This window comes from Chiroxiphia lanceolata, chromosome 19 (genome assembly GCF_009829145.1).
Source record: "Chiroxiphia lanceolata isolate bChiLan1 chromosome 19, bChiLan1.pri, whole genome shotgun sequence".
Taxonomy (NCBI): domain Eukaryota; kingdom Metazoa; phylum Chordata; class Aves; order Passeriformes; family Pipridae; genus Chiroxiphia; species Chiroxiphia lanceolata.
In genome coordinates, this window is record NC_045655.1 from 8,263,996 (window position 1) to 9,183,201 (window position 919,206).

Genomic DNA, 919,206 nt, shown 5'->3' on the forward strand with positions numbered 1-919,206 from the left:
GGATTACCTATGGCTGTTTTTGGGGGTGGGTGTTTTACTCTGCTGGGAAAGATGTATTAGAAAATGACCCTCCTTACCAATTTGTCTAATAAAACAAAGGACTCATTAACTGGAGTCACAGAGCTAATGTATGCTCTGAATTTTGCTAATTTAGCCAGCAAAAATCTCCCAGCGAGACACTGAAACCGCTTTGAAAGTGGTCCTGCAGGTCTGTTTGCTGTAGTCTGTGTGGCTGTGTCCTCTGGAGTAGTGGGGATCTGGCTGAGATCTTGCTGCTGCTGCAATGCTCAGTGCTTTCTTAATCAAAGGAGTTGATGCTGTTGGACTGGGCTGCAGAGCCCGAATTTCATGCACTAGCAGAGAGTTTTCACAAAGTACCATTTACCACATCACGGGAGGGAGACAGAGACTGAGAGGACACAAAATTCATTCCTTAGTTTTGAACAGAAACTTATTCTTGCTCTGAACTAGCATATATATGTGCTCACTCTGCAATTTCAGGTGAACATATAACATCTGAAAAAAAAAAATCTCAAAATTCTTGATTTTATAAAGCATCTTTCTGCTGATTTGTGACTTCTTTACATTTGCTGCAGTGCATTCATATAGCAATAGATCATCACTGTGCAATAAAAAAAGACCCAGAAAGCAAAGCCAGGATCTAGACATCAGTTTTAGTACAAAATTCTGGCAGGACTAAGATTTTGGTTGCTTCATTTCAAGCAAATGGACCAAGGTCAGATTCTTTGTCAGTACAACTGGAATAACTTTTTTTATAACTGTCTGCATCAGTTTACACGAACGTGGAATTTGACACCTTGCCATCAAATGGAAGGTGGCTTTTTATCCTCTAAATTCACACAGACATATTAATCCAACGCTGAGGTTTGGCATAATCTCTAATTTTATATAGCACATTTCTTCTCCAAGTGCCTCACAAATATCACTCAAACGCAGCCATGTCTGGTAGGGAACTTAGAAACATTCCTCAGTGCTCACCAAAGAAGGCAACTTAACGCCTCCTTTTATTAAAAATAACATTAATTCAGGGAACCACAGTTTCAATTGTGTTGGAAACATTCAGTCACTCAGACTGAACGGCACGAAGCTCAGTTAATGAGGTGTTTAGCTGCTCCTTCCAGAGCAGCTCCTTTATACCTCTGCTTCAGGCAGTCTCTGTGTCTTTTGGAGGATTCTAGGTCTTTACGTTGAATTAATAATTTGCACGTAACAGGTCATCTTCAGATGGCTCCCTGTTGTAATGACCAGTTTCCATAAGGGCAAACAGGTTATACCTCCTGCAAATAAGGCTGTTTCCACTGAAGTTAAATGGTAGGAAAGAGTTGGCAGTAATGCTTGAGAGCAGGCAATATTTTGTTATGGAAGAAACATTTCTGATATTTGACATATCTGGTGATGTCAGATTTCTTGTTCCACAAGGTTGTATCTTCACCTTCACCAGGAAAACTAATATGCAAGTTATTGTGTCTGCTTGTATGTCTCAGTCAGCAGCTCCTCTGAATAAAGTCTGTGTGCAAATAACTCCGATGAAAATTCAGGCTGTCCTCCTGAGAGAGAGGAAAAAACACAAAATCCCACTTTCTGGACAATAGGAGAAGCCTAGGATGACACAGGTATCTTATAAATTAGTCTCTGGATTAATTCAGTAAGATAAGAGGATTTAAGACAGACTAGGACAACTGGAGTCAGGATGTTTGTTGTCTGTGCAGGCAAGGGAGAAATGCAGGATGAACAACCCTCGAGCTCCCATAAGCTTCTTCCTCACACGTGAGGCTGTGGATGCTGATTTAGGACAGAGTTTACCTCTGCAGAGGCAGTGGCAGCAGTGGATATTAGGAAGTGGAAAGCAAGTTCCACACATGCAGATCCTTGCTGGACCTGCCAGCTGTCACACACTGCTGAAGTTTAAAAGGACTTTCCTACTTGAGCAAGAACTTTATTTCCCACCTTGGCTTCCTGAAGGGCTTTCTTAGCAACCTTTCCCTGAGAAATGCACAGAACCAGCCTATCTCCCAGCCAGCTCAGCCCTAAACTCTGCTTGTTTGGCCCACCCAACTTTAGGAGCTCACCTAAAGCCACATCTAAGCACTGGAGCATCCCTGGAAGAACAGATGTGGCTTGGGTGTGAAGTGGACCCCAAAAGAGAACACTTCGCACTTTCACTCCTCACAGTGTGGAAAGTCCTTGAGTAGCAACGAGCTTCAGGCCAAGCAGTTGCTTAATTTTTTTCTCCCCTTATTGATTGTTTGCTTTACAAGATTCCCAAATCCGGTCATGGCGAAAGCACTGGATGGATCCAGCTGTAGTGAGGGCAGGATTTGTGTGAGTGCCTCCACAGAGCTCTGCCAATGCACTTTTGTCCTGGCCAATTCCTTCTCTTCCAAACCTTGGCCTCTCCAAGGCAGACACTACCAAGTCAGGAGGAACTGAGACATATTATTAGGTGGTTTTGAGCTGTGGATCTTTGCCTATGAAAATGCTGTGCTTGCTTTCTCCCCAGCACAGCACTTGCATTGGGCTTCCAGAGGCAGAAAGTGGAGCAAGGCTAAGTGTGACTAATAGGGAAAGGAAATGGGGAAGAAGGGCCATGTTCACACCACTCTCAAAATACACCCTGTGGCGAGGGCCCTGCCTGGGTGTTCCAGAGGATGTTCTGCTTTCTAGAGCATTAGGCAATGATGTGGCTCCAGTCTGTCTTGGGGATTGGATTCCCCTCGCTGGCTGAATGTGGAGACCTCTGTCTTTATTTCAGTTGCTGTGCTGTGCCTATCTCCACGGTGTCCAAACCCATCCCAAAGAACAAGGAGGACCATTGTGGCCTCCCCCAGCATAGGGCTGGGAGGTCGAGGAGATCCTGGCTGTTCTTCCCCTGAGGATTCCCATCCACATGTGCTGGAGTTTGCTCTATCCAGGTGCCAGGCAGGGGTTGAGAGACAGCATGTCCAGTGACATGGAAATACAGAGAACTGATTTTCTGTGTGACTTTTGGGAAAACTCCTTGGCATCTCTGTTTCTCTTCACCTTTTTTGCCTTTTACACAATCCTTAGGGTAGGGCACTGGCACAGAATGGCTTGTATTAGAGAGGGGGCTGCTGTGTTAGGAATGATGAGGCATTAAAGGTCATGTTCTTCATGCTGGAAAATCTCACACTGAAATGAGTAGATGCAGAAACTGGGAGGGTCTGATGTTTCACCCAATAGATAACTTTTAACTGATTAAAATTAAAAGATTAGAGAAAACTTTACCTTCCTAAAAAGCAACCAAAGTAAAGAAAGATAAGTAATTAGAGGAAAAAAAATGCAGAGCTCACAGAAAACAGTTTCCCTTATGGCTAAAGGCACAGGCTATAAAATAGAATTTTTTTTTCCCCTTCACAAATCATTTAAACATAAGTAAGAAATCAGTAGCTCCCTCTTCAGAAGCACCCTAAGGAATAAAAATGCAGTGAATCATGGGTATTTTATTACTAGTTTGTGTGTCTATCTGATGGCAAGCATCAATGGCTTCCCTTACACAGGGTGCCCAGGGGGATAGAAGAATGCAGGGAATAGCTTACTAGTTTCTGTGTCTGTCTGGTGGCAGAAATCCATGTTTTCTTATAGAAGACACTGTGGTACTGCAGGGGCAGTGTTTCAGAGCGTGTGCCTGGCTTTCTGGTGGCAAAGCACAAAGTGGGATTGAAATGTTGCCGCTCAGCCACGCCTGCCGTGCCAGCAGGGCACAATCCCCGGGCTCAGCCCCTCGCAGGGGAGGCAGGAATGTTTGCCAGGCAGGCCTGTGAGGGGAGCCAAGGACAAGCATTAGGAACTGAGAGTGCTGGGGGGGATTCCAGGGTTTAATAATAGAAACAGATACTGATGGAGGAGTTTGTTCTGACACGTGGGGTGGGACTACAGGTAGAAAGAATCTTCTCGTGGTGGTTGCTGCTCTGGTTCGGATGGAAGGGCAATAAGGCATCAAATGCTGGTGTTGCTGCATCTCACTGGTTTCCAAGCTGCTTCTGGGGGAATGTTGACAACAGTGCAAACCAGGCAGGTCCCAATACTCAACTCCCCATGTAGCCCGAGCTTCACAAACAAAAACAGGGAGTCAGAGGGGGCCAGAGCCAGACAATCCCAGAGGAAGAAATTCTTTATCCATAATGCTGGGTGATCTGTTAAAGGGATTATCTCTGAAAGTGGTTTTATTTTATCTGCATAGGCTTCAGAGAGGGACTGTCTAGCAGGCCATGAGCATCATCCAGTGATCTCTCCATGGAGTCCATAAATTCTGTCTGAGCTTTAGCACTTTGCATAACAGTTAACCACATTATATCTCTACCACAGGGTAAAGATACATAGGGTAATTTTAAATAAGCTGGTGGGGACAGAGAGCAGTCTAGCTGAACTCAGAATGGAATCATTTGCCCTTCCAGCACTACTCTGCATCTCTCCTGCTGGATTCCTGTTGCTCCATGAGCATGGTGGTTTCCAAACAGGGCTCCTGTCTCTGCTTTACATCCCAGTGTGACACACAGACATATCCCAAGTCTTGATTTAAAGACTGTAAGTAACAGGAATCTTGTTCGTCCCTAGATAAGATACCAGAGTGATTAAGTGCCCTCATTGTTAAATTTGTACACGTTATTTATTGGTATAGACACAGTCTCTAATGTTGACATTCTGATCTTAAAGGGAAAGGGTTTCTAAAGACTGTGGCTGATGCTCTTAAACCTCTTGGCTGCTTCTGAAGATTGCTGATTTTTTTCTGATAATAACAGTGCTCCAAGGTCTAGGCAAGAATAGCTTTTTTCTCCTTAGTTTGGTTCTTGCTTCTATTCATCATTTCCTTATGGCAAAACATAATTTAAAAAACAAGCCATATAAAATTTTGTTCCTGTAGTGATTTATTTTATTTTCACGGTGTCTGGAGACATGATGTACTCCCATCCTCTCAGAGTGGTTATTAGCATTTGGCCTGGCTGTTTCTTGTGGAAAATCATAAAAATATTTGGTGAGCAGAAGAGATGCTAAGTGCTTTGGTGGTCTGATCAGGGAGGGTATTTAGGAAGACTGCATGTTTTGTTTTGAATGAAATGATTAGCTGTATCCTTTTCTGATGGCAGAGACACAAGACTTGCAGCAGAGTTCTGCAGTTTTCTTTTAAATCATTATTTTCATTTAGAATGTTTGAATGTTTTGCATGAAACTCCCAACTGGAATGTTTTCGGGTTTTAAACTACTTCTGGTGTTTTGGTGAAGGGTAAATAAGCATCCTGACAAGGCAACCATTGGAGCAGGCCAGGAGCCAAGGCCAGCTGAAATTTCATGAGACAGAGGGGGAATAATTTCCAGTGTCAGAGAAGATCAGGAGACATGGATAGTGGGTCTGAGTCAAAGGGCTGGAAATCAACCTCAGCAGGCTCTGGACCAGGCAAGGAAGAGAAGAACTGGCCAGCTGAGAGAGGGCAGCTTCCCAGAGGATGTTGGGGATGTTTCAGATGTAATTGCTTGGGTGAAAACCAGCTGTAATCAAACCCTATGAGCACCAGAAATGTCCCTTTTCCCAATGTCATAATAACCATTGAGCTTACAGGGAATTAGAGGTACCACTTCAGTGAAAACATGCTTCCTTAATTCAGTTTTAATAAGGAAACCAAATTTTTTCTAGTTTTTTCAGTGCTTTTGCTTTATGCTATTTTTGAAAGAAAAACAGTTCAGAGCATTCATAAATGTATTGAAATCAATAAATGTGAAAGAACAAACTCAAGAAGAGTTATTACTGAAATTATACTAGTAGGACAACAAATTAACGCCTACAAAATTAAAACCAGAAATTACAGCAGATTATTGGAAAAGCTAAATCATTTCATTAAACTTGCAGATAAACTATACCAATCCTAATAAAATATTTAAGAAAATGGTAAAAAGTAATGTTCACTATAAACATTCTGGGACAGGGCCACTTTCATAGTGGCACATGGGGGGTAATTTTATAAATATCCCTGAGTCACTTGAGGACCAGACATGGAATTACCATCACCAGCACTGGAATTACTGTCATTATTGCAGTGACCTAAAATAACATTATGCTGCTCCTTGGCCACCTGTAGGAGACCTTGGATCTCAACATACCCTGATTTATTCTGCTTTGATGATTTCTGCTAAGATATTTTCTGCATTGTGAGAGCAGAAGATCGGGAGAGCTCGACTCTTCCCTTGGGCCTTTCATTGCAGGCTCTCAGCTGCTTCAGGGCAGCACTGGCCCACAATTTCATGGCTCTTTCCATAGTGGGAATTGCTAAAGGAAGCCGAAATTCCAAGTTGGAAGCTCAGACCTTTAGTTCCAACCCAGAAAGAAGATACCTTAGGGAAAGTAGAAAACTTGCAACACACAGTCAATATTTTGTCCATATTCTGTATCAGTCCATATTCCATATCAACCCCTTTGCACTGCAGTCCCTGTTTTCTATCTGTAACTAATGTATATGCATACACATGCATGTTTTGATTTGCCACTTCATTTAAACTCCTCTGTGCTAAGAGAAATACTAATATTTATTTCAGAACACTGTAAAGCTTTTCTGCTGCAGTGTCTGCTTTCTGATTCCAGGAGAACACTGTCATGTGAAAGAACCTATTCAAAATCCATTGCATTCCCGTCCTTTTAATTTATGCAGCCAGATTTATACTCTAACTTCACATATCAGTTCTTGTCTGCTCTTGAGTTCATTTGCTTTCATAGCAGACAGAGCTGCTAAAGTAGCTGCACACATACCAGCCTTCTTACACTGGAATGATATTGTCCCTAGGTGGGTTTCCCTATAATTGCCACAGATCCTCCCAGAAATTCTGGCAGAGCACAGAGCACATCACAAGTTCAGCAAATGTGAGACGATGGGATGATAAAAGCCTGTTTGTGCTGCTCTTAACTCAGTAGGAGTAATAGCTGATTCTTCACATGCCCAAAATGAAATTAAGGGGGCTCCTCAAAGAGGTTGTGGTTACACGGTCACTTTAATCTGGCATAAATCTGGCTGCTGCTGAAAGGGGTTGTTCCACTCCTCTCCCCCCTCTTCCTCTGCACCCAGTCACTTCTTTCACCCACTCTTGTCTGGCACCAGGGTCTCTGGCTGTGCAACACATTGGACCACAGAATGATCCAGTTGAATATCAAATCAATTAGATGTATGCTTTTTTTTTTTATTTAAATCAGTTTCTTAGGGTAGCACAGTCACATGAATGCTTGTGCTGGCATAAGAAATGGGTGCCTGGGGGAAGAGGGAATGGAAGAACCACTTCTTCATTGAATGATGGCCTGATTAGACTGGCAGCATCCAACCCACACAACTGAAACTATCCAGGCCAGGCTGTGAACTTCTCACATTCCTTGGCAACTCCTCTTCTTCTTTCTCATAAACCCCTTCCCATTTCTCAGTAGCCACTGGGCACTGAGGTTTGCAGGCACTCTCTGTCCTGGCAATCTATCTCTTTAGCAGTAAACACAGTTATCTGTGTTGCCTTCTTTTTCTGTTTGTAATTTCTACAATCCCCCAGCAGCCCTACTCCCAGCGTGTCAAATTAATTCAAATTTCTTGTTTGTTCTCTTTTTTTTTTTCCCTTTTTACCACAATGTGCATGCCATCCTAAACTTTTCCAGAGGCCGGTCAACCAAAGGAAAACAAGGTATTTTTTCCAAATTATCCAAACAATGAACATTTCAGTTCTGAGACACAGCCCAAAGATCATTCCCCAGTTCAGTGAAATATTGTCCTAGTTCTGTTGGGCTTAGGGGCAAACACACAGTATACAGTTGAGTTATCCCAAGAGCAAAGCAGTGCTTCAGTTGTGGCTCCTGGGTTTCCTCCCTTCCAAAAGAAGCAATCCGTGTTACATTGTGCTTGGCTCCGGCTGCGTTCCCGCCTGGCTGCCTCGGCGAGCCGGTGGTGCCAAACCAAAATTCCTCAGCTCCCCTTCCCAGCCCACCCCTTCCCCACCCGTCTGTGTGGGAATGAGGAGGCCACTGCTGGGACCTGCCACACCAGCAGCCAAGGTAAGAGAAGAAAGGGAAAACTCCCAACTCCCAAACTCTTCCACAAGAGGGAAATTCCGTGCCCACTGCTCAGGCTGGGCAGGTTCAAACCCATGGCAAAGGGAACTTCTGGGGCATCTCTGACTTTTTCTTCAGTGTGGTGTGAAAATCCCATGTGTGCAGCACACTTGCACAAGACACCAGAATGCACTAGCAAAGGGAAGCATCAGAACAAGAAAAAAATGGAGGATCACCCTGGAAAGACACAAAATCTCCCAGGTCAGTGTTCTGCATTCGTCCATCCTCGTTTCAGTTTTATCCCAGAACTGATGATGCTGGTTGGTTGCACCTTAATCCAGTTGTCTGGTGCAAAACAGCTTAAACTCCACAAGCCTCATCCTTTACCACTGTTTAAATCATAATTGGTGAGGGCCTGTGATATTTTATCCCCAGAATCAGCCCATTCCAAAGGGTAGAAGGATCTGGCTGTAAACATAGATGTGTTATAGTTTTTCCCCTGCCACAGTGGAGGCTCATACATGGAATATCCATGGAGTCACTGACTGCCCAGGCTTGTAACAAATGAGAGTCTGACCATTCAACTTAAAATCCCTTCTTGGAGAAAAACATTATCCTGAAACGAGGATTTATTTTTAGGTGGAATCTCCAAAATCAGCTTGGTAGGACTTGCCATCTTTTGCCATTCTAGTAAAATCTGGTCTGATGAGAAATACTTGCACTGTTAGAGTAAAACTGAAGATGACAATAAGACTTACAGCTTTATGTAACTGTGGTCTCAGATAAATCATACATCATTTAACAAGGGACTCTACAAAACAAAATGAAGTTTTTTGCAGAGAATTGTCTTCATGGTTTTAGTCAAAACACAAGGGAAAGATTCTTAGCTTCCTTTTTATTTTACAAATTTTCAGGAAAAAAAGTGCTCTTCCTCACATTTTTTTTTAGTTTTTTTTTTTTTGTTGGTAGCTTGAAATGATTTCTGATTCTCTGAATTGCTCTAGTCTGTTTTATTTCCTCTCTGCTCTTGGAGCTAATTTCTGTTTCTTTGTCTCACAAACTGATTGTATTTGTATCATCTCCAGACAGGTCACGGGAGGTACATTGAGTGCACACTGGATACTTTGCACATCTGGTTTATATCCTCCTGCACTGAGCCACTTCCCACCCCACAATGCAATATTTCTGTATCGTTGCCATATATCAAAGCAAAAGAAGGATGCACAGACAGTGGAGCTAAGTGGACACAGTACATGAGACACAGTTAAAAATTCAATTAGTTTAAAATAGCCACTTTTAAGCACAGTTCCCAGTTCCTGCAGTAGAATCATACTGAAGAACACAGCATACACTTCTCCACTAGGCAAAAAAGGCCAACAGACTGAGTGTTCTGGGTTTTCTTTGCAGCAGCCTTCTGGCATTTGTGTATAATCCTGAGAGACTCAATTTAGGGACAGGAAAAAGCAATTTCTGTTTAAACAGAATCTGTGTTGGGGTCTCATTTTTCATGATGTGGACTAAAGCAGTGATTGCTATGCTATCCATTTTTGTAGGTCTTTTCTTGGGGACTCTTGGACCACAGTTCAGGGGCTTCAGCAGAGGGGTAACATCCTCTGGTGACCAAAGGCAGTGGGAAGGCACACCTTTGGTGTCTTCAGTCTCCCTCTTAGGAGATGGGAAGAGTCTGTCTCAGCCAGCACAGGACAATAGCTCTGGATCAGTGTGAGAGGACTGAGCCAACTGTAATCCCTGAGGCACCACCACTGCAGGCCAGGGGATCCTCAGAGCATGGCAGAAAGAAGCACTTTGTGCTGCCCTGGGCTGCTCTGGGTCTGGCACAGTCTCTCTGTGGAAGCATTTGTCCCATGGGCAGGTTTGGGTTGGCCTGTTATCAGCAGCAGGAACTTGCCTTGGGTTCATCTGTAGGTTTGAGCAGACCTTTGCTCAGACCTGCTCAGTGTTTCAGCTTCTGCAGTGACATGAGCTTGGCAGGGCTACAGCCATCCCATGATGTGATGGCTTCACACTGTTCTGAGGCAAGCAAGCAATGCTTCTGGACTGACAGACTGACTGACAGCCCGACTGACAGCCTGGGGGATGTGCTGCCTGACTGCCAGTGCTGGGCAGCCCCAGAACAAGCAGGTCCATGGGTGACTGCATGTGCAGCCCCTGGTAACCAGCTCGTGAGTCTGCAACCTCACAGGGGAATCAGGCATCACAAAGATCAGCTCTTGTAACTGAAACCTCTGCTTCCATAAGCACTTGGGTTTGATAAAAGTCCCTCTGATTGTCGGACCTGGGCCCTGGGAAGGTGTGCCAGGAGTGGGAGCTGGCTCAGGGATGTTACGTGCTGGGAAGAGGGACAGCACCAATTGCCCATTGTCCCCTTCCCTCCATCCCCCAATAGACGTGCACACCTGCACTTCCACACACCCAGTTTCACTCTGATTTGCCCCTGGATTGAATTAGCTGAAGGATCAAAGAGCAAAGCTGGGACAGTTTCCACACAGAGCATGGATGGGGCTCTCTGCTCTCAGAAACCAGCCCAGTGTTTGTCCCTGCTGGCCTCACCTGATTCAATCAAAACACAGCCCAAGGTCTGCTGTTCCAGCCCCAGCTCCCTCCCATCACACCCCCCTCAGCTTTCTTCCCACTTGGACTCCTTCCAGCTTTGCCCCATGTGCTAAAAAATACCAGAAAGTGCAATTCCTTTTTTTAATTTTCCCTGGAGTTGGCATTAGAGCTGGAAGCAAAGACATTTCTGTCTGGTCAGAGAGGGAATATCTGTTCCAAATGCTTTTGAAATAGGCACATCAAACTTTATGATACTCCTTTTAGAATAGTGGATTCTATTTTCCTCATATAAAATTTGGAGAAATTTTCCATGCCCACATCCATGCAGACTGCCTTATTGCTGGGTTTGAGGAGGCTGAGTCTCCATTAGCTGAGCAGTGCACAGTTTCTTAAGGTGAGCTTGCATTTCTGGAAGCATTAAATCTTCAATTTTAGCATAAGCTTCTATTGAAAGTGTGGCTCTTAATAAAGAATAATATATAGTTATACAGCTTTTTAGCTAAATGCAAACTCTAGAAAGAATTAAGCTACTTTATTTACTGGTTTCCTCAGGGAGTGCAGCTCGTTATTCCACCCTAATAATTTTAGGACAGTCAAGGTGATGTCTTTACAGTTCCTAAGTACCCCAGCCTAATACCAATCAGTGTGGGCAGTGGCATGCATTGTCTGTGTGATAGCAGCTGAGAGCAGGAGGGGAGCTTTGGAGGTAGTAAACTTTGCTCAGGAGGCAAATGAAGTGAACAATGTCTGAATGATAATGTTGTGGTAAATGCTGATCTCCCTGATTTTCAGTAACCACTACAACTGCTTGCAACATCTCATCAACTCTGTCCCCAACAGCCTTTGCAGCCCAGAGTTAGTGAGTTTGGCTACATAAAACACAGCAGCATTATGTGGGGAGATGTTTGCACACTGTGTGCTGTAACAGGAGTTGAGTTTTAACAGGGGACATTAGGCACTTTTGTAACTGAATTCCAAAAATACAAGGAAGCTACCAAAAAGTGCAGAGGGTAATAAAAGCCTACCATCTTTTGTAGTCCTTTTCCACTGATAATGTCCTGCATCCATCTCTTGCAGGATAGAGATAGCAGAAGAGCATGGTTGAAAATAAATGAGGCACATGTGTGGGCTTAAACTGGAGCAACAGTTAAGAACCTTGCTGTCATTTCATATATTTTCCTATCTTGTTTAAGGACTCATGTTCTAAAAAAAGCACGTTTTGGTATTTCTGATGTCCCTGTGCTTCCCTCTCTGTGCTGGTGATTTGCTGTGTGTAGCCCAGAGCTGGAATCCATTTCTCCCTCTGCTCAGTTGGGTTGTTCTGGGCACATGTGTGTCCTGCTGTTGACTTCAGACCTGCTCAGGACAGAGCGTGGCTTGTAGCTTCAGCAGCAAAGAGGTCAATGCACATGGAGCAGAATTAAAAGCTTGGGAATAAACTCACTAAGTGGCTTGAACATTTGTCATCCCTGCTAAATAGGAAATAGATGGGCAAGTGAACTGATGGAAGTAGCATCCTCCTACCCCTGGGCAGCCATGAATTTCAGGTGGGATGACTCCTTTCCAAAGCAGAACTGAAGATGCATCAGCAATCTGAGGGTGTAAATGATGCTGCAGCCCTTAGCCAAGTCAGAACATGATCCATGCCAGAACCAATCTCCTCAGGACAGATCCCAGCCAAAGTTAAAGCACTGCCCTCTGTTCAGGGCTCTCTTTGAAATCCACCATCAGACTGCTTTGTTTGAGGGAATTCCTCTTTGTTTGCTGGGTGGGATGAAACTCTATGAGTCCCTTTGGGGTGAGTCAGCTCCAGGGCAGCTGGAATGATGAGGACACGAGCTGGTCCATGGCAGAGCTACATGGGACAACCACAATATCGACCCTCGGACACATTGGTAATGCTGGGTAAGAAAGCTTGGACCTCCCTGGGCAGTTGAAGCACAGCTCTGGGGGAGGCTGTGCAGCTGATGGAAGCCCCCTAAGCTGCACAGAGCTCCCCTCAGCTCACTGAAGCTGGTGTGGAGGAGACCTGAGACAGTCCAGGTCACACTGAGATTTGGGGTGAGAAAAGGAGGATTTGCCTGACTCCAGAGGTTGTGATCTATGGCATCCATGAGCAATTCTTTCCTGAGGCTGAACGGGAAACTGCCACAATCACACATAAGGAGTTCTGTAGGCCTGCACCAATAAATAAATAAATTGCCTTTCTATCAGCTGGAGGGATTTTGGTCTTTGACTCTATTTTTGTGATTGTTCACTTGGCTGAAACTCATTGCATTGAAGTGTCTCTTAAGAAATGCTTTTAGCCCCAAAGCCATATTAATATTTGAACAGTTTTTCTTGAGCAGCGCAACAGCTGTGCAGTGTGAAATAAAGGCATTTTTCTCTCTTTCCCTGAGCACCTCTAAAGGATCAATTGGGAAATGGAGAAGAAGGGGAATTTTTTTTCTGCTGACCCTTATGTAAAATACCAAATATTAACAATCCACCACCCAAGCCTCCTCTGGTGCTATAAATTTGATCTTAGCAAAATTTTGTGTATCGCTGAAATGCACTCAAATATTGAGTACCTAAAAATAAATTACTCTGGGCAATCTCCTGTATTGAAGGTTGGCTTACTCAGTTCAATAAATGTATGTGCATGATGCTTGTGTTACATAGAGAGATACCCAAATGGATCCTTAGACCCAAATGCCCACAAACTGGAAAAGAAATGCACTTCAGCTGATGATCTCTTAAAAAAAAAAACAGACAGGAAGTACCAAGATGAGCTTGAGATTTGGAATAATCATAGGGCTCCAAACTTTTGGTTTCATGTTGAGCTTACACTGGGCTGGCCATGCTGCTTTGATAGAATAAGGATAGTTTTATTAGCTCAGAGTTCATTGAACCTTTTCTGCTTTTTACTGTTTTTCATTTTGGTACACAGCTTTGCCCCCAGACCTGAAAAAGGATTAAAATGCCAGATAGGAGACAGATCACTCAGCATTTCTAATCACATACCAGAAATCTCAAGACACATAGTTCTCACAGGGTTTTCTACTCTTTGTAGGCCATAAAAGGCTCAGATAACCTTCTAAAGTCCACTCTGATCTCTTTAGTCATTAAAAAATAAGTTTTTACTGAGAAACTAAACTAAGTTCCTGCTGCAGTGATCACGTTCAATCCATCCAGTTTCACTTCACTGCTTCAGAAGTTACTTATGCATTCATTCACTGACAATAACAGAAGTCTTCATTCAAAACAACATTCTGACAGCTGAAACAAGGCTGGAACTATTGGGAAAAAAAAAAAAAGCCCTGGAGTACTGCAGGGAAACATTTCCATATATATTATTCCATCATTTCATTTCAGATGGTTATAGGCATTTGCTTTCTAATTATATTTCACGTTCATGTTTCAGAAATGCCCCAACTGTTGTGGGTGGAAGAATAGGCTCACCTGCTCAGCCTCCCTGAGAAGCAGGCAAATACTGAATCACCTAAACTGCAAACTGGTAAGTTTAGTCTTGCATTTTCCATTACCTTCACCACTACGAAAGTGAATTTCAAATGGAGCAAGTGATTGGCCTTCTTTCAGTGAGCTTCCTGGAAATTCCAGGCTTAGTAAATTAGTACTTCTGGTGCATGTTCTCCTGCAAGGTAAGGCAGTCTGGTAGAAACAGCCAATTATTTGAGCTGCCAAAGTGCTTAGTGGCATTAGTGTAACTATTCGTGTCCTATTTATCTGTTTGTGATAAAACCTTTCGGTCTTGGCCTTGCTGAAGAAGTTGATGCTTTCAAAAATTCCAGCCTTTGTGTTTTTTTCATTGAATTGTTGTGTGTTTATAGAGTTGATATTATTTATTTGCTCTTTATAGAGAGGCACTGCATTTCAGGCTCTGGGCACAGTCTGCTTTTTTAGTACAGGTTTGTACAGCACCTAAAACACAGTCCTCCACACTGGTAAAGATAATAAATGTAGGAAGATAACACCATGCCTTGAAGAGTGATGCTTCTCCTGATGTGTTAGTCTGCAGCTTACACTTGGGGTAGCTGAAAATAGATCAGATGGAACCTGCTCTGAGAGGGAAGAGCTTCTGCAAACACACAAAATCCTTTCTTAGGATCTGTATTTGAATGGCAAACAGCAAAAAGTCACAAGCCACTACAGTGTGCTGTGCAGGAGCTCTCAACCATTTCTTTCTATGGCATAATTAAACACAAGCAGGTAGCCAGGCAGACACCACACTCACACACACATTCACAGCCTGTGATCCAAAAGGGAAAAAAAATCAGCCATTTGCTGAGGGTCTTTTTTTTTTATGGTTTAGAGGTGACTTTGCATTTCAATCGTCTGCTCTGAACATTTTAAGAAAAGGAGTAAAATAGCGATTGGGAGAAGGAGGGATGAGGTGTTTTGAGTCACTGGGGGCTGTGATGCCGAATATGTGCAGAAACAGTGGCATCTAGTGGGCAGGTCCTCAGCTAAGGCAGCAGGCCCTGGATATGGAGCAAGGCAGCAATTGCAGCTAATGGTTATCTTTCTCACTTCCATGGATAAAAGGTTTTCCCAAGCCTTTTGTAATCCTTTTCTTTAAAAGCATCTGGAAATCAACTGTTTTTCCAGCTTTCCCGCCTTCAGTATACAACTTTCAGGACATTTGTTCTTCCTATTTCATTTATATTAAGCCCTCTCGTGGCTTCCACAGGCAAATTCTAATTACTTAATATGATATAGATTATCATAAATCTTCACCCAGTAGGAAAACTAATGGTTTGCATGCATGTATAAAAGTCCAGCATTTTCCCCCAAGATTTTAGGCATGGACAAAAATAAACCTCCAGCTAATCCTTGAACACACTCAATCTAGTTCAACTTCGGATGATTTCCAGCACAGATTTGAAGGAAAGATCTGAGAGAATAAAAGGACTCTGAAACAAAGCTTCATTATACCACTTCTGTAGCTATAACTAAGTATAATATTTATGCAATGTTTACTTTTTATGCTAATCATGTATAAGTTTCTTCACTGCTGAGCCATAATAAATGAGCTAATTTATTTATACCTGATCCTATGATCCTGTTCTCTTATTAGTCCACTGAATTATGTGTAAAACACTGTGTGTGTGTTATGGACATGCAGAAATGTATAATAAGCAGGATGAGGGGTTGCCACATCCATGGCAACAGCCTAAAGCAGACACACTCACACCTTCACTCTCTCTTTAGCCTTCAGAGTTTGCCAGTGCTGAGCAAACTTAGGAAAGCCCTGCTGGGCTGGGCTGGGTTGGACTGACCTCCTCCTCTTCTTTAGCTGCCTCTCAGGGAGGCTGAAGGATATTTCTGTGTTTACTTGCAGGGCCCAAATTAATTTGTATGAATGGAAGACTTGGCTTCTTAAATCTGTCAGAAAAGCTAGATGTCTTAAAAAGCAATATCTTGGCTATTTTCTTCGTGATCACAGGATTCCAGAGAATCCAGTCTAGGGATTTTTTTATTTTTAGTTTCAAAATTTTCTGTTCTCTTTCTTTTTCTTTACACTTTTTCCCCCCCCTGTGTTTCAGACTTTCCTATATGGTGTCTGCTGATTTTCTTGCCTTGATGGACCAAGAGGTTCTTCAATGGTCAGTTCTAAAGTAGAAGGGAAGTGTAGATACTTTCAAGAGAAGCTCTGCTTTTGTAAAGAAGCTTAAATGCTGGGATTCTAGAAACACTGGTAATGGTTTTGATTTGAACCTGAGTGCAAATATGAGTTGGCTCTTTTGCCCATTGACTAGATGAGTGGGCTAAAGACTGTTAACACTATACCATAATTTCTCCTCTTATGAAGTGGGAGAGAACATGGATCACTGACCTGGAAGTACTTCACCTTTCTATGTTTTTAGTTTTCTCCTTGTTAATTAGATTTAATAATACTTAACTTTTCTTTTGAGTTACCTATATGAGATCCTTCAGCCCTAATGTGGAAAAGCAAATTTTAAAACAATAAACAGTCCCTATTCCACATGTTTGTTTTAGGATTAGCTCAGTGTTACTGAGGTTGGCCTGGAAGCTCCTATTTAACCTTACCAGTTATCTAACAAATGACTGACTATAACTAGATGAGAGTTCTTTTATTTCAAAGAAGTACTTGAAAATCGACTTTCACAGGGTGGAAGTTGGCATAATTGGCATCAGCATGAATTTTTCATTGTGCAAGTAAAAACAGAGCCAGGATTTCACCTAATGACTTTAACTCAAAGAGATATGCAAATTTAGATCTGTGTATTGAGAGTATTATGAATGAAGCCCACAATAGCAGCCTGATTATGCTTTTTTACACTCCCAGATTTAATCTAAGATTTATCTTGGCAGTAGGGGAAAGCAAGTCTTTGATGCTTTGAGATTTAAATTATTTCCTTGGAGTCATCCAGGGGAGTTCTCTTACTGGAAGAAAGTATAGTGAAAGGACTGTTGATCCACTCCAGCCTATCAAAAATCTCTGTAGCAGTAATTACCTTATATATCTTCATAAAATTGTGTTTTATTTTGCTACCAGTCCTCAGGCTCTTTGAGTGACTGCAATGAGGAGCTCTGAAAGTTACTTTGGTCCATTCATAACTAATTCTCTTGCCGTCACAGATCATAACAGTCATGTAAGAGCCATCAAGAAACTTTTCATGTTGTTTTGCCAAATCATGTGTTTGCCATCTGACTGTACAAGACATTCTGTTCCAAGGCACAGGCTATAAAGGCACACAGGCAGGAAAGGGTTGGCTGGATACATGTAACCCCTCCTGGCAGAATTCTAGAGGAAAGGGATCGTTGTGCAGAGAAGCTACAAAATTGTTAGACTGCACTGTAGTGCTTCCCAGCTGCTGATCCTAAAAAGTCCTCTGATGTTTCATTAGTACTTCCCAATACCGGGCCTCACTTCCAGTGATTTTTATCAGCAAATAGTATGGAAGACTAAGGTAACAAAATCATCTGAAAATGGAATTGAGCCAAGCTTTTATTATGAAACAATACATGAAATACTCATCAGGCGATTAAACACAGTGTTGTGTAAATGTTATGTCTTCATGCAATATTGTTATTTAACCTAGAAAACTGCAATTAAAGATTCCTCTGAAGTCCAGAAATCTGGCTGCCTCTTCATGTTGATATTCTCCCATTTTCTATGGACCTCTCCCTCTAAGTTCCTCTTGCTTCAGGCAGCCTAAAGCTGTGCCCTTTAAAGGACTAATCAGGGATTTATTCTTGCCCATACCTCAGAAACTGGGGGAAACCCTTGGTTCATTTATTTATGTATGCAATCATTACTGGTAGAAAATATATTGTGGTCTATAACATATGTAACCACTTGTAGCTGGAAGTTTTGCTGTGTCACTAGGATTGCCCTGTATTGCAAAGAGGTTCAGCTCCACAATGAGCACATAGCCAATGCAGGAATAATCTTGTCCTCCTTAACACAATCATAGTATAAATCCATGTGCCCATGGAGATCTGCAGAAAAAAACAAAATATAATTAAAAGCCATTCTGACATTGGCCATACTAATAATATCTAAAGGGCTTCAAATCATTTAAGCACTTTTCTAACATGAATTCTTCACAGTGGCCTGTGAGAAGCTGCTGTGCAGAATTCCTGTAGCTAAGTGAGCCAGCTCTCAACTGGGCCTCAGCTGGAAGATTTTTTGAAAACTGCCAACTTACCTCCTAAGGCTGAGGTTTGAGAATTTTATGGTTTTGTTTTTAAATAAGTTTCAGACCTTTGGCTTGTTGTGGATTAGCATAACTCCATTGAAGTCTACCACAACACCAAGATTTTTAAAGGTATTTAGATATGTACAAATAGCAGAATTTTAAGCAGACGACCTTTCTGTCTCTTGACACAGATCAGCCCTGGCAGACACCATCTCTGTATTCTCCTGCTTAAAAGCTTTTGAAAACATGGAGCTAAATCTGCAATTTTTATGTTAAAAAGTTAACTGGGAGTGATATAGAATCACTATTGTGGCAGTGATTCAAATTTATGCCAGTTGACAAATTTTAAAGAATGTAGGAAGGCTTCTCCTGTCATAAAAATGTCCAAATATATGTAGAAGAAATATATATACCAATTGCAGGGTAGGCAAAAGCATTAGATTGGATGCACTAGATCCCTGTTGCAGTGTGGGAGACAATGTGGATTCAGCCAGTGTTCAAGGAATTGTTCTTCTGCTCTCTGCTCCAAGCGCTGGAGATAAAGCATATACTCCTATTTAAAGAAAAGAAGAAGTAATTTCGTTATGTGATCACTCCATTCTAATGTCAGGCCAATGAACCAGCAGAATTTTACAGCTTATGTAAGAGCAATTCATTTACCTCTTAAAATAATCAAATATAGTGAAATAGTCTTGCCAGTCAGCTTGCCCCAACCTAGCAATATTTAATGAATGACATCATCATCCAGATCAGTAAAGGTGGCAAGCAAGAATTTTACAACAATATTCATAAATGGAAGTCTGCATACACATTTCTCATTTGCATATCAACACAGAAGCCTCTGTTAGTCCTGAAGGCACAGAGGATTCTCCCAGATAGGTCTGTTGTAGTCTCTTTTGAAAATTGATTCTTGCTGATTCAAGAACATTAACCCCTTGTAGGATCATGTGGCAGAACTGTGAAGGGTTCTAAGAGGGTAGCACACATCAGTGCTGACTGGTCTTTCTGTGATAAATAAAATAATGTGAATTTCCCATACCAATTTATAAGGAGAGGGTTTGGTCTAAGCAACAAATTACCAAAGTAAAGTGGGCTGTGTATCAAAAACTTGACCTCCTTCAGGAACAAAATTTACTTTTAAAAAGCCCCAGTCCCAGTGCATGTGGGCTCATAAGCTTTGTGAACAGTAGATACATTTATTCCAAATACACCCCATTGCTTTGCACAGCAGGCACTGTTGGAATGGAAGCTGTAGCCTAAAACCTTTGCACTGGCCAAGTATTCCCGCTGTCATCCAGCTCCCTGCTCTTTGTGCTGAGCAGAGGGTGGGTACCCTGGGTGCCAGCAGGCAGCATTAGATTCCTGCCTTTTACTGGGCTTTCTCTCCTCACAGCACAGGGAGACTTGGCTCAAGTCCCTGGTGAGAGACTGCATTAGGAACTGGCAGAGAACAGAACTATATGACTGAGAAGAGGCCACGTTATAAAAAGCAGGATCTCAGTCAAAGTAAGATTAAAACATGCTGACAACATAAATTACATTTTTGTTATAAACAAAGGGGGCAGATCTTGCTGTCTGTAGCTGAACAGGTTTTTGACTCCAGCAGCACTGTGGAAGTCAAAGAGTGTCACAAAGAATTGCAAATTACATTCCCCAGCTCAGCATGATCTGGCCTAGTACAAACAGCTTTTGCTTAAAATAGATGAACAGAGGTGGGTTCATCCCAGAAATCATTTCATTCTGCTACAAAGCATCCATACGAAATCAGTTTTTCTCCTTGAGCCAGTGGTAGAACTGTGCACAGGGATGCAGCAGCCTTGCACCTTCACTCACAAGGGACAATCTCCATTTTCCACATGGCAGCAAGGGTTGGCTTTTTACCAGAAGATGTTTCCTTTGCTACTGAAAACCTTGACAATTAGTGAGCAAAACAAACACTCTTATGTTTGGGTTTTCTTACAGAAGGTCAACTTTGCTGTCTAGAAAAAAAAAGAAAAAGAAGGTTGGAATTCCTCACAAGTGTTTGCTCCTAACTGAGTAGGATGGAGAGTGGCAAGGACAGAGCAGCAATCAGTGATACAACACTTCTCTAGCCCTGGCTCCCTACTCTCCCCATACAATGTCATAGACTCATAGAGTGTCTGGAGTGGGAAGGAACCCATAGGGATCATCAAGTCCAACTCCCTGCTCCTCACAGGACTCCCTAAAACTAAACCATAGACTAAATGTTGCATGTCTGCTTGTAACTTCTTGCAATACAGGATTTGCCTCAACCCAACTGTTCTACTGCTTTATTTACTTTGTATTCAATATGGGCTATATTTACTATATAACATTAATCCTGGTGGTATATTAAGCATGAGCACAGATGGGAGCTGTATTCCTGCTAATTTGCAAAAACTGCAAGGCTCATTTAACACCAGCTTAGAAACCAACCCTGTCCTGAGTGTTGTGGGCAGCAGTGAAGCCTTGTGGGTTTTGGCTCTGTTGTGCAATCCTCAGTGTACAAGGCTGTTAACAAGTGTGGAGCAACATCCTTGTGACAGCTTTGATTTGTCGTGGTGTCACACCTGACAAACAGCGTGTCCATCCAGAGTGGAGCATGGCCAGGTGGATTCTTTTTGGCTGGTGTACAATACCCACTGGAAAGGGAAAAACCAGGAGCTGTCTCCACAGTCCTGACACAGTCTGAGCTCAGTCCTCAAGGTCTCTAGTGCTCCTCATATCTTACAGAGTTCAGGGGTGTTCAGTACCTCGCCAAACTGAGCCCCTTGCACTCGTCACACACTCACAGTCCGTTGGTGCTTCTGGCTTCTGTGGGGTTTGCCTCTTCAGAACCGTGTAATTTTAGCTCAGTTTATTTACTTTGGAAAGGAGGAGGCAGTAATTTTAAAATACCTTAAGTACCCTTGAGAAGTGCAGAATTATATGTTACATCTTGTCAAAGCAAGTAAAACAGAAGGCCTTTTAATTCTTTTACTTTTTCTTTTGTTGTAACGGGGTTAAGAAATAAATATGTGTAGATATCACCCACAAACCCAAATGATACTAAAAACTCCTACAGTATCATAAAAAAAATCCTATCTGTAGCACTCATAAATAACTGAATGAAAGTAAGTGATTTTAAAAGCTAGTTGAGAACTACCTCAATCTCCACACTGACCACTGACACCTGCATCTCCTCTCTGCCCACGGTGCAGAATGTACTGCAAGCAGAAGACATTTTCCTGTTATTTAGTTTTTCAGGGACAACCTGATGAAATCCCCATTTCCATAAATGAAAAGCCACTTTCTCCTCGATAATTTGATCGGCATTTTTGAACCGTGATAAAATAATCTGCACGTTCTGCAAGTGAACATTTCCTGAGCAACGCTCAGCACTTGCCGAGAGAATGCAAAGGGGGTTTTTTAACATTTCATGGAAGAACTCAGCAGCTGAAAAGGGTGACACTCATAACATATTGCTTGGAATTAAATCTGTAGAAACTTAATGCTAAGCCCAAATGTTTTGGGGGTTTTGGCGTTGGGTTTTTTTAGTTAATGTAGTTTAATAGTAAATGTCAAATCACCCTCATTGGCTCGTCAGGGAAACCAGCTTTTCTCGGGCTGCTTTCACGACGAGTTCTCAGAAGCTGTTTGGCCTCTTTTTCAGACAAAATTGGTGAAGTGTCTAAAGACAGAAAAGCAGAAATTAGTTCTGAAATTATTAAAAAGTTAATATTTTACCTGTCAGCTGCAAAATGAAGTGTCTCCAAACCTGATTTTTGTCTATATACAAAGTGTTCTTTCTTTACAGCCCCTTCCTAGGGGATATTGCATTCCAGGAGATAGGAGTGGAATTTTAAACTATTTTTGTGCTTGTGTTTTCTCTGCTTCTACTAGTAGGAAGCAAAGCCTACATATTCATGTTACTATAAAATGAGGAACTATAACAGCACCATCTAACCACTGGCATTAGTGACTCTTCCAACTCTTTTTTCTTTTCTGTGTTGCTTTATAGGATTCTTTTTCAAAGTAATGAGTTAGATGTTGAAAAGGAGAGATTGCAATGAACATTCCACTTGCAGGACCTTGGTAAAATAAGATTAAAATAGTAAGCTACTAAAATTAAACTTTTTGGGTTTACAACAAATTACTACAGTGTGGTGATGCAGAGAGATAAACACCAAATACAACAGCATGACTGTTAAAAATCAAATAGTGGAAACCCTGCAGTATAAAAAGTTAAGTACTAAAAGTGAAAGATATGAAAATATATGAATAATGAAAACTAAAATAGAAAGTTGAACTAATACTACTTATATGCTCTTCAGCTCCACACACATACACAGGTTTGTTGATAAAGACTCCTACCTGTAACAGTGGTCATCAGGACCAAAAAGGAGACAAACACAAGAAACTTCTTCATTTTGATTCTGCTTTCTCTCGGTCTGTTCCAAAATGAGTAACATTGACCAAGGTATCCTCCTATTTGAAGCAGCTACGTCGGTCACAAATGTTTGTTTATGCTTTAATTTGGGCGATAGTATGATTTTGAAAACAGCTGGTCTGAAGGTTTGAATTAGTCTATTATCTGCACACACATTCTCAGCATAACTCTGTTCCTGGGGGAAGGAAAATAGAAGACCTTTTTTCCGCTTCAGGCTTCGGAGTTACACTGGGTATTTTAGATTTGTGAAAATAAAGCACATCACCTTACATTTGGCACAGCAAGCCAAATGGCTTTTTAGGGTGCCTAAAGTATATCAGGGTTTTTTAAAGAAACAATTGCCTATTACAGAATGTTAATCTCAAAGGCAGCTGCAAATCTTTTTCAAAGATTGTCTCTAACTTTACTCCAGCAGAGAAGTACATACTAAAGGGGTTTAACTCTAGCAAAGCCAAATTATCACTGCTGAGAAACACAGCAGAGTTTTTTACCAAATTAATAGAATCATACAAGTGAAAACTCACATAATTCCTCTCTTTGCAGGACAAGCTAGTAGAAAATAGGATTATAAATGTCCTTACTAGTAAACACAGTGTGAAGTAAGGATGAAGGTTAACAAATGTCACTGCAAACAGGTAGTTTCAGCCTTGAGAAATGTGACTGTCTGGAGCTCTCCTGGGCAGTGCCATGTTGGACATAAAAATCTAAAAGCTAAAAATGTGAGTGCTGTGGGCACGAGGGCTTGACCAGAGTGACGCATGAGGTGGGGATGGGGCAGTTCAGGGGTCAGGCTGTTCTGATGTGCTTTTCTGACAGGACTTTTCTTGGAAACCTGGGTATTGCCCACCTGTGGAGCATTTGCATTTTTCAGCCTGTGGTTTAAGATACCAAGACCCTAAAATCCCAAGAAATTTTTTATATATTGTATGGATTTATGTCATTGCTGTTTTGAGATACTGTTTTGAAAGCGCAAGAACCTGTAGATTCTAATAGCAGTCACTGTTCTTAGAAATGCTGCAGGGGAAACAGCCGAACACATGAGGCAGAATGAAATTATGGGGGAAAACATTTATGTTGGGCAATAAAGGCACAACTCAGGGGGGACCTCATTGCTCCCCATAACCACCTCAAAGCAGGGTGTAGTGAGGTGGGGGCCGGTCTCTTCTGCCGTGCTGCAGTGAGAGGACCAGAAATGGCCTTAAGCTGAGACAGGGGAGATTCAGATTAGATATTAGAAAAATTTTTCACTGTTTGTGTGAAACAGTGAAACAGGCACTGGAACAGGTTGCCCGGGGGAGGTGGTGGAGTCACCATCCCTGGAGATGTTTACGAGGAGCTGGGTGATGTGCTTTGGTGGTTTAGGGGTTACAGTGGCAGTGCTGGTGGACGGTGTGACTGGATGATCTTAAAGGTCTCTTCCAGCCTTGATGATTCCGTGATTCTGCGACAGAACGAAATTATGGGGAAGAGCCTTTATGGTTGGGCAAGGCAGGCACAAACAGGGCGGTGATTCGGCCTTCGCCTCGGGCCCGGGTCCGGCGGAGCCGGAGCCGAACCGCTCCGTCAGCACTGTCGCGGGTGCCGGAGGCCCCCCTGGCGACATCCGCGATGTCGTGACAGGCCGGGGGCGGGCGGCGCCCGTCTCCTGGCAACCGCCCTCGGCCGCTTCTTCCGCTTCCGCCGCCCGCGCGTCCCGCGGCGCCGCTCGGTCCGCGCCGTGTCCTGCGGGCCCAGCACTGCCCCGCTCTGCCCCGCCGGCGGGGACCTCCGCGGGCCGAGGGAGCGGCGCGGGGGGCGAGGGGCCGCGGGTGGAGCCGCGCCGTGCCCCCCGCGGAGGGAAGGGCGAGGGGCGGCCGGAGCCGAGCGGCGGAGCAGCCCCGGGGGCGGCCCGGCCCCGCGCACGGCCCGGGCGGGCGGCGCAGGAGCCCCCGCGGGAAGCGTCTCGCCCGCCCGATGTGGCGCAGGTCGGTGCCGAGCCGCGGGCAGGGATTAGAGGATGGTTCATGAAGCTGCGCGCCGGCTCGCTGAGCGAAGGGGCCGTGCCGGGGCTCGCCCCGCCGCCCGCCCGAGCGGAGCGAGGGGTTAGTGCGGGGAGCCGCGGGGATGGAGGGCCCGGGCGGGGCCGACTGGCGCCTGGCGCTCTGGACGCTGTTCTCCGTGCTGCTGCCCGTGCTCATCACCGCCTGGTGCAGCTTCCAGCGGTCGCGGCGGCAGCTGCTGATACGGGACATCTTCCGCAAGAGCAAGCACGACTGGCACTACACGGACCTGTTCGGGCAGCCCTCGTACTGCTGCGTGTGCGCCCAGCACATGCTGCGCGGAGCCTTCTGCGGCTGCTGCGGGCTGCGCGCCAGCGAGCGCTGCCTCAAGAAGGCGGACCAGCGCTTCCTCTGCAAGGAGATCATGACAAGAGGCGCCGGGGCAGCCCAAAGCTCCATCCCACACCACTGGGTCAGGGGCAACGTCCCCCTCTGCAGCTGCTGCGTGGTGTGCAAGCAGCAGTGCGGCACCCAGCCCAAGCTCTGCGACTACAGGTACTGCTGGGGGCTTAGACTCTATAACACAGCGGGTGCCCTGTCGGTGTTGTATTTTCTGCAGGGTTAATGGTAGACATCACCCCCAAGGAGGTCCTGCGGTAGTCAGATAAGAAATCGTTAAAAAACAACTTCAAAGAGCCTAAAATTAAAATGGATGCTTGTGGGTAATTTGAGTCATAGATTAAGATTAGTGTGGCATTGCATCTCATGTCCTCTCGTTCTCTTAATTGCATTACTCCAGCACGATGGGCAAGCTGCTGTGTAATTACATAGAAGAGACTCTCTGTGTCCAAGAGAGTTTGTGTTTTAGAGGGTGACATTAAGAAGGTTCTGTACAGTGGGTAGCCTCAGCAATGGGGGGCACAGCTCACAGTTCAGAACACCAGAGTGTGTTTGCACATCTCAAAATTAGTATCTGCTCAGTGTAAATAGAACAAACAACTGTCCTAAAGAGATTTCAGGTTTATTTTTAAGGATGCACAAAAAAAGCTAATGAGAAGTTCTATAACCTACTGTAATACAATCTGTTGTTAAAAGTTTCTGCTAAGAGTGTTTAAAGACTGAAGGAACCATTAAATGGGCTTTCACTGTCATTAAGGCTGCTTGCGAAGCTGTCTGTGGCATGTTGTGCCAAAATACAGTGATAGTGCCCCAGGTCCTGGGTACAGTGTGTTGGTTCAGCCTTCCCAAAGGATGTCCTCTTTTAAGCATATATTCTGCCAGCTTTTGCTTTGCTTCTGTGTGATACTGGCAAACTGCTTGGTAAGTAAGCAGAATTACAGTATAAGAGTATTACTTTCAGAAACAGAACTTTGATAGTGTGTGTAGGAGAGGAGGAAAGAGGAGGAATTTGGGGGCAAAGGGGAAAGGAAGGAAGAAGAGGAAAAGAAAGTCACGGTATAGGGCAAGTATCATTGCTACTCATGTCTTGGATTAGTCAGGGGAACTCCAAAAATAGCTTTCCCAGCTGCTTAAATCAAGGCTTTGGATGTACCAAATGAGGATTAACATTCTGCAGAGGCTGGTAGTGGATATTGCAGTATTTCCTCTTGTTCCACTCCGTTTTCCAGGGCAGCTTTTAGAAGAGGTCAAAAAACACAGCAGTTTTGCATAACAAAATCCCATCAGCATTGTACTGCACTGTGTAACCTTTTAGGTTTCAGATTTAAAGGGGTATTAGCAATATTAAGAAATGCATCAATTCATATTACTAGTAGTACTTTATCAAATTGAACTCCAATGTTTTATCTGTGCTTTTTAAGAATGGAGAGGAGTTCAGGTTCTCATACAGGCTTTCAGTGTAACTGTTAATATCAGAAACAATGCAGGAGGATATTTATAACATCTATATTTTACTGAGAACAAAATTGGTTTACAACTGTCGGGGTTTTTTTCCCCACAGAATTCAAATGCTTTCCTTGAAAGACTTGAAAGCACATGAGCAATTTATGTAATTTTCTGTACCCAATACATAGTTTTCCAGGGAATGCAGAGTTTTCCCTATAATGTGCTTTAAATATTACTTATAATGGTGTGTGCCAACATAAGTACTTTGCTGAAAGTTAGTCTGTCTAAAATAATTGAGCAGAATCAACATGCCTGTTGTTTGAGGGTTGTTTTCATGTTCTTTGGTCTTTTTTTCCAGATGTGCATGGTGTCAGTACACTGTGCATGATGAATGCATGGTGGATTGTTTAAAGACTGAGGAGTGTACATTTGGAGAATTCAAAGACTTAATTATCCCACCCTACTATTTGTCTACAATCAACCAGATGCGAAAAGAAAAAAAAACCAGTTATGAAAAGGTAATGGCCTCCTGCTTCTTGGACCAAATAAACCCACAAACACACAATGAAACTTGAACTCAGTGTGTTGTCAGGTTAATAACTATCAGGTAAATGTTCCAAGGTGTATTAAGTACTTGCTGTGCTAATTCAGAGGTGTTTGTCATTTTACTAACATGGTTGTTGAAGCACAAGCCTACAGGTGAACTTTTTTATTCCAAAATACTGAGCTTTGGGTGTGTTACTTTCTTGAATGTTTTGTGATTATATATTTTTTTTTTTTACTGCTGTGTTCATAACATTGCAGTGTGTTTATTTTCCTGGGGACTGCAGAATCTTCAGCCTTGGTGTGTCAGAAATATTTGTTTCTGTTTTGACTGCTTCAGGCTAACTGGTGACTTCTCCTTTCAGCACTTATGTGGGGGTGGGTTTTGGAGCAAGGCTGAAAACACTTTCAAACGTGCAGTATTTGTGTGACTGACTGACTTTCACCGTTTGCAGGTGGTACCTTACTGCAGAAAACACTGGATGCCAGTGATCATACTGGCAAATACTCGCAGTGGGAACAACATGGGTGAAACTTTACTTGGAGAATTTAAAATGCTGCTGAACCCCGTTCAGGTATTTGCTGTGAAAAGCCACTGTCCTAAAATGAAGGTTTAAATTAGAATAAACATCTCTTCGCTTACACAATGGCAGCAGGGTCTTGTGGAAGATCAGTAGGAAACAAATTCATGCAGTTTGCTCCTTTAGAAAGAACAGCTTCATAAAGAGAAACCAAAAGTGTAGAGGCTCCTCCCACCCCCAAGTTTGTTGTGATTCTAATACCAGTCCAGATTTTTTTATTTACAGTAATAATGCAGTCATTAAGTTAATGAGAAGTATCTGACTCTTGAAACAGGGTACACTTTTTGGAAAATGAAGTATTTAGATCTTCTTGATTTGAAACCTGTATTTTAAATCCTCACTTGTGGAAATGTCAGCATTTACAGTTTCTGCTTTGTGTAGTTGCTTTCCCCTTAAAATCCCTGTGGGATGGCACAGGATGTTGACGTAAGGCAGGCAGTTGTTCCCTGGATTTCCTGGCTGCACCTTAATACTCTTCCTTTGAAGTTCAAAACCCAGCCATGGAATACAGCCTAAGAGAAATCACTGTGCATTTGTTTTAAATGCATCCCAATAAGGCTTTAAAGAATAAACCTCTTTGTGTGCTGGGTGTTTTAAAATTACTTTTATCCAAAGTCTTTCATCTTTACAGAATTCATCATCATGCTTCTACATACAGACTTTTCTGAGGACTCTCTCAGCTCAGTTTAATAAAGTCCATTTAATCCTAGTGAGACAGCTGAAGCTCTGTTGTGAATTTGGGAAACCAAATCCTGCTCATAAAAGTCAGGAGAGCTCATTTGCTGATGTGATATTGTAAATGGAGGATCTTTGTTTTGCACTGGAATGAGCTTCTCAAAGTTGTTTATCCATGAGGCAAATCCTGAGTCATGTCATGTGAACTGATGGAATTCCTTATTTCCCTTTCTTCCAGGTTTTTGATCTGAGCAAAATTGCACCTGCTAAAGCCCTCCAGCTCTGTACCTTGCTGCCTTGCAACGCTGTCAGGGTTCTCGTCTGTGGTGGGGATGGCACAGTGGGCTGGGTCCTGGATGCCATCGATGAAATGAAGATAAAGGTATTGTAGTTTTAATTTTAAAAATGTCTTAACGATGAAATGAGTTTTGTTGCCGTTATTGCTACCCCTAATCTCTTACTTGCATTTATTCTCTTCATCTTCCTGAATAGGCCTGCAGAGAAATGTTTGCAGAACTGCTTATTCATATTGGGGGGGGCTGGAGGAAGTGCATCTTGTAGTTCAGGAAAAATGTGACAGCTTTTTAAAGTTGTTCTCTTCTGTAAAACAAGACAAGAACAAGCTGCAGGATATTTTATGCATTGTTATTTCCTCTTTGTCTAAACAGATTTATTTTGTCATAAACAGCATGGCTGACACTGGCTAATGTGCTCTGACTGCTTGCTTCTCCCAGCACTCTCAATCTTTTATAATAAGCTCATAATTTTGCCAGCTGTACTGGTTATATTGCCAGTGCATGAATGAGAGCAGTAATTTGCTTCTGCTCCTTATGATATATTCTGAAGAGTCTGTCTGTCTGCACCCTCACCTATTAACAGCAAGTAGAGAAGGAAAAAATAAGCTGAGTGTTTACTGCTGATTTGAAATGGAAGATAATTCCAGTTTATGGGGTGCTACTAAGAACTCCTGAGAAGATTAAGAATGGAGAATAATTACAAGGGCTTTAGTGCTTTACCTAATAAACTTTCTTCTAGTGCTAAAAGGAAGTTGCTCTTCTTATATCAATGTCTTTTTTTTTTATTACTGCAGCTTTCTTGTTAATCCATGAAATATTGTAGTTGAAGGCCATTATTACAACTTCATGCATAATCAAACTCATCTTGAGAATTATTGTGTGCTGATAAAGTAGAAATAAAGTAACTGTAAAGGTTAATGAATATGAGGGTATTGTTACATGGTCTTGGACACTTGATATATTGTCCCTCAGAGCCAATAGAGTTGATGAAATCTGGGTTTTTCTTTGCTCAAATCGAGTCACTGGTGTTAGGTAAATACTGTTGAGGTTATCAGCAGGAGGTTATTTGCTCCCTTCATTTATCATGACTCTCAAATACAGGTTACCTGGCTGATAACTCTGCTTGAAAAAATAGTAACCACAGTGCCAATTCACTGCAAGTGCTATTCACAGCTGAATTTCCAAGGCCATAGTACATCTGAAATAACTGCTCACCCTGCTGTGGTGAGGAGAGCCCAGCCCTTTGCTAAGGCAGCTGTTCTGAGTGTCTGCTTCTGTCACTGTGCTCTGCAGAGATGTTTGTCACCTGCTCCACCTGTGGGTGACAGTCTGAAAGCGAGACACTGCCTCTCCTCCCGTACGTGTGTGTGTTTCTCTGTGTGGTTGAACAGTGGCATTATGTGCATGTGTTGTTTAGACCCAACCTCACCTCAGCCTGTAAGAGCATTTTGGTGTCTTGTTGTTCACAGTCTGCTGTGTTACATCTCTCAGTTCATATCACTTCCCAGATCCAAAGCATCATTCCTTTGAAGGAGCACTGTTCAGTGTTCCTAACGCACTGTTTCCATATTGTGTTTGTATTCTCTTTCCTTCTCAGTGGTTTAACATTTCCTTCCTTTACATTATCCCTGTGGTAAGTAGTTCAATGTGCCATCTGCTGTGCTGACAGTGCCAGCCCAGTGCCCTGCTCTGTGTCACGGGCTGCTGTCAGGATTTGTGGTATTTACCTAATCTGAGCATTTGGGGATGAAATGGAGACAATGAGTGCTGGAGCAGGAGCTGACACGCAGTGGTTTTGTGTCCTAGGGGCAAGAACGATATATCCCACAAGTTGCAATTTTACCTCTGGGAACAGGGAATGACCTGTCCAACACACTGGGCTGGGGGGCAGGTTATGCTGGAGAAGTCCCTGTGGAACAGATCTTACGGAATGTCATGGAGGCAGATGGAATCAAACTAGACAGGTAAGAAACAGTGAAAAGGTAAAATGTGTAGGACCCAGTACTGCTGTAGCTCTGCTGATGGGCCACTGCAGCACTTTATGTAAAGAAACACAAATGTTGCTGGAAGGAACTACAAAAACTGAGATCCAAATTTGGTCTTCATGTAGTTGTTCTGCAGGGCTTAACTCTTTCATAATTTAACTAAATTTAGTCTTTTGACTTGATCCCAATATAGATATAGGATTCCTAACTGCAGCCTTATACTGAGAACTGTCACAAGTCTAAGTAACAACTGTTGTTTTTCAGATGGAAGGTTCAAGTAACAAACAAAGGATACTACAACTTAAGGAAACCAAAGGTATGGCTTGCAAGTATAAACATGAATTCTGTGGAATACCTCTAAGTATTTTTCTGTTTACCAACTCCCCACTAAACACTCTGAATTTTAAACCCTAATAATAATATTTAATAAGGCCATAACTGGAAGTTCTGTCTTACAGGTATTCACAATGAACAACTACTTTTCTATAGGACCTGATGCTCTCATGGCTTTAAATTTCCATGCTCATCGTGAGAAGACCCCCTCTCTGTTTTCCAGCAGAATTATCAATAAGGTGGGTTTGGTAAAGTGGGATTTCCTCCTTGTAGTTGTGGATTTGACATAAGGCTATTTTCTGCTTTACGTTGCTTCACTCCCCTACTTCCTTTTGTTCAATTTTAAGAGTTTGAATCCATTTTTCTTGGGGAGGGGATTTCATGGGTAAAAAACATTTCCAGCCCACTCCCAAGTGTTACTGCCTTGGCTCTGCTTACAGAATTTGCTGTTTGTTCAGTTTTTACTCAGAATTTCTCATTTGCTTTGAAACTTAGTGGGTTAAAGACATTGCCTATTTCCTTTTCAAGTGGAAAGTAAGTTTCTGATTCAAGTTGTAGCCCATCTCATTTGGAAACTTTAGTTTGATGTGGAAATATATTACGTATGAGGTTTAGATGAGGTTTGCAGAGCCATAACTGTACATGAATATTTAAAATAGTCTCCATATGTGTTATCTTTTTCTAACAGTGTTTTCTCCCTGTTTTGTTTTGGGGTTTTTTTTGTAGGCTGTTTATTTTTTTTATGGAACCAAAGACTGCTTAGTACAAGAATGTAAAGACCTTAATAAAAAGGTTGAGGTAAGTTTTTTTTAGCTTGCTTATTCTCTGGATAGTCAGTGGAGTGTAAAAACTTATGGGGGAAAAAAAAAGGGAAGAAGCTTTGCACTTTACATCTATGTGATATTTGTGTAAGGGTGGGTCTGGCCTTGGAGTATTTTTGATGTTCCTTTTGCTGTCTGCAGCTTCCTTCATGGAATTTGTGTCTTTGAGCTTACTGAAAATTCCTAATTTTTTGTCAGTTCTGTGAGTTCAAGCACTGATATTCAGATAAAATTTGCCTTAGCACCAGAGGCATACATAAGTGAGAGTTCTTTTTCTTTTCTTTACTAACAGAAATTTACTACAACTCAGGATATCTTGTGAAATCAGAAGTAATTTTTTTTTAAAGTATTGAAAGAAAACACATTCTGTTTGTACAGGGCCAATTTTCCTTCAAGTGGAAGCTTATTAAAAGAGCATAAGGAGAATAACTAGCTTATACTGAAGTACTGAATCTGATCCACAGTAATTAACTTCTGTTTGTCTTTTAAAGCTAGAGTTGGATGGTGAGAGGATCGAGCTGCCCAATTTGGAAGGCATCATTGTGCTGAATATTGGATACTGGGGAGGTGGCTGCAGGCTCTGGGAAGGAATGGGAGATGAACCTTACCCCTTGGCAAGGTACCCAGTGCATTTCTGGCTTTGCTTTTTTCCTTTACCAGTCCTTGTAGTGTAAGGAATTCCCTCCAGCAGACTGTGCTTATGTAGCCAGGCTTACCTGCAGATCAGAAGGATGCCTAGGCTGTCTCACATTTATTTTCCTCGTATTAGAGACTTGGACTAAATGCATTCCACACATCCAGGGTTTTTTTAAAGACTTTTTCAAAATCTCTGGCATGACAGACAGCAGTAGCATTGAAGAGGCTGTTACAAATTAAGGTAACCTTCAAAAAGTATGGATGTATTTCAGAATCTTAAAGAACACATCTCAATGGAGGTTAAAATAGAAAGTAAAAACAAAACATGTCCAAATTTTAACTCCTATGCTTGAGTAAACTGGAGCAATACTAAAGAGAAAAATGTATGGGAATATTATGTATTCCCTCCTGTGACTTCCTTCTTCAGAAGCCATATATATAAATATACTTTGTAGTTCTGTTACAAGGCTTATGATCCTGAAAGATTTCTGAAAGGTTCCTGAAAGGTTCCTGAAAGGTTTCTGAAAGGTTTCTGAAAGATTCCTGAAGAAAAATACTTGGGCAAGGTCCTTTACCCAAATCTGAAAAAAATTAAGCCATTAAAAGATTTTCCTGTAGGTTAATATCTGAGTGAAAAGAAAGAAAATTTTACAAGTTCATTGAAGAGAAGTCCACTGTGAGCTTTAAGTAAACACAATGAGCCTTGGGAAGTCACGTATCCGTAATTTCCAGAAGCCAGCTGGTGTGTTGCTCTGTAATTGCAGGGTTTGGTGGTTTTATTTGCTGTTCAGTGTGCTTTGTTGTCCAGCACAAATAGATAAATCTGTTTGTGGAACATTTGTTCTCTCCGTGTGGAAGCCATAAAAGGACTGTGCAATATTTGGACAGGTGTGCTATGAGCTCCTGAGCATCACTAAGAAGAGTGTCCTGTTTTTGTTTCACAGACATGATGATGGACTTCTGGAAGTTGTTGGTGTTCATGGTTCTTTCCACTGTGCCCAGATCCAGGTTAAACTGGCCAACCCTGTTCGCCTGGGGCAGGCACACACAGTGAGGGTAAGTGCCCCGTTGGGAACCTGCTTCCCCAGATTTTTATTTTTTTTAATACACAGTACAGAATCTCAGTCACTCAGCTGTCAGATCTGAAGTTGCAGTTTGCAGTTGAGGTAGATGTTTCTCTTGCTTAGTAAAAATTAATTATGTCCTAATTCACGGCCTTGCTGTGACCGGTGGCCTGTGAGTGCAACTCATTCTGTACTGATTTCTCCCTGTCCAGGCTGGAAACATGCCTGGCATCAGTACATTGGACCTGGAAAAGGTGTTTTCAGGGCTCCTTTGAGCTGCTGTGATTGTGTGTTGTTCTGTTTGATCCCAGCTGATCCTGAAGAGCTCGAAGATGCCGATGCAGGTGGATGGAGAGCCCTGGGCCCAGGGGCCCTGCACGGTCACCATCACCCACAAGACTCACGCGCTGATGTTGTACCACTCGGGGGAGCAGACGGATGACGACGCTTCCAGCCTGTCTGAGTAGGACCCTGGGACAGAGCAGGTGGATGAGGACACGTAGATTTTATGGAATTCAACGTGAGACAGCGAGGAACTTCAGCTCGTTAAAACACACCTAATCTAGAGTGAGGTTTATGTGGGAAAGTTCATACTTGTGAATGAACTAGAGCTGAGGAAAAAGCCATGCTTTGACACTTCTGAAAACTTTCACAGCTGAATTACCACAACTGATTTGCCTTTTACACTGGTGGTGATGCCCTCCAGCCTTTCTAGCAGGAGTGAGTTACTCTAACCACTCAAAAAGGACAGATGCTGCAGCCCTTCCTTGCTGTGGAATCAGACCTTCTGCACATACACAGCACAGTATGTGGATGTTTCTTACCCTTGGAAAGGGGAACAGCTGGGAGTCTGACCTGCTGCCACCTGCCCTCTTTCTGAGAACAGAAAACCAGACCAAGTAGGATGTGGGCTGATTTCCTGACAGCAGCCTGCTCCTGGCTGCCACTTCTGCTTGGGAGCAAGAGAAATAACTGTTTGTACAGTGCATTTCTAATCTGTTCTCTCAGAGAGTGGAGCATCTGGGAGCTCTTGGGAAGGTGGTCAGCAAGAAAAAGACGCTTTTGGACCAAAGGTTTCTGGAAATGTTCTGTCAGTGAATGACCTTTTTCAGTGGCTTTGTAAGCCATAAAGTACCCCTGGCATCCTGAGTATCCAAGATACAACTCAAACTAATTGTACCATGACTTGCACTGAATGATCCTGTAACTTGACTCTGCTTCAGTTCAGTGAGAGACTAATGCTAGTTTTTGTAAATAACAGCATCACAGTTCTTGGGGAGGCTTTTTGGAGACAAACTTGGACAAAGAGCAGCCTTTTTTGGCTGTTAAGAGGGAAAGGTTTTAAAGAAATAATGATGATTGACAAATGTGGGGTATTTTTTAGACTTGTTAAAGTTCTTGGCTCGTAATTACCTGAGAATGCTCAGTAGTAAATCAGTCTGTTAGCTGTGTCCATTTTAAGTGTGGAGGTTGAGAGCTGAGTTTGCAGAGGTTGGCAGGTTCTTGCATTCCTGTGTATTAATTGGATTGTGAAAAAAGCATGAAAGGATTTGTTTTCTGACTGGCTCTTAGGGAGTCAAAGACACCTTGTTGGTACCTACATGTCCCTTATGAATATAAGGTGAGAAAAAGGTGAATGGTTGAAGGTTCAGAACCCATAAACAGTACACAGGGACTGTCAGTTTGACCTATCTGAAGCTTCTCAGGTTAAAGCTTCTCAGGTGAAAACATCTTCATGGTTAACAAAAGCAAAAACCTGCTTCCTTTTCCCTCTTTTGTTGTAGGCATTTTAAGCCTGCAGTGGGTGAGAGATGAATTGGGGTTTAAAATGTCAGTTTAGTCCAGTTCAGTTACTGAAGGTGCTCTTCCAAGTAAGAAGAGAATTTATGCTGCATAAGCCAAGATTGTAAGAGAGGTTGAGAACTCTGGTCTGAACTTTAAATGTTGCTGCTTTTGTCATTAGTCCCCCATGTTTGTTTGTTTTTTCTTTGTGCTTACAGGAAGTGAAACCACTGGGTAAAGTAGGCTATGTTTCTAGGTTTTTTTAAAATGAAACCATTTTTCAGCAATCTGTAAAATGATGTTTTCATTAACAGTGAACGAACTATTTATATTTTAAAATAATTTATTGAAAACTTGGCAAAGTCAGTATTTTTAAAACCTTCAATTGTAATCCTCTTTGGAGAGTGTTTTTAACTTGATGGTATTCCTTGTAGAATGTGTATGTACTAGAACTTCAATACTACTGATTCTCGGTGAATTTATAGCTGTCTGAAAATGTGATTAGAGTGTAATGAGCTGTAAACAGAAGCCATTTGTAAATTCCATATTCATTAGCCTTATACACCTCATTTTAATTATTTTATTGTATGTAAATATAGATAAAAAAATAGTTAAATCTATGTAAAAAGTGTTTAAAATACCCTAAGTATGAAATGTTAGATGAATCCACTACCTTTTTTTTTTTTCAGTTACGAGGTTCAGTTTGTATTAGCAAAAATCTTACCAGTTAAGTTATTTTATTATTTTTTTTTTATATAACTTGTTACCATCAGCATCCTAAAAATATTTAAGTTCTATGCTCTGGTTCTTATGTAACTGTTGTTTACAAACAAATGACAAGTCTCTGGAAAAGCAGGGTGTGTGCTCTGAAAGGCAGTTTTTGCTCAAGAGAAATGACACCACTGGCTACTTTAAACTATTCATGATGCAGTTTAAAGAGTCCTGAAGTTGATCAGGTGATTATTCAAATTGGTTTATAGCCTAAGAACTTTTAACTGTTCAAAAACTTCAGTCTTTGGGCTCCTGACATCTAAAAGAGAAATAAGTGATGCCCAGGCTTTGAAGGCTCCTTGTGAGCAGTGAGTTGGTTTCTCTGCCCCAGTGGGTGTTTGTGCATCCTCCCACTTACTGCAGCTCCCTGGGAGTCCAGAAACCCTCTGGGAAATGTAAATCCATCATTCCTGTTGGAGAAACGAAGTGAAAGTAGCATCTCATTGGGTGCTTGTTTGGCAAAACCCCCTGGTAAGTGGCCACATTTGTGGAGGTGAAGTTTATGTCTCAGATGGTGATGGCAGCAAATGTGGCCATGGTGAGCACGAGGAAGCCTCTTGTGAAATGGTATTGATGGTTCTTTAAGGTTGAAATGTCCAGTTCCCAGTGGGCCATGGGCTCACCCATCCATTGTAACTGTGTAGCTGTTGTACTGTGACACAAAATGTTCTTGTGAGACACACATTGTTAGCACTGGCATCTGTTGGGAAGTCTTGCTGCTTCCAACTGTCCTTTGGTTTCAGTGTATCCTCCTTCCCTCTGTGTTGCCAATTGGGTTAATGCCTGTTTTCAGTTCCCTTGGTGGAACTGTTTTAAGTTTTAGTCCAACTGCAGATGGTTGGTGTCAGCAGTGGGCTCCCAGAGTCTAAGGCAGCACGAATGCTCTTGGCTGATCTGTTACAGAGCTGTAGCTGCCTGATACCCTGTGCACTGTGACTGTAAACTGTTCCATGCTTTTTTAATGTTGTAGTGCATAAAGCACCAGTTCAAACAGCTACAAGGAGGGGATACTCCTCCTGTAGCTTGGAATCCTGAAAAACCACACAGAGAGAGCCCCTTTCTGTCTGGGAGAGGGGACTCTGCAGCTGGAGCTCCTGTCCTGCGTGGAAGAATTTTCCCTTATCCTGTTAATCATTAACATTGGAAAAATAGTGAAAGCAATGTTTCAAAAAGACAAGTAATGAATTGTTTTTTCTGTCAATCTTCACACCTTTGTATAAAATGTACAGAGCAAACAATAACATCAGTGGCCAAGCACTTAAAAGTGAATTCACAATGTTTAAGTCTTATTGCTGCATTTATCAGCTTAACTGAAGTTTGGTCTGATAACTTACTTTACTGTGGTTTCTCAGTCCTGTGACATGAAATACAAAAAGTTTGCATGGGAAGCCTTTCTGTGGGTCAGCTCCCTGCCTGGCTCACACCGGGCTTGTTTACAGGTGTTGAGAGGATGTGGTGGCTGTTTCCATGTGCACAGAACCTCCTGTCATAGGCTTTGTTTGACTTTGTGTTTTCACTTCAGCAATTCGTAGCAGGGTTAAACTGTTTCAAATGCCAGCTGGATCTTTCTTCACGTCTGGACTTCATAAAAAGTCCAAACTTGCATTTTCAGTCTTCAAAAACAGCTGAGGTAAATGGCATTCATTTATGCCTTGGGGTTTTTTTGATATGTCTGGTTTTTGGTATGTCTGTTGTTCCTGGTATTTAAAGCAGGTCAGGGCAGTATTTAAACACAGTCTTGCGTTTTCTTTCCCTGCAATAGTAATATATTATTTTCAAATTAATTTGGGATTCTGTTCAAATTTGAACATTTTTCTCAGCACTGTTACGAATTGCATTTCATGTCTATAATGTAAAAACTGTAGCATAATTTATGTATTTGATACTTTTTTATATGTTCACTTCCAGTGTTTCTCCATATGGTTCTTTTCCCCCCAGGGCTTGCTTTTCTTGGTCACTGAGGAACTTGAAACACCACTGTCTTTAGTTAGAAGTGTTAAGTACTTGCTGTCAGAAAACAGACTGGAGTTTCTCCTGGTTGCAAAAAACACGTTACCATGTTTGAACACACTTAGAGACAATAATCTTGAGGCAGTGCTTACAGCAAGAGTGAGATAAAGGTTTATTCTGTGCAACCTCAGCTGATTCAGATTGAGAATTTATTCCCCCTCTTGCTGGTGTTTACAACTACTCTGTAAGCACTTCTGTCCCTCAGTCATTTAATTACTCATTTTGTGCTGGCTCAATTTCAGCTAAAAACATCATTTGGGACAGTACCAGAAGCTCTGCTGAAGGCAGGACAGGGAGCTGCTGTCCAATTAATCCTCATGCCAGCCAGCCTGTAGCAAAGGAAGTTGGAATGGCTCCACACAGCTGTTGTTAGCCCAGTGACCCACCTGCTTGGCTTTTCCAGTCACCATCACCCCCAGGACGTGTCAGGACTCCAGAGGATCCCAGACCCCCTGGCCTGTTCTGAAAGGACACTTTTTGCTCGTTGCTGCTGAGGAGGGACCTCCTCGTTCTCCACCTTCTGAGCACTGAGTGTTAAAGGGTTTGGTTTCAGTTTGGCCCCTTCCTTCTGGTTCTGTCTTATGTTGCACTGAAGCTCAGAGCTTTTATAGTGTGTTATTGTATCTCACTGGCTAAATAAAAGCCTAGAGCACTGCACCTTTAGCTGTGAGCAGCACAATGGTACCAGTGTAATAGTAGTTACTCTTTTTTTACTTGGCAACAAATGCTTTTGGTAGAGCAGCACTGGAACCCAGTTAGTGTAAGGGTAGGTCATTTAGGAATCTTTGCATGTGTTCTAATAGAAAACCCTTTCAGACTACTAGCAGTTTTCTTCCTTTTGGAAAAGAAAAAATTGAATATTCAGTTAGGAGTAGATTAGGTTGTCTTCAGTTTTGAAAATACCAGTACATAACTGATTCTGTTGAATGCGAACTACTTAATTAAAAAATTCCTTTTTTTTCTGAGAAATCAGAGCTGCTGCTTGAACACAGGGACGAGACAGCAGAGACCACTTGTTCATTGGTAATTAAACATACTGAGAGAATTTACATGTTCTCTCTTGTTGAGGCCACAGTTCTAAAAGCACGACATGATCACAATTTTCTTGCTAAGAGTGCTGAATATTCAATTCAGGTTTTGAGCATCTCAGGGAGATAATTCCAGCTGGATAAAGCCACATGCCTTGACTAAACCTAGTGATGTTGTGCAGACTTTTCTTAGCTGAGGATCTGGCCCTTCACAGTATGAATGTATTCAAAATTGTACTTTATTAATGCTGCCCTGTTTCCTGTGTACCCCTACTGCTGTATGTAATTAATTTTTTGCATCATTTAATTTGCAGCTTGTTCGTAGATTTCAGCATAAAAATAATTTTCTTTTTAAGATTAAGTGGGAACTTATATTGTGAGTTTATTGCATTCTGTAACTTAAAGGTTTACATCCCTCAAAAGCCATTTTGTCTGCTACCAACTGCTGTAATCCTTCGAGTACCTCCAGCCATCTTCTCTTTCTAGGATTTTTATAGTTAAACAGAATGGATTTTTATTTTTGTAGGTTGTAACTTCAAATATGTATAACAGTTGTTTAGTAATCAGTGATCAGAATACTGTAAAAATGTTACCTTTAAGAGCTGTAACTTTAAATTAGTAATAACTACTTACAAGAAAATACCAGCATGTTAGCAGTTAAAAAAAAAAAGTTATTCCTTAGCTTCACATACTGTGATGCTGCAACTTGGGATTTGCATTGAATGTGTTTATCCATATATTCTGACATTGCCCTGAACAGGAAAAATATGAGCTTAGATTGCAATAGGTCAAAAAATAGAATTTATAACATCTTAGATTTTTTCATCTGATAAAAGTAACATTTGGGATTCAGTATTTTTTTGTTTCCCACTGAGCAGTGAGGGAGGAGTGGACTCTTGACAGATCAGTTGTATCCTTATGGTGCATTTTGAGATCTGTATTTAGTGCTCAAACATAAACAGACACTGTCTGCATCATTCCTGCCTCTCTCCTCAGAGAACAGAAACTCGGAGCAAACCCCACTGCTGACAGCTGTACAGTATGTGAGACCTTACTTGCAAGGAAAGAACCAGCCACCGTAATCTTGAACCTCCAAAATAAATGTTTGAATCAAAATTTTCCAATTTTTCCTTGATATCAACTGACATTTTCAAATCCCACACTGGTTTTCCTTTGGTTTTTAAAAGGAGGCAGGCTGAAATGGGAGGATGAGGAAGTATTGCTGTAAAAAGTCTTTGTCATAAAAGCTGGGAGGGCTGTTCTTTATTTGCTGCAGAGGCACAGGGACTGTGATTGTGTCTCATAAACATTTGTGACGTGTGCTCCAGTCATGACATGGGCTGATGTGAGGTTTGAGAGCTTGGGGCAGGTTCTGTCTCTGAGAAGCTGCAGCTTCAGCAGAGCCACAGAACTGCCCCATTCTGTGGTGTTACTCCACATTAACACAAGGGAGACTGAAAACCTCACTGAGTTGTACCATGGCCTGTCTCTGTGACTTACACTCCCAGAAGGCTCTTTTGAGAAACATCTGCTCCATATTCGTCATAGAAGTTTGTAAATACAGGTTTTTCACAGCACTGACTCTGTTACTGAATTTCCTGTTGCATCTTTTTGTTGTCTTGTTGTTTGTACTGTATTTCTCTGTAGATTTAAGTGTGTGGATTAAAATATTTAAGCTCGGATTCTTTTATTCCTCACTATGCATAAAAGCAAATATGATTTTTCAACTCTGTGCCAACCCCTGTGACTGCCGGGCTTTGCAGCAGGATGAGACCAGGGATTTTAAAAACAAAGTTGCATTTTGTTGAACTCCATGGCTGTGTTCCTGCTGGAAAGTCGAGGTGTTTCAAACCCCAATGCATGGGAAAAACTCTAGACAGCGTGGTAATGTCATTGGGAAGTAAATCTAACACTGGTAACATGCAGAGATTTGTCTCAGCAGCTGCTGGTTCATCCTTCACCCCTGGGGAGAAGGTGAGTTTGTGTGGCTTTAGAATAGATGTGATTAAAGTGGTGTAGCCCCCCAGGCTTCAACGGGGAGGTGGAATGTCCAGGTTGTTCCTTCTCACCTCTGTTGTCAGTGATTTGGGATCTTAAAAACAGCTTGTGACCCTGCCCACTCTTTATTTAGTCTAAGGGGGGAAAGTCCTACAGATGTCCTACCTGTAATGAGCAATTTCAAGAGTTGTAACAGATGTTTTGGTGTCATGTGGTGGTAATAGAAACTGGAGGTGGGGTGGGAAGGCTGCCGAGAGTAAGGCAGGAAAACCCACCGGGCTTTCCCCAGAAAGGGGAAATGCTGCTGCTGGAAGAAGTTCAGGGATCAAGTGGCTCAATGCTTTCTCCTGATGGCAGCAGATGGGTTAGTTTGGGCTTTTGGAAGTGAATAAATCCTCCTGTGGGGCCACTTTATCATAGTGTCAGTTCTCTCCCCAAGTCCACTCTGTTCCCCGGTCTCATTTGCACAAAAGAGAGAAAGGCTCTGGCCTCTCAGCTCCTGTATTATGCCAGGATCAAACCTTTTAAAGAGTATTTGTGTGTTGTTTTCCATTCCAGATGGGGTCAGAGCGTAGAGATTCAGCAGGTTTGTTTTTTTTTCTTAGATGGGTAAGACAATCCTTTCACAGACCTTTCAGGATCGCTGGCACTAATGTATTTAAGCATCGAGGTTTAACACATTTTAAATGTTTTTAGAACTGCTGAAGTGAGCCGTGCACAGCACCAGCTTGAGCCACACTTTAGCCCAAGGTTGTGTGAGGAGTCACAACACAGGTACGTGTGGGGAAGAACACGGGTCCTTAGCAAAGAGCGAGTCAAGGCTGAAATTCCTTTTTGATAATAAGAGTAAAAATGTAGAGTATTTGGTGAATGAACAGAAAAGTGGTGGTGTGTGGGTTCAAGTACGATTCAAGGAGTCTGGTGTTAGACAGCTGAGGGTCTAACAGGGTATCTCTGACAAATCTCTTTTCCTCTTCAGGAAAATCCCTCACTGCAGAAAGGCAGCGGGCAAACTCTGCCTCTTCCCCTGTGCATCTGTGGGCAATGTGAGAACACGCTGGTAACCGCAAGGTAACAGATGGCCGGAGGGTCCCGGTGACCGCGGGCGCTGCGGCGCTGAGCGGGAACAAAGCCCCGCGGATCTGGGGATGTGCCACCCAGCCGTGCCGAGGGCCATTGTCCCCGCCCGGCCGCGAAATCCCGATTCCACGCTTAGGAGCTGCTTAAAAGAGCCTCGCTCTCCCAGACCTGCAAAAGAGCAGCTCCCCATGTCGTTCATTGAAAATATGGAAAGGGCAATGCATATAGAAATCTAATTATTGGCAGGCACAGCCCGGCTTTTAGCATGATAATCGTGGGCCCCGGAGCTTTCTTGTGCACGGACCCCGAAAGATAATCATGAAAGCAAAAGTTAAAACTATTGAATTTCCATCACTCACTCAAAAGTTCGCTTTGATTATGTTGACACGATTTTTGTTTGTCCCTACGCGGCGACGAGAAACTGTTATTAATCACTTCTAAATATTTCAAAGACAAAGGGGGGCTGCCCGGCCCGGGGGATGGAGAGGGGATGATGATGGGATGAAGGGGGATGGCGGGGTGTCCCCCGCCTGTGCTGGGGGGTTCTCCCCGAGCTGGCGGGGCGGGGGGAAGGGGGTCGGTGACGGGCTCGGCCGACACCCCCAGCCCACCCCCTTCCCTCCCGCCGCCCTTATAGCCCGACCCGCGCCCGGGCGCTGCCGGCAGCCCATGGCCACGGTGCGGGGCTCGCCCGGGCTCCCGGCCCTGCTGCGGCTGCTGCTGCTGCTCGGGGCGGGCGGGTCGCGGCCGGGCACCGCCGATCGCTGCAGCTGGAGGGGCAGGTACGGGGGTACCGGGGCACGAGAGGGGCTGCGGGCACCGGGCGGAGCCGCCCCGCGATCCGGGGGCTCCCGGGGAGGGAACGGACCGTTCCAGCAACCGCGGGCGCGGAGCTGGCGCGTTGGCTTTGCTTCGGTCGCTGACAGGGAAATCGGCGACAAATATTCTCGGTATTCTCATATGTTACATCCTTTCCCTCGACGTTTTGTTGGCTGTTTTACTTTTCCTTTCATGAATTCCGCTATTGCGGATTTGATCCTCGTAAGCTGACTTCAGCAAAAGTAACTGTTCTGAAAGCGAGAGCTCGGGTGCAGGGCCAGCACGACGCTTTTCCATCGAAAGCATTTCCTCTGATTAATTTTTATGGGAAATATTAGAAATTATTTTGGAAATCTAGGTCTTTAAACCAAATTTTTTCAGGCGTAACGTCAGTGCTCGTTGTGCAGCTCCCGCTGCGGTCGGCGGCTCTCACCCCCATCCGCTCACCGGTGGGATTTTTCGGACACCCGAGCACTGGCCAGTCCTGCCACACGGAAAGGTTTGGAGCTGTTTAGCAGAGAGAAGTTGCCCTCTGGCATTTCCCTGGATGCTACAGGCATCCAAGCATGGATTTGCAGGCAGGCAAAAGGGGCTGAGCTCCTTCCCGTGCCCTCAGGTGCAGCCCCAGGTGTGAGCAATCCGTGTCTCCCCATCCCTCCCGCACGTTGCTGCAGCTGTGACCCGAGGGAAGGGAGGAAGGAATGCAGTCCAGCTGGAGGAAGCCAATTTGAGAGTCATTAGGAGCGAGTCGGTTGGCAGGAGGGTTTGTCTCTCTGGGCAGAGCGTGGCAGTGTTTTCCGGGATGTTTTGGCTGTGCTGTGGGCACCGTTAGTGATGGAGCCATGGTGTTGCCCTGGCAGCGGTTTGAGCCGGGAGCCCCGTTCCCGCGCCGTGGAGCAGGTCCATCTGCGCTGCACCGAGGGCTCCCTGGAGTGGATGTACCCGGCACGAGCCCTGCGAGTGGTCCTGGAGCCCAACCTGTCCAGTGCCCGGCACACCACCGTCTGCATCAAGCCCGCCAGCGACTTCCAGGGTGCCAACATCTACGTGGAGCGCGCTGGGCAGCTGCACCTGGTGCTGAGCGAGGCCGAAGGGGCTCGGCCCCACCACGTGTCCTGCTTCAGCGCCCACAGGCCGCAGCGAGTGGCCCTGTTCCTGCAGGCCAGCCCGCAGAGGGACATCAGCCGCCGCACCGCCAGCTTCCAGTACGAGCTGCTGAGCAACCAGAGCACGGCCGGCCCCGACTTCAAAAAGATGGCCCTGGTGGAAGGTAAGAGCAGGGGCAGCCCCGGGGCTCCACTGCCAGGGCAGATCCAGGATAACATCTGGTATTCACTGGTGCATCCCTTGTGACAGAAGCTGTTTGGGGTTGAGGGGTTTGTCGCTGCAAGGGGGGTCCTGGTGGTGCCATCCCTGAGAACATCCCCTGTGCTTATTTCTTTGCTGCGGTTGTATTTGCATACCAAGAGATTTGGGTTGCATCTGATCATAATTCTCTCTAGCCTGGTAGTTCTGCCTCATTTCCTTTCCTAATTCACCAGTCCTATATTATCTAATGTACGTATTATTGTATAATAATGTATATATATTATTGTGTTATAAATAGCTAACTGGTCTGGCTTTTTTTCTAGCTATGTGCCGTCCTTGTGACAACGTGGAACTTCTTATGGCCATTTGCAGCAGTGATTTCGGTAAGCTGACTAAAGGAGAGTCATTCTGCCTTTCATTTATATCGATTATTTAGATTTGTTTGCTACTTTTCTTCAAATAATGTCATGACTGTGCTCCCTGATCTGGGAAAGAAAATAGCCGTGTGAAAAGGAATCTGAACAGGGTGGTGGGGGGGGAAGTGAAACCTGGAAGGGAGAAACTGGCTTGTTTTCTGCAAGCAGAAAGTTAAGATCTAAAACTGAACTGTGAGTAATTCTCACAGGTGTGAGCTGCTGGCTCTTAGGTGTAGATACTCATACACACAGGTTGTACATGCTTGGTGTGGTCATTTTTATTCCCTTTGTCTATGTTTCTTTTTATCCCAACTATGAATATGCTCTCTCTCTTCCCTCACAATTCACACACTTCTAGTTCTTTTTCTGCAGAGGCAGTGAGTTGTTTGTAGCTTAGTTAAAGACTTCAGGTGGTTTAAACTTCCTTCAGTGACGTCCTGGTTAGGTTTCATGCCTTATGAGAAAACAGAGCAGTTATAGTCCATAAGAAAAGAAATAATAAGAAATACTAATTTGATGACACCTTAAAAGTTTTTTTCCTTTTTCTCTACTTGATAGTGCAATAGGATTTTTTTTCTTCTGAGTGGTTTGTCCATTTTATTCCCCTGTTCTTCCACACTCACGTTTGTACCTGTTCAATTGGGTCAAACAGCTAAAGCTGTAGAGCTGCCTCTCCGCATGGCCACAATTCCATTGCTGTAAATGCACCTACATGAAAATAAAACTACAAATTCCGTTCAGCGTTTATAAAACCCCACCAAACCACTGCTTCCCTGTCCCGGGGTTGCCACACTACAAAGCTGATAAAACCAGATGCCAACATCACTGTGCAAATACAAACCCAGTGCAGAGCAGGCTTCCCTTGGGGTGCTCCTTAGCTGGTAATTTTTATTCTTCCTCTAAATTAATTGGTGCAATCCAGCCCGTTGTTTTTCCTTGAGGAAGTCCCTGGTTCCCATGCGGGTGCTCTCCCTCGGAACAACCGGAGACTGACAGATGTGGAGGCCCAGGCACACAATGGGGGCACTTTCACTCACAGCAGCAGCAGACCAGAAGAAATGGCCCTTTGAACTGACTCTATTTATGGCCTGACTTCCTTGCCCCGAGCCCACAAATCGCTATCATCAACTTTTTTGATTAGAGAAAATAGCTGCTAATGAAAGTGTAAATGGCACTGGGAGTGAATGGGGGCTTTATAGTCCCCCTTGGGATGGGGGTCTTCAGTCACTGGGCCCTGAGTGGTGCAGGAGCAACTTGGAGCACCAGGAACAAGTGCATTATAGCTTGTCAATAGACTTGACTGCATCTGATTAAAAATGATCACACAAAGAGGGAGAGAGAGCAGAGACATCTGTTACACAAAATTCTGCGTTCCCTTGGAAAATCTAATTAAATGAGTAAGTTCTTGGAGGCTTCGGAAATAAGTTTATTCTGCATCTTGGGTTGTTGAGTTTTCTGTACCCTGAGTGAGTTCTGTGGCAGGAGGGTGGTGATGTACCCATTGCTTTGCAAACCTCTCATTTGCTGAAGAGCTCGTGGCTCAAATGGTGGCCTGTTTCTGAGCCTTCTATGGATGTGGGATTGAAACTAACTTAATTAGTAGAAGCATAATTGATTGCTGTGAAAAATGGGGGCAGTGACATTGAGAAAGATGGATTCAGGACAGCAAACACCTGTCAGATGGAATGTTTTATTCTCCATGTGGTTGATGCAAAGGATGCTTTCAGGCAGAGACTGTGGCTTCTTATGCTTCCCTTCCATCTAGGATCCTTCTGGGAGAAGAAGGTACATGTATGCCACGGGATTTTTGAAATAAGGCTTCAAATAAAGTCACTTTGGGAGTTCTGAATGTTTTTCATCATCTCCCAAAGTGCCTTTTGGAGGATGGATGACATTTTCTTTTGAGTGGAAAAAAACCCAAACCTTTAAATGAAAAACAAAAAATTAAAAAGCTCTCATTTCCTTCAACCAAATCATATTCTGATTCTTCTTGGATTAACCTCTGTTAGTGCTGTGAAAGGAAAAGCTCCAGAGTCCCCTGGAGTCAGTAAGGAAGGCAGCCTGTGATAGTCATTGTCTTGGAACACAGACCTGAAAAAGCGAATCCCTGAACCAACCTCTTTTCATGTGCTTTTTAATCCTTCACTACTTTGCATTATCAAACAAGATAGATGCTTTGTCCTCAATGTAGCTGGTTTGAGTAGTCATAAAGCACAATTCCAAGGACATAGCACTGTCTGTGTAGGGATCCCCTGGGCAAAGGATGCAACACGAGCTCAGAAATGTGTCCACGTGTAGGTGGGAGGTGTAAAAACTGCACCACTCCTGCTCTCCAGTTATTTCCTTCAGTGAGCTCCTGGTACCTGAGCTGCTTCCCTGCTGCTCCATAACCAACTCCTGTCTTCCTCACATCCAGTGGTGAAGGGATCCATCCGAAATATCTCCCACGACTCGGAGAACCACATGTCCCAGGTGGATGTCAGCGTCCAGAGAGTCTACAGGCAGAAGAACAGGATTTTCCAGCAGGATGAAGGGAGTGGGGAGTGGAGAGGCCCCATCCGAACCCTGCTGCAGTGCAAGGTGAAGAAGGGAGGTGGAGATTTCCTCTTCACTGGGAATGAACACTTTGGGGAAGCCTGGCTGGGCTGTGCCCCTCGCTTTAAGGATTTCATGTTTGTTTATCGAGCTGCCAGAGAAAGAGGAGCCAACCCCTGCGAGTTTGAGCTCAACTGACAAAGAGAGACAATGTTGTTGAGAGCTCAGTTTTCAGATACTGAACCTGGAGCAGAGTTAAAACCCAGGACTAAAGCTGACAATTCCACCCAAACTGGGAGCTGGAGAATTCTCTGAGGATAATGGCTCTGTGAGCCCTGTGAACTCTTATAACTCTCATTAGTTTCTCCTTCTTCACATCGTCATTGTCTCACAAAATAACTCTGGATTTTGAAAAGATTGTCTTTTTGGGGGGTTAGAAAGTAGCTTGTGCCCAGGATTACAAAATGCTAACATGTTTCACTCTGTCTACATGCAATGTGCTTTTTCTCCAGATATTTTTCTCCTCCCCAATATTTCCTTGATTTCTTTTCCTTTATAGATGAATGTGGAAACTCTCTCTAAGCTGGGGGGGGGGAGGAAACTACCCTTGAGGGGAAAAAAACCAAACCAAAAAATCCCCAAGAACTACTTCCTTTTTAAAATGGAACATAGGTGCTGTAAAAGGTATGTTTTCTTTGCTGAAAGACACTAAGGAGCTTAATATAAGCACAGACAAAATACAACTAACTTGACTCCTGAAAGTTCTGTTGAACTGATTTAGGATCAAGAATTGCTCATGATGGTGTTTTCACCTAAATTATCTGCCTCTTTTCAATTAGCTTTCATTATTTGAGCCGTAGCTCCTCCCACCCTCCCTCAGTGCTTTGGCCAGACTCCCATAATTGCCTGTATTTTATGTAAATGGAATTGCTACACCGTAAAATAATATACAAATGTGTCTACCACATAGAGCCCAATAAATGGTGTGAATAAACCCATTATTTCCCATGTAACAGCATCTGATTGCAGCCTGGGAAACACGGGGCTGACAGATGTGAGCCCGTGACAAGGCCTGCAAAAATCTGAATGAGGAGCCCTCTGACAGGCCACAATTAATTGACTTTTGAAATGACTCAGGTTTTTTTTTTTTCCACAGTTCTACTTGGCTGAGCAAGATTCACAAATTGCTGTCTTGAACTTTTTAATGGGACAAAATAGCTGCCAATGAAAGTCTAAATGACATGAACTTTGAATGGGAGTCGTACAATGGCCACGCTGTGACATGTTTTTAACTGACATATTGATTATTTGAGAAGTAGCAGCCACTTAATTGGGAGGGAATGGGGAAGGAGGGAACAAATGGGAGGGAGTCAGAGGACTGGGTGTAGAAATACAGGGTGTTAAACATTAGCCAAATACAGTTTTATTAAAATAGGGAGCATCCTGATAAACACTTTCACATGTTTTCCCAGAGAGTACAATTTGGAGTCCAAGTCAGTTTTTCTTTTTGCTGTGAAAAAGTGTTCACAAAGCTAAATCCAGAGGAAATGTCATTAGCAAGGAAGAAAATAGACCTTGTATGAGCAATGAGCCTGCTGACTTCCTGAAGATCTCAGTACTTGCTCAAGACCCAGGCTATAGTCACAGTCAAGTTTATATGGGCTTAAAATATCTATTTCTCTGGCTTTGGAAACTGAAACCAAGCTCTGACAGACCTGTTTGACCTCCTAATCCCAGGGCCATCATGGTTAGTGAAGATGAGGATTTTTCCTCCCCTGGTTTTTGCTGGTTTGTTGTTTTGTTTTATGCTGATCAAGAAATACTGTTTGAGTCTCTGGGAACTCTTCAGAGAGTTTCTTCTCCAAAACTTTCATCAGCCCAACTGACTTGGAGAACTTTAAGTGGAAAAGGAAATGCTGAACTTGTTTCATGGATGCCTTTTTTGGGCTGATTTTTAAACATATTGAGCCACCAGAACAGTTCCCTCCTGAGCTGTTTTCCACTGGCCATGTGGGGAGGCAGCACCTTGCAAACCACACTCCCTTTAGTTTGATTTCACTGGGTAATATTAGGAATCATCACCCATTGCTGCTTCTGGGTGTACCTTAAGCTGGCAGATGCTGGACATCACCTGAGGGTTTTTTAAGCAATCCCACGCTGAGTCCTTAGTTGTTCCTCTTCCTCCAGCTGATGACCACGTTTTTGTTTACTTGAAAAGGTTCCAGTTCTGTTTACTGGTCAGGATGTTCCCCTTGTACTCAGCTGGTAATGGGTGTGTAGCTCAGGGGAAGGAGATCTAGGACAGCCCAGAGGACACCACAGCCTCTGCAGCTCTCCTTTCCTCTCTTACCCACTTCTTGTATAACTCAGGGAATTCTGCAGTAAAGGACCTGTTATTTGTACTCTGCTCTGTCTTCCCTTCTGCCTCCCTCACTGCTTTGCTTCAACTCTGAGCACAGAACAAAACATTGAGAGTTCGGGTTTACTGTCAGTGTTTATTGAATTCAAACTATCACAATTCACCAGTCAGCTCCTGCAGCAGTTACAGGCCAGGGACCAGATGGCATAAAATCCATGTTGGTGGCCCTGGTGGGGACACCCAGGTGACACAACTACATGGAATAACACACCATACACATACTGAAGTACCTGGCTGATACATCACTGCAACCAAAAGATAACTACGTAAGCATTTCTTTTTCTAAATACAATGTTTTACTGATGTGTTTCATTGAAGAAAAGATTAAATTTAAACGGAGTAGTTTATTTTTCACTGAGCAACTGTTTCTTGATTTACTCTCACTTGTACATTAAAATGCCAATCAATTCACATCCTTATGGTGTTATTGACACCAGAATTAGTTCTATATCTAGACTGGGTAAGTTGGGTTCTTCATAATATTAACAAGAGAAGTACAATTAAAATATATGCTTCTACATATGTTTTGTTTAAAACCAGTATAGCTTTGATAGTTACTGCCTAAGTGCAACCACTTTAGTTGTGTTGAAAAGGTTTTTGAATCATCACTTATTATGCTGTAACTAATATTTTTCTTAATATTATATCACCCTAATGTTTCAATATATCCAAGATATCTGAAGCTAACGAAAACAAGAGTTTTCAGAAATCCAGCAATTCCATTACGTATTTCTGATTTCATTCCAAATTAACAGAATTTCCTTCTATGATTTCTAGTCATTCATAGCATTAAGAAAGCAAAAAATAGGACCAGGAGTACAGTGGCAGGCTTGTTTCACTGCCTCGTAATCCAGGACACCTTCTGTCTTCCATACTGTTGGTCATTCACCAACGTCACATTTCAAGAATTCCCACCTTGTCCAGAATAAAAGCTGCTCTTGACTTTGGGTGTCACTCCAGACTGTGGCTACAGAAGCCCAAAGACTTAGAGGTCAGTACTGACACCCCTTTTAAGTCAAGAAGCAACAGAGAATGGGGACCTTCTCCAATGCACAAACCTTTGTCCCAAAGGAACAGAGTATCCTTCAGCACCTACAAGTGGATCTGCAGCCCCGTGGCACTGCCAAGCAGATAAAGGATTTCTCAGAGGAAACTGCTCTTGTCCCTCAATGCTGACAAACTGGAAGGGCAGAAAACCCAGTCTGTCACTCATTGTTGGCTCCCAGCAGGACATATCCTCCCTCCCCACCTTTTAAAGAGTTCTGCTTAGGTTGGTAGTTTCAGTGCTGACTGTGCTTGGAGAGTGGAGACCCTTGAAATAGTACAACTGCTCCAGAGACAGCTGTGGCACTTTTAGATCCACCATCAATTCCATATCCTATCTTGGCCAAAGAAATGGAAGAAATCAAACTTAGGCTATCCTTGACAAGGTACCAAGAGTTTACAAGCCCAGTGAAAACAGAGACACCAAGCCCTGAAAGTCTCTCTCCAAAGCACTTTGGCTAATGTGGAATGTATCATAGAGGATCTTTTAAGCCTTCTAACAATTCCCTGCCAAACTGCCAGCAGTGGCTTTGTGTTCTATTTCACCAAGTCCCACAAGGGGAGCTTTACAAATCGAAGTCCAGGAAGTGCCTCATGTGAGCTTCCCTGTTCTTCATGGGCTACAAGAAATAGGAGCTACCACAGTAAGTCCAGAGGCATCAACAAGATACAGACCCAATAATTATGAGATCCAAATACCTTGATACAAACGATACAAATCGTTTTAAAGTTGTAAGTAGGAAGTACAGATTCCTCTGTACACAGAACTTCTGAAGACATATCACAACCCAAAGCAAAGAATGCCAGGAGAATTAAAAATCCATCCCAGTAGGAATGGATGTATGTTCTCCTTTGTGCTAATTCCCTGCATGTTTCAAAGGACTCACCTGTCTGCCCACAGGCTTCATGCAGAGAAGAAACAGCATTTTCTAGGTCCTGTGCACATGTCTTGAGACTCCTCAAATCAGAGTCCCAAAAACATTACAAGAAATCCAGCTTCTACCACCTGAACAACAAAAGATACACCAGCAGAGAATATCCCACCTCACAAAGGGGAAAAGCTTTATGACAGAAGACCCTGCTTTAAGCAAACAGCAGATTTATGCTCCATATGCAAGCCAAAAATGCACCCCCTGAACTCCTCAGCACACACAAAAAAACCCCCAACACTAAAGAGCCTTCAGTGTGAAGATGTGAAGCATGTTCTGGGTCAGTAGATGAGACAGAATACTTCATCCCACAAACTGTGTTATCACAGCACACACATCACTGCTCTGCAGGATGTCTTCCTGAAGACTCTCTGGTGTATTCCCTGAGTCAATGTCATTTATTCCTTGGTGATTTTAACACCATTTCTTTCCCATCAACTCTAAAAGTCTCTGCATTTCCATTCTGATGAGATCTGTCATATTGGCTTTTACAACTTCGTGCCATAAGACCTGGACTTACTGATTTCAGTAACTCTTTCTGTAGCATCTCATGGAGTCATACACTGAGAACCTGTGTATGAAGAACAGTCTGTGTATAGACAAAAAGGCAACACTGAGAGCTCCCTCAAAGCCTGGAACCTGAATTTGTCAAGGAATTCTTCCTGTTTCTTTCTCAAAGGGGTTATGGTTACCTGTGAAACACATTAATTCTGGGGCTCCTTTACAGTCAACCACAGAAGCCACAGCAGCTACTGAAGAGATTTAACAATGGTTCGTACCATGACTTTGATTTTAGGGCAATCAAAGTCTTTGCAAAACCTTTCATTATAGTTTTTGCTATCATCAGCATTTTGCTAAATCACTATCTAAAGGCTTCAGACCAAAGAATCAGCAGATTTCCCAAACCACTTGAAAGAGCTAATAATTTTTACCTCAAATCTTTGAGACTTTGGGTTTGATTACGTGCATATAAGTATCTAGGTGAACCAAACTAAGATAGGAGACCTTACTGTTTCACTTAAAGGAGAGAGAGCACAGTGCCACTGGAGAACAGCCAGAAGGCAGGGTACAAGGCCTCGGTGAACTGGGCTTTGAATTTATAGATCAAGTTGTTCTTCTCCCCCACCGCCATGAAGATCACAAAGCCCCCCTCACAGTGGAGCAGCACACCAATCCTGGTGGCCTTTGTGCTGGGTAAGCACTTTTCAACGTCGTCGTGCCAGGATGATATTCTGTTGTTGAGCCACTCGATGCACCAGGAGCTGCTGTTCCTGCCCAGGCGGCTCTCGGGGCCGTGCCGGGCCATGCTGCCGTAGCACACCCCGATGCCACAGAAGCTGTTCTGCTGCAGCTCCACCTCCCAGTAGTGGATCCCCCTCTTGAAGCACTGGAACCCCAGGACCTGGCGGAAGTCGGTGAAGCGCTGAGGGTGGGGGTTGTGACCCCTGAAGGTGTCTGAGACGGACATCCTGGTGTAGTTCTCCGACAGCATCACGTTGTTATGAGCTGTGTTGTAATCCAGGGTGATTTGAGCAGTATCTGCAATGACACGAATCGTGTGAAGGTACTGAAGAGCGAAGCACTTTTATTTATTTATCCTGTCCTGCCCAAGCACTGGTTCCCATGCATGTTCATCTCCCAGCTCTGCTCTCCTCCTCAGTGCAGGCAGTTCTGAGGGCCTCAGTAAAACCTTCTAGGTTTAACTGCAGCTCCATGTTACACAGCAGGCAAATGGAGGGCAAGTTTCCTTCCTTCCTGCATCCCCACAACCCAAATAAATGCTGGAAAAAGAAGGGGATCTTTGATCTGGCAGCAAAAGGTATACCCATGTTATATAGCATCTTATCAAGCCATCCTGGGCTCACATAAAAGCCTGCATTTCATTAAAAAAAAAAAAATTCAGTGCATTACACCATATTTCTAGGCTACCCTAATGCCATCATTTTGGAGGAAACCAAAGCCATTACTTGGAAAACTTCATTTATCTTCATAAAGATACACAAATACTGGAGACAAATTTGATTCATCTGGAAAAAGAACTATTTAAAAAACTCCTGCCCCTTTTTCCTCCAAAAATTTCCTTCATTTGTAACAACCAGCTGATGGCCTATTAAGCTAACAAAACCTCCTCAGAAGTATTTCTGTTAGGTAGCTACAGAGGACACATAACACCAGCACAATAAATGCAGAAAGTTCATCTTTAAGTAGTGTAATATTGAGTGTCTTACACTGCAGAAGCTCCTCTCTGGATTTCTTCAGAAAGCTGTCAATAAGCTCTTTAGTTGCAGCAGCAGCAGTTGCAGTTTTTGGTGCTGTGGTTGGTGCTGTGTGGACAGAAGAAAAGAGAGTTTGGCCAGTTGGGAAAGAAACCCTGCATGTTTAACACACCACCACAGACACACTCAGATTGGAGATTATCTGGTTTAGCCTCCTGCTCCACACCAGGTTAACTTCAATATTAGCTCAGGTTATTCCCCATCTTGTCAGGTTTTGAAAATCCCACTGTCTCTGTACAACCTCTATCAGTGTTTGATCACTCTGGTGATCATTACACCAACACTATTGACCAACACTCAATTTGCCAACACTAATGACCATCTGCTTATCATTTTAAGAGCCGTCAATGAAAATGAGAATAAGCATGCTGAAAGTTTGGACTTACCAACTTTAGCAGGTTTCTTTTTCTCCTCTGGAGGGGGAAAAAGAAAAAGCAGACTGTGAGTTCTACTGAGAATGAAAAGCCACTGATAAGACTGTGCCAGCTGTAACACCATTGTCATGGCTCCTCTGAAGCTGCACCAGTGGATGGAGCTGACAGTCCAGCATGTTGAAGCCAGGTGCAAATACACCCACACCGAAAAGCTGCACAGAAAACACAACCTGCTATTTGCCTCCTATTTCCAGAGTCATAGGAAATATGACCCTGGAATATTTCTCTCCTCCAGGATGCTGCATGTTCAGGCAAGTGGTAACACACCTGTTCCCATGAGGCACAGACTATTCCTTTTCTTTTTACAACAGAACTTCAGTGCAGCAACAGGAGCTACAAGTCTATTAAACTCCATCTTCCCCAACAGACCCCACTGAGTGCTCCACACCCAGGACTTGTGAATGGAAAGGACCTTTTGTCAAGAGCTCTGTGGGAGTAACAGAAGTGGTTTCTTAACACTTGGATTTATTTCCAAAGGAAAATATGAAAGATCTTCCAAACAGACTACAGTGCCCATTAATGCTGGTATCTGGAATAAAACAGCACTGAAAGGCCCCAGTATAACCTGCCACAAGGACTTTTCTCCATCACCCCAGCCCTACACTGTAGGCAAGATGTGGCCAGCAAAATGTTTGAGTAAGGCTCCTTTAATCACCACTTACTGGTATTTGCCTTCTCCTGCGGAGTGGCTGGAGTGTGGGAAAGGATTCTCTCTTTGTGGGAACGATCTTGTGAGGGAGCACCTAAAACAACAGAACATGAACAGCCCATAAGCAGAATTCAATACGTACAAATCCATCAAACAAGCCAAGAAGTGTTTGGTACAAATTAAAAAACCCTGAAAGAACCAGAGGGTGGGGAAGCTCTGCTTTGCTTTACAGCCCACACTGACACCACTACAGGCTGATGCACCACTGTACCTGTGCAGTTCACTGCTTTCCAGCTCACAAGGCATCCATCACTAAACATCCCAAAGCACCCTCCCTTTCCCGTGCCAAGGTGCTCATACAGATAATCTCTGCATCACCACTACAGCAAACAGCTCTGGGGTAACTGCTTGAACTCTTATTTATTTGTAAAACCATAGTTAGGAGAGGATGATTTCTTTAGTACTTACGTAGCTGATGAGGCCTTCTTCCAACAGGGGTTTTGTCTCTAGGAGCCACTGGAGGGCCCATAGTTTTCCCAGGTGTGGCTGCAATGGCAATATTTTACATTATGGTTGGTATTGCCAGTACACAGAAATGCACAGTAACTACAAAGAAAGGCATTAGTGAGGACATTTTTCAGTCTTATTTATCCATTATGTGAATAGAACTGAAGGGACACTCAGCAGAGATGGAAAGTGCATCCCCATGGCCCAGTTTTGCTTAACCCAGTAAGTAGGACTTACACAATCAGCACCTTGACAGTTGGGTAACCCAAGTCCTGTCACTCTAAAGAGTTTCACGTCTCCCCTCAAATCCATGTCCTAACCACATCCAAGCCTGCTACATAATGACACCATAAATTACTCTAAGGAAGAAAGGCTGAGCTGTGCCAGAAGGGTGTAGGATCATGATACTCATCAACTTATCCAATTACAGATAACAGTGAAGAGACACTGGCATGTTTTGTCTCCTAATTTAGCCCATATTGTAATGGTTTTGTGTGGAAATGCAGGGAGGACTGCAGAGGTTGGAAGACATAATTTACATTAACCAACTGTACTTGTTGCACTTTTTTTTTAAATTATATTTGGAGAGGGAAGATCCCTCATTTGAGCTCACAGCCAAAGCAGAAAATGCCAGTTTTCTCAGTGATACAGTACCTTCTGCTTTTCTCTCCTTATACTGAACCACTACTGCAAGTTTCAGTGTTTCTTTGAGGTTAACGGCAAACTTATAAGTGGAATTCATCACATTTTGGTCCATTTCAACCACAGGAACGAAAGCTTCTTTTGGTGATGTTCGTTGCAGTGCTACTGCTCTCTGAAATGACAGATGGAAGATTTGGGCAGACCACCTTGCATAGCACAGACGTTAAAATATAACCAGGTTATTTTAAATGGCACAAAGGCTACAGTTGGACACAACCCAGGGCATAATTTCAGCAGCAGCCCACATGCCTTAATTCCCAACTGATATCTGAAACAATGAGAAGGATCTGGACAGAACTGCAGCATCTCATGGAGATGAGTTCTCTCGCCCGCTGGCCCCTCTGTTTGTGGCAGAGGTAATGGCTGAACTGACCGTTCAGACACCATTTCAGTGTTCTTTGGCTGATATTTGTGTACTCATTGGTACATCCTTTCAGAGCAGGTTCTTGCACACAACTGCAATACCGTTTGACTGAAAGTGTCTGGAGAGCGGGATGACCACAGCAGGTTTTTGTGATTCTGCTATTCTAGAAACATGAAGAATTGGATTCACATTTAAAGGACATAATACCTTCATGAACAGAACGTCATCGCTTTCAGTCAGTGCCATCTCAATCTGATCTCTGAGAGACTGAATTTCATTCTTCTTATTTCCCAGAACACCGTAAATATAATCAAACTTGTTCCAAACTCTCTTTTCTTCATCTGCAATTGCTTTCATGACCTCATTTTCTCTTTCTTCAATTATAGCTTTAATTTCTGAAAACTCACTTCTAATCAAATCCTTCTTTCTGGAAGCTGTCTCCTGGAGCAGACAAGAGCAGACAGACACTGGTTTCAAAACAGTTTGTGAACAAAGTACTCTTACTGCTACTGCACAAAAACCTTTGAGGAACATTTAGGGTTCTCTTACTTGAAACAGGAAATAGAAGAGCTGAGTATTTCTACGTAGTTTGTAAAGAAAACTGCTTCACTCGCAAGGAACGGGGGCATTAAACACATAGTGCCTGGTTTACTCCCATATCCCACAGAGCTGCCTGGCCCTGCCAAAATGCCTCTTTTCTGTTCTTTCCTAATAACATCTTCTCCTGCCAATTCAACCTCAGTACTACAGCCGTTGTCACGAGGGCACAATCACCAACACCACACAGTGGCCAGCGTGCGCCAAGCAACCCGACAGCACTTTGAACAGTTACCCACTTACAGCAGATTGGCTTTGGTTGGTTTTCACAGTGCTCATTGCCTGAGCAGCTCTTTCACTCTGATTACTCAGCATCATGAGTTTCTTCTTCAGCATCACCTGCAATAGGAGAGATCAGAAATTATGTCAGAGAAGCAGTTGCATTGGGTCACACTCACTGAATAAGAATCATGTTCACAGGAAGTTTTAAATAACCTTGTAAGCATTTAGTACCAGCAGTTTAAAACCTATCTCTCCTGAAACCTTCCAGGATGTAGAAGTACTGTCCTGCATACGTGTGCCTTGTGGCACCCACACCCTCCCTGCAGCTCCACCTCTCCCAGAAGCAAGATGCACACTGTTGACTCACTCTCTTGATAAGCACTGAGTGCTTTCAGCAGTTCACATGCTAAGAATAAATGTTAGCTCTCAGGCTGGGCTTTGGGCACAGAGTTAATGGTACTGTTCACCCCTCTCATTTTGAGAATTTTATCACTCGGATGCGAGTTACCTGTTCCTTTAGCTCAAGATGCTGCTAAGCTCAGTCAGGGATGAGTTCTGCAGGAAAGCTGTACACACACTCACCAAACAGATGGGAGTTTGGCCACCTGAACTTTTCAAGCATGCTTTACTCAACTACCCTCCAATTTTCAGCTGCACTGTAAGATATGAAGGCCAGGCTTCCACTCTGTGAATCTCCTTCTCGCTGGAGAAGAGCACGTCCTATGTGCTGGAGATCTCCCTAGGCTACTTTTATAATTCTTTGAGTCTTAAAAACATACACAGGGCAATGTCTGTCCACAGCCCCTCGGGTCAGCCTGTGAGAAGGCCACGCAGTGAGCCCTGGCAGCAGAGGAGGCTTGGAGTTCTGGATGACACCAGGAGTGTAGAAGACCTCACTGGTCAGCCCAGCCCAGCCCAGGAGCTGGCAATCAGCCCCATGACAGCACCTTCCCAGAACCCTGGCCCTTGAGCAACATCTTGGAGAGAGGAGGAAAATGCAAGGAATGACTCTCTCCTTGCAGAGAGGAGGAAAACACAAGGAATCAATCTGAAGATGTGCCTGGGAGGGAGATAACAGTCTGCCAAGGCCAGATGCAAGATTTACAGTCCAAGTCTTGGTCCAGCCTCCCCCTCACCCTCCCTGAAGGAGCGAAGGGAGGCTCCAGGGTGTCCCTGGGAGGATGTTCCAGCCCCGGAGGGCACCAACCCCCCCGCAGCTGCTCACCTGGGCATTGGCTTTAGCCTGCTCCAAGGGGATGGTGTGGCACACCTTGTGCCCGAGCAGGCAGAGGGAGCAGATGCAGCTGCCGTGATTGCTGCAGAAGAACTCGAAGAGCCGGTTGTGCGAGGGGCACTTGCGGTACTGGAGGTCTCTCAGGGGCGGGCAGAGCTGGTGGTCGCGGAAGGCGGGGCTGTCGCGGTGCGGCCGCAGGTGCTCGGCGCAGAAGGACGCGGTGCAGGTCAGGCAGGTCTGCACGGCCGGCGCCTCCCGGCAGCTGTCGCAGTACACGGGGGGCTCCTCCGCCTCGCACTTCGCCGCCCCTCCATCCTCCTCCTCCTCCTCCTGCTCCTCACCCCCGGCCCCAGCGCGGCCCTGGAGCTGCTCCACCACCCGGCACAGCACCGTGTTCTTCTGCAGCTTCGGGCGGACCGCGAAGGTGGTGCGGCACTGGGGGCAGCTGAACCCCTCCGACAGCCCGGCCCAGCTGAGCTCCAGGCAGGCGGCGCAGAAGTTGTGGCCGCAGGGCACCGTCACGGGGCTGCTGAAGAGGCAGAGGCAGATGCAGCAGGTCAGTTCCTCCTCCAGCCCCGCCAGGCTCAGCTCCGGCTCCAGCGTCGCCATCGCCGCGTCCGCCGCTGCTCCGAACAGCCAGAAATGAAACTGGGGATGGAGAAACGAAACCGGGTCTGGAAAAAACGAAACTGGGGCCGGGGCTTTCCGGAAAATTGCGTGTCCCGTCCCCGCCCGATGGGAGGGGCAGCACCCGCCCGTCCCCCGGACCGGGCAGCCCGGGGTACTGCGGACTCGCCCCGGGATGGGAACGGGGGAGCACCGGGACCGGCGCCCGCGACCCCCGGGCTGAACTCACAGCCCTCCACGCACCGGGGCCGCGGGTGGACCGGGTCGAGGGGCTCCCGGGCGGAGGGTCGGGGCAGCGTCACTCACCGAGCCCAGAGACCTCGAGTTTGGTTTCTAAACCGCAGCGGGTGATGTCGGGTGCGGTGCCCACCCGGGCTGCCGGCCCCGCAGCCCCTGCAGCCCCCCATAGCTCCCCTGCAGCCCCCCATAGCTCCCCTGCAGCCCCCCGCAGCCCCCCCATAGCCCCCCGCAGCCCCCCATAGCTCCCCGCAGCCCCCCATAGCCCCCCATAGTCCCCTGCAGCCCCCCATAGCCCCCCATAGCCCCCCATAGTCCCCTGCAGCCCCCCATAGCCCCCTGCAGCCCCCCATAGCCCCCTGCAGCCCCCCATAGCCCCCCGCAGCCCCGCTCCCGTCCCAGAACCCGCACAAAGGGAACTCGGGACACCCCAGCGCAGTCCGGCAGCTGCCGCGGTCACAACCCGCGAGCTCCTGCTTGGGGCTCGGGGAAGGGATGACCCCCAAATCCAGGCTGCTCTGCGCTATGGGTAACCTGGCTGTTGAAGATCAAATAGACTCGTAGAGCTGTTTGGGTTGGAAAGGACCTTAAACATCGCCTGGTTCCAACAGCTGATGTCAACCCAGCGTTTTTAAAGCACAGGTTACTGCGCTGTGAATGTGGAAGCCATCACAACAGAAGGTATTTCCTTGAATTTTTTTTTCTTTTCCTCAGTCTAACTGTTAATAATCGCTGTTTCTAACAGGAACATTGATGCTGAATACCAACAGGTGCAACTACTCCCGTTTTAACTAACCTGATTCCAAATTCTTACTCCTTCTTCTGCCCTGTCTGTTGGTGACCCAGGGTCTTGCTCAGGGCTCTCTGTACTTCTCCACCCACACTGGCAGCATGGATGAAACAGAGCAGCCTGCCACAAATTCTGTGGCCCCCCAGAATTTAAACAGAGCCTGGTGGTCTGCAGCAGAAGGAGCTGTCTGCTCTCTCCTCTTGTCCAGTGGGCAAAGGACACCTTGTATGGAGAACTGCTGAGGTTCCTTTTAATGTCATTAAAAAGTATTAGCACACAATCGTGTAGTCATTAGTCCTTAGGGGCTTCTAAAAATGATCAGGAATTGTATAAAGCACTCAAAAGAGGCAATGGTGAGTCATCTGTTACAGTTGAAATGAATTCCTAGTCATTTCTTTTGTAAGACTGAATTAAATCTGGATGGTCGTTGCAAACCTACATTGTAGAGATTAACGTGGACCCCTACCCACATCAGTTATCACTCCAGTCTTGCAGTACTCCTTCAGGATAAGCTGCCCAGGGCTCTGAGTCACTGCTTAGTGACAGATACAGGTGCAGAAAGGACAAGAGGAGGCATTTGGAGCTGCAAGGCTGTGACAGGAGCAAACCTTCAGGGACAGAGTCTCTCATATGCCCGAGGGTGGAGGAGTTTCAGTTTCGAGGAGATGGGCACAGTGCCATGCACTTACAGCACGGTTGGGATGGGCTGATCAGGACTTTGTAACTGCTGTCAGAGGAAATGCAAACACCCCGGGGAGCCTGAGAGGTGGTGGCTGACAGGGACTGCAAAGGAACATTTTTGGAGAGCTGTGTTGTGCGTGTGTTACTGGTGACTGGACCAAGGAGCAGCTCTTAATGTTTACATTTTTTATTTTCCTATAGTGAATGAACTCCTTGGGCTTATCTGGACCAAGCCATTGTCATCTTTCAAAGGCTAGATACCTTCTGCAGCACTCATTTGGTATCTACTGATACAAAGGTATGTAAATAAAAAGGGTAAATATACACCCTCGCAACTGTAGCTTTTGATTCTGGAGCAGAGCACAGGATGTTTAGAGCTCAGATGAGCAATTTAAGTTCCCCTTTGTCAAAGAGGGCTTGAAATTCTGGTTTTGAGGAAGCCAAATCACTCCTTTTGTCTAAAAGACAATAACGTTTTAACATTAAAAACTAATTACCATTTACATAGCTAATGAAGTTACTGCTCTCCTTCCTTCCTTCAAATTACTTGAGAACTTCCTGTGGTCCTGAACTACATGGCCAAAATACAGTGTAGGCAGTGGAACAAGAGGCTCTAACAGTGCTGTGAAATACTTGCACTTAGCTTTTACAATTTCTTAAGAATTAAAAATGAACATTTTCCATTAGAAAAACAATCTTTCCATTAATCCCCACTGTCTCGGCATCACTGTGCTAGTGTCTGGCATCTTCTTCTTGTTCAGTTTGCAAGAACAGCCACATGTGAATCTAACAGTCCATTTCTCTAAAAAACCCAAATTCTAGCATGAAATAATGGCAACTAAAGAGAACCACAATATACAAATCAGTTTTACTTGTATAAAAATGATTCCTTCACAAACAAGACATTTTAATAGGGCTAATGGAAAGATGTGCAGTATTTTAATGTAATCATGCACTGGTCAGAGCACATATTAGCAAACCACCATGTAGTTTCTCAGGTGTTTGTTTGTATCTAGAGTTTTTGGGTTTTTTTCCATGTCTCCTCTATAAGAGTCAACTACCCAGGACAGGGATTATCTGGAAGTGTAAGACTTGCCAGGTGTACAGAGGTACAAGTTGACCCCCTCAATGTTAATAATTATCAGAGCTGTCAGTGCAGCACATTGCCAGCACCCAGCGACCCACTGTGCTGCTGGGAAGGAAAGAAGAAAGGCAGCACAGCTCTTACAGAGCAAAAGGGTTTGATCTAAAACAAACAAAAGGGTTTTCAGAGCCTACACAGATTAACACAATGGGGCACAATTTTGCTGGGGATTTGTGTTATTTTCCACTGGTTCTAAGCAAGGTTGAGTTACCACTACTATTTATATGCCTCAAAATTACAGAAGCTTGAAATTCAGGTGGATTTCTGGGACATGTTCAGATGAACTCTGTAAGTAACTGCAAAGTCATTGCATTTGTATGATGTTCAGCAGCAGTAGAGGAGGAGGTGTGCATATCAACAGTATTTAATTTTTAAATAAAAATGACCTCTGTAGGACAGTTATATGGCTTTAGCCAAACCCAGACGTTTCAGTAAGTTACTGACAGTACAAGGTTGTATTTTATCTTTTGATCAAACCATTCCAGTTCTGCAGCTCACAGCAATAGGATATAAATATTAAGAAAAAAAACCCAACAGACCTGTATTAGACTAAACAAAGTCTTCCTGTATTACATAAAAACACACCCTAAGGAAAAAAAAGTGTTTTTCTTTTGGCATACTTCTTTTTAAAACAATTTATGAACAATATCCACCAGTGCACCTGCCACCCTCAGAACCAGAAGGCAGCATCTCACAAAACAAGTCCATACAATTATGTACATTTTTTCACACTTTAGATGGTTCCATTTTCAACGTTGGATCCATTGACTGGAGGCTCAACAATCAGTCTTGGCTCTATCAGGGCATCCCAGCTTTCAGTTATCTGAAAACAAAGCACAGACAACACTTAGCAGGTACCAGCTACACCAACAGATGCAGTTTCTCTGTCATTGTTCTTTGTCTAGGCCTGAACAAAGGCTCATTCCTGTGATTCACTGATCCTCTTGATGAACCTCAACCTGCCTGACATCCTGGGCAAGGGAAGATGCAGGTAAGAACAACAGTGCATGAAATCAATAAGCTTGAAAGAATGGATACTCTGTGAGACATGATGTTGTTTATTTTATTAGCCAAAACAAAAAGTTAATTAGATGACTGGCTTTGACCCCAGTTAATTGAGAAATACGCAAGAAGGGATTCTTACCTCGTGATCATGCACGTTCTTGCTAGGAAGGAACATTTATTTTTGCTTCCATTTATTTTAATCAGATTACTCCCACTGTTGTAAAGGGAATCTCCCTGAGATGCACAGAGCCATAATGCAGGGCAGGTATCAGCTATGCAAAACTGGTAACAGGATTCAAAGCAGGACCCACGTACCTTGGTGTCCTGAGGGACAGCATACTCGATCAGCTCTGCTCCATCTGCAGACTGGTAAACCAGATCGAATTTCCCCGGCTCCTTAGCAACTTAAAAACAAACAAACAACTCAATTAACTATAAACGACAACAAAAAAAGTTTAAATGTTTACCTCAAACCCTAGTTTTGTTCTGTTTGGTTTACAGTTGTGTGTCTGGGCTTGTAATTCCAACAAAAAAAAAATCTGAGGTAGAGCTGAATACTACACACCAAAATTAAGGTGACTCATATACTACATGTACAAAAAAGGTAACAATATGTTGCTTAAGTTTGAGAAAAATATCCATATGACAGTTCTTTAATTCTGGCTTCAATGGGAACTGCAGGACACCCACTCAGTTCCAGAAACATTCCTTGTTTCAGGTCTCAGGAACTGCACCTTGTCACTGCAGGGACTCACTTCCACATCCACTGAAGGCAGTGGCTTCACTGATGTTGCAAAGAATGGCATTATGGTCTCACATCTTCTCTGTAATTCCACATATTGATTTCAGCTTTCTTCAGAAAATGAAGCCACACTAGAGGTGAGTTACTGAGCACTCATACTGACTGAAGAAATTCACTTTTGTAAATGCCCACGAGCATCTTCAGTTCAACTAGCAAGGGTTAGAACTCCTCCATTTAAAGAGACCTTTTGGGGAGGGAATGAGGAGGGAAGGGATGTGTTGAGAATGAACCCAAGGAAACTGGGAATACTCCTGGAACATGAGCTGTTTTCCAAGTGATGCACATGACAACAAGGTACGTACTTTGTTCTGCTGGTGCTGAAAGGATCTCGAGCTCAATCTGTTTTTTATCAGCATTCCAACTGATTATTTTTGCCTCCTTCATAAAGCAACAAGAAAAGAATCAGGTAAGAAAAGAATCAGGTAAGATACACTTCAGCACTGGATAACTATTCCATATCTACAACCCCTGTGCTACTTGATCAATTCTAGAGGAAATTTCCTATCTCTGTGTATAAAATCTGCAGAGAATTAAAGCTAAGCAATCTGTAGCTACTGGCAACCAAAGTTTACTTACTGTCACTGACTTTTTAGTTTAACTCAGTACTTCTCCAGAAGCCAAGTTATCTCAAGTAGCTACGAAATTTTACTTGCACCAGTTTCAAGAACTTGCCCTGACTTCAAACCACAGCAGACTCAAATACATCTACATTTTTCTACTTGAAGGTCTGCATTTTTTGTCATCTCCAAAATGTCAATGATCATTAATAATACTTGCAGTTGGGTTTGGCTTTTTTTTTTTAATAATCTTTTTTTATTTTTATTCACCTTTCAAATTTTCAATTAGTTTTCATTTTTACTGCTGCACGAGGAATGGCCTCTGGAGCCAAGTGGATGCAAAGAAAAACAGTGCACAACCTCAAAATATTTAAAGTCACACCTCACCTATAATAGTTCTGTGAGTGAATTATGGGAGGAAAGAAAATCAGTACCTTATAGTCCGAAACTTCAGGACTGTAATTTTCAGTTAGTTCCAAGCGCTGTTGAAAGAAATACAAATAACAAATTGTAAGTTTTTGCAGTGAAGTGTAATTATTTGTATGGTAAGATTGGCAATAATATTGTAGAAAAGGTATCTAGAGAAATAACAATATGTGCATGGAAATTCACACTGAAATGACAGCAGACACAACATTTCTTTGTGTTACACAAATACAGAAAGTCTAAAGAAATGCATTTAACTTATGCACAGGCTCCAAACCTTTGTAAAAATCCAAGTCAGACTTTACAACAAGAGAATTTTTTAGAGAAACTATTAGGTCAGAAGCTTAGAGTGGCCCAAATGAAGCAATTTTAGCCCACTAACATTTGGTATTTCCAGAGTTCTTTACCTTAAAGGCAATCTTTTCTCCCACTTGGGGTGGAGCAGCTAGAAGAGGTAACACACTATAGTCTCTCTTGGGAACCTCCACGGGATTCTGTGAAAAAAAAAACCAGTATCCCATTGACTTAATTACTGTATTACTAAAACTAGAAGATAATGTTTATGCTGTATGGATTGTGAGAAGCTCTGAGAAGGGTAAGGTACCCATCTGAGTGCTTTGTTTTGAGATGTGTAGTACAATCACTTAAATACAAATGCTTCCTCAGGCTGACAAATGGAGATATGATAAATAACAGATTTACTAAGTTAAGATCAGCCTTCATCCCATTAAGCTATTTCTGCTTTCATGAATTACTCTCATCCTACAGACTTTTTGTATAGTTAAAGCTGCAAGAGAAAGGTGACCCCTGACTGTGCAAGTCACTCACCTGGACAACAACAGAAGTGTTTGTTGCAGATTCATTTAACTGCCTCTGTTTCTGGCCTTCACTGCTGTAGTTATAGAAGAAGCCAGGGTTTGCTCCTCTCCCATGGCCTTGGCCCCTCATCATCCCACGAAACCCACGGCCCCTGGGTCCTCTCCAGAAACAATCCTCTCCCGATCCACGCCCCCTTCCACGGCCTGGGCTGGCAAATGGTCCCTGAATATCGGTTGGCAACTGTTTAATACAGTTTCCTCCTATAGAATTACTCAGTCCAGCATCTGCTGCGGGTTTTTTAGTAACAGGCGTGTCTGAATCTGAACTGTCAGACTCTGAAGAGGAGCTCTTTGCTTTGGGAGCCTTGGTACTGGCATTTACAGCCACCGTGTTGGTGGGCAGAGACTTTTCCTTTGCAGTGCTGTCTTGTGCTGGTGTCGCCTTCTCATCCTCTGTACTCGAGTCAGAATCTGAGCTAGAGGACTGGGGTTTTTTAGCATTTTTACTAATTGCAGTCTTAGTCTTTTCAGTGTTAGACTTTACAGTCACTTTATTCATTTTTGCATCAGAATTTGCAGCAGCTTGGGATTTGTCTTTGGGAAGTGTCGCCGCTACAGGTTTATGGGAAGATTTGTTTTGCTTTATGTTTAATTCACTGCTGTCACTGTCAGCTGATGTGCTGGAGGAATCTGAAGTTTCCACCCTCTTTTTTCTGGACTGTGTTGTGATCTTTTTGGTGCTATTTTTACCAGAATTTAGACAAAAGTTCTCATTTTCCCGTTCTAAAGCCATCTTTGCTGCAGCAGCCTTTGTCTGCTTTTCATCCTTCTTTTTTGTTGCCAACTGTTTCTCCTTCTCTGTTTTTTTAAGCTTTTTAGAATGGGCAGTAGAGCTCTCTTCCTTACCTTCTGCAAGTCTATTTCTTCCACTAACTTCTTCCTTCCTTTTTCTTTTCGTGTACCTTTTTTGAGAGTCCCAAATATCTACAGAGCTCTCTTCCCTGCAAGAGGAATACTCGAGATTATGCTTGTCCTTTTTCTTTTTCCTTTTATGCCTGTCTTCATTCCTAGAGAATTCTTCCTCGTCCTGCTTGTGTCTGTGCCTTTTTTTGTCTTCTTTTGTTGTGTAAGTAAAGCCATCATCTGTCTCTTCATAATCATCTGCAACTATGTCGTCCAATTTTACTCTGTCAAAAAAAACCCAAACAAAAGTCACTGTTGAGCAAAACGAACACTTTTTCCTACATGTCAGCAGCTCAGGTAAGTTATTCTGAAGCAGGGATGCTCCACCTGTGCACGGGACAGTCAGGAGCCTCCCCCATGAGCACAGGCTGTGACAGGCAGGTGCTGGGGCAGGGCAGCATCTGGACCAGGCAGAGCCTGGTCCATCCTCTGACACCCCCTTTGGATACTGATGGGCATGGATGGGCTTTAGATGTGAGACTGACTCCCCGCTCCCATTCCCGCTGTCCCGGTCCCATGGTCCTGGTCCCTATCCCTGTCCTGATCTCATCCTGCTGTCCCTATCCTATTCCTGCTGTCCCATTCCCGCTATCCTATTCCCCCTATCCCATTCCCACTGTCCCTATCCCATTCCCGCTGTCCCTATCCCATTCCCCCATCCCATTCCCCCATCCCATTCCCCCATCCCATTCCCCCATCCCATTCCCTATCCCATTCCCCTATCCCATTCCCTATCCCATTCCCTATCCCATTCCTCTATCCCTATCCCATTCCCTATCCCATCCCCTATCCCATCCCCTATCCCATTCCCCTATCCCATCCCCTATCCCATCCCCTATCCCATCCCCTATCCCATCCCCTATCCCATCCCCTATCCCATTCCCTATCCCATCCCCTATCCCATCCCCTATCCCATCCCCTATCCCATTCCCTATCCCATTCCCGCCCGTACCGCAGCGAGTCGTTGTCGCGCACCAGGCGCGCGCTCTCGGCGGGCGGCAGCAGCGCCCCCTGCAGGAAGAGGCTGAGGCGGGCGCGGCGGCTGAAGCCGAAGCGGTGCCGGATGAGGCTGAGCAGGTCGGTGACGAGGCGCGCCTGGCCCGGCTCCAGCAGGAGCCAGCACAGCGCGCAGCCCGGGCTGGCCGGCGGAGGGTGGTCGAACTGCAGCCGCAGCCGCACGGGGCCGCCGCCGGCAGCCGCCATCATGGCCGGGGAGGGGCGGGAGGAGGAGGCGGGGCGGGCGCGGGGGGCGGGGCCGCTGGCGGGGCGGGGCCGCGCGCGCGTGACCCGCGGGAGCTGAGGGAGCGATGGGGCCGCGCCGGGCCGGGAGCGCGCTGGGAGCGCTGCTGCTGCTGGCGGCGGGGACGGCAGGTACGGGGCGGGATGGGATGGCACGGCACGGGATAGGAACGACAGCCTCCGGGCACAGCGTGTCCAGCGGCCGCTGTCGCGCAGGCCCCGGGCTGAGCCCCGGGCGGTGCCGCTGCCCTGCCGGGGGTGGCGGCCGGGAGGGACGGGGAGAAGGAGGCAGCGGGAGCAGCAAAGCCCGGGCACTGCGGCGTGGGAGAGCCGTGTTACTGCTTCTCCAGTGCGCTGCTGCCTTCTGCCCTGACCCAGGAGGTGAGGGGTGGAGTTTCAAAGGACTGTGCTGGGAGAGTGCCTGTCCTGATCGTGGACAATAGAGTGATTGCTTAAGGTGACCAGACTATGCTGATTTCATTAACTCTAGGATTAGATCTTGGAGTCATTTAAAAGCGGCCCTCTGTTTGTCCTGCACTGGCTGTCCTTGGGGACTGTAGAGTGACTTGTTCTCTCCCGACACTCAGATCAGAGGGTTGGAGATGGCTCAGCTGGTCAGAACACGGTGCTGATAACGCCAGGGTCTCACGGGCCACTCACTTCAGAGTCGGACTCGATGGTCCCTGTGGGTCCCTCCCAGCTCCGAATATTCTGTGAGCCCTGGGGACCCTGAAGCTGGTGTGAGTTATTCCATCGTGTCCAGTGGGGCTGTGCATTCAGGCCTTGGAAGGACTTTAAGTGTTTCCTGATAGTACAAATTATCCCAGTGATTGGGCTGTTGTTCCAGCGGCAGCTCTAAGGACTCTGATAAGGAAGCACTTAATTACACACTTAGCTTCATTCATTGATGATAACTCAGCTGTGGGTGGGGGTGTAAGTATAAGTAGGTTTCTTATAGTAATCTTTTTTTTTAATGGAAGCGCTTCTACTTACCACACCCAAGACTGAAATGTAATGATTTGGAACAAGTGTAATGGAAACCCCAAAGCTGAGCCTTTTTACCTGGCTGATTTTCATTTTTATTTCCCCCCAAGGTGTAGTTCTGAGGCAGTCCCAAGAGCCCAAAGAGCTGTGGGGATATGTGCAGGTTCGGAGTAAGGCCCACATGTTCTGGTGGCTCTACTATGCAAATAACCCAACCAAAGACTTCACAGAACTACCTCTCGTCTTGTGGCTTCAGGTAAGGTTTGCTGAAAGACACCTCAGTGACGATTCTTTCCATCTGTGGTTCAGTTTGATTGGTATCTTGCAGCCCTACAGAAATAGGGTTGAAAATTCTAAATGACTCACCTTGTGAATGAGGTGTTCAGGTTGGGAAGAAACAATGATGATGACATTCTGCAGTTGTGGAGTGTCCCCAGCTGCTCACCTTCTGTCAAGTTCAATTCCAGAAACAGAGATTTTTCTTGTCTTTCACACAACAGTAGTGATTTTTGTGCATTGTAGTGTCACAGCTCTTTTCCTGGAGAGCTTGCAGCCTCCAGTCTAAATAGATAAAATAATCAGAGATTTAAAATGGAAACAAGAGAGACTGTTTATAGATTGGTCCCATACTATCCCAGTTTGATAAAGGCAGTGGCATGTTCTCCACAGTCACCTCCAGCAGTACGTTTCAGAAGTTAATGTTGAATATAATCGCTTTGAGGATTTGGCCTTTTTCTTTCTGGGTTATTTCATCAGGGTGAAATGCACAGGCTGGACATGCTGGTTAAACTAATGACTTGCAAACCCCTGCAGATCACTGACTTCTGCATTCGTTATTCAGGGAACAAGGTTCTGAAACTGCCCACTTAGCATGCAGCTCGTCAGATGATCTCCCAAGTGACTGCTTCTCTGTTTAATTCTTGCTTTCAGAAATGGGATGTGTGCACATAATGAAAGATGAGGAACAGAGCCTGCTCTGCAAATTAACGTGTAGTGCAAAAGCCATTTTTCAAAATTTACAATCTGTCGTTCTACTTACTGGCTCACTTTTACTTTTCTCCTATCTGTCGTGTGCCACGCTGCCTTTTAACTGCTTTGTCTTTTGGTTTTTCCCCACAGGGAGGTCCAGGATCTTCAGGTTGTGGATTTGGGAACTTTGAAGAGATAGGTCCATTAGACAAAGAAATGAAACCAAGAAATACAACCTGGGTACAGTAGAGAGTTAAGCTTCTAATTATTGATTGCAAATGTTTGTTTGCTTGTGTAACCAAGCTATGCAAAGCCACACAGAACAGTTTTCATGTAAAGTTCAGTAGAACTATAATATTTCATCATAAAATAGTGTGGTTAATAAATTGGCTCATAGGAGTAACCTTGTTTAGAGCTGAAGACTGCACCTGTTAATTTGATTTGCTGGAATATGTCTGGGCTTCCATGAATTTGTGAAGTGCAGTTATCTGGGAAGCAGAGAGCAGGGAAATTGTAGAAGGTGTTATTTCAGATCACAGCTTCATTGTGGGCAGTCATAGAGCTCCTTCTGGATGGATGGCAGTGTAAAATGTATGGCTTGTAATTACAGGTCCAGTGTGGCCTTCAAGGGAAAACAAATTACAGCTGCCTATGAAGGTGGAAGTTCAATTAATGAAATGTATTTGTGCTCTGAGCTACAAATAGTCTGTAGTAGTTTGGAGTTCCCCAGATCATGTGGGTGATCTGCCCCTGGTTCGCTGGGGTTTTTTGGGTGCATTTCTTGCTGCAGATTGGGCAAATTAAAAGACCTTATTTTGTACTTCTGTATTGGTGAGCTTTGCTGCTTTGAGCCATGAGAGCTCTCTGTGCTGATCTGATTTTATCTTTACAGTTGTAACTATACAATGATATTATTTACTACAACAGTCTCACAAAATCCCAGCAACCCAAAAGAGAAGACTTTTCTGTAGAAGGAAACCTTTTTCTTTGTTTTACATTCTGACAGACAAGTGTCACCTGCACCATTTCTCTCTTTTGGTCTTTCACCTAATTTTTCTGCAAGTTCTTTCAGCCTCAGTTAATCATTTGTGCTATCAAAACTTAAGTTTTTTTCCTGGGGCTGAGCTGTGGTTTCATACAAACCTTCTTTCTGCTTGTACAGTTGCAGGCAGCCAGTATCTTGTTTGTGGACAATCCTGTGGGCACTGGATTCAGTTATGTGGATGACTGTAGCTTGTTTGCCAGAAACCTTTCCATGGTAGTTTCTGATATGATGGTTTTCCTTGAGGAATTCTTCTCATGTAGGACAGAATTCCAGGTAAGTGAATTGAATTCTCATTTAGCATTTGCTTTTTCTTTGCCTTTAAATAGAACTCAAAAAGAATTAATGAACATATTTCCAAATGGGCAGTGTTTGCTGCTGGGTAGGGGTTGGTGGGACTCAGTGCAAGTATAATCACTGCCTCTTATTCCCCACAATTCAGAAGTTGTATCTTGAATTTGGGGTTAGTTAGATAAGCACTGGGGTAGATTGTTGTCTGTTGAGTGACCTGAGAAGCACAAGAAAAATACTGAGTGTTTGGTAGTGAGAGGTGAACAGCCAGTGCCTGGCTTCTGTGGGCTGTGGTTGCAGGTGTCTTCTGCCCTCTGCCCAACAAGTTCCTTGTGTGGCTTTTCTCTCCCCAGACCATCCCATTCTACATATTTTCTGAATCTTATGGAGGTAAAATGGCTGCTGGCATTGCTTTAGAGCTGCACAGGGTAAGTAGTTGGAGGATGTAGTTTGTTTCTCACTTTAAAATGTAGTCTTCTGCAAGTTCTTATATTTTCTGGAATACACTGTCCCTGTTGCCCAATTCACAATGGTACTTATCTTTTTCATTCAAAGAAAACTGATTCTGGAGTCATGAATATATAACTAAAAGCTGTGGGTTTGTTTGTTTTTGTTTTTCCTGTTATTTACCCAGGCTGTTCAAAAAGGGACCATAAAGTGCAATTTTATGGGGACTGCTCTTGGAGACTCGTGGATTTCTCCCTTGGGTATGTTTAAAATCCTCAGACTGTGGGTGATTTGTTGTTGTTTTGTTTTGTTGGTTCCTTTAATCATTCCACGAGTACCTAAAGTCAAAAATGCCATCCCTGCCTTAAGTGAATACATTTCACTGATTTGCTTTAGGGGGTTAATGATGTTGCAGGATTTGTAAAGAACCTGCTCTGTGGTAATAACCTTAGGGCTAAACTGAGCTGACAGTACTTTTTTACTGATTAATTTATCTCCATAGCTTTTTGTCACGGTCAGTGTTGCCACAATAAAAGGAAAGTAAGTCAAATTGTACGTCAGAAAGTTCCATGTTTGAAATCTGTTCTGTTTCTTTAGACTCTGTGCTGTCTTGGGGGCCCTACCTGTACAGCACTGTAAGTACCTTCTTAAACTCTTGGTCCTCACCTGATCACTTGTGCTGCCATACAGTGTAAATGAATGCTGAATTTGAAGGTTACCTCTTACCCAGAAGAGAACCTGGAAAGTGTGGAGGCTGTTGGCAACAAATGAATGTGAAATCACAATTAAAGCTGTCCTCCTTTGTGTTTGCTTTCCAGTCTCTCCTTGATGATAATGGCCTAGCAGAGGTGACTGCTGTTGCCAAAGAAATAATGGATGCAATAAATAAAAATCAGTATGGGCTGGCCACTGAGCTCTGGGGCAAGGCTGAAGGTGTCATTGAAGAGGTGAGATCTTTGACCAGCATGAGTAACTAACTGGTGCCTGGGGAGGCACATGATTTCAGGTTATGCTTTCTACGAGCACTGGGTTGGCAGGAATTCTGCCCAGTCATTTTTGCCAGTATTTATTTTATCTCAGTGCTGATGTAAAGGAGCTGTTTGTTTGCTGTGCACCACTGTGTGATTAAGAGAGGCAGTGGGTAGGGCAGCTCTCATGGGTTTGTGTTGCATCAAGGTTTCAACCTGGCAGTCACTTGAATAGATGCTTAATATTTAGCATGCAAGTGGTCCTGTTGAATTCCAGAGGATCCAGTTTCAAATTAAATGAGCTATATCTCCTTGAAAACTTTGAATATTGAAAGCTGCATCGAACAAGACACAAATTTCAAGTTAAGCACAGATCTCTAATTGAAGAACTGCAATAGGTGCACAGGATGCAAAGGAACTTCAAGTTATGTCCTGTTACTGTGAGTCACATCTTGTTACTTAGCAAGTTCCAACTTAAAAGGTTGGTAAAGTTTTGCTCTTGTCTCTCCTGTTGAAAGGTTGCTCTAAAATCTCATTCTTTTTAACATCTCATTCTTTAGTACAGGTAGCACTCTGGCTGCCTCAAACAGAAAGGCTGATCTGGAGCCAATTCCTTTTCTTGCTCTTTTTTGGGGTTGGTTTTTTTTGTGGTTGTTTCATAACTGACAGTGCCTTGCACATAGCTGGTTTCACTTCTTGCTGTTTGGAAGGAACTTGTGGTTCCTGTTTTACCTTTCTCTTCAAGTCTGCTTGTGTCCCCTCCTCCCAGTTGGGATGGTGCTGGCAGGTGAAGGCACTGCAGTTCTCCTGGGGTTGCTGTTGTGAGCTGATTTCTGACCTTATGCAGCAGAACTATAAAAATAAAAAAAAATTGAGTAAAGCAGGGCTTTAAGAATCTCGAGTAACTTCTGTAATGGCAGCACTGATCACACCTGTCCCCTGGATACAGCAGCCATTCTCCAATCCTTGGACACATCCAGATGCCAGCAGCTCCAAAAGGGGGGTGGCTCATACCTACCACCACGTTCTTGAGGAAGCATTTTAGATTTTGGAGGGTGGTAGGTTGGAAGGATGTTGAGGCAGCACCAGGCCAGACTAGATGTGGCAGCAGAGCCCATCTAAAGCATCAGCTGGCACTGCAGCTTTCTGGAATGAGTAATGAGAATCCACAGTCATTTGTGGGGTGTAAGGCTTCCTGTAGCTTCCCATCTGTTTTGGAGGAGTAAATAGTATCTCTGGCACAACCCATGAGCGAGCAATACAGGCCTGAGGAATCTCTTCCTCACTTCTCAAAGCAAATGTAGGACCTGAGTTTTTCCATAAGTTTTTCCTGAAGTGCTGGTAAAGTGGCGGGTCACAGGGTCCTTTATTTAGGATTCACGTATCTCTTTTTTTCAGAAGAGTCTGTTCCTCATATCTGAGAAGTGGTTTTGTTAGTGTTACTGAAATTATCTTGTGTTTTCAGAACACAGACAATGTGAACTTCTATAACATCATGACTAAGGATGTTCCAGAAATGAAATCAGATGAACAAGAAAATCTCTATCTCAGTAAGTTGTATTTAAGTACTTGAGCTTCTGAGGCCCTATGTTTGCATTCATACCTTCAGCTCTGATAGTGGAAAGAGCCTCAATTTAGCACATCCTTAAAATGGATATTGATATTCTCCCGAGCAGAACTTGTTTGCTCTTGCATAAATAGAGACAGATAGGAATGTGGAACAACCCTATGGATTACTCCTCCACCTGTACATCCTGCACAAATTACAGCAAGGAAGCACTCAGTATAATTGCAACACATTTTATGACCTTTAAGTTACTTCCTCTTGTTGTCTTTCATTTCTGTCTTCAAGCTAGGACACAGAAATGTCTCATCAGTATAAACAGTCTGATTAGACTCTTTTGCTCCATGATGTTTGAGCATCAGTGTGAAAAACACACGTGTAGAGTAGTTTCTTTCAGGCTCTTTATCTCTTTCTCGTGGCTTCATCAGGGAAGGTGAAGTTAACTCCCAAAAGTAAAACATTGCAGCTCAAAAATAACTGGTTATTTGAGAAGCTCTGTCTGTACCAAGTGGCTAAAGCAGAAGCCGAGCTCCTGAAAAAATGCTGTGTTAGCCAAAAGTAGACATGGATGGTTGGGTTCCTCCCACATCATCCCCTGACCTAAATAAGGGTAGAGTTCAGTGGTTTCTAGTAAAAGGAAGCAAATCTCTCTCTGTGGTGTTGCATTTTCATTAGAGCAGGGTTTGTTGGCCGTGACTGTGGCACTGAAAATTATCTGTACAGGGTGATTGTCTCAGATGTGCCACTGATCAAAGGGTTCTCTCTTTTTCCAGCACGACTTTACCAGCGCCATGTCAGAAACATGCACCAGGGCAGCCTGGATGAACTGATGAATGGCCCTGTCAGAAAGAAGCTGAAGATTATTCCTGACTGTGTGAAATGGGGAGGTACATTCCTGTGCACCTAATGAGTCCACCACTGCTGTTCAGAGCATTGCAGCTTGTAGGAAGATGCTCTAGCAATTGGTCACATTCCATTGTCATTGTCCTTGGGGGCTAAGAAGGGGACTTATTTTCAGAAATGAAGATGTCATAGGGCAGATACGGTTCTGGTTCCAATTCTGCTGCTTGTATCTGTCTTTAGGCAAGTAACTAAAAGTACAAGGGGAGGGAGGCAGAAGATCCTCTCTATCTCAGCAGTTGGTTTCTGTCTTTCATGCAATCTTGCTGAAATTGCCATCAGTTTTTCTCTGCCAGAAGTCTGGTATCACATAATGATGCATTGTGTGGAGGAGAGGGTGTAAAACAGAAAGGAAGGCTGAAAGGACTGATGGATGCCAGCACCCTGTGTGTGTAAATAGGAGCCAGAAGCTACAGGGCTGTCTGTGAGCTCCAGTGGGAGCCTGGCTGCTTTCTGGTCCCCTTTGGTTCCTCAGACTGATAAATCACTGGCTGCCACTTTGGGCTAGGACTGGTTTTTATGCTGCTGTGAACTGCATTTCAGAACCTTTAGCCCATGCTTCTCTACCAGCTTGGGGATGACATCCTTTGAGGATCAGTTAAAATTTGTCTTTCCCATTCCAACCAGGTCAGTCCAGACAGGTCTTTGAGAACATGGCTGAGGACTTCATGAAACCTGTCATTGATGTTGTTGATCAGCTTTTGGCAGCCAACGTTAATGTCACAGTCTATAATGGGCAGCTGGATCTCATTGTTGACACCATGGGTAAGGAACTTCTTGGCTGGGGTTGGGAACAGAAGTATGAGTGATGAGTAGAATGTGAAGTTGCCAGGATATTGGTACCTGGATTTCTCCAGTCTCCTATGCAAATCTTCTAACTGGCAACACTTAAATACTACAGTCATAAATGAGCAGCTTTTAGTATGTTTTGCTTATATCCCTCTGAGAGAGGCAAATCCTTTACCTCCATTATACTGTTGAGAAGTGCATCTGAAACTTTAGTAATTGCTTGTTTCAGTGAAGCCAATAATTCACTTCACTCTTCTGATAGATGCATATATCTGTGTGTTTGTGTGTGTGCTTGTTCATAAATGAAGAATGTTGTAATTAATGAGGGAGGTGCAGTTGAAGAGTGATCACACCTGCCCTCAGTAACATGTAGGCTCCTGCACATCTTGGGCTTTGTTTGTCCCTCACTGCTTGAAAGATGCAGATTTGGTCCAGTGGCAGTTTGGGAGGGAGGCCAAGTGCTCCTGAAGTGCTTCCTGCTACAAGACTGCCCTGCTCCCTTCCACTCACCTTTTCTTTTGAGTTAAATAATCTGCAATCACAGACCACCCAACACCTTCCTGTGTTGTGAAAGGCTTTACTCTTTGTCTGTCTCTGCCCACTTAGGTATTCAGATGCCCTTCATGAACAATACAGCAATCAATAAATCCAGGAAACAGTATTTAGGCCATCAAAACAGATTAGCAGTTAGTGGTGCTCCAGTTTATCGTATTTTGAGCTAAAATGGAGCTGCAGTTAAGATGTAAATTCCAGTAGTTCAGAGGTGAGCTAAAGGTTTGGCACCCTTGGTGTCCTGGAATTCGTCTTTTTTCTGTCTTGTCACCTTCTCTAGCAGCACCTGAAAACAACCTTTCCAGGCTCTTCTCAGTGAGTGTCTAACAAACAGAGACACAGTGTCTCTTGATTTCTGAGATGGGAGCTTGGTGTGGCTGATCCTTCTCCACAGCAGGACATTCAAGTGTTTGAGGAGTAAAACAAAATAACACTGGAATTTCTGGGGCAGCAGAGCCTCCAAGAGGCAGATGTTTAACTAGTGCAATCATAAGTCCATTTCAGATACACCTTCAGTGTTTGCTTTCCCCTTCTCCCTCCACTGATTTGTTTCAGCCTGTCCTGAACCAACCTGGATTATTTTCCTAGGCATAGCAAAATTGTTTTTAGAACCTGAGCACACAGAGACTTTGTGCTCACTCTGCTGTGTTGGTACCTCGTACAGTGGGCATCCAGCTGAACTGGACTCCCAAGTTGTTGTGTCAGTATCTGTAATCAAACATCTCTCTCATCTCCTGCAGGCCAGGAAGCATGGATCCGGAAACTGAAATGGCCCTGTTTGGACCAGTTCAGCCAGAAAAGGTGGAAGGCACTGTATGTGTCTCCAGATTCCACCCAGACAGCTGCTTTCCACAAGGCCTATGAGAACTTTGCTTTCTTCTGGATTCTCAAGGCTGGGCACATGGTAAATAATGACCTTCTTGGGGAGGGGGGCACCATTATCAGCAAGGACACTGCAGAAGGTTTGTGCCTGCTCTCTGCTTCCTTAGAGCAGCTGCTTATTGTGTGCTTATCTCTGTGCCAGGTACCTTCTGACCAAGGGGAGATGGCACTGAAAATGCTCAGGATGGTGACCCAGCAGCAGCTGTAGGGAAGGGGAGCCCAGCTGGCCTGGCTTCCTGCCCAGCCCCAGGGCTCCTGAGGAGTGAGTCCAGAATCCGGAGCCGAAGAAGGAGCAATGGCTGTTTGGACACACAACCTCTCTGATCTCATGATAAAGTGCACAAGCACTCATGGAAAGGCATTTTTTTCCTTGAATGAGTTGTCGCTTTTGAATTTTTAAGCTGTGATTTGCTGCCTTAATACTGTTCAAAACTGACACTCTCAGAGGGAAATCCACTGTCCTAAAGAACTAACTCTGATCCTTTGACTCAGAAGGATTTTGTGCTCTTGCCCTTCCCTGAATGCTCCCTTCTCTGTTCACACACCAAGACTAAAACTGATTTGACCCCTGATAGATTTGCTTTGTGTTCCTCTCTGAGGGCTGATCTGCTCCAGGAGGCCATGGAATTCCTTCCTTTGTCCTGAGGCCTCTGCTTGAGTCACCTGGCTGTATTACAAGCTGAACACATGGAGACAACAGGATAGAGGACCTGCCCCAGAGGAATCACAGTCCATCTCATCTTGCTGGGGGGCCTGAATTAGGATCCAGGATTCTTCAGGTTTCCTGTGTTATGGAGATAGAAAAACACCCCCCAGAGGAGGATTTGACCTTTTTCATGTGGCCATTTGTTTCTTGTTTTCATTCTCTTTAATAACTGTTACTCAAACTTTGCCTTTAGCCTTAACACCTAAAGCACATCCAGCAGGAATTCCTGCTTTCCTGGAAGCAGGAGCCCTGTTAATACCCTCTTCTTGTCCTAATGGACAGAAGCCACTTAAACCTTCTGGCTCTAGCCTGGAGAGTGGAAAGGAGCATTATATGAACAATTAATAGCATAGTTCTGAGAGATAATAGCAGTGTTTAAAAGAAGGGTATACAAAATCTTGATCTATATTTTTTAAAGATTTTTTTAAGTCTTGCAGAGACCTATTATTTTGAAACAACATTTTTTTTTTTATATACTAGTTAAGAAGAGACTTGGTCAGACATCATTTGACTCCTGCTACGGAGCTCAAAGTGGCTGCTGTTTATTGGTGTCTGATAGGAGGCACAACAGCTCATTCCAGCTGTCAGAATCCTAAATAAGTAGCAGCCCTACAATTACTTCAGCAACTGAAGCTGTCATGAAATGCCTGATAGCATTGGCTCAGCAAGGACTGAGGCATAATGCTGTGTAAACACATATGCAGTCACCCAGCAGCTGCAGTATTGGCACTAATAAGTGCTTTCTTTTTTTGTGTTCTCTCCTTGAACTGTATTCTAGAGAACTTTAGCAATGCAAATCCAGATTTATTTTTTTAAACATTTGTTGGAATAAATAGGTCTAATTGATCTTTCTTCAGCATCACATTGATATCACTGCTTGAGAATCACATCTTTTCTGTTTTGGCTTTTAGATGAACAAGAGGAGGGTGCTGGAAGTGTGTAAGTGTGAATATCTGCATTCTTGGAATATTTTTAAGTAACTTGCCAAGCAAATCAGCATGTTTGAGCCTGGGCAGTGTGCTGGTTTGGGCTGGGTTAGAGTTCATTTTCCTCATAGTAGATATTCTGGGCTGTGTTTGGATTTGTGCTGGGGACAGTGTTGATAACACAGGGGTGTTTTAGCTGTCACTGAGCAGTGTGTTACAGCATCAAGGCCTCTTCTGCTCCTCACCCAGCATGAAGGCTGAGGGGCACAAAATGCTGGGAGGGGGCACAGCCAGGACAGCTGACCCCAGCTGACCCAGGGGATATCCCAGACCATGTGGTGCCAGGCTCAGCAGGGAAAGCTGGGGGAAGCAGAAGGAAGGGGGGACATTTGGAATGATGATGTTTCTTCCCAAGTAACTGCTACATGTGATGGAGCCCTGCTTTCCTGGGATGGATGAACACCTGCCTGCCCATGGGAAGTGCTGAATGAATTCCTTGTTTTGATTGGCTTGTGTGTGCAGCATTTGCTTTCCTATTAAACTGCCTTTATCTCAACACATGTGTTTTCTCACTTTTACCCTTCAGATTCTCTCAGGAACAGCTTTGTGGTGCTTGTTTGCTGGCTGGGGTTAAACCATGGCAGCAGTTTGGATTGGCTTGTAGTCCTCAATCCTGTTATATACAATATTCTGCATTATGCCTAAAGAAGTAATACTATAGGACTTGCTAGAGGAAAAGAATTGAGATGATCTCTCCAGAAAGCACAACTGAGTGTGGTTCTTACACTTCTTTATCAAGTGGGACATTGATTCACATTGCCTAGAGCTTGTGCTCAGTCATAGGCCTGAGACATCTGTTTCTTGTCCTGCTTTGTTTCAGCTTCTGCAGGTTTTTCAGTTGGCAGAGAGATGGGTTATGAGGAGAAAGGATGGTTTCTACAAGGCTGGTGTTAGCGATTTGTTGACTTTAGGGGCTATGCCAGATCTAAACTTGTTAGAATAAAAAAACTTGCCCATGGAGACAAGGCCTTTAAATAGTGTCCATTCAAATGCAAACAGCAAAAAAGCAGATATCCTTTAATATCGAGGAGGATTCCTTTTATCTCACCAGAGGCTTTGTCACTGGTGTGTCACAGCTCTAGATCATCACTAAGGTAGGTCACCTGTCCAGCAGACGCTGTAAGAAATGAGTTGCTTTGAAAGGAGTTCAAGTCCCGCTGTGTGTATCTGATTAGCAGTGACATACTTTGTCCATTTGGATTTCATGCAGTGTGTCATTTCCAGATAAGGGAAATGTCACTTGGCAAATCCATTAGAGTGAGTCGTTCTAAATATTAATAAGATTTTTTACAGATGCTGGGTCAGTCAAGAGAAAACAGCCCAACACTTGTATTTCATCCTCTGCAGCTGCAGGCTTTGACTGCATAGGTAGCCTGACAGCCACTGACTTATTTTGCTCACCATCTGTTGAAGATAATCTTCATAGAAACAAATCTGCATTAAAAATCAATAATTCACCACTGCTGCTTCAGCAAGAGCAGTTTTTGGCTTTCTATAACAATCTGCCTTTTCTAAGCCAGAGAAAGAAATCTAGAAGTTTCTTTCAAAGCCACAACAGAAGGAGAATGTCTGTGTACAGAGGCAAGATGGAAATCTCAGAGCACTTCTTCACTATCATGTTGTGTCTCTTATCCTGTAAATATTCTGATGTATGGCAGCACAATCTGTGTGTGTCAGTTCTGAAGTCTTGGATATATTAATGGTTTTTCCAGGAGAGATTCAGGAAAGGAGTAATTTATCTGGCCCAGATGAAGGAACAGTAAGAATTTGAATAGAGCAGAGTTCACCCTCAAAAGCTTTCTCTGAACCTGTTTTTGGCATTTGCTGTATAATAGATTTGGTAGTTAAAGAGCAGTTTTAGCTCTTATGGAGGAACAAATGTCATTTGGTCACTGCTTGGGGGGGATTTTTTTTCTTTGTGATTGGTGATTGAGGTAGGAGGGAACTATGCTGGATATACCTGCAGGACTAGAGGTGTGTTAGTATGAATGGCCTAATGCAGTGAGTTTATAGGTAGATACTGTTCTGACTAGGGCTGTGGCAGTTTGAAAATGCTGTGAATCATCCAAGCCTAAGACACAGCTGGAATAATTCCATCTTCAAGCTGCAGTCAGTAGATTTGATAATGCCTACCACAGTCATTTTCGAAGGCAATTATAAAGGCTGCTAGAACCAGCCTGGTTAAGGTGCTTTTCTAATTGCTTCTCTGTTCCTAAAGTGTCCTTTTCAGGGCTGTTTCTCTACAAGCTGGTTGCAGTGTGTCTTTGAAACAGCCTGTTCAGCACCATTAGCCCCACAGCCAACTTGGTCCATGGTCACAGTGACAATGATGCTGCACTTACATTCTCCTGTATAAATATTTTTGTTCTGTCCTTTATCTTCCACTACTCAGCCAATTGGGACTCATCTCACACAGTCTGTTTGGAGGCACAACAAGTGATCACTCTTGGGCATTAGCATCAGTATGGTATATCATGTTCTAATTTGATTATTCTGTCCCACTTCTTGCTAAATACAGCAGTATCTGGGAATTACATTCCTGTAGTCAGCTGTAGTAAAACTGCAGATGGAATGTGTTTATTCAGATGTTGTGTAGTCCATCTTGGATAGGACAAAATAAACGAAACTTGTAGAAACTTTATTTGAAGCAGTAAGAGAAAACTTTGAACAGTTCATATGCTGTGTTATGGGTGAGTTAGGCTAAAGAAAATACACTGGCTGGTGCATCCTCAATCTGTTACAGTTGCTAGGTGATTTTCTAGATGAATCGTTTATTTTTTTAATAAATTGAGGGAGGGAAAGGAGGCAAAAATGGTCTCCAAGAATTTGTGGCTTAGGTCTGTTAATGTGGTTTGCTTAGATCCAGAGAGGAATATCTGTGTGTCACTCAACAGTTCTTTTGGGGGTAGAAGTTGAAAATAGCTTGGCTGTAGCTACTACACTAGCTTTTGGAGTTTTAAACATTTCAAGAGGTAGCCAGATGCCCTTGCATGTTGTAATCTGAGGGCAATGTAATTCTGCCCAACTGCTCAGAGCTCGTCAAGAGAAAAGTGGACAGGTGCTGTCCCTTCCCTAAGGCAGCAGGGAGGCTTCTGGGATGTGCCAAAGAGAAGTTCGGCCCCAGGGCATTTGGAGGACTGTGGGACTCGTTGGAAGAGGGAGAAAGCAGGCTTTATCCCATACTATTCCTTCATCTCTGGTTTGTGTATTGCTTTTCTTGCTTCACCTCGCCAGCCGTGGATTCCCTGGGCAGGGACAGGCGTGCAGTGGGATGACCGGCCACTCGGTGGAGTAAGGAGACCTGCAAATGCCATGGGAACACACTGGCCTTGGCATCCGAGCTCCTGGTGCCGTCCCTGGAAACACCAGGACAGCACTTGGAAACACACGTTTGATCCTGTGAATTCACAGTGAATCGGTTCTGTGTGAACCAATGCAGGGGTTTATTTAACTTTAGCAATAACTTTGGGAGAACAGATAGTTTGGTCTTTGTGAGCACAATCCCGACTACATCAAGGCTTTATAGTTGCAAATAACAGCTGGATTTGGCTGCTTTCACCTGCACACACCATTTGAGGTTGTGATTTGTACTTCAGGATACTCTTATTCAAGTGGAGCATTCCCTGCCTGTCCTTAAAACTTCCTGACCAATGTCTCTGAGGGTAGTACATGTGTTGTAAATGAAACAAATAAGGCATTAATGTGTTTGAGGTAAGTGCAGTTTGGTTCATCTGGCAGAGTTATGGCCATGCCTAATTCATAATCTGGTAGGAGTTCTGTTGAAATAGAGCAAGAGCATTCAGACTGTGTAAAATTAAACCACTAAAACTTTTATGAGGTGAGGTCCTTTAGCACCTAGAAAATTTCAAAGGAAGATCCTTGCTTATAGAAATGTTTCCACAAAATTTCTAAGTTTTGTTTTGTTGTTTAACTTTTTATCATAGAAAAAAAAAGATTAGTGAAAAGGCACTAAAAAAAAAATCAAGTATCTTCTGTGCCATACCTAATTAAGCTAGTCTGAGAAAACTCCATTGCCTCTTAAGTAATATTTTTAAGTTATCAGGGGCAAGAGTGTTAATAAGCTAATTCTTGCTGCCTGTTACCTGTTGTTTGTGACACTTAAAGAGAATACCTAAGTGATAAAGCACATCTGTTATGTTGTTAATCAATCAATGGGAAACAAGATTTGATTCAAAATACAGTAAGACTGTTAGAAGCCAAATATTCAACAAGGGCTGTATTGTGTATACTATAAAGAGAAATTGTTCTGAGAGGCTGGGTCTCAAAATGTTGCTGTGATATTCTGGCACACAACCAGAATTGTAGATAAGGTCATCAGCCCTGGGAAATGCATTCTTTAGGCGTTGTTTCTGACACCAGATTACAATTTTCTATGTAAATGGAAGTGACATTGATGGAAAAGCAGCTGATTGTAAAGAAATCCTGCAAATGCCAGCCATGGCCTGTGGTATTCAATGAAATATTTCTTCTTGAACTATTTATTCTTAACAGGCAAATATGGAATCACCTCCGCTAGTCATATTTCAAATTCAGGAAACTAGATTGGCAGGATGTAAAATATTTATTTCACATAGTGCATGAGTCAAATGGAGAAGCTGCCAAACATTTCTGATTAAACATTTTGATACACCAATACGGAAAAACAGCCCACTGGTACCAGCAGCCAGGTCCTACCTAGGCCTGGAGAAGCAGAGATCAGCAAGGAGTGAGTAATGCCAGCTCCATCCACTGGCAATAAAAACTGACCTCCTTGATCCAGCCTTACAGAAACCCTACCTTGGCAGTGCAGTTGCCCAGCAAGTGGGTGGCACATGTTTGTCTCCCTGTCCTGACTTCAGCACCCATGGGGCACCCCCAGCTTTCAGATCCCAGACCTTTACTGACAACACCTCGCATCCCAATTCTCCTGTGTTCAGTGCTGTCAAATCATCTCCCAGCTGTCAGATATTTGCTCAAAATATTCAGCTGCCTACAATGACAGCTTCTACAGCCTCTTCAGCTCTCTTATCAGCTTGATTCCAGTGCTTGCTGGCACTCAGCCTGTCTGTGGCAGTTCTCAGACTTCAGTGCTAACTCCCCAAACTGTAGTGTCTCAACCTGGAGCTTTTGTTCTTCCACCTCCCCACCAAATTAATGCAAGAATGACACAGATTTTAATACTGACAGTTTGGGTCTAAATCTGTGTTGCTCCTTACTTGCATATCTAGACTAAGTTCCTTCTCCAGGAAGAGAGAGAATCAGTGGAAATTAACTGGATTTCATGAAACTGAGTGCAACCCCTCCAAGGGGTGGGAATTCCTCCCGTGGTCAAGGCAAACAGGGATAAGTATTCCTTTTTTTTCCACCACAGTACTTAGTGTAACTCCACTTCCCTGTCTGGAACTGCACAGCTGCCCACCTGCACACAGAGAAGTGAGTCAGATGGTGCACTCTGAGACATCTCAGCAAACAAAGTGGGACAGTGACACAGATGTGCTCTGAGGCTTTGAAGAGGCTGAACTCCACTTCAGAGCAATCAGACTGACAGTAACGGATTCCACAACTCCAAGGGGCACCAGCTCACAGATTTTTGAATAGGTGCCCCCAAGGGGTGTGCTGAGCTCAGTCCCCACGTAACCTGAAGATGAGTTCAAGGGTTCCTTTTTTCCGAGATAAAAGTTAAACATCCCCACATCTTAAGAATCCTGCTCTAACTAGACAACTTCAGAGAAGTCTGCTGATCAAATATTTTGCTTCCCTTTTCTCTTTCAGATCTCTTCACATCTCTCCATAAATTCTCATATCTGATCTCTGCACTTTGATTTTTTTTTTTCCCAGTCTGAGAAGACCCTTTAGTACATCAGTGAGGGAAAGGAGAACTCTTCAGTATTTTTTGTAAAACTAAAGCAAGGTAAAGGTGGCAGAGGCTCTGGAACCAGCTCTATATGTCTATGCCAGAGGGTGAATACGTGGGGAGCTGTATTGCTACTGCAGTGTGTGCTGTCACTGTGTTGTGATTGACAGCTGACTTACAGCCAAGCCAGCCTCTCCCCTAACCCTGAATTTGTACATAAAAGGAATGAGAGACTCATGTTCAAAGAAATACAACTTCCTGAGAACACTCCTATTGGTTCTTAGAAAAGAGATTAATTTGACCAGCTTGCTCTAATCATGGGATTTTCAGGGTTGCTAAGGGCCATATGGACCTCTCTTACTGAAGGGAGCAAATGAATGGATACTGTCTGGATTCAAAACCTGCTGCACTTACATGGTCATTTTAGTTGGACAGCTTCATCAATCACCTCCAGAATGTCACTCAGTGATGGATGGTCACCTGTGCTCAGCAACCACAGTGGGAAAGAGATGCTGGCAGAAGCAATAAGTACCTGAGTCTCACTGAGCCAGTGCTCCTTCCTACCCATCATTCCTTGTCTGAGGCACAATGCAGAAACCAGAACTGTTCCTGGTCTCCCCTCTGGCAGCTCACAGCTGTGGGCTTAAAAAGCAGTCCAAAAATCTGCATGAGAGAAAAGGGACAGAGCAGAAAGATCAAATTAAAACCCAGTCATGGAGCACAGCAGTTGCAGGAGGCTTTAATGAGGACTCCTGTAAAGGCAGGGCCATCCCTTTGTTAGCAGCTCTGTCTCGTTAAAGTGTGGGTGGACAGTGGCTGTTCCCAGCCATGCCCTGCCACGAGGAGTTCCTTTGCCTGGCTCTGCCTTCTCGCTTGAGCGCAGCAGAATGTGGGAACCTCTGCCTGTCCTGCTTTTCCTTAATTGCCCCTTAATTCTCTACACTCAGCTTTTCTGCCCCGGGCCTGGGCCTGTTCAGAACAGGATCAATGGCTTTTCCTCAGAAAAAGTAGTGTGACCGGTGTTTTATTTGGGATGTCAGACTGACGTTTGGAGCAGTGAAGGGGCTGTGAACAGGTCTGCCATAGAATCATAGCATGTAAACAGGTTGGAATGGACTTTAAGTATCATCTACTCCCAACACCTGCTGCCATGGGCACCTCCCACTAGCCCAGGTTGCTCAAGGCCTTATCCTGCCTGGCTTCCAACGCTGCTAGGGTTGGAGCATCCACAACCTCCCTATGCAACCTGTGCCAGTGTCTCACCACCCTCACAGTAAAGAATTTCATCCGTATAGCCAACCTAAATTTCCCTTCTTTCAACTTGTACTCATTCCCCCTTGTCCTGTCACTATAGTTCCTGGTGCACAGTCTGCAGGCTTCCTTTGATACTGGCAGGGCTGCGTGGTCTCCACGGAACCTTCGCTTCTCCAGGCTGAACAGCCCCGACCTTCTCAGCCTGGGGAAGAGAAAGAGGCACGAAGCCTGGTGGGGAGCCGGGGGGTGCCGGGCTTGTCGGCGGTCTGTGCTCACCCTGCTGCCGGTCCGTGCCCTGCTGCCGGTCCGTGCCCACCCTGCCGGCGGTCTGTGCCCTGCTGACGGTCCGTGCCCACCCTGCCCCCTCTGTCCCTGCCCATTCCCAGGATTTCCCTTCCCCGCTCCCGCCGGCTCCTCTCCGCCCCCTGGCGGCGCTTGCCGAGCGCGGGCCCCCCTCCCTCCCTCGCTCTCCATCCTCCGGCTCTGCCCCATTGTTCTCCCGTCCCTCGCTCCCTCCCTCCCTCCGCCGGCTCTCGCGTCCTCCCTCCGCTCTCCTCCATCCCTCCCTCCCTCTCTCCATCCCTTCCTCCTCCTCCTCCTCCTGCTTCTCGCCGTCCCTCCCGCCCCGCTCCCCGCCGCTGATGTCACGCACCCGCTGAAGGCGCGGGCGATCATGGCTGCTGCGGCCGCGGCCGCGCCGCCCGCCTCCCGCTGATGCCCGCGATGGAGCCGGCCAGCCTGCTGCGGTTCCTGCGGAAGCTCAAGGAGGTTTTCGACGTGTGCGACGAGGATGCGGACGGGTTCATCCGCGTGGAGCACTTCGTCGCCCTGGGGCTGCAGTTCGGCCAAGGGGATGAGGTGAGCGGGGCGACCCCCCCCGAACCCCCCGCAACTTTCACCTGCTGTGCGCGGCCGGACCCCGCCCGGACCGCCCCGTCACCCACCTGCCCGCACCGCCCCTCCCAGGGCAGCCCAGACCCGCTCCTTTCGGGGACCCGGCCCTCGGGGGGTCCCACAGCCCTCCCCACGGCAGCCTGGACCCCCTTTCTCCCCGGCCGCCCCCCGCCTTTCCCGCGGAGCCCTCCCTGAAGACATCGCGGCTCCCTCCATCCCTCGGGGGGTCCCGGAGCATCCCCGGTCCCTCGGGGCGGCTCAGACCCCCGGGCTGACTCGGTCGCGGTCCCCTGGGGTGGAGGGACCTGTCCGGGTGCTGGGAGGTCGCGGTGCCTTTCGGGGGGTGCGTTTATTGTGGTTTTTCTCCGTTCTGGCTGAGCTGAGCCCGCACCGGGGTGCCCGGCTCCGTTGGGGTACTGGGAGCAGAGCCAGGTCTGGACAGGCAGGGAAGCACTGTCCGGGCACCCCAAAAGCTGCGAGTGATGGATTGGAAGCGAAGGCTCCATCCAGCCCTCCCTCCAGCCCTCCAGTGACACAGCGTAAATCTGGAGCCGCGCCACTGGTCTCGGAGCGGTTGCGTCAGTGGGACCACTGTACATCGTGACATCACTGTAAAATGGGAGTGGGATTCGGGCCAGAGTCAATGAGGGCAACGACGTGCGCTTGGTTTGAAACGGTTCCCGTCAGTGGTTCCATCTAGGGCTGCAGCTGCAGCGAAATTAAACAGCAAGAAATGCTTTCCCGTGGAGAGCTCTCGGGATACTGCACTTAACTCTTCAATACACCCCAGCAATTTTGGGTGCCAGGAAGGAGGAGTGGAGTTGGGACTGGGATAGGGTTCAGAAAACCAGTATCAAACAACCTTTTAAACTGCAATAAAACAAATTAGTGTGAGGAGCCCATGAAACGGTGGTTTATAAAGGGATGCCAAAGAGGCAGCAAAACCAGAGTGAATTCACAGTAATTGTTGGAGCAAATTACTTATTTCTGGCTTACCACTCTTAATGAAACACAGCTTGTGAATTAAATCAGGAAACCAGGAGACAGAAGGCTTATTGCTTACAGATAGTCACAGGTCTGTTAAACATTTTCTTAATGAGAAGATGGAGTTTCTTGTTTTAACCAGCAAAATAAGGAGAAATGAGCAACAGTAACAAGTTCTTTGATTTCTGGTTTTATTTGTCTCTTGGTAAGTTGTATAATTTTATATAAACTAATAGAAATATTTTTAAATCCTTACTACTGCCAGATACATTGCATCCAAATTGCTTTTTGCACTGCTGTGTTTATCTAGAGGCAGACCAGTGGCTTTCTCATGCAGCACTGAGGAAGATTGATGAAATTCCACTGGCTGTTTTGCAGCAGGTTGACACTGATGATCATAACAATCCTTTTTGGTCTTAGAAATCTTTAAGGTTGTGACAGGGGAGCAGGTTCTGTGAGATGCAAGGGAGGATTCAGGTGGTGATCTTGTAAGCTTTGAGTGATTTGGAGTATATTAGCTGGAAAATGTTTAAATGGAGAGAAAGAGGAAACTGGAAATGTCAGTACAGGCAGCACTAGAGAAGTAGCAGTTGTCAGTGGTTGTGTGTAGGTTTCAGGACAGGCTGACTTGCTGGGCAGGCATGGGAGAGATTACCAGGGATGAGAAATGCATCCCTTGTATTTTGGTGAGTTGTAACTGGCAGTATTTGATAAGATATTTGCAAATCTGGGACAGAGAAGTCTTATCTCTACATCTTATCTATTTATCTGTCAAGGTTATAGTATAACTTGTTCTGGTTTACTTCCCTGTGTCTGGTGTAGTCAGGGATGGGAGCACATGTCAGTTGAGTAAATGGGATTTGTAAATCACCAAAAGAGGTTTGCTAAAGGAGTACAGAATCAATTTTGCAAGTGCAGATTTACTGTAGAACAGCCACTGCAGATGAACTAGTCTGGTTTTAAGGCTTATTAAAAATGGGCTTTCTGTGTGATGAATCACAGTTGATGTTTGGAGATGGCAAGAATCTACTCTTTCAACCTTGCATCTGCAGGAGCCTAATAAGTTGTGTGGGAATACATCTCATGCAATTAAACTGAGGAGACACTGTTAGGGAGCAGTTCCCTTTAACACATTAGAACATATTTACTGTCAATGAAAATTAATTATATTTTTGAATATGCTACAATTCTTGGGCTTGATCCGCCTCAGCTCCCTTTACATTCAAAAGAGATCTTTCCATTCTCATCAGTGAAAGATGGATTTGCCCTCATGTGTCAGTTATTTGCTCCTTCTGTTGACATAGTTCATGTGGTGACAGGAAGGATCCTGTTTGGTAGCACTGTGCACTGAGTAATTATGACTCTTACCAACAGTAGCCCTGGGTTATGTTTATGAACTGAGAGAGTATTTGTCCCTTCAGTTGTGCCAGCTGGGCACAAGCAGCTTTCCAGCTCCTCTCTACTTCTCCAAGCCACTGCCATCCAAAGTTTGGAGTCTATAAATTCTTAATATTGACTTCAGTAGGGATTGTGGCTTGGACTGTGTAGGGCATTTAACCTTTTCTGGCTGTTTATTTTTCTTTCTCCTTCCTTTTTCTTTCCTCTTTGCTTGTTTTTGTGTGGCATGCAGTAAACATGCCGAATGTTACCATTCCTGAAAGATAACAACTCTCTGAAAACTGCCCCAAGGCAAGATGTTGCAGCAAGGCAGCAGCTTTCTGTTGAAGCAAAGCAATCCTTACCTGCACAGTGAAAATAATAAACTTTAACCTTTCCAGTTAACTTTTTTACTGTTTTATTTTTAGTGGGATTTTGAGGCCTCTATTTCTAATAGGTTGATGATTTTCTTTTCCTAAGACTGCACCATCACTACTGTACCTCATTCCATTCTGCCTTGCACATGCACACCAAAATCCTCTTCTTGCCATGCAGTTTGATGCCCACTTGCAGCAATGCCAGTGGCCTCAGAGTGGCTGTTTAGGTGAGGTATTTTGGCTGTGGAAACACTTCTAGCAAGTTTGCTTACAAGCTTTTGCTTTGCCCTAGAAAACATGTGGTTTAAGTAAAGGAAGAAATGATTTGGCCATGTAAATTTGACACAGCCAGGAGCAGAGTCATGTCTCTAAATTCCTGAATTTAGAGGAGATTAGCTGTCAAGCACTGCTTGCCCTTACAAATGGTTGTGGAACTTGTGCTTTTAGGCAGTTTGGCTTTCTGGCCTCTGTTCCTCCCATTGGCTGTGGGTATTTAATTGAGTTGTTTAAATTAATCTTTCTCCATGGACACTGGTGAGCAATTGAACACTCAGAGGCTGTAACAGGAACAGAGGACGAAATAAATCCTTCAGAGGTGCTTCTTTATCTCCAGGACAACAGAAACTCCGAGCTGAGACTTGTGGTTCAGTGCTAAAAGCTGGCAGGGTTGGGCCTGGCCTTTCCTCTTGAATGGGGTGTTTGCTGTTTGTGTGGAAATCTGAAGAAAGACATGAAGGGCTGTTTCCAAAGCGACTTGACGGGATGGCATGTGCTCACCAGCTACAGAAACACTTCACATTACACTGAGAAATGCCAGGAGTCGCTCGCCATCTGGTTCCCTTTCACTGGAGAGGGAGTTTCACTACCAGCCAAGTGTCTGGGAGCACTGTGAGTGACATGTTCAGCAAGCCCCAGTTCTGGCAGGGGATTGTGTGAATGTGTGTTTCAGGATAGTGCCAGTTGATGTTTTATTATGCCAGATTCTACTTCAATTCCACGTTCAGTTTTCAGCAACAAGTGAAATAGGCTGAGCACGTCTACGACTTCTTTCTGAGACAGGTAATCACCTTCTGGAGGTGTGCAGACCATGCAGGTGCTTACACAGTGATCTGGCATGGTGAGATCAACTGCTGCTCATCAGCTTGAAGCAGTGTCACACCTGAAAGGGAACTGGTAAAATATAGGGGCCAGTATCAGTTATTCATGGGAGTGGCCAGTAATTAATTTGAAGTCAGTGGTTTTTTGCTGGTGTAGAACAGAAGTAGCTGAAAACAAGTTCACATATTTCACATGAACAAATGAAAGTTCCTGGCCAAAAGAAACTATTACAATAGTTTGTTGCTAATTTTACTCACCTCCATTTATCCCCATTCTGGGCTGAAGTTAAAGGCATCAACCTCAAGCGCTGCCCAGGCAGTAGATGCTCCATTTTGACTTGCTCTCAGATGTGTCCCAGGAGCTGATGTTGTCATGCTCTCAACCGCTCCAGAAGCAGCTTCTCCTGTAAAGAGCAGGTCTGTATTTTCACCACCTGACAACCCAGAGTCTTCCTGAGGGGTCTGGGTGAAGTTCAGGTTCCTGGCTGTGGTGTTGCAGTTCAGTTGCACCCAGAAATTAATGAAATCACTGCAAATTTACATCAGTGTGCATGATGACAGAGCTCACACCTTGATAATGTATGTGCACTATGCTCTGGACTTACCTGCAACCATGACAAAAAGAAACTTTGGCACTGAGATGTTGAAAGGAAAGTATCAGGGTGTTACCAAGTGATACAGCCATTCTCATAATGGAGGGAGAAAAGGGTTACGACTTCCTTCTTCTCTGCTTTTCCTGGAAATAATTAAAGAGAAAATATTTACCTGGATGTAACAAGGATACAAAGAGCACTCCCATGTGACAGTGTTTTCTAGGTAGCAGCAATGCTGCCACACATTCAGGTTCCTTAAAACTACATTTGCTAATGACCCAGATATTTCGTATAATTTACAGTGGCTGGGAAAAAATACAGCTCTGAAATGGCACAGTAGGGTACTTATTTTATGGATTAGTTGAGGCAGTAGCCTTCCTGATTCGATGTTTAAAATAGCCTTTTGGAATATCCTGAAAGTAAGCATGTATTTTCAAACAGCTGACATAAAGCGAGTTTAGTACTCACTGTTAATCAAACATTTTCCAAGGCACTGTGGTGAGGAGGGGAGCTGTAGGTTTGCTGTGCACTCATGAGTTTAATTCCTTATGTAACGTTTGCATTTCAAAGGTAAGAGCTCTGGGGGGGTTACAATACACAGTTAAGAATTGATTGTTTTGATTGTCGCTGTGTTTTGCAATACAAGTCAGTGATCTGAAACAGTAAATTCTTAGTCCCTGAAGGAAAGGCCATCAACTTTGGTAACAATTCTTGGTATTTAAATGACTGTTTTTTATGGCTGTCTCAGTGTTTGCATTTATTGCAGGTACAGTGATATTGTATTCTCTTATCACTAAATGCAAAAGTTAAAAAAAAGCACATAGATGAAGCATAGAAGACCATACAGTATTGAAGGTGACATATGTAGCTGGTGAAGTAAAAACATTCAGCTACCAGGCAAGACCAGCTATTTTCTATGTAAATTTTTCTCCCTCCATGCCTGATTCAGTCCATGCTGTTAAGCTGTAAAACTGGTGTTCTTTGTCTGTGACATGCCTGCATGTTGTGCAGAAATTTGCTCTTGCAAATCCTTGGGAGGATTTCAAATTTCTCTCACGTATTGATTTTATTCCTCTAACATGATTATGCTTTGAAAAGTGACTTAAACAAAATTGCTGCAAGGAGGGGTAAGTCTTGGAGGGAGAACAAGCCACTGCCATCTAGTATTTGAGGGTGTGATCCCCAATACAGATTTTTCTTGGATTCTAAATTGCATTGTTACCTACAATTTAGCACAATTGACTCATACTCAGCAGCAGTACTTTTCCAGCAACAAAGTGGGAAAAATCAATTGCCTTCTAATGTTTGATGTTTTTATTCTCTGTGTAGTGGACAACATAGTTTCCTATTAATTCTATCTGATTTTAATGCTGATATTCACAAACATTTTAAAATCCCTGATCTGATTTTTGCATCAACTGTCTGCTTAGGAGTTCTAACAGTTCTTAAAATATGCAGTATTTGGGGACACACGTGATCTCAGACCTAGATACTCACATAGGCTGCTGAGTAAACCCCCATCCTGTGCAGTTAACTCAGTGCAGGGTGTGATTAAGCACATGAATGATAAAAGAGAGCGTCAGACACAGTCACTAGTAGTTTAACATATGGTTTTACAACAGCAGTGTGAGTGTAAACAAAGTTTACACTTTGTTCTCAGTTCCTTTTTACTCGAGATATAATTGAAGGGCCTCTCTTGGAGAGAATGGGAGTGTTTCTGTAGAGCTGTGAACGCTGTTTTCACATTTTGTGTGCAGTTAAAACCCCAAATAGCAGGACTCCTTCCTAAACCTGGCATCCAGTTCAGTCCTGTGGGATGTTCAGCCCCAGACTGAGTGACAGGAGTGAACTTTGGGGTCAAAATAGTGCAAGGGAGACAAGACCAGTGCACAGGGATCTGGGAAAATTGCAGTGTACTCCCCAGATTTTAAAGCTGCTCTGACAGTTTAGTTTGGGTGTAGTGTTATGGTTTTAGGGGGTCGAGTGAAAAGCTTAGAAACAGTAGAGTCTTCTGTCTGTTAACATTCCTGAAATCAGAAGGAAAGGCACTGGAATGGTCTGTTCTGGAGTGGAAGGGCTGTTGGCCGGGCTCAATGAGAGGTGTCAGCCAAACCAATTTCTTCCTCCAGAGTGGTGTCAGTTTTAAAATTGCCTACATTTCGATGCTCACAGGTGGGTTTTCTCAAGTGTTCTGACATCCCACATACACCTGCATTGTCAAACTGCAGGGTTTTTTCCGCTTTTGGGGACATTCTGGTGGTGTTCCATCACCTCCAGATGAACTGACCCTCCCCAGTGGGATCCAGATGGCTTTTGGAACATAGGATATTATTTTCCAGTGACACTTCTGTTGCTGTGATAAAAAACCCAAACAAATGTGCAGATGCAAACAGCTTTGTCCATATGCTTTGCAAGGTATAAATAGATTTGAGAAACTGTCCTAAAATATTGGTAGTTTCACTGTTTTTGTAGCAAGTGACTATGGGATCAGTTTTAAACCTAACATAGATCTTAGGGTAGAGTAGGTAATAGCAACTCAGAAAGTGAAATGCCATAGTCGTGTCAACGGGGAGAACATATGTCATTGTTGGCCCTTACCCTTTTGTCCTGTGCAGTAGCATATTCTGTCACCCTAAAATAGGACAAAATCCTCTGGTAATAGCACTTTCTCAGTGTTGTTAACTACTGGGAACAGGAGAAAGCTGTAGGATTCTCATTAGGAGAATTTTGTTGCAGGATTCTCTTGTGTGCTGGACTGGTGTGGTATTGTGTCAAAATACAATAGTCTGCTCAGGAGGGGTTTAAAGGCAGCCATGGAACTCATAGGGATAGGGGTGCTAATGAAAGGGAAAGGAATGTAGTAAAGAGAGAGGTTCTGCTGTTCTTTCTCACTGGGATTACAGGCAGCATCCATGGAGCGGATTTGGCATTCTGACCCCAGGAATCCTGGTGCTGTCGCATTCAGTGGTGTGACCCTTGTGTGTTGTAAGGGAATAAGGACTGCGAATAGGATTTGCAGCCTTGTAGTGAAGACTGGCTCTGGTTTTGGTTCTTTATTTAGTTTTGATGCTCATCATGCAGCAGCTCAAGCAGCAGCTTGTGGCCAGTGGGACAGACCCCTTTGCATCCAGCCTGGAGAGGGTGGGAGCCTAGAGTCACCTTGTCTCGGTGTTGTGGCTGCTTTAATTCAGGTTTGAAGACCATTTTGCTCTTGACTGCCCTGGTTGACTTACTGGCAGTTGTTGTGTTCAGTGATGTCAGGCTGGGGTGGACCCACATTGGCTGCTGGGCCCCCCTGGTAGAACTGTGGGGGTCATGAGGGCTGCTGTGTTGGGAGGGCAGCAAAACCATCTCGTGCCACAGAAACATATTTCATGGGAGTGTAGTTTTTACAGCACTATTTCAGGCTTTATGCAGCCTCCATAACAATTGTTATATGAGTTTGGCATGTTATTTTTGCCTAAAAGAGGTAGGAGTGTAATTAACCTCACCTTTTGGGGTTTTTTTGTAAGTATGATATCTTGACTGATTTCATTTGAAGCTAGCTTTTTATTGACATAACTTAAATTGAAATATTTGGCAAACAACAAGTGAAGATGCTCCAAAACATAAGATTTTGCTCAACACAGAGCATTTTTCCTGTTTCCTTCTGAGAAACATGAAAAAGAAAACATGACTTTGATTTTCTCTACTTGGCGAGAAAGCTGAAAAATCAAGTTTTTGCAGGAAGCAGGAACAGCTTTAAAGAGTGGTACAAGAGAAGGTAGGATTTTGGCTCATGAATATTTGTATTTTTGGCTATTAGTTTTCACAGCTTGTGACCACAGTTACCTTACCAGGCCCTGATCTTGAGCAAATGAAGCCTGACTTCATTTACTGCAGCCACACGTTGGTGAAACTTGGGAATTTCAGCCTCCAGTGTGAAGAGTGAATTGTGTGTTCCATTCCTCAGTTCTCTTTGGTCTTGCTTGAAAATAAAGAATTGAGGAGAGTGCTTTGGGACACATCTTCAAAGGAGCTTTGATAATGTCAGTTTTGCTTTTCTTGCCGAGCAATTACAAGCCATGGAAGTTTCCACTGAGGAAAAAGCTGCATCTTGCCTTCTCACCTGGGAATTCTGTGCCCTTTGCCAAATGCAAACTCCCCTGCACGGTCTGATGCGTTTACTGGAAAGTGCAGTGATATTTTGCTTCCAGTCAGACAGTCCAAGGTGTCTTGTTTAGAGAATGAAATTGGTCTGAACAGTCTGCTGTTGGCGACTGTCACTTGGGAAGGTCTGAATTTGAAGGTCAGTCCATCTCTAAGCACCGGTGTGACTTTGGGGGTGGCAGGTCCTTACCAATAACCTGCCACCTCACCAGTGTCCTAGTAGTGACCTTGCCTGATGACTCTGCTGGTGCTCCAGAGGATTTCTGGATATCTGTCAGCCAGATTGGAAGCTTTGGCTCTAACCAAGCTCATGATGTCTTTCCAGTGGGTGAAAAGATAATTTGCTATGTGCAGTGAATTTGGCACAGGTCAAGGTACTGTCCTGGTGCCAGTGCTGGCAGATGCAGGTCATTTGTTTCTTGATTTAGATAGTCACCCAGGTAACCTCAGGAAAAGGTAAAATATTCACAAGTTGCTTGGATTTTGCCAGAGGTCCATGGCACAGATTGCTTTTTCTGTGTGCATAGCCCCGTGTGATTTCTCTTACTGTATTTTTCTTGTAAACCTGGTCTGACTGTTGTGAACTGCATTTCTTTTCCCAGCAAATATTTTCTTTCCCCTGTGGCATTCTAAATAACATTTTTAGAAACCTGACAACCCTGGTGCGTGGAAGCATCATCTTGGCTCAGTGTGAATGAACCCTGCTGCTCCCTGAGGTGGTGGAGCGGCTGGTGGAGGCTGGTGATCCTCTGCATCAGCCATTTCTTCGGGGTGGGCACTGAATATTCTGCTGATTCAGGGCCAAATTGCTTCTCTCAGTCTGCTGCCTGGGGCCACAGGATGGTATGAGGAGGAGGAGGGAACAGTGCAGGGATATTTAATGTGTGAGGATTGATGATGCCTCAAGGGTCTCATCCTGAACAGACTGTAATTCCTACTGTCATTCCACAGCTCTGCCTGGGTGCTGTTTTTTGCTGGAGACTATTTGAAGTAATGCACGATGTTCTGGCCTCACTATGTTGTTCTCCCAGTTTATTCCTTCCTTCTTCAGGGGCAGCTTCAGTTTTGGACTCACCATTGCTGGTGTTTTTTGCTGGGTGGCTCCTGTGGTCAGTCAGCTCTAGTTATGTTACAGCAGATTAGCACCTGTTGGGAAGGGAATGGAGCTTTGGAGGAGTTGGGCTAAGTGGTTATAAACACAAATGATTTACACAACATTTCAGGTGAAAAGCTTGCTTGATTGAGTTGGTGGAATAATGTGGCTATAAATTACCTTTGGGTTTATTGCAGTTGGCTGCCTCAGCAGCTCTTTAGCAATATGTTCTGTTCAGTGGCACTTCTCCTAATTCAGTGCCTGACATTGCTTGCATTTTGTAGATGTTGCACTACTCTGCAGAGCTGATTCCCTGGATTTATGGTACAGGGTGAAGAGAGTAGGAGGGTAGACTCCTCTCATAGCAAGAAATTGCTGCTGTCTCCATTTTGGGGAAGAAGTGTGAAGAGGCACATTTCAAATACCTTTTTTACAGGAGGAAGTGTTGTCATGGATAACAGTTGTGAAACATTAGGTCTGATTTAACACACCCACACCCACACACCCCACCCCTTTTTACTTTGTTCTGTGAATGAGGTCAGGTTCATCTTTCCAGACTTCTGGATAGCACGGGGTGGCTGAGGGGACACTGATATTTACTGTTGTTGGCTTCCAGAGATGGTTCCTGAGCCCACAAGGACACCAGGCTGAGCACCCTCTGCAGGGCAAGGATGCAGAACTGGCCTTTTGTTTTGGGGATTTTATATGGAGAAAGGTGTTCTTGGAGTCCTTTGAAGGTGCCTGTGTGATGAGACCTCATTGAGCTGGTACACTGGTACCTTCCTTTCCCTTTTCACACTGTATAACCACTTTACAGCTCACACTGTCTTTATTCACGGAATAACAGGTGTGCCAGTCACAGAGGGTATTTCTCTGATTAACCAAAAACTATTTCAACTTCTCTTTTTGTCCCCCTGTGTTTTCTCTCCCCCTCTTGCTGCTGATAGAACCTTACCCATTTTACAACCAGTCTGTTAGTCATTATGCCAGCTGAACTTAGGTGAGCTGCTGCCAGTAACACTGTGTGTCATCTGCAGCACCAGCCTGTGTTCCTTCTAAATGAGTTGGACAGAAGGATCCCAATGGGGAGGAGGAAGAAGGATATTCCCTTCAAATGGGTTGTAAACAGATGGACAGCATTGAAGGAACACAAAGGAAATAGCGGTGAAGTGCTCGAGTGTGTGGAACAGTATCAGTGTTGAGTATCTCTTGAGTATCTTAATACCCACGTGCAATAGCTGATTTCTAGGAGTAAACTGCCAGCCTGTAATGGGAATTGATTTTAAGACTCATAGTATGTGCTGAGAGCACACTGTAGTTAGATTGTGATTGCAATTTCAGCACAGGACTGAACTTCAACCTTTTAAAAACTTAATCTTTCTTCAGGAGCTCACGGGGCTATTTATGATATCAGCAATGAACTTGGGGAATGTCACAGGCTATCAGATGGGGAGGAAAGGAGAAGCTATCAAAAGATTAAATTTTGATGGCATTTTAAATGTAAGCTTCCACATTGTATTTAATGATTCTCTAGTTCTGCTGAAAGTCAGTGGCTCTGAAATGCTCCAGTCATTATTGAAAATGTGATTTTATTTCCCCAAGTACTGCAGAGACTTAGTAAAATTTTACCTTGGCCCTAGGAAAAGACTCAGGAGGTGTTAGACCCGATATTGCATTGCTCTCCACAGAGCAATTTTCCCCACTGTCAGAACTGGCTGTTGTACTTTCTGTTATTAATGAGGGAGTTATAGTTCTCTTTAGGTGAGGTTTCTGTGAGATCTGCTGCTTGGCACTTCAGAGACTCTTGTTAAAGGGCTGATGTGATTCCCATGAAGATTCTGTGAAGCCTCTGTTAAATGGGTCAGCCCATGCCAGAGAACATGAGCAATGTCTGCAGCACTCCTTGGGACCAGCGAGGAAGGCAGGCTCAGAACAGTGCTGAGCTGTGTGTCAGCACTGCTGGAAAGAAACAAACACCCCACAGAATTTTAAAATATTCAATATTATCAAATAATATTACCAAAATAATAAAATAAACTGTGGTGGTTTTTTTTTTTTGGTGCCGGATTAATAGATTTAGGTCACAGACTGTAAATGAGTGTGACTCAGCTGTGTGAATAAATCAGTTCACTTGATTGTGGGATGAATTTACACTTTCAAAGCTTTTAATAGGTAATGAATATTCAGGGTCTACCACATGGTGGGAGATCTAAAATGAGAGCTTATATTCCTACAGCCTTGGCTCTCAGTCAGCAAGTGTTGTTACAAAGGAGTGTCCTGGAGTGGTAGATAGCAGTGCTGCTCTCATCCCTCTTGTTCTCCCTCTTTGCTGTTCCTAGCAGGAATGCAACAATGCAATACACTAACTGGTGGCTTTAGAAGACAGGTTTTACCATGTTCAGAGCTTGTTGTCCTCTTAGCACTGTTTGCAGACATCAAGTGGGGTTGAATGGGTGTCAGAGAAGGGGATTTGAAATCCCTCAGTGGCTTGCAGAACAATCTGGGAGCAACACCCATCCTGAAACTCAGTTCTCTTAAATTTCTTGTTCAGCATATCCAGAATTGGAAAGGACTCCTGAGAAATTCAGGATTTTGTCTCCTCTTGGGTATAATCTTTCTGTGTATGAATTGGGTTATTGGGTTCTTAAGGGTGAGGGGAGTTTGTTCTGCCTTTGTACATCCTGGAGTGGACTGTCCTCTAGAACCTCTTGCTATAAACACAGGCAAATAATAAACAATAAGTCCACTTGGTTTCTGGGGAAACTGTCTCCCACACACGTTTTTGTGCTGTCTTGCAAAAAGACATGATCTTTGATTCTGATCATTTGCAAGGTGGTTCCCCAGTGCCAAAATCTGTGCAGTAACAAGAAGTATTCAGTGGAACAGGTATCAGCTAAGTTCATGCTGAAGAAAACAGCTCCCCTGGGTTTTTATGGTGGGATACAAGCTTTGAGGTGGTAAAAAAACTGCTTCAGTGAGAGTCAGGACATCGATTTGAACAGTAGAACCCATGCTCTTGCAGGAAGCAGACAAGATATGCATCAGACTTCCCTGGGCCCTGTGGAGTGACTCAGCATCCTGTAGGAATTCCTAATTTGTTACTTTTTGAAATACTATTCACAAGAGTATTAGGGAAGGGAAATAAAGATGCTGGTGCAAAGTTTTGCAAGTTAAGAATAGCTTATAACATGACTCTGAAGTGTTTTAAGTTTGATATTTTTGCTTGCAATAGAGATTTCTTGCCAAAGCTCTCTGTGGAATTAGTTTGAAAATCTTGAGTTCAAGGCAGCTGAATAAGAAAAAAGGATTTGGCAGTTCTGTGAAAATCTTTAATCAAAAAGGGTCTGTAGAGCACTTTAGCTGAGTTCTGGGTACAGCCTTTCACTGCTTTGCATGTGCCAAGAGTGAATCACAGCTGATGATGAAGTGGAGGAGGTGACAGGGCCCATCTGGAATGTGTCAGGTTTAGGTGTAGCTCGTACTAACCTGCCATGGCAACACTGTGTAGTCCCAGCAGCCCTGGGAATGCTGCTGATGGTCAGCACTTCCTCAGGTAGGGAAAAATGAGAGACACATTTGTTGAGAAAGCTGAGCTGATGATCCATGTGCAACGAGGAGCTTCAGGAGTTTCACTGATATTCCAGTGTGCACTTGCAGAGTTTGTGATGCCGACAGGATTGATGAGCTCCATTACTTCTGCTGAAAATCCGTCCATTCCAACAAACAGAAATAAAACAAAATAGAAGGTGGTAGGTTTCTGAAAGGCAGGGAGAGATCTCAACAGCAGCACTGTTCATGGAAGTTTGGTCCAGCCTGCACAACTGCTCCTCCTCTGCCTGAGGACAGCCAGGCACTGATGGATGGTCTGATACGTGGGGCAGAATTTATACCATTTTAAAGGCCATGGATGAGGGACCTCAACTGTGCCAAGCACTAAGGCAGGGATGTTAGTAGGGTCTGGGTGTATGAAGATAAAAGCATTGGTGGTTTCTGTTGAACAGGAGTGGAATTGAATAAAAGTTTCAAGTTGAATGCATAAAGCAGTGATTTGTTGAACTTCAGCCTTATTTTTTTTCCCCTCGGGAAGTCCTATATGATTTGGGGCATCCTTTTTAACAGGATTCTTTGGAAATTAATCTGAAAGCATGAGGGATGTAAAAACTGACAGCTTTCTAAGGTTTTAATGGTGCTGTAGAATTCTGCAGCAAAAGTACATTTCATTCCTAAATCCTACAAGCAGAGTAGAAATCTGTTATTTCCATTCACTGCTACAGTTTTTTTCAGTAAGGGGGTTAATTTATTGTTTGATTCTATTATCTGTAAGGGGAGCTAAGTGCTGAATTGGGGCTAAACTGCTCAGCATTCCTGCAAGGTGAGAGTCTGAATAGCAGAGCAGGGCTGGGGAGGAAATGAGTTTGCTGATCAAGATGTTCCAAAGTGTATCTTCAAGGCAGGTCTGAGTCAACACTTTGAGATAATGCTGTCAGGCTAAATGATAACACAAAATATTCTGACAACCTACTTGGTCTGGAAACAAACACTGTCTGTTCCTTGGCAGGGATTTTGGATTAAACTGAGGGTTCTAGTTGCCAACAGCCCAGAGTTAGCCACTGTGACTCAAGCCATTGACTCCTCTGTTTGGCGTAAAACATTCAAATATTAAAATTTATTCAAGTGAAAGACAGAAATCATCTTTTTATTTGGAAAATTAAAGTGCTTTGTAGCTTTGTTAAGGATCTCTGAGCTCCACCTGAATCACAGACAGCAGTAAGGAAGCTCACATACACATGCCACAAAATCAGATATGCAAGACAAGATTTTTGATGCAGGTACCCTCCATTTACACTTTGCAATTAGATCTGACCTTTTAAAATAACCCAGATGCAGAAAACGTGCTTGAACACATCACACCTACGATGAGCTTCATATATACTTCAGGTTTCCTGAGAGCCCTGCTCTTGGCAGTGAAGAGCAATCAGGTGAGTCAAAATAACTGAGAAAAAGGAAATTATATGCAGGAAAATCTCTGCTGGCTCACCCAACTGTACAGATTTTGTGTCCTACCTGGGTAGTAAAGTCTTGCTGACTTTAGGGCAGAGTCCTGAGACACTGAGCAATCTTCCTGGTGTGTGTGCAGCTGTTCATACACAGACTAAAAAACTATGCTAAGCATGTTGCTGATACTTTCCTTCATTTTTTGTTTCCTCTCCTGTCTGTTTTCTATTTCTGTGTCAGTCTCTTCTTTTTCTTTTGCTGCCTATAGCCCTGCTTTGAGGCCCATGGCAGGATTTGTGCTCTTTCCTGCAGGAACAGCAGCCTTTCCAGTGACTGTTGTCATACACCTTACTGCCCTTAAATCTTTCCTAGCTAGTGTAGCTTCAGAACACTTCATGGAATTTCTGTGGAATTTCAAATGGAGCTCACATGCTGGGGCTCCAAAGTATGAACAGCTTTGTTTCTCTGGACCTGAGAAAACACCTCCACCACCTAGACAGCATCCTTCAACTGGGGCCTGTCTGGATGTTGGGTAATCTGTGCATTGGGAACAATGAGCTGGGCTCAGCCAAACCTGGACCAAAATGCCTGTGAGCTCTGAATTAAAACTTTTAAATGCAAACAGAGCGCTCATTTAAATCTTCTCCATCTCTGTCCTTGTGGTAAGATTGCAATGATCTTTTCAAACAAAAGCAAAGATGTTTCATCTTAGAGCGACTATCTTTGGTCTTTACTGCTGAAAATCCCAGAAGCCTTATATTCTGCTTTTCATTGGCATGAAAGAGATAACAAGAGGGAGAACCTGTCTGTCCTCTATCACTCTAAAGAACACTGAAACATGAACAAAAGAAAACAGAGGCTTTAGTGACCTCGTGGAAAACCACCTGGAAAAAAATTAGAATTTCTCTTTGCATGTTAATATAGATGAGTGAGTTCTGTTTAGGATTTTTTATTCCCTTAGATTGAAGGACATTTCAAGGGTCTAACTCTGTGTTCCATTACTCTTGCATTGGTGTAACTGAGCGTTAATGAATTGCTGATTGATGGAATCAGAGCTGTAATGGTTCTGTTAGAGTAAAAGCAGCTGTACCAGTTTATGCTTAAAACTCAGGAGCCCTATTCCCAAAGCAGTTATGTAACATTTATACAGAAGAAACAAGGAAGTGATTAATAAATGCTCTTTTAAACACTTACATGTCTCTTTATCTTTCTTCTTAGATATGCAGGTACGAACAACTGTTGTGGAAAAACTGCCCCATCTCTCTGCCTGGCCAGGAACTTCCCTCTTTTTGTACACAGGAGACAGAGAAAGGGGTGGATGGCAGCCTAGCTGAGAGCTGCTTAAGCATCTTTCTGCATCTTTCTGCAGCCCCCCAGTGGGTCTTGAGCTTTGCTTTGTTCACACTCCTGCTTTCCTGGCCATGTATGAAAATAGCAGCTCCAGGAACGTTTTCCCAGGTGTGCTCAGAGTGCTTCCTCCCATTCTTTGTGATCTCTACTAAACATGGAATTTGGGCTCCAGTGCCAGGGGTAGAAGGAGGATGAACTGCCGTTCTAGCATCACTTCTGGGAGAGGTTTTCCATGCATATTGCAGCTCCCTGACTCTTCACAGGCATCTAGACCCAATAATCATAACGTGTTTCTCGGCACTGCAGTGGGGAGTGGGAGCACTGGTGGGATCAGCTCTGCTGGTGGATGAGCAGAGCAGAGGGACAGGGACAGAGGTGTGCTCTGCCCTTGCTCCCCCAGTATTCAGATTGCATCAGCTGTCCTGTGCTTTAGAAATATACACCACTTTTAAAGGTCTATTTGTAATTTTTTTCCACTTCTGAGAGTAAATATTTTACATTAGTTGCAGGATTTTGGTGTCACTGATCCCTGTTTGTGCTCACCTTCAGCAGCTCATGCTTAAAGTCTTTTCCCTCATTCCAGGTCTTTATTGGTGAGTTATTTGCACAGGATCTGCTACTGTCTCTTTTCTGCTCTTGGAATTTGAGCTTGCTGGCTGTATACTCTCTGCTGGGTGGTGATTTCTTTGGCATATTTCCTTTCTCCTTTTGGCAGGTCCTGAATTTATTCCATTCTCTTTATGAAGTGAAGTGAGAAATGCTAAGCAAAATTTTCTGTGGCTTTCACTTTTATTTAATTAGTGCTTTATCTTGATACTGTCTAGTGTGTAAATCTTGTGCTCTTGAAGACCAGGAGCAGGTGATGTATGGTAGTTCTGGCACTGGCTGTAGATACCTCTCTGCTCAGCACTTGGTATGTGACACAAGTTTATTTCTGAGGTGGGGAAGTGGAACCAGCATTACCAGTACCTGGTGAATTCTTCTGTTCAATAGTCATGCAGAATGTGATGTTTTATTGCTGCCACCTGACCCTCTGGATATTCCATTCTCCTTGGTTTCTTACACTTCACCCTTCATTACATGCTTTAAACAGTCCATGAGTTTGCAATATGCTGTGCCTCTGCTTCCCTGTCTCAATTCCAAAAGCTGTATAGGGCAGACTCCACATCAGTGCTGAGCCCATATGCAGGGCTTGCACTGGGCAGTCCAGGTGCTGGATGTGGATGTTGGTCTAATGTCTTGGACAAGTATGGGGCATTAATCTGCTATGCAGTGGGATACTCTGGAGAGCCACTGTGGAGCACTCAGTGGCCTCTAAGCCCACAGGGACTTTTCAGGAGCCTGTGAAATGGCAGCACTGACAGATCAGCTGCAGGAGCAGTTTGGGGTTTGCTACATCATATAAGCCAAATTATGTTCACTGTGTGCCGTGGTGAGGTGGGATTAAACTAAATTATGTAATGCCAGCGTTTCTGACTGCATGATTTGAAGTTTCTGTGTGTGCTTGAACGTGCTTTCTTGTGAGTGGAGGACTGCAGAGACCTGTGAGTCCCAGTGGGGCATCCACTCACTGGATGTGGGGAGAAGCACAGCTCAGTTTACCCTGCACAGTCTGCCTGAGGCTGGGGCTGAGGTGTGTGTAAATACCATCCACAGAGCAGGACACAGAGCTGCAGCACTAACCAGAGCCTAAGGCTGTAGGATAACAACTGATTTTCCTTCCAAATCAGTGACAGTAACACTGAAGGACTGAGATTAGGTAAAAACAGTTGGAGCTGTTCCCAGGTTTGAACTGAGAGCACAGTTTTGTCATGTGTTTGTTGGGAGAAAGAAAAGCCTCCAAACCCTCTCACTCATTCAGTGCCCTTGCTAGAGAAGAACAAGTTAATTGTACATCTGACACAGCAGGAGCCTTTCTGGATGTCTTTCAGATGAGTTGACAACTGATAATTAGATGAGAGCTACAGGCTGGCTGTCCTCTATTACTCCAGCATAGCTCTGAATGCTTTCACTAGGGGAAAAACAACACAAGGAGTATGAGAAAATCTTTAATTACAGGGAAGGAAGTAAAATTTGTTGTTCTTCTTGTTGCTTGCTGTCATCCTGTCTGGTCAATGTTAAGTCTTACATCTGGTATAATTGCACGGTGTTGGGAGTGTTGCTGTTGTGTTTCAGGGTGGCTGGAGAAGATCTGCACATCAAGCCAGACTTCTCTCTGTGGTTTTAGCTCCATCAGGACTCACTCAGTTTGCAAGGGCAGAATTTGGGATGCAGCACATCTTGTGCCAGCTTTGGAGGTATCTTGTGCCTGATCTCCTGCTCTCTCTGTATCTGCCCATCTCTCAGCAGTGACTTGAAGTCAATGTTAATGGTAGAACACAAGGCACTGGAAAGTGTCAGATGAAATCTGGGTGCTGTGTCTGCTTGCAGGTGTTGTGATTTAGCTCTGTGATGCCATATGGACTGTGCTGTGTGTGGTGGGAACATTAATCTCCACAGACCAATTACATTGCTTTCATCATTGTCCCTAGGACTTTACAGGAAGCCTTTTTTGCTTGTGCAGCACCGGTTGTGCAAGAATTGGAATATGCTGTAGTCAAAGTGAGAATGGGATTGGGAAGTGGGAAAGAGCAGTATTTTTCCCAGCATGCCATGAAACTTGTGACCCAGACTCAAGTTGGAGCCCTGGAATAGCAGTCCAGGAGGAGAGTAAAGCTTGCACACAACAACATATTTGGTTGGGTTTTTTTAAATCCAGTTTTACAGCTCATGTAAGAGACCTCTAGCTAAACAGGCTGGGGACTAGATTGCTGTGACTGAATTAGCAGCTATGTATATTTGACTTAGCATCAGGGTGATGTCCTACATAGTTCTCTGACAGCTTGATTTTGTCTTGTGTCAGAGCTCTCTTTTGTGACAGTTTCTGGCCTGTCCTCAGACTGAAAAAATCCCTTCTTGCATGTCTTATATATGTATTTAGGCCATGTTAAGTTTCCATAAATGGTCTGCCACCAAGACATTAGGGAGTGCAGGGTTTCTAACAGAGCAGGACTGGAACCAAGTGTTCCTTGGGTGCTGTGAGCTGCTGCCTGATCCACGGCCAGACCAGAGAACCATTTTCTTCCTCATGCTTCTCTCCCTTTCCCTGCAGTGGTTATTTTTAGAATCTCTCCACCTCTGCATGTCAGCTGTGTTGCAGAAGATGAGAGTAAAGGCCAAATAGGTTCAAACCAGCCAAACTCAGTGTTTCTAATGGTTTTTATATAACCCTTCATGAAGCATTTGTTCCTTTTCACATGCCCGTGGTATATGTCAGCTACCCACTGTGGTATTGTTGCAGTGCCTGAAGTGGAATAACATTTTATTTTTCAGTAATGAGATTCCTTCACACAGGACTTATTTTAAGAATAGATCTAGGGATAGAGAAGCATTTGCTTGACCTCTGAGAGTTCTTGGAGTGCTGTAATTGCCCCAAGTACTTACTGTAATATATACACAGTTATGTATGCTCACAGATTTGGGTTCACTGCTGTGGTGTCTGAGTGTCTCAGTTGGTGTGTGCTTATTATCGCTGTTCTGGGGGTTTGGGGAGTGGACATGCAATGAAACTAATGACCTGTCCATGATGAGAACACCAAGTCTGTGGCAAAGTCGTCATTTAACACTGGTCTGCTTAAAGCTGAGCTGCTCTTTCAAGAACTGAGACACATTTTGTATGGAAGGAGATGCTGGGGTGAGTGTGTTTGTGTGTGTGTCATCCAGACCATTTCAGCACAGAATTAGCCTTACTAATTACTTGCCCTCCTTCCTTAATTGAGTATTTACTTAACATTTGACCTCCTTGAATATATTCAAACAGTCTGAGTTGGCTTTCCTGAGGAGTTCAATCTTCAGCTCTTTATTCAGACAGAATTCCCTTTATACCAGTTATGCTCCCTCTGGAGCAGGGCCAGCAGCTCCTGCCCAGGCTAAACCATGGCCTTTCAGGCAAGGCACAGACTTTTTCCATCCTTGCCATTAGAGGTTTTATAAGCACTTGGAGAGTTTTGCCTCGGTGAGGACAACAGCAGCATCCTGGAAAAAAAGAAAAAAAATCTGTTTCTGTTAAAGGCAGAGGTTTGTTTTAAGTTCAGCAAGGACTAGAGAAAAACACATAAGGAGTTGTGTAGAAAAACTCTTATTCTCTGCAGGTATTTTTCTAGTGTCACAGGGTGCTTGGAGCACCCTGCTGAATGGGTGCAGAGTGAGCACAGATGAGATCTGACTGCATTTTATGTCACTGTGTCTTTTAGAAAGAGAAGTCCCTCTCCTCTTCCCACTTTTATTTCCCATTCCTTCAGAGTCTCACCCTCCCTCCAGGGGCAGCTTCGTGGCATTATGGACTTGAGTGATGTTTCTTGTCTCTTCTGTAAGAAGTTGTTGGTGTCAGAGTGGTTTTGAATGATAAAGGCAGACCCTGGGGCAGTAAATGCCTCAACTGTGTTTGCAAACTTCCACAGATGAGCAGTCAGTGGATGCAGCTTAAACTACCCTGAAAGGACAACAGGGAGGGAGAGTGATTTTTTGAGAATAGAATTGTATTATATTCTTCTCTGAGCAGATAATTTATTCAAGGAGTGACAGATTGTCTTGTCTGTCTGAGGCACTACCCTGCAACTTGGATTTAGCTGTGGTTGCCACAGATTCCCTTTGCTGTCAATATGTAGGGTATCCAAGCATAAAATGAACCATCAGACCACATCTCAGAGGTGCTGTCTTAGGTTTGAATGGCCAGGATGAGAAACTTTGAAAAGCTGTTGCCTGCACCTGATTCACAGGTGCTCTTAAGGCTTTGGTCTGCAAGGCTTTAATTCAGCACTCTGTATTAGCACTGAATTTATGTCTAGATTGTATGTCCAGTAAGATATTAGTAGCTCACAAAGCAAGTGTCTTTTGGAGCAAGTGTAGCCTTTCCTGTTGGAATTGGCCAAGTAATTGATCCTGGAATATGGGCACAGGAAAATGCTTGGAAACCAGATGAGAAAGGCTAGAGTTTAATCTGAAAGGTCAAGTATACAAGAATGCAAAATTTACTAAGAGATCTAGTGCAGGAAGGAAATGTCCAAGAAACAGAGTATCCCTTGTGATAGGGAAAGTGCCAAGAGAAGCAACAGAAAATAATGAACAGAGAAGCAATTTTTCAGGAGTCTGACACTTGCAGTTTGCAGCTTCTTCCTGATACACTTCAGGCAGAGCTCCATAGAGCTGCTGATCTCTGTCAGACCCCTTGGTAAGTCTCACTTCTGCTGAATGCTGCTGCTTGAGAGGAGTTTGACCAAGGGTGGAAAGGACCTGCTGTTAATTGACTTATCCTGATTCCCAGTTCTTCACCCTGAGCAGGAGGTGTTTGTGTCCATGGGAAGGATCCTGTTCACTTCTCTGTGCAGGGTGGCACCTGTGTCACTGTGCAGCTGTCCTGGCTGTTTCCTCCCAGGCTGTCCCTGCAGTGTGCCCTGTCTGTGATTCCCTCAGCAGGGCACTCAAGGCTTGGTGGGGATCTCTTGACCCAAAGGAGTTTTGCCCACCTTCTCCTGGTGCTGACAGTGAAGGCACTGGTGACCTGGGCAGCACTTGCTTTGTTCCCAACCCATGTTGACCTCCCCAATGAGCTTTGGGGTTTGTGCAGCTTCAGACTGAGGTTGTTGGTGGAAGCCTGTCAGAGTAAAACTCTGCAGTTTCCCTGAGCTCAGCACTTGCCATTCATCTTCCCCAGTCCTTTGTTCACCTACATTCCATAAGATTGACAGTAACAAGGACACAAACATTACCTCCTAATATTTCTTCCCTTTTTATGAATGTTGCCTGCTGTTTCTTTGGCACAGAGACTGAGCTCTGGCTGGTGTTGGTGCTGCCATTCCAAGGTGCACCATTCAGTGGGCACTATGCTCTTCGATTCTTCTTTTGTTTAATTATTATTATTATTTCTTTATTTTTATCCCAGACAAAGCCTGTGCCAGGGCAGCAGCCTTTATAAGGCCTTGCCATCATTATCTGCAAGTGCAGCAGTAATTCAGTTATTGCAGCTTTCCCTAATTCTCACCAGTGCAGCAGTGTAAATAAACAGGGAGCAGTGAGACACATGATGGGAGCCAGAAGCAATTTAGCCACAAGAGTTTATCATCAAGATCCAAAGCACCCTGGAGCAGGGAAATTGCCTCCTTTGCCAGCTCATGGCTCTGACTGTTGGCCAGATAGATGGTGCCCTTTTTTTAAACTGAGAAAATATTCCTTTTTGTCGAGCCTTGGTGCTTCCCCTGACCTCATTGCTGGCTGCAAACTACATGAAAGAGCTGTGCTGATGCTGTTCAAAGAGATGTGGAGCCTCCCTGTATGCAAGGAGGGTTCAGCAGGAGACCAGGGATATCTGCAGAGTTGTATTGGACAGGCTCTGGTTTGGTTGCTCTGTTTTGAGAGTCATTTTCAAGGCTTTCCTGTGGTCCCTTTCCAGAGATAATTCCTATTATAGTGAAGAGAAAAAACATTTGTAAACTCTGGGAAAGAAGTAGTGTGTCCTGTTCTGTGGCTTCTCATCCCATCTAAGTCTGCAAAGCAGTGGAGGTGATGAATTCCTGTTTCCTGAGATGTGTGGAAAGATACCCTTCACATGCAGGTTTGGAACAACAGTCTGGACCAGCATTTCTGAACTCTGGGATGACAGACAGTCCAAACCCAAGAGTGCCCTGGGCAGAAACACACAGCTGCTGAGACCAGCAGGTTCAAATCAGGTTCCTATTTGTAATTCTCAACACTTCATGTCTGTACTCGCCCTGCCTAATGAGGCTTTGACAGACCTGGCTATAAAGAGGTTTGTTCTGGACCAGTGAAGGTGTGATATGTCCTGTGGTGTAGGGAGTCCTGACTGCTGGATCATACCTGGAGGATGGTGGGCCACTGGAAAGTGGCATCCATCTGGAAAAGGTCAAAGTCCTGGTATGAGACAAGTCTGATTTAAGTCCCACATCTTAATGATGCCTTCCAGCATCTCTCAAATAAGGGGACAAGTGTTTGCCAGGGTTTAGAAATTTATTGCAAAAGCACTTTTTACAGTCAAAAAGCTCCCTGTGGTTTTGGTGATTTATAGATTTTATGGCCATTAAGTTCTCCTAGCATGACTTTCATTGTGTAATACAGTACAAGTGGTTCCTGCATCACATTCTTGCTTCTGGCTTTGTTCAAGGTCAGGTTCAGGATGATGCTCAGGGAGTTGTTTCCCCCTCCTGTCTACTTCCCTCCCCTTGTTAACCCTGTCCTGTGAGCATTTAGTGATGTGATGGTTCTATGACTGCCTCACCACCTCTGTGTCCTCCTTGCTGTTTCCCTGCCTGGGCAGCACTTGGTCATTTAATATAAATGCATCCATCTTTATTTATGAGAAACGTGAGCTCACACCTAGAAAAAGCTGCAAGGCTGAGCTGTTGTCAGGTGCAGTGGTTCTCTGTGACTCAGTTTAGATGTTTGTACTTGAGTGGCAGTTGCTTTGCTCTAGATCACCTTCATCCAGACTGCTCCCAGAGCACCACAAACTATCTCCAGGACCACTTCCACCTTTCCCACGTTTGGCAGGCCATGCAGCTCCAGCCCACCACAGACCTGCAGAGAGCTGTCCAGCTGAGGGGAGACACAGTGCAATCTGTCCAGCACGTTGTGTTTGTCTCTGGTGCCTCCAAGAGCCAGCACTGACAGGGTGCCCATCTCTGTGAGAGCTGTACAAGAGGTTGTTATTCCTAATCTTACGGGAAGCGCATGGATCCCATCCAAACCAGCACCATTAAGAGATATGGGAGCTCCTGGCTCTTCAGGGTGAAGTTTGTGGTGGGGTAGAAGTGCCTCCCTGCTCTTACTGAGGCACCAACACTGTGTTTTGGCACCAGCTCATTCTTCCTTCAGCATTTCCCCTCATACACTGACCAAGCTGCAGCCCTGAGGTTGATCACCTCCTGCAGTCAGACTCTTCAGAGAGGGATTTTAAGAAAATATGTACAAAAAGGCATCTAGTCTTAGCCCATCAGCCCTCTCTGTGGGGAGCCCTCCATGCTCACACAGTGCATTGTGAAAATGTCTGCGTTTAACTTAGGTTGGTTACAAACCACAAAACTGCTTCACTCCATGGTGAGGAAACCTCCCCATGCCCAATGCAGATTTGAACTGGTCCAGTGAAAGGTGTTCCAGAAGGTTCCTTTGGTTCTTTCAGGCTCTCAGCACCCCACCTCATGTTTCATACATAGTCTTTGCTTTGCTGAGCCTTATCACTGAAGGGTGAATTGCAGCCTTGTTGCTGCACCAGGTATCTCCTGAGCACCCGCAGATAAAGCACATCAGAGACTGGCAGTGCACAACCTGTGCTTTCCTGGCCCTGGTACACGTCCAGGAATTAGTGAATTGGCTTCTCACACCCAGCACTGCAGTGAAATGCAGCTGGGTGAGGGCCTTGCAGTATAAATCTATTGTGATTTCTGCATTCTCTCACCTCTTGGTTGTAACTCCTACAAGGCATCTTTATGTTGGAGGAAAATAGATGCAAGCACGGTTTTGGCAGGTTGAGAGAAGGCAGCAGCAGCAGAAGCTCTGAGTATTTGAGAGAAACTGCACTGTGGAAGGTCTGGCAAATACACAATAATCGGGTTTTAGCCATTAAGGATTTCACAGGGGATCAATAAATTTGTCAAGAGTGTTTAAAGTGGTAACTGTGAAGCAAAGAAGAGCCTGTGAATTGAAAGGCCAAGATGGGGGTGTGAGTTCCTTCTCTAATTTTTAAAGGGGCTCAGCTACTTTAGAAATAATGTTTCACTGTATGTGTTATGCCTGGAATTGGGGTGAGGTACAGGGAAAAGGATAAACTAGTCCACTCACCTCTTGTATAGAAGCTCCAAAGCAGAACTGCACATAGACTGACTGGCAGTAGGTAGGGGATGTTCTACACCAGAGATGATATTTTGAGATCCAGTGACCAATTCTTACCTTATTTCTGGGGTTTCTTTTAGGAGAACCTCTCCTGATTCCCTTGAACAGGACCTGTTCTGTTTTGACAGTGAAAGGGTTGGTTGGTTTTGCTTTCCAGGCAATTCATTTTCACTGTCTGTGGCCCTGTGGTGACATGTTGTCATAATAACTACAGGGGACTTCTATTAGCTGGAAAAATCAAAATGACTACGTTTTTGGTCAGGCTGTTTGGTTTGATTTTAATGTGGGGAAAAGTGAATTCACATAGTGATACACAAAGCATCAACAGATATCAAAAATAAATCAGCATATACCACAGAGAGATGATAAATATATACAAGTTGACAGAAAAGGCGAGCTACATTCCTACTAAAAGGCACTGAAAAAGGCAGCAGTAGAAATGAGCTAGATCAAAACAGTAACTTCTTAAAAAAGCTTTAGGAGGAAACAATTTCACACAACAAGAGCAGCCTTGTGGACTTCTGTGCCACACATACAGGCATGAACAGTCACACTCCCACATACAGCTGGACAGAAATGCCTCTCTGGTGACTATTATCTTGATTAACAGCTGGACTGGGAACAGTGACCTGCTTACCTGAGCCTGTGAGATGTGATTTTTCAGCTGATGGAAGTCATCACATCATTACTCAAATCTCTTTTCCAAAATCTGCCTTTCCTACTTAGTCCCTGGGCCCAGCACACCTTGCAGTCCATCTGTTTCTGGATAAAAAGAGAAGGTAAAATCACATGTCAGTAGAGAAAATTACCTTTATGGCAGATGTTATCTGTGCAATAGTGTGTACAGTGAGCTGAGAATACTGGCTCCAGTCCCTCACTGAGATTCTTACAACACCAACACTAATTGATAACAGATGAATTGGGCACACTTTTTAAACACAGAAGTACAATCCCATTGTAGCTGTGCACCTTTATTTTGTTTCTTTTTGTACTGGGCTTTGGATCTGTCTTCCATTCAGCCTTGTAACCATTAAGAAGTACTAATGTTGACCAGGCTAATAAGGATGCAGGCACAGTGTAGGCAGCCCCATAACATGGAGCACCCTTGTACAGCTTCTGAGGCTGTGAAGAGCATTCATTCTCTGTGCACACAGGCTTTGTATTTCATCTGTCCCTTCCTACACAAAAATGCCAGCTAATTATCATTCCCTCTAAAGTCTTTCCCAGTGGAGATCAAAGAGCAATGTGGATTTCTACGTGTGGTTTTATACAGTGAAAATCTCCGCTGCGGTTTTTGAATGACACATTTCTCCAGGGGGGGAATCGCTCACGACACAGGGAACGGGAGGTGTGAGGGGGCTTCTGGGCTGCTGCATTGCCTGGAGCTGCCAGCTGAAGCAAGGCACAGGGGAATTACAAAAGATGAACACTGTGTTCGTGCTCTGGTCAGGAACAGCAAGGACTCCCTCCTTCCCTCAGCCCCTGGTAGCTCTTGGTCGGGGCTTCCTTGCTGCCCCCTCTCAGCATTAGCAGTCCCAACTCATCCACTGCTGTCACATCCTTCTTATCTGAGCTTCCCTTGGCTTGACGTCAGAGGAGTCAGCTGCTGTTCAAACCTGTCAGCCTCATTCCAGACTTGGTAATTATCCCACCACAGTGAGTGGTACTTACTGCTCATTTCCTCCTCTGTTCTTTGGGGAAGGACGTTATCTCCCAGCCACGCTTTTCTAAAGGTTAAGATCTTTCTCTTGAGCTAAAAGCAAGATTGTTCTTTTAATCATACCTTTCTGCCTGATGTTTGTCATCTTAACTAATGTGTGTCTCCCTGAGCTGGATTCATCCCATACTCATTCCTCCCAGGATTTGTGTCAAGGCATTAATTTGCCGTGAAATTTCTTTCATTCAGTTTAATTTCAGGACTGCTGCTCAGGCTTTTTCATTTGAGATCAGATCTCAAGACCTACATTTAACGCTGTGAGAATGCCAAAAGCCACATTCCCTTTTAACAGCTGGGTTCAAAACTGCTTTCAGGAGACCAGGCTGAGAGAGCTGAGGATGCCCAAATCATGCTGCCCTGGGCAGGTCTCTGGCTGGCTCTCAGGCCACTAAATTGTTTTTGGATGTAGATGTTGTGTGCGAGACACAGCGCTGTGTGCTGGTTGCATATTGTTGGATTGGTTTTATGCATTAAGGAGAGAATGTAACAATAAAGCACATAGTCAGGAGAAGTGACTGTCTGAAGTGTAACACTTGCCTTGTATCTTTGAGGCTGGAAATCCGACCTGTTTGGATTTGCTGGCAAAGTTGGGTGATACGGTATCTCATGAGTCTGCTGCTGCACTTAGAGGTGGTTTTGACCCGTGAATCAGAAATGAACAAGTGAAGTGCTGGCAGAAAATGCCTTGTTGTGGTTTTGTGTCAGCCCTGCAGTCTGCAGGCACTGCCTGGATTTCAGCACAAGCCTGGACCACGCTTGTAGCAGTGGCACTGGCTTTAGGCTCTGGTTTGGTGAATTTTCTGCAGGTTCCATTTGGCTCTGGGCACTGTGTTTTCCCTGGTATATCCCTGGACATCTCCTGATGTCTGAGCTGCACGCTGTGACCTGCCTACCACTCATGGTTCACAGTTACTCTGTTCTCCCCACCCTCTTCATCTCCTTCCTGCTGGTCTTTGGAATTTTGCTTGTTCTTTGCATATGATAACACCTCAATTAAAATGTGACTGCAGATGTGTCAGCAGGGAAGGTGACAAGAAAGTGTTTTCTGGCACCGTGTGCCCCACCTCTCTCCCCAGTTTTACTTCAAAAAATGATAATTATTCCAAGAGTAGATCCCATCTGGCTGATGTCTCACAACTGAAAGCCATGAAAAACATCATTCTGTGTCCCTTTATGCTTTGATGAGAATGATCACACACACCACAAACTGCAGAGAGGAAGAATATTTTCACTGGAAAGGAATCCTTGCTGCAGCACTTGTAGATAAGCCTGATGTTATCCAAACATTTTCCTCCTTGTTTAAAGGCAAATGGGCTGCACCCACATGACCACTTACCTCATGTGCCTCTTGAGACCTGGCTATTTTGTGTTACATTTGACTTATGCTAATGGCGACGATGATGGGCTGTGCCTCATTTTGCTTGTCACAGTTTTTCCTAACAGCCTTGTTTTCCAGGAAGCCTTGGTTGCAGTTCTGGGAGCTGTGGAGGAGAAGGTGTTAATGCAGCCCTGCTTATTTTAGCAAGTGGGTAAATCAGTGGTTTTAGGAAAACAGTTCAACGTGTTAACCCTTTGTTTCCAGAGCGATGCAAAAAAAAAAATCACTGTAGAGTGAACAGATGGCCTGGCATATTTTTAGCCTTGCTCTCTGTTCCCATGGTATTCCAGACTGTGTGGGATTCCCCATAGACTGTTGTAAGATTGGTGGGCCCAGCCAAATGTCTTGTTTTGCAACACAGCATCAGAGGGAAGGAGGGAAACGGAATCCTGTTCAAATCAGCTCTGTTCAAGTAGCTAAATGAAAGGCTCTCACATAATCATAGATGATGGGGGAGACTGTAGAGAGATCCTGGTCTTGTGATTGTTGCTTGCTCATTGTCAGCTGCTATATTAAGTCAGGAGGGACAAAATAAATGTGAAATGCTGTTCTAATGGTATTGCCTGTATAAACAGTTGATGCATCCAAAGGTTTAGATGGTAGAGGAAAAACTCACCAGGATTTTGGTGGTCTCTGGCTTGCAGATAGGATGGGGAAAAGTAGTTTCTGAGGCTGTGAACTGTGTACTCTGAGGAAGTTCTGAATACATAATTCCAGGCAATGATCCTTTCTCGAGTGAGGTCAGATTCAGAGCTGTTCACAGGCACTCTGTATAAGTTTATCGGTGATTCTCTGTGGTCATAAACCATTTTGTTCTGTAAGCAGAGGGGTATAACCAGTGAGGTATATGGCGTGAGAGAAGGGGTTCCTCAGGTATGATGACTTTTGGATCTCAGCTGTGGTTAGAAATTCTAACTGTAAGGTATGAAATGTGGCAAGAATTGTATTTGTTGTTATCCCAAATTAGGTTTATGTCATCGTGTCTATTAAACACTGCAAGTGATTTCTCAACAGGGAACAGAAATCATAGCATCAATTTTCCTAGCAATGCCTGGATTTCTGTTTTGCACAAACATTCATTGAAGTTCATGGAGTATTATGTTCTCCTAATAGCTCATTAAGCATATTAGAATGTTTTAAACAAATTCATCCCTCATGTGTTCTCTCTGTGCAGTACCATGAGGCTCACTCTTTTTCCAGAAGATAATAAAATGATGATGAAAAGGGTCTGCCCAGTGGGGCAAGTTTCACTGCAGCACAGCACAGGTTACTAATACACCATTCCTGATCCAGCAGTTCAGCTGCACTCACCATCTGTTGCCCACCTGAGCCCAGGTGATGCTTACACAGAGCATTAATAACACATGAACAGCAGAAGCTTTCCTTTTTCCTCTGAATGCCCTCAGCCACCTGCAAAGCCTCTGGAACCACCTCTTTCCTTCTGTGCCTTTGTAATTCACTGATACACTTCACACACTCCTCAAAATGCCACACTGTGGATGTTTTCTCCATCTGGGTAACTAGTGGATATTTTTCTCCTGCTGGATCAAGGCCCCAAGGACACAGTTCATATTTGGAAGATGATGCAATTCCATGTGTTGATGCTAAACCCAGGAGAGACAGTGAATGGGCTCCCTTGAATTTGATGAGGTTTTTGGTATTGCAGCCATTAGTAGGTGATGGATTTGACAGATTTGGGAATTTGCTCAAAGTCAAGGCCAAGATTATTCAACAAATTTGCTGATGTCATTTAGGATACAGCCCCAAAATCTGCCCTCTGGCTGGTGAATTGGGTGTGCACAGTTAAAGCAGAAAGCAAAGCAGTCATTTCTGTTTATGGAAAGCTTACAGAGAAGCCAACTTTCAGGCTTGAAGGGTGCAGATAAAGGGGCAATGACTGATTCTTCAAATCAAAATTCAAAGCCATTGTTTCCAGCAATGATGTATGTCCCTGCATGCTTTGAGATCAGACAGAGGCTGATGGAAATTCATGACGCTGTTTGCCGGGGTGTGAATTATTCACACAGTCTGCCAGATCCCAGTGGCAAGGGCAGGCAGTTTGTTGGACTCCTGATCCCTAAATGCTGCTCTTCCACTCCTTACACATGTAACTGGGAACATGGTCCTTTGTGTACTTGAGGGTCAGGTTCAGGGAGAACATCAGGTTATTTAGTGTGATGTCCTGAAATGGTGACAGCACAGCTTTTAACCCACTTACTCTGGGCTGGGTAAGTCTTCCAGGTGTATCTTACTGTCTTCTCAAAAAGCCTCAGATGAGGAACTCCATTTCCTTTTTATAGTCCCAGACCCCTCCTGTTTTATAGTTCTGATGGGTAAACAATCATGGTGATATAAAAATTGTGCTTTGCTTTTAATTGTAATTTGTTCAGTTTCATTTTGCAGATAATGGTTCTTTATGGCTTTCCTCTGCTAGACTAGAGAGTCTTTCAGAACAAATCACCACTTGGTTTCCCTTTTGCCAAATTAAACAGAAAAAACTCTCTTTGGTTGCTTAAGGTGTTTCCACAGCATGTGAATTGTATGTCAGTTCTCTGCGACCTGTCTGGGTTTTCAGCATCTCTTATGACAGTGGGTACCACAACTGTGGGAGTGTTAGTTTCTCCACTGCAACGTAAAATAATTTCCCTCATCTTGCACTGCTTCCCTGAAATGCCAGAATATCACAAAGAAGTCTTGTTCTTTTCCCCTCTCTCTGTAAATCCCAGCTCATCAAAAGACAGCTCTTGTGTCTGAAGAGCTCCAGCATCCAGGACCACATTGATGCTTAGGACACCCAGGGGTGTTTAAAGAACCAGGGGTGGCTCTTGGCACACGTGGCTGCTGCACTGCCTGGCCCTGCTCAGCACTGCCTGGCCCTGCTCAGCACTGCCTGGCCCTGCTCAGCACTGCCTGGCCCTGCTCAGCTGGAACAGGTCCTGCCTCTGCACTTTTGTTCCGTGAAGGTGTAAAATGACACCCCTTCCCCAGAAGATTTCTGTTAAAATCAGAGCAAGTGCAATTCTGCTGCTCCCTGTATAAATCATGTGGGAAGCTCTCTTAATTCCACCCTGCAGCATTTACATGTTTAATCTCCTTTTGCTGTTTTTTGAGGTTTCTCACCAATGCTCCTGCCTCAGGAGATCCTGCCCAAATGTCGCTGCTGCAGCACAGCCTGACCTTTCCTGCGAGTGCTTGTCTTGCCATTGTCACAGCTCCCAGGTGCTCCCTGCTTGCACTTCAGGATGAGACGTGCTCACAGGCTCCTGCAGCATGAAGGCAGACTGCTGAGACGAGGTGTTTATTTCAAATGGCATCTTCTGGCTGTGACTTGGATCCTGCTGCAGGATTTCAGTGGACAGAGTCAGCGTGGGGTCCCTCTGAACTCAGTTACATCTACATCTTACAGATTTCTGTGTGTTAACAAAATCTCTTCTGTGCTGGTCAGTTTTGGAAGCAAATTAAGTGAGGTCAGTAGAGGTCTGAGTTTCTTCTTGCCTGGAAATGGAAGCAGGATTTAGTTCCAGTCAGAAAATCTTTGCTGGAAGAAGTGCCTGGCTGCTTTGGCAGCATCAGTACAAGAGCTGGCCAGGAGTCCTGAGAGGGTTCCTTGGCTATTCAATACCTGTATTGAACTCCCTTGCAGGAAAAGATCAGTTCCAGTAAATCTCTTCTGAGGTCTGTCACTGACTTCTCCTCCTCTCTCCCCTTCCTCCACTCCCTCTGCTATGAACATCCCTTCTGTTCTTCTCTTTAAAGTGTTCCCAGCTTCCTTTGATGTGTCAGAAGGCAGCACAGGGCAAACACCCCTTCCCAGGGCTGTCAGGATAGCTGGGAAACCCAGCAGAGATGAGGAAAATGCTTTGGCTGAAGTGAGCTGTTATTACAATGGAGAAACATGTTTGCATTGAAAGGATAATCACCATTCATCCAGGCAAGTTAAACAATACAGACAGAGGTTTGGTTTTCTCCAATTGTTTCCCAAAGCAAAAATGATTTATGTCTTCTCTCTGAGACTATTGGATGTCTGCTGAGGGGTTCATTAGAGAGACCTTCGCAGCTGCCAAAAGAACCAGCTGGATTATTGAGCCTGCAGCTCATTTTTTCTGTCCTTGTCTGCTTCCTACAATGCAGAACTAGTTTGCAATCCAGACCTTGTTTGTGGTATGTGAACCTCATGGTGGGGGACTGCTCTGTGCAGTGTCTGTCCCCAGCCTAAACCACTACCTCTAGCTCATCCTGATGGCTTATGATGTTAAGCTCTGGGGCACATGGTATGTTCCCTGTGCTGCCTGTAGGTATCACAAGAATCACACAGTCATTTCAGCTCTGGATTTTGGCAGCAGTTGGTTTTGCAGTCCTGTGTCCCCTGCAATGACATTAGCAGTTTATTTGGCCACAGACTGAAACTTGAGATTAATTTTAAGTAATGCCTTCAGTCTGGAATTAACTAGGAAGAGCTTCTTGCCTTGTCCCAGAAAAGTGCTGGTAAAATGCATGATCAAGTGCACTGCAGGCTCAAAACTCAAATATGCAGGGATTTATACATGTGTGTATATTAATGCACAAACTCTTTGCAAGTATCCACCCAAATGTAGGCCCAGTTGATCAAAATCTTATAGCCCCTGACCTGTGCTGGGAGTTGTGGTGATCAGGCCTGGCTGAAGATCTGAGCACTGCTGGCACTAATTCCATCAGCCTGTTCTGTAAATTCTTCGTCATCTCTGGCACTGATGTCAGTTATTTGCATTGTAAAATCTAATTGAAAACCTGCAAATTAGATTTAAGGGAAACTGGAGACTGAAGCACTTTGCTCAGGTGATAATTTCATTTACTGTTAAGACATTGCTTAGACCTGAATGTGAATGTATTCTCTGTTCCTCCATAATACACACCCCCAGGCATATAACATCTTATTTAATTTGATTTTAAAAGTGTAATTGTATATATCTGAGCAACAAGGTAGACTAAAATCATTGGATCAACTTTGAGAATTAAACTTAATGTGCCAGATTCACTGGGAACACCCAGTGACACTACTGTGTTATAGCACAATATGAAATAGTGTAGAGGCTTCCCAGCTGGCTGCAGGAATCTGTACCTTAAAACCTACAACACAATTTGTTGCCTCTTAGCAAAAGACCTACAGGAAATAAAAATCTCTAAAGCAACCCTGCAAGCATCTGAAATGGTATTTATTGACATAACAGTGAGGGGAGCTTGCCATGTGTCAGAGAGTTAGAGGCTGACCCTGTAACCCAGAAGGCTGGTGTCTGATTAGATGCTGTTGCTGGATCCATGAGGAGACAGATGTTCAGCTGGTGGCCACACCAGGGTCTTCATCAAAGCCTGAGTTACACCAGGTGACACATCTGCCACGTATTTAAGCTGCTACAGCGATCAGGAAGATTTTCAGCTGTAAAATCATGCTGCTCCCATCCTCAGCAGCCTGCTTGATCCTGCTGCTTTGAATGCACCACCAAATTGCCTGAAGAAGGACATTTCTGCCACTGCTTCATCCTTCTACAGCACTGATGCTGCTGGTGAAGGTGAGCAGGGATAACACTGACCCAGCTTTTCCATGTCAAATGTGTCTCTACTTCATTGGTTTCAGTCAGGATTTCCAGCCAGTCTGGGGTGCATTAACCACACATTGCAGTTTCTGGTGAAGTGGCTGTATTTTGGGAAAAGAGACATGTCTTCTCCTGCTATAAATTAATGGGGCTTCAGTGATCTCTTGTGATACCAGGGGTAGGAATTTGGTTGTGAGTCACACGAGAACATCTGGGCTCTGCTGCCTGGCTGGCAGGGCTGCAGTTCTTGAAGTCTTCTGCAATATGGAAGTTTTAAGAAAATTTATAACTTGTCCTAGGCTCTGAGCTCATCATGTATCTCCTTATTTGCCCTGCCTACATGAGCTGATTTTTTTATTTTCCCTAAGAAAAAGAGAGGGGAAAGGATTCAGTGTAAAGGATCAGATCGTGCCTTTCTCATTCAACAGAGAATTTTGCATATGAGTAAAAACTTTGTCATTTTCTCATCCAGATTTGCTTGTTCTAAATGAGCCCTTTGGCTTATTGTGGCATTTACTGGCACAGAGGGAATTTATAAGCACTGAGAGAATCTGAGGGAAGAAGTGTCATGCGCACACATTAGTGCATTATCTGCAGGGCTTTGAGAAACTGCTGGGTTTTAGAGCATGTGGGGAAAAAAAATAAAACACCACACCAGAAAATTGAGAAACTGGGTCATCTGGATTCATTTGCTGCATCTTTCCAGCTAGGCTTTTGTTGCTGCTCAGGCTGACATGTCTGAGCTCTCACATGGATTGTGCTGCACCAGGATTGTACAGGGTCCTGCGTGCCTGCTCTCCTTGCACTCATCCTGTTCCTTCTCCTGGGGGTCTGCAGGGCCCAGAACAAGGTCAGGGTTGTGCTGCAGCTGGTTGTGAGCTCTTAGAGCAGCCAGAGGGTCCCTGCTGGGTACTACAGGCAAAGCCACAGGCACACGAGGGGACTGGGTTATCACAGAGAAAGCCAGCTGGGGGGTCAGCACTGCCCCACCTCCCTGGACTGTTTTGCCTCTCACTTCTTCTTTTTCAGCTACTTGTTTGCCCATTCCTTTTTTTCCAGACAGCACAGCACACAACAGCCTCTCCAGTCTAGGCTGCTTTTCTCCCTCTATCCCAAAACCCTCTTGAAAAATCTTCCAGACAGACCTTTTCTGGGGCAAATGCCACTTTTGTGGCTGCGTTTAAGTTCAGTATAATCTCATTTTATGGTGAGTAGTGATCAGAAAGGATAAACTGTGACACTGAGATTGTAAGCAATAAGTACATTGCTTGTTTGCATAGTGTACTGAACACAACCCTTCTCTGTCTCATCACATGAGTATATTTTTGGACTGCTAATTTTCCTATACAAAAATCGTATTCTCTGCTGCATCAAGGAAGTTTTGTTTTATCCCAAATGCCCAATGAGTTTTCTCTCCTGTAATCTGGATTTTTCAGGGAATGAGACTGCTGTGCGTTGTGCACGTTTTTGTCTGTCCTTTCTCCTTTCCAAAGAACTTCTGATAAGAGGGATGGGGGTCACTGAGGTTTTAAGTTCTTAGGAGCGCCATGCACAGCAAGAGCTTGCAGGGAAGGAGATTCTGTTGGCACCCTGCTCTGAGATGAGAGGGTAGGACACAGATCCACCACTTACTAAGCTCTTGAGATCCACATAGGAGAGTATTGAGTCCCAGCTGAAGAAGGTTTGGTCAGAGCACACCTTACCCAAACAAAGACATTATTTCTCCCTGCAGAATGATTTATTGGCTTATTCAAGTGAAAACTACTGCTATACTTCCACTTGTGGTCTTCTGTAGAAGACACAGACTCTGTCTGAGCAACAGATGATATACCAAGCTCAACACATATTTTCTGATCTTTTCTTCTAGGTGGAAAAACTGGCAAAGTACTTGGACCCAAATGATTTGGGAAGAATCAATTTTAAGGACTTCTGTCACGGAGTTTTTGCTATCAAAGGTATGTGCATATTTCTTAAAAATAATCCCCTTCAGTTCCACTAATGTTTCTGTGGTTGCAGAAAATGTAATGATCAAAGACATCCTCTCTTTTGACTGTGGTTATTTGTAGTGACAGTAGAGCAGCTCTGGGAACAGAGCCAGGATATTTTTCCTTTTTGTGCATCTCATGTATTAATGGTGAGCAGTGCTGGAGTTCCTGCATCCACTGGTGCTTGTGCATTGGTTTACTGTTAATTTTTGTCAAAATACATGTGATGTGGTTTAAAGACAAATACAGCAGAAGAAAGAGTAGCTTTGTGGTTAGCAGGCAGTGCCCAGGTCTGATACTTCCAGGTTCTGCTGTTGATTTACCTCAGGAAGTTCGAGACCCCTCGGGCTTTAGTTTCTCTTCCAGGAAATGTAAGACTATTATACTCTTCTTGAGGGATCTAAGTTAATTAATGTTTTCAGAGTACTTGTGGTCATATATTGTGGAATGAAACGGGTTAATTACAGGTTGGCTGTGCAAGCCCTGAGGATAGAGACCAGGTGGATCAAATCACCTCCTTTTCAAGGAAACACAGTCCTGGACAGAAGACACAGACATTGCTGTGCTTTATAGCTCAGCCAAAGGGCAGCAAAGAAACCAGTGAAGAGGCACTTTGGCTGCTCATTAGTTTCCTAACTTCCCATAGTGCAATAATCCACCCTGTCCTCTTCCAGGCACATGGGATGTCCTTTGTAAAGTGCTGGAGTGCTGTCACAGCCCAGAGGCTTCACTTCAGGGACAGGGTGAATGTCACAGTGATCGTGGTGTGATTCTGGGAGAGGCCTCTGGAGAGTCTGCTATGATGAGATTATTATGAAGCCATAACGATGCAAGACCATAACACCACAGCAATTTTAATTAAAGTTTATGGCAGCCAAAGACAGTGTGTAATTAGGTAAAATTACAGTGAGAAGCTGCTCTCGTCCATGTTCTTGGAGACACCATCCAAGGTGACACTGATGTGTTTGAAGAGAAGGCAAGAGAAAGCCCAGAAGGAAAGTTAATACCTTAGTGCATAGACACTAAAATCGTGCTGGAGGTTTTCCTTGAGCAGGAAATGCTGTGGCAAACTGAGTTCTAGGTTAAGGAAGACACAGGCTCTGTAAATCACCTGGTAGTCGTCTGTAATTCACAGACTAAAGATGTGCACAAATGCACAAAATATGATCAGGAAGGGATAGAAGTGACCCAGAACATCTCTTCTGTAATAACTGTGCCCTTGTCCATGGTAGGCAGTTCCCTCAGTGATGGAGTGGGCAGCTGTGTTTCCTTTACTGGCAGGGACAGTGTGTCATATTGGCAGGTACCAGAGAGTGATGGTGCCCTGGGAGTTTTCATCCTTGCTCATCTTGTGGGAACTGATTCCTGTATTCATATCCCAAGGTCTAGTCCTGCAAAGATGTGACTGTACCAAACTCTCTGGAATACCTTGTACTCCAAGTTTATGAATAGCCTAAAGCTCTTACACTGAGCAAATTATCAGTAGGGTCCAGATCATTTGTGTGATGGTTATTGGGGTGGGGGGTGGTGTGAACAGATGCAGAGAAACCACCCAATCCTGCAGCACCACGCAGAGCTCCCTTTGCACATCATTAGCATTTCAACACTCACCCAGTGTCAGTGATAAGTGTGTATCATCACAGCAGCAGCTCTATCTCTTTCTGATAAGACACTGTGCTCCGTGTTTTCACAGCGTCTCTTCAGAACAGCTGGTTCTATTGCTCACCTCACAGCATGGAAATTTTATTGGTCTTTGGCTACCAGCCATGTTTTCCTTAAAAATGAAATTGCTCATGTTAAAGTTCAGGAAGGGTACGTCAGCCTTTCAGAATGGAAAGCCTCCACCGTGTTGTTACCTCTCATTTTGCAGTGCAGCCACATCTCAGGGGTAGCATCAGGCTTGTTATCAAACAAAAGCAATTTGTCTTGGCAGCAACAGATTATAAATATGATTCTTTGACATCTCAGCCTATTACAATGGTTTGGGGCAATCAGATTAATAGAGCAAAATGAGATGCTACTGTAAATCCAGTGGGTTTTTCAGTAATGAAGCTGTGCTATTCTTAGCACTGGAAGCCAAATATTGAAATTCAAGTTCTGCTATCCTAATGCCTTGCTGTATTTCTTATTTATGAGACTTCAAATTAATTTGTCTCATAGATGCTTTCCTTTATAGTGTGCTGAAGAAATTGTTTGCTGGCCAGAGGTGATACAGTGTCAAGGTTTTTGTGGTAGTTCAGTGCCTTGAATTTATTTAAATCGTGAGGGTTTAGGCATCTAGAACAACAGAGTCAGATCAGAGTTGACCTCTGATGATGTTGGTTTGAGCATTTCATATCCAGGGATGGATCTGAGCAAAAAGCTAAATGTTGGAACCTGAAAAAAATCCCAAACATCAGAGTGTTTAATGCCTGCTCTGTAACTGGTTGGTAGCAGCTCCTGCTGCAAGGAGAAACTCCTATCCCTGAATTTAAAATCTGCAGCTTGGCCTCTCTCCTCCACAAACCAGGGCATTGTTCACTCTTGCATGGGCAAACAAAAAGTGTTGTGTTCCTCTGCAAGTGGACATCAAGCCTTGCCCCCTCCTTAGTACTTCAGGGCTGGGTAAACCTCATGGCATAGGAGTCATGCACCTTCACAGCAGCTGATGGGACCATCAGGTGTAAAAGAGAGTTAATTTTCTTCAGCTGCTGAGTAGCAGGAACTGTGGGGAAGGATGGGCTGAGGAGTCTCACTCGTGGTAGGGACCCTTGGAAGTGATGGAGGGGACTTTTTCAAGTGGAGGTAAATATGCTGGAGAGGAGAAGTGTGTTGGAGGAGCTCATTCCCACTGTGTCTCTGGGGGTGGAATACTGGACAGGCATGGTGCTTGCTATTTATGGAAAGCTTTGCTTCTTTTTGCTGGTCTTCTGTGGATTAAAGGACTTTGCCTCAGCATCTGTGCTGAGCCCCTGCTGTCTAGGCTGCTTTCCCCAAGCAATTAGGCTGTGCCAGAGCCAGGGGCAGAGTTGCCATCAAATTTAAAGCTTTGCAGCAATTTCATTGGAATGCCAGAATATGAAGGTTTTACTCCTGCTGAAGCTGCCCTCTTTATCTGCTCACTGCAGGGCTTTATTTCTAATAACTGTGTCTGTCTGGAGAGCAATTGCCATGAAATAACACCTGTAACCTCTTACCAAGCTGCTGTGTCAAATCCAGGACAGCCTAAGGAATGGGTCTGCTCACAGACACCAAGAGCAGCCAGAACATCACTCAAAGGTTGAGTTCCCATTAATTCCAGCAGGGTCAGCATGGGATCCATTCCTGTTTGCTCAGCAGAGCCAATGGCTGGTTTTGCTGTGCTGAATTTATTGTACTGATCCAGTAAATATTTTCTGCCACTTGTAATACTTAAAGGCTTGAGTGGAGCTGTTAATTCTAAAGTGCTGTGTGGGCTGTTGGGTTCTACACTCAAACGTTTGGAGGACCAGGCTCTTACTATGATTTCTGTTGTCTTTCCAATAGTCTCTTTGCTTTGGTATTCCACTTAAAAACACCCAGACCTTGACAAATAAAGGGGGAGCTCCCCCTGCTGCCCTTGGCGTTGCAGCTCACAGAGATGAGAGGGTATGGAACAAGCACAAACTAAACCAGAATTAAAATTTAAACGTAGATGTATTGTGACTCTGTAGTTTATTTTAACCATGAAAACAGCACTGACTGTGTAGCAATTGGGGGTTTTTGTAATGGGAGAGACTGAGCCATGGTAGCACAGAGCACTTCTGCAATAATGAATTGTGCTTTAGCACAATCTCTGGTTTTTCAGATGAAACCATACAGTCTGTTTTTCTCCTGGAACAAGAGAATCTTTCCTTCATCTTGTAGAAGTTTTAAGGGCATTTAAGTTTTGCTCTGTCACGGTATTTGAAAATGGAGAGTTGTAGGAGCTCCTTCATGTTCATGAACAGGGTGGAAGAAGCACAGCTGTGAATTTATACACTTCCCCACCTGCAGCAATAGCAACCCTTGAATCTTCAAAATAGTAACAGAGACCATTATGTGCCTGCAAAAATCCATCTCTGTGCCTCCCTAGATCCTTAGGCAGCTAATTACTGCAGCTGGCTGGAAAGCTTCTAGAAGCAGGCTTTGTGTGAGCAGATAAAAAGTAGATATTTCTCTGTGAGTTCCTAGCAATTTTGATGAAAATTCCAAGGATACAGATTTGCTCTAAGTTTTAAAGAACTGTTCCAGAAGGGATGTTGGCTGTTCTGGCAGCTCAGACTGTCACAGGTTATTTGGACTGTAAAAGAAAATAGTAAATATGAAATTTGATGGGTTTTTTTCAAAACAAAGTTTTCCAAAGCAGAGTATTTCTGCCCTTCTGTTTCATTGGAGATTTTTTTTTAATATACTTTTGTGCTTTCCTTCAGATGCTCCAAACAAACGTATTTCTCACAAAACCACTGCCAACTCCTGACCATCTCTTTCAACTGAAATGAAAATGTAATTTGCAGTCCCGTAGCTGAGAAAAGTATTGTACCAGCTTTGCCCTGAAGATCCAGCATGGAGTAAGGGATGTGTTGCAGTTATATAAAAGGGAGTTTATTTGCCAGACACCAGTATTTGTATTATGGACCAATACCTAAGACCAGGGCAGCTGCACTGGGAATTTCAGTAAAGCAGTGCAGAAACCCCCAAAGTCCTGATGAACCCGTTTAGGCTCGTGCTGTAGATCTCAAACTTCACAGTAGGCCATCACTGGAGATGATCTGATGGTTCTATCCATTTTATTAAGAATAACTTACTGACAGGAGAGGTGCTTGGGGTGGCTCCAGGGAGGACGACTGTCAGCAGATGTGAAGAGCTGAGCTCTCCTGCTGTAAATTAAGCCATAGCTGTTCAATGAACTGAAGTTGGTTACTCCTAAAAGTACTTGAGAGTTTTAAACTAAATTTTACTAAGTACAGCCTGAAACCATAAATGAGTCTAATACACCGTTAAAGATCCAAGGGTAGATAAGGTAAAAAGCCATTGCTGTTAGGAAAAATGCCAGAAACCAACTACATTCAATTAGGTAACCAATTTGATTTCCTATAGTATTAAAATTGCCTAATTGCCTGTGAAAATTGCTTGATGTAGTATGGGTTAAATCTCCTTCTTGGAGCATTTGCAGGAAACAGCTTTGCTAAAATCGAATTTATTTGTGGCCAGAATGTCTGTTTGCAAATTGGCTGTTTGTTAGGATGTGAAAATCATTTTTTTTTTATGAAGCTGAATGTAAATTTGAAAAATTATCTCAAGATAATCATGTCTAGCAACCTGAGTGAACTGACAAAGTTAAAGGTTCATGCCTTCCCCTTCAGTGACTTGTAAAATGCTTTCATCATCATTGCTTAGGGCTAAAGATGACCCTGTTCTGGCCAAATGAATTGTGTTTGTTTATGCATTTGTGGTATTAGGATAAATAGGGTTTAGCTCAGATAATTTTGACAGACCAAATGCTGCCCAAAAATGTATATGGGGGAATTTTCCCAACCATAGCAAAGGAGAGAACATCAAGCACGTGAATATCTGTAGACACCCAAATGAACTGTCTCTAATCAGCCATGTAAGTGGCTTTCAGTTCTGCCTTTTCCTGGGAAATGAAGTTATAGAAATAATGGGGCATCTCAGTGCAGGATTCCTTTCCTCCTTTGCAGTGGGTTATTTTTGGACAGATTCTAGCCTTGGGTGCCCAGTGCTGCACAGCTTGACATACCCACCGTGGCAGCTCTGCAGCCTCAGCACCACATCTCTGCTCAGGAGTGGTTCTGGTAGCAGAGAGCACTCCGTGTTCCAGACCAGGCTGCTCCCTCTACAAATCTCTGTCCAGTTTTTGTCTGTATTTCCACATTGGGATTTGCCAGAGTAAACCTTGATTCATTGTTGTTTTCTGTCTGGACTGTGACACACTAATTTAGTTCCCTGGCATTTCCCAGTAAGCCAAAATGTATTCTGGTGGTAAGAATATGCACAGTATTTGAGGCACTCCAGTGTTCCCTCTTTGTGTGATGCCCCTTGTGTAAACCTCTCAGAGTACCTGGAAAATTCAAATTGTATTTAGGTTAGGGAAGCAAAAGGTGAAGTATATTGGCATTGTTGCAGAAAAACACTGAATAAGAAAGCTGATGTATTGTCCAACTGTGCCCAAACCCACCTCCCTGGTGATAAGGAGTGGCCCAAGGGAAACATCAGCACCAGAGTCCTGCAGAGGGAAGAGATTCCTATTTGTGTCTTCACAGGGAAGAGCAACAGAGAAATTATTCTTTAAAGTCAGTTCTTAACAGGAGTAAAACCAGTGCACAGCCCTAAGATTCTTGAAGCCAGTGGCCATTTTTCCATTGATCTGATGGATGTTGGGACAGGTTCAGATGTCTGCAGGGTAGCAATGCTGTGGTTTAGTAATCTCAGGGGAAAATGGCCTCTCAGTTCTTCCTTCTCTTCTTCCCTTTTTTGTGGAGTATAATGACATGCAGACCTTCCCTGGAGGATGAGGGATCTGTCATGCCAGATTCTGTGCCAAGCAGTGCCCAGGGGACACTGCCTGCTGCACACTCAGACATCTCCCCACCAAAAAGTCACCTTTGCAGGAGGAGATAGTCTCAGATGAACTTACATCCCGAGTCTGTCAGCGCCAAGAGAAACTTGGCCTGAGCAAGATTTGGCTTCTTTTGCCATTTTCAGCTGTGCAGCAAGGTAAACAAATTGGATTAAATGCCTGTTGATGTTCTGGAAATGGGTCAAAGGCTTGATCATTATTGTGGTTCTGGATCAGGCTGTAAAAGCCTGTGCCAGGAGGCTCTTGTGAAGAAGTGGTGAGGGCTTCCTCTGAGCTGGTTGGGTACAAAGGAGGCAGTGCTTTTCTCCCCAGTGTGTTTACTGAATAAATGACAGGCTTGAATTTAAATGGCCAAGGGCTGTCATGAAGTGGTCCACCCTGATGGACAAGGAAGATGAAAGAATGTGATCAGGAGTAATGTTAGGTAAGAAGTGAACAGCAAAGAGGGGACACACAAGACCTTGCAGCTAAACTCTAGATTTGGGACCCTGGAGGTCTGGAATCTGTTTGTGACTCTAACAGACCAGTCTGGCTGGCCTTTTGAAAGAAGGCAAAGGAGAAACATGTCACACCCCTTGTTTTGGGTAGTTAAATCCTTCTTTGAAGACCCACAGCCTTCATGACTTTTCTCCACCAAAACCAAAAAGGTTGGGAAGGTGCTGACCTAACAGGCTCAAATGAAGATTGACTGCTTAGAGCTCTTTAACTAGAAGCACTGTTGTGAGCACAACTGCATGAGGAAAATAAAGCTTGGAATTATGGCTGAAGATACTGTTGTTGAGAAATTTTAGAACGGTGTAAACATATTTCCTTCATTACACTAATCTACATCCATTACTGTGCAGCACTTGGCATTTATTTTCTTTTTTTTGCTGGGGATAGCTCACTTTAACGAGTAGCTGCTCCATATCATGCAGAGACCTTTTAGCAAAGCAGTTCATACATGTAATGACTCTCACAGTGGGTGCTGGCACAAGGCATTTTGATGAGTAATAAGCTTTGGTTATTAATGTCAAAAGGTACGAACAGTAAATTGAATTCTCCTCTGTGAGAGGATTAGAGAATAACCTCAGCCAGGCACAGGCTGAACACTTAATGCTAAAGCCAAAGGAAAGAAAATGGTCGTGGCTGGTTGGGAAATGTGAGAGTTGCAGGCAGGGCAGGTTATGTAGAAAGATGCCCTCTCTAGGCAAACCAGGTTAACATCTGGTGTCTGTCAGCCAGGGGATTGTTAGTCCCAGATGAACTCCTCTGTGGGAAGTGACCCTGACACACCATTTTTGTCCATGATCTCCAGCAAAGTGTGCATTTAACAGCTTTATTTTTTTCTCTGTTCAGTACCTTGGCAGAATCTCACTTTGCTGCAGAAGCTGGAAAAGGGAAAAAGTCCTTCTGCCTGTTGTCCAAGTGTCACTCCTGAGATCTCAGTGGTGGCTTCATTCCCCAGGTGCTGCCTCCAACATATGCCTGTGTGTGGGAGACAGGGACAACATAGTGGTCCCCCATTTTAGACTTCCTGCATCTCTGCTCACCTTTTCTGGATTTTAAAGTGCTTCTTTCCTTTGTAAAGGACTCTTCTCCTTAACCACAACATATCTTCATCCCTACAGATGTTACTGCTGTATTTAAAACCAAGAGAGAAGATCAGCTAACAGTATAAACCTGTGCAGTTCACAGTCCCTTACCCTACCCTGTTTCCTCTGGCTCACCTGCCTCCTGAGAGGGTGTTGGTGTGTAATGTCACAGCCAAATGTACTGCATTGGTGATGGGATGGAAGGGAGGGATAACTGCTGGATAATTGCAGCTTCCAAGTAGAATAGTGTACAACACATGCTGAGAAGGTTTCACACAGTCTAAAATAACCTGGCCTGACATTCCTGCCTTGTGCAGCTCACTGTGCCAAGTGCAGCCACTGGTAATTAATGGGGAACGAGGCATTTGGTGATTTCAGTGTTTCTATATTTGTCTCTGGATGCCAGACGAGGGAAGGACTGAGGGAAACACAGACATTGATTTTTCCAGCTCTTAATGTGGTTGTTAACAAAAGCAAACACGGAAGCTGGAAATCTCCAGTTGCAGGGCATAGATACTTGCTTGCCAAACACTGAACTCTTGGTGACAGAGCTTTTTGTGAAGGGGAATTTGTGACACTTGGGTATTGCCCCATTATCATTTTGACCAGAGAAAATTAGAAGCAGCTGCACTGACACTAATGTGCAGTAGTCACTAGCTCATGCCAAGCCTGCAAATCCAGGGTTTGATTTCAGAGTTTGGGTTGGTCAGGGCTGGGTTTCTGTTCTGCAGGATGGTTCACCAAGCCAAGCAATGTCCGGCTCCCATTTTCATTGCTGTGTAGTGTATCTGTGCTGAGAGTTGGCATTAGTGGAATTGCACTTACTCTAAGTGCTACACACTGAGTATGAGCTGGACAGAACCCTAAAGGCAGAGCTTTGTTACAGCTATTTAAATATTTTCCAGAGCTGGCTTCCAAGTGCATACAAACTGGCTCCAAACCTGTGTTTCTTCCTCCATTGTCCGTGCTGTGTCTGGGAAGATGAACTCTCAGCCTTGACCATTTGCTCTCATTTCTCTTTGCCAGGCTGTGAAGACTTACTGAAAGATGTCCTGTCTCCTGAAAACTCTGAGCCTCAACACTATGAGCCACAGTATGTTGATTACTATTACCAGGTAAGAGAAGCACTAATTCTGTCTCATGTTAGTGGGCTGAGGAAGCCTCTGGAGTGATGGGTAGTTGTGTCCTTGTAAATGCTGTTGTTTTACTTGGCCTATTAACTCTTCCTTCCCAGATTCACAACTTTTAGCAAACCATCCATTCTGGTTTATCTGCATTTCACACGGGGTAGCTGTCAGCTGGTGTGAGAGTATTTAGCATTTGGATTGTGATACTCCTGCAGGCCTCTTGGCTGTGAAGGGAGATACCGGTACCAGCTCACTGGCACCTCACAAGTGCAAAACACTGATCTGTGTCTAATTAGATCAGTCAAACTTTGTAGGTGAACAAGGCCTCAGGGACCTTCTGCAGATAATAAACAGGGACTCAACAGCTGTTGGGAGGCACAAACAATACACCTTTGGAAATTTTGGTAGTATTTTGGCAGGTGGGTGTAGCATATTCTCAAACCATTAAATGTCTTCATCGCTATCCTTAGTTTGACAGTATCTGTGCAGTCTAACAAGCAGAGCAGTCTGAAATTTTCCTTTAAGCATCTCTTTGTCTCTCCTTCACTTTACTTTGGTTTTAATCACCTCCACTCATGTAAATCCTGAAGATTTAAAGTGCATTGTACACTCAGACAAGGGTTGTGTGTCAGTGGTGTTATGAGACTACAAGTGATCCTGAAGTCAGTAGGGAAAGCATTTTACCTTCACAGGTGATGAAGTGTGAGAGCAATACTCATGTGTTGTGGAAGGACATGTGATGAGCATGCTGGTGTTTCACCACTCCATGGTGTTATACAGAATGGTTTCCAGTGTTCATACAAAAAGCACAGAGACATTTCCTTCCCCTCAGTGTTCATCACCACTCTGCTTGTTTGTAAACCCCTGGTTTTTTGTAACTGATGACATACATACCCACCATGCTGTTGCTTAGTTACCTTAATAGATACCATAAACCAAAGTCCCTGTTCTGCAGTAGCTGATAGAGGCTATAAAATTAAACTGGGCTCTCTGCACACTCCTGATGTTCCCCTGTTGCTGTGCAGACATTGCAGGCTGAGTCTGACACTCTTTGAAGGCTGCTGACATGGGCATTGGGTCTTTATTCCTCAGGGATTTCACATCTGCTGTCACCCAAAGATGTGCTGGGGAGAGACAGTTCTTGAAGACAAACTTGAGATTGGCTGCAAACTGCACCTCTCCTGCCAGCTGTCCTCCAGGAGAGCCTGAGGGTGGGAAGTGAGGTTGCTAATCCTGATAGCAGCTGATGAGTTTGATGAGTGCTGGATATTTGATTCTAGGAGAGGCAGAGGGTGACCCTCCCTGGTCAGAAAGAGCTGCTGTGGCAGTGCTGTGGTGGAAGCCTTGCTGATCCCTCCTCCTGATGTCCACCAGCCCCCTGTATGGTCCCTGCAGTGAGGGGCACCACTGCAGTGGAGTCAATGCGGTGTTTGCCCACTTTAATTGGGGAAAAGCAGGATTTGTGCAGCCTGGGAGCAGAACCAGGTCCTTCCCCACCTTCCCACAGAGTGATCTGTCACGGTGGGGAGAGGACAGGGAACAGTGCACGTTGTTGTACAGCCCGTGCTTATCCCGCAGCTCTGCACCGCCGCCCGCCAGAGGGGCTCGGTCCGGCTCCCATCTCCGGGTCCTCCAGGTGCAGTTTGGAAAATGTTCGCTAGATGTCAGCTGAAGACTGGGAAAAGGCTGTGAACAGGCTCGGTGCGTGCCTTTGAGGATCCTCTGCTGTGGCAGGAAGTTGGAGTGTTCAGTCTGATGAAAGAGGAGAATCGAGGGGCAGGTGGATTTGAGATTATCACCATTCCTGACAGTTGTTCCCCCTTCTGAAGGAAACACGGACTGAAAACATACGAGCTGCCCTTGCACCTCCCACCCCTTATTGAGTGTGAATTCCCGGTGCTGTAGTCAAGTTTATGGACAGCTCCCAGTGGCACAAATGGTAGTTGCCTGTCTAATCTGATTTTCATCCCATTATACCCTTTGCATGTCTGTCTGATTCTCAGGTGAGGTCAAATTCTCAGGCAGCAGAAGGATACAACTGCTGCGATGGCACAAATAGATACTTTAAAAGGGAATGCATCCCTTTTTTATTCCTCCCAGGGGGTTGTGCTTACACAAAGGCAGGTACTGAGCTGGTTCATTGTTATGCTGTCTCTGTATTCACACGGTGATTTGTGAGGAAGAAGGGGAGATTTATCCTTGTCCTGTATTACTCCCTCTGTGCCCTGCTTTCATTTTTCCTTCCCCTCCCAAATGCCCACTCCCTCTGTTGAAGCTTTCTGAAGCCCACAAGAAGCAAACTGAAGAGGTGACGGTAATCCCAAGAAGTGGGATGAGGTGGCAGGAGCCACAGTAAGGGGCTGCACTAATCCAGCTGTTTATATATGTTGAGTCAAATGGGGAAGAAGAAACTGCCAAGTCTCCAGCCTTTAATTGCAACCAACTGGGTGCAATTTATTTAAATTGATATATGAAATCCCCAGATACCAGGAACTTGGGGCATTTCATTTGACGTTTTCTAAATTATCTGCTTTAACTTTTTGGGTTTTTTTCAGTGTAAACGAGAGCAAAAGCTGCCAAACTTTTAATGTCTGAAAACTTGGTCTAAAAAGGAGAAAAAAAAATACTATTGTATCTGCACTTCAAAATGCAAAGACCATTCCATGGAAGGTTCCTAATGGTCTATATCGAGAGGCTGTGTGAGTGACATCTCAGGTAAATGGAGAGCTCTTCCTTTGAGCTTAGGTCTTTTAGGGTGTGATATGCAAATGAAAAGAGCAGCACTTAGTTACTACGTGACTGTACATTCAGTGAGACCTCTCCCACTGATTTCCATCAGCATTGATTCAGCCTACAAAGAGTGTGTTTTCCCTTTGGACCAGAGAAAGCTGGTCCACAGGAATTTAGGAGGCTGGGGTTGCAGTTAGGAGCCAGCAGTTGTAGAGCCCCTCAGCTACAGGACCTACGAATAAACGTGCCCTGTCTGTCTGTGAATTCAGAGTCTGTTGATTTGGTTAAGATCTGGACTGTGCTCCATTTGAGGCACTGCTTCAGTTAAGTGTTGTTTATTAGTATAATTTCTGTCTCTCACAGCCTTTAGAGAGATAGTAGAAACGCTCTGAATTTGCCAGAAGTCAATTTATCACTCCTGAATTCCTTTCACAGTGTTTGCTGCTACAGCCCCAACTCTTGTTTTGGCTTCAGTTTGAAGGGAGACAAAAGTCTCCCTAGTCCAGTTTGCTTTGTGGCTTTGTGGTAGCACTTCAGAGCCCTTGGATAGCCTTTTGGAGATAGTAACCCACACAAAGTCCAGAGCTGAAGTATGTGTGTGAAAGCCCAGACCCAGATTCAGCCAGCTCAAACAAAGCAGGGTGCCTGTGTCTAGGATTTCCAAATGGCTGGCTCTGGGCCTTCCCGGGCACCTGGCCAGCTGGGAGCACTAGCCACAGGATTCAGGGAATCAGGCTGGCTGCAGCTGCAGCTCCCTGGCCAAGATTTGCATAGCAGAGAAGCAGAGACCTGGGTCTAGGTGCTCATCTGTCTGAGCATCCCTTAGGGAAAAGGGAATCAGCAACAGGAGCTCCTTGTTGAGCTCTTCACCTGATGTATTTTGTCTGTTCAGACTTAAAGGGAGCCTGACTCTAGAGCACCTCAGTAGATGACAAAAGAAAGGGTTAAGTGACAGGTCCTGGATCCTCTCACCACCAGCTAGCAGGGTCCCTACCTCAGCAGCTGCTTGTGAAGGGACAGACCATATATTTTTAGGTGTGAGTAGTTGCCTTTTCATCTGAAATCAATGCCCAAAAGCCACACATGCAAACCCAGTGGAAGAGCTTGCTGTGAGGTACAATAACGGCAGGGTCCTTGTTTTAAACAAAGCTGTTTGTTCCTTATTCATTGTTGCTGTATTGAGTTGCCACTTACCTTTTTTTTTCCTGCTCTCACCTGTAAATAAGAGAGTGAATCTGCCTCTTAACAAAATACAGGACGATTGCTGCATGTCAAAGAACGAGCTGCCTTTTCAGTCCTGTGTGTGTGTTCTCCTGCCCGCCAAGTGATTAATTACACTGTATGAGCAGCAGAAAAATTGTTGAAACATGACAAATGAGTTGTGTTTGCCTCTGGGATGGAGCTGGGGCTGCTAGCTGATCTGCTGCTTTGGAAATATTTCCAGTAGCAATTAGGAGGCCCCCACCAGCTTCTGAAAAAAGTTTTTCTTCCTTGCTGGCTGCACGAGGATCTCTGCTAGCACCTGTGTCAGAGCAGAGCTGGGGGAGCCCTTCTGCACTGGGAAAAGACTGATCCAAATAGGTTTTTCATTAGGCTGTGGAAGGGGGTGGCAGTCTGAGACACAGCTGCACTGAGGAGAGGTTTGCACAGGTCTTCCTTGGCAGTCTAGGATTGCAGTTATTATCTCTGGTTGTGCCATCTCTTGCTATTTATTGAAAAGCAAAGTACAGGAAAGCATTGACTGTTTTGTTGAACTCAGACCTGTTGTTCTCTTCTTGTTTCTCTCTTAAATGAAGCTGTCCTTTTTCTTCCCCACTGAGGACATCCCTTTCACCAGGCACACCAGCAGCTGCAGCAGTGCCAGTTTGCTGGTGAACAAACCCCTCTGGGTCACTTCAGTAGAAAGGAGCCAACAAAGACATCAAATTTTACCTGAGCCCAAGAAAACCTGACTTATGAATTCTGGTTTCCCAGCAGCCTGTTCTGCCCAGTTTGGGGTGTTGTCCACCACCAAAGCAATGACAGTCAAGCCATAGTACTGACCTGACACCACAAGCTAATGCAGCTCTTCAGTACAGGTAGCACCACTCATCCTTCAGAGCTGCTGATGTATTTTTATCTTTGGTGCAGGCTTGGCAGTGCTGAGCCCTTGACAAAGTGTCTTCCCACACAGTTTGCTCTGGGTCTGTGCACTCTTGCTGTACTGAGCCCACTCGTTCTTCTGGAAGCTGAGGCAAAGTTTGAGTGAAGAGTATCAGATCTAGTGGGGAAACCAGAATATTTTTAATTTTTACCTCATACATGCTGTGTTTTGAAGCAAAGACTCCACCTCAACCACTGAGTTGACAGTGTTCTCGGGCAGAATAATTGACCTCATTTGTCAGGAGGGTTTTCTTGATACTGTTTTTCTAACAATAATCCCAGGTGTTGCCGATCTGTTAATGTGAAATACATCTTTCCTCCTGCCCTCTGTGGCAGCATTTGCTGAGACGCTCCTGCCTTAGCAGAGTAACTAAGAAGTGGTTAAAGTGGAAATACCTTTTCAACCTATAGCCAAGAGAAAAAACAGCCTGTGCAGTTAGAAGAAGCAATATTAAACACAGCACGTTGAAGTGGTTTTTTTTTTTTTTCTTCTCATCAACCTCCAGTTTTCTTCACCACCCACATGCTCTCAGTCATTCTTGGCTCCCATTGTGTTTTCAGCCCTGCAGATGCTCCCTGTCTGTTGTGTGTGAAGACTCCCCTCCCTGTGCTTGACACTCTTGGGGTGTTGATGCCACTGGGTGATCACACGGTGCATGTTTGCAAATTGCAATGTTCTGTCTCTCTTGGACAGGCCAAGGGAAGCAGGAGGTTTTCCCTGGGTTTCCTGGTCTAATCTAGAAGTCTGTTTTATATTGGTGCTCATAAATCTGCCAGGTTCTCCTTCCCTTCAGCTTCTGCTGCATCCCCTGGGAAATAACTATGTTCAGTGTAAACCTTTTGGGAGGTCCAGCCTAAGGACTGATCCCAGCTCCTGCTGAAATCAGTAGAAAGACTTCTTAGACCCTGGCAGATGTTAGATCAACACTTTGGGTTGTTTCTGAGGTGATTGTTGCCTGAATCCCTCACTGGAGGGGGAAGGTGGGAGAAAATCTTGATGAAGCACAGTCATACAGTTATAGAGAAAAAAGTCCCTGTTCCTGGGTAGGACTAGGCAGATTTTACACAGGCAAGGCACTGTCCACAATGGTGAGAAGTTTATTGTAACCTCTACAGGCAACACTCTCAGTAATTCACTTTTTCCTATCTTATTCTTATATATTTTTTCCTATTTTTGTTCCTATATACGCTTGGAGGCATCAAAAAGCAGCATTAACTACAACTGCTGAGAAACCCCCAGTGAGCAATTACCAAGAGCAATGAAGAGCACAGTGTGCCCCCATTTGGGACTCATTTACATGGAAATTGCCTGATTTCACCTGGCAATATTCTGAATTGTATTTTTTATGTTTGTGCATACATGCAAAAATAAGTGTCCTTGGTACAAAACACCTGCATAAAAATAAACTGCCTCTCTGGCTGCTCAAGCTGATTCCAAAATGCTGCCCTGAGAATGAGCAGTTCTGCACTCAGGGCCAGGTAGGCATCTTCCAACAAAATAAATGCCAACTCCTCCAAAAACAACCATAAGAGAGATTGAGGATTATATTCTTTTTTAAAACCAGGTTGAGTTTTTGATTTGATGGAATATCACACACTGGCATTTTTAAAGGGGAAATTACTTTTCCCTGACTTGTTTTCGCTCAGTTGTGGTATAAAACACACGTTAAAATAACACAGAAGAATCAAAATTTACCATTTCTTAGGGCTGTATTTGGCTGGGTGGTTTGAAACGGGGAGGTTTGACTGCCTGGTTCAGTCATTCTTGCTATGACTCAGCAACAGAGATGAAGTTCCAAGAGGATTGTCCTTCCAGACATCCATAGGAAAGTAATTTTGTGCACTTATTGTTATCTGTGGCTCTTTTTTTTGAGTATTTCTTTCTCTTCTGTGGCCCAGGTGGGTTTCTGTGAAGCATTCAGAAGCTTTATTTTAAGGCCTGTCACCCATCTCTTTGGCAGAACTGCTGTTTAATAGACATTTTCTGTCTCCTCCCAAGTTTTTATTTCTGAGGCGTTATCTTCAAGCTTCTAATCTGCTGATTTTCTTACAGAGCACAGTTTTGGGGGTGTTTTTTCCTGAAATTGTCAGTTGCCATGGCAAAATATTCCTCTCCCTGGATAAACCAATTTAGGCTGTGGCTCAGTGTTTAGGTAGAAATTGTGAAAGGACTGAAAGCAGAAGTTGGGCTCTTTTATCAAGGAAGTCACATCCCTATTGATTTAATTCTTCAGGTAAGTATGGCTTTGTAGTTTAGTGCTTTTTGGCTTTTATTTGACATACTGAAAATCTGTCCATGCTTATTTGTGGTGTTTCGAATGCAGCATTCTTAACAACATAAGCAAAAGGAATATTATGAAAGCACTCGCCTTGCACTGTGTTCCTGTGAAAGAAATGCAACTACTCAGTCAGAAGGTGGTAAAGGAATCCTGACTCTGATATTCAGCCTTTGGGGAATACCAAAATATCTGTAATACATGTAGCTGCATAAGGGCAGGGCACACACAGCGTTCAGTGGGTTTCTTGACACTTGTGTGTCAAGAAACACAAGTGTCTTGTGTGACTGGGCAATCTGTGCCCTCCAGTTCATAAACTGACACTGGCTCTTTCCTTCTTGATTTTTATTTTTTTTTTAAATTCTTATTCTGTTTCATATCTTTTCTCCTTGCTGCTTGGGGAAATTTGTGCTGCATTTATGGTAGACTGTGGGACACAGAGTATTGTTGGATTATTTTCAGGGGGAAGGCTGTGAAACTGAAATATAAGGAATTCTTTCTTTTTCAGTAATAGCATTGGTTTAAATAGGTTGTTTTCTTTTTTATTTGTTTGTGGGTTTGCTTAGTTTTTTCAGAAGAAGAAAGTTCTGTGTAAATGTTTGAAAGCTGGTTTATAAAGCCAAGATTCCAGGTTGTTATGAAACTGTAAAGAGAGAATCAACCACAAAGGGATGTTCTAGCTAATAAAACCGATGAAATCCCTCATTGCACAAGCAAACAAAAAGGATTTGACTGCTTCTTTTCTACCTTCTACTCTCTGACCAAACTGAGAGCAGTGTAGGTTTTTGGGGGCAGCTTCTCTCGTTTTTTTCAAAACAAAAGAGCTGCACATAACGCTAAAAATTTTCCCGTTACGTAAAACCATTCCTCCATAGGTGAAATCTTACAGGAGTCATTTCTGCCACACAACTGCTGCTGTACTGGCACAGTATTTTAGTGTTAAATGCATTATTTCAGTAGCCTCCAGAACTGCCACCAAAGTGACCCGTGCAGCTCATGGCATTGCCCAACGCTCCTCCCAGTTATGAAAGCTCTGGGACACCTCTCCCCTGTCCTTCATCTCTCAGGTCACACCCAGCTCTTACCATGCCCAAAGTCCCACAAAACCACGTGGTCTTTGTCCTGCCTGCTCAGGTGTCTCCCCTCTGGTTCTCCTGGCCGGGATTCAGCCCCAGTCAGGTGTCACAGGGGGACCGTGGCACTGCCCTCTGTCAGAGGCAACAGAACTGTTTAAAATTAAACCATCCTACTCAGCTGGGCTCACAGAGCTAAAAATGAGATCTCGATTATCTTATCTATTTTTAGAAACTGGAGAAAAATCAAAATGTGACTTTTATTTTTTTTTTTTTTTTTTACATGCTGCAGTGGAGAATTTATTTGTCTGGGAGGAGGCAGCTTTGCCAGCACTGCCACACATCTGGGCTATGAGAAGCAATTTGTAACTGAACAGAAAGAAAAAGTAGGCCAGCCTACAAGAGAGTATCTAGGAATTACTCCTGGGGGATTTGTGCTACACTGCCTCCAGCAGCTGAAATAACAGCATGAAATTGCGATTAAAAATTAAGAAGAGATATGGGCTATTTGACCTTCTTTCAGTCAGGGACACAGAGGCCCTGCCTGGAATGGGGATGCAGAGAAATGCAGCTTCTGTTGAGCAATTACGTGCCAGCAAGAGGCTGCTGAAGTTCATCCTGAGCTCAGTGGAACAGAGGAATCATCTCTTTGCATTTGACATGGTCCAAACTGGTTTTGGTGCTGGTGGCACAGTGACACCAGGTACAGGGACAGGTTATAGTAGAGTCAAACAGTCCATGCTCCAACAGCTGCAGTCTAAACAGATGAGAAACAGGAAATAAACTGTCAGTTGTCACCTTTCCTAAGTTTACAGAAATCCAGGAAAGATTAATTAGTCCCCTGAGAGGCCTTGTTAATTAGGAGTTAATTTGCTAGATTTGCTCTTTGGCTCACCTTTTTTCCCAGGCTGTTGCTGTAATCACCCAGCTGACTCCAGCATCACTTGGGAAGGGGCCATGAGACAGAGCAGCCTGTTTGAGTGGATGTGAACGCTGGACCCCGGGCTTGTTTTGGTACTCAGTGTTATGATAAGCTCCTAGGAAGGTTCAGTTGGAACAATAATATAACCATGGCAGTGTTGATACAGGGCTGACGCAAATGCTGATGAGGGTTTTGGGCTGACAGGGTGAACCTGGCAGCTCAGGCTCCATCCACCACGCCTGGGAAGGCTTTGGAGAGGGAATGCATAAAGCAGAAAAAGGCATATCCAAAAGGGTGATTCCTTGGAGCTCGTGCCAGCCCGTGTAAATAGGGCTGTGATAACAAACTATTTGACTTTGCAAGAGGCTTTGATTTGTCCTGAGCTGTGGAGCCCGAGAGTCTGCAGGAGACAGCCCCAGTGGGAATCCTGCTGGTTTGTTACCTTTGTACATAAGTCTCTGGTCATTCAGGATATTGTTTGGGGAAAAGGCTTTCTCAGTGTGTGTTTGTGCAGCACCACTTAGAGCCAAGCAGGATGATGACTGGAGGAGAGAAAATTTGCAGGTTCTTCACCCTTTTATAGGTACATCAAATACATAAATATGGTGTAAATACAGTAGAGCTTTGGCCATCCGTTTTTATAGAAAAGTGCAATACTCAGTTAAACTTTCTTGCCCTTGGTAGGAATTTATTCATAGCACTGTATACAAAACCTGACCTAGTTTAAAATGGGAGGCATGTCTTAACTTACACATACTGAATCTGCTGCCACCTGCTTCCAGCAGCAGAAAGGATGTTTGGCTTGTTTTGGTAACAGACAGAACCTCAAGTATTTTTATATATTCTCCACAAGAAGTTTCCTATATCTGTAACAGTTCTGCCTTTATTACTGGCATGTGTATGTTGAAAAAATTATGGGTGTTTGTGGCTTCAGTGAGTTTTTAATTTCTGTGTCCTTGAAGGTTAATGTCACTGAGGAATATTTGTGGGGGGAACTGGGCCATGTGTCTTTCATCAAGAGATGGACCATATGGTTACAATGCCCTAAGGCACACTCATGGAAAAGTCTAGAGCATGGAAGATGGGAGCCTGTCCAGAATGGGGAGGGGTGTTGAGCTAAGAACTGGACATGATGAAAATCAACTTAAGAACATGAGAAAAGCAAACCTATGTTCCTCCTGGGTTGGTTGTTTTTTTTTTTCCCACCTTGTAAGCTTTTGAGACTGTTACAGTAGGAGCTTTTCCCATCTTTATCCCTCCTTCCAACTCTTACAGCTTCACCTTTGCCAAGGTTCTCTTTTGTGTTTCAGAGTTTCAGAATTTTAAATAGCTTGTCATAGTTAGAACTCTAAAAGGTCTCTGCCATAAAACTGTACATTTTGGACTAATGTATTTCTTGGGATCTTTGCTCCACTGGATTCTTGTTACGCTCCTCAGAATATTTCATAGTCTAGTTATTGTGAAAAAGGGAGGAGGGGGACCTGAATAATGAATGAAGTCAGTATTTCACTGCACCTCTGAGATCTGATTTTTATGGAAATCAGTAATGCACGGTATTTTGTGAGACAAATGGATAAATATTGCCTTTCATACCTCTGAACTCTTCGGCACAAGGATCAACAACCATCCCATTATGAATCACACTTTGCAGGGTTGTGTAGCTGCAGGAGCTGACACAGGTTTCTCACCTGGGAACCTGTCAGTTAAGTGAAAGAGTAAATCACCAGCTTTCTCTTTCTGCTGTGTTTTGAAGCTGCACTTAAAATCTTTGTTTGTCTCATTGCCAAGCCAATGGTGAGATATTACAGGGGAATTATAAAAGGGAGTTTTGTACAGTAAATTCAGATTTCAACTGTTGTCAGGTACAATTCCTTGCCTGTTAAGAAACTCTTGAGTAAGACTTCTCAGATTACTGCACCATGACAAAACATTGCAATCAGGAGACATCCCGTGTCGTGTCGTGGTTCTCGAATCAAAGGGAAAGAGTTTGTACTCGGATATCACTGAAGATGCCCTGCCAAGAGTCACTGATCTCCTGCTGGCCTACAAAGAAGAGTTTTAGCAGTGAAATGTGCTGGATAACACTGACCCATGGGCTTCACGAAGGAGAGTCCTGGGGCTGGGGAAGGTCCTGGAGCACTTTCTCTCCAGTTATTGGAGGTTACTAATTTTTCCCCGTAAACAAATTGTCAGATGTTTCCTGACTTAGGGCCAGGGCATTACTTGCTGTGCTGCTGAGGGACATGCTTTTCCTCTTTTCCTCTAGCTTGTGTGTAGTCTTACTAGATCAAAAACCTTTACAGGAAGAGAGAGTCTCTCTCAACTGTATTCTTATAGTGCCTGTCATGTAGGGCCCTTTCTTTGCCTCTCCCCTATGAGGACAGGACCACTTCATTTTAGAAGGAAGAGATTGGAAAGTGAAGAAACCAGCACTAGTAGGAGTATATCAATATTTACTGAACAAAATGGTAATATTTTGTTTGACTTAGATACTTGCATTCTGTATGGACTCACCTTCATCTGCAGTGTCTTCTCTCTTATGAAGGAACTGATACTCAACGGAGGAAGGACTCTCCTGAATAAGCTCCCAGGAGCTCAGACTGTGTTAGGATATCCCCTGTGACCTGCTCTGGGCTCACCTCTGTTAGCACAGCTCCCTGGGACTGGCATGTGCCACCTGGGGAGGCACAACATCCTTTCCCCAGCTCCCACTTTCCGGGAGGCCAGGGCTGCCTTCGCGCTCCTGCCGCTTCCACAAGAGCCAGTGGGTAACAAGAACCACATGGACCACACGGGTTTCTGCTTCCTGAGGTAATTCTCCATCTGTAACTGCTTCTGAGATGACGTGGGGTCTCAAAGCTTCCCCCCTGCTGACAACTCTGTGCCTCACAGGACCTCTTTTCTCATGGCGTCTGAACATTTCCATATTGAACGTGATTAATTAGAATGGAGAGGGGAGTGTCAAGGGCAGGAATCAGTGTTTGAGAGTAGTTCAGTGTTTTAATCTGAACAGATTATGGAAATAGAATGTGAAAGGTAACTGGAGGTAGTTTGCTTCCTGCTGAAAGCCAGGTCGTGTTTATCACGGGGAGAGCCCCTTCCATGACCTGTTCTTTACAGGACATGGGGCATTGCAGGCCCCTGGGCTGTTTTGGTTTTCAGTGGATGTTTCCAGCCTGAGCTACTGCTCTTGGTGCAGCTGCTGGGTGGGAATCTTCTTCATTGGCTTCATTTCCCTCTAATATTGTATATTCAGAAGTATCTGTGCAGCACCAGAGTAATTGACAATGCTTCTGATTACTTCACATCACTATTTAATTAGGATGAAAGACCGAGAATGAGCAAGTGGAGATGTTACCCTTGGGAAAGGAATTGATTTGTGGAACAATCAGTCTCCCAGCTCCAGACTCTTGCTTTCTTTACAAAGCAAGAAAAGTATTCTTGTTGCTTTTGGGTTGGTCTAAATCAAGGATTTCGTGCAAAATTATTCTTCTGAGTCTGTGATTGCAGAGGTGTAACAGTGGGGCAGAAATGGGTCCTCTGTTACATTCTGTGCTGTACCTCGGGAGTGAGGAGGAGCTCCAGCCTCTACAACCTGCAGTTTGCAATGCCTTAGGAGGATTCCAGTGAGAGGCCTTGCCTGGGCTGTACCATTTCAGTCACAGTGCTCTGCCTTTGCCATAGCAAGGAATTTCTTTCCTTTTGCCAGAGCAGGATTGCTTGGGAATTAAAACTGACCTTACTTTAAAGGCAACTGTGGGATGAATGTACATGCTGCCCTCCCCCATGACTTATATAAATGTGAACATCACCCCAAAGCGGTAGGAAATCAGTGTGATGGTGTTGGTGTCTCAGAAAGGTCTGGATGGGGCTAATAGTCACAGCTTTGCCCACACTGGTGAGTTTTGTTGGCCAGCTCTGTTTCTCCTGAAGACGGGAGTTCTCCCTGCGGCATTCTGACAGAATGCCGGATGAGTTGAAGGTGTCTTGCCTCCTACAGCAGATCTGCACCTGCTGTTCCCTGCTCCGTGTCTAGGGCCCAGTATCACCCAGTCTGTCGTCATCACACCCGGCTTTTGCCAGGCTGCCAACAGCCCATATGCAAGGGCTGGTCCCTGCTGTCTGACACGAAGTGTCTTTCAGATCCTCCTCACAAGTGAAGCTGAACCAGAGGTTATGTTTTTCCTGGTATGTTTGCATTTGTTATATTTATAGTCTTAGCCATGAAGGGACTGTGATAGAAACAAAAGGCTTTTTTTATGTGATTCTCTGAGGCTGCTGCAATACTTGTTGCCCCGGAGTTCCTCTATAGCTGTAGGTGAGTTGCCTTCTCTTCCAGTTTCTGTAGCTAGGAAGGGACACATTTCTGTGACCAAGATGGAGAGGCTGATGAACATTTGTCAGCTAAGAAAAATTAATTCCAGCTTCCCTGTTAATGAAAGGTGTACATGGAGGGACTGTAATGCTAAACACAGGACGAGGAGAGAAAACAGCTGAATTCATTTTCTTAGTGCTACAAACCTCCATTGATTTTTGGGAAGGGCAGCTGAACCATGACCTCCATCGTACCGTGTTGTCCTCCCTATCGGTAAAATAAGGATAAAACTATTAGTTCTGGCTGTCTGGATGGTAAACTGACTGGCAGGGCACATTCCCCTGACTGTATGTGCCAGCTGTACTGAGCAGAGCATCCCTCTCCTCTTATCTCTTGGTCAGCTCCAGAGAATTGTCATGGAATTAACATGTCCTGCCCCACAGTCTTGAGAACAGCAGCCACATCCCTCAGCAAACAACTCCAAAAGGCCTTGACAGTTCAATAATTGCCTCTGCTGTCTGGCTTTTAAGAAATGAAGTGAAACTTAAATGGGAGTTCTGCAAAGTTTGATAGCCCTTCCACTCTGCTGGAATCATTCATGGTGGGCGTTCAAGCTTCCAGCCTAATGGGGATTTGTGAGAAGGCATCAACTCAGAAAAAAGTGTCAACAGCACCACAGGTCAGACAAGGACATATTATTATGCACCTTTGAAAACACAGCCAGACTTCACATCTCAGCCCAGCATGCAGCAATCATTAGTCATCCTGCATAATCCTCTTGACCTGGTTTTTTTTTCCTTTCACAGTGGTCACATTTGAAAATATTGTCTAGAGCTGGTTGGGCCCACACAAAGTTGTTAATTGGGAGCTGTCTAGTTAAGGGGTAACAGAGAGGTAAAGTTCAACACAGTGCTCAGTGCCCCAGGCTGCAATGCTGAGCATTCCCAGGGAGGTGGTGGCCGGGAGACCCAGGAGGCACCGGTAGGCACAGAAACTTTACTCCTGTTGCTTCCAGAGGGTCTGGTCACCTGGGTACTTTGGCTTATCTGGAATTAAGGGTTTGACAGGATCTGGCCCAGCGGGAGGGTTGGAATGTGAGAAGCACTAATGACATTCACATACAGGAGTGGGAAGACACCAGTTGGAACAATGGGCCAGCCAAGGAAAGCCTGCCCATACACCTCCATCCCAGAGAGCTGGGTGGGCATGGCCTTTGTCACTAGGGGATTTTTAAAGGGTTGCCACCCCCGTGGTTACCCCCTGAGGCTGATCCCAAAGATGTGTGAAACAGCACAGCTCCCACGCTCTGTGCACTGGGGCTCTCACTCAGATCATCTCACAGCAGGCTGCTCTCCCCTGTCCTGGAGGGACAAGTGTAGGGTGGCCCCCTGCACAGGTGGGGAGATGTGGAAATGATCTGCAAACTTGGTACCTCAGAGGCTTGTAACTTCCGAGATTTATTCCATATATCTGTTAAATTCCTGGAGGCTGTGGCCACAGTTATGTAGATGAAGGAATTAGCATAAAAACTATTTACAATGCTTATTCCATTATTATACTACCAAAGCGCTTCACAGGCTCTAATGAATTCCTGTTGCAGCTTCTCTGGGAGCTAGAAAATTGTTATTCATCCAAGTCTGAAGAAGATAAATTGAGCTGTTCAGTGATAAGGCCCAGGTTGGTGGCAGAGTCAGACTGGTTTCCAGAGGAGCCAGGTGACTGCATACCACTGAGGTCACAGATGTCCATCATCGAGTGGGAACAGGTACCTGTGTCTCAGCTGGTGCCCTGTCTGCTGGCCAAGCTTTTATATCTGAGCATCTGTAACATTCAGCAGTCCTTTTTTGCTTGTAGGTGGAATTTGATACTAAATTTCACAGGCTGATAATTTTCCAGAGTGCTTCTCCTTGTTCCTCTGTCTGCAGAATCCACCCAAATGAAAGGCAGAGCAGAGCAGGGCTCCCTTGCCTCAGCCAGGGAAAGGATCAAAGCTCTGGTTGTGATGGTGCTGAAGGCATGTGCCTCTCTTGCTTACCTGCACTGGGTTATGAAGCTGCTGGACTGGCAAGGTTGGTAGGTGTCAAATCTACTTTATAAAAACAGGGTGGCATGTTTGGTTGCTGCACCCTTGTACAAAAGGCACGTTCTAACTGATTATGTCAGGCTGTGTTCTGCCAGAAGGAGCTGGTGGTGGAAGTCTTGCCTCTCCCTATCACAGCAGCCCTTCTGGCTTTTCCTGGTGTCTCAGGGGCCAGAGGTGCAGGTGCTGTTACCCTCCAATCCCTGCAGGCATCTGTAAAATTGCAAGGCTTGATTTGGAGCTGATGGTCCCAAAGTGCAGTGCTTGCACTGAGGGGTCAGAGAGTGCTTCTCTCCCACTGTAGGGCTGCTTGTCATCAGGAGTGGTGCACTGAGTGTATTTGAAGGATTTGCAGGTAGGGTCTAACGTGTTTCTTGCTCTTCTCTATTCTTGACCTGCTGTGACAGGACAGGGCTGTCAGTCTGTCCTGCATATTTCTACTGTCATTAAATCCCTGGGTACTGAGAGTGCTACTGTCTGTGCTCTTTTGCTGTTCTTTTAGGGACTTATTGCAGAAGTGCTTTATGCTGCCGTCATCATCTTGTAAGGGGCAAAGAACAAATGCAGTGTATTCCCTAGATCCAGGATAATCATATCTTGACAGGATACTAATTAATCATCTCTTAATCAGGTAATTCTTTCCCATGTAGCTGCTTAATTACTATTTAGTAGCTCAGACTTCAGTATGCAAATAATTAATATTTTCAAGCAATGGTTTTAAGGAGTGGAACACAGTGGGTTGTGACTCCTGGTGTAACTCCTCTGTCTTCCTTGAATTACTCCTGGGATTAATTTGGTCCCCCAGTTCCTTTAGTCTACAGAGCCACACAGCAGCCCTAATTATTGCCATATTGGCAAGGAGAAGTGTGCCTAACTCCACTGCTCAGTGCCACGGGCTGAGCTGCTGCACTGCAGCTGATAATGTGCTCAGAAGTACATCCATATGTTGGCTCCCCATGAGCTCTTCCTAACCCAGCAGATTATAAAATAATGAGCTTGAGCCATTATTATTTGGGGACCAATATACAAGATGCTCTTGAAAGATGGGGTTATGTATTAGAGTGTGCCAAATGTCTCCGTGGTAGAGATTTACTTGTAAACCAGGGAAGACAGCAAAGATAAAACATTACAGTTGCTTAATATTCATACCTTGAGATTGTTTTCACCTCTGCCTCCAGCTGACTCCCTTCTGGATTAGTTAGGTTTCCCAATGTTTGTGGGGTGTCCTGACTCTGTGTGTGTGCATGCATGTGGGAGTCCCAATTCTATCCAGCCAAAAATTTACACTCTTTCAAAAAATTTAAATACATTTGGAAGAGCAGCAGGAACATCTCCATATTAGTCTCTGCTGTTTCATAAAAATAGGCTTTTGTATGGGAATAGTTAAAGCAAGACAGACCTTCATTTGTGTGGCTTTACCAGTGTAAAAATGATTTAGTACTTCGACACTATTCTCATATGTGAAAGAAATGAGTGAAAGCTGATGTAAGGCACTTTCCCACTTGCAGAGCTGCCTCTTGGGCTGGGAACATTGTTTAGGTGCATGTGTTTTGGGTTGTTGTTAGCTGTATCCCATAATATCTGTGTCAAAGCTATAAAACTAATCCTCAAGACATCAGCGTGCAACTCAGACAGCACATGTACACCTACCACGATGCTGGCTGTGGACACATTGGTAATTTAATATCTCCCATTTTTTTAAAGCTGTGTGACCCTAACAAAGAGGTGACTTCATGTCTTGGTGTCAGGTTTACCCCCAACAAATTGCAGCAGTTCTCTCATGGCTTTTGCTGCTCACTTGTACCCAGCTGCCTCTGGATGTGTTTGCTGCATGATTACACCTTCAGTGTCCAGATCACCAGACCTTTGCCCAAACCAGCCTGAGAGTGGCCTTACAAACGCTGTGAGGAACTGGAGTGTGTTTGATTTTCCTTGGCTTGTTTGCTTTCCATTATCTGTCTTCATGGTGATAAAAAATGCTGCTGTTGACCTCAGAAATTCCCTGGCTTTGCTGTGTGGAAGACACAAAAGGAGGAATGATGCTCCCAGTAGATGCCTCATGAAGCTTCTCCCCTGAGAAGCCAAGAGGAGGGAAGTGTGGACCCCATAAATAGCAGGGACTCTCCAAGAACATGTGCTGAAATAAAAGCAGCTAAAAATAGTCTCTGAGGCTAAATGTGAATCATCTGGAGAGCAACTAGCAAAAGTTTCTGCAAGAAAATCCTGAAAGGAGGAGGCCGAGCTCTCAGAAGCAATCATGGAAGCTGGAAGGAAATAGTCTTCCTATGAAAAACTGCCACTTACAGCAGGTGCTGCTGGGGACTCCACACCCTTCGCTGGCTCTGCCTTCTCCGGTTATGCTGAGGCTCAGTCTCATTCTTACTGGTGCAGTTTTTGGCTAAGTCTCCCTCAGGATGGGATTTTTCTCCCAGATTTTGACCATGTTTCAAGAACTGGGACTCCAGCAAGTGGAATCAGGCTTTGTTAGAACAGCCAGTCCACAGAATTTCTCCCTTTCTCCATGGTCAGGCAGTTCCCAGAAACACGGCAAGACGGTAAAACTTTTTTAAAAATGGTGATTTGCCTTTGCACCCCTTCTTCCAGTGCAGATGCTTATCCCCTCCCATCTTCCCTCAGCCATTCATTCTTCCCTCTTTGCCAGCTATAATCTGCTCCCGGGGGTTACCAGAGCTCTTTCCAATGCAACATGTTTAATCCCAAATTGAAAAGTCTTTGTGAGCCGAGGCCTCAGTGTCATGTGGTGAATGTCTGAGATGCAGGGAGGGATCAAGGTGGCTTCTTAGTTACCAGTAGTTAACACAACCTATTGTGGTTGATTTAATTGCCATTTATACGTGTCTTTGTGCCTCCTACTCGGAAGAAGCCGAGCTGGAAATGAGACGGCGCATAAAGAGCTGCGGTTTTTGCCGTGGCACCAGGCGAGGCTTCAGCTATAGTGCAGCCATAGTGAGCTCTGACAGGCATTGAGGAGCAGCCGAAGCCTTTCTGCTGGACAATGCTGGGCCACAAAAGCCCCATTAGGGCCAGCAGCCCCGGCTAGGCGGGAGTAGCTGATCCCAGATGTATCCCGAGGCTCTCCAGAGCTGCACACACCAGTTGGGAATAGGACATGCCGTCCCCAGGAGCAGGGACTGACCTGTCACAGGGCTGTGGAGCAACCCTGGAGCTCACCTCTGCTCTCCACCTGCTTTCCCTCAGGGTGTCTTTCAGCTTCTCGTTTTGTGGTGGCATTTCTAGCTGAGACGCTCTTACAACAGAGTGCCAAATTCAGCGGTGAAGCTGTTTTCTGTCAAACTGGAAATGTCCATAAAAATGCTGATTTTGACAACTTGGCTCAGGGAAAAGGAAATTATGTGTAAATTTCAGAGCATCTCACTTTGGTGCCTTTCAAGAGTAGAAAGCTTCAGTTTCGTTTTGACTGGGTTTTTAACAGGTATATTTAATCACAACATAAACATTTAAGAAACACTTAAAGAAACTGATCGACCTCAGCTTTTAAAAAAATTCTTTTAGTGCTAACTTTCACATTTTCCTTTAATTATTTTCAAGAGTATCAAAATTTCTCTTTCAGAATTCCCGTTTGCAGCCTGAGGCTGTTGAAAGACAGGGCAGGGCAGCTACCCAACAAAGCAGTCTAGGAATATATGGGAACTATATTTCATCAGAAATTGTTCTTTTCCATTCAGAAGAGGGATGACTAATGTGTGGTGCTTTTCCACTGGCTGTTAACAATGCATTTAGTTTTTCCTGACGTGTTTAGAAGAATGCCACAGGAGCCCCGAAGCATCTTCTAACAAAGGAAGGTATCACTTGGTGTTTTCACAGCGAACTGAGGCTTTTCTGGGTTACACACGTCAAAAAGAACTAGTGGGTGTAACTTCCATTACCCACCAGAAAGGAAACAGAAGGAAACAGTCTGATAAAACCGTGGTGTTTTATTAAGCACGTGTTCCCATGTAAGGCCAAGAGATTGCTGCCTGCTGAATTTATTCCAGACTTCTGGCCTGCTTTTTAAAAAACTTCAAGTGTGAGCAGATAAGGAGTTAATTTACCTTCTCAGATTTAGGCCTTCTGAAAGATTCATGGAAGTTGTGAATGGGAGAGATACATTTTTAGTCGTGCTCAGCTTATTTAATCGTAATCTCTGCCAGTCTTTGCTGTGGAGTGTGGAGCCCTTCCCTCTGGGTTCACACACCAGGCACATCCCATCCTAACTCTGGAGGAGAACTGGCTTCACTCCCTGCCCTGGCCTGGGGGACACTCCATGCCAGCCTTCCTGTGGAGCTGAGCAGACCCATCCTCTGTCTCAGCCTGCTGAGGAATCAGAAATAACATTTCTTGGAGTTTGGATCTCTCCAGGCAGGCTCCAAATGCAGAGCTGCTGAATTAAGAAGCTCTACATGCTGCTGTATTCCTAAATTTTATGGAGAGACAGATGATCATCTTTTTGGCAGAACTCTTTGTGCTTAATCTCTTGTGGGCTGAGTGATGAAGCTGGTTGAAGGCTGCACACCCCAGGGCTCAATGCAAATGCACTGCCAGGGGCAGGCAGAGGAGCAGTTTATTCTCCTTTCAAACTATGTTTCTGGGAGTACAAAGAAGTGTGAAAACTCAGATGCAAAACCAGAGTTGTCTTCCCTCACTGATTCTGTGACCTCATTGTCTCCTTTTGCTTCCCAGTCTCCCTTACAACACTACTATTTGAAGTCAGGAACTGAGGCCCTACTGGGAAGTTGTATTTAATTGGTTTACTCCAGCCACACTACATGTGGTCTTGGAGGAGGAGTTCATTTTAAGTTACTTCCACACCCATAATGGTAAGTGCAGGAGGAAAGAAGAGGATTAAAAGTATATCCTCCCTGAAAACTCTAATCTTTTAAATGTTTCGCCCTTCCCACTTTGAGCAACCCTCATCAGCAAAACTAAGGGTTCATAAATTTCCATTGTTGCAGAAATCTGAATGTTAGGAGTTCGTCTAGTTTATGATTAACTAATAGAAAAGGGCAGGAAGTGTTGTTATTATACCATTAAAAATTGAAAGATACTGAAAAAAATGTTGCCTACCCCAACTCAAGAAGTAATTTTCAGAACCGCTTGTGAGCTACAGGGAAAAAAAGAAAAAAAAAATCTGCCAGATGAGTCATACTGAGAATTTTAAAATGCTTTGATCTGACTTCCGTAATGTAAACATTTTTATTGAAAGCAACTTACCTGTAGAAGCAAAGATTAATGTTGAACAAGGAAGTTGGAGTGCATTTAGCTGTAACAGAGGAGCAATGGAAAATAGGATTCTTAAATGCCTGTTCATCTCTTCTGGTTTTGCACAGGCTTGTGTGAGCTCTGTGAACCTTTTCCATCTTAACACCTCTAAGGTATGGAATAGCCTTGAGCACAATTAACACCTTATGAAAGGGACAACAAATTCAAAAGGGTGAAAGCCCAAAATGACACCGGTTGTACTGGTTTGAGAGGTAACACAGAGGTGGTATGTTTTCAGACAGACACTTTGGCTTCTGCTGCACTCGAGACTTCTGTTTTCCTCCTATTTCTTGCTCTCTGCGACTGCAAACATCTTGTATTTTGGACTGTGAGACTTCTGGGATAGGCCTTGGCATCACAAGACCTGGCTGTCCAGGACCTGTTACCATAATGCAAAAGTTTAGTCACATGTGATGCTGCAGCAGCTGATTGTTTGAATTCACTGTGTTTCCATCAACTACAGATGATAAAATTTTGGCATAGCAGATTGTAACAGTCGCTCAGAAATAACTGATTCCACTGCAGGCTTCAATCCTGCCACTGTTTCTGTGATCTCTGAGCAGCTCAAAGCAGGGGGGTGAGACAGAAAACTCATTTATTTCAAAAAAATTAACATAGAGAGCTGGTTACAATTCCAGATAGAAAATGTTTTGTTAATAAGCAGTATTCCAGATTGATGGGAGCACTTCATGGAGGTTTACCTTTACCTGAACCAAAGAAACTGGTGCTGTTCGCAGCTCTGTGTGATGCCCGTGGCCGTGCTGAAAGGAGCATTTGATTAGGAATGCCTTGGCCAGGGCGAGATCTGGAGGCTTTGGAGTCTGCCCCGGGTGTCTTGGCAACGATACACAGTTGAGAGCCCTCATCAGCACAGACACAGCGTGTCCCAGGTCTGGCTTCACATCCCACCCGTGCGCGGCAAGAGGGAAAACTTTGCTGCTACCGAGACGGGTTTGGAGACACTGCAGCTCCCTCAGAGAACTCCACAGCCGTTCTCAGTAAGTACAGTTTTACATCAAGGGACGGTAAGTTTTCTTCCCTCAGAAGTCATCCTTTGTTTAAGCGTGGCTGCAGGTCAGGGATGTAAATCAGGCTGAAAGTTAAAATATTCAGAAGTCTGCTTTCAGTTAGTGCGAAACTGCTCTAACCAGCCATTAGTTAAGTGATGTGGGATTGAAGGAGATGAGTTTTAGAAAACGTTATAGGCTGGGAAAGCAGAGGCTGAGCCTTCCCCCTTTGTCAGCATTGTGTGTGCAGTGCTACCTACAGCAGAGCGGGGCCAGCGCTGCGGGCTCGGCAGCAATCCCTGCACGGCTGATGCAACAGGGAGCCCTTCCCACTGCTTGTGCTCCGAAGGCAGAGCCTGTGATAAAGCGGGTTTGAAGAGGAGAACTTGAGCTGTTCTGGTTTTTTCTAAGATGTCTGTTTTCTTATGCAGAAGTGGGGTATGCTGTGAGGTCTTGTTCCCTCTGAGGTTTTCCGCTTTCTGAAGTGTTTGTGTTTTGCTTTTAGTGGAGTAAAACGTGACTGTGGGATACCTGGAGAGGTATTGCAAGCCAGAGGAGAGGGTGCATTGTGGTTGTGTGGCTGGTTTAGGAAAGGGGTGTCTGGGTCCACCTCCAGCCTCTGTCACAGCCTCTCAGCGTGGCCTCAGGGAAGGAGCTGATGTGGCTGTGCACTGTTAGAGGAGCCCACACGGAGCCTTCTCTCCCTGGCATGTGACGTCCCTGCGTGGGCTGGCCTGGCGTGGGTGGGCATGACTGGCTGGTCTGGTGCTCATGGCAACCTCTCCCCGTGCCTGTGATGCAAACAGCAGCCACTGCAGGTATTGCTGCACTCCTGGGGGAGGCGTTTCAGGGCACACACAGGGGCACAGCCTGCAAAGAAGTAAATTCCTGTGAAGGACATGTTACCACCCAGAACGTGTTTCCAGGCATATTCAAACACCTGGAACATACCTGAAACACACCTGGAATGCCTTGAACATGCCTGGAACACCACTGGAACGTAACAGGAACACATCTACAACACACCTAGAACACACCTAAAACCTGCCTGGAATGCAGCTGGAACATAGGAACACAGGTACCTGGAACACAGCTGAAATGCACCTGGAACCTACCCAGGCTGGAACATGTTTCCAGGTATGTTCAAGCACATGTGGACATGGAACATGTGTGGAACTCACCTGGAACACACCTGGAACCTACCTAGACCAGAACACATTTCACTGCCCAATTCACTGTGATACTTGTTTCCTACAAGGCTGCTTTGGGATTCCTAACCCAGTTTTTCACCTAAGAGAAAAATGGGATATTTTAGTAACAGAAAGCAGCATGGATATTACTTGTTCATTCCAGGTCCCCACAAAATGTGGTGTTTGCTGTCTGATTCTCCCATTTATGTCAGCAAATGTGCTCCATGAGGAGGGTGTCGACAAGAAGGGAGCAAGTCCCCTTTGCTCCTCCCTCATAGAATATGCTTGTGTGTGTTAAATAAAGCCTCAGTGTTGGGCAGCTCCACCTTGGACTCATCTGCTGAGTATTTGGGCCTCCCTGTCTCTCTCTCCTTTGTCTTCCCCTCTTTTCTTCCTGATCCTTCCTCTATTCTCCAGTAACAGTGGCACCTAATTAGGTCATGGATTGTTTCCTACTCAGAACCTTTCAGGAGGTTTTGCAGTAGCTGTGGGGTTTGTTACTCAAGGCACTTGTTCTGCTTGCCCAGCTTTCCTGCTTTGTGCCTCTATTAACTGCTCCAATACTGAAATATTTCTTACAGGGCTGTGGCAGTAAAAACCATGTTAGTTCCATAACAAGCTGCTACTGACTGCTCGGGGAGCTCCCAAAGAAACATTTTACTCTGAGATGAATCTGCTTTTCTGCATTCCCTACTGTTTTATTAATAAGACTATTTTCAAGAGAAGAAGATTCTCACATGAAACCGCCTGCAGCTTCAGCTGCTGCTCCTCCCTGGGGCCCAAGCACGGCCTCCTACTTGTACAAGCTGTTGGGATCCACATCTGGGCAACAACACGGTGCTGCTTTCAGGGCAGGACTGGCAGAATTGGATTTTTTTGTATCTCTAACCAAAATCTGGGAAACACCAGACACACCCAATTCAATCTGCAGCCAGGAGTGTGTGACAGGGTGGGCTGGGACTAGATGCAGACCTTGCAGTGGGTATTTGTAGGAGATTCCTACCTCCTTCCCTCAAAAATACCAATTGTCTCCTGTTCTCTAATCGTACCTTTGAAACAAGCAGTTTATTATATGGTCCTAAATTACAGTTGTGAATATTCTTAATAGCTGTATAAATACCCAGACACTGGAAAAAAAAACACAGATGAAAGAAAGGCTGATAATTCAGAATGATTAAAAAGATTTCAACTTTTCTTCAGAGTTAACTGAGAGCAAAGGCTGTTGCCCCCTTACTGCACAAATTTCAATTAGGCTCACGGCAGAGCTGGTCACAGTGGCTGAATCTTTCCTGTAACAATTTGTTAAGGGAAATCTTTCCTGTTTCAATCATTGAACCTTGTTAAATTAATTTCATACAATGTTTTATAGTCATTGCCTTTCATTCATGCCCAACTAAAGCTTTTTCGTAGCAATCAGTGGCAGCAGAATTTGCACTCTGGAAATGACGGGACTGGCTTTGCCTAGGTATGTGCTGCATAAGGGACTGTCCAGAAATCTTCATTCTGTGCTCTGCTGTGTAAAAGAGGGGCAGGTGGTACTTCCAGCTTCTTCACCAAGCAAAGTATCAGTGCATGGTGGTGCCTGAGTTCTTAGCCTGAGTAAATGTTTTGTAACACTTTTCAAAGTGAAGGTCGCACATGGCTGTGGAGGGGCCCCCCTCTGCTGGCTTTTTTGCTGTGACATTTTTTTGCCATTGCTTGCTAAGTGTGGCTTAGCAAGAGTGGAGGGATGCTGGAAGATGGGAAATGGATGAGGGAGACCAGAAAGCTGCATAGAAAGTAAAAGGAGATAAATCCAAATTGAGGGGCAGTTTCTCAGGGCACTTAGGATGTCCCAGGTCTGAGCACCACTGCTGTCTCCAGAAATCTCACAAAGTAGGTTATTCAGTAAACATCATGGACTAGTAGATAACATCTCTTTTGTGGTGCATTTTTGCTCACATTTATATCCAAGGTTCGTTGAGTCACCTCTGATTTTTTTTGAGATTCACTTCTCCTTCCTTAATCAGCTCAAGCACTTAAAGCCAGTGGGTATTTGGAGTAAGTCAAGAGTTTTGAGCTCAGCCTCTCCTGCTGTCTGAAGTTGAAATGGTCCAGCCTCAGGAACTCCTTGAGATACCCTTTTTGAGCAGGACATCCTGTCAGGTTTACATGGAAATAACAACTGTCTTGATAATTTTAATTTGTTTTTGCCTTGTATCCCTGTCCAATCTGCCAACAGCACACGAGAAATCAGGGATGCAGGCTGACCTCCTGGAGGAAAAGGCATGCTGCTAGGGAAGTAGATCTCAGGTCTTTATAGAAGGAAGTGTCACGTTACCAGCTGATTAAACAGGTCTGAGAGAGCCTAAAGCATTGAGCCCGAAGCAGTAATCCAATAACTGTCCTGAGAGGAGCTGCATGGCCTTTGGGGTGTTCCCAGGTGAGTTCCTGCAGTGTCTGCAGCCTCAAAGGAGAGTCCCCTGGGTCTTGTGCATTCCTCTGGGTTTGGGGTGGAGAAACACTGTTGTTGCCTTTTCCAGAAGGGACCGAGGGGAGAACTGGCCACAGCTCAGAGCCTGCTCAGGTCACTAAAAGGCTCTCACTGGGGTACCTTTGGCTCCAGCAGCTCAGGCAGCCTGAGGAGCCCAGCAAACTGCAGCTGGGTGGTGAGCTGGTGTTCACAGCTCACACGGGGCAGTGGAGCCAAGTGCCAGGAGGGCCCTTGTGCTGCAGCCCCCATGAAGGATGTGTCTCTCCTCACCTGCAGCCCCTGTCTCCTGGGTGCCCGTTCCTATGTGGTGCTGCTGTGTGGAAAGGGTCTCCTGGAGGGGCTGTGCCACATCCCTGTGATTGCCTTGAGTATGTTGGGTTTTTAGAGTGGCATTAAATGTCTGTGTTCAGGCAGCTGAAGCCATTCAGTCCTGCTGGACACCAGGTGGGAGTGACTGATGACTGATCCATCCTTGGGCTGTCAGTGCTGCCTCTGCCTGCCTGGGGCTGTGCCACCAGGAAGGAAACAGGGAGCAGACACCCCACATCAGGGATAATTGACAGCAGGGACCCTATACGGACGCTGCAATTATTTCCTTCATTTTCCTTTTGTCTAATTGTAAGATGTGTGATTGCCGTGGAGGGGACCACCTACTGTTTTACTGTGATTTGAGAAAGCCTTTGAACTCGTTTCTTTTGTGCTCTGGTCACCCAAATGTAAAACAGAAGCAATTAAAACATGGGAGAATTGAAAAGGTCTGGAAGATGGACATGAAAGGCTGGTCTGAGCATCCTTGGGGCCAGCTCTGCAAGGGGGGTGGAGGAGAGGGAGGACAGGTTTATCTTTGGAGTGAAGGACACTTTTCCCCTGAGACTTACATGAGGTCTTACACCAGACTTGCAGCTTCCATGCTGTTTCCAGGCAGAGCAGTTGTGTCTGCAGGACAGGTACAAATGCCAACTCTTCCAGCAGAGCTGACACTCAGCCACGGATTGGAAGCGTTTGCTCTGTGTCTGTGGCTACTCATCAGTGCATGAAAATGCCCAAATGAAAAAAGGGCATTTGTTCTCTATGAGCCTGGAGGACAGAAGTTATTCCTGGCAAGGAGGAGCTGCTGGCATTCAGAAAGTTGTAGGAGCAAAGTGGTCTGGTAGGACACACTTTCTGTTCCCCTTTAAGCTTGGTGGCCGAAGGGCACCAGAAGTTTCCAGCGTCATCTCCCAGCCTTGGAGGGACATTCAGCCTCCCTGGAGGAGCTCACATGGTCAGCACTATCCCCAGGCAGGGCACAGGGTGATTAAACCAACAGAGATGCTCAAGAAATGTAGTTGGGACTCAGCATGAGTGAATGAGGGGTTTGAGGGCTAAGGTAAAAACTGTCTTTAAGGAAAGGAAGGTTTGCTACTGATGTCAGTAGCTTTTAGACCAGGCTTGGGCAGGAGTACTGGTGCTCACTGGGTCACTGTGGGTGTGTCTGGTGGCCAGCTTGTTTTAGCATATTTGAATATCAAAAAAGTCATCACTTTTCTCAGGAACAGCAGCTGAAATACTGGTTTCAGCTGGGGAGCTCTGTGATGTACTTTGTTCAGGCCTTGGGGAGACTTCCAGCTTTGATGTTGACTGTGATTTAATGATAAAATGGCAATATCCCTTTGGAAGGAAAGACAATTGGTGCAGTCAGCCACCCTCACAAATAACTTCTGTGCTGGGATTCAGAGTGCTGCTCTCACTCCAGGTCACTGCCCAGGGCTTGGTCGTTTGTCTGAGCACCAGTGAACAAAAGCACAGGTGTAGGAGGGAACACATCCTCTCTGCCACAGCAGAAAATGAATCATGTGAAATCCTCTCACCCCAGAGCTGCCCATTGCTCAGGGAGGAGGGAAAGAGTGAAGCCCTGCAGCACCAGACAGCACCTCCCAAAGGCCAGTTACTGAGCAAAGATTCTCCTGGGTGATTTTGGGAGATCACTCCCAGTCTCTTTATCCACAGAACAGCAGCACTGCAGGTGAGCAGCACAGAGCCACCTGTGCAGGCTCCCTCTGCAATAACCCCAGGTGTCCCCATGTCCTTTCTGGTGCTCTCTGTATAAAAATGGGCTCCTATTGGAATAAACTCATGGTATGTAGAAACTGTTGCATTGATCCCAGAAGAAACCACAAACCCCAGACATGACACTCTGACTGCTTCCAGCTAAACACACACACAGTAGGTCCGTTTTACGTCAGCTGGCATTTATCAAACCTGTCACAGTTTATGTTTGCCACAGTGTTCTTTTGGGAACCATTAAGATTGGATGTGTAACCTGGGGAAAAGGCCACGGGACTCAGATTCAAAATATTTGCATTGCTTGCAGCCAAGTTTCACAGCATGGCAAGGGCGTTTCACTGCGTTGGGCTGTTGGAGGTGTTGGTGTAGGGAATTAGGTGTGGGAATTAAAGACATGGCAAAGACAGAAGGTCACTGGGACCCCCTGCACATGTTGATCTGTGCTCCTGAGTCTTAGATTGCTTACAGCCACCCCTTCCCTCCTCACTGTTGCCTGGTTTTTATTATGAAAAATAACAATGAAAGATTTGACTTTATATTAAAGACATTTGCATTTGTGATGTTTACAGTACAGAGCCAGGTCCTCCTACTTAACTGTATCATGACTTAATGCAGTCATTTCAGTAGCAAAGCCTGATTCTGAGTTGATTTACACTGGAGTAATTCCAGGTTAACTAAGATATAACCATGGAGCAATCACAGTTATAAAAATATTGTTGAGTGCTGGGAGAGAAATAAGGGAAAGTGGAAGGACAGGCCCCCCTGGCAGGTAGTCAGACCAGTGTGAGTGTTTAGAGACCTTACTCTGAAACAGGAATATGGGGCTGAAAGAACTGGTGATTGTGTATCTGCACACTCAGCCTCTCAACTGGAGTATTGTGGGTTTGTGTCAAAGCGGGAAGTTTGACAGAAAGTGCTGATTAAGACCAGGCTACTATCCCAGAGCAGACTAAAAATATGTTGCATTTGTCATTGTGAACATTTGCACTTATTAATAGACAATACTAAAAAAACCCTCCGATTCCATCTGTTGCAGTTTCTGATTCAGGCACTGTATGTTCAGGGGACTTGGCAGGTTTTTAAAAATCTCTGCCTTGGGAAAGATTTTTTTGCTGATTTTTAAAATGATGACAGCGTTTTCCTGAAAGTTGTTAAAAACACTTCACTTGTTCAGGTCAGTAAATCAGGACCAAATGCTCACTGTAACACCCCTGTATTGAGCAGTGGCTGAGGAGTACTGAGATCAGAACTGGACGTGAGTGATGAATCCAGCCTCACATCGGCACGGTCAGGAATTTAGCCTCCCCTTATCAGTACATCAAGGACTTGAATAAAACAGAGAGATCGTGCATGAGGTGAATGATTAATAAAGGTAATTTTGGATAAGACAGGGAATACAAGATTTATGTGCTGGGGAAATCTATAAGAAAAAAGGCCCTTAAATTTTTCAGCCTGATCACAGGACATCGCTGTTGTGAGACGTGAATCTAAAAGGCAGTGTGTGCCTCTGGTTCTTAAATAATTATCTTCACAGGAGTGCTAGCTCGGTGTGGAATGGAGGGGGCTGTAAACTGCAGCCCTGCAGTGTGTCACAGAGCCAGAGGGAATCTCTGCATGTGACCCTTCCAGCCCCTTGCAGGGGAGGGACAGGACACTGCCACTGTGGCTCTGAGGAGCCTGTGGTGGTATTAAAGCTGTGTTGTTCCAGGCAGGGAATGTGTTGGAGGGTGAGCATCTCCTGTCAGTAGTTCCCATGCTGGTGACTGGTTTGTGCTGGTGACTGACAGCTGTGATAATGAGGTTATTGTGAGGAGGCAATCAGTGCACAGAAATGTTTTTATGTCTTATGGTCTGGGATCTTGGGCTTTTTTGTGTCCCGAGAGGCTCTGTCTCTAGTTGGCTGGGCCAGAGCAAAGGGCAGAACATCAAATGACTGTACAAGAAAAATCCCTGTTGCTTTCTCATCTGCATTAGGTGGTTGGTTTGTCATAGCCCTTGTGGAGTTGTTTCCTGTAGTGTCAAGACAAGAGTTTTCTAAACGTTTTTATGTTCCTTTGAAGTGAAAACACCTGGGGAGCAAAGTGAGTCCATTAGTTCCTATGGACAACTGGGGGTTTGTAGATGCTCCATTTTTAGGTGAATCCCCTTTGCTGCCCACTCTCTCGATGTTCCCTGAACTCTGTAGACTGAACTCCAGGTTTTCATGCTGGTTAATCTCAGTTCAGTGCTTTGCCCCTGGGAGCCTTGAATCTGGATCTTGGCTTATATCAGAACAGAATCCTGGGAGAGGGATCTGACAACTGGGCAAGGGTGGCATGGGGGAAGCAGGCATAATTCTGGTTGCAAGGTTTGATAAAAAAGCTTTCTGCATGTATCTTTTTCTCTCTGTTTTTGTCTCACTGGAGATTTGGAAGGTGGTTTTCCAGAGCACCACTTTCATCATGCAAAAATCTTGTTTTCTTTCTCTCTTCCCACTGACCTTCTCCTTATTATTCATCTGTGAGTTGCAAAAAAAAAAAAAAAAAAACCAAACCAGAAATGGCTGTCAGCTCCTGTCTCTCAGGGACAAGATTAAAATCCACCAAAATGAAATGTCATGGAAAGCACTGAGTTGTCATTCTCTGATGCCACAGAAAATTGACTTGCTGTCTCTCCCTGCTGCAGTGCAGAGCTGATGGAAGTACCTGACTTGCTAGATTTCAGTATGAATGGGGATGGGTGATGAATAGGAACCACAAATCACAAAGCTAAAAGAATGTGCTAGGGATGGTCCAGGTTGGAAATTGGATCGTTTTGATGTCTGTACGGAGTCGTTAAGGATAGAATTCATGTTTCAGATGATAAGACTGCCCATGTGTGACTTTTAAATGACAATCTGTATGTTTCTTAGTGAGATTGGACTTCCCTCTGTAATATCCAACCATGGCTCTGAAATGCTTTGTAGGCATTACTTGTAGAAAGTAGTGAGGATTTTCCATCCATATGTTAATATTTTAGTGGTTGCTATTTTTTTTTTTTAGCCATATCCCAGAATGAGAATCGTGTTTCTGGATAGAACTGATGATTGAGCCCATTCCTGACATTCTGCATGATCCAAGATCCTAAACTCAAAAGTAATCCTGAACCAGGCATATACAAATGTGCAGCAGCTGCAACTCAGACTGAAATGATTTTATTAATATTAGTTACTGAAAGGTGCTTAGCCTGACAAGGCAGCTCCTCTGCTCACAAATGGAGTAGTGACTCTTGGTCAGAAGGAAGTGGAAACATCTGGTTCCTCATTTGGTGGAGCAAAGAGCCAGGAGTCTGCCAAAAAGTGAAAGATCAGGGACGCAGCAGCTGAGTGAACTGCAGAGTCACAGGAACCAGACCAGTTCACGTCTCTCTTGTATCCATGGAGACCCAGGGACTGCAGGGGCTGGGATGCTGGGGTCTGTCACACTGTGCTGTCACCAGGTGACAGGGGAGGATGGAGCTCAGCTGGCAGGGAGGACCCTGCAGTGCTCAGTGCTGGCACTGCCAGATCCCTGTGAGAAAGCAGAGCCCAGGCAGAGCTGCACCTTAACCTGGTGGAAATGGTCACACACTGCAAACAGTTCACTTTGCAACCTGCTCATCCTTCTGTCAACCAGCTCCCCACTCAGCCTGCATGGAGAGACCACAGCTGGCAGTGCCAGGGGCTGAGTCAAGGCCACCTTGTTCCCTGGGGGTGTTTTCCCTGGTGACAGCCAGTTCCTGGTGTTGGTGGCACTGGGCTGGAGGACCAGCGCTGCTTAAGGAGTCCCATTACTAGGTATGTGCTACAGGAAGATGGCACTGGATTGATAAGACAGAAAAGGTGAATGACCTTAGCTGCAATTTTCCAAGCAAATAAAACTTTGATCTGCAATGTAATTTAAATGATATAAATCATACACAGTCTGGGGCCTGAGATGTATCCGGGTTCTCAACTAAAAAGCATTTCCCATGGCATGGTTTGGTGTCTTTCAGGAATAGCAAATGAAAAAGGTTTTCTTTAAACTTCTATATCACTCCTCTCCCCAGGTTTTGTTGTCTTTCCTTACTGTACACACCTGCCTCATCTATCTCTAGAAACTGGGGCTGGAGACAGGAGTTTGTGTTGGGCAGACCTGTGCGCTGTGCATTTTGACAGAGGAGTTTTCTTTTGAGGTAGGAAAGTGTCCATTTTAGGATAGAAGAGGGAGGATCAAACATATCCTGGAAGCTGATCCATCATCATATATCACATGGTCATGTTATCAGTCTAAACACTGTCCTGGATTTGCACATCTCCCTAAGCACAAATGTGCTTTGGGTACAGTGGGCTCATTGTCCAAATAAAAATTGAAGGGAGGTCTGGAGTGATTTCTTGTCATATAGATGTGGCTGCTAAAAGCAAATTTTCCCAGCAAGAAAGTGCAGATTGTTTCTGTTATTGATTGCCACGGTCTCTGCTTCATTGGGACCACATGGCCCACGTTGTTTTTGTAGCTGTCCTTTATTAAAACTGACAAAGAAGTATCAGCGTTTGAAAAGATGAGTCTTGAGAGTCCCCTGGGCGGCGTTTTCATGCTGTAAAGTGATACTGGCACATTTGATCCACAGATGCTTTTAACGCAGTGATAAAACAAAAGCTTCCCTTCCCAGGGTGGTCTTCTACACTACAAAGCTTTCTGGGTTTTTTTCTGTGCTTAATGGGCCAGACCCCAAGAAGTGGAGAGAACCTGCAGTTCTCCCCACCTTAAACTGTGCTCTCAGGATTTGGTCCTGTGTTGTAAAGGCAGAGAAGGTTCCTATGTGTATAGTTTTTTAAGGTATACTTTGCTGCTTCATCAAAGGCTCTAATAATGTGTTTTACATTCACATGGGTTATCTGTGTTGGTTTTCAGTATTCCAGAGACTGGTGGTTGGAAAGCTTTCATCCTTTCTGGTGACCAGCATTCACAGTCCCTAATCCTCCCCTGTGCTTATGCCTGACTTTGTAAGAAGCCAGTCAGAGCTCTGTTTGAACACACAAACCAGAAGATTTTTGTTTTGGCATTATATTTGAAGATACCTAAAAAAATTTAGATCTGAGACATTTTAGACTAGGACCTATCATGAGTGGAAATGTGTGACCTCAATCTGTCTGTGCAACAGCTCCTGATCTGTAAAATGGGAATACCATCTTCCCTCATTTTGAAGAGACTATGAAGATAAATTAATCGTTGCAGAGCACTCAGATGTCAGAGTGATGAACACCACAGAAAAGCTTGGGGGGAAATAAATAGTTCTGTCTGCAGAGCAGGCTGTTAGTAGTAGCCATAAATAAGACATGAAGCTGCACTTTGATCAAGAGACTAAAGCAGATATTGAATAGTGGCTGATAAACTGAGCACCATCCAGCCTGTGTCCTGGACACATCCAGACCAGTGGGAAGTAGCATGTGATTGTGTGATTAAAGAGATGTGTTAATGCAAACAAGCCATAGGGCCAAAATGTTGCACCCGTGAGCTCAGTACAGCCTTTCCCTTGCTTTAGGATGTTCTGTTCTGCAGCCTTGCTCTTAGCATGTGTCATGAGAGAAATATTAACCACTGGTCAGCATGAATTATTCTTGTCCTGGACAGCTGATTCTTTTTCTTTTCCTTTCCTCTGCTAACAGGGTGTGGTATATGGGTAGAGGCTAAAAGCTTAAAAACGTCATGAAAGTATTCTCAGAGCTGAAACTACCAAAAGGTGTGTTCTCCAGGCAGCAGCCTGTCTTCTACACACCATACAAAGCAGAATCTAGTAGAATCCAACACATGTGTCAGAGGGGCTGTCAGAACCCCCAGCTCCATCCACAGCTCCAGGCTCACCTGAGTCCTGGCCAGTTGCTTGCTCAGGTAGGGCAGTAATTCCTGGAGCCATGGAGGAGCAGAGTCAATTTGCCAGAGAAGAGACAGCTGAGTAAATGTGATTCCATCTTTCTGCTTGGCTCCCCCTTGGTTTAAGCTCTGGGGTGGCTCAGGGATGCTCACACTTTCCTTGCCATCTTCTGTGCTCTTACCTGCACAGTGAACGTGTCCGTGCCCTCAGTCTGCAGAGCCCTCCCAGCCCATTTCTAAGGGACAGGCTGCGTATTTTTCGCTTGAAATTGCTCACACAGCCTATTGTTTTATTTTATTCCTTATTATTGGGCATTTTAACAAAGGCTAAACAGAGCAGATTTTGTGTCTGGCATATTTTTGTAATGCTTTTGGCAAAGGTGCTTTAATCGTGGATTCACAGCTACCATTATGAAGCACCTTCAGGGCTTGATACAAAAAATGCCAATGGTACAGTTGCGGTGATGAACAAAAAATAAACTGCTTTTCAGAGGGGAAGGCATATCCTGTTCCATTATCTGGCCTTTGGACTCACAGTTCTTGACTACTTGTCCCTTGTGAGGGGTTTTGGAGAGGAACACAGAAAATCTCTCCAAACGCAGCCTCATTAAGCAACTAAAGTGTAACCTACGGATGGCAAAAAGGTTACAAGTAGCTCCTCTCTAGAGAGAGCAGTGGGTAAGGCCCCCAAAATGTCTTTGTGCTGTAATTGGGTGTCACAGTGTCAGGTCCAGCTTCATTAGAGGCCCAAGGAATTGATGCTAATGGGCCCTCAGCCAGCCCCATCCTGCCTTTGGTGCTCTCGTCTTGCACAGAGACCTTCTCCTGTGAGCCCTGTTTGACCCGAGCTGTTTGATGTGCCTGGCTGCCTGCCCTGCTCCTGAGGGGAGGACACAAGCAGGAGCTCTGCTGTCACTGATGTTAAAGGTTGTGGGGAGAGCAGACCCCCCTGGTCTACCCCATGGTGTGGAGTCTGAAGAGCTGCTTCCTTACTTACTAAAATAAGACTCTCTGCAGACACTTGGGGTCTTGTTTTTTTGGGAGTGGGAGCAGGGGTTGAGCTGAGCCTGCTTCACTCAAAGCAACGTTCCTGTGCAGCTGTAGTTTGGAGCTGACCTCCTCACCCCATCCAGGGGTGAAGGGATGGGGAGGGCAGGGAGGAAACTGCAGAAAGTTCTGGATAGGCTCTGTTGGCTCTAAGTGCAGCCTGCCTCTTCCCCTTCTACAGTCTTCATCTCACCAGCTTCACACTTCTCCTGTGTTCATCCTAACTCAGCCTTCTCCCAGCCTCCCCTTCAAGCAAGTCATGGGAACAAATTGTAGTCTGGAGTGAGCTCATTCTGCATTCCCTCTGTCCCCTTTTCCCTACCTCAAAGTCTGTCTTTGCCTATCCTAATTGTAAGGTCTTTGGGGCAGGGACTGTACACTCCCTGTGTTTCTGCAGAAACTTCTTAGCTTAATTAGGGATCATTCTTGGTTTGTTCTGTCATAATAAAAGGGATTCATAATAATACTGCAGTAATTCACACCAGTCTTGCTGCATTTCCTTCAAAGGAAGCACTCCAAAATAAGATGAGAGTAGATGAGATGAAGATCAGGCCAGCTGTAATTACAAGTCTGCAATATCTCATTTTGAAGCAGAGCAGTTACATGCAGTAGTAACTTGGCTGGCTCTTATTGTAGGGGAAATACCCTATACAAAAGGTATTTTTACATATGTCTCTGCAAAATAGCCACCAATATTCATCAGAGAGAGCACGATTAAAGGCTCTTGAAGCATGATTGGAGTTGCCAGTTTCCATGAGATAATTAAGATGCAGGTTTGGTATATACATTCCAGTGATCTCATTATCTTCATTATTAATTAGTCTCTGTTCTTCACATTTCAGCTCCAGTTTCTTGTCATTAGGATGACTCGCCTGTGAGTGATGAGTTAGTGAGATTCAGAGGAAGCATTCTGCCCCTGGAACAGTAGAGGAGGTGCCAGCCTTTGTTCAGAATTGCTCCAGAGAAATTGTGGTGCTTTGCACCAGATCAGCAGGTTGTCCTGCCATAAACCCTTTCAGCAACACACCCTGCCCAGGGTTTCCTGGCCAGGAGCCTCTGGTTTCAGCAGGGACTCTGGGTGCTACTGGAAATCATCAGATCGTGGGATCATAGGATGGTTTGGGTTGGAAGGGACCTTAAACATCATCTCATTCCAACCCCCTGCCATGCCTCTCCCCCTTCATAGGGAAGGAGTCAGCAGTGATTGTGACTTAGGCAGTTGTGTATTCAGCAGTCTTCCTCTTAAGCACCCAAATACGAATATTTTTCCCAAATTTCCTCTGGCATGCTTCTGCATAGCATTATCTGTGGGATCTGGCAGTACCAAGGGTCCTTCTGCCAGTGTAACCATCTCTTTTCTTTCCTGAGGTAATGAGGATAAAAGTTTACTCTCTGTTAACAGGTAATTGTCAGCAAACCCCACCTCAAATCCTGGACAGGAATCAAGAGTGCACAGAGTATTTCAAACACCTCTTGGTAGAAGTAGGCATATGGCAGGTGGGATTTAGGGAAAAACAAGATGAATTAAGGTGGAAACCGGGTGTGAAGGAACGCCCTGCCGTTTTCAGGGGCCAGCTATTAAGGCACTGGATGAGCACATCTGCCACCGTAGGGCTTTCCTTTGAAAAGCAGCAATTCTGCTGCTGATGGAGTCACAGAATACCCAAATAACCACGCTCAAGAGGGTCTCCATGTGCAGATCCTATTCATGCAAACTACGCATGAAGCCTGGAGCGAATTTCAGTGTCTGTGGTCATCTGAGCAATTGCTAACCTGCACAAATCCCTCAGCTGCCTGAAATCATGACAAGAGAGTAGGCTCCAGCCTCAGTTGGGAAAAATGTTATCACGCAACATCTCCTCCTGTGGCGCTGACTCAGGGGAGTTGCAGCTGCCAGTGGTACCAGGCTGCTGCCCTGGGCAGACCTGCACCCCCTCTGCTCCTGGGCACGAAGCACTTGAAGGCCTGTGTCACTCCCAAAATTAGTCCTCGTCCCTCCAAGAGAAGCCAGTGATGGCCACCTGCCCTCCCTCAGGCGTGACAGCGTGCTCAGTATTTCCCTTTGTAGGAAACGAATCGTAAGTCATATCAAACAGAAAATTGTCACTTCACCATGAAATATGTAAAAATAAGGTGTGTGTCTCAATGGAGATCAAAGACAGTTTATAACAATCTCCACTTAATCAGGCTTAGCTTTAATGAGGTGAGAAATGGACCTGTATTATAGCTGGGGTTATTACTAAATAAAGATTTTATACAGTCATTGTTTAATAAGCAGTGATTGTCTAAACCATGTAGGTTTTCTAGGACCTTTATGAGAAACACTTTTCTCAGTGAGAGATTTGTACCTTCTCAGTTATTACTGTGTAATAAATGGCAAAGCCCTGGGTAGCAAAGTGAGCAGTACATTCAGCTGGTGTACCACACAGTTGTGCTTATGTTCTTAACATCTCTATTATAATATTCATTTTAACTGTTGCTGCTTTATCTGTTTAATGCTTATTTTACGTTTTGCTCATCACAAGCTATTGGAAGTCGAGCTGTGTTGGTTAATGGTTCTGTAAGTGTCAGGAACCATTTCACAATATCTGTAATACTGCCTTAATCCCTGTAACAATACAAACACTTCTGACTTGCATCTTCCAGGAAACCATTACAAAATGTACTGTGCAGGTAATTATTTCATTTAAGGTTGTTGTTTATTCTGCAGTGAACCCCTGACATACAACTGTCTCTTTCAAATTGAACACTGAAAGGAAAAGCAGATTTTAGAAGTGCCCTATTTAATAAGCAGTGCGGTTTTCTGTCCCTAGATCTGTCTTGCAGAAAAGTGCTTTCCCGTTCATTTAGATTAATGAACAGAAGGATGTCTGGGAGGTGGTTTTGATCACTGTTACATCGTTCATTATCAGCTTATCAGCTTCCCAGGAGAGCTCCCAAACAGGAAGGGTCTGGAGCCCCACAGCCACCGCAGGGAGCCTGGGGTCTGGTGGGTCCTGTGTGTGCAGGGACCCACCCTGAGCTGAGCCCTGCTGGGTCCCAGTGACCTCCCTGGACACGTGGGGACAGAGCCTGTGCTGGCTGAAGCTGCACTTCGCTTTCATCTGTTGCTGTTACACCAAACCTAAGGCATCCCCCACCCTTCCAACGCTTCCCTGCTCAGCAGAGAGGGAATTCTTTTCTTTTTCCTTCAGTGAACTGCGTAAAGGGTCAAGTTCAGTGATTGCTTTAAGCGTTGCATGTGAGAATCGAGGCTAATGAATTTCTTTCTCTTCTTTCACTTTTTGAACTGCAATATTTCACACTTAAGAGTCACTGGCTGTGAGGAAAACAAGGGAAGGCTCAGGCAGTACCTGGGACATGAGATGTTAAGCTGGTAGATGGGTTTGTCTGGTGGACTTGTGTCTGCCTGCTTTGGTCTGTTTGTGAGAATTTCCTTATCCTCTGCTTCAAGTAACTCTTGGACCTCTCTGGAAAATGCCCTGTCTTTGAGCACAGCGAAGTCCAAAAGATTTGAGGACACAAGTATAAAGTACTTCAGTGATCTTTCAATGATTTACATTTACAGCATCTCTGTAACTCTACACATGAGCACTGTTAACTAAAGTACAACCTGAAGAGCTTTGCCTCTTTTGAAACACCTGTAGGTAACTTTAAAAATAGATTTTGGAATATGGCCGGGTAGCGACTGGGAATTCTTCCCTTTTCCAAGTCTTTCAGTACCTTAAGGTTGGGAGGGAGGTGCTTGTCTGCACGTGTGATACAGCAGTGAAAACTGTCACAGTCAGTGAGGGCAGGGTTAGGCCCCTGGACAGGAGTTCTGTGGAAATAATACCCCCTTCTGCCTCAGTCCTCTGCTGCAAAGCCACAGAAACAGATTTTCTTTATTTATTTTTTTCTTCATTGGCACAGACAGCACAGCAAACACAGTTCTTTCGAGGTGTTGCGAAAAAGGAAGTTACACAACTTCTAAGTGAAGTGAGTATAAAATAGTGAAGTCAGTGTGACTGTTCTCAGCCTTTCTGTTTTGCTTCTCTTTATCTTGTAACTAAAGGGATTAAAATCAAGGACAAAACAGACATCACTTCCTAACAGGATCTGTTTTGCTTTGCAGCACACTGAGGGTGCTTTAGCCTGGCACCACCACAACGGGAAGGCCATAGATATGTTTTATCATCACTCTGTTGTAGGATTGAGGGAACACCAGGCAGGTGAAGTGATCCCCAGTGAACTCTGATGTCCCCAGAGACTGTCCCTGCCTGGGGACCTGACAGCCATGTCTGCCAGGGCAGGCCCCTCTCTTACTGGGCATCAGAAAACCAAAACTGGTTCTTAAAAATTCCTCTGTTGGTGTTTCAGACGTGTTCCTGCAGACTCACCACCTGCAGGAAAGTTGTCCATGACCCCGGGGTGGGGAGGCTGGTGGGTGCAGTGCCTGGAGTGAGGCAATGCTTTACCTGCCCTCCCTAACCCAGATCTGCTCTGTGATTTTCTCACTGCAACCTCCTCCCCACAGAGAACAGGTCTCTGCCCACCATAGGCTTGAGCACTGATATAGGTATATAAAGATATAGACATATACATATATATACACACATAGAATCATAGAATGGTTTGGGTTGGACAGGACCTTAAAGATCATCTCCTTACAATCCCCGTGCCATGGGCAGGGACACCTTCCACTGAACCAGGTTGCTTAGAGCCCTGTCCAGCCTGGCCTTGAACACTTCCAGGGATGGGGCAGCCACAGCTTTTCTGGGCGACTTGTGTCATGTACACACACATAATTATATAAAACCATAGAAATTACATATAAATATATAATTAATATATATTTTATAAACACAGTTGCATATAAACATTATATGTAATATATATATGTGTGTATATATAAAAATGTAAATTATATAATTTATACAGAATTACTAAGGTTTTAAGCCGCACTTCATTTCTCAGGAATCCCAAGCAGCTTTCCCCTCTCACTAGTAGTCACGGCTGATTTTAATTACGAATAATTCTAAGCGACATCGAATTATTTTTGAGCAAAACCGGAGTGCAGCTAAACCCACCAGCGAGGTCGGGCACGCACCGCTCCCACCCACCCGAGCACAACACCCAACCGCGGGCGACCCGCGGGGGACGGGGACCGACGGACGGACCCCGCGCTGCGATGTCTGTCGCGGGTCCGCGGGTACCAAACGCCTCTGCCCGGACCCTCCGCGTCGCTTGGCAACGGCGGGGCGGGGATGCTCCAACTGGTGCCCGCCCCGCCGCCCCCCGCACTCCGCCCGCCCCTTCTGCGGGGCGGGGACGGGGCGTGGGCACCGCACCGACCTCCCGGCGCCGCGCCAGGTACGGGCAGCACAGAGCAGGCGAGGAGGAGGAGGAAGGAGAAGCGGCGGTCGGTGTCTCCGTGCGGGGTGAGGAGGAAGTTCTCGGCGGTGTTTTTGGGGTGGGGGGTTTCCACGCCGCAGCCTCTGCCCGTCCGGAGCTGCGGCGTCAGGACGGGAGGATTCCTGATGGAAGGGAGGGGATCCGTGAGGCCGCGCGGTGGGGATCGAGGAGCCGGGGGGGAAAAGCGTCTCTGGGCGTTTTGCTGCGGTGTCCGCGTTTTCGTGAAATGCGGGGAATGCAGGTAGAGCGAAGCGGAGCCCCGCTGGGGGTTTTTCTTCTTGTTTGCCGAAGGAGGGGTTTTTCGCTCCGGAGTTGTGTGTGCTGGAAGGTTGGGCTCGCTGTGGAAGCGAGCGGGTCCTGGGGTACTATTTTATGGGAAAACGCCAAACCATACGTGGCTGTCAGCAGCCATGTGGGGTGAAATGGGGGTGTTGGGGAGGAAGGGGTGTCTTCCCGCGGAGCTGAGCCTCATACAGCACTCAGCTCTATCACCTGGAGATGCCCAGATATCTGGGATTTAACCCTTTACAAGGGGAAGAGGAGGAAAAAACTACTTTTTTAGGATGAACACAAGCAAGGGGCTCGTTCTGTAATTATTTTCAGTGGCACTGGCAACGCGTTTGGATTGCCATTACTTACTGTTGAATGTTTTTAATACCCACTTGTGGTTCTGAATGCATTTGCTGGCTCTGGGATGCCGGTGACATAGGCAGGAAAAAATGATTTGCGGTTGGTGTGTGGCTGTCACGACAGTCTGTGCTGGAACCACGGACGCTGCCTGTAGCCCTCGTGTGGGACCCGTGTTGCCCTGATGGGCCTGTGTTAGATGTGCCTGGCACCCCAGGAAAGCAGCTCACAGCAGAGATGTTCCTCTGAAGCTTTCAGTGGTGGGAGTGTAGACTTTGTGAACAGTTCCTGGCCTGCAGTTGTTTGTCGTGTCTCTGAAATGGAGAAGAGCAATTGTGCTTTCCTGTTATGCAGAAGTGATCTGGGGCAGTCCTTGCTCTGTGTATTGTGCTACTGCTGATTTTGGAGTGGCAGTTCAATGTTGTTGCTTTGGTTGGTAGCAATACCTTCATCGCTTGTGGCAGATCTGTGAGGTTATTTGTGGCTTTGGGGACACAGGTAACAATTTATCCTCACGTTATTTGGCTGATTTATCAACTTACGTTGAGGAAGAGGCACAGAGGAGAGAAAACTTCTGAAATGGATTCAGAATAGGCTCCCTGAAGGTGGACTCTGTGGTACCTGTATCCAGGCCTTTATACCAGTATAATTTGTGATCATTTTGCTCCCTTTTGACATGCTGTCACAACTGCTTCTGTTGAAAACAGTCTTACTGAACTAGATGACACACTGAATGTGGGATTGCTCCAGTGTTGGGATTAGATTGCCCTGTCCTAACTGTGATTTTTGTGCCTGTGGACCTTCTGATTTTTGGGGAGGTGTGGAATAACATGGAGTCACCAACAGATATCTGCAGTACTGGGGAATATTATTCATGCAACTGGGTACAGAAGGACAGACTGGAATTTCCACTGGCTGTTTGGCAGCATCTGCCCAAACTGAGAGGAGCTTGAGCTGTACCCAACACTAGATGTGGCAGCCTTCAAGCAGTTTTAAATACTCTTTTAATGGGCTTCTTTTAAGTTTGTTATTTGAAGAATTACTGGAAACAGCAGCAGGTCTCCCAGAAGCCACCTGACGTGCAGATGTTTCTCAACTGTGGTTGCCTTGTCAGGGGGCTCTTACCACCAGCGTGGTTGGGGAATCTCTGCCATGTGCAAAGCCTGCAAAACAAAAGACTTCCCATGCCAAAATAGCACGGGGAATGGAATCACTTTGCTCCAGTTATTGATTAACCAGTGCTGTTGCATGTGTTGAGCATGGCTTGATCTTAACTCTCAGTCTTTTGAATAGTGTCCTAGTGAAATGTTTTAAATGGTTATAAAACTAATGGTGAGTTTCTGCTGAATTAACCATTATCCAAACATTAATATTCTCAAATGCTCGCCATGTCTGGGTAGCTGACCCCTTAAATTCTGAATTGCAGCATAATGGTGTCATTCCTTTTATTCTTCCTTTAGTTATGTAGGTTGATTGCTACACTGAACATAAGACAGGCTCTTTGAGTCCTTCCTGACGACATAAAACAGTGCTTTGGGCACTGTGTTGCAGCAAATACTGCTGGTTAGTAGTAGGGGGTCTCTGCGTATGGTTCTGCTTTGAGTCGTGTTTTCAGTGTGCAAATTAATGTTCTTATAAATGATTTCTACTTGGTCCCCATCTGCTTTTTCTGTGCAGGTCCAAGGGTAGAAATATCTCCTGCCTTATGTGTATTTTACTGTATAAGTGAAAAAACACAGCTTGTTGACTGAGCCAGGGTTTATGATCAGTGGGTTCTTAATTCATGTTTGTCACGTGTGGAGCTCAGTGATGTGCTTGGCAACCCTTCTGCAATTAATGCATTCACTTCACTGTAAGAAAGTAGAAGAGCAGGTATGTGAGAGATTGTCTTCAAAAAGAAATAAAATGTCTTTTATAAATAGACGGGGAGACAAAATTTTTTTTAAAAATCAGTGCTTGCGATCTTTGCTGGATAAAGGCTGCAGTTCCAGTTATTCCTGCAGCAGAGACACTTTTACCTGTGGTTTGCCCAGCCACCAGCTGAAGAGCAGCCAAGGTCCTGCAGCTCCTTCCTCCTCCTCCTGAGGAACTCTTCAGAGCTACTTCAGTATTTCTTAAACGTGAAGTTTAAGAAATTACCTTTTAGGCTTGTCTGCCTTCAGAGTGACCAATGAGCTCTGGGAAGTGTTTCTGTATAAACTAGAGCAAAGCCACATCCTTAATGCTTTCCGTCTGCTTGCCAACATAAACCACTCATTATCAGGCATGGCTGGATTTCTTACTGTGCTGAAGAAACTCGAGATGTTTCTCTACCTCTTGGGGTCTGAAATTGCTCCCATTCCCCAAGCATCCCTCCCCTCTGGAGATTGCAGTGTAATCTAATCTGGGTGGGTGGCAAGGCAGAAATATGATTTGTGAGGCAAACATCTCTTTTTCTTTGTTTTTCTTTAAATGGCTTTATTTCCCTGTGTTTGCTGGAGGCCAGACTTGCAGTGGTATAGAAAAGAAATGTGAATATTATAATTGCCAAGTTCTTTTGGGGGGATGGGAATTTGACCAGCGTTCCTGTAAATAATTAGCTCAGACACAGGCAGAACTGTTCCTGCCTGGGACGGCTTCTTCCTGTTCTTCGTGCTGTTTGTGCCTAATGGTGCTCTGGAGGTGCCAGGAATACCCTCCTTCTCCTTACCCAGCCACTGGGCTGGGCAGCACTAAGTCAGCTCAAGGAACTCTTCACCCATTGCCTGCAGCACCCCCGGGCAAAGATGATGCAAGGTTTTTTTGTTATTTACTGAGCACCCAACTGGGTGACCTTGAGGCCTGTCAAGGAAAACATGTTGGTGTGTGAGCTGAGTTGTCTCCTGAGCAGCAAACAGCAGTTACAAAGAGCATCTTGTAACTACAAAGTTGCTTAATTAGGGAAGTGAGCTGAGAGGCGAGTGCTGGACTCTGCTTTAGGCTTAGAATAGACATTTCTTTGCAAGTAGCCTCCAGCTCTCCCTGTCATGGTATAGGTGTTCACTGGTAGCATTGCTTCAAAATAACATAATCTGGCCATAGCTCTGACCCTTGGTCTTAAGACTGGTCTGTACTGGGGGTCTTGGGGTGCCTTTAACCATCAGCTGCAGCTCTGTGTTTACTGGGTGAGTGATGTTGTGACACCTGGCACCCAGGGCACAGTGGCCTCCCTAATTTTGCTGCCGAGTGTCCATGCCAAAGGAGTGGTAAATGCTGCTGCCCACAGTGTGCCAGAGCTGCCTTCACTGGCCCTGAAGGGGCAGGTTCAGCAGGGACAGGTTCAACAAGGTCAAGTCTGAGCATCAGTCCCAGGCAGCCAAGCCTGGTGAGAGTTTGACGTTTTCCATCCCCCCTCCCTATTACTGCTGTTCTGACTTTTTAAAAATAGAATGAGATTGTCTCATCTGAAGGCAAAGGCTTCTCAAGAGGGTTAATTATGTCACATTTATTATCTGCTGCGCAGATCTTTTTAAGCAAATATGAATAATTTTTTTAGTTGCATACCAGCTTTTATAAGCCAAGGTCTGCAGCACCCCCACACACGCTGCAGAGGCGATGCTGAGTTGCTCACAGCTCATTTCAACACAAGAGCTGCCAGACCAGGGGGTCCTGTCCCAGGGCAGGGGGGGTACCTGCTGTGGGCTGTCCCAGCAGTTCACTGTGTGGGAAGGATCCTGGGATCAGTCTGCAGAGGGCTGGCAGATTGCACAGTCACAAGCATTTCACTCTAGAAACGGTACCAGAGACTTTTTAGGTAATTAGGTCTCGTTTCTGCTCCTGCTGGAGTGGACACCTTAGGAGTTTCCTGAGTGGTGTTTGTGACGTGCTCATGGTGTACCAGCATGGTGACACTTTGCACCACTTGGGATGTGAAAGAGAAGGGAAACTGTCTTGCAGCTCAGAGCTAAATGTGCCCCAAACAACGCTGGAACGAGGTGCCAAACGATGTGGTGGGTTTCGTTCTGAACTCTGTGGTTGATGTGCTGGCCCTGTTCATGCTGAAGATAATGTACTCTTTTTCCTAACGTTGCAGATTAGGATGTTTTTTTCATCTGCAAAGGGATGCTCCTTGCTTTGATGAGCCTCCAGTGATGGCTGATGAGTGTATGATAGTCCAGCAGTGGGAAGCAGCCTGGGGAGTGATGGGACACAACTTCAAAGTAAAGGGAAGAGCTTTTTTTTTTTTTTTTAAACTTTCTTTAGAGGATCAAATTAGCAGTCTGCTAAAGTCTTTAATGTTAAAACTTTCAGAGCATAAACAATGACCTGTGAAAAGGAGTGCTTGGATCTGGACCCTGTGCATGATGAGGTCTGGCATCTCTATTACGGCCAATTAAAGTGACAGGTAGCAGAGTGTAACCACTCCTGGCTCCTGCCGTTCCCTGGCTGGCTCCGGGCTGCACACGCCCTTTCTCCCTTGCCTTGGAAAAGGCACGTCAGTTTGAACTCCCCAGCCAGAGCACAAAGCAGCCTTTCAGAACCCCTGTGCCCTCTGCTCGTGTGCTTCAGCAGGAACAGCCCAGAAGCTGAAGCTCGGTCTTTCAGTCAGAACCTGCTGTCCTTGAATTGCACAATTGTGTGAGATACAGATGTTATCCTGCAGAGGCTGGCAGTGCACTGCAGCACAGGCAGAGCTTACCCTGTGTCTGGGGACTCTGCACTGGCTTTCCAGGATTCTGTCCAGCACTCGATCCTGGATTTGGATTTTAGGAATAAACTTGCCCCTTCCAATACCCACAGCAGGAGTGTGTGAAGGTTTGCTTTAAACTGAACTTCAAATATTAGATTTGAGTAACAAAACAGTCAGAGAAAGCTATTGCATTGAGCAAACTAACCCATGGCCCTAAAATAGCTTCTTATTTGAACAGCTTGGTAAAATAACCATGCTCTGCACACCGATGCTGAACTCGAGAGATTTTATCCTCCCAGCTGTGTGGGGAGACTTAGTGTTCTTCCGTGCTGGAGGAGGAGATGGAAGCAGTTTCTGTGGCTTCCTGCCTCCCCCAGCAGCCTACCTGCGAACAGCCCCTGCTGTGCCCTGTGCACGGCCACAGCTGCGTGGGGGCGAGAGAGCCAGATGTGGGGGCGAGAGAGCCAGAGGTGGGGGCGAGAGAGCACCAGTCGTGGGCGAGGGCCGGCGGGCGCTCGCTCACATCACGGCTGCAGATGCCCACGTGTGGTCTCGCTCAGCGCTGCTACATTTTCCTCTTCCGCAGTTTCTCCTGTTCCCATGAGATCAAAGGGTAGATCAGCACCTCCCCACCTCTGCCTGACGACTGAAAAGGGAAGGGAAATGTGCCGGGGAGAACCTGGGCGTTTAAAAAAAGTTCACGGCCCACTTGGTGTAAATATGCAGATGTTTGTAGAGGAGTGGCTGTTTCTAAAACACATTAGGGAGAAACGCTTCACACCCTTCTTTGTCACCCAGTAATTAAGAGACTATTTACCTTCCAATGCAGTGGCTGCTTAAATAAAGATGAGAGAGCCTGGATTTTCTCTTATGATGGATGTGCAACAGTAAGTAACGATCATCTGAGACCACCAAGCCTGGCACACCTCCACGTGGCACCTCTTCCCTTCCAGTTGTGGTGAAGTGACTTTTCCTGCGTTTTTGCTGGGAAGAAAGTGAATGGGAGGGTGCAGGGACTCAGACTGGCATCTGCCTCATACCCAGCAGATTCAGGTTGTCAGAGTGCAGGTTGGGGGCACGATCCTGGCTAAGGAAGTGCCACGGCTGATGTACATGTGGCATCGCTTGTTTATGGTCGTGTGTGGTGGGTCCAGCTCTTACCAATCAAATTGCACAGTGGTGGGCTACTTGGATGCTCTTTTCTTCCCTGTCTCCTCTGTCATACTGTGAAGCTGTCTAAATGTCAGGGGTGCTGGTGATTTGGCTGTGATGGGAATGAATTTTAACGAGGTTTGCTCTTCAGCGTGAATGTACTGATGTAGGCATGTCATGTAGCCTGTCTGTCAGCCAAGTTACTAGCTTTCAGCTGTATTATATGCATATTTTAGGGACTGCTTCCAACCTGGGAAAGCCCAGTCAGGTCACTGCAGGGCAAGGCAGAGCTGTATTCCCATACCCACCTAATGCTGATGCCGCTTTCCTGACCCGCAAGGACCAGAAGGAATCCATGGGAATCGCTGTCTTCTGGCTCCTGCTTCTGTTTGGGGTTGCTATTGCAAAGGCAGGCTGGGCTTACTCATCTGCCTTCAATGCAGCCACACAATCGCCTCTTTCGAGGAAGGGAATTCATTAGTTTCTGTGAAGTGGCCTTGGATCTCTGGGCAGCAGGTGCTTCTATAGAGCAAACTGTTGCTGAATATTCAACAGTTGCTATACAAGCAGTCGGGCCGGCTGCCTGTGAAGCACTTGGAGTTATCTTGAGCATCCCATTAGATAAAGTGCAAAGCACTTGCAGGTTTAAAGCTACCCGCAGCTATGTTGTGTTGGTGGTATTTTAATGTTTGGGGCTGGGTTTTTTGGTGTGTTGTGTTTGTTTTTTTTTTTTTAAATGTGAATCTTCCAAGATCATAAGCAGCCACTTATCTCTTTTGACTCAGCCAACAAAGGGAACTGCCTAGCAGAATGACAACCACAGTGATTCATATTCAAGGCATCATTCTCATACTGGTTTGGGCTAATGACATGTGCACTGCAAACAAATGACTCAGGCTGGAAGTGTCTCTTCATAGTTAAACTTTTTAAACTCTCCTTAAACTCGAGTTAGCTCTTTCAAGGCTACCCGAATAACACTTGTTCTTGCCAGCTTCTAATTTGGTACCTGCAGTACTGTAGATATCTAAGCTATGAAGGAATAATTTGAGGGGTTAAGGTGTGCAATCAGCCTTTTTTTTTTTTTTTTTTTTTTGCAACTTAGGTGTGGTCTGTGAGCAGCTTGTGCTACATGGCATCATTGAAAGTAGGGTTCTGTGAGAAACCATGGTCAGTGAACAATTGCAGCTTCAAATAACTTACAGCTTTAGTCAGGAAGGTGTGGATGCCTGTATATTGTTTACTAGTGACATGCCCTGATCCTCTTGCCTTGTAGTGGCTTACTGAACCTGTATCAGTTGTTTTAAAGGTGCTTTGTCTGTGTTCTCCTACTGGTTATTTAGGCCACAGAAGGAAAACCTGTAATTAAATGTGTAATTGTGACAATTGCACTGAAGGCTGTTTCACCGAGGAGCTGAAGAGACCCTTCAGTGTTTTTATCCTTGTTCCGTGCTTTACAGGTATCCTTGTGCCTGGAACACTGCATTATTGGGGGTGTAGTGATTCCACACCCCTAAGCTCTTAAAACTTAATAGCGAAGCACGTAGTTCCTACTCACAGAGAACGGGTTTCAGCACAGGGGCTGGTCCTGGTTGCTGTACATCTTGCTGAAATGGTGTTGGCACCGATTGGAGGTGGACCTCGAGCACTTAAAAGCGTGGAAAAGCAGCTGATGCAGCTGCTGGAGTTGAGCCTTCCTGGCAGGGTTGTTTGTTGGTGCTGCTTGCTTTGAAAGGGCCGGGGGTCCCTCAGGGTGTGATTTGGCTGCGGGGTGCTCAGAAGGCAGCTGAGCACTCTGTTTGTACCGGGTGTGGGGTCGGTGCCAGGTTTGAGGAGGGCTGGCAGCCTGGGATGTGGGATCTGCTTCCCCTCCTGTGAGGAAGCAGCTGAGGGGGAGCTCCTCCAAGGAGCTTGGCTGGCCCATGTTCTTCATTTATCCAGTCCTCATCAGTCCCTGAGCTCCCCTCAGCTCAAGGGTGGATCAGCAGAAGAGAGGACCTGCTTCCAGAAGGGATTCCAAGTCTTACAATGGGTCATCACCTCCAAAAGCTCATTTCTTTTCTCCTTTTTTTTTTTTTTTTTCCCACGGGACTTACAAGTGTAGGAACAGAACAACTGCACTTGGGAAGGAATCCCTGGTACTGAGCAGGCTGGGGACAGTGCAGCCTGTGCTGGAGCTGTGGATGAGCACTCTCAGACAAGTAAATGTGTAAAGGTTAAGTTGCCACAAAGTGACAGGGAAGAGAAATGAGCCCTCAGCCTGTACAGATGACACTGCACATTTAATTGCTAATGGACTCTTTTTAAAGAGCAGCTCTGCAGCTATTATTAGAAAAAGCAAATGTGTGGTGTTACCTACAGAGAGCAAAAAGGGAGTCTTTCCTGATCTTCTTGACCTTTACTTTCTTGTGTTAATTTGTTTAATACCAGTGAGATTTTCCTGCTATAAAAACTTGCTTAAGCAGAGACTTCTCCAAAACCTCTGAACAAGACGTGCTAATTGGGAGCTTCAGGGATCCATTGTGTGCTCCGTGCTACTCTCTTTCCCTCCTGGATCAGACTTTTACCAGCTGGTGCAATTCCATAACAGCAGTCAAGGGCTTTATTGCATTAAATTTGTTAGGAGAAATGGGACCTCTGTGCCTGTGGGGCTCAGCGTGCGGGAGGAAACTTCGGGGAAATGTTAGATAAACAAACACTCCCGGGTACTTCTGAAACATTTTAATTGCTCTTAACAATATTTGCTTTTTCAGCACCTACTAAAAAGGTCTTATTGCTTGTGCTGTTTGTAGATCCCAAGGTACTTTGCAAAGAGCAACAGTGGCATTGTCCCTGCTTGCTTGTGATGGTGCAAGGTGCAGGTGAGATGTGCTGGAGAACCCGGGGCTAAAGCAGGGCCAGGACAGGTTCTAGGGCTGGGGTCTGACCTGCCAAACCACCCTGTGGATGAGGGGCTGTGGCTCAGAGCTATAAATCCGATTGTATGAGTCAGCATGGCTTCAGTAGATACTACATGGCAGAAACCAAAGCTGAATATCCTTTTGGACATCTCTGAGTGATACCTGAGGAAAGTACACAAAGCAGTGGGAAAAGGCATCTACACGTGTGGTTATTATTGTATAAGTGTCTCACTGACATTCCTTGTTCATCTGGAAGACCTGTTGAAAGCTCAGCTAGAAAAGCACCCAGTGTCTGCTCTCAGTGTACCTGGAGGTTCAAACACAGCAGGCAGAGCATTTGCAGGACTCGCTCTGGACCTTTGAGTTTTGTGTCATGCTGGATGGGAATTGTCAAAGCAGCCCTGTGTTGCTGCTTATCAAAGGACAGAGTGAAATCTTCGCCTTTGTTTTTTCAATTAAGAATTTTTATTTGTCCCTCAGGGCCAAGCAAATAGAACCCAGCTTGTCTTGGCTGTTGTGAGTGTTCAGGGGGCAAGAAGGGGAGGGAGAGGACGAACAGCAAGAGCAAAGAGTTGCATTAATGAGAATGATGTCTTATTTTAGTTGATACTTGATCAAGACATGTGGTTCCAGGAAGCAGGAACAGATGATTTCAGTCTTTTTTTTTTTCCTGCTCCCTTAAATCTTTATCACCATGTCTTACCATAAACATTTTAACGCCTGCCAACTCTTTTTTCACCTTATATATTTTTGTGCATCCTCAAAGACAGAGTAAACTGTTAGGCTTATCTGGTTTGCTTTTGTTTAATCTATAATATTAATCACAGGACTAACTCTTAGTGACTCATGTATTATCTTCTTTCAAAGGATGCCTCATTTTGTTATAAAACTTTGAGGATATTTATTACTTCAAGTGCATTTTTGTAGTAAATTAGGGCAAAATTGATTGCATTTCATACCTAAGTGTTGTGTCCTCTCACCCTTACTCCTATGTAAGAGTCAGAGACAGTATTTGAGCCCCTCTGGAAGGTACAAGCTACCTCAGGGGCCTGCAGGAACTGGCTTTGTAAAAGCGGGTCAGCTTGTTGTTTTATGGCTTTTATTCAGTATCACTGTTGCTTACCAGGGCAGCCAGAGAGTGGTTATTGCTTCTCCTGTATCTGCTTGACTGCCCTAAGGGGCGATCTGAACTGACTCCCAACTCTTCTCTTTCCAGGGGGGTGAACTCCAGGACTGTGCCTACTTGGACAGCGAGGGCGCCTACAGCGAGTCGGAGCTGTTCCCTGATGAGGACGGGATGACTCTGGCCCAGCAGGAGGTTCACCATGAGTCTGACATGGACAGTGCCATCGAGAGTGCCCAGAGCTCAGAGGCCTCTGATGTCTGCCAGGACAAGGACAGTGTCCTGGGGGGCCTCTTCCTGCCCGGGGACAAGTGAGTGCTGGTTTTGCCCCGTGGCAGCTCTGTTCTGTTCCATGGCGTGTGCCAGGGAGGAAGGAGCCTTTGTGTGACTAATCCCTGCTGTGGGAGGCTGAGGATGTCTGGTGGATTGAGAGACTAAACATCCATTTGCAGTGTGAGGGAGATGGATGTCCAGGTCTGCTTAGGTAGTCTCAGTCCTGGCTCCTTCTGGCATGTTCTGTGAGCACTCAGAGGACTTGTGTGTTGAAGTGAAAGTGTTGTTGAGTCTCTCCAGGATGGATCACTGTGTTAACATCCCTCAAAACTTAGGATCTTCTGTGTTCCCTTAAGCTTTACATGCTGGAATTAAATACTTCCTGCAAAGCAGTTCAGTATGAGGAATGCTGCTTTAGTCTTTTGTGCATCTAATTACCTGGCAGTGTGGGCTCTGCAGATTTGCTTTGCAACTTCATGTACCAAGTTAATTCTTTATGTTTCTAATTTCCATAACCTTTAGTGTTCAGCAGTAAATGGTGTTTAACACAGGGTGTCCTGGCATGTGTGTGTGTAACCATAGTTTGCTGTTAACACCAGTGTCTCTGTAATCCTAACTTGACTCTTCCCAGGTGTGTCCCTGGGGATGTTGGTTAAAGACGACTGGGGTGGGAAAAGGACCCAACTTGATTTAATCCTGCTTTGAACTGAGTTAATGCAGTACCACAGGACAGAGCTCAGCTGGGCTTGCTTTGTAAGCCTCTGCCTTGATTTCCCTATTTTTGGCTTGCCATCTTGACTTGTGTCTCCTGAGCTTTGTTCATTGCTAAGGCAGTCTTCCTTCACTCTCCTGGACCTCCTCAGGTGCTCCCTGTGCAGCCTCATTCCTGCCCTCCTCCTGAATTTCTCAGCTACCTGTTCTGACCTTTTCCCACTTACCCAAGCAATCTCAGAGATTTATCAAGATAATTACAGTTTTCATCAGCTCTTTATCAAACTTGTCTCCTTTGCTTGCCATTCCCAGTTCTCCAAAGCCCCATCCTTGCAGTGACTTTCACCTGTACTGGGTTTGAAATGAGCGTCTTTCCTGCCAGCTGTCCAGTCAGGCTCTTGTGAAGGGGGTGGGAAAGGCATTGTGCATCCTGTACCCTCCTTCTAGGGCAGGCAGGAACTACTAAAAGCTACTGTGCTACTACTGATAGACCTTGGTTTATCCTCTGAGGCTTCCTCAGCCTTGGTAAATCTGTGGGAAAACACTTGTGAAGCTTCATGCAGAACAGGAGATAGCTTTAAAAGACAAACAAAAAACACCAAACACATGAAAGTTTCCTTCAGGAAGTGTTAGAATGAGGGAAATCATCTGCTTTTAGCAACTCTTTTCAAATGGCTTTGCAATTCCTAGACCTCCAGTCCTGGTGGAGGTGTTAGGAGGAGCTTCTTCCCAAGCTGACTCGGTGTAACTATGTTGAGATACAAACAGCAGTTGCAGTTACACAGATCATGAGATCTCCCAAACACTAATCAATACATGGCACAGCAGTTCTTCATGAATAGATGTTGAGCTTCTCACTAATGCCCCAACCAAGGAGCCTTGTTAGATAAGTTTGATCTATTTCTAGTGTGAGTACTCCTATCTTCATCCTTTAATAGTGTGCCAGGCTTGACTTGCCCTAATTTCTGTTAATGTGAGTTAGATAAATGAGTTGCAGGTTATAAATGGATCTCATAAAACGGGAGAAACAAAAGAGCATACATCTGAAATGTTGGCAGGCTTCCTCTTCTGCTAATTGCTTTTGGAGGGAATGGATATGCAGATAGTGCTTGCCAAAGGAACACTGGTGCATCTCTTGTTTACAGCTCGCCAGTGTAGTATTACGGGAAAAAGAATCTCCCTGTGGAGAGGTTGGGAGGTTCAAGGCAGACTCAAAAAAAACCTAGGAGGAAATATTGCTGAGCTGCTGTAGAGCTGGGAGTTACTGTCCCGTGGCTCCGCTGGTGGGGTTGAAGGTGCAGGCACTGTGCACTGAGGCAGAGGGGAGTGGAAAACTTGAACCAATCTGCACAAAGTGCCAGCAGATTCCATCAGTGCCTGTCTGTATTCCAGAGGCCCTGGATTCTGCTCTGTAGTGGGAAGAGCAATGTGTTGGGCAAGGCCAGGGTTCCACAAGTGAATCATCTTACTTCAGGCCTTCCAGGTGGGTTTCCTGTAGGGAGAATTTTGTTTGTAACAACTTGTATGTGAATTTAGTGGCTTCTCTCTGAATGCTTGACTGAGGTGGGAGCTGAGCAAACCTGTGTGGAATCCCAACCTCAGCAGGTGCACTCTGGGGCTGCAGGGCAGTCTGGACTCTGGGCAGGAGAACACTGTGCCCTCACTGCAGCCAACTTGCTCTGTTTTATTAGATGTGATGTGCTCAAAAGTGCTCTGCCACCTGCTTTCCTGTGGTGCCTGGCTCTGCTGATCTATTTACCTCTGTGCCCTCTCTCTGAGGTCACAGGGTCCTGCCATTCCTGCCTGTTGGACATTATTTGAAGTGCTTCTCTGGTAGTTAGGCAGCCTCTCCTTGTGGTCCTTATCTACTCTGAAAGACACAATTTGTCATGATGGAAGGAAGGTCACATCAGTAGCTTTAGTGACTCTCAGGTATTGTGGTGAGCTCAAGTTTGTTTCTGACCACACAGAAGAGAGTGGCTGGAACTCATGGGGTGTGGGAGAGGGTTTATTGGGATTACTGGAAAACTCTCTGATTGTGGAATACAGCGACCACCTCTGTCTCGCACATGTTCCTCTCACTACCCCATGCATTTTGGAGTTGTCTGCACTCAGAGCAGAAGTCCCCATGAGGAAATGGTGACTGAGGATCATCAGGGTGTGCTCTTTAAAGTGAAATGGTTTGTGTTGATCCAAACCTGTCTCACAAGTAGCTTGTTTGTAGATTCCCGTGCTCGTGCCTTTCAAGGCACCGTGTCCATTGCACATCAGATGCATTTAGCACTTCAGGGCTTTGGCACAAAGTAAGTGGGGTACAACTTCCAGTGAGGGGACAGGCTGTGAAGGTGGCAGATTCCATGTGAGGTGAGGTGCTATCAAAGTCGGCCTTCGAGATGTTTTGACCTCTTGTTTCAGGTCAAGTCCTCACAACCCTTCTGCAGCATCTGACCTCTCCACTTACTCTACCGCCTCTCTGATCAGTAATGAAGAACAGTTTGAAGATTATGGGGAAGGAGATGATGTGGATTTTACTCCCAGTAGCCCATGCCCTGATGATGAGACCAGAACCAACGCCTACTCTGACCTTGGCTCATCTGTATCTTCCAGGTTGCTCCTTATTCGTTAACAAACAATTTTTAATTTTTATTCTTCTCTGACCATACCAGAGTTTACACTGGTTACACAGACTCACTTTAAAATGTTATCACTTCATTTTCTGCCCTCCAGTTGACAGACTGCATTTAATAAGAGCTGAGCAAATATATTGTTTCTGATAACCTCTGTTGGGTTCTGTTGAAATAACTGGGCTGTTTTGCTTCTAGAGATTGCGTTGTATTGCAGACAATATATTTCACAGTTCAGGGCTAGTACTGGAAGGGATCTGCTGCAATGGGAACCAGCTTAGCACTGTGCACCAGCCCTGATGCAGTGGAGAGAAGATTTACAGGAAAGCTGTTTCTCTTTGGTGTTCTGATACTGCAAATCCTCAGCGCTGAGCTGGGAGGGGAAGTGCTGCCCACGGACAGGGGGTTATCATAAGCAAGTAGCTGCTCTCTGCTGGGAGCTAGAAATGCCACAGCAGTGCACTGGTTTCCTGCATGTGACCTCAGTCTCTGCAGCTCTTACGTCCTGTGACCAAGTCAGTTCCAGATTTTACAGTCCTTCCCCAGGCAGGGGAGTGGGGGGGAGCAGGGTTGGGAAGAGCTGAGCATGGAGATTCTCTAGGATTTGCCTGCTTGGATCAGCAGCACACGAAGGTCTTGTGCTTCATGGCTAACACAGGACAAGCTCACTGCATCCTTCTGTTCTGCATGCAGCCCCCACGTGCTCCCCTCTGTTTCCAGCACTTCTGCAGTCCAGCCTTGCCACCTCTGTCCTGCATGCAGAGCCAGCACCCTTCTCCTCTGCCCTTTCACAAGGATGGCTTGTATCCTTCATCCTCTCCTTCCTTGGGTTTGTGCAGCCCTTTCCATTCTCATTCCTGGGGCTCAGTGCACTTCATGCCATGATTACTCTTTTTTATTTGAATTTATTTTCTCTTTATCATGCCAAGAGCTATTGTTATCTCCTCTGTGTCCACTTCTCCCTTCCTCCTCATTCCAGGGTTCCTTTCATCCTACCATCTGAGGGGCTTTGTGTGACTTCTTACCCAGCCACTCTGTTTTTCATTTTCCTGTCTTTCTCTTGGAGAAGAGACTCTTTGGTTTGCATGCCAGGCTCTAATGGGAGGATGGGCAGGATGAGAGGAGGTGGAACATACTGATCTAGCTGCCTTTGCTACATGCATCCCAGTGGACTCTGTATGCCTTTTACTATTCTTCTGGTCACCCAGACTGGTTCTTTGCACTGACACCCAGACCACGTCCTCTGGAAAGGCTCAGCTCAGACAGGTAGACTTGCCCTAAGGCCAGAACGCTCCATCATCAGCTCTGAACTAGATGGCTGTGGTTAGAAGTGATTCTTCAAGTCCCTCATCCGTGATTCTGACACACAGACACACAGTCAAGAGGAAAGCCAGTTGTGAGTTGGTCACTACAGCCAATAACATCTCTCCTTTCCTGCAAACAGCGCTGGCCAAACCCCCCGAAAAATGAGGCATGTTTATAACAGCGAGTTACTGGATGTTTACTGCTCACAGTGCTGCAAAAAGATAAATCTCCTCAACGATTTGGAAGCCAGGCTGAAAAACTTGAAAGCAAACAGGTAAGCAGCCTATTGCACTGCTTTTGGCAATGCCCCCTGGAAATGGCACCAGTTAGAAGCAGGAGGAGAGGGAGAGAGAACCCTCTCCTTTCCTGTATCCCATTCTGTCTTACACGTGTGTTGTCCCTAGAAAACAGTAAGAAATTTAGTTTGACATCTAGCCTGAACCAAAATGCTGTTCCTCATTAGCTAGTAATTATTTTTCTGACTTAAGGTGCAGACAGCATTAGTAAACTCAAATATTTTAACCAATGAGCTCTTTGATTGCAGAGTGAGAGTGATATTTCCAGGAATTTTTCCCAGGAAGTGAGATCTGTTGTGCTGCTTAGTGCAGATCTACAGTTAACTACTGCTTTCTCCAGGTGGGAAGGAGGGATCTGCAGATCCTTAGCTAATGCATATAACCTTACATACACCTCTCCTAAAGCTACTAGTCAGCAGAGGTACTTTGTTCCTATGGGATTTTTTTTTTTTTTTAATCCTCAAGGGAACTTGGAAAAATGATCAATTCCTATGGCAGAAGTTACTTTTGGGGTTCTTTGCAATTTCAGCTCTTTCCTTACATTTCTGTAAGGAAATTTCCTTACATCTCTGCCACTCCATCCCCTTTTGAGCTGTGCTGAGCACCTGGAAAGTGCTTGCAACAGTCGCCCAGGGTTTTTGAAGGGAATTGTTTGGTGGGATTCTGGCTCCCCCTAGAAACTGAACGTGAGTCCTGCCTGTTGGCACAATCCTTGGGACAGAGCACACTGTGCTCTCGGTGGCACAGCAGTGGAGCACTTGACATGAACAGTGTTCCTGCCCTAGCAAGGCTCTGCCAACACCCAGAGCATGACCCACCAGGGCTCTGGGAATTTTGTGAGGGAGGCTGTGAATGCCTGGCTGGAAGAGAGCAATGCCCTGGCAGAGAGCTGTGCCTGTGCACACTGAGATGTGACATCCTCTCATGGAGAGGTGCAGCAGGATGTTTTGATCTGGTTCTGGTGCTGTTGTCTGCAGTGTGGCCCTTTGTTTGGATAATTCCAGTCCCTGGCTTGCAGAAGGGAGCTGTGAAAATGGGAAGCACCTCAGTTCCTGTGCTGAACTGGGAAGCATTATGGGGAAGGATAAACTAACTGTTTATAAAATCATCTAAAAACTGGGAATCCAGAATATATGTTCATCACTAACTTAGTGTCCCTTTGTGGTGTTTCTAATGTTAGTTTTGCTCTGATTTACACTGACAAATCTCTGCTAAACGTAACAGTATTTGCAAATTGACTTATTAATGATCACAGTAATTTGTGGCTTCACTCATCTTTGCATTTGTTAGTAACTGCAGCTTTTGGTTAAGTTGTTAAAGAATATTATTCACAGAATCATGTTTTGACTTTGGTAAAATAGTCAATATTCTATTTCATTATGCAATTAAAATTTAATCAAATCAGTGTTTAATTCCTATATCATTCCTTCTGTATCCATATAGCCCTAACAGGAAAATATCAAGCACAGCTTTTGGAAGGTAAGAGCCTTCAGCTTTTCCATGAATACTTGTGGAATCAGTCATAACAGTTCCATAAGTGGGAGTGGGAAAAGAGATTAAGAATAAGTTTGGAAAACAAAAATTTGCCAAGATAAGTTTTCAGGGAAAGGGACCTGTGTTTGGGTAGGGATGTTGAAGAATATAGAAGCCAATACTTGGCTTGGAGCAGGCTCCTGAACTGGAAAGAGCTCTTAAAAACATAGATAGTTGCTTCGTTGTCTGCCAACTTTCTTCCTTTATACTGCTATTCCATCAGTCCAGGTATTGCTTCTTTAACCCTCATAATGTGGGCCTTGTTGTTGTTGCCAAAATGCAAAGGAAAACAAGAGCACCCCTTTAAAGAGGACATACAGCACTGTCATCTTCCTTTGACTGAATGAACCAGCCCTGGGCTGGGGAGGCCTGTAAGGGTTGAGAACATTTTGCATAATCTCCAGTGTTGTGTATTTCTGACACTATTCAGCAGTGGGAACTGCTTGGGATTTCTTTGTTTATATTTTTTAAAATTCTTACTCTATGAAATTTTCTAGGTTAACTGCACCAACCAGTGTGCAGTGGTGACCTTTTTAAAATTTCTAATAAGGCAAATACAATTCAGTACATAATGTGAATAAGACTTAAGTATTTTTTAAACTATGTTAATGCTGGTGGCAGATCCTATCAAAAGCAACAAAGAACTCACTCCCTAGAACTAATGTCATTGACTGTGCTCAGTATGACTTCATTTAGCTACCAGTCTCTTGTAAGACTTGTGTTTAAACAGTTGTAGTTGTCACTGAAATGATTGCACAGATTTTAACATCGGATGTTCAAAGTCTCAACCAGACTCTTTGTCCTCTCTCCTCATCAAGCAAAGTAATTATCCTTCTGATCTTTCAGACAACTGTTCCACAACAGTAACTTCAGCAGCAGCAATGGCAGCACGGAAGACTTGTTCAGAGACAGTATAGACTCCTGTGACAATGATATCACTGAAAAGGTGAGAAGCTGTGTGCCTTGGGATTGATGTACCCAACCAAATCCTGCTGCAGACCTGCACCAATGGACAGAGCTCCTTGCTCACAGTGTCCCCTGATCTGAAGTACCTCATTCAGAATTTCCTTGATGTTCCATTGATATTATGACTTTGTTTCACAGTAAAGCAAGAGCTGTGCAAGCACAGATCCAGGCATTGTGTTAGTACTTCTTTGTGGTGTATTTGCATTAATCACCTTCAAGGAAGATGCTGGGTCTGGGGAACCCAGAATTTCAGAGCTTAATTTCACTGCTGGCTTTGCAGAGAAATATGCCACCTTTAAAAAAGAGTAGAATAGCTAAATGCCAGTTAGGAACAGTGAAGGGGTGTTTGAAGAGAGATTCAAACTCTTCAGTTTTTTCCACTTCCCCTTCCAGGTAACGTACCTAGAGAAGAAGGTGACAGAACTGGAGAATGACAGCCTGACAAATGGTGACCTGAAGAGCAAACTGAAACAAGAGAACACACAGCTAGTTCACAGGTAACAGAGCACAGAGCCAGGTCTCCTTACCGTGTCAGAGCAAAGCCAGAACACAGTTGTGGGGAAGGAACATCTCTACCTGCAGAGTATGTCCAAGTCTCCTTCCTCAATGCTGACAGATGAAATAAGGCTTCATCTGAGAAGTCAAGTGCAATAGGGATGAATTTTGAGCAAGCAGAGGCCTTCCAAACTGGTGTCTTTAACAGAGATGTTACTGACTTGCACAGAGCAAGCTCTTCTGCTGTGAGAAAGGTTACTGTGGTGGCTGGATTTGTTTTTTTTTTTCTTGCATGTAGCAAGAGCATAAGGCTGGGTTGTAGTCCTAGTTTCTTGAGATTGAAAGAATAATAGATGAACCAGTACTACTTAATTCTGTGCTTATTGGGTAGATTAAATACCAGGAGAGATACTGGGAGAGATTAAATGCCAAGAGAGAGGGTGAAGTAGAGTGAAATAAAGGAATGGGCCAGAAAGATGGAGGCAGTGAAGTTGCACACTTATTTTTTAAGTACTTGTGAAGCTCTTACTGAAGTGAGATCTGGTTTCCTTAGAGTTCATGAACTAGAGGAACTACTGAAAGACCAAGAAACATCAGCAGAACAGACCTTGGAAGACGAGATAAAGAGGCATAGAGAAGCTTACAGCAAGTATGAAAAAGAGAAAGGCACTGAAATCGAACTGCTGAATACAAGGTAACAGACACCTTGGTGCCACCCAGAACAGAGCACAAGGTTCTCTTGTCTTCATTTTTACTTTGCATGTAAATGTAGCTTGTTTACCACCAGACAGTGCACAGATGGTGGCAGGTTGGCAGGTCAATAGAGTAGCTGTGCAGTTGTGTGTCTTAAAGCCCAAAAGCTGGGAGGATGCCTTACATTAATGCTTTAATCCACGTGGCCCATGTAGACAGCTTAGCTGGATATTTGGCATGGATTCAAGGAGGGAATTGTGACCAGCTGTAGCAAACATTTGTTTCTTCTGACTTGATTTATTTTTTTAGGTACCTGTTTTTAGGAGCACAAGAATCTGAGGGTCAGTGTGGCGTTTTGAGCCCTAAAAACAAACTATCAAAAAGCTCACGTTAAAAAGTGCTAAGATTAGAAAGATTTTCGTGTTTGGTCTTTCTGTCAAGTGCAAGTGAAATGGCTTTTTAGAGCATGCTATTTTGCATGTCTGCAGTCTTGAAGAGATATCTGCTGTAAGGTTTTTGTTATTAACACAGGGTTCAGCAACTGGAAGAAGAAAATGGTGATTTGAAAAGCACTGTCACACGGCTGAAATCCCAAACGGAGAGATTAGATGAGGTAACAAAACCCCCCTGAGAGCTTGAGCAATTTAACAGCAATTTCATTTGTGTAAGAGCAAAACTCATACGGTGCTTGGCCTGGCTTCTTAAATTTTTCTTCCTTAAACTATTAATGGAATTGGAACATTTAGAGGCAGGAATGCCCCAGGACACAAGCCAGTTTATGACCCGCTGTGTCTGCAGGTTCATGTTGTAAAACTCAGGGTTTCTCCTGCGCTTGCAAGCTGGTTATGAAGTTCCCTGTTTATTGTAGGAAAGGCAACGCATGTCAGACAGGTTGGAGGACACGAGTCTGCGACTGAAGGATGAGATGGATTTGTACAAGAGAATGATGGACAAGCTGCGGCAGAACAGGCTGGAGTTCAACAAGGAGAGGGAAGCCACACAGGAGGTAGGTGTGAAGAAGGATGTAAGGCCAGGCAGTCTCTTCTCACCTGCATGGAAACCCATCTGAAAAAGAATGGGCAGACAGGATGAGCACTGAGAATAGCACAGCCAGGGAATGTCCTGCTGGATTGTGTTTCTGTGGGAGGGGTGCCCACAGGGTGATGAACTCTGCAAGAATATAAATGGCGATCCCTGACCCAAAGGGTTTACAACTCTTTGAGAACTTGCAGCTTCAAATGTTCCCTAACACTTCCTATACTAGGGCAGTTATGCTTAGGGACATGTAGGGACATGAAGGTTAGCAGTCAGAGCCCCTTCCATCTCTGCAGTGGTGTAAGTGAGCTGTGCTTCCACAGAAGAGCAGGTGGCTGTGCTGTAGGACTCTGGCCTCAGCCAGGCTCACAGGGTGCTTGTCTGAGCACAGAGGTGGCTGTTTGCAGGGGGGATGGTTGTGCAGGGTTGTGCTGGAGATACACGACCTCCTGGCGTGCCCACAGCTCATCGAAGACCTGCGGAAGGAACTGGAGCACCTGCAGCTGTACAAGCTGGAATGTGAACGCCCTGGGCGTGGGAGAAGCTCCTCATCCAGCGTGAGCGAGTTCAACGCCAAAACCAGGGAGGTGGAGATGGAGCATGAAATAAAGCGGCTGAAGCAGGTGAGCAGAAAAGGCCTCTTGATCCATGTGAAATGTGTGGGGCTGCCTTGGAAAATGCCTACAGCTGCAACCCCGGCACACTGCCTTTAGATTTTGTCCCCCCCTTTATCACAAACATGAGACGCACGTTGCATCTGTGTAGGACTTCTTTGCATCAGTAATGTGAATTGTGCCTTGTGATCCAGGCAGGGAGGACTTGTCACTGGAGGTAAGAGAGTTGCTGTTAACTTGCAGCCTCACCACGTGTCACCCAAATTACCTGTGATGTTAAAATATTACTTATTTTTAATGAAACCTTGTAGGAAGAACTTAAAAGCGATTTGTCTTTTCATCCTCCTCAAACAGGAGAATCAGAAACTTCGTGACCAAAACGATGACCTTAATGGACAGATCCTAAGCCTCAGTCTTTATGAAGCTAAAAATCTCTTTGCAACGCAAACAAAAGCCCAGTCACTGGCTGCTGAAATTGATTCTGCATCAAGAGATGAGGTAATGTGCTTTTTTTAATCAGGTACTACATCCAAGAATAAGCGTTTTACAGTGTAATTAACTGTCAAGGTTGAACTATCTGAAGTTGACAAATGAACAACAGAAATTCTGCTTTGATAGGAGTTCAGGAGTGTTGGAAGATTGCCTTAAGTCTGACAGTGTTTTGGGATGCTCCTTGTAATATAACTCTCCCATGTCTCTCTCAAAAAAAAAAGGAATTATGAGACTCTCAGTGAACTGTTTTACAGTTTTAGGGTATTGTGATAGTATGACATAAGTTTCATACAGAAATGACCATAGGTAGTTATTATCTAAATTTGAGCTATATATTGCCTGTATTCCCTGTAGCAGAGCTGAATTCTTGAAGAAAGTAAGTAGTTTGCAATTAATAATCTGATAATGGTTTGGAAGATATTATGGGAGGCTCATTTGTCTGTGGGCTGAGTCCAGCTCATGTAGCTTCCTCTGAGCTCCAGGACAGATTGTGAGATTGGACCCATGGATACATAAGAGCTCCCGGGGAAGAAGACAGGTTAGTGGTGAAGGAGATTAAAAGGAATTGTTTGCCCTTTATGCTCTGTTTCTTCCAGACAGAATTCCCCATTTCTTCATCAAGAGGAGTCCTGAGACAGGCCTTTTACCCAGTGTGTACTGGAATGACCTTGCCAGCCTTTTAGCTCCTGGGCAGGCCCTTGAAGTGAAGTGCATACTTGAGTTTCTTACTGAACCAGAGCTCTGTGAAGGAAGGTGTTTAATTGGTGATCTCTAATTAGGTAAAAGCAAATTGGGCTTTTGCTATTGTCAAGAAAAATCTGACTTTCTCCCTCTGTATCTCATGACTCTGGCTCATGCAAGGGATGCCCAGCACTCCCCCTTCAAAGGAGGGAAGTGCCTGAGGGCTGTGACCCAGGCTCAGTAAAACCTCACAGATCTGCATAAACTGTTCCCATTTGTGCCGTTTTTCCTATCTAATAAAACAAAGGCAAGAAACTGCAGATTCAGGGTAGTACTTATGTGATGGCAAATGAAAATGGACACCCAAATAACATGAGCTTTAGGAGGATCTGGGACTCTGTCACTCCTTGGCAGCTCTGCCAGTTTGGCATTGAACGTGCGACGTAAAAAGCAAAGCAGTCTTCATCTTTGCAGAGGTTGAGGGGCCTTTCACAGCTCAAAAATCTAACTATTGGTAAACTGGTGAGAATATTTCAAGAGTAACTTAGAAATGTTGTGTTTCAGCTCATGGAAGCCCTCAAAGAGCAGGAAGAGATAAACTACAGATTGCGACAGTATATGGACAAGATCATTCTGGCAATCCTGGACCACAACCCGTCCATCTTGGAAATAAAGAATTGAAGAGAAGAGGAGAAGGAAAAGCAGCAACTGCCTGATATTTCTGCACATGCCACTGGATCTAAACAACACTCTGATACTGTAAATTAATCTATAAATATATATATACACTACGTGTGAGTGTGGGTGCGCGGGTGTGTTTATATGATGTTTGGTACACTGTTATTTGTCATTGAATTGGCTTGGTTAGACTTTTTCCATGCACTTTCAATACCTGTGATAAGATGGATACTGTATATTAATGTAATAACAATATAACTGGATCATGCTGTTTTAGATACTGGACAAAATGACTCTACCTCTAGTTGTAAAGGTAAAAAAGACAATGGAAACATATGGATGTGGCCCTAACTTTAGGAGCAAGAATTTTCTCTTCGTTCTTCCAGGAATTTGGGTACCACAAACCAATTGACATACCCAGGTTCAGTTCCTGACTGGTGCTGACTGTGTAATTTACTATTTGATTAAGTTTTAGTACTTCAACCACGCACGGGGTTAAAAAAAACCAAATACACAACAAAAAAAACAAACTTTGGGAAAAGACAAGACACAAAGTAAACGGGAAGAAGAGGAAGATACTGCAAAATTGTTTGCTATTTGTGAAAAAAAAATCACCATCCACTTGTTTGCCACTGTCAGCACAAAGTGCTTTTGATGTAAGATCACTTTGGAGCCTGCTTTGGGGGGCTCTGAGCCAGCTGCTCCTCGGCGTGTGCGCATGTGTGTTTGTTGTGCCGGGGGGGGGGTCCCTGTAGCATTGAGGCAAAGAGCTCTTCCAATCTGTTCCCCTATTTTCAGGGGTATATCACGGGCCATTAAGATGAATTCTGGGATCCTGCCCCTTCCCCTCACCCTGAGTTCAAAGATTTCACTGAAGGAACACATTCCAGTTCTTACCAAAAAAAAAAATTTGCATGACATATCTTCACTTCAGGGGAGGAGGAGGAGCAGCCCTTGACATCACGTGCTGAGTTGCTTTTCCAGCCCATATAGCTGCACTCCTTTGACATTTTTTTGGGCAGGCTGTGGAGAGGATCCACTGGTTGCTGATACAGCTATGGAGAGCAGTCTGATGTGGAGTGGATTTTACCTATAGGGCAGGAAAAAGAAGGAGCTTGGTCTTGCAGGAGTTACCAGTCCAGACTGAGCACACACGTGCATATCTAAAGCTCTAAACAGGGAACACATCCTCGCTTAGATGAGCAGTTGTGCAGGTGCTTAACTTTTAAGTGTGTACTGAGACTGCTCAGAGAAGTCATTGCGACAGAACATAAGCTTTAAAGTTGAGTTTGTGCTTAAATGCTGCCTTAAATAGGGATGATTTCAACATGTGCCTGTGTTCTCCGGAGCTGGATCTGTGTACTGTAGGGCTAGGACCTTTTTAATTAACAATGTAGCTTATATAAGGAGCTTATGGAATTGTTTGGGTAGTTGAATGCTAAAAACAAATTTTATTCCATGCACTTTTTTTAAAGTAAAAGTTTCACACTTTTGATTCACACCAACTGGCACAGAAAAATAGGCCTGAGTATCTGGCTTTCCCCAGTGCATAGAGATGTTTCCTCTCTTGAATACACTCCCCAGAAGAACATTACAGTAGCAATGACTGTGCTTTTCTGTGTATTTCTTGCTGTTGGCAGTCTTGCCCTTAGTATTCTCTTGATGTATCTTGGTGTGTATATGTGATGCATTTTTCCTGAATTTGAATACATAAAACTGTATTCAGTTATGGATGTAAATATATATATATTTTTCTGCAATCTCTGTGCTCTTGCCTTCAGTGATGTGTTACTGGAGTGATGGGAAGCAGGGGATGTGCTGGAATCAGGCTTTCTTGAAGGCAAGAAAATAAAAACAGTTTGTTTCTGTGTATCTGCATTAGGCAGGTGTAAAGTAACTGGAAAGAGAGAAGGGACCAGAGGAATGACTGTGGGACACAACACCCCACACAAAGGTGTCTGCAGGAGAAATGGTACAGTGTGGTTTAAACAGTGATGTCTCAGGGCTTGGTTCCTGAGGCTCTAGGGTAGTCTGGAGGAAGGGATTTTAAAACCACTCCTTTGCCACCTGGGAATGGTGTAAAATGTTCTGTGCTACATTACAGCAGCTTCTGTTTGTGGAGAAGCGGGTGGAGCACCATGGAAACCCCACACAGCCACCCTTTTGCTGCTGCTTCTGGATGTGCCACCCAGAAGGTAGGAGAGGAACATTTAAGCCACTTGGTGCTACCTGCCTGCAGGACTCCTCACCTGCACTTTAGTGATGCCATTTCCCTCTGCCTGGTGCTGTCTGTGGCTTGTGCCAGGGACTTTACTCTCTGTATAGGCCACAGAGGACTCTTCCACATGGTCAGGTGGCTGTTGCTCACCTGCTGTGACAAGCAGGGCTGGGTGACCAGCAGCCCTGCTTCTGGAGCTGACTGTGAAGTTACACTGCTGTCCTGCTCTCGTGTGGTGGATTTAAATGTGAGTGAAGCTGTTGCAGCTTAGACTGGTGACTGAATGTTTTTCCCTAATTACTAAGTAAACTAGACTTGGCTTCAAAATTTTAATAATCTAAAACCCGTTCCCACTAGGGTGGAACATCAGCAAATGTTGAGGACTGTTTCACTGAAAGCAGAGCCTGGCTTACTTCACTGAGACCACAGAGCCCATGGACGCCAACAGAAGACATGACTGTAGTGGTAGCCAAGTTCCTGTGAAGGTAATTATATGTAAGAGGTGAATAGTCACTGCTAGTGACAAATAGGCACTGAATCTGGCCAAAATCGTGAAAGGGATATTCCCAGCAGTGGATTTTCTAAAATCTTGGAGGACTTCTTCCTCAGCTGCGTACCCAAGTGTGTCAGCATTTAGAAGCTCTTCTTGCTCCACTGTTTGCATTTGAAGAATTGTCTTGCCACCATGTTGGTGGTGTTTGTAGCTTTGTTTTATTGTGTAAAGGAGTTACCCTTCTGCTCCTGTGGGGCCCTTGGTGTGGTACTGCTGTCTGGTACTGTTGAAATACGTATCCAGAGACTTGCTATGTTTGACAGATTATGTGAGTTGGAGGTGGGAGAGGCATTTCACTGGCAGATTTTCCTCTATGGTATCCACTTCTAAAAATAATAATTAGCAATTGCATTCTTAGACTGAGTAACTGCAGACATTAGACCAATCTGTCTTGCAGTTCAAGCCCTGGAAAGCCCTTCTATCCCAGAAAAGAAGTCATCACATTTTATGACAAGCAGGTAACTTGGTAATAAGGGATCACTTGATGGGTGACTGGGGCAGGGAGGAATCTGATGCTGAAGGTGCAGAGAGTGCACACTTTCATCAGGTGTCAGACACTTTGGCAGAACAGACGGGAGACGTGGTGATAGGGAGGCACCAGTTTGGGTGTCTGTTCTCTGATAAGTTTTACTTCTTTGCTGTGCTGCCTTTGTGCTCTCAGGAGAGCTGGGGAAGTACAGCCTGCCTCTGTCAGTGTTACTCTTGCTGGAACAAGGGCCTCACTTCCCTGGGTAAATAAGTTCAAACACAGAAATGTAGTATCACCCTGTTCTAGCAATGCACAAATGCAGCAAACATTCCTGTGTCAGACCCCTGCTTCTCACTTAACCCTTGGGGACACAAACACAATCCCAGGTTCTGTATCTTGATCTGTTCCTTAGTTCATTCAACCTTAGACTCTCAAAAGCAAAGTGATATTCTGGTCAAACCAGTTGCAAACCACTGCAGGTGTTTCTGTACCAGTGGCTTTTGGCTGAAAGCTGCCCTTGGTCAGGGCAGTCCTACACACAGAAAAATTACCTCTTTCAAAACTTGCACTTGAGAGTACCTGAAATTAGTCTCTCAAGATTTTTCTGGTATTGGTTGCTCCCCTCCAGACTTCAGTCTTCAGCTGTTGCCTAGTATTGATTTCAGAGTGATGCTGATTCAAAACTGCTTTGACATCAAAAGAAGATTTTTCAGCTTTCTTAATAACTTCTGTTAAAGACTCAAACTCTTTAAGAATTTGTCTTATTTTGAAGTGCAACAGTGACAAACTGTAACTATCTCATCTATTTTTAAGGAATTTTTAATATGCAAATTTGTAGCAAGTCTCAAAAAAAACCCCAAACCATCCCATGCACTTTTGCTGCCAACTTTCCTTTCATGGTCTTTGGGAGAAGTTCAGATGTTTCTCAGCCAGCTCTGTAGGGAGTTGAACACAGCATTATTAATTCTCAAAGATATGTGTATCAACAAATATTTTGCTGTCTGAGTGCAGCAATGCTACATTTACTTTGGTAGAACTGCCTTGCTCTCCAGAGAGGATCTAGAGCTACAGTGTTTAGGCTCCCTAATCTGATTTGTAAATGAGGGCTTGGAAGCTGATACATAAACACACACTTTGGGCTGTTACACCAGGCTCAGCGGTCTCTGCATCATAGTGCTGGTGACATGTGATGAGTCTAAGAACTAGAATTTACAAATAAAAGAACAGGTTTTTTCCTTCTTTGATGGCAGTGAATATACAGTGGTTTTCTCTTAAAACAAATACTGTATGGTGTGGTCTGAGGGATTTTTTCCAAGGAAGGAAGGAAGGAAGTAGCAGCTGATCAGACACTTGCCAAATCAGTGGCTTGGCTTATATTGATTTAAGTGAAAACTTGACTCAAACTTTAACTGAGCAGTTCCTGGTGTAAGTAGCAATGCTCATATTCTCGTCAAGTCATTTGTTTCTCGAGAAACATTGTCAAGAAGTCATGACAGGTGATGTAACACAGCTGCTTCGTTTTAAAGGATATAGTTCCACAGTTGCTGACGTTTTTTTCCTTTGCATCATCCCCGGGGTTTTTTCCTCAGTATTTTTGAATTCAAAGTATTGATTCTAGGAGCAGTTTGCTGTTGAAGCATGTGTGGGTTTCTGTTTAATGAAACTCTGCATGCACCTTTAGATACTGAGAAGGATTGCAGTAGGTGTTGGGTCTGAATCCTGTCATCCTGCATAATGCACTGGGAGTTGCTCCCATCGATGTGCAAGAGAGTTGTTTCTTTCTGGGATTCTTCTCTAGTATTTGTTCTGTTGACATTTACACCCTCGGTCTTGTCCCCAGCCACTGTGCCCACTGTCAGAGTGGCTGTGTGCCTTGGGGCAGCACTAGGAGCAGATGGAAGGGACAAATTCAACATTCTTGGCTTCAGTAAGGCTTTAGCTACCGAGACAAGAATTTCAGCCTTGTCTTTATACCAGGCCAGTCCTGTCCTTTTTTTTGTGTTGTCATGAAAGCTGGTTGTGTTCCGTGTACAAAACGCTGAAGCTGATTCTCGCAGTATGCAAGCAGGTAGGGTAAGTTTGAAGGTGATCCAGGTGTGGGATCACTGGGATGTGCCACAAGTTTTGCCTGGATTCTGTACAGGTGTCCCATTGCACTCTGTACTCACAGCCTGTGAGAGGCACAGCCCTGCAGCTCAGCCTGGCAGGCACACCTCGTAGGGGAACAGGGAACGGCAGCAGCCCATGAAGACACAAACATCTGCAGCCAGGGCCACGGTACCAGGGTTTGCCACAGTGTGGAGCCAGCTGACAGTGCTACGTGATGTTCTGGATACGATGGGGTTTAGCTCACTGGCTTAAGTCTGGAGGTTTTGTTTCAACTCAAGAGTAGTACCTGTTCAAACAGACAGAGAGGGATTACTTTTGACTGAAACTTTAAACCTCGTGAAAACATAACAGTAACAAACATGGGCTTCTGTGGTGTAATTTGGACACCTACCCCTCGAATCCGTATTGCTGGTTGGTGTGGGTGTTGTTAGTGGTGCAGCTGTGACATGTGAGCTGTAGCTTTCACACCCCTCTTGTCAGCAGTGACACTGGCCCTGGCAAACCCCTCAGAGCTGCTGTGCCCCATCGAGGGGCAGGGACTCTCCTGGGAGAGTGTGCAGAGGGTAAGGGGGGCAGGAGGGCTGCAGTTACTCCTCCACACAGGGATCTTACACTACCCAACACCAGCCCTATTTTATATAATACCTTATCTGTACCTAAATTATTCTGGCTTTGGAGAAAAGACGCCAGAAGGGGAACTGAGAATTTCGTGTCTTGTGAACCTGCTACAGGGCAGTAAATGTTGCACTGATGTTACATTTAAATACTGAAACATTTTGAGAATTACTGTAAAATCGGTTGTGAGAGCCATTTGTTTTTCTTTGTTGCACAGACTACCCACGTTTTTTGCATGGTTACGTATTTTAGTACTTGTGCCTTTTACTTCTCTGTTGTGAGGATACATTTTATTTTTGCATTTTATCATCTGTTTCGGGCACTTTTTATATACGCTTCTTTCATTTGATCATCTGGTTTCTTGTACATGTGTATATATAAACTAGATCAGATTTGTATTCATGTGCCTCTGAGATGTAAAAAATACTCATTTTGTACAGGTTTTTTTAGAAGCACTAGATCATGGTCTAAATTACGTAGCAAATGAAAATTAACATAATTAGGAGTTCTTTGTCTTCTTTTAGAAATGTTGTGTCAGATGGCTGGTCTCTTTTGTAAGGCAATGTTTCACACACACACTCGCAGATTTATTGTTCTAGTGTCGTTATGAGACCAATTCTATCCACTTGTTGGCTTCAGTTAATTCAAAATAATAAAACACTTAACTAAATGTTATTGTCCTGACTTGGCAATTATAGTTTTTATTTCCATTAAAGCCAATTTGCTTCTTTTTATACTTGAAATGGACACCAGACCAAAACCTCATTTGAACACATTGCCCATTTCAGGTTAACTGCAGTTCTAGGATTATTTTTGTGGGATTGGGCAAGTGATTTACTTTGCCCATTGAAATGGAAAGAGAAATAGCATTACCAATTCATAGACTCACCATCTTAGAGTGCCTCAGATGCTTTAAATTATTCCTTCTCTTTCCTCCCTGGCTTCTGTGGCAGCGTTTCCCAAGGACAGACCCTGGATCTGCATGACTGGAGATCTTCCTCTTGCAGATGTGAGAAACTGGGTGTCTTGCTTTTCACATTTTGGCAAATGCTGAATAAACTCCTTCCCATGGGGTTTGTAGCACAGCACTCTCCTGCAGCATTTGGGAAGCTGAATAGATGTGTTGTGAGACTGGACATCTGTAACTGGCAACCAGGGATCTGGTCCCAGAAGTGTCCTTCCCTCCCTCCAGCCTCTTCTCGAGCTGGTGGTTTCATTTCTGGAGTGTTGACCCCCTCATCTGGTGAGATCCTCAAATTGTTCCCTCCACTCACACCTTGTGGTTTATCAGTACCCCACTCACCAGCCCCCAGACACAGTGAGATAATAAACTCTGCTAAGTCACAAGGAAGAAATCATCACTATCCCCTAAATCTTACAAAACAATATCTCCTAAATCTTACAAAAAGAAAAGATTTATCCCCTAAATCTTACAAAAATCTATAAAATAGTATGTTCTGCTCTCATGGAGCAGAAGTTTTTTGACTGAATTCGGCACCCATTTGACAGAATATAAAGCTGCCTTAGAAGCAATGAGGTGGTTTTATTTTTTTTTATTTTAAAGGCTGCTTATAATGAAAATGAGAAAAGTCCACTTGCTCCATTGTTACTGAAAAAAAAAAGCAGCCAGCAAAAGTAGCATATGACTATTTTTAATCTCGTTCTGTAATTTACACCATCTGTGAAGTGATGTCAGTACTGTTGCAATGTGCCATTTACACTATTTTCTTTGTATTTTCTTGAAATACTTTCTAGGGACAATAAAGCTGTCCTTGCTGATGTGGATCCTTCAGGTAGCTGTAATGTACAATCAGACATGTAAATAAATTGTTTGCTTTTCCTGCATGACTGAAACATTGTCTGTGGTGGATGACTGATTTGATGTCCCTCCTTACCTTCCTTCCTGGTCCACCTCTATTTCTGTGCTTCATTTAAAGGAGGACTGCCCAGCTCTGCTCTCCCCTGCCCAAACACCAGCTTCCTTATCTTTGGCTGAGTTATGAGGGAACTCCAGGATGGCACTAGGGAAGGAGTTTGCTCAGCACATGCCTTACCTGACAGCCACAACCATGTAAAACATCCAAGAGCTGTGTGGGATATGTGAGGCCAAAGCTTTGTATGGGACTGACCCATTAATCTCTCAGCTTCTGTGTTGATGGGCACTCCAGCCGTGAGCTGTTTGTGGGATTTGGAGCCAGCTTTTTAATCTGGTCTGTATTTACTGACCCGTGGGGCTGATGAGCAGTGCTGTGACTCCTGCTCTGAGGGGCAGTGAGCTGCTGCAGGGAGGGCACAGCCCAGAGCTGTGTCCGGGTGGAATCTGGTCTGGCCTCACATGGCCAGCAGTGACCACCCCAGGGCGATGTTCACTGTTAAACTGGAGGTGCCTGTGCCAGGAGAAGCCTGAGGAAAGACTCTGTTCCTGGGAGAGGCTGAGGCTCCCGGGAGTGTCTGGAGGGGCTGTCCTGGGAGCAGGACAGCAAGGATTGTCCATGAGGGGCCAGGGTGGTGCTAGGACAGCTTGGGCTATGCCTGGGAGCTGGGACCTGTCACTGGTGCCATGTGTGGAGGAGCCCCTCAGCCTGGTGAGGGCTCAGGCCAGGACTCACCACGTTCCCATTCCCGGTGGAACAGGCTCTGCATGAGGCGGGATGCTGGAGGACACACCGGGGCCCGCTTGACCAACACTCTGAGGTAATTTTTTTTTTTCATCTTCTATTTGAGCTGCCAGACCCACTGGCCTCTTCTCTGCACTGTATTTTAAGTGCTAGACTTAAAAAAATAAGTGAGGAACAGTTTGGGTTTGAGGCTGGGTTTTTTTGTGGAGTGAGGAGAGGGCACGGTCACCTCAGGGGCAGCCAGGGTGTCTGTGGGCACTGTTGCCCAAAAGAGTGGGGCCCATGGCTTTGTGAAAATGCTGCTGACAGAGGGGCAGACACAGCCAGCCTAGGAAGGTGCTGGGTGCTTCTTACTTGGTAAAAATGAGGGGGGGATTGTTGTGTGTTGGGACAATCCAGGGGCGAAGCATCTCCTCAAGCAGCCCTGTGCAGCTCCCTGCCTTCTCCTGCCTGCCAGGCATTGTGTTGGAGGAAACCATCAAGGCTGGCCTGGGAGCACCAGCAAAGCCCACAGTGACATAGCCACAGGGTGCATGCAGGTGGCTCAGGGATGTGTTTAAACAGCAGTTTTACTGGGTTTGAAGTTTGGCTCCTGAAAATCTGCTGCTTCGTCAGGTGTCATTTGTGCCCTTGATGTAAAAAAATGTGACTGTTTTTCACCTGTGTGGAAGATGGTGAAGGGTGTAGAGCCAGGGAACTGAGCCTGTGGTGTATTATTTAAAATATAAAGTGGAATCTAAGGTGGTAAGATCTCTGCCTCCAGCTGGGCTTGGAGCAAAGGAGAGGGGGAAAGGGAATTTTGAAAAGGCTTCACTAATCAGTTCAAGCCTTGCAGGGCAAAGTTTTTCCTTATAAAACATTTTGATGATCTTCAAGTGATCATAGCATATCAAACAACTTTCATCCGGCTCTCAGAAGTCTCTAAACCTGGTATGTGTCTTTTACAGTATCACCCCGTGTGGCTGTGGGGCAGCTTTTCTCACTGTGGGTACAGATATTTGGGGAATCAGAGCAAAGATAGTGTATAAATAATACATGGAGCAACGTACCTGAGCGTTATCTTCTCAGGCTTTTCCTTTCCCAGATTCCTCCCAGCAATGAGATGTTGGATGTTCAGATTTATAACTGCAGGCTCAAAGAAAACTCCCTCCTGTGTATGCTAAATTACTTCACCAGAGAGACAGGGAGAAGTTTTGTTCCCAAATCTCAGCACCTCAGGCTAATGTGATGTACTACTGACCTACTTCCAGATCAGTTACACACTGGTACACAAGAAAGACACAGTGGGAAAGCAAATCACCTGTTACTCTGGGGATAGGAATCATCAACACTATGTACCACAAAGTCCATAATAGTTTCTAAAAAATTATGCTGTTTTTACATGTTTTTACTTGGCTGGGGAGAGCCACAACCCTTGGGTCATTTTACAACCAGGAACTTTACAAGCTCAGAACTCCTGGGAGGTGATTCTTATCTTGTTCCTGTCTTTTGAGAGAAGGGAGGAGGTAAGGAGGGTTTGAGGGCAGACAGGTTAAATGAGGCAGTAGCAGAGTAGGAAATAGATTGCAGGAGTTCAAACTGCTGAGAACTTGAACAGTGACAAGGAGAGCTGTTACAAAGAGGAAACACATCTCATGTGAGCACTGAGTGAGTACATTGTCCAACTCATGTAGTCTGGCAGCAGGCTCTGATCTCCTCATGTTGTCTTGGCTGACACATGTTGTTCAGCAGAGCAGTCTCAAAGCCATGACTTTAGTGCTTTCCCTTGCTCTGTTCACTACTCTTGGATGGCCTATGTTTCAATGCTTTCCTGAATCTCTGAGGTCAGACTGGGATGTGTGACTCCACTCTAAATGTCTTTTGACCCATGCAATGCAGCAAGGACTCTCCTAGCTTGCATAACTCGGGTGAAATTTGTCCTCAGAGCCAACTGCTTTTTGGATGCAAAAAAGAGGTTAGAGCATATGACTAGTAAATTGAAGACTGTCCCAGATATATAATCATAACTGTTTGGGTTAATGGTGATTTTAAAGCAACTTTGCAATGATAATATGTCAGCATGTCCTCTGGCACAGTGCTTATTTCCCTCACACCGAGATCTTTGTGCCTGAGCTCACTGACTGACGAGGCAGTTTGCATTTTGAGGCAATAGTGTGTAACGTGGGGTTTATGACTCAGAGTACAGACTGTTTCTGAAAAGACAGAGGAGCTGGGCTGTGGCACCAACTGAGGTAGATGGAACTCAGCTGCTGAAAGGCTGCACTTGCTCTCTCCTTGTTGTACTGGAGCAAATTGCTGGCTCTGTTTTATAAAACACTGTCTCTGTGGCTTTTCCTAATGTGCTCAGGCTTTTATTTAAAACCTGAACAGTCACCAGGCAGGGCTGCTCTCAGGCCCTCAGGAATCCTCTGGTCTGCCTGAGCACTTGTGCCATGTGACACAGAAACAACACCTGACCAAGGCTGTACTTCAGCCTCCTGGATCAAAGTGTGGACTGAGGAGCCGAGCTCTGGCTGTACAGAGCGGTGAATTGGGGGGCAGCAGCAAAGGAGTTTGTTTTCATTCATGGAAATACTGTGTGAGTGTGGATTAAGGGTGAAGCCCTGAAGCCCCCCCCTCAGTGGCCCCATGCTGGGGAGCAGCAGGACAGGGCAGTGGGTGCAGCAGAAAACAGCCGGGCTCTTCCCATCACTCTGCCAGAGCTGGGGAGGGAGCAGGAGCACTGCCAGGACTGTCCTGTGCCCAGGGATGTGGTCAAACACCCACCACCTGAAATGCAAAGTCCAGGGCCATGGAGGGGGCAGGATGTGGCTGAAAAACAGCTGCGAGTTCTGCAACCCCAGCACCTCCTGCCATACTGCTTTTCTGGGGCTCTGGGTATCGCTGGGATGCTGAGTTCCCAAGCAACTGCAGCCTCAAAAAAGTAAACCTTAAGCAGCAGAGACAGGCTGGGATAGATTCGCTGCAATATTTGTATGAACACCTTAAAATGGGACCCTGAGGAAAGCAACTTTTCCTCTTTGGAACGAGCTGCTCAGACCTCACGTGGTTGGTTTATTTGAGCAAGGAGAACACTGCAAACACAGGATGCATTCCTGTAATAAAGGTTGTGTAACTCAGATCTGATTTGACAGACAGTGGGGCCTGGTTACAAATTCATAGTATAAAGTAAAGATAGGGATTCTATTATGTGAGATTGGCAATAGGTTCTAATAACTGTGCCTTTTTTTTCCTCTTTGGTTGCTTGGTTCGGTTTGTGTTTTTCAGGACGAATATGTAAGCTAAAAAATAGCAGATTACTTTCTGCTGCCCAGCATTGGTTGAAAACAAGAAGCCAGGATGAAAAATTTCAACGCAAAGCTAAATAATGGTTCAAAACCACAACCTTCAAATTCTTCCCTCAGCTAGTGGTGATAAAAATGAGAGCTGATTCATTTCTTGGGTTTTAACCAAGCGTTAGCCATAAGACTAAATATTTGGTAGCTGGAAACCCAAAGGAGGAAATATTAATAATGCAGTATTGTATTTAAGATTTATGCTATTATGATTTGACTGTGTAAACAGAAGATAATGGGATTGAAGTAAAACGTGAAAATTCAGTTTGAATATCAGGAAACACTTCCTGACACAAGCCATATTAGATTGCCTGATGCTGTCCCAAGGGAAGGGTGGGGAAACGCTGCTGCTTGGCTCACAGGGAAGAGACGGGAGGCTCCGGGACAGTCCCCGCCAGCCTCCCGACTGCCGGGACAGTCCCCACCATCCCACGGTGTCCCGGGCCCTGCGAGGGGCTGTGTCCGATCCCACTCGGCTCCTGCCCTCGGGGGATCCTTTCCGGCCCCCCAAACCGGCAGCTGGCCAGCGACAGGGCCGGAGAGTGAGCTTGGCAGTGCTTTTCTAACACCGAACAGCCGCTGTTTGTTTCCCGAGGCAGCTCCGTGTTCCTGCAGGGACGCCCCGCGTTACTCCGGCGCGAGAAACACCGGGAGAAGGAAAGGAAAGCGAACCCTCCCCGGTAATTCCGCGGTGTGGGAGCAGCAGCGCTCGGGGACACCGCGGGAAGGGGTTTCGCAGGGGTCCCGCCGCGGGGGACGGGGCAGGGGGGAGCCGAGCCCCGCGGGCGGGACACGGTGCGGGCACGACACGGTGCGGGCACGACACGGTGCGGGCACGACACGGTGCGGGCACGACACGGTGCGGGCACGACACGGTGCGGGCACACGGCGAGAGCCCCGCCCGCTCCCGGCGCCCCGCCCCGCACGTGCCCGCGGCAGCCCCCGCGGGGCGGCCCCGCCGCCTCCCCCCGCACGGCGTGGCCGCTCCGCCCCGTCCCGCCCCGTCCATCCCGCCCCGTCCCCGCCCCGTCCCGCCGCCGGCAGCGCCCCGGGACGCGCCGTCCGGTCCCGGCGGCGGCCGCGCCGCCCGCTGCCTTCCACTGGCGGCGCGCGGGTGCAGCCAGCCCGTCGGGCGCGGTGGCCAAGTGGTAAGGCGTCGGTCTCGTAAACCGAAGATCGCGGGTTCGAACCCCGTCCGTGCCTGCCGAGGCAGCGCGGTGCGCTGGCAGCCCCGCCGCGGGGAGGCCGCGGACGCCGCCTCGTTTGCGGCTCATTTTTGCTCTCGGTGCCGGAGATCCGCGGCCCCGCTGCCCTTCCCGGGGTGTTGGACATCCGGCCCCGGGGAAGCTGCGGATCGCGGGGCTGCCGGTGGCCGCAGTGTTCCGCGGGTCCCCACCGTGGAGCTGGTGGGGTGGCCGCGGTCCCCACGTGGGGTGGCATCAGCAGGGCGTGGGGGTGAACAGGCTTCGGGCAACACTGGTGGTGCACCCCTGGGAGCCCCGATCCCTGTGTCCCCCTGCACCACGGGACTCAGGAACCACGTCCTTGCAGGGGACAGTTCTCTGTGTTTTGCCCCAGGACAGGTGTCCCGAATGTAGCGAGGCACAGTTAAAGTAAAGCTGTGCTGTGCGAGGGGAGTATTGGGTTCACTGGGATGTGAAGAATCCCTCTCACTGTTACTTTCTCAGTAGTTGCTGGGTTTGATGTACTGCTCACATATAGAGCCTTAAAGAGTAGAGAGGTCGAATCCTGGAATAAAAGCTTAGTGCAATTAGAATCAAATCGTCGAGTCTGAGATCGTCGAGTCCAGCTGTTAACCCAGCACTGCTTGTTCAACACTAAACAATGTCCTCAAGTGCCACATCCACAGGTTTTTAACCCTTTCAGTTTTAACCCCATCCCAGGGCAGCCTGTTCCAGTGCCTTACCATCCTTTCAGTGAAGTTGTACCATTTACCCAGAACTGACCTTCATTGTTTGGTTCTTAACGCACCAGTCTGAGCAAAGCTTTAGACATGTGCAAGGGCATTTCTGCTGGCTCTCTAGAACATCACTTTAGTTACTGCTTCTTCCAGACAGTTTAAAATATGTAAAAAATAATCATTGCACTGCAAAATCACAACAGCCAGATATCTGGGAAGAGTGGAGGAGCCTCTTTCAAAGAACTGCCTCTTTCAAAGCTGCTTCCTTTGATGCTCAGGAAAAAGCTGGTTTTGCTGTTTCAGGTGCCACACTCAGCCTGGGCCTGACTGGGCAGGAGGTTGTTTGCTTTTCTTAATAGGGACTGCACTGTAAGGTATTTGGGGAGGTCTGTACAAAATGGTTGTACAGTATGTTATTAACGAGCCACAAAACAAGCTCTAGTACGTTTTGATATAAAAACAGGAAATGCAGTTTAAAACTTGTTTAGAAAAATGTAGACACTATTTTACTTGGAAAATGCAGTGCTGTCAAAATCCTGTCACCTTTGTTAGGTGAAAGTTCCAGCTTTGAAACACCTTATTTTGACTTTTTTTTTGTATTCTGCGATCTCTCACATCAGATTGTCAAACCAAAATGCTTCTAATTATTCAAAAGCCATCTTGCAGCTTCTGCAGAGCATTTCAGAATTCTGTGGGTTTGTTTCTGGTTGAAAGCAGTTGTGAAAGCGAGGTCCTCCCTGAAGGAGGCTTCCCATCCCGTAAACCCGAGCAGTTGAGTCTTGCCCAAACGTGTGCCATGAACCCAGGACTAAGAACCAGGTATTTCAATAAAGCTCTGGCTCTGCTCTTCTCTGTGACCAGAACACATCCAGGCAGCTTCCCAGTTGCCTAACTTCACTCTCTGCAGAACTGGAATATTCACTTTTAGCGCCCACACGTCTGTGAGGAAGGTCCTTCCCAGGCTCCTTGCTCAGCTCCTGGGGAGGGGCAGGGGACAGCCCCGTCCCAGCACTGCTGTTGGAAGGTTGTTGTGCATTTTCCCTCCTGGAATAAGCTCACCTTGCCGGGTCCTTTCTGTCCAGGAACACATAGTTCTGTCAGTGTGTTCCTGCTCATGTTGTTGTCTTCAAGGCAGGGTTGTGTTGAGGCAGATCACGTGTTCACTCACTTCCCAAATTCCTGCCCCCCTCTTATTACTCGGGCAATAAAATTGATTTTTGCCTTTAATTTAATAGCTTGTCCTGAAATGCCACTGAACTTTAATCAAGGTGCTTATGATCTGATCATAGCTGTGCTGGAGATGGGTTTGGGTTGGGGTTTTTTGGCGGGTGAGGGACAGCTGTTGGTTTTGGACACAAGTCCTGACTTAAAACATAAAAATTTTTACATGGCCCTTTTGAGTTGCTTTAAGGTCTTTGACTTTATTCCAGAAAATACTGAGCAGCCTCCCTCTGAATATAACACCTCTGTGAAATGAGGATTAAAATGAGGCCCATTTTAATTACCCAGTAAAAACACATTACAATTAACGTACTTAAAAGATGTGTTACTGCTGAAAATCTTGGCCATATTTAGATACAGAACTGTCTAATCTTTCTGACTTGACAAACCAGTTATTCAGAATCCAGACTTCTTCATGACTGCTTTAAAATAAGTGTAAAAATGAATTGATTATAACAGCAGTATTTCTGGGTTTGATGTATTTTTGAGAGGCTGACACAAAATGTGTGCTTTTGAAAGGTAAGATGTGAATGGGGACTAAAAGTATAATGTTATTTGTTTGGACCATTATAACATTTTCAGTGCTTTGCAACTCTCCTGAGTCGCATCTTCCCTGGGGTCAAACTTCAGCAACCACAAACCAGCGTGTTGGGAGCACAGGAGGAGCTGTGTCTGGTCAGAAATAGCAGTGAGATCACTCCCCAGCCTTGCTCGGACCTTGCTGTGTGGAGCCAGGCAGGGGGATTGTCCCACAGGCTGGGCAGACCCGCCTCTCCCATTAATAATGTTTTGCATTGTTTCCCCACCTCTCTTGTCACCCTTCCATGGGATGGCTGACACCTTTAAAAAAAAAAAAAAAAGAGGGAGAAAAAAGCTCAGCCATCCAAGCCCTGAAACCTTGACCTTGGAAAGAAAAGGGCTGTGCTGAGTTGTGCAAACGGAGTGTGGTGTGCCAGGGGTGACCAGGCTGAGCCAGCTGGGCCATGAGCTGGGCAGAGCCCCCGCTCTCAGCCTGGGGGGCTGTCCCGGGGGCCAGGACCCCCTTTGTACACAGTGAACAACTGGGCCAGGCTGGGAGGATGTGCAGTGTCTGCAGTACAAAAGTGAAATAATATTTTCTGCAGGTTGGACAACTAAAAGTAGAAATTTTTTTACAAAGCTGCAACCACTGGTGAGGAGTGGTGGAGGAGGCAGTGAGCTCAGATGAGGCAGGAGAACACTATTTGCAGTATTGTCCGAGTCCCAAATACATGGCAGGGTAAATTAACCCATGAGTAAATAAACCCCAAACTGTGGAAATCTTCACATGGCTACAGCAATGTGATTCCCATTTCCATTACGCCTGGAATTTAATGGACTGCTGAAGTTTGACCAAAAGGCATTTCTTGTGTCAAAATGAAAAATTACAGATCAAAAGGGTGACTTTGCAGACAAACATATCGATCTAAAGCCTGGGTGACACAGACTTCCTGGAAGAGAGCCCAGAAGCATGTCTGTGTTTAAAGTCAAATGGCTGTAGCCTTTTACCACTGATGAATAAAAAATGTTTTTGTCTGCATGCCCAGGGCTCAAGCAGAAACAGAAATTACTTGATTTGTTCTGCCGGAGGAGCAGGTACGTGTCTGTGAATATTTATCCATTGGATGCTGCAGAATCCAGTAATTTAAAAAATGACAGGGAGATAGGAAATAAGAATTATTTTTTCCCCTTGAAAACTCTGTTTATGGCACTGTAGGAAAGGCAAAGTGAGACTCCTCATTCTGTGTTCAAGGGGCAGAGTTACTGCTGTCCTCCTCTCCAGAAACATGAGGAGGGGAGCAGTTGTGAAGTTCCTCTGTGACAATCCCAGTTGTATTTTTGCTTTGGTACAGGAACAGCAACTCTTCAGAGGCCCCTGGGGTTGCTGCTGTCCTGTGTAATTAGGTATTAATGGAAAGGTCTAGGTGTGCCTCCCTGACCAGGATGGATGGAGGGCCCAGCACAGGAACGCTGCTGCTGCTCCTCTGAGAACGAGGTGTAAGGCAGGAGTGGCAGCAGTGGCATTTTGTGAATGAGCTCTGTGGGCACCAGGATTGGAAGCTGGAGTCCTTCCTGCCGTGCTGGTGGAGTGGAGCAGCTCTCGGTTTCCCAAGGGAACCCGTGAGACAGATTTTAAATGAAAAAAGTGGTGCTGAATGGCAGCGACTGCTTCTGGGAAGCCCAGAAAATGCCAGCTGACACTCCAGGCAGTGTGTCTGAAAGGAACTGCAATTATGCAGGGAAGGAGGAGCAAGGGGGATGGATGGGAGATTTCTAATCTCTTCTTGTCTGCAGCCTGTTCAGCCTCAGCAGCACTGGTCCTCCTGGGCACAGAAGCCCTGCTCCTTGCTCCTTTCCCTGGCTCTCTCTCAGGTATTTATTCATGTTCCTGGCTGTAAAGTGCATGAAAAAAAAAAAAAAAGAGGCTCAGAGCCAGGCCTGGAAGGTTTGTGCACGTGGTTCTCCTTATCTGTGTGAGTAAGCTCTTGCATTTACCACAGAGTGAAGTTTGCTGCAGTGAGCAAGCTGTTGCAGGATGAAGAGCAGTAACATGAGTATAGCTTTTGTTATTATGATCTTGCTGTAAATTGGAAAAAATTTCTATTGGAAAAAATTCTCTTGATGAAATTATATGTTTGTAAATGCAGTGCCATGGGAGCAGAGTCAGGTGTTGGATTAATATAGAAATAGGACAAGAGGAAATGGCCTCAAGTTCCACCAGGGAGGGTTTAGATTGGGTATTTGGAAAAATTTCTTCACCAAAAGGATGCCAAGCCTTGGAATGGGCTGCACAGGGAAGTGGTTGAGTCACCCTCCCTGGAGGGATTTAAAGGATGTGCTGCATAGGGACATGGCTTAGTGGTGGACTTAGCAGTGCTGGGTTAATGGTTGGACTTAAAGGTCTTTTCCCACCTGAACAACTCTGTGGATTTTATATTATGGAGAGGAGTGGCCTTGGCATTCTGCACAACACAGCTCCATGGGCCTGGTGATTACAATGACAGCCAGGCTTCAGAGTCCAGCCTGAGATATCACCTCAGTGCAAAAAGCATCAGCAACAAACAGGACAAGAGGCAAAGGGCACATCCTGAAGCACAGGAGGTTCCATCTGAACATCAGAAAACAGTTTTCTGAGTGAGGGTGACTAGAGACTGCAACAGGTTGTGGAGTCTCCATCCCTGGAGATACTAAAAAGCCATCCAGACACAGTCCTGGGCAGCCTTCTTTAGGTGACCCTGCTTGAGAAGGGTCCAGATGACTTCCAGAGGTCCAGCCTCAGCCATTCCATGAAACTCCTTTGCCTCTGAAGTTTTTACTGAAAGGCCTGGGGCCAAACCTGCCCCTGTACCACCAGCAGTGGCTGCCTCAGGGGGTGCTCCCTGGGACTGTGCCTTGACACCTCATTTGTGGCAGCGGTGATTCAAACTAGTGCTGAGTTGGTACAATCACCCAAGTTAAAGAATTTAAACTGTATATGAATTCGAGGCAAGGACAGCCTAATATAGAATGTAGTGTTTACTGTCTTCAAAGAAGCTGTAATAAACTTGGACAGGGAGCTTAAGCAAGAGATGGAGCAATCAGTCAGCCTTGCAATTGTGTCAGAGGGTCCTTGGGAGCCCCAGCCTGAGATTTCTGTATGTTATAGCTGGGCACTGTGGCCATCAATTGAACTCAGAGGGTCATAAGAATTTGATGGCATTGTACAGCTTGCACTGTCACAACCTTGTTGGAATTGTGAGGATTGTGCATCTGGATCGATGGAATCCTTGTCACTAATTTCACAGGGATTGTAGCCAAGTTCAAACATGTATTTCATCATAGGAAAAGGAAAGCAGGAGTCATGTGAGGCTCTGCTGGTGTAGCTGGGTTTAATGCCTCATTTCATACTCCTGGTGTGTATAGGGGAGGACTAACACTGGGGCAGCATCTTTAATTTTAAGAAAGCATCTTGTACGGTCCTGTGATCACTGTCCCCTCTCAGCAGTCACTGCAATGCCTTGGTGCCCGTGCACGGTGAGAAATGAGCTCCAAGCCCGAGCCTGCTCCCTGTGAGACTTGGCTTGAGCTGAATTCCTGACTCCTGTCCTTTCATCACTCCGGGCCCAACTGAAAGAGTACTTGTGAGCTACCAAATATAGAATGTGCACAGCCTATTTCACAACTGGAACTTGCAAATGCCGGAGTGGATTTCATGGACTGAAGCCCCCCAGGGAGGGAGCATTACAGTGAATAATGTTAGTGCATTTGTTTAATCCCTGGGGATTGGGGAACATAGGATTAAAGTGGGCTAAGGGGATTTCCCCACTGACAGCTGCTCCGCAGTGCACAAACACACACACACACACACACACACAATTTTTTTATGTGCAACTTGTTCAGGCCCAAAGAATTTAAACTGCATATGGCACTGTGCATAACATGACCATTGTTTCCACATCTGGTTACACATATCTGTCTCCCCCAGTAATTGTCTTTAATAGACACAATTGGGGATGAGGTAGTTGTACTAAGAAGAGACATAGCTCTGTGTTTGAACAGGAAACCATTATTTCTGAGCTTTAATCACAGCTCGTTAGTGCTGTGATTTTCTCCTCTCCCCCATATACACACAAGCACACATGCTTTAAGTATGAAGGCCCAGTTTTTGGTAGGGCATTCCTCTTGTACTGACAGTTTGCCAGAGTTTCTTTGGACAGGCAGAGCCTTGGCCAAGGAGCAGAGAACCAGAGCATGTCTGAGCAGTGACAGGAGGCAGGAGCTCACTGGTGTTACGTGGGTGCTCTGAGGTGAACAACCATGTTCTAGTAAATGTCTCAGAGTGGGGACTGCAGTTCTATAAATCCTTAATGAACCTGGCTGTTCAGTGTTCCCACAGAGATACATGGGGTCAGGCCAGCTCTTTGCAGTACATCCTATTTGCACATTTCAGACCTTTTAATCACAAACTTGATATTCTTATTGTTCTGATTCAGATCTCGCTCCGGGTCTCTGGCATGGATTCATATTTTCAGGTGAAGACGAGGGAATTTCATCCTGTGCCATCAGTGGATTTCAACTGTTTCTATCACTACATTGTGTTCCAGTTTAACTTCTCTGACAATCCAGTCGCTTTGTCAACAAGGTCTGATGCCGAAATACCAAGCTGTTGGCTACAAGCCACCCTTGCTTACATACTGCTCGGTGCCACACGCTGGAAGGTCAATAAATCAGTGGATCTACTTGCGGAGAAAGGTATTGCATGAGCATAGGCAGGATTGAGAGAGAGAAGCTCAGAGTAATGCATGCCTTCAACTAGACTAAACAGCGTCCACAGGCTCTGTGTCCCACTCAGCAGCAGGCCAGCCTCCCACCCACAGGAGGTCCCTCCTAACTTTGGAGGTTTCACACCAGGCTTCCCCTTTGTGAAACCTTTGTGGAGACCTATGAAGAAGCTGGTTCATGGCTCTTGTAAAAATGTTTTCTTTTTTCCAAAGAGGGCTATTTTCAGAAGTGATAGAATCTGTTGTTCCATAGTTATTGTTCCGGGCTATTGTTGGTCAAATGTTATTAATATATTAGCCTTTGGGCTGCCAAACAGCTTGAAACAAACTGGTTATGTTTATTTTTAGAATTGTGTAAGTTGTGATGCTTTACAACTTGATATGCTTGTGATTACATCTGAACTGTATGCAGAGCTAATCCTCTTCCCAGCTCCCATCCAGACAGGGGCTGTAGTCATGCATTCCCAGCACATGGATTCTGCACACCATGGAGAGCAGCCAGCAGGTATTTGTGAGAGGAGATGAAGTCCTAAGACCTGACCTTCCCAGGTATGGAAGTGCCTCCTGCCAAGGGAAGACTTGCCTGGAATATGCCTTATCCAGTTACCACGAAAGGGCTGCCAGTGGAAGTGGGAGCGGGCTGCCAGCAGCTGAGCACATCCCATGGGATCAGGCTCCCTGCACAGGAGCTCCCGCTGGGCGAAAATGTTGTGTGAAAGTCTTGCTCTGCTCCCATGGAAATTACAGGGCGCTTCACATCACTGCCAGTGGGGGCAAGGTGAAGACAAGAGGCAACATGTTTGAGGCCGCTGAAAATAGTGAATTAAACAGTTGGTCGGGACATCAGCGAAGCCCTGTGCCATGAGCTTCATTAGGATGAAAATTCTCCACTCCCTGGCTCGTTCTCTTCCTTCCATGCACGTAGGTACATTATTTGCTGTGAGGTTGTTCTGCTCAGAATTGGTCTGTGGTGTTACAAGCAGCTGTTTGATAGAGCCAAAGAGCAAGAACAGGTTTTTTTTTTAAAAAAGGAAAAAGAGAGTAAGAGGTTGGCAGATGTAACTTGCAGTGTCTGTAAGAGTAACAGTGTCTTAATTTCTAAAATTTTAGGCCTTTTCTTGTTCAACTCAAATGATTTCAACAGCATCCATTTCCTTCACCAGAGAAAAAGTTAGTCTTTTACACCTTTCTGGGAAGTCTTAATTTCTACCAGTACTCACTGGGCATCATCACTGCAGAACTGTTCCAGATGGTTCAAGGAATTCTTCATTTCTGTACCTTCTGCCAGTATGTCTTTATTTTCAAAAGGCTTATACAGCTTTGTCCCTCTTTCAAACCTTTTTGCCCATGGTGTATGATTCACTTTGCATTCTACTACCAGTTTTAAACAACATGTTCCTTGGCTCTAAATACTCATCAGGCTTCCAGCCAAGGAACACGTTCTTCTGTGTAGAGGATGGCTTCACAGTGTTGATCGAGAGCAGTTACATGACAGATCAGTTCAAGTTCCCTGTCTGGCATTCCATCCACCCAAGGCAGGTAGAGTCACTGTAACATCTGTAACGATGCTGAGCACACAGTGGACCCCCATACACGGGGCTGCCTTGTGTGGCTTGGGCAAAAAATTTGGTGTAGATGGCAGAGATGTGCATTTGTGTCCTGCTGAACCCAAAGGTTTAAAAGATAAGGCCTCTGGCTGCTAGCTTTGATTTTTTTAACACATGAGCACACAATTACATCATGCATGAGCTCACAATTTCGTAATGCATGAACACACAGTTATACCGTGCATGGGTGCACAGCTACCTCATGCATGAGTGTGCTGTTATATCATGCATGAGCACACAATTACCTCATGCATCAGTGAAGTCTTCCCAAAACAAGCGAAAAACTTTTTAGGGCCTCATGGCATCTTCCTAAAACATGTTTATAACTGAGTGTGCTTTAAAAAACTATACCATCTATGTATGCATGGTATAGCTGTGCATTGTGTCCAGGTGTTGGTGGTCGTACAGGTGTGCTCACACAGCCTTACTGGAGATGTAGATGAAGAGATGCAGGACACAGGAGGTAGAACAGGAGGTCCTGTGACACCCCTGTGGTATGGACAAGGTGTCTTTGTGGCTGCTTCGAGGTGTGCAGTGGAAGGGTGGATGGATGGAGAGCAGTGCAGGGAGATGTGTGGGGAGCAGTGCAGAGAGACATGCGGGGAGATGTGCAAAGAGCAGCGCAGGAGCAGTGGAGAGAGAGATGCAGGTGCAGTGCAGGGATCAGTGAAGGGATGAGTGCAGGGAGCAGCGCAGGGAGCTGCCGGCGGTGAGCACTCTCGGTGCATGCAGGGAGGGGTGCGTATCGGGGGTGTCCCCCCGGCTGACCCCGCGCTGGTCCCCCGGGTTGGTTCCCCCGGTGCCGTCCCGGTGCCGCTCCGCGGCCGGCAGGGGGCGCGCCCTGCCCTCGGTGGGAGCCGGGGCTGCCCCGGCGGGAGGAGGCGGCGCAGGGAAGGGCGGGCGCGGCCGGGGCGGCGGGGCCGCGGCTCCGCTCGGGACACAGCGCCGGGCCGGGCCGGCGGGCAGGGCGGCGGGCGGGCAGGGCAGCCCCGCTCAGCCGCCGGAGCCGCCGGGCCGGGCTGCGGCGGGAGCTGCCCGGCGCAGGGGTGGGGACTGGCCGCTTCCTTAAACGGCGCGGGAGCGGCGGGGCGAGCCCGCACCGCCCCGGTGCGCGGGGCCGCGCCGACCCTCCCGGGACGCGGCCGCAACACGTGGAGCGAACTTTTGAGGGACGCGTGTCCGCGCCGGACGGGAGCCCCGCCGCCCGGGACCGCAACGCTGCGCGGAGCAGCTCGTCTCTCTCCGGTTTGATGGCTTTGGGTGTTGGATTTTGGCTTTTTTTTTAATTATTATTTTTTTCCTTCTGCTTTTGGGTGGTTTTGATTTTTTTCCCCCCTCTTTCCCCTACTTCTCCTGTGCTGCTCTTGTATCGGGACACTTCAATCTCGCCGGGGCAAACGCAGCGTTTGAAAAGCCGAGAGAAATGTTGCAACGTCCCTTGTGGCAACGCATTTTATTTATTTTATTTTTTTTTTTAAATTTTGCCTTTTGCGAGGGCAAAGAGGAAGGGTAGAAAAAATCCCACCGTGATCCATATCGGTTTAAATACCCATCTGCGAGCCGCTGGGCTGCGGGAGGCAGGCGAGGGGAGCGCGGCCGCCCGCCCGCTGCCGCTCCCCGCTCGGCTGTGGCTCAGCCCGAGCCCTTCCCGTGCGGAATCCCGAGGACCTGCGGCTCTGGGCGGGGAAGCGGCCGCGGGGCCCCCTGAGCCCCGTTCCCGTGTCCCCCCCTCACTCAGAGCAGGTAACGGAGAGGGCTCGGGGTTTTCTGTCCGTTTGGTGTAGTCGCTCCGCTCTCCCCGCGCACGAAGTTCCCGCAGCAGCGGGGTCGGGATCGGCGGTGCCGAGTCACGATGGGCGTCGGGGCCCGGCCCGAGGTGCGGGGCTGGGGCCGGGCCGGCTCGCAAGTTCGGGGAGGGGGCGGCGCGGGTCGTGCCTGCCCCGGCCGGAGGGGACGGCCCCGCTCCGGCGGGGTCCCCGGTGGCCCCGGGGCGGGGGCTCTGCGCCGGCGGCGGGCACCGGCCAGAGAAAGGGGCTCAGTTAAAGATAGCGATGTGCAGTGGCCGCCTGCGCCTGATGGGCGAGCTGAGGGCTGGGTCTTTGCGGGCGAGATGAGAGGTTCGTGTCTTCAACTGGCCTACAAAGTCCCAGTTCTCGGCTCCCGGGACCTGCCGGGCGCGCAGAGGGCGAAGACGGAGCGCGGCGGCGGCGCTGCCGCTGCGCGGGGCCGCCCCTGGGGGAGCGGGTCCGGCCCCGGGAGCTCGGCAGGAGCGGGTCCGGCCCGGCCAGGGGGCTCGGCGGGCGCTGCTCGGGGCGCTGCTCCGGCGGCTTTTGGGGACCGCGGCTCCCCCGGTGCTGGGGCCGGCGGGTGCCCCTGCTCGCCGCGGGCAGAGGACGGAGCTGGTTCTCCGCGAACCGTAAGTGCATTTTGTTTCCTTCCACCTCCGAAAGGGCCTGGAACGTGCGCGTCCCGCCGGTGCTGGCGGCCCGTCCCCACGGCGGCCCGGCCCCGGCTCGCAGGACGCCGTGCCCGGCCCTGCCTCGGCGGGGAGCGAGCGCCGGGTTTCGCTCCCGCAAGACCATGTGCATCCTTCCCTCCGCTTTCACTTTCAGAAAACACATCTGTTTTCTTTTTCCTTTCCTTTTTTTTTTTTTTAATAAATCTAGTCATATCCATTCGGAGTGGCCGGGCTCCCGGGAATTCTCCTCTTACTCACCTAAGCGTTTTCACCCCCCACCCTTCCGATGTTCCCTTTTTTTTGTCGGATTTGGATTCGGCACACCACGCGTCTGCAGACACCGGTTTGTGCTCCTTCTTTGGGCACGGTGTATATACAACTCCGGGTGTGTATATTACTCTTGGCTTGTATAGCGTCGTATTTATAACTTCTGTGCCCTTCTGTGTTATGTTACATTGCATTTTAACTTCTTAGAATTATTTTGAGAGTCCTCATAATTTTTTTGATTTACGTAACGATGTTTTTACTCCTCTCTTGTAAAGTCAATGATATTGACCTCCAGTAAGGAAAAAGGCCAAGTGGCAACGCTATTCTCATGGCTAAGGTCTATAAAAGCAAATGGAAAATTAAAATCTTCCTGTGTGGTTTTTTTTTGAGCCACTTAGAATTTCACTTTCCCTCTGATGTTTGAGTCTACATTCTGTAGGTGTATATGCAGACTGCATATCATAGAATCACAACTTTTAGACTCTGTTCCCATTAAATTTTTGCAAACAAACCACCTTCTCAGTGCAATTTTCTGTTGCAATTGCCCATAAAAATAACAATATTTACTGTTTTACAATTAGGAAAAAACCACAAATACTATTATAGACCTCTACCTACTTTTTTCTTCTCCAGCCCCCTGTATCCCAACATTTGTGTGCAGCATGCTAACGTGTATTAATACCTGTTGCTCTGACACACATCAGGACATACAGACCTTGACAGATCAGAATTATTTCCCGTGTTCAGTCGCTCAGGTGTCTGTTTGATTTGAAGGACAGTGGGCACAGTCAGGGCTTACTTGGGCCCGTTCTCTTCATAAACCTGTTCATAAAATACTGGTTGGGAGCTTTCTTTGAAATCAAAATATCAAGGAAAACTTCTTGCACATTTCTTTTCCCCATATGCCCGTTTTCCCAAAGAACTCAGTCTAGTGGCCAGAAAAAGGAAAAGTATGTGAAAGTTAAGGAGTAAAGGCAAAGATACTGTTACTCTTTTAGGAGAGAACCCGTTAAAACCCGCTCTGCTGGCCTCTTTGCAGCCCTCTTCTCCCTGCAGATCTGTAGCTCTCAACGAAATTAATCTGCAGTGAAATCACAGAAATCTGATTCTAATCATCCGCCCTGGAACGAGTCGGAGCTACAAGAAGACGAGCATAGTGTAAAAATACCTCAGGCACGCGGGGCCGTATCATTAACATTAAAACCCGATGGTGTGAACGGGGGGGCCGGGGTGCAGATTCCTCTGCCTCCTTGGCGTGCTCCTTCCAGCTTCTTGTGCAACTTCTTAGGTATCACCGGCAAGCAGCGATTTGTGGAGGTTGGTTGTGTTGCTGGTCAGGCTCCTGGATTAGCTGGTGGGCTAAACCCAAGTTTTCCCTTTCATAGGAGAGTTTCTTAACTGTGCTGTGCTTCAGCTTTTGTCAGGTTTAACATAATCTGGATTTTTTTTTTTTCCCCCAGAAACAATTTCATTTCTTCCTGCCTTTAAGTAACTCTGGCAAGTTTTGTTCCCCTGAAACCTATTCTGGAGCACTGTGTAGCATAGCTTGAGTTACTGTCTGTTCATTTGAGTACATCAGTCAAGAGTCAGTGGAAGCCTGGCTTCTGGAGGGAGGGAGTGCTCAGCATTTTATGGTCAGCAGGACTTGTTAAATGTGTACTTTTGAGCTTCCAACTCCCTAGTCACTTTTAGATTTTTTTTTTTTAAGATGGCATTTGCCAAGGTGAAAGGACACATTTTTTAAGCAACATTCATCTGTTTGCACTAGTGTGGATGTAGTTGTCTATAGCTGCTAGAACTCTGTTGACAGACTGGCTGATATGAGGAATGTGGGTTTTTTTCTCCATTCAGCTACATTATTAGGATTATTTAGATCGTAGCTGCACACACTGCATTGACAGGCACTTTCCAACTTCTGTCTATGCCCCAAAGAACATACAGTACAATGCAGATGCATTTCTCAGCATCTGTTTTACACTGTGGAGTTTAAACATTCTCTCTGAATTAAAGTTCAGGCTGGAAGGGAACATTCCCTCATGCCCCAAATGGCTTTTTGTGGGTCAAATTACAAAGTAAAAATATTTTATTTTTAAATAATATTGCTCTGAAGGCTGGGCTGGGGGTAGCCCATGGTTTAGCACTTTCCAAATGCTAAAGAAGATGGTTCAAGCTTCTGCTGCAAGTTGTGGACAAGCTCTTAAATTATTGTTTTAGCTCTGAGGCTTTCACAATGTCCTGTGCTCTCTGGGATGCAGATTCAATTATTCCCCCCCTCCCCGGTTAATAATGGGGCTTTGTTTTATTTTCACTTCTAAACTTTATGCCTCTCTTGCTAATCTTTCTGTGTGTACAAATATGCTTTCTTTGTCAGTCAGACTTGGCAATACTTGGGCCACACTAAACTAGTTCTGGGCAGTACAGCAAGGCTTTCTATTTATCAGGGCCTTTCCGGGGAAGTTTATTACACTGTAGGAGTGACATTTTCAGCCTTCTGAAAGAGTTGGTAAATATTTGGCAGGTTCTATTCCTTCAACAACAAAAAAAAGGGCCATATTTTATCTGTGATAAGGCCTGAAAGAAAACTATCTAGGCAGAAGGGTGGGGTTTGTGCAGTTTATTCTTTGAATTGCCCTGAGTGAAGTCAAATGTTTGCCTGCAATTTAAGAACCGCTGTTCCTCTATGTTTGCAAATAGAGACCTTCGAGCCAGGGCTGTATTTTAAGTTGCAGGAGGGCACAGAGCAGAGCAAGTCTGCGGTGTCTGGGTTACAAATACACGTAAACAGGGGCAGGTTAGAGTCAGACCAGGCCTGGTATTGGCTCTGTTGTCCAGTACAGACCTTTCACAGCAGCCTGGGCACACTTGTGTTAGAGCCTTGCACCCTTAGTAAGGACAAACTCTCAGAGGAGCGAGGCAGTGAGTGAACACCCAGCTGCAGACACTTTCCCCTCTGCTCTTGGCTCCATCTGCAGATGGCAAACCCCAAGCCCGGGCTGTGCTCTGTGCCAGCTCTCCAGCACACAGAAGCAAACCAGACGTGGAAGGGAATGTGCTTCTCCCTTCCTACTGCTGGCCCACTTGAGAAAATCTTTTCAGCTTGTGCTGGTTTCATCACTTCCCTTCCTGAGGACCCAAAAGGGACAGGTCCCAGAGGGGAGAGGAGGAGGGTAGGAGAGCCTAGAAGAGGCTGCAGGGTGGCTGGTGCTGGTCCACAGGCAGGGACCCACCTCTGAGGCTTTGGCTCCTTCCCACAGTCTGAGTGCCATCCCTGTCAAATGAAGATTGGTGGATCTGTGTGGCTTCCCCAAGGCACAGCACTGTCCCCTTTGCTGGTGTGATCTTTGCTTGGGAGAGAGGTTTCTGCTTGGGTTTGGCTGCTCTGGAGTGAGCAGGGAGAGGGTGCACATGGTGATCCTACCAGGAGGATCTCGACTGCTCCGATCCCAAAGAGGGGAGTGTCCAACACTGGCGCTGGGAAACCCTTCCTTTCTGAGGGCAGAATGGGCCTTTCAGATCCCACCACCAGCCTGTGCATTCCCATGGGCCTTGGTGTGAGCCAGCAGTGGTGTGGAAAAGAAATCATGTGGCTGCAGACTGAAGGAAATGAGCCAGGGTGATGCTGGTCCAGGGACAGCTTCCTCTTCCCTGCATAACTGCTGGGCTATGGATTCATGGCATATTTCTTTAGCACTGAATAATCAAAATATTTCCAAGACATTGCTTGGTAGATTTGATTTGGGATAGACTTCTTGAATTTTATTTGGATCTTGGTTTAGCCTGTCAGTTTAGGGGGCTTAGGCTGTTGGTTTTTCCCTTCTGTGGCAGCAGGCAACAGGCCCTTGTTCTTCCTGTCCTTTGGCAGAAAGTGCTTCCCGGTGTCCTGGACACCCACGTGGGTGGATGACGTGCCCACACTCCATGGCAGCATGCAGGATTTCAGGATTTTCCCAATACAGGTTTGTTAGTGACACCATTTTTAGGTCCAGGACTGTGGTCTTGACTCCTAGATCGTGCCTGCTAATGTTGTCATTCGTTATTATTATTTTAATTACAAAATGTCCCATCTGACCAAGGCTTTGGAGCCTTACTCAGGCAGTTACTGGACAGTCGTGGTGTGGATGACAGACCATGGAGGAATGAGGAATGCACACTGGTTTTGAGGAGCAAATGTTACCCTGAACTGTCCAGTCTGGTGAAGGGATCAGTCCTGGATGGCTGGAGGCAGGACAGGGGCTCTTCCAATCCCTTTCCTGGTGAAATCTGATGAAATGAAATAGTGATATTCCAGTTCTTACAGCTGTTTTGAATCTCTATAAATGCACTTTACTTTTTCTCCATTTTTTTTTCTCTGTTCCAAGTATGGAATTTCCTCAAACTATAAACTTTGAAAGCAGATTTCATTCAGCAAAATCTCTTTTAAAATATGGCGAGGAACACAATTTAAACCACTTTAATTCAATCAGCAGCCTGTAGGAACTGATCTACAGTGGCCCAAAGGCCTGCTAAAATTAGTCATGGTTTTATGTTTTTGGAAAAACCCTCTTTAGGAGTGGCTCTGTCGTTACGAAGAACGGGGCTTTTGGTTGCATGACTGTCAGTAGGGTTAAATTTAAAAATGCAAGTGCAGTAGTTTAAGGAATAAATTCCAGAAGCTGTTCAAGGCTCAGCTGCATTACAGAGCCATGATCAGGTTGGGTTAGACTGAACTGCCATATACCAAAACATCTGGAATAATATCACGTTTCCCCAAAGTGGAATTTTCTTTAGGAGCAGCAGCAATTGCTGATATTTGAGAGGGTGGAGCCAGCAGGAACCTGCGAATGCTGGAAAACGAATTAGGAATTTACAGGGTGAAGTACTGAGACTTTGTCAGGAATCATGATTTTGATTATGATCTCTTGTTTAAAGCATCAGCTTATTCTGAGAACTGGGACTTTCCAGGCTGTGGGGATTGGTCGGACAGTTTGCGCCGTGGCCGGGAACTCGGCTCCTTGGCACTTGGATTTTTAGTCTTTTGATGAATTCCAGGGAAACAAGTTGTGGCAAACTGATTTTGAGCTTTGGAGCCAGAATATGCATGAAAAATCCTGTATGAAAAGCGAGATTGTTTCATAAAGAAGAATTTAAATGTAGATCAGTTAAAATATGCTTGATTTAAAACTGTAAATGCAGTTTTGATTTTTTTATGAAAGATAAAAGTTTCCTCAATTCTGGCATTACGGGTGTATTTTACACCTGAAGGATACCATAAAAGCAGACTTGAAGTCTTAGTTGCATTTAAAGCTATTTTTTATTACAAAATCTGCTTTGACTACAGAGATATTTTGTATAATTGTGACTTTATCTGCTAATTTTGAAGGAAATATTTCTAGAGGAGGAAAACATTCCCATGCAAATATAGCAGTTGTACAGAACCAGGAACAGAAAGGTGCTCAATCACAAACGAGCTTGCCCATTTTAATTTTCCTTGGACCATAAAACCAAACAAATAATGTAATTTGTGAAAAAACATAATCAGATATTTACAGTACCCATGTTGTGGATTATTCAGCAGTACATTTAACAGTGTTTTACATAAAGCTTTCAATATACTAAGAATGTCTGCTGTTTTACAGATCCCAGAACCAGTTTGAATCCACATTTTAAAAACTACTTAAAGGAAGGGTTTTTTTTTTCTAAACTATTTCACTGAACAATGAAATTTAACTGAGTAACATAAGCTGAATTTCTTAAATCTGAGTCGGCAGAGAGCTCCCAAAATGTCATCCACAATAGATTGTAACAGAGGAGCAGCACTTCACTGAATCATTGCACAGTGTTTGTAGCTGCACCTCCGAGTGCTACTCTGAGATCAGAATTACTCCAAGTCCCAGCCTAAATTTAGCTCCAGGATTCACATACTGCACTCTCTTCATTGGAAGAGTCTGGTTCTAGCATATTTGAGCTAGTTTTGCATCTCTTTGGGGACTAAATTACAGCCTGAATGAGAACATTCACACGTATTTATGGCATTAATGCTATAGGCAGTTGGAGGGGCGAGCACTCAGCCTTTAAAACTAATATTATCTCTAGCCCCCTTCCAGGACTTAATTTAATTGCTCTATCAATGGTCATCAAGGGCAGTGAGACACAATGAAACAACATTTTTTCTGACAGTGTTTCTTTGCAAACATAGCAATAAGTTTCTCTCCTTCGAGTTCCCACCAGAATGAACTCTTCCCCCCCAGCCCAGCCCCATGTGAATAAATGCACTTGTACAGCAAGTTGTTTCACATGCCCCAAATAAAAATGTAATAAATCCAGAGTAAGGAAAATGCTTATGAGCCAGTCTAAGGCGTTATGTAATACTAGTTACATAAAGTTTTGGATGTCTTTATACTTTTAAGGTACTATTGCCTTCAAAAAGAACACAAACTGTAGTTTAATTTCGAAACATTTGATAGGAGTTTAATCTTAAAATACATAATTTGGGCTTGTAGATTGCCTACATCACAGAATGAATTTACAGCTCTCCAAAGAAACAGCAGGTGTGCCCAGTGCTAAATAAAACATCTCCTTTAAGCCAGTGGAGATCTCTTGGTCTGCACCAGCCCAGGATTTGTCCTGTGCTCTAATTTTGGTGACTAGTAATGTTTTCAGACAAACAACCATAAGCACTTCGTCATTTCATAGCAGTATGTTCATAACTGTTTGGAAATTGTTGCTTTCAAACCTTTTATAACTTTGTTTTCCAAGAGGAAACATTTTTTTAATTAACCAGCTATCAGTGTTACAGTAATGCCAAATTATGGTTGGTTGTTTGCAGGGAGCTAGCAGGGTTTAGGTGCTTAAAAATACATATAAAGCAGGATTTCTGTAGAGACCCAGCTCCATGGCCAGGATCTCATCCTCCCTGTGCCTCTCTTGCCTGTGGCCTGTGAGTGCACAGGAGATGATGGGATCGATGTGGTGACTGAGCTCTTCCTCTCGTCTCTCCTTTCCCCTTTGAGTCAATCCACACCCTGAAGGGAACAATTCAGTGCAGGTGAAAGAAATGCAGTACACCCCAATACAGCCTCCAGACATAATCTCCCACCAGAATGATTTCCACAGCAACTAAAGATTTTCTTTTAATGAAATTTGCTACAACTTGACTATTCCAGGCATGGCTTTGAATGTAAGCAGCACTGCTGAGCTACTACCTGACAGCCAGAAACCTCTTGTTTGTTAATAGTATTTTCAGAGGGATAGAATTTCCCCTTTTCCCAAGCATTTCTTGTGCACCCCTTGCAGTATTGAACAACAATCATAAATCTGGGCACTGGTAGAGCATTAACTGACAACATCTCATTCTCACTGAAGTGTCTCATTAGAAGTATCTGGCAAAATGATTCCTAATTCACCTAAGATGGAGTTTGGTTAACTTCATCAGTCTAAAAAGTGGGTCCTTGGTCTGGACTTTCTTTCAAGGCAGAAGGAAAGGGGAGGTGGCTCCAGGGTGTCTCACTGGGTGAGTTTACACCTGAGGATGGGAGACAGCACCCTCCATGTACAGCTCTTATGCCACTAACCAGGGAGCTTGTACAATCAGCTTTGAGTCACAGATGCTTAATTTTTCACTTAACCCTTTCAGTTAACTGTCAAGATTTCACTTAACTCTTAGATTTGCTTGATGGCTTTGGTGTGAGAGGTGTAAAACTTGCAGGTGAGAAGCTGCTCCTGTAACAGGTCACTGGTGGTCGGGCCCTGAGCACCCGCAGGCACCAGCACCAGGGTGTTCCTGCAGCATTCAGCATTTCTGAACGTTGCTGTGCCTTTCTTTCAATCTCTATGGCAAGTCAATTGGGTTTACTGGGTTTCTCTAATCTGTTCTTATGGCTCTAAACTCTCAGCAATTTTAAGGGCATTAGTTCAGCGTCACGTTGCCAAATCCTGCCTAGTTCAATTAATTACATTCAGCAAATGAGCTGTAAATAGCTTCTGGATATATAGAGTTGGACCCAAACCCAGTGGGCATTTCCAGTGGTTATTGAACCTGTACCTGGCAATCTGGTCCCTTTAGAAAAACATTTCAGAGTTACCAGTGAGAAGTAATGCTGAAAGGAGAGAAAAAGTCATGTAAATTCTCCCACACCTGCAGCACTAAGGCTGGGTTCCCTAGTAATGTAAACTTCATTTTCTGTGGAGGATTTTACTGCATTTTCCATCAAAAAAAGCTGTAAACTTCCAACAAAAGACCAACATCTTAAGCAGAGAGCAATATAGTTTAAAAGCTTGAGGTCACCACACTAGTGCTGCGAGAAGAGTGAGTGTTCTGTCTCTTCTCTGTTGTGCCCCAGTATCCAAAATAGGCACTTTTCATGAATGTACTGGCAAGGAAGAGCATGTGACGGGATTATTTAGGAGGAGCAGCCAAAATGTTTATCAATTATTGTATCTGTTTTCTTCCTCCAGGAAGGCTCCTCCAGAGGCACGTGCCTCCTTGCTTGTAACCAAACCCTCTGTGCTCTCCCTTGGTTGCTGAAAATCGATTTGCTCACGCTTTGCTCCGGTTTGAAGCCTCTTGGCTCGTTCATGTTACATGTCAGTGTTACTGGGGCACTCGGGGTGGGTGCTGCTGCCGTGGGGGTGCTGGCACTGCACGGGGGTCACACGCCTGCCTCGAGAAGCCGCCCTGTCCGCTCCATCCCAGCTCCCTGAGCGGGGATTTCCTGAGGCATAAAAGGGGCAGTTGTTCATAAAAAAAAAAAAAAAAAAAAAAAAAAAAAATTAAAAAAAAATGAAGCTTTCAGGTCCCAGTCTCCTCTGCTTGCTCCTCCCAGGGGAATGGATGCAATTTGACCTTCCTAAATTTTTATGAACTGGGAGTAAGCCTTTGCTGGAAAGGTGGAAAAGCGCAGTGACAAAAATCCCCAGGATCGTGTACGCTGGGGGTAATGAAATGTGAATTTACGTGACCACCCATAGCTGATGCACATTTCATGCTTGAGTTCTTCCACGCGATGAGTCTGCTGCTAGCAGGGGCAATAGTTTTAATTATATGCTTCATAATTGTTTTAGGACTTTGTACACTGCTCAGACATAAGGGGATGAATCCACAAAGTGTGCAAATGAAATTAATCTGAGTTCTTACCTGAAGTAAAACCTAAACCTGATGCTTTTTAAAAGCTTGTAAATGACAATAATTAGCTCCTGGTTTAATGCCAATACATTCTGAGCATATACTTACTATTGTAATGCCCATAATCAATATTGGTGTAAATGTGGGCAGAATAAGTCCAAAGTTTCTGACTTTAAAAAGTCAAAAACTGGACTTGGGGTGAATTCTTTAGAGCGTGTGACCATAAGAATATTCTTATATTCTTTCCACTTATTGGGCCTCAAAGAACTGGAAAATGGAGAGCACTAGAACACCTGACAGATCCACTTAAAGCTCCAGGTCAGTAGCATGCTTAAGCACATGCTTAACTTAAAGCAAACGATTAATCACATCCCTGGTCCACGGAGTAATTAAACTTGTGCTTGTGTACTTTGTACGGCACAGTACCAGCCTGCAGGCAGTCTCTGAGTACTGGTGTGCCTGAGAAAGTGGTGAATCAGAAAGTGATTTTTGGCTGGAGTTCGAAAATGAGCTTAAAAGAGTGAGTTAGGCACCCAGAACTCATTAGATTTGAATAACTACGGAAAAGCTGGTCTTGTCAGCAGAGCTGTGTAAGTAGCAAGGTGTGGCCCTTTACCTCATGGTAATGCCTTAGTTTTGTTTGAAGAGAAATGATTTAAAAAACCCTTTCGCTCAGTAATTTCCTGCTGCTCTCCTATAACTTTTTGCTTCCCTTAATGCTGTCCAGACCAGACTCTGTTCCAGCAGAGCCCAAGCCAGGCAGCCCCTTTGCTCTGGCACTTCTCTCTTACCTTGCTGGTCAGAGCCTAGGCAGGCTCAGAACTAACGGCAGTGCTGGCAGGTCGGGGCAGCAGCGTGGCTGTTTTCCTGTCAGTGATCAGTCCAGGCACAGCTCTGTGGTAACACACTCCTCTGGGAGCCAGCAGGGATCTGTGCACTGCTGCTTGCCATCCCTCCACCTTCCAGCCTGCGTGGGCTTCTCCAGCACTGCTGTGCCCTGTGCCAGAGCCTTGGCTCACAGCTGCACCAGCCAGCCCAGCACTGAGGGCCGTGTGCTGAGCGTGGTCCTGGGTACAACCATGGCCTGGGACTCCTCCAGCCAGTCCTGGACATGGTCTGACAGCCAGCATGAACCAGGGACCTGTATCAACAGGCTGTTTGGATGTGCCCTCCCCCTTCTTTGGTGGCTGAGACTTTAATAGGACAGCAGTGGCCAGGCTGGGCTGGTTGGCCGTGCCCTGGTTAATTTTCTAGGAGCCACGAAGCCTCTTCCAGCCACAGCTCCTCCCCTGGCATGTTCTCCCCTTCCTGTCCCCATCCTGGTGCCAGCCAGTTTAGTATGTTAGTCATCACACCAGCAAGATCCCTTCTGAGTTGCTCTGGGTGTGTTTTGCCCTCATGCAGGCAATCTGACCAGGCAGCACTGCCACCCTCTTCTTTGCCAGCCTGAGCCAGGTTATGGTCTCTTGCCACTCAGGACCAGTGTAATGTGGCAGCCTCTAGAAGACTTGTTGATGACTAAGTGTTTTATTTTATATACTTTAAGTCAGCTGCTTTAATTTGCTTGTTCTTCAAGGCTCTGTGTATAAATGCTGGTGAGGTCACCACAGTGAGCCAAACCAGGGCAGCATCAAACAGCTCCTCTTGGAACTATTGACTCCTGAGTATCTGAACAGTGGGAGGCTGGTTTGCAGAGCAGCTCCATGGAAAGTCTGTGTAATGTGTTTGATTATCCAACCTTGCCATTTTCAAAGGGACCCAGTCAAGATTAACAGGGCCTAAATGTACCATCTCCTAAAAATAACTCTGGCTTCCCAGCTCCTCTGCTGATGTCGGGAGTGGGAGAAAAAAGTGACACTCCAAACTGAGGATTGCAAAGAAAGAGGAAATGTCAAACCCATGTGGCCAAACCCACCCCTTGACAGCCCTGGAGAATGGGTGCTCTTCCATCAGTGCTCAGGTTCCTTCACTTTGGGGTCCCAGGCAGGGCACCCCCTGTGCACTGGCTCTCCCAGGGGACTGTGCTGGACCCATGTGGATGGGAATCTCAGCTGGGCAACTCTTGCTGCTGGAGACAGCAGCAATGGGGATATTGGCTGTTCCTTGGCAAAGGGAGACACTTCCCGAATTTTCCTAATGTGTGTATTTTTGTTTTCTTCTGGGTGAGGGAGATGAATGAACCCAGCTCTCATCAGCACCTCTGGAACCGCCTGGGCCTGCACAGGGACAGCCCAGCGAGGGTCACCGTTCGTGCTGGCACAACCCAAAGCCAGGAGCTGCTGCTCTCAGTAACTGGCTCATGGCTGACAGCATTCCCCAAGCACAGGGCGCAGTTGGGCTGTGCCACAGTCTCTCCTGGGAGCAGGACTGGCTGGGAAGGATCCCAGTTCACCGTGCATTTGTTCTGTGCTGCACAGTTAATATTTTCTTGGGGACTGTCCATGTAATTTTCAAGATGGTGATCAGCCTTGGTTTTGAGAGAAAAACCTGAGCTGTGCCTCGTTTCAGAAAGCAAACCCCACCGGTCATGGTCTCTGGAAGGCTGCTCTGCCAGCATTTCTCCAGAGCAGCTATGGTTGTTTTCTCGCTGTTGTGTCCACTGGCTCATGCACCTGGAGTCAGCTCCAGGTTTGGGAAGTGTACAGTCCCGGAGTCCTCGGAGGCCTGCTGTGTTTTCAGCTGCTCTGAAGGCAGCCCTTCATCTTTTCCAAGCTACATGGAGTCAGCACTGCTGCCATGTAACCCAGGGGCTGAAGCTCTTGTCCGGGCAGAGCAGGATCGGCAGCTGCTGTTAAAAGGCCCAGAATCTCTCCTGTGAGTGGGTGTTATTCACTTGGTTATACCAGTCCATTCCAGCTGAGGATCTGTCCCTTTGTTTTGTGCATGGGACAATTTGTTTTCAATTTTTGTTTCTGAAAGGAAACTGTCAAGACAAAATTCACACTTAAAAAAATTAAGGGAAACAGCCCTTTGTCCGTTTCTAACAATCCCCTTCGATGACTAAAGCTGGAAGAATTCTAGAAACTGCAGTAATTTTCTACCTTTGCTTTGGTTTTGTGTTGCTCTCGCTTTTTCTGAGGTTCAGATCCAACACCCCAAAAATACTAGAGGCCCAAATCACCATGTTAGGACGAGTGTAACCCAGAGATGTGTGCTCTAAAGGTCAGAATGTGGTTGTGCTTTATCTAGAAGTGGAACTGGGGCAGCAGGGAGCCGAGAGCAGCTTGGGCAGGATTCCCTCTCCTTGTAGCACAGAGCCTCGTGCTGCCTTTGCAATCCAAGAGGGAACATGTAAAGCCTCCACGAAGGCTGTTCCCTAGAGCAGCACACACCCATCCTCGCCGGGTTCTGCCAGTGACCCAATGCAAGTAAAATAAAATCGTGGATGAGACAGCCTGCCCAGGCACCAATCTGCAACAACCCCAGCTTTTCCGTGCCCTGGCTGTGCTCAGCCTGCTCCTGGTGGGGTCCTGGCTGCCAGGGAGGTTGTGGTCTCCCTAGGGCAGGGGCTCCTCAGATTCTCTTCCATGATGGTACAGCAGCCAGTGCTGCAGGGACCTGGTCCTTGCCTGGGGCTCCTTCCAACTACAAAGACTTGTTTATTGTCAATCCAAGAAAAAAAAAAAAAAGAACTTTTGAAAATAATAACAGCATGCATCTCATTTTCATTTTAGTCCTAAAAACTACTTGATGCTCATTACAAAGGAATTGATTCCTTAAATGAATGAAGCAGCCGTGAGTGCTGCTTTCAGTGTGGGACTGCTGACGCTCTGACTCATGCTCTGCTTCTCACAGGCTCTGGCTTTTATGCTTCATTTAGGACACCAATGTCATTAGCATTCAGAGGGCTGCTGCTTTTTTTTAAAATTATTATTATACTGCTGTTGTAACTTTTTCAAAGGTGCAAATAATATTTGGATCCGAATCACGGCTCATGTTTTATTACCAAATCAGGGCACAGGGTTTGTTTTCCCTTGACTTGCAAGCCCTAGAAGAAATTCTAGATGAAAATAAGGTGTGGCTTTGTACAGTTCTGAGAGGGTTTCCGGGGTTTTTGGATGCCAGGTTGACTGCTACCGTGGAAAACCATCCCCTGTGGGATGGGTGAGGATACAGGTATTGTGTTGTACTGTATTGTGTGACTCCCCAAGCCTCAGAGTGGCCACACCAGCTGTGTGTGTCCCTGGAGATGGCACATGTGAACAGCTCCAAACATGATGCTTTGCTCCAGAGATCCCTGTGCTGCCACTCACATCTCAGCATTTCAGAGACACTCAACCACTTTGTTCTTTACAGCCTGTAACCAGGAACTGGGGAAAGGATCCCTTGCTGAGGGATGTGATGTTTTTACTGCAAGGGGGGGGGGAAGAAGAAAAGCCCTGAGAGCTTTTCTGAACTCCTGAACACTCTGAAACTCCTGAAAGCCCTCGGGCTTGTCACAAAGCCCCTCTCAAGGGCAGCAGCTTGCAGGGATCCTTGCAAGCCCACCAAGGGATGGGGCCCACACCAGCTCTCTACAGAGAGAATTTATGGGGAAACAACAGAGCAGAATTGTGGGAATCTGCCTGTACTTTCTGTTGGGTCCCCTGCCATGAAATTCAAAGATCCAATAAAAGGGAAATGTTACTCCTTGCTGGAAGGACATGCTGGGCTGGGCTGGGATTTCCAGGAGGACTTGTGAATGAGGGTTGAAAATTCCCAGCCAAATACCTGGCACCTTTTGAGTTGTAAATGTATAGATTTTTTTCAGATATTACTTAAGCTGAAAGTTGTTGAGAAATGAGTAGTAATTCCCTCATTAAAATCCCAGCTTTATTAATTAATTAAAAGCAACTGCTTCTACAGATGGATGTGAGCTCTTCCATGGGGACTTGGGTGCTGTGGCTGAGCAGTTCTGAGTGCCCTGGGGAGCTCTGAGTGCCCCAAGGATCGTGGGTTATGACACAGGAGTGTGGGACGTGCAGAGTCCATCAGCCCTGGGGGCTCCACTTCTCCTGGACAAAGCAGCAGTGCTCACCTGAGAGCCAGTACCATGAGTATCTGCAGGACAAGGCATTCCTGCCTTTTACCCTGGTGGCTGGGTATTCCAGGGCTGCCTGCAGATAGCTGTGCCAGGCTCTGTTTGGTGGCATTCCTCTGTTTGGTGGCATTCCCAGTGAGTGACAGACGAGCCATCTGGCATGACGCTGAAACTCAGCACAGCCTTCGCTGAGGAGGAGCCCGCAGGGATGACAAAGCACTTCCACACCTTCTGCTGCTGTGTGGGCTGGGCACTGGGACTGGGGTGTTCCTGGGCACTGGGACTGGGGTGTTCCTGGGTATTCCTGGGCACATCAGCGTGAGACAGCACAGCCGTGCTGGAGAGAAAGGACCCTGCCAGACCCTGCCCTCGTGGGGATGGACTGAACGGCAGCAAGAAAAATGAGGGACTTTCAGGGGCAGCTGTGTTTTACTAACCCAGTCATAATGCCCCTAAAAATCCTTATTGTTCTTGCAATGGTCAACTGTGACCTCCGGCACGGGGAGGCCTGGAAGGGAAACACGAGCACTTGGGGCTGGGCTAGCACGGAAGGGCAGGCGGCCGTCGGGAAGGATGGCTGGGAAGTGGGAGCAGGGTTTCAGGCTGGGGAAAGTGTTTCTGTTGGAGGGGAACTAAAAGGACGTGGTGTTGTGACCTGTGGTGTGGAGTGTGTGCTCTGTATGGCGTTCAGGGCACGAGAGCTGGAACACAAAGATGGGGAAACGAAACAATCCGAGTGCTTTCCTCCCCACGTCCCCACCAGAGCAAAATGCAGAGAGATGCACAACCCAACCCCAGAGGAACAGCCCTTACCCAAACCATTCCCCACTCCAAATTCCCTGTTTTACTCCTTCAGCAAACTGTCCTTGCAGGTCTCTGCTCATGCTCCTTTCTCTGAGCTTTATTCCTGTTCTCCTTTCTCAGACCAGCCCAGGATGCAGTAATTGCATGCAAAGAAGCAGTTTGTTAAACAGAACCATAATATTTAATTATTTGCCATCTTTATGCATTCTAACACTTCATTTGCATTTCTGAGAGCTTCTATATTTTGAGTAAAAGTTTTTATTTTCATTGAACTCTGCAACAATGTTCAAAGCTTTTATCCTTTAATAACTCTACCCTAGGGTATGGATAGTCAAATTAGTCTGGCCCCGCAGCAGCAATGGGCCTTTCACACTGTCTGCTTGGATTACTCATTCAATACCTTTTGAAAAGGCTTTGTTTATGGCTTTTATGATTTTTATCAATTAATTATATGTTTATCAATTAATTCTGCTTTATATGCCTATGCCAGTAGATTAGATTAGAAGTGCATGCCTTTTTTTTTTTTTTTAAATTGGGTTTTATGGTTTTGGAGCAGGATTTACTCATGTGTTATTTGTCATTCTCAGGAGCATTTCAAGTGCTTTTCCTAAAGCTGAATTCTCTATAAAGGAGAAGTGACTAGAAACCCTGAACTGAGTCCCAGGTCTCGCTTAACTTTGTAAGGCACAGTGACACACTGAGGCTGCTCCACTTAAGGTATGGTATGAACCAGGAGCTGTGGAATGAGTGTTCACATGGATCATCCTGCCTGTGGAATGAGTGTTCACATGGATCATCCTGCTGCAGCTATTCCCGAGCCAGCAGCTGCTGTGTAAGCAGAGCCTAAAAGACAATCCTTGCCCCAGTGACTGTGTGGCAGATAAGACAGACAATGGGCACAAGGAAGGCCCCTGGCTATCAGGGAAGGATGGATACTGTTCAACCAGCTGGGAACAAAGAAACCTGGGCTGCTCCAGGCCCTGCAGGACTGAACCAGAGTGTCCTTCCCTGCCTGCTGGTTCCAGGAACGTGACACTTTGGGAACTGTTTGTGTCAGGACTCCCTGCTTTGACACCTTTGATTTCTGAGACTGCCTCATTTCAGGAAACCCCAGGGCTCCTCTCCACAAGGATTTCCCCATCCAGCAGCTCTCATGTCTTCACTGGATACTGAAATGAGATGGAAGGGTTTGAATGTCCTTGGCAAGATGGGTGGATGGAATTCGTTTAATCTGTTCTGATTCTGGTTCTACCAAGTCAACTGGACCCAATCACCTCCTCTGCTAACAGGCTGCAGAGCAACAATCTACTGGAATATTCTTTGTGCTGAGAACAGGAAGATCTGGAATGAGGGTTTGTAACTTTTTTGGATGAGTTTCTATGTTACAATTTTTACCTTTGATATCACCACTTTAAATAAGAATATTTATTTGTTGAAATAAACACATTTTTTGCCCTGAAATACTGGAACATGCCTCCACAGCTTCTTCCTGCCTCAGCTCTGCTGCTGTGAAGAGAACCCACTTGTGGATTTCAAAGTCAGAAGGACGAGCTGGAACCTCTAACAGAGGATGTGCACAGAGCAATTCCTGCAGTTCCTCCTGCAGCCAGGGCCCTGATGAGTGGATCTTTTCCTTACCTGCTCTAGGAACTCCTGTATAAATGTCTGACAAGCTCTTCCAGGGCTTTATAACTTTGTGTCTCGTTCCTTAAGGCAAGCTGCAAGTTGCCTGCTTATCCTTTTCCATCTTGTATGGCCTCTGTGGATGGAACCCTTCCTGTGTGTGACTGCACGTGGTGGAGAGGAGAGCACGGGGGTTTGGGGCTATTTTTATCTGATGTGTTCCCAAAGCAGCTCTCCCAGTTGCCACACTGCCTGTCAGAGTGGAGGGCTGGTGCAGCAGAGGTCTGTAGGGACACTTGGTACGTGGCCAGGGGATCACATGCAGGATCCCTTGTGCACATCCTGCAGTGGGATCCAGCCCTGCTAGTCCCTCTTTAACACTTCAGGGCATTCTCAGTAGACCCATGAATCCATTTCTCAGTGCCCAGGTTAGGCCACCAAGACTTCAAGAGCAAATCTGACTGGTTTTAGTTTTCTTTCTTTTTAAGGTTCAGCATCACTGAGCACCTCCAATTTAGCTTGAAAAATAAAATACCTAAAATAAAGGTATTTGAAAAGCACATGCAGGTAATCATGGGGGTTTTTCAAACTCAGCCTCAGGTGATGCCATCAGCTTCTACTGCAGTTAAGCACTGCCCCAGACTTCCTTGAAGTTGGCATCCCCAGTCTGTGCAAACCATTATGAACATTAAAATAGGCCCTGCTGAAATAAAACACCCTGGTACTTGCATGAACACAGTTTCCTGAAAAACAGGTAACAGCAGAAGAACTACACCTGAGCCACCATTTGAGCTGCTTTTCACATCTTTGGAAGGTGCAGAGCATCCAGATCAGTACTGGTGTTACCACAGCCCACAGAGAACAGACCCGAGGCAGCAGAGAGCAAAGAGTGCAGGGTGAGATCCCAACAGGGAAAAGAAAAAAGTTAAATTTCTCTTCAGGTACAAGCACTTCTGTTAATGCCTTGCAGGCTGCAAGGAGGCTCCCACTGCAGGGGACACTTGCTGAACTGCCCTGCACCATTACCAGCTGCTGTCAGGGCACAGCTCCTGTCCAGAGCAGTTTAATGTGGTACATTCAGTCAAACAGAAATTGTATGCCAGCCACATAAAACAAGTGCAGGAAATACATTTTTCAGGCAAATTTGTTGATTTCTTTTTTTTGAAGCCCTGTGGTACTTTGCTGTAGTTTCAGATAAATAGCTGCTTCAGTGAGGAAATATAGTTATTTAGGCAAACTTTTATCATAATTTATACCTTTGATTTTCAGCAAGACTGAAGAAATCCAAGCTCTCAAGGAAGCTGTAGCTTTAACAGGTCCTTATTGAGCTTTGTCTTTTTAATTGGCTACGTTTAACTAAGAGAACATTTGCAGGCACTGGTGGAAAAGAAACTGCACCTTCTCCGGTGGGATGGGTGGGCCAGCCTTCACACGAGCTGGACCCTGTTCTGGTGCCCAGTTTGTGTTGCCTGGGCTTCAAAGGTTGATATTTGGTACCTTTTAAAGAGGAAAAAAAACCAAAACAACCCCCCAGCAAAGTGAGCAGACTTCCCCTGAGCCACAAACTCATCAGCTGATCTAGGGCAGTGTGACTGTGCCTTTCTCTGCAACATCAAGCTCAAAAACTTTATGTCATTGGAGCAGGATTTGTCTCTTAACCTGGAAGGCTGGCAGTCAGAAAGTCCTCTCTTTACTGAGGCTGATGCTGCTTTAGATGCACCTTAAGGGAAAAAAAGAGAAAAAAAAAATAAGAACGCCCCCCCACCCAAGCTGTTTCCTGACTATTAAAGAGAGAAGGAAAAAAATTCATGGTATTCTATGTAAATAACACAGTTGGGTGTAATGAGTCAAATCCCACATTATCACTGTCAGTTGTCCTCTTGGCTTTTTGTCATGGTGCCCATGACCTGACTCAGTTTGACAAAACCTGAAGGGGTCTCTGATGACTCATGTACCTGCAAAACCTCCCCTGTACTTTTAAGTTCATATTCCTGTAAACTTCACTTATTCTCCCTGTAAACTCAGATTGGTTCTTTAAGCTCAATAGCAGAATGTTCACAGACAAAGCATGCAGAGAAATTCAGAGATGCAGCATCCAGTTTGTAAATCAGGGTACCAGCAGGCCCATGGAGCTGGGCATGATGCCTTTATTTATTAGTCTGCAATTAAGGGAAGGTGATGAAGTTTCTTCTGAACACCCCCAGGCCCCTCAGGCTGCTCACCTGCCTCATGAGAGAAGCTGAGTGCTACAAGGATTCACTGTGCTCCTGAATCTGTGGAGGAGCAATTTGTTTTCTCCTTAAACTTCCTGTGACTTTTGCCCAGCATTCTTAAAGGAAAAATTAAAGACTTAGTGGTTCCTACAGCCTACCTGCAAATATACTCCTACTTCCACTTCTGCTGATTCATTCACTTCTCCCACAGCAGACTGACATCCTAATTAGTGCCAGCATATCCAAGAGGCATTTTCAGTCATCACACAATGAAGTGGAACAGAAAAGGACCAGTGACCCAGTGGGGCCCAGTGCCATTACACAGGACAGGTTTTGCCCACCAGTCTGTTGGCACTACAGAGGTTCCACGGTCCCTACATCCCAGTTACAGAATATTCTGATATTTATGCCTTGTGCTGTGTGTAGCACCAAGGCTTTTGCTCCATGACGGATGAGAAGCAAATCTGTGGATCCCAGCGTGTGGACTTCAAAGTACTTACAGCTCGCGCTTAATTGGGGAAAGGAAGCCAAAGGAAATCATGTGCATTGGAGTCAAATACCATTTTTAGGAGTGGGAACTGCCTGTGTATTTCACCAGTGATTAAAATAGCCAGGGATGAAGGCACACTCTTGATTAATGGTCTCTCTGTGAGCTGAGGACACGTCCTCCAGAGTCTGGCCCTCCTGAGAGACACCCCTGACGTGCCGCTGGGCCGAGCTCGGTTTAAAGGCACGAGCAGGAACTGGTTGGTTGGCTTTTATCATCCTTGCTGTGGATCAGTTATGTCTGGTGGCTTGAATGATTATCTCCTACGTCTGAAGCGTGTGCTGTGTGTGAGTAGCTCTAACCCAACCTGGAGCAGGGAGCAGTGCTGCATCCCTGCAGCCGTGTTCCCCTGGAAGGAGGTTCCCCGAGCTCTCCCTGGCATGCTGGGCTGGTGCTGCAGTTGGAACAAGACCAACCAAATGATTATTTTAAAGCCACTCATTTTTTCTCTATTCTTGTTCACATTTTGTGACTCTGCTGCTTCTTAAACCCCTGCACGTCCCTCTGGGCAGTGGCAGCTAAACCACTGAGTAGTGGCTTTCTCCTGATGGAGAATCCTGTGGGACACATGGAGGTGGGGGGGAGACTCTGACTCTATCCTGTCCTCATTACAGGACACAGGCTGGGCAGCTCAAGACCAGCTCAGCCCCTTTAGCAATCCCTCCCAGCCAGTCTCAGTGGGGTATGGCTGCAGGGCTGGCACTGTCCAGCTCCCTGATTATTTGATGCCAGAGGGGATGCTCCCCAGAGCTCCAGGAGCAGCTGTGAGCGGGCTCTGAGGGTTGTGGGGAGGGCTGAACCCCACACAGAAGGTGAGCTGGGGGCTGCTCCACACTCCACCCTCTCTCCCTGTGTGGCAAAAAGCACAGGCTTAACCTCTGCGTGCCTCCCACCCCAGCTGAACCAGAGATAGGAAACTCTGTCTGTCTCAGTGGGTTTCTGCAGCACTTAATTGATTTGTGCTGCTAAACACCCCGCAGTAAATGAGTCCAAGGTGTTAAAGGAGGATGGGTTAGTGGGAAAGATCCAGCTGAAGCACAGCTTAGATAGGAACCATGTGTGTGCTGGGACAGAGTGCACCCTCGCCCTGTTCCCAGCCCTGGTCCTGCACAGGGGGATTAATGCTTCACGGAAATGCTGGCTTGTTTGCAGGCCTCTGGCTTGTCCTGGAGCATCCCCGTGGCCCGAGTGTCCGGAGGGATTTGCTGCTGCAGGAAGGAGCCCTGAGTGGCTCCAAGGAATTCCCCATTCCAGCCCTGTGCTGACACCACTGGTTTGCACATTAAGGGTCTCTTTTCCTGCACAGAGACAACAATACAAGGCATTGCTGTAAGAACAACTTGAAAAAGACACAAACGAGCTTCTGGGAATTCCTCAGGTTTTTCCAGCTGCATAGGAGGGTGAAAACTGTCAGCTACAAAAATATTATAGTTTATGCTGTTAAACAAATCATCATTTGTCAACAGGTAGCTGAATTATGTCCAATTCTGCTGGCAGAGGCAGAACTGATTTTGTTCCCAATGCTATTGTATAGTTAACAGCTGGCAGCAAACTGGCAGTGAAGGCTGTGCTGGGCTGATAAATAACCCAACAAGCCTCACAGCAGAAGTATCTCATGGAGCGACTGCAGCTCACGCTGGAATGTGTTGAACAAACGCTTGTTAACAATCTATGCACAGGCGGGGAACTGCTTGATGAAAAGGTACTAGAAAAATGTTATTTAAGACACAGATTTCCTAGGGGTAGCAAAAGAACAAACCAGGTTTTAGGCCTAAGAACACCAAACACAGCAGCAAAGCAGCAAATGTTAGCATTTCTCGCTCGCTGAAACCGAGAGTCTGGTAATAATGAGTGAAACGTCCCAACCAGTTTGAAGATATCAAAGGCAAGCCAGGAAACCAACAGAGAGAAATATTTCTGTATTTGTTTCACAGCCCCCAAATTCTGCTGGACAATTTTCCACTCTTCCAGATGTTTTCTGAGAGAGACATGCTCTGATTTCAAATGCTGTGTTGCTTCTGAGCTGATGAGGGCACACTGTGCCACCTGGGACAAGGCAAGGAGACAAGTGGAAATGCCCCATCATGAGATGCTGATCAGGCTGGAGCCCCTCTTTCTGTTCTTAACACTGCTCTGGTTTTGTCTCTGCTCTGGTTTTGTCTCTGCTTTGCAGACATTTTATTTTTACCATGGGTAAGAGCAGGAATGTGTATGTCTCTGTGAGAGAACGAGCATGGGGCTGCAAGCTTCATCTCAGTGCAAATAATATTTTGGCAGGAAACCTGCAGGAGATTAAATTAGGGGCCTAACGACTGAATATTAAACATTTCAAACTTCGAGTTCCTTTAAATAAGCAGCTACAAAACAAGGAAGAGTCTGACAAAATTAGCAGGTCCAAAGCACTAAAGGAATCCACTAAGGATCACTTGTTTACTAATGCAAATTTAAAAGGACCTTTTTCATTATTTTTATTAGTAGCTGTGTATGTCAACATGCTATTTCCTCAATGCATTTTGAGTCCAGATTAGCTAAAGTTTTAGGTGTTGGCAGACTTGCTACAATGGAAGGGAAATGCCAATGGAATAACTTTAAACATGATCCAATCCCTGATGATTCACTGGATGTGTTAAAATTTCCTTTGAGACCATGTAAGTAATGCAGGGACTGGAGTGCAGAGTGCCTGTGACTCAGCTCTCTGTGAGGCAGCGGGAGGATGTCAGAATTACTCACTGGGACAGGAGGAATCTCATTTATCTATTTATAGGCAAGGCTGAGATGAGCTTGTACCATTAAAGAGCTGAGTTTGCCAGTTCCCATAGGGGAGAAGGAAGGAAAGACCTCGCTTTAGCTGTTGAAATAAAAGCCTCCTTTTTTTCCCCCCATTTCCAGAGCTGATGACTGGCCAGTTACATTTTCCCTGCTTGCACAGGCAGTGCAGGGCTCCTCCTCCTTGTTAGAGGCCAGTGCCCACTTTGCCAAAATCCTGTCTGCTGCACGTTTCTAGGAACACAAGGCTCTGGATTACTGATGCAGTCTCCTACTATCACAACCAATTACATCACATCATGCTTTTTGGCAGGCTATTCCAACACTTCATTTTAAATTTTCAGCCTTAATATCATTTGTTCTTGTGCCAGCATCGTAATTTGGTTTAAACAATTCTCTTCTTCCTCTGATCTTCACCTATCAGATGTATTTACTGAAAACAATCCTATCTGCTCTAGTCTTTGTTTTGAGAAGCTAAACAAATGAAGCTCTTCTAGTCTCCTCTTGTTCTAAACCCTCTGATCATCCTCAGTGCCCTTCTCTGTACCTGCTAATCTTCCTTGAACATGAGTGAACCTGTATCTTCTAGGACTGTGTTTGCCTTTCCATATCAGATCGGTGGCTCACACTTATCCCTCAGAGCAAGTAATTCTCTGTATGTTTTTTTTTCCACCACCCTGCTTTTGTCATTCTCAAGTGAGTAACATGATATTCTAGTTATTAATTTTTAACTGCAGGTCTTTATGCTTTGTCTAATCTATCTCAAATTCTGTCATTCAGTTGATGTTCTGATCCCTCTCTGTATCAGCAAAGCCTGTGTCGTCAGCAAATTTCTTTTTGACATTCCTACAGCTGTGCCAGAGTCATTAACAGAACAAGTAAGACCTGCTCAAGACTGACCCTTGAAGAATTCCACTTTCTAACTGCCTCTGTCCTGCATTTCTCCTTCCCACAGAGCTCCCTGTCCTTTACCCCAGCAGTTCTGCATTTGCCATCCACACTAATCCCCATCTTCTCAACTTCAACTAGTAATTTCCCATGTGGTGTAATATCAGATTCTTGACTCAAGTCTGGATAGAGTAAAATCACCTGTATTTCATTTGTCTAGGAAAAAAAAATCAGTCATCAAAGAGAAATATGAGGTTAAGCTGAGCTCCTTTAATGTGCCAGTTCTTTCCAAATCCTGGGGTGGAAATCTGCCAGTGCACCTTGATCTGAGCACATGGAATTCTTTAAGCTTTTCCTTCCGTCTTACATGTGATAATTTTCATTCCCTTAAGTATGTGCCTACTAGAAATGCTGTCTTTGCCCCGCTGTTCAATATGATCATCTCTACTGAAAATGCAGGCAAAGTGGTTTTAGTTCATTTTGGACCATGTGTAGCCTGGTCTAATCTCAACCCCCTTCTCACTACATAATGACCACATTTCTCCTCTTTTCCTCTTCTGTATTTATCGAGCTGAAACCTTCTGCCATCTGTTTCATTTCCTCTTCAAAGTCTGATTCACAACTTCATTACTGACATTTCTCATTCTACCCCTACATTTTCTGACCTCAGCAAATTAAAACGGGATGACTGAGGCAAACAGTGCCTCCAGTCTCACCCCACCGCTCTGCTCCAGTGCCACCCTCGTGGCAAAGATGACAGAGCAGCTCCTAAAGCAGGTGGGGAACTGCAGGGCTGAGCACTTCACCGGCACAGCAGCGGCTCTTCAGGACCTGCTGCAGGAGCAGTTCTGTCAGTTCAGTCAGCCCTGTGGGAGGGTGATGGGCAGGGGCAGGGGGTCCTCCCCTGCAGTGCTCCCCTCCAGATGTCTGGTCTCGTCCCTGGTGCACGTGAACTGAACAGCCCATTGCTGCCCACACCTTCTGCCCAGGCCTTGCCTGCGCTCAGCTGACTCCGCGTGTGTTTGGGGCTGCTTATTTATCCCACTGGTTTCGGAGTGTTTCCCTTCAGGGTTCGTCCTCCTGCATGTTCCAACGAGTTTTGGAATCCAGTTTCCATCACATTCAACTCCTCAGCTCCTCAGTGCTGTTGGTTCCACTCATTAGTTCCCTTAATTTCTCAACATTTGTCCTTTTTGAGATGAATGTTTGGTGTGTGACTACAGACAGTGCTGGAGATTCAGCCCTAATGAGGTACCTTTAAAAGCTCCTCTTTCTCAACCAGGGTCTTCAGAGGCTCTGGATGACTCAGAGCTCAGCACTTTAGAGACTGAAAGAACTTCACTTGCCTTTCTTGTGTGTGTGAGGCACTGTAACCCTTCTCAGGATTAACTAGATTTTCATTGAAGGACAACTGAGACATAAAGAGCCTAAAGATAACACTTCAGAAGATACTCCACTGTATGAGCTAAGTGCACAGAGGTGAAATACAAAGCTTCCTAACCCCTCTGAGATCACTACAGCAGTCAAACCTTGCTCACCTGAATGCCAGGTGCCTGTGCCAAGCTATTTGCTTTGAATTTTGTCTAGTTTCTTGAAGAAAGCAAAGCACAATCCAGGCTGTGGATTGACCTGTCGCAGACACGCTTAGGACGGGCTTAGCTGAGACTGGCCACACAGGTCAGTGTTAGAAAAGAGGAGCCAAGCCCCCAGAACACTTCACAAAAACGTACTTGTCACCTGAGCACCTTTAAAAATCACTGTCAGGTAGGTTACCTGTACTCAGAGTGGGATTTGAAGCTCAGCAGTCAGTCACCCACCCACTGACTTTCCCTGCTCCCTTGAGACTCGCTCTGGGATCCTGCCCATGGACACATTCTTGTTTCACCTGCTTCCTGAGCTGCAGGACAGCAGCAGCACAGTGTGAGTGACACCACCACAGCACTGAGGCCATGCTGCCATCCTGCAGAGATGGAAGCTCTTCCACTGGCAAACTGGTGCATGTTCAAGCCCCACAGAAAGAGATGAAATGACAGAGAAAAGCAAATTTTTCTCCTTTCCATGAATATACTTGAAAATACTCTGCAGTTGAAGAAAAATATGCCCCTCTCCCAGAGCATGTCTGCTTTGACTGCCCATTGCTCTGCTGGGCACCTACTGACCTTGGCAGGGTCACAGGACTCGTGTTTGTCTAAAAAAGTAACCTCCTTGTGAACAGGCTCTTTGCTTTGGGAAACACAAAGCAGTCTTGTCTTCCAAGTGTCCAAGCCTTCTTTTCACGTCTGTTTAGTCCTTCAGCAGCATTTATTTTTGGCCTTGAGAGAAAAACACAACTCCACATTAAAGGGGTGGTGTCCAGTTAAACCCACAGGCTGCACCAACCCTTTGCTCCCCCTTTGCAGGAGAAGGCAGTGGAGGAGCCCAACAAAGAACAGGAGAAAACTCTATTGCCTGTTGGGCACAAAGCTGCTTTTGCTTTCGAGTGAAAAGGGGCAGAGCATCCTCAGAAGCACAGAAAAACTGGCCAAACAGGCCAGAGCCTGGATGCCTGAGGCTTTTTAGTAATAGTAATAACAAGTCCAGGGGCCACATTTCCATTTGTCCTGGAAAGCCTTTCCAGCTAGGATCGCTCAGGGCAGGGAGACACCGATGTTCCACAGTGTTGTTCTCAGTTTGTGGTGGGTCTGACTCTGGCAATCCCAGACTTTAGCATATCACCTATCGGGGACACCAAATCAGAAACACAGCCGTCTGTGCCTGTCCCACAGTGAGCACAGCCCTGCCAGCACTGCAGGACAAGGCTGTTGGTGCTGTGTGTGGGAGCTGAGGAGGGGCTGCAGGTCACCTCTGCCTCCTGAGACCAGGCCAGCTGCACACACACGTCCTGCTCAAGGCCAGTGCTGAGCCACAGTGCTCAGTGGGTTGTGCTCACCTGTCTGCAGAGCAGGGGTGTTCACACGCCCGTGCCAGCTCTGTGCCCCTCAGCTCCAGCAGAGACCTGTGACTGTGTGTGGCCTGAGGTGGCTGCACAGGGGTCGTCTAAGGGCTCACAAAGCTGAAGCCTGAGGCACGAAGTTCAAGGCAGAGGTCCTGTATGGGCAGTGTGTGTGGTCAAGACCTGCATTCCTTTGGGGAGAGGCAGAGGAGGAGCAGGACTGCATCAGGAGCTTTTTGGGCTGGATCTGCAAGAGGAAATAAGCTCAGTTTGGCCACAACTATGTTTCGGGCTAGCTGTCAGCATCCAGCATCCCAGGTCAGGGAGCTGTGCTCCCTCCTATAGGACTGACTGAGCTGGGCCCCTGAGAACAGTCATGAGAGCACCCTGCTCTCCAGACCTACGGGCCAGAGACCACAGCCCTGCCCACTGAAACCGGGGGGACTCTGCCACAGGCCTGACTCACCCCCCTCCTGCAGCAATCCCTGATCTTGTAGGTCCACTGAATTCAGTGAAATTAGAGCCATCAGGCCCTGGATGTCCATGAAGGCATGGCTGGGCCCAAGGAAATGGAGGCAGCAACTCCTGGACACGATGGAAGCTGAAATCCCAGGAAAGCCTGTGTCTGCCTGACGCTGAGCGAGTTAGCGGAATATTAACAACGCCTCACTCAGAGTAAGTGCTTCTGGATGCCTGGCTGACTTTGGCAAGGGGCACTTTGAGAAGGATAAAACTGCATTTTCATTGCTGAGAATCCTCCTCCAGTAATAAGATGTGCCCCGTGGGATGCTGGTAACATATTGGTATTGTCTGCAGAGTAGCTGGGGGCGAAGGGCTGACAGTGCTCAACCCTACACACGGAACACCCCTCAGTGTCACCATCCAGACCCAGGATTTACAAGCACACAGGCAGCCACAGGTAGGCTGTCCAGCTGTCCTCCAATTACTCTGGGAATTTAGAAAAAAAAAACCAACCCAAAGCCCTAAGTAATTTTGTATTCTTTCCTTTGCATATAAAGCGTCATTAGAATAATTAGAAAAACAGATGCATTGTATCAATAACTGACAAATTAAGAATTCAGTCATGGTTGTTCAGGAACCCACTGCCTCCTTGCAATACCAATAATGATTATTTATAGACTGCTCTGCAAGGAAAGTAGTCCAGAAAAATAGAACTATTATAATGTTAAGCAGTCATCCCCAGAGAGGATTCTAGTGCAAGACGTAGCCGAGATCTCACACCATTTTCTTGTCTCGAATTATAAACTTTATTGTAAGCACTGTTTGTGTATTTTGTACAGAACGTCCCGGTTCCTCTATAACAAGTATCCATTTTATTCCTGCTGAATTTCATTGAACTTGCCCCTGATTTATAAGAGGCAGATCCATATTAGTGCTTTATAGAGTGATCTCTTAGCTGCCTATTCACAAGGCTGTGCAGCCTGGCAGAAGAATGAGCGGAGGGAATGAGCTGGGTGGCAGACGAGCTATTAGTCTGATGATATCACCATAGCATCTGGAGCAGTTACACGCAGCACTAACACAGGGGATGAGAAATTCTCTGCTCTTGAAAAGAGCTAACAAAGAAAACACACAGAGGGTGGGAGCTGTGGAAGAGCCACAGAACACAGAAGGAGCTGTACAATGTCACATCGCAGGAACTGAGAGAGGCAGGAGCAGAATCCTCGTCTCAGCTCTCTCCAGCTTCATGCTGCCTTTGCTCCTTTCTGGTTCTGCATGTGGATGTACAGATCTTTAACTGGATGTTCAATCCAGAAAAAGGAAATAAATTTTTTTCTCATTTGTCAAGAGAACCAGCTTTCTGCTAATTTTGCAAACAAATCCTTTCCCGTGATTAACACCTGTCTCCTCTGCTCAAGACATCAGTCTCTGCTAATAAAGCAAAGTTCTCTTCTCAGAACACGGTTCCCATTTTTTCTGCTAACATTCCTCCTCACAATTGCCCTTGTTTAGCCCTATGATAATTTTATGATGCACTCCCAACATAACTCACAGTGCTTCCTATTATTGTGTGCCACAAGTGTTTACAGAGCCATTTTTGTGGCAGATACCAGCCCTTAGACATTCCACATTTCCTGTTTCACTGGAGCCAATCACTCACTGTTCAGTGCTGGGATGCAAGTCCCTAATTAATTTATACACAACGAAGCACTTCAGTCACTGCAATGAAAATGTGGTGAAGAGCAGCCCATTAGCAAAAATTGGCTATCAAGCATGGACAAATTATTTCCTTTTCATGTTTCCATCAATATTAAGATTGATTAATCATCTTTCAAAAAACCCTTCCCCCAGTGCCAAACTGCCTTTACACTTTTCCACTAGTGCTGCATGGGACACCTGGGCCAGTCTGGCTTCCTCTCACAGCAAGGAAACCTCTCTGATGTGCTGAGAAGAACTGGGTTTTCACCACCACAGGGGACTTCACAACTGGTCCAACCCCACTCATATTCTCTTTATAGACTCAGAATATAATAGCCTGGTTTTAACAAAAAGAAATCAAGATTAAACTCAATATATTCTGAAGGAGTGAAAATTCCTAGCAACAGCTGAAAGGGAAGTGGAATCTATAAATGCCTCTTTCATCTTTATCAAATTACTATTCAGTGCAGTTACATTTATTAATAACAACATTCCTTGAACCACATTGTAAAAATCCATTAGCAAGAAATGCTTTAAAATGTTCAACAGGCTGTAACAGATGATTTATCAAAAGCTGTATCAAAAGCTGATCCGCTTTGTGAGCAGAGTGGGCATTTTCATGGGCCACAGAGCTTGGCAGAGGGACATTATGGTATGTTCAGAGATGGACAGTTTGCATGGCATAACTTAACTTTTTAATTCCATCACCTCCATTAGAAAGGGGTAATGCCAGCTCACAGTGATCTCAGAGGTTTTTCTTCATCTCACCTGTGTGTGTTCCCACCCCTGAAAATGCTGGTGGGCATCTCAAAGTCATCACCTGTGGTGTCTGTGACACGCTGAGGTACCAGACTGCTCTGAATCAGGGTTGGAGAGAGGGAACCTGTGAGAGTAGATCTCTGCTCCCAGAGGAAACACCCTCTGACTGTCCCAAACCCTGACAAGGGGAGCCCTCTAAGGAGTAGTTTAACTGTCCCCAGGAGGGTCTGACTGGGGGGCAATCACTGCATTGTTTTCCCTTTCAGCACACCCTGCATTGGCCCTGCAAGTTCACATATTCCCTTCATTTCTTTACTTGTTTTTTTAAACACAGTTGGGATGTCCATCACTGCTGAGTAATCACTGTGGAAGGGCTGGATATTGACCCTGGATCCAGGTGATTCTGTCGGCATCGTCACGCATCAAACTGCCAGGCCCGACTATTGTGCACACCCCACAACACTGAAGGTTTGCCCAGGTCCTGGGGGGATCATTCCAGAAGGACTGTGAGTTCTCTCAGTTGCTTCCAGCTTGCAGCAGAGAACAATAATGGCACAGACAGTCGCCACTGCTCCGCTCATTCCCCAGCCGTGACTGTGGCTATCGCAGCCTCCCGCTGCAGCAGTGTAAGGAGGGTTTTGATGACATTTTCTTTGTTGCTGCAGAAGGCAAAGCCTGAGTCAGGGATTACAGGGAGAGGGGGAAGGGGCAGGAGATGCAGTCACAGCCGGGGAGGGAGTGAAAAGGCAGCTCTGGGGTCTCAGTCCTTCTGGCCGCATGCAGGTGGCCGTGGGTGCATTCGGTTTTCGCTCACCTGCTGACAGATCAGGTTCCCTCTCCAGATTCGATAATTCCCTACATCCATAAAGAGATGCCTGAGGCAGGTCAGATGGTTTCTGAGGCAGATAACACAGTGCAGCCCAACTCCCTCTAGAGTGAGAAGCTCTCTGCACTGGAAGCTGTGTTTAATTCCCCCAGGCCAGCAGACAGACCTGTGCCACAGAACAGCCTCCCCCTCTCATGTTCGTCCATTCCCCCAGGGCCTTCCAGTTAGGAGCACAAAACAGTGGCAGAACAAATTCGTGGCAGAATGTATCTTCTGTAATCACACACGAGCCAACTTGTTAGATCATTTTCTGTCCCAGCTGAGATTGCAGCTCCGTGATCACTTGTGACTGAGCAGAACTAGAGAACACGCAATTACATGGGCCAGAGCACAGACAGCGGTGGCTACAGATGCTGGTGCTTAGCTGGGAAAGTGCAGCACATGGTGGGAGGGAGGGAGGGAGAGGAAGTTGGAAATGAAGTGTACATTCCACCTCATCCCCACTGCAGAGCTTTGGGCTTTCAAGCTGGAATTTCTCAGGTGTAATGACAGATTGTGTGGCCTGAAACACCATAAGCTGTGTCAGTGCTCGAGCCTGGTGGGTTCAGCTTGCCCAGCCAGATGAAAGCAGCCTGGACTAACCCTGGTGAGACAATACTTGGCATCTCGCAGGCAAAATCATTCTTGGCTGTAACATCCCCCTCCTGGTTCATTTTCTGTTTTCTGTTGTTGACCTCCAGTGATGGAGGAAAGGGGCTGGACAGGGAAAGGAAAAAGAGAAGGCAGTGGATGGTGCTGTGAGCAGGAGAGGAGCCTGAAGGAATGGGAGAGAGAGGGAACAGCTGTGGGGCTGGGAGGGAAACAGAGACAGGGGAATGAAAGAGATATGCTTCCCCCTGGGGAGGATGGGTTGAGCCAGTGTGAACAAAAAAGGGCTAAAATGAAAGGGAGGAAACCAGAGAAGAGAAGAAAGATGGAACAAGGGAGATCACAGAGAACAACAGGAAGCAGTGCTAAGAGGACAGAGATGAAGGCTGGGGCTTGTTGGGGAAGAGCAAACAGAGAAAAAAACCTTCAGGAATATTGTGCAAAAGACAGAGGGAATTAGAAAAAAAGTCCAATGAAAATGCCAGCTACCCAGCTGGTGTAAGTGAAACTCCACTTACGTCAACACCACATCACTGATCAGCACCAGGGGAGGAGGTCTGGGGTTGTCTTTTAATTGCATGGAAAGGCTTTCAGCAATGCAGAACATGAACTTCAGCTCCCACTGAAGTCAGAGGGGTTTAGAGGTGCTTACAGCCACAGGAAAACAAGACCCAGCTTGATAAAGCCCGTGAGACCAAGATGCCACGTTACGACCTTGAGAACAACCAGCCTTTACCTTGTCCGACTTCCACCCCGAGACCCAGGCTGATAACAGCAGCACGTGTGGGAAGGGAGCCCAGGGCAGCCTCAGACACTCAGAGCTCCAGGGACACTGCCCAGCTCTGCCCAGCTCTGCCCAGCTCTGCCCAGCTCTGCCCTGCACCACAGCAGCTTCTGCTTTGTTCTCCCCGATGAGCAGTGAGGTCCTTCATCCACATGTCTAAGCTTGAGTAGGGGTAAGAGGCGTCCTCTTTGCTGGTTGGAGTGAAATGTTTGGCTATTGGCATGGCTTGTTTAATTTGGCTCTTAGTGCTCAGTCAGTGTTATTAGAGAAAGCAATAAAAACGCATTAAATACAAGGAACTACATTAAAACAACATGGAGTTTGCAATGCAAACCAAAAAAGCCAGGGGGCTGAGTATGGAGACTGCCATTCCCTCCTTCAATCATCCTCTTCTCCGTGAATATGGAGAGTGTTTGAAGGGGTGGAGGGCCCAGTGGTGACCACAAGTCAGGGAAGTGTCAGATCTGTGTCCGAGGTTGGCTCCTTCCCCAGTGCCAGGGTGGCTGCTGAGGGCAGAAGTGGGGGCAGATATCTCATTCTGGTGCAAAGTGACAATTCAGAAGTACTGAGCTCCCAAAACTGAAGCTCCTGTCAGAGTTTTCCTCCAGTGAAATCTCCCCAGAGGCAACAAATGTTCATCTTCAGCTTCATATCCCTCTCCCATCTATATAAACCATCATTAAAGAGAACTCTGCATCCCACTGTGTTTTCCCTGTCCAGGTTTGCAGATCATGTGCCATCTGTCCCCAGCCCCCCGGATCGCAGCAGGCGCAGAGAGAGATGCACAGGGAGCAAACACTGGCAATGGAGATGTCACCACTCCAGTGGCAGCAGCTGGGACTTGAGTCAGCCTCTCAGGCTGCCAATACTGACTGGATTGTCACAGATGCTGACATTAATTGGTCATCTTCCAATCCTAACTCACCTCACAGCACACCTTCCTATGCTGCTGTGGCTCATTCAACGCGTTTCAGCTCTTCCACTGCTTGTTCATGGCTGCTTCTCCTCCACCTCTGCAGTCCTTTGCAAACCTCAAGGCCTGTTTCACACCAGCACCTCTCCTCAGGGTTTAGTCTCAGGTTAGTCTCAGCCTAACCCCTGGTGTGCCACAGCAGCCCAGCTGGCACTGCACAGCCCCTGGGCTCTGCAGTGGCTCTGCCTCACTGCCAGTTCTGCTGGGGAGCAAGATTAGGGATGCCATCCCTAGGGATCACTCCCCATGTCAGTCAGACAACAGTTAAAGCACAGTTCTGACTGTCTTTGCCCACCACACGCAGCCTGGCTGTGCTTTTAGTGGCATTGACCAAGAGTTGCTGCCTGCAGCAACATGGAAGATGTTGTCTCCTCTTTCCCTCCAAGCGGCTCTAGAAAGACTTTGAAATGCTGCAAACAGCCCCTACACATCCCTGCTGAGCCCCTTCCAGACTGAGTTCTTACACTTGTCATGTTTTTCCATCATTTTCTTTTGACCATATAATAAAGGTCAGATCCCACCAACACCACAGGGAGGGACTGAGAGACGTCAGAAATGACACGTCTGTCACCTCCCCAGGCTGGTGCTCGCTGCTCCAGCCCAGCTTTTGCAGCTCAGTCAGATTTCTTGGTTTCTGTTTGGCCTTGATACAGGACTCCTGAGGCCCTGGGATCTTTAATCTGCCCATTTTATTAACTGATCTGAGGCACAGCTGCATCCTCACATTTCTTGTGCACCATGAAAACCACAACTGCACGTTCTGTTTGGGTAAAGGGTGAAGTGACTGTTCTAAAGCCTGGAATTCCTAAGGAAACAAAGTTTTACATGTGATCACTCTCTGTGTGTTTGTGTGTGTGTGAGTAGTTCTTGAATGTGTCAGACAATTTCAACATGTCAGAAGAGAGGATCTCTCAGAGCTCTGAAGCTCCCAGAGGTGCTCTGGAGGTGACAGATGAGGGTACAGACACCATTAGTATTCCCTGAGGAAAAGGCTCCCTGCACATCAGACAGAGGAGACGCCACACGGGTGAACGCTGCTCATTAGACCTGCTGCTCATGAAAATGTTCCTTAACAACCTCAGTGTGCCTGAACGTCTCCTGCCAACCCTGCTGGAGCTGGGCCCTGCACAGTTGTCACATTCACAGCTTTCCTCACTCGCCTGCCCGTCACCCCAAACTCCAGGTGAGGAGGGTGCCTGAGTGCCACTGCAAAATGGGCACTGGAGGGAACAGCAGGAGGATCCAGGCACAAGAGGAGGTGCAGCAGGGCGAGCGCTGTCCCTCAGCACATCCATTGTTCCCGGGTGGAGCAGCTTGGAGAAAGGGGTGTAAATGACAGGAACTGGATCACTGGCTTGGGCAATGTCAGCACGTCCCTTCGAGGGCATTCACTCCCCCTACACCATGAAATGAGCAGTTATTATTTAACAGCAGACCTCACAGGGAGGAATGTTTGTCTGTATTCATGACCTCTAACAAGTGTGGCAATTGTTTACTATACTCTGAGCTACCCAGCAGTAGCTATAATGTAATAATTATAGAGAAACCTTCTTAAAATATATTTCTGACGCATCAGCAAAACTCCAGCTGGCACTGAACATATGAGTTCAGCCCAATCTGAGAATGAGATCGTGCACTACATTTTGTGCAGCTGTGTAAAGCCTCCAGTGAGGAGCTCTCCAGTGATGGAGGGAAGGACAAGAAGCAGCACAGAAAAGCCACAGGTTCCTTTCTCCATGGTCAGTGACAACAGAAAACACCAGGTCCATCTTCAAGCTAAATAAACTGAGATTTTGAAAATCAGAACATCAGCATTTTCTAATCTGGGTACTGACTTATTGGTGTCTGGTTTTAGAGGTTCAGCCTGAGTTCAGGCTTTGCCGGTATTTTTCATGGAGATGATTCATTATTATTATTTTATTTCATCCACACACACTAGAATAGCATCCTGAGCATCCTGCAAGGATCAGCTCTTCCTTGTGCTCAGTGTTAGTGAACTCCAGCTCCTGTTCTTTGAAAAAGGATCTACAAGGGCTTCAGATGCTGCTGTCTTATAACAGAACCCCCAAAATGTCACTCTCTTGCCTCTGGCACTCGAATCCCAAGGCTGACCTAACCCCATCAGTGCTGTTTCAGCTGAGCAGAGTGTGAAGGGGAATGCCAGGGCACAGGTGTTTGTTTTCTTCTTCCAGCCCTGTTGCAGTGCAGCACATGCCTGGAGACAAGCTGGATTCTTCAGAGATACTGTGGGACCCTGGTAGCCCCTAAATGCTTCTGTGTCTCAATTTCCTCACCCGCAAAAAAGGCCAAGATGAAAAACCCTCAACTGAGAGCTTTGTTCAGGTTTGGAAAACAATTTTAGCACCTTGAAAGAAGGTTTCTCTGGAAGCCCAAACTGCAATTTATTGCTTCAATTAAAAAAGCGTGTGTTTTACAATCCACAATCTGTTTACACTTCTTATAGCTATCTCTCCAAAAAGAACTCAGCTCTGGTAGCTCTCGGATTTGGCACAGCTTGTTGGATAAGCAGGCTCACCAACCCTTCCAGGACACACAGTGCTTCTGTGTAACTTTGCAGGCTGTGTTTGACTTGTCTGAACTTGAACAGTCACCACTGATTGATTGGCTTCTAAAAATACCCTCCCGCCATGGTTCGAAGTCTGGAGAGCTCTTGTTGATTTAGATGGAGACCTTCTCGCTGGTCAGAGGCTCAGACAGACATCTGACACCGGGCTGTGCTCCCTGCTCCTGCCCTGGGAGACCCGGGAGCACCTCCCCATTCCAATCTTGTGTGGGGCATGGCAGTTCAGAATCATTCTGTCAGCCAAAGATTTCCTTTTATTTCTACAACATCCTTCCTTCTGCAGCATCGACAGAAAGCAGCGCCCTCGCTCCAGCTCCCCTGCGCCGAACGACCCACACTCCTCTGGTCACTCCTTGTAAGCATCATTGTCCCCATCCCCTTCTGAGTTCCACTTTGGATTTATCCTCCCCAAGGATGGATGATGAGAACTGACCATGACTTCTGAGGTGAAAGTTCAGCTGTTCCCCGTGCAGTGGCAGGAGAGCTTCCTCATCTTTCTTGGAAACAGCTTGCCCGATAAACCCGATGATCTCATTTGGCTTTTGTGTTCAGTTTTATAAGGGGTATAAAGCAGGCTCTCCAGTATTTCACTTCATTTTATTTTAGTGTTTGTTATCTGGAAAGAAGAGGGTAGTTAAACTGCCTTTTTAATTAAATTCCTTTAAATCTTTGAAAACAATAAAGAAAGAAAGATAGCAAACAAAGTCAGACAGAAGAATTACCATGTGTATTACCAGAGATGTTTTTTCCCGTAACACATTTATATATAAATCTCTTTTCCAAAAACTTGCAACATTTCTCAGTTGCTCAGTCTGTCTCCTGGGTAACTTGACACCTCACAAGAGGAGCCTTGTGTCTCTGCTCTTTAGTGGGACATGAGTCTTAGGAACTCTATTGAAATTCTCTAAAGAGAGAGTATTCCTGGTTTCTTGAAGGTGAGAAGAGCTTGTGGTACTGGATCCTTCTCCCTTTGCTTCTCTCCATCTTCACACAGCTTATGAAAATCAAAGGCTCTGAGCAGCAATCGCTTCATTAACCAGTGGTCCCTTTGGGCACACAGACTCTTTCTATAGGTCTGGGAAAAGCTTCTAAGGATTTACACGAGCAAAGAGAGAGTCAATGGGCTTGGGTTTGCTGTAAAAAGGTTCAAACCTGCAGTGCCAAATGTTTAGAGCTCCATAAATTAAAAATAAGGTTGGGAAACAGTGGCTTAGCTAAAATAACCCGACAAGGGTCCTGTGCTGTCAGCACAGCATCTACAGGATGGGATCCCACTGCATGTGGGAGAAAGAGGGTCTGTCAGGCTCAGACCCACCATCCAATCAACTCCATGGTGCAATAGTTCTGACCATGATGAAGACACCTGAGCACAGAGCTCCATCCTGCCACATCCCATGTCTCAGTGTGGCGGGAGCATTATCCCAAAGGATCAGGGCAGCTGGAAGCACCAGTTTGACCAAGCTTGTTGTCTGCCACTGCTCCAGCTGGTGACAAGTAGCACAGAGTGGATGTAAAACACAGTAGATTATTGGCACTTGAACTCTAAAATCTTTAACTCTTAAAGTCTAAAAATTCATGACATTAGGACTGGAATGTGTTTGCTGTTTTCTCTGGAACTGGAGAATTGGGAAGATGTTGGTGTGCAGGCTGCTCTGAGGGAACCTGTGCAGCCCCAGGCACTGCAGTGCTCAGTCAGTACTGCAACACCTCACAGCTCTCTCCAAAAACAGACCTTTGTGGTAGCTGGTGCTACTTTAATGCCCATTCGGCCTTTTTAAAGTACAGGTATCAGAAATGTGACTACTGGGTATTGAGGGCCACTCCACTGGCTACCAAATGGCTCTAAAGCATTGCCTGCTGCTTGCCCTTTAGTAATATCTACTTTATTTTCTCTACAACTTGCTTGATTTCTTTTTTTTTCTTAAATAAGGAGACAATGCTTTCTGTGTCTCCTTCCTCAGACACCACTGCTCTCCCAGGGACCTCTCAAACACCAAGGCCAGAAACCAAGTCCAGGAATTGTAGGTTGCAGTTAATCTAAAATTGGTGACTTGTCAATTTTAATAGTTTTAATTTCCCAACTGTCTGCTTGGGTTACACACATGAAACTTTTAAATAATATGCCTTCTCTGTCTCCCCACATAGAAAACCACTGTGTTTCCCTGTTCTCCATAGACTATGTGACCTTTAGCTGCTCTCCCTTGCTTATCAAGTCAAGGAATTCATTCAGCTCCTCAGCAACCCCAACCACTGACTCTCCATTCACATCCCTCTAAAGGCCCCACCAGCTCCTCCATCGGTTCAGAAAGATTTATACTTGTGTGCCCCTTCATATCCTTCCTCCTCAGGCTTTGATTTACCCTCGTGGCTTCCTTATCACTCGATAGCACTTCCTACACGCTTGTCTTTATAGCTTCTTGTTTTCCCTCTCTGAAATCACCAATGAGTTGTGTTTCCTTAATGGCAGCGGGAAGAATTCTCCCGGCAGAGAGGCCTTTGCAAGGAGCTGTGCAAACCTGAGCTCCCGTGGAACACAAATGGCATTTTGCTCCTGACGTTGGCCCTGAGCACAGGAAGGACTTTCAGGCCCTACCAAACCTCCTTACGCAGTTCTCAGCCCCTTGCCTGCTTTTACATTTCCTGTGCATTCACTGAGGGAAAGCTCTGTGCCCTCCATGAGGCAAGAGGAAATATGACCTTTTTCTTCTATTTTCTCAGTGTCCCCTCCACAAAGAGCCACCCCAGCCCAGCACCCCTTTCCCTAGCACAGACAGTGCAGCCACAGCTGCAAAATTCTGCTCTTCAGTTTTTCCCCTCCTGGGTTTTGTTTGATTTGTTACAGAGTTTGTGTTACCCTGTTAAAGAAAGGGGACTAATGGGAAAACACAAGGTCATGCTGGGGAGGACAGTGGCTGGGGCGACCACCACCCTAAGGATCCCCACTAGGGATTCCTGGAATCACAGGTGCACCAACCTGGAGCAGAATGATGGACCAAAGAGAGCCACAGCCCCCTCAGTGCTCAGCTGCTCGTTGGCCAGACCCGAGGTTTGTGTTCCTCACCTTTGAACTCAGCCTTTGAAGTCACTTCCACATTCGTTCTCCTACTCCTAAACATTCCCCTCTGCAGGGATTAAAGCTGGTAGTAAAACATCTCACAAATGTTTATGATCCCAATTACACCTGTTCCTACAAGGATTTCACAGTCGACTGAGTCGCATTATTCTTCTCATATTTGCCTTTCCTGCCCTGGTATCCAGATTTCCCAAGCACACAAACCCAGCGAGAGTCCTGGCAGGTTATGAGTTCAGAGTATTCCTTAAATTGTTTTAAACTCAAATCCTCACCAAGTGCAGATATGCCAGTCAGGCAGATAATGAGGTATCTTCAGTCAGCTGCAAAAAAAGCGGGAATGTTTCCTGCAAGCATTGGCTCTGGGAAGGACTGGGATGTGTATGGCCAGGAACTCCACCAACTGTTGTAATTTTTAGATCAATTTTACCCAAATAAAGGCATTCCTGCTTTACAGCACACAGCTTTGATCCTTTAAGGGGAATCTCAGCTACCAGCGTGAGTTCATACTGATCTGGACACCAATACTCAAACATGCAAGAGGCTGGGCAGAAAAGCAGGGGGAAATTTTAAGCTTTCTTTGGCATTTACTCAGCCTGAATTTCCCAATAGGAAAACAAAAGCTCAGCACTTATGGGTGAAATTCCCCCCTGACACAGTAAGGTCTTTTAAAGGGGAGCTAAGGCAGGCACAGGCCATTTGCAGTTAGACCCTACAAAGTCTAATAGGAAAGGAATAGGAAATAGAGCCTTTGAGAGCCCCCTACTCCCATCAAAATCACCTGGAAATGCCAGGTGCTGTAAGGAGAGGAGAGTCTCGATTTGTCAGATATTCCTGGCCAGAGCTCAATTTTAGGTACAATCACTCACTGCCAATCAACTTTCAGCCCCTTTTCTCCTGTAACCTACTTCAGCTGTTAGCACCAGGCAGCAATAAAACCATATCCAAGCTCACTCAGAAATCATATTGAAATGCCTTCGTGCAAACAGCTCCACATCCTGCACATCAGACTGCACGTGGGAACATCTTTCAGATTTCCAGTGTAAAAACGTTTTTCCAGTAGGAAAAATCAAGTGCTACAGTAAAGGCTAATCTAATAATTATGTTCACAAGGATCACTCCCCACCTTTGAATGTCCACGAAATTGCCACAGAGGTACCACAGTTACATCCTCCTCTAGTTCTAAGGAAAATACAGCTTATCTCTTCCACTGGGATTCCCGATGTTCAGTAGTTATAGCTCTGTCCTAAAAGTCTAATTACACAACGCAGTAAAAATAGATGCAACTCGAGCACTTACAAAAATGTACTGCAATGTCAAACAGCACTGCCAAAAAAACACAATGGCAGGCCTTGGTCCTGCAAAGCCCCACATGCAGTCACGCTGCTTTTTCACACATTTGGAATAGCTTTTCTAAAATCCATGAGCTATCCATAACAGGCAAGGCCTTTTGCAGGACCAGAGGACTCCTTTCCTTGTTCTACCGGTGGAAAATTAGACCTGCTCACTCCTACATAACCTCTTTCAAATAATATTGAATTACCTGCAAGTTGCTAAAATTAGACTAACAAATATATTACTCTGTAGCCAAGCCGATAAAATGTGACTGTTTACATATGACTTAATCCTAGAACTAAGATTAAAGACTACTTCAAACAGAGCCTTTACCCACTACACTATGTCACATAAAATTCTGCTCGGTTTCAGCAGAGCTGAGAATGACTTTAACAACCTTGTTAATCACAGATTAAGAATGGAAAAGATCCTTCTTGGCACCAGGTGTGCCATTAATAACGAGTGGGGGTGCAGGGGAGCCACAGAGCGACCTCGTCGAGCGCCAAGGAGAAGCTCGGAGGGCTGGAGCTGAGCCAGGGCCCGAGCACAGGCACGGCCGGGCCCCGCAGCTCCCGTGCCTTCCCCGGCAGAGCAGCCCCGGGGACAGGGGACAGGGGACAGGGGACAGGAGCTCCCGGGCCCTGCCCCGCCCTCCCTCCTCTCCTCGTGTCTGTCTGAATTTCCGCAAGCCTTCCCTGGAGCCGTTTGAAAGCTCTGCAGCTGTCCCCGGGAATCTGAAATTTCCTAAATCAGTGTTTTCTAGCCCTAATGAAGTCCCCTCCCCTTTTGGTGGTTTGTGCCCATGGCACGAGACTGGTGTTCCTCAGAACACCTTTCCCTCAGCAAGGGCACTGCAGGCAAGTCTTTAAACACCCGTTCAAATCCTTGTCCAGCCCAGCACTGCAGAGGTGCTGGGGGAGGCTGAGCACAGGGAGCTGCCCGTGCTGGCACAGCCCGTGGAGCTCCTGCCACCCTCCTCTCCTGATCCCACAGGTAACTGCCCCGTGCTCCCCAAGGCTGGGCTCAGGGCCAGGCACCTGGGCCCTTCCCATGGCAGCACCTCCACCAGCACCTCCCCTGGCCATTCCCTCCAGGATCTCCTCTGCAGAGCTCCACGGGGCTGGAACAGCCACCCTGTGCCCCCCAGCTCTCCTCCTGAAAGCACTTTTCTGCTGGGATGGGAAATGAGCCCCTCTGTTTGGGCAGTGTCTGGTCCACGAGCAGGCCCTGTCACCAAACCAGATGTGAGGGACAGGTGGCTGGAGCAGGGAGAAGGTCCAGACCTGCAGGACCCCGAGCCCTGAGCGAAGCCCTGCGAGGTCCTTTCCGCTCCCCCCAGGCAGAGTGCCAGCACCACAGGCTCTCCCGACCCCACCAAACCACACAGGGAGAAGGGAAAATCTGTTCCCCATTAAACATATCTAATGATAATTTTTAAGTACAACCACAAAGGCTTTGTCTGAGCAGCTTTTCTCATCTGTACCTCCCATGCAGTCCCAAGGTCCCCCAAAATGGATCAGAGAGACACTGCACTCCAGAACACTCTGGTTGCAAGAGCTGCCCTGTGCATAAGCACTGGGCAATGACAAGTTTTTCCACCAGCAATCCACTGCAGAAAATTTGCAAGCCTATTTTTTGGGTTTTAGCTCTTGCTCTGCAAAATCCAGGTCTATATGGGCAGCACAGAGCACACTGGGGTGGTGCCCAGGGATCTGGGTGGCATTGCCAGCCACAGCACAGCCAGCCTGACCGACCATCTACAGGTGAATTATCTTCCAGATGTTGCAGGCAAGACAGAAAATTCAGGGAGGATGGACATTTCTTTCCCTGGGATCTTCTCAGAAGATGTTTGCCATAAATCTCTTGAAGGTAAGAAGCAGAAGAAAAGATCTGGAATCCTCCCTTGTGCTGTGCAGAGAAGATAAGCTGTGATTCAGCATGAAAGCCCTTCTGAGTTTTTCCCAGTTCCCATTACCACAGTGCCCAAATATCCCATTGTGAAACAAAGTCTCCCCCAGCGAGGTGCAGTGCCAGCACACAAGAAACATCAGGGGGTTTACAAAAGAGAAGAGCAATCCTGGCGCCTGATCCTCTGAAAACGCTGTGCAGCCGACCTTTGAAAGGCAATTCCAAAATCCCTCTCATCAAAACAGAGGCTCCTAAAATCACTTCTCACATTTTATAATGTTGGTCAGATCACTGCCCTGACAGTTTTGCAGCGAAATTCAAGTTTATGATCCGTATTCCACAGCCTTTACTCGGCAATTTACTCCATCTTAGGGCCCAGGCAATTGCAGAGAGCATGCACACAATTCTTTTCCCACTTAAATTGCATGTGGTTTGCATTGTTTAGCTTTTTATTGTATATTCTGTGCTATTAATGCCTTGTGTTTTTATAGCATCTCCCAGGTGAAGGACTCAACACACTTAGAAAGGTAAATGCAGCTGAAGAATCCCACCAAGTCTGGCAGAACCCCCCACTCTGTAGCTGCTTTGACAACTTTGTCTTATAGCTGCTGAGTGGTGCCTTTCTGCTCCTGCAGGAAGCTTGTGCTCCTCTGCAAACGGCTGCCAAGCTGGTGCAGGACCAGACTAGTTTGTCCCTGCAGTTCCCCTGGCAGGCACTGGGTAAGTGACTGAGCTCTCCACCCTTTCCACAGAGCCAGTGCCTGCATGTACTGACTTCCTTGGGAAGCTCTGGGAAAGGGCAGAGCTGAAAAATCCACTGCTGTGCAGCCAGCCCTGATCCAGCTCTTCCTCCCCTGCAAGTCCTGAGGGCTTCACCAGAATGCTACTGTCAGTACCAGGAAAAAAGGGAATTCTGCTGAAGGTGCCAGGACTAAGTGTGCTGACAATGGTATTTCATTTGCCCAGAGCTGCCATGTGTTCAGGTTTTCCTGGATACTTCTTTTTTTTTCTCATACAAATGGTGCACAGCAGAAGTAGAGGACTTCATACATCTGCTGAAAAGTTGGAATTTTCAAAGGGAAGCAGAAATAAGCAACTGCTTGTCTAGGGTTCCTGGATATCCAGCAGCCAAGTTGGGAGGAGCAATTGCTGGGCTTTTGTCACACACACAAGGATCAACTCTACAACACACATGTGACCCTGGAGATCTGAGCCTGCTCTGTGCTTCTACAACAACCCCAGTGCCTGAGATTCCCTGATCAGCTGAACACGCACACACGGATACTTCCTGCAAATGCTGCGCTCACTGTACCAACAGACAGATTTCTGCAGGGAAATATTTACCTCAACTTGGCTTTTAGCAAGTCTTCTTGTACCTCAGCACATCAGTGGGATGCTGTCACCAATCTACAACGTTCTGCAAACGCCCAGGACAGATATCATTTCAGTTGAATTAAAAAGGTCGCCCAAGAGCAGCACAACAACACAACCAACTCAATCACACGAGGTATTTGTCAGATCTTGTTCCTGTGTGTCGTTCTCAAATATGACTCTCTTTAGATTCTGACTGAGCCATCACACTTCTGACTGTGCCCCTGGTACTCAGACATATGTTCAGCTTTGGTTAAATTTGACTTCTTGTTGTGTTATGCAACTGAGCTTTACTCAGTGTTATCTTCTGATTGACTCCTCCACTACTCCCCTCCCAGCGGATTTATCTGAGGCCAATGACAGCCAGCAAATACTCACTAGAACTCTTGTCTTTGGCAGCACACGCTGGCAGTAAGTGTTTTCAGAGGCAGTTTGAGAAGTGGGTGTCACTTGCATTAGCTCACTCCAAAATCTTGACTCACCCTTCACGCACATAATCCCTCCTGCAAATTCTAGGCCACGGATTTTAATAGAGTCTCCAAAGGAGGTGTGAGGGCCGCTGGCTGTGCTAATTTAGTTCCTATTGATTTATCTTGTCTCCTTTCATGGCAGCAAATTGTAAATGCTTCCTTCGCTTCCCTCGGTGTTTGCTCCCTGCGTGACAAGTCTCTAGCACTGATGGAATGTGTTGGTGAAAAGCGCCTTGACGGCTGTTTGCAGAGTCACAGAGACAGAGCCATCACCCAGTGACAGCCCCACTTCGGGGGAGCTGCCTCGCTCAACCTCTACCTGTTTACTCAGAGAGGAAAGCTCGCCCTGGGATGGGAGGGCTCCATAACACACAGACAAAACTCTGTAAGACATTAAATAAACTCCTCTTTAGGACTGGGAGTCAGACTCACTCGCTGTCAGTACCGGGGCAAAGAAGTGGAAGCCCATGGAACAGCAAAGCAATGGAGGGACTGATGCTTCGTTAGTGTGAGCAAAAGCACCTCAATCTTGCCCTTCTTAGGTGTGTTTAATTAGGGCTTGATCCAGTCCTGATCCAGTCCTTGAGAAAGGGCTGTGTTCCAGTTGCTTTTAGTTCTCACTCATGATTTGGGCACTAATCACATATTTTTTGCAAATATAGCATGAAGAGTTCCCTCTAGGGAAGGGGACGGAGCCTACAAAGACCATACATTTTCTCTTTGGTTATAATTATGTATTACATTAGTGTTGTTTGGTTTTTTTTTAATGAACAAGTGACTTAATCTTTATAATTACACATTTGGAAAAAAAAAAAGAAAAAAGAAAGAAAAGGTTCCAGCTGCCTTTTGCAGCGTGCTTCCCCTGCCCCCTCCACTGGGAATCCCAGCCTGTGCCTCTGAAACAGATACTGGGACTGGCATTTGCCAGACTCAAATCCACAAACTTCTGGTTGTGCCAGTTTGGGAATTACAGAGCTGCTGTCTGCAAATGACTGGTTTTCAAAGCGCAGGCAGCCATCATTTCAAAGGCTGAGAAAGAAATATATCATAAATCAGCATATGTGGATTTTATTTATAAAGATCTAATTAAATTTTGTTCTGTAATTTCAATATGCAGTTTACACACACAGGGTATATTTTTTTCCTTCCTCTTTCTGGCCATGAACACAAACAATATACCTTATAATTCTCTCCCTCCGTAATGTGCCTGTTTTGTGTGCTGGTAAAGTAACATCTCAGCCTATTGTAGCTTGTTACAGTGCACTATAGAATTTTTATTGTATGTTACAGTCTGGTTTGGAGATCATCCAACCAAGCAATCTGCTTCCTTTTAAAAAATAACATAAAATACTGTATTTTTCATAACGTGTATAAATCCATGCAGAAATCCAAGCCTGGAAAATAAACACAGCATTGCCAACACCAAGCACTTAACAGTCCTGTCCTAGGCCACAAAATCATGAGTTTGCCTTACAAATCTGGAGATCTCAAAGGAACATAATTTTGCGTTTCCTCTCTTCGCCCTTCTTCCTTTTAATACTTTTTGGTTGTTTTTAAGCTATTCTGCACAATCACAAAAGTTGTCAATTTGCCTTCAGCTTTAAAGAATTCTGAAACTCTCACATAATTACAGGATATGAGGAATCAGAGCTTTGAAAAACAACTGTAACAAAATTTATGGTAAAATCACAAAAGTGGGTGCCCTTGCAGGCTCAAATCCACTACCTGGCATAGGGCTGACACCTCCTGATCCCTGTTAACCCTCCCCACTGAGATGCTCGGAGAACTAAGCAGGAACTAAGACTGCCCTGAACACGTGCAGCAGTTGCTTGTCTCTACTTCCCTTTGAAAATTCCCAAATTTCCAGCTTACTATTTGACAGGCTTTCTGCAACCAAACCAAACAGGATCCCAGGCTGGAAAGACTATTTCAAAATAATATTAAATGTTTGGTTCAACCGAAAATATAATTCCCTTTAGCAGAGTTTTGGATACTTTTTTTACCCAGGAAAAAAAGGCAGCAGTCCTGTGTCAGTGAGTGCTCTACTGAAGCCATCAAGGGACTGGAGCTGCACAAGGGGTTTGTGCTGTCCTGATTTCATACACAAAGTTACCACATCTCTACAGGAGACTTCTGAGTTACTGTGTTTGTTACAGGGTAGAAAGAGGCAACATCCCCTGAGCAGCAGCACAGCAGTGGCTCCCGCAGGGACCACAGCTGGGGAAGGGCTGGGCTGCCTTCCCGTCCTCTACCTGCACCCAGATCCCTGAAGTTCACAGGATGGGCCTGCTCAGGCTTCCCTGGTAAGACAAAAGAATTTCGCTGTAGTCAGCAGGGCCAGACAAACAAGTGTTAAATGACAGATCATCTGCCTTCTCCAGCCCAGCCTCAGGCAGGACTCAAGGCCTGGCACGAACACCCCCGGGGCCAAGGACCCCTCCTGGGCTCTGCCCCGTGTGGGCACTGAAACCAAACCCTGTGCAGAGCAGGCTCACTGCTCCCTGCTCCGGCCCAGGCTGCTCCCAGTGCTCTGAGACACTGGGTAAGCCCTGCTCAGAGTGGCCTTGGTGAGCCAACACAGACTGGGCATCTGGAAAACAATTCTAACAAATGCTGAAGGGCCACGCAAGTGCCCGAGGAGCCCTTCCTCACATGAGCAGCCCTACAGCTCATGCAGGAGTGCCTGGCTCCAAGCATGGATCCATTTTCAGATAATTTGTTAGGAAGTACATTAATTAAAGATCATCTTTCACTGCAGCATTAGTTGTCAGCAGAAGGATTGCATGCAGCAGATACGCTCTCAGTGTTGACATGTAAGGGGAGCATCACTTCAGCAGTGATAGGAAGGTGCTGAAGGGATAAAGCCCACCCTTCCAGGAACTCCATCTCTGCACTCACAGCAGGCCATGAGCCAGCCAGGAGCTGGTTTTCTCTGTTCCACATCCCCAGTATCAACACTGAGCCAGTCGCACAGACCCCCGTGGGATTGCAAAGACCTCACTCTGTGCTGGATGTGTTCATAAGGTAAAAGGCAAAGCTCATGTGCAAGTTAACCAGCAAAAGGCAGTTGGGAAAAGAGATGCAGACTCAGATCCATTTTAGATGCTCAATTCCTACTGACAAATCACCTGGAGTTTGGAGGATACATGTTCAGCTACAAACTCAGGGCCTCGCTGCTGCTGTGGAGTGGTTTGCACTGATCTCCCTGAGAACACACCGTGGGGTGCAGCAAAGGGAAAATCAGGCCTGCTCTGTCACCCTCTGCCTCAAACTACACAGGGGTGAGCTGGACACGTTCCCCTGGGTGAGACAGAGGGAGGGGTGGGGGGTAGCAGCAGCCTCACAGCTCCCATGTCCACGGCCATCACCAGGGACCCTTCGGTCCCACAGGGCACTGTGCCCTGTTCCCATCAGCTGACAAAGGCCTTTTACTCCAGCAGAAAAAAAAAAAAAAAAAGAGAAATAAAAACATAGCATGGCTCTCTGTGAAATTCAGTTGTTCCTTAAATATCCCCTCACGTCTGCCTCAGGTCACACTGTGAGTCAGTTTGACACATAAAAGGGCTGTTTCGCAAGGCAGTTTCAGATGTGATCAATCACACAGAGCAAACAACCAGCTCCAAAACCACCCAGCTCCAGCAAGGATAAATGTCACTCTTGTGCCAGCAGTGAGCCCATGAGCCCTCACACCCACGCAGGGCAGAGTCTTCAGAGGAGATCACAGGATCCTGTGAGAAAAGGGCCTTGTGAACGTGATCCTAATGCCACACCCCTCAACAGCGAGGGTCCTACGCAAGAATGATTTCTGTCCTGAAAAATTAATCAAATTCTGCCTAACTTTTAGGTCGAAGCAGCTCCCACGTCCACGGTGAGTTGCAAGCATCCAGGAGCTGTCCTAATATCTACCTGTGCTCAGAGGGCACTCACAAAGTCATGACATTAATTCATATGAGGAGGCTGTGGGTCTGCTGGCACAGCCTGAGCTCTCATGCTGGAGCATGGAGAGAGGATAAGGGAACAGGCTGGGGTCAGGACAAAAGGAAGAACTGTTCAGGAATGTCTTGCTGAAATAGCCCCTGAACTCTATGAAGACTTTGTAAGCACTGTAAACAGTTTTCTAGTAGGCTTTGGCCCTCAGCTTGTAAGGGCAAACCCACAATTAGAACAGGCTGCAAAACCAGGGAAAATAGCAACACAGAGTGCCACAAAACCCCCAAGAGGAGAAATTCTTCACCCAGTGTCCAGGCAAACACTCCCTGCAGATGTAATGGCAGAGGTTTCTGTAGCCTCTGCTGCAAGGTTTCCCCCTGCAGCAGGAGGGCAGGAGACCCTTCGTGAGACCCTGTCCTGAGCAGCCAGGGCTGGAGATGGGCACAGGGCAGGCTGGGGACAGCATCCAGATCTGCCCTGGGGACAGGCAGGGAGGCCCTGGGGACAGGCAGGGAGGCCCCTTCCAGATCAACGCTTGTTTCCACAAACTCCTCCTGTGCTGTCCAGGACAGTGTCCAGGTCCCTGCCGAGGGCAGGTGATTCAGGCCAGGGCTCAGATCTGATCAAGGTGGGTGAGACACAAACCTCCAGAGGCATTTCCAGCTTTACACGAGCCAGAACTCACCCTTCCCTCCCAACATGAGAGAAGTTCGACTTGTACCCTCGTAACCTCTGCTCTGAACAAAGCGGCAAAACCATTAAGTAAGACAAAAGCAACTGAAAAAATCCAGATGGTGAAAGAGCCCATGTGTGTGGAAAACATGGTATTGACCCAATAGGGCAGGGAGCAAAAATTGCAGCTAAAATCGTAGCTTAGGACAGCATGGATTGGCCTGAACCATGGCAACACATTTATACTCCTGTGACACAAAATGTCCTTTTCTCAAGGCACCACCCAGCAATCCGGGTAGTAGGATGTCCAGCAGGACCTGTGTGAGGATGGCAGGAGTAAATCCTCCCTGTGGAGGAGCCAAATGCTCCAGAAGCACTTAGGCATGGCAGAAAGCGAGCTACAGCTCCCTCCACACAGAGCTCTCTTGCTAATTGAGCAAGCGAAGGCTTTTCTGGAAGAAAAACAAAATACATTTGCAGACAGGCTAAAACAATAAAGGAAAATTTAACAGGCTGAACAAAGGCACTGGAAAGGCAGTGACAGAAGTTAAAGTCTCAGTAGCAGCTGCCTGCAAGGGCAGTGCACCAGCAAGGACTCGCTACCTCCATCCTCACCTGGGGAAGAGGGGGTGTCCTCACCTGAGGAAGAGGAGGTGTAGCACAAGGCTGCAGAAATCAAAAGGACATCTCAAACAGCAATTAATTATCAAAGTCTGAATCCACATCTAGGATTCGAGAAAAGAGAAGTGCTGGAGCCAGGCACTCTCCTTGGGGAGGAGCCAAACGCCAGGGAAAGCCGGAGCTGTCGGGGCTGGAGCCAAGAGCAGAAGCACGAGGGGGACCTGGGACAGGAGGAGGCTGCAAAGGAGCTCAAGCCCCTGCCTGTCCCTGCCTTTGGGAGCAGGAAAGGTGACATGGCTTCATCACAGACCTTTTCCAAAGAGAGGGACTTCATTGCTCCTGCGGTTCAACTTTAAGGCTGCAAAGGCACAGGGTGGGGATGTAAAATCCTGAACGCCCTGAGATGTTGTTGTGTCACCGTGAGGCGATGGCTGGCGATGGGAACACTGCAGGGAAAATCCCTTTGTGCATGATACCCAAACCTGTGGAATGCAGCCAGGAACACAGCACAGCAAGTCCCATTTCTCCAGAAGAGACCTGTCTACAAGTGGCCATCTTCTCCAATACACACCACAAGCCTTTGGCAGATTTTTAAGGATGATCCCCAGCTTCAAGGAGAACGAAGATGTGCCTAAAGCCATTTATACTGCCTATGTTTTACCACGATGCCTGACTGTAAGGGTGTGATTATATTCCTGCATTCCCTTTGATGCCACGAGACAGGGGCTCCTCACAGCACCCACAACCCTCAAAGCACCACGAGTGGAGCTGCTTTCCCTGGCCCGAGAGGAGCTGGGGGGAGGTGGAACAGAGCAGAGCAAGCAGCCCCAGCATTGCTCATCTCTGGAAGCAATTACTTAATGCAGGAACCCGCCTAGATCCCGGTCTAACTGCTGAATTAGATGTTAATTACTGCGTTGATATCCTGCTCTCCCTGACGTCGCAGCTGGAATCGCTGCCTTTTCCTTTGGGAAGCGCTGCCGAAGATGCTCCTGCCGAGGGAGGGGGTCGGTGTGATTAACCTGAGCTGTCTCTTTTCACACACTGTGGGCCAGATTTGTGAGGTAAAATCCAGAATCACTCCTCTGAAATTACATGTTTCATAGGTATGACTGAAAACTACTGGCTTATTTCAACAGGGTTATTCTGGATTTACAGCAAGGAAACTAAAAGGAGAGTTAGAATTTGCCTGTCCTTGACAATTATTTGGGAGGAGTACTGGGTGTGAATTTAAAGCACAGTAGTTATTACCGAATTGTTCCTCAGAATGCAAGTGAATTAGAACAAAGATACTCTTCATTCTGGAATAAAGCAGTAGGGTTTAGGAATAGGTGCTCCAGAGTAGTATTGTGTTATTTTGCAACTCTGGAATAACAAGTCTGGCAGCGAAGATTTAGCAAGATGCCCATTTTATGCTTCACCTTCTGGGCATCAGAGAAACTCCCTTCCACCCTATTTTTTTCAAATGCAGTTGACTCTCCTGAAAAGAGTTTCTGTTCATAAATACAGTGGGAAATTCTACAGGGCTCACCTGCACCACTTCCTTTCAGCATTAGCTTTTTATTGCTAAACTCCTGATTTATTTAAAGTGGAAAAAAAAAAAATCACACGGCAAAGGAAACCAAGCATTTGTAGGAGTATGGCAACGTTTTCCATACATGCTTTCCCTGTGAGTCAGGGTCCATCCTGTGCACTGACACATCCTGCAGACTTGCTCCAACTCGTGGGGCAAAGCTGTGGGTGCACAAAGCCCAGTCACGGGGAGACACCCGGAGAAACCGGAGGGAAAACTCCGCGTCCCAGGAGCCGCCAGGGAGGACACGCTCATTTTTTACTGGAAAAAAAAGTATCCAGTCCTTTTTCCCAGGATATCAGCATGCTGCTCGCTTTGCTCCACACTATGAGGGCTGTGGATGTGCCAGGAAGCAGCTCCTTGGTGTCAGGCTCAGGACATTCTGGAGGAGCTCTGAGGGCCCTGCAGTTACAACAACCCTGTGCATCCCACAGCTTCTGCTGGGACTGGGAAACTCAGGCTTGTCTGAGCCTGAGGAGTGACTCCAGCTAAGGCTGTGCATTCAAAACACATGGTTGTTCCCACAAAACACCACACCTGGACACATTTATCCTGGAATAAAATGTGACTCGATACCATCCACTTCATCCCTTCGGAGAGTTCGGTTGCACTGGCTTTAAAAGCCGATTAGGCTCACACAGAACAACGCTCTGTTTATTCTACAATGAGTTGTGCAGGAATATAGATGATGGAATGAGTCCATCCCTAAAATTAAACCCAGGAAAGCACACACTGAATTGCGTGCATTAATAACCAGTATATATCATCTCAGTGCTCAGAGGACCAAACGGCCTCCTGAGCAGGACAACTCGGGTGTCTATCTGTCAGCAAGATTTCCACCCCCAAAATATCGGTATCTAATCTGAAAGCTAGGCAGATATTTCAGTGGCTTGGACTGTGATTTATAGCGTGGTGTATCAGTCCAAACCTCCTGAATGATCTTAATTAAACTCTGAGGGTGAAAAATTAATCACCACAGTTATTTTATTATGCATGACCAGTAAAAAAATTACTTCAGATTTACATAATGTCTAACTGAAAATTATTTCATAGTCACATTGAGACTCAGATTATTATTAATTATTTAACTTGTCCTTTTATCATTGGGGAGGAACAGGCAGCATTTTGGCACCAACTTTCCGGACAATGAAAGGGAAGGGGCTGCTGTGGTATTTCTGCCTTCTCCCACAGGTGCCCAGACTCCACACCTACTCTAGTCTACTGCAATAATGCCAAATGCCTGCTCCTCTCCCCAGAAATTGGTCTTTATCAGCACTCTGTCTCCAAAAATATTTTTACCAGCAACCCAGAACACACACTGTACACCACGAATTCATCTCCAAGCCAGCCCTGTGTGGAACGGCCTGTTCTCGGGGCTGGGCAGGATTATAAGCAGGTTTCTCAAACAGGCAAGAGAACCCGACGGGACAGGAGCTCCCCTGCAGGTTCCCACCCTGCAGGTGCCCCCAGACCAGCCCCTCTTTGCGGCACCACCACGTGCCCAGGAGCCAGAATTACCATCGCCATCCGCTCCCTTCGGGATGCCTCTGACACCTGCCTTGCCCTGGCAGGGGACACGGGCCCTGCTGGGTGAAGCTCTTCTCACCCCTTGTGTCCCTTCAAGGTACCTGAGTGACAAACTGAGCCTCGAAGCAGGAGGTTGGTGCCAGCCAAGCCCCTACCCTGCTGCTGGGGTGAAGCAACCCCTCACCATTTTCTGTATGTTGTCTTAACTTCTCCCAGAGGAAAACTAATCTGGAACATCCTGACAGATCTCTGTGACCTCCTCAACCCATTGCAGCACCTGAGTTACTGAAGAAACAGGCTGTCCCTCCGAGGAGCTGAATGAACTCCTCCCTGAGGTCCTGTCGGCGCCTAAGGGGAGTCAGGGAGGGGCACAGCCACGGAGGGTCTCCTCAGAAGCCTCCCCCAGTCCTTCCCCCACGCCTCATCCGCAGGTTTTTCCCAAGGCACTCCCTGGACACCTCTGCCAGGTGCAGGCAGCGTGCTGGGCTGGCAGCCTGCACACGGTGGGGCCATAAATCACGGTGTGGGACGTGCCGTGGCACTGGCTGAGAACAGGGGAGCATATTGACAGGGCTGCCCACAGCATCAATGCACCAAACCAGCAGAGAGCCCCCAAGGTAAAGACAACAACCTGCTTTATCAACTTATCACCCTAATGAGCCAAGACTGCAAATAATAGACAATCGTGTGGGCTAATGGCTTGGGACGAAACCAGGTAAAACAGAATATGGTCTGGCATGAACTCTGCAAAACACAGTGGACTATTTATACCGGTTTTCCTCAAGAATACCAATAAGTAATGTTGAAATTGAGAAAGTATCCCAAAAACCAGCCTCACAAGGAAGCCAAGAAGCGCCTGGTAAACTATCACATGCTGCATTGCATTCGCAAGCTCATATGGAAAATTATTACACCATGAGATTCCTTACTACTGGTTTCATCATCTGCAAGAAATAGTTGGCCCATGATAATATCAGACAGAGATCAGCCTGGATGCTCCTTTCCAGCCCTACTGAAATGGCTCCCAGCCCTACATCATGTGGTGTAACGTGGCTCTTCTGACACCACACCAAGAGGGCTTGGAGCTGCTGTGCTTTTCCAAGGACAAGGAAAAGTGGGAATGTAACATCACAGAGTAACGTAGATACAATGAAATCTCCCTGTTTGGTAGCCCCAAAAGACAAGCCCCACCTCACATCATGGTATGTGCCTATGCCAAAGGGCCACTGGACCAAGGCTCCAACAGCTAAATGAAGACCTGGAGGCTCAGGCTGCACTGGAGCTGTCCCAGAGGGGGGATGTTGTTAGTCACTCCTGTATATATTTATACATCAGCCTTCAGAGACCAGCAATGCTCAGTTGTCCTCAGATGTTTGTATGCCTGGGGAGAGGTTTCCAGTTACACAAATTTATTGCAGGGTGACACTTACAGATCTGATTTCTTGAGAGAGATAATGAAGTCCAGGAGTTTCTGGCAAGGAGCAGAAATGTCAGTATGACAAGCTGATCCCTTACTATACCATAACTTAATACATCCTGTGCGTGTTTGGGAGGATGTTTTTGATGAACTAGCAACCCAAATTAGCAAGGAATTTTTAGCATGTGCCTGGTCTTCTCATCCGTCAGGTATCAAGATTCACCTTGAATGGGAAGATCATTCCCTAAGCATGACTCCATTGGCTCTAGCATTGCAATTTATGACTCCAAGGTGCTCGGAGGGATGAGTGGAGAGGTGGGAATGTCCACAATTATTCAGGGAAAGCAGATGCTATCAGACAAGCCTGCACCATGGGTTTCCAGCTCACACAGCTCTCCTGTGAGCAGGGCAGCAGTGACAGCTCCCAGCACTGCCTCTTGGTGACCAGGACACAAATGGACAGTAATGTCCTATTCTCCAAACTACAGAGGACTCTGCTCCCAGACAGTTAACTAAGTCCTTCTTTTGTAAATCCCTGCACAAGGAGGAAGCCAGGTTGGTGATTTTTTGCTTCCAGGAGAGCAAAGGACTCTGCAGGGGCAGTGAAACATTGCAATGATGGAATCAAATACTGCAATTGTGGACTTAAATATTGCAGTGGTGGATCACGGGGATGAGGCAGAGCAGCTGACAGGAGTGTGGGCACTATATAACTCCAACTGCAGAGGAGGAGGACAGGTTTGGGCCTACAGCTTTGTTATCTCACTGTATCAGATCCTGTTTACTAGACTGACAAACACAACAGCTCGAGAAGTGAAACAGTTTACTTGTAGCAAACTGCTGATGCTCACAGCTTTTGCTCCATGTGCCTCTCGTGTTGCTTTCCCATCCTTCCAAATATAGTCTTCTGTGACAGGCAGGATGTGGAAGGCTTTTAAGCAGGAGTCTCTTCCCAAAGGGCACCACGCAGTGCAGTTTGGCCTTTGCATATCACTGGCACTCAGGATATAGAAGGAAATTATCATTCTGGAGATTAGGCAGGAATCCATACAAACTCAGAAACAGGGAGATTAATTGCTAGGAGTAATATTACCAAACCTGTGTACGGTGTGCCTGTGCAGGGTGTTTGTGTGTGTCTTTACAAAGTAGGCTGAGTGGGTGGATGTACACACAGCCTGCCCAGAATTTCACAATTCAAGTTAACTGGGGGGGGGGAAGGCAAAGGAGGCTGTGGGGAGGGAGCAGAAGGATGCATCCATTTCTTCTATGAACTGGATGAATTGTTAGTGTAGGGGATTCTCACTGGCATCTCTGCCCAACCTGAGTGCTGCCCTACTCACCCAACCCAGGAATTCAGCTCCTGATCCTCTGGGTGGCCAAGGGAAATCCATAAACACCCTTTCCACTTTCTCCTCCCTGCGTTACATGGATTCAGATCTAGAGGTACTATGGAAAAGGAAGCAAAATAATTTCTAACATCCAGACTGGAAGAGCAGGGACCTGAAGACAGAAAAGGATGGATGTGACAGGAAAAACCAACCTGCAATTTCCCAGCACAGAAAAGGTCCCTCGGGTACTGCCAGGGCCCACGAGGCTGCCCAGGGACTGAACATGCTCTGAGAAAAGCAGCTGAAGGAGCAGACATCGAGGCCACAATAAAATATGTGCTCCTCCCATGCAGTGCTAAGTGAAATGCTGGTCCTCTGGAGTCCATGGGAATTTTGTCATTGATTTTACTGGGGCCATAGTTCCACCCAGGTCCTTTATTTCTTCAGCTGACAACACTGTAAACAACCTCACCAAGTTATAAAGTGGAAATATGCCCAAGTTATAAAGTGGAAATATGCCCAAGGCACTGCTGGTGATGAGCTACACTGCTGTAGGTGGTACCTAAACTGTAAATAAAGCTGTAACTCTTTAGACTTTGCCCACAACAATGTTTTTTCCTGACTAGAAATTCAAGCTTGATACAGAGCAGCGAGAACACGCTGAACTCTAAAACCTCCCAGGGCAGACTGACATGGAAGACCAAGCTGATGCCAGGAACACAAGTAACTGAATTCTCCATCTTAGAAAAGGTTATTTGTGCTCTGCAAAGCTCCAGTGTATAAAATGTATATATGCAAGTTTGGAAAAAAACTCCCAACAATAAAAAAAAACAAACCACACCAACAAAACCCCAAATAAGGCCTCTGATATCAGCTGAAAAAAAGAATATGCCAGAGAAGAGCCCTCTGGATTTTCAGTGCTCTCCACAGAAATCTTGCAGGAGATGAGTTGACTTGGTTTAGGAGTTGGCTCCTGAGCCCCCACCTCCCAAATTGCTGGATTCTCCAGGAACCTTCCAAACACCCAAAACTTGTACAGAGAAGGCACCAAACCTCTTACTTTGCAATGGAGAGGTGAAGATAATCAGAGGGATATAAAGTTGGATCTGCCTTCCTGCTCTCAGTGACAATCTGGGCTCTTCTGTGACAAATCTTTGTCTTGTTTTCTTTCCCAAAGCAGCACTGCCAGAGCAGCCCCTCAGCTGGTGAAGCCAAGCCTGAGTGCTCAGCTGGGGAAGGGACAGTGCAAGTCACAGCTGCACTCCAAAGTCAGGTACCAGAAAGAGGAGAGGAACAGGTCCTGAGCACCTGCTGAGGAAAGAATTTGGTTTGGAGTTTCAAACAATAGCAACGTTAGCAAGAACATCATTTTGACACTTCTAAAAGCCAGCAGAAACCCCTGCAGAATGATGAGGTTTGAAATGGTGGTTCCTTCTCTGGTCCATACTGCAAATCCATGCTTTTCTGGCCTGTGTCACCCAGCAGAGCAGGATGACAGTTCCATGGGACAAGGTTACAGATGTCCTGCTGACCACGAGCACTCCTTGAGCTATATGAGCAGAGCCCTCAGCACAACACCAGCAGCACACAAACCTTTCCCTGAGAGACACACAGCTGTTAAATCTCCTAATCTGAGCTCCAAATCTCACTCAGAGCCATCTTTGGTTCCCAGTACATCTTTTGATCTAATCCTTGTCCTGACTTGTGTTGGTGATATTGCCACTGGCAACAGGCAAAGTCAGGAATGTGAGAACAAAGGAACATAGAACAGAGAGAGACCATCCAGGCCAGAAAGCCCAATGTCATGAAAAGCTCATGAGCCTGGAAACTTGGATGATTCTTCTATCCATTTCCTCTGCCTTGTCAAATAAAAGCTTTTACATCACCCTGTAAACAAACTGGTACATTTTCAATTTGTTCAATGAAGCTCCATTTGGGATTTTTTTTCAGGGAAAAAAAAAATAATTCATGTCAATGAGACCAAAATTATTTTGATTATTTTCATCTTTCAGATTAACAGAAAACTAGGCAGAAGACTTAAACAACTGAAGAATTAAAGAACTAGTTGGCTACGTTGATGTTGATTTAAGGTGCTGAGTACCAGAGTAGCTGGCATCTCAAACCCAAACTTGGGATGATCTATTCTGCATGTAAGAGCTCCACTGATTGCTCAGCCCTGATCCTGTGGATCAGTCACACTCTGGACATTACAAGTGGAGAGACAGCACTTCACTACCCTGCACGTGTCTGCTCACCAGGGCAGCAAACCACAGAAATACTGACACTGCCTGTCCAAAGGCAGATGAAATAAGAAAAGACACACTCTTTCAACACTACAAGACTCAAGATGTTGTAGAGACAGATGCCAGTAAAGCAGACAGAAAAAGCAACATCTATTACTGTTTACTGGGAACCCTGTTTTTTCAGTAGCATCACACATAAAATGCCTGCTCCCATTCCCATCAAAGTTAAGAGCAGAATTCCCACTGTCTAGCCTAAGGATCAGGCCCACTATATATTTTAAAAAGTTAGATCAGCAGCTTTCAAAGCCTCTAAAGGGTTTTTATGATGCTGCCTAATTAATTCAGAAGCAAATAGATTATTTCTCAGGAGGTGAAAAGCAGGAATTATTTAAAAGTTGCCTTTAGGCAAACTACCAGGGAATAACAAAAATGTAACTACTGGTTATGTCAGATTTCATTTTCCAGATCAAAATTCATTGTGTCAGCTCCTTTTCTTTGTTGTGATTCTTAAAAGATGTAACGAGAGCCCTGTGTGTGTGGGGAAAGAAGATGCTTTGCAGAGCATTTTCTCATACTTTTCCCCACCTAATAAATATCTTCCAAATGGGAGTCTGTGGGGGAGGGCAAGGCAGTCAAGGAAACAAAAGATGGAGGTGCCTTCCCCTTCTCCAGGTTTCCTCTGCACGGGACAGGAGAGCTTTTCACATGTGGAATTGTGCAATGCAAGTCATATTATGGGTCAATTATTTAAGCACCACGTGACTGCAACCCCTTATATTAATTTCTGCATAAAAAAGTAATAAATATCCAGAGGTCTTGTCTTTTGAGTATGTAAATGTAGGGTTGAGGGGATAGCAGAGCTGCAGATAAAGGCCCACACAGGTCAGTGACAGGGCTGGAAGTAGCCAAGGTTTTCCCAGCTTTCCCCTGCCAGCACAGGCTGCCCCCAGGTTTGCAGTCACTGTAGCTCGGCACAGATCTGCTGAGGCAACTGAGACTGCAAGAGCTGCCCACACCAGCCCTGCCTTTGGCCTGGGAAGGTGGCAAATGTCTTCAGAAATTATGGCTGGAACATCAGAAGACCAGAAAGGCACCAAACACCCAAGTCAATAAACTCAGTTTCCATTCCACCCCCTGAACCAACCCAGCTGAGATGGAGAGTGATAGCAGAGCTCTCCCCTTAATGCATCACACACTGGTAACTTAGAAAAGCTTACTTAGTGTAAGCTCTGTGTGTAAGAGGTTTGTGCTGCCTAATCCCAATCTAAGCCTTCTAAGACACTGCTTTTAATTCAAGGTTTTACAGGGGAGAGTGTTAAGCCCTGTCCTGCACAAAGAAGCAAACGGTGCAGGGACCCTGTGAAAAGCACAGCGAGTCCAGCATGTGGCCAAGCTCAGCTTTGTGGCAATCCCAGGGTCATGGATGGGCAGGAGGGAGGATTGACAGGCACAGCACAGCCTGGACAGATCCTTCTGGAGTCACTGGAGATGCTGCACTGACGGGAAGGCGGTGGTGCCCAGGGTACCCCAGAAAGTGCAGCATGTTAACTCCAACAGCTGCCAGAACTAAACACAATTCCAGCCAAGAAGTAGCCAGAGGACCAACCAGAACAAAAAGCATCTGACCAAAAGCTTTGGTGCTGTGCAACACTTCTCCTAATTTGCTGCAGTTCTGCTGCAGAGGCTCTTCCCGACTGATGCACTCAGTGTTGCCTGGAGGACGTGGGAATTGTTCCTGTGCAACAGGATGAGCAAGGCCTCTGCATTATTCACTCCCACGGCACCGTCAGCCCCGCTGGTTCTCTCCACGCACAGTATGAATTTCACCCACAGCAATAAAAGCCCAACTCCTGGAAACCACCAGGCTGGAATAATGTGGGTCTTCCCAGCAGCTCCCGGCTCCCAGCACGCCAAGGTCTGGCTTTACAGGGAGTGGTGCTGCTGAGCTGGTTTTCCTTTTGGGATGGGGGGGGCGTTACATGGCAATTTCGAAGACCCTTAAATATTCAAACTTGGGTTTAGCCAGTCAGATTCAGAGAACACCAGAGTTTGAGAGGGCTGGCTCACCCTCCTGTTTTTCTGGGATGCCCTCCAGGTACCTGAGGACTATAAAGCAGAGAAAAGAGGAGAGTCAATAATTCACGCTTTACAGGACAAAATTCAGATAAGCCTGAGCAAAGCAAGCCAGCCATGCACTCTGCTGGGGCTTAGCTGCTCCAGTCCTGAAATATTTTGGCTGATGGCTCCTTGAATTCTAAAGGAAAATTAAGGAGCTTGCTGTTTTAAGAGGTTTTGCAAATCTCCTGCCTTTAATTCTCCCCATGTGCTCTGTCTGGGTGTGTTCTCATTACAACTAGGAAAGACCTGAAGATCTGTTTCCAGGCTCTTCAGTGTGGGGCAGATTTGAATTCAAGTCATAAGAATGTGAACACAAAGGTGCAAATGTTGAAGGATTTCCTTACTCACCAGGCCTTCCCTAGCCTTGACTTAGATCTTGGTGACTCTACTAGTAATTTCTGTATTTTTTCACAACTACAGAGCCCAACTGTATTTGATGTGAATGTGCTGAAGACAAGGTATTTATAACCTTTCTTCAAAGAGTTGTCTATATTTGAATACAGTTGCTGCTTGGGCTTTAGCTTCCAGTTCTCCTCTTTTCAAACAAGGACAGAGAAAAAAAAAGAACAAAAAAGGGGGGAGGGAAAGGAAAAACCCTGCCTGCTGAGAGGAGACCCTCATTTACTCATTATTGTGGAAGCCTTGGAGGAGTCTAAAGGAGATTCACACAAGGACATCTACTTACAATTATTTTATAGCCTTTGTAACGTTCACAGCAAACTAATGCAAGCAAGGACTCATTCTATTACAGTCAGAAAGTGTTTATGTTGGCAGAAAATGTATCTTTAAACCTATCAATGCAGTATTACAAAAGGCAACAGTAAGCTACTCAACCTGAGAGCAAACCTGTTTAGTTTGATGAAAGAAATAGTTAGGGGCACCAAAGGGTGCAGCAACAGCTGACAGGTCAACACACTGAGTCCAAAAATCTAAATAACACAAATGATGGGAATATGCACAGCGGCTCTGTTATTTCTAGCTGTAGTTAGGAATAAAACCAATCAGGGCATTTGTCAAGGTGCAGCCATGCAAAACACAGTGGCTTTATCTTAAATGACACATAAATAAGTAACATTTCCATTGAAGTTTTTGGTTGCTTAGCCACATACTGCAGTCACACTTGCTAAGCAGAAAATGGTTGGTTTTAATAGTTCTCCTGGGAGTGCTGGGCAGCGGGGACACTTCAAGACAGTTTATTACTATTTTCCTCACTCTTCAGTCTCCCTTGGTGACTTCTGGATTATCCATGCCAGGACAGAGACACTTGGGCTGCCTCCAGGCAGGCCAGCTCGCTTCAGCAAGCCTCTTGGTTTGTGTGAATGTGATCGTGCTGCTCTCAGCAGGCAGCCAGAGCGTCTCTGTCCCACATTCCTGACGCTGGACACCACTCTCCCATGCCGGGATGTGCCCGGCCCATACATCCATGCACGTTGCAGGGAGCCAGCTTGAATAGGAATCGCCGGCGCTGAGCCAGAGCTACTAAAGCTGGTGAGACCTGAGCTGACTCCTGCAGTCAGGAGTTGCAGGGAGCCAGGTCAGGACCAGCGCTGTACCCTCGCCTGGAGCCAGGAGTGCTGGGAACAGGGCACCGAGAGCAGCTCAGATCCAGCCCAGTTTAGTTGCACCAGCTACACTTGGCCTGCCTGGGTGTTTCTAGATTACTCTTCCCAGTACTCACATCATCCAGCTTCTCTCCTTACCTGAACTGTCCTGGCCTCTCACAGGCAATGCTGAGCTGACCGTGTTCGAAATTAATTTATAGCAAAATTAAACACTCCAGTGAGCTACAGCTGATCTGCAGTGCAACAGCCTTCAGCCAGATAGTGAGGCTACCACAGCCATCTAGTCCGAGCTCCTGACTAACGTGGGGCACAGAAGTTCCTGCAGGTTGGCAGGATTAGCTCTGAGCACTATCAGTCCACACGTGGTTCTCCATCACCCACGTGGGGGCTTGGGCAGGGCAGTCAAGCAGGATGGGTGTTTTTACCAGCAGACAGAATCACTGTCTGCAAGACTCAGTTTGGTGCAGAGGGCTTGGGTGCACTGGCAGGTGCTGGGAGCTGTGGAAGGGCATCAGCTCCAGGGGCTGGCACCAGGCTCTTGCAGCCAGCTCCCATTGGCAGGGGTCAAAATCCCAGAGTCCTGCCCCCAGCTGTAATGAAATCAAGTGGAGTTTTGCTTAAGTAAGGGCTGAGTCAGTCATGAGTCAGGATTCATGGACTTGGCCCAAAACACACTTACATTTAAAAATAATTGCCTTGAGTGCTTGGATAAGTTTTCAGCAACACTGAGGAGATGCGAATAATTTTGGTCCAGTAGGAAGATCAAAGAATGCTGCAAACATCCCTGTTACCCAGCCTCATGGGCACTGTCCAGCCCAACCACAAGAGCTGTTTGCTTCCCAGGGTGAGAACCTCAACCCATGGGTGTCAGAGAGTGAAATCATAGCTACTCTTTGATGTATTTATATGGGTGGAGATTCCAGGTCATGCAATGAAATGGAATTACTCACGCCCTTTTGTTCCCAAGGATTAAAGCCTTTATCTTCATATTCTCAGCAGGAATACCATAATGTTTCGGGAAAGAAACCCTAAGATCTATACCAGTTGGGTGCTACTGTTCTTTTAAATATATATGATGTGCTGTTAGCCTTCAGGACAGAACACAGCAGTGTAGAGAGCAGCAAATGAACTAACAGTGAAAGCGGTGCCTGACTGTGAACAACCGAGCTCGGCCTATCGGTACGGGCCTGATCTTCCCTTCCCTCACTCCCACGGAGCACTCATCACTTGTAATCATATGGGAAAACTGCACCAGCAAAATAATGTATTGTTAATATTCCTGTGTTGATTCTTTTCTGCCTGTGATATCTTGCCCTAGCTTGAACAGCCCCAGGCACATCTGTTACACTCACCCAACGGAGACAGTTCCTTCTGGTTGGAAGGTAACAAGGAGATCCATGGAAGCGTTTGCCTGCCTGGTATGGAGTTCATACCCTAAATGATGAGCATTACCACAACACATGAAGTGACTTCAGAGACAGGGATAATAATGCAAGTTAACAGGTATCAGCTACTCTGTAATAACTGCCTTTGTGCTTTCTCTACCCCCTTGGCAAATGCAAAGCAAGACAAAGTAGTTTCCCCTTCCACAGAAAAGGGGAATAGCTGCTCTGCTGTTACTGGGGCAGGAGCACGAGCAGGGCAATTGTGGGGAAGAACCTGACATGCAGGAGCCTGTTACACTGCAGAACTCACCTGTACATCAGAGCCCCGAGCACGAGCAGGACTCAGAACCAGTGCAGGTCATAAACTGGGAACAGATAATACAAAGCTACAGAACTTCAGCACTTCTGACCTGGGTTTGTCCAGGCAAACCCTCGTGCTGTGTGCTGAAATTGTGCTAGGCCATTTGGCACTGAGGAGATTATTTGCTTTGGTGACATCTCCTTGTGATTTGCTTTGGCTGGCTAGAAGAGGTGTGAAACAGAACAGCTATTAGAACTAATTATCATTTTTTGCCTTCAGCAGGTGCTGAGAATTTCACAGCAGAGTGCAGGGTGCTGTACAGAACACAGCAAGGAACAGGCACGACACAAAGAATACGCAACTGATGTGAGCAGAGTGTCAACTCAGTTTTAAACATGTCTTATGGTACCTACGTGCCTCTCAGTCATTTAGCAAATAGATCTTAATCACAGTTTCTGTATAATTTACTACACAGAAGTAATAAAGTACATAATTCCTTTTCATTCCCAAGTCAAGCCATTAGGTGAGCATCCAGTATCCACTGAAAAAGAACGTGATGCACAGAGCTCGTGGTTTCAAGGCAAAGTGTAAATATCTCAAGCACACCCTGAAGCAGAGACAGCAAATCCCAATTAAAGACTAAAATTTAAAAAACCTGTCTCATAACTTTATGATGCTATATTTGGTTTGGGGGATTTTTTGTTTGTTGGTTTTCTTTTTCTTTTCTTAACATTTGAGCAAGATGGACACTTGGTAAGACCCAAGTTTCTCTTGGTAGAGAAACAGCCAAGGAGAGACTGATGAGTAACTGAGTGATGAGAACAGCACAACACGCAGCAGTCGTGCCACGGGCACTTCACTTGTACTCAGCATTTTACAGGCATTTCTAAGAGGACTTCAATGGGGGATTTCATGCTCTATTCCTTCCCTGGACAACAAAATTGCACTCATCTGCCATCAGAGCAGACACAGACCATGGGCTCAGAAAAACACTGTCACAGAGATCCCAACAAGAGCCTTTTCCTCATCCTGCCGTTACTCAGGTAATCAGTGTGACCCAGTGTGGCTGTGAGAAGGCCAAGGACTTGCAAAAGACTAAAGCACATGCTTAAGACTGAACACAAGAACAGTCCTAGCAAAGTTAAGCACATTTATAAGTGATTTCACAGAGTTGGGCTGAACTCTGTGAGTGCTCAGCATTCTGGCTGATTGCATCTGCATCAAGAAAGGGTGGTTTCAAGAACAAGTATCAGCTGTGAGTTACATAGAAGGGAAAGGTGAAGAGAAGAGAAATCAAGGAGGAAAGTTGGTTGCTAAGGAAAAATCAAGGTCTGAAGAAAGACCTTCTGGCTTCCAGCAATTACAAAACCTTCCCAGCTCCCAGAAGGGAGAGCTCAAGTGAGCTGCCTGTCATAGTTGTGACTCCAGTGTTCACAAAGGTCAGCCTGGCCACAGGAAAACACAGGCACAGCCAAATGCCAGGCATTAGTTTGGCTCTAACAGTCACTTGCTGCTTTAAAACAGCAAATGAAATGCAGCACGAAGTCGGAGCTCACCAGGACTTGAGCTTTTTCCAGCAGCACGGAGCGTGTGGGGAGGCTGCCTGGTGCCAGCAGTGCCTGTGGCTGGCAGAGGTGAGGCCAGGCTGGCTCTGGGCTCCTCACCTCCTCCAAGCCACTGCCCAGCCTGCACCCTGCAGCAGCCTTGGGAGCATCAGGGAAGACTCAGGGACTCGACAGCGGCTCATCAGTGGTGGAGGACAGAAGGCAGGACAAGTTACTGACCTGAGATGTGTCACTGGACAGGATAAGCAGGGCAGGACTCACAGGACCTCGTTTTTATTCCTGGCCTGCTGGATGATCGTGGATAAAAAACCAACTCCTCTATTTCCCACTCCGTAAAACAGGGTTGACGGTACTGGCCTTTGTAAAGCTCTATCAGACACAGATATTCTCATATTTGGAAAAGATGTAGTGGTGCTATGCCCAGCATTATTTACAGCCCTCCCTCTCTGACCACCTCCACAGACACTGGTGGGGGGATAAGCCACCCCTGCTTGGGAACAGAGCAGGCTCAGGCCACGGGATTGCCACAAGAGGGAGCAAAGTTGCCGGCTGGGCACGGCGGGGAGCGCTCAGCCCCGGCTGGGGACCCCCGGCTGGGGACCCCCACCAGCCCCCAGCCTCACATCACACCTCGAGAAGGTCAACACACGGCACTTCCATCACAGAGCACAATTCCTCCCCCCAAAAATAAAACAAGTACAAGAATGAGCCATGAAAACCAAGCAAGCAGTGAAAGCCGATCAGCATCTCCAGATTTCACAACTAGGATGTGTGTGTGTGTATGTATAAACATACATCTATAAAAACACATACACGTCGATCTAAAATCTTCCATTATCCCTGAAGGCATTTGATTGTTTTTGTTAATTCCCAGGATGTAATCTGTTTTGCATTAAGTGGGATGTTAAGCATCTAATTGTCAGGTGCTGATAAGCCATGGGAAATTTTACTACAAGATAGGCATCAGCTGAATGAGATAAAACACATCAGATGTTGAGGTGTGATTTCCAGGTGAGATCCGTGTATGTGATTCCAGAACCCAGGGCATGCCAGGGAATGGGCTGCAGGGCTGCTACAGGTGGAAATGGGCAAATGGAGGAGTTACAGATCAAAACCTGCTATTCCCAACTGCTCCCTGTTCCCAGCTGGGCACTGACAGTTCTCATTCGGGCTGATGTCGTCATTGGAAAAGGCCCCAAATTTCATGCATTTCACGTAAAACCTGTCATTTACACCTGCAAGTACCAAAGCATCTAAAATACTCTCAATTACCTGTAAGTACCAGAGCAGGGACTATAAACCACGTTTTTTCTGCCCCCTCTTATCTACTTCACATGAGACCAAACATGCCTCGGCCCCGCCCCTTGCTGGCCAGCCCTGCCACGTGCCAGTTCATGCCCTGGTGAGTGAGGATCAGGACACATCTTGCCAATTCAAACTGAGATTATCTGTCAGCCCAAGTAATTGCTTGATGTGTGATTGGCAGGACACCCCTCCTCCTGCCTGGTGCAACCCACACATCTCGACAGTGAGATCCTCCGAGCAGGGCTCCCCTCCCCCAGGGTGACTCCAGCCCGTGCTGCCATCCATCCATCTGGTCATCAACATCCAATATTAGGATGTCACAGGCTACCTGGTCCATAGCTTTACTATTAGAACCCTTTAACTGTCAGTAGGCTGTCGAGTAACTGTGTCTGGAGCAGCACAAACACCAGGGAAGGGAAGCCCGTCCCTCCGCTGGGCAAGAGCTCCTCCAGCAGACACGGCGTTGCGTCAGCGGGTCCTGCTTATCTCTGTGACCTCCAGTGTTTGCTAGCTCTCTGTCATGACTTTGGAACAGCAGAAGCAGATGCAGAGATGGGGTTTGTGATACTGGCACTCTTTGAGCTTTTTAACCTCAAGCACTATTTGTTTTGCTTGGCACTCCCCTCTCGCCCGACCCGCAGAGGCCGGTCCTGCAGTTCCGAGCTTCCCATGGACACTGCAGGGGACTGTGAGCCTGTCCCTAATCCACCTCTCTGCAGGTACCATCACTGTGATGCACCTGCATCAGCTTCTCCAGAGGCACCAACTGCTGTGATGGACACACAAACAGGCCCTTCCACGAGCCATCCAAACAAGCGCTGAGCGCATCACCGTTGTCTGAACCGCGACCAGCACAGAGGAGACATCCACAAAAAGATAAACAATTTCAGGGTTCTGAATTTCCTCATTATACCACTGTTAAAAGGCAACTTGCAGTAAGTTCAGTCCTAGTTCTTTTAAGAAGCTGCTTCTTTCCCTTTCCCTTTCCTTGTTGTCAGAGAAGGTGGGAGAGGAAGCCAAGGCGGAAACATTGTAAAATTCCTACATATTTTAGGGACAAAAAGCAGCTGTCATTTCAGAAAGAATTTTCAAGAAACATTCACTTCCCCAGCTGTCAGGCAGTTCTGTCCTGCGCAGCGCTGCTGCAGGCAAGGTAATGACACCAGTGGGTATTGTACTGTACATCAAACCAAGGCTGTATTCCCAGCTGAATCAGAGCTGCTTCTCACAGGGCTCTGACAGTCCTGCCTGGCGCTCAGGGCTGGTGACTCAGCAGCTGCTGGTGACTCAGCACTCACGGAAATCGATGGAAGCGCCTCCAGAACATTTTCTAAGAGCTGACTCAGGCTGCAATTTAGCCTGGTAAGTGAAACACGCTTCTGACAACTTCACTTTGCAGCTTCAAGTCATTCTCTCTATCTGCTCTGAACCAGCTTCAACCATCTTTTCACAAAGACAGCATTTCCCCACTGGTTTCTTGACCTGAAATGGGCTGAATTTTAACACTTGGAGCAATTTGTGCTCAAATCTTCTATGTGTTTCTTGCAGTGACTGCAGGGATCCAAGAGACTTTTGACATGAAACCCTTTGGCTTCAAATCAGCATTTACAAACACAACTCTTTTTTTTCTCTTCCTCTTTATCTCTTTCCCCCTCAAGGTGGAATGTACATTCTTTGGGTTAGAAAGCACTATCTACTCCCATTAGGACTCATAGTACATTGTTATTAAACAATGTGGTGGAGATGCACCTCTGCCTCTCAGACACTTGCCAATTTTCTTTAGGATGAAATTCTTAGTGGTAAAAGAAGCTTGTTTAAAAATGTGAGGGGGAGGGAGGGAAAATATTCAGTTGCTTTGTAAATAATTTTGCCCTGCTCCTGATATTTTTGGCTGCCTGGCTGCATCCCAGCTCTGTATCACTTCCCCATGTACCACCCACAGGAAGCCCACGAGCTCAACACTGAGTTACCACAAGCCAGTTCTGGAGACCCCACAGTCAGAGGGCAAAGCCCTACCACAGCCACGGGCTCCTGAAAGCCACGTAGGATACCTGAAGAAACATCCTCCTGAGTTACTGACCCCCTTTGGGTCTGAATGGGCATCACTGAGGACCTGGCAATGGCTTTTGCGGTGCCAGGGAGGGGTGGCAGCAGCTCGAGGTGGGAATGTCCCTCTTCTGGCATTTAAATCAGCCAGGCCAGCCTGCGTGTGCTGGGCAGCCCCTCAGGCAGATGCCAGCCCTGCACTCTGTGCCAACGCTGGGTACTTGGTGTGGATGTGGGAAAACCACAGCACACCCACGCTCAGAGTCACAGGCTCCCGGCCCAGTTGAGTCAACTCAGCCCCTTATTTTTGCAGAGAAGATCCACAGAATCTGCTGGAGCTTATCACCTGTGTTTGGGGCAGGGAGTGGCTCCTTGGCTTCAAAGAGCAGATAAGGCCATCAAAGCGATTGCCATCTTCAAACACTGCCTCTCACTCACTAGATCTAAGCACCACCTGAGTTCAGATTCGAGCCTCTCCCTTGAGGAGCCACGAGGATGTGTTTGCTGCATTCCCTGCCTTTACTGCTTCCCACCGCTGTCAGCTCGCAGAGTCAGCACAGGATGGGGAGAAGAGTCATTCCTGCTCTCTGCTTGTGCATCAGCAACACCTGAGTCAGAAATTCTGCCCTGAGATGCAACTGTTGTACCTACACCTTGTAGCACATGGAGCTGGGGAGCAGGAGCCTGGGGAGGACTGAGAGCAGGGACTGCTTCCCCAGCCTTCTGTTCCCTGAGGACATCACACCAACACGTTTGGGAAGTGAAGGAGTTGTGTCAGGACACGCTGCGGGTCAAGGTGGCAAAGACAGACACCTGGGATGGAGATGGGCACACTCCAACAGCACAAATGGAAGAAAAAACAGGCAGGCAGGATGATAAGTTCCCCACCCTGGTGAGAACAGCAGAGGGGAGACACCACCCTCAGGGGCAGAGGGGATGCCAGAGGGGAGGCAGAAGTAGATGAAAACAAAGCAAACCTTTTTGGTTGGCTCAGGGGCAGGAGTAGGGACAAGACAATCTTCTGGCAAGGGCTGTTTCACCCAACACCACCTCAGGAGGACTCAGATGGAAAGAATTTCACTTGCGGGCAGGAGGGCAAGTCAGATACAGTATCTAAGCACACTACCCCACCCTTCCCTAGGCTCGTCCTCCGTTTTGATATGCAGTGTGCAAATCTGGAATGCATTCATAAATAAATGTCAAATTCTCAGATGTATTGTCAGCCTTAAAGAAAATGAGCAGACCTAATTAAAAATCCCACTGTTCCCTTGACTCATGACCCAAGTCACATCCCCAGCCTTGCTGCTGCTTCTCTCTTTAACACACATGAACTGAAATACAATCAACACTTATCAGCTTCAAGAAGTCAGCAAGATGATACTTCGGTGCCTGAGAAAGTCACCCGTAAGCAGTAGCAACAAGATTCCTCAGGCTTTCTGAGGGATCCCTGTGCCACAGGCTCATGTGATAAAGAGAGGCACATTGCCTTTTACTGAAACCACAAGGTGCCACGAATCCACTCCCATGCTCCCTATCCAATGATGATACATTTTGCTGCATTTCCAATATTTTGCTCCATCGGGTGACAGCACAGACCCATTGGGCTCCAGATGTCCATTGCTACAACTGTCCTCACAAGGGGGTGAAACATTCAGCCCTTTAAGAAAACCCGTTTGTTCCAGATTTGTTCCTCTACCCCTGACCTGCGGGAATGCAACGCTCCCACCTGGCACTTGGCTTTAAAAGGAAGCCAGTGCTGACCAACACAGCCATTCCCATGGCTGGTGATGTCCCATTCCTGCCTGGCTTCAAAGGGGTGGCTGCGGGCAGGACTCGGTGGGACAGGGCAGGTTGGGCTGCGCTCGCCGGCGCCGCCGGCTGTGCCTCCTCCTGGGCAGCTGGGCAGGCCCTGTCCCGGCGTGAGGCCCCAGCAAGCAGCTCCTCTGCCTCCCAGCACTGCCTGTGCTGTTTGTGCATTTCCAACCAGGATAAAAGACGCTCCTGAATCCCACAACTGACAGCAAAACCCACAGGAGGCACCCAGCCCTCGCACACCGAGGACGTACCTGCCAGTGCTATCCTGTGAGAAGGCTTCACCCAAACCACAACAAAGTCCACAATTTCCACGGGCTTTGGCTGAGGTCTGCTTAAAAACCCTTCCTTTTCCAGGACAAACCCAGTCCAGACCCATTTGGCTTGTCACAGAGCCAGGGGCAAACATCCAGTGATTTCAGTAGTAGGTGTGTTTTAGTGAAACTTAGCACAAACAGGGATAACTGGAAGACTCCAGACATCCCTACCTGTCCAGAACAAAACCAACCTGCCGGCTGGTGAATTCAGCTGCTGGTCAGGCACACTGTGAGGGGTTCAGCAGCAGAGCAGCACTCTGCCCAGCACACCAGGCAGACACACAGCCTGGATGACCCACCAGGCTCTTTCTCAGCCATATTTTCTATTATTAGACACTTCCACCATTTTACTGGTTCTTACTGCTACTAACAAGGTTTTTGATCAAGACCTGCCACTAGAGAACAGTGGCACACTTACACCTGATGACACACACACAGAAACCAAAGAGAACGGGCCAGCTGTGCTGATACTGCTCATTTTCCAACAGTGGCAGAGGACTGTAAGAGCAGGCAGGATCCACCTGAGCAATTTTGCAAACCAGGCTGTCAAGCTCCAGTGCCAGGAAATGTACCTGTTGCAAAATGCAGCCTGAACACCACGCCGTGGTAACATGCTCTGCCTCCTCCTGACCAGCTTTAATACAAACTTGGCTCAAACGCAAACAGCTTTTGGTAGCAAAGTGAAAAACCTCCATTCAAGCACTATGGCCAGACTGTGACACCAGTGTCCCCATTCCCAGAGAGGTTTTTGCCTTCTCACCTGTTCCCAGACACAGGCCCACCCAATAATGCTGCCTCGTTTAAGGGTCACTGAAGGAAAGTAGGAATTTCTGATCACCTCCAGGGACATCACTCACTGCACTTGTTTGCTTTTTTGCATTGCATGATTTTACTAAACCAAGCCTAAGCTCAGACAACCATCTCTGCTTAGTACAGCATGAGCTTTAGTCCCAGGATTTAGGAACGGACTTGACTGATGCCAGAACTGAGCATCCATTTTGTTCATTATCCACGGCCCTGAGGTGCTGGAGTTGCCTTTGGAGCCACAACCCAGCTTCTGACATGCAGAATCGCCAGCCCTTGTTGGCAACCACAGCATTCCCCCTCCACTATGGGAATGCATTATTAATTGTGGAATTTGGATACTAGTGGATGTCCTTACAGTTTCCAGACTCTCACAGTTGGGAAAGCAGGGCCCATAAAAGGACTCAGTGGGGCTATTTGCTGCTTAGAAAACAGAGAAAAAAAAACTCAGCAATTTAGTCCGCTTCAGACCTAACAAAGACTGAAGACCAGGCTCTAAGCTCAGCTCGCCGGAACACGCGAAAAGTTAAGGAATTCCTTCAGCCGTTCCCCAGCACGGCTGAGATCAGACGCTGGCCGTGCGTGCTGAGCAGCAAGAGCGGGACGCAGTGCTGGAGCTGGAGATATTCTGAGAGAGCAGCTGGAGATATTCTGAGCCAGACTCCTCACCTGAGCCTTGGGAACATTTTCATAATGGAACACGATGTTTGCAAGAACTAGTCCAAAGGTGGCTCCTCTGTCTGTAAATATGTCAAGAGCGGGTTGGCAAGGCGACTTCCCTGTCCCTGGAATGCGCAGGAAATAGCTGTGACTATACTTACCCCTAAACCAAACAGCTCCGTTCCCACCCCCAGCACGGCCCCCGCCGTGTCGCGCCCGCGCCGATGAGGGGCCGTGACACCCCGAGTGCCCCGGGAACGGCTCTGGAGCTCGGCCCCAGCGTCTCCCTGCGAGCTCATTAAGGGATGGCTGTTCCCTCGGACCGGCTGTGGTCACCCAGCAGAACTGGAAGCACTTCCCAGCCCTGCACCCACGTGTAACGTCGCAGTCAACGCAACCCTTCGCTTGGGTTGCCAGCGTTGCCGCACAAATCAGCACGCCGGGCTTGGCAGGGCTTCAGCCAGAGCTGGCACGGGCTCCGAGCCAGTTCGTCCCACAGCCGTTAAGAAAAACAAATCTGCGTCGTGGACGTGCTTCGGAGCACTCGCGTTCGCGTTTCGGTTGGGGGAAAAAAAATAAAATAAAATCAAAATTTGACTTCGGTGCAAACCCTGAAGGGCTTTGACTCCTCCAGGTTCGTGCTGTTCTATTTGATCACAACTTGCCTCTCAATCTGACGTAAGAGATGACTGAAGGAGGTGAGATAAGGGTTTTTTGCCATGTAATTAGCACAAAAATCTCACTCGTGCAAATTAAAAGCGTTTCTAGCAGGGTTACTGATTTTGCTAAATTCTGTGTCCGAATTTTAACCATCTTGTTTAAAAATAGTTCATCAACTGCTGGCAACACTCCGCTCTCCATTAAGAAAAAATAAGCAAGAAAGAACATAATTTGGTTTTAACTCTGACATAATTTACTACTTTACATCCACTGAGGACAAATGTTATTTTTTGACTTGTGGTTTGGTTTTTTTCCAAAAATATAACTATCTATCTGTGAAAAGCTATAACTGTCTTAAATTTGGGTTATTTTATTGTAAGGAAAGAGGCACTGGAAATTTATTCGTTACGTTTTGCAATGCCAGATAAAAGAAAATAACTTAAATATCTGACAGTACTGTTTTGTAAGGGATTTTAAGGGAAATCAAAACTGTATCAAAGCTATGTTCAGTAATACAGCATATTTACAGTGAGCAATTTATCATTATCCCATTAAAGTGGGCTAATTATGACAGTCAAAAAGTAGGTTTAATTTCATTTAGAGTCTGATTAATTCCAGTACTGAGGACTGCATGCTCTTCAAATCACACATATTTTATTTAACATAATATTTCACTTTGTACACAGCCAGCCAGTAAAACCCCTACACAGAGCAGGGAACTCAGAGCAGAGAACAGTTACAGCCTCCTGATTTCTCCTTAAAATACCAAACAATGTGGTTCCTAACCTTTGGGAAATAGAAATTTCTATACTTTAGATGCTTAAAAATAAACTGGCTCTAAACTGTGCCCACCTCAGATGAGCATCCTCCTTTGCAGGGATGGGGTTGAGGGTTTGCTGATCCCCTGTGCTCTGGAGCTCTGCAGAGCCCACTGTGAATCCTAATCCAGCTTCATGGTAGCACAAAACACAGTGAAACACGGCAGAGAAGCAGAGACTGTGAGGAAGAAGATGACAATCTGGGAAAGCAGGGAGGATGCCAGCCCACATCAAAGCCAGGGTCACAAAATCTGAGAAGCACCAAACATCAAAGTTCAGCCATCAGAAGTTCGTGTCACTGCGGCTTTCAGGAATTCGTGAGAGCACGTGCTGGGGAGGGAGGGAGAGCTCAGCTAAAACACAAGGGGTTTCAGAAAAAGTTATTTTAAGCATGTGTTCTGTGAAAAAAAAGGAGCATGACTGGAAATCATGTCGTCAGTACAAAACAAGAAAGCCATGTTAGATGGAATACAGACAGCGGTGCTTGTGTGAACCCTGTCAGGAGCGTTTGTCACAAAATATCCCCCAATACCCAATAATTTGGACATATATCATCTCCTTGAAACGACGCTAGGCCAGAAGTTAAAATAGCAGTTGCCTAAAATAGGGGTTTGTGCACAGCAGTTACAAGAAAAGAAGAATGTGACGGGCCTGTGCCCTGCTGGTGTGGAAGGGACCAGAGATGTCTCCTCTGCTGTCACACCCCACCATATTACACAGTCTCCTTTTTAGCTCAGTCAAGCTCTACCTTAATAATTATTAAGACATTTCTGCCACCTCCCCTTTTGCTGAAGGTGGCTCCAGAACCCCTCTGTTCTGTACTTGGAGACTGTCCTCTAGTTTCCAACTTAAATTCATCCCTGGTCAGCTTATAAATACTTGTCCTCTGGCCAGAACTGGGGTTCAAGCTGATTCAAACCCATTGAAATTAATGAGGTTTTTTCCCCATTGACTTCAACAAGCCTTGAATTAAGGCCCTGTGTGTGGACAAAAAGGTTTAGGGCAGTTTTTGTAAAAGGAGAGTTTTATCCTGTTGATCTTGGCCCCTCTCCTCAGCCTGCTGTGAACTGTCTGCCTTATTTTAATGCCGTATTCTCATCCCGCTCTGGTGCAAGACTCCTATTGAAATCCAGGACAGTCTTGCCAAGTCGTTATTAATTACTGTGGTTCTCGAGGCTCAGTCCTGCAAACTGATCTGCATGAGCTCAGAGCTTTCTCTTCAAGGATCTGCTTTCAGGGTCTGGGCTGCAGGGCTGCAAAGCCGAGCACCAAAGGGACGGATCCGCTGTCGCCGAGCTCCGCCTGCCACGCCGGTGCCACCGCGGCCCCAGGAGCTCGCAAACCCGGCACTGCTGTTTGCCTTGGAAGGCAGGGAGGGGGCCAGCAGGGAAACAGCCCTGTGCAGGCAGCCTTGCCTTGAATCAGAGCTTTCTAGGCCAAAATAACCAGCCTGTTTGCTTGTTGGAGTTTAAGCACAGCTCAGCTGTGCTGGAGGAGGGCACAGCTGAGCTCCGCTTCGGCCCAAGGGAAGAAAGCTGGGGTTTGAGGAAGCAAAAACTGCTGTGGAATCTGACTTCTGTGGCTGGAGCACAGAATACTCCTTATCCTAAGAAATGACAAGATGTCACACAGGATGCATGTGAGGTCAGGAGTGTATTGATATGTGGACAATTTGTTGTATTTCCAGCAGTGGGAAATCCTTCTTTTATTACAAAATAGGTTATGGACTAGCTTGCCCTGCCCTCATTACTGAACCTAGTACTTAACGGTGCCAGGACTGCACTAAAAGCAAGTTTTGGGTATATTTGTGTTTTTCATTTTAGCTGAATGGTGAAAAAACCTGGGGAAAACTGCTTTGCAGTGGACACAGAAAAATCTCAACTAGTTATTTAAAAAAGTTATGAGCTCTTCAATTAGACCACAGGCATTTATAAGGCAAGCAGGTCAGGATGTACTTTACTCCCTGAACCTGAAATGTTCAAATAGTTATGTGAGGTATTTGCATTGAGTTATGTAGGATGAGTTTAGATCTCCCTACTCTGGTCAGTCATAGGCCTGTAAAAATAAATAAGAACCTAAAAAAGAGTGACATCAGCCATAACTGCTTATTCTGCTCCGGATTTGGCAGGTAAAAATCAGCAAGAAACCAAGTGCATTATGCTGCCTGGGCTCAGTGCCCATTTCCCATCATGTAGGGAGCCAGGCCAAATCCTTGACACAATAGCAATTTTTGCTCCATGCCAACTATTCCCAGCCTGGCAGTGCGAACGCGGAGCCGTCTCCTGAGGTCATGGAACTGTAATGGCATCCAAACTGCAAGAACATCCATCCCTGCCTCAGGAGGAGAAATGGCTGGTGCATGTGAGACTGTTTCCACTGGATTCAAACACAAGCTGTGGGAAGATGAGTCACAGTGACAACAGACCCTCATGGAGTCACCCCTCACGCCAGGTCAGGTGTAACACATGGAGCAGGGGCCTCCAGAAAGCCTGGAAAACAAGCGGGTCAGAAGAAGTGCTGAACACTCCAGAAGCAGGTATCTGTGTGAGCTGTGACACAGCAGCTGTCAGTCATGGTAAGTGCAAGGGACATCTACTCAGATGTGCTCCACCCAGTCAGTGCCATGATAACAAAAGCACTCCACCTTCCCTGGGGACAGGGACATCTGACAGCAGCACAGTGAAGAGTTCAGCTGCCACACTGCTGCTCACTGCAAGCACAGAGGGCTTCTCCTCACCCTTATGGTTGATCATGTCCTCTAAACAGAACAGTGGGTGGAATGACACTGGCTTAGTGAGACAAACCTACTGAGATGGACAAGCTAGAAGAACAAAATTATGTATCTGCCACTAACCAGCAGGACCGGCACGTGGAGAGGGAGACCCTTGTCTTGGTGCTGGAGAGTCACAGCAAGAGACAACAGCCTGCTCAGCAGGGAAGATGCCAAGCTCTTTCTAAGTAATTCAAAGTGTCCATAAAGGTCATTGGGGCAGGAGTTAAGAGTGTCCTCAGAGGTGAATGGATGTGCTGGAGCACTCAGAAAGGCAAAAGGCAACACTGCTGAGCACCTGTGTCCACAACACATGTGGGCACATGTTGGTAGTAGTAACTATGGGTATTGTCACCTCAAACCATGGGACATCCCTCCCCACCTGCCTCCAGCCTCCCCACAGCTCATCACTGACTGACACCAACAGTGGTTTTACCCAAAAAGTGGTTAAGAGGCTCCATTCCACCACAAGGCAGAGAGTCCCCAGCTGGACAGTGCAGCTGTGACTTTTGGGAGTGTTGATCCTACTTTATTGTTGGTTCTCACTTCTCATACACATTATAAACACCATTTTAAACAACAATTAAATATGGTAACTAACAACAGGCCATGGAGCCAGCAGCACAGAGCACTCTGATCCACATCCCTATGGATGGCAGTATCTGTGCAGACTGGACAGAGGAGAAAACAGGTTCTTCTCCATGTATCCTGGCCCTGGCAGCAGCACTCTGGATGATTTCTGAAATCCCACTGCCTAGCATCAAACTAGCAAGAGAAGAAATATCCCCATCACTCTCCCTTCCTAAGGGATGGAATGTATATTTGTCTGCAATCAGGAGAGAGATGAAAGAAGAGTTCTTGGAGCTTTATGGAAAGTAGATTGAAAATCATCCAACTATTTAAAAATTACTTTTAGGAAAATTTCCAGTGATGAGCCTGTGCATGGGCAGAGAGCTCTTGCTGCCCAGGGATGTGTGTGTGCTGCCCAGCACAGCACAGGGAGCCCCTGGTGCTCAGCCCCCCCTCACACATGGGCAGTGTGATGCTCCTCAGCTCCATGGGCAGCTTCACCAGCACCAAAACAAATGCCAAAAGCATGGGGTAACCAAGCTAAGTGACCATTCAGTGCTTGTGACGTGATTCAGGGCAGCCCAGCCCACAGACACAGAGGGGTAAGAGTCTTCACACAGGGAAACGAGGTGGTACCTGCAGCAAGAGCTGGTTCACGTGTCTATAATCTGCATCCATGCACGACTCACAGAGGTTCTTCCCAAAGATCAGGCAACAGTATTACACTCCATGGCAAAACCATCTCCCACTGACCAAGTGGAGCACTCCAGAGGGCAAACTCATCAGTGCAGAGCAGACGGTGGGCCCGGCAGGCGTGAGCGAGGTCAGCCCACAATGAGAGACCATACCCTGCCCACACAGCACAAAGGAGCAGCCAGGCTGCTCACATCTCCTGCTTCCAGGGCACAGCACCCACAAGGTGCTCCTCTGCCCCTGGTGAGGAATCTCCCGCCCTCCACTCTTCCTGCTCAGCTGAGTTAGATGGGAAAGGATTCCCAACACCAAGTAAGCCTTAGGCAGACAGCCAGGCTTCCAAGCCCCTTGCCGAAGGGGAGACCGTGCTTCTGCTTTTCTAAGTTCTCTGTGATCTTTCATTTGCAAAGCTTCTAGAGGCCTTTTACTCCCACTGCACATTAGCAATTCATTGAGTGGTTCCTACAGGTCTGAAAGGGAACAGACAAACTTTTAACATATGGAGACACGGAGTGGGAAGAATTTCAGAAGCTTCCCCAAGAGACCATCACTAAGCCCAGAGCGACAGGGTCAATAGCCTGCTGCACCCTCCCAAAAACAGCACAGCCAGAGGGAGCCAAGATGGTCACAGGGGAAAAAAGCCCGGCATCTCCCAAGGAAGAAGAGCTGTGCATCTTCCAAAGCTCCCCAGACATCTTCTGCAACCTCAGGTAAGTCACTTCTCTTTCCCAGTTTCCCTCTCTGTAGAGTGGTGATAAAACTTCACAGGAGGCTCAATTCATTAATTCTGAAAGCATTCAAATACAACAGCAAAGACTCTCTGTAAATAAGCAAAACCACAAACAAACCAGTACTTGTAGGGGAGGAGAAATCACGGGTGGGGCTGAGAACATCCAGAATTTGCAGCCTCCCTCCTGCAGTTTCCTGGAAAAAGGCTGTTCTGATACATGCACTGTTCTTGTAATACAAATTTTGCTCAGTGGTCTAATATTATTATTTCTAAATTTACTGATACTGGATACAAAACCATCTGTATTCCTGAAAACCTGCAAGTTTACAAGCTCTCACACATACAAACAGAAGCCATTTCAAACACCGTGCTGTATTTAAAAGGCTGCTTTGAAAATCCGGCTCTTAGAATCACCTTTGGTTGCTAAATAAACTCCTCTGGAGTAACCACAGCCCACACAAAAATAGTTACAAAACAGTTTCATGGCTTCCAGTGGAAATGGGTGTTGGTAAGGAGCACGCTCAATTTTTCCTCATTTAAGTTGAAATGTAAAAAAAATACAATATGAGCTCTGTAAGCAGATTCTTCATGGTAAACAAATATGCTAGAAAATGCTAAGTGATCGTTTTTAGAACATTTATTTTTGGCAGGATAAACACTTTCAGACCCTAAGCAACTTCTCTGTGTGTACAGAATCTCCAACTGTGAAAAGAAAACAAATAGCAGAGTTTCATTTGTTATAATCAAGATTTTTTTTCATGACTGTTTAGAAAAAAGCTGGATCACATTTGGAGTGGCTTGGAAATTCATTGTTTAGGCACTAGTCTCCAGTGGTAAACATCCTACAATATGTGTATAATACAGCAACTATTTTTGTACTTCAAAGTCTTCCCTCGTAATTTGGGAAGGTGCAGGATAAAAACAACCTCTTCTTTTCCCTTCCAGAGAACGATGGTTTCACTGCTCGACTTTACCCAGCTGAGATCCCTCACTGTCCTACACCAGACTCCATCTCCTCACGTAAAAATCAGCCCCAAACACCAGACAGCAAATTGCACTTGAGAAATCCCACTCTCTGCAGGAACAGGAGTATAATGAGGGGGACTGTACAGCCCAGGAGCTTTGTTGTCCCCCCACTCCTCTGGGCACAGGGTTTTTTTAAATACAGGAACTCACTGTTGACTCTTCAGGATTGAATATCCTGCAGACGAGGAAATGTGGAACAACAAGGACAGACACTCAGCTGGTACAAAAATCACCTCTGCATGGCCAGCCCCAGCTGCAGCCCCAGCCACCATCACTCCCTGCTCAGAGGAGGCGACTTCTGTCACCTCAGAGGGACAGAAAGTTCAGCAGCAAGAGTTGAAAAACTGATCTCATTTTGAGCAACCTGGTGGAAGCAGCCTGGCTGCTCAACACTTCCAAAGGCACCCGGCTGAGCTGTCCCACACTGAGTGTCCAAGGAATGAACAGCCAATATTAGTCAACGCTCTGGGAAACGCCGGCTTGCCAAGGTCACGTAAGTCTGTGGCAGGAGAAGTAACAGGATCCTCTGGCTCCTCTCCTGTTTCTCAGCCACAAAACTTTCTTCCTCCCCTAACAATTACATATGTGGGTTTCCTTAACAGTTTCTTTTTACATTCCTGTTTAAACACCACAGGGAAAAGGAAGAGGAGACTTGATGTGGAAAATTAGTTTTGGAAATGTTGAGCAGTGTGGATTTGCCAACTTCTGTTCCTCCAGTCAGTTGGTCGCAGACGCTCTGAGCTCTCACCGAAATGCTATTTTTAGGCTGTACGTCAGATTTCACTGCTGAGACCGACAGGATTTTTAGAAAAATCTCAGGCTTTTTCCCTGAGAATTAAACAAGAAAAACAACATGGAAATTCTGCTTCCCCCTTTGTGCTGCCAAGGCTCCACTGCTGCTACTCCGGGGCAAAGCTCCAAAGGGACCCGGCCACACAGGAGCAGTTTTTCCAGCAAGCATCAGGAGATTCCCAGCACGAGGGAGATGTGTGGGAGATTCCCAGCACAAGGGAGATGTGTGGGAGCTTCCCACGAGGGAGATGTGCAGGTTTTTCCGTCTAATGAGACACGTGGAGTCTGAGAATGTTCTGAGATGCTCTGCAGCAAAACCAAGCCCAGACACAGAGTGGGGCTTCCAAAAAAGCAGCTTTCTAACAAAGCCTTCAGCTGGTGTGGAGCTACTGGGCGGCTCCTGGGGCAGAGGCAGCCCACTGCTGCCCCCAGCCCAGCTTGGGCACCTCAGCCCCCTGGCTCTCCACCACCACTTCTTCCCACTGCTGGGTGGTACCCAAGAGCTGCAGCCTTGGCATGAGAAGCCAGGAATGCAGGGTGGCACCTTTAGCTTCAGAGGAAGACCAGCAGAGCCTGGAGCAGCAAGAGCCGTCTCCGTTGCATTATCTGCTGAGCATTTGTCATGCTGTTGGACACTCACATTAAGAAATTATAGTTTCTACACGGTTATTTCCTGGACCTGACAGGTGTCTAAAGGCAGTTTCCAGCTCTGCTTGACATCCAAATGGAAGGAACTTAAAGTAGGTTCATATTTTGGGGTTTTCCTTAAAGAGGGACTGTACCTAAGATCTTTGCTCTGGTCACACACACACTGACAGCCCGTGCTGACAGAGTGGGGCTGCAGGGAGAATGTCCCATCCACACACAAACCAAGGGAATACTGCTGCAGAAGACTTGCTATTGCAATGCTGCAGAGCATTTTTATTCAATACCCACATGGATATTCGAGACTGCTTGATGATGAGGCAGATTGTTTTGAATATTCCAGGGTCATTTGCTCCTAAGAGGCTTTGGACAAGTAATTCAGCCAGATTTCACTCTGCAGATCAGTGTGTCTCGATATTTGACCACACAATCCTATGGAGAAAACGTGGTGTCATTGTGCTTGCTGAGGGTGGTGAGTTCACACAGGTGGAACTGAGTGCAGGATTGACCTCCCAAGGGTTTTTTGCTGCTTCCTGAACCTGACAAGATTAATTTAGTGATTTGGAAATCTGTTGCCAAGCCCAAGCCCCCAGAAGACTGCATAGCAATGGGAAGATTAAAAGCAGATGGTTCAGCAACCAAGGTTTTCTAGTTAAACTTTTAACAGACTTAAAATTCTTGGGCTTCATATCATCATCTTCATTCTTTCCTTCAGTTCAGTGTTAGTATCTTTGGAGCATTTCCTTAGGACAAGGAGCCAAACACATCATGCTAATAAAATGACCTCAAAAAATATACCTTTATGATAGGCTTAATAAGAGGTTAAGGAAATGTTGACTCTCGCTCAACCAGAGCTCTGTGCAATCAGACCATCTCCACGTGGTTGTTAATTCCCACAAAAGGATGCTGGAATGTAAAACTTGAAGAGAGAACATTTCCAGGAGGGGCCTTTGCAGCAGAGCCTGTTAAACACAATTTAAACACTGCTGCAGTTGACAAAGAGCCTCCTCCATGAAGGTGAGGCATTTGCAAAGGGTTAAGGGTGGCTCCTGGGAGCAGATGGCCCCAATGCTCCTGAGTTCCTGTTCCCACTGGAACCACTGGACCCCTCTGCCTCCAGTGCTAATCCTGAGCACTCACAGTGAGACAGAAAAACAGACACATCCAAGAAGAATGTGCTTCCCTGAATCATAGTGACTTACTCCAAACTCTCAATTAACATCAGAAATGAAGGGAGGACAAGTGTCTCCCATTTGCCTACTAGAAAATCTTCCCTCTCTGCAGAAGTGGCAGCTAAAACAATCCCCCAGATTTTCCACCTGAGGTCCAACAAACACCACATACAAATCAAATACACAGAAACTCTCCAGTGGGCATTTTTTCCTCTGCAGCATCTGAGAAAACATCTCTATAACACAAGGCTGGGATCAGAACTGACTTTATAACCCCTTCATGCAGACTCTGAATGCTGATGCTGAGCTACCAAGGACATGATGGCCCTTTCTTCACATCACCTGCACTGAACAGCCCCAGGGTTTGCTTTCCAGAGGTCGTTTTGGTTAACCCTCACAAAGGCACTCAGGGTGGGGACACCAAGCAGCAACTGTTTCTCTCCATGAGTGACAAAAAAGAGCCTTGGATCAACAGCCTTTCTTGCCCACGTGCCCCCTGACTCCAGGGCAGCCTTTCACAGTCCCAGCCTTGGGGTCCCCAAGGCCTTGCAGAGATGGGTTCACATTGCCCAGGTTGGACCCATGTCAGCACACTGCCCGCTTCAGAATGAAGCAGAAGTATCTGCAGCCCCTGATACTGTAGCCTTCATCCAGGGAGCACAGCTGGCCTGATTCTACCCATTCCTGAAAACAGACTTGCAGGAGTGTTTCAGACTCCCCCACATTTCTGGGTGCCCCTTCTGTCATGCTGTTCCACACACTGCAGCCAGTCCCACTTTACCCTCTCCAAATATCCCTTTGAAGGCAGAGGTAGCTGCAAGGACAAAAAAAAAAAAAAAGGTGCACCTGCAAAAGCTGAGAAGGTCTGCTTTGAAAAACCAAACCCCAAAAATACATTCGGACACATGAATAGAGCGGCCAAACCTCAAGTTAAATCTTCCATATGAAGTGTAAGGAATCAAATAACCATCCAGAAAATATGTCTGCAGAATAACTTGGCTCGTAACATTTTCATTTGGGTTAAATTAAAATAATTGTAAATCTTCAGTGCACAGCATGAGAGCCCCACTCTGTGTAACACTGTACATATCCCATGAAGCTTTAAACTCAGCTCAGTCCTGCAGAAATCCTCTGAAAACCAGACTGAGTCACCTTTCCTTGGGCAACCAGTCACACAACAGCAAGAAAGCAGAACAGGCTCTGTGAGTGAACTTTCTCCACTGTGTTTAACCAGAGCTAAAAGAGGTAGGGGAACAGGAGGGGCAGAACAAACATTCCTTGGAAGGAAGTGGAAAAGCATCACTGCACCCTGATCTCTGGGAGCTGCGTTAAGCCTCAGCTGTGCATCAATCAGAAACCAGTGCCAAGCTGACTGTCTCACACACAAACACGGTTTATCTAATGATCCATTAGTAATGATTTCCAAGTTGTGACTTCCTGGGCATCCTGGAGGTTTAAGGGAAGAAGGTATTTGGCCTCCGAGGCTCCTCATGCACAGAGCTGAGCCCTGTTGGCTGCAACTCAGTTCTGTGGGCAGCAAGAAACTTTGGACATCTTTTACCAGGCTTTTTGCTAGACAGAGAGGATCAAGAAAAGCAAAGGAGGTGAAAAAAAATCACCTCCATTCAGAACCCTGTTAAATCATTGCTCAGCACTACAGGTGAGATTTTCATAACATCAGAAAGTTCAGTCCCAACGGAGTGGGAATTTGCAGCACAACATTGTGCAGCAGTCTCTGAGAACCATGCTAGTTCCTGATGCTCCTCCCTTCATTTTGGATTATTTTGCCTCCACCATCCTGTCTTGACAATCCTGAGGGAATTCACAGAACTGGTGTGAGCACAGCACGGGAAGAAGGGTGTTTGCAGTCCTTTTGAAATACAGGGATATTCCCTAATTCACTCCTGAGCATCAGCCTGAGCTCTCCTGAAACCCCTCAACTCCTCCTTTCCACAGCACTGCATTTTTTGGAACTCAGCCACAGCCAGGCCAGTCCAGCAGAGTCACCACTCACACCTGGGTCTTCCTGAAGCTCTCACTGACTTTGCAAGGCTTGGAATTAGTCCCTACATGTCTCTAGTCCAGCTGTAAACAGAATATTAAAATTCCCACCCCACAGCTGTACTGGCACCAAGTGCCAACCCTAAAGAGGGTTTAAGAATCTTTGCTAAAGGTGGCACAGAAGGGCAAAAGTTAATGATTAATTGGCACCGTTCTGCTCATTAGTTCTTGTAGAGGAAGAGTTCAGAGTAAGTTAAACCCCAACACACGAATTTATTTCCAGAGCTCTTTCTGAAATTGCTCCTTCATATTAGTGCCAATAAATCTTACATTCCAGCTATGCTTCTCTAATACATACAGGCATAAATTCTTATTTCTAGTTGGCCAGATTAATGACAAGGAAAAAGGGAAGAATAAAGCAAAAGCTGCAGCTTGCATTTATCTCTCTCTGTCCTGCAGCCTTCCTTCTCACTGCTCCTGCAAGTCTCACAGTTAGAGCCTCCACATGCAGTTTTACTGGAACACCTATTCCCCAGCACCCAACTGCAGAGTTCAGCTGGGAGCACAGCTGCAAATAAAACCCATTGTACTCCTCCTGAACAAGCACAGCAATGACAGTCCAGACAATACCTTGTACTGCTGAAACAAGAGCCATCCAAAGATTCCAAAGAGCTTTACAGACATTCATAATTTAAGACAATCCACATCCTCCTAAAGGTGACACTGGATGCTCACTTTGCAGATGAAGAATAGAGGCATTAAAAGATTAAAGGATCGAGGGGCACAGAAGAGTCAGGCAGTGCTGGACAAGGTCCTGCTCACATCCATCACAGCAACCAGACCTTGTGATGGTTTCTGCAGGCACTGTAACCATTGCCATATGCTTCTGAAGTTTGCTTCACCTATTTCTCTGGTTTCTTTCCTAAATGCCACTCTTGGATACTGTTACCCTATCAACCTCATCATCTTCTCTGCTCTGAACCCTCTTGTTTCACACCAATTCCACAGTTGGTAGCACCCTGTTCAGCAGTGAGTGGTGACACTGGAAACCAAGAGCATCTGCTCCTTCCACACCCTTCAGGCAGATCTGATCTGGTGAAACAGCTACAACGGGTCAGTTATTTTCTATATCTTATATACTAGATATTACTAATAACTTAGAGAGTGTACCCTGTTTCTACTGCCTTTCCTGCCCAGGCTGTAAACCTTCTGACAGCGTACAGGCCATGGTTTACTGAGGTGAGTGTCCTTTCCAGGAGAATTTGGGGTACCAGCCTCATTAAGTAGGGCCTGTTCTAGCCCAGGGCTTTCATTCAGCACAGGTTCTGTTTCCTGAGTAACACTCCAAGTTTCAGCCCCCAGTTTAAAAGTTTTAATTGATGCACACAGGAAAGTTGGACGAGGCACTCTCTCTCCTGATAGATCCCTCCCTGCAGACTGTGAGACTGGGGAGTTTAAAAGCAAAGATTTTGCTCTTTGCTGCCATAAAACTTATTTTCTCACTCCGTAATTAATCCCAGTGAAATGAAAGAAAGCAGCCTAACGGATTCACCTGTTGTGGTGCAAAGTGCAAAAAGGCTGATTGAACACACCCCTTCAGAGGTGCAGTTTGGCTGTTCTAATGTACCCCTTTAATGAGCATCTTCTACTTGAACATCACACAGTACAGGACAGGCCAGAGAGACAACAACAAAAGGCTTCTACAACACCAGAGAGAGGTGAAGCAGGGCCCTGGTATGATGAATTATAAATGAGAAAAGCAAATATAAAGGCAGTCTGCCTCATGAAAAGCCCAAACCAAACCTAAGGCTTACTCCAGCCAAAGGAAAAGCTGAAAGCAGAGAATCCAGTTTGCTTCTGAGCTGACCTGAAACAAAAGGCTAAACCCACATTCCAAGGAAGAACACTGGAAGAGAAACCAAACCTAGAAAACACCTCAGGAATATGATGGCATCCTTGTCAGTGCAATGGTTTTCCTCCCTCTAAGTCACAGTGTCCCCAGGTGTAGCTGGGCCAGGAGGGGACACGGTCCCTGCTGCAGGGCTCTCACCTGATGTGTGCATGGTTCCACCTCTGGGGAGAACTGCTGGGGACAGTGAAAACCTCCTTGGTGGTCCCTTCTCTTCTGTGATGCACAGGCTGTCACACTGGTAACTTTTAAAACTGGATGTTTAGAAAGGTGACTGGAGGACTATCAAAGGTGCAGTCAGAACAGCTTCATGAAAGAACAACCATTACAGCCTCTACTCCTTCCCAAAATGTGCCCCCTCGGACTGCAATTTCTTCAGCAGAGCTCAGTACCTGAGGCCAAATAGAAATTAGTTAGAACTTCATGGAGTTTGAGAGCAGTGAAATCCTAAAAGGCAGCCTTTCCCCACCAGAAATCAAGAAAACCTTCTTTGCCAAGGTTATACCAGCACTGTGCTGAGGACATGGTCACTAGGAAAGCCCTGGGCTGACAGCTCAAATCCAACTGCAAGACTTCAGACTCAGTTCTTAGTAAATATACAACAAAAATGATGCTACAGATGCTGGTTAAATAATTGTGCAGTAGGAATGACCAGAGACAAAAGACAATGCTATGGAGATGAAATAACCATATTTTACACTTCAAAAGAGTAAGATACAAAGCTAAGATTTTACCAGCAGATTTTAGTTAAGGAATTAGTCATCATTAGACAACAGCAATTTGAATATCCCAGCATGGTATGTCACAAGGAGAATCATTCAAGGCTTGGCTACATTTTAGCTGTATCAGTAAAGTTGTACAACACAGTCTGACACCAGATAGCAAAACTTATTCCAAGCAAGTGTTTATATAGTGCTGATAAATGACAAGGATTTGGCTTAATTGGTGAGTAAATGGAGCTGGAGGTGGCTAAAGTGGTCTCCAGCAACCAAGAAGATCACTGGAGCAGAACAAATTGTTTTGTGTGTCTGTGTTTTAAGCCTTCCAGATGCAACAGTAACTGCAATAATAACGTTGTATAATGAAGAGGGGTTCAAATAATGAGTTTGGGGTGAGAGGGTGAAGCAGTGACCTGTGTAGCAGTATTTCACCAGGGAAGCGGAAAGAAGCTCACAGAGTTTCTGCCTGGAAAGGGATGAAGGAAAGTGGATCACTGCGATAAACTAATGGAAACTCTCCAGAAACAAAGCCATCAGTTTAGATATGTAGCAGCTTTACCCAGACTCAGTGAACTGCTGCAGCACCAAGAGAGCTCAGTGGTCCCGCAGGCGAGAATCAAAGCTGCAGGAGATGGTGAGAAAGGTTTATAAAGCACAGCCAGACAAACCCAGATTTCTCATAAACTTCCATGCAGGACTTACTTGAATAGACAAGGCACTGCAGCACCATCCTTTCCAACTGAGACAAGATCAAGAGACTGCTGTGGCAACACGAGCACATCCTCACAGGGATGTGAACGCTTCCCTCAGCATCTCTGTTAGCAAAGCTTTACTCCTCCATGCCTCCCTAGGAAGCTACAAACACCATGTGAACAGATCCATGGGCCAGGATAATTTACACCAGCTGGGAATCTGATCCACCTATTTAATGCAAGGGAAGAGGCATGACTTCTTTCCTGCTGCATGGACTGAGATCTCCCCAGCCATAGCCTGAGAACACTCCAGGCATTGGGATATCAACCACAAAAAACTGAGTGGAAATCCCCAGGCAGGAAAAAACATATGTTTAATAAATGGTTCTACGTAAAAGAAAAAAAAAGAAAACAAAAAACAGAGGGGGAGGAGGAAGAAAAGAAAAGGTTTGTAGCTGTGAGATCATAAGAGTCCAACCATATAAATGATGACTAAGTGTAATCTCGTATTTCAACAAGATGAAGAAAAATATGTTTTTGAAACTGTTGAGTCTGGTCTTCCCAGTCAACAGATATTCTTTTATTGGCCTGCGAGTGACCCTTTCAACTTGAGCTCTCCTCCAGCCCATGGGTCCATGGCAGTGATTAGAGAGTAGAAAATCCCTGCTACTGGCCAGCTGTGCTCCAAATTACCTTACTCAGCTGTGCCTATGAATGTAATTATGTGTTTCCATGGAATTGCATCAGAATGACCTGCTCACCCCTCACATAGTTCATGTATCTGTGATCTCTGCCTCTGTAGATAAAAACCTCTTTCTTCTGCAGGCTCTGTGGGGACAGAGTCAAATCTCCATTAACCAGGGAAACAGAGGGAGCAGATAACCCAGATACAGCCAGCCTAGGAGTGCAAAGCACAGGTAAATCGTGTCCTAAGATGGACAATGAGAACATGAAATAGTGAAGAGTTTAGTGCTGCTGCTGAGGACAGACCACAGATCATCCCAAACTGGCAGAGCCACACCAGGCAGCACAGCACACGAGGATGTGCCACACTGAGCCCGGCTCAGCGTCTCCAGTGGTTGATTCCCAGGGGGACAGTCCGTCTTGGGATAACTACAGTTCACACTGGTGATGCTGGTGATGCCCAACAGTGTGAACAAACACTGAAAAAGCCAAGTCTCAGTTCAAGTGAGAGCAGAAATGCCTCCTGCTAACTTGGAGGAAGTGCCTTTCAAACTGAGTAACCAAGCACTCTCACCTGTCTCAGCTCAGCCTCCCTTCCCAAATTCCATTAGCATTCACTCCTTTTCTTGGCCCTTTTCTCCTTCCTGGCTCTTCCAGCACCGGCTGAAGGAAGCAGTACTTGTAATTTCTCTGTTAATGAGTGCTGTTCCAGCCCAGAGCAGCTTTCCTGCAGTCTCAAGCAAAGGGGGAAAGTCCAATACAAGCAGAGGCACAGGAGGAGGACATTTTGGTGGCTCTGAGGACAGAAGAGTGCCCTGGTTAAACTGCAGTTTCCCAGCATGGCAGGGCAAGGAGAAGAGAACAAAGGCTTGGATGGCTAGAGGACAGTGTTGGCAGGAGCCTGGGAGATCTAGCTGGAAAAATTTGGATCTAAGACAAGGAAACCTATGATTCAGATTCAAGATGTGTCAGGTCAGCCATGAAGACAGATACACACAGAGAGGAGGAGAGGTGAGAAATCACCTCCTTTGCTTTCCCAAAGAAAGCCAGAGAAGAAGAAAATCAACTGAATGGAACAGCCAGTGAAATAAGTAAAACATCTGGGAGGCTTCCTGGTCACAAGCTAATGTAAATAGACCTCTGTATTAGGACAGAACCGTGACTTCCACAAAGATGTAGGGAACTGCCCTCAATCCAAGGCTGCCACGGATGGGCCTTTCCCTGGCACTCCCTCCCTGCCCCACCGGACCCAGCAGTGTTTCCTGCCAGGCCCCTCACACGGCAGGGCAGCCCCGCTCCTGACAATGACTGAGGCTCAGGACTATTGTAACCAACAAACAAAACATGTTCCCATTAAAAAAAACGGGGATGATAGCAATTAATTCCACATTTTTGTGAATAAATATCGTGTGTTTTGTGCCAGAACAATTTGGCTCGTTCGCAGAAGCCAACAGTGACACATAAATCTATTTTCCCTGTTGCTCAACAGACCATCCCGCTCTGCCGACCGGTTTTCGCAGAGAAAGAGGTTTTTTCTTTCCATCTCTCAAGTCAGCACCTCCAATGGTCCCTGCCACCCATCTCCATGTTGACCTGTGGGTTACAAAAAGCACTCAAAGCTCCTGGTGCCAAGGTAGTGCTGTGACTGCTCGGGGTTGTTCTCCAGCCACCAACAGAGACGATTTCATTCCAAAGGGCTGCCCCACCAACTCCCGGGAGCGATGGCATCCACCTGGAGTCGGTGACCAGGATTCCTCCCCTCTCCTGCAGCCAACCCCAGCAGAACAGATGTGCTGTGAGCATCCCTGGCACCACGGCCATGCTGAACCACCCATCCTGCTCTCCCTGCTGCACAGCATGGAAAGACCCTGTGGGGTTTGGGTTAAAGTGCAGCAAGGAAGGACCAACATCTGAGCAGAGCATCCAGAAGAGAAGCTGATACACCCCTGCCTTCTCCCAGCTGTGTTTACTTTGCTGCACTCCTCTGATTCCAGCGTGCTGCACTGCAGAAGCGTAAAACCAAAGGAAAGCTCTAAGGATTCTGGCTGCTTTGAAGCTTTACAGATGTTTGCTGGCCTTATGTGGGAGAAGCATCACTGTTTCATTGACCAAACCCTTTTTTTGTTTTAATATGGAAAATCTCAGTGGCACTTCGCTCCATTTGTCTTTTTTTTTCCCCCCTCTTCTTTAGTCATATGATAATGTACACTTATAACCAGTGAATCATCCCCCTGAAAAGTCATAAAGAGAAAAATAGCTCGTACGTATGTCTCAGCGGTCAATGAATCACTGACGACAGGTATAATGGGAATAATTACATACTGCTGAGAAACTTCACCCAAAGCCCAGCTCAGAGGATGGTTTCAAAACTTCTGAGCCGTGCAGTTGGATCCAAGGCTGTGAGTGCCAGGTTAGGAAGCAGCCAGGAGAATTTCAGATTTGTATTACTGCAAGGAAATGTCTTCTCCAAGTGTCTGTTATGTGTTGACAAATTGTTTATACTTAACCAAGCAATAATAATGAACAGACTAAATAGACATTGATTTTTATGTTTTTAATTCACTTTTAGTGGGAAAATATCCTGGCAACAGAAATATGGATGTCAAGCTTTGGATGCCAGCCATTGCTTTAGAACTATGCTATTTTAAGCAGCAGTATGTATTATCTGGTAAAACAACATATATATTTAGGGCCTAATCCTGGAAGTTCCTACTCCAGTGAGCTCCAGTCTTCAAAGTTTCTGGAATTACACATGTGAATGTAAATTTGCAGCAGACAGTGTCCAGACAAAAAAAAAAAATGCTTCAGTCTCAATGCAGTTTGCCTGCTGCCTTCCCAAAACCAGCTGAAATACAAATGTGAGGCAATTGCTCCAGAACACAAATGTAAAGTCCTTCCCTAAGCCAGTGCAGAGAATTGTAGCAACTAAAGAAGACAAGTCCAGCTACAGAAGAAGGCTTTGCCACCCAGTGCAGGGGCATTACCTGTTTTGAAGAGCATCTATCACACAGAGGTGCCTCACACTCCACTTTCCATCTGGATTTGTATCCTGGGCTGAGCTCAGCCCCAGTGCCAGCTCTGGCAGCCCCTGAGCTCCTGCACCTCAGTGGAGTCGGGTCCCATAATCACAGGAGTCCCTCACAGGGATTCCCCTGTGGCCACTCCCACCAGTGCACAACAGGAATTCTCCTCAAGAACAGAATTCCTCACACAAGGAAAACTGAACTACGATGAACAAGCAAAATGAGCTATGGATGAATCAGACCTGTGGTGTGCAGCACGAGCCCTGCCATCTGCCAAGGGCACACACAAGTCCCCAGGCACCTGATACACTTTTCCTCCCAAATATCCCAGTGGTGCAAGAGGGTGGGGATCAGCACCATCCTGCTCCCATCACAGCAGCCCAGAGCTGGACACAGCACCAGCAGCTAAGTCAGGAAGCTGTGATTGCCCACACCTGGGAGGAGAAGGTGGTCCCAGGAACTCCTTCAGTGGAGAGAAACAGGCACCTTCTGAGAGTAAATCTTCTGATCCACCTTAGACATCTGCCTTAGGAGAAGCTGAACCACCCTGTGGAGGTTCCCATTTCTCCTTGTCAACTGCAAAGGGAGCACAGCTCCAGCCATGACCAGCTCAAACATAAGTGTCTGACTCCTGGATGTCTTGAGTTAGAGCAGAAATATCTCACCTTTAGCTGAGAATGCAGCTGAAGAGAGATGAGTGGCTGCTGTTGCATTTCTGGGAAATGCAAGATATCATATGACCTGTTAATTTATTCCAGAGTTTCCCTTTATGCTCTAACAATACTGTTCAGTATTCAATTCAAGGCATAACATTTAATGACTTGTGGTCAGCTCAGCTTATCCTGCATTCTGTGCTGGCTTAAAAATAAACAGAGCTGTGTCCACCGAATGGCACAATCAGAGGGATTTATGCTGCTCTTACCCCAAAACACCAGAACACACCAACACCATTTCAGTTCAATTCAGACAATATGGGGAAGTCCTTTACATCCTGCTGTAGGGAGATGGAGAGAGTTGAACAGTTTGTTCAGTTGTGAACATCACTCTTTAGGGGACCTGAAGTCTAGAGACAGCTTCGAATTAACACTACTTTGATTTAAAAAATGGCTTGTGGCCTCAGATCTCTTCCTCCCTTAAGGGGTCTGCACACACTCAACTACTTCCATAACAACTCATAAAGGTAGATTTGTAATTTCTTGGCCTCAAAACCATTCTCTAGACATACCAAGTCTATGACTCTGCTGCACAGACCCTCTCCACGTTCTCAGCTTTCTGGTTTAAAAGCCATCAGCCAACCTACACATCTCCATTTCTTCAAAATCCTTTTAAATGTAATTTTGGCAAATAGGACTGTAACTATTTAGAGCTGTTTTGTGGGCTATGTCCTTTGAAGAAGAAACCATTACAAGATACTTCAGAAATTTCCATTTATCCTCTATTGTTTCTCTGCCTTTATGCACCTTTCCCACCAGCTGCTGGACTGTCTGCCATCCCACCTCCTCCTGCTCCTGCATTCCACAGTCAATGGGCTCCTCTGCACTCAAAAGCTTTCTCCTGCCTCGTGGTGCCTTATGAAAGACAAATAATTTGTTTGCTACATACAAAAGGGAATTGTTTGGCCCTGTCTTTAAAAATGTACGACATAGTTACAGAGTCTATCTTTTTTGCCCTTTGCTTGGAAGTCTGTACAATTAGGATCTTTGGAAGAAAGTGCATTTTGAGTGGGTCATGCAACGAGACAGCCCATTTTATCACAAGTGTCTATATGGAACTTTGAGTGGCTTCTTAAATCTATCATCATAAAAGCACAGAACCAAACTATGAGGCCATCTCCAAAAATTCCAGCTCTTTCCCCAACTACACCAAACTGTTTCTGCTGGACAGAATGCAGCTGATGTGAGGGAAGGAGGGTGAGGAAAAGAGGGAATATCTTAAAATACATTTTCTATATACCCTTCCCTATCCTAAGCTATATAATTCAGATTTCACTCCAATGGAGACACTTCCCATTGCTCTCCATCCTCTTTCCCTCCTGCCCCAGGAAGGGCAGCAGTTAAGTACCAAGCTCTTTGTTTCCTCCATTAAAAGCCTTCAGCATCTATAGTTCCTGCAGTTACATCCTTGCAATCTATAGATTCATATCTAAGAATAGCAAAGTTCTGCAGCACCTCCTGAAGCAGGATTCCCAAGCTGTGCAGGGAATATATATGAACTGGCAGATCAAAGCTGCCCCTGTCATTACACCAATGACTGACCTGGTCAATGTTATACAACATGGAGTCAGCACAACCTTCACATCCAGCCCTAGGAAAATCATTTTTTTAATATCTTCATAGCAAAGAGAGGGCTCTGAGGCTCCTCAGTGACTCCTGATCATCCACCAGCATCCCTGCTGACTTGAGGACACGCTGCAGTTCTGCCTCATGACGAGGACACCCCGAGGGAAAAATAAAGAAAGAAAAAAGGAAAAAAACCAAAATAGTCTGTGGAAGGACCCTTGCTGAAGTTTTGGAAGAGCAATCTCTTCTCTTCTGGAGGACAAGGCAGTGCTCAGAGCATGTGGTGAGGGCATCTGGCAGCAGGGTGTGACAGGACAACACAAACCAGGGCCCGTTGGAACAGCACCCACATGGCCTCACACCAGCAGCAAACCCCATCACCAGCCTTCCCCTACACCTTCCCAGAGACCCTCAGTACAGGACACCTTCTGCACAGGGAGGGCAAAATCCCAACCAGCCTATTTCCTGAGGGCTGCTAAAATCCCGTGCTAATCCTGGGAAAGCTCCGTGCACCCACTGCCAGGGGAGCACCCACAAACCACCACCCACACGGGCAGGAAGGGGCTGTTTCAGCACAGCTCTGCTTCCAGGTTCCCCTGCTGGGCCATGTCACACACCCAGGCACAACACACTGAAACACAGGATCACACCAGAGCAGTTACGGGACAAATTCTCCTTCAAGCACCCAACAAGTGCCTTATCCCCATCCCAACCCAAAGTCCAGGGACACACACAGGCACAACACAAGCTCCAGGGGAGGATGGTACTCCAGAAACTGGGAAGGAGGGAGAGTTGAAAAATATATCCTCTTGTTTATCCAGATTTCATGTGTGTCTCTGGTTGGTTGTGGGGAATTCCCTGTTTCCTTCCTAAAAACGAACCCAGGACCAAACACCTGCCAAGGAGGGCAGCTCTGCTGTGCTGCAGGGAGAAGGAGAGGAACACCACAAGTGTCTCACCCCACAGCTGCTCCTGGATTAGAGGCTTTAACAAATCTGCTTTGCTCTAAAATGGAAGAAAGGGAAAGGGTGAGGGAGGTGGGAGGACACCACTGAATTCCACTGACAGGGACACAGGCAGCAAAATGAAAACATTTCATTGCCGTGAGTCAAAGGGTTTCCTCTGAAATCCTGCTCCCATGCACGAGGTCACTGGAATTCCTCACATTGCCAGTGACTGCTGGGTGGATACAGGGTAGGCAAACCTCTGTGCCTCAGTTTCCAAACCTGCAAAGGTGGGAATGGGAGCACTTCCCCTGCTTCAGCAGGGCTTGCTGAGGCTTGGAGGTTTGCAGTGTGCTGCGGGATCAAAGGATCAGAGTGGTGTTACATATCCACTGCAGGTCCATGCACTGTTGGAAGGTCTGGAGGTGAGGCAGGGTGCTTGGCTTGCAGAAGAAAGCAGGAAAACAGAGGTTTCATAAGCCCTTATGAAACCTCATAAGCCCAAACAATTCCTTGGGATTGAACTGGTCCCCTGAGAGATGGGTATGCCAGGCTGGCACCTCCCAAAAAGCCCTCACCTCAGAGGTACCCAAGTTTCAGGACTTGCCCTAACAGTGCCCTGGAAGGGAAGACACTGAGATGAGTCTTCTCCTTGTGAAAACACAGTTTGTCTGAAGTTTGTGAGTTGCTCTCAACCATTTGCCCCTTGCAAAGTTCTCCCTTTATATGGCACTTCAGTTTGTTGGGAAATACAATATAAATCCTGGCATTCACAACCCTGTCACAGTTTGTGTCACCCTGACAGGTCTCATATTTCTGGAGCAGCAATGACTCTCTGGCTTGTCACCGTAAGCCAAGGTCTTTCTTACAAACAGAAACAAGCACAGAAGAAAATAAATGTATTCCAGGAAAGCACAGAGATGAATTCACAATTACAAACGGGAATCAGTGCTTTTCTAAACACGTACAGAAAAAAATATATGACATGGATCTCTTTTTTCCAGCTACTATGAAAGGTCATTTCATTTAGACAACCTGACTGGAGACCTCTGGTAGCACATGGGCTCTGTTATTCTCCCTCTTCTGCCTTCACAAACTCATGCTGCTGCCAGTACATGAGAAAACAAAAAGAAAGCAAGAAAAGTCTTGCTTGCAAAGCCTTAGAAAAGTAGGCAAATGAAAGCCCACATGAATGTTGGCATTACCTGAGATCCTCATTACAGAAACAATGCTTGGAGGAAGACAACAGCAATCCTGGGCTTTACTCAACAGCAAGGACAGCCAAGATTTTATAAAAAAGGGTTCTCAGCTGATGCAGACAGCAAATAAACTTTTTGAGACTGATCCCAAATGCAAGAGGAAGGATGATGAAACCAGATCTGAAAGAACCAGGAAAGAAGTTTACATGGATACTGCCTGCAAGTTTGACAACAGCACTGAAAAGCAACACCCCCCAGTCCCCACCCACAAAACCCCCACAACCTGAGCTGGTCACCTCCTGCCTGGAATGATGCTGGAAGGCTTCACCATCCAGGGGCCCCAAATGGAACAATCCTCATGGTGTCTTGATCTGCTACCACAGTCAAGTAGAAAGAGGCACTAAAAATCTCAGTGACTGCAAACTGAATCAAAAATTATGGAGACCTGAAATAACACAGAAGTTCTTCACACTAATTAACAACTCTATGTGCAAGCTGTGGGACTCAGGTGCTGGGTCCCCACCTGAAGTCTTTCAAGCTGCAGTACTCCAAGAGTCCTGTGTGGATCTGGAATATTAGAAATTAATTTCTTTCTAACTCTATGAGGTCCTTTTTGACAAAAGAAGGTTAAATTGGGACTTGGTGTTGTTCTCAGAGGTTCAGCCACATCCCAGTGGTTGCCCTGCAGCAAACCCTGGATGAACTGGCACAGGCTGGAACGTGCAGGTGGTCAGGCAGGAGAATCTCCACAGTGTCTCTCTGTGGGCCCTGAAATCAGTGACCTGTGCAGAGAGCAACCAAACACTCTCACAATTGGAGATGACTTTGGTTTCCTCTGCTGAAAGCCTCAGTGTGCAGCTGGTCACCTCTTCCTTGGGAGTTTTGGTCAACAACTTCTTAGCATGAAGACAGGACAGAAATGTATGTGTGCATATATATATATAAAATATATATATATATATGTATATATACACACACACATATGGCTCCTTTGTGTACGTCCCTTTCCAATTTGGAAAAACAACTTTATTCCCAAAACCACTCAGAAAACTGCTTAAAATTATACTGTGCCTACATGTCACCCTGAATAATGAAGGTCTTAAGCATATAATTAAGAGTTTTCCTGTGATGGGTATTTGGAAATATACTGGAGAGCCAAGGAGAAAAGGAAGCTTGTCCTCCTGCCAGGTCTTTTAAGGAACACCAAAAACACCCCAGACACCATTAAATGATGATATCATGCTGTGAATATAAACTAAAAAAATGCACTGATAGAAGACCATGGAGATTTACAGAAGTATTTACTGAAATGAGGGACAAAAAGGATGATGGACTGATGAGCACAAAGGAAGGTAACACTGCATCTGCACAGCATCTCTCACCTGAACATTCAGGGAGAAACTGGTCTGGTCATCTCCCCGAGACAGAAACTGAGGCACGGAACAGTTGCATGACTTGCAAAATGCTGCATCAGACCCAGGAAGGTGCCCTGAGGGGCTGACTGGGGATCTCTGCACCCACTCCCCAGCCAGGGGAATTGTTTCTGAGCCAACACCCAGGTCACTGAAGCTGATAAGGAGCCAGGGAGCCACTGCTGGATCATCACAATCACATGTCCAAGCCTTGCAGATACCTGGGTTAGTACAGAGCGTGACTCCTTCTGATACAAAGTTTAGAGTACAGCACAGCAAGCCCACACATCTTAAAGATCCCAAAGTCTCATCTGGAACAAATCAGTACCAATTCAGACTTTATTTAAACATATTGTTTAAATACAGTTTATCCCTCTTGATGCTGGGTTGAGAAGTTCATTCTTTCAAGTGTACTCCTTCTCACACCAAAATTTTCCTCTATTTAGGAACAACTTGAAAACACATGAATGCAGGGTTCCAGTGGTCAGATACCTTAACCCTACTATCAGTAATCTGGAGATTGGACTGACGTGTCTGTGGGACTGTACACATCCCACAGCAGTACACTGGTGTTTGGGAATAGCTCCAGCAGGGACTAGATGAGCTTAGAGCACACTGTGCATCATGCACAATATACACAGCTTCAATATCTGGAAAGAAAAAAAGCTCCCAAACTCCCTGAACCAGAAGAATTAAGACCAAAATGTATCAGCTGTACCTTTTCATTTTTAGAATATTCTGTTTCTCTGTGACAAACAGCATCTTCCTAGAAAATCACAGTTCAGCTTCATATAAGTTTGTGCTCTGAACAGTGTTCTTTGCTGTTTCTCCTCAAATCATCTCCCATTGTTCCCTACATTAATTCCTTCGTGGTGAAATACCCAGTATGGTCAAATGAACGATGAACGGCAAACTTGCTAAATTTGAGCGTAAACTTGTCCAGGAGTAAACCTTTTAAGGACACTATAAAGAGATAGAAGCTTACATCCCATTTTTTAACAGCAATCTAGGGCCCGACTGTAAGGCTGCATTGGCATCTGAAGCTTTAGAGCAGTTCCTATTTTTATCCTAAATGGCTGTATATCCTGCAAAACCCCAGCTGCTGCAAAACAAAGGCTGTGTTTACACTGACTGAGAGGAGGGCACAGAGATCTCAGGAACAGCCACACAGCCCAAGCCATTCACAGGTTGCAGGAGAAAAGCCACACAGGACTAGGGGCTCGGGCCATGCAAGTGCCACAGCCCAGGACAACTGCTCAGGGCCACCACTCTGCCTTCCAGAGCTGGGCTTCTGGAGCTGGGCTGCACTGGCCCCCAGTCCCTCTGAAATGGGCTGCCAAAATCTCACCCCACACCTGCCAGCTGCCTTCTCTCCCTAGCACTGCTTTATCTTTAATAGATATCTTTCATAGAAGATATCTAAGGAACAGCTAATAGAGGGTTTATCCACATTTATCAGCTGTTATGGGCACTTAGAGGTGGGAGTTGTGTGTGGCAGACTCTCACCATCAGTAGATGCTCTCCAGCCCAAATGTCCCAGCTATCCTGGGACAGTCAGTCACTCTCCAGCCACTTATTGGTCAGTAAAATTTACTAAACTAAACTGATTTGGGCTGTTTGCAAACTACATTTATTTTTAAAAGGAGTGACCCAGCAGATTGTGAACACTACCAGTCTCAGTGGTACAATTTCCTAGAGGGAAATTCTGTGTCTGGGGCTCTGTACAGGGGTTACAGGTGATCTTGTCCTTTGCAGAAACCAGGACCAGAGGACTCAGATGCTGCTGTGACATCAGCACTCACTTCTCCTGCAGCTCCCTTGAGTGACAGCTCAGAAGTGCTGGTTATGCTGATGGCACAAGATGCTCTGCCTGAGACAGAAAACCTCTCCATCAAACACACTTGGGCCTCATCCAGAGAAGACACCACGAACAAAGGACCTGCTGGCCCAGCTCTGGTCAGCAGATCCTGCAGTGCAGTTTGTCCCCTCTCAGCAAAGCAAACACAGATCCTGAATGGCAGCAAGACACCCACACCTCAAGTGAACCATGTGCTGAAGTGTTTTCCTGGCTGCACCTGGACTGCAGCCTGAGGACCAAGAGAGCACCTTCTGCCACCTCCCTGCACGCGGGAGAGTACCTGGCTCAGCAGAGCAAGAGCCTCTCCTGATTCCCACAGCACTTTTCCCCTTGGGTAAGCACTGGCAAAATCCAGCTCAAGAGTACCACCTAGCCTTGCTCCAACACTTTACAGACACTAACCAGCGAGCTCAACATCACCAAATTAGGTAGTTACCAACTCCTGCACCTGTCCTACAACAGATTTAAAACACAGAGCGGTGACCAGGGGAGGTCGAGCTCCACCGGAGCACGAAGGGCTGCAAGAAATACAGACCTTTCTGCTGTGTCCCATCCAGCCTTTACTCACACGGCAAACCCCCTCCTCGCCCTCCTCCTGCTCTCTGACAGTCCCTCCCTCTGCACAGCCGTGCTGGAGCTGAGCCGAAGGACTGCCTGACTCAGCAGGGGATGCTCAAGCCTTTGCTCCGTGTGGGAGACACCCGTGTCAGTCCCGTGGCGCTGCTGTGGCTCGGGAAGGGGACAGTTTGCTGCAGCCCTTTCCCCCCTAATGACAGACTGGAGAATGTTTGAGTGCTCAGGAACAATCACAGGAGGCTGTAACAGCCCACACTCAGTATTTTACAACCCCCTTGACTCACGCTCACAGTGACACCCAGCCCCTCCAAGGGCTCACTGTGCCCACCCGCGGTGCAGCCATTCTGAGCTGCAGCAGAACAACACACAACGTCAAACAGCAGCATCTTCTCAGAGTTCAGCCTGGGAAATGGAGCTGGGAGCCCCCCCCCCCCGGGACATACAGGGCTTGTCTTACACTGGGGGCACCAACAGCCCAAAGCACAGTTCTCCCACACAGCCTGAGTGGGAAGGACAATAGGAAAGCACCTCCCGGTGTGATCCTTGCTGAGCTGCTGCCCTGTGCTGGCCAGAGGTGAGCCCAGCTGAGCCTGCGAGCAGCTCTGCTGCCCGTTCAACGGTGTGGTCACAATGCAAGGGCAGAGAGACTCCTGGGCATGAGCTGGGAGACCAGCAATGCTGGTTTGTGCCCTCTGGACTCAGTGGCTGTAATCTCTGATTGCTCAGGAAACCCTACTCCAGTGACAGTGTAAACACCCAGAGTTATCCAATCTGGAATCGTGCCAGACCTCTGGCATGAAATCCCTTTTACTTGGAAAAAAAAAAATCAAGATGATCTGAGTGAACAAGAAGAGACATGTTGCAAAAGCAATGCAGGAGATTTGGGGTTTGTTCTTAGCTCCACCCAGCCCTGGTGATGATAATCCTTTGTTTGCTTTTTTTCTCTATTTAGATTGTAAGTTCTTCAAGACAGAGACAGTCTCCTGGTATTTGTTTATACAGACTTTATATATCAGTCCCAGGGATTACTGCAGTGGGAATAATCTTTAATGACCACAAATCACTGAGACCCCTGTTGTAGGAATCCTCTAATTCATGTCAAATAGGTGTTTAAAAGAGGCTCCAAACTAATTACAAGGTCCAAGATACACACCACAGCAGCTCACCATGCCAGCTGCTGTCCAGTATATCCAGCTAGGAATCAAATCCCTGTATTCTTGGCTGTCACATACTTTCTAGAGGAGACTGGCTAATGAGCCTTAGTGTGACTGGGAGCTCTGTGCCTTTCCTTCCTCAGGCTCACACTCGACAGAGAATTACGAGAACTCACTTCTCTTTTTACCATATCAAAACCAAACCAACAGCAAACAAACAAAAAAACCCCAACCAAAACCAAACCAAAAAAACCCCCACAACTAGAGAGAGAGAGAAATTCAACAACACTTCACAGGAACTAAGACAGACAGAACCCTCTTGTAACTGGGAGCTTTAAAATACAAGTAGGAAGTCCAAGGCAGGGCTGTTGACTTTGAACATGTACCTGGGGCACAGGCAGGAGCACGGGCAGGAGGGAAAGGACAGAGGTGCCAGGAGTGGGAGGGACTCACTGCTTGGCATCTGTTAAACACAGAGCTGCATCTTGAATCTGCTTTTTATTTCTGAGCAGGAGCATCAAGAGGAAGTGCTGAGGGATGGGGGGGAGAAGAAATGAGCAGTGAACCACCTCTGAGCCCAGGCAAACCCAGACCCCAGAATGAGCCTTACTGCCAGATTTGTTTCTCTGGGACTGCCTGTCTTTCTCCAATGCCTGACCACAGCTCCTCCAGCTTCACTCATCTGCTACAGATGACTTCAGCATAATCCTAGAGCTAAAATGTCTTAACAATAGAATTCCACAGTTTCAAGGTTTTTTCAACCAACAAAACCATGGCTTAGAGAATTCTGCATCCTGTATGTTCTCTAGAAGTGGCATCGTGAACCCTGCAAGCCCTGTTTTTAAGGGAACTTTGGTTCCCTGCAGTCACTGCCTGTCCCCTCTCCAGCACCATCCCCTGGTTAGGGGTGCCAAGTCCTTCAGCATATCCAGCCCAGCACTGTTCATCCAAAGGCCAGTGTAGTCACAAGCAAGGCTTTCACTCCCTGTCTGCAGGCTTTGGCTCAGGCCAGAGAGAAGCATGGACTTCTCAACCACTTGTGACACCTCTTCCAGCTGCTGTTTGTACCCCTGTGGCACTGCCCTTCCTCTCACCCAGCCCAGTCTTGCTGCTGCACCAGCTCCTGGGGAGGCAGAACCCAATCCCAACAGTGCTGTGGGGAGATCAGTGCAGATGAGAGACAGGTTTGCTGTGTGCAGGCTGCAGCTCCAGGGTTTGTTTAGAAAAATGACTCTGGTTTACTTCACAAGTCCCTCCCCATTGCTCCCCTTCCAGTTGGGATAATTAACGTGCTTGAGGAAATATTGATTGGTCCCTAATATTCCTTCAGCCCTGTAGGATGAAGCTCATTTTGGTCCTGAAGTCAGTCCCGTTCAAGTGAAGTGCTTGTTTGCATTTAAGATCTTATGGGATGTTAAGATGAATCAAGGTGCTTGGGGCTGTCAAGCTGAAAGCTTAATATCTTCAAATTGCTGCCCAGGTTACTCTGAAATATTTATGTAATGTACCTTTCTTTTCTAGCAAATTACCATTAATGGGAAAGGAGCTTAGAATTACCCACTAGAAGCACCAAAGTCCCTTTAATGGAAAAAATTATTCACTGTAACTTTTTTTTATATATATGTTATTTTTCCTGTAGTATCTTTAAAATACCTGCAATTCCAGCAGCAAATGTTTTAATCGAAACTCTGATTCCATCTTATTCATTTTTCTCAAAGCTGCTGCCTTGAGGAACCAGGCAAAGCAACAGAGAGACACTGATTTCACTCTTCTGATTACACATCAGATGTGAAAAATCCTCTTGCTAACGTCTGTTTTTAAAAACGCTGAGACCACTTCAGTTGGAGAGCAGACTATTGTGGTATCAATCCAAGAACTACTGAAGCCAAAAGGAAAAATGCAAGAAACTGCTCTTCAAAAGGGTTAATAAGTCAACAGCAGATATTTTCACACGGAGTTATTAAAGTCTAAACAGTCAGAAAGGTCAACAGGCTTTCTCTTAGCTACCTAAAATCCTCAATAACGTGTTAACTCAAAGTTCAGGGTTTTTAAAAAAAACATTCATTTGAAGAAAACAGTGAGTTTTCAGTAAAATAATGAAGAACAAGATATTTCCATGCTGAAATGCCTACACAGTGGTTCATCCCCTTCTCGAGGGCCAAAGTCTCCTACTGGAACTCAGTTTAAGAGAACTGCAAGAAACTAGGGAATAGAAATGTAAACGAAGAGGAAGGGTGGTTTGGGAGGGCACCAGGGGTGGAAGCTGAAGGGGACAAGTCTCTCTTTGCTCCCATGTGTTGAACTCTTTACTGTTCTCTCAATACTCTGTCTGAGCATTATTTGGGGGCTTTTTTGATTCAGTCCAAAACAAGAGGGAAAAGCTGCCTGTAAGGTTCCTGCCCTTGCTGAGCTGGAGGATATTTCAGAGAAGACAGAGACCCAGAAGGATAAACTCTTGGAACTGAAGGGTTGCGTGAGAGAAACACAGGAAATTCAGGTGCACATTAACAAGTTCCAGGGACAAAACAAACTCTTGCACAGCTAGATATGGAAGTTAGTATTAATGCCCTCTAGGACCAGAAGAAATGTGAAGATAGAAGAAAACAGAGTAAAGTTTTGGGGGAAAACACTAAGCACTGCACCATTCCAGGCACGCTGTAAATAATGAGGCACTCAGCCAGCTCAATACCTCTCTGCTTTCTTCCTCAAGCCTACTGCCATGAATAGCAGGATGCTAAGATGGTATTTTCATATGAGAACAAAACAAAATAAAACCAACAAAAAATTACAGCCCTCCCAGGAAGCGCTGCCTGTTTATGAAAAACCAAACCATTAAGGCTCTTGGGGAAATGGAATACTCTGGTGCTGTCAGCAGTGAGCAGGTAAGTAGGAGGGAGATCTAAAAGCTATGTAGGACGTGCAACAGAGCTGCAGTTCTTTGGGAGTGGAGTGCAGGTACTTACCTTCCCAGTTATTGGCTTCAAATCAATCTCATATGCCCTGTATTTACCCATCTGTACTCGTGCTCTGGCCTCTCTCAGACTGCAGGATAGAGAGACTTGGGTTTTTTTATGAAGAGATGTCTAGACAGCTGCCTTCACATCAGACAAAAAGTGATCACACAGGAAATTCAAAGGAAAATTGATGTGGGCTGCTACAAAAGAGAGACATTCAGGATGAGGATGGCAGCTCTGTTCCCTGGCAGAGGGAGGTGGGTGGGCCACCTGCAACCAGCTCCCACCATCCCAGCTTTGCTCCCAGCATGAACAAACTCAAAGGAATTGTTCAATTCCCATCTGAGCTCTGGTGAAATCACTGAGAGATGTCCTGGATAAACCACCCCTGAGTGTGACACTGAACAGTAAAATCCCCACACGGGTCTCCAGTCAGTACTGAAAGAGCAAATCCAACAGGAGGAAGTGTGAATCCCATCAGCTGGTCGTGAATGGGTGGAAAACAGACACCAAGCTGAGTTTCTGCTCCTTCCCTGCTTTAACCACAGAGCATTCTAACAAAACAGATCCTTGAATCACCTTCTGATTCATCCCAGCACAACCCAGTGTGCTGAGTGACCTCTCTGGTTACACGGGCTGGGGGCACAGGAGGGGAGCAAAGTCCCAAGACCAAGGAAGAATTTGGCTGTGCCAGTAAAGCGTGAGCTCAATTAATTTATTTTTCATAGTGGCCATGCCTCTATATGAACTAATTTAAAGGAAGAATTCTGAAGTATTTTACAGCTTTTTTTTTTTTGAAGCTACATTAACAAAACAGGAAGAGCTCTGATGCAGATTTTATGTTCTGATTTTTCCCTTTCTGCCTTAGGCTGTATCACAGTCAGGATGGGCAAAAACCTAAGTTTATTTCATCAAAAATTGTCAAAATTGTGCAGTGTATGAAATGGATCAATTTTTTAGTTTTTCTTTGTTCCTTTTTTAATTTATTATTTATTATGTAAAAATGTTTGTGATATTTCCCAATAAAGGCAAATATCTATTGACTTCAACAACACTTTCAGCGAAAAATTAAACTACAGCAAAACATCCAGTTTTGAAGAAAAACGCATTTTAGTGATTTTTTTTTCATTTTAGATAAAAGACCATTTCTCAATTAAAATCTTTCCCAAAGAGAAAGTCAGTTTTGTGTTATGCTTCCAAATTCTGAAACCTCCCTAGGAAACAAGAGGGGAAGGAATGAAGCAGAGAGAGGTTCAGACAAGAAATGGATCCCCTCCCCTTTAAAAACTTTATCAATTTATGTCCCCTCCCCTTTAAAAACTTTATCAATTTATGTCAAGTTCTCAAGCCAATCTAACTTATAGTGCTGGTCTTAAAGACATAAAATTTATCTTTAAACATAACCTTAGCTAACCATGGAGAACTTGCAATTAATTAAGTGCTAAAATCCCACAAGAAAGTTTTATTGTTTAATTTGGTTTAATATGACCATTTTAAGGCAAAAATGATTACTGCATAGCTGCTGTCACCCCAATGACAATATTTCAGGAGACTCTAGGAATAAGCCTTCCAGAAGGAATTGCTTCATCTTCTATAAAAAGTCATGCAAGGCATGTCAGTGTTCATATTGGAGCAGCTGAAACTCCCAAGGCAAACATGAAAAGAGGATTCCTCATGAACCTTTTAACAGCCCCATAACGTTTTCTTCTTGCCTTTTTTGGTTTTCAAATAATATACATGATTTTTTTTACTGCCAGTAAAGTTTACCGGTATTTTCATGCCCAACGGTCACTCCTGGTGGAAATCAGAGCAGGGATTAAGGAGGAGGATATTTTTTGACAGTTCTTCTGGCAGGAATTGTTTTTCCTCCCCCCTGAAAGTGAGCTGTGGCTGGTGTGCTCTCCTGCAACAGGTAAAGCCTGGCTACAGGGGACAAAACCAGGAAGCTTGGAGAGAGGGCTTAGGTTTGAGGGTTGTTTTTTATTCACCATGGTGTGACACACAGGGTGAAACCCATCCTTTAAACAAGAAACAAGCAAAAAAATTAGGTCCATATCACGAATGCCTTGTCTGGAGAGCTGAAAGGTGAAATGAGGGGCAGGTTAGCTTCCATTTCACCTGACTTGAGTCAAATCCAATTAATAGAAGAATTGCAAAATCAGAGTGGGAGGCAGAAAATCCTCATTTCCTTGCAATAACTCCAAGGAGGGCAGGAGGGGCAGCATCCCACTGGTGCTGCCACCAGTCACATGGGTGCTCATTAGTGATTCATTCAAAAAGTAAAGTTACAAGGATTTCTGTTGGAGGTGGTCATGCTTGGAATCCTCTAACATCTAATGATGTGATCATACCTGTGCTCCCTGTAGCTTTGGCATTTTCCTTTGTCATTTATTTGCTAAAATTCCTCGGTCTTGTGCAGCTGTGGCTGTTCCAATTCCCCTGCCAGCCCAAAGCAGAGCCCTGCCCAGGGGCAGCAGCAGCAACAACAAACAAACAGACAAAACCCATCCAGTTATCTCAGAAGGATTAAATGACCTGGTGTTTAACAACTCTGAAATACAGAACTATAACACATATGGCCCTAACAGTGCATAAGCCAAGGAATCCTGATCGAGCACGAAGGCAAGAACCTGGGAGCCGTGTCTGAGTCCCATGGGACAGAGCCCAGGCCGGTTCCCCAGCACGGTGCCAGGCCAAGCCCTCAGTTCCCTTGGCAGGAGTGAATGCTCACTGTGCCCACGTGGGCAGCCTTGGTCAACACTGGGAGGCAGAGAGAGGAGCTGGGGTCGGAAATAGGTGGAATTCCTGAGCCTGTCGGAAAGGCTGGCGGCAGCGATCCCACAGACTGCGTGGAAACAGGCGTGTTGCTTTGTTTACCTCAAGCTTTATTTTTTAAAGCCCCATGACAGCTCTGAGACTTTCTCTGTCTCAAACTAATCTATTTTCCCCTCAACACCTCACAGCAAACCGGCTGCCAGCTTCCCGTCCAGCCCGGGGGTCAGAACCTCCCGCGGGGACCCGGCTGCCGAGCGCTGGATGAGCCAACCAGGAGCAGCAGGATCAGCACAGTCTGACCCTCTGATATCACCTCTCCACGCTCAGGAGCTCCCCAGACCTCAGCTCAGCGCTTCCCAGATTCCAGAACTCAATGCAAGCTCCTCCAAGAAGTCCCACCTCCCCTACGTGCAAGGCCTGGAGGAGCCAGAGCACCTGAAGTGAAATCCTGCTCTGTCGACTTCAGTCCTGTGCAGGCTGGGATTGGGAGACTCCCATTCCTGCCTGACCCTGAGCAGAATAAACTCTGAGGCACAACGATGGTAATCCCATTATGCAACAAGGATCTGTGAGCCTTGTGTTGGGCTGGAGTTCTCTCACCAGCGTTTCACCAGCATTTCTAACCCTAGACATGCAAAAAGCCATCAATCAGATCTCTCACGGATCAGAAATCGGGACCTTTTTCAACGTCTCAGTGGTGTTTTAAAGCTCCTTTGGAAATCACAAAGACAAGAAACTTGCTGGGGTTTTTTATATGAAAGCTGGGTCTTGTGCAACACCTTAACTCTAAGTGCTGGGACTTTCCAAATCACACTAATTAACGCAGCACTCATGATTAGATCCTGACAGGTGATCCTGTAATTTCTGTAGGATAAACACTGATAAAATTAATCATTACTGTAATTATAACTAGATGTGGGGCTTTGAAAACCTCACACACACACACAAAAAAAGAATCACTCATAAATGGGAATCCTCAACTTCTCCCAGTTTGTTTCATGTTTAGACTGTAAACTTGCTGGGGCTGGATCTTTCCCTCTTGTTTATAAAGCATCTGGCACGTGGGGATAGTGAACTTGTTGTGAATTTCTGGGCATTGACATAAACCAAAAAATATCAGCATGCAGAGAATTTTTAGGTCACAAAATACAGATGGATGTTCCCTGATGGGAACTATCACAGAGTTCTTGTGCACATTCATCCCTCTGTATTAGACAAACTTTCTTTTTCTGGAGGTTTTGGACTTATCCAAGCACAACCAAGACAAGGTTCTTTCACTGCAAACAAACAGATCAAACAAAACCAACCTCTGCCATTTGGCATTTTGCAGACAACAAGCTAGAAAAATGTGCTTGTAGCAAAGGTGTTTATGGCTCTTCTTGCACAGCTGCCCTCCATTTCCGGAAAAAACATCAACAAAACAGGATCTATGGAAGTATTAGCACAACACAGAGTTAACAGCTCACATTAACAGTTTAACTTGAAAAACCCTAACATTTCCCAGTGATGGGTACAAGGCAGACAGCAGGGTTTGCTAACTGGGTCATTCTTTACTAGACATCTCTTAGTGGTGGTTTGGGTTCTCTTAAAACTGCTGCTTAATGAAGTAATTCAGGGTTAGTGTCCTCTTGTCACTTCAAAAATAATTACTTCACATACAGTATTAACAAAACCGAAATTTATACCCAATAATTTCCTTCAATAGCCAGGCAGTCTCAAAGCAGTGATGCTCCCAGATCAGCTCCCTGCTCAAATCCAAAGTTAAACGCCTGTAAAAAAGGCAGGAAAATAGAGCTGGCAGCTCATGCCATCAGCTGCCACAGCCCAAGAGGGACGAGAGTGGGGAGGAAAAGAAATTGGTAACATTTAGGTGCAGAAAAGCCTGTGAATGAAGCGAGGAGCATGCCAGGTCCTCCTCCTAACTTTCCCAAGTCCTTAAACAAGAGGAGCACAGCCCATGTGCTGCCACCAGCGATGGCATCCAGGGAGGGTCCCTCCTCCGGCTCCTCTCAACGCCTGGACTTCAGCTGGGAGAATTCAGAGCATTTCCACCCCTCCCCAGTATACATCTGTGTTTGTTATTTTTTTGCCTGCAAGACTGACAATGTACAACCCTGTTCACATATTTTCTAAAAGAGAGCACAGTTTGTTTATGTGGCAGCTGTAGGTGCCAGTGCTTAATATGTCTGGGGTGACAAGAAAATAAATGGACTTTCTGTGCCATATTTAGATCCCCTTCCCATCCCTCACCAGCCCCCCACTGTGTTTGTCTCCTCTTTGCTCTCACAGGGGACTTGCAGCACACACAACACTCTGCCCTCGCCTCTATTCACTCTGATGCTCAGAGGGCATTTTTTCAAGTATAGGATATTTTTTCCAAGGACTGGACCATTTATCATCCCAATGGAAGGAGTTCTCAGTGATTTCATGAGGATTGGCCCTTCATCAACGACTGAAACAGCTTTTACAGGGCTGACCAGATTCTGCAACTTCAACCACTTCCTCACACAGAAGCAACGGAAGAATTTCATCACATTTAGGGCCTGCAGCGATTTTTCTTCCCGGCATAGGACCCAGCCTGAAGGGAGCTAAAGGTCCCTGAGACATATTTATGAAACAGCTCAGACTTTTTTCTGAGCACTCAGTTCTTAGACCTGCAGCCTAAAGCCTGACAGGAGCACGTTTTTCCTCAACTGAATTTTTACACGTAAAATACGAAGAACCCTGACAATGAAAATTCCAAGTCAGAAACCATCATGTCAAGAAACTGGCCTTGGTTTGCACCATGTGCTGCCCCACACACTGGGGCTCCTCTGCCTTGGTGTTGGATAGGGACTCGCTGGAGTGGAGGAGCACATGACCTGCCTGATATTCAGCTCAAGGAGAATTAAATGTGCCAGACATTAAATTATCTCATCCTTAAGGAACTGTTCTAAAGGCCTGTCGGGCACATCCCTCTAAATTAAACTAGGCTAAGCATTTAGATGTCCACTCTTCCTTCATACTAAGACAAGCAGTAAGTCCAGTGTCAACCTCCAGGCCAACACCAACGTGAACATGGTGAAGGAAAAATGCTCTGAATTGGTTTTTTGAAAGTTACTTCCAAGAGCCAGAGTCCAGGGGAAGGAAATTCAGCAAGCACAGCTAATAAAAACATTCCCAGACTGTCATCTTAATTAGCTTCAGCACAATATTTAATGTGGTTGAACAGCATGGGATGGTTTAGGAAACTCAGCATCAACTGCAGCAGGCAGTGCCCCAGTGAGAAAGGGAGGAAATCTCTTTCTGGGACACAGAAAACTTGCTGGGAAATCATTTGTTTGCTGGGAAACAATATCTGGCTGCAGGATGAATCTGCTGCCCAGTTTTGGCTGGCAGAGGGGACTGAGGACAGCATTCATTCCTGGCCATGCCATGGGATGCAGAGTTCTTCCTCTTCATGTCCCTGAAATGACACAAAGTGGAGCCCCCGGGAAGGGCTCCCAGTCTGGTAGGAGGAGATGAGGACATCTCTTAAAGAGAAGGGGATCGACCCTGGGGCTCCCAGATTGGATCCCAGCCCCTAATGCAGTCACACTGTACAGAGCAAGTGCCACCATTCCCTCCTCCTTGGGCAGCTTTGCAAACCTTCATTCTCCTGCCCCAAATGCAACAGTGACACACCTTCTGTAGGCTGGAGTGCCAAAGGGAACGTCCTGTCGGACACAAAAGGAATTCAGGGTAATTTTTCCTTTCACTTTTTGGTTGTTGAGCCAAGAAGTCCTGCATGTGTACAGGGCATTACTGAAATATGCACATTATTAAAAACACCTTGAGCATTCAGACCAATGAACTGACACTGTTATCTCCCCTCTTGCAAATGGCATCAAATTATCTTTAACTGGTGAAAACCCTGTTTTTGCAAATGTAAATGTCAACCAAGAGTCCAATCCAAAACTGCCCCCAGATTCCTAGGATGACTTTGGATCAGCTTTGAAGATCACTGCAGGACCAAAACCTTTATCTTATAAACTGGCCCCATTTCCTGAACATATCCAGGAGCAGCACTAAACTCAAGCTATTTGTCATCTCCACAGCCATTTGAAAAAAATATGTAAAGAGAACCTTTATATTAAAATCAAGATTAGAATGGCTGAAAACTTCTGCTGGAAGCATCTTCTGGTGGAGAGAGAAATTACTGAACAGAAACACTAAATCCCTAGCTACATTTATGCTTTTGTACCATCTGAGGATCCTGGCCCCATGGCTGTTTCAAAGGAGGTCAAGGAACAAGTCTGAGAAGCTCTGTACCAGTTTCCTAATAAGACTGCCTTGTCTCACATTTCTGCTGATTTCTTTCATACCTTCAAAGTTGTTACAGCAGCTCATAAAGAGAAAATAAAGATTAGACACCAGCCTTTGCCCTCGAGACCATCCCTGACCTCTGGTCTGCCATTTACATTTATTACAAAAGAGCCTGAAATGTTTTTGAGTCACGGAAAAGCATCTGATGGTTACAGAGGGTTTTGCACCAATAACACTCTGCTCGCCGGGTCTCCTCAGACAGAACTTTGCAAGGATATTGAAACTCCCTCAGTCGCAGGCAATAAACACAACTATGCCAAAGTTGGGAGGAGGAGAAGGAGGGGGATGGTGCCTTGCACACACCACTGTTTTCTTATCCATCTGGAATTAGGAAAGCACGCCTGGAAAGAAAGAGCCAAGAGCTTTGGATAAGTCAGCCCAATTCCTCGGCTATGACATACTCATCGTATGCACACACATGAGAGAACACAACTCGCTCATTTGTCTGTGTTCAGACATTATTTAAAATAGAACAAATTAAAAGATCCACCACGGCAGCAGTAAAAGACTTTTTAAAGGATTTTTGAACCAGCCTGATCTGGGCTGAGCCCCCTCCTGCAAGAAGCGAAGCAGTCCCGCGTTCAAAAATGGATTTAGGAGGACGTGGCGCGTTCACATCTGGTAAAATTTGACCCCGCGCTTCCCTGCAGGCTTGTGCCATTGGAATCAATGGGAATTACTCTGGAGACATAAGTGTGGTTAGCTGGGAGTCACAGCAACGACAGGGCAAGAGTGAGCTGCCGTGACTGGTGGGCTCCTGGAAAGGAGCATCCTCCCCTGCTTCCCTCCTTCCCAGCGTGAGCTTTCTTCATGGAACCAGCTGTAATTTGTCCTTGCAGAGCAGCTATAGCTTCCTTTTAATCTGCCACTCACAAACTGCCCATTGCTACCACATGCTGCACTACAGCCTAGAGGAGAACGACAAACTGTTCCTCATGAGCGTTCATATATTCGTTTCAATTCAATTTAAATGTGAGCTTCATTATGACCTTGTTAGCACCCTCTCTCCTGTTTACTTTCCATTAGCATTCAGCCTGTCAAACTTTATTAGCACAAATGACCATAGAAATTGTGAGCTGCTCGGATTCCCGCAGTTTGGAGCACATTTAGTGGGTGAAATTCAATCTGTCCAGCAGGCCAAGGGAGCTCTGCCGTGCCCCGGCCTGCTGCTGACTTGCAGATTTTAGAAGGGTTCACGAGCAAAATGTGATGACAAGAATAAGTCTCTCTGAGTCGGGGGAAAACAGAAAGGAGGCACATGACTGCCAGGCAGCAGCCCCAGGTATGTTCCTGCTGGACTGTCACCGGAGGGAGGAAATGTCACAGGGAAGGAACTGATTCCCCTCCACCACCACCCCGCAGACAATTACAGAAAAAACCCACCCCAAACACGATGATGTTTCAAAAAGAGATAAAAATTTGGGGGGGGGGGGGGAGTAAAACTAATGACATGGCTCGTGGAGCTCTGCAAACCACCCAAGAGTTTTGCAAGCAGCCCACACCATCCCCTCTGCCCCAGGAGGAGACCCTTCCCTCGGTGAACTCATCCCTCCCCTCGGCCCCAGCCAGATTTCTCATCCCCACAACAGCATCGTAACACATGGTTCACTTTTTCACATAATACCTAGTTCACAGCCCCACACAAGAACCTCCACAGTGTGTGTCATTTTGACACGGATTTAAACGTGATAAACAGTGTAATACAATCCCCAGCTGTTTGAACAATTCTGGCCATAAACTGCCTCTCTACACTATCATCGGGCTCGTTTCTGCAGCGAGCCTTTGTTCTCTTTTCCTCCCTGCATTGTTTCCCTTCCACCCCAAGACATTTTGAAAGAAAAATGCATAAATGCAACGTTCAAACCAACATTCCCTTGGGTCTTTTATCTCTATGCAGAAAAGAACCTCAGTTTTAATTTTTATTAAAATCAGAGACGGACCAAAAAAAATAATGTGGCTTCTTTTCTGAAATCTGGTCAGGCCACTCTGAAATATTGGGCACAACTTTTCAACAAATGCTTGTGTAGAGGATTTCAAGAGTGGGAGGAAGTATAGGAAAGCAAAATCCAGAAAAGTTAAATGATTCAAATATTTCAGTTCAAAATATCCAGGTCATTATTTAGTTCACTTTTATCAAAGAAAATTTTAAATAAAAAGCTTTTTAAATAAAACATCTATTTATTAATAACTCACAGAAAAAAAACACTTCGTTTTCAATCAATGGCAGCCTTTTCAGTTTAGTGTAGCCTAGAAAATCAGAAAAAAACTTTCCTTTTTCTGTGCATTTCTAGTCAAACGAATTTGACATCTCCCAGTGAAGCAGCTGTCGATTAGAGGAGGGTAACAGCCACTGGCACATTGTTTTTCCTAAGCCCCATTTTTGGAGGTTCCCTGTGCTGGCTGGTTATGAAACCCCACCTGCTCCAGTGACACACAGTCCTGGCAGGAAGCTCCTCCGCTCCGAATGCTCTCAGGATATTTGAAAATTCTGGAGAATACATGTTTTCCTACTGTTCTGTGATGGCCCAGAATACACTGAAACACTGAAAGATGAGACCAATAAAGACAAGCCCTGAGTCTACAACGGGCTGCAGTTGCAGGGGGTTTATTACAAGCCTTTCCCATCAAATGAAGCACTTCAGTGCTCCAGCAAGGCTGCAGAATGAATTTAAATTCCTCCCTGCCAACCCAGGTGTGGAAGAATATATTTTAATATCATAAGAAACACAGAGAAAAGGGAAAGGAGTATTTCACTTCATTAGAGTGCTTTAAAAAGGGAAGATCTAAGATAAGGATGAAGGGAAATTTAGGGTAGGCTGAGGAGTGAGTTCCCAAGGGAAACCATAGAAGTCCCATCAATGGAGATGTTTAAAATTAAACTCAATAAAGCATGAGAAAGCACATGGCACAAACCAGCCCTGCATCAGCAGAGGGATCAGCTGCATTAGGTGTCTCTTTTCACTCCTGGTTTCTGTTGCCCCCTCTCGCTCATGTCCAGCTATCCTGGGAGCGCCCACCCAGCACCACCATCCCCCTGGAGCAGCCAGGGGCAGCTCCACTTATTTAACTGGTTTGGCTTCATGTTAAATTCCTGTCTATAGAGGCAGATGGACACACTATTACAGGCTTATTTGTGCTGAGCAATAACTTACTCTGGGCTAACCTGTAACTTCACACTTTGCTCTGAGTAAGGACCATCAGTGTCCCACTGCTCAGCAGAGAAGAACTGGAGCCTCCTGCTCGTCTGTGCCCTTTGATTTCCCTCTGGCTGTGAGGGAACAGCCAGCAGGTCCCTAGGACAAGGCTTTCAGAGCTCCCACTGCTCTAGGTCAGCAGAGACTTGGTGGCAGCCCCTGATGGCAGGGCCAGCAGTGAAGGGACCACGGGCAGGTACCTGTGTGGGTAACTCGTTCTTTTCACTGTACAACCTGGGGCAAAACTGGGGTAATTCTGGTTTGCAAATATGATGAGGCTATTCCTCGTGTAAGAGAAAGAATTACCTAAATCAATTATGTTAAAAACCATGTTGTCTCATGCCAGGAAAGCCCTTAATATAACTAAATACTGTTGACAGGGAAAAAGATAAAAATCACATGTCAAAGCTGGGGAGAAGAGGATTTGATTAAAGATGGCTTAACTGATTCAGCAGCAATTACAGCTGCTCTTCAACTGGTGCAGCTCACTCCAGCCAGGAAGGAGGCAGTGGGTCTGACTCTCTCCTCCCTTGCACCAGCCTTACACTGTCAAAGCCATCACCTCTGCTCAGGCAGCTGCTCCCTCAGCTCAGCACAGAGAAGAGCAGAATCGGGCCCCAAAAGGCCCGTGGCGATTGTACAGGATCAGATAAGGCACCTCAGGAATGCAGCCCTGAGTGCAGCACTCGGTAATGCTTTAATTTCCATCCTTGGCTTGCTGGGTCCCAGCTTTCATTTAGGATACGCAGGGGTTGGAGAGAAAGTTTTTACATTAATTAGTTTAAAGGGCAGGAATTATATTCGTATTTTAATGATGTGGAAATGAATAATCAGAACAGGGAGCAACAAACTGTGGGAAGGGCTGCTCCATGTTTTCTGTTTACCAGATGGAAATAACACCGGATTTTCTTACTAACCACCTCTCTGGTTAGCTGGTAGACACCAAGGCTCCAGCCCTGCAGAGCAATGTGGGGGATCACTTTAACATTTGTACTGGGGTGGTAACTGGGGGCTCCAGCTGAGCTCAGACCTATCTGAGCTGGATTTTGCCCCACCAAACAATGCCATAAATGACTGCAGGGTCTGCTCCAATGCAGCTGCAGGAGGAGCAGGTATCACCTTCTCACACAGGAGACAAAGCAAAGCCATTTCTCCCACCTGCACGTTGTATCTCCATCAACAGCCCCTTCCCCAGTGCAGAATCCAGGCTGGATTTGGGAAATGCATCAGAGGACCAGCATGAGTCACATCACTTCCTGGGATAACCTATCTCATACTGATGAGTCCATGAGTGCTTTACAACTACTTATTAATTCCAAAGGCACCTGCTAGGGAGTTAATATTTGTATTTCCCATTTATCAATATATTAACTGAGGTCCAATGCCTCAGGATGTTGCAGTGATCAATGGCAGAGCCAGGAACAGAAGCCAGGGTTCTGCTCCAGTGGGAGTTTGTTCATCAGATAAATAGATGTTTGCATGTTTGTTTTATACCTGCATAAACTAAGGGAGATAACATGTTTGCCTCAAGTTTCACAATGAATCCCTGCAAAAGGCTGGAAAGGACCCTAAAAATTCCGTATTAAAAAAAAAGCAGGCTTTGCCCTAACATATCTTTACTCCAGGGTCAGTGTCAGGCTCTTCCAGTTGCTGCACAGAGTTACACTTGGAGCTGCCATCTTCTCATCTGCTTGCCAAATGCAGCAGTGAGCCTGTTTGAAACATCCAACCCTTGTGTTTCTGCACTGGAAAGTCCTGAGTGGAGATGGTCTCCTACTCCTTTATGTTTTTGTAAAAGCTCTACAGGTCTGGATTGCTGACACTGCAGCCCACAAGCTCAGGACAAGAGGCTGTAGACAGCTGTTGTATCTCATTTGTGCCTTATTTCCAATTAGGCTCATGCCTGAAACCTCAAAACCACAATATCAGCCACTTGGAGATACGCAATAGCGACCAACAGGGTAGTGCTGCTTGTTTAAGACCAATAAAACACAAAGTTGGACGTATGCCACCCACAGAGCTGATTCCTTCAACATTTGCTACCTACTGACTTCAGCAGGAGTTGTATGTAAGTATGGTTCCAAATTCTGAACTGCAGCTCCTGAAAGTCAGAAATAAAACCTTGTGTGCAGCACCAGAAATGCAGTTTTGTGGTGGTGCAGGGAGCCAACCTGACCTGTACAAGTCAGTGGACAAACCAGCTGCCCCTCACATCCACTGATCCACAATTAGTTTTTCCTTAGGCAAGAAAGTGCTGCCATCACATCTGGGGGAGGGGGGTTGGTTTTTTTTAGTGTAACTTGATTTTGGTCATACTACAACTCTCAGTTTCTGAGGAGAAATAACCACAAAGAGCCTCCAAAAAACTGTAGCACGACTTCCCGTTCCCTGGGGAGCTCTATCACAGGATCTGAATCCACTTGGAGAAATGAAGGGAACAGCAACTCTGCTGCTGCTCACTGACTCTCCCAGGAAGGCATCCCACCCTACAGCAACACCAAAGGATGGAGGAGTGGGTGTGTAAGCAACAGGGCCATCTGGTGATGGCAGCCTGAGCCACGGGCATGTGTTTCACATGTGTGTACTTACATGACATATCTGGTACGTATTTACCACAACAGTTTGTACTGCAAGCAGTATTTGAGTTTCTTCTGTGTTGTGCTGGCCACCTTAGGGTAGGTCACAAGGTCACCTCATTCTACCACCAATTTTTTGTTGTTGACAGATGCTTCATGCTAAAAAAGACATGCTGCTGACTTGTCTCAGGGGTGCTGATTCCCTTCATAATATAATCATTATTATTCCTTCAGGGGATGAGGCCTCTCAGGCTGAACATCGGTCTCACAATTAAAAGAAGCAATTTTCAGCCAGCACACCCACTACCTGAGAAAGACCCAAGGACCCAGAGGAAGGAAGCAGGTACAGCTTTGCTTACTTACTAAAGCTTTTCTCTGTAAAGGAAGCAATGAATGCTAAAACTACAAGCTAGGAAGGAAACAAAGAGGCCTGGGGAGAAGAGCAGAGTGATTTGGAACAAAGGGAATTTGGTGTTTACAAAGAGCGAGGACAGGAACAGCAGCTCCATGTTCTAGGATGGCACCGAATATGTGACTGATGGTCATTAATCTCTGCAAGGGAAGGAGCTCTTCTTTTGTGCCATCTGTTTCTAATTACTGCCCCGCTCAGCTCTAGGCCTAAATTGCACAATTCAAACTCGATTCCAAACCACCCAAAGTGCTAAAGGTTTTGGAAGGCACAGGAATGGGAGTATCGGGCACAAATTGCAGGGTTTAGGGTATTTACACAAGAGCACCCAATTAGTTTGTGCCCTGGTGCCAGAACACTACACGTGAGCACCCATCAGGTCACACACAGGTGCCAAACTGCTTCACCCGTGCACAGCCAGCCAGTTCCTGCAGGAATGCTCCAGCAGCTCATGCATGAGCACCCAATTAATGCATGAGTGTCCAATTAGCACACACACGAGTGCCTAATCACTCTGTGCATGAGCAGCCAATTAATTTATTCTTAAGTGCACAATTAATTAATGCATGAGCACGTGATTAGTTTATGCATGGCTGCCCAGCTGGTACATGCATGAGCACCCAATTAGTTCCTACACCAGTGCCTAATCAGTGTGTGCTTGAATGTGCTATGAGGTCACGCCTGAGCACTCAAATGCTTCATGCAGGAGCACCCAAATCATTTATGCTTGAGGGATGTGTTCCATGCAGGAGCACCCAACCAGCTCATGCATGAATGCCCAAGCAATTTATCTGGAGAACTCAAATATTTCGTGCCCAGTCACTTTGTGCATCAGCACCCAATTAACTCACCCTGCTGCTTGGGCAGGTTTCGGTAAATGGGGCTCCAGTGGTGCCTCTGCCAGGTCCTGGTCACCGTGTGAAACTGGTGAAAAAACCCCAAATACCCCAAAACACCAGCCCATCAGAAGAACCCTCAGGACCCCATCTCAGACAAACTGGAGAAAAGAGCAGCAGCTGTAACCAGTTGAGAAATGTGGAGGGAGAAACAGCTGAGATGTGGGGCTGGAGGTGCTCTTGAAAGGAGACAAGGAGTGCATCCTGAGGGACTGGCTTCAGGACAATTCATAGGTATTTTGGATTCCTTTACTTCTGCACTTCTTTTGCAGAAGTGTTGGAAGGGTCACATCTGGAACTGGGAGCAGAAGTTGTCTGGAAGCTCTGATAGAGCCCAGCTGCTTGTGATTCTGCAGCATGGCCACGAGAACTCAAATCCAGAGAGAAATGACTCACAGTCTCTGGAGAAAAATCTCACTCTAACAAAATGTATTGGCTTAAGAAGAATAAAGGATGAAGCTCTACAGCCTGTGCTACACAGGAGCTCAGATAAGATGATATAATGACACAGACTGGTCATAAAATCTATGATCTTATCAACCCAACTCGCTGAGGTCTCTTAATCACTGGTGAGTCCAGCTTGCACAACTTTCCTTGTTCAGGCACAGAGAAAAACAAGGTGGTATGTATTAAGCCTTGCTCATGCCAATAAAAATGTACTACAGGAATGAATGTATTTATTAACTCTCAGCAGTGATGCCAATGGTTTTGGCTCAACTGTGGTTTCCTGGCCTTGGACACAGGGTCACAAATCTCTAAGACTGTTGAATCCTGCCCTGCTGTAAGTCTGAGCTGGAGTTGGCTGCCACAGGGGACAGAAAGCAAAGCCCAGGCGCCCTGAAAACAGTATTATAATATTTTCAGCATTCAAACTGAACAATTTAAACACTGCAGAGGAAAGGCTGGCTTCAAGATGTTTTGGATCAGCTCTTTGCACTTACATGCAGTTGGATGCAGAGCACCCTGCCTAGGAGACCTGCCACAGTCAGGAAGGGGAGGCTATTCCCAAAATCACCATGCAGAGCACTGGTGATCCAAGCCCTTCCAGGAACATGGCAAGAGCAGGATTGCCTGTAAGGCAAGAGGAAGCCCATTTCTACCTCATAACCAAACTCACAAAAGCGAGATGATTTATTATCTACCAGAACCAACAACTGGAAAAAGCTACAAATCCAGTCCTTTTAGCGTTTTATTAGAGATCCAGAAAATTACCAGGAAGAGATGGCAACAAGTCCTTGCCTACCTAGAAAACAGCGAATGTGGGCATAAACAGGTATCACTATTTTGTATCAGTCCACAATTGTCTGGTAACTGTAAGAGCTTTTTCACTAACCTCAAACACCCCCCTCTTCCTCTGGATACCTGAGCTCTCCTGTCCTTTGCCCAGGACAGCACAAAAACACTCTCAGCATTTGCCCATGGCCAATGAACCAGGGTCGTGGTCAACCCGAGTGCTTTGAGTGCATTCGAACTCATCACAGCTCGGAGGGTGACTCACCTTGCAGCCCCATTTCTAAAGGTGACCCAAGTTCCTAGAAGCACACATCTCACTGAAAGCCCATCATTACGTGCCTGAGGTGCAAACACTCTAAATTTTACTTTTAAAGAGTCAATGCCTGGTGATTCATATCCATAAGGTGTCTCACTGGGTCACATCCAACCAACAGCAAAGAACAGGCACAGGGAGAATGTCCTGGCAGATCTGGCCAGAAAAATCTCCTCTGAAAATGGGTCTTGGCCTCTTAAATCCCTAAGCTGTTACTGAGAAAGAATGCAAATGTATTATTAGATTCAGAGGTAAAAAGACTATATGGTTGAAGAAGGAAACTAGTCAGAGGGTCTGTGCAGAGGCATTTGGAGAGACACAGCACATGCTCTAAGCAGAATTTACCAAACAAGATTTACTGAGGCTCCTGCTCTGCTTTCAAACTGATCCTCTTTCCTACTGAAACCCAGACCTGAAGAGACGTTTCTTCTTGGGAAGTCAGTCACCTCATCCCATCCAGCCCTACAGGACAGGATTAGCCAATGGATTTTATCAGAAATCAGGTTTCATTTACACCTACCCATCAGCTCAAAATCAGGGCCCTTTCCCCAGTCTGAACACACTCTGGCCACAGAAGCAACACGTTTTACATTTCTACAAGAAGCATAAAAGCATTTTCATTTCTAAAGCAAAATCCACAGACACTGAACATTTCTCCGTGTGTTGAAATCGCTGCTGTCAGTGCAGAAATTCAACCTATCAGAGGCTGCACTGAAGGAGACCATCAACAGCCTGTGGTTAAACCCTCCAGGGAGCTGAGGGCCTGAACACCTGTGAAAGCCTGGATTTATTGGGGCTTTCAGCAGAATCTCTTTCTGCCCAGAGCACTTTAACATAAACATGAGCTGCATGGAAAGGCCCTGAACAGCCACCCTGCACCCTTCTCATAACACAGCTTTCTCCTTCTGTCCTCCCTACCTACATGGGAGGTTTTCGGGGGAATATGGCCAATAAAACTATGATCTAGTAACAACATATTCTGGGCAAAGAGCAACGTTAGCTAAGGAAAAAAAAATTCAAAATTAAAAAAAGGACATATAATTAGGTGAGGATGTGATGTCATCAGTGATATGAAGCATCATTAAATATACTTGACCCAGCTAATGAATTGCAGGCTAGTCTTACAGACATGGGTAACCTTTACATAACTAAAGGGTTCACAAATCACTGGCATTAATTCTTGGAGCATCAGTGAGTTTCCAGATGAAACAGAGAAGAACAGGATGTTGCAAGAAAATCAGCAGGATGATTTAGGAGCCCACTGTCTCGATTGTTTTCAAAGCAGAGTTTTGCAATTAGGCGAGGGGATGCCCTGTTACGTGCAGACCTGCTGTGCAGACTCACTGGTTGAGAAATAACACGTCCTAAAAAGAGAGGTTCAACTCTCTGCAGGCAGATGGGAAGAGCCCACACTGCTGCTCCCTGCAAGACAAACAGCAACACTCAGATCACACACACGGGGAGCTCCTCGTGTGCCTGAGGTCTCAAACACTCCCCTGCCCCCCACAGCACCTGATCCCTGCTCTGCCTTGCAGTGCACTCCCGAGGCACTGATCCCCACAGTATGGCTGTACTTCCACAGCCATGTTACACATGTTAAAGGGAGGCATCAAGAGATTAACTGACTCGCCAAAAGTCACAGAAGGAACCTGTGGAACAGCAGGGAACTGAACAGAGGTTTTTCACACTTCAGATCACTGTCAAGAGTTTGTACTTCTCTTCAGAGCTAATTCTTGAAAGATGTCTTGGCTGCAGCTGCTAAATTCCCTCCTTACCATAACAACTGATTTGTTTGTAGAGAGCTGGTGCACGTGTGTAAGGTGTGCCCCTAAACCATGATGAAGTTACTTCATTTTCAATCAGAAACTCCAAACATTCCAGAGTTAAAAATAAAAGTAGCGTTTAGCTCTATAGGGCACGCTTTTCTGTTCCAGACAAGGTTAGCTCTGCTCTTGTTTTAAGAAAGTAGGAATTTACTTTTTTATCCTTCCTACACCAGGTGTTTTCTATGGGTGTGTTTGGCCTCAGAACAGCTCTGGATCAGGCAGCAGCACAAACACATCCTGGCTGGCAAATGAATCCCTGCACATTTGGGAGCTACAGGCTGAATGAAACATAGATCTCCTTCAGTGAGAGTGTCTGGACTCTTCTCCAGGTCTGTTACAGAGCAGATAACGAGTGGGGTCACTGAACGGTACAGAATAAAATTTGTGTGGGGCTGGGATATGTCAAGCTTTACATTGAGACATGAGCATTAAGATCTGTACTTCCAGTGCACTTGGACTCTCCTCAAAGCAGCAACCAAGAGGCAAAGACAGCAGGGAAAAGGCTCAGCCTCTGCCTCCATGCAGGTAAAGCCAGAAGGCTGGGTGGGCAGAGGGACACACAATATTCCATGTGACAGTCACACACACCAACAGCTCCCAGGGCTCTCAGCACTTGGACACAACCAGTCCCAGCCACTCTGCCCTGTCCTGCTCATTATGCCTTCTGCTCTTCTCAGGGAAGGATCCACACAAGCTTGAAACAATGCAAATAAAGCTCAGAAAAGAAATGCTGGAGCGAAACTCTGATGATTCCCAATTCTACCATCACACTGTTTCAGATCCTGAACAAGGATCCCAAGAAGAAAATAGAGCCATCTCTAACAGAGGCAGTATTTAAAAACCTCACTGCAATCCATGCAAATTGCCACAGAAAGGTAAATCTGCTTTACAGTGACACACCTTTTCAACAAAGTTGGTTGAAGCAAACGGGACGTGTTTCCTCGTCTACCTTATCTAACCACCGTACCAGCACTATTTATTGCTTTTCAAGGCACATAGTTGGTATTATATCAAATGCCTCCATAAGGCATTGTGAAGAGCTCTTTTCTTTCCACATCTGAAATTCCCTGTACAGAGCAGGCCTTTGGAAAAGAAAACATCAGTGAGAAGCAAAATACTTGTCAGAGGGAAGAGAATCACACACTCAGACTTTACTAAACCTGCTTTTATCGGAGCAAACTACAAAGAAATATTCACAGCTCTGGGAAAGGAAACACACTTATCAGATCAGTGCTGTTTGCAAAGGAAATGAAAAATGGTGAATGTTTTTAACTTAAAGTGTTTTTAATGAACTTAACTGCTGTATTTTAGTCTGGGAGGAAGAGCAAAAGTACTTAGGAAAACAAGCAGTACAACCGCGATTATGAGATGCAGTCGCTCCCCTGGCACCGCTCCGCACAGATTCCTCCACCAGCTTTGCCAGGCCTGTTTCATGGCATGTGGGATAATTGCAGTCTGGCATGGAAGGAACATGCCTTTTCCCAAAGGTGAGAGTGAGCTACCAGTACCTGTGTCACCTCCCTGTGGGATTCAGTAAAACTCGTGACTGAATCACCAACCACTTGCCACCACCCCGTTTAACATCCCAGTTTCACTCTGTTTAACTTCTTGCATGACAATCTCTGCAGACAGCAAAGCATGTTCCCACTTTTCTGCTTCTGTGGCTAAAACCAAGGGCTGTGCTGGAGGTAACAGTGCAGATGGATCCAAGTTTAAAACCACTTAAAGGCAGCAAGTCAGAACAGGAATCTGGGAGTGTAACAATTTCATTAATCATCTTCATTATCTTGGCACGCATCAGGAACTTATTAGCAAAACTTAGGAGCTAAGCAAAGGGGGTATGAATACTCAAAAAACTGCAATTAAAGGAGGACAACACACACCCAAGGGAAGATCAAATGAACACTAATCTGTTAAAAAAGAAAAGAAGAATACAGAGTATTGGAGAATAGGTCCTTATCACCAGTGTGTACCTGTTCTGCCTCCACAGCACCCAAACAGGTTTCGCTGCTCCCTCAAAGCCAGGACTGGAGCTGGAGCACTTTGGGAATCAGGTCCCAAACAGGCAGAGACTGATCATAAGGTGGTGTGACCCAAGGAAAGAGTAAAAGACAGAGGTGGCAGCTGGGTCACCCTGTAGTGGGCTTGCTCTCAAGTCCAGGACCTCAGCATGTTTCCAGGTTGCCAATATGTCCCCAAACACTTCCTGGCCTCTGCAATAACTGCACTTACAGACTGCAGGGAAAGCCCAGTCCCTGCCACTGTTCAGTGAGAGTGACAGCTGGAAATGGATTTCAGAAACCTCCAACAGGATTTTCTGGAGAAGGGGGTTCCTAGACACACATTAAACAGAGCTCTCACATGGACTAGGCAGAAAGAAAACTGCTTGGGGATTGTCATTGGGGTTTTTTAGGATGTGGTTTAAAACACTGTTCTTGCTGAATTTCACAAATGGAGCAAAAGTCACGGGATAGACCTGGTTTAGCACAGTGAAAGCAAGGCCTGTCTGGGTTTACATGGAAAAGCTAAGACTTGATGGAACACTGAGCCCGTGGGAGTCCCAAGGTATTCCAATGGCAGACACTGAACCCTGGGCAGGCCATTCTGTTGTGGAAACACCAGGCAACAATTCTGGCTGGGCTATGCTGGCACATGCTACAGTCTGGCATTCCTAAACATTGCAAAAATTCCTTTGAATGCCAAGTGATTGGTGTTGCAAGGACTTATGAAAACCAACAGAGAAAGGACCCCTATTACCTTCCACATAACAGTACAACTGGAGAAGGGAGAGGTGCCTCCCCTCAACATGCTGAAAGAAAGGTGGAAAGGGGATGTTCCCAGCAGCTCAAGCTGAGACACAAGGCGGTCTCATGTGCTGGGATTTCAAGCATAGGACATGATCCATCTTTCAGGAAATAACAGGCAGGGTTCCCACTAACTTCAAAATAGGGAGAGCAGCCACCTTCAGAATGTTCCTGAGCCACAACTACTGAAAACTGCACTTTCTACAAAAAGCTTGAGAGAGCCAGTTGGGCTGTTTCTGATTAAGACGAAGTCAGACCTCCAGAGAGAAAATAAAATAGCAGAGGACATCTAAATCAGCTTGTACATAAAGGCAATTAAAAAGAAAGACAACTCCCATTCTGCCTCCACCTCCAAGTACCCAACAAGTGAAATGCTTAAACAGTTCAGATCTAACCTCATATTTAAACTCATACCAGTTTACACCACCTTGGGGGTATATAAAATGGCCTAAATACGAGTATAAATAATTATGTGTAATCAAGAATTCAGGCTCCCTTTGCCTGAGGTGGAAAAAAATCTATGTTCGTTCCAAATCCAAATTCATTTTGGAAATGAATTTTCATGACTGATCAGCGTATCTGCTAATCAACATATCTCCAGTCTACCCTCATAGCAGGAATGCCAAGAACAGACGGTACTGATGACAAAAGACGATACAATTTGCATGTTCATTGAATTTATCAGAGTATGACGGATACCCTGTGCCCTGGGCAGATAATTAAATGTGATTGACTGGGGTTGGAAAGGACCAAGCTGAAACCCATTTCAGAAATCTGTTTTTTCTCCAAAGGAACAGCCGAGGGCAGTGACCAAGTCCCTGACACACAATCTTTTCATTCACTGCAGAATTTAAGGTTGTTCTACTCAGTCAGAGAGACACGAGAGCACCTGCTCTGCCTGGAGAGCAGCAGGTCAGGACTGTGGACATGGACTGTGAAGGTGCAGCTGCAGAGCACCCTGCAGGGATGACCACAATGCCTGTGACCTCGGACAGATGTTGCCACGACAAAGCCACCTCAGATACTCGTGGCTCGGCTCCTGGAATCTCTTTGCCCTACATGCTGGAATAAAACTGTGCTGGGTGTGTTCAATCCCCAATCTCAACTCCAAGCCAGTAAGGTTCAGTTATTGCATTTTAAACTCCTAGCAGACATCCCTCAGAGCCTTTTAGCCTAAACTCTTGGCAGAGGAGTGTTTGCAATGAGATGATGGCTGTAAAGCAGGGCCTGGACGTGCCTTAGTTTCAGTTTCCCCAACAGCATCGGGCCAGTGACACCCTGCAATGGGTCAGAACCACAGTCCCTCCATCCACGAACTCACTGGAACTGCCAGCCCATGGAATCACACAAGTGTTCTGAACAGCTAGAAAGACTAAGTAAGGAAGCAGACAGGCACACATTCACAGCATAGCTAAATACAGTCAGAGCTTACCCCGAGGAACCATAAAGGCAGATACCTCAGATATCTCTAACATAAACCTTAGCAGTTTTGCATAAGCTACAGAAGCACTAGTAGTTGAAACCTAGAAACTATAACTACACACTGCAAGTCAAAAGCATCTGACTCGTTTTCATGTAGCCACTATCAATGATTAATCAGGATTTAGGATCTGGCCTTTCTTGCTGCCTTCCAGTTCAATTACCTGCCCATTAAAATGGACTCGTTCACAACTGGAAGCTTCTTATTAGCTCGTCCTTGACAAATCCCACTTTGGGGTCTATTATTTTCTAGACACTCCTAAGGCTGAGGAAGAGCTGGAGAGAGAACATACAGCTGAACTTTTGGGCTGCTGCCTCGTTTTCTGCCCTTTCTTTCTGCAGCCTCACTGAAGGAAAAAAGGCAAAAGCCCAAACACATGATGACATTTCGAGAGTGACCCAGTTAGTTACTGCAGGTTTGGATCTTTAGCATTCTTGGCACCCAGCATTTGCAACTGCATCCATGAGAGCCACCTCACAGAAACAGGGATTAGTTTTCCCATGGCACTTCAGAATAAGATAAAGGTTGAGCAGAGCCTGGAAATTCACACTGGATGAGCCATTCTGTCTGCAGTCTTCAGGCTGTAAACAGCAGTGGTGCCGGCAAACAGGGAAATTATTAGTTAAGGGAAGGAAGAGCCCAAGTGTGGTGATCTGCTGGACGTGCCTGTGTTTGCATTCAGGACAAGAAGATTGCAGAAGTAAATGAACACCTCCTGACTATTTAAATCTAGAAATGGAAAGGCAGCATCTACCAGCCCAATTCATATGTCTGTGTACTCCTTGGAAATATTATACTGTGAACTTCAACACCAGCAACTCCCGCAGCAAACTGAATGCTGGGGGTACATGATCTGTAACAGGGGCTCAAACTTGGCTCTTGCTACTTGGCTTGTTATGGCAAGTGCTGAGACGTGACAAACCTTCTCTTCTGGCTCTTCATTCCCATGCACTGACCTCAGCTCGTCACATACTTGCTCTGTAAAGTCACCCCTCAGTCAGGAGCAAGGATTAGTGGCTGCAGAGAAAACCTGCGGGCCCTGATGTCAGACCTGAGGGCAGAGGCCCTGAACTGGGAAACTAAAAATTTCTAAATCGATGTACAACAGAGATCATTTAAACAACCCCTCTGGATCTGAAAATCCCAGGTGGGCAGGTGGAGTGGGCTCAGCACACCCCCTTCCCTCCCAACTGCTGGCCAGCACCACATCTCCACCAGCACATCCAGGCAGCTGCACGGGCACCCTTTAGACTGGTAATTCTGAGAAAGAAAAGCTCTCTCAGACAACCCTGGCTCTGCACAGAGTCTGCTGTTGGCTCCTCCAGCTGAGCACGCTGCTGCACATCCACTTGGCACAGCCAAAGGAAAGTGCACTTTATCCCGCATCCGTCAGCATCAGCGACAAGCAGACTCCACATAAGGGCATGAAACAGTACATATCAGGGACAAGGTACTCCCAGGAAATGTGAGAGATTTAAACAAGAATTTCCATCCTTGCACTTCTGCCCTCGGAGAATGGACTTGAGATGCTGCTCAGGAAGAGGAATAATTTTTCCAGAACTGCCAAAGGAACTTCTACAGAGTTGGCAGCACATTTTCCTCTCTTTGCAGTTTCTAACACACTTGGAATGGCTGTGACCAGTGCTGAGCCTTCTGCAGCTCATCTGAGCTCTCGTTCACATCAGAAATCCCTGCAAAGACGTGCAAGCTCCCCTTTTCCCAAAGGAAGAAGCTCAAATAAACCAGCAGCACCTCCAGCTGCAGGGGAAGTTTCTGGAGGCCAAGGTCATGCACAGGCAGAGCAGACTGGACAGCAAGGCCTGGGCTCAGGTTGTGCTCCTGAGCTCTGCTGCCAAAATGCAGTGCCTGGGAAACAGGTCTCCCAGCACTGCTCTGAGAATCAAATCCACGTTGCTGTAAAGCCCTTAATGCTGTCACACAGAAACCTATTCTCTTTGAAACAGCAGATAATTACTAAAATAGTACAAAAGCCAACACGACTTTTCCGTGGCTCACTTCACCCTTTATACATGATAGGCAAAAAAAAATGTAAAATACCTCACTGATTAAACTGACATTTGCAAGGGCAGGTGTGTTCGTAAATGCACAGATATATGGACGTTACTGCCGACTTTTCCTTTCAATTCCCAGGCAATTCCACAAGTTCCTAAATGCCCTTTGGCTAATCAGTTCAGACTATATATGGGCAGCCCATTTCTGGAGTAACAGATGCTCCTAATTTATCCTCCAGCATCACGCCTAGAAACTGTCCCAATTGGATGCCAGAGTCCCTAATTTGGAGCCTTGCCTGTCAGAACAGGGATGGTCACGGAGCTTCAGAGCCACATTCGGAGCAGTGTGAACTATTAACAAGGGAAAATAAAAAAATCAAGGCAGAATCAGTGCTCAGGAACTCACACTGCAGGGACAGGGCAAAGCTGTACCGACTCAGCAAGAGCTGAAGTTCAGGCAGAGGAGAAGAAGACTCATAAATAGTTTATTAGTGAATCAGAGATGTAGAAGGAGAGACAGTGAGAGATGGAGCAGCATGAGGAGGAGGAGCTCCACTGGAAAATAAATGCACACATTATCATGGACAGAAAATAGAAGAAGTGAAACTGAAATAGAGCTACTCCAAAACAAATATTTCTGTGAATAGAAACATTTTAAAATAATTTTCTTCCTACTGAGTCCACATGGTTCTTTTTTGTACTTGCACTATGTGACAGTTCCAGCAAGTAAGGTGTAAGCAGGAATGTTGTAAACAGGAGCATTTTAATCATATGTTGGTATATAGGCAGAGGATTACCATACAAAAGCACTTTCACTGAAATCCTGGAGTTACACTCATCCCATCCAAGAGGAGAAACAAAGTCACACATGTGAAGTGAAACAGCACATTATTTGAATTTAAAATACAGCACTGCCAACTCCAGCCATTCCCATGGCATCAGTGAAAACCTCTGCTCTCCATTTTCCTCATGGAAGCTGATAGTAATGAACTGACAGAACACACTCATCGAACAGTGAGGCACAGACAAACAGGGCCAAAAACTTGTGTGTCTTATTCCAGCAATTATACCAGTTGGTCTAATAAAAGGTTTTACCTCTCCTAACAAAACCCTGTAACCACAGCAAGGCAGGCTAAGAATGAATTTGCCTAAAACGATGTGCTGGAGAGATCAGCATTTACAAAAGGCAGATAAGTTTGGCAACAGCTGCAGCCCATTACTGGAAAGTAAAGGAAGATTTTGGATGAGATATTCCTTGAGACAGTCTGAGTCACTCTCCTAGAACCTGATCCCAGTGGTCTTCAGAGTATGGGGAACTGAAGTCACATTGTCTTTAAATAAGTCAGTGGCACTCAGGCAGTAAAAATTAGAGACACGTTTGCAGCCACATATCACCTAATGAATGTAAAGACAACTTTATCTGAAGTCATTTTCAGGTTATTTTACGTGGGAATTGAAATGAAAACACTGATTTGCTTTATGAGGAATCACTGAATTATGCACCAGTCTCCAGACATCAAGGTGCAGTAATTAAAGATTTTACACCTGCAGCAATTCCACCTTGGAAAGGTTCACTGTAACCGAGAGCAGGTGCATTTCTCAGCTTATTCTAAATCAAAGAGCTGATACAAAGGCATGGAAAACACGGGCCCTTTACTGGGACAAAGTCTGTTTAACAAAGACATGAAAAACAGCCAAGTTCAGCCTAAACCTTTGGCCAGATCTGGCTCTTTTTGGAGTGCTCTGTCACTCGGGTCCAGCCCCAGCTGAGGCTCTCAGGGGAGCTGCTCTCACCTCTTTGGGGCACATAAATCAGGAGGAGCTGAATACAACTGAACTCCTGTGCACATTGCCAGTGAAATCCCTGGAAAAGGAGCAATTTTAATTTGTTCATTAATTTTTTAATTAAGTTTGGTTTCCTCAGATGATTTGCTTCCACATTGAACAGAAGCAGCAGAGACCTGAAAATATGAAGTGAGTCATATACTGCAGGTTTTATTTGCTTCTGCATTTTTATATATAAATAGTAAAAAAAGCAATTTTTAGTATTTATTTCTCAATACAGATAAGGGGGTTACCATGGCTACCAGTCTCCAGTACCATGGTTTAAAAGGACAAAAAAAAGAGAACCAGACTGAAGCTTGAAATAATCAGGTTGCTCTGCCCAATGCTCACACCATGCCTGTTATGATAGGAACAGGGCACTGAAATCAGTCACACTGGAAAAATACAACACTAAAAACAAGGAAAAGGAGTCCAAAAGGTTTGTGAGCCATGCACACAACTGCAGACTCGATATGTTTTCAAGTACACAGAACACCTCAGCCGGACGTCAGCAGCCCTGGCTTTAAAGAAACCACAGCAAAGTCCCTGAAACAAATTCAAAGACAGCTGCTTCCTAAGGAGATTAATGCAGCTCCAGGGCAGCCCAGTGCTGGGATGAAAGGCTGGATGTCCAATGTAAGGTTGGGGTAGGAAGATTAAACACTGCCCAGTTCCTGAGACCTGGTGTGAGTGACACGGAAAGTTTCTCATCGTGGCCGTGCCCAGCTTGCCCTGCAGGTTAAAACTCGGACAAACCCCACTTCCAGGGCTGCAAACACACACTGGAAGTTCTTGCCTTTGCTGTGCTCAGATGCCCTGGCAATGAACACAACAAGCACCATTTGTTTCTACCAGAGTTTTTTCACCCTTCTGTTTTTATTACAGAAAAGAGTTTTAATGGTCTTCAAAAATGGAAATCTGATGCTTCGCACACTTGATTTTCTGATACACTGAGGGCTTTCAGACAGATGTTTGAACTGTTTTATTTATATGGTACAAAGGACTCTTTGCATACCAGACTTTCCACTAAGACCAGGCAAAGATATAGTCTTATATTTCAAAAGCTGAGCAAAGGAGGTGTTAAATAAAGGCCTGAGAAGAATGTGTGAGTGTGATTCATTTGATATTGATACACACACTGTTCACAAAACTGTAGTCTCATCTAAACAGTGTAATATATTTGGAAGAGGAAAAAATTACTTGGCTGCACAGGATGATGCACTTTCCAAATCATTGTCATATGAGCAAGCTGAGAGTAGTGATAATTTATTGAGAAACAGGAATAATTTATGCATATACGGCTGGGACTTTAATATTCAAATCATAAATGTAACTGTGGGCCTCAGATTTTTCAAAATTATCTTTTTTCCTCTCCCCCTCTCAGCTCCCCTGATATCACCCTTTTATTCCCTTACTGCTGCTGTCAAGTATTTCGGATGCATTGGCCCCTTTGTGCACAGTCTGAACACTGCAGCACTGGGGAAGGCTCGGTCCTTTCACAGGATCTGCCTCCTAATTTGTTTCATTCTGAATTTTCTCATTACTTTAAATTACATGAGCAAAGAACAACAAGATGCCCCCTTGGCAATGCCAGCAGCATCAGCAAATTTTAACAATAGTTTGTTTGTGTGCTTTTCAACCTCACGATGGCCTCTGGGTGTTTGACTCAAGAGCCTGATATTTGTTGGGAATTCTGCACCGCCAGAAGCATATTCTTTGTGGAAGAGTTAGAAGTGTGAACTGCTTCCAAAAGCACCACAAAAATCTCTCTCTGAAGATGAGGGAACAGGTTTTTTAATCTATTTAAATTTTAAACGGCCCTAATTATGCGAGCAAAAAGTATCTTTGCGTCCCTCACTAATTTATCCCCACACGCCCCTCAGGCAGACCCGGGGGAGCTGCGGCAGCGCTGCAGCCCCTGCAGGGGAAGCGAGTTTTCCTCCTGCTGCTGAAGCAGCGATGTGACAGCTCGGAGGGCGCGGGTCATTCTAATGAAATATCCTGGTGGCTCCTTCCAGAAGATGGCAATGGAATTGTGGAGTCGCTCCTGCTCCCGTGTTATGTATACAAATGAAGGCTCGCTCTGCTCCAGGAGGTACAGCAGAGTTCAGCTGAGACGCGAGTCTGCTGCATCAATTGTGCTGTGCTAACAACCCCCTCTGACAGCCAGCCCGGGATGGGCTCTGATTACCACGGCTAGACCCGGCTGATGGGGCGCTGGGGAATTATGATTAGACCGTAGACATTTTTCTTAGAAGGCAGAAAAACAGGATAGGGTGAGTAAGTTCTGGCTCACTGCAAGTTTTTTCTTTTTTTTTTTTTCCTCAGGATGGAGATGCTCAAGTTCCTAATGAATAATACTTTGTGAATGGCTGAGCACGGAGGGAAGGAGGGGGGAGGGACAAAAACCAGCAAACAAGAAAAGCAGGTAATGCAGCCTGGCAGACTGCATTCTGCAAAGCTTTCTGGAAAACATCATGGGATTGGCTTTAGCAGAATGAGAGGCACAGACTGAACAACCCACAACTGAACCAGAAAGGATGCAGAGATGTGCAAACACTGCACATAAAAGTTTTGAGAATACAAGTCCTGGTAGTTGGCAACCTTGTCCTTCCAGTTCCCTGTGCTGCTCTGGAGAGCTTCCCCAGGAATGGCACTTGCAGGAACAAGAACCTGGATTGCCAGGGCTGCAAGATTCAGCTGACAGGGAAGCACCCTCCTGCACTGCTGTGCCTCTGCAGATTCACAGCCAGGCCAAGGAGAGAGGCACAGTGAGGACACTCTGCTCCTCCACACCACGGCAGCGAGTCCCTGGGTGCTTTGGGTCTCACTCCTGATCAGCCACCTGAGCTTAGGAATAAAAGCCAAAGGGAGAAAGGGCAGATCAAGCCCTTTACTTCTTGAGTCTGCATATAAAGGGGCAAACAATCTCTGCTGCAGCCCTGTGAGGCACTTCTCTACCTAGAGAGATCTTTGAGACTTCCCTCAGCTAAAGAAACTGCAGAGTTCAATTATCATCTTGTAAGCATCACAAGGGGCTGGACAGGACAAACACATGCCTTGGTTTATTCCTTGCTAAACTACCAACTTCATGTGTGACCTTAGCAACTCATCAGCCTCTCCTGGGCCTCACTGCCCAGCTCACATTTTTTTAAAAAGTCTGTGGTATCTACACAGACAGGTAAGATCAAATGATCCAGAACTTCCCCATTATAAAGTTCCCCAACTCTGTTTTACATCAGCTAGGAATTTGGCTCAGCATTTCTGATGGAATAAATAGTTTGCTGCTGTTGCAAACAAAATAGTGGAAAACAGAGAGAGAAGCTGAGAGAGTTAAGAAGACCCTTAATTTAAACACAAGATGTTTAAATGCTAAAAGCCTGGCATAAGGGACACAGTGAAACCCTTTGCCCAAGGAGGTGCTTGGGAAAAGCCTCCAGAACAAAAAGAAAATGGCTCGACAGGGAAAAATATCAGCAGAAGTGGCTGAGGCCACTTTTATTTGTGCCTTTTAGAAGCCCCCTCATCATCTCCATCCTGAACAGAACAAAGGAAAAGCTTGAAGGGATAAGTTCAGAGTTATTCACCAGATTTGCCAAAAGAGACATAACTGAAGATAAATCACCACTGTCCTCCTCACACAGACCAAGAAAAGCATTTGCCAGCCTGCAGCAGGTTCAGCCTGGAGTCCCTGGAAGCACCCTGCCCTGCCAAGGAGGATCAGGAACGTCCCCAGGCTCCCTGTCAAGATGCAGCATGGCAGTGCCAGCAGCAGAGGAGGAGCCATGGGTGAGGTGATCTGTGCCAGCCTGGCACTGCCCCGTGGCTGCCCGAGGGAGCAGAGCAGGGACAAACCCAGCTGTCACCTCACACCACTGCTCTGCTGGGAGTGGGGGTTTGGCAGAGGTGCAGGGCCCTTCCACAGGGTCCATTCTAAGTCACCTCTGTGTCCTGTCAGGCCTCTGGGCTCTGAGGGTCCTGTGAGCACCAGCCAGGTGAGGAGCAATCCTTCCTGTTCATTCCTTAGGAATAGACACCTCCAGCCCTCGCCCAGGGACTGATCTGGGGCTCAGTGTGCTCACTCAGAATGTTCATTTTGTAGTAACCATCCCACTGATGCTGTAGGACTTTCCAGACCGATGTAATGCAGCAGTACCATTTAAAAACAAAAAATTAAACACTAGCATTTCATACCCATCCAGTTTCTCTGGAAATCAACCCAATGATTCAATTAAACTAATGATAAAGAGTAAAGGAGAGCTTGATATACCACACTGCTCTGCAGACTGCACTTGCTGCAAACAGAACAGAAACCAACTCAGACAATAATGCAGAGAGAGTGGAGGAAGAGGAAGAGCACAGGGGGAGATGGAAGGACTGAATTTTCAGGGTTTTGGTTTTTGTAACCTGACATTTTCTGGTCAGGCCACACGGGGATGGAGAGTATATCAATCACCCATTTCGGGTGCAATCCAGTCATCTGGGGAACACTCCCTTTCTGGCTTTACTTGGACTGAAGTTTCCTGATGAGTATCCTCACTACACCCTCCACCTTCCCACCAAGTCTGTCCCCTTCTCTTCCACAGCCTAGATCAGAAAGTAGAGAAATCCCAAACTTTTGAACAATACTTGGTGAAAAAGTAGGGTTTCAAAAAAAAAAAAAAAAAAAAAAAAAAGGGTTTCAACTCAAAAGTTTTCAACGCTTTGCTTAGAAATTACATGCTTTAAAATGCAGCAAATTATTTTTCTGGGCACGAATTTGGGGGGAAAAAAAAAAAAAAAAGGACTTTGCTAAAATGAAACACTTTACAGATTTGTTTCTTTCAGTAGGAAAAATAGGGAAGGGAGTTGAATCCCAGCAGATTTTTTTGCTTGCTTGTTTGAGCACTGATACATATCAACCTCCACCTGCACATTACTGCACTGGTTGAATAAAAGTGGCCTTCAGAGGAGTCTCAGAAAAGCTTCTGCTCAACCACTCTGCCAAAATACTTCGAATTACTCCTCACTGCACCTGTGGCTCTCCACTTACTTCTATAATAGGATTTTTCTAAATTAATTATAACAATATGGATACCCGATTCAAAACAGAAAAAAAAAAGCCACTAAAAATTTCTTATTATTAGGATTTACGGCTCCCTCGATTTTTATCCTAATTATTGCGAAATCTCTTGTGTTCGTTTTTATTACAAAACATTATCAAATTCAAAAATTTACTCCCTGTCCAAATCTGTACTTTGATACAGTCCCACAAAAAGCCACCAGCATAATGAGAAGGGACACTGCAAACATTAACAATCTTCTCTTCCTCCTCCAAGTCATTCATTTCCAGCGTTACCAAGGAGGAATTCCTGAGAGCATCCTTCTGGGTTAAGGTATACAGCTCACTGATTTATGTATAAACTCATTTAAAGGAAATTGAATCTACCTACATAAATAAAGGTTATAAAACACCAATTCCAAAAGACTTTTTATTCTGCTAATCCAATAATGCATTTTCCTTTTAGTTTTTTTGCCTTGCTTGATGTTCCTTCCCCCCATATTTTAAGGCAGTTTCATGACAAGTAGATCCAGGCAATAAATATTTTTGTTGAGTCCGACCTGTGAATTATCAAATCCGATGACACACTGACACAGCTCGTTCTTCCTGCCACAGAAAATTTATCACATGGCAACTCGAGCCCCTCTGAGCAGGAAAAGCCCACAGTTCCTGATTTATGTGGCTTGAAAGGAAACGGGCACGTTGGAAAGCTGCAGAGCTGCAGCTCCATTTTGCCTTCTGCTGGGCGTGTCTGATCAGATCAGAGCTTGCAACCCAGGCTCTCCATCCAGAGGGGAGAGAGCTGTTTTTGTGGGAATGATGTAGCCCAGGAAAAATGCCGAGGTTAGCACACCCCTGTGGAAAACACATCGCAGGCACTGCTTGGCACTGCTGCCGGCAGGTCAAGCTCCTGCTCATGTCAGCACTCGTGGCTCTCCTGGAGGAAGCTTGGCAGGATAATGGAAAAAACACACATCCCCTCTTCTCCTCACCCTTGGGACATGGGCAGCAGCACCAGGGTGGTTGGATGGTTCTGCTCACCTGGGCTCTGACATCAACCTAACACTACTTTTAATCATTTTTTCCTCACAGGGAAGTAAAGGATTTATTCAAAGTTTCCTTGACGTCTCCCAAAAAGTCGTAAGGAGTGGGAGAGGAGAAGTGAAGAAATAACAATACAAAGGGACGACTCATCACAGGAAAAGGAAGGGCAGATGGAGACTGGGTAACATGACTTGCTTAAGTGGCTGATTAGAGTTGAAAATAAATCCTATTAATAAGCTGTGAGCACACACAAGTGTGCTCTGATACACTGCCACACATCACTGGGAGTGCAGCACACCTAAACAGTGACACACATCCACTGGCTGCAGCAGCACCTCTTCCAAAGGGTGAGTCAGAATCCCAGTGAATGTGGCACCAGCTCTGACAAACTGCTTCACAGAGGGAAAGGCTGCCTGGGTGGGAGCAGGCACCGTGTCCCTGCCTCAGGGGAGATGGGGAAGGACAAAAGAAACAAAGAAAGAAAATGAAAATAGGAGCAGGATTCAAGAAAGGAACCAGCTCTAGCAAACCACAAGGTTGTCCTGATGCTTCATGCTCCAATGAAGAAGTGGTTAACACCAGAAAAAAGCAGGATTCAGATTCTCCTACCCCATAAACCAGACTCTTGACTGAGAACAAGTTCCCAGCACGAGCTGAGTTCTCCTCCTCCCCACGGGAGGGCAGGGCTGCTCACACACGGGCCGCACGACACAAGAGCATTTTCACACAGCCCTAAGGTCTGTAACTTCAGTACCAAACACCCCTCACACACTTCCAAACAGCTTTGGTCAGAAGCAGCAAAACCCTGCTCTTTTTACACAGATGTCAGAGGAACAAACACCGTGTGGTTCTTAGGAGAGAACTGCAAAAGAGAATTAAACTGAGCTCCATAAACTGCAGCTGCAGTCCCACAGCCAGGACTAGAAAATTCCAAAACCAGAGGTGGCAATGAGATGGCAGGAAGAGCATTTACTCAAGACAAAAGAAACAACTGTTTACACGACGGTGTTAGGGTTCTCCTTCAGCACAAGCACAAGGGCTTTAGCAAACAGAAAGGACAAGCACAGAACTTCCCCAGTTAAATGATACAACTAGGATTGCAGAAAATGCAATTTATCTCTGCTGTGTTAGGAATGAAGTGATTGATATTTGTTTGCATAAAGATGAAACTATCAGTCCTTGCATAGACAAGTCTTCAAAATAATGATTTAACGTAGCTAAAGTATTTCTCCTTTAATTCTTCACTAGGTGTGCACATTGCAACTTTAAAGGACTCAGAGGCCAACTGCAGGTCTCAGTAACCACAGTGATTTCAGCTCACATTACTCCTGTCACTGATGCAACTGAGAAGACTGACCACAAACCATCTGTACACTTCTGTTTCTCATACAAACAACACCTCATATATATCTCTTTTGACCTACAAGGTTTTTACCCTTTTTACTCCATATGGAATAAAAATGTTAACCTGTTTATTCACATTATCAGGTCCATCAATTCCAAGGCAGACAAGAAAATAAAATCAAAGCCACCACGCAGACCAGTCACAAATCCAGAGCAGGAATCCTCCTCCAGCCAAAAGAGAAGAATATCCTTTTTATGGGGCTGTTACATTTGTTTACATTATTTTCATAAAACAGATCCAAGTTCTGCATTTGGCACACATTGTTCAGCAGCCAACAGAAGGATTAAATAAATCAATATAGCTGGCAGAGGGGAGGCCCAAACAGCTGCCCAGAGGAGCCATGTGTGCAAACATGCAGCTGTGGGCTCTGCTAACCCTGCACACATGCAAATGTGCAAACAGCAGGAAGGTTTAAATTAAGTCATGTCAGTTTAAAATACCTCAAGTATCAGAACTGAACCAAATCCTCCACTGTGGAGCATTTCAAGGAAGCAAAATGTTTATTTGGCAGCTCCAGTTTTTCTTCTCTGGGACTTCCCACCTGCCAGGCCGTTAACGGTCCTTGTGCATTTTGTCTGAGCACAGATTCCTCTTCTACTCCAAAGTCAAAGGCAGCTGCCCAGGAATCAGCACCTCCTGGAGCCAGGGCTGGCACACAAGCAATAAAACACAGAAAGTAGAAGTAAAACACAGCACAGGAAAGAAGCTCCAGGCTTCCTGAAGGTCCCTCTCCTATGCCATACAAGGCCAGGTGGGGGAAGAGCCCTCCTTGGCTCACACATTCCCGTGAAGGGCCAATCCCCACTGTGCTCCCAAAGGCTCTTTGCCTTCCTTCAGCACGTTCCCTTCATGGTCATTCACTGGTCCCTTCATGACTGAGACCATCTCAAAGTTCACCTTCCAAGATGATGTGGACCTTTACTTTAGGGGAGCAGTTATTTGGGAAGGTGGTGTGCTGAAAGCCTGGATTTGTGACCCTGCATGCCCTGGGGAGGACATGGCTGCACAGAGTGGCTGTCCAGGCTGAGCATGTGCTTGCTCAGTAGCTTCAAGAATGGAGCACTGAGGAGAGGGCACGAAATTGAAGTGACCACAGCTGGTCCTTCCCCTGCCACCTCCTGAAATACAGAAACTCCACAGTAGGAAAGCACCTGGAGCTCTGAATGCCACAGAGAAACCACCTACATGCTCACTGGCAAAGAAGGGACAGCTGCTCACATCACACCTCTGCCACTGTTTTGGAAAAGAAGATTAGAGCTACAATCTACTATGCTGGGAATTAGAGAGAAATAGGAAAGGGGGGAGGGAATTAAGAGCCAGTTCATGCTGACCCCAAGGTACAGGGCTCTGGGACCTGCTGATAATCCCAGCCAGGTTCTCCTCAGCTCCCTGATGTTGCTGAGATGGTCCCTTTCAACTTCAGGCCAACAGGGATAGATGACACCTTGTTTTCCCATGTATGAGCTGTCAGATACAACTCTCTGCCTTGTCAGCAGGATGGTTCAGGACATCACAAAAAAGAAGTAATATTGTTTAAGCAAAACCCGCTCCCCTCCAAGCCATGTCCCAGTCAATGGACAAGGCACCATCCAGAGACAGATGGAGTTACTGACAGGCCATGCTAGAGCACTCCTGAAGAAACCTGAGCTTGAGCCAACATCCACTCAAGTCACTGGGAAATGTTCCTCTTCAGTAGGTGCTGGATGGGAGCTACACTGTTCATTACTCATTACTGCATTAAATGGACAGGGACACAAATTCCAAAACTGGGAGCCTTGGGGACACAATGCTTTACATGCAGACAGGAGGTTTGACATTATAGTTCTGATTTAATAGTACTTTCACAGACAGGTGTTAGCCAGGAGCAAACCTACTGAAGTCAGTGGACAGGCAGGGGTTTTGAGAACAGCCTGTGGAAAAATGTTCACACATACTTTGCACACATCATTGCTATGATGAATTTCTTGTGCATGCATGAAGTGCTCAAAATGTGGGCTTGAACTTGCTAACTGCAGCAGTCTGAGGACAGACTCACAGAGCAGATCCTCAGCTGGACTAAATCAACACAACCCTACGAAACCAAAGGAGCTCCACTGATTTACAGCACTGAAAGATCTGGTCTGGACACATTCAAAACCTGCGTGAGGAAAATAAACCCACCAAAAAAATAAAACCAAGAGGAAAAACACCGCAGGGAATGTGCTTTTCTATCCTACAAGGCAACTCTGGTTTTCTTTCCCTAAAGATGTACTTACTCATCCCAGCCCTCTGGGAGTTGCCCACAAGGCTTTCTTACACTGCTGCCCATTTAGTGTCAGGTTTCACTCCCACCAGCCAGTCAGTTCAGGGGCTCCCTTGCTGATTAAGCGACCCAGAGTAATTCAGTAATAGTCCAGATGCCAGACACTGCCTCTCTAGGTACCTATTTGAGGCCTGGTAATTTGAAACCTTTTATTTAAATCCTCATCATCTACCAAAACACAACTTTTGAGATCTAACTCGCTGTGCTCTCAAATGACCGAACGCAGCAGGTGGGCTCTGAGGAAGCCATTTGTTATAAACATGATGCTGCTCCACACTGTGCCTGTTTAATCCCTGTGCTGGGGAACAGCCAGTGTGCTGCAGAGGAGCACAGGGCAGTTCAGGAGTTCCAAATCTGCTTTTTGCAACAGAATTCTGGCATCCAAGGACAGCAATGTGATATATGGAGCACACGACGCTGATTACGCCTCAGCGCTTCTTGTAGAGCCTGAAGCAGAGATCTGAGGCTGTTCATAACCCAAACCCCTGACACCATCCCTCCTAAACAACTCTGAGAACTGATTCCTGTTCATGTATTTGAACCTTCAGCATCTCTCCTGCAAACAGCCTCTCTGTGTGCTGCTGGGCAGTGAAATGTGCTCCTCTCCTCTTTGAGAAAAGATTTTCAGACTTCACCAGTGATTCTGAGAGTCCCTCTGAACGCTCTCATCCTAACAAACATTCCAGGGACCGACCAGCACTCCCTAAAATGATGAATTGGGACATATCTGAGAAGTTTCAGGCCACAAGAAACATTTCCAACTGCCTTCTTACATTACTGTAATCATGATGATAAATGCAAAGTGCAGTGTGGAGAAAAAAAAAAAAAATCACACACACTTTCACCCCTAACACTTTGGAAAGGTATGAAAATAGATTATATCTTTGAGCCTCTGTGCTGCAACTCAAGATGGAAATGTAACAAAACAAACAGCAAGCCCAGTAGAAAAGCAGCATTACCAGGTGACCCGGGGGGGGTTTGCTCTGGTTTGGGGGGTTTCAGCACCATCTGAGCAGTGAGCCTGTGCTGCACTGATCGTGCACCACTGAGGAGCAGCAGTGCCCACAGGGCAGCAGAGGCTCTGTTCAGGAATCCTGGATCCAGGACTGACCCAGGACTTCCTACCGTGCACAGCAAAAAACCCAGATGTGCAGAAGAGGAAACAACCCCACAAAGAGAACAAGGGAAAGCCTGGAAGTGATGTCCCTCCTAAATGAACTGGAAAGAAAATGCACTTACCTCTCTGACAGCAAATCACAAGGTAATTGTTTCTTCCCACAGACATTATTGTAACATAGACAAAAATTGGTCACCATTAAACAAAGTTTACTCAGTGGCATTTTTACTGTTCTGCTGATGGGCCAGTTAAGAAAACACTGAATAAATTATGAAACAATAGAAGGAAGATGGCTCTTTATATGCTGCGTTCGATATAACAATTTTAAAAGGCTATAACACAAGTTTATTGAATTTGGCAGAGCTTATAAATCCTAACTCCCATTACTGGGCTGCAACTTAAAAGAAGTATTCTTCAATTTGTCATTGGAAATTTCAAGTTTAAGTGGTCCCAGTGCAAAATGATAACTTACATGCCTGAGTGTTTCCATGCACAGATCACAGGTCAACCATGTGGTTCAGTGCAACATTCAGGACTGCAGCCTGTCCTGGGCAGGAGGGAGACACTGCTCTGTGCATGCCCAGCTGGCCAAATGTTCATCTGAGATCTCACTCACAGCATTGTTTTGGTGAGGTTTTTTTAAGGCTTTGGGGTGGATTTTTCCCCCTTTCCCTACATCACAAGGAAGGCTAATAGGAAGCTCCTCTAAACAGACAGTGATTCCAGAATATCGTGTTACAGGTAGGTCCAAATCATTAAGAGCAGAACAAGACTGGATCATTTGACACTGATTTTGAAAATAACAAAAATTTTAAAAATGTAAGAGGCTTAGCCAGTGGAAGCTGCTGGAAATGCAGCTGCTCCAAGCCTGAAATGCCAAACTGTGACTAGAAGCAAATTATTCCAAAATTTGCCAAAAAAGCCTGAAGCTTTCTACTTTGCTTTCATGCTATGGAGGACATACAGCTGTGCACACACTTCAGAGGAAAAGATACAAATACTTTGTAGTAAGAAATTCACATCGTCCTGCAGATCTTTCTATTAATTTCTGCTTTGAATTTGCAGCTGAGAAGCTGAAATAAAAATCCATGTTGCAATGAATGTGAATAAGATCTTCCTATATTACCTTGAAAAACATTTAACCAGGGAAGGGCATGAACCAAAGACCAACAGGAGCTGATGAAAAAAAAAACCCTGCACGTCTTTAACAGTTTCTGAATCAAGTCAATGAAAGCTTTTATTGCTCCAGTTATAGATATCTATATATACATGTATCTGCACAAGGATAAACAGTGTTTTCACTGTGACAGAATGACTGATAAGTAGGGACTTTTACAGGGACTAGGCTGAGACATCTATTTTTAAACCTAAAAAATGCTTTCCAGAGCTCTGTACTCCAGACCTACCTGGAAGGAAATGCAGCACCATTTAAAAAAAGGGATTAGAATATCCACAAACCAGACAAATCTGTTCCTCCAGAGACGCAAACAGTTAAATTAGAAGCCTGAAGTTCAGTGCCTGTGTGAAAGCCCACTAAGTGAACTGCCATTCCAGGTTTCCAGCAGGAGATCAGTGATGTGATGACTCCTGGGCTGTCCTGGCTTCTGAACACCAGCCTTCAGTTAAGAGCTTTCTTTCAATACAAGCAATAATATTTGGACAGCTCCAATAGAGCAGGATTTACTGCCCTGCTCCTCCAGCCCCCCTCCCTCTCCAGGATGAGTGCTTTGGAAATACTAATGATTTTATAAGCCTCCCTTTCTTGGTGAGGCACAGAGAGAGCCACAGCTTTGCTCAAAGTCAAGTGAAGTGAGAGAAAGTGATATTGCTCCAGGTCACACTGAAAAACTGAGACAGCCTGAGAGCTGCATCCAGATCCTGAACCTCAGCTCTGATCCAGGAGCTGCTGAAGCTGATGCAAGTCTTTCTGCTGACTTTAATGGGCAGCAGACCAGGGCCCCTTGGCTTTAACCCACGGGTTAATCCTTGGCACAAGCCTGGAGATAAGTAATTGCAGAGCAACTCCACTTCTTACAAAGCAGCACATCACCACAACAGCCAAATTTGCCTCACGTGGACTGCGAACGTGCTGTGCACTGAAAAGCACAATTCTCATTGTTATCACATCGTTGAAACCCTCAGAAATTTGAAATTGCAGCCTGTGATCTGAAAAACAACCTCTCCCTGCACATGCCATGTCACAGCCCTTTGTTGTCACAGGGCCACGTACTGCCCAGGATCCATCAACTCTCTGCTGCTCCCATTTGCCAGACAAGACCAAGCAAAGGACACCAAGTCTCTGCCGCTCTCTCACATAAAAAGCACTGAGACTTTTTGAAATTCAGGCAGGCTGACAAGGACTGCAAGTTTTTATATGAAACCAGATGAAATGGTGGTAAAAACCGTGAAGAGGGAGATTATGCTCTAAGATTTCATCTTGATTATTTCAAAACAAATCTTGCCTGTGAAGAGCTCTGAACTCTCACACATCTGAGGGTCCAGCTGTATTTTGGTGTAAGGTAATCAGGTTAGACCGGACGCTGGATGCTAACAAAGCCTTTTTTTGAAATGTGCTCTAAATGACACATTTTGAGATGTTGTCAGACTAAATGCAAACAGAACATGAGCCCTGACTCGCTCCACACATTAAAAAAAAAAAAAAAAAAAAGGATTCCTAGAAGTTGCACTTTATGGGACATCTCCCACCCCGCTGACGTCCTTGGCCGCTTTGCCAGAGCCAAGATTAACAGCCTGCTCCAAAGGCTGAAAATGTTCAAGAACTGAGAGGCTCGTGCTGATGGCTGAGCTCCCTCATGTTCCACTGAGATCAATGAATCTGAAAGCTTTTGGCATCTCACATGATGGGTGAGCTCTGCTCGGGCTACCAAACCTTGATTAGTCCAGAGGAGAAGAACTTTGAACACAGCCTTGGAAGAACATCGAGGAAAATGTGAGCTGGCGTGGAGGAGAAGTAAATCTCCTCCCTGTCAGCCACGGTAAATCCTTCTCTCTCTCTCTCTCTCTCTCATCAGCTTCCCCTTCCTCCCATGACCCCAAGGGGGAAAAAATAGTAAAAATAAAATAAAAAAAAAAAATCAATTTTACCAGCCGAGACTGGACCACCTGATAGAGGATTTCTGACCAGCTATGTACAACCTCGCGGGAATTTCAACAAACATCATAAACAAAACCAGGTGAGAAACTGGTTTCATTTATTTTCATTTTACAAAGAAGTTCAGACTGAAATTGAGTTGTTTACAAAACTACAGGACCTTGAGGGGCCAGAAGAAAAACGTATGTCAATCTGAGAGCCACAGTCCACATCTCACTAAAAGCAAGAGTATATTTATGTAATGTGCCCAGAATTAGCAATAAATAAAGAAACTCTGTTAAGATGCAGAGGCAAAAATCCGAGTTTACACAGCTGCACCAAGCCAAAGCATTTTATAAAACTGTGCAGTACCTGAAAAGGTTGAACTGCAGCCTCCTACAAGGGGAGCTTCACAGCAGGATGTGAGGGTCAACAACAGAGAGTTAGAACTGCAATGTTATTTTTAAAATAGGTGGAAGTAAGAAGATGGAATTTAGCCTGAATAACTTGGAACAGGAGTTCTTTAAAGCTGACAAATGGTTTGAAATTAATGTTTCACTGCATCATGTGAAGAAGGGCTCATGTGAAAAGAGGAACATCAGGCACCAGCAGCTGGGTCAGAAGCACACCCAGGCACAAGCCAAGATTCCAGGAGCATCTGAAGCTCCACAACCTCCTCGAGTTTCTTGCTTATGAAGGGGTGAATCTTAACTGAGAGCATGACAGGGCACAGACATCAGGGGGTTTCCATCCTTCTTCCCGTGTCACAGAGAAAATGGCAACACTTCCTTAATCAAAGCAAGGAGCAAAGTTTTCACCAGCTGAAAACACAGATTAAGACTTAACTCTGATGAAGCTCCTGTCAGAGCAGCATGATTGAAAAGAGATTCACATCCTTGCAGAAGTAGACTAGAGAATGTCATTTAGGAGAAAAAAATAGTTTGCCAGCACAAGCTGATCGCTCTGTGGCTCCTCTGCCATTTTTCATGCAGATTCAGAAAATGCAATTTCATGAGAAAAGGAAAAATTACAACTTCGTAAGAGCTGAAAATTCAAAACAGCCCCTTTGCATCATTTAGCTGAGCAAAGGAGCTTAAAAATGCATTAAATTTAAATTTACTTTAATATCCTGGCAGATTGCTGGGGTGGTACAGACCATCTTCCAAAGCAATTCAGAATCAAATCACACTGCAAGTTGCTGAGAGTCTTGAATACCCTATTTTATTAGCACATAGAAAAGCAACACCCAACAGCTTTTCCCCTGAGCTCTTCAGACAGCAGGTGCCACCTATGCAGCTGCACTTATTCACCAATGTCTTTGTGTTGCTCCATTTTCAGAAGGGAGGAGAAAATGGACAGACTGGGAAAAAAATGGAGTTAAAAAGGGACCACTGGGCCCAAGAGTGGAGCTGTTGAGGGATCAGGGTAATGTTGGACTCTGTGATGCTCCATATCAGGCACCACAGGATGACAGGGGTGACTTTTGCCTGAACAGCCCCGCTGTCCCCTCCCTGCACAACTCTGTGTTCTTTCCCCTCTCTTCATGGCAAGGAATTAATCCCCAAATTTCAGTCCCAGGAAAGGGTCTCCCTAGAGACTGTATGAGTGCAGCAATTCCAATGTTCGCAGGTCACATAAAAGAGACAAAAACAGAAAAGAAAGGAAGATTGGAGTAAGAGCCAAGAAGAAAGTGCAGCAAATGGATCCACGTGTCACCAGCGTGTCCCAGTGCCCGAGGCCTTCCCCAGCCCTGAGTTCTGGCTGGTTCCTTCAGGGCCAACCTGCTGCTCCTGCAGCCACCACAGGAGCAGGAATTTGCCTTTACAGACTGCATTAAAAGTGACCTTGGCCACCTGGCACAGCCCCAGCTCTGCCAGGAGCCGCCTTCCTCAATCAGGTAGCACCTCCCAGCCACACCACCTACAGACAGCTGGGATTGCTCTCTTCCATGGCGCTGGAAACACAGGTAAGACACAGGAAGCTGACAGAAAATAACAATACAGAAACCCAACCAATTTACACCAGTATCCAGGAGGAACACATGGAGCTGAAAGCACCAGGTAAAGTCTTGCAGGTAAAGACAAGGAGAGGGCCAAGAGCAGTGGAGCCTTTCTTCTGTGTTGGAAGAAAGGCTGTTCTGTCCTAATATGCTAAAAGCATGATGGATTTCAATCCCACAGCAGGATCCATCCAGGGGCTCCACAATCCTTGTAGAAACTGTACTTAGCAGCTCCTCTCAGAGAGATTTTTTTAATAGATATGCAAGGGGTTCATGCAAGTCCCAGGAAGTGCTGTGATAGTTTTCAGAAATGAAGATTAGCCAATTATTTCTTGTGAAGTATTCAGGGTACATGCTTTGATTATAACTTGAAAAGGAACAGATTTTTCAGCACAATGAGATAACACACAATAACATTTTATGCCAGCTGAAGTTCTAATCCCAGACAGGGCCTTTTTTTTACTTGTTTGTTTTCGTATTAGGTTTATGTATGTACTGCTACTTTGGAAACCTTACTTAACAAAAACAAACAAACAGAAAATTTCTCCAGAAAAACAAATAAGTGAAGAAAAATTACTTTCCTGCCAGCTGAAACCAAAGCCAGAGGGGTAAGTTTCCTAAAGACACTGCAAGGCTGACCTGACAATCCCAGACTCACAGGCTGTGTGTTTAAGACCTCAGTCTGTGAGCCCTCAATAAATCTGTCCTCAAAGTTCTGGCAGCAAGTCACCTCACACCAGAGGTGTTATGAGGGAAGGAGCACAGCCTCAAAAAAATAAATCATTGATGACCTGGGGTGTATTGTTATGCAACTCCAGAGCACTTTGTGTACCTGGCACCCAGGGACACCTTGGAATGAGATGAAAGACATGTTTGCCAGTGCACCAAACAACCACCACTCATTCAAGAGAGCTTCCTTCTGCCACTTTTTTCTATTTCTGGCTTTTTTTTTTCTTTTTTAATATGCTTTGAATGGCCATTTCCATGCAGATACTGTAGATACTGTATGCCAGGGTTTATTTCCATGGCAGACACAGAGAATAAGAAGTTGACTCACAAGCAGTTTCAAAGCTACAGACAAACATCTTTGATATGTTGCTTACCTTTGTCTGCAGCTTTGACAGTGATGTGAAGACAGCGTTGGACAACCCCAGTAACAGGAATAATCAGTGATTTAAAATCCAAGGATCTCAAGCTACTTTACAGAAAATAATAAAATGGATAATATCCATCAGAGATAAGTGTCATAGCGTATTTTACAGTGGGGTAAAAATTACCACAGGCTAACTGAATTACCAAGGAATCACCAGAGCAAGGCAGAAATATAATGGGAATTTGATCCTCAGTTCCCAGCACTGTTTGGTCTGTGCTGCTTCCCCTGCTGTGCAATCACTGCACAATCCTGCTCTTCTTCCCTGCTGCAGGAACTGAGGGAGCTGCTCAGGAGCAGAGCTCATCAGAGATAAATAAGAAGGCATTTCTGGTGAAAATTCAAAATGCCAACAAACAAAAAAATCCCCTTTGGCAGAAGAGATATTTTCATTTGGAAACACTGCCAGTGGATTTGATGGGAGCTGAAGCCTGGGCCCATGCACTCTGATCATCCCCTGCTGAATGGCTGCATTCTTACCTTGCCACAGCTTTCCTTGCTCAGGCAGGGAGGACCAGAGTCTGCAGAAATGGGAGACAAGACCAAAACAGGCCTTCTGGGGAGCCCAGACCCAGAGAATACAAAGTGCAACGCTTTGGAAGCAATTTGACATTTCCTAAAGGAAGCACATGCCATTTCTGGAAGTATTTCAGATCACAGAAAGAAGGATTTTCTTCTTAAAAAACAGAAAACTTGTGGCAGAAAGCACATTTTTCAACACTCCCCCCCCCCCCCCCAAAAAAAGAGGCGATGATTGCAAGAAAATATAACTATTTCCTTGAGAGTTTTGTTTTGACCAAAATGACTTCTGATGCTTGGGAACACAAATGGAAGCTCTACACCTTAAAAAAGCCATCATTTTTATGTAACCTATGAGGATAACAGAGTCCACAATTTTTCTCATGAACTCTGTTCCTTTTTTCTCCCCCAGCCCTTGCAGTACCTGAGTCCCTCTGCCTGTTGTGTCCTGCACTGTTTCATATCTCAACTAAAGCCCGGGCACAGTGACAGCACAATGAAGCCTTGATCAAGCACTCTGAGCTCTACTGTAAATACAGGAGATGGGAAGATCTCATCCTATCTGCCCTCTATAAGCTCTGGATCAAGTCCAGCACAAAGAGAGGTTTATTAATGCACACACATTCCTATTGGCCTTTGAGCTCTTGGGCAAAAACTGTTTTAAACAGGCCCCTGTAGAGCCCGAGCGAGCAGCTCTCAAATATTTACATGGAACAAGAGAGTTAATTACACTTCAAGACATTGGTAAGATTCACTTTGCTGCAACCTCAGCAACAAACTGCAGCAAACCAGCAACATAAACCATTTTCCACGATCCAGGCGGGCAGCTTTCCATCTGGGCTTCAGCTAAGGCAGGAATGTTTCTGTCGACAATAGAACCTCACTAATCAGCACTTCACTAATCCACACATTTTATTAACTTCGCCAAAAACCTCCCAGCCTCTCCCTGCCCCTCAGCAAAGATTTAATAGCAGAGACCTCGAGCGAGGGCTTTCGTTCCCAGAACGCATTTTTCAGGGGAACGTTACGTGCGTTCGAGTCAGACATTACAGAGCAGTTTGATAAATAATTTGAGCAGAACTAGTTATCACAGACTGAGCCAAATCTTGTGCATATCTGGAGAAGAAAACCCAAGGCAATTCGAAGTTGAATCTACCAAAGAACATTTTATCACCAGCACTTAATCCTCAGTATCTCCCAGGATTTGGCCCTCTGTGCACAGAATAACATGCACAATGAAACTCGCTTCCTTCTGACTTAACACTACATTTGCCCCTTACTTACTGGCTCCCAAATTCAATAACTCTCAAAAGAAGTCTCCCTTCAGCCACTTTTGACACTTCATTCTTCCCTTCCCAGAGCAGCCCTGCATCCTTTAAACATGAGCCAACAGGAAGAGCAAAGCCAACACAAACACTGAACTGCACTCTGGAATTCAGCTGTCCATCCCCATGTCCCACCTCTGTTTACAACCTCTCTGCCCCAACCATTAGCACTGAAAGTCTGCACCTATGGCAGCTTCATTTTTCAAGCCCACCAGATATTATCCACATGCCACCCTTATGGATCAAACCAACTGACAGCACACCATTCATTATCCTTCCACCTCCAAGGGCATTTTTAAAAAAGTGAACAGATAAAAAAAATATACTAACTTGCTGGGGTTCTCCTTCCTCATCAGTTATCCTTGCTATTGATATAGAATATGAATAATACCATGCATAAATTATTATATTATTATGTACATGCATTTATAGAGGAACATAAGGCAAATTCATATACAGAAACGCAGTTAGCTGGATAGCATTTATACTGATCCATTTCTACAATTTCACAGGAAATATTTAACAATGCGTAGAAAATAATGCAATTTAAATTCTACAACTCTTATTTCATTGTATCTACTGCTTTTTTAATTTTTATTTGTGATTTCTGTTAAGAGAGAAGGGAAGCCTCAGCAAATGATGGAGGAGTCAGAGGAAGGGATAAAGCTGTGGTCTCACACATGTTCAGTCCAAAACCTACAGACATCCCTGCTCCGTAGAACACCCTCTGTGCTGCCACAGCCCAGAGGAGCACAGACCTTGTGCCCAGGCTCACATCTTTGATCAGCATCTGGTGGTCAAAGAGAAGGAGCAGGTAGACACAGCCAGAGGAGGAGTTGTCAGTTTGACATCCCCATTTGGCTCTGGGCTCCTCAAAATCTTATTTCCTGAATCTAGCAAAGTTCACGTGGATACATCCAAAGCACGGCTCCTCCAGAGCTCCCAGCCCTGGCAGCATTCCTAGCTGAAGAGGCACTGTGCTGGATTTACAGGGAATAGTGCTACAAGCCTCAGGAATATAATGGGGTATGTCTGTTAATGATAATAATGTAATAATGTAATAAACTCAGTTTATTACACAGATCTTGACATTTTAAATTAAATTGCACTCTTAGAGCAAAGGAGTATAGAAGAAACCCTGATGAACCACAACACTAAGTGAGAGCAATACAAGGAATTCTTGCACCAAGCAGTAACTCTGCTGTCTGACCTCATGTTCACTCACTATCCTCATGTGTTCTCCAGGTCAGGATTTCTGTTCAGTCCTTGTGATTAGCTGAGTAGGTCAAAATGGGAAAACACCACGTTGCACTTGAAGAGCTGGATGCTGCTTCTGTCCTTGAGAGCTGAAGTGATGTTAAGACGTTCAGACCTTCTGCCTCTGCTTGAGTGACACTGGAAAGACAAGCTCTGTGCATCAACAGAGGCAAGATCCATCCACCCACTGCTATGTCATTCTCAGCTTCCCACTGAGGTTTACAGGAGGATATTTTGATTTACTCAGATAGATGCCCTGCAAAACACCCACCTCCCCAGAACAGACACGATAGTGCAGGAGGCACTGACTCTGTACATCTTTATCAGTTACCCCCAAGGCCTGGTTTGTCTTAATTTTGATAAACTACTCTGCTCATTGCCTCTTGATTTGAACTGTATTTATTAATAACATCCATTTTGACTTTCTATAGTTGACACTGCCAGCAAGTAAAAAATCAGGACATACACAGTACAGGATACACACAACTCCTGTACAGGCGAGATCCTGTCAGGATCCCAGTGAAATGAAAAGGGATGTCCCGTACACACAAAGCTATGTGACATCAGGAGGAACTGGACAGAGAACAACTCATTTTCCTGCTTTAAACCTAATCCCAAGCATCCCCTTTCAGAAGGCACATGTTCTCCCCTCACACATCCCCTCATCAATCAGCTCTCCACGGACAGGAACAGAGGCCCTTGATAGCAACCCTTCCCAAACTTTCTGAGGCAGCAAGAAATCCCTTCCTAAAGGTTTGCTGAAATGGCTCCTGAGCTCAGGTATCTGACCTCACCCTGACATGTGGGCTCCTCTCCACCTCCTCCCCACTGAGCAAAATTCCACTTTGCATTCTGGAATCTGTGCTGTCACAAACACACCTCACTGGGTAAACTCTCTGGTTTTTAAGAAGCACAGAAACTTTCATCAGAGCAGTCTGAGATCAGTGAAGGAGGGAATTCCACCATAATCTGCTGAAATCCAATTGTAATCTCAGTTGAGCATGAGGAACAGATGTGACAAAGCCTTCTCTCCTGAGGCAACGTGCCTACCATCCAATACAATGGGGAAAACACACCCTGCCCTGTCACACACCTGGAAATCCATCTCTGGAATGACTCTCTCAGTCACCTTCCATACCCAGTGTGATGCACATGGCAGAGACTCCCCCTACCAAAGAGCATCAATGGCCCAGTGGAGATTTAATGAGAGGGTGAAAATAAAAATGTATCTACAGATTATTTCTGCCAGTGGATCTGAGAAATGTGCAACCTGCACCTTCCTTCTGAAAAGCTAACAAACCATCTCTCCCACTTTATGGATTACACTCCATTTGTCCTCACTACTCCAAACTACACTGGAAGTTTTCAGCTGGGTTCAGGCAGGGGCAGGGTGCCAACACCATATTCTGTGTGAGGCCAAACACGCTGCAAGCACATAAACACCCACCTGTAAACACACACTGGATTTATACAAACATACAGACACATATAAACTCACTTTATAAACAGAGGCAGACCACACCTCAACCTTCCAGTCTGCACAGAGACCCAACTCCTACATCACTGGCAATTTCAAGGTACTTGAAGTCAGTCCTCGGTGTGCTCTGACTTCTGAATTTTTTGGCCTAAGACAGATCTGAACTTGCACAGAAAGGTTTCACAGATCAATCTCCAAATCAGCCCTAATGTTTAAAAGAACCAATTTATCGATAGCAGCCAGCAAAATAATTACAGCACTTAAAGTGAACATAAATTAACAACCTTTAGGACAAAATTGATAGTTATTTTTATGAAGGGATTTAATAACACCAAAAATCAGGAGCTGATTAAGTCAGTCTGAGGAGACGTGATAAAATTCACGAGGTCTTTGTCTCCACCTACTGTATGGAAGAATAATAATTGTAACTCCCTGAAGGATACAAAGATAATTGATACCTTTCTCCATAAAAACCCCCAGCATCTCCTCCACCCAGATCCCAGGACTTCAACCTTTACCAGTTGTTACAAGAGCTGCTGTTACAAACCTAACCCAGAAAACAATCCCTATGACTTCCTTTACTTAGAACTGAAGAGATCACCAGCCCATAATAACTGCAAAGAGGCAACTGTTATGGGTTTATGGTACACTCTTCCTTCACAATAAGAGGTTTTGAAATGTAAGAAACTGTTTAAAGTAACTTATGTAAGAGGTGATCTGGGAACTTCCTGAAACAGGAATGAAAATTAAAAGCCTTCATAACATTTACTTCAATTTCTTTTAATGACCAACAATTATATTTCAAAAAAAACCCTGCAGAATTGCAGTCTAAACCTGCACAGGCCTGTGAACACTCTCAGGTGTAAAGGCAAAAGGAATTAAACAAAACACTCTTAATTAAAACTGTCAATCTGTCAAAATCTGGACAAGATCACAGAGAAGTCTGATCTATGGTTGCTCTATACTTTGCACTTCCTAATTGGACAAAAAAAAAAAAAAAGCAGGTTATGAATCTGCTCTAAGGACAGCTCTTTCCTGCCATTCTGGCACTCACCTGACCAGTTTATTTCTTTCCTACTGTCACTAAATTTCTGTACAATCAAAAGCTAAAATAAAGCTTTTCATTGCTATGGTCTTGGGGAGACTGGTGCCAGACTCTGCTTGAAGAGAAACTGGGGGAGCCCCAGGAGTCCATTAAAATCTTGATTGAAATTGTGAGGCTGATGGCAGGGAAACAGCCGGGCTGCACAGCGAGGGGCTCACACACACCCCAGGCAATTGGTGGGTTTATTTATACAAACCACATGATGCTTCCAGTCCCCAGAATGTGTTCAGGGAGCAGATTCAAAAGTGCCAGAAAATTGAACTTTCAAACACACTGGTACTGGTGAACAAGCTCAGCTTGTATTTCAGAAATACGCCCTGGATGCACCCAAGTATGGACATGTAAAGGTGCATGGACTGCATGTTGCAGAGCTGTGAGGATTTAAATAAGCAGTTCCCTGTTTATTTAACATGAAAAAGATGATGTGGCTGCTGTGGCCATTTCAAAATTTAATCCCTTTTCTCTCTGTGTTGTAAATTATGTAGGTTTTTCTCACCCCAACTCAAAATGATTACAGACTCTTACAGAGCAGATGGACCTACAGACAGCAAAGGCTTAAAAGAAATATCTTCCAGTCAACTCACAAACCTCAGGAAGATTGGTACAGTAGATATTTCATCTGAAATAAACAAGTAGTATCATATAAGGGCTGGGAGATTTTATATATATAGTTGGTAACATTTCATCCCTTGGTTTTCACCTTCATTTCAGGCACTCCTGGAGCCTGTACAAGTGAGTGATGCTACACTCCATACCCACACTCCTCCCCTGTGGACGCAGCAGGATGAAAGGCATCCCTGCAGCTCCAGCTGGATCAGCCCAGCAAGGAAGGGAATGGGGAATTGTGTCTCCAGGAATGCCGTGGCCTGGCCAGATGTGCACACTCACAACCAACAACTGAAGGCCTCTGTGTATCCTGACAGATTGTTTTCCTGAGGGACAAAGCTTTGCAGCTCTAAAGCAAACAGACTTCATTCAGCACTTTCCCCTCCATCAGTTATTTACACGGACACAAACGTACACATTAAAAGTAGTTTTCAGCCATAAGCAGAAGCTCCACATTGGATAAAAAAAAGGTCTGATAATATGCAGGAAATGTATGGCCACAACAAGAGAGTCAACTTTGCATAATAACCACAGAGGGCACGATGGGAAACGTCCCAACAGCGGCTCAGCTGTGCTCCACACACGGGAACAGTCCCTGACAGCAGCAGGCAGTGCCAGCAGCACCTGAGCTCTGGCCTCTGCTGGGCAGATGTGCTGGTGGTGTGGGGCACATGCCAGGACCACAGAGCAAAAGCCTTTGGCCTTATTTCCTCTCCTTCACTCTGCACTGTTTCTACAACCTTGCTGATACTATCATGGACTGAGTTCCATGAGGAAAGGAGCAGGAATTGTCTGACAGGATCTCACCATGGGGTTTGTGTCCATCCCCTCACATCACAAGCAGCAGGTTGTACTTTCCAGCAGACCCACGAATTGGCCACAATGGCAGCACCTGCAGCTTCAGAGGAAATGAGCCCCAGTGGAACAATACTGGCAGATCCTGACCATAAAAACCATTCCTCCTTCACCTCTGCAATTTGTCTACTCGGGGGTACTTCACAGCAGAAATGTTCACAAGTGCAAGACCAGTTTCAAGAACTGGTCATGAGCCCCTCCAAACATAAATGTTTCTTTTAACACACCCAGTGGGGTCTGTCAGAGCTTCCCCCATGCTCAGTGTGTTGTGTCCCACTGTCCTCCCATCCCAGGGACAGTCACTGCTGCCCCGCAGTTCAGCACCACAGAACATGACTTCATGAGATTTAATTCAAAGATGCTGTGAAAGAGCAGCACATGTTTTGGGAACAGCTCTATTTCTGGCTTTTGGATTCTTCGTAGCAACAAGTTCCATCAACTAATACATGCAAATTAAAAGCACTTCTGAAAGTTCTATTTGATTATACTGTAAAAATGGGGGAAAACGGGGTTTTTCTTTGAAGTGAAATGCACTGCAGTCCTGGCACTGAGGAAGCTTTGGTAACCATAGCAACGTTGTAATTTTTCAATACAAATTTTAATAGATATTTAATTTGTCAAATCATAGGCTGGCATTCAAGCCTTTTTTTTTCCAGCAGCCCCCTGCTTTTCAATACATGGAGCTGTTCATGTTCACTAGCAGTGGCCTCTGAGGTGCTTTACAACAGAGTTCTCTTCCAAATGTAATTTTCGTATCAACCTTGACAAAAAAAAAAATTGTTAAGTGGTTTCCACTTCTGCTGTTACTGTCCTTGGCAACTTCATTTTTTATAAACCAAATGAAGTGTTTGCAAATGTTCATTTTTTTGGAAGACAGAACAGGCAATGTTCTGTGGTGACCAACTCAAAAGTTGTTAAGAGTAGCTGAAGTACTTTGTCTCCCAAATCCTGTTCAATATCCAAGCTATTTTAAAAGCATGCAGCTGTATGGATGGAAAGTTAATGAATAAAGTTGGCACTGAGCTGGAATGTTATCTCAGAATGCAATCCACCAGCAAAAGGCTTTCTGAAATTCACTGAAGATAGGACTGCTAAGCAAGAAAAACATGCTGCTTATTACTAGTGAATTTGATGAAGCACTTCAGGAGTAGAGTAAGTCTCCAGGCCTAAGAATAAACTGCATTCTTCTCTTGTACTCTGCAGACTGCAAAAAGCTGGAAAGCAAGCAACTATTTCCCAAATCCAGATTTTTCTCAGGATAATTATGACAACTCTTAAACATGACAGACTCACCACTGAAGACACATCTCTGTCAGATTTAAAGTGTGCCATGATTTAAAAACCAGCAGTGAAAACGAAGTCAGGAGGCATTTGGGATGTCACACTAACACAGTTCTGGTGTCTCAAGGTGTGCCAACACTGCCATGATTCACAGGATTTTGCCCTAGTTTTCCAGGAGAGCACTGGTTCACACTGCCCTGCTTTGGGTGGGACCATGGAGGGGAGAGGACACCACTGCCACTGCTGCAGATTCCACATTTTGTCAGGCAACATCATTCAGAGAGAGAGGCCTTCTGTAAAATCAGACAATCACTACCATCACAAAATGGATGCTGTAAACTGGCAACAAAAAGGATGAGGGAAAACATACAGAAAAAAAAAAAAATCACAAAATAAGAATCTGTAAACAGTAGCATTAAAAACCAGTTAATAGAAGTGTTAATGAAAACAGAAATTAGTCTAATTAAATCACCCCATAACATCTGATGGCAAAGCACATTGGTGTACTCATCACTTCACCAAAGCAACAAGACAACAGTTAAAACTACTGAGCTGTTTAAAATATTATGACATGAAAAATGTCATCCTGGATGTAACAACAGAATCCAGATAAAATGGATGTTAAATCCTCTATCACACTTACTGGTTTAAAGCAGAATCTATCCAGCCAGTCACAAGTACCTATTCCTAGATTGCAGTCTCCATGAAGAGATGCAATGAGATCCCTTGGGTGAAAATTTGGAATAGCCAAGAATAAAGAAACTTCTTTGTTATTATTAGAGCATGGAGGATATTTGATAAGACATGGAGAAAACAGCTGTTGCCTGTATCAGTAAAATGAACACTCAAACAGAACCTGTGTGGATTAACCACGGGAAGAAGTGCTATAAATATATATAAACTCTCACACCAGTGTCATCTCTGAGGTAAAACAGCAAATACAGGAAAAAAGGGTACCTGGTACCCTGAACTAGAGAAGGGAAAGCTCTCAGCTCAATTAGGTGAGGCTTCAATTAAAGAGGAAGTAATCAAGTGAAGCCCACTCCCACTGTACAAATCAGCAGTTACTGCACCCTCTGTGTTCTCCCACATCTACCTCATTTCAGCCTCCTCCCACACTTCTGTTGATACAGTCCTTGAGCTGTTATACAAGGTGGATTCTGCCATAATAAAGAACATATTTAGCTGGCACCAATTGCTGGGTCTTAGTACTGCAGGTAGAAACTAAGGTAAATTTAACCCCAGACAGAAGCAGACACTAGGTACAAAAATCACAAAAAAAAAAAGCATGCTTCCAAAATAGAAAATTCAAGAAGAAAATGAAGCACAAAACAGAGTGATAACTTCTGAAGTCAGAGAAATCCTACTGCCAAGGCTTGACTGGGTTGTGGTGGAAGGCAGCATTAAAGCCTTAGCAATATCCAATACCAAGGTAAGCTGAACAGGAATAACTAAGCCGAACTTGAAAGGATATGCAGCAAAAGAGGTTGTGTCCCAAGTCCCTGGAGTCTCAATTACAGAGCAGTTAAGTCCATTAGCAGGACACTGAACCTTGCCCTTTTGTTTGGAGGCGGGTCAGGATCACAAAGGCTGGGTGTTACCGACTTCCCCGGTCCCCTCACACGGAGCAGCCACTCTGCTGCACAAACGTCCACAGCTCCCCCCTGCCAGGGGGTACAGGACATCACAGGATGTGACCTGTGACAAAGATGTGGCTCATTCAAGGAGTCAATTCGCCCTTTAGTCAGAGTTGCACACTCTGAGGAGGGATGAAGGTGCCCTGGCAGCCAAGGTACCTGAGAAGGGCTTCCCCTCACTGCAGGTATGAGGCGCCAGTTTTGGGCAGTCTGCACAACAGAAACCCTGCTGCCCTTAATGGGACAGATGATGAACTTCCCCGTTCTTTCATCTGAGAATTTTTACCTCTGTACATAATTAGAAGCACGATCATTAAAGTCAGCATTCCAAATTGCAGGCAGGAACCAGACACAAAGTATTCCTACAGGGCTACAAGGCACTTCACAGACCACATAAGAAAGCCTGTCCTTAAACCAAATCCCAGACCTGTCTGAGGGATAGTTTGCCCACTTCTCTCCAAAGGACCAAATTAAACCTAATCCACCCACCAACACAAGTACAGATAACAGAACTAAATGTAGTTCTTATCTAGCAGACAGGCAGTCTCAGCCTGGCTTTATAATGTCTGACCAATCCCACTGGAAAGAGCAGACTTCTGTCAAACTACAAACTGCAGAGCTGGAGGTCCAATCAAATAGATCAAGTATGAATGATGCAGATAAGCTAGAACTAAATAAAACAGAAGGTAAAAGGTGTTTCAGACCAGGAAAATAATGGCCTGTTTGAAGAACATGGAACTGAAAGTACTGATAAACTGAGAACAAGGGGGGTCTGGTATTCCAGCAGACCCAGTGGTGACAGCAGACAAGAAAATGATGATGGTTCAATCAGCATGTGGCTGTTTGCAGCTCCACCTTTGGGCTTCCATTTCAGATTACCTGTCCCAATTCAGCTTCTGGTATAAGGAGTTACCCACAGTTGAAACAGAACTTTCAAAATCCCCTTACATGTTCTTGTCCTGCAGTAAGGTGAATGCAGCAACTCAGATTCCTGCACCAAATTATTTTGATTTGTTGCCCATGATTCTGGTGGAACTATCAGTTGTTCCTCTGACCTTGCTATTCCCATTCTACCACCCTACTGTCACCAGTACTGTGAAGACCTGCTCAGCTAGAAAAGTTTTCCTTGCTCCCTGAATCTCCAGTTACCTAGAAGGAGGCTGTGCTCTCTGCTGTGGGATACAGGTCCTGTTTAATCTCACTGTCACACCTATTTACTTCCCCAGAAACAGTTGAGCATGTAACATGGGAGATGGAGTTACACAATTCCCAACCAACTGTAGCCAGACAGAACTATATTACAATGTGGCATATTTACTCTGGTGTCTGCATGAAGATTACAGATGAAATGATAGTCCTTTATCTGAGGTCAAATAATTTTAGTATTTTCTACTACCTGCTAAGTGACCAAAGGATCTCCTCAGTGAAAATGTGAATGTTCTGGAGTAGTTCCTGAGGTAGGGGCAGAAATACTAAACAACTTGTTTGTTGTTGGAACATAAGCCCACAATAGCTACAGTGATTAAAACTACAAAGCAGCACAATGAGAGCCTCTGGTACTCCAGATCTCACAGAAAACATGTTACTCAATGTAAGTTATACTAAGGACCAACAGCTCAAAAAGGACTGAGCAGTATTTCCCTTTGAGGGCAATAAAACAATAAATTGAGACCTCAGGCTCATAAACAAATAGATACAACTTACATATAAAACTCAAGTCTTCAAATCCTGCATCATACAATGAAAGGAGTTTCTAGGTCTAAGTACAGAAGTTGCAGGCAGATCAGAAAAGGTTTGATTAAAATAACTGAGGCCAGACATTTGAGACTTGCTGAATCATAGGAAGTTACCTTTCCTGGGCTCATTTCTGCTACATGTCCTGAAACTACCATCAAAGTGGGAAAAATCCCCCCCAATACAACCTGCTACGATATAAATGTAGACATTGAGCCATGTTCATGGGTTTTGCTCTGTCAAGGTCAACAGAGCCACAAGGAATGGAAGGAAAGCCCATTATATTAAGGACTAAAACCCACAGCAACAGTGAAACCCTGAACATGAGCTTTAGCTCAGAGATGACACAGGCACTGCTCGGGGGATGTACAGGGACAGAGGTTCTGCCTGGGTAATGAGCTGCCAAAGTTTGTACCAGCTGAGGATTTGTGTGCCAAGTGCTTAAAGGAAGCTGTTTCCATCACTAAACCCAATTACTGGGTTTGTGTGCTTTGCAGCTTTTTTTAGTGGGTTCCAGTTTCTCCTGCCAAGCTGGGAAACCATGCTATGAGTAGCTGGTACTCCCAGGACTAACAACTCCACCACGAATTTATCCTCTAATACTCGAGCTTCCGATGTCTCTGTTTGCAATACAGACCACAGAGGGTATCCCATGTTCCTTCCCTGTGCCTACACTCACCCAGCTCCACAAAATGACCTTTGTTACAAAGGGATTTACACTGGTGTCCTTGCAAGCAACAGATGGTCAGGATGAGCTGCTGCCATCAGCATTTTTCCTTTAGTCTGTGGAATTACTCACATAGTCCCCCCTCAGCAGTGGAGGCATTTTCTCAGTTTAAGAGTGAAAGCACACCAGTTGTAAGATGGGACAAACAACAAGTGAAGCAGCAGTGTCTTTAAAAGACACTAAAATGGGCTGGATTTTGTGGTTATATAAGACCAAGAAACCCTATCTCAATCTGATGTATGAATTAAGTGCTGTACCTTATCAACAGGAAATATGAACACATTTCCTTCAATTATTTCCTCTTGCAAATCATTGCCTGTAGGTCTCAAAGGAAACAACAGATGCACCCAAAACAAGTTTTCATTTCTTTGCTGGCTTGTTCAAAGAAAATGCAAAAAACTGTTTGGTTTTTCAAAACCTGACTATTCAGACAAAATTTCTTGCTCAGTGAATTTGAAGCACTTTACTGGCTGGTATCTTTAGCTTTACCTACAAAGTGGGGAAATGAGAAGAAAAGCAAGGACAGCATCAAAGTTGTACCCTGCTCTACTAAGCCACCATATCATGCTCCACTCCTAAGCCTTCCCCACAGCATAAACCCAGCAAACATATTAACCTGCAGCAGGGTCTCTGTCCTTTGAATGACATTTATAATGTGGGTGTAGAAGGAAAATGGTCTTAGGGATGTATGTGCATTTCACTGAGAAATCTGTGACACTTCTGAAAACTTTTCAGCTGATTTATGTGCTGCCAGTGTGTTTCTTGTATGCATACAAGATTTATGATCTTGGTCCTGTGATGGGACTCTCTTCCCTCCAATAATTTGAGCAGGCTGAAGGGCTGACTCTCGGTGTGAATTGTTGGCTCACATGCTGCCTTCTGTTGGTTTTAAATGCAATGTATTCCTGCCTAGAATGACACACTTGTGTCAACACAAAACAGGCTCAGTGCAAGATTCACAATGGAATTTGAAACACTCTGTAGAGCAGAAACATTGGAATCCACAAGCTCAGTTTCAAATCCTCCCAGGCAGATGCTTTCTGAGGAGGCTGCATCTGGTTTTCTAATCCCCCTGAAGTTTGAGAGTATTCAGATCAAGCTTTACATTAAGCCCCTGCCCTAACAAGCAGGGCCAAGATGAACAAAGTTATATTTGCCAACATATCCCTGGAGAGAGCAGGAGGCATCTCTGCTGCAAAACCCTCGTGCTATTTTTCCCAGACCTGGGGGGGGTGGTGGCAGTTTTAACCTCAAATGGAAACTGAAAACAAATCTTTAAAGTTGACAGTCATTTAAAATGCAAACAGCTTAGCAAAGCAGCCATTCAACACAATTTCTCCTCAAAGAATAAGACCTTGGAGACAGACCGGAATGACTGTAATTAAAGGTACAGGGTGAAAAAACACCTTGATTTATAGACCGTATGGAAAATGGCTTTAAGATTCAGTACTGATGGAATTTTGGAACTGTAAGGGAAAAAAAAAATATCACTCTAATCAGTGTAAAAAGGATAACCAAAAAGTCTTTATAAAACAATTCTACAAAAGATGGGTTTGCTTCCACAGAATTCTATTAGTTTCCTCTTTATTGCATACGGTGGGATATCTCCCCCAAGCACAGTAAAAAACAATATATTAAGCCTGAAGTCAAGTGATGTTCTTCTCTCAGCCATGGGAGAGATTTTTCAGTCCAACTTGGGAGTGAACTAAAAAAAAAAAAAAAAAAAAAAAAAAAAAAAGAAACTAATCGGGGCCGTGAATCAGCCTCGCCGGGGAACAACAGGGCCAAGCAGAACACAGATCTGAATTGCTCCCAGCGTCAGAAATCCAGCCCGGGGAGCTCACACCGCCTGACGAACACACGCCGAGCAGCGCAGACAATTTTCTGCTGCCCTCTGCAGGGAAACGTTGGGCGTTGACAACAGCCGGGTCCGGGCAAGGGATAAATAAACAGGCTCACAAAACGAGCCGGGATTTTTCACAGGAATGTTTACAGTTTACAAGTGTGTCTGCACTCATTTTATTAATATCGCATTTCTAAATGCAAATCAACCCTTTTACTCTGGCTGATGAGTCAGTTATTGGCATAACTGAGTTCTGAGGGAAATATTAATCCCCAGGTCACTCCACCATATAGGAATTAAAGAACAGACCCCCTTTCTTGCAACCTCAGCACCAGGTTTCCACTCTATACTTCAACTGCTAAGTGCTAACACATAACCAGGAATTGAAAGGTACCCAAAGGAAAGCTCTTGTCCTGTGTTCTCTAGGAATAAATTAAGGAAATATCACTGTGTCATCCACTTTCTCCTCCCAAAACAGTGTGTGAATTATTTTGGTCTCATACATCGGATGAGAAAACAAAACCCCAATGTTGCACTGTGCTCCAGTTCAGTGTCAAAACATGGGAAAAAAAAAAAAAGCCATGAAAAGTTTTTGAGAGAGAAGTGATTAATGAAACATGAGCATTAGGTGAAGGTTATTGTCATGCTGGTGACCAGCCACTCAATCCACTTACACACTTCATCTGAGAACATTTCCTTTCATTCCAGAGCAAAGCAAGGAGGAGATGGTTCTAATTCCAGCTATTCTCTGAGGGAGGTATTTTGTGTTCTCATCTCATTTGCCACAACAAACAGTATCAGGAACCTTAATCCACTGCTGTCTGCAGGACACACAGATTTATACACATATTGTAGTACATAATGTCTTTGTCATTACACATCTGATGCTGCATGAGAGTGTAATAAAGACAACACTGGGACTGCAGGGTAATATGCCCATATAACAAGAAGGTCTGATGTGGAAAATGCTTTGCTGGGAGGCAGCCTGAGGCACCCAGCATTCCTACTGGATGGAGCAGGCCCTACTGTGTATCATCATGTGTGTTTGCAAAACATGTATCATGTATTGGTAATTCCTTTATAAATACATACAAATAAACACAAAACAACTCACTCTGTATTTGCCACAGCTAATTTTGTTGAAAAGCAGTATCAGAATCACAAATGGGAATTGAAACCACAAGGAAATACAACAGAGAAGCTTGAAGGAGGGAGAGTTTTTAAAGCTCTCCAAACCCATCTGACAGCATCAGGTGAAAAGGAGAGGGAACTAAGAGTTACACAGACACACAGAGACCAGCATGTCAAAACTCACAAAGCCCTGCAAATAAACAGTCTGAGTTTAGAAACTGAACACTTCTTCTCAAGCAATTAATTAGTAACAAGGTAGATCTACAGAATACAAACAAAGCCTCCAGAAATGCACTGTCACAGCCAGCACCTGCACTCTTGTCTCCAGAGCCCAGTGGGGGCAGTTTAGAACAGCTCAGCAGCACCTGAGCAAAACTTGGGAGGTGGTGTCGCATTTCTGGCCTTGGGCAGAACTCTGCAAGCAAACTAAAGGACTTGACACAGCTCAGACAGTGAAGAACACATTCCAACTCAGAAGCCAAACTTACTTCTGCCCAGGGTCAGCCTCACTCATCTGCATCATCAAACTGGCCACTCTCAACTCTTGTACTGACTCGTGATGGAGAAACAAAGCAAGCTGTGTGGTGACAGCCTGGGTAGTAAAACCAGTCCTCATTCCACACATATGAGGCCAAAACATTATTTTCCTGAAAGCTTCCACAGGACAGATCATCAGCATCTACAGAAGATAAAAGAGAAGGTTTAAACCATGGGAGATACTCAGGAAAGTAGTGGTATAGTCTAGCAGGTTCTTATGCAGGCCTACAGCATCCTTCGGTTCTCTATTTCAACTTTATCTGCCAGCATTGATTAATTAGACCTAAATAAAAAAGCAAACAGAGGCTGAATTTGGCAATGTCTTCATTTGAAGGAAGGTTCCTGCCACACAGACAAAACAGTTTTCCAAAAAGCTCAATGATACACCTGGATTCAGCCCATGTGACACCAGCTCGTACAACACAGGCAGTTCTTTCACATTTTCCCTGGGAATAAAAGGCTCATGAAATTATTACTTTTATTTGCCCTCCCCCTCCCTGCTGTCCCCACATCCCCATCCCAATGAAGAGCCCTCCAAAGCCTTTAAGAACTGGGTCACTGGACAGAAAGGGAGGGTGGGGTCCTGTGAAAGCTCTCCCTGAACAACATTTCCACTAGGCCAGAATTAAACCTAGTAGGCCTGTTTTTAACCAAGCTGGCACAAAAATTGGGCAAAAAGTGTTTTAACAGAAGGGAAAGACTTCCAGGCAGCAGACACTGAAAGGACTGAGCAAAGGAGAAGCCCAGAGTATGGGGAGCAGAGGACCCAACACAGCTGACCCATGTCAGCCTTCCAGCAGCACTGCTAAACAAGCCACCACAGCAAGTGCTTAAAGAGACATTTTAAAAAGCCATAAAATGACCAACCAAGCACCTTCTTTTATTTGGTAGCAGTTAACAACTGAGACACTTGTACTCACTACCTGAATCCCACAATCACAGCTGGCTCAGTTTGTGAGGATTTAAAAAGCACAAGCTACAGGTGGAATGAGTGAGTTAAATAAGTTAAAAAAAAGAACTTGTGACAGTTCCAGTAAAAAATTCAAAACATACCATAAATTTGAGCAGATGGGGGATTAAAGGAAAGCCCAGAATGGAAGAGAGGGAAAACATCCAAAAAGGAAACAGTCTTTTTCCTCGAATTACCCACTGTGAAAAACCAATATTGTGCTTCCATTTTAAAATCAGAACAGTTTTATGGAAAGGCTGCAAAAATTTTCCCACTTTCTTCCGTAATCAAACTTGGTACTTGAATACAACAGCCATTTATGGAATCAAAATAAACAGATAATTCACATTTCCTAAGCACAGAAAAGTGTATTAATTACAAAAAGATACACATTAATGAGAAGAAAATGCAAATATACTATTTTCATCAAAGACACAGCAGGCTAAACTCCATCCAGCTGTTCTACACTAACAGCCAGCCTGGCCAATGCAAGGTTTGGACTTTTGGTTCAACAAGTCACAAACTGGAGGATTTATTCAACTCTAAAGATGTGGATAAACCCACTTCTGTGCACTGCCACCTTCGCCCATGAGACTGATCACATGCACAACCACTTCAGAGGATCAAGCTTCAAAAAAACAAACAAGAAAGTCAAACAAACAAACAAACAAGAACTTCCACCAAAAAAACAACAATCAAAAAAGCAAACAAAACCAAGCCAACCCTACAGCCAAAGCAACAAACCCTACTCAGAGACTGAGCACTTCCAAAGAACTCTGTGCTCTAGAGGGACATTATAGAGTACAATTTTGAATTTTCTTGGAGGAAAGGAAGAACTTTTACACCAAAAAAGCTACATTCCTGCACGCCATTTACCCTTATCTTCTGCTTCAGAATAACAAAGATACACCACTAAGAACTTGCTTCTCCCCAGAAAGTCAATACACACATAGAATTCCCCTCCTTCCCAGGCCACTCCCTAAGAATTCGACTGCTCAAGTAAGAGTTTCATATGAACTTCACAACACCACCTTTAAATCCTGTGTTTGACAACAAAATTGTGCAGAATTGTTACATATCCATGAGGCCAACAAAACAAGAAATTGCTTCCCAAAAGAGAACATGAAGTTACTTAAACACATTCTCCTGCAAAGCACCTACCTCCAACCACCTACTATCCAAAATTCAAATGAAGCACAAGTAAACGTGTACTCACCATAAGGACCATATGCAGACTCCTCCAATTCTTTATCCCAGTCCTCCACCTCGTACTCAGGAGCACTTTGCAGCTTTGGAGAGTCAGGTATACTGGAGACTTCATCATCCTCCTCATCCAGGTAAAAATGCACGTTGTACCAGTCATCAGGAGAGACACTGTCATCACCTTCACTGTGAGAGGCATCAGAGGCTTCATTGTCCTCAGACTTGCTGTCAGGAACATTTGGAATGTTGTCCAGCAAACATTCTAAAACCAACAGAAAGCGTCAACAGATACACTCAGAAATTAAACAGGAATATTAAATGCGTAGCACACAATAATTCAGATAGGTACACAAACACACTTTGTGACTACTAATCTAATTATAATATATGCAGTTTCCTACATATGTAGTATCACTGCAGAGCTGCTTCACATCACAGATGCTTGGGAACAGTGAACATAGCCTTGCATCACAGCACTAGCCCAACTCAGGAGTTTCCACACACTCTTGTTGGAAAATATCTCTTTAATTAGGGCAAAGGACCCAGCAGTTCTTGTTTCACCACATTCACCAGTAGGTATTTTTTTAAAAAATAGGTATGCTGAAAAACCATGGTTCTGGTTTAAAAACAGTCATATTGATTAATTAGTCTTGCACCTAGGCATACACAAATATCTACCTGGAAGTAATTCAGTGCAGTAACTGAAGAGGTATTTCCCACCCTTCACCTAAAAATTTTAAGTAAATTTCTCAAGCAGAGTTTAAGTTTCATTACTCACCACCTCCTTTGTTTTGTCCTACCTTTTCTGGGCTTCCAGATCATAGTTTCTCTCTTATTAGGAAGCTGTTTCTCCTCACAGTTTGTGGCATCAACAGCACCGGCCATCACCTACAAAAGAGTTTTAAAGAATTCCATAGCAGCTTTCATTGATTGCTCCAACACGGCTCAGTGAGTGTTTCTGTGCCCTAGAGCCCATCCATTTGTTCCCTTGATGAATCAGAGGTTTAAAACCAAACAGGTTTTCACTTGAGAAGGCAAATCTGCCGAGGGATGGCTCATCCTGCTGCTGCCATCAGTCCCCCCTGGCATCAGCAACACAGCACAGCCCATCTCCTCCCTCACCCCCGCAATCCTGCTGCTATCTCTCGGTGAAGGGGCCCCAAAATTGACGCCCGTTTGAGAACGGTGGTAATGAAGATACGAGGAGTGCAACAAATATAAACACCAAAGAGTGAATCCACCACAGGCCGAGGGGCAGGAGCAGATCAGACGCTCCAGCGGAGCTGAGGGGCGGGAGAGCAGCGGGAAACCCTCGGGCGCGCTGATGGTGCCCACAGAGCGGGGAACGGCGAGTTCTGCTCGCACTCCCACCCAACAGGGAGGCGGAGTTGGTGGGTGCAGGCAGCCGGGCGCTCAGGGGCAGAGCGCGGGCTCCAGCCGAGCCCTCACGGCGGCCCCGCTGCCCGCCCAGCTCCCCGGGACCCCCCGCACCGGCCGAGCCGCCCGTGCCTAAGGGCACCTTGGGCCGCCTGAGGGCACCTCCGACCACCCGGCCCCGCCCGGCCCCTCAGGGTACCTCCGCCCACCCGGCACTGCCCGGCCCTCAGGGCACCTCCGCCCGCCCGGCCCCGTCCGGCCCCTCAGGGCACCGCCGGCCCGGCGGGCCCCGCGGCTGTGCCCGCGGAACCACGTGCGGCTCCGGGCGTGAGGCTGGAACTGAGGGGGGCGCTGCTCGCGCTCCAGCCCCTGAGGGCATCCAGTCCAATCCATGACCCACCACCACCACAGAGTGGAGTCTGCGTCCAGAAATAACAGACCTAAGAGCTGGGAGAAAATACCTGTCTGCTCACGAAGCTGGAAATAAAGTCTCGATACCTCCCCAAGCTCCGTGACAAACCAACTCCCTCTGGCACTGGCAGCATGCTCAGATAAAGCACCAAGAGATGGGAAGCACCTGGGCTGAACAGCTGTGGCAGGTGTCAGGCAAATGAGCTTTCAGGGAATGTGTATCCCTGGGAGGTGCTGCAGGAACTGCCATGAGTGGCAAAATTCTGTGAGGAACCAGAATAGGCGAAGAAAAAGGGCCCACTTTCTGAAATGGTGGAGTTACCAGCTTTGCTGGACTTATCCAAGGTTAGAATTTATGCTGATTTATTGGGTTTGACATGGCTCTCTAAACAGCCAAGAACACCGTTTCAAAAAGCCAGTACCCGTTTTTCAGGCACTGTGGACAGAAAGTTGAAGTGTAGATCAGAACCTTCTGCTCTCACCTCAGGGACAGTGCTAACAGATCTCAGCTCCCCTCTACCTTTCAGTCACTCTCAGGATGCAAACACCAATGCAAGGAGACTGCAGAAGCTGTCTCTGTTTTTGCTCTAAAGATTACAGATGATTTTGAAGCTAGGAAACAATAAATACTGTATTTGTACTGATTTCTGATTACCTAATGAAAAGTGTTCCACTTTTAATTATTCAAGTTGGTAAAAATACAGAGATCACCCACAGGTATAGTACTTTCTGTGGGGGTTTGGTTTGGGATTTTTTGCATTTAGATGCTGTAATATTCGCTTTCCAGAGTGTAAAAGCTGATGCATTATAACTATCTGAATGTTTAAGGCAGGATGAAGAATTTGCTCTCAGAAGTCTCAGTGAGAACACCCTCAGAGATGCTTTTGCTTTCTCTAACTGGCAAAAGCAACACTAGAAACAACTGCAATGGAACAGATGATTCTTTTTTTGTCACACAGAATGTAAAGAAGGTAAACTTTAATAAGATCCAGGAACATATTTAGCTCTGTACAAAGAAGTTAAAAAAATGCACTGTCACATTACAACAGTAATGTCTAATACTATAGTTTTTCATAAATGTCCAGTTTGCAATAAAGTGTATTTGGAAACAAAATCTTCCACCAGGTCTCCCTGCAGCATCTTCATAGCTCGCCAGTGAATGCTCCCACAGTTTTCTGGTTTGCCTTGGGGATGACTGAGCTCCTCCTTGACATAATCCAGCCAGAGATCTTTGAAAGAAAAATAGAAGTTCTGGTTATATTTTAACTGGATATTACTTAACAAACAAACCTAACTAGAAACTCCTTTTAAGTGTCTTTGATGTTAATGCAATAAGGCTTATTTCATGAAATTACAGTGCCCTGCACCTTGAGGAGCAAAACCCTGGGTTCTATTCCCAGCTGGAACACTGATGTCTTAAGAAATAATGCAACAATGCCAGTGTCAAAACCTGATTTGCTCCCAGTGGTGCTGAAGCCATCCCAGTGCCCATGACCCTGGGCTGACAGCAGAGGGTCACTGCAGTGTCCTACACTTCATAGCACAGAAGAAATAAGCTCTGCCCTGCATGACAGCAAGCACAAGGGCAAAACAAGCAGCTACCTTTTGAAATGGATGGAAATAAGAGGCAGCACTGAATGAATGAATGAATGAATGAACGAATAAATAATAGAATCCCCTTACCAGTATCTGTTGAACCAAACTCCCTCAAGGCACGTTCATAGTATTCTCTCAGATGAAGCATTTTGCAGGATTCCTAACAAAGGAAGGTATTAAAAGGCCATTTATTTTGTACAGAAGTGAATCTGCAGCTTGATTAGATTCTTACAAAGGAAGAGAGTCATGGCAATTACATGCACACACACACACTGCCCCAGATTAGTTACCATGGAACTGGGTTTGTATCACATCCTGGGAATCAACTCGTGAAGACAAACATGAACTGATCACAGACTGACAACACCATTCTGTTTCCTATTTAGATCCAAAGTTAGAAGTGTATTTTACAAATACAAGGCACTAATTGGATATTCAACAACTTACTTGCTCCTTTTCTATTTGGATCATCTTCCTGAAGAAGTCAAGTGAGAAGGGACGATTTTCGCACAGGCTGAAATAAAACAAGTAACTTTTGACTTCAAGTCTTTTAACATACACCCTAGAACAATCTGGTTTGACGGTTTTACTTGTTACCTGGTAAAGACTTTTTTAACTTTCTTATAACCACCACTTCTGTAAGTCCAGTCCAGATACATTTCTTTCATAGTCACAGATTCAGCAGGACTTGTGGCACGTAAGGATCTCTGCAAGCACAAAACAAAAAATAAAACCATCACATACCTACAATTAAAAGGCAAGAAAGGAGACAAAACTAAACACTACCTTCTCCCTCATCAGGCATCTGAAATAAAGCAGATCTCCTAAGTCTAAAATACATTTCTCCTCCAATAATCCACACAGCTGGCAACTGGCATTTCCTTAACACCCTTCATGCAGAGGGTTTCACAATGCTCTACAAACAGCTGAATTCAAACTTCCATCTGAAATATGTGTTTTATATTGTAAAAGGGGGGAAAACCCCACTACCCAACATGCCAGGCAAAGAGGAAATGTTTTGCCCCAAGATACTGAGGAAATTTATAGTGAGATTAAAGTCCCAGTTCTGATCTTGAGTTTTCTATAACAAGACTTATGTTTGCACACAGATTGTAAAATTCTCTCTTCCGTGTTCAGACAGGTGTCTGAAACAGAGGAAAAATTCTAGACCACAAAGTAAGAGTACATCACGGGTTGTGCTTACAAATATCTCTGTTTCAGAAGAATGGGAATGACATTTGTGCCTATAAGCCTGTGTCCAACTGATTTTTGATAACACACACAGTTTTGCTTGAAATTCTTTGATATCAACACATCCATGACAGAACTGCTGTATAAAGCATTTGTTACATGTTCCATTCACAGACATTGTTCCCATTTATTTACACAGGCATAAAAGTAGATTTTGATTAGCCCAGTACCTGGTAGAGAGCTTCTGTGTCCTCCTTGCTGTTTGCTCCTTCGCTCCATTCCACCCAGAGGGTCCACAGTGCCAAAGTGCCCTACAGAGTGAGCAGATACATCAAATGCCTAAAATACAGTGACTAATTTACAGACAGCAACACATCCTCCAGGTTCTGTATTAGCTGCTGTAAAAATGTCCTTTAGGCACAGCTCTTGGAAAGGCAACTTTGGCCTGCACCCTGAAATCTCTTCTCATTTCCTTCCCAATACTTCTTTAGCTGGACCAGCTGCGTTGCCAGGGATGAGACAAGTTGTTGTGCACCACTGAGCACTGCAGTACAAAGGTAACTTCCAAGAACAAGAAGTAAAGAAATAGTCACCTTCCTGTTTCATCTCCTCACTCCTTGTGCTCAGGGTTTGAAATGGAGCAGTAGGAGAACACACATCTAACTCAAGGTTTGAAATACCACACACACAGTGTGTCAGGACAGCGAATAAAAGGAAGCACATTTTTCAAGTAAGACACAAAGAATACCAGCTCACTGCTAGGAGAGTGTGCAAAATGTCACCTGTGAGCACTCAGACTTTAAAACTGTGACTTTGAAGTGAATTTACAGTTCCCTAATACTTGGCAATGCGATGTGCATGTGAAGTTTTGAGTTCATATATCGGACATTAAAAATTGTTAGGGACTTTGAATGCCTTGAAAAGGTAAAAAAACCCAAGCAACCAAGCATCAGAGGTTTCTGGCCCGTGTCATGTAAGTCCATAAAGCAGCACAGACCTGGGATTTCACGTGTTTAAGGGCTTCTTCAAAACACTGCGTCACATCCTCCCTCTTCAGCTGGATCAGCACCTGCAGCCTCATCTGCCACGTGCCCACGGACAGGCTGAAGCGCCTGGTTGCAGCTTCTGCCACCTCCACAGCCTTCTCAGAGAGGTTGGACTCCAGCAACAGCTGAAGCTGAAACCCAGCAGATACAGCTCATCACCACGAGAGACTTGGAACACCTTGTTAAAAAGCAAGGCTTTGAACCAAATTGCCCAGCAGTGTCTACTCAGAATGCAAAGACAGGCACACAACCAAGGCAGGAAAGCCCCCCAGTCTATTCTGTGTGTCAGCTCTTACCCACTGCTTATAGAGAGCTTCTGGTAGCAAATTAGACTCATGGGCTTTGTTGAACACACTCAGTGTCCTCTCCAGCCTCTAGAACCAACAGAGAGAAAAAACCCAAGCATTATTCCTGTATATACCAGATTCCATCATTTCTAGAAGCCCAGTGGATTGTCTACCAACACGTCACTGAATATCTAATTATACATTACATATCTAATGCTTTAGGTACCTGCAGACATTCCAAGATAAAGGGGAAATTTGAGCATTTGAATTACTTCTCTTCCTTTAGGAGCAAAGAACAACACTGCAGTGTTCTTGTGCTCTACTACAAGGCTAATTAGTTAATTCAGAGTCATACCCAAGCACAGATGCACAACTGAACTGCCCACATGCCAGCACCAAACTTTGCTCAGACTTATTTGGAAGAGTAATTTTAATTCATCCTTTTTTTTGAATAAGCACTGTCAAAAAGGACTGTCAGTGAACATTTAAGGTCCCCTCCAACCCAAACCATTCTATGATTAACAAGTTTGCAGTCTTAGCTCTCATCCAAAGAGGTCACTGTACTGACAAGGCTGGTTTATGCCCAGGCTATTCATGTTCAGGCAGGCCATCTGAGAGCCTGACAGTAAAAGTGATCCCCCCAGATGGAGACTAAATGATTCTTAGTGATGGCCACAGGTAGATATTTCTGATAAAATGTCATAATATATTTGCTTCTTGTCTTGCTTCTGGATTACAGAAGTCAATAACAACAGGGATGATTTGTTTGTATGATTTCCTAGTAAGCTTTTACCTTTTGCTTTAATTCTTCACTGTTGGTTTTCCTGTTGTATCTCTCTAAGCAAAAAGTGATGTAGCACTTCCACATGTCCTCTGTAGAAGCCAAGGCATAATATCACACTTTACAGAATCACAAGAGTAAGCACAAGTATTTAAGAAATACAAAGAATCCAAGCAAAGTGTTAATGCCAACTTTGTTTTAAAATGTTGTATTATAAAAGAGGCCCTAGATTTATAACATTAACATTTTAAAATGGCTTCCCACCACGAGCTGTAGACAGCAAATCTTTGTAAAGAGCGTCCAGCTCTTGGTTCAGCTGAGGCTTCACAAGGAATGTTCAAAGTAAGGACAGTGCCAGATGTTGGGAGTTGGATATCCACTCTGGCTACTCAAAACCATTGCTGACTCACAGCTAAGCAGCAATATACTCACATTTCCAGTTAAGCAGCTCCTTCGAGAGCATAAATGCTTTGGAAAATAACCCAAATAACACATAAAATAGATCCCCAAAAGGCAGCTTGTAAAAACTGCTCTCCTTCTCTCAGGTATGGCAGAGCCTGCCATCACCTTCCAGATTTTCAAGTACCAGGAACAGCTGTTAAATGCAGGCAGGGCAGTTCACCTGTTGGCAGAGCTCCCACAGCCTCATCAAAGACTGCACAGCACCGTTCCTCCCTCCGGGCCATTTCTGCCACTTTGCTCTGCTTTGGGGGGTGTCCTGGGGCCTCCAGGGACCCCAAATCCAGCTCACGACGGGCCATGTAGTCCCAGGTCAGGGGATCATCAGCATAACTGGCCTGCAAACTGAACACAGCATGTCTGTAACAGCCCTCAACCACCATCCTGCAGCCCCAGGTATGTTTAGAAGGGTTGTTATATAAGCTGTGGTATTTGTTTGGTTGTTATATTATGTAAGTATAAATATACACTTACTTGCTAAGTAACCGAATGCCAGAGAAAAAAACATTTTACTTTCCACAAGAGAAAAACAAAATATTAGCTTTTTTTTTTTTTTCAATATTTAATATGGATATTCTCCAGAAATAACATGAACTAGGCAGGAAGCTGTCAAGAGAAATCTTTCTTTCGAGAGGAACAGCTAAAGAAATAAAAGATGCAAAAATGCCACAAAAGTACACGAGGAAAACCCACAGTTCCTGCAGTGAATTTACAGAAACTAAGTGCAGTAATTATTCAGTGACAACTATTTTATATCTGAATTTTTCTGAGCAGCATTTTAAAGCCCTTTCTGAAGTTAGATACAAGCATCCTTTTCTAAAGAACACACTTGCCTCATCTGAACACTAATTTCTTAATTTTAATTCCCTACAGGAAACAGCCTTTAGAGCTTTAAGTCCTGTCAACCCACTATAAATTAGAGAAGTTATGAGAACATGGTTCTTGAAACCTAAACTAGAACAAAATAAAAACACAACACAAAGCCACAACTCACTTTTCAAGGATTTCTTTTTGCAAATCTTGGGTGAAGTCAAAGAGCTTTGCAATGGAGAGCACAGCCAGCTGGAACTCAACACCTACATTTCAAGAGACAAAAACCCTATCAAATGGAGTATTTGTTAAAGAATTCCTCAATATATCACATCAGTTGCACACTTTGCATTTTTGGTTTTTGGGGTTTTTTTTTAAACAATCAAGTTTTGAGACTGGAAGCCCAGCATTGTCACTTCAGCCCAAAAGCTGCTGTGCTGGAAGAGGTGTCAGCCTGCAGGAAAGACATGAAATCAGAACTATGAGCACTATTAGTTTTTTCTCTGGCATTATGAAGGTTCTACTGAAGAAATGGTGTATTTGAAAATGTGTCTTAGTTGTGTGCATTGGAGCTAAGTCTATCAGAATTACCTACTGCAGAGCTGGGTTAAAGGTGACAATTTTCTTATTGAATAAGTACAAGAAATATTAAATCACCTTTAATTTTCTGAGTTGCATCCCTGTAGACTATTCGAGCCATTTCCCCACTGAGAATCTCTTCAGAGTAATTGAATTCCCCCTGCAATATCAAACATATCGTTGAAAATATTATTTTCCTTTCCCAGCTATCATTTTTGCAAGCAGGGAAAAAAAAAATCAGAAAATATCAACGTTTTCCTTCATCTAAGTCTATTTTTATGTAACTTGCACAAGTCAACTATAAAAAAATGAAAGACAGTAAGTTTAACTACTCCTTTCCAGAAATTACTATTAATTTTCAGACTGGGGAATGTAATAAAAAGATTTTACAATTGCAAACAAAAATCAGTGTATGAAGTATTTGAGCTGAATATCAGCAAACACTTGAAAAGCTCCACACAGGCATAGCACATGAACAAAAGCTTTCTCTAAGCAGTTGTCAAACAAACCATTAATCCAGATCCCTTGAAACTGTGCACTCAGTGTGATACACAAGCAGACAATCTCTCTTAAGTAAGTTCAGCTGACCTACCAAGTCCATCTTTGCTTTTTCAAATTCTTTCTTCTCCTTCCTCTGTTTCTCAGCGTGCATCAGCTCCATCCTGAAATACTGCAAGAGTGACAACACAATGAAATGGCTGTGGGGGTTAAGTCATCAAAATCTAAGCCCACAAATGAGGTAAAACAAGCTCTGAGGAGCTACAAATCAGGGCTTTCACACATCCCCCCCACGTCCGAGAGCCTTGGTTTTTAAAAACTTGTGCACATAAGTGTATGCCCTAGTATTTATCCAGACATTTCCCACATGTAGATCATTTCTTAGTTATTCTTTAAACCTTAACTTGCCCTCAAAGAAAACCAACTTCTCAAACAAAGGCTGGGGATGCCAGACTAACTCTGAGAAATATGTCCAAGCAGAGCTTAACAGCATCCTAGAAGGGAATTTTGGGCTGTGTTTTTTTTAATATTTTTGACATTTTCCTGCTGAGAGGGGGAAGCAAGTTTTTTTCCTGAGACATATGCTGAACTGATTTGCTCTGATGGATCAAATAACTGGTTGTAGAAGAAAACCAGGATCTCACCTCTTGATAAAGTTTTGGGCACTCTGGATGGAAGCGCAAAGCACGAAGGAACAAGTGCCTGGCACTTTCTGATGAGAGTCGTGTCTCCATTTCCCACTTTGCTGCCATAATCCACAGTGCTGCAAAAGGTGATACAAATTCATTAATTTAATCTCCCAGAATGAGCTCAGCATTGGAACAAAACTGATTATCTCCCATGTAAAACCAAGCTGAAGGACGGATCTAAGCAGCTAGGCAGATCCAAGGAGTTTAATCTGGTTTTAGCTACAGAGCTAATGATGTCTTCCAAAGCTAGAAAGGAGGTCTTGAGCATTCAACATCTCCCACCTCTGATATATCTACTTAGTTCCCAGTCTGCCCACACCTTATTCAGCACAGCCCTATGAGAGCCCATCTCTCTGAAGCAGCAGCAAGGCAAAGAAAAGAGAGTGGGGACCTTCATCCCAAGAGCTTGAACTGAGATCTGCAAGAACTTTAACCAACACCACACAATCTACACTGAGGCATTTATGCAGCACTCACCACTGTTTTACTTACCTGGTTTATTGGAATGAATGGCCAACATGGTAGAAAACACCTTACTGAGTTGATGTTTTGCATTCTGTAAAAGAAGCGGTTTTGTTTTACCCACTCTGGTACTGAATGGAACACACACATCAGTGAAAGCCCCAGGCAGATCCAACAGTATTATCAAAATTATTTCAGTATTACAGCATGTGGCACTAAAGTTTGTACCCCTATCTTGAATTCAAGTTCCAGATGCCTGAATAAACACCAATCCACTATCTCAGCTCAGGTAAGATCAAGCATTTGAAAACTCACCCACTGCTTGCAAAATGCAACATGTGAAAGCCAGAGCTGGACATCATCCTGTTGGAAATGAAAAGAGGAAGAGAATCAACCCCACAAGGTGCAAAAATCACTTGTACATCGACAAGCAGACAACATACCCTTGGTACAGCAACCTGGTATGCAGAAAAAAACCCCAAAAACTCAAATAAACTTACTTTCCATTTTCCTGTAGCTCTATTGAACAGGCTGTGCACTCGGTGCAGAATAGAGTGCTCGATTTCCTCCTTCTTAAACGAGTATCCAATGCGCTGGGAGGGAAAAAATATCAATTTTATTGCAGTAGAAAATGTATTTTGCATAAAGTATTTTGCACTCTTAATAACTGACAGACTTACTGCTCGTCTTTTCTTGATCAGTTCCAGCAGATTAATTTCATACTAGAATGGAAAGAAAAATAACATTTAAAACCAAATGAAGAGACATCCAACAGCAAGGCAAAAAAATCCAGATAAAGTTTGTTAGAGCTAATGGACAGGTGGACAATAAACATTACAAACAGGAAAACCTAAGCAATAATTTTTTGACTGGGTCACTACATTTCTAAGACTGGATGAAATTAATATTAAAGATTTCTACTGCATGTGACATTTCAGACTTGAGCTGTTGGCAACCCATATTCCTAGAATTGTGATGCACAAGCCAAACTTGTAATTAGAAGTTTGTTTAGCCACAAAAAAATTAGCACCATGAAATATCCGGAGTTGGAAGAGACCCACAAGAATCATTGAAGTCCAACTGCTGGCCCTGTCCAGGACACCCCAACAATCCCACCCTGTCCCTGAGAGCATGGTCCAAACCCTCCTGGAGCTCTGGCAGCCTTGGGGCCATCACCACTGCCCTGGGCAGCCTGTTCAGTGCCCAACCACCCTTTTAGGAGCTTTTTCCTAATCTCCAACTTATTAATTCCACTTAACTACAATGTGCACAGCGTATCAGGGAACTGGGGGCTCCACATCCCTGGAGAGACAAGAAACCACAGGAGAAGCTCACAACAAGAGACGCCTCATCCCAACCTCAGGCACCAACTCCTGGCTATGCTTCCTGCTCTGCTGCCGACAAGCCGCCCTCAGGTGAGCACCAGGGACCAGGCGAGGTGAGAGCACTTAGGGCACGACAACACTCCTCAGCTCTGAGCTGGATCTGCAGCGAGGGACGGCCCGCTCTGCTGCTCGGTAAAGCCTACCTGGATGTAATTAATGAAATCCTCCTTCCGCAGCGCTCTCCGCTGTACCTTGTACTCCAGAGCCGAGGCTTTCCTCAGGACGGCCCTGCGGGGATCGGGACGTGAGCGATGGGAGCGATGGGAGCGCTCCCGGCCGCGCCACGTGCGCCCGCCCGGCCCCGGCCCCGCTCACCGGATCTCCGCGCGAGTGAACAGCCCGACCCGCTCCAGCTGCTCCAGCTCCGGCACTCGGTCCTCCAGCCGCTGCTCGATGCGCTCCGCCATGGCCGCGGCGCTCCGGAGGGTCCCCACACAGACCCGGCACAGACCCGACACAGACCCGGCCCGAGGCGCCGCCGCTTCCGCCCGCCCGCCCCGCCCCGCGGCCGCTCTGCCGCCCCCTGCCCGGCTGGAGGGGCCGCGCAGCACCCGCAGTCACAGAGCCGGAGAATCCTTCGGGTTGGGAGCGACTTCTGCACATCAGCCAGTCCCACCCCCCTGCCAGGGCAGAGTCGCCCGGAGCAGGTGAGTTTGGAATGTCTCCAGAGAGGGAGACTCCACGCCCGCCCTAGGCAGCTGTTCCAGGGCTCTGCCACCCTCCGTGGAAAGAAGTTTGTCTTCACGCTGAGGTGAAACTTCTTTATGGTCACTGTTCCTCGTCCTGTTGCTGGGCACCACGGAAAAGAGTCTGGCACCATCCTCGGACACCTGACTTGGAGATATTTATATGCATTGATGAGATCCCCTCTCAGTCTTCTCTTCTGCAGACTAAACAAGCCCAGCTCCCACAGGAGGAGAAATGGCAAAGCCAAGCCTGGGACGTGCAGAGACAAAGCACAAGCACCCCAGTGAGGGCTCAAGCTGGAATCCAGTGAGGGAGGAGTGTGGCCAGCAGGTTGAGGGACGTGATGCTCTGCTTGGCCCTGATGAGGCCACATCTGGAGTGCTGGGTCCAGTTCTGGGCTCCTCGGTACAAGAAACATGAGGAGCTACTGGAGAGGGTCCATCAGAGGCCACAAAGATGATGAGGGGTCTGGAGCTTCTCTCCTGTGAGAAGAGACTGTGGTGGGATTCCTCCAGGACAAATGGCTCTTCCCCTCCCACATGGCACCTTCCTTCTTTCCACCTTCCAAATTTTTAGGAAAAACTTCTTGATTGTGAGGGTGGTGAGGCCCTGGCACAGGTTGCCCAGAGAAGCTGTGGCTGCCCCATCCCTGGAAGTGTTCCAGGCCAGGTTGGATGGGGCTTGGAGCAACCTGGGCTAGTGGAAGGTGCCCCTGCCCATGGCAGGGGGTTGGAATGAGATGAGCTTTAAGGTCCCTTCCAACCCAAACCATTCTATGAGTCTGTGATTCTGAGAAAAGTAACAATAAAACCAGGCAACAGGAAATTTCAGTTTCTTAAATGAGGAACACCCTAGGAAATGAAAAAAAAGTGAGATGGGAGACAATTTATTGAGAGTTGCTTTAAATGCATATTATCCACAGTACCTGCTGCTTGTGCATTGAGTTGTCACTGCTGGCACTGAGCTGGTCAGAGATGGAACCAGCCCCACCTCCAAACCTCTGCCCTGTCTCAGCCATTGCTCCCTCCTGGGGGAAAGGCAGGAGCTTGTCACTGAAAAACCACCTACAAGGACTAAGGGCAAGGGGGCTTCTGGCACAGCATTTTTCATATATAATAGCCAAAAAAACCTGGGGGGAATTTTTCCCTTTTATTACAGTTAAAATGTTTAACAGATGTTGCCAAGTACAGAGCAAGAACCTGAGCAAGTGACTTTGTTAAAAACACACATAAGACAAAGCACTTTGCAAGAACTGTCAAGAACAGTGGTAGTTTTTTTTCACCTGCTGTGACTTGGACTTGTGGTGGTTTTTCTCAATATTGGGCACCAATTAAAAAAACCCCAAATGAATCCACAGTGGGAGAGGTTCAGCAACTTTTCTTTCTGACAGGAAATAGTGACATGATTTTCCAAGAAGTGACCAGACAGAAAAGCTACTAGGAAATGGAGAAGCACTATCCAGTCACAAGACCAAGAACTACAGTCTGGTGCTGCATTCAGGGCTTGGTGACTGAGGCAGCTCTGCACTGCAGCTGTCTCGTGCCAAGGGACCCCTTACCCCACAAGAACAAGTTCCTGATGGAGACTGTCCCCCCTGGAGACTCCCTTGTCCTACTCAGCTGCCAAAGGCTCTGGGTCAGAGCAGGGTCAGCACAGCTGTCCCAGCACAGCCACCCCCACCAGTGAGCCAAAGCCTTCAGGCTCTTGGGACCTACATTTCAGTGAGTTCACCTCCCATGGAGCTCAGCTTTCAGTAAATCAGCACAACAATCCTGCTCAAAGTGTTGGTGAAAGAGTGTTATTCATAATCAACAGTAAGTTATTAATTATATTGGGGCTGACATTTTGAGATGCACCAGCTCACACTGATTCTTGTACAGATCCAAAGACTTTAATGAAACAGCCCTTAAGGAGGACAACACTGGGGAGGAAAAGCAGCATTAGCACACTGAATCACTGAGCAAGAATGTGATTGGAATTACTACACTGGATTAACCTCATTTGTGTATCTCTGCATCTGATGGCATGATTTTATACTATAAAAACATTCTGTATTTAGAGCTAATCTGTCATGGTGCACTTAGATCACAACATGTAAATGAGAACACCACATGCAGTGTAGGAGTTCAGAACTTAAAAGGTAAATGTCAGTGATTACCTGTAAACCTCTGGAAACCTCTATTTCTATCTTCTTACTCTCCTCACTCTTCAGCCACTCAGCTCTACTTGGGCTGCAAATCAGCAGTAACTGTGGAAGAGAGACACCAACATAAACAACAGCCTTCTGAAACTTTATGGTTGCTCATTTTGCCAGTCTGAAAATCTTGTTCTGTAATCAACCTGCAGTCAGTCAGGAACTCTGAAACTCAAAACCCACCACCAAACAATCCCTGACTGTTTTAGGTGGTAGAGAAGTGTGTGCACCCTCAGGGGCCACAGCAACCTCCACCTTGAATTGTGCCTCCCGAATTCAGTCCATGCACAGATCCCCCAACAGGTCTGACACATGGGAGTTCCCCACATACCAATAACAATGGGTGTCCCACAAGCCCTCAGAGGGTATTAAATTTCTTGCTAGCACTTGTCAAAGCACCACAATATCATCCCACAGCAGCACATAGGCACAGCACAAACCACTCTGCAGGACCCATCACTGTGGGACTCAAAGGATCAAAGAGTGGTGTGCACCAAAACAATAGACTCCCCAAGTTTCTAGTTTAGGGGCATAGTACTTCCCACTCAAAAACACACAGAGCGAGTAACAATAAGATTTAAAATACCAAACTTTGTTGATGACCTCGCAGGATTATTTACCAAAAAAAATAGATCAAAACCCGCTTGAAAACATTTTCCGTTCCTTCAGATGTCCCTCCTTTCCTGTAGATGGAAGGAGAACAAAACTAAAAATGCCTTTCCCTTTCTTCCCCCAGGAAAACAATCCTTAGAACAATTAACATAACGGACTGTCAGAAGTGCTCATAGCAAAGTGACAAACGCCGTGAGTGGCAGGCGAGCCCAGCCCGACCCACCAGAACACTGCGGGCTGGGTTTGTCATGCAAATCAAAATGGAACCTGACATGCTCTTTGTTCATTTCCCTTTCATAAAATCTACTTTAAATGCCTCCCATGTGCCTTGTTTTGGAAGCTGACATTCCAAATGCATCAGTGCAAATTAAGGGAGGGATCCATTACCGATAAAGACGTCGTGATACAGAGAGTTTCAACAAATCTTATTGGGAGAGCTGGGGAAACAACTGCTGCAGCTGGCACCTGTAGGGTCACGCAGTTTGCTGCTTTTATGAAGGCTCTTTAGAAAAACTCCATCAGCAGGTCCTTGCAGGAGAAGTTCTGGCAAGCTGTCACAGCTTAATATTTATAGATTATGTCTGCAAGCAGTGGGTACGTTGTGAATTAGGAATTAATCACAGCGGTTTTGATTTAAGTCTTGTCTGTGTTTAAATGCACGATGGTTAACGTGCATCAGGCAAATATTTAAATTACAAATTGATTGAGATGTATCTTGTTTATTTCTGCCATTTTACTACCTGAGTGCATAAACAATTACAGCTTTTCAGAAGACTCCTCCAGATGTACAGTATTTTACAATTAACTTGTATATAATTGTCATAATGCACTTTATGAAGATGCCTTTTAAACAATGAAAGTGATGTTCTGACCTCATGAAAATAATTGGGAACCTTCCACTGACTTCAGCTGAGCCAGTGGTTCATCCCTTCGGGACATATTTTTAACAAAGCCCTCAAAGCATTTACTGAGCACGTGGGACTTTGGTTTGAAAATATATAAGCACATCTGTTAATAAAGCAGTTTGGAATTTACTCCCAAAAATATACTAACCCAAACCTTGGACTACATTAACCTCCCTAGTTTGGTAATTATAACAATTTCTGTGATGATTTGGTTTCACCTCTGCCAAAACCAGCAGTCAATCTGCATAAATAGTGGTTTCATCACTGCAATTCCACTTGAGCCTCCAAAAATTCAGATTTGAGACCATGCAGTCGGTCAGTTGGACTGTTCCGTACCATCATCAACCCTGGTCCATGTCCTGGACATGTTATTTTTTTCCATTCTGATAGAAAATGCTTGTCTTTGTCAATGCATTGCTTTACTCTTGCAGCTTGCAGGCACTTACCCTGCAGCATTAGATCTGAATCCCTCCTGGAATTTCATTCACTCACCTCTTTTTCAACTATTAGTGGTTAAAAAAACCCACAACAAACATAAACATTTCCATTTAATGCCTTATCAGAACTATTATCATTTAATCTTACATATCATCTCTTTACAAAGGCAAGACCTTTACTTCTGCATTGGCTCTGAGTTTGATTTTTTCTGAATCAGACTCTTCCTCCTACTCATTTTGAGCATCCTGTTTCTTCTCTGTTGCCCCAAGATCTGAACATCTCTACATGGGGAATTTGCAGCGAAGGGGAACGATGCCTCTGGAATTGTTTCCTTGCCAATTCACATCTGGTCCTCAGCACAAGATCCATCTGTTTATTCAGGGTCTCCAGGGGCTTGTACAGTAGTGGCTATGAGCCTTTTAATTTGATTTTGTCATTTGGCTGGTTGGTGAGCACTTGACAGGCTGTGTAAGTGCAGCAGGGCAGTTACAACCAGTCACTCATCGTATCCTAGCGGCCAATTCATAACCCAGAGGAATGCCAGTCACATTTCAACAATTTAAAACTATATCAGTCATCTGCCCTACATACTCCCAAATTGTCAGCACCATGAAATGTATTGCTTAATTATCTTTAATTTAATGTTATTTCTTGCCTGTACACTTGTGCTGAGGATTGTTGCCAGAGGTCTGGAGAGCAGAGTCACAGTGATCTTAATTTACCTCACTAAGCTGTCTGGGTTTGAAGGGGAGGTGAAATGGTGGCATGGCCTTGGGTGACCCAACTATGTCATAAGGAACAAGGCAGGTAAAGACAGAACTTCCTCAGAGCAAAGCCTTGTATTTTTTAAACACAGAGATGTTGGCACCAGCATCAATTACACTGCCACGACAAAGAGCATAAAGTAAGCCACATATGGATTTATTTCTCCTTCCAAAGACCGGGATTAGGATTGGTCACAGTTTGCCTCCTGCTGTTTCTCACCTCCTTCTGTGGAGATGTGTTTAGTGTGGGAAAAGCGACCTCAGTCATGGCAACAACCAGTAAAACTACTTCTGGAGTATGGATAATTCAGGTCATAGTGTGCAGAATCACATCCTCCCAAGCAGCATTCCAAACACAAGATAAACTCTTGTAAAAGCCTTCTGAAGCAACCTCTGGCATATGAAAGCCCAGATAACGTTAACTTTCATATGAAACACTTAGATAAGCTCTGCTGTGTGAATTTTATATGTTTGTGCTAACTGGGAAACACTGGAAAAACAGTTTCTGCCCTGATCTTATCCTTTAAGTAACTGCTGATGATAAAATTCCCAATTCTCACTTTATTAATCTATACTTAGTTAAGCCACAAAAAGGAAGAACTGGTCCCTGTTAAAACTTATCCCTTACTTAAAGCTGAAATTAATTAGTTAACTAATTCACTTGAGGTTTTGTTTTACTATCTATTGACATGCTCTTTGATCCTCCCATATTTCTCGTTTTGAGTGATTGAAGATTTCATTCTTGCACTGTCAACAGACCTTTACATCTGTAACTGACTGAATTCTCACATCTCCCCAGCAGTTCCTCTTTGATCTCTGCCTTTCTGAGTTTAATCATTAAGTTTGCATCAGAAGTTTTTCAGTTGCCGTATCTTCCACAGTTTCCGGGATTCACTGGCGAGAGCACAAACTCCCGAAGTTCACTTAGAATGATTTTTTGAATTTTTGATAGTTTTCTGATAGTTTTGCAGGAAGTACCACACATGCTGCATCTCTGAAATTGCAGCATGAACGAGCATGATTCCTCTTCTGTTTCAATGTATTAAATATTTAAACTTCAAGATTTGACCTGGGTTTTTTTTCTGTGTATTTAGTCCATTTCTAGCCTTACAGTTTAATCATCTTAAGAGATGTCCTACCTTTCTAGAGCAAATTAATCTACTGGGCTCAGGCTCTTCACAATGCTTTTGAAACCATTCTGGTATTTTTAGTCCACTACCTAGACTCTAAAGACAAAGACTACTGCTAAAAAGCCACTAAACAGAAAGAAATCATTAAATGAAAGGCAGGAAATAAATTTCACCGTAGAAGAATCATGAAGAGTATGTTTAAACATCACCAAGAGAACTCCAAGAGACAAGTCCTGAGCATACATTTCTACTCAGCAATACTGACTAATAACTTTAATCACTGATTGTTCCCCGTGGGAATGCAGGAGACAGGTGATTCCGTGGTATAAAATGTCCTGTGCATTCCCTCTCCGCTCTCTGCAATAACTCAAGACACATAAGGAACCTGTAGCTGAAAGCTGTGCATTGTGGGGGCATTAAGATTCCCTGAGGGCCACGTTCCTGGAGTGCTGTGCTCCTGGAATACATTTGAACAGCTCTGTACAAAAGCAGTCCCTGGCAAACACATGAATGAGAATCACAAGTGGCTGCTCTGTCAATCTCCCCCCCCCCCCCAGCATTCATGGGAATACTTGGGAACACTTGGATTGCTGTGGAGGATCTGTGCTCTTCCCTTCCCCGGGCTCCAGCACAGGGCTTCCCTTACAGCAAAGTTTATTTTCTCTTTTCTCAGTTCCCTGCTTATGAAAACAGGGCAGCTCTGTACGTTAACATGCAGAAAACCAGACTGAAACTGAGAGCTTCCACCCCAACAGCAACATGATCCTGCCATCCCAAATACACCCAGCATTCCCCCTGCCTCCTGCTGTGCTGTTATCCACAAATCCGGAAATTTTCATATCCACAGATCTGGAGCTGCTCCCTTTCTCCAGCTGCAATATTGTGTAGCCTCTCTTTACAAGAGGCTGGGAAAACACTAAGTCAGAGTTGACTTTTGTTTTCCAAATAGGTAGGGAAGAGTAGCTTATCTAATAATTTCCATGGCCAATTATTGTTGATTAACATCAAATCAGACTGAAAATATAGAATATGAACTGAAGAATGAATTAGTATCTATTGCAGATGAGGTTAACTCAGCGTGTAGTGAAGTTTATTTGTGTGAGGGGGCCACTGAAATGGATCTGGGGTTGGAGCACAGTGACACAGCTGTGGGACCTTCCCATCCACGCAGGAAGTGTTTCTGTTTGTCTCAGTTCTGGAGCATTTTTGCTTCCTCACTTCTCTCATGGAAAACCTGGTTTTGGGGACTGGACAGATTGTGAGGAGGAGAACCTGGAAGCATGAAAACAGCAAGAAGCAAAGTGTGGATGTAACCACAGAAGTGGAATGTGCTCATGAGCTCAAGGTCAAGAAATGCAGGGACCCAGGACACTCACTGAGGTTTGTTACTCTCAGCAGCCCCTGAACACCCAACTCCAGTGCCTGACCAGGGGGTACAACAATGCTCCCTAATAAATCCTGACTCTGGCTTTCATGATGGCCCCAATCTGTAACCAATCTTTAAAAAGACTGACAAAAAGTTTACATTCAGCTAATGAGAACTACTCTTTCCTTCCAAAGTTACATGTAAAATTAAGTTCTCAGAAGATAACCTGGTCTGTAGGAGTGTTTAGTTAGTTACTAACAATCTCTTAGACTATAGACAGACACATGTTTAGAGATGGGAGGAAAACAGTATAATTATATTGACAAAACCTTCATTTAGGCTGAGCTCTGAGTTTACAGGTATTTATTTCCCCTTTAAATAAGGATTTACTTTGTAAATATTCCTATGCCAAGACACAGTAATTTGGAGGACTCAAGCTGGAAAATTCAGTGTGGCTATAGGGGCACTACAGGCAACCAACAAAATCAGCTAACTATGAAATGAAAAAAAAAAACCAAATCCACAAAGCTCTAAAATATGCATGTACTTTTACATATATGTGTGAAGAGGCAAAAATTGCTGCAGTTCAGCTGTTCAGGGTGACAGGAATGCTGGGCACGCACAGGCTGCGAAAAGCCGCAGGAAAAGGAGATTTACAAGTGGCATGTGCTTCCAATCTGCAGGAAACAAATCTGACCTTCTGGATATCAAATGCAAATCCCACTAACAGGATGTGAAAACAAGAATGGATTGGCCATCTCAAGACATAAAATCTGACATATTATAGAAGCACCTCTACCACCTACTTCTGCTTTCGTTTCAGGGGTTTATTCCAACAGCGCTCCTGGTTTGGAATTGATTGTTTCTTCCATTTATCATCTTAAACTTATTAAACTGCCCTTTTTCTTTTTTTTTTTTTTTTTGCATTATGTTAGGGTATTATTTATCTTTATAGCAAAAAGATACACTACCATAATCTTGAACTTTTTTAGGGTTTTTTAGATTCTTTTTAGTTTTACCGATTTCAGTAAGGTACACTATGTTTCACTGCTTCTTTTTTAAACCACTTTATTTGAAAACACATTTTCGCTGGCTTTGTAGGTACCTTGTCATTTGCTAAATATGACCAATTTTCTGTTACCTGATAGATATATATATGTATACAAGACAAATGTTTAAATTATTTATTTTTTAATAAATGCATCTGTAAAATCTGTAGGGGTCTGTATTACCAGGAAGGTCAAGGACACAACGGTCTCGTGCTACAGCTCATTTTTCTTCTGAAGAAACCATAATGGTTTCCATCTTTCTTAAAAGGAGTCTTTATTTTCTTGCTTGTAACTGTGCAAAATAAATAGAAGTTACTTGCTATTTCTACCAATCCATTCTATGAAGCCCCAAATACAGAATGAATTATGGAATCACAGAATGGTTTGGGTCGGAAGGGACAGGAAAGGACAATTAAGGGGAACAGGCTCAAGCTACCAGAGCTCTACTATTTGTCAGCCCTTGCAGGGGGCTCAGATCCTGCCACTGTCCTGTCCCACTCCGGGCAGGAGTCGCAGCTGTGGTTCCTCTGTTCCCAAGCAGATCCAACTCCAATGCCAGACATTAATTACTTAATTATCTTTCCTACTCCTGCTTGGAAGGCTGCCCTCTGGCTCCTCCTCCCAGTTTTGAAATTTAGAAGGATGAGCCACCAGCATCAGCAGAGACTTGGAAACAGTTTTGAGGAAATAGGAATAAATTAGGTAGCAAACAACTTCCAAGGACAAAATTTCAACTGTACAGCATTCAGGAGCCTTTCTCACACATAATGTAATATTGATACCTTTTGTCACTTGTAACAGGGTATCACTGACCTCAAGCTTAACCTCTGATGACCTAAAGATGCCCATAATTTGGGGTACAGCTGCTCTCTGGCCCCTGAATCCAACAGCCTGGCAACCACCCAATATCAGAAGAGTCACCAGGAATCCCCAGGTATTATAAGCAAAGAAATTACATGTAAGGTCCTCAGAAACAGCCAGTGCATCAAACATTGCTGCTTCCAGTAATGAAAGACATATTCAGCAACAGCTGACTGTAGAGAAATTGAATAAGAAATAGAACATAAAGAGACTGGAATACTAAACAGAGACAATCATGACAAGCAGGATAAAATGTGTAACAATATTTTAGAAATATCACTTTTTGTTTAGAGGGAAGAAAAATACAATGTAGGTAAAGTTGTGACAGCAATGAATTTCTAACATGTAACAAAATTAAGGTTGAAACAAAATACTGAAAAGCCTGCAGGTAAAACATCAATGGGGAAGGAAGGAAGAAAAAAGATAAGGGAAGAAAATACCATTCCAGAACAAACATGAAAGATAAATGGTGCAGCAGAAAAAGCAAAAAGAGGGGAATAATGAATAAAGACTCGTTTATCTGAATGTTTGTGGGGTAAATGTACATACATACATTTTCTTTAAACGTAATAAGGTTAATACCAGACAATTGAGGCATCACAGTGGAATCCCTGTGTCGATAATGTAAGGCACATTTACAGCACGGCTGACTGATATATGGTTTTCCTCTGAATATTTGTCATTGAGTTCATTTTTCTTATCACTAGAAATTAGAAGATCAGTGGGGATGGTGGAGTGCCAGCACCACAGCTGTGTCTGGTATCGGAATTCAAGGCTATATTTCACACATGGACCATTCTTACCCCGCCTTGTAAAACTGCTGTGGAGAAGTTTCACAAATAGAAGGGAACGGCCGCCGAAGCCTTTTATGTGCGAGTTGCCAGGTCTCTGTTAAGGACTTGATTACACAGAGCCGATGTTGAGTTTCCCCGTGGCACAGTTGGACTCCCTGGTGTTTTCTCACACACCAGATCCTGCTCCGAGGGCCGACCCTGGATTGAGCCTGGGTTTCCCTGAGGATTTAGTGCATCCTCAGCAAGCAGAGAAAGATGGGAATAAACCCAGAAATGCTTTACCTCAGACTTCAAGTCTCGCAGTACCTGTGGGCAGCTCCTTGTGTCCTCCCCTGAGGGAACCTCACGGTTAGATAAGGTTAAAGCTGTAGGATAGCAGCAGGACCTCATGGCCCAGCCAGTATAACCATTTCTACCATGGTGCCGATACCGATTTATACCTGAACTTCTCTTTCGAAAAATTTAGCTCTTTTTTGACAAATGTAGCTCTGGAGCTCCTGAGGGCAGCAGAGCGGCCCCTGAGGCGAGGGGGGCACGGGCACCAGCACCCCTATGGCCGCGGGGCCACCGGGCGGTGACAAGGGGGCCAGAGAGTCCAGGGAGTCTGGGGCACGGAGAGCTGAGGGGGGGGCAGGAAAGCACGAGGGGCACGGAAAGCCCGAGGGACGGAGAGCCGGGCACATGGAGAGCCCGTAGTCGGAACAGCTCGGGAGCAGGGGCACGGAGAGCCCAGAGGTGGTCGCGGACGGCCCGGGGGCATCAGGGCGGAGCGGCGGTGAGGGGGACTATGAGGGCTGTGTGAGGGGGCTGTGACGGGTGTGAGGGCGGGGGGCGGACAAGCTCCCCCTCAGCCCTCCGGCGCCCCCCCCCGTTCCCATCATGCCCCGCGCGCCGGAGCGCGAGCGCCTCTTTCCCGCGAATTCAGTTCAAAGGCGGGGGGTGGACGCGGAGGGGGGGGGGGTCCGGGGAGGGGGCGCGCGCCGAGCGCGCGGACCAACCAAACGCTTCCAGAACCATCCGCGCGTCACCCGGGGGGCGGGGCCGCCGGTGGCCAATGGCGGCGCGCGGCGCCATCCCCGCGGCCAATGGGCGCGCGCGGGGGGCGGGCGCGCGGCGCGGTGCGGGCTCGGCGGCCGCGGCGCTGAGGGAGCGGGGCGGAGGAGACTTGGCGGAGTTGGAGCGCGGCGCGGCCCCCCCTCGCCCCCCGCCTCACGCACCCGCCCCGGCCGGCCCTGCCCGCCCCGCGCGCTCCCCGTCCCGCCGGGGCCCGCCCGGGGCCACCCCCATGGCTCCCCAGAAGCACGGTGGAGGTGCGGGGCCCAGCTCGGGCTCCGCTGGCGGCGCCGCCGGAGGAGGAGGAGGAGGAGGCGGCAGCGGCGGCGGCGGGTTCGGGGGCTCCGCCGCGGCGGCGGCTCCCGGCGGCAAATCCGGCGGTGCCGCGGGCGGCGGCGGCGGCGGCGGGGGCGGTGGGTACTCGGGCGGCTCCTCGGCCTCCTCGGCGGCAGCGGCGGCGGCGGCGGCGCTGCCCCCCGTGAAGAAGCCGAAGATGGAGCAGATCCAGGCCGACCACGACCTCTTTCTTCAGGCCTTCGAGAGTGAGCACCGGGGGCCGGCCGGGGGAGCGGCGGCCGAGCCGGCGGGACCGGCCCGGGCCGCCGCGGAAAGGGCGGGAGGAGGAGGAGGAGGAGGAGGAGGAGGGGAGGGCTGCGGGCAGCGGGGGCTTCCGGGGGTAAACACGGCCCGCGGGAGGGAGCGGGGCCCGCGGAGCGGGGCCGGGGGAGGCGGGGGCCGGGCGGAAGCGCGGGGAGCGGGGCCGGGGTGCGGGAGGGCCCGCGGGGCGGAGGGCGGGGGTGGGGGGTGTGTGCCCGCGCCCAGCGATGAACTTGGTGCTCGGCAGCACTTCCCATCAGGCGCTCGGGTTCCCTTCCCTCCGCCGGCAGCCCCCGGGCACTGAGGGGCGAGGGGGCTCGTTCCTCTCTGGCCTCTGCCGTTCGAGCCCCTTTGAGGGGCAGGATGCGGTTCAGACTTCGCTGTACTTGGGTTTTTCTTTGTCTGGCAATAATTGTCCCTTAGTTGAGGTTTCGTAGTGGAAATTGGCCTTTGCCACCCAGGCATCCCCCTGTGGCAGCTCCGGAGAGGAGGAAAACCCCCCTGAATGCACCAGAAAGTTGTCGATGGAAATCTGGTTCAAAAGCGCGGTGGAACAGTGAACTTACCTTGTACTGAGAGATTTTCAGGATTTGAAGGGAGTTTTTAATGCCCTACTTAAGAAACTTGGTCCTGGTTTGGGATCGGTGCTGTCACTGCTCTCTCTCGCTGGAGACGGTGACAGTGTTGAAGAAAGCTGGAGTTTTTGGTGTTGTCTCGAATAATGTGGGGTCGTCTGAGCCTCAGTCGTGTTACCAGCGCTCTGTGTTCAGTTAATACTGTGCTGCAAACGGGTCAAGTGGCAAACGAGTTGCAAGAGGTTTGCTCGGTGTCAGTGCCTGTGGTGGAAGCAAATCCTCCTGCCCGTGGCTCGGTGTGTAAGACAAGGGAAGCTCAGAGCGGGGCAGGTGGGACCAGGAGAAAAGTGGGGATGTACCACAAAATGTTAACCCTGCAGTGTGACTCTCATGGGAAAACTGCAATAAGTAAACACCGGATTAAAAAACTCCCAACACGTGGAGTATTGAATCGCATTCCTCCTGGCTGATTTTGTCCCTTTTCAAGGTCATATGCTAGAAAAAGATAAAGGTTTATTTTAAGCTTTTGCTGGGTAACGTGGACTTGTGAAACACATGTCTCTCTGCAGGTTGAAAAGTGTGTTTCAGAATTGTTCTCCTCGGGAAAACTAAAGTTGAAGCAGCAGTGCATTGCCTTTCAATTAAATTGCATCCTTGTCAATATAATTTATTGTTTTCATACCTTTCTAAATTATAGTTATGTCATGGGCTTTTTGAGACTAAAACCCTGGGATGTTTCTTTAGAAGTTGTGACTACTCTGTGTTTTCACTTGGTAGCAAAGTGCATGTTTCTTAATTTCTTTCCTTTCTGTCTTTTATCTTGATTTGAAAAGCATGGATTTATTATGATAACTTGAATTAAGCAGAATTTTACTGGTTTTCCTCAGGCTTCTAAAAGGACATGTGATCGTTTTAAGATTTTCTTGTCTAGCAATAGTACATCTCTCTAATAATGGATTCTGTGGGGTCTTATATTCATAACTGGAGAAATCAGGCAGAATCATATCTTTAGAAAGGGGTAAAGGATATAAAAAGCTGTCCCTTTCCACTTCTAATTGCAGAATTCCGTGCAGTAGAGTTTCCAGCTATTAGAAATAAACGGTTTTTTTTGCAGTCATATGAAAATAAAATTATATATTTCTTAAAAAAGAAATAGTTTGTTTTCTTTCTGTGGAAAATGGAGGCAGTGTTAGCAGTCTCAGCATGGGCATCAAGACATTCTTCATTCTCTCTTCTCTCTCCACCTGATGTGTTTTGTTAAGTCATTTCTAAGTTTCTTGCTGAGGTTCCTTAACGAGGCTGGCTTTTATTTCAGCAGAAATAGAATGTATTTCAGTTTAGTTTGGATTCTTGTTAGATACAACCTGATCCAGACAAAACCTTTTTTGTCTTGATTTAACTGAATTGGTGGCAACTAATCTGAGGGTCCTCTTGCCTGTAGGCAAGTCTTGATCCTTTGAGCTTTGGTTCTTACACCTCTTTGAGGTGCTGCTGTGCTTTCATGTCGATGTTGGGTACAGCTCTATTATCCTCCCTCTGTTTGCACTTCGAAGCAGGAGTTGCTTTACCAGAATCAGCATGAATTTCCCAGCTTAGAATGATCCCTACTGGATCACAGTCGACTGTCAGTCCCTGTTCTTGTCTCAGTACCTGCTGCAAGTGACCTTGGGACTTCCCAGAAGGATAAAACAGATCCCACATTGTCCGACCGTGTCAGTTTATTGTGCTGTTTTGGTGTCGGCTCAGATGTGTTCATTAGCCTCGTGAAGAAAACTTACCTATTTGACAATAGGCTGTGACGTGTGGAGGTGTTTTTTCTGCCCTCTCGTGCTGTAAAGCCTGTAAGGAACACGTTTTGTGGGAGCAGGAACAGCCAGGGTTGAGTTGTGACCCTGATCTGTGGCAGCTTAAGGGAGAAGTCGCTTGGTGTTGTAGAGCAGGTGAAGTAACCTTTGACGTGTTACCTTGTAGTTATTTGGACACTGGGATGACCTTTTTGTGGTAATTGTTTCCAAATAATCACCATGCTAAGTTAGATACTTTTTATCATTACAAGGATATCTTTATGTTGGATAACACCTGTTCCTCTTTCTTAGAACCAACACAGATATACAGATTTCTCCGTACCCGGAATCTCATAGCAGTGAGTAATCGGTTTTATCACTCCTTTACTTTGGGCTTGTAGGAAATTTCAATTAAAGCCTAACCTTTTTCTTTTTCTTTTTTTTTCCCCCCCTGCAGCCAATATTTTTGCACAGAACTCTCACTTACATGTCCCACAGAAACTCCCGAACAAATATCAAAAGGTAAAACTGTTTTTGAAAAGTAATCCTAAAATGTTCACCGAGTAGTACAGGTCCAAAAAATAGTAGTGTGTGACCTGCTCTTTTCACATGGTGTGTCAAACTTTTCCCTTTGAAGAACTTAAGAAATGCTACATCAGTGTACAGTTGATTTCTGAGGCCTAAGAGGTTTTCTACCAGGTGAAGGGTGTGTGTATCTTTATGCTTCTGACTTGTGTTGAGACTGGGAGTACTCAAATGTGGAGAACTATCTGCAGAATCCTGACTAATTCTCCCATATTTGTTTTCTGGTTTGGGGGAGAACTTCTTTAGAAACCAAACAAAGCTGTGTAACATCTGAGCTCTTGTAATCAGTGGTGCTTAGTCATAATCGTGTGAAACATTTTCTTTTAAACTGTACCCTGACCACTTCTTTTAAAAGAACAAATCCCAAATAGGAAACTATTTGCTTTCTTAATTAGACCTGAAAGAATGCAGTACTTATTTCTGTAGTTATTTTAAAAGCTGACAAAATAAAGAGGTCTCTTTATAGTATTTTACAAAAACTCCAGCCAACACTCTAAGAAGGTTTGAGCTTTGAGCTGGATACACCTGAGAGATGGGCTTTGGTTTTGATATTGCAGAAGAGTCACTCCTGTCACGTGAGGGGTTACAGCTGCCTGCCAGTGGACTTGGAAACATGGAAACACTGCAGAGGGACAAGTGCAGTGGACATTATTTATTAGCAGAATCTCAGGGCCCTTTCTGTTCCTTCCCCTTCACTGGAAATCCTTTGTTACACTTGGGAGTTTTTGGGTAACCTGAACACTTACTTTGAAATATTTTAGCACTAAAGTTCTTATCGCTTGGAAACAGTTGCTGTGGGACTGAAATACAACAAATATGCAACAGAATGTGATTATTATGCAGACAATTCTAATTTAAACTTGGTATTTCTATCCAAGGAAGGTAATACTTGCATGATCTCTTGATCAATAGAATTTGCATATTTTTATTAAATAAAAAATCTATATATGGCATTCTTGGATTTCTTGGATATTGTTTCATGTTCTTTGCCATGAGTTTTAATGCTACAATATAACTTTTTCTTAAAACTGAATCCACAACCTACAACTTCAGGTGCTTAGAACAGGTAATGATCAGATTTATTTATTTTTTTTAAACTCGAAGTTACTGTTTACTTTGTCTCACAAAAGTTACCAAAATGAGTTTTTTGCTTATTTTAAAGTAAGTCAGAGTCAAATTTTAAGAAATTACTTTCAGGTTGTTTTGGGGTTTTGTTGTTTGGTTTTTTAACTAGAATTGTGCAACAGGAGGTTCTTGCTTATAACTTAAATTAACTTATAGTTGACTGAAATGTGTATGTTTTTACCTGAAACTGTTCTATTGGATGTTTTTACTTGCTGTGAAACAAGAAATAGTGCTTTGCTTCTATTGTGTTATCCACTGCTCCAAATTCTAGTTCAGATTGAGCTGCACAAGTAATGCTTAGTTTCTCTTTGAAAAACACTGATTTTTACTAGACCCTGTAACACTTTGGTTTAGAACTGATTTTGGTTGGGTGGTGTTCTGGTAACAAACACATCAATAGCTGTTCCACTCAATAGTTCTGCTGATTTACTGAAATCATCCTGCCTATTAGGTCTAGGAAGATGAAGTAAAACATTTCAGTGTGTTTTCTTTATAAAACCACAGTAATGCAGCAGAAGTGAACTAGCAGAGCTCAAGGGGGGAAACCAGAAAATAATTGGGAAGTGTGTTCTTCTCCCTTGGGTTCCCCCTCTGACCTTTCCATGCTCAGTCCCTGCTCCTTCTCCTTCAGCCCAGTTAAAACCACAGCAGTTGCAGCTGAGAGGTGCTTTGGACTGTTCTGCTGTGGTGGCACAAGAGGCTCAACTGAACCTCCCCAGGGGGGATTAGCAGGGTCCTTGTTTGCTGAGCTGTGCTGGTAAACACTTCCTGCAAGGCCTTAATCACTGTTCTTCAGTCAGCAGAAGTAGTTAAGGTACATGATCTTGTTGATTTGGTGAAAAAGGGGGCTTTAAAAGAGGAAAAATATCTGAGCTAAAGTAGAAGAAAGATCATCCTGAGGCTTCTATTGAGAAAAATCTGTGGTCCTGGCTTCAGTACAGTAGGAGTGTTAGTGGAGTTCTGTTTGTGAAGAAGTCTCTTGGAACTGCATCATTGTTACCTGCTCATGTGGACTATACATGTATGTTTATTTATTTATTCCCCTAGAATTTTATTCCTCCTGCATTTTCCAGTTTTTAAGTTACTGTTAATTGTTTTGGTTGCCATTTCAATAAACAATATCATAAGTAAAATACAAAGAACTAATGTCCAAACTTTATAAAACAATAGTAATTATAGCTCCATATTTTTTATCTCCAGCTGTGTGGTAGTCTGAGAAAAATGCCAGGCAAATATAACACTTAGGGAAGTAAAACTGCATTTTTACCATGAAATTATCTCTTGGTATTGGTCCATATGTTTAATACTGAGAAAGTTTTTATAAAGACTAGAATGCTTAGAGTATAGAAAAATGGTGATAGGGAATAGTTAATGTGTCAACTTGGGATAAAAAGGTATTGAAGTTGCTGGCTATTATCAGAGAGGTGATGGGCTTTGGTCAGGGGGCACTTGATGGAAACTGAAAATGGGCTTTTTGCCTGAGTCTGTCTTTAGGTGTTATTGTATTATCAGACCAAATGATGGTGTTGGGGAGAAGTTACTAAATAAAATTGTTTCCCATACAGTATTTGGATAAAGGAATAATTCTTTTATTTATTATCAGAGTAATGGCATGCTCTGATGTGACTTCTAATACTTTGCTAATTATTACTTCTCTTGACTGGAATAGGAGTGGGTGGAGAAAGGAATGCACAAGATGCATGTACTTGTAGCACCAGGAAACGCTGTCCTGAAAATCCCAGGTGTTAGGGATGGGTATTACAAACACTTAATTTTGTCTGTTTTGCATGGGAATGTGGTAACAAAAATAGTAATCCAGTTTAGAGGAATTTCTACTCTTACAAGTTAACTTCAAAGGCAACAATTTTGATTTAATGAGTTTCTTGTTTGCTATTTTTAGTTTCTCTGAAAGATTTTTTTTTTTTTTGGAGGACTGTGTTGTTTTGACTAATCTAAGCCTGGATTTAGCAAAGGTTGGGGTTTTTTTGGATCAGTAATGCTCACATATTAAATGCCAGTTGTGTCAGATATTAGTATATTTTATGAAAGATTATGAACTTTCCCCCATCCCTGAATCATGTTTGTCTCTTAGCTGGTTTCTGGCTCCTATTCCAATCATGACATAACTTTGCTCTGAAGCAGTTCTTCAGCCTGAAGGAAGCCCTCTGAAGATCAGTGCCCTGCTTCTGTTCTGGCTGATTTTCATGAGCTGGAGCAAAGTGCACACAGAGGCTTTTTGACCTTAGAATCTGAAATTTTTAACAAACTGCTCAGTTCTGAACATCCCTTGCTTTAAAGCTGAGCACTGCAACGTTCATTGCAATAATCCCACGTTTTAGTGTAGGTGAGTCAGCTCTTGAGTCTGTCATATGTGTGAGTCTTGTGCTGAGCAGAGCTTTGAATCAGTGATTGTTTACTGCACAACAATAATTTCTGTGCAGCCCTGTGCTTGTGCAGGGTTTGTTGGCCAGTGTCACTGTTGAGTCACCCTGTGATTTGTAGCTCAGTCACTCACGAGTGTCTCACGCTGACTGGGGGCACTGGGTGACCTCAGGGTTCATCCAGGCAGGATATTTCTGGGGACAAATGCTTCCCACTCCCCAGAGCTCCTCCTTGTTGTTCCCTCCACAAGAAATCCAGTGTTTGGCCACAGCTGATGTTCTTATTCCATTTTTCTAAGGTATGAGGTGCCCTCACACTCTTGAGTTGTCACTTCACTCTAGGCCAGTTTTGTGGACATCTCTGTCCAAGCTTTAACTTCCCTTTAAAGAAAAATGGAAAGACTGTTCTGTAGAGTGTTGAATAACTTCTGTTCATGAGTGAGCTTCATTTAAGCAATGACCATTAAATGATATGTATGGCAGGACAGGCTGAACATATGAGCATGAACAGCCTGATGTCAGAATTCCAGAGAGGAATGATTTGAAGGGATTATTATCTATGACACTGTTGTCGTTGTCCCACATTTCCTGTGAGTGCTCTAAAAGTAGCCTCAGAATTCATTGCTCTTTTCCATTTAATAGAAATGTGTGGAGAAATAAGGGTTTGGTTTTTTCATTAGGTTTTTAACTCTTATGTCCTATAAGCTTTTACGTGTTTTTCATTATTGTGATCATGACTAAAATATAAACGGTTGAAGAGTTGACACATCCATTCCTAGTAGGTACAAGTGTTACTAAAGCAGGAACTTTCTTTGGCAAAGCTGAAATGAAAATGAAATGTGAAATGAACCCTGCATGTTCATTGCAAGGTTTCAATATGGTGCTGTTAAATGAAACTTCTTATGAGCAGTGGGATTATTGCTGAAAGGTCTGGTTTTAATTCTTTGCATTCTTTTGCTGCTGCTTGAGAAGCAGTTGTGTCCCTACAACATGGGTGTGATATAAGATATAAAGGGTGCTTTCTGAAGAGAAGGCTGAAATTATGTATATAGACAGTTTTTTAGATGAAAAACAAGTCAAAGTTCAGGCTGAATAAATTTTGTTGTTATATGTTAGGGGTATAGTGGCTGTGTAAAACCATTCTTTCTGCTCTTTCTTCACAGGAAAACATTCAAAGTAGATGACATGTTATCAAAAGTAGAGAAAATGAAGGGAGAACAAGAATCTCACAGGTACAGTCCTGACTTATATTTGGTGGGGGGTACAAATGAGCACATGTGTGTGCTAAATCAAAAGTATCTTTGATTAATAAGGTGAAAGTGAGAGTCATTGTTAGAAGCAAAGTACTTACTGCTTGAAATGTTGCTTCCAGGATCCTAAAATGTGTGTGTGTATCCTGGTCACTTAACTTGGAGAAAAGCAGTATTGGGATAAACTTTCTGTATTTGTTGTGGCATCTCTTAAAATGTTTATAGAAACTTCAAATAGGTATTTACCTTAACTTTACTTCCAACACTGCCAGTTGTGTCAGTAACTAATCTCTGTGTGTTGGAATTAAAGATAAAAAAAGAGGCAGATTTGGGGAAATACCATGAAGTTTTACTCTTTGGGGTTTATGTTGTTGTATACTTGATGGTTTTAAACTGTTCTTTTCCCTTAGTGTTTGCAGATCATTGGACTGTTTCATGCTGGTTACAGTGTAGTCTGAAACAAATGTATAAATTGTGTGTTCTCAGAGGTTTTACAGATTTACTGTGTATTACTTTTCTTCATTTTGTTTTGCTCCATGTACTGTGGCCCTGTTGAAACCACACGGTCAGAATACTGATTTGTGTGTTGGTTCTGTGCTTTCAAAACTATCAAAAATGTGCTTTAGTCTAGAATTGGGCTGGAAAAGTAACATGGATAAGTGATGGAAGTTGGTGTAGATGCAGCCTCAAGCTGTTGGGCAGAGCTTTTGGGAATGTCTGTGTTTAAAAACAGGGGCTGAGTGTCAGGGTGGATTTGCCTGAGAGGCTGGTGAAGGTGCTCAGAATTGTGTCTGGTACTGTAGTATAACAGATGGTATTTTGTTAGATACTTTGTATTTCAGGAATACTGAGTGGTTTTGAGACCCTTTTTAATACTGGTTTATGAATATTTGTTTTAAACTGAAATGTGTCCTGAACTGAACAATTTGAAATCCAATGGGTCTGTGGTCCATGGAGCAGTCCAGGCTGTGAGCTGCAGTGCTCTGAAACAGGACAGATGCAATTATTATTTTAATCACATATATTATGGATGATAAGGACTGGATGTGACTGGCAGTGTTTCCTTCTGAGGCTACATGTTCCTCTTGTAAAGATTCTCACTACCAAACTTAAAATACTCGGTTTAAAAAAAAAATCTACACCAAGTCCATGGTTCAGGGTGAAGTTCTGGAAAACTTCCACCAAAACTGATCTCTGTTGCTGATGAATGTCTGGCAAATGGGTTTGCCTGCCTGAGAAGGCAAGATCTCCTATCTCCAGGCAATGTCCTTCTGCTGTGGTGTTTAAACTTTTCTTTTTCATGTATCAAGTCATGGGGTGCACAGAGAGAATCAGTCTGAAAAGAGAGACTGGTACCACTCTGCACCAGCTGCAGCTGCTGTGCCCAGGCAGTTCCAAGTTAGAAGGATGGACTGACTCCTCCTGTCCTGACCATCAGAGCATGGAGTGAAGTGGCTGCTGGGAGAAGAAAACATTTGTTCTTCTAACATTTCCTTTCTTTTTTTTTTCTTTTTCTGTTTAGCTTATCTGCTCATTTGCAACTTACATTTACCGGGTTCTTCCATAAAAATGGTATGTTTGCCAATTCTTTCATTACACTGTTAATTTGTATAACACCTCTGAAGTCAGCAGAGATCTGTGAGGGGAATATTTGAGTGTTTTTAATCTCTGCTGTTTGGATGCAGATTTTAACTTATTTAAGCTCAGCCTGTCCCATTAGTTACAAATCAGTAGTGCTGTAAAAATGTTGTGGTGTAATTGTGATGTTAAGCAGACTGGGGGTTTAGTCAAAACAGTGATTTTGAGAAGTACTTCAAGTCATCATCCATTCAAACCAAAATAGACCTCGAGGAGTTCCTGAAGAAAGTGATTTTCTGGGAGTGTGTCTTTGGTGTTTGAAGTAGCTTTAAAAAAACCCACAGCCTTCAAATAATTTGAAGATTCAGTGGTTTCTAATTTCAAACAGAAGCGTAAGAATAAATTTTATCACGTTGAGTCTAGAAATGAGGCAAAGGCTGTGTCAGCCATTAGACAACCCATGGAAATCATATTTTAGTGACTTCAGTCTTTCCATGGTGTCTTTTGAGCACATAAGGATTTACCTCTCGAAATCAGAGTACTGGTCTACACAGACCAGCACCCAGAGTTGTGTTCCTCTGAGGAAAGCACAAGTGACATGCTCTGGGCTGGATAAATGCACTACCTTTTTACTCCTCTAAAAAAAAAAATGAGCTGTTTGTCCATTAAAATAAAATGTTATTTTTAACTTTTGGTTTGGCATTGCTGATCACACTGCTGGCAGCAGCTGCCTTGGAGATTCCAGGCTCTAGGAGATTTATCTGAAGCCAAGTCTTATTTTCCAAGACTTTTCTCAGGTTCTTTCCAGAGTCCTTTAGCAGCTATTGTGCATATATTTAAACTTGCATAATGTTTAAGGTTGTCTTTTTTCAATTTTGTTTTGTTTTCTTATCTGATAGCCTCTGGGTCTTAAGTTTTGATGCAAACCAAATTCTAGGTGTGCAAGGTGTAAAGAAAAAAAAATGGAGAAAATAACTTGACTCGTGTAATTAGTGTGTTCTGACTGTCCTTAAATCTACCCATAACCTTTTCCTCTGTCATAACAAGGTATTTAACTTGCTCTTTTAAACATTAGAGATCAATTATGGTTTTTGATCTCTAGGATGAGAATAGGTAGATGTTGTCAGGTGGGAATTTGCAGTAAGTTTGGGGAGAATTGAAACTTAGAATTTGGCTGGAGGTCTTTGAGTCTGGAGGTGCTTGTGGTTAAAAAGTAATCACAGATGGATTTATGCCACTGAATGGACCTTCAGTTGTTCAGAACTTAAAATGTTTTTCTGTTCAGATAAGCCATCACAAAACTCAGAGAATGAACAAAATTCTGTGACCCTGGAAGTTCTGCTGGTGAAAGTTTGCCACAAGAAACGAAAGGTAAAAATCATTTGACAAGCTATTAATATGTGTTAAAGCAAAATGTTTACCTGCTTCTGGACTATCTGATTAACATCACCATACAGTGATGCCTCTGTTGAAATTAGTCTTTAAATTCAGTAACTGATCTATTCAAGTTGTTTTCTGTTGGATTTTTGCCTTTTCTGTACCCGTGCTTTTTACTCTGATCACTTTGATTATTGCAGATTTTATCTACCGTGAATCATAAACAATTTTCTATTTTATTTTTAAAGCATCTTTGAATTTGCTTGCAGTTTTATCTGTGTTTGTTTCACACCAGTTGGCAAATCATCTTCACAGCTCTGGGAATATGGGAGGCTCAGTAATGAATGCTGTGATTTTTAACCAGAAAGGAAAGATTTGCAGTCAGAACTATGTGTATTTTCCCCAAGACTCTTAAGCTGTTTTGACATATTTTTAAGAGTTAATATTGTTTCTAGCCAATTTTGTTAATTGCTACAGTGTGGATAAATATGGTGAAATCAGGAGGTGCTGATGGTTTTCCCAAATGTTTTGCTGCAAGTTTCATATTTAGGCCATCTTGCCTTGTTTTCCCAATAGTACACAATGTTCAGTGATCTGTTTGAGAGGTACTGAATATAATAAATCCTAGGTAAGTGGTTCTTTATCTCACAGATAGCACAAAGTGCACTTTAATATTGCAAGGAGTAGACAGGAAGCCCTTGAAATGTACATATATAACCAAAACATTTAATTTCTTTAGGTAAACAGAATTAAATTAGTATTAATGGCTGTTCTACAATCTTTCTAAGTGCCTCATGTTAGTGTTAATTTAATCACTTAAAGAAAGATGGCTGCTGCCAGAAGGGCTTGGAGAATGCCAGTTTTATTTACACTTAACCAATATCTGGTTTTGCATTTACAACCTGGGATCGTGCCAGATTTTTTTGATTTGTATCTGCTACGAGGCTTCTTTTCAAAAAGTTGGCAGAACAAGTACAATTCACAAATGATACAAATTTTAACACTTGATGTCTTTATAGTCTAAAGACCCAATTGCTCTGTTTCTTGTTTTGCTGCAGGATGTCAGTTGTCCCATAAGACAGGTTCCTACAGGTAAAAAGCAGGTGCCTTTAAACCCAGACCTCAGCCAAATCAAACCAGGCAACTTCCCCTCACTGGCAGTTTCCAGCAATGAGTTTGAGCCCAGCAACAGCCACATGGTGAAGTCCTACTCGCTGTTGTTCCGAGTCACTCGCCCGGGCAGGAGGGAGTTCAATGGACTCATCAACGGGGAGACGAACGAGAACATCGGTAACTTCGGCCTTGAAATCTGCCTCTGCAGGGTTTGTCTGCAGCACGTGCACAGCTGTCTCCATGTGCAGATCACACTCTGACAAGGGCCAGCAGTAGCTCAGTGACTGATTGGGCTTTCCTTTGTTTGCAGTCTCTTTTGGGATGGGGTTGGAATTCAGCTGGGAGCTAGAAATTGTGCTTCTGTTTTTGCGTAGATTTAACACCACTTGTTATTAATGTGATGGTGAAGGTGAATATTGCAAGAGGGCCCTGTGGTCACTGGGAGGGTCATTAATCCTCCACCAGCCCTGGTCACTGCTGACCCAGCTGTAGGTTCTATCAGTGTCTCTCAGCAAAAAAAAACCACCAGTAGATAAAATACTTAAGTATCAAATTTTTAAAAGCTGTTTTCTTAATCTTATTAAGACATGTTACATCACAAATGTTACAGCCTTGGAGAGAGTGCATGTAGAATGAAAAACTTTATTTCTCACTATTTTATAGCCACAAGAGGAGGAAGATGAAATCCCAAATTCTTTATGCTGACAGAATAATGTGATGAAACTATAAATACATGAGAACATACCTAAAATATGATTACTTTTAAGCTAAGTGCCCTTTCCATTGCATTGTCCTTTTCTGTTGTATGACACACCTGACCCAATGAACAGCCAGTTATAGTTTGCAATTGCATAGAGACTGTTTGGTCTTTTAAATCTGTGCTTATACAATGGTTGAATCCCATATTTCTTGTGTGCAGATGTCAATGAGGAGCTCCCAGCTAGAAGAAAAAGGAACTCTTCAAACCGTGAAGATGGGGAAAAGACATTTGTAGCACAAATGACTGTGTTTGATAAAAACAGGTAATGTTATTCAAAATAAATATTGTTTCTGTTAATCATTGGAAATTTGTTTAAAAATAAACTTAATATTTTTTTTATTACAGTGTAGGATTATTTGGCTGCATTTTAGTTGGTATTTACAATAAGTGCTTAGGCTTGTTGTGTTTTTAAAAAAAAAATTACAGGTTTCATAATGCACATTTTACACTGAGACCTGTTCAGTGACTGTGTACAGTACATGAAAATAAGAGTGCTATCCATGGCAAATGCAGGTCCCAGGTAGAGATAGGTACATGGTTTCTTTATCAATAAAAATAGAGCTTCAAGAAAAAGCTGCTTAAAACATCTCCAAGTGATTTGGAAAAAAATGAACTGGTTTACACATATTTTGTCCTGACAGACGTTTGCAACTTCTGGATGGGGAATATGAAGTGGCCATGCAGGAAATGGAAGAGTGTCCCATTAGCAAGAAAAGAGCAACGTGGGAAACAATACTTGATGGGAAGGTATGGATTGTTTGTGTGGCTGAGAGAACTGTCTTCATTTCAAATGATCTGCATTAAGGTGGAGCTCAGTTGGAAGTGCAGTCAGTGGCTGTTCCTCTGAAAATGGATTGAATTGAACAGGAAATAATTCTCTTTCAATGACTTGTGAATTTCTGTCTTATTAAAGCAAACAATTTAAATGTTTGTTATGGTAACAAGGAGGACAAATCAAAACAGAACAAACTGCAGAAGCAGAATATTTTAGGGAAAAAAAGAGGAGAGCAGAGCTTTCATAGGTGTGATCTTACATACCTGAGGAGAATGCTGATAAAATTTAGTGATGCAAAGGAGGTGTATCAGTGTAGGAGACAGTGTTGAGCAGAGAAAATAGTTGGCTGAGGTGAATCAAAACTCACTGATACAGTGAATGCAGGTGACTGTACACATGTGAAATGCTCCCGTGTCCTGGGAGAGTATCAGTTGTGACTGAAGAGAACAACATGAAGATTCTAGGTTGCAAAGTATTTGTGTTTCAACATGATTATTATAATTATGAAAAAAGCAGAGATGAACCAAATGATATAGTAAAAATATAGTTATAAGCTCTATTATCCTGTTAGCCTTTATGTGGATTTAAAAAAATAGATCTGCCTCCATTCTGTGAATATCTTCTCCTGATTGATTTTGTATGTGGAAAAGACACTAATTCTACTGTTTTGTTTTGATTTCCACCCCCAGAGGTTGCCTCCATTTGAAACATTTTCTCAGGGACCTACACTTCAGTTTACTCTTCGTTGGACAGGAGACACAAATGACAAGTCTACAGCTCCTATAGCCAAGCCTCTTGCAACACGAAACTCTGAGAGCCTCCCTCAAGAAAACAAGCCCAACTCTGTTAAACCTACTCAGACTATAGGTAAGCAAACTTTGGGTTTGCTGCTGAATAATCATCTGCTTGGCCCCTGTGTGCTGAGGGGTTCCTGCCTCACTGGTGCAACTGCTTCAGGGAATTCTCAACAGGGAAAAGCAAAAATAAGCAGGCTTTGTTGTATCCCATATTTTTTAAGGTAAATTTAAAAGCTAAACATGGTGGGGTGGTTGAAATCATGGCAGTCTTGAAGAGATTATATACAATGCTTGTAAATCCTGCTGTGAAATACGTTGGGGGAAATCTGTCAGGGGGACTTCTAGGATTGTCTGCTTTGCTCTACTCCAGTTACTCTTCTCCAAGTTTTTTGATTTGTATGTGCCCTGGTTTCAGCTGGAATACAATAAATATTCTTCTTAGTAGCTGGTACAGTGCTGTGTTTTGGATTTAGGATGAGAATAATGTTGATAACAGTGATGTTTTAGCTGTGGGCTTTTCAGCTTCTCACACCACCCCACCAGCAACAAGGTTGGGGGACACAAGGAACTGGGAGGAGACAACTGGGACAGCTGACCCAAACTGGCCAAAGGGATATTCCAGGCTATATGGCCTCATGTTCAGTCCATAAACTAGAGGGAAAGCTGTCCTTAGGTGTACTGTCTTTGTCTTGTCTTACTCCCAGTTGTTTGTGACTTTGGATTGGGATGTTGAGTTGGCAGGTCATGTGGAAAAGTTAAGTTGTAGAGAAGACAACAGGCTGCTCCTGTTGTTTCAGCACCTCTGAACAGGCCTAGACTCTGGGCTGGCACCTGATTTACTACAGAGTAATCTGTATTTCCAATCTTGTAACTGGACTGGGACTGTGGGATTAAGGAATCTTCCAGGTCCCTATTATAGAAGTGACTCTGGAGTGCAGTGGTTCTGTCCCCAGGTTTAGTCTCCAGGATGCAGTGAGGCACTGCTTGGGAAGAGTTGATAGTGCTTTGGGGAACTTGTGCAAATGGCATTTCAGTCTGATTTTGTGTTGGATATATAACTGAGAGGTTCTGGAGCTGGAGCAGTGATAGCCAGGGAATTACTGCTGTGGAAAAAGCACCTGCTTTCTGTGCAGTTGTGTTGCAGTACCTGTTGAGTACCCTCAAGTAGCACATTTCCTTCAGCAGCAGTGCCCTTCTCAGAGCTTCCATACTTGGGGAAGAAACAATGTCTGGCTGTTCCTCTGCACCAGAGAAATCTGTATCTACATGTGCTTTTTTCTCAGCTGTGAAAGAATCCTTGCCCACAGACCTTCAGACAAGAAAAGAGAGAGATGTTTTAAATGAACCTCGACAGAAGTTGCGAATATTTTACCAGGTATTGAAAATAATTAGAGGGAAAAACTAGAATCTTAAGTATTGTGTGGAATTAAAATGTTCCTTTTCAAGCTGGGTGGTAGTTCCTATTTGCCTCTTTAGTGGATGCCTTAAGGGTCTCAAATTCATAGACTAAAAGCCATTCCACATACTACTTTTTACAGGAAGCATTTTAGCAAACTAAGCTTCCTGGGGGCACATCTGATGTTCTGAAAGACAAAGGGCATCTCTTGTTAGACATCTGGAGGGGACAGGTGGTCTTCCTGTGGGAAAAACATTCCTCAAATACCACTGTTTGAGTACACTGAGCGGGTGGAACCTTCCTCTTGCTGTAGAGGTCTCCTGAAACGATTTCCCACTTGGTTTGGGAAGGGAATGGATGAAACTAATCCTGCCCTGCCTGTTCCTTTGTTCCATCAGTTCCTGTATAACAACAACACGAGGCAGCAGACTGAGGCCAGAGACGACTTGCACTGCCCCTGGTGCACCTTGAACTGTCGGAAGCTCTATAGTTTACTCAAACATCTGAAACTTTGCCACAGCAGATTTATCTTTAATTATGTTGTAAGTAATTTTGTGGTAGCTCAGCACTGGGAAGCACTGTACAGACTGTCACAGATCCCATGGGCAGGGATTGTGCTGCTAACCTGTGAAATTGTAGTGCTGTACCTGCAGGTTAGAAGCCACTTCCTTTGAGTGTTACATGAATGAATGTGTGTTACAGAGGGAAAAAAGTGGGGTTGATTTTATTTTTCTTTTTTTTAATTTATATATATAAAATAATTCTAATCACTAGAGGAAGAACTCTGACTGCAGCTGCTGCTTTTGCATCAGTGTGCTCTTTTCCGTGATGCAGAAAACAACATAGTCTACATTTGGTTGGAAGCCCCTTGAAGCTTTGGAAATTTAGAAATGTTCTAATTTCTAGGGTTCTTGCTAGCTGATATTTTCCTTCATTTTATAATTAGTTCTGAGTGGTTTTATATAAAACAGTTAAATAGTACAGAGCAAGGGAGCTTTAGTATAATTTGTTTCTGGAGGTTAAAAATCATTCGGGTGCTGTAAAAGGAAACTGGAGCTCTGTCTGGTTATTGATAGGTAGTATTTAATGTATTCAGAATTTAAAAGGTTACTTGATGTGCTGTCATTGCTGTCTGCTGAGAATATTTGCACTTCTGTCCCAGTATCATCCCAAAGGTGCTCGGATAGACGTGTCCATCAACGAGTGCTACGACGGCTCCTACGCGGGGAACCCCCAGGACATCCATCGCCAGCCCGGCTTCGCCTTCAGCCGCAACGGGCCGGTCAAGAGGACCCCCATCACACACATCCTGGTTTGCAGGTAGGGCTGGGAAGCAAGGCCTGTTGGTGCATTGTGGCCTAGAGAGCAGATTTGTGACACCTGGAGAGCTGTAAATGTGCAGGTGCAAATAAACAGTGCGATTTGTCACTATTGTGACTGAAGGACGTGGTAACTTCACCTGTGATTTTCCTACATCTTTTCAGTTGAGATGTCTAATCATAATGATGTAACTCTTCTTAACTGCCTTATCCTAAACCTTTTCTTCCCCAAAAGGAGTTGGGTTTTTAACGAGGTTTATTTCATTGCTGGAGATTCCTCCCTCCCAACATTCATTTGTATGAACCAACTGCTCAGTGTTTGCATCTCTTCCTTCCCTCCTGCCAGGCCAAAGCGTACGAAAGCAAGTATGTCAGAATTCCTGGAGTCTGAGGATGGGGAGGTGGAGCAGCAGAGGACCTACAGCAGCGGGCACAACCGGCTGTACTTCCACAGTGACACGTGTTTGCCCCTCCGCCCCCAGGAGATGGAAGTGGACAGTGAGGATGAAAAGGACCCGGAGTGGCTACGGGAGAAAACCATCACTGTAATTATCCCATTTACACAGAATTGGTCCAAGTGGATTGTGGTTTTTGAAAGATGAGGTGCAGTTGTTTCAGGGGGCAGTCAGGCATATGTTTTGAAAATGATGCATATTAAGAGCAGAATATTTTGCTGAGCAACTGTAGAGGGAAGTTCATGGAATCAAAGGTTGTTGTTTTTTTTTTCAAGCATGCCTTCAGTTGCAAAGCCAGTTCAGTCACCATGTGTTAAAGCAGTTTTCATTGGGGCTGGTTTTCTCGTTCAGAGAGGAGATGCTGGAATCAGGAGTACCCCATGCAGGGTGTATGTGATAAGGATATAATTTATCATCCCAAGTCTCTACATGAGATTACATTTTTCTAACTTTTTTGACTGCAGAGCCTGAATTTTCTCTATATATTTCTGTGCATAAGTTGAATTTTGGGAATGCTCTCACTGCCTGGCAGCAGACACACAGTTCTGATGGGTGTGTTTGTTTCTTTTCCTGTCCTTCCTCCCAATCCTTTCTCCCTCCAGCAAATCGAAGAATTTTCTGACGTTAACGAAGGAGAGAAAGAAGTGATGAAATTATGGAATCTTCATGTTATGAAGCACGGGTATGTCACTGTGCTTAGTTTTGATGCAAATAAATTACAGATGTGGTTGATCATTTTGCATTGCAATTCACTAAATACTTAAAATTCAGTTGGCCCAGGTGTTTAGGAAAGGATAATTTAATGAGAGTTTAAGCTTTTAAAGTTCTTGTACCTAGTAGCCCTTGGGCTTTGAAGAGAAAAAAACTTTGGAGATGTTGTGTAATAAACCACATAGAATATCTTTTTGTCTTTGAAAATGTCCTACCTGCATAGTGACAGCTTTTTCATTTGACAGGTTTATTGCTGACAATCAAATGAATCATGCCTGTATGCTGTTTGTGGAAAACTATGGACAGAAAATCATCAAGAAGAACTTGTGTCGAAACTTTATGCTCCACCTGGTCAGCATGCATGACTTTAACCTCATCAGCATCATGTCCATAGACAAAGCTGTGGCCAGGCTCCGAGAGATGCAGCAGAAGCTGGAGAAGGGAGAATCGGCCTCCCCGACGGATGAGGAATCTTCTGAGGAACAGAGTGGGACAACAAATGGGTACAGTGAAAATACCGCGCGCGAGAGGATTTCAGAAGTGGAAAGCATCTCAGGTGTCACCAAACAGAGCAAGAAACAGAAGCTCTGAAGTCAAAAAAATCTGTCATTCAACGGACAAAGCATTGAAGTGACATTCTAAGGGTGCATGAGCTCCATACAGAATTACACACAGAAGTACAGAGATTCCAAACAGGCACTGCTGGATGGAAATAAATGATTTCAACAAGGATATTGTTTAAACAGGGTTTTTATTCAGTTACTTATGCAAGTCCTACATGTATATTGGTTTTGGTGATGTAATGACAATATTCTAAGAGTTTGAGCATGAAGAGCAATATGAAAATCTTTTTGTAATTTTAGTAATTAGTGTCTTAAGAACTTTATGGAATTTACATAATTTAAGTATATGTAAAACCGTTTTTATATTAAGATTTTTGCATCTGTATCTGGCTGTTTTTCCTACCATGAAGTTGTGAAACATTAGGGAAAGGGGATTGGGATACAGTTTCTGCTTTTCTGATTTAGAAATTCTCCAGTTAGCTTTTTGTGAAAATAACGTCTTACTATTTACAGTTTAACCTTGATCCTTGTATTTGAAATCATTTATCGATCGACCATAAATTACCAATTAATTTTTTTTTATTATTTTTTTTTTTTACACTAAAAATTCTCCGAGTCGGCGAACTTAGCACTTCCTTTGTCTTGTGCCTGTTTGGAAAGATCTTGGCTTTTCACGTTGCAGACACAGTGAAGTCCCCACCTTGGCTTTTTTGAGGTTGCCAGCAGTTTGGGTTTCGTGGATAATTCCGATGTATCGATCGCCCAGTGTACCGTTTTTAAACTTGAACATTAGCTCCTTTCTATTTTTTAATTACACATTTTACACAGCTACAGCACGGATCTGATGGAACCCCTCTTGCCTGGGGGTTGCACATCCTGGTGTGCCATGCTAAGGCCGGAGGCTCCTGTCCCTCTGCAGGCATTCCGTCGCCAACTTCCCGGGAAGTTCTTGCCTGAGGACAGACTGCAAGGCCGGGCCGTGGGTTTAGCTTTGGCTTTCGAGATGCCACTCTTGAGGGAAAAATGCACTGTAAAATTGGACCAGAAAATGTGTTGCACTTCTTATGTAAGTATTCTGTGATGTATTGTATTCAATACAGATACTAAGATGCTGACTAGACTATATTTGAGCAGTTTTGCACTGCTGTTAACACATTTTATGCATACGTTTACAGATTTTTTCCAATGGAAAGTGGTTTCACTACTGGTACAGTATCAGCACCGAAGGGTTTATTCCAGCAAGCACTGTGGTTGAGTGACATCACCTCAATTTTTTATTATCCTTAAAATATTTCATTTTTCATATTCTTTATTTATAAAGGAAACAATGCTGCTGTAAATACAGGTTTGTTTGGGTTTTTTTTTTCGTTTTTTTTTATTTCATTCCATCACCATGAGATGCAGTTCCCTATTTGTTGAAGGGGTATATAAGCTTTCTAATGGTGTCTTCAGAAATTTATAAAATGTAAATACTGATTTTGATGGTCCTTAAGATGTGTTTAACTGTGAGACTATTTAACTAATGGTGTGGATGTGATTTGTCATCCAGTATTAAGTTCTTAGTCACTGATTTTGTGTACAAAATAGGAAAGAGGGAAACTGCAGCTTTCATTACAAACTTCTTGAATTTGCCAGCTCTCTGAGTTTTAGCAAACTCTAATTATGCCTCTGGATAGTACATCATGCATTTCTCTCTGGCTTTAATTTGCTAAAGCTGTGCACATATGTAAAAAAATAGATTATTTTAGGGGAGATGTAGTTCTAGAATTATTGCTTATGTCATTTCTTAAGCAGTTATGCTCTTAATGCTTAAAAGAAGGCTAGCATTGTTTGCACAAAAAGTTGGTGATCCCCCCAAAAATAGTAATGAAATTACTTCTGTTCAGTAAACTTTGTATGTCATGTCAATTTATAATAAAAGCTGAAAAAATCCCCTTGTTTTCTATTTATAAAGATGCCTTTTCTATATGTACCTTTGCAGATGCCATGTAAGCTGGTTAAAAAGAACTTGAACGGTGCAGTAGATGTAAAAACAAAACCAAACCCCAAACAAACAAACAAAAAAACCAACCAAAACAAGTTCAGTTGTTTAAATGAACCGTTGTTTTTCATTAAATGTTTTATTTGAAATCAGCTTTTGTACATAAAGTTCAGTAATACGAAACCTGCCACGATGGGTGTCCAGTCATTCTGTGCAGAGGCCTCGAGCAGCACCTGCACAAACTTCTGTTCTGTATGACTTCTAAGATTTGGATACATGTTCTTCTTTGCCAGATTGTTCCAGCTATATTTAAGGTACCTCCATAAATTTCCAGGTTTTTAGCCAGATTATAGCAACTTTCATTCTCCTTTCTTGGGGTAGAGCTGAATACCCGAGAGGGATCTTTAAGTTGTGCTTTACTGTTTAGAACTGTGATTTATAGAACTGCAAGTGAAACACATCCCTTGGGATGGCAGTTACAGAACTAAGACTTGTGTAATTTTTACATGCAAGTGGTTAATGTTTCAAACATTTTATAAAATAGTTTATATGGAGCAAAGTTTGAATTGGCATTGGCTTAAAATATCCCCTCTGTGGGATGGCAGAGAACAGATTCTCCAGGTACTGTGGGACAAAACAAGGTAGGAATTGCATTGCTTGGCCAAGTAGTGACTGTGGAATGGCAGACCTGGAAACCTTCTCCTATATTAGGAATAATTCAGTGCAGGATGAGGCTGCTGTAGGCTGGTACGTTCCCATCTCTCACGGTGTCGAGGTTCTCATCTGGCCTTTGGTGTGTCCATGGCAGCTTTTACTGATGTTTTGTATTTGCTGATCACAAAGGGTCTGTGACCCCCGAGCTGGAAGCTAACCTGATTGGAATGTTTAATTCAATGCATTAAAAATTGTATTCAGAGGTGTTAGATGGATTGGAGTTGTTCACCTTCAGTGTACAGTGCTTGGAGTGTGTCTTGAATGTAGTCCTTGAGTTTTGGGAGAGTTGGGTAAGGATTCCCTGCCTGGAATTAAGCAGTTGCCAACAATTTGAACTGTTCTGATTATTCACCTAATCCAGAAAACCAAACCCCCAAACCAGCAGTCTGATTTTACCTTTGGCAATACAGCAGCCGTTCTGTGAGGGCAGTTTTGACAATGCTGTTCCAAGTTAAGTATTTCTTAATTCACAGAAGTTCGGTGCCATCATGGAGCAGTGCTTGGGTGGAGGTGTTCCCGTGGGACCAGACCCTGTTACAGATCTGACACTCTGCTTTCACATGGGGGAAAACAAAGGCTTTGGAGTAGTAGGTAAGTCCTTCCCTGACTCTTTCCTGCTTTAGGCTGCTTGATCTGAGAGTGAAGCTGCAACTCCTGAGGAGGAACACCCGGCCCCTCGTCATGACGAACATTCATGTGAGTGATGTTTGTGAGGGAGAGCTGCCAAGTCAGCAACTTTCCTTATTGCTTTCACAAGTTACTTTTCCTTTAAAAGAGACCAAATAACTGGAACAGGCCCCAGGTAAAGCAGAACTAAGGGAATGAAGTAAATCTGTGTGTTAGTCCAACATGGACTTTATTTGAAGGTGATTAAATACCTCTGCTGCTCCCTCAGTAACACTGGCCAAAAACTGCTGCTGGGTAAGAGCTGCACCAGTGAGTGCACCAGGAAGAGATGGGAACAGTAAAATGGAGAAGAGGCAGGTCAGCCTTGATGGAATATTGAGGGAAGGACTTTACAGATGCTGTAACAAATTTTATAAAAAGAAGGGGGAAATTATTTTTGTGAGAAATGTCAGTCAGAATCTGAACTTTGGCTGGAAATAAAGGGTGAGAAATGTGGAAAGAAAGTGTTCAGGACTTCTGAGAGATAGAAGATGAAACAAATGGAAAAAAAATTAATGGAGAGAAGCTCTTAAAGATGGGTGCGGTGCTCTAGAAAACATGTTCTTATATTGTTAGAACTGTGGTGCTCAGCTTTATGCCCCAATAAATAACTTCCTAGACCAGACATGGTTAAGGGATAAAACTTTATTTAAAAAAAAATTCAAATTTCACTTGACACATAAGTCTTAGTTGAGGTAAGTGACTGTACTAGCTTAGGAAAACAACGTTCAGGGTCGGGTTTCTAAGCTGTTAACACTCTGTTGCTTGCAGGGCTCCAAGAGCCAGAGGTGCAAACTGTACAGCAAGTGTCAAGTTTTCCATCCAGCTGAACTCTGCTGTGGAAGAAGGGGATTTGCACCCTTTAGTTCAAACCTCTTCCACTTCTTGAGTACTTTGTTCCTTCAGTGCTGGGTCTCTTGCCCTGAGACTCTTGGCTCCTGCCCCGTTCACAAGGTGCGGCTGCAAGAGGTGGCTCCAAGTACCTCATTTGCAATTTGGACAGCGAGGCTTGTGCTGAGTTAAAATAAAAAACAAAAACACCACAAGAACAACAACAGAAGAACCCACCACTGGCGAACTGCCCTTGTTCAACATCCAGCTTAAAGCCTGAAGGCAGAAAACTCTTCTGAGCCGCCCTCAGCTCTCCAGGGCAGCAGCTGGGGCCTCTCACGGCCCTTCACAGTCATTTCAGCTGCTTTTATGTGTGTTCTGAACAAACTGACACGGCCTTGCCACCTCTGGAAGTACCTGAATTCAAGGATTAAGCTTTATTTTCTAATATGTAAGTAAATATCCTGCAGAATCTACAGCCCCTCCATAAGCAGATGCAAAGGTACCTGACCCGGTGGTACCTCACAAATGTGGATATTCACAATTTTAGTTTCCACGTGGTAAAAGTACTAAGTTCCAACTAGTACCTGATACCTGAAGTGTGTAAGTAAAACTGCCAGCACTACTACATGGAGCAAGATCTAAGTCTGCTGCTACCTGGAGTGCCAGCCCAACCCTCTCTGAGCAGGGCTGGCACTGTTTCATCTACTAAACCTTATTATAGTAATAAAGTATGGAAAATACTCTTCACAGGAGAATTAAAGGAACACTGAAAGCACAGGATAAGCCAGTATCCTCTCAATCCCTAACACTGAAATAGCTGAGCTTGAAAAACTAAGAGTACTGCAGGCTTTTTGTTGCTAACACTGGATAATCTGACCTGAAGGGAGTTCAGTCTTCCTCACTTCATGTCTTAAAGCAAATTCCAACCTAACTCTGCCATGTTCTTTGCACCCATCTGAATCTACACACATTTTCTTGTAAATGGTATAAACACCAACAGCCATTTTTGTCTGAAATTCTTGTACCCTGCTACAGATGCTTGGGGAAAAATGCAGGCAGGGTGGCTGATCTTTTTGTACTGACAGTGTGAGGATGGGGGATGTTAATTCAATGTAAAATAAGCTTTTTATGCTTTAAGCTTATTATGGTGTAACATAGAGGGTGTAACATAGTGCCACTGAAGGAAAAAGGGCAGTATGATTGTCTAGGCTTTATAAAAATATGGCTATTCTAACATAAAATATATTTAATTTTAATTGAATTTGAGGTAAGAAGCCCCTCAGTGAGTGTTACTTTAATATAATCTTTAAATCCAGTAACATTCAGTCTTTTGACCAGAAATAGGCTCTCTTTGATAAGCTCATTCTCAATCATAATTGCTCCTTGGAGGAAACAGATGTAACTTTACATAACTTCTGAACTCAAAAGTCATTTATATCATACTAATTCCTTATCCCATCCTACTCCATGGAGGGGACAGTTGAATTACCACCCTCTGTTCAGTTCTCTCCGCAGGTGGGGTCTGCCTGAAGCCCATGCCCCTTATCTCCAGGTGGATCTCCAGCAGCAGTCCCAGCTTGGACCACACACCTGCACTCCTGCCCGTGGCTGCAGGGCATTCCCAGGCAGCAATTTGGGATTGCCAGGAATCCCACCCATCAGAATGGGCACTGCCATCGCTGTAGCTGGACAGTAGAGAGAAGGTTGTGCTGAGTGTCAGGAGGGCTCTGAGGAATCACAGCTGCCAATCCACACATCAAGCCCAGGTACCAAACCCCTGACACTTGCTGGGGCAGAGGCTGCACAGGAATTGTAATTAGGGAAGACTTTCAGAGCAGATCAGGATCACATCCTGCTCTGGGACTGGGTCTGGCTGAGGCAATGTGAGCATCACCATGCAGCTACTCTAGAAAACATATTCCAAGTGACAACACAGACAACAGTTCAAGAAATACCAGAATAAGGCACTTGAGTGATTCAGTAACAGGCTGGCTCCATGTCTGGGCAGGCTGGCTCAGTGTCCCTGCTCCCGAGGGACGAGCGGTACCGTGCGGGGAAAGAGCTGCAGGCAGAGCCCACTGTCCATTCCCTCCTAAGGCAGCAGCGTGTAACAGGAAGCATAACAGGACTCTGCTCTAAATACTGTGCTCTCTCTGGGTGGTATAAATACAACTTTGGTCCACTACCACCCCCAAATGCTCATCTCGCAAAGTTAACTCTACACAACACACGTACCCTGAGACAAGAGTACAATGAAATACTGACACAAATCAAGTCTGGAGGAAGAAAGGGAAAGGTCTGATGGACTGCTTAAATTAATTTGCCTAAGCAAATGCCTGCTTCTAGCTTTTTCCAGAGTAACAAATCCAATGTTTCACAATTATTGTTTAAATGAATCCAGTAGGAAGTACAATATAGTGGAGTTCAAGTACTATAAAGACAGGTTTTTGTTACCAGATTGTTGTCAAACAGCTGGAAACCCAGGTTTTAACGTTACACTTTACAGCAAGAACAAAAATCCCCTTTAGTCGCTGCTAAAACACCAAAACCTTCCAGCCTGGGTATGAAAATGAACACCCAAAATACAAAGAGCCACAGCACTGATCAAGTACCCAGTCAAAGACCACTTCTCTGTTGTTGGAGCTGATGGTCACTCGGAGCTTGAAGTTTCCTCCCTCGTTGCTGCAGGGCCCCAACTGCACAACTTCCATGTCGAACGTGACGGTGGAGCCCGAGGTGACAGCAGGCAGCTGGTTTGTCATCTCCTTCCCGTTCACAAACACTGCCCCTGAAACAGTCAGCACGTCTAACAGCATTCCTCACTTTCTCCCTGTTTTTTGCAGGCAAACGGGGAAGTAACCCCGCTGCCTTTGGTGCTGCACATGGAGCAGGCTGCAAGAACTGCGAGCAGGAGATCCGTGATCTCACCCAAGATTTTTACCTGCACCAGCAGCATCTACTTAGGAGTTGCTCGTGCGTTCCCCAGGGATGTAAAGAACCCGGGGCTGTGTGTTTTGGGCAGGAATCTCACCCTCCAGACTCACCATTGGTGCTGATGCACACGGCTTTGTCCCGCTGCAGGGAGTCGAAGCCGTTCTGCTGCTCCACGCACACCCCCAGGCTGTCCCGCCGGTCTGGCTGACCCACGGTTTCAATCCTGCCAAGCAAAAGGTTAAGTCAGACCCTGAAGCTTTAAATCAAAACATACCCCGACATCCAGACTGTCACACCAAACCCCTGTTCTGTGTGCTCAACAAATCCATCCAAGCTTTTAGGGAGATTGGCCAAAATGACCAAAATTCCTACCAGTTTTCCCAGCAGCTCCACTGAGCAACAATATTAATCTGTACAAAGCATAAATGTGCTTCCTGCAGACTTTCAGTGCTATTTAATAATTTTTTCCACTGTCACAGCTTAGAAATTATCTTCAGAAATGATTTCCAGTTGTCTGAAGGAACCAATACACACAAATCTGCAATCAGCTACACCAGGTTACTGGGCAGCATCACACATTATGGCCAGACAGCTGTAAGTTCATCAAGGATTTACTAAGCACAACTTAAACAGGTTTTTTGAGCCCTGCCATGTTCTGCTATAATGGGGTGAGGGTGTTGGGTTGGGCTTTTTTAATAAATCAGCTCGATGCAGATGTGTGCTAAAAGCAATGCCTAGAAGAGCATTTACAAGTCTGGCTTCTGCTCAGCTGCATTTAGGATTGCATGCTGGGCAAGATTCTCTGAAGAAAATGCAAACAATTTGTGCAAATGAGCAGGGACTCAGTTCCCTCTGGGCCCCAGGGGCTGCACAGTTTGCACACCCAAGGGCTCTTCTGCATTTGAATCCTTTGTCTTGTACTGCCACCTCTCAAAGGTGCTAAATCCTACTTTGGAGAGAGCCTGAGTGACTCAGGAAACTCAGGTGGTCTTTTCTAGAAAGCAAACCAGTGGTTATTTTCACTGCAGTTTGAAAGACCAGCACTGATACGTGGTTGTAGCCAAACAACAGGAAAACTTCAGCAAAGCTTTCAAGAACCAGCAGTTACAGTGGGCAGTGACTGGCACACAAGGGGTTAACTCCTTCGAGACAAACAGGGACGATAAAATTGGAACCATGTTTTACTTTTGCACTCCATTAGGTTTTTCAGTCCCCTGGGAATGTCACTAAGAGAGAAAAAAAAAAAAAAGGCAGAGAAAAGAAAAAGAAATCTCAAAGAAGCTTTTGCTTTGGAAGGGATCCACAGTGTTTTCACAAAGCAATTTTAAATGAGATTTCAAATTCATTTTGTTGCTCTGCTTTAGCTTTTAAACTTGAGTTACTGGTGAAGCTTCATAAACAGCCATTTATCTGTAAAGTTTGTGCATAAGGTAACACTGATTCATTCCATCCCTTAGTTAAAGGAGCATTTCCTGAGTTTTGGGTTGGACATAAGTGTTTGCACAGTCACAAGAATCACCAAAAATGCATAACCATAAAGCCAGTATGACTGTGATCCCTGGGAGTTAAAATTTTTAAGAGTCCCCAGAATATGTTGTGGGAATGCTGCTCAGTGGGATAAGGTTCAATCCCTTCTCCCACCCCAAACGCTGCACAAGACCTGGCTCTGTCACTGCAGCACAGGCACTGACCCAGTCACCCACCCCCAGCTGGCCTTTGCCTCAGAGCACAGAGAAGTCAGCCTTGGGGGGATCCAGGGGCTCCCTCTGTGTCAGCTCTCAGCAGGGTTGTGGGGAGCTCCTGACAAAGTCAGTGGGATCATCACGGGGCATCTGCTGGGAGATCCCAAACCACCAGCCTGGACAGAGGGACTGTGGCTGCCACTGCAAACAAAGCCTTAGAGAGATGCAGAGCACATCACTGTGGAGAAACATTCCCCTTCCCAAGGGCAGCTCCCTGAAGGCTGCAAAGGAACAGGATGAGACTCGACCTCAAGCAGTGATGTTTTCCCACAGCTCCTCCAAATGATCACCTCGGGACAACTGTCACAGTCTGGCTTTAAAAAGCAGATCCAAAGCACTGTGTTTGTCACAGCTTCTCTTTCCACTGACTTTCCACCCTGTGCCTGGGTCCTGAACACAGAGAACATGCAGCTGCTCCACAAACATCTGAGCAGAACCTCGCTCTCCTGGTCTGCTCTGCAAGCCCCTCATCCCTGCAGAGTGACTCCCTTGTGTCCCAGCAGATGGAGAAGGCCAAGCACTGAGTGCTGCATCTCCCTGCAAAATCTCTCACACTTCCACACAAGGAGCTCCTCTTGGACCTTGGAAGAGGAACACAACCCATTTCCAGTCTTAAGATTCCTGTCACAGCAGTTCTTGTGGACAGTTGCTTGTTCGTGCTCTGCCATCCTGAAACAATCTCCCCTTGGAGGGAAGGCCACGTTACCAAAATGTGAAGCAAAACATTTTCATGTGCTACCAATAAAAAAAGATGAAAGGCACTGGTCTGAGAGGGAACCAAGGGAAACCTCAGGGTTCTGCCTTTAATTTCACAGGCATTTCTGAGCCAAGAGAAGTTAAATCTAGCAACAGATTTCAAATGAAAGCTTTAGATCTTTTTATCCCATCTCAGACAGGGCAACCGAACACATCCTCACACTACAACCACCTGAAGTTGAGATAATCCATTATCAGGAAGGGCAAAATGAAACACCATGAACAGCCCCTTCTAATTGCCTTTGGGGGTTGCCTGCTGTACAGCAAGTAGTTTTATTTAACCAGGGAAAGATGAAATAAAGCTTCAGAGCCTCTGAGGTCTCTAATTACAACTGACATATCCACAAGGACATTCCTCATACCCCGTTAAACAGCATCATCTCAGGGGCAGGAGGACAGGCAGCAAAGCTGCCAAGGGTTTTAATCATGTTCTGTGTCAAATGGAAAACCTTAATTTCACAAGATCCCTTCCCCACTCTGGATTTTCTAATGCCAGTTTCAAGCAGTGCCCTGACCAGCACTAATTATCTCAGACGTTAAAGACATCGGTGCCAGACTGTCATCCCAACAGCACATCCAAGGTTTTCATGTCCAAAGCCTTCAAAGCCTGTGGACAGTCTGGGAAGGAGAGCACTGCCTGGCCCAAGGTTAAACAGCAGAGCTCCACTGCCTTCAGCCAGGAACAGCTGCTACGAACTCCAAGAAGTTCAACATTCCAGACATTCGCTCAGCACGGGCTGTATTTTACCATCCCTCAGGAGTTCACTCATCTCTGTTTTACACAAGTGCAAGTCCTACACAAACATCAGGTGTTTTCCTACAAAGCCAGGCAGGAGAAGGAATTGAGCCTTCACACAGACACTCCACCGTGACGGGGCTGGGCTGATGCACAACTCAAACGCCCCAGGGCTACACACAGGTAATGACAGCTACCCTCAGGTGTGACAGCTCAGGGGGTGCACCAGACAACAGCCACCCAAGAAGTACTTGCCTGAAGGTCAAGGTTTGCCCACAGAAATAGGTGGGAGCTTTGGAGTAGAGGACCCCACACGACTGGGAATCATTCCGAAGCGCGATGTTCCTCCGACTGCTCAGGCTGTAACCCTCCAAACCAGCTGTCCACTCTTCAAAGAAAACAAATAAAAACCATGAAAAGTGTGAATCCCAACTCAGCTCTCTCCTGTCTGTGCAAACTCAAGTCAGTCACAACGTCCACTCAGCCCACCTCGGATGCAGCTTGAGCTACACTAAAAGCAGGGGCTGGGTTTGCCTTTTCCTGATGGAGAGATTTGTTTTTCAAATAAACTGCAGCTACAAAAAGTATTTCCCAGCTCAGAGTTCGCCAGAAGTTCAATTTGCTCCAATCCCTGCCAAGTGATACTGCAAGCAAAGGAAAACCTTCATCACCCACTGCCCTTAAAAATTTGCGAGTGAAGAGAATATTTAGGTTTTTCTCTCTCCAAGATAAGAGCTTGTTGGGAGCTGTAGGTCATCAAAAACGCTTAGGTTGGGGTGGGGGAAAAGGAAAAATAATGCTTTACTTCTGGCTCACTGATGCTTTCAAAGGCTAAGCAGTGAATGAAAGGCTCGCTGAGTGTGGGAAGCAGAGAATGAACTGCAGGACGGAGGGACAGTCCATCGTGTTACACACACCCCCCACAGCCAAGGACACCCCTCAGCACACCAAAAGCAGCTCCATCCAGCTGAGGACCTGCAGGAGTTGGCTCTACAGGGGTGTGGGATGAGCAGCACCCAGGGCAGTACCGTGTGGCACCAGCGTGGTGCGGCCGAGCTGGGGGACGCTCCAGGGGCTCCACTCCTGGCGCCCGTCCCCGCGGGCGCACACCCGGAACTGGTAATCCACGTGGGGGTCCAGGTGCAGCACCATGAACTCCGTCTCCGAGCCCACGTACACGTCCTCGAAGGGGCTGGCGGTGCCCTTGCGGAACTGCAGCCGGTAATCCTGGGGGGTGAAGTCCTCGTCCACCTGCACAACAGCCACTGCCCTCAGAAAGGGCCCCTCGGCTCTGCCCTTTGCCCCTGGAGGGGCACATTTGAGGGTGGAGCTGCAGGGGACCAACCCACGAGGTATTTCAGTGCCTTATGGGAAACAACATCAGTGTCCCAACCAACTGATACCAAAAGAAGTACCACAGTTACTCAATTACAGTTTAAAAGTATCTACAGGAGAAGAAACTTTTAAAAGAAGACTTTGCAATCTAGCAAGATATATTATTATATATCTGGCTAGATTATGCAGATACCATCAAAATATAGATACATCTGGCTAGATTATGCAGATACCATCAAAATATAGATACATCTGGCTAGATTATGCAGATACCATCAAAATATAGATACATCTGGCTAGATTATGCAGATACCATCAAAATATAGATACATCTGGCTAGATTATGCAGATACCATCAAAATATAGATACATCTGGCTAGATTATGCAGATACCATCAAAATATAGATACCTCTGGCTAGATTATACGTCTATAACAAAATCCTTCAGCCAAAAGCTGAAAACAGCTTTGCAGAAGAAATTCAGTGCCAGTTTTTAACCACAAGGGAAACTCACTGTTGTCCTTCACAAACTGTTCCAGGGAATGATTTCCAGTTCTTTGATATCTCTAAGTCAAAAGACATTTATACACACACACACACACACACACACACACACACTCAGAAAAAAAAGCTCCACTACCCCCCAAGCACGACCAAACTCAAGGAACTCCTCTGCAGCACAGAAAATCACCCCCCACGTGACAGCAGTGCCCATTGCCTCTGGGTTTATAACCTGAGCCCACATCCTTCACACATGAAGGGTGGCCAACCAAGGGCTGGCTGTTGCTAGAACAACAAAAGTTTGTTTGATGCTGCCAAGGAGCACAGAGCTGTCCAACAACAACCAAACCACAGCAGACCCAGCAGTGGTTTACTCAAAAATGGTCTGTCTGTTGAAAAGAAAGGCTACTGGACTAACTAACCACAATATTATTTCTCTTTCTACCCACTGCACCTCCCACAGAACACAAACATTTAGGTGTAAAAGCACAACAGAACAGGTTCAGCCTCATCCTGGGTGTGCTAAAGCATCTTCAGAGGGAACAAAAGCCTCACTTCAGCAGTGGAGTTCAGCCCCACTGTGCTTGGCTGTTCCTGCCACACAAATCAACCACTCCCACAGCACAACAGGAATGTGGAAATCACCTGTCAGAAACACTCCCCAGCAGTTCTGGCTCTTGTTTGTACAACAGCATCACACAGATTACGCTCCAATGTTTATTTGTTTAGCGGGACGAGCATAGGAAGGAGTTGTTTCCTGCTTGTCCAGCACCCGGCCCTTGCTCAAGCACATGAAGCAGAGGTAGCAGGATTTCAGCTGCCCCTCCCAACCTTCCCACTCACAGGGAGGACACTCTGAGGCAGAGGAGCACATTGGCCCTTTCTGCCTGCAGGTGGGAACAGGAGGAGTCCAAGAGCAAGAGTCCAACCCACAAGTGTCACTGCCAGGCAGACACAAACCCCAGCACCAACCACACCAGCACTACATCACCTTGCCTTTAAATGACACCATTGCCATAAAAAACTCTTCTGAAGTTTGTAACTACACATGGAGTGGACCAGTCCTTGGAAGTCAGTAGAGAATTCAGAAAGAAAGTGGACCGTTCAGTTCGTTCAATAAGAGTCAATCTAAAGGATTGTCACACAGGATATTTTACCTACCTTACACCAGCGGACTAAAATACCCCCAGGCTTTTCCACAAACTCCTCCAGCTGCACAGGTGGGCGAGATGCCACAGTTCCGTGTCTGAATATCTGATTTTTCAGTATGGTAAGGAGGCAGTCATCCAGCTGGGCAGACAGACAAGGCACATCAACCAAGGAGGGCACTTCTGGTAAGCTGAGAAAGGAAAGTTTGCTGTAATGAGAGGGGCCGGCTCCTGCAAATCCATATTTCATCCATGCACTCGAATCTGGGCAGATTTGCAAAGAGAGAACAGCTGCAGAAATTGGCTCGTGCAGTCCAAACTTAAAAGACTCAGCAAACACTGTGTTTGAGCCCCAACCAGACTGTCTGTTTCTCAGTAAATACTCTGCAACACAGGCTGTTCCACAAGGAGTGGCTTCACTGCTCCCAAATAAACAGCCTCTATTTCTACAGAGCATATGGAGGGTGAAAACCACTCCATTCTGTGAGTGCCAGCCCCACTGAAAGTCTGTGAAACAAACAGGACAGCAACACTTCCAGTGAATCTTTGAAGGCAGTGGAGCAGAAAGCTTTTGTTTCAGAGGAGAAAAGATGCCCTGCACAAGAAGGGCCCACGTGCTGCTGCCTCAGATCACCTCAGGGTGTCGTGTCTTACCTATCTAGCTGGATGTGTAAAGCTTTTTTTGTGAAGTTGCAAAGTTTCTCATTCTCTTGTCCCACATCTCCATCGACTGCACTCTCCCCTGCAACCAAACAGCAAAAATATTCCCCATGAGACAACGGCCACAAAAGGCATTCCTTGCTTCAAAGAATAACCAGTTCTGACATGAGCAGCCAATTAAACATGAAGCATTCTCAGCACTTTTGCTAGTCTTAGCTAGAAAATACAATTATAGTTAACAAAGAAAGCCTATCTAGCAACTTTTGAAGCTCTCAAAGCTCCCCGTAGACACACCCCATAACAGATGTAATAATTTGCCTCAGGTCTCAGACAGTAGCAGAACTGGGGTCAGATGCCAAAAATCAGGGTTATTAATCCCTTCCTCCATCTGCTTTAAAGGAAGAAAAAAGCAAAGCACCTTCACTGATCAGAAAATAAAAAAGAGGTGCTTAAAAAGCAAGGAATAGTTTCAACCATTGTTTGCTAGAATTAAAATGGTAACTATTGTCAGGGTGAAGGGAGTAATCCATGCATTAAAGTGTGGGGATAAACAGAAATATTTTCCTGAGCTTTCCATATAAAGTAGCATCCCACACTCAGCTTACAGAGGCACGTGCTCCAGTCTCCAGTCTGATGAGTTTACAGTAATTCACAACATCAGCAAGCTCAGTCCTTCTCCTGATGGAGGATTACACACGTTACAAAGCTCTGAAGGAAAGCACACTGTCACAGTTGGCAGCAGGAGGTTTAATAACCACGGAGGTTTAACTCCTTTCTGACTCAGCTGCAGGGTGTGCTCCTCCTGCCCACATGGTCAGGGATGTGCTGTGCAGGGGACCAGGGCATGGAAGTGCAGAGTCAGTCAGGTTCTCATGAGACCTCACAGAACTCACATAAAACACCAGCAATCTTTGCCACCACCCTGACTCAGTAACCTGAGACTTAAAATAAAACCGAGGTGACTCCCAGCTATCCCAGAGCTGTGGTGATGGACAAAACCCCAACAAATTAATCCATAAATGCTGTCCCTACTCCTGTGAGCGGGCACAGAGCTCCCAAGGCAGCACACACAAAGTTGGAGGCTGAGGGGAGCTGAGAGAGCTTTCCCACCCCTGGGACACAGCTCAACGTGCCTCAGCTCCAGGACTGAGCTCATGTTGAAAGAAAGTTAAAGTTGAGACACGAGAACAATGCAAGGAAACTGCCAACACACTCATGGCTCAGACACGCTCCCAGTAAGTTCTGCAGTGTGGGGAAAACAGGCAACAGTGACATTCCTTTCTGCAGAGGTATTCAGCACCAGCAGGGCACAGGCTGGCCCTGACAGCAATACTCCACATGTCCATTTGTGTCTGCCTCATCCACAGACTTTTTGGAAGAATTTTCCCCATACAGTGGCCGTTTCATTCCTGATGTTCCCCATCCACAGTGAATGCAGTCACACCCAGCAGGATAATCTGCTTGTTTCAGTAAGACAGAAACAACTTATCCACCAACAGAGACACTTTGCTGTAATGGTACCCAAGATGTATTTTATTTCAAAGTAGCCTGACAGAATCCTCTGTCTGTCCTGGAGAGGCACTGAACATCCCTGCAGTGAGACATTTCCCCAGAACTTCCTGCCCTTTAGGAGAGGCTACACTGACACGTGTACACCCCAGGACTGGAGTGAAACGTTAAAATACAGGTTTGTAGGAGACAACGTTGATCAGCTCTTCACCACATCTACCCAGCTTGAACCTTTCCCCAACGTTTGGTTTGAGAGAAATCCAAAATGAGCCAAACACACTGATAACAGCAGGAACATTCCAGCCTTTGACAGACACACGCTGGGAGGCAGAGCTCAGGCCCAGCCCCAGGTGCTGCCTTACCTTCCCGGAGCAGATCATCGGCCGTGCTCACCCCGTGCTCGATCAGCTTCTGGCACTCATCCAAGGGCTTGATGCTCTCCTGCTCTATGACATCCACCTCCTGCAGCAGGGACAGCAGCCTCTCATCCAGCAGCTTCTTCAGCGTCCCTTTCAAATCGTTAAAATGTTGCTCAAGCACGTCCCTGGTCAGTGTTGCGCTCTCTTTGATCTGAATTCAGATAACGGGAGAGAAGGGTTCAGGATAAAAGGCAAAGGCCACACACATCTTTTCCTGAACTACCTCATCTACACCTGCTGGAGAAAAGCTGTTGAGTGAAGTCAGCTCAAAAAAACGACCACTAGCAGTTAACAAATTAGTGCAGTCATTTTTAGTACACACACAGCAGGGAGGGAGGTAAAGAAACCAGCCTGGAGGAGGGGAAGAGCATATTAACTAAGCAAAATACAAACTGGGTCACAGGAACTTCAACAAAGGAGTTTTTCTTGTCAAAAAAATTCAGATGCCCTGTAGGTCTTCTCCCTGCTGCCCCTCAAAAAAACCCACTGCTGTAATCCTGCACTCTGCCATCACATACTCTGTGGAAAGAAAACGGTATCAGGCTTTTAGAAGACTATCCAGGAGCACTTTTCCAGGCCCTATAATTTTTAAAATCCTCCTAAAACTGCTTCTTTTCAATTTTGTTCAAATATCTGCCTTTGGGTGAACACCGAGCCTGGTTTGACTCCGGAAGCACCAGACCACAGAAGGTTCTACAAGTGCTTATTAGAATGGTTGCAAACTTGCTGAATCTGACTTTTAGGGAAGAAAACACACTTGGAACGTCCCTGAGCCAAAGATGCAAAAGTCAGGGGTAAACACCCCCCTACAAACAATTTTTCTAAGTCCTACACACAAGGAAATTCTGCAACATGCTCAGATCTCACTATACATAATTCAGAAACACAGACAACCAACACAGGAAGCTCTCTGGTTAGGTAAAATAAATTTCCTCTTCAAGTAATATGCATGAAGCTCTGCAGCTGCCACACAGCTCGGTTTCCCTTCTCGTGTTATTTCAATGCTTGGGGGTAAAAAAGGAAGTATTTAGCTTTGTGAAGGGGTGGGGTGAAGGAAGGCAGAGCAGCCACTTCTCTAAGCCCATTACGGGCAGCTCAGCCCCAAAATTAGATGCTCCTCGCCCTGCAAAAGAGGAAATGCAAGTCCCTGGACACACAGAGCTGTGGAAAAATCACGTCCCATTGGTCCAGAGGAAAAGGATGCAACGGAAGCGACCCATTCACATCGGCCCACCCGCCCCCAGATGATAAAGCTCCCACTGTCTGAACCCCAGGGAACTCCTGGATGTGTGATCCTTTGTGGACAAAACAGCCCGTGGTCCTGAAGGTGGAAAGAGAGAAAACAGCAAAGGAATTCCTTGCACACAGCAAAGGAATTCCCCCTGAGAGGAAAGGGAAAGGTGAGGTAACTGCACACTCACGGCCACTGCACAAAGGGCTCCCTCTCAGCTCCCTCTGAGCCACCAGGCAGCACTCTGAGAGGACAAGGTTTGGATTAAAGACAGCCATGCAATTCATTTTCCTAAGCAGCCTGTGGTTTCAACAGTGACTAATTTAATGCACAGTGAGCACCCACAGGCACCCGGGGCAGGGCACTCCCCCAGCAGACTCACAGCAGCTTCCTACACTAACGGAATCTGCTCCAGAAAAACTACCAGGGCGCCACAGAAACATTCTCTGACCTTGGTTTTGTTTGGGTTTTTTTTTAATTTACTCCTTACTCAAAGATAGTAAGGCTCTGCTCCTAGTCTACAACCCCCAGAGTGCTCAGGGGTGCCTCGGCAGAGGAGCCAGTCCTGCCGTGTGACTCTCCCTGCCCACACCTGCCTATCTCATCCTGCATCTCCCGCTGGTACCGTCCCAAGGAAAACCCTGTCCCGGCTCCAGCGCAGAGCCGCAGACGAACCAGCCAACCTGGAATGTTGGCAGCGCTCGTGCCTGACCCACGGAGTACGTGACCCACGGAGCGCGGGGCATGGGGACAGCAGAGCTCGGAGGGCATCCCGGCCAGAGGGCAGCTTGCCCGGCAGGGACCTGACGTGACGGGATGGCGATGGGTGTGACACTGCTATTAAATCAGACTCAGCATCCCAGCTACTTCACAAAACGTACTCCTTTATACATCGTTATCCCTGCCTGGGAAGCCTCCCTATAATCCCAGACAACGAGGCTCAGCGCAGTAACAGATACCAGCTCACCCCCCTTTCCTCCCGGCACTTCCCACATCTCCCGTTCCCGCATCTCCCAGCTCCAGCATCCACACGTGGGTCCCGCGGGGCTCCCCCAGCCCCGGCTCGCACCGGTGGCTGCGGGGTCATGAAAAACACACGGCTCGGGATAGGAGCGGCCCGGGGTCCCCGGTGCCCCGGGGGAGTCCCCGGTGCTGCCACCTCCCCCGGGACACCGTGCGGGCACAGCCGCGGGCAGGGGAGCCCCGCACAGCCCGTCCCGCTCCCCACCTGCTGCCGCGCCTGGTGCAGCCCCCGCAGGCGCTGCTGCAGCTCCCGGCGGTAGCTCCGCGCCGCCTCGATGCTCTCCCTGGCCTCCTGCAGCAGCAGCAGCCGCGCCTCGGCCTCGCCGGCGGCCTCCATGGGCACGGCGGCACCGGCAGGCGGGACGGGCGGGGCTCGGCCCCGGAAGGGCGGGGCGGGAAACGGGAGCGGGGCGCGGCCCGGCGGGGTGACGTCAGCGGGGCGTGACATCAGCAAAGGGTGTGACGTCGACGGGGAGCGTGAAGTCAACTGGGTGTGTGACGTCGGAGGGTGTGACGTCGGCGGCGTGCAGTACCGCGTGACGTCACGGCCGCGGCGGGAAAACCCGACTGACAGCGGGAAGGGAGAAGGGGCGTGGCTTCGGCGAAAATGGGCGTGTTCTCTGGAAGAAGGGGCGCGGCCTCTGCGGAGAAGGGGTGTAGCTAGCGCGCGCCAACTCTTCCGCGCGTCACGTGATCCCGGCGGGGGCGGGGCTCGCGGCCGTTGGGCCGCGCGCGTTGGGCGGGCTGGTCACGTGGTGCCGGGCGCGCGGGCAGGCCCCGCCCCCGCCGTTTCCGCGCGGACGCTCCGAACGCGGTCCCGCGCGCGCGCTTTTTTCCCTCCCTGCCCGGCGCGCGCGCCCGCGAGGCGGCGCCATCCCCGGGGCAGGGGGGTCCATGGCGGCCGCGCGCGCCCCCCGGCCCTGAGGGGGACATGGTGGGCAGGGTCGCCGTGGCCGCCGCGGCCGCGTCCCCGCCGCTGCTCCTCGCCGGCGACGACGGCGGCGCTCAGGTGGGGACGGGGGAGCGGGCCCGGGGGGGCGCGCTGTGAGGGCGGGCTGGCGGGGGCGCCCCTTTGGGCGTTCGCCCCTTGGCCGCTGGCCCCTGACAGGGCGCGCCCGCTGTGCCCGCGGCGTGTGAGGGGCCGCCCGTGCCCGGCCCGAGCCCCCGGGTCAGGGTGAGAACCCCCCGGGCCGGGCTGTCATGAATCGCCTCCCGGGGGCTCCGGGAAGGGGCGTTTTCCCCCTCACAGGGTGGGATTTCGAGAGTTCGGTTTGTAATAAACGAAGGGTTGTAAAAGGCTTTGTGAGCCAAAGTCTCTCTTGGAGCTCTTTGATCAGAACTCTCTCTTGCTCTTTGATCAGAGATCAAAATACAGGGAATTCTGCCCAAAGAGATCATGAGGGTTTGAATTGTGATGCGAGATAAGAATTCTCTTTCATTCATTTTCTTTAAGTACTTGAAAGGTCGTCTTAAAATGAGTCAGATGTTCAGGGTAGGATCAGACATTCTTAAGAGACATTGGAATTCCCTTCTAAACCCCACAAAGCTCTGGGGAGCATCCCGAGGTTACCAATGGGTCGAGCAGCTGAAGTGACCGAGACTTTCAGAGCTCCAGTACTGTGGAATCTCTGCAGAGCTGTTCTCAAGACCTTGGGGTCCCTCTCAGTTTTGACCATCTCAAGGTTTCAGGATGGGATTTTTATTTATTTGAAATGGCAGAATCTCTATTTCAAGCTTAGATGGCTTTTGAAAACATGGAGATAAAGTTGATGCATGCACAGTCTTAGCACACTAACAAGTTTTTGTCTTCTGAAAAAGTACCAGTGTCATTCATCTGTATCACTGTAGAGCTTTATATTGCCATACTAAGTCACCTTAAGTTTTTTAAAACCGAGATTCATGTTGTGCTTTTTACAGCCGTGCAAGAAACGACGAGAGGAAGATGCTTCTGTCAAAACCATCACAAGGTATTTTTCACCATTAGCAAAACCAGTGGATAAAGCTTTGCCATCACCAAAAACCAACAATATCCTGGATTATTTTAAGAAGACACCTGTAACTGAGAAAGCCACATTGCCAGTTGGGGATGGAGAAGATAAACCACTGCTGGATGCTGATGACAAAGACTGTAAGTCAGCTTTTAAACCATCTTTGAAGCGAAAGAGAAAAGGGAAGAAAATTCATTTAAATCATAAACTCAAAGAACCCGAGAATGACCATGAAATAGGAATTAGTAGTGATGACAGCAGAGTGGCAACAAGACTGCAACAAGACAGCAGTGACTTTATTGCTGCTTGTGCTCTAGTTGACCAAAAATGTGCAAGACAATTAGCAGAAGATGATGTGGAAAGGGAGAACTTCTCAAATGCTATTCTCTCCAGGAAAAATGCTAAAAACGCTGGTTCTGAAACAAATGGGTCAAAAAACAGGATAAGAAAATCAAGGAAAAGGAAGCACAAAGCAAATATGGATTTGTCTGGAAGTTTTTCATCTGAAAACCAGCTGAATGAAACTTGTAAAAAGGAAGCTGAGGAGGAGAAAAATACAGTAACAGAGAGTGATGCTGCTCCTGGTGATTCCAGTTTTGAGGTTCCTACAGATGATAGGACATCACAGGTAAATAATTGTATAATAACAGTGTCATTTGAGGACTTCTTGAAGAGTCAGGGAGAAAACAATGCTGAAGAAGACACAAAGCCAACAGTGGGCACTGGTGCTACAGCAAAGGAAGTGGACAAAAGGGAGCCAGAGAAGTGTGAGGAGTCTCAGCAGCCGCCGCTCAGAACAGTCACTGTCCTGGCACAAGTTCACTCCATTCCCCCCAAGTTACCTCCCTTACACAAAGAGCAGAAAGGCTCCAGGAAAATAGCTTCCATTTTTTTGAAGCAGAAAGAACGTGGAGGGGAGAAAGAAAGCAGCCCACCCCCCTTGGACTGTGAGCAAACTGAACAGGTGACTCAGAAAAGGAAATCTAACGTGGTTATTGAGGAAGAGGAGCTGGAGCTGGCCGTCCTGGAGACTGCAGGGATGGATTCTTTGAAGCCAAAATGCACCCTGGAAGAAAAGCATCAGTTCATGAAGGCCTTTAGACAACCAGCATCAGATGTAACGAAAAGTGGAGTTAAAAAGGCACCTGGAAAACAAAAGCAAGCCTCTGCAAAGCCTTCCAAAGAAAAAGAAGGACCTGAAGATGCCATTCCTTCGAATAAACGATTAGAGGGTGGAATACCAGAAGATCATGTGGACAGATACACACATTCTAGCCCTAAAAGCAATAGAACTAAACCCAAAAGATCTAGAAAGGTTCAGAAAAAAGGAAGCAGGAGAAGAAAGGCCTCAGAAACTAAGGAAACTCCTGTCTCCAGCACCAGCAACTGTATGGGAGAAGAGGATTCGGGTGCTGACTTTCTTACTGTGGAAAACACCCCAGATGTAATAATTTTATCAAGTCCAAAAGCGAATAAGTTAAGGAGGAGTTTAAGGCAGCAGAAAATCCAAACATCAACAAATATTACACCTAAAAAAGCCAGGATTAGAACTGCCCTTTCTGCAGATGAATTGAGTCCACTACAGGCTTCCACTCCAAAAGCAAGCAGGCAATCCTCCAAGAAAAGCAGCATGTACAGAGCTGAGGTGATCACTGTGCCCTCTGATGGAAACAGCCCAATAAGGTAAAGTCTGTAGAGTATATTCCACCTTTTTGCCCTTTAATTTTATGCAACTATTTTGAAAGTAAGAGGTAATTATAAAGTTATATAAACTTGCATGGTTGATCATGGTGGCAAATAATAGAGAAGAGCCCAAACTGATTATGAATGTGTTTGCACTAAAGACATTAAAAAAACCCAAACAACCAAACAACAACAACAAAAAACCAATTGGGGGGTTGCTTCTGTTTACAGCACTGTATTTTTAAAGGGTTTTGAACATGAGATGGCCAGTAACATTTCCCTTTGTTAAATAGTAAAAATGTCATAATACTTTTTCCTTAATTAGGATGAGGTTCACACGCATCAGTGCAGCTACAAAATCAAACAAAGCTGGAGCAACGAAAAACGAAGAGTTTCACTCCAAAAATACAAAGGTGATTTATGTAACAGTTTGTGTTTCAGTATTTTATCATTTCCTCTGTGTGTATAACTATGTTCTTCTCATGTTGTGTAACAGTTTAATGTAGTGCAACACGACAGTTCTCAGCTGCCCTGGGGAAAGGGAGCATTACTCTGATTTATGATAGAATTCCAGATAGCTTCTTGTCCCTTAGATTTTAAAACATGTTATCTTAGTACAAATCTGCTTTTCGTAAGAGAAAAACCCAATAAATGGCATGTTGCTGTGCTGCAGGATCTCAGGGTGGGACACAGAAATGACTGGCTGTGGCTCTCAGTGCTGTGGTTTGGTTGCCAGGGTGGTTGGAGGTCGGTCAGTGCTTGGACTTTGATGATCCTGGAGGTCCTGTGACAGTGTTTGGGCACAGCAGAAAGAACGTCACTGCCCATATTTCATGTGTTCTGTGGACGAAGGGCCCTTCTAGGGCTCTCACTCCCTTCTGAAAACTTGATACCATCTTGGTTTGCTTCTCCTTTCAATTATTTCCTCTTCTTTTTGATGCCAATGACGTTTCGTTAAAATTACACTTTAGTGAACGTGAACAATTATATTCATTTGCTAAATACTTAGCGAAGATATTGTTATTAATTGCTCTTTTGGTTTCCCTGTTCTTTGTTAACAGATAAACTCTGCTTCTAAAAACAGATCCAAAGCCAAGCAGCTGGTTGAGAAAGCCAAGGCTATACAGCAGAATAGATCAAAGGGGCACGAAGACTCCCCAGCTCCTGTGAGACGCTCGTCTCGCCAGCGAGCTCTTGCTGAGAGGAGAAAATCCCAGGACAGTGATGTAAGGCTTTATATTTCCTAGGGCAAGAATTATTCTGATGTGTTTGTGACTCATTTAAGCAACAAAAATGATTCTTGGCTTGCAAGCGTTTCTTGTGAAGAGTCAAGTAAGGTAGATGTCTGTGCTATGTGTTGCTAACTGAGGAGGAAAAGTTGTGTTTCCTTTCTTATTTTGTTTGTTTTCCCTCTAGGAATCTGTAATAATTTTAGATTCCAGTGTGAGTAGTGTCACTACTACAGAGCAGAGTGTGAAGCCAAAGAACCTTCGGAGCTTAAATGATGTTTTGGGGAAGAAGTCTAAAAACTTGAAGGCTGTGAAGAACTCAAAAGGTATTTGGGTTTTACTGAATGTGTTTGGTTTTGTTACAGTTACTGACTATTGTAACTTTGTTTTATAAAGCTGCCTTTGCAGTGCATTCATATTTTATTCTGATTTTTTTGGTACAGTATTGCAATATACACATTTCTTTTTTGTATAACTTATTTACATGTATTGCTTTGATTTTTCTTCTTTGAGGGAAAACTATGTTTGGAAAACTGTCAATAGTTTACTGTGTTCTGTTGTCTTCTAATTTATGATTTTTTTCCCTAATGTTACAGAAAATAAAATCTATACTGATAAAATAATTAGTAATAAAACTATAATTTTGTTAAAATACTCAGCTTTCCCTTAAGGAAAGGACATTTCCCAATGCTGTTGAATGGAACATGCAGGTAGTGAACAGAGAAGCAAGGTTAGAATCCTCTATCAGTGTTAATCTAATTATGTCTTCTCCTTTTGACAGGAAAACTGGGATATCCACCTTCTTGCCTGGGCAGGAATGCTCAGAACTCTGCAGGTGGACCAATTGTGATCTTTGATGAAAGCAGGTCAGTTCACAAGATTCCAGTTGCTTAAGAACCAAAACATGTTTCAAGGTTACTTTAACATTCTCTCATTTTGCAAATTTAAATAGACTTATTGAAATGTGATGTAAATGTTCATGGGTTTTATACTGATCTATATGTTAACCTGCTTCCAAAATTTTAGGAGGTTTTTGGAGAGTTCCTCAGCTGCTGTTGTTCCATTTTTAGATGGCTGAAAATGTAGTTGATGAGTGATTAAAAAGAAATCCCAAATTGCATATAAAAATACAAAACCAAACAGATTTTTTTTTAATTGAAATCTCTAACACAATATTTAAAAAGAAATATAAACTTACTCCATGGAAATTAATTTTAGCAGTTCTCCCAGACTGTTTCTAACTCGTGTAGAAGAGAATGTGACTAAATTCAGCCTTGCAGAGCTGGTAGTTCTAATGGTTCTGTTTTCTTTTCATTTCTGTTTTCATTAAAGCCGAGATGCATCTGAAAACTCTCAGGATGATGATCAGTTCAGAGCCAAACGTGAATTCCTGATGAGTGGCTTGCCAGAGTCCCTGAAAAGGCAGATTGCAAAGAAAGCAGCAGCAATGGAAGCTTATTCTCTTGCAAGTTCCTGCTTTAAGACTGTTGTCCATGTGCAGCAGAAGGATGACTGTAAGCTTTTGTTAAGCTTTTTGGTTTAAATTTCTGGTAAATTTGTGCAGAAAAGATGAAAGTTGAACAGCTCATGACTGGAATAGCTGGGAGTTTCCTCTTGTTTTGTGTCCCAGTAAGAAAGCAAAACTTAGAAGCTTCCAGTGAGATGGTTTTGAATTCAAAATGTACAGACTAAATTGATGATAAAGTAGTCTAAACATATATGGGTGAGGATGCAAAATCCTGAATATTTAATCATAAAGGTTGGTCTGTCAAGTTCCAGTTGGGAGAATAAAGATTGTGTTGGACTGATTGGGGCAGAAACCATTTCCTCCTGACAAAGGCAGAATAATTCCCAGAAGAGAGAAGAACAGCCCATTTCTTTCCCCTAAAATAGAAGTTAACTGTTGTTTTGGTTTTGGTGGGGGTTCTTTTGTAGGTTGTCCAATGTGGAAATTGCAGCCACCATCCTGTCCTCTGTTAACTAAGCTGAGGGAGCTGAATGCTGAAGTCACCAACGTCACAAAAATCACTCTCTCACTTGGTGAATTTTCCACTGTGAATTCAAAACAACCTGGAAATTGTTCTGCACCTGTGGTTAGTACTTTAAATTGTTTTGGTAGTTGTTTGGACTTCTGTTTGTTAAAAAAATCCTGTAGTTCGAATCTGTTCCAGTCCTGGAATATTTTAATTTCTCTTTTACTTCCCTGTATGTGAGTTATTAATTTTGCATCTTAACATTAGGCAGTTCCCAACAGTTCTTAACTTCAGTTTTTGTTAATCTCTGACTTTAACAAGACAGCTGCCAGTTTAAATTATGCAAAGCAGCCATTCTGTGTAATGTTTTTGGGTAATTTTATGTGTGTATATGTGTGTTACAGCTTTCAGGCCACCGACCAGTTTTCCCTGATCCATTCAAGAAGGATTTACTGGATGAGATCCTGTCTTTTAATTCTCAGTTCCCTGTGAAAAAATACTTCCGCAAGTTCCTGAAAAAGCAAACGGAGCACTTGGGTTTGGAAAAGAGTCTGCAAGGTTGGTGATCTGTGCAGGGGGGGGAAAAACACTCTCACTCTGTCTGGCATAAAAAAAACCAGCTTGGGATTGCCAGAAATACCTCACTGAAGGAAAACACTGTTGTGGGAAGTCAATTGGTCCTCACATTTTAGGCCATTTTGACCAAATTCTACAAATGCAGTTTAAAGAACTGTACAGTGGTAATGGGCAGAGCCTGAAATTTTATAAGGATGTCACTTTTTTTTCCTTAGAAAGCAGAGATGGGACTGCAAATTCTGAGGTAGATCAGAAGCATCCTGACAGCAGCAAGGAAACTAAGAGGAAAAGGAAAGAAACGGAGGAGCGCAAATCGAAAAGAAGAAAACAAATTGAAGGTACAGAGAGTGAAATAAAATCGAGAGTTTCCAGGAATCTTATTTCTCCTGTATCTCGAGAAAAACAGGCAGAGACAGGACAAACCACACATCTGGGGAGAAGCAAGGCCCAGAAAGCAGAAGACACTGGATGTTTATCAGAGCCAAGTGCACTGTCAGGTAACTGCATTTCCTCCCTCATTTTAATTCTCTGTGCATTGAGGGAGTGTGGTGTGTGTATGATTATGTCAGCTTTCCACTGTGATGCAAAAATCCTGTCTAGTCTTAATATTCTGGGCTTGATCAACTCTTTTGCATACAGAAAAATAGATAATGTTTTTTCTGTAGGTGTTGAAAAGGAAGACACTCTCTGGACAGAAAAATACCAGCCTCAAGATTCCAGTGAACTCGTGGGGAACAAGAAAGAAATTGAAAGGCTCCACAGGTCAGAAGTGGGAACGTGGATCCAATCTGAAAAGAACTCAGAAGTTGCTGTTACTTGATTGTGCTCAAAGATGCAGAGTCAGTTATTTAACACTAGGCTTGAATGACCCACACAAGGGGTGTGTTTGTGGCCTTGGGTTTGGTTTGCCTCCAAAAAGTTCTGCAGATTTCAAAGATCCATCTGACTAAGTAATTCACCAGGTGACTTGTTTTTACACCAACCAGCCTACAGACTGGAGAATGAAGGAGGAATCCTTTTGTACAAAATCCTGAACAATGTTTTTTTAAATCTGAAAGGACTTGATAAGTTTGTGAGGGATGACAAGTGGCTGATGTTTTATGTTCTATTCCATCTTAATTTCGTTCATTTTATTCAGCAGTTATTCTTATTTTTTGTTCTGTTCCTTCCTTTTATAGTTGGTTAAAAGAATGGAAAAAAAGAGCTGATTTGGAAGAAAAAAGAAACCAGAAAGGGGAAAAAGAGGACAAAGAGCATGAAGGTACTGATAGAATTAAAAATTATACAGCTCCTCTTTTGTTAAAAGTTGGCAAAAAAATAACATAATCCTTTCTTCTCTTTTAAATAATTCTACAGATTCCCTGAGCAGCCTTGACTTCAAAGATAATAAATCTGATATTGAGGAAGAGACAAGCCTTTGCAACACAGTGCTGATAACTGGCCCTCCAGGAGTGGGGAAAACTGCTGCAGTGTATGCCTGTGCTCAGGAGCTTGGCTTTAAGGTGGGTGGAGACCTTTCCTCAGGGCTTCTTTCTTGTTAATAACTAGTGATGCAAAAGCATTTGTGATACAGGATGCCTACCAGGGTTTTTTTATGTCTTCCATCCAATCCCACTGCAGATCTTTGAGGTGAATGCCTCCTGCCAGCGCAGTGGCAGGCAGATCCTGTCCCAGCTGAGAGAAGCTACTCAGTCTCATCAAGTGGACAAAAAAGGTGTCAATGCACACAAGCCTTGCTTTTTCAACAGCTGCAGCACTGCCAAGTCACCAAGTAAGTTTTTAAGGGGTTGTATCTGGGGGTTTTTTTGTTTGGTTGGAGTTTTGGAACGGAGGTTTTTGTAGGGGGAGGAGGGTGTCAGGAGCTGAATGCCCCAAACAAATTTTAGACATCAGGTGTTTTAAAAAAGATAACAAATTTCAGCTCATCTGGCCATAATGGTAAGAAATGCTCTGTTGGCTAACACAGCTGCACACCAAATTAAATAATGACTTTATCAAAATACTGACTCTTGATTATCTTATTTCTGTAGTGGTGGAGTCAGGGCTGTGGCACTTTAACAGAAAGTTGAACAGAAAGCATTCCCTATAACAAGAGAAAAGGAAAATAAGCAGAAATCAGCACAGTAAACCTGTCCTGTACTAGATAAAAAAATGAGGCTTGTTTTAAATTTGCCTGAGAAATGTCAGTTTGACGTTATATTTCCAACTGAAGTTTAATATAAAACATATCTTGCAGAAAAGATGTATTCTCCAAAGAAAGTTATTTCACCAAGAAAACCGCCCCTGTCACCAAAAGGAGCTGGTTTAAAACGAAACTTGGCCCCTAAAACTCTTGCAAACTACTTCAAAATCTCTTCCAAACATAAAGGAAATGATGGAGAAGTAACAGCTGAGGAAAAAACTAGAGGTGGGTATCCCCGTTTAATAATTAGTTACCTTTGGAGATGGAAATGCTACACTGTGTGTGTGGGGGGCTGTGTGGAGAAAAGAGTAGATTTTCTTAGGCAGTTTATACTTGGGGGGGTTTTGAGCCTGGAATGCATTTTAAATGGTTTCAGTCCTCCTTCCTGCTCAATTCTTCATCCATCTGCAGGAAATACTCAGAATTCACTTGAAGAAAAGAAAGATGCTCAAACTAAGTCAATAAGCAAGGAAGAGGGAGGAGAACACAACAGGAAAAGTGCCACGTCCCTCATTCTGTTTGAAGAGGTAAAATTCACATGGAATACACTCTGACTGCCTTCACAGCTTGTAGCTGTTAAAACTGTTGATATTTTGCACTTGTTTTCTGTAGGTGGATATAATATTTGATGAAGATGCAGGATTTCTAAGTGCAATAAAGACATTCATGGCAACTGCAAAGAGACCTGTAATTCTGACCACCAATGGTGAGTAGTGTTTGTGGCAGTTATTGGCCTTTACAGGCAGAAGAGCCTCTTTTAATAAGTTGGTTTAAGTGGTGGTGGTTGAATACAGCTCCTAAATGCAAAATTAAAGGATTTTAGTGGTTGAATAAAGATGTGTCTGCTGTAATGGATAAAGCAATTGACTAGTTTGGAACATAATGTCCTGACAGTTCACTGGTATCTCTTTATGCAGATCCAACTTTCAGCTTAATGTTTGATGGCTCTTTTGAAGAGATCAACTTTAGAACCCCTTCCCTGGTAAGTGTGTTTGGAAATGCAGGTACAGCCTAAGCAAGTAATTGTCAGCTGATTTCAGTTTGAAATTTAAATATTGGTGTAGGTTTATGTATTTCTCATGTACCTGTTTCATCAGGAGACTGTTCATGGGGTTTATGCAAGGATGTGTGGGATGTATTTATCTCTACATGTAGGAGCTATTTTATTAGCATGGAATATGTATTTTCTAAACAATTTAGTAGTTCTGAGAATTATGATAAGTGCATCACTTAATCAGTTTTAATTTAGTTTTTAGGATGTAGATATATAAGTTCACAGATAATATATCTAATAGCTTTGATCTGAAGGTTGACTATGCCAATATAGGTTCATTGGTTAAAATTATAGGAGCTATTTTAGAAATATTATGGATTATCCCTGGAATGTAAACACCAGTGTTCTGTATAGGGAGTAGTTTTATTTTTAGCTATGTATTATTTGAAAACCATAAATAAATGAGAATCAGACTGACTTTTCAGAAGGGGAAATCACTTACTAAAAACCTGTTGGATTTCCAGACAGTTCAGAGTTAAAAGAAAGAATGAAAAAAAACCTTTTAAAATGAATATAGTTCAGTAACAGCTGCTCAGTGGTGATAAGAAACAAGATGTGTGTGGTTTCAGGACTATGAGCAGAATATGTTTGTGTGTTTGTTTTTAATGAGCTGAACTTCTAAATTGAACTTAATTCTCTGGCCTGGACTGCACAGATTTGGTATTCTGCTTTTCTGTAGAAAGTTTTAATGTAACTTCAATCTAATTTAATAAACTAATCCTCTGTATTAAAAGGCAGAGTTTATTGCAAACACAAGTAGAATGATTTGCTGCTGTGTGGCTCACTGCAGTGTGACTGGCAGTTGTTTCAGTGCTCTGTGTGTGACCCCTGTGCAGGTAAATGCCACCAGTTACCTCCAGACCCTGTGCCTGGCTGAGAACCTCCGGACAGATGGGAAAGACTTGGCTGCTCTGCTGACCACAAATAACTGTGACATCCGAAAATGTGTCCTCTACTTACAGTTTTGGGTTAGAAGTGGAGGGGGATGCTTGAAGGAGAAACGCCTGGCACATCATGGTAGGTTAATTTGATTTCATCTTTAAAAAACTCTCCATCTAAACATGAATTTGATTAAATCAAACCATCCTCAGACACATACAAATAAATGGTAACTTCTTGAAGGACTCCAAAGTATTTGGGTAGGGCTGGTTGGGTGTTTTACGGGTAAGAACTTGATCCCAAAGGATTCAGGAAGAGAATCCTCAACAGGTTTGGGGGGTGAGTGACCAACAGGGTGAGACCCATGAGGCACAACCCCCTTCAAAGGTCACTTGCAAAGCAGGGAGGTCAGACAGGTTGGTGTCACTGCCAGCAAGGAATTGGGGTGGCAGTGACTCATTTCAGTCCGTGCATTCATTCAGAACCACAGCAAGAGCCGACAGTTACAGTTTCCTTTACAAAAGGAATTGAGGCAAAGAGGTGAAAAATCGATTTCATGGTGCAGTTGTTTCTGTTCCAGTCAAACCTGTTGTCTTTGTGCAGGAGGAGAGGAGACAAGAGAAGCAGGTGATGTAATTCATTCTGAACGTGATGATTCCAAGGTGGACTCTTCTCCAGGTGATGATGCACATCTGCAGGAGCTTCCAAAATGTGACACAGGCTGTGTAGAGACGTTGCTTGGCCTTCGGAACATCCTGTTGCCTTCAGAAGACTTGTTTACATTTCTTAAGGTATTTTTGGAGTTACCTAATTAATACTTTGGATGATGCCAGATAATTGAGTGTAACCAGCACTAGGAACAGCGACCTCTTAGAAGCAAATCTCTGCAAAGGTTTGTTGTAGAAATTAGGGGGTTCTGTGGTTATTAAGCAAAATCTGGATGGGGGCAGTCTCCTGCCAACAGAACAGTCCCTCACCTCATAAATACAAAGCCAGAAGTGAGAGATTTTCTGTAATAATATTTTTATTAATTTTATTAATAAACCTTTCATTATTCTTGTTTTACAGCACAAAATCACAACCATGGAGGAATGGAATAAATTAATGCAGCTTCTCACAGAATTCCAGATGAAGCAAGTGGATTTTATATATAGTAATCTTGAACTTATCCTTCCCTTACCAGTGCAAGTTCTTTCAAACCAGTCTGAAGCCTCTAAGTCTACATTTGAAAGGACTACCACAGTGTCTTCAAAAAACAGGTCTACCAACAGTAATTGCTCTGGGAAGAGTAGCCCTGGAAAAAGGTCTAAGAAGACAAAGACTCAGAAAAGGCTTGATATATTGGATGACAGTGACTTATTTGATACTGAACTGAACTATTCATCTGAATTCGTAACTTTGCCATTGGATAGTCCTGTGTCATGTGCTGAAATGAATAAAAAGGAATCAAAATTTTTGGTGAATAGAGAAGAAAAAGGAGTTAAAACTAAAACGTCAGCAAACGAGGAAAGGTCTGCTCTTGTTTTTCAGTGTCTGAATTCACTGACTGAGTTTGTGGAAAACATGTCTTTCCTGGATTGCTGCGTAAGCACCAACACCAAGGAACCACTGGAGTTTTCCAGAGAGGAAGAATTTCACTGGACAAATGCCAAAATCAGAAATGGTCTTTGTGATGAATTCAGTATAGAAAATACTGATTGGTGCAGTTCCCAGAGCTCCAGTGAAGCAAAGGCAGCTATTGAAGCACTCAGTTTTCACAAGTGTTCTGTTAATATTTCACAAAACTTGGAATCCTTTTTGAGTACCAGGAAAACACTTCCAAGTGATCAGCTGGAGGGACTGACTTTGCATATCTCAAACACAAGGAATGGTGTGTCCTTCAGTGAGTCAGCTGACTCAAGGTAAGGCTTTGCTAATATTCCTGGAATATAATGCAGTTCTTTGTCAAGAAAAGCATTTCACAGGGAGTAGGACTGTCTCAGATTTAATGTGTACACATTTGTACCACTATGGCTGTTGTCAGTATGTCTCAAAACACTGGAATATGTTTTATAAGCTTCAATTAACTGCTTAATCTGCAAAAAGTGACTTTTCTTGTTTGAATATCCTGACTATAATGTTGCTCAGAAATGGTAGCCTCAGTCTATTTACTTTATAAATGGACAAACACCACCCCCACCCTAAAAGAATAACAAACCCCCAAAGGAATGGCTTTTGCAAGAGAGACAGAGGGACTAAAATGGATTCTGCAAGTGCTGGACATGCAGATCTGTCATCCAGCACCTGCTCATGTTGAACCTGTGTTAAATGTCCTGGTAGGTGTTGGTTGGTGCAGACCAAACAGAATTCCAGGCAGCACCTGGCCAGGAGTTGCAGACATCTCATCCTTTGGGATGCAGTTTTGGACATCGATGTGTTTAACGGAGTTTTAAACCAGTACATTTGATCCTAAAGAAACAAAATCAGGACATTCTTGAACAAGACCCAATAAAGCTTCGTTCTCTGTTTCAGCATTCACAGAAAGGCACAGAAGAGGCTGGCTGTCATCAGAACTGTGTTTTCCAGAAGCCCTTTAAACCTGGGGAACAAGCAGGCCAGCATCCTGGAATACCTCCCCACGCTCCGCGGGATCTGTAGGTCTGAGAAGCTTAAAGAGCAAGGGAAGACTAAAAGAAGGTAAGTTTTGGTTTTCCTAAATCTTCCTACATTTCAATATTCAAGGTAGTTACGGATTTTAATAAAATACTTTGTCAGAATAATTCCAGACAAGAAAGGTGGGCATTTGTCTCTCAAAATAACAGAAGTGTTGCCTAATTCAGCAATTAACTTTGTTCCCTTACAATCACTTTTGCTTTTCTTCTTTTTTTTATAGGTTCTTGCATTATCTTGAAGGGATTCATCTCGAAATACCCAGACAAATGATAAATGGTCTGTCTTTGGACTTCCCTTAGAATTGCTAACACCAGAAATACTTTGTGCCTAATGGTGGTATTCTCACCATAGTTTATTTTTTTTTTAAATCTTTTTTACCACATTATTGTATATTCAGAGCCATTTGTATATTAAATTTTATAAGTATTTAAAATAATGTATATATCTATTGTCGTGCTATTGCTCTCCACGGCTGAAATGTGGGTTTGTTTGGTGCTGGTCCAATAAGTGCATTTCTAATATTAAATGCACAGACTATTCCATGGGGAATCCTTCAATTTGGGTGTCAGACAGCAAGAAGTCCTTTTGTAGCAACCAAGTGTCACAACTTCCACAGCAAAGGAGACCATTTTGTTCAAAGCAGTTTGTTTCTGAATGGGAGTGAAGTGCTCAATAACTCGGGGTGGGAGGGGGCAGCAGAGGATGCAACAAATCTTCTGAAGTGTGAATGACTCAACCCAACCTCTCACAACAACCACAGGGAACAGAGTCTTTGCAAAGCACTCAGTGCCTCGATGTACATACATCTGTATATTCCTTTCATCATTTACAGCTGTCAGATCTGCATGTTAATCTAAAAAGGTAGAGAAGTTATTGCTGTAGCTCAAGATGGTCTCAGAGATTTAGGCAAGATTTTGTAAATAACAATTATTCCAGTGTTACTGTGGGTTCAGGAATATTTAACTACTTCTAGTCTTATATATTGTGTTCTATTTTTATTCTTCTTTTTGTATTGGACAAGACTTCAGCCTGATTATTTGGATTGATTCTGGTTTTGTACGACAATAAATTTGTGAGACTTTGCTACAACTTTGGATGTTTCTGTTGTATGAAAAGTAAGATTTATAAAACGTTTTCAGGCCATAGAGATGATCTTTAGAGGGTTTTAAAACTGGAATTAGTTCAGCCATGTACTTTTCTGCCTTTATATTGCAGTTGGACTGTTCCTGTTCCTCAAACTGAGTCAGATCCTGCCATGCAGTGCTGCTCCACTCACCTCAGTGTCTCTGTAATAATAAGGAAGGCATTTCCTAGAACATTCTCTTCCCATATTTTTCATGCCTTAAAGATATTCAGGAATAAGAAATATTTATGAAAAGGGTAAATTATTTTAAGCTTTCACATTGTAGATAATCTTGAGAGTTTACTCTTTCCACAGTTTAGAATGATCCAAAAATCAAAGTGGGTGCTGTTAAAATCTTAGTGGGTTGATGATTTGTTGCATCGATGGTCAATGCTCCTCCTGTACATTTTTGTAAAAATAAATAAATACACCTTTTTTTTTTAATAATGAAGCAAATCTGTTCACTGCTTTCTAAATTAGAAAGCAGTGGGAGACAATTTACCTCCTTTTGAAGTCAACTCTCAGGTTTTAATAACTGCCTTAAGAAGTTGTTTACAGAATCTCCTGTGGTCTCCAAAAGGTGAGGTGGAATTCAAGTATTTCACTTCTTGATCAGATCCTCACCACATCAAATCACCTCGAGCTACTCTGAATGAAGATAATCTGCATGTAATGATTTATTTGAGTTCTGGTAAATTATCAGCTTTGGATTTTTATGCATCAGGTATGAGCATCTTTTGTATGCTGGAGTAAAACAAGTTTCCAGGAGGGATGGGCTCGAGGAAAAGGGCCCTGGGGCTGGTTTTGATTAACTCTGCTCGGAAGCTCCATCCTTGTACTGTGGAATTCACCTGCCTTTGATTCAAAATAGTTTCCTGCAACAGTTTGGGCCCTGCTTAGTCCTTTATCTACTGCCCCTCGAACTCCCTTGTGTGTCTTGGGTGGAATTCAGTGAAACCAGAAGTAAAACAACCCTGGAGTTTCACAATGACTCCCCCCTTTAAGCAGCAGTTATTAGTAGGTGTTCAGCAATTGAAAAAACCAGAAAACCAGCAACCCCGTTGTTCTTGTTGAAATCTCAGTCGAGTTCCAAGCTTTTCTTTCCCTTTACTGTCATTCCAATATTGCTTTCCAGAATGTAAATGAGGGTGACATTATTCTACCTTCCTATGAGTAACAGAGAAAAAAAGCAGACTACCTCAGTCTTTGTAAAAGATGATATAAATGACCACTTTACAAATCATACAGATTCTTTCTTTTCTTCCATAGGAATTGTAAGGACACCACAAAAATTGGTGCGTGGCTTGCAAGAATGTGGGGAAAATGAAATCCGTGTTTATATTCCAGTACCCACCAGTTCCTATAGGGTAAGTGCTGAAAAGAGATTCTGTGCAAGTGGTTGAACAACTCAACTTTTCCAGATGTTCTGCTGCTGTTTGTTTCTCAGCTTCACAATAGTTACAAACTAATAAAAGGTGCAAAGCTACTTAGCACCTAAAAGATGGAAAAAACATGTCAGAACTTTCAACTGGTAACACCTGTAGTATTTAGGGTATAATGTGTCAGCACTTTCAACTGCTAACACTTGCAGTATTTAGTCATCTACAAAATTACAGCGTTTTTACAAGGTTGTACATAAACTTTACTGAAGAGGCATCACGTGTTGCAGTGTACTCTAGCAATGCAAATGAGCAACGCAAATTAAGTTTAGCCTGAAACCAGTAAAATGAAAAATATTTGAATACCCCTTCATCTATGTCTGAAACTAATTAACCTTGAAAATCTTTCCCTCAGGTTTTTCTCTTGGTTAAAGCGAGTACTAAGTCACGGCCTTTTTGGCGTTGGCTGTAACGTGGAAGAGGAGCTCGTAGGAATCCAGTAGGAATTTCAGTAGGAAATGGGATTTTCAGTAGTCCTGGGATGCTCCGTTGTCCCGGTGTTGAGCCGCGTGAGAACTCCTGAGCCGTTTGGGGCCGGGGCTGGGGCCGGTCCGGAGGCGTCGCCCCCCGGGTCCCCCTGCAGGGGGCGGCCCCGCCGGGCCCGGGGCTGTGGGGCAGGACGGGCCGGAGCCGCGCCGGTTCCTCATTTCCCTCAGCGCTCCGCGCCGGCCCCGGGCGGCGATGGACCACGAGCGCAGCAAGGCGCTGCTGCGGGAGCTGCAGAGGGCGAACGGCACCGGCAACGACCGCTGCGCCGACTGCGGGCGGCCAGGTACGGGGCCGCGCCCGGCGCTGAGGGCAGGGCGGTGCTCGGGAGGGTCCCGCCGCCCCCTCAGCGCGGCCCGGCCCGGCCCGCGGCTCCGTCCACTCGCCCGCGCTCCGCGTCCCGCGGGGAGGGAGCGGGAGGGTCGCGCGGGGCTGTTTGCGGGGACACTGCCCCGGGACGCGGAGCGAGGGGAGGGCAGCGGGGTCAGGAAATGGCCTCGGCACCGGCCGCCTGCCCGGGTCACTCGCGGACGGGGCACGGGAGGAGGAGGAGGGTGCGCAGGGTGGGTTTCCAGCCCGGGGGTGTCACTGCTCGGGGGTTGGGGCAGAGAAGGGCACCGAGGAGCCCCGGAGAGCCCGGGCGGGCGGGTCACTGGGAGCCAACTGTAGCTGGAAGAAGGCGACAAGTAGCTTCTGTTGGGTGTGATAAGGGAGAAGTGGAGGGTGGTGCAGACCGAGGAAATGGTCTTGCCAGAGCATCGATGCCTGTTGGGCTGCACCTGTCGAGGCCACTCCGGGGATGCAGCAGCAGGCAAGAGCAGGAGCCCTCGTGGGCACTGGACACGAGCCCTCGCTGGGGGTGGTTGTGCTGGGTTGTACTCAGTAGTACTGACTGCCCACAACATCCTTCCATTGTTACTTCAGCAACAGCAGCTTTTCGTGCAGGACTGATAATTCTCTGAGCTTTTCCATCACCGCTCACTCACCTGCAGAGTCACGTTAATTTTTAAAGCAAGCAGTCAGTAAAAGAACCTATGAATGCACATTGTTCACTGTGGAAAGCAGGTGCTGTTCCCCTGAACACAGTGAAGTGACAGCCATAAACAGTGGGGTGGGATTTGATGTATTTATTACATGTGAAGCCAGGGCTGTGCATCAGATGTGCTTTTTCACCCTTGCCAGTGGCTGTGCCTTTGTCCATGTATTAATTAATTCTTTGTGTTTGTATCTAGGTCCAGAGTGGGCTTCTTACAAACTTGGAATACTCGTTTGTGTGAATTGCTCTGGAATCCATCGCAATCTTCCTGGCATCACCAGGGTCAAATCCCTTGTGCTGGACTTCTGGGAGAACGATCTTATAGAGGTACAGAGGAAAAAGCAGTAATTCACTTACTTTTCTCCACATTTCATCATAACATCCTCTACCTCCTAATGCCTGTGCCATACACCATGGACAAAGGAACAAAGCCACACAGAACCAAGTTAACTCCATGGGTAACTTTAGGGGTTTTTTTATGACCTGCTCAATCAATTGCACTGATAGATAACTGTTTCTAACAGTCTGGTGTGTATTTTTATATGCACAGTTACTTCTCACTGCGGTTCAGAAGCCCACAGATATTTCCAGGTAGTGTTTTCTATTCAGAAAGCAACAGATCCTTCTTAAATATTGGTTCAGCCTCTCGTCGTTCTGTTGAATTGTGTTAATAATATAATCACAATTAGTGTCTGGGACAAGATGAAGGAACAGGGAGATCAGAAATAAATTTTCTCCTAATTTTCTTTTGTTCTTTTAATTGACAACCACAGTCTTGTATTCCTTCCCATTTGGTCCAGAACTGTAAATACTGAAAGAGGCTCAGCCACCTAAAATTTGCAAACTCCAGTGCTAAAGGGAATTTATAAATGTGTGTAGAGACACACTGAGAGTTACTCAGAAAAAAGCACAGTGCTCTCTTTGATACAAGTTCCTGACACGGTGTTGATTTGTAGCTGCACACCTGACTGTAACTTCTTTTGTATTTCAGTTTATGAAGAATCATGGGAACCTCTGTGCCAAAGCTAAATACGAGGCCAAAGTCCCTCCCTACTATTACATCCCCCACTCTGATGACTGTGTGTAAGTTGATGGTTATTCACTGCTCAGACCTTCACAGCTGCTGAACTACTGCTTCCCTCTGCAGGTCTCTCTGGCTGGCTGGTGAAAATAGGGTAGAGGCAGATCAGCTTTATCCATGTTTTCCTCTTTCAGGGTTTTAAGAGAGCAGTGGATTAGAGCTAAATATGAGCGTGAGGAATTTGTTGCCACCCGAGTCTGCCAAGATCCTTGTTCTGCAGGTAAAAGGATTGTCAGGGAGAAGGTGTCAGCCCTACAGCACAGTGTTCTGTTCACAACTTTGAGTGTCTCCAAGGTTGGCTTGTCACATTTGAACTGCTGGATGTGCAGTCATTGCTCTAGGTCTAACTTTGAGAAGAGGCTGCTAAGAAAAGGCACTTAGACGAGTGCAAGGTATACTCAGATCTTACAGTTCTCTAGTTCTCCACTGATTTTTTCATATGAGGTCAAAATTCTCAGGTGGAGAAGAGACTTGAAACTGGTCCACGTCACCTTTAGCTAAACAGTCCTGCTCTTGTGCCACTCCTCTCTGACACTTTTCTTGGTCTGCTCTGCAGAGAACCGTGAAGGATTCCTCTGGAAGCTTGGGCAGGGACGCAGACAATTCCACAAGAGGAAATTTCTCCTGTCAGCAAGGGAAGGGGTGATGAAGTACTACGGCAAAGAAGTGAGTTCCTCAGCCAGAGCAGCAGGTCAACATCCATCCTCAGACCCTGCTCTTTGCAGGCAAAAAACCAGCATAAATAACTTGGTTTTGCAGCCAGGACAGCCTGTGCTTGTAGGAGTCCAAATGTTTCCCCATTACCCTATGTGGTATCTTTTGGATTCAGCCCCTTTCCTCATCCCTTATCTCAACCCTACAGCCTCCTTTTGCTTGGGGAACGAAGAAAAAGGATACTGGCAGTTGAATAGCAAGACAAAGACGAGGTCTGTTAGCAGCTGTTACCTCTCACAGTACCAAAATATTCTCTCACCAACTCCTGCAGCATCATCCTCAACATGTGTCCCTTCTGTGGGAGACAGTAGCAAACTGTTCTCCAGTACAAGGCTGGAGACAGACCCACCCCTTGCAATGCAGACACACTCCTCAAATAGTGACCCAGCCTTTGTCAAGGAAAGGGAATCACTCTTTGTAAGCCATTTTATGTTGCATGTAATTAAGGCTTTATGTTTCCAGTGTATCCAATATTCAAATGTTGCAGGATGTCTGCTTTCCCTTCAGCAGGGATCTGGTCCTCATACAGCTGATGTGTCCTGCATTGCTTTCCCTGACAGCACTTTATTACAGTGATGCTTTTCATTCTGCAGAGCACAGTTCCCAAAGCTGTTATCAGCGTGGAGACTCTGAATGCAATGTTCCAGGAATGGAAAATAGGACATTCCCATGGGCTGCAGATCACCTACAGCACAGATGGGCAAACAAGGAACCTGTTTGTCTATCACGAAAGTGGAAAGGTGAATATCCTGGAGATTTTGGAATACGCAAGATGCTTAGATGTTGGATCTGGGTTTTGGAAGAGATACCTTGTTTCTGCAGGATCTGGTTTTGTTTGAAGTCACTTAAGATTTGTAGAAGATAGAAAATGGCAGAATTTGACAATAATAACTGTACCACTTTGCTCCTCTTCTCTTGGGGCAATATTCAACTTCACACCCTGGATAGTCTTAAGGCTTCAGTGGTGCACTGATGTAAATCTCTGAAGGTAACTGCCTCATGGTTTTAAACAGTTCTGTGGTTATATTCTTGGAAGAATATAGTCTTTCCAGGTGCAAAGGTTTTTAAACAACCCATAACTGAGTCAACTGAAAAGCCTGTGTGCACAGGCATGGGTGACTGTCCATGCTGAGAAAGTCTAGGGCCTCCCAGGAGGGGCATTTTTAAGTTATTTTGAAGGGTCAATGCTTTTCAGGTGTCTGGGACAAGTCACTTGAGTCTCTCTGCCCCTTGGGGAGAAAGCACATCTTTGCAAAGAGGTCACAAGGAAGGAGAAAGGCATTCTGGAGAGGCACTGCTCTTCCTCTCCTTGTTATTCTTGCCTTTATGTTCGTGTTTGCTGTTTTCCCCAGGAGATTGTTGACTGGTTCAACGCTATCCGGGCGGCGCGTTACCATTACCTCAGAACAGCCTTCCCAAATGTCCCTGAGCACGAGGTGAGAACTGAGCAGGGCTCAAAGCGGGCTGGGCAAACACAGCGTGGGAAAACGTGCTCTCGCTTCTTCTGCCAGTCAGGTGCTCAAAGAGCAGCACTTGGGTCTGGGGAATGGACTGAAGAGGTAGAAGGAAGGGCCACAGTGGATAACATGCCAAAGCTTAGTCAACATTTAAGGCCTAAAAATCTCCATGTGATCCTTATGAAGTGCAATCTTTCAAAAGTGTTATGTTCCTTCTTACTTCAGACTTCCCTTTACTGAGCAGCCAAAAACAACCCAGACCCCAAAAGCCACAATTGATGGTGATTAACTTTGGCAGAAACAGAGCAGAAAAGCAGTCTAGAATGAGATATACTGTCCTGGTTTTGGCTGGGACAGACACAGACTTTTTTGTGTTTGTGTTCTCCTAGCTCATACCCAGGATCACAAGAAATTTTGTCAAAGAAGGATATATGGAGAAAACAGGACCAAAAGTAAGTGCACACTTGGCAGTACACAAACAGGATCATTCCAGGTAGAGAATATTTGGTAATTCTATGATGTTGCCTTGTACAGTGACTGTCTGCTTCCTGGGTCGATAAAAGACATTATATTCAAGCCTGCCATGTTCTTTGGGATCATGTTTTATTTTGTGTGGAAAATGAGATCAGGAAGACGAATCCTTGAAGAGTAAGCAAGATGGATTAGCTGGCAGTGGGACATGCAAAGTGCTGTTGCACAACACTCCATAGATTGCTATGTCTGCCAAGTGCAGCTCCTGCTAGAACAGAAAATCACATGCTGACCCCCCCTACTTCTCTGTTTCACTTACAGTCACATCTGCTTAGGGCAGCAAAGTGCCACTGAGAAAATTTCTCCACACTGAAGCCAATGGTTTGGTGTGGTTTATTGTGGGAAAGTATTTGGGCCAGTACTCCTTGGAAGAGGAGAGCAGGGCTTGGGGCACTGCTGAAGGAGGAGATAAAGGTCTGAGGTCTTGTTTGAACACGGCCACTTCTTGTCTTGCTCTGCTCTGAGTGAGCCATGAGCCAAAGTCCCATTATAAAGCTTGGGGGTGCAGTGCTGATGCTGAATATGCTGGGGTTTGGCCCAGCTCGTGCCTGTGCCCCATTACCTCTTCTTCGGCTTCTTGCACAGAGCATGAAAGGTTGTGTGTTTTTCTCCTGAGGCCTCAATTCTGCCCAAACTGAAGTGAGCCCTAGAAGAGGCCTCTTCAGTTCAGCACAGAGCAGTGAATAGCTCAGGAATGGTCAGATGAGTGTAGTGAATGGCATTAGTACTTATAGACAAACCCCAGTATTATGCACCCTGAAATTCTAGGGGCAACCCCCTGACCAAACTGCTGAAGTTGATTGTTCTCTGCAGAGCTTTCAATGCATTTCCTGCAACTTAATCCTGTTAATTTGATCACTGGTAGAACCAAACTTCCCTGCCTGCCCAAGGGATTGTCATTGAATGCAAATGTGTAGTTTGAGCCCAGGGAGAAGAGGGCTGAGGGCACAGCAGTGACTCACCTGAACCACTCTTGGGGGTGAAGGAAACTGAACTCAAGCTGCAAGTCATTTAAGCAGTCCAGGGATCCGAACAGACCAAACTCCTCTCTGGGACTTGGTCTTCAAAGAACTTCTACCATCTCCTTGCAGCACAAGGAGGCCTTTAAGGGACGCTGGTTCAGCCTGGATTCTCAAGAAAGGAACCTGATGTACTTTAAAAACCCACTGGTAAGAGGAGTGTTCTTCATTGTTCCACATCCCCTTTGGGAAGGGGTGGGGAGGAAGGGTCTGTTCTCATCCAGTTCTTCCAGAGCCTGTGCAAGACTAGAGCAGGCTCAGCCTCAAGAGCCCATCTCCCTTGTCAGTGGATGCCTCTGAGCTGTTTGGAGCTCTGGCCCATCCGGTGGCTGTGAGGAAGATTCAAGTCTTTTAAAACTAGCTGCTACTGCCTGTAGCATTAATGCCCACTCTCTCCCAGCCCTGGTGCCTGTAACTTTAGGCAAGATGAGCAATATTCCAATAACAGCCCAACATCCTGCCTTCTGGCACTGCTCTGGCCATGGGAATATCCTTCCCTGCTCCTTCTGAACGCCCACCAACCAGCTCTGTAAGGATGGGTCCCTACCAACAACCTCTGTTGTGTTTCCTGCTGGTGTCACCAAATGAGTGTCCCCTCCTGCATCCCCAGATCCCATTCCATGTCAAAGGACAGAGCAGTGTCTGCTGGAGCTGTGCTGTCCACTGGTTAATGGCTGTCTTCTGCTTCCTTCTTTTCAGGATGAGTTTGCACGGGGCCAGATTTTTATTGGAAGGAGGGATGAGGGGTATGAAGTACGACCTGAGCTGCCCAAGGGAATCCGTCTGAAGAAGAGGAAACCAAGTATCATTCTGGTCACGCCAGGGAGGGAGTTTGTGTTTTTATGTGATAACGACGAGAAGCAGAAGGAGTGGATTGAGGCCTTGGACGGAGTCATCTCCCAGAACTGATGTCCACAGGGAGGAGCAGAGTCAAGCAGCTACATCCCATCTGGCTGCAGCTCCTGTCCACACAGGGACAGGATTGTTTTCAGCAGAGTGGGTTGAATGTCTCTTACCCTGGCACAATAAAAAAAATACAAGTCAAGTTTGAATTGTGGAGGATGCTGTAATGGAACCACTCTAATGGAATCACACAGATACTCCCAGCTTCTTGCTTTCAGCATTTTACACTGGTTTGCTTTTTTATGAGTGGCAAATCCAGCTCGTGAAGACGAAATTTTTCCAAAGCACAACCCCACACAGTGCCCCAGCAAACACTTTGTGGGTACAGGATGAACATGTGCTGATCTGTCTCGCCTAAAACCAGATGAAGCTTAATGAGCTTGATTAGTCTGAGCATTGAAAGGCAGAAACTAGTTTTAAAAGAGTTGTCTTCAGTGACTTGCTTGAGTACACTCACTGAATGGGGACCAGTTCTCAGTGTTGGGGGTGAGCACTCCTTGTGTCCACTCTGTGAAGGAGCTGATGGACACTTGCCCTGACTGATACTGTTTCCTCAAGACCAAGTCTGAGGTCTGGTTCTACCAAGCAGCACATCATTCAGATATTTAATTCTTTCCAGATAGCCTTAGTTTGCAAATCAAGAGGAAGTCTTGCAGACCAAGTTTCTGGTGAGGCTTCCACCTTTTGCTGACTATTGCCAGCCCATCTGAGACATTCAGAATAGTTCTCCTCTTCTGCAGAAATGAGGAAGTGCCAATACTTGCAGGAATGAGTGAGATTAATTCTTCTCTTCCCCCCTCCCCAGCAGTGCAAAAGAATTGAATTGGATCATCACTCTGCTGTCTCAGCCAGTTCATCAGCCAGCTCTGAGCAATCTGCAGCAGTTTTGCCTGCTGATGTGCTCCTGCTCTCCCCATGCAGCTTGATTCAGTCTGGTTCCCATGCTGGTTCAGCACATCTGTTAAACGGCCTAATCCTGCAGCTCCCGAAATCAATAGAAAGCACCCTCTGACTTGTACAAGGAACAATGGCAGTCTTCCTTTGGTTTGACATGTGTTAATTGTTATTTTGAGATGACCTGAGTAGCCCAGGATGACCTCAGAAGGGTTCAGTGCATCCAGTGGCCTGAACTTCCCACGGGCGGGGCTCTGCCGGGCTGGGCTGGGCTGGGCTGTGCCCTCGCTGTCCCGGCTGGGTCAGCAGTCTGCCCATGTCAGCGGCTCACTGCTACAAAATCGGGAAATTCACGGTGAAAACGAAACCCTGCCGATAACAAGGACTTTTTTGGAGAGTCAGTATGAGTCAAGGCCAGGTCCAGGACAGCTCTGCATCACAGTCCATTCCCACAGTCAACCCGAATCCTGGGAACGAGTCGCAGCAGAGGAAGCGCTGAGTGGCGCTGGGCTGAGCCCCGGGAGCTCTGACGGAGCTGACACCGGAGGAGAGGAGGAGACAGGGCAGAGCCCAGCCCAGCCCAGCCCAGCCCAGCCCGCTCCGCCCCGGCGCTCCCGCCCCCGGAGGAGGCTCCCGCGGAAACCGAAACCGTGCGGCCTCTGTGCTCTGCCCCGGCCGGGCCATGGCCGCTGCCATCGAGCTGGAGCGGCTCCTGGCCGCCGTGGAGCTGAGGTGCTCCTTGTGCCTGCAGTTCTTCTCGGAGCCGGTGCGGATCGCGGGCTGCAGCCACAGCTTCTGCCGGCGCTGCATCAGCCGGTACCGCGCGGGCCGGCCCGGGCCCGGCTGCCCGCTCTGCAGGGAGGGCTTCGAGCTCCGCGACCTGCGGCCCAACCGCGAGCTGGCCGCGCTGCTCAGCCTCATCCCGCCCGAGCTGAGCGAGGACAAGCTGGAAACCCAGGATGAACCCTCTGGAGCTGTTGTCTTCGGCGACCGGAGCTCGGCGGGGCGGCGACCTGGGGAGAAGGTACGGCCCGAGGCAGCGCGGGGCTCCAGCCCGGGACAGCCCGGGGCTCCATCCCGGGACAGCCCGGGGCTCCATCCCTCCACAGCCCGGGGCTCCATCCCGGGACAGCCCGGGGCTCCATCCCGGGACAGCCCGGGGCTCCATCCCGGGACAGCCCGGGGCTCCATCCCTCCACAGCCCGGGGCTCCATCCCTCCACAGCCCGGGGCTCCATCCCGGGACAGCCCGGGGCTCCATCCCGGGACAGCCCGGGGCTCCATCCCGGGACAGCCCGGGGCTCCATCCCGGGACAGCCCGGGGCTCCATCCCGGGACAGCCCGGGGCTCCATCCCTCCACAGCCCGGGGCTCCATCCCTCCACAGTCCGGGGCTCCGTCCCGGGACAGCCAGGGGCTCCATCCCGCAACAACCCGGAATAGCCCGGGGCTCCATCCCGCTGCAGCCCCCGTACAGCCCGAGGCTCCATCCCACTCCATCCCCGGCACAGTAACACAACAAGCACCGTACCTTGAGCAGATGGGTTTAACTAAAACAGTGTTTGGGGTTCTTTGGTGTGTCTGACACACTGAGGGCTGCACAGCTGAAGTAGAAGAACTAATATCTGTATGTATTCAGCTGAAGTACGGTGGTAATAAGTGTTCTTGTTTCTGAGCGTTACTGACTGTATTAGCATTGCACTGGAGGCTCCTGAAAGGACACATAACTGTTAAGCGGTGCTACAGCTCCACCCAGCTTCGTGGCACAGAATAGGACTGGTTTAGTATCTAGATCCACTTAAAATAACTCCCAGACTTGGAGGCGATGGAGAAGAATATTTTAGCACATATGTATCTAAAAAAACCCCTTCTTCAGTCAAGCAAAGACCTGAAGCTCACAATTATATTTGAAGATGCAATTGGTAACTGTTGCATGTTGAATTCATTGTGATTATTCCTGCTCAGAATTGTGTCCTCCAGGCCCCTCCTCAAGCAGTCCAGTGCTTAACTAATGTCAGTGATCTGGGTATGTTTATTATCCTGCTGCTTAACCTAGTCATGCTTTCTTTGAGGGTTATGTGGATAAATGGTCCAATGTGTCACTTTAAAGGAGGAAGAGATATGGGAAAGCTCCACGCAACCAGAAATATCTGCAGAGACCATCCCCCTGTTGAGGAGAGATCTCAATAAAACCAAGGTACATGTTGTACATTCATCACCTGCAGTTACCTTCTGCTTCCACTGCTCTGGCTTGGAGATGTGACTGACTCCAGGGCAGCTTTCCAGCCCAGAGCAGGAATCTGCCTTTTTGTTTCCTTCTTTTCTGTCACAGTTCTGTTTTTATGGATGAGAATTAACTGTGGCACCAGCTGCACTAACTCCTGTCCTGGCTGGCACAAAGGCCTCTGGGGTTGTGCATTTTTGCCTTTTTCTGCTTATCCCTGAGTGTTTCTGGTACTCTTATATGCAAAATGCAAATCACAAAGAGAGAGAATATTGATTCTTTCTGACTTGTCAAACAGAATCCACTGTCCATAAAATAGTCAAGATCCTTAACATGCCCAAAATCTCACTGCAGGTAATGCAGGAATAGTGTCAAATGTATTTTATTCATTTGAATAAAGTTTTCTGGTCTGCAGGGGTCAGTCAAAGAGCACATTAAATGGGGCAGTAGATTCTCATGTTCCACACATCTTTCCCAACCACACAATGAACTCCGTGTTTTCTGCCTTTCAGGAATACACAGCTCAGATCAAAAGCCAGATTACTCGAGATTTCTGTTGCATGAAGGAATATGTTGAAAGACAAGAGAGAAACACATTGATGTTCATTGAACAAGAGCAAAAAGCTGCTCAACAGAAGATTGAGGAGACTATTCACCAGCTCACAGACAGCAAAGCCCAAACTGTAAGTGATGAAATGAGTGGCAGAATATGAGAGGGAGCTCTCAAGCTCAATGTCTGGGATAGCTGAGTATGAACAGGGCACTTTGAGGTCCCCACTGCACTGTTCTCACTGGAGACAGTGATGCCAATCCATGGACATTGGTGTTACAGGGAGTTTGGAGTGAGGAATTCAGAGGGAGAATAGTACTAAAGAAGGGCACAGGCTGGGGATGCAATTCCAAACCAGATTCGTTCCAAGGGCCTTGGTGAGCTGGAGTGAAGTGGGGACTACATTGCTTAAATCCAGTCCTCAGTCAAATCTAAAGTTAAGATCCTTCACAACCTTTTTATTTTCCAGAATTCGTATATACACCCAAGTGTGCAAGTTAAAGAACTCACAGAGCTTTAAGTGTTTTGTAACAGCTTTCTTGGGGAAAACACATCAAGGGCCCTCAAAAGAGGCAGTTAAAGCACTTGAGGTTCTGCAGAGCCTGCTTTGATGTTGAAAACAACAGTGCCAGTGATGCAGGTCACCCAGCAGGAATTTGGAGTGGGGCTCACTCTCAGTTTTCTGAGGGAAAACAAGGTCTTCTTATTTTTTAATAAGAATAAACTATCCTTCCCTATTTTCTCTAAGATTTCAGATTAGTTCTCTCAGGTAACTATCCTATAAAGGAAACTCTTGATACAAAGGATAAGATTTTTGGAGAGATCACTACTGTTTTTCCACTCTGCCTTTATAATATAATCTGGTCTGCTAGATGAAATAACTGCTGTTGTTTACATCTTTCTCTTGATCCTGTTGTCATTATTAGAGTAACTTACCTTATGAAGGCTCACTTTCAATAATGAATAAAATTACACTTGATGAGAAGCTTAATGTTGTCAGAAGTGCTGTAGAAGATCTTAAGAGAAAGTTGGAAATGTTACTTTTGGATAAATACCCTCAGCAATTCCCACCAGGTGAGTTTCCCTTATTTTGAAATGTCTTTCTTAGAGGGAGTGGATGTAGCAAATGAAGTAAAAAATTACTCAGTGTTCATGAAATGCACATGCAAGTAACACAAGAAACATGGGATACTCAGAAAAAAAATTAAGAACACTTTAAAGACTTTTATGACAGAAAATGGTGCATCTGCATAGAAAGATCCAACTGCTTTACCCATCTCACTCTTCTGGCTGCTCCATTCTGACACTCAGGGCAGCAGCATACAGTGTTTTGTTTATTTTGGGTAAAAATGTTTGCCTACACATCCTTTGATAACTTATACAACCTAAAAAATCAACTCTTTGGTTTGTACTTTAACCAGTAGCTGGGTTTATTTAAGGTGTGTTTTCCTTTAGAAGCATAAACACTTCCTATTTACATTTTGAAGAAATGCTTTAACACTTCTTTTTTTTGTTTGTTTTTTTTATTAAGTGCAACCTCCAGACTCGTATCAGGAGACAAGTGTCTGCTCATCACCCCCAGAGTCTGCAGCTGAAATTCCAGACCTGGTGATTCCAAGCCAGTTTTCTCAGTGTGAGTATCCAGCAGGACCCTTATTGACAACACTCAGGTGACTGTGAGGCTGTGGATTTGCTGAAGAAAAACTGTTCTCGGAGCCATGGGCAGGAGATCTGGCTGTGTCCCTGAAGCACAGCAAAGCAGTGAAGTTGCCGGGAATGAATCAGTTACTGAGCACAAAGCAACACTGTACCTGGCTGTGTATACAAGATAAAAAAAAAAAGATAAGAAAGCTGGTTTTTGGAGGTGTGTGAGCTGTTTGATGGAGGTGTGTGAGCTGGGTGGTGGCTGGTGCTGGCTGCACAGTCTGAGTTTTGTACAGGCAGGTCCTGCACCTCACTGGTCCTTACTGTTAAGCTGTAATGACTCCAGTTATTATCTCAATTCTGCACCATTTTGACAGAAATATTTTTACAGCCAACACACAGTACTACAGCTGGAGCTTAAAACAGAAAACAAATGTTTTGCTGATAAAATATGCAGGAACGTGTCCCAGTGAACAGATGACTCTAAGTTTTATTAAGGTGAGCATCACACTTATTACTGACAAAAAGGTATTTTTTTAAAAAGATTGTGGTTAGGAAGAGGATCCATCCTGTAGGGTGCAAGGTGCCTTCCCACTGGAATGCCTGAGTCTACCATGGATATTTCCACAGTTGTGCCTGTTAAATGTTTCAGTGAGCCCAGGATGTGAGTGTTGGGTTGAGGATTCTTGCTGACCTGCAGGACTGAGCTTTGATTCAGGTTTATTGTGTGATGGTTGGGTTTCCTTTCTGTTCCACCTTGTTGCCTGCAGATGAGGATATTTTCCTTTCTCCCTTCCAGGGGCAGAGGACGTGACTTTTGACCACACGAGAGCAAACGAGCGCTTGGCCCTCACAGCCCAGAACAGCAGAGTGGTGGTTTCCAGCCGCCCCACCTGGTATGAACCATCTCCCAAGAGATTCTGCATCAGCCAAGTGATGTGTTCCCAGAGCTTCTCCACGGGGTGCCACTACTGGGAGGTGATTACTGAGGACAGTGATGGATGGGCTGTTGGAGTCGCTCATGAAATGATTGGGAAGAGGGACAAATTGGGAAGAACAGAGCATTCCTGGTGCGTGGAATGGCTGGGTTCCAAAAAGCAGCTGTCAGCCTGGCACAAGGATCAAGAAACATTGTTACACAAGGATAAACCGCTGAGGGTTGGGGTTTTCCTGGAGCTGCAAAAGCAGACAGTGTCCTTTTACTCCATCACTGACAGGGAAATGCTCTTGCACACCTTTGAACTCAGCACCTCCCATCCTCTCTATCCTGCCTTCTGGCTGTACAGCCTGGAAAGAAATGGATCTTTAACTCTAAGCCACCCAAACAGGAGATAAAGCCTATTCTGAAAAGGGACCATTTTGCCAATGACTGCAGAGTTTCTATCCAAGCTTCAGTGTTTAGCACAGGAATTTACCAAGGAATGCAGAGCTACCCAGGATTTCCTGGGAATCAGCAACTGGCTTTTGCCTGCTCTACTTCTCTCCATGCTGTGCTCTGGTCCAGCCAGACCTCAGTAAAGCAATTCCAGTGTCTGCTGAAGGCAGGAACCATCCCTGTGGAGATCAGATGGATTTCTTAAGCAGCTTTAAGTAGGCCCAGGATATTCCTGGGAAGGAATGCACCAAGGAAGCTCTAAGGCTGGGGATAAGCCTTGCTCATGGACCTCATTTTTCCTACATTGATCTAAAAAAATACAGAACAGATGATGCCATTACTTTCTGTCAAGTGAGCTTGCTTTGGAAAGATCTGACTGAGTAAGGAATGCTCAGAGGGCAAGAATGTTACTGGTCTCAGGCATGAAAATCTTTCTCTTTAGATACTAAACTACAGGAAATAGGCTTTGAATTTGAGGACCTGCCACTTTGGGTCCCAGAAGATCATCTCACTGGCACTGTATTTTAGTCTTGCCCCCACCAAAGGGTTTTTTGCAGTCCTGGTGGTGGTGTGGCGACAGGAATGGTTGGGGAAGCAGATGCTCAGATGTGTTTATACCAGCTAATAAATCATGCAGTCACTTTATTGCTCTTTTAAGGGGCCAGCAAACATGACTGTGTCATGGAAAGGACCATCTTTTCTTGCCAGAGAGCCTGAGACAAGGCAAGAGGTTCTCAGTTGCCCCTGTGGGGTCCTGGAAAACCTACTGACAGCTGGATTTCTGAGAGATCCACTGCTTCATGCAGGCAAACTGAAAACAGCATCCCCAAGAAGCAAAAGCTCTTTTAGGGAGACAGGAGCATTCCAGAATGAACAAAATGAGTAGTTTAATGTGAAATAAAGCATGTGGGATTCAGCTGTCTCAGTGGAATGGGGAGCTCCATGGCTTTTAAAGCCATTGACAGAACTGCTGGACATCTTGAGGGTTACTCTGTGCTGTCACTGAACACTGTGAGAGCACTTTGGGCAGAATGCACATTGGTAAGATCCCAAAGGTATGTGTATCAGCTTTTCCAAGGCTGAGGCAGCTCTCCCAGTGTAGCTAATGCCACTGCCTCGTTAGGGTTGAGATGTCCTCTCCTGATCCACCTGGAAAAGCAACAGTGACAGCGTGAACTCATGGGGTATCTCTAATTTCCCACATACACTGTAGTGCCCGGGGGCAGCAATTTGTTACGGTTTGGATCCCAACACCACGTGTAATAACACACATAACAACACACAGCCTAGATGGGAGCACTTTGTGTCACTCCTGGGACATCAGGAAGAATTTTTTCACCGAAAGGGTGATGAGGCATTGGAAGGGGCTGCCCAGGGAGGTGGTGCAGTCACCGCCCCTGGAGGTGCTCAGGGACAGAGACTGGATGTGGCTCCAAGTGCCAAGGTCTGGTTGACAGGGTTGGACCCAATGATCCCACAGGGCTTTTCCAACTGCATTGGTGCTACAGTTCTGTGATTCCTGATGTGCTCCAAGCGCTGGGCTGTCCCTCACAGCACCCGGGACCCTCATCTCTCTGCGGGCACCGAGCCAGGGCAGCGCTGCTTTATCACACTTCTTTATCACTGTATTCTGTGGTATGAAGGCCCATGGCTTCTGGGGTTTGTTTGGTTGTTGGGTTTTTTTTTAAAGGATATGTTTTTATCCTGTCTGAGGTGTCACAGTTCAGAGAACAACCTGTCATCTGCAGGAAATCTCTTTAGAAAATTAAAAGTGAGCACAGCTATTTGCTGGGCTGTTTTACTGAACAAACACTGCCAGCTGCACCAAGAGCATTTTACGAGACACTTGTCACCTTGTGAACCTCTAAGTTCACAAAGACAACAGGAAATCCGACTGCAGAGTGACAGGGAGAAGTGGTTGGAGTTTCTTCCGCCTCACAGCAGATTCCTGCACCAACACAGGGCATCTTCCCCTCCCTGAGGGCACAGACCGGGGGGAACCAGCACACGGACCATGCACCTCCCTGAGGGCACAGACCGGGGGGAACCAGCACACGGACCATGCACCTCCCTGAGGGCACAGACAGAGCCGGGGCAACGCTGCCCCGGGAGGAACCAGCACACGGATCCCCCACAGACCGAGCCAGGGAGCGCTGCCCCGGGAGGAACCAGCACACAGAACCCTCACAGACCCCGCCGGGTGAGCGCAGCCCCGGCCGCAGCCGCCTCTCGCCTCCCGCGCTCCCCGCGGGGCCCTGAGGGGCGGCCGCCCCCGCCCCGCGCAGCCGCCGCGCAGCCGCCGCCGCGGGTCCCTCGCGAGCCGCCGTAGCTCCGTGAGGGGAGCCCGGGCAGCCGAGGCCCAGCGGCGCCGCCGCCCCGCCCGAGGTGAGCGGCCCGGGCCGGGCAACGAGCGCGGACATGAAGAAGGACGTGCGGATCCTGCTGGTGGGAGAACGTGAGTGAGGCAGGGCCCGGGCGGGGCGGGGGCCGCCGGCTGGGCTGTCACATCAGTGCCGCGGGGCTCAGCCCGGCCCGGGCGCTGCGGGGCAGAGCAGCGCCGGCCCTGAGGGGCGGGCGGGGGTCGGGGCTCCAGGACCGCTCGGAGCTGTCCCTCGGCTCCCCGAGCCGGGCAGTTCGCGGAGCTGTGCGGCTTGGACGCCCCTGGAGATGACACTCGGGGGAGGAGGTTCCTGACCGGCGTCTGACAAGAATTTGGCCTGTTCAAAGTTATTTTCCTTTTTTTTTTCCCCCCCCCCCCCCGCTTTTTCCCTTTATTATTCCCTTTTCTTCCCTCTTTTTTCCTTCCCCGCCCCCCTTTTTTTCTCCTTTTCTTTTTTTTTTTTTTCCCCCCTGATGAAAACCCAACTCGCATCTTTCCTGTTTACTGCCTCTGGAAATCAGCGGCCTGACATTCTCCAGCCGGTTATATATATATATGTATATATTTACGCTGTGGATTTGTGCCCAGGGACCCCACATCCCCTTTTCCTGCCTTTCCCTCGCTGTATGACCTTGGATAAACAGCACGTACGTGTGCATGCCGGAGGTACCGTGGGGCCGGGTTTTCTCGTCTGCTCCCAAAATCACGTCCTTAAGTTCTCACTGAGGCGCCCAAATCATCGGCGAGGCTTGCGGAGACACAGCTGCTCACCGGTGCTCACGGCAGCGAGGAGGTTCTGCTCTGGTAGTTTGCAAAGTGAGCTCAAGTTCCTCACGGGGAAAGAATAGAGAGTAATTACCAAGTGTTATTAGTAAAATTGGCTAATTATGCTGAGAATGTGGTGCTGCTGACAAAGCTTTCCTAAGTACTGAATGCCCCATATATATATATATTTATAGTGCAGTTTATGCAGTTTTATAGTGCAGGGTGGCTCTGGCTGTGCTGCCTGGAAAGATTCTCTGTGGATTCTCCAGAGAGGAGTTTTCAGGGAGCTGCCACTGTGCAGAAGGAGCTCACTCACTGAGATTGCACTTGGTTAGTTTTGCATGACTCTGCTTAGGAATGTATTTGTGCATTTGAATCCACAGTTTAATTTCTCTTTAGAATATGTGCCTAATTTACCTCATTTACCTGGGTGCTGAACTGGTTCTGTGCAGTGGTTTCAGCACAGGTGTAACAGGTGCTTTGTTTTGACAGCAACGTATCCAAGTGGGAATTTAAAATGTAAATTTAAATATATCAATGGCACACATCAGAGATTGTGAGTGTCTCTGTATTGTGTTTTTGGTGGACTTGCAGCAAACAGAAGGGAGAGATTTGTTTCACAAATCAGTAGAACTTGTCAGTTATAGTGTCAGTGCTGCTTTGTATCCTTGTCTCATTTGTTAGTCTGAAACCACAGGTTAGTCCAGACCATCTAAAACTTGTTAGTTGGTAACAGCAGACCATCAGGTTCAGGACTGAAATGTGTGAAGAACTGTTATTGTAAACCTGTTCCAAAACAGCCTTTTCATGCCTTGTCTTCTACAGTTTAGGTCTAAGGTTGTTTTAGTCCTTGTATCCAGGGTGAAAACATCAATTTTTAATAGCCAGTAATTTTCAGAATATGCTCAGCATGTTGTTTTATGCAGCATGATCTAATAAACTTATATATGAGGAAAAAGACGATTTAGTTACCCCGAGGTGCTGTGTTTCCTTCATCCCAGTCAGCTGGTACTGTTTGGGCTGTTATTTCTCAGACTGTAAACAGACTGGGAAAGGCAGAGGGCTGACCTAGATTCAAAGAAAATAAACCAAATCTCTGCACTTCAACCTATGGATTTTCATAAAACTCTGGGACACTGGGAAGTGTATCAGGAGCTTATAAACACTGAGCATTTACTAACCAGCAACACATAATCTTCTATTTTCAGTCGTGTGGAGTGAATTTCTCTGTCTGCAAAGCCAGTGTGTTTTAGGTTAGAACTGTCTTGGTCAGGTGCAAAATGCACAGCACTATTTTCACTAACTGTCTGATAACTTTACTTACCTTTTTTCCTATGCAAACAGGAGAGCTTCCAAAGCTCTTTTTATTCTATCAGGATGAAATTTAAGATGCAGCTGATGCAGTGTAAGTTAGAATTTTAGCTCATAGGAGTATCTTTGATGCAAACACCCCCATGTTGCTGGCAGGAAACGTGCAACTTGCTGCTCTCCAGGTAGTACCACCAGGGAAAAGTTTATGGCAGTTCTCCCTAAGGAAAGCAGAAATCTTCCTCCCCAGAGTAACTTTTCTTTGCTTTTCATAATTTTGTAACAACTACTCTTTAACTTACCACGGTGAAGAGAAGGTTTTATTTCTGGAGGTCAGAAGGCCCTTTGTTACTGTACCAAAAATAGATTTGGATAAGTTGGGTGGAGTCTGATTAGATCATCAGTTCAGTAATGCCATTTCCTGCACAAAATCAACCAGTTGTACAATTCCATCTCTTCTTTCATATTCAGAATTATATGCAATTACACAGAGCAGTGTAAATGCAGTGATAGCAGCCAAACAACTTGTGTGCCTTGGTGACATTTCTGTTGTTTTTGGTGAGAACAGTGACACAGGCTCTGACTGGTACTGAGCAGTGCCTGGCTTGGTAACATACAGGTGCTGGCAGAGATGCTGTTACCTCCAGGATCAAACAGGTTTTTCCCTGAATTGAGAGCTGTTGGAAATATCCAATCCCAGCTAACATTTGAATCTGAGCATATTATTTTTTAAGACCTGTCTCAAAACCAAATAAAGCAGTAATAGTGTTTCAAGGCTTCCAGAGGAATAGGGAGTTCACAGCTGGAGGGTTTTTCAGAGAGGAGAACCCTGAGAAAAGTTACCAACTCATTTCATTTTCAATGGTCACATTAAAGCTTCTCAAACCCGAGCAGCTTTGTTACTAAACAGGTAACAAAGTCCTTTATTTGATGGAATAGAGCTGGATATTGAAGCAGAGATGGTCATCTGGGAATAGGCAAGCTGTGACTTTAGAAGTGTTGGTGGTTTTGGGGTTTCTTTTCACTTTTTTTGGGGGGCAGCTCATATGTGTCAAGGAGATTATGCTCTAGCACTTCCAAATAGTCAAACTCTTGGAGACTTTGTCCATTGACAGCAGAGCTGTGTCTTTTTGTCCAGTTCTCATCCTTGGTAGTTTAGGACTGGAGCACAGTCATCATATCAAGAATGCTATAAAAATAGATAATTTCTAAATTATTTTCTTCGTGCCACCTTTGTTTCTATTTCTGAAGTTGCATTGAAGCATTTCTAGTTTGTTTTGATTATTTGTTTGTTTGGTTACATCTTCTGTGTTAAGGTTAAAACCTGATAATTCTTTTGTGTAAGAGCAGAATTTGGTTCCCTTCTGGATGAAATGCAGAAGTGTGAGATGGATCCCAAGGTTTTACAATAAAAGAATTATGAGAGCATTGCTGTCACCCATGTTTAGTGTGATGAAACAACAGAGAAAAAGCTTTTAATGTGGTCACTTGGAAAATGTTTTTAAAATATTACCATTTCAAGATGGGATACAACTACTGAGTGTAACAAAACCAATTATCTAATCTGTGTGTTTAATGCTTTTGCAGCCAGAGTGGGGAAGACATCACTAATTATGTCTCTTGTCAGTGAAGAATTTCCAGAAGAGGTAGAGCATTCTTATTTGTTTTCTAAGTTTTGTTTCTATCCTGTTGTATAATATTTTTTTTTCAAAGAGTAAGTTAATAGGCTCTGCTTTAAAGTAAGGCTTAGAAAAAAATAAAGTTTTCAACTGCAATGATGACTTCAGAAAGAGTGATGTAGGTTTTAATATAAAAGCTGCAGTTTAAATATAGAATATTAGAAATTTAAATTTTATCTAAGTTCTCGTTTTTCATATGGTTAATTCAACTAATTGTTTCATATGTGATGAATGTTAGGTTTTTTTCAGCAGCTGAAACATTTCAACATGAGAGACTCATAAATGAAGTGCTGAAGGAAGGGAAGGTGCTGAAGGAGGCAAGACCCTCAGTTTTTTGGGGGTGTTGTATTTAAAGAGTGAGAAGATTGAAAAATTATTGAGAATGAGGAATTAAAAAATCACATTGTGTAACTTATCTTTAGCCATTTTTTTGTAACTAAGGAAGACATTGCCTTCAATTCTGCCTTTGAGGAATATTTTACTGACTCTCTTGAAGTAAAAAATGCCAACAACTCTTCCAGCTTTCTTCCAAAACAAAAGTATAGCTAATACTACATATTATTCCTTTAAAAAAGCAGCACATAGTTCTCTGTATGCCACAAAAAGAACAGCAGCTGCTGCAAATAGTCAAGCTTTTTACATATAAACATGAATGTTTATTTCTTCTGATCACAGGTCTTAAAATAGACATCATGTGCTGCTCTTTGAATCTGCTCTGTGCTGTTTAATGCAAATCAGGAGGTTACCACAGTGCAGGAGTGAAGATTAGATTGTTAACATAGCTGAATTTTGTTAACATAACTGAGTTGTGTTAGCATAAGTGAATTTTGTTAACATAATTGAATTTAGTTCCCAGCCTTGCAGGTAAAAAAGAAGTCCAGTTCCTGTTCTTAAACTGCTCAGGGGCCTGTTCCTTTGGCAGGTCATTTGTGGGTGTATTTAATGAATTATTGTCCTCTGTACACTTCTCAGCTTCTTCCTGCAGTAGAACCTGGAATATTTGTCTAAATTCACATGGAGAGATAAAGCATCATTAATATATAGCACAAAATCTGCCTGAAATTACAGAAACAACTTTTTTAGAAATACTGCATCCCATAAAAACTACTGGAAGAGACCTGCACAATTCCTGCAGAGCAGTCATGGGGGCGTGTGACAGGCACTCCAGGCTTGGAAATAGTGTTCAATATACAGTATATTTTACATATATGTGTGTGTATATATATATACATATATATATATATAAATTTACCACCATTCTTGTGGTAATTGGCTTTTCTTTGTTTACTAAAAAATAAGTATCATGAAAGTTCAGTGTCAACAGGTGAAAGGCAGTAAGTATCTGTGCAGGAGATTTTCATTAAAATTAGGTTTAAGTTGATTGTTCCTGAATGTGGATTAGTGTTTCTGGTAAAAAATGACTATCAGAGCTGGTTTACAGCATTTTGCAGAACATGCTTTTTATTAGTATCATGTTTTGCTTTGTAGAAGTTTTCTGAACTTAATGTTTAGCTCTGTGAGAAGCAAGGAAGTTGTCAGGTTATGATTGTGTTAAAATTGAGACATATACTTTTGTCTGTCATGTTTGTTTAGGTGTTGGGTAGAGTGAATTTGAGTTTCATAGAAGCAGTCACTGTATGTATCCCTTAACACCACTAGCTTTCTGCAGGAAGTTCCTTAGTAAGTTGACTAATAAATAATGAGAAGGTAACAGTGGCTTTCTGTACATTAAAATAACCCAAAACAAACAAATAAACATCAAAAGTACTTGAATAACTCAATATGTTGGTTTATTTTAAGCTGTCTAATTGGCAGGTATATTGTAGTATATGACTTTTTTTTGCTGTCTGGATTATCTTTAAAGGCTCTTTCTTGCTGTTTCTTTACAACCCAAGGTTCCCCCACGAGCTGAGGAAATCACCATTCCAGCTGATGTCACCCCTGAACGAGTGCCAACCCACATAGTGGATTACTCAGGTAGGGACTGCACAGCACCAGCACTGATTTGGTGGGAATTGTTTGTCTGACTCAACAGCCCCTGGAACAGTCAGGCAGGGATGGGAACAGAGCTACAGGGAGGAGAAGCCCAGAGTAAAGTAGAGACTTAAGTCTGATCACCCCATTGCTTCCTATGTTGTGTTTTTTCATGTATTTTAATCTTTAGTGAATAGATCAATAGGTTCACTGTCAAGGTTCACGTGTTATCATAAATCCATGCAGCTGCTGCACAGCTGGAAAAGCCCTTGTGCCATTTAGTGTGGAAGTCAGGCCGTGTGAACAGGGACCTTCCTGTCCTCTCCCTCCCACCACTGCTGAGGAAACGTCTTTGGTGTGCTGACCAACTTGGAAAAAGGAAGAATGCACATCTTTCTTGTTGGACTTGAGCTTAAATTTGTGTGGAGTGAGTTCTTCTTCCTATTGGATGAAGTTTTTCGTAGATTCAGTTCACAGAAACTTGGTATCACTGAAAAAAATCATCACTAATAAAACTCAATGTGCCATATTCTGATGTAAAAGTTTACATTATAGAAGGAAGGGACTGTTGATAAATGTAGGAGAATGCAAACTGTGACTCATTCCAGAGAGAACCTCTCTACAAATGTAATTCAGAATAGCAGCTAAAAACTTGTGTGCAGCAGACTGTTTCTGTCTTGCAAGTTAATGGACCAATTTCATTATTGTTTTGGCAGAAGCACTCATTTGAGTATTTTATAAAAAGAACTCTAAATAGCAAGGCTTTGACCAGGCTGCCTTATGAGCTTATGAAATGCCCTGGTTCAGCTTCAGAAGTTTTTTTATTTTTGTTTGCAAAAATGGTTGGTATTAATGAGTGACTTGTTCTCTTGAATGCAGAAGCAGAACAAAGTGATGAGCAGCTTTACCACGAAATATCACAGGTAAGTGTTTTGTTTTGTGCCCTGTGCTGTAGCAAAGCTTCCTTGATTTAAGAAAAGCAGGTACTGGCACAGTGATGGTGAATTGAGCTTGAGCTTTGTCCTTCCAAGGGAAATGACAGAACCTAAATGTCTTTTAATCAGCAGGCCAGTTTTGTAATGAAATAATTTTACCCTGGAAAGATCCATTTTGCTTCTTCCTGTCATGCTGTGCTGTTGCATTTATTGAATAGCACAGGAGTGTTGGTAATTTTATCATTCCTTCTGTTGCCTGTTTTCAGTTCTCTCTGAGCACCTCTGCACATGTTCTGCACAGGCTGTCGTGGTGCTGTGTTCCAGTTCTGGCACTCACTTGGGTGCTTCAGTGGAGGCTGCACATTGTGGCTCTTCACTTTGGGTTTCCTGCTAGGATGGGTCTCTGGGAATGTCACACTGCAGGACAGGCTTTTTGGCACATATAAATTATTTGGTTTAAGTTGTTGTTCGGGCTACAAAGAAACACGTCAGGGACAGAGTGTTTGACTAATGGTGGACTGTTCTTACTCTGATGTTGTGTGTGGATCTTTATTGTGTCTGTTGCTCCAGAGACTCTGAGCAGTGGAGTTCCATGCCTTTCCTTTTTTTTTTTTCATTTTAGGCAAATGTGATTTGTATAGTATATGCTGTTAACAACAAGAATTCTATTGATAAGGTACAGTAGCACATTTTATCCCATTATTGCTTTAGATGTAACTCGTGCACTGTTAATTGATGCCAAGCTGAAATCTGTATTAGACATTCAAAATACCTGGGATGGAGTTTGAGATCAAGTTGTAAAGAGAATGTACAGATGTGTTATTGCTTCTGGTCCATTTCAACATCTGACTTTTCAGTCATTTCACTCACCTGAGAAAGTTGCTCGTTAATCAACTCCAATTTTTATTTGTTTCCTCCTTTGTTTTTAAATAAGTGCCTTCTTGGGAAAGAAGCAGTAGCAGCTGTAGTGGAACTTGTGCACAGTTCAGTCACATTCCATTTGAAAATGTATTTTTCATGTTTGTTTTTGATCCCACTGTAGGTAACAAGTCGCTGGATCCCCCTCATCAATGAAAGGACAGACAAAGATAGCAGGTGCTTAAGTAAAGATGAGAAGTGTCAATTAGGCTGCACATCGATGGGTGGCATGCACAGTGTTAATTGTTTAAGAAAATCAAATTCTAAACTTAAAGTTTATATCAGAAGGCCAAGCAGCAAGAGATTTAAAGTATGTAGGTCTGTTACATGCGGCAGCAATGTTATTTGTTTTGATTTTCATGGGCAGCTTTTACCAGCTGTGTTTATATTTGGTATGGTATAACTAGTTTTGGCTACACAGCTTTTCTGCTGATGCTGGTTCCTGTAATAACAGTGTGATGGGTTGTGTTTAACTCGGTGGGGTTTCTGTCAACAAGAAGTACAATTCTAAGTTTATATCGAGCCACTTCCCTTAAAACTACTGTCATTCAGTTTTGCCTCTTGCCTCCAGTGCTATTTAATGACATCATGAAAATAATATAACGGCTTCTGGTGGGAGATAGAATGCTAAATCAAGATAGATCTTTTTATACATCTGTCTTTAAAGCTTTTCATATTTTTTTGGTTTTAGGTTGCCTCTTATATTAGTTGGAAACAAGTCTGATCTAGTGGAGTATAGCAGTATGGAAACTATCCTTCCCATAATGAATCAATATACAGAGATAGAAACGTGTGTAGAGGTATGCAAGACTTTCTCAAGTTAGAACAAGTAACAAAAAATGCATTCTTGCCAAGCATGTAGGGCAACTTTGTAACAGAAAAAGGGATTTATTTTTTTTCCAAATAAAATATTTCAAACAGAAGTAATTATAACAGTGAGTTTATATGTTATTTTTTCTCTAGGGAAGATTACACTATTGTTTAATCAAGTGCTACTGTCAGATTCTAATATTTAGAGCCTGTTCACATCCTTGCCTTTAGCAAGGGTTTTAAATTTAATATTAAGCCAGACAGATGTCTGCAAATTAAAAATTTATTGTGTGACAGCAAATTGTAGTGAAACTTCATTTATTAATTCCTGAACAGGTACAGGGGCTGGATGTTTGTTTTCTAAACCAGCCCTGTACCCACAGGAGGGGGCTCAGTCTTTAAAAAATCGATGCTTACTTAAATTTCAGAAGAAATCGCCCAGTAGTCAAGAAACTGAACTAATCAATGTGAGGATTTCTCTTCCAGTGTTCAGCCAAAAACTTGAAGAATATATCTGAGCTATTTTATTATGCACAGAAAGCTGTTCTGCATCCTACAGGTCCTCTGTACTGCCCAGAGGAGAAAGAGGTATTTATACAGAGATTCTCAGAGCAGTTAATTGGGGGGGAGTTAATCACTTTCCTGGTCTTTCTTTTCAGTGGATTTTGCATTTCTTGGTGTGCTGTTACCACCACCCCACCCCCAAATGTCAGGCATTCTATCCCAGAACCCTGGTGATTGTTTTGTGTTAATCTGACCTGTCTTTCCTCTTGGTTCAAAGCAGTGAGGACAGATTTTTGTTGCCCCTGTGAACTGCTGAGTGAAAGGAGAAGCTTTGCTAATGGCTTTAAGCCAGATGTAATGTGAACCAAATCATGCCTTCAATTCAGTTCTCCTTTAGATATACATTTCACAGAAACTCCCTTCATTGCAGGGAAAATACTCCAGACTTGGCCTGACTTAAGGGAAAATTTTTCTCTGAGAATCTTGTGAAACTTTGGTAAAAGGGATAAGAAACAAGTGATGTGGCTGGTTTTGAGGTATCAGGGTAACAGGCTGAGAGTATTATTTTAAAAGAAACACTTTCTGGGGCAAATACAAATAGAATCTCTAAATGTATCCCCCCTGTAGTGTTGGGCAGTAGGAAAGTTACTTCAACCCTAAATACTTTGTTAAGCAGAGAACCAGAGAATAACCCTCTTTTGATTTCTTCCATCAGAATCACCTTTATGAGTTAGTAATGTTGTGATAAAATTGTTGTGCTGAAATCTTTTTGGTTTCCCAAACCCACTCTCTGTGTGACCTCTGTGAAGAGAAGAGTCCATCATCACAGTAGTTGTTGGGAGAGAATTGCCAGTGTCTGTTTTCCTTCACTGGAAGGTATCCTAGCAGTTCCTTTGTCCTAGAGATAGTCCTTATGCTCAATGCTTTGCCTGGTAGATGAATGAGGCCTGTGAAAATTATCAGTATTTGATGTTTGAAGCCTTCTGAAGCCATTGCTGAGGTGGTGGATAGAGATAGTCTGCTTGTTTAGAAAGAGTTCACTGTAGTTTTAGGCTTATTTAGTTTTGCAAAGCACTGGGATTTCAAGGCCTTTTTTTCCCCCCGTCCACCAAAAAATGTTTTTGGGGAAAAAATTCATTTAGTTGTTTCTTAAAGTTTGCTGTAGCAGTAAGACTGAATTTAGAGAACTGATTTTTAATGACTAAGTAGTGCCACCTTCATCTTGTGAAGAGCTTGAGACTCTTCTAATAATTGAATAGAAAGACATTTAATGTGGAGTAATTGCTTTAAATTTATGGATATAAATTTGCTGTGTCAGGTTTTTATATCCTCTTAATTTTTGTGTACCTGTGTATGAATGTCTCCGTTCTAAAACTGTAAATGGAGACTAGTGTTTGTTTCCATGTGATTGAGCTGCCTGGTGTCATTCAGTGTGATCTTTCTACATTCAAGCCTGGAAAGATACTGAACTTTCTTTTATTCCTTAGATGAAACCTGCCTGTATCAAAGCCCTCACTCGCATTTTTAGAATTTCTGATCAGGATAACGATGGCACTCTCAATGATGCAGAGCTCAACTTCTTCCAGGTACCTCTTCTGCTTATTTTTTCATGGTACTTTATAGTTTAACTATATAATTCCAGAAAACAAGTGGTTTGTTTTTTTAAAAGAAATAATACTGAGGTTTATTCCCTGTAAGGGAATCAGGCCTAAGTATTAAATCTCAAGTGCAGCATAGAAGAGCAGATTTGTAAAAACAGAAATGGTATTATTTTTATTTCTAACCATTGTTCAAGTTTTAGTTCAAGAGCAAAATAAAAGAATTTATTAAAAGTCCAAGCCCCAGTACTTGTACTTAAAAATAAAATACAATTTGTGCACCTTTATTTCCACTAAGAAATGGGATTGTCCTTAACTGGCTTATCAGAAGGTTTAAGGCTGTATTTCAGACAGGACATGCTGTTTGTCAGCTCAGTAGCCAGTGGTTCTAATGTGCCCTTTTTGGTTTTTTGTTAGAGAATTTGTTTTAATACACCACTGGCACCTCAAGCTTTGGAAGATGTAAAGAATGTAGTCAGGAAAAACCTAAGTGATGGAGTTGCAGATAATGGGTTGACATTAAAAGGTAAGTCTTAGTTAATTCTTAAAAAAATGTGCCTTTATACATTTGATAATCATTCTTATGCAAAAAAGCTGGTCTTTTGGAATGTGATTCTTCCAGTCTGCAAGAGCTGAGCTTCCTAAGCAGTGGAATCTCAGTGTTCTTTAAGCCCTGGGATGTGCTAAACAGAAATGCTCTCCAGTTCTTTGGATCAGCCTTCCCTCAGACCCCTCTCCAGGCTCTTGCTAAAGCTCTCTGCTTTGAACTGGTGAAAATACTGGGTTTATTTCCATGCAGCTGAGTTCTTCTAAAATGCTGCTGCTGAAAAAAGCAAACAAAGACAGAAAGCTAGTTGGGTTGTTTGGAGGAAGCAGTTCCTTGGAGAACACTCTTACAGATATCATTCCTGAGCCCTCAGTGTGTGTCCGTAACACTGGAATGTCACCCAGGAGGTTTAAGATCTCCCTGTGCCTTTCAAGCTCTTTTTGTTTTCAAGCCTGATACCGTTTCTATTAGAAACACCTTTAGCAGATAAAGCACTTTGGGGCCTTAAGATTTCCTCATTTGATTTGTAGGTTTTCTTTTTCTACACACCCTTTTCATCCAGCGAGGAAGGCACGAAACAACGTGGACTGTCCTGCGTCGCTTTGGATACGATGATGACTTAGAGCTGACCCCAGAATACTTGTTTCCTCCGTAGGTATCACTTATTTCAGCTCTCTTCTACTTACTTGCATTTAATCTAAGCTGCTCCTGCCTTGGCAGGAGGAAAGGGTTGTTGTAGTGTGTTTATTTAACACATTGTTACGTCGATTATCTCCCTTAGTTCATGACCCACCAGCCAAAATCTCCACGTAACTGAACATTACAATGACTGATGTGTCTCTGGTGCCACATCATGAACTGCTCTGTCTCTTCATAAGAAAGGTGGCAGAAGAAGTTCTTAGTACAAAACTGGAACATAAATCTGAGCAGTTGCTTATTGGACTTGACAGGATTTCCGTAGCGCTTGAGATCCTTTGAAAGTGCCCAAATTAAATAGTTGAGATGGACCAATTCTGTGGCTTCTGCTCAAAAATGTAACTGCATCATTTTCTGCTAAAGAAAACCAAACCCCAAAATACAACAAACAAGCAAACCAAGCCAAAATGTGATTACTATAGATCTGTATATCATGTCATATAAAGGCACTCACTCATCATTGTGCTTTGGTCTCTTTTAAGACTAATTATTAAAGTTAAATGCAAAGGTCAGATGCCAAGTGTTATAATTCAAAAAGTATGAATTTTGAGTTTTAATATTCTAATTAATTTCATAAACACAATTAACACTTCTTGTATTTGTTTCTGTTTTCAAAAACAGCCTAAAAATTCCCCTGGACTGCACGACAGAACTAAATCATCATGCATACTTGTTCCTTCAAAGTATTTTTGATAAACATGATTTGGTAAGCTTTTAATCTGACTCTGTGTGTGTGTGCCCTTGTGCTTAAGAACCTTACTTTACCAGCAGTTTTGCTATCAAAAAATTTGTCATTATGTCATTTTATTCAGAAACTGGCTTTAGCTTGAGCTATGCAGAACCAGCCTGCTGCTTTATGATTGTCTACAGGGAGCGTTAGTTGGCAGTTATAGCTGTACTACCAAATGGTTTTTAACTAGCTGATGCCTAGTTTTATTTAAAAACAAGAAAGAACAATGATTAAAAAGAAAGCAGCTCAGTTTCTTACAACCAATTTCTCGACTCTTGGAAGTGTAGGGCAAGAAAATCCCAGTTTAATGAATTAAGTGAATTATGTCTGATGTGGTGGGTTTGTTTCAGGACAGAGACTGTGCTTTGTCTCCTGATGAACTGAAAGATTTGTTCAAAGTCTTCCCTTACATGCCATGGGGCCCTGATGTGAACAACACAGTTTGTACAAATGAGAGGGGATGGATCACATACCAAGGGTTTCTCTCTCAGTGGACGTGAGTGTGACACGCGACATTTTGTACTTGAGAAATTTAGAGATGATTATTTTGGTTTGTAGATTCCTCTTCAAAAAACTAGTAGAAAGAGTGTAAGTTTAATAGTTTTGACAAGCAGTCAAGTTTTTATAAGCATCCAGTGGCCTGATCTTCAGATAATTGTTACAACCTGTTGAGGATTTGGCCAGTATTTAGTGTTAACAATGAAGAAGTGTCTCTCCAAGATGTAGAAATCTCCTTGACGCTTGTTGAAGTGTTATTTCTGTTGTTTACTCCCTAGAGGTGGTTTGAATAATGGTGTTCAGTAATGAGGGTTTTTCTCCAGAACAGGGAAAATGAGGAAAACATTGTTTGGGGAGGAAAAAAAATACAGTGTAGGTTGATAGGCCTCAGCCAGTACTGTCCTTGTGGTGTTTGGTGGCCAGTACTGCTGGTAAAGTTGTCACCATTTACCTTCAGAGGCTTTTGGCCTTCAGTTCTGCATGGTGCCAGGAATGTGTTATGTCAGTTTGGAGGAGGGAAATTTAGTTTCAGGAAAGAATTGGTCCCACAGATGCTGTCAGTTGAAGGCTCTTTCTGTCCCCTCTGCCAGACTAACCACGTACCTGGACGTGCAGCGTTGCCTGGAGTACCTGGGTTATTTAGGGTACTCCATACTTGCAGAACAAGAATCTCAAGCATCAGCAATTACAGGTAACAAAAATTTGATACAACTTAGACATTTAAATTTAGAAATATGCTAAAGAGTAAATCATTTAATGGTTCATCTGGTTTCACTTATTCTCCTTCTCTTCCTGCTCAAGTGAAACCCTTGATTTGATTTTTTGAGGGATTGTTTTGTGTGTGCATTTTATTGTTTCACGTTTTCACATACACATGCACGTACATCTTGTGGAAAAGGTTTGTGTTTTTTCAAAAGTGACAAGAGATAAAAAGATAGACCTGCAGAAAAAACAGACTCAGCGAAACGTCTTCCGCTGCAACGTTGTTGGGATGAAGGGCTGTGGGAAGGGTGGAGTTCTCCAGGCTCTGCTTGGAAGAAATCTAATGGTAAGAACTCTGTTGCTTATACTCACCTATATATGCTCTTGAGTTAAGACTAGGCAGCAACTGGTCTTAAAGCTTTATTGGTTATTACTGAGTTTGGAGAGTTCTTTGAGGGAATAAAGAATTACCTGGGGGGGGGGGGGTGTGTTTTTTGGTTTTGTTCTTTTTTGGTAGAGGCTGTTTCATGCAATAATGACTTGTACATTGTGGATTATAGCTATGCAAAATAAACCAAAGATACTGTAATTTTCATTCATTAATAAATGAAGTAAAACAGCTGTTCAAATCTAACTTAAAGGGAAAAGTTGCTGTGGTCTAACATGAAATTCTGCCTTTTCAGAGACAGAGGCAAATCCGTGCAGAACACAAATCTTACTATGCCATTAATACAGTCTATGTATATGGACAGGAAAAATACTTGCTGGTAAGTAATACTTGCCTTGTTCTTGTGCTGTGATTAGGATGGCTAATGTCAGTGGGAGAAATAAGTTCTTTAAAGCTTGTTCCACTCGAGTTTTCCTTTATGATAATATGATCTCTCTCTGTTTTCCAAGACCTAGTCCTCTGCTCTGTGGTTTTCCTCTGTAGGATAAATGTCCTTTTCTATGGGTGTCTAAGACTTTGTGTTAAAGTAAATATCACTTTTTATGCTGAGGCTGGGATTGCCTGCAGATGTGATGTGCTGCCTGCATGGCAAATTCCTACTGTTCTTTTTCACTGGTTCTTCCTACTGTCAGTCCATTAGTTCTAAGGATACATAAAAATGAGCCATAAAAACTATGAGGAAGAAAAGTTACAAAATTCCTTTAGCTGCATAATGACAAGCTTTTCTCCCTCTGCAACCATCTTTTCTTCCAGCTACATGATGTCAGTGACTCAGACTTTTTAACTGATGCTGAGACCGTCTGCGACGCTGTCTGCCTGGTGTATGATGTCAGTAACCCCAAATCCTTTGAATACTGTGCCAGGATTTTTAAGGTTTGTAGAGTTTACATTTATGTATCTTCTCACTGACTAAATATTCAGTGTCAGTTACTGGTCCTATACACTGGTTCTAGTGCTTAAAAGACATTTTATTTATCAACCAAGTGCTGATTGATGCATTAGCGGTGCAGTTCAGTTATTCATACAAAGCTAAATCTACTTGTCTGTGTAAACTGTTCTGCTTCTAGAAATGCTTCATTTCAGTAAAAGTAATATATCTTCATGCTGCTGCAGCCAGTTCAGTGCAGCCTGTTCCAGGCTGAATGTGTCACACACCATGTCTCTCACTGGTTTTCCTTTCCATTTGCAGCAGCACTTCATGGACAGCAGAATACCATGTTTAGTGGTAGCTGCCAAGTCCGACTTGCATGAAGTTAGACAGGAATACAGTATTTCTCCTGCTGAATTCTGCAAAAAACACAAAATGCCTCCACCTCAAGCCTTCACGTGTAACACTGCTGATGTGCCCAGTAAGGATATCTTTGTGAAGCTGACGACGATGGCAATGTATCCGTAAGTCCTGGGGCTGTGCTGCTGTCCCTGTGCATGGGCCACGCTCAGAACCACTGCATGTCATCGTGAGCCTCAGCAGGGAACTGCCTCACTCAGGTTTAGCAACAGAGTGACTTGAGTAGAATCTTCAAATTACCTCAGATTGAGAAAGCTGGCACGTATCCAACCCACGAATCACTCCCAGCTATTGTTGCCAAGGTGTTTTTTGAGGAATACCCTGGTTCATCCAGCTCAAGTTGCAAATTCCAATGTAGGATTCTTTTTGGTCCTTATTGTGCATACAAAACTCAGGATATCATTTTCCTGTCTTGGTATATTTGAGATATTCATGAATGAGTTGTACTGTAATCCTTGTTAATAGACCAACTCGACAGTTGATTACAGCTAATGTCACCTTAGTGTCCAACAGTTCCCCCACTGCCCTGCTTGAAGTATTTTTTATTTTCAGGCTGTTTATTGCTATGTGCTTCAGTTCATTAATCCAATAAATATTATAGTTTTAATAGAATTTCTGTATAAACACCTTTGGACTTCAGAAGCAGGATACTTGAGTGCAGATTCTCCTTCACATCTCACTGTTGCTAAGCTCACTTTGCATCTTTTTTTTGGTGGGTGGAGCTTTTAATATGGTGATGAACTACATAAATATTACAGCAGATGGAGTCTAGTATGACAGCTGACATTTGCTTTAAATTAAATAGAAGTAATGTCTCTTTCACCTAAAATAATACGGTGTTCTTAATTATTTGAAACTGGATTTATTGGGTTAGACTTGTAAAGCTTTAGTTTGGGCTTTTTTTTCTCTTGTATTTGTTTTGTAGCACTGGAATACTGGGAAACCACTAAAGTGTAGCACTGCCCAAATGTCTGTCATATCAATATTCCTGCTTCTCCCTTAGTTTTCAAGCATGTTGTGTTTATTAGGGTGGGAAAAATAGAGGCAACTGTCACCTTGTAAAGTGTGCAAAGTGGTAGAAAATGTGGCTTCCTTTCCTTTGAAAAAGGGGTGTTACCTATTGCTGTGCAGACATACTCAGAAGCCTTTAAATGCTCTCCTTACAAACTTGGGATAAATTCAGCCAACATTCTCCCCGTGTTTGTGCTCTGACTGAGATCTGAGCACGGTGGTGACGCCAAATCCTCCGAGGCGTGGACCCTCTGCCCGTGAGCTCTGCACAGCTGTAGTTGTACCCTTTTGTTCCCCGGTGTATTTTTTTTTTCCCCCCCCTCCTCCTCTCCTTCCTCATTCAAATGTACCTTTTATTCCTGACTCTCTCTTGGTTGTGGCACAGCCCTAATGTGCAGCTGATTTGATGAGCAAGATTTCACCTGCTGTCCTTCTGTGTGTCTCCACAGCCATGCCCGGTTACGCTGTATGTGCGCCTGCAACAGGTGTACATTTTGCATCTGTCAGAACTTCCTCAACTCAGACTTGCTGCAATCTGTAAAGAACAAACTCTTCACTGCAGTTCTTAACAGGTCCTTAACTTTATTTACTAGGTACCAGGTGTGCTTTGAAAAAAATAAAGGGTTTGTTGGTTTTTTTTTTTTTTGGAAAAAGCAGTTGGGAACCTTATATACTGCAGGTTTTTCATCTCCACTGAAGAGGCAGATACTTTAATAATGGTCACAGAATTGTCAGACTTTAACTTGAAGGTACTTTTGAGCTTAGTCCAGTGATTTCTTTATTTATTTTTTTTTTAACATTACCAATTTGGTAGTTGATTCAGGTTCTTAGTGATTGCAAAAATACTGTGGAGGAATTAGGACTCTGTCTTTAGGGAACTGCTAATGGACATTAAGTAGTGTCTACAAATCTATGTAATGTTTCTCACTTGAGAATTCTCACTTGAGAATAAACAAACATTACAGGTTTGTTCAGTATTGATTAGAGGTAGTGCCTTTTTAGATACCAATTACACAGATATTTTCATAAAGGCACAGCTTGACTTACAGCAGCATCGTGTAACTTTAATTACATGTTTATAATTGCTAGTTTGATATTTGGGGATTCATAGAATTTCTGTGTGTGTATGTGTTATGCTTGGTTTACACAAAGAGTGAATATTTTGTGTTAAATAATCCAGATCTTTTAACATCCAAATCCTCTCTGAATGGAATGCAACATGTGAGAAGTGGTAAATGCTTAAACATTTGCATTTCCAGACAGTTTGGAAAAACAATGGGTAAAGAGAGATAACTGGTTTTCAGCATTGAAAACGGTGCTATAGCTTGTCCTGTGTGTACTGCAGGCAGTTTTGGACACATGATTTACTAACACTCAGCACTTGCCATCACACCCCAGCAAATGGGAGTTCAAACCCAACAATTATGCAGTGAAGTGATTCCATTATCCATGACCTTCTTGGAGGCTTAGATGGTAAATGTGTGTATTGAAGGCTGTGGTTAGAATATCCTGACATGCTGCTGGTCCTTGTGTGTTACTACTTTTTGTGGGTTTCAGATGTAGCTGCTCCAAATAAGAGTGTCCATCTCCTTTAAATTCAAGTTACACACACGTGGGAGGGCTGCTGATACACCCACCTACAGGATTGAATATGTGAAATACAGCTTTAATCCAAGATAAAAGTGTTAACCACAGAGTGAGAATTCAAAGAAGGGTGAAAAACTTCCTAGCTTGGGAGAAGACTGAATGAGTGAGGCTGTTGGTGCTGCACCTCTTCTCCAGCAGTCATCCCGTGGGCAGAAATCCCCTGGAACAGCATCTCCTTGCATACTGAAACTTCACTGGGCAGTCACTGCTAGGAAATGCCAGCTCTTCATTACTGAGGCTGAAATCACCTCTGTAACACATCTCCATTTTTTGGAATGGTTATGGGCTGCTCCATTGGCTGTTGTGGCTTGTTTCTCTCTTTATGGGCCCGTGGGGTTTTTGAGTCCTGCATTAGACACTGAACTTTGTTCCTCTGAAATCCTGTCAGGGACTGGAGGTACTGAAACCTTTTAATAGGAAGCTTTGGGATGCTGTCATTCCACACCTTATCACTAGGGAGTGTGGAATAAACACAGGAATCTACTGCCTAAAAAGTCTGTAATTCAAAGTAAGGAGAATTCCTCACAGCCACTTCCCTTTGTCTCCAGTCATTCAGTCAGGCCCTTGGGGCTTGGTGCAGGTTTCCAGCACGCTCACTTCATCTCACCAGCTCTTACCAACACCTTGCTGCAGGTTATTCACCACTCAGCACATGAACTGCTGCACAGCTGCATTTACAGTAGAGCTGAAATAACTGTAAAAAAGAGGGAATAGCTCCCACTTGTAGACTTAGGAGGGTAGAGGTGGATTTCTTGTTTAAAAATGATAGATTTTTTTAATCTAATGATGTGTGATTAGATTAGAGAAAGCATTTGGATCAAGAAGGACCTTCTGATATAGTTACTTTCTGTAACTTCTCTTATTTTGCTTTCACAAGTGCTTACATTAGGTCAGATAGTTGGACAAATGTTAGATAACTGATGGGTGAAGGAGGTTTCTCAAGAGTACTTTATTCTTCTGGTCCCTTCCTATTTTGAAGCTTGAAGCAGTGGAAGCTTTTCAGGTAAACTGAATTTTTTCACATTGGACTCCTTCCTGAGCTATTTGTTGCTAAGTAACCCTTAAACACTATTAAGACAAAATATGATGTCATATTTGAAATAGCCCCACCTTAGCAGTTAAAGAAAGAACATTGTCTCTGTGCATCTGAGCAAGCTGTTCCTGCCCACCCTCAGTTCCTCCCCTCTGGACAAACAGAGGCTCTCCCAGGGTTTGGAGGCTCAGGAAGGGCAGCTCAGCTTGGAGATGTTCATTGTGCAGGACTGGGATTGTTGGGTTGAACTGCCCAGGATCACTCTTGGCTGGTTCTTGGAGGCTCAGGAAGGCCCAGCATTCAGAGCACTCCACTTGCATGTCTGAGACTTGGTACTATCCTGTAGTACTTTCATATCTTTCATTTGTTCCTTCCTTTAGGTGTTCATTTGTATTTGGCTGGCTGGCACTTAATCTCTTTTTACTACATTGTTTTACCTCTTTTTAAAAGCAAGGTTTCTGCTTTTGTCATTCTAACCCTTTCTTTAATGATGAGCTTGGGTTTTTGTCTTTCTTTTTTTCCCTTGGTTTCCAGTCATTCATGTTGCCTTTTGCTTGTACAGTAGTGGCATTTTTCTGTCAGCTAAGTTCATTTCAAAATAAAATAATCCTCATGCATGAGAGTTGCTTTGTTCAGTGAGGAGACTTCTCAGAGCATGCTTTTCTTCTAAAGTTTTTAAAACACTGTGGAATTGAAGTGAAATTCTACCTGCATATAAAACCTGGTTGTTTCAGGAATTATTAGTGAGGTTTTGCTTTCTATGAAAACCTTCCTTCTGTGAAATCAAAGTTGAGACAATCCTTTCATTTTCCTGTAATAATGGGAAAGCTCTCAGAGCATAAACTGGGGTTTATTTTTCACTGTGTGCAGTGTAGGCAGATTATTTTTCAAAACTGTGTATATTGCCATTAAATCTAATAGCAGAAATCTCTCCCTACACTGAGGTGCCCCCCCAAATTAGGACAGTATAATGATGTTTTCTTACCTATTTTCCTCCTGCTCCAAACTGTTCAATGCCCCAGCCTGTGTAGGAACTTGCAGAGCTGCATCCCCTGATTTCTTTCTGAATAGACTTCATTGAATTAGATTTGACATCCTTTTTGGGGTTTTGTAGATAATAAGATGCATTTGGAGCCTTCCATATTTTAGATGACTAATGCATGGGGGGGAATTCTGGCTGCTGGAGCTGCTTTGCATCCTAGGGAAATGTGTGCCTGGAGGGCAGCTGCAGCAGCCTGTGCATGTTACGTGGTGCCTTTTGGAATTCAGTTGCTTATATTTTACTGTGACCCTTTGTCTGTCAGAACTGCTGCTGCTGCTGCATGAACTGCCTTTTAGGTTTGGTGTGAGCAGCCTGCTGGCCTCACCTCTGTGCTTCTGGAATGCTTTGGAAGTTACTACAGGAATGGTTCTGAACTTCTGTAGTTAAGGATAAACCTTCCCAGACCTGGGATTCTTCTGCTGCTGACTCAGGGAAAAGTGTCAGTGCTGGCCCCTAACTCAGCAGTTCCTGTGTGTGCCCATGGCAGCCGTGCTCAGTTAATTAACCTCTTAATCAGTGCATGTGGCAAACTAACTGGGAGTTGGTGAAGTCTCTTGAGTGAAAGACTGTTCAGATTTCAAAGATCTTATTCAACAAGTGACAAGATACTTGACTCACTGTTAAGGGTAGGTTGAATAAAAATGTCTTTTTTTTTTTCCCAAAAAATGAGCATTAAAATCCCAGTTTTACACCACAGGCAAAAATTCTAGACTTTCTTATATTTGTGGAACTCATTGTTTGATTAAGTACACACAGCAATCTGTGTGAGAAGCTCATTATTATTACTAATAAGCAATAGTTTCAAATACAGCTTCACTTACAGAGTTCTGACTACTACTCTGTGTGTCTACAAGTGCACATCTATATGTATGTTTTACCCTTAGAGACAATAATTTTTCTAATTCAGAGTTACTCACTAACAAGGCAGTAACAGTTTCTACCAGCAGTGAAAAATAATTTCCTAAGCACAACTAGACTGAAATAAAGTTTGAACATGATTTTTTGAAGAGGTAGCATTTTTCAGTGTGTATTGAAAAAAGTTTTTCTGCATTGTAACCACCTTCATGTCAAAGAACATGTGCTGGAAACAAATATTGATCCTTTTTTTTTTGTTTGTTATCTCAGATTTGTTGTGTTCCTTTAATGGCAGCTAAACAATGTTAGGGATCAAAACTGTAAAAATGGATTTTATGACAGCAGAAGGAACACTGAAAGAAGAAAAATTGGATTTTTTTCAAAGCTGTGAAGCAGTTAGACATCCAGAGTGCTCTGAATTTCAGTGAGCAGTTTTGAACTTGGATTTTTGGACTGAGATGTTCAGAGGTCCCCAGTCATTCCTTACTGAAGTCAGTAGGTTTCCTGGAGGTTGTGAGAAAGTCCCTGTCTCCATTTAGTCCCTTATTTAAATGGAAGAGTCTGTTGTTGTCAGGCTTAGAAAAGGGATCAAAGCCAATTTGCTCTCTCTTTAGACATTACAAGAGGATTTTATCATGACTGAGAATATATTAATTGCTTTTGGAAGGATAAAGCATGCTCAGCAAGTTTCTTGCATGCCATTGAATAGGGACATGTGCAGAAGTCAGAACAAGGCAAATTATAGATAGGAATCTGAAAATCTACCTGTGAGAGATAGTGCTTTGTGAGGCAATGCAAAAGCATTCATTTGCAATTCAGACATTGATTTGCACATTTAAATGGAAGTTTTTTTAAATTATGCAAATAGCTGGGCATTTGAATTAACCAAATTAAACTGGAGACTTGTTGGTTATACAAATACTCATCCAACAGAGCTGGTCACATAATCTCTTAAAATCACATTACATACAAGTGATTTATTTTACATACATAGATAAGCTTTATAACTTACAGATCTGAAGATGAGGATTTTACAGCCTTTTACTAAAAAAGAAACCCAGACCAACACATGTAGTGATAAAATACATGTACAGCATTTTATCCCAGTATGGGATCTTGTCGGATTTGGGGCTGATGTGTTGGAGTCATTCCAATGTTTTTAGCACAGGTGCTCCTGCATATGGTGCAGGAATGTTGCAGTGTCCTGTGGACACCAGAAAGTTGAGGCTGTGGAGGTGGAACGGGGAGAGAGATTCAGTTTCTTAAGCAGTTTTCTTTGCCCTTAAAGCAATGGCATGTAGCTGCAGGAAATCACACATTTTACTCAGCTCATCGAAAGAACAAACTCCATTCATTTCTGTTCTTCCCCCAAGCCCTAAGTTTTAAACAACTGCCCGAGAACCAGGGGCTGGGTGGCTAAAAATCCTAAATTCTCTGGGCTTTGTGATTTGAGCATATTTGAGCCAGTTGCTGTTGCGGAGCCCTGCAGTGAAGTGCCCTGTGCATGTGTGTGACAAGGTTAAGAGCCTGCCTGGCTGAGCTGGGGGCCGTGCTGGTAGCAGACCAGGAGAGCAGTGTTATGCAGCAGGTGCACGCCGTCAGCTCTCTAGAAGATTCCATCTTCATGGAGTCATCCCTTGGGCCACGCTTGCTTGAAGACAGGTAACAACACCCAGACCGAGGTGACCTTGCCATTGCCTTCTCCCTTTCTTCCCCCCAGCAAACCACTTGACATCTAGTTTGTCCAAAGTAGCTGTAGAAAAACTAATGCTTGCAGGAATTCTTGGATTTGGTCTGTTCCATAACCCAGCAGGACGTTCTTAAATCAGATTAGGATTTTTTAGAGAGCAGCTGTTCTGCTGTGTGTGCACCAAAGAGCCTGTTCTTCAGCATGTGTATGACAGAACACTGATTAACTAAATGGCTGATACTGCTCCTGCCAGTGTCTACTGAATAATATCCCAGACTGGTTTTGTGTAGTTTGACAGCAAGTAACAGTTCCTGTTCTGTAAAACAGCTTGTGAGCTCTGCAGTTCTCACTCCATGAACTCCTGTGTGTGCTCAGGATCTCTGTGCTCCTTGCCCTAAACCCTCCTGCAGCTTCACTGAGTAACCCATGGTGATTAACACAGGCTAAAACACGTAGGCTAGTGAAGTTCTCTTCTATCTTAAAAGCAAACAAAAAAATCAACTTTACTGTTGTTTAGGAACTTCCTGGGCTTTGAATGATGCATTTATGATAACTTGTTTTAAACAGTAGCCCCTGCTCTCTGGTAAGCTGTCATACTTGAGACTGCTGTGAGGGTGGCCAGTGTTTAACTGAGCATGTTCACAGACCTCTTCAGCATTTGGGAGAGTTGGGTCATTGCCTGTCTCTACTGTCATGCAAGATGTGGCTTTTTCTGTCATACAGTCACTCCATACTTTCCTTTTCTGATCATGCCATGGTCACTGCTTGTTTCACTCACACTCTCTCAGCTTTCAGCTTGGTGTTGGATGACTGTTTCTGTTGCTGGTCTTGTGACTACTGGGAAGAAAGGGTTTTACAAATGGTCCTTTAATTCTAGCTTTTGGAAAAATATTACTTGCTACTTGTCAGTAAACTTTTTTGGGGGAAGAAGAATAAGTAGACATTTAACAGGACTGGGAAGTTTTTCACGGAAAAGCAGCAATATTCAAAGTTTAAAAAAAAAAAAGGGGTTTTCCTGGACAGAGTTGTTCTCACTATGGGTTACTAATTATTTGTAGCTATTTTGGGTTTCCTTTCCTGAACGCTTGCTGGTCCTCCCAAAGGAGACACATGCCCTCCCCACGTCCATGACTGGTGATCTGCCCCTGCATTTCTCCTCAGCCGTGTGGGTGCTGTGACTGTGAAATGTGCTCAGGGCAGATCAAAGCCGGAGCTTTCCCACAGGTCAAAGGCCTGTGCAGTGCTCGTGAGGCTGAGCTGTGAGCTGGCTGCCTGTGACAAGTGTAGTGATGAATTTCCAAAAGCAGAGTAGTTTAGCAGGAGTTGTCTGGTGGTGCTGTCAGGGAATTAACCTGGGTTTGTGTGTGTGTGTGTTGAATTTTAGGCACGTGACACAAGCGGACCTCAAGAGCTCCACGTTCTGGCTCCGAGCAAGTTTTGGTGCTACTGTCTTTGCAGTTCTGGGGTTTGCCATGTACAAAGCACTACTAAAGCAGCGATGATCTGAGAAGAAGCACATCTGGGCCTACCAAATAAATAAATTAAAAAACCCACTTTTATGTACATTCTGAATGCTTTAAATTCTGCTAGAAATATTTATATATGCAGAGTTACTTTATTAATATTTGTAATTCCTGCATAAGATTATTTTAAATTATAGCTCTAACTACAGTATTGCATAATGTGTGGAAAAAGAAAAAAGGAATTGCATCTTAACCGCCAGGTCAAATGGCTTAACTTGTGAGGCCAAAAGGGAATTTGTTGTAAATAACCTGTATATATTAAAGCAAGTGAGACATTGCTTCCCAAAAACCGATTCAAACTACTGTTCTTAGATGTCCACCATGGTGACATTCTAGTGTATAGGTGAAATTAATTTTCAGTAGAGTAGAGTCAACTCAAGGATCAGACTTCCTCAAGGATTGCTTATTTATTTCACATCCATCTGAGGTGACTTCATCTTTTTGGACTATAAGCTATACCAGGCAGAATTTGTGATTTTCATTCATATTTTTAACTGATGAACAAATTTTCCCCTCTAATTATGTATTTCAAGAAAAACTCACTTTTGCTGTCCTGGCCTATGATTTTGTATTTTACATGACCAGCGACATGTTTAGAGTCTGGTTTTTCTTTTAAAAGGAAAAACATAAACTTCAAAAACTGCCAGATCAACTTCATCTGCTGTGTGTGATCTGTCTTCCGTTTTCCACTCTGTTGTGTTTTATAGCCCCTATGAATCAGACGAGCAAATTTGTACGTTCTAAATGTTTCTAATTCGGAAAGTGCTGCAGTTTAATTTCTCGCATCTGTCAGTCATAGCCCTTGAAAGCTGTGTATAAAGAACACACTAGTACACAGTGCCTATTCTACTGTAGGGTATTAGTTGCATGGATCACAGTGCATTCTGTACCGGGCTAGAATTACATATAGACACAGCTTTTTTAACGATCAAGTAAAACAAACATTAATTCCTCATGACAAACCTATTTTTCCATTGCTGGCCTTTTCAAGTATTTCAATAAAATAACTGTGTACTGTGTTTGTGTTTATCTTCTTTTTCTTTCCCTTCCTCTGCCCTTAAAAAGAGGAGTTCAACAAAACTTTGTCCTTTATGTGAGAGGCTCTCGGTGCCCTCAGTGCCTGGAGGTGCCACGTCTCGGCTCTGTGGTTTCTCTGATCCTTCTCATGACCGTGCTGCCTCCACTAGAGGTTTATTTCTAATTTATACCAGACCAAAGTGACTTCTATGATACTTGAAAGCTGAAATACCAACAAGCGACCGTGGACTTTGTTATTTGCAATTCAACAAGCGCCGGCAGTGCCGCGTTCCCGGGGAGCTGGGAGGATTCCCGGCACTCTGGAGGGACCTTCCCGAGGGACCTTCCCGAGGGATCCCAGGGACTCAGGGAGGAGCCGGGAACGGCCGCCAGGGGGCGCTGCCGCCGAGCGGACGGGGCCGGCGGGAGCGGGAAACGCTCCCGTGCTCCCGAACACCGGCGGGATCGGGATCGGGATCGGGATCTGGATCTGCATCTGCCCTGCGGAACACCCCCATCGGCCCGGGACCGGCGCTCGGAGCCCGGCGGGGAGCGGGTTCTGCCGGTCGGCGGCTGCCCGGGCCGCCTCACACGGCCCTGAGGGAGGCGCGGGAACCGCCCCCGCCCTGAGGCACCGCCCGCCCTCACGGCCCCGCGCCCTGCCCGCGCAGGTGAGGGACGGAGCGCAGCACCGCCGGCTGTGATTAAACAGCCCTTCTCCAGGCGTTCGGGGTGAGGAGTTGGCCTAGGGAAGAGACACAGGTCTTGGTGTCCAGCTCTGCTGCGGCCCCGCTCGGGCGGGCGGTGTTCTCTGAGGCAGCCCCAGGTAAGAGCCACGATGTCCCCGTGCCGCTGGCCAAGCCCTCCCGGACCCCGTGAGGGTTCTAATCACCGTAAGGGAAACTGTTCTACTCATGGAGCGCATAAAGAAGAAAGTCCAAAAAGTCGAGCTGTTGCTGTTAAGTGCCGGGGAGAGGGAGCAGCAGCCCAGTCCGTTCACTCTTAGCAGTGATTTGGTTTCTTCCCTCTGGTCCTGTAGGGTTTCCTAACAACTTCTTTCATTGTATTTTCCACAACCAGACTCCATCTCAGTTCAGTCTGAGATGACTCCATGAGTTGCCTTGTCATGATGTAAAGTCACTCAGAGGACAAAGACCTTGATTATTCTTCCTTGGAGACATATCCTTCACCCCTTGGCTTTGACCCTCTGGTCTGAAAGCTTGTCAGTTCAGGAATTATAGTAAGCAAGACTTGATTTTATGTTGGAAATTAACCTTGAATTACTAATTGGTCTCCATTTCAAATAGTTCTTTTGATTCAGAATGAACCTGTGCTGTGATTCCATCAGGTAACATTAAAAAGGGGCAGAGAGACATTTTAAATACCCTAAAGGTATTAGGTTATTATTTAAATAAAGGTATTATTTAAATACCCCTAAAGGGTATTTAAAAGGAGGGCTTCCTTTTAAGACAACCACCCCAAAAAAGGACTAATAGCAGGTTTAATTATTTCCCCAGCTATAACCAAAAAGACAATTAGAACCAGCTGCAATGAATAACAGCTACTGGGGCAGAAGAGAGCTGCAGGTGGAAAGGCTAGAGCCTGCTTTTTCAGTGCTGGACTTGAAAAAGCTCTAACATGGGGAATAGGGAGGGTCAGGAGGACAGGCTTTCAACACAAGTTAGAAATCAGACAAGAGGTTGGACATTATTTTTTCCCACTATTCCTTCTCTTCAGGAGGGAAAGTATCCATGAGTCATAGAGAAGCCAAAAGGCAGAACACAGAGTCTAATTCATATTGATTCTAAACTTGTGTTGTCCCAGCACTGATGCTCAAAGAGCCCTTTGCCACTGTTACCTTTTGGACTCAGTTTAAACCCCAATCTCAAACCATCCGTGATTTTTAAAGATTTTTAGCCGTTCTCATGACCCTGAAGGGGTTAATCTGACAGGTCTGATCCGGTCCCAGCTGTGTATGTGCTGTCTTATTTCTTCCTGGGGTTGTGTTTGGGTGCAGCATTTTGGGTTTCTGATCCCAAATACCTCATTTTCCTTCCTCCCAGGGCTGGCTGGGCTGAACTCTGATACGGAAATCAAGCTGGGTGGGTTGCTCCACGTAGCTCCAGTTGTGAGAGCTGGGCAGTTTTGTAAAAGCCCTTTGGGGCTACTTTGAGTGGAAAAAGGACCTGTGAACAAACTGTTCAGGTTTGTTCCAGGAGGCTTAGCTAGCAGATGTTGGCTGGGTCCCTACTTTGAGGGGTTTTTATTGCATATTCATGAGCTGACCTTTTTAGCCACTTCCAATGCAGGAAGGATGTATATCTACATTTTCTTTGCAGTATTTGGAATATAAAAGGTTGCCTACGTTACTGAATGTGAAAATGGAGTAGGTTTTATAATCTCAAGTTCCTTCTGTCTCAGTTTCTCCTGAAGCCCTTCCATGTTCTGTCTGCATCTGCTCTGGGGTGCCCCCAGCTCCCCAGTTTCTCTAGCAATTACTGTTTTCCAAGGTAGAGTCACCAGGGTATGCAGTGGGGAGAAATGACATTCTAAATTAAGAGGCTCTCACAGACTTGCAAGATGATAATTTGTCTGTAACAAAACTCCTCATTAGAATACTGTTAATTTCCTTTCTGTGATGATTATAGCACAGCACCAGCTCATATGTGCAATGTGCAGAGACATTTCCCTGAAAAAACCCCCAAACTATCATTACCACTAGTGAAAAACATTCCTTAGAGGAGAGAAATGAACTTGTAATTTTGCAGCAGTTTGAATTTCAGTTTAGTGGGAGTTTGGTGTTAAGGTAAGGTTTTGGGGGTTCTCCCTGTTGTTGATTGCACTCATGTTACACTTCATGGTTGGCATTTTCCCACCAGCATCTGGAATCAGAGACAATACAGTCCCCAACTGTGTGGAACCTGTTACCCCTGAAATTCAGCTCATTTATTCTCTCTTTGCTTTAAAAACTCGCTTCCCTCCTCCCTACAGACATCTTTAAATGATTGCTGTTTCTCTCTGTTGGCATAGCATATTTTTGCTTATCCATCTGTTTTGAAGTTTTGATGAGGTTCAGGTTTTGAGTCAAAAAGAGATTGTTTTTATAATAGCTGCTTAGTGCCTGGAATATTTTGGCAGGGGTGGTGTTGTATGAGTGAAGTGGGTTAGTGTTTCTCACAAGTGCTGGATTTGGTCTCCTGTTCTTATGCTTTGGGAGAGCAGGCTGGACAGGCTCTAGAGCAAGGCAGAAGTGGATGCTGTGCTCAAGGTGATGGTCCTTAAGGGGCAGAACCTCTCCTGTTCATCAGTTGCACTGGAGACCCCAGAAGAGCTTTTATTTTGTTGTCATTTTCCCGCCTGAATCCTGAGGTAGAAAAGTTCTGCTCTTCGGGTCCAAGGGTCGTGGCTTTACTTCTTCGCTTCGCTTCTGCAGGATGGAAAATCCTATTCCTTTCTCAGAGGTATTCCAGCTGCATTTGGTTTTAATTGTTGTTGTTGTCGTCTGTTGTTTAAACAAATTTGTATAGAAAAGATGGACTTGTAGGTTGGTTCTGTCCTTATGGCTGAGCTGTGGCTGAGCTGGTTTTGGACCTTTGCACCCAGAAAACGTGGCCTGTGGTGCTGGACCCTCTCTCTGTTCTGGCTCTGTCTGGCTGTGGCTGTCGGTACAGCAGCAAGCAGAGGCACTGGCACCATGTGGCTCAGCCCGGCTCTGCTCGCCCTTCCCCCTTGCCGACCTGCTATTTCTGTGCTTCATTGGAAGAAGCTAAAACTGCTGGATTTCTGCCTGCAGTCAGGGCATTCCTCAAGTTCCTAATCCGGGCTCCAGATGGTTAAGCTACCCATCCTGGCATACAGGAACGAGTCGTTACGGTAAAAGATGTAAAACCCCACACCAGCCCCTCACGGTGGGACTCTCCGGGAGGGACAAGTTACCTGGTCACCTGCCCGCGGGCAGGACCGGGCTGGGACCGAACCAAGGGCTGCCCGGCGCTGGGCACGGCCGATCCTCGGCGGGTCGCCCCGGGGGAGGCGGTGCGGGGACCCCGGGGCTGCTCCCCCCGGGGCTGCTCCCCCGCCGCCGCCCAGCCGCATCCTCGGACGTGCCGCAGCTCCGGGCTCTGTCTCCCAGAGCCCCCGGGGGCTCTCCCGCGCCGGGAAGGGCGGACCCCCGTACCCGGGCGATGGCTCGGGGGAGGCGCCCGTCGTGCCCGGGCCGGGGGCACCGCCCGGCCGCGGGGGCGGGCGGCGGCGGGCGGGGAGGGGTCAGTGCCCCGGCCGGAGCTCGGCCGCCGGGATGATGCCGCCCGCCGGCGCTGCCCGCGCTAATTGGATGTTCCCTGGATGGAGGATTTCCTCCCCTGCCGGCTGCGGGAGTCATGAAGGCAGGCTCGGCTGCGCTTGAAAGTTTGCCAAGCAGCAGCTAGGTTTAATTTCTTTAAGGATCTGGGGAGAAGGGGGGGGGCGGGGGCTGAAGGGGGACCGTTTCCAAGCATGGGAGACAAGCTGCCGGAGCCTCACGCCAGCTCTTCCCCTGCTGTGGCTGCCAGCGCGGAGGCGGAAGAAATCGAGGTGCTGGACTCCGAGGATGTCCTACCTATGGCCGCGGAGGATGTAAGTTTGCTTCGCTCGGTGTCTTCCCCCCTCCGCCAGGTTAATCGGCTCAGGCTATTCATAGCTGCATCCCGGGATGGGGGCAGGAGTGGGGCCGGTGACCCTGCGGGGCTTGGGAAAGCCGCCGTCCCCGCCGCCCTCCCGCCGCCACTGTCCGCGGGCTCCGGCAGCCGCCGGGCCGGCTCCGGCCCCGGGGCCGCCGCTCCCGCCGCTCCCTGCCCCGGGGGCCCGGGCAGGCGGCCGGTCCGCCCGGTGCCCGCGACCGTCGCGGAGATGCTGCGGCTCCCGGGCACGGGCAGCGGGCTGCGCATCGAGGCGACCCTGGAGCCCGGAGAGGGGCTGACGCCTGGGCTCCAGGGGCTTCCACGGGACCGAGAGCTTCTCCAGAGTCCCGGCCACCCGGAGGGTGACAGATGCGAAACGCTCCCGCTCTCGGGAGCTGCTCCCTCTTCCAGCCCCCGAGCAACAAACAGCCGAGGAAGTTTTTTCCCCGGCTCGGCGGGGCTGATGGCTTCTCTCCACCCTCCGAGCTCTGATTGCACCTGAGAGCGGGATAACTTGGCACCGGAGCTCTGCCTCTGCTCACGCAGCCCAGAAGGACACCGAGTCTGCCCCTGCCAGGCTGAGCGGCAGAGACTGCAGAGCTGAGGCGATTGTTCTGCGCCTGCCGGTCCCGGAGGCAGGAGCTCGCTGTGCACCTGTCTGGGAGGGAGCAAACGTGAGAGATCCTGCATTCCTGGTGCATCCCAGGACTGTTCACAGCTCTCCTTCCCAGCAAACTCGGCTGGGATGAGGACTGCAAAGAATCTGCCCAGTCTGCAGCGGTAAGCGCAGGGTCTGCTCCTGCCAATGAGACATGAACAGAGGTACTAAACGTCTTTCTGAAGCGGGCTCTGGCTCGGGTCTTGCACCGCTACGAGAGGGACACTTGGGAGCTGAGCCTCCAGCAGTGGTGCATCCCCTTTGCTCTCTAGTTTCTGACGCTGCTGGAGGAACCTGTCCGGGGATGTTTAGGGACAGAGCCCGCTCCTCATGCCCCAGCTCTTCCTTCTGAGTCACCTAGAATTCGGTTGCTGTTGGATTTTCCCCCCAGAGGGTAGCGGAGGAAATGCAGTTGCTTGGTAGAGCTGCATTCCCCGGGCTGTATCCCTGAGCGCTGTGCAGTCAGGAGGGAACATGTGATGCGGTTTGACCTCTGCTACAACACTGCCAGGCAGTCCTAGGAGGAGATGCCTCATCCAGGGGTATGTGTAGCTTTGACTTGGAAAGGGTGGCTTTCCAGGAGCTTTCACAGTCCAGGTTTCCAAGTCCCAGCGCTTGCTTGCGTCAGCCTGTGACCTTTTCTTCTCTGACAAATTTTGTGCTTGCCTGGATGGTCCTCCAAGAAAGATTTCCTGTAGTGACACACATGGGCCCCTTGGAGTTCCTCCAGCCTCTACATGAACAGAACCATTAGCAATTCCATCCTGCCAGGGAACCAGGAGATGCTGAAGTGCTGAGTGCCTGGCAGGATTGGGCTCCTTGGACAGGAGCTTTCCCTGGTGAAGTCTAGATTCTCATCCCAGTTCTGCTGGTGATTTGCTGCTCGACCTTGAGGTAGGACAGCCTGGGTCAGCCCCAGCTCGCAGTGTCGTCGTTACTGGTGTGGGATCTGCATTGTTATCTGACCCTGGTACCTTGTTTTCTATCATCAACAAAGCAGCCCCAGAGCTGCAGTTGCATTGGTTACAGGAAGCTGCTGAGACCTGGCAGTGGATGATGTGACAGAAGCCTGAGGTATCGTGTATCATCTGCAAGTCAGAAGAGCGGGAAGTGGTGTAAATGCCCTCCCTCTCCTCGGCCAAGATTTCCTGCTGAAACAAGCAGGCTACAGAGCATCATCTCTGAGAATTCCAACTGCTCTGTGTCCCCCTGGGACCTCACTGGGGGCTGATTTTCTGTTGCTATTACATCTGAAAGCTTGATGGGAGCTCTCTGGCTTGGCCAGCAAGAGCTGACACAGGATCAGTTCTTTATGTGTTATTAACCACAAAAATATTACGTAGTGGAGGTTTGGCTGCCACAGCATTGGCAGGGTGTAAAAGCTCAGCTGTGATGTCATTGCAGCTCTCAGAGCAGCATTCCACAAAGCCAGGATCCAGGCAGTCCCAATACGCTCTGTTTAAAGTGCTGGGCTGATTTATGATGATAAATGGGAGTTTATAAATGGAGAGATGGGGAGGAGGGGAGCCAACAACTTAACTAATGGAAAGGAATTCGGTGGCCTGATATTCCAGTGTCACTCCAGTCAATTCTGCTTTAGATCTGCCTACCATGTGAAAGCAAATATTCTTCCAGGACTAGATAAGACTCTCCCCAGAGTTCTGCTTTGCCTACAGCACAGTGAGATTTGCTTCTTTGAGTCTGTCATTTGTTATTTTACTCAATTTGCTTTTATGGGGCAGTGAATGAGGCAGAAACAAAATGTTTTGCTGAACTGCACTTCAGACAGCAGAGCTGGAAATGTGCAAGGTGTTTTCTGGAGATCCCAAGCCAGTGGTCACCCCAGTGTTGCCCCATGGAAGTTGCTGTCTTCTGAACTGGTCCCTAAATCCAGGAGAGATGAGAGAGCCTTACACAATTTATTAAGAATGTCCTCTGTTCCATGGGACACTGAGACAACAAGTCTGGGTTAGGGAGGTGACTTGACATCAGTCTTTCTACAAAACATAAACCAGAGCCAGTCTCCAGCTGGTTTTGTCTGTTCCCAAGTGACAAGGACTTGTGGAGTGCTGTGTGTGTTGAAGTAGAGCTTCCCTCTACACAGCATTTTTAAGGTAGTTCTGCTAGAACAAAAGGTGTGGGGTAAATCCTTATAATGGGCTCTCTCCAGCCTTCCACCCTCCCCCCTTGCACAGGAGGAATTACCTGTTTTCCAAATGGGGACATGTGAGGTTCAGAAAACTGGTGGGCTGTTAAAGATCCTGCAGCAAATCCCTGCCAGAGTCAGGGGCAGGCAGCAGACAGGGCTCTGACTACCCAGCAAGGCAATTGAGGGGTCAGGGTTGGGCCACAGGATCTGAGAGAGTGATCTGAAAAACCATTGCTAATTCCCCCCTCCCCTCAATATACACCAAGCTTTCTTGATCCCTGGGAGTAAAAAAGCCTTTTATTCCTTGCTTGCCTGCAAGTAGACAAAGAGGGAGAAAACAGAATTAACACATGAATGTTCTGAGTTCATCCTAATTTGGATTTGTAAATGAAAACTGTCCTCCCTGTGTTTGGTAGATTCCCCCTGCCTCCTCCCCCGGAAGGGTAGGTGATTCTGGGATGAAGAAGGATGCTGGAAATGGCATTAAATCATTTGGCTATTCCTCTGTTAGAATGTACTTCTACAGTTTACTGCCTGTTAATGTCGTTGCTCTTATACCTTCTTTTTCTTCTTTTTCCTCCCTCATGCATTGCCTCTCAGCACTGGAAAGCCCTGTTTGATCAGGTATGTGAACATCTGATGTATTGTCTCTGTCTCGTGAGCAAAGAGCTTAACCTCCAGTGAATTCCCTCTGTGCTAGCTTTTCCCTGCGTTTCAAACACAGCCTAGGAGGAATGTGCTCCCTGCTCCCAGTTCCCAGGATGCTGATGTGCAAATCATGATTATCATGACTGCTTTGGGCCTTTCTCTCAGCCCCTCTTCAGAGTAGCCAGGGACAGGAGTGAGCCCATCCCTGCTGGCACGGGGGCTGAGCCAAGGTGCTGCTCTGTGTGCTGCCAGTTGTGCTGTCCTTGCCTGTGCATTAAAGGATGTTCTAGTCTTTCAGGCAGGCAGACCAGGACCTGTAAAACCAGCACTGTGCTCTTTGAAATGGCTCCCCAGCTGCTAAACTGACTTGTGTGGGGTTACATCCTCCGGGGAGCACCTGCTCCTTGAAACTATTAGCAAAGGATTAGCAAAGTATCTGCTCCTGTACCCAAGACTGTGGTTGGGTCGTGTTAAATGCCTCGGGTCAGACCTGTAGCTGGCTGAAATCAGCACAGCTCTGCAGAGCTCTGAGCTGGAGCTGCGGAGATTTTGGGTGGTGGGCTCTAGTTTGTAAATGATGCTTTCAGCTGCTTTAACTGACGTGTTTGCTTTGTGGCATTCCCTCCACGTGCCAGGTTGGAATGTGAAGCAGCTATAAACTGGAGGATTTTTCTAGGGTTGACTGACTTTTAAACTGCAGCCATCTCTTGATGTCATAAACTTCCGTGCAGTTGTGTGTGCGTGTAAATGTCACCTTCTGTAAGGGAGCTTGCTCTGACTGGCAATAAAGTTGGGATGGGATTTCATCCCTGCTTTATGAGGCACTAGTCTTGCCTCTGTGTCTGGCTGAAGTGCAAAGCCAAAGCTGTGGTGCAGTGTGTGAAGGGATGTCCTTGGTACCCTGGGGGTCCCGTTCTCATCCAGTCATTAACTGGGCTGCCAGTTCTGGGGAGTGCTGGTTCACACCCTGTCGGTGTGACCGAGTGCTGCTCCACGTGCCTGCACTGCAGCACAGCCAGCTGGTGGGTGGGAGCTGGGGAACCCTGATGGTCACACCTAAACTGTGTGGTGTGTTGGAGTTTCCTGGGGCTCTAAGGGTTTGCTGCCACTGAAAAGGTGGATGCACAATGAATTGCTTGTGATCTGGGCTGGAGGTTTGTTCCAGCCACTTTGAATTCTCCTGTCTCAACACTGGCCTTAATCTGGAGGCTGATTCTACAGGCATCCTTTGAAGTCATTGAGCCCTTGTGGGATGGGGCTGTTGGCTGGCAGCTACCTCAGGCTCAAAGAGAGGAATCTGTAATTTCCCATTGGACTTGCTTGAATAGTAGATGGGGGCTTTTCCTTCTTTTTTTCTCTTTTTAAGGGAAGGGAGAGTTTGACTGTTGGATTTACAGAACATTAACCCAGTGACAATGGAACTGGCTGTAAAGGCAGACCTCCAGTAATTAGCTATGTTTCAATTAGGGCTGCAGCTGAATTTTAAACCTTGTCTATAAGGCTTTATTATCAAAGAGAATGTAACCTGTGACAACCAGTCGTAAGTCCTGAATAAATCAATGATGTCCTTGTTGCCCCTTGTTGCCCCCGGGCAAAGCTGACGTCTTCCTTGAGCATTCCATCATCAGAGCAGTGCAATTAGTCCTGCAGTGCAGTGCAAGATGCTGTTTGTCAGGGAACAAGGTTGCTATTCCCAGCAGCAATGTGCTCGTAGGAACATTTTGTTTAGCTCTGATTGGCATCCATGTGAAACATGAGGACAGCCTTAATAACTGGAGAACGCCTGTGTGTTCAAACTGGGAACAGTTGCAGCCCTCCCTGGGAGTTGGGACCTGGCTGTGTGTGAACTTGGAGTGGGAATGTGTGGTGGAAGGTGCACATGTGTTTGTGACTCATGGGCTGGAACTGAGGTTTGAGAGCCCCCCTCTCAGCTGGAACACGTGGGGCTGTGTTCATCACCTCCCAGGAGAGCAGCAGAGCAAGAGGAGGCTCTGGAGAAAGTGTTAGAGCAGTTGGGAATTCACAGGCTGGGACTCTGCAAGTGCCTTGTTGCTGTCATAGTCCATCACCCCAGAAAACAGTGTCAAGGAGAGGTCAGCACACCCTCCCCAGCCTTTTGAGTGGGGAAAAAATTATTAATGCTTTCTTTCTTCCTTTTGGGAGATAATTTAAAAACTTTTATTTAAGCTTCATGACCAAAAGAAAGCAGCAGGTTTCTATTTAGACATACAAAATTAAAGGGTTTGGTTTTTTAATGTCACTCCCCTCCCAACATCTTAATTAAAAATTCAAAACTTTATGATGGAAATTGCTGCTCAGCCATAAAGAAGTACTTTTTGCTTGGTTATTTTGGGGGAGAGGAGAGACTGACCATGCTTTCTGGAGGAATTTTTTATTTGTTTTGATTCAGTTCTAATCTGTCACACTGGGAACTGTCAGTGGCTCAAGCCAAGATCTTCAGCCACTTGCAGATTGATTCTCTTTAAGAAGTAAAAATGATTAAATTTGACAAAAAGTCGGGCCCAGAACTACTTCCTATTCTTTGAGGTTCAATGAAGCCCCTCCCAGGGCAAAATCCTGACTACACTGAAGCAAGTACCAAAATTCCTCCTGCATTTAGTGGGGTCAGCACTTCACCCAAGAGTTTGGGAGCAGCAGCCTCGCAGCTTTGCGGTGCTGCAGCCAGACAGTTCCAGCTCAGCTGCTGCTTCATACTGTGCTTGCAAGATGTGATTTTTATTACGAGGCCGCGGCCCTCGGGCAGCTCTAACTCACTTTTATATGGGAACTTTTATAGGGATTCATACATTTATTTATTGTGCTCATAAACACCCTCCACCCCCACACACACATCTGCTGCCTTCTGCAGAGCCTGCGCCATCCCTGCGCACTCCTCGCTGGCTCCTTTGGAATCTGAGCTCTGAGCAGAGCAAGGCATTGCCTCTCCACCCCTCTGCAATCACTTGGGGGTTTCTTCATTTGTTCTTTGCTGGCCAAAACCCTATTCTTTTGTTAATCTTCTGGTAGAGTTACAAATATGACACTCTCAGGAGCAGGTCCTGATAGTTTCACACTTCTCTGTGCTATTAAGATCCCTGTTAATTGCCTTGCACAGACAGGGGAACATCTCCCTGTCCTTGCTGAAGCCAAGTTCATGGTTAGAGAGAGTGCAGATGAGTCTCCTGAGGGGCAGTTCCAGCTTTGCTGTGTCCTTTCCAGGGCCTCAGTGCCCTTCCTTGCCTCCCTGTCTCCAATGCCCCTGCTTAAGCCATGACTGCAGCTAATCAGAATTACCCAGCCCTTGGCTGTGCGGGGGGAAAGGGGCTGTCCAGGAGGGTGATCTCTGTTCTTAGGACAGACCTGCCTTCTGAAAGTGGCTTTCAGCCCTGTTAAATGCCAAGTGCTTGTATCATCTTCTCTGTTTTCCCCATGGCTGCTGAGATTTCGAAGGTGAATTAACATTATCAGCCCTCATCTTGGAGTTCTCACTTCTCACCCATACCCTCGTTTGTAGTCATGACAACAAACTTGTTTTAAATAGACACACACAAAACTCTCCAAAAAGACCCTCCTCACTGGCTCACCACCTTGATCCTGTTGCTTGTCAATCCAGCCTGTGTTTTGTTGCAGCTGCTTTAGAAATCTTAGATTCCTTCCTGAGATTTGTACGTGGGCGTGATGGCAACAGATGAACAGAATTTATGGGGAATGCAGAGAGATGCCAAGTTACCCAGTCTGTGTGGGCAGCTAATGGAAAACTTGAGCTCAGAAACAAGGCTGGAGAGATATGCACTTGCCAGGAAGAGTTCAGTTGCTGACACTACCAGCAGTGGGTGCAGCTGAACCTGCTCTGCCATGGTCTCATAAACATGAAAATATGCTTTAAAATACGCTGACTTTGCAACCGCCCTAAGTCCAGGGCTGGTTCCTGCACGATTGAAATTGCAAAGCAATCCATAAAATCAGGCCAGCTATTATCATGGTTGGTTGTAACCGAGAAAGGGAGTTATTTTGAACTCAATGAGCTTTTATGTTAACTGTGTTCCTTTTCTCTGGACAGCCTTTAGCACAGGCAGGACAAACTATTTCCCAGACTGTAAAAGAAATTCCATTTTGTTTACCGGGACACTGTTGCGCTAAACATCACCCTTCCCTTGGAAAAGCTTCCCTGCCTATTGGTGCTGGCAAACCCCTGCCAGCTGTGGCTGCAGGACCTCTGCAGGCAGGTCTTGCTGAGCTGTAGGCAGTGCTTTGTGACTCGAGATTTTACCTCTTTCTCTGAGAAATACCTTGTGTCTCACTGCTGGGTTGTGTGGGTCACTGGGAGCAGCAGGAGCACAGGCTGCAATATGAAGAATAGGAAATGATGGCAGTGAGAGCAGCAGTACAGGCAGGGAGGGGGGTTGAGCACAGGGTTGTGTGCAGGTCCTTGCCTGAACTTTGGACTATCACTGCCTTTTCAGAGTGGTGTTGATATGTCCATATTTAAGTGGGGTGGTACTGCAAAGAGGTCATGGGAATTAGGAAATAATAGTAGAGTTGTTACTTCATCTCCTAAGGTGAACTGGAGAATCAGGGGTGCTGGTGGGAGACTGTCCATGGTGACAAGAGCATCCAGTCCCCAAAGCAGGGTCTGCCTTGTCTGCTACATCAGATGCTTCTGAGAGTGTGACAAGAAATGTGCCCCCTTCTCCCCCTCCGCCAAGCTGTGCTTTGTAAAGGGGACAGACATTTTAAAAGCTACAAGGGTCTCTTGGCAATGCACAGAGGGGGTTCTGCATCTGCCCCACGCCTTGGAGTCTAATCTCATTTACAGTTGTCAGCGTGGGCTGCTGGGGGAGATGAAAGGCAGAGGACAAGGCGGGAGAATAGATTAGTCCCGAGCAGAGGGCGGGGAGTGCACCTGCCCCTGCCCCGCTACCTTGAGGAGGGGCGGCGGCAGCAGCTGGGCTTGTGTCATCTGCTGCTCTTTGAGGCCCCCGGCCATGGAGCACACGATTAATGACTCAGGGGGCTGGGCTTTTGTGAGCCATAAAGCCCTGGGATTTAGGCCGGGCTCTCAGGCCTTTTCCCTGAGCAGCACCATCACTTTACATTTCTCAAGTGGCGTTGTGTGCAGGGAGCTGCTGTCTGTGGCCACAATGCTTCCCTTTCTCCTCCCTCCCCAAACTGGGCTGACCTTTGTCATGCAGCATTAACCCTTTGACTCCTCCACTTTGGGTTATGGGGTTGGGGGAAAAAAAGAGAGTCCCTTCAAATTCATTGCCCTGTAGACAGCCTTGAAGGGAAGAATGGGCTGGCGGGAGAGGATCTGGTTTTGCTGAAGGAGATTGGTTTGCTGATGCTCTTTGGATTAGCAGCTTCTCACTGCCTTCTGCCAGAGGCTTTTTTGAATACAGCAGCACCCAGGAAAGAGGGGAGGGGAATTTATCCTTCAGGGAGGGAAACTGAGGCATTTAGCAGCGAATAGATGTCTGAGAGACTATTCCCTCTGCAGGCTGATGCCTTTTACTGTGCCTGGATTAGCCTGTGTCCATCCCCAGTGTTGTTACAGGGGATGGCAATCTCCCAGCACTTCAAGGCTTATACCCAGATTTGGCTTTTAGCCACGATGCCCTGGGCTGATGGCTCAGCATGGAAAAACTACACAGAGGTCATTAGTGATCTTCCTGCCTCTCGCAAGATGAACAGCAAAAATGCCCCAAGTTCCTCCTTAGTCTTCTAATACCTCTGTGCACTGAACACCAACCAGCCCTTAAGCTGGATGTGAGTCTCTGGGTTGTCTGTATTTACACCTTCCCTGCAGCGTGAAAGGTTTGTGATCAGCTATCCCATTTCTCCTTTCCCTGGCTCCTTGGTTGTTCCTCTCTCCAGTCCCATCAGCCTGTACACAGACTGTTGGCTTTGCTTAGAGTAAAAATTTGGGAGTAGGAGCCATCAATACGTACCAGATATTGGCAGTGTAGCAAACACAGCACTATTAAGTTTGTGCCAGTAAAAGTAGGCATTTCCCAAAGTGTTTCAAGGAGTCACAACAAACACACCAAAACGCACAGGGAGGCTGAGTCAGTCCTACACAGCTCATGAGTTACTGGCAGCTTGATGCCTCTAGGTTTGTAAAAAGCCTCGGGAGGCTTCCTACTCATTACACATTTGTGTACCTTCCACGTGTGAGCTGCCTGGAAATCTGCACTGTCCGAGAGGGACGCGCTGTCTCCGCCGCTTCCTGATCCCGGCTCCAGCGGGAGGCTTGGGAAGCGCACGCTCTGCCGTTTCAGCTGAATGTGCGGGATGAGCTTTAGGCACACAGATCCTTGCTGATGCATTGTTCTCAAATCCTGTCTTGCGCATAGAAAATCAGTGAAGCAATAAAAACATTTAAGCCTGCGTGTTTAAAAAGAAAGGGGAGAAAAAGCCGTAAACACAGAGTGGATTGATGCTGTTTTGCAAATCAGCTGGTGCATTGTGCTCCGTGGTTGTGTGCTGTCACGGCAGAGAAGGGGAAGAGATCATCCCGTCTCCAGAGGAACAAGCCAGCTGCTCAGCGAGGGGAAGCAGTGTGGAGGTGCTTTTCTGCGCCATCAGTTATGCCTGTAACATTTGCAGGGCTTTTAAAGTTGCTCTCTACCAGACCTAGAAGGCAAATGTTTCTCCTCTGCAGTAGGAAGTACGATGTTCCCATTGCTTCCTGGTATTTGGAGTCATTGCAAATGTACCGGGGCAAGTTTGCAAATGAAATGCAGCAGTGGGTTTGAGTCTGACAGCAGCCAAGGAAGCTGTGATCCCTCTCTCCTCCTCACTAGGCTCTGTACTACGAGCTGGTCTGAAATCACTTTGGTACCGTGAGACAGAGCTGATGGGCTGTTTTCCTGCACTGTTGTACATACAGGCTGCTGAGGAAAGCTGATCTCTGGATGCTCTGGATTTTGGTGTGACTCAAACCCTGCAGTGTTTGCCTGTTCGAGCTGTAGCACCTGGGACAGTCGCTCCTTTCTCTCTCCCAGTCTCCTGAGCAGTGCCATCAACCCTGATTCAGCTGCTCCTGGTGACCCCAGGGATATTCTGTTGACCAGAGTCAACATGTCTTGGTGAAATGTGTAGTGAAAGTCCCAAATGTTTGTGATGACACCGAGTCTCACCTGGACCTTTAATTCCTTCAACTCCAGAAGTAAAACCCAGCACTAGCAAGACACAGAGAATGTGTTCAAAGCGTATGGTCCTGTTGCTTAGGAACAGCTGTCTGCAGTGACCCTGTGTTGCTGGTGAGAAGAGTAAGGATGTGTGGAACTGATGTTAAACAAGCAGGATCAATCTTACCCCCAGAAACTGTTCTTTGCGTGCTTTGATACTGAATGTACTCTGCGAGGAGTGAATACTCTGGAGTATCCTGAGTTGCATGAGGAAAAGATAAATGAGGCTGCTGGAGGCAAAGCTGGTTGTGACTATCAATCATCAAACCTCTGGTTTCGTGCACTTCTTCAGGGCAGTGTCCCCTGAGGAAGCACCTCCCTGCCTCTGTGGTCCTTCACTGATAGGTACAGGTGATGATGGAGACCATGGTTTGTGTAGCACTTGTGTGTCATGTACAGTTGCATGGAAGTGTTTGTTGGTGGCAGCCTAAAGCCAGTGAGGTGTGGCCATGGTTACCCTTGGCAGAGAGAGGATCAATATTATAAAAGGTGGAAAACAGAAAAAAGTTTCACAAGAACTACTGGAGGAGCTGATCCTGTGTGCTCTGACCTGGTCTAGCAAAGCACTTGAAAACAAGTGTGCCTGTTGTCCTGGATGCTTTATGTGTCTGACATGGATTGTATGTTTTGCTGGGGCTGGTACCAGAATGGGGACGTGCCCTAAGGGATTTAGAAAGCAAAGCAGGTTTTTAGTTCTGCCCCTTGGCTCTGAACCAGAGCCAAATGCTTGTCTTCCTGCCACTCCTCTCACATATTTACTTACCCTCACACTGAGAAATAGTGGGAAGTGGGCCTTGAGCATCTTTTCCCACTGCAGGCAGTGGCCTCCATGGAAGGATGTTGGTTTTCAGCCTGGTCGTTTGCACTGGGGAGGAAAATCAAAGTGTTTGTTGTGGTTCTTTCTTCTGTTTGAGCTTCTGCCTCTTCCCTCAGCTCCCTGGTTGCTGATGGAGGAGTTGCTTTTGCACACAGTCCTGGATTTATGTCTCTGGGTTCTCCTCCCCATCAGCAGGGAAGGCACAAACATTTTTCCTTTGTGTGTCCTCTGACAATAGTATTTGGGTCTCAGAGAAAGATTTATTTTGCATTGATTTGTGCATTAAGGAGCCCCTTTGGGAGGGGACTGCTCTGAGAGCAGGGGAGATTGTCTTGCTGCTGCTGCTGTCTTTGGTCTCTGAGCTGTGCCTGGAGACCAGGACTGGAGGAATAACTTCCTTCCAACCTAAATAAAGTGTCTGAAGAATCTTTATTGAGCTGCAAGTTTGCTTTATCACTCTCGGACTTGCCAGCCTTGGGAACTGTTTGGGCAGGTCCTTGGTAGATGTGTGTGTGTGCAGGTTTGCTCTTGTGCCTTCCACATGTTAAATATTCTGGTGTTGTCTCCTCTAGGACTCTATGAACCAGAGTCCCCTTCAACAAGGCAGGTGCACTGGATGACTTCCCCCAGGGTGGTGATGGCCAAAATGCCTCCCAAAGAATTGTCTTGTGTCTGAAACAGCTTCTTCCAGCTTTATTCCCTCTGTGGCCCATGAGCTGAGAGCTGCCATTGCTGCACTGATTTATGGGGTCCTTTAGTGTTGGTACTGGTGGCCAAGAAAAGCTGGGGCAGAGGAGCCATGTGCCAGCTGCTGATTTCTGAGCCCAGCGAACAGTCCTGAAAAGCACAGTAAGAATTCTCTGGGCCTTATGCAGTTCCAGCTGACTGGAAGCTCCAGGCTGTTATTTGACCATGTGGAGTAATAAAACTATGAAAACTAATTAACTGTTGTGCCTACTGCAAAACAAACAAGTTAATGCAAAAAATTACTCCACACTTGCAAGCAGCAGTGACTTTATGGGTTCCAAGCCTGTGTTTAATGACCAACCATGTAGTGCCATGTGTGAAGTGTGTCCCTTTTGCTGGCTTCTCAGGCTGAACAGAATATAACAAGCTCTGCTGATCACTGGGGATCTGAGCACCAGCCCGGGATACTGTTCTCCTTCATCCTTATTAATTATGTAGCTGCTGTGTGGGTGGAGGTTTTACACAAAGCTGCATCGGGTGGTTTCTCGTAGTGCAAACTCCCTGAGTTATGCACACAGTTCATTCAAGGGAAGGTGCTCTCTGCAGTGCCAGTGCTGGAGCCTGGCTGAGGTCATTCTCTACTCCCTGGGAGGTGCAGCTAAATGAGCTCTTTCCCAGTGGGAGCCCCAAGGTGGTTTTGTGCTGTTAGCAGGCAAACAGTCAGCCCTGCTCAGGACCTGCCCCTGTGCTGAGGCTGCTCAGCATGTGCCAGCTGGGATGTTGACATCAGAGCAGAGATGTTTCTGAGTGCCCTGGTGTTGTGTTCCTTGCCAGTGGCCAGGCACTTATCAACATTGGATAGATGATCCAGCCTCTGTCATCCTACACCAATTCAGGGAAAGGGAATGACTGGCTGTTCTTCCCCCTTAATCAAATTACTGAGGTAACCCTCCTTCTCTCCCATCCCTCCTGCATTACTCAGTAGCCTCTCGTACTGGATGTTTAACTCTGTGTTGTTAGAGTCAATTATTGTTATTAGAGTCAATTATTCATTTATTTATTTATTTTAAAATGCCCCCCCTCCTCTTTTCTGAGGGATGTGCTTGAGTTGTCATGGTACTCAGTACCAGAGCCCCAGCCAGCGTGTTTCTATCCCAAGCTTTGGTTTTCTCCACAAAGTATTATTGCAGAGCTATTATTAACCTAAAATAAGAGTGTGCATACTCACTGCTATAGAATTCTGCTTTTCACGCATCAATTCAAGTCCCTGTGGATTTTCACCTCCCTCCCAGATCTGGCAGACAGTGAAAAAGGGAGCTATTTTTAATCTAAAATGTTCTGTGTTTCAAGTCCAGAGTATGAAAATGTAGTTTTTCTCCTCATAGCTGAGTGCTATAAAACTTTTGTCTATAAAGGAAGGATAAAACTTCCTTCAGGAAGGGCAGAAGTTCTGATTTTGGGGGCAACAGATCTTAGTTCCCTTGAGAAACTGAAAAAAAGTGGCAATCACTGTCCTTGGATTAAGGAATTTACCAGGAAGGAGGAAAAATTTAACAAAGGGGGCTGACAAAGTCTAGTGTGGTAGAGTGGTATCAATTCCCTTCTGGGGGGAAGATGGTGGTCATGGATTAGGAATCACTTGCCTGAGACAATATTTCTGGTAGCCAGGGAGATTGGCATCACTGTCAGATGGTGCTTACACACCTTTCATCATCTTGCTGTCACTCCAGTTCTGCCATCCCACAGAGTCCCTGCTCCATCTGTCCTCCTGACAGGCTGGCAGGTATTGTCCAGGAGAGAAGGGGAATTTCTGCTCCAAGTGTGCTCCCTGCCCAGAAGAAATGGATATGGAAAAAGTTTCTTCTTCTCCCCACTGTGTGTGCCCTTCTGTGCTGAGCCCAGGCTGGTGGGCCAGGGGGGAGGGCACCTTCCAGAGCAGGTCCATCCTTCCCTGCTGACTGTCCTGCACCCAGGGCTGTGGTGGTGGGGACAGCAAGTAGTTGCCCCCAGGGTGCAGGTGCTGCTCTAAGCAAGAAAGGCTGAGGCTTCTTTTGCCCTAAAGGGAGGAGGAGGGAGAGGGGCAGAGCAGATCTGGCTGTACAGGAAGGCGTGAGCTGGGGAAAGCAGTTTTGCAAGGTAGCTTTAGGCCAGAACTTCAGGCCAGACAGCAGGCAGGATGTGACAGGAGCGTGCCAGGAGCAGCATTCCCGTATCAGCACTGAACCCTGTCCCTCCAGCACTGGTGGAGCTGCTTCAGTGCAAAGCCCAGCTCAGCTTTCCTTTGGCTGCTCGTGACAGCCCACATGGTGTCTGTGCTCATGCCCCTTGAGCAGGGACAGCCCTCCCCTGCCCTGCTGCAGGCTGGGCACACACAGAGTTCCCTAATGAAACACAAGGTCACAGGAGCTCCCTGCAGCTGTACAGGCAGAACTTTTCCTTGCTGAGTACATTTCCATCCTGGTTCCAGCCTGGCACAGCCTTGCAGACACACCTTGCTCTGCTGCAGGGGGTGTCTAACGCAGCCCATCGGTCACACCGTCCTGGCACCTGAGGAGGCTCAAGGGCACAGCCAAGCTCTGGGCCAGCAGCCCTCCCACGGGGCTGCCCTGCCCTGCCCTGTGCTCCTCTGCCTGCTGCCCCATGGAGCAGAAAAGAGGGGAGCAGTAGCACTTGTCTCTTGGGGCTGGCCAGGTCCTGGGTGTTCCTGGCTGGCCTTCCTCTCACTGGTGTTGCTCACCAGATATGTCACTAAGCAGCAGCAGAGAGAGACCCAAAGGCTCAGATCTGATTAACCTCTACAACTTTATCCCGTGTCTTAATTGGATTAGCTGCAGGGGGTGGGTTTGCTCTTGTTCCTGATTTTTTTCTTAAACAGGTACTTATCACTGTGACATCTGATGGAAGCAAAAGGTTCAAGTAGCAAGACCTGTGAATAAACAAGCAGTGTTTGCTTCCTCCCCACTGCTCAGCTAACAGCTCCTACCCTTCCTTTCTGAAATATTGCTGATGCCTGTGAGATGGCTCTGAGTAAGCCCTGCAGTTGGATCTCCTGGGAGGTGTGGGCCTTGCCTGAGAGCCTGAATGCCAGACCTGGAGTCCTTGATTGCTAATTGCAGTTCTGTCACTTTGGGGAAGGATTTCTGCTCAGTAACTGTTCAAAGCAGTATTAACTTCCCACGTTCAGTTTCTTTCATCTTTTCTCTGAGCTTTTCCGTTTCCTTCACATTCTTCTGCCCCTCAGGGTTTTTGCTTGTCCCACCACCATGGCTATGGGTTGCAGGGAATTGGCCTCACTCAGCACTGCAATAGCCCTTCCTCTACCAGGACTTCAAAGCTTGTGCTCCAGTACCAGCTCATTTAGTTTCACAGGTGGGAACATGGAATAAGGAGATCAGTGGCCATATCCTGTTACAATGGGGGACAGGCTGCTACAGACCTAAAAAGAAGGAATTGAATCCATTTGATCATGAGATTGCCTCTCATTCCTCATAGTGTTGTCTGCCTGTGTGGTGCCCAGTGGAGAAAAAGAAGAACCAGTTTACAGGAGTCTTTTCCCCATGTCCATCCTGCAGCACCCAGTTGCCTCTTCAACAAGCTTAAAATAGAAGCCTATTTCCTTGCCAGAGCTGTAATGGATCCTGGATTGGGCACTGGAGAGGGCCATTCACCTCCCTGGGGTGATGAAGGGGCACATGCTGCTGAGAAGCTCTCTCTCTCACCCGTAAAAAAGACTGAAGTGTAGGTGTGATATCAGGCCGTGGTTCTGTTCCAGGAGGAATAATTGCTGTACCAACACCACTCTGGCTGTTACAAGATCAAAACTGCTGTTACATTACAGCTGGTAATACTGCCTGGCTTGGTAAAAGGACTGACAAAGTGTTCCAGGATTTTAATGTATGTCCAGGTAAACTGTCTTCCACAGTGAGGCTCAGGCCTTTGAATTTAGTCCACGTAAAATAGCAAGGGCTTTAGTGACTTGGTAAAAAGGTAACTCCAAGGAATCCCCTCTTTGTGCAGGGCTTGAATGGGATTCATTTGTGTGAAGCACAGTTACAGCAGAGGGTTCAGGGCTCCTTTGCATCTGGGGTGTGTGGTGGTCAGGGAGGGCTCAGCTGCTGCTCCCAAAGAAAACGTGGCCATTTAGCTGAATTACGATGGGCATGAGGTTCCTTTCTCAGATTTAATCCTGTATTTCGTGTCCCCTGGCCCCTGGGCAGCTTGCAGGCTGGGAATGGAAATTGGGAGCTGCAGAGGATGACTGAGCCATTAGCAGGCGGAATTTGATGCTCATAAAAATGAATGCATTTAATGTTGCAAGGCATTGGTTTGCTTTGGTCTCCTGAGGATCTCTTACTTGGAATTCTGTGACTCAGGCTATATTTGTTACAAAAGCAATACAAATGGAGAGGCCCTGTGGTTTCAGAGGCTTGGCTGTTCTCTTGTCTGTGAGTATCATTTCAACTTTTTCTGTATCAAATGTTATTCCAAGGAAGCTGTGAAAATGTGAAACGCAATGATATCCGAAAACAGAGTATTGCAGACCCGATTTGTGGTATCCACAGAAATAGCTGTCTTTGGAGATCTGCTCAGATACTGTTTTTCAGGAAAAGCCAAATTCTAGTAGATAATTTTTCATTATTAGGCTTTCACTGAGGGATATAGAGGACTAAAAGGATTTGGTGGGTCATTAAAATAAGTACAGATCCGCCACTGTGGGGTTTTAAACACAAGCTGAAATCCTGGTCCCTCTGAAGGGGCCTCGTTTGCCTCCTTCAGGCCCCACTCTAATTTCATTACTGGTTTCAGAAGGGAAAGGACTTCTACTGATTTTAATTTTACAGTGTTTCTTTTAGCATGCAGACATAGAAATATTCAATTTCTTTCGCCGAGGGTTTCATTAAAGGAAGCTCACACAGTGTGCGCCCCTTCCATGGGAGAGCATTCGTGTGATAAATTTAATTTTTCAAGCACGGGAGGTTGTGAGGGAAAACACTGGTGCTTCTTGCTTTTCCCTTTAGCACTGAGAGACAAATCCTTCAGCTCTTCCTCACTCCTGGCAGCCTGGGCTGAAGGGGCAGCAGCAAATACGCCGGGAGAATATTGTGCTACGCACCATAAAGTTGTGCCAAGGCGAAAGGAACATCCAGGCTGAAATCACCTTCTCCCCTGAGGCTTCTGTTGTTTATTTTAATATTTTCTAAGGTGAAGTGCTGGATCCAAGCCTTGCTAACAGCCAACATCTTTCATGTCAGGCAAAAAGTCTTTGCTAGTGTCTTCCTTGGCCACCAGATGCTGGGGATTTCGGTGCAGCACAGTTTGGCTGTGCAAAGTCTGTTGTTGCTGTAACAATGTGCAGCTCTGTGGGTGCTGCACCCGCCTCTGCCTGATGTGTTCTCACAGGGATGTGTGCCAGGGTCAGGCTGAGCAGTGTTTCCACCTGAAATTCCCCTCCTTCCCCTCAGCCCCCACCACAGATCCAACTTATCTAGACTGCCCCATTTCCTTGGTGTGGGAGGGATTCTCACTTCAGCTTGTCTGAGAGTAGGACCACAAAGCCTTGGAAGGGAGGAGTGAATGGAGCTGTTCACCAGGACCTGCTTCTTCTGGTGACACCAGCTGGCAGTTTCTGAAATAATTTTTACTTTAGGTGCCTCCAAACTCTGTAGAGTGCGAATTGAAGGAAGCAACACTGGTCAATGAAAATGTCCATATAATTTTCATTGACATAATAAAGACTAAGGTACATTATAATTAATTTTTTAATGCAATAAAATAGGACGGGATGGGGCAGGAATTAACCTCAGCTAAGCAACCAGTATGTTGTGCTTCCCTACTTACTACAACAAATATTTATCTATGCAGTGAGATCTACTGGCATAGAAATGGTGAGAGAAGAGGGTGATGGCCATGGGAGTTGGCCTGGCTTGCTTTCTGCTGTCCCAAGCATGCTGATGTGTGGTACTTCACTGAGGGCTAACCAAAGCTAAAAATCTTGTCTTTATATCTCCTGTCCAGCTCCTCCAAGTCACTCAGTGTGATGAGCAGAGCCTGGTTATATCTGTTCTCCATCTGTCCCTTCCTCTGTCATCTCCACTATCATTAATTGTTAACGTCTGGCCTGAGAGATTGCCTCTTAGCACAGTGCTGAGGGGATCTTTCCATGGAGGATTAGGGCTGGAGTGGATTGACAGGAGGCAGTATCCTTGCTGTGGGAAGTTTGCCAGTTGTGTGCTGCTGCTCTGCCACCGACTCCAGTTCATGTCAGGCCATGGGCAAGACTCAGCTGCAGCTCCTTGCCCTGTCACCGAGCACAGCAGGCCAGGTGTGGCCTGTACCCTGTGTGCTGGCTTTGGGGGAGGCCTCCTGCACCCAACTGCTGCACGTGGCCTTTGTCAGCACCTTCTGTGTGTTCACAGCACCTGCCCCTTCCCAGGGAGGTGAGTTCACACCTGCTCGGGTGGTTTCGCTGTGTGGCCGCAGTGGTTTGGTTCAGGCTGTGGTAACGATACCAGCGCCGGGGGGGCTGGCAGGGGGAGTTGAGATGTCGCTTCTCACTGTGTCACTCTCCCCACGTGGCTGAATGTGTCTGTAAATCACACCAGTGCTTCCCCATGGCTTTGCTTTCTGTTACTGCCTCAGCTACCAGGATTTCATGGGACACAGATCTCGGCTTTTGGCAAAAGCACGGCCTCCTTTCCTTGTAAAGGTACTTGGGATGTGTTTCAGTGCCCTGAAGCGTAGCCAAGGGCCCTGCTAAGCTCCCTGAATCCAGGCTCTGAGAGATTGTGTTTCATTTTATTTTACTGGGTTTGCTTGCCAGTGGAGTCTGTATTTCTTCCAGGGAGCATGGGAGAATCCCTCGGCATTTCGGAGGGTGAGGAGTTTCCTCTTACAGGGTTGGTCTCCTGATCTGCTCCTAAGAAGTCCTCGGCAACCTTGGCAACCCTTGTTGCTCATTCCCAAAGGTGATACATGTCCTGCAGCAGCCAAGAGGTGTCTGTTACCTCGCAAGGGCACTCTAGGGCCTGGGGGCACATTTCCTCCTGGCTGTCAGTACCACAGCTGAGGACTCTCTTTTTCCCTGTTCAGGACAAGCTGTGCTTTGAAGGTGTCACAGCAGGGAGGGTTTCCATGTGTGTTGGTGCTTTCTACAGCTACAGCGATTGCAAAATAGTCTTCCCCCAGCCTAAAGGGAAACCTTTATATCTAATCCATCTCAGACTTTAAATCTCAAAGCCAGCCAAGTAAAGCCAGCAGAGTTTGCACCAAGGGGCTTGATTTTGTGGACCTCTTGGAGGGAACGTTAAAAGATGTTTACAGGGTTTAGAAGTATTGTTTATTTATTTATTTGGGTATGGAAATCCCTCTGGCTGGTATTCCCATGTCTCTTTAAGCCATTCGAGATGACATTTCTTTTGTTTCTTTCATTAAAACCATTTTTATCCTGGCTCGTGGGACTGTCCAAGTAGAAATTAAAACATTGCTTGGTGTTTCCTTGCCCATCCTATCAGTTCTTCATCCCCAGCTCCTTTCAGCCCTCCCCAGCTCTCCCCCCTTCCCTGCCCAGCTTGCCTTGAAGGGCTGGGAAAGGCGAGACTGGTGCATTCTGTTGCCTGTGTGATTGTTGTGGGGTTGTGTTTGTGTGGGGAAGGTGACGAGACAAAAAGACCACCAGGCAGGGCTGGGCAGGGGGGGCTCAGTCCCTCTCCATTCAGGCCTTGTGGCAATGGGTGGGAAGAGTCTTGTTTGCATGACAGGATTTCAGGGGGCCGTTGCTTTTTGTTTAGGTTTCTTCCACGGCTGCTGAGTGGGCCCTGAAGGGCACAACAAAAGTAGAGCATATCTGGGAATTCATGGGGCTGAGGCAAAGGAGTGACTGATCCTGCCCAGCTCCTGTGCTCCTGCAGCCTGGAGGCTCCCAGCAATTCCTCTGGCTGAGCTGTTTGCGTCCTGTCCAGCCTTGGCTCTGCTGGGAGCTCTGGATCTTGTGGGCTGGGATCCTGAGGGGGATAAATGCTCTGGAAGTTTTCTGTCTGTGGAATGAAGGCTGTAATGCAGGGGCACAGCTCCACAGACCTGCCACAGTCGCTGTGCTTCCCAGAATATTTCTGAGACTTCCAGCCAGTTACTTTTATTTGCAGCATCTGCCTCCTGCCTTGCCCATCGGCTGGATGCTTTCGAGAGCATTGTTGTGTTTAAACAGCTCTTATTTCCTCATCAGTCCTGTGAGAAGCTGAGGTGTGTCCCTCCCTGCAGCTCTCCCCTCACCCCGTTCTTAGAAAGCAGCTGAGTCTGTATTTACCACTGGTGTGCACAAAAGCAAACATTGTCGGGACTGATTGTAACTGTCCCAATTACCCCGGCTTCATTTGCATAAGAAGACTGACCAGCCTGTGGCAGTGGCATTGCCTTGACTGTCTGATAGGGGACATATAGATTTGGGGAGCAGGAAAGAACTGGAGTCCCCAGGCTGGCTGTGGCATGGAGAAGAGAGGGCAGTTTTGGTCCCTGCTACAGCAGCCCGTCCTGGAAGGAGGATAACTTGTCAGCTCCCAGCCATTGGCAGCACAAGTCTGTCTGATTAAAATGGAATAGCTGCCAGTTTTCCAGAGATGCAAATTCCAGGAACCCCGAGCACGCCTGGCTGTCCCATCTGAGCAAATCCTTCTCCTGCACAGTGTGTGTGTGTGTGTATTTATGTGTTTATTTTTAGTAGGTGTTGACCCTCCTTGAATGCTTTTAGATTAAGCAGTGACCTGCCTTGTGTTGTCACTTCCCTCAGGAAAGCGTAACCTCTCCTCCCTGTGTTTGGATTTTTTCCAGAGAGCTAGCTGTTCCTGCAGGCAGGCACTAAAGCAAGAGGAGAGCAGCTGGGATGAAGCAGAAGTCAGGAAGCAGGCTGCAATGGTATGATCTCCTGACCCAAAGCAATAGCTAGTGCTGGTAGGACTTGTTTGCACTGCAGCAGCTGCACAGCTCACACTCCTTTTACTGACTTGAGAATTACTCATATTCTCTCTCCCTTCCCCCCAGTGCCAAATGTAACACAATCTCCCTGTGCCCAGGCTGGCAGATGGAAACCCAAGGCACTCTTCTGTTTGCAGCAGTGGTTTCTCATGGGCTCAGCTGGCCTGTGAAGCTGCAATGTTCAGGCTTTGGCAGAGCAGCCCTTGGGAAGACCCTTTGTGTCCCTCTGGCACTGCTGTGTGGGCCTGCACAGACCCACACCCACCTCTTCATCTCCCTGCTGCTTCCAGGAGACACTCCCACAGTTGGGCATCTTTCCTTGTTGCCTGTGGATATCACCAAGCTTAGCTGCTTCCTTTGACCTTTATCTTCTCCCCTCCTTCAAAGCTCCCCTCTAGTATTTGGCAGTTTGGAATTGTTATTATTTAGTTACTAGGTGACAATATAGGAGTGTGTCATGCAGGGGGCTGGAGCACAGGCAGCTCTTCTCAGCTACAGTAGTATTTTAAGCTTCTTGCATCCTTGGGTGAGTTACTTTGTGTGAATTGGGTTGGTAATTCATAACTCAGTAATGGGGTGAATTACTTTGCCTGTCTCCCAGTTCAAAAGTGGAACTCCTTAGGAGGTGGTACCACTGTGAATCATAAAGAGCACAAATTACCATTTCACAGTGCACTGTGTGCTGGAGACCTGACTGCTAATGGCCAGATCTCAAATCTCTGTCCTTATGCTTTTGGACCTCTCTGAGAGGGATTGATAATCCAGTCCAGATTTCTCAGGTATTCCTTTGCTCTTTCTTTGGGGGGCTGGAGGGGGGAAAATCCTTATGTTTTTCTCAGATCAGGTGCTGCTTGTGCCCTGAGTCCAGGGCATTCACATTTTTTGCCTGATATCACCCACACTGGTATTGTTACCTTTGCTTGGTGCAAGGAACACCAAAAAAGAAGAGGCAGAACAGAGTCTCAAGTTGAGGCACAGATCAGCCCCTCTTTTGGCCTTGTAGGATCTGCAGGAACGTCTTACAAACAATCAGTGTTCAAAGCTAAGGCAAATTCTCGGGAAAGTCTTGGCACGAGTGAAATCTCAGGAGATCTCTTTGCTTAGAAAAGTTTTGTTTTGAAAAAGTTTCTCTTGGCTTTATGAATGAGAGCCAAGCCCTGCAAATAACACTGCTGATAACCAATACCACACACAGAAACTGCACCTTGTCCTGTCTTTAGAACAATGCTACAGTTGCGTCCCTTGGGCTGCTGCTGGTGATTATCGTGGTGCTTTATCCCGTCGGCTGTTTCCATGTCATTGGCTCAGTTTTGCTACAGTTCCCTTTGATGGGGGCAGCCTGACCTTTGGGGGCTGCCTTTGGATTTGCTCTGGGATCATGAGAATTTTCTGTCTGGGAGCGAAGAAGGTGCCCGATGTGGGGGGATTATTGCGGGACAGACGATGGTCGCACTGTCTGCTCGAGGCAGCTTTTCTGCTCCTGGATTAAAGTTCACGCTGTGTTACTTGTCTCTCTGTCTAAGGCCTTGTCAAGTCCATGTGGGAAGCTGTTCTGTCTGCACTGTTTCACTTTGTGCTGCTCAGCTCTCTCCCTGCCCCATTTCTCCCCCTCTTTCCCCTTCCATTCAAGCGGCATCTTTCAGTCTTCCCCATTCAGGTCTGTCTTTGCTCTCTGCCCTGTGTAAAACTGCCATGCCCTCCCCACCATTCATCACCTCTTGCTCATTCACCTCCCTGCTTGCCTTTCTCCATTCATCTGGGCTTCCTCCCAGCCAGTCTGGGCTGCCCTCTCCTCCTGCCCCTTCCCCACTCCTCCCTTTGTGCCCCTGCACTCCCTTCTCCGTGACCAGCCGCAGCTCAGCAGTCTGCAGTGTGCTCTGGGAGGATGCTCTGCTAGAAGTTGGCCCCACCTGATGGGCTGATTAATCCCCAGTGGAAGCCTGGTGGGACTGTTTGGGGTGGATTTGTTTCTCTGGTTACCTTGCAGGTGAGAAGACTTTTTTTTCCCCACTCTCTTCACACTTCCCAGAGATGCAGCTTGATGCACAGGAAGAGGAAGAGGTTTGTGGTTCCCCAACCTTCCTGTTCCATCTGTTTCTGTCTCTCCCTCCTGCCTTGTTTCCCCTTTGTTTGCAGCAGTTGCAGCTCTCAGGTGACTCTTTGCGGAGGTTGTTTTGATTTCCTCATTTCTGAGGAACATAACATGAATACTCTTAATTATGCTGGCTCTGTAATTATGGTTATTGCCTGTGTCTTCTCTGCTTCCTTCTTTTAAATCATCCACATTGAGGCTGTATCAGTTTTGGAAAACCATCTCTGCACTTGGATGTGTGTTTTAGGTGTTACTCAGGAAACAGAGCTTGTGAATTGGAGTAGCCAGGGCTGCTTGTTTCTCAGTGCAGCCACAACCCTGTGCTTGTGATGCAGACACAGGAAATAAGGACCACAGGCCTCTGCCAAAGCTGCCCTGGGCTGCTGTGCCCCTGCAGCTCCCCTGTGCTAGCAGTGTGCACACACCACCCCGGGCTATGGAAGGAACAGTGTGGCAGGAAATGGGGTGGGAGGGCTGCTGGCCCCCAGGTGCCCATGGGAGGCTTCAGCTCTGAGGGGTTAAACTGCATTCAAACCAGTCTGTTCAAGCAAAAGGGCAATATTAGAGCTTGGGAAGAGTGGATGGACGGGCCTGTGGGAGGAAGCAGGTGCTCTGAAAGCCTGTGTGAGCCCTGCACACGTGGGAAATGTGATCAGAGCAGGGAGGGAGGCAGGAATGAGGTGGAAAGAGGCACGGGCTGTGTGAGTGAGTGCAGGTCTGACTGACAGCATGAGCTCTGCTGTGTGGGAGGCTGTGAAGGGACTATCTGCTGCTGTCTGCTGAGCCTAAGAGGAGCTCCTGATACAGCCCAGGCAGGGCTAGGCTCTGTGAGGACCTGTGAGTCCTGTAAGAAGGACCCATTTCCCTGCTAACTGTCTCAAAGAGGGATTTCAAACCCCGCTCTGGTTTTTTGTCAGGGTTTGTTAAAAGGGATTCCCTGTTCACTGTGTTTGTACCCCACAGAGACATTGCACCTTGCAGGGCACAGCCAGCCCCAGGCCAGCCCTGCATTTGGTCACCTGCAGGGAGAACTGCTGTGCTCCAGCAAGGCTTGGACTGGGAGCCCTGCATGGACAGCACTTCTCCCTAAGAAGGGAGTTGCATTCCTGTTGTGGTGTTTATTAAGTCGTGATTTGCTTTAAAACTTCAGATACGTCTTCTGCCTGTTTGAAAACTTGTGGCAGACAGAACTCCATAAACATTGTGCCTTGCCTTGCATTTGTCTCTTGTATCCACGAAAAGCATATAAAAATCCAAAAGCAGCTTGATTTTTATGATTTGTGGCTGTGCAATTTTGGCACTTGGACAAATCTCTTCTACCCTTAAACCAAAGTATATTTGACACAGCAGACTCTGGGAAAGTGCAAACACTGCAGAAATTACCAATGCAGCCCTGCATGCAGGGAACCTGCAGTGTGGGTGTCATCCAGCCCTGATTTGGATAGATCTCCTAAGGAGCAATGCAAAGCACCACAGCTTCCAGCAGTCTGGCCCCTTTCTGCAGCTGGAACCCCTGTGATCACCCTGGAAAGATGCAAGCCAGGATTTCTTGCTCTCAGGCATTTAAATGGTAGAAGTTAGAGAATAATTAATGCTCCCAGCTTAGTTTGGAAGCAGCCTGTCTGTGATACATTTGGGATGGTTGTGTCGTTGCACTGTAACACCAGGTGCCTTCAAGGGAATCATGTGGTACCTCTGCCTCCTCTTCATAAGGCTGACATTGCCTTCTGCTCCAGTTCAGCTTGGAAAACAGAGGAGTTTCTTTGGCAGCTCCTTAGTCCCCTTGACTGAGTAAAGCCAGCTGTAAGACCAGCACGAGTTAAATATGTTTCCCAGTCTGTTTAATAAGAGTTTTGCTCTGTGGCTGTTGCTCTAACCAGAAGCATGGTTTGATTTCCAGCAGAGGTGGGTCATTCTGGCTGTACCTGTGCTATGGCACTTGTTAGTTGGGGCTTTAAAGCATCTGTTTGGCCCAAGTTTTTCTGAGCCCCAGTGGCTGCAGTCAGGTCAGAAGGGAACTGTTTGGATTGTCCAGTCTCTCGTAATGAAGGCTGGATTTTCTGAGTGATCTTCTGCTTGACCTCGACCATTCCTCATCTCCCAGGAAAACTTGCAATTCAACTGTTAAACTTTTAGTGAGACATTTCACTTGTTAATAGTAAAAAATAATCAACTTACTCTAATCTAAAGCTGCCCAGTTCTGACCTCTTTGACCTTTGTCTCAGAGGAGATTCCTGTACTGCCAATTTTCTGTTACTCTGGACAGTGATCAAGTCATTGCTTTACCTTCCCTTTCACAAGATAATGAATTGAGCCCGTCAATGCAGCCAGTCAGACTGTATCAGTCACAAAGTGCCAAAGAGGTTGATGGCACCTCATTTACAACCCTGCACGGCTCCTTTTCTGCAGGCAGCGTTACCTTGAGCGCTGTCACTGTAACAACCAAGGCTGTTTTCCCCCCAGTGGCTGCTGCTGAAGACGGCATTCCCTGTCCTGTGAGCTGGCTGGCATTCTTGGCTCCAGGCCAGATGGCTGTCTCTTTGTTTTTATTATAATATGTATTGTTTGCAAGCACCCAGATGTACCAAAAGACCCAACTCATGCTTAGTAACTTGCTGCTTTAACTCATCTGTGAGTGTGATGCAGACTGCTGCTAAGTCACAAATGAGAATCCAGTAGGAGCGAGGAAGAATTCTCATGGGACCCCATTAGTGGCACTGCCATGTGATGGGAACTCTCTCTGCCTTAGTTTTATTTTTGAGACCTGTCAAATGGCCAGACTTCAGCACGTTGAGTGTGTGACAGGCTGAGTTTGTGTCACAGTAAGTCCTCAGAGCCAGGGCTGTGTGGTGCAGTCAGACACCCTGCAGAAAGCAGTTACACTGTGACCTTGTCTTATGCCCTGACCAAGGCTGTGTTCTCATCCACGTAATATCAGCTGGACGTCACCTGATTTTTGTTGCCTGCCCTGACTGATATTAGACTAATCCTCCTTCAGGTATGTGTTACTCACCATCAGTCATCTCTTCCTTTGCTGTGGGTTGCTGACAGACCAACAGCCATGCAGTGTCCCATTACATTCCTGCCCGGCAGCTTTGGGAGCAGGTGGGTGCCTGTCACTGTGTTTGGACAGTACCTTTGGAGCTGTGGTTGGAAGGGCTGCATTGCTGATTCAAAACTGGAAGAAAGGTAAAAAGCAGATCTTGATGTTCTTCCAGCATTCCCAGACTTGCAGAAAATCAGTTTTTGTAATGACTTTTCAAAATCTTTTGGATGAAAGTTACCTTGACCTGCTGATTCAAGGCTATCTAAGTTTAGCAGCTGCTGTGTAACATTCTCCAGAGTTACTGCTGGGACAGAAAGTGCATCATCATCCTATGATGGAGATAATTCCTTGGGCTTTCGTCCACATACAGAGCAGAAACATTTCAACTCCCCTGACTCTTTCATGCTGGTATCACCTATGCAACTTTTTCCAGGTAATATGAGACCCAACCCCTGTTTTGAATGAGAACTCATCTGCCTCATCTGTACCAGCAGAGATGTTGCTGTGACAGGAGACATTGTCCACAGCAGAGAATTGGTCAGAAACTTTGTGTACAATTAGTTGACCTGGGAGCAAGCAGGGATCTGACTGCAGGAACTTGGCCTGAAATACAGCCCCAGCTGAACAGCTCTGCTCCCTGTTGTGGGTTTTGGTTTGCTTTGTTTTTATTAATATTTTCCTTGTAGCAATAGTGATTAGAGCCTGTCTGTCTCCTGGCTGTGAGACTGACTGTGCATGTTTGTGTCTTCTGTTGAGTTCTGTGGGCCAGATAAACACAGCAATCCCACCCAGAGTGTACTGCATCTCAGTTCTGAATGGAGTTGCACATTATGTCTCCTCATAATGCAGAAGCCCTGAAATGTAATTAATATTAATACAAGATTTTGAGATTCTCCAATAAGACGTGTCTAAAACCACATAAACCATAATTCTGGGGATGTAAATGAGAGTATCATGTGTCCTGGTACTATGGATATTTAATGCCTTACACCATCCAGATGAAAAGTGTTTAGGCTGCAAAACTCATTGCCTCAGGAGATTGTGGAGCTCTGAAAACTAGAGGAATTCAAAAGGGAGAGCAGAGATTGGGCATTTGCATATTAACAATGTCGGGCCCAGCGCTGAGCGGTTCTGGAAAGCATCAAACCTCTCATCTCAGGACTTAAGAAAACTTTCTAACTGCCCATGTGAGTTTGGTCATGATGATCTCTAGGTGGTCTCCTGTCCCCAGCCTCAGAAATGAGGGACAGGCAGCACCAGAGCTGGGCTGGGGATGTCAGGCAGTGACTCTCCAGTCTGGCCCATGGCCTGCCCAGCCTGTTGCTGCAGCTCAGGACAACAAACAGTGAAGTGTGCAAGATGCTGGGTCAAGATTAAAAATTGTATTTGTGCCTAAAAAAACCCTACCACTTTTTAGAGTGCCTCAGCTTTATTCCATTAGTCTTAATGCACTGACATAAATAATAAAGTAGGAAGAAGCAGAGCTGGAGAAGGCTCAGTCTATAAACATGTCTCCTTGCATTACGCCTTGTGGCATAATGGAGGGCATCTCCTGCCAGCCGTGCTGCCTCGTTAATCATGTCATTATCTCCCTCACTTGTGGTGCTGCATCTCCTTCTGTGGCAATGCTGCTGATAATGGAGCTCCTATTTACCCTCCCTTCTTTCTGGGGGGCGGCTTTGGTTTCAAAGCCAGCACAGTGGCATATTTTGAATAATTTAGTTCTGGGTGGCTTGAACACTGCTTGTCATTCCCCAGTTGAGACTGGAGGCTGATTTCTGGGAGTGTTCTGCCAGGAGGGCTGGTCTGGAGAGAGGCACTGGAATCACCCAGAGTGGTGGACATCGAGGTGGCTGAGGACTGAAGGCTCACTCAGCAGGTCCTGTGAGTGCTCTGCCCTCTCTTAGTGTCTTAGCAGGACTTGCAGCAGGAAACCTACAGGCAGAGGAAGGATAGGGAAGAGAGGTGCATTAAAAATGAGCATGGAGACAGAGACATGAGTTTGGATACCTGGCTGAGCGTCATAGGCTTCCCCAGCAAGCCGTGGGTCAGAAATTCCCAGGGTCTCTGAATGCAGGATTTTCTTGGCCTGTGGTGGTTACGGATGAGGGGTCTGAACCTCTGCAGACTCAAGGAGTTCTGTGTGGCATCCAGCTGTCACTGGCTCTGAAAATTATGATAGGTTTCTATGTCTGAAACCTCATCAGGAGGCCAGCTCTGGTCACAGTCTCCTGTGCTGGTGGCCTGGTGGCCCTTTGCCACTGTGGCCATCACCCAGCCACACTCTGTGTGCTGCACAGCCCTCACTGAGCTGGCTCACACAAACACAGGGGTGCTGCTCATGCCCATGAGATGGGAAGGTCAAGGTGCTACACCTTGGCAATACCAAGAATCAAATCTGATCCCAAGCCCTCTTTCCTGTCTGCCTAAGAACTGAGCAGTGGTGCACTCCTGAATCTTTTGATTCTCCCGTTCTTGTTGAATCTGTGCTTTCAGTGTCTGTTTAGATGAAGTGCTTTTGCAGAAGGTAACAACAGATGGTAGTAATGTAGGTCCCTTCCCTGTCTTTATGCCTAAGACGGTAGGAGAAATAAATCAGAGCAGAAATGTCTTTACAGATTGGCCAGCTAGCCATGAACCTGGGCTTCAGGCTACTCTGCTCTTCAAGGAAAAGGGAATCTTATACCAGCTCCCTCCATCTCCACTTTACCATGTGCTGCATGAGACACTCGCCCAAATCCGGGTGACAGCCCATCTGCTCTGGAACAAGTGCTGAGCTGGGGAGCTCCCTGTTCTCCCACTGCAGCTTTCCAGGGAGCAGGTCTGCCTGGGAGCCCTGCTTGGTCAGGGAACATCCCCTATGCTTAAATGCAATCTGGCTTTGGAGAGCTGGGTGATGTTTCCAACCCTGGGGTTCACCTCAGGTCAGAGCAATCTAACATACCCTAAAAGTACTGCTGGGCAGCCCTTAATCACTTTATATTGTCTGGGCAGTGGTGAGTAAATTCATTATTTACAGGGGAATGGAGTCTGCGTCACTGGGGCACTAATGTTCTACCACACGTGTTCAGGCAGCTCAGACGAGGTGAGGAGCTGCATTTCAGCATGGATTGAAAGGCACTTACCTTTGACTGGCCTTCCTCTCTGTTGGGTAAGGGTTTTATCCTCCCACCTGCACCTCCCACTGTTGGTAGAGAGCAGGATCATTGAGCTGCTGGGAGATCATCACCACCAGGCGGTGATGCAGCTCCTGCTAAAACAGCCCCTGCTTTTTGCCCTCTCATGTGGATTATAAGAATTTCATCTTCTGCCTTGTCATTCCTTTAATCTTCATCAAAGCAGCAAATGCTACATATACTCTTGCCACAATTTGGTTTGGTTTGGTTTGTTTTTTTTTAAACAAACAGTCTCTGCTTCTGAGTCCTGGGAAAACCCGGGCTGACTGAGACCCGCAGTGGGGGAAACCCCAGACTGGATCCTTCAGGCTCAGGGAATTAGTGAGTAAGATTCCCTGGAAAAATGTTTTTGGGGGTGCTGGGGTCCATCAGTGCTGGTCCCTTTTCAAACCTCACCTCCTAATGGCACAGGAGCAGCAATTCCCCAGTGTCAGGAGTCAAGCAGGCGAGGCAGAAGGTGGTTTGGCTGAGCAGGGATCTTCTCTGGGAAATAAGGCAAAAAAGGAAGGTGTGTGCCCGGTGGAAGCACGCAAGTGGAAGTCAAGTGACCCAGGAAGAATTCAGAGATGGCTGCTTGCTGCTGCAGGGAGAAAATCCGTGCACTGGTGTGATCCCTGTGCTCATCCAAGAATGCTCCTGTTGTGCCCAGTTCAGCTGTTGACTCTCCAGCTGCTCGGATGCCCCCGGGGGCTGTTTGCCATGGGGAGAGGAGCAGCTGGCTGTGCTCTGATGTCTGAGTTTTCCCAAGATACCCATTGTCTGTCTGCAGCACCAGCCTCCACCCTACTTGCTCACTCAGCCGTGTCTAATGTATCTTTAATTAAAGAGGAGGAACAATTTGAGATTTCATTTTCTTTTCTCAACCAAATTTCCTATTTTCATCAGCTTTTGTGATGCCCCCTCCCCTTATTTTCATCTTGTGGTTTTGCTGTAGAGCCTTTAGTTTGTGGTGTGTTGCTCTAATATAAGGAAGAAACAGGAGAAAAACAGCTTGTTTGGGGCGAGGGAATTAAGATCCTGGGTCAGATGGCTGCTACGGTCATCAACATATTTACATTTTTGCTTAAGAGCCTGGTTGAGGATCAGGGGAGTTAAGGATGATTGTCATTGAAATGCGGAGGAAACCTTGCATGAAATTGCCGTTAGTGTCCTATTGTCTGGGGGGACGAGGGGGGGCAAAGGGCCTTCCTCATCCCGGCACGTTGGGATGCACTTGTGTGCCCCGGTGGATGGGCACAGGCAGGAGGGACCGCGCTGGAGAAAAGCTCCCTGTGCCTGTGCTGTGGGAGCCGTGCCTGGGGAGCGCTCCCGGTGGGGCCGGACCCGCTCAGCACAGCCCCGCTCCTGCCCCAGGCACTGTCTGTCTGTCTCTCTGTCCCCGGGGCAGACAGAGGTGCCGGGCTGGGCCCGGGACAGCGGGCCCTTAACGAGACCTCATGGACAGACTCGTGAAACGGCTTGTGAAGGTCAGTGGCCTCTTTTATAACTGATGGACCCGAGGGCTTTGAGTCTGGTGTCTGGTGTTTTTGCACCGGTGCAGCCTCACCTTGAGTGCCCACTGCTCACTGGGGGCAGTTTTGGGCACCACAATAGAAAAAAGGCATTAGAGAGTGTCCAAAGGGGGCAATGAGGATGGTGAAGGATCTGGAGGGGAAGCCTTGTGAGGAGCAGCTCAGGGCACTTGGTGTGTTCAGCCTGGAGAAGAGGAGACTGAAGGGAGACCTCATTGCACTCTTCAGCATCCTCCCAAGGGGCAGTGGAGGAGCAGGTACCTCCACTCTTCACTCTCAAAGAAAATGGCATGAAGCTGAGTCAGGGGAGGTTTAGGTTGGCTATCAGGAAAACGTTTTTCACCCAGAGGGTGGTTGGGCACTGAACAGGCTCCCCAGGGCAGTGAGCACAGCACCAGACCTGTCTGAGTTCAAAAAGCATTTGCACAGCGCTCTCAGGCACATGGTGTGACTGTTGGGGATGGTCCTGTGCAGAGCCAGGAGCTGGACCCAATGATCCTTGTGGGTCCCTTCCAACTCAGCACATTGCTGATTTGCTGTGTGTGGACACGGGATCCACAGGAGCAGCTCAATCCCTTGATTTTTGTGGCCAGCTGTGATATCAGAAACAGGGTTTGAGGCAGTTTAAAGTGTTGTTGTGGATTTTGAGCTCTGTGGTGACAGACGAGATTTTTATGTCCTAAAAGAATTGTTATATGGTTAAAAAATTGTTTAAACATAGATAAGAGAACTCCTTTGCAGGTGGGTATTAGAGTAGAATGTTCTGCTCCAGGTTGGGGAAGCCGTGCTCTGGCCCTGCTCTGGCCCTGCTCTGAGGCCTTTTATTTCGGATGTCAGTTGTTTACTGTTCCCCTCTTACTCTTTCATGCTGTTCAGATCCACTGTTTTACTTCAAACCTGTTTATAATTAGTATCATTAACATAATGCCAACAAATAATTATACATAATAATGTGGAAGAGAAGAACAGGCTCCCTAGGCTGTTTGCACTACTGAAAACACCAGCTGCCTTCTGCCACTGCTTTGGTTTGGGTGGGACAAGCAGCAAGACCTGAGCTGGAGGAGGAATGCTGGTGCCTGCTGGTATGAGAAAGAAGCATCCTTGGAGCAGAGGCTCATCTGTAGCCAGCAAACAGGCTTCACTGTGCCTTTGGAAAGCCAGCAGCCAGTGACAGTGACATCCTGAGTGATGGGATCTGTCTGCTGTAGCACTAGTGAGTCTGGAGTCATTAGTGTGCCTTGTGGGCTGGTTTGAAGCTCTGAAGCAGTTGTGTAATTCTTGTTCTTGGTTACAAAATTTTTCTTTTTGGAAGGCTTTAAAGCAGAACAAAGTCTAGGAAAAGTGGTTTGTGATCTGAGCAGCTCTTTTGTGCTCTGGGGACCTGTGTGCTCCAGCTCAGTATCTCCTCTGCCCTTTGAAGGAACAGCCACGTTCCCTGTGGCTGTGGCCCTTGGTCTTTCCTGCAAAGTCCAGCAGTGAGCACAGGGCATGGAAACAGTCCCACACTTCAGTCACTGACCCTGGCCCTCAAAGTAGAGGGGGATTTAAACCTTCAAGGAGCAAATGGTTTTGTCCTAGACAAGACACCTGACACCTTAAATGTTAAGATATAGTTAAAGTGCTGCAGTTAAGTAAGATGTTGGTTAGGTCAGATGTTTTCAGGAAACAAAGAAACAGTATTTATGGGATTGCAGGTCTTAGATCCATTCACTGAATGACTCATCTCCCAGCTTCTGCAAATTCCCCTTGAGAAAGGTCACCTCAGGTATTATGCTAATAATCCTGTATTTCCTGGGGATGTGTCTCTGGGATTGGGCACTGCAAATTTAGGCTGTCTTGGGAGTCCCAGCAGGAGCCAAAAAGCAACAGAACTGAGCCTGAGTGCAGAGGCCCTGATTTCTGGGCTTAGTTTTAGAGTTTGATCTGTTAACTCAAAGCATCAGAGTAGGCCAGAGTAGGGGAGCTAAACTTCTCCAGGGATTATTATTAAACCCTTGTTTAACAGTAAACAGCTGATGAAATCCACCTTTGGCTCTGGGTGCCAGCTGTCAGGGAGGTACATCCAGGACACCTCACAAGGGCAGGACAACCTTTGGCAGAGAGCAGGGGAGAGTGCCCAGCTCTGACTGTGCACAGGTCACTTGGTTTATCTTGCTTTATGTAATCCCCAGGTTCCTCACAGAGGGGCTACTGCTTTGCCAAAAGGCAGACAGCCCTACTCCAGTAGGAGCTGTGATCTCCCCTCCTCAGGTCAGACAGCTCCTCCTCAGCCCAGCAGAGTGCCCAGGAGCAGCAGCACAAAGGTGCTCAGGCCAGGAGGAGATGGAGCCAGATCCTCACACACGGGCACTGCATCCTCTAAACAAGCTACCCATGGCTGAGGCTGGTCTGTTTTAGAGCTGTTCTGCTCCCAGTGCCAGCCCTGCTGCTGGCAGGCTGCACCCTCTGCCCCCTCCTCCTGCCCACCTCCTCCCGTGCCAAGGCAGCGACTGATCGAGGGCCCGGCGCCTGCTCAGCTTTTGTTCTCCATTAGGAAAGAGCCAGGATTGTCGGGACCTTTTTGGCTCTGCCAAGGCCCTATTATGTCCCAAATGTTTCCATGAAAAGACTCCCTCCTGACCACCCTGCCCCCTGACAGCCATTCAGTCCAGCCAACAAGCTTGATATCATTATCTACAAAAGGAGGCCACTGAGCACCAGAGTCCTCACAGCCAAATTTGGGAAATCAAAGGCAAATCTCCCAGCAACAGGGAGCTGCTGGAGATCAGACTGCACAGGGCTAGTGAGGGCTGGCCTGGCAGCTTGCAGCAGTTTTCCAAGCACCAAAGAACCGTGCTCGGTGTGGTGCCAGCACTGGCTTTGCCATGGCTGTGCCCTGCGAGCCGGCAGCCCCTCACAGAGGGCCCTGGGGAGCTCAACATGGCCAGAGGCTGCTGGAACAACCCTCAGTTTGGACAGCCTTGTAAAGGTGTCTCCCTTCAGTCAGTGGCATTTTTAGGAGATTAACCACTTAGTCTGAGGGAAAACAGTGATGTTTTTGGTCAGAGTGGGAGTCCCTCCAGACCTCACCTGGGACTTTCCTTCTAATGACTCTGGTTTACATTCTCAAAGTAGCATGTGGCTGCCTTGTCATTCTTAGTTTGACATAATGCTCACCTGCTTTGCTCCCTGTCCAAAGACTTTCCCTCCAAAACATCTTAAAACAGCTCTTCAGCAGTGAAAGCACTTGCCATTGTGATGGCATCTGTAGAGGTGATCTGGAAAGGTGACTGTCAGAAACACTGAGCACAGAAAGGGCTTGAGGAGGGGTGGCATATTCATGTGGTGCAATTGTGTTAGGAAATAGAGGAGTAAAACCATTTTCAGTATGTTTTATCTCACAGACTGCATCTCTGGTTTGCTTGATGGTCCAGATAGAGAGGGATGTAAAAAACAAACAGGTGAAATGATGATGCAGAGGGAAGGAAGGTGAAGGGAGTGGACGTAGCTGAAGCTTGGGTGGAGATGGGATGGTGGTGTGGGCAATGGTGCCTGTGCTCACCTCTCTCTGCAGCAGCCCCTGGGTGACTGCAGGGCAGTGTCACCAAAGCCTGGAGCAGCCCCTGGGGGTCTGCAATGGGTGATGGATGCACAGGAGGTGTGTGTAACATGGAATGGTTAACTCTGGCCCTTTTCCCCTCCCGTCCCAGTTCGATCCTGACAACACTGGCTACATCAGCACTGAGAAGTTCCGCTCCCTCCTCCAGAGACACGGCTCGGAGCTGGACCCCCACAAGCTGGAGGTGCTGCTGGCCCTGGCTGACAGCAACTCTGAGGGCAGGATCTGCTACCAGGACTTCGTCAACCTGGTGAGTGTGTGGCTGGCAGGGCCTGTCAGCCCCAGGCTCTGCTGCAAACAGGGGCTGTGCAGGGACAGACTCTCTCTTTCCCTCCCTCTATCAACACCAGTGTTTGCTGTGTGCCTGCACCACATTCTGCTTGGACTTGCTGAAACATTCAGTGGTGACTGAACTCTTAAGCCAAGAGTCGAGTTGCTGCTGATTTTTCCAGGGAAACAAATTTGCATGGGAAGGAACTGTGGGAGCTATTGTGAGAAGATCATGAAGCGATGTCTGCTGCTGGTGTAGAGGCTTTTGCTCTCAATATCACTTGTTAGGTGCAACAAGGAGCCATTTGTTTGCGAGCAGACGTCTATCAGTCTGGATGTCTCCTGTTTTATCTAGAGATTTCAGCACTTCCAGACAAAAATGTATAGATAACGTTGTGTTGACGTGCTGGGTGGAGTCACATTGCACTGCTCTAGGCATCAACAGCAGCAGGGAGGAATTATTTCTAGGTCACGTTCATTTTATCCCAGGTGAGACGCCTCAGACTGCATGAGTCATGATCTGGATGCCTCTCTATCTCTACTGATGAGTCAATTAGTGAAGGGATGGCTCCCTTTCTTGTCAAGGCAGTTTGTTGAGTCAACACAAATGTAGACATGTGTTGTCAGATGTCCAGAATGGCCTAGAAATGTTGTTTGCGAGATGTCTTGAGCAGTGGCCGCTCAGGGGCTTTGCCTTTGCACACCTGAATCCCAGCAGCTTTAGTGCAGCAGTGAGACAAACCTGGGTGAGACAAAGTCACTGAGCAATGGAAGTTCATGTCCCTAAGGTTTCACTGGAAAGTTGAATGTGTTCTGGATGCAGAGTGTAGTCATTTGCCTCTCTGTGTGTTGCTGCAGTCAACGTGAGGATTTGATGCCTTCCTTTGTCGTAGTCACTCATGCATGTGCTTTGGGTTTAGAAAGAAAGTGTCTTCTGTATGTCCTGACTTCACATCAATCAGAAAAGTATGATTACATGGCCCAGCATTGAAGGATCCAGGTCACAACCTCTGTCAGGCCATGGGCATTGTCAAGGTGACAGTGATGCAATCCCAGACCTGCTGTATCTAACCAGGCTGTCTTGGTAGCCCCTTGCCTGGGGACACAGTAGAAGAAATGCAGCAGCTGTTAAAGAGATCACAGTAGTGTGAGGTTTTCCTCAGCTCCAGCATAACAGACAGTGTGGTCCAGGGCACTCAGCAGTGTATTTAGAGCAATAGCTGCTTGTTCTACAGTTTGGGATATTCAAAGTCCCATGCAGGCATTCACTACTTGGGCTGCACTGCGCTTGAGTAGCAGGATGAGGTATCATCTCATTATTTTGCAGAAATGGTGGCCCAGGGCCAGCCAACATAGTGACACCAGGCTCAGGAGCAGAACTGGGCCTTTTCCTCTCTCCTCTCTCTGCTGGGCTCGGGAGCAGCACAAGCTAATGAGAGGCAGGTGGGAGTGAAATGCTTATACATCCTGCTCCTTTGGGAATAGGGGATCCTGCCAGCTCACAGCCACCTGATGGATTTCTGCAAAATGGCAAATTTCCTTCACTGCTATTGAATGACTCCTGTAAAGAAGCCATTGATTTTCCTGTCATCAGCCCCTCCATCCTTGTCTGCATTTTTTTGCACTTTCCAATCAATAAGCAATGCAAATGCCACAACATTAAACTACTTACAGATGACACCTCACTTCTCTACTTTCTATTGATTCCCAACATCCAAATTTTTTTAGTGCTCCTTCTCTTTTCCCTGCCTTTTGAACTTCCTGATGGAAAGCAACAGCACAGTTGACCCAGAATCCCTGTGAAATTAGGGATTTCCTTCACAGCTGTCAGTCCTGGAAACTCTGTATGGTGGTGTTTAGGTGCATGTTTGTGCTTGATGATCATCAACCACCTCTGCTTTTTGCTCAATTTGTCTATATCAGTAGCTTAGAAAGAATTGACCTGCTCCCCAAATTGATGGTGCTGGCTGTGAGGAAAGGCTGCTGATTTTACTAAATGCAGAGGTTTTACAAGCACAGCTCTGTGTGTGTGGTTCTCCTTTTCTGCAGCATCGTCATGAGCACCAAGAACTCTGCCTGCTCCGTCAAACACTGTGATCCCCAGCTAAAGGACTGTTATTGAGCAAAGCTGTGTTCTCCTCTGATGTCAAAATGCTTTGTGAACTTCTAGATGCACCAAAAATGTCGTTATAGGACTCCTGACCTTAATAAGGACGTCCACACATGTGCTTGCTCTCAGCTCAGGCAAACACCTTAAATCTCTGAAATTGGAAGTTTTGCAATATGAGAATAGACCCTGGAAATCACTCTGGAAATAAATTGAGTAATGAATAAATTCAGGGAAGCTGAAGGCTCCTGGTGTGATCTGCAAACAGAAAAGGCTGAAAAAAAATCAGATAGGCAACTCATTGGAAATTCCTGCTCCTCTGTATGCATGAAATTCATCTCATGTAGTTGTAAAACACAATGCTGCAATCATACCCATTTCTGTTTCTGCACTGGGACTTGCAAGAACAGCACAAAGCAGCTTCAGATGGGGCTTCTTATCCTGTGTCTGAGAGTGCAGAATAACAAAGTGTTTCCTGTCCAAGTGGAGGCATCTCGTGCCTCTCTGCTGTCTGGTGGCTTTTCTGCATAGGGAGAGACACTAAAAATGCACAGAGAACATTCTGGCTGTGAGCAGCACAGGCCACAGGAGGAGACAACGGACCAAGGTGTTTAACCAACTTTGCTGCTTCTAGAGAGGAGACAAGCCAGGAGGGAATTACAGCTGAGATGTTATTTGCTGGATCCTTGCTGAACAGCAGTTGCTGTTGGCACTCCTGGACTACTCCACAGAACACCCTGTGAACTGGAATGGAGCTAAAGAAGTCAGCAGTAAGCTCTGAGACAGAGTTCATGTGACTTGGGAAAAAGAAAACACCTCTGCTTCCAACAGAAATGTGGAGCTGTAGCTTTGTAGTAACTTGAAGCTGATGTAGCACCTCAGTAATGAACAAAATGTATTAGCTAATTAAATGTACAGCCTTTGTTTTCCAGATCAAGGATTACCACCCAGTTTGCTTTCCCTGGCCTTGCTGGCTCCCAGATGATTCTACCTCATTTTGAGTGATCAGCACTCATTTTTGTAGCACTGTGTAACAATACTCAGGTCACCCTAATCCAAACTGTTCTGGTGGCAGCACACTCTACCCTTCAGAGAAAGATTTCCCTTAGTTTTTGTGACTCCCTCTGACTTGCTCAGTGTGCTGCCAGGCTGCAAATCCTGCCTCTTCAAGTGAAGAAATAAAACTGGAGAGGGCAGCAAGGAACCTGCAGCCTCTACTCTTCCCCCTCATGAGTGACAGATGGGCAGGTCTGTTGGCCACCAGAGAAGGCGAGAGGAGGATCTTTGCAGGAGTTTCTTACTCCATGGAAGAGGCTGGAACATGATTAGGTGTTAGTGGAAGGGTGTCTTGTGCTATAGGCTGCTGAGCAGGACATTCAAAGGGGCATTACTGTGTCAAAATATTGCTGAAGTCTTAAAAACAAGATAAAATCTGGGGGTGAGGGAGATGAAGTGGCTTCCCAGAGTCTCACGGTCTGTGCTCGTGGATGCAGTAGAAATACAAAGGTGAAGGTTTAAATGCCAACTCTCTCATCCTGGGGATCTGTGAAGGTGTTTGAAGAGAAGAGCAGGACTGGCTGAGGGGATAAAATACTTTGGGATTGTGTTGCAGCCCACAAACAAAAGCAGTGAGTCCAAAGTGGATCCTGGAATGTTGTAAGTGGGAAACGAGCTGGAGGCTTTGACTGGCCTTTACAGCTTCATCAGTCTATAGGAATTTATCATGTCTGATCCTAAAGGAAAAAAACAGCAAAATAATGAATTCCCACTGTAGTTTTAACACTTCCATGGACTTGTAAGACTCTGTAATATGGCACAGAAAGATATTTTAAGATGCTCTCCATTCAAGGACAATTAAACTTAAGTCCATTAGATACTGGCTAAAAACAGCAGCAGAAGAGAGGACTTTCTTCCAAGTAAACTAGTCTGGCAAACAATCATTCTACCAATTAAAGTGAAACTTAGCATAGAAATTTCCATCCCTAGCCATGATTCCTCACCTGTTTTCAGTCACATATATTTGAAACCAGAGAAGTGCAATGTCAGCTTAAATGGTAGTTTTAATTGTGTGCATGTCTAAAATACACACATGAGTGGGAAATGTTATAAAGATATGGTTTTTTTTAAAAAATTGCTTCAGAAAATTCATCTGGATTAATTTCAGTTGTGGAATCCTTCCCAGCACCCATGGAAAGTGGAACAGGCATTGGGGGTTTGAAGTTTCAAACTTGCCATGTTCTGACACAACATTATTTGAAGCACAATGTTGGTCTTGTCCTGCAAGCAACTAACTTTGGAATCTGAAAGTGGTTTGCCTTTTCTGTTGGGAGTGCTGGGAGGTCTAAGACTGGCACATTTAATAGGCAAAACCTTGAGCAGGGAAGACCCCTGCAATGACCAGGATAATTTATTTGGTCTCTTCTGCCTCTTTTTTTTTTGAGTAACCACTGCTTGGTCAGACCAAATCAGGATGTTGGTATTTGCTTTTTTCCCAGTTGATACTGTTTGGGAAAGTGCCACCAGGTTGACTCAGAGGATGTGAACATCTGTGACAGATGAACTTGATGCTGAGCTATGAGCTCTGGGAAAAGCCAGCTCTACCCACATTAGCATTTTGTAGAAGTGAGGAGTGAGGAAAGGAAATAAATGTGAATCTTGAAAGCAAAATTGATTGGAGAGGTTGCATTTGTAAGTAAAGTGGGTTATAAAACTGGAGCTGGCAGAGGCTTTTAAAAAGCTTGTGCTAACTTCTGATTTAGTGTTCTGTGTCTTGGAGGATCAGAGCTGAATGCAAGGCCTGTCACAGAGCTGGGTGTGTTTAAAAATAGCTCCAGACCAGCCTCAGAGGTGCAATACGTAATGGGCAGAAATCCAGGTTTTTCAAAACCTCCTGAGTGAGGCTGAAGAAAGCCATAAAAGGGTTCTGTGCCCCACACAAGCTGTGAAACTGGAGATGGGGGAAATGCTGTGTGATTATCTGAGGGAGCCACAGCAGTACAGGTGGCCAAGGAACACAGAGGAGCTGGGCTGCCAGAGGGAATGGACAGCTCCCATTGCAGGCTGCAGATTAGCCCAGCCTGGTTCCAGACTTTGCACCTTCCCAAAGTTTGCCACTGTCCCACATTAGACAGCGAGGACTCATCCTAAGTTTTGATGTTTTCAGTGTTGAAGACAGATTCGTGTCTATGTAGGAAAATACTTTCCTTTTGGACAGAGGTACCAAACCCAGCCTTTGAGTGGAGCTGGAGCACTAAGCCTGGCTTTGTTTGGATATGGTAATGCCAAAGGGCAGAGGTGGCAGCTCCTGGGCACCAGTCAGGTCAGCTTGGCTATTCTGCAAGGGAAGTTTCTGTCTCTCTGCATAATAACATTTTGCAGGCCTGAAGGACTGAGGGAATGTGTTGTTTCCCCACTTCTACCTTCGCTCTCCACACACAGATTGCTGTGCCCATCTGCTTGCAGCTTTATTATCACACTCATTACAGAAGTCACAGACCAGTTGCATGAAGAGAAGTGGGATGGGCTGCCATGGGCTTCTGGAGCTGCAGTAATGTGCAGGCCAATAATGGGCCCAGTGTTCTTTCAGCTGATGATTAAGTACTTGGCTCATAAATACCAATATTATGTAATTCCAAAATCAAGTCAGCAAATTGTGACCATATGCGAGACTCCGTTTAGGAAGACTTGAGTCTTCCAAAGTCAGTCTGAGGAACGAAACAGGCTTCTGATTAAGAGCTGGTGAGAGCAGCAGTAGTGACTTAATCCTCTTGTCTCTCCTCATACCCATCTCCTCCTCACTTGATCCAAAGGCCTGTGGGGTTCTTTGAGTAGGGCCAGGACTGTGGTGTTTCCTTGAGCCCTGGCCCTGGCAGTCAGCTCTCATGTCAGCTTCTATGTGGGCTGTAGAAGGTCCCTCTCACCGAAAGAACTCAAAGAGAACAGCAACAACAACAAATTTTTCCCAAGTTTTTAAAAAATTAAGAACATCAGTTCCCTGTCAGTGTTCCTCTGGGAGGGACAGGCTGCAAACTGAAGCTGAGGAGGGATGGGAAGCTGCTGGGAGAGTGGGTGCAGTGCCATCACCTCAGATGGCCCCTGGCCTTCCTGCACTGATTAACAGGAGGTGGTTCCCTGCAGTGATTACTGTGTTTTAAGCAGCTTGGTCCAGCTTGGAGCTATTCCCCATCTGACTGGGCACTGGGTTTTACTGGCTTTGGGATATCAGCTGGAACCAGCATGATCCAAGACAACTGGGAGGCAATGATGTGAGTGTCATCTCTTCTTCAGTTCTGGGAGGCTGGAGATGCTGCTGAGAGCATTTAGCAGTTCTCCCAGAAGAAGGACCAGGCTGTCATGTTTACTTTGCTGCCTGTTTACTGTAAAAGGTCCCTCTGCAGAGGTCTGTGTGCACAGTGAGGCTTTGGAGCTTCCTGCCAAAGATTCAGCCAGTACATACAGTGACTCTAATGCAGGAGGTTTGTTTGACATCAGGGCTAATTAGCAATTATCCAAATCTTGGAGCAAGCTCTTTCAGACCTGGTTTGTTCCCCCGCCCCCAGCAGGCTCGGCATAAAATTCCATCTGCCTAATTTGCAAATGCAATTGCTTTAATTATGCATCCAAATTGGGAAAGTGTGTGCTCAAAAAGATAGACAGCTAAATCTATGCATGTAAGATGATAATGTATATACAAATTAACTGTGAGCCTGCTCCATCTCAGAACCTGCCCCCTCTGAGGATAACTTTTAAAAGAAGCCTTGTAAAGACTTCCAGGCTTACAGGAGCTAAGACAGCCTGTACGCAGGATTAATTTGTTGTTTTGTTGCTGTTGCTTGTGCAGTTTTGTTCTACACAAAGAGATGATTTTCTTTGCCCAGAGCCAACTGCTGCCACAAGGGGTAGAGGTGCTGTGAATGTACCTGCTGCTACACTAGAGAAACTTTCTGCCCCAAGAGATGACAAGTGCAGGGAAGTGACATTGAGCAGGGATGGAGGACACAGGAATGTGGATCGTGATAACTGCTGGTGAAGGCTGGAGAATGGGCCAGGGAGCTCAGCCAGGTGCATCAACAGCCTCTGTTGTGCCCTCACCTCATTTATTGGCATCATCATGGCAACCCCTGGTACTGGTTTTCCCTGGATCATCCTGAGGCTCCGTTCCTACAGCTCAACCTGGTGGGGTCTCTCTGCTGCCAAACCGGCGCTGTTTTCTCGGGGTGGTTGTGCCAGGCCTTGCTTTGCCCTCATGGCTTCTTCCTTTTCTTTTTGACCCAGATGAGCAACAAGAGGTCGAACAGTTTCCGCCAGGCCATCCTGCAGGGGAACAGGAGGCTGTGCAGCAAGGCCCTGCTGGAGGAGACAGGGCTGAGCCTCTCGCAGAGGCTGATCCGGCACGTGGCCTACGAGACTCTGCCGCGGGAGATCGACCGCAAGTGGTACTACGACAGCTACACCTGCTGCCCCCCGCCCTGGTTCATGATCACCATCACTATTGTGGAGGCAAGTACCCCAAAAACCTCTGGGAACCCTCCCCATGCTGCCAAAGGCTCTGCTGGGGCACAAACGAGGGTCAGAGTGGGACTCGTTTAGATCCAGGCAAGGACAAACATGAAGCTCGTGGCCACTTCGGTTCCCTGTCGGGGTGTGTGTAAGTAGAACTGTGATCCTGTCATTGAAACAATTTGTGTATGACAGAACTTGGGAAACTATAGCCCTGTCATTGAAACAATTTGTGTATGACACTGCAGAACTTGGGAAACTACAGCAAAACTTTCTGAGGAGTGAAAATTGGACAGTTCTAAGGAAACTGGTATTTTAATAATGGAATTGGAAGACAAATTTTTGTATGGCTGCCTCTGTTCCGTGAACAGAGAGAAAGAGGAGGGGAGAGAAACTGGGTTAAATATTCTGACCTGCTCATCTGTTGCCCAGATGAGATCTCAGGACAACTACTGAGTAATGTGCTGGAGAGAGGAGGATATAACATGGGCCTGATCGGTAGGGTGCTGAGTTCCTGACTCAGTGGCTGGTGTGTTACAGAAGGCCATATATAGAGTTACCTCAATGTGTTGCAGGTTCCTCAAAACAGGGAACTTTCGTGCTGTGTGGTGCTGTCAAATGAGAGAAAAATTATTGTATATGCAACTTATTTCTCAATGATTTTGAGCTACAAAGTGCTTTTCAGTGAGAAAAGGCATTTGCTCACCAAGGAACCTCTCTGCTCTTCTAGGTTGCCTTTTTTCTTTACAATGGAGTGGTATTAGACAGATTTGTGCTGCAAGTCAGCCACCCCTTGTACTTGAAGAATGCACTGCTGTACCATCCCCAGCTCCGTGCTCAGGCTTGGAGGTACCTAACCTACATATTCATGCATGCAGGGTGAGTACTGACAAACTGGAGATTCCCCACAGGCCAGGTTCCCCAGAGAGAGGGAGGAGGAGGAGGAGGAGGAGGAGGAGGAGGAGGAAGTGACAGAATCAGCTCAGAAATAAATTTTTAAAAATCAATTCTATATTGTGTGTAAAAATCTGGAGCTGTTGTGGAGTGTTGAGCTGTGGGGGGCAACCCTTTGCAGCTCTCTGAAGGGAGAAGGCAAAACGAGGAACTTCAGAGATGTTGCTCTTCTCCCCAGCAGTGTTGGCACCATCTTGCTGTACCCTTCCCAAAACTCACCAGGTCCAAGCCCAGTGTCCCACTAAAGGAGCTGTGCAGGTGGTAGGACAAGTCTGCAAGGATGCTGGACTGGTATTTAAGGACTCCAAGGATGTGTTCTTGCTAGACTGCCTAGCTGGGGTTGGAAAAGTCACTTAGATGTGCCTGTGATATGTCATCACTGAGGAATGTCCCTCCTGCAGGGACTGAGGTAATGCCTGGAAGCCAAGACTGAGCTCCCAGTTGGTCCACACTGTACAAACACCAGTGTTCCCAAAGAGCTGCCAGTCCACTGACCACATGGACAGAGAAAGGTCCATGAATACAAGGCATGGGATCCTAACTCTCTTCTAGCCCTCCCAAAATTCCAACAGACTTAGCTGTGTGATGTTTCTGATGCCATGGTGATGAGTGAGTGCCACAGGAAAGTTCATCCCTGTACAAAACACTCTACCCCCTCAGAGCAGTTTCTCAGATCATTATCTTCACACATTCCTGGCAGATAATCGCAATTTTCTTTAATTCTGTCATTGAAAAAATTACAGCAACAAGCCTTTCAGCAGTAGTTTAGAGTTTGAAACTGCATAAGGACCCTTTGTTCTTAAATAGAAAGCCTTTCCCATCAGTCAATGTTCTTCTATGAAAGATCAAGCTGATCTTTTTCTTTTTCCATGGTTCTGATGGAAGATATGTTGATGTCTCTTCTCTGCCGTGGAATAACTGCCTTGGGGTGTAATTGCCCTGAAGCACAAAATGTGCCCCAGATCTCTGGATAAAAATCACAGGACAGAACAGACTCCACTCCAGGGAAGAGTAGGAAAAAGTTTTTAGAAGAAACTTCTGAACATGGCAAAATCTGTACTCTGTGTGTTGAGTCCCTCCAAGGAATCCACTGGACACAGTTTTCAATGTGCAAGAGGAGACTGCTGGGCTTAGACACAGGGCTGGTTTTGTAACATGAGAAGTGGGAATTTCTGTTGCTGAGGACAGGGGGAAAACTGGGCTTGGAAAAGGAAAGAGCACTTGATTTTAGCTAATGTTGATTTGTATTTGAGCTTTCTGCTGCTGCTGGTGGTGTTTCACTGCATCACTCACACGACCACAGGTTGCTTTGGGATCTGTTTGCAGAGAAGCACCTGCACAGGGACAGGTTTTGTGTCCTGCTTCCCTAAGCTGTGCCAGGTGACCCTTCCCTGGAGCAGGCAGGACTCTGGCATTGCTCACAGTCCCAGGTTTATGTCACACACTCCCAGGTTTATGTCACCCCTGTGGCTGGCCCAGAGTGGAGCAGTGGGGAAGGTGTTGAGCAGAGGACTCCTTGTGCTGATGGATTCCAAATCCTTTAGCTACACAGCCTGAAAAACAATGGAGAGTCCCCCTGGAGCAATAAACCCCGTGATTTATCTGCAGTGTGTGGAGTTAAGCTAAATGTTCCTTTATTGCTGACTTCTGTGTGTGAAGCTCCTTTCTCGGGAGGAAAACCGATAAATCTTGGAAAGGTAATAACGTTTTTAGTGGATGCCCATCATTCTCCTCTCGTTTTCAAACGGGAGGATAACACAATGCCATGGGTCCATTGTTATCCTGCTTCCAGCTGAGACTTTTAAATGGAAATGTGGACTGCTCCTTAATTTAGTGCACCGGGTCTTTTTTTGAAGAGCCAGTGGCAGCCAGAAGGTGTTAGGGAAGGCAGCAGTTGCTAGGGCTTGGCTGGCTGTGCCTCTAGAAAGATTCCAAAAATGTACAAGCTATGTGTTGGTCCTGGTGGAGGCAGCTTTGTCCAAGGCTGAAAAGGCAAAGTTGTAAATTCTGCCCTTCTGCTTTCATGAAAAGCAGACGTTGATTATCTGAAGCCCACACATTTGTATCACTGCCATAACTAATGACTTGCATTGATGCTCAGTCCCATTTGTTTGGTCCCAGGGAAGGAGAAAGTCTTTAATAAATCAATGAAATTGTCATTTCAAGAATGACACATTCAGCACTGGCAAAGGGTAATTATATTTTATGGGTTCTTATTGACTTCAAAGCTCTTATCATGATGGGGAAGAGAAGTGAATGGGATTGCTCCTGGGAAGTCTTTTAAGAACAGCTGTGAATCAGAGCAGTCCCTTTAGAGTCCAGGATAAACTTTGCTGAGCTCTTACAAAAACTTCCTTTGAAAAATCAGACCCAGGGCTTTGTGTGAGAATGTCAGGTGGCACCTCATGATGTTGTGTGCCAGCCAAGGCTTCTGCCCTCCCCTCTGGGAAAGGGCACTGGGATGCTTTGACTCTTCTCTGTGATCTCAGTCTGACCTTTCCTGGTTGTTCCTAATCCAATTCCTGAGTTCTGTGAACACGCAGGGCCAGAGCAAGTGCCAGAGTATGACCATGTCCAGTGGCTTCCAAAGCCTTGAGGAAGGGAATGAAAGAACTCAGTTCCATGCAGCAGCTTTCCATGGTGACAAATTGCAGTGCTGAGTGTCTCGTGCAGGAGAGAAATTTATCTTTGGAGAGAAATTCAATGCAAACAAAAATATTAAGATGTCAGGAAAGGACTGTTTCCTGCAGTATCATTTCTAGCAGTTTTTTCCGGTCCAACTTTAAATTCTCATTTATGAGACTGTTCTGTTATTACTGCATCTCACCAGCAGTGTTTTTCCCTGATGTATATGGGAAATTGCTATGGTAACATGAAAAAAAGACCAAAACAGTGGAAATGCATACAACTTAAACCAAAGACTGCTGGTGGCTGCCTGTGAGCCACCCTTTTCTTGTGCAAAATGGGATGTAGGTTATCAAAGCATTAGCTACCTTGCTTTCTTTTCCCCCCAAAGACATTGGCCTTCTGTGTTAAGGTACTACTGTGTCATTTAGATCCACCTGCTTTGTGAGCAGACTCAGGTACTCTCCACACAAAAAGCAGGATACTCTGGCTCCAGTGGGATGTCACAGCCCTGTGAGCCCAGGCTAAATCTCAGGCACTACCTCGGTGTTGAGGACCCTGTTCAGGGGCCTGGTGCTGTTTTTACCTCACTGGAAGATCCTGCAGATGGAAAGTATTTGTATAGAGCTTTGAAAAGTGGCAGGACAGTTTTGTTAAGTTATATTGATTAGAGCACCAAAGAACTTGCTTTGAAACTATTGATTCAGCTCAGGCCAAAGCTGCTGTGCTGGAGCCTTTACCCAACCTGCACATCGGAGCTGTCCCACTCTGCCCCCAGGCTGCAGCTGGCTCTGCACAGTGGGACAGGGGGGTTTCTCCAAGGGTTCTCTCAGCTCTTCCCATGGTCTTCAGCAGGAGTTTTCTATGGACAGTACTGAAAACAAGGGTAGGTGAAGAGAGAGCTTCAGTGAATACACCTGGCCCCTGACCAGAGATCAGAACACCCTGTGCTTCCCATTCTGACCAGGATCACATGGAATTAGGCATGGAAAAGAGTCAGACAGCACACACTGTTAGCAGCATTATGGTTCAACTGCCTTGGAACTTCCAGACTCACCTCATTCTTGACTTAACAACCCCTCCCCATCATGGCACTGTGATGTGCAGGGAAAGGCTCTGTCATTAGGAGGGGAGAGGAGAAGAGCAGGTCAAATTTCTCCCTTCTGTTCCAGGCTCTGCTGCCATCTTGCTGCTTTTTTTTGACAAGTCATTTAACCCCTTCAAACAAAGAAAAAAGAAAAAAAAAATTCTGACTAAGAACCAAACATTCTATGAGGTCTTTGGCTGAAAGGACCTGGGTGGATATGAAAAAGATAAAAGCAGCAAGGAGGGAAGAAACATCCCAGCTCTGGGCTGGAACCATTGTTTTTCCCAGCGTTACAATCTACTTACGTGAAGCAGGTGCTGTTTGATTGTTCTTTCCAAGATATCTCTGCCTCAAGGGTAGACAAAGAATTGGAAGAGAGGACAACTGGTGTTTTTCCTTGTAGGATAGAACACCTTGGACTCAATGTTGTCCTTCAGCTCCTGGTGGGGGTTCCCCTGGAGATGGTGCACGGAGCCGCGAGGATCAGCTTCGTGTACGTCGCAGGAGTTGTGGCAGGTAGGTGACACCTCTGGATGCCCCGGGTGGAGAAGCAGCTGAAAATGGCCTGTGCTGACTTTGGTGCAGGAGAAATGTTTTGTGACATTTGGGATCAGGAGAAGAGCAGTCACTGATCTTCTGTGCATTGAAATCCTTATGGGGGCTGGAAGTGGGAAGTACAGCTGGACATCTATTTCTATCCAGCCACAGGCTCTGCGTTTAGGAGACCTCCTAAAAAAGCACCAACAACCTGCTGCTTTAAAATAGCCTTATTTTAGATGGTCTTGCTGAATGTGGAGGTGATGCTGGTCCTGTGCCAGATCTGCCTCCATTTGTCCTATCAGCTTTCTACAGCCTGAGTAAGCAGGAAGTATTTGGTTGTAGGTTGTGAGCAGTGCACAGCAGTCTGGAAAATTCATCTGATCATGAAGCCATGGGGTTTGATTGATTTTCAGCTTGTGCTCTATTGCTTTTATTTATGTTTGGAATTTCCAGCAGTTTGGAGGTGATGGAAGTTAGCTGACAATAGATCAACATCTAATTAAAACAGGAGGAGGGTGTGAGAACAACCAGAAGCTTCATGGTGGAACTCAGACAATGACTGACTGCCTCAGTTCCAGATTTATGGTGTTTGGTTGGGTGTATTTTCCCAGCTACGTAATTATTTTTTTTCCGTAATGAGCAGATAAAGCCTTTATAAAATGGGCTGTGTTGGGTACTAATAAATCCTACATTCCAGGAGAGAGACTGTGGAAAGAGTAATTGGACTAGGACACAGGACTAGGCCCAGTACAAACACCACACTATTTAATGCAGAGAAAGGAATTAGCAGACCAGCTCCACTGTCCCTGGACTGTGATTTTAAAAAGCACTCACTGGTTCCCAATTTGCAACTTCCCAGCTTTTCTGCATAGATACATCCACCAAAGCCTGAAGATTCACTGGTGTGTGTAAATACACTCACCTGTGCCAGGTGAGGGAGGCAGGGGAACACTGAACCTGCTGCAGTGTTCCCAGGGGAACACTGCGAGTTTCCAGCTGCCTCTCACCTTCCTGAGGCCATGGGCTTGCCTTTCCCACCTTATGACATATAAATTCTAGAAGAAAGTGCCAAATGGAAAGGGAAAACTTCCTTTCTTGGTGCAGAATGAAACTACAAATGTGACCAGACAGTGCCAGACAGAAAAACATCCCTTGATACCCATTGGAGTTGTTAGGTAGTTGTGAAACGTGCTTAATTCTTTGATATGTGCCAGGAGAGAGAGAAGTAGATATACTCATGATGAGGATGTAGCAATATAAGGATAAGTCAGCTCCTAAACAGTCAGGAATAAACAGTAAAATGTAGATGTGGGCCACAATTTTATGGGTTTTTTCTCATCTGTCTGACATTACTAAGAAACACGTTGAAGCTGAAATTGAGAGTCTCAGTGCAGCGTCTGAGGACTTAACTGTGAGTTCTCATTACTCCTTCCTTTATTCCTCATTAACATCTTCCTTAATGGCAGTGTTGAGGAGCTGAGGAGTCTCAGGGCCATACAGTGAAGGAGGGAGCTGTCAGCACAGTCAGCTGCTGGAACCTCAGCACTTTCTTGACCCAGAATCAGCTGAGCAATCAGCACAGAAGTTCGTTACATTATGTACTACCGAAGACTCTCTCAAGATTTGCTAAAGTGTCTTTTTCCTGTTCCTGCTCATCAAAAAGATCTTCATTATCCCTGTCTTGTGACACCAAGTCTGCCTTTGTTTCTCTAGCTCTGAAATTACTCTTAAATTTGGCAATGAAAGGAGCTTTGAGTGGATCCAAGCCTCCAGCTGGGATAAGAAGAAGCAGCGTCTGTGTTTGGGTGCATTGTTACCAGTGGTGCCTTTATGTGATTGACCTGTCACTTTGCTGTCATGTGTCTCCTGCCCCCATCCAGGATATTTTTAGCTGGTTTTACTCTGAAGTTTTAAAAGTAACAGGCTGTGCTTTGATCAGAGGCCTATGCTAAGTTACAAGTCCAGAGTTCCTTCTCCCTGTGCAAATATTTGTCTTGCCAACATGGGAGCTCCTTCTATTTTATCTTCAGGTGAGAAACAGGACACAGACATTTGTCTGTCTCCTGCTTCCTTGTTATTTCAATCAGGGTATAAGTGCCTTTTTGTAGCACAGGTCTAAAGATACTTTGCTGCCTTGCTTGGCTGCTTTTAAAGTAGGTGCAGAGGAATCAATCACTCACTGTCTTGGCAGTTCTACAGGACTGGGTTGGCTCCACAAGCCAATCGATTCCCCCTTGTTTCTCTTTCTGTATTACTGACCTGCAGCAATTAGCACAACCAGGCAGTAGCAGGGATGTGGGGGAGGAGAAGGTGTGTTTTTTTGGCTGGCAGTTGTCCCAAACCCTTGTTCTTTCTGCAGGGTCCCTGGCAGTGTCAGTGGCTGACATGAGGGCGCCAGTGGTGGGCTCCTCTGGAGGTGTGTATGCTCTTGTCTCCGCTCACTTGGCCAATATAGTGATGGTGAGTACCAGAAGGACTGTCTGACCTCTCCAAAGTGAGCCAGGTGGCCCAAAGGGCTTGGAAATAAGGCCTGGCTCAGCTGTTGGTCATTCAGAGTTAAGTCTTGTCTCAGTGGTGTGCTCCTGCAATAGGAATGTGACACTGGGGCTGGTGGCTCGGTCCCCTGATGATTGGCAGCTCACCAGGAGAAGCCAAAAGTGCTGGTAATCCAAGACTTATCAGTGTTCTCCAGACTATCAGCTATCCTTGCAAGGGCTGCCAAGTGTTTGAGAAGAAGGAGCTGCCTGGCTCTGCAGAAGGTGCAGACTTGTTTCTGTCTGCATGTGCCGTGTAATTTTAGTGGGCATCTAAAGAAATTTAGTACTCGGTGGACTTGTGTGCAGAATGTCCCTTATCTCCATTTGTAAAACCCAGACTGGAGTGATCTAGTGATGCCTCTTTTGGCTGTTTCACCTAATGAAATACTTCACAAAGGTCAGTAAACAGCAGCAGCAACATTCCTCTAAAGGTGGAAGCAGGAGCTCCATCCCAGCCCTCACTAGGTGGTGGCAGAGCCCAGCACATCTGCCTGGGGGACTCCTCAGCTGACACTGGCAAAAAGGGCTTTGCTGAGAGAGGACTGTGTGTGGTGGCACAGGGGTGCATGTCTGTCCTGTGCCAGCAATGCCAGAGCAGAATAACCATAAAAATGATGATAATCCTCCTCCCCTGGCTCTGAATGGGAAGATAACATGGTTTGGCTGCAGCAGAGAAAGATGGTCTGTTGGATGGGTGCTGGCAAACATGTGAGTGTGTGGTGGTCCTGGAGTCGAGCCTAAAAGAAAACCTTGTACTTAAAGCTTGTGTGCAGTGCAGTCAGCAGGCTCCAGCTGTGCCCCACAATGGTGCTGCTCCAGACAGACTTTGGAGCAGCTGGAAGCAGGGAAATGAGTGATTTCCTGAGCAGAATTGGTCTCCTTTGCCATCTTCAAGCTTTTCAGAGCATGAATGAGCTGGGGCTGGTGTCCAAATTGGGACACTTGAGGGCTGGCAGAGGCAGGGAGTGGAGGAGAGGGGCTACCCTGTACCACAGGGTTTCTGCTGGGGAACTGCCTCCTTAGACACAGCTATTTTTAGTATGATTTGTGCTCCCTGCCACGGTGCCAACAGAAGCAGGAGGGAGCTTCCTCTGCCTCCCAGGGTGGGAATGCAGACACAGGGGTTTTAACACTACAATTCATAGGAACAAAGGTTGCTTTAGAGGAAGAGGCTCTGCCAGAGGTGTGTGGAAAGTCTTCAGCAGTTACCTTCCCAGACTTCTTCAAACATCACAAAGTGGTTTGTTATTTCACTACTCAGACCTCCTTCAAATTTATTTAGCAATTGCAACCTTAGCATCTATATTTCCACATTATCCACTGCCTCTGTTATCATCTGAAATTACTTTTGCTGCCTTTCCAGTTCTGGTGGAAGGGTTTTTTTACTTTTCTTTCCCCCTCTCTGTCTTTGCTCACTTCTTGTCTAGATGTGATGCTGAAGGACACTGGGGCTGTTTGCTGGCAAAGCACAGCCTGGCACAGGTGCTTTGGGTGCTGGGAGAGGAGGAGCTGGTTCAAGGAGGGTCTCTTGAACCCACTGTTCCCCTGAGCCTCCTGACAGTGAAAGGAAATGGGAACATTCCTGCTTGTAAAAAGAAATATTACTGGAATTAAATACACAAAATAACCAACAGGGGGAGGCAATAAAGCATGTCACCCCAAGGAAAAGAGTGAGGGGAGGAATTCAAAGCAGCTACATGGAAATGAAAGCTGAAGGAAGCAGCACAGTATTTATCAGCATGAGCTCGGAGCTTTCTGACTGGGTTAGGTTTCTCTGTGGAGAGAGAGAAAATGAGTTACTTATTTTGTAGAGATTGCATTTTTGCAGGCCCAGGAGTGATTTACAGACAGATACCACATCAACCTTGAATATATGTAATACATATTGCAAAATATTTCTTCAGCAGGCTGAAAAGTCACTGGGTGCCATTAAAGTCAGGCTGAAGAGTTTACAAGCATTTTTTTTAATTATTATTTCTTCAGCGTGATGAACAGGGAGGTTTTCACGAGAGACCTGACTATCTTGGGATCTCAGACTGCTTTCAATGGGAGAAATTTCATTTAGTCACTGAATAATAATAATAGTGTAGTCATGCTTCTGAACTCCTCAAAATTTGATCTCTTTTTCTGCTTGAAAATGTCGTGCAAATGAGAAAGGAGGAATTTAAATATTTCTCCTGTGATTTCTGATTATCATTCAGAGGTTCTTCTTCCACTATATTGATTAATGACCAAGTCTGAAGAGAGAGGTGGCTGAATCCAGGCTTTCTTATGGCACTGTTTCCTTGTTATACTTTTACTGAGGTCTTTATTATTTCTCTATGCTCATCTAAAGGTCTGAGCTGCAGAATTTCATATATCCTGTATGGCCATGGCCTCTGGGACTGACAGATCTGTGTGTGGAGTGGTGGGTGGAGAGAATAGATCTGAGTGTAATAGCCAGGTTTGGATGCAGCACCACTTTGTTTTCCTTGTCTCTCTTCCAGAACTGGTCTGGGATGAAGTGCCAATTCAAGCTGCTGCGCATGGCTGTTGCCTTGATCTGTAGTGAGTATCACACAGGCCTTGGCATGCAGGAATCCTGCTTTGTTAGTCCTTGTCATAACAGTTCATGCTGATTCAGGGAGTTTGACTTTGCAGCAGTTTTGGTGGGAATTTGCAGCTGGACCCTCTGGCAGCACAAACCACACCGCTCCCAACTGCAGATTTTGGCTTTCAACACAATGGTTTGTGAACGAGGGTTTGTCATCAGCCAGGTTGTGGTGTTTGTGGAGATGTGGGACTTAAACACCTTCTCCTGGGATTCCTAAAACAAGCAGTGCTTTTGTAATGAGAATACTTGGGTTTCCTGGGGCACTTCCTATCTGGGGTGGCAGCAGCATTATCCACACACTAATGAATTATCTTCGAGCCATATCCCCAGGGTGGCACAACAAGGGAAACTAAGCCATGTGTTCATCACAGGCAGCTGTCTTCAAATTCCAACTCTTTTTTTTTATGGTTTTGGTATAAATTTTGGGAGGGGAATATCCCCACCTATCTACACTCTCACTTACCAAGCACTGGGGAGACCCCGTGTCTGTGCACCACAGTCCTGACACAGCTCAGGCTTCCCAGCTTCCCTGAGCTCACCATGCCGGGCAATTTCTCCCCCTGTGTCTCTCTGGGGACACAGTGCTGCCTGCCAGATGGACTCAAGAAGGGACAGACAATTAATTTATCTTTCCTCCTTTGTTCCAGTGAGCTTTGAATTCGGCAGAGCCGTGTGGCTGCGGTTCCACCCCTCGGCGTACCCGCCGTGCCCCCACCCCAGCTTCATGGCCCACCTGGGAGGGGTCATGGTGGGAATCACCCTGGGAGTCGTCATCCTGAGGAACTATGAGCAGAGACTCCAAGATCAGACTTTATGGTGGATCTTCCTTTCTATTTATGTCATTTTTGTCTTGTTTGCCATCTTCTGGAACATTTTTGCCTACAGCCTGCTGGATCTAAAGCTACCTCCCCCTCCCTGAAACCACGGGACAGAGAACTGGAGAGCGGAAATCATCTGTCAGCTGTGTGGCATGAATGGAGATGGAGGATCTATTTTTGTGTTTAACTTAGGGGAGGATGATTCTTCTCAACACAAGTGTGTGCTGGAGGAGATGCTTGAGGATCTCATGAAAGAATGGGCTGATCAGTTTGTCCACAAATCCAGCAGGTTCTGCAGTCCTGGCCGGCCGTGCCCTGCGGTTTGTGCCCTGCCCCTGGGCACTCACTGCCTGGGCTGTTGGCACACATCAACGTTCTGTAGGAGATATCTGTATTTCCCAGGTCAGTGCTGGAATTAGGGCCAATTGCAGAGTGAATCTCCTCAATGTTACTGGACACTAAAAGGGAAAAAGAGCAGACATTTACTAGTTAGAGACTCCCATGGTACTCACAGGGCAGCTTGAGTCTGGTCTCTATGGACACATCTGACTGTTCAGCCATACCAGTGCCACTGTCTAATTACTTGAATGGTTCTGAAGGTATTTTAGCCTGTGGTGAAACTTGTCTTGCACAACTTTCAAAGGAATCAGCAGAACTTAATCACACAAAGTGATGGAGACTGGGCTTCAACCACAGGTCAAATGAAATTGCACTATAAACATTGGAAATCTTAAAGTGTTGTGGACACCCAGGCAGAGGTGACTTCTACTGTGCATGTTTCACTTGATTTTAATTAATTAGTCCCCCCCTCCCCAGCCTACTGTGGCAAGAAGGTGTGGCTGGGGTTTCTTTTTGGAGGGATGAAGAAAAGGAGGGCAAATGTTCATTTGTGGTTTTATCAGAGGACAATCAGGTGCTGTTTTTCTCTCACTGTATTTCTGGCCATGCTGACCTAACACCTGGCCTTGCAGTGAGCTCCTAGCAAGGATCTCAACTCTTCCAGCAGGTTCTTCCTAGAAAAGTGGGACCAGGATCACCTACAGCAGCCCAGGGTGGGAACTATCCAGCCTTTGCAGCCATACAGTGCATTTGGGGCCAGGTCCACTGAAGGCAGTGGAGTTAAATCAGGTTGTGTGCAGCACTGGTTTCCCACAGAAGTGGAAATGGTGTTATGGTGCTACAGTGATCATTGTCAAACAGATAAAACTGGTTTTAAGGTGACTGCTACATTTTGAGGGTGCCTCTCCCTGAGGCAATGGATGTTCAGGAGCTCCAAACAAGAGTTAGTTGCAATGATGCCTTTTTCTTTAACGTTGGCCAAGGCCAGGTCCAGGCAGTGTGACTGGGCTGTGGCACAGTCCACACAGTTGCCTGCAGGGACCTGGGGACTACAGGGGAACATCTGTGGCACGAGCAGTGCCTACAGGTACTCCTGTCTGTAAGGTGCTTAACTTGCTTGTCACTTTAGAGAGCTGCCAAACCACAGTCCAGGAATGTGGGTGCCCTCCTTTTCTCTCCCCTTTACCCACCTATTGGATGGTCTGGATAAAGAAGCCAGAAGAGTCTCTCCAGACAAGCTCCTCTTTTCCTTTTTTCCCTTTCCCTGCTGGTGCCCAGGCACAGCCCCCTGAGCCTTCCACAGCACATCTCACAGGCACTGTGGTAGTTGTGTAGCAAAATGTCTCTGTGTCATGGGCTTTATTCTTTCAGCTGTGTTATCTCTGCTGCCATATGATACCACAAGCTGGTAGAAGTCTATCCTTCTAGAGGGGATATTCACAAGTGCTTCTCAGCTGCCCCCTTCTTTGCCTCCTGTGGGAAAAATAACTCTGGTTTGAGGGGTGAAGTTCTGCTCCCACAAAATGCACTGGAAAAAACTTCTGTTGCCTCGGGGAAAGGGAGGTGGGAGAAAGTAAGTGAAAAAAGCCTTACCTGAAAAGAAACAATTTTGGCACCCTTGTGCACAGAAATGGGATTTCTGAGGGTGACAGCACCTTTGTTGTTCTGCATGGCCAGTGCAATGCTTGTGGGCCCTCAGACCCAGGAGCAAGAGGAAGAGATAAGGGTCAGAGCTCTGTTCAGGTTCCCTGTGCCCTTTCACCTCTGCAGTTCAGATCCAGATGGAAGCAGTCATGAGAGTTCCCATGGATTGTTCCAGGTGCTGGCCCAGGGAGTGCTGTAGCAGTGGAGATCATCTCCTTGTGGAGCTGCAGGGGAGCAGGAGAGCAGGGAGAGCGCTGGCAGAGACATGGTTAACAAGTAAGGAGGACATTCCTTCCCTCACCTATTGCTAAGCCTTTCTCATTAAAGATGCCTTTAAACAGAGGTGACCAGGACTGGGAGTTCCCCTGAAGTTTTAAGGAAACTTTTAAAATGTTGGTAGAAACATTTTGCAAGAATTGTTGCAATTGCAAGAAAAACCCCTCCAAGCTATTTTGCCTATAATTTACCAGAGTACAATATGCACCAATTGGCTTTTATTTTTGGTTTCTCAGCTGAAAGCTACTTAATGCCCATCAGATTCTTCCCAGTGAGGGTTTCTGTGCCTGCCAGTGTGTGCTCTGGGGTGAAGGAGCAAGATGCAGATTCATGAGCCACCAGTTATCAGCCTGACCATGGCCAACATACCTTCGGTCTGGAAGGAGTGGGAAGGAGCTGAACAGAGTAATGCAGACCCCCTTCTCTGGTCCTTTATCCATAGATTAATGGAGTTTACATGAACTGGTTGAAAACAGCTCTGAGGTTGAGCTTATGACTTGTTCTTTTAAACTGTTGTTCATCTTCCTGACTTCCATTCTATCTCCCCATACCCTGCCTGAGCAAGTCTACAAACAGCCCTGGGGACCAGAAAGGCCAGACTTTAAAGCAGTACTAAATTTATTGGGAGTGAAGCAGTGAAACCCTCTCACATTCCTGTTCATCAGAGCTGAAATCTCCCCCCATACATGGAGCAGGTTGTCTGCTAGGAATCAATCAGCCCGCAGAGTCAGGAGCAGCACCAAGTGCTTAAGCTTTTGTAATTATTTCTTTTAATCACTAAAATTACAGTGTGAAAACTTGTTATGTTTCTACAGAGTATTGTGAGTTCTGGTTATGTTGTTTTCTAACACACCCAGGAGTGCCACAGTGCTGCAGCACCACAGAGCTGAGAGCAGCCAGGCTTTCCTGTTACCTCCAGATGTCCTTGGAGCTGCTGGCTCATGTCAGAGCCGGAATATTCCCCATCCTGCTCATTTGTTTTTCCAACTTGTCCCAGTCAGCAACGTGTTCCTGAAGGAGTGTCCTCCGAGGGACTGTTTTTGGTGATTCCTACGGTTTTATTTCAGCTGCTGCCAGGATTTTACATCAGTCACATAAAATGTGACTTTATTGACCCTCCCGGCTGTGCAGTGCCAGAGCAGAAGGACTGTCACCCACAGACAGGTTTGAACAGGGCACCTGAGAGGGAGTTATTCTGTGCTGTGTCCCTGAGTGAGGACACAACACCTGAAAAGAATCAGCCGTTTCTGTGCAGGGATTCCCTTGCAGAGAGCACATTGCAGGTCCAGCGGGGATGGGGCAGGAGCAGTGCGGTACCCGGGAGCCGGGAGTGTGGGATGTGGAGCTTCCAGGGACACCTGCCGGCAGCGCGGAGGCAAGACGGGAGCCGGATCCTGCCTTCCCTAGGACGGGATCCGGCTCCTGCCTCTTCCCCAGGACGGGACCCGGCTCCTGCCTTCCCCAGGACAGGCAGGAGAAGGGGCTCAGGCAGCTGTGGGGAACAGGAGGAGGAAGGAGGAGAACCAGGTAGATCAAAGTCCAAATGGCACCTTTTATTCCCTCATGCTTGGAGACAGATAAAGATTAATTTTACACAGGGTGATAACACGGGAAGGAGGAGGGAGGGAGTTGTAGTGCAGTGACGGGAGAGGAGGGAGGTTACCAGAAACAGTCCCTGAGTGAGATGTAGCAGAGTCGTAAATATGCTGATGAATTTACATTTGCTGAGTTCTTAAGACAACATTTTGTGTCACTGTTCCCCCGTCAGTCGGGGAGGAATCTTAGCACTTACATGGCATATTGTGATTTTTCACTACTTGCTCCTTTGGCAGTGGGAAGTATGTTATCAACAGGGAAGGGGGAGGCTGGAGAAATTTTTACTAGAAATAAAGCTTGGGGATTCTGCATCCCAAGACCTTGCTCCTTCTGATGGATTACACTGCCTATGTGTTTCAGATCAGATCAGACCATTTCAGTTTGAGCTGGGCTAGGAAGGATGAACCTGACACTTTACAGCTGGCACTAACCTGACTCCGTGCTGACCTCGAGGCAGCTGCTGCTCTGTGCCAATATTTCATCTCACAGCATCTCCCGTGGGCAGGACTTTCACACATTCTTCAGTGAGTAAAGAGCTCAAAGTCTGTTTACACAGATTCCAGCTCAGCTCAATTACTTTGGAAACCCCATCCTCTTGCTTTACCCAAAGTGGAACTGGAGAATAGGGGTGCACTTCAACACCAGCCACCTCTGGGGACAAGCTGGGCCCTGGAGCAGCCAGGCCAGCACCTCTGAATGCTGCTGCTCTCCTGTTTCCTCACAGAGGTGGCTGCTCTGCAGTGCTCTGGGACAGAACTCAGAGGTTCCTCCTGCAGTCACTGATGCCAAGAGCTGGTTATGAAGGAAAACAGTGCATTCTGCAGCTCTATAAAAAAAGAATCTTACTTAAGACAGGAACCAAGCTTGTTTAAGGGTAAATGTATTTTTAATGTCACCATTAATCATTGGCTTTTAATTGGAAAAAGCTTTCTAATGAGGTATTTCTGAAATGCCAGTAGGAGTACAGAAAATTTATGTTTCAGGGTACTTTACAACAGGAGCACAAAATATTCCCTAGGCCTGACTTAAGTAGCAAAAGTACCTTATTTTCAGTGAGCTTGATAGACACGTTGTCACTGACTCTCTCCTGACTCCCCCACAGTGTCTGTTTAGTTTGCAAATAAAGCCAGATTTATGCAGCTTTTCTTTTGCTTACACTGCTAATGTTAACAACACATCCGAGTGTTAAACACAAAGCACTAAACTAAGTGATTTTCTGCCTTAAAATACTGAACAAATGATACTTTCCCGTGAAGGGCTAGTAAAACAAAGTGATACTTGCAAGGTAAGATGCTATGGTACGTCTCCAAATATTTTTGTATTGTGTACATTCTGTATATTTTTGTTGTAACAATATTATTTGAGCGCAGAATCCATTAAATTTTTTTTGGTGGTGTTTTTTTGTTTGTTTGTTTTATGTTTCATTTTTCTTTTCTTTTTTAATAAAATTAAGTTGTTCAGTATCACGTGCCAAAAAACAACAAAGAAAAAACTTTCAAGGACGGTTTTGTCAGTTTGTCTGTATTTAACACATTATTTAACAAGAGAGCAGTCGGTTTGGAGCTCTGCAATGGAATCTTCTAATGATGACATTGCTAACTCGTTTTTATGTCTGTCTAGGAGATAAAGGGGAGAGTAAAGTGCAGCTTCACTTCTTTTGGGACATAATGAGGATGCAGAACCAGCTTGGGACTTGCATGGAAATTCAGGTCTTGTCCCACGTTTTGGCAGCTGCCACTGCAGTGCAGCAGTGACCTCAGCACTGCAGGAAGGTGACTACCAAGAACATTAAACTGTTTAAATGTTGTTATTGGGGAGGAGGGTTGTGCTCTCTTAACATCAGTCTCTACTGAGTGTCTTTAAATCTGAGAGCCAACACATTCTGGTCTCTTGAACCGACAGTGGAAACAACATATCCAGAAAGTTCCAATGTGGAAGTGGGAGGTTTATTTTGAAAAATATTTTATGTTTTTGTTGGCATTTTGTGGGTTAAAGTGTAACTTCCAGGGATGAAGATGTAACCAGCAGCAGCTCCTGTCAGATGTGTTATTCCTAAGGGAGGAGATCGCTGCTACTATGTGTGGGACTCAGCTCTTTTTGGCAGCTCTCTGGAGACACTTAAATCTCTCTGTTCATTACCTGAGGACTTCCAGCAAGAAGGTAGGATGGGTTTTGTCGGTGTTTGTCAGGTAACACAAGAAGTCTCACTGTCTACGAGCACCAAACTTTTTTCTTGCTACCTGTTCTTCACATCCCACTTATCTTTTTGAGCACTGAGCTGTGAATATGACACTTGCAGCTCCTCTGCACTGTGTGATAATGGGTTTTACACAGAAGACATCAAGGACAACACTCATTTGCAATTTACAGGCACACTACTAAGGATTTGAGTTTATTGTAAACTTTATTCCACACAGGAAAGCACCAAACTTCTGTCATCACAGTACAGAGCAGAGGCACAACAGTCACACTGAACCACGTTCATCACAGTCACTGTTTCGGGGAGAATTCTCCCAACACCCTCTGCTGCAAAGGGAAACCACAGGAGTTTTGCTGTTATCAGGTTTGCAGAAATCATCCTCATTTAAGAGGTCTCTCAGAGACCTTGTGAGTTTGGATTCCAGCTGTAGCCAAAGATTTCCTTCAGTATTCTGCTGCCCACCTGTCCTATGACGTGGGAAAGAATTCATTGCTGAAATACAACAAAATATTGTAAAGTCTGAACCTGGGAACTTAATTTACTTCAATTCTGAAAAAGTTTCATGTAATTTAAAGTTAATATTTAATCTGTAAAATTTTCAGATTTAATTCTTCCCAATTAAAAGACATATGATGATTCACAGTTATGCAAAATGGGTACTAAGAACATAGAAAGGTGCTGATCACACCACAAACTAAGAATGAAGGGATTCATCAAATAGCTTGGGAACTTCAGATGCCTGTCCTGTGTCACTGAAACTGTTCAGTCTTTAGGCAGCTCTGTCTCATACCATTTAATGACTTGTTTATCCAGTGACAGAACAGTCAGTTTGAAAGCAGAATGCACAAAGTAGCTACAGACTTGTTACCTATGTTCTCTTATATAATCTGATTAATTCATTTACTATAATCTATCCAGATGTTTGTGCTCCTTTATTAAAACAAAGTAGCCAGATCCTAATGATTACACATGATAATTTTGAAGACATTTAAAATATTTAAAACACTGAAATGCTTGACAGGTAAGGGATTTGGGTTTGGGTTTTCTTTCCTGTAGTGACTGTAAAAAACAAACATCATGATTTCCTCAGAACAGGAGCAAGTCAGTTGGAGAATCTGGTAAGCACTAAAAACTATGCAGGAGTTTGTATGATCTGATATTTACACATTAAAAAGCTTCATCTGAAAAAGACAAAAGGCAGGTGAAGCTGCAACTTAAGTTTGACTTGGGTAATACTTTTAAATATAAATTAAAAATTCTGCAATAGCTTCACAGAAGAAATGAATGATTTATACGTAAGGTAATTTTAAGCCACGGCTGTTTCTCTCATGAATTCCTCGAGGACGGTCACTACGTTCCTGGCTTCTGGCATCTCTGCATGCTCCACTTTGACAATCTTCAGGAGGATGTCTCCACTGCCACAGTTCTTCAGGAACAGGTAGCACTTGAACAGGGCATAGTGGTTCATCTCAGCCTGGCGGATAAACCTCTTCAGGTTGTTAATGTCCTGGATGGCCTAAAAGGGTAAGCAGAGCATATTCTTATCCTTCTGTGTGGAAAGAAAACACATGACCATGTGGGAAATGAAGGATGAATAGCAGGAGAAGCAAAAGCATTTCCAATAGCAATTTTGTGTTACTACTCAAGAGTAATGTAAGAATGGAGTACTGTCCCTGATGTACGTAACCACTGTTACTGTGGACACAACTTGGTGTGCCCAAACTTGCAGCAAGAATTCCCCTATTATGGCAGCTCACCTAAGAAGTGTTAACTACTGAACCCGTGTCCCCAGTTACACCATATTGTGTGTGCACAGCTCAGATTAACAGGATTTAAAGAAAGGAAAAAAAAAAGAAAAGGTGGGTTTTATTTTAAATGAGAAAACACCTTTGGAACATTCACTGAGGAAACTTCCATCCTGCTTTACAGGGGTCAACTGCAGCAAGCCAGGCCTCAAATTAAACTTCAGGGTTACTCAGTTAATGACATACAGACACTGTAAATAACCTACAACTTTTTTTTTTCTGCAAGAAGAGTATTTGCTCCCTCAGCAACCTGTCTTCTTCAAGTCTTTAACATATATGAACATGTACCTTCAGTTTGAAGTTTTCCAAAATCTGCCGGAAGAGAAATGGATTGCCACCTTCAGCACCGTTCACAAAAGCCTGCATCCAGTCCTCACAGAATCTGTTGCTCCCTGTTACATGTTCAGGAACATGGAGAAGAGAAGAGTAAATGAGCTCCACATAAATACACAGCTGCATTCACCTGGTTTAATCCCTCTCATGTAACAACTGATAGTCGTATGCCTGGGCCAGGAAATAAGTTTTAAGGAAAAACAGTATATGTGGAAGAGAAAAGCTAACACAGCTACAGTGATTACATGACACTGTTATGATTGTTGAATCCCTTTTCACAGCATTTGTCAAAATCACAACAGGAATAATAAGTTTTGCAGATTCCCTGAATTGTACAAGTATTTTCATAGGGATGAATGATGGGTGTTATTATCAAGCATTTTCAACCCAGAGTTCCAGTGTCTGGGGTAACAAACCAGCCTGGTACTTCCTAGGACAGGTGTTGTGGTTTCCAGCCAGAATCCCAACTTTCTGGGCAGGAGCCTACAAGTTTCTGAATATCCTCAACAGCCTCTGACATGCCCAGCTCTGAGCAGCTGCGGGATCCCAGGGAGGCACGTGAAGCATTCCCAGCTGTGATCTCACCTGCATTGTGTAACTGGGGCTGAGCTGCACTGCAGTCTATAACCAGGGACTTGTGCTGTTCCTCGGTCATGGCAATGCACAGGGAGGTCATTGTGCCTTCCTGGACCAGTCCTTGCAGGCTGGCAGCTGCCAGGAACCTGGCACAGAGAGCTCTTGTGAACTGCTTGATTCTTTACGGCTCCTGGACAGCAGGGAGGAGGCTGTCACACACAGAAGCCAAGTTACTCACAGGTTCCTTGGTCCCAAAGTATTTTTACCTGCTGATGTCCTTTTCTGTTCTTTCATCTGCATTTTTTACTTCTACAGGAGTATAACTCAAAGCCTGAACACAAAGAAAGAAAAAAGCTGGATGTAACGTTGCTATTACTTCTGTTGCTATATTGCAATTATGAGCAATAAATACATAATGTGGTACTTTAAAAATTGTTCTTTTCAAGGCAGTACTCCATGTTCTAGTTATTGCAGCTGGTTTTGCACTCAGAAGAAATTCAGCAGTTATACTCTGTTAGCTATTCCATCCAAAGCCTCCTCAATCTCAGGGATTAGAGCTAGGATTAGTTTCTTTTCTGTTTCCAGTGAATTACAGGAGGCACATACACGATATAACACCCCTTTTTATTCAGGGGAATTATAGCAGGGACAGCCTGCTCAGGCTATTTCTAATTTTCTTATTCGAATTTCAACGTGGGCACTGTTAGGTAATTTTATATGAGTTAACTATAATAATTAATGGAAGAAATTCTTAACTTGTTTCCTTAGCAATAAAGCAGGGAAAAGGTACTTGTGCTGAATTAAAAAAGAAAAGGAAAAAAAAAAAAAAAAGAAGAAAAAAGCTGCTCTTCATTTCCTCCTGCTGGGAAAGCAAATGTGGAAACATTTTAACTATGTTGGAGTCACTGAGGTGCCTTCTGAAGGTTTTTTAGTTACCCAGTTTTAAATACACTTACAGCATGTAACAGAGAGGCCAGTTTGTCCTGGAAGAGCTGCACCACCCTCTGAATCGGGCAGATGGCATCCTCAAACCAGCTCCTCAAGAAGGGGCTCACACAGCTCTCCAAGTTCTTTTGCTGTGACAGGTTGAAACGTTAAAGCTTTAACTACAAATTAGATTTCTACACAAATAGAAGCCTATTAATAATCTGCTCAACCTAAGATATTTGGATGTCAGAGCCTTCTTAATCCTTAACCACAGAGAACTAAAATAATGAGTTTGACATTTAAAGCCACACTTTATCAGCAATGAAAGGCTTTGCATTTTAAGGAACAGCCAGAACTGAAATATTATGGTATAAATTGAGCAAAGACCACGCAAAAGCAGACTGGATGACAAAGAGACTTAAGAGAAAGAGTTTCCACTAGAAAAATGTGACAAGAAACCTACAAAAAATCCTTCCTTAACATTCAGAAGGGGCAAGAATCGAGGTGGACATTGATGATTTCCTTGTAGACCATTATCTTTTATTAGTCATTCTTCTCTCCAAATCTAACTGTAAGTAACCTTTAAGAGATTCATGACTAGCACAAAAAATATCCCCCCTTCTGTTTTTTTTTCTTTTCACTTGTGTGGTTGAGAGCACTTTAGACATTCATTGTCACTACAGTGAATCAAGTATCTCTCACAGTGTTTTACTGCTACTTAAAACACCTATTTTGGCTCTATAGACTAAATCTTCCAGATTGTCTTAGTAATTAATTTGGGTAAATATTCATTTTCACCACTTAAAGAAAGAGTTAGGCCTTACCTCCAAATCAAGGTTTATCTTCAGACTTTGAATGTATTTGTCCAGCTCAAGTCTGAAAGTATCTTCTTAAGGAAAATAAGGTGCATCAGGTAAGACCTGCACTTTTCCCTTTCAGCATATGGCTGTCACTGACATTTTCAGTTACTGGAAGGTGTGCACAAATGAGCTGATTTCAGGTAGAAACAGACAAAATGACAGGATAATTTTTACATCATCTCCCTCTCCACACAGGTAAAGGAAGTCAGAGGTAAGGATATAGTTCCAGACCCTTCTCTGAGCCACCTAAGAAACAGACCACATATTCTGGGGCATTGGCGTCCGATTCCAGTGTCGCCATTTCTAGAAGATTTTCTTGTTGGAAACGACAGTAGTAACAACCAACTTTGCTTTCTGGTATGCTGTGAAAAAAAAAAAAAAAGAAAATAATTATTTTGTTCCAGATACATCACAATAAATAAGTGCAAAAAGCAGACATACATGATTTCTGAGAGAATTTTCACCCACCAGCACTGGTGGCTCCTATGGTCATATATAAAGCTCTTAGACTTTTTTTTTTCCTCTATGGTGTGATTAGAGTAGTTTAAAAGGAAATAATCATAAACACATGGACTGTTTTAAATTATTTACTGCAATATTTTTCTCAAAGCTACATAAAAAAGGAAAGTGCCTTTGTGTAAGGCTGTTATTAACAGTAGCAGTAAACTGAGAACATGGAACGGGGATTAGACCTAAGAGCAGCAGCAGACAGGCAAGATGTGCAGTGGTGCCAATGTTCCCTACAGCTTCTCATCCACAAATAATCTTAAATATTTTACCTGAGCCCCACTGAGGCTACACTGCCCATCCCTTCAAACAGGGCTCCCTTAGTGAGGCGCTTGGCGATAAAACTGCGCAATTCTGTCTCCGCTTCAGCTGGTAAGTTCGTGTCCAGCAAGGTGAGGCTTTACAAACAAGAAGAAATTGTTAGCAAAAATCAAATGTTATCGTTTTGTTTCACCAAGTGCAGAACCTGCCTCTAGCAGGGGGACCCCTGTGATCTCTCTCTGGTGACAGCTGACAGGTCTCTGACTTGTGGCCCATCAGGAGCAGTCAGTGATTTGTCCCCTCCCCAGGAGTCTGGAGTTATGGTGTCAGCTCCTGCTGACCTTCCCAGCAGCTCTTTCTTCCTATGTTTCCCTAGTTGTAATACAGAGCTTATGGAAAGATGTCCACTGAAAATTAATAAATTTTTGTTATCTGTTACCTATACGAAGACCTAAGTCAATATAGAAATATGAAGTAGCAAAGAAAAGAGAGTTCAAATTCAGAGATGATAGCTTATGTTTAATACATTATTTGAGCTATGCAGTTGTGTCCATTCCTCAGGTATTCCAGAAGAAGCACCCAGGGGACTCGTCTGCTTTCACAGGGGTTTGAAGGCACTGCAATGGACCTAACAGTGACCTGACAGCAATTCGGCAGAGACTTCAAAGCGTGTTGCAGGTGATTCTGCAGGTCGGCTTTACCTGAAGTCCTCGGTGGAGGGGGTGTGTGCCCCGGCCCCGCCATCCCCGCCGGCCGCTCCCTGCGCGGACCTGAAAGCCAAGGGATTCCCAGGATTGATTTTACACCCGTGACACGGAACAGGGACCGCGATAGGGAAAGGTACGGCCCGAGGGCGAGTCAAAGCAGCAGCACGGAATCGGTGCATTATGGGAGGGAAAGAATCTCATCCGGGAGAGAGAAGAGGGGAAAAAATACAGGGGATTCAGGGAGCTGGGAACAGCCGAGGCCTGGGGCGGCCTCCCCGCGGGGACCCGGCGCTTCACCTGTGGTAGCCGTAGAGGCCGTGGTAGGTGCTGCCGTGCCGCTCCGGCCGCCGCTCCTCGCCCGCGCCGCCGCCCTCCTCGCTGCTCTCCAGCTCCCGCTCATCGCCGTCCGGCAGCGCCGGCAGCATCGCGGCCCGAGCCCCGAGCCCCGAGCCCCGCCTGTCCCCGGAGCCGCCCCGGAGCCGCCGAGGCGCGGTGGAGCCGCGGTGAACCCGCCCCGCTGGGCCCGCCCCGGGCCCGGCGCTGGGAGGAGCGTTCGGGGCCGCTGGAGGAGCCACGGGCCGAGTCCTCACCCCGCCGAGACCCAGCGTTTCACCAGCGCTGGAACGGCTCCGGCTGCCGCGGCTCCTGTTTGCGCAGCGTGCAGGACAATGCACAGACCCCACGGGGCCCGTGTCAGTACAGGCGATCCTTCACTGACCTAACGGCAGGACCCGCTCAAATCAAGTTTCATAGAATCACAGAATCACAGAATGGTTTAGGTTGAAAGAGACCTTAAAGATGATCTCGTTCCAACACCTTGCTATGGGGCATTTGACAGGATTAGCCGTGCTGTCTGTTTTAAAAAGCTCTGTCTCCGAAATTCCTCTTTCTGTGTTAAAGCAGCACATTTTTTAGCTCCCTGCAGTTACAGAATCACAGAATCATTCAGGTTGGACGGGACCTCTGGAGATCATCCAGTCCAACCCCCTGCCCAGGCAGGGTCACCTGGAGCGGGTGACACAGGAATGCGTCCAGGTGGGTTTGGAATGTCTCCTGAGGCAGAGACTCCACAGCCTCCCTTGTGTTGCAGATAAGCCTCGTGGGGAGCAGCTCTGACCCCCAACTGCAGCAGGGCCACTGCAAAGCCTTGGATGAGGCTGATGGTTGGACTTGATGATCTTACAAGTGTTTTCCAAGCTCAGTGATTCCATGATTATGTTCTAAGCAGCCGGTGGATCTGCCCCGAGCTGGAGAGCTGTGGGGATAACACAGACAGACCCTGCAATGGGTTGCCAGTGTAACAGAGGGACCAGCCTGGCCAGGCACAGGAAGCTGAGGAGGGTGACAACTCAACATGTTTCAGTTGGTTTTATTGTGTTCTCAGGGGGCCAGGCTCCCCCACACCCCATGGCCTCACTGTCAGCAGCCCGTAACACGGACACAGCTGGCACCACAACACTGCACAGCACAGTCTAAGCAACACCGGCTTCTTGCCCTGTCAGATTTCGTAGGGAAAACACAGTTTCTCTGCACCACTAAATATGAAGATGAGAAAAAGTTTAGATTAGATCTTAGGAGGAAGTTCTTTGCTGTGAGGGTGGTGAGCTGGATGGAGCTCTGAGCAACCTGGTCTAATAGAATGTGTCCCTGCTCACGGCAAGGGGGTGGAACGAGATGCTCCTTAAGGTCCCTCCCAACCCAAACCATCCCGTGACTCTATAACTCTATGACACATGTCAGTGCCTCAGGCCCCGCACCCACAGCCCCCACCGGACAAAATGGCGGCTGCGCCGTGAGGGGACACGGGACAGCCCGAGGGGACCGCGCGCGCGTCACGTGGGCACTTCCCCCTCCCCTCCCTCCCGGCGCGGTGCACGCTGGGAGCGCGGAGGCGGTGGCGCCTGAGGGAGCGCGGCCGCCATTTTGTACCTCCTCGCTCGGTCCGGGGTGGTCGCGCGGGCGCTGCGGTTCTGAGGGAGCGCTCGGTTCTCTTGCTCTGTAGCTCGGGGTCGCCACCACAGCCATGGGACGTAAGAAGAAGAAGCAGCTGAAGCCTTGGTGCTGGTATCCTTGTGTGTGGGACGCGGCGGGTGCGGGGAGCTGGGTGGGGGAGGGGAGCGGCCTGGCGCGGTCGCCGTTCGGCCTCGACCTGCCCCGGGACAGGGCTCCCCCCTCTCCCCACCCCTGTTACGGTTTGTCTCGGTGCTCGGCGCTGTTCCATCCCAGTGCTGCTCGGGATGGGCCCCGGTCCGTGCCCTTTTTCTTCTCAGGGCCGCTCCTACCGAGGCCGCGGCCTCACACTCGCTCCCTGAAGCCGGGCCGGGCCCGACGGGGTTCCCGTCGTCGTGGGGAAAAAAGAAAAGGGTCTTTAGCCCCCGGGGAAAGGATGTTACAAGCGAGAAAATCCTGCTCCTAATATACACAGCTATTCAAGGAGGGGAACGTGATTAAAAGAGAGTTTTTGAAAACTTCTTTATTTTTTTACCTTTTTTTTTTTGTTTGTTTGTTTGTTTTTTTTGTGGCCGAGAAGGCTTTCAAATTTGTAATTGCTGCATCACCGTCAGGTGGAATTTCTCAGTGTCCTGAAATACCACTGGATTTTTCTTCGGTCCCTCCTTCAGAATCTGCTGTCTGTTGGGGAGTGGTTACAAATTTACCTTTTCTCTCTCTCAAATGTTTCTGCCCAATCTAGGATTGTTTAATAAAGGAATTTATAAGCTCCTCTGAGATATTTTGCTATTTTATGTTGGAAGGCTTCTGTTTTAGATGTTAATGTATTTCACGTTTTGGCGGAAGCAAGAGACACTTTGTGTTAACAATGTTAACGTTGTGTTAATAACGAATTGCAAACGTGTATTTGTCTTGCCGAGGAAGGTATGTGTGTGGAGTGTTTGCTGAAATCCCAGTGCTGACCTGCAGGAAGGAAATGCAGTTTTGCCTCTTCGCTTACGCAGATATCCAGAAAGTTCCTTGTTTAAAATACTTTTGTTTAAAAGCAGAGAATTCTTTAATGACTGCAGCAATTCTTCTGCAGTGTCAGAAGAATTGATAGCTGGGTAGGAAAGGAATTTTTAACTAAGACCTTTGTTCTCTTTTATGTTTGTTAGTTACCGGTACTTGTTACTAAAGAGACACTTTGAGTCTTTAGTATGGCTTCCGTTTTTCTGATTTCCAGTCTGTTTCTCCTTTAATGCTTTTGCAACTTTATTTTAATCCACACCCTTGAAGAGAAAGAGTGAGTCCACTTAAAAAGAAGTAGGACTTGAAAACCATGTGACAAAGGACATGGAATCGAATTATTCTTTTTGCACACACCTTCCCAGTTTTATACCTGTCTGATGAGGGAAATGCTGGATCACATGAAGGTGGTGATTTCAGGCATACATGAAATATTTGTTACTCTTTGAATGCTCAGGGATGCTTCCTGTGTCTTTTGCTTTAGGAAAAGTCACCCTGATGCTAATTACCTTGATTTTGTCTAGGAGGTCACTTTCAGGGTTAAATGTTTCCTTAACAGTCTTCTGTAGGTATTGTAATAGGGATTTTGATGATGAAAAAATCCTTATACAGCATCAGAAAGCAAAGCACTTTAAATGCCATATATGTCACAAGAAACTGTATACAGGACCTGGTTTAGCTATACATTGCATGCAGGTAAGGAGTTTTAGATTTACGTGGGCTTTTTCTAAGAGTATCTAAAATTTGAATGAATACTGACCTTAAAAAGGTGGCGTTTGGGGCTTCCTTAAAGGAAGGATCTTAAAGGATCTTAAAGGCTGATGCAAAAAAGGCAGCAATGGCCTGTTTCCAGCACAGGAGTCCTGCTGTGTCAGCAGTCAGATGGACACTGTGCAGCAGAGCTCTCTGCCCTCAGTTCTGGAGGAGGAGTGAAGGAATTGTGTTGCCTTGTTGTTCTAAGTCTGTAAAGTGGTTTTAGAGCTAATAGTAGTTACCAGAGATTAGGAAGCACAATCGAGGATATGCTTGGCCAGAGAGATTATTCCCATTAAGAATGTTCCTTTTTTATCTTGAAACTGGCTGAAGAACGCAGAGAATTGAACCTGAATTGTGGTCAGCAGCATTTGTTTGGTTTTCTTTTTCTTTAGGTACATAAGGAAACAATAGATGCTGTTCCAAATGCTATTCCCGGAAGAACAGACATTGAACTGGAAATCTATGGGATGGAGGGCATTCCAGAAAAAGATATGGAGGAACGGAGGAGGTTACTTGAACAAAAAACTCAGGGTAAGGTGTTATTTCCCTGGTCTGATCCTTACTCAGCCGTGGATGCAGTGAGGGTCGGCTTTAAAATTCCAGATTGGAATTTTACTGGTTTTGTTCCAACCAGAACACCCCAGATAAAGTTAATTTCATGGAATGTAATTTGCATTCTGTCTGACCATCCACTGTCCTGTCTGCAGAGAGCCAGAAAAAGAAACAACAGGATGATTCTGATGAGTATGAAGATGACGAATCTGCGGCTTCAACTTCATTTCAACCCCAGCAAGTTCAGCCACAGCAGGGGTACATTCCCCCAATGGCACAGCCGGGTTTGCCTCCTGTGCCAGGTGCTCCAGGGATGCCTCCAGGTGAGAGGGTGTGAAAAGCTGGGTAGAAATTACACAAATTGCTGAGTAATAATCTGCCCTTTTAACACTGGGTCTGGGAGGTCACAAAATAGTTCTGTGAGGTGCAGATAAGCAGTTTCTTCATTTTCTTCCCCCATTTTATGTCCTTCCCTTGCAAGTCTTCCTTCATGGAGTAGATTAAGGTTCCTAAAGCTGGTATGTAGATTGAAGGCATGTGGTAGTAAGACAGCTTAGTGCTTCAAAGAGGTGTCTGCCAGAGATGTTTGTTTGTGGGGTTTTGGAAACAGGGCAGAAAGGCTGTTGCGTATGTAGAGACTGCTCACACAGAACAGGCAGTTTATACACAGGCCACAAATATGGTGAGGAAAGAATTTTGCTCAGTGAGTGAAAAATGGTCTCTTCTCCTTGCAATAAGGTGTGTTCTTTGGAGACCACTAAGAAAATTTAGAGTCTTGCAGGACAGAGAGCAACGAATCCAAGTCAGATTTGCAGGTGTTGTATATTGTATTGTTTGTAAGCAACGTTATTTCAAAAGCACCCTTTTAGAGCTTCTTGTAAAGCAGTTATCCAGTCCACATTTATTAGATGCCGTTTGTTAGCAACTATATGTTGTCAGAGTTGCTGAAAATGTATTTTTCTTTTCAGGTATTCCACCATTAATGGCAGGTGTTCCACCTATGATGCCTGGAATGCCTCCAGTTATGCCTGGAATGCCACCTGGGTGAGTAGCAAGGAAGACTTGATATTACATGTAAATACTGTGCATTTCAAACTGTCACAGAAGAAGTAAAGCTAATTAAAAAAATGTGTTTAGGAAATTGTAAACTCTGTGACCTAAATATTAAGACTAACTAGAGAAGTGGATGGCTGTAAACCAACATGTAAAATATGGCCAAGCTGTGAGTTTATGTGTAAAGTATGTTGCCTTTCTTTTAATTTCATTAAATAGTAGTATATTAATTTAAAGTTTTGCTGTGTTGGTTTAGAGCCTTCTGTGAGCCACTGTTCCCTTGTGCACTGCACATATGTTGTGCATCTGCTTATCAGTCATCAACCTAACAGGAAAAAGATACTGGATGGTTTATATTTTTCTTGTATTTTGGGCAAAAGGTGTTGGTTTTTTATGCTTGTTTGGGGTTGACACCGTACCCTATCACAATGTGTTTTGAAAATTCACAGTTAGATTTTTGATTTTGTCATAAATTTTCACAGATTACATCAACAGAGAAAATACATGCAGTCATTTTGTGGTGGAAACATGTAAGCATCTCATTAATGTAATTCTAGGTACATTCATTATGCCATTTTATGTCATGTTTTTGATAAGCTTGAAATTGTCTTACTGAAAACCTCTGAATATTGCCTGAGAATTTGGGGAAAATGTCTAATTAGATTTTGTTGTTGTGTAATATATGAAGTTTTTATGCTTTATCTAAATATTTCAAAACTTTGTGTGAAATGTGCTCTACATAATATTAACAAAATAGACCCTTAGGGGTCTCTTGGACCAGAGTAGAGCTCCATGTGCTCAGTCCTTTACAGTGCAGAACATACTGCAGGAACTCAGTTTTAAAGTTCACTGAGGTGGAAGGTGGTTGTCTTTTGGGACATAAAGATTGATTTAACAATCTTTGAATTTAAAAATCATGTCACAGTCAAATGTGGTGTGGATGCTCATCAAGACTTTAGCTTTTCTGAGTGGAAACTAAACAGAATTTAATCAGGTTTTCTGGTGCTTAGTCCTGACTAAACTGCTCGTTAACATCAGGTGACTGTTACATCACCCAGTAAAAACACAACTGGATTTGCCAAACCTTCCCTGCATTTCCATTTGGGAGCAGAGGTTGCACTATCTTTTTACCCATTTTAATCTAAAGTTTTACTTACTTTTAAAATGATTGTCTTGTGTCTAAAAATGAGGAAAGAGGAATTAGGACACAGAAAGCAACTTTGTTTTTAGTTTGACAGTATTTCTAGCACTGTCTCTGCAGTCCCTCGGGAAGTTCCCTTTCTGGGGGCAGCAGGCAGGAGCATCCAGCACTTTTTTGTGTCTAATGTGTGTGTCAGGACTGACTTTGCTTCCTCTGACCATCACCCCCGAAAGGGGTAATGGTGCTATGTTTGCAGCCATTCCTGCTCCTGCACTGGGTGTTCCCTTTAGCAGTGGCAGAGGAGTTGGGAATAGAGCTCAGGCTTTGCAGAATGAGTGCTCACCTCCTCATGGTGATTTATTTTGATCCTGAAACACCAGTGGTGAAGGTGTCTTGACTCTGTCATACAAACAAACTGCTTCTTAGTGGGGTTTTGGGGTGTTGCTGCACATCTGTTTATCTTGCTCACTAAAGTAATGAGTGTTCCCTTATTTTGTTTCCCTTATCTGTCTTCAAGCATCTGCAAAAAATTAAGCAAATCTAAGCTACACTTGGTTTGTTCCCTGTAAAGCAATCACACACATTCATCTAGGGAAAAGCCCTTTTTAATATGGAGAAAAATATATTATAATGAGAACTTCTCATATTAAAAAAAACGAAACCACTTTATCATTAGTATGTGGATTATTTACTGTAATTGAAACTCCAGCAGCTTTCTTACCCTCTGCTTTTATCAATATTTTGTGGATAGTTGTACACATTTGGGTTCTCTGCCATTCACTTGTGGTGTCAGAGGAGTAACAGCAGATGTACAGTGATTGAAGGGTGATTTGAACTGGCTGTTTTCCTACATTCAGACTTCCTGAGTGTTCTTAGATCATGTTCTTGGAACACTTTGCTGCAACTGGTAGCCTGAAATAGATTTCAAGAGGGACACCAGTTCTGGAAATTTCATAATAGTGGAAGTGAAATCTTAAGAAATTAAAGTTCAAATTTTCTTGGGGTTTTGGGTGTTGGGTTTCTTGGTTTTTTTTTCTCGTGAAGTCAGCTGGTTTTGAATTGCCATTTATCATGATTTTTTTGTCTAATACAGGTATGTGCCAATTGTCTTAACAGTTTATCACGAGTGTTCATACCAGTGTTCATTTTCTGTTTAATAGGATGATGCCAATGGGTGGAATGATGCCTCCTGGGCCAGGAATCCCACCTCTTATGCCTGGTATGCCACCAGGTAGGTCAGGGTTGTCGAACTCGTACTATGGTGAGAGTTATATTTATTTATTTTCACTAAGATATAGGATTTATATAAGTGCCACCACCTTGATGTGGTTTGATTGCCACAGAAGCCACTCTTGTGCAGAGGTGGTTGATTTATGGCTTTTTATTATGAATAATTATTTGAGTTTTACTCTGTCGTTAAAGTGAAAAATAGAATATAGTTTTCTTATTGCATATCCTCTGGCTGTTGTGTTGCCTCATCCTTTTTTTTTAATGTCTGTGGCTACAGCTGGAAAATAGTAATGATTGAAAATGTGGAATGTGAGGAATAATGCTGGTGATTTACCCAACTAATGAGCCTTCTGTTTGAAGAAACTTAACTGCAGTTTTGATCTCTTACCATAGCTGGAAGAGATGTCTCTTGAGCTTGTGCAGCTCTTGAGCAGCCTTAAGTTCTCAGGGTGTTCCACCCGAGCAGCAGCTGTGTGGTAATGAGCTGAGATTTGCTGGTTTGCTTGATGGAACCCCTGGGAGCTGTTAACTTCCCACCTGACCCTCTCCTAGAGCCCCATGCACGCCAAGTGCAGGTTTTGGGATGACAGACTACAAAAAGTCACTGTGCTGAAGCCCCCCAGCAGCACTGACGGTGTTTGTCACAGTCCTGGTGCTGTTCATAAGGGCTGAAGGCTCTTTGATTTTGTACCAGTCTCATCCACACTCGTGGCAGGGTGGGCACAGTGTGTTGGAAACAGTTACTGCATTAATTGCATTGGTTTAATGAGAGTATAAACTTCATTATGGAAGCTTTAGTAAAAAAGTGACTTATTTCAGTGCTGCTCTGAAGGGTTGGAGGTTACTGCTATGTTACTGCTTGGTGATTGCTGACGTTACCCTGTGTCATGTTTCGTTTTACTGTTGCCTTAGAAATACATCTTCCTTGTGGGAGATGGTTCTGAGGAAGCTGTGAACAGAATTCTCTAAAGGAATACTCTTTCCCCCTGGAGCCTGATCCGTTGGCAATGCTTTGTGGTTGCAGGTATGCCTCCCCCCGTGGGGCCGCGGCCTGGCATGCCCCCAATGACACAAGCACAGCCTGTCACAGCTCCGGGCATCCTTAACCGGCCTCCAGCTCCTGCTGCAACAGCACCCACCCCACAGCCTCCAGTCACTAAACCACTCTTCCCAAGTGCAGGGCAGGTAAGGTATCCCAGAGCCTGGAATAGCTGCTGTTATATCCATCAAATTGCCACAGTGTCAGCAGTGGCTGTTTATTACTGAGGAGGCCCCAGAAATGACTGGTTTCTTGCTTGGGTTGATTTTGAAGTTTAATTCAGTGTAGTGCTTGAGTGAATTGTAAGAGATTCTTTGTCTTGCAACAGCTGTGGAACCAAACAGTTCTGTAAGCATGTGGGCAAGAGAGGAGTAGGCAAAACACTTCTTTGTTTAATGCCTTTAGTTTGTTGTTTATAAAGGTGCTTTGGGTGGGTGAAGGGATGTGTTAGTCAGCCCCAGGAGTCTGATTGCATAGAACTCTACCTAAAATTTCCAAATTACGAGTCTTGGCATGACTCGTTCTCAGCTATTCTCGTAATGGGCTCTCTGCCAATTGATAGACTGATTTATTCTGTCATCTTGTTAAACTGCTTAAACACTGCCTGAGTTAGGAGGTTCTTTACTTCAGAAAGATTAGGTGTAAGTTAGGGTAGTAAAAAATCCATTCCAATGTGTCGGGGAGGGAAGTGGGGATTGATCGTGGCTTGTGACCTCTTCCCTTTGAATGCACTTGTGTGTAAGTCCTGAAGTCTTTACTTGCTTGCAAGTATGTTGCAGAAACCTTCATAGTGTATTATTTGCATTTTGGACTTCTGCAGGGAAGATACTTGTTTACAAAAACCCAGTCCTTTAATAAGAAAGGGTTTAGCATAAGAAATCCTTTCATGTGGATACTTTCCACCCATTTGTTTGGAGACTTTTCACTGTTTCCTTTCTTTTATGCTACAGATGGGGACACCTGTCACAAGCTCAAGTGCAGCTTCCTCCAATTCAGAAAGTCTGTCAGCGTCTTCTAACGCTCTGTTTCCTAGCACAGCACAAGTACGCAGGAAGTCACAGTTCAAAACAAATTGCTTTGCAACTTAACCCTTTGGACCGTTCTGTGAAATCTAAAATTGACTAAACATCTTCAGATCACTTCTGTTACCTTCCTGATTATGTTTAGCTGGTAAAACCGCAGAGTCCTTGATTGGGAGTTTGTCTTACTAGAAATAAGCTTGTCAAAGTGCCCGATTTTTCTTAGTGTGAAAGAATGACATGTTACATCCTGGTTCTAAAGGGTTAAAAAAGCATGAAAGCAGTTAAATGCATTTTAGTGGGCAGTGGTTAGCTTGATGCATGGTGAAGGCTTTTTAGTTCATGTTGTTTAATATGGTACATCACAACGTGTAGGGAATTTTTCATTTGCATTATGTGCAAAATGTTAGATTTTTTTGTTTTGTTTTGATTGGGAAGTTCAGATAATTATAAATACACAGTGACTAGAAACAAAAGCATTCTCTTATAACTAAGGTTTGCTTTGGAGATTGCTGTGTCTTCTGAGACAGCTTTGTATAGCAGACATTTGCAGGGTTTTTTAAAGAAAAAAGTAGGAAAGGTGAATTGCTGGAATCTGTAGTGAACCTCATATCTGCTTCCACTGATTCTTCATTCTCAAATGAGATTAAAGTTCTGTAGGTAGACATAGTACTTTGTGACAATGCTTCAGTGTTTTTATGCAGAGAACACTTCAAAGCCCTGACACAATAGAGCTTTCTTAAATATTGGATTAAAATATTACTTAACTACTAAATTTTAATGAAAACTAACAGTTTGAGCTGTACTCTGAACTAATGGTTGCTAAAGTATGTTAATTAGTGAGAGACCAATGAATTTATACTTAGAGCTCTTTACAAAACAATGGTTCAGGAAAGATTCAGACATCTACCAAATTCAGTATTTCAGATAAAGGTTTTGATAGTGGGGTTTTGGGTTTTTTTGTTTGTTCCTTTTGTCTAGTTGTGGCTTTTGACCTGCAAATTTTAGACTTTCCAGTGTGTGTGTGTGTGTCTATGTGTATATCCTGGGTTTTATTTTGGTTTGTTTTCAGTTGCTCTAGTATGCAATAAGGCTGAACTTTACTTTTGTCAAGCTTGTTATAATTACGTATCTCACTGGAAGGTTTCAGAGCTCTAAGAGACATCATTATTTAAGTTTGCTTATGCTTTGAGATACAAGTATTGACCTGTCCCTGTGTTCCACAGGCTGCAGCAGCTGTGCCAGGGCCAGTTGGTACTGATTTCAAACCTTTGAATTCTACACCTGCAACGACAACAGAGCCCCCAAAACCTACATTCCCTGCTTACACACAGTCCACAGCCTCAACCACTAGCACCACCAACAGTACTGCAGCTAAACCAGCCACATCTATAACAAGTAAGCCTGCTACCCTCACCACAACCAGTGCAACCAGTAAGTTGATCCATCCAGATGAGGATATATCACTGGTAAGTTAAAATGTTTTCATTGTCTCACTGAAAAATGCAGTTTGTGCTGGTATGGCTGATTAAATGGAATTTCTTCTGCACTCTGTATTATGTGTATTTTAATAATGGTGAGAGTGCAAACTGTGCAGAATTAATGTAACTGAGATGACTGGCATATGGCAGTGCTCTTGCTGCAGTTCTGTGCCTTAGCTTTGTTGGTGTTGGGAAATCACTCAACTCAAAATATAATTTGGACTTTTCCTGCAATGTGACTTAAGCTTGAAGTTTAATACATACAGGTAGTGTAGAACAAGAGACTGAACAGTTTGAGGTGGTTTTGGTGCTGTTACAGCAGTCAGAAAATGGAATTTATGGATAAAACAAATGAACCTTAATTTCAGGTCAGGTATCTTTAGATTTGTATTCAGCATTTTTGTCTCAGCTTAAGAGAAAAAGGCTTTGTTGAGCTGGGGAGAGGCAGAATTTGTGTTGTGTGCAAAACACTCTGTTGGCTGATATTAGATGCAGTAACTCTGCAAGAAAGGGGAAAATCCAGCTGTTCCTGTGGTAGTCTCTGAATTTGTAAGGTGGTTAAAAATAGTTCAGTACCTGTAATCTGCTTTGTTGAACCTCTCTTTGCTTTGCTTTTGGAGAGTTTTAACACACTCTGTTGTGGTTGTGTGTTCTGGTTTTAGGAAGAGAGAAGGGCTCAGTTGCCCAAGTACCAGCGCAATCTTCCTCGGCCAGGACAGGCTGCCCTGGGTAATCCACCAGTTGGACCAATTGGAGGTATGATGCCACCACAGCCAGGAATTCCTCCACAGCAACAAGGAATGAGACCTCCCATGCCACCCCATGGTAATCACGAGTTTCCCAGCTTTCTTTCCCTGAAAAGCTTTGTCTTTGCTATAAACCTTTTTAAAACTTTGAAGTGGCCTATTCTGGCAGGGAGGGGTGAAGCTTTTCACAAAAGGCAACTTCTCATTATTTAAAAAAACAAAAAAAAATTATTCTTTGCATCTTAAATGTTCTGTTTATAGGTCAGTATGGTGCTCATCACCAGGGCATGCCAGGATATCTTCCTGGGGCCATGCCTCCATACGGTCAGGGACCTCCGATGGTGCCCCCGTACCAAAGTGGACCTCCTCGACCTCCAATGGGAATGAGACCCCCCGTAATGTCGCAAGGTGGCCGCTACTGATGCTCCTACTCACGCTCTAATAGGTTTGGAGATTAAACCTTTTCTCATCTTGTGCTGTTAATATAGCAGAGCTTCCGTCAATTAAGGCTTCATTGTGACTTTAAAAATATAAGTACCTTCCCACATGCAAGGAGCTATTGGACATTCTTATTTTACATGGGAAAAATTATTTGGAATAATAACAGGAACTTTTCCTGATGTTGCAATTTATACTGTATGGCTTCTTTTTCATGTTTCATCTAGGTTTTTAGAAGTGAAGTATAGTAAATATGGTTCGTTAAATTGTGAAGGCGCTGGAATTACATGAACATACCACCTTAAAGGCAAGTTCTGTGATGTTACGTTGCTCTTTGTGAAATGATGCCTTCACAGCACTTCAAGTGCTGTTGGACTTCATGTCCCCAACATAGTTTGGTGAGGGCTGTAACTACTCCCAACTACTTGTACATTAAAGTCTGAACTTGTAACAATATTTAATGTATTTAGAGTTCCTCCTGTTTCAGGGTTTAAGTAAACTGACCCGCTGAGGTCATGTGACTTTTCTGTACTGTTATAAACTTCATTGTAATAAAAGAGGAGAAAAATTTATATGCCTTTTTATTCGTGACCAGCTGTGGACAACTGCCTGAAAGGTTTGTACAGATGCATGCTGTGGTAGCCATTGGTGTAATGAACACAGTTATAGGTGCTGTTTTGATAAAATCTGAATTCCTTGTTCTAAAAAGTCACTCCTCTAGCCGTACATCTGAGTAGACAAAGACCTGTACACTTATTAACAGACTCCTCAAAACTGAGGCTGCAGGAGGCACATCCTAACTCTGGTTGTAACTTCTCTTAATGCATACGTTTCTTTATTTGTGCTTTCTTGTCCTCAATAAATTTTAACTGATTTCTAGTCCTGGCACTTACCTGTAGGATGTGAAAGTGCTCTAAGACACATCCTCGTGCCAGGCGTGTCCTGTTAGTTCACTCTTCAGCTGACCCCTCTCAATGTGCAAGTGCATAGGAATTGCAGGAGTCCTTCAGGTTCATCTTTCTAGAAGCTCAGGTGCATGTCACATGGGTGAGTGACTCCCAGTTGATGTATTGAAGTTGACCTGCAAAAGAGAAATAGTAGCTTGACCTTATTAGTGTGTGAAAGAGGCAGAGCAGGCAAGAGTAATGTGTTATACGTTGTATTTTTAAGTGTTCAGAATTTCATGAACTATCTGTAACCATCTGTTGTGTGATGAGATGTTGGCTGAGTTTCTTTCTTGAGCCATTCAGTGAAAGTGTCTGGAGTAAGAGACCTTTTTATCAGAGAGGCTTTTCCCTATGAATTAGTCATTTATCTGTTTATAAGAGCAGTCATAAATTCCTGTCAAGATTGTAGTTCTCTGAGTATCTGACATCACTGTGTTGCTGTGCTATATTTCTGATGAAAGTGAGAATGTAGAGAGAGACTTTTTGGAGGGGAGGGCAGTGAGAGCTTCTCTGGCCTCTTTATCACAGGAGGAAACAAAATGAGTGGTGAATTTTTTCATTTGCAGGTCAACTTTAAATACATGTTCCAGCCTCAAGCCTTATCTGTGCAATTTAATTGATGGGGATAGCTCTTCTTTTAGGGTAGGTCAGAAAGACTGTCAGCATTTTTGTGTCACTGTGTTCCACAGATGTTTTTGTAGATGGAGTTTTTTTTAAATTATATTACTGAGCATTATGGCTCTGTTTCTTGAAAGTCTTGGGGGTTTTAGCTGCCCGTAAGTACTTCCTGTGGCTTTGTACTGTCTCTTAAAAGTGCAAAAATACAGTACAGCTAAAGCACTACATGGTCTCAGCTTCTGACCTGGGGTCACAGAATGTCTCCTAAAAGCACAAGAGCATCCAGTGCAGTCTAATTACAGCTGAATGGCCTGATTTTAACCATTAAGAATTGCCAGGCACTTTCTCTGAAGTGTTTAGCAGTTGTAAGACCATAACTCCAAGCCTCTGTTGAGAAGCAGTCCTCTCTGATCACTGGTATCTGCTGATCACCTGTCAGATGTGCAGTATTTGGCTTGCAGATGTGCTGAGTGGGCCTTGATGTCAGATCTTTTGTTAGCTCTTCATCTTGCTTTACACATAAGTCTAACAGATAAAACTGTTGTGCTGAGGCAATGCTTTTATACTCTGGTTTTCTTCTGTTTACCTAATAAGGATAATTACACGACAATGGAGAGATTATTACAATGTCTTATATTTATCCTTTTTGTAATACTACACATAAAATTCGTACTTTATAAAGTGATCTTAACTACTGCTTGTAAAACTGTAGAACTTCTTGCTTTTTCTGGAGATCATATTGCTGCTGTAAGGATGCTTTGCCCTCCTGCCCCAGTCAAGTAAATCCCTTCTTCGTTGGGTGTCTTTCCATAACTTTCTGTATGTTGTTTTCAGACCCCTCCTTCTCCTGGGATCAAACCTTACTGCATGTACTGTTAACTCAGCAAGTTGTATTAATTAAGAATTTCCCTCTTTTAAAACAGTGACTGTCTCATTGTTCTTGTAATGGTACCATTTGGTAGCTAATACTGCATAGACTTAAAGCTTGGATGCATTTTGAGATTGAACTTTCCTTAGTTGTAATGTTGTGATAATCCCTCAAGTACTGCCACATATTTTTCATTGGTACTCACACAGAAGCAGGTGAACAATTTTTTCCATGATTTTCACGTGGATACTCCCTTTCCTGCTCCTGTCATTCCTGTGCTACAAGAGCTGTGATGTGGCTGCCTTTAGTTACTCTTGTCTCTCGTGTGACTCCTCTGTAAACAGGCAGGTATTTCAGTGCCTGTGTTGTCTGCTGGTCCCTGCTTTCATTTCTTTGGATACTGCTTCTTAATGTTCAGAGAGTTGGATTTATGGTGCATTTACCCAAAAACAGTTCCGAAAACTACTTGGAATGTTAATAGTGGCTTGTGTAAAGACTAAGGCTTGGTTTACAGTACCAAGTGTAACCAACAGCACTGTGCCAGCAAAATCCCACGTGTAACACAGCCATGGGAACAGGCTTCTGCTGTAGTTCATCTCTCCCTGGAAAGAGATGACAGAAGCCTTTATGGTCACAGAAAAGCATCTCTTGTGCTGCTGCAGGACTCTGCTACTGTAATTACATAGGCAGAAGCTTTGGTTTTCAGTTGTTGCCTAAATACGCCATGGCAGATCTTACAATAAAGTTAACACTTGCAAGGGCATTTTGACCAGTCTTGGAACTGCAGTGTAATGCAAATGTTGAATACAAAAAAAATAACACTACAAGAAAATCTCAGACAGAGGTGGGAAAATGTTTAGCAAAAAACATGCCAGAATTTATGACATTTAGGACTTGTTTAAAAGGTTCTAAATTATTTTATGCATGGTCTCATAATATTGTTATGAGCAGCTGACCTTTAGGGCAAAAAGGATGAGACTGGCATGAAAGAACCTTGAAAAGCCTGGGCTAGTTTTTCAGAAGTCTTGATGTGACTCTTTCATACTACCTTTAGAATGGCTTCCTGCCTTTGGCAAACAAATAAAATACTGACCATTTAACTGACTTATGTGGACTAAAAATTTCTTCTGAAACTTCTGGATTTTTTTTTTTTCCCTACAGATGAGATTTTAGGTGGTGATAATAAATTTGAGGCTGGGCTGAATATCTAATAACAGTGGATAACAATTCCTCACTCTGTGCATGCAAAGGAGAATATAAACAAGCTTCTAGAAACACATTCAGCTGCATCTGCCTTCTGTGGTTTCTGCCATTGGTTTAATGTGGGGAGCTCTTGAACAGCACTTACACAGAACTGTGTAACTTATTAAAACTTGGATAAAATTGAAGGGGATCTATAACCCACAGTTATTTTATAGGAATCAAGGAATTCTGCATACAAGATAAAAAAATAAAATACCAAGATTACATTAGTTGTAGGACCAGCAAGAAGGGCATTATGACCTTCAGTTAAATTGAGACTGATACACCAGTCCATGAGCTGGGGCTGCAATTTAAAATGGGAACTGATGGCACTTAATAGTAAATGTCTTAATAATTGTACTGGTCTAGTTTCTACATAAACACAAAGACAAGGGTGAACATTTCCAGTGGCTGATGGAATCTTTACTTTTCATGAACTAGTACAGTAAGTACTATCAGTTGTGGGAAAAATGCCCCAAGAGAACTGACTGACGTTCCATTGATCAAGATACAAAGCAAAACAAACTGTCCAATTCAGAAATAGCTACCAAGTTCAAAAAATACTGTTTGGTCCTAACCAAAGAGGTGCTATTGCAGTAATTTTCTTTTGTTTGCTTGATCACTGGAATTTTGTTAACTTTTGAATGCATGTCTTTCACTTAATTGGGTCATGTTTTTTCTAAAATTTAAATTTTTCTTCTTCCTATAGCCCTGCCATAGGACAGGCTGAGGCAGAGTCTCAGTGTTGCCCTGTTCAGTCTGAGGCAAGTGGGATTTATTTTATTCATTCTGGGGGCTTTCACAGCTTTATGGCTGTTGGATATTTATGTCCCCAAACTTGCAGCAAGTTTGGTGAAGGCCCCTAAATTTATTTTAATTTAGGTTTTTTATTCTCTTTTGGTAGATGGGCTCTATATTAATATTTATCTTTTTATTATCATTGTGGTTTTAAGAGTCTTAGGGGGAGGGAGGCTGTTTTAAGATGTTTGGGTACCTTTTCTCTTGGAATGCATTTCCTTGGAGGCTGCTCAGGGGGTCCTTCAGCCACACTGCCCCTCCCCACCTTTCCCTGCCTTGCATTTGTGCTGTATTTGTTTTGGGGTTTGGTAGTGTTGACTTTGTGTAGTCTCTGAATTAGTGGCATGTAAATACCAAGTACTAATGTTTCCTCTTCTGGGGAGATGTATCTGTTGAAGTGCTTAAAATAGGTTTTAACCAGCAGGTGACATTTATAGGCACCAAATTGCGTAGCCCAAATTCCAGAACAGAGTTTCTTTGCAGTAGGTTGAGATGTTAATCCTGCTGCATACGTGAGCTGCACCTCAGCAAATATTAATGTAGAGCCCTGGGAGGAACCTGAGGTTTGATCCAAGTTGGTAACACAGAATAGAAGAGTGAGAAATGGAAGCTGCAGATTTTTCTTTTAGAGTTTCTGGAAGAACCTTTTCCTCAACCTCTCCAATACACCAAACTCAACAGTACTTTGACTGTTGCAACAATAGTGAAAGTCACAGCAGTTTTTTTGAAACTTTGTGAAATTCTGTTGCATATTCAAAATTTACTTAGTTATGTTTATTTGAAGTTCCTTCTCTCACACAGTGACTAGCAAAAAATTGTACCCTTTGTGAAGGAAAAGCTGCTCACTCTGGTGCAGATACATTGGCCTTGAATGCTTGAGGTTGCTTAAAGACAACTTCAGCTTCAAAGAGCAGATTTTGTCCAAGGAGGTCTTGCAGCCTATCAGCAATGAAATAGAAAATAAATGTAGGAGTCTGGTTTTACAATTTTTTTTCAGGTTTTCAAAATTTATGGTAGTTTTTGATGAGCATACACTCTGTCTCATTTCTTCAAGATTTTGCTTAATAATGACCCCCAATGGGATTTTCAGTAATTTGAATTCAAGGATAGAGTTGTAATTCTTAACTTAGAAGAGTGATTGCACATTCCTGTTGTGCCCTTCTTTGCTTGTACTCTGCCCTTTGCATTTTTCCTGGAGAAGGCCCCTCCAAGTCACCCAGTGTGGCTGGAAAATTGTCCTCTGACTGTTCCAAAATGGTTATGAGCATGGCCTTGCTTTTCTAATTCTCATTGTGGTGCTCTCCCAATAACAGTGAAGATGAGAACAACTCTTCAACTAGGATTTGTTTCACTTTCTTAGTTTACAGGAGCATTTGGTTTATTCTTATTTCCCTACAATGTCCAAGGAAACTGTTTAACCCAAAATAATAGTGTGGGTTGTACTTCTTACTTTAAGTATCTGAATATTGTGGAGACTCAAAGTGAAAAACAGGCAAATTTCAAATGCCTGATCCTGAACTGTATTCCCAGTTTCCATTTAAGACTGATGCAGCACTAGGTGGACTTTATCCATCTCCTCATGTTCAGCCTGTCATCAAGCCCACAAAGCTAAAATTCAGATACATGTGCTGTCTTGTGTCCAGTGAAGTACCCACTTAGATCCACACTGGGGTTATGCCTTATGAATTGATACCCTGGTGAGAGCTGAAAGTTTCCCAGTTCAGGGAGATTGCTTTTATCTGGTTTTGTTGAAGTTATTTTTTTTTCCATGAACATGTCAAATCAGTTCTCCAAAATGCAGTTCCTGTTTTCACTGTGTCATTGTTTAACCTCTGTATACTAATCCTTCAGAGCAAATGAACCATTTCTTTGTGTTTTGGCATGTTTTGTGAGCAAAATGTAACATTTTTTCAGCACCACGTTGCTGTGGGATTTTTTTCCTTAAAGGTGCTTTTAAGCAATTCCAGGAAGTTTAATTTCACACTACCTGCTTTTGAATGATGCATTTGACATTAAGACAGTTCTGTGGGGCATTACTGTATGAATTAAAGGTTTTCTGACTGGATTTTCCTGCTCCACTGCAAACACTGGTTGTGATTTCTGGTGGGTAGTTCACCCCCCTTCACCTCCCCCAGGCATTCCTGTCCTTTCTGTAAGTCACTGAAGGACTGGATGGGATAGGTCCTGTTTCTTCCCTCTTTGGGAGTTGGTGCATTGGCAGATGGCATTGGAGTTATTCTGATGTTACCACAGATTGATGTTTGTCCTTAAACTGGCAGCAATGATGACTTTCCTTTGCTTCGTGTTTTGTCCTTAAGTGACATGTGCAAGTGCTGCTGTCCTTGTATTCCCCAGGATGGCATAAAGTGCTTTTTGCTGGGAGTATCTCCTCAGCTGTTAGACCAGCTGGCCTCTCATCTCTTTGAAATAACTTGTAAAAGTCTCATCTGGTGTAAATGGTTCATGTCTTGCTCTTTTTGTGACATTTCCTTAGTGATATTTCCCTCCCTGCCTCCTCGTGTGGATCTAAGGGGGATAGTTAAAATGATTTGTAGTCTTTATTTTGAGGGATGAAGTGTGTTCCTCCTTGCATTCCAGTATTGCAGCAGCTTGTGTGTCACGAAGTTGTACATCTCACTGTTTGTGAATTTTCTAATTATGGCAATATTTTAGTGACTTTTATAGATATTAACAGAGGTAGGTCTCGGAGTTCAGGGGTTTTTTAAGCTTAAGTAGAAGTACGTGACTTCAAGGGGCAGGAGTTACTGATATTCTGCTAAATTGGGTAAATTTGCACCCACTGTTTTAAACAAGAGAAGTGAATGGGAGATGTGGTAAATAAAGTACACATCACACGTGAGGGACTCCAAAAAAAATCTGTGCTTGTCATCAAAATAGTCAGAGCAGTGAAACAGTGCCTGGGTTCTGTAGGAATGCAGTGCTGGTGACTCCCACATTGTCTGCAGTAGCTGGGCTGGGGAGGTTGTCAGAGTAAGGGAAGTTTTGGGGCAGCTGTTGAAGGGATCAGGATGAATTCAGGTGATTCTACAGTGTAATGTGATAACATTCTTTTGGAGGTCCTGAGGAACACGTGGTGTTTCCTTGCACACTGTGAGCAGCAGCTCTGGGCAACCTTGGTTGGCAGAGCCCAGATTCCCAGGAAGGCTGGGCTGGAGGAAATGCAGCTTTACTTTAGTCTTGTACCCTGAGGGAACTGGGCACTGGAGCCTCAGCCATGTCCTGTCCTGACTGCAGGATCCAGGGGGTTATCCTTGGGATTTGTTCTGGGCATCCTGGGAGGCAGTTCTGACTGACCCTGGCACGAATAACTGGAGGGTTGGTATTTATGTACCTGGTCCCTGCTGTGAGTAGTGAGGCACTGGCACTTTCTGAACAAGCTTTCAGGAACCTCTGACATTCTTAGGGGCTTGTTTGCAGTGGGGACAGTCAGCAACATGGCAGTTTTAGTGGCAGGGAATTTAACTTCTCCATAAATGCAGTCTTGAACTTAAGGTTTTTTAAGAAAACAGAATTTTAATGCCAATATCATCTTAACTGAAAGTGAAAAAGCACAAACTTTGAGAGCTTGAAAGCTTCCTTAAAAATCTTCTTGTTGACAGCTACACAAGGTCTGACTGCCTTAGAAGGGATTCAGGCCTCTGATATCTCAATTTTTTTTCCTTGAATTTTGTCTAAATCTTTACCATGTTCCCAGGCACTATTCAGAAGGGGGTGGGGGGACTGTGTAGAATTTCAGCTGCTGCTGCCCTTAGTAGCCAATATGAGTAGCTGTTTTTTGGTGACAGTACTTTTGAATTACCAGAAATTAGTGCAATACAACCAGGGGAAGCTATTTCACTGTCTCCCAACTTAAAAAATCACATAAAGCTTTGAGTTCAGGGTATCATGCAGAACTTTTTTTCTTTCTCTTTTTTCATTGAGTTACTTGCACTGAATTTTTTAGCTTCTTTCTCGTAAATCTAAGTGGAAGAAAATACATTTTACTCTTTCATTTGTAAAGTCCAGAATAAGAAAACCCACTTTATGAGACTTAAATGAAGGAACCTGGCAATGTAAGTATTGTAATTTCCTTTATGTTTGTGATAGGCAATAGGATGACCTTGTTAAATTTATGGGTTATGTATGAAAAAATATCAGAAGAGTAAGGGCAAATTGAAAATAATTTTATAGTCGCCTTTACTTCATATGCTTTTCTTAAGCAACAAATTGCAATAATTGAAGTTTGGCAGCTTTTTCTTTTTTTTTTTTTTTTTTAAATAAAAAACTAAATTATGGGTTAAACACCTTGGTTTAATACAATTTGTGTTTCTGTTAACTAGCAGCAGAATTTCAGCATTTGCTACTTACTGGTAGAGAAGAAAAATTCCACAGCACTGCCAGTACAGGTTAGTTTAATCTGTAAGTACCTGATGTTCCTATTTGAATTAATTTGTTCAAATGATACCACTTAAATACGAGGGGAATTTTGGTCTCTGAACTGTGATTGTTATCTACTACTGATTTCAGTAGTGAGTGAACATCTAGATTTTTTTTTTTTGAAGATCTGTAATGGATTTAACTGTGCTTGTGGGCAGGTAATAAATACCTGCAAGCACCTTTAAGGAAAATTTAATACAGAACCTTAACAAATACCCTTTGATGTTACTGGAAAGTGGGAAGATCTGAAGTTGAAATCACTTCAGTAACATGCTTTTATCGATGAGGCTGTTTTTTATCAGCAAACCAACAGGATCCTGTGTTTGTTGTGTTGGGGATTAAGCATTTCTGTTTGTAAACTCCATAGCAGTAATGTAATCCTTGGATTTTCTTTAGCTATTACTAATTACCATTTCCTACCAACAGATTTTTACTTTGCTAGGCCTGTGAGCCAGGAGCTTGTTCTTTTCTGCTTTTTTTAATCATCATTTTTGTTAGTCCATTGCAGCACTTCAGAGGCTACCTACAAATGTGGTTTTGTCCAGCTGTTTTATCTTACTCCAGAGTTACTACCGTGCCTCTATTTTACTTCTGCCCTATCCCATATTCTCAGATATTCTGGCATTTTATTTTTATTTTATAGAATATTTTACACCTTAAAAAAAACAGGAGAGGTTCTTTGTGATGGGATAGAAGATGCACCTTTTTCCAGAATGGCTGCATCCATCTATTTCTATTTAGACTTTAGGTATCTCATTTCTACATATCAGCACAGGAGATAAAAACTTTTTCTGTGCTATAGCACCAAACATAGATCCACAGCTGGATGGGCTGTAGAACTGTGCTTTAATTCACTTTCTAAGGCCATGTTATCACACTGTGAGGGACTTCTGACATCGTGGGTGGATAATTCCATAGACAGTAGGTACTGGGAGAGTCAGAGTAAAGTGGGAGCTGAACAGACACTTCAGTTGTGCAGCTCATCTGAGGGGCTGGAGTGGGTTTATGAGTGTCTTGCCACTTGCAGTGGTACTGTTTATTTTAGAATTCTGGAATCATACACAGTGCTGCAGAATTTAGACCACCACACACACTTTCAAGGGGATTGTGTCTTCCCAGGCTCACAGGAGTTACACTTGCAGCCCATCTCTGGCATCTTCTTTACACCAGTTCTCAGTACTTCACACTAAACTGCTTTGTCTGCAAAACTAATGTTGCACAGATGCTTCTCCCTAGCAGGAAAAAAAAGAGCAGTCCTATATAGTGAAATTTATGACTTAGCTTTATCTGTATTTGCTTCACCTTGGTGGCAGGTGTGCGTGAGCAGTAGGGATCCCTTGCTGTGAGGCCCTTCTCCTGGTAACAGGATGTATCCACGTTTCTTGTAACCTCTGTGGGTGACCCTAGTTCAGCACTAAGTACTGAGCTGGGGTGAGGAACTGATGGCTCTTGGCTGCTCAGGTACCTCATGAAGTCCTGGTTTTCACAGTGATTGGGTGCCACCTGCACTGCTGGTACACCAGCCTGGCAGTCAGTGGGCATAACTAACGGGTACAGTGTGTTCCAGACTGTCTTAACCAAAGCCAAGTGCATTTGCCCAGGGTAGGTCCTGTTAGGCCTCTGGTGGAACATCATCTCTGGGATGTCCAGTCTCAGGTGGTTCAGCACTCTTCCTCCCCAGTTCTGGTACAGTATATATGGAAGAGGTTGGCATTTCCCACTATTTCCTTAGGCTTCTTACTGACTCCCAATTGCTCCTCCAGGGTTCTGGATGCTGTGCAATGAACCCAAACTGAGCAAACTCCAAACTGGTTTTAGTACCTTCATAGACACGTGAGTGAGTTGTGTCCCCTCTCAGTAGCAGTACAGCCACAGAAATGAATGTGTTGTGAAGGTTTTTTCTGTCACTTGATACTGCTTTTGTGTAAGTGGTATGAAAGGGCTGGGATTACTGATCTTTTTCAAAAGACAGGTGGTGGCAAAATACTGATGTTGAATTTAATTGGACAAAGTGAGAGACTGGTAAGTATGTGCATCACTTTAATGCATGCAAATAATAACATAACTAGCTTAATTTTATAGCATTCAGTTTACAAAGAAGATTCAAAGAAAACATGGAGCAAACATTTGCATCCACTGGGAACCTTCTATGAACTGTGTGCTTCAGCAATGGATCATTGCACATATCTGTAATGTGTAACCACTTTGTAATAGTCTCTGATTAAAAGAAGTGAACCACTGTTTCTGTGTGGTATTTTTTCTCTTGTAAAACTATGTAAGTTATTATTGCAAAAAATGTTATTGTGTGAATAACCTGGTGCCAGCTTTTTAAATGTGTGTAAGCTGCAAAGACTCTCTTATGTGTTATCTTAAAACAAAATGGAGATAAGCAAGAGAATCCTGACTTCTTAACTGTAACTTCCTTTTGCTGTTGATTTGCTGTCTTGCTGAGCAGACTTTACAAGGAATTTGACTATTGAAGTTGGAAGAGTTGGGAGAATGTGGAGGAAAAGTTTGCAACAGCGTTTTTTTCATAACAGCTGGTGAATCAGGTGTGCTGTGAGATGCTCTGTTCTAAACCCTTTCCTAGCAAAACCCTGGAGAGATGAGGTAGCTTGGAATGTGTGTGTCCTTGTACCTCGTGTACGGGATGAGAATGGATTGCTGTGCTGGGCTGGTTTGGGCTCATTTAGCTACCACTCTACTCACAGATTAATTTCTAATAGAGTGTTAAAAGGAAGATCAATCCATATTTTAATGCTGCCTGGAACAATTGATGGCATTTTGAATGGGGAATGTGTGATGAGCACTGAGTAGAGGAGCCTTCAGGGAAGGTGCTGCTCTGCACAAACTCTTTTTGTCCTCTGGCCCTTTTGGCTACAGGGAAATCTGAGGGGGCATTTGGAAGATGGGAACTGCTTTGTCCTAAAAGCTGGCTAGAGCAAGGGGGGTGGTGTGTGGCTGGTTAAAGCCCTCCCAGTGTGAATGTGACTGGGAAGGAGGGGTCTGTGCCTGCTGCCCTGGGAGCCTCTGCAGCTCGTGTGCAACGTGGGACCCCAAGAGTTCATCTGTAAGTTTAGACTTTACATCTTGTTTTTTCTGCGGGCTGTGGGGGGTGAGGTAAAGAGTTTGCATCCAAGCTTTCAGTTTCTTCGAGGTAGAAATGGGTATATTTGAAAAGACTTCTGTAAGTCTTTTCTTCCTCAAAGGAGAGACTCGAGCATCTCGGGGGTGGGGCTACAGAGCAAAGCTTTGCTACCTGCAGAGTAGAGTTGGGTGTGTGCAGGCAGGAAACAAGGTACAAGACAGACTCTCTGGGCCAAACTGGTGTTAATTTTTCATCATAGTAACAGTTTCTTTTTGTAAACAAAACTTGTACTTCTGCTACAGCATTTGAGCAGATTGTGTATCTGTTAAGCAGCTTTTCAGTAAGTTTGCATATTCTGTTTCTGCTCTGGGTTGAAGCCATCCTTATGCCCCATTCTAGACTAGGAAAGCTGCCTTGGCCTAATTAAATTTTCAAACATACCCTTGTCTCCTGCATCAGGGCTGGGGGGGGGAGGGGGCTTTCTCTGGCCCTCCAGCTCTCTTGCTCCTGCCAATTGTTTCTGCTCCCTGAGGCCAGAAGGTGAAGGCTTGGACTAGATAATAATCTTTGGTTTCATCCTGTTTCTTCCGAATTCACAGTGGTTTGCAATTCCTTTTACAGTTTTTGACTGAGCCCAGATCTTGTCTGAAGTTGGAAAAGCAAATCATACCTTGCTACTGTTAGAACTACATCTTCAGGTAGGGTAATAGAGCTCATGTAGATATAGTAATTCTTCATAAAGGATGTTTATTAGATAAAAAAAGTTATATGACAGATTTTATGGCAATTTCAGTCACAATATCTTCTGTCAAACAATACAAAACTGCAGCCATATCAGACAGCTTTATTATTAGAAACTGAATGTGACATGATCATTGTAAATAGTCCTAAAAAACAAACTCCCTTGCATTTCTCAAAGAATGGGTATAAATTTAAGACTTGTACTCTGTATACATTGCTTGGATGATAATGCAAAACCATTTCACCAAGTGCAGGAATTGTTTGGACTATGGACTCATAACAGATTACAAATAATCTTTTATGTCATCCATGTCTTAACTGCTCGTGTGTCTGCACCCCGCCCCAGGTACAGATAGATCTAATAAGGTAATATTTACCCAGAGAAGCAGTGGAGTTAGATAAAAATTTGAGACCTGTTTTTTATCAGATCTGATGTTTGCAAAGTCTGCTTTCAAACTGCTTCTCTGCTGGGTGTTGGCTTTGCAGTTGATGGGTGGCTCCTTTCATCCACAGCACATGTCAATGAGCGGAGTGTGTTACAGCCAGAGTACTGGGCGTGCTGAGTTCACTTCTCTGCTGCTGATTCAGGAAGAAAAATGTTACACTGGACAAATTCTGTTACTGATCAAGACCACCCAGAAATTAACTTAAAATCCTAATATGTGAGCTGAGAAGAAAGGGATCCCACTAGACCTGTTTTATTCCAGAGCTCAGGTCTCCAGATATTGGGGGAAGAGAAATAGTGAGTCTTTGGCAGCAATTATTGCTGTCTTAAGGTTGAAATCTTGCTTTCTGTGACTCCAGAACTATCAAAGGCTTGTCTTAAGGTACACTTTCCTAGTAGGTTTCAAGGAGTTAATTGTGGTTTTCTTGCTCCCTGGTGCTCAGCCAGGGCAGTCCCGTTTTTGTTTCAGATGTGTCAGCAGACACTTGCAGTGCTGTATGTTCTCAGAGCACAGTGCCTGTTGTTACAGTGCTACACCCCTTAGGTTCTGCTGCAGGCTGCATCGTTTTCAACCTCAATATTGAAAGCAACAAGCCCATTAAATGAAAAGCCTAAATAAAAGGTCACATTTTCATTTCCAAGGGGCACTGATTCACGATGGAGTGCCAAGATGGGGAGCTTCTTTTTGTGACCATATATAAACAAATTTCTGTCCTCGGTCCAGCCAGAAACTCTTTTGAGACTGTCACGAATCCTGGGAATATTCCATACAGTTCCATGTAACCACTTCATTCTCCTCTCATCTAAGGGCCCCGTAATTAATTTATCAATTTTAGCTTTCTGCACAATCTTACTTAAGCCATAACCCTTTCCCAGAAAAAAATGGGTGTAGATTCTTCTCTTCCTGGTAGGAACATTTTTCATCTTGATGTCATATAAACGTTTCAGGGTTTGAAGGGCTGAAGTTAGAATTTCATCTTTATCTGGATTACGATCTTTGTCCAATGCCTCATCTGGCCAGTACAGCAAGGTGAGCAAAAAATAGGCACTTGCTGGAAATGGTCTTTTTGCTTTGAAGAATCTTGTACTGAGCTCACGAAGAGTTTGCAGTGGAAGAAGTTTGGCTGATCCTGGTGCTAAGCAGGCTAAGGTGATGTGGCACAAAATATAATTGATCAGGTCATTGTCCTCCAGCTTGTCCCTCAGTGGGTTGTCTGGATAGAAACTGAGGATCCTTTCTAGCTTTTCAGCTGACCTGTTCTCTTTCTTATCTGTTAAGAACGACAGGATATTGGTGACATTTCCTCCACCATTCTTGTAAATGCTCATGCGTTTGATTAGCTCGGTTTCAGGGCCATTGTTGCTCTCCTCAATAAGTGATGCTGAAATGAAGTATTTAGCATATACTTCAGACTGTCTTTTCAACCATTTTCTAGGATTATAAGTTTGTTCTTCCTTTTCATCACTTTCATCATCCTTGTCTTGGTTTTTATCTGTCTGGAAATAACTTAGTTCTTCTGAGATCCATTCCAGAGCATTGTACAGGTTCTGGCGCAAGCCCTTCAGGCGGGAGTGAAGCCTCCCCCATGTTCTTTTTATCTCTTCAGGAATGTAATCTGTGGTGAGGTATTTCACAAGCTCAGTGTATTCGCCCTCTGGACTTCTGTGGAATACAGGGACTGTGGACAGGAACCGGAGGAGTCGACAACCTACTTCTACTTCTCCATGGAAGCCAGAGTTGTTCATAATTTCACGTTCTGCTTTCGCAGCCTGTTGTGCAGCCCTGAAGCATTTCATAGCTTTAAGAGCAATCTCTATCTTCTCGATGACCATTTCAGGGGTATCCTCCTCTGTCATTTTATCCACAGTGAAATTAAACCATTTCCTGTAGACTTGACCTTCTGTATCTAAAATAAAAGAATCACCTGGCAAATGACCTTTTGCAACCTCTGCCCAATGTTTTGCATCTTCAAATTTTTCATTGGTGTAATTTAGCCTGGCAAGCTGCTGGGCAAAAAAAGGATCTTTTTCAAGGAGTTCATATGCAGCTTTTAAAACAGCAATAGCTTTTTCACAGTCTTCAGCTTTGCAGACGTGTTCAATGAATGGGGAGAAGAGCGTGTCGGTGTTGTCACCCCTGCTTCTTTTATCTCGTCGAATAAAGAGATGTTTGATAAATGTTATGAATTCTTCTCGTCCAAATCTGTTTTCAAACAGTGTCTTTTCCTGAATAAGATTCATTGCAAGTTGACTTTGAGATTCATTTCCTGAAAGCTGATGGAGAATTTCTTTTGCAACCAGGCAGTGTATTATCCGAACAGATGAAATACAACTGGGACTTTCCCCCAGCTCGATAAAAATCATTCTCGCTTGTTCACTTAAGCGATGTTTGAAATCATGTGCTCTTGATGTTCTCTCTGTATATGCCCTCAGTCCCAGAAAGGCCTCACAGTGTGAGAGGGAAACATAGGAATTGGGTACATAATAATTAAGCAAAGCCACGTAACGCATCAGGCAGGTGTCCCGAGAGTCAAGGTCTATGCCGTGCAGTGTGTGTGCTACCAAGTCTGACACGTACGTGGCGTTGAACTCCTCGCACATCAGGACAAATGTAAGTATGAATTCTGGCTTGACATCTTTCTGCTTCAGTTTCTCAAGTTTGATGTTGAACAGACTTTTCTCTGACTCTGTCAGCTTGTGAGTGACAGCAACTGTGTCCAGTGGAGAAGCCTTGCAGAGACTTTCAGGGTCATTGCATCGTCTGCAGCATATGAGGATGAAGTAAGGTCTGGGGGTGTTCATTTTCCTGGTTGCTGCAGCCTCCAATAACACAGTCTGTAGTTCTTCAAAGTACTCATCATCGTAATCTTCGATCAGGAGGAGCACAGGAAAACAGTGAGTGATTTCTCTTTCTTCATAATCTTTAAGTGCAAGCACATGGTTACAAACAGTTGAAGGTGGATATGAGGTCTTGATAACAGCACATCTGAAGTGCTTTCTGCTTTTCCACAGAACTTGCCGTGCTATTGTGCTTCCACCGCTTCCAGGGTGGTGAAATATCTTTAGTTTGGCCACAGGGTAGTTCAGGACACTGCCTCGTAAAATACCATCCAGGAGTTTGCTGGCGTCCTTGCACGCTTCCCGTTCAATGATGTCCCCACAGAGCCTTTTATCAGCAAGCCAGAAGTTTTCCCAGATGATTTTTCTCCCTCGGTAAAAATTTTGTTCTATTTCTTGTATTTGTTTTTCAGTCCAACGATTTGGTTTGATATCATCACATTGGTCAGCACAAAGGATTTCAAGGGAGTAGAGTTTCTCTTCTTCCCTCGAGAGAAGTATACACACCCCTCCAGTGGACACAGGCAGGTGTCTGGGCTGAGCAGTGGAAGGCAGCATTGCCTGGACAGTGGCATTGATGTGACTGAGTTTCATGCCCACAACACTGCGTTGTTCCAGTGTCTCAATGCTGCAGGATGCCTGAGCCAGATTAGCCCACCTACCGTAATTTTCTCTGGACTCTGCAATGCAAATGATGTACTCCATGCCATTCATCTCTGTATAGAATTCCTGAAAAGTGTCCACAAGTGGTTTTTGCACTGGTGATAGCAATAGGAAAAGCACAATGAAAGACCTCTGTGGCAGGATTTCCTCACAGATACAAGTAATTACTTTCTTAAGGTATTTTTTTTTTGTTCTAATCCATGTGTTTTCATCACAAGGTTTTTCATCTCCGAGGAAGTCACTGCGCCCATTGCAGAATATCCAGCTGGTCTGATCAAACAGTTTCTGAGAGGGAGGGGTATCAGTCTTAATTTCACTGAAAAAATCCTGTAAAAAATAAGAACTTGCTTCATGGTGCTCTTTGTACTTGCTGCAGAGCCCTGACACATTGGAATGTTCATCAAAGTCAAAGACACAGAAAATTTTCAGGTGCATTAGAAAGTTGATGTAGTTCAGATTATCCTGCTCACATCTGTTTGTGACAAGGATGTACCGCAGGGAATTATCCATATAGCTTTTACCATCATTTAACAGAATTGACAACTTTCTTCCTAAATCTTGAGGTATTTCTGTGGGCACTTGTGTGCTGGAGAGCTCAGCTTTTTCTCTCTGAGCATCTCTGTCTGGCACAGCCTGAATAAAGGCAGTGAGTTTGTTGCGCTGCACAGGTTCAGACTTGGCTCCTACTCTCTGGTAGAGAGCTGGTTCTTTGGTCAGGATCACCTTGTGGCTGCTGTCGTTGTATTTGGGCAAACACACTTCAAAACAGCTCTTCTGTACTAAGGCGTATGTTGGTTCAATGTCAACCTCCACCACAAACCTTTGTTCCTGAGTGTCTTTTGAAATCACTTCAACAAAAACAGGTGGGTGAATGCATTTCCTTGCAGTTTCCTGTAAATTATCACAAAAGCATTTTTCTATATATAAATCCAGTGCATCAACATAGTCTTCTCGCTTTTTGACCTTTATGCCAACGATCTGTCCGTGTTTCCAACCCTTGTCCTCAACACTGTCCATGACACCAAAATGGATGGTGCCATTTGTTCGAATGTTCATGCAGGCTGAAGCAAATCTGATCACTTCAGAGGCAAACTTTGATTGCAGTTGCTCTTTGTTCAGTTCTGCAGCAGTGGCCAAAGATTTGTATTCATGGCAAGGAATGATTAAATCAGTCACTCCTGATTCTGGAGCAAGAACTGTGTCTTTCACGTACTTGAAGTCAGCATCCTGACTTTTAAAGGGTCGGCAGTTTCTGAGCTCCAAGACCTCTTCAGGGCTTTGAAGCTGGGCCTTGTCACGCCTCCTTTGCCTCTTGCCAGAGGCAGGAGCTGTGTTGTCAGTGCTGGTTGTTCCCGTGGCCCCAGAGCTGCCTCCCCCAGCCGTGCTCTGAGCAGGGGCAGTGCTGGGAGTCACGGGGGCTGTCTGTGCCTCCCTTCTGTCCGGCACTTTGCTGCTGGAATTCTTGGCTTGCTGGGCATTGTCCTGGAGCTGCCTTAGTTCGTCTCTCTTGCGGATTAAGATCTGGATTTGGCCTCTCTTCATACCCATGTCTTTGAGGAAAGACTCATCCAGTTCCATTAGTGCTGGACCTGTCACTTCCTCTTTGTATAGTTTTTCTACATACTCTTTCTTGATCCCAGTAGATTCCAGCCAACATTTGACGTGGTTCTCATCCCAGTCATTCACAGGTAATGTTTGGTAATCTAGAAGTTAAAATTATGTATTAGAAAAATAACCAAAAAACATGTCAACATGCTTGACAAGGCAAAACTGGCCACACTGAATGCGAGAGTCACAGTGAGAGAGCAGGTCTCAACTTCTCAAGATTGTCAGCTCTGATGACAAAGTATCCTTATCCTTAATCAGAAGCAGTCCTAGGCAATGGTACAAGACTAATAAATCAGCAAAGCAGGAAACTATGAAGGAGGTTTGGAAGTGATCCTGATGGGGAGTCATGGAAATAACCCAAATGTTTTGCAGGGAAGGAATGATGTGATAAGGTTATGGGAACTGACAGGGCTGGATTGTCGAACTGGAGAGGTTTGGGCAGATCATTTACCCACTCGAGGCTGATTATTTTCTGTTAAAGGAAGGTAGCATCAGTACAAACCCTAAGATGATGTTAAGAGTACTGATTAGTTCCCCACTTCAGATGAATCCTTAAAATGCAGATATTAAAAAGCAAATAGCTACATATAAAGTACAAATTTTTCTGAAAGCAATACTTACCCATTGTCTTGGGTGAGGGAAATCCTGCTGTTAATGCACAAAACCCTAGAGGGCGAAAAAATAACTGTCCTCAGTTAACATTCCTGTGTTAATTCAAGCTGACTTTGGTGTTCTCCCAGTCTTCTCCCCTCCTTTTTGGTCCCAGGTAATTTCTGTATCTCTGGAAGCCTGGCCTTGCCAGCTGTGCTGCCTCTGTACAGCTGTTCTGTGGGAAGGCAGCTGTTGGTGCTCCTGACACACACATGGGTGTGAAAGAAATGGGAACTGCTGGAGAAACTTGTGCTGCCAGCTGAGCCCTTCTGACAGCTCCTTCTGTTGGATGCTGGAAAAGAGGAGGCCCATCCCCACTGCATCCCCCAGGTTCCGTCCCTTGCTTTCTAGTGCTTTTTCTCACTCTCCCTTTCCCTGCCTTTTGTTCCCTCATACTCCCTTTTTTCCAGGTACAGTCTCCCCCTCTCCCTCTTTTTTCCACATGTTCTGGTGCTCACCAAAACTTCCATGAAGCAGTTCAGCTCAGTGCCCGACCCAGCAGAAGGGTTTCTGTTCAGCGCGGTGTCCTCGCCCGAGACTTCACATCAATTGCCAGGGGTTCAGAGAGGGACAGCAGGGACAGCTGGCTCTGTACTGCCGGAGGAATGGGATAAATACACCTGCTCAGCATCCCAGCACGGGACATTGACACATCAGCCACAGCCACCCACGAGCCCCGGCCCAGCGAGCACAGGTCACAGCAAAGGCTGGGGGGGGTGGTGGTGTTTCTTCTCTCACAGTGTGAAACCTCAGCTCTGCTGGCTCAGCAGGTGCAGGAGCTGTGCCAGCTCCCTGCCTGCAGCTCACGGTGCTACGGCAGTGCCACTCACAGCTCTGGAGGGGCAGCAGGAGCAGCACAAAGCCAGTCCCGGGGGCTGTGCAAGCAACACTTGTCTGCAGAGGTGTAACTGAGGGAACCTGGGACCGCGGCCTGGCACGAGGTGAGTGCGACAGAAGGTGCTGGTTTGGGTCTGGTAGAATAGGAGATGCTAGAAAAGAGTCACACTTAGCCTGTCAGTACCTGGTCAGCCCTGCAGAGGCTCTGGTGTGGCCATGGCTCTGAGGGGAGGCTGTTACTGGACTGCCCTGGTGTGCTGTGGGTGTGAGGGGATCCCTCGCAGTCAGCGTGAACAGGCTGGTTGGGAAAATGGTGGGAGACATTTCCACTGATACTTGGTGCAGCCTTCTCCGAGAAAGAAGGCAAAAAGTGTCCCTGAAATACGGATCTTTTAGTTCCTCTGGTCACTTTCCGGGGCGGGGCTTGTGGTGACTCCTCCCCTCTCTTCCCCTGCCTGCCTCTGTGCCACAGCCCCCTGTGCCAGCGACGTCAGGGAGCGAAAAAGAAACTTGTCGGGGAATCGAAACTGGAGTGTGTGGGGGGGGGCAGGGCTGCGGGAGCGTGGCCGGAGGGGCCCGCGGGCCCCTGCTGCCCCCCGGGTTTAAGAGCAGCCGGGGGCGGCGGTGGGTTCGTGGTCCCTGCAGCCCATATGCGCTCCAGCGGGGCTTGGGTGGGCGGGGAGGGGATGTAGCTGCAGGGGTCGGGGGCAGAGGGGTCTGTGCCACCTCCCTGAGCTGCTCCGACAGGCCCACTTGGTGCTGCCGAGCAGCTCTTACCCCTGCCGCATGTCGGGGGCAGAGCTGGGCAGGTGGCACTGGAGGGACAGCCTCCCTTTTCCTAAAGCCTGCTCCCGGGAAGGTAACCCGCCAGGCTGGGAATAACCCCCATCCCCCCCAGGACCCCTGGGCACAGGGAGGGCTGGAGGCTCACCTGGCAGAGCCTGCGGGTAACGGGACGTCTCCAGCGCTGTCCTGCCTGCAAGGAAAGGCTTTTCCACAGGAGGGAGGGAAGGTGCTCCAAGCTGCAGTGTAAGGCTCGGGGGGCCTGTCTCAGCTGCACGGGCAGCAGTTCCAGCACTGTGTGCGTTCTGCAGGGCTCCTGTGGGTTTGATTGCCAGGAATAAAAAAAGGAACTACTTTTGAGAAAGTCCTGAGGAGCCACCAAATCTCCGCCCCGTTCTGAGCAGGGTGGTGCTACTGGGTGGTACTACCTTTGCAAAGCAAGCTGAGCCCCACTGCCATGTACGTGTCAGGGTGTGTGTGGCAGACAACGTTGTCTTGCCAGCTTTCTTCTTCCTGGAAAGCACGTGATCACCAGCTCAGTTGCACCAAAAAAATTAATTTATGGCTATCTCTGGACTGCACAGCAGTGCAAATTCTTGCAGCCATTTTATCTTACCTGCTCACCTGCCTCAGCCTCCAGGAGGTGATGGTGCCTGGGGCCTGTCACAGTAACACAGTGAGGTGCCCAGGCCCTCCAGGAGGCTCAGTGCTCACCCACCCCAGCAGCTCAGTGTGGTTCCTGCACTGGAGCCCCATCTGGGATTAGCAGGCAGGCAGTGGTTTGAGCAGGCTCAAAAATCAGGCGTGTGCCTCTTTTCCAGGGAGGCAGGACAGGCTGCTCAGGCAGGAGCCTCTTCCCTGCTCGCTGCCCCCAGCCCAGTTCTGGCAGCAGATCCCAGACACACGTTCTCACTAAGAGCTGTGGGGTTTTAATCTGAGTACAAGTCTTTATTTAGTAGATTTATAAAAGAACTTTACATGGGAAGTACAAAAATATGAAATAGGCTTTGAATCTTCTTAGGTAAAATTACCATTATTTTTTTTCAAGCTTTAGAAACATGTTACCTGCACAGTTTGGCATCTTAGGTAAATTACTCTCATACATTATAAAACTAGGAAAAAAGCTTCCTGTAAAGTAGCTGTATGCACCCAATCATACACAGTACTGGCAATAATTTATTAGTTTAAGACACAATGGCACAATCATACAAATTCCCACTCTAATTTCTCCTTTAATTAGTCCATTGAAAGATGCAGTATCACTTTCCTCTTCCAGTTGTTATGAGGTGATTAAATACAAACACAAACCCGATTAAGACTGATTTGGCATGTTTCATACCTGTGCCACTTGGATTTGATACCACTTTGTAGTAAAAATTAAATAAATATAAATACCTTAAATAAATACATAGTAAAAGAACACCCCAGTTACATTACAGAACTCAGCATTTCTTCGTCCTTGGCACACGTGATGCTTTTTCACAACTTCAGGGCCAGTGAAAAGAAATACTGCATCCTTCCACACCCAGGCTGCCAGGCATGGAATCACCAGCCCACACAAAGAGCTCCATGGCACCCCTTGAACACTGCCCTGGTTTCTCTGCTCCTGACAACTCTCCTTGTTTCCTCTTTAGCTCCTTTTCCTCAGGACTCTCTCACCTCTGGCTCTGTTTTGGCAGCGCTTTCCTGCTGCTGAGGGACAGCTGATGAACCACGAGCAGCTCTGGGCTGCCAGGGCTGTGCTTCCTGCACTGGTTTGTGCAGAGCTCTTCTGACCCTGTGATTTGAGTTGAGGGCCGGTCAAGCTCTTCTGTGAATACTGGTTGATTTTAAACAGTGAGGCTTGTTTTCAAAGAAGGTAAACCTTGAACTGATTTTTCAAGTCAGTATTTTTTAGAAGTTTGTTGTATCTGCTCAAGTACAAGGGACTAATTTTCCAGGGCAGTACAGATTAACCAGCAGTGGTTCTTTCCTACTGGTTTTGGATAATGAGCAATGATTCCCTTTGCAATCACTGGTGTGCCCAATACCTCATGGGGCAGCAGTGCAATGGCAGGTTTGGATGATTTGCTACAACCAAAGGGCTCCTTTTGTGGTTCCCAGTCCTCAGTAATTATGATTTCAATCACTGTATTTTAATTTTTTTTCTTTTTGTAGAAAAACACATCAGTTACAAAATCACATACAGTACAGGGATGTTGGGTGATGGTTTTATCCAGGTTTTGCTCTCCACTTCCACAGTCTTGAACACTGCCCTGGAGTACATGACTCCATCCCCAGGGTTCACCACTTTACCTCGCTCCTTGGGCTCCCACCACCTCCTGATCCAGCGCAGGCAGAGGGACAAGGCACTTTTTGGAAGCTTGGTTTCTTCAAAGAGAGAGAATTCAGCTCTTTGATCCCACTTTTCCCTGCTAAAGGTAGGCCTGTGCTTGGAATGTTGGTCCCAGAGAAGAAAGCTCCATCCCTGTCCTCTCAAACAGTGTCTCCTGCAAGGCTGAGCTCTGCAGAGTCCTCGGGGTAGTAATGCTGGAACAGTCTCTCCTGGCAGCAGATGTGCATGGCGTGGTAGGTGTGCAGGAGCAGGCGAGGGAAGCGAGCTGTGAAGTAACACACAAAGTCCTCTGGGATGGAGCCCAGGGTCTCCTGCACTTCGGGAGGGAGTTCTCTGTAATGGTGCTTCTGGGGAGGAAAAAAGAAGAGGGGAAACTCACTTTATGTACAAAGAGCCTCTTGTAAATAGAGCTGTTGGTCTTCCTGGACAAGGAAACCTCCTATTCTGTCGTGAAGGAGCTCAGTGCCTCAACCAAGGGATGGCACAGGCTGGCAACAAGCAAGGGGGGTGTGGTGCTGAGGGAAAGGAGTCCTTTACCTTATTTCTCATGGCCCTCAGAAGGTCCCGTACTGAGCCTCCCTTATAGGATCTGAATTTTCGAAGATCTGCAAGAGAAATGACACGATTTCTTCTTGTGTTGTGATGCAGTTTTAGCTGCTGGGGTGTGTCCCCACACCACAGGTCCTTGTAGGGCTGTTTCAGTACATTGAAGAAATACTTCACTGACAAGTAAAGGTCATGTGCCAAAACACAGACAGTGTTATCCTTACTTTCCCATCCCAGCAAACTGGGAACAGCATCTAACTCCCTTCCCCTCATTAAAACACTGCCCATTACCTGTCTGAAGAGGAACAGTGATGTGCTCTCTCCAGTCCATTTTCACCACTTCTCTTCCACCTCTTTCTAATTGCTTGACTATTGGACCATCTAAAGATTCTTTCTCTATCCGGTCACTGACATCCTGGAGGAGACAGTCAGGTTATTTCTAGTTTTATTTCCGAGTTTTTCCCAACAATTTTAAATTGCTGCTTCTGGCCAATTACAGCCTGTCCTGGTAATGCAGTTAAAATTACACTTCACTTCTTGACAGTGCTTGGGAATAGGATGCAGGAGTTTCTGAGATGATTTGTTTCACCATCTGCCAAAGCCTTTTTAGCACAGAGGAGACAAAGCCTCAGGTCCTCAGTCAGTTCCCACCCCACATCAGGACATATTCACTCCTGTTCCTGAAACCCCCCTGGCCATGTTCTCAGCCCTGTACTGCTGGAGACCTTCCTCACACCAAGGGAAGTTGATAACAGCATGTTTTGGTCTCCTAGACAAGGTGGTACCGGGTCAAAGGTTGGACTCGATCTCAAAGGTCTTTTCCAACCTACTTGACTCTGTGACTAAGCCAATTCCTTAGGAGCTACTCCCAGGTATTACAACTTGGCTCTTCACTCCTCACAGAAAGGCTGTGGCTTCTGAATTCAAGACTTGAACAAAGTCTGCAGGAGTCCTGAGAACTCAAGGAGAGAAAAGGTCACCACAAACCTGAAAGAACTGGAGCTGTTTCTCTAAACTCCAGAAGAAGGGGTGTTTCAGCACACAGCTGGCAGACGGCCGTTTCTGAGGGTCCATGTTTATCATCTGCTCAATTAAATCACGAGCAACTATGTCTTCTGCAAGGAAAAGGGTGCAGGGAAATTTATGGTACTTCTTTTATTTTATTTTTCCTACACTCTTAGGCTGCGGTGAAATGTAGCATTTTGTACTTTTATAGTATTTTGTACTTCACAAATTCATCATGGTCTCCACTTCCTCCTGCCCTGCTAGCTCAGGTGTGCCCTCAGAGACATGCTGGGCAACAACAGGAAGACAGAAGGGTTGACTCAGAGAGTAAGAATATCACAGTGCAGCTCTGTCCTACCCTTTAACTACAGGAAATAACTTCACAGGGTTCCAAATGTGTACCCCAGAGATGCTGTGGGGTACTGTAACTGAGAACTTTAGGCCCTTTACTTCAGGAGTACCTGAGGAGTACAACTGTCACTGCTGCCAGGCTGGGAATCCTGTGCCATATTCTGTCACTTCTGTTGGCACTTAACACTGTGGGACGTTCCCTGATCTCTGTGGTGTGTCCTTACCATGTCTCCCTGCATCCAGGGCCTCCAGGCTGTACGCTCCCAGCAGGATGTTGGCTTGCCGCTGCAGGGACTTGCCAAAGGGGTGGCCACCTTCTGACACCACGTAATAGAAGACACAGCCAGCTGAGAAGATGTCCACGGTGTAGGTCTGCAAAGAAACAACCTTTAAGAGCAAAGACATATTTTTTCCCCCCTGAAGACTCTGATCATCACAGGGTGGTTATTTTGCATCTCGGAGCAGAAGGAAATTTCCAGAATGGCACACTGAGCTGCAAGGGAGCCTGAAGGCCCAGGCACCAAGCCCTGTGCATTGCACGGTCTGGGCTGCTCCTGGGGAAGGGTGAGGACTTACAGGGTTCTCTTTGCAGTCCTCACTCAGCATCTCCGGGGCGATCCAGCCCTCGGTGCCCGGCACACCCGAGCGGCGGCTGAAGCTGTGCCGACCCACCGCCAGCTTCTTGCACAGCCCGAAGTCTGAAATCATGGCCTTGACCTTCCCGTGGGCATTGGGCATTGAGATCAGGATGTTGTGGGGCTTCAGGTCTCTGTGGACTGTTACAAACACCCTTTTACCACTCAAGCACTCCCACTGATATTTGCACCTATTTCAGTGAACCTTGCCCAGGCTGAACTACCACTTGCTAAACTAAAGTGCTGACTTCAAAGGATTGTCATCACTTTGTTATTCCATCACCACTACTCCTCATGTTCTATATGACTTCTATACAAAAAATGCAGCACCCTGCACTAACAGTGAGGACTAGCTTTAGTACTCCAGGGCAGCAGAATGTTACAGGGACAAGGCTGGCGGCAAATCACAGAATGGTTTGGGTTTCAAGGGACCTTTAAAGAGCATCTCATTCCAACCCCCCTGCCATGGGCAGGGCCACGTTCCACGAGGCCAGGTGGGCAGACCAGAACCAGAGCAGTTTCTCTTCTTTTTCCAGTGCAGAGAACACCCCCCTCATGCAGCCCTGCCAGGAGAGGCTCTCACCGATGCTCAGGGAGTGCAGGTACGCCAGCCCAGACGTTGTCTGCTGCAGGACAGTGATGGGCTGTAAGCCATGGTGGCTGAAGGCCTTTTGCTCCACGTACTGCAACAGAGAACAAGCAGAGTCAGCCCCAACACTGCTCAGCAGCTACATAAATGGTAAATCCATGCACTTCACCCCCCCAGAAAGGTTCAACTGGGTACGTTGTGCCAGCTGGTAACACAGGGAAAAGAGCTTTGCTTTGGCTGAAGGTGCTGATCTCTAAGTGTCATTCAGAGCTAGAATTCTGTAGAGCACTGTGCTCCACCAACAAGGGCTGAGAGCTTTCAAAAGTCTGGGTGGTAGGAGGGGGAGAATGACTAGAAAAAAAAAATCAAAAGACAACAGTGTCTGTCCTTAAATCAGTCCAGGGTTAGGGGTATCTTCCTAATGCTCTGAGAACACCCCTCTCCCAGGAATGTGGAACTGTCACAGAGGTGATGGTGGCAGTAACTGGAACATCCCTGTGTCAGGCACTTCAGCAGCTGAAGCTGGAGGGCAGTGAGGGCCTTGCAGGGAGCAGTTCCCCGTGTCACCTCCTGCAGCGTGGCCGCGCAGAGCTCGATGGCGATGTACTGGAACTGCCGGTCCCGCTCCGTGCAGAAGTACCGGATCACGTTCGGGTGCTCGTCCGACTCCCGCAGCAGCTGCACCTCCCGGTCTGCGAAGCTGAAGCACTCGGGGAGGATCCTCTTCACAGCCACATCGCGGTTGTCAAAGGTGCCCCTGCAGGCAGCGAGGGAAACCACAGCAACCTTCACACTGTGCACAAAGTGTGGCCAGAGGAATCGGGGACGTCTGGGCACGAAATACTTCTTAGGGAAGTACAGTAAAAGTTTTTGCTGCTGAAGAAAATGCATGAAAATACTCCAGACACATGCAGAAAGTTTCACTTCTGCTCACATCAGGTATGTGAGGGCATTTATAAAAATAAATTAAACGGGTCTAATGCAAACACAACATTCATTGGTCTGTTCAGTGCACACATTCTCTTCTACCTGTAAACAATTGTCCCTTCAGCTCCGTGTCCCAGTACATCTTTGGGGTTAAAGGAAATCTTGCCAACCATCACTCGGTTTGCATCTTCATCTGAACAAGAAAAGAGGAACAAGGACCGGTTTAGGATGGGGCAAGTTTTTTTGGTGTTTTTTTGTTTTTTTTTTTTAAAACTGCACAGCCTTTGGGGCCAGTCTGGAAAAGTCTCTTTGCTCATGTTTAAATTTAACACATAGATGATGAAAGCAAATGAACATCTCCACACTGGCACTCACCCTGAAGAGGGAAATTCTCTGTGGACCAAATGATCCAACACTGAGAGTCAAAACACACACACAACACCTGACAGTGGGTCTGCAAAGATGATGGCTCGGGGCAGTGAGAGATGAGTGGTTCTCAGCAGCCAAGCTCTTTGTAAAAGTTTATAGATGTTGAATTTAGGAAATGCTGACTGACAGTTATGGAAGTGGGTTTAGTAGCAGTTCCCCTGAACAGGCTTTGAGGGGACAAGTGAGTGCACAGGCTGACCAGGCAGGAAGGCAGGCAGTGTGTGCAATCCTTAGTCCTTGATTCCAGTCAATCATCATAATATGTGTTTTTATTTAAATGACCCTCTCCCTGGAATGGCTACAGGTTATAGGAACACACTGCCATGGGCAGCACAACCCCTCAGCTATTTGTGTAATGCAAATAATCCTGCACAGGGTCAGTGCCCTGGGGTGTGCAGAGGGTCAGGCTGGATGAGGAGGATGGGTCTTTTCATTTGCAGAGCTACAAAATATCACCAGTAATTACTTCGGTGTATCAGCACAGACTGGGGAAACAGAGACACAATAAACCCTGCTGGGTCAGCCTTACCTCCCTCCTCTTGCTCAGTGGAGAGGCAGCTCCCGCCGTCGGATGTGGAGATGCTGGAATAGGCAGAGTGGTTGGAGGCCCGTGGGGACAGGTTTGGGGTGCTGCCAGCTGAGCTCTCCGTGCGCCCGTACGACGTGTCCAGGAAATCCGCCTCGGGGGGGAGGTCACTGGGGGCACCAAAGGGCAGCTTCTGCTGCTGCAAGAGCTGGATCTTCTCCTCCAGTTGATGCTGCCTCTGCTGTTGCTGATGGACACTCTGTGAGAGAGACCTCAGTGAAGATTGCACAGTCAGGTCACACAGGGGAGCCCTACAGCTACTGGGGAGCTGCATCTGAAAGGTGGGAGCAAAACTCTCCTGCCATGTCCCTGCCAGCCCTGCAGGCTGGGGAACAGTCACACAGGGTTTAATTTCATTCTGAACTTCCACTACCAAGCTGAGAAATCCCAGGGGTTGGTTATTATGGCAAAAGCTGCTACTAGGTTGGCCAGGTGTCTTTAAACCACATAAGGATAAAGGCTTGGATCCAAAACCTGGAAAACCTGACAGTGGTTCAGGTGAGGAAGAGAGGAGTGAAGCCAATAGATAAGATCTATTAGATCTTATCTAAATAGAGTAACACCTACAAGAACCACAACTGGTAAATGAAAGAAGAAATCTCTGCAGAGTCGGCCCAAAGAAATCACTGTTAAGTCAGATTTGTAGCCTTTACTCCCCAGTGCACATCTGTGAGGAGGGAAAATCCCTGGAGTGGGTAACTAACTCCTGTATCATTTCTTGGCTGTCCAGCGTTACCGACTCTCCCCCCACCCAAAAGCACAGGAAGCCAGCTCAGCATTACCAGGGGGTAGGTGATGATAAAAGCCACCCAGCCCACGAGCAGGAAGGTGCTGAGGATGATGGTGGCCATGTCCTTCAGCATGGAGTCCACTGGAGCCTCTGGCCGCGGGAGGGGCCGGGCAGGAGCCTCCTCGATGTCCTGTGGGGCAGCAGGAGGCCCTTCTGTGGGGGAACCTTCCACGATGCCAATGACCTGAGGCCGAGAAAGCTCTGTTAGCTCAGTATCTCTGTGGGTGACGAGGCGTTCACATCCGGCCTTTCTGCCACATCATTTTTAGTCATTTCTAAACCTGCCAAAGTCAAAGTTTTTCCCCACCCCTACATGTGGGGGAAAAAAAAGCAGCTGAAAGCCTTAATTGTGAAATAAGGAATGACACAGCATACACCAGTGATTCTGTGTGCTGAGGACATGGAAATCTGACACAAAAAAATGTGAAGTAATTCCTTGCAGCTTCCTTTCCATGTCCTTCCCCAACTTCTACTCCTTTATATTCTTTTACCACCCAGTAAGATAATTATTCTCATATAATTATTATATATTATCTTATTGTCACATATATACAATATATTATTCTCATATAATTATTAATCACAAACCTCTTCAATAGTGGCTTTCTCAGAGTCAGCTGGAATCACGTTTTCAGGCCTCTTAGGCAAGTTGCTTGGGAATTTCTCCAGGATCTTTGTAGGGGCAGATAATGGTGTTTCATGGTGCCCTTTAAATAAAACAAAACACATTTGTTGAAATAGAAAGTTGTCCTTTTTTTAGGAAAGATATCTTGATTTCAACATCTTTGCTGAAGAGTAGATATAAAGCTGATTTACAAAAGGCTTCAGAACACCACAAAATAAGATGCAGGAGAGGAAAAGGGAAAATGGAGGGCAGAGGTGCCCCAGCACAGAGGGCTGCACAGGAATACAAACTAAGGAAGTGCCTGTTGTACTGCAGGAGTGAGAGTATTAACAAGGAAAGGGATCATGGGAAGAGAAAGGTGGCACTTAAAGAAGCTGAAAGCGGCACACTGTCCCAGAGCTCCTACATCATGTAGGCATCACTAAAAACTGAACTTGAGACAGTTCCTCATTTTGGAAGCAAAACTATAAATACCATGAAAAGTCAATTCCAAAATTTGGAGATTAGGGACTCACAAGACAGGCTGAGACTTAATATTCTTCAGCTTCTGTGTTTTAATCCATTTATAAAATGGGGAACACATGACCATCTGATCCATATGGTGAGAATGAAATTAAGAATACAGTATTTACAGTAAATAATAAATAACCTGTGCCCCTCTCTGAGGGAGGGGGCAAACAAACAACAAACAACTTTCCACACATGGAGTTAAGCCCTCTTCACCCTGTCACTGAGTCACAGGAGCCTTGGGAAACACAGTGTCCAGTGGATACTTAAACATATTAATTCATATGCAAATGAGGATGAATTAGAAACTATGGTTAGAACTGGGTAATTCAGGCCAGGCAGGGCCTCCCACACCTATCAACAGCCAGTCGTTCCAGTAGTTGAGCTTGTGCTTGTCCTTCAGCCTCCCCGAGAACTTCACATCCGTGCTGGGGGTGATGACACACTCGCCCTTGTCCTCGATGGTGACTCCCTCTGTTTTTGGCCCCTCCAGCAGGGGTATGGCACTGCCTCGGGGCTGGGGAGAGATTATGGTTACAGTTATTGCTCCTGTGACCTTGGACTATTTAAATAGGCAGCAAAATAAAAAAATGGAGGTCAAATGGGGGGGCAGGCAGAGATTACTGGCAGCACCGTCACCGTGAGCAAATACGGCCACTCTGCCCTCAGCAGCTGCTTCCACAGCCTTGGACATTGGACCTCCTCAGGGATATGTTGCCTGGGAGATGAGATTACTCCCCCTATTTTTTTTCCTAAACAGGATCTGTATTTCCTACCTCTTCAGCCACAGTGAGAAAAACAAAACTATGATGCAGTTTCCTCTCTGTGGGGAGTCACTTTGATGAACAAATCAGCAATTTTAACACGAACCACAAAGCACCACTAAGAGCAGCAACCTCAGGTCCTCTCCTGCTGAGCCTGCCTGGCACAGCTCCTGAGGAGCTGCAGTTCCTGCTCTGCAGCATTGAAATGATTCCTGAAGCATGGCCATGTGTCCTCGGGCTCACTGACAATTGTTTCAGGACACACTGAATTTGCCATGCATTTCTCGATAGCAATCTGCAATAACCCCAAATTTCTGTAGATGTACAGTGTTCAGTGTTTTATTTTCCTTTTTAGTTTAATATGTTTTTATGTGTGTTTCCACCTCAACCCTTTTTCCAAGCCCACCCAACTCACCACGACAGTGACCCCCTCGTGCACCATGGAGGGCGACGCGTACAGGCTGGTGGAGTATTTCCCCACGTACAGGGTTGGGCTGGGGAGAGACAGGCAGGGTTAGCAACAGGCAAATGGATGTTTTACCATCTTAGCTAAAACCTGGGCAGCACAATCCTGCAGAACAAGTGCATGACTTTCCCAAGTCATCAGGATTTGTTGTCCTGAAAAGCCAGGATCTGTAAAACTGTTTGAGGTATTGCTGAACTATGAAGGCATTCTTTCTAATTATGAAAGCATTGTTAGTTCATCACTCACAGCACTTACTCATTTGATGTAACTCATGTCCTAGTTCTGTATTTTTCAATAACTCACATTTCCCAAAACGCTGTGCACCATTTTTATAATGTCAAAGGCTTCACATTAGGAAAAACAATTTAATTCCATATGGGAAACTACTCAACACAGAACATCTGATAAAACTTAGGAGTATACACTTATGTGTGTATAACGTAAGTTTCTGATAAGTTTTTTGGTTTGGTCTCTGACTTTACACAGTAACACATCAAGTATTATATGAAATAGCAGTTGGAGAACTAGAGCTGATTTTATGTATTTTCACCATGTTGCAACTTGGAGCACAACCCCTGACTTATGTGTAGACAAGGTTTTAGTGACACGCGGTCAGTGAGAACAACGGGAATTTCACACTCACGTCAGCTTGCTCTTGGTCTCCGTTTCCTTTGGGAAGGGGTATTTCCACTTGGTGATGTGTCCCACCTCCCCGGACATGAAGGTCAGGTAGCGCAGGGTCTCGATGCCCACATTGGTGTGCAGGACCTTCCTCAGCCCCTCCCTCTGCCAGATGTAAAAGGCCACCACGGGGGAGGCGTAGTTCTGGATCCACAGCACGTCCCCGGACTCGCTGTCCACCGTCACCACCAGCCCGTCCCCGTTGGACACGAAGTGGGACATCTCTGCAACAAACACACAGAGCACCCGGACTGCTGCAGCTCCAACAACACAGAACAGTTATGCCTCAGGTTAACAGGAACCTTTCCTGGCAGAGCAGCTCATCAGCAGAGCTTTTGTCAGAGGGGGCCGATACCAGCTCAGCTGCTGTCCCAGAGCACTGCACTCCGGTGCTCCCGGCAGTCAGGTGCAGCACAGCTCAGCTCTGATGCCTCTCCTGCCATTTCTCACTACATTTTAAGGAAACATCTTCAAGAGCTGCACCTTCTTAGATTCACTTAACCTGGAGCTACCTAACAGGGGTGAGATACTGCAGTATGTGAAGGATAAAAACGGGCAGAAGATCAACTGCACAGAAATCAGACAGACAGCCTCACCAGTTAACTACAGAATAAATCAGAATATTTCTGCCTGTACACAAAACCCCAGTGCAGGGGGAGACAGCAATCAAATTCTTACTGTATTTTATGTCTTCATCAGGCAGAGTAGCTGCATAGTCAAAATAGGTGGCATTCCATCGCAGCTCCTTCTTCTTGGTGTCATACATGGTGATGGTGTACTCTGTTAAAAAATACACAGTCTGTGAAGCAAAAAAACCTATGAGAGAACAGAATCAATCACCTCAAATCTGAGCCACTCCTCAATCACCACACACACCCCCACTGCTCTCTCACTGCATTTTCCCAACACTATCCCACTCAAGGAACACACCGATAGAGGGGTTAAAGAACAAGTCTGCAACACTTAATCCTTTTTCCCAGTCAGCACCTCCATGGTGTTGGTGTAACTCCAACAGTTACTTCACACACTTACAATGTCAGTGGATATGCTCCATCTATTACCAATTCTTCTGTGTACAGTCTAAAATCATAATTTACAGAAGCTTTCCTAAGAAATAAACTTGAAAACCTGAGCTGACCACAAGGTCATTTGTTACAAGCCTAAACTTTAAGAAACACAATTTTCTTATAAGCTACAGGAAAAAAAAGCATATGACCTGTTCTGCCAAGATACAGGAGGGATGTTGATGGGCAAAGACTTTCTGTGAAGGAGGAAGTCAAGGTCTGCTGTTTCTCCCCAGTCATGAGGTCAACCACGTACCAAATATCCTGCTTTTTACCTGAAATCATAATTTAAGCCACGTTACTATTCAGTTGGAAAAACTGCACTTCTATCCAGCTTTTTTCAGTCTTCTTTTTTCTTTAGCAGCCTCATGAACTTAGCACAAATAAAGTTTTTTTAATAAAACAGTTTCTCATAGTCAGGCTTAGTTTCATCACTGGCCAATCCCAAATACTGATGAAAAAAACCCCAAATACAACATTTAGAACAAGAAGTACTTGGTTGAATGATTTTTCACACTGATAAAATCTAACAGAGCTCTGAGTGCAGATCCCACGAGCTCACAGAGGAGGAGACTGAAGGGCTCATATTGAAGGACAGTAGGTGGGGAAAAAAAAGTGAGGGTCACCTTTCAGATTGATTAAGGATTGTAACCAAACATCCCATGCAAGAATCTGTCACCCACAAGCTTAAGAATGTCTTTGACACCAACACATGTTTACAAGGTTCATATACACATTTTTCACTCCTTTACTGGAAAGGCACCAAATGGAGAACCAGAAGCAATACTGGGCCTTTAGGAGATTTCACAAAATCAGTGCTAAATTCATCCTGATCTTCACATATTTTACTGTTGTGATAAGTAATAACTGTCCTTCTTTCTCCTCTTCTCCTCCCAAATCCATCTGCAATTAGAATGAGTCAGGGCAGTCAGTCAAAATGTTATCATTTGTAGCACAAATGAAGTGACTGTGCCTCAGATAAAGGAGGATGTCTGACTGTGTGGCAATGGGATTTCTATTTAATTCTAACTGTCTGGCAGTCAATGTCATTTATTATTGTAAAAAGACTTTAAGCAGAAGTCACATCAAAAACAAACAAAAAACCCCATACAGGCTATTCACTGCTTAGAAAAACTGTTTGCTCCTTCAGGAAAAGCAGTTGGGTTTTAATCTTCAAAGAGTAATTGAATTCTGTATTAATCAGATTTTTTGTCATCAGAAAGGCTTATGAAAAATCATAATTACTACCCAAAATAAAGCCTATTTCCTATTTCCCTGTCTGGGATTCTCTACATTTTGTAGTCACTGAACATCTTACAGTCTAAAGGAGATAAAATGTGAGCTCACCCATGTACAGGATCCCATCAGAACTGCGACAGGGAGATGCCTGCACCAGCTCTGGGATAGTAAATGGAAGTTTCTGGAGGAAAAACAAACAAACAATAAAAGCTTCTTCACATTGATGTGACAGTCCTCACATTCATTCACAGAAAAGGGTGACAGGTTTTTATTGGTTGGTTGTGTCAGGTCAAAGTGTCAGGTCAAAGCCCTGCTCTGCAAACCTGGAGCAGAGGGAATTCTGCCCTGGGGAATTCACAGCAGGAGAAATGTAGGGAGAAGGGAGGAACTGCCTGGAGCCAAGACTGGGGGTCCAAGGTCTCCCATCAGCACCGACACTGTTGGTGTGGTTTAAATCCTCACCAGCAATGAGCATAAAATGCTTCCCCCTCGGACTAAGCAGGAACTAAAGGGAACTGTTGGGATAGGGAAGGAAGAGGAATCTCCAACTATTTTATAATAGGGATTTTAAACAGAAATTACTGTAATTCAAAAAGAGAGATTATCAGAATAAAGGAATAGATTCGAAGAGATTGCTGCTCCCTGGATTCACCCAGGAAAGGTACCAGGAATAATTCTGCAAGTTCTGATCTGGCTGTTCTGGGGGGTGGGAGGAGTGGGGAGTAAATAAATATTTACTAAAATGTTTAACAACACTGAAGTTCTGAAGGGAAATCATCCAGCTGCCAGAGAAAAAAACCTGTGGGAAGCCAAACATTTTATCTGAGTGTCACCACAAAGTTTAAAAACAAAAGTCAAACGTTTGCCAGTAGCTGTGGGCTACAGGGACTGGGGACTACTCTGAAAGGTTCAGCACTTTTGTCTGCTTACTGGATCTTCAAAGGCACCTTCTAAAGGGGTCAGCACAGCACAGACATTAATCCTGCCTCTGGTAAATGGCTTTAGAAAATGAAGCATTTGGGTGAGAGTGACACATCTGGTATTATTTTGGGTACACCTTTCCCATCAAATCACACAGAGATTATTCAACATTTGGATAATACCACGTCGATTTTATTTTAGCAAGTTACAGGAAAGCTGGACAAGACGAGTGGACAAGACGTGGTGTTGGTATTTTCAAGCAGAAATCATTTCCTGACCATCCCATTCTGCTCTAATAAAATCAGTGTGTTTTCATTCTGCAGAGGTGAGGGGCTGAGTGGGGCACTTCCCAGCAGAGAACTGAAATACTTACAGTCAGGCCTTCACTGTTCTTGCCCCCGAGTGTGTACAAACTGCCATCATTGGGGTCTGGGAGGAATGCTGGCCTGGGATTTAAGCAGCAATTATAAATGATAAAATGTACTGTGCTTCTCAGAGAACAGGAAAGTAACTGTGGTCAGTACTGGCTTTACAGACAAGTTCATCCAACGTTAAATTTTTTACTTTTTATTATCCAGTTTTTGGAGTTTCATTTATTAATGTGAAAATTTAAAAATATAAAGAAGCTGCAGAACTGATATAATCTACGATTACTCATGCATTTGAAAATTCAAAGACCCAAACATGGCAGGCAATGACTTGAGTGAAAGCTTTTAAACAAGATTTATATGCTCTTAAAATGCCACAGAATTAAAACCAAACCAAATAAAAAATCCCAGAAAGCATAAGGAAGGCAAGAAACAAGAAAAGAGTTGCCAGAACTAAATTTAAGAGATAAAGGTAAACCCCTCCCAAACTACACAAATAAACCCAAAGCCTGATGTCCAAGGTTCTATGATCAAAACCAAACCACACAAAAGGAAGGATGTCACCACTGACTTCACAGGCATAAAGTTAAAGCCCCAAATTTGGATTTTAGCTAGAAGCTAAATGTGAGATTGCTGGAGGCACCACTCTGAATTTACAGCTTGAGGGTGCTATTTGCAGATTCTGATCATGGTGGTGGCTGGTTTCCTGTGCTTCACTATTTTTAGTCTTTATTTGAGGGGAGTAAGTACAAACCCAGAGTCCCTCCCAAGCTGTCTCTGTCATTTCACAGCTCTCAGTTGTGGCACAGTCACCACCCTGATCCCCAAACTGAACAAGGGCTCCAGAGAACAGGCTGCAGACACCATGTTTCCTCTTAGCTATTACAGGTAGCTAATTCTATCCTTTCTGTATCTGCTCCCAAAACCACCTCAAACTGACTCCTGCAAGGTTGGCAACTTCTCTAGAACACGGATTGTTTGGGTTCAAATTAAACCAAACTTTAAGACCTCAGTGAAAATCAAACAAGCAGCAAACGAGATAAAGGGAACACTTACTCCTCCACATGTATCGGCACCTGGAGCACAGGATCTGCACACACAGAAAAAGAAAAGGTCATAACACTGGCCATTCAATCCTTGAACTCACCAGGTACAGGGCTAAGGCAGGCCTGGCACACCTTGTTCCTCTTGGAAAGGCTGATGCCCAGCTTGGAAGTGCCACCTCAGCAGCCTCTGTGCTCCTGGAAATTGGTTCAGAAAACGGGAAACTACAAAGCACCTGAGGAATTTTAAGCCTCCTGAAATTCATTGCTCAGCTTTACCCACAATATATACCTCAAAATATCTGAGACCTTAACAAATCCTGAGTCATGATGCCAACACCACAGAAATACCCTGATTTATAAGACATACTCTGCAATTCCCAAGAGAAACGGGCCTATTTGCAGACAGTGCCTCAGAAGGCCAGAGGAAGGAATCCTCAAAGTATCTGCACTTCCACAGGGAAAATCAAACAGTTACACTGGAATAAGCCTGAGTAAGAGGATGAAAGATGACCAGGCAAACACTGTTTATTCACCCCATGGAGAGTCTCCATGCAAACATCATGATGCAACAGGAGGGAAATAAGAACAAAAACAGTGATGTTTTGAGAGCCTTTGATTGGGAAACTGGCACAGATTCTGGGCAGTCAGAGAGCACTGGGATATTTGCAGAGCTAAGCAAGACAAGAACAAGAAATTCAGGGTCCATGACACGAGACTTGCAAAGTCTGTCCCCCTCTGCCCCACAGCAGCTGCTGGGTTTGATGGTAATACCTAGAACAACGTCCTGGTTTTACAGAACAGGTTAAAAGCATGTAAGAACCCCCCACCCAGACAGATCCCTGGCTGCAGCACAGCTGAAAACAGCACTCACTCAAAGATATACACAGAATATCAGAGACAAAAAGCAAGTTATGAGGGATAACAGTACAATTATCCTTACTTCATTGATTTCTGTTTACAACAGCAAACTCTTTCAAAGCAGCTTTGTTCAAAACATAACTACATGGATGTAATTTTTTTCTATTTAAGCCTATAAAACACTCCAGGTACATTCTCCAAGGTGTCAAAATAAACTCCATTGAATTCATTGAGAACCCAAGCACACATCAAAGGCCCTAAGAATAATTAACATTCAAACAAAGCAGTGACTCAGTGCTCTCTCTGTGTCTCTACAGATCACACTGCTTAGTCAGACCTTTACTCCATTAACTACATCAAGTAATTCATTTCTATCCCTTGTGTGAAGGAAGTGGTTTCAGGATGTGCTGGGAGAGACACCCCACACTCCAAACTTAATGTCAATTATTTCTCAGTGTTTGCTCCAAGTATTCCACAAGCTTTATGATATCTAAGTCTCTGTTGCTAAAGAAAAGCAGGTAAGAAAGAAGCATTTGCTGACCATCATACAAAGGGGATGAACTCGAGCACTCGAACACCTTCTTGTCAGCAAAACACAAGAAAATAGTTTCTTGTTGGAATTAACTTCAGAAACTTTTCATTGCAATAAAAGGACTGCTTATTCTCAGAATGAAATGGTGGTGTGCAGTTGTTATGTGGAATTACAGTATAAAACTACTACCATGTGAATCCAGCCCCAAACTCCCTCACTGCTCAGTTACTGCCCTGACACAACACACTCCTCAGCAGGAGGAGTGTGGGTTCCTCAAACTCATCAGTATTTCAGGGTTTTTTCCACAGAATGCTCAGGAAAACCTGAACAATTACAGGAAATTTCAAAAGGTAGATTATGTCTTCTAGGAACTGATCCTGGTTTGTCCATGACATTTGCAGGACAGCCTGGTTCATAATGCTTTCCTACAGCTCCCTCTCTGCCTCAAAAATACACTGAAAAATAATAATACACTAAAGCATTTTTTGGCTAATAATTTGTTTTCACTTAATTTTCTAAAACTGAGCAATCTATTTTTATCTACCAAAAAAAGTGCTCCACTCTGCTCCAGTTATCTCAAAGATCTGAGAATTTTGGCATAGTTTTATTGAGCACATAGTACCACAAAAGTGAAAGAATACACACACACACACACGTGCCATATTTACTTGCATTAATCTTTTACCCCCAAGCTTATCTTTCTGAAACGTATTGTAAAAATGTCACTTATAACAATTTCCAATTTCATCAACCAATGTCTCCTCTAATAAAAGATGCCAGAAATCTCATGAATGTCTCTTCAACTCCTATTTTTCTGGAGCACTGTTGGATATCAGATGACATGAAGGAAAGCCTTGTGGCAAATCCCAAGCTGTTCAGTGTGTACAGAAGCATCTTTCTCATGAGAAAGTCCTTGAACTTCTCTTTAGTACCATCATGTGCTTCACCAGAAGTGAAAAAAATCCTGATTTTCCTTGTTTTCTTAGTAACTGAAATTTGATTTACGAGCAATGATAAAGAAGAGGGAGATGGAACAGATTAAGAAGTTATTACAAAGCAGCAGGAATTTTTTTAGCACAGGAATCAAAACACTGATTATTGTGATGGCTTCCTGCAGCACTGGGTGTCGTGTAAGAACTGTCAGGAAGCATTTCGTGGTATCTGATTCGTTTCCATCACATGGGGCTGTTCATGAGGAGTGAACACAAACCCAGGGAGGGTTCATTTGCTGAAGTGAAAGGAATTCTCTCACTAGCACCTTCCACCTGGAAAGATAGGCCTTGGAGAGCCATTTCTCTACATTTTTAGTTACTGGGGTGAAGTAAATTTTCTCATTTTCTTAACACTTTTATGATCCTGAACTCAGGTCGTAGCTCTGCAAAGATCCTTTGAAGACAGACAATGAGCCCTTCACGTTCACTTTCATGTGGGTTGGGCTGTGTTCCAACCCTATGTCAAAGTTTGTTTTGAAATAAGAACTCGCTCTGAGATAAAAAGAGAATCTTGAGTTTAATTAATTGCTGCCAGGTTTTACAATAGTTTTCATATGCTTCAATACAGAGCAGTAAAAGGATGAGCTGGAACTGAAGTCACTCTGCTCCACAACGGGTCAAGCCCAGAGTTCTTGCAAGAGTCAGAGAGTGAGGCCTGGTCTCCTCTCCAGCTGCTGCCCACTCAAGTGTTGACATGCTGGGACTGCAACCACGTCATCCTGCTTTCAAAATTTCCCTGAACTGCAGTTCCCTGTAATTAGGTACAGTCACTGCAACAGCCCCATCTGTTCCAAACACCAGCAGGGTGATAACCCTTGAACAAAGCACTAACTATTCGGCATCAGAACAAAAGTTTTCCAAAGAAAACATGATAAAACTCGGATAAAAATGCATTTCTCTCTCCCTGAAGCTTCCATTCCCTGTACCAGCAGAAAAGCCAACTTCTTGCAATGTCCTACAGATGGATTTTGGTATGAAATCCTGTCCAAAAACCTTTCCACCTTCTCGGCTAAGAAAACAAAGATGCCAAAACAACATTGATCCTAGATTATAAAGACTTATTTGAGAACTCCAAAACTTTATTTACAAGCAGTTCTTAGGAACCTGGTAACATAATGACTGTCCAGATATTTGGTAAATTATTATTGTTACACTTCCCCAGAATGAAGGTTTTGACCTGGCAGCAGCAGATGTCCCAGCCAAGTTTTGGTTGCATCATGGCCAGAATGTATTTGTGAGTGGGCAGAGCACGTTTCAGGTTGTTCTAACCCATGCTTTGCATACACATATGGAAAAAGGTCAAATATACAACTTCTGAAACTATACCCATACTGCTAAATATAATGCATCTGACTTTTCTCCATATTTCACAAAGACATGATAAGATAAAATTTGTCCTTTGACCAAAATCCGAGTATTCTTTAACATACAAGACAGAGTTGCCTGTTTTCATCACTGTAACGTGCCCAGTGACTCAAAAGGAGAAGTGGGAGATTCTGAAACAGAGTTGGAATGAGCTGGAAAAAACGGTTTCCTGGTCTGAGGCCACACCATAAGGTCTGGGCTAACGGGCCAACTTAAAACCATGTCAGCCTTCCCTGCTGTTGCAATCACAGCAAATGAGGTTAGAGGTACAAACTATGCTCTGGAAATTCCTGAAAACCATCCTGTCCTACAGTTGTTTTGCTTTGACAATCCTTACTAATTTGCAATTATGCTATTTCCATATATTTAGGCTAACTATTTACAAAGATATTCCTTCTTGCCTGGGAAAAACCACTGCTACAAAAGCAGGACCTACAGATCTCAGACTTTCCCTTTTAAAATCCACATGTGGCATCCCATTAATAGATAAAGTCTTTCTATCTTTATCTTATCACAGAGTCCACTGAAGTCCACAAGTTATAAGTAAGGTACTGGAAATCCAAACCTTCTAAATTGATTGTGGGCCATCAATTTTTGATTACTACAGAGAACTGAAAGTCGTAACAAAATTTCTGCTGGTTCTAAATCTAGATCCAAATCTGTATATATTAAATATTCTTCTGGCCAAATACTTTGAATCAGTTCTCAAGGGAAAAGCTTTTAAGGAGCTGCTGAATGAAAAGAGATCTCTTTGAACACTGCAGAAGGACACACAGAAGTGACTCTCAGAACAGAGAAACAGCCTGTCCAGGAGCACAGTCTAGAACAACTGCATCTTTAACATCTCCAGTTCAACATTCTATTCATTAAACTAAGCCCTTGAGTTAACAGAGACGTACAGGATGAGTTTTACAAAGATATGAGGGAACAGGACAGTCATAAAATCACACTCTTAAAGCTCTCACTGAAATCAGAACTGCGAACACGAAGTCTGACACCAGAGCATTCTCCTGATTCTGCCTTGCCAACAGGGCTTCCAAAGAGGTCTATAGGAAATGACAGAAGTTGTTTCACTTCCAGCAATTTTGGGGAAGATAATTCCTCCTGAGGAACCTTACTGAGCATGTTCACTAAGGATCTTGCTAGAGGCCAGTGCAGAAAGCAAGGGAGCCTGTAGGAGCCTGTCCCACTGTCACCTGGCACTGATGGCTCCTTGTGTGGGTCAGAGGTGGCACCAAAAGCCTTGTTTAGTCTCAGACCCGAAATGTGCCACAGCTTTTCAATGCCCTTTCCAACAAGTGCCTTCAACACAAGGTATGAGTTCTTTCTACAATCTTTCCAACCATACTCCAGCTTTCCAAGGCCCAGGGAAAGAGCACCAACAGTTACCTGGTCACTGAAAAATCCTGAGAGCTGTCAGAGAGCAGGACCCATCAAAGCCAATAGAGGAAATGAAAGTACTGAGCACACTCAACAAATAAGTTCCCAGGGACACACCTTATTTCAGTGGAAAGTCCTATTCCCAAGTGACCCATTTTTTGCTTTATGGGGAGCACAAGTATTCCAAGTGCCTTTCTTGCCAGCACTAAGTGAAGGCAGGAAACCCAAACCCGTTATTGTGGTGATAAGCACTGGCTCATTTACTCTGCAAACCTAAGATAAGTTTCAGCATTAAATTAAAACAAGCCACACAGGGCAAGATTTTCATGTTTGTTTAAGCACTGCCTGATAATGAACAGTGCCTTGGTTTCTTCCCCCAATGAAAATAAAATGTACCTGAACTGCCCTTTGTTAAATACCTTGCTGCTTAAGTGCAGTAATAAAATGTTCCCTTCCTGGTGGATGCCAATGCAGCACTTCAGGTGACCTCCTCAAACGTGAGCTACAACACACGGTTCATTTTTCTGGTAATCAGGGTAAAATGGCACCTGCAAGAACACTGCAGTGCAGGCAGCTTCCTACTGGTAATTCTCTGCAACACTGCCAGATATTGGTGACAGAGAGGGTGCACCCAGCAACTGTATCACACACTAATATTAACACTGAATCCTGCACTATTAAATCTCTCCAGGGATTTAGCACAGAAAGTTGGTGAGGACTTTCATGAACTATCTGTTTCCAGCTGTTGGGCGTCCCACCCACAGAGCGACCACACACGCAGAATCATAGCAAGTTTTGCAAAAATAAATAAAACCTCTCCCATTAAAAATTAATTTACCAATTTATATGTACAGGCCCTTGTTCCATGTCCACTTAGCTAAGTTAACTCAGGAGGGATCTTGGAACAATGACAGCTACCACCAATTTTTTTTTCACTGACCCTTGCGTGTTGCTCTGTTGCACAGAAATAAAGCAATGGGCAATAAGTGCTTTCCAAAAATCAAGTGAACACCCTTCACGTACATAAGTTGCAGAATAATTTATAGTTAGCAACAGAGAGAACACAAGGAGTGCTATGAAAGTGGATAATCCAGTCTGGCAGTTCTACTGTACCAACTAGAGTTTTGCAACCTTTTTTTTTTTTAAACAAGGGAAGTTCCTTGAGCAACACACTGACAAGGATCCTTGTTGATCCCTGTCGTTACCAAAGTGGGATCATTTCTTCCACCACCTCTTGCCACTTAGTAAGTCTGGCTGCAAACTAATGCCAGTTGTGGCACCTTTCTAGGCCAGGACTTAAGCAGTGTATGTTTGTGTCAGTGGAATGAGTTTTTCTCAGCGCTGCAGTAGCCTCTAGCAACAGCAAAGCAGGAGATGGATAACTTGCCTTAGCAAGGCTGGTCAGGGAAAGGAGGGGCCTAAATTTTAACAGGAGACAGGGGAGAAAATCTCATCACACCTATTAACCAGGATCCTTCAAGAAAATACTTGCTCACCCCCTTTTTACTCCAAGAGGAGCTCCAAAAGCCTTTGCTCATTTAAAAGTTAACTTTTTGTCTGCTGGATTTGCTTTCCAATATGAGTGGCTTCACAAAGAACAGCAGCTGGTTTGTACTGCAGACATCAGATATGCACAGTCCATTTCCCACCATTTCAGCTCACCTGCTGAACTGAGAGCAGGTTTAAAAATAGAGGACAGAATGATGCAATCACTGACTCCTTGCATTTGACCTTCTATCTAATTTATTTCCAGAAGTGAAGAGAAAGTGCTGCTATCACCTCTGCCATATGTCATGAGTCCAACTAAACCAAATATGTATTAACTACCAAATTTTTCACGAAGACAGCTCTGCTCAGTACTAAAAATTACAAAATCCATTCCAGTCACTGAGCAATGTTAAATTTCTTTACACAAGTGCAGTGCTTTTATTTAAAAATCTGTGCCGTTCCCAAACATCTATTATAGGAAAAATTCCCAAGGTTTACAAATATGCACTGTAGCAGTGAATGCAGGGTATTCCAGAGGCAGGATCATGCAATCCCTTTGCCATCAGCTCCACAAGCTGACACATCTATTGCTCTATGCTTGCCTATATTGCACTCATTCCCATAAAACATGTTACCTACCAATTATACCACTACAGCTTTAACATTCTGGGGGAAAAACAAACAAACAAACAAAAAACCCCACAAACCTAAAAAAACCACATGCAAACCTGGAAAATATCTGCAAGTGAAATTATGAAGGTGAACATGACTCCAGAAACACTGTAGCTTAATTCTGGAACAAGAGCAAAATTAAGAAAGAAAAGAAAGTATTTACCAGGTCCTGCAACAGTTGGAATTACCAATTTGTCTGTTATTACAGCTATTGAGAACATCAGGACACCTCCTGCTCACCTTCTTTTAAAGTCCACTTGATGGCTCCTGTCCTCTTGCTCACAGCATGCAAACTGCCATCCAGGGTTGAGACAAACAGCAATGTTTCTGGCACAGTTACTGAGCTGGTGTCCTGCAAAACAAAAACCCAGATGCTGAATGTAATTATTTACTACAGAGTTTACTCATAACTGTCAAACAGCACATGGGCTACAACTTCCCTTCTTTTAAGTGCACAGACTGAACAACTTTTTTTGAATTCGGTGATTTTTGGTTTGGTTTGGTTCAGTTTGCTGTCAGCACTGTGGATCTTACTGTGTTCAGTTCCCCTAGAAACAAAGTGGGATGTGCTTTAACTCCACCTCCATTTGCAGTTTTGCACCTCGTGTCTCCCAACACTATTTCTGCAGAAGAGAGTAAATAACACTGTTTAGGGAAGTCCATGTGTGTGAACACATCCACAGACACCCCTGAGAGAGCAGCAGGCTGAGGGTTCAAACCTCAATTTGACATTCTAACCCTTCTGGCCCTGGGACACGTCACTCTGGATTTATGGGACATGGAACAGTTTGGTGCTGCCTCTCCTTCCTCCAGCCCAAACAGCTTTTGAGCCTGGATACTGCAGAGTGTGGAATTTTATTAAAAGGGCATCACACAAACAATGAGGACTCAGAACTGTGCAGTTCTTGTGGGAACAGCAAGGCCAAGTCCAAGGTGTCTCATCACACAAAGCAGAACAAACGTTAATTTAATGCCTATCTTCTCTTCCTAACTAAAGATGATCCCATACACTCTAGGAATTACCAGTTTCCACTTCCCAAGTCTCAAGTTTTCACTCAAGTAACTTGTCATTTTTGGGCTGTTTCTGCATTGCTCATCTGCAAACGTGCCACCTGCCACAGTTCAGAAGTTTCACAGTTAAATATAATTCTTAACCTACCACATGAAACGAAAGTGTATTCATTTTACATCATTAACAACATCTTTGATGACTCAAATGGTAAAAAAACAATTATTGGTCATGTTAGAATTACTGCAAAGCAAAATACTTAATTGCCAAAAGAAAATGTATGGACATAAGAGTAACTTTCTTTGAAAAACTATACATTTTAGTGTAATTCAAGTAAAGCATTAGACTTTCAGGTAAAGCACAAAGCCAGAAGGATAATATAACACAGTAATAACTACCCAATGTTCAGGTTGCACCTATAAATATTGCACATGCTTCTTTCCAGTCATAATCAGCTGGAGTAGGTAATTGTAAAATACACAGAGCAGAAAAAATGAAAGTACAAATCAACAGTACACAAACCACAGATCAGGAATAACTGCAGAAAAAATGGGAGAAGTATCTTAACACATAAATATAATTTTCATTACCTGACACTGTTAAATTATGCAGGCTGCCCAGTCATCTGCACTTAGATAAAATATTTACGGCTGCACTGGGATTAAACTTTGCAGTGTTTGTTCAAACAGCCACAGTGAGTACCAGTTCCTCTCATGCTGCCCTACAAAATATGCGGCTCAAGATGTTACAAAGCAGAACTGAACTCAAGAGTATCTCAAGCCCAATGACCTGACTGGATGTAAGAACAAGGGCAAAAAGAAAATACAGCTGCTAAAGACAAGAAATTGAAATTACTGAAGTTCCTTTAAATTGCAGGTGGGAATTTGACCCAGAATGTAATGACTAGTGTTGAAGTTTAGTTGAAAATAAAATACAACACAGAGCAAATTCACCCCATTTTATCTTTATAGAGACTAAGATTGTTTTTCTAGGCTACTCCTCATTCTCTGCACAAGTCTTATCTTTTATCTTCTTATCTTACAGAATCAGCATATTCTCCACAAAGCATGTTCTCTTCCTGTCTTCTTAGTGAGAAATAAAAGTGTGTCATCTCCACAAAAAATAATCTGTAAAATAACCACCATGATTGTGGTTGGGTATCACATATCAGGAACATGTAGCACATGGAACACTACTTGATGCAGATGTGTAGATTTAACATTTGAATATCTATTTATTGTAGAATCAAGGCTACAGAAATGATGGAATTATATGTGGGCTCTGAAACTCTCATCAGAACATCAGTAGCCAGTATTGTGCTCCAGATTAGTGACATTTGAGAAGGTTGGTAGGATTTGGGACTGAACAGAAAGTAAGAACGTGCCAAGGGTTCCTCTGCACACTCTGCATTCTGAGTAGGAAAACTTCTGTGCTTCCCTCAGTCACTGACAAACTGAACTACAAAGAAAGAAAACCATGAGGGATGAAGCCAATCATGCAAATTCCTGTTGAAAACCAGATGAACACCTGAGTGTTGCCACGGGCAGAACGACCCAGAGAGTTCTCAGATATGACCGAGATCATGAAATCACAACAGCTTTTTTAAGCTTTGTTTTAAGATCCTTGGTGTGGGGGAAAAGCACCACTCCCATCTCCCACCCCATGGACATCGCTCCATGGACAACAGGGAGATGTGAACCTTTCCTGGGATGGCAGGACTGAAGGGAATGGTCCCTGGAAGAGCCATGAGGTCCACCAAGCCAGGGAAACCACCTCCCCTGGGCTCAGCTCTGCTCCCTGCCCGAGGAGTCTCACTGGGAGTGGAACCAGCACAAGGCACAGAAAGGTTCTGTCACACGTGTGCATCGTTTCCCTTTAAAATACACTGAATTTCCAGTGCTTTCCTTCACCTCCCCCGGAGCTCTGTGTTTAAGTTTTACTGCTTCTCAAAGGCTTTCTTATATTCAACCATCAAAGTCACATTGATGTGGTCACTGCAACCCTGAGTGTCACAGATATCATCTCCTTTGGGTGAAAGACTGAACACAGGGCAAATTTCATTAGGTCTTCCTTACTTTTAAAGCTGTATTTGAACACAGGTGAAATACATAAAATACTATGCATTAGAAATCTGACTTTCACTCCTACTGTTCAAAGCACATGTTATCATGCAGTGAGATTACCCAGCTCAGTAACACACTGACACTGCTGAAGCTTATGACCCAAATTTAAAAAACCCCAATGACTGTAGACTTTGCAATGCAATATTACTCATTTATTTTGACCAACGTCTGCAGCAGTCATTTGGAGAAGGCTAGGGAATTAGCATGGAAAAAAGGTTTTATTCTTTCAAACTGTATCAAACAATGGCCATAAAAATGAACAGATTATTTAAATAATTACATGTGTTTCACCCAGACTCAGAAATAAAAAACACTTTCTCCTGATTTTATTTGTGACTTTTATCAGTGGCTGGAGACTGTGGTATCAAGGTTGCAAATACCCAACAGATTTTATTTTGAACACAAAGCTTTATAATTAATTAGTTAATTGATTAATTAAAGTCTGGGATTAGCACTGTTAAGAAAAGCTACGGAAATCATAAAACTCTGTATGTACAAGCCAAATTTGTTTTCATTTTTATGTGAAGTATGTAAGAACATTGTCCACCACAAAAATCATAGTCTCAGGCCTGAGACAGACTCTTTATACAAAGTGGTATCAGAGATCCCGTCCTCCCTCCCTGTAGGGGTGGGGTCTCAACTCCTGTGTTGCAATGCAAGTTCCTGAAAGAGATTTTTATTTCATATTACAATTTTATTTCTGAGAAGACACAACGACTGAATACAAGAAAAATATGTCAAGACATGAAACAACTAAGCAAAAATAATTTAGTGAACAAAGAAAATGAGACAGAATGAAAACCTGGTTTGGTTCTTCTCTCATTTCATCTGAAACTGCAATAAGGTCTATTTTAACAACTGCCTTCTCTGGAATTCAGGGAGAGCTTCTACTGCCTTGGCAATCTGTACTCATAACAATCTTCCACATCAACAGCCGTGTTAAGTGAAGGGTTTACAATATTTTGAAATTACTTGGGGACTGCTTTAGAATTAATTTTTAATAATTTCATTCAAAAGACAAACTTTCAAGCTCCCATTGGATTTATATTTGACAAAAGCTCTAAAAGCTCTAAAGTGCTGACTGCTGATAATCCATACCAACGTAAAATTTGGGACTAAACAGAAAATAGCATTTTTAAGCTAGACTTGAAAGATATTGTCTAATAGAAATGCACTTTATAAATACTCGTCAACCCTTGCATAAGAATCTCCCTCTCAGTCGAGATCCACCATATCTTTAGATAAAGCATTTTAGAAAGCCAAGTAACAAAATTACTCAAACCAATTCTGAAGGACCCGTGGAGTCAAAGGCAGGTCAGTGAAAGCTGCAGAACAAGTTCTGGGGTGTGTGTGGTGCAGTTCAGTGTCCAGGTGATAACATCTTCCTTCACCCCCACAGCACCAACTTTTCTAAGGGCTGGCAAAGCAATGCCCCAGTTTGTTTTATTGTCTTAGAAGCAAACAGATCCCCACAGCAATAACTTCACCCATTAATTCCTCTGGTTAAAGCCAGCACTTCAGAAATGCAGGTCACCACACAGGCACGAGCCCTGCTGCAGTCAGTGGGAACAGCAGACACAAAACCAGGGCACCCCGTTCCTTGAGGTCACAGCTCTGCAACCCAGAAATGTGTTTTGCTGTGGGGGTGACACCACAAGAGGTTCCTCAAGTATGAACAAGGAACAAGAAAAGGCTTCACAGTGACACTGTGATGGTGTGTGCTGACTGCAAGAACTGGTACTGACTTCAAAGAAATAACTGAGTGCCCACCAGTGAATAAATCAGTGCCATGTGTTACCAGGTAAATAATTTTCTCTTTTATGAGTCTGAAGTAGCAACACATATGCACCAAACTTAATGTGCTGGGCTGATGGATGATAAAGGATGGATGGTTTGCTAACTGTAACTCACAGCCTCGGGATTTCTTTGGCAATGCCTGGCCTACCAAACCAAAATATTGACAAGATATATAATCACTCAAGGAAAAAAAGCCTATATTCCTCACTCCATAATTAGCTTAATATTCATCAGGCTGTACACTTGCACTTTACTAAAAACCATTAAACCAACTTCAGCATTAACAGCTCCAGACACTTTCCTCCCAATAACAAAAGGCCTACACCATAATTTATGCTACTGGAGCCACAACTAAAACCAATAAGGACACAAAGCAAAATATTTTTAGACATTAGCACACACTGCAAGCACTTGGCATATTCATCCAAGATAGCTTATGATTCATTACCCTGGTTTTGACAGCTATCTCATTACACTGCCAGGCTAAAGCCTAAAACTCCCTGTGCATAATAAAACCAGGCCATGAAGAAAGTCTTTGTGAAATTCAGAAAACTACTGGGGGGAGTTTTTCAGCATAACTAATAATGAAGTTAATATATGAAAGAGAGCTGACAAAAACACACTTTATCTTCTTTGGAAAGCTAAATCGATTCTACAGATCTTTTAATCTTAGACTAATTCCAATTAGCTATTTCTCATCAGGCTCTAACCCAGTTCAGGGGGTTCTCATTCATACACCCACTCCTACTGCAATAGGAAAAACTGAAGGCTACAAGAGGTCACCCCAACTGTCCTCTCCTCCCAGATGAGCTTTCACCCTTGATTCTCTCTGTAAAACCCAAACTTATTTCAACAGCCACAAGAACATCAGCAATCCGAGTTATAAACACATAGCACATCATTTACACTCCAGGCCAGAGCTGTCCACGCTAATTTTAAATGTGCAAGACAAATTTACATCCCCCACCCTCAAAAACCCCCAGACCCTATTAGACTATTTTTTTGAGCAACTCAAATAAAACACATCAATGCTAGTTAACACAGTGCTTGAACATGTCCTCTGTAAACCTTCACGGGGTTTCACACCTATCAGTTCCCTGGGCAAACACCTCGTGCTGAGATAAAGAACACTCCAGAAGGAAACACACCTGGCTGAGGTTGGGATTTTCCCGTGTCAGGTGCTGCCTGCACACAAACCCAGCACTGAAACCTGTCCCACCGGCTGCAGGAGGGACAGACTCGTGTTCCAAATGCCACTTTAATCCCAGAGAGGTTGTTATTTTCCAGTTGCACTGACTCCATGCTAAAACAGAAACAGGCACAGTTTGGAACGTCCAGGGCTCACAACAACAAGGTTCTTTTCAATGTAAAGGGAGCTGTAAATCATTAGTGTATTATATCGATGGTGGCTGTTATTTACTGACAGCTCTACTGCATTTCTCACTGCTGTATCTGAGATTTCACCCTTTCATAATGTGGATGGCAGGTAACCAACAGTATAGTTAACAGACAAGGAAAATACAGAGCAGCAGATCACCACCACTACTCTCAGAAGAAATCTAAAGAAAACAATCTACAAAGTCTTTAAGCAGTCTCGTGTTTTTACATTACCTCAACACCAAGGATTGTGTGCCAGTCTTTTCCATGGCAATTTATTACTCAAGTGACAAGAATAGTTTTAAATAAGCCTTTACTGTTAAACGGGTTAATCACAGGTGAGATGACTGGGACTGAGTTCACAGAAATTAAAACTAGTTCTGAAAAGGGACTGGAGTTGCACAATAGATTTCAACTTTGAAGTCACAGTGAGGATCTACAGCTGGCAGAGCAAAAAGAGCAGGGAGAGAGCCAAGAAAAGAAATAGAAACGGAGAACCTGAGATCAGATATTGAGTTGAGGTGGCAGGGCAGGGAGATCAAGGGGAGAAAGAAATCCACAGAAAAAGGGCTGAATTCTACCAGGGTATGAGTCTATTTTTTTGTGACTGTGCAAGTAAAAATATACAAAATTTATTAATATCTGTTGATTTGAGAAGTATTTTTAGTATTTAAAAATACTTATTACTGCTTTTACTGAGTACTGTTTTTAAAAATTCAAGAGTTAAAAATCAGTGTTTTCCTTGCAAAATCTGAAGCCCAAATCTGGAGAGACCTCAGTTCAACCTCGCAGTCCAGACTAAGACAAACACATTAGCACTGTACAGTAAAGATTCTAAAGTAATTTTTGTTGACAGCCTGCATTTAATTTTTTTCAGTTTCCTAACGAAGTAACAACAGTAGGTATGTTACACAGCTTCACTGCTAATGTGTTTACTTTTAAAGAAGGGGAGTGGAGCTATTATATCCCAGGTGAAAAACAAAGCCTTCAGCTTTGCTTAACCCGAGCTATAACCCCATATCTTACTTACTCCAGTATTTTCAGGTAACAATGAACAATCCATCAAAGAACAGAACCTCAAACTTTCCTCTGCTACATTCGAGTACAATGAAAACAGTAAATGCCAGGTGGCCTTTTTCATTGTCTCCTGATCTGGAGCACTTGCGAACAAGAGCACCTTTCAGAAGTGAATTTTTGAACTTAGCTTTCCATCTCAGTACACACACAACAGACAGCACCCACTGTAAAGTACACTGTTGAAAATTATTACCTCTGTAAAAATAATCTGCTCAGCATTCCATCTGCTTTGCACCAGTCTCCCTATTTCGTGCACTTTTATTGCTCCACCTATTGCAATACCTTACAACCAACCTGGTTATTTCTTGAGAGGTTTTGTAGGGCAGTGACTCGTGCACTTTGTCTTTCACCTTTGAATTCAAAACTGTGGCCTGGTTTGGATCCCAACCAACCACATGTAAATTTAATGCACATTGTTGCGTTTGCTCTGGAAACAGAGCAACCAAAATGCCATGACTGGGCCTGTAACCCATCATTTGCATTTGGTTATCAATATATATGCAATGTTGGGGTTTTTTTTCAGAAAGAAAACAAGCCCCATTAATTACAAAGAGGCAGAGCAAAGACCCTGTAGCATCTCCCTGGTTCCTATACCAATCTACATAGGTTCAGTTTTTAAAAGTTTCTTTGTACTGCTATTTCAAAAGTTTCTCTGTAGTACTTTTTACAACTACTTTGTGGGAAACTACTTGTATTTTTATATTTCGAGGATTATGATATATATGTTCAGACTAGGACACTTGTATCATAACGACACAGCGGGTGGCAAGGTAGGACACAGCTGCGGGTACACAGCTGTGGGGCTGGGTCAGGCTCTGGGGCTGATCCGGCTGTGGGGCAGGATGAGGCTGTGGGGCTGCAGCCCCTCACCCCGCACACAGGAGCACTCGGCACTACCGGCAGTGACCCGGGCGGTCTGTTGGCTCAGCACCCACGGCCATCCTTCGCTAATCCCGGCAGGATCCCCCGGCCCCTCTCCCCCGGCCCCCCCTGCCCTCCCCCGGCCCGGCGGGCCCGGACTCACCGCGGGCCTCGGCGGCAGCAGCAACAACAGCACGGCCGGGCTGAGGAGGAGGAGGAGGCGGCAGAGCCGCTCCATGGCTGCACCGCGGGGCCGCTCCGCCCGCTCGGCGCTGCCTCCGGACCGGCGCGTCCGGCGCTCCCCGCAGCGGGCGGGGCGGGCGCGGGGACCGCCCGGCCGGGGCACCACGTCACCCGCGGGCGGACGGGCACAGGGACCGCGCTCGGGGACCGCCCGGCCCGGGGGCTGCGCTTCCCGGGGGCCCGGGAGCGGCCAGAGACGCTGCTGCCGGAGCCGCCCCGTTCGAGCGAGCCCCGACCGACCCGTCGCCTGCCCGGGGGCTCGGGCGGCTGCCCCGTGGCAAACCGAGGGCTGCGATGGCAGCTGGCTGCTGCTGCTGCTTTGTTCTTATCAACAAATACCGAAATTCAGGCGGCACGAATTTGCACCACCGTGCCCGGGACAATCGGGTGGTCAGGCACTGGAATAGGCTGTCCAGGGAGGTGGTGGAGTCACCATCCCTGGAGGTGTTCAGGACGCGTCTGGACCTGGCACTGGGTGATATCATTTTAGTGCTTTAGGGGTTACAGCTGCTGGGTTGACAGTTGGACTTGATCTTAAAGGCCTCTTCGAACCTTCATAATCCAACCTTCATAATCCTATGATTCTAATTTCCTTACTCATTTCTTACTTTCAGGACAGATCAGGCCAAAGTTATTTGGCATAGCCTTTGTCTTGACAAACTCACTGTTGACCCTGTGCTGTGCAACACCTTAAATAAATGCGAAAAAAACCCATCATGCCCCTTTGAACCAAAAACCTGATCCAGGTTCCTCTGAACCGATAAAAATAAACACAAAGTACTGAATCAAATGAAAGAAGCTGTAAAAAGAGTAAATTTAGAGTGCCTGGCAATGGCCCAGCGTTCAGCCACCTATTTATACAAAAAAGCCACTTTGTCCTTGTACATATTGTTTGCTTTTTAAACTGATATCACTAATGGAGCTGCAGAACACATAGGGCCCGGCCATGCCATGTGCACACACACCATCTCTCTTTGATTGCGGGCAGGAGATGTAATTATCACCCAGAATCACAGAATACCCCAAGATGGAATGGACTCACAAGGATCGAGTCCAATTCCTGGCCCTGCACAGGACACCCCAACAATCCCACCATGTACCTCAGAGCCTTGTCCTAATGATGACCTGACCTGCAAGCCTGAATACATAAAAACATGCTGGAGCTACGAACCGCACTGTAATTTCAGTTTTCCAACGGGTTTCTTTAGGGAGGCCTTGGCTTTAAAGCATTCAGGCAGAAATTCAGGCAGAGAACAAGCAGACCACTGAACACACTGTGTGTGCCCTGGCATCCTGCTACATCACGGGAGGAGTTTTTCAGTTGCTGCACAAACGCTGCATGTGCTAATTCCAAATTGGAGTTATTTAACATTAGTGTCTCCCCACTGGAAACAGGAAAAATGACCAAAAGAGGTGCTGAGGAGGCGCAGAGGGCCGAGCGTTCCCGAGCGCCCTCCGCTCCCGGCACCTCCCTCAGGAACCACCTCAGCACCCCCTCAGCGCGGGGGGAGCTCTGACCGAGAGCCTGAGCTTTGATGTTTTTAATATCGAGCCCTATTTCCTCACAGCAACAGAGCGCTAGAGCTAACTACGAAAGAATACAACTACTTCGGAAAAGGCGAATAAAGCTGCCGCACACGCCGGGGGGCGGCGCTAGACCACCGAACCCCTCACGGCACCAGCTCGCACGCACAACGCCCCCTCAGCGCTCCCGCCCACTGCCCTCACGCGGCCCCGCCCACCCTCGCGCACAGCAGGACCCGGATCAGCACGTGACCCCAGATTCGAATCCTATTGGAGAACACGAGGAGGGCGGGGCCGCCACTCTATAAAGGGGAGCGCGGGGGATGCTCGGCCTTTTTTCCTCCTGCGGCAAGGGAGGTGAGTGCAGCTCTGGGTTTGGGGGCGGGCGGGCCTGGCCGGGCTGGGCCGCAATGATGTCTCTTGACACGTGTTAGACTGCTGATATACGTGAAGCAAACCTACTACTGAGCGCCCCGGCTGCGCCCACCCCATGGGGCGGCCGGGGTGAGGCGCGTGTGTAACCTCCCCTTTACCTTCCGTGTCTTGCAGGGCCCGTGCGGAGATCGGGATCGGCGGTAAATAAAGCTGTGTGCCCCAAATCGTGTCCGGCTGGTTCTTCCCGCGCGGTCCCGCACTGCCTTTGACCCGGCGGTGCCCGCTCGGTGCCGCCGGCCAAGCAGCGGTGCTACAGCGAAGGCTTGTTCATAACTGGGGCCGCTCGGCACCTCCCGGGCGGCGCTTTTAAAAACAAGTGACATTTGCGGGCCAGAGCCGACCTGTGCCACCCCTGCGGGGACACACGGATCGGGGACGGAGTGTACAAACTTTGCTGTCCTGGATGGAGCCCATTCCCTGCTGGAGAGGGCGGTGCCAGCGAAAGCAGCTCCGGGTCACTTAAATCAAAATAGCCCGGGGCAGGAAATTTTTTCCTGGGGTAGTTCAGGTTTTAGCTGTAAAAGGGACTTGGAAAAACTAACCCAAGTCCTGGGATGACTGCCAAGCTGTTGCAGGAATAAAGCAGCTGGGTGAATATGCAGGAGACACACATCCAGGGCTGGGGGTCCTTTATGCACACAGAAAAAAATGCCAACTTGAAATAAAATAGGAATTTGACTCCTGCAGCTATTTAAAGGGCCTCTGTTTTTTCCATCTGTTAATACTGGTGCTAAGGGTGTCCTGCAGACAGAGGAGAGGTACAGTATTTTCTGTAAATGTAATATATAACCACTCTGTCACGAATGGACACAAAATAGTAGCAGCAGAGTCCAGGCAGACTGTAAAAGATGATCAAGCTCACAGAGGCTCTTGAAGTTAACAGAAGTGCAGACTTAATTGCTGGTAATCCTTTCAAGGTTTTCACAACTGTAAAATACATGATTTTAAAGCACATGCCTCATATGGTAACTAAATACTGTGATTAATTTAGTTTAAGGACAGTAAAATTAAATTTAGGCTTTTAAAGCTATAACAGTCTCAGCACTGGTTACCCCTGGAATCACGACAATCACCAAGTACATGTATATAAAAAAAAGACTGCAAGCATATGGCACACTCAGCAAACTGCCTTTCTAATGAAGTTTTTGGAACAACTTGCACAACTTGCACAGGATCATGGCTAAGTGCTGTAGAAATAAAATTTAACTGAATTGTTGGACATGGGATAAATTTATTTAATAAAACAAAGCAAGCAGATTGTAGTTACCCACAGTTTATGAAGTGCAATATGACAATCTTGTGTAATAAGTCTAAATCTGTTTACACATTAGTGCATCTAGTCCTTTGACTTAAGTTATTGCACATAGAAATTAACTCATAGAAAAGACCTGCGTAACAAGACATGCAGACTTCATGAAAGGCAAATAATGCCTACAGAATCAGCAAACCCCAGAATATACACAGCCTGGAATGGTCAAGGAGGAGTTCAGGTAACAAATATAACCTACTAATATTTCAATTAAAGGTAACCAAAATAGGTGTTCAAATATAGAATTAATTTTAAATATATTAAATGCTAATTTTCTTTTTTTTTATGTTTCAGGCAAGGTGCTGTTTAAAAAACCTTCAATATAATAGCTTCATTTAGAGATGGTAAATCATCAAGTTGTACATGGAAATTTTGATTTACATCAAATGTGACAACACAACGTACAAAAAAGTTCTTAAAAAATTCTAAAAAAAAAAAAAGCAAATCATGTTATAAAAGGAGAGCCAAAACTCACCTTCTTTGTAAACTAAAACGTTTTCTGACATCCATGAACAGTTGGCAACACTGAGCATCAGAAAAATATTACATGTGTTAAAGAGTGGATATGTAGTGTTCGAATCTTGCATTTACTGCATACATTTAGCCTTGAATCATTACACCTGACTGAAATAAAAGGCAGTTTCCCCTTCCCCCTTAGTTTTGGCCATTAATTAGCAGAAATCTTTAATCATGATCAGCTCGAACAACTGCAACGCTTGAATTCCTAAAAACCAATGCATGGGGGTCAAAATCTGTCAGCCACAGCTGTTCCACAAACACCAAGGGATTTGATGTCTGGGGCTGTAACAGGAGGATTTGGGCCCATGCTTTGGGTGTAAACACAGTGCAATGGAAAAGACTCACAGCAACAAACTCCTCAGAAAGAACTCGGTGTTTCATCGTAGCAAGAGGCTCTAAGCACAGTAAGGTAACTACTCCTGGTAATGTGCAGTGTTGGCATTTTGTGTGTGTGCTCATGTCTTGAGAAACATTCAGAATTAATCAGGAACCAAGGTGATTGTACCTCACTATAAGGCGGCTTGCTGTGGTTTGGTCTCATGGCTTTACCAACTTTTTTCCTCCTCGTTTTACAAAGATCTGACAGTCCCACCTTCACTGATAGTTGTGTTTTATGGCTACTTGCTTCCCAAAAAAAGCACAAGTTCTGTATGAAAAAAGTAATATGTATATACCCCATTGAATCACAATATTACCTATACATCCAATTTACATTCTTTTATCCTGAAAGCGTTTCATATTTCGATTGCTTGACACAAGCTATTGACTGCAGAAGTGAAAGAACATAAAACAGTTCATTCTACACCTCCAACTGCCTGAGAAAGAAAAAAATATTCTTCCAGTTTTATAAATTCATTCCTTATTTAGGATTTTTTCCCCATTTGGCACGCAGTTCCTTTGCTGCCAAACAACTTTTCAATGCTTTAATGCACATTAACAGAGCACGAAAACAGAAGCTGAACAAAAGGTGTGTCAACGAGCTCCTTGATCTATTACATTTCAGTTCCTCCTCCCTCCCCCAAAGAACAGGTCATTTCAGCCTCCCAGTTAAAATCCTGATGGCAGCCAGTACAAAAATAAATCAACAGCTTAATGGAATGGAACTTCGTGGAGCTGAAGTACACGGGAACAATAACCAGGCAAGTGAGCACAAAGGTATGGGCACAGTCCTGGGGAGGGGGGAAAGTGGCACAAGTTAAGGATGAGAACTACAGCACAGTTTATAAAACCATGAGAATAACTTTTATAATACTGTAAACTGCAAGAGTCTTCACATGTCATGGTTGATCAGAGGCCTCCGTGCTCAGATCTTGAGGGCACGTGGACGAGCGGGGATCCATGGCTGAGTGCATTAAAGGAATATAAACATCATCCATGTTTGGCATGACAAAGATTTTCTGTGAAAAAGACACAATTAAATCAACAAACTTCATATGTCACTTGAAACCTTGGGTTTTCCAATTTGTTTAGTTAAAAAATGCAACAAATTTCCAGACGAGAGATTCTCGAGTTCAGCATTGTTCCAGTCAGTGCAGTGCCCATTAATTCAGGCCATTGTGTTGTGTTACACTTGTAAATGAAACTCAGAAATATCAGTATTTTTGCAAATTCCATTAAATTAAAAAGGTACTACAGAAAAAAAATCACCACCTTTCCCCACTCTGTTGCTTTCTCAGCTCTTAACCCACGTACTTTCACACTGAACTTTTAAGTGAGATAAGTGGTTTTGATTTCTGGTCAATTGTACAGCTGGGGTCCAGAATCCATGTGGTCAGTCTTCCCATCCTGCATGTATTTGGAGGTTTTTTCCTATTTTACACTACAGTCAATGTAATTATTAAAAATTATTTTCAATGAAGTAGTGACAGGACACTTTAGTACCTCTCCTAGTATCTGTTCTTCATTTTTGAAAACAGTTGGGTGCTCTTATCATCTAAGAACACCTAGGATCATGGTTTTATTTGAGTACTACAAATTCTGTCATGGTACCTATTTCAAACAAATGGCTTATTATCTCTAAAATTATTCTGACCAGTGCTAAAATAGATTTCCACCCAGGCCTACACACAGTCTTGAGACCATCACAGAAGGCAGTTTCACCTTCGTCTGTCCCACGAATGGGAGCAGCAGAGGACACCATCTAACTTCAAATTAAATAGTTCAAAACTATCATCAATGAAATGAGGATGTAAAGGAAACACACCTGGAACTCCTGCTCCAGTTTCCTCGCTATCCAGTCTGTCACATGAACCAGAGTCACTTCTCTCTCTCCAAGTTTTGGCCGTGCTTTTAACTCCAGGTAGGGAGGCCTTCGGAAGCCGTACCTTGGGAGAGCACAGAGCAGGTTTTAGTACAGACACTCCAACAAAGCAAATATTTAAATGTGTAGCTCAATTTCCTCCTAATAGCAATTCCTACCTCATTTACAACTAGTCTGTTCTCTTCCAGAACCCACTTCAGCCAGACTTTACCTTTTTTGTCATCTGCAATCCCTTCAATAGCACAACCTGCAACTAAGTTCCTCTTACCATATTCTGTCAGTGGGTGGAGGTGGAATGTTAATCACTAGTGTTCCTCTGCACTCCTGGACTTCAACTGTTAGCAGCAATGGAGTATTGGAGACCTCTTCAATTTTCTTCTTAATAAACTCAGTCTCTGTTGCTTTCTGAAAGTATTTTGACTTGGTAATTTTATCCACAATTCTCATGAGCTTACTTGTCCGAGATCCTCCAACATACCTTTAGATATAGAAAAAAGGACTGTAAGGTAATTTTCTTAAACTACTAAAACAGCCATGGATTTTCTATTAAACCATTACACTTTGATGTAAAAATTCTAAACAGATGCATGACCAAGCAGCACCTACCAGAGCCTGCACCCAGTAGCTGTGTTCTGCCAGCTACAAGTGCCTGGCAGAAATTCTGTTCAGGCTGAACGCTCCTTCCCACATGGCACTGGAAACACAACGTTTTTTAAAACTGCAAATACACTTCCATCACTTATGCCAGCAAGCTGGCATGGGAAGTGACACCTTGTCTACTACCATTCCAACAAAACTGTCGAGACACTGATGCACCAAGACAGGCACAAATCATCAGCTTAGAAGGCCCAACTATCATGTCTAATTATTTAACAGTGTGTGCTGAACAGAAAGGTTTTCATTTTAAGGTACTGTAGCCTTTATGAGTATAAAGGTGTTGACAAAGAAGAGGAAAACAGTTTTAGCAGTGGGTGGAATGATATTCCAAAATGGTTAACTATGACTGCAAGAAGAGGGTTTTTCCTGGCAAACATGTCAGGCATTCCTGGCTTCTAAAACAGATTCTTTAAGGGCTGAATCTGTCTTTTCTCACCCCTATCTCATGTTGGAAATATACACTCCAAGAACAGCATATTTGGTATTTTCCACACACTACATCATAGCTAATTATGGCTCCTGATGTTATGTACCAGAGATAACCTTCCTCAGGAAATGACATTTTCCTGTTGGGGTGGGGGGGAACCAAAAACCCCCCACATTCTTACACAGACTTTTACAGAGTTTTCTCCTTAGCACAACACAAGGCAAGAAACTCCTCAGCTGATATAAAAAGGGTGAATTAATTTCAACTTTTGGATTTTATACTAGCTGTATTTTTACCCAGAGAAAGTAGTTACTCTCTCATCAGGTCATCAGATTCTATAGTGGTAGTAATGCAGATTCTTTCTTTCAGTATTCTACACAAAAATTCTTCATTTTCTCTCTTTGCCCTCTTGATAAAGAGCTCTCTATATGATCTATGAATTTTTAGAAGATATTAAATGCATCAAATGCAATAATTTCTACAACTCTTCACATAGTTTTCAAAAGTGTACAGGAATAAAACTGAGGAAACTCCCTGGAACGTTTTGAATAAGTCATGAGTCTTCTGGTACATTCACTGTAAAAATCAGGGTTGTGTTCAGTCATAGGAAACATTGTGATTGTCTGAGACATTTCTGGCTGACTACAGCTTTCTCACTGCATAGCACAATTGCAATCAGATGCAGAAAGCCAAAAATCAGAACAGCAGCCAAAACAAGGAATGACGTGGCAACGCTGATGTTGGGAAACATCCTCTGGAACTCGTGCACAGCATCAGAGGGCACTATTGCACAGCCCAGACACTCAGAGAGCTCCAGAAATAAAAAAAAAAAAATAAACCAACCAAAAAACCCCACCAAAAAACAAGAAAAAAGCCAGCAACACAAAACTGAGAAGAAAGCGAGGCTTGAGAACAGTTGTTTCCTTTAAGAAAAGACCACACTGGAAATATGGATCAGCAGGATCAGCATGGGTGTAACACTGCATACAGTGTTTCGAGTTCACACACAAAATCCTGTTCCTGGCTCTGCTACCAGGCAGGACATGCTGGGGAAGGTCCTCAGAGGTGCTCTGGCCCCGTGACTTGGCTCTCATGGCCAAGAGCCTGGGAGGTGGCCAGTGGAGCTCAGGACAGGTCCCTGGGCAGTGAGCAGTGCTCCCAGGACAGGTCCCTGGGCAGTGAGCAGTGCTCCCAGGACAGCACAGCACTCAGCACAGCAGCTCCCTTTGTTGGCAGCACGTGGCTCCACTGCTGCTCTTTGCTCTGCAGTTGTTTGCTTCCCTGCCAGGATATCCTCACACTCTGTGGGGCACAGAGCACTCCAGGACTGAGCAAGGTATTGGGTCTGTGGGGGAGGGAAGGATTAAAGAGCTCACCCTTCTGCTCCTGGAGTCACCTGCTTCTCTCCTGCCAGCTCAGGAGCATCATCTTCCTCTGAAGAGCCGGCGCTGGAGGATTCCTCATCGCTGTCTGCAAGACAATACGCCCTTGGCCTGAAACTGAAACAATGCAATTCCCAGGTCAAATGTAATATCCTGAAATAGCTTTTCATCCTGTACAGCTTTGGCTGACATTACATGACTGAACTATCCCCTCCTCTGTTTTGTAAGCACTATCTGAAAGAACAAAACCAAAACCACTCTGAAGCCAGGCTGGCAGAACTACATTCAAACCAGAAAATCTGTTTTCCCCAGCGGAAGATAATCCTGCATGAAAGAGGTTGGCAGGGTGGTGGCTGTTTTACATATTCAAATCAAATGTGGAGATTATTCGAAATAATTATTATTGGAAAAAAATAATTCGGAAAAAAAATTCAATTTCGAACTGAAAGCATCTCTGCTGCTGCTCGTGGCTTTCCATGGGTTGAGCAGAACGGAGGCTGGACAGGTAAAACAACCTTTGAATATCATGGGGGAAAAGTAAAGTAATAAAATCAAACAAGGGCAGCTCTTAGGGTACAAAATACCACCCGGTAGTAACTAATTCCTAGACTTAAACCTGTGGAAGAATTTAGGTACAATCACAGGAAAAATTTCAAATCTTTTAAACGGATTAAAATGAGGGAAGGATACAGTGGATACACTTCAGTATGAACAGATCTCTACTGAAAGCAAGAGCCTAAAACAGTTACACAACACAAGCTTCAAAAGCATATGGCTTTAGCCCTGGGGACTATACCCAGCACTGTAATTCTCTACAGCATGTTCAGAATACAGTTTATAGCTGTGTCTTCTTTCTTTGTGTGTGTGTGTTCTTGGAAGTGTATCTGAAGCATTTAATAACCTCACACAGGGCATGGACTAAGGCTACTGCCTGATATTCTGTACACAGAACAAACTGGTGGTTGCTGCATGAAGTCCTAATGAAAAAGGACAGCTCAAGTGCAGCTCCCAGTGCACAGGACTCCTTCCCAACTGGAGAGTAACCCCAGGACCTCTCTACACTGCAGAATTTCCTAGCCAGGGTATGGAATCAGAACTGCAAACCTCTTCTTACCCAGAGCTGTATTTTGTACCTGCAGAGAGTGAAGGCACACACCAAACTGAGCCACCTCCCTGGGGACTGGGGGGTGGTGGATGGTTCCTGTCACTGGCCCAGATAGCAACCCTGGAGCTGGTTCTCAGGGAGAAAATCACATTTTTAGGTCAGACTCAAACTACACGTTTTCTACCAGGGTGTGACCTCGCTTCACTTTCCTGTGCAGGCTGTACCACCCAGCTCAAAGCATGCCCAGAGCATTCTCAGGGCTCTCAAAGGTGTCACCTTAAACAAGGTGTTTGATTTCCTAGTTAAAGGTGCCTCACAAGCACCGACCAGCTCAGACCTCAGGATTTCCTCGCATTAAACAAAGCAACAATAAATAAGCTTGAGTGAGATTTCAGGGGCTCTCTGCATACAATGGACCATTTATACGACACAAACATTGGCAGAATAAACCCACTTTGGAGCTACAGTATTGTTCCCGTGCAGATTGCACAATATTTTATGAATTGCCATTTGTCAGCTTGTTTTTATGTGGTCCAACACAGCCAAAAGGACTGATGGGGTGAGAAGCTGTGGTAAATTTGGGTTAACCTGCTGAGTTTGCCTCATCTTCTGTATGGCAGAACCTTGTGCTGTATTAATTTTAGGAAACTGGCAATTAAATAGTTTCCCACCCTCTTTGAGAGTTCTATTTTCTTGAGAGGGCATTATCAAACTTATCTCAGGATGTCTCACTTCTGTTTCAAACAGCAAGTGCAACACAGACCCGTTTGTATCCCTTTACACTGACAACATCCATGGACAGTTAAAGCCCAGAGCTGTTTCCCCCCTCCCTCTTGGGTGCCTCTCTTACACCAGTTTGTGGTTACTGCCTCTCAAGAGATGGTTTGATCTGGGCTCTTGAGGGACACAAATGAGTGTCAGCAACCAACATTCCTCACTTTACAACATGATCATGGATGCAAACACATGCAGAACAGTTTGTCACAGTAACTGCCAACTGATAATTAAAAAAGGCAGTAAAATTAAAATTAGCTAACACAATGGAAAGCACAGATGAGAATCAAACTGTTCTGTACTTCTCTGTCTTTGCTTATTTTTTTATAATATCCATTGTATTGAAGGGAAAAAATCAACCAAAAAAGCCCTCATTTAAACTAGAATACATTAGGCTGCTCTTTATGTAAAGCTGGTACCTGGCCCTGAGGTTTGAAACATCCCAGCCCCGAGCAGGGAGCAGAGCTGTTAATGCTGATACCTCCAAGCAATCGGTTGCTTGGCTACAGGCACTTCCATCTGCCTTGCTGGGGGCCCATTGCTCAGCCAGCAGCAAACTGGTTTTTAAATATGAAATCAATGCGTTCACTAATTATTTCTGAGGCCATTTCTGCACTGAGCAGATATGAAAATACACAAAGAAAATCCTGAAGGGATGGGGGAAGGAAAGCAAGAATTTGATTTGTATAGACATTGCCTTCTCCATCCCCCGTTTTGGGGGGGGGTGGGATTAAAGGGATTTTGAAAAATTTGCACCTACCAGTTACACTGATGTAAATTCAGAAATATTTATTTCAAGCAGTGACAATGGGAATCTGGGTCGATTTTAAATCCTCTGAATTTCTACCACCAGTGTATGAGATCATTCAGCCATTAGGTTTTTTTCACATTTATTTTCTTGTCATGACTGCATTGAAATATAGGGCTGCTGTAAGTATTACCTCAAGATATCTCAGAATAAATGGTCAGAGCTATGACATGAGCATACAAAGCATCCAGTATCTTCATTGTGAAAGACCACGACATTTTATTCATAGCTAAACAAATGGCCAGATTTAGAGACTATTTTCTCGATTTGTGCACACTAAATCAGAGACCACCTACTGTCCAGGGACTGCAGATTTCTTAAGCAGAAAGAGAACACAGCACAAAAAGAATGAACACTCCACAGCTGATGGGAGGGATATCTGACAGGTGTCACTCACCAGGTTAATACAAATGGACAGACTGATGACACTCAAAAATTCCAACAAATCACAAAAATGAGAGGGAAGGCACAAATACAAGAGAGGTAAGTTACTGTATAGTGTTTCTTAATTAGTTTATCTACATAAGGCATTTCACTGAGACATAGCAGGGAAACAGAAGTGGGCTATGAGGAAAAATAGAGACTAAAGCAGTGGTGTGATTACACCCATGGTGCAATAAAACTATTGAAAAAGTCTCTTCTTAACAATTACAGCCTATTTACCTTCCCCATTGTTTACTCCTCCATGGTTTACAGCTGTAGTTGTACCATGCTGTAGTAGCCTGTTACACGTGTCTACCTCCATTTCTGCCTCTGTGCATCTCTAGTATTCAAGCTTTACTGTCTAAGACCCCAAATCAAGCCTAAGACAAACCTAAATTTTAGTTGCTGCACATTTAAAATCCTACTAAAAATATATAAAAAAATAATTGTATCACAAAAGCCTTTTATTAAGATGATTATCAACGATGCAATCAAACATTAAAGCTGCACAGAAAGGCCACGTTCTATGCTCACGTGTATGAAACCCCCCCAGCTCCTTTCAATCTACTGCAGAGCCAGAGCTGCTCAGACACAAGGAAAATCCCGCTTTTTCACAATGAAAGCTCCAGCTTGGTTCCATCAGTGCCATCCCTTACCCTTCTCTGCCGATCTCACCAACTTTAAGGGCTTCACCAAGAGGCTCTTTACCGAGTTTGGTCAAGTTCATCTTGGTCTCCAGGGTCATTAGAAAAGATCCATTGTAGGACATTTCCAAATCAACCCACAGTCCTAAAATAAACAACACAAAGATGTCACTTCAAGAACAATCACAAAGCAAGCTTTCTGTTCATATTAAGCTCACTGAACAAAGTCAGATGTAAATCAAAGCCACCCTGAAAAACAGCAATCTAAAGAGGAGTGTGATTTACACATACCTAAACTGCTTAAGAGATCAGAAATGAGATAAAGAACAGAGAATACAATCAGGGATTCACTTCAAAACTATTTACAGCATTGCTCCAAGCCATACAGTAATGGGGACACTCCTCTACTGACGCTGTCCAAACAAAGCACAACTTGAAATCCCAGAGCAATATTGCTTGTGTCACATCACAACCTGCTGACTCCTGTTTTGCCAGTGGTGGATTGAAGGAGTATGACAAGGTTCCCTCAGTAACTGAGCTACAGGCATTCTTTCATTACTCACAGCAAACAGGGTCATTACTTTGACAACTCTAGATCTGCAGTATTACACTAAATCTTATTGTTGTGCAGAATATTCACCAAAAGAATTGTCTTGGGAATAGCTGCAAGATTAGGTCCTGCCTCTTGAGTGACCCCCTGCAGCCCCATGGACTAAACAAAGCTGTAGGTATTTGTGATTCAGATGCTAGAAATCAGATGCCAATAAACACAGATTATACATCTTCCTTTTCCAGACATTGCAGCTGCACAAAAACAGTACCTGGCACATCAACCACTGACACCTTCTACTTTCATTTACTTATTCAGAAGCAATTAATGAAAATTACTCTTTGGGTTTGATTTATCTGTAAAAGTCACATTTTATTAGATAAAGAACTACTGTTTTCTGCAAAAACATGTCAGAAAAACAGTACTGTCCCTAATCCCACTGTTTCTGTTTACAGAAATACAGGCAGCTCCCAAAGGCCAGGCCACTGACCCCCTGTGAGGTTCCATGCTGGAAGCAGGATGAAGGCAAGCTGGTGCTTTACTAACCCAAATCACTCTTTTCCCTCACACAGTGTTTCTAACACTGTTCTAAAACCAAACACAACAACTCAAACACAAGCTTATATATATATTTTTCCTCTTTACAATGAGAAAGCAGCAGTAAGATCATGAGAAACAAGGAAAACCAGCTAATCAATGAGTTGGCACAATTCAATCATCAATGTTGTTTTAACAGTAGATCAAATTAAGCAAAGGATGCCATTACTGAGAGGGAAAATTTCTTCTGGCCAGAAAACGTTCATACGCATTTTCCAGAGGGAAAAGGGGAGGGAGAGGAGGGAGAGGGAGTGAAGAATTGGGCAGATGGTACAATTTATTCAGAATTTTCTGGTTCCCTAGCCTTGAGAGAATTACAGTAATGCCACAGCATATGCTGTCACCCAAATAGGACTGTATTAACACAAACAAGATTTTTTTTCTAACACTGCCTGCTAACAAATGGAGTTACTTAGAGAAGCCATATAATAAAAAATATTTTCCTTGTAATCAAGCACAGGTTAAAAAAAAACTTCTGGATGCAACAAAGCACTTCACAATTAGTAACTGCATTTTAAAGCCTCACAAAAGGCTCAAATGGCTCAAAAATACCTCAAATGACTGAATGTCTCGAACACTTAAAAAACCCAAAAACCTTAGAAATGTTCATTCTGGATACTGCCCTGAAATTTTAGGGCTTTTTCCCCCTCATATTCCCCAATAAACCAAGTGGTTTATCATAGGTCAACTTACCAAAAATGCATTTATCCTTATGAGAACAAGCATTTCCAATTACCATACCCTTATTTAAGTCCTTTTAAGTATAATTACACAACAAGTTATTTCAGTAATTATTCACTGCAAGCTCTTAGAAACTAAGAGTTCACATATCATCCAACAGGGTGGAAGAAGTTACAAGGATTAGCAATTCTCCCAGAAATGCTTCCTTGTCACAGTTTAAGTGAACAACAAACTGAAGGAATTAATTGATCTCATTGCTGTTTCAGCAATTAATGGAAGCCAAGTCTCCTAAATCCCATCTCATGACTTAGAATTCCAGCCTTTGGTTACAACTGAAGTTATGAGAACAGAGAAAGGAATTCAAGAAATGTTTAAATCCAGGCAAAGGGGAAACACTCTGACAAGAAGCCTGAAACGAAGGCTTGTTTAAAAAGAAACCATGAAACCACTTGGCAAGCATCACAAATGTAACAAGTTTAAAACGTTTTTTGTTCTGTAACACAAAATAAAATTTGTACCAACAGTGAAGTCACTTTGCTGCTGGGAACACAGGAGGATTTCATCAGTACTTGGAGAACCTGCTGTCCCACGCAGGGAGCATATGACAAGCAGCAGCAATATGTGTTAGTTCCCTAAATACTGATTGCACTCCAGCTTATTCCATCTATTCAGTTTTCATTTCTCTGAAAAAGACACATTTTCTTCCTCGTGACAACAAAAACCACTTTGCTCTTTTCAAACATGCTTTGTTTATAAAGCTCAGTGGCAAACACACTTTCCAGAAGTTGAGAGCAAAGCACCCCGTGTTTTATAGATAAAGCTTTTCCCCAAAGACTTGCACGTCTCAAGGAGATAAGGGCAAACAATAGCATTTGGGTACATAACTAATGTTATGTATGGCCAAGAGGATTTTAGTAATTCCCCAAAGTCTGTTTTGTTCTCAGTTTTATGAGGGAAAGGTTAGTGCTCACTCACCTCGTGCTTTCAGTCAGTGATCTGAGTGGCACAGAGCTCATTATCTACTCAAACTTTGCTCTGTCCATGTTTGTTATTGTTCCAAATATGCTACTGAGACTTGAAGTTTGGCTCATTGCTGGCCTGTAATTTAGAGCCTCTCCAGAATGTTTTAGCACTTGTACCAAGTATCTTCATTAAACCCTTACTATCTCACTACTCACTACCAAATAATGGTTTTAGTCCCATTTAGAAATTATCTTGGTAACTTCACCTAAGAGCTGAAAGAGCAGTTTAAAACAAAAAAAAGCTGCTTGCCATGCAATCCACAGCTGCACCACAACAGGTACTCCAAGGAAGTATTTCCCTTTATACCAATTAGAAATTTCTGCACCTTGAGTGGAGAAAATCAGACACAATTTAAAATTAAAAACTGCTCTGATTACGTCTTAGAGAAAAGACAGCATCTAGCTCTCCTCAGTATGTGGAATAAATACTTTTAAAGCTAAAAAGCATTATCCCAAGTTTTTCTGTCTTGTGAGACTACTTAAGTGACATGAGGATCCTCAAATATACTCCTGTGACCATATGCAAACCAGAAAGAACAGAAAACAAACAGTTATGATTCATAAAGCAGCAATATGAAAGTGATTCAGCTTTAAAAAAAAATCCATATTTAATAGTAAGGACATAAAATGATGCTGTATTTTGAAGTCTATTTTCAAAGCAACACTGTATTCTTGTTTTCCAAGTTATTACATTTTCTGAATCCGTGTTTTCAGAACAGAAGAACTTCTCTTTGGGAGCCAAACCTGTTTTGTGCTATGGTACAGAATCAGATCTGTCTCAAGGAGATGTGTAAGGCTCTCTGCAGTCCATGGCAGAGGATCAGATATGTGTCAGCTGCATGCAAATTTTAGTTTAGTTTAGTAATTACTGCCTATGGAAAGACATGATCACACTTCCACAGCTACAGAATTACTTTAGACCAAGCCTCACATAGAGACCTCTCAGTATCTCCTCAGCTCTTATTAAATGTATCTTCCTCTGATTAAAACATCCACAAGATAACCAGATCAAAATCCTGTTCTCCACAGGTAAAAAGGCAGGAATCTAGCAAAACCAGAAAAGGAAGCTTGTATTTTACCTCTGTGATCAATAGAAGGTTTGAAGGCCTGAAGGATCTTGGGCACTGCTATCCCCATGTCCAGCTCAGTCAGAGTCAGCTCATTCATGAAGTAGGGCAGCTGAAAGGACAGGAGATCAAAAATCAAATACATGTTATGGAACTAAACATTCATTTCCTGAGAGAGGAAAGGAAAACTTAAGGAATGGACTGAGCAGAAGTGCCACCAGTGAAAGAATACACATAATTGCACATATTTCTTCCAATTCTAGAATTTCACAGTTATCAGTTTCAAAATAATTTAGGGAGAGATTCGGCATCTGAACTTGGAATGTTTTTAAAACTATACTGAAGTTTGGATGCTGACCTTAAACCTCCAGCATGCTTTTTAGTCAAAGCATGTAAAAAGCTCCAGAAAGAAGTGTAAATCCTATTTAACTGTGAATAAAAAACAAAGACTTCTTTGAATTTTAAATTCAGGCACGTATTTTATCATTGCAGTTGTATCAACGTCTCGGCTACTTTTTATTTTTGACAAATTCTTTCCCAGCACATTGACTTGTAAATCTGTATCACAGTCTGGAATAACAGAGGCACAGAATCATGATGGTTTGGGTAGTTATTTACTTAAATTTCTAATTCATGGGAAATCTATCTTCTGTGAACAGACAGTGCTTTAACCCATTAAAATATATCCATTTCCAGTCTTTCCACTGAAAATGTTTCCACTGAGGTGTTTGGGTTTTCTACTGTCACAACTGTGGGAACAGGGCAGAATTGGGTTACTGCTCAGCTCCCAAAGCACAAGCAACACATTCTCACAGCTGGTGCTGGCAGCTACATTCCAGAGCTTTTGTCAGCAAGAAAACATCTTCCTTTGCCTTTAGGAACAGGCAAACTCCTCCCCAAGTACCAGGAGCTGAACAGGCCTGTGATTACCTTCTGCTGCTCAGAAAGGTTACAGAATGCAAGGGGAAGGCACAGGAGTCACTCAAAAGCACCTTCTGAGCTCGTGCAGCTCATGGAAGCTGCATCCTGGCACTCCACAAACAGCTCTTCCCATGACTGTTACTGCCACTGACCTGTCCTGCAAGCAGTGCATGTCTGAGGGACACAGGAACACACTGGAACTGTGGTTCCCTTATCTCCTCCACCTTAAAAGCAATCTCCTATTTCCCAAAGCAAGTTTCATCATTTATAAGCAGTTCTATTTATCCCTGAAGTACATACAGTAATACTTCTACTTTTCACATAAAAACCAGACAGACACAAATAGTTCATCCAGCTGTAGCTCATTTCAAAGTGAAGCAACCAAGTTAACGTGTTGAGATCCATGTGAGACTGAACTGGAATTCTGCATCACATTTATTTACTTGTCTTTTACATGTAAGTGTGAAGTAAGTCTTTCTTGTACTGTTTTAAAACTCAAAGACTGTTTGTTTCATTTCTCTCACAAGGAGTGTGTAGGGCAAGTCTCCAGATTAGGTACCTTTATTTTGCTTAATTTCATTTGGATCTTCTTTGACACTAGATCAGACCAATACTTTTCTCCTAAAAAATCCCAAAATATTCTTCCAAGTAGAGCATTCACCCAGGCCTCCTGTTCTTCCTCTTCAGCTTCCTCATGGGCATTTGGCAACTGGAAAACACAGAGCAAGTTATTGAGCCCTATAAATTCTATAAACTAAGGACAGAAAAGGCCTGTTTTACACTGGAAGTTCGGTGTTGGAGCCCAGGTCAGCTCAGAACACAAATGCTCAGCAGAGAGAGCAGCTTTACAAACACATCAGCTGTGCTGCCACGGGCCTGTCATCATCCTGACATGCAGCAGAGGGAACGAGACCACACAGATATAGATTGACCTCTGGCAATGAAATGAGAAAGCTGTATGTAATTTAACCCCTGGCAGAAAAAGCAGATAAACCCAGAGCGGGCAGACTTATAAATGTGTCTGCAGCAGAGATACTCTCTCTTCCCAGTCAGATCTCTACTCTTCCTTTGATTTATCAAAAAATTGGAAAGCAAGACCCCATCTTACATCCTTAAATCCAGTTCAGAAACATCACAAACAGACAATAAACAAACACAGTGCAGGGAAACACACTCTGCCTTTCAATGTTTGTAAACAGGATTCAGTAAACTATTGTTCCCTCTGCTGCATTAAAGGTTTTGTTTACAATCCAAGAGGATTATGTCTTGGTTTACTTGAGAACCATCTCAAAACACCTGGAAATATTATAACATTATACATTCAGATGCTGCATCACTGCCTACACACAAAGAAGCAAAGGCAGCTGAAATAGCTTTGGGTGTGTACACACACTACCATGTATTTCATTAAAACCAGGAGGTTTCCATGAAGGAAACACAACACATTGAATGTCTCAAGTGCCTGCAGCGACAGAGGAATTCACCACCTTCATTATTCCAGGCAGAGCTCCCGAAGCCAGCAGAAAAGCAGTGCTTTCTAAGACAGGCAGGTAGATGCTACAGTTCTGAACATCATTTCTTGGCAGTGCCTGCTCCCCAAGGCTGCAGCCTCCTGCTGCCAGAACTGCTGGGTGAGGAGGTTCTGCTGTGACGCAGGTTTTCCTGCCAGCTCTGCTCATCTATTTATAGAAGGATTTCTGACACGTGCCACATCCAGCAGAGAATTCCTCACTGCTTCAGGGGCTGTTGGGGGCTAGAATATCTGCTTTCCTGGGCGACCACAAGTTGTGTTTATCTGTATGCTATGCCACAGCCTCCTGCTCCTTTCTGGACACTGTATGAAAGTCTAGAAACCAAGGTGCACGAGAGGAATTACATTTTTAAATGAATGGTTATCGGACTTAACATTAAGGACCCATTTATTAAGAGTGTTGTACTGAATATTAAGGTTCTGTTTACTGAGAGTGATTCAACTGCAGTCCAGGAGGCCAAGGGATTAGTAGGAGCTGCAGACATTGTTACTGGTGTATCCTCTGGAGGACAAGCATTACCTTTTTCACAGCTGTAGGGCTGCTGTCTGCACTGAGCACTGGGCTACCTGAAGGGCTTTTCTTTTCCTGTGGAACACACTTTGCCATATAAATGTTGTAGTCCAGGAGCATTTTCTGCCTCACATTGCCAGCCAGGTCCTTGTGCTTGGGCTGGGCTGTGATCTCCTCTGCATTCCCCTTGCTGCCGCTCCGGCTGTGCGTGAGAGCTCCGGGCTGACTGTCAGCTCTGCTGTGTCCTGCCAGGATCCCTAAATTAAAAGGAATAATACCCATTTAACAGAGAATAAATCTGACAGCCATACAGCAGAGTGTAGGATCAAACACTAAAGGAATTAAGTTGTTTTGCAGATATAATTTATTCTGAAAAACCCCCAACATTCAGAGTAGTGCTTTCTCATTTTGAAAGGCTCAAAGTAAATCCCACTCCTGTGTGCTCAGGTGGTCCTAAACCCAAATGAGCCAATCCTTGGGATGATTCAGCACTCAGTAGGATGTGGGACTGGAGGAGTCAGCTGATCAATAGCATATTTAAATATGGACACTCACATATGTACAACACATGGCAGAATTCCCAACAGCCCTGCTGGGAACGCCTAAAATAAAAGTCAGGTGATTAAAATGTACCTATGACTAAACTTTTTTTTCCTAATCTAATTATAGGTTGTTACAATTAAAAGTACTATCAAAAGCATGTAACTATTAGAATTTTAATTAGCCCTTAATTTTGCATTTGGATTTCAAGACGTTATATGCCAGAAATAATGACGTTAACTAATTTTTTAAAAGCTTCTCAGAGAAGAAAGTCAGAAAAGTATGAGTCGTTCAGGTTTAAAATTATATCAGAGGATGGTTTTAAATTAATTTTTCAAACATTTGATCAATACTATAGACTAACACATGTGGTGGTTTAGATATATATATATTCAGATAGATAGATATATAGTGCAGGAATTCATAAACAGAAAAATGTGTTTTCTTGTGACACTAATCCATGAGAAAGCTCTTCATCATTTACAGGAGATTAGAGTGGAAGGAAGGATGGAGGAGGAAAGATGGGTAGTAAGAGATGAGTCTAATAGTGCAAATGTTGATGAGAAAAAAGTAGTTTGAACAATTCATCCTTACAAATACTACAGGAGTCATTACAGTCACTGAAAAATAGTGCATTCATATAAAATAGTTTAAAAATAGTAACAGTTGAAGGCATACAGCCAAGTATACAGCCAAGAGAGGAAAAGGCAGGGTGGGAAGGCAGGAATGAGAGGCCAAGATAAGGAGCAGAGGAGTGCCCTGGGTATTACTTGCCTGTAAAGATCACTGTGGTTCACCAAAACATAACTTTGGGTTGTTTCTTTTAACAGACTCTTACACCAGAACACAAAATGTGAGTACCTGACTTGCTCGCACACAGACTCGGTGGCTTCTTCGCTTCAGACCTCAGCCTCGAGGCGAGGAGGAACCTGCGGAACCACTCCTCCTTCTCCCTCCCTGTCCTCCCAAAGAGATAAAGCACTTGATCCTTTTGGCTACTGCACTTTGCCCCATCCTGAGGTTTCTTGGATTCTTCGCTGTTTGAGTCCACTTTTTCAGCAGAAGACTTTTCCTCTGCGTTCTCCTTCTCAGTCTGGGCCTTAGCCATGAAATCCTCCTGTTTAGCGAGTTCAATGCAAATCGGGTATTTCTTATTCCAAATTCGTTTCCGTGCCAGACTCTTGGGAACCAGGGAAATCTGAAGGATAAATGAAAGGGTTACATTAACTTATTTTTTTTCAGTTGTATCCTCTATGTTTTGATACTCACACAGAACACAAGAGATACAGATCCCACACTGGATCTGCTGAGTTTAACTGACTCAGCATTGCTGGTGGATGTCCAACCCACTGCTATCACCAGGTCTTTGGTGACAGCCATGGCCTTGGAATTAAAACAAGGGCCATTTGAGCAGCTTATACAATCATGTGGATTAGAAACTCTGTTTTAATTGAGATCTTATTCTCATAGATACAGAGAAAAAACAGAAAAAACAAGAACCTTGTTTCTGTGACCATGGGGTAGATAATGAGAGTCTAAACTGTGTTTTAAACTCAACTTTTCAAGCCCATCTCATGAAATTGAGCATTAGAAGTCCTTTCCCACATGGACTCAAGGGAATGGAGGGAGGTTTTCCTCACTGTCACCACGGTCCCTCTGTCCCTTTCCCTTCCACACTCAACTGAAGCCTGGTTTCCTCCCACATCTGCACTGCCAAGGCCCTCGACTGATGCAGCACATTAAGAAAATCCATTCTGTTAATAATGAGCTATTGATGTATTACTTAATACAATGCCAATGGAATCAACTTCATGTGGCAACTCTTCCCAGATTTGAGGGAGGCAAACAACACGTAGTGAAACCGCCCCAGCATTACTGTTGATGTTCCAACTGTAAAAATCCCCATCTCCTTCCCTGGACAGGGAGTACCTACAGCAAGTCACGGCTTTCCAGCCACCTCTTGCTCTCCCCTTTCACATTTCCATACAAAGTAGGTTCCCCCACTGAGTGAAAAGCAAATGTTGTCTGAGCTGCCTTGGGATAGAGACAACCACCAAAGATGATGAATTTTGGTGTAACCCTCAGAACAGTCCTGCAGTAATCTCGTGTGTGGGGAACAAGTCTCTGAGCTCCCATGAGTTACCTTCTGCTCTGAACTGACAGAGAAAACCCATGCTTTTCCCTTTTTTCTAAATCCTGCTCCATCTTCCTCCCCAGCACAACCTTTTGCAAGTTAGTCACGACAACAGTTTTGTTTACATAACAACAGAACATGAAAATAGAGGAGCAGAAAAAAAATTTCAAGGTTAAAGAGAGGTTGCAAAGTGTTCTTTGCTAAAATCAGGTATAAATAAGGCACACTCACCCTGCTCTCTGTCAGTTCATAAATCTTCTGGCTGACATAGGTGACGTCAGGCTTTGGCTCATTGTACAGAGCTCTTCTAGAAATGTTTTTATTGGGTTTGGAGAGTCGCAAGGTGCTTCCTTCGAGCCTCACGTACACGGAGTGAGTCAACGTGGCATGGTATGTTTCTGGATCATAGTTATAAATTTCATTCATCCATCCCTAGAGAAGAAAACACTTGTTAACAGGCTTTTAAGCTGTTGGAAAACCAAGGACAGCATGCACATAAAGGTTTTAAATCTTATCCAAGCTTTTGCTGAAGTTCTTTCACTTACTGCAGGAAGAGAACGAGGCAGTAAACGCCCCAAATGAGGTGGCACCGACCTGACAGAGCACGAGATGAGGATGGTGTGTCAAGCACACAATTGTTTTGTATATGTAGCACAGGGTGCTCTCACCTCATCCCCATGAACCACGGTGGGATGTGCAGGATGCTGGGAAGAGCCACCAGGCAGGCACAGGAGGACTGTGCAGCTCCCAGCAAGCACAGACATCCTAATCACCAAGAGCCAAGGCAGAGCAAACAGTCTGTCTGCTTACAGGCAGCTCTGACATTTCAATCACCCACAATTAAGGGCTCAGTGGAAGACCACAATGGAGTTTGCTTTCATGCACCATCACTGTTGGAGATCCTTTAACATGTTGTGTAATGGCCCTGCTACAACACAGGAGTCTTACATGTGGATTAAATTCAATTAATTTCTGTGCAATGAAAGAAAGAGCAAACAAACCAGCCAGCCCTGCTGGAACAGGCCTGTAAGTGCTGGCTCTGACCACGATGTTACTCTTGTCTCTGACATCTGATTACAGAAATGCAAGGTGATAAATGGGGCAGAAGACAAACCACAATAGTCATTCAAGGGAATGACTATTTCCCTTCTCCTAACCTGCCACACAACATATTTTGATAATTGCTTCCACCTGCACATCAGAACCTTAAATTCAGCACACTCAACATTCATCAATGTCAACAGCAAGTAAAATGGCACCTTTACCAACACCTGGTTGAGCACAGTGGGGAAAGTGGGGAGAGCTGAATGAGCACCCCAGTATTCCTCAAAACAATACGTTGTAACTATCTTATGCAAAATAACCCAGAGATTACTGCCACATTTCGAATTATTAAAGTTTCCACCCACCCACAGAAATGTAAAATTTATTTGAATGCTCATTTTCTTCAGTGCCATAATTCCTTACAGCAGACAGCACACACTTTCTTAGGTGCCATAGTAACAGTGCTATCTGTGTTTTGCTTACTCCAACATCTAGCTCCAGTTTCACTACAAACCCTGAAAAACCTAGATAAATTAGCATTTCTTTTATGTTCAGGAAAGATTAAGCCATTCATCTTTGCTCAGCTCCAAAGCAGATTACCTCTTTTATTAACAGGAATCAGGGCATACTCTTTGAAGCAGCTTTATGTTTGGGTTTTTTGCTTACACTGGGTTCTATACCACTACCATACAGGAAGCAGAATGCACAAGGCAGAGGTTTCTATAAGTCACCAAGCTCTGCACAGCAGGGACGATGCATTTTTGAGCACATCCCATCTCCTTCCTAGAAATTATTAAGCCAAGACATCTTTGAGCAGACAGCAATTAATTTTCAGCCAGGAACTCCAGCTGGACTTACTGAAGCACAAGGACATCACATGAGTTGCCCAAAGCCATCACGAGCCGTTCACTCTGTGTGGAGCTGGAATATCCATATGGCCCCCAGATCTCTGGAGCAACTCCCACCTGCCCCCGGATCAGAACTCTGAGCTATTTCTAGCTCAGACACTGTGGCTGGAGCCTGCAGATGGGCAAATGCACAGATGGACGTTTGCTGCCTCAGAAGTTTATTGCCTCCTTCTGCAAGGCAGTTCAGGCAAACACCACACCAGCTGGCACAGGGAGAAAGGGCTCCTTGGAAAGTGGATCTCTGTAGGAAGCTTAGCCACGAGCCCTTTTCCTAACTCCAGTAAGCTGTGATGTTATTCAGGAGGAGGGCTGGAAACTTTGGGGTACGTGTGGTACCTGAAACTTGATGTTCCTTTAATGTCCTGCTTGACATGGAACTGGCTGGAGTTTTCCAACACATCATTCTCTCAACTGCCATGTGCCATAGTAAGGAGTAATAATCCCTCCTGCTTTTCTGATCCCTACCATGTGCCCGGGCTTTCCTCCTCAAACAAGTGGATTAGCTGTACAACCTGCCAAACTCACAATCCTCACAGCCTGTGGTGCCACCTCCCCTGCTCACTGTTCACAGCCACCCAAGAGAAGTGCAAATGTTTCTCACAGCACAACCACCACGTTATCAGCCACTGGAGAACCACACCAAGACTTTCAACAATGATTTCTGGCTGTCAAAGGTACTGAATAAAACCTAGAACCAACAGAAGATAAATACATTTACTGCCTAAACCAGCAACCTACACAGTGATTTCTGCACAAGGAGGAGACTGGCTGCTTCATGGATTTGAGGCATAGCCCAAAACCCAAGAGATACAGAAGTTTAGATTCAAATATTTAATGTTTTATTTTCAGACAACAGTCAGGATGAAAGGGAAATTGCATTACTACAAACCCTCCTTGTACGTAAAATTTTAGTTTCCTAATTTCTAAGGAAATTTCTTTTTTGTACTGGACATTCAAGCTATTTTGTTACAGAGAAACACTGCACTGCTGAGAGTGAAATGTTAATACTTCACCAAGATTCTTCACTCTGTTACTGAATCTGAAAATGTGTGGCAGCTGCAGAAATTTTATCTAACAGTGTTACAGGGGGTAATGACATCACCTGCCCTCTCATGTCAGTGATCTTCAGTTTTGTAAACTGTTTCATTTAGCTTAAAAAACATTGAGAAGGTTATCCAAGAAACCCTAAAAGTCATTCCAAAGTTCCGGTATTTCAAGAACAACTTTAGCAGAAACACCTCTGCCCCTCTTTTTGCAAAACCAAACTGCAACAAAAGATTCCCAGCCCACGGAAATCATTTTGCAATGCACCCAAACAGAGAAGTTATGTTACCATAACGTGCTAACAACAGATAAATTTCCCCCAAACTACTGAAAAAACAAAGGATTTCCTTGTGTAGGAGAGGAGTGACTGTATGATGGGTCTTTTTTGTGCTGGCGAAGTTGTTAAAATAAGAAATTCAGTAATTCAGGGAGGACAATGACCATAGTCATGTGCTGCCCTGCAGCTGCTGGGCATTTACACTGATCCTGTGATCTCCATTTATAAAGGTCAGCACTTGCTGATGGGGGGAACTGCAAAAGATCCTTAGGAAGGACCTAGAGGGTTTGGGGCACAGACCAAGTCTGCAAGGAAAAATAACTTAAAATCATTACTTAGGATATTCTCAAATACATAAATAAAAGAATCAGCAAAAGCCACTTCCACAACACAATTCCAAATCTGAATGAAAACTGTCCCTGAAGCTTCTTAGTGATTTTAACAGAAAAAAGTTCATTCTTATTAAATGATACAATCATCACTCAAATCACACTAATTCTATTAGTATCCCTCACATTACCACTATTTTACAATACTGCAATAGTGTTTTGCTTGATAAATGAGGAAAAAGGTAATGAACCTTTTGAGCTTTATTGACAGGGAATCTAAAGACAAGATCTGAGGTGGGAGAAGCAACCATCACCTTTACTGGAAAACACATTTATCTGTCAGAGGCCACTGTCGAACATGAAATCCCTTGGATGGTGCTCAGGAACAGCTGCTGATAAAAAACCTCCTCCTTCTGCAGAGCTGTGGCTCAAAAAGCTCCATTTCTCCAGCAGGCACTGCCACTGTGTTCTCCTAAAAGTTCTTTCTAATGGAAAGGGTAAATCTATCATTCCCCTTTTAGCTGTTACTTAAAACCTTTCGTATCAGCCAGCGCAACACAAGGGAATGCACACTTGAAAGGCCAAGAAGGATGTTAGGAAAGACTAATGGATTAAAGGAGAAAAAAATATGTGGGCAGAGAGGAAAAAAAAAAAAGGAAAAGGAAACCAGAGAACTGAAGACTAAGAATAAGCAGATAAGAAAACATGCAGTGAAGATGCAGGGGGTTTGTGCATTTTCTGGTTGGGGGGATGTTCTCCCCCAAACCCAAAACCATGAAGGAAGTACAGAACTCTACAGAAACACACAATAACCAGCACCACAGTCATTTATTTTTTCCCCATTGCCAAGGAACAATCTTGTGGGAGACAATAAAAATGTTCAAGTATTTCAGCAATTGCTGAGGGGAATTTTCCACTAGTTTTTGAAACTTGGGAAATGCAAACTTCTCCAACATTATTTACATGGGGGAGAATGCACACATACTTGGACAAAAATAGCCTGACAGCAGTTTGGCAGAATCCCAACTCCTTGAGCCCCATAAAGGGATCTTACTCAGAGCATTTATCATAACTGCATGACAGCAGGCCAGGCCAGAATACGAGACCAACAAGTTCTGAAGAAAACATCTTTATGCAAGAGCATCAAGTTTCATTTTCCTATGTTTGCCTGAGTTTTGCTACAGATTAAGTCTTTACCTCCTTTTCTCGGAGGATCTAAACTGTCCAGTACTCATTTTGACAGATGCAAATAGAAAATACTTGTATGAAGTGGGAATAATAACTTGCAATCTGCTAAATCACATTACATTATGTTCCACTACAATATGGGCACTGAGCTGGGTTTTAAAATCCTGAAACATTTACATACTGAAGACAGTTACTTTGAGTGTTAATGAGCACAAGATATACTTGTCAGGTCATAAAAAACATTAATCTCCATTCATACAGACTTCTCCACACTGTTCATTCCTTGCCTGCAGCCATTCTCACAAAATGTATCTCCTGGATAAAAGCATTAAAATATACAGTTTAAAGGTTCCTGACTAACAGCAACACCTCAGAGACAGCTGAACACCAGCCAATAATGAACATCAGGATCTCTACCAGCTTCCAAGCATTGAGGCAAATTTATATGCAGGGTCTCAGCACCCAACTAACCATGACAGAACTGAAAGCTTGTCAAGATTTGTCCACGTGAGCAGCAGGTAAATCAGCTGAGCAGCCAGGAGAGCCCAGTCTGCATCCACAACAGCAAATAAATAAAGACCACAACTCCTATCATTCAAGGAAAAAAGGGAACACCAAGGGAGCACGAGGGCTGGACATGCAATTGGTGCCTCTATTCAGCAAAAGTTGCATTTTGTATTACATTTCTCTAACTTTTCAGTTTACCTAAGGATACATGAGATTAGCTATCAATACACTATAGATTCTACAGCATATACCCAATACAGGCTGAATTTAAATTCCTGCAACCTTTGTGCTGTTACACAGCTGGAGATGCATCTTCAGAAAGCTCAATTTAATATTTACACAAATACTCTCCTAAGCAAGTGATATCAAGTGAAGGTTGTACCACTATCACTCTGAAATGCTTCTGGAGCACATGAGAAACCAGCAGGTGCTTTACTGCTCAGAATTCTGCAATAGGGAAAATATTAATTCATCACAGATGGAGGTTAGGAGAGGCAGGGCAGGGACAACAAGCACAAAGCCACAGAAGGAGCTGAGTGGTGGATCACAGCTGGACAGACAGCCAGACATATGAACTTGCATGATCTGAATAAGAAGTGGAGATGGGGAAGGGCAAAGAGGAGGGAGAACAAATTTTCTAAGAGCTTCATTTAAAACCCAGCTCTCAGGCACATGTTTTGCTGAGCTGTAATTCCTCCTCCCATCCTAATTAGCTCATGTTTGAGAATTCCATATGCTCTCCAACTCTCTATGCTGCACTTGAACACAACACTTCTGACTCTGCTTAGACTGAACAGACAAGACAAATTACTGCCTAGACAGTAAAATATCCCAGAAACAAAATACATCTCCCAAAATGCAGCTTCAAGAACAAATGTTCTTTTACACACTAAACTCTGACACTGCTTGCTCTCAGTAATTCACATGGATAATTTCAAATCCCTCAGCAAAACCATTTGCCCTTTTACTTTTGAAGAAATTCCATTTTCTACTAATCCTTAAAGACATTGAAATCTTATATATTCTCAGATATTAAACCATTTGTGCCCCTGCCAAAGCCACCTAACCCTAAACGACAACTCTATTTACAAACGGGGGATAATTCAGCTCATTTGCAACCCTCAGAATAAATGCAGTTTATTTCTTCTACCAAAATAATGCACACAAACACACACAAAATGCCATGATCTCACCTTCAGTATGTCAGGTTCTTTGATGTCTAGAGCTCCTGTATTCCATCGCTTTTTCATACTTTTATGAAATTTGAGATATTCATGAGTACGTGGAGTAACAAGCCAAATCACACAGACAGCTACCATAAATCCAAGGGCCATTCCAAGTATGAGTCCACTTAAGTAGCCAGGGAGAGGGATAATTAAATAAGCATAGACTAACAGTGTTAAGACATACAAAGTTTTCAACGGTGGTTTAGGCTGTTGCACATCCAGATTGTTTTCATCCTCACTACTGAGCATAGTGACAGTTTCCTCAGTCATCTCGGGATCCACCATGGTTTCAGCAGGTTTATCAGTTTTGCTTTCATCCTCTAGCAAGAGAAAGTCTCAGAATACAGTTCACAAAACTCCTCATCCTCCCTGCTCACTAGTGCAGACAACGAACATTTTTCAAGTACGAGTGAAGGTTTCGAACTCACGTCCTTTGTGCTTGAAGACTGAGAGCTTGGGGTCTCTGTGTCTTTTCCATGTTCCTCAGCAGCCTTTGACTGATCACCTTTACTCACAGAGTCACCTCCAGAGATGTCCCCTTCCGAGTCACACTCCTCCTCCTTAATGCTGTAGTTGTTATTGCTTTCCAAATGGCCATTCAAACTGGAAAGGTTTGAGAGTTCTGAAGCACTTGAAGATAAGGCTTTGGGCCTGTGGCTACTACTTTCATCACCCATTATTTTACTGAGCAGCTGAAGAGGCTCATACATTACCTCAGAAAGGCGTCTTTTAGTATCTTCAATTTTAGCCTCCATTTCAGGTACTTTAAAAAAGGAACGAGTGTCAGAGGGGGATGTTAATGGAGAGGAGGGGGCAGTTTTAGAATCACCACCTGTAGCTCGAGGTTGAGTGAACTGTTTGAACAGATGCAAGTTCAGTTTCGAGTCAGGTGGCCTGTAAGACACAGCTTCAGACTCTTGTTTAGAAGTGTCTGTAGACAGAGATTTCACCAAGGTTTTCATTAACTGTCTATGTCGCATCGGTGGGGTGGGTTCTTTGGGTTCCACATCTGTTGAAAGGGACTTGACTAACCCCTTAAAAGGCTTGGAACTAGAAATTGTGGATGACCCGGTAGATCTGGAAGGGGATGAGGATGGGGAAGACGACAGGCTGGATTTCTGTTCCACAGATCCCACCTGATACGCCACAGATGCACCTGATACGTCGACTGTGTGACATGAGTGTGACGATGGAGACAGGACTAGTGGCACTGCACTGAACACTCGGGATGCAGAAGGAGAATCCAAGAGCGTCACAGTCTCTGCAGTTGGCAGAACTGCAGGTGATGAGGACAGCAGTGATGCAGAGTTGGCCACGTTAAGCGAGGTAGCTGGACCAGAAAGGTCATGGCCGGGATGCTCAAAGCAGAGGTCTTCCTTGGCTTCAAGTGCTGTTACAATGCTTTGGTCATCTAGTTCCTCATCAAGAAACTCCTTAAACTCCTCTTCCTCCTCTTCTTCCTCCTTCCCAAATGCAGAGAAATGAATAGTGATGGTTTCTTGGGAGACAGATCGTTGGACCTGCACTTTTGGTGTTGACTGCTTTGAGGACATTTCACCAGTTTTCTCTGCATGGCTACTGTTCCGACTTGTCATTGCAGGTTCCAGAGATGTGTCAGAGTCTGTGGAGAAAATGTAGTACTATGTTAAATGCATTTTTTTCACCCTTCAAGTACCTTATTTTCAAGTGTTGAGCCAAACAGGTCAGTCAGTTGAAAATTAAAATGCTCTGGATGCTCCCATCTCACTGAATTTACAGCTGTCTGGTCAAATTATAGACTGACACTAAAGAAATTTACTGTACATTTATTTCACTGCATAAAACATATCTATATTTTAGTTAACACTTCCCTCTGCATCTGCTTAAATATATCATTTTTATTACCATTACCATCTGCAAGAGCAGATTCAAAGAAAGACAGGGAGAAAAACAGGCTTAGGACAATTGGCAGTCATGGATAGGCATGGAGAGCATTGTAGACCCTCTTAAGGTGATCTTGAAGGAAGAATGACACAATTTTAGGTAGAAAAAAAATTCAAGAAAACCCAAGCAGAAGACACTTATGCTCAGACTTACAGACCTAGGTTACTGTTTGCTACATATTTCCACATAGCACAAAATGGGAATATTAACAAGTGCCATGCTGTTAAAATTATCTCCAAGTGTTCGGAAATTACAGTTCATCTCTGAAGCACCACTTCCATATCTTCCTCACTAAATGCACTTCTGAGTTCCAGAAGCCCCATCCCACCCCACCACACTGAAATTCTTCACTCCTGACTCTCAGCTCCTTCCACAGGCAATAATTAATATTTCCTATTTCTTTCAACTAAAGCAGATTTGAAACCTCAGAGGAAGGTCTGCAACACGTAAAAATCTTCACGTGTGGGAAGCATATTATTTCAAGAATTTTACTGACCAAGAGAGTGGACTTTGCACATATTTACATGGAGAGGAAATGCCACACATTTAAACTACTGGTGACCACGCACAGAGATGGATCAGGAATTCCAGGATTAGCTCTGCCTCTCCAGCTGGGAGGCAGCACTTTATCTCCACTGCCAAGACAGCGAGTTTACCACTTCAGTAACTGAATTATTTTTCAGAAGCTGCTAAAATGCCGTAATCAAACTGTCAGGCTGAATTAATGAGAGGCCTTTGCTGACGTTTAAAGAGCAGTTCAGGAGAAGGATTATGTGGTGGTGAAGAAATGTGCACTTCACAAACAGTTGTGATATCAGATTGTATTATCCAGCAATGCTGTGCCACCTGTTCGGCATCATCACCCCACTAAAGGTTGCAGCCCTTTATACTTCCCAACAGAGCTGCTCATGTAAATGTTTTTTAGCCTGTCAGTAAAATAAGCTGGGTTAAACATTTTAAAACAGCAGAGCTCTGCTACACAGCTTATCCAGTAATGTTGGAACAGGAGGGAATATCTGCCCTCAACTTCCTACTCACTACAGTTGCCCATTTTATGGCTCCTAAACTGTTGACTAGTTTATTCCTTGTTTCTTTGAGCATTTGTGTGCTTCCCAGTCAGGTTGTATATTATGTCATATGCACATATAACTTGGTGAGTGCTGAAGTTAGTGAGAAATTTGGTCTTTCATTTCCCTGCTGGATTAGCAACCTGGGAACCACCAGCATCCAGGATCCACACTGCCTTTGGACACAGTTCCATTTCACGTTGTTCAAACTGCAAATCACCCCATTTTTTAGACAAATGCACCCAAATTTATTTTGGAGAGTGAAAAGGCTATTACTGTCCAACTCCATTTCCATTTCCCTCGTGCTGGACCATCAGCTATCACACATCTTTAATATTTTGTGCCAGTTGTGAAATTGCAATAAATAAATAAACCAAAATTTGCAAATACAAAAAAACCTACTCATCTTCCATGTCATACACTTAGGAAGAAAAAATCCCAACCCCCCCCACCAAAAAAAAAAAACACAAACCCTTGCATAGGATGCTGTTGGCATCAGCTTGACTCCTCTTCTGCCATTTGGCACTAACCATGTATCAATAATTTAGCAAAGCAGGTGAAAAATATTAACTCCCCCCTCCTAACAGCATTTCCAGTGTGGTATTTTGTATCAGCTAGAACTTGGTGGGTTTGGATGGCTCTTTAGCACACTGTGTTTGCACTGTGCAGTTAATTACCTCGTGTTTAAACACGCTGTGCTAATGCAGTGCTAATGACCTGAAACAGATGAACTTTACTTGCACACACCAAATGCACTGAAAAGAGATTGCACTGAACAAGCAAGACTTTAACATCATGATTAACTAGCTAACACAGAGAGGAAGGAAATTCTCGATTAGCCACTATTTGCCTACCCTAAGCATGTTACTATACCATGAATTATGTCTTATAAAAGCATATTTCCAACCCTTCCTGAGCACAGTTTCTGTTCTGCTGTGGAGGATTTGGGGTTTTGTTTGTTTGCTGGATTTTTCTTTTTTTTTTTTTTTTGTCCAAGTAGATGCTGAAAAGCTTTTCCAGCACAGCTCTTTCACTTTTGTTTGGTTTTGATAACAAAGATATTTCATTAGGTTCTCTAACTGCACATTTTTACTCCTTAAATCATTTTAACAGATTCACTTCTCACTGATTTCTGGCTACATTATCCTCATTTGCTGTTTCCCCTTTCTCCTACTCCTCAGCTCCTCTCCCACCTGTTTGAAGACCTGACATTCTCTCCCCATCTGAAGTTGCACAACTCCAAACCCCATCAGTACTTGCAGAAACACAGGTTTGCTTTGGTCCTTCTTTTGAAGGCCACACTGTCCCCACTTCCTCTGGCTGCCTCTTCAGGGTTTTCCTGTTGTTCATTCTGAAGATGCAAGGTATCAGTTTTATTTATGTGGCAGGCAGATCTGAATAATAATAATAATCTCAAATCCTCAGGCTTCAAATGACTCAAAACATGAACTTTTGCCTGGAAGGGAAGATGGCTGCTCAGAAAATAACTCCTTTCCCCCAAAGTGGATGCTTTTGCAGGGTGGAATGAGAGAGCTGCCAACCAACTGCTGCCATTTCCACTTGTGACCTCGAGGCACTGCATCCCCATCACCCACAGCACAGCAGTTCAGAATCCTCACCTACAGGCAGTGCTTCCAAAGCTACAGCAGCAAACAGTGAACCAGGCAAACAGGGTACACAGCTGCCTGGGAACAGAAAATATTCCTTGCCCAGCCCTTTCCTGAGGATGTGTTTTTACCCAGGGGACAACATGTCTCCAACACTCTGGGAAGCACCTGGAGACCAACAGGGACACCCAGTGTGGGTCAGGCCATGGCACCTTCTCTGAGTGTCACTCCAGTAACATGTGCAATCAACTACAGCAGGAATGACTAATTGGGAGTGTTTACAGGAAGAGCTGAGCACCCAGCAGTCTGTCCTTCTGCCCAACTTCTCCTGAACTGGCAAACCCTGCAGTGGACAAACACACACCCCACCCTTCAGCTGAGCCCCAGAAACCACCCAGTGCACTGAAGGGCCTCTTTCAGACAATTATACATTCAACTTTATAGATGGAGCACAGCAATTATTTTCACATTAACAATTTAGAAAGTGATTCAGCCAACACTGAGCAGCAAACTAGGAACTAACTTCAAAGGTCAGAGTTGCATCCACCACGCTTGTTCTACCCACAGTTCAATCTGGCCACATTTACTAATTAAGGTATATTCAGCAGAGCAATTCAATGCCTTTCATAATCATTCAGTTGGAGAAACAGCCCAGATTGGGTAACTAAATTCACATGCACTGCACCAGCCAACTGTTCTAATCACATTGCTATTACTTATTGCAACATCTACATGAGGGGGAAAGGGTACAGGGCACACTGCATTACCAAAATGCTTTCACAAAAATGGCCAGCAGGGTTCAACACTTGTATTTTCCCTGCTGGTTGCTACTAAACACAGACCAAAAAAATGTGTTTTCCGCAAAACAGAAATTCCTTTCCTCCTAAGTAAAGGAAAAGCTTTACAGGTTCTTAAACTGCTCTGTAATACTTTCCCCTCTATCTGCCAGTTGTGCCAGAAGAACAATCCCTAAATGCTGTTCAGGAAACCACTAATTTGATTATTGGTAATGCCACAATGTGATGTCATGCTAAATCTTTCCTGGATTGGAAACACCTGCACAGGCCAACACGTTCTGAAATCCATATTTGCTCCCAGAAATTCTAGATTCCACTTGATTTACCAGAGACTCAACCAGTATCTTCCTTCCAACACCGAGATATGTGGGAGAACTGTTGCAATTCTTTATACCTATTTAAAATAAGTAACAGAGCTCTCAGTAGCAGACAAAAATCCTTCTCTTGAAAGAGCTAGAAGGCTTCATTTCAGGTCCTTCAAAACCAAGCCCAGCACTAGTGAGAAGCACTCCTTTGCCACAGAAACAGTCTAGAAAGCCAATTCCCATCTAGCCCAGAAGCCCTTCCTGAAGCAGAGATCACAGCTGCTGGGACATTACCTGCCACATGAATTTCATCTCCTCCAGCAGATCTATACCATAAAAGACAAAAAAAAAGGATACAAACCCCCAAATTCAACATTCTTTCCTACCTCCATTCAAATTTCTAATTACAACCCATTAAATTCCCTTGGCATCTCCATGAGTTAATGTATTCCATGGTTAACATCCATTGTTCCTTTTACATCCATTAGTCATTACTTTTAGATGAACTACAGAGCCAGGGTTGGTAATTACAGTCACACAGTAGCCCTGGGATCCCTCGTGTCAGGGATCCAGTTACCCAGCCTGGAGCAAGCCCAGACTTTAAACCTCACTCTCCATCAGGAAGAAGGAAGTTTTGCTTCACCTTTCAAGTTCATGCAACTAGATTTGAGATGGGGGTGGGGGAAGAGGAACAAAACCCCAATAAAGCCTGTTTTAAATCCAAGGGCAAATGAAAAAGTTGGTATCAATATCAAAAAGTATTAAAAGAAAGGATTATATTATGCATACACAGCACACATCTCTTAAGAGAGGTAAGCCAGGTTATCACAACTAAGATGGTTAAGACCTAAAACATCTCCAGCAGGAATTCTCTGAGCTTCACTAAAAAAAAAAAAACCAAACATTTTTTTGTAAATGCTTTTAAGTTCAGAACAATTTCAATTAAATAACCAGCATTTAAGTTATACTTAAAAGAAGAATCTTAAGCAAGATTCTGGAGTCTTCTCAAGGAGATGATACTTTTAATGAGAACTATAAACCTATCAAAGGGACAAATAAGTGTCGGTTTAAGTCCAGGACAGAAAGGTCAAGGAAAATTGCAATGGTAAATAAGGAGTCTTCAAAATAAGGTCCCAAATACAAGCTTGTATTTACAACACTTCAAAAATAAACAAATAAAAAGTGTTTAATGTCAGCTAAGCGAGTCTATTCTACTTTAACATTTTCCCCAAAGACCTGAGAAAGGTCAGCCACCACATTAGTTTCTCTGCCTTTACTGATAAAAGAATAATTATTATGCTTTCCTATTCTCCTTCATGACACTCACACCAAAAACTTTAAAAGCAGCACTACGGTCTAATTTTGACAAACATAAAAAGCTGAGCAGTTAAAGGCTGACTAGAAACTCAGAAAAATCTAATTTCTTCTTATTTCATGACTTTCTGCAGGCTGAAGTGCAGCAGTGTTTGTAAGGAATGAACACATCCCCTAAGAGAAGAAATAAAAGAAGTTTTTAAGCAAAGCTCTGCTCTTTGGAGGAGATTCAAACAGCACCAGAGTGTAATTATATTAAAGAACATTTACTCCCAGTTGGTACAATGAGAACAAATAAAAATTCTGGTACGTGATACTTTCTCCATTCACGTGTTCTCCTCCTATGAACTCCATTGTTTCTTTATCATTTGTAATTGCAAGCAACAAGTAGAATCTTTTCCTTCCAAAACATTTAACACTGAACAGTTCAAAGGGACCTTTTACTAATTCCCAGAACAAATCAAAAGAGTAACAAAACCACCACCAAACCCCTCCACTCCCCCTTCATCACAGCTTTTGGAGATTTAGTCATTTCCTTTATCATATATTGCTGTCTTTAAAATGTGCACTCAAATACATATTTTCCCATTTGCTGCCATCAAATTATCCCAAAAACCCCCTAATTTGGCCATGAGTGAGAAGAGAAACGCCCCAGAAAAAGAAAGATTTACAGGCCTAGATGTGAAATTCCTGCAGCAAGGGAGTCAGGAACAGACACATTAAAACCAGAGCAATCAGAGGTAAACTTCTGTCCCAGCCTAAAGCCAGCTTTTCCCACTTTTCTTTTCCAAAACTGCTGTACTGCCTGGCCAAAGCACTTGCTTCAGAATCATCCTTGCATGCCAAAGGTGAGCTAAAAAACCCCAAAAATTAAAAACCCCAATAGTCTTAATGAGCAATAAATATACAACTGGTGGGTTTGTTCACTTCTAAAAGGGAGAAAAGACTAAAGCAGAATCTTCTGGTGCTGCAGAAGTTGTGCATCTCAAGAGAAGATGTTTTATTTCTGTAATAATAAACCATGAAAAGCCTACACATAAAAAGTTACATCTTGTGGAAAGGATAAATGGTGAGGTAGAACATAAAACTGTGCAGAATTGTAACTCCCTCTTATCTCAGTGGGGGGAAAAAAAATCAACTCCTCATTAATTTGATAAAAGCTTATCTAAAACCTCCCTGGATTAGTCCACAGCTGAAAACGTTGCCCACATCTCCAAATAAATGAAAGGTCACTATAAAATCTTCAGGGGAAATTCTGATCGAGTGACTTACAGAAAAACATGTTCCCAAAATGAAGCCAAATAAGCTGCCCTGAATCCCAAATTAAAAAGGGCTCAGTAGAGTTCCCTTGCAGGCTAATTTTTCCCAGCAATGCAAATGCACATCAATAGGTAAAAGTGCCCACAGGTAACAAAGAGCATTCAAGGACCTCTTTTGACATTTAAAGCTCATTTCATCAACAAAAAAACTCAGTCAATATTCACAGCACCTGCAAAGTTAATAAAGTTAAAACAACCATCACATGAAAACAGTAGAAAAGGTACTACAAATAAACAGGCTTGTCCACATGAGATACACAGAGCACCAATTAGTACCTCAAATTCTGGGTCCTCGTGTAAAATGTAGTTATGAAAGATCATTTAAAAAGGAACAGAATCTACAGATTTACAAAATACCCCACGGGTATCTAAAGAAGTATTTTTTTTTCCCAGAGGATTTTTAATGATTGATCAAATCTCTCATTTCTGATGCACAACCTTCATTTTAATTTCATGTTCTGCAGAGGATTAGCAGGCAAGGTGCTTTATGGCTTTCTAACCTGCCAGGATAAAACATGGGACACAATCAAGGGTTCTTTAGGTCTCAAGAGATGTTTTCAAAATTAGAGGATATTCTCTGCTATTACTAAACAGGACTAAAGCATTTAATACTCGGTCCAAGCACACCCCTAAGCAGCAAGGTAATATCTCTTCAAATAAAATAAATTAGAAAAATTTCAACTTTTGGCTCCCCAAGCAGTTGGCACAAAACAAGATAAGAACAACTAATCAAAGCAAGGCTATTTTCAGAAAGCTTAAATTGTCCTGGGGAAGGAGGAGAGCTACATTCAATCTAAATAGCAAAGTATTCCTACCTAACTATAGAGGCAGTTGTACTTAACACATGAAAACTCATTATCCTACGGCATCTGAAGATACACAGCAAACTGCAACTATTAACACAGAAAATTTCTGTTAGAGGGCACCTTATTATATTGATTTACTTCCTTGCACCTCATCTACCTAAGGAAAAATGTCTGATAAATGCAGAAATTGCATTTAGAAAGACCAGGAGTTTTCAGAAGCTTCTGCAAGCACAATCCCCAGAGGGTCCAGAAAATAGAAAATCTTAGGAAAAGGTCAGTAAACAGAACTTCATAACATGCAAGTCTTTTCAGAGTTGCTATGAAGTTTGAGAAGTGGTGGGACAAAAGCAATTGAAGCCAAAAGTCAGACTGTTCTGCAAAGTTCCCTCAAAAATATTGCTCCCAGCACTTGAGAGAGGCAGTCCTGCCCAAGCTCCATGCCAGGCACTGAGTGGTCTTGCCTGCCACTGGATTCCATGAAAAATTAATGCAGAAAGGTATTACCAGCATTTCATGCTACCTGGCAACTGCAAAGGCAAGAAACACAAACTGGCACCACACGAACAACAACAAAAAAAAAGCTCTCTGTGATCTAATTTTGGAAGGAAATGGACTGGAATTCCAGAGTTCTCTGAAAGCCCTGAGCAGGTAATCATGTTATTCTGAGTTTCAGGATTGTAAGGAGGGCGAGGAAAATTTTGCTTTAACTTTTCCCACTGAAGAGCAATGTTTACACAGCACTTGGGACAAGATCATACAAAGCCACTGACTTCTTAAAACAGCAACAGCAAGGACTGAGAACCACAATAAAGCAGCTCAAGAATCACACATCCTATTCTAGCAAGAACTGTGCAGAGATCATAAACTACTAATGGCAGCTTCTATGCTTAAAATGCTTTTAACTTTCAATTCATAGAAGGATCCATAGAAAGTTAACAAAATGTAAAGCAAACTGAAGAATCCTTGTCCTAAGAATAGCAGGAAAATAAAATGTCAAACCAAGAACTGGCAAGTACCAGTCATCTCTCTCTGCCTGAGGCAGCACTCACCTCATTCAGATTTATGTTCACCTCCAAGACCTAGAAACTGAAATGCAGAAGTTCAGCAGCTCTGTAGGAGGACAAAGTGCAGTGATGAGGGCAGGAGAACATCCAAAATACCCAAATGGAACTCAGATGGCCCCAAACAACCTGAATTTTTACCACTCAGAGGTAAATTTTACCACTCAGAGGACAGAGGGTTTTGTTTATTAAAAGAAAAAACCAAACACACAACACAGAAACACTGACAACCCTCAGTGAGCAGAGATATGAAGTGAGGCTCAAATAAAAACATTAGGACAGACAACCCAGACTTTCCCAGCATCCCAACTGACTGCCATGACATAAAGGGGGTTTTTCAGCTTGTCAAAAGCTTCTAGAGCCTTGCAACTGTTATATGCATTTCAGTATTGTCTCTTAAAAGATTAATTTTGAATTACAGGCTGATTTAAGCATAGTCCAGAAATACTGGACTATGAGACAGCCAGACACAAAAACACCCACTCAAGTGCACAGGGTTGAAGCAACCATAAAATTCCTATTTATTCTATTACAGTACATTCACATATTTACAAAATCCATAAAAGTGTTAAGGCAAAAAAAGAAGTATGTGGCAAAAACATCCACACGTGTTCTCATTTAAATATATTTTCTTATTTTTCACACAGTATTTATAGCTTCAAACACTTCAGGATGTAAAGTTATTAATTGACAGACGTTGGCAAGAATATTCCCTGGACTTTGTTATCCAGAACATGAAAGAGGTCCCTGCCACAAACAGTCCTGACATCAAAGCCACCAGCTCGATCTGCATCCCCTGTTTCTTGCATTAGACATGAAGAGAGCAGTAGTTAATGAATTAGTTTAATACATTAAAGCTTTCTGATGGTTGGGTTTTGGGCTGTGTGTTGGTTGTTTTAGGAGCAATGGAGGGAACTCCTATTTCTAACAGCTGTGATCCATTTTAATTGCAACATCTGATGGGTCAATGACAGATTCCCTGACCTGAACAGCTGCTTTACAGGCCTGACTCCATTGAAACCAACTGAGTCAGAAACGATGAGCACCTCCCACAACAGATCTTTTTATTCCTAATTGCTAAGAAACCATGGGAGGTAGATACATGAAAGAAAAACAGCTTTGCTGACACTCTTAATTGAAATGATCATTTCACATAAATGGAGATACAAAGACATCATATTGCTCATAAAGAAGGATAAAAGCACTACGGTGCGATGGCAAAGTGAGGTCCTTGTGCACCTTGAAGAACTTTATTTCACACACTTAAGCAACAAGAATATGAGAGGATCCTTCCTACTCTGTTTTTCTCTCTCCAAATGTGGGTAGTGATAACATGCCTAGAAAGATAATTACTCATGTGAATACTCAAAAAAAAGTAAACAAAATAAGATTGGGAAGAACACAAACAGAGCTCTCCTCTTTTCTCAGCAGCATGGACCTACCCCAACATGGTCTTTCACTGTGTGATCAGGCCACCAATGGGAAATTAAGGGGAAACAAATTGTCCTTGAAATGTTTAAATTCATTAAGAGTTTTCTGAACTTTTCAGCATTCCTTGAACGGTGTTCTCACCCACTGCTCATTTTCTCTCAACTCAGAAAACAATTATTTGTTCCTCTATAATTCACTCATAGCATGCAGACACAGGTCTTTAACCTCGTGGAATGCAGACCTCAGGCAGAGCAGTAAAATGGACATCTGCAAACGAAATAATTCCTCCAGGTCTCTATTTCAGAAGCACATACTACATTCTGACCAGCTACACATGGAGCTGTAAAACACACACACGGATCTCACTTCTGCAAACATTAAATCAACTCAGTTGCCTCCAGAAATTTCATCTGACAATCCCACAGGCTGAAAAGTAAAAGGTCAAAAGGTGGGTGTCTTGTGGGAACACACACCAAAACTCACCAGTTGCCAGCTGAATTCATAGTGCAATATGAAGAAAAGAGCTTAAAAAAATTTAATGAATTTTTAAGAATCCCAGTTCTACTTTCCATTCAAGCAGTATCATTGCAAGTTCTACACTGGCAGTCTTTGAAGTTATTTCCCTGTAAAAAAATGGCTAAAGTCTTCCCTTTCTCATCCTGTACTTGCTATTCAGTAACCAGGTATTATCAGTGTAATGTTTGTCCAGCAACCACCTTCAGCACCATAAAAGTTTCTGCTATTGCACTCAGAAATAATGCCTACAGTCTCAAGTACTCGATAAAATAGGTAAGAGTGAATGCAAAAATGGTTACTTTTTGTGCACACACATGCACAGAAAGAGAAGTGTCACTAAAGCAGCTTCAAGGAAATGAATTTTAGGGCATCAATTTTAAGGTCTTGGTTTGCTGGGAGATAAAAGAACAGCAAAAGCCACCAGATGGATTCAAAAGGGCAAAGGGAAATAAGTGTCTTTGAGCCATATCCTGCCTCCTTCAATTACAGCATGATGCAGGCAAGGCTCATTTCAGGCACAGGGCAGCGTTCCTATATACATGCTTCATTAATCCACCAGGCATTTGTTTATCAAAGGGAGTCAAGCTCTGAATTGCAAACACTGTGAGCAGGTTTGTGAGTACCTCATCCTCACCTGTTCATTGTCAGGGTGGGGGTGTTTCAACGAGGCTTTTCATTGCTGAGGTCAGGGCAGAGGAGGCAGCTCCGGGTGTCTTCCAGGATAAGGTGACAAACCAGTGATGACCAAAGGGTGAGGAAGCTGCTCCCATCCCTAAGGAGCTGCCTCTGCCCTGCTATGTACAATGAAGGCTTTAGAGACAACACTGGCAACTCTTTGGGGGAAACTGAAATAAAGAGTGCAAGTGGAAATCCAGATATGGATGGAAATCTTTCCACCTCACACTTGTCACCACCCCCTCCCCCCGAGCCAAACTCCTCTCTGTTCCACTGAGGAACAGCTCCACAGCTCTCAGAAGTTCTCCAGGAAGGAGTGAGAAGTGTGATCCTCACAGACAATGCCTTCTTCAACAGCCTGAGATCTGCACAGACCACACAAATCAGCACTGATTTGGTCTGGGGTATTGGAGGAGGCTCAAAAAGCCACTGTTTGCACCTCACCCATTCTGTGAGTAGAAAAATTTCAACAAGACAGTCAACCCACAGCAGGTTTCATTGGTAAATGCACTGCTTAGGGCAGCTGAATGGAAGAAGCAGGTTTAAAAAACTACATCCAGAGAAAGTCAAGCACTAGAACAACTCATTGGGCAGCACCACGATTTACTCATTTTTATCATTTTAATTGTGAAGTTTTAGCTTGACTTGATAGGAAGAATAATAAATATCTAGTTAGAATTTTTTTAAAGCTGATCAATAAAAATGAGACTGGAAGGTTGTCCCAACTCATCAGAAAAGCAAGGGTTCATACAACCTGTTCAATACTCAAAACCAATTGCCAATCCACATCTCAAAGCTGCATGACAAAAATGGAGATCCACACAGTCAAATGTTTATAATCTTAAACACAATACATCTCTAAATGCACCTTTTCAGACACTCAAGAGTTTTCTGGAACTGGTAGGCACTGCTCTTCAGCTTGCCTGCAACCTCTCAGCAGTGTTAAGGCTTCTGGGAAAACTCAGCCTGTTGTCATAAAGGGAATGATAACAGGGAATAAAGGGAATTACAAAACAGGAGATAGTTTGTATGCACAGCTGTTCCTTTCTCCATCCACATCTCTTGTTATTCACTAAAAATAACATATAAAGAGGAGAAATTTTTTTCTTTCTCTTTTATAAAAATACTTCTGTAAAGTTGTCACGCATTAGCTCAGGTTTATTAAAGCCCTGGCAAAGCCTTTATTATTAACCAGCACATTTTTGAGCTGACAGACATTTAGGATTATCTCACCCTTAGCTCTTTCCCCTTCTCCCTGTTCCTTTGTTTAACACTTCGAGTCAAGTTGAAAAGGAAGAAGTGTGAAAGCGATTAGACAAAAAGAACTGCTACTGAGAAGGTCTTGCAAAGATAAACCTTATCAAACCTCACAGCAGCTACAAACAGGGCAAGAATCGTAGGGATCACTTTAATTTACCACCAAAGTACATTTATTAATGTGACCAACCCCAAGCCTTACACAAGAGTATTAGGAAAGAAAGTGGAGCCCCTCCAGGCACGATGGATACATATTAAGCAAGAATGGAAATGCCTGGCTTGGAAGGCATCCAGAGCAGAAATCACCTTCCATGGGCACTCTGGGGCAGGGAGACGGGAACAAGAAGTGGGAGGTGACGTCGGGAAGGGGTATGGGAATGCTCTGCAATGTTCTGCTGTTATCACTCTCGGTCTCAGCCAGAGGAACTCTGGGGTCCTGGCAGAGCCCACACCAGGCAGGTTTTGGATACTCCCAAGTTTCAGAAGTGAAGGAAACAGAACATTCTGCAGCTCAAAGTGCCAAACTCGGACAACTTTCCCTGTCTGCTCTTGGTGTCACATGTCCAGTGACATTCCCTTACCCAGCTCCCAAACACACCTGTGGGAGCAGGACCATCTCCCTTCCCTCACACAACACTCATTCTTTGAGTCTGTCTGGACATTTTTCTTTCCTCAGCCTTAATCTTGACTTCCAGTGAAACAAAACCATTTTTACAGCTATGTAATTTCTGATCAAAACTTCACTGCAGCCTCTGCCACCTGCTTTGAAATTCCCAGTATCAAAGGAGACAGTAGCTTGGTTTGTGTTTGTATTTTTGTAGTCCTATTTTACAACTGACATATAATTTAAACAAAACACATGAAATCCAGAGTAGGCTCCAGAGTCTTACAGCTCTCAGTCTTTACTTAAGCTACTAAAACCCAATATAGCAGTTTTTACAGGCTCAAACAGATCCTCTAGAAGAGCAGCCCAACTCCTGAATATCCATTTTCATACCCTTATAAGAGATCCTATTCTAAGTTTGACCATCCCATCTTCTCACAGCTTCAGGATAACAATCCTGCATTGACAGGACATGCAATATGTTCACAGCACTATGGGACATCCTCCTGCAACATCCCTGTCATCCCTCACCAGTGGGGTCAGGGAGCACAACACTTTATAACCCACTGAGACACTGGGTAATGAATATTAAAGCCTGGTTCACACACAATTTATTTCCTCTGCCCTCCTGACCTTTATGGGAAAACACCACTGTTGACTGTGTTTATTGATCTTCTGTTATCCTTTGTCCATCAGTCACCTTCTCTTTTAGAACACCAACTTAACAACTGCTTTGGGCTTTGCACAGCAGAGTAACACACCTTGCTGTCTGGAGAGGGGAGAGTTAAAATAAACAGAGAGAAAGAATATGAACAAAGTGGGAGTTTTGAGGAACAGGAAGGCAAGACAAGCAGGATTGGATCATGAACCCTTTTTTACCATTATATTCTCATGTTTCTCCAAAGGCACTAACAATGGGCTTCAGAGACAACAGATCTGAGTACCCAGAGAATAAAGGTGATGGCAAAGAACTCAACACCTTAGAACTCTTCTCCTTGCAGGTGGTCAAAGCCCAGCCCTCCCAACGCTCCCCACAGGCTGAGGCTGCTGGGTGAGGATAAACATTCCCAGCCAATGTACAATCTTCAGATCTCGTTGCCTCAGGCTGGAAATGGGACCTTGACCAATTATTATTAACTTCCTACCTTCCAACTTCTGAGCTTGCCATGTTAGCAGAAGCTTTAAAGAAGTTAAACTGTCCAAGAAGAGATAATTCACAATTCTGTCAAGAACAGCTTATCATGTATTTTTAGGACACAATAACTGAGATCTTTGTCCTACACATCCAGAAAAGCAGATTAATTCAACCACTTGTAGTACAAAAAAACCCACCAAACCCTTTACTTGGTGGATCTGAAGCATTTAGCACAATCCTTCACTATAATGAGTGGTACACTTTTCTTTTTAAATCAACAGTTCTGACACAATATTGTTCTCTCAGTATTTCACTGTTCTACCATCCTCCCCTTGAAAGCACAGCACATCCTCTCTAATGTCCACTCTACATTACTTAGAAAGTCAATGTCCATCTCTTTTATTGGGCACATGTGGCACCCTTATGGATTTCCAGTGTTATTTCTACTCTGAATACATCTCTCCTAATACCAAGCACACACTCATGACAGTTCACAGTATTAACTCTTATCTTTATTTCTCTAATCTCTAAGCCTACATCACACTCTTATTTTCCAACATACATTGTCATCTGATTGTTTCATTTAGGGCATTGAGGGTTTCTAGAACACGAAGGCTTTTATTCACAGATAAGTGCTTTAGAGCACACTGAATTAGCTTTACTACTGTGGACATCTGATACCACAATTTGTAGCTCACCAAGGAAAAAGAATAAAAATCTAATTTTGAGGGACTTTTCCAAGCTCCAAAAACTGTGTTTAAGACCAGAATCTACTTACCCTCCCCTTCACTACAATTTATCCTAATAAACAGCCTTTATTTTATTTCAGCTCCTGGGTAGGCAGCAGTTACACTCTGCACATTCAGCACCACAATCTACTCACCTCGTGGGCCAAAACTGGTTAAAGCTCTTTGAGAGCAGCACAGGGAACAGCAGCACAGGAAACATGTCCTGTGTGTCCTGTGCCATGCTTGTGACTGGTCACCTGCACACCCACACAATGTCACTCTGGTGGCCTCTCAGACGTGCTACAAGAGAAACCTCCTGACTTCATCTAAGGGATGTGGTTGAATTGCACGGAAAGGTGAGGTTAGAGCAGCACAGTCACAAATCAACTAAAAACCTACTGGAATGCAACAGTGCATCTTCAGTCCTCTAGATACGTGACTTTCAATTTATTTCAATTATATTAATATTTTATTTACCAGGTAAGTTTCTGTATCTCCCATCACTTTGTTTACACACCTGCCATGACAGAGAAATTATTAACATTAAATGTTCTGTCAAGGCTTCCCGCTCCACATTCTTCACTTTGAAAAACAGCTGGTTTAGAACTTCTTTAGTTAGAAACAACTAAATATTTGCTATCAACATCTGAAACTCCTCAAGAGTTGTTTTCATGTAAAAAGAAAGATGCAATTAATATATGTACTTTACTGGGCTGTGTCCTTCTCCAAGTTTTAACTTTGAATTTTATTCATTGATTTTTGTTTCTGAAATAAAGGCAATATGGGTCATCTCACTAAGTTCTTTGCTTGGACCAAAAGATGATGTTCTCACAAGAAATGATGTTCACCTTACTACTACAATTCCCAGGGGATACCATACCCCAGCAGAGCCCAGTACAAGGTATCTTTGAGCACAGAATTAACTTTTTCGTCTTTTACTCTAGAGAGAACACACCTTACCCTGTCCTGCCTTAGAAACACTACCTCAAGCCTCAGCACCTATTTGGAGTAAAATTAATATGCCGCCCACAACAGAGCAGCTTGTTGGATCAGCTTTGAAGTCAAACAGAACAGTAACCTCCCATATATCATAAACCAACACGATGTCAGTCTTTAAAAGTCAATTCTAACATCAAAAACATTACTTTCTTTTGCTTAAATTAAAGTGCTTTTATCTCTAATTTAGTCCATTTTCAATCCAGAGAAAACTGAAATAGGGTACTCACACCGCCTGATTTTTATTCAGTTTAGGAATATGAAGTTATTGTAACAGTAAAATAAAGGCTTCTTGTAAAAATGCACATCCCTAAAATTGTGAGCCTGCCTTGTTTTCCCGAGTAACACAAGCAATATCATCTTGAAAGAGGAGTATGACAAAGCATCTTAACAGAAGATAATTTTACAGCACTGAAGTCTTACACTAATTTATCTTCGAGTTATAATACTTAGGTCGCATACAAAACTTCAAATTAATCTCGGCTGTACACTTAATTCCCAAAAAATACGGACAGCAGTTCCTCAAGACATTTGCTGAGAGACATAAATCACCAAGAAGTTGAACACGAACATTAAAAAGGAACTTTAGCACACGCTGAAGAGACACAGCACACGGGTTCAGCCACTGAACTGCAACAGAGGTAACACACAAACGACGCTGGGAACGGAAAGAGAAGCAGAAACCAGGGAGCCGACCACGGAGAGAAAACAATTTCAGGAGACAGAAAACCTTTGGTACTAAAAGCCAACTGGAAATGCTCCCCCTGCTCCAGCAGGAGCGGCCGCCGCTTCCTCCGCCGCTTGTTTTGGAGGTGTCGCTCGTACTCCGGCAGCTGCTGCACAACTGCTGAGCCCGGCTCTGGCACACCGAGGGGCAGCGCTCCAGTCCAGCCCAGCCCAGCCCAACCCAGCCCAGCTCAGCCCAACCCAGCCCAGCTCAGCCCAACCCAGCCCAGCTCAGCCCAACCCAGCCCAGCCCAGCTCAGCTCAGCTCAGCTCAGCTCAGCCCAACCCAGCTCAGCTCAGCCCAGCCCAGCTCAGCGCCACAGCAGCCGCCGGGTCCCGGCTCAGCTCCCTCAGCTCCGCGGGTCCCCCCGGCCGCCATCGTCCTGCCCGGCCCCAGGACCCGCCCGCGGCGCGGCCCGACCGCCCCCCCCGGCCCCTCCGCTCGCCCCTGCCCGCATCCCCCGGCGCGGGGCCGCCCTGCCCTGCCCTCACCTCGGCTCAGCCGCGGCTCATGGCACTGCCCGGCGCGGCCCCGGCCCGGCTCCAGCCCGCGCCGGCCGGCGGCAGCAGCGGGAAGGCGGCGGCGCCGCCGATCCGGGCCCCGCGGGGGGACGGGCCTGGCCGAGCCGCCGCAGCGCCGGCCGGGGGGCGGGACGGGGCGGAGCGGGGCGGGCACGGGGACGGGCTTGGGGACGGGGACGGGGATGGGGGACCCGCGGGCGGCGGGCTCGCCCCTCAGGCGATCGGGCTCCGGCGATCGGGCTCCGGCGGCCGGTGGCGGTGACGGGCGGAACGGCTCCCGCGGCCCGCGCGGGGTCACGGCCGCTCCCGCTGCCCCCACCCCCGGTGCCGAGCCTGCCGGGCCGCCCCGATAAACCCGCCCGCTCCAGGACGAGGGTTTCGCTGCTGAGGGAGCGGCCGCTGCAGGAAATGTGTGTGCGCGGCCAGGAAAGCTGGTGGGTGTCTGAACGCTTCGCCAAAAGTCGTCTGTCACCCAGCGAACCCGGGAAACGTGCCCTAGCAGAGGTCGTTTTATTTACCCTTCGTATTTACCAATTAGCAGCGCACAGGGAGAAAAAAATTAATTCTCTGTGTCAGAAGGTTGTTTTCCCAATAATGGTGTCTTGCAATAAATTACAGCCTCACCACTGCTTTTACCCTTCACTTAATTGCTGTTGCTTCTGAGGGCAGTTCATAATGACATTACAACATTACACCGGGTCAGACTCATGCTGGCCTTGGCTGCCCAGGCTCCTTTAGCTCACCCTTGGGTTAATTTGGCCGTGTCAATTCTCTTCTCCTTAGTAATTTCAGTTCGAATTAAAACATAATCCTACGAGATCTTTCAGACTCTTTATTTCATACCAGTGTTCAAATTTGTGATACTTTATAAGGTGATGAGACAACAGTAATTTATTTACTAGCCAACATTTAGTTGGATATGTGAGCAGAATTCAAATTACTGGAATATGTGAGGGAGACATTTAAATATCTTTAAAAGCAGTGCTTGAGCAGGCTGTAAAATAATAAGTAATATTTCTCCGCCAGAACCACTGTGAGGCTCAGTTCCCTTCTCTGTAATGCCCCCATCAGAATTTCACAGCTCGGGGCAGTTTAAAGCTTCTACTTTTGTGAGAAAAGAACATTACGTGAGCTTTGGGGTTCCACGTGGTTTTCACAAATCTCATTTGCCGTCAGATGCTGGGGAAGACCCAGGAGCTGCAGGACAGGCCTTGCAATTTTATCCTGAGAAGCTTTAAAGGGAATGAGGCAGCAGCTGTGCCTGAGCGCGGGAATCTTGGCACACACAGGGCTGTGTGTGTGTGTGTGTGAGAACAGCTTTACTCTTGGTTTGTTTGGTTGTCAGTGGTAAAATATTAAATGCAATGGAAAGAGGCTTAGCATGGAAAAGACAAACAAGGCTGCAGCCCACTCAGTTTGTGCAGAGCCCAACAAGGGCTGGCACAGCCAGGGCTTCCCAGGGAACTGCAGCTGGCCCTGATGGTGGGTATGGAGGAGAGCTGGAGCTTCCTGAGTGCCACCCTCCTTCCACACCACAACCACAGTGTCCTCAGCACCCCTCAATTCTCCCCCACCAATGGTTTCTGTGCTATCTTTGGACCTGAATTCTCTACATTGCAAATTGCCCATCCTGGCCTCCAGCCCATCACTTCTCCCCACACTGATCCCAGTTCCTGGCACAAAGGGGCACAGCCTGGTCGTGCCCTCCTCAGGGAGCCTCCCCAGCCAGTTCCCCAAGCCTGGCTCTGACTCTGCTTCTAAAATGCCCCTGGGAACTGCAGAAACCCTGAGCTCTTGTTGTGTCCTGTGCTAAAGCACATTATTCTGGAGTTTGGAGGTGTTTTTTTTATTACTGCTTCATTTTTAAAGCTGAGCTGAGGATAGATCCTCTATTATTAAAGGCTCCTAAATTGCCAAGTATCAGTGGAGAAATAGCTTTATGCAACTCCTCACATCAGAGAAGTCACATTTCCAGAATCAGAGGAGGTTCCAACTTCCACCTGTCTCTCTGCAGCTGGGGGTGAGGTACAGGGAGCAGCAGCACAGCCTCTCGTGGCTGCCAGGAGGTGAAGTGGGTTCACAGAACAGGCTGAATCAAGGCCAGCAAGGTGTGCAGAGGTAAAACATGCTGTCAAGGTGACACCCAGAGGCAGAGCTCTTCCCAGGGAAGGTACTGGGTCAAACACTTTCAGTGCTGTGGATTTGCACTGGTCTCTCTCAGACTTGCAAAACGTTTGTGATGTTTCTCACAGCTCTCCCCAACACTGAATCCAGACAGGGAGAATGGCCAGTGCACACCTGGAGCAGTGATGCCACCCCTCACAGGAGAAGAGGGGAGTCCCTGTGCTGGGCAGAACAGCCACGTGCCTGCTGCCAAAGTCACAGCAAGGTTGGAAGAGCTGGTATCTGTATTTCAGTGTACCTGGCAAATGCACAAAACTCTAAAAGCCTGAAATTTGATCTGCACATGGTGGAGAAGTCAATACCCCTCCCTCCACAGAGACCTTGGTGAGTTAGAATATTCTGGCTGAGTGCTGGAGCCCTCAGGAGAGCAACTGTGACAAAATACAAAGCTGGGGGAAGGTTGGGGGACACTGGACTACATTTTGTCTGGGCAGGTCTTACACCACAAAGCCTTGACAATAACAGCAGATGCTACAGACCATTTTCTATTAATGGGGAAAAGCAAAGCACAAAATGAACAGTGGGATGTCCTGACCTTTTAGCTGTCAAAGCACTCATCTATTTTAAATCTACAAGTAAATTTAGTCCTGCCAGTGCAGAACAGCTGAAGATACATATTTAAATCAGGCACACACACTGCCAGTTTTCCACATGCACAGGTCTGCCACAGGAGCATTAAACAGAGCCAGCAGTGCCCTCCTGCTCCTGCCTGGCAGATGCTGAGGTTCTACACTGATGGGCTTAATTTAAATGGTTAGTAAAGGGAAAAAAGAGCACTGACTATAGACTAGAAATGAACAGCAGCTTCAGATCCACAACTCCAAACCAACTGTCCAATATAAAGCATGAGCTAGGTCTGTAATGATTTTTTGGGAGGAGGAGAACATATGGTCAGGTCATCTATGATGATTTCATTGTCCTCTGTCTTCACAGGGAAAGTCAGAAAAATTAACCCAAATTAATCACATGTGTGACTTGGAAGTTACACTGGAGTCCTGCGTGAGTGCTGCTGCTCAGCGTTAAAGTGGCCTTCATTTGATTTACCTTTCCTCCTTTTCAAAGTGAAGTACACTAAATCAGATTAATGCCACTTAATTCTGAATATGAATATCTGCATAGGGTTTAATAGAATTTAACTAATCTGCTTTAAAATGTAATTCAGCTAAGGTTTCCTGAGTATCCCCTTCGAGGAAAGGCTCACATCAATAGACTTAATGGGAATTGTTCCTGGATTGTGTTGGCATGAGGTCAAAACTGACTCAAAACATCACTATCATAAAAATAGTCACATCTTGCTCTGATGTCTTTGTTCTGAGAGCATTAATATCCAACCCAGAGCTGAATGTATATCTGGTGAAATGGAATCAGAAACTGTAGCATGAAGTGAATTCTTTGTTACAAAAGAGGGATAAAACACTGGCTATGGTTTCTCCAAACGAGATGGAGAACTGGCATAGATGGTCAGGATCATTTCTATGTTCTGAAGGTGTAAACAACAGCATTGTTTTCATAAAGCTGATATCACTTAGGTTGTCATGCAGTTCTAGACAGAGTAATTTCAAACCTGAATGTTGCTTTGAGCCTTTATTTACGTGAACTTCACCAAGGTGTGAGGAACTGCAATCTCTGTGACATAATTAGTAACCTTTAACTGAGCAGCAGCATTGTTGTGGCCCATATCTGCACATCACAGAACAGACTCAACTGTCTATGCCAGTCAGTCCAGCTTTTTGGAATAAAGGGGCAAGGTCGTCTTCTAACTGAGCTTTGCTGAGGAGGCTGGGCTTAAACAACGAGAACATGAAGGTGCAGTCACACCACAGAACAAACAAGAGCCCAGCTCTGAAAGCAAACACAGGACTGGTGTTTTGCCATGTTAAAGAACTGCCTCTGACACAGCTTTCAGTACCTGTCCAGCCACACAGAATCACCACAGCCAAGATCCAACCTTCCCTTCTCTCCCTACAATCAAACACCAGTGGCAGCTCTGTCCTGGCCCATTCCTCTAACAGATCTGGACCCAGCCTCCAAAGCCAAATGTTCTCAGTTGCTTCCACAGTCCATTCTCATTCTAGACTTCACATCCTCCTTCTCTCCAACAACACTAACTGTACAGCACTTTGAGAAGAAAGCCTCTGCACAGAGACATATTAAATAACATCTCACTCTGCTAATCATTCAGGTGGCTAAATAAGGAACCTGTGCTCCTATGTGCCAATGCTCCTAACCTGAGGCTACCTAATTTAGGCAATGGAAAGGGAGAGGCACCTCCAAAGGGCAGTTCCAAACAGGACTCTCAGTGGCAGTACTGGAGAGCAGAGCAGCCTCAGCTCACACATGCCAGGTGGGTGCCCACTGTGAAGCACTGAGAATACTCCTCTCACCGTCCCTGTGCAATTTTAGTGACCTGATGCATAATCCAGTCTCCAAACCTGACCAGTTGTCCTGTCCAGCTTCCACAGCCATCTGCTATTGATGCCTACTGCAAACAGCATCACACCGAGCAGGATGTGACCTTGGCTCCATGTGACCTTGGGTTTTTTCAGTGCCATTAAATTTTTCAATCAAGTAATTTATCAAACCAGAATGCGTGAGTCGAAATTTCAAGTGCTGATAGATAATGTGGTATGTTTTTCACATAAAACCAGGGAGATATATTAAGGAAACTGATAGGTACATGGATATAAAAAGTGAATAAAAAGTGAACTAAACACAGTCTTAAGCTTTTAGAACATCAAATCCAGATTCCAGGCAATATTAAAACCTTCCAGATTTGAGAGAGACTCACCAGTGCTGCCTTCCACTGCATTTAGACAGAGAATTAATCTTGATATTCAAAGCCTTCCAAGACTTGCATATTTTAAAAATAGCAAAATTTATTTCTTTTGAAGTATGGGTTTGTTACAGCTATTTAGGAATCTCTTACTCAAGTCAGATGGACCTTGAGCCTCCCCTGGGGATTGTTTAGATGTCAGTGTGCATCCATTAACAGACTGGAAACTGTCCAGGACAATATTGCAAGAAAACACGCCATGTCCAGGCTTCCTTTCTGTTTCTTCCCCTCTTAAATAGAACTCTGAGTAGGTCTTTACAAATTAATCCAAGGTTAAATATGATGAGTAGGGCAAGGAATGCAAAGAAACTCAAATGAGTATTAGCAAAGCATCCTGCTCATTGGTCAGCAGGGTATTTCTCTCCAGTGGGAAGGGGAGCATGGAGTAAAAACTTCACTTGGGCAGTGAGAGTCTCATCTTGCCCCAATTCCTTCACATATTCCTGTTATCACTGACAATAAATGTGCAAAGGTATTACTTTTTCACCAGCACGATGCCACATGCTGAGTGTCTAACCCTAATTCCATCCAGACACAGAGTTCAGGCAAGAGCTTATGACCCCAACAGGTTTAATGTTGCCTTTCGTTGGATATTCCTTTGTGAAAGGAACAACCAAGCTCTTGTACACAGGCAGGCAGCTGAAAGGAACAGCCACCCGAGAAACAAGGCAAAAGGGCAAACCTGGAGGAGAAGCTGATGCATTCAAGGTTTCTGCCAGCTGAGAAAGGTTGGCTTTGAAGACGCAGGAGGAGGGCAGTGCTTGGAGTGATGGTGAGTCCCAGGGTCTGGCAGGATCAGCCTTCCTCAAAACCAGGCAGAGCCATATAAACCCTACAAGAATGACCTTGAGCAAAAAAAGGCTGCTGAAGTGCTTCTGGACAAGTGCTGGCTGAAAGGACTGAAACTGCATGCAGAGAAAGAGAATATCAACTGATTCCTCCTCTGTTCAAGGAAACAGAATTTTGTACTTTCTTTGTAAATGAAAGGGTTGCATCAAAGTACCTAAGTGATCAATTTTCCCTGCTATTGGAAACAATCTGCTGGGCCTAAAACCATCTAAGTGCTTTGGTCAAAGATGGGGAATAAAAGCTCCATTCATTTCCTCATGGAAAGGCAACAACTTCATCCCTTTGACTGCAAGTGCACAGAGCTTGAAAAGCCAAGGATGCGTGAAAGGTGATTGCTGTGCTGGGGACACGAGGGCTGCAGACACTTCTCTGCTTTCACTGACAAAAGTACAAAGTAGGTGTAAAGCAGCTACCAAGTGATTTTGCACTGGAAACCAGGCTCCAGAAATCAGAGCAATCAGGACAATCAGTCGGTGGGAGCACACAGACCTCTCTGTGTTTGTAGGCAGTGAAGGAAACACAGATGTGACCTTTGCCAGGCAGTCACTGCACTCATTAATGCGTCAGAGATAATAACTGTTACACACGAAAATCTGACCTACATATGCTACACAAGAGGAAAAGGCAACAATTTACTTAAGACTCCATTATACTGTTAATGATTATAAGCTGAAAAATTAGAGCATAATGCAGGAAACTTGTAATTAAAAAGCATCAATTATCATTGTCGCCTTGTAGGGGACATTAGTCAGGTTTGCTTTCCACAGTCCCACTGGGAATACAGATAGACATGTAGGACTGGGTGATTCATCCTGCCACGGTCAGAGAGGAATCAACTCAGCGGGAGAAGATCAGCTTCAGGAAAAAGAATATGATTTTAAAAAGAAAGGAAAAGAAAATAACGACAGTTAAAGACAGCCCTCTCAGGGTTTCTCATTTGACAAAGCACAGGTGTGTGTCAGGTCAGCCCCTGCCTCCCTCCAGCGATGACTAACCGGGATTCACACCCCGTACACAATGTTCTGAGGCTCCAGGGCTGAGCCAGCTCATACCTTCAGTCATGCTGAACATACCAGCCCTCTGCAGAGATCAGCCAGTGCCCGAGCGCCCCGGGAGGGAGGAGGGTGGATCTCTCTTCAGAAGGCTGCGTAATTCCCCTCTCTGCCCCCTGCGGGTCCCTCACTCCCGGCCAGGGTGGACACATTGCCTGGAGGCTGTTTGAGGCTCAGCACCCTCAGGTGGAACCAGTTTTTTCACAGTGCCAACACGTGCTGTAGGTACAGTCAGAGCTGTTCTTCCAGCCCTGAGGAATTCCCTGAGCCAGGTTCACTGAGGTGGTTCTCTGCTGTTCTCCTTGTCTCTATGCCAGCATTTCCAGGAGTCCAGGGCAGTGCAAAATGCTAAATCCTTATCTGGAGGGCACAGAACCAGAGTTCTGGGGGTGTCAATGAAGGATTTCACTTGACTGTGGGAAGCACTGGCCAAAGCAACTGAAGCAATCCAGGCTGTCAGGTCCTGATTCCCTGCCTGGGTGACACAGGCACAGGCAGTGGCTGGAAAACGGGATCTGGCATTTTGCAAGCAAGGACTGCACTCAGACACCCTGGGCTTTACCTGATTCCAGCTCTGCCGTGAATCACTCTGCAGAATCACAGCTCATCTCCAGCTTCTGCCTCATAACAGATATTGCAGCTCTCAGCATTCCTAAATATGAAAGTCTTGCTCTTTAAATCTCCTGTTCTTTAATGAGCATGAAGTTGAAACAAAAATGTAAAAACCAACTCAAACAGTAATAAAATCAAAACTAAGCTTTGCATTATGGGAGACTGTGGGATTTGCATCATTACCATTTATTCAAAAGCAATCTATATTTCCTATTGACCATCTTATGTTAATTTAATAACCTGGGTGGCCGCAATTTTTGTTAATTGACTTACACTGTGGCCACAACTTAATAGACTTAACAATTTTTTCTTCCGTTGCACTCTCACAGACTGTTATCAAGCAGAGACACCAAGTTCACCCCTTCCAGTAATATCAGGACTCAGCCCATTTAAGACAAACCCCTCATCTTTGTCCCACTGATGTCAACTTCTCTATCTCTCTGCTCCTGAGGACAGACCAGCAGCTCTCATTTTCACTGCCTTGGAAGCATTTATCCCCACATGAGGCAGAGAGTTCCCTAAGGAAAAGGTGGGGCTGGAAGGTGGTGATTGCATGTGGGAGATGACACATTTCCACAGTTTACTGCTGGTTGGAGCTTGAGCCACTCCAGATGATCCCACTAGGAAAGAGCCTGGGAGGGCAGTGGGAGCCCTGAGGAGCTCAGGGTTTGGCACAGATTAGTTCCATGAGGACAGAGCCAGTCAGGGCTGTCAGCTCAGCACCTCTGAGCAACACAACATTCATGGGCCAGACTCTTCTGCCCTTGTAGCACTGTCTCATTGCTTTGCAAAGTGAAACTGTGCCAGTCACAGTGGAGACTTGGCTCTGCCGGAGTTAAAAAGTGGATAAACAAGAAGCTAGCGCAGAGGATTTAAAGCCTAGCTCTCCCTGTGCAGTGTTGACAGTGCTTTGTGGAAACAGGTGATTCCAGCAGCCACAGCTCCTCTGCAAGCACTGAACAGGGCTTGGGTTCTGTCAGTTAAATACCACTGTAATGGGATGTTTCCACACATTACCAGTGTAATGGGATGTTTCCTTTTGAAGCACACATTCCCAGTGCCAGTATCTCAGTCTGTGTATCACAGGCCCCTCAGTGCCTCCTGACTCCATGTCCCCACACAGAACTGGCACACCAACAGCACCAAAAATGAACCCTTTGTCTTCTTGGATCGATGGTGCCCTTACCTGCAACAGGGCTTTTGGTTAACAGGTGTATTTTCTGCTTCTCCTAGTGGTCACAGGGCTACTATAAACACAGGAATGTTTGTGACATACCACCTCCACAGCACTGATTCTGTCCCAGCACATTCCCCAGAGCATCACCAACACCGTGTAGTGTGGAGCTGTTAAGGTGACCAGACTGATGGGTTGTTTCTACCCAAACCTTCCACAGTCTGGAGGATTTCTCACCCCCAGCTCTGCTCACTCCTCTCTGTCTTTCATTTCATCTTATTTTCATTTTTTTCCTTCACTGGAATAAGCCTTCATTTTAGGATCTCCTTTTATCTCCCGAGTAAAACATTGAAACAAAAAGACAACTACAGAAAAATCAGGGCAGTAACCAGAGGAAGATGAACTGTCACACTGATCACTTCTGGTTTTCGTTCAGTGAAAAATTGCCATATTTTCATTGCTCAAAAAGAGGACCTTATTTCATCTACCACTCTCATGCTTTCAGAATTACACAGAAATATATTACTACTCTATCCATTTCAGAGGCAGATTCCATCTTTACCGTAAGTAAAAGTTTAGTTGTGGGATTTCTCCTCAAACAATACCTGTTGGATCTGAATTCCTCTTGGCCTTGGGAGTGTGGTCAGAAGTGTGTGAGGTCCATCTCTAACACGCTGTTAGAAGTTCACACACAGTCCAGCACTCCTGCAGATCCAGATTGATGGGGCAGAGCCTGAGTGCCTTTGCAGTGGCTGCCTTGGCTTCTGCTGCTTTGTGCTAAATCTTTCATTTCAGCTTCATGCTGTTATTCTGTTTCTCTGTCATCAGACTTTGCAGGTGACTCCCTCCCCGAGGAAACTGTGATTTCTTTTGCTATTAAATTTAAAATTTAACTACAGTGATTACTGCCTGTAATGGTGAGAATTTTTCAGCCCTTCCACTCAGCATGTCTGTGGCTGGTGAGAAAATAAATTACCTGTATAAATACAAATGCTCACGTTTAGCTGAAGCTTCCCATGCAAGCTACATTAAGCAAGTCTCTCTAATGGGAGGACTTGTGATTTAGAGTGGAGCATTTCAAAGCATGAAGGCAATAAAGCCCCGTTCTTTGTGATTCTTTAGACGTGACAACTTGCTTATTACCTCCCAAATAACAGCAAAAGTGATGCTTATTTTGCTTTCACCAGCCTACTTAGAAAGGCCTTGACATTCTAAATAACAAAATGTGCTAGCTTTTTAAATCTGTACTGATACTTTATTACTTTCAGTTTGATTTCTAGTTTAACTGAGGGGGTGTTGTTTTACATGTGATAGCTTTGTTTTTCTCAAACTTTGTTTCTTTTCCCTGTTCCTGTCCTCTCCTTTCACTGCTCCTTGTCCTCTTCTCTTCCCTGCCCCCAGAAGCTGTGGGCTCATGATGCAAGACAAGCTTAGGGATGAATTGCAGCATAAAGAACCTGAACAGAACCAATCTCATAAAGCAGCAGGTGGAACAAGCACATAACACCCCAGAAAAGTAAATAAACTGTGAGGTTTATCACCCACCGATGAACAGGATATTTACTCTGCTCAAAGTGGTGCCTCAGCATTTACAAACAGTACACTAACCTACGGAAGAGGGGAAGGAGCCATGGCTGGGAGGTTTACACTGCATTTAGGAAACTCTTCACAGAATCACAGAATGTGCTGAGCTGGAAGGGACCCACAAGGATCATCAAGTCTAACTTTTAACCCTTCACAAAACCATCCCCAAGAGTCACACCCTGTGCCCCAGAGGTTCATCCAAATGCTCCCTGAGCTCTGGCAGCCTTGGTGCTGTGCCCACTGCCCTGGGGAGCCTGGTCAGTGCCCAACCACCTCTGGGGGAAGAACCTTTGCCTGAGATCCAACCTGACCCTGTCCTGACACAGCTCCAGCCCTTCCCTGGGGTCCTGTCCCTGTCTCCACAGAGCAGAGCTCAGGGCCTGCCCCTCCTCTTCCCTCACGAGGAAGCTGTAACTGCCATGAGGTCTCCCCTCAGTCTCCTCCAGACTGAACTCACCAAGTGCCCTCAGCTGCCCCTCGAGGCCCTCCACCATCTTCGCTGCCCTCCTTTGGACGGTCTCTAATGGCTTAATACCTTCTTTAAGAGCGGCTCAGTCTATTTATTAATTAAAAGCGCGGGAAGCCATCCCAGCACCGGGGCCTTCCCCTCACACACCGCCCGGGCCCGGGGACCCGCCGTTCCCCCGGCGGCCACCAGGGGTCAGCGCGGGAGCGGCGGCGCTGAGGGCGCTGCCTCGGGCCCGGCACAAACACCCCCCCAAGGAGCACAGAGACACCCTCTGCACCAGAAAATACGCGGCTGGAAATGAAAAAATAAAATAAATAATAATAATAATAATAAAAACAAACAAACAAACAAAACCCCAAACCAAACCAACCAACCAACCAAACAAAACCAAACAGCGGCAAGGAGGAAGAGTCTGTTTGAAGCATTTCTGTGTCTCACCGCTAAAGCCTCAGCTCTGTCATAGTGGAAATATTCCAAAGTTACCCAAGTGAGGCCGTGGGGTGGGTAAGGCTTTCCCTGAATATGCTGGGTGGAAGCAGGATGTGGTGCTGCTGGTGGAATTGCTTGGACAAGGCAGGGCACAAAGGGCCTGGGGATGTCCATCCCAAAGGACAAGGCATGGCACAAAGGGCCTGGGGATGTCCATCCCAAAGGACAAGGCATGGCATGGCACAAAGGGCCTGGGCATGTACCATCCCTTTGCCCTGCTCAGAAAGTAAATATTTACCAACACACCTCATTTTATATTTGCTGACCTGAACTCGGTGACAACGTCAAAATCTGAATTTCGTTTGGTTGTTTTCAATCCCGTACCGTTTGAGCTCTAATCTGAGCTTCAGTCTGCTTCAGTAGCTGATTCAAGACTTACTTCCCAAATGTTTCCCATGGGATAATAAGGCTTTTTTGGCACATGCTCATATCAGGACTTTGGGTCTCCTTGCGTAGCTGTTTACTTCATGGGCCCATTTACCTTGTCTTCACTGGAGACATCTGCTGATCTAATGTCCCATATTTTGAATTACTTTTGTTATCTGCAAGACAAAACAGAAGGGCTTAAGCAGCACACAGCACTCTGAGAAATGGATAGTTCACATATGTTTCAGTAGGGCAAACAACTTGTATTAGACTAAATCTAAAATAATTTAGGATTATTCCAGACAAGAGACAAGCTGAAAGCGAGCAATGAATTGTCCCACTGCAGCTCCATCATGCCCAAGTGACATTCTGAAACTTCCCAGAAACCAGAGCATTCCCAAGCTGTGCCAGGGGCTGGGAAGGGTTTATGGAGAAGCTTTTACATTTGCACTTTAGTAAAATACTTCTGTGAACTCCCACACTGAATTCTTAAAACAATTTAGTGTATTTACCTGCTGCTGAACTCCAGCTCTGAGTGCCTGGAATCACTTGGTGCAGAGATGACAATTCCATATGCAAATCCATACAATGGATCTGTGTGGCTCATCACTAATAAAAAACCTCACAGGCATTCCTTTGCAAGTGGTCACTAACATGAACGTGCAAGATCCAGTGCAAGGTTCAATCCAGAGTTTTCTTTATTAAAATACCTTTTCACATTCCTTATACTAAGGCATTTGCATGGACACTCATGGGATGCTGAAGGAACATTTGTCAACAGAAAGAGCTGTGAAGTCAGTCAGTTGTGACAGGCTTGTGATACAAACAACATTTGCACAGGGAACAATAAATTAGAGATATTAGCCAGTAACTGGAGCTTGAAAATTTAAACACTTGGAATGAGGATATAAAACCCTTTTGTGTTTTGTGGTTGTTTTGCACCCTCGATGCAATGCTTAAAGCAGTAACTATGTATGTATACACAATCCACGGCCTCTCTTTCACTATTTTCTAATTAAAATGAGAACCTTCTTACCTGTGGCCCAGATCTTGTAGTAATTTAATCTGCAGTAAAAAAAGGAGAGCAATTGCAGTGCCAAAGGCCAGCTGGTTATGGGGCTAGGGACAGCATTTTTTCTGGTTTGTTTTGTGCTCTTTTTTTAAACTAATGCAGCTGAGATAAACATAGGCTGCAGAGATTAGATCCAGGTCCAGACTGGATCCATGTTAGTGGTTTATCATGCTATACAGAAAAAGGTTAGGTATGGAGTTCCATACTGGAGAAACTGGGCACAAGTATGACTTCAGATCGCTCCTAAATCAAAGGAATAAGGATTATACATAACAGGATTTTCAGGTATAAACTCACTGACCTGGCTGCAGTATATCCACTCCCTGAAGACCTATCGTAGAATCATCCAAAACAACTGTGATGGACAATCATTTCTTGAAGAACCATCACACCAAACTAACCAACAAGCACCAGACCTTTTAAAGGGGAAAAGCAGTTTAGCAAAGAATAAAGACTATTTGTGCCCCTCCTGATAGAAGCACTTGGTAAAGTCTGAATCTCCCAACAGTTATTCAAGTTTTTCGAGCACCCAGAGCTCTCTCTTCTGTCAGGCCCTCCCTGCAGTGAAGCATCCCCAGGGCTATAAGTGAGCTGGCTCCAAGCCTGGTAGCAGTCCAGCTGCTGCAGCACAGGGAGTTCAGCACAAGCTGCAGGATCAGAAAGTACATCCATGGCTGGCCAAGCTGTGCTGAGCTCTGCTCTGCCACAGAAGTGTCACTGATAACCAAGGTAGCAAGTTCAAAGCAAGCTTAGATACTTCTATGTCCTACTGGCATCCCAGTAGTCACTGCACTGTAGAAATGTGCTTCCTCAGCTGTAACTTCCCATTTTGTTTCCTCAGAGAATGATGAATTGGAGGCAAAAAAAAAAAGGCAAAATTGCATTAGCAGGAGAAAATAAAAATGAGAACCTGGGTCAGTGGTTTCTAGAGCCACTTTCCTATGAGAATTTTTATTCGCAATTTTTTCCATTAAATGCTTTAGGAACATCTCTATTGTTCCCTCTAAGGAAATAAACTTTGAAAAGAAGAGTCTGGCAAACTCATAAATAACTGCTGCAGAGCCTTTGAAACATTTGCAACATCTTCCATCTTGGCTTGTTTTCTTCTCCCAGCTGATCTTTGAGATGACTGTTCTAAGTAGCATCAGGATGCCCTGATATTCTCTGTTGGCAACAAGAGCAAAAAAGAAAAAAACAAGGTGTGAGTATAAATCTGTCCCTACCCTCTTGCCCCATAACATATTCCTTAGAATGCTGCACAATGAGCTAATAGATATTCACAGTTCCCTGGGGAGAGATTAGTATTATCTTCATCAGATATAAAAGGAAATAAGACAGTGGAAGATTTAGGTCAACAATTACAGGCTAGACTGCAATGCTGTTAATCACCAACGTCTGCAAGCGGGTATTTACTTTTAAAAGTTGGATTTTTAGGGGAATTGCTGGCACTCAAGACATCTGGAAGTCAGATCCCATATTTACTAGGAGATGTTCAGCTGCCACAATCAGACCCTCAGCTTCAGTCTCACGAGAAGGAAAACCTTTTTCCTAAGGCTGGTGTCTCCCAGGGAGCAACGCAGTGTTCAGCTTTGGGACACCATGTTCCTCCAAGAGCCTGGCTGCTGGGAAGAGGATATCTCCAGCACACAGCAGGGACAGAAACCTGGCACTGGGAACCACAACAGGCAGCGTGCAGATGGAGCAGTCCAGCCAATGGGAATGGGCAGAGAGAGATCCCAAACTTCATTGTTTTCACATTATATGACAGAAATAATTCTGTCCACTGGGGATTCACAACTGTCAAGTCTTTCCTGACATTGGTTGCCAAAGCAAGTCTTCCTCCAAGAAATTTCTAAGAGTACATGGTGGCCTCTAACCTAATAGTTTAGTCTGTCAGCACCGAGGCGCCTCATTCCTTTTGTGGACTTACCCCCAAAGGATTTGCCCCATGAGTCAGAGGCAGGAATTCCTGGTTTATAATTCAGTGTTTATTTCAGAGTATCACCTTGTTTTTCATATCCTGACTGCCTGAAATCTCCCCCCCCCAGTTCTAAATGGACACATCCTTCATCTTCCTTTCCTGTCTGAAACTACTGTGCCATGTCACTGTGCACAGTTAAACACATGCCAGCTCCTCCTTCAGAACTGGCTGTGTTGTGCTGGCAACGTGAATTCCTTTACCACTGAGAAATTACTTTTGGGATCACTCAAGCAAGATGAGAAAGTAGCTGAATAGCACCTAGAAATCACCCCAAATGGATGTAAATTGTACAGGTTTCTGTCTCAGAGGGCACACGTTGAGGCTGAGCAAACAGGCAGCTAAAAGTACACGATGTCCTGGCCAAGGCTGCCAGTCCTCCTGCACCCCCAGGACAGAATCACACACACACACAGCTAAGAGGGAGCAGGAGAGGAGGAGGTATGAAGTCAGAACGTTCTGCTGAGGTAAATTTGACACAATACCAATTAGGATTTGGCGAAGTGGCTATCTCATTGTCAAGATATTTCCTTCAATATGTTTTCAGAAACTGGGACCATTAAATAACTTAGAAAGATTGCCAGCTCTGATTTCAGGAAGGAAACCTCCTCCCAGTTCCTCTCTAAGTAATTCATTTCTTTTGCAAATACTTCCTATGGATGGCATTTAAGATACAAATTTCTGAAACAGAGGAGATGGAGGGAAGCAAACCCCAACATAAAACTTTACGTTCCTTTCCAAATTACCTAAAAGTCCCAGACATTCAGGTTCAAGGTACTCTGGACTGCAAGTCAGTCACAACTTGTACTGCAGCTGGGCCTTTACACAATTCAAGTAATTCAAACTTAAACTGGTTGCTTTTCTAGAACCTTTCTTGACATAACACAAACACTCTGAATGCCTAACACAACACTTGCTGTCAGTACACAGTGTTTACTAAAGGCCTGAGCTCAATTTTGTGATCCTCTCTCAGTGAAGATGAAGCAAATTTCCTAGATTTCCCTGCTGGATTATATTTATTCCGGCAGAAACTATGTAGGGGCAAACGCACAAAAGCAGGGCTGGCAATCATTAAAATGATTTGTTACATCCTCCTACTCCACAGAGAAGAGTGTTTTGCCCGTGACTTCTGGAAGAGCAATGCAGAACTGAGTGTTAACAGACTTTATCTGAGCAGTGGAATCCACATTATTTGATTTTAGGGAGTAAAAAGGACATCAGGATCCGATGCTGAGCCTCCACCATCATTACTGAAACAAAAAGGCTGCATGTCCTCCCCTCTCTGAAAACAGCTCTTAGAAAAACACTCCTCTCTGCTGGGGTGTCAAATTCCACAAGTTTTTTTGACAGGCCACTAAACTAAGGAATCCATCTGGCATTCCATGTGATTAAGATGCCAGCTGACCACCTGAAGGCCTCCTTTCACTCACAAAGTAAGGGAGCAGCACATTAAAAGCAACTTCAACTCTGAGCCAAATACTTAATTTGACTATCAAGAAGCAGAACAGCTGGGGAGGAAGTTTAAGCCACTTGATCACTTTATAAGAAGCATTTTCCTTTTCATGAGTAGGATCAACAACCCTCATTTGGACCAAACCACTGAGAGACATCACAGTCAAGCACTGTGTGAAAATGAGCTACAGAAAAAAAATAGCTTCTAGAAAATAACGATACAAAGCACATTAGTAGTTCCCTACCTCTTCTGTGCTGCCTGAAAAGTGTTGAGAGGCAGATAGAGGGGATGGAAAATCTATAACAAAATTCATATCTCCACCCAACATGGTGCTGCTTTTTGCCACAGGCTATATTGTGAATAGAACAGGGCTCTGGTTTTTTGCTGCGTACTTTAAAGCACTAATACATGTTAAAAAAAGGAACAGTTACTATGTTAGTACATGAACAGTATAGCAAAGGGGGGGACAATGTCTCAGATGTGAACTGAGTAAAGCTACTTCCAGGAAACCTCAAGTAAGATGTGAAGTGTTAAAAAACTGACTTTTCTTTGGGGTGTTTCTGAAAATGGGATTAGTTTCACAAAATAGTTTTATTACTTTTCTACTGTTAACAGGAGAGTAATAAAAGAAACACAGAGAAAACACTGCCCTCAGCTGACACTTCTTCCTTGAATCTACCATTACCTCATAGACTGTCTGGTTTAGCAAGCTTTAATAGCCCAATTAATTATGAAAGTTATTTACAGGGTAGCCAGTGCATTTTCACTGACTTTTCCATTATAGTTCCACAGAGAGAGATTTTACTCACTTTCAACCACAGGAAAAGAGAACAAAAAAAAAATTCATAAAACTTCTATCTTTCATCCCATGTCCATTATAAATTAGGTAGGCTGTGGAAAAAAGAAGACAAAACCTCCTCCCTGAGCTTACACTGATGTCTGTCACAGCCTCTCTTGACCATTTTTTACTTTGTGTTGGACAGGGACAAACTTTCTTCTGCAAGGAATTCCTGGTACAACCCAGAGGAGGGTTCAGCTCAATGTATTTTTAGAAAATCGAGAGCAAAGAATAAAAACAAACCTTTAAACTAAAAAAGACAATGATACTATAAACCCTCCTGGCCTGTTTTAATATGAGTCTGTTTATTGTAAGGCAATCTGTGACCTTCAGTGCACTGCCAGTGTCTGTAAATAATACAATGGGCTGCTTGTGTGTCCCGTGGGATGGGAGTGCTGATGGAGCCTTTCAAAACTCACAGGGATGCCATAAGCTGACGTAGGCTGTGCTATTGTGACTCTTATTTATGGGTCTCTCCTTTTTTCTTTTGAACTACAAGTTCCAAAGTCACAAAGTGGATGGTAGAAAAAAACCCCTTGTTCTGCATAGTCTGAGGTTGGATTTGAGAGCTTCTCTAACATTCATGAAAGTACTCCTGAAATGTAAGTTCCCTGCTTCTGGGATCTCTTGAGAGCAGAGTAACAGCTCACTCAAGACATTCCTTGGATTTTTAAAGAAAATCCATATTTTTTCACTGGCTCCTTAGCACTATGAAGCTTTTCACCACCTACAGAACCTTCACAAAATTCCAAAGCTTTTTAGCTGATATAGTCCATATATGGATGGTACTATTCTTAGTTCTTGGTTAGAGCAGCACAACTGATCCAGCCATGACCCAGTAATGTACTCTGCAATAAAAAACTGTTTGCCTTTAAAATTTCTTACACAGTCTCAGTTCCACAGCCCTTGGAGTCATCCCACCTGCTGTACCAGTGGATGGAAACACATCCAGGAGGAAACAGTCATAAATAGTGAACAGCAGTGACTTCTGCAGGTTGGGGTGACTCCTCTTTAGTTTGACTCCTCACACCTTAGGAAGGACCTGCCTTTTTTGGATATCCCAGTCACAGGATGTGTGTGTGAACAGGCACATCCCGAGGAGAACACCCGGCACTGAACACCCGGGAACTGGAACAACAGCTCTGTCCCCAGTGTCACATTAACCAGTTCAGCAGGTTTTCACATGCAAACCTCGAGTTCCTCAGGTCCATCAGGAACCTGAAGGAAGCAGCAGCCACGCCAACCTTGTGCCATCCTGCCAGCAGGAATATCTGTGGCACATATCCAGAGCTGTGCAGGTGTTCAACACCAATTCCTGGGAGATCGTTATTTGCCATCTCCCTCCTGCACCAGCACCAGCACCACCAAATACCAGTCCCTCCCAGGGGTTTTAGAGCTGATCATTCTATAAATGTGGGACTGAAAGGCTAATTAAGTAAGAATATACACGAAGAGATTGCCCCTTAGCTGTCCTGTAAAGGTCCTGGACAACAAATAAACAATGAAACCAACAGCAACACTTGAACACTGTCTCACTAGATACACAGTAATCTCAATCCAATGTCACCACATTTAATTGCATAAAACATATACTTACAGAATGCCTGTTTTCCATAGAATCTGCAAAATAAAACACAACGCACAAATTACAAAATGGCACATTGCAGAGTTCTGTGTTCCAGAAAATGCAGGTTTGTGTTCTTCAAACTTTTTGTTCACCTTGAAATGATGTAAAATTGCTACCTACAACTAAGCCCAGCTCTGGACCTAAGGACTATCCAAGCTCTAGTTTAACCCAAGTACAGGGGTGAGACCACACATGTCAAAGACCTCACTGACCTGTTTGACAGCTTTTTGATTATGGGTTAGAGCAGAAGTCTCTCCCGAGGGCACGAGCTGTTACTGGACAAGAGAGTCTTCCTTTAAGAGGCAAGTTCTCAGGAGCATTATACTTCCTAATCCAATTCCTTGCCAGGAAAATAACATACTGCAGAAATCCGGTGTAGGATACAATTTTCAGGGCCAAATAAGATCTTGCAAAGATACCTGAAATTTTATTAATAAAAAGTTGCTCGTTCCCAATAAAGCCTGAGAGCCAGCAGGCTCTTTCCATTCAGGGTCAGTGACCTTAACATTAGATCTTAGGGGTTTTTTTTAAACAAGTGGATTTAGCTATTCAGAACTTTCACAGAATACATTCAATAAATATATATTTGCCCTCTGAAAGGAACTCCAGTTTTAGGAGAGGAGTTCAAGTCTTGTCGAAAGTGCTTTTCTGTTAAGATACTTCACACATGACAAAATAAAGTGCTGAATCTTGAAGGGTATTTTCTTGGAAAATATATAAAATTCAGCAGAGAAAAGCTGTGTGGAGGAAATTCATCTAATGCTCAAAGTAGAGGGTTTGGACTGGGGTTAATCTTGCTAGTATTTTTTTCTGTAAATATGGGATAGTGTCTGAATCTATGTTTTTTCTATGTATTTAGTTTTTGAATAGCAAATAATAACATCAGCCCTCCCATAGCAGCACACTTCTGTAAATTTTGAAAAGTTCTCTGAAATAATTAAATTAATATTATGCAGAGTATTACTACCATAACTAGACCGTTATAAAGGTGGTTTAGAGATTCCCTTTTCAGCAGAAGTGACCAGGAAACAGAGGTGAAGGTCTCTGCTATTGTACATTATGAATTTTCTCCAGGACAGTTCTACACAGAACTATTTGTCCAGGCAAAGGATTAAAAACTGAGGTGACCACAGCACCTTGTACCAGTGCACAAACCAAATTTCAGTACAAAATTGATCTGAAGGTCTGGCAAGATTGATCCATATATGTTTAGCCATTTTGATAAGAAACAAAATTAAAAATTACGTGGAACACACATAAAAGCTTTTTGTGTCCTGAAAGCCGACAGAAGTGAACAAGACCACCCTTGACCCAGTGCTACATCAAAGCCTGGCTTTAAGTAGACAAAACTATACATCAGGTTTATGAAGAGAGGTATTAACAAGCTGTCATTTAGTTCTGTCACAGTGTATTGTGCTCACAGGAAGGAGGAAATGAGAAATTCTGTGTAAATTCCCAACTTCAAACAACGGGATGTTGGCTGCTCAAAGCTTCTGGGTCACAATGACAGATATTCCAACTCCTTGTTACCTGTCACCCAGATCCAAACTAGTGTGGCTTCCTCCCTGAGTGTCACATCTGTGCCAGAAGAATGTCAGGATCTGTGTCCTGGGGGATTTCTAACAGGCATCAACCAGGTAAACCAGCAGGGAGCCACTAATAAAAGCACGGTGATACAGTGCTTTTCTGATTCTTTGCTGTGCCAATCTGTTTCTTTTCTTTTAACGAGGCTTTTTCACTTTTTTATCAATTTTACTGTGATGAAATAGAGAGATTTTTCATTATACTTGGCTTTCCCTTACTACCAAAAAGAGGGAAAGGAGATATGCTGGGTTCTAGTCATATACAAAGAAAGGCAAACAAGCAGCTGCATATTTTGTGAAAAGACTCGGAGCTGAAGGTCTGATACTGATGATTTCTAAAATACTCCCGAGTCTAACAAAGGTAGGTGTTTTTATGGATTTCTGACAGATTTAAACCCTTGCTGTTGCTTTTAGTTGATGGGATTTTAAATTCAAAGGCCACATTTTTACAAAGGAGTACATTAATAGCAGGAATTTAAGACACTGTCATCTCCACTTGCTCCATCATTTCTTGTTGCTACAGGTGATGGAGAAGAGAATATGAGCCTAAACAGGTGGAGTTCTTAATTCATCTCAAACCCATCTCCAACCCTAGGGAAAGCCAAGCTGTCAGATCATGAGCTGAAGGTGCTGAACTGCAGGAACACACACTACACTCTGCCAAGCCCTTCACTGGAGCAGTAGCTTCTAACAGAGGATCTTGGCAGGCAGCTTGGGAGCAGCTCTGACACAGGGCATGCACGAAATTCAGCTTTGCATTGGAGGTTCAAGCAAGGCCAGAAGCTCCCTGTGTATTTTGTGCCTCACTGAAACCACCTGGCTCTGCCTAATTTTTGGCTGGAGCTGTTGTGAGCGTTTGGCTCTGGACTCAGTGTCTCACAGGTCCAGGCTTTGGTCTAGAATGTGTCTAGAAACCTAAAGATCCAAAGAGTTTTTATTTTGGAGAAGGGACAAGTCATTTGCATAATTTTGGACTGCCTGTGCTCATAAAGCCTGAGTTCTGAACAACACAGTGAATCCCCAGACACTGTGAGTTTTCTCCATGCTGGAAAAGGCATCCAGTGGGAAATTCTGGCTAACCATGGAGGTGTTAAGCCTGAGCTTCAGGAGCAGGAAAGTATTTGAGCAGATTTCCTGATTGCTAGAGCTGATTTCAAATAGTTTGTTCCAAACCACTGAGTGCAATGGGGATTTCTCATGCCTCTTTCCACTGGGATATATTTATTTTTCCATAGTACATTGTTGGTTGCTGTAGGATTCTTTGAATTTCCTGTCTCACTGCTGCAACTGCTTCCAAGTGACCAGTTCACTTTTCCACACTTAGCAGCATAAAGGCTGGCTCTGCATTTTGTCCACTACATTTCCACCTTCCTAATAAGAAATTAGGAATTGTTATCTTGCAATAAGCACTATAATCTCGATTCAGTGCACACACAGAGCAGTGCAGAGCTTCTGTGAGCTTTGGGTCTGACACAGAGCAAAGACAGAGTTCACTGAAGGAACAAGAATGTCCCAGTATGTCACAGGAAGTGCCTTGGAAAAATGTAAGGAAATCTGTGACCTGGAGTTGGCTCTTGTCTCCCCAGCAATAGGAACAGAACTATGCTACCCCAAGAACTGGGATCAGTGTTGAGGGAAGGGCTGGAGCTGAGATAAAGAACCAGTATGGAGATGCTTGGACTTCCTGCCCCTACTGCCCCTCGGGAAGATGAAAGGTGTGATGGAAATAAATCACGTCTAAAAGAGCCTCCACCCACGAGCTGCCCTCGGTGTGTGACACATCCTGACCCTCCCTCAGGAAGAGCTGCCAGCCTGCACCTCTGGGACAGGCACATGGGCAGCAGGGCCACAGCCATTCTGTCATTCTTGGCAGGCTGTTGATTTAGGCAATTGCCTGTTTTGCTTAAGTTTTGGACTGTCTCAGTTCTTTCTGAGCAAAAAGCAACAACTCCAGGACTGGGCTGGATATTCCTGGCTCACAGTGAACTTTGGCCTTTTCATAGAGCAACCAGAAAAAGCAGTATTTGAAGGAAATTAGTTCATCCTGGTAAGTCTAAAGGACTTTTAGACAAAGGTGTTACTGACCTGACTGGCACTTCCATTCCCCAAATTCCCATGGGGATGTAAGGTTTGATTTAAAGCTGAGGCTTGAAGCTGCTCTAGGTATTTTACATAAAATACTAAAGTAACAATCTATTGGTCTAAAAAAGGTTTTAAATCAATACCTGGGTGAACTTCCTGAACACTATGTCACTGAATTAAACTAACCTTTTGATAACAGTGCAAGGACAATTTCTTATCTCTGAGACAAAGTGATCAGCACCCTCCTTCAATTCTCATTACAGCAGAGGAAACCCAGCATCCAACTAGAGAGACTGACATTATCTACAAGGACCATTATGTGATTTTCAATCAAAATACACCTGACTAGACTTGAATTTCACAAATTTCCTGCTTTCCCTACTGCAAATGAGTTAACTGTAGTTAACCATGTGCAGGTCTTGTGGGATTTGAAATGTGCATTTGACAGTTTGTTTCTGTCTAATCTCTAATGTAAAACCACCCCCTTAGGCCTGGCACTCAGAACAAGGAAAGCACAGCAGAGAGGATGAGGGGTCTACCAGAGTGTGATGGAGGCACTCAAATGAGAGTAACAGGAGACAACACAGACAGCAGCAGGAGAATAAAAAGAGAAGGAGTAATGACAGATACTCAGCATTATCTGCACCATGGATTCATGAATTGGGATAGGGACAAGCAATAGCTATGGAACTCAAAATACAAGAGTTTGTTACTGATGTGGCATCTGCCTTACTGGGGACAGCAGGGAGAGCTGCCAGAAAAAATGAAGAGGGGAAATGTTTTAGCTCAGTCACGAAGAATTGCATCAGACATAACAACTACTGACAGTGCTTCAGCTCCCTCTCTAGTGGCCACAATTTCTGGAATGCACACACAACCCCTTAAGGTTGCCTATGAAGCACTGAATTCTAATTAAAAAACCCCAAACCACAATAGTTACCTACAAACAAATAATAATAAAATGTTACATAGGCCTCAGGTGTTAAATCTGCCAAACAGTGTAGCTGACACCAACTCCCAAACTCCTGTAATTTCCCCAGAGGACACGTTTGTCTGATCCATTGACTTCCTGAAATAGATTCTACTTGTGGGCATTTGCTCAAAAATCTCAAAGAACAGTCAAACATGGTGAAGATCAGAATGGTAAACCAACTTCTGCCCCCAGCAGTAATGTTCAATATCTTTCACAACTGGCATTTAACATACTCATATTAATATAAATTAAAGTACTTCTGAGCAACAGAGCTATTTCCTAGGGATTCTCCACTGCATTCATCCTTTGCCACCTCACAATCACACGGCCTATCACCAGTCCAAGTTAATGTTACATGAACTGTAAGGTGGCTGTCCAGAGCACTGCACTGCTCTGGGATGCACTGCTTATCTCACTGGAACACTTTTCCTGTGGATCAGTCAGGAAAAACAGACGGGATTAAAACAATAAACTGGTCCTGTGTTTCCAAGAATAACTGAAACTGTAGAATGTTATGCATAAAAGAGCAGGTGGACTGCAAGATTAAGGGGTGCTTGCGGATGATTTGGCTAATTCAGCTCAGTCTTTCAATCATCTCTCACTTTATTGCAGTTCCCACTTTATGGCATTACAGCCTTTTAAGTGCTTTGAATTACAGCTCTGCTGTACCTACCTGGAGTTTAACAGTACAGCTCACAAAACACCCTTCTAGGACATAACACCTTCTGTTATGTCAAAACCAGGGATGGTGAGAGGTGTGATAATTCCTTTCACACCTGGGCAGGGCAGGAGGGGGTTTATGCAGCAGCTTCTGCAGCTTGTTACAGGTCCAGTTCACACTATTCCAGAATATTTGTGGCCTTTGTGTTCAGCCCTAAAATAAACTGGGTTTTTTTCCTCATGGTGCTGCCAGGTGATCCTGCACGAAGGGCCTGGTCCCACCTTAGTGTGAAGGGTATTTGGATTTTCACTGTGAAAAATGAGTACAGCACACAGGCTCAGTACCAAGGATTCTGAAACTCTGTTCCCAGTGCTGTCACTCTCTAAACACATTCCCTTAAATGAATGACCTAATCTCTCTGTTTATTCAGCTGTAAAATGAAGATAAAAATTGCCGTGTATCTCCTCACAAGGGAAAATTAAGTAATGTTTTCTAAAGTACTTGGAGACCCTCACATGAAAGATTCCCTAGAGACAGAATTCTGTGTCAGAGCAGGTGGGAAATCCCTTATAAAATAGAAAAAAAATAGAAAATTAAAACACAACAGTCAAAAATTAAAAACGGCACACAAAAAAGTCACTTGGTAACATAGATGGGGACAAGATGTGAACAGTTTTGCAGCCCTAATATTTACAAATCTAGACTTCCTAAGACAAAGAGAGGAAAGGAAATCCTTTCTGATTCAGTCTTTGACAAACTATGAAGAAATGCTTTTAACCTACTGTCTCTGAGCTCATGACTGCCACAACATTTATAGTCAGTAATTGCCAGTAAGCTGGTAATGCCCCCTCACACGAGGCTGGGTTAGAGGAGGTGGAAGGGCAGAGTGGCTGGCACTTACAGCCTGAGACAGTTTTTGATGGCTATTTTTGATGGTTATTTAATAACACATGACAAACATGCTCAATTAAGAGACAAAGTGTTGCTCATGAGCACTTGGAGATAACACAGTATATCACCCTAATCCCTAACGGGTTGGGGATTCAGCTCGAATTCAGATCCAGAGGTATGGCCCAAACACTCAGTAGGTACAAAACAGATGGGCTGATGAAGTAAATGTTACAAATATTAATCCCACTGCATTAAGCATCACTGATTTATGAGGAACCATGAAGGTGTTATACAGTCTATCAACACCTGTGATTTTGTAACTGCACTTCAGTATGTTCCTGTGTGACTTGCATCTCTTTTTTTATGGCACTTTATCTTCTAAATATTCAGGCTAAATATTGTCTTGGAAAATATTCAGTCACAAATTTATCCCTAATCTCCTCATAAATGCTTCCTTTAAGTGTTTCATTTTTCACTAGCTTACTTACCATTATTAGCTTTTCTGATTTCACTATAAACTGTTTCAGTCCCCTTCTGTACAGGAGCTGGAAAATGTATTGGCACAAAATCAATTTATTTTCTTTTTTTCTTTCTTATTTTTTTTCTATTATTTGCCTTATGATAAGCTCCTTAAACCAACAGAACACACTGTTTTACTTTCAGAGGAAGTAAGTTACACAAGCAGCAACGAGCCTGTGGAGTCTGTGTGAAAAAGCAAGTACACTCCCTCCCCAAACCCAGCCTGCAAGGAACTGAGATGTCTCTCCCCCTATATAAAAGTGATGATAAAAATCTGCTTCCCCTTCTAAATTTAACATTTTAATAATCTCCTTTGAACTCAAATCAATACTGCTTTAATTTTACAGAGACATCTACCATTAGAGAACGGTTTCCCTGGATCCCTTTGAAGAGCTGCTTCAAGTTTTTCTAAGGATTTCAGGATCCAAGACCTGAGGTGATCTATCATTTGGAAGATGAACTACACCCCCTTTTTGGCAACTAGCCTGATTAAGTCTTATGGGCACAAAAAAAAAAAAATCTAAACTGTTGTTTGTGAAATGTCTTGGAAGGGTATTTCCAGATTTCACACTGCACAGCTTCTATTTAGGGTCATCTGGGAAAGGTCTCCCCTCAGTGTGGAGGGCTCTTCCACCAGAGCACTGAGATCAGATGGACACAGCAGGAATGAAGGCTCACAAGGCTGGTGGAAAGAATGGAAGTAAAGACAGAAAGCAGAGAAGGTTTGTGCCTCTGACACAGCTGGGGTACAAGTGCAATGTTAGTCTTTCCAGACCCTTGGCTTGACAAATAAAACTGCTCTTGGGTGAGAAGGAAAGCAAGAAGCTCTTCCTTTTTTCCTGATATCTGTGAGAACTTATCCACAGGGTTTGATACCAAACTAGAGACACACACAGGGAAGGGGCAGAGCCTCATCTGAAAGCCTGAAAACAGCAAGAGCTCAGTTTCTCTCTGGTCAGCAGAAACTGCAGGCGAGCAGGAGATTAGAACAATTTCCTGGATTTATTGCATGGCTGTAGTTTAAAAATCCCTGGGCAACAAAAGTGCATTTAAAACCAACTTTCTTCATTTTCTATAAAGGCCTATGCTGGCAGGGTCCAGTAGCTTGCTGTTCATAGATCTAAAAGTGTTTCGGAAACACTCATTCATTTCAGTTAAACTGAATCTCTTAGAAAGCCTCTGAATTCTATCTATATCACCTCCAATTTCTGTGGACCTTCAACAAACCAAGAGGTTAGATTTTTTTCCAGTTAAAGAAAAACAAAAGTGGTTGTTCTCTCTCTGCAAGAAACTGGAAAGAAAATTCACATTTCTGGACAGAGAATCCTGTACTTCAGCTATTAAAAACCACCCCAACACTTAAAGAATTCAGACAATGACCTGCAGTCAGAGTCAGGACTGTTACTGTTCTGCTTCACTCTGAAGAACCCAAGTGTCTCTGGCACCACATTCTGATTTCCCAAAGCTAATTTCATTTTTTTTTAAATTCTGTTCAGCATCCTTTAAACGCTGGGAGCTCACACATCAGAGTTGAGTTGCAAAGCTGCTGTTAATTCAAATGCCAGGAGGAGTTACACTTCCCCAAGTGTATAATCACAGCTTTCAAACTTGGAGCTTTGGCAAGAACCTTCTTTGCAAAATAATCTGAAGACCTTCAGGCACATTTCATCTGCTTATGGGCTACTGCTTAAATGATCAGTTCATTTGCAGTGAAGTAAGGAGTAATCTTGTCAGAATTTTAATAAGAGGTAGTTCATTTTGTTTGGGGCTCTTTTTTAGCAGATTACAGTCCTAAATCTACCCCTATTGACCCTGTGGAAAGATTTGGTTGGAGGTATTTCCTTAGCTTGCTTTTTTTTTCCCAGACCCATTTAATTGAATTGTGATATAATGCCACTGCCCATGTTATTTCCTTTGTTAATCTTCCAAAAGTCGTCTCAGCACTGAAAAAATGTGCCAGGAGAAATTACTTGGACGATTTGACATTTTGTTCCCACCAGCTTTATAATGTTGCCACCCTGCAGATAACTAACCAGATATAAAAGTAAAAGAAGGAGCATGTTCTAACTCAGCCATGATTAGAGGTTTCTCCCTTCTCACTTCGGGGATATTTCCTAACCTTACTTTAGCCCCAGCCTTTTTGCTCAGATTAATAATAAGGGGTCTAAATCACCTTTCCATCTATTTGCACAATTAAGCTTTAGAGAAGACAAGCACTATATTTTTGTCAAGCATATAATCTCCATAAGTATTCAATTTAATCATTCCTCAGAATTACCACCTCTTTAAATATCAAATTACCATTCCACTCTGGCTATCCCAAATAAGAGCTGGACTGTGTAGCCCCAGCTCTACCTCCTATTTCTCTTGCCCTTTCATCCCTACTTCAAAAAGCAGGTATCAAGTTATTCCCACATGGAAGTTTTAAAATGAAGTCGTGAAATTTTACTTCTAGCACGTGACAGGACCACTCTCTGCCAGTAACACTGTAATGAACCCTGGTTTTTGATCCTGCAGAAGCAGAGTGCATATGAAGTTCTTGGTGCATTAACCTATTCACCATTACACTGTGTTAAAAAGTATTCCAGAAATGACCAACTAGTGCAGACGTGACTGGAAAAACAGGGTGAAACCAGTGGTTTCAAATGTAAGCAATTCTCTACTGACAAAGACAAGATATACATCCTTCTACAATAATTTAAACTTGTTTTGAGGTGACATTCAATCATTCCTGCTTCCCAAAACTGTTATAAAGGCTGGAGTTACAGTTTAGATACTGCAGCATTAACTGCAGTAGTCTTTCATAATACACAAAATATGATTCTCCTGCTCCTGAGATGAACATTAGTACTGACATCGACAACAGTGGCAGGAGGAACAAATGATTGGAAAGATAAATTAATTTGAGGTTAGTCCTGAGAGATCAAAGAAATCTGGAGTTCCTCAAAAGGCTGAAGGGATCAGATGCTCTGTGCAGCTGCTGGATGTGTGCCCAGAGAAAAGGTGTGATTTGCTTTGTCTTCATTCAGAAAACAGGAGGAATCCAAAGGGGTGTAACAGGGGTTTGGAGCAAGGGGATAATCTGAAAGGTCTGTTCCCTAGGAAGGGCTGGTCATACCCACAGACAGACATGAAACAATATTATGGTTTGAAACAAAACTTTACAATAACACCAACGTAGCAGAAATATCAGTGGCAGTCCCGTGGCCAAATTCTCTCTGTGGGTGTACATAATTATTACAAGGGAATATTAAGAAACTTGGCTTTGTTTCTCTTTTCCCAAGAATAAATCTCATCCTGTTTTCATTGTGATAGGCAGTGCAGAGCTGAAAGGACTAACATGGCTTCATACAGCTCCTTCTATTCAAGCAGCATCCTCGAGATGCTCTCAAAGATTAACACATTAAATACTTGCAGTGCAGTTGCCATTTACATAACCAAAGCATTCATTTGGGAAGCATTTAACTGTGCCCTGGGGCAACAAAGTAAATCGATTAGGGAACTATTATCACATCTCTGTATACCTGAAGCACGGTTCAGTTTTACAGAATCAATCAGTGTTCTGTTAAAATAATCTGATCTCATTTACACGGTATATTAAATATTATTTTGTGGTTTAATAGTGTTCAGTCTACAGAGCACAGATACTATCTTATTACTCAATCTGATATACAGGAATAGTGTTGTATACAAATAGTGGGAGCAAAAGTCTACTCTTAGAGATACTGATCTTGCATTTAACAGGGCTTTTAATTTAAATAATCATGCACCATCATATCTACCCATTCTACACCACTGTATTGTGTAGTGCACACTCTAACACAGTTGGAACAACTAATTATTAGCCCTATTCTGAAAAAGAGTCCAACAACTACGGTTCTTCAGAGCAGAATTTAGCAGAGGTGGATAAATAGCATGCTAAGGACACAGGGAAAACTGTGATGAATGATGCCAGGAAGTGAGAGAAAGGAGAGGAGGACTGGCTGTTCGGGGACAGCTTGAAGGGTGAGCACTTTTACCCAAACATCTGTTTTACCAACTAAACAATCATGTCTTTGGTCCCTGAAATCAGTGACTAGTCCTTCCTACCAGGAAAAAGGAAATTCATCTGTTTCTTCCTCAGTCTGCTTCTCGTTCAGCTGAAGCAAAGAAGCTGGAGCAGAGCATAAACCTGTCTCGTGGGGCTTATTCCCTCCCAGCTACTTGGAACTTTGAGGTTTAACAGCTTTCAACACAAGGCCATCACGGTATCAGAATTCTCCAGATGACACAGAACGATTGCAGTGTGCATTTGGGTGTTGAGAATAAATTTACTTGGATATTTCTCCTTCAAGGTTGCAGAGACATGTACCTGAGGTGTGGTTACTGTAACCACAGAACTGCAGGGAGGAGGACCAAGTTATTTGGGTATTAATATCCTCATTTCTCTGTTTAAGGGGACACAAAATTCACTATGGTCTCCAGGCCTCTCCAGACTGAGAGACTAAATCTGTGCTGGTCTCTCTTCCTTCTCTATCACAAGTGAATCACAGTCTTGACCCTTCAACCAGTTCCTTTATAAAGGAGGAAATTCCACTGCTCTCTGTTCTCTCCATTATCTGGGAATAACCTCACATGGCTCTCAGTGAACCTGGGCTCTGTAACAGGGATATTTGCAGCAGGCTGCCTTCTGCTCAGAGCCACAGCTCCACACAGACCTCCCAGGGGTAGGAGGATCCCAGGGGCAGGAGGGCTGCAGGAACAGCACCGTGGTTGGCATCATCAGCTGGGTTAAGGAGCCACTGGCAGGAAACTGTCACACACACAAAGCACAACCTGCTCTGACATTCCCAGGTGCCAATATCAGACCAGTGCCAGGGAGGAGCAACATTCCCAGAGCTGCTCCCAAACATAAACCAAAGAGGTTTGGACAGTTTATTACCTCTGTGAGGATCAAGCGTTGATACTTCAACTTCAGTGTACTCCACCTCAGCACTCTCAAGGTCAGGTCCTGCCCCAAAAATATCAAGAAGATGTTTCTTTGTAGGACTGCATGCTTTGTTTGAGCTGTGGGCCCGATCCTGCTGCCACTGCAATTAATGGACAAGTCCTCACTGACTTTGGTAGGTGCAGGATCAGGCCCTACTTACAGATGTGAGTTACTCTGCTAAGAGTTTCAAGGCCAACCCATTCCTGAGGGTCATCCCAATCCAAAGGGCAGCAGACGAGCTAAAGGCAGATTTCTGAAACTGTGGGACATGCAAACTGTGCCTAAAACTCTTACTTTCAATGTAACACCTTCAAAAGTGTCACAACACAAACGGAGCAAGGAATTATCTCAGATTCTCCCATATTCCTCCTCCAGCTCCTCTTTATTTCTCTCCCTGCCATTACTTTCTCCTTGTTTTCTGTGGCTATGGCAGGACACTTCCCATTCTCTGTTTTCCTCACATTTAAACCCATCTTTAAGTCTTTCCTGGCCTCCCTCATCACTTCTCATTCTCCAAATTTCTGCTTTTCTTTTTTCCTCCTACATTTTCTTCCAAGTTCTCCATAGAACATCTGGAATACAACTCATCTTCCTCCTCAAGATGCTTCTCTGCCACAATGCCTACAGAAAGCTGGATTTACTAAGGCTGCTGCCTGACAAGTACTGGCTACCTGGATACAACAGACACAAGAAACAGCTGCTGCCTTCTACTCTGGCTTTTTCTTAGGGTGGAGATGGTTTTCCACCAGATTTCTGTAAAAGTTGGAAGAAACCACGACAGTCATCCAGACTGGCATCCTGCAGAACTGACTTGGCAGATTATTTTGTTCAGATTTCATAGTTTATTTTTAGATTTAATGCTTAAGTATTTCAAGGTCAACCAAAATGAAGAAAGGACAGAGAAGTAAAAGAAGCAGAAATTTGTAGAAAATATCTAAATATTTGTTATATAGAATTACAATTTTGAGTCTAAGTTGTATTTTTATACCAATCCAGCACAGCTAATTACACTTCATAATGCAAGTTGGTGAGTCCTATCAGTGTCATTTTGTGCATAAGAAAAAGAACTGAGCTCAGCAAAGGAAAATCTTCCCCACTATCAAAGAGAAAAAGGAAAGGGCTAGACATATCCAATCCTTGTTGCTGCCATTAGAAAACATCATGACTTTCAGTTATAAAATACTTTAAAAATCTATTGTTTAAGTATGAAATTACCTTTACTCTCATCTGTTGATTTCATGTGATTTTCACTATCTTCAATGTAACCTGATCCTAAAATATTAAAGCCAAAGTTGAGCTGACAAAATGTTTATTGAGGCCAACTAAATAAATGAGTTACACAGCTGCAATTCCTATTGTCATTATCAATATTTTTATATGAGACATCCTACTTTTGGTTTCACACCTAAGACATTCAAGTAACACAGGTGGGAAGAATGGGGCTTTTTAAATAATCAGCTAAAAAGCACCCAAGGGGTAATTTTGTTTATGTCCAATACTCTAAACAACATCTCCACCTATTTTGGTAAAGTGGGAATTTTGAGACCCTGGAATGAAATGTGCCCAGTCATGGTGAGTTAACACCTCTGTCCTGTGGCCACATCACAGGACCATATGCCACAACTCCAATTTTCCTCTCTGCAATAATTTTCTTGCAGCTGTGTCAAACCCAGAAAGTAATTTTCTTTTACCATGATTTCTCCATCTGTAATACTGTCAACTGATTGCCTGGGAGAAGTGTCTGAGCAGAATTATAAACCAATCTTTGTGTGAGACGTGCTCATAAAAACTGTACAAAGACAAAATGACAGAAGATACTTTGGAGAATGTTATTGGTATCCCTCTGTATTCCCCTAAAAATTGGGCCTTATCCAAACAACAACTATGCAAGTCCAAAACTTTCAAAAAATGTTTAATTTAGCCAATTTATTAGCAGTCTTACAGCAAAATGTCCTACCTGAATAATAGTCTCCATCATTGGGCTGTCTTGTCAGTTTTTCACTTGTCAAGTTTGCAGCCAAGGCTGAACTGAAAAACAAACCAATAAAAGTTGATGTAATTATCCCAAATCAGTCAATAACATGATTCTGTGCAAAGATCAGTCACTGTCTATGCTGACTGCCATGTATTTTTAACTACTGACGCTAATGAAAATTTTGCCTTTAAGAGAAGCACCAACCAAATTTAAGGCAAAAAATGTTCCCTATTGCATTATTCTTCTTTAAACCTCTGTATTTTCAATCCATTCCACGTCTAAATGCATTCAAACACAGGCCTGACATTCTCCTATTTCACTTAGCTGGCCTTTTTTTCTATTTTTAGAGTATTTCCTCATCCTGTTGTTGTGTAAGCAGGTGGTACATGAAGCAGAACCATCTATTGTCTGCAGGTGTGTGCCATAATGAACTACATTCATATGGAGGAAGGCCTTTAAACAGAAATACTTCATCATTATCATAAAGGGTCGTGGTTTAATCCCAGATGGCAGCTCAGTATCACACTGGCTGCTCGCTCACTCCACTCCCCTGCCTGTGGGATGGGGAGGAGGATTGGAAAAGGTAAAACTCATGGGCTGAGATAAGAACAGTTTAATAACTAAAATAAAGATAATAATAATAATAATAGCAATGAAAAGGAGAGAGAGAGAGAGGAATAAAACCCAAGAAAAACAAGTGATGCCCAGCCAGTCCCCGAGCAGCGACAGCACCTCCCGGGTGTGTCGTTGTCACAGGGCTCAGCATCTGCTGTCCTTCAACCTTCAGCAGCCCCACAACAGGAGGGTCCTCTGAGACATGGGACAGGGGAGCCACTTCATTTCCTCTGTCTCCAAGGCTGCTGTACTGAAAGCCCATCGCTACTCCTTTGGCTCCTTGAAATCCCCTCTCCCGAGACAGTTAAAGCCCCTGGAGCCTCTGGGCTACTCAAGTGGGAGGTTTCTGCCACATGTTCCCAGTCAGGCTGATTTCAGCCCCCAGTACAGTCTGTTGGGATCCCTCTCCAGAAATACAACTGGGTTCTGCCCCTGTACAGCCTGATGGCATCAGGGCACACTGTGCACCAGTACCTGCTAGAGCCTTATGCTCCCGGGGGCTGACGTTCCAGGCATCTGATCCACATGCTCCAGTAAACAAGGCTGTCCCTCTTCTCCACCTGGCTGGAGGCAGAGCCTCTCTAGTCCTGCTCATAGGATTATCCATTTGCTTCTTGTAAAAATGGGTTAGAATTCCCTTCCATAGAGTCAGGAGTAAGATCAGTCCTTCCACTCTGAGGAACTGCCCACTGCAGACCGGAGCAGCAACTTCCCTGGAAGAACCCCCATTTGTGATTTTCCCTTGCAATCCATGTACCCTCTAGGGTCCAGGTAGAATTTCCATCCCGCTTCCTCACATCCTCTCTGGGGTCCTCACAGGTAAAACCACAGGGTCCCCTGTGGTGTGAACCCTCTGCATTCTCTCTCTGGAGCAAAAGGACACTTACTGTGAATAGCTGAGATACTGGCCTGTACATGTGGGGGTAGAATCTACCTGCTCAACCAGCTTCTCCACAGCAGAGACAAGGGAGGAAGAGAGATTTTCTCTGTGCTGCTGGGTTGGTGAAGCCACTTCATCCACCAGTGGTGCCTCTTTGTCTCTCCAGGCCATCACTGCCAGTGAGTTGGTGTATGACAATGGTGCACTCTGGGCAAGTTTCTGACACATGGTTTGTGCACATCAGACTTCACCTGGATCTCTGAGTAACCTTGTGTTGTTTGGGTCATAATAAATTATCTGTAATTCCCTCAGGTACTGGGTACCTCTCTCCATCATGGTCCACTTGCCTGGGTGACACAGAACATCTTCTTTGAAGGGATACCTTTCCTTCACACTTGACCAGAGTTGCCTCCAGAGGCTGAGGACTTGTGTTGCTCTTCCAATCACCTCATCAGTGCACCCTTCCCTAGAAAATGATCCCAGCTGCTTGGCTTCCCTACCTTCTAATTCCACACCACTAGTCCCATTATGCCAGCATCAGAGCAGCCAGGGAATAATGTGCTCACCTGGATGATGGTTGAAATCTTTCTCCATATCCCACAGCTCACTCAGGGATAAGGGTTGAGGGGTTGCTTCTTGCTCTGCCTCTTCCTCCTGTTCCTGTTATAGCCTTGCTTTGTCCTCCTTTATTAAACAAGCTGTCTTTCCTGCCCATTTCTCCTTGGGAATAGGGGCAACTGGCACACACAGGGGTTGGTCCTCTGATTCAGCTGCATCACCCATCAGTGGGTGAGTACTCACAGGCTTTGAGTAGCCAGGGATTGAGTAGCCATAATGTCTGTCGTGGCCACTGTGATTGTTGTGGGAGTTGGAGCAGCCCCAGTGCCTGTCACAGGGGTTGGAGTAGCTGCAAATAATTGCTTAACCCTAAACAGACCTGAACCACATGCTGGTTCCTACCAATAGGACCACACTGGTTCCAACACCCCAAGTCGATTCAAAATCTTCACAGTTCTCAAATGCTTTTGTAATTAGCCTGGAGAAGAAAGGGAAGCTGTGGGAAGCTGTGTCCATAGACTGGCTCTCCAAGGAGAAAGGAAAAAGTGTAATTATGGATAATTCCCAATAGGTGTCTCCCCAGCACACAGGTGACAGTGGCACTGAGGACACGATCAGGTGAGTGATGACCAGCGATTCCATCATATCATAAATTAGTGTTACAAAGCAGAATAAAACAATAATCTCAGCCCAGGCCCCAATGGCAAGAAACACAACAGGGAGTACAGTGTTCCTTGTAAGTGCAAGAGTGGTGTTCAGATACAGCTCCAAGAACAAGCACAACAACTCTAAGAGCAAATAAATCAACATCATGACAACTGGCTATTAAACTCTGATGAATGCTTGAAACACATTTGTTTCAACGTGCACTGGTCAGATCTGGTTTTAACTCTAAGTCCCCACTCTGGGCTCCAAAAAGGACTGTCATGGTTTAACCCCAGCTGGCAACTAAGCACCACACAGCACCTCACTGGCAGCTAAGCACCACACACAACCTCACTCACTCTGCCCCAACCCACCCCACCCCCAGTGGGATGGGGAAGAGGACTGGAAAAAGGTAAAACCCATGGGTTGAGATAAGAACAGTTTAATGATTGAAATAAAGTAAAATATAATAATAACAACAACAATATCCACAATAATAATAAAGGAAGAGAGAGAGGAATAAAACGCAGGAGAAACAAGTGATGCCCACTACAATTGCTGACCACCCTGTGCCCGATGCCCAGCCCACCCTCCAGCACTGACCAGTGTCTCCCAGACAATTCCCCCCAGTTTCTACACTGGCCATGATGCTCTATGGTGTGCAATGTCCCTTTGGCCAGTTTGGGTCAACAGTCCTGGCCATGCTCCCTCCTGGCTGCTTGTGCACCTGCTCATGGGCAGAGCATGGGAAACTGAAACGTCCTTGGGTTAAAGTAAGCACTAGCAACTAAAACATCAGTGTTATCAACATTATTCTCACAGTAAATCCAAAACTCAGCACTGTACCAGCTACTAAGAAGAAAATTATCCCAGCCGAAACCAAGACAGTAAGACATCTTACCCAGACATCTCCATGGATGGTCCTTTAGCTTGACAGAGGAAAAAAAAAAAAGCATCTGTTAGTAGATTGCACAAGTAAAGAATTTAAAAGTAAAGATCAAAACAAAAATACAGCAATTATTTACTCATGTGTGAATAATTTCTCCTGGTGATCACAAAATTAACTACCTCATACATTATGTCCCGTTTATCTCCCAGGTCTCTTAAATGTCTCCTTCAGAGAACCTAAGATCCTAAACCCCAGATTTTACCTTGGCCAATTTAAGCAGTCTGGGACATCCAGATGCTTCAAATTTTCCCAAATAATTTGCAATGTACTGCATATCACAGGATAAACCAGATTTACTTGTATTCTGAAAGAACAAGATCTGAAAAAATACCTTAAAAGTCAAATCCCTAAACAAAATCATATTACAGTGTGGGAAGGAAAAAGAAACAATCCCACGACCTAATAATATAAATTTATTTCATGAGGACTAGACAGGCACCTCAATTACACCTGAGCTGGGACTCCAAATCAAATTGTTACAGCTCTGTGAGGGATCAAAAACCTCCTCAGTCCCTGTCTGCCTCTTCATTGCACAGGGCTGAATTCCAGACCTAGGACTGCATCTGCCCAATATACTTGGAAAGCCTCAGCACACTTGCAGCTTCATTTGGGTCACCTGGCATTTCTAACCAGATTTTTAGGGTTTTTTTAATTCTGTTCAGTCATCTCTGAAGCCTCACCCCCACAACCCTTTGCTTCTGACACAAATTCAGGTTTAACTGGAATACATTTGTTGCCAAAGAGAAGGGAACCACTCCTTACCCTTTTTCTTTTTACGCAAAAACCACCATAAGGCGAGTGCTCCCGCTCCTGCAATGGTTATCAGGACCAATGCAGCAATGACTCCTTTCTTCCAAGCTGCCAAGATGACTGGAAATAAGAAAAACATGTTTAAGAGAGTATTTACTGTGATAGGCCAATATTACCAAATTCTGCAGTTCCTGACCTTTCATTTTACTACAAATCAGCCTTCTTACACCCCAGGGAAGAACTCTGAGGGGACTTGCATGCAAAGTTCACTAGTGAGCCTCTCATTTGTGACCAAAACCTCAGCACAACAAGGGGTTGGTTTCAGTTTGCTCCTTTGGCTTTGAGCATCCCTTAAACTTTTCTCTGTAAGTTGGACAATCTCTGTTTGTAAAGGGACCTCTCTGTTCAACTTCTGACAATGGTGGAACAAAAGCAAATAAGGGAGTTACACTTAGGAACATCCCAAATGAGATGACCTCACCTATCATGAGGACACTGGTGGGCAGTTCAGTGACTCACCACTGATGGTTATGGGCTGGCTCCTCACGTCCACGTCGGCTCTGTTCGAGGCCACACAATAATATGTCCCCGTGTCCTGCCTCTTCATTGTTTTCTTGTGCCACATGGCTCTGTCTCTATGTTCAATTTTTTCAAACAGAAGAACCTCATTATCAGTTTTTTTAAAAAACCTGAACAGGATTGGCAAAGACCCTTCCTTCACAGAGCAGAGAAAAGCAATCTCACTGCCATCTTCCACTTCTCCATATGGAACACTGCCCAAGCTGGCATCCCTGACTGGCACTACAGAGGAAGGCAGAAAAAAAGCAAATATTAGCACTATTTGGAATAACTTTGATGCTAAAATATTGTGCTGTAGAAATGCTTGATTTAATGCTTAGTTAAACAGAGACTGAATGCACAGTATTAATCTTCCCAAACACTCTCTGAAAGACACCATCCTCTAGTAAATATTTTTATACACCCAGAAATAGAGAGGGCATGACAAAGAAACAAAGCAGACACAGGAGGAAATTATATCCATTCCACAGAGGTCAGTCAGCCACTTTCCTTAAAATCCTTTGGATGCCACTCCAGCCCCAGCCTACAAATTATTTCATTTCCAGAAATAATACACTCAGTCGCTCCATAGTGTAAATAATGATGGTCCAGTTTATGTAGCTATGCTTTCATAGTTATCTAGAGCTGTGCTATTTTATGCTGTGTGGTAACTGTATTCTTGTACCCTTTAATATACAAGTTGGTATCAGCAGATAATGGATTGAATTCTCCAAGGGCATAAGCCAGTCCCAAATTCCAATGGTTACAGAATATGGCAAACACAAAAGCGAGGGAAGTTAGTTTGCATTTGCACAAATTGTAAGATTATGCATACACAAAATACAGTTTTTAGGTTTGCTAGTTTACAAATTAAGTATTTTAGCACATACAAAACTAGTGTAGGAGCAGATGAGCATCAGCCCTTGTAACTACATGGGGGAAAAATGGACACATATTCTGTGATTCAAGGCTTGTAGAATGTCAGCAGCTTTGCAAAATGTTTGGCATAGGAAGTATCTGCTTTGCTCAAATCCCCACAGAACATTTCTCTGAAAATATTATAAATGTGTTTGGGGCAGTGTCACAGATAACACAAGGCAGATGTAAAGAAGGAATCATTAAGGCAACACTGGTACAGAAGCAGGAGGAGGAAACCAGATCTGATATGAAAAGATGCTGATCATGAAAGTTCTTTTTGTATTAGGGAGCAGATTTAGATGTAAGACATAGATGGGTTCCTATGACTGAGCCTATGACAGAGAGGATTGCTCTGGAAAACATAAGTGCTTCTTCAGACAGAAAGGACAGAATACAGAGAATTCAAAGCCACCACCTCAGCAGTGGTAGACTGTGGAAGATTGGCTCACCAGGCTCCAAAACATGACTCTATTCAGAACTTCCAAACAGTGCCACAATAAATCCTGAACCACAGCTCTAACAGCTGGGATACACTAGTTCCAGCAGAGAAATACCCACTTGTCAATGGATTAAGATTGTGCTTTGTGTTTGCATATTTGTACCTTGTTATTTCAAACCACCTTGACTTTAAATCTCCCTGGATAAATCTCTTCAGAGCTTTTATCACTCAGCTTCTCTCTAGAGTTAGTTAATGGTGGAACTGATGAACTTAAGGTGAGTCCTGCTGCTAATAGCCTGGGTGAGTGCAAGTACTGTATTAAAAGCCCTTTTTGGGAGCTCAGTGAACGGGGAACACATCCTTCACTGTGCAATAATCCAACTGACTCAGAATAAGCCCAACAATTCTGGATGTATCTGTTCAAATCATACACAACTCAATGCCAAAACTCAGAGGGAAACCAGCCTATTAACCACAAGTTAACACCCTTTTTAACACCAACACAATTTGGGTTCAAGCCAGGACACAAAACTGAAAACTCCCTGGTAGAGAGAAATTACCTCTTCTTTTTGAAAGGTCAAGTACAGACCTGCTCTGGTCCTGAACTACTGTGCTTTGACCAGCAACCACTTTAATTCAAGTGAGCAAAAATCTGTAAACATTTCACATCCATTTTGCTTAGTCCATCATTTGCTGCTGAAGTTTCAAAACTCTAAACATGACACCAGACAAGAAGAAGAATTGAACAGACTTACCTATTACTGTGACGTTCAGGATATCGCTGGTTTTCACACCGCTGGAGTGATTATTTCTGGCATCACATCTGTATCCTCTTTGGTCATTTAGTCTAATATTTTCATCCAAGAACGTAGCATATGTGTCATTAATGACTATTTTCTCGAGGTCATCTCCTTTGTAGAACCTGAAGGTTTTTGGTGGTGTTCCCATCACTGAGTGGCAGATCAACTGCAGAGGCTTCCCCAGCACCACCTCCGGCAAACCGCCGGCGACGGAAAGAGTTGGCTTGGAGACTGGAGCTAAAAGGGGAATAAAAGAAAAAAACTGTTGAAAATTGCACTGCATAAGGCCAAAAGACACGATATTATTTTATAGAAAGTATTTAAATGCACAGTATTTATCTAGTTTGCACACGCTATTTTGGGAAGCTCTTCCTCGTCGATAGAATAGAAATGGGGGGACCTGACCAAATCAATAATGTAGGTAATAGAACATGTGCCTTTGAATCAAATAGCATGCAGGGAGAATGTGAAGGAAAACAAAGGATGAGTGACACAGCTGCAGATCATCCAAACTCCAGAACTAATTCTGACCCAAGGACTAAGTGTCACATTGCATGTATGACCTGAGATGGACCGTGCTGCACCTCATCAGGGCCCTCTGTTCCACAGGGAGTCACAACCCAGCTAATCCCCTTCACAGACTGGAGAACCACCTGAGCTTGTTCCATGAGAGGGAAGGGAACTAGAGTGCTAATAATCAGCTTTTCTGGAGCAAAGCTAACCAGATGACCTCTGGTTCTCTTGGTTTCTGCCTGGAGAATCAGGGAGAGGGATTCAAGGCAGACACTGTCAGAGTTTCAGGTCAAACGGATGAGTGAAAGATTTGCACAACAGTTCTGGCTCCTGCAAATGGTAATGAATGAATTCATCTGACACCCAGCAGAACCAAGGGAGCAGCAGGAAGCCATGTCAACTCCTTTCTCCCAGGGCCAGCTCTGGAAAAGTCTGACTTGATTAGATCATGACACACCAAATCCTCTACAGCTGAAGATGACAAGAACATCTCACAGAAATTAATATTGCAAGAACTAAGAGACACCCTGCTAGTTCATGGACTAGAGGCTGATTCTGTAAACAGATGTGCTTATTTATAAGCTTCTGGTTTAGATCCTCCCCCACCCTGTTGGGTTCTAACCCTCTGCATCAACTCACCATAAACATTTATCCTTACAGGTTTGCTCTCCTTGACTATTCCTTTTACTTCAGCTTTACAGGTATAAGATCCAGTATCATTCACATTAACTCTCATTTTTAAGGTTTGAGAATTTTTCAGTGGGATGTCTCCATTGGCATTTTTCCGTATGATAGAGAAGTTAGCTTTCTGAAAACCATTAATGCTGCAATTCAAAATTAATTCTTTATTCTTATCCAGCTTAGTCATAGAAGCAATCAGTGTTGGCTTGGGAAATAACTCTGCAAGATAAAAAGAGAACTAATTCATTCCAATTGAGCCTGAAAGAACAGGACTACTTATCTCAACATATACAGAATGAAGGACATACTGAAAGTTTATAATCTGGGAATGAAAAAACCATGTTATTTTAATATTATTATATTTTCAGGGAAAACAGAAACTCAGCAACCACTTGAAACCACTTTTCACGTGTTATTTGAGGACATTATTTAAGCTGGGGAGTATTCATAGGAAAAAATCAGAAACTAAAATCCAAATAGCCTTTAACTTAGAGAAAATTTACACTTAGATGTGGAGGTTACACTTGGATCTTGAGTTCTACCAAATTTAAATTTAAATATCGATACACTGAGTAAAATCTAAGATGAGCAGAGGTTTTACCTGACACGACAACATTCAGTTTAGTGGTTTTAGATGCTCCCCCTTGCTCCACCTTACACAGGTATTCACCACTGTCCTCTAGAGTAGCTACTGTGGAATATCTCAGAAGTTTCTTATCTTGTACACTGTTCAGTATTGATTTGTTTTTCTGGAGGATGATTTCAATGTCACGCATTCGAACTACTACAGTTGAGCATTCAAATTGTATTTGGTCTCCTTCTGTAACATTACTTGAGGGCACGGTGGTCAGAGTGGGCTTTATAAATGGTTCTGCAAGAGAATACATATCAACATGCAGATAAACATATATAACTATAAATACATGGCCCAATTTTAACTGTAGCAAGCAAACAAATGTCAAAAGAAAAGCCAAGCAACTCACCCCTGACTGTAACGAGGGTTTTGTTGCTGTGTGCTGAGTCTTCCCATTCAAGTTTTACATTTCTCCTACCAAAACAATCAAACTGTAAAATATGATCTCCTTCTTCAACAGAAACCTCCAGTACAGAAAAATTTGTGTAAGATTCAGGTACACATGTTTCTCTAGGCGTTGAATTCGTCTTTATCTTTCGGAAACAGAATTGTAAAGGAGGTTCTTCTTCAGGCAGCTCACAACGTAACTTCACAACTTCACCCTCCAAAACATCTCTTCTGTCAGCAGTCAGGATTGGCTTGGTCATTCCTTACACCAGAAAGCAAGAAAAGAAATAGAACATTGCATAATCCTGAAAGAAACACTATCCCTGATGACTGTGGTAATGATTTATGCTAATTAACAGATGCAAATACTTCGCAAGAACCAAGCTTTTGAAGACCACCCGGAATCTACTTAATGCTGAACAAATTCTTTCCAAATTGCTTTTCCAAGGGGAAAAATGTCACTTGCAGTCAAGAACACAAGGCTACAAAGAGTATGGATGGAGGTGGCCCTTGTTCTCATCAGAGATGAAAGAACAAGACTGACACAACAGTCTGCAAAAGCAGCCCAGAGCTGACATTCCTTTGGCAGTGGCTGTCACAGGCTGAGCATCTCGGTACCTTGTTTCCAGAATTTCCAAGAATCCACCCACCCTCCATCACGTTTATGGGAACAGGCACAAGCTTTCACAACTAATACTTCCTCTAGTCTAGGGAACAGAGGCTCAGGACAGCGGGGAAGGTGGCACAGAGGGCACAGACTGTTCCTGACTGTCACTGATGTCACCCTGGGATCACGAGTTCATTTCCATGCCTGAGCATGAGGGTTTGGTACTAAACTCTGGGGAAGTACTGTGAGGCCAATGGATAAAAATCACTTTGCAAGATATCCTACTGAGCACTGACTATTATTACTTCCCCTGGAAGGTTGGGGGGTTTTTGCCATGTTTGAAAGAGCACTCACCTGTTACCCAAACGTGGACGGGGTCACTCTGTCTTGTCTTTTTATCTGCTTTCACAGTACACTGATAGTCTCCTGTGTCTGAAGATTTGGCCACAGGTATTTCATACCGTGCATCTCCTGTGTCTGACACAGTCATAAACACGAGCTTGCGGTCCTTAAAAATCGTAAAATTATACTTCAGCTGGAAATCAGCACTTTTGCTGATATCAGCGTGGCAGATAATTGACATGGGAGCTCCATTCCTCACTTTGACAGATGGCTCAACCTTGATTTCAACGGTGTTGAAAGTAAAAACTGGAGAGAGAAAAAAAAAATCTTATTTATTTTCAGTTAGTCCAACATAATACTGTTATCTCAAGTTGCTGTACTTTAATCACAAGAAGTAATTACAAAATTTACATTTTATTTGATAAGAATATTGTAATTTATATACAAACTAATTTATATAATTTATATACAAAAATAATAAACACATTTAGAAACAAAGTTCATAATAGTACTTACATATACATGTATATGTGTTTAGAAATATATTCTGTGTTTATAACCACAGCAATGATAAATAATTTGTAGCTTAAATGTGGTAACTGTTAGAATCCTGGTATACTTAATATTTTTATTCACACAGATGGAGGACAAATTATAGAGAAAGATCTATCAGTTCATTGATTTTTCCTTCCTTTAGAACTTACACTTTTTTGGGTTATGCCCATTTTGGTCAGGATTTGTATTAGAAATTTGCTATTAGAAGGAAAACTTTCCTGCATCTAAAGAAGCCCCTTGCCCTGTACATTTACCAGATATTTATAATGTGTCCTTGCTAGAGAGAGTTTTGGGCATAAAATCAGTGCAAAAATTGCAATTTTTTTTTGCATGTGAATAAACCACATGACAACAAGAAGCAAACCTTTGTCCCTGGTGATGGAAAAAAGGAAGCATGAGAAGTGTACGTGCTGGGAGTCACAGGATGAAAAGGTAAAAAGTTCCTTTAGAACACGAGTTCTGAACTCTGCTCAATTGACCAATTCCTTTGCACGAGCAGGAGAAAGTGTCCTTAATTTATATTCTATAATTTTATCCTCCCTTCTTGCTTGTGGGCATGAGAGGCTTTTTTAAATACCAAAACAAAATGCTAATTTTCTCTCCCACCTCTTTTATGCCTCTGGAAAGCAAATTACTCTAGGAAAGATTTCACCAAAACACTTACTAAGATACGAGCAGCACATCTCTCATTTAAACACTGCATGAAGAAACAGCAAAAAGCAATAGCTTTTCTTTTCATATGGCCAAATTTCATACTGAGATATCATACAGCAAATCCAAGTAAACCCTGTTACAAATGCACACCAACAACCGAGAAATTAGTTAAATTAGTTATTTTAAATTTGTATGTGAAAAAAAAACCACCAAAAGTAAAATTCCCTACCTTTATCCTGAGTGTAGAGTTCTGAAACTGCGGGAAAAAAAAGAAATGTTATTTTCAAAGCTTGCAGATTGAGAGACAGCAATGTGAAACTGTTAAAAAGCCTCCCCAAAAAACCCCCCAGACAAATCAAAACCACAGGTACCCACCCAGAGATTTAGTTATCAAACTTACACTGCAAGAAAATCACCAGAAGAGCAAGATACATCTCGTTCCTGAAGAACAGACACTTAACCCCAAAAATCAAACAATATTCATTATCAGAGGTGATGCCTCCAGGTACCAAAACCACGTTATGGTCTTTTTTTTCCGTTGGCTCTTTATGGAAACTGATAAAAATTTGCCATGAAAATGTGTAAGTTATCCCAGATCTTCCACAGAAACTGGCTGGATCAAGTAATCGTTCCCATTACTGGAAACTGGAAACGGCAAACAATGAGAATCTATCTGCTGCTCCCAGGCAGATTACTGGTCAGGAAGTGACTGGACTTTTCCTGAGGGCGCCACCAAATGCATTTGCTTTGTTTAATTTCTTAAGGTGTATTAAAAAAACAAGAAGTTCCAATGACATTTATCCTGCAGTTCCTGTCAATATGGGTATTTTTAAGTCACAATTAACCATTTAGGAACACAAATTACCTTTGCTATTTGAACTCAGCAGATTCTTGGGCAAATATTTCCCTTCAGCCTCACATGGTGAATAGATGTACATAATTACCCATTTTTCCCTTTTACATCCATTTCTAGGTGTCCCATCTTTGCTGTGGCTGTGGGGTGCACAATAAATTCGAATTATCTCAGAAACCAGAGCTACTGTTGTGTGAGACCAGAATATGGACAGGTAGATCTCTCATATCACCATCAGATATCAGAAACATGGATCTGCACCAGATTTTATTTTATGCAGTTAGGACAGTGCAAAGCCTGCAAAAGCATAAACCTTACACCTCACAAGAAAAAGAACCAGTTGAGTTTCAATTCTCAGCAAAAATCTGCAGCAGCACTGGCACAATCTGAAATAGAGTACACTTCTCTGTTGCTCAGGATATTAATTTCTCACTGTATCAGCCCACTTTTAAGTTAGACTTAAGCCATTCCCATCCTGAACACTGACTCAGTCTATAAGCTTGACAAAGTGAGTTGAAATCAAGCCCTTCAAAAAGTGTTTCTTGAGTTGTGTGTCCCAGAACTCCCCAAGCAGTGACTTAGTAATTCTTGAAAATTCAGTGTTCAGCTCTTAATCTCTTTCTCTCCTTTGTAGACAGAGTCAATGCTTTCCTTTAATTCCAAGCTTGTTAAAACACTGTGTGAAACAACAGTAAATATGTTCACAGAAGTCTATAAAACAGACAGACAGTTCTCATGAGCTTCACTTATATGAAATCCTTGTTTTTTCTCCTCGGGGTCAATGAAAACTGTATTTTTCCCCCAAAAAATCAATATTTTAAAGCTATAAGTGTACTTCAATGCTTGTATTACACATATAAGAATGGCATTTTGCAAAGGGAAACAGAAGGAAAACACTCATCTGTTTAACAATACATCGGTCATGAACAAGCACCTCTCTGGCTGTTTTACAGAATGGCACAATAGCCACAGCAATTAATGACTAAAGACCAAGCCGTTAACTACCAACAGTGTTTGTTCTGCTTAGTCCAGGCTGTTGGAAACACACCACCAACAAAGGATTGGGGCTTTGGCCGGTGGCCAACAATGGTCTCCAGGGACAGGTAAAGGAAAAGGGCAGGAGGACACATGGCAGGTGGAGAACAAAGGTAGATCAACTTTTGCTACTGGTAACAAAAAAATAGGAAGGAAGGAGATTTTCCCCTTCCCCTCTTTCCCCAGAAAAGAATTTAGCACAACATAAAAAGCTCAGCAAAACCACACCAGTCTTTCCCACGAGGGACAAAGGTTTCTCCGAGCTCCAGTAAGGGAAGGAGAGAGTGAGTGTGAGACAAGTTCCGAGCCAGGCTAGTTTCAGACTCAGGTGGAAGGCCAGCTTTGAGGATGAACTAGCTCAGGAGTAAGGTTTAATGGTGCCAAAACCTGAAGTTGTTGGGAGATGTCGTTCCCAAGTGAAGTACATTCCAGAAGATCTTACAGGCTGATTAATTACACTGTCACATTCCTGCCCAGCCTCGACATTGTCGTGGAGAGGAAAATCCCGCTGGTGTTGACCAAAATCCAAGAAGTAAATTCAGCTGCAGGAATTCAAGCCAAAAGAACATGAAACTTGGGAGAAAAACATTGCAAACACAAAAGAACGGCTTGAGACCATCTTCCCTGGTTAAACTGGAAATCACATTGACCTAAAGAATTTAAACTTCAAAGCACCTGTGCCAGTAATACAGCTGCAGATTTTCCTGACAGCCAGCTTATTGTAATCTCTCCAGATATGTATTTCTGAGTTACATAAGATCAAATTTATTCTAATATACATCATATAAAGAACTCTATTCAATCCCTCTCTCTATTTATGGGAAAAGTAGGATTGACCTCCAAAATGCAACACACCTCCTGAAGCAGACAGAATAACTCATTATAATCTGACCGAATGCCCTTTGAAATCCATGGGAATCATCACATTTCATCTACTGCCAATGAATTGGGCCCTTAAACATTAAAAACCTCCTCTGGGAATTCTCTGTTTCTACTGGCTGGATCCCCTGCTGCTTGCTTACATCTGACATTTCCTAAGAGCCCTCAGCTCTGGCATCCGAACAGAGCTCCGCTGAAACGAGAGGCAAAGCCTATTTTGCTAACTAAGGGAAAGATGCTGAATAAGATTTTCAAATTTTTCCCTCTGCAAATACAGTGTTTTCAGGCAATCCCTTATGACAGGAAAGGGAGCTCGGAGTTCCCAGCCCATTCCAGCTGTTTGTTTCCATGTGCTCTCCGGGCTGGCGTGACAGCAAAGAGCGGCCGCGGTGCTGGTGCTCAGCACTGACATCTCACTTCCTCACACAGCACACACCGAGTCCAGCCAATTCTGGGGCCCCTCAGCTCTGCCTCCTGCTCTCAAATGCCTGTTCCTGAGGGCAGTTTCACTTTCTTCAGAAAAGAATTTCTATCTCACCGATAAAAACTTTTCTGGGGTCAGAAATCTCATCCCTTATACATAATTTCTTGTGTAAGTTCACTGACTTTAAAAACAGTTAATTGCTACAGAGGTGTATCTACAAATGTTTGGGTTTTTTTCTAAATTTTACTTTAAAATGTATAAAAATTCAGAGATCTGGGTCCATCTATACTGAAGTCAACACAAGCTTTCCAGTAACTAAATCAAGACCAAAAGAGCAGCTCTGATTTCTAATCCTCCAATTCCTGACACAGATAATCATTAAATTATTTTGATTTCTTGCAGCTGTGAGCTGTTTTGCTCAATTCTAAATTCTGTTTCAGTATACTCATAGATAATAGAACTATGACAAGCATTGCTGTTTACACAAGTCTGGACAAACCCCTGGTGAACTGTGAATGAAACAAGTTCTTTCTACATATATTTTCAGGGCATACTGTTCTGTCTTGAATGTGGGACACTTGCATCATTAGTCTTTTTTTTTAAAGTGTCTCTTTATACCTCCCCAGAGAAGAATTAAAAATTAATTTTCCTCCATGGATTTGAATATTTACAGAGTACAATAAAGAAATTAACCCTGCCTTTTTTTCCAGGAGTCTGGAAGTTCTACAATTTACAGAAACTCTGGATTGCCAGTTTGTGCATCTGGGAATAAATTGCATTTCACAATGGCACCATCTGCTGGGAGATGAGCACGGCAGTGAAGTGCAATTAAACATGTGATTACTGGTATCTAACACCTCCTCCAAATGGCAACATAAACTAAACCTGGAAAAGCAACCGAAAGAACCAGGGAGTTGATAATGACAGAATGTCACTGAGGCTTTCACACTGGAATTTTTCTTTTTAATACAACAGGAGCTAATTATTGCTATTTAGTTTTATGCTTCCTTACTGCTACAGTGCAACATTGAGAAGAACACTAGAAATCTAACCTTGACTTGTATTTCGTGTAACACAAACCTCCACGTACCTCATCTGCTGGATAAAAGGAGAGAAATTCCTTCTTTCAGAGATGTGAAATCAATTTATGACTCCATTATTTTTGTGGCCTGTGATACCACCTTGACCTTTCCCTGTGCCAGCAGCGTGTGAGTGACTCAGCTCCTCAAGGGCATTTTTAACTGCTGTCCACTCCTGCATTAACAAATTCCTCCGTTTAGAAACACACGACACAGCCTTGTGTCACTGTCACACACTGCCCTTCCCTGGCACTACACCAGGATTTGCACTTGTTTTGTTGAACATCCAGCATTTCTGGATGCAGCTGAAAACCAGCTTCGAGCTCTGCAGGAATATCCCTCACAGGGGATGGACAGTGACAGAGAAGAGATCAGAAACTTCTGGCTGGAGAGGGAATTAATCTGGAAATATTTCTCCTTGGTGATTCTCCAAGAATTATTCCACATAGGTTTCACAAGGATAATTCAGTTGGTAGTGACTCAACAAGCTGGTCCAACTTGACAAGAAACCTTTCAGCAGAGTTAACACAAATCAAGAGGCAGAATGATCTGCTCCTTACCTGCAGCAGGTGCCCACACATGGCCAGTGCTGCCACTCATGTAACTGCTGGTTAAACTGCACAGAGGGGCAGATACTCCTCAGAGACACCTCAGAGTACACCAACAGAGGTTTAAAAAGGGATGAAAAATACAAAGAGTCCTGGCAGATGTAATTTTTTTTTAGCATTTTTCTTTTCATTCAGTAAGAAAAAAAAAAAGTTAACTTTTATCAGAGGTTAGGCAGCAGAAAAAAGTTAAAATTACCACTATGAGTTTGTAAAGAAGGCTGATTAAGCTGACTAAGAGAGTACTCCATATTTTTCAACCACAGCACTCTTATAGCAATTCCTGAACACATTTCTCTGGAACACTCTTCATAGAGTGATGTCTGAATTTATCCCATGAGAAATGTATTAGTAACCTCAGTTTTCCATGTCTCATTCAAATTCTTTCTTTCTTTTTCCAGTTTTGGGAGAGGATTCAGAGGACAGACATACCACATTTCATCTTTGGGAGATGTGGGAGTTGCTAGGTTATCAAACTGGGTGCCCAAAACTTCCTTTCACCTGCTGACACGTCCTTTGCAACCTGCAGTTAATTGAAAACCAGTCACTACATCAAAATTCTCATTGAGAACCTGAGCATCACTGCAAGAAATTTAAAGCTACCTTAAATATCCATATAGAAGAGATAATTTCCTCTTCTGCTCTTAATTGTCCTCCAGAAAAACAATCCTCTCACAAACACCAAGTAGTTAAAACAAACAGCAGACTGGCTCCCACAGCTATTTTTACAGGAGTGTAAAAATACGGTATTCAGTGAGGATAAAGCTATATCACTAAAACCTTTCTGCAGACAAAACAGAGCCTTAATTTAATTCATCACCAGACATAGCTGTCAGTACATGGTGATTTCTAGCAAACCTTCTGCAGATATCTACTGTAGCAGATGCTCCTCCAGAACCTCTCAGGATGAGAAACTGGAGCTGGGAATAACTTTCATAATTCTGCTGAAAAATGCAAATTTCCCTGGAAGCCTGTGATAGAATAGACACAGTGTGAAGCTTTCACAGCCTTACTACAGAACACTATCACACTATTTACATTCTCAAATTAAAGAACTGACCTTGTGAATGAAAGCTCAGTTTGGGTTTTATTCCCTTCCACCTGCTTGCTTGAGGCAGAATATTGTCACAGCACCAAGTGACACATATTTCCCTTTCTGACTTTTTAACTTACTTGTTTTGGCTGGATGGCTTCTGTTCTGTAATGTCATGTTCATTACTCTTTGTTAAATTTATTCAGTTCTTCTTACATGTACAGTCACATTAATTGCAGGCAGAAAATTTGTACATCTAATAAAAAGGGAACTCTGAGCTTGCACAATATCTTACTGTTGGCATAAAACTCTCTGCATACATGCTGAACAAAGCAACATCACCTTAGTCCAAAGTCAATAGCCAGCCCTGCCAGGAAAACAATCAGCATGAAGTAAACTCACTTCCAAACAGAAACCAGGCCTTTGGACTCATCCTCTTTGGACACCCAGGCTGCGCATCCCGAGGGAACCTGCACACACACCACTGAAGCTGCTGTACATGAGAGATCCTGGTGACCACCAGACTTTTATTTTTTGAAAGGCACGGCCAAATTCACAGCTCATTTGCTCTGTAACCATTCCCCATTGCCCACACACAACATGAAGCAGCTTCTTAGAAAGAGAAAAGCATTGGGTGGTGGGTGAGCACCTCCAGGGCCTCTGAGGGGACACACCCATGTCTGAGGGGACACCATCCTGGGCCGCCAGTGTCTCAGGGACTGTGTGTGTGGGTTTCTGACAAGAACAGGGTCCCACAACAGGAAAATGCACAAACACCCCAACAGTTCTTCCCCCAACAGCTGCATTTTCACATGTGCTTCCTGACAGCTGTGAAAAGATGTTTTCCGCCCTTGTGGTTTGCTGTCAGCGTTTCCACACCAGAAACATTTGTGAAGGGAGGGTGGAGATTGTCTTAGAAAAAATTAAAAAAACAAAACAAAACAAATCCCCTCCACCCCCAAAATTAAAAAGAAAAGAAAAACAAGGAGGAAGGAAGTGCGCACACATTCTGTGAGGAAGTTTTGCAATGCTGCAAGAGCCGAAGATTTGGGAGGGATCCTGTATTACACCTCCAGACTGCCTTGCTGCCTTCAGAGACTGGAAACTAAGAAATAGGAAATAAGATGAGGATCACAACAACTTTTTTAAGGCATGTTCTGTGTAAGCAATTACCTCCTCATATACAACAGGGCCTGGAGCCCCTCAGAAGGCACGGCCCGTGCATAGCTGATGATTACGGTTACTTTGTCCAGAGGATGACAAGGAAAGAACATCTACTTGCCAAGACTGTAATTTGTATTACGGATTAGCTCATCAAATTAGTCATCAAGTTTGTTTATGCAGTGCTGCTGAACTCAAGTTCTTTATGAGATCTGTAGCATCTAATACAAGGTCTCACTTCCTCACAGCCTCACATTTGAAGTTTGATCAAAATATTTTCCAAACAAGCTGGCTAGCTATAAATATTTATTAGCATCCTAAAACTTCTATAAATTTGGTACTCTCTTTTTTCTGGACTTTTTTTTTTAATTATATTGCTGCTAAAAAACACCCAGTACCACATACTTCCTTAGTCACAGCCATATGATCACTTGCACTGTGGTAAAAATGTGACTTTTTGATACGGATCAGTGATTGATCTCATGCCCTTTTAAGAACAGTACCAGAAAAACTCCCCAAAGGAGGTTGTAGCCAGGTGGGGGTTGGTCTCTTCTCCCTCGTAACAAGTGATAGGACAAGAGGAAACAGACTCAAGTTGTACCAGGGGAGGTTTATATTGGATATTAGGAAAAATTTCTCCATGGGAAAGGCTGTCAAGCCCAGGCTGCCCTGGGAAGTGGTGGGATCACCAACCCTGGAGGGATTTAAAACACGTGTGGATGTGGCACTTGGGGACATGGTTTAGTGGTGGACATGGCAATGGTCGGACTCAATGATCTCAGAGTTCTCTTCCAACCTCAGTGATTCTATGATTCCATACATGGTTCTACCACCCAACTCACACGGAAAACCCCTGATTGTGTCCTAGAACAACTTTAGGCAACATTTACCTGCATCCCACACTGCTGCTCCTCATTCTGCCCACTGCCCTGCCTGCCACAGGCTAAATGTGCGTGGAACATGACAAAAAAACTCTTCACAGAAACATCAGTAGAGATCAGCACTGTTTCCATATATAGAACTTCCTCAAGCCCTGGAGCCACTCCTCGATCTCTTTTGAAAGAAAGATCTGTCATGTAACTCCACCAGCTCTCTTGTCCAAGTATCAAGAAAATGTTTTTTCTCACAATTCTGCTGTTTTCCTACTGTAAGCCAAGGACATGCTTCTTTCCTACTCCAAATCTTTCTCAACCAGAACCACTGTTTCTCACCTGAAAGCTTTTCTTTTTCTTCTCTTAGCTCAAATGTCTCAGCAGATACAGAAAACTACTGAAAGTGGCAAAGGTAAGTTCACTTTTGTTGATTTTGAGATATGTGTTGCAATTGACTGTTAACCAAAAAGCAGGGAAGGGATTTAAAAATGTCCAAAATGTTCATGTATAATTAAATCTTTTGCCTGTCTGTGCAGTGAGGCAGTTTACAAGTTTCCACACGAAGTGTAGTCTCTCTGCTGACCTGTCTGTACAGTCAAAATTGCTTTAAGTTGTTAAAATATTTTTTCCCACTAGAAATGTTATTTTAGTTATGAGTAGTTTAGTACCATTTTCTATGAAAAGACAAGTTTTTACTGCAAATTTATTTGTATAATATCATAAAAGGAGACAAATTTGATAGACCATCAAGGTCCCTGCTGCTGCTATTCAAAAGTTCAATCTACTTACACAAGGTTAATTCTGCCTTTTTACATACAGCCACAAATAAAATACTGCTTTTGCTTTCAGGTTCACATGCTACCTTTCATATAGCATATAAGGTTATTTTCTCCTCCAATTAACACTCCTAATACTTGATTTATCTTTTGTACTTCTATTATTTTAATTGCAGTTGTAGTTCATAAGTATTTTTGTTGGTTCTCCTGGACACATCTGTGTGGCTGTGCCCTCTTTTGCATGAAGACATGCACTTTTTGTCATGTGTGAAGCTGCACACTGGTTTTAAAAAGTATGAACTTGAGTTGCCTGCTACTGGAGGCGGAAAAAAGTACATAATGCCCTACTTCAATAGAAATAAATATAGCTTGGTTCTCAACATATTTGGGGGAAAATCCGGGAGTTTTTTGGGGGATAGGTGCAGTCAACTCACTTAGAAGCTTCTCCTTTCCAGGGATCCTGTCCAACCCCAAGCTCGTACTGGTTCAGAGGAGTTTGAATGTGGTGATGAACCAGAACGTGACCCTCTGCTGCTGCTCTGCCTCTGGATCTCCACCTGTCAGATACACCTTGTTCAAGCACAACCAGCAGGTATCCTCTCTGAACAGGTCAGACTCGACCCCTGCATTGTTCACCTTGACTATCAGCTCTGCCAGCGACGTGGGTCCCTACAAATGCAAAGCTGAGCACAACACTTCCAGTGATGGAAAATACAGCAACAGCCTCAACTTCACTCTTATAGGTACGTCTGGCTGTGCACCTTCCCAGCACACTATTTTAGGGGCACAGTCTTGCTTGAGGAGCTGGCCTTTACTGCAGATGGTTGTTATTCCCTCAGGAGTCAGCAGTGCTGCCCTGCCCTGGCTCACCAACCCTCCAAAATCGATGCTCACCTCATTTTGCTGCTTAACTCTGAGTCTTGCTCGGAGCTTGTCCTGTACTCAGTGATTGAGCCTTTTCAGTTTTCTTTTCTCAGAGCCAATTTCCAAACCAGTGCTGAGCTCACCCACCTCTCACACAACGAAAGGCCAGAACGTGACCCTGTCTTGTTTCTCCGAGAACGGATCTCTTCCCATCACTTACATATTCTTCAAGGGAAAACAAAGCATCTCTCCCCCAAAGATGATGTATGAGAGGGAAGCAGCTGTGATTTTTCTATTTGTCAATTCCTCTGCTGACTCTGGAACCTATAAATGCAAAGCTAATAATAGTTTTCCCAATAGTATGAAATACAGCAACAGTTTCAACTTCACATTAGCAGGTAAGCATAAAAGAGTTACCACTGACAAACAGGGACCATACAAAGTTCAGAATGCTGTCATGATCCAAGTTTTTTAGCTAGATATTTTGTTCCTGCAATATCATGTTCAAAATATAATTTTTTTACCACAAAAAAATAATTTTAGTTTTTCAAATGCATGCAAAACCACAGAATTCCACGCAGCCTAGATAAGAGAAGTTGAAGTGCCCATGAAGAATGACTGTAAAAGATTCACTTTTACAAGAGACCCCCGGTCCACCTTGGGGAGAGTCTGGTTTTATTTGTCTCTCTGGTCCTAGGAAAGAGCCTCCTGGCACCAGCAAGGTGGAACACAGTGCCCTTGGGACTCTCCTGAGCACTTACATTTACCACAGTTAATCCAAAAGTTGAAAAAAATGCCAAAGTGTTGGCTTTAATGCATAGAAAATACTTAAAATACAAAACATTTCATTGCATAAACACTTTCTTCTTCTTTTTGGCAGAAGAGAGAAGCCATTCTCAGGCCCTGATAATTTCTCTTGGGCTGATCCTGCTACTACTTGTAATAGGATTTGCTGTGGCAATTCCATTTTTCATAATTCCTTCATATAAAGCAAGTGAGTTATCTGAATGTCTTTTTCATTTTCATTTATGTTGTCCGTATATTTTAGTGTGTAAACATCACCTTACCAGCAGAGTAGCTCTTGTTGATTTAGGATGTTGTCAAGCCTCCTCTCAACCAGCACTGGCAACTTAACATTGACAAGGCAAAACTTCTACCCTGTTTTGGATGGCAGGTCTGGGATGGGAGTAACAAAGTAACATCTAATGTAATACACAGAAACACTGGAGGGAATTAGATCTCGTTGGAAAGGGAAATCTATTAAAATCTATTAAAATGCCCTTAGTTAAAGAGCAATATTTATCATGAAAATAACATTATCTGAGGTCTCAAAATATTCAAAAAATACCATGAAACTGTTTACTTCCCTCTTTAGGAAAAACTGATACAGGTGTACAGACGTGTTTTTCTTTTACAATTTGCAGAAAAATATAAGTCTACCAGGCCCTCAACTGGCTTTACATCAACAGTGAATGTGGAGGAGACTGAAAATGATGTCATATATGCAGAGATTGGTAAGTTCATGTTACCCCCCTGCAGTCAGGATGGTATGGGCACAGTTCTTCAGGCACTGCAGGAGCCTCATATATGGATTCCCTCAGAATCCATATTTGGCATCACCTGTCAGCCATGCAGCCAAAACTGCAGCTGGTTAAATGAAATGAGGTTCCATGTATTTACTAAGAGCCAACAATGGGCTATATGGAGCTGTAGCAAAATAAAACTTATGTAGCTCCTGCTTTCTGTTCAAAATTGTTCAGTGCTTCTGCTCTTTATTCCATGTTTCTGAAGTTTGACAAGAAATTAAAATTCAAACTTAAATTATGAAGTGACAACAAAGCAACTGAATTAAGACATTGTGCTGCTTCAGCTGCAGAAAATACACAATAACAAAGACATTCCCCCATAGCCACAGTGCTCTGAACTTGGGAGTTTTCTGTATTTGCTCTATATGTGAATGTCTCTTTTGAAGGGGAAAAAGAAACCCCCAAACCAAACCAATAGCAAGGGCATCATGTTTCCCATTTCTGAATATCAAAATGGAGTAATTCTCTCCAAACTAACCTGCCTTCCTGATCCTGCAGTACACAGGTAAGGTCCTCACTGCCCTGCTGTGCAGCTGCTCGTGCCAGGGATCACTCAGCATCCCACCCACAGCCTGCAAGGACAGGGACAAGAGCTCTGATAAGGCCCGGGAATGCTACACAAAACAGGATTTATATTCACTATAGAATCTCACTGCTTTATTTCAAGATTATAGAAAAAAAAAAGTCTGATCTAGTTGCTTGTAATTAACTGCTGTTCACCATCTTTAATCCAGAGCCTGTTAAGCCAGAAGAAGAATACATCAACTTTTCTGTTATTAGAAGAGAAGATGAAAAAGGTGAAAACCTCAAGCTATAATATTGGAATATCTGATGCTCACAACCATGTTTTGAGGGGACTTTGCTGGGTGGAGGCAGGGCTTAGATAGTTGTAGCTGCTTATGAAATTGCTTAGTTACTACAGAGAAATTAAAGTAACTTTAAGACCTTTTGAGGGGGGAAAAAAGAAAAAGAAAAGAAGACAACTATCCTATGACCCAAAAACTCAACAGCCTCACTATGAAACCACGCAGATGTTATTAGTCACCATGTTGCTGATGTAATGTTAATTCTTCTACTGGGTATCTGTATGAAAAATGCAATTATGAATTGTGCTATTCTGGCTTTTAGCAGGGAAGAGGGAATGTACTACAGTCTATTCAAAAGTCCTCATCAGAAACTGAGTACCAGGTATGATCTCCTTTGTGGTTAACCTAATCATATGTTTTTAAAGAATTTTTCAGTCTCCAAATGTGATAAGTACCAGCAAGTTTCACAGAAAGAGATGATGTTCAGATACCAGTTTCCTGGCCTAGGCAGTTTGTAGACAGATAAAAGCAAAATCTCACAGTTATAATATATAAGGACTTCAACTTAAGAGAAAAAGCAGAACAGATAACAACTGGAAATACTGAATAGCAATTCCATTAAGATAAACAGCAGCTTACTGCCCAAACAGCACCATAAAAGCCACACCAAAGCAATGCAATCACTGCCAGGTATAACATCCTGCTGGACACAATATATAGTCTGGCATTACTGGCATCTGATGAATAAACAGAAAGGAATAAATTATTTAAAGCTTTCACCCAGCCCCAAGTTCCTGTACAGTTAACAATTCTCCTGAAGCAGAAACTGGATTGGGTGCAGACATAAGATAATCAAAAGGCTTTAGTTCAGTATAAATTAAAAAAAACCCATACAATCCCAAGTGTGTCCTCTTAGGCACACACTGGAGGATCTGTGTTTGGCCTCAGTACCTGTAAGGATGGGAATTTCTCAGTTCTACATTATTTCAGCTCTCAAGGTAGGGATAGGATGTCAAAATTAACTTTTGGAACAGCTAATTCCAAAACAAATTCTGCATCTTGCTACAGGCCATTCTTAAATAATCCTGGGTTGTTCTAATATCATTCCACAGGCAGCTAATTTAGAATTCCATATGTTTAATAAGTTACACTATGCTGACCTTGCACTATATCTAACATAATTACACTATGCAGCAATTATTGTTAGAAATAACTCATTTTTAGTTAAGAAGAAAATTTTAAGGCCAGTTCCTGTGTTTCATGACACTGATGACTATCAGAGGCCATGTGCCTTGTTGCACACACTTTAAGCACTTTACACAGTGACTCAACAAGCTCTGAACATGTTGTAAATCTCCAGAAGAACAGAAACACTCAATTCTGTACCTCTGCAAACTCTTATATCTGATTTTAACCACTATGCTCAGCAGGAAAAATGTGATCACACATTAAGTCTTTTTCCAGCATTTTATATACACAGACTTTTTCTTTCCACAAAAAATGCTTGTAAAAACCTTTACAATTTATTTAAATCTATTCCTCTGTTACTCTTGATAACTTACTTCTGATTTTTGTGTTTATCAAGTGCAAGATGAAGTAGCTTGAATGTTGAAGAACTGGGGCCATGTGATTAAAACACATTCCTACAAACAGATAGTACAAAGATACTGATTTATTAAAACGTTTAAGATTTGGAAGTCTTTTATATAAAATCCCATTTTCCAGCAGAGATCATAACTGTGTCACCAATACAGATGAAAGCTGAATTTTTAGCTTAGGATGGAGTACTTTTACCTGACAGTAGAGACATGAATGAGGATATGGTTAGCCCTGCTAACCAGGGACAAGTTGCATCTCTTGCCTCTTTCCAAGGGAACCTGGAAGACCTGGATGGTCTAGATTTGGCAGCAAACAGATGCACCACCAAACTCTAGCAGAGCTATTTGCAGAGAAACCACCGAGAGCATAACAATGCTGAAACTGGTCCAGGCAGAGAGGTTTAAGAAAATCCCTTTATTCAGTGAATTTCAGCTTACACGTTTTTGGCTGACGTCACATATTTAGTTAGAAAGTCCTTCAGCCTAGAAATGTGCATCATTTCCTTCATGGTGGTGTCTCTGCTCCTCAGCTGGACCACCCCGTTCTCCAGAGTGGCATCAGTTATCAAGATCATGAAGAGAATGCTCATCTCATCGTACCTGAAAAGAAAAGAGTCCCCCTGTTACTGCTTTTGGTGTGTGGAAAAAATCAGATAAATTATGTGCCAATGACCACAAGCTGTAAATATTTATTTTTGCTATACTGCACTAAGTCCAGCATGACGACACTAGTTTTCTTGTTGCCATTCCTTGCTTTCCTGATTACATTTCTTTAAATTATTTAGCTACCTTAGTACATAAAAGAATGTTATTTAGTGACCTATTACAGGAATATTTTTGCAGAAGTAGAATTTATCTGACTTACTTTGACTACTACTGCACATGAACAAATAGTGGTATTTATTTTCTCAAAGAAACATTCACCAATATGCTCAAGATCTACTGACATGAGCAGCCATATGCCCCAAATTCACTCCTGATAAACAAATAAAACATGAAGCCCCCAAATGGAATAGGTGTTTTTATATCCACAAATAATTCCATCACATACACTGACAGTAATGGTTCCAGATTTGGAAGAACTTTTAAGACTAGACACAGTGTGCTATTTGAAACAGTACTTAAGAATGAAACACAGAACCAGAGCAGATGCAAAAATGGGGTTGAGGGTGGGAAACAGTTCTGAGAGCTTCTGACTCATGTGAAGAAATTTATTTTCAATAGGAGAGTCTCTAAAAGGCATTTCACACTTCCAGGGAAATAACAATAACACATGAAAGGCTTATACTTAATTTAAAAAATGAACAATATGCTTTTCATAATAAAACTACTCAATTCCAAGTCTGTAGTTTGGGATCAATGCCTTCAGTCACGTGGTTACTGCACCCCATGACTTCTGACTGAAATCAGGCATATTTGCACTAGTCCACAGAAAGTCATCTTTCACCTTCATACTTTAATGTACCAAAGATTGTTTCTCCTTACTTTGTATAAAGCTGTTCCAGAGACACTGGCACAGTTTCAAGATAACCTGGCCACACAGAAATTCTGTTTTCTGTCAGTTCATTGAACAGTCCTTGACAAACCTGTGATCATTTAAAAACAAAAGTTAAAAGACAGACTTTGAGGGTCTGAGACTCTACAAAGAAACCATTAGAACTCTAACATGTGTGGTATTAACATTCCTAGCTGGTGTTAATTCGCTGGCTGAAATAATCTCCAAATGGAAAGCAGCCTGGAAATTAAATTTCCATTTCTGTTTAAAAACAGTGTAAGTTTGCTCCTTTCTGTGAGGACTGACAACGACTGACTGACGTAAAAACTTTTAAAAAATCTTTCTGAAGATGCAACCCATGTGTTAAGATAATTCTGAAATATTAAGCTGGGAGGGACTGTGATATTTCTTTTCCTTAATTTTGCATGGAACAAGTATCAGGTCTATTAACAGCACCAAAAGCAGTGTGTCTACACAGGGAACTGCCTGCAGTGAACTTCTTTGGCTGTGACTCACAAGCTGCACAGCAGGAATCAAAGCAGCAGAAAGATTTTCCCCAACACAAACCCTGTCTGAACTGTAACATGGAGATTCAGTGCTCAAAATTAAAATACTGTCTTACAACATACCTGTCTCAGCTCTGTTGTTGGACCTTTTCCTACGTCCAAGGCCACTTTAAGAGGTGCTAAACAAGGATGTAGCTTAAGTACCTTATAAATTTACAAAAAGCAACAGATTACCAAATTTGTTTAGCACACAGTTCTACAGAACTAGGAAATAGTAAGTTTTTTTAACCGAAATTAAGGCTCTAAACAAGCAAAAATTTTCTCATAGCACAAATTCCTGAATTAGCAGCAAGCTGTATTTTATATAACTAGCACACTCATACTCCAGCTAGAATCACAGGGCAGAAATTACTCCCTTTTGGCTGAGCCCCAGGAAAGAAATGAAGATTTGTTAGCAGAGCTCCATCATCCTGAACGGAGCCAGAGTGATCAGAGACAGCCCAGGAGACAGTTCCCATCCAGTCTACTGCCTGTTCTTAAAGAACAAACAGCTGTTTGGGTGACAAGCCCTGTCTGCCAGCCAGCACTCAAACTCCAGAGAAATAGGGTAAAAGTGGGAATAACCATGGTCCTTGGGAAGATGTCCCACTACCACCTGTGACCCACTTTTTCTGTTCTTCTCAGCCACCTTCAAATGCTGCTGGAAGAGACAAATTCCTCTTTTCCACAAACTGCAGCTACATTCCAACTTCTCTTAACTCCTTCACTGCTTGCATGGCAAGAGCCTGCCTGCCCATCAGAGAAAAAGGTAAAACAGGAAAGGGAACCTCAGAGTGAGAGAAAAAAATGCTCATGTGGGTGACAAGGCCTGCTGGGCAGTGCCATGGGGCCAGCCTGGTGCTACCAGTGAGAACAGTCAGTCTGCATCCATTTGGGAAGGGAAGAGGACAGCCAGGTGGGAAAAGGAGACATCTCCATGCTTGAATTTACCATATTGTCTGTGGCTTTTGTACCTAGACTTTTGTTACACTTTCTACAGAAAGTTACCTTTCTCTGTGAATTTTTCTTTGTTGTTAATGGATTCTCAGCCAGCTGTAGGGAATCAAAGAGATAGGCCAAGACTCCTCGGTCCAGGTTTCCATTCATAGACAGAACATGAGGAATAACATTCTTCCTTCCATCTCGGCCCTGAAGAGAAAAAAAACACAAAGGGAAACATCAAAGATTGACCCAAAAAGCCTTTTGCTTGCTTTAAATGTATAATGAGGCATTGAGGTTGAGTACCCTTATTATGTTTAAAGCACAGACACGTATTTTAAAAAGTTACCAGAAACCTCAGAAGTGTAACGAGGTAACACTGCAACACTGGGGAAATGTTTATCATCTTCTGAAAATGAAGGTCTGACTGCAGAGTATCAACTGTACTACTTTTACAGCCAACAAATAACAAGACAGTCACCTGCTAAGCAACAGGACCAGCAAAGAAACCATTTCTCTCACACATTACCCTCTTTATCAGAAAAGATTTTTAATATAGTGAAGCTTACAAGTAATTTTGAACTTTCCCCTGGATACATCTGTAACAGTTCAGTATCACCAAGGTTCTTCAGTGTTTCTATTGTTTCTGTCCCCCAAGGAAACTTGTAATGTAACTTAAATCCTCTTCTGCCTTCTTCATCATGAAAGTCACTGCTGCTGAAGTTAGATGGGCCTACTGCAAACTGAAAATAAAAGGTGTAAGAGGTGTAATACTGTGAGTCCTGTATTAACTAAAAAACCAAGTCTGCAATGCAAGATGAAATCTGTGATTTTCAGCAAAAGATTTTTAGAAATTACAGCCCAAATCTCTCTGTTGTTTCACGGCATTTCAATCTCACATCACCTACAAACACAAAACATTTGGCTTTCTGTAAGTCATGTGACAAACTTCTTATCGGGTTTGTCACAAACTTCAGTTGCTTTTCAGTTTCCACGAGAAATAAACCCCTTCCAGTGGCTAGAACAGGCCAGTAATGTAAGGCCATAAAACCAACCAGGGTGACTATTCCCCCTCTGAAAGGAGCAGGCCAAGATTCCCCAGGGATATGCTGCTGTTACCTTTCTCCACCACTGGAGCCTCTGGCGTAGCCAGTAATCGAGCCACTGTCCTGAAGTTCTGGGAGAACTAAACCATGCAAGCAAGGACGTGGTCCTCTCTCCTATTCTTTAAACAATAGCAAGGGCAGCAAGTTAACACCTTTGGAAATAACAGGGGAAAAAGCAAGAGACAGCATTCAAAAACAATCCAAAAGTGAAACAGGTGTTAACAGTTGCTTTAAGCATGGAAAGGGATTAATCCCCCTATTACTCTACCTTGTAAGGTTTCCCTTGGGTTGTTCACTTTCTGGAAGAGAATGAAAGCAGACTCCAATCTGAGCGAGGCCACAGGGCAGTCTTTTGTTCACCAGCTCTAAGCAGCTGACATACTGAGCCAGAACACCTGTCAAAAGGTAAATCCCTGATTTTAGGGGCCACTGGGAAATTTTTTTACATTTTTAGTCTACCAACAGCAAACACAGCACACGACACAAGTATGTGAAGCCTCACTAGCGCTGATACTTTGCAGGGACAGGCTCAGCAGCCTGGTTCCTCTGGGCACTTTGATTTGAAGGTGCCTTTCCCCTAATTACAGGGAGCGCACTCATTGCCCACCTGTGCTGCTCAGGTCCTCGAAAAGGACACAAACTCACAGCACGCAGCCAACACAGCTGGAAAATTCCCTTAAACGCAGCTGTTTCTCTCCCAGCCAGAACCCCGTTCGCAGGACCCAGGCTGTGCGGGGCCGCCCGGGACCTACCGGGCAGGAGGCTCTCCCGCAGCACCCCCGCGGTGCCCAGCACTTGGTCCAGGGCCGGGCTGTGCCCACAGCCCTGCAGGGCGTCCCGCAGCGCCTCCGGCTGCAGCAGCCGCAGCCCCCGCGCGTCCTGGGGGGCTCCGGGCGGGCCGTGGAGCGGGGCATCCACGGCGAACACCTGCTCCCGCGGGGGTATGGCCGAGTCCCACCACTGCGCCGCCAGGTTGGCGCGCAGGGCCGCCCCCAGCGGACCGAGCCCCGGGTGCTGCCCGCTCAGGTAGGCGCGCCAGGGCAGCGGCCCCGCGCCGCCGCGCAGGAAGCGCCGCCGCCAGCACACCTCCAGCAGCTCCGCCCCGCCCGCCGCCTCCGCCCCGCCGCCGCCCGCCGCGTAGGGCCGCGCTGAGCACCCCGGCGGCTCCGCCCGCCCCGGGACGCGCCGCCGCCCCGGCTCGGGCCGCACCAGCGCGGCGCGACTCCCCCAGCGCCGGCCCTGGCGGGCGCCCAGCGCCATCTTCCCGCTCCCTCACGGCGGGGGCACGGCGGCTGCGCATGCGCGAGGGCACCGCCAGGGCCCGCCCCCCCGGGACCCCCGACCTTGGACCCGACCCTGGGCCGAGCTCAGGGGGGTCCTCAAAGTTCATTATCTGTGCCTAGCCGGAATCTTTGCGCCTTTTGTAAACGTAATGGTGCCGTTGGAGAGCTTCAACAAAGAAACGGGTGTCTTCAAGCTGGACTTCCTCGCCTTTTGTAAACGTAGCTAATGTCGTCGGGTAACATATAATAGAAGTTGTGTAATATAGAACTTTGCGTTTTGAGCATTCCAGATCACACAAATAAACATGCATTAGGTAGGCAGAGCATATGTAGCAGGTAGGAGGGTTGGTGTGAATTTTGCTGTATAAAAGATGTCCCTTTTTAACCCGTATTTTTGGAAGCCTCCTGCGCAGAATAAACGTCTTCTTTCTAAACCGAACTATGTGTCTGTGCTTAGAGAGCACCTAAAATCGGCAACAAGGCCACAGGTGCCACGGGGTCACATCTCACCTTTCCCTCTCGGACACGGAAGTCCAGAGCTCTCGAGAGGCTAGAAGGGGCAGTGGGGTGGGAAAGACCCTGCTGTGATGGGAACATGGGACAGCGGCCCGCGGACATTCCAGGGGAAAAGCCCATCCCCGGGGCAGCCACAGGCCTGAGGCACACCAAGGCAGAGCGCGGGGCTCCTGCCAAGAGGGCGGGTGAGGCCCCTTCGCTCCTCGGGGCTCTCGAGTTCACGCTGGCAGAGCAGAGGCAGCGCAGTGGAAATTTCCATAGTCGCTGCATCACGAGTTCGTAGCGGCGCCAGGAGGAGGAGCGTGAGACGGGAACCATTCTGCGGGCTGGAGTCATGAAAGGCTCGGGCTGGGATAATCCCCGCGCCGGTCCTCCTGCTCAGCCCCCACCCCAGGGCCCAGGACTGAAAAGACGCATTAGTAGGGCACTGGGTCAGCCGGGGGAGCTGCTGCTCCTGGGTGGAAAAGTATTGCAAGGCATTTTATGTCTAAGGCAGATTTGCCATGAGCTCAGTTCTACCAGAGCAGCAAAGCTGTTTAGTAGAGCTCATCTCTTTTCATCATTTTATGTGCAAATGTTATGAGTGCCCACCTGACACTTCCCCCATATAATCGTCATTTGACAAGCAAAAAATACAAGTGGAAAGAGACTGTTTAGGTTTTGCATCAATGTTAAAGACCCTCCTCTGTCAGTTCTAAGTCACAAGCTGTAAATTTACTATTTTAATACTAAAACCCTTTATACGGAAGTTTTTAAAACAAAGCTTTCAAATGCATTTTGTTTCAGGCCACTGACCTGGAAACTTAAGGATTAAGTCATACTTCAGTGATAAGTAACCTACTTCCTTGTCTTTCGACACTGGTGGCACTGGGCAAAGGCAATGTTGCAGAGCCAATTAAAAAAATAAAGCAACACCTTGCCAACCACAGTTTTAAACTCAAGTGTGGTAGTTTCAAGCCTCCAGCTGAAGTTCTCACAACAGCAAATGATCACAAAATACTGTCAAGTGATAGAACTCCACAGAAAAGGAGGAAACAATTATGAGGCAGATTAGGCTGTGTTAAAGAACATCACAAGCTGAGCCTCAGAGGGAAACAATCACCAAGGGCTAAGCACAGACTAATCAAAAAAGATTTTAAGCGTAAAAGAAATAGTCTAACTTGGGTTTAAAGTAACCTAGAAAGAATCTTGTAGACTCAACTTGAACACATTAAGCTGTAATTAAGCACTGTTAAACTTGAAACTCATCACTGTTACTGGTAAACAAGTGAGAGGAAGGAACTGAAAGTTAGTATTAACTGGAATTTTAATAACTGTACTTGAAAGCATTAAGCACTTTAACCCCAGGATCAAGTATTATTCCAGCTCTGCTCATCAAGGAAACACTGATGCTCCACTCAGCATGGGCAGTGCTTTGAGATTAGAGTCATTTGCACATATTAAAAGTCTTTAAAAAAAAAAAAAAAAAAAATCCATGAGGCACATTCATGGATCAACAGCCCACTTCCCTCCGCCCGCTTCCATAAAGAAATCACTGCTCAATACCGGTTTAAGTATAATTTGAAGTTTTAATACTAAGATCTTCCCGTTTCTCTGAAGCTCAGAAGCCTGCATGCTAACTCACAAGGCCTGGCAGCTGTGGGTACACGACACTCAAGCCTGGTCTGCACATATGCTCGTGTGAAGGCGACGGTTACTGTGCTGCAGAAGCTTCCTACGCTCGTAGCAGCTCGTTAGCAACACCACTACAGAGTTTTGATCTTCTCCAAGAACTGGCCCTATGCTAGTGAGACAAGGAAGAACACTGTTTCCAACACTTTCTTAGAAGCCAGCCTAAATTTTCTTCCCCATCGAAGCAGAGCCTGCCATGCTAAGCAATCTAGCCCAATCAAGGCAAGGCTGGTTTTTGTATAAGCTTAAATGTTTAATCAGACACAGTTGAGAAACCTTTCTAGAATTTAATATAAAAACATTTTGACATTCCATTAATGTAAAGTTGTGCACATGTTGAGAAAATTGTCATCTGAAAGAAAATTCGGTCTTCAAATATCTTTATTGGAAGGCCATGCACTGCCTTCTGGTACTGTATTTCAAATCACTGTACATTTACTTTGAAAACACTGTCTGCATTTTCTAGTACAAAAAACTAAAAATTGTTTCAGGAATGTAGAGAAATATTCAACTTAAATAGCGAAAAAGTGCACCATAATTACTGCTGCACTGCAGTCATTTCTGCGTTTCCCATTTTCTTAAATAACTATCCTGTTTTGATAACACACAATATAAAGAGCAATTATGAAAAACTGAGACATTTAAATTACACTAAGTTATTGAGAATAACTTGTGGGCATGGGGTAACCTATCATAGGAGCAGCACCAGTGGCAGGGTAGGCGTACTGCTGCTGGTTCATGCCATTGTGCATGTTGGCAATGTTGGAGCCGTACTGCTGCTCGTAGCCGTTCTGGTACGCTCCTGCGGGGTTACCGCCTGCCCTGAAGCCAGCCTGCATCCCTGCAGCTGCAAAGCCATTCCCAAAGGGAGTTCCATTGCTGAAACTCTGGGCACTGTAGGCCCCGTTCTGAGTTTTGGCTCCGAAGTCTCTCTTGCCTAGCGCGCCATAGGTTCTCTCAAAGTTCTCCCTCTCTCTAAAGCTACTAAATCCACCCCTTTTGCCCGCAGAGTATCTGTCACGGCGATCCCCTCGGGAGCGACCTATGAGAGAGACAAGACAGTTACATGGATTACAGAGGCTGCCCGAGTTCACCTCATCACGTTTCCTTTTCTGGCCCAGCAATGCAAATCTACTCTGAGGACAGTCACACATTATATCCTCGTAACAGGAGTGGTGGATTCCAGGCAAAATGGCACTTTCACCTTGCCAGCAGGACACTTGGGTCCATCCACCTTTCCAAACCATGGGAGACAAGGCCACAAAACTGAGGCCACAAGTGTTTTATTTCTGACCAAATCAGAAGTGCCTTTTTGGCCAGCACTAGCCATAAGTGCTCCACAGCACGACCTGGGAGCATCTGGGTGTTGTTTTTTGTTATTGCTGTTTATAAATACCTTCTGAGGTCACCATAACTGGTAACTAAACCACCTTCCACATCCATTTTGGAGAGAGGCTGGAGGTGGAATCTGAGTTTCCTTTTTGTTCTCAGAGGAAAGCTATACACACTTAGATCAAGAACAGCACTTACCTGACCCTCTGTCTTCAATCAGCTGAAGCAATTTGGGGTTGATGGCTTGATTAGCCTCCCGAAGCACAGAGATGAGGTCATTTACTTGCTTAATATTGTTAGGAGTAAAGAATGTGTATGCTGTGCCTGTTTTGGTACTGCGGGCAGTTCGTCCAATTCGGTGGATATAGTCCTCTGAGGAGTTAGGGTAGTCATAATTGATGACAAATTTCACATCTTCCACATCTGTAAAGTGTTGCAGTGTGGCAAAAAGCGAAGTACAAAGTTTTGCACACCACAACAGCCAAATCGAAGATAAACATTAGACAAGAGTATTTTAAAGGGAATAATGGCTGCAAAGAACAGTGTTAGAATCATCCATTTCTGCAAGAGTATTGTGGAAGAGAAAGTAATGCACACTCCGTCTGATCCCGTCTCATCACCCACCCTGTGAGCCAAAACCTTACCATAAGGAGTATGCATTTGCTTGTCATTCCCAACTCAAGAGTCCCCTTTACAAATCATCAAGTGACATCTGAAAGCTTCTTGCAGTAGGGCCACTAAATCTCACAGCAGCCTCTTCATGTGCTCATTTGAGGACCTTAGAGTAAAAACATACAAGGTCCTTCACATACACACTCATTAGAAGCTCAAAAAAAAAATGGGCCACACTGCTCGTCTTGCCAAGACCTTTGAACCGCAGCTGCAAGAAAAACATACCTGTCCCCCCAAAGTCACCAAGTTGTTTTTATGCACTGTGTCTCGTCTAGGCAAGCGCTTCCAAGAAGCCAGGGTTCACTTGAGAATGTGTCTCTCTCTGGCAGGTCTCGACATGACGACTATGTATAGGTGGAGGAACTCCGACTTTCAAAGGCATTGAAAAGCCATTGCTTTCCTGCCCCACTTGTTAAAGTGAGAGGTGGACTTTTATTCTCAGATTTCATGTGCCAGTACTCACCAATTTGCACAAGGCTTAGTACGTTTTAAAGCTGCTCTCTCCATTTCATGGTTGAAAAAAATTTCATTGAACATTGAAGTTTAAAATTATGTCCTTCAACATTTCAAAAAAACTCACTGAAATTCAAAGACCCACAGATCACAGCAAACAGTATGCACAAAACTAACAGTACTGCACCATGGCAAATCATGCAAAGCATGGAGAGAAGAGAAATACCAGGGCAAAGTGAACTGTGAATGAAACTGCTTATTTCATGAGAGAACAGTTTATGGGGTAGTAGTTTAAAGGATGATCTTTGCCTTTTGAAGATTACTGGCACACAATGCTCTCAGCTTTCACCTCTCTATTTGACTGGAAGCAGCCAGCCGATCATTTCCACTAGTCCTCCATCCCCCTCGAGTCCTCCGATTGTCATGCCTAGGCCTTGCCACAAAGACTGCACCTTTATGTGAAGAAAACTTAGAAAAATGCAGAGGTTAAAGAAAGCAATAGACTTTCTTTAAAAGCTTTGGGCAACTGGCATTACGAGTTGTACTAACCTAGACCTCTGGATGCAACATCTGTAGCAATCAGGATTGGTGCTTTCCCATGTTTGAATTCTGTAACACAAGAAATGAATCAGTCCCTTCCTTCAGTAACACACAGCAGATGCTTTGCAGGAACGCTCTGCAGAAATTGCTGAAATACTCACCATTTAGAACCCAGTCCCGCTCCTGCTGACTTTTGTCACCATGAATACCCATCGCTGGCCACCTGAAAATACAGAATTTGATTGACCCAAGACCATCCCTTCACAGTGGGTTCTGTAGTCAAAGACAGGGCTCCTGGCAAATTGCAAAGTTAATCTGGGCATTATAATTAACACCCAGTGTCCCTATTTGACAGTTTTGATACCACAGTTAGGAATCAAGAGCCCACTCAGGCAGGTCAACAGGGCTCAGTGAAGTCCCAGCTGTTACTCACCCATCTCTCCTCATCTTCCTGGTGAGATCATCACAACGCCTTTTGGTTTCCACAAAAACAATTGTTTTGTTTTCCTTCTCACTCATGATTTCCTCCATCAAACGAATAAGCCTGTTATGAAGAGATGATGGTTAGAGTTCAGACTGATTTGTACTGTGCAAGTTTAAACAGTCTGATTTGTAGATTTTTAGTAGTCTCAGACTGGTGTCAAAAATCCATCAAGACAAATTCATTTCACAGTTCATAAACTAAAACTGACTATTAGAAAACAGTGAATGCTTTGCCCCCACACACTGCTTACTTGTCATCCTTCTCTACATCGTGACACACATCCACAATCTGCAGAATGTTGTGGTTTGCACTGAGTTCCAGTGCACCAATGTTGATGTGCACGTATTCTTTCAAGAAGTCTTCAGCCAGCTGCCTCACTTCCTTGGGCCATGTGGCACTCCACATCAGAGTCTGCCTGTCAGGCTGGAGAAGGATTAGGTCAGTACAAGATCAACATGGGTCAAATGCCAAGCCAAAAAAAAAATCTACCCAGGCAAGCATGAGAAAGTTAATTAATTGCATTGTCCTTGCTTTAATAAGCACAGGGGCATTTTTTTTTGCAATAATGATAAATGCATGAATTATTTATACTTACTCTAATCTGATCCACAATTTTTCTGATTTGAGGTTCAAATCCCATGTCAAGCATCCTGTCAGCTTCATCAAGGACAAGGTAAGTACACCTCCTGAGATTGGTCTTTCCAGCTTCTAAGAAGTCTATAAGTCTTCCAGGTGTTGCAATGCAGATTTCCACACCTAAAACCAAGCAGTCCAGTGAGCTGAAGCAGCTTTCACGTGACCTCAGACAGATGTGCACCAGGACTGATCCATACCTCTCTCCAGGTCACGGATTTGTGGTCCCTTTGGAGCACCTCCATAGATACAGGTGGACTTCAAGCGGCACGCTCTGCTGTACTCAGCAGCCACCTGCTGCACCTGCTGGGCCAGCTCACGGGTCGGGGCCAGCACAAGACACTGGAAACAACATGCCCAGCTTTTAGTCCAACACCCACTGAAAGGTGGGAGTCTGACACTAGTTTTGAGTGGAAAGTTTGTCACATATTCCTTCGGTGACAGAATGACTGGATTTAAAAGGTCAAACCAGCAAGCCAAGTTACCTGGCATCTCAACTGCCACCAAACACTGACCTATGCCATGTGCAAAGACAGCTGAAAGTCCCTGGCTTCCAGGGGACAGCAGTTTCCAAAATGCAACATCTAGCCCTGTTCTACACTATTGTATGGACAATCCAATCAGAGTTTATAGAATCTTCTTGAAAGACTACACAACAGGGAATCACTTCAGTCGTGTACAGGAACACAATGCAGCTATGCACTCTCATGAGCATGGACAATTTGGACTGTAAAAACCAGTCACATTCCCTAGAAGTTAAGATCCCCTTTCATTCAGGAATACTCACAATGGGCCCATCTCCTCGCTCCAGGAATGGCTGGTGATTTATATGCACAATGGCAGGCAATAAGTACTGTTTGGAAGAAAGAAAAGTCTCGTTACGGTCTCTTCCCAGAAGTGTTCAGCCTGCACTAAGCCAGGCCACACTGTCACTGCTGAAATTCAGCAGTATTCCAGGCTTCAATCAAAACTTACAGAGAGAGTTTTTCCTGATCCAGTCTGTGCCACTCCGACCATATCCAATCCACTCAATGCAACAGGCCAACCTTGTGCTTGGATAGCAGTTGGTTCAGTGAAGTTCTGCCTCTGAATTACTTCCATAACGTTTGCTTGCAGAGAAAATTAAAACATATTAACTTAGATGTTGCCCTAATCCAGCCTGAAGAACAAGTTCTGTGAAACAGTAAGCTGGTCTTCACTTACCAGGGAAGTTAGCTTCATAAAAGTTGATAATTGGTTTTGGACAGTTATGGCCCCTAACAGTGACCTCTTTGCTGGCTCTGTACTGTTCAACTTCTTGCTGCAAAACAAAATGCCCATTATTGGAAATCAGCTTGGACACCAAGGTCATATTTTAAGTTAGCCCACGTGTGCCTGCTGGGCCTCATGACCCTCAGTGTGTTTGCGCTTTCTGTTTACTTTTGCTCGAGTCAGATCAGGTACGTACCTGAGTACGTCTAACTACATCAGGATGTTCTTGATAGAAGTTCTTCTCAAATTTGGGCAGCTCATCTAAATTCCATTTCTTTTTTGTAAGTTTTTCCCCAGGGTTTCCAAATTTCTTTCCAGACAGAGGTCCACCTCTACTTCCTCCAAAACGGGGGGCTCCAAACCTAGGGAGAAAGAATGTAACGTAGGATCCAAGAGAAACATTTTGGTCTTCTTACACGAGTTAACCACCATTTCTGTGGTTCACCCTGTAACTTTACAATTTGGATGCATAATCCCTACCTACTTGAAGATCCTGAAACTTTAAAAAACATACTTTAAGCTGCAGATGCCACAACCTGCCTTGCTATGATTCTTATTCAGAAGCTAAGATAACACGTCTTTCCATTTTCCATAAAATGCAACCGAAAGACAAGTTACAACAGGCAAAGCAAGGCCATAAAACCTTTGCATTACCCCGTGATCAAAATGGATTCCCACTCCGGTGACACTCCCTTTGCTGAAAGCGGGCAGGGGCAGTTATGAAACACTGGGATAACTTTGCCATAGACCGTTTTTTCTGCATCCCAGAAGACACACTTCTCTGAACAACGATGCTTTATAAGGCCATACGTTTTATTAGCATTTTGTGTTGGGACCATGCTGATCCCCAACGCCCCGAGGCGCAGCTCGGAGCCGTGCGCTGGATCCCAGCGCGGGGCTCCCTCCCCTGCCCCGATCGCTTCCCAATTTTGGCCGGGCGGGTGCCGGGAGCGAGATCCTTCCCAGCACAACACAGCGCTCCCCGAGCGGCCGCTGCTTCCTGCCAGCGCTGTTTCCTTTGTCTCTCATTTCTGTCTACGCCACATTTTCCAGCCGCTGCCATTTTAGAGCCGGGGCTGGGCGGGGGGAGGAGGAGGAGGAGGAACAAAGGCAGCAGCAGCACAGCCGGCATTTTGATTCCCCTCAGCCACCGCATGGCGGGGCCGGCCATTAACATCCGCTTACACAACACAAAGCGGAGCCGGCCGGCTCCTGCCGGCCACAGCCCGAGCCTCGGGAGGGGGAAGGGAGCGAGGGGAACCGCCCTGCCGAGCGCTCCCCGGGGCTCCGGCACCGCCAACCCACTGACCCACAAACCTCCCGCCCGCCCGCCGCTGCCGGCGGGGTGAACCGGGTTCTGCGGGGGCCATCCGTGTTCGAAGGGGTGTCCCCGGAGGAGTGAGGGGCGAGTACTTCTTCCCCCCAGACTTAAAAAAAAAAAAATTAAAAAAAAATCCCCCACCCGCGCGCCCCCCCCTCAGCGGTCTCACACCTGCGGGGCTGCGCTGAGGTGGAGGGACCGAGCCCAGACCGCCCCGCCGCCCACGTTCGGTGGCCTAAAAAAAACCAGGTCCCCTCCCCCCGCCGGCCCTCGCGGCGGGAGCGCTGAGGGAAGGGCTCAGGGCCCAACCCCCGCCCCGCCGCCATCTTAAACGGCTGAAAAACAACCCCGGAGCCCCACGGGCGGGCTCAGAGTCCGGACGCTGGCGGCGGCTGGCGCCGGCCGGGCCCCCGGACTCACCCTCTATCCCTGTCGCTGGAATACCCGGGCATGGCGATGGTGGCGGTGGGCGAGGCGATCCCGGTCACTTAAAGCGGGTGACGAAGCGTTGTGTACGATCGGGCGCCGCTGGCGGGGGCCGCTCACTGTGGGCGCGCGGCCCCGCGGACGCCGGTTATATAGGGGGGTGCGGGGGCTGCCGGGAGCCGGCGCGTGACGCACGCGTGGGCCCCGCCCCCGCCGTTATGTAAGTGGCCCGAGCCGGCCCCGAGGCCCCGCCCCCTTCCGCGTGGGCGCGGCCTCGGCTCGCCCGACTGACCGGCTTTGAGCTCGCGACCGGAAGTTCCCCTCCCCTCGGAGGCGGTGCCTGCGCTGACGTCACTGCCCGCAGCGCCCCCTCCCTCCCGGGAGCCTCGTTCTCGCTCAGGGGTCTCGGCCTGCGGGGTCGGGGATGGAAGAGATGATGGAGAAGATGTGGGGAAGATGGAGATTTCCGCCTCCATAATTGAAACCTTTCGATAGCCTTCCGTGTTTAAAACGCCGCTTGGCTCCTCCTGCAGTTTTTGACAGGGCAGACCTGGAACCTTCCGCCCGCAGTGCAGCCCCTCGAGTTCTCATAAATCCATATATAGTCCATGTGAACTGCTTGTGAAAATCCTGAAAGGGCTTCCTCACATAAAGCTCAGGGTCAAGAGGAGCCTGAGCTTTTAGCTAATAACTGATACTTCATGTTAGATAAGCCACACGCCCACCTGTGACTTTCACTCTTGGAAGGACTCAGATGTGCAGATCTTCACCACGGCGAGTTGGACTCACAGTAACTGATCATTAAATGCTTCCTAGTTCTTTTAGGCTGTTACACGTTGCTGTTTATAAATGTTACATATACTTGTCTGTAAACAGTTAGCACAGTGTTATCTTTTCGAATTCCAAGTAGGGCCAGTAACCCGACTCAAAGGTCACCCGGGGTGCTGTGCTGAGGGGAGGCTGTGTGGGCAGAGGGCAGATAAAGACATACAGTACCCCCAGTGGACACTGAGTTTTTCACCTGCCCAGCTTTGCCAGGTGAGGAACAACCTGAATGTCCGGGTACCTCAGGCTTTACACACATAAAAGTTGAAGTATAAACACCAGCAGCCACCTGTTCCAGGCAGAGAGGGATGAAAACCAAAACAACATAAGGAAGAACTGCCATAACAACACTCTCCATTTATATCCTCCCACCTTCTAGCAATCCGTGATATAAGGCTTTTCTGAGACAAAAATAACTGCATTCGATGGCCATTTCTCCACATTTTGGTTCTATTTATGCCCTTAGCTTCTAAGATACCGTGACAATGTGTTTCACAGTTTGACTGTACGCAACCTGAAAAACATTTACTTTCATTTTCAACATATTGCCACGTCAGAAAAAAAGGACACAAATCAAAATGAGTTATTTGAAATGGTAATAATTTTCTATTTATTTATACCCTTTGTGGACATTAATATCTTGCAACTCACCTTCTCTACAGACCAAAGCTGTAGTCTAATTTTTCCTCTTTTTAAACCAATTCCACACTTCTAAGTATCCTTGCCATTTTCTATTTATTGACAAGAAATTCAGAGTATTTATGGTCTGGACCCCATAGAGATTTACATAATGAAAGTATAAAGATGTTTTTGATCTGTTCTGTATTATTTTCTAACAATTTTTTCTTTTTTTTTTTGATTGTTGCTGAGAACAGAGCAAGGTTTGCAAGGCTAGATTTTTCCACAACATCTCCCTTGAACATAACACTTCAGTCAGGCTTATCTTTGTTTATGAATAGCCACAGCTGTTCGCCCTTCAGTAATCTGGAATTCCACCTCTTTTTCTTGTAATTAACTTTTTCTCTTAGTAGCACTCCAATTTGACCAGTTTTGTTAATACTATCCCTGCAAATTTCTAATAGAGGAACCTCTCCAATTTTTTTCAGTATGGACTTACTGATTTAATATGGCTTTTGAAAGATTTTTCTCCCCAAATGCTTCTTTTAACACTCTATACCTACTGACCCTACAGACTTCCTGTTTCTGAGGAATCTGAAAAAGGTTTTTGCAAAGGCTGCAAAAATAACAAATTATCTGAGTTTTTCTTGTTCTATTACATTTATTTTAACACAGCTAATTTGATTTTTTTTGTTTGTGTATAAGGTTGGCTCCTGTTTCTGTGCTGTTTAATCTTTCTAAGGTTTTAAAGAATTGAAAAGACTAAACAAAAGCCTCGCCTCTGCCTTGCCTGCAAGCATTTAGTCTGCAAGGAACTCCTTTCGATTTCCTTTGTGAAAACTTCCTCATTTTTCTGTTCCACCCAAGCTAAACACCATCGATTTTCCTGTTTTCTCTTCCTAATTTGAGCCAATATATGGAAACAAAACAGAGCTTTACAGAGCTGTGTGTGTATCAAACTGCAATCCATGTTTAGTTTAGCGTCATAGCACTGATGTGTTTGCTTACCTGCACAAAAGCTCTTTTGTGTTCCTAAGGTGATGTGTGGATTTGGATTTATATCTACACATGACACCCGGGGGCTGCTGGAGCTCACATCGCTGAGGTTTATTTGCTGCCAGTCATTGTTCTCACAGCCATAATTGGGATCTCAGCTGCTTCTCTCATGCTCCAGGACTTTAAGGACAAAGGGCACTGTTTTATCCAAGCTTTGCGTGACTTGATGCAACACGGAAATTCCAGAATTCCTAAGAAGCGTGTGGAATACTGTTGCTCAGTGAGGAAGAAAACACATTTTCACCATCTGGCCTTCCCAAAAAACTGTATGCTAACAGCTAATAGAGTAAGTTTCACTAGGCAAATCGTTCTAAATCTTGTTTTTAATTAAGGTTTTAACACTCTTTCCATGCACGGAAGCCATGAAAACCTGGATCACCTGGCAATTAACACCAAATCCCCGGTAACAGACACACCGGCCGCCAAACGCCCCAGGCCTGGGCCTCAAGGTCAAGTGCTGGAACCTTCGCCAGGCCGGCCTCTCCCCACCTATTTCACCGAGAAAACGCCCACAGCCGCCTCGGTTCAGGTGACGGAGGCGGAACCGCCCGGGCACCCCCCACACGCACCGCCGCCATTTTACACCGGCAGCGCCCTCGGAAGCCACGGGCGCTCCCGGGGCTGATTGGTCCTGAGCAGAGCGCTCAGGGGGCTGCGACACCGGCCGGGGGGGATCGGGGGGAGCCGTGAAGGGACTGAAAACACCGCCCGCAGAGCGGGACCGGGACAGGAACAGGAACCGGGACCACCCCAGGGACCGGGACCGGGACAGCGCCCTCCCTTGGCATACGTGGCGGGTGGTCCCGCCCCTTCCTGCGCCGCCCTCCCAATCAGCGCGCGGGACGCGTTTTAAATGGCGGGGGCGGGGGCCGATGGCCGTTGGTGCCGCCATGGGCAGCGCTGAGGGCACAGGTAGGGCCGCGCTCCCTCGGGGCACTGACCGCCGCTCCCCGAGAGCTCCTGAGGGCACCGACTGCCGCTCCCCGGGGCTTGCCGTGTCCCTGTTCGGTCCCTCGCTGCGCGGCCTTGCGGTGGGGCGGGTCCCGGTCCCGCGGCGCCGGGGAACCGCCTTCTCTCTACCTCGTCGCCCCCCAGCTGCTCGCATCGCTGGCACTGTTTTATTCAGTCCCTTGCAGCTGTCTTTTCCTTGTGTTGTGGTTTTTAAAGCTCTTTATGTTAACCTCCCCGTCCTCTCCCCGGTGGCGCTTTTAAATTAATAAAGCTGGAGATGAACAATAAATGGGAGTCTTCCAAGACATCAGCCTGAAGTATAGGGGATGGTACTTTAACCTTTCATGCACCTGAAATTATTAAAATGCTTAAATAAAGTGATGTCTGGAACTGATGGAAGAGTAAAGGGATGGAAAAGTAACACTTCCAATGTACAGAAGAGAAAAAACTGTACAAGCTGGCCTCTGTAGTAGCAGCTGTATACTTTTTCCTTCCAAAGATGACTGATCCCTTCTCCAACAATTAAAGTCCTTAATACTTGCTAAAATACCACAGTGATTTGCAAAAGCAGCAGGGGGGGGGGTGTGGGGGGGAATCCAACTGTAAGAGATCACAGGCTAAGGGAGATAAAGACTTTAGTTCTTCCAAGTTGATGTTTGACAAGGAAGAAAGCAGAGGATACATGTACCTCAAAGCAGTTCGAATCCAGGACTCAAAGTTTTGGGAAAATCAGGCTGTTAATGCACATCTCATTGTACTCCTCAGAGCATGAATTTGGTGGAACCTGCTCCATGTTCTTGTAATCCCTAAAAAACTAATAAACGTAATCCTAGAATATAGCATTCCTGGGGAATATTTACATTTGCAGTGATATCATTGCCTAACAGTATTAGAGAACCTGGGCTTGTAAAAGAAGCTCCCGCTTTTCAGAAGAGTACGTGTCGTTTCTGATTATTGATAAACAGCATATCACAGCTTCATAAATTCATCAAGGATTGGAATTCCCGGCTACGAGGCCACATCCAAATTTGTTTTCCATTATATGAAAGAAAAAAGTAACCTGCCCAGCCTGTGGTACTTTAGTGCCCTTCAGCTCCCAAGTCCAGTTGTGCTGTGACTATGCTTGGACAATATGTTCAATATTTTGGGTGATTAGAATGGCCTGGCTGAGTTTGACCACCTCTGGTGGAGTCAAAGACATTTACAGGGTCTCCATCTTTAACTAACCATGTCCTTATTTCAGTGTCTTTCAGTTCTGACATGTTAATGTTTTACTTCTTAATAGATTGGGTTAGTGTTGCCAATGATCTTTTAAGGAGCTGTCACATAAACCTGCACATAAAGCATCTCTCAGAATGTGGTGCTGACGTGTTTGTTCGTCTTTACGAGTCAATCTTAGGAGAAAAAGTACCAGGTAGGAATGATAATTTTTAAATCTTTTTATTTTTGTCGCTGTGTATTCTGTAATGAAAAAAAAAAAAAGAAAAAAGTTTGTGCTTCGTATTTTGGAAAGATTTCATATAACCATATGATATTTGGGCTTTTCACCAAGTACAAGGTACTGAAAAAAATACTAATTTGTAAGTAGAAGTTAGAGTAGTTTAATTAAAGTACCTGCAATAAGCTGGCCATTTAGATAGCCTAAAATCTATTATTTCTTTTAAATAGATTTCATAGCTACTCCTAGGAGCCAGGAGGATGATGCACATAATGTACAAGCAGTAATAGATTCTCTGGCACTGGACTATTTGCAGGTCAGCTTGTCTCACATCACTGGTAAGTATTTGTTTTAATGAGACAAACACCAGCTGAGTATTTGTGTGGTTTAATTGGAATAATTTACAAGAACTGTGTGTTATACAGCATGCTTTCATACTTGCATGAAGGTCTTTATCCCACAGTGAATGTCATCAGAACACTGAACCCTTGCCTTGGACATCAGGTTATAAATTGAAACAGCAAGCAGAGAATAAATAAGAGGAAAATATCTCTGAATATTTTTCTTGTGAATGGAAGCAGTTATTGCATCAATAAACTTTCACTTAATAGAACTGAAAATATGCAAATTTAGGATGCTAAAAGATACCTTAAGCTTACATGTGTAGCCATAAACAAGTGATCAGTTGTCTTCTGAGCTGACACCTTCACAAGAATTCCCAAGCACTCTCCTCCAGAAAACTTGGAGAATTTTTCTTTTGTGAAGTACTAATTATTAATGTGTGGCATTACCTTCTCTTCAGGTGAGAACATTGTGAAAGGAGAGAGAGAATCTATCAAAAACCTCCTAGAAATATTTGATGGTTTGTTAGAGTATCTGACAGAAGCCAGTGAATCTTCTTCTCACACTGGAGGTAAGCAGACATGTAAACCCAAAGTGTTTCCAATGTAGCAAAGATTTATTTGGTGTTTTCCCCTTATTTATAACCTTGACAATGCAGAAAAGGAGAAAGACAAACTGACCTTGAGGGAGGAAATTTCAGTGGCCAAACTGAGTGTTTGCATTCCTTATTTTCATAAACAATAACAAAATAATTTCCCCCAAAACTTGTTAAAAGGGAAGAATTGGAGTACATTATCTTTCTGCTTCATTCTTGTGGCAGAAACCTACTCTAGACAATTCATCCTCTGTTAGCTGCTTTTCAGCCTGTCAGTCAAATGATTTAGGATTAGGACACAGGGAGGGAAATGTTGGCTTTAATTGGAACAATGAGCAAATGTCCCTTTTACTTACTGGCAGACAAGTGAGGTGGGTCCTGGGAGTAAACCCAGAGCAGGGGTTATTTTGAGGAAAATTCTAAATGGGAAGAGAAGCTGTTCAGCCCTGCAGAGGCATCTTAGTGCAACCTGAGCACTGGTCTCCCTGTCTTAGGGCTGATAAGAACTGTCACCACTGGCTGTTGCACCCTGTGAGAAAAGGGGAGAGCCCTTGGTGGCTGAGACAATTCCCTCCTGTCCTGTTCCACAGTGCATGGCAGGAAAAGGACAGTAGCAATTTTCAGTGCCTGTACTTCTGCTTTTCCCTTCCCTCAGACTGCCGCTGCTGTTACCCTGTTAGTGGCTCCAATTTTCTAGCTGTAAGTACAGGACTTAATTCTTTTGAGGAAGAAGGAAGATTTATTTATAATTGGAACAGTAGGATATGTGACAGTGCTATAATTTTTCAAAACTCACCACGCAAGTTGTGCCCCTCCCAAGGAGCATTACGTGGCAATTTAGATATTGCCATTGTAATGCTTCATTACTTTAAACTGTTTTGGTGATGTTGGAACTAATAGCTGTTAGTTTATAGGTGGAAGTAGTTTTCCTGAAAATAATTACCTCTTGGTTATTAACAGCTGAGGCAAATGTGCTGTCCAGTAATGAAACTCAAACTTCATCTCAAGAGCAGCTGGAAAGCAATGCTGGTCAACTTACAGAACATTCAATACTCTCATCAGCTGAAGGGTAAGAACAGTTCTGAATATTTGCATTGACATAAAGACTGACTATCTTTGTGTACCTGTAGAGGAACTAGTAAGTTTTTAGTAGTATGGAAACACAGTGATTACATATATCAAATGGAATGTGAGGTAACTCTCCTTTGGTCAGGCAGCAAGAAGGCTAAAATTAGATCCAGAACTTTTTTTGGAAGAGTGCTGATGGCGTTTTGTTTCCCTTAAGTTTACTTTACAAACTTTAATCAGTTCTAAACAATTGTATTTTAGCGACACTGAATTCGGTTTGTCTTTGTCACTCCTACCTTGCTTTGTCCTGTGGAAGGAGGGCTCGTGTCCCACACTGTCACAGCTCTTCTGCAGCTCCATCTCGTGGGCTGAAGGGGCAGAGACTTTGAGAGTAAATGTTTCATGGCTTTATGTTCCCCTTAGGTCCCAGTCAGAATATTTCATTCTAACCTGTGATACAGGTGGCTCAGAATCTACTGGTGAATTGATTAGACTTGGAGACACTGCTCATTCATTTTCCAGGAGAGAAGAAGGTGAGTTTGGGGGAAAAAACATTTAAGACCACTCTCTAGTAACACTTCTAGGCCTTTTTTTGTTGTTTGTTTTTTTTTTTTTCAAAGTTATTTCTTTCAGACAAATACTGTTTTAAATTCTTATTTTAGCAACCCACAATAAACAGATACCTGTAGTTGATCTTGCTGAAGTTAAAATTTCTGAAAGTAAGTGTTCCAGACACTATTTTTCATGACTCCTGAGCCACATTATCTGGATAAAGGTTTGTTGTTTGACTTCTAGTTCAGTTCTGCTCAAAAGGCATTTTGTCTTGTTCAGCAGAATAGGAGAATTCTGAAGACTTGATTTTATTTGATTTATTGCAGTATAAGATTATTTAGGACTGTAAAAAGACTTACTAAAGTTCATTCTCAAAGAAGACTTGTTAGGAGTGTGGGTGCCACTTCAAAGCATTACGGGTGGCTCTGAAACAAAAAATATGCAGACAACTTGAAGGAAGTTCATTCTTGTCTCCTATTTTCCTATAATAATATTCCTATTCTTATTGGTGGTTAATCTCTTCAAGTAGAAGCATAAAGGAATATTATGAATTGTGAACATTTCATTGACTGGAATTACAAGTAAGAATTTAACAGACCTATTTTGATCATAGTATGGATTGCTGACACCAAGTAATTAATGTAGCAGACAAAAAAATTGTCCATCTCAAGATGCTTTATAAATCTTAATTTAATCTTTTTCAACATCCACTTCTAGAATTTCAGTTTCCTATACTGTTACTGGCAGAAAAGGACAAGGGGGTGGAAGAATCTAAAAGCTCAGAGGCTTTTTCAACATTGCCCAGGCAGTTCTCTGAAGGTGAGATTGGAAAGGAAGATGCTGAGTATTGATTGTTCTGACAGCTCATCCACCTGATTTTGACTTAGGGGTGTAGGGAACTAAGGTGGTGCAGAGGAGAACTTTAGTAGTGGATAGAAACACTTAAAACAAATTCTTTTCAGAAATATGATATTTTAGGGTCCCAGAGCATGCAAAGTTTCATTATCCTGGGGTATTTCTGCTTAGCTGGGATTTGGCTTCAGCCAGGATTTTATTAATTGTGGCTTGTGGTGTTTTTTTTTCTTTTGCAGTTCAGTAAGAAAAATACTGAAAGTAAAAAGTCCTAGTGGAAGATCCTCACATCCAAAATCATGTTCTCAAGGCATAGAAATGTTACAGGACTGTCCTATGCCATCCAAGATGGCAGCTAATGTTAGATATTTAGATACTTCCCTTTAAAATTTATAGGCAATACACAAAACCATGTCCTGCTTTCACAGATTACATCTCAAGTTCTTTGTATGTGTCTCTTCAGGATGGATGGAGTCTGTTCATGCTGCTGAGCCTCACAAAGAGGGTTTGAGTGCCAGTGCTACAAAACTGGGGGAGCCCATCCAGCAAGCCATTCCTCTGCTCCCCCCCTTCCAGCCTTCACATCCTGGATGGAGAGATTACCACAGCTCAGACAGACAGGCAGCAGCTTTGGCAAGCAGTCAGGGAGTGAAAATTCCTACTGTAAGGAAAAACCTATCCTTTGATTATTTTTTTTATTATTTTTTTTAGTAACCAATACTGCTTTCATTTTAAAACCTAGTTCACTTGCAGAATGGGAGTAGTTGGTCTCTGAAGAACACTTCTGAATGTGTCAGAGTTTATCTCAGTTCAAAGAATTTTGGATTGTGGATTCATTCTTCACTAAGTGCCCAGAGAGGAATTTAATTTGAGGGGTGTGTTTATTTTATACACATGTACATACACATCCCCATAATCAATGTAACTGCACAGTTGACAGTATAGCAAACAAAATAATTATGGTGATTTTTATCTACTATAAAATCGGCATTGGTTTCCATTTGCAGACAAACCTAATGTATGACCTTCCTGTCAGCACTCTCCTGTGAATTTATAGAACACATGTTGCTTTTTGTTTCAGCTTGAAAAGTCACCTACTGAAAAATCTGATGATGTTTCTGGTAGTCTCCCTCTATCAAGAAAGATCCCTGGTGAGAGAAAATTTTGCTTCCTATAGGGGAACTCTTAAGTATCAAACATTGCATTTATTTTTACTGGCACCACAAGAAACATGGTTTTGAAACTACTAGTGCATTGCAGCCACAAGTTCATATTTCTATCTCTGTTTTATAGAGAAACAAAAATAGGTTACTTTTAATCTTTTCCCTGTGCTGGAAAAAAGTAATCCATGTCCTCAGTTCAACTCCTTTCTTAGTTAATCCTGTTAAGATGGGCCTGCACTACAGAAATCTCTTCCAGCAGATAACTCCCATGGCTGAGCTTATTCTGAGCAGAGAAACATGGACCAAACAAGCCAGTTTCAACTCTAAGAAAAAAAAAACCCATGAACTGCTATTGTAGAAAAGCTTTAGAAGCTGGTTTTTTTCAGTACTCATTTTCTCTGTTGCCTGGGAAACACTGCTTACCTTTCCAGTTTCCATAGCACTGCCATGACACTGAGCACTGAGGACTCCAGAGATTACCAAAAGGAATGTCTCAGCTGTGTCACCACCGTTGCTTTGTCATTCTCTTCTCTTTGAGTATCTCCTTGAATACCTCTTTGGATGCAAAGGCTGTGGCTCACACCTTGTTTTACCTTGTTCCCCACATCAGAAGGCACAGTGCAGCCTGAAGCATCACCTCACACTTACCTGTCATCTGCTGCAGTGGGATCAGGTGATGCTGAGGACAATGTGATAAAGGTACATGTTGCATCTTTAGTTATGGAAGTTCATTCAGTATTTTTGGATTTCTGCTTAATTCTCCTGGTATCTTGTGGCACTTTGGGCTTGCTTCAAACCTGCTTTGGTCTTGCTTTCCTTAATATACAATCAGTGTTGATAGACTATGACTATCTACAGTTTGTAAGTCACATCAATTCTTAGTTCTTTCTGGAGCTGTTTGCTCCAAAAAGTGCACGAGCCAACACCCAGAGAGTTCTAATTTATCACAACCAACCAGTCACTAGTTATCTTGCCTTTTAATCAAAAATACACAAAACACAAGAGTATAGTCACATCCTTTCTCTGAAGTGTATCAGCATTCTAAATTAGTAAGAATTTTAGGATTTTAGGGTTGTTCATCCTCCAATAAAACTTAGATTTATTTACTCCCTTATAAAGATCACTGTACTGCCTGGTTATATTGTTTCATTTTATTTTATTGCTTTGTCCTTTGCTTTTCAAAAACTGAATAATGCAAAGCCCACAAATGGATCAGGAGATGCCATTCTGTGCCCATAGAAATGTGTCTATGTAGGAAATTTCTTGCTCTGGAAACACTATTTTTGCCTTCTGCAACCACAAGAGGTACTCACAGACTCCACTTGTTCCTATAGTTTCAACAGCTTTTACTTCTGCATTGTCTGTTTAAAACATTGTCTCTGTTTGAAACTCGTTTTCCATGGGTGCCTGTCCAAGTCCATGCATGGCAACCCCAAATTACTGCTGCTTGAACAGAGAAGTTCCCAGGCAGTACCAAACCAGTGTAACTAAGTGGCACAAGGACACAAATGTTCTCTTTTGGCTCTCTGTGAGTTGCAGCTCAGTCTGTACTCAGTGAAATTCAGCTTATTTCCATTGCCTGGCATCAGTCCCAGGCTAATGAGGGGTACTCACCACTTAACCTAGACCTTGTTCTGGTTCACTGGCTGAGCTGTAGATGATTCTTGAACTAATATTCTACATTTTTGCTGCTCTATTGCTTTAAACATTATTTCTCTAAAGCACACTATCTTCAGTCAGGGACCTGGAAATATAGCTATTTTTATATGTCTGTATCCACAGGGTTTGAGATGATTCTATAAAAGCTGTTGTATCATCTCTCTGCTCATGTGATCTATAAGATTTTAATAAAATATCAATTTACTACTTTTCCTAGGTTCCTCTGGTACCTGAGCCTTCTACATCTGTGTCCTCTTTAGATGAAAAATTCTCACTACATGTTGAACAATTAACACAAATTCCAAGACCTGAATCCAGGTACCTGCCTAGAACACCAAGGCAAGTTCAGTTTTTTGGTCCTGAACCACACCAGCACTTTAATTTCCATGGCCATCCAGCCCCACTCTCCTTTTTAAATAAGATCTCTTCTTCCTTGGCTGTGTGACAGTAAAAGATTAATGTTAATAGAAAGATTTCCTGTTTCTCTTGACATATATTCATGTTCTTAAATATAGTTATAGGCACTTACACATTCAGCTTCTACTTAATCCTATAAAAATGTGCATATGCAAAAAGTATGGGAATTGTGTGAGATAATACTTCAAGTTTTTAGTATAGAAATGAAATCTGTTTTCTGCTTTAGCAGATACGAAAATTCTACCGCAGATTCATTTGAAGGTTCCCTTTCCCAGGGACCAGCAGAGAAGAAGCTTCCTGAGCAAGAGCTTCATGAAGCATCAGAAAAAGTGTCTCGCAGGCTCAATGAACTGGATTTGGTAAGTGCAGTCTCTTTGTTGGGCTGAGCAGCCTGGCTTTAGTCATGACAGTGGAGAGAACAAGAATATAAATTTAACATGGATGAAATGAAAATCCACAGCTCACTCTGGCTTTAGTTCATTCAAAATTTAGAACTGTCTGTTGAACCTGACTCCCCCTCAAAAAAACATGTATCCCTCAGATGTTAAAGAGAGCTTTGGGTGAGTGCAGCAGAGAAGAGCTGACAGATGAAGACAACCTGTCCCAGCACAGTGACAGTGTCATGGACTATGGCCACAGGACAGCTGGGAGAGGTAACCATTCTGATGCCAGTTAAGTATTGGGGTGGAAAAGAATATAAAAAACCCCTTTCCATGTAAAGCTGATACACTGAATTACTCAGAGTTAATTACTAAGTTTTGTATTGTTTGTTCACTTATATTTTGTCTCTGATCCAAACCCGAGCAACAGTAACAGAATTACAACCAAGTTCCTATTTAACACTTAAATAGCTATGGTAAAACTGTACCAAAAATACAAGGCAAACACAGCTGCAGTAAAAAATGTACACAAAGTGGGGGGAGGGACAGAATACAATCTCCCAGGACTGTGGTTCTGAAACGAGGGCCTGCTCACAATTACACCTCACTGTTTTTTTTGTCTCAAATTAGCTCCGAGGTACCCAAACAGGCCCCGATCCCTTTCTCCACCCTCACATTTATATCAGCACCAGGAAGATAAACTTTGTGGTAATGAACATATAAAGACAATCCGCTGCCAGCTGCAAAGAGAAAGGGATGAAAGAACAAGAAAAGCAAAGGTAATTTCTAGGTTAGACTTTCTGGTAATTCTTACCAACAGTTATGCTAAACCCATGAAAAATGCTCTTACTTGATGGAGAATCTGGCCTTCTTTAGTAATCATATGCTGTTGTATCTGTACCTGCTGAGGAAGAGACTTTAAACCTCAAATTTTGCAAAAAGAGTTTAAAGTGGAAGAAGCTCCTTTGACCCACACAGCAAACAAGTTAATGAGCTGGTTGTATGGACTGATTATTTCCTTTGACAAGTCCTTCTGTTTTTATTTTCTAGGTGGTCAATAAAGCTTATGAAGATGAACTAAGGATTTATGAAGCCAAGGAGAGGCTTAAACTTTGCAAGCTCAGAGAAGTCCTCAGGGAAATTGTAGGTGATGCACTGTGGGGATTGTTGGTTGTGTTTTGTTTGGTTGGTTTTTTCCTTTTCAAATCTGCCTGGATGATCTGTGCAGGCACTTTTGGGTACAAAAACCCCTTGTAACTTGTCACAGTTACAGCACTGTGTGCTACTGAAGTAGTGACTTAGTAGTGTTAAGTGCTGCAGAAGAGCTGAGGTTATGCAATAATGATATTTAACCTTTATTTGAACCCTGACCTGCATTTGGTGAATTCTGGCCTTCTGGAGAACCCAGTGCAATATGTCCAAGTTCTCATTCTAAAGTTTCAAAGACATTTAAGCTCTGATGGCCAAACTGTGTTCTATCAGTCTTTCCCTTCTCATACCTGTTCTCCATCTGTTTTACATCTGCTCCTAAGGAACAAGAATACAAAGAAAACATCTTTAAAGAACCTCCAAAAGTGTCTCAGCCAGTGAAAGTTTATTCTAGAAAAACCACACCTCGGATTCCCAAATACAGCCAGTGGATTCCAAAACGAGGGGCCATGAAGCCAAAGCAAGCAGATCCAAGTAAGAACTGCAAAACTATACTTGGTGGAAAACTGGCATCTTTTGAAAGCATGTGTTGAACTCCAAGAATAAAGGCACCAGTCCAACATATACCAGGCAGCTGCAGCATTTTCCCCTTCTTCTGACCTCTATATGTCTGGAATTTTTGTTAGGGAAGATAATGCTCTAAGTAAATGTAAGCCATCAATGCACAATCAAACTGTGACCCATTTGCTACTTCCTTAAAATCCCTTGGATTATTTTCAGGGCTTGTTTCCATTACTGCTACTCCTGTGCTTGTTCCACTACAGTCTGAGGTCTCCTTCTGTTCTTTTTCTGAGCATGTATCAGATTTAAAATTGGGCCTTTGGCTTGAGCTGAGCCACATGCAGGTAACGGGAGGATCTGTCAGGACCCTGCCATTGTGTTATTAATGCTGCCACTGGTTTTGCTGGGCAAGTGATGCTCCAAGAACAGCCAGGATGCAAATCCCAGGCTCAGTTTTGGTAACCAGCACTGTGTGTGCTTATAGATCCCCTACATGCCTGGGTGTTGCTCAGCTACACTGCCTGATTTTTTTTTCCCAGTTTTTAAGGGGCATGTACTTGGTAAATACCCTTTTGTTTCATCTCCCCATCATCTTTTCCTGCCAGAAAGATCAAAGATGTACTGGGAACGAGCTGGTTGCAAACCAGTTTATTTTGCACTTGTTTACTTGACCTGGATCTGTCATTACTCCTGTGGTGTTGGCATTATTTTAAGTTGCTGCAACCAGAGAGAGAGGGACAGCTAAAGAAATCACTGATAGTAATGGTCAGAACCAGATGAAGAAAGAGGGGGATACATGTCTTAACTGTATGTGGTGGCGAGAGGGAAATAACACCTGAGCTCTAAAAGCAATTCTTCAGAAAAAACAACAAAGGGTTGGGATTAGTCTCTGCTGCTGGACTGGCAGGATGATGTTATGTCCTGCCGGGTTCAGCCTGACAACACTGTAACAGCAGGATGGTGTTTTATAGAGAATTCAATATAAAATATTTCATAACTTAGTCTGGACAAATTTACCACTAAATGTATTCTGCAGGAATTTACTGCTTACATCTGTCTTTACCTTGCAGTGATGATAAGGGACAACGACCTCCTGGTGAAGCTGCTGGAAGAGTTTCCCTCCCTGCACATTTCCCACCGCACTCTGAATAAAATGTGGGAGCGGCAGCTCGCACAGACAGAGCACCTGCAGGCAGCTCCTGGCAGGCCTAGACCCAAACTCCTGAATGAAGTGAGTGTTCTCCTTTTACCTGCTGAGTGTCAGCAGAGAAATCCTGACACAGCATCAGCAGCCACGTGCAGCACAGACAGGGCACCTGCACACCGTGGAAGGCTGGATGGCTGAGCTGGGTTAAACAGGGATGTACAGATTTAGAGACATGGATTCAACTTATCAGCCACTGGAATATAATGGTCCTTTTTTATCCTTGTTTCTCTAGCCTGGGGTTGCTATTGCCTTTCTAAAAGCACTTTGTGGTTTCAAGTGCTAGTTCTGAACAGTCTTAGTTTAAAGGTTAGTTGTTAGATACAAAAGTTGATTAACTTCTATGTGGTAACTCTCAAAGACCAAAACACAGCAGAGGCAATGTTTAAACCTCCAATATACAACAGCTTGTCCTGCAGAATGATGGAAGTAATCAGCTTTTTTTTTAAACCTCCAGGTTCAACAAGCCCTGAGGAAGCAAGAGCTTCTCGCTGCAATTATTAAAAAAGATCAAGAGCACAGCAAGAGACTGGTATGTTCTTTGGAGGGTATTTGTTACATAATACATTCATGATGAGCTATCTAGAATGCATATTCCTTGGTCAGGAAAGTGGCTTTTTATCTTATGACAGTTTTATGCCTGTTGAGTAGCTGGGGTCTCAAATGCCATGTGATGTTTGTTGTGTGGCTACTGGGGTCATGGGAATGGACTATTATTTTTATTACACCGCATTGTTGCTTTAAAAGGTCAAATTCTAGAACTGTGCAAGGAGGAGAACCTTCAGGCTCTGGGTGTTGCAGCTCCCATGGCAGCACTGACTCCAAAATTCTGTAGTGCCTCTACTGTGCTACACCAGTGGTGACAAAAGCTTTAAATCACAACTGCAGTGTAAAACTGGGGTGTGGGGAAGAACCCTAATTAATTAGCAACGATTAACAAAGCAATACCTGTTGGCAGTTTGGCCTTACAGCTGCTTGTTCTCCTTTTAGCACGAATTCAAGACCCGCATCTCCCGCCAGATCTGGGCTCAGAACAAAGTGACAGAGAAACGGCAGCAAGTGGCTCGAGCCAGGAGATACTACGAGGATTACAGGGTGCAGCTGAGGGCCAAGCTGATGAGAGCCAGGACACGGGAGGAGAAGGTGGGGACAACATTCCTGCTCTGCAATTCCTTTGTGTTTGCACCCCAGTGCTGAGCACCTTTCATCCAGTAGCTCAACTAATCCTACAAGTAGAGAGCAAGTGAAGTGACCAGAGCAGAGCCAGGATTAAGTGGCTGGTCAGTCACTGATGAAACAGTTCCTTCTCTGGGAACATGGATACAGTGTAAGGCAAATCCCTGTGGAACAAGAAAAGCTTCTTCAGGTTAAAAGGAGAGGAAGGTGAAGTATTAGTATGGAAAACCAGGGCTGGTAACGTGAAAAATTGGGGAAATGAGTTTTCAGAAATAGTAGGATTAAGAAGTTGTTCCTATAGTTACTATCCAAAGAAAACAATCTAAATCTTCAGTTAAGATGATGATCAAACAGCAACTTTGTTATTCAGTTGTGTTTGTTAAACAAAGTGGACTTGTGACAGATATGATCTCTAATTAGGGCTGGACATCAGGGAGAAGGAAAGCAAGGAGAGCTGTTAGACTTTGCAAGAGCAGATACAAAACTGTCACCTTTTAAAATAAAAGATTAGAAGTTTAGTGCATAATCCACTGTTAGTGATTTGGGAACTGTTTGCCTCAAGCTGTGAGCTACAGCTGGTAAGTGTTCTTGTGTAGAAATGGAAAGCCTGAGTCCAGACTGGATTTCCTGCTGCTGGAAATCTGGATGAAGGTCCTGAAATGAGACTCAGAATGCAGGGTGGGCTGTAAATCACAGTGCATGTTCAAAGGCCCTGGCTTGTGCTGTCGGGTCATATGACTAACCTGACATGAAAAAATTATTTTATCTCCCAGAATTTCAGCTAAATGAGTAATACAAACCCAGCTCAGCTGTATCTGCACCACCATTCCTAGCTGCACAACTGGACTTTTTCCTGGGCAGTGGCCTATCCTCCTGTGATCACCATTCCAGCAGGAGATGCAGCAGCTGAAAAATGTAACCGTATACTTACAGGTTTCTGGGAAAGTTTCAGGTTTGCTTTTCTTAATTGCTGGCAGATATTTAAAAACTTATTTGAAGAAGGCTTAGAAATTCAGAAGCAAAGACTGAGGGACCTGAGAGCATACGCTCAGGAGAAGCGTGATGAGCAACGGAGGGAACACCAGAACGAGCTGGAGTCCATGGAGAACTACTACAAGGGTCAGGTAAAGCTTGATCTGCCTCAGGCAGCTCCTATTTTTACATTAGAAGTCTTTCTTTTCTTTAATTGGTTCAACTCACACATGTGTTATGCTTAGTTTGCCATGCTAGCAGAAGCTATATCTCAAGAATTCCAAAAAATCCAAACCAGGGAGAAAGCACAAGCACAGGTGAGTCTTCTCAATTTTGTCTCGTTGTGTTTTCTTTTTACATGCTGTGGCTAATGTCAGGGGTTTTTTTTTAGATGCTACAGAAATCAAAAAGAGAACTGAGATCAAAGATGGAAAAGGAAATACAGCAACTGCAAGCAGCAATCATGCACAATGATGATGACACCTTTTTTCAAGAACTAGAAGCAGACAGACTGAGGTCTAGACTTCAGATGGCTTCCTTCCAGTACAGCCAGGGCCATTTCTTTTAAGACTTAGGTAAATGTCACTGGCTAAGATGATGAGACTCTTTGAGAGCTGCTGGAATGGGAAGATGATGTGTGGCTGTTTTTTTCTCCAGAACATTTGGTCTGTCACTTTGACCTGTCGGGGGTGTAGCTGCTGGGAACTGGGATCCCCACAGCACTTTTATGGTCACCAATAAAGTTTTTGAAGTACTTTCTACCTTCTTAGCAAGGCTGGGATAATGTTGAGCTCTACCCAAAGGCAGTGGGATGGAGTCAGAGTGCTTTATCCTGGTGGAACAGTTGGATGCTGAGCCTCCTCTGCATCTGTGCTGGGGCTGTTGTTGCTAAGCCACACTAACACCATTAGCCAGAAGTTACTGGATTGGAAAGCTCACAAAGAACAAGAAGATCTTTAAAAGAACATCAGAGGTTCAAGTTTCCTGTGAAAGGCCAAGTTAGAGAATGGCTGCAATAAACCTGACATAAAAAGATCAGGAATTCAGATACACTAAGTGAGGGAGGACTGACTCTTATTCCATTACTTCTTCCATTCAATACTGTGTTTGCAGTGTTGGTGTTGCTGGCCTGCACAAAATAAAGGCACATAAAATACTCCCCCCACGCTACAAATGCATTGGGAAAAGTACTTTGAAATAGAAAACAATGAAGATTCTTCTAAAGCAGTAAAAGATGAGCTTCTGCAAGAGCTGAATGCTGGGAAGGAGCTGTGGCCATTACTGATACAGTTTCCTCTGCCTGACAAAATTTAAAATTTTAAGTAGTTTATCTTAGTAATGAGGATGAACTAAAGTTTCATTTTAAACAGGCTCTAGGAGAAGAGTTCTTGCTTGAAACTGCTGTGTGAGAAGTGACAGAGATATAGTTATTAATTGCATTATACTCACAATATTTGAAGGTTGCCATGAGGTGGTGTCTGATGGAACTGACAACACACAGGGAATTCAGACTCATGCACTGAAAGGAAAAAGAACTAAACAGGAAAAAAAAAGACCTCAGCAGCTGGAGAAGCTTCTTTTACAGATTAAACACACCAGCCAGCAGTTAGAGCATGAGATACTTCACCTCAAAAATACAGACCCAAAAAATACACACACCAAAAACCAGAAACACAAACCCTGCCTTTTCCAACCCTTTCCAGGGAGTTGCTTTAAGCCTGGCTGACTTGAAGTCTCTAAGGGACAACACTTACCAGCTAAGTTGATGAAATTTAGCAAGTATTTACCAAATTTACCTTTTTTTTTTTCCCCTGAAGGAAGATGGTTTAGCTTTGCTGAGTTTTGAGAGGAGCCATCTGTTCACCAACGCCAGGATAATGCCAGGACATGAGAGCCAGAAGTAAGACCTCTTGTGCTTGACTAGAACATTCTTGTTCTAGTCTAGAACATTCTTGTTCTTGAAGAGAGTCCTTTCTGTAGGTACCAGCACACAGAAAGACACCAAGTTTTAAGTGTCTTCTCCTGAAACAAAGTCGAGTTACTTAAAAATGACAGTTTACATTTTAAAGATTTAATTAATAAAAACTTCAAACTTTTAAAACCATTGATGCTGTGACAGTGCAAACAGCATACAATTTATTGCTCAACTTCTGCATGGGTACATACATTAAGTACTTAAAAACCATTTTATACAGATTTTGTTTGTTGTTGTTGTTAAAGCTCATGTAACAGCTGGGTGAAAATACAATGATACCAACGCTAAAACACTCGGTAATAAATACAATGGAAATGATAAACTAAGAACTGTCAGTTTGTGGAGGAGTAATTACACTTGGATAAACTAATTACAACTACAGACAAAGCTCTGAGGATGTGGCAGAGCCAGGACTTACTACATAGTGTAAAGTACAACCAGTGGCACCTGGTAACGGTGTGGTGCTGTTTCAAACCCAAAGCCATCAGAACATGCTACATCCAGCTGGAGGATGACAGAGAAGCAAAGCTTTGACTTCCATCAATGCAGCCAGTTCAAATGCACCAGAAGTTCAATACAGATGTAGTGTTGGAGACCAGCAATTTAAAAAAAAAAAAAAAAAAAAAGTGTGCTCTGGACTTTAGTACAACACAAAAAATTTTGGTACAAATAAATCAGTTTAGGGAAACTGAAACTATGTGCAAAAAAAAAAAAATTAGAATACATACTGTACAAAGCACCATTACAAAACTCTTTACACCGAGAAATTAAATCCTCTGAAACTCAACTGTGTATATTTGAAATCTACAAAAGTCACTGTTCATAATTAAACATTCATCATGAAAAGCAACAGCATAAAACCATGATGTGACATCTCTCTAAAACAACTAAAGACTGGATAAAGTAAAACCCAGTAAGAGGGACACATTGAAATAAATATTCACATTAATCATGGGGTGAAAGTCCAAGGTTAAAATGCAATATTAGGCTTAGCACCTTTTTTGAGGGGAAAGTAGCTGACATGATCTTAAAACAAAATTTTGCAAAGGAATCAACCCTTTACCATTTTCAGATGAACATCTGACTGGGTGATGAGGTGCTTTAGGTTAAAGCTCTCAGACTTTATGAAGGTAGAAAGGCACTCAAAATACTTGGTATATTCATCCTCATCTGTCAGCTATGGAAAGTCCAATGTAGATTTGTCTAGCTTTGCCTATAATATATTAAATTTAAAATATTTATCTGTGGCAGTTAAAAAAAATTCTCTGTGCCATAAGAAAACGTTTGGTAGAAAAACAGATGTACTGCTAAGGCTGCTGTGAAAATGAACGTAACCATCGGCTGGTCTCGGGTCTGTGTTCTGCAGAGCTCATCTCCTCCCTCCTCAGAAATGCTTTCATGACATCAGGGTGGCCAGAACTGTGTCCAATAAACCTACCAGGCTCAGGGAGCAGGATCCTGGGAGGGGTCAGGAGACAGGGCAGGGACAGAGCTGGGCTGGGCTGTCTGGCACAAATCCCCCGAGTCACCTCACAGGGCCCCGACTTCTCCCAGAAGCTGGAGCAAACCACATTTTACATCTGCCATAAAGTCTCTCCTGACCAGGGAGCAGCAAGAGCAGGGGAAAATAAAAACAAAACTCACTTCTACAACACTGGAGTGTCCTGTGAAGGGGAGTCACAGGAACCTGTGTCTGTAAAATGCCTGTGACTCCATCACACCCCAGCACGTGCAGGGGGTGAGCAGAGGCTCTGGAGCTTGTTCCCAACCATGGGCAGAGTTGTCAGTGAGGAACACACTGGGCAACAACCACCTGCTTTGCTCTCCCAGGCCCCTGGACTGACACAGCAGCAGCTTCTCTGGTACCAGAATTACCTGGAAGTCGTGAATTAGGGAGCCCAATGTGGATGCAAAAACACCACCAGCCCTTCAACAGGAGTGCAAGAGTCCCTTGACATTAAAAAAGAAAAGGATCTGATCTATCTCAAACCTGGCTGTCAAACCAAGTCTCTTGGCTTTCTGTTCACATCCCTAAGTATCCTCACCCTGCAGCCAGCCCGGAATGGGAAACAAGTCCCTCAGAACAACCCTGCCAGCAACAGCTGTACAAAAAAAATAATCCAGTGAACATGTGGCTTTGGCTCACCAGATTCTCACCACAAGTCTACAAAAGTAGTCCCTTGCCCACTATTCTAATACACAACATCCAGCAGCAGTGCACTCACTGTGGCAGTCAGACTTGGCAGAACAAAACTGAGCTCAAGCTCCACAGAACAAACAGAAAATGAGCTGGTTCACTGTGACTTCCACTGCAAACATGGAACAGCTGCTTCCATCCCATCCCTTCAGCATTTCCAACACCTCTCACTTTCTTCTCATTGGCCATGTAAAAATAGTGCAGGTTTGGTGTTGAATTGTAACCCGAGTTACGAAACCACAACTCTGATTGCAAAAAAAATCCTCTACTTATCCCAAACATCCTCATGGCTGAGAGGACAATGGCACCATCTCTTGAGCAGCCTCCTTTATCCACACACCACGAGCAGGTCAGACAGATCTTAACTGAGAATTTCCAAACTAACATCAAAGTTCAGTTCCCTCTACTGGTAGTGCATTTTATTCCCCTTTGAAGAGATCAACCCATGTAATAATTCATATATATACTTACTTCCATCCCTACAATCAATAAATTATGTGCTCTTACGACCCCATTTCCAAAGCACATTACACGTATTTCAGTCAATACACCATTTTTCCTTAGTTGTAACTTAAACCCACGTGTCATGAGCAGCTGGACAAAGATTACAACGTGTTTTACCTGATAAATCTTTAGCATCAACAAATACAGAACATGATTTGGCTGCATTCAAACAAACTTTGGTTGACTGGACAGGGTGGGTTCTGAAAGGAACTGCCCAGAGGCTTCTGCTGGCAAAGCCCAGCAGCTCTTCAAGAGCTGAAAAATGCAGTGTTTCAATTTAAAGTCAAAAGCAACAAAAAATACTCTTGACAGACTCGTTAGAAAAAAGGTTGTTTTTAAAAAAAATCCAAACATCTACTGTTCATTAAAAAAGGTTATTCCACATGTTAACACCAGGACTGTACAAACACAGTCTGTGTCACTCCCACTAGAAATTCTGCTGGAGGAATCTGACAAGTGATATAAATAGGACCCCAAAACGTTCGGAATTCATGCTTGAAAAATATAAAAAACCCCCTTGTGGCAACATTTACCTTGAATTTACATTGCAGAATATAATGTTTTACTATAAGAAAATGCAGTTAACATGTAAGTGGCTTTAATTAAAAAGGTTAATGATTCTTTCAGCCAATTTTATGCAAAGTTAGAATAATCCAAAATATTTTTTTTTTCCAAAAATAGCAGGTATAGATGCTGTTCAGTATCATACATTTAAAACAGGCTGAAACGTGACTTGTACCGACTGCTGAAGTTGTGTCTTGGTATCTGAGAATAGAAATCAGGTAGGCAAATATAATAGATTACCTCTTACAAAAATAGTAGTAGTCTTTAAGTATAGAATACTGCTTAACTGTTGAAATGTAGGAAAAGTCAGCATTCTGTATGTTCAAGATATTAGTTTTTAATAGCAGCTGAATGATCCTATGGCAGGAACCACAGAACCCATTTTCTTGAAATAAAAAATAATAATAAAAAAAAATTTAAAAAAAAAAAATCCAAGGTTGTCCTTTCCCTCCCAGTGTCCTAGTGTAGAAAAGGGAAAGTTTCCTGTATTTCAAGCATTTCTTGAGTCTTGGCTGAGGGAAGGAAGGGCTGTCTGGCTGACAGGAGTATAAATAGAGTCTGGGAGAGGCTGGGAAGGGTCATTCCACAGCGAAGCCACAGGTCTCCTCGATGGCCGTGAGCAGCTTCTCGTAGAGCTTCTCGTAGCTCTCGTACGGGGGAATGTCGATCCTGTTGAAGCTGAGGGGGGAACAGAGAGGATTCAGCTGCCTGAGCTCCAAAACCCACCTGCAAAGGTCTGTCCCACCTCATCTAACTGCAAACAGGGGCAGCAGGACCAAGCGAGGCCAACGCACCTCCAGCTCAACACCAGCAAGTCGAGTTTTCTCTGCTGGCTAAGGGACAGTTTATGTCACAAAAGAAGGGGATGACAAAGGGAAAAAGAACTAAGACTGCTCAAAATAAACAGACAGCAGATTGGTCTGAATCTACTGATCACAAGAGAGACCTGACAAAGCCTTACCAGGTATGAGCTTTCGGCAAATTGTTAGTGCTGGCATCGATCTGGTGGATTGTGAAGAGTCGTGGGCCTGCAGCACCTGGAATGCAGGAGAGGAGATCTCACTACTGGCAGGCACAACATGAAATGTCTTTGTGGCACTGCAGCAACAAGAGGGGAACTAAAACAATGACAGAAGCTCTGCACAAAGAAAGGTGAAACCATAAACAGGCAGGAAAACTCCCCCAGTGGTGTGGGACACTCTCCCCTCTGCCCAGACAGACAGCCCTGCAGTTATTTAAACCATAGAAAGATAAAGAACAAAGCACTGATAAGAAGAATAAATCAAATGTTTCACACTGTGCAATGCACAATTCTAAATTTTTAATTTAACTTCTCTCACTCTTCGTAGACAACAAAACTTGCACAGCTGTACCTGTCCCTGTTTTACAAGAGGTCTTGAATATCGGCCAATTCCACTGAAATTCCATAGAGGAGTCACAACACCAATTCCTCATAATTTTGTTAAATTTATCTGACCATTAGAGATCCCTTTAATCTCTCTGCTAAAGGAAGAAGACTGCAGCACAGCAATCCTTCACACTTGGTGTGCACTGGAGATGCCACAAAGGACAGGAGAGGTTACAAATGCCCCAACCTGAGCAGAACAGGAATCCTGGCCCGAGCAGACAGACATTAAAAATACAATTCACAGGGTCTGTGTTTCTCATGGGGACTCTGCTGTTAAATAAAGAGTCTGAGCTTGTGCTGTGTGACTGCATTTCAGCCTAAAAGAAGACTGGTGGTATTATCTGGTCTGTTAGAAGCAGGAGGTGTTATCTGGTCCCAGAGCTGTGCAGGTGATGAGGGCTTGTAGAAGTCAGGAATTAAAAACCAGGCTTGTGGAACAACCCCAAGGAGAACCCCTGTAAGATCTCAGCTGCTCAGAACTCCTGCCAGAGAAGGAAGCACAGAACTGAAACAAAAGAGCCATTTACACCTGAATAACAAGGTAACAGAAAGACACCCAAAAAAGGACTGTTTGTGATTGTAATCAGACCGTTAAAATCGCTCTGAAAAAGCCCCGTTGCAGCCCCCCACCGTGCCCGGTGTTACCTTGCAGTGCCTTGAAGCCCTGCAGGGGCACTCGGGAGGAGCCGGTCACGAACTGGAGCAGCCTCGCCCTCCTCTCCTCGTCAAAGAGCTCCACAGCTTTCCAGAACCATTTCACGATGTTGCTGTCTGGGGTACAGTGTTTTAACCTGGTATTTGCCTTCCAGTCATTAACATCAATTTTTCCCAGTCCGCAAATGATGAGCTGTAAATTTTGAAAGAGAATTATTAAGAGTATTTCATCACTGATCAATATAAAAATGGGTTGGGAGGCAGCCAAATGATGAAGAACTGATTGGAAAAAGCTGGCAGATTTTATACAAAGGTAAACCTCTCACTCATCTTAAGCAATGCAGAAATATAACTTTTTTTTTTTTTAATTTTACCTTTGTACATAAACTATTTTTGAAACTGCCTCAATTCAAATTAAAAAAAACAAACAAACAAACAACCCAAACAGCCATTTCAAGCTTAAACAGAAGTGCCTTGGCCTGTCAGTTTAATAATAGAAGCACAGATTCTACCCCTGAATGAAAATGCAGGAATAATTCATATTTGAACTCAGTATTTCTTTCTGGAGTGTAGCTCAGGGTGTAGTTTGGCTGGTGCCACTCTGGATCCCCAAAGGAATCTTATTCCTGTGATACCACACACGTGACATGGATCAGTCTTTCCTGACAGAGCTTTCAGTGCTCCTGGAGATCCACAATGGATCAGGTTAAACTCAGCAGGGATGTGATTATAATTCTGAAGACATTTGCTTGTGACTAAGGACATTGGCCCTTCCCCTTTCTTATTCTGCAGCTGCAAAATGATTCTGGGTTAGGGGCATGGCTGGCTCACTGCTGGGAATGAGAATATTTGGGATAAAGGAGGAGCAATCACCGACATCCAGGGAACAGAAGCACAAGTGAATAATTTACCTGTGGCCACTCTACATGGCAAAACCCTCAGCTCCATAGCTGGCAGACTGTAATGAGATTCCAGTTTAAAGCAAGCTTGGGATCTCTGGATTTGCCTTCAGAGGATATTGTTTAAATGCCAATCCTGATGTTTTGAAGCACATTTGTCTGTGACAGCACCTTTCCTTCTGCTGGATTTACAGGGCCAAACCTCAGCTCTGCCAACCCCCCCATGTGCCTGGCAGCAGTGAAGGCAGTGCAGGAAGGGCTGGGAGCGAGTGCTGGGAGGGGGGAGGCAGAGACAGATTGTTTTCCTGGCAGCACTGAATTAAATATCCCAAAACTGCACCGTGAGAACTCTGCACCAGAATTCTGCTGCAGCAGCAGAGTCTGAACAACCTGAGGTCACTGCAGGGACCTGCACCTTCAGGAACACCCCAGGGCTCTCAGGGGAGGACACACAGCCTCAGTGGCTGCCTGACCTGGTCACCCTTACACTGCCCCTGTTCCCTGTGGGAGCACACCTGGAGCCCCAGGAGCACTGGGATCACAGCTCTGGGTTCCTCAGGCTCCAAGTGCCTCAGGCTCTCACTTGTTACACTTGACGACACAACAACATCGTGCACTGACCTCCAACTCCTTCTCATCAAATGTCTTCAGCAGATGTTGTGGGATTACTTCATTAAATCCCTTCTGGAGCGCCAGGAACTGAGCTTCAATTCCTCGTAAAAACCTCCAGTTCACATAGAGTCTGTGAAAAAGTGCAAATTGGGTTTGGGGAAGATGTTTCACATCCAATAAACCTGCAACTTATCCAGCCCCAAAAAACCTGGCCTCGCTGACAGGATCACAGGAAAAACCAACAACAGCAACAATTACTGCAACAAGTAAAATTCCTCCCCACCGTGGGAAATATAAAAAAAAAAAAAAATACCAGGAGAAGGCCCCTGCTGTACCTGACATATTCCTTCTTGTTCTCCTCTGTCACGGGGATGCTCTTCCCGTTGGGTTTGAGCTCGTGCTGGATGATCTCCCCGTACGCGTTGTGCTCCACGCAGAACGTGTGGTCCAGCACCCCCGTGATGTCGTTCTCGCTGGGGGGAAGGAGTGAGCAAGGGACTGAGTGAAAACACGTTCTCCAAATATATCACAGCCATAACCCATCTGACAGAAGCACAATTTCATTTTTCAATGGCATTTCAAAGCACTGCACGGAAGCAAAAGGGGAACGTGCAGTTTTCCTGTGTTGTATTTTAAAACCGTTATCAGAGTTTCAATGTTATATTTTAATAACATGTTACTCAGTGTTATACTTTAATAACGTGTTACTGTTATTAAAATGTAACATATTTTATAATGGCAAAATTAATAATAGGCAACATTAATAAATTAAAATTTATCAACTCCCCTCCTGTCCCCCGAATTTGAATGCCTTGATCATTTTTAGCCTTAAAGAAGCTGAATTGTGCAAGAAAGATATTTCTTAAGTCTGACCAAGAGATTAAAACACATTTCATTTCCACTGGATTTAGGACCACGATCACATAACTGAGAAAGCATTCCAACATCCTGAGGGTCACTACAGAGTACATACAGTATCCAGACTAAGCTGTTGTGAAGATCAGGATCAACCAATTCCATGTCATCCAAAGTGATTGGCTTCCCAAGCAACTGCTTGTAGAAAGGCAACGTGAAGCCCCCGTCGATGTAGTGCCCGTGGAACACAGCCATGCCCATGATCCGGCCCACGAAGTGGAAATAGGACAAGTGCTCCTGGAAGGGACAGGAGGGACAAAGTCAGACCTCCAGCTCATGGCTGCTGAGCAGGAGATAAAATTTCAATACGAAGAAAAGAAAAAAAAAACAAACACAACTCCAAACCCAACCCAGAGCGTTTGGTTTTGTTTTCACACACATCTTGCTCCCAGTCCAGAAGTCAGACCAGTAAGAATCAAAACAGACTTCATTTCTCCCAAAGGAAACATAAATCAACATCTTTACGGAAAATTAAGAACAGATTTGAGAAGTTTCTTTGATCACTACTGAATTATCATGTAATTGTACAGATCCAGTGTCCAGCAACACCAGTGTCAGAATTTGGCTCCTGAGCCTGGAAGGCTCTGCAGATGTGTTTAATTCAGCCCCAAAGCCCTCATCCCCAGGACAGGCACCGCCGTACCGGGTTGACGGCGGAGTCGGGGTTGATTTGCAGGGTATAAATATCATCTCGGGAATACTGGAAGAGCCCATAATATGGATTCAACATCTCATGGGACAACAGGTAGAGCCACTCCCTGGAGAAAAGAAAACAATTTATTGGTACTTTGTAGACCAACGCATTCCTACACTGAGAATCTCTGCAACAGAGTCTGATTCTTTTCATCTTAAACATAAATGTGCAGGAAGTTATCTCTGAACACGCTGAGATTAGGCTGAAATCAGAATTATTTTTATTGGCTCAGTAACCACACAGCACCTGACAGCTGATGGATTTGCCAGCTTTCCAAGATTTTTCTCCAGGTTACTTATTTCCAAGAGTTTCTGACTGTGATTCTCCTTCATCCATTACACACCAAGACAAGACACCACGTATTCACTTGACCATATTACACAGACTTTTAGAATCAAACCTTTTAATATAAACCACCCTTAGGTAATGAATATATTTGGTTTGAGTTTTAATTACATAATCACAAATCAATAAATAATGGTCTGAGAATTGGGAATGTCACTTTTTATAAGTGAAGAATAACCTCAGACTATTGACAGACTATTGCCCACCAACTGCTCGTTTTTAACATCTTGCTTCAAACTGCAGTGACAATTTGCAAAAAACCATATTTTTTGCTTAAAATTGTTCCACAAACCTGAATACTTAGTGGTATAAATTCTCAGGCACCCAAACTTTACTAACCAAAGACAGTAATTTCAACAGATATCAAAACCTGTGTCACAGATGTCTGATGTGATCTGTAACTTGTGTTTTGATTTATTTCCAAAAAATCAGTGCTTTTTTGATGCAGTTTTTCTTTCAAAAGACTATCTAAAGCTATATATTCCTCTGAAATACAATCTGTTACAGAAATAAATATAAATAAGGATAATGTCAAAGAACCAGGGCTGACACCAGGCTGGTTTAGGGTTCAAAGCACGGGGGTTGTCAGCGGGGTTGGGGTGCAGGGAAGAGGCAGAGGAGTGACTTTACCTGGCAACTCCTCCATAATCAAGGCCTTCCTCCCCACGGAATTTGATCATTAATCGTTTCCACAGGTCTTTTGGCCTCATCTTCATGACTTGCCTGTAGGACTCCTGTAAACACACAACACTTCCTTTCATTAAACTGCTCCTTACAGGCTGGAAGCTACTGCTGTGTATTGGAAGGGAAGGGAGTCTCAGGATCACAGTCTGAAGGGGATACTGTTAAAGGGGACACTATTTTCCTAAATACCAACCAGTTTCTCAAATCACAGACTGTTACTTCATTTTCTAAAAATGTGATAATGTTGGACAGTATAATTTTCAAATAAAACAGAGAGGAGAAGATCCACCTCCTGTTCAATATCCAGAGGTGAACAGTGAGCAGAATGTTCCCTCTCTCATTCTCATGGAACTTATAAAAAAATTAAAATCTGTGTCAGTAAACTCCTTTTGTTTTGCATAAAGGCTTGTAATTTTTGCAGCCTGAAAAGCAACAGAGGAGCTCCTCCTCTGGGCATAACACACGTGCCAACCATCAGGAAACACCTTAAGAACAGAAGCAGCAATGCCATCCCAGTAAATACAGAATTACTCCTCTATCAGTAAGAGCTCACCAAGAAAACACAGAAACAAAGTTGAAAGGCAGAACAAATGCTCATTTTTAAAAAGGAATTAAACAACAAAAAAAAAAAAGCTGAGTTCTTATTTATATCCAGTATCAGCTCCAACCTCTGGCTCTGCAGGACAGAAGAGGCAGGTGGGTGTGCTGGGACCCAACACACTGGACTGAACAAGAACACAAAATTCCCAGTGCTGTCCCCTTCCCTCCCTTGCTTTTTCAGTTGCTTATGAACCAGTCTGACTGTCTCCAAAGGGAAGACCAACACAAATCCTTCTTGGCTGGGAAAAACTGTGACAACACAGAGGGGTGATCAAGTCTGTGGGTGGGGTAAAAATGCAACAGGGATGGGTGGGATGGGTGAAAGTTCTCAAAAGGACAAACTGTTCTCCAGGAAAGGCCAATGAAGTATAACTGTGTTTAATCAAGACAACAGAATGATTCTGCTGAATAATGCCCCAAACCCAGAAGGCAGATATCCCACAGTGGGCACCCACTGGCCATTCAGATGCCCATACAGTTCATATAATTGGTCTGATTCTGGAGAAAACAACAAAAAGGAAAAGAAAAAAGTCAACTAGAATTGAGATTGATAATAAGTAATCCAAAGGCTGAAGAGGAACCCTGTTAAACAGTAATTTTACCTCAGGTACCATATATCTCAGAGCACTAATAACTGGTGTTCAATTTGTAACATCCCCTCTGGAACAGACATACATCCAAGGAAGAAGTGAGGCAGGATCTTCAGATCCATGAAGTGCCTGAACTCCTTCCTCAGTCCCTGCCACAGGCTCTACATCTCCAGCCACAGAGAAAGCACCCCTTGGTTTTCTTCTTCTCCATAGGGTAAATACATACTTTGTAGACCAATGCATTCCTACATGGAGAATCTCTGCAATAGAGTCTCATTTTTTTAATCTTAAACACCAGTGTGAAGGAAGTTATCTCTGAACATGCTGAGATAAGGCTGAAATCAGAGTAGTTTTTTTACTGGCTCAGTAACCACACACAGCACCTGACAGCTGACAGATTTCCCAGATTTCCAAGATTTTTCTCCAGGTTCTTTATTTAATCTTAAATTTACTTTAATTACACAGCCGACATCCCCTTGAAATGCTTCCTCTTTCACAAAATTCCAGCTTCAACCGCAGCCTTCGAGATTCCACCCGAGCGAACGTTACGAACGACCCTCCTGCCCTTCCCTCCGTGTTAAGAAAGGGGCCAAAAACCTCCAGTTACCTCAAAAATCTCCTCCCTGGAGACCTCGATGCGACAGTGCCCAGCCTGGGGCTGCTGCTGGGACAGCTCCTGCCTCAGGATCTTCAGCTTCTGCACCAGGTCCCGCTTGTAGCGCGGCACCGTCAGGCACTCGGCCTCGTCCGGGAGCTGGCACAGGGACACCACCTGCTGCTGCTGCTGGTGCTGCTGGTCCTTCAGCTGGTTCTGCCGGCTGCAAACACACACACACTGGCTGCACACACTCAGTTCATACCCCTCTCCTCTCAGAGGTCAAGCTTTGTATCTGAACACTTTCAATTTACTGCGATTATTACGGTGATTGCACTAAAAACGTCCGTCCGGGGCCGGTAAAGGATCAATTCAGAGAGATTTTATCCTGACTGAAGACGTGTAGTTCTGTCTTTCTTGGCAAGTATCTGTTGTTTTTAGGGCTTGTTATTTCTCTTAGTGCTACTCTGCAAAGTATGTAAAAGGTTACAGCCCAGACAATAAGGTATTATCCATACAATTTTACTACTGAGCTGCTGACACTGAATTTCTCAGATACCATTTCCATATTTCCTTTGCGTGTTTTCCCTCCCTCCATTTTAAAATTCAGGGATCTGCCAAACACTCTGCCTCTAATCTCCAGTCAATACCATAGTCTGTTTTACATGGCTTGTCTGGAAAAGAGTAAGCTTACAAAAAGATGTTTGTACTGGCAGCTTGGCAAGGACCTTGTCCCTTGTACCTGGCCTAGTCTGGACCACAGGAATGTGGGAGTTCACATGGAACTAATTGGCACAGATAAACAAGTATTTTTACTAGCAATTCGAAGAGATTTACAAAATCTGTCTTCTTACTAGGAAAAGTAAATGGATCATGTTGCAGAGATGTGCTCTCTGTGTCTTGCACACAGCGAGTGGATATTTTTACGGTTTATAGTATGGCATTCTCAAACAACACAGGATAAAAACTCTATTCTCCCTAAACCACGAGAAGAATATCTCTGTGTGTAGCACATGAGAATACTCTAAATTTACTGTGTAAATAAGAAATGCTACAATTCAGAATGCTCTCCAGTGGAACTTTTTTTTTCCCCCAACAGAGACCAAAAAATATTAGAGGGAACCAAACAGTTTGAATATATTTTATAATTTCAGCCTATTGTCTGTTTTAAAACAAAGCCTAGCTGAAAGCTCTCCTGGACAACCAAAATTCACCTCTATGTTAGCAATAATAACACCTCTTTAATCCTGGGCTCTAAGGAAGGAACAACACACTGAAATCCTACTTTGTTACTATGTCCTGGGATGCAGAACTTCAGAAGTCAGCTCAGTGTTGTTATTTTCGGTGTTCTGTTTGCTTCTGGTGTTGTTTCTTTACATAAGGCTACCTTAACTTTATTTGCAAGCTGAACACATTGGTCTTACAATGAACTACGCTTATTTTAAGTTTTATTTCCTGAAAAACCAAGTCATTACAATAATTTAGAGACACACACTCCTGTGGTTCCAGATTGTGGCTCTGTGTCATTTGTGCATGGCAATGTTCACTTGGAATTAGGTTTAAATATGAATGTCATTTAAACTGTATTTACTTGATAGACAAATTAAAGCCAAATCTTTATGCTCTGTTCTGAATTTTCTAATTCCATAGGGAGGAATATGGGAAAATATTCCTTGGATATGCCTACCAGAGAAGGTCGTATCCTAAAGTGAGCATCATCCCTGCTGCCTTTAAGAGTAAAAAGACACAGTCCCCCAAGCACAAAGCCAGTCAGTCTTAAAGGAAATGTAATCTCTGAAATGAGCATAAATTTAGGATTTATGCATCAAAATTAAACCATTATGTTTCTCCTCCTAGTACTTCCCAAAATAAGGAAATACAAGGAGGAGAAAAATAAAATGCCATCCTCCATATTAGACTACAAATAATCAGTGCAGTATTAGCTAAACAATCTGCAGTGCTTAAAGTCATTAAACCTCATTTCTCAGTTTGTTTGCACAGCTGAATGACTTTGCTTGATTCCATACAGTGCTTTAAGGATACAACTAAATACTTTTCAGGTGCCACAACTATCAAAATCTATCACAAACTCTCGGTCCATATTTTAAAACAGAACTGGGTAACAAGTTTGATTGTTTTCATAACTTACAATGTCATCACTGGAGGAACAAAGGGCTTTACTCAGCTCAGTAGAAAAGTCGGTATCACTGAGAGTAAACTTTTTCTCATGCCTTTGAACCTAAAACACCATCCCACCCAAATACTACATTCTTTCTTAAAAAATTTACAAAATGTCAGGCCCAAGGCAAATTCCTTTTGTTGTTGTTCTTTAAAGAACAAACAAGGAGGTGGGCTTAAGGCAGGGGAAGCTTTCACATATCCTGTTTGGTGCAATAAAAGAATAAACACCCGAGATGATTTATCAGGCAGCAACTTTGCTGATGACACTGATGGGTGAGTTTCTGAAATCCTCCTCTAATGAAAGACAGATGGACAAATGAAAAAACTTCAGCACACTGCAGGAGCACTTTAAGTTTAAATAAATGCAAAATGGTTCTGTGAGTCTGGAAATCAGAAGCCAAATTGGATTTTCCAGATGACAAAGGCAGCTCTGTGTCTGTCCTCCACAATCCAGGTACAACTGGCCACTGTGACCCTTCTGCCATTTCCCAATGAACCTGCCTGTGAAGTCTGTCAAAGACAGCCCAGCTGGCTGAATTTTTCACAGTTTAAGAAGAGCACTGCTGTAGCTAAGAGGGTCTGAAGATTTCTTCAAGTAAAATATCTAAATCTGAATTGATTTAAGGAACTTTTCTATGTTTCAAACATGAACATGCTCCTCCACTGGTAAGTTATTTTCAAGATAATGTTCATTTCAAACCACCAGTTTGGATTAATCTTAAATTAGTAATGATTTCTTTGTTTTCAATTAATAAAAATTGTCAGAGTGGCAATGGATGATGGAAGCTTACTGAAATCCTGTAACATACACATATATAACCACTGATTTCTCTAAACAAAAATACGTATTTGTCAATATTTAGACTCTTCTCCCTGTTGGGGTGGGAGTCCAAGTGTATATTGGGTAAAAGCCAGACAGCTTTTGTGTAATGCATAAAGGACATGTTGACTCCTGGATATTACTTTCCATTCCTCCGTTTTGTCTTTTCAGTGCCTGTTGCCATTATTCTTTCCTTCAGCTTTTCTTGCCAATGATTCACTTCCTTAAAGGACTATTCCTCCTACTTACTCCTTGCCCAGGGCTTTCCCTGTAACCAGCTCTTCATTGTTTCTTCCACTTAACACCCACTCAACACTTTACAGGTGTTTCCCAGGAGTATTAAAAGGTGTCAGCAGGAGAAACAAAAGAGTCAAAACTCCCAAATAGCTTAGCCAAGCCGATAGCCACGTCTGGGCAAAAAGAGAAGTGTTTGTTTCTTTTTGGTTTCCATTTTTAGTAGAAAATCCCCACTGTGTAACGAGTGCCGAGGGAATAAAACAAGAGCCAGAATTCTTTTTGAGTTTCCCCTTCTCTTTTGAAAACTGAGATATGAAAACGTGATATTGAACCACTAAGGCAGAAAAAATGCAGTGCCTATTCTATTTTATTCTTTTCGTAAAAAAACCGATTTAAATTGTTGGGGTTTTATTTTGACAGCATCTCAACTAGGCCTGCTCTGAATCTGAAGGGAGGAGCTGAATTATTCCTCCTTTATTCCAGGAGGATAGTTGGGCAGTTGTGCACCAAGCCATCAGTATTTCACACCACTGGCTCACGTGCAACGTCATATTTTAAAAACAAGTTCTCCACAACTGAAATAGAATGAAGAATAAAGAAAACAAAGTGTCCCGCTTGCTGTTAGGAAAAAAAAAAAATTCACGGGCCAATGTTTCCAACGGGACAGTACTTGCTTCCCTCCCCCTCTGCATCACACCAGCCACATTCCTGCCTAAATGCTCCTTGAGATTTGTTTTCAAGAGCAACCAAACTGGTCTTTGCTGTGGAAGAACACTCCTTAAATCACCCTGAAAGGCAGAATGAATCCTGATATAAACCCAGCACCCCGAGAGTCACCTTCTTCTCTCCATTGCACTCAACATGTGCAGAGACTTTAGACTCAGCTTAAGACCTGAGACTCACTTTAAGACTAAGTGCAGGTTCGCAGAGAGCCGCGGGTCTGTGAACTGCGTCGTCCTGTTGTTATGGTCAACAAAATAAACTCTGCCTGTGGCTGTATTTCGGATCTCCCATCCAGGAGGCAGTGGACCAAGCTCCTCACAATTGATGTTGCTAAGATCCCTGTAAAAACAAATATAAAATGAAAAATACCTCAGCAATTGGCCTCCGAGCCAAACAAGCGTAAATGTAACAGAACAATTCCATGAAGTCTGAGAAAATGTATTGTTTCAGAAACTTGAGCTGTTCAGCTGGAATCTCTACTCCCAAGGTGCAAGCCCACCACAGCAAAAACACACATCCCAGAACACATGCCGTGGGGAAAAAAGTCCTTATCAAATAACCCTCATTTTTACAAACCAACTTCAGCTGTTAAATTAATACAGGCTTCAAACAAAAATAAAGGCCATTGCCATATATGTCAAAATGGAATTGCAGTTCTGCACCAGTTCTGACAAGAAAGCATTTTTAAAACAACATTAGTCACGTAAGGAACTGTGAATCACACTTTATAATAAACTCCTACAAAACAAAACTATATTTCTGTAGAGTTACAGTTTCCATGAAGAATTACACATGGGATGGGTGTCTATGGCACTGGCAATTTTGCCCCCAAACCCCAAGTGCTGGTGGGAAGCAAACAGCTCTCTAACAAAGTATTTCAAATCAAGTATTATCTGAACAATGACTCAGCTCTGCCCCAAGCAATGCAGAGGTGGCTCAGTAGGCCTCAAGAAAAATTCTGCTGAAATTAGAAAGATGCAGATTCATTCCAGAGCTTCACTGAAAATAAATACTGGTCTCCAAAAATGTCCACTCACTGATTATTCATGGACATAATTCACACCTCAGATCCCTCGCACTGTCCAGGGCAGCTCTTTCGAAAGGTTCAGCTCTCCCAGTGTCCTGGGAGTTGAGGGAGGAAACAGCCAAGGGACAGAATGGCTCAAAAGGTGCCACCTGCAGGGATTCCAGAGACTGGAGAGTCACTAATGGAAACACTAAGCTCTGGGACTGAACTCCTGCTGCTATTCCCCATAAACACACTGCTGCTGGACCACAGGGCTCATTTTTGTTGACTACATGATTGTGGCTATTAGCATAAAAATACAATATTCCCCAGAAATGACATCAATTCCACCCTCATGCAAACAGCCAAATTTTGTTCTCAGACATGCTCATGCAGTTTGTGCTGCCACACCTCAGGGCAGAGCTAACTTAGACTGCACACAGAACTATAACACCCCAAACTTAAGGATTACTCTTCAAATATTTTTTTCCAGTGCCTGATCTTGGATAATACACAAGCCATGGGCTTCCTAAGGCACAACTGCAGCCTCAGGCCTGCAGGTAACACATCAAAGCAAGGGATGGTCTCATAACACAGAAACAGGAACAAAAGACTAATTCCAAACACAATGAAGTTGTGGCCATGAGGCATTTCATTCTTCCTGGGACACCCATTTCCATGGGAAGGAACATCAGCGATTGTCAAAGTTAGTGCAGTTCTCACAGATGCCAGCGCTGGCTGCCAGTTTTAAACCACACACATCTCACACCACCATCCACAGGCTTTAAGAGCCAAGTGTTTTCAACAGGATTTCTTGGTTATATAAAGAACAATCAGAAGCTATCAATAATTTCCATTATTCTCCTTTCAAACATGAGAAATAATCCTGTGTACAGTAATGACCAATATGTACATGTGTATCGTGTAAATAAGGACATTAAATCAAAAAGACTTCATATTTATCTTCTCCCAAGTGTTGAGAGAGCTGCAACAGGAATAGCAGTTTGACTGTTCAAATCCAACCCAGTTTTCACTGAGTATCTCAATAAAACTTCTTCTGGAAGTGTTCAGATTCTACCTACTGTTTCATTATTTTGCAGAGTATTAAAATCTGGACTTGGCTCTAATTCACATGCAATATCTAGAATCAGTGAACTATACCTGTTTGCAAAACACTACTGTAATTTCTTTCTTCATTTTCCATCTTTCATTAAAAATAACAACTTGAAGAACCGAGGAAGAGACACTCATTGATTTTGATGAATGACTTGTTAAAATGACATATTAAGGGCCAAGAATCAGGAATATAATATTAGACAGAGGAGAGCAGTGCTTAAATGATTTTTATGTGAACCTTAGGGGTACTTCCATCATTTCTTACCTGGGTACTCTTGGATCATGCCACGTGCTGACACCAGTCTGAGTATGCAGAAAATAGACCTGACCTTGCTGAGTCGTCCTTTGTTCTGTGAAGTCAAGACAAATTAATAAATGTAAGAACAAAACTGCAACATGAAAACCAATGAATTAATCAATGTTAAGAACAAAAAAATGCAATATGAAAGCTCACAAAGACCAATTTCCCTAAACTGAGGAATCAAAAGGATCTCACGTATGAGGAGAAGACTCATCCCATTTTCCCAGTTTCTGGAGATCCCCCCACATTAAAGAATTCTGATTTTCATACCATATCCTTCAGGTAGATCAGGAGGAGTGTGCAAGTGTGTCCTGCTCATGTAGTTCCTGTGCCTCTGGGACCGGACCCTCCTCTCAGCCAGCCGGGGGTCCGACGCCTGCCCGCAGGTCGCGCCGTTGGTGCCTGTGATCGGAGTGTTCTCGTCCACAAAGCAGCTCAGTGGCCTGCCTGGGCTGGAGTACTCGGATGCTGGCCTGGGGAAAAGGGGAACATTGCACCCTCACTGGATGTGGGCCACAGGACAAACCTGGTGGGAGCTTCATCTCGGGGCTCTCGGGAAAGCTCTGCGGGAGCCGCTGCCTCGCCAAGCAGGACACCTGCACTGGAGCAAAGCTGCTGTTCTGGGCTCACCAGAGGAATCACTGAGAATCACAGAATGTGCTGAGCTGGAAGGACCCACAAAGACCACCCAGTCCAACTTCTGGCCCTGCACAGGCCTATTCCCAAGATTCACACCCTGTGCCCCAGAGGTTCATCCAAACCCTCCTGGAGCTCTGGCAGCCTTGGTGCTGTGCCCACTGCCCTGGGGAGCCTGGTCAGTGCCCAACCACCTCTGGGAGAAGAACCTTTGCCTGAGATCCAACCTGACCCTGTCCTGACACAGCTCCAGCCATTCCCTGGGGTCCTGTCCCTGTTCCCCCCAGAGCAGAACTCAGGGCCTGCCCCTCCTCTTCCCTCACGAGGAAGCTGTAACTGCAATGAGGTCTCCCCTCAATCTCCTCTTCACCCCCAAACTTTCTCATCTTGCCTTCATATGGCTCAGGAAGTGACCAGGCCTTGTTATTCCTTCTAGTTTTTAAGGAAGGTTATTAGAAGAGGATGCTGAAAAAGGGTGAAGCAAGATAAAAAGCTGTTGCTCTTGAGAGCTCGACTGCAAGAGGGAACACTGAACTGTGTGATTTCATCTCTCAGTGCTGCTCCCAAAAGGATTTAAAATGGGTTAAAGGGGGATTGACAAGGTCACTTGAAATCCCCAAAACAAATTATACAGTTTACATTTGTTTCTCCACTGTTAATGTGTCTGGAGCTTAGAGCAGGTATTTTAACATACCAGAAAAAATAAAAATAGGTAAATTAAAAAGCTGTTCAATCCCTTCACTCCAAAACTGCATGAGAGCTGGCAGTGTTAACAGTACAGATTATTTTAAGTCAAATATATCCATGCAGAGACCAGAATAACATTGAGAATGGAAAAGACACTGCAGGCAACAGAGAGTCTGCAGAAGAGTCTGAAAAATCTGCAACGACACTGCCTGCAATTCAGGTAACAGCAGAACTGGTTTGAGGAACAGCTTCATAACATTGAGGAACAGCTTCACAACACACATGTACAGTTACCAGAAAAGGTGACTGAAATGATTTTGAAACATGCTCTATAACAATCAGCCCTAACTATTCTGGGTTACATGGTCATGGCATGGACAGAGGCAATGTCTCACAGCTACTAATGATCTCATTTCTTCAAGAAAACCAAAATGCTGCTATTAGAGGAGGGAAAAAATCAACTCTGAATGATCTTGTGAGTTAAATATTAGGCAGTAGGATGCCAAAGAAGGAAAGCACAACCTTGTGCAGAGTGACTTGGAGGAATGGCCAGTACCCCTGTTAGAGCCACCTGGAATCACCAGTGCCCAGCAAGCAAAACTCATCCCATCCTCAGTCTCCCAAATAATCCCTCACCGTGTCGGTCGCTCCCACTGAGTTGTCCGTGTGATGTGATTTAAGTACTGGATCCTTCCAGAAGCAGTTCTCCGCTCCTCCCACCTGCAATCCAGGCACGGAGAGATAAGGCAATGAGTGGTATTTCCAGGAAACCAGGGCACAAAATGTTTCCAACATAAATGCCAACTCAGGAAGACCTGCACCGTTATGAATCATGGTGGCTGAACAAGGTAACAGGAAACAACTGAAAGCTGAACTCAGAAATGATTTAACATATTCTTCCCTTGGAACCAGGCACATCATTAACAATATCACACCTTCATGTTCCATAACTGCTTGAGTTCTAATTAAATCCAAATAGCCACATAAAGAAACTTCTTGAAAACAGCATGTTTCATAATGCATTTAAGTTGTTTTGACCACTGACTCTAACAAGTGCTTTCACAGCATCTTCACGCACCACTTGCTTTCATTAAAAGGTCAGCTTCAAATAATGTGACTTTTTAATTATTATTAATTTTGCACTCCAAAACACATGAGACTGCACAGGAAGCTTTGCAGTCACACAATTAAGTGAGCAATATTTATGCAAGGAACATTCTGAAGTGAAGATTTAGAAGCATTTTCAAAAATGTTTTTGACTTATCTGGACTCCAAATTAACAAAAGAATGCTGTTTAGGGCTCAGATGCTAATTTGCATTTCAAAATTCATCATCTGAAAACTCTATTTCTCCTGTCTTTACCTGCCAAGAATCACATTTAGAAGGCCTGTGTTTGCTCTGAAGAAGTTGCTGACAGCACCAGAACCTAAACCAGAGCATTTTCCTGCTGTTTTAGGTGATAATGATGTCATTAACTCTCACAGGGACAAACCAGAACCCTAAACCCAGCCTTTGGTAGGTAAACACAGTGAGAACTCAGGCTGAGTGCAGACCTTTTCTAATCATGTTTTCTTCACTGTGATACCCATGGAATAAAATGTGATCCATGTTTATCACAGTGTATATATGATAAACAGAAGGCAGCCAGGCCCTGTGGTCACTTCCTCGCTAGAAAACTATTACATGGAGAAGTCAATTCTCTGCCTGTGATCTAACATTATATTAATTTATCAATTTTAAAACTTGAAAGACATGTTTTCTTAGCTGAGTGTGTTTTTCAATGCATTTATTCATACAAGCCACATCCCTATTAACCGATAACTGTTCTGTGTGTCCCAGCTGGCTTTGCTCCTGCTCCTGAATGCAAAACTGCAGAACTCTCAGGGCAAGAACAAAAGCAAAGTGATTTATTTGTACACTGACTTCTCTTTAGTGCAAAGTGTGTTGGATGAGCTGTATTTGTGTTCACATCACAGTGATCTCTGCTTACCCATCTGGCAAATCATTGTCGAATAACCGACTGCAATCCACAACTTGTCCCCCTGTGCCTATTCGGTCCCTGGACTGGAGACTTACTATTAAGATAATAAAAGAATTATTAAAGATATGACATCTGAATGCAAATGACAGTTTACATTTGAAAGAGAATCAGTACAACTTGGGAGGACTAAGCTGAGCCATGCTCTGGATGTTTTTTTTCCTTCTCACAAAAATCAAAGACGGTCATACAGAAACAGTGGAGAGAATTCCATGCATGAAAACATACATCTCACTTCCAAAAAAAGTTAGAATATTAAAAATGAAAGAATATGAATGCAAGTTAAGGCAGAAAAAGAAGTGAAATCTGAAGCCATTAACTTTTCTCCATATGAGGTGGACTCTGACACCTGACTGGTGGCAGGAGAGGGTTCACCTCACACATGGCTGGGACAGGGCCAACAGGAGAACTGCTAAAATAAGGAATTCTCTCTGGTTTTGATTCCTCCTTATGTATTTTGTGTGCCACATCCTCGCAAACACAAAAACCAGGCAAAATGTAACTGCTAGAAGCACTGCATGTCTGGTTTATTATTTCCAACACCAGCGGTAAGAAGTCAAATGCAACCCACACAAAGCACCCTGAAAAGCCCTCACTGCCCTCAGCAAAACTCCTTCACTGGGGTTTTAATTTAATTTTTATTTTTTTTACATGATTCATTGTAATGGATATTTATGCCTGAAGCTTTTGTACTGCAATTATGAAAACAAAGATTTTTTTTTTTTTTTAGGCTGCTTTTGTTCCCAATATCACAATTTGCAAGTGTCCAATCTGATAATTTATGACACTCGTGTTCCTGCAGGGTTGGGGTGCTTTTTTGATGTTTTGTTATGCCTTTAACAATAAAACAATTGCTTACAAAGCTCAATACGTGCTGTGGCCCACATTTCTTGAGGTGGCACTAATGTACCTCTGGACAACTGTCTTCAAATCCTATTTTAAATGCAGTGAAATGACCTTACAGGCCTTAACCTGGATGCAACCAAACTTTGGTCAAGATCACAAAAGTTTCAAAAGTTGGAGCAGAACTGGCAGCTTTTGCCTGAGTCTCCAAATTTTCAACAACATGTTTTGAAGCTTAGAATTCAACAGACCAACCCAGGGAGCCCTGCAGTACCTGCTGCATTCCTAATCCAAATTAACTCTTAGTCTTCCATGTATACTAATGTTACAAAATGGAGAGAAAAACAATTTAATTTCAACCAAATCAAAATTTTAGATTATGTATTTATTCTGCAAGAACCCCACAAATTCCAAGTTCCCATGGTTGTACGTAGGCAAGCACTCGATTTGCAAGGTTATCATCTGCTGAATGTACTAAATTACTAAATGTAATTTAGTACTGGTTTCAAATCTTGCACAGTCTCTTAATTTAAGACAGTTTATCCTTTGAAGAACTGAGAGTATTATTTACAACTTATTCTATCTTCTTACTTATTTTTAACCTAGATTTCTCCACCATCTAACAACTGCAGTGGAATTATCCAGTTTTACTCAAGCTCAATTCACCCATTCAACAAAACTGCATTCATGAAGAAAGATTAAAATATAAGAAGATTAATAATGACAACTTAAATAAAACAAGACAGGAGTCCCTGGAATCTTACCAAGGATGCATTAAATTAAACCAGAGCCATGACTGAGCAAAGCTGACCTTTCTGACGAGAACAGCAGGAAGCAGAACACACAGATTTGCTCTGGGTCTCTGCTGTAACCTGACAAGGTGCTTTTCCCTGGGTTCAATGCCTGATCCAGCAGCTCCTGCTGCTCAGGGATCCCCAGAGAGCCAGTGCTGCTCTGGCCACACCACTTTGTGTGGGCACAGCAGGTTAAGCCAACCCGTCAGTCCAGTCCATGCCCACACTGCTGACTAGTTGTCTCTCCCCAGTTCTCTCTGAAGTCTCTTGGCCATTGCACACTGCAATGGATTTGCCCCAGGCTTCCCATCTGGCATCCCAGTAGCCTTGAGACCTTTCTGCTTTGGGGTGGGGTTTTTGGTTTGGTTTTTTTCTTTCCTTTAATGAATGCCAGCATTCCCAAGCGATGATGACCAGGATGTGTGTTCCATACTCTGGAGGGCAGCATGGGAGCACAGTCCCTGCTCTGTGGTGTGGGCAGAGGAGCTCCCTGCTCCCAGCACACCCTGGACCAGCTCTCCTGTCAGCTGGGCTCAGTCCCCTCTCAAAAGCAACCCCACTAACAAAACCTCACCCACCCACTCTCGCTGCTCAGGGGACCAGAACACTGGAGCAAACCCAAAAAGCAAACCAAACCCACAACATAACACACCCTACAAAAGAGGCTGGTTTATCCTTTACTCTTCTGTGCAAGCTCATATGGAAAATTTAACACTCAAGAACAGCCTGAAGTGTCAGCAATGCACTGAGAATTCCACATTTCTACCACCATTTCACTCTCCTGTGCCATCACACTCTCATCTTAGTGCTGTGCAAGCCCTTGCAGATTGGATGAGACAGATGGATAAAGCAACATAAAGAGGGAAAGTCAGAGGTATTATTCAACAGAGCACTGAAGAAAGCAAACAAACATGCTGAAGCCCCTGTTTGCTGGCTGATGTTTCAATGTTTTTACCTGGCTGACGAAAGTGCTGCTTGGATATAATTTGAATTATGAATTGAACATAAAACTGAGCATGAAAATTCACTTTGCCCCATGTCTGAACATTCTCATTAACACCTTGCTTTATGAAAATAAAGACCTTCCTTATCCTGACCAACTTTTGACTTACGTGGCCTGTTAGAAACACAGCCTTCACAAAACTGAGAATGCACCAGAATGTTCCTGAAGTTTTTTATGGATACCTGTTTTCCAATTTGCCACCTTCTTTTTAATTCTTAAGTTATGAGTTCACAGAATGACAAAGCCCAGCTACTGAGGTTGGTGACAGACTTGTTAATAAGCCGTGAAAACACAAAATGAATTGACCAAGTCACCCCAGACAGCAATTCCCTCCTGTCACAGCAAGATGCTTCACCCTTTTCCAAGAAGCACAGATTTGCTGAAGCTCTCAGTGGCCAAGGATTTTGCAGTCAGTTTTCCACAGGGAGTTCAGGCTCAAAATGTCACCATTCTTTACAGTAAAATTAAAAACTTTCAATAATTTTTTTTATCATCTATAGTCTTATTTGCCCCAACACTTATTAAAATATTTTTGTTTTGGGGTTTTTTTGTGTGTGTGGTTTGCGCATTTTGGTTTGGATTTTGTTTGTGCTTTCTTTTTTTTTATATTCTCTTCATACATACTTCCAGCCTGAGGTCCAAATGGCTCTGGCAGTGGACACTGAAGAATTCAATACAGAGAAGTGACATCTAGGAAGGGTTATTTCTACAGCTACTATTAAGCTCCAAGAGAATTAAAAGATAAAAACCTTTACTTACCTACTATCTGTCCTCTAACAGTATCATTGTCATTTGGCCCAAGCTTGCACAGATCCAACCTCTGGTCTACAAAAGGAGGACACAAAGTGTAAATCATACAATAAAACACTACCACAAACTACCAAACCAGCTGGAACACAAAATCCAGCAAAAACTGCCACTCTTCAAAAGTCTGTACATGCAAGTCTGGTCTGAAAGAGAAGAAACAAGTCTTTAGCTTACTTACAACCAGTGTCTTTAAGGCGGTTGATGGCGTTTGAAAGAAGCCTCACACAGCCCAGAAAACCAGCTCCCTGCTTTTTATGGATTTTCTTGTGATTCCACACACTGATTGTTATTGAATCCGACTTTCCAATATACCTGAAAAATGTGGAAAAACAGCCCTGTGAATGGCACTCACTGAATACTTGGACAAGGCTCCAGAAATCACCTTTGGGGGGGGGGGAATTATCAACCACTCCATTAAAAATGTCAGACAGGGCAAGAGAGAGCAAGTCATCTGCAGGTAAGATGTACACTTCATACTTGGATGGAAGCATGTTATGAAGGAGCTCGCTGGAATACAGACTGGTCTGAAAGCCTGACTCTGGGAGGAGGCATTCAGGTGACCCAAAGTCTGTGAAATCTGGCTAAAACAGCAACACAGCAGGCTGAGGGCTGGCCCTGACACAGCTCTCCAAGCAGCTACAAACATGCTCAGCCTCATGCCCCTGCTCAGCCCACCCCAGGGGATGGAATGCTGGTGGCAGCAGCATCTGGGAGCAGTGGGAGCAGGGACAGCAGCTCAGCATCCTCCTGCAGCACTTCAGGGGCTGCTCTTCCAACCCCAGGGAAGCACCACCCTCTGTCAGAGCCCTTCTGAGCACCAGGAAAAACACAGGGCAAACCTGGGGCCACATCTGCAGCTCCCACAGGTCTGGGGGGCTGATTTACTGTGAGTAATGTATGCTTGTGACATACATCACGCTAGGACCATGCCAAAAGGTTTTAGCTGACATGTGCCACATTTCCCCCTTGCCTCTGCTCACACGGGACTGACTCCTCACAGCATTCCCACGGCAAAACCTGGATCTGCATCCCACTGGCCTGGGAAAACCTGGACACTGCAGGCTGTTTGATTTGTGCTTTTTTTTTTTTTGTTTGAAGTTTTGTTCTTCAGAGGCAATTACGTTTGTAAGCTAGTTTTTGTTTTCAAAACTTCCAGAGGACAATTTCAAAACACTCCAGATAAATCAGCAATTGCCAATACTGAATTATTACAGTTGTTTCAAGCTGAGGGAAATGAATTTGTAACTGTGGCTTAGATCCCAAGAACTGCTTGTAGTTCTCCCTTCCCAGACGACAAATTCTGGCCTTAGTTTAGTTCCAAGTGTTTTTTTTTATTTGTTTTTAGATGAAAAGTGATCAAACTCACTCGACCCATGTCTAAATACATCTCCCCATTGACTGTGGCTTTACTGGCTTGAAAGCATCTTAATGTTTTCAGAAAGACAGAAATGATACTGTCAAGGTTGGCAAACCAAATAATTGAACTAACTGTCATGGCTTAAAATTCCAGCTGTGATCAGGTTAACACTTCTCCCATTTTTCCTTTTCCAAAAGGCAGAACTTTGACAACTTCTTTTTCCCCCACCTGCAGAGACCGACCGAGCCAAGGAGACAGAAAAGCCTGAAGGTTTCAAATAACCACTGCACATTTAAACAACAACAACAATAAAAAAAAAACCCCAGCACCCAAACAAAACACGAGCTTCATATTAAAAAAAAAACAACCCAAGTTTTTTGAACGGTAAACTGATTGTACAATATAGGTCAGATTTTTGGCCTCACAACCTTGACAATGCCAATTTTGCATAAAGAAACAAGATGAGGATGGGGATTCACGTGCACAGTTGCAGTCTACAATGTTTTATGTACTTAAAATAAATTCTTATGAGAACAAATTAGGTGCACTTAAAAATAGAGACTTATCATCATGACCTGTCTTGAATTTTCCAGTTTTCCTTGTTGCTTTAAGAAAGTCAAAGGTAGATGGTTAAACACAATTTCATAACAGAGCAGTTTGAATAATACGTAGAACAGCTGAATACACAACACAGTTTCCAAGAATTCCTGGTTCAGGGTGAGGTTCCCATGGTTGGGATGCAGGGAATTGCCATCCACACCAAGCAGGTGAGGACTCCATAACCTACTGTGACTGTTGCATCCTAAAATTTGGCTAGTTCACATATTTAAAGGAAATAGGCAACACAAGCTGTCTTTTCCAAATAAAAATGTCTTTTTTTATATATATATAAAGGAAGAAAAGAAATAGTTAAGTAACCTTCTAGTTGGCTTTATAGCAAAATAATCTACATTTCTGCATAATTTCAGGCATGAAAACCCATGGTTGCATTTAGAGAGTGACAGCAGGACAAGCTGACACTTCCAATTCATTTGGTGGATAAGTTACATTTGTTTTACATCATCTGGCAATAAAGTTCCAACATAAAAGCCTCAGCTAGGAATTTTATTTTTGATTAAAAAAGAATGTTCCAAAAAATAAAAGTGCAACAAACCAAACCAGAAACAAAAACCACACCCCCCTACTTTGTTGGATGACTCTCTCTTCCTCCTCAGAATTAAAGTTTTTGGAACTTCTTTTTCTTTTTTTTTTTTTCTCTGCCCTATCAGCAATTTCTATTTCACAGCTTGAGTGCTTCAATAGAGATAACAGCATTAGTATTAATGAAGTGGAAACACAGAAATTCAATTTCCATAGACATTTTCTTAACTTCCATACTTTCTGAATCTGTAAAATCAGGGCTCTGAATAAGAACTGCATGTTCAGAAATTTCAATTTCCCTACTCTTAGCACTTCCACTTCTAAAAAAAAATATCAAGTACATACCATACTGGAAACCTCTAAAATGTTTTAATAAAATTTAAAACACGGGGCAATTGTTATTTTTCCTAAACAAGATTCTCTTTTTCAAGGTGGTGTTTCCTTCTGAGCCAATACACCACTCAGGAAGGTTTGGGATCAAGTGGCTTTTCATCCCCATGGCATTGTATCCACTTTCCCTGAAGAGCTCAGCTCGCTGGAGAAATGTGGAATGAAGAAAGTGGAAAAAACATATTCCTGAAAAAAACAAACCTCTTTCTGATCACGGGCCAGACACACTCCAGAAAGAGAGAAAAATGCACCATCAAGAGGGATGAACTCAGAGCTGGAAGCCAGAAATTCCCTATTTCTAATCCATCCTAATTTTTCCTCTTCTCTTTTCCTTGACCCTCATCTCTGGCAGCAGCTGGAGGGTGTTGGAGCTCTGGGATGGTCACGAGAGAAGCTGGGGCTTAGGCAGGAGAAGGCAAAGCTGCTGCACGTGGAGCTGTTTGATGGCTCTTTAGGAGTCTAATCCAGGCTGGGATTGTCCAACCCGGCACTAAGGAGAGCTGTTGCCTTCTCTCCCTGAGAAAAATCCAGGATCGTTGGCAATACAGGCAAAGCAGTGTTGGAAAATTGGGGGAAAAAAGGCAATTCTGCCAAGGCAGCACAACAGCCTGAGGGTGTGAAGGCAGCAAAGAGCACCAGAACCTGCAGTGAGGAGATCTGGGGAAGAGGAGGAGTTAGCAGTGGAAGTTGGGTGAGGTTACACCTGACAGGTATCACAAAGGAGAGCAACAAGTCCATGAGGTGAGGGTTTGAAGGGCACAGAGTAAAGATGGGACCAGGACTTGGTTTTGGTGGAGATCACGGCACAAACATCTTTAAGAGATAAATACATGATGTGATTTGCTGGGCCTTAAGGGCAGAGGTGAGCTGGGAAGGCTGTAGGAGAGATCAGGCTATCACTGAACAGAAGGGGAAGGGAGAGAAAAAGGGGATTTGTTCAGTTTCTGACCTGCTGGTTTAGGTAGTTTAGCTCTGAATGCAAGAAAGTCTGTAAATGTGTTAAACCTGGTTATTCCAAAGCTATGAGGAAAGGCCTGAACACAATTGGGAAAACACAAACAAGACTAAAAATAAGGAGGGGGAATACATCCAGGGCAAGCATGGTATTTTCCTGACATTAAACTACATCCAGACAGCAACTATTTGGCAATTTCTTTCTGGAAAGCCTCCCAGATTTCCCCCCTCCACACACACCCATCGAGGCTGGAGAATCCAAGCAACTAATCCAACCACTTCCTTTCACACCAAGATCTGAATTAAGAACCACATAGGGCAAAAGCCAACCCTTTTTTTCTCTTTACAACACTGCAGAAGCGTTTAAAAAAAATTTCTCATACAACAGAACACCTATTCTGCTGAATCAGGTCAGCAAGTCACAAAATTCCATGGGAATTAGCAACTTAACTCAGACATTATTGCATAAATGTATCCCAGCAGCTCCACCTGACTGTGCCATTTGCATCTGCCACCACATGACACATGAGACTGTTAATTAGCAGCATGTTAACCTGCTAAAAATTCCAGGCTGGGGACACTTCAATCAGCCCAACACAGTGGCAGAGACTGGTGTTCCCATGCAATGCTGCACTGTGAGGGAAAACATTAAGACATTTAAAATCCCTGTTATTTTCAAAGAATAAGAAGAAAGACTTAAGTCCTGTAGTCCCTGAGGTTTGTCATGAGGTGCTTTGCAGTAGGATGGCTACTATCCCTTTTTTCCCCCCCAAAATAAAGGTTAATTATCTTAGGATGTGGTGCAGATGGGAAGCTGAGACCTTACACTGGGTATATCACACTAAAAATTACCTTAAGACAAAAACCAAGCAGTGAATTGTACCAAAGAGATCTCAACTTTTACTGCTGTTTTAATTGGAATAACAGGCAAGACTATAGAAAGGGTTAAATGATTATGAAGAAAATTTGGAGAGGGAAAGCATTATTTTCAAATTACAAGGCCTGACATAACTTTTACTTTGGATTAGAAATGCTGGATATACTTCTGTCAGCAGGGAATTCAACAGCCAGAATCAAGCAAAGTAGTTTTCCCCTATATGACAAGTAATTTATATTGGAAATAATACACTGATTAAACGAAATCTAATTTTTAAGGGATGTTCTTCCCCAAACAAGAAAAAAATGATCACCCACAAAAAATATTTCATGCAGGTCTAAATTCCTTCAGACAATCCAGCAAGAGATGTCCCAAATCTGCCTGAGGAGAACATTCTGCCAGAAACCCCATTGCTATCTCTGCTTTTTATAATGCAATCACAGTCTCACTTCAATGCTGAGACAATACAGGATCCAGATACAACCACAGCTTGTTCCATAAAACAACCTAAAAATACCTTCTGTTCATCCTTCCTTAAAAATCATAACCAGAAAGGAATTTTTTTCTAAAGATTTTACCACTTTTTTCCATTCCTCTGGTTGCACATCAACATCCTCCCTCATTTCCCATGTCCTCTGCTCCTTAGTTTCTCCAGGAGGGAATCAAATCACTCGCCCATGGAGCACTGAGCACCCCTTACAACCCATCCCAGTCAAATCCATTGTCCCAGCACTCCAAACACCCAGACAGGACTGGCAGATCCTTGGGAAGACACAGGGGATCACTGACATTCCCAACACAGAGTTCTGGAGCAGATTAACTCCAAACCCTGCCCATCATTCCTTGGGCAGGAGTATCCCTTCCCAGCTGGACAAAGGTTACAGAGGGATTTACACTCAGCCACCTTGGCAGCACTTCCCACCTTTTATCCCTGTAAAGCTGGGCATTAATGCTCATTAATGGACCCACCTAACTAAAAACCAATCAAAGCCTCTGCTCCCATTTCAGGCCTTTTTCCTTAGCTCTGGACTGACCTTTGGAGAGGACATGGAAGGGCAGAGGTCTGAAATCTCTATTCTATACCAATTAACATTTTGATAGGTTTAATAACATTAAAAAAATCAAAATAACTTAAAATGTTTTAAATATAAAGATCCATTCCTTCTACATGAACTTAAAAATTTGTTTTATATCCATTTTTCTAATGAATATGAATTACAGTCTCACATGCAGAACCTAAACCTGGACTGAGTTTGGATAATAAAACTATAATTCTATTATTTCACTAAACTGCCACGATATTTTGTTAAGCAGTAATGAAAATGTTCTGTATTCTGCACATTATGAACAATGACTTCACATATTTAGTCTTGGATATTCAGATAAAGAGTAGATCAAGTCATGATTTTAAACCAGGTCTTCCACATTCTGCTGAGGGACCTACCAAGCTGCTTTTCTTCACTTGGAAAAGGAGGGACAAGAAATTCTCTGTGCACAAATAACTGATCTGCTGAAAGTCTGGTGATGGCCAAAGCTCACATAAATATGCTCAAACAGTTTCTAATAATACAGGGTAGGGAATGGAGCCAGGGGAATAAAGTCAGAGATCAGAACAGGAGAATATAATGAATTAAACCAGTTCACTTCTCTTCCTCATCTTCCACCCCAAGAAAAAAGATAAAGAATAAAAGACTAAAAGACAGGGAAAATAAAGCATCCACAAAGAGACCTACATAAAAATAAAAGCTTTAATAACTTGTATTATACAGAATATTCTATGCTTTAGAAAGACAGAGGAAAACCATGACATGTACATGCCATACTGATTATATTGCTCAGAAGCACCCAAAGGTGCTCAAGTGATGGTAATAACAATTCCTGGTGAGAAGAACATTTGGGACAGAAAATGATAGAAGAGGAAACTGATACACAGAGAAAAAGACACTGTAGCACCACAACAGACAAAAACAGCACCAAGAGAAGAGGGAAATATTGTCAATTATTTGCTTCATTTTACAGAAGTGTTAACATGAAAATACTACAATGAAATAACGCTGTGGTACACGTGAAGCATGCTGCAGAAATCACCACCAGGAAAACAAATGTGGGGTTCAGATTTCGAAATGAGAAAGTGGAATTTTGATACATATATTTTTCACTCCAACTAATAAAACTCTGGGATCCTTCCCAGGGACACAGGACAGTTCTATGAACATCTGACAGTGTCTGGGTACTTTAGAGGATTTCACTTCAAACCTTTGGTTATCACTGTTACCACCTACAGGTCATAATGCTGATTCCATTTGGGATCAAGTGTATTCTTCACAGTATCTGTAGAATGGCATTGGCCAGATCCATCCACCACAACCTTGGCAAAGGGATCAGGAAGTCCTGAGGGGAGGAAAAGAAAAAAAAAAACCTGGCAAATGGCTCAGGATGCTTTGAAGACCTGCATCATTGCACAATTCACTTTTTAATCTCTTATTTCAAGTTGCCTTTTATTCATAAATGAGCACCATATTTAATGAATGGGAAAAACATGACATATTAGGCACAGGGAATGGTAAATTAGTAGATTATTTCACTGATATGGACCAATAAAAAGTTGTCTGAGTCAAACACACTGGGGAAAAAAAATCTGAACATCTTAAATCTTCCTAATTCAGGGGTGAGTAAACTCTCAGTATACAAAGAAGTCAGCCAAAGGCAGAGAAAACAGATTTACATCCTTCCTATGTTTAAGATTAATCACAACTATGGTTTTGGCTGATATTGGTATTACAGAAAATTGCCTGTAACAGGTTATTGTTGCTTTTGAGGTGCACTTGGTTTCCTGCTAAGCTTTCTGCTTCATTGTCTGCCACCTCTGCACCTCAGAAACACTGAACACAAGTCCAGGTGAGCAGCAAAAATCAGTGCTAAGATGGTGCTGGACAGACCAGCTGGGCATGGAAAAGCAGCAGGAGCAGCCCAGAATCAGCACAACCAACTGATGGATTCTACCCAGGGGTTCACTGACCCCAAGGATGGTCCCACCACTGCTGCCCCCAGGTCAGGCCATCCTGTCCCTTTTCCCCCTCATCCTAATTCCTGCCCTCACCCCAGTGCTCAGTGAACTCAGTGGGGGAACTGAGGTGGGGAAACAATAATCCCATTTGCTGTAGAGCAATTTAGTCCCAGTTCCATTCCCTCAGGTGACTCAGGTGGAGCTGGGCAGGACAAGTGCCAGGGAAAGCACGTGGGATAAAGACAAGGCACGTGGGGAAGGGGAGGAACAGGACCTTGGAATCTGTGTTTCAGCACTCAAGAGCATCACAGAGCTCAAATCTTGAGTTGGTTTGGGTTTATTTTCAGGCACCATGAAACTGTCAAACACCCAATATAGTCAATACAGAAACCCAGATCAAATACAAGTATCACAGATCACTGTATCATCCCCTCTCTGAGTTGTTTCCCAAGCTCAGGTCTGATATTTGGAATTCCTCCTACTCCCAGGTGATCTGTGTGTGCAGACACAGAAAATAACATTCCTTTCTGCCTCCTTCATCTACTTCTTAGCACTTCTTTCAAAACATTATTAAAATTAATTAAAATATAATTTCAGAGTAGCTTGGTATTATGAGGTGATTATTAATAATTAAGAAGCACATGTGTTTGCCTGACAAAAAGTTCTTACATGAAAAACATTTTAATAAATATATGACACTAATTGAAAAACATGTCATTTGCCTGAGTGGGTACATTTGTTTCCCACTCCCATAAAACCAGAGAGAGTGTGTCAGTGTTTTAATTATTATTATGAATCTGGTGAGTGTCACTTCAGAAAAAATTAGAAGCCCTGAAATAAAACAGTGTGAAAACATCAAAGCCCTCGCCTCCCTTATTGCAAATATCTTAATACAATGATCATCTGCAAACACTGGGCTACAGCACCTGCATAATATTTATCCCATCTATAAATAAATGCATAAAACTTTAACAGCTACTTACGGAAAAAATCCTTTTTCACCAGGTTTTTTGCACACAGTACTGCAAGAGAAACAGAAATACAAAATTAAGTTACTGGTTGCCAACTTGAAAAGAAGTTGTTACTTCACCTGTCCAGCATCCCAGAAAATCCTGCTCAAAATAAAATGAATATAAATGAAAACTGTGCTCCTTCATCATGTATATTGTTCTACAGCTCAGCAAAAGCTTCCCTGATCATAAAAAGGAGAGCATTAGGCAGCCAAGGCTTTTCTGTTATCCTGCACGGTAATAAATAAAAGGTTTTTACCTGAAAAACATCTGGGTGGAGCAGACTAACTTCTAAGGCCAGAGTTTTGATGGTTTCAAAGATATCTTTTATTTGTAGAAGTTGATAATTGTTTCAGGTTTGGTTTTTTTTTTTTTTGGTTTGTTTTGCTTTAAAAGGGGAGGAACATTTGCATTTGTCAACCAAAAATACCAAGGGGAAAACAATCTCCTATGAGAATAAATTTAAATAAACAAATAAATAAATAAAAGGTCAAAGGGACAACTTTCATATGAAGATGCCAAGGCACACAATGAAGACTTCTCCTCACAAACTGCAATACTCAAGGCTTATCTATTATCACAGGTTTAATAAGCAGGAAATATTAGATTCCCCTGTGAAACATTAAAATATTTACTGATAACACAAAAGGATTCTTGGGGATTGAGTAAAAGCACAAATTCCCACAGCCAGTACAAAAAAAAAATTAAAAACAGGGGAGGGGGAAGAGATATTTAGTTGGAAGGGATACTGCAGGAGGCTCCTCGCTGTTCAATTCCCTGGGATGTTTTTCCTATGAGGTCGCCAATATTTATGACTGCCAGGAAATGCAAAGACAGAAAAGTGCATCCAATAATCCCATCCCAAAGACATCACCTAAACCCAAATGGAATTGGCCCTGCTTTCCCCCCCAGAGTATCCCCCCATCGATCCTGAAGGGCTCCTGATTCCCTAATTTCTTTTGCAGTATCTGAGTGAAAGCAGGCAGAGGTCCATGAACATTCCCGTGGGGATTTCCACGGTCAGGGCACAGAATCACCCCCCTGAACAGTCTGAATCAATGGAATTCATGTTTTCCCCATTTTTACGTCCATAAAGACGTAGATTTTAACGGAACTTTTTTTCCAAGGGAATTCAGCACTGCAAAATCCAGCTCAGGTCTAAGGAGTTTGGATCCTCCAGGCAAAACAGAAGGCGACAGCTATCAATGGCTGCAGGTAGTCACAGAACAATCCCCTCACTTTGACATATTCCACAGGAAAGGCACACACAGGTTCCCAGGAACTTCCATTCAAGGGGCTGCTAACAATTATACCAGGACAAAAATTGCCTGGTTCCAGGTTGTCAGCTGTTGGGTTGTTTTAAAGACGATAAAAGTAATAAATAGAATTTCTCTCCATTCAGCAGCAGGGCTCCATTTAAAGGATTTCCACCCAATAATTCCAAACAGTCAACAGCAGTAAAATACTAATGGAGAGCCAAATGTTTTAGGTATTTCTGATACCTGGAGTTCAAGCACATGTAGAAAAGACTGTCACACCAACATCTACTCCACAGAACATTCCAATGAAGTCCTTAGGATGATGTAATAAAAATCCACAGTTACTAAAGAATTCCATGTGTCCAGCAATTTAAAGTCTACTCTATTCATACCATTGAGAACAACTTAAATGTATTTGAAGAAATAGATAATAAGACAAACCTAGCAAACTGCTTTTGCAGTGCCTGAAGATTTAATTACAAGAATATCCTCAGCCTGAGAATCACCTGCCCAAGAACTGCAAGAGGTTATTGCTCACCAGCCACCCTCCAGGTAGTGGTGAAAAACTTCAAGTAAAATAGATGCTTATATAAATGGCCCCTTTTTTTAAACATCTAAAAAAGATACAATTACTGTCACAATTTCAACCATTACAAGTAATGGGAAGTGTCACATGAAGGTGAAGGCTTTAAATCCAATAGTTAAGTCAAAATTCATCCATAGCACAGTGAGCCATACAGGGTGCTCCTGGGACTGTATAATGTCCAAGACAAAAGAAGTTTGACTAATCTTTCGAGAGACAAATTGCAAGGTTAACTAATTACAACACTCCTTTTCAAAAGTACAGCAAGCCTGCCAGTGTAGTTTAACCCAAGTCCCATTTTTATAAGATCAGGCACATGCACAGCACACAGACTAATAACTGCTCCCCCAGCAATTAGCCAGGAGTGAACAAACTAATATTTTTGGCTCCAGATTTCCCTCTCTAGTAACCACATTTAAGGAAAGTCAGATGTCAACCCACTCTGGCTTTGTCAGGTTAACAAAACAGGAGAGATGCTGAGAAGCCTTCCATTAACAACATCCTCTGTGCCAGGTATTTTAGGTGAAAAAGCCCAGGTCCCAGCTCAGTTTTAAGTGAAACAATCTCCTTCCACACACAGAGCTCTAATCTAGCTCAGGACTTTTTTTGCACAACGCTGGTGGGAAAAGCACCAGAGTTTATGCTCCACTTTTCTAACAGTTTCAACACCGTATTTCAACCTATTCTGAATATTCTGATAACCAACTGATTAATAGTTCCTTGAGAATAAAAACTAAGGAAGTTTGGCTTCCTATGGATTTATGTTTTATGGTTGACTGAGAGCTATAGCTGAGGCTTTTCCCAGCGGTCAGACAGACACTCTCCCACACAGACCCTCCTGTGCTCCGGCAACTCAGGATCTCCTGCTGCAGCTTTTTCCTCTCCCTCCAGGTCACTGCCTGGTTCTCCTCTTTATCCAGGCAATGATTCTTATAAAACTCATGGGACTTCATTATCTCTGAGTCCTCCATCCTATGTTCCATTTGAGCTAAAGATTCAAAAAGCAGAAAGAACCACAAGGAGATTTATTTCCCTGGACAAAGCCAAGTTAAAATGCTGATGGTTCTGGACCCAACCCACGCCATTATCAGATCTACCAGAACGGGTCCTCCAGAGGCACAAGGGCACAGGAGGGGGTTGTTTGTTATTTGTACGTGCTTGTTTTAAGGCACTTCTTATTGAAATTATTTTAAAACAAGAAGTTAAGCTGTTTAAACTCGCACTGGAACTACAACACGAACCAATGGCTGGATACACTGACGCTGGCTCAGGAAAAAAAGGGGGGGAGTGTTGTGTTGTAAGTGCATCATCAAATGACATTAATGCCTTCTAGCACACATCTGTAGATAAAGTATTTATTACAGGGTATCAGTGAGTCAGTGGATAGTTATGTTTTGTGTTTATTACAGACTTCCTGGGTAGTCTACAGACAGGAGAACATTAATATTCCAATATGAAGGAACAATACATACGTGCCAAGACAAACAGCACATCAATTGTACATACTATACATACATTAAATATCTTTTTATCGTGCTTTATGATCTCATTCTAACATATGCTATTCAGGTCAGCTCACAGAAACTTGAAAAGAGCATTATATTATAAGCTACCCAGTCTCCTTCTGTGACAGCTTTGCTACAAAACACTCAAAAATAGGAATTAAGTGAATCATGTTTGCCAATTTCCTTTTTCTGATTTATTACTCCAGTGACTGACAAAGAATGGTTTACCGAAAAGTTATTTAACTATTGCAAGTAAATGTAAAATATTTCACATCCCCAAATTCCTGCAATCTGTGTGTTAGCTATCAAAATTTACATGCAATTACAGAGGGGGGTGTGAATAACCAGTTAAACCCACATAAATAATGACAGGAACAATGAATATTCAAAAGGTGAATTTTACAGAAAGATAAATATTTCTCTCATTTTCTGAACTCTTCTTACTCTTTTTGAAGAACTCTTGTTACAACTGTTTTCTGCTTTGGAATCATTTTTACAGAAAAATCAAACTGTTAATGACATCAAGTTGTTGTTGTGGAAGGCATCCTATGTTATACATTACCACTATTTTATGTCAGTATTAAAAAGTATGTTTATTGCAGATTAGTAAGGGTATCAATAACACCATGTCTCTTGATTTATGACAAATAGGTTTAAATGTGCTTGAGGTAGGAGCACCTCAGGGCTACAGCTGTAGCCAATCACAATAGAAATATACTGAGTTTAAAATTTCTATGTTAAAAAATAACATTGCTTGAGCTATCTCAAGTAAATAATTTTTAAATGTGTATGTTTGAGACACGATCGGTGAAAGGTAACGGGAAGACAGGTCAGAAAATAAAAAGCAATCAGAAATGTCCACGGAAACGAGCACAGAAGGAAACCCATAATCAAGACATTTAAAATTACATGACTTAGTAGGAAACCCCCCATCCCATGTCAGCCATCCGTAAGAACCACCACTGTGTCAACAGCCAGCCCTGAGGTTCCGGGGAAGGAAAGGACTCGCTCCAAAGCTAAGATTATGTTTACTAATCTTCTGGCTTTCCACGTGTCATCACCACAGAAGAACAAGCTCAGCCTTCCCAACCCAACCAACAGTTTTGACGTTATAATTCCTGTTGGGTTTTTTTTCTTTCCCCCAGGGTTTTTCTCCCAGAAGAAGTGCTTGTTCCAGAACATATGTAACACATGGGAGAGCCAGCAGAAGGACAGGCTGCCTATCAGTTTTTACCACAACAGTTCACTTGGAAGACAAGTCTTTCTCCCCCTGCAGAAAGAGCATCTTTTAAGGAAAGCCATTAGTGCTGAGTTTGTGATCAGATCCCAGTTGTTTGCATGTTCTGTGCAGTGCAATACAATCACTGAAATCGGTCCCAGCTGTAGAAACACAATGCTGGGCTGTTGCTAATGTGTGTTGTACTGATAATGAATGGTCGTCTATGCTTTAATCTGAATAAAGCTCCCAACTGCTCTGCCTCTCCTTGCCAAAAATTCCCCTTCCTCCTCCAGACTGTGGTTGCATTCCAATTACACTGCTGATTGGAATGAGCCTGCTTGGGGGAGGGAGAGGGAGGGAGGCAAATGAAGGCACACACACACCCCTTCTGCCTTTGGAGGGTGCCCCTGGGACCCAGAAACCCCCTCCTGGGACCCAGAAACCGCTCGGGTGTTTGAACCTATGGCTGACACAATGGACTTTCCCCCACATTGTGCAAAAGTCTTTGTAAATTCACTTATTTCTCACAGAGAAGCATTTGTGACAGGCACAGGTTCCAGCAGGATGGCTCAATGCTTGAAACATTTCGAACAGATTCCTACTGGTTTCTTCCATTGTTGGCACGCTCCAGAGAAACTTATATTTTTCTGCTCACATTCCCTCCTTGGACCTGCCTGAATTCCCACATGGGAAGATATAAAACAGGAGGTCTTCAACTGTTCATCGAACAAAGAGCTGTAAATAACACCACACGGATTTGCAAATCCAGCTGTTGAGGTAATAACTTCCTCAATTAAGGTTTTGAAACAAAAATGTTTATCCCAACTATTCAGTTAAGTTTTATTTTACAATTAATCTCTCTGAGCATTTTTTTTTTAAGGTTTCATTTCCTTAGAAAGGTGCTTTTTCTGCAGATGAACAGAATAAGCGACAGGACGCGATCGTAAACTAAAGTTTACTTTCAGTTAATGAAATTCCTGCATTTCGGAAGATTGCAATGGATTTTCGTCAAGAAGGGGCACACAAAGACAGGTAAACCTAACAAATATGTGTTTTACAGGTGTGCAGGGGTTTGAGTAAAGAAGGGTTTGCAGCATGAAGCGGGTCAGAACGCAGTAGCTGAGCGTTATTCCAACCAGGATGGGTTTCATATTGCACCCCCCAGGAACGGGGCTGCAGCTGTTCCTCCCTCCAAGCAGGTCCACAATCCCAGGGATGCCAAGGTAGAGCAGGAAGCTGAACTGGCTTAACAGAAAATTAACCTTCTGGGGAGATGGATTAGTTGGCCATTGGCTCCAAGAGCTGCCTGACTTCCCCTGCAGTCACACCCTCCCTAAACCTGTGCAGCTGCAGAGGAGGGAGGATCAGCCACTCTGCCCTTCTGATGGCAACTCACAGTTGCACTGGAGAGGTGCACCCCATACCTTTACAGAGTTTTCCAGCTCTAAAAACAAAGTACACCCCCCAATACTTTCATTTTAATACAGACTGATAGCTTTTCCTATTGCCTCTGTTTTGATTTTTCCCCCAGGACACCAAAACAACCACCTAACACCCCTCGGGTTTTCAGAGACATCTCTAATTTCTAATCCTCTTTCAGAGACACAATCTTCACCTTAAACATTCAGGTTTTCTATTTCCCAAACAGCAGAGTTAAACCACAAAAAAGCATTTCTCTTGCAAGTGTATACACAACTGCTGCCAGGCTGCTCTGTTTTAGGGACAGCTGCTCTTCCCCAGGCTCCCAAAGCACCAGAAATTCAGAATAACCCAACGAGCTCTAAAGTAGAGTCAGTACAAAACACATGCACAGAGGCTGGATGTGAATTAGGAACCTCACAACATGATCCTTTCTGTCCCTGTGCTGTGGGAGTCAGGACAACGTGGAAGGGATGGCAACTTCTCCAACAGGCACAGCCACCTCACAGGTACATTCAGACCTCACAGTGGGAGGAAACAAATTTCTAATTCTCTTTCAGAATTATACACCCCGTTTAAACCTAATGTAGAATCAGGTACTAATTCTACTAAGAACATGTGTCAGAACAATTCAAAAGCACTAATGGATTTTTAAAGTGCTATTTAATATGAGCAAGTCAGGTTGGAAAAAAATATTCAAACACTAGTTCTAAGTGAGATATAAAAGCATCACTGCTAGACTTATGTCCAAACACAAGGTAGACAGCTTTAAAATAAACTCTATTAAGATATGCATTAGGATAAACACAGTACTAGAAAAGAACTTTTAACAAGAATTTCCTTTAATAACTTTTAAAATTCTAAATTGTCCCATAAACACATTTCTGTAAGTTCAACTTCAACACAAGCCAGACACTAAATCCTTAATATACTGCATGTAAAATGAATCCCATTTCCAAGGATCACATGCACCTGCTTATAAGCACTGTCAGCTAGAAATCTGTGTCTCAACAAACCAAGATGATTCCTCTGGGACTAAACAAACAAAACCACAATAACCTGCATTCAAACAGCAACACGGATATCCAGAAGTGACAAATGCCTTAATAACACAATATCACTTAAACCACTGCAAAATATGCCAGAAACTAACATAGTAACAGCACAATTTTTCTTTCCAACAGATTCACTCCATTAAATTCCGCCTATAAGAACAGGTTGTGCTTTGAGTAGATTTAGAATTCTAGACCCTTATCACTCGCATGGGATACAACTCACAGGGATTAAAATTCCAACCGAAAACACCACGCATTTCTCAGGTTCACAAAGATGCACTGCACCACTGAACAGCAACGGTTAAGCCAATAAATCATTCATCTCATGCAATAATAAAATTCTGGGGCAGAGTCTCCAAGGCTATTTTAAATTCCCGTAAGGAAGGACGACACGGCAGCGACTCCAGACTCCAACAGTCTGTGCCGGGGACGTCTCGGGGACTCGTGGCCGGGGCCAGATGGAGCCTGCCTGGATTTGCCATGTTTAGACTCCTGCTTTTACATCACCACGTCTACTTCACAGTATTGTTTTACTGTAAACAAAAGGCTTCCTTTTCCACTTCTCCTCCCTTACTCCACTCCAAGCCAAAAGTAAAACAAAACCCCCAGCTCCCCCCACGCCATTGAATTCCTCCTCCCAGCCACTCGTGCATTCCCAATTCCCAGGTTCACCCGGCGATGGGCTCGGTGCCACACACGTCACCCTCCCTATTCATGTGTCCAGGGTGTCTGACACGCCTGGCAAGAGGTAAAGGCAAGAAATTATGCTGCCACTTCTGCAGTGAAGGTAGCAAATCCTCCCAGGAAGGCCTGCAAGGCTCTTTTCTGGAGATTCATGTTTGAAGCAGTTAAATTGAATACGTAGGTGCAAAAATAGTTGGGTTTGGTTGGGCTTTTTTTAGCTATATTATATTCACATTACAGGTGAATGATACAGGATAAACCATCCCCATCAGGGCTCTGTGTAAATCAGGGTTTCGGCCACAGCTCAGTGAGAAAGGAGCAGAAGTAACATGTGGGAAACTTAAAGAAAACAAAAGCTGTTGGGAATATTTGCATTTCCTGGTTCAGCGTGGATGGAGCCTCTCAGACCAGCCAGGATGTTTCTAATGCATAACTTTCATACACTAGAAATTCCATTTCATTTCTCCACCCTACTCCAAAAGGGCCTAACCCTCCCATCTCGCCCATTTTTCAACATCTGAAAAACCACTACTGTGCCATGAAGTCATCACCAGACACCGCTCACAGAGACTGTGCTGCTCAACTGGGCTGGGGGGAACAACACAGCTTTAAATCAACAGCCATTAGAAGACTTTCAAAGCAAGAGTCAGCAGTTAAGGATCAATTTTCAGACCAATTTCAAATATATCCCTTCTGTTTCTCACATTGGTAGCAAGTATAAAATTCCAGTAAACAAAATCAGGATGGGAAACACCAGCTTTGCTGTTATATTTGCTGTACCATTCTCTATTTTTTTACCCTCCTGCAGTATTAAATACATAGTCCATTAAAAAAGCTTTAATTTAAAGTAACATTACCAAGATTAACTAATCTCAAACCTGCAGAGGTGGTTATTATATTCAAGTGTGAGTAAAGCAAACTCCAATACAAGCATTAACTCAATTATTGAAGAAATACAGGAATAAAATAGTTTTGAAGAGCTCAGGGAAAGAAAAGGGGGTTATTCATCTCAAACCCTTAGAATCATCATTCTTAAAATCTTACCTCAGTCCTTAAAGACTTGTTTGCAATCCCAGCAGTCAGATTTTAACCAAAACAGAAGCGACCAATCCAGAATTACCAACTTGCAAAATACTTAATAGAGCACAGGATCCTTCCTCTGATGGGTAAAAAATAAGGTAACATGGAAATCTGCCCTGGTATTTCTTAGTTCCTTTTGATAGGAACAAGAGTTGTGGGGGAAAAGCTAAGGGGAGAAACAAATTCTAGCTCTGCCTGATGTGTTTCGTGCACCTCTGGAAAGGTGCCGGGGCAAATCATGGCAATAAGGAGCAGAGCCCTCGGATTTGTTTCACTGCAGTAAAACTCTCCACCCTCTCAATGAGCTGGAGTAGAGACACCAACAAAAGAAATCCATGATCTAATTACCAACCAGACAAAAATGCCCTGGCTTTCCAAAAGGGCTCAGACAAGAGGCACCTGCAGCTCCATGGGACTCCTGGGTGCCCGGGATTGTGGATCCCAGCAGCGTTCCAGGAGCGCTGCCATCCCTGGCAGGAAGGACACAGCCACAGCCTGATTTACACCAGGAAGTCTCCCAGCTCTGTCTCTGCTGCAGACATGATCCTTGGGGAACGCCACTGCTTTTCTGGGAAGAGCCAAAAGGAAAAGAACCAGGAAAAAAAAAAAGTCCTCAAAAGCACGCGCATCATTCACCCTCCCTGAGTAATTCCCACTCCTCAGCAGAATGTTATAAATATTCGTTTTGTCAACACTAACAAAAGGATCATCAGCTGCTTTGTAAGGAAGACACAACAACAGCTAAAGGGAGAACTTTTGTTAGGGGAAAAAAAAAATTAATTCCGGCGTTTCAAATCTGTAACTTGAATTACTTCAGTAATTTAAAAAAATATAGTTCCTTAAATAAAACAAAGAGTTCACAAGGATCATGATTTTGATAGTATCACTAGTAAAAATCACTAATTCAGCATCTGCCCTTAATCTAAACTCCCAGTTCAGCACGATTTACACACCTGAGGTACTGAAATCATGTTCTGTGGGGCAATACAGATGAGTGATGGACTCTTACATCCTCCTGCAGGAGCACCAACATCCCCAACCTCAGACATTCTGTCTCCTCGCTAATATGTGGATCCTGCCTTTTTCTCATTTAGTACAGTTGAAACATTCAAGCACAACGTCCCTAGATTTACTTTTTTGGGGAAAAATCTTGTTTGAGTGGAATGCTTTCAATTCTGGAAGCTGCCTCTCTCTGGAACTCGGCAGTTTGGTTTCTGCCAAAAATCAAGCAGGGTCAGCAGGGAGATGTGTGGATTCTGCACACACCTTTCCTGGTTACTAAGCCCCTGATCATGGAATTCTGTCTGTACCTGCAGAAATGCAACACCACGTCAGGGAGGAAAACTCCAGCTGTTTAAAAGCAGCATATATGGAAAATTAAGGCAATGTCGCCACTCAAACATCACTCTCATGTCCACTCTTATTCCCCATCAGACATCCCTGAAGCCTCATCTCCAGGAGATTATTGTATCAATAGACTATACAACTTATAAACTGATTTGGTCAAGTTACTGTACTCCTTTAATATGTGTAATATCTGTGTAAACAAGATGTGTCCTACAGAACAAATCCAAACAGTTTAAGAAGCTGCTGCTGTTGAACAGAGAGGAGATAATTGGATGAACAATCCTATTTATTTCAACTTATAGGAAAGCCTTGTTTTTCTTGTTTTACTTTGGTCTTACACAAGTTGCTTAAATTATTTGGTCAAATCAGTACAATTTATATTGTACTGTAAGAAATAATATAACAGGGATTTTAAAGAAACAGAACACCAAGAGATTCAGATGAAATAGCTCATTGATACGTGAAAATAAAGGATCTTGTGCAAAAATTTAAATTAAATTTTAAATTTAAAATTTAATTTAGATTTTACATTTATCATGTTATTTAAACTGGAACTTCAAAAATTTTGGGGGAAGATGCAATGCTCAAGCAGGGAAAATACAAGAATTTTGTCGAGAAAGAAGAGCACAGAGTAGAAGATATTAAGCAGTACAGAGTGAAGACTAAGCAAGATAATGGGAAGGAGATGAGACAGAAAGGAGGAGTCTAAAGCTGAGTACATGAATGCAAGAAGTGAATCAACACTCCCAGCAGTACAGCAAGTGGGTGAAAATCCAGGGGAATATTCCCAACAAGTTAGAGAACATTTTATTACCAGGCTCTTCCAAAGGCAGAATGGGTTTTGAGCACAAGGAGCACAGAAGTATTTCCACTGATCTCAAACACCAGGTCTGAACTTCAGACAGTCCACGGGGACACGAGGGGGATTTTGTGGGGACACACAAATTTCCCTGGAGCCTTTCACTCTGGAAACCCTCAGCCTCTTGCAGTTCTGCTCACAAAGTGTTACACTAAATATTACTTGTAATTTCTACCATTTCTTACATGGCTGCACATGCAAGATAAGAGCAGGCAGAGTTTTCCAGAGGAATCTTTACATTCATTCCCTAGACACACTGCTCCTTGGATATCTCAAGTGCTAACTGAGTGCTATCCAAGGGCACCCAAATATAATATATTGTTTAGTAAATAATTAACTTACCAAGTACAATATTTTTTCCTCTCACAACTACCTCCTATAACTGTAAAACAATCTCAATTACTTAATACTAAACACCTCCCAATGACTTAATTCTTTTATTGTCTCTATAATCTGTGTACCTTAGACCCAGAGGTCTAAGAAAAAGAGGACAATTTATACTGAAATAAGACCACAGACATGTTAAAACTCTGATAATATATGAAGAGAAAAAGATTTTTTTCCCCTTTACATTCCCTCATTTTGTAAACTGTACCTCCTTTCTGCATTCACTAAATTTAAGAATTCACAAATATATTTCCTGTTTATCTTTCAGCTGTTTATCATTTGTAAACTACAAATGGCATTACCAAAGTTAAAGTGGTATAAGTTTTTTCAATACTAAAAATCAAAATGCAGTGAGTGCCTTGGAATTGGCATCCTGTGTTAAACTGCATCTCCAGCTAATCACGGATTTGCACTAAATATAAGCAAATAAACTATACTAAGCCAGCTCAGGAAGTTGTGCCTGCACCCCTGACACGGAACAATCCTCACTAAAAGGTGCTATTCCCAAAGGGTCACAGGATGGGAATGTTTTTAGGATGCAAAGTCAAAAAAAACACCTAAACACGTCCAAACATACAAAAGAGAGATTAGACCAAACGAGTCTCACTGATTTTGACCCTAAACACAGACTCGGGAGACAACGAAACCCACGGGATGGGGGAAGATAAAGTGTTAATCACATATTTGGTGGTTTATGAGCCAAAGCAGTCTGAGGTTTAAACTGCTTCTGCTCAGTGCTCATCCCATTCAGAGACGATGAATCATTTCCCATTTGGCAACACTTCTGCCTACAAGGCTTGTCTTCTGTGAGATTTCTCCTGGTGCCTTGTAATAGCTTTGCTAATTTAGTACACCTGACTCGAGCAGGGGCTATTGTTGCCAGCTGTCAGACTAGACCTCGTCCTGTTTATCAGACACATCTCGGCCCTCCGTGCTGCCCCACTCGCACAAACACAACACTGCTGTTAATCCTGCTGCAGTAAATTACTTTCTAATACCCTTGTTTTTCTTACTCCGCCAAAATACCAACACATCGCGGATTTAAAGCACCAGCAAAAGCAATTTATCCACCGCAGCTGGACTCGGACCAGTCCATCCAATAACCACATTTTTTTGAAGTCATATTTGCTGTTCTAGTCATTCTGTCCGTGGATTCTCCCGAGTTCCAGCAGCAGAGGTTTGACTGTTTCAAACAAAGGTAACAGAAGCTCCCAGGGAGTGTATTCTAGTTTTTCAGGCAGGCTCCCCAGCTCTTTGAAAGATAAAGCAGAGCAAAGCAAAGTATTGAACGCCTCACACATATTAAAACATTTCCTCATTTTCCCCAGGGTTCTGTGCATGCAAAAGAAACTGCATTACTGGCTGTTTATAAATACTTGTGTGGACAGCAGCTCTGTGCAGGGGCAACAGAGAAACTACGGGGCAGTTGGGCAGATTTGGGGTTTTTTGGTGTTATTTCCGTCGGTTTTGCCTTTTTTTTAAACCTACCTGCAGCGAATCTGGGAAACATATGAAAAAACAATTTGTGTATGACCAAACAAAATCCACCAGAACTTAAGTCTTTACATTCCAGATGCCATGACTCAGTTACACAGATGCACAAAACCAGACTCCCTCTTTTCAGGTTTCACACACGCTGTGCTCGCAGAAACACACGCCCACGTATTAGATGCTCCTGTGATACTTTTATGCTTCTAAAGATTTTAAAACTCAGTATAATGAGCAAATTTACGAGGATGCACACGGCTAACAAAAAATAGGGAGTATTGACACCCCTCTCTTCCATTCTCAGGGGGATGTGGGGCCACTTACTCATCCCTATCATTCAGATCTGGGCGTTTAACTCATGCTGAGCAGTCCAGAAGTGCACCTGGACTCTCCCACCTGGGACTGGCCTGGGAGGCCAGACAGAAACTGGGACTCAACAGAAACTGGGATGCAACAGAAACTGGGATTCAACAGAAACTGGGATTCAACAGAAACTGGGATTCAACAGAAACTGGGATTCAACAGAAACTGGGATTCAACAGAAACTGGGATTCAACAGAAACTGGGATTCAACAGAAACTGGGATTCAACAGAAACTGGGATTCAACAGAAACTGGGATTCAACAGAAACTGGGATTCAACAGAAACTGGGATTCAACAGAAACTGGGATTCAACAGAAACTGGGATTCAACAGAAACTGGGATTCAACAGAAACTGGGATTCAACAGGCAAAGGCCATTTACCATGAGCAGGTTCCACACCACCTTGGGGTTATTTCCTGCTCTGTTCGTTGCCAAAATTAAATTTACCTATATTTGGTTACTTTTAGACTGGCAGAGGATCCCCTCCAACACCTTTTCATGACTATATCCACACAACACTCCACTGAAAACACCCTGTCCTTGCAAAGGGAGCACAGATCTGGACCCTGCTGCAGGGCCAGCACCTGTTCTTCCAGGTGGGACAGAGGAGAGAAACCTGGGAAATAGAACAAGATTTTAGGAAATAGAGATGCACTCAGAGCAAACAGAACTGAGGAAGGACTATTTCATTGCCCTACAACAGCTACACAGCCAGCCTTATCCCCTTTAAAGGTGCTGTTCCTGCAAGTAAAGAGACCTATATATATAATTTCACAAGGTTTTTCATTGTAACATTATGAATGATGAATCAGATATTGCATTTCAAGTATTATTCATCTGTATAATTTAAGCGAGTCCTGAGTAACCATTAAAGAAAAATATCTGCCAGGAAAAAATAACCCAGAATATATGATTCATTCACTTCTGAAACAATAAAAGGGTTCACTATAACAAAAATAACGATATTGTAAATGCTTCAATTAAAAAGTTAAAAAAACAGCCAAACACAATGAAGAAAGCATGCCCTCCAAATAAAAACAAACCACCAAATGTGTGTATGTGTGCAAATAACAAAACATCTCGTTAGAAAGAGGTAATTCCATGAAATATAGTAACACCATATCTGATGGAAATTGTACTCTATTCTTTAGCTATTTAATAGTGTTAGAACAACAAAGATACACCAACCTCTGAAACTCTGACAACTCAAGCTGATAAACACATCCTTGTTTCAGCACAAAGGTGATGTGTGTAGTGTGTACCTGAAAACCAAACTGATCCTGACCAACCCCCTGGGAAGCAATCAAGGCTCTCACAGACCTTAAATCATGGTAAAGGGGATCAGCTGAACAAAATCAAGTATTTAACAGCTTTATAATTGCCAAAAGCTTTTTGGAAAACAAGTCCCACAGGGGCAGACTTTTCTTCAGCCTTGTACCAACCATTGGGGAGAAGGAGAAGCACTGTTAGGTAGCAACGAACAACACTGTACAAACATGAAAATGGTTTTAAAAGCTCATTTTCCCCCATAGTTAGATAATATTAAGTTTATTTAAAATGAAACTTGCAGTTTCACGTTGTTCATTTATTTTTAGTTTACTGAAAAAGAAATCATCCATCTCAATGCACCAGTAACTTCTCCTCACTCTGTCCATACACAGAGATTTTCTGCACAGGCCTCTACAAGAAACTCCACTTAAAATACCTGCCTGTCTCCTGCTGGAGCTACACCTGCCCAGTACAGGGAATTTCTGATTTGTTCTTCACTGTTTAAACTCTTTTGCAGCTCCTGGGTGTGTGTTTAATATACACAGAGGGTGAAGATCAAAGTTTTTCACTCCACTGGCAACTCAGCATAAACAAAGGACAGTGTTATATCCACCCCCTGACACAGGAAGGTGCAAATCCAGTGGGGACAAACTGTAAAATTAGAGAAATCTTCACACAGATCCATCAGAGAACACAAATTGTGACTGCCACAGCTTGCAGCTTTCTCTGTCCACTCGATACTTAACATATTAACATTGACTCTGAATAAAAAAGGTCAAATCCTTCACGCAATGAACTCATTGATAGCAGGCAACACTTCTCTGGAAAATAAAATTAATTGTAATGGCCAAACCTATGCGAAAAGATGGCATGTAAATTAGCCAAGGAAACTTAACAACTGCATAATTCAACTATCATAATGAACAACCAGTTTTCTGAAGAAAATATTAACATTAATGAAGTGACCAAGATGTCACATAATTTCTTAGACTCGAGGGTTTTTTTAGAAAAAAAAAAATCTCAGGTTTGTTAAAAGCTGAAGAATTCCTTTTGTTCTACACATAAGGAGTATGTGTAGATACTCAGATAAGTATGATCTTATCTGAGAGCCTTTTCAGAATTCTGCTATGAATCATGGCCACTTAGAAGCCAGCCCTTAATTCCCTATTTCTTCTCTATAGGATCAAGGTGACGAACACGTGGAGCAAAGGAACAGATGGCAGAAATTTCGGGGAGGGTGTTTTTTCCTATTTGTTTTTAAACTTGTGGCCTCTGTCCAACTGTGACCACTTACACTCTTTGCATTTATTATGCATATTTAGTTCTTACAAAGCACCTCTGCTGTCCTGACCCTCCTTCCGAGCAATCCACGTGGTTCACTAATGAAACATCCCACCTGCAGCAGCAACATTCCCTGGTTACAAATCCAAGTGTTAAAAAGCCTGGAAGAGGAGAATCCAGGCTGCCCCCGTGACCCTGTGTCATGTTCAGTGCTGCAGCACCACAGCCCAGCACCAACAGATCCCCAGCACCTTGTCCTGCCAAAAATTGTTCTCCACCAGCCGCCCATTTGCCCCGGACAGTTCCTTGTTCCAGGTCATTCCCTTCTCCTCCACCCTCATCCAGCTTTTGAGCCCTCTGCATTCCAGTTAATGCCTCTCTTCACACCGGGAGCACACTGAGCTCAGCATTAACAGGATGAAATCATCTCCTATTTACTAAACCTGCCCCAATCCTTACCTGGCAGACACAGCCACACCTGCCCATTACCGTGGCGCTGCTTGAGCTGCTGCCTGAGAAGAAAGGATTCACAAGAACCAAGGATTTCTAAAAGATGTCTAATGTATTTTTAATCCCCTTTCTTGAAATTGGTTGAATTTGAACAGAATGTTCCCAAAATAATTCACTCTGATTTAGCTCCTCAGCAGGAAAACTGTGTTAGGCTGTTAAAGCACGGAACAGCGTGTTGGGATGGGAAGTGCTAACTAGAGCTGGCATTGTGAGCTCCAGCTTGGTATTCCAAGTTCAACTAGAGTTATAAATTCCACTGGTGGCAAATAAAAGGCAAAGATGTTCAGACAAAGCAATTCAAAACCGTGTTCAAACGACACGAAGCAGGAGCAAGTGCAGGACCCAGCACTCCCACAGGGCTGAAGGGCCAAAGGGACACTCGAGGGTCAGGGGGACCAGGGACAATTTTCCTGTGCATTCACTGCCACTCCATCCCAGTGACACGAGGGGGTGGAGAACAAGTGCATCTCCAGGCATGGACCACACTGGGAAGAACTGTTGAAATGTGGAGACCGAAGTCCTAAATTTCCATAAACTTACCAAAAATATAAAGCTTCTGACTGGGTCCAAAGCCCTCTGAGTGCAGATGAAGTTACATTATGCTGATGCACAGGAAATAGCTGACTTATTCTACAGGATGAACAATCCACCAGAGGAAAGGAACTTTCAGGAAAAATGATAAATATTGTAATGAGGAAATCCGAGGCACGTATTCACAATGCCACATTCACATCTCACACATGAACTGAAATCTCTTCATCATCTCTTGGCCTCACCAGCAAGTGAGACACGGACAAATATAAATATATAGTACTACTCCCAGGCAAAATAACTTGCTGTTGGGAGGGGAACCAAGAACTTTACTGTCTGTCCTTGTAGATGGGGCTACAGAACTTTTAACCTCCTTCTACCACCCCCTGTAAGAGCTACTGAGGGAACATTATGAACTGTGGGAACTGCTCAAGGAAGGGAGAGGAGAATCACACAAATATTTTATGACAGGCCAGGCACGATGCACGTACTCCTGAAAAGTACTCCAAGTCACTTTTTCCTTGCAGGCCTTCTCTTTTCCTGCTGCAGGAGAAGGCAGAAGCCAACAGCATTTTAAATCATCTTTCAACACAGTTTTAAAGTAGAAATCCCAAATAGGGAAGATGTTCATGAAAGGGCCACAGTGTTACAACTTCAGGGTAAGTCTCGCCCTCCTCGTCCCCCTCATTAGGACCATCACAAAGATTTAACCCCTTTAACTTTTAAACAAAAAGCTGATACTCAACTATTTAAGGCAAAACTGGAATTACTGTATGGAATTTACAGCATTTGCTTCTTTAAGGAAGCAAGGGCACTTCCTCTGGGCAGCAGCATAAATGAGCTTGAACAGAGGTTTTTTCCTATTCAAACATCCATCCTTGACCATCAATTTATTATAACAGTGTATATATATATATATATATATACACACACACACACATTTGAAGATTCTGTTCACCAACACCTTGTTCTTCACCAAACACCCAGAATTACTAGTTAGACATTCAGAAATGCCACATACACAACCCACCTGAAATTATGAAAGATGGTACAACTTCTTAGGATTGTTCACAAGCTTTAATTACCAAGAAGTTCCACCCTACAAAGTTTCTTATATCATATCTGATACCATCTTTTATAAATTCAGACAGAAGTACTTATTCTGCTGCTAAACAAAGAAGAGGACACCTTAGTATTACTACACTTAAGCACAATTCTATTACTCATTTAGTCCTGCACACAGTCTTCTGTACAGAACTATAAACCATTATTTTAATAAATCCATCAGGGAACACAGTGAAAGCTTTTTTCTGAAAATAAATAATTATACATATCATAAATTAATAATTTCAGAACAATATATAGTGAACATTTTCTGTTAAAGAGTTGAACTGAAGAACTCTTTGTCATAAGGACACCTAAATGCTTGGTACAATTAATGCCATGCATTTCTAATCCCAGATAGTTAAGCATGAATGTAATTCTATGAATTTTATTCAGACATGTTTCATTCCTTTTCATTTTTATTTTAATTTTTTTTAATCAGCTATGTCCATAAGTACTCTAACCCAGATACATCTTTCCTCTCCCACCAGTAATAAAAGTGGATTAATTTTAGTACATTTACATATTTTTCATGAAAAATACCTGCATCTGGTAGATTGCATTTCACTAAAATGAAACAGCAAATTACTAAGTACATTCCATCTACTCTCCTCATGTCCTATGATACACACAAAGCAGTTTTGCCACATGTAATTTCACAAGTGCACAGCCTGGTCTTTATCTGCATTAGAAAGAAATCCCCAAATTGGCTCAAGTTTTCAGCAAATGTCCCTAATATTACTAATGCAGATTCCCACCTTCAATTCAGTTCAACTGCATCTCTAACTGAATTTATGTACTACCTATATATAAACTCCAAATCAAATGGTTAAGCATGTTAAAAAGAAGCATCGTGACAGACATAATTAGTTATGACTCCATTTAACTCCACTGGTAATATTAAAATCTGGGTCAAGGCAGAAGGAAAATGAGTGTATGTCACTTGTTTCAAACTATTCCACGTGATCAGCCAAGGGCCCTCTGTTGTGCACACACCTGAAAAAGGGGGATGAGAGGAAGAGGTGGATTTTTAACTTGGATATATCCCCCAGCCCACCCCATGTGACAGCACAGGATGGAGCAGAGGGACATGTCCATCCCTAACAACGGTGCTGTGGGTTGGAAAGCTTTCCCATGGCATTGTCACTCCAGTGTTTGTGGCAAGATGGCATCACACACACTAATTTAAGCATGAATGGTAGAATCTGGGTGCATAGTTTTGCTGTGACCTGGAAATTACATAGTCTGGACATTCTCTGCATATTTGAAAGAACTCAAATGAGTGTGCTACAGAAAGGACCCACTGAACCCGTTACACTGACAATGCCATGGCTGGAGTCACTCTCCCTTCCTGCAAGAAAACAAGCCCTGGAAGTTGGGTTAAATATGTGCTGGCCAAGACTCATCCCAGAAAATTACCACCAGGATACAGCCACATAAACTCACTGACTGCTGCTTTTTCTTTCACTTTCAGAATTTTGAAAATGTGAGTAACACTTCAACTAAGCAATACTTTATACTCATTTGGGGGGGTATCAGTCCTCCTGCTCTGCTCTGCCCCAGCAACAACAAAAACAGTATTTTGAGGTAGAAAAAAGGTAATTGCCAAGAGTCTGCAGGATGCTGAAGCACAGCTGATAGTGCAAGACAAATCTGGCACGTAAGAGATAACTGAACCCAAATCACCTCAAATGCGGTCTCAGAAGGCCCAAAACAGATCCATGTTTTCTGTGGATTTAAATTCAAGGGAAACAATGTTCATGGGCAGAAAGTCAAAAGGTAGTGGCTCTAAATCCCAGCTTTACTTGGTTTATCCTTTTTATGATCTTGAGCATGTCTATTCTCCATCCTGTATCAGCCTCCCCCTTAACCTCAGAGGATAATGCTCCGCCAGTTTTGTCCTGAGCTTTGTTACCTACCCATGAAGATTTCTTTAAAGTTACAAGCAATCTTATCTATGCTTTCATTGAAAGTATTTAAAGATTAAGCAGCAAGAAAAAGTCAACAGTTTGCTTCCTTGAATATGTTACTGACAAATGTCCCTTGGGATTCTGATCCCCTTTCCCAACCAGGAACATGCTTTGCTAATAGCAGACACACACAGTAGCTGCTTTTACAAGCGTTGTCTGACATCACTGAGATGAATCTTTCCCACCTCTGAGAAGCCACCAGAATGATGTCAGACACTGCACGTGCCATGGGCATTTATTTACACTCTGTACATTAAACCTGTAGGTAACAGCTGGGTAGTAACTGTGTAGTAACCTACTCCTGCCATTCAGCAGAGTCAGAATCCAGGGAATGGCACTGTTGTGAGGAGAGAAAACACCCAAAGAAATCGCCCACCTTTCTAAACACTGCAAGGAAAATCTGGCCCAGGGGTGAGACGGCATTTTTAAGTGATATGGCAAAGCAAGGAAACACTTCAAAGGCCATGAGACAAACCAGAACAAAACATTAAAAGCTGTCTTCTGTCAGGCACCAACCCATTCACCTTATGGGCATAAAGGCAAAATGTCTTCATCTGGGGCCTGATCGGATTTTTCAGTGTGATTAACAAAGAAAACAGAAAATAATTTGTCCCCACTAGCTGAGTTTCTCAGACAGACCTTCTGGGGCAGATTAAACTCTTTAAACGCGACTGAAAAGAACAATTCTAAACATCACTCGTTATTTTTCCTCCCCTGGGATTTCTCTTATTTTTTTCACCCAAGAGCTTTATTTTTTTAAACACTACCATTAGGACTGCCTGTAGATTTCCCATATGTCTCCTACATATGCCCCACATGTTCCCTACACATGTAAAACCTCCACTCTCTCCTATGTGATGCTCTCCTGATTGTACAGCCAAAGGTGAAGATTTTTTAAATTGAATTTGAATCTTTCCATTGAAGGCCCCACAGAACTGTTTTCCCACTATGATTCCCTCTCCCAAACCCTCTCTGATATTCGTTTCCCTTGCCATGATACCCCATTATGTACCCTTGAACACACATACCTAATTTTATACCCAGATGAATAAAACTTTGTCACATAAGCTGATTTCATAGAAACAAACAGCTGAAAGTGCTCCATGCAGCTGCTCAGTTGCTTATTACAATTCTTTGGCATCTGTATGCTCCACAACTGATTTATATGTATATAAATATCTATAACTATATACTGTGTACATAGAAAGTATATATTTACACGCACACACTGCATACTTTGATGAAAATATTGAGGGCCAAGCAACCATCAATCAATCCCTGCACCTCTGATCAGACACATCTATTGACTTTGTTATGACTGCACCAGTTTAATCCACCTACTATGTAATTCATTGATTGGGATTTCTTAATGACACATGGTTCACGAAAAACCAGTACTTAAGTCAAATATACCTTACATGAAGGAACCCCATTGTTTTATTGTTGACCAAAGCCTATCTAAGTACAGGCTGCAGGTAAAAGAGGCAGTCCTGCCCTCTTTTCAGCTTCTTGTCTGCATCCCTCTTCTCCAATACAAAAAAAACATTTTTATTCCTGGTAGGATTAGCTTTCAGCTCATCCCAGAGTTGCTGGAGTCAACACAAGGGAGGGCCCAGAAAGTGAAGCCAGGGACTACAAAGAGAAAGAAGAAACAGCACTCGGATTTTAAGCTGACCTAAAACGGCACTAAGATTTCAGTCAACTATAAAAACACTGCCTTGCTCCTTAAAAATATAGGGATCTACTTTATCAATCAATCAATCAGAATGCTGTTCCTACAGTGAGGCTCTGCTATCCATGAACTTCAGTCCTGCTTCTAACACCACTGATGAAAATTTAGGATTCAGATTAACCGCTGTCTTCAGTTGTATTAATTTAGCAGGTAGATTCACCCACTGCAAAAAAACAGGTTGGAGGATTCCACACTGTTTTGCAAAACTCAAGAATATTCTGCCTTTTCCAAACAATATGTATGTTTCTCAAGAAGTATTATTTGCATCCCAACAAGAGCTTCTATGGACTGACAAAACAGCAGCACTTTCTTCCTTCAACACTGAACCTTTACTGGAAAGTCCCACCTTGGCAGTGTGAGGGTTGAAGAGAGTAAACCAGCAAGACAGAGGGACAGCAGAGGAGATGCTGATCCATTTTCTACACCACAACACCCAGTGCTTTTATTTCCCTGAGCAGCAAACCCCGCAGGAAAGCTGCAATCCTACAGTAAGGAGGAGGAAAAACAAATGTAACATCACCTCGGTCCTACCTCTCATTCTGCACCAGCAAAACTCTTCCAGTTCATTCCAGTTTTATCCCTGGGATATTTGTTACCACTTTTTCCAGCCCAGTGTGACTGTGCTTTGTGGCTGTGGAAGTATCTTTCCTTGTTAACTATTCTCACACAAACACTACCTGGAACTAAATAAACTGCACTTTTTACCCAACTTTACCAGAGTTGTTTACCCAACTCTGTATGTTGTAGCACTCACACCTTTGCAGACTTCAAACTGATTTTAAAAACTATCTCCTTGATAAAAACAACTTCATGGGCTTCATTAAGATACCTGCCATTGATCTCCTAAGTGAAAGCAGTGAAATGCAGCTCTTTTAACATTAGATAATTCACAAATTAGGACTTAAAATATTCACTGAAACCAATACTCCTCAATTTTTTTAAGAATATGAGATCAACACAATACAACGTTTTGAGAGAAAATGTGGAAGAAATAATGGCATGTTCTGTCTGACAGGGTATTGACAAATCCACAAATTCAACATAACACTGAGAAAAATCACAAGTAGGAATGGAAGGGGGTGACAGCACTTGCAGCTTTTGGAGAACTCAGATGTACTCAGGACTAGATCAACTGGGGGTAAATATGTGAGAGCTGAAGAATTTCCCTTACACTACAGCTTCCCTGGATATTGTTATTAAAAGCTGCTAAGGTAAAGTTTGCATAAGACTGGTGCAATTTTAGACTTCAGCTAATTTAAATTACATTGCCTATATTTTAATCAGAAACAATGATTTACACCTCCTGCCAGAAGGATCATCAGAAACCGTAACATCTGGATTTTAACAATTATGCAGCGATTTTCCAGCTCGAGATAACGCAAATGTATTGACCTGTGTATCACTGAAGAGCCAGGTGATATTTGCAACAGACAACTGAACCTCAGAGCAGAAGAATAACCTTTCAGAAGAAACGTATAACACAGATGCACCGCAAACTAAATAAAAACTTACTCGAAGTGTGCCACCGCTGTGGTTTGTGTCTGTTATGGAACCCAGACCTAAATAAACTGTTAAACACTTAGTGTAAAGGTATGCCAAACATTTCTCAGAACTTTCTTAAGGTCCCAACAAAGAATCAACCTTTTTTGCAAAATGAGGCCTAGGTTAAATATTTTATTTGGCTCCTCAAGATGGACTGAGAAGTTGGGCACCAGTTCCAGATCAGTTCTTGGACTCACATCAAACATTACCCTGTCATTTATCCAGTCAGTCAAAACAATGTTTTCCATCTAAACCTTTAATGTTTATGTCCTGAAAAACTGCTAATTGAATCCAGTTCTTGAAATCCATTTTTTAATCTATACCATCTAATTTAGAGATAATGAACAGAAAAGATAAGCATTAAAACAATGATTGCAGAATTAATCCTATAAACATTTGAGCCAAAACAGAAGACTGCTGGTTTAATAGAGCCAAAGAAAATTAAGATTAAATAGCATTTGTCAGTTCGAGAATAAACTTTTAAAAACACTGGATATACAGATTCTTCTAATTCCAAACAGTTTCAGAATTCAAGAGCCCTCAAACTGCTTTTCCAATCAAAAAGGGTAATCAAAACCACACAGAACACTTAAAACTATTCCTAGGCAAGAAGTGACAACATGTCAGCTGAATTAATAAGATTCAGTGTTTTCCTTAAACATGTAAAGCTTCCTTACAACAAATGACCTTATGTGAAACAACTCACAATTACCTACAGCAGAAAACACCTCAAGCTGTTCAGCTCCAGAAACAGGCCAATGTTTCCTATAAACTTCCAATAACAGAACTGGTCCTCAGTGACTGCAAGAGCTGCTGACCCTGGAACAGCCCCTAGAAAGACCATTTTATCTTCATCCTGAGCTCAAGATGCCAAAAAACTCAAAAACCTTCCTTAGGATTGTACCTGCCTGGTTTGGGGACTGACCACAGAGTGAAACTCAGTGTGTAAAACTGAGTTCTGGTACAATCCCGCTCCCCACAGCCCACTGATATTGTCACAGGCACGATTTCATGAGATGCTTAATCCTCAATAAAAATGAAATATGAAACAAATTTGAACACAAAACACAGAGGTGAGAAAGACAACTCCCTAGACAGTATTTTCCATGCTCTTAAATAAGGCTACAGACCATGTTTAATGTTCCAAAGATAAGCAAGTCTGAGCACTCGCTGCTCAGGGAAGAAAAGTATTAAAGCACTGCATCAATACAGCAATAACCTGAGGAGAAGGCTACAAAACACTCTGTAAAAACAAGGCACCACTGTTCATGCAGCAGCTCATTTTAAGAGTTTTATTTCCAACTGTAATATATAGACACTCACAAATCTCTGGATTACAAATCTAGTCCAAGTATTTCCAAAGTAAAGCATAAGCAGACACATTTTACTTTCCCTGTAAAAACAACACACTTGGAAAAATCAGTATGAAAACACCTCTCTTTATTAGGCATTAAACTGGAGATATTTCTCATTCACCTAAAGTAAATGTATCAACTCTTTTAGTATTTTTAAAAACATTTGCTTTGCAAGCTGGTTAAATGCCCTATATGTAGAGATGAGTATTTACAGTGTTATCTATTCTTTCCTAATTCCTTACCTTCATGTACTGATGCTTCAGAACACAGAATATCGCTTATCTGCTGGAAAACTTACAATACTTTAAAGAAAAGAGCTAGTTCAAAATGTCCTGTATTTTTAATACAGAAAGCTCTAGCAGGACTTCTAATATTTTTTTTTTCCTCTAAACCCATTTCCCTGGGTTCTTATCCGGGAAAGGATATATTTTTAAGTATTTAAAACCAGACTGTTTTCCTCCCCAGCAAGCAGGTGAAGCGTTTTTATGGTATTTTGAAATATCAGGGGTCAAGTGGTCTTGTGGAAGAGGGCAGCACAAGGCACTGCGAACCACCACAGGACCAGGGAATACGCTGAGCTGGAAGGGACCCACCAGGATCATCCATCCCGAGTCCTGGCCCTGCCCAGGACACCCCAAAATCCCTCCATGTGCGTTGCCCAAACTCCTCGAGCTCCGGCAGGGCCGGGGCCGTGCCCGCTGCCCTGGGCAGCCTCTTGGGTGCCCGGCGACCTCAGCCCCGCAAATCGGTTAAAAATCCCCAACGGCACAACAACAACAACAACAAAGAGACCAAAACAAAGAGCGTGACAGTTTCTCCCGAGTTCGCGGCGCGCAGAGGAGGCAGAATGACCCCCGAGTTGGGGTGCGGTGCCCGAAGTTCGCCCAGGCGGCGGCGGGGCCCGGCCCGGGCGGGCGGCGGAGCCCGGACACGCCGAGCCCGGGCCGAGCGAGGGAGCCTCGCCCTGCCCTTCCCTCCCCTTCCCCCCGAGGCCCGGGGGCCGCTCCGGCCCCAGGTTCAACCTCAACGCCACCCGGAGCCGCCGCTGCCGCCCCAGCCCCGGCCCCGGCCCGGCCTCGCCTCACCTGTCAGCCGCAGCTTGACGGGCCCGTTCCGCCGGGCCCCCGGGTTGGACATGGCCCCGGCCGGGGCTCCCCCGCCGCTGCTCCGCCAAGGGCTCGGGGGAGGCGCGAATGGAGCCGGGCCGGGCGCTCAGGGCAGCGGCGGCCGCCGGAGGAGGAGGAGGAGGAGGATGAGGAGAGGCCCGGATGTGCCCAGCGTCGCCATGAGCGGGGCCGGGGCCGCGGAGGAGGAGCGGAGCCTTCCCCGCTTCCCTCCGCTCCCCTGCGCTTCCCGGCGCTTCCCCGCCCCCGAGCGCAACAAAGCCGGGACGGGGCCGCACGGACGGACGGCGGGATGGGATGGGACCGGCGCGGCTCCCGGCCCTCCCTCCGGCCCCGGGGACGCCCTGCCCGCCCCCCGCCCCGCCTCGGGCCGGCCCGGCGGGATGGAGGGGAAACCGCGGCAGGTGGCGGCGGGGATTGGGGTGATTCAGGGCAGAGGTGGGGGCGGGCAGGATCGGGGGAATGGCCGTGAGCTGGGAGAGCCGGGGCTCAGGAAGGGTGGAGGGAACGGCCATGTTCTGGGGGGGAGCTGGAGGTTGGGAAGGAGTGGGGGAATGACCATGTCCTGGGGTACAGGAAGGGTAGAGGGAACGGCCACGTCCTGGGGGAGGGAGCTGGGGGTCGGGAAGGATGGGGAGAATGGCCGTGGTGGAGAGGAGGGAGCGGGAAGGGGGGTGACCATGAAGTTGTGTGGGGAGTTGGGACAAGGAGAATCAAGGGTACAGATTCTCCTGGGGGCAGAATTCGAAGCCAGGCTGAAATGCGTGGTCACACTCAGGGGTGCTGTGAGCCGGGGCAGTATTCCACATGGGCAGGGTGTGACAGACCAGCCCTGGAAACTGTTAAACTTTGGACCAATTTAGTTCTTATCTGCACTGTGTAGAAATCAGCAGCCCGGTTCTGTGAACTGCCGTTCTCAGAATAATAATAAAAAGTACAAAAATGCCTTGTATCCATGTGGCCTAGTTTAACTCCCATCCTGCAGGAAAGGGGACTCTTTCCAGAGTTTTCCCAGCACTGCAACACACTTCCCATGAGGGGAGCTCCACGCTGCAGCAGAGTCATGGGTAGATTTCTGCAGGGCCAGAGGGGCCTTGAGGGTGGGAAAAGCTCCTGGAAAAGCTGGGAAGGCTGGCACGGTAAAGGTTCCTTAGGAGTCTGAGCTAATACACCTCTCACCTTTCCTTACTAACAACCCCACTAATACCTGTAGTCTTCAGACGTGTCACTGCTCTGGCACCTTCCTGCTGAGGTCACCTCTAAGGTATTATCACATGGGCAGTCAGAGATTAGGATCCAGCCTATGGATCAGGATCCACACGTGGGATGAGATGACCTGTGCTTCACACAGCTCGTGATGTGGCTTCCACACAGCCCAGGAGGTTTCCTTCCTGCAGTGACACAAAGCTGAGCTGTAACATGTCTGGGGTTATCCCAGCCTGACAGAGCTCAGAGTTGGGCCTTGTTAGTTCAAACCTGGGGTGAGGAACTGGTTTTTTCCCTCTGAAGGCCTTGGAAGTGGGATGTGGTTCTTAAAGCTTTCCCTCCGTAGAATGGGACACCTCCCCACAGTGGGTACACGTGGACTCACATTCCTTTCCCCCCAAAGAGTCTGAAGTGCCAGGCTCTTCCAGGTGGAAATTTCCAAAGCTTCCTGCTGTGGTGCCAGTGTCTGGGAAGCAAAATAGTCCTGGGATCAGGACCTGGGATCCTTTCCTCACCCAGGGCTATGTCTGTTGCCTTTACCATCACCTGTTTAACACAAAACTAGCAAATATTGGACACCAACCTTCTTCACAGCACAGACAGAGCACAGGAGAAAACAGTGATTCATTGCTTCTCCACTATTTCAAAAAAAGAGAATTTGAAACCAAGTCTAAACTTCACTTACTACAAAACACAGGCACAATATGTCTACTGATTTTATGGCTTTACGTTGCACTGGAACAGTTAAAAAGTTACTTTGTTGTGGTTCTGTAAATTCACACACACCTCAAAGACATTCCAGGTGTCCTGATTCCTGCATTGAAAAAAAAAAAAAACCAGAAGAAAAATCAGCCTTTGTAATTGAAGGTCATACTATTAAATTCCAATCTATTACAAATTCACATAGCCAGGTCATTATCCTTTTCTCAAACCAAGTATATAAAGCAAGTGGATGATGGTTTGCAAATATTGCAACATTACCTGGCCACTGCTGAACTGAATAGAAAAACAAAATATAAAGCTACTTTTCACATACTTCACATATTTCTAGGTTATTCTAGATTTTTCCTAACGTGATGATTACTCATTTCTGAGGTCTTGCAGTGCTCTCTGCACCCAGCATTCAATAATTCTGATATAATTTGACAAAAGTATTTAATGTTATGTTAAACATAGAACTCCTGCTAATGATTTCTTTCTAATGGATAACTAGTGTGTCAGACATTAATTGCAATGCCAATATTAAAAAAAAAAACCTTTGGGATTAAGTACAGTATTTCATTGTTCAGTAGTTTTATGAACATTTAATGTTTTCATTAAAAGTGAGTGTTAGAGGTCATGAAGCACACAGTTTCATACTGCTTTTCACAGAACTATAAATTTTTCTGAGATCTTGGGACACGCTGCTCACCTTTGAGTGAAAATACTGTGATTTATTGCAAGTGTGAGAGCATTAACTGACAGTCCCTGCATTTGGGTCACTGTATAAAATGTGCTGCCTGCAAGATTGCTGCTACTGCTGGGCTCTTTTTTTTTTTTTAACAGATAGGATATTTGATTTTATTTATTTTTAAACAGCCAACGTGGCTTGAGGGTTTTTACTGATACATCCAGGATGGATCAGTGACAGTCCTGTACAGTAGGTGTGTATTTAACAGGGTGAGAGAAGAGGGGCTCCAGCTCTCATCAGCCCAGCAGGCAGGTCTGTGTCCCAGTTAGGTCAGGACTGGGTCCTAACAGGGGTAGAACCACCAAGGTCAGGTTGCACTTGGACACTTGTTTGTGTCCCAATCCTGTTGGGAAATAAGGATTTTTACCCATTGCTCCCCTTCCCTCAGTAGAACTGCCAAGCAGGATTTGAGATGAGCAGCTCCATGAGAGATTCAGTGCCAGATCTGCAGTGAGCAGAGGTCAGGAAGCCTCTCAAAGCACCGGGAACTGCAGCAAATGTGGGGGACCAAAGATGCTGACAGCACCTGATGGTTCAAAGCGCTGCTTTCCCAAGGGAATTCCACAGGAATGTCATGATCCACAGGTTCTTGTGCCAGTGCTGTCCCCCAGGTTCTCAAAATACTTTCAAATTAAGCAATATGTTGCTGATCCTGCTTTAGGTTTCAGAAGCCAAGAGCTTACGGTGAATTTTGTGTTTATGCAGTTCCATTCCAGGGGTGAGAGGAGGTTTCATCCTGTGAGATCCTGTGAGAGGGCAAACAAAAACCATCATTAGCTGCTGACAAGTGCTCCAGGTTTCACTCCAGGCTGATATCACTGAACAACAAATCCTTTCAAGCTGAGGTAGCCAGCTGGGATCCAGAGGGATGGGAGTGCCTTGCATCACCCCACAGCTCACTGTTGGATAACAGCCTTGCTGCTGGGCTCAGGAGGGAATTCCATCCAGCCTTCCTCAGCCAGGAGTTCACAGCTGAGGCTCCATCTAAAGGATTGGAGGAAACACAGAGAAAGGGCAAGTTCAGGCATCTTTAGGACACCAACAGGGCTGTTGAGGAGTCCATGAGGACAAAATAAGGTGATAGTTGGTGCCCCATGAGTGAAACTGCTGAAAAAGTGCTTAGAAATACAAAAATTTTTTCTATGGCTGCATAAAAAAAAAGAGCTTCGATTTCTTGAATTTCCCAAGAGGAAGAAAAAGGAGGTTTTGCACTCACAGATAGTCCTCAAAGGATTTAGTGGGTTTGGACACTGGGAAATGTGAATTAACACCTTCAACCAGGTAGTGTTCATTTCCAGAAGAGGAATTTTTTGGAGTAGTTAATTTTTTGGAGGTGAGGTCCTCCCCACCTTTAGAAACTGAAGAATATACTGGAAACTCGTTGCTCAGCATGTGGTATGTGTTCAAAGCAAATCAACGTTTAAGAATTACATTCCATTTCTTTCTGTATAGAGGTTTAATCACAGCACATTCCTTCAGCAGTAACAAGAGCTGGCTGGTGTTATGTCACATTCTTCCCCAGCTTCTGTAATGTTATCAAGAGAGCAAGAGAGTTCTGCCCCTATTATTAAGCTTTTGTGAGTAAATTGAAAGATTAAAACTATTTTCCTGAGGCAGTTTTTAAAAATAAAGATATTTAAAATTACCTGGATTGTATTTCATTCTCCTTGTCTTCATTTACTAAAATTTCCCAGAGCCTGTCATGGTTGAAATTATATAGACACCACCCCTAGAGATCATGGAGCTAAAGATTAATTGATCAGAAGAGAATTACACTTCCATTTTCTTTTTCTCTACAATGTCTTTCCATTCTATGTGCAACTGTCAATGCTAAATGCCTATTTTGCCACCTAATGGTGTAGTTCTGAGAAGTGTTACAGCAGAGTACACCTAAGCAGCCCCATGAAGATTTATATATCTAGCAGGTTCAGTTTAATTTGAAATATTTACAAAATTATTTCCCCTTTCTTATCATATTTTTGTAAAGCTTTGTTAATGTGGCAGAAACAAGATATAAATTCTTTAAAAAATTTTGAAGAATGATAAACATTTTTACCACCAGTGTTCCCTGCCTCTTTCTTAATTTGCCTGATTAACTCATTCCCTTTCAAGGCATTCCTGCTCCATCAACACCTTTGCTTGCAATGGGCATTGTTCTCCCCATCTACCTCTTTGGCACAGGTTTTCATTCTAAGCCTTCTCTAAGCCAATCATAACTTCTCACCATCGCTAAAGTACTTCCTAAACTCATTGCAGATCCATCACATTTTTGTCCTGTTCCTGAATGGAATTCTGTCCTCTATGGGGCTGCCTTTTCTGCTGCCTTCCCTGTTCAAAAGGATCAAACCCCACTGCGGTCACGTATAAAGTGCTCCTACATTTCAGGAATAAAGACTGGGAACAGAAAGTTTCCCTTTGTACGAGATTCCTTTTTTCCCCCTTTGCAGATAATGAAAATTGTCAGACTGGAGCATTGTCTGCACTGCTGGTGAACAGAACAAACTGCACTAAAACACTGAGATGCACATGTTTAAAAGTCTGGTTTTACTCTGGCCCTGTGGCTGCTCTGAGACCAGGAGAGTTAACCCGCAGTGGAAGACATACCTATCAGAGTTCTGGGATGAAGAAACATGTCTAGACAGGGGCTCTGGTTCTCACTAAGGCTCCCTTTGGCACGCAGAGACAATGTTTATGCAAGAGGTCAAGATTCAATCCATTTCTCAAGCTGGAGCTGGAGATGAAGCTTTTCAGGAGAAGAAACTAGGAAGGAAATCTCCACCCATACTCTGGCTCCTGCGACAGGGGACAGAGCTTGGAGCAGAGACACCGTGGCCCTCTGAGACAGGATGTGTCTTGGGGAAATGATGTGTCTCTGAAGGGAAATGACTGCAGCTGTGGCTACAGAAAAATGCATGAGCTCCCATATCACAGGATTTTCCAGTGGTTAGTCACTAAGATAACTTCTAAGTCCATCCATCCAGAACGGATTAGTAACTGATGCACAGATATTCCATGCAGTCCCTTTAGCCACGTTGTTTCCTCATCATGTCCTGCAGGACAGTGCTATCCCAGTGCAATTTTAGAAGAAGAAAAGGCAGATTTTAGAGACAGGCATCGAACACAACATGAATAGACTTTGTCAAGTGCTTTGAGAACAACGTGCTAAATATTCCAACTGAAATTGCCAAGGTTTCCTGAGGAACCACACGTTCCCTCGTGCAATTGCTCTGCAGGACTTTCTCATGCTGCTTTGTGACTGAAGCAACTGGAGAATCTCATCCTTAGGTTTACTGGGCTGCTACAAGGAGGTTCCTAGAAGACCTTATAGGACATGACAGTTGGAGACAGTCTCCTCTGAGTGACATGTACCAAGAATTTGCTTCACTGCTGTACTACAACATCTGCCTGCAGAAAGTGCCTGATTCAACTGGACACGGTGTGTGTTGTCCCAGTGGAACACAGCTCAGACAAATGAAGTGTTATTGGGAAGACTCTCAGCCCAAACAAGTATTTAGGAGAGTTGACAGCACTGTTTTTGACCAAGCCATATTATTTAGCCACTAAAGGAATATCAAACCTTCTCTAATCTTTCTTATCCCCCATGGCCCAGCATCAGTTTGAAATTATGACTTCATGGTCTGCCAGAGATGAGCTGTAAAACGTCCTATACTGTCTCTCTAAGTTTTAATTATGGTGGTGATGCAGAGAGCAAGGGGTGCCAGGAGCTGACTCAGTCCTGCTGCTGTAAACTCACCCCTCTGGTACCTGATCAACAGTGATACTCTGGAATTAGCTGCCTTCTTAAACCAGCCTCTTGTCCAGCTAACACCCTGCTTGGGCCACAGCCACTATTTAATGCTTTGGAAGAAGTAAAAAATGTTGTGATGCACCTTCCATCCATGCAGCCATGGAAAGCAGAGATGCTTTCCTGGCTCCCCAAAAACCCTAGAGCATTATCTGATAAGCCTTAATACTTTGGCACAATTAGCTGGTTCTCATTGGCCATCATTACTTATCTAAATATTCAGGGATTAACATTTCCAGCTTTACAGAATTCCACATGTCAGGGGTTATGATGAGGTTTAAGAGGACTAAATTATCTCATTCCAATCTGTTGCAGGGACTGTGGCTGTCAGAGATAAATGCAGATACACATAAGCAGCAGACTCCTCTGGCCATATAATGTTTGCAGAGAAAGCATCTTGGGGCAGTACAAGTCACTTAAAACAGCCCTCACCTGGTAGTGCTGATTTTCTCTGCTTCTTCAAGCCAGTGGAAGTTTTTCCATGTGTCTCATACAAGTTGCTTCCAAAGGTTTCTATTCAAGAGGCAAGATTAATTCCAGGAAACTTATCAAATTATGGTGATATCATGTACTTCTGCAGGTAGCTGAATCTGCAAGGTTCAAAGACAAAAATAGCTCACAAAGCCTTAACCCCATGGGATGGTTATTTTTTGCCATGGGGAAGCAGCCACTCAGAGTCAGATGAGCTGTCCCAGACTGTGCAAACCACATCTCCCCACAGTTCTGGGAATTGCTGAAAGGAGCCAAGACTATCCAGCTCTGGAAACACTCTGCTTTGCCTTACATGAATTCTGGAGACATTTATAAACATGCTACATGAAAACTAAATCCATAAATATGCTCAGCCATGACACAAAAGCATTTGCAGGTTCAATAAACACAGCAATCTCTCTTTTAAAAAAAACCACTAATTCCTAATACTTTCTGAAGTGCAGAAATACTTAACCTGTCCACAGGCTGTACTGGCTTCTTTTGTGCTTTCTTTTAACAATCACCACTGAGTCCACTGTGAAATCAATGTGGGAGGATTTAAGGTAAAGTTTTCTCTAAAAATACCCCTGAAATATTTCATTCTAGAAATTACAAAGCAAGGTTTCATGCCAGATAAGAACAGCACAGGTATTTAAGTAGGTTAGCGGGTCTAGTGAAGTGCTAAAAGTAACCTAAAGCAAAATCTGTCACCATGTGTCTTGAATCAATCTTTTATTCTACACTTGAAACCCTTTAAAATAGAACTGGAAGAAAGGTGGATTTCTCCTTTTCTTTTTAGCAGTAGAATTCAGGGGCAACATGTCTAATGAGGCAATGTGTCTAATGAAAGATGTGATATAATCAAATACAATCATCCTGCAAGCAGACACATCCAGCCCCTCTGTGCACATGTAACTCATTCACTGAGGGCAAAATTTAGGGTTTCTTTGAGTAAATGTCATCTCTCATTTGTTCTGCAAAGCTTATTGCACACTTTGGTTGCTACAAATTTAACAAACATTTGGATTATGTTGCTAGAAAGACATTATGTTCCAATTTGGGTCTAATACACAGTGGGCTGGTTATGAGGAAGTAAACTTTCCATTTAGTTAAAATGGGTTTTCTTGGGGTTTTTTCCTGTCATGTTTGTTCCTGGGGTATTTTTTCTGTCTGTAACTACAGCACACTGAACTCTGTTGACAGCTGCAAATCCACTGTGCAACACAGCAGATCGAGTTTTGTGTTCTGCAGCACTGTGGGATATCTGCAGAGGCTCTTGGTTGTACCAAACAGAAAAGTTTTTAAAGGTAGTCTGGACAAAAGCTGGTTGCAGGAATGGGCTAAGCTGATTTTTTTTTAAGTAATTCCTATGATAATTTGTTGTTAAAATTGTTGTTGTTGGGGTTTTTTTTAGAAATTATTAGATCCCCATTGTTAGGTTTCCTCAATTCCCTCTGTTTTTCCTTTCTGACTTCATTTACATCTTGTAAAGTTGTTACCATTCCCCCTCTACTTATGTTTTCCTTCCCTAATCCATGTCTGGCCCCAGACTGCAGGTGTTGATATACTCTTAGGTACAGATGGGTAATAGCTTCAATTTTAGGAACTACATAAAACAATATTTCTACAAGGAAGAAAAATTCCTGCTCAGTTCAAGTCCAACTTTCCAAAGCAGTTCTTCAGAAGTGGAATGTGGATGTCCTGTCTGCCCCATCCCCCTGCCCTGATTTCCCTGTATTGGGAATGTTCTCTCTATTGTAAGTTATATGAACTGCAGCAATGGGGTTTTTTTTTTTAGCCATTAGGGGAAAGGAAATGACATATGGAGAGAATTCAAGTCCCTCCTCATTCCTAGAGAGTCTATCCAGAAAGTCAGAGTGCTGAGCTCCATCCAAGTGTCGTTTCCTGCTCAGAATTGGGAAGGGGAGCTGGGGGTAGGAGGAGAGATGGATACGTAACATTAAATTGCTGCTTCTGATTAACAGCACATTCTGCAAATGATTTCACAGCGTTGCTTTGAACAGAATTGAGCCTCTGCAGCCCAAATATGTGTAGCAATCCACTGATGAAAGAGCTATTTTTACATCTGTTTCATATAGTGGGTAAAAATGAAGTGATTGGGACGGTGGAAATGTGCTTTGGAGATTTCTCAAGATTTTCTGATAACTTTGTACCTCCAGTCTTCCACATGTCCATGGAGCACTGTTACACACTCCTGCTGGTACAGCTATTTCACCACTGTGAACCTGCACACAAAGCAACCTGGAACAGAGAACAAATTAGGCAGCTTTCTACTCTTTTATATGTATTTATGTGACTTACAGATACATAAAAATATATAAACACCACCTTTAAAAGATGACACCATGATTTCCATTTCACATTGCAATGCAAATTAGAGAAAGATAGGAAATAAAGGAGAACAATTCCTCACTACACTGCACCTCTTTTGTTGAGCTCGTAGGTTTCTCCAACCTCCTCCCCAGTGAAACCAGTGCCATTGATTTTGCTTTCAGTGTGTCAGTCCCTCCCTGATCCGTGATTTACACATCACTTCTGGAGCTGGCCCACTGTTTTATTTAGATGATCAGCACAACATTTTAATGTGGTCAAGCAAGTGTCAATCCTTAGTAAGGATTGACAGGATTTTTCTCCATCCTGCTGTCATTTTTCTTTCCTCTCCTCATGCCTTTAAATCCCAACTCCACTTCCCTCCCACTAATGACTCTCCCCAGGGCAGTGGGTGAACTGCAACCTGGAAACAGGCCACGGCTCTTCCACGAAATCTTCTGGCTTCTGCGGAATAGTGTCCATTTCCTGGAGCCAGTCTGAGACAGACAGTGCTCTGCAGTCAGAAACAGGAATCCAGTGACCCCTAATCCAGAGGAAGTGCTATGAAACTCTCAGCAAATCAATTCTCTCTGAGCTGTGTCCACACGGGGAGTTTCTGCCTAACTCATGTCAGTGCCATTCCCTGGATCAATGAGATTTTCCAAACGCTCAGTGAACAACTTTGCACACCTGTAGCTGAAATTCTGAAGTTTTCTGAAATTTTCAATTGCCTTGGGTACACCCCTCCCAACCTGAGGAGGGGTCCCCTAATTCCCTGTTAGACTTTTCTCCTATTGTGTTCCTCTGAAGGCCAAAGGGTTAATGTGTTTCCTATTAGGTTTTAAGTGAAAGTCTCAACGTTTTCCATTGTAGGTCAAATATCACCAGACACAATTAACCTTCATTAATTACTTCTGTTTTGACTAACAGTGCTTCTTCTCCAAATTGCACACTCTTCCAAAGTTTAGACTGTACTTAAGTCTATGTTGTACCTTATCATAGAAGAGCTTCAATACTCCTGGGATAATCCTATAGTCAGGAAAAGGATAACTGTGACCAGAGGTGCTGTGGGTTAACTGGAGGAATGGACAACAGGATTCCCAGGCTCCAGGTGAATTCTGCCAGCTACTTTCTGAACGCCTGTGGATAACTTTATGTCTCAGTTTGCTCTGCTGTAAAATAAATTTAGGAACAGGAGAGAGCTGTGAAATGTTGTTGGCTAGTGAATTCCTCCTCCTGCAAACTTACAGCTGTTCCTTTTTTGCTGGTATTCCCATAGTTCTGTGCAATTTAAATCATTCTGGATAGAATAGCAGGAAGCAGCTTTGCTTAAGAGAATATTTCAGTCTAATTACTGCTAATTTAACCATTTCTGGCTTAAACAGTTTAACTGTTTAAACTGTTCTTCCTCTAGTGGACGAACAGACTTGCTACTGAACTACAGGACTGCAAAGCCTCTACCCTTCTTCCAAAGCCTGGCACCTCTGGGAACAGCAAGTGGAAGCAATCACCCAGGAGCATCTGCTGGCATCAGAGTTTCAGAGGTGGTTACGTTTGAGATCTCAGACTAAAATCTTGCCATCCCTCCACAGATAAAGCAGCATTAGCAACAACTGCATTCCAAGGCAGTTGATGTCAGCAGGGGTCTGTTATTGTTGCTCTCAGCACAGAGGAGTTGGCAGACTGACACACAGGCCACATTTATTTCAGCCCTTGTCCTGAATTAGATATTTGACAAATGAAGAGGACACAAGCTCTTAAATCTGACCAAAAAAAACCCCTAACCCAAGAAACTAAGAACCAGGAGCTACAATAATTCTCCTCCCCCTTTTTTGCTCCTACCACTTTTTTGAAAGCTCGAGATGCAGCCTCATGGGTGACTGTGATCCCAACCTCAGAAATAGTTTGCATTTTCTTAGAATAAGGAGTGACTCACCCCAGTCACTTACTCATAATCACTGTAGATTGTTGCTTGTGGAAATTGGTGCCGCCAACAGGGCTCATTGGTGGACAGGCTGAACACATTTTTCTTGGATAAAAACAGTGTCTCAGTCCCCAGAAAGTTAATTATTAAGCCACTGAGCTGTCAGGCATCTGGAGAAGAATTTGCAATGTTCTATTCTTAACTCAATATATTAGATAAATCTGAAACAATTAATTCAGAGGAAAAAAAAAAAAGATAATACTATTGAACAAGTGTTCTGCATTCTCAGATACATACACACAGAGATAGAAAAGCCAAAGTTACTGCACATATGCTAAAGAGCAATTAAATCAAGGATTGGGGTTTTAAAGTAACAGTACTCTGAATTTAAAGGAGCTTTTAAAAGGTTGTATCTTATATTCAATATTTAATCTGGTTAAGTATTTGGAAGTTAGCACATAGGTGTTTGTATGACTACAAAGATTTTATCTCTGTGTTTTTAACAGGAAAAGGGAGCAGATCCCACCTGAGTATTCCAGGCGGGATTATCCCACCTCATCCAGCAGCAAACGGGACTGGGAGGCGCCGGCACCGCCCTCTGCCGGCACAGGCCGTGTTCTACAGTTGCAAAAATTCGGAATTCCGAATTCACAAACCATTGTGTCATTGCCCGTATAAACCCCAAAACACGAAGCGTGGGGAAGGAATGATTCACTGATTAAAGCTGACTTTGCACAATTTGTTTTCTATAGGTTAATTCTTTCAGTTCTCTACAGTTACACAGAAAATCACGATTTTACAACTGATGATTTTAGGTCAAGGCTGGAGGTTTGACAACAAAGCAAAAGACAGAGGAGGCTTCATGGCAGATGTGTAGATGCCCTATTTGATTTCACTGGGTTTTTTCCTCTCAGAACATCAAAGGCTTGAGCATTGCAAGGAAGGTGGATCTTTCCCCTTAGCAGTACTTGTGTAAATACCAAACCCTAGTCCCAAAGATGCTGCAGTATCCATGGTATCAGACCATTCTCCTCCATTTGGCACTGGCCAGCTGCTTCCAGAGGTTCTGGAAGCTCATCTCTGCAGCTCATCCCTCAGTACAGGGGCCAGGCAGGGCTGGGAACACCCCACAGCCACAGTTCCACCTCTTTAGAGACAGCTGCAGCTTTTTTTGGGTGCAAAGAAAACCAGTTAACACGATACAGTCCGAAGTACAAAGATCACTATTAATCAGTCCAGGATAGTGGGGTTTTTGCAAGGCAGTCTCCTTTGTGACAGGTAAAATCTGCAACCCCCGTGTGTGTGCCACCAAGGCCACCCTCTGAGCTGGATGGAGGATCACACCCTAAATAGCCCAGCAGAACTATCATCAGGGCAGTGACTCACAAGTGATGGCCCTGCACAAAACCCTACTGCTGCTAACAAAGAGATCTATATATGACTATATGCAGACAAATTATCTGCTGCCCTTTGTAACATTGTCACACTCCAACAATAGCCAAGATCCACAGAGGGCACACGGTCCAGATGTCATCACCAGCCTCCAGTTGGGGAGGGAACCATTTGCCAGCAAGTGTGGGATAGGGAGCAAGTTGGGGGAGAGGATAGGTCTGCCCCACACTAATGAAAGCAGGAGTGATACCATCCACAGTAACTCAAAAGAAATCTTTGTTAGCAGTACACAGGAATGAATCAGGTGAAGCACACCTGATCCCACATGGATTGCCAAAGAGTTACACCCAGATCCACTTTTTTATGCTTGTGCACTTCAAAACAGACTTGGAAGCACTCAACAGGTGACTAATGCACAAGACAAAAGCAGATTCTTTCATCAGGTCCATTTAGGAGAATAAAAGGGTTTTTTGTTTTGTATTTGGGGGTTTTATTCCCCTCCTGCATCAAGGCAGAAGCAAAGCCATTGGGAATTCTGGGAGAAATGCCTACATATTAGGTTTTTCCCCCCCTACCTTTCATTAATAAAATTGCATGCTATGGTCCAATTAAGTCATGCCTATAAAACATCTATCCCTGAACTCTGACCTCTCCTGCACCATCATTGGAGCTAAAGAAGCTCAGAGAGCTGAGACAATACAGTTATTCTAATGCATTTGACTCCTGGGAGATTCCAGTTAAATAGCTCAATCCAAGTTTTTCCAAAAAGCTGGAAAACAGAACTACAGTTCTTTCTCTCCACTCACCACCCACCTTGCACAACCACCTCTAGAGAGAGAATGGGTTCCTGTGAGTAATGATTTTAGAAATGAAGGGACAACAAATTCCAAGAAAAGACCATAATTTTTGCCCTCTAGATCAGGAAACAGCTTCAAAGCCCTTCCTAAGCTCTATCCTGAAATCTGTACAATTGGTTAAACTGCTGTACTTACCCCTCCTCCACACTATTACCTGCAGTTAAGTAGCACTTCTGGTCTTTAAATATTTCTCCAAAAGGCAGAAGCTAATTTAGCTCAGTTATGAACACGGTAAGATGAATCAAATTTCTATAGGAAATATCTGGAGAGAAGCAGCAATTCCTTGGTCCTGCAGTAAAGAAGGTAGGTGTATGTAGAAGTCAGAGCTTGGGGTGCCCAAGCTGTTCTAAACCCACCATCTTCAGCATTGAATCTCTCACAGTTTAGATTTGCCTTCATGCCATTATCTACTTTTGACCAATTTTACTTACCCTGTCACAATCAGCCTTTGAAAGAGCAAGTGACACAGCTGAATTGGATGTACTGATAACACTTTATTGAACTTCAAGTAAATCCTCTTTAAAAGCCTGTTGTGTGTTGTACAGCAACAGGTCAGGTAGAAGGTTAGAGGCCTGCAGAGTGGTGGCTCATGCTCTGTGAGAGGCCTGTATTGCTCAGCTTGCATTCTTACCCCTGACAAGGACAGAAAGAGGAAGTATTTACAAGCAGACCTCAGAGAAGGACATTTACAGTTGGGAATTCACAGACATATATAGTTTGAACTGTTCAAGTATGTTTCAGTTGGATAAAGTGCTACAGGACACAGAAAAGGCAGTAAAAACAAGAATTATTAAGACAAAGAGGTGGCAGTCATTTATGTGCTAAAACCACTTATAGGTGGCTGCAGTATCTACAAGATCTAGAAGTTGAAAGAATTGGGGGTGTTGCCCTGGATTTGGAAAGTGTAGCTGTCAGCAGTAGAGTCTGGTACAACATTCTGGTCTTCCTCCTCCTAGAAGGAAAAGAAGAGAGTGTTGAAATAGCAGTAGCATTTTAACCTAGTAGTCAGTGCTAGAATAGAAAAAGAAAGTGGGAAAAAAAAAAAAACAACAACCCTGCAGCCACTTACTTCTGCTGAGAAATATTTCTCAATGATGGTGGATGAGGCTCTGTACACTTGTTCATTTTCATGTGACTGAAGAGCTTCAATTTTGTCTAGACCCCCACACTCCTCAATCATGAGGCAAAGCTTTTCAGTCTCATTAATCTTCTCAGCAGCCTGTGAGAGAAAAGCATGGAATCACCTCGGGAAGGATGTGTGGCAGCACTACTGGAGAGCCAATAGCAACAGCTTGGACAACAATCAAGTATACTGCAACCCACATACCAGGAAGATATTGGAAACAGCATCCAGGATAACCAGCACAGTTTTGCTGTCCTTAGTTGTGAGAAGATTCAGGAGTGGTTCAAGAACACCAGCCTGAACAAGATACACGATCTGGTCAATTGTCCCACCGCTTGTGTAGTTCGTCACAGCCCACACAGCTTCCTTCTGAGACTTGAAATCGCCCTGCAGAGGTAACAGCAGAGCGTTTGAACACAGACAGTAGCAAGAGAAAAAGCCTAAAAATGGTAAATATAGGTTTTGCTTACCTTCCTCAGAATGCCAATGAGATAAGGCACCAGGCCATGGTCCACCACTCGCTGGATCTGATCCTGACGCCCTGCAGTGATGTTGGACATGGTCCAGGCTGCTTCTTTCTGAATGTTGTTTTTGTGGTGGGAAAGGAGACTTGGAAAGACAGCAAGTGCTCCTGAGTCAATAACAAGCTGTGTCTGCTCATCAGTACCAGTGACAATATTTCCTATGGCTCTTAATGAAGGAGTCTGAAACAAAGACAAATGTAGTACTTAGGAAACTCATTCAAAACTAGATTATATTATACCAGATACAGCCATACTTGTTGCCCATCCACTCTAACCTTCCCAGTTAACAGATGATATGCTCTGTACAAGGAGTTTCAGGTTCCTAGTTAGCATTACACAGGCAGACATTAAGGATGCTAAGACTGCACACCTTCCAAGGCCAATCTGCAAACAACCACCCAGGACAGAGCTCAGGAAAACTACCTGCTAAGTACTAATGCAGCTTTATTATACTGTAATTACAGTGTGCACAGAGCCCACTTGTAAACACTGTCCCTAGAAGTTGGATTTGCAACAGCAGTTTAAAGGCAAGCTTTAAAGAATGTTGACTGCTGTGCTGGGCTGTGAGTTAAATCCATGATTACAGAAAGCAGTTTGATAGTCACCACCACAAAGCTGGCTGCCTTGTGTGGAACAGTCTCTACATAAGGCAGAATTCAAGTCTCACCAATGCAAAACCTAGAACAAGGATCTGACTTATGTATGAAAGGAATCATTCAGTTAGGGGGACCCTACTTGTTTTATCCACAGTTCAAAGAAAGCAACAGCAACCTGCACATCCAATAACTCACCATTATTGGCAGTTCACTACACCCCAGGAGTCTCACAAGTTGTGGCACCAACCCGGTTTTCACAACAACTTCTATCCTGTCATTGGAACCGTCTGTTAGGTAGGAAATGGCCCAGCAGGTGTCTGCCAGCACCTCGGGGTCGTCGTGGTGCAGGAGGCGGACCAGGGTGGGCAGGATCTGCTGGATGGCTTCAATGGGAGGGGCAGGGTTCTTGTTGCGACACAGGTTTGAGAGGGTCCAGGTAACGTTGCGCAGATATCCCGACTGCAGGGGTTGAAATAAAGGGTTAGAAATGGTTGAATTTGCTTTTACTCACTTAGTCATTGTAATGTGAACCCCAGTGCACACTTACAGCCAGGGAGGAGAGGTCAGGAACAGCGAGGAGACTCAGCAGCGGCTCAATTGCACCGTATTTAATAACCAGATCTCTGTAGGCAGAGCCATCCCCTGGGAAAACAAGAAAAACAGCCAAGTGAAGACCAGAACAGAGGGACATGTGCACACAGTCATTATGTGTTAGAGGATTAGTTCTTCTGCTTCAGAAAGGCTAGAAGAAATAAGAGGACAAAGGGACTGCTGCCATGGTTAAATCACATGACAAGCATGTGTTTTTCTAATCAAGCCACTGAGCTTAATTTTTTTCTGTAATGTTTTCTATACATCTTTTCTTAGGAGTTCATAAACATGTAAATCTCTGTTTAGTTATTTGGAAACATACCACAGCCCTACCACTAGATCAGAGCTTCCCCCAAAATATGGGACTTGAAATGCATTATAATCATCTGTTGCATGATTGACTGCTACAGTGTAATGCTGATGGAATGTCAGTTTGACTGAAAGGTCAGTATTGCAAGGTATAAAAAAAATACTTCCCAATTGAGTTTAAAGCTTTAAGGACAAGTTTTAAGAAAACTCCAATCAAATGTGGCTTTTAATCAAGCTCATTTTCTCTGTGTGAGGATTCACTGTTGTCTGTAAGGCACAATACAGCAAATACAATATTTAACTACATTATTTATTTTGACTATGTTTTTGAAGAATGGATCCAACTCTGGCAGATCAAGTAATCTTGAAAGGAGCACGAGAATATACAAATACTTTCCCCACCAGCAAGCAGCTGTTTCAAAGCAAGGAATATTGGCCATCACATACACAATTATGAGTCACCTGCTTCCTCCCTTCCCCCTTCCAGTCAACACACAGAGCACAGCTCGTTGGTAAATCACAGAAACATTAAGTGAGAGAAACGAAAAAGGTTTGTGTTGTAGCACATTTAAAGATCTCTCAAACCTGGATTGAAATCTGGAAGCAATGCCCACAATACCACCCACAGGTTGCCAGGCACTGCATGAGCCACCTCACACCAGGTCCAAAGACAAAGAGTTGCTCTGAAGAGCAGAGCATGTCATTACTTGAACAGCACTGGGGCCAGAGCTCCCAGGCAGCTCAGCCCTGCACAGCAGGGGTGATGAATCAGAGCTGTGCGGCACATGGACGTACCTGCAATGTTCCCCAGTGCCCACACAGCCTGCTCACTGATGTGGGTGTGGGGGGAGGCCAGCAGGGAAATGAAGGCTGGAATGGCCCCTCCATCCACCACTGCCTTGGTTTGCTCCGAGGTGCCAGAAGCGATGTTGGTGAGTGCCCAGGCAGACTCAAACTGGATGGGGCTGCACTCTGCTCTGCCCAGGAAGGACACGAACTTGGGAATCAAACCAGCTCGGATTATGTTGTCTATTGGGGGCTGCTTCTCTCTTGAGAGGAGTTTCCTAGGGAGGAAGGCAAACAGAAAACATTATTTTACCTTGTTGTTCAGATCTCTGCTAGCAAAACACTCTTAAAAGAAGCACGTTTAAAAAAAAGTTTAGCATTGTCTTAACATTCAGAGAAGGCAACACAACACAGCATAAAGGAGAAATGCAGAGAAGCTCAACACCAGCTTCCTAAGACTCTGCTAACAGAATTTGGCATGTCTTTACTACTTGAGAGGTTCTGTTCAGATTCTGAAATAAAGCAGACCTGCAAGAGTCATAATACATCTGAATTGCTGAAGGTTTCTCAGCAGAGGTTAACGACTGCCAGAAGCAGCACTGCAGCAATACACAAGCTTGCTAAAGGATATTTTAGATCTGGAAAGAGAAATGAAACTTGGTGTACTTCAAACCCCAGTCATCTTACAGTTCACAGTATTCTAAGGTGGAATATGCAGATGCAGCCACTTAGTCAGTGCTCTTCCCTTGCCTAGTTACTGGCTTGCACAGCTGAGTTAGGTCCCTCTTAACTGCTTACCTGGCAGCTTGAGTAGCCTGTAGCTGCAGCTCCATATTATTACTATTAACTCCTTTGACTATTTCTTCAACTGACCAGTGTGCCAAAACCTGTACAATAAAGTAATAATAAATTTAATAATAATAAACAACAATTAATGCTTTGTTGGGAGAGAAATGTGTATTCCTGATCACAGGGGGCTTTTACACAATAGCACGAATGTGCCCCAGTTTACAACCAATTTGCTTATTACCACCATGTGATATTCCAAAACCCCGTTAGCTACAGCTTCACCTGCAGTTATCTGAACTGCTGAAAGCTTTCTTAATCAAGTGCTTCACACCAGTTACACTGAGCTTAAAGTGTAGCTTCAGCCAGTTGTGTTTAAGAGTGCTTTCCATCAGAGTTGATAGTACAGACACTTCAGTAGTTAGCACACGTGTAGTAGTGCTGTCCCCTCCAAGAAGGGATTCACACCGGCCTGGCTGCAGGAGCTCATATTGAAAGACTCCAAGTGTGTCCATTCCAGGGCTTACCTGATTGCCCTTGTTTTCCTGAAGGGGAGAAGTCGCATCATCTGGGAAAGTGCTCACATTTCTTCTTTTAAGCATCTGGTCGTCTTTTTTAGCTTTCCTCAGCTCTACATTGACTTCAATACGCCGCCTTCTCATTTCCTGAAGGAAACACATTGAATAAGTTCTTGGCTTTTGCAATTCATGTTTAAAGAGATAATGGCTGGCTAAAGCACTAATTGCACCAGAATACTCACTGTGCTGTCCTTTCCTTTGTTCTTGAACCTGTTCAGTCGAGCAGGTGTATTGGCATTCTCGTTAGTAGACATCTTGCTTGCTAGATTTTTGAGAGGAGGAGATAAAGACAAGCCTGAAAACAGAGCAAATAAACAGCAAATTTAGTCCACGAAAATAAAGTAAAAATTTAGATCAATACTCGAGAATGAGAGGTACTTGTTTGTATTAGATACAATAACAGCCTCTGACTTGGACAACAGCTGCCTCTTTAAACAGCCCGATGTTACAGCAAAGCTTTAGCATCAACACAGAAGCAGAAGATACACTTACATTGTTAAGACACTTTCAACCACAAATATTATCAGAGTCGTTATTTTTAGGAGCAAGATAGATCTTCCTTCCCTCAGAGAGCACACATACTTTCAAATGTTATTTGAACGCTTTTTTCGCTGTGTCACGTACTCGTGCCGCACAGGATCCCACCCAGCCCCACCCCGACGCTTTTGGGAGAGAACAGCGAGCGCAGGGGTGTTCGCTATGCCGGTGCAGCCAGCAGCAAACAGCAACGGCTACACGGGTAACGAGGCAAACCCCTGCCCCTCGGCCAGCCCCGGCCTGACCCAATGCGGCCATAACCCCGCCGGAGCAACAACCCGCCCAAGGATACAGCAGGATACACCAGCTCTGTCAGCATAGCAGAGACACGAGAGGCTCCGGAGGGAGCCCCGGCATGGATTACCGGCGGAGCACGGCTCTTCCTGACAAAGCAGCGCACGACCCGCGCCCCCCCGGCCCACACCCGTGTCCCAGTGTCCAGCCCAGGCCCGCACCTGTCCCGCGGTGCCGCCGGTCCCGCTGCCTGAGCCGCACGCCGCTGGCACTGCCCCGGCCGCCCCACGCGGCGTTTAAATTTCCCGCGGCCGCGCGCCGCCATTGGCCAGTTCGAGCCAAAGCAGCGCTCTGATTGGCCGGTTTGAAAGCAGCTCGCCTCGCGTAGACGGGGCGGGCCGGGCCGGATGTCACGTGGTCACACGCCCCAGTGCCGCGGCGTGGGGGCGCGGGGCACGCCGGGAGTTGTAGTGCCGGGGCCCGGCCCGGCAGGACCGGAATGGGGAGGGGGGTGTTTGTACCCCTGAAGGGGTTTGGAGCAGAATCACCCTCTGCCTCGCGCACGGCCCAGGTTCTGCCTCAGTGACCGACAGGCGCCACAGGCTGCTCCTGAGACAAGGGCATGGAGTGGTGGAATGAGGGGGAACGGCTTCCCACTGACAGAGGCCAGGGTTAGATGGGATATTGGGAAGAAATTCTTCCCTGTGAGGGTGGGGAGACCCTGGCACAGGTTGCCCAGGAAGCTGTGCCTGCCCCATCCCTGGAAGTGTCCAAGGCCAGGTTGGAGCAACCTGGGCTAGTGGAAGGTGTCCCTGCCCATGGCAGGACGTGGACTTGAATCATCCTTAAGGTCCCCTTTCAACCCACTCTGTGATTCCATGATTCCATTATCCCCTGTGTCTCCTGGAAGCACAGTGCATAGAAATTTAGGTGTGAGGCTGCAGCTGAAGGTTGAAGCCATCAGGGCAGATAAAACTAAATCATATGGAATAACGAAAGGATTCCTGCCCTTGTGGCTTGGCCTGAAAAGGAACAGGTCTGGGATTGTTTCCCATGGGTTTGGCCTGCTCATGAGAGATGGAATACAAAAGAATACCCTGTTTCACAGGGGATGTATTTCAAATCATAAAACCTGGGGAAAAACTCAACTCTGACAGCAACTCCATCATCTCAATATACCTATAAAGTACAAAGATAGAGAAGTGTCAGGGATGTACATCGATACGTCTGTGTGCTAAACCGTTACATTAAACCACTTTATGCTGGTCTGTAGGTGCACACAGTGGAGGATTTATGCAGAGGAGGGGGAATTACCAGTGACACCTCACACAGTGTTTTGGTTTTGGGCCTTACATTTCAGAGCTTTGTAAAGAAAATCACAAAAAAACAGTTAAGTAAGAGCAGGGAGTCAAGAGAGGAGAAAGCACATTACTCAGAAAAGGAGATATTTAAAAGGACTATTTTGACAGAAAAAAAGGCAGTTCAAAAATAGAAATCGAGGTAAAACACCTGCTCTCCTGAAGGATCGGAGGGTTGGCATGAAGGAATCCCACTGGGTCATGGATCGCTGGCAGTGCAGGGTCCGGAGCAGTGAAACCTGGGCACAGGGATGGGTGTTGAGGGCAGGGAGAGAGCCGGGAGTGCCTGGGACACTGAGGGGGCTGTGTGAGGTGCTGCAGGCGGTATGGGGGGTGTGAGGGAGGTGTCCCAGCTCCAAGGCTGTTACTGGCATAGCCAAGCCATGGAGAAGCGGAGGGAGGCCAGAGAGAGGTCAAGGTAGGACTGAGGTAATGGGGCTGCAGAGGGTGTGAGGTGAGAAAAAGGGCTGTGAGAGGAGACAGAGCTGAGGGGTGAGAGCTGTGAGGGGAGAAGGGTCCCTGAGTAGAGAAGGCCAAGTAGTAGTAGAGAAGATCGCCTGCACGGGATGCAGCCAACAGCCGCAACACAGGAACCACGGCCAGGACGGGACAGTGTCAGGAAACTGAACGTCGGGAGCCCGTGAGGGGAAGAGTTTCGGGACAAGGGTAACGAGGATGACGCGCTCTCGCCGAGGGCTCGAACGGGCTCTGAGGCGCGGGCGGGGCATCGGGGGGCGGGGCCTCGAGGGCACCGCGGCCAATGGCGTGCGAGAAGGGCGGGGCGGGAGAGCGGCAGGACCCGCGGAGGGCGGGGCCAGCGGCGCCGGGCGGGGCTCTTACTGGGCGGTGCGCGCAGGCTTTGGCGGGTGACCCAGTGGCCTAATGGATAAGGCATCAGCCTCCGGAGCTGGGGATTGTGGGTTCGAGTCCCATCTGGGTCGGGCCGCAGTTATTTTGTGTCCCCGCGGCGGTTCCATCGCCCACCCGGCACCTTCCGACTCTTTTACTGCCCCAGGAGCCCCTTCCCGCTCTTCCTGCGGCCTCCCCCGTCCCTGCCGGGATGTGGCCCCGGCGCTGCGGGTCCCTGTTTTCCTCAGCCCCACTGGAAAAGCTTTCCCATGTCCGCTGTGCTCAGACGTCCTGGAACGGTGGGAATGCTCCAAGCGTCAGTGGAGCTGCTGGAATGGTGGGAATACTCCAAACGCCACTCCTTCTAATGGGGATCCTGTCCAGGTAATGAGGCTGGAGGAACTCAACACCAGCACGGGCACAGTAAGGGTTGAGTTACAGCACCGCCTAAATCAGCAGGAAAATCCCTGGAGCACAGGGCTGTGGGATGCTCACATGTCCATCCATCCATCCAAGTGCTCACACTCCTGCTTCTCTCAGTCGCTGCAGGTACGAACAGGACACGAGGTACAACAGGAATGCAGGAGCTCTCCTCTCCCTCATCCTTAGTTTACATTCCTATTCCTGCACTAGCTCTCTTGGGATACTTCTGGCCTTAAAATGGTAAAAGTAACAAAGGGAAATAAGGATTAATAAGCGCTGCAGTAGAAATGTAATTCACTGTGTTAAAATGTCATTTATTTTGCACATTATTTTAGTTAATTTTCTGTATCTTCAGCCATTGCTGCTCGAGGTAAAGTCCTGAGCTTTTAAGAATCTTATTGAACTGCTTAATTAAGGCAGGACAAACCAGACTGCTTAAACTGGACAACCATCCATGCCCCAGGCATTGCCAAGGGGGAGATTTTCTGTCAGGGGTGGGTTCCAGGAGCCTTTAGGAGGTTTATAAGTTTTTATAAGTTGTTTGTTGCACCTTGAGCGAGTTCACAAACTTCCACAACACCCGGGAGCACCGGGTGAGAGACACTGTCACAATGGAAATGTTGTGTGGCAATAAGGTCACTCACATAGAAATAAGCCCCCTTAATTCAGTAATCCAAATCAGGGCTGGCTTGGTGTGTGAAAACTTGCAGAGTTCTTCTTGTTAGCAAAGGGAGATTTCAAAATAAAGCTGTGTCGGATCAGCAGAGCTTTGCCTTGGGCTGGACAGTCACTACTGCGTTTTTCAGTCTGAAGAGAATCACTGGAACTGGTTCCTTAAACTGAAAGAGGAGATTACCAGCTGTGTAAGTGGAGGTGGCCAGAAATCCCCAAATATGTTCCACTGCAATGCACATCCTTCACAGATGCAGTGAGGCTGTTCCAGCACCTTCCAATTCCAATATGAATTCTCCATATCCAATAAACCCTGACCTGTTCTGTATGGTTTTTCTCTACAGAGTGCCATAAGAGGCAAGACTGTCCCCCAAATAAAAAAATCTGTTGCTAAAAACATATCATTCCCTGCACACAGGGGACAGCAGCAGCACAGAGTTATTCCCGATGGGAAGAGGTGCTGGAGCACATCCCTCCTGGGCAGGGGTGGTGGAGGGACGGCAGCAGCTTGGTCTTGCTCCAGTGGGTTGTCCAGTGAGTGATTCCCGTTTCCCCTAAGGCTGCCTCTCATTAGCATGAAACGGGGGAAGGGCATAAAAGACTCCAGTTCATTTTGAGTCTGGAAAAATACTTCAAAATGACAACCCAAGTGTTCTGGCTCCTCTGCTTTGCCATTAGATCATCCTCTGGTAAGTCTGTTGCATTCGGAGCGGGGCTGGGGCAGCTTTGCCTTTGGAATCAGGGGAGGCTGAAGACATTCCTGCAAATCCTTGCCCTCCAGGCTGTAGCCTTTTCAGCAAGTCATATGTAAGGGCTCGGGAAAGAAACATTTCAACCTGTTTGTGGGATGGGAATGCAAATTGTAATATTTGATTTGTCAGATTTGGAGGAACTGAGAGCACCTGGCAGGAGCAGGCAGGGAGCTGGTGCCACGAGCTCTCAGTGGCAGGTGAGGTTTGACTTGTTTCTGCATCTGAGATTTTTATAACTTATATCTCTTTTAGTCCCCTTCACCTGTAAATACCAGGTTTCTGACGGACTGCAGCTCTGTGCTGCCATGTGTGCCTGCAGCAAGCTGTCCTGAACTGATTTATTTGGAGTTTAGTACATCACTGACGGAAAATAAATAAGATTTACATCTGTTCCATTGGGAATTGGTTATGTTGCAGTCATATGTCTTATGCTGCAACAGCCAGACAGGAATATGCTGGTACAGGAGCAGGAACCTCAAGGTCCTGAATGGATCAAGCAGAGAAAAATGAACTATTTCTTGTTGCACTCCGTGACTGAGAGAGCGTGATGAACTGGCAGGAGAGTGTTCTTACACACCCAAGTGTGAAACACCTGTTCAGAGTGCACAGCTCATATTGAACCATCTCCAAAACACCCTTCCCTGCTGCTCCCTTCAGCTTGGACTCCTTCCACCCCGCTCTCCATGGACATTCTTTTGACTTTACGTGTGGCCAGCCCGAATATCAGGGAATCTTTCCCATGACAGCAGCTGGTGAGAGCAAAGGGGGAGAAGTGGCAAGGTCAGCAGTTGAGTCAGTCAGAGGAGATAAACCAGGACGTTGTTCATCTGTGGGTGTCAAACCTCTCTTTTCACACAGGGATTGGGATCAGCCTCCTACACAGAGTAACCACAGCCACGAACACCCCGACGGCGGCTGTGTGGGGGTGAGCTGTGTGAAAACTCTGCTGGCTCACTGAGGGGCTAAAGGAACAGGAAAATGGACTGCAAGGGGAAATTTCTCTCTTCCCAGGCTAAACAGAAGGCCATTTTGCTTTTTGAGGTCCAAGAGATTGAGGTGAAGGTATAAACAAAAGCATAGGTGACCGCCCAGCTTGTGTGAACAGTGTCAGTAAGTCATTTCTCACTGTATTCCCAGACACTTCCTCTCTTTCTCAACCCTTGTCCTCTCAAATTAAGAAAAGCCTTGAAATAACTGTTCTCAGCAGCAATAACCTAATTACCAGTTAGAAATCCAAAACTCTGGATAAAGATCTTTCCAGTAATGTCCACAGCCCAAAGCTGCTGAAAAGTCCGGATGACACTGTCAATAAGGCATCCCATGGATGGGAAAACCAAATAGTTCTGCTGTCATGGTCTTTTAAACAAGCATCCCAAATGACAATGTGAACCTTGTTTCCTCAGATGCTCCCTGGAGACTCAGGGGTTTGAGAAAAGGGTTTGTTTTTAATCTGCAACAATAATAAAGTAAAAATGCGAACCTCCCGTTCTGCTCACACAGCTGCATTCCCTGTGCTGGCCCTGCCACGTCTGAGTACAGAGCAATGAGCTGCTCTACTGTATTTCATCTGTTCAGCTATTTATCAGTCATATATTTATCAGTTATTAGTATATCAGTTGTATTATATATTGTTGAGGGACTTATGGGCTAGAACCTCAAATCCTCCCATCGAGAAGAACATGGAATAAAAAACTGAAAGTGCTGATTTTCTCTCTCCTTTTGATGTAGGATCCCTGCCCTATGCTGAGAAAGCTGGCCAGGCTCTCAGCAAAGATGCTTTTAGTTCAGCAGCTGCTGCACCTGGGCAGGTGAAGCTGCCAGCCCGTGGCACCAGCAGTGCCAGTGGGAATCCCAGGGAACACTGGCTCCTGCCTCCCACCCACCTGCAGCCGCCAAAGCCTCCTGAAATCACCTCCCTGCCCCGGGACAAGAAGAAACGCACCAAACCTTCCCTGGAGAACAGCACAGGGCTGAGGAAACACCTCTGGCAGCCTCTGGAGAGCCTGGCTGAGGGGCCTTTTCCCAGCTCCCCCGACTCCAGCCAGGCCAACAGGAAGCACACGGACCGGCGCCGGGCCGGCGCTGCCAACAGCGTGTCCGCCCGCTCCCACCACGGCACAGCCTCCCAGCAACAGGGGACACCCACCCGGGGAGCTCATCCTCCCCCAGACTCAGCGGAGTCCAATGATCCCAACACGCTGCACTTGAACCGCCCGGGCCAGACAATCCCCTACAAACGCCCCGATCCCGTCACCAGGATCCCCAAACCCTCCTGGGTCACCAACCGCTGGTCCCCCGGCCCACCCGACCCCCTGGGGGTGCTGAGGAAAGGTAAGGACAGGCTGCTCTGGAAAGGGGGACCCAGAAATTCCAAAGGCTGGGCGGCGTAACTGGGATGAAAAATATCCCCAAAGGCCCATTTCTGTCCCTCAGTGTGTGTTCCCATTCCAGATGGTGACAAGGACAAGGAGTGTCTGGCCCAGTGCAGGGGAGAGCGGGATGAAGTGGAGGCCTTTTGTGCCAGTGAATTCGGTAGGTTGTGTCCTCCCCAACCCACACAGAGCACAGGCCCTGCTGTTCACCTGCTGCACTTCCAAAATACTGTTAAAAGACACCATAAGTATGTTAAATAATTACCAAGTACACCAAGAGTCCCCATCGCAGCTCTTTATAAATGTACTTACGTTGTGCTTTCCCTACCTTGGGATAGTATTGATCTTTTTTTCTGTTCTCTCTACTTTCCATTCCTGGCAGGAAAAGTGTCCTTGGGACTGGTCAATGGAACTGAAAAGACCAATTGTTTTAGATAGTCTCAGATTAAACACTGTAGCTGGGTTACTTACCTCCTACTACTTGGAGCGAGTTTGATTTTGGGGGCTGAAGTTTGAAATGAGAATATGATGGTGAATCAAACAGAACTAAAACTGTGATCCTCTCTGTAGAGAGGATTCTTCCTGAAGTTCCTTAGGATTCAGTGTCTTTAGTCCTTGTGTCCACGCTGATGTAACTAAAGATGGCAGGAAACAGGCTGGCATTTCTGTAGGAACTGTTTAAGGACAAGCATTTTCTGACTGAAATCCTGCCTTGTGCTCACAAAGTTGTGAAACAGATACCAACTTTTTCTCACAGTATTTTAAGAGATAAGGAAAATACAACCCCAGTGGTAACAGATGTTTCCATTTGTAGAACATAAACACGTTAGGAGACATCTGTTTTCTCTAAATGGAGAAGTCAGGAAGTGCTTTCTGCAAATGCTGCCTGTTTTGGTTTTTACCACTCTCACGCATTCCTGTGCAACGGGGGCTTTACAGTGTGTGCTTTAGCCTTTAACCAACAGCAGCCTCACTCTTCTCTCCAATTGAAAAGACAGGTAGGAAAAAGTCTGGGCAACAGCTGAGCCAAGGTTCCACTGCAGTGATCAGAGAGCTTTCCATTTCTTTACGTTTCCAGTGCTGAGCAGAGCTCTCCCCACCAAGGCAGGTGTAACACCAGCTGTAACAGCCCCCTTTGCCTTTCCCACCTGACATGGTGCTGTTTTCCCATTCCTGGAGTCAGCTCAGCACTTGTCAGAACCAGGAACTGGGAGCACAGCATGGAAGTGATTGTCTGAACACACAACACAGCCTACTTGGTGCCTTTTCTTCCAAGTGTTTGATTTCCAGCTCACCTTTCTACTTCAGTGGGAAGTTTTACATTTGACCATTTGACTTTGTTAGACAAACACGTCCACTTTTTATGTGTTGGGATAGAAAATGGTACTAAACCCATCCCTGTCATTTGGAACATTCTATAAACTTCACGAAGAATCATTTCAGGCCTGTAAAGCACAAGGTTAGTAAGGCAGCAGAAACTCAGGCAACGACATCACCAAAGGTGACTTGAAGCAACTCCCACTGCCCACCGAATCCCAGGATTTCTGCTGACACTTCCTTTGAGCATTTTAAATAAGAGCCTTCACACATACCCTGAGCTGCCCACCATATATACAATCTGACCCTTGCTTTTTTTCCCCTCTCTCCCTTAAAACAGCAGTGAATGGAATTGTTTATAACGTGGAAAGCCTGGGGAATGGAGTCCACTGGATTACCCTCCTGGTGAACAGTGATGGATTGTACAAGATGAGTCGCCTGTACGTCATTCCCGATGCCGCCTTCTTCCGAGTCCACATCCTACTTGTGGATACTTTGAACTGCAGTAAACCCTGTCCAGACTTTAAACTTGGTAAATAATTCCAGCTAAATCCATTCTGCTATTCCTCTGCATGCAGTGCCGTCTTAGTCTGCCCTAGTTTAATAGGCTTACCCTGGGTTGTCGGGAAAATGTGGAAAAAAAGCATTTCCTCAAAGTGAAGGGCTTTTTCCATCCCAGTTTCTTGAAACTTCCAGAAGAGAAGCTGGAAGAAGTCAGGTATCAGCACAGTCCTTTCTTAACTTTGTCCAGTTCCAAAACGATTGCAAGTTTTCAGGATTGCCAAAGCAGTTTGAGCAGGAGCTTAAGCCAATGTCTTTGTCGTTAGTCCAGTTTTCCTTCTAAAAGCAAGTTTATCAAATACCAGTATTTGCCCCGGCAGTAAATCATCATGTCTGTGCAACAACCACCCACAGGTCCCGGGGGAGCTCCGGGTGCCGTGGTACATTCCAGATGTTTCCAAAGGGCGCAACTTCCCACCTGTTCCCACCCCCCTCGGAGCGCAGGGAGCGATCCCACATTCCCTGGTTTGCTTTGCAGGGAGCAGGTACATCGTGATGGGGCGGATCTTCCACAAGCGCCGGGAGCTGCCGGCGGAGCTGCTGCCGGCCCTGCGCGGGCGGCTCCGGCCGGGCGACGGCTGGATCGGGAGCAGCAGCAGCTACGTGAGGAGGTTCAACAGGAAAAGGGATCACAAGGTGCAGGCGGCGCGTTCCAAGTGTCCGTAAGGTCCGGTGGCTCCGTCCAGGACACGGGGAGCAGTGGGAGTCACCCCCCAGGGCACACCTGGCCAGGGCACCTCACGCCGGGCACGGGCTGCGATCGGACACTGCTTTGTGCTTCAGCAAACACGGAATGCCCTCACCAGGCACCTCTGGTGGGGTTTAGCACAGAAGTCAGGCTAGGGAATGTTAACTGGTCATGGATTTGCTCCAGCTTTTTCAGAGCCACAGGTTATTGTAGCCTCCCCTGCTGCAGTGCACCCCTAATAATCTGTAGTAAATGTACAGTTCTGGAGGCTTCATCCTCAGTGCTCAGCAACTGCACTTTAGAACCTCTCACCTTGAACACGTTAGATCTGTACACAGCTTTGGCTGCCCGGGATGTCACACAGTTCTGCCTGAAGTATCACATGCATTTGATTCAAGAGAAACCAACAGCACTAAGTATCACTTGTATTGTTTTGGTCTCCTCAAACGTGTCTTTTGTGCTACTTCTAAAAATCACATCATTCCTCAACCAGAGCTGGATGTTCACAGGAAGCACACAGAATGGAGGGGAACTACTTGAGTGTATGAACACACTGACTGAAAGCACATCAAGAACTGCACAACACAAATGCCCAATTTGGCTCATGAGTAATGGCACAAGTTCATTCCAAGGAATGCAGAATGAGCATGGACTGCACAGTGTGTGCAGTGGTTACACGAGCAGTTCCTCCTGAATGCTATTCCCCCTCAGAAATATCACCCAGCTTGTACTTGCACATCAGTAAAGTTAATTTTAAAATCAAAGATACAATCTTTTAGTACCTTTAATGTGGTGGGATGGAAGAATCTGTGAAAGGGCTGCAGAGGGAATCAAATGCTTGCTGTTCCCAGTCAGTGTTTGCAGATCTTAAGTCTGTAAAAGAAACTAATAAAATGTTCATGAGGTTCTGGTTTCACCATCTCCTGGGTTCTGGAAGGCCCAAAAAGCTTATGTTATCATATCAAACAAAGGCATCTCCTTGTTTGACAAGCTGGGGATTTGACAATACATATTTACATTAAGAAATGGAAAAAAGCAGTGCAGCTTAAAAAAAATACACATACAGTGGTATGGCATGACCTGCAACAGGAAGTAGTGGTTTCTATAAGCATTTTCTGTCCTGAAACAAAGGTAATTCTGGCACATTCTACCTGTCACACACCTCTGCAGCTTCATTTAGTGTCACTGAAAAGCCACAGAGCAAGGGATGGGTGATAGGTCACACTGCATCAAGCATGTCTTGATATGGAGCCAAGTACCAAGAGCAATCATCACATATTTGGGACCCAAAGGCTGAGAAATTTACTCATAGGCTGGGTCTACCTAAAAAGTAAATTGTCTCACTTCTGCTCTGTGAAAGCCTTTGCATGGAGCACACCATGGATAGATGGAATTTTCCTGAGAGACTCTGAGGGGGCTTTGATTTGGCAGCAGGAGTGTTCTGGCAATGAATCCGAGCACTGGAGTGACTGGGAGGGACAGGAGGAAGGAGGAGGAAGGGTTACATGAGCATCTCAAGTTTCTCTGTTTCTATTTCCAGCCAAGTCCAGGGACTAACCAGCAACTCCTCCAGGCATCCCCCCTCCCAGAGCAGCATCCCAGCCCTGTTCCCACTATTGTAACCTAACCCAGGGAAGTGTGGGTACAAACCCAATGTGTATCTCACTGTGACTGTCCCTGGGAAGGGATAAGCACAGGACACCAGTGCTAAGCCCGAGTTCCATGCCAATAACTGACACAAACCACTCTTGGATAGAGCTGCTGCTCTGGGAGCCCAAAGAACAATTTATCCTGTGTTCCCTTTTTTCATCCTCTTACCTTTCCCTTCTTTCTTGGAAGATCCCTCCTTAAAATGTTCCCACACCAGCTGAGCAAGAAGCCACTGCATGTCCCAGCCCAGCTGAGATAGAGCTGGAGCAGGACTGTTGATACCAAGCTCATCACACACCAAAGGTACATACTCAATAAAAAATATTTCTTAGGTCGAGTCTTTCACTCACTATTCCAAAACCCTCACAGCAATAACCACAGTGAGAAGACAGAACTCAAGTCCAGTAGCTGCAACAGTAATTTTGGTACCTTACAGTTGATAGTTTTCTCCCCAGCAGGATCAATAGGAGAATTCTGCAGCCAACACACAGAAATCCAGGTGTACAGGAATGTTGTCGCCTTCTTGTCTTTCTGGGGTTTACTTGAGGCTTTTGGCTCAGCTCAACTTTTCACTCTAAACCTCCATTAACTTCTGCATGAACTAAACCAGGACCGAGGGTAATTGCTTCAAATTTGAGGAGACAGAAAGGAAAATCAGGCTGGTACAGCTCACATTGTCACAGTGTTACAACACAGGCCATTTCAAAACAACTGTTGCAATAATTTATAAAATACAAAGAGGAGGAAGACTGACCAGAGACCACAAACCTTATGAACTTTATGCTTTAAGGCAGGTGAGGATTAATCACGAGTGATTTATTTCCAATAACACCATTTAACTGTAAAAGTTCACCACTAATAAATTGTGAGAAGTACCTTGACCTACTCCATGGCATCATATGGATCATATGGAATCACAGTGGTTTGGGTTGGACAATTAATCAGCAGGATTAAACTGCATGTATGGATTATATATGATCTGGTAATGCCAAGACCTATATCCCACAACATCATCAAATGTTTCATTAGAAACACCACCAAATCCATGTCAAACACATTACTTTATTTGTCTAGGATGATGTGTCCTATAAGGTACAAAAAAGTACTGTTCAGTTTGCCACAATTTGTTAAAAACAGCAATCTATTGCCTACAGGTAGGAAAGGTTTAAACCATGTCATATGGATTTAAGTATGAATAAATAGTCCAGAAATACTGAGGAGTTTAGATGAGATGCAGGATATTCCCAGTGCTGTGAACGGGGAGGTTTTTCCTTGTTGCATTATAACACAATGCTTACAATATGCAGCATTTTTTTAAAAAACTTCAAAGGACAACATAACCTAAATGCAACTACTCTTCTTTGACTTTCAGAAGCATAAATGGATTATTGTTTCCACACTGAACAATTAGTAATTTTCACATATAGGTTAAATGACAACATTTGTATGTACAAAAACACACGAGTTTTTAGTAGATAAAATCCCCCCAGAAGAACCTGAACACCTGAGCTGAAGTGTAAGAAAGGGTGGTGAGCAGCAACACCTTGGTAAGAAAAATAACAGACGAGGTTCTTGCATAGCAAGGTGTGAGGTGAAACCCAAAAGGAGCTTATCCATGAATCAGGTAAATCCCAGACCACTGTGGAACACAAGTTGACTGTGAATTAGTGCAAAGGGTGGTCGAGGAGCTGCAGAGAAACCAGGGCTGGGAACTACAGACAGGTACCATGAGCAGGTCACTTGCAGGGGGGGAGATGGGAAAGGAAACCTCCTCATCTGCAATTTGCATCTTCTTGGCCTCCAGTTTATCCCACAGGAAACACGGAGGCAGCCCAGGACGCCTCCCAGGGATACAGTTACACATGGTACTGCACATTCCCAGAGCACTTGGCAAACACCCCTGAATTCAGCAGTGGGCAGGGACACTTCACAAGATACTTCCTTACCCCGTTCCACCTGTTACAGTCATTCTGGCACCACTGGAGTGATGTTACAATGGGATAACAGGTGCTTAGGAATGAACCGTGGTATCCACAACCTTCGGAGCAGCGGGATCCGACCTCCCTGGCCATTCCCACCCCTGTTCCTCGCAATACCTGCACTCCTGCACAGAGCCCACGTGTCAGCGCACACTCAGACACACCTCCGGCTGTGGGGAGAACAATGATCTCCATTTATTTTGTTTCATATACATCCATATTTTGAATTTTAATACAAAAGAAAAAAAAAATTAGAATCTGACAAATGTTTACAAACAAGATACCTTCAAATAGATTTTACTCAGTTCAGTCTGGTGCAGAGTAAATGACAAATTGTACTGTTATATTCAAGGCAACAGAGTCTGTAGTCCATGACCACTCAGCCCAACTTCTATGCAAGCTTGTTTTTATCTACCATGAATGATAAACTCCTTGTTGATTCCCAGTCCTGTGTGTGTGCACATGTGTACATAGCAGCTCCTTTCATAGAAAGAAAAGACATCTAGAGGTCTTCTTGTACTTTTACCTACAGGAATCATGTTAAGATACAGAATGGATTACATGGAACCGGGGCTGGATTTTATAAGAAAAAATAATTAGCTGACAAATGAGGGCAGCAATAAAAAAGCGTCTTTTTTGCAACAATAAATAAATACAGTCAAAGTTTTCTGTGTGGACTTTAAACCAGCTTCTTCACTGAAGAACAGACGTGGCATTTCCATGGAGTTAAACGTGACCCCATTTACTGTATCTTTTTTTCTTGCTCTCTTTCTCTCTCTCCTTCACCAAAACAAAGTTTTCCCGCTTCTGCCACAATAGTACAACAATTTGATCTTGACAAGAAAGTGGTGCTGCTGATTTTTTTATTTCTTTGTCCTTTGGACAAAATAAGCCAAGAATATAATTTGACTGTTGTGACCAATAAAAACGCAGTTTACATCAAGTCTTGTCAGGACAACCTGACTAAAAACATCTGGCTCCTTAATTAAAAATTGTCAGACAACCAGATCCTTGCTCGTGTGTTTGGTAACACGCTGAACTCTAAGAAGCTGTAGACTGCAGTTTGTTGTTATGGGACCTGCAGAATACAGAAGAAAGTGAACAATTAAGCACCCTTCAGTTTGGAGAACACAAAGTGTTGCCAAGGGTAAACCACAATCAAGGAATTACCACCACGTTGCTTCCATTTAGTTTTTTTCCCCTTCAGAAAAAAAAAAAAAAAAGAACACTTAAAATAATTCTCTCTGAATTTTAAGCACGTTTTCTCCTACAGAATACAAATATTTCAGTACTTGGAAAATGCAGTGTGTCTCTGGAATATTCCAAAATGCCTGCCATCAGTTTTACTCACATATTTACATAATAGTAGTCCATCAAAAGGAAAGCAAAAAGACATTTTTAGTTGTGAATATTTATAATAAGATCTACTCTGCTTAAATTTATTCAAGAAGTCTTTGGATTAATTTAATAGAAAAAACTGAACAGGCATGTTAAAATCACATTTTTGCTAAGCAGAGTTCAGCAAAACTCCTCTTTGACATTCACAGTTTTATTAGTGACTTAAAATAAAACAATAAAATACAAGGTTTCCAAGATGAATTTTTCATTTTTCTCCATACAGTATTTGAGGAACGGGACAATTTGTGTTAATACAGTTACTTTCACCAGTGTGACTGCTGGCAACAAAAACAACAGTTACTGTTTAGACAAGTGAGCTGGATTTTTAGGGCAGTTTAATGTCATTGAATTGTACAATAAAAGAAAGTGACCCCAACATCCAGTTCTGATTCCAGTTAAAAAGGTCAGACTAAAGATATCACAATCTGCAAGAAAAGAAAGAACATGGATGGTATAAATGAAAAACAATAACAAAGAAGATGCAGCAATGAAATCAGTGTGCAAGTGCTGGGTACCAGCTATGACAGTGACAGAAACATGGGCTGAAAACTACCTGACAAAAATCACTAATATGATATTAAACTGAAAAGAAAAATGCTGGACTAATTCATCTGACTCTTCCCTTCTTATCAATCCTACTCTCATTCCATGTGAAGATCAGCTTCCACAGCAATGGAGAGAAAGTGAAGCTTTCCAAGGGATGTAACTCCCATGGATGTGCTATTGGGTAGGACAGGCAAGGAACAAAAACGTGTGGTAGAGCTGCATGGGTTTTTTAGGAATGTCTGTGTAAGGGAAATGCTCTACCTACAGTGGCCTTTCTTCAGAAAAAGAAAGAAAGGTAAGTTTAATTTTGAAAGGTAAATTTTGACTTAGGTTCATTTTTCATCTACTACTTTAAACTGTACTTATTCCCTCTGTTTCAAAGGTGGTGAGTTGTAAAAAGATGAGAGAAGGAGTAAAACTGAAGTATTTTAATTTCTTCCACTGGATTTTACGCTTCCATTGGATTGTCTCTTATTAGCATGAGAAGTATTTGCTGCAGAATAGAACATCATCAGAACTCAGACACAGCATTTGTCCTGATCAGAAATTATTAAGTTTTCTGCAGGAATGAGTTAAAGTGTCATTCAAATTTTGTACATTTCTGCTACTGCCCAAATTTCTATGTCACAACTCCTTTTGAACAAACATTCCAAAGTAACCTCCACAAAATCATCTTTAAACCTTAATTTTGACCAAAGAAATGACAGCTGGCTATTATAGAATTGATTATAGATTGATTTCCCTTTAAAAGCAAGTTGTCCAGGAAAGTGCAGGGGGCAGCAAATCCCTGTATGAACATGAGCTTAGAAAGGAGATTTCAGGGGAGAACACCCAAAACTTACCTGCTTGCCTTAAATCCTTTTAGTTTCTGTACAAAGAAAGACTCGAGAACTTCTGCACACTGGTAAAAAGGGGAGTCACTGGGATTGTAGTAACGGCAGTTATCAAAAATTTTGGTCATATCTGCCACAAACTCCGTGACCTTTTTGTAGTAGCGTTTCAGGATCCGTTCTTCCATGGTGGCCAGGTCTTTAAAGAAACCAAAGATTGCTTAAATGAGACATTTTCATCCTAAACAGAAGTCTACACTGCCAAGACTGTGGGAAACAAAGCCTTATCCAGGTTAGCTGCTGTCCCAGGGGTGCTGGTTGTGATGGTGGCACCAGGAGATCTCCCTCACAATAAACACTTGTGCATGAACGTGTTGTGTGCAGCTGAATTAAACCAAATGCAAGTATCAGAATGACCTTGGAAAACCTGGGTCTCTTGCAGGAAGCTCCCTGCTTTTTCTGAAGAAATTAAGGGGGGAAAAAAAAAGGTCAGACAATGTGGATTCAGTTTCTGGCACTGTACCTTCTGATTATTGTTTTAATTCCTGACTTGCTCTGAAGGAACTATCAGTTCTCATGGGCATGTGCACATTACACATGGCACAGAGGAAAGATTTCAAGTGCAGGATCATGCAAAATGCCAGAGCTCTCATCCTTCCTGACCAGACACTTTAAAGAGACAGGAATGGTGAAGTGAGCAGTAATTGTCCTAGTTTAATGCAAATATCCATTAAAAGAGGGAGAGGAATGAGAACTGCCAAATATAAATATAACTGTGCAAATGTCTAGTGGCACTTCTAGACAGAAAAACAACTTATCTACCCATGGGAAAAGCCCTTGAAGTGCTTATTTTTAAATGCCAGTAATGCCAGAAAGTGTGAAAGCAACTGCAGATTACCTGGTGCGTTTTACTCAGATTTACTTTTATACTTACAAGTGTCTTTCCTTATAAACTTTAACCCATCAGCTATGAAACGTGTTAAGCATTTTCATAACAGCCCAATCCAAAAGCAGGAAAGGAGATAATTTCTAAACAAAAATATTATTTTCAGTCAACATACTACAATTTTGCCAAGATACTAAATTTACCTTTCCTATTTCTAGGGTGAGTAAGGAGTAGGCAGGAAAGCTCAAATGATGCACTGGCTCTCATTTAGAGATATGAAAAGTTACTGGTCCCATAATGGAAGGAAAGGAATAACATTCCCAACAGCATTTCCCTCGGGAGGTGGATCTTCCCAGGTTTCACATTCAAGTGCTTATCCAGATTATTCCCAACTACCTGCTAAGCTCTAATGAGATCAGAGCAAAGCACCATAAAGCTGCAGCACCTCCCTCTCCTCTTGCCCCACATGCACAACCTCTGAATCCATTTTGTTCCTACAGACAAATTATGTGGAATACAAAATTTAGTGTTCTATCAAGTCACATGAAGATGATTTTAAACTCCATCTTAAACTGCATGTCACACTTCCCTGTGTTAGCACCACCTTCTCCTCAGCCTCTGGAGTAATATCCCAAACTTTGTAGGAGCAGATGCATAAAGACATAAAAAACCCAGCAAAAGGAAAACATAATAAAATTTTCCTCTTTAAACAAAGCAACTTAAAAACAAGAATTCTATTCTATTGCTGCACTGACTTCCACATTTCATCTGGTGAAAGGAGACAGCCAGAAGTAGGTATCTTAACCCCCATGAACTTCTAAATATACCAATGAGAAATCACATTGTTTCACCTGCCTCACTGCAAAAACTGGGTATTTTACAACACATGGCCAGAACTGGTCAGCAGGGAATTAATTTGATATCCAAAAGCCCAAATCCTCTCACTCAGGCTCTTCTCACCAACACTTACCCATTGGCTCTTTAATGACACCATAATAATCTGGTGCATCGTTGGGATCTACTGGTTCTAGGAAGGGCCATGCCATCTTGTGAGCCTGGCAGGGAAACAGGAGAGAATTAAAAACAAAATTAAATTAGCACTATTAATAGCTAAATATTTTCATCATCCTTTTATCTGTTGGAGTCTAGAGTTGAATTTAAGGAAGAAGTGCAGCATTATATGAAAAAGTGACTAGTTCTCATCTGATGTTTTAAATGTCAATGACCGAGTAGTTGGGCTTCAAAACAGGAAATAATGTGAAATTCAGACATAACAGGATATTGTGCTGAACAGGCTGCATGGAAAAGTATGGAATGAATTTACTGAGAGTGCTTTCAAGTACTCAAAAAATTAATTTGTTTCCATAGATGTATGCAAAATATAGAACAACAAAAATATTACTTACAGGATTTCTGTTACCATAATTTTAAGAATTTTAAGAATTCTTAAAAAGTCTTTACAGTTGTAGCAGAAAAAGCCTATTTGGGAGTGACAGACAAACCAGAGATATACTGTATCAGACAGTGATGTTATTCTCATTATCAGGATGCCATCATTTACATGCTGATAACACTGTAGAACACTGAAATCTGGTAACTCTGAATTACAGTATAGAAATGTAGAACAGAAACCATAGAAAAGTGATCTGAGAACAGAGCAATGCACCTTGTACAGAAGAGAACACTGCACCTTCCACACCCTGTGCAGTTGGGCTTCCACTCTGCCCTTTGGGATTCTGAACCTGCTTCCTCTAAAAGCCTTTCAATGAAGACATTGCTTATTTTCACTGACTCAGAAGCATTGATAAAGTAATTCTTGTAAATATTCTTCAGCACAGTAATGTCAAGCAAGTTTGCAGCTGACACAGTGGCATTTCTCACCAAAAAGCAAAGCTTTGCTACTCCCTCTTCATGAAGAGTTACTACAGAGAAATCAAACCCTCCTCCAAGGCTCACGAGGGAGTGAAGCACTCCAAGGTGCTGCCATGCACTCCAAGGTGCTGCCATCCTTCTCCTCACCTGCAAGGAGCGCAGGACTCTCCTTAACCCTTCATAGTCCTTGTCAGTGAGGGGGCTGAGCACAGTCATGGCATCCTCTGTGGACTGGCACTGGGGACACACGTACTCGTCGATGAGATCGGCCTCGCTCTGCAAAATGCCAACGCAGCGCCCGTGATACCAGTTCTGACACCGGTCACAGCCAATGTAGAATCTGCAAGAGCCAAACCAAGTGTCAGTGCCTTCACCTCTTCAATGCCAACTTTGCATTTAAACACATAAACCTGCAATCCCCAAGCAGATAACTTGGCATGATTCAATACGACAGTGCAACGTGATGTTTCAGAGTGACAAATTCTAACGACACTATTCCGGCTGCTCTCGTGTTTACAAACAGGCTAAATTACAGACCATTGCAAAACAAGCTCCTCAATTTTATAACAGGCACTTTCAAGCAAGTGAGATTGCAAAAATCATTCTTCTGCTTTAGAGATGAAAGGAACAGTGGAAAGCCAGAAGTCTCACCCAGCCAGTATCCAAACCAATTCAAGATGCATTTTGCACAAACTGGACTAAAACTAGGGCTTGGTTCACTCCATACAAGCATTTTTCATATGGGAGCTTCAGTCTTGTAATTGAATACAGGAGGGGTATTCTATGACACAAAGCCTTACAGTAAAAGATGCATATTTATACATATATATATATATATCATATACCAACCATACACCCCCATACTAAAATTATGTTTTCTAGCCAGATCAAAGCACAAAAAAATCCACTCAATACAGCATTTGTCATTTAATCTAACCATCCCTTGTTAAAAAAAAAAAAGTCAAATAAATCCCAATTTAAATTCACGGTGTTTTGGCATAAAAACTACAACACATTTTGACCACCCTGAAAACTCCACTTTTCCTAAACATTTACCGAACAGAAACATTTGGGGGACGGGGAGGGGGAAAGACAATTACCAGAAAGCAATTTTGTATTACGAATGAATACAATATATGCAGAATAACTGTTTGGGGTTTTTTTTTATGCTTGGCAAGGAACAGGAAAGCACAGTCAGAGCAGTTTGCTACCTAAACATGGAATAAGAGGTTCTGATCCGAACTCACTGCGACTCATCATAAGGTGTTCTGCAGATACAGTACAACTCCTCACTGCTGCCCTCTTGTGCCCGTTTACACTCATTACAGATGTACACATCCATTTTCTTAGCCTCCTTTTCTGTGATTCCAACACATTCTCCATGATACCAGTTAGTACAAAGATCACAGCCAATATAGAACCTAAAAGTGTTCACAATGAAAATGACAATGTAATTGTCATTTCAAATGGCATGGCACTTTTCCCTGCACTTCTCTCTGATGTACTTGCTGCTGGCCTGCTTTCTGTCTCAGTTTCCCTGCTCCCTGTCCTTACAAAATATCTCATGCTGCAGCTAGACTGGCAGTAAGGTCACTTGGGTCAATTTTAAATTCAAATGCACATGTATTAATATGTACATATTAATATGTAACCAGAATGGGCTAAAAATCTACTGTCTTCAGTGTGCGTGTGGAAAAACTATCAAAGGCACAAAAAGACAAGGCCAAAGAAAAAGGTTTACATTTTCAAAATTGCAGCTCAAAAGCCACTGAAACGTTTCCTTAAGGTTTGAAAATGTAGGTCTCAGTTAATTTAAAAAACAAAAGCAAAGCGCAAACACCAACTAGGAGTTACAAGTACACTACAAGAACATGCAACCAGCCGTGTGTAGGTACTACTGGTACAACATGATACGAAAGAAAATGGGGTCAGGGCATGGTTGTCAATTTTAAATCTTGGTGGGGTATTTTTTGGGGGAGGAATGTGCACTGAAAAACTGATAATAAAGTACTTAAAATTGCGACAAAGTGGAATGTGGACCGTTCTCGAGTGAATAATGTCTCCTCTCAGACACAGCTGTGTGACAGAACCAGGTATGGTATGACACAAAGTGAAGGGAACCAGGGACAGAACCATGGGGATGGGACCTTGCACAGAATGATGTGACAAAACTGTAAAATATTATGCAAGGATGTTTGTAACTCGTGTATGGACATCTCAGGACACACCTGTGACTCGTGACAACCAGATGGGGACGGTGCACATCCATTCTCTCTGCCTAAGCAAAAGCAAGCGGACTGGGAACCTCCATCTTCCTGGATTTTGGAGAACACAACCCCCTGCCACGTGCTGCTGTAGGAATTCCTGCCATCCTGTCAGTCTGCAACACCCCAGACTGGGTGGACACCACACCAGCACCAGGGCAGTGCCTACCCCATGTTCCACAAAACAATCTCGAATTCCCTGGGCCTCTGCACACACCCTGGACACCCAGATCCTGCCTTTTCTCTTATATTTTGCAGTCAGGAAAATCCTAAAAGCAATATCACACAACCCAACTTCCATAAAGAACGGACAGACAGAGGTTCTGACAACTCTCAACAACTCAGCCTGTGTTCCCTTCCCAAGAGGGGCTGTGGCTGCTCCTGGGTGATGTGGAAGCACATTTACATCCAGGTCTGGATGCCAAACCTTGCACTGGACTGTGGAACAGCTGTTACACTGTGCTTTAACAAATAAGTTGGAATCTAAATAGGAATCTTAGAAAGATATCCTTACTGACCATCCTCAAAAACAATATCAGCAAATCCCTATAGCCCTGGAGTATCACAAATGAGAGCCAAACATAAGAAATGTGCAGTAAAATACACAGCAGAATTTACTACACATCCAAAAAAATGCACAGGGTATTCATAAAATACCACAAATTCACTCTTCAAGTGGCACATGTATCTTTTCTGAAGTAGAAAAGAGACACCAGCACAAAGAGGAAGATCTGATGCCTACGTATAGATGAAAACAAAAAAATGTTTCCCACAAAATTGTTTTAAAACTCAACTAATTCCTTTCAAAACAGGGAAAGGATTAAGGAGTTCAACGGTACAGCCATCATTTGTAAGAACATCAAATTTAAAACTCACAAAAAGCAGAGCAGCAGAGCTGAATTATATTGCTGAGGATAATACTGAGTTATTAAACTTTCATTTTCTTCAAGTTTTATTCAGTGCACTGAAGCACATGATTCAGGCTATCAAAATTCAGTCTTTGACCATAGAGTTAGTCTGACAATCAAATCCCTTTGCTCACAGAATTTGTTCCTCTCATTTTTGTGCCAGTTGTACCCCTCACTGACTGGAGGCAGTAACACATCTCTGTTTAGGATCACACCAAAGAACAGGGTCCCCTAAATGCACTGGGTGGCAAAGCCTGATACAGACAACATTCCTTAAGTGATATTCCTTAGAAGTCACAGTGAATTCCCAGCCAGGGCATCCCTCTGCCCTTCCTGCAGGACTGGCAGCACGGGGAGCAGCCCCATTCCCCACGCTGAAGGACTGGTGGAATGGGCAGAGCCACTCAACAACCAAGACGAAAATAACCCCTAAGACCTCAACTTCATTTAAAAAATAATTAAAATCCACAAAAGGCTAGAGGGAACCTCAAGAGATCCTCTAGTCCTGGCCTTAAACTTGGAAGGAAGAACCACTTCTGGAGTGAAAGCACCACTCCAGCTCTATGGTTTCTCTCTGTTATCAGCGTTTGATCCACCACCAAATGGCACCAATTCATACTACTGGGTGTCAATCTGCTCACTTGTTGAGCAGATAAATACTCACTTGGAATTGGTCTAAAGTCAGATTTATTTTACATACACAGCTCTCAGACATCAACCATTACTAACTGCTGCTGTTCAGCAGGAATCTGTAACACTATTCCCTGGAATCCATTGGATCTCCCACTCCACCACTTACAACATTTCTTCACAAACTCTGTATGTAGCATAAATATTTGTCCTCATTCACAATCAGAACCAAACTACAGAGGACTGCAGTTTTCACTTTGTCAAATGCTTAAATGTTCATTTTATTTTTATCAACCCTGGGATGCAAATTCTAACACATGGAAACCATTGCTACCTGAAACATTGTCCAAAGTGAACTGCAGTCCAGTGGCTCAGAGCCCCCTTTACTGGCTACTGACTTACAAAAAAAAGTCTTTTAGACTGGAAGACGGTACCAAAGCTACTTATCCACAAGAAATTGCCCAAACCAAGTTGTCACTTGCTTCTGAGGCAGAGGCAAAACAGCAAAAGAAAGAGTAACAGAGCGGAGGGGAAAAAAAGAAAAGAGTATGTGCATGTGAGACAGGAAGGTCACACAATGGAGACATGCAAACGAGGAAATATAAACCACGAACAGTAACAGCATAAATCAGGTATGTTAATATTTGTAACTGCTAGTGGAAAATAGAGACTTTATTCTCTATGCTTCAGTGATCACTGCAACGACCTGCCACTATCTCCAGCTCTAGCACTGCCTGGCACTAACACTGACACTAAGCCTACACTAAGAACATGCAGGAGGGGGCTGTGGCACCTCTACTCACTTGGACTCGTCGTAAGGCGTTTTACAGATGCAGTAAAGCTTTGTGTCCTTCTTCGTTTCCTTTGAGGTAGTAGAAATCATTTTCTTTTTCTTGGACTTGGAAGCCGAGGAATCCTTCTCCTCCTCTCGTTTCCTCTTCTGGGAGGACACTGGCACCGGGACAGTGGTGGAGGAGCAGGAGGTGACGCTGGCTGCCTGCTGTGGTGGTGGCACTGGTGGCACTGGTGGTGGTGGTGGTGGGGCAGCGGCTGCGGCTGCGGCGGCTGCGGCGGCTGCTGCAGCAGCTGCTGCCTGGGCCTTTTCCTTTTCTTTCTTAATTTTAGTCAAGTCTCTCTTTAGCTCCTCCTGAAGTGTATTAAATGAATAAATAGAGAGGGAGGCACTTCATATGATTATTTCAAGACAGCATTACAGTCTAGGCAAAAATCCCCACACTTAAAGAAAACAATTAAAGCCATTTAAATATGCATTTTTTTCATGTTCTTAAACTATAATTCACACAACATTAAGAGATGATACTCTTGGGCTACTCTGGCCCACTGGCTGTAAAAACAAGGTGACTTCAGTCCACAAGAAAACCAAGAGGCATCCAAAGGACATAAAGTAGGTCGGCAGAGGATCCATAACCAGAGCTTCTTCCTGCAAGTATCCTTAAAATCTCACTGAGTAAACAAAGATTAACACACAAACGTTCTCCCCAGCTTAAAATCAAATCAGTCTTTGAGACTCTGCCCTTACCTGCACCTCAATCTGTAGATCCTTGTCCAGAAGTGCTCTTTTTTTCAGTATTTCAGCTTTCAGCTGTTCTTTGTGCTTGAAGAGCAGAGCTGAGAGCTTGGTGGCGTTCTGTTTGCTGCGCTTCTGCTCCACGCTCTCCTCTCGCTTCCGCTTCTTAGCTGCCTGTTTTTCTTCCTTGTCTATCTTATCCAGAATATATTTCATCACTTGGTTGCACACAATCATCCTGGGGAAGGAATAAAGAAAAGGGACATTGTGCTGAGCTGCCTGTTAACTCCCAGCTGAGAAAGCAGGATCAGGTCTCCAGTCACTGCAAAGCTAAATTATTGTATTTCTTAAGATGCACAAGGTAAATTTAGTAACACACAGTGCTCCCACTCCTGCTTATTTACTACAACACTGCTGGGAGAGATCCAGACTCGTGTTAGGCTCAAGAGGGCCTTAACTGATCTGAGTACTAATTTCTCCACAACTCCCTGCAAAGCTTTGGCTTTAATATGATTAAAGACATTTTCACTCAATCCAGTTTCCACAGTCTTCTTTGAAAGAGCTGGATGTTTATTCTGATTCAGGATGAAAGTGAGCTGGAAGCCTGTAACTCCTAAAGCAGACATTTCCTCACTCCAGTGACCACCAAATCCTACCAGGATTTTGTGTTTTGGCACAAAGACTGCCAAATAGTTTTCACTGTATAAAATTCACAATAAAACAGTTCCCAATTTCTTCGCTAATGACAGCTCAGGATTAATTTTTCATCTGCTTGCTGTACACTCAACTATAAATCTATTCTCCTGCTCACTTGTTCTGCAATTTTTATTTATTTTGGAGAAGAATAGATCAGTGAGATGGAAAGACCATGAACCAGGCTAGTTAGAACCCTTTTCTCCCCTCTTGTTTTAAATTTGACTTCTCTCAGTTAATAGCACTGTGGCTGTCTGACACCATTAAATGAGGAGAATATCCAACACATCTTATTCCTTACGCAATTATCCACACTAAATAAGTAGCACCCAGTGATAGTGTTGTAATCAACTGAGCTTGTGATTTGATGATCAAAAACCTTATAAAACACACTATTCTTTTTCTTAGTATCTGACACACACACTTGTGATTATCTAATTGAAGCAACTGCAGGAGTGAAAAGGAGTCCCAAGGCAAATGACACACACTTCAAATTTCTGTTTAGCAGCTTCCAGCATAAAATCTCCCAGTTTGTCAAACTGTCTCCCAGCTCTTCAGCTCCTTCTGTAGAGTGGGATGTGCAGAGGACAAGAATGGAAACAAATGGCCACGATAAAGGACAAACAAAAACCAGGCTTTTTTTTTTTGCAGCAGAACCATTAACTCTCAATTCTGTGCTCCTTCAAGGATGGGTTTTACCTTGAGTTTAAAAACTGTGGCCAGCTCCAAACACATGATACATAACGTTACTTAAATAACATATAATCAAAATAAAATTGAGATTACACAGGATTCAATCAAAATTAAGATAATTTTAAGTGTTACTTGAAGCAATTTTGAACCAGCAACATTTCTTTAAGCAGGTTTTTACAAACCAGTGTTTTGTTATGCCACCATTAAAAGATGTTACAAATGTAAAGCTTTCACATCTAGAGATTCACTGTGATGCACATTCACCTCTGATTTTCTTCCCTCTCAGCTGGAGTCAGCATCTTCTTCTGTTTCAGGTGTTCTATGACAGCATTCTGCTTCATAACCACCTGCAGGATGATACAGAATCCAAAATAAAAGATGAAAACTTTAGCCAGTATTTCACAGTATTACTGGGAGAACCAGGACATTTCCTAAGTTAAAGAAAAGGAGTGTTATTTATTTCACTCAGTGACAAAATAAAGCTGATTTTATCAGGGGAGCAGTGCTAGTTTAAAACAGTTATTTGAAACTTGAAAAAGAAATCGAAAATTAACATCCCACCCCCAGAGTAGGATATTTTGCTTATGTCAACTTTAAACCCAGGGTCTAAATGTAAATTGACTGTATCTCCTCAGTGACCGGTTGTTTCATTTTAAAAATGGTAAGAGCCTGATGTATCTATTTTTTGGTTTTAAGCCCCGCAGCCATCCAACAGCTTTACATCTCAGATACCTCTTTGGAACCTAAATTTTCAGGTAATGAAAGTACTGCACATCTGTTCTGACCATCAGCTCTCCTGGCTATGACCTGTCTTCCCTGAACTGAGAATAAAGATGGATTGTCCCAGCAGCCAGTGGTAAGTTGAATTAAGGTGACAGAGGAATGCAAACATGGTACAAGTGACTTGATGCGCTGAATTAACTCAGAATATTTAATTAAATGGCCAAAAGCAATCCTGCACTAACTTTGAAAGAATCAAATTAACTGCCTATCAAATGTATTAACATTGTTAACAAGAACAGGCATTTAAAATGAGCTTTGTTTCATTCATTAAGGTTCAATTTCCTTCTGTTAACTTTACCTGTTTCTGGATAATGTCACTTTGATTAGAAGCCTGAAGGGTGTGCTCACGTTTAATTTCTATCTGTTGCTGCTTTTTCTTCTGTTGCTGCTCCCTGAGCTGCTGAACTCTGTGCAGCTGCTCCTGAACACTAGCTGCTTGCACTGTCACCACATTCTGAATCTGGTGAGCCTGCCCTGGGCTGCTTTGGTGGATGTGAAGGGGTAACTGCAGCTTGATCTGCTGGGGCAAACTGCCTTGTATCTGAGCCACCACCTGGGACTGCAGCTGGGAGAGAACTTGCACTCGCTGCTGAAGCTGAGGCACTGCAATAACTTTTGTTGGAGGCTGCTGAAGTTGCAGCTGAGGACGAGCTGGGGATTGCACAGGAACCTGATTTAAACTCGGAAGGGTTGAGACCTGCTGCAGCTGAGCTGGAATTTGGATGGGAGCAGGGGGTTGCATCGGGCTCGGTTGGTGGGTTGGAGTCTGCACCTGAGCTGGTTGCTGAGCCTGGGCTTGGGACTGGCCTTGGGGCAGGACCGCGGGCTGTGGCTGGATCGGGACTGGCGCTGGAGAGAGCCCTGGAGCCTGGGCTGGAGACTGAGCCGGAGATTTGGATGGTTGTGCTTCAGGAGGGACTGGAGAGTCACCAGGAGCTGGAGCCTGAGCCTCGGGCTGGCCCTGAGCCTCGGGCTGGGGCAAAGGCGGGATCTGCGCCGGAGCCTGGGACTGCTGCTGGCTCTGAGGCTGTCCCTGAACTGGTGGCAGTGCTGATGCTGGCTGGGCCTGCAGAGCCTGCTTCTGCTCCCCTGTACCTGGAAACGAGGAAAACAAGCATTCCATTAACTTCAAATGGCACATCTATGAGCCTGATTCATTCAAACCTCTCAGAACTACTGTAAAGCTCCATGCAAAAATCCAACAGACTTTGCAATACACTTCCAACGAATTTACTGTAATAACAGACCCTGTCCAACTGCATGAAAACTCCCATACAACTGTAATTGAAGCTTTTTTCTGCTGAGCAGAGCGATGCTTACCCGAGGTCGAAGTAGAAACCGTGGTTGTAGTTGTGCTGGCTGTAGTAGCAGCTGCTGGGAGTGGGGTGAAAAGGAACCTCTGAATTGTACCATTTGGCATAGCTGCTTGCATTAGCTGCTGTCCTGGGCCAGGTATTACAGTCACACCCTGAGGGATTAATTGTAGCTGACCAGTAGTTTGACCTTGTCCCTGAATTACCACAGTTAAGCCTTGACTGCCACCCTGAAAAAAAAGTTAATATTGATGTATTAGTGACAGAATTCTAAAACAGACTTTGCTGGAAACCAGAACAATTAGGCCTTTGGATTTCAGAATTCAATACTTTTACCACATACCATATCCCTAAAACCCAAAACTGGCATTTGAGATCATGAAATACTAAAATACACTTTCAACAATTCTATCATCAACAGATGACTGGGTTGGAGTTAATTACACATTTTGTGAACCCAGTGGAGAGTAAGGTCCTTACAAAAATTCTTCTGTGTCTTTGGTGTAGAAACTCACAGAATCCCAGAATGATTTGGGTTGGAAGGGACCTTAAAGATCATCTCCTTCCATCCCTTGCCATGGGCAGGGACACCTTCCACTAGCCCAGGTTGCTCCAAGCCCTGTCCAGCCTGGCCTTGGACACTTCCAGGGATGGGGCAGCCACAGCTTCTCTGGGTAACCTGTGTCAGGGCCTCCCCACCCTCCCAGGAAAGGATTTCTTCCTAATATCTAATCTAAACCTGTCCTCCTTCAGCTCAGAGTCTTGTTCCACATAAAAAAAAAATGTTACCTAGCAACCAGCAGCCTGTACATTACAATCATTCATACACATTATTTATAATTTGTGGAACAGGTATTGTGATAACTCAGTGAAGTCTATTTTTAGCCTATGCTCGATTCTCAACTTATTTTTTGCTGACAGATCCTCATGATCTCAGCAGAAGCTTAAAGAACCTTTTCCTCCTTCACTTCCAGCTACTGTAATTTTTCCTCTGAGACTCTGAATAACGTCAATGGAAACCAAATCTTCACACAAAATCAGAAGACAAGGAACGAACATTCTGATCTGAAGGTCTAGGAAACAGGTCATCCGGAATAATTATGTCCCTTACTGCTATTAAACACTTTTTTCCACACTGCTAAACAATCCTGATGCCAGTCACCTTACTGGGGAATCCAACAGGAAGCAATAGTTAAAACTTTCCAGACACTATTCAAGCTTCTTTCAGTCTGTAATTATGCCAGTGGTCACCCCAAATGAAGGTGACCCACAGATTTAAGAGCAGATGCACTGCACTGCTGGAATCCAAAGGCTTGGGAGGTGTTGGCACAGTTGCACAGCCAGGGCTGGACAATGTTTTACCTGTCCTTGTGTGAGCTGGGTGAGCTGGGCCATGGTGAGCTTCACCTGCCCCTGCTGAGGGCGAGGGGGCTGCGAGGGGGTCTGTGGCTGCACTGGCTGAGGGGGAGTTCCAGAACTTGTGACCGTTTTCTGCCCAGCACTGGAAGAAGCTGTGCTGGTACTGGAAACTGCTGTTGAGACAGGCTGACCCCTGATTATCTGAGTCACCACTTGCTGTGTCTGACCTGTAAGGGAATAATTTGAGATAAGAAACATGCTTCCAGCATTTTAGTCATAGGCACAGCCAACCTCCCAGGCCCAACCTGCAATGGGGTGTGATGGTGATCAGACAGGTGAAGCAGACACTGCAGTTTGCATATAAATTTTCTTCACAAACCATTTGTCTGGGTGATTGACTGAAAAAAGTCTGCAAAATGTTTTCTATTTTATTCAGATTTGTATACATAGGGTGCACTTGAGACACTTAGTTTCTTTTTTTGTTTTTGTTTTTTTTTTCTTAAAGGCAAGCTTTCTCAATGCAGAATTACCCTGAATGTTTTTAGGTTTTTTCAGTTGTTTTTTTTTTTCCCCCCAAATGAATGGACTTATAAGTACCAGATTTCCCAGTGTCAATGATGAAACACAGTGACAAAGCCTTCAACCAACACATTCGAAAGCCAAAAAAAAAAAGGCATGAGTTAAAAGTCAAGAATCAGAATGAGGGACATAACAATACAGAAGTTTATGAAGAAACAAACTATGGATTTGACACTGGAAATTTAAATATTAAAGTGAACCTACTGGCTGGAAGAATACCTTGTTGCACCACTACAGGTGTTCTGATGATGGTCTTCCCAAGGGTTGACTGCTGGAGTGGTGTCCGGATCACCGTCATTCCAGGGCGGAGCGGTGTCCCTGGCACTACCTACGGACACCAGAGTGGAGACCACGTGTAAACTCGGGAAAAAAACCCCTGGGATATGCCCTGCATCTTTTTGTGTGGGTGGTGGTTTGTTTTTTTTTGTTTGTTTGTTTGTTTTTGTTTGTTTGTTTTTTGGGTTTTTTTGGTTTTTTTGTTTTTTTTGTTTAAATATAGTAAGAAATAATAAGATAGAACCAGATTCAATATTTTGTCACCTATGCCCACACTGGTTTACCAAGCTCAGTTAGTTTTTCCAACTGGAGAGAACTGTTGTGCCTCCTTGGAAAAAACATTGAAAAGCGATTAGACAGAACTTTTGATATCTGTCAATAACTTAAAAAATCTTGGCACCCACATTTTTTTTTTTAGTTATATAATCAGAAGAACATCTTACCTGTGAAGTGCTTGTTGTTCCTAATGTCCCTGTGGTGTTTGGCCTAATGGTTACAGTTGCTGTCCTTGGCTGGAATGAAGTAAAGGTTTGACTTGCACCTGTAGTTGATGGAATGATACCCAATACCTTTTGCTGAACTTGAACCACACCTAATTAAAGAAAAATTGAGAAGTCATTAATGACAGAATGGCCAGCAAAGGAAGTCAATGCAACTCCAGGGTGGCATTTAGAACTCAGTCTGCAGGTTTCTAGAACACCTTTGAGCATTTCCTGGGAGAGACTTTGTCATATCGTAAAAAGCAGCAGCATGATACTTTGTCAATAGTCCAACTACATTTTAAGTTAAGAAACAGATATTTTAGATAAGATTAAGGAAAGTGTGAATCTTCACAAAGATCAGTTTGATGGTAACTACAAAGAAGCCCTTGCATTGACAGGGTGCCACAAATTAGTGTTACACAACCACTAAAAGCTATAATCTGATTAATTTCAAATGCAGGAGACCAGTTTAAACACCTTCCACCTACAAGCTTGTGGTGCTGAAGAAAATGGACAGTTTTTCTCCTGTCACCTAAGAAATTTCAATACAAAACCAGCAGCCTTCATGATTTGCTCAGCTATAAAGTATAATGCAGACAGAGAATTGAGCTTTTCTGTCCAATACACATACACAAATATCAAAATATTAAGTCCTCTGCTTGAGCTAAGATGAAAAAATGCTAATCTTAGTCTGGATCCAAACTCCTGTTCATCAGTGAAGAGCAGCTGTAAGCATTAATAACTAAAAACAGCAGGGTTTTCTCATGAAAAAAGTTGTTTCATTGATTTAGATGACAAAAAAAAAAAAGCATGCTTCATTCCACATTTCAAAATAAAGCTCTTAATTTTGCACTAAGAAATGCAGAATAACTTACAGGCAAAAAACCTTGCATTTTTCCCCTTACAGACACAAATATGCAACATGGCAGGGGGGTGGGAACAAGCTCTAGAAACTTGTAATTATCTATATAATTTTTCCCCCTTCAAATCACAGTTGGGAAAATAGTGTCAATGGAGAATTAATCAGCAAGCTGGAATACATTTGAATTCAGTTCCCTTTCCCTACCTCCTTGAGTTGATGGCACATTGACGGCAACAATCTTGCTGTTTGCAGGGAGTGGCAGCTTAGTTATCACTTTCCCTGCCATCGTTACTGGGCTGCCTGAGAGCTGGAAGGTCTGCCCTGTGCTGGCAATGGTTGTGGCTGAGGTGGCAGCTGTGCTAGTGGCTAGTGAGGCACACAGAACAGGCAGGTTTAGAGCAGAACAATTAGTCAGTGAAATGACTGTTTTTTTTTTTTTCCAGTATGAAACAGCAAACTACAGGATGGTTGTTACTTTTTTTTTTTTTTTTGAATGTGTCATGCTTGCTTTGGTAAAGATTCTGCTTTGGAAACAGTATGGTACACCACAGAATGATTGCATTAATGGTTACTAGGACAACTGTCAGGAGTTAATGAGACAGGTCAGAAATAAGACTTCCTAGCAAAGAAAAATGAGACAGGTATAACCTCAGAAATGTTCTTGTGGCATAGCAAGAGTTAAGAGCAAAGATAACCAGAAATGTAATAATGCTGTGTATTCTGGAGGAGATGTGCAGTTTATAGGATGGGATGTTATAGGATGAACTCCAGCACATGTTCTTCCCATGCTAAATGGCCACTTACCTGTTGAAGATTGGCCTTGTTTAACCCAAGTAGCAAAAGTCTGATGGAAGTTCTTGTTCTGCTGGAATGTTACTGTAGCTGGAGAACCCACTTTAGTAGTCAGCACTACTTTGGTTCCCGTGGGGACTGGGCCTGCCAAGGGGCCCACCACGACTTTCTGAGGAGTGGACACAGTGGTGGCAGTGCTGCTGGACGTGGTGGCTGCAGCCACCACCCCTCCTGCAGGGATCTGCTTCTGCTGCTCCAGCCGTTTCTGTGGGATTCAGAAAGAAAATTGAATAAAGGGATAATTAGCATCTTCGGATTTTGCAACATAAACAACTGTCTCTACCCAGTATTGAAAAACAAAGGACTCTGGTAGGATTTCAGTTCAAACTGTAGAGGATTAAAGAACAGACTTCCTGCAGAACTCCAGCTCTGCTCAGAATACACAGCCAGAAACTTTCCCTACAGCAGCTTTAAAATCCTTGGCTTATGGTAATTTCATTGCACATTTTACTTTAAGAAAACCCAAAATATTAGTCTCAAATTAATCAGAAAGGTCAAAACTTTGAAAAAATATCCATTTATATTTGGCTTTGACCATGTGTGTTACATCTATGTCAGTAAGTGGTACATCATTATCAACACAGTTTACCATTTACATTCCTGAATTTAGAGCTTCCTGCACTTCACAGGAAAACACAGATTGTATCACTCTACCTCACCATTGAGAATGCAATTTTAAAAAATATTCTTTTAAATGTAAATCCACTTTGCAGCCTGATCAAAAAAATTAGGTTCAAAATCCCTTACCTTACCCAGATACCTTCTGTGCTATAACTGTTGAGAAGTTACAATCCCTTCACAAAGGGGCTCTCTGAGTTAAATGTATCAGTAAGCTCTTCTAAAATTTCAACTAATCTCACATTTTTCCCTTTGTTACTGGAATTATCTCTGTATTTACTAATTTAAATTCCAGTGTTTGGTTAGTAGTGCAGTAATGCCCATTAATTTCTTCAACAAGATGAAATGAGAAGGAGTGAGTTGGGAAAAAGCACAGTTCTTAATAATGTATGTGAAACACCAACATGGTGTTGGGTTCTTTAATTTTAATTGCATACATTTATACATAAATACATATACATATCTCCATATATTTAAATAAAATTATCAAGGGGCTTCATCCAGCCAACTTAAGACAGAATAAAATCAAAAGATTCAATTTGACTGAAGCATGAAATGCAGTTGTACTCCCAAGCCAGCTGTATTCCAAGGCAGCTTTCCATTGCACACTGATGACCTTACCTGGAGATTGGTGCTTCTCAGCCTTCTTTAAAATGGAAACAAACTAAACCTTTTTAAAGCATTATAAATTAAGCAGGAAAAAAAAAAAAAAAAGGCAATCCAAGACAAATGTTTGCCTTAAACCTGTTTCAAAATAACAAATGTACAGCGGGAGCAGCATTGTTTGATGTTAGTTTGCAGTTTTCACTATGTGAAAAATGGTGTAAGGTAAGGATAAAGTTAATTCCCCGTTTGTAACACATGTGGTGACCAGTTGCTGACAGGTGGAACACCAACAGCTCCCCACCTGCTGGGCAGCCAAACGTTGGTGTTTTAGCTGAGCCTCCAATTGGGCCTTGAATTCCTCTGCCTTCTTCTGTTCACTAACCTTAGCCTGTTGTTCAACTGCCTGTGCCTTTTCCTTCTCCACCCTGCCAAAGACACAACCAAAAGTAAGTTATACCACCACAGATAATCCCACCATCGAACTGGATTTTGTTTCATCCAGTTTAATTCTCTTAAAAGTACAACTGTCAAGACTGAAGAGCACTGACAAACTGGTCATGGCTTCAAAACTGGCTTTTATAATTGCATCTGAGACTGCACACAACCTATGTAATACCATTAATTTAAAATTACTCTTTCTGAGAGACTCAAAAAGGTTGTTCCAACTCTTAGCAGAAAATACTTAAAATATCTCATAACGTTTATATTCTCAGGCTGAATTTACCTTCACTTTACTTGTACACATTCATTTTCTTTGGATTATAGAAGTATTTAACACATATTGTATGTAAAAAGTCATGCCAAAAGCAGCCTAATGCCTTTTCAGGCATTACAGTAAAAACCTTTCAGCATAAACAGTGATGAGTTCATAAGCATGGAAAAATTAATGTAATATTACTTCTAACAAATCTGTAATATCTGCATAAATTAGTTTTGGAACCAGCAAATAGTTTAGCTTTACAACTTAAAGCCTGACTATCAAAAGGCACGGTGAAAATACAACAGAGATGTGCTTTTACTAGTCACAGTGACCAAGTTCGTTCTTTAGTGGGAACTTTGATTTAACAATCACACAAATTAAAACTGCTTTCTTTAAAAGCTCACTTGAGTTCATTTACCTTTCAGCAAATGCCCTGATCTCCCACAGCTCCAACTCCTCCTCTGCTACCCAAGTTTCCATTATTACAGGGCCTGTTTGCTTGGGTGTTTCTGGCCTTTTTGGCCTGAGGGCACTTGATCGAAGTCCCTTCCTCTGGGGTGTTGGAGTTTCTTTAGAGAACAGTCAAAACACACACATTAAGCTCAGTGGTAAAACCAAATAAAAGTGTAAACCAAGATTTAGTGTCTTTTTCAGTCCCATTTTATGAACAGGGAGGCCTTTCAGCTTCAGATAAATCACATCCCTTTGTTAAAGGCATCATTTGTTTCCCACAGGTGAATGAACAGCTCATGTCAAGCTGTGTTTGCTCCCTTGATGGTCTGAATTAACATAAAGATCCAGTTACCTTAATTTCTGTAGGAGATTACAGGGAGGGGGAAAATGTCTAAACAAACATACCTTTTGGAGCCTCTGGGACACCAATGGGACAAATAATTTTTCTTATACAGTACTCTGACCGGATTCCATACGGACCAACGTCTCTCCTCTTGATTATTTCTGTCGTCGTAATTTCAGTTTCAGTTGTTTCTACGACACATTAGTAACAGCAACAAATAAAGCTAAATCTCCAATCAACCCAATATACTCAAGGTAAAGAAACAGAAACTAGTTAGAACTGTTGACTAAAGAAATTCAAATGCCACAGCTGACTTTGAGCCCTTACAGAAATACTCAAAATTAACAGCAAGAGCTTTACAGAAATACTCAAAATTATGAGCTGCATTAAGAAACCCAGAAATTTAAAGTAATAATACCTGTCCTTGTGGTTCCTCCCCCAGGTGGAGCTTTTGCTGCCATATCATCCCACTTGAGACATGCCCAGAGCAATCTCAACATCAGACTCACCCCAGCCAAGGACTTGACTGTTTGGAGTCGGTACCTAAAAGACAGAGTATGAATTATATCTTAAAATCAAAATGTATTTAAAATTACCCACCCAAACTAATGGGACAAAGGTTTTCCATTCTACTTTTAGTGAACAATATATGAAATTACTAAATAATAAAACTTGTGTGTTTTGGACACAAACACATATTTCACTTGTATTTTAAAATTCAATTAATTTCATCGTGTCCTAAACTTTTCCTCAAAACTGTAAAGTATGTACCTCCAAGTGATCCCAAAAGTTGGTCTTGGGGATGGATATGGCCAGATATCCAAGGCAGGCTTTGCATTGTAATTGAAATAGGGAACCTCTCTGATCCCCCCTCTCCTGGCCAGCTTTTTTAAGTCATCATTGGGTAAAACAAATATGCTTTTTTTACTGCTTTTGGTAACAAATTTTCTATAGGATGGTAAGGCAGTTCCAGAACGAGTTTTTTTGGGTCTTGCAAACTTCATTAGCTTCACTTTGTCTTTTGTGGAATATTCCTTGCTGACAGTCATGGAAGTCACCAGTGTGCCCTCCGGGGTGGTCAGGGAGTCGGTGACTGTTGTTGTCACCACTGTTTTACTGTGCTCCTGGACAGAAATGACATCAGTGTTGCTGTCTGTGGCTGGAGTGGTGAGCTTGGTTACAGTGGTGGTGGTGGTTACTGTGGATATGGCACAATTTTCTGTAGATGAAACCACCGTGGTTTTCTCCTCACTGGCAGCTCCAGACTCTGCCACCTTAAACACCGTTTTGGATTCCGTGGACACAGTTGAAGTTGTGGTAGTCACCTCAGTAATAACAGTTTTTACTTTACTTTCCCCATTCATGTTTTCCATCTGATATGCCTGGACACCGTTCCGGGCAGCGAAGTGACCGCCCGGGCTGGATTCCTCACACGAGGTTACAGGTGACGGAGCAACTTTGTTCTCCTCAGTGACCTCAGTTTCCATGGATTCTGTCTCACTACTCAGGGTGTTTTCTTTACAGACAGCCTTTGTTGGAGGGGAAGCAGAGCCAACACTGGCAGATCTCTCAGGAGAAAGCTGGTTTTCTTCAGTTTTCTGCACATACTTGGGAACTTCATGTGGTGGCTGAAGACTCTCTCCAGGTTCAGACTCAGGTGAACTCTGCAGATGTGACTTTGAGTCCACATTATTTTTGTCCTTTGTGTCCTCTACCATGACGTCACCATTCATGAATGGTTTCACTGAAGATTCCTTAAAAGTCAATGGTTTTATTTCATGTTCTGGAATGGATTTATTAATATTATTAACTTTTGGTTCAATATCACCCCCTGCCTTAGCTTCACAGGTATCTTTCACTGAGCACTCATCATTTGATAAACCTTTAATGTCACTGTCTTTTCCATTCATTTGAAATGATGATTTTTCTTTTTCTACATCTGCCTCAGTTTCATCACCATTATTATTCTTTTTGTCAGTATTTACATTTGTCTGATCATGATATTTGTTTATGGTACTTGTTTCCACTTTCAGTTCCTGCCCTTTCTTTTGACCATTAGCCTCAGTCAGTTTGGAGCTCAGTAAATCCTCGTTAACATCTACCCCATCCATGTGCTCCAGAGTTTGACTTTCCAGGTTTCTTTCAGAAATCAGCCCTGATTTAAGTGGTTCTAGGTCTTTATTAGCTGATTTCTGGTGAAATATGAGCTTCTTTTCAGATTTACTTTCAGTCTTTACAGGAGGAATTTCTTCCTCCATTTCACTTTCTTGAGAGGGCGTTGTTTCCATATGGCTTTTTGTCATACAATTGTTTTCTGGATCTTTGCTCTGCTGCTCAGAATTCCCTTCTGAATCTGGTTTTTCAGGAGTGGCCACAGCATCTCTTCGACAGCCACCTTCAGGTACCACTGGCCCTAAGTTTTCAAGTTCTCGCTGAGATACTCTGGTAACAGGTAGTTTTTGTTCCAAAGGTTCTTCATTTGTTTCTGAAATGTCCCATTTGATTTTGCCTTCTGCACTGGTTTGCTTCAAACCATCCACTAAAGAACTCTCAGACTCCCCAAGAGCCTCTTGTCCTCGACACTTATCAGCAGTTGTAGGTTCAGGGTTGTTTTCTTTACCATCATTGTGAATGGAGCTTTCTCCTTCAGAGGATTGAGGTGAGTCTTCATCCAGTAGCTGCCCTTCTCCTTTTGACAGCCTGTTTGTCAAAGGTTCCTCCTCTTCACCGGTTTTGGTAGAGCAGATGCTGCTGATGGGCAAAGAGTCCTGTTCTGCATCTTCAGGCTGCGTCTTATCTGACATATAGGTCTGATCTTGGGAGGAAATGTCAAACTGGCCTCCTTCTTTTCCTTTCCTCTGTAGCTCATCTGTGTTTTTCTGGGGGCTCACAGATTGAATGCCCCCAGTTTTAGCACCAGCCTCCAGCTTCATCTTCTCCAGGCGTTGTTTCTCCTCCAGCGTGAACTGTTTTATTCTCCGCTCCAGAAGTCCGTCTAATTTGGATGATTTTACTTTCCTTTTGTAGCAAGTCCTTAAATGAAAGCCCTCACTGACATTGATTATATCCAGCTTACAGTGACTGTCCTCATCTTTCAGGGAGGATTCAATTTTCACATCATCTACATCCATAGGTTCTTCCTTGATGACTTTATCATTTTCACCATCGATTTCCTTCTCCGCTGTGAAGAAGAAACAACTCCGAGTCAGTGAGCCCCCAACAACGGACACCAAACTCTATTTTTACATAAAGTACTAAGAAATAAATGGAACTTTTAGCATATTAATAAGATTTCGAGGAAAAAAAATAACAAAAACTTCAGACACTATTACAATGGATAATAAGCACAGAGACACTTTGATGTCTTGACAAAATGTGTTACACAGTTTTTCAATAGTTATTTTTGAGGTTCTGGGCTTTTAATTGTGTAATGATCAGGTAGTTTTACAATAACAAAAGATTATCACCTGTGTCTTTTGCCTGGTCCAAGTTTTCAGAAATTGTATCAACTTCTACTTTTTCTTCAGGCAACTTTTCTTCTTTCACTTTCTCCAAGGTTTCTGAAAGATCTGCTTTGTCTTTTGCTTGCACATCACGAGAGTCCTTTGCTCTGTCTTTCTCTGTTTTGACCTTAGTGGGCCCTTTTCGTTTATCCAAGTTGCATTTTTCATCTTCGCTCTTTGCTATTAACGAATTAATTAAATTATTTCAATTATTCAGAATATTTTTGTGTACTCTGCCACATTGTCATGCATGTTAATTTAACCTCTCAAATCATTTGCACATCATTACTGAAACTCAGAAAGAGAATTAAGTATGCAGTGGTTACACCACAGGTTAAACTTAGTGCAATACTGAATATATATACACACCCCAATACTTTAGATGTTACTTTTTGGTTTTGATTATCTACACAATTTTGATCTACCTTTAATTTAGACAAGCCTATTCAAAGCTGTACAAATATTACACACAACTTCATAACTGAAACAATTTAATGTAGCTGAAAATATCTGTGACAACTGAACGTGTTACACTGACAAAGATTAGCAAATATCCACAAAAGTTTCCCTGGAACATTATTCCTAAAGTCTGCACAAGAAATATCACATACAGATAATTAACTGTAATTAAAAAAAATGTGTAAGCAATGCAAACACTTACTTGATAGCAATTTTCTGTAATTTGCATTAGTATTTCCTGGCAGTTTGGGCATAAACCTGTGCACATGGGTTTTACTAATCCAGCTCCAGCCACCATATCCTGTTACTCTGTATTCCTCTCCTTTTTGCTTCCAAACCTGTCAATATTTTTAAAATAGTAGCATTAATGATGCTATTTGCTGCATTATTGTTTACATTTAAAAACCAAAGACGAATTTAAAAAGACAAACAAAAAATTTTATTTTACAGACTTTTGAAGTATACTTGAGAAATAATGTACTATCTAAAATTAAAGATACATCTGCTGATAATTCAATTGATTCTATCGTAGTAACATCTAAAAATCTTATTTATTTAATGTAATAGTGAGACTCTACCTAAGAGCTGAAAGATTATAGCAGTTTTTGAATCAATCTAAGTTTGTTACAAGAAGTGCAGAGCAACAAACCACTCCAACAAAAGCAGTCAGTATCATTTGTAGGAGAATATAAGGAGGTTTCTATAGTAGATCCCATCTTATTATAGAACCTTCCAAAGTACAGGTAGTGAATTTTTTGGGAAGAGGGAGGGGAGCACTGGGCAGGGACAGACCTACAGACAGGACTCCAGTGACCATCTAGAACCTTCCAATTGGAAAAGCTGCATCTGGCAGACAAACGTGTCACCTCAGGCTGTCACTGAGAACATCACACACATCAAAGGCAGCTCAGGCCAACATTATGTGGTTGAATTCATGGGCAGGGAGTAACATGAGGACATCAACACAGTTAAGTTGAAAATGCAAACAGAAAAAGAGTCAGAAATCAACCATTTCTGTATTTTCCTTGTTCTTCCCACAGAAGAAAACCTCACCTGGTGTTTGACAGGAAATGTGTACTTCACCCACGTAGCTTGCTGCATGGTTTCTTCTTCCTCTTGTTTCCTCTCTTTTTTTTTCACTTTCTCCTTTTCTTCTCTTTCTATTGCTGTCATTCTGCGTAATCTAACCCACACAGATTTCAGTGCATTTAAGTACAGGATAAGCAAATATAAAAATCCAACAGCACATAGTGCCCCTTTAAATAACTTTAAATATCTGAAGTTAAGAGGAATGCCCAGAATCAAGTTTTATGTATTACTTGCAACAGTGACACCACTTTTTTTGGCTATTCCAGTAAAGCAAACACAGCTGCCTGCAACTGTGTCTAACATCAGACACATCTATTTTCTGCTCCTATGACACCAATGAGAGACAAAAACCAGACTCCACTGAACTTAAGAGTGTTGAAATTTGCTTTTCTACTGCCCCAAAGTTTTGGCACTTTGAGACTGTGGCTCAAATAAAGCAAACACAGGAGCAATGACACTATAAAAATAGTGTCATGACTTAGTGTTGAGAAAAAGCACTTCAAGGGCTGAATGACTGACTCAATTTAAACATAATTCTTACAGGCTTAGAGGAACTAGTAATTGTAAACCAAAGGAAGTTCTCATATTCAAAAATATTTTAATACGTATTAATTTTACCTCGTGTGCCCCAAGGATTCCCTCCAGATGGGCAGCATGACAACTGGTTTAATTGCACACTCCAATATAGCCAGTGCTAGTGCAAATTCTCTGGGCTTGCTGCACATCTGAACAGCCTTAATCCAGTTAGACCTAAAGTGGAAAACAGAGCAAAACCTGAAACATATACATCACTAATACAGTAGACTGTGTTAACAGTTTTAATGGTAGGATAAAGACTCCTATACTGCAATATTTTAGTCAAATGTACAATTCTTTTAGCCATCCACCATAAACACACATTATCTTATATTTTAATATACTGAAGCACTGACTTGAAAAAACAAAGACCGTTTCTTATTAACACTGTTAGCAAAAATGCAAGTGAAACAAGAGGATATGTATTCCCATTTCTTAATTTACCTGTGGGAAGCCCAGTTAGGGTGAAGGAATGATGCTGGGATGTTGTTTTCCAGCTGAATAATAGTGAGCCTCAAGGTGGAGATGGTCAGGACTTTGGAGCCATGCACAGACCCGTTCCACTTGAACTCCCCAGCTGGGGTCAGGCAGAACTTATGGGAGAGGTGTCGCCTCTTGTCGTGGTCCTCCCTGTGCTGGTGCTTGTTCAATGCAAAGGAATTGGTGGCATATTGGTTGTGATAAACTCTGTACTTCCCCTCCTGCCCCAACTTGAAATAATTGTTCATATTTCCTTTAATCACAACGTCCTTCTTGGTGTTCACTCGGGAGACTTCGCCTTGAGAGTTCACCACCAGAACCTTATGGAAGAAAAAACGATTTTAAAGATGCACATTTAAGTTTCCAATATTTCTATTTGCTTATTTATGATTATTTACTTATGATTTAGGCTTCAATTGTCTATCTGTAAAAGAATAAAAATATCCTGCCTCAGTTTGTAGACACAAATAACTGTTTATCCAATATATGTACTCCATCACTGATTGCAAACAGAGTTAGGATATTCCCAGGATCAACTTTAACATTAAAAAAGAGCACTATCCAGGCTCCACAGTCCAAACAGGAACCTGTTTTTCTGCTCTGAATTATGCCTATGGAGGGAGAGAGAGCTTTGGGAAAGCAGCTTCACTAAACTCAGTCAAGCTTTCTGTGCACCCCCTCCTTGGTACATCACACAAATCAGACACAGAGCAAAGCAAACAATTATCTTGGACTTTGAAAACATGACATGGATGAAGTCACTGGTCCAATTTGTTTCTCAAGAAATACACTAAATGCTAACTTCCTCTGGAAAATCAGTTAACAAAAATAAAATTAATACACTAAACAATATGCAACGAACTGCAACGAACTCCCAACAGTCAAACACTTCCTTCCTGGACAAACTGGGTTACTTGAAAAAACCAGAACCAAAACAAACCATCAAAACCCCAACAAACAACTCACAGTGATACAAAACATTTATAGGAGTGAACTGGGTCACTGTCAGATCACTCTGTAGAAAGTAACCAAGAGAGCACAGACAAAGGACAAGGAGAAATAAAGCTTCCTGTGACTTTACATTTTCACCATTTGCTAATCTATTATTACTGCTTTTTATGTACCTCCACTGCCTGCCAAAATCACTTTTTTATTTTTAAATAAAAGTTTATTATTATTTAAATAAATTAGCATTTCTCTAGAACATTTTTTGGTACTCCTTTGAGTTTTCCAAGATGTGCACAAACCTCTCTGGCTTCTTTATATAACTTATTTGCTTCCTGTGCTGCAGCAGCAACCTGCTGATTTTTCATCTGGCTCAGTTTGCTGTCTGGATTCCTCAACCTGGTGAGCATTCGTGTCGAGCCTGGTGTGCCTCTTCCTGCTCCTGGAGAATCACTTCTTTCACCATTAGATTTCTCTCCTGCCCAGGAAAAAAAAAAAAAGGCTTTTAAACTTAAAAACTGGGAGTTTTCTGTTGATGTATAGAAGTTACGACATGAAGGAAAAGAAGTTTAGTGAAAAGATGCATAAAATGAAAGTTGGAGACATTATTATTATTATTATTATGATTATTATTATTACCTATGTCCTCTGAAGTCTGGGATCCCCTCTCTGCATTTTCAGCATCATCCAGAGTCCTGATGGAGTCATTCTGCTCACTGCCACTGCTGTTTTCAACATCTGGCTGTGGAGGTGCAGCAGACCCACTGCTGCTGTTGCTGGGGATCATCTGACCAGTTTCTTCTACAAAAGAACAACTTCCATTTTTAGGTTTTTTTCTTTTCTTTTAAATTGGATCAATGCAATTTTATTAAGCTTTAAAGTTTTCACCAGAAAAAGTCAGATGAACATGTTTTGCTGGATTGGAGGGAAATACTCATAAAATATTCATTCTCTTCAGAGCACTGTATCCCTGAAAGTACTTTTTGTTCTCTTTTGAGCAGTTTCAACTTTTACAGCTCTGAAGAATTGAAATTCATACTGGTGTTTAAGACACATTCATATTTCATCCAAGACAATTTTTTTTCCTACAGATGCACACACACAGAACCCTCTACTGAGGCTTTGTTTTACATTTAGAATTCAGATTTCATAAAATCTGGTCTTCCTGCAGCTGCTGTGATTTTCCCTCTTTTGGCTTTCTTGTGTGTTACCTGTCCCTCAAAGCACAGACCTTTCAGTTCCCCTTGTTTACCACAGAGTGTTTGACTGTCTCGTCTTCAGCTCAGATTTCAGTTCAACTGGCCCCACTGGAAATATCAGCCCTTTCCTTACAGTCTGAGGGGTCTCAATGTGGGTTCTTGCTCCCCAGTTGTCCTTGTTCATGTGTCTTGACACTGTGGGATTATTGTCACCTCACCTGTTGTGCTGCCCCAGAAGGACCTTTGGACTAAACATCAGTGACTTGTAGCTACCTCCAAATAAACCACTCCACATTCCCAGCAAGAACAAGCCCCTGTCCCTCAAACCAGCCATTTCTTCTGGATTTTGTGCTAAAGAGGCACAGTTCAGCTGGTTAAAAACTACAAGATCTTTCTGTTTCCAGAATCCTCCCAAAACATCAGGAATTCTGTTGTTGTTAAGAAAGGTGAGAGAATAAAAACCTGCTTTTTGTGCAATATTCACTCCTAGCAGCAAGATTAATATTCTGGGATTCTTAGAGGATCCTTAACCTGAATGCATCTTCAATTCTGGCTTTGCCCAGTGGCTGACCACCCCTATTTGACCCATTTCCCTTTTTTACTATGAGGAAAGATGGAACTGTTTTCATGCCTGTTTATAGAATGGAAGCACCCAAGCCAGACCTTCATTAATAAAGACTAATATCCAAATTATATTTAACAAGGATGGTGACAGACATTCTTGTCTAACTTTACATTTTACTCTTATTTTCCTCCTCTTTGGAGGGAAAAGCCTCGCTGATCCTAATTCAGTATCCTTCCCTCCCTCTGAAAGGAGAGTCTCAATCTGGAATTTCATAGTAGGAACACAAGCATCATGGTGAATATAGTAAATCAGACACAAGGAAAAACCCTCTCCACACACACTTTCCTACAAAAAAAATAACCCACTAATTTAACTTCCAGAAGCTTTGGAAGGAGAAAAGTACTTGTGAAAGTATAATAAATAAATACATAAGTGAATCTTTAAAATAAAATACAAACCCAGAAATGTGTCTGAAACAAAATTACAGGATATGTATCTTTCCAATTAAACCTCAATTTAACAACTTTAAAAGGGAATAAAAAATATGAGAACAGGCAAAAATATTTGGCCAAGTATCTAAAATATATGGGGTTTGTCTCATGCACTAAGACATTTTCTGTACTAAAAGGGTGTAATATGAGGCTTCCAGATTACAGATTAATCTTAATTTTCATTTTGTCCTCCTGTTAAGAAAGTCTATTACAAGGTTTGGATGCACTGACTTTCACAAGTTCAAGGACTACAATCTGTCTCTGCACAGAAAACTATTTCTGTAGGAGGGAAAACATTTACCACCACTTTTTAAAACATAACACACTGAGTATGGCTACAACACAGATTAGAGCATGTTTAGATTTTGAAGAACTGAAAATAAAATCCCCATCATTTGAACAGTAATCAGTTGTTTAGAACAACACTTGGTTATTTGGTAAATCTTGTACAGAATATAACTCTAAATGTAATAGAAAATAATTCTGAATTAGAGCACTGATAATTTAAGTTACATTCAGTCAAGTCCTGTTTATTCCTAAAGCAAAAGTTTGGTTAGGTTTTTTTAATTCAATAATATATATTATGTCATTTGAATCATGACATGGCAGAACAAAACACATTAAAACACAAGAGCCCCTGTGCTTATAATTCTTCAATCTGTTTAAAATTCCTACCATGACAATTTTAACCTTGAATGAAACTGCTTTCACACTGAATGAAAATGCTTTGTTTGTTAGTCATTTATACAGTAAATGAGAGGTTAAAATAATAAACGAGCCAGCAGCAAATTAGAATTTGAAATAAACTCTGAGAGGACGCTAACAATCATCATGGATCACTATGGAAAAAATAAAATATAAGGAAAATAGAAAATAAAAAGCTTAGCCATAGTCATCTTCAGAAGGCATGGAAACAATGCTCTTGTCACAGAGGATCACGGATTTCAAGCACCAGTTGCAAGAAAATTAACTCTGAAATGTTAATAATGACAACGTAGCAGTAAGGATGGCACTGCAAGCAAACAGCATGAGTGATATACACTGGGAATGGTTTTAGTGGACAAATCAGAGAGAAAAACTTCACAGATTCCCCAAATTACAGAGGCATCGGTAACAGTGCCCTCTGTACCTGAGAGTTCCAGGGGGAGCTCTGGTGCCACCTTCTTCTCTGCCACGTTGTTGCTATCAAGGGTTTCTGACTGACACCCCACGTTCTTCCCTTCAGGGCAACTACTGTCTCCTGCAGAAGGATTTGTGGTGTTGTCATCAGTGCTTGGTGTCACAGAGTTACTTTTATCCCCAACGACTGTTGCCTCTACAGTAAAACCACAACAAAACTTTAGGGATATTCTTTATTATGCCTCAGGATGTCATTTGGCATCATCCACAGAAAGCAACTGCAGCAGCTTTTTGGTTGGTTGATAATGCTGAAAAATATTGAGCTTTTTCCTTTTCTTTCCTTTTGCTATGAGACAGTATTGTCTCAGAATCAAAGAACAAACCCCCTGTGATGAGGAAAAAGTTAAAAATTATGTAATATGGCTTACTATAAACCTGTTGATCACAACCTGTAAGTGCCTCCTGTACCTCAAGGCAGGGGATCTAGAAGCTGTATAGAAGTAGGAAAATTGCTGCAATTACTTAACAAGAAAAACAACTACAACATGCAAGCACAAAGGAACTGTCAAATATCACCTATTACAAAAATATCTTAGAGAATCATACCAAAAAAAAGCATCACATTAACACTTAAAGAAAAGTGAAGCTCTTAACTAAAGATTCACTTCACTGAAATGGAGCTGTTAAAGCACAGTCAGATTTGTTTTACCTTCTGTTTTCTCTTTTTCCACATCTTGCTCATTCTGTGTTTCCTCAATTTTATCTTGGTCTCCTGATTCTTCCTTGTCTCTCTCAGCATCTGTCTGGTCATTATCACCATCACTTTTGGCCTTTTCTCCTTCATCATCTCCTGTGTTTTTATCTTCCACTATTTCTCCTTTTCTTGCTCTGATGATGTCCAAAATTTCATCTACAACAGAAAGTACGTTGTCATCAATAAATAAACAACCACCTGCAGAGCCATAGAGCACAAATAACACTACATAAATCCTGCTTCTGATATAAAATAAATTCAAAGTGCAACATTTATTCCCATTAAAGAAAATATTCTTGCCATTTGCTGCAGAAAGGAAAGACTTGTTGTTGCCCCTTGCTTTGTTTGTGAGGTCTTCTGTCACATCCATGTGCCGATGAACCTCCTCACGCATTTCATCCAGAGTTTTGCATAGGTCAGCTTCCCAGTAGTCTTTGTCCAGGCATTCAATCAACTCTGCCAGCTGGATCTTTGTGCTGTAGTACCAGATTTTCTTATCCTTCTCACTTTCTGAATCTTCCTCTCTGTAGGAGTATTTAAAAAAATATTAATTTTAAAATATCTGGATAAATGACAGAGATTAGTATCAGTCTGCTTTCTGCAGAGAACTATTAGATGCCAATACCTGATTGTGAACAAACAAATCACATGTAGACACCTGTATGCACCCAGTTTAATACTCAATATTCCTTTTTTGCTTCCCTCTCTGTCTTCATTCCCTCAGTTCTCCTGACAGCTTCCTTGGGAAAGCTTCTGAAGAGTCTCCTCAAAACCTGTTAGTCCAATCTGACAAGAAGATTTATTCTCATTATATTTAGTACTACTGTAACCAGTAATTTACTACTAAGTCTCAAACAGTTTGCAATGAAAGAGGGTATGGGTCCAGAATCCCTAATGGGTGGTGTTTGTAACTGCACGTTCAGGAAAGAGCACAGTTAGAAAATTCAAAGAGTACAATGTCACATCCATGAAATATTTTATATTGGCATCTCTACAACATCCACCTGTGAAGCACCAGGAAGGGACAAAAGTCATAATACAATCCTTTGAAAAGATCATGGGATTTCCACTGTTTTTTTCTGGGTTATTCCATGACCCCACAAGCCCAAACAGAACTACTGGAGGCCCACAGTGCCAAAAGCGCCCCAGCAGGGCCACCAGATCTGAGGGAGCTCCATAAATATCTCAGGTAACAGGTTTTCCTGGAGCACTGGAGAGCACAAGGAGAACACTCTGGACTTCAGCCTGGCTTGTTCCGCCCTGTTGAGCAGCAGCAGCAGCTCCAGGCTGGCCCTGAGCCCAACCATTCACCTCCACACCACATCCCAGCGCTCCCAACACCGAGGGGGTGACACTGATTTACCCCCCGGCCTTCACTGTGGAAAGGAATTAAACTCCTGCTGCACTTGCACCACCTGTCAAAGCACTGCAGGCCTGTGGCTCATGGATAATCCTAATCCAAAGTGTCCAAAGGAATGGAAAGCTGAGGGCAGTTTGACAGATTGACCCTTGTGGGGGTTGTTGCAGGTTCCTCTCTCCTGGCTGCCTCTCCGTGGCTTATAAAGATGGTAAAAATTGGCCTCAGGGACTCAGAAACACAAACAGTCCTAAGGCAGCTTCCACAAGGTATTTCTGAAACAACTAATATTTGCAACCCAATCAGGATACTACTGAAATAAGGTGGTTATGAAGCTAATAATGGCAATACTGTTCAAAATTCAACTACTCACTTGTCACAACCATTATCACAAAACAGACTTTTGGTTTTGATGAAAAAAACTGGTTTATTGCAAAGAAATACTCTCATCTCTCTCATAAAGGCATTTGCTCATGAAAAGCAACTCATTCTACTTTACCCATTCATTCCTCTAAACTGCCAACATTCCCTTTGTTTTAACCACACCAACCTGTTACACTTGACAAGTTTTCTCAGAAAACAGCTCATTTCAGGAAGATTGTCCACATACAACATCAAAAAGTAACAGCTGAACACTGACAATCCTTTGACTCTATGGAATATTCTGGGCCTGTGAACTTCCATGTTAAAGAAAAATTACTGTTTAAACCATGTTTCCTCTAAACCAAGAGTTATTTACTAACAACAATAGGAATGACAGCGCTTTTATTATTGGTGGTGAACAAAAGCCACAGCAAAGGAAGATAAAGGCAAACACCCAAAAACCAAGATGGAAAGGGGGATGAGAATGCAAGAATAGAGCCTTATACAGCCAGAGAAAATAAAAGGATGAAACAAAATGGGAATGTATCCCTTCTGAGCTTTCCCTGGCAAATTTCCAAGGGAAGTGGCAAGTGCAGGACCCCGGCTGAGCGGGGATTGTAAGGCTGCCCTGCTCCTGACAAACGGGACTGCAGAATATGATGCTGTTTATTTCTTAACTCACCAAAAGGGGAACTTTAACCTTTCATTTTGAACGCCTACAGGATTATTTGCTAGAGAAATAATGCCATTTATACATCTTCTTATGTGACCTAGATATGCAACAATGTGAATGCTTTATATGGAATCACAGAGTCACTTGAGTTGGAAAAAACATATAAGATTAAATCTGACCGTATATTCCCATCACTCCATGAGGGAAGGCTGTGCCTAGACCCATTTCCCAGACAAGCAGCTCAGGTACAGAGGTTTCTACACCTTGCTTCAATTTTGATGGGGATCATCCAAGTGTTTTCTTATTTTCATCCTTCTCCCCCCTGTCCAGCAAATCCATGCTAAGGCATCCAGGATGTGTGTTTGTGTCACCTGAACAGCCCAAGCAGCATCTGGCTTTTCCTGTTCCTTCAGACCTTTCTATTCTAGTGTTACAAGGTTCCATTGGACTGCAAAGCAATTAGCTGCTGTCTTTAATTTCCCTGGATAACTCAAGAGAAAGCCTTCAGCACCAGGAAAGGTTTGCAGGCCAATAAACCCCAGGGCTCATGAGAAGAGCAGAGACACCAGAGCACCAAGAGTGTCCTGCAGAAAGCACCTGGAGCCAATCCTTCCATGTGTGATTCCAGTCCTGCCCTTAAAGAACTGCTCAGACAATGTTCTAGAAGCAGACAATGAGGTTATCCAAGAGTATTTTAATACCCTTCTGCTTCATTTATCTCAGGGTTTGAGCAGAGTTTGTTTTGAACTGAAGGCTCTCACAATCTTAGCAGGAGAATTTCAGGAATTAGTTTTCTCTTGACAAAGCACAGGCAGAAAATGAAATGGCACAAGCTGGCTGGTCTGTGCTTCCACCAAACTCATCTCTGGCCAGACGTCTTGTCAAGACTCAGCTGCCTGCCAGGGGAAGCCTTGGAGGATGCAGCAGAAATCATTCCATGCAATCCATTCTGGCCAAGTTAGTTAAGATTTAAATTAACAATTAAATGATTTATGCTAACTTTCCTTGACCATCTTGTTGCATTTGCTAAAGGGACACTACTTATACCCTCGGAGGAAATCAGGGGGGCTGTCATAAAGAGAAGATGGAAAGATCCAGGGCTGCACAAGGACTGATTCCCACTGTTTTTCTCGGACGAGCCAGACGGATTTGCCAGCTCGGTGCTGCACAGGTCCAGTGAGTCTCCAGGGGACTCAGCTGAGTCACATACAATGTGTGAGGCCAAGGAGGGAGAAAAGGATCACATGAGCATTTCCTACCTCTTTCAGCCTCCTTGGCTGCCAGGAACTATTCCCCAGCAGGCTGCAGAGACTGATAAAAACAACACCACAGAAGATGCTCGAACTTTCAAGTAATAGTGAAATAGTAGTAGTAGTAGTAGTAGATACAGCCCTTCCTAAACTCCATGCTGATACAATTAGAAACTGAGGAATTCAGTTAATTGTTTAAAGCAAACATTCATTCAAATGAAGACCCAAACCCTTGTTAATTAACTGGAGAAAATAGAGGAGGACCCACTAAGAACATAAACAGCATGACAAATCTGGCTGCAAAAACGCTGAAGCTGCTTTTGACTGTCGAGGAAGATCCACACAACTCAGGAATAACAATGTGTGCCCTATTTCTGCTATCAAAATGAAAGCCACACACTGTTTCATTATCTTCTTCCACAGACACTTGATAAATCCAAAGCATCTCAATATTTATAGAAAGATAACTGGTTAAAACGCTGCAGGAGTTTACTGGGACAATGCGAGTCCAAGTCCTAAATTTTCAGAGTTGTTAACTTGCAGAAATAATCTTCACAAGTAAAACAAATACAATTGACCCAGAGGCATCAGCCTTAATTTGTAAACAGCTTGAAACAAAAACCTCAGGCATTTTCTCTTGCCCTTTTTTTTTGGGTTTGTTTTAATCTTGTTGATATTTGTTCATGGGCATTCATGAGGAGAACCCCCTCAGTGGCCACTTCTCCATCTTTGTAAAAGAGAAGAGATGGAAAAGAGAAACAAAAACACAATGAAGGGCTTAAACAAGACTTCCATCACTCAGCAAGTGATGGAAATAAAAGTATCAGAGAACAACAAGTCTACAAAACCCTTTAAAAGGTGACAAAACCAGTGGTATGATGGATTTATGATATTTAAAGGGGGAGAGGGGAGAAGAAGTAAAAAGCCCTAAAAACCCTTTTGAAAAACAAGCCCACCAAGAATTTAGGATTTCAGCTCTTTAATCCCCCTGGGCAAGATATCAAATGGGTATTTGTGCAGATTATTTTTAGATCTATTAGTTTCCCCTGATATATTTGATCACATGGCACTGGGGAATACATTCTATTCATTTTAATAAAGTTGATATGATAATATTACTTCATGAATCTCAGGTTTTAGCATTTGGCAGTCATCTTTTAAGTTATTCTTCAGTTATCCAAGACATCAGGGGTGGTTTGGTCTTTTTCAGTGTGTAACTATATATATATATATCTGTCTATATGTGCAAAATGGTTGGGTTTGCAACACAAAGTGCTTACTGAATTCAAAGGGCATTAAAAACTGCAAGTACAGAGTTTAATATCCACATGAGTTACTAAAGTTGAATTCCCCTGGAAATTAGTTGTGTAGTACATACTTTTATCCCCCTATGAACTGGTTTTAGTACAGTTTTAAGGCACATTGTCCATAAATTTAATTATGTCAAAGTTCCCTGAGAAGTCCAGAGGAATTGGCTGATTCTGTTCATCTCACACTGCCCTGTTCAAGCACTGCTGCTGCCCATCTGCCAGAACCAGCTTCATCAAACCCGATTTATTATTCCTGAAACAAATAATTTGCCCACAGAACTCCTAACAGGAATGCCAAAATGCTGTTTTTTTAAAAAACTGAATACATTTAACCTTTGAAGATGCCTCTTGTAGTGCAGTTAAAATTACTACCAATGTGAGAAACAACCCTCACATGTGCAAATATCAAAGGATCACGAAGCACCTGCAAGACTTATTTTAGTTTAAAACATGTTCAGGTATTGCCTGTATCAAAACCTTCTGAATATCAAACACTCCACTTCACTGGGAAAAAAAACATTGTTTCAAAGATCAAGTTTAGTTAAAAATAATTACCAATCTGCTACATACAGGGAGGAAACAAAGTCTGCCTATTTATCTTAAAATCACCTCTTGAGTGAGTGACTCTCGATTTTTTTATGTGAATTCCCAGAGCTCTGCCAGCACAGTAGAGTAGTGAAGACAAACTCATCTTCAGAGCAGCTTTGCCCTGAAGAGTTTGAGAGGAAAGACACAAAAACCATACACAGAGGAGACCATAAGTTATTAAAGCACAAGTAAGTAGAGCAAAAAATAATCCCAGCTCTGTGTCCTTCACAACCAGGCTTTTTGTGAAAAAAAATCAAACTTTCAACACATTTTCTGGAAACAGAAGGTAGAAAATTCTGTCTGAGGCAAAGAATTGGGATCTCAACAGCTTCAGGTTGCCCGTCACATCCTGGGGAACCATCTGAATGATCCACCACTTACTGCAGAGCACGTGACTGAGTACAAACATGAAGTGTAGAGATAAAAAAAAGATAAGAGTATAAAAGATGCCCTGCCTCCTTTAAAAGATCATTTGAAACTACTGTGGCATTTATAGTATAGAGAAACTAAAAATGATCAAACGTGCACTCTTTTTTTACAAGTGTGAAAGGAGAACACAGGGAACAAAGAGCAGCAATAATTAATACTTAAAGCATCAGAGCCCCACATTTTGAAGGACTACCAGGAGACCTTAGAAGTGTCTTCTTTGCAAGATGTAACACCATCAACAGTCCCTTTTAAAGACACTGGTTACTGTCTTAATATTCCCTGTGACCTGTTTGGTACGAAATTCTGTCAAGGTACCCAGTTGTGGCTTATTTTCTCCACACTGAATGGAAAGCTTTTAAGAAATCTAGTAAAATCTCTATTTCTCATGAAGTAACAATACCATTGATGTCACTTAAACATTATTTCTCCTCTGTTATGAGAACAATTAGATAATAACTGTCTTTCATTAAAAAACCCCCAATCTTTAGCTATTTTCTTGTGAAACTCCAGAAGTGCTTTTATAATTTCAGATTCAACTTTTCAAGTAAAAAATAACAGGGCACAATGCCCTCACTAAGAAGGGTTTGATTACTCATAATGTTTTGAGATACATTTGCATCTGAAGACCAACCAGTAAGAGTAAAGTGTGTGAAACACAGGAAGCAGTTCCCTTGAAGACAGGTATGCCTTGCTATTTTGACTTTGTTTACACTGCAGAAGTGTTCAATGCAGCATTTCCTGCATTTCTATGGTGAATATCTTGGAATGCCTCTAAAAATTCAGGTTCAAAAGTATCAAACCAGCAGCTGGCAGCCAAACACCACCCAAGCAATGATACACCACAACCTGTCATAAAAAGAGTTCAACTTCTCTTCAGTAACTTCTGCAAGAAACTGGAGGGTTCTCATGAAAATTCCCTTCCTTTTCCTCACATTCATGTGTTTTAAGCACATTAATGTTAAGCATGAGGTCTTGGTTGTTCTTGCTTTTGATATATGGATTATAAGAATATTAATTTTGGATAAATATGATGGATTAATTACACAGTCTTTAGCAACCTGCTAAGAGAACAGCAAGCAATGGATTTACCTAAAGAAAGAACAGCTTTAAGATGGCAACAGCAACTTACAGTATGTATTGAAGCACATCCAACACAATATGACTGTTCAGAAATTATTAGTTTACTCACATGATGATCCTCCTGTTCAGGAACCAGTATTTCCTCCTGTGCCTGTCGTATCCAATGGGTTCATGTCGGATGTAGGGCTTGTTTTTTTGGATTTCAGCAACACAGTCAGTCACTCCAGGCACCTTGTGTGCCACACAGACCTCACACTGCCACTCGTCCTCGGGCACCTCCTCCAGAGGGGGTTTCACACACTCCAGGTGATACACGGCCGAGCAGGTCTCACAGCACAGCAAATCCCCGAGTTTGTGACAAACCCTACAGTGATCATCGTACTGAATGACACCTTCTGACATTAACTCCTCCCGTGCAATGTTTGTGGTAAGGAACTGATCCACTAAGAACTGCAGGACTTTGATTTTATTCTCTACTGGTCCATAAGGATAGTCCTCTGTCTCTTGGTAAGGAAGAACATGATGGTATTCCTTGTCACTCTCACAATAAACCCGCAGGACCTCTGGCCACGTCATTCCATCTATGAAATACAAAGTGGAATTAACGCTATCTTTGAGGTCAGCAGGTCCAAAGGTAGTATTTGAAGTGTCTTCTTCACGTAAAACTGCTTTTAAAAGCACTATGTGCATCTCTGCCATAAGTGTGCACTGCTCTTGACTTACCAGAGCAGCACAGAAGTCCTCAAAACGAAAAGGAGAGAGGCGTAAAACAGTGCCAAAGTTCCTTAGTACCTCATAGATGGCAATAACATTCATTATATGCTCACTAGGCACCATTAAGTCCTCTGAGGATTTAGGAAACTCCAAGGGTGGGATATCTTTTTCTTCCAGTATTGGAGAGCGAGGACGATGTGCTCTTTGTCTTCTCCTACCTGGAAAAAAACCCAAACAGCCAACAGTCAGGTCAACATGTTTAAACATCAATGACTGTCTCACACTGTAAACTATTGTAAATTAAGGATTCGGAATCTTCACAGTTACATAAGTGTGACAACTCAGCCAATAATCCCAGATATCTCAAGTTTTGCTTTAGACACCAAGAGCAGTTGCATTTCCTTTATAATACACATCTACTAAATCTTTAAAATGACATCTAGAAATTTAATTGTTGGAATTACTTAGAATGAAAGACATTTCCCTCAGCCAAAAAAATAATAATTTAGAAATTCTTCTCATTTTTCTTCAGCATGACTTGTTTCAACTCGAAGCACCAAGCTCCAAACAGCAGATACTTTGTACTAAAATACTGCAAGCTCTTCTCCTATCCAGGAAAGCTCATTTCAAGCAGATGTCTTAGGACATCGATTTCAAACAGATGAAAATACAAAAGAGAACCTAAAGCACTTTGTCCACTGCTTTCTAACTAGGATATTTCACCTAGATATCTACAAGCCACAAACAAAAGTTAAATGTGATGTTTTATGAAAATATTTCAAAAATTCCTGATTTCTGAAAACAAAACAAAACAAAACAAACAAACAAAGCAACCAACCCAAAAAAACCCCAATCCACTCTCATGCTTCAATAAAACAGGAGCAATATCCACAGAATAAGAGGCAAAATTATGGAAGGGCAAAGCTTAACACAAAAAGCTAAACTAAAGAGCTGTTTTACTACCTAAAAGACACTGAGCATAATTAATTCAGTCTCAGATGCCAATTCAGATAAGAATTCCTTCCCTTTAATTCCATTACCCTTGATGCCAAGCAGAAGGAAATACGAAAGAGGAAAGTTTTTGTGCAGGACTCTACCAGACAGGTGAAATATTTTAATCATCTACCAAAATAACAATCCAGCAATGTGCAACTATTTAGCAGCTAATGGGTAAGTTTTAGGATGTACTCATTAAACTTAATTCCATTTTTAGAAAAAAGCCAATTTAATCAAATGTAGACAATCTCATAAACCATCATATTGGTTTAATCCAAGAACTGAACTCTGGTAAGCACACTAAGATTCTGGCCAACAACTGAACTTCAGAATTACCCCCATAAATACAGGAAATAAGTCTAATGAGGGGAGAAGACCTGTTAAGGCAGATCCTGCTGAACCTTAAACACCTTAAACTTTAATGCATTGAAAAAGGGAAAAAAAGTTACCAGAAAGAAAAGCTACCTTTAAGAAACACCTTGATGCATAACAAATTATTCCAGGAGAAAAATAAATTAATTCCTGAGCTGATATGGTAAAAGGATCCCAGACAAACTCTCCCTTTCCAACTTTAAAGAATTAAATCTTACGCAACAAGTTACACACTCAAACAATATGGATGAATTGCCAGATGTTTCCACTGCAGAAGTAATGGGTCAACATCATCTGAGGGTAAAAATAACTTTCCAAGTTTAGTGAAGTTGGAGTTGTGACTGTGGAAAATGAAAGAATGCTTCTATGACTGTCTTCCAACATGCATTAATCAGTGGAAAATGTTTAATCATGGCAAACACACCAAGACACAGGAGATTCACAGCCAGGCCCAAAGTAAGAGTTCTCTAGATGAAACGCAGCTTTTCTATCACCATGATCCAAAATCACAGATTAATTAAACCACTTGTGGTTTGTGCAAAGACCACAAAGCAAAAATCACACACACACTCACACATTAAGCTCCTTCAGGGCCCTGAACCTTCCTTCAATATTGTGTGGGACCAGTCCCAGCTGGCCATGCAGGACATCAACAACACAGAACAGATACTCTGAGATCACTGATGGTCCTCACAGAGTCCAAATATCACAAAGCCAGCAGAGTTATCAACTAGGATTCTTTCCAGTGTTTGCAACTGTAGCAGAAAAATGTATCTGTCACACAGCAAAGCCACAAAAGAGCCCTTCAAGACAGAGCAGCAAGGACCTTCCCCCTGCTTTACCCAAACTCATCAGGAGTGACAAACCCCCGTAATTTCAGACAGACAAACTGCAATGAAGGACCACTGCTGAAACAACCAAAGGCTCCTGATTTCTTCTCATGGGTTGAGATTTTTCCCCTCCAACAAAATTCTACTTGTTCTATGCAGACTCCCCACACACCCCCTTTGCTGATGTCTCTTTGCCAAGAGAGAACCACAGGTATGGAATCACAGAATAACTGAGGTTGGAGAAGACCTTTAAGATCACCAAGTGCAACTGTCAACCCATCCACGTTCACCACTAAACCACGTCCTCAAGGGCCACATCCTCTGAACACTTCCAGGGGTGGGGACTCCACCACTTCCCTGGGCAGCTGTTCCAGTGCTTTACAACCCTTGCAGTGAAAAAAAATGTCTTAATACCTACTCTGAACATCCCCCGATGCAATTTAAGGCCACTGTATTTGTCACATCAAAAAAGAATCCTAAACCAAGGCATTCCTGGTATGTTCTGAAAAAATTAATCCCTAACACTTCCACTATTGCCATCAGTTCATGTATTTTCACGTTTGCACAGAAATTTTAAAAGTAATAATAAAACTAATAGTTGGGACAGTAAGAAACACATACTGCATTATAAAACACGTGCTTCCTTTGTCCACTGTTTTGTCTTACACCTCACAGTTGCAGCACATTAAAATACTCTGCTCTCTCAACACTCCCCATCCACACTAAATCACACACCACAGCTCAAGAGCTCCAATCATTTCTCTTTTCAGACACTGAACTGCCTTGAAGAATTCTGAACTGCATATGAACTGGTTTCCAGAGCTAAAAAAGGAAAGTATTCAGAGATGTAGAATGTCTTAGAAAGAAACTGTATTTTTCTTGAATGAGTTGGTGGCACAGTATTTCAGATCTTTCTGTGCCGGCTTTTTTTCTTTCCAATTTCCCTTTCAATTTGTTATTAACATTTGGTGTACCCAGGCTGACTAGAATTTGAAGTTCAGAAGGGAACCACAAAGGGTGATTTGGAAATTCAGAAATTCCAAGCAATTTGTGCTTATACTTATTACTGATCAATGCATCAGCTGTGAGCTCAGGGAACACTCCAGACACCTTCAAAAAACCAACAAAAACCTGCCAGAAATCCCAACCCAACCAACCCAAGCAGTCTAACAATCTCCAGTGAAAAGGTGCCAAGGTGCTCATAAATCTTGAAGCATCTCTAAGTGGCCACTGAACTGAAATTAAAAGTGCAGGTCACTGGAATATCAGACAATGATGTCAAAGTGCTACAGCCTCTTTTTTTGAGCTGAAATGTTTGTGTTCTACTGGTTGGGTGGACAACCTTCTTTCTTCACTCCTGATTATCTCCAGGTGCTCACACCCCACCCAGCTCACCCTGCTTTGCAGCAGTTTCATTTCTGTGAAGGTTTTTGAAGATCACAGTCCATGTTTATCCAATTGTCTCTCAGAAACACACAAAAAAAAAAAATCGCTCAAACCTTGAAAAATGCTTTCCTACCATAAACACACCCAGCTCTTCAAGCTCTTCACTTTCAAGGACAATCTTCTTTTCCACAAGGCAAATTGTCCAGTGTTGGAATTTGACATTCACTGGCAGACACAAAAAACCCCACAGCCCAACAGAAAACTTTGGTCTCTTCATTTTGATTTTAAATTACTTTACAGATTCTAGGATCTGACAACAACTTTTTTTTTTTCATTTGTCATTTGTCAAAGATTTTGGCCTCCACAGGGAATGTTTGTTTCAAGGAAAAATTGCAGTTTGTACTATTTTGCCTGAAATAAAAACCACCAAGAGGATTCCAGAGCAGGTGCATGAGCAGGTTCCTTCTGCTTTGAGCACCACCTGACTGAGCAGACTTTAAACTGAATCCACATGAATTTACTCTCAATTAAAGATATCTACTCTCAATTTACACACACTGCAGTCTCCCAAAACGCACTCAAGTTTTATTACATGCAAATTGGATACTTTTAAGATGGTTTTTGCATATTAACTAAGTCTCTGAATCAAATTTCACCTCCAAGTTTGAGGTAGCATAAAGGGAGAAAACATCCACTTCTGCACCACTCAAATTCCACAGCTTTATTTGGAAGGACAAATGGATTTGCCAATAGTCTCCTGCTGCCACAACTGGACTATTGACAGGATCCAGATCACCTTTAGTGTCCCAGCATTATATTTTTATCCAGCACAAATTTCTTTTAACTGGCATTCCTTCACTAGTTGTCTTCCAAAGTGCCCAAGCAGCCTGCACTGGTTACCTGTCCCTACTTTGAATTCTCTAGTTGAAGATCAAATTAAATCTGTAATTAGGATTAAAGAGTAAATAATTTTATTCCCGTGGCAAATTTAATTATAGATATTGATAATTACAGCCTACACTTACAATGATCTACTAAAATAATTTATATTACAAATATTTAAACAAACACACTAATGATATTTGAAATAAAATGAAGTTACTGAACAGTCTGAACACCCAGAACCAGAATTTACTTAAAAAACCCAAACACTTGCTTTACTTTTTTTTTATATTTCCATCTATTCAACTTATTTGGTTCAAATGCTGACCTTTCCAAAATTTAGAAACTAAAAGGAGTTTGAAACGACCAAAAAGCTTGACTCTACTTTCATTCACAGACTGAGAGAAGAAAAGGGAAAGTCACATCTATTCTTTACCACAGGAGAATACAGAACTTAAAACTACTTTAACCATCTTTAGCGTCTTATGTAGAGAGTTTTAAAAGAGAGTATCTCAATGAACTATTGACAGTGTCCAAAATACAGAAAGGTTGGATCAGGACTAAGTATGACTTTCATGCACTTCAGTTATTCCAATCACATGCAGCCTAAAAAAAAAAAATCCCGAAAATCCACTTTTGCCTTGTCTCAGTGATGTTACACATCCCTCCTCTCCAGATGAACAGGACCAGTAAAGAGCCTTCCAGCCCAAATATTCCAAATATTGGACTGGTGGATGGGATCCTACAGGACAAATGCTCTGCCAGAATCACTGTGTTGTTAGAACAGGGACAGAGTGGTGACTGCACTGGTATGACCTGAAAAATATACACTTGGCCCATCCTTTCTTGGTCTGAAAGCTCAAAACTGGTCTCTAAAAACTTTCCCTTCCTCATAATTTCTCAGGGCTTGAGTCAAGCTCAGGGTTCCTGCTCACTGTTGCCGTGGAGAGGATAAACTTGGTAAGGGTATTGGGGAAAGAAAAGTCAGACCAAGAAGTTTCAGATACTTCATAAATCTGTCACAGGAGGGGGAAAATACAGAACAACCCCCACCACCCTTCAGCTGCACTCCACAAAATTGACCCCAGCAAGTGCAAAGACTTTCAATTTTCCCCCAAGAAGAGATTATGAATTTTTGGCTTGAAGTTCCACGAGTCAAGTCCAACCTCACACAACTCTCACATAAAAGTCCATCTTTAGTAAAGTAGAACTGGGCTGGTTTTGTTTTCCACATCATGAGTCACTGTAAAAACTTCTCAACATAAAGACCAGCTGGCAGTTCTATATGATGTCCTGGGAGCACAGTGCTCCTTAGAGAAGACGCCCTCTCCTACGTTTTCCTTCCTCCTGGAAACTCCTGAACTCCCTGTTTTGGTTTGGTTTCAATAAACACACACTTCTTGTTACTGCTTTGCACCAGTCACATTTCCAACGGGACTGAACAGCAACACAGCTCCTGTTGGATATCACTGAGAAAACTGGGAACAGTCGATGAAAATGCATAAGAAAAGGTTTTTTGGGGTTTTTCTTTCCTTTCACAGCAGAATGCAGAAACTGGAGAGAGCTGCATGTTTGTCACAGCAATATCCAAGCTGGTTCCTTAATTAAAAGTCAACCCCTTGGGAGAACATTTGCTCAGCTTACACTAAAGAAGAAAAAGCAGTAAAACGAATGAGTTTAACATAAAATAAGAATATATTATGAAAAGCAGTACCGAAATAGAAGACTCTAAATCTTTTTCTAGGGATGGGCCAAAATTAAAGGCTTTGACTTCTACAAAACACTTTTTTTCCCCCTCTAAAAATGCCAACCTGATAATCAACACGTTTCTAATATTCACAAGTCGAACAGCCTCTTTCAGAAAAAAATTCTGAAAGAATAAGATGTGTTTGTAACTACTTGTGGGAAAAAGAAAAGTAAACAACACCAAACATAAACCAGATTAAACTTAATCTAAACCAACAGTAAACATGAGACATTTCAAGCACCACAAAAGCTTTGGAAGTTGAAACACAAATGGAAAAATAACAGGTTATGAAGCTACATCCTGAGTGCACCCCTGTCACACAAATTCTCTCACATGTTGACTCCTGCCTTGCCCTGTACAAAACTGGGTCTTGATGTTCTTTGAAAACCTTAAAACTTTTGGAGGTCTTGATGTTCTTTTAAAACCTTAAAACTTTTAGCTGCTTTTTCTCAGTTTGTACACCTGTCAGCAGTGCATTTTTAAATTAAACTAGGGTTCTCTATGGATTTTATATTAGGAATTTAATTTCCCACCATTATGGCCATCAGCAGCCTCCCAGCAGGAGCCAGGAATACAAACCCACTGAGTTCTGTGGCATCACTTGAACATTTGGAGAACTAATGCAAGACAAGTAACAGATGAGGTCCCACACTGTCATCCTGAGGACTCAGAGGCACAACCCTTTCATGCCTTGAACCCAGGCAAAAAAACCTGCCCAAAAATACAGGTAGCACTGACATAATGATTTTCTGGAACAATTTGACAGTTTCTTAGGAACTACACTCGGGATAAGTAGTAACTCATTTCAGAAGTCAGAGAGCCCTGAGAGCCAGCCCCAGTCTAAAATCCACCTTTATTCACCTTACTGCAGATCTACACAAAAAGTTTGCACAATAAACTCATCAGCAGCCCATCAAACTATCCTCCCTTTTACAACACACATATTTGATAAGGGTGAGGCACCTGCAGCACAGAGCTCCTGAGATGACCCAAGTGACAAACACCCTCTTCAGATAAACTGCCAATTTACAAGTCAATACAGGAGGATCAGCCCCAGATTTACTCCTCTGGCCTTCACAATTTCTTTGTTAGGACTCTCTCCTACGTTTTCCATGACTGGCACGATGAACTAGTGATCGTTCCCTCTAGAGCACAAATCAAAGTGCACATCACTAAGCGGTAAAATAAGAGCACACCAGGTTTAATTTAGAGAAGAGGGTACCCCAGGTAAGGTGTCTGGGAGGCTGGTAAATCTCCTCTCCTGGCACACAAAAGAGGCTGCATATCTTACTGTCCTATCTCATTGTCTCCACTTAAACAATTCCTCAAGAGCAGAAAAACGTTAAGATAAAAAATCACTACAGACACACAGAATGCTGCTTTCCAGCTACTTTCTTTCACTCTGAAGAAAAATGTGAAGTAACCGGTTAACAGAAGCAATGGTCAAGTCCTGCAAGTGCTCAGACTAACAAAATCCACCTAAAAGTATTATTTAATGTGTTTTAGGACAAATATTTTGGCTCGGGCTTGTTCAACAGATTGATGATGATGATCTCAGCCAAAATCTAGACGTACAGCTCTTCCTAAAGAAAAACCTAGTTTTTCTAGGTTCTGAGGAAGAAAAATCAAGAAACAAAAAGTGAAGGAGTTCCAGGCACCTTGATTAAACCCTTCCCTTAAAATTCTGCAACATATGGAAAATGTTTGGTAACTATAATACAAGGGTGACAAGCCCAAAGTAGAATTTACAGTGGACAGGGAATGGCAAAAATGTTTAGTGATCCAAGATACACAGGATACCTGTCCTAAGAGTACATCCACCTGCTGGGAATGCCAAGGGGTAAGAGACATCACACACACAAAATCTGTGTGAAATTATAAGTGTTATATGCTTTTACTGTACTATTATTAAGTGGTATATTAAAGGCATTTTACCTTTCCTAAGATTTTGCTTCTTTAAATACTTACAATAATAATAACAACAACATAGTAAAAAGGTATCCTTACTACATCCAAGCTCAAGATAAATCAAACTCCCCATCAGAGCATAAAAACTGAGCCTTTCTTGGCTTGAGACATTGCTCTGTGATCTTTTAATTCATTGTTGAATGGAAGTTTGAAAAGACTGTACAAAGAGTCACCCGTTTAACTGGGATGTGATTTATGTGTAAAAGCTTGGTTGGCAGGGGAGTTTGACTGGGAGGGTAATTTTTTAATATCCTGCTCTCAAAAAATAAACTCCTCAGCCCCTAAGACTATATCCTGAGAGTGGCTGTAATTCAGGTTGCAAATGACTGAGGGAAGATAAGAGGAGAAGGATTGTTCATCATCTCCTCTGGTAAAAAACTGCAGGATTCTGTCAGGAGAGAGTTTAAACCAAGGGAAGAAACACTCCTTCAAGGCCTCCAGTTCACCAGGAACTCTGTCACTGTCTTACAATTTGTCTGGTTTGAAGACAAAGATCTGAAAGGAAAAACCCCATATGTAAACACAGCTGAAGACCAGCTCTGGCTCAGGGTGCACCTGAGTCAAACAGCTCTGGAGCCCCTGAAGGAACATTTAATTCAGACACATCTGTGCTTTAACTCCCCTCTGCACTGGCCACTGTCAGACACAGGTACTGATGTTGGATGAACCTTTCCTTTGCCTGTTAAGGCTGTTTTGATGTCCAGTATCTCTCCCTGGATTATGACAAGACTGGGATTTCCATCAGTGCCACCACAGCACAGCCCTGCTCCCCACACAGGGATATGTCCCGGAGAGGAACAGACTGAGCTGAGTGAATGAAAAGTTTATATTTTCTTTGCAAAAGGGCAACAGAACGCCTGGGAGAGAGAGGAGGAGGGAGAGAGACCTTTAGGCAAATATTGAACTAATGGGAACCACCAGAAAATCACCAAAACAACAACATGGATGTTTTAACTCTCGAAAACTCAGCATAAAGAAAAAACACCTAAGGGTGGAAATGCTTACACTTGCACTTGTCTGAAAGAAGTTAACTGAAGTCATCCTGAGCAGGTGAGAAATAAACATATAAATGATCAAAATGGTTTCTGATACACCTCAATACCACATAAAACCTGTCTCTGCTTGTACAACAATGCACACAGAGCTGTCCTGTGATTTGCCAAAACACTGAGCACATTTCAAAAACCACATCCACCCATTCTCTGCACAACTCACTTGAAACCTGGATGCTCATGTGAAAAATATTTTCCTGACCTAGCCAGTTACAATCATAAATATATTATTTTCCTGATATAAGCACACTCAAAAAGTAATAAAAATTAAAGTTACCACAACTAAGCAGAAAATGAAGAGTTAAAAGTTGAGTGCTTTAAAGCTTTTTTCTTCTGTGAAGGCAGATCTCAACCTTTAAAGTAAAAAATATTCCAAAAATTTCAATTTGATTGCAGGACACCCCTGCAACAGGTAAACTAACTTCTTAAAAACTATCTCTAAATTAAATTAATTTAGCAATGTATGTATTTAGTTCGATTCATTTACATTTTTGAGCATATGGATATAGGTTAAAAAATATATAGACAAACACACAGAGCCTTTTAAAGGACTATTATGAAGTTACAGAATGAGCTGATACCCTGAACTCACCAAAATAAAAACAAATGACACATTTAGCAGCCAGTACTTCCCCCTTTTAAGAAGTCATCAGATAATTACTCAAAACTTACTACTTAACTTTCAGTTAAGATGCAATGCATTTACACCAACAACCTGTTCCTTCCCTCTTACAAACTGGCCAAACAAAATAGCAGTGTCTGCTATTCTGGAGCCCAAATCACCATAGGTGCTTAACTACTCTCCTGGTTCAGACACTTTAAAAAAAAAATTAAAAAATAAAATATTCTAAGCTTGGACTCCATTCTATAATAAGTTAAAAAAAATCCAAAGTGCTTAAGTTTAAATAAAAGAATTTCTGAAGGTTGAAACCCACATGGTTAATGAACCAATTAAGGACACACAGAAGAGCAGGTCTTAAAAAATTGTGCCCAAATTTGCCACTAGAATTAAAAAAAAAAATAACCACAATGATGTTTAACGAGTTGTAATCCCAGTACAAGTTTTAAAGGTTGCTATATCTTAAGATAAACGTAGCATTTAAACCCAAGACTTTTGACTCGACCTCCACCTTTTAATCTTCGAGCCTAACTAAAACAAGGTTTACACCCTTGCAATGAGGCCCTGTGCACTTTTCCCTAAACTATAACAATGCAATCTCCATTTTGAACAATGCACCTCATTTCCCTCCTTGGAAAGCTACTTTTGTCTTAAAGCCAGTAAATGCTGGATCCAGTTATAGCTCTGATTTCGAGAGCCTGAAAATTTTCAGTGTTTCTGGGGTTTTCGGGGTTTTTTTAAGACCACTTCCAAGTTGCATGTGCCTCCTTTCCTTTCAACATCAAGTTACATTTGCAAGCACAAGCCATCTCTTCCTGTGTTTAATTGAAAGGACCTCTTTGCAAGGCGTGCCTGTCGCTTCCCTTGTTTTTAAATTTAAAGAGAAATGCTCCACGCACTTTTGACATCGTTTGCGACACGTTCAGGTGGATCATTTCTGCAGGCACCACAATCCACGCGCATATTTGCAAAGCATCCCCTTGTTACAGCCAGTCCCGCCCGCCCTCCTCCCTCCTCTCGCTGCATGTGTTTGGGAGCATCTCCTAATGCTCCCGCATCCGTGGGGTTGCCACCGGTTATTTGCAACCCCCTGTCCCCGGGAGTGCTCGCAGAAATCCCTCACACCGCGCCTGGGAGCGCGGACCGGATCTGCAAACCTAGAGGGAGCATGTGGGGGACCCCTCGACTTGTCTGAGTTCGCCCACGGGCTCTCTACCTGGGGTGCTGCTGTAGGTGCTGTGGCTCCTGAAGCTGCTCTCAGTGCAATAACTGGCGTCGTCCTCATCCTCCATCTCCTCGGGGTAGTCGGAGTCGTCGTCGTCCTCCTCCTCCATTATCTCCTCCTCCTCTTCCTCCTCGGAGTTCTGGTTATCCTCGGGGTCTCCCTCCTCCTCCTCCTCGGACACCATGCTCTCCTCCTCCTCCTCGCTCTCATGATCGTCGTACACCACTTTGCTGATGCTCCTCCTGGACGAGGCAGCCCTGCCTTGGCTGTTGCAGCTGCCTCCTGCGCCTCCTCCTCCTCCCCCTGCTCCTGCCGCCCCGGCCCTGCCCCTGCCCTTACCGCCGCTGCCTCCCCCACCGGGGGTGCCGCCGCCGCCGCCCGCCTTCCTCTTGCCGCCCCCCCTGGGCGAGGCGGCGGCGGGCGGCGAGGCCTGGGCAGCGCCGGCTCCCTTCTGCTTGGGCCCCGCCGTCTCCGGCTGGGCCGCGGCCGCCCACCTGCCGCGGCTGCTGCCGCGCTGCCGGGAGCGCAGCCCGCCGATGGGGCCCGCCGGGGCCGGGGCGCTCGCCGGAGCGGCGGCCGCCGCCGGCTGCTGCTGCTTGGGCGGCCTCCCGCGCCGGCCCCGCATCGCTGGGCGCTGGCCGAGGGAAGGGGGAAGGGAGGCGGGGGGGGGTGGTGGAAAGGGCGGCTCGGGAGGGCGCTCGGAAGTCCGGACAGGCGGCTACGGGGAGGCTCCGCGCCCCGCTCGGGCGCGGGGCCGGGCCGGGGGGGGCCGGGCCGGGAGGGCCGCGGCTCAGCGCGAATCGCCGGCGCCCCGCTCCGGATCGCCGCCGGCCGCCATCTTGTTTCCCCGCCTGCGCCTCGGCCGCTCGCGCTGACTGGGGGAAGCGGCACCAGGCCCCGAGCGCGCTCACGTGACCGACCGCCCGCGCTGCGCGCCGCCGCCGCCAGGGGGCGCTCCCGGCGCGGCTGAGGGGGAACCGCCGAGGGACCGGGCGAGAGCCGGGACACACCGGGACGCACCGGGATGCACCGGGACGCACCGGGATGCACCGGGACACACCGGGACCGGCACCCACACCGACCCACGGCACCTATACTGACCCACAGCACTGACCCCCGGCACTGACACAGACCCCCAGCAGCGCCACCGACCGCTGGCACTGCCACCGAACCCCGACCCCGATCCCCGACCCGCGCTGCCTCTGGTACCGACCCCCGGCACCGACTGCCCCTGACACTGCCCCCGGCTCCAACCCCGCTCGGCTCGCCCCTGTTCCCCCGCTGGCCCCAGCCGCCCCCGCGGGGCTCCCTCAGCCGGGCGGCCCCGCTGTGCCCCCACGGCCGGACCTGCCCCGGGCTCACCGTGTGCCCACCCCCGACCCGCGGTGCCCGAGCCCAGCGTGTCTCTCTCCCGAGGGACCCCCGGGCTGTGCCCGCCCTCAGCCCCGAGCCCCCCGGGCACAGCCGTGAGCGAGGTGGGCCCCGGGCAGGGGCTCCACACAAGGTGCTTCACCCCCCACCAAAACCAGAGCCCCTGGATGTTCCCTCGGGAGAGGTTTCCCTCCTCCACCGCCCGCACCAAGCAGCTCCCCTGTCGTACTTTAAATCCTCACCCACTAAACCCCTCTTACAGCTCAGCTTTACACAGCCAGTCACTGTAAAGCACAGACCGAGATCACATATGGACCCAGCATTAGCATTTTCATCCATCTACTCTGTGTCCACAGTTCACTGGATCACTACATCATCTATTTTGTGCTCCCTCTGGTTTTCCCATTTGCCAGAGCCCCTAAAGGGCTAAAAAATCGACAGCTGCACTGTTGGGTTTCCAACAGCATCGCTTGAATTCAAGGTATCAGTTTCAGTACAAACTGAGAGCTGGCCCAAGGCACGCAAACATCTTGCATTTCTGACAACCAGCCTTCTTGTCATTGCTAAATCGACACAGCTCTGGGATTCCAGAGAGCCTGAAGCTTTATCATTAGCAAATCAATCCACTCACATGTTAATTTTCTCTCAGCCCCTTGCTTATGCTTCCGAGCAAGGTAAACCCCAACCCTGGCCCTGCCACAAGCGTGGCAGCTCCACGTCCAATGTGTCATTTCATTTCCGTCCTTCCAGAGTCATTTTTGAAGTGCCTTTTGTTCATTAACCTGTTGCTCAAGCCAAGCACCTCATTAAACCCACAAACCTGCAAGTATGCAACAATGGCAGCGGGGTTTAGCCCAGTCTGCACTCTTACATCCAGCTTTTTATCTGCACCTCTCTTACGTAGTGTTGCAGCTGCACAGGCTGAACCTTGGTCTGAGCACAGTATGACACACACACAGCAACATTGTTGCCCAACCCCATTTACACCTTTAGACTCAATTTGCATTCCGAACCTTCCAAATTACCTTTAGATTGCTTATGTCAGGCTAATTTTTGCAACCTCTTACAAGATTGCAAAGGATTGTGGTAACTCTTCAAATACGTGAATACACAGATACACATTTTGAGGGAGGTTATTTCACCGCCTCCCTTCGTGGTCTTGGGAAAACCATCTATGCATTCTGCCCTCTATACACTGAGAATCCAGCAAAGGTATGTAGTGCATCTACTGCACTAATCACACAGCCTGCAGCACTATGAGAGCATTATTATCTCTGAAATTCTGTGTATTTTGTGTACCTGGAGTCGATCAAAGGTGCTAAGAAACGTTTGCTTTTGAACTGTGAATCCGAATACCTTGTCTCTTAATCCCATCTCTTATTTAGCAGTTGGTGATGCAGAAGTGCTCACTGAACAGGACATAAATAATTTTATAGGTGGAGAAATGGATGCACAGAGAGGTACATTAACTTTTGGGGTCAGGACTATAAATCAGTCCTTTCCAACACACAGCTCAGCACAGAGAAATCAACCCTAACCCCTTAACCTACTCACATCCACCCAGAATAGAGCATATTGATTAGGAACTTGAAGTTCCTTTTTGCTGGTATGGTTAAATGAGCATATTTATTATTGAACTGAATACAGCAGGAAGAGGAATTTTTGGTTGGAGGCCCTACCCTGCCTCCATGCTCAGGACAGATGGAGAAAAAGCCTCCTTTCACAAGGCACTTTGGAGAAGATGAATAGCCCAGTTGTTCCAAGCTGTTGTCTGGATGGGTTCCTTTCTCCAAGGATAAGGGGAAGAACCTACAGCTGGATGGCATTCAGAACAAGCAGCATATGCTCTTGCTTAAATTATTGAGACACTTTTGTCCAGTCCTTCCCTCCACTTATTTCATAACTTGTATTAGGAACTGAATTTAAGTGTTCACCTC

At 44.4% G+C, this 919,206-nt stretch overlaps 30 protein-coding genes, 7 long non-coding RNA genes and 4 other non-coding genes across 108 annotated transcripts; 22 read left to right on the plus strand and 19 right to left on the minus strand.

Moving 5' to 3' along the window:
* The first annotated feature begins 10,299 nt into the window (after positions 1-10,299).
* LOC116796245 lies at positions 10,300-16,286 on the plus strand. The gene is made up of 4 exons (XR_004360302.1): positions 10,300-10,361; positions 10,889-11,018; positions 14,028-14,120; positions 16,171-16,286. It is a non-coding gene; the product is annotated as an uncharacterized LOC116796245 (long non-coding RNA).
* Positions 16,287-17,594: 1,308 nt separating this feature from the next.
* C19H17orf67 (chromosome 19 C17orf67 homolog) lies at positions 17,595-24,339 on the minus strand. 5 transcript variants are annotated; one of them, XM_032706713.1, is made up of 5 exons: positions 24,221-24,339; positions 22,645-22,895; positions 21,861-21,961; positions 18,705-18,844; positions 17,595-18,091 (listed from the first exon to the last, which is right to left on the minus strand). In XM_032706713.1, the coding sequence occupies exons 2-4, from the start codon at positions 22,697-22,699 to the stop codon at positions 18,728-18,730; spliced, it is 273 nt and encodes a 90-aa protein (XP_032562604.1). In that variant the 5' UTR covers positions 22,700-22,895; positions 24,221-24,339; the 3' UTR covers positions 17,595-18,091; positions 18,705-18,727. The 5 variants fall into 5 exon arrangements, with proteins under 5 accessions (XP_032562604.1, XP_032562605.1, XP_032562603.1 ...); XM_032706714.1 differs by having other exon boundaries at positions 24,291-24,336; XM_032706712.1 differs by lacking the exon at positions 24,221-24,339 and adding an exon at positions 23,302-23,446.
* A 267-nt stretch (positions 24,340-24,606) lies between these two features.
* DGKE (diacylglycerol kinase epsilon) lies at positions 24,607-40,751 on the plus strand. The gene is made up of 11 exons (XM_032706704.1): positions 24,607-25,254; positions 26,903-27,062; positions 27,543-27,662; positions 28,582-28,725; positions 30,446-30,603; positions 30,889-30,940; positions 31,083-31,196; positions 31,684-31,755; positions 32,270-32,397; positions 33,359-33,470; positions 33,790-40,751. The coding sequence occupies exons 1-11, from the start codon at positions 24,824-24,826 to the stop codon at positions 33,943-33,945; spliced, it is 1,647 nt and encodes a 548-aa protein (XP_032562595.1). The 5' UTR covers positions 24,607-24,823; the 3' UTR covers positions 33,946-40,751.
* A 92-nt stretch (positions 40,752-40,843) lies between these two features.
* On the plus strand, positions 40,844-48,476 carry LOC116796241 (meteorin-like protein). The gene is made up of 5 exons (XM_032706708.1): positions 40,844-41,841; positions 42,047-42,138; positions 43,827-44,236; positions 44,598-44,657; positions 47,107-48,476. Exons 3-5 carry the CDS (start codon positions 43,903-43,905, stop codon positions 47,421-47,423), a joined length of 711 nt encoding a protein of 236 aa, XP_032562599.1. The 5' UTR covers positions 40,844-41,841; positions 42,047-42,138; positions 43,827-43,902; the 3' UTR covers positions 47,424-48,476.
* A 1,227-nt stretch (positions 48,477-49,703) lies between these two features.
* On the minus strand, positions 49,704-59,304 carry TRIM25 (tripartite motif containing 25). The gene is made up of 9 exons (XM_032706698.1): positions 58,594-59,304; positions 57,390-57,485; positions 56,757-56,990; positions 56,138-56,297; positions 55,445-55,522; positions 54,990-55,070; positions 54,280-54,306; positions 53,846-53,941; positions 49,704-53,156 (listed from the first exon to the last, which is right to left on the minus strand). Exons 1-9 carry the CDS (start codon positions 59,209-59,211, stop codon positions 52,636-52,638), a joined length of 1,911 nt encoding a protein of 636 aa, XP_032562589.1. The 5' UTR covers positions 59,212-59,304; the 3' UTR covers positions 49,704-52,635.
* Positions 59,305-60,025: 721 nt separating this feature from the next.
* SCPEP1 (serine carboxypeptidase 1) lies at positions 60,026-79,469 on the plus strand. 3 transcript variants are annotated; one of them, XM_032706707.1, is made up of 17 exons: positions 60,026-60,147; positions 61,139-61,235; positions 62,987-63,072; positions 63,588-63,690; positions 63,805-63,965; positions 68,986-69,131; positions 69,995-70,084; positions 71,007-71,162; positions 71,531-71,605; positions 71,812-71,884; positions 72,222-72,259; positions 72,443-72,571; positions 74,058-74,142; positions 74,930-75,043; positions 75,684-75,821; positions 77,138-77,301; positions 77,422-79,469. In XM_032706707.1, exons 6-17 carry the CDS (start codon positions 69,057-69,059, stop codon positions 77,485-77,487), a joined length of 1,203 nt encoding a protein of 400 aa, XP_032562598.1. In that variant the 5' UTR covers positions 60,026-60,147; positions 61,139-61,235; positions 62,987-63,072; positions 63,588-63,690; positions 63,805-63,965; positions 68,986-69,056; the 3' UTR covers positions 77,488-79,469. The 3 variants fall into 3 exon arrangements, with proteins under 3 accessions (XP_032562598.1, XP_032562597.1, XP_032562596.1); XM_032706706.1 differs by lacking the exon at positions 63,588-63,690; XM_032706705.1 differs by lacking the exons at positions 60,026-60,147; positions 61,139-61,235; positions 62,987-63,072; positions 63,588-63,690; positions 63,805-63,965 and adding an exon at positions 67,942-68,023.
* Positions 62,702-67,858, minus strand: COIL (coilin). The gene is made up of 7 exons (XM_032706703.1): positions 67,605-67,858; positions 65,700-66,876; positions 65,279-65,365; positions 64,880-64,927; positions 64,191-64,266; positions 63,402-63,490; positions 62,702-62,904 (listed from the first exon to the last, which is right to left on the minus strand). The coding sequence occupies exons 1-7, from the start codon at positions 67,856-67,858 to the stop codon at positions 62,815-62,817; spliced, it is 1,821 nt and encodes a 606-aa protein (XP_032562594.1). The 3' UTR covers positions 62,702-62,814.
* A 7,219-nt stretch (positions 79,470-86,688) lies between the features above and the next one.
* RAB11FIP4 (RAB11 family interacting protein 4) lies at positions 86,689-201,157 on the plus strand. Of its 4 annotated transcripts, XM_032706699.1 has the most exons (15): positions 86,794-86,937; positions 122,461-122,548; positions 131,756-131,844; positions 182,221-182,438; positions 185,527-185,718; positions 187,180-187,314; positions 188,780-188,815; positions 189,716-189,815; positions 190,229-190,332; positions 190,884-191,024; positions 191,555-191,636; positions 191,892-192,029; positions 192,523-192,681; positions 193,027-193,170; positions 194,410-201,157. In XM_032706699.1, the coding sequence occupies exons 1-15, from the start codon at positions 86,794-86,796 to the stop codon at positions 194,524-194,526; spliced, it is 1,887 nt and encodes a 628-aa protein (XP_032562590.1). In that variant the 3' UTR covers positions 194,527-201,157. The 4 variants fall into 4 exon arrangements, with proteins under 4 accessions (XP_032562591.1, XP_032562590.1, XP_032562593.1 ...); XM_032706700.1 differs by lacking the exon at positions 185,527-185,718 and having other exon boundaries at positions 86,689-86,937; positions 194,410-194,722; XM_032706702.1 differs by lacking the exons at positions 86,794-86,937; positions 122,461-122,548; positions 131,756-131,844 and adding an exon at positions 138,941-138,962 and having other exon boundaries at positions 194,410-194,722.
* A 1,626-nt stretch (positions 201,158-202,783) lies between these two features.
* LOC116796466 lies at positions 202,784-247,004 on the plus strand. 4 transcript variants are annotated; one of them, XR_004360366.1, is made up of 2 exons: positions 202,784-203,181; positions 234,705-247,004. It is a non-coding gene; the product is annotated as an uncharacterized LOC116796466 (long non-coding RNA). The 4 variants fall into 4 exon arrangements; XR_004360369.1 differs by lacking the exon at positions 202,784-203,181 and adding an exon at positions 204,677-204,752; XR_004360368.1 differs by lacking the exon at positions 202,784-203,181 and adding an exon at positions 217,626-217,713.
* On the plus strand, positions 207,572-207,643 carry TRNAT-CGU. The gene has a single exon. It is a non-coding gene; the product is annotated as a tRNA-Thr (tRNA).
* Positions 235,528-383,449, minus strand: COPRS (coordinator of PRMT5 and differentiation stimulator). 3 transcript variants are annotated; one of them, XM_032707091.1, is made up of 5 exons: positions 383,300-383,445; positions 382,262-382,349; positions 381,475-381,723; positions 379,261-379,451; positions 378,756-378,962 (listed from the first exon to the last, which is right to left on the minus strand). In XM_032707091.1, the coding sequence occupies exons 1-4, from the start codon at positions 383,381-383,383 to the stop codon at positions 379,279-379,281; spliced, it is 594 nt and encodes a 197-aa protein (XP_032562982.1). In that variant the 5' UTR covers positions 383,384-383,445; the 3' UTR covers positions 378,756-378,962; positions 379,261-379,278. The 3 variants fall into 3 exon arrangements, with proteins under 3 accessions (XP_032562980.1, XP_032562981.1, XP_032562982.1); XM_032707089.1 differs by lacking the exons at positions 378,756-378,962; positions 379,261-379,451 and adding an exon at positions 235,528-237,460 and having other exon boundaries at positions 383,300-383,449; XM_032707090.1 differs by lacking the exons at positions 378,756-378,962; positions 379,261-379,451; positions 383,300-383,445 and adding exons at positions 235,528-237,460; positions 382,687-382,974.
* A 743-nt stretch (positions 383,450-384,192) lies between these two features.
* Positions 384,193-393,525, minus strand: UTP6 (UTP6 small subunit processome component). Its single transcript, XM_032707088.1, has 19 exons — positions 393,348-393,525; positions 393,176-393,260; positions 392,328-392,369; positions 392,148-392,240; positions 391,963-392,010; positions 391,678-391,741; positions 391,141-391,259; positions 390,591-390,668; positions 390,077-390,158; positions 389,604-389,685; positions 388,773-388,954; positions 388,163-388,242; positions 387,379-387,456; positions 387,034-387,213; positions 386,267-386,347; positions 385,443-385,552; positions 385,293-385,359; positions 384,933-385,005; positions 384,193-384,478 (listed from the first exon to the last, which is right to left on the minus strand). Exons 1-19 carry the CDS (start codon positions 393,437-393,439, stop codon positions 384,321-384,323), a joined length of 1,794 nt encoding a protein of 597 aa, XP_032562979.1. The 5' UTR covers positions 393,440-393,525; the 3' UTR covers positions 384,193-384,320.
* Positions 393,526-404,984: 11,459 nt separating this feature from the next.
* SUZ12 (SUZ12 polycomb repressive complex 2 subunit) lies at positions 404,985-425,958 on the plus strand. Its single transcript, XM_032706878.1, has 16 exons — positions 404,985-405,427; positions 408,154-408,200; positions 408,299-408,363; positions 413,096-413,164; positions 414,705-414,754; positions 416,046-416,131; positions 417,196-417,427; positions 418,170-418,272; positions 418,652-418,757; positions 419,475-419,652; positions 420,866-420,957; positions 421,377-421,520; positions 422,141-422,298; positions 422,644-422,842; positions 423,355-423,434; positions 423,709-425,958. The coding sequence occupies exons 1-16, from the start codon at positions 405,118-405,120 to the stop codon at positions 424,052-424,054; spliced, it is 2,265 nt and encodes a 754-aa protein (XP_032562769.1). The 5' UTR covers positions 404,985-405,117; the 3' UTR covers positions 424,055-425,958.
* Positions 425,959-428,012: 2,054 nt separating this feature from the next.
* Positions 428,013-442,586, minus strand: CRLF3 (cytokine receptor like factor 3). Its single transcript, XM_032706891.1, has 8 exons — positions 442,421-442,586; positions 439,905-440,112; positions 438,028-438,115; positions 437,387-437,564; positions 435,418-435,640; positions 434,645-434,777; positions 431,266-431,378; positions 428,013-431,009 (listed from the first exon to the last, which is right to left on the minus strand). Exons 1-8 carry the CDS (start codon positions 442,550-442,552, stop codon positions 430,756-430,758), a joined length of 1,329 nt encoding a protein of 442 aa, XP_032562782.1. The 5' UTR covers positions 442,553-442,586; the 3' UTR covers positions 428,013-430,755.
* Positions 442,587-443,091: 505 nt separating this feature from the next.
* ATAD5 (ATPase family AAA domain containing 5) lies at positions 443,092-457,995 on the plus strand. Its single transcript, XM_032706871.1, has 23 exons — positions 443,092-443,224; positions 444,133-445,886; positions 446,212-446,299; positions 446,948-447,112; positions 447,303-447,441; positions 447,897-447,981; positions 448,448-448,629; positions 449,051-449,208; positions 449,493-449,646; positions 449,880-450,161; positions 450,330-450,426; positions 450,843-450,925; positions 451,021-451,166; positions 451,285-451,435; positions 451,901-452,071; positions 452,258-452,373; positions 452,459-452,552; positions 452,764-452,828; positions 453,737-453,917; positions 454,383-454,570; positions 454,848-455,680; positions 456,291-456,455; positions 456,652-457,995. Exons 1-23 carry the CDS (start codon positions 443,147-443,149, stop codon positions 456,728-456,730), a joined length of 5,454 nt encoding a protein of 1,817 aa, XP_032562762.1. The 5' UTR covers positions 443,092-443,146; the 3' UTR covers positions 456,731-457,995.
* A 799-nt stretch (positions 457,996-458,794) lies between these two features.
* LOC116796345 lies at positions 458,795-459,544 on the minus strand. The gene is made up of 2 exons (XR_004360324.1): positions 459,329-459,544; positions 458,795-459,048 (listed from the first exon to the last, which is right to left on the minus strand). It is a non-coding gene; the product is annotated as an uncharacterized LOC116796345 (long non-coding RNA).
* Positions 459,545-459,581: 37 nt separating this feature from the next.
* On the plus strand, positions 459,582-466,369 carry ADAP2 (ArfGAP with dual PH domains 2). Of its 4 annotated transcripts, none has more exons than XM_032706901.1 (10): positions 459,582-459,765; positions 460,712-460,842; positions 461,507-461,598; positions 461,731-461,816; positions 462,153-462,262; positions 462,904-463,050; positions 463,663-463,746; positions 464,157-464,219; positions 465,390-465,467; positions 466,017-466,369. In XM_032706901.1, exons 1-10 carry the CDS (start codon positions 459,675-459,677, stop codon positions 466,224-466,226), a joined length of 1,092 nt encoding a protein of 363 aa, XP_032562792.1. In that variant the 5' UTR covers positions 459,582-459,674; the 3' UTR covers positions 466,227-466,369. The 4 variants fall into 4 exon arrangements, with proteins under 4 accessions (XP_032562792.1, XP_032562794.1, XP_032562793.1 ...); XM_032706902.1 differs by lacking the exon at positions 459,582-459,765 and adding an exon at positions 459,891-459,998; XM_032706904.1 differs by lacking the exon at positions 459,582-459,765 and adding an exon at positions 459,947-460,042.
* A 783-nt stretch (positions 466,370-467,152) lies between these two features.
* Positions 467,153-473,550, plus strand: RNF135 (ring finger protein 135). Its single transcript, XM_032706889.1, has 6 exons — positions 467,153-468,138; positions 469,223-469,309; positions 469,849-470,019; positions 470,813-470,960; positions 471,418-471,519; positions 472,330-473,550. The coding sequence occupies exons 1-6, from the start codon at positions 467,797-467,799 to the stop codon at positions 472,863-472,865; spliced, it is 1,386 nt and encodes a 461-aa protein (XP_032562780.1). The 5' UTR covers positions 467,153-467,796; the 3' UTR covers positions 472,866-473,550.
* A 1,679-nt stretch (positions 473,551-475,229) lies between these two features.
* Positions 475,230-500,505, plus strand: RHOT1 (ras homolog family member T1). Of its 5 annotated transcripts, XM_032706884.1 has the most exons (21): positions 475,230-475,360; positions 478,946-479,004; positions 480,933-481,014; positions 481,891-481,934; positions 482,569-482,622; positions 482,989-483,041; positions 483,556-483,664; positions 484,161-484,262; positions 485,666-485,764; positions 486,194-486,302; positions 486,854-486,974; positions 487,641-487,725; positions 488,100-488,245; positions 488,838-488,938; positions 489,165-489,295; positions 489,633-489,716; positions 490,151-490,270; positions 490,587-490,789; positions 492,146-492,268; positions 497,792-497,935; positions 499,348-500,505. In XM_032706884.1, exons 1-21 carry the CDS (start codon positions 475,324-475,326, stop codon positions 499,463-499,465), a joined length of 2,124 nt encoding a protein of 707 aa, XP_032562775.1. In that variant the 5' UTR covers positions 475,230-475,323; the 3' UTR covers positions 499,466-500,505. The 5 variants fall into 5 exon arrangements, with proteins under 5 accessions (XP_032562775.1, XP_032562770.1, XP_032562771.1 ...); XM_032706879.1 differs by lacking the exon at positions 497,792-497,935 and having other exon boundaries at positions 475,231-475,360; XM_032706880.1 differs by lacking the exon at positions 497,792-497,935 and having other exon boundaries at positions 475,231-475,360; positions 490,590-490,789; positions 499,348-499,735.
* A 757-nt stretch (positions 500,506-501,262) lies between these two features.
* On the plus strand, positions 501,263-562,218 carry RHBDL3 (rhomboid like 3). Of its 7 annotated transcripts, XM_032706892.1 has the most exons (10): positions 504,998-505,117; positions 508,569-508,592; positions 526,134-526,217; positions 539,792-539,950; positions 547,352-547,576; positions 548,307-548,455; positions 552,646-552,758; positions 555,142-555,242; positions 557,806-557,866; positions 558,560-562,218. In XM_032706892.1, the coding sequence occupies exons 1-10, from the start codon at positions 504,998-505,000 to the stop codon at positions 558,829-558,831; spliced, it is 1,308 nt and encodes a 435-aa protein (XP_032562783.1). In that variant the 3' UTR covers positions 558,832-562,218. The 7 variants fall into 7 exon arrangements, with proteins under 7 accessions (XP_032562789.1, XP_032562783.1, XP_032562785.1 ...); XM_032706894.1 differs by lacking the exon at positions 526,134-526,217; XM_032706895.1 differs by lacking the exons at positions 504,998-505,117; positions 508,569-508,592 and adding an exon at positions 524,361-524,443.
* Positions 562,219-564,970: 2,752 nt separating this feature from the next.
* C19H17orf75 (chromosome 19 C17orf75 homolog) lies at positions 564,971-571,267 on the minus strand. The gene is made up of 10 exons (XM_032706899.1): positions 571,059-571,267; positions 570,756-570,824; positions 570,066-570,191; positions 569,508-569,648; positions 569,251-569,308; positions 568,456-568,575; positions 567,766-567,830; positions 567,509-567,645; positions 566,879-566,982; positions 564,971-566,301 (listed from the first exon to the last, which is right to left on the minus strand). Exons 1-10 carry the CDS (start codon positions 571,184-571,186, stop codon positions 566,092-566,094), a joined length of 1,158 nt encoding a protein of 385 aa, XP_032562790.1. The 5' UTR covers positions 571,187-571,267; the 3' UTR covers positions 564,971-566,091.
* A 1,372-nt stretch (positions 571,268-572,639) lies between these two features.
* On the plus strand, positions 572,640-594,327 carry ZNF207 (zinc finger protein 207). Of its 6 annotated transcripts, XR_004360322.1 has the most exons (14): positions 572,641-572,825; positions 574,289-574,415; positions 574,868-575,006; positions 575,183-575,350; positions 575,996-576,071; positions 578,382-578,452; positions 579,476-579,636; positions 580,441-580,533; positions 581,736-581,978; positions 582,653-582,815; positions 582,998-583,181; positions 583,402-583,481; positions 587,559-587,613; positions 591,988-594,327. XR_004360322.1 is itself a non-coding variant. In XM_032706885.1 (12 exons), the coding sequence occupies exons 1-11, from the start codon at positions 572,785-572,787 to the stop codon at positions 583,156-583,158; spliced, it is 1,473 nt and encodes a 490-aa protein (XP_032562776.1). In that variant the 5' UTR covers positions 572,640-572,784; the 3' UTR covers positions 583,159-583,181; positions 583,402-584,053. The 6 variants fall into 6 exon arrangements, 4 of the variants coding, with proteins under 4 accessions (XP_032562776.1, XP_032562777.1, XP_032562779.1 ...); XR_004360321.1 differs by having other exon boundaries at positions 572,640-572,825; positions 578,382-578,482; positions 587,559-594,327; XM_032706885.1 differs by lacking the exons at positions 587,559-587,613; positions 591,988-594,327 and having other exon boundaries at positions 572,640-572,825; positions 578,382-578,482; positions 583,402-584,053.
* A 1,575-nt stretch (positions 594,328-595,902) lies between these two features.
* On the minus strand, positions 595,903-602,764 carry LOC116796333 (sterile alpha motif domain-containing protein 9-like). Its single transcript, XM_032706872.1, has 3 exons — positions 602,577-602,764; positions 602,089-602,133; positions 595,903-601,562 (listed from the first exon to the last, which is right to left on the minus strand). The coding sequence occupies exons 2-3, from the start codon at positions 602,090-602,092 to the stop codon at positions 596,899-596,901; spliced, it is 4,668 nt and encodes a 1,555-aa protein (XP_032562763.1). The 5' UTR covers positions 602,093-602,133; positions 602,577-602,764; the 3' UTR covers positions 595,903-596,898.
* A 1,898-nt stretch (positions 602,765-604,662) lies between these two features.
* Positions 604,663-635,421, minus strand: ERN1 (endoplasmic reticulum to nucleus signaling 1). 3 transcript variants are annotated; one of them, XM_032706875.1, is made up of 22 exons: positions 635,307-635,421; positions 627,140-627,251; positions 619,623-619,656; positions 618,572-618,644; positions 617,386-617,458; positions 616,191-616,313; positions 615,653-615,754; positions 614,937-615,198; positions 614,243-614,321; positions 613,418-613,580; positions 612,520-612,638; positions 611,924-612,115; positions 611,085-611,340; positions 610,229-610,319; positions 609,767-609,956; positions 609,194-609,293; positions 608,552-608,751; positions 608,200-608,347; positions 607,607-607,734; positions 606,911-607,034; positions 606,611-606,678; positions 604,663-606,420 (listed from the first exon to the last, which is right to left on the minus strand). In XM_032706875.1, the coding sequence occupies exons 1-22, from the start codon at positions 635,379-635,381 to the stop codon at positions 606,214-606,216; spliced, it is 2,919 nt and encodes a 972-aa protein (XP_032562766.1). In that variant the 5' UTR covers positions 635,382-635,421; the 3' UTR covers positions 604,663-606,213. The 3 variants fall into 3 exon arrangements, with proteins under 3 accessions (XP_032562766.1, XP_032562767.1, XP_032562768.1); XM_032706876.1 differs by lacking the exons at positions 617,386-617,458; positions 618,572-618,644; positions 619,623-619,656; positions 627,140-627,251; positions 635,307-635,421 and adding an exon at positions 616,665-616,736; XM_032706877.1 differs by lacking the exons at positions 617,386-617,458; positions 618,572-618,644; positions 619,623-619,656; positions 627,140-627,251; positions 635,307-635,421 and having other exon boundaries at positions 615,653-615,773; positions 616,191-616,297.
* On the plus strand, positions 605,293-609,140 carry LOC116796344. Its single transcript, XR_004360323.1, has 3 exons — positions 605,293-606,158; positions 607,523-607,765; positions 608,219-609,140. It is a non-coding gene; the product is annotated as an uncharacterized LOC116796344 (long non-coding RNA).
* Positions 635,422-637,317: 1,896 nt separating the features above from the next.
* Positions 637,318-637,380, plus strand: LOC116796480. The gene has a single exon (XR_004360381.1). It is a non-coding gene; the product is annotated as a small nucleolar RNA SNORD104 (small nucleolar RNA).
* A 161-nt stretch (positions 637,381-637,541) lies between these two features.
* LOC116796483 lies at positions 637,542-637,670 on the plus strand. The gene has a single exon (XR_004360383.1). It is a non-coding gene; the product is annotated as a small nucleolar RNA SNORA76 (small nucleolar RNA).
* A 1,082-nt stretch (positions 637,671-638,752) lies between these two features.
* On the minus strand, positions 638,753-682,124 carry TEX2 (testis expressed 2). The gene is given in 13 exon segments (XM_032706874.1): positions 638,753-640,570; positions 641,377-641,497; positions 641,702-641,911; positions 643,894-644,016; positions 647,666-647,798; positions 651,583-651,682; positions 653,051-653,200; positions 654,543-654,790; positions 655,935-656,271; positions 657,439-657,639; positions 663,698-664,056; positions 664,059-665,351; positions 682,002-682,124. Coding segments are annotated over 12 exon segments (3,369 nt in total). The 5' UTR covers positions 665,326-665,351; positions 682,002-682,124; the 3' UTR covers positions 638,753-640,450.
* A 7,846-nt stretch (positions 682,125-689,970) lies between these two features.
* Positions 689,971-693,464, minus strand: LOC116796149. Its single transcript, XR_004360277.1, has 3 exons — positions 693,265-693,464; positions 691,829-692,096; positions 689,971-690,125 (listed from the first exon to the last, which is right to left on the minus strand). It is a non-coding gene; the product is annotated as an uncharacterized LOC116796149 (long non-coding RNA).
* Positions 693,465-694,811: 1,347 nt separating this feature from the next.
* PECAM1 (platelet and endothelial cell adhesion molecule 1) lies at positions 694,812-726,941 on the minus strand. 8 transcript variants are annotated; one of them, XM_032706511.1, is made up of 17 exons: positions 726,638-726,941; positions 726,467-726,493; positions 725,041-725,334; positions 724,042-724,341; positions 723,660-723,929; positions 723,017-723,277; positions 721,820-722,101; positions 719,669-719,950; positions 719,162-719,269; positions 718,352-718,379; positions 714,735-714,805; positions 713,993-714,049; positions 712,730-712,798; positions 707,778-707,834; positions 701,312-701,518; positions 701,070-701,092; positions 694,812-696,367 (listed from the first exon to the last, which is right to left on the minus strand). In XM_032706511.1, the coding sequence occupies exons 1-15, from the start codon at positions 726,669-726,671 to the stop codon at positions 701,331-701,333; spliced, it is 2,328 nt and encodes a 775-aa protein (XP_032562402.1). In that variant the 5' UTR covers positions 726,672-726,941; the 3' UTR covers positions 694,812-696,367; positions 701,070-701,092; positions 701,312-701,330. The 8 variants fall into 8 exon arrangements, with proteins under 8 accessions (XP_032562402.1, XP_032562404.1, XP_032562403.1 ...); XM_032706513.1 differs by lacking the exon at positions 707,778-707,834 and having other exon boundaries at positions 726,638-726,939; XM_032706512.1 differs by lacking the exon at positions 713,993-714,049 and having other exon boundaries at positions 726,638-726,938.
* A 7,418-nt stretch (positions 726,942-734,359) lies between these two features.
* Positions 734,360-738,627, plus strand: MILR1 (mast cell immunoglobulin like receptor 1). The gene is made up of 8 exons (XM_032706521.1): positions 734,360-734,453; positions 734,546-734,590; positions 735,410-735,697; positions 735,932-736,216; positions 736,699-736,812; positions 737,243-737,332; positions 738,139-738,201; positions 738,533-738,627. The coding sequence occupies exons 1-8, from the start codon at positions 734,420-734,422 to the stop codon at positions 738,583-738,585; spliced, it is 972 nt and encodes a 323-aa protein (XP_032562412.1). The 5' UTR covers positions 734,360-734,419; the 3' UTR covers positions 738,586-738,627.
* Positions 738,628-740,207: 1,580 nt separating this feature from the next.
* Positions 740,208-745,153, minus strand: POLG2 (DNA polymerase gamma 2, accessory subunit). Its single transcript, XM_032706520.1, has 8 exons — positions 744,646-745,153; positions 744,162-744,288; positions 743,907-744,012; positions 743,357-743,530; positions 742,857-742,997; positions 741,933-742,013; positions 741,294-741,394; positions 740,208-740,408 (listed from the first exon to the last, which is right to left on the minus strand). Exons 1-8 carry the CDS (start codon positions 745,151-745,153, stop codon positions 740,243-740,245), a joined length of 1,404 nt encoding a protein of 467 aa, XP_032562411.1. The 3' UTR covers positions 740,208-740,242.
* Positions 745,154-747,240: 2,087 nt separating this feature from the next.
* On the minus strand, positions 747,241-754,613 carry DDX5 (DEAD-box helicase 5). Of its 2 annotated transcripts, none has more exons than XM_032706554.1 (13): positions 754,470-754,613; positions 752,925-753,090; positions 752,681-752,777; positions 752,453-752,586; positions 752,265-752,330; positions 751,678-751,819; positions 751,440-751,600; positions 751,095-751,267; positions 750,794-750,904; positions 750,522-750,583; positions 750,370-750,429; positions 748,894-749,118; positions 747,241-748,405 (listed from the first exon to the last, which is right to left on the minus strand). In XM_032706554.1, the coding sequence occupies exons 1-13, from the start codon at positions 754,499-754,501 to the stop codon at positions 748,020-748,022; spliced, it is 1,815 nt and encodes a 604-aa protein (XP_032562445.1). In that variant the 5' UTR covers positions 754,502-754,613; the 3' UTR covers positions 747,241-748,019. The 2 variants fall into 2 exon arrangements, with proteins under 2 accessions (XP_032562445.1, XP_032562446.1); XM_032706555.1 differs by having other exon boundaries at positions 747,252-748,405; positions 754,494-754,613.
* A 2,971-nt stretch (positions 754,614-757,584) lies between these two features.
* Positions 757,585-774,091, plus strand: CEP95 (centrosomal protein 95). Of its 4 annotated transcripts, XM_032706545.1 has the most exons (23): positions 757,585-757,886; positions 759,211-759,339; positions 759,594-759,701; positions 760,166-760,276; positions 761,261-761,369; positions 761,792-761,901; positions 762,638-762,759; positions 763,235-763,435; positions 763,854-763,923; positions 764,546-764,634; positions 765,812-765,933; positions 766,238-766,370; positions 766,553-766,664; positions 767,022-767,170; positions 767,442-767,534; positions 767,924-768,074; positions 769,172-769,332; positions 769,763-769,837; positions 770,296-770,448; positions 771,459-771,605; positions 771,699-771,770; positions 771,845-772,028; positions 773,271-774,091. In XM_032706545.1, the coding sequence occupies exons 1-22, from the start codon at positions 757,847-757,849 to the stop codon at positions 772,019-772,021; spliced, it is 2,634 nt and encodes an 877-aa protein (XP_032562436.1). In that variant the 5' UTR covers positions 757,585-757,846; the 3' UTR covers positions 772,022-772,028; positions 773,271-774,091. The 4 variants fall into 4 exon arrangements, with proteins under 4 accessions (XP_032562436.1, XP_032562435.1, XP_032562437.1 ...); XM_032706544.1 differs by having other exon boundaries at positions 771,845-774,091; XM_032706546.1 differs by having other exon boundaries at positions 766,241-766,370; positions 771,845-774,091.
* Positions 773,551-832,606, minus strand: SMURF2 (SMAD specific E3 ubiquitin protein ligase 2). Its single transcript, XM_032706548.1, has 19 exons — positions 832,244-832,606; positions 806,590-806,628; positions 804,882-804,990; positions 798,060-798,193; positions 797,834-797,899; positions 794,387-794,471; positions 793,033-793,116; positions 791,344-791,546; positions 791,038-791,122; positions 788,831-788,989; positions 784,702-784,912; positions 782,851-782,954; positions 781,825-781,939; positions 781,240-781,418; positions 780,602-780,739; positions 780,276-780,396; positions 778,747-778,948; positions 777,655-777,730; positions 773,551-777,371 (listed from the first exon to the last, which is right to left on the minus strand). The coding sequence occupies exons 1-19, from the start codon at positions 832,293-832,295 to the stop codon at positions 777,272-777,274; spliced, it is 2,262 nt and encodes a 753-aa protein (XP_032562439.1). The 5' UTR covers positions 832,296-832,606; the 3' UTR covers positions 773,551-777,271.
* Positions 804,953-806,728, plus strand: LOC116796171. Its single transcript, XR_004360287.1, has 3 exons — positions 804,953-805,267; positions 805,506-805,650; positions 806,612-806,728. It is a non-coding gene; the product is annotated as an uncharacterized LOC116796171 (long non-coding RNA).
* Positions 832,607-835,266: 2,660 nt separating the features above from the next.
* On the minus strand, positions 835,267-843,650 carry LOC116796167. Of its 3 annotated transcripts, XR_004360283.1 has the most exons (5): positions 843,495-843,650; positions 842,538-842,717; positions 841,389-841,476; positions 839,176-839,333; positions 835,267-835,684 (listed from the first exon to the last, which is right to left on the minus strand). It is a non-coding gene; the product is annotated as an uncharacterized LOC116796167 (long non-coding RNA). The 3 variants fall into 3 exon arrangements; XR_004360284.1 differs by lacking the exon at positions 841,389-841,476 and having other exon boundaries at positions 843,495-843,610; XR_004360282.1 differs by lacking the exons at positions 839,176-839,333; positions 841,389-841,476 and having other exon boundaries at positions 843,495-843,610.
* A 1,025-nt stretch (positions 843,651-844,675) lies between these two features.
* Positions 844,676-863,247, plus strand: C19H17orf58 (chromosome 19 C17orf58 homolog). 3 transcript variants are annotated; one of them, XM_032706560.1, is made up of 6 exons: positions 844,676-844,680; positions 852,813-852,818; positions 857,795-858,167; positions 858,288-858,368; positions 859,866-860,057; positions 860,565-863,247. In XM_032706560.1, the coding sequence occupies exons 5-6, from the start codon at positions 859,955-859,957 to the stop codon at positions 860,750-860,752; spliced, it is 291 nt and encodes a 96-aa protein (XP_032562451.1). In that variant the 5' UTR covers positions 844,676-844,680; positions 852,813-852,818; positions 857,795-858,167; positions 858,288-858,368; positions 859,866-859,954; the 3' UTR covers positions 860,753-863,247. The 3 variants fall into 3 exon arrangements, with proteins under 3 accessions (XP_032562451.1, XP_032562450.1, XP_032562449.1); XM_032706558.1 differs by lacking the exons at positions 844,676-844,680; positions 852,813-852,818 and adding an exon at positions 855,244-855,773 and having other exon boundaries at positions 857,565-858,167; XM_032706559.1 differs by lacking the exons at positions 857,795-858,167; positions 858,288-858,368 and having other exon boundaries at positions 859,955-860,057.
* Positions 846,193-853,821, minus strand: KPNA2 (karyopherin subunit alpha 2). 4 transcript variants are annotated; one of them, XM_032706550.1, is made up of 11 exons: positions 853,292-853,821; positions 851,194-851,306; positions 850,961-851,098; positions 850,446-850,534; positions 849,657-849,925; positions 848,509-848,603; positions 848,157-848,420; positions 847,312-847,545; positions 847,046-847,228; positions 846,788-846,937; positions 846,193-846,670 (listed from the first exon to the last, which is right to left on the minus strand). In XM_032706550.1, the coding sequence occupies exons 1-11, from the start codon at positions 853,512-853,514 to the stop codon at positions 846,578-846,580; spliced, it is 1,851 nt and encodes a 616-aa protein (XP_032562441.1). In that variant the 5' UTR covers positions 853,515-853,821; the 3' UTR covers positions 846,193-846,577. The 4 variants fall into 4 exon arrangements, with proteins under 4 accessions (XP_032562441.1, XP_032562442.1, XP_032562443.1 ...); XM_032706551.1 differs by lacking the exon at positions 853,292-853,821 and adding an exon at positions 852,004-852,137; XM_032706552.1 differs by lacking the exon at positions 853,292-853,821 and adding an exon at positions 851,636-851,698.
* Positions 854,009-854,081, plus strand: TRNAR-CCG. The gene has a single exon. It is a non-coding gene; the product is annotated as a tRNA-Arg (tRNA).
* BPTF (bromodomain PHD finger transcription factor) lies at positions 854,770-916,683 on the minus strand. Of its 16 annotated transcripts, XR_004360278.1 has the most exons (36): positions 915,890-916,523; positions 904,217-905,039; positions 897,358-897,581; positions 897,013-897,213; positions 896,314-896,499; positions 893,569-893,730; positions 893,232-893,407; positions 891,949-892,304; positions 891,547-891,678; positions 890,893-891,022; positions 890,042-890,177; positions 889,345-889,560; positions 886,649-889,058; positions 886,296-886,420; positions 885,940-886,068; positions 885,500-885,650; positions 884,764-884,806; positions 883,110-883,362; positions 882,510-882,671; positions 881,405-881,553; positions 880,890-881,013; positions 880,110-880,333; positions 878,755-878,977; positions 877,733-878,529; positions 876,916-876,998; positions 875,278-875,503; positions 874,541-874,884; positions 871,183-871,356; positions 870,083-870,275; positions 869,034-869,118; positions 867,190-867,376; positions 864,521-864,573; positions 862,854-863,049; positions 861,557-861,659; positions 858,537-858,620; positions 854,770-855,251 (listed from the first exon to the last, which is right to left on the minus strand). XR_004360278.1 is itself a non-coding variant. In XM_032706523.1 (33 exons), the coding sequence occupies exons 1-32, from the start codon at positions 916,521-916,523 to the stop codon at positions 864,558-864,560; spliced, it is 9,474 nt and encodes a 3,157-aa protein (XP_032562414.1). In that variant the 3' UTR covers positions 862,744-863,049; positions 864,521-864,557. The 16 variants fall into 16 exon arrangements, 15 of the variants coding, with proteins under 15 accessions (XP_032562414.1, XP_032562413.1, XP_032562420.1 ...); XM_032706523.1 differs by lacking the exons at positions 854,770-855,251; positions 858,537-858,620; positions 861,557-861,659 and having other exon boundaries at positions 862,744-863,049; XM_032706522.1 differs by lacking the exons at positions 854,770-855,251; positions 858,537-858,620; positions 861,557-861,659; positions 862,854-863,049; positions 864,521-864,573 and adding an exon at positions 864,575-865,481 and having other exon boundaries at positions 915,890-916,683.
* Positions 916,684-919,206: the final 2,523 nt, after the last annotated feature.

Coding starts and splice junctions, on each gene's coding strand:
- PECAM1 (XM_032706511.1), bottom strand. CDS start 726,671: ATGTATCTTGCTCTTCTGGTGATTTTCTTGCAGT. Junction 723,930..724,041: donor AACCCTCGTTACAGTCAGGG/GTGAGTTGCTTG, acceptor ATTCTCTTGCAG/AACCATTTATAAAGCCCACT. Junction 714,050..714,734: donor TGATGGAGACTATTATTCAG/GTAGGACATTTT, acceptor TTAATATTTTAG/GATCAGGTTACATTGAAGAT.
- ZNF207 (XM_032706885.1), top strand. CDS start 572,785: ATGGGACGTAAGAAGAAGAAGCAGCTGAAGCCTTGGTGCTG. Junction 578,483..579,475: donor GTTGTCGAACTCGTACTATG/GTGAGAGTTATA, acceptor TTGTGGTTGCAG/GTATGCCTCCCCCCGTGGGG. Junction 581,979..582,652: donor CAGATGAGGATATATCACTG/GTAAGTTAAAAT, acceptor TTCTGGTTTTAG/GAAGAGAGAAGGGCTCAGTT.
- UTP6 (XM_032707088.1), bottom strand. CDS start 393,439: ATGGCGGAGCGCATCGAGCAGCGGCTGGAGGACCGAGTGCCGGAGCTG. Junction 391,260..391,677: donor CATTCATTCCAATAAACCAG/GTAAGTAAAACA, acceptor CACCTTTTGCAG/CACTGTGGATTATGGCAGCA. Junction 385,553..386,266: donor ACACAGAAGCTCTCTACCAG/GTACTGGGCTAA, acceptor TTGTGCTTGCAG/AGATCCTTACGTGCCACAAG.
- KPNA2 (XM_032706550.1), bottom strand. CDS start 853,514: ATGCCAGTAACAGCCTTGGAGCTGGGACACCTCCCTCACACCCCCCAT. Junction 848,604..849,656: donor GGCACTGGGGAACATTGCAG/GTACGTCCATGT, acceptor TTGTTTTCCCAG/GGGATGGCTCTGCCTACAGA. Junction 846,938..847,045: donor CTGTTTCCAATATCTTCCTG/GTATGTGGGTTG, acceptor TTTCTCTCACAG/GCTGCTGAGAAGATTAATGA.
- CEP95 (XM_032706544.1), top strand. CDS start 757,847: ATGGCCGTTGGTGCCGCCATGGGCAGCGCTGAGGGCACAG. Junction 766,665..767,021: donor CCACAGGACAGCTGGGAGAG/GTAACCATTCTG, acceptor GTCTCAAATTAG/CTCCGAGGTACCCAAACAGG. Junction 769,838..770,295: donor AAGAGCACAGCAAGAGACTG/GTATGTTCTTTG, acceptor TTCTCCTTTTAG/CACGAATTCAAGACCCGCAT.
- RAB11FIP4 (XM_032706699.1), top strand. CDS start 86,794: ATGCCCGCGATGGAGCCGGCCAGCCTGCTGCGGTTCCTGCGGAAGCTC. Junction 189,816..190,228: donor ACAATGATATCACTGAAAAG/GTGAGAAGCTGT, acceptor TTCCCCTTCCAG/GTAACGTACCTAGAGAAGAA. Junction 193,171..194,409: donor ATTCTGCATCAAGAGATGAG/GTAATGTGCTTT, acceptor GTTGTGTTTCAG/CTCATGGAAGCCCTCAAAGA.
- DGKE (XM_032706704.1), top strand. CDS start 24,824: ATGGAGGGCCCGGGCGGGGCCGACTGGCGCCTGGCGCTCTGGACGCTG. Junction 27,663..28,581: donor TGCTGCTGAACCCCGTTCAG/GTATTTGCTGTG, acceptor CCTTTCTTCCAG/GTTTTTGATCTGAGCAAAAT. Junction 32,398..33,358: donor GAACCTTACCCCTTGGCAAG/GTACCCAGTGCA, acceptor TTTGTTTCACAG/ACATGATGATGGACTTCTGG.
- MILR1 (XM_032706521.1), top strand. CDS start 734,420: ATGTTTTTTCTCACAATTCTGCTGTTTTCCTACT. Junction 736,217..736,698: donor TTTCAACTTCACATTAGCAG/GTAAGCATAAAA, acceptor TCTTTTTGGCAG/AAGAGAGAAGCCATTCTCAG. Junction 736,813..737,242: donor AATTCCTTCATATAAAGCAA/GTGAGTTATCTG, acceptor TACAATTTGCAG/AAAAATATAAGTCTACCAGG.
- C19H17orf75 (XM_032706899.1), bottom strand. CDS start 571,186: ATGCTGCCGGCGCTGCCGGACGGCGATGAGCGGGAGCTGGAGAGCAGC. Junction 570,825..571,058: donor GGCCTCTACGGCTACCACAG/GTGAAGCGCCGG, acceptor CTTGGCTTTCAG/GTCCGCGCAGGGAGCGGCCG. Junction 570,192..570,755: donor CCCTCCACCGAGGACTTCAG/GTAAAGCCGACC, acceptor TTGTTTGTAAAG/CCTCACCTTGCTGGACACGA.
- BPTF (XM_032706522.1), bottom strand. CDS start 916,523: ATGCGGGGCCGGCGCGGGAGGCCGCCCAAGCAGCAGCAGCCGGCGGCG. Junction 874,885..875,277: donor ATCTACAGATTGAGGTGCAG/GTAAGGGCAGAG, acceptor AATACACTTCAG/GAGGAGCTAAAGAGAGACTT. Junction 869,119..870,082: donor GAGTCCTGCGCTCCTTGCAG/GTGAGGAGAAGG, acceptor TTTCCCTGCCAG/GCTCACAAGATGGCATGGCC.
- RNF135 (XM_032706889.1), top strand. CDS start 467,797: ATGGCCGCTGCCATCGAGCTGGAGCGGCTCCTGGCCGCCGTGGAGCTG. Junction 468,139..469,222: donor GGCGGCGACCTGGGGAGAAG/GTACGGCCCGAG, acceptor GTCACTTTAAAG/GAGGAAGAGATATGGGAAAG. Junction 471,520..472,329: donor TCCAAGCCAGTTTTCTCAGT/GTGAGTATCCAG, acceptor TCTCCCTTCCAG/GGGCAGAGGACGTGACTTTT.
- DDX5 (XM_032706554.1), bottom strand. CDS start 754,501: ATGCCCGGGTATTCCAGCGACAGGGATAGAGG. Junction 750,584..750,793: donor AGGAAGATGAGGAGAGATGG/GTGAGTAACAGC, acceptor CTGTATTTTCAG/GTGGCCAGCGATGGGTATTC. Junction 749,119..750,369: donor TGTTGCATCCAGAGGTCTAG/GTTAGTACAACT, acceptor AACACTTTACAG/ATGTGGAAGATGTGAAATTT.
- ADAP2 (XM_032706901.1), top strand. CDS start 459,675: ATGGACCACGAGCGCAGCAAGGCGCTGCTGCGGGAGCTGCAGAGGGCG. Junction 460,843..461,506: donor GGGAGAACGATCTTATAGAG/GTACAGAGGAAA, acceptor TTTGTATTTCAG/TTTATGAAGAATCATGGGAA. Junction 463,747..464,156: donor CAAATGTCCCTGAGCACGAG/GTGAGAACTGAG, acceptor GTGTTCTCCTAG/CTCATACCCAGGATCACAAG.
- LOC116796241 (XM_032706708.1), top strand. CDS start 43,903: ATGTACCCGGCACGAGCCCTGCGAGTGGTCCTGGAGCCCAACCTGTCC. Junction 44,237..44,597: donor AAAGATGGCCCTGGTGGAAG/GTAAGAGCAGGG, acceptor CTTTTTTTCTAG/CTATGTGCCGTCCTTGTGAC. Junction 44,658..47,106: donor CATTTGCAGCAGTGATTTCG/GTAAGCTGACTA, acceptor CCTCACATCCAG/TGGTGAAGGGATCCATCCGA.
- SUZ12 (XM_032706878.1), top strand. CDS start 405,118: ATGGCTCCCCAGAAGCACGGTGGAGGTGCGGGGCCCAGCTCGGGCTCC. Junction 413,165..414,704: donor GGAGAACAAGAATCTCACAG/GTACAGTCCTGA, acceptor TTTTCTGTTTAG/CTTATCTGCTCATTTGCAAC. Junction 422,299..422,643: donor ACACACATCCTGGTTTGCAG/GTAGGGCTGGGA, acceptor CCCTCCTGCCAG/GCCAAAGCGTACGAAAGCAA.
- CRLF3 (XM_032706891.1), bottom strand. CDS start 442,552: ATGGAGGCCGCCGGCGAGGCCGAGGCGCGGCTGCTGCTGCTGCAGGAG. Junction 440,113..442,420: donor TGCACCAGGCGCGGCAGCAG/GTGGGGAGCGGG, acceptor ATCTGAATTCAG/ATCAAAGAGAGCGCAACACT. Junction 435,641..437,386: donor TTTTAGTCCGCTGGTGTAAG/GTAGGTAAAATA, acceptor GCTGTTGTGCAG/GTGGACGAGGACTTCACCCC.
- ATAD5 (XM_032706871.1), top strand. CDS start 443,147: ATGGTGGGCAGGGTCGCCGTGGCCGCCGCGGCCGCGTCCCCGCCGCTG. Junction 443,225..444,132: donor GCGACGACGGCGGCGCTCAG/GTGGGGACGGGG, acceptor TGCTTTTTACAG/CCGTGCAAGAAACGACGAGA. Junction 450,427..450,842: donor GAAATTGAAAGGCTCCACAG/GTCAGAAGTGGG, acceptor TTCCTTTTATAG/TTGGTTAAAAGAATGGAAAA.
- C19H17orf58 (XM_032706558.1), top strand. CDS start 855,722: ATGACAACCCAAGTGTTCTGGCTCCTCTGCTTTGCCATTAGATCATCC. Junction 858,168..858,287: donor CCTGGGGGTGCTGAGGAAAG/GTAAGGACAGGC, acceptor TTCCCATTCCAG/ATGGTGACAAGGACAAGGAG. Junction 858,369..859,865: donor CTTTTGTGCCAGTGAATTCG/GTAGGTTGTGTC, acceptor CCCTTAAAACAG/CAGTGAATGGAATTGTTTAT.
- RHBDL3 (XM_032706892.1), top strand. CDS start 504,998: ATGGGAGACAAGCTGCCGGAGCCTCACGCCAGCTCTTCCCCTGCTGTG. Junction 508,593..526,133: donor GGAAAGCCCTGTTTGATCAG/GTATGTGAACAT, acceptor GATTTTTTCCAG/AGAGCTAGCTGTTCCTGCAG. Junction 555,243..557,805: donor ACTTGGCCAATATAGTGATG/GTGAGTACCAGA, acceptor TCTCTCTTCCAG/AACTGGTCTGGGATGAAGTG.
- TRIM25 (XM_032706698.1), bottom strand. CDS start 59,211: ATGGCGACGCTGGAGCCGGAGCTGAGCCTGGCGGGGCTGGAGGAGGAA. Junction 55,071..55,444: donor AAGAAGGCCTCATCAGCTAC/GTAAGTACTAAA, acceptor CTGTTGTTTTAG/GTGCTCCCTCACAAGATCGT. Junction 53,157..53,845: donor CAGAGAGGAGCTTCTGCAGT/GTAAGACACTCA, acceptor GTGTCATTGCAG/ATACTGCTCAAATCACCCTG.
- ERN1 (XM_032706875.1), bottom strand. CDS start 635,381: ATGGAGCGGCTCTGCCGCCTCCTCCTCCTCCTCAGCCCGGCCGTGCTG. Junction 612,639..613,417: donor GAACGACTGGCTGTTGATAG/GTGTGGGAGGCC, acceptor TTTTATTTAAAG/GGCACCATGAAACACCATTA. Junction 611,341..611,923: donor TTATCATCACCTACCCCCTG/GTAATGCTGAGC, acceptor TCTCTCTCACAG/AGTGTCCATCAGCAACAGCA.
- SCPEP1 (XM_032706705.1), top strand. CDS start 67,960: ATGGGGCCGCGCCGGGCCGGGAGCGCGCTGGGAGCGCTGCTGCTGCTG. Junction 71,163..71,530: donor CATGTAGGACAGAATTCCAG/GTAAGTGAATTG, acceptor TTCTCTCCCCAG/ACCATCCCATTCTACATATT. Junction 75,822..77,137: donor TCTCATTGTTGACACCATGG/GTAAGGAACTTC, acceptor CATCTCCTGCAG/GCCAGGAAGCATGGATCCGG.
- POLG2 (XM_032706520.1), bottom strand. CDS start 745,153: ATGGCGCTGGGCGCCCGCCAGGGCCGGCGCTGGGGGAGTCGCGCCGCG. Junction 743,531..743,906: donor GGCTCCAGTGGTGGAGAAAG/GTAACAGCAGCA, acceptor TTTTATTTTCAG/TTTGCAGTAGGCCCATCTAA. Junction 740,409..741,293: donor CTGGAACAGCTTTATACAAA/GTAAGGAGAAAC, acceptor TTTTCTTTTCAG/GTACGATGAGATGAGCATTC.
- COPRS (XM_032707089.1), bottom strand. CDS start 383,383: ATGCTGCCAGTGCCAGAGGGAGTTGGTTTGTCACGGAGCTTGGGGAGG. Junction 382,350..383,299: donor CCAGCTTCGTGAGCAGACAG/GTATTTTCTCCC, acceptor ACTCTTTTGTAG/GTGATGGCCGGTGCTGTTGA. Junction 381,724..382,261: donor GATCTGGAAGCCCAGAAAAG/GTAGGACAAAAC, acceptor TGTTGGTTTTAG/AATGTTTGCTGGACAACATT.
- RHOT1 (XM_032706884.1), top strand. CDS start 475,324: ATGAAGAAGGACGTGCGGATCCTGCTGGTGGGAGAAC. Junction 483,665..484,160: donor AGATAGAAACGTGTGTAGAG/GTATGCAAGACT, acceptor TTTCTCTTCCAG/TGTTCAGCCAAAAACTTGAA. Junction 485,765..486,193: donor CAGAGCTCAACTTCTTCCAG/GTACCTCTTCTG, acceptor GTTTTTTGTTAG/AGAATTTGTTTTAATACACC.
- COIL (XM_032706703.1), bottom strand. CDS start 67,858: ATGATGGCGGCTGCCGGCGGCGGCCCCGTGCGGCTGCGGCTGCAGTTC. Junction 66,877..67,604: donor CGCGACAACGACTCGCTGCG/GTACGGGCGGGA, acceptor TTTTTTTGACAG/AGTAAAATTGGACGACATAG. Junction 64,267..64,879: donor CTGAAGTTTCGGACTATAAG/GTACTGATTTTC, acceptor TGCTTTATGAAG/GAGGCAAAAATAATCAGTTG.
- SMURF2 (XM_032706548.1), bottom strand. CDS start 832,295: ATGTCCAACCCGGGGGCCCGGCGGAACGGGCCCGTCAAGCTGCGGCTG. Junction 793,117..794,386: donor GACAATGATTTGCCAGATGG/GTAAGCAGAGAT, acceptor CCTGGATTGCAG/GTGGGAGGAGCGGAGAACTG. Junction 780,740..781,239: donor AACAGCTTAGTCTGGATACT/GTATGTACTCTG, acceptor CCTTCCCCCCAG/CGAGAACGACATCACGGGGG.
- C19H17orf67 (XM_032706713.1), bottom strand. CDS start 22,699: ATGAAGAAGTTTCTTGTGTTTGTCTCCTTTTTGGTCCTGATGACCACT. Junction 21,962..22,644: donor CCTGATGACCACTGTTACAG/GTAGGAGTCTTT, acceptor TTCTGTCTTTAG/ACACTTCACCAATTTTGTCT. Junction 18,845..21,860: donor TCCCTGACGAGCCAATGAGG/GTGATTTGACAT, acceptor TTCTTTAAATAG/GAGTATATGCTTTATCTCCA.